The sequence below is a fragment of the Capra hircus genome, chromosome 16 (assembly GCF_001704415.2).
Source record: "Capra hircus breed San Clemente chromosome 16, ASM170441v1, whole genome shotgun sequence".
In the NCBI taxonomy this organism is placed as follows: Eukaryota; Metazoa; Chordata; class Mammalia; order Artiodactyla; family Bovidae; genus Capra; species Capra hircus.
This window is the reverse complement of record NC_030823.1, coordinates 31,598,713-32,752,145: the sequence shown is the minus strand read 5'-3', so window position 1 is coordinate 32,752,145 and position 1,153,433 is coordinate 31,598,713. Positions and strand designations below refer to the sequence as shown.

Genomic DNA, 1,153,433 nt, shown 5'->3' with positions numbered 1-1,153,433 from the left:
AATTATTTGCCAGTGGTGGAAAGGACAATTACCACTGGAAAACAACTTAAAAGATACTGAACAAGAGTCAAAATATCTAAGGAGAGCATAGAAAATTTGTCCCGTTTGAGATTAAAGACAAATGCTTTCCTCTCTATGAAGCAATTTCCTTCCTCGGTATTCAGAAGTCATGAAACGCTTACCATACCTATGGGTCTTCTGCCTTACTGGGTTTATTGTTAATGGTGAATACCATTGAGAAAACAGAAGATAAGCAGCTTTTCACTTGCTGCCAGTTGAAGTTGGGAAATATTTTTTCTGACTCCAAGTATATACTTCAAACTACCAGGTTATCAGAAGGGCCAGGTCAATTTGAGAAAATGGTGTGGTACAGAGTGCTGACTTAATAGTGTCTAAAAGAGGAAAGCTGCATGCCAGCAGCATTTGAAAAAAATAAACAGGTGTTGTCACTGCAGAGAAAGTATTAACCCTGGAGTTATCAGTATTGGCCACTTCAGGCTATTATGAATGGGTATACACAATTTTAGAGGGATTAAATGATATGAGAAACACACCAGAAAATGAATAAGTCATTTATTTTCCATAACTGTCTAGTACACTAATTTTTCCAGTGACAATAGGGACAGGTTATAACAAAGGAGGTAGTAAAATCTGCTGAAGAACTCAAACTTGGTGAGTTTAATTCAGGCTGTGACTTATTGGCTCTAGAGTATTGGTTAAAAGATCTATTCACTGCATCTCTCAGGTTACTCATCTAGAGAAGGTTGATGGTCATCGTACTTAGTTCATAGGATTGTTATAAAAAAGAAATGAGTTAATATATAACAGATCTTAGCACAGTTACTGGCTCAGAGTAAATGTTCAATATACGCTAAGTATTTGTTGTTGTCGTTCAGTTGCTTAGTTGTGACCATGTAATGCTAAATCTAATGAGATTATTATCCAGTTTAGTAACAATCTCACAGAGCAATTCCAAGCACATCACAGCAAACTGTGACATCAACATGTCCATTTACAGGAGAAGTGTAGACAAATGCTTTATCTAAGATTCGTTAAGGAAAATGTTTGTTTGTGCTAGAAGACATCAAGGCCAAGACAGAAAGGTAAATAACATGCAATACAAGCAAGAGAAAGATTTTTTAAGCAATGAGAACAAAATGTACTGCAGAGTTTTTGATTCAGCAAATGTCCATATTATTAACTGTATTTCAATGACAGAGAGTTCCCTCAAGTCAGGTGCCCTTCTTACCATCTAATTCATGTTTTAATAGCAATCATGTTCCAACTCTCCCTAAATTATTGTCTCAAAAACTGTAGAGAACTCAATAAAGAGGGAGATGGGATATAAATGGACTTCCTGGGTAGCTCAATGGTAAAGAATCTACCTGTGATGCAGAAGACTCAGGAGACACCACAGATTCTACCCCTGGGTCGGGAAGATCCCCTGGAGGAGGGCATGGCAACCCACTCCAGTATTCTTGCCTTGGAGAGTCCCATGAACAGAGGAGGCTATCAGGCTACAGTCCATAGGGCCACACATAGTCAGATATGACTGAAGTGACTGAGCAAGCATGTGGACATAAATAAAAGAAAGCAAGAGAATATAGTAGCCAGAAGCATATATATATAGTGGATTCTGGGTCATATTGAAATTGGACAACTCAGCTTTTTTAGGTTTCTATTTCCTACATCTATAAAATGGGGATAATAATAGCACTTACCTCTATAAACTTTTTATAATGAATGGATGAGATGATAAATACAATGCATTTGTTACACTGCTGGTTGTTATTGTTAACTGGAGAAGGAAATGGCAACCCACTCCAGTATTCTTGCCTGGAAAATCTCATGGACAGAGGAGCCTGGTGGGCTGCAGTCTGTAGGGTCTCAAATAGTTGGACACAACTGAGCAACTAAACGATTATTGTTAATATTCATAAAAGAACATTCCTTGCCCCAAAGTTAGGGCAAGTGTAATTGGAAGATTGACAGCAAGGAGAACTAGCACACAGATGACTACAGCATTAATTCATCCAATAAACATTATGTTAGAAGCTGATGATATGATGGTATTAATAAATAAATTCTTGAGGTAGTTTTAAGTTTATCAAAAAAGATAAATTAATAAGACAAGGTGGTAGGTGCTAAGATAGGGCTGGAATGGGGAATATTTAAGAAAAGCTCCTAACCAGATGTTGTTATTTAGTCACTAAGCCATGTCCAGCTCTTGCAATCCTCTGCACTGTAGCTTGCCAGGCTCCTCTGTCCATGGGATTTCCCAGGCAAGAATACTGGAGCGAGATGCCATTTTCTTCTCCAGGGGATCTTCCCAACCTAAGGATCAAACCCAAATCTCTTGCACTGCAGATATATTCTTTACTACTGAGCCACCAGGGAAGCCCGAACAGATATTTGGTAAGTCTAAATTAAAGTCGAATTTAAGCTGAAAAACATGAGGGAGATAAAGAGAAGTCACCCACTGGGGTTTGAAACACTAACATTAAATCTTTAAAACAAGAAAAGGAAAAGCTTTTATGTAATGATCAGAAACTAATGGACATTCAACAATCAATCGTTTCTACTGAAACATTTTAATACATTGGCTGTAGAATGATATTATTATCTCTTAATAAATAAAATCTATTTCTAAACAAGAGATGATATCATAATTAGCAACATAAGATGAAAAGATAATATCTATTAAAATGAGAAGGAAAGCAAAGATGTCCACTATCACCTTCCTCTAGACGTTCTGTCCAAGGTCACAAGTCATGAAACAGAAAAGAGAAAATGGTAAATTGTTATTATTTATCTGGAAAAACACAGAAGTATAGCTGAATTTGATGAGCTCTATAAAGAGGATGGATAAAAGACAGCCTGCCCAGAGAAACCCACTTCCTCACTACACAAAATGACAGTTCACATGATTTCCTTTCTCTTTAAATCTCCCAGGCCCTTCCCCCACTTCCAACTGATGACTCACCTCACAATCACACCTGAAGAGCCTCACATTCTGAATAACTTGGCAAGCCACCTCATCTGTAGCCACATATTCTGACTTTTCTCCCATCCCAGAGAAGAAAATCTCCTGTCCTTTCCAGGTCAACTCCCTGATGTGTGCTCAGCACACACACTTCCATCTGCCTCAGGAGGCTGCTCTGACAAACCTCTCTCGTTCTCTCCTGCACCATCAGTGTCTTCTTGTCACCAGATCGCTCCTATTGGCATGTAAATATGCCTTCTCATCACCTATCTTTAAAGAAAAAGCCCTCTGTGGATTGTGTTTCCCCTTCAAGCTACCACTCTTATTTCTCTGCTCCCTTTGAGAAAAATGTTCCTTGAAATTGTTGATGATGCTTGTGTTCTTCACCTTCTGATTTCTCCTCGGCCCACCCCAGCTCTCTGAATGAATTTTCCTATGTCACCCCACCCAAACAAAGCCCCTGGTCCATCAGTCCTCTGTGGCTAGTCACCGGCTCTTGCCTGGGCATTAGACCCAGTTGACAACTATCTCCTCAGTAAACATTGAACACCTTGAATGTCCTGTGACCTCTTCTCCCCGTTTTCTTTCCAACTCACTGGCCCTGACCCTACCAGCTCCTTTGCTGAGTATTCTCTTTCTGACTTCTCTACCCACCTTCCCTCTGTCATTTAATTTCAAATACTGTCAACATGGCATTGAGTCCCAAAGAGTCAGGACTAGGGTGAGGCAAGTGAGGCACTGGCCTGAAGCTTAAAATATAAGGGATAATGATAAATAATGTTTACTATTAATATTTTATATTAAATATTTTGATGAATAATATTTAAAAAAAAAAACAAAATTAACGTCCCCTCAAACGCATCTTGAATAAAATATCAACACTTTAAATGAAGACCGATCAGTGTTACTGATTTTTCCTTCTGCCTCAGGCCCCAACATGGCTCAGCACTACACTGCATCTCAAGTCAGATGCCAATCACAAGTGGTAGGTCCCCAGGTTATCCATAACTTCTGTGCTCAGTTCAGTCTGGTCGCTCAGGCATGTTCAACTCTTTGCGACCCCATGGGCTGCAGCACGCCAGGCTTCCCCATCCATCACCAACTCCTGGAGTTTCTGTCCTACTTGGCTATAAATTGGGGGACTCCATGATGCCTTTTCTGGTTCTTGAATTTGTTAAAGGAGCTCATGGAACTCAGGGAAACATTTCCTTACATTTACCAGTTTACTATGAAAGGATGTGCTAAAGGCTACAGATGAACATCCAGATGGAAGAGATGTGTAGGACCTGAATGTGAGAAGATGTGTGGGGCTTCCAAGCCCTCTCTGGGCATGTCACGCCCAGCATTTACATTTCTTCACCAACCCGGAAGTTCTGCAAACTTTTAGAATTTTGTGGAGGCTTCATGGCCAAGGCCTGACGCATCGCTGACTCTATTTTCAGCCCTTTTCCCTTCTCAAGAGAAAGGGGGTAGGAAGCCTGAAAATTCCAAGCTTCTAATCATGGCCTGGTCTTTCTGGTGACCAACTCTCACCCAGGAGCCATGCAGCAGCCCACCCAGAGTTGCCTCATTACAGCAAAGGACACCCTGCCATCCAAGAAATTCCAAGGATTTCTAAAGGCTGTCAGGAATCAGTGTCAAAGACAAGATATTAGAACAAAATGCTAATATTAGAACAAGATGCCAACAGTACTCTTGTCACTTAGGAAATTCCGAGAGTCAGAGTAGTTCTGTGCCAGGAACTGGAGGCAGAAACCAATACATATTTTCTATTATTTCATAATTTGCATCTCACATGTCTTTATATGTGGTTTAGTTGTAAGTAAATTTTAAATATAAAAGAGGCAGCTGATAATTTGTAACAGCCTTTGAGAGCATTCCTGATCAATTCTTTGGCTAATGTAGACTCAATGGCTGTTTTCTCCTGCCATCTTTCCCAAATTAATCATGTAATATTAGAAGTTGAAGGCAAAAGAAATCAAGTTCCTCCTGTCCTCCCCAAAAGAAATGGTTACATAATTGCTGACAAGTAGAAGACCACAGGAGAAGTAATCTCTGGCTTCTTTATCCTAATGCAGCATTGAAATACTCCATATTCTCTGAGTCCCAGGATAATACCTCTATAAATCAACATGGATAAATTTCAAAGCACAATGTTAAGAGAGAAAAAAAAAAAGTTGCCGAAGAGCTTGACAACGTCATTTACATGAAGTTCAAAACCAGATAAAAGTAAACCATACCATTTGGTATAATTACACGGTATTAAAATTTAAAAAAATTAAAAGTAAACAATAAAGATAGAATCCAGTAGAGAGACCGGGGAAGGCAGAGAAAAGGATGCATTTATGTAGAACAAGAAAAAGACCCTTCACAGTATTGATAATGTCATAGCTCAAGTTGGGTGTTGAGAATAGAATTTTTGTTCAATTATAATGCTTAATAGTTGGGATATTTATTATATTCCATGATGCTTGCTTTCTAGGTATAATTTACATATAGTAATTGCAGATCTCAAATCTCAAGTTTACAGACTGGCAAATTTTCACATGTGTATATATTCATACCATATTCCTTTTGCATCAAATATTTCATGATACAATGAGAAGAAAATTGATTCTGAAGTTAATCTATAATTTGGACTTTTTTTTACTATGTTCATTAATGGTAGATCCATTGCCGCTTAATTCTTCACTCTAAGGATGTGACTGCTGTAAAAAGAAATCCAAAAATTATGTTAAAATTTCAGTATCATTTGAGAATTATGAGCTCAAAAGTGACTTTCCCTGAAAGGAAAACTTTTTCATCTTAAAATAAAAGTCGTCTACAGTACACATCCTTTTATAAATGATCTTGCTCTGAGATTGATGCAGAGGAAGTTATAACAAGGCTACACTGCAGACCACATAAGGAAAAGCACTCCAGTGGCCGAACCCAGTGGACTCTGCAAGGACTATTGAGTTTCAGTTTCCTCCCGTATGCTTCACATATCCTCTGTGGATGGGCAGGCAGGCTTTCTAAATCTCACACACATTCTTAACCCAGCACATAACCATTTAAAAAGATTACCAACCATTTAAAAAGATTACCTACCATTTAAAATACACCAACTTTAGCAAAAGTCTAATTTAAAATATTTTAATCTGTGTATTTCTTGAAGGAAAATTGAGTAAACTTTACCCCAAACCTCCCATCCACATTAAACCTGGATTCCATAATTATTACCATGTTGCCCTTGGCCAGAAAAACAGGCCATAACCCAAGCAACCTTAGAGCCCACAAGACTTGAAGGAAAAAGCAGACCATCCACATAGTTTCTTGGCAGCTATGGAAACCATGCAATGTACAGAATCAGTGGGAGCTAAGAGTAAGTTATATATTTTTCCAGTGAAATGTTTGTCTCATATGTCAATTGATTCTGCATATATATAAGCCCATCCAATCTTGGACATTTTTGTGTTGGAGAAAAATAGGTTTTTGTCCAAATGTTAAAGAATAAAATATGTCTCCCTAATTTTACCATGTTGAAATGAGGGCAAACCTCCTGGGAGCTTTAAGACCACACACTATTCATATCTTTAATTCAGAGAATTTTTGTAAATATTGTCTTCCTATGAAATTAAGATATTTAATAAGTTTGCATAGTAATGTGCAAATACATTGAGTTCAAGCCCATATTTCCTTGCATTTCCACATCACATAAAAGACTGCTTTTTACATAATGTGTGCTTAACAAATATCTTGTTAATCCATTGGAAGATGGAAGTTGTAAAAGATGTCTGCTGAGGGATAAAACGCAAATCCCATTTTTGTCTTAACAGAACAAGAGCAGGACAAAAGCGTGAGGAGGAAGAAAAGGAAGCTGATCTGTTTTGTCAGAAACAGGCATCATATGAGGCTTTTTATTTTCTTTGCAATTAATTCACACAAATGCAATATGAAGTTAGTATTATCCCCTTTATGAGCATTGTTATGACTCTCGTTCTTGCTCTACCTGATGAGTAAATAGATATCCAGGGAAGTTAAGTTAATTATTTGAGGTCACATTATCACTAAATTCAAACCATGATTTTCAGGCTCCAAATCTTATGCTTTTGTTTTATTTTTCCCACTAAAATATTGCCTTTTTTTTTCCATGTATTTCAAATAGTGTGCATCAGACAACTAATCAAACTCTATTTTTTTCTAGTTTTACCTACATTGGTTAAGAGCAGGAGATGGTATGGAATTGTGTTGTTGTTGTTGTTCAGTAGCTAAGTCATGTCTGACTTTGCAACCCCATGGACTGTAGCCTGCCCAGTTCCTCTGTCCATGGGATTTCCCAGGTAAGACTACTGGAGTGGGTTGCTATTTCCTTCTGCAGGAGATCTTCCTGACCCAGGGATCGAATCTGTGTCTCCTGCAATGCAGGCGGATTCTTTACTACTGAGCCACCAAGGAAGCCAGTATGGAATTTGATATTTGACAAATAAATAATCAAATTCTAGAAGCTTATAATTATCTTAAAAGAATAGAAATGAGATTGAATTTCTTAAAAAGATGAAAGCAATTACATCTAACAGCAGTTCTCAAAGTGTGATTGATGGATGCCTAGTGATCCCCACGATCCTTCAGGAGGTCTGTGAGGTCAAAATTATTTTCATGGTATTTTCTATAACATATTCACCTTTTTCACTGTGCCGACATTTGCACTGATGGTAGGCAAAACTGCCAGTACCTTAGGATGAACCAAGGTGATGTCTCCACACCATCCTAGCAGTCACTCTTCTTCCCTCCCAAGCACACACAGAAGAAGAAAGGTCAGTGTCCCTTAGGAATATCTATAAAAAAAAAGCAGTAAAATCATGCTAATTTTGTTAACTCATGAAAACATATTTCTTTAATATTTCTTGTGATGAAATGGGAACTACACATAGTGCACTTCTGAGGCACAGTGTAATTTCACAGTTGTCTTGCAGAAAAGCACCAGCGCAATTGTTTCATTGTGAGCCAGTCTACCCACTTTTCTCACTGAATACTATTTTTACCTGAAAGAACAACTGACAGAAAATAGGCAAACTATATAGTTCAGACTTGGATATTTAAGGACTATTTATTTAAAATCAACAAAGTACACCAGGGCCTTCAAGGAAAACAACTGATAGTATTTGCTGCCAATGATAAAATTCAAGTTCTGAAATTAAACCTGTAATTGTTCCTTCTTTAGTTTGTCACTGAAACAGATCTGTGTGTTAAAGAGCAAAAAGATAGTATTAAGGTAATAGCTTAATGTCTGGGACTTTCCAGGTGGCACTAGTAGTAAAAGAACCTGCCTGCCAGTGTAGGAGATTTAAGAGACTCAGATTCAATCCCGGGGTCAGGAAGATCCTCTGGAGGAGGGCATGGGAATCCACTTCAGTATTCTTGTCTGGAGAAACCCGTGGACAGAGGAGCTGGCAGGTTATAATTCATAGGGTCACAAAGAGTCAACAGGACTGAAGTGACATAGCACAGATTAACCTCTGAGAAGGTAAAATCAGATATATGAAGTTTTTTACTAGATATTGAAGACAGGGGAAAAGTCACTTGAAAGGATCTGACACCAAGTGTTTTAAAGATATTGATGGCCTGTACCATGCCCTTGAGAAGTTTTTAATCCTCAAAAAAAGTTCAAGGTCAGTTATTTTCTCTCCAGTCTGGCAATAAAAGCATCAGCAAATGAAGAATGTTGGTATTTTGGTTGGCTTCCCACTTAGCGTCTATTCTTTTTTACCATCCTTTTTTTGGCTGAGGCAGTAATTTTGGGCAAGCCAACCATGAAAGTTTGCTGATAATGAAAATTACCAAATGGCAGCTCTAGTATATTTTCTGACAAAGGCGTTTCCTAGGACTTGGCTTCATGAGTAAGAGAGAATTGCAGAGAATGCTGTTCCTGGATATCTTCCAGTTTTACAAAGCACCAGCAAGCATCACAGACTTCCAACTGTGTAGGGGAAATGGTACAAGGTGTTTATTTCTCAGATCATTTATTAGTTCAACTTCAGTGGGAATTTGGCAGGACAGAATTGACTGGGATTGAAGAATTTCAGTTTGTCAATAAAAGTAATTACAGTTAAATCAAATGTCATACAACTTTTAGCCCAATTTTCTTCCAAATGTGGAGAATGTATACATGTACACACTTGGGGAAAAAAGAGAAATAAGCAATTTAAAACATTTCTGCCTCACCTTCCAAATACAGATCTTTACAGTCTTTACTCTGTCTTAGAAGGAGAAAATTTTCATTTTTATTTCTAACATTTGTAGTTTTTCATATATGGAAACTTCATTTTTGGAAATCTTCCATCAATTTGCCTAATTTCTAATCCTTCTACAGCATAGATTCTGTGTCTCCTTCCAAGGGGCTTACCAGGTGGCTCAGTTGTGAAGAACCTGCCCACCAGTGCAGGAGACATGTGTTCAATCCCTGGGTTGGGAAGATCCCCTGGGGAAGGGAATGGCAACCCACTCCAGTGTTCTTGCCTGGGAAATCCCATAGACTGTGGCCTGGGCTACAGTCCATGGGGTCACAAAAGTCGGACACAATTAAACCGTTAACCAACAACAACAACAATTCATTTCAAGAAAGCCTTTCTTGACTTTTCACTATAAGTCACGTTTGGCCTCTCCACTTTACCTTCGTGGCACTGAGGATATTTGTCATGGAGCAATTAATCCTGTAAGTGTGTTGCTTAATGTCTGGCTCTCTGACAGAATGTAATCCCTGAAAGGCAGAGACATCTCTCTCTTATTTACCACTGAATCCAAATACTTTTCACATAATAGACACCATCAATATTTAGGGCAATCTTGAGTATGAGCCCAAACTTTCAATGAAATTAACTACTGTTCGTAGAACATTTCAGTCCACAAACTGGAGAATAGTGAATCCTCAAAAAATGTTAACTTACTGCCTTACATAATCCCTGGGAAATACATAAGGAAGGTATCATATAACTTCTCAATTTTCAAGTAAGGAAATACAGTAAGAGGGCATGTTACTTGCCCTAGACGCACCACTTGTAACAAGTGGAGGCCAGATGGGAACGAAAACCTTCTCAGTCCCTATTCCACATTCTTTCTAATGAATCAGACTTTAGAGAGAGTACACCGGGGATGCTGAAGGAGCCTGTGCTTTGACAACATCTACAAAACTGAGAGGATCCATCCCAAGTGCTTTCAGCTCTGGTCCAGAAGTAAGTATTGACGCAACTTTCTTTCTTCAGCATTGCATCAGGGGCTGCTTATTTCCCATTCAACATCTATTCTCCATCTTCTACAATTTTTATTCACATAGCAATGCACTCTTGTAGGAAAATATATTAATCACAGCTTTCCTTATATCAAGGTGAAGATATTTCATTAAGTTCTGATCATGAAATAAGTGTGATGAATGTGTCCCAGGGAAGCTACTTAAAGAGCACCCTGTTGTATCATACCAAGATGCAGGCCTGGTGACTGGTGCCCCAGCAGCCATTCTGAATGATGTGGTGGCCTTGAGGTTGGAAGTGGTGTGCTGAGGATGATAAAACAGCATGGTGCCTATTGACTGGTCATCCCTGACTGTGAAGCCACCATGGCAGACTAGACGACCTACATCAGGATTTATTTTGTGTGTGAGAGAAATGCACTTTTAATACATGTAAGCTTCTGTTAATATTTTTATGCAGCTAAATATAATCTTACTGATATAATCATTTACAGAGCTGTAGGGGGAAAGTAGTAGTTCGGCTCATTGTTATTTTTGATCCTCCAAGTGAGAACCTGAGACAATGTATGGTTCATTATGAAAAGTATTTTTTCAGCTTATTGAGTTATAACTGACAAAACAAAGTTGTAAGACATTGAAGGTATACACTGTGATAACATGATACACATGGACATTGTGAGAGGACTCCTCCCGCCCTCCATCTACTTAACTGTCATCACGTCTATCTCATATATTTGTCTTTTTCGGTGGTAACATCTACGTTCTAGTATTTTAGCAAATTTTAGTTATCAACTCTACAATGTTATCAACTATAATCACCATGTTTTACATTAGACTCTCAGGTTTTATCTTATAGCTGAAAGTTTGTGCCCTTGATCAATGAAACCACTGTTCTATTCTCTGTTTCTATGGGTTGATTTAAAAGAATTTTTTTCAGATTCTACATACAAGTGATACCTTGAAGTATTTGTCTTTCTCTGTCTAGCTTATTTCACTTTGCATAATGTCCTCAAGCTGTAGATACTGTTGCACGTGTGCACACACACACACACACACACATATATTTGTGCACCTATATAGTGCTTCCCAGGTGGCGCTAGTGGTAAAGAACCTGCCTGCCAATGCAGGAGGCATAAGAGACATGGGTTTGATCTCTGGGTCGGGAAGATCCCCTGGAAGAGGACATGGCAACCCACTCCGGTATTCTTGTCTGGAGAATCTCATTAACAGAGGAGTCTGGTGGGCCACAGTCCATAGCGTCACAAAGAGCTGGACACAAATGAAGCAACTTAGCATGCACACATACATATATATACATATATGCAAGTGTGTATACATGTATGCAACACACATACACACATATGTATATATAACAACTTCTTTAACCATTGATTTGTTGACTGATACTTACGTTGCTTCCATATCTTGGCTATTGTGAATAGTCTTGTAATAAATATGCAAGTTCAGATTATCTCTTAAATATCTGTTTTCATTTCCTTTTTTTAATGAACTTAGAAAGGAGGTTGCTAAGTTGTATGGTAGCTCTATTTTTAATTTTTTAATACTGTTTTACAACTGCTGCAGCCACAGTGGAAAACAGTGGTTTTCCTTTGGTCTGTGGTTGTCTAGAATACCTTGCTTATTCTAAGTGGCTCCCAGTAATTTAAGGTATGCCACGACCTGTCAGTGTCAGGGGCTTCCCTGGTGTCTCAGATGGTAAAGAATCGCCTGCAATAGGGGAGACCTGGGTTTGATCCCTGGGTTGGGAAGATGCCCTGGAGGAGTGTCAGGGGAGGACTGCAGTTAGCACCTAGATGCAGGATGACTGGAAGCAGACCCTCAGGTGACAGCTGAGAGAGTGTGGCTAGGGTCCTTGGGGGTGGGAGGGACTGAGAGGTGGGCCGGACTGGGAGGTGGGCGTTTTGGCCCGTTCCCTCCGCACTGGATTAGGATGTAAAGCCACAGGGCATGGGGATGCTCCTGTGCCCATTAAGAACTGATTTGTTTTTTTATGTGCTAAAGTCTTGAGGGACTTCTGAACCCAAGCCCCATTTGCTCTCAGAGTCAGGTGATCCAGGGACCCATCCTTTGGGTGGCAACTGCAAAAGTTAAACTACTTGATATGTATAAAAGCTCCTTCTAGAGAGAGATTGGCAATTTGCAGTGGGCTAGTGGGAGACAACTGAGGGGTTGTCTGCTGTCTTCCCTGCCTCTGAAGATCACTGTCAAACCTCTAGCTGCATGCTAAATTAGAAGCTTGACTCAGGCATCAGCTTTTAAAATATGCAAACAGACATCTCTCCAGGAAAGACTGGGAGACTGGCATTTTGTGACTGCTCCCTCTCTGCTAAGTCCTGGGTCCTAGCCACAGTGAGTCCTTGTGAGCCAATTAAGAACTATTTCTTAGACTGAAATAGCTTTATGCGTCTTATAGAGGCTAGTCTTACTGGCTTTCAGAGCTCACCTTTTGAAAGCTCCTCAGGTAAGAGTCTTAAAGGTTGGAGTGCTAGATGTGAGGTTTAAACCCTTTGCTCCTTGGGGAAAAACTGGGAGTGGGAGTTCCCTCCTGATTATATGGCATCTGACCTGGGGTGTGATTGATAGATAGAGTGTGTCTCAGTCCTTCTTACCCATTTCTATGGGGGTATTTTCTCATTTGCCCAATATATAGGAATCCATGTCTAGTTTCTGGATTACTTTCAGAGGAAATGCTCTGTGTGCAGTGTAGATTGTGTGTCCATGGGAGGAGGGGAGTTAAGGAGACTCCAATATTCCCTTCTTGGACTGGAACCATGAAGTGTATTTTAAATCAATAGCTTGAAATTTTGAATTGCAAATATTTCAACATGTAGGCATCACTAAGTCTGTGTGAAGTATGCTATTTCTGAACTCATTAGGGTAAGATTTATGAGATAATTTGGGGTCACATTTGTCTGTTTCAAGCTTTCGATCAGCAGCATTTCTGGAAAAGATTATCAGAACAGTAAGTGATAGAATTTGAGACAGTTTCTTCACTTGTAGAAGTTATGAATATAGAATTTTAAAGTGGGAAGATGCCTTAGAAATCACTTAGTCCATCTTTATTTTACACACCAAAAAAAAAAGGGGGGGGGAATAATCATTATAAAGAACATTCTACAGCTTTCTCACAGCTTTACTTTGCCATTCTCCAAGTCACTGATATGGCCTCTTCATTAGTGTATAGTGTTATTAACAAGTCATTAATAGCCACTGTGAACTCTGAACCAATAAATTGGGTCAAGAGACTGTCTCTTCTGTCTCTTCTTTGAACTTTTTTTTCTGATGAAGCTATGTGTTCATGAACTTGAACATGAACTTGATCATGAACTTGATCACGAACTTGATTTATGAGCTGGTATGGCCTGTGTGCCTACCTGACTGCAGGCAGTGTAAAGGCTTCCTTTACTATGGGAACCTGAGGATAGTAAGATCTCAGTTTCTGTTCAGCCATAAGGCAAAGAAGGTCACAATTTAAACTTCATTCTGTAACCCAGCTCTTACCGGTCATCACCAGAAGCACTGGGTGCTGACTTAGCACCTTGCACCTTAGCACCTTGCTTTGTACTTGGTTGCTGTTTCTTAAGTATAAGTCCTAAGTCCAGGGAGCTGCAGCAAGTGTGGATGAGGAGGGGGAGGGTGGGGCAGGGAGGGGCAGGAGGGTAGAGTAGCAATTACTAGCTAGCCAAGGTTTGAGCTATTTACAGTCCTTAATCACAGTATCATGAAACCTTTTTGGTACTCTGTTATTATCTCCCAAATTGTGGTCAGCATATCTGACTGCATGATATTTCATCATTTGAACAGGTCAGGCTAAGCAGAAATTGACTGAAATAAATGGATATAAACTGAAATTGACTGAACCAGAAGAATATTTTTAAACACTGCATATTTTCTTCTTGCTTCTTCTAACCTCCCCTTTCATTAATATTGCAGAGATGAGTAAGGAAACTTAGCCAGATTCAATGATTCACTTCAATATTCACTTCTTTTCTTCCTCATCACATACTTCCTTTTTACAATCCTCTTCTCTTTCTTTTGTTCTTTGTTCTCCCAAAGAGAGAACTTTGGATTGCTAATTGAGCTAATTGCACTGCTACACCTCAATACACACTCTGAAGCTTCAGCACAGACTCTTTGTGACCCCATGGACTGCAGCACACCAGGCTTTCCTGTCCTTCACCATTTCCCAGAGTTTGCTCAAACTCATGTCCATTGCATACTGTACATAAACAGGGCCAGATCTGGCCTATGAGCCATTGTTTGCTGACCTTGGATATGCATGATATCCTTTGGTAGTCTTTTTAAATACAGTTTCCTTTTTCTTATAAAACAGACTTTTAGAAAGTCACACACATTATTCCTACCTTTTTGCTCATATGATATCATCAATTCAATAGGCTTATAAGGCAACTCAAATTAGTTCTTGAGCAAAAGGGAATATAAATAAAATACTATAAATAGATTCATTCTGTGAAGAAGAGTCACTAAATTTAAAGTTCCCATCATGTAAATTTTGTGCACAGATATTCATCTTGAAGATTTCCATCAACAGAATTGAGGCACACATTGGTCATAGCATGCCTCTCTCTTGCTCCCTGCTAGTATCAAATCAGGTGCTATTCTTTTAGTTTCTTTTTAAAATGCTGTTTAATTTCAACATGTCAAAATCTTTATGGGCTTCAGTATATATCTCCCTTCCCATCTCCTTCCTAGTAATAAAGAAACGCTAAAGTAGTGCTCAGATCTCCTTGGAGAAATGCCCTGTGGAAACAGATTATATGGTAGGCCATTGACATTCACTAGGAATACTTGCCAAGGCCTTCAAAAATCCTAAATACACAAATACCACTAAATCATATATTTCCCTACAAAATTTAATAATAAATTATTGAAAAATTTAAATGATTCTTTTCAATCCTTTAATACTTAATAAAAATAGGGCCGAAGTCATGTATAAGGCTATTTACTCTTTTTATAAGACCTACTGTAAACATAAACAGGAGAAAAAAATCAAGTGAATGCTGACTTTCTGGATATGTCCACTTACTACTTAAGAGAATCAATTCTACAGACCAGCCTAGCGGAAAATATTACTCAAGTTGATGGTCTAATAAAATTATGAGTTAAGTCATTTCATGAACATTTGAGGACTGTGGCAATAGAAATGGAAATTGTTGATGTTAAGTTTATGAATGCTAATGTTCTGCTTTATTTGGGCAGTCAAAAACGAAGTAATGCTTATAATTGGTTAAGTTATAGAGTGTGTATAAAAAGTCATAGAAAAGTGGAATCCACTGCCTAGAGACTATATGAGCTACCTTCCAAAACACTGACCATTTGATTGAACAATGAAGAGAAGATCCAGGAACCTTCTCAAATATTCTTAGGATGGAAAAAACCACTCACATAAAAATCTTCTCCATGAAATCCTGAGGATAGACTAGGATTTAAAAAATGATAGACTAGGTGGCTTATAAGAGTCCTTCCAACTTTAAGATTTTGTGGTTGGTAATATTTTATGATATGCGATAAAATAGAGGAATTGTATCAAAAGAATTCAACCAATCCTGGAGTGGCTTGAAATGCTCCTAATTTGCTTACTCATTTCCAGACCTTGATCTGGGATATAGGTACTAAGAATGGACAAAGAATGGCTGGTCTTCAGCAAAACTGTGGAGTAGGCAAAGTCTGTGAAGCTCAGAAGTCAGCTCTTGGGAAGCTTGTCCTTTGTTTCTAAGGAAAACATGGCTTAAAGTCAGCATCCATTTCAATATCCACAAGATTTGGGAAAGATGGAAGACTGAGCGAGAGATGTTGCTCCCAGATATTTACTTTTATGCACCACAGGATATCAAAAAGAAGAGAAACATCACAAAGGACTTGGAATTCTCTTTTGGGAAAATGGTTAGTACATTTTCCATTGAATGTAAAATTGTTATATCAAGTTAGGAGGAAGGATGGTCTTGTTATTGTCTTTATTTGGAGATTAAGTGTAGTTTAAGGAGATATGTATGGATGCCAAAGTGACAAGGGGTGGACTTGTGATGGTTAATTTTATTTGGCTAGGCCATGGTGCCCAAAAGTTGGTCAATACTAGTCTACATGTCTCTGCGAAGGTATTTTCAGATGAGATTAACATTTAAATCAGTAGACTTTGGATAAAGCAGATTATCCACTACCATATGAAAGGGTATCATTAAGCTAATCGAAGGCCTTAAAACTGCCAGGTCCCTTGAAGTAGAGGAAATTCTGCTTCAAGATGGCCCTCAAATTCAAACTGCAACATGAACACGAACATAATAGTCTTCACCCTGCTGGCTGACTGCAGATTTCAGATTCACCAGTCCCAGTCATGTGAGTCTATTACTTAAATCTCTCTACATGTGTCAATATCATATTGGTTCTTTTCTAGAGAACACGGGCTAATAATATACCACCCCACCCAGCTCTCTCTAAAAACTTCACCTCAGCCCCACTCTAAGCCTCCAGCATGTGCAGTTTCTTTTCTGTGCCACACTGATTGCATTCCTGCTCAGTCACTAAGTCATATCTGATTCTTTGCGACCCCATGGACTGTAGCCTGCCAGCCTGCTCTGTCCATGGGATTTTCCAGGTAAGAATACTGGAGTGGGTCACTATTTCCTTCTCCAGAGTATCTTCCTAACCCAGAGATCAAACCTGTGTCTCCTGCTTGGCAAGTAGATTCTTTACCACTGAGCCACCAAGGAAGCCCACATTGTTACACCAGCCACAAACACAGGCTATTGCCCCAGTCACTTCATGGCCCAAACTGCCATCAGCTCAAATCTGTGTCTGCACAGCATACATTTCAAAAGACTTGAGTTAATGGGCTTGAAGAAGAGGTGGCAAGAATACACAGAAGAACTGCACAAAAAAGATCTTCATGACCCAGATATTCATGACGATGTGATCACTCATCTAGAGCCAGACATCTTGGAATGTGAAGTCAAGTGGGCCTTAGAAAGCATCACTACAAACAAAGCTAGTGGAGGTGATGGAATTCCAGCTGAGCTATTTCAAATCCTGAAAGATGATGCTGTGAAAGTGCTGCACTCAATATGCCAGCAAATTTGGAAAACTCAGCAGTGGCCACAGGACTGGAAAAGGTCAGTTTTCATTCCAATCCCAAAGAAAGGCAATGCCAAAGAATACTCAGACTACCGCACAATTGCACTCATCTCACATTCTAGTAAAGTATGCTCAAAATTCTCCAAGCCAGGCTTCAGCATTACGTGAACCGTGAACTTCCTGATGTTCAAGCTGGTTTTAGAAAAGGCAGAGGAACCAGAGGTCAAATTGCCAACATCCGCTGGATCATCAAAAAAGCAAGAGAGTTTCAGAAAAACATCTATTTCTGCTTTCTTGACTATGCCAAAGCCTTTGACCACATGGATCACAATAAACTGTGGAAAATTCTGAAAGAAATGGGAATACCAGACCACCTAACCTGCCTCTTGAGAAATCTGTATGCAGGTCAGGAAGCAACAGTTAGAACTGGACATGGAACAACAGACTGGTTCCAAATAAGAAAAGGAGTATGTCAAGGCTGTATATTGTCACCCTGCTTATTTAACTTCTATGCAGAATACATCATGAGAAACACTGGACTGGAAGAAACACAAGCTGGAATCAAGATGGCCAGGAGAAATATCAATAACCTCAGATATGCAGATGACACCACCCTTATGGCAGAAAGTGAAGAGGAGCTAAAAAGCCTCTTGATGAAAGTGAAAGAGGAGAGTGGAAAAGTTGGCTTAAGCTGAACATTCAGAAAATGAAGATCATGGCATCCGGTCCCATCACTTCAAGGGAAATAGATAGGGAAACAGTAGAAACAGTGTCAGACTTTATTTTGGGGGGGCTCCAAAATCACTGCAGATGGTGACTACAGCCATGAAATTAAAAGACGCTTACTCCTTGGAAGAAAAGTTATGACCAACCTAGATAGCATATTCAAAAGCAGAGACATTACTTTGCTGACTAAGGTCCATCTAGTCAAGGCTATGGTTTTTCCTGTGGTCATGTATGGATGTGAGAGTTGGACTGTGAAGAAGGCTGAGTGCCGAAGAATTGATGCTTTTGAACTGCGGTGTTGGAGAAGGCTCTTGAGAATCCCTTGGACTGCAAGGAGAACCAACCAGTCCATCCTAAAGTAGATCAGCCCTGGGTGTTCTTTGGAAGGAATGATGCTAAAGCTGAAACTCCAGTACTTTGGCCACCTCATGCAAAGAGTTGACTCATTGGAAAAGACTCTGATGCTGGGAGGGATTGGGGGCAGGAGGAGAAGGGGATGACCGAAGATGAGATGGCTGGATGGCATCAGGGACTCGATGGATGTGAGTGTGAGTGAACTCGGGGAGTTGGTGATGAACAGGGAGGCCTGGCGTGCTGCGATCCATGGGGTCGCAAAAAGTCGGACACGACTGAGCGACTCAACTGAACTGAACTGAAGAGTGAGCAAAATGATACACCCTGGCAAAGCAAAAACATAATGTAAACAAATAACAAACAGTGTTAGATATGCATTTTCTTATAGGTCTTTCAGCCATAATCATAACTGGGGGATTATGTTTTGGCTACCTCTGCCTGTATCATTTGGTTACTCTTTTATCCCAATATACACATCCCAATAAATTTTTAAAAGTAGAACAAAGACAGGCCAGATTCACTGACTGCTGAGCAATGAAATTAAAATTCAGTAATAGAAAAGTTTAAGGGAAGAAAGCCATACTCTTTGAAATTTTTAAACACTACCAAAACAAGAAATAAAAGTATGAATTATATACCATTTTTTCTTAATATATATATTTATTGAAGTATAGTTGACTTACAATGTTTCAGGTGCACAACAAGGTGATTCAGTTACTCATATACACACACATTATTTTTCAGATTATTTTCCATTATAGCTTATTACAAGATACTGACTATACAGTAAACCTTTATTGCTTGTTTCATATTTATTTTTTTGAATTAGAAATCTAGCATTGTATTCATACTAAGCCCAGCAAGTGGAATCAAAATGTCATGAAATTTTTAGGTTATTTAGAAAATCCTATGAAAAACAGCCAAAGAAGTATTTGTAGGACTAAATATGATCATAAAATGTTTTTTAAGGAAATATAATAAAAATGAATGAATTGATACTCAACTCGAGAAGCTAGAAAGTGAACCACAAAATAGCCCTTCAAGAAAGTAGAAGGAAAGGATCAATGAAGATAACAGGGGAGATAAATGAACTCATTTAATTAAAAAACACATCATTAAAAGCAAAAGCAGTTTCTTTATAAAGGCCAATAAATAAAAAAACCTTATGACAGATCTGTCTAGGAAGAAAGAAACAAAAACAAAAAAGCAGGGTTTAAAATGGAGAAAATGCATGAACTACAAGTAGGAAGGAATTTTTCAAGTATGGGAAAATATTAAATAAAAATTTATAAAACTACATTTTGACAATCTTCAGGAAATATGTAATTTTTCATAAAAGTATAAGTAGTCAAAACTTACTGAATATGTGAAGAAACCTAAAAATATCATTATGCATGGAGTAAATTATAAATTAACCAAAAATAGAAGGAATTTTTTCTCATTTTAAGTGCATCTGCCAGAAAACATCATAACATGAGGCAAAACATAAAAGAAACTTCATAAAAGTCAGAATAAGGCAAAGCGTCTATCAATCTTATTATTCAAAATTGTTCTAGGAATCCTGGCTAGTGCACTAAGATAAGAAGAATAAATAGAGACAAAATTATTTGCAGTTATTATAAGGACATTTTCAATAGAAGAATGTTTTGAAAATCATTTGGTGCATGATCTTTATCCTAATTGATAAGGGGCAGGAAGGGATAGAAATTATATTTTTATCTTAGAAAAGGAATGCAGTGATAGTTAACTTCTAACATGCAAATAGGATTAGTGTTCTTTTGGACAGAAAAAATACAATGTTTTCCTATGATTATAAAGCCATGACAAGCAAAAAAAAAACCAGACGAACAGTTATGGAAGGCAAATGTCAAAGAAATCTTTATCCGAGGAAAGGGATTCAAGGGATCAAAGTCAGCAAACATTGTCCCAGTATTTCCCTCTGGACAAGGAAAGGGAGAGATGTATAATACTTTTGAGGATAAAATTGGTTCTCCTGTCTCTAGCTCCCCATTCGGTACTCAGAGAGGAATTCCTTTCTTAGGTTGTCCCCATATCATGATAGGATTCAAACACATCAAAGCAAATTGAAGATACATGCCAAGTGAGGAACTGACATTTAACTTTCACAGGCCACCATCAATTCCCATTTCACTGAGAGCCTAGAGCCCTGTGAACTGAGAGCAGAGGCTAGACCATCAAGCCAGATTCAGGACCAAACCAGGGGGACAATGTATGTTCTCTGGGTGTGTCACTGTAGTGTGTCAGTCAGTTAAGTCTCTCAGTCAGGTCCAACTCTTTGTGACCCATGGACTGCAGCACACTAGGCTTCCCTGTCCGTTACCAACTCCTGGAGCTTGCTCAGATGCATGTCCATTGAGTCGGTGATGCCATCCAACCATCTCATCCTCTGTCATCCCCTTCTCCTCCTGCCTTTAATCTTTCCCAGCATCAGGGTCTTTTCTAATGAGTCAGCTCTTTGCATCAGGTTTGGTCCCTTAGAATTTGGGAGTTTGATGATACTGATTTTCAGTGCATCCTAACATATTTAGTGGTCTTAAAGGTAACTTTTTGAGGGTAAGAAATAGAAAGGCAGCTCCCAATTTCTGTTTTTCCTGACTCTTGGTCATAGAGTTTATCCAAATCACTTAAGCAGCCATGATAATTTGTCATGTAGAACATCAGAGAGCTCACCTCCAAACACTCAGAGTGAAAATGTTACTTTCTATCCAACTGCCAGCAGATGAGGGGCATTCAAGACTTTAACAGAATAGGAAGAGAAACTTGTCACAGCCAACCTATATTGACCAATTTTCTTAACTGCGTTTTCCCCACAGTTGAGAGAAATGTATCTAGCCTCTTCTGACTGTAGCTCGATGAATAACCTATTATCCACCAAGGTAGAAAATCTATTTCATTCAGAGGTTATCTGAGGATGCCTATATTTCTATATGTATGGTAGATAGAGGAGAATAGTGTCACCTGAAGAATCCCATGGACAGAGGAGCCTGGTGAGCTACAGTCCATAGGGTCACAAAGAGTTGGACACAACTGAAGTAACTTAATACACACACACACACAAAATGAAATTTTCTGTTTATCTGAAATTCAAATTCAACTTAATATTCTGTATGTTTACTTACAAAACATGACAATCCTAAATATGATATCACAGCTAGGAAACTGACTCTGGTACAATGCTGAAAACTAGATTCTATTCCGTTTTCACCATTTACAATATATATTCATTTGTATGTGAACACATAGCTTGCTTTTTTTTTTTTTTCCAAATTTCAAAAACAAGAACCAAAAGAATCTGAGGACTTTGCAAAGCAGAACCCAGCGCAGCTGTGACTAGTCACTGCCTGGTTTGCTGTGGAGCTGGTGGCTCGCCCAACAGCCTGGCTGAGTTAACAGGCTATGAGCAGCAGAAGTGGAAGAAATCAATGGGTTTGGTTTTGCTCTATTATAGAGGTCTCAATTAGCTCTCTACCTACCTGGGAAAGGTCTTCCGCTTGAATTTCCTTTGTTTTTTATTGTCCCTAAGACCATGATTTCCTCTGTGAATAGCCAGTTTCATGCTTTATAACAAGAGAGCCAAATTCCTTCTTTTGGGCTATAATTTGTATTCTGCAACTAGCTATTTGATATTCAATCTTTTGGGTGATTATCTTTATTTTCTTTGTGAACAGCAGTGCTAAAAATAAGAAAGAAAAGTGATGTGGGGGAAACAAATCAAACCCCATACTGCCTGTGCCATGCTAATCATGTGGCTTTCAGGACTACTGGCTGGATCCACACTGGGCATCAGCAGCCAAAACTACCAAATGAAGCCAGGAAATAACTTGTTCCATTTAGAGACTCACATCCCCACTTGTAGGACCTCTATCAGGCTATTTCAGCCTCTTGAAACACTTTCAATGGAAGTAGTATTGCTTGCCTTTCAAAGAGTTAAAAAAAGGAAATTTTTATGAAAGGTGTGTGTGTGTATGTGTTAGTAGCGCAATTGGTCCAACTCTTCATGACCTCATGGCCTGTAGCCATCCACGCTCTTGTCTCCATGGAATTCTCCAAGCAAGAATACTGGAGTTGGTAGCCATTCCCCTCTCCAGGGGATCTTCCCAACCCCGGGTCACCTGCATTGCAAGCAGATTCTTTACCATCTGAGCCACCAGGTAAACCATACATAGCTGAGGAGATGAGCTAAGTCTTCTCAGGAACCACGCCTAGACCCTTTTCTTAAGTGAAGACTTTTTCTAGTTATTCCTCAGACTGTCAAAGTCAATGATGACATTTTCACAGGTACCATTAACAAATGAGGAAAATAAGAAGTCTGCAATTTATTTTCCATAGATTTAAATATTTCAGCTTAAAGAAATGCCCTTTATTATAAAATGTATTTTTTCTGTTTTTAGTAATAAGATGTTATATCTAGTATAAGATGATGGTAATAATAACAAGAACTTTGCTGTCCTTGTTTGATAAATAAAAGAAAATGTTGACTAGATCTTTCAGTTGTAAGCACAATAGTTCTATGTAACAGGCTATCCCAAAACTCAGTGACAAGTAGAAATAAGCACTTGTTTCTTGGGCACCTGTCTGAAGGGCTTCCCTTATGGCTCAGATGTTAAAGAATCTTCCTGCAGTGTGGAAGACTGGGATTTGATCTGGGTCAAGAAGATCCCCTCAAGAAGGAAATGGCAACCCACTCCAATATTCTTGCCTGGAGAATTCCATGGAGAGGGGCCAGGCAGGCTACAGCCCATGAGGTCGCACAGAGCTGGACACGACTGAGCCACTAACATTTTCACTTTCACCTGTCTAAGATTGGCTGGGACGGCTCTGCTGCAGCTGTCCTTCATTTTCCTGGGGCTACTCTGTTGCAGCCTGCCAGAGCAGAGACCAGAACCTTCCCCATGACTCGAGGGTACAGCAACTGCGCCTTTGTGATTGTCCTAGTAAGCATGCCAAACAGACATACCTGGGGCCGGGCATGCTCTCTGCACCGCTTCACTGCCCACCCCTGCGTCGGTCACCATGGAAACAAAACAAAATGTTCCTAATCAACAGCAGAGCCTTAACTTTACTCCCTCTTTGTGGTATGCTGATCAAACTCCCCAGTATAGCTATTTCCTATGATCTCACGTGACTTCTGGCGACAAAAGTGTGGGCTGAAAGGAGCCATTTTTTTTCGTGCCATGGAGAGCAGGAGGGCCCCCTGACTCCCCGCTTGCCAAATTATATATGTGTCTGTCTTTTCATTACGTGCTCACACCGGCTCCCCTGCCACCCCGTTTCAGGTCTTTGTTACCCACTGTGCTGGACGTGGCACTACTGGGCTGTTGAGATATGATCTTCCCAAGACAATGGTATAGAAGCAAAAAAGCAAATCCAACCATACCTTTCACTAAAGGGAATCATGTGGTTGAGGCCCAAAACAAGGGAACACTCTGCTCTCCGTGGGGCCAGTGTTGTGAAAACAGAACCACACTACAGGGGAGGGGAGAGCTGTGAATTACGGTTCAGTCTGCCAGGCAGTGGTTCTTATGTCAGCCTTCATTTTTTTCCTGATATTTGCTGACCTGGACATGGAACAAAGGGCTGGTTCAAAATTGCGAAAGGAGTAAGACAAGGCTATATATTCTCACCCTGCTTATTTAACTTATATGCAAGAGTATATATCATGCAAAAGTGCTGGGCAGGATGAAACACAAGCTGAAGTCAAGATTGCCAGGAGAAATATCAATAACCTCAGATATGCAGATTACACCACTCTTATAGCAGAAAGCAAAGAGGAATTTTAAAAGCCTCTTGATGAAAGTGAAAGAGGAGAGTGGAAAAGCTGGCTTAAAACTCAACATTCAAAAAACTAAGATCATGGCATTCAGTCCCATCACTTCATGGCAGACAGATGGGGAAACAGTGGCAACAGGGACAGACTTTATTTTCTTGCGCTTCAAAATCACAGCAAATAGTGACTGCAGCCATGAAATTAAAAGATGCTTGCTCCTTGGAAGAAAAGCTATGACCAAACTAGAGAGCATATTAAAAAGCAGAGATATTACTTTGCCAAGAAAGGTCCTTCTAGTCAAAGCTATAGTTTTTCCAGTGGTCATGTATGGATGCGAGAGTTGGGCCATTAGGAAAGCTGAGCATAGAAGAATTGATGGTTTTGAATTGTGGCATTGGTGAAGACTTTTGGGAGTCCCTTGGACTGCAAGGAGATCAAACCATTCAATCCTAAAGCAAATCAATCCTGAATATTCATTGGAAGGACTGATGTTGAAGCTGAAACTCCAATACTTTGGCCACCTGATGCAAATAACTGACTCATTGGGAAAGACCCTGATGCTGGGAAAGATTGAAGCCAAGAGGAGAAGAGGACAAGAGAGGATGAAATGGTTGGATGTATCACCTACTCAATGGACATGCATTTGAGCGAGCTCCAGGAGTTGGTGATGGACAAGGAAGCCTGGCGTGCTGCAGTCCATGGGGGTTGCAGAGAGTCAGACACAGCTGAGCGACTGAACTGACTGACTGGTTGAGAAATGCAACAGTGAGAACTCAGCTTCAAAGAGCATCTTTAATTAGGGGGGAAAAATCATTAAACAGCAGTTTAAAAAAACCAGAGGTTGGAAGTACATGATTAGAACTTAGCATGATCAAAGCTATCGGTCCTCTTTAGGCCCTGGTTATCCCAGCTCTCATTTTGTAAAATGTACTAATCCAAGGCAATTTGCAATGATTTTACTGTGCCTGCCATGTTTTTAAGGCATCTTTGATTGAGTAGTTAGGTGTTTTGTTATGACTATTGGAAAGAAATGTACTAATCAGAATTCTGTGTGAGATCACAGATAATTGATTCATTCACCTTCTACAGCTTTCCCTGTGCACATGCAATGGATCCAATTTCCATCCTAGAGAGTTAATATCCTTTGTTCATTACTAATTCATCATCCAAACTGTCCCTTCATGACAGATTATACTCTAACAATAAAGCCTATGCAGAGTCAGCTTTGCCAATGAAATATTCAGTGCTTTTTTAACTTTAAAAAAATTCATGAACTTTTAAAATAATGTTATTTTTCTCTTTAAAAATTTATAATTTTGTTAATAAAAAAGAAATCCTAGAAGTCTATTACCATGGCCTCCAGTCAGAAAGTTTAATAAAAAAAAAAAATCGAAAATGCCAAGAAATGGTTAGGGCATTTTGAAAATTATCTACTCAGTTGCACAGTTTTCCTAGCAAAGTCAGGATCTCTAGGAGAGTCAGCTGAGACAAAGGGCCTAAACATTGTTCCAGAACCAACCCTGACTTGTGACTTTATAGCTGCTTAAGTCTCTGCTCCTCTGGTTCTGCATTTACAAAGTAGGTTATGGGGTGGGATTTAAATACGTGGAAATTAGTCCTGAATATTCATTGGAAGGACTGATGCTGAAGCTGAAACTCCAATACTTTTGCCACCTGATGCGAAGAATTGACTCATTGGAAAAGACCCTGATGCTGGGAAAGATTGAAGGCAGGAGAAGGGGACAACAGAGGATAAGATGGTTGGATGGCATCACCGACTCTATGGATATGAGTTTGAGCAGGCTCCAGGAGTTGGTGATGAGCAGGGAAGACTAGCGTGCTGCAGTCCATGGGGTTGTAAAAAAGTCGGACATGACTGAGACACTGAACTGAACTGAATTGTGGGTGTGTTTCAGAACTCTTTGGAGGGAAAATGTTACAAACCTAGAAATCATCTCATAGTCCAAAGGCAGGATGCTGCTAGAGCCTCAGCACAAAGTCAGGGAGGATAGTCTTCCTCTTAGCAGCGACCCCAAATATCCCAGTTTTGCCTTCTCAAAAAAAAAAAAAGGCATTGAACACATGACCAGCCATTTATTTCCCATCTAGCATACTTCCCTGGAGAAGACAATGGCACCCCACTCAAGTACTCTTGCCTGGAAAATCCCAAAGACGGAGGAGCCTGGTAGGCTGCAGTCCATGGGGTCGCTAAGAATCGGATGCGACTGAGTGACTTCACTTTCACTCTTCACTTTCATGCATTAGAGAAGGAAATGGCAACCCACTCCAGTGTTCTTGCCTGGAGAATCCCAGGGACGGGGGAGCCTAGTGGGCTGCTGTCTATGGGGTCACACAGAGTTGGACACGACTGACATGACTTAGCAGCAGCAGCAGCATACTTCCCAGGTGGCTTAGTGGTAAAGAATCTGCCTGCCAATGCAAGAGGCACAGGTCATATCCCTGGGTTGGAAAGATCCTCTGGTGAAGGAAACGGCAACCCATTCCAGTATTCTGGTTTGGAAAATCCCATGAACAGAGGAGCCTGGGAGGCTATAGTCCATGGGGTGGAGGAAGAGACAGACATGACTGAGAGACTGAACGGCAAGGCTCTTGTGCAGTCACATAGAAGGAGACAATGGCCTTTTGTTTTCCAAGCAGCTGCCTTGGCCCACGGGTCTGTGAGAGAGCTCTGCACACCAGTGTGTGCACACATACTGGGCTAAGGTGTGAGTGTGCTGCACAGCCATGCTTACTGGGTTCGTTATTTTATAGGATCCAGGGATCGTGTCCCTTAAGAACAGGTCGTCTGGACACGATAACATTCTCCACTTTCACCATGGCTCAGTTCTGAAAGAGTTTGCTCAGTTTGCGTCAGGCAAAAGCACGTTTGCCGGCCGAGAGGGACACTAAGAGCAGAGGGGGCAGAGTGAGAGGGAGTGGGGACTCCTGCCGCTCTGGGGCTATGAGTTCTGTTCTGTTGACCACCACAGCCAGGTGAAGTGAGTTCCTCTCGTCAGTAGACCTGGCATTTCACACAGGGCTTCCCTGGTAGCTCAGCTGGTAAAGAATCCACCTCCAATGCAAAAGACCTGGGTTCCATTCCTGGGTTAGAAAGATTCCCTGGAGGAGGGCATGGCAACCCACTCTGGTATTCTTGCCTGGAGAATCCCATGGATAGAGGAGCCTGGCCCACTACAGTCCATGGGGTCACAAAGAGTCGGACATGACTGAGTAGCTAAGCACATATACACATTGTGTAGCTCAAGCACTCAGCTGAGCAGCCTAGTGAAGCTTTAGCCCAGATGCCTCATCTCCGAGCAAAGCAAAAATGGCTCTTTCCCAAGAAAGACTGACAGCGGGAAACTGAAATTCTCTGGCCCCATTGAAGGACATAGAAAAGGAGAAGAAACCGTACCAAAATCTGAAAGCTGGGAAACAGATGGATGAATGGTGATGATGTAGAAGTCTTGAGAAGGCTGAAGAAGAGAAAGCAAAGAAGCCACAGGATTTACCACATGAGCTCTGCAGAGCTCAGGAGTTGGCAGCTCTGAGTATGTCTAGAGTGTGGTGATTGTGAAGCTGAAGCAAGAGGGCCAAGGTCTCTGCAAAAATCTAGAATCTCATGTATTCCCCCAACTCTGGTTAGCCAGGCTAACCTGGGGCCCCTCCTGAATTCAGAAAAACCACCAGACATTTCTTCTCTGATAGTGTAAAACTAAGAGTCTCTGGACTTAGGGACACACAGGCAATGGTATAGGTTGGGGTCCCCTAATAAAAACTTATGGGGGCTTATGTGAAAAATTTGCTTATTCTATTTGGAAAACTTCCCTCAACACTTCCCCTGCACTTTTCCTCCCCTTTTCTGAAAGCAAGCAGCTGATTGATATCCTCCAGGCAAGATACTTGAAATGACTTCTTGGGAGAATCTGATTTCCCAAGTGAAGAAATTTTCAGATGCTAACATGGAGCACTGCTCAGTGACACAGATCACCAATCATCGTACAGAAGTGAGGTCGCTCAGACATGTCTGACTCTTTGCGACCCCATGGACTATATAGCCTACCATGCTCTCCATCCATGGGATCTTCCAGGCAAGAGTACTGGAGTGGGTTGCCATTTCCTTCTCCAGAGGATCTTCCCAACCCAGGGATCGAACCTGGGTTTCTGTAGGCAGACACTTTACCGTCTGAGCCACCAGGGAAGAGTCACCTGTGGCCCACAGGCTCCTCCTGTCCACAGGTCCCATGCAAGAATACTGGAGTGGGTTGCCATTTCCTTCTCCAGGGGATCTTCCTGACTCTGGGATCCAACCCATGTCTCTTGCATTGGCAGGTGGGTTCTTTACCACTGAGCCACCTGGGAAGCCCACAAAGTACATACAACTAGGCAATGCTCCTCCACACACAGAGCCTCCAGTCTTAAAATGTATGAGTACGCAGCAGAGACTCACCATATGTTAGAGTAAAAACTTCTAATAGGAAAGGCAGAAGCCAAACACAGTAAAAGTGTACAGGCAATTTGAGAAAATGACATGCAGGCGGAACACTTGCAAACAGTTGTTTTTCCACCAACTGAAGGGGGAAAGGGTGGATTGTTTAGTAGATTATGTTGGAAAAAATCTACTTATGGTTTTGAGAATTTGAACTTGAATCACTACTTAATGCTACAAATAAAGGAGAATGCTAAAAGGATTAAAAGCCTAAAATTGAAAGGGGAAGTTATAATTTTAATATAATAGGAGACTATCTCCATGACCTAGAGGCATGAAAGGACCTTTGTAAACAAAATTCAGAAACAATGCCATATGCAGAACTTTCAAAAAATAGGAATTCTTCAAGAATGGAGAATGTTAAGGACTGGTAACAGAATGAGAGAAGGTATCTCCAACATGTAGAACCAATGCATTTATGTTCAGAATACAGAAAGCGGTGGTGGCTTGTCTGAGCTCAGTCACATCCGACTCTTGGACGTCATGGACTGTGGACTGTAGCCTGCCGGGCTCCTCTGTCGATGGGATTTCCCAGGCAAAGATACTGGAAAGGGTTGCCATTTTCTTCTCCAAGAGCTCTTCTCAGCCCAGGGATCAAACCCACATTTCTTGTGTCTCCTGCATTGGCAGGTGGATTCTTTACCACTGCACTACCTGGAAATAAGAAAGCAACTCCATCAAATCAACAAGCAGCCGGCAGCAACCCCACACATTCTCTCACCTAGTCAAGAGCATCTCTGCGGCATGGATACCTTTTACCTCCGGTACTATCAATGTTTCCCTCTCAACGGTATCATTCCCATCAGCGTATGCACATCCTTTTTTTCATTATTCAGTTTTAAAAACACCCTTTCTTAACCCCACTTCAACTATATTTTTCTGTTCCTTTTCATAGAAGCAGCTCCCCAAATTGTTGTCTGGACTACTTGTTTCCAATTCATCTCATTCTTAATTTTTTATCATGTAATATTTCATTAATGAAAATACATGTAAGTTACAAAACATTAAAAGCTGAACACCAGTGAAACCTCTACTCCGCTTGAAAACCGGAACGTCACCAGCTCCACTGCATCAGCCTACATGTTCTTCCTCTGTGCTATCACTCTGCCCTTTCTCCCCCAAATGGAGAGGCCACTTCCTTAAATTTTGTGTGCATTATTTTATTTTACTTTATAAACTTTTATCATATATATCTGTATTCTTAAGCAAAACATACTAAAATCTGGGGAAGATCATGTTTCCCTTAGTTTTCCCTCCATATTTTGACACATTCCAAATTTAACAGGTGCAGATGGAAACTCCTGACCTCGCACCTCCCACAATCTTCACAGTCTCACAGTATCATCCTTCTAGTGGCTCGGACAAAATTATTTCAGTCACTTCTGACTCCTCTCTTTCTCTTGTAGCACCTATCCAATCTATCAGTAAATTCTGTTGGTTCTACCTGCAAAATGCATACAGAATCCAACTGCTTCCCATCTCTACTCCTTTCACCCAGGTGCAAGCCACTGGCATCTTTCATCTTGATGACAGAAAGGTCCACGTATCTGTATCCTTGCTTTTGCCCTTGCCCCCATCTCCACCCACAGTCTATTCACAGCAGAGCAGAGTGATTATTTGAAAATCCATGTCAGATCACATTACTCTTCAGCTGAACACTCTGCAGCAGCTTCTATGCCGGGCAGAGTGAGCATCTACAAGGCATGCCACGCTCCGGACAGCCCCCCAGACCTCACACTCACTGTCCATTTACTTTCCCACAATCTGCCTCGAGTCCACTCCCACCTACTTCCATCAACAAGTCGGAATCCTCCTGTCCCAGGGCCTTTGTCCTCTATCTGGGATGAAGCTCTTTTCTGAGAATATCCCCTCTTCCCAAATGGCAGGCTCTCCCTCACCTCCTTTACTCCTTAAATATCATCTAATCAGTGAGACTGAAACTCCAGTACTTTGGCCACCTCATGCGAAGAGTTGACTCATTGGAAAAGACTCTGATGCTGGGAGGGATTGGGGGCAGGAGGAGAAGGGGATGACAGAGGATGAGATGGCTGGATGGCATCACTGACTCGATGGACGTGAGTCTAAGTGAACTCCGGGAGTTGGTGATGGACAGGGAGGCCTGGCATGCTGTGATTCATGGGGTCGCAAAGAGTCGGACACGACTGAGCGACTGAACTGAACTGAACTGAATCAGTAAGGCTTTCTCTAAGACTCTACTTAAAATAGCATTTGAACCATGAGCACTTCTTATCCTGCTTTCCTGCTTTTTTTTCTCTACAACTCATCACATTCTGATAGGTATGTCTTTTTTGCTTTCTTGTTTACTCTCTAACTACTTTTCACTAAAATACATGCTCCATGAAGGCAAGAGTTTCTGTCTGTGTTGTTCAGTGCTCTGTCCCCAGCAATGCCTAGAACATACTACATCTCAATAAATATTTATTGAATGACTAAATGGATGGATAAATAAGTGAGTGAATGAATGAATGCAAAAGATTTTTCCCTTATCTCACTTTCACCAGCTACAACTATCCTACTCCCAACTCCACATCTTACCACCCACTACCTAACCCTAATCAAACTCCAGGCCAAAGCAAATTGGTGGTTAGACCCCTACCCAGTGACTTCTAGATGGTAATTACAGATTCTCTCTTTTCCTCCTTTCAGAGCCACCAGAGGCATTCCCCACAGCTTTTGCCTATTTCTCCTTTAGCAATCCCAAAGGCTGTCAGAGCACTGAAAGCTTTAAAATGCATTCTTCCACAACTGAAGGTAGAATGCTATTTCTCTGAAAGTCATTACCTATTTGTCGTCTACCACTGACATAAGCCCATTGTCCATTTTAAGGATAGTAAAGCCTAAAGCCTAACTGCCTGTGAGCAAAACATCCAATTTTTCAGTTTTAAGAGGTGGCATATTTGGGTTTAAATTACACTTAGAAAAATAAAAAGCAATAGACCAGATTCCACTTACTCTACATCCTTCCTCTTTCTTGGAAAAATCTTAGATCAGATCAGGAAAACCTAAATTACATGAAATTTACAAAATTAGCTGCCTCATGAATAAATGGATTTATTATTCAAGATGTTGGGGAGTACACTTTATTACTCAGTATCCTTGGAACAAAATATTTGAAATGTGAGATGAAATATTTTCAAGCTGCTTCACTAAATTAAGGCAGACGAAAAAGAACATCTGCACATTAACATAAGACATTCATCAGGAGGTCTGTCACAACGTAGAGGAAAATGGCCAAATTTTTTTTCTAATAATTTCCATTAAATGTGTGGCTCGTGACCATTTTTACTCTACTGCATTCTGAAACTTACTTCACGTAATGGAAGCTATATCCAAAGGGCTCGTAAACTATTCACTACAAAGAAATAGAAACTTCCAGAAGTTTTCTTAATGATCAAGAAGATATGAATGACAAAATAACCTAAAAATTGACTGGGTTCGTTTCATGTGTAGCTCTAGAACTGAAGTTCAATATTTATAGAACTCACGAACTTTTAACAAACGTAGCCAATGAGGAACAATGTTTTCAATTAAACTGTTCAATTCAAATTTTCAGGCTTATCTCTGCATTCCCCTCATCTTCTCTGAGTCTGTTTCTGATGCACTGTTTCATCAAAGTCAAATCCCAAATGCTAGTCACCTGCCTCTTAATATTTTCAATAAATGTTGGACCCTTAGGTTCTTAAAGGGAATGCAACATACATTTTTCTAAGTTTACTTTCGAGAAAAACTTGCAGGAGTTTCACGTATCACTAATTTTAGAACTAAGTAGAACTTCCCTGGTGGCTCAGACGGTAAAGTGTCTGCCTACAATGCAGGAGACCTGGGTTCAATCCCTGAGTCAGGAAGATCTTCTGGAGAAGGAAATGGCAACCCACTCCAGTATTCTTGCCTGGAAAATCCCATGTATGGAGGGGCCTGGTAGGTTACTACATTCCATGGGGTCACAAAGAGTCAGACACGACTGAGTGAATTCACTCTCACTCTCAGTATGAAGGGGAATAGCTTAAAATAATAGAATACTCAAGCTGGAAGAAACTTGAAATTTTCTAGTTAATCTTCTCCATTCATAAGGAAACTAGGGATAAATTGTTTTCCTGGAGTCCAGAAGCCAGTTCATTGCAGCACTGAAGCTGGAATGGAAGTCCCTGCTAGTCAGCCAGCCCTGGTTTTCATCACTATCTTCTGAAGTCACTATCTGCATAGTTTACCTATGTCTTCTTTATCCCTGCATCCAGTCAGACACCAAATCCCAGGCTTTGACCTTAGAAATTTCTTCATTTTCTGGTCTCTCCTCTGCATTCACTTGTCCCTGTCTTGATCCAGCCTCTCGCCGTCTCTTGCCTGGACTGCTAGATGGTCCTTCTGTCCAGCTGTTCTGCTACCCTCCCACCAGCTTGCATTGGCTTCCTGTTGTTTCTGAAATCAAACCCAAGCTCTTCACCCTCAGGTACAAAGTTTTTTGTAATTGTTTGGAGTCCTATCTCCCCACATCCTAATCCCATCAACTCTACTTTAGTCCCAGGGACTATTAGACATCACTTTCTTCTGCCCAAAATGACTTTTAATGTTCCTTATCAATGGCAAGGGACTTCCCAGGTGGCACTAGGGGTAAAGAACCCGCCTGCCAATGCAGGAGACACAGGAGACGGAGTGTCAATCCCTGGTTCAGGAAGATGCCCTGGAAGAGAGCATGGCAACCCACTCCAATATTCTTGCTTGGAAAATCCCATGGACAAAGGAGCCTGGTGGGCTACAGTCCATGGGGTCACAAAAGAGTCAAACACAACTGAGCGACTAAGCATGTAAACATGCACATTACCTGCCAATAAATCCTGTCTGTTTGATTATTGGGCAACTCCTAGTCATCCTTCAAAAGCAATTCAAACATCACCACGTGTGGACCCACCTTGGTCCTTTAATCACCTCCGTCAGTCTGCAGTCCGCCTCCCCACATATAACCTCATCAGCCTCTTCCACAGTTTAGGCCTTGCCCTTGATTCCAAATTGGGCCTTCCACTTCTCTCACCCTGATCGTGCCCCTCTCCAACACTCAGACTTTTGATTTCCAGATTTTCACACCTGTCTTTTCTTTCTTTACGTGTGTGTGTGCTTGGTTGCGTCCAACTTTTTGCAGCCCCAGGAATTGCAGACCTCCAGGGTCCTCCATCCATGGAATTTTCCAGGCAAGAATACTGTAGTGGGTTGCCATTTCCTTCTGCAGAGGATCCTCCTGACTCAGACGTCGAACCCTCACCTCTTGCATCTCCTGCATTATCAAGCAGGTTCTTTATCAATTGAGCCACCAGGCTCTCCAAAGATACGTCTCTCCACAGACTAATGAATTAGATCTTATGACCCCTCCTCATTTTCCACCTCAGTCCAGGGTCTTAGGTGACCTACACCAGGATTCTGCCCCCAAAGACAGCTCACAGCAGGCATGAGCCAGTCCCCCAGGAGGACCAAACACTAGAAAGATTTACATAGAACTTCTCACAGTGAAATGGTGTAAGTAGCTTACATGTTTGACTGCCTCTTTAAATTGTGTATTACTCCAGGTGAGGAATTGTCTTTTTTTCTTTAATTGCTGATGCCTAAGTAGGGATGATATAGACTTGGTATTTAATAAATATATGCTGCTGATGCTGCTAAGTCGCTTTAGTCACGTCTGACTCTGTGCAACCCCAGAGACGGCAGCCCAACAGGCTCCACCATCCCTGGGATTCTCCAGGTAAGAACACCGGAGTGGATTGCCATTTTCTTCTCCAATGCATGAAAGTGAAAAGTGAAAGTGAAGTCACTCAGTCATGTCAGCTCTGTGCAATCCCATCGAATACAGCCTACCAGCCTCCTCCGTCCATGGAGTTTTCCAGGCAAGAACACTAGAGTGAGTTGCCTTTTCCGAATAAATATATGAATGAGCAATAAATAAGTGAATGATTTTTTTAAAATTAATTTTTGTTGATCTGTCAGGATCAGCAGGATTATGCTGTGATGACATATCCCAGACCTCAGTGGCTTAAGTTCAGTTCAGTTCAGTTCAGTCCCTCAGTCGTGTCCGACTCTTTGCGACCCCTTGAATTGCAGCACGCCAGGCCTCCCTGTCCATCACCAACTCCCGGAGTTCACTCAGACTGACGTCCATTGAGTCTGTGACGGCATCCAGCCATCTCATCCTCTGTCGTCCCCTTTTCCTCCTGCCCCCAATCCCTCCCAGCCTCAGAGTCTTTTCCAATGAGTCAACTCTTCACATGAGGTGGCCAAAGTACTGGAGCTTCAGCTTTAGCATCATTCCTTCCAAAGAAATCCCAGGGCTGATCTCCTTTAGGATGGACTGGTTGGATCTCCTTGCAGTCCAAGAGACTCTCAAGAGTCTTCTCCAACACCACAGTTCAAAAGCATCAATTCTTCGGCACTCAGCCTTCTTCACAGTCCAGCTCTCACATCCATACATGACCACAGGAAAAACCATAGCCTTGACTAGACGGACCTTAGTCGGTAAAGTAATGTCTCTGCTTTTGAATATGCTATCTAGATTGGTCATAACTTTTCTTCCAAGGAGTAAGCATCTTTTAATTTCATGGCTGCAATCACCATCTGCAGTGATCCTGGAGCCCCAAAAAATAAAGTCTGACACTGTTTCCACTGTTTCCCCATCTATTTCCCAGGAAGTGATGGGACCAGATGCCATGATCTTCATTTTCTGAATGTTCAGCTTTAAGCCAACTTTTTCACTCTCCACTTTCACTTTCATCAGAGTCTTTTTAGCTCCTCTTCACTTTCTGCCATAAGGGTGGTGTCATCTGCATATCTGAGGTTATTGATATTTCTCCGGCAATCTTGATTCCAGCTTGTGTTTCTTCCAGCCCAGCATTTCTCATGATGTACTCTGCATATAAGTTAAATAAGCAGGGTGACAATATACAGCCTTGACACACTCCTTTTCCTATTTGGAACCAGTCTGTTGTTCCATGTCCAGTTCTAACTGTTGCTTCCTGACCTGCATACAGATTTCTCAAGAGGCAGGTTAGGTGGTCTGGTATTCCCATCTCTTTCAGAATTTTCCACAGTTTATTGTGATCCACACAGTCAAAGGCTTTGGCATAGTCAATAAAGCAGAAATAGATGTTTTTCTGAAACTCTCTTGCTTTTTCCATAATCCAGTGGATGTTGGCAATTTGATCTCTTGTTCTCTGCCTTTTCTAAAACCAGCTTGAACATCAGGGAGTTCACGGTTTACGTATTGCTGAAGCCTGGCTTGGAGAATTTTGAGCATGACTTTACTAGCATGTGAGATGAGTGCAATTGTGCAGTAGTTTGAGCATTCTTTGGCATTGCCTTTCTTTGGAATTGGAATGAAAACTGACCTTTTCCAGTCCTGTGGCCACCTCTGAGTTTTCCAAATTTGCTGGCATATTGAGTGCAGCACTTTCACAGCATCATCTTTCAGGATTTGGAACAGCTCAACTGGAATGCCATCCCCTCCACTAGCTTTGTTCGTAGTGATGCTTGCTAAGGCCTACTTGACTTCACATTCCAAGATGTCTGGCTCTAGATTAGTGATCACATCATCATGATTATCTTGGTCGTGAAGATCCTTTTTGTACAGTTCTTCCGTGTATTCTTGCCACCTCTTCTTAACATCTTCTGCTTCTGTTAGGTCCAGACCATTTCTGTCCTTTATCGAGCTCATCTTTGCATGAAATGTTCCCTTGGTATCTCTAATTTTCTTGAAGAGATCTCTGGTCTTTCCCATTCTGTTCTTTTCCTCTATTTCTTTGCATTGATCACTGAAGAAGGCTTTCTTATCTCTCCTTGCTATTCTTTGAAACTCTGCATTCAGATGCTTATATCTTTCCTTTACTCCTTTGCTTTTCGCCTCTCTTCTTTTCACAGCTATTTGTAAGGCCTCCCCAGACAGCCATTTTGCTTTTTTGCATTTCTTTTCCATGGGGATGGTCTTGATCCCTGTCTCCTGTACAGTGTCACGAACCTCATTCTATAGTTCATCAGGCACTCTATCTATCAGATCTAGTCCCTTAAATCTATTTCTCACTTCCACTGTATAATCATAAGGGATTTGATTTAGGTCATACCTGAATGGTCTAGTGGTTTTCCCTACTTTCTTCAATTTAAGTCTGAATTTGGCAATAAGGAGTTCATGATCTGAGCCACAGTCCGCTCCTGGTCTTGTTTTTGCTGACTGTATAGAGCTTCTCCATCTTTGGCTGCAAAGAATGTAATCAATCTGATTTTGGTGTTGACCATCTGGTGATGTCCATGTGTAGAGACTTCTCTTGTGTTGTTGGAAGAGGGTGTTTGCTATGACCAGTGCATTTTCTTGGCAAAACTCTATGAGTCTTTGCCATGCTTCATTCTGCATTCCAAGGCCAAATTTGCCTGTTATTCCAGGTGTTTCTTGACTTCCTGCTTTTGCATTCTTGTCCCCTATAATGAAAAGGACATCTTTTTTGGGTGTTACTTCTAAAAGATCTTGTAGGTTTTCATAAAACTGTTCAACTTCAGTTTCTTCAGCATTACTGGTTGGGGCATAAACTTGGATAACTGTGATATTGAATGGTATGCCTTGGAGACGAACAGAGATCATTCTAGCAAGGATTTACTTGCATTTCTAATGTGGAGATAAGGGAGCACTGATGTGCTCAAAGCAACAGATGTTTATTGTCTCACAGTTTTGGACAATAGACCGTGAAGTGACAGTGTCAGCAGAGTCCTGTTCTCTCTGAAACCTATGGGGGAGAACCTTTTTTTGCCTCTTCATAGCTTCTGGTGGTTTGCCAGTGATCCAGAACGTTCCTTGGCTTGCAGCAGAGAGCACTTCTGTTGCTGCCTCTGTTTCATGCCATCACATGGCACTCTCCTCTCACATCTGCTTCTTCTCCTTTTCTTAAAGAGACACCAGTCATATTGGTTTCAGGTCCACCTTAATCCAGTGTGGTCTTATCTTAGTTTGATTCTATCTGTAAAGATCCTATTTCCAAGTAAGGTTATATTCACAGGCACCAGAGGTTAGGGCTCCAACACATATTTTTAGGAGAACACAACTCAACCAATAAAACCATTTACCTCTCCAAAACCCTCCTATAGACAGAGTTACCCATTTCCCAGAAGTCATGAATTTTTACCTCACTGCTATCACTGGTTGGTAATTTTATGCTGACTTCCTTGGGAAGGGTATTTATGTATTGTACAAGGAGGAAAGACAGTGAACCAAATATTTTGATGTCTAGAATGGTGGAATATGGTAGACCTTAGAGATCCCAGTATTTAAGCAAAGATACTTCCAGTTATCTTCCAACCAAACAGTTGGATTATACTTCCCTGCTTCCATGAAACTAGCTGTGAAATTATGTAACTTTCTTTAAGCCAGTGAAATGTGAGCAGACTAGATATGTGTTATTTCCAGATACTAAAATTTAATGAGCCAAAGCACAATTTTTCACCTTTCTTTTTATCTTCCAGGTTGAAAGTAACTTTCCAGGTAGTGAAAATTTTGGAATGAAGGCCCTGGTATAAAGGACAGCATGAAGTGAAAACTCCATCACACAGACCTGTAGTTAGTATGTATCATATCCTACGATACATCAATTTATATTATATATACATATGTATTTGTATATACCTACATGAAAAATTCCTGTACCTATTCATCAGAGAAATATATACAAGTATTTTTAATAGAATTGTTGCAGAAAAAAATGGGAGTCAATCTAAATACTTATCAGTTGTAGGTTGAAATAAATAAATAGCTACATCCATAATATGAATAATATATAAAAATGAAAATGAGTGAATTACAGCTATAAAAATCAATATAACTTTCAAAACATAATTTTAATCAGTCATAATAGAAGACATAGTTATGACTGCAATTCTATAATACAGTGAGAATTAGTACTTATATAGGGGTATAAAAATGTCTAATAACAGTGAAGAAAAACAAGGGAACAAAATTCAGCTAAATAACTACTTTTAACAGATACTGAATATAATGTGACTGGAGAAGGCACACAGAGCTCCTACGGTATGAAAATTCTTTTTCTGGCATGACTGTTGGGCACATGCTGTTCATTTTATTATTGGTCTTTAAGCTTTACTTTGTACTCTTTTTACAATCTGTATTTCACAACTATTGAAAAAGTAAATCTTGGACATATATATGAAGGACACAAGTTATAGAAATAATACCATTTTCCCCCTGTGATTCCTTTTTCTTTTTTAATTAATTTGTATTGGAGTATAGTTGCTTTACAATATTCTGTTAATTTCTACTGTACAGCAAAGTGAATCAGCTATGTGTGTGAGCTAAGTTGCTTCAGCTGGTCCAACTCTTTACGACATTAGGAACTGCAGCTGGCCAGGCTCCTCTGTCCCTGGGATTCTCCAGGCAAGAGTGGGTTGCCATACCCTCCTCCAGGGGATCTTCCCATCCCAGGGATCAAACCCAGGTCTCCTACATCTCCTGCATTGTCAGTGGGTTCTTTGCCACTAGTGCCACCTGGTAATCAACTATACATGTACTATGTGTACATATATCCCCCATTTTTTGGTTTTGCTTCCCATTTAGGTCACCACACAGCACTGAGTAGAGTTTCCTGGGCTATACAGAAGGTTCTCATTAATTGAGTTCTCAGGAGGCCCTAGTGGTAAAAATCCACCTGCCAAAGCAGGTAGCCATTTAAGAGATGTGGGTTCGATCCCTGGGTCAGGAAGATCCTCTGGAGAAGGGCATGGCAATCAACTCCAGTATTCTTGCCTGGAGAATCCCATGGACAGAGAAGTTATCTGTCCATTAGTTATCTATTTTATGCATAGTACCAATAGTGTATATATGTCAATCCCAATCTCCCAAAGTATTCCATCCCCCTTTTCCCCCTTTGGTATCCATATCTTTGTTCTCTACATCTTTATTTCTATTTTGCAATATACCATTTTTCTAAATTTCTTATATGTGCATTAATATATGATAACCATTTTTCTCTTTCTGACTTACTTCATTCTGTATGACAGCCTCTAGGTCCATCCATGGCTCTGCAAATGATCCAATTTCATTCCTTTTTATGCCTGACTAATATTCTATTGTGTATATATATGAACCATATCTTCTTTATCCATTCCTCTACTGATGAACATTTAGATTACTTCCATGTCCTAGCTATTGTAAATATTGTTGCAGTGAAAATTTGGGCACAAATGCCTTTTTGAATCATTGCCTTCTCTGGGTACATGCCCAGTAATGGGATTGCTGGGTCATATGTTAGTTCTATTTTTAGTTTTTTAAGGAACTTCCAAACTGTTCTCCATAGTGGCTGTATCAATTTACATTCCTGCCAACAGTGCAAGAGGGTTCCCTTTTCTCCACACTTTCTTCAGCATTTATTGTTTGTAGATTTTTTGATGTTGGCTGTCCTGACCTGTGTGAGATAATACCTCATAGTAGTTTTGATTTGCATAAGTGTCTAGCCTTACATTCCTTAATCCATTTTGAGTTTATTTCTGTGTATGGTATCAGGGAACATTCTAATTTAATTATTTCACTGTAGCTGTCCAGTCTTCCCAGCACCCTTACTGAGGAGACTGTATCTTCTCCACTATATATTCGTGACTCCTTTGTCATAGATTAGGTGACCATAGGTGCATGCGTTTATCTCTGGGCTTTCTATTCTGTCCCATTGATCTATACTTCTGGTTTTCTGCCAGTAACATACTGCCTTGATTACTGTAGTTTTCCAATGTAGTCTGAGCTCAGGGACCCAGATTCCTCCAGCTACCTTTTCCTGTCTTAAGATTGCCTTCACTATTCGAGGTCTTTTGTGTTTCCATACAAATTGTAAGATGTTCCATTCTAGTTCTGTGAAAAATGCCATCGGTAATTTGATAGGAATTCCATTTAATCTGTAGATTGTTTTGGATAGTATAGTCTTTTCCACAGTATTGATTCTTCAATCCAAAAACATGGTATGTCTCTCCATCTGTTTGTGTCATCTTTGATTTCTTTCATCAATATCTTATAGTTTTCTGTATACAGATATCTTGCCTCCTTAGGTAGGTTTACTCCTAGGTATTTTATTCTTTTTTTTTTTTCATAATAGTAAATGAAATTGTTCCTTATTTCTCTTTCTGATCTTTCATTGTGAGGGTATAGAAATGCAAGAGATTTTTGTGTATTAATTTTGTAATATGCAACTTTACCATATTTATCAATTAGCTCTGGTGCTTTTCTAGTGGCATTTGTATGATTTTCTATGTATAGTATGTCATCTGCAAACAGTGACAGTTTTAACTCTCCTTTTCCAAACTGGATTCCTTTTATTTCTTTTTCTTCTGTGATCGTTGTGGCTAGGACTTCCAAGACTATGTTGACTAATAGTGGTGAGAGTGGACACCCTTCTCTTGCTCCTGATATTAGAGGAAATGATTTTAGTTTCCAACACTGAGAATAATGTCTGCTGTGCCTTGTCATATATGGCCTTTATTATGTTGAGGTGATTTCCCTCTATGCCCATTTTCTGGAGAGTTTTCATCATGAATTGTGTTCAATTCCATCAAAAGTTTTTCTGCATCTATCAAAATGATTATGTGGTTTTTATTATTCAATTTGTTAATATACTGTATCACATTGATCAATTTGTGTACTTGCTGCCAGGCATTCACAAAGCAGGATTTGACCTCATAGACTTGGTACCAGTTCTTAGAGCTGGTCTTAAAGACCATCTTTTAGCCAGTCTGCTGTAAGCATTGTGAGATAGAATCTTTTTAACTCTCAGGGTGGAGAAGCATATACAGGGCAGATGTCTGGGAATTAAAAAGTTGTCATGAAATTTATCATCTGTGGCACTCTTACATATCAGTAAGAAGGATGAGTGATTAAAGGAAAAATTTACTCAGGCAACCAAGGTTTTGAAAACATCATGATTTGTAATCTACATGCATATACTTCTGATTTTTCTAGCTTAGAACTTCTCTAGGAGCAGAAAGAGCCCCAATGAATAGTTCTTTGCTTAAAAGGAATTAGTTTCTTTACCTCCATGTCCAAGGTTAATAACAAGCATTATAGGTTTCATTCTTTCATAAAATAACTGTTTAATTGAAATGAAAGAAAATCTGTAAAACTCAAGTTTTGTTATTTTTAATGAAAACTTTAAAAGAAAAATGGTGTTGACCCAAAGATTTTTGATAATTCAGTAATGAGGCCGTCATGACTTTTTACATACAGTTCAAGGGGAAAGTTTAGTTCTTCCCAAAGTAAATTTAGTGTGCAGAAGTTCATCGTCAAGTCAAACAAAGACAAATATCGTATGGTATGCTTATATGTGGAAGCTAAAAAAAAATGGTCTGAATGAACCTATTTATGAAACAGAAACAGAATCACAGGTGTAGAAACTTATGGTTCCTGGAGGAAACAAGGGCAACAAAGGATGAATTGGGAGACTGGGATTGACATATACACAATACTACATATAAAATAACTGATAAGAACCTACTCTATAGCATAGGGAACTTTAATCAAAACTCTGTAATGGCTTGTATGAGAAAAGAATCTAAAAATATGTATAACTGACTCACTTTCCTGTACATCTGAAAGTAACACAACATTGTAAATCAACTAAACGCCAATACAAACTAATTAAAACAAGAAAACAACTCGGCATCAACCTAAGAACGAAGCCTCAACTTGGTTACAGCTTTAGGATATGGAGTGCCAGACAATTTGGGGGCATAGAGCTCTGTTATATCTACCTAGCATCAGCACATTAATTAAACAAAAAGATTGAAAATAAAAGTCAAATTGATATGTAGGTGATAACTAACTCACTAGTCTTCATATTAACTAATGGCAGGTATGATGTTCTGTTCTTAGATCAATAGATTTGCTGATGATCATGATGTACCAATGTACCTTCTTTTAGCCCCATTAGTATCTTTCCCAGTGATAAAGACTTTTCTGACATTCAGCACCTGACAGATTGTTTCCTAGTTACCAATTCAGGACACAACACATCCTGCTTTAATCCCACTGTGTATCCAAATGGCCCATTCAGTTTGTGTGCATCTCTCTTCTACTAAAAATTTAATTAATCCAGATGCTCAGGGTCTTTTAGCTAATTTAGTGTTCTGATTAACTCAGGATTAAACAAAGAATTTCTTTTTTTCCAAGCTATGTTATTAAAAAACATTACTAAACTGTGTTATCTTGCATTCTTGCTTAAATACTAAGACTTATAAAAACCCTGCCCTGAAAAGAATCTTTCTTTTTGGCATTCCAAAAAGAGAAAGTTCCAATTCAGGCTTCAGCAGGGTGACTCCTTTTCTGAAGACCTATTTTTGAGTAGGGGTGCTGTTCAGTGCTGAAAATTTGAATGCTGTTGATCAGTCCTGGGTGTTCATTGGAAGGACTGATGCTGAAGCTGAAACTCCAATACTTTGGCCACCTGATGCAAAGAGCTGACTCATTTGAAAAGACCCTGATGGTGGGAAAGATTGAGGGCGGGAAAAGAAGGGGACAACAAAAGATGAGATGGTTGGATGGCATCACCGACTAAATGGACATGGGTTCGGGTGAACTCCAGGAGTTGGTGATGGACAGGGAGGCCTGTGGTGCTGCAGTTCACGGGGTTGCAAAGAGTCGACATGACTGAGCAACTGAGCTGAACTGAACTGTCCAAGACTTTATTCAGCTTTAAATATATAACTCTAAAGTTTATTAATTCATTCTCCCCACTCCTTTCCTAGCACTACACCCTTGCCACCTTTTAGTTCTTGTCTCTTCTGGATCTATTTATGCAGCAACCTTGCCTAAAATACTGTTGATAAGGAAATGTCAAGTCAGACAAATCTGGCCTTTTGAGTTTTTTCCCGTTTGCATCCTGTCCATAAACATAGGCTTAGGTATGTCAAACAATGTATAAATGGGAGAGTGGAGTTTACTGAAGTTCATATAGAGACAGATCTAATTATTTTAAGTGAAGAATACAAAACTATGGGAAAACAATTAGTCTGAAAGTAGGAGACTTAATTTCTTGTCCCAGCTACTTATTAGGTTTAGGATATTGCACAAGTTATTTAACATAAATCTTTAAGTTTCCTAATATAAAAAGGAAGGGGTTTATGATTGCCTTGATGTTCCTTTTTGTCCCCTTCTTCCTTTTTGTGAATCCATGAACTGCTTCAGTGTTCAATCAAATGGGAAAAGACATTTCTGGTTAAGACAAATTTCCAGGAATGATTTTAGTCTTTCCCAAACTAGTGTCTTATCTTAAACACATAACACATTAAAATATTCCTCTCTTACTTCAACCAGTGGCATCTTGTCAACCAACCACTAGAGTCAGCAACTTCAAAAACCCTAGTGATCAGAGAGACAATTTTTCTAGAAAGTAAAAGTTAGAGCACGTCATCCTTCATGTATAAAACATTCAATAACGTTGACAAAAATGTAATTGGATTTGAACAGAGCCTAAATGGCAGATTTCACTGAGTGCTGATCTGTGTGGTGAGAATCCGAAATCATGTCTACTCCATCTGTCTGGGAGAATCAATAGACAAATAGAAGATCCATTTTTAAGTTACTGAAAAGCAAAGCTCATTAAAAATTATTTTGGAGCATAAACATGAAGTTATTATTTTTCAGTCCAATCCATGAATTTAGACAATTCATAAATCAGAAGATAAGAATAGCATTTCTATTCACGGATGGATAATAATGATTCAATGCCATAACCATTACATTCCTTAGAAAAATAATTTTCACCATCATTTTCATCTTCTCTATTCTCGGATCAGAATGTGGTGATTTGTTATTAGTTAACTGGGATGATAAATGCTCCAAAAGAATATCTAGACTAAACAGACTCTAATGAGTAAATGATAGGAAGCCCAGATGTTTGTTTTCTAGTTGGTATTTTGGATCCTTTTGGTTTAAATCCTCACATTTAATGACGTTTTGTGGGATAGTTGCATTCACAGTGTCACACAGTGATTTGGTGGCCAGAATTCAACATTATACTCCTCCAAAGGGTGTTAACATTTTTCAAAAGAAGATTCCTGGTAACAAAATTTAACTCCAGTCCTCAGTCACACACATGAACACACACAGACACACACAATTGGTGGTGGTGGTGGTTTAGCCGCTAAGTCATGTCCAACTCTTGTGACCCCATGGACTGTAGCCCACCAGTGTCCTCTGTCCATGGGACTTCCCAGGCAAGACTACTGGAGTGGATTGCTATTTCCTACTCCAGGGGATCTTCCTGTCCCATAGATCAAACCTGGGTCTTCTGCATTGCAGGCGGATTCTTTACCAACTGAACCACCAGGGGAGTCCCCCCCACACACAATTCATCACTCTTATATCCACCTTTCACATCTGCATAAAGATATCACTTAGTTCAACAAAAATGTTACTGGATCATGATTACAAGTCACTCCACCAAACTGGAGCAAGGACAGAAAATGTATGAAATATCTCTCAGGTTAACTTTCATTTATATTCAGCTTTCTTCCTTAGAATACTTCACATTGTTTCATTTTGTTTTGCAATTTTCTTAAGGTATTTAAATTGAAGAAGTTCAAATCTCCTTTTTCCATTAATAGATATTACTTCCATTATATGTCTGCTTCTTTCTTCATTCTCAAATATGATCTTTTATATAAAAGTGGGTCACAGAAAATTGTTAATGTCAAGTCATTCCAGATCCATTAATCCACCTTTCAGGGCTGAAGAAGCAATATGTGATGTTACCAGGAAACAATTTCAGGTAGACTACACTGCTATTTCTTGTATTCTTCCCTAAGGAAATATCTTTGTTAGAAGAAAATGGGTAATTTTAAATATTGCATTTGTTTTCAATGACTTAAAACTCTTCAAATTTTAAGCTCAAAGGATTAAGCAAAAATAAAACCTCATTATATTACATGTTATCTGATGAACAATTTTGCAAACTACTTTTTAAAAACTTTTCACACCCAGAGCAGTGTGAGGAAGCACAAAGAATACTGAGCTCAGAGTCAGAATATCTAGGTTTGATACTTGATATATCATCAACAAGCTGTGATGGGTGCGTAGTTATTGGCTGTACTCTCCTATTTGCAAGAAAGATCTTTTAGCTTCCATATGCTTCCCTCGTAGCTCAGCTTGTAAAGAATCCGCCTGCAAGGCAGGAGACCCTGATTCGATTCCCGGGTCGGGAAGATGTACTAGACAAAGGGTAGGCTACCCACTCCAGTATTCTTGGGCTTCTCTGGTGGCTCAGTTGGTAAAGAATCCACCTGCAATGCGGGAGACCTAAGTTCAATCCCTGGGTTGGGAAGATCCCTTGAAGAAGGGAACGGCTACCAGCTTCCATATGATTCTTTGACATTTCTAAAACTCTCACCACTGCATTCAATCCTTACACATGTACTAAATTCTGAGTTTGTGCCAGGGCCTGTCCCAGGGGCTGGAGAGATCACAGATGACAAGGTACAGCCTTGACCACTCAAGAGCCTGATGGAGCAGAACAGGAGGTGCGTCAATATGAGTATACTCTGGGGTACGGCTGCATCGGCCTAGAATTTTCACCATGTCCAGCTCCTATCATTCTCCTCACCTTGCTACACACATATGTACCTTCACACACACATATACCCACTCAAGCAGTTTCCCCATCACAAAAATATAGCTTTTAATCCAATTCAGTGAGTCAACATCCATAGTACTCTAATTTGCATGGTTAAAATGTATCTTTTTGAATGACTGAATTCTTCAGTATGTCCTGGTTGTTAGAAATGTGAATGGGTGACTGAAAATTTTCTAGCATGCGTGTAGAAAAGAAAGTAATTTCAAAATTATGTCCAAGTCTATGTTAAAAAGGAGAGATATTCCTGTTGTGACCACTTCTGGAAGAACATAACCAACTTGCACTAAATATTCCTTCTGTTAATTTCTCATATTATCTAAAATTCAAATGTCAAGCATTTACTACATTGATTTAAGGTGCTTCTTGTTGTTGTTCAGTTGCTATGCCGTGTCTAGCTCTTTGCAACTCCATGGACTGCAGCACATCACTCTTTCCAGTTCTTCATCATCTCCTGGAGTTTGCTCAAACTCTTGCCCGTTGAATCAGTGATGTCATCCTACCATCTCATCCTTTCATTTCCTTCTTCTCCTGCCTTCGAGCTTTCCCAGCATCAGGGTGTTTTCCAATGAGTCAGCTCTTCACATCAGGTAGTCAAAGTATTGGAGCTTCAGCTTCAGCATCAGTCCCTTCTTAGCTTCTGTTAAAAGGTTATCTCCCTGATGTAGATTATATGCTGCATCTTTTCCAGTCATGTTGCTTGGTGAGAGTTAGCTTCTCTGTTTCTATTTTATAGTGAATTGAGAGTAAAATACAGGTTAAAATTTCTAAACCATTCTGGTATAAGTGGGAACTGTGAGTACTGACCTTGGCAGAGGTTTTGGCACAGGGCTGAACTTAGGACTCCACTAGGCAGAGGGCTGTGGAGAATGCACCCTAGAGAGAATCAGAGTTGGTATCTAGAAGCAAAGTTATAGCAAGACTCAAGAATAAGAATAAGAAGCATTAATTCAAAACGACTGGAAAGGAAAACAGAAACCATGAAACTAGACAAAAGGAGTCTAAAGAAACCATAACACAAATTAAGCTTAGAAAAGAGGTTGAGTGTGGCATTTAAGAAATTTTCTAAGATACCAGAATATAAAGCCACAGGAAACTTTTGTACTTCCCAAGCCAGGGATTGAACTCAGGTCTCCTGGATTGCAGGCAGATTCTTTACCAGCTGAACCACCAGGGAAGCCCAAGAATAGTGGAGTGAATAACCTATCCCTTCTCCAGTGGATCTTCCTGACCCAGGAATCAAACTGGGGTCTCCTGCATTGCAGGTGGATTCATTCCCAGTTGAGCTACCAGGGAATCCTGTAGAAAGCCATAAAGAGGTCCAAATCCAGAAAGGAGTGTGGCATGGGAGAAACAAATTAAAATCAAAGAAGGGAAGAGAAACTGACCAAAGTTTAAGGTAGAGTCTTGAAAATGAGTTAGAAATGTTTTAATGACTTTGAACTCCCCTGAAGAAGGGGGAAAGGAAGAAATATATCACCAAACTCTTGCTTTTAGCCAACAGCTGATTTAGTTCAAAATTACATTACTTCATGTTACGTATGGCTACAGCTCCAATTTCTGCCAGAGGAGATAGTTAATCCAAAATATCCCCTTTTCAGGGATTTAACTGTCAAATTCAATGAAGTGAATGCAGAGTATGTACTGACAAATCTTTTGCTCAACTGATTAAGAAAAACAGAGAGGAGACATGGGCACCCCTTTATGTCAGGAAAAAATGGTGGTGCCTCTGTTCCACAGGCAACTCTGGCAAAGGCTGTGTGTTTTGAAACTTGGTGCCAAGAGCCAGTGTGTTATCTGTAAACACTGATCTTGTTCTCTGGAAGGCCTAGCAGTTATCTTCAATTTGGTCACTTCTCTTTCATCAAAACATTTCAGTTTCCTTATCTTCGAAATAATCCATTATGGCTATTTTCTATTTTGGAGGAAGGCACAGGAAAGATGACTTATCTTTACAAATGTGCTTCCAAAAGGACCCGGGCCAGCTCACACATTTGACACATAGCACAAAGGCACAATAGGACAATTAGAGCAAAAAGGAATCCATGAAAGAGAAAGAGTTGGTGTTAGTAAATGAACAGCTGAATAAATTTCTACACTTGGGAAATTATTATGGATCTAACATTTCTAGCTAGTAAGGCAAGAGAGAGGAAGAGAACAAGATGGTGGAGGAGTGGGTGGACACGGAGTACATCTCTCTCCATGGATACATCAGTTATACACCTTCTGACACAGAAGAGCATGCAGAACACCAGCTGAGAGCAGACAGGAGTAGTGACCAGTGGAAAAGAATATATAGAACCACACAAAACTCAGTAGGACAAAGGAACTAGGGGGAAGAACAGGAGTGTTAGTAGGACTGGACCTGCCCTCAGCTGGTGGGGGAACTGAAGAAAGGCGAGAGGGAAGTATGTTGTGTTTATCTGCTTTGGTTTTATAACATCACACAGTTCGTAAATTTCAGAAATGCAATTATTCAGAGCTTCCCTGGTGGCTCAGTGATGAAGAATTGGCCTGCCAATGCAGGAGATACAGGTTCAATCCCTGGATCAGGAAGATCCAACTAAGCCTGTGTGCCACAACTACTGAAACGTGTGCACCCAGAGCCTGTGCTCCATGAGAAACCACCACAACAAGGAGCCTGAGCACCACAGCTAGAGAGTAGCCCATGGAGCAACAGAGACCCAACACAGCCAAAAACAAATAAATAAATAAAATTAATATTTTAGTGCAATTATTCTTGAGACAACAGAGAGCCCTTCAAAAAACAGCACTTCCCTCCATCTAAGTTACTTGATACAGAAGACCGCAGATTCTTTGAATCACTTCTGCAGTGAGAACTAACATGGGGGTGCCCCCTGTAAGCTCTCTTTCACTCACTGACTCAGCAGAGCCAGATCTCCCAGGGAAAGGGGAAGAAAGGCCAGTTTTCCACAATGAATGGCCACCAAGTCACTGAGGAAGTCACCATCTCTAGGCTTCCAAAGAGCCAGAGGGCTTGTGGCCCAGGTCACCAAAACCAAAAAGAGAAGAGAAAGATGAGCAGAGCCTCAATAGAGGATAAACATCAAAAAACACAAGCTAGGCTTCCTAGATTTTTTTTCCAACTCTATTAAGAAAGTACTGACAACCCAATGAGTCACTGAAATGCACCTTCTCTACCTGTTGACTTGCTGTTGTTCAGTCTCAGTCGTGTCCGACTCTTTACGGCTGCATCGACTGCAGCACGCTGGTCTTCCCTGTTCCTCAGTATCTCCCAGAACTTGCTCAAACTCATGTCCATTGAGTCGATGATGCTATCCAATCATCTCATCCTTTGTCTCCCCCTTTTTCTGCTGCCTTCAATCTTTCTCAGCATCAGGATCTTTTCCATTGAGTGGGCTCTTCCCATCAGGTGGCTAAAATATAGGAGCTTCAGCATTCGTCCTTCCAATGAATATTCAGGGTTGATTTCCTTTAGGGTTGACTAATTTGATCTCCTTGTTGTCCAAAGGACTCTCAAGAGTCTTCTCCAACACAACATTTTAAAAGCATCAATTCTTTGGTGCTCAGCCTTCTTTATCGTACAACTCTCACACATGTACATGACTACTGGAGAATAGCGTTGACTATATGGGCCTTTGTCTTAATACTTAAAGCAATAAATGCCTCTTGGGATGGCCACCCCAGATTTCCTCTTCTATGGGGGTAGCCCCTTAGCTATCGACCTCCAATAGCTTCTTCTATCTCCCCTAGTCTGAAGCAGGCACAGCTGGTTACTCATATTCCCTTTCTTGTGAATCTGAAACTTAGAATGAAGAATCATCAAGCTGGAAATTGTGCTTTAGGGGACAAAGAGGTCTGTGAACTTTTACTCCTGAATACTGAAGCTCTCACAGGATCATCTCTTCCCTGGATCCAGCTTGATTATCTTTTTCTTGGATTGTGTGGGCTGCACAAGTCTTCCAAATTTTCCTTTTTTCCCCCTCTTTTTCCTTTACTTGGCCAGAATTGATTTCTATTTCTTAACTTATAATACACATGTGAGTCCCTGCATAGGATTCTTACAAATAACACTAAGAGATACAAGAGGGAAAAAAAATTAGCCTTGATTATCAGTAAGAAATATAATCATATACAATGAAATTAGAAAGGGAGAACAAGAATGGAGGGTGGTGGTATATGGAATTATTAATATGTATTTGGAGCATTATCATGGCTCCAAATGAAAACAGGAATTGTCACAAGCCTAGTTATCTAGAAGCAAATGCTAAGAAAGAGTTTGGGTGCAAGATGTTCACAAGGAATCAACACCTGCAAATGGAACAGGGAAGAAAATTGAACTGTGATGCCCATCCAGAAACTCCTTGCAGTCAGGAGCCCTGGAACCAGATGCTGAGGCAGCCCTTGGGATGAGCAGACCCCTGGAGGCCACCTTCTTGTCACTCCCCACAGCAAGTCGTACCATAAAGGGAGACGTGAGCAGCACGTCTCTGTGTCTATCAGAGTCCACCCTTGGTGTCATTTGGATCCACTTCTCCATATACAATCAGGGAGCATCTCCTCCCAGTTTCCAGTGGGAAACTTAGAAGAAGGTTAGTTGGTGGGAAGAATTACCTCTCCTCTCCTGCAGTCAATCTCAGGCTGCAACTGATACTCATCGTCTCCCTCCTTCACCAGCTATTTGAGATTACCATCAGCATTAGCTTCATCTCTGCTGGCCTTACATAGCAGTCGTTGAAGGCAAAAGCGCATCGTGCAGAGCTATGAGTCCAGGGGCTGCGAGCCACTGTCACCATGCACACAGCTGCTGCAGCTTCACCCTGGGCTTCCTGCAGCAGCTTCCCTGGGCAGCGACCATGCCCCACCGAGATAAAGATGCAAGGCAGAAATAGTGGTTGTGTTTGGAAGCTTCAGCCCCTCCACTTGAAATGGTTGTTCGCCAAGACTTGGCTTAGTTCTTTCTGAGTATAGGTCTTGCCGGGGAAGGAGCAGATGCTTTATATTTACTATAAAACAGAAACTGTGGGAGATAGTCCTCTTAGCAGCGAAATTTTACTCCCAGAAGCTTGGCAACATGGATTGTTAATCTCTATGACTTTCATCCTACTTTCTCTCTCTAAAATAATAATTTAAAAAAAAAAAAAAAAGAATCTCATTGTTGGAAAAAAAAAGAATTCTCAGGCTGAGATTGTGGGCATTGTTGTGTCTGCCCATTTATAGTCACAATTATAGAAGACAGTACCAAGAAGGACCCAAGTGGATCATCTGGGTTCAATACATAGTCCTCCTTCTCCCCATTATACAACAGCAGGTTTAACTTCTCTGGGCTCAGGGTCAAGGCAGTAACACATCTTCTTTCCTGCCCATGACACAAGTTGCCTAGACCACTCAGGTGGTGGCCACATTTTATAATTCAATAGGAATCTCTCTGTGGCCCTCAGCAAAGGTATGCCCCAAGGGGACCTCTCACACAGTGGACTGCAGAGTTACAAGGACAGAAAGGACAAGTCATCCAGTGAATTTCTGGGAGTGATATAACTCTCATTCCAAACAACTACTGAAACTATTGTGACCAGCCCAAAGGCAGCGGGGGCTGTTCACTGGGCATGTGTTAGGAACCAGGTTCTGTGTGTGAGTGATTTCACTTGATCCTCACACAGTCCAGTGACGTGATTACCCTCATAATCTCTATGCTGCACTTGAGGAGAAGGAGGCTTGCAAAAGGGAAATTGCTGGCTCAGGGTCATGCGGCTAATAAAGGCAGAGCTAGAACACCTTTGCTCTCATTATTTTGTAGCATCACATGAAATAATTAAAATCTAGCTACAAAGCCAAAGATAAATGAGCAAACTCATGTTAATATAAGAAATAACTTTGTCATGCTTTGTGTTTGCTTGCTGATTGATAAGCGAAGAACTAGTGTAGCTTTATCATTTTTATTATCAGTTAATTACTCTTCATATGTTCATGTTTCAGAATGGCCCTGAATCTTTTCTTATTATCAATATTCAATTAGAAACAATGCCCCAGTTTCTATCCTTCAATAAATCCTGGAGTGGTGTCTGTTAAATATATGTATGTGTAAGAGAATGATAAGACAACCCCTTATTCTAAAAATATATTGAAGCAGGAGAAAGAGGCTGCGCATTAATTTTTTTTCTAAAGAAGCTCAAAATGGCATCTCTCTCAGCTCATTAACTCTAGAAACATTCCTATGAGGATGGCTACCAAGGAGCTTTCTTGTTTCAGAACGAAGGAGCCCTACGTAGATGGAAAAAATAGAACTCAAAACTTTAGGAAGAGCCATTTTATTAGAAACTAAGTGTGTCTGCTATGAAGGAGCTAAAATCAGATCTTAATTCAGAGCTGTAGCCAGGAGATGATGTCTCCCTTTGGGGAGCACGAACGAAAGGGCACTAGGAAGTATTTTTAGAGATGACTTGTTTTGAATCCAGAAAGAATCATTTTTAGATACATGGGTATTTATTATATTATTATTCCTACTTTCCTGTATTTTTTTTTCAAACTTTTAAAGCAAAAGAATTTTTTAAAGAAATCCAGAAAGAAAGAAAAAGGGACGGAGGGAAGGAGAAAGAAAAGTAAAGAAAGAGAATTCATTTTCCTACACGCAGATTCTCTTGTTCAGAAGCAATTTATAAAAATAGTCATCCCCAGCTTTTCTTTCTGTTCTACCTACCAAATTTTAAAACAACTATGAAGAGCAACATCCTCACCAACCACAGAGTAATAAACTTTAAGAAAACCTTGAACTTTAAGAATACTTTGACCTGACAGCCTTATTCTTTAAGAACAATGAAATGACTGACAACAAGCAGTGGGAAATACTGTGCACTGGGGCAGTATGTGAACCTCCATTGGCACCAAAATTATCTCCATTGAATCTGCCACTCTTTCATTTACGAGTGGTGCGGGTTGGGCAGGTTATTCAACCTCTTAGCACCTTACCTTTCTTATCTGCATTATGAGGATAAGAAAACTTAGCTCCTAGCGTTTTCTTAGGACTAAATGAGATGATTTAGATGCCTGGTGTAAGATAGCAGCCATTAGGAAACCTTCCTGCCCACCCATCTTTCACAACCAAACCAGTTTAAGAAGGAAGCTTTGTCTGTCTGAGCTGAGCTCTTCAGGTGATTTTCAGGTGCAGCACTTCCCACGTGAGCCCTTCCCTGCAAATGAGCCAAGATGAGTTTATTCCACCAGTGTGATGACCAGTTTTATGGTCGTAACCAGGAGTCTCTCTTCCTTAAGGGTAGCGTGCATACACTGTCTCCTGACTCCCTCACAAGCCTCTAACTTCCTTGGCTCTGGGCCTGTTTGTTTTCTCTGATCTGATGGTCCCTGAAGCAACTCTGAAGACAGGGACACAAAGGGTGGGCTAAGGAGCGGTGAGCAGGCACAGGGACTGGGAGAGGAGAGGTCGGATTCAGAGAAAGAAAAAGCAAGGAAGCAATCTGCCAAGGTGATTAGAGGCCGCCTTCCCCAGGGTGTAACTCAACACAAAGTCGATTTTCCTTCTGACAGCAGTTTTCATATCCTGCAAGGTTTGCCATGAGCAGAATTGGAGAGAGTAAGCCCTGCTATCTGAAAGGAGGGAAGAAAGACAAATTTTATATATGCTCAAAAGTCTCAGAAATACTCCTGGAGAAAAGGATAAAAAGCTTTTAAACATGACTTTTTGACCCACTCGGCTGTGCATGGCTCTACTCTCCAGGAAAAGGAGAAAAGCTGCTCTGTCTAAAGCAGGCTTCTTTCTTGGGGCTTCCTTGGTGGTCCAGTAGTTAAGACTCCATGCTGCTTCCACTGCAGGGAGTGAGGGGGGTAGGCACTGGTTTGATCCTGATGGGGAACTCAGATTCCACAAGCCTGGAGGCAAGGCTAAAAAAACAAAAAATCAGATTCCTCTCAAAGAGTTCTAGGGCTCCAGTCTCTCCTACCTGCTCAGCAAGATGAGCACAAGTGGCTCCAAGTGGCAGCCAAACCCTTGTCCAATCTGACTCCAATTCCGTATTTTCAATTTGGTCTCCCATCAGGATCCTCTTCCCGAGACCAAACTGGGACATTTTATTTACCTCTAAATACCTGTAAATAAAATTTACCTCTAAAGTCTCTTGGACTGCCAGGAGATCCAACCAGTCCATCGTATAGGAAATCGGTCCTGAATATTCATTGGAAGGACTGATGCTGAAGCTGAAACTCCAATACTTTGGCCACCTGATTTGAAGAACTGACTTATTGGAAAAGACTCTGATACTGGGAAAGACTGAAGGCGGGAAGAGAAGGGGACGACAGAGGATGAGATGGTTGAATGGCATCACTGACTCTATGGACATGAGTTTGAGTGAACTCCAGGAGTTGGTGGTGGACAGGGAGGCACTGCGTGCTACAGTCCATGGGGTCGCAAAGAGTCAGACACGACTGAGCAACTTAACTGAACTGAACTGAAAATACCTGTGATTTTCTTTCATAGACATTACACATTCCTTGTGCAATGGTTTGTTTGTTTAAAAAGTATTTAACCAAATGCTGATCAGGCAAATTTATTTTCTTTTCTACCCACTCACATTTATTCAGGTCTTCCCAGTTAGCTCAGTGGTAAAGAATCCAACTGCCAATGCAGAAGATGGGGGTTTGACTCCTGGGTCAGAAAGATCTCCCGGAGGAAGGTTTGGCAAACCACTCCAATATTCTTGCCTAGAGAATCCCATAAACAGAGGAGCCTGGTGGTCTACAGTCCATGGGGTCACAAAGAGTTGAACACGACTGAGAGATTAACTCTTTCAATTTTCATGGCACTTATTCTATGGAGGTCCTTTTCCTCACCCCAAATGAAAATTCAGGCAGTCACATTTTCTTAGCTAATCATTTTGGCAGCAAAAGATCCTCTGAAAAATGCTAGATTAAAAGGATCAGTCTTAAACCCAGGCTGTCTTTCCCCACCTCAGGACTACTGCAAGCAGGAAGGCTGCCACGGGGGAGAGGAAATCTGGCTGGATGATTCTCTTTCTCCTTTTCCTATCTTCCTCCTCCACATCGATTCCCTGTATTTCCAATGCTTCCAGTGTTTGAGATGGAGGACAGAGAAGAGAGAAGGGGAACAGAAAAGCTGCTACCTAAACAGTGTTTTCTGGACTTCATCCTTGTATCTTCAGAGACTACCAGTATCAGCCGGAGCCCTGGACCTCATCCTTGTATCTTCAGAGACTACCAGTATCAGCCGGAGCCTCTCCATGGAGACAAGAACAATGCTTCTCTGACTGGTTGCTTACTCCTTTCTTGAGCACAGCGCTTCTCAAGGCGGGTCCAGGGATCCCAGAGAATTCTTGGGACCCTTTCAGGGAGGCTGCAAGGTGAAAACCACTTTCATCATGATACTAAGATGTGCTGTACCTTTTTCACTTTCTTTCTCCCATGAGTGTACAGCATGTTTTAAAGAGGCTATAGTATGTATTCATAATTACGTGAGAAGGCTATTCGGATATTCCTCCCTTTTCCAACTAGTGCACATCTGCGTGAGGTTGAACTTTCCTCTCTTACTTCAACCAAAACAACGCTAAATGCAGAACCACAGACCGAATGCCAAAGCAGAATCCTGTGGTCGTCCATTAAACCAGACATTAAAGGGGTTTGCAAAATTGTAAAACAGCACCACTCTCCTCTCTAAATTGGTTTTCTATTTAGAAAACATCTTCTATCCATATAAAAATATTATTCATTGTTGTTCAGTCGCTAAGTCATGTCCAACTCTTTTGCAACCCCATGGACTGTAACCCAGCAGGCCCCTCTGTCCATGGCAGTATTTGCCAGGCAAAAATACTGGAGTGAGCTGCCATTTCCTTCTCCAGGGGATCATCCAGAAAAAGGGATCAAATCTGTGTTTCCTGCATTGGCAGGCAGGTTCTTTACCACTGAGCCACCAGGGGGAGGGATTTAAGAACACCATAATCCTCAACCTTCAAATCTGTCTCTTTTGAACTCCTTTATTATATATTGATGTTGATTATTATATATTGATGTCCTATATTTTATATATATATATATTATATGTTGATGTTGATTATATTCTTATTATGATTTTGTGATATTATTTGCTTACAGTTGTTCATAGCCATATGGTCACATACAAAACCTGACCAACAAGAATGTGAGCTACTTCAAGGTCTGATTTATTCATCTTTTAATCCACAGATGAATCCCCTACTATTCATCTTAGAAGAGTAGGAGGAAGTAAACGACAACCCACTCCAGTATTTTTGCTGGAGAATTCTGTGGACAGAGGAGCCTGGCAGGTTATAGTCCATGGGGTCACAAAGAGTCGGACATGACTGAGCGGCTAGTACCCACTCACTTAGAAGAGAAATGCTGATTACATATCGGTCGAATTTATAGATCATCAGAAGGGAGGATCACTCTAAGACTGAATTCTTGCCTTTTTTTTTTTTTTTTTTTTGGCATCTGTTCCTTTAGCTCTCTTCTATACTGTTGGTAAGGAAATTGAAGCGATATTACAGGAAAGATAAATCAGAGCCTGCCTGGGATGAAAGCCCAATCCTTAAAGACTTCGTGAGGCTCTCAAATGAGGCTCTGGTGATTTAGGAACATCACGAGCCTTTCCAGGGGAGGCAGCTGTTCAAGATAAATTATTGACTCTGCCCATTCCTGTCACCCTTCAAAGCACCCCAGAAACAGTGACACCATTATCTCCAATTTTGCACACAGAAGTGGGCAGTTCATAGAATTGTTGAATGTTTGTACAAGTATGAACCTTCAGACATTTTCTCATTTGCAAATGAGTTATGTAAATTACTCAAGTCCACCGGGGCCAACTAACGGTGGAGTCCTTTATGACATCTTTATGACCCTTTCAACTCCACTGATTATAAATGCACATGGCTATAATACAGGAACACATCATGACAGAAGGAGAGATCAAGTCTTACTAGGCAGAGAAACTTCAAAGGAAGATTTATAGAGGGAGGAAGAGACCGGAGAGAAAGGAAGGGAGAGAGTAGGGGAAAGAGGAACCGAATGCAGACAAGGATGCAAAAAACTAACACGAAGTTTACTGTTTTAAAGGAAAAAAACAAAGCAAACAAAGCCCCTGCCACTTCCCATGATTCTTCCACTAGAAGGCTGTGGAGATTTCGTTTTCTACTACTGCATAGCAAATTAACACAAACAGGAGCTTAAAACAGCTCTCACTGATTATCTCACTGTTCCACAGGTCAGAAATTCTGGTGCTACCCCGACCGACTTCTCAGCTCAGACGTCACAAGGCTGCAGTCTTGTGTCTCAGGGTCGGTCAGGCTGTGTTCTTATCTGGACCTCGGGGCCCTTTCCAAGTTCATTCAGATTATTGAGAGAGTTCAATTCATTGTGGTTGCAGGACTCCTGGCAACTTGCCTCTTCAAAGCCAGTGAGAGAATGTCTCTACTACGATGACTCTTTCTGACTTCAGCAGATGCCTAGCACCATGCCTTTTAAGGGTTCACCTGGTTAGGTCAGGCCCAGCAAAGATAATCTCCTTTTTTATTAACTCAGTCAACTGATTAGTAACCTAATCATGGGAGTAATGTCCCGTCATATTCTCTAGCTCCAGCTTCATGCAAGACAAGAAGACTAGATCCTGTGGCACAAAAAGAGGTGGAAGTTTGAGGGACCAGAGTAAAATCCTGCCTCTTATGGCCTATCCTCTGGTCCAGTGATTTATCTTTTACAAAATACAGTCACTTCCAGCCAACGTTCTGGACTCTTATCCCATTATAGCATCAGTTCAAAGCCCCAAATCTAGGTTTACTTTTCATTCAATGATTTTCTAAAGATGAAAGCAACAATTCTAGCCACCTGTAAGTTAAAAGTCGATTTAACACTTTAAGATAAGAAAACATGTATTATCCAGGAATATGCTATCCATCCTCAAATGATTACTTCTGGTTTGCAGATCAGATATGATTTACTAATTTTGCACAGTCATTAGAGGTTTGGAATTACCTAAAGCACACACACACAAAAAAAGAACATAAGAGGTTCTCTGGGCGACACGCACATTAAGTTGATAGCACTGTAATTCTACCAGGTTACTTTGGTTTGGCTTCATAATCTGTGGAACTAAAAAGATGTCACTACTATGCTCTTTTATTCATTGGCTAATCTAAGTTTGAGACATAGTAGTTTCTCCAGTTCCTCCTATCCAAAGGCAGCACTTTTTTTTTTTTTAAACTCTGCTGCTGCTGCTGCTGAGTTGCTTCAGTTGTGTCCGACTCTGTGCGACCCCACAGAAGGCAGCCCACCAGGCTGCCCCGTCCCTGGGATTCTCCAGGCAAGAACACTGGAGTGGGTTGCCATTTCCTTCTCCAATGCATGAAAGTGAAAAGTGAAAGTGAAGATGCTCAGTCCTATCTGACTGTTAGCAACTCCATGGACTGCAGCCTACCAGGCTCCTCCATCCATGGGATTTTCCAGGCAAGAGTACTGGAGTAGGTTGCCATTTAACTTTTATGGTTGCTCCATTTTGCTCTTAGGATTACTTCTAAAATCTTTGGACTTGTCTGTTTGTTTTTTAATTCATTAATTTCTGCATTTTTCTGTTTTACTTACATTTGTCAGTCTTCAAACAGAGCAAGACTCCTGACTCCGGTTTCCATGTCCCTGAATGCCAAAGGGCAAATTTGAACAGTTGCTAATCAGGAAAGGAAGGGGACAGGAGGGAAAGAAGGAAGGAGCAGTCAGGAAACAGTAGTGCAGCCTTGGGCAGGATTCTGGTTCTGCCTCAAGGGATACACATATTAATAACAATATCTTTGAACACTTTACAAAACTAAAAAAAAAAAAAAAAAACCCAACAAATGAAAGGTGTGAGTATTCTTCATTCCAGATTAGGGGAACCAGTGGTGGTTGTGGTTTAGTTGCTAAATTCTGTCCAACTCTTGCGACTCCGTGGGCTGTAGCCTGCCAGCCTCCTCCGTCCATGGGGATTCTCTAGGCAAGAATACTGGATTGGGTTGCCAGTTCCTCCTCCAGGGGATCTTCCCAACTCAGGAATCGAACCCAGGTCTCCTGCATTGCAGGCAGATTCTTTACCAACTGAGCTATGAGAGGAACTGGAGGAGCTCATAAAGATTAGACCACCTGAAGCCCAATTCTAGGAGTGCAGGTCCTGCACACATCCTATCTTGTCAGCAACCCTGTCCTTCAGTCATTGCTCTAAAAACTCCTCACCAATCCTCCCATGTTGGGACACACAGTTTTCAAGGGAATGAGCCCACTGTGTCCCCCTTCACCTGGTAAAGTAATAAAGCTATTCTTTCTTACTTCACCCAAAACTCTGTCTCTGAGACTCAATTTGGCATCCTCTGAAAAGGGCTTCCCTGGTGGCTCAGATGCTAAAGAATCCAACTGCAATGGGGGAAACCTGGGTTTAATCCCTGGTTTGGGAAGATCCCCTGGAGGAGGGCATGGCAACCCACTCCAGTAGGCTTGCCTGGAGAACCCCACAGACAGAGGAGCCTGGCCGGCTACAATCCACAGGGTCGCAAAGCTTCAGACACAACTGAGTGACTAAGCATAGCACAGCACAGAGCTATTTAAAATCCTAAAAGGTGATGCTGATAAAGAACTGCACTCAATTTGTCAGTAAATTTGGAAAACTCAGTAATAGCCACAGGACTGGAGATGGTCAGTTTTCATTCCAATTCCAAAGAAAGGCAATGCCAAAGAATGTTAAAAACTACCACACAATTGAATTCATTTCGCATGCTGCTGCTGCTGCTAAGTCACTTCAGTCGTGTCTGACTCTGTGCGACCCCATAGACATCAGCCCACCAGTCTCCGCCGCCCCTGGGATTCTCCAGGATAGCATCGACTAAAAAAAGAGGTACAATTTGAGAGTTGTGAGTTAAGTTTCATTTGGGGCAAAGTGAGGACTGCAGCCCGGGAAGCAGCATCTCAGATAGCTCTGAGAGACTGCTCCAAAGTGGCAGTGGTAGAACGGCAATATATAAGGTTTTGGTGGAGGGGGAGTTCAAAACCACGAAGCACTCATTTTACGAAAGGTTTTTGTTAGTCATGAGGGTCTGATGTTACCATGAAGGGATTTAGTGCTTCTTTAGATATGAGGAGATGCAAGGATTGAGATCATAAAATCTGTTTCTTAAAGCATCCAACTGTCTAAAGACCTGTCCCACCAGATTCCCTAGAGCACAGCATGCCTCGCTCCACCCTGAACTCCCTCAGGGATTGTTGCAGGTCAGCAGCTATAGCAGCATGGGCTTCAGTCTCCATAGAGGCAGACGGCAAATGCCTTTGTTGTTCAGTCATTGGTAAGTGCCAATTTGTAGTTGACAATAGTAAGATTATGCTCAAAATCCTTCAAACTAGCCTTCAGCAGTACATGAACCAAGAACTTCCAGAGGTGCAAGCTGAATTTAGGAAGCACAGAGAAACCAGAGATCAATTTGCCAACAATTCCTGGGATCATAGAGAAAGCGAGGGAAGTCCAGAAAAAAAAATACTTCTGCTTCAGTGAGTACACTAAAGCCTTTGACTGTGTGGATCACAACAAACTGTGGGAAATTCTTAAAGAGATGGGAATACCAGATCACTTTACCTGTCTCCTGAGAAATCTGTATGCAGGTCAAGAAGCAACAGTTAGAACCTTACATGGAACAATTGACTAGTTCAAAATTGGGAAAGGAGTATGACAAAGCTATATATTGTCACCCTGCTTATTTAACTTGGGTTTTACTGGTGGCTCAGATGGTAAAAAATCTGCCTGCAATGCAGGAGATCCAGGTTTGATCCCTGGGTCAGGAAGATTTCCTGGAGAAGGGAATTAGCTATGTCTCTTTTAGACAACATATTGCTAAATGTGTGTTTTTAAATCCATTCTAAGAGCTTTTATCTTTCAATAGTTAAGTTCACTCCCTTCTGCTGTTCAAACAAATATGCTTAGTTTTGGTTTTATTTTATAGTTTACATTTATTTATTCTAATGTCTTTTTGTTAGTATTTTATTTTTGTTTATAGTATTTTATATAGTCGTTGATTTTTTATTTAGATTTTGAAGTTATATTCTGCCTTGGATTCTACATGGGTTTAGCTTTACAATTTTAAGTTATATGCCTGAAGCTATGTGACTCAGTGCCTCCACTTCTAATAGAAGAAGAGAAACAAGAAATATTTAACACAAAATTCAGGAGAGCAATTGTCTTTGTGAGGTAGGCAATAGGATGGAATCAGAATGGAGAATATAGATACAAAATATGAATATGAGATCAAGATCTAATGTCGGTGGTGTTACCATTGTGTTTTTATGCTTTATGGCTTACATATATTTTTTATATTGTCATGTATACACCAAATATTATTTTTAAACTAAAGATTCATAAGCATCAACTTTCTCTACCTTTCTTGTTTTTTCTTCTACCAGGACCCTCCCCAGGTCTCAGCATTTTGTGTTTTGTTGCTCTCTTTTTGACTTCTTACTCTTTTTGTTTTAAGTAGACTATTATATTGACAATATGTGGTTTTTAGTTAAAAATTATGAAAAGCAAAATGGCATACGTACAATGCTTTCAACAGTACCAAGAAAAATACTTACAGATCACATGAACAAGGACTAAAGAATAAGACACAAAAATGAAAATATTTTACCTTAGTGCTGTGGGATTATGTACAACAATTCCTCCCTAGAATTGTTCTTTGCCACCTCATTGTTTCAATCAAAACACTAAAAAGAAACAACAAACACAGCAATATAGTCTTCTATATGCGGTATTAAAAATATATTACAAAAGCTTTTACATTTTGTATATTATATTGTTTTCTGAAGTGTTTTAAATTTTCAAAACAAAATAGGAAACAATCTCTTTAGATGAAGGCTTTAGTAGATTATAAAAAGCCTAATATGGAGAAGGAAATAGCAATAGTCTCCAGTATTCTTGCCTGGGAAATCTGGTGGACATAGGGGCCTGGTGGGTTACAGTCCATGGGGTCGCAAAGAGTGGGACATGACTGAGGGAAGGAAATAGTCCCAGAAAGTTGAGGTGCTCACCAAAGACCCCAGAGATTTTGATGGCAGACCTGGAACTGTGGCTGAGGACTCCCAGCTCCCAGGCCTCTTGATCCTGGCCTCTCTCACCAGATACACATGGGGAAAACTAGAATCTAAAATATGCCTGAGGCCGCACCCTAGAGCCCATGCCCTACAAGAGAAGCCACTGATATCAGAAGCCTGGGCACCACAACTAGAGAGTAGCCCCTGCTCGCCTTAGCTAGAGAAAAGCCCGTGTAGCGATGAACACCCTACACAGCCAAAATTAAATAAAATCATTTAAAAAAAATAAAAAGCCTAACACTGCTGGTAAACTTGCACCTCAAAAGGTAATTTGATGCTTATGTGAAAGTCGGTCAGTCATGTCCGACTCTGCAACCCTATGGACTGTAGGCCGCCAGGCACCTCTGTCCACCGGATTCTCCAGGCAAGAATACTGGAGTATACCATTTGCTTCAGGAGATCTTCCCAACCCAGGAATCGAACCTGGGTCTCCTGCATTGCAAGCAGATTCTTTCATCTGAGCCACCAAGAATAACTCCCAATTTGATGCTAATTTAGCTATTTAAACATGCAGAAGGTGGGTGAAATGGGGGAATAGAAGGGAAATTGGACCTGCCTCAACAGCAACAACACACAAGAATACAGAAACCTCAGAGAGCTGGGGAACTGAAGTATTCCTCCATCTCCTCACAGAGCAAAAGGGCGAAAATACTCAGACGTCTTCGTACCAGTAGTGTCGAAAACCTATGTTTGAAAGAGCTTATCTACGAAGAAACTGTATTTTTAAAATTAGCTCACAGTTTACCAGTCAAGTTCGAATTAGCATAAGTGTTCCTACCTTATGTGGATCTGATTTCAATTTAAAGGAAAAAAACACCTGACATTTTAGTTACCCTGCACAGTCTGACAAGGGTAAACATGTAAGTTCCTTCAGGACTATTGAGATATGAAAAACAGCCCTGGACCCCAGAGCCCAGGGTTGGAACCAGAGCTTTGCAAATCAAACTTCCATCAGCAATAGCAAACGTTACATAGACCCCAAGCCCCTTGAGAGAGCTGAGTGCATATGGCTGACATTATTTTTACCTGAACCCCCTCTCTAAATACCAATGGCCACCTGGGGAGGTGCCAAAATAACTCCTTATAAAAAAGCTTAGGTCATTTTTGTCACTGTGTTCAGTGTCAGAAATGTAAAAGTCCCCTTCTTTCTGAGCGTCTTCATCCTCCTTGGGACTCAGGGTCACCTTCTCTTTCTTCCCAGAATAACTCTGCTCAAGAGCTAACAGGGCAGAACAGGGCAGGACATAGGGATCTGGCTTTGGCTTGCTTTCTCACACCTTTTCCTCCCTCCCAAAGGGCAGGAATATGTCAAAGTTCTGACATTTCTAATGTGCCTTTGACTCAGCACCTTTTCTTCCATTGTTAGTTGTGGAAACACTGCCTCAGTTTTGACATCACCCATGTTTGTGCTCACACCCTTGGTCCCTGTTGTCTGTCTCCCACAACCAAGGAATGTGTCCCTTGATGCTGCCACACCTCTGGGACCATGCACATTTGTAGCATTCTTGCCACATTCTCTTATTGAACACCTGCTAGACACAAGGCACTGTACTAGGAATTTTAAGGTGCAAAATAGGCAAAAAGGAAATAATCTCCACATAAAGTGGATAATGAAGAGATGGTTAAAGAAACTACTTTGGGCTCATAGAAGAAGAAAGAGATCCGTGCATGGGAAAACAGTGAACTTCCATGTAGGAAGCTCCATTTTAGATTAGGAAGGACTCAGAGAAATAGAACATTGATGGATGTTTTCCAAGGACGTATAAAAGTGAGAATTCTCAGGATGTGACTGAGAAAGAATGAGCAGCCTGGCTTAGCTAAAGTATAGGGAGATCATTGGGAAAAAGAAAAAAAGTGAAAGGAATATAGCAAAAATTTTGCAGTGGCCTGTTTTCTACACCTTCCAAGGAATACAGTTAGGCAGTTGGTCCCATGGGAATTCTAAGCTACTTTTGCCCGTTATCTAAACAGTGCCACTTTTCCAGGGTCTAATTTTTATATTCTTCAAAAGAAATGACAACTGTGGAAATGATCGGTCAGCTTGTAAGGATGCTGTGTGACTCACTCTCACTCAATGGACTTGACTTAATTTAATTTAGCACTCTTCTTTGGTCACTCTCCAGCTCTGATGGATTAAATTGACCCCTTTAGAGGAGATAATGCAATATGCAGAGCTGAACTCCAGAATGATTATATTATTAACTGCCCTCACAACAAAAATTAAAAAACAGACCAGTCATAAGGAAGAGTGATGGTGCAGGCTGACCTGTGGAAATATTCATAAAATGTTATTCAGTGTGATAGCAACGTATGTACTTGAAGAACACTGCTGCTGCTGCTTCTGCTAAGTCGCTTCAGTCATGGGGTCGACTCTGTGTGACCCCAAAGACGGCAGCCCACCAGGCTTCTCTGTCCCTGGGATTCTCCAGGCAAGAATACTGGAATGGGTTGCCACTTCCTTCTCTATGAAGAACACTAGTCCCACACAAACAGTGAGGCTTCCCTTAATAGAGGGGGAAATTACTGCTTCAGTAATAGAACTGGGGAGGTAATACGAAAATGGAAAATAGTTTTAAAAAGCTGCTTAGGAAATGATAGCAACTGAGACATGTGAATGGGCTGCATCATGAAAAAAATCTAAAAAGATTCTACTTGTAGTACATTAATTCTCTTTCTCTTGAAAGACATAAAAATTGGTTGAATTATTTCCATTCATTGTTGGGTATTTGTAAAGTATTAATAATAATGAAATTTTAAAATTTTTCTCTAGAGAAAGAGGAATGCTGACAGCTTTTTAAAAATACTTTCCTATGATAAGGATGGTGGTGACCAATTCATTTATTCATACCACATGGATTTATAGAACCTGCATTTGCTAGGCATTAAAAACATAAAGCTAAGTAAAAAAATGTCCCTTCCTTGCTGTACAGCAGGGAAATACCCAATCAAAAGATTGTACAATACAGAGTGCCAAGTGGCATGATAAAAATATATAACATATAAGATATTCTAAGAGCATGAAAAATATTTAATCTGTGGTGGTGGGAAAACAATGAGATGAGACTTCCAGATAAAGTGTGTCCTAGGCCAAGTGTTAAGGGGTAGGTGGAAGTTATTCATGCGAAGATGAAAAAGGTATATCGTTCTCCAGGTATATCGTTACAAAAGATACCCACAGTGCTCATGAAATCACCAGTAGTTGAGTAAGCCTGAGAAAACTGGGCAAAGAAAGATTGCAGCAGGAGGTCTTCAGTGTCATGGCCAGAAGTTTGGACTTAGCCAATGGCCATGAGGAACCAACCAACAACTTGAAAAAGAAACATCATGGTCATAAGTGTCTCAGGTAAAATTTGTAGAACCCAGAGAATGTACCAGAGAAATTCAAAGACACACTTAGAAAAACACAGTAGGAGGCAAATGGTAATCCTAACAAGAGATGAACTATGTTCGTGGCAGTGAAGATAGAGAGAAAAAGAATACATTTAAGAAATATAAAAGTGGTAAGTCTAGAGGGCTTGGTTTGCACATGGAGATTAGCAGAAAGGAACTTGGGATCGGGGAATAATTGATGGTGGTGTGACTCATCACCTATGAGTGATCCTCAACACAGCTATCACTGGATTTCTCAGCAGAAACCTTTCAGCAAAACTGATATATTTAAAGCATTGAAAGAAGAAAACTGTCAAACAAGAACTTCATATCTGCAAAACTGCCCTTCAAAAATGAGGGAGAGATTAAGACATTCTCAGTCAAACAAATACTGAGAGAGCTTGTTAGTGTTATATTAGACCTGCCCTACAAGAAAGGTTATGAGAGTCCTTCAGGTTGAAATGAATGGGGAGTTAAATTGTTTATTGCGTATAGTGTTTCTGTTTCAAATGAAAAGGATAGTGGCGATGGTTGCAGAAAATTTTAAATATACTTAATGTCACTGACATTGTACAGTTGGCAGTTAAAATGGTGAATTTTATGTATTTTACTAATTTTACTACAAGAAAAAAGAACCCATGAAGTGTTTATTACTTGTACCTAAACCTTGAGTGCTATACAAGTCAACTAGTTGATTATCTTAATTCAGTCAAATAAACCATCATTCATTTCATCTTTTTAACTCTATCAATGGCCTGAATAACCCATTATTGCTCTTGTATTTCTGTGTACACAAAGTTTGCATGTACCAGTGAGATGCCATCAATATTCAAAAAATTCTCTAAAATGATTACTCTAAATGACCTTATGCCCCTGTAAGACTTAAATATCCAAATAGGCCACATTTTTTTTTTTTTTTAGCAGTTTTCACAGTACCATTGACAAATTACAGCCCAACTCACCCAACTGTAAGAGTTACAAATGCCAGTTCTTTATGTGACATGATTTTAAGGAGTCTCTCTTAAAACTATTGCCTCCTGTCTGCCTCATGGTCAACACTTTGTACCTTTAGAAGTACTCTGGGGTCATGGGCATTTTTAGTTATGCTAGGACCTCATGTTCTCTCACTGTATATAAATTGTTTTATTTAGGCATTAATATCAACTATTGCATGGCACCAGGTAGGTACCTAAGGATTCAGGCAAGTAAAATATGTTACCTAGAGGTAGGAACATGGAAGAACCAAGAAGCCCCAAGGGAGGGCCCTTATGGGAAAGGCATAAGCTAGAAAGGAAATGGGAAAGTATTAAGACAAAATTTTGCCTGAGATACCGAATAAACAACCAGGACTTAGTGCTGTGAACATGACCAACACCTTCAACTTTGGGAACAAAAAAACTGTAGAGGTCTCATGCTTCAACCTCAGATTCACTGTGGATATCTCCTCTCCTGCCTTCCCAAAAGGAATATACACATTCTCAAAAAACACTGGGAGCCTACTGGAGCCACACACTCTTCCAGGGGCTGAGGATTCCACAATGAACAAAAGAAAATCCCTGCTCTCATGGAGCTTACAGTCTAGTTGTTATCTACAGTTGCTCAGTCGAATCTTTTGGGATCCCAGGCTAACCCTCCAGGCTCCTCTGTCCATGGGATTTTCCAGGCAAGAATACTGAGTGGGCTGCCATTTCCTTCTCCAGGAGATCTTTCCCTCCCAGGGATCGAATCTGCCTCTCCTGTATTGGCAGGAGGAGTCTTTACCACTGAGCCCCTTACAGTCTAGTAGGGGAGATAATGGGAGTAAGAAAATACATGCATCTCAAGAAATGATGAGTGCAGGGAGGAAAAAATATTTTGAGTTGACAGAATGATAGGAATCAGTAAGCTGAGCCAAGACAGGAAAAGGAATTGAGCCACAAAGACTTGCTGAAATAGTTATCAAGAGGGTCTAGCTGCATCAGTGAAAGTGAAGTCGCTCAGTCGAGTCCGAGTCTTTGCGACCCCATGGAAGGTAACCTATGAGGCTCCGCGATCCGTGGGATTTTCCAGGCAAGACTACTGGAGTGGACTGCCATTTCCTTCTCCAGGGGGTCTTTCCAACCCAGGGATCGAACCTGGGTCTCCTGCATTGCAGACAGACGCTTTACCGTCTAAGCCACTAGGGAAGCCCAGCTGAATCAGGTATAGTCCTAAATCCTTATGAATATCACATGCTGTAGGAGCTGTCATGATCTTCATTTTGCAGATAAGGAAACAAGTGCTAAATTACAACTACCTTTTAACTAAAAGCTAAATAACTTGCCACTATCTAGCAAGTGGTAGCAGTGTGGATAGAACCCAGGCAAGCTCCTCAAGGCCATGTGCTAACACTCCAGACCACACCACTCTGAGGACAGAGGATTTCAAGAGGAGGGGACCTGAGCGGAGGCAAAGACTGTGGTGAGGAGAAGGCTGGCCATATTCTAGGAACAGCCATAGAGTAAGAGAGGGAAGCTTTCCAGAGCTAAAATCAGGGCGATGGCAGGGCCAGGAACTGTAGGGTCCTGAGGACACTGTCAGTCTCTGGAGTACTCAGAGTGAGACTGAGGCCATTGAGGCTTTTGCACAGAAATGCATCATGACCTATCCAAGCTTTGCAAAATTTCCCTCTGGCTGTCAGGTGGAAAATACACACAGTGAGTGTGCGTTTTCAGGTGTGTCCAACTCTTTGCAAGTCCATGGACTGTAGCCAACCAGGCTCCTCCATCCAAGGGACTGCTCAGGCAAGAATACTGGAGAGGGTTATCATTTCCTTCTCCAGGGAATCTTTCCGACCCAGGAATTCAACCTGCATTGGCAGGTGAATTCTGTACCATTGTACTACCTGGAAGGCCCTAAGGTGAGTGTTTTAGTTTATTGCTGCTATAACACATTACCCAAAACTTAGTGGCTTAAGACAACAAGAATTCTTCATCTTATAGTTCTGTCAGTAAAAATTTCAACACAGGTCTCACTGGTTTAAAATCAAGGTGCAGGCAGTACTGCATTCCTTTATGAAGAGATCTAGGGGGCAATCCATTTTCTTCCTTTTCTGGCTTCTACAGGCTACCGAATTTCTTAGCTCCCAGTGCTCCTCCTCCATCTTCAGAGACAGCAATAGTAGGTAGAATCCTGACGTCTCATGGTTCCAACCCTTCCTCTGTCTCCCTCTTCCACTTTTAAGGACCCATGTGATTACATGAGACCCACCCAAATAATCCAGAAAAATCTCCCCATCTCAAGATCCTCAACTTGTCACATCTGCTGGATCCCTTTTGCCATAGGTAAAAGGTAACATATTCATAAACTCTAAGGATTATAAGCTATTACATACAATAGTGCAGCTGCTGCTGCTGCCAAGTCGCTTCAGTCATGTCCAACTCTTAGCGACCCCATGGACTGCCACCCACGAGGCTCCTCCATCCATTGGATTTTCCAGGCAAGACTACTGGGGTGGGGTGCCATTGCCTTCCCCGAGTGCAGCTGATAGTACCTGAATAATTATCTAGGACATTTATTCTTCAATAATGCACATTCTGTACTTCCTTATATCATTCAAGTCTTATAACAATTCCAAGTCAGAATAACCATCATCTCTACTTTACAGTGGGAAAAACAAAGAGCTTCAGCTTGCCCTAAATCAGGTGGCTTCTATGCCAGATAGCTGGTCTTTGCATGCAGGCCAGCTTGCCTCCTTATCCCTGTGCCTTTTCTACTGCACTGTATGACTGCAATAATAGAAGCAAGCGCAAAAAGTAATAATTTTTAAAATTTTTTAACTCTTTAGTTTGTATTGGGACAGAGTCGATTGACAATACTGTGATAGTTTCGGGAGGAGAGTGAACGGACACAGCCATATATATACATGTATGCATTGTCCCCCAAACCCTCCTCCCATTGGGCCGCCACATAACATTGAGCAGAGTTCTCTGTGCTGTACAGTAGGTCCTTGTTGGTTATCCACTTTTTAAGTGTGTGTGTGTGTGTGTGTGTGTTTTAACCTGTTAGGGTAGTGTGTATGGTGGAAGGTGGGACAGCTTGGAAGTCTTCACAGAGGAGCTGACTTTTCAGCAAGATTTGAAGTCAGATGTAAGAATTCCCACATAGATATTAGCCTGATTCCCAGCACACAACACTTCCAAACATTTCTGTCAAGTTGAAAGCCATTATCTACAAACATCAGTGTTATTTGTGTTAATGCTCTAATGGTAATAAATCGCAGAGTTAAAGTTTTCTGGACGACAAGCTGGACACGAAAGAAGGATGGAGGTGAATATATAAATATATTTTTTCCTTGACCTATTTCTCACAAGCCATTTATAGATAATTTCAATAGAAAACGCATTAAGGATTTTCTTTCCCAACAGACCTTTTCCATTTCCTTCTTTCTGCCTAGGCTCCCCTGTTACTCTAATTCACTGCTGCTTAACATGTGCAGGCTTCAGACTGAAGCAATACACAAATCAGATCAAGCAATGCCTCAATCATTCATTTTCGAAACTTTCCCAATTAGGACACTTATCTCCTCTGCACAGAAATGCACCATTAGCAGACTTGTTTCTTTTCCCATTGAGTAAGCAACACAGGTGAGTCTGTGTGCTAGGGCTCCTGCAGGGCTGGCTCCCCACGCGCTTGGTGCGGCAGTGATGTGTGTGTGTGTGTTGTTGTTGTTGTTGTTTTGGGAGGACTCGGGAACAAGGGCATTTTATCTTCTGTTTTGCTTTGTTGTGTGTTACTGCTTATGCTGTGGGCAGAGAGCACGCAGTCCATTTGCAGCCCAGCCTGATGCTGCTCTTCATTTACATCTTTCCACCCCAAAAGAAGGGCTTTCTAAATGGCTCAGTGGTAAAGAATCCACCTGCCAATGCAGGAGACATGGGTTCAATCCCTGGGTCAGGAAAATCCCCTGGAGGAGGAAATGGCAACCCCCTCCAGTATTCTTGCCTGAAGAATCCCATGGACAGAGGAGTCTGGTGGGCTACAGTTCATGGGGTCACAAAGAATGGGATATGACTGAGCACGCAGGCACCCCAAAAGGAGTTTGGGTGGGAGGGGATGAGGTGCTATCTGCATGTCAGGGGTAGGCCTTCTGTGGTTTGAGAACCCCCTGTGAATATGCTAAGCAACCTCCATTTCTATATAGAGTCCTTATCATTCCTGAAAATTAGATGCCAGCCTGAAGACATTCATGAGGTTGGGCTCTTTTCGGGGGGTTGTGTGTGTGTGTGTGTATGATTAATAAAGTTTTATTAAAGCACAAAAGAGATAGAGAAAGCTTCTGACATAGACATCAGAGGAAAGGGCAGAAAGAGTGCCCCCCTGCTAGTCTTTAGCCAAGGTTGGACTCTTTAAGGATTTCTTTGACAGGTGTTGGGTCAATATTGGCCATTCTTTTCTGTTCTCTTTTGAGGGCCATTTGCAAAGTCTCCCAGTCACAGCCAGAGAGGAGAACAAAGCTTCCAGAACTAGCGCCCACAAAGTGGCCACACAGATTCCACCACTCCTTGCCCTGGGCTGCCTCCTTCTTCGGTCACAGAAGATGCCTCTGAAGCTCAAGGTGGGGAGATGTTGAAATTCACTACCTTCCCCCCACAGTAAACCCAATGCTGGGAGACAGTTTCCAAGTTTAACTCAGACCAAACTATAAACAAAAGATGTCAGCTTTTAGGTCTAAGAAAATCGAAAACTGCAACCGAACAGAAAGCTTAGGAGACCAAGGAGCTCCATTCTGTGTGTCTGAGGAGAAACCCTAAGCTCACATTCATTGGAATACAATGGATTGCTTTGGATTCTCCCTTCTCTTGTTCACTGGACTGAAAGAGTGAAAAGAAAGGTAATTGCTTCATGGAGGCCTGTGCTTGAAAGGACAGAACTCTGTCACCTGAGGTCTGGCAGAAGCCAGCAGGAGGCTGCATCTATTAACATATTTTAGTCACAGGAGATTCCTTCCTAGAGGGAGAGCTCGTGGAAAGGTGTTTTAACTTTTCATTTTTTAATATATTACGAGTTTCCATGGAGACCAAGGTAAAGCTGTTGCACAGACTTTTCTTGTGGAAGCCAGAGTGACATTGTCACGCCTGAGGAGGAATTCATGCCACTGTCTTCCTGCCCCCTTTGCAGCCCACTGCCCTTTGTTACCCCTTCCAGGGAGCAAGTGCTGTGTTAGAAGCTCAAGATTCAGACACCAGGCTAGCCTCACTGTGGCTCGCAAAGAAAATACAAAACAATGCTGCTGCTCAAATTAGTCTCTGGCATCAGCAGCATCAGAGCCTGAAAAGTGTGGTGGTGGTGGTGGTTTCATCACTAAGTCATGTCTGAATCTTGCGACCCCATGGACTGTATCCTACCAGGTTTCTCTGTGCCAGGATTTCACAGGCAAGAATACTGGAGTGGGTTGCCATTTCCTTTTCCAGGGGATCATCTCCATCCAAGGATCGAAACTGTGCCTCCTGCATTGCAAGCATTCTTTACCACTGAGTCACCAGGGAAGCCCCAAAAGTATATACTTTCAATCAAAACAATGTTCAAGTGAAGTTTCTTCCAAGTAAACCTGCTACACAATCTAATCACTAAATATCTTTGCTCCTTTGATTTGCAGTGTGAGCAAAAGTTGCTCTGTCTTAAACCATTAGTTAATTCATGCAAAACTTAAGTTCCTCAGTGGCGCTAAGTCAGTAAGGTGGGTTGTTTGGGTCCCTCCTTTCATGACAAAGGCTGATCAACTGCATGGTTCACATTTATACTAATTGTAGAGACCTCATGTAGACACAGCTGAAGATTGTCCTTTGCTAACGTCCCTCTTGGCCGGCAATGCCTCCAGAATACTAAAACCTGCTTCTAAGAAATCAGTATTGAAAAATGAAAAGAACAGAATGCATTCCCCTCACACAGCTCCTGATCAGAGGGAAGGTAGACTTGAAATTTGATCATCGTCTCAAAGAGTATCTGTGGCCGCTCAGCTTCCCTAGATAATGATTCTTTCTGAAGTCATGTGGGAGAGACCACTGTAAGAATACCTCCTAACAATTTGGCAACAAAGATTGGCAGTTTATTCTTTAAATGAAAGAGAGCTATGCTGTCTGCCAAGTGTGTGCTATGTGAGTTAAAGGTGACGTGAGCAGGGCATAAGAAAATTTGTGTTTGGCGTGTTCAGAGACTAAGTGGTGTTTGACTCTTCATGACCCTATGGGCTGTAGACCTCCAGGCTCCTCTGTCCATGGAATTTCCCAGACAAGAATACTGGAGTGAGTTGCCATTTCCTTTTCCAAGGGATCTTCCCCATCTAGGGGTCAGACCCTCCTTGCGGAGGATTCTTTTCCTCTGAGCCACCAGGGAAGCCCAAGGAAGTTTGCAGCTCGGGCGGGGGAAGAAAAAAAAAAAACCTCAGGTAAACTTTTTTTCTTTGCTTTGATGATAAAATTGTGTAGTGGGCCAGAGAAAGAATTATTCATGAAATTTTTTTTTATATTACTATTAGCACAGGTTTACATTTTTAGGTAGAATAGTGACTTCTTTTGCACCTCTGTGCTTGTTCTTGGAGAAGAAGAAATCAGTAGTTGGCTGTCAAAATTCTAGCCATAATTTTGCTCATTATGCTATAAGATTTGACCTTCTTTCACCTATCTACTGACTTAGAACTGAAATTAATGGGAAGCAGAAACTCACCATAAAAAGAGAAGCTTATTTTTTACAGCATGATTTTCCTACACTCCCCCAAAGAATGAAAGTTATTATCTCAGTAAATTTCTGCAGTTTGGTTTTAGTATTAAATATTAAATAAATATTATGAATTTGCAAATACTGATTTTGGCAGAATCTTCCACAGCCTCATTCTTAGCTTGTATTAATCAAATCAGCTGGTTTTGCTATGAATTTGTTCTTTTGGAGCATAATGTTACGTAACTACATTAACTCTATTTCTGGGCTTGTAGTAGCAGCTCAAATTAATTAAGGATTTATTTTATTATCCTGCCAACAGCTGTTAGATTTTTTCACCTACTCAGTGCTTGAATGTTACCCCAAATCCTATTCCAGTTTCCTAAACTTACTATTGCTTTCTGGGCAATAAAGAGGGCTCATTCTTTTAACAAATATGTATTGGACACCTACTATGTGGCAGGTACTATTTTAGACACTGTAGGATATACAAGGATGAATAGAATATGTTAAAGTCTGCTATATTCTACTGAAGGAAGATGAGATAAACCAGTAAACAAATTTGTTAATTTCAGATAGTCATAAATGCTTTGGAAAAAATAAGACACAGTGATACCAGCAGTGATTCTCCAGTGGGTTCACATGATGATATGTATAAGACTTGATGGCATCTGCAGAATACTGGAAGAGTGAGACACCCGTGGCGGTCCAGTGGTTGAGACTTTGCCTTCCAGTGTAGGGAGAGTGGGTTAAAATTGGGCTGTCTTCAGCTTGTTCCCATGGCACCTCCTTCTTTCACGTGATGCTGTGTCAATTTGGTAGTTTCAGTCCGTTCCCAGTTGACCATGAGCTTCTGGTGGGCAGAGATGATTCATCTTCATGGTCATGGGAACATGCTGAAGGAGAAATCAATTCAGTGTGGGTAAGTCAAGAAAATCCCCTGAGGGAAGGTGGTAAGAGAGGGTGGCTCTAACTGTGGGACTGAGGAAAGCATAGATGTTTACCAGGTGGAACTACAGAGATGGAAAGGGAACAAGCACTGACTGCTAACTGTCAATATAGGGCCCTAGGCATTCGCACCCCCCTCAATTCCAGCATTAGACCAAGCTCCAGGTGCTCCCCATCAAGGGTGTGCACTTGGCTTATTCTCTGCTCATTAAGAATCACACATCTGGCTTTTCAGGAAATCCCTTAGTTAAGCAATAGAGTCCTGCCTCACCCACAAGGCCACCAGGCTATTTGGTTTTAGTTCTTCCCTCTTCTAGCTCAAAATAAAACAAAGCCATTCAGAAAGCATCATGTTCTTCACTATACGGTTTCCCTTGTTGAAAGACAATCACCCAAACACCAAAGATTTGTAGGAAACAATAGAAACATCATCTCAGTCAGTGATACGTGTAAGCCATTACTCTCACAGCAGTAATCACACTAGCTCAGGCAAAAATAAGCGACATTTAAATGTAATTAATATGATCCTCTCTTTTTGTTCAGAATCACTAGTACAGGTTCAGTAACCAACTAATATCATACAGGAGACCACCCGTGACCAGGGAGTCAAATTCTAAGACAACAGTTCTCAACACTGACTCCACAATAAACCACCCAGGGAGCTCTTCACTGAAAGAACTGACATTGCAGAGCAATGGAAACCAGGGTCTTAAGGTGAGAGAGCTGGTCCTCAGGCAAGTGGGGAACTACTGGCCTCAAAGATTGCTGGCCCTGAGGTGAAAAGACCAGCAACCCATTGCTCATGGACTGAGAATGACTAGATTCTTCCTCTCTGCTACTGAACACTGGTTTCCTGATCTGTAAAATGGGAAAACCCTGATGGTTCACAATATTTCAGTCTGACTCATGGGAGATAGGTTGGGTATAAATCCTTTAACACTGTCAAGAATCCTTTAGAGAAAAGGGAAGGCTGTTCATCAGTAGCAACTCTTTTAATCTGTGTATTGGGTTTGGGGGACATTAATTATCATGTTCCTATTCTAGCAGTTGTTTACTTCAAACATCTTGGAAGGAAATGGTCCACTAATAAAAATGATCAATGCAGAGAAACACATTTGCAGAGGCAGTTAGACTTCAATTTTCATACATATATATATATATATAATGTTATTTATTTATTTCTCTGTGGCTCTGCTGGGTCTTTGTTGCTGGGCAGGCTTTTCTGCTGCGCGGGTTTCTCATTGTGGTGGCTTCTCTTGTTGCAGGGCGTCGCTCTAGGGTGGGGAGGCGTCGTTAGTTGTGGTGTGTGGTCTCAGTAGTTTCAGCTCCTGGGTTCAAGAGAATGAGCTCAGTAGTTGTGGCACATGGGCTTACTTGCTCAGTGGCGTGTAGGACCTTTCAGGATCAGGGATCGAACCCTCATCTCCTGCATTGGCAGGCAGATTCTTTACCACTGAACCACCAGGGAAGCCCAGACTTCAAGTTTCATCTGTTAATTTTGAAGTACAGGAAGAGAGGCTAACCAGGCATTCAGACAGGCAGGCTGCAGCTTGAGAGAGATTAGGGATAAAAATATAGGTTTAGGGGTCAATATCTGTGTAGAATTTGGATTAAGACTGTTATTTGTACCCACGAGTCTGCTGTCTAGATGTCTTCTAAATCCGCCTGTAATAGTTAAGGAAAATAACTCAAGTTTCCATCTCATATACTGTGGACTCAGGAAGCACTCAGATTTCTGTAGGTTCCCAAGAAATGAGGGTTGGTGGGGTGCAGATTACATTTTTTATTATACCTTTACTTTCCATTGAATTTTCTATGACCCACATAATTAGCTCCTTCTGATTTCCCAAAGCACCACTAACACAATGTTCCATACTTTTACTGCATGTGGCAGTAATGGAGGAAAATAAAGTCAAGACCAGAAGCAACTTCACCTAGTAAATTGTACATTCCACCCCACCTCCTCACAGGGAATTTTCCCGTGGGTGGGTTGTTCTTCAACCTTGTCTGGTTCCCTGTTGCTAGCGTGCTCTTCCACCTCCACCTACAGACTCCAGTCAGAGCTCTGCCATTCTTTGCATATCCTGCTGTTTTTTCACTCCTCTTTTCTGGATTACCCACCGAATCTCAAACGTTTTATTCCTTCACTGTGCAAATAAATTCAGTCTTAACTTATACTTAATGTTGCCCAAACAGTCTATGGTAAAGGTGGCTTCCTTTTCCACCCATAAAAGTTTCCTCAAGCTCCATCAAGGTATATTCTTACATATGGAAAAATGTAACCATAAGACAAAGTATGCTTTTCTTGCAGATGACAAAAGCAACAACAGCTGTCTTTGAAAAGATATTTTCTCTTCCTACTACATAAAGAAAGAAGAGAAGGCTGGCATTATTAATAATTATGTTAGCCAAATTTTTAAAGTGTATTCCATGTGATGAGCTAAGAATTATGATAAGTGGTTTAGATGCATACCACTATTTGATTCTTACAGCAAGCCTATTTTAAAGACAAGGAAACTAAAGTGCAGGGAGATTGGGCATCTCACCCAAGGTGAGATAGTTATTAATCAGAGGCTCAGAGCCTGCCATGTTGTTTTCCTGTGGCTAAACCTATGCTGCTGCTGCTGCTAAGTCGCTTCAGCCGTGTCCAACTCTGTGTGACCCCAAAGATGGCAGCCCATTTAATGAGTGGATCTACAGAAAAAAAATCTCTGCTTTGGACAGCTTACCAATTTCCATGGTGAAAATACTCCCACCAAGGCTGACTTCAAGCTAATATAACATCACTGGATACAGAGTTGGGAAGAGGACACCACTCTATAGTAATTCTACCAATGGACCAATAATTTCAAGAGCACAGATAAGAGTAATAAAAGATAATAATTATGAAGTGATGTTTTACATATTTATTACCTGTTTTTAATATACTATTTAATTGTAATTTAAATAATTTAAGTTTTGAAATTAATTAATTTATTTTAATTGAAGAATAATTACAATATTGTAATGGTTTTTGCCATACATTAAAATGAATCAACCATAGGTATACATGTGTCCCCTCCATCCAGACACTGTCTAACATAAATCACAGCAAGATCCTCTATGACCCACCTCCCAGAGTAATGGAAATAAAAACAAAAATAAACAAATGGGACCTAGTTAAACTTCACAGCTTTTGCAAAACAAAAGAAACTATAAGCAAGGTGAAAAGACAGCCCTCAGAATGGGAGAAGATAATAGCAAATGAAACAACTGACAAGAATTAGTCTCTAAAATACACAAGCAGCTCATGCAGCTCAATAGCAGAAAAACAAACAACCCAATCAAAACATGGGCAAAAGACCTAAGCAGACATTTCTCTGAAGAAGACATACAGATGGCTAATAAACACATGAAAAAATGCTCAGCATCGCTTATCATTAGAGAAACGTGAATCAAAACTATAATGAAGTATCATCTCACACCAATAACTTAAGTTTTAATAATGATTGATTTAATACCTAGCTTGCAAAATTCTTCAAAATTTAACAGGTGAGTCCAGCAAGCCAGTATGAACTCCCTCTGAGAAACATACAATTGCTTCTTAAGTATACCTTAAATATAACCCAGACTTAAAGAAACTGGGGAAAGAAATAGATCAAGATGAAAAGAAAATCAGAAATGTGAAAAGTTAAAAAATTCAAGAAGCTGAGGCTTCTTATAGTTCTGGAGATTGGGGAAGGCAAGCATGTGCTGTTAAATAATATGATAGCCTAGACAGCATATTAAAAAGCAGAGACATTACTTTGCCAACAAAGGTCCATCTAGTCAAGGCTATGGTTTTTCCAGTGGTCATGTATGGATGTGAGAGTTGGACTATAAAGAAAGCTGAGCACCAAAGAATTAATGCTTTTGAAGTGTAGTGTTGGAGAAGACTCTTGAGAGTCCCTTGGACAGCAAGGAGATGCAATCAATCCACCCTAAAGGAGATCGGTCCTGAATATTCATTGGAAGGACTGATGCTGAAGCTGAAATTTCAATACTTTGGCCACCTGATGTGAAGGACTGATTCACTGGAAAAGACCCTGATGCTGGGAAAGACTGAAGGCAGGAGGAGAAGGGGACGACAAGTTGAGATGGTTGGATAGCATCACCAACTCAATGGACATGAGTTTGAGTAAACTCTGGGAGTTGGTGATGGACAGGGAGGCCTGGTGTGCTGCAGTCCATGGGGTCGCAAACAGTCGAACACAACTGAGCAACTGAACTGAACTGAATTAATATGATAATGTTTGGAGTTCAGGCACATTTGTCATGAGTCTCAGACTTTGGTTCAATAGATAAAATGATTAGGGGAAACCATGTGGCAGCTTGCTTATTGATTACTGTGAAGTTTTCAGCAAAGTGTGAGCCTGATGACGTCTTAAAAAAAGAAAGAAGACAATAATGAATGCTATTAGTCTGGATTTAGGAAATGTTTGGCTTGGTTTTGGGGAATAGAAAGATATCAAGTCAACTCCAGGTATCTTTTAATTCATTATCAATTTTAAAGTATTTTCATATTGGAACATTCATACAATGATTTAGCAGCAGCTAAAGACAATAATTCTCTGAAACTATTCACATCAGCCCCCATAGGTGTGGGAGTAGGAACAAGCTGCCACAACTGCAGCTCCTGTCCTGTCTTGTAGAATAGGTCAGGTTCAGATACATGAGCTCTGGGTTCCAGCCTCTGCTTTTCACTTACTGGCTTTTTAACTTTAGGTTAGTTGACTTTTTCCTGCCTCAGTTTTCTGTTGTTGCTCAGTTGCTAAGTTGTGTTGACTCTTTGAACCCCATGGACTGCAGCACACCAGGCTTTCCTGTCCTTCACTGTCTCACAGAGTTTGCTCAAACTCATGTCCATTGAGTTGGTGATGCCATCCAGCAATCTCATCCTTTGTCACCCCTTCTCCTCCTACCCTCAATCACATTGATAGTTGTACCTGCCCTATCCGGCTATTTATTTGTAAATAGTCATTACAATGGGAATACAAGCCAAAGGTCTTGGAATCCAACTCACCTTGAGAAATACTGGTTGAGCAGAAAACCTTTTTGCAAGGCACTGGCGCTACAATAATGAACAAAAACAGGCAAGGTCTCTGCCCATAAGGAACATTCAGTCTACTGGTAGAAACAAAGAGTGCTTAGAGAATTAAAATCTATAAAATGTATGCATTTCTGTTGTCCTTTCTTATTCAAGAACATTCATTGGCAAAGCCGAGAATTTTTTTTTTTTTAATCTATGAGCATGCAGAACTTGCAGAGTTTTCTACACAGCCTCTTCACATCTATTCAATGCTACACCCTCAGACTGGATGAGCTGTGTTTATTTAATTAAAAGAAAGAGACAAAGTTACACTGAGATAATGATCTTCATAATAAGAAGACTTACAATCAGTAACAGTTCCAAATGCAAGACAACTTCTACTTCCTGACAATTTTTTAAAGATACTAAATAGATAGTTTCCTTACAGATAGAAAGCATCTAGAAGGTAATTATACGGTGAAAAAAGTCAAGATAAATGCCTGATAGACTTTCCATCCTCTCTTGCAAGGCTGATGTTGGTGGTAAGGTTAGTTTTAAGTGCAATGCTTGGTGTTTAACCTTGAATGTCTGGTTTTCATTTGCATAGCAATAAGTTCTGGTTATTGTACACTCCGTCCAAAAATCTAAAAATATATTACGTCTTGACTTAATAGCCTGTGTAACCTAATTTAAAATGAGAAAGTGAACTTCAGGTTTTCTTTCTTCAGTTTACTGTGAAGTAAGCATTAGCATATTACTGCCCTTTGCTATCATTTATCACTTATGCTTTCTTCCAGTAAGAAGAACCTGCCACATCACGGTGATTGGTTTAAAGGTAGCTGTTTATACATGCTCAGAGGAGCACAAGGGAACACAACAGACTGTAGATGGAGAGATTGTAGGCTTGAAAAGGAACAGAAATTTCTATTTTAATCTAAGTTCTACATCTCACTGATGACTCAATGTGACCTTGAACACATAATCTAATATATCTGAGGTTTACTTAGTTGCCTCGTCTGTAAAACAGGAATACTGACTACAGTAGGCAGCTCCTATGGGGTCTGTCTTCTCTGTCAAGACAGCGATATGGGTTCCATTGTCTGTACCAAATAATCTTCTCACCTCTGCCCCAACCAACTTATCCCAAAGTGACACCCAGCTCAATATAGGCAGCTCAGTTCTCTTCCTTGGAAATCGATGTTTGCACAAAGACATAGAAACCCGGAAGTCTCCAGTAATAATAATGATAAAGCAAACATAGATGGGGTTTACTGTGTACATGACACTGTTCTAAGCTCTCTCTACATATGTTCACATCCTCAGAACCAATCTGTGCACATGTATTATACTATTATCACCTCCATTTAACAGAGGAGGAAACTAAGATGCAGAGAGGTAACCGTATGGGGAGAAGATGGATAAAATTCAGCTTCTCAGGACTTTATAGTTTTATCTCAACTATTCAGGTCTCTAGCCCCTAGAATATAGATACAATGCTATCACTGCTAATAGTTATTGAAAGATTGCCCTGTGCCTGGCACTGTGCCATGGGCTTTGTTTACATTATTTCCATCTGATCTTGGGGAATTACCTGTGAGACAAACACTTTCATTGTCTTTATTGTACCTGTGGAAGGATGCAGTTCTAGCTCATTTCATATCCCTCCCCTTCCTCTTCCTCACCCCTGAGAAGAAGGAAGATCTGACAGTGTAAATAGCCAGAGCTTCTGAATATGTTACTGTCTGAGGAGCTGACCAATGTCAGCAAGAAAAAAGTTGTCTTGTCTTGCAGATGCTACAATTTACAGAATGCGACAACCCCTAGAGCCATGCACACCTAAGGTATCTAAAGCTAGAAACACTGCTCCAGTGCTCAGACTGGAGGCAACCACCTGAGGGAGAGGGGGCACTGAAATGGATGGAGGGGATGGAGGATAAGAGAAGGGGGTGGGGGAGGTTTCAGGGAGAGAAGGGGCTGCCCAACTCTGCGCAAGCCTAACCTGGGGACTCAGTGAGGAAAACAGGGGCATTGTCTGGATGCTGGAGTAGCTGCCATCAGCTAAAGCCAAGATGGTCATGAATGGGCAGGACCTAGGGGATGATGTGAGCAGTGCTGAGGGCTTCCATACAAATGAGGACACTTCAGCCGAGAGAAGCGAAGTAATCTGCTCAAAATCACCAAGCAGGAGGGGCAGAGGCAGAAGAGGAACCCTGGCTGTCAGATTCTTGGGATACATGCTCTTAGCCCCTTACTTCATATTGCATCTTCTCTGGCTGTATAGAATTACAGATTCTTCTAGGTTTTATATGGTTTGGGGTTTTTCTTGGACTGCACTTGTTCATATCCATTCCCAAAGCCTCATTCAGAAACCAGGCTCAGCCTTCAAAGCCAGACATAAATGTCATCTCTTTCCATGCTACGCTTCTCCTAGCCTCAACAGCCTTGGTATTCTCTCTTCCTGATCACCCAGAGCACTTTACCTATATATACATACAAAATGGATTCTGTCTGGCATGAAAGCTGGGTAGGCATGTCCAATCTCTTCTACTAATTGAGGACCTCAAGGCCAGAGGTATTTTATATGTCATCTGCTTTCCCCTATTCCATCCAATCAGGATATTACCTTGCAGAAGCACTCAAGTAATATGCATCATGAATAAGTTCTGAGGATCCAATGTACAGCGTGATGACTATAAGTTCCACTTTGTTGCTGTTTAGTTGCTAAGTCATATCTGACTCTTTGCCACCCCATGGACTACAGCCCGTTAGTCTCCTCTGTCCATGGGATTTCCCAGGCAAGCTTATTGGGGTGGGTTGCTATTTCCTTCTTCAAGGTAACTTCTCAACTCAGGGATCAAACCCATGTCTTCTGCATTGGCAGACAGATTCTTTACCATTGAGCCACCAGGGAAGTCCACGGGTACTAATAGCATATTATATACTTGAAATTTGCTAAAGAGAGTAAGCAGATGTTAAGTGTGCTCACCACAAACAAATAAAAGCTTATTGGCTGTGGTAATCATTTCACAATGTAGACATACATCAAATCATCATGTATATCTGAAATGCAATTTTTATTTACTTTATTTGTTGAAGTCAATTATACCTCAATAAAGCTGGGGGAAAGAAAGAAATATGTATTGCAGGAGGCAGACATTCAGAGGATTCAAACAACAACAAACACAACACAGCCTCAGAGAAAATGTCAGCAGTGAGTATCTGCTCTAAGCCCATCCTTCAGGCTGAAAGGCCAGCTTGAGTGTTTGAGTCAATCAGTTTGGGAAAGCTTCTTCCAAAAATGGGGATATGGTGTCATATAAATAAGTCATCTGCTAAATCCATACAGGAAGAGATAATTTGTTATCTAATTTAAATGCAAAAAAGAAAGAAAGAAATTCAAAGGAAAACAGGATCTGTGATCCCCAAGTGGAATCAATAGAATTTACCACATTTACTCCAGTGCCAATTTGGTGCAGGAAATACATTCAGAATGGGCTTCCCAGGTGGCTTAGCAGTAAAGAATCCTCCTGCCAAAGCAGGAGACGCTGGTTTGATCCCTGGGTCAGGAAGATCCCCTGGAGAAGGAAGTGGTAACCCACTCCAATATTCTTGCCAGGAGAATCCCGTGGACAGAGGAGCCTGGCAGGCCACAGACCATGGAACTGCAAAGAGTCCAACACAGTTTAGCAACCAAACGACAAAAACTAAGCAATAACAATACTTTAAGAATTTCACATGCCTCCCAGCTCAGGGCCTGCGGTTGTCAGTACCCAGCTCCCCTTCCTGGCCACCCCGGGAAGCAGCTCCATAGCCGCGGCAGGATGTTACTGCAGCTTCTCCGTGTGCCACACTCTTGAGCGTCAGATGTGAGCAATCTTCCTAGTTTGGAAGTAAAATAGCTCACAAAAGGAGTGTGGAGGAAGACTACACCATAAACCTTAACTCAAACCACCAGAAATTCTCGGTGATGAGCTGCCAATGCCGTGTCTCAGACAGTCTGTCCCACCAGCCTGCACGACCAGCGTGGGAGCGACCTCAGCCTCAGTTTGCACCTTTACCTGTGCTGCTGTTCAGTTCTCATGCCCATTTGTGGGGGTGACTGAAAAACTGCAAAGCAAGAGGAAACAAGGAAGTGGCCTGAGCCTTCTCCCTGGTGGCCGGGGCTGGGTTTTTACAAGGGCAACAGTATCCAGGGGAAAGTCAAAATGGTTGGGTGAGCTTATCCTTCCTCCTCTGCAAATCTCCCTAGCCCACAGACTAAACTGAAGTATCTGTTGTTGTTGAGGTTGTTATTTTCTGAGAGCTTTAATGAAACATTTCTGGGCTCAAGGATCTTCAGACGGATTGTATTATTTCACTTTCCTCCCACTTATTTTATATCTGGTGGAGGCAGGTTTACTGCAGAGATTAAACTCTTGTGCTTTTACGTGCTTAGAGATTTCAGAAGATAAGCTGCCCTCTTCAACTCATGTGACTGCTTGTTGTTTATTCGCTAAGTTGTGTTTGACTCTTTGCGACCCCATGGACTGTGGCCCCCCAGGCTCCTCTGTCTATGGGATTTTCCAGGCAAGAATACTGGAGTGGGTTGCCATTTCCTTCTCCAGGGGATCTACCTGGACCACATCTTTTGCATCACAGGTACATTCTTTACCTCTGAGCCACCAGGGAAACCCGCATGGTTGTTAATCTATGGCTAATCCACAGATTCCAAATAAAACAACTCTGTATTTCATATCTCTTTTGAGCTCTACCCTAAAAAAAGAAAAATCACCCAAAGGCCCAGTATCTGATCCTTCACTTCTTTGAAAGAGCATTTTTCGTAGCCTACTCTCAGCATTACCAAGAAACAATCTCTCAAATTTAAGGTTAGCTACAGGCAGACCTCATTTTATTATGCTTCACTGTATTGTACTTTGCAGATACTGTGTTTTATGCAAATTGAAGCTTTGTGGCAACACTGCCTCCAACAAGTCTATTGCCACCATTTTTATAACTGTATTTTCTCACTTCAGATTTTTGTGTCACATTTGGTAATTCTAGCAATATTTCGAGCTTTTTCATTATATTTGTTATAATGATCTGTGATCCATGGTCTTCGATGTTGCTACTGTAATTGTTCTCAAGACTATGAAACTCATGCATTAAAGTGATTAACTTGAGATATTGTATGTGTTCCAACTGCTTCAGTGACTGGCTATTCCTGGGACTCTCTCCTGCTCCTCCAGCCTTCCTATCTCCTGAGACACAACAATGTAAGAATTAAGCCACTTTACAAACACGATGGCCTCCAAGGAAAAGGAAGAGTCACACGTCTCTCACTTTAAATCAAAAACTAGAAATGATTATGCTTAGTGAAGAAGGCGTACAGAAAGCCAAGATAGTCTGAAAGCTACAGCTTGTGTGCCAAACAGTTAAGTCAAGTTGTGAATGTAAAGGAAAAGTTCTTGAAGGAAATTAAAAGTGCTACTTCAGTGAACACACAAAGGATACAAAAGCAAAAGTTTTAGCGATCTGAACAGATTAGCCAACAACAACATTACCTTAAGACAAAGCCTAATCCAGATCAAGGCTCTAACACTCTTAAATTCTACAAAGGCCAAGAGAGGTAAAGAAGGTGAAGAAAAAAAGTTTGTAGCTAAGAGTTGATTCATGATGTTTAAGGAAATAAGCTGTTTGCATAACAGCAGTTGCTGATGTAGAAACTACAGCGAGTTAACGAGAAGATCTAGCTAAGACATTTATAATGAATGTGACCACGCTAAACAACAGATCTTCAGTGTAAAATGAAACAGCCTTCTGTTGGAAGAAGACGCCCTCTAGGACTTTCATAGCTAGAGAGGAGAAGTCAATGCCTTGGCTTCAAAGCTTCAAAGGGCAGGCTGACTCTCCTGTTAGGGCCTAATGCAGCAGATAACTTTCAATAGAAGCCAGTGCTTACTTAGTCAAACCCATAAGAATTATACAAATTCTACTCTGCCTGTGCTCTGTCAGCGGAACAATAAAACCTGGGTGACAGCACGTCTGTTTATAGTATGATTTACTAAATATTTTAAGCTCACTTTTTGAGACTTACTGCTCAGAAAAAAAAAAAAAAAATTTGTTTTCAAAGTATTTCTCCTCCCTGACAGCACACCTGGCCACCCAAGAGCTCTAATAGAGATGTACAAGATTAAAGATTTTTTCATGCCTACTAACAACAACATCCATTCTGTAGCCCATAGATCAAGGAGTTATTTCAACTTTCAAGTCTTATTATTGAATAAATACATTTCATAAGGCTACAACTGCCTCAGTGATTCCTCTGCTGGATCTGGGAAAAGTTATCTGAAGCTCTTCTGGAAGAGACCCTCCATTCTAGATGCCATTAAAATGTTTGTGATTCATGGGAAGAGGTGAAAATATTAACACTAACAGGAGTTTGAAGGAAACTGATTCCACACTTCATGGATGACTTTGAGAGGTTCAAGACTTCAGCAAGGGAAGTAGCTGTAGATGTGGTGGAAGTTCCAAGAAAATGAGAATTAAAAGTGGACGCTGAGGCTGTGGTTAAATTGCTGCAATCTCATGGTAAAACTCGAATGAATTAAGGAGTTGCTTTTTATGAGTAGGCAAAGAAAGTGGCTTCTTGAGATGGAATCTACTCTTGGCAAAGATGCTATAAAGACTGTTGACACGACAATTTAGAATATCACGTAAACTTAGCTGATAAACCAGCAGAAGGGTTTGAGAGAATTGACTCCAATTTTGAAAGAAGTTCTGCTTTGGTAAAATGCAATCAAAGAGCACTGTGTGCTATAGAGAAATCATTCGTTAAAGGAAGAGTCAATCGATGTGGCAAACTTCACTGTTGTCTTATTCTAAGAAATTGTCACAGCCACCCCAGCTTCCAGCAACCACCTCTGTGATCAGTCAGCAGCCATCAACACTGAAACAAGACCCTGCACTCTTAATAAGATTATGACTCATAGAATGCTCAGATGATAAATTAGGGTATGTACATTTTTTAGATAATGCTATACTTAAGAGACTATTGTATAGCATAAACAGAGCTTCCACATGCACCAGGAAACAAACAAACAAAGAAAAGATGTGACTTGCTTTATTGTGATACCAGCTTTATTGCAGTGGTCTGGAACCAAAGCCACAATATCTCCAAGGCCTGCCTGTACTGAGGGGATTTTCCTGCATTTGCAGCAGTCTTGAGCAATCAGTCTAAGATACCAGTATCTACCTTGTGTCAAGTCTTCTACTAAGGAGAAAGAAAGCAAAGCCAGGTGTAATTATGGTATATGGTTCAAATGAGCCACAAGAAGCACTAAGCTGCAGGCTCTAGGGGCAGCAGACTTTAGTCAAGAAAGGGAAATAAATGAAGTCAAGTAGTGAGGCACACGGGTGGAAGAGCAGACTCAAGCTGGAACTGGCAGGGTGGATAAGCAATAGACAACAGAACAGCATGTGTGCATGCGAGCTAAGTGGCTTCAGTCATGTCTGACTCTTTGCAGCCCCCATGGACTGTAGCCCACCCGGTTCTTCTGTCCATGGGATTCTCCAGGTAAGACTACCAGAGTGGGTTGCCATTCCCTCCTCCCAGGGATCTCCCCGACCCAGGGATGGAATCTGTGTCTCTTATGTCTCTTGAACTGGCCAGCAGGGCTCTTTACCACCAGCACCACCTGGGAAGCAGAACAGCAAGAGAAAAGACCCTGCTAGGAGACAGGGAGACATGAAGATGGAAATGAGCCCAAGGAGTTCATGAGGCTATGAGAACTACTCAGTGAAAGTTGAAGAGAATATTGCTCCATTGTAGAGGACAAATTTTAGAAAAGGAGCAAGATAGCAGAAAGGATTTTTGAAAATTTTGAAAGTGTTCTTGGTGATTTAAAGCTGATGTGTAGTTTTCAAAGATTCCTCACCTCTCTGCCCAAGTGGACTAGCTAGCTACTTTTTGCATTTTCAGATGCATCTTTTACTTAAATACCAGATGCCTAACTAAAGCTTTACCAAGCATATACTGAGTGTCAGCTGTGCCAGGTGCCCTGATGAGGGCTGGAGATTCATAGATAAAAGTTTTCATCACGTGCTTAATGTCTTAGGTGTATGCAGGAGATGGCACCCCTCAGGTACAATCAGTGGCTGTCTTTTTGTGGTGGAATTACGGAGGCTTTCATTTTCTTATTTGTAATTTTCTAATTTTTTTCCGACTTTCTCCAAGGAGAAAAGATTACACTGTGATTAAAATAGCATTAATGTCTATATAAAACATGATATACAAGGTATATGACAGAGGTAAGAAACAAGTGTTTGGGGAAAGAAATTAGATTTCCTTGTGCCAAGAAAAAAACAAAAGCTGAAAAATCTAAACCAAACTACTTTGGAGATAACATGACTGTCAAATATATTCACTGAGAATCACTACACAGGTGGGTCCTAAAGTCACCCAAGGAAAAATGACTAGGGTGGAAGTTCTAAATAAACAGGCCATTCCTGTTTGACACAGTGCCCCGGGATCAGCCGTATGAAACATACAGTTCTCCAGGCCTCTTTCTTCGCCCTGAGAACAGCATCTGAAGCCAGAGACTCAGTCTTGGTTCCCTCTCTTCTCTTAGCAGTGGCTCCCTGCATTCATCTGCCCTCTTACAGCAATCTGAGAGCAGAGCTGTATGAATCACATCAGCCACAATAACCCCGTAGGCAACACCTAGAGGTAGAAGCAACCTTCAGAGAGCATCTCATGGGCTCCCTCTTGTCTGTGGCCCACTCCCTTCACTCTTTCCTCTCACTTGCTCTTTTAGAGGCAGCAAAGAGGAGTGATCAGGGGCTCTGGGGTTAGAGTCAGACTGCTTTCTGGCTCCTCTCTCTGCTGGCTTTGTGACCTCGATGGCTTATTAACCTCTCTAAGCCTCCTAAGCCTCATTGTCACCTTCTGTAAAATGGACGTATGAGTAGATTGATAGACTGACAGATAGATAAAAATATATTCCCAACTTATTCCTAGTTAGTCTCCATGCCTCCAACTGCTATCTTTAAGCTCATTTTAAATTTTATCAAAACTATTCTTGCACATTTTCTTGGGCTCCAAAATTACTGTGGGCATTGAGTGCAGCCATGAAATTTAAAAACACTTGCTCATTAGAAGGAAAGCTATGACAAACCTAGACAAGGTATTCAAAAGCAAAGACATAACTTTGCTGACAAAGATCCATATGGTCAAAGATATGGTTTTTCCAGTAGTCATATATAGATGTGAGTTTTGGACCATAAGGAAGGCTGTGTGCCAAATAATTGATGCTTTCAAATTGTGGTGCTGGAGAAGACTCTTGAGAGTCCCTTGGACAGCAAGGAGATCAAACCAGTCAATCCTAAAGGAAATCAACTCTGAATATTCATTTGAAGGACTGATGCTGAAGCTGAAGCTCTAATACTTTGGCCACCTTATGCAAAGAGCTGACTCACTGGAAAAGATCCTGATGCTGGGAAAGATTGAGAGCAGGAGAAGGGGGTGAAAGAAGATAAGAAGGTTGGATGGCATCACCGACTCAATGGCCATGAGTTTGAGCAAACTCAGGGAGACAGTGAAGGACAGAGAAGCCCGGTGTGCTGTAGTCCTTGGGGTCGCAAAGAGCTGGACAGAACTTAGAAACTGAACAACAACAACTATCTTGATCTGTTGTCTTTACCTTCAAATCTCTAAATAGATCATGATTGGTCAGTTTTAGGCATTAACTACTGACTTTCCAAGGTGGAGAATGAAGATGTGGTTCTCATATGCTCCCTTCCTTTGTCTACACATCCTGTAGTCACTCAGTCTTTGCAACTAAATTTTCAATTGAATTTGGTTTCAATTTTGGTCTGATTTATAATTAACGTTTACAGTATTTTACATTTACATCATTACAACTCTGTATTTTAGTGATTTTCAACTGGCTCAGTAATACCCTTTAAAAGGAAATTTGAAATGTGGGACAGCATTTGGTTTGTCAGTGTTCGAGGATGGGTGTGAGGGGATGGGCCAGTGGCATTTAGTAGATGAGGGCCAGTGGATGCTAGAAGTCCTGCAACGGGCAGGACATTGCTTCACAACAATGCCTAAGGTGCTAAGAAGCCCTCCTGAGAAGCAGTAAACACTGCTAACTACTGAGTCATGAAGTCTACCATAGTTACTTTCTTTCTTGGGCATATTTTAATTTTTATTTTCCCTTGTTGTTTTTCAGTAGCTAAGTCTGATTCTTTGCAACCCTTTTGCAATGGAATGTAGCCTGCCAGGCTCCTCTGTCCATGGAACTTCCCAGAAATACTGGAGTGGTCTCCCTTTTGTTTCTCCAGGGCATCTTCATAACTCAGGGATTGAAGTCACACCTCCTGCTTTGGCAGGTAGGTTCCTTATCACTGAGCCACCAAGGAAGTCCACATTCAAGCATTATATTCTCTGATGTGGAAATATTCTTTCCTGATGACCCAGGTATGACCATGTCTGTTTTCTACAGGAGGTTCAAGTTCTTCAAGTCTACCAGGGGAAAAAGGCGCAGGGAAGTACCTCCTGTGCCTTCTCCCTTGACCAGCACTCTATCCTCAGAATTTATTCCAGCACTCTGTGGTTAGTTGTCTATTCCTTTGTCTCCCACACTAGACAATGAGCCCCTGAGGACACAGGCTGTGCCTTATTCATTGTCCTGTCCCAAGTAAATGTTTCAGACTTCACTAATAATCAACTGCCAAAATGAACCCAGGCACTAATCATCATAAAACTAGGGAAAATAAAACTCTGGGCTATCTAGAAATAAAAAAGCAGTAAATAGAGTCAACTGTTTTATTCATTTTTAGCAATAATAGGTAGCTTTTAAGCAATTTTAGCAGTCTTGTGCTAGGCACAGAATGGGAAATTGAAATAGCATAGAGTGCATTTTATTAAAAATTGCTTTAGAACTTTCAGAACTACGAGCGAACATGAGATTGGAAAAAAATACTGGGACAGCCATGAATTCACTGAGGTTCTGCTCTGCTGTATCAGCCTCCCCAGTGGTAGTCCCACACACATTTGGACCACAGTAAACAGCCATACGGGTCTCCCTGGTGGTTCAGAGGTAAAGAATCCACCTGCCAATGGAAGAGATAAGGGGTCCATCCCTGGGTTGTGAAGATTCCCTGGAGAATGAAATGACAACCCACTCCAGTATTCTTACCTGGGAAATCCTGTGGACAGAGGAGCCTGGCGGGCTGCAGTCCATGGGTCGCGAAAGAGTCTGACACGACTTAGCAACTAAACAACAACAAACAGTCACACGTTTGGAAGGCCTGCAATTATTTTGTGATCTCTTCCTACCTCCCCCTTCCCCACACAACACACAAACTACTTAGAAGAGATCATCCTCGCTTTGGCTACATCAAGTGTTGGGCAATCGTTGTGCTGTTCATGGTTCCTGTGCTGTTCGTGTCCCACTTAATGGCAAACAAGTTAATGTGCACCCTTCTCCCTGGTAACTCCTAATTCAGGGCATACTTTCTTCAGTGGCCAGAAGTAAAAATGTTTTCCATTTTAAAAATTTGAGAAGTTTCTCATTTTAGAATCTGCACATTGCACAAAGAAATTGCTGATAGTTATTCAAAAAGAATGCCCTATTTTCCCAACTACTTACTGTTTCTAAGGCACTTTCTCAGACTTGAAGGCTCAATGCCATCCATCATTAGGTGACATGCAATCAAACTGGAAATCCCTGGGAATGTTAGAAAAGTACAATTTGGGACATATCAGCTCCTACCTTGAGCCTGGAGTTTACAAATCTTATCTGGTTCAGGCAGCTGAGAACTTTCAAAGGAATGATTTAATTTGATATCCAGTCTCCAGGTACAGATTCTGTGTGTAAAGACAGTCTCTTCTGTATTGCCGATAAGGCTCTGCCTTCTATTTTGACAGGAAAATAAGATCACTAGACTTGAACCGGAAGAGCAATGGTGTAGACTTCAGAGCACATCTTCCAGCTCATGTGTTTCCTAAAGTCTGTCCAGGCCAAGCCTGGCACATTTCAGCTTACACAGAGTAGAAGTAGAGCCTCTCGGTGTGCAAGTTTCCCTAGGAAAGGTAAGTGAGGCAGCGTGCACACAGCAGCTCACACCCATGTGGGGAGCCAGACTTCTCTAGTCCTGCTGCTCGTTACTGTTCTTCCTCCACGCACATGAAGCATGGAAGTCAGCAATACTTCTCAGAACTCTGGCACGTGTTTCCAGTTCTACTCCCCAGAACATTTCACCTAGCTTGACTGAGCAAGATGCGGCATTCTTTTCCTCTCCCTCAACTTTTCCTCACTGGTGCTAACAAATTCAAAAAGAGTCCAAAGGTGGGCTGGTAGAAGGAAATAGAGGGGGGAAAAGGTCAAATGAGAGTAGCTGGTTTTGGTTCCTCTAAAAATTTACTCTCAATGAATGTAAACACTTAATGACTAGGAGAAGTAAATGAGGCAGAATGCACATAGCAACCTCCCTGGAGGCTTGATCGATAAAGAATCCGCCTGCAACGCAGGAGATCCAGGTTTGAACCCAGGGGTGGGAAGATCCCCTGGAGAAGGGAATGGCAACCCACTGCATATTCTGGCCTAAAGAATCCCATGGACAGAGGAGCATGGCAGGCTGCAGTCCATGGGGTTGCAAAGAGTCAGACATGACTGAGCAACTAACACTTTCACTTTCACTACATGACTTTACACTCATGAACTGACTGCTCCTTACTTGTCATCTTCCTTAGGAGACCTCAACTGACATTTCAATCTGTGATCTGCACAGATCTATGCCGGATTCCTACTGCTGCTCTTTCTCAGGGAAAGATCCCCAGTCAGAGAAATTTGACCATAAGCAAGAGATGGCAGGTCAGAAAATCATCTTCAATCAAGTGAGCTTTCTAAAATTGGCCTAGGCTCTCCTAATGTGGATTTCAACTTGGACTGAAGTTTTCTTACCCACTTTGAGGAGAATAAGCAGGGAAACTAGGGAGAGCAGTCTGCCTCCTCTGTTTATGTGAAATTAAAGCCCCAACCTCTAACTGCTGTGCAGAGGCATCCAGAATGTCACGGAATGCCCAGAAGGAGTTTGTTTGTAGAGAAAGATATATTTACTTTGGCCAAGGGGGAAAAAGAGTTCTCTTTACAGAACTTGCAATTTGAAGGCTAATTTGGTGCTTGAGACACAGAAGACAATCACTCAATAAATAGCATTGACTGGCTGATGGGAAGATAACTTGAAAAACAGTCTGAGATAACAGATATCTTCTGATAGGAAGATAACTTGAAAAACTCATGGAATTGACAGTTTCTTAACCCTTTTTATACTATCTTCAGCTTAACACTTGAAGCGTCATTGTCAGGGTTTCTGTTTTAAAGAACTGAGTCATTATGGATTCTTTTAGATCCTTAATATGCTTTATAATTTTATTGACCTCAAATGCTTGGGGTTAGTCCACTGAAGATGACTAATGTAAATGGAGTCATGCCTTCTAAGACTTAAACAATTCTTCTTCAAATTGGAGTGAAAGTCATCACAAAGTATACAGATAACTAAATTCCCCTTCCCCTACTTCCAACTGATATTCTGGCTGCACTGGTAAGTGGAAGATTCCAGAAAGCACAGAGTGGTTCTCACTTTCTCTTCCCACAAGCCTTAACCTGTCACCTCTAATCTTTAAATATATTCTGAAGGCCCTCCCTGGTGACTCAAGGGTAAAGAATCCGCCTGCCAATGCAGGAGACACAGGTTCAATCCCTGAGTCAGGAAGATCTCCCATGCCGTGGAGTAGCTAAGCCCGTACAACTACTGTGCGCGTGCTCTAGAGCCCAGGAGCTGCAACTAGTGAAGCCTGCATGCCCGAGAGCCTGTGCTCCACAGCAAGGAAAGCCGCTGCAGTGAAAAGCCTGCCCACCACAGCTAGAGAGGAGCCCCCACTTGCCTCAACCAGAGGAAAGTCCACACAGCAATGAAGATCCCAGCACAGCCTAAAATAAATAAACAAATAAAATTATCTTCTAAATGTTTAAATACGTTGAGCAAGATGACCAGAAAAAATGATAACCTCACACCTTCTTTTGTTGTTAAAGGGAATTATGTTTTTGTGATCTTTCTTGCATAGAAGCAGGGTGATGTGTGAAAAGGAGAATTAAAAGTAATTAAAATGAGCTGAGCTGAATTAAAAGTGATTAAAATGAGTACAGACTACACACAGAAGATGAGACGAGAGGGAAAAAACAGGAGCCACCAGAGGGGATTAGAAAGAGAATTTTAGGAGGTAAGGAGGGATGAGTTCAGATAAGAGAAGAGGGAGTTATTTGGGTAGCTGTCATGTTCATGAGTTGCTGAGAAAGAGAGGCAAGAGGGAAAGAGATTTTAATAAGCTTGGTTGGTATTAAGAATGCTTTGAGAAATTATTCATAATTTTTAAATTGCTTTTCAACTATTGTTGGATGTCAGCCTAATGTTCCCTTGAACACCGCACTGCACTGAGCCTGGGCCACCAGGGAGCTCGGCTTTATATGAATTAAATAGGTTGTTACAGTTTTATCTAAATCTATGCTACCAGTTGGAAATGTATTTAAATGCACCATGCAGTTTTACTTGTCTCAACACTGGCTAAAAAGAAACTCCTCCTTAAATATTATTTCCATAGAATCCAAGTGTTTGGCAACATTTTCGAGGAAATCTAATCTAGTCCTATAGATTTGACTTATTTTTTTTATTGAAGGAGAAAAACGTCTGTGATTTCTAACGGTTTCATTGGTTAATTTAAAACTTGGATATATACTTTATCTATTTATTTATGTAATAGGCTTTATTCTAATCCTCAAGCTCTCAAGTTATCAATTCATTCTCCCTTTTTGGGTAACAGTTTTATTGAGATAAAATTCACATACCATTAATTTAGAGTGTACAACTGAGTCATTTTTAGTTGATTTTCAGAGTTGGGCAACTATCACCCCAGTTTTAGGACATTTTTGTTACTCCAGAAAGAAAACCAGACCCTTAAGTTATCACTCCAAAACTCCCCCATTGCCCTTACCCACAGGCAACCACAAATCTACTTTTTGTCTCTACAAATTTATTAATAGCTATTCTGGACATTTCATATAAGAGCAACCATAATATGTAGTCCTCCATGACTTATACTTACACTTAGCATGATGTTTCCATTGCTCATTCATGCTATAACACTTATGAGTAATTTGTATGTAACTTTTTTGGCCAAATAACTAATAGAACTGGAATTACAGAGTTATGCGGTAGCTCTTTACTTAACTTTTTGAGGAATTTTCAAAATGCTTCTAAAGTGACCATACCACTTCACTTTCCCACCTGCAGTGTATGAGGGTTTCAATTTCTCCACATCCTCACCAACACTTGTTTTTATCTGACTTTTTCATCATCGCCATCTTTGTTGATATGCAGTGGTAACTCACTGTCTCATTATGACTTTGATTTGTTTTTCTAAGTTGAATAATGGTGAAAACATCTTTTTGTTTGTTATTGGCTATTTGCAATCCTCTTTGGAGAGATGTTTACATAGATTATTTGCCTATTATTTATTTGGAAAATTTGTTTTCTTAGTCTTATAGTTTTTATATATTCTTGAATAATTCCCTTATCAGATATATGATTTGCAAAAAAAGACTTTTCCCATTCTGTGGGCTCTCTTTCAGTTTCTTGATAGTGTTCTTTGGAACACAAAAGCTTTTAATTTTGATGAAGTTTATTTATCTATTCTTTTCTCTTTGGTTGCTTGTGCTTTTGGTCTACTAAGAAACTTGCTAATTCCAAGGTCAGAAAGATTTGCCTCTTTTTTTTTCCTAAGAGTGTTATAAAATTAGCTCTTACATTTGGTCCTTTCATCCATTTTGAACTAATGTTACATATTGATCATAAATTGCAAACCATTGCTGAACTCATTTACTAATTATAATTATTTTTTAGTGTATTCCTTAGAGTTTTCTATATAAAAGATCAGATTGTCTGTATGTAGAGATAACTTTACTACTTCCTTTCCAATTTGGATGCTTTTACTTTCTTTTCTTGCCAAATTGCCCTGGCTAGAACTTCTAGGTAATGTTGTATAGAAATGATGAGAGCAAACGTCCTTAATTTTTTTCTCTCATCTTAGGGGAAAAGCATTCAGTCTTTCACAATTAAGTAAACCCCATTTCATTATGGTATTTGTATCGTCATTTGTATATGTTGCTGGATTCAGTTTACTAGTATTTTGTTGAAATTTTTCATCTATAGTCATAACAGATATTGATTGGTCTGTAGTTTTCTTGTGTGATGATTTTAGTATCAAGAAAACAATGGCTTCATAAAATAAGACAGGAAATATTCTCTTATTTTATTTTTTGGAGAAGTTTGTAAAGACTTGGTATTAAATTTTTTATAAATGTTTAGTAGAGGTTAATTAGTTTTTTTAATTCATATATATTTGTCCAGGTGCAAAGACTTGGTATTAAATTTTTTTGTAAATGTTTGGTAGAGGTTAATTAATTTTTTAAAAAAATTCATGTATATTTGTCCAGGTGCAAAGTACCTTTCTAGGCACTGGGGATACTGCAGTAAGTAAACTTCTGCCCTCAAAAGTCTAACATGTTGCCGATTTTTGTTTATCTAATTGAAATGGAAATATTTGGTTAATTTGTGCCCTTTCTCACCATTAGCTTAAGATTTAAGGAAAAGCAATGCAAGAGACCCAGGTTCAGTCCCTGGGTCAGGAAGATCCTCTGGAGAAGGAAGTGACTACCCACTCCAGTCAGAGAAGGCAATGGCACCCCACTCCAGTACTCTTGCCTGGAAAATCCCATGGATGGAGGAGCCTGTAAGGCTGCAGTCCATGGGGTCGCCGAGGGCCGGACATGACTAAGCGACTTCACTTTCACTTTTCACTTTCATGCATTGGAGGAGGAAATGGCAACCCACTCCAGTGTTCTTGCCTAGAGAATCCCAGGGATGGGGGAGCCTGGCGGGCTGCTGTCTATGGGGTCGCAGAGTCGGGCATGACTGAAGCGACTTAGCAGCAGCAGCACTCACTCCAGTATTCTTGCCTGGAGAATACCATGCACAGATGAGCCTGGCAGACTATGGTTGATGGGGCCATAAAGAGTTAGACCCAACTGAGCGACTAACACTTCACTTACAGGAACATATGCAAATTTTGCACTCTGATTCCTGTGGGCTTGATTTAGCATGTAGTAAAAAATGACCCCCTCACACACACTCATACTTTCTTCTTCTCTCCCTTTCTCTCTCTCTTCTCTTTAAACTATGCCCATGATCCCTACCCTACCGCCCTATTGATACCTACTCTTTGAATCTAATACAGAATTCTAAAAAATATGGGTACATTTTCTAAAATAATCCCTACTACTGTGTAAACTAGCAAATGTGTCTTCTTCTTTAAACGTCTCAGCTTTGAGAAGTGTTGAGAATTGCAGTCTCTGTGGCACAGGGTAAGTATTCTTGGGTCTGTGGAGAGTGTCAAGGGCTTTCCCTATCACTTTAATTACTGCATTTTGACCAGCAAATGACCTAAATCAAATCTTTTATGATTATACAGTGGACGTGACAAATAGATTCAAGGGATTAGATCTGACAGAGTACCTGAAGAACTATGGACAGAGGTTTATGACATTGTACAGGAGGCAGTGATCAAGACCATCCCCAAGAAAAAGAAAGGTAAAAAGGCAAAATGGTTGTCTGAGGAGGTCTTACAAATAGCTGTGAAAAGAAGAGAAGTGAAAGGCAAAGGAGAAAAGGAAAGATATATCCATTTGAATGCAGAGTTCCAAAGAAGAGCAAGGAGAGATAAGAAAGACTTCCTCAGTAATCTATGCAAAGAAATAGAGGAAAAGAATAGAATGGGAAAGACTAGGTATCTCTTCAAGAAAATTAGAGATACCAAGGTAACATTTCATGTATAGAAGGGCACAATAAAGGACAGAAATGGTATGGACCTAAGAGAAGCAGAAGATATTAAGAAGAGGTGGCAAGAATACACAAAAGAACTATACAAAAAAAGATCTTCATGACCCAGATAATCATGATGGTGTGATCATTCACCTAGAGCCAGACATCCTGGAATGCAAAGTCAAGTGGGCCTTAGGAAGCATTGCTACAAATAAAGCTAGTGGAGATGATGGAATTCCAGTTGAACTATTTCAAATCCTAAAAGATGATGCTGTGAAAGTGCTGCACTCATTATGCCAGCAAATTTGGAAAACTCAGCAGTGGCTACAGGACTGGAAAATGTCCATTTTCATTCCAATCCCAAAGAAAGGCAATGCCAAAGAATGCTCAAACTACCGCACAATTGCACTCATCTCACACGCTAGCAAAGTAATGCTCAAAATTCTCCAAGCCAGACTTCAATAGTATGTGAACTGAGAACTTCCAGATGTACAAGCTGGTTTTAGAAAAGGCAGAGGAACCAGAGATCAAATTGCAAACATCCACTGGATCATAAAAAAAAAAAAAATGAGAGAGTTCCAGAAAAACATCTACTTCTGCTTTATTGACTATGCCAAACCTTTGATTGTGTGGATCACAACAAACTGTGGAAAATTCTTCAAGAGATGGGAATACCAGACCACTTAACCTGTCTCTTGAGGAATCTGTATGCAGGTCAGGAAGCAACAGTTAGAACTGGACATGGAACAACAAACTGGTTCCAAATCGGAAAAGGAGTACGTCAAGGCTGTATATTGTCACCCTGCTTATTTAACTTATATGCAGAATACATCATGAGAAACTCTGGGCTGGATTAAGCACAAGCTGGAATCAAGATTGCCAGGAGAAATATCAATAACCTCAGATATGCAGATGATCCCACCCTTATGGAAGAAAGTGAAGAAAAACTGAACAGCCTCTTGATGAAAGTGAAAGAGGAGAGTGAAAAAGTTGGCTTAAAACTCAACATTCAGAAAACTAAGATCATGGCATCTGGTCCCATCACTTCATGGGAAATGGATGGGGAAACAATGAAAACAGTGAGAGACTTTATTTTGGGAGGCTCTAAAATCACTGTAGATGGTAACTGCAGCCATGAAATTAAAAGATGCTTTCTCCTTGGAAGAAAAGTTATGACCAACTTAGACAGCATATTAAAAAGCAGAGACATGACTTTGCCAACAAAGATCCATCTAGTCAAAGCTATTGTTTTTCCAGTAGTCATGTATGGGTGTGAGAGTTGGACTATAAAGAAAGCTGAGTGCTGAAGAATTGGTGCTTTTGAACTGTGGTGTTGGGGAAGACTCTTGAGAGTCCCTTGGAGAGCAAGGAGATAGAACCAGTCCATCCTAAGGAAATCAGTCCAGAATATTCATTGGATGACTGATGCTGAAGCTGAAACTCCAATAATTTGGCCACCTGGTGCAAAGAACTGACTCATTTGAAAAGACCCTGATGCTAGGAAAGATTGATGATGGGAGGAGAAGGGGACGACAGAGGATGAGATGGTTGGATGGCATCACTGACTAATGGACATAAGTTTGAGTAATTCTGGGAGTTGGTGATGGACAGGGAAGCCTGGCCTGCTGCAGTCCACGGGGTCACAAAGAGTTGGTCGTGACTGAGTGACTGAACTGAACTGAACTGACCTGAAAACAGGATAGCTTCCCTGGTGGCTCAGTAGTAAAGAACTTGCCTGTCACTGGAGCAGATGCAGGTTCAATCTGGGTCAGGAAGATCCCCTGTATAAGGAAGTGGCAACCCACTCCAGTATTCTTGCCTGGGAAATCTCCTGGAGAGAGAAGCCTGGTGGGCTACAGACCATGGGGTCACAAAGAGTTGGAGACGACTAAACAGTTGAAAACAACAGCAAGAAATAGAAGTGAGTTCAGTCCCAGAACGCCACATGATCCTCTTCAACAGATGGTTAATGCTGTAAGTCAAGTCTATACCAGCTGGTATTATCATCAGTATCTAACAATAGTACTAATAGCTGAATCTTCAGAAGTTAGCTCTGAACAAGGAGCAAATATTTAAAGCTTTGACTACTCAGGGCTCTAGTGTTCACAGTCATAGAACTGGCATAATTCCTTTTCTCTTAATACATTTATTACTTGCCACCCACAAGTGGCTTGGAGGTTAAAGCATCTGCCTGCAATGTGGGAGACCTGGGTTCGATCCCTGGGTCGGGAAGATCGCCTGGAAAAGGAAATGGCAACCCACTCCAGTATTCTTGCCTGGAGAATCCCATGGAGGGAGGAGCCTGGTAGGCTGCAGTCCATGGGGTTGCAAAATTGGACACAACTGAATGACTTCACTTCACTCACCCACAAACATATTTTGACCACTTAATTATCTACTATGCCAAATAATTATTTTAAAAATAAGCTTAGAAGAGATTCTTTTTCTCCAAGAGTCAAGACTTGGTCAGGAACTCCTAGTCCCATGGAGTGTGTAGGACAGGGTGCTTGCTCCTAGATTAAACCCCTTGGGCAACTTGAGAATCTTCGAGAAACACTTAAAATGGCCCAAAGTTATGAGACACTTTTCAAGCTTCAATACAATGTGACCAATGTAATACTATAAGCAGAAACATTTCCAGGAAATATCTATATACTCTGGAATTCCATAATAAACTGTATAAATATCCGTGAGCACCTCTATGTGCCAAGCACTGTGCCAAGTGTTGGAATACAACATTAAGCAAGACATGATCCCTTTCCTTGTGTGTGTGTGTTAGTCACTCAGTCATGTCCGACCCTTTGTAAGCCCTTGGACTCTAGCCCACAAGGTTCCTCTATCCATAGGACTTTCCAGGCAAGAGTTCTAGAGTAGGTAGCCATTCCCTTCTCCAGGGAATCTTCCCAACCCAGGGATCGAATCTGGATCTCCTGCATTGCAGGCAGATTCTTTACCATCTGAACCACCAGGGAAGCCCAATCCATTTCTTTAGAATGGAATGAATGCAATTAAGTAGCCAAGTAAGTAGCCTGTCAAAAGCGATCAACTTCTAAAAGAGCTAAAGAAAACTGTAAACAAAAGCCACGACTGTTATAAAACACTCAAAACCTCGTGCAAGGTACAACTTACTAATTAACAGTGTTCTTTAGAGACTCTAGGTCTCTGGCATTCCCCAAACCAAGTGTCAGATGACTCTCTTGATCGATCTGTTTCTTTTTTAACCTAAAGCATGATTAGAAAGACATCTTCTCCAGATCCCTGTAGCACAAGCCATTCAATATTTTATAATAAGGCAGAAAATAATATAAAATAAATACCCCTTGGGCCAAAACATATACTTATTTTTATTGTTGTTGTTTTTCCCCTGACTTAGACCATTAGTCCTAACATTTACCATGTACTTACCCTGTGGTGATGGTGCGGGTTTGGAAATGCTGAGGGTTTGGAAAGACCAGGAAAAACAGCTAAATGAAGAGGTCTCAGTCTTGGGTGATGTGTATGATGATTCAATCCTGAATAGTGACCCTAGGAGCTTACAGTCTAGGATGGGAGTGAAGATATAGCCATAATCAAATAACAGTTTAGGTTGAAAGTCAAGTGCTATGAGTAAGTTCTATTAGGGCTGGGAACTAACAAAGGAAGATATAAGAAATGTTGTTGTTGTTGTTCAGTTGCTAAGTCATGTGTGACTCTTTGTGACCCTGTGAACCGCAGCAAGTCAGGCTTCTCTGTCTTTCACTATCTCCCTGAGTTTGCTCAAACTCATGTCCTTTGGATCAGCCAACTATCTCATCCTTGTCACTCCCTTCTCCTCTTGATGGATTTTCCTTCTCCTAAAAGATGGATTTTCATAGAGTTGTAAATGTGCTCTTATTATTTGAGAATCCCATCTCATATGTGAAAAGGCTATAAGAAAAAAAAAGATGTTAGGATATACAATATTAGTCACTCAGGAATATACACACATATTCTTAGGGATGTTGGAAGAATTGCACCATCTGAAATTTAAGCGAAACACAATCTTGGCAGGGAAGAGGTTCATGAAGGACACCTAGACCAGAAAACATATCCTCTCGAGAGAAATAGGTAGAATTATAGTTTATCAAACAGGAAAAGCATCCTACAATGTTAATGATAATTTCTCTTTTTTTTAAGATTTTCTTTTTCTATATTTTATTTATTTTCTGACTGTGCTGGATCTTCACTGATGCACACAGACTTTCTCTAGCTGTGGTCTCTTCAGCAGTCTGTATCAGTACCTATAATATGCAGTAGGGTGTCAAAAGATATCTGATGATTAAATAATAGGTTTGAAGTCTAAGAGAAATTAAATTATTTTCATATATCAGAGCTAAATCCAATTGAAAGAATATTATTCCAAAGCTATAAATAAGAAATGTTTATTTCCTTTTTATAATTTTAATCTAAATATATTCATAAAATGCTAATTATAATGTGCATTTCCTAAATATGTATCATTACACTAAGAAATTGTCATGTCTATAAGTAATGAGCTCTCAGTCACCTGATGCGTCTAAAAGGAGGCAAAACAATCACTTTGATTCTAGAAACAAGATTTGTTGAGCATCTTCAACATGCCTTGTACTTCACTAACTGTTGAATAAATGAGATAATGTTCCTCATCTCAAGAGTACCTTGTTAAAGTACATTCCTAGAGGAAGCATTTAGACTAGAAGATCCATGATAATCCAGATGGGAATTTGTTGATAAGTTTATTGTATTTACCTAGCAAACTCCATTTCTTCTCAGGGATTCCTGCCTGCAGTAGTAGATATAATGGTCATCTGAGTTAAATTCACCCATTCCAGTCCATTTGAGTTCGCTGATTCCTAGAATGTCGACGTTCACTCTTGCCATCTCCTGTTTGACCACTTCCAATTTGCCTTGATTCATGGACCTGACATTCCAGGTTCCTATGCAATATTGCTCTTTACAGCATTGGACCTTGCTTCTATCACCAGTCACATCCACAGCTGGGTATTGTTTTTGCTTTGGCTCCATCCCTTCATTCTTTCTGGAGTTATTTCTCCACTGATCTCCAGTAGCATATTGGGCACCTACCGGCCTGGGGAGTTCCTCTTTCAGTATCCTATCATTTCGCCTTTTCATACTGTTCATGGAGTTCTCAAGACAAGAATACTGAAGTGGTTTGCCATTCCCTTCTCCAGTGGACCACATTCTGTCAGACCTCTCCACCATGACCTGCCCGTCTAGGGTGGCCCCACAGGGCATGGCTTAGTTTCATTGATTTAGATAAGGCTGTGGTCCTAGTGTGATTAGACTGACTAATTTCCTGTGAGTATGTTTTCAGTGTGTCTGCCCTCTGATGCCCTCTTGCAATACCTACCGTCTTACTTGGGTTTCTCTTACCTTGGACGTGGGGTATCTCTTCATGGCTGCTCAAGCAAAGTACAAGCACTGCTCCTTACCTTGGACGAAGGGTATCTCCTCACCACCACCCCTCCTGACCTTGAACGTGGAGTACCTCCTCTCGGCCCTCTTGCGCCCACGCAGCAAACGCTCCCTAGACGTGAGGTTGCACCTCCTGGCTGCCACCCTTGGCCTCCCACAACCAGTAATGCTAAAGAAGCTGAAGTTGAATGGTTCTATGAAGACCTACAAGACCTTTTAGAAATGACTCCCCCAAAAGATGTCCTTTTCATTATAGGGGATTGGAATGCAAAAGTAGGAAGTTAAGAAACACCTGGAGTAACAGGCAAATTTGGCCTTGGAATACGGAATGAAGCAGGGCAAAGGCTACTAGAGTTTTGCCAAGAGAATGCACTGGTCATAGCAAAAACTCTCTTCCAACAACACAAGAGAAGACTCTACACATGGACATCACCAGATGGTCAACACTGAAATCAGATTGATTATATTCTTTGCAGCCAAGGATGGAGAAGCTCTATACAGTCAGCAAAAACAAAACCAGGAGCGGACTGTGGCTCAGATCATGAACTCCTTGTTGCCAAATTCAGACTTAAATTGAAGAAAGCAGGGAAAACCACTAGACCATTCAGGTATGACCCAAATCAAATCCCTTATGATTATACAGTGGAAGTGAGAAATAGATTTAAGGGACTAGATCTGATAGACAGAGTGCCTGATGAACTATGGAATAAGGTTCGTGACATTGTACAGAAGACAGGGATCAAGACCATCCCCATGGAAAAGAAATGCAAAAAAGCAAAATGGATGTCTGAGGAGGTCTTCCAAATAGCTGTGAAAAGAAGAGAAGCAAAAAGCAAAGGAGAAAAGGAAAGATATAAGCATCTGAATGCAGAGTTCCAAAGAATAGCAAGGAGAGACAAGAAAGCCTTCCTCAGGGATCAATGCAAAGAAATAGAGGAAAAGAATAGAATGGGAAAGACTAGAGATCTCTTCAAGAAAATTAGAGATACCAAGGGAACATTTCATGCAAAGATGGGCTCGATAAAGGACAGAAATGGTATGGACCTAACAGAAGCAGAAGATATTAAGAAGAGGTGGCAAGAATACACAGAAGAACTGTATAAAAAAGATCTTCACAACCCAGATAATCACGATGGTGTGATCACTCACCTAGAGTCAGACATCCTGGAATGTGAAGTCAAGTGGGCCTTAGAAAGCATCACTATGAACAAAGCTAGTGGAGGTGATAGAATTCCAGTTGAGCTATTTCAAATCCTGAAAGATGATGCTGTGAAAGTGCTGCACTCAATATGCCAGCAAATTTGGAAAACTCAGCAGTGCCCACAGGACTGGAAAAGATCAGTTTTCATTCCAATCCCAAAGAAAGGCAATGCCAAAGATTGTTCAAACTACCGCACAATTGCACTCATCTCACACTCTAGTAAAGTAATGCTCAAAATTCTCCAAGCCATGCTTCAGCGATACTTGAATCGTAAAATTCCAGATGTTCAAGCTGGTTTTAGAAAAGGCAGAGGGACCAGAGATCAAGTTGCCAACATTCACTGGATCATGGAAAAACCAAGAGAGTTCCAGAAAAACATCTATTTCTGCTTTATTGACTATGCCAAAGCCTTTGACTGTGTGGATCACAATCAACTGTGGAAAATTCTGAAAGAGATGGGAATACCAGACCACCTAACCTGCTTCTTGAGAAATCTGTATGCAGGTCAGGAAGCAACAGTTAGAACTGGACATGGAACAACAGACTGGTTCCAAATAGGAAAAGGAGTATGTCAAGGCTGTATATTGTCACCCTGCTTATTGAACTTCTATGCAGAGTACATCATGAGAAACTCTGGACTGGAAGAAACACAAGCTGGAATCAAGATTGCCGGGAGAAATAGCAATAACCTCAGATATGCAGATGACACCACCCTTATGGCAGAAAGTGAAGAGGAACTAAAAAGCCTCTTGATGAAAGTGAAAGTGGAGAGTAAAATTGGCTTACAGCTCAACATTCAGAAAACGAAGATCATGGCATCCGGTCCCATCACTTCATGGGAAATAGATGGGGAAACCGTGGAAACAGTGTCAGACTTTATTCTGGGGAGCTCCAAAATCACTGCAGATGGTGACTGCAGCCATGAAATTAAAAGACGCTTACTCCTTGGAAGAAAAGTTATGACCGACTTAGACAGTATATTCAAAAGCAGAGACATTACTTTGCCGACTAAGGTCCGTCTAGTCAAGGCTATGGTTTTTCCAGTAGTCATGTATGGATGTGAGAGTTGGACTGTGAAGAAGACTGAGCACCGAAGAATTGATGCTTTTGAACTGTGGTGTTGGAGAAGACTCTTGAGAGTCCCTTGGATGGCAAGGAGATCCAACCAGTCCATTCTGAAGGAGATCAGCCCTGGGATTTCTTTGGAAGGAATGATGCTAAAGCTGAAACTCCAGTACTTTGGCCACCTCATGCAAAGAGTTGACTCAATGGAAAAGACTCTGATGCTGGGAGGGATTGGGGGCAGGAGGAGAAGGGGACAACCGAGGATGAGATGGCTTGATGGCATCACTGTCTCGATGGATGTGAGTCTGAGTGAACTCCAGGAGTTGGTGATGGACAGGGAGGCCTGGCATGCTGCGATTCATGGGGTCGCAAAGAGTCGGACACGACTGAGCAACTGAACTGAACTGAACTGAATCCCATATTGCCTCTGCTTTGGAACTTGCCTAGTCTCTTGTCTTCCCCTCCACTCCTTGCAATATTGTTTTTCTTGCCTCTTTAACGTTGTTGTTGTTCAGTTACTAAGTTGTGTCCACCTGTTTTCAATCCCATGGACTGCAGCATTCCAGGCTTCCCTGCACTTCTCTATCTCCTGGGGCTTGCTCAAATTAGTGTTCATTGATTCAACTCATGTCCATTGAATCAACTATCAGTCAGTTCAGTTGTTCAGTCGTGTCCGACTCTGCATCCCCATGAATCGCAGCAAGAGTTCAAAAGCATCAATTCTTCGGTGCTCAGCCTTCTTCACAGTCCAACTCTCACATCCATACATGACTACTGGAAAAACCATAGCCTTGACTAGACGGACCTTAGTCGGCAAAGTAATGTCTCTGCTTTTGAATATACTGTCTAAGTCGGTCATAACTTTTCTTCCAAGGAGTAAGCGTCTTTTAATTTCATGGCTGCAGTCACCATCTGCAGTGATTTTGGAGCTCCCCAGAATAAAGTCTGACACTGTTTCCACGGTTTCTCCATCTATTTCCCATGAAGTGATGGGACCGGATGCCATGATCTTCGTTTTCTGAATGTTGAGCTGTAAGCCAATTTTACTCTCCACTTTCACTTTCATCAAGAGGCTTTTTAGTTCCTCTTCACTTTCTGCCATAAGGGTGGTGTCATCTGCATATCTGAGGTTATTGCTATTTCTCCTGGCAATCTTGATTCCAGCTTGTGCTTCATCCAGCCCAAAGTTTCTCATGATACACTCTGCATAGAAGTTCAATAAGCAGGGTGACAATATACAGCCTTGACATACTCCTTTTCCTATTTGGAACCAGTCTGTTGTTCCATGTCCAGTTCTAACTGTTGCTTCCTGACCTGCATATAGGTTTCTCAAGAAGTAAGTCAGGTGTTCTGGTATTCCCATCTCTTTCAGAATTTTCCACAGTTGATTGTGATCCACACAGTCAAAGGCTTTGGCATAGTCAATAAAGCAGAAATAGATGTTTTTCTGGAACTCACTTGCTATTTCCATGATCCAGAGGATGTTGGTAATTTGATCTCTAGTTCCTCTGCCTTTTCTAAAACCAGCTTGAACATCTGGAAGTTCATGGTTCACGTAATGCTGAAGCCTGGTTTGGAGAATTTTGAGCATGCCTTTACTAGCATGTGAGATGAGTGCAATTGTGCGGTAGTTTGAGCATTCTTTGGCATTGCCTTTCTTTGGGATTGGAATGAAAACTGATCTTTTCCAGTCCTGTGGCCACCTCTGAGTTTTCCAAATTTGCTGGCATATGAGTGCAGCACTTTCATAGCATCATCATTCAGGATTTGAAACAGCTCAACTGGAATTCCATCACCTCCACTAGCTTTGTTCGTAGTGATGCTTTCTAAGGCCCACTTGACTTCAGTTTCCACGATGTCTGGCTCTAGATTAGTGATCACATCATCATGATTATCTTGGTCGTGAAGATCTTTTTTGTACAGTTCTTCTGTGTATTCTTGCCACTTCTTCTTAATATCTTCTGCTTCTGTTGGGTCCATACCATTTCTGTCCTTTATCGAGCCCATCTTTGCATGAAATGTTCCCTTGGTATCTCTAATTTTCTTGAAGAGATCTCTAGTCTTTCCCATTCTGTTGTTTTCCTCTATTTCTTTGCATTGATCGCTGAAGAAGGCTTTCTTATCTCTTCTTGCTATTCTTTGGAACTCTGCATTCAGATGCTTATATCTCCTTTTCTCCTTGGCTTTTCACCTCTCTTCTTTTCACAGCTATTTGTAAGGCCTCCCCAGACAGCCATTTTGCTTTTTTGCATTTCTTTTCCATGGAGATGGTCTTGATCCCTGTCTCCTGTACAATGTCATGAACCTCATTCCATAGTTCATCAGGCACTCTATCTATCAGATCTAGTCCCTTAAATCTATTTCTCACTTCCACTGTATAATCATAAGGGATTTGATTTGGGTCATACCTGAATGGTCTAGTGGTTTTCCCTGCTTTCTTCAATTTAAGTCTGAATTTGGCAACAAGGAGTTCATGATCTGAGCCACAGTCCACTCCTGGTTTTGTTTTTGCTGACTGTATAGAGCTTCTCCATCTTTGGCTGCAAAGAACAATCAATCTGATTTCAGTGTTGACCATCTGGTGATGTCCATGTGTAGAGTCTTCTCTTGTGTTGTTGGAAGAGAGTTTTTGCTATGACCAGTGCATTTTCTTGGCAAAACTCTATTAGTCTTTGCCCTGCTTCATTCTGTATTCCAAGGCCAAATTTGCCTGTTACTCCAGGTGTTTCTTGGCTTCTTACTTTTGCATTCTAGTCCCCTATAATGAAAAGGACATCTTTTTTGGGCATTAGTTCTAAAAGGTCTTGTAGGTCTTCATAAAACCATTCAACTTCAGTTTCTTCAGTGTTACTGGTTGGGTCATAGCCTTGGATAACTGTGATATTGAATGGTTTGCCTTGGAGACGAACGAGATCATTCTGTCGTTTTTGAGATTGCATCCAAGTACTGCATTTTGGACTCTTTTGTTGACCATGATGGCTACTCCTTTTCTTCTGAGGGATTCCTGCCCGCAGTAGTAGATAAAATGGTCATCTGAGTTAAATTCACCCATTCCAGTCCATTTGAGCTCGCTGATTCCTAGAATGTTGACGTTCACTCTTGCCTTCTCTTGTTTGACCACTCCAATTTGCCTTGATTCATGGACCTGACATTCCAGGTTCCTATGCAATATTGCTCTTTACAGCATCGGATCTTGCTTCTATCACCAGTCACACCCACAACTGGTATTGGTTTTGCTTTGGCTCCATCCCTATGCCATCCAACAATCTCATATTCGGTCACCCCCTTCTCCTGCTCTTAATTTTTCCCAGCATGAGGATCCTTTCCAGTAAGTTGGGTCTTCACATCAAGTGGCCAAAGTATTGGAGCTTCAGCTTCAGCACAAATCCTTCCAATGAATATTCAGGGTTGATTTCCTTTAGGATTGACTAGTTTGATCTCCTTTCTGTTCAAGGGACTCTCAAGAGTCTTCTCCAGCACCACAATTTGAAAGCATCAATTCTTTGGCGCTCAGCTTTCTTTATGGTCCAAATCTCACATCTCTATACTACTACAGGAGAAACCATAGCTTTGACTATATGGACCCCTTTTACTTATATGACTAAATCCCTTCCCCTCTTAAATCTATGTAACCTTAAACCAATGACTCCAGATGATCAGAAGTAAACAATGGAAATGCTAAGGTCTGTCTGTGCCTTGATCAAGAGTTCTTTGTTTTTGGACCCTCAATGGGCCAGAAAATAGTGGGTTATTAGAGCTTGGAGGAATATGCATGTGATTGTCATTTACTGAAGATCATATCCCACTGTGTTGTCAATGAGAGAGAGGTTCAGTCTCTTTCCAACCCTAATTTAATTCAAATACTTTCATGCTCTAGTTCAGTTGAATGCATGCTACTTTCTCACATCTGGGGAGGGAGAATTGGGTCCTTCAGATAAGCCAGGACATTTGCTTTCAATTTATTCCAGCAATCTTTGACAAAAACCTATCATCAGGTACCAACCACTTTAAACTCCTACTTACTCTCTGTAGACCATGATTCTCAACAATGAATTTCAAGAATAAAGAGCTGTCCTCATAAGGTATGAAATGGAGGAGTAATAATGTGCAGAACACAATTACTAGTTATAATTATTTATTTTTAACTTAAGTGTTCCTTTCATTATCTGAGTGTTCAGTTCATTCTCTCAGTTGTGTCAGACTCTGCAACTTCATGAATGCAGCATGCCAGGCTTCCCTCTCCAACACCAGTTCCCAGAGCTTGCTCAAACTCATGTCCTTCGAGTTGGTGATGCTATCCAACCATCTCATTCTCTGTCATCCCCTTCTCCTCCTGCCTTCAGTCTTTCCCAGCATCAGGGTCTTTTCCAGTGAATCAGTCCTTCACATCAGGCGGCCAAAGTATTGGAGCTTTCAGCTTCAGCATCAGCCCTTCCAATGAAGAGTCAGGACTGATTTTCTTTAAGACTGAGAGTCCAAGTGACTCAAGAGTCTTCTCCAACACCACAGTTCAAAAACATCAATTCTTCAGCACTCAGCTTTCCTTATGGCCCAACTCTCACATCCATACATGACTCCTGGAAAAACCATAGCTTTGACTATATGGATCTTTGTCAGCAAAGTAATGTCTCCGCTTTTTAATATGCTGTCTAGGTTTGTCATAGCCTTTCTTCCAAGGAGCATGTGTCTTTTAATCTCATGGCTGCAGTCCCCATCTGCAATGATTTTGGAGCCCAAGAAAATAAACTGTGGGCTCTATATATCTGAGTGTGGGCTCAGGAAAATAATGGGATTCAAGAGATAGAGAGAATATATGTGGCTAAGATTATACCATACCATCCTAATAAGGAAATGAAACAGTGAAACTCCCTGGTATTTAAAATCTAGAAGGACAACTAGCAATCTCAACTAGTTTGAGAAATTCCCTTTGGAGTCGGTGAACATGTCTATGAACTTGGGCACTCATGTACATTTTATTATGACTAGAATGGTTTACTTATACATTGAGAAAATAGACTGTACATACATGCTGGATGCAGGGTAAAACTGGGAAAATAAATCTACTTTGCCTTTTTGAGTGAAATGGAAGCTCTCAGGAGAGTCGCTGATTAGTTTTCAGGGTTTTGTTTTTAGTTTGCATCTTTGTTTTAATCACAAAGAAAAGAGAAAGGAAATAAAGCAAAGTCCAAGACCCTTTGAGAGATCATAGGACCCTAGGAATGATTTTTTCCCTTGGATAAATATATTTTTATACAAGGAAGTACTCCTGAGTTTGGACTTTATTAGGAAATGTATCCAACAACTTGTTCACTAACCAGAAAGCATAGAATAAATGGTTAAAAACCTGACCCATGTATTTTCAAGGTGCATGCATGTTCATTTGCTGTCGTGTCTGACTCTTTGTGATCCATGGACTGTAGCTCACCAGGCTCCTCTGTCCATGGAATTTCCCAGGCAAGAATATTAGAGTGGTTTGCCATTTCCTGCTCTAGGGGATCTTCCTGACCCAGGGTCTGAACCTGTATCTTCTGCCTTGGTAGGCAGATGCTTTACCACTGAGCCACCTGGGAAGCCCCTATTTTCAAGGTACCTTAAAAAAAAAAAATCTCTCAAAAGATACTCAGTTCTCATGGTGATTCGTTAAGTAGGTAATGGTCCAATTTAGCTATTTAATATCTTTTTCCATGAACCATCTTTCAGCGGTGGTCAGAGCAGTAGCATTCAGTGACGTTAAGGGAGCCCCTCAGGGACTTCCCCTCTGATTTGTAAGTGCAAACTCACAAGAGAATGTCACTCCCACTCCAACAACCACAACAGGTCATAGAGTCTACGCAAGAATAACATTTTTCAGCCTCTCAGAGAGTAGAGATTGTAAATGAATATCTTGCTTCTGTAAGGAGAGAAGGGCATACAATGCTTTCACTTCTGGTGGGCAGGCCAGAAGTAGAGACAATCAACAGAGAAGTGAAGAGGATAATCTGGTAGACGTCGTCAAGATTTTTTAAATTCTGATCAAGGTTTTTAAAATGTCTATAGTCATTTGACATTTGCTCACTGAAAATAGTTAATGTTTGGCAGCTTATGTGCCAAAGTTTGCCTGCTTTTTACCTTTCGATTCTTGAATTAATCAGTAAGCAAAGCTGTTTTATAGACAGGAAATCAAAGCTTGGCAAAAGTGAAATCATTCTTGGGACTTCCCTGGTGGCTCAGTGGTAAAGAATCCACCTGCCAATGCAGAGGACACAGGTTCTATCCCTGGTCCAGGAAGATTCCACGTGCTGTGGGATAACTAAACCTATGCCCCATAACTACTGAGCCTGCATGTGAGAGCCCAGGAGCTGCAAGAAGAAGAATGACTGCAGAGAGAAGCCGATGCACTGAAACTAGAGAGCAGCCCCTGAAGAAATGAAGACCCAGAACAGCTAAATAAATCAACACAGTAAAAAAATTTGTAAGTGAAATAATTCTCACAGTGGAATCCAGGTCTGCTGTTCTACAATGCCTGAGTCTTTGGATCATAACACTCTCCCCTTGGTGCTTATGAACAGAATGAAAATCAGAGGTGGTTTATATTGCTAAAATTTTCTGAATATCTGTAGCATATATTCTTTTAAGTTCTAAGAAATCATTGTGACAATCTGAGAAGAATGAAAAAAAATGAAGGTTTTTAAAATATGTATTTGGCGATTCATTTCTTATATGATGGTATCCATGTTTCAATGCCATTCTGAATTGCCAGTCTAGGTTCGATATAGGATACAGGATGCTTGGGGTTGGTGCACTGGGATGACCCAGAGAGATGATATGGGGAGAGAGGTGGGAGGGGGGTTCAGGATTGGGAACTCATGTACACCCGTGGCAGATTCATGTCAATGTATGGCAAAACCAATACAGTATTGTAAAGTAAAATAAAGTAAAAATAAAATTTAAAAAATCAATCAATCAATCAATAAAAATAAATAAATAAAAATAAAATAAAATATGTATTTGTTAACTGTCTAAAATCATCTGAACCAATTATTTGAGCTCTTAAAGGAATAGTGTAGGGAAATTAAAGATACATGAAGACTAAACTTTCCTTAAAATGAGCATTTGGATGCCTAAGCTGCTTATTGCATCATCACTTTCATCTTTTTTTCCTGAGGTGATATATTTCTAATTATTATTAAAGAGTGTGTGTGTGTGTGTGTGTGTGTGTGTGTGTGTGTGTTCACTCTGTCATGTCTGATTCTTTGCAGCCACATGGACTGTAGCCCACCAGGCTCCTCTGTCCATGGGGTTTTCCAGGCAAGAATACTGGAGTGGTTTGCAATTTCCTATTTCAGGGAATCTTCCCAACCCAGGGATCAAACCCAAGTCTCTTTTGTCTCCTGCATTGGCAGGCAGATTCTTTACCACTAGCACCACCTAGGAAGCCCATTATTAAAGTAGGTAGAAGTCAGAATGTAAGTATTCACTCCATGCATGCATTTTTCAGGAATATTACAAATATTTATCACAAGAATAACCTATAATAGCAATGGTACCAGCAACACATCACTGATAAAATTTGAATATTTAGGATTCAACTAAATTTCTGTTTTAATAAAGATCAGAGTAGTATTTCCTGCCTTTCTCACTTAAACTATTGTAAAACTATTCAAAAAGAGAAAAAATATTTCCTAATGAAGATACATAATGCTCATTTTGTGCCTCTTTTGAATTATTGTGATTGCTTAGCAGCTACCTATTTCCATTAGTTTAATAACTATTTCCCATTGTTTGCTGGAAATCAAGGACTCATACGACTTGGCTGGGAGTTACACATAATACGAGCATTCAAGAAAGATTATATTGATGGTAATGAACATGATCATTGATAATTATCAACAGAACTTCTGATTTAATAGTCACAATGGCTTTATGAGAGGTATTATTATTATGGCTTCCCTGGTGGTTCAGGGGAGCTTCCTTGATAGCTCAGTTGGTAAAGAATCCGGCTGCAATGCAGGAAACCCTGATTCAATTCCTGGGTCAGGAAGATCCACTGGAGGAGGGGTAGGCTACCCATTCCAGTGTTCTTGGACTTCCCTGGTGATGGTAAGAAAAAAAAAAAAAGAAAAAAGAAAAAAAATCCACCTGCCAATGCAGGAGACGGAGGTTTGGTCCTTGGGTCAGGAAGATCCTCTGGAGAAGGCAATGGCATCCCACTGCAGTGTTCTTGCCTGGGAAATCCCATGGACAGATGAGCCTGGCTACAGTCCACGAGATCTCGAAAGAGTAAGACGTGACTTAGTGACTAAACAACCACAACATTATTATTGTTACTATTCCAATTTTACAGGTGAAGAAACAGAGCCAAAAGAACCTAAATGATTCGCTTAAGATCTCACAGTTAGAAAGTGATGATCCAGAGAGGCAAACCCAATTCAGGTTCTGAAGCCATGTCTTTCCTCTGCTGTGTCTCTGAGCCACCAGAGCTCACCATGATGGATACAATCTCTGGAATTCCTTGTCTTAAGCTGTCAAATGAGATCCTTGGACTGGCTAAAGGTTCTGGAATCCTAGCAAAGTTCCATCATGAAAATAAAGTATATGAATAGGTGAGATGCATTAGAATTGGAATACTCCTGGGTCCTCCACCCAGTCAATCCATTGATTAACAAGTGCTTATTGCACGGTGACAGCCTTGAGCTGGGTCTTGGGGAATGCTCCTGATCCAGGTATTTAGCATCTGCTTAGAAATAACCACCTTACTTTTGTTGCTGTTCTTGTTTAGTCACTAAGTTGTGTCTGACTCTTTTGCAACTTCATGGACTGTAGGCCTGCCAAGCTCCTCTGTCCATGGGATTTCCCAGGCAAGAACCCTGGAGTGGGTTGCCATTTCCTTCTCCAGAGGATCTTCCTGGCCCAGGCATCAAACCCGTGTCTCCTGCATTGACAGGTAGATTCTTTACCACTGAGCCAATTGGGAAGCCAAACCATCTTACTGTTGCTGCTGCTGCTGCTGCTAAGTCGCTTCAGTCGTGTCTGACTCTGTACGACCCCATAGATGGCAGCCCACCAGGCTCCCCCGTCCCTGGGGTTCTCCAGGCAAAAGCACTGGAGTGGGTTGCCATTTCCTTCTCCATTGCATGAAAGTGAAAAGTGAAAGTGAAGTCGCTCAGTTGTATCCGACTCTTAGCGACCCCATGGACTGCAGCCTACCAAGCTCCTCCGTCCATGGGATTTTCCAGGCAAGAGTACTGGACTGGGTAATCATCTTACTATTATCCTGCAAATGGGAAGTTACTTGGAGATACTTGCTGAAGAATCTTCATGCCATCAAACAGTAATCAAGTACTCAGATCACCAATGTCAGAAAAGAATTCAAGAAAACATGAAAACGTTCTTTAAAATAAAAAAGTTAGATAGTTACCAACTGATGTCTGATGTCAGTTCATATCCTCACTTACTTTAAGCTGCCCTGACCTTGATCATTTTGAAGCAAATTTAAGATACTAAATCATTTTACTTGTAAGTCTTTCAGCATGTGATAATGAGTCAAGAAAAAAACCCACAGACTGAATCTCATTATCACACTTAATAATAGCTTATTAATGTCATCAAATATTTAATCAATATTCAATTTTCTCTGATTGACTCCTAATTTTTAATAGTTGGTTTGAATAACATTTTTCTTTGTAGTAATTATAAATCATAATTTTCCAAATTACCTTCCCTGAGACACTGATGTTATATAGCTTTTAAAAGATATTTTGAGCCAGGAAGAAAAACACCAATACAGTATACTAACACATATACATGGAATTTAGAAAGATGGTAATGATAACCCTGTATGCGAGACAGTAAAAGAGACACAGATGTATAGAACAGACTTTTGGACTCTGTGGGAGACGGAGAGGGTGGGATGATTTGGGAGAATGGCATGGAAACATGTATACTATCATGTAAGAAACAAATTGCCAGTCTAGGTTCAATACAGGATACAGGAGGCTTGGGGCTGATACACTGGGATGACCCAGAGAGATGATATGGGGAGAGAGGTGGGAGGGGGGTTCAGGATTGGGAACTCATGTACACCCGTGGCAGATTCATGTCAATGTATGGCAAAACCAATACAGTATTGTAAAGTAAAATAAAAATAAATTAAGAAAAGAAAAATAAATAAATAAATAAAAGACATTTTGTGGGCCAATAAATTTAGCTAATACTGAATTAAACAAAGTTAAACAGATTTCTTTACTGCAGGGCCTTTCTAAGCCTTCAGTATATTACTGTGCATTGAGGCCCTCAAAAAGAAGGATCTGATGGGCAGTTTTCTCAAATCTGTTGGAATACTGATCTCTTTTCTCTGATACACATCTTAGGAAACACTACCAGAAGTAAGTTACTTAATTTTTTGTGTCAATATTCTTTCCCCTGTGTCAAATTTAATGGACTTGGTATTGGACTCCCAGAAATCTTAATGAGGATCAACATGGTCCCTTCAAAGCCTAAATTCTGTTAACAAAATGAATTTCAAGACTATGGTTATTAACTATGGCTATTAAGAGAGGTCTCATGCGGGTGCAGCAATGGCCACCACATGTTTGGAAACAAAAATTTAATATGTGCTGGACTGATAAAGGGTCAAAATACAAGGGCTAGCAAAGGTGTATAAAATGTAAACCAACACTGTTCTGGGAACTCAGAGCATGAAGTCAGACTCTGAAAAATCAAAGCTATTTTATATCAGGAAAGCAATCTATTCCTGCTTTGCAATAGTGTTCATAGTGACAAGACTTTTCAAAAACTAATAGAACCTAGTGTATAAGAATCTGAGAGTTGAACCATAAAGAAGGCTGAACACCAAAGAACTAACGCCTTTGAATTGTGATGCTGGAGAAAACTCTCGAGAGTCCCTTGGACAGCAAGGAAATCAAATCAGTCAATCCTAAAGGAAATCAACCCTGAATATTCATTGGAAGGACTTAGGCTGAAGCTGAAGCTCCAACACTTTGGCCACCTGATGCAAAGGGCCAACTCATTAGAAAAGACCCTGATGCTGGAAAAGATTGAGGGTAAGAGAAGGGGCAACAGAGGATGAAATGGTAGGATGGCATCAATGACTCAATGGACATGAGTCTGAGCAAACTCTGGAAGACAGTGAAGGACAGGTGTGTTGCAGTCCATGGCATTGCAGAGTCAGACGCGACTTAGCGACTGAACAGTGACAACATCTGAGAAAAACAGATTCAAATTGGAGACAAAAGAAAAACCAGGACATTTAATCAGTTTACAGAAATAATAACACAGTACCTTTGAAATTAGGAGTTTCTAAGAGATTTGAGACATGCCATCTATCTATGAATGAAGGAAGACTGCATAGATTTGTCTAGGCCAAGCACTTACTTTTCTGTTTCTCTTAAGGTACACATTATATTTCTAGCATTCACTCCATAGTCCTAAAAACAATATTGTAGAGAAAAAAAAGACTCTTGTTTCCAGGTGAAGAAAGCTACACTGACAGAGGGACAATTCTTTTCCTTCTCCTGGCATCAGGTATCAAGAAAAGAATGAAAAATTTAGAAGAATTTTAGATTAGGATTGCTCTTAGTTGGCCCAGGTGACCCTGATGTTTTTGTAAAATCCCCAGGAACTCACCCTCCACCTAGGCTAGTGTAAGAAATGCCCTTTCCGTATTGAATGGTGCATATATGCCAAGAAACTTTCCCCCCCAAATCTGTGTCTTTTAGAACGACAAAAATTCAGCACCCCAGGGGTTATGTTTTGTTTCAGGATTTTACTTAGCTGACTTACTTCAGCTTAGGCAGAAGCAGTAATCAACATACTGAGTAATGCTAACAGGGATGCTGGTTGATTCCTGTTTTCTTTTGCACTGAGGACTCTGGGAGCAAAGTTAAAAAAGTTTGTTTTTCTGTTAGTCATCAGGAACATGGCTGCAATTACCACCCACTCATTTTCCAAGCTAGAGCTATAAAGAGTGAAGGATGTCATATTTCCTTCCACTTTAGCAACATTTTCAGAGCAGCTAGTCTGTGTGAATTCCTTTATTGCCTCCTGGTTAATGATTAGACATCTGTATTGAGGCATCACTGCCAGAAACCTTCAAGGTTCTGGGCACTGGGCTTGGTACAGGAGCCTGACAGGTACAAATTAAGCCCTAGACCTTCAGCGTTTGCAGTCTAATTGCAGAGACAAAGTTAGAATTTTAAATCACAGAGCTTTTAATCCCTTTTCTTTCCAAGTTTTTGATAATGAAAAATGTCAACAGTCACAGAAACTGGAATAGTAATATAGACTGAGCATCTGCACACATATTTATCACCTGGATTTAAAAACTAGCATCTTCCATTACATTATTTGTGTTGTCTTTGTGTGTATATATGTGCAAGAAAGAGACTGTTGAACAACTTGAAAAAATTTGCGGGTATCATGAGACTTAAAGTCCCTAAATAATTCAGCTGCAGCTCTTAAAAATGAGAACATTCTCCTCCTATTTAACTACAATATGAATATTATATCTAAGAAATTTTGTAATAATTTCCTAATACTATCTAACATCCAGTGTATATTCAAATATCCCAACTTATTTCAAAAGTGTCTTCTAGAGCTGTTTTGTTTCATTCTAAGTCCAGTCTAATTAAGATTTACCCATTAGATTTGGTGGTTATTTTTTTTAAGTATCTTTTAATCTAAAATATCCTCCATTAACCTTTTCTCAGGACATTGACTCATTGAAGTTTTGAAGAGATCAATTAGGGAATGTCTCACTTTTTGGATTTTCCTGATTGTTTCCTCATGGTACCCATTAACTTTTTTATCTGTCAATGTTTGCTCTAAATTGAAAGTTAAGCCTAAAGTTTGACCGAACATGTTAGACAAAACTTCCTATTTTCATACCTTGCTTGTGGGAATGTAAGATGGTGCAACCACTTAGGGAACAAGACAAGAATGTTCCCTCTCAATATTCCCTTTTTACTGTTGTACTAGAAACCATAGGTAATGAAATAAGGAAAGGGAATAAAAAGTATACAGACTGGGAAGGAAGAAATAAAACTGTTTTTATTTTCTAATGATGTAGTAATCTATATAGAAAATCCAAGAGAATTAGCAACAATGAAAACAGCAAAAAACCTCCTGGAACTAATAAGCAATTATAGCAAAGTTGCAGGACATAGAGTTTTAACACACAAAAATCTGTTGTTTTCCTATATATCAGCAATGGGACAAGTGGAATTTGAAATTTAAAAAAACATTATTTACATTATTACTCCCCCAAAAAGAAATACTTAAGTATAAATCTAACAAAACATATATGATGTATATGAGGAAAACTATTAAACTCTGATGAATGAAATCAAAGAACTAAATAAATGGAGACATATTTCATGTTCATAGATAAAAAGACTTAATATTACCAGTTCTTCCTACCTTGATTTATAGATTCAATGAAATCCCAGTTAAAATCATAGCAAGTTATTTTGTGGATGTTAGCAAACCAATTCTAAAGTTCATGTGCATGCTAAGTCGCTTCAGTCATGTCTAACTCTCTGTGACCCCATGAACAGTAGCCCACCAGGCTCCTCTGTCCATGGGATTCTCCAGGCAAGAGTGGGTTGCCATGCCCTGCTCCAGAGGATCTTTCTGACCAGGGATTGAACTCACGAAGCAAAAGACCAAGAATAATGAACACACTATTGAAGAAGAAGAACAAAATTGGAGGATTACTTCTACTCAACTTAAATACTTACTATAAAGCTATAGTAATCAAGACAGTGTGGTATTTGTGATAAACCAGACATGTATCAGTGGAATAGAATAGAGAGCCCCAAAGTAGACCCATATAAATATATAGTCAACTGACCTTTGACAAAGGAGCAAAAGCAATACAATGGAGCAAAGATAGTCATTTTAATAAATGGTGCTGGAACAACTGGAGGTACGCACTGTGCACTTAATCACTCAGTCGTGTCCAATTCTTATGACCCCATAGACTCTAGCCTGCCATGTTCCTCTGTGCATGGGATTCTCCAGGCAAGAATACTGGAGTGGGTTGCCATTTCCTTCTCCAGGGGATCTTCCCAACCCAGGAATTGAACCCAGATCTCCTGCATTGCAGTCAGACTCTACTGAGTGAGCTATGAGGCTGGATATTTGCATGCAAACAAATGAATCTAGACACAGACTTTACACGCTTCAAAAAAATTAACTCAAAATCAATTTTAAGCCTAAAAGTAAAACACAAAACTGTAAAACTCCTGGAAGATAACAGGAGCAAACTAGATGAACTTTGGCATAGTGATACCTTTTTAGATACAATACCTAAGGTATGATTCGTGAAAGAAATAACTGATAAACCATACTTCATCAAAATTTAAAATTTCTGCTTCACAAAAAAAAACAATGTCAAGAGAATGAGAAGACAAGTCAGAGACTGGGAGAAAATATTTGTAAAAGATACCTCTAGCAGAAGACTGTTATCCAAAACCTGCAAAGAATTCTTAAAACTTAACAAGCAAAAAACTAAAAACACTCAATTAAAAAGTGGGTCAAAAACCTTTACAGTCACTGCACCAAAGAAGATATACAAATGACAAATAAGTATATGAAAAGATGTTCCAATTCATGTATCAGGGAAATGGCAGTTAAAATAATAAAGTCTCACTATATACCTATTAGAATGGCCAAAATCCAGAACACTGACACCACCATATATTACCGAGGTTGTGGAACAACAGAAACTTTCACTTATTATGGGTGAGAATGCAAATTTGTATAGCCACTTCTAATGAAAAGAATAAATCAAACATTTAATTTCAGATCATAAAAGAGCCATGCTTCCTCCTCACTCATTTTCCATTGACTCACTCACTCTGGGTGAAATGAGCTGACATGTCATGAGTAGTCCTATGGCAAGAGCCACATAATGAGGAACTGAGGCCTCCAGACAGCAGTCATGTGACTGTGTGATCTTGAAATCAGATCCTCCAGCCACAGTCAAGCCTTCACATGACTGTAGGCCCCAGCCAATATCTTGTCTGCAACCTCATGAGAGACCCTGAGCCAGAATCATTCTGCTAAGCCAGTCCCAGATTCCTGACCTTCAGAAACAGTGAGATAATGAGTGACTGGTATTGTAAGCCACCAAGTTTTAGAATAATTTGTTACTTAGTATTAGGTAACTAATACAGATGCTTAAATTAAATAAATAACAAGTGTGTTGTATATATCACTTTTCACTTTCATGCACTGGAGAAGGAAATGGCAACCCACTCCAGTGTTCTTGCCTGGAGAATCCCAGGGACGGGGGAGCCTGTTGGGCTGCCGTCTATGGGGTCGCACAGAGTCGGACACGGCTGAAGCGACTTAGCAGCAGCAGCAGTGTTGTATATATATGAATCAGAGACATGTCAATATTCAGACATCTGTCTTTTTTTCTTTTGAATTCTCCAATTTATTCTCCAATTTTTAGAATAATTTGTTATTTAGTATTAGGTAACTAATACAGATGCTTAAATTGAATGAATAGCAAATGTGTTGCATATATACGAACCAGAGACATGTCAATATTCAGACATCTTTCTTTTCCTCTTTGGAATTCTCCAATTTATTCCTTATTTGATTTTGTTTTTCTTTGATTTGACTGAAATCTGTGGGTTATTTTGTGTCAGAAATGTCAAAAGTGACAATAAAATTGTAATGAAACATGATGTGATGAAGATCAAGTTAGGGATGTGGAAAGCCAAGCTAACTGGATAAAAAGCCCTGAAAAAGCACACTGAACACAGACAAAACACTTTTCCGTCTTTGTCTTTTCCGTACTCATACAGAAGCTTTTAGTCCTCTTTCCCTTCTCTGTGTTAGGAGTAAAGTTGCTTCCTGATCCTCTTTTCGCTTACAAAAAAAAGAAAAATCAAGCTGTAGATTTTTAACAGCAGCAACCAGCTGTAGAGTAAGCCATGTTATCTAAGAGAAACAGGAACATTTCAATCAAGGCCAAAATGATTTCTTCAAGGATAAGGAGCCAAATATATTTCAAATGGAATTTTCCAAGAGAGGAACATATTGTGAGTCTAGCTCCCAAGTGATTGTCTAGCAGACTAAGAAGCCAGGATTACTGGTTGTACTTTTATCAGTCTGGTTTAGCTAGTTTGGTTGGCACCAACGTACTGTAAGCAAATCCCAGCTTCTGAGTTCATTGCAGCAGTAGTAAGTCCAACTGATTCAACAACAAAAAATTAACCTCAAAATGTGTAATGGCTTAAACATAATAGAAACCTATCTCTCACATTCATGAAGTCTGAAATACATGTTCCTGAACAACCAGAGGCTTTCTTCTGACCCAGGACCCAGCCCCTTCCATCCTGTGGCTACATCTGCCAACACATGGCTTCCAGTTCACTGCCTCTGTCTGTATCTAGCCCACAGATGGAGGAAGCACACGAAGCGTTGCATGTCAGAGCGTTAGTGGTCTGGGCCTGAAAGTAACACTCATGACTTCTGTTCATATTTTATTGGCTAAAATTCAGTCATATGGCCTCCTGACCGCAAGTAGGGCTGGTGTGCCCAGGAAGGAGGAGAGACAAGTTCTTGAACAACCAGCCACTGTCTGTCACAGTAACTAATGGTACCACTTACCTTTGCATTGCCACAGAGCACCTCCTTAGCTGACTCTCTTCCTAGGTCTACGTACAACTTTAACTGAACGTCCAGTGCAAGATAGCTTAAACCTCCTTCCTCTGTGCTTCTAGAGAACCGAGCATCTGTCTCTACTGTATTAATTATCGCCCAGTTTCCGCTGTTCGTGGATCTGTCCTTTCACTTCATTAGCATCTGGAGAGCAGAGAACATGTCTTTTTGTTTGTGTGTCCACAGTATCTGGCAAAGAATAGGGATTCGTTTTGAGCAATAAGTGGGTAGATTGAAGAATGAATAAAGTGTAACTCATAATTAGATGCAGTAAAAGCATAAGGATGGCTGTATGTGGTGACCACTCTTTAACCAAATGTGAAAAGGAAATAGAAATACCTCCATGCCATGTTTATAAAGGGCAGCATTTCTGGTTCTTTAACCTATCTGTGGAGTACTTAGAAGTGCTAAGAAACAGACAGGAATTCTATTATTTATTAAAGTCTGATAATGGACAATGTGAACTCTCATTTCAACACACATGTTTTTAAAGGATCCAGTATTTATTGCTGGGGCCATGCCAGGGAGAAAGTTAGATTCACAGGGAGGTGGCCTTTGACATGATTAAGAAAGGAAAAGGACCCTGGAATTAATGCCATGTGCTCAGAAGTTCTACTGTGGGTTCTACCCTTGACTACTGGTATATCCTTGGGTAGATCATTTAATCTTTCTGTGCCTTAGATTCCTTGCTGTGTGATAATGAGACTGAACTAACTGTTCTCTTATATTTCAAATTTTTGGATTCCTTGAACTAGAGCTTCCCCTCAAGATGATTTGTGAGGTAGTTAGCTCCTCATCACTGCAAGTATTTGACCAAAGATGACAAAGAATAACAATAATGTGTGTGTTAGTCACTCAGTCGTGTCTGACTGTTCGTGACCCCATGGACTGTGGCCTGCCAGGCTTTTCTGTCCATGGGACTCTCCAGGCAAGAATACTGGAGTAGGTTGCCATTCTCTTCTCCAGAGGAACTTCCCAACCCAGGGATCGAACCCTGGTCTCTTGCATCTCAGGCAGGCTCTTTACCATTTGAGCTACAGGGAAGTCCAATAACAATAATAGGTGCCTTTATTGAATGCTTACTATGTTCCTGGCAGTGTGCTAAGTACCTGTTAACATATTTCCTCTTAAGAATATGAAAAGCTGGTTATCAGAATTATCCCCATTTTACAGATAAGGAAATCAGTGCTTACAGAAGTTAAATACTTCCTGAAAGTCATCCTGCTGCTGAGTGGTGGTGCCAGTATGTGGGCCCAGGCAAGCACTCTAGCTCTGCAGGCAGGATTTCCATGCTTGGATTAGAAGTATGACTGAATGATCTTGTGGGGATTCCTCCTTCTTAAAGATTTTATACAATTAGAACTTGAGTAACCAGCCTGGAGATGAGAAAGGGGAAACCCCTTACCAAACTCTACCCTCACATTTCTCATATTTTGTTTAGGATCTCAGGGCTTACAGTTGTGTTTCAGATATCAGGTAGGGAGGGCCCTCATGGGCCCAGGAAAGCTGTCTGAGCTTGGAGAAGTTGTTCTGTCTCTCCACCAAAATAAACCACTAGTGCTTTCTAAGGTCCTCTGCTCAGCAACAGTGTGTGAAGCAGCCGAGGTTTAATTTAACTGATGTAAAACAAGTAGAGAACTCTAGGGGCTCTCTCTCAGTGGGCTACTTTCCGATTCTTTTGCTTGTTTGTTCTTGTAATGAATGAAATTGCTGTTTGAAGGAGTTCCAGAAAGGTGATGTAACAACATAACCCATGAGGCATCCTTGACCCAATGCCTCCCCAAGCTTCCAAATCCCCAGCACATATAAGCAACTGTACAAAGGAAGGCAGGGTCTTGTGAGGAGCATAGTTCTGGTAGACACTCGAACTGTTGTCTTGACCATGCGCTTTGGGGCATGTGACCTATCCTCTTGGTATCTTACCTCCCCCACATGCAATATAGGAATAGTGACAGGACCTGCCTCATTGGGGTTGCTGTGCAGATGACAAGAATTAAAACATGTAAGGTCCTGGCAACAGTGGTTAGCACAAAATAAATATTAAATATTTATTAATAAACCATTTGTTAATATACCATTTATTTAAGGTACAAGGTGGTCTTGGTTAGTTTATTCTTTTTTTGCAATCAGGGATCAAGGATTAAGGAAATAAATTTATCTCCAAGTCATAAAGAAAAAGAATGACAGAAGTGGGCAGGCAAGAACTAAATCAGCACCATAGATGTGACCCTGAAATCCAGGATTAGTTCATAGTCATCCAAACTTGGTTTCATAGGAATCACGAGACTAGACAGCCCTGTACTTGGCTGAGCCTGGATTCTAGGATAGCCCTCCCAAACAGCCTCTCCCTTATGAAGCAGCTTACAATTCAGTAGAGAGTGTTTTGTTTTTTAAATCTACCTCCAACTGGATATACAGCATCACTGGTTTCCTTACCTTATGGAAGTACAAGAAAGCCTTGGGACATATTAATAAATACAGAGTTGACAGGCACATAGCTATAAACAAATGTCAGGTATTATCAATATAAAATAATGGAAGCAGAATTCTAGGGACAGACAGAGAATGTTCTCAAAGGGAGCTGACCCACTATAATATTTTTATATAGGTTCAAAAGTTATTTATTTCTCAGATAAGGTGTAAAACAATATTTTATTCTTTCAACTATAACCAGACATAAAGTCATCCTATTTCCAAAGCAACACAAACAAATAACCTTGTAAACAACAAACGGGAATATATTCTCTTCTCTCCTGGCCTTCCTTTGTGGATCAGAATTAGAGGATTCTTCCAAGAATAGGCTTTGCTTTCTTGCACCGCATCCCAAATCCCTAAGGGAAACATGATGAGACCAGCTCTCCCAGGTATTTCAAAATTGGGGGTCTTTTAATTCACAAGATTTAATAAAAGGACTCAATAAAGACTGTGCTAACATGACATTCAACTGCTTAGATCTTTGAAAACTCAATAGAGATGATTATCCTACATGATGCAAACCAAGCATTTTGATGACTGACTTAGTTACGCAAATGTTGATCTGTATGCTTTTGATGTCATAAAAAGCTTAAGACAGTTACATTTAAGCTAAGTGCTGCTTCATTTCTAAGCTATACTTTTTGTGTAGGCAAGAGTTTCTGAGGGTATCTGAACTTTTTGTACCCACAACTGAGGAGAAAGTGCAACAATGACCTGACATTTGTGGAAATATCCCTGTGGCCTGGCCTTACTGGAATTTTTTCAGTTCATTTTATAAAATCCATTCTATTGACTGAACACAAAAGAAGTCAGATGATGTGTTCAAGAAAACAAATTATTTCCCAAATGGGCAAGGTAGGTCAGTGGAAGCAAACATGGAATTTTAATCCCTTGTTCACCTCATCACCCAACCAAACAAACACACACAAGAAATAATATTGATGTCACATGTCATACACTATGTTCACATAGAGATGCAAAGAACTTTAACATATGCTCCCTACGGGTGCTCTTTTCACTGGATTAGACACTGAGATGTCTGAGTCTGATAGGCATCCTCTGTAATGCACTTTAAGTAACTGAATCAATAATTTGATACATAGCTTTTGATAAGATTCCAATATTCCTTGAAACATCATTGAAAAATTCATATTTTTGGACCCCTGATGTAACCCTATGTTCACAACCAATACTGGTTCTCTGGCAAGAAGACCAATGGCAGCTCTATAAGCTATTCTTCAGTGATATTCTTATATTTTTCAGCAGCCAGAAAGATTTGAATAATAAGCAGATCTGTGACCCTACACCCAGAACTAGGTGCTATCACAGGCACTGTCTTTCCTAGGAAAGACTAGGAAAATCTCCAGATCTCAGTGTTGAAGCCTTCTTTCTTCCAGTTCCTACTGCTCCCATTCCATGTGTCCCTGGGTAAAATCTCCTGGATCTTGAGAGATTCCAGTCCGGGTTCAATCACCTCCCGACTGCCTCCATCCTAGAGAGTAGAAAAACTGTCAGCTGGTGATGACAAGTTCCTTTAGGTCCTACTGACAAGGGCTTTATTTCCAAAACATACAAACTGCCCATACAACTCAGTATCAAAAGCAAACAGTTCAGTCCAAAAATGGACAGGACACCTAAATCAACATTTCTCCAAAGAAGACATACAGATGGCCAACAGGCACATGAAAAGATGTTCATCATCGCTAATTATTAGAGAGATGCAAATCAAAACCACGATGAGATACCATCTCACACTGGTCAGGTGGCCATCATGAAAAAGTCTACAAATAATAAATGCCAGAGAGGATGTGGAGAAAGGGAAATGCTCTACACTGTTGGTGGGAATGCAAATTGGTCCAGCCAGTATAGAAGACAGTATGGAGGTGTCTTACAAAACTAAAAATAGAGTTACCATATGATCCAGCAAGCTCACTCCTTGGCATATATCTGGGAAGGGGATGAAAATTTTTAATTTGAAGAGATACAAGCATCTGTACGCTCATAGCACCCAAGACATGGAAGCAACCTAAATGTCCATCAACAGATGAATAGATAAAGAAGATGTGATTTTATAGGGAGAGAAAGAATGGAAGATTACTCAGTCACATTCATTATTTCAAGAATGAAATAATGCCATTTGCAGCAACATGTATAGACCTAGAGATTATCATACTAAGTGAAGTAAGTCAAAGACAAATACTATATGATTTCACTTATATGGGCAATCTAAAAATATTATATCAATGAACTTATTTACAAAAGAGAAATAGACTTACAGACATAGGAAACAAACTTATAGTTACCAAAGGGAAAAAGTGGGAGGGGTAAATTAAAAGTTTGGGATTAACAGATATACACTACTATACATAAAACAGATAAACAACAAGGACCTACTGTAGAGCACAAGTAACTATATTCAATGTCTTGTGATATCATATAATGGAAAGACTCTGAAAAGAAGATATAGATAGATCTGAATCACTTTGCTTTACACTTGAAACTAACACAATATTGTAAATCAACTACACTTACATAAAAAATGAAAAAAAAAAGTACATTACGTAAGCCTACTCTCCCCTCCCCAAAATTCCCTTTAGGCCCTAAAGTTTAGGGGGAAGCATCCATATTTTGCCTTCCTCACTGTCATTCCACACCATGGTTATTTCAAACAATCCAGTTTCAAGCACTGACAGACCTTCCTCCGTGGATACACCAAAAACAATTTCCAAAGTGCAAGCTTCACGGCTGCTAAATGGAAGGAGCTTTAAAGCCTCGCACTGAATCCGTGGTGTAGCTTTCACTCCCAGCATTAGCTCTGTCCCGGGCTGTCAAGGACAGCTTCAACCCTCCATTTCCTGGCTGTTTAGATGTATATAAAGTCTGATCACCACTTAGGAGGTTGCCCCTAATTAGGGTTTCAGAGCTTTGTTTTTGTCTCATCTAATTACATTTACCCGGTAGAAATAGCCTCTGTCCTGTAGGTTTACTCTCTCTGGAAATTTGTCTCAGCTCAAATAAAGGTGAGAGAAGGCGAGAGACTCATCTCTCTCTATGCAATGAGATGCAGATGGTTAGACCCCTGTTGGAATCCCCCCCTGAACCAAAAGAGCACACAGCACTGTGAGCTTCGGGCTACTGTGGTCTATTCCAGCTCCAGCATGTGGCCCAGAGAACAAAGGCTCCTCGTGGTCAGGTTACTTCTGCTTAATCCTTTTCATAAAGTCTAACCTCAGTGTCAGCCCCCGGACAGCCAGCTGCATCATCGCCCCTGCAGGACTGGAATGGACTCAACCTGCAGCTCTCTCTCCTGGGAAACAAAGCACAGCCTCTCATCTGCCATCAACCCCTGTGCTTCAGGCTCGCTGGCTATTCGCTTTGTGCAGCCTGGTGGGGGGTGGATTATCTTGAGCTTTTAAGAGTTTGAGTGAAATGACCTCTGACAGAGGGAAAGGGCTTTAATAAAAGAGGCTCCCTTACCCTCGGTTGGGTCTGAATGCAACTGCTCACTTCGACTTTGGATTTCAAAAGAAATTTCTGTTTTGCTCTGGGTTTGGATATAGGTGGTAGTTGCAGGCGGTTAGAGGAAACTGGGCCTGTTGCAACAGCTGGGCGCTCAGAGGCGCACGGCTGGTACGGCCACAGCGAGACAGGGCACGGTGTGGGGAAGCCACAGGGACTGCGCAAGCAAGGCGCCTTATCGCAGCTGCAGGAGCTGACCCACACGGTCGGAACGTCAGACAGAGTACTGTGGGCCTGAGTCACAACAGTTTCGGGGAGAGCCCAAATTTCGCAAGAAAAATAAGTGGACATTTGCTGCCTCGGGTCACTGAGCATCCATTTATCTTACTTCTGAGAAAAGCCTACAATTTTCATTTGGAAACGCAAGCGCTCCCCTCCCCATTCCCACCTTAGTCCGTGTTTTTGAAAGCTAACCACCACTACACCGTTGTCAATCAGAAGCACCCATTCCCCTGAAACTTGAGATTGCCTCAAGGATGCACAGGTGACCCCATTAGAGCCAGAGACAGTCTGTAAGACTTTGGTGATAATTTCAGCCTTGAACTTTCTACTGGGTTTATATCTGATAGGGTATAAGACCTAGAGCCTCTGCAGCCACTCTGTGAACACAGGATCAATCCTTCCTGAGAATGAAACCAACATAGAGTAGACAAGTGAGGAGATAGAGAAAAACAGGACACGTGCCCTGGATCAAGCCATACCTGAAGGCAGTAAATTCCTGAACTTCTACAACTTTGTTTTTGTTTAAATTATTTTGGGTTGAGTTTTTGTTCCTTTGTAAGTAAAAGTGCACTCACTAATCATACAAGAAATACAAGATAAGTTTCAGAGCCTTAGAAATAGGGAGTTCCCAGGACCAGAGTCCAGGCCAGCTAGGGAAGGAAAGAGGCAGCACCTGAGAGGTCTGCATTCAGTATTCAAGCCCTGGATCAGTGGTGCTCAAACGTGAATGTGCAGAAGAATCACTTGGAGAACTTAAAACAGTGTAGATTCCCAAGCATTCCAACAGCCAATTCTCATCCATAAGTAGTTTGACCCAGAGATCTGATTTCTAACCAGGATCCAGGCACACTGGAGGCCAGTGATGCAGGGAACACACTTTGAGAAACATTACTTTACCCTTTGGGCTGAGACTGTTGGTGAGAATGTAAATTGATATAGCCACTATGGAGAACAGTATGGAGAGTCCTTTAAAAATTAGGAATAAAACTACCATATGACCCAGAAATCCCACTCCTGGGCATAAACCCTGAGAAAACCATAATTGAAAAAGACACAGGTACCCCAGTATTCATTGTAGCACTATTTACAATAACCAGGACATGGAAGCAATCTAAATGTTCATCAACAGATGAATGGATAAAGAAGGGACTGTACATATATACAATAGAATATTACTCAGCCATTAAAAGGAATGCATTTGAGTCAGTTCTAGTGAGGTGGATAAAGCTAGAGCCTGTTATACAGAGTGAAGTAAGTCAGAAAAAGAAAAATGATTATCATATATTAACACACATATATAGATACATGCTCTGTTTTTCCTCTATCTCCTCACTAGGCTATTCTCCTCACTTGCAATCTAGAAAAAATGGTACCGATGAACCTATTTTCAGGGCAAGAACAGAGACGCAGACATAGAGAACAGATTTGTGGGCACAGCGGAGGAAGAAGAGGGTGGGATGAATGAAGAGAGTAGCGTTGAAACATATACATTACCATACATAAAACAGATAGCTAATGGAAAGCCACTGATAACACAGGGAACTCAACCCAGTACTCTGTGACAACCTAGAGGGGTGGCATGGAGTGGCGGGTGTGAGGGAGGTTCAAAAGAGAACGGACATTTATAGACTTATAGCTGGTTCACAGATGGTGTGGCAGAAACCAACACAATATTGTAAATTAATTGTCTTCCATTTAAAAATAAAATTTTTAAAAAAGGGTTCCAATCCTGGTGTGAGGCAGTGACCGGAGCCACACAGAGGAGAAGAATAGTATTAGGCCACAGCTTAGAACAGGACTGTGGACACGAGTATGGCAGCAGCATCTCAGTGGGTGACTTGTGGCATGTAATGAGCCACAACTTTGGAGCTGGGACATCAGCACTAGTTAGAGAAGCAGGAACAAAGGTTTGATCAGAAGTATCACATGAGCACGTCCAAGTCTGCAAATGCTCCTGTGGGTTCATCCAAGCTCTCTGGCAGCCAGAGATTAGGAAACCAAAACTCAGAGTGTGTAAACTTCATGCACAAAGCGGCACAGCTAATTAGCCTGGTAGCCTAGACCTGAGTTCCACGCCAGCCCCCACACTACTTCAGCTGGTGCTCAAGAAAGGTCAGCCTCCCAGCTGTGAGAACAAAGGGGTGCAGAGGGTGGTGATCAGTGAGAAGATCAGACTGAGAGAACCCAGCTTAAGGAGGGACAGTTTTCATGTCGGAGGTTTCATTGAATCATGCTCAAAATATCCTGGCCCAGCTTGGGGATGAAGAATGGGGGAAGGCAGGATGGCCAGCCTTTTGGAGAAAAGCAGGTGATTATTTTATCACTCTGAGTCAGCTCCTCGCATTGGGTTGAGCCCGCTTGTTCTGACTATTCCCTTGTGATAAGAAAAATGGATTCTGCCCTTGGTAGGGTTGGAGGCCATCCCAGTCCTTAACAACACTGAGTACTTATAGCTTTCTTTTTTGAGATGGAAAATACCAAAAAAAAAATGCAGATTTAACATTAGAAAGAAATAATATTTTCAAAAATTTCATCCCCTGAACTACTGTCAATATTTTGGTATAAATCCTTCCAGAATCCTTAAAAATGCAAATATATCATATGAACCATATTTATAAATTGCCTTTCAGATTATTTACTATAAGGATGCTTCACAGGTAGCACTAGTGGTGAAGAACCTGCCTGCCAATGCAGGACACATAAGAGATGTAGGTTTATATCCCTGGGTTGAGAAGATCCCCTGGAGGAGGGCATAGCAACCCGCTCCAGTGTTCCTACCTGGAGAATCCCATGGACAGAGGAGATTTGCAGGCTGCAAGTCCATAGGGTTGCAAAGAGTTGAACATGACTGAAGCAACTTAGCATCCACTATAAGCGTATTTCCATGTTAAATATTAAATGCAAAAGAACATTAATGCTTGAATAATATCTCATTTATCATTAAACAATCCCTTATTGTTAAATATTTAATTATTTCCAATTTAAAGATTGCCCATTATCTTTGTACATTAATTAAATCCTTAAAAGAAAAAGAAATTAATCCTTAAAAGAAATCCCTAGAAATGTTATCCTGGGGTCACCTGGCTTGGACATTTTTTACACTCCTGATATATATTGGGAAAATGCTTTCAGAAAGATTGGGAAATTGCTTTCAGAAAGATTGGGAAATTGTTTTCCAGAAAGGTTATGGCAATTTACCTGTTCTCAACAGCAGAAAACTCTGGGAAATAGAGAGTATTTAATATTGAACTTTGATAGATGTGAACTTTTATTTTTTTTTTCACTCAAAATATTGTCTCCTACTCACTGTCTCTTCACACAGATAAGACAGTCGGTAAATGCTAACACTTCACACTTTGCAAAACAAGCTTTTTATTTTTTTGTAAAACACTTACATATTTTTAATTCTTCTAACACCTGTGAGAAATAGGACTTAGTATTATAATCCTCTTTGCAAATGAGGCCCCGAGAAGTTGAGTGATTTCTCTAAGATCTCACGGTCAAGAGACACTGGTAATGAGATAAAAACCAAGTTCACTTATCTTTCAAGCCCAGTTTCTTTGTGAATGGTGGTTTTCCACTTAGGCTACCATTTGGATTTAATATCTGCAGTGACTCCGACTTAATTCACTTGGGGGTGTCTGTGATAAGTGAGCACTTCCAGGATGTTTGAGAATCTAATGGAAACGATAGATCCTCTTCCCAGCAAAAAGGCACATATACGCACATACACAAAAAGTGAAAGCGTTAGCCCCTTAGTCATGTCCAACTCTTTTCAACACCATGGACTGTAGGCAGAGGAACCAGAGATCAAATTTCCGACATCTGCTGGACCATCAAAAAAGCAAAAGTGTTCTAGAAAAACATCTACTTTTGCTTTATTGACTACGCCAAAGCCTTTGACTGTGTAGATCACAACAAACTGTGGAAAATTCTTCAAGAGAAGGGAACACCAGACCACCTGAGCTGCCTCTTGAGAAATCTGTATGCAGGTCAAGAAACAACAATTAGAACTGGACATGGAACAACAGACTGGTTCCAAATTGGGAAAGGCTGCATACTGTCACCCTGCTTCTTTAGCTTATATGCAAAGTACATCATGCGAAATGCCAGGCTAGATGAAGTACAAGCTGGAATCAAGATTGCTGGGAGAAATATTAATAACCTCGGACATGCAGATGACACCACCCTTTGGCAGAAAGAGAAGAAGAACTAAAGAGCCTCTTAATGAAAGTGAAAGAGGAGAGTGAAAAAGTTGGCTTAAAACTCAACATTCAGAAAACAAAGATCATGGCATCTGGTCCCATCACTTCATGGCAAATAGATGGGGAAACAATGGACTGTAGGCACGGTTGGATGGCATCACCAACTCGATGGACATGAGTTTGAGTAAGCTCTGGGAGTTGGTGATGAACAGGGAAGCCTGGCATGCTGCAGTCCATGGGGTCACAAAGAGGCAGACACAACTGAGTGACTAAACTGAAATAGCCTATTAACAATTGTGATAGTTTCAGGTGAACAGCAAAATAACTTAGCTATACATATACATGTATTCATTTTCCCTAAAACCCCCCTCCCGTCCAGGCTGGCACGTAACGTTGAGTGGAATTCCATCTGCTATACAATATAACCTCCTCTTTTTTGAGTGTGGCAAGAACCTATGTAGGCTTCCCAGGTGGCTCAGTGGGAATCCGCCTGCCAATGCAGGAGACGTGGGTTCAATCCCTGGGTTGGGAAGATCCCCTGGAGAAGGAAATAGAGACCCACTCCAGTGTTCTTGCCTGGAGAATTCCATGGACAGAGGAGCCTGGAGGGCTACAGTCCATGGGGTCACAAAACATTCAGACACAACTTAGTGACTAAACACCACCAAGAACCTATGGAACAATCACAGGTTTCGCTATGGCAAAAGAGATTTTCCTGGATGGGTCTGACCTAATCACATGAGTCCTTTAAATCTAAGCCTAGATGTGAGAGACCAGAGACATTTGTGCAAACCTGAGAGCAATTCAATTCAAGAGACATTCTCCTGCTGCCTTTGAAGATGGATGGGCCCTTGCGGTAAGAATCTGAGAGTGGCCCTTAGGAGCTATTGACTTAAGTACATTGTCAGTTATTTCTCCAGCTGAAAAGGGTTTATTTGGGGAAAGCAGAAAATTGCAATCAGGAGTCTGTAACCACCGTGAGCCACATGTAAGTGCCTGCATAACAAGGAGAGAATTCTTTTACAGAGAAAAAAGGAAGTTGGGAGAGATACAGTAAACAAAGAGTTCATGGTTTTTCATTGGTTGGGTTCTTACCAGGAAAAAAGAGGAGTCTACTAATGTTACAAGGAATGAAAACTCCCCTTTATCATCTCCCAACTCTATGCAACTGAGGTTTCTGTTTATTAAAATTTTTACATTTCCCCCCTTTTGATCAAGATCTCTCTCTGAAAGTACACCTGATCAAGTCAGGTTTTCTGGTTTCAGGGGCATTTTGTCTCTAAATGTCAGATGGATCCGGATGTAGTGCCTCTTGCCAAAAGGAAAGTGAACAGATTGGAAACCTACTGAGGTCATATTCAAGTAACAAGGAGGAGTAAGAGGAACTCTCAGGTGCTTTTAACCTAAAGAAGCCACTAGAAAACTACTAGAGCTTATCAATGTTCATTGCAGCACTATTTACAATAGCCAGGACATGTAAGCAACCTAAATTTCCATCAACAGTGAAATGGATGAAGAAAGTGTGGTACGCATACACAACAGAATATTACTCAGCTATAAAAAAGAGCAAAACCGTGCCATTTGCAGAGGTATGGATAGACCTAGAGACTGTCATACAGAGAGAATTAAGTCAGAAAGAGAAAAACAAGTATCAGACAATATCTAGAAAAATGGTACAGATGAACTTATTTGCAAAAAAAATCTCTTGCATGTGGGATCTAGAAAAATGGTACAGATGAACTTATTTTCAGAAATAGAAACACACAAAGTTGTAGAGAACAAATTTATGGATACCAAAGAGGTTATGGGGGGCAGGATGAATTGGGACATTGGAATTCACATATATATGCTACTATGTATAAAATAGATAACTAATGAGAACCTACCATATAGCAAGGGAACTCTACTCAATGGTCTCTGGTGACCTAAAGGAGCAAACTCCAGGAGATGGTGAAGGACAGGAAGCCTGGCATGCTGCAATCCATGGGGTCACAAAGACTCGGACACGACTGAGCAACTGAGCAACAAAATGGGAAGGAACTCTAAAAAGGAAGGGATATATGTATATTTATTACATTTAATTTGCTATTTAGCAGAAACTAGCACAATATTGTAAAGCAACTATATTCCAATAAAAATTTTTGAAATAAAAGTTGAAAAAATGTTTAAATACAGTTCATATATTATCAAGATCACAGACATTAGAGATCATCTGAAGTGTTATGTCATCATCAACAGTTTGGAAACAGACTTCCAACAGGTCTGGTCCAGATATCCTGGGAAAGCTGTCTCATCAGATGCTGTCTCTTTAATTCAAAAGTTGTTCTTTCAGGTTCTCAGATGATTTGTAGATCCAGGCACGTTTCTATGCTTTTTTTAGGTGTGTCATGTGAGTCTAAGAGTCTATTCCTTACAGCCTAGTGGTGCAAGGGTTGGTTAGCAGTATTTGATAGGGGCCTTTCCACTGAGGTTGAAGAGATTCCTTCTGGATGTGTCCTTCTCAACAGACAAAGGTGCAAGGTGTGATGCTTGAAGTCTTCATCTCCTACGCATGCAATGCAAAAAGATGGCTCTCCCAAAACATAGTTATTTCAATAGAAGCAATTAAACCTTTTAAATATTAGAATATCTCTCCTTTTATTAATAATGGGTCAAAAGAATCAGGAGTCAAGTGTATTGGGCGTCCTGTGACTGTTGCAATGGGTAAGAGATCATGAGTGCCCAAAGGGCTACCCAGGAAGTTTATAAGGACCAATGACAACGATTTCAGGCAAAAGTGTTTGCAGACCCTCTACAAATTTTGCTAATTGAGGATTAATAATGCCATTACCGAATCTAACTAAATCAGAGGATTGGGATAGTAAGTACAGTGAAAGTGCTATAAAACTAGCAAACAACACAGACTTGTGAAAGTGCTGGGTTCAATCCCTGGGCTGGGAAGATCCACTGGAAGAGGGCATGGCAACCTACTCTAGTATTCTTGCCTGGAGAATCCCATGGACAGAGGAGACTGGCGGGCTACAGTCCATGGGGTTGCAAAGAGTCGGACACGACAGGGCAACTAAGCACACAACAGTACAGTAATGCTTTCCCACCAATATTGATTCATGGAAGCTATCATTTTGTCAATAGATGGATGGTAATACATGTATAGTGGTAAGGAATGGGAATTTTAGGGTCTCTGTTAAGATTGGGTTGTTACTTAGTCCATACCAGATGATTGAGGGTGGTAAGCTTGTTGTTTTTATCAAACCAAAACTTATTGGATTTCCCATCATGTTTTTCCTTTCCTGAGGCCAATTACTGGGTCTATCTAGCCAGGTTTTCTAAATTATCATTTGGAGAAATATCCCTTTGGGCCATGACAGAAGTTTGGCTGCTGTTCATCCTTTAAGGGCAGCATTCCTTGTAGAACTGTCGGCAAGGTGATTTCTTTAATTTTTAGAGAGTAAGATTATAATGTCCTAGAATCTTAATAATACTTAATTGTCAGGTTAAAATATTACATTCAATAATTCCTAAACTTTGGAGTCATTTTTAATTTTATTTCCAATGGAAGTAAGAAAGCCACGTTACTTCAACAACATTCCAAAATCATGAGCTACTCTAAAAGTATATATGCTTATCTAAATATTGGCAGTTTTGTCCTTGGCTAAAGCGCAAGCCTGTGTATTATTCAGCATCATTGGGCTAAAGTAACCATAGGTAAAGATGCTGCCTCAATAACATCAAAAGAAGTTGTAATAGCACACCCAGCATAATATCTGTCACTGTTGTCTTTTAGATAAGGACCATGAGAAGTCAATATTACCTAGTGGAATTTCCTGTAGATTGTTATGGGGAATCAGGAGGTGGTCCATCAGCATTCATCAGTTGTGAGGTACTTCATCAGTGATGGAGAGAAGAGTAGTTAGGCTAAGAAAGTGAAAGCGAAAGTTGCTCAGTCATGTCTGACTCTTTGTGACCCCATAGACTATACAGTCCATGGAATTTTCCAGGCCAGAATACTGGAGTGGGTAGCCTTTCCCTTCTCCAGGGGATCTTCCCAACTATTACATAATAAGAGTTATGTGAGGGGCAGTTAATAAAAGGACTTCGCAGGAGGTGAGGCCACTGGGTGTGATGAGAATATAGGAGAGCTCCTACTGCATGAGGTATAAAAATGGCTAAAGAGAATCCCACAGCAATTTTCTCAGAGGCCTTAACCAAAAGGGCAGTGGCTGTAATGACTCTTAGGCAATGAGGGTGACCCTGTGCCACAGGGTCCAGTTGCTGGCTGTAATACCCTATGGGTCAGGGGCAATCCCCATATTTGGGAGTGAGTACCCTAAGACCATTCCATCCCTTCCCATATATAAAAAAGAAAAAGGGGATCTGATCATTGGGATCCCAAGAACAAATGGATTCATCAGACTCTTCTTTAAGGCCATGAACCCTATGTTGTCTGGTTCTTCCTATAAAACTGGGTCAAGGTCAGAGGGATGGATAAAACAGATGTGGCATACATATGCAATGGAATATTGCTCAGTCATTAAACAGAACAAAATAATGCCATTTGCAGCAGCATGGATGAACCTAGAGAGTGTCCTACTGAGTAAAGTAAGTCAGACAGAGAAGGAGAAATATTGTATGACATCCTCATTACATGTGGAATCTAAAAAGAAAGAATATAAATTAATTTATGTAAAAAACAGAAAGAGACTCACAGACTTATAAAACAAACTTATGGTTGCCAGGGGGAAGGGATGGTTTGGGAGTTTGGGATGGTCATGCACATACTGCTATATTTTAAATGGATAACCAACAAAGACCTACTGTATAGCACATGGAACTCTACTCAATATTATGTGGCAACCTGGATGAGAGGGGGGTTAGGAAGGGAATGGATAAATGTATATGTACAACTGAGTCCCTTCACTATTCACCTGAAACTGTCACAACATTGTTAATTGGCTGTACTCCAATACAAAATAAAAATTTTTTTAAAACTGAGGCAAGGTGGTTAATATTGAGTAAAGAATACAGAGGTTTTAACATAAGAGAAACATGTGGAATCCAGTTTCAGCAGTATCCAACTGGCCTTAGTAAAGCTCATAGTCAGCACTTAGCTTTAAGTTTTGAAAAACGCTGGACTCTGAACTCTGTCTGGGCCTAGGTATAGTCCTTTTTCTGTATCAGATACCCTAAATATGAAACCTGGGTTTGAGCAAACTGCAATTTTTCTTTGGCAACGCTGTGTCCCTTTATTGCAAAAAGCTTTAGTAAGTGGATTATGTCTTCCTGTGAGGAAGCTTGGGAAGAGGAGAAAGAAGCAAATAGAATCATCCCCATATTGCAACAAAGTGGAACTCCCAGGGAATCTTACATCATCCAGATCAGCCTTCAGGATTTGTGAGAAACAGGAAGACATCTCAGTAAAACCCTGGGGCATTAATTGCTCAGTTGTCCTGAATGAAACTCAATGTTCTCTCCCTGGTAAAATAGGAATAATTCAGGAGCTAGTACAAAGGATAATGAGGTATTGAGTCTTGTAACATTCTATTGTGGAGACTTCCCTGGTGGTACATCATAAGAACAGATAAGAATCTGCCTGCCAAGGCAGGGACATGGGTTCGATCCCTGGTGCAGGAAGAATCCACATGCTGCCAAGTAACTAAGCCCATGTGCCATAACTACTGAGCCTGCACTCTACAGCCTGGGAGCCGTGACCCCTGAGCCCACATGTACTGAAGCCTGGGTGCCTAGAGCCCATGCTCAGCAACAAGAGGAGCCACCACACTGAGAAGCCCGCGCACCACAATGAAGAGTGGCCCCCACTCACCCAACAAGAAAAAGCCCCCATGGCAACAAAGACCCAACACAACCAAAGATTAGTTAATTAATAAAAAAATCCTGTTAATGGCTTTATGCCTTGAAGAGTTTCTTTACCTACAGGTTATTGATCGACTCTGGGAAGAGGTTTGGGGGTTTCTATTTGAGTCTTGATGGGAAGCATGCTTGACTTTTGCTGGCATCAGTGGGAGATTTATTTAGCCCATAAGGAAAGTGGTAGCTGTTTCAATAGGGACAAATGATTGATGCCAATAACTAACAAAAGATGTTAGAGGGTCATTTAATTCACCTGATGGGTTACTTGATGACTACTGTCAAATTCTAGAATTATTTGGGAGAAAGAAAGTCTGACATGACACTTTTCTAAGAAGTCTCAGCCTAGCAAATGGGTAGAGACAAAGGAACTAAGGAGAAAAGAGTATCTCTCGAAGAGCCTAAACAAAAGGGAAGAGGTTCAGAGGCAGAGATCTCTTCATGTTCATCAGAGATCTCCACTACTTGAACTATTTTAGTACTCCAAGGCAGAGGATGTTTTATAGTAGTGGGATTGAACACTGAGAAAGTCATTTCCAATCTGAAGAAATGTTTTTCCAAGCCAGTTAAGAGGGAGGATTGGAAAGAGCCCATCACTGAGAATTGTGGGGTTGTTGGAAAGGCTGGTTAGAGGGCTGGAGGCACCTAACGTGCTTCAATTCATGTCAGTCTCTTTCCCAATATCCTGGCCATTTGCAATAGCGGCAGAAACCAGGAGGGCTTTGGTTTTGTTTAGGAGCTTTCAATTTAGGAGCTTTGCTGTAGTTGAAAATTAAGAATTTGGGAGGTCTTCCTTTGAGTCACTCATCTAGAGTACAAGAGAGCTGGTTTGCCAGATTAAGTAAATCTAGAGTAGATATAGTTTCTCATTCACCGTCCTCTTTGAAAGTGAAAGTCTCTCAGTTGTGTCCGACTCTTTGCAACCCCATAGACTATAGTCCATGGAATTCTCCTGGCCAGAATACTGGAGTGGGTAGCCATTCCCTTCTCCAGGCCATCTTCCCAACCTAGGGATTGAACCCAGGTCTCCCACATTGCAGGCAGATTCTTTACCGGGTAAGCCATGAAGAAAGCCCAAAAATACTGGCGTGGGTAGCCTATCTCTTCTCCAGGGGATCTTCCTGACCCAGAAATTGAACTGGTGTCTCCTGCATTGCAGGCAGATTCTTTACCAGCTGAGCTACCAGGTGAAAGTGAAGGTGGAAGTTGCTCAGTTGTGTCCAATTCTTTGCAACCCCATGGACTATAGAGTCCTTGGAATTCTCCAGGCCAGAATACTGGAGTGGGTAGCTGTTCCCTTCTCTAGACGATCAGCAAAACCCAGGGATCGAACCCAGGTCTCCCGCATTGCAGGTGAATTCTTTACCAGCTGAGCCAATTACTAGAATGTAAGGGTCCCAGTTCAGTCCATTAATAAGCATAGAATTAAAAGCTACCCAGACAGAATCAACTTCTGAAGGAAGATCAGAATTTTCTTTAAAAAAATAATCAAGTTGCCTTGAGCAATTCATCAGATTTTTGTGTGCAAGTCTGAATTTTGTTCCCTTCAACAAGCTTTAAAAAATGCCCTAGGAATTGCTTGATGAATTCTCCAAGCAATTGCCTGAGACTGACCACCTAATAAATTAGCAGACTGGTCTCCCGGTTTTAAGTCTAGAGACATTTCAAGATTCCAGTTAGTGGTTTTCATCCAACAACATCCCGGCCTTCACCAACAAGAATATAAACTAACTGATATAAGTCAGAGAAACTAGGTTGATAAGTTTGAATAACTATACTTAATGCCTCAGCAAATCTGTGAGGATCTTTGATTACTGTGGGAACATCTTTGACAACGGCTTACAGTTCAGTTATGTCTAGAGACTATAAGAAATTGTTTCACCTCTTGGGTTCTCAGAAGGCTTAGCTTTACAGGGACAGGTTCTGATAAGTTCAGAGGAAATGAACGAGAGAGGTTCATAGAAAAAGGAAAGTTTGGTGAGAGCTTTAGGGTGGGGGAACTGAGGGTCGGTATATGGGAGCTATAGGCTGCATAGAAAGCAGGGAGGTGGAGTCTGAGACAAAGAAGCCAAGGAAGAAGAGCCATTTCATCTTTCCTTAATCATGTATTTGCTTCAGTCAATCTTAAAATCTTATTCTGCAAGAAAAAAGTCACTTTAGGCTCTGGATAATGTTTAGAAGCCCCAAATATAAACCAAAATAAGCAGTCCATTTTTTTTTTTTTCTGGAAAACTTGGAGCTATTGTACTGCAATTTAGCTTTCAGAAAATTGAGTTTGGGTGTTTCAAAATTTCCCCATAATGGCAACTGATTATCTAAAAATGCCTTTGGTTGGGTCAGCTCATTTAATTAGAAATACATATGAGGAAGGACAACAGTTTTTAAGCATAAAAAATCTGCTGGGGCCTCTTTTGCAGGAGACAGCAGTCCTCAAACTATTTAGATAACTGAGATCTTGTTTCCCAGAAGATTTTCTGTACAGTAAAAGAACAGTTTTCAAACAGCTCAAGCAGCTAGCAATTCGAACAGTCTAAACAGTTCAAATATCTCAAACGGCTTGCAACTCAATAGCCAGCAGGCCTAATAACAGCCAGTTCTAAGGGAAAAGCTTGGTCCTGGAGGAGACAGGCCACAAGTTTCCAACCAGTTCCCATAGAACAGTTGTTATGACAAATGAATGGGCTGATGGCTGAAGTGGCACAGTTTTAGTGAAGCAGCCTCTGTTCCCAAAGGAAAGGGCTAGAGGCTTCTCAGCCAATTTCAGTGAAACACTCTAATTCCCAAAATCAAACCAAGTACCAAATGGATACCTATATACAGAACAAGACCCTAACCAGAAAGACAACACCTTTAACTAGATCCTGAATAAAGCCTGGAAAGGATTCAGATGCAAAGAGGACATGACCTTGGGGTACCTTCAAACTCCAGGGTCAGTCAAAAAATCAGTGAGCGCACAGGTTCAGCTTGTGGATGCAAGCACCTATTTGCTCACCAGAGTTGTTGAGTCTTCTCTGGTCCCCATACAGGCCACCAAAACATTGACCTAAGTCAAATAGATTTTCAGTTATTTCTCCAGCACCCCCCCCCAAAAAAAGACAGGTTTATTCAGAATGAGTGGAGAATTGAAATTCAATTTTCTGCAACCATGGTGAACTAACATTCAAGTCCCCACACGGTAAGTGAAGGAGAATGCTTTCATTGAGAAGAAAAAGCACTTGGGAGGGCAAATTAAGTGAAGAGTCCATGACTTTTCATTGGCTGAGTCTTTGCCAGGAAAGAAAAGGAATCTTTCTTCTTCCTGTTCGGCTTCACTGCTGTCACAGATGTGAAAGCTCCTCCCCTGGCCCCCGACTCTATTTAATTGAAGTTTCTGTTTATTAGTTTTTTTGATAGAGCTGAGAGCAATCCTTGGTTGACAGCCAGAAATAAATTTTCTCAGTCCTATAACTACAGGAAATGAACTCTACCAACAAACATAGGAAATGAGCTTGGACAAGGACCACTGGGTCCCCAGGGAAAACCTCCTTGTCATTTTTTATACTGCTTTGCAACCAGAAGCCCTGCCAACAGGTGAAACAGCAACTGCAGGAGTTCAGAATGAGCTTTCCCAAAATGTGCCACTTTTGCATGAGAATTATTTTGAACTGAATCTAATCAAGACTCTGCAGTGTCAAGAGAAACTACTGCCCCTGCCTTAACTACCTAGAATAATTTAACTTGGAAGGTTTTCCCAGAAAAGAGTTATTATTGGAAATAAATTTTGTCCAAGTGGCCCCATCTATATGGCAAGGCAAGCATCTAATTACCAAATATCTGCTTTTCTCTGTATTGTCCAATAAATGCCCCTCCTGTCCTTGGGAACCCCAGGCCCCTGCCCCATTTGTTAGCTCAGGAGGGCATCTACACCTCATTTTACATTTCTGTCTCTGAACCTCTCATGTATATGGGATTAACATTGTATGAAGCTAAATTTTATTTTCTACTGTTAACCTGTCTTATGTCAATTTAAATCTTAGACCAGCCAGAAGAACCTAGAAGGGTAGAGGCAAGCTTTTACTTCTCCAACACAACCGTAGCATGGTCTAATCACTCAGGTGTGACACGTATTTTAATTACTGTCATGCTGTCTCCATTGAAATCCTCACTTATAAATGCTGATTTCTTAGCATGAATTTTATCTGAACAACAATTATTACTGATTCCTTTCAGAGTGAGTGAAGCCTTTCGAGTCTTTGCAGTCACAGCTCGGAAGCCGAGTAGGTGCCTCTGTGAGAGGCGAGGGGCCGCGACGCCTTCCTGGGAGTCGCCCTCGGATTCCCTTGCAGGACCAGAGACGTGATGTCACATTCACTGCCTCTGGATGCATGATTAAGCTATTGGCTGCCTCCAGCACCACTTCTTCCAGCAGCTTTGTCTGTCACTATGTCCTCTCCTCTTTGCCAAAGACCCCGAGACAAAGAGAGTGCAGGTGTTTCTGTGAAGTCCTCCTGATTCTCCAGGACAGAGTTAAGCACTGCATGTGGATGAGTGATGTAGTGTGAGAGATTGCACAGCTGATAGACATCAAACAAAATATGAAAGCTGTGTCTTCTTCATAGCCACTGCTGCCGCAGGAGATGTATTTTTTTAGATTATTACTTTCTCTGTCCCTCCTGCTGGAATGTAAACTCCCTGAAAACAAGGACTTTGTTTCTTTGTGTTCAAAGAGTCTGGCACAGGGCAGGTACTCAATAAATGTTTGAGATAGACAGGGAGAGAGGAGATAGGCAGGAAGGAAAGGGTAAGCATGTAGACCATGGAATTAGATCAACCTAGGTTTAAATCCTTTCTCTAGCAATTCTAACTGTGCAAAAAACGTGGGTGGGTTATTTCCTTTCTTCATGTCCCTCTCTTCAACACATTACCAATTAGCAGAATGGGGTTAAAGATCAAGAATACCATGTATAAGCCTGCTGGCACTATTAGGAAACCAAAACATTGGAATCAATTATATACTTAGATTGTTTGTAATATTATTACTACTTTTAAGTAAATTTCTGAACATGAATAAAGATATGACTATAGGCCCCTAGTCAGAGCTTATTGGATAAGGGATATTCCCATTTTTGCCTCTGCTTGTTGTGTTAAGGTCTCCTTTTATCCAGCCATACTCTCTTCTGTTTTCCAAATTTAGTGAAAATTTTCATTTTTTTAGTCACTCTCATCATTCCTACTTTGTCTCCTCTACTATGGATCCCAACCTTCCTTTTAATATGGGTATCTCCCCACCCCCGCATCAGGCCCTGGTCAAGGACACAATGAACCTTAAGTCAATCATGATAAAGAAAAGCCTGATTCTATCCTTTGTGCTTCTGACCAGGTAACTGATCTGACAATTCTCACAGAACTTTTTGCAGCCTGTTTGGTTAAGTTGTCAAAGTATTATTTTCATAAAATTAAAACACAATTATCATATAAACACAGACTGAATATGTGTCAAAGATTTATGCTCTTCGCAGAAGACAGAATCAAAGAATAGTAAGCTCTTTCAAAGGAGAATTTGAAGAACAAAGATTTATATAGACCATCAGGAATGTAATACTGAAATAAGTTTGCTAATTTAGAGACCAAATTGGTTTAAGTCTTAGAGGGCAATAAAATCATTTTTTAAAAAAGAAATCATTTGTATGTCTACCGAATAAAATTAAAATGTAAGACTTCCCTGGTGGTCCAGTGGTAAAGAATCCACCTGCCAATGCAGGGGACAGGGGTTTGATCCCTGGTCCAGGAAGATTCCACACGCTGGAGGGCATCTAAGCCCATGCACCAAACTACTGAGCCCGTGCATCTAGACCCTGTGCTCACCAACAAGAGAAGCCACTGCAGTGAGAAGCCTGTGCTGCAACAAAGAGTAGCCACTCGCCCCAACTAGAGAAAGCCTGCCTGGGCCAGGGATACACATCTGAACTGGAGAGGCAGATACCCTCTTCTGGCTGTTAGGAGTTGGGAGACTGGGGAGTTGAGCTGGAAGATTCTGCTGACTCAAGTGATTGGACTGCCATTTTAGAAGAACTTTGAGGGCCCTAAAAAGAAATCAGACTGCAGAAAGAAAAAAAAAAGAGAAAAAAGAAAGCACAAAGAGAAAAGAGATTAAAGATGGATAGTGAGATGGAGGGAGAAGCTGCATGGTGAGATCTTGGGTTCCTGCTCTGCTGGTGATAAAGCAGCTTCTCCAAGAAGATGAACAGACTGGAATAGAGATAGTGCAAAGACAGAGGGAAGAAAACAAGCTATAAAAGAAAGAGAACTGCCTAGCCTTGAGAGAGCCCCACTTTAAAGACTCCTCCTTCTCAAATTTGCCCAGGACAGGACATGTGTGAGCTGAGTGGACAGAGAGCCTTGGACAGCCTTCTTTGTGCTTCTTGGCACTCACAGGGGCAGGTTGGCCTCCCTCTGCCCAGTGTGGCAGAGTAAGCGAGCTCACCTAAGTGAGAATCCTTATGTGCCTAATCCTGTAGGCTCATCACCACGACGTCTTATAGACCTGATGTGGAAACCACCATTGAGAGGATTATAAGAAAAAGGATATTTGGGGAAAGAGCAGTGAATACGGTTACATCCATTTGGCTCTGTCCCCTGTGAGCCTCAGTGTCCAGCACTTTACCAGTAGCCTTTTTATTCCAGTATAGCTAATGGATCTATTTTGAGTAAGGACATGTATGAAGCCTTTTGAGAGTCCAAGGAGATGAGAGGTACAAAGCATAATTAAAGAATTATCATTGTCACCATTATCTTCAATCAGCACATCATTCACAGTGACAGTTTATAAGAGCTTTCTGTGGGGAAAGTGTCACCTCTGGTACAAATGAAGAGCCACCAGTACTGTTCCTAGGCCCCCTTCTGGATTACTGATACAAGTCATCATCTAGACCCTGGAGTCCCCTGATGAGGAGGGTGCATCATTTCCAGTTGCTAAATAGAGGAAACGAAGCACTATGAGATGAGACTAGGACAACAACAACCAGTCTCAAGTTCAGTATCAAAGAAAAGGTGAGTAAACTTGAATGCCTTGTGGTCAACACACAAAATAGAACCACAAAAAGAACTCAAAGCAAAAGGAGAAGATGGTTTAATTCCCATGAGAGTTCTTTCTTATTTAGCGAGATATCACTTAATCCATGCAACTCATTTTCAAAGTATCTGCCATTTCTGATATCAATGTATATAAAATGGATGACCACCTCACCCATTCCTCACCTCTATGCTATTCTGAGATACAAGCTCTTTGCAGGTCAGAAATGGCATGGGAGAGGCAGTGGTAAAGTGGAGAAGACCTGTGTTAGTCAGAGTCCTCCAAAGTAATAGAACCAATATATATAAGGATATGTATAAGAGGGGATTTATTACAGAAATTGGCTCATGAGGTTATAAGGGTTGAGAAGTCTCAAGGTATGCCATATGTAAACTAGAGAATCCAAAAATCTAGTGATATAATTCAGTCTGAATCTGAAGGCCTGAGAACCAAGGAAGCCATTGGTGTAAACCCTAGTCTGAGGTCGAAGACCTGAGAACTTCAAGGCCACTGGCATAAGTCCTGGAACCCTAAGGCCCAAGAACAGGAGCTCCCATGTCTGACGGCATGAAAAGATGGGTGTCCCAGCTCAAGAAGAGAGAGAGAGAATTTTCCTCCCTTTGCCTTTTTGTTTTATTAGGGCAGTCAGTGGATTGGATAGTGCCCACCCACATTGAGGAGGAAGGATGGCTTTACTCAGCCTACTGAATCAAACGTTAATCTCCTTCAGAAACACCCTCAAGGACCCACATGGAAATGTTTTAGGTAGACAGCCCTTAATCCAGTCAACCTGACAATCCATCCCAAGACCTAAGGGTTTAGGGCCAGTCAAACCTGAGCTCACATACAGATTCTACCATTTACTAGCTGTGGGAGAAACTTGCTCAATTACTTTAAGTCTCCCTATTCCTTATATAAAAAAAAATCTGTGTTGAGATGTTATCAAAAGAGCCAGTGAAATTAAATGATATAATACACCTAAAGGACTTATCAAGAACCAAGTGGATAATAAACAGTTAATAAATGGTGGCTATCTCTAGAGTCAGCCTCTAAGGGGACAGCAAATGTTCATCCCCAAGAAGAATTTTGTGGAAAGGGCTACTCTCAGTCTACCATCTTTCCAAATTTCTTAATTGTGATTTGAGGGAAGGATGATGCAAGAGACAAGGGAAAAAATGAGAGGGAGCATGAAATAACACAGGTCTTCTAACACTCTGTGTCTGTTTTTTCCCATCTCAATAATTTAAACTTGGACTGGCTGTCCACTTTATACTCCGATCATTCTGTACATACCACTGGCAGTATTTATGAGATACACTATGCTTATGAGGTGTTTACTAAGATATAGGTGGGGGCTTCCCCAGCAGCTCAGTAGTAAAAGAATCCACCTGCCAACGTAGGAGACAAGGTTTGATCCCTGGGTTGGGAAGATCCCCTGGAGAAGGAAATGGAAACCCACTCTAGTATTCCTGCCTGGGACAGAAGAGCCTGGAGGGCTACAGTCCATGAGAAGGACATGACTGAGTGACTAAATAACAGCAACAGGGATAGAGATGTGTCCTCCTATTAGATTAAGAGCTCTCGGAGGACAGGATAGTGTTTTATTCATCTTCTCTCCCCAGTTTCCAGCTTAGTATCTGGATAATGTTTATTACTAGGTAGTAAATATTTGTTGAATAAATGAACAAAGAAAGGTAGGGAATGTATGAAGAAGGAGATGCAGGTCCCAACCAGGAGAACTCTTTGCCCACCTGAATGTAAAATCAAACTCCCAGAGAATGCTACCTTTCCCCTTGGCTCTGCAGACTGGACACAACAAAAGGGTGGATGACTTCTTCAGGCCCTCCTTGAGCTGGCCTGGCTGCAGGCAGAGTAGGGCTGAGCTTGGAGAGAGCAGACCCAGGGGCTGCTGACTCAGCTGGCAATAAACACATCCTTCTTCCAAGACTGATCAGCTCCTGCCCTAAGTTGCCATTTGATTTTCAAACTTGAGTTGCTACAGCCATGTTTTCAAATACTGTTCCAAAGAGGCCTAAGTACCTCTGAGGAGCAGCACAGCTTGTGACCAAGTCCCTCTCCACAGCCCAGTCCACTTTTTCAGGCGTGACAACTCTTATCTTGCATGTGAGCATGCTAAGTCAATTCAGTCATGCAACCCTGTGGCCTATAGCCCATTAGGCTCCACTATCCATGGCATTCTCCACAAGAATACTGGAATGGGTTTCCATGTCCTTCTCCAGGGGGATCTTTCCAACCCAGGAATCAAACCAAGTCTCTTACATCTCCTGCATTGGCAGGCAGGTTCTTTTACCATAACACCATCTGGGAAGCCCCAACTCCTATCTTATAAGTTCCAATGCTTTGGCCACCTGATGTGAAGAGCTGACTCCTTGGAAAGACCCTGATGCTGGGGAAGTTTGAAGGCAGAAGGAGAAGATGGTGACCGAGGATGGCATGGTTGGATGGCTTCACTTATTCAATGGACATTAACTTGGGCAAGCTCCAGGAGATGGTGAGGTACAGGGAAACCTGGTATGCTGCAATCCATGGGGTCATGAAGAATCAGGCATAGCTTAGTGACTGAACAACAACACCTATGACTTCATTAAGGAAAGGAGTGCTGATATTTTCATTGTCTTTTTTAACCACTGCACTAAGAAAGTGGCTCAGACAGGAAAGAATCTGCCTGCAATGTGGAAGACCTGGGTTCAATCCCTGGGTTGGGAAGATCCCCTGGAAGAGGGCAACCCAATCCAGTATTCTTGCCTGGAGAATCCCCAGGAACAGAGAAACCTGGCAGGCTACAGTCCATGGGGTTGCAAAGAGCTGGACACGACTGAGCAACTAAGCACAGCACAGCAAGAAAGGGTCATCTCACACTCTTCAGTAAGCTGAAACCCAAAGCTGCAAGGACGCTCAAAATAACAGATGCTATTCGTTGGCCACCAACTGCACTTCCTGTCCCTCCATCCTCATAATAGTTTCTTGAGACAGGCATAAATATCCCTATGTTCAGGTGAGAAAACCAAGGCATAGAGGTTAAGGTTATTTCAAGCTCAAGTGTGCTTCAGTCAATATATGGTCTATAGAGCTGGTATTTGCATGCAGGCCTGAAACAAATAGGAATGAGGGGATGTGAAAGAAGAGGAAAGACATTCTTGTCTACAAAATATGCAGCAGGACTTTTATGAAATCCGGTTTGTGCCTATGGACGAAATTTTGAATTCTCTTTACTTCTTAATGAATGACTTAGAAGTCATTCTAATAAAAGAAGAACTTAAATAAAAACCAAGACATACTTTTTGACTAATAGGTAAAGATTGAAGGCAAAAGAATAGGGCTGCAGAAGATAAAATGGTTAGATAGTATTACCAACTCAATGGACATGAACTTGAGCAAACTCTGGGAGATAGTGAACAACAGGGAAGCTTGGCATGCTGCAGTTCATGCAGTTGCAAAGAGTCAGACATGACTTAGTAACTGAACAACAACTGTCTGAGCAAAAAACAAATTTTGCAAATAAGAACATTACAGAGACTCAGTTCAAGGAAAGTGATAGACGTTCAAATCTCACCTGCTGTCTAGTAACCTCTACATGATTTTAAGATGGTTTGCAATATTATATTTAAAATCAGTGTGGCCGAGGTATGAAATTGCTTCTACCTAAAGCTTCCCTGCAGCCTAAAGAGTAGCTGTTACCATAGCTGTGACATGGGACACTTGAATTTAAAGCATACTGCCCATTCACAAGATACTTTACAAATCCTCCTCAGGATGTCTTAGCAATAGAAGTGCACTTAATCGTATTGAAGCCAAATATGGCCTCTGTAACACTGACATCAAATTAAATTTCCGAGACAGAGTTTTGGGTAAAGTAGAAAAGAAGAGCTTTATTGCTTGGCCAGGCAAAGGGGGCCACAGTGGACTAATGCTCTCAAAACTGTGTCCTGATCTGGAGGGGGTAGTGAGGAGCTGGATAATAATGGTTAAAAAGGGCATGATCAGCTCATGGCATTCTTCTGATGGAAAGTGGGAGTCAGCAACATCAATCTGGTTCTAACCTTCCAGCCTGGGGTCTACATGTTTGTGGGCAGTGTACCATCATTAGCCAGTTAACTGTTAACTTCTCCCACCTGTTGAGGGTTTCAGTATCTGCAAAACAGCTCAGAGATATTGCTGTGTGTATCCCTAGACAGGGAACCAGGACCTTGCCCCCAGGTAACACTATTGTTTCTCTTAACAATTTGTTCCTCCCTTGACCCTCATCCCCTCCCTTTACTAATTAACAATTGCTTGAACCTACCCACTGGACCTCAGGGAAGGTCGTTGAAGCTGAGTGAGGACTATTTCCTGTAACCAAAGAAATGCAGGATACAGAAAGGCTTTTGTGCCCAGGAAGCCCACAGGGCCCTGCTGGATATCTATTCTCTTCACTCTTGATCGCCAAACAGGACTTTGGATGCCTGCTGCCCTAAGTATGGAACATTCAAAATGGTGTTTTTTCCTTTAACTCTCTTACCTAAACCAAAATGGACAAAAGTTAAGAATTTTTTCTAGAATGAGACTTGATCGTTTAATACAATAAGGTGACAGATATTTCTGATATAAAACTGAGTCCTTTTTCTTTGAAGGTATTTTCTCTCAAACTGCTTTGCATGGAATGTAAGTTCTACTAAGCACTCCATAAAAAGAAAATTATGTGATCTAATGAATTTGTAAAATTAGAAAATACTTCTCTTAGATATTTGCAATAGTAGCCACTCAGATTATTACAGACTGTATGAACACTGCAATATTGGTCTGTTTTTGTGATATGTACTAACATGCTGGTAACGGGTAGTTTATAGAATGCACTTTGGGAAAACCTGTTGTTAAAGAAAATTCTGAAACATGAAAGCTATTTGCAATAAACCCATTCACAAAATCCCACTAAATATCTGAAATCCCACCAAAAGCTCATAAGAATATGTTGAAGTGCCCACTTCAGAAATAACGTGATCCTTTTCTAATAGACTACTGTTCAGTCAGTACTTCTGAGTCCTGAGAACTATCTCACAAAATAGGCATAGTTCTTTTCATTAAACGGGTGAGAAGAGACTCAGGTTAAGGAACTCATTCAAGGTCACGCTACTCATTCAAGGAAGGGAATAGAATCAAACTTTTTAATGTAAGCTCAAAGCTTAAGCTCTTAAAGGCTATACTGTTGTCCAACTCTCCCTGTTGGACCAGACCCTCCCTTGTCCTAGAGAATAGCTCTTCCTTGGAAAGCCTGGCAGTGCCTTCATCCCAGGAGAGCTGTGGAATACAGACAGACGGGAGCCCTCATGGATATCCAGGCAAAGTGGAGCCTAGGAGCCCCCAAGTCTTCCCACAATTCCCCGTCTCCTGGTCAGTCCACAGTCAGGAACCAAGGTCAGCTCCTTGCCAGTGAGAAACAAACAAAAGACTTAAACTGGCCTCTGTTCCGTGATGAGGATCAAATCAACACACCCAAGCTGTAAGTGAGGCCCGGAGATTTCAGTACAAAGCCTGGCTCAGGGCCTTGCTTAGAACTGCTGAATTCTTAAATGTTCATTGTGTTTATACCAAAGTCTCTGTTTCCCTGTCCTCTGACCAGGGGAAGCTGAACTCGCCAGTCTTCATCATGCACTGCTCAGAGACATTTCCCCCCACCCCTCCTGAGTTCTTGGGCTGGTCTTATAATTAAGCTAATGAAAGACAGATTAACAGAAGAAAAAAGCTAATTTAATTGGTACATACAAAGATCTCATAGAAATAGCCAAGGCTGATAGCTTTTATACTTTTTAGACAATACATTTGTGAGGAACTGACAGGATAAAGGAACTTAGGCCTGGGTGCTTGATTAGCGGAAGAATCTAGAGAACGGCTGGGCTTAGTGTAATAAATTCGTAAAGAAATAACAAAGTTGGTTGTCAGACTTCTTGGCCCTGAATTCCCTACCTGGGGTGTTAGGAATGCTTTTCTCTCTGTCTCTTGGTGCAGGGAAGTACCTTTCAGACGGGAAACTTAGTTCCTCCTTTCAGGGTGGGCAGTAGGGCAGTGAACAGAGAGAAGGGTCAGACTGCTCTTCTTGCACTGGCTATTTCTCAAGTAAGTTTAATTGAAAATAATCAATATGCCACTTTGGCATATTTGGAGGCAGCCTGCCCTGAGCTCCAGAAGCACTCAATATTTAATGAGCCCCTACTATATGCCAGGCATTATGGTAACTGTGGAAACTGTAACAGATGCGACAGGAAAAGTCCCTGTCCTCACAGGATTCTTTGCAAGTAGGGGGACACAATTAAAATGAGACTATAATGTCAGGTAGTAATGAAGACTTAAAAAATGGAGCCGGGGTTGCTGTAGGGTGCTCAGGGCAAGGTTTCACAGGCAGGCTACTTGTTTGTACTGAGCAACCCGAATGGAGAGAAGGAGAAGCAAGCAGGAGAGTCTGAAGGAGGAAAGCGCGGGCTGCCTGCCTGGTGGATAGCGCGGCACTGCCCTCTGGGGGCGGGCTCGGGCAGGCGCCACGCCTGGGGAAGGAGGCGCGTCTGGGGGCAGTTTTCAAGTACGGGGATACGATTAAAATGAGAATATAACGCATAATTACTTCTGGATCTGGCTTTCTGCTTGTTTGGGAGTGAGGCTAAGGTTAGAGGGAAGCTCAGTTTGAATTCAGTTTATCCTTTTTAACTTCCTGCCATGTTGTCAGCATCTATGTTCTTTGGGTTGGGTTGATCCCAGAGCCAGACACTCTCCTTTGAGTTTCAGCCACATCACCTGCTATGTTAGTAATGCTGAGCAAGTTACTTAACCTCTCTGTACCTTGCTCCCTCATCTGGTGAAGAAAAAGAAATAGTATCCACTTAACAAACTAATATATGTGAACTTTAGAGCAGTGCCTGATACATAAAAACTTCTCAAAAAATACTTTTATTAATATTCTTTGTGCCTGAATCTGAGTGTGTGGAGTGGTGTGTGCGTGTGTGAGACAGAGTGAGAGAGAGAAAGTGAGAGGTGGGGATAGGCGAACAACCTCTAAAGTCTCTTCTGGCATTAAAAAAATGTATTACATATACTGTCTGACTCCTCACACCGGCAGCTGTGTCAGAGGCTGTCAATAAGTCCTATTAGTAGATCCTATGCCCATTTTCCTAACCAATCTTGTAGGAAAGAAACTGAAACAAAGTAAGGACTTAGGACTCAATGAAAGTCACTCAGTCGTATCTGATTCTTTGTGACCCCAGGGACTACACAGTCCATGGAATTCTCCAGGCAAGAATACTGGAGTGGGTAGCCATTCCCTTCTCCAGGGGATCTTCCCAACCCAGGGATCAAACCGGGGTCTCCTGCATTGCAGGCAGATTCTTTACCAGCTGAGCTATGAAGGAAGCCCCTCAATAATTATCTTAGTAACCACCAGGATTATCTAGATGGCAGCATCAGGACAAATTTGAAGTCACTGGAAATACAGAAGAGTGATTTCCCACAGTTAAAACGAAGCTCTCTTTATTTGCTTCTTCTAATTAAAAAAATCAGAGCTAAAGATCCCTAAACATTACAGTTAAAATGGCATGGCTCTATACTGGCTTAATGAATTCCCTTATGAAATCAACTCTAAAATATCATCCCTCATGAATCATGAAACAGAATCTTTCTTGTTCTCTTATGAGCTTTCCAGTTAATCCTCAAAATTCATGTTTACCTTCTGTTGTATAAGTTGTGTTCTGTTCTGTAGGTTGGCCAGAAAAAAATAAACTTATGGCTCTCTGACTTATATGTGTGCTACCTTCAACCAGAAAATACTGTTTATTTAAAACTCATGATTATTGGTGGTTTCAATTTTAAGTCCACTCCTGACATCTTTAGATGCAGCCCTCTATGCAAAATTGCCCATCAGAATTCTCCATATGAATGCCTCCTGCATGAACATTTAGAGAACCAAACTCATTATCTTTCATTCCAAATTTAATTTCCTCTGCCCCAGAATTCTTCATCCCTAGGACCAACACCACTCTCTACCCAGTTTCCTCATGCAATCAGGTCCTTCCAATTTTGCCTTTTTAATATCTCTAAAATCTTTGAAACTATTTTCTTTTGCCACTTGCCACATTTCTAAGCTTACCTTCAACTTTAAATAATCACTGTAATAGCCTTCCAAATGGTTTTCCTGCCTCCAGAATTGCCATTTTTAAATCCATTCTCCACATGGATGCAAATTGTTGTTGTTGAGGAGCTAAGTTGTGTCCCATTCTTTGCAACCCCATGGACTGTATCCCTCCAGGCTGCTCAGTCCATGGGATTTCCAGGCATGAATACTGGAGTGGGTTGTCATTTCCTCCTCCAGGGGATCTTCCTGGCCCATGTTCTTTACCACTGAGCCACCAGGGAAACCCATACAGATGCTAATATCACTTTATGAAATGAAAATTTGACCAGGTTATGTTCTTGCCTAAATCCTTCTATAGCTATTCATAGGATTAAGTCTAAACTCTTGACCATGGACCATAAAGGCTTATGTTCTGGTCACTGCCTATTTGGGCTTTACTTGTAACCAATACCAGTTCAACATCTATACTGTACTAACCAAGTGCTAACATGAATAGGATTTAGGTGTTTCTGTCTCTAAAAGGCGTTAAGCTTTTCAACTATCTATTGCTGTACAATTGATACCCCCAAACTCACATTATTTTTTGTCTGGTTTCCCTCATTGTTTTGACTGTGTACAGTGGAAGCATTTACTGGGCCATCAGGTCCAAGATGGCCTCATTCACATGACTGGCAAATGACTGAGAATCTTGATTCTCTTCCAATGACCTCTCATCTTCCAGTAGGTTAGTGGTATCAGAGAACATTCAAAGACAGTAAAAGCAGAAGTTCCAAGGCCTCTTATAATCCAAACTTGAAAGTCCCACAATATTGTTTTCTCTGTATTTTACTGGCAAAACAAATTTCAGGGTCTGTCCAGATTCCATTAAATAGTCTCCTCTATTAAGTCGCCTCTATTAGGATGGAGTGGTGAAGTCACATTATGCGCCCCTGCAATGGGACATGCAGACCAAATAAGGGAATTAAGTGACTGTATTTTGTAGTCAGTGACATGTACATAAGTGTACATAAATGTTTTCTTCTGGAGGTACAAGGAGAAACAAAAGGAAACTTGACCTCTTCACTGGCCCTGATGAAACCCCAGGAGGCCTAGGAGTGAAGCTAGCCTGATCAGAGAGAGAGTCAGTTGCTGGAAAAGAGGGAGCTGAATGTTCTACTTATGAGAGGTACACGGTTACCTTTATACCCACCATTCTCAAAACTCTATGAGCCGAGGCAGCTGCTAGGAGGGGTAGAAAGGCAGTAAACAGGACACCCATCCATTCTCTGAACTTGTTTATTTGATCACATGGAATACGTTTGTGTTTAAAATTCCCAAGGGTTAAGAAGTGAGAACACATGTCAAAATCAACTCCATTTTATTTGCCTGAGGTGGTGGGCTTTCCTGGTAGCTCAGACAGTACAGAATCTGCAATATAGGAGACCTGGGCTGAATCCCTGGGTCAGGAAGAGACCCTGGAAAAGGGAATGGCTATCCACTTCAGTATTCTTGCCTGGAGAATTCCATGGAGAGAGAAGCCTGGCTGGCTATAGTCCATGGAGTCCCAAAGAGTTGGACACAACTGAGTGACTAACACTTTCACTACTTTTCACTTTTCCTGGTTGACTCAGTGGTAAAGAATCACCTGCCAACCCAGGAGACTGTCCAAGGATCTGATATGACTTAGCGACTGAGTAAACACTTTTTGCTTGGCGTGTTCAGCCTAGACTATTACTCATCAGATACAAAAGCACCCCTAATAACACCAGCAACATGACAAGGAGGGGCAACTTCTCAACAGCATCATGTATTTTATTGATACATGCCCATTGCAGAAAGTGCAGCTGACTCTAAAAAAGAAAATAAATGTCCCTCTTAATCCCATAGTCCAGGGCTAACCACTCTAAAGAGTCTGGCATGATTTTAACTTGTAGTCCAGGTTCATTAGAGGTTCTCAGTCTTCCTGTGTCCCAGCAGGAAACATCCAGCATCTCTAGTTTTGCCAGGGCCGTGGGTTTCTTGGCCTATAGTATCTGCCCTAAGTCAACACCAAAGTCAGCTTGGAGCCAGTCTCAAGGATGGAGTGTGTCCAAAACCCAGGGGACAAGGGGTGAGCAACTCTTCCAAGGTCACTCAAGGACATACCAAGCAAGCAAATTCAGAGGAGGCATGAACACCAGTCACGGTTCTGTTAGTTGCTCGGTTAATTAATGGGGAGGCATGGTGGGAGAGCATCCCAAATGCCAGAGGGGGCTTGTCTGCAGAGCCTCAGAGCTTCCTACTGCTCAAAAGCTAGCGGGGAGGACAGTGGGAATTAGTCACTTCTCCTGGCTAGACTGTGGCCCCCCTCAGTTTTGAGCATGATGACAGACAGCTTCACAAATAAGCTGCCATCAAACCAGAAAGTGTAATAAATGCCAGGAGATTTATAAGCCCCAGGAAAATGCAAACTGCCAGTGAGGAGAAAAAAAATAACTCACGGTGATCTTTCATGTGCGTCCTTTGCTGACTGGAAATTGAGATTTCCGTGGGGACGATATGGTCATCAGATTGATGAAAGTAAAAGGGAGAGAGCCCCTGAAGACAGCGCTGCACTTGCTGGAGACAGGAGGAGCGCGAGGCATGTGCGCCAGGAGATGGGCACTGGGCTTCAGAACGTGTCCACTTTGCCCCCACTAGGTAGTAATGAAGAGGTGACTTCCTTAGTCACTGCTAGTATGAGAAATCAATACTTTATATGGAACAGTTGGAGAAACAAGCAAGGTATAACCACAGTGAGTTATAAAAAATGGCTTTTCAAACTGAGTGATAAATTAGTTCAAGTGGCCGTTTTGAAGGGCAGAAAGGGACTTCACACTTCAGGGTGCAGGTCAGCACTCCTGTTCACAATGGGTTGAGCATGACCCACCAAAGTCACCACACTGGGCTCAGAGCATATATTTCAGAAGACTGACATGAAACTACAGACTTAAGGAATAAATGAGTTTGTTTTAGTTATTACCTCTTTAATTTTTTAAACATCACAGCAGTTAAAGAGTCCAAAGGCTAGGAGGGTAGAGAGGAGTTTGCTTTTATTTCATCTCTCTAAAGAGAAAGTAGGTTGGTAGACCAAACCCAAAGAAAGCAAAGTTGCCAACATGAATGACACTTCCTGAGCTGGGAGTAGGGCTGGGGAGCGCAGGGTGGTGTGCATATGTGTGTCAGGACAAGGTGATAAGCGGCAATAAAAAAGTAAGAATGCTCAGTCCAAGGCCATCTGCTGAACAGATGGTAAGTTATAAGGAAGACTAGTGTTGGCAGTGAATCCCTGGCGGTCCAGTGGTTAGGCCTCAGCGCCTTCATTGCCCTGGCCTGGAGTTCAATCCCTGATTGGGGAACTAAGATCCTACAGGACACATAGCATGGCCAAAATGTGGGGGGGAAAGTTATATTTTTCTAATGACCCCTTTGCTTTGCGTCACCTTTTAGGTTCTTCCTTTACAGGCTAAAAACCCAGAAGTGCTAACTACATGCCACAATCTTCAGGAATAATGCCAACTACAAGTTGTTTTCTGAAGGAACATGGCTATATATAGATGATACTTAAACTACTGCCTTATTTTGTCAATTTAGCAAAAAATTAGACCATATCCTTGTTTAGTGACATATTGATTTCACTATCAACTTGTTTCCAGTTTTCCTACAAATTATTTAATACATAATTAAATAGAATTGTGTTGACACCTCAAATGTCTTTGTCTCAGTTATCTAAAATGTAAATAAAATTTTTCCTTTAATCTATCTGTTATTCAAATTTTAACCTCACTTCTCAGTGTTTCATTTTATTTATTGAGGAAATTGAGTTTGTCAGTAAGAACTCCACATTCCCATCATGTCATGATTACAAAGTAAACCTTTTAAAGAAAATTTCTTTCCACTCAAGCGCTTCCTTTCCGAGGTGGGCATATCAGAAAATCACACAAAGGGAATGCAGTGATCTTTATAAGACAAGTGATTAATATAAATGTGTGGCACTTGTGATTGTGGAATTGACAGGACTAGTTCTTCTTCCAGAAACATGGTGGGATTACACTTCTATACCATCCTTGAAGTTAGTCAGGATCATGTGAGTATTCTAGATAGATTTGACAGAAAGGGATTTGTTTTAATGTATGAGTGGGGATGCCCAAAGAAGTGACAAAAAATTGGAGAACAAGTCAAAACAAAAGGATTTCCCCTCAGGGCTGGCTCAGATGGTAAAGCGTCTGTCTCCAATGTGGCAGACCCGGGTTCGAGCCCTGGGTTGGGAAGATCCCCTGGAGAAGGAAATGGAAATCCACTCCAGTACTCTTGCCTGGAGAATCCCATGGACAGAGGAGCCTGGTGGGCTAAAGTCCATGGGGTCACAAAGAGTCGGACACGACTGAGAGACTTCACTTTCACTTTCAGGAACATTCTAGTCTACTTGCACCTGTGGAGCAAGACTGTCCATCTCCCATTCACTGTTCAAAGTCCCATAAAAACTCTCAAAGAAGACAAAACTAAGTCACGTGCTGTCACCCATACCAGTGAAACTGTCTACAGTGAAGAATTCCTAACGAAGGGACACTGTGGCACTAATAGGAAATGTGTGGATGCTTCACAGCCAAAATGCAACAAATATACTCTACAGTGGCAGAAGCAGAAGCCCTTGGAGTGCTTTGCATCACTTGCACTAGGCAAGAAATCAGGCAACTAAATCCCCAAGACTCCTGATCTCCTACTATCCCACCCTTCTATGACAGAAGAAACTCCTGAGTTGCTCCCTGAACCAGGGGTTTCCCTCAGAACCCTTATCCTACCAAATGGCTTCTTGAATTGGCCACACTCATTTTTGTTTCCTTCTGTTATTGCTGCTAACTCACTCCAGCTTTCAAAAATTACTCACTATCCAAGAATCTCCTCTCTAGAAAGGTGATACGAGTGCTCTTGGAAGGCTACGTGGCCATCTGTATTCCTCCAGCCACAATCAGGAGACTGACTGCAGCAGAAGAGAGGAATTTCAGTTATTAAGAAGTGGCAGGTTAGGATACTGAGGTGATTGTCTTTGTAAAATGTGATTTTCTGTTGGTATTTACTTCTGCTCTAGTGGCATTTAGTGAATATCATTGACTGAATTTGACTAAATGTAGCTGTGCTCATGGACTGTAGCCCACCAGGCTCCTCTGTCCATGGGATTCTGCAGGCAAGAGTACTGGAGTGGGTTGTCATACCCTCCTCCAGAGGTTCTTGCCAACCCCAGGATTGAGCCTGGGTCTCCTGCACTGCAGAGAGAGTCTTTACCTTCTGAGCCACCAGGGAAGCCCTCATAAACAAAGGATCTCCAAAGCTGAGAGAGGTTCTATTTCTGGCATCTCTGGCATAAGAAACTACCTTAAGGCAGAGCTGTCTTAATCTCTCTTGATAAAAGTGAAAGAGGAGAGTTAAAAAGCTGTCTTAAAACTCAACATTCAAAAAACTAAGACCATGGCATCCAGTCCCATCACTTCATGGCAAACAGATGGGGAAACAATGGAAACAGTGACAGACTTTGTTTTCTTGGGCTCCAAAATCACTGCAGATGGTGATTGCAGCCATGAAATTCAAAGATGCTTGCTCCTTTGAAGAAAAGCTAGGACCAACCTAGACATATTAAAAAGCAGAGACATTACTTTGCCAACAAAGTTCCATCTAGTCAAGGCTATGGTTTTTCCAGTAGTCACGTATGGAGGTGAGAGTTGGACCATAAAGAAAGTGGAGCGCTGAAGAATTGATGCTTTTGAACTGTGGTGCTGGAGAAGACTCTTGAGAGTCCCTTGGACTGCAAGGAGATCAAACTAGTTAATCCTAAAGTAAATCAATCCTAAATATTCATTGGAAGGACTGATGCTGAAGCTGAAGCTCCAATACTTTGGCCACCTGATGCGAAAGACTGATTCACTGGAAAAGACCCTGATGCTGGGAAAATTGAAGGCAGGAGGAGAAGTGGACGACAGAGAATGAGATGGTTGGAGGCATCACCAATCAATGGACATGAGTTTGAACAAGCTCCGGGAGTTGGTGATGGACAGGGAAGCCTGGTGTGCTGCAGTCCATGTGGTCGCAGAGTCGGATACAGCTGAGGAACTGAGCTGAATCACTATTAGCATAAGAAAAACACCCTGATGTGCCTTCCTATTAGTATTAATTGATAATAGACTTTCTAAAATTCAAATATAAATGAGCTTCTGTGTATCTGTCTATGTCTTATAATTAAGACTTGTTTATTTTATTTTATTTTACTTTGAGAAAAATGGCCCCAAGGTCCAAACAGAAAAGCTAAGTGCCGCTGTGGCAGCCTCAGTAGCCCCAGGATTGCTTTTATAGCCGTTCCTCAGGCTCCATGTAGGCATTATGTCATTTAGTCTTTGAAATTATTTTCTGTGTAAAATCTGAAAAAAATGGCATATCTTCAACACCAGCGTTCTCAGCTGAGATGAGCAGTTAGCAAATTAAGTTAATAAATTAAGTGCTTGCTTGCTTTTCTTTAGTCATATATAAACAGTTGTTTAAATATACTTTTCTTTAAAATTTTTCTCCCAGGAAATAAACAGATGTTTGAATATCTGCATTGCTGCTTGAATATCACACCATTTCATCATGTCAGCACCCAGATTCAGTTACAGACTTTCATATGATAGTGAGCATTGGTTAATAAGCCAATATGAATTTGAAGTGGGGAATTTGGTGGAGTGCCACAGGGCTCTCCCCTTGCTTACACATGGTCCATGCTTTTAATGGAACGTGCACAGTAATGAAAAAGAGCAGGTTGGCAGATTACCATCATAAGAGCTGTCTTAGTGAATTCATAGTTTCACATTCTCTCAACCATATATATATATATATATATATATATATATATACAAAAGCCAATTTACTCACAATTGAGATAGGATGAGTGTTTCTGAAAGTGAATTCATTATGCTAGTTAAGCACACAAAATAATGTATAGAACCAAGGTGCCAAGTTACCAAATTATGTTGCAATGTTTGTAGTGACATGGGTTGAAATGTTTAGCATTGTCATGCCTAATATATTTTCTCCCTGCAGATGGAATTTTATGGGATGTTGAATCATAATCAGAATAATGTTTGGTGAGCAAGAAACCACAACAAAGGAAGTTAATTGGATGCATTTTTAGAAACATGCCTCAGCCAAAATAGCTTGAGGCAGTCTCCCTCACGATGGAAATAATCTAGCCCAGTGAAGTGGTAAGATTGAATACACTAGGAATGGCGTCCCTACTTTGAATGGTTTCTGAATTTGCACAGTCCATTAGCCTTCTCTTAGGTTTCATGGAAGACTAGAAATCAACTTATCATTTTAAGGTGACTTTCTGTATCTCTTCTCTAACTCTGTGACTCACAAAGGTTTAAGACCCTGAAGTGAGGAAGATGGTTCCTAGAGGGATAGCTGTCCATGGTTCTGAACCACTATCAGCAACCCTGAGATCCTTCTGATTCCTAATCAATTTTATCTCTAAAATATTAAACCTGTGGGCTTCCCAGATGGATCAGTGATTAAGAATCCACCTGCCAATGCAGGAGACGCGGGTTCAATCCCTGGGTCGGGAAGATCCCCTAGAGAAGGAAATGGCAACACAGTCCAGTATATTTGCCTGGGAAATCCCATGGACAGAAGAGCCTGGACAGAGGAGTCTGGTGGGCCACAGTTCATGGTATCACAAAAGAGTCTACATGACCTAGTGATTAAACAACAACAAAAATGTTAAACCTGTTGCCATTAACACCAGGCCAAGCAAAATCAAGGGGGAGAAAAGATCTCTTTATAAAAGGTAAAATCCAAATGTTATACACAAAAACTGAATGTGCACTGTTTTATGGATAAAATTTTCATGAAGAGAAAACTTTAGGAAATGCAAAGAGATACAGAAAGAAAAATGGTGGTGAGACTTTAGCTTACCCTCTCATCTCATGATAAAGAAAGAAGACAACAAAGAAAATATATAAAGGCCTTAATACAAGCACATTAAATTGTATTAGCAAATTGTATAGCCTATAACCAGAAAACATACACGGAATTGTTGAATTGTTATGTGTCAATGATATATTTACAAAAGAGAACATGTTAGGCCATCTGAAAAAAATCTGAGTGAAGTAAAAAGGTATAAATGTGGTACAAATGCTATTACAAATACAGATAATATTCTCTGATTATAATGCAATAAAACTAGAAATCACAACATGGGAACATAAAAGTTTTCTCAAATAATTCTTTTGTCAAAAAAAAAACCTAATAACATTTGTAGACTATCTAGAAAATAGTCATAAATAAAAATAGTAAATATGAAAAATAGAGCAGAATGAAAATAAAAACACTAAGTATTAGAAAAAAATAGTAAAAGAGGAATAATTACTCCTAGGAAAGCAGAAATAATGCATTAGTAAACAAGAAACAAGAAAACAGCATATTAGAAAACAGAAACATAGAACTAATTAATAAAGTATATTTCTTGGTAAGAGGGAGGAAAAATTTTGAATTAGGGGAGGGAGGAGATGGTTGGGACAGAGACTAGAGAAGGCAGAGAGAGCCCAATAAATAAAGACAACAGGAGAAGCAAAGCGGAAACCCAAAGAGAGATGTTCAAATAACCATCTTTTCAGATGACTAATGTTCCCAATGAAATTATTGTCGTCTCTGCAGGAAGTTTGAGGGTCAGTTCATTTGTCTACTGCCCTCCCCTCCCCCTCCCCCACACACATACACATACACACGCAATCCATATTCCTCCCATTCTATACTTATATCTTGAATGGTATTCTTAGTCGGCTTATTTCTTTGGGGGTTAGCTTACCTTTCTCTCCTGCATACAAAGCTATCATTTATTGAAGGCTTATCATGGACCAAGTGAGACATAAGAGCTTTAAAGACTTTTTTAGTTAAATTCACACCAAATTTTTCAGGTATTATGTTTATCTTATAGATTAAGAAATGAAGTTCACACAGTTAGTAATTCAAACCTAACTCAACCCCAAAGTTGATTTTTCCTCATGATGCTCTACTGCCTCTCCATGGATAGCAAGAGAGATCACATAGTAATAAAACTTGTACACAATTAGCAAATTGTTGAGGGGAAAGGCTAAGATCACTAACAAAATCAAGATCCAAATGATCTCAATCATCTGAAATGATTGGCTGACCCCAACATAAAGAACTCCTTGAGAGCTAAGTTCAAAATACTATATTTGGGAGCTAAAAAAAAAGTTCTACACAAAACAGAATCAGGAAGATCTGTTTGGGGCAGTTCATTCGAAAAATGTCCCAGTATTTTAGTGCCTGTATGCTCCTTGTGGGAGAAGGAAATGGCATCGCACTCCAGTATTCTTGCCTAGAGAATTCTGTGGACAGAGGGGCCTGGTGGGCTGCTGTCCATGGGGTCACAAAGAGTCGGACACAACTGAAGCGACTTAGTATGCATACATGCGTTGTCTTCCCTGGTGGCTCAAATGGTGAAGCATCTGCCCGCAATGCGGGAGACCTGTGTTCGATTCCTGGGTTGGGAAGATCCCCTGGAGAAGGCAATGGCACCCCACTCCAGCACTCTTGCCTGAAAAATCCCATGGATGGAGGAGCCTGGTAGGCTACAGTCCATGGGGTCGCAAAGAGTCGGACACGACTGAGCGATTTCAATTCACTTCACTTCACTTCATGCATTGAGAAGGAAATGGCAACCCACTCCAGTATTCTTGTCTGGAGAATCCCAGGGACAGAGGAGCCTGGTGGGCTGCCATCTATGGGGTCACACAGAGTCGGACATGCTTGAAGCAAGTTAGCAGCAGCAGCATGCTCCTTATACCCTCTGTACTGTGCCAGCATGCTTAGTCATGTCCAACTCTTTGTGACCTTTGGACTGTAGCCTGTCAGGCTCCTCTGTCCATGGGGTTTTCCAGGCAAGAATACTGGAGTGGGTTGCCATTTCCTCCAGGGGATCTTTCCGACCCAGGGAACGAACCCACATCTCCTGTGTCTTCTGCATTCCAGGAAGATTCTTTACCCACTAAGCCATCAGGGAATGTCTGACTCTTTGTGACCCCCATGGACTATACAGTCCATGGAATTCTCCAGGTCAGAATGCTGAAGTGGATAGCCATTCCCTTCTCCAAGGGATCTTCCCAATCCAAGGATCGAACCCAGGTCTCCTGCATTGCAGGTGTATTCTTTACCAGGTAAGCCACCAGGGAAGCCCAAGAATACTGGAGTGGGTAGCCTATCCCTTCTCCAGGGGATCTTCCTGACCCAGGAATTGAACTGAGGTCTCCTGCATTGCAGGCAGATTCTTTACCAGCTGAGCTACTAGGGAAGCCATACCATCTGTATCCCAGCAAAAAATGGTGGCTCTGTCAAAGAGTTTAACTGAGAAGAGTTTAATAAAGGAACTGTTTACAGGATTAAGGCAACTAACTAGTAACAGTGGATCACCCAAGGACTGGCACCGTAATGCCCAGCAGGAGGTGAGGCCATAGGTAAGACACATTCATTGTTCTTACCCTCAAAGTTCACTCTTACCCTCAAAGTTCCTGCTGAGGCCAAGTCCAATCAGAAGCTAGAGAGCCGGGCCAGCTGAGAGGTACATTCAGTAGAGGTCAGACTCTTAGGGAATCTTTCAGGGAGGACCAAATGGAGAAACTACCTGTTGGGGAAGCAAACAGAAAATAAGCAGCATATTCACATTCATTCTCATCCAACCGAGTGACACCGATGCCAAAACAACAGAAAAGCGGACTTTAGTCTCAGCCTACATATGCTGGGTCTTGACCATAAGAGTTCCCGGTGCTACTGAGACCTCTGCTACACAGACCAGAACGTGCAGATCACCTTCAATCTGAATGACTCAGAGAGTAGAAATGTACCAGGAGGGCATCCTAAGAAAGCCAGCTGGCGTGTCAACCTTTACATCAGGTAGGATGTTCACGTTAGGGTGAAAAAGACCCAGGGGAGACAAGTGTGAAGACTAATGCAGAATAGACCAATCTGTGGTCAAGAGATTAGATGTTAGATACAGGAGAGTTATTAAGAAGCAGAAACTTGTTTAACATAAGCAATAAATTCCTCTTCTCTAGAACTATTCATTAATGACTTGGATTGCAACTGACAGAGTAATCCTTTATGAAATTCAATCCTAGTCTAGGCTGCCATCTGCTGCTGGGGCTGCTGTAGAAGGGATTCTGCACTTGGTAAAATTCTGACTTAAACTTGATGCCAGCACTAAACACTCTAGTTAGTCCTACTGAAATAAATGATTGTCCTTCACCCTAAGGATAATATAGGTAAATCTGAATTTGTGCTGATGTCTTTCCTGCTACTGAAATGTAGGCATTAAATTATCAGTCCTTCCATAAACAATCTTTTGAGTTTTGTCACTTCTTGGAGAGGCTAAGGGATGATAACCAAATAGTGTATATCTTGAAATATCATGCTTCTAAATCATCTCAAAAGAATAAAATGCCAAAACAGAGCAGTTCTGCACTTAACATTAGGCATCATCTTATATCCCTTTTCTTTGTCATAACGACATTCAAACAGATCTTCCCAACAGAATAAAGGCCTGTTGAAAGTATAGGGTCTCCAGATAGAGGAGAAAAGGCCTGATTCTAAGTCTTCAGGAAAAATCTACAGTAATAACATAGGTAACTGTTCATAATCTATTCAGTGAGGAAAAGGTTATATAATAGTTTATGTAAGTATTAATATATATCTAAATATGTATATATATAAATGTACTCTGCGTGTATATGGTCTTCCCTGGTAGCTCAATGGTTAAGAATTTGTCTGCCAATGCAGGAAACTCCAGTTCAGTCCCTGGGTTGGGAAGAGCCTCTGAGAAAGGAAATGGCAACCCACTCCAGTGTCCTTGCCTAGGAAATCCCATGGACAGAGGAGCCTGGCGGGCTACAGTCCTTGAGGCTACAGAGTCAGATACAACTTAGTGACTAAACAGCAGTAACAACTGTGTGTGTGTATGTGTATAGATGTATGCAGTCTATACAGAGCTGAAAGTATACATATACCTGAAGAAATAATAGCTGTCTCTAAGTAGTGGAATTAAGAGTTGCCTTCTGTTTTCTTCTTTGGGGCTTGCTGTATTTTCCCATAATAAACAGATACGTCTAGGGAAAAAATACTTTGTGTTGTGCTTTTTTATTTTCTTTGTTTAATAGACAGGAAAGTGAAAGCGAAGTCGCTCAGTTGTGTCCGACTCTTTGCGACCCCATGGACTATAGCTCACCAGGCTTCTCCATCCATGGGATTCTCCAGGCAAGAATACTGGAGTGGGTTGCCATTTCCTTCTCCAAGGGATCTTCCCCACCCAGGGATCGAACCCAGATCTCCCACATTGCTGGCAGATGCTTTAACCTCTGAGCCACCAGGGAAGCCCTTTAATGGGGGGGGGGGGGAGGGACTATGTAATTACTTAGCTAGGTAGACTTTTAGAAGACTTGACTAACTTCTAAAGTTGATATATTCCTATTTCTCCCATAGTTTAGATTCTGACCTAGAGGGGACATGAAAATTTGCTTTGAACACTGGATGGGTATGTTGTTTCACTGCTAACATATTTTCATGGATCATGAACTGCAGAAGTGACTTCAGCAATAAAAATCCTGAAAAGCAGACTGTACAAGTGATCCAAAACAGATGACACAGATCAAAGAGCAAGTAAGGAAAGCAGTGGCCTTTAAAAAGCACAGTTAATTGCCTTTGGGAATTAAGCTGCAATCCACTCTGCTCCCCAAAATCCCTTATGTAAGAGTAATTTTAAATGACTTATTTTATAAAACTCCAAGGTCTTCAGTGACATACTGAGGACAGACTGGAGGGAATGGTCAGTCCCCTGGAAGCAAGAAGGCATTGTATGTAGAGAATGTTCAGCTCAGTTCAGATCAGTCGCTCAGTCGTGTCTGACTCTTTGCGACCCCATGAATCGCAGCATGCCAGACCTCCCTGTCCATCACCAACTCCCAGAGTTCACTCAGACTCATACCCATCAAGCCCGTGATGCCATCCAGCCATCTCATCCTCTGTCGTCCCCTTCTCCTCCTGCCCCCAGTCCCTCCCAGCATCAGAGTCTTTTCTAGTGAGTCAACTCTTTGAATGAGGTGGCCAAAGTACTGGAGCTTCAGCTTTAGCATCATTCCTTCCAAAGAAATCCCAGGGCTGATCTCCTTCAGAATGGACTGGTTGGATCTCCTTGCAGTCCAAGGGACTCTCAAGAGTCTTCTCCAACACCACAGTTCAAAAGCACTCAATTCTTCAGCGCTCAGCCTTCTTCAGAGCCCAACTCTCACATCCATACATGACCACTGGAAAAACCATAGCCCTTGATTAAACGACTCTTGTTGGCAAAGTAATGTCTCTGCTTTTGAATATGCTATCTAGGTTGGTCATAACTTTCCTTCCAAGAAGTAAGCGTTTTTTAATTTCATGGCTGCAATCACCATCTGCAGTGATTTCGGAGCCCCAAAAAGTAGAGAATGTAAAAACATTAGTAAAACTAAGTAAAAAAGTGTCTGCCTATAAAAATCACTGTGCATCAGCATAAAGAATCCACCTGCAATGCAGGAGACCCTGGTTCAATTTCTGGGTCAGGAAGATCCACTGGAGAAAGAATAGGTTACCCACTCCAGTATTCTTGGGCTTCCCTGATAGCTCAGTTGGTAAAGAATCTGCCTGCAATGTGGGAGACCTGGGTTTAATCCCTAGATTGTGAAGATCCCCTGGAGAAGGGAAGGCTACCCACTCCAGTACTCTGGCCTGGAGAATTCCATGGAATGTATAGTTCATGGGGTCTCAAAGAAGGACACGACTGAGCAACTTTCACTTTCATGGAGATTTATGGTTTTTTCATGCATCAGCAATGCCACCCTACCTTTTGCACTTTGTGGCTCAGTGATTAAGAATTTGTCTATCAATGCAGGAGACACAAGAGACATGGATTCTATCCCTGGGTCAGGAAGATCCCCTGGAGTAGGAAATGGCAACCCGCTCCAGTATCCTTGCCTTGAAAATTCCATGGACAGCCTGGCGGGCTATAGTCCATGGGGCTGCAAATAGTCAGACACGACTGAGCATGCATGCATACATGCTGTATATTGTCTTCCAGGTGTCTTATATTTTTATGGCGTAAAAATTGTCACCTTGATAATGCAATGCTAAGCACTTGCTCTATAACATCCCCAATTGTGTGAGGTTAATATGCCTACAAATTTCACAAGAATTGAAATACCTTCAAAAGTGTGCACTTTCAGTTTTTATTCATATAATAGTTGTAGTTCTGAAACTCTTTGCAGGTAAGTTTGAATCCCAGGTATAGAGGACATAAACTAAAAGAGAAATTATATTACTATAATCTTTTTGTTTTAGTTCAACCAGATTTATTTTATTTTAGTCACAGTGAAATTGAGACAGAAGAGAGTATTTTTGATTTATAGACTTGTATCAACTCCAGAATTCCAACATTACACAAATAGCAATGGGAAAGACAGAGGCATTAAAAATGCTAGGATCTGAGTTTCACTGGACCTGGTTTTAACTCATTTTAAAAATAAATTTTGGACTTCCCTGGTAGTCCAGTGGTTAAGAATCCACCTACCAAAGCAGGAGACATGGGTTCCATTCCTGGTCCAGGAAGATCCCACATGTCGCAGAGCAACTAAGCCCGTGCTCCACAACTTCTGAGCCCATGCACCCTAGAGCGTGTGCCCTGCAACAAGCGAAGCCCCACAGTAAGAAGCCCGCACTAGAGAGTGGCCCTCGCTCACTGCAACTGGAGAAAACCCCAGCACAGGCACAAAGGCACAGCACAGGCACAAAGGCACAGCACAGTCAAAACTAGATACATTTTAAAAACTCTTTTTAAAAATAAACTTTTATAGTATCTTTTCTTCCAGTATTTTCTGTAGATGATGAGCTGAAATGCCTCGGGATCCAATGTATCACCAGGAAGTAGGGAAAGTGCTGCCAAGAGGTGTGCTAGCAGAGACCTCTAGGGCTCTGTCATGCCTCTCTCAGCTTAGCTTATTTATGAAAACTACTAGTGGAGTGGGAACTCTAAAATTTTCCTCAAACTATTATATTTAGTACAGTTTCATTTTTGTGAATTTTTATCCGAGAAGCAAATCAATTAACATTAGTGACGAAAGCCTCATCTCTGTTTTGACACTACTATATCCCTTTACACAGACAAGTACAGATACACTCTAATCATAAAAATGTAACTACTATAAAATTAATAAGTACTACTTATTAGCTACATACTATGGGCCAGACACTGTGATAATCACATTTTATATGCTATCATATTTGTCTCACAATACTTCTGGGAGGTAAAGATCATTGAGTCATTTAATGGATAAGAAAAATGAGGCCCTTCTATCCAAGGGAACAACTTTAACAATAAAAGTCAATATTTCCTTTACGTCCAAAATGTCTACCATTAAACCTATTTTATATAATCTGACAAAGTAGACATAGACTGCTGCTGCTGCTGCTAAGTCGCTTCAGTGTGTCCGACTCTGTGCGACCCCATAGATGGCAGCCCACCAGGCTCCCCCGTCCCTGGGATTCTCCAGGCAAGAACACTGGAGTGGGTTGCCATTTCCTTCCCCAATGCATGAAAATGAAAAGTGAAAGTGAAGTCATTCAGTTGTGTCGACTCCTAGCAACCCCATGGACTAGAGCCCACCAGGCTCCTCTGCCCATGGGATTCTCCAGGCAAGAAAGGAGTGGATTCAGTTCAGTTCAGTTCAGTCGCTCAGTCATGTCCGACTCTTTGTGACCCCATGAATCGCAGCACGCCAGGCCTCCCTGTCCATCACCAACTCCCAGAGTTCACTCAGACTCACGTCCATCAAGTCAGTGATGCCATCCAGCCAACTCATCCTCTGTCGTCCCCTTCTCCTCCTGCCCACAATCCCTCCCAGCATCAAAGTCTTTTCCAGTGAGTCAACTCTTTCAATGAGGTGGCCAAAGTACTGGAACTTCAGCTTTAGCATCATTCCTTCCAAAGAAATCCCAGGACTGATCTCCTTCAGAATGGATGGGTTGGATCTCCTTGCAGTCCAAGGGACTCTCAAGAGTCTTCTCCAACACCACAGTTCAAAAGTGTCAATTCTTCAGCACTCAGCCTTCTTCACAGTCCAACTCTCACATCCATACATGACTACTGGAAAAACCATAGCCTTGACTAGATGGACCTTTGTTGGCAAAGTAATGTCTCTGCTTTTGAATATGCTATCTAGGTTGGTCATAACTTTTCTTCCAAGGAGTAAGCGTCTTTTAATTTCATGGCTGCAGTCACCATCTGCAGTGATTTTGGAGCCCCAAAAAATAAGGTCTGACACTGTTTCCACTGTTAGTACCCCTCAAAAATGATGATGTGTTTATTTGTTTTTTTTAATCTTTTTGTTTATTTGTTTATCTTTAGTCCTAGAAAGAAATTGTCTTATTCACTTTCTAGACTTAAAAAACCCTCTTAATATAGACATTTTTTTTCAATTACCAATAAAGAGACAGTCATATAGACGTTTCAAATGACTTTCCCAAATGTTACAAAGCAGATCAACAGCCAAAATTGGAACACAATGCACATTTCTTTACATTTTACCCTGTTTTGCAAGCATTCAAAGGATTACTATTTATTTGAGAAGTATGCAACTTTTAAAAAAGACTTTTGGATATAGTGCCTTAAAATGTGATTAATAGACATATCTTGTCTAATTTCATAAATGTTGCGAAGAAATAATATTCCAGAATGCATCAAGAAATCCTCATGTGAATTTTTACTTTTTAAACCACAGTGGCAAAAGCTGCTACTTGCCTCCCAATATCCATTTTGTCCGTTTTTCCTGCTAACAGAACATTCACCTTAGCTGTGCACACTGACACCTGGAATTAAAGACTTTCCCTAGATCCTTTAGTGGTAGGTGAGGTCATTTGAATAAGTTCTGACTAATGACATGTAAGTAGAAGTGTTGTGAGGGACATCCAGGTAATCTCCTTTAAGGATCTCTCTCATCTGGAGGGTCAGCTTTTATTCTTTATTGAAGTACAGTTGATTTACAATGTTGTGTTAATTACTATTATACAGCAAAATGATTCAGTTATACTTATATATGTATTCTGTTTAATATTCCTTTCCATTATGGTTCATCATAGGATACTGAATACAGCTCTCTGTGCTATACAGTTGGATCTTGTTTAGGGGGGGTCATTGTTAATGACAATAACAGATTATGACACCTTGAACAAAGCAGGGATTCATGACACCATGATAACATAAATAATAAATGAATACATTGAAATTTTGAGGGGGAATGAAATATTTACATAGTCTTTGGGTGGTTGTTGTTGTTGTGTCTAAATCTCTTATCACCCTGTGGACTGTAGCCCACCAGACTCCTCTATCCATGAGATTTTCCAGGCAAGAGTGGGTTGCCATTTCCTTCTCCACAGATTTTCCCGAGTGAGGGATTGAACCCAAGCCTCTGACACTGGCAGGTGGCTTATTTACTTCTGTGCCACCAGGGAAGTCTTTTGGTACCCACTGACAAATTATGTACTAACTACTCAGGAGAAAGTGCAGCTTTATAGGTGGGAAGACTGGGAGGATTACCTTAACCAAGAGATCAAATTGAGCATCATCCCTAAGAGAAAAAGGCAAAATCATGAGTCCTCTGACAGGATACGATGAGAAAATGAAGGATTGCTCTTGTGACACCCCTACCAAAGATGCATACTCTGAATCTAATGAGAAAACATCAGACAAATGCAAACTGAGGGACAGTCCACAAAGCAATGCTTGTAATCCTCTGAAGAGTCAAACTTGCGAAAACCAAGGGAAAATTCAATGGGTGGAAAGTTGTCCTAGACTAAAGGAGACTCCTGAAAGTCCCCTGGACAACAAGGAGATCAAGCCAGTCAAACTTAAGGGAGATTAACCCTGAATATTCACTGAAAGGACTCATGCTGAAGCTGAAGTTCCAGTATTTTGGTTATCTGATGTGAACAGACAACTCACTGGAAACGTCCCTGGTGCTGGGAAAGATTGACAGCAGAAGGATAAGAGGGCGTCAGAGGATGAGATGGCTGGATGGCATCACCGATGCAATGAACATGAACTTGGGCAAGCTCTGGGAGATGGTGAGGGACAGGCATGCTGCAGTCCATGGGGTCACAAAGAATTGGACATGACTGGGCAACTGAACAACAAGAACAGCAAAGGAGACTAAAGACACATGAAATTTAAGTGCAAGGTTCTGGACTTGATCTTTTTGATATAGAAGACATGATTGGGACTACTGATGAACTTTGAGTGGAATCTGAGGTTTAAATGGTAGTAGTAAGCTACAGTTAATTTCCTGATTGTGATGATTGCACTGTGGTTTCGTAGAATATTCTTGTTCGCAGGTAATACATATTAAACTATCCAAGAGTTATGGAGCATCATGTTGGCAGCTCAATCCTAATAATTCAGAGAAAAAATAACTTTTTATGATTATTGAAATTTTCTGTAAGTTTGAGTTTGTTTCCCAAAAAGTGAGAATTTTTCAAAACAAATGAAAGATATCATCAAGCCACAGATTTTAAAAAAAGTTATAAAAAGCATGATGAGTACATAGAAAGCACACTTAGATATATCATAATGAAATCTGACCTCAAGTCCCTTCTGAGCGCCCAGAAGTCATTTTCCCCACCCTATCACTAACAGGAATCACCAAATGTTTCTGAACCTTAGAGTGCAGATCCATTGAAACATTTCATTCTGTCAATAGAAAAATATACTTCCCTACCCCTTACCAAAGCCTTCTTCCTTAGTTGCTTCAGAGTTTTAATGGATAGCACATCCATTTTATTCAGGGTACCTCCTAGCCTACAGTCCTGAGATCCAGACAACTCAGTCACAGAAGTATGCTGTAGAGGTCCAAAGGCTGAGGGGCAGGTAGGGTCTCCAACATTTCTTCTTTTATGACTCCCAGTATACAGAGCTGCACCAAATTCAATTCCATTCTTTATCACAGGGTTTCCACCCCTCCTCTTGAGTTAAAGAGAAGATCAGACCTTCTTGCTATGTTTCAACCTGTTGCCCACCATGAGCAAATTCGTAGGTTAGACAAAGGCATGACCCTTAAAGTGACACCCAAGTAATACCAACTCAGATACAGGTAAAACAATCATTTATCTCAGTTTGCCCAGGACACTTCTAATTTGCACCTGTGTTATCCCAGCACCACCTTTCATTCTCAAAGTGACCCTGATTTGGACTGTAAATTAGGGACAGTGTAGATTAAAACAAAACTTTGAGGGAAAATTCTGTATGTAGTTCAGTTCAGTTCAGTCGCTCAGTCGTGTTCGACTCTTTGCGACCCCATGAATCGCAGCATGCCAGGCCTCCCTGTCCATCACCAACTCCTGGAGTTCACTCAGACTCACGTCCATCAAGTCAGTGATGCCATCCAGCCATCTCATCCTCTGTCATCCCCTTCTCCTCCGGCCCACAATCCCTCCCAGCATCAGGGTCTTTTCCAGTGAGTCAACTCTTCGCATGAGGTGGCCAAAGTACTGGAGCTTCAGCTTCAGCATCATTCCCTCCAAAGAAATCCCAGGGCTGATCTTCAGAATGGCCTGGTTGGATCTCCTTGCAGTCCAAGGGACTCTCAAGAGTCTTCTCCAACACCACAGTTCAAAAGCATCAATTCTTCGGTGCTCAGCTTTCTTCACAGTCCAACTCTCAAATCCATACATGACCACTGAAAAAACCATAGCCTTGACTAGACGGACATTTGTTGGCAAAGTAATGTCTCTGCTTCTCAATGTGCTATCTAGGTTGGTCATAACTTTCCTTCCAAGGAGTAAGCGTCTTTTAATTTCATGGCTGCAGTCACCATCTGCAGTGATTTTGGAGCCCCCCAAAATAAAGTCTGACACTGTTTCCACTGTTTCCCCATCTATTTGCCATGAAGTGATGGGACCAGATGCCATGATCTTCGTTTTCTGAATGTTGAGCTTTAAGCCAACTTTTCCACTCTCCTCTTTCACTTTCATCAAGAGGCTTTTTAGTTCTTCTTCACTTTCTGCCATAAGGGTGGTGTCATCTGTATATCTGAGGTTATTGATATTTCTCCCGGCAATCTTGATTCCAGCTTGTGCTTCATCCAGCCCAAAGTTTCTCATGATATATTCTGGATAGAAGTTCAAAAAGGAGGGTGACAATATACAGCCTTGACGTAATCCTTTTCCTATTTGGAATCAGTCTGTTATTCCATGTCCAGTTCTAACTATTGCTTCCTGACCTGCACATAGGTTTCTCAAAAGGCAGGTCAGGTGGTCTGGTATTCCCATCTCTTTCAGAATTTTCCATATTTATGTAGTAGATGCTTGATATTTTAAGTTCATTGGCTGGTTGGTAAGTTGTCATATCTGGGAAAGCCACGATCCTGTGGGTCTTAGAGGAAAACAGGACATAGGCAGTCATCTGTGCTCAAGACCTAAACTTGGACATTCTAGAGTCCTTGCCAGAGCTTTGAATCAGAAGCTAATGACAAGGAAGCATTAGCAGACCTAATTCTGGGGGTGAATGGTGACTTCCAGTGACTACCATCCAGAGTAGTGGGGGCAGAAGTGCTTGGGTTCACTGGGAGCCGTGGTTTCCCAGGCAGGGTGTTCTGTGTCATGACCTGTGTCTATTGTCAACTGTAAAAACTTTCCTTAGCTCTTGGGTATTTATAGCCTGAGTCCAGCTCTCCAATATTTTCATCAACTCCATGAGCCATTTGATGTTCTAATCTCTTTTCTTCTGATGCTCACAAGACTTGGTTTCTACTATTTGTACCAAGACTATGAATATATCCAGCTTAGGATACTAAACAGAACCTATTCTTTAAAAAAAAAAAAAAAAGCTTTCCCAAAGATGAAGCAAATTCTCCTGTTTTGGTTCAGAACACTGATAGAAACTCCTAAATGGGAGAGAGGGAAAGATGGCGGAGGAATAGGACGGGAAGATCACTTTCTCCCTCACAAATTCCTCAAAAGAACATTTCAACGCCGAGCAAACTCCACAAAACAACTTCTGTAGGCTGGCAGAGGACATCAGGCAACCAGAAAAGCAGACCATTGTCTTCAAAAACAGGTAGGGGGAAAAATATAAAAGACAAAAAAGGAGACAAAGGAGGTGGGGAGGGAGCTCCTTTCCGGGAAGGGAAGCCCATCCCGGGAAGGGAATTTGAAGAAGAGAGGTTTCCAAACACCAGGAAACACTCTCCCTGCTGAGTCTGTGGCGAGCCTTGGAAACACAGAGGGCAACATAACAGGAAGGAAAAATGGATAAATAATTAAAACCAACAGATTACAAGCCCAACAGTAACTCCCCCAGCGGAAAAGCAGCACAGACGCCTGCATCCGCCACTGGGAAGTGGGGGCAGGGCAGGGACGCGCGGGAGGCACGGGCTGCAGTGCTTTGTAAGAATCGGGCAGGAACGCCCCACGCGCAACCAGAACGATCTAACTTGGGCTAGCAAACCAGACTGTGGGATAGCTACCACGCGAAAAACTCGAACATAAGACACCACCAGGACCAAGCACAGAACAAAGGATGGAACGGAAAAAGCCGGCTGCAGACCATTCCCCGCCGGGGACAGGCAGCCAGAGCCGTAAGGACTGGAAAGGGGCAATTGCAGACCCGGAGAGACTTTACTTACCTAACTGCAAGCAGGCTCCTTTGCTAAGACTTCTGGGGGTGCTGGACAGTCACAGTCTGCCTCACAGGGTGCGCCAGCGGTCCACCCAGAGAGCTGAGCGGCAGCGGCGGAAAAGGTGACAAGCCGTGGCAATCGTGCTCGCCAAACTCCTGAGCTACTCGGACCTGGGAAGGGCACAAAGCGCAGTCCCAGCCGAATCTGTGCCTCTGAGGGCTGCTTGAGCGCCGTACCTGAGCGGCTTGGACCGGGGAAGTGCATGCAGCCTAGGGCCGGCCCCAGAGGGTTCCCGGCTGAGCATCGTAGAGCCGGAGCGGTTTGTGCGCCGCGAGAAAGGACAGGTCAAGTGGGGCTGAGATGCGGTGTGCACACGACAGTGCTGTTTGTTTGCAGCATCCCCCCTCCCCACAGCGTGACTGAACTAGTGAGCCTAAAAAACCAGCAAACAGAAGAAGTTAAACAGAGGGAACCACCTTGGAAGTGAGCCCACACGGCCCATAACATCAGAGAAGGGCCAGATATATTTTTAATATTTTTAAAATGATTCCTTTTTTTTTTTTTTTGCTTTTTGCTTTTTTGTTTTTTTTTTCTTTTTTTTCTAGCTTTTTTTAAATTGTTAAGTCTTCTATTTCTCCTCTAATTTTTATTTCTATAACCTATTATTACTATTTTTTTATTTTTTTAGGCAAACACCATATATACTCTTTGGATGGTTGTTGGTGTGTTTTTTTTCTTTTGTTTGTTTGTTTGTTTTTTAATAATTTTTTTTTCTTTCTTCCTTTTTCCTTCTGCTTTTCTTTAATATTGTATCTTTGAAAATCCAACCTCTACTCTAGATTTTTAATCTTTGCTCTTAGGTTTTTGCTGTCAATTTTGTACATTTAAAAACCCAAACTTCACTACCCAAGTTTACCTGAGAGCGAGATTACTGGCTTGACCACTCTCTCCTCCTCTGGACTCTCCTTTTTCTCCAACAGGTGGCCTCTGTCTCTTTTCTCCCCCATCTCTTCTCTATCCAACTCTGTGAATCTCTGTGTGTTCCAGACGGTAGAGAACACCTAAGGAACTGGTTACTGGCAGGATTTGTCTCTCTCCTACTCATTCCTCTCTCTTATCCTCCTGGTCACCTCTGTCTACTTCCTCCCTCTCCTCTTCCCCGTATAACTCTGTAAATACTTCTGAGTGGTCCAGACTATAGAGCGCACATAAGGAAGTGACTACTGACTAGCTTGCTCTCTCCTCTCTTGATCTCACCGCATCTCATTCCAGTTACCTCTAACTACCCCCTCCATCTTCTCTTCTCCTTGTAACTCAGTGAACCTCTCTGAGTGTCCCTCAATGTGGAGAAACTTTTCATCTTTAACCTAGATGTTTTATCATCGGTGCTGTATAGATGGAGAAGTCTAGAGGCTACTGTAAAAATAAAACTGAAAACCAGAAGCAGGAAGCTTAAATCCAAAGCCTGAAAACATTAGAGAACTCTTGAATTCAGGGAACATTAAGCAATAGGAGCTCATCAAATGCCTTCATACCTACACTGAAACCAAGCTCCACCCAAGGGCCAACAAGTTCCAAAACAAGACATACCACACAAATTCTCCAGCAACACAGGAACACTCCCCTGAGCTTCAATACACAGGCAGCTCAAAATTATCCCAAAACCTTTGATGTCTCATAACCCATTACGGGTCACTCCACTGCACTCCAGAGAGAAGAAACCCAGCTCCACCCACCAAAACTCCAACACAAGCCTCCCTAACCAGGAAACCTTGACAAGCCACTGATAGAACCCCACCCAAAGTGAGGAAGCTCCATAATAAAGAGAACTCCACAAATTACCAGAATATAAAAAGGCCACCCCAAACGCAGCAATATAACCAAGATGAAGAGACAGAGGAATACTCAGCAGGTAAAGGAACAGGAGAGTTGCCCACCAAACCAAACAAAAGAGGAAGAAGTAGGGAATCTACCGGAGAAGGAATTCCGAATATTGATAGTGAAAATGATCCAAAATCTTGAAATCAAAATGGAATCACAGATAAATAGCCTAGAGACAAGGATTGAGAAGATGCAAGAAAGGTTTAACAAGGACCTAGAAGAAATAAAAAAGAGTCAAAATATAATGAATAACGCAATAAATGAGATCAGAAACACTCTGGAGGCAACAAATAGTAGAATAACGGAGGCAGAAGATAGGATTAGTGAAATAGAAGATAGAATGGTAGAAATAAGTGAATCAGAGAGGAAACAAGAAAAATGAATTAAAAGAAATGAGGACAATCTCAGAGACCTCCAGGACAATATGAAACACTCCAACATTCGAATTATAGGAGTCCCAGAAGAAGAAGACAGAAAGAAAGATCGTGAGAAAATCCTTGAGGAGATAATAGTTGAAAACTTCCCTAAAATGGGGAAGGAAATAATCACCCAAGTCCAAGAAACCCAGAGAGTTCCAAATAGGATAAACCCAAGGTGAAACACCCCAAGACACATATTAATCAAATTAACAAAGATCAAACACAAAGAACAAATATTAAAAGCAGCAAGGGAAAAACAACAAATAACACACAAGGGGATTCCCATAAGGATAACAGCTGATCTTTCAATAGAAACTCTTCAGGCCAGGAGGGAATGGCAAGACATACTTAAAGTGATGAAAGACAATAACCTACAGCCCAGATTACTGTATCCAGCAAGGATCTCATTCAAATACGAAGGAGAAATCAAAAGCTTTACAGACAAGCAAAAGCTGAGAGAATTCAGCACCACCAAACCAGCTCTCCAACAAATTCTAAAGGATTTCCTCTAGACAGGAAACACGAAAAGGGTGTATAAACCCGAACCCAAAACAATAAAGTAAATGGTAACGGGATCATACTTATCAATAATCACCTTAAACGTAAATGGGTTGAACGCCCCAACCAAAAGACAAAGACTGGCCGAATGGATACAAAAACAAGACCCCTCTATATGCTGCTTACAAGAAACCCACCTCAAAACAAGGGACACATACAGACTGAAAGTGAAGGGCTGGAAAAAGATATACCATGCAAACAGAGACCAAAAGAAAGCAGGAGTGGCAATACTCATATCCGATAAAATAGACTTTAAAACAAAGGCTGTGAAAAGAGGCAAAGAAGGCCACTACATAATGATCAAAGGAACAATCCAAGAAGAAGATATAACAATTATAAATATATATGCACCCAATATAGGAGCACCGCAATATGTAAGAGAAATGCTAACAAGTATGAAAGGGGAAATCAACAATAACACAATAATAGTGGGAGACTTTAATACCCCACTCACACCTATGGACAGATCAACTAAACAGAAAATTAACAAAGAAACGCAAACTTTAAATGATACATTAGATCAGTTAGACCTAATTGATATCTATAGGACATTTCACCCCAAAACAATGAATTTCACCTTTTTTTCAAGTGCTCATGGAACCTTCTCCAGGATAGATCACATCCTGGGCGATAAATCTAAACTTGATAAATTCAAAAAAATCGAAATCATTCCAAGCATCTTTTCTGACCATAATGCATTAAGATTAGATCTCAATTACAGGAGAAAAACTATTAAAAATTCCAACATATGGAGGTTGAAAAACACACTTCTGAGTAACCAACAAATCACAGAAGAAATCAAGAAAGAAATCAAAATATGTATAGAAACTAATGAAAATGAAAACACAACAACCCAAAACCTGTGGGACACTATAAAAGCAGTGCTAAGAGGAAAGTTCATAGCAACACAGGCATACCTCAAGAAACAAGAAAAAAGTCAAATAAATAACCTAACTCTACAACTAAAGCAACTAGAAAAGGAAGAGTTGGAGAACCCCAGAGTTAGTAGAAGGAAAGAAATCTTAAAAATTAGGGCAGAAATAAATGCAAAAGAAACAAAAGAGACCATAGCAAAAATCAACAAAGCCAAAAGCTGGTTCTTTGAAAGGATAAATAAAATTGACAAACCATTAGCCAGACTCATCAAGAAGCAAAGAGAGAAAAATCAAATCAATAAAATTAGAAATGAAAATCGGAGAGATCACAACAGACAACACAGAAATACAAAGGATCATAAGAGACTACTATCAGCAGTTGTATGCCAATAAAATGGACAACGTGGAAGAAATGGACAAATTTTCCAAAAGAAAAGTACAATTTTCCAAAACTGAACCAGGAAGAAATAGAAAATCTTAACAGACCCATCACAAGCACGGAAATTGAAACTGTAATCAGAAATCTTCCAGCAAACAAAAGCCCAGGTCCAGACGGCTTCACAGCTGAATTCTACCAAAAATTTCGAGAAGAGCTAACACCTATCCTCCTCAAACTCTTCCAGAAAATTGCAGAGGAAGGTAAACTTCCAAACTCATTCTATGAGGCCACCATCACCCTAATACCAAAACCCGACAAAGATGTCACAAAAAAAGAAAACTACAGGCCAATATCACTGATGAACATAGATGCAAAAATCCTCAACAAAATTCTAGCAATCAGAATCCAACAACACATTAAAAAGATCATACACCATGACCAAGTGGGTTTTATCCCAGGGATGCAAGGATTCTTCAATATCCGCAAATCAATCAATGTAATTCACCACATTAACAAATTGAAAAATAAAAACCATATGATTATCTCAATAGATGCAGAGAAGGCCTTTGACAAAATTCAACATCCATTTATGATAAAAACTCTCCAGAAAGCAGGAATAGAAGGAACATACCTCAACATAATAAAAGCTATCTATGACAAACCCACAGCAAACATTATCCTCAATGGTGAAAAATTGAAAGCATTTCTGCTAAAGTCAGGAACAAGACAAGGGTGTCCACTTTCACCGCTACTATTCAACATAGTTCTGGAAGTTTTGGCCACAGCAATCAGAGCAGAAAAAGAAATCAAAGGAATCCAAATTGGAAAAGAAGAAGTAAAACTCTCACTGTTTGCAGATGACATGATCCTCTACATGGAAAACCCTAAAGACTCCACCAGAAAATTTACTAGAGCTAATCAATGAATATAGTAAAGTTGCAGGATATAAAATCAACACACAGAAATCCCTTGCATTCCTATACATGAATGAGAAAGTAGAAAAAGAAATTAAGGAAACAATTCCATTCACCATTGCAACGAAAAGAATAAAATACTTAGGAATATATCTACCTAAAGAAACTAAAGACCTATATATAGAAAACTATAAAACACTGATGAAAGAAATCAAAGAGGACACTAATAGATGGAGAAATATACCATGTTCATGGATCGGAAGAATCAATATAGTGAAAATGAGTATACTACCCAAAGCAATTTACAAATTCAACGCAATCCCTATCAAGCTACCCGCCACATTTTTCACAGAACTAGAACAAATAATTTCAAGATTTGTATGGAAATACAAAAAACCTCGAATAGCCAAAGCAATCTTGAGAAAGAAGAATGGAACTGGAGGAATCAACTTGCCTGACTTCAGGCTCTACTACAAAGCCACAGTCATCAAGATGTATGGTACTGGCACAAAGACAGACATATAGATCAATGGAACAAAATAGAAAGCCCAGAGATAAATCCACACACATATGGACACCTTATCTTTGACAAAGGTGGCAAGAATATACAATGGAGTAAAGACAATCTCTTTAACAAGTGGTGCTGGGAAAACTGGTCAACCACTTGTAAAAGAATGAAACTAGATCACTTTCTAACACCCCACACAAAAATAAACTCAAAATGGGTTAAAGATCTAAATGTAAGACCAGAAACTATAAAACTCCTAGAGGAGAACATAGGCAAAACACTCTCAGACATAAATCACAGCAGGATCCTCTAGGATCCACCTCCCAGAATTCTGGAAATAAAAGCAAAAATAAACAAATGGGATCTAATTAAAATTAAAAGCTTCTGCACAACAAAGGAAAATATAAGCAAGGTGAAAAGACAGCCTTCTGAATGGGAGAAAATAATAGCAAATGAAGCAACTGACAAACAACTAATCTCAAAAATATACAAACAACTTCTGCAGCTCAATTCCAGAAAAATAAACGACCCAATCAAAAAATGGGCCAAAGAACTAAATAGACATTTCTCCAAAGAAGACATACGGATGGCTAACAAACACATGAAAAGATGCTCAACATCACTCATTATTAGAGAAATGCAAATCAAAACCACAATGAGGTACCACTTCACACCAGTCAGAATGGCTGTGATCCAAAAATCTGCAAGCAATAAATGCTGGAGAGGGTGTGGAGAAAAGGGAACCCTCCTACACTGTTGGTGGGAATGCAAACTAGTACAGCCACTATGGAGAACAGTGTGGAGATTCCTTAAAAAATTGCAAATAGAACTACCTTATGACCCAGCAATCCCACTTCTGGGCATACACACAGAGGAAACCAGAATTGAAAAAGACACATGTACCCCAATGTTCATCACAGCACTGTTTATAATAGCTAGGACATGGAAACAACCTAGATGTCCATCAGCAGATGAATGGATAAGAAAGCTGTGGTACATGTACACAATGGAGTATTACTCAGCCGTAAAAAAGAATTCATTTGAATCAGTTCTGATGAGATGGATGAAACTGGAGCCGATTATACAGAGTGAAGTAAGCCAGAAAGAAAAATACCCATACAGTATACTAACACATATATATGGAATTTAGGAAGATGGCAATGACGACCCTGTATGCAAGACAGGGAAAGAGACACAGATGTGTATAATGGACTTTTGGACTCAGAGGGAGGGAGAGGGTGGGATGATTTGGGAGAATGACATTCTAACATGTATACTATCATGTAAGAATTGAATCGCCAGTCTATGTCTGATGCAGGATACAGCATGCTTGGAGCTGGTGCATGGGGATGACCCAGAGAGATGTTATGGGGAGGGAGGTGGGAGGGGGGGTTCATGTTTGGGAACACATGTAAGAATTAAAGATTTTAAAATTTAAAAAATAAAAAAATAAATAAAATTAAAAATATATATATATTAAAAAAATAAATTAAAAAAAAAAAGAAACTCCTAAATGGCAGTCACATGAATTTTTAAAAAATCTCATTCTCAACTAAGTACATTATTTCACAAATATAATATCCTGAGAATTGCTAGTGGTTGCCGAAGGCAATGGCACCCCACTCCAGTACTCTTGCCTGGAAAATCCCATGGATGGAGGAGCCTGGTAGGCTGCAGTCCATGGGGTCGCTGGGAGTCGAACACGACTGAGTGACTTCACTTTCACGTTTCACTTTCATGCACTGAAGGAGGAAATGGCAACCCACTCCAGTGTTCTTGCCTGGAGAATCCCAGGGACAGTGGAGCCTGGTGGGCTGCCGTCTATGGGGTCGCACAGAGTTGGACACGGCTGACGTGACTTAGCAGCAGCAGCAGCAATATACTAAGCACATATGAAACTGCATCAGGATAGAATTGATTTGCTTTGCTTTGTCATTTGATTTCATACATTTGATGTTGCTTGTTGAGTCTTTGCTAAAATATCCATTAGAAAAAGGGAACAACTCTTTCACACTAAGGAAATAAATACACACAATGACCTTCCTCCCCCATCTGTTGTATATACCCAGACACGTATATGCACACAGAAGCACATGCACAACAACATTTTTAAAAGATACTCTGACTTAGGTATAGTTGGTTAATTTGGCTTAGGCAAGTTCTTACATTTCTTTGAGCTGAAATCATTGTCCCAGGCAACAGTTACTCCCTCTCTATGAAACACTGAAATGTCAGAAGTGCAGAGGACTTTGAATTCAAAGCCTGACACCACCCCACCAGGAAATCCTCTCCAAGGCCAATAAAAGCAGGGTGGATGGGCACTCTTTATGGGCTGGCATTACTTCCATGTCACAGACTAAACCTGATAATTCTTTCTAAATTAGCATTCTGAGATGCATTGGCCATCATAGCTCACTTCATTAATCAAATGTCTCTCAAGCTCTCCATTTGTTCCTGGTCTACTGAAGATACTCTGAGAATTTCTCACTTGCAAATTACTGAGGAAATCTAAGTTCACTTTGAAATATGGAAACTTCTGTTTTGGGGTGTTCATGACATTCAGAGAACTCAAAAGACGATGCTCTTTCTCCACGTTTTATTTCATTTTATTTTTCTCTCTGTCCTCATGCTCACATCATTCCCGCTGGCAGCCCATTAGAGCTGGAATGCAGTGCTCAGTATCTTTATGTGCAGTGGAGTCAGACAGTACAGTGAAGTCACATTCTTTCCTCCTTATCATATTGACAGCAGGTATAAGATCTAGATTCTTCTGGGATCCTGATTCCAGAGTGCAAACAGGCCTTCTTCCTTTCTTCCACTCTTCTATCACCTCATACTAGAAAACAAATAGGGCTTCCCTGGTGGCTCAATGGTAAAGAATCATCCTGCCAATGAAGGAGACATGGGTTTGATCCCTGATCCAGGAAGATCCCATATACTGCGGAGCAACTAAGCCTGTGCACCACAACTATTGAGCCTGTGCTCTAGAGCCCAGAAACTGCCCAGGAACTGAAGCCCACATGCCCAGGAGCTACTGCTCAGCAACAAGAGAAGCCACCACAATGAGAAGCCTGCATTCTGCAATTAGAAAGTAGCCCCTGCTCGCTGCAATTAAAGAAAAACCTGCATAGCTACAAAGATCTAGCACAGGTATGAATAAATAAATACAATTATTTTTTAAATGATGCCATTTTTTAAAAAGGAAGCATAACACTGAGAAGGAAGGAAAGTAAAAAAAAAAGCAATTCCTATATCAGCATTCACTAGGTGTCACATATCTTTTGGCTATATGATCATACAATAGTATTATATTTATTTAGCAACTGTTCTGTGCCAAGCACCCTACAAAGTTCGTTTTATGTGTTATGTCAGTCAGTTCAGTTCAGTTGCTCAGTCATGTACGACTCTTTGCTACCCAATGAACTGCAGCATGCCAGGCTTCCCTGTCCATTGCCAACTCCCGGAGCTTACTCAAACTCATATCTATCGAGTCAGTGATACCATCCAACCATCTCATCCTCTGACATCCCCTTCTCCTCCTCCCTTCTATCTTTCCCAGCATCAGGGGCTTTTCCAATGAGTCAGTTCTTTGCATCAGGTGGCCAAAGTATTGGAGTTTCAGCTTCAGCATCAGTCCTCCCAATGAATATTCAGGACTGATTTCTTTAGGATTGACTGATCAGATCTCCTTGCAGTCCAAGGGACTTTCAAGAGTCTTCTCCAACACCACAGCTCAAAAGCATCAATTCTTCTGTCCTCAGTTTTCTTTAGAGTCCAACTCACATCCATATATGACTATTGGAAAAACAATAGCTTTGACTAGATGGACCTTTGTTGACAAAGTAACATCTCTGCTTTTTAATATGCTGTCTAAGTTGGTCATAACTTTTCTTCCAAGGAGCAAGCGTCTTTTAATTTCATGGCTTCAGTCACCATCTGCAGTGATTTTGGAGCCCAGGAAAATAAAGTGTCTCACTGCTTCGATTGTTTCCCCATCTATTTGCCATGAAGTGATGAGACTGGATGCCATGATCTTCATTTTCTGAATGTTGAGCTTTAAGCTAAATTTTTCACTCTCCTCTTTCATTTTCATCAAGAGGCTCTTTAGTTTTTCATTGATTTCTGCCATAAGGGTGGTATCATCTGCATATCTGAGGTTATTGATATTTCTCCTGGCAATCTTGATTCCAGCTTGTGCTTCATCCAGCCCAAAGTTTCTCATGATACACTCTGCATATAAGTTAAATAAGCGGGTGACAATATACAGCCTTGATGTACTCCTTTCCCGATTTGGAACCAGTCTGTTGATCCATATCCAGTTCTAACTGTTTCTTCTTGATCTGCATAGAGATTTCTCAGTAGGCAGGTTAGGTGGTCTGGTATTCCCAAATGAAGAATTTTCCACAGTTTATTGTGATCCACACAGTCAAAGGCTTTGGCATAGTCAATGAAGCAGAAGTAGAGGTTTTTCTGGAACTCTCTTGCTTTTTCTATGATCCAATGGACATTGGAAATTTGAAATCTGGTTCCTCTGCCTTTTCTAAAACCAGCTTGAACATCTGGAAGTTCATGAGTCATGTACTGTTGAAGCCTGGCTTGGAGAATTTTGAACATTACTTTGCTAGTGTGTGAGATGAGTGCAATTGTGCAGTAGTATGAACATTCTTTGACATTGACTTTCTTTGGGATTGGAATGAAAATGGACCTTTTGCAGTCCTGTAGCCGCTGCTGAGTTTTCCAAATTTGCTGGCATATTAAGTGCAGCACTTTCACAGCATCATCTTTCAGGATTTGAAACAGCTCAACTGGAATTCCATCACCTCCACTAGCTTTGTTTGTAGTGATGCTCCCTAAGGCCCACTTGACTTTGCATTCCAGGATGTCTGGCTCTAAGTGAGTGATCACACCATCGTAGTTATCTGGGTCATGAGAAGTTTTTTGTATAGTTCTTTTGTATATTCTTGCCACCTCTTCTTAATATCTTCTGCTTCTGTTAGGTCCATACCATTTCTGCCCTTTATTGTGCCCATCTTGGCATGAAATGTTCCATAATTTTGGTATTAGGGAACAGTTGCTATATCTAATTTTCTCAAAGAGATCTCTAATCTTTCCCATTCTATTGTTTTACTCTATTTTTGCATTGATCACTGAGGAAGGCTTTTTTATCTCTCCTTGCTTTTCTTTGGAATTCTGCATTCAAATGGGTATATCTTTCCTTTTCCCCTTTGCCATTCATGCCTCTTCTTTTCTCAGTTATTAGTAAGGCCTCCTCAGACAACCATTTTGCCTTTTTGCATTTCTTTTTCTTGGAGATGGTTTTGATTACTGCCTCCTGTACAATGTCACAAACTTCCATCCATAATTCTTCAGGCACTCTTGTTTATCAGATCTAATCCCTTGAATGTTTGTCACTTCCACTGTATAATCATAAGGTATTTTACTTAGGTCATACCTGATTGGTCTAAATTTGGTCTTATTGCCAAATTCAGACTGAAATTGAAGAAAGTAGGGAAAACAACTAGACCATACAGGTATGACCTAAATCAAATCCCTAATGATTATAGTGTGGAAGTGAGAAATAGATTTAAGGGACCAAATCTGATAGATAGAGTGCCTGATGAACTATGGACGGAGCTTTATAACATCGTATAGGAGACAGGGATCAAGATCATCCCCTTGGGAAAAAAATGTTAAAAAGCAAAATGGCTGTCTGGGGAATCCTTACAAATAGCTGTGAAAAGAAGAGAAGTGAAAAGCAAAGGAGAAAAGAAGAGGTATAAGCATCTGAATGCAGAGTTCCAAAGAATAGCAAAAAGAGATAAGAAAGCCTTCCTCAGTGATCAATGCAAAAAAATAGAGGAAAACAAAAGAATGGGAAAGACTAGAGATCTCTTCAAGAAAATTAGACACACAAAGAGTACATTTCATACAAAGATGGGCTCGATAAAGGACAGAAATGGTATGGACTTAACAGAAGCAAAAGATATTAAGAAGAGGTGGCAAGAATACACAGAAGAACTGTACAAAAATGATCTTCAAAACCAAGATCACCTAGAGCCAGACATCCTGGAATGTGAAGTCAAGAGGGCCTTAGAAAACATCACTATGAACAAAGCTAGTGGAGGTGATGGAATTCCAGTTGAGCTCTTTCAAATCCAGAAAAATGATGCTGTGAAAGTGTTGCACTCAATATGCCAGCAAATTTGGAAAACTCAGCAGTGGCCACAGGACTGGAAAAGGTCAGTTTTCATTCCAATCCCAAAGAAAGGCAATGCCAAAGAATGCTCAAACTACCACACAATTGCACTCATCTCACATGCTAGTAAAGTAATGCTCAAAATTCTCCAAACTAGGCTTCAGCAATACGTGAACTATGAACTTCCAGATGTTCAAGCTGGTTTTAGGAAAGGCAGAGGAACGACAGATCAAATTGCCAACATCCTCTGAATCATGGAAAAAGCAAGAGAGTTCCAAAAAAACATCTTTTTATGCTTTATTGACTATGCCAAAGCCTTTGACTGTGTGGATCACAATCAACTGTGGAAAATTCTGAAAGAGATGGGAATACCAGAACACCTGACTTACTTCTTGAGAAACCTATATGCAGGTCCGGAAGCAACAGTTAGAACTGGACATGGAACAACAGACTGGTTCCAAATAGGAAAAGGAGTATGTCAAGGCTGTATATTGTCACCCTGCTTATTGAACTTCTATGCAGAGTGTATCATGAGAAACTTTGGGCTGGATGAAGCACAAGCTGGAATCAAGATTGCCGGGAGAAATATCAATAACTTCAGATATGTAGATGACACCACCTTTATGGCAGAAAGTGAAGAGGAACTAACAAGCTTCTTGATGAAAGTGAAAGAGGAGAGTGAAAAAGCTGGCTTAAAGCTCAACATTCAGAAAATGAAAATCACGGCATCTGGTCCCATCACTTCATGGCAAATAGATGGGGAAACAGTGGAAACAGTGTCAGACTTTATTTTTTTGGGCTCCAGGATCACTGCAGATGGTGATTACAGCCATGAAATTAAAAGACGCTTACTCCTTGGAAGAAAAGTTATGACCAACCTAGATAGCATATTCAAAAGCAGAGACATTACTTTGCCAACAAAGGTCCGTCTAGTCAAGGCTATGGTTTTTTCAGTGGCCATGTATGGATGTGAGAGTTGGACTGTGAAGAAAGCTGAGCGCCGAAGAACAGATGCTTTTGAACTGTGGTGTTGGAGAAGACTCTTGAGAATCCCTTGGACTGCAAGGAGATCCAACCAGTCCATTCTGAAGAAGATCAGTCCTGGGATTTCTTTGGAAGAAATGATCTGAAGCTGAAACTCCAGTACTTTGGCCACCTCATGTGAAGAGTTGACTCATTGGAAAAGACTCTGATGCTGGGAGGGATTGGGGGCAGGAGGAGAAGGGGACGACAGAGGATGAGATGGCTGAATGGCATCACTGACTCGATGGACATGAGTCTGAGTGAACTCCGGGAGTTGGTGATGGACAGGGAGGCCTGGCGTGCTGCAATTCATGGTGTCAAAGAGTCGGACACGACTGAGCGACTGAACTGAACTGACTGATTGGTCTAGTGGTTTCCCCTACTTTCTTCAATTTAAGTCTGATTTTGACAATACGGGGTTTATGATCTGAGCCACAGTCAGCTCCTGGTCTTGTTTTTGTTGACTGTATAGTTTCTCCATCTTTGGCTGCAAAGAATATAATCAATTTTATTTCTATACTGACAGTCTGGTGATGTCTAGAAATTAACTGTAGAAACCTAATAGTAAGCAAGGAATTTCTGTCCCGAGGAAGTTCAGTTGGCTTCCCTTCCCTTATTTTGGAAGAAGCCAGTTCATTTTTTAAAATTTGCCTAATGTAAATACATTTCAACATTTTTAATGGTCTATAATTGTGTCTGCTCTTTTGATTCTCTTTTGAATCATTTATAACAACTTTCTTTTTCCCTCATGCATTAATAACTTAAAGTCTTTCTTTGCTGTGTGCTCATTTAATATTTGAATGAGAATCACAACATTATTCTTGCTAAAAACCAATTATTTGCATCCTTGATTATCTCTAGTTTCAAATTGCCCCATTAAAAGAGTTATACCTGACCCACCCACATCATCATTTCTTCCTAGTATCATGGGGAGTAGGCACTCTGCTGTAAAACTTCTGTCTCTGGGAAGAAGGACAAGATGAAGTAGAGAAAGTGCTGTGCTTAGTCGTTCAGTCTTGTCTGACTCCTTGTGACCTCATAGACTGCAGCCAGGCTCCTCTGTCCATGGGGATTCTCCAGGCAAGAATACTGGAGTGGGTTGCCATGCCCTTCTCCAGGGGATCTTCCCAACCCAGGAATCGAACCCAGATCTCCTGCCTTGCAGGTGGATTCTTTAATAACTGAGCCACTAGGGAAGCCTAAGAATACTGGAGTGGGTAGCCTATCCCTTCTCCAGGGGACTTTCCTGATCCAGGAATCAAACTGGGGTCTCTTGCATTGCAGCAGAGTCTTTACCCACTGAGCTACCAGGAAAAGAGAAAATGAACCTTGCCCTTTTCCCTTGGTGAAAAAGGGAAAAGATAAAGGAGACGGATTAAGCCTAATGAGGTGATGGAGCTGAGAAATAAGTGAGGCAGGTATGAAAGCACTCAAGCATACCAGCTCATAGGATGGAGAGACCCAAGACTCTCTTGGAAATCCCAAGCTCAGTTTCTCAAAGATGTTAGGGAGTGCTACTGGGAGGGGGAGAATGGTGTTCCATCTGTGCATGGTGAGCAAGGGACCCAGAATTCCCTGTACCCCCACGAGGGCATGTGCAGTGCTGTGGGATTGCCAGCTGAAATACAGGAGGCCTGGTTAAGCTTGAATTTCACATAAATTACAAATAATTTTTCCAAAATTTTTTAGTCCCATACTTATAAAAAGTCTAGAAATGAGAGTGAAAGTATTAGTTGCTCAGCCTTGTCTGACTCTTTGCAACACCATGGACTGTAGCCCAGCAGGCTCCTCTGTCCATGGCATTCTCCAGGCAAGAATATTGGAGTCGAGCAAGAATACTAGAGTGGGTAGCCATTCCCTTCTCCAGGGGATCTTCCCGATCCAGGGATGGAACCTGGTCTCCCGAGTTGCAGGCAGATTCTTAGCATCTGAGCCACTAGGGAAGCCCTGTAATAAGTCTAAATTGTTGTTTACGTGAAATTAAGATCTAACTGGGTGTCCTGTATTTTTGTTTGCTGATTCTGACCACCTCAACCAAGAAGATATCCTCAGTCTTTGGAAGGCCAGAGGGTAAAACAGAGCAGCCCCTCAAGGCAGAGATCAACAAGGATCCAAGGCTTCCTTATGCATGGATCCTGATCCTCTTTGTGCTCTTCATCATGGATGTCCCAGAAACACACATCAGACTCCCTCCTGGAGGCAGATGGAGCAGAAACCAAAACGCCAGCGTGACCCAAACAGGATCACCCAAACTGAAAGAAATTTTGTTATCTTCACTTACCAGATTTAAAGTTGTTGTTCCCATCCCTCCTACAGGGAGAGACCTTTGTAAAAGATTAATTAGTTACTAATATTTTAAAATAAGCTATGTTTTTCTTTGCACTTCTGAACACTGTGAGTGTTAAAGTTTTGACCCTGCTTCTCTGTCTGGAGCAGATGTTTGGAATATAGGCAGATGGACAATTTCTAGCACCAAGGGCCAAATTTAGCACCCTGAGAGAGGAGCTTGAAGTGTTGCAGGAAGGGGGACCCCTTCCAGAGCCCAAGAGTGGGCTCTTGTCTAACACTGAGAAATGTCCGAGGAGACACATGTGCTGGCAAAGCAAGAGACTATTGGGAAGGGGTGCCTGGATGGAGAGCAGCAGGGTAAGGGAACCCAGGAGAACTGCTCTGCCAACCTAGAACTCATGGCCGCAGCTTTTATGGTAATGGGATTAGTTTCCCAGTAGTCTTTGGCCAATCATTGTCCAAAGGACCCTAACTCAGGGTTCTTCCTGGGGGCACACACATTGCTCAGCCAAGATGGGTTCCAGCAAGAGGATTCTGGGAGGTTGGTAGGACAACCTCCTCTCTCCTGTTGAATTTTCCTACATTCCTCCAGTAGATGGTAACTTGTTAGTTCCACATTCCTTACCAGGACCTCCTATTGTAACATGACTCATGAAGTGATTACTATGGGGCCTGGCCAGGGTGGGCAATTTTGGTCAGTGTTTCCTCCAACAAAAATTCAAGTTACACTTCAAGATTGGGGCAAGTGCCACACACTAATTCCTACTCGTACCTGTTAGGGTACTCAGTCACATGCGACTTCCCCACTTTCTATCATAAAATGGTGAGGATTTGGCCTCTGGTTTTGTACACACAGTGCTTTTGCTGATGGCACATTTAGAGGACCCCAGGGAATTTCACAAATGACTAACTGAGCAATTAAGTTAAATGCAGCAAGTAAAATTTCCCTTACATGAAAACACCGGAGGTCTTCTCCCCAGGAAAGAATCATGCTTAATACTTCACAAAGCTTTTCTGAAAATTAATAAATTGTTGTTTTCAAAGGTGTTAGAGCACTCTGAATAATAGTATCTACACTGCATGTTTTAGAAATTTATGAAGATTTGTATTAATATTTACTTTTAACAAATAGAGCACCCACTCCCCCCAAAGAAACCAAAACAAAAGAACATAAAGGTAATTTCCTGCCACCTGTGGATATTGAGCACTTAAAATGTAACTAGTATGACTAAAGAATTGAATTTTGAACTGTGCTTAATTTTAACTAATTTAAATTTAAATAACCACATATAGCTGGTGGCCACATATTTCACAGGGCAGCATTACAACAATGATAAAATAGAAACAGTCAACATTTAAAGTAAGACCCTAACTATAGTAACAATCATGGTGCTTATTACATAAACATTTTTCCATCAGAGTTTCCAGAATTGATTTTGCAAATAACACTTTTCTCTCAGGAAATATTGTTTAGTAAAATGCTTAATTAAACAAAAGTAAATAATATTCATCAGATCCTTTCATGTTAATACATACTGTACATGGCCAGGAATAGGACATTGTATGCAGGCTTTGCACTTCCCTGGTGGCTCAGATGGTAAAGAATATGCCTGCAATGCAGGAGTCATGGGTTTGATCCCCGGGTCAGGAGGATCCCCTAGAAGAGGGAATGGCAACCCACTCTAGTATTCTTGCCTGGAGAATTCCACAGACAGAGGAGCTTGGAGGACTACAGTCCATGGGGTCACAGAGAGCCAGAAATGTCTGAGCAGCTAGCACTGACTGACTGACTGATGCAGGCTTTATCAAAGTTTCTTCCAAACTTATTTGTTCCCCAAATCAATTTTGCCCAATTAACACCTGAAACACTGTTTAGAAAATCCCACTGTGGAGAAAAGGGACCCGGTAAAATCAAGATCTTGGACCTACAGAGCCCTGCTTCTGAAACGTGCCTGTGTCCAGACACAGTGTTACAACTTGGTACAATTATTCATTATTTTGAGTCGATGTCCTTGAGCTATCACTGTGCTTACCTCATTCCTTGTTCCTCAGCTGCCCTACTCTGTACTCTTTAATGACTTTTGCTATGAAACAGTTTCCATGACAGAAACTAAGACAGTTGTTTTTTAACCTCTTTTAAGCATAGGAGCATGCTTTCAAAATGAATTCTTATAGAAAAACACTATGATCTCTCCATATAACAGATAAAAGTAGTATCTCATTAGTGTAAAGTGTGTTTTAGACATATACATCTGCAATGATTTGTCAAAATAATTAATATAACTGATAATAAAATCAAATTTCAAATTGGGGGCTAAATGGATATTAATGTCCATCTCACATTATTATAATTCCTGGTATTTAGCTTACTTTTGTGTTTTTTCTGGTTGTAAAAGTATTAATAAGTCATGACTTATCCACATAACTAATTATATTGGTAATAGGGTTTTTTGTGTATTTTATTTTTTTTAGTAGCTTGACTTGCTTGACAAGATACTCTTAGGCTAAACAGACTTAACAGAAAAAAAAATTATTTCAAAATTGGCCTACAAATTTGAGGTTTCCATTTCCAGCCAAGATACACTAACAGAGACTAGATTTATCCCTCCTAAACAACTTGAAACTAGGCGAAAATTCAGAAATCAGACATCAGGCAGTATAGGAAAAGAATGAGTCCTACAATTGTCCCAACCTACTACCTGCAGTGAAATTAAAAGACACTTGCTTCTTGAAAGGAAAGCTATGACGAACCTAGTTGTTGTTGTTGCTTATTCACTAAGTCTCATCCAACTCTTTGTGACCCATGGACTATAGCCTTCACTAGCCGGCTATAGTCAAAATGTTCATGGGATTTCCCAGGCAAGAATACTGGAGTGGGTTACTATTTCCTTCTTCAGGGGATCTTCCCAATCCAGGGATCAAACCTCCTTGTCTGCATTTGCAGGCAGATTCTTTACCACTGAGCCACAAACCTAGACAGTGAACATATTAGAAAGCAGATATATCACTTTGCCAACAAAGATTCATATAGTCAAAGCTGTGGGTTTTTTCCAGTAGTCATGTATGGATGTGAAAGTTGATCCATAAAGAAAGCCGAGTGCTGAAGAACTGATGCTGTCTAATTGTATTGCTGGAGAACACTCTTGAGAATTCTTTGGACTGCAAGGAGATCAAACTAGTTAATCCTAAAGGAAATCAACCCTGACTAGTCATTGGATGGACTGTTGCTGAAGCTGAAGCTCCAATACTTTGGTCACCTGATGTGAAGAACTCAGTGGAAAAGACCCTGATGTTGAGAAAGACTGAAGGCAAAAGTAGAAAGGGGGCGACAGAGGATGAGATGGTTGGATAGCATCACCAACTCAATGGACATGAATCTGAGCAAACTCTGGGAAATAGTGAAGGACAGGGAAGCCTGGCACATTGCAGTCCATGGGGTCATAAAGAGTTGGACACGACTTATTAACTGAACACATAGTCTCAAGGTTCATTCGTGTTGTCGCAAATGGCAAAATTTCATTCTTTTTTGGCTAAGTATTATTCCATTGTGTGTATATATATACACATATCTTACACCTTCTTTATCCATTCATTTGTTGATGGACACTTAGCTTGCTTTCATATCTCCATGATTGTAAATAATGCCGCTATGAACAACGGGATACATGTATCTTTTTAAATTTTCTTCAGATACATATGCAGGAGTGAAATTGCTGGATCGCAAGGTAGTTCTCAGCTTCCCGGTGATGCAGTGGTAAAGAATCCACCTGTCAATGTAGGAAACCCAAGAGATGCAGCTTCAGTCCCTGGGTTAGGAAGATCCCTGGAATAGGAAATGGCAACCCGCCCCAGTATCCTTACCTGGGAAATCCCATGAACAGAAGAGTCTGGTGGGCTACAGTCCATGGGGTCACAAAGAGTCAGACACACAACAACTTGGTAGTCCTAATTTAACAATTTACCACCAACAGTGTAGGAAAGTTCCCTTTTCTCCATATCCTCACCAACATTTGTTATTTGTGGTCTAAAAAGACCACAGGTGGAGGTGATATCTCATGGTGGTTTTGATATGCATTTCTCTGATGATTAATGATGCTGAACATCTTTTCATATGCCTGTTGCCCATCTGTACATCTTTTGAAAAAGGTTTGTTCAAGTGTTTGACTCATTTTCTAACCAGGTTATTTGTTTTCTTGATTTTGTATAAGCTATTCCTATATTTTGGTCATTAACCCCTTACTGAGCATAGCATTTGCAAGTGCTTCCTCGCATTCAGTAGCCAGTCTTTTCAATTTGTTGACGGCATAATCCTTGCCCTCAAGAAAGGTCAAGTCTCACCTGAGGGCCCTGTTACTTCACAATGAGATACTTCTGACTGGGAGGAGATTACCGAGTCCCTGGCTCTCAGATTCCAGCATCAGTTCCTGACTCATTTCAAGCATCCAGTAGTAATAAATGTAAACAGTGACTGCCATAGTGAAAACAGAGAAATCTAGCGAAAGACTTACAGTAATTCTTACTAAAGTATGAGCTTTAGTTCTAACTTTAGCAATAATGTTTATATGTATATACATACATACTTTTAATTTTTAAAACTTAACAAAAGTTCACCCAAAATATCCCTTTAAATGGGCAGTTCTCAAAAGGTTGCATAAGATTCACAATTAGAAATAAGTGATTTTATTTTCTTCTAAAATTCATAATCCTCAAAGATTCTGATTCACTGTATCTGTGACAGGACACCTGGATTTATATTTTTCATATCCCCCATTCCTTTGCCCCTTGAAATTGTGTCTGTGTTTGGTGGCTCGGTCATGTCTGACTCTTTGTGACCCAATGGACTGTAGCCCACCAGGCTTCTCTGTCCATGAGATTTCCTGGGTAAGAATATTGGAGTAGGTTGCCATTTCCTTCTCCAGGGACTCTTTCTGATCTACGGATTGAACCCACGTCTTCTACCTGGCAGGTGGATTCTTTACCACTGAGCCACCAGGGAAGCCCAATTTAGGATGCTGTGAATCTACAAGCCACTATTTGAAAAACCCTGCTCAAACTGTGTGCTTCTTGGAGACACTGAAAGGGTAATTTGAGGCTGTGTTGGACTAACATATTGACACTGAGATCCTGCCCTATACCGCTGTGAATATATTTTCACATCCCAAACCAATCTTCTTCTTCAAGTGGAGGACTGGCCAGAGGTGATTAGGTTTGAGGGAAACAGTGGAGTGGGATACAGCCTTGGGTAGGAGAGTGAGGTAAGACCATAAATCATGGTCACAACCTAAGGCACAAACACCCTGAAGTCTGTGGGCCTTAAATTAGTTGTAATCTCTATAAAGTTCCCCATTTACCTCATGCTCTCCCCTTGGAAGAAACCAAGACAGCCAGTTAACTTTTATTAATTTTATTCAGTAAATACATAGAATTTTTATATACTGGAGATTGAGGAAACCACAGGGAGACGTGTTTCTCTTCTTGCCCTCACTGCCCTTGCATCAGGGCATCTGAAGGGAAGCATGACATAGATGTGGGATGTGGCTTGCCACGTGTCCATCCCAGGACCCACGCTGCTGGCCAATGAGTCCACCCTGCTCTCATGTAGGTAGGGAACTCTAGCACAGTGTCACTGTGACAGCCCAATATGGGTGTGAAGGCCCTGGAAGCCAGCTTGGAGCAGGTCTTCCTGAAGCAGATGCTCATATCTTGGTGGTCTGGAAGCCCGGTGCTGAAGGCAGGCTCAGTCCTGTCCATTTTGCTGATGGCCACGATCATCTACTTCATGCCCAGGACGGAGGCCAGCAGGCCTGCTCACAGGTCTGCCAGTTCTTGGAGATGCTCACCTCGAACTTGCCCACACCAGTGGCCACGATGAGCACCGTGCAGTCAGCCTGCCCAGCAGGGCAGGGACATCAGGGACACAGGCGCTAGTTAGGGGAGGGGATGCCAGATGGGCTGGGCAGCCATCTAGAGCTCTGGGCAGTTCCAGACCCCTTTATAAAGCTCCAGGATACACCCCAGAAGTTTACAAATTCAGGGACTCCCTGGCTGCTATGCACAGAGGTCTTATCTCCCAGTTAAACTTTCACTTAGTCCCATAAATGAGTTTTTAGTTCCTTCCTTGCAGACCCCAAGTGATCTACTTTTCTGGGTGCCAGAAATCTAGGTTGCTGTGCCAGTCTGAAAGGGTGACAGCATCTGAGCCTCATTAGAGTTTGTCGTCCAATTCTTTCAGAATTGATGATTGGTCTTGGTCTGGGCTTGCCCCATGGTTCAGTGGGCAAAGAATCTGCCTGCAATGCAGGAGACACAGGAGACTCAGGTTTGATCCCTGAGTGGGGAAGATCTCCTGGAGAAGGAATTGGCTACCCACTCCAGTATTCTTCCCTGGACAATTCCATGGACAGAAGAGCTTGGTAGGCTACAGCTCAAAGGGTCACAAAGAGTTAGACATCACTGAGTGATTAAACAAACAAGCTGGATAAGGAAAACCTTCTAAGGCTAATAATACCATCCTTCACCAAGTCCTGGAAATAAAGCCTGTTTTTCCCTCCTTCTCCACCTCCCCCAATAGGTCAGCCACTAGCAACATGGGCTGCTTTATCTGGGAGGTGCCCATAATCATGTTTTTAAAAAAAGACAAAATGAATAAGGGGTAATTGGACATGAATCTACATGGACCTCATCTTAAGTGTCTTATTGGCAGATCTCTGGCCAGTTCTTAAACTTCTAGGAGCTAACTTGCTCCATGTTTTCCGTCATCCCATCATGTTTCCTGATCCCTGCCTCATGATCTGAGCAACCTGGACTCTGGACACTGTTTTGCGCTTAGTAGATCTTCCATCAATTTTTTTTTTTTTTTAATGAACCATGTGCTCACCATCTGCCTGGATACAGACCCCTGACTGCAGCTCCTTGCTCAGCTGACTCCTGTGGATGGATCTGAGCTCTGGCCTGATGATGTGAGCAACCTACTCTTATCTATCCATATCTAGGCTCTGAATCCTCTTTGCCCCCTCATGCTCCTCCTCTCCCATCATGTGCTCTTCTCTGGTCCACGAACACTCAGGGATGGCACCTTGAACTTTTTGTTAAATAGGATCTAAAGCCAGAGAACAATCAGACCCCAGACCAGACCCTTTCTCTTATGAGACTGGTCTGAACTTTCACAGATTCAACATATCTTCAGTAGGAAGAGGGGTGAAGGAAGCTGACAACTGATTTATGCCTGTAAATGACTGGCCACCTGTGAATAGGCCAAGACAAAGCAGAATCAAATGTCATTTCAGAAATGTCACCAGTTTCAGTGCTGCAGACATGTTTACAATACAGATCTAAGTCATTTAGAATTATTGAAGAGCAATCCAGAATATGGAGCTGCTGGCTGTTTAACAGAGATCAATAAATAATTCCAGCATCTAGCAAAATTAAAACTGCATTGCCATCTGGATCTTGGTATTCACAGGCTGATGAGAAACCAGCTACCTGAGGTAATTATATTTCTCCCTTGCCTGTTTTAAAATCATTTCACAATATCCCAGAGCATGAAAAAATTTTAAAAAAAAATACTTAAGGGAGAAACGGATTCAAGTTCAGCTTGCCTGTTTCTCTCAGACTTAGGAGAGGAATTTGTTTTGGTTTTTTGTTTGTTTGTTTGTTTTTATAACTGGAATTCTTTAGTAACCCCCCAGCCCTGGGATTCTGACTTTTTAATGCTGCTGCTGCTGCTGCTGCTGCTGCTAAGTCACTTCAGTCGTGTCCAACTCTGTGCGACCCCACAGATGGCAGCCCACTAGGCTCCTCTGTCCCTGGGATTCTCCAGGCACAAATACTGGAGTGGGTTGCCATTTCCTTCTCTAATGCATGAAAGGGAAAAGTGAAAGTGAAGTCGCTCAGTAGTGTCTGGCTCTGTGCAACCCCATGGACTGCAGCCTACCAGCCTCCTCGGTCCATGGGATTTTCCAGGCAAGAGTACTGGAGTAGGGTGCCATTGCCTTCTCCGTTTTTAATGCTACTTAACATTAATTATTAAACTCAGTTTGAGGACAAATAAAAAAAGTTATAAGGTGATATATTTTACCCAATAAATACATGGCCAAAGAGTTGCTTGTAAATTCAGTTGTAGGAGATCAAATGAAAGTTTTAATTCAATGAAGCACACTACCATGCAGAGGAATCCTATGGCAAATTCTTTTGTGAAACCAAAAATCCTTTAATAACATATAAATGATAGTTATTCTTTATATTTTTTGGTGGAATTTTATATGAATGCCCAGAACACTTTTCTATACCTTTCTACAGTTTTCTTTTAATTTTTTTAATTGAAGGATAATTGCTTTACAGAATTTTGTTGTTTTCTGTCAAACCTCAGCATGAATCAGCCATAAGTATACACATATCCCCTCCTTTTTGAACCTCCCTCCCATTTCCTTCCTCATCCCACCCCTCTAGATTGATACAGAGAGCCTGTTTGAGTTTCCTCAGCCATACAGCAAATTCCCGTTGGCTATCTATTTTACATATGATAATATGTTTCCATGTTATTCTTTCCATACATCTCACCCTCTCCTTCCCTCTTCCCATGTCCATAAGTCTATTCTCTATGTGTTTTTCATCATTGAAAGTGAAAAAAAAAGAAAGTGAAATTCGGTCAGTCATGTCTGACTCTTTGCAACCACATGAACTGTCCATGGAATTCTCCAGGCCAGAATACTGGAGTGGGTAGCCTTTCCCTTCTCCAGGGGATCTTCCCAACCCAGGGATCGAACCCAGGTCTCCCACGTTGCAGGAAAATTCTTCACCAGCTGAGCCACAAGGGACGCCCTTTTCACCATTGTTATGACTGAGTAATATTCCATTGTGTATATGTACCACAACTTCTTTATCCATTCATCTGTCAATGGACATCTAGGCTGCTTCCATGTTCTAGCTATTGTAAATAGTGCTGCAGTGGGATACATGTGTTTTTTTCAGTTTTGATTTCCTCAGGGTATATGCCTAGGTGTGGGATTGCTGGGTCATATTGTGGTTTTATTCCTAGTTTTTGAAGAAGTCTCCATAGTCTTCCAAGGTGGCTGTATCAATTTACATTCCCACCAACTGTGCAAGAGCATTCCCTTTTCTTCACACCCTCTCCAGCATTTATTGTTGGTAGACTTTTTATGATTGCCATTCTGACTGGTATGAGGTGATATCTCATTGCAATATTGATTTGCATTTCTCTAATAATTAGCGCTATTGAGCATCTTTTCATGGGTTTGTTAGCCAACTGTATGTCTTCTTTGGAGAAATGTCTGTTTACATCTTTTCCCCACTTTTTGATTGGGTTGCTTGTTTCTCTGGCATTGAGTTGTATGAGCTGCTTGTATATTTTGGAGATTAATCCTTTGTCAGTTGTTTCATTTGCTACTATTTTCTCCCATTCTGAGGGTTGTGTTTTTACCTTGTTTATAGCTTCCTTTGCTGTGCAAATCTTTTAAGTTTAATCAGGTCCCACTTGTTTACTTTGGTTTTTATTTTCTTTATTCTAGCAAGTGGGTCATACAGGATCTTGCTTTGATTTATGTCATCGAGTGTTCTGCCTATGTTTTCTTCTAAGAGTTTTATAGTTTCTGGTCTTACATTTAGGTCTTTAATCCATTTTGAGTTTATCTTTGTGTATGGTGCTAGGAAGTGTTCTAATTTCATTCATTTACATGTATCTGTCCAGTTTTCCCAGCACTATTTTTGAAGAGACTGTCTTTGCCCCATTGTATATTCTTGCCTCCTTTGTCAAAAATATAGTACCCATAGGGGCATGGGTTTACTTTTCGGTTTTCTGTCTTGTTCCATTGGTCTGTATTTCTGTTTTTGTGCCAGCAGCATACTGTCTTGATGACTGGAGCTTTGTAGGATAATCTGAAGTCAGGAAGGTTGATTCCTTCAGCTCCATTCTTCTTTCTCAGGATTGCTTTGGCTAATTTGGGGTCTTTTGTGTTTCCATATGAATTGTGAAATCTTTTGTTCTAGTTCTGTGAAAAATGTCATTGGTAATTTGATAGGGATTGCATTGAATCTGTAGACTGCATTTGGTAGAATAGTCATCTTCACAATATTGATTCTTCTTACCCAGGAACTTGAAATATCTCTCCATCTGTTTATGTCATCTTTGATTTCTTTCATCAGTGTCATAATTTTCTGTGTACAGTTCTTTTGTCTCCTTAGTTAAGTTTATTCCTAGAAGTTTAATTCTTTTTGTTGCAGTGGGGAATGGGATTGATTCCTTAATTTCTATTTCTGATTTTTCACTGTTAGTATATAGAAATGCAAGTGATTTCTGGGTATTGATTTTGTATCCTGAAACTTTGCTAAATTCACTGATTAGCTCTAGTAATTTTCTGATACTATCTTTAGGGTTTTTATGGACAGTATCATGTCATCTGCAAACAGTGAGAGTTTTACTTTTTTTCCGATCTAGATTCCTGTTATTTCTTTTTCTTCTCTGATTGCTACAACTAGGCCTTCCAGAACTATGTTGAGTAATAGTGGTGAAAGTGGACACCCTTGTCTTGTTCCTGATCTTAGGGGGAATGTTTTCAGTTTTTCACCATTGAGAATAATCTTTGCTGTAGGCTTATCATATATGGCCTTTACTATGTTGAGGTAGGTTCTTTCTATTCCCATTTTTTGAAGAGTTTCAATCATAAATGGGTGCTGAATTTTGTCAAAGGCTTTTTCTGCATCTATTGAGATGATCATATGGTTTTTATCTTTCAATTTGCTAATATGGTATATCACATTGATTGATGTGTGTATATTGAAGAATCCTTCGCATTCCTGGAATAAACCCAACTTGATCATGGTGTGTGAGCTTTTTGATGTTTTGCTGAATTCTGTTTGCTAAAATTTTGTTGAGGATTTTTGCATCTATGTTTATCAGTGATATTGGCCCGTAGTTTTCTTTTTTTGTGTTGTCTTTGTCTGGTGTTGACATCAGGGTGACGCTGGCCTCGTAGAATGAGTTTAAAAGTGTTCCTTCCTCTGCAATATTTTTGAAAGAGTTTTAGAAGGATAAGCATTAGCTCGTCTCTAAATGTTTGACAGAATTCTCCTGTGAAAGGTCCTGGGCTTTCGCTTTTTGGGAGATTTTTGATCACAGCTTCAGTTTCAGTGCTTGTACTTGGGTTGTTCATACTTTCTGTTTCTTCCAGGTTCGGTCTTGGAAGACTGAACTTTTCTAAGAACCTGTCCATTTCTTCCAGGTTATCCATTTTATTGCCATATAGTTGTTCACAATAGTCTCTTATAATCCTTCGTATTTCTGCATTGTCTGTTGTAACCTCTCCTCTTTTATTTCTAATTTTGTTGATTTGATTCTTCTCTTTTTTTCTTGATGAGTTTGGCTAAAGGTTTGTCAATTTTGTTTATCTTCTCAAAGAACCAGCTTTCAGTTTTATTCATCTTTACTATTGTTTCTCTCTTTTTCATTTATTTCTGTTCAGATCTTTATGATTTCTTTCTTTCTATTAATTTTGGGGTTTTTTTTTGGTTCTTCTTTTTCCAGTTGTTTTAGGTGTAAAGTTAGGCTGTCTATTTGATGCTTTTCTTATTTCTTGAGGTAGGATTGTATTGCTATAAATTTCCCTCTTAGAACTGCTTTTGCTGCATCCCATAGGTTTTGAGTTGTCGTGTTTTCATTGTCATTTGTTTCTAGAAACTTTTTTATTTCCCTTCTGATTTCTTCAGGAACCTGTTGGTTATTTAGAAACGTGTGGTTTAATCTCCATGTGTTTGTGTTTCTTACAGTTTTTTTTCTTGTAATTGATATCTCGTCTCATAGTGTTGGGGTCAGAGAAGATGATACGGTTTCAATTTTCTTAAATTTACTGTTTTGATTTGTGACCCAGGATGTGGACTCTCCTGGAGAATGTTCCATGTGCACTTGAGAAGAAAGTGTATTCTTCTGTATTTGAATGGAATGTCCTGAAGATATCAATGAGATCCATCTCATCTAATGGATCATTTAAGGCTTGTTCTTATCAATTTTCTGTCTTGATGATCTGTCCATTGGTGTGAGTGGGGTGTTAATGTCTCCTGCTTTTATTGTGTTACTGTCAGTTTCTCCTTTTATGTCTGTCAGTGTTTGTCTTATGTATTGAGGTGCTCCTATGTTGGGTGCATAGATATTTACAATTGTTATGTCTTCCTCTTGGATTGATCCCTTGATCACTATGTAGTGTCCTTCCTTATCTCTTGTAATCTTCTTTATTTTAAGGTCTATTTTGGTTCAAAGTTTGTTTTCAAACCATGGTTCTGCCACTTCAAGTTGATTGACATTGGTGAAGTGAACTCCTGTCTCTGAGTCTCATTTTCTCATTTATAACAAGGGCTAGCAATCACCATACCTATCCTACGTGGGAGTTTTTTAATAAGCAGTAACAATTTTTACCTTTCTATGCCAGCCTAGAAGTGCAGACAAATATAGCGCAATTTTTAGGACAATAAAATATTTATATTATTTGGCATTTCACAAACATTAAAAACTATGACAGAGGACCCCAGGGATCCATTGGGCATATTCCTGGGGGTCTCAAGTGTGCCCTCTGTGGTTTTTACTTTTCCATAGTAGGAAATGCAGAAGAGGAAAGACAGTGGTCTGACACAGTTAATGGTCTGATCAGGTGGGAGTTGATCATCAGTTTAGTAACCATCTCTGAAGCCAGACTGGAAGTCTCATGGCACCTGATGTTGTTAAACTCCTGGGACCAAGGTGAGAATTAACAGACATGAGTAAAAGTGATTCTGATTGGAGCTATGTTTCTTAAGTGAACTTACTACTTCTTTGAAAATAAAAATATTTCAAACCTTTTCAAGAATACAAAAACAAAAGAATTAGGATGGATGTGTCTTGAATTTTTTAATTTAAATAAAGTCATTAACTTATAAGGGCTTTCTCATGTATTTGAGCACCAACTATGGGCCAGCCCTTATAAGTTAAGCTGGTGTATAAATATAAATTATTCACAATCTCTGCCCTTGCAAAACTCACATCCCAGTCAGGAGAGAATCAAATAAACATGTAAGTACAATACAGGGAATACATCTGTAACATACACATGACAGTGCAAGGGTCTGTTGGGAAAATTAAGTACACTTATTAGAAAAAAAAATCACAGGTTTCCTCCTTCTGTTTTGAGCTTTGTAGCAGTGAACCCACACTGATGTAAATAACCTGTGAGTTAAGTTGTCATTATCCTATGCTGTGGTTTTAGGATACTTAACATATATACTACATTCATACATGTGACTAAAAACACTCTTTTTGTCCTGTCAGGTAAATTTTTTTTTAAGTTAAAAATTTTTTCCACAGGTTAGAGAAAAACTACCTTAATTTTAAACCTCATGCTGCCATCTATGGGGTCGCACAGAGTCGGACATGACTGAAATGACTTAGCAGCAGCAGCAGCATGCTATTCTTTGAGAAATGTATCCCCTTTACAGGAAAAGTGAGAAGCATTGACTAAACGGGACTTAAAAGGAAGAAGGCTATGAGTAGACTTTCTCATAAATATCAAGCAAAACTTTCTCACTAATACAGAAAGAATCCACTATTATATAATATATGTATTTTCTTTACTAACCTATTATAGTTAAATTTTCATAAGCATTCTTTATAGAATGCTCACCAATATGTGAAATAAGGCTCCACAAGACAGATGGAAATAGGCCATCCATGGCAAGAGCCCAGACTTTCACTAAAACCGAATAAATTGTTGAGAGGCAAGAGAGGGATAGCTTGATGGAGAGTAGAAATTCTGTCAACATTTTCAAAAATGGATCAGCATGGAAACCATCAAGGTCATGAAAAAGAAGCAAAGACCAAGGCACTGCCTAAGACCTGAGCCAGCTAAGAGGCTGTGACTAAATGCAACATCAGTCAAGATTGCTTCCTGGAACAGAAAGAAGTCATGAATGGAAAAGCTGGCGAAATCCAAGTAAAGTCTGAAACTTCACTAACAACAGAGGAAACGAAGTGAGAAGGGTAAGAATTCTCTGTACTATTTTTGTACCTTTTAAAATAATTCTAAAACTCTTCCAAAATAATACAAAGTGGTTTTTTTTTTAAATGGATCAGTAACAATCATGAGAGGAAAATAACACTTTCTCCTTCAGCTACTCAGAAACACAAAAACTCAGTTCATTCATTTCTCTCTCTGTGTGCTCTGTGGGCATTAACTGCCACTGCACTAATTACTGTTACAGGCACTAGACACACAGCAGTGAATCGAACAAAAATTGTGTTCTCTTGGAGCATGCATTTTAGTTGAGGGAGAGATTATAGACCATATACTGTGCTATGCTTAGTCTCTCAGTCATATCTGACTCTTTGTGACCCCATGGACTGTAACCCACCAGGCTCCTCTGTCCATGGGATTCTTCAGGCATGAATACTGGAGTGGGTTGCCTTGTCCTTCTCCAGGGCATCTTTCCAACCCAGGGATCAAATCCTGGTCTCCCTTATTGCAGGTGGATTATTTACCTAGACACCAGGGAAGCCCAGACAATATATTAGTAAGTAAATAAATAAGTGCATGTCAGGGGATGATAAATACTATGAAGAATGTTAATGTCAATCCCTGAAAAGTAATAGGGCATGAGTGGCTATCTCAGAGGGTGTTCAGAGAAGGTCTATCTGAGGAACTGAAATCTGAGCTGAATGCAATGAAAGAATGCACCAAAGCATGATAACTGGGCAAGAATGGTCTCAGATGAAGAAACAGTGATGCAAAGGCCTGGTACCCAGGGTATGTCTGGAGTCTTAAAAATCTGTTAAGAAACATGTTATAATCCACATGATCATAACATGTATTTTTGTTTTAGTTAAGACAAACATTATTTGAGTCTTTTAGGTATTCTCACTACTGTTAGTTGTTTGGAAATAAAAAAGTGAAGAGCCATATTTCCTCTCCAAGTAAAATATTCCAATTCTTTCCACACTTTTAACTTTCTGCCTCTATTTCTTCACCACCACCCAAATAAAGTTGAACCTGAAGCAATGTGGCCTGACTTACATAATGTATCTGAAATAGTTCCAGTTTAAAAAAGGAACTATTCTAACTTTACTATTTTCACTTTATTGTTCTATCAAAGATTACTAATGATCACCTAGGCACTGTTGACTGTAAGCTGTCGTAAAATTCTTAGTCCTACTCACTACTCAGTCCTTCTCCTGCTTCTATCTGCTTTGGAGATGTTTCTACCTGCATAATACAGATAGCATAACAGGTACTAGTGTGTTAAGGTTTTATGTACATTATAATTTATTCATTAGCCCTATGAACTGGGTGTTACTAGCTGCACCTTACAGGAATGAAAAACTGAATCTCAGAAAGACTACCCAACTTGCTTAAGATTTCGTATGTAGTAACTAGAGATCTTCTCTTTTTTTTTTTTGGCTTCTCTGAATCTTAGTTGTGGCATGCGGGATCTTTAGTTATGGCATACAAACTTCTAGCGGCAGCATGTGGGATTTAGTTCCCTAACCAGGGATCAAACTTGGGCCTCCTGCACTGGGGGCGTGGAGTCTTCGACACTGAAACACCAGGGAAGTCCCGAGAACAAATTGAAACACATGCCCACCAAATTCTAAAAACCCATTCTTTTTACCATTTCTTCCTACTAGCTCTGACCTGTGCTCACACCTTCCTCCCAGAAATCTTTGTGAACAGACTCCTATCAATGCCCGAACTCTTTCAAGAATTTCCATCTTTTTAGCCAGCACTCACTCACTGTTTAACATTCAAAACTCTAAAAAACATTATATCATCTTCCCACATTTACATCTCTTCAACTAGTCTTAATTCTGTTAACTTTATTATTGGGTTGGCCAAAAAGTCCCTTCAGTTTTAAGTAAAAATAAGAGACACACTTTTCATCTTCACTGAGAACTTTATTGAACAATGTAATGACTTTTGTCCCACTGTCTTCTGACATTTCCCAGGCAACTTCATAATTCCATCTTCCCAAAACTTTTTATCATTTTGAGCAAAGAACTGTTCCAGGTGCCTTTTACAATCTTCCAGGGAATTGAAATTTTTTCCATTAAGAATTCTTGAAGATCAAAACAAATGCATAACCAAAGGTGCAATGTCTGGTGAACACCACACACACACACAGAGACATGTATAGATAATATATAAGATCTAAAATTTTTATATATGCATTATGTCTATGTATACATATATGTATTATATGTGTATATTTGTGCATATATATAAAATTAAAACATTTACACATTTCTTCATTTCAAATTTGGCAGAAATTTTCTTATTCAGAGAAAATCCAACAGCCCCTACCCTCATAGTTGGCATAGGAGGCCCTCTTACAATTGATTATAAGGTTTAGACTGTGTTATCTTTTTCTGGGAGGAAAGAGCAGCTCTTGCTGCACTCCATTCATGTTTTGTCTCTAATAAAGCTCCAGGGTCATTCCCTGTTGGTTCAAAGGGTATTTCCTTCTCTCCAGTTAGCCTTGAAGTATGGTAATGAATAGCTTCAGGCAGCTCTCTAGTCACAGGTCTGATATGGACTCACTAGAGACAGCAATTCCATATTTGCATCCCTGGGTTTTATATCTTTAAAACCAAGAGTAGAGCAAGGGTCATCTCATAACTTGGCATGGTTCTTGAATAGCATTCTTCCTGAAGAACAATATCCAGATTTCTAGGAGACAGTTCATAATCTCTTTCAAGGGATGTGTGTTTCAGGTAAGGAAGACATTCAAATGACATTTGGTCATTGCTTGTTACCATTGAAGAAGTTTATTAGGATCCCGAATCAATGAATTCTATGCTAAAGTACAGGAAGGACCCAATGACCTCCTCAAACTTGTGGTCACTGTCCTGAGACAAAGCACTGAAGAAAAGGAACAGGGCACTAGCTTATCCAGGCTGTACAAGTTGTTTGCTGGGTAAAGAGCCAGCAGAGGGTGGTCACAAAGAATTTGGATTTTCAAGTTAAAGTTGTTGCTGTTGTTCACTCAGTTGTGTCTCTTTGTGACCACATGGACTGCAGCACGCCAGGCTTCCCTGTCCATCACCATCTCCCAGAACCTGCTCAGACTCATGTTCATTGAGTTGGTGATGCCATCCAACCATCTTGTCCTCTGTTTTCAAGTTAAAGAGATCTTGATTAAATCCCAACTGGGCTGCTGAATACACTTCTTAACCTCCGGGAGCCTCAGTTCCTTTAACATATGAATATGTTTTCTTATTATGTGGTTTTTTTTTTTTTTGAGGATTAAAAGATGTAATACATGTAAGTATTTAATATACTGGCTGGAAACATAATAATCCCTCACTCAGCACGAGTTATTTGTTTCAGCCTCAAACTTCAAATATGGATGAGGTAGTTGAGCTACATAATGTCTAACATTTTGAGATCTAATTATACCATGCCTGAAAATTCAAAGAATTTTCATACTTCAGTTTAAGGTTAGACCTCATAGTAGTAGTAAGAGAAATAAAGTTGTAATAGTAATAACTCTGAAAAGACCACAATCAATTAACAAAAGCTTGTTGAACATTTTAGTGTGTATATGGATACCAAAAAAAGAATGCCAAATATTCAACAAAAATCAGTTCCAGGTAGTGAAATGTGCTAGACAGAGTGAGTGGGGCCAGCATGCAGCTTTTCCTTATGGTGAAGATGCAAGAAAAGGGAGGTATGAAGCTAACACACAACACCTGGAAGAAGGGAGGGAGTAGGGAACAGAAAGGCCAGAAACATGTTAACCAAGTCTGAATTGAGGACAAGAGAGTTCCGATATTCCTTTACTGGACTGCCAATGTTCTGGTCAATCCAACATCCAAATAAAGCAAACGTGGATTTCTCTAAATTGAGGAAGTGCCTTGAAATAATTTCTTCAAGAACTTGCCTGCAACTTCAGCTAGAATTCATCAGCTATAAGAAAGCCTTCTTCAGCGATCAATGCAAAGAAATAGAGGAAAACAACAGAATGGGAAAGACTAGAGATCTCTTCAAGAAAATTAGAGATACCAAGGGAACATTTCATGCAAAGATGGGCTCGATAAAGGACAGAAATGGTAAGGACCTAACAGAAGCAGAAGATATTAAGAAGAGGTGGCAAGAATACATGGAAGAACTGTACAAAAAGATCTTCACGACCCGGATAATCATGATGATGTGATCACTAATCTAGAGCCAGACATCTTGGAATGTTAAGTCAAGTGGGCCTTAGAAAGCATCACTACGAACAAAGCTAGTGGAGGTGACGGAATTTCAGTTGAGCTGTTTCAAATCCTGGAAGGATGCTGTGAAAGTGCTGCACTCAATATGCCAGCAAATTTGGAAAACTCAGCAGTGGCTACAGGACTGGAAAAGGTCCGTTTTCATTCCAATCCCAAAGAAAGGCAATGCCAAAGAATGCTCAAACTACCACACAATTGCACTCATCTCACATGCTAGTAAAGTCTTGCTCAAAATTCTCCAAGCCAGGCTTCAGCAATACGTGAACCGTGAACTTCCAGATGTTCAAGCTGGTTTTAGAAAAGGCAGAGGAACCAGAGATCAAATTGCCAACATCTGCTGGATCATGGAAAAAGCAAGAGAGTTCCAGAAAAACATCTATTTCTGCTTTATTGACTATGCCAAAGCCTTTGACTGTGTGGATCACAATAAACTGTGGAAAACTCTGAAAGAGATGGGAATACCAGAACACCTGACCTGCCTCTTGAGAAATCTGTATGCAGGTCAGGAAGCAACAGTTAGAACTGGACATGGAACAACAGATTGGCTCCAGATAGGAAAAGGAGTACGTCAAGGCTGTATATTGTCACCCTGCTTATTGAACTTCTATGCAGAGTACATCATGAGAAACGCTGGGCTGGAAGAAGCACAAGCTAGAATCAAGATTGCCGGGAGAAATATCAATAACCTCAGATATACAGATGACACCACCCTTATGGCAGAAAGTGAAGAGGAGCTAAAAAGCCTTTTGATCAAAGTGGAAGGGGAGAGTGAAAAAGTTGGCTTAAAGCTCAACATTCAGAAAACGAAGATCATGGCATCTGGTCCCATCACTTCATGGCAAATAGATGGGGAAACAGTGGAAACAGTGTCAGACTTTATTTTGGGGGGCTCCAAAATCACTGCAGATGGTGACTGCAGCCATGAAATTAAAAGACGCTTACTCCTTGGAAGGAAAGTTATGACCAACCTAGATAGCACATTGAGAAGCAGAGACATTACTTTGCCAACAAATGTCCGTCTAGTCAAGGCTATGGTTTTTCCTGTGGTCATGTATGGATGTGAGAGTTGGACTGTGAAGAAAGCTGAGCACCGAAGAATTGATGCTTTTGAACTGTGGTGTTGGAGAAGACTCTTGAGAATCCCTTGAACTGCAAAGAGATCCAACCAGTCCATTCTGAAGATTAACCCTGGGATTTCTTTGGAAGGAATGATGCTAAAGCTGAAGCTCCAGTACTTTGGCCACCTCATACGAAGAGTTGTCTCATTGGAAAAGACTCTGATGCTGGGAGGGATTGGGGGCAGGAGGAGAAGGGGATGACAGAGGATGAGATGGCTGGATGGCATCAGGGACTTGACGGACTGAGTCTGAGTGAACTCCGGGAGATGGTGATGGACAGGGAGGCCTGGCGTGCTGCGATTCATGGGGTCGCAAAGAGTTGGACACAACTGAGCGACTGAACTGAATTGAACTGAACTGAACTGAATGGGGTCCCTCTGGGATCCAGCAGCAAAAGCACAGCACTGAAGAAGCTGCCTCACACCTATCCAAAATCCAGTGTTAAATTGTGTGATATAATGAAAGTGACTTTCATGTATATCAAGACATTCTGGGCCTCTGGGAGCGAGCATTTTTAGGATTTTCTATGTATGATGATGCCACCAGAAAACTACTAGAGCTCATCAATGAATCTGGTAAAGCTGCAGAATACAAAATTAATGGACAGAAATCTCCTGCATTCCTATATACCAGCAATGAAAGGTCAGAAAGAGAAATTATGCAAACTACTTCATTTACCATTGCAACAAACAGAATGAAATACTAAGGAGTAAACCTACCTAAGGAGATAAAAGACCTGTACTCAGAAAATTATAAGATATTGATGAAAGAAATAAAAGATGACACAAACAGAGAAATATACCATGTTATTGGACTGGAAGAACACTGCGAAAATGACTACACTACCCAAAGCAATCTACAGTTTCAATGCAAACCCTATCAAATTACCAGTGGCATTTTTCACAGAATTAGAACAAAATTTTACAATTTTATGGAAACACAAACGACCATGAACAGCCCAAGCAATCTTCAGAAATAAAAAAAGAGCTGGGGGAAAATAAGCTCCTTGGCTTCAGACTATACTACAGAGCTACAGTCATTAAAACAGTATGATACTGGCACAAAATCAGAAATATAGATCAGTGGAACTATATAGAAAGCCGAGAAATAAACCCATTCACCTATGGTCAATTAATCTGTGACAAAGGAGGTGTAACTATACAATGGAGAAAAGATAAGTTTCTTTTATGAAAAACTGGACAGCTACATGTAAAATAATGAAACTAGAACACTCCTCAACACCACAAGGAAAAATAAACTCAAAATGGACTAAAGACCTAAATGTAAGATCAGATACATTTTCACAGATCGTCTATAAAATTCTCAGAGGAAAACATGGGTAGAACACTAACGTAAACTGCAGCAAGATCTTTTTTTTTTTGATCCACTTCCTAGAATAAAAATTAAAAATAAAATAAACAAATGGGGTCTGCTGCTGCTGCTGCTGCTAAGTCGCTTTAGTCGTGTCCAACTCTGTGCGACCCCATAGACGGCAGCCCAACAGGCTCCATCGTCCCTGGGATTCTCCAGGCAAGAACACTGGAGTGGGTTGCCATTTCCTTCTCCAATGCGTGAAAGTGAAAAGTGAAAGTGAAGTTGCTCAGTCAAGTCCGACTCTTTGCGACTCCATGGACTGCAGCCTACCAGGCTCCTCCATCCATGGGATTTTCCAGGCAAGAGTACTGGAGTGGGTTGACATTGGGTCTAGTTAAACATAAAAGATTTTGCACAGCAAATGAAACCATAACAGAAAAACCACCCTCAAAATGGGAGAAAATATTTGCAAATGAAGCAACTGACAAAGGATTAATCTCCAAAATATACAAACAGCTCATGTAGCTCAATATAGACAAAAAACAACCCAATCAAATAGTGGGTGGAACATCTAGACAGATATTTCTCCACAGAAGACATACTCATACCCCCAAATCACATGAAAAGATACTCCACATTACTAATTATTAGAAAATTATAAATCAAATGAGCTATCACCTCACATTGGTCAGAATGCCATCATCAAAAAGTATCCAAACATTTCACGGCTGTTCCTTTCACTGCATGGAGTCTTAGGTGGTGGTATTACAATCCATCATATATCTAAGCTGACATGTCTTCCCTCAGGGCACCATGAGGATGGTTTGGCTGTTTTGTAGTGCCTTAGGATTTTTGTGGAGTCACACAGTTCAAGAAAAAAAATCTACAAACAATAAATCCTGGAGGGGATATGGAGAAAAGAGAACCCCCCTACACTGTTGGTGAAAACATAAATTGCTACAGCCTCTATGCAGAACAGTACAGAGGTTCCTTAAAAAACTAAAAACAGAACTACCATATGATATGACTCAGCAATCCCACTAGTAGGCATATGCCTGGAAAAAACCATAATTCAGAAAGATACATGCATCCCAGTGTTCACTGCCGCATTATTTACAACAGCCAGAACACAGAAGCAAACTAAATGTCCATTGACAGAGGAATGGATAAAGATGTAGTATATACAGACAATGAAATATTACTCAGCCACAGAAAGAACAAAATAATGCCATTTGCAGCAACACTGATGGACCCAGAGATAATCAAATTAAGTGAAATCAGACACAGAAAGAAAATATCACATATCACTTGTATGTAGAATCCAAGAAAAGGGTACAAAAGAACTTAATTCACAAAACAAGCAGAGTCACAGATGTAGAGAACAAATTTATGGTTATTAGGGGATAAGGAGGGGGACAGATAAACCGGGAGGCTGGGGAGGACAGACACATTTCTGTACATAAAATAGATACCTGAGAAGAACCTACTAGAAGCACAGGGATCTCTACTCCATACTCGGTAATGGCCTATATGGGAAAAGAGTCTTAAAAAAACAGTGGGATATGTATGTGTACAACTGATTCACTTTACTGTACACTTGAAAGTAACACAACACTGTAAATCAAATATACTTCAGTAAAAGAGAGAGAGACTATGGGTCTTACTACAGCAAAGAGGGGAACTAAGGAAAAACATGGAGGGTGAAAGTCATATCACAAAATCTTCCCCAAAACAAAAAGTATTTAACTGAATCATTTGTTGAGCAGCATGCAATTTTAAGAAAGTAGGGAGAGAGCAATATAAATGATCCACTGGGAGGGTAAAGGAGAATGGGATTACTCCATCTGATATCATCAACTAATTTTTAGTTTCTACTATCTGTTTCCCTACTCCAGAATAGAAGGTCTGTGAAGGCAATCATTTCTGTTTACCTACAGTAACCTCAGTGCCTACTACACAGTTGTTGAACAAATATGACCTGGAGTATTTTTCTGAAGAAAAACAGGATGGATAACTATTTTGAAGTCATAGACCACTTGGGTTGGAAGAGATTTCTTGGATATTAAGATGCTTTCCTCCTGCAGATCAGAAGACAGAGGAACACATTTTTAGCTAGTGAGGAAAGGGTCTGGATCCTAAGCTTCTCTTTTCCTTTCAAGAGTCAGGATCCTGTCAGGCAGAGACATAGATGACAGGCAAAATCAAAGACAGACAAAGCAAAACACACAGACATTTTAAAGTACAGTTTATCCAGGAAATAAAGATTATTAATTTAGAAGGAAGAAAATTGTGTGTATATAATGGGAAAGGGAAGGGGAAAATGTAAGTATGGCACAACCCTTTACTATGGCCCAGTCAAGTGAGGGAAGCTTTATGAAGAGTTAGTGAAACTCTGAAGAACGGAAGGGAATGTGCCTAAGCAGGAAGGAAGGGGATGAAGCAGCTCCAGACTGTCTCAGGGTGGAGAGTCTGTATCAGCTGTACACAGACACACAAGGAAGGAGCCAGATTATGGAAAGCCTAAAAAAGTTGAGAAACAGAGTAACAGTAACAGGGAGATATTTAAGACTCTTGGGTACAATTGAGTACAAATGGATAGTTCTTAAATTTAAGATGTATTTTAAATTTCTTCTTTGTTCCCCAAATATATCAGTTATAAAGCTTCCTGATGATTCCATGCCAGCAACAAAGAAAGGCTGCGTGTGTATAAATATCTATGCGTGCGTGTGTGCTAAGTTGCTTAAGTCATGTCGGACTCTTTGTGACCCTATGGACTGTAGCCCATCAGACTCCTCTCTCCATAGGATTGTCATGCCCTCCTCCGGGGGATCTTTCTGACCCAGATATCAAACTCATGCCTCATGTCTCCTGTGTTGGCAGACCCATTCTTCACCACTAATGTCACCCATAGGGCGCCCTGGGCTACCGTCCATGGGGTAGCAAAGAGTCGACCAGGCTTCTCTGTCGATGGAATTCTCCAGGCAAGAATACTGGAGTTGCCATTCCCTTTCCCAGGGGATCTTCCTGACCCAGGAATCAAATACATATATAAATATCTTTCTATATATACATTAGATTATTAAGCTAAGAGAATTGTATTTACTGTAATTTGCTAAGAAAATATTTACTTCTTTCGCTCAAAAGAGTATGAGTTTTAGTTATCACATATTAAGTAAACTGAAGAACTATTTTTGCTTAACCTTGGAAAATGATATATAGTTATTTGATAAACTGATGAAGTAGTAGCATAAAATGTACAATCAATTGCATAAAGTTCCAGAAACACTTTATTTAAAAATGGAGTTGTAAATGCATAACAAAATAACATAAGTAATAAAGGTAACAAAAATAAATAAGGAGAATAATGTATTCATACAAAATAAAAATAACATAGTAAAAGGCCAAATGTTTGTAATTGAACAAAACTGTGTAAACACTTAAATGATAATGTAAGTAGAATAGACGCTAATATTTTCCTAAACAACTCCTTACCTTCGACTTCCATATTGATATCATCAGTACCCAAACATTAAACAAAGATGAAACAGTGGTGATTAACTTTTTCTACTCTTTCTTCAAATGGATCAACCATGTTTTAACATTTCATTTATTCCTTCAAAGCATTGGTATCTTTCCATTCATGCTCGTTAAAACCATTTTTGCGGTCTTCCTTTATTAGACAGAATGGGGAATTTAGCTTTACAAGGAGAACAGTTCATTTGCTCTTTTTTTTTAAAATTTAAAGAAAAATAATGAGATCCATTATACAACAGACTTTTGTTTCTATGTCTCTAAAAACAGGTTTTTTTTTTTTTGCATCTTTATTAACTGGCCCAACATTACAGGATTTTAAAAAATCCTGTAAATTTTTGAATTGAACAGTTACTTTCTTAAAACAAATGTAGCAAAGGATTATTGCTGAAATATTAAAGACTTTCATGAAACTTGCAAAAGTTGCAGCTTTAACCTTTATAAACTGATGGGATCAAGGGTTTCAAAAATCCAGGTCTACTAATAATATTTAATTGAATTAAGAATTACCCAAAATTATAGTGTTCTGGAAACATAAAGATAATTACTTTCTTTTTAAACTTATCCAAATGTGAACTTACTGAAAAGAGAAAAAACAAGTTAATAGAAGATACTTTTCATAAGCTTCCTGTTTAGCATAGGCCCAAAGCCTTGGTCGTCATCTTGTAGGGTCCTTATAAATGTATACGACTGAGACAGGATTTACTATTGGGTCCTACAGGGAAATACACAGAAGCAATTCATTGCTTGGGAGTGAAACTATCTACTAATCTTATGACTACTGGTTCTCCAAGTTTCCTAACGCCCCAAATTTTAATCTCATGATCATTTCAAGGGAAAAATTTTTTCAACTGTCACATACAAACTTGGTAACACAGGACCTGTATACATGTTCTTGGTTTTAAAAATAGACTCCACCTATAACCTATCTGTCTAGTTTAATCCTTCTACTTATCATTTGCCCTAAAATGAGACAAAATCTTACTTTCACTAAAAAAAAAAAAAAAAGGGGGAAAAAGTGCCAAATTGATCTTTTTGAAAGTGGAGTAAAACACTGTGGGGTTAAAACAAATACAATTATCAATCTCCTATATACAAAAACCGATGGTTAGTCCTTATTGATATATAGATATGTCCACCTACCACTCCCAGCAAATCTTAGTGCAAACATAATAGTTCATTTCCATAAACCCTAAGACAATTTACGCAGCAACAAAGTTATATAAATCACATATATGTTGGAAAATTTTAGAACACAAGAAGGACTGTTCTGAAAGGTCAGTTTGACTGTGGAGAGCAATATGTCATTGTATCCAATGGTAATGAATACTAATATAAATCCTATTATTAAGAAGCAAATATAAGTGTTTAACAAATCTGTACAGACGAAGAGCAAGTCCATTTCAGGGAGCAGCTTGGCACAGGAGACATGGGGGTCAGAAAGGTTGGGTATTTAGTTTGCTTGTAGGTCACAGCATGGCTTAAAGAAAAAAAAACAAAGATCTATGAAGGGAAAGGATGCAATTATCTAATTCAATTTGAAAATCATAAAAACCACAAAATGTGAAAGTTTCACAATCTAGTTTTTCCTCTATGTGCATCAAATGGTCATCTCAATGGTTCGAAAGGATTACTATGGCTCCACGTTATAGATAAAAAATAAATAAATAAAATTAAGAAGACAGAGATAACAAGATTGCAGTTGACCAAGCTGTCTTATTTTCTCTAAAAGTCAACACTACGCTGTTTCCAATAATTCTAGTCATTCCACAGGTAAATATTTTAACAAGCAAGAGAAAGTCATTCCTGTACTGTAACGTCCTCCTCTTCCCCATCGGGGTTGAACCTATTGAAATGTATACTGAAATCAGCCTCAGACTCGGCATTCTCAAATTCGGCTGAGACCGCACCAGCAGCAGGATGAAGAACCCTAGCTTCTGGTTGGCAAAGTGCCGGTGTCTGACCCGGGCTGCTGTGGTCATTCACAGGACTGGACTTCTGTTTTGGTGGAGATGGCAAGATAGCACTGGGAAATCCCATGTTGTTCAGAGCCTCCAAAGTTCCATCCGGGTCAATCATAGCATTGATAGCTGAAAGAAAGGAAAGGAATAGAGGGAAAAAGATATAACTACAGCTGCAGCTAAATTTGGATATGAATATTGCTTATGATTTGGATATTTCAATTACTAATGCTTATATGAGCTTTAATTTGGTTAATCCTTCCAATTCTGGATTTAAAACCCCACTTTCAGTAATTCTGGGGCTCATCTATATCATAGATTATAAAAACCTGAAAGCTTTCTATGGTCCCTTGAGTAGGCTACTTACAGGCATCTGAACCTGCTGGAAAATGAGGATTTGGAGATGTGGCATTCAGGAAAGGTCTCTTTGAAATATGCTTTAATCATTACAAGAGGATGATGAAAATACTGGTTAGGACTGAAAGAAATTACTCCCGGCTTTATTACTCAGATTGGAGAAGGCAATGGCACCCCACTCCAGTATTCTTGCCTGGAAAATCCCATGGACGGAGGAGCCTGGTAGGCTGCAGTCCGTGGGGTCGTGAAGAGTCAGACACGACTGAGCGACTTCACTTTCACTTTTCACTTTCATGCACTGGAGAAGGAAATGGCAACCCACTCCAGTGTTCTTGCCTGGAGAATCCCAGGGACGAGGGAGCCTGGTGGGCTGCCGTCTATGGGGTCGCACAGAGTCAGACACGACTGAAGCAACTTAGCAGTAGCAGTTATTACTCAGATAATTGGGATTAGTTGCTAAGATGGGGTTCAGAGTAACATGAAAGTTGAGGAGGCAAATAGCAAGCACACTCTGAAGCTATCATAGCATGTTGTCATTCATCCTGGTGAGGATGCTAGGATATCTGCCATGCACAAGTATATATTTGTGGACCACTGAGCCGTAAAAATCCTTCACAGCCTAGATATTCATATTCTATGGCAACCCCAGCAGGCCAAATAGACCTTGCATTCTCCATGGCAAGGGCCAGATAAAGACCAGCTTTCAATCCAAAAGATCCTTGAGCAAACAAGGGAAAGTCTTCAGCAGTGATTTTCAACGTGGTATTGGGTAGAGTGGAGAGTTGAGGAAAAGAAGCATCACAGACAGAAGAATTATTTAAGAGGTCCTTTTAAAAGCATACTCCCTCCTGCCAGCTAACAATCATGTAAACAAGCCACTTTGCCTCATGGGGGTATACACTTAGGTGTGCTGAGGCTAAGATTCAGAACCCCTGAGCCAGGACCAACACATCATGCCTATGATAATTCAAATACTGAGTAAAATTAGCAACCGACTCTGGAATCTGCCTGTTTTACCACTGGGGACTTCTAGGTCAAAACACACATAGGCATAAGTGCATAATTAAAGGTCTGACACAACCAAAAACAATGTCCCTGTTAAAGTTCAGGAGGCCAACAGTCTCTTTTTCTTCTCTACTCCCTCTTCTGGTCCCTGTGTCCAATGTGCACTCATTTCTTGTACATCCAAATGATTATTATGACTTATAAAATCGTTATTAGTTCATATGGGTTGTACCACAAATATAATTTAAGAATTATCAAATCAAGTAAACAAAGCTAATTGTCAACAATAATTTTCAGCGGCATATACATATTTTAATATGTTATTTAACATATTTTTCATATACTATACTTTATGAATATATATATAAATAATAGATACTATATAGTATAGATATACAATATAATCTATATTGTATCTATTATATAGAAACAAATAATAGATACTATATAATACTATGAATTATATTTTTAATTATTTATGCTTTCTTTTTATGAGTAATTTGAATATGTAGAACTTTATATCTTTATTCATACATCATTACACTTAATCAAATAGTGTTCAAATAATAAACAGTATTTTAGAAATATCACTTAGGATGTACTTGTTCTAAAATTGTTAGCTTTTTATACTTAATCAGTAGTAAATTCACCTTGTAGCTGCTTTTCAACTCTTTTTAGCTCTTGTAAGATAGAAGAAATCTCCTGTAGGGAAAACAATGACAAGAATTAGCTTACTTTAATTAAAACATTTTCATTTGATAAGCAACGAACCTTACACTAATTTTATTTGATATCCTTAATATTACTGACATGGCCCCAATCTGTAGCAACAGGATATGAAATAATTATGATATTCAGTAAAAAGACTAGAATTTTAGAACCTTTAATACTGAAATAATTCTTTTCAGTGAGATAGTAATAGAAGATGAAAAGTTAGACAATAATACTGTATATGCAGAGATATATTGATCAATCTTGCAACAACTGTAAAAAGCGCTTAAGGATTTTCTAGGGAAAATGTACAAACTGAAACCTCAATTTTAGGATGATTTCCTGAATAATAAAAACCTGTACAAATTCTGGAGGAGACAAGCTATCTGTTAAGTAAACAGAAATGACTCATGTCAACTTATATTTGAGTTCGCTCTTATTTCAAAATTGCTTATTTATAACATACAATTATTATAAGAACAAGAGTATATTAATAGTGAGAAACATAAAAGGTTCCCCCACACCCTTACAACTTTGAATCAGTCAATACTTTAAAACCCTGTGACAGACAAGTGAAACCATATTTCCCAAATTTGTGCTCTTATATCTTCTTTTATAAATGAACAGTTTAAAAATCAGCATATCATTCCTTGAACATAAAACCTTTTAAAAAATGTTTTAATATTCAAGAAAAATTACCATACCATGCTTGAGGTTTTCACAATAGGGACTTCACTTTCAGCTCTTAACTTGCTTTCTATTTCATCCCAATTCCGATCTTTGTCTTTAAATAATATTCTATAAATAAAAAAATAAGCTCTTTACTTTTCATATTTAAAAAAAATCACATTTTTAATGATAATACAAAACAATGTATCTTTTCAAAGCTGAATAAGAATTTAAAATACCATTAAGTGTTACATGAACTGTGAATTAAACACTGAGTCAATATTAACAATAAACTCATTTATGTGAGAGATCTGTACTAAAAAAGTAACTGACTAGCTACAAATAGACACATAAAAACCCTTTAGTATTTATCTCATTCTTTATTGAGAACCAAATATAAAACAAATGTAGATGACAATATAACCCCAAAATTTTATCTAATATTTTTATATAACCACCTTTTATAACAAAAATACAACTTGTTTCATATAGAACATATGCAGCATAAATATAAGATGAAAACAGGTTGAATTAAGTATAAGCAATTGAGTCTGTTAGGACCTCTTTAAACAGGAAAAGCCTTCTTAGAATTGATCAAAGTGTGTATGCAATTTCAAAGGTTGAAAATTAGAGTACTTTCGCTGCTTTTCTTTAAAAATACTAATTCATGTTAGTATATTTTATATAATAACCTGTTGAGAATTAAGAAACTATCCTTTGACAAAAACAATTGTCAATAAAGATTCTATGCTTGAAATTAATTTCAGGCATCTTATAAAATAAAGTGTCACAAAATTCTGACTTGTCTTTCAAATGTGGTATCTCTCTCTTCAATCTAGACGATATGATCAGCAGCTTTAGAGAGCTGTAAAATACTAGGTACCTTTTTAGTTTCTATTTGAATTTCTTCATTGGGCTGGAAATCTAGTTTAACTGCCTTATACAATAACCAGTACTGTACAAGAAAGTAAAGCATTACTATTAGAAGTTGATCAGTATTTAAGTAGTAAACTAAATTACATTTTTATTTGTATTTCTTCAAAATTCAATAGGTTCAACTTATTTAAAAATATGAAATTCATCAATATCAAGTCAATATCAAATTCATCAATGTCAAATCCCAAGTCTGGAACACCTACAATTACAAATAATCATGCTTAAAAAGGCAACAATAGATCCAGAATCCTAGAAGAGAATATTCTTCTGATTTACTGTTAAAATTTCTACACCACGAAGACTAAATATCCTTGCTAGCTATCTAGGAGCTGTTATCCTAATGACTGTGAAATTAAGGCCTGGGAAATTATGGTGTGCTCTCTAAAATAGTCCTTAGAGCATTAAGATTGGTGAAAGTAAGAAAACAATGACTATTTCATGAGTCTGTGCTTAGCCATCCTGAAAACTCAGTGAATTTTGCCAGAAGATGGTTACTGAGTACAATGTTAGTGCTTTTTCAAACTGTTAAACCATACATATTTCATCTTTGGTAAAAATGGCTTAGAAATGCTACCTGAGATTCCTAAATCTCACACACACACACACACACACACACACACACACACGCACGCACGCACACACACACACACACACACACGTCTCTGAAGTTCTAAGCCACTAAAGGGATACAAAACTTAAAGACAATTTGTAAATACTGTGTTACAGGTTTATAAAGCCAATTGTAATTTTGGCTCCAGGGAGTAAAGTGTAACACTTAAACACTAAGGAAGCAGAAAACTATATCAAAAAATCAGGCCATATCATAATGGTTAGAATTTAAATGGTTTTGTGCAAAGGTCATTACAGATCTTTCAGAAACAATCAGGGCTTTTAACTGATCTTCATATTACATAATGAATTCAAAATAGTCGTCACACTAAACAGCAGCATGAAAATATACTGAATTTCAAAGCTAATTTCATTCAATAATTTAACTATGAAGCTAAAACTCCTTTTTGATAAAGTAGTCAGTTTAGGTAAAAAAGAGTCTTAGGCACATATTCTAAGGCCCCCACAATCTAATCTCTAGCACTGGCCCTCAATCCATGCAAATCAGGGGCTGGAAACTGGGAGTTGACTAATGCAGGGCCACACGGCACACCCTGAGGGGCACTTTCACATGGAGCCCAGTGAAAACACCACAAAACAGTTGTGTAAATATTTTTAATTGAGTCTATAGCAAGTATTAGAATAACTTACAGGATAGTTTTAGACAGGTCTGGGTAGGCATTTCAGGTTATAACTCCTGGTACAGACCTAAAGATCAGTTATTGCTCAAACTATTCTAGTACTATCTGTGTAAAAGGCTCAGGCCTCTATCCCTTAGATTTTGCTTACCAAAAATTATATCTAGCTTTGAATATTACTTCCTCCACAAAGCCTTCCCTGACAGTCCAGGGTGAAGGTGATCCTTTCTCTGTTCTTACCTCTAACTGGGCACTAATCTATCCCATGCTGTCTTGTACCATAGTTACCTGTATATACACTGTCCTTCACCAACCAGATTATAAAACCTTAACAGTAGGGAGCATGTTTTATCTTTCTTATTGTCCTCCACAGAGCCTGCCACAGTGCTTTACACACAGCAAAACTCAACACTCAAACTGAAGGCAACAAATTAACATTAAGAAAATATTTATTTTTTATACTTTCTAAATTCTGTCGAATTTCTGAGACAACAACATCAACCAGCCAATTAACCATCAATGTGTTCAATGGTCACAATTTTAATTAAATGTCTAAGCTACAAATTTTTTTTCTAGAGGAAACTAGGGATGGGTTAATTCAGTGCAGACTGAGGAAGATATTCTGTGGTAAGGAATTATCAATAGAAGAGAATGGTATAAGGCAGGTACTCTATGAAGATCTACTGAATGAATACATGAGACTGGATGAGGGCTCAGTTACTGGGGAAAAAAGGCATGTATTTCAGCAGGTAGGATGAAGTAATATGGGATTCCCATTTATAGGTAAGGAGGCCGCAAGCTTTTCCTGTTGCTAGGTCACATGACCACACGAAGAGACCTACATGGTGGCTTTATGGATAATACTGGTGTACTAAACAAACCAATCCCCCCAAACCAATGAAATTGATATAATTTGATAATTAAATCCCAGGCCAAGTACTATTATCAGCCACATCAGGTTTTCTCCTCCTTAATTTTATGTTTTCCTAAGTGGTATGTGTATATCCTGAGTGAGAGGCAAGATAATCAGGGAAATGGTAAAATATTAAAACTCTTTATATATATATACACATATATGTATATTTTTTAAAGATATGCATTTGATGTATTAACTTCCTATGGCTTTTTTTACAATAAAGTCCAAACTCCTTAAGCAAGTTCTGCCTAAACTGGTCCTTCCTTCTCTCTCCAATGTCATTTCTCATTATCCTCTAGCCCGCTCACTTCACCAACTTTTTGACTACTGCCATGTAAAATTTAGGTATATAGGTCATCCTTCAAAATTTACTAGAAAGGAAAGTAACCTGCTTTTATAGAAGCAAGGATGTCTGAGTAATGGCACAGTACCTGATCTTTCCAGCTGTTTTATCTATAGACTGTCTTATCTTCTTAGAGAACTGAAAGACGGATGAGAGCAACAGATTATCTCCCATGACCTGAAACATGGAAAGGGAAGAAAAGACATTAAAATACTACCACTATATCAGATAACCACCAAGAATGGTCACAATTCATTATGTTTAAGGGCATTTCATATTTATGCTGATTTTAATAAAACTTGATAAAGGGTGTAATTAAGAGTACTATGTAACTACATTGAGAACGAGAAATAAAAATTAAGGAACTCTTTTTTGTTAAATAACTTGTCACATTTCCATATTATTTTCATCATATAACTTTCAAAAGACAACCCATGTTATCTAATTTTTAATTACTATCATAATCCTGTCTCTCATGCTTCCAATTCAAATTATCATAATTGGGAGAATATAAGTAACTTAGAACGATAAATTTGTTATCTATTTTTTCAACAAATAAGATGAACAAAGAGATCAAGATTACAATCCTTGTTCTCCACAATGGGACAGGTAAGTTTTTTAAATGTATTCAAAATAGTAAGGGTTTTTTTTATGTTTTTTTTTTTTAATGCGGACCATTTTTTTTAATAGTCTTTATTGAATTTGTTAAGACTACTGCTTCTGTTTTATGCTTTGGTTTTCTGGACATGAGGCATGTGGGATCCTAGCTCCCCAACCAGGGATCAAACCCACACCCCGCCCTGCACTGGAAGGTGAAGTCTTAACCACTAGACCACTAGGGAAGTCCCCAAGAATAAGTTTTTATGTTGGAGGTTGTTATCATTCCAGTTGAACTTTATGGGCAAAAGCAGGGGTTGGCAAACCTCTGTAAAGGGCAAGAGAGTGAAGACTGGGGCCAATGCGGTCTCTGTTACAAATACTTACCTCTCTCACTATAGCAAGAGAGGCTATATTACAGCAAAAGGAGCTGCAGCTAATAAAACTCTATTTACAAAATCAGGTGGGAGGCTGAATCTAGCCTACATCCTAAGACTAGATACAGGTTCCAAAATCAGTTCCATGATTATCAGTAACAGTGGTGAAAGTAAAGTTCAATAAGGTAAAGAACAAACCCCCACAGGAATTTGGAATGTTAGGTCCACGAATCAAGGTAAATTGGACATGGTTAAGCAGGAGATGGCAAGAGTGAATATTTAAATCTTAGCAATCAGTGAACTAAAATGGATGGGAATGGGCATATTTAATTTAGATGGTCATTAAATCTACTACTGTGGGCAAGAATCCCTTAGAAGAAATGGAGTAGCCTCAAAGTCAGCAAGAGTCTGAAATGGAGTATTTGGGTGCAATCTCAAAAATGACAGAATAATCTCAGTTTCCAAGGCAAACCATTCAGCATCACAGTAATACAAGTCTAACCACTAATGCTGAAGAAGCTTAAGTTGAATCATTCTATGAAGACCTATAAGATCTTCTAGAACTAACGTCCTTTTTATCATAGCTGACTGGCATGCAAAAGTAGGAAGTTAAGAGATATCTGGAATACAGGCAAGTTTGGCCTTGGAGTACAAAATGAAGCAGGGCAAAAGTCAACAGAGTTTTGTCAAAAGAACACATTGGTCACAGCAAACACCCTCTTCTAACAACACAAGAGATGTCTCTACACAAGGACATCACTAAATGGTCAGTACTGAAAATGGACTAATTATATTCTTTGCAGCAAATGATGGAGAAGCTCTATACAGTCAGCAAAAACAAAGACTTGGAGCTGACTGCGGCTCAGATCATAAGCTCCTTACTGCAAAATTCAGGCTTAAATTAAAGAAACTAGGGAAAACCATTAGGCTTCAGCAGTACATGAACCAAGAAGTTCTAGATGGACAAGCTCCATTTAGAAGAGGCAGAGGAACCAGAGATCAAATTGCCAACATCCGCTGGATCATAAAGAAAGCAAGGGGATTTCAGAAAAACATTTACTTTTGCTTCACTGACTATGCTAAAACCTTTGACTGTGTGGATCATAACAAACTGTGGAAAATTCTTAAAGACATGGAATACCAGACCACCTTACCTGTTTCCTGAGAAACCTGTATGCAGTCAAGAAGCAACGGCTAGAACCAGACATGGAACAACAGACTGGTTCCAAATTGGGAAAAGGAGTAAAACAAGGATGTATATTGTCACCCTGCTTATTTAACTTACGTGCAGAGTACATCATGAGAAATGATGGGCTGGATGTATCATAAGCTAGAATCGAGAGCGCCAGGAGAAATATCAACAACTTCAGATACGCAGATGACACCACCCTGATGGCAGAAAGCGAAGTGGAACTAAGGAGCCTTTTGATGAAGGTAAATGAGAAGAGTGAAAAAGCTGACTTAAAACTCAACATTCAAAAAACTAAGCTCCTGGCATCGGGTCTCAACACTTCGTGGCAAATAGGTGGGTAAAAATGGAAACTGACATATTTTATTTTCTTGGACTCCAAAGTCAATGCAGCCATAAATTAAAAGACTCTGTTCCTTGGAAGGGAAGCTATGAAAAACTTAAGACAGTATATTAAAAAGCAGAGACATCACTTTGTTGACAAAGGTGCATACAGTCAAAGTTATGGTTTTTCTAGTAGTCATGTCTGGATGTGAGATTTGGACCATAAAGAAGGCTGCACACCAATGAATTGATGCTTTCAAACTGTGGTGCTCAAGAAGACTCTTGAGAATCTCTTGGACTGCAATGAGATCAACCCAGTCAATCCTAAAGGAAATCAACCCTGAATAACCACTGGAAGGACTGATGCTGAAGCTAAAGCTCCAATACTTTGGCCACCTGATGCAAAGAGCTGACTCACTGGAAAAGACCCTGATGATGGGAAAGACTGAGGTCAGGAGAAGAAGGGGGCAACAGAGGATGAGATGGTTGGATGGCTTTATCAACTCAATAGACATGAGTTGAGCAAACTCCAGGAGAGAGTGAAGGACAGGGAGGCCTGGCGTGCTGCAGTCCATGGGGTTGCAAAGAGCCTGACAAAACTGAGCAACTGAACAACAACAGAAAGAAACAGCTGACTAATATAATCTGCCTCTCGTCATGTGTTTTTTTTTCCATCCCATCTCCCTGTCTCCCTCCACCCAAGGTAAACAATATTCTGAATCCCATTCATCATTCCCTTGGTTTTCTTTTTATACAATTTGCTAGATGTATTTCTGTCCTAAGTATATAACATTATTAATTTGTGACAAAACACATTTTATCCGATCTTTTGAGAATAACTTTCTTCATTTCATGTTCTGTTGCTAAAATCCATCCACACTGTGGCATACAGTAGTTCATTTGTTTCGATCCCTTCATTGATTTTTCAATTTGTGCACATACCAGTTTATACATTCATTTTTCTTCAGATACAAACACTTACAGACTGTTCCCAAGTTTTGTTACTGCCCACAGTGCTACTAGGAATATCTTCGTTCATGACTTTTGCTGTCAATGAGAAAGGGTATACACGAGCAGCAAAACTGCTAGATAATGGGCCACATGTATGTTCAATTTTAGGAAATAATATCAAACTGTTTGCCAAAGTGACTCCACCAATTTAACCTTACTAGCAACAATAAGAAAGCCTATGTATTCACATCTTCTCCTATATTTAATGTTTTAAGACTTTTTAATTAGTTGCCAATTGAATGAATATAAAATAATCTCACTGTAGCCTTGAAAACTATTTCTCTGAATCCTCATGAAGCTGAACATCTCTTCATAGGCCTTGGATATTTTCAGTGAAATGCTGCAAATGTTTTCTACAGATTTTTCTTTTGGGCTGTTTGCCTTTTTAAACTGATTGTAGGAGCTCTGATAGATTCTGTATTCTAATCTCTTGTTGCCTGTATGTTTCACATAGTCCTTTAATACACTCAAATTTCTCAATCTTTTATTTATAAGTCAAAACTTTTTGTGTCTTTTAAATCATTCCCTGCTGCAGTGCTGAAAGATATTTACCTATATTATACTAAAAACTTTAAAGTTTTGCTTCTGTTCTTTAGGAACTAAATTTAAGTGAATTCGAGTTAATTATTTGTAATTGATGTGATGTCAGGATGAAATTCTATTCTACCCATAAGGACAAGCACTTTTTTCCCAGCCCTATATACTGAACAAAACCATATAAAATTGTCCTTGTTTTACAAATGTAGTCTTTACAGGACCTGCAGTGTGGCTCCAAAAATAATACAAAGCTCGCCAATCTTCTACCATTCCCCAAATCTTTCCTGTTTATCTTAAGAGACTTGTAAGTATTAAACAAGGGAGTTCTCAGGTGGTGTGAGTGGTAAAGACTCTCCAATGCAGGAGACACAAGTTCAATCCTTGGGTCGGGAAGATCCTCCGGAGGAGGAATGGAAAGTCACTCCAGTATTCTCGACAGGAAAACCCTATGGACAGAGGAGCCTGGCAGGCTACATACAGTCCATGGCATTGCAAAGAGACACGACTCAGCACACACATGTATGGAACAGTTCTCCTCTCTTTTTCCGACCAATGGGGCATGCATCCTTTGCCATTTGTTGAAGTTTATAGTTTACTCACTTCATCCCTGCTCCAGGTTCTCCGCCTTGTAATTGTTAAGTGATCAGGAGGCTCTGCTGGTTGAGGTCTTGGGTCACTAGACCGACAGTTGTTTCCTTCTGGTGTTTTAGAATGAACTAATGGAGGGATCTTTCGGAAGTTGAGGCTTTCATCAAAAACACGATCAACTAACTAACAGGACAAAAGCAAATCCTCATGAGCATAGAGTAATTTGGAAAAACACAGATACTGGCATTACAGTTTTTATAGTTAGAAGTTATTCCATTCTCAGGTAGTAACAGAAGCATGGTATCTTCAATAAACCAATTACTCTCTCTTTTTATAAGCACTTCAAAGATGTCCATTTTATAAAACAGATGTTCATCTACATAGATTTTATTTTCAAAATCCAAAATATATATAATAACTATGTTAAATTTGATTCTCCCATGGATAGTTTCCCCCAATGGAAAACGCAGATGGTAAATAGAAAAAGCTGAGCCATGTAGATGGACAAGGCATTCATTTTACTCACATTGCCTTACCAGTGTAAAATAATGTTTCTTTTTCTTTTAGTTTCCTATCTTGTTTTTTCCTTTTTTTCTCCCCAAATCCAGGTGCCAAATTTCTTCACAGATACATAAATTACAAATTATAATTAAGTTTACAAAAGAAAAAAAATGTTTTTAATTCAGAGTATTTTTATCTTAGATAAACTTTTAGCAGTAATGCTACAGAAATGACATATTCCAGTACGAGTGATATACTGCCATCTGCAGTGCAAATTATGCACATATAGTACAAAGTAACTCAGGTTTACTGAAGAAGGAATAAACTCTTGTATAGTAATAAGAAAGGAAGCCAAAAAGAAAAAATGGAATTCTACTTAATGAAATGTTTGAAAATTTTACTGAGTCTGAGTGAATGTACAATCATGTTAGGTATAATTTAGTTAGACAGCTGAGAAAATAATATCTTCATCATTCAAAATGTATCAGGAAGAATTGTGTATGTCTTGCCACCAAGAAGATCCTTTTGTTTTTCACCAATAAGGATGAATTTTTATACACATTTACAATTGATCAGTGTGGTAACAAAACTACACAGACTGATGAAACATTATTTACCAAATTAGAGGACACATAAAGGGGAAAAATACAACGAAATTATGAGCATTAAAGAATAAAATTATAACTGTGACAAAAAGCAACTGAAGAAAATTTTAGTAGAAGAGTTTGCCAGAATTAAATGTGTCAAAAAGGCTACCCATTTTCGGCTACTATTGAGAACATTATTTTATAAAACTAAGGAAGTAAAATGAATCATCAATATTAGGGGTTGGCAAATTTTTGCTGTAACGGGCCAAATGATAAATATTTTAGGCTGTGCAGTCTTACAATTTCTGTTCAACTACTCAATTCTGACATTATAGCATAAAATAGTCAGAGGATAATAAAACAAACCAGTGTGGCTTTGTCCTAATAAAACTGTAACTCATTCTTTCAAAATGTCTGTCTTTTTTTGGTATCTCTGCACCAAATCAAGAAACCCAACATGGCCAGAATACCATTATTTTTATATTATATTTTAAAGTTAACTTCTGAAAATAAAAAAATAAAATAAAGTTAACTTCTGGAGCCATCTGTGTTCGTGGTGTCCCCTGGAGGGGGAGAGCAGGAGGCTCTGGTTTGGGGCAATAGTCTGTATATGCTAACTTACATCGCACAGTTCACAAGAATGTTTTAAAACAATACATATATTTGAATGAGTGTGTATATGTATGTGTATTTCAATTTTTGAAGAATCTTTGTGCACATATATATGTATGTATATATTCATCAACAGAATTAAAGTAGTAAAAACTATAGACTTTTTCTTGCTACTAGAGATAATTTCTAGTTAAGAACCTATGTAAGATTTACAGAAACTTTATATAATGATTTATTATTTATACAATTATTTACCAAATTTGGATGTGCTTTTTAGGTACCATTTATTTTTGTATTTTACAAAGTGCTTATTTTAAATAATTTTACAGTTTCATACTAATAGTAGACCAAATGTTAGCCTTTACTAGTTTTGTTACAAGAAAAGAAATTTGTTAAAGCAAAGTTGGAAAATGCAGAGCTTCATGCAAATAGGGAGGATGGATGTAACCAAAAAAAAAAAAAACTAAGCAAAAAGCTAAAAGCAAAAGAAATAAAGAAAAGAAAGAACCTTATGCATCTCTCCATGAAGATCTCCTACCTCTTCTCTAGTGTCTATGGCAGAGCCGGGGGTGGTGGCGGCAGTGCTTACTGTGGTACTAGGGGCAGTGCCTGAGGAGGTCACTGAATCTATCTCTCCTGCTACATCGTTGATTTCCCGAGCAATGAGAGCGAGATCTTGGCTGATCCTGGCGATAATTTTAGAAAAGAAGTTTAATTCTTTCACACAACAGGTCTACAGACAATCATTTCGATAGAATCAGTTTTATAAGTTGTATATTTAAAGATTTGTCCTCAAAACTTCAGATTTTCTACATGTGCCATTAACTATTTTGATATTGGAAGAATTTAAATGTTAATTCCAATATGAATCAAACTAAACCACACATAATTTACAAGTTGTCACTTTCAAATAGATGTGTTAAATGCCTGAAGTAGTGATATGTATCTTTTAAAAACACACTGTTAATGGTAATTACTAGCATTAATATATTACAGCAGTTCTTAAATTTGGGCACGGTAAACAATTCAAAGGCCTGTGAACTTGAATGAGAAAAGCAATTACAGCTTTATTTTCATTAACCCTCTAAATGAAACTAGCATTTCTTTGAATTACAAAGATAAGCAACAAACAACAGTGGTATTAGCAGTACTGGTGATTTCTGTCAGCAAAACAAATCACATTCTAGTTTCTATGAGTATATCAAAACATTTAGTCATCACTACTTCAAAACTAGTCCATCCTAAAGGAGATCAGTCCTGGGTGTTCACTGGAAGGACTGATGCTAAAGCTGAAACTCCAATACTTTGGCCACCTCATGTGAAGAGCTGACTCATTGGAAAAGACCCTGATGCTGGGAGGGACTGGGGGCAGGAGAAGGAGACAACAGAGGATGAGATGGCTGGATGGCATCACTGACTTGATGGACGTGAGTCTGAGTGAACTCCGGGAGATGGTGATGGACAGGGAGGCCTGGTGTGCTGCAATTCATGGCGTCGCAAAGAGTGGGACACGACTGAGCGACTGGACTGACTTCAAAACGACTTCATTATACCCACAGCAATAACATTACACTTACTATGTTAACGAAGACTCATATACTACTATATCATTTTAAAAATATTTTAAAAACTGTATTTCAATATAATTGTTTCTAATGTTTATACATTTCTGACAGGAGCTCCCTAAGCTTCTCCAGATGGCCCAAGGGGTGTATGGTACCAAAGAAGTGAGGAGCTCTGACACAGAATAGCATTTTATGCTATCTACCATACTTTATAGTACATCACATGTCATTTCAGGGTCACAAGGTAGAAGCAGACTTATCTAACTGATTGATTATGAAGAGAGATGCATTTTAAGAGAAAATTACTGGCTTGCTCATGACCACACAACTTAAAAGTAGCTGAGACAGGGCCAGATTCCATGTTTTCAGTTCATGTCCCTAAAGTTATTTATTTGTATTTTCAGCCACACGGACTGAAGAACTAAGTAACTGTTATCAGTGATAACTGAACATTTGCTAAGTTATGCAGCCACTGCACAGGATCTCAATTTGGTTACTTCTACAGTAAACAAAAGCTTTGGCATGACAGAATATTTGTAAAGTACCTGAATAGGCTTTCCAACTCTAAAATCCAAAGAGCAAAGTAACAACAACTTTTTAACTTATGCAAAATGTGAGCTTGAAAGGCTTTCACAGAATGGAGTAATTGCATAGAAACTTAACCACAGATTTAAAAAGAGAAGCTAACTTGAAGCTTATGGCCCAACAGAAGCAATCTACGGTCAATTTCTTTTTATTTACCAGTAAATACTTAATGATCTGGTCACTGTGCTAGGTCCTAAGGGCTGCAATGGTGAAGAAGCAGAAACTATCACAACATTAACAGGCTATTTCAGTTCAGTCGCTCAGTCGTGTCCGACGCTTTGTGACCCAATGAACTGCAACACGTCCATCATCAACTCCCACAGTTTACTCAAACTCATGTCCATCAGGTTGGTGATACCATCCAACCATCTCATCCTCTGTCACCCCTTCTCTTCCCACCTTCAATCTTTCCCAGCATCAGGGTCTTTTCCAAGGAGTCAGTTCTTTGTATCAGGTGGCCAAAGTACTGGAGTTTCAGTTTCAGCATCAGTCCTTCCAATGAATATTCAGAACTGATTTCCTTTAGGATTGACTGCTTGGAACTCCTTTCAGTCCAAGGGACTCTCAAGAGTCTTCTCCAACACCACAGTTCAAAAGTATCAATTCTTTGGTGCTCAGCTTTCTTTATAGTTCAACTCTCACATCCATACATGACTACTGGAAACACCATAGCTTTGACTAGACAGACCTTTGTTGGCAAAGTAATGTCTCTGCTTTTTAACATGCTGTCTAGGTTGGTAATAGCTTTCCTTCCAAGGAGCAAATCTTTTACATGGCTCCAGGTCACCATCTGCAGTGACTTCGGAGCCTAAGAAAATGAAGTCTCAAACTGCTTCCATTTTTCCCCCATGTGTTTGCCATGAAGTGATGGGGACCAGATGCCCCGATCATCATTTTCTGAATGTTGAGTTTTAAGCCAACTTTTTCACTCTGCTCTTTCACTTTCATCAAGAGTTTAGTTCCTGTTTTCACTTTCTGCCATAAGGGTTGGGTCATCTGTATATCTGAGGTTATTGATATTTCTCCCAGCAGTCTTGATTCCAACTTCTGCTTCATCCAGCCTGGCATTTTGCATGATGTACTCTGCATATAAGTTAAAGAAGCACGGTGACAATATATAGCCTTGATGTACTCCTTTCCCGATTTGGAACCAGTCTATTGTTCCATGTCCAGTTCTAACTGTTGCTTCTTGACCTGTGTACAGATTTCTCAGTAGGCAGGTCAGTGGTTTGTATTCCCATCTCTTAAAGAATTTGCACAGTTTATTGTGATTCACACAGTCAAAGGCTTTGGCATAATCAACAAAGCAGAAGTAGAGGTTTTTCTGGAACTCTCTTGCTTTTTCTATGATTCAACAGATGTCGGAAATTTGATCTCTGGTTCCTCTGCCTTTTCTAAATCCAGTTTGAACATCTGCAAGTTCAAGATTTACATACTGTTGAAGCCTGGCTTGGAGAACTTTGAGCATTACTTTGCTAGCATGTGAGATGAGTGCAACTGGGCGGTAGTTTGAACATTCTTTGGCATTGCCTTTCTTTGGGACTGGAATGAAAACGGACCTTTTCCAGTCCTGTGGCCACTGCTGAGTTTTTCAAATTTGCTGGCATACTGAGTGCAGCACTTTCACAGCATCATCTTTTAGGATTTGAAATAGCTCAACTGGGATTCCATCGCCTCCACTAGCTTTGTTTGCAGTGATGTTTCCTAAGGTCCACTTGACTTTGCATTAAGGTCTCCTCTGACAACCATTTTGCTTTCTTGCATTTCTTTTCCATGGGGATGGTCTTGATCACTGCCTCCTACACAATGTCACAAACCTCCATCCATAGTTCTTCAGCCATTCTGTTTATCAGATCTAATGCCTTGAATCTATTTCTCACTTCCACTGTATGATCATAAGGGATTTGATTTAGGTACATCTGAATGGTCTAGTGGTTTCCCCTACTTTCTTCAATTTAAGTCTGAACTTGGCAATAAGGAGTTCATGATCTGAACCACAGTCAGCTCCTGGTCTTGTTATTGCTGCCTGTATAGAGCTTCTCCACCTTTGGCTGCAAAGAATATAATCAATCTGATTTCAGTGTTGACCATCTGGTGATGTCCATGTGTAGAGTCTTCTCTTGTGTTGTTGGAAGAAGGTGTTTGTTACGACCAGTGCATTGTCATGGCAAAACTGCCTGTATAGAGCTTCTCCACCTTTGGCTGCAAAGAATATAATCAATCTGATTTCAGTGTTGACCATCTGGTGATGTCCATGTGTAGAGTCTTCTCTTGTGTTGTTGGAAGAAGGTGTTTGTTACGACCAGTGCATTGTCATGGCAAAACTCTGGTAGCTTTTGACCTGCTTTGTTTTGTACTCCAAGGCCAAATTTGCCTGTTACTCTAGGTATCTCTTGACTTCCTACTTTTGCAATGATTCATTACATTGCTTTATATATTATAAGGACTTCCCCAGTTGCTCAGGGGTAAAGAATCCACCTTCAATGCTGGAGACATGCATTCAGTTCCTGGATAGGGGAGATTAGAGCATGGCAACCTACTCCAGTATTCTTGCTTGGAAAATCCCATGGACAGAGAAGCCTGGCAGGCTATAGACCATAGTGTGTATGGACAGACTTCAGTTTTGTCTGCAAAGAGTCAGACATGAGTGAAAAAACTAAGCGTGCATATTAAAAGGAAACCCATATCACTTAATTCTGGCCACTAAATTAAATTGGCTCTTACCAAAAATATAAAAAAAGTTGTAATAAAATGTACTAAAATTACAATTTGTTTTTTTGCCATTAAGATTACTATGCATTTGTAATTTTAATCACAAATATTGAGCCATGAAAAATATAAACCATCATTGTATTTTAAAATATTAAAAAATACAGGTATACTTATTTGAATTTCTCTAATAAAAATACTATATGTAAAAGATTCAGTAATAAAGCCTCTTTCCTCTTGACCCGAAGTGTCAGATGACTACTTTGCTGCTGCTGCTGCTGCTGCTAAGTCGCTTCAGTCGTGTCTGACTCTGTGCGATCCCATAGACGGCAGCCCACCAGGCTCCCCCATCCCTGGGATTCTCCAGGCAAGAATACTGGAGTGGGTTGCCATTGGGGTCAATCAAATCAGGGAATAAGACTCATTAGGTAGGTGTTCTATGACACATTTATTTAATAATCATTTCAATATTAAAAACAGACTACTTATATATCAGAATTATTATTCTTAGGAAAAAAGAACATTTTAAAACAATGTTTGAAATGAAAATCTGAATGAAACTTTGGTTGAGATTCTTAGGTTTCCTATTAGTATAGGATAAGCCTTAATAAAATATTTTAGCATTACTTTGCCAACAAAGGTCCGTCTAGTCAAGGCTATGCTTTTTCCAATGGTCATGTATGGATATGAGAGTTGGACTATAAAGAAAGCTGAGCACCGAAGAATTGATGCTTTTGAACTGTGGTGTTGGAGAAGACTCTTGAGAGTCCATTGGACTGCAAGGAGATCCAACCAGTCCATCCTAAAGGAGATCAGTCCTGGGTGTTCACTGGAAGGACTGATGTTGAAGCTGAAACTCCAATACTTTGGCCACCTGATGCGAAGAGCTGACTCACTGGAAAAGACCCTGATGCTAGGAAAGATTGAGGGCAGGAGGAGAAGGGGACAAGAGATGATGAGATGGTTGGATGGCATCACTGACTCAAAGGACATGAGTTTGGGTAAACTCCCGGAGCTGATGATGGACAGGGAGGCCTGGCATGCTGCAGTTCATGGGGTCGCAAAGAGTCAGACAGGACTGAGCGACTGAACTGAACTGAAGAATATAACATTGACTCTGAAACTCCAATTATATCTGGAGTCTCATATATTTAATATTATCAAATATACAGAAAACTGAATGCTCACAATTAAGTTATAAATACAATCATGTTTGAGTATATACACACACCACTGTTTTCTCTGCACTCCATTTAAATATAACTAACATTTGATAGCTTACTGTATGTCAAGTCCTAGGTTATGCACATGCCTTGGTTTGTCAATCTTTCAAGGTGACACTATTGTTTTGTCCATTTTATACATAAAACTAGTGCACAGTTACTTACTTAACTTGTCTAGGGTCTTACAGACCACATGGCAGAATTGGGTTTGAATTGAGAAGGTCTGATCCCAGAGTCCATGATTTTGATCATTCAGCTATACTGAATGCTTATAATTTAGGTTATCCCTCAGAGTTCAATTCTTCCTGGCAATGTCTATGATCACAGCTTCAATTATTTTCTTTTTGTCTGACTTCCAAAACGATGATTCTAGCTCTCATGAGCTTCCTATGCTGCAGAGCTATACTCCTTCACATGTCTGTTCCAAAAGTACCTACCGATACCTAAGTCAGCATGCCTAAACAGAGCTTATCTTCCTTTTTGTCTTTTGTTTCTGAAGACATGCATTTGTAAGTCACCTTTACCAGTCACTCATGCTAAAAACTACATTCTGCTCATAGGAGTTCTTAACAATATTCATTTGAACAACCATGGAGTTATTCTGGCAATTGTCAAACTCTGTCAAATGGTACACGTCCATATCTCCATTTATACCGTCACTAACACTATCTTAACTTAGGCCTTCAATGCCTTGCACATTAACTTCTAGAACAGATCACTAGTTAATCTCTAGGTTCTCTGCTCTCTCAAACAATTCTACAAATTTCCCTTAAGGGTAATCTTCTTTTAATGTAGATCTTATCCTTTTCAAAAATCTGAAACGTAAGTCTTATATATAAAATAATATGTACGCTTCTTAGCTGGCATTCAACATCTCCTATTTTTTAGCTAGCTTAGGATTATCTTCAATTTGGTCATCCATTAACTATATACTTTTATATCTTAGACTCAGACAAACAACCCACCCCCTTTTTTTTTCATGCTATTTCTTTTCTCTTTTCAACCTCCAGTAAATTCCTGCTGCAGACACCCTTTTAAAAATTATTTATTTATTTATTTATTTGGCTGTGTCAGGCCTTAGGTACAGTAAGCAGGTTCTTCCAGTTGCAGTGTTGGGATCTAGTTCCCTGACCAAGGATCAAACCCAGGCCCCCTGCACTGGAAGCATGGAGTCCTAGCCACTGGACTACCAGGGAAGTTCAAACTTCACCCTTTCTACAACCCTTCTACCACTCTGCCTGATAGCAGCTCATGCAACACCTTTGCTTCTTTCCTCTGACTCTGAACTCTCTGAGGACACTCATGTCTAAGTCATCTTTACACTTTACTCATGCTAAATACTATGTTCTACTCATACGAGTAGCTTAGGAATTCTTTGTTGAGTGGATGGGAATTACATGTGGAGGGGGATTATACAATACATGAAAAAAACTTATGCAAACATAAACTTGATCCAAAACAAAACTGCAGAGGCGTAAAGGTGCTGGTTTAGTAATATAGCTCTAAAATCTAAGCAAAAAGAGTATGACAAAACATAAAACATTTTGTAATCAACTAAAACCACTATTATGCTTTTCAAATTTCTTAAGTGAAAGTGGTAGCCAATTTACAGAAATAAAACATGTACTTCTCACATTCTATTTAGTTATTTGAAAATAAATTTCTGTACATTAAGAAAAGGTCAGTATTCTATAGGAACATTAAACATCAACATTAACTTTCCTCCTATATGTCCTATCCTCCCCTCTTACTTTTTTTAATATCTTAATAAACAAAAATAAAAATACTTTCTCTTCCTGTGAGATGTATGGGTGGAAAATATACCTTGAAAAATTAAATCCCAACAGCAAGTTTTATTAACATAATGCTACTAACAAACTGGAGGAAAAAGGCATAGAATCATTAGGTGTTAAATAGGCTAGCCTGAGAATACTACTATAGATAATAAAATATATAAGACAATATACACATTACAAGGGTAATAAAATACACATACTAACAAAATAAAACCAAGTGAAAATATAACAGACAGTTCTTAGTCACTTTCCCCTTTGTATCATAATTTTTTTCTGTTTAGGGACAGGGAAGTGGGTTTGGCCCAGAGAAGGTGTTCAGTGTTCTAGTTTAGGGTAGAGAGCTTAAGAGGCAAAGCCTCCTAAGAAAAAGCAGAACACTCTAGTTCCCTCGTGTACCCCTTGTGTTCATGTGGTGAGACTTCTCCATGGGGAAGAAAAAAAGTGAGACAAGAGCAAGGCCTGTTGTTGCCAGCTGTGCCCACAAGAAAAAAAAATGTAGTATCAAGATTGTCTCATTGCAGGAGTTTTGTGGGCCCATAATAATGCGTGGAGTGGCTTCCCAGGTGAGGCTAGTAGTAAAGAATCTGCCCGCCAATGCAGGACACATAAGAGATGCAGGTTTGATCCCTAGGTCGGGAAAGTCCCCTGGATGAGGGGATGGCAATGCACTTCAGTATTCTTGCCTGGAGAATCCCATGGACAGAGAAGCCTGGTGGGCTACAGTCCATGCGGTTGCACAGAGTCGGACATGACTGAAGCGACTTAGCACAACGCACAATAATGCATGGGTCCCAAAGCACATACATGCCCATACTCTAATCAGAACTGGCTTACAATGCTTCAACAATTATTGTCATTTACATGGCCAAAAAGTAATGTTTAAGCAACACAATGAGATTAGAAGGGCATGTTCTGCAAGAACTAAAAGCAACCACAAGTGCATAGTCATTGAACAACAACAAAAAACTAAACAATAAACTAATGATCCAGGAAAAAAAGAAACAATTCACAGAAGTCCACAAAGTAAAAAAAAGATAAACATCATAAAATCATCATAAAAAATTTTTAAGGAACTTATGAATTAATTTCTTTAATAAATGTTGTCAAGTATAAGAAAATTAGAACCTCTAACTAAAGGCAGAAATAATTTTAGCATGTACACAGTGAAAATGTTTAGGTAACATGTGGCATACTGCAGTAAAATTTAATAACTTACAAACTTACCAAAAAACCCTTAACTACGATAGCATATATGGTCAACTGCAATGTTAGGGGTTAAAACTCACATCTGCAGCATGAATTATACTTTTAATTATGTAATCTTAAGTTTATTATAAACATATTTAATATTTAAAATAATATTCTCATTTAATTACTAAAGGATTGTACTAACTCAATCTAATGAATTCATAAAAGTACAAGTAATAATCTGCCTACTCTAATTCTCCCTAGAGAACATTAGCAACATCTCTAGCAAGTACATCTCCTTGGAAGGTAAAAAAATAAAAAATGTATCTGCACAATTCTCAATTATGTAGAGCTGATACTGACTACCTTTCAAAATTATATTAATTCATCAGCGTTTCTACCAGAAATAAGAAAGGGGAGTTTACCGAAATAAATTCTTTAATATGTAAGTAACACTTGCATTAAAAAAAAAAAGGGTAATGAGTAATACTATCAACAAAACTAAAGTTCTTAGTTCTCTGTGGATTTCATTTCTTGGTACAAACAAAGTAAAAGCTAAATTTATTATCAAGTTGAAACAGTAACAAATAATTTCAACTCTTAGAGATAACGGATTAAAACCAACCTGGCTATTTCTTCTCGATGGGCAGTCCAATCTCGGATGTAGTCTTCCTGTTCTTTTATCCGGTGTTTGAATGAAGAACTAGTAGGCATTGCTGACCCAGAGCTCTGCAATCGAGTCGTTTTCAGGGCTGGAGAAGTACGTAGACGGGTATGTTTAGGGGAATTACGGTTTGATCCAAATTCATCTTCTGAGGTGGAAGCATAATCAGTAGGAAAGCGCCTCCATCTTGAATTTACTAAATTAGTTTAATTATTAAAAAAAGAATTATTATGTTATCTTTTAAAAGAGAGAAAATAAAAATCATGATTTCAAAAACACCATGAGACCACACACAGCACAATTTTCAAAAACTGACATACACATAGTTTACAAAACCATTAAGTCTACTACTCCTTAAAGATAGAAACATCATACTTTGGTGAATTAAAAACAATGAAGAATTAAGAACAATAGAAAGATCACATTTTCTGTAGCATGGTGAGTAAACATTCAGATGAAAAACTGACTAATGACAAACAACTAAGCAAGCTCTATTCATAAATGTTTAACTCAGGTACTATTTAATTGCAAATATTTCTCATTTAAGTGACGTTATGGATTTTTTTTTAAATGACAGCAACAACAATAAAAAAAACAAAATAAGGGAAAAGATTTCCTCATGCCACATGGACTTTTCAACATGGAGATGGTAAAAACCCTCTTTTCCCAACAAACAAATATGCATAATTCCTACTGTGGAAATTATGCCTTTATGGCAGAAAAAAAAAACATTACCTCTGTCATTCAACATCCTGTTATGCTATGATTGGAAAAAATCTTTTTACATGGTAAAAACACAACAAAGCATCTTCAGTACAACTCTGCTGCTTTGACATTGAAAGCATACAGGTGAAAATAGACAATGGCAATAAAACCTACAAGGAGTGAAAACCTACAAAGGTATTCTCACAACCATTAACATTTATGGCACAGGAGATACTGACAACAGTCACATTAAAGAAAGTGGTAATCACTTTCTTATTTAAGGTTAGTAAAAGATTTTAAAAATGGTTTTGCAGACACATTTGAAAATTAGAAGACAAATTAATGTAGACAGATCACTACTACTGTTAATAATTAAACATGCAAATAAAGTGTGAAACATAAAGAAGTAAAAAATAGGGGAAAACTAATCTATGGAAAACTTCACAAGGGCAGGAATTATGCCTGCTTAATCCACTAACAGGTTCCTAGCACTTAGCAGTATGTGGCTAACAAATGTTTAATAAATATGTTTGAATAAATGAATTAATTCCTAGATACTGACCATTTCCTTCCTCAAAATAGGAATACCTAATAAAAAAGCATGAGACATTTTTGGTGGCTAAACCTTAGCTTCTGTTATAAGTTCCAACTGCTGTTACTATTAAGAGCTTTCTTTATCTTTCTCTTTTATAAAACAGAAGCTGACTCTAGGCTGGGTATTGGTGAAGTCTAGAATTCCCTTATCCTACTCCACTTGAATTTTATGCCTTTCTTGTTTTTCTTTTCTTTCATAAACTTCATTTCTACGTAAGGCTCTGGAAGGCTGAGCTGGCATTCAAATAAGATTGATAATCATTGTTCCCAGAACTGCTTTAAGAACAGAAAAATCTATAATCAGGACTATATTATAAATCAGTGCCTACCCATTTGTCTGGATTTAAACTCTTATTTGAGACAATGAAAAAACAGGCCAAAACTTCATGGCTTTCTGTAAAAGTATACACAAACACATATATGGAACTCCAGGTAATTAATCAGTTTTTTTTGAAGGGGTTATTAAAAATAATTTCTGATTTTAACATTAGAAGATAATTTATTAACACAAGTAATACTTTTACCATGGTGGAAATTTACTAATTTCTAGACATTTGAACTGACCTTGAGACTTGAAAACAGCTTTAGGAAAAGTTAAGGAACAAGAGTAAATAAGTTTTTGTATTTTTTTTAAAGAAACACAGCAAGGCAATTAGATATACAGCAAACAAATCAGTACCTTTTAATAAAGGTATTTCATTAAATGCTAAATGTTTTTTTTTTATTTTGCTACCCTAGAATATGATTCATAAAAGGAAATCCATAAATAAAAAAGATCTTTTGTTAGATTAAATTTCCTGATTTTTGACTTGAAAACTATGTAACCATACCTATAACTGAAAATTGGAGAGGAGACAAAACCAGTAACAAAGAGTTTTAACAAACTGCAGAAGGTATGAAAACAGGTATTATAGAACTCAGGTTGTTAATATGGAGGTAATTTAGAGAGAATGGCATCAATAACTGAGAGATTCCTTGAATGGCAGAGCACATGAAAGCAGAATGAGAAAGTGAGAAACAAGGGCTAAATGTCAGGTGACGTAAGTTACCAGGTGACAATATATTAGCTGAGCCCTGTAAGAATTTTAAATTGTGCAATCTAAGTCTCCAGGTCAGAAAATCATTACCTTTTGGAGAAAAGGATAAAAGAAAAACTTCTTTTTCAAATGAAATTCATAAACTTTCCACCTGTTTTTTATAAGTCTATCTAGAATCCAGCAAAAACACTGAAGTTTCTAAGAATAACTTTTAAAAGAGGAGAAGCAATATTGGAGCCAGGTGGGAGGTACGCTATCACGGGTGTAAGATGAGCTCAAGGATCGGGGAGACAGCCAATATTTTGGAATAACTGTAACTAAAAAGTAACCTTTAAAATTGCATAAAAAATGAAAAAATAATATAAGGAAGGAGAGAAGGAAAATATAAAATAGGACATGGCAGAAAATAAAAATATGATTAGTAAGTCTTCAAATAACTAAAGGTTATCTCTACCAGTGGAAAGTATATCATACATGGTGTGCTATGAAGCAAAGCTTAATTTAATCTCTGAATGAAAAATGAGACAGGAAATGACGACTATTGGTGAAAAAGGGACTGTGAATGGGAGTTAAAGCCAGGACCTCTAACCTATTATTTGTCGAAGAAGTTCTCTCAATACCTTTGCGTTTTTAATCTTTGCTTCCAAACTATAGCAGCAATATATTTTATCTGAAGAAAAAAATCCCTGTAATCTAACTAGCTTTTGTAGAGGAAACCTCAAGTAAAAATGTTTTAACTTTCCCCAGTGCCTACTTATTTCATAGAATTTTAGAATAAAATGACTTTGGACATGAGCTAGTTTAAATTCTTCAATCTATACATAAAAATTGGGCCCAGAAAGGTCCTGTGACTTGCTTAAATCAAAGTTTAAGACAGATCTACAGACTCTCAGAGTGCAAAGCTCATTCCAATTGTTTTAAAATTAAATAAATATTTTACTTAAAAAAATTTCAAGTTAGACTAATTAAAAAAAAAAGACATCCTAGAATTCTCATAGAATGATTGTTTTATGATTTTTACAGGGCTGAAAAATTTTTTTACTTTCTTCTTGAATTTTACCCTGCTTAGATAAAATTATTTAGAGAATCAAATGTAACTTTATATTATTAGGCTCATTTGATATACTGGTACTAATAAGGCATTTCAGATAAATGTTTAAATTGACAATCTGTGTTGAGGGTATCTAAAATGCCAATCTCTAAGAAGCTTCTTGGGTTGATGAGGTGCTGGACAGCACATATAATAAAACGAGAAAAAGTTCTAAGATGGGTTTAATTATTTTGTAGCTAACTTGAAAATTATTCTAGTTATGTTAGTTAAACAGGCTCATTTTAGCTATAAAATTATACAACACTCCCTCTTGTGGAAGTAATAAACTACTACATTCATCAAGAAAATATAATATTCATGATGTCTAAATAATCTAAAAGGGGAAAAAGAGTTATTAGGATCACTTATCTGGGAGTGCTTTGATTTCTTTTACTGTTAACCAAAACTTTGCTGACATCAAAACACATCATTATATACAGATGTAACAAATAAATTTCAGAAGACAAACACTACATTTTTATACCGAGATAAAAATATTTTTGTGGGAAATTAAGCCACAAACACGTTTAATATGTATGAGCATGTAACAATAAGATCGTGGTGTTCTGTACTGGTCTTTGACTTGAGAAGAAATTAACTCAACCCATGCATGTTCAAGAGTTAACATCATCATCTATAAATTTTGAGGATTAGAATAAAAATGGGAAAGCAAAGAGTCTAAAAAATTTTAAGGACATTAACATGATTTTTGAAAATTTTAGAATGTATACTTAAAACATAATGAAATCCAACTGCCTTACTTTGACAGTTCAGGGTGAAAGTGAAAATCAGTCACACAGTTGTGTTCAACTATTTGCAATCCCATGGACTGTAGCCTGCCCAGCTCCTCTGTCCATGAAATTCTCCAGTCAAGAATACTGCAGTGGGTTGTCATTTGCTTCTCCAGTGGATCTTCCTGACCAAGGGATCAATACAGGTCTCCTGTACTGCAGGCAGATTCTTTACTTACTGAGCCATTGGGGAAGCCTTACTTTGGTAATTCAGGGTACTTAGTTTTAAATATATCTTATTAAAATAAATCTGGATATTTTAATATAACTTCATATTGAAGGATCATTGAAAAAAATTTTGAAGGGTTGGGTGGAGGGGTGGACTAAACTCCTAAAAGCATATTACATCAGAATTAAAGAAGCATAGAAGAAATCTTAATATTAATTTTGCCAAATACGAGATTTCCATTCTATTTTTATCATATTCATTTCTTGGAAAAGCTTTTCCTAACACAGACTAAAATATATAATTTGAAGCTTTACAGAATTATTTTTATGTATTATAGTCTGGATAATTTCACAGGCTCCAGGGTCAGGTATTTTTAAGATTTTTAAAAGTTTATAGTATGCTTAGCAACACTGACAAGGATGGTTTCACATTCTTTTAAATATTTCAAAAGTTAGGAATTTTTATTTCCTTTCTCCATTTAAGATTTATAATTATATTATGTAGGAATGTTGTAATTACTATTTACCACATGTAACTATTTTAGTATGTTACCACTGACTGAAAGATCCATGTCATTGTCCTAGAATATAAAACTGGAAATAGGCATCTTAAAGGAATCTGAATATATAATCCAGGACCACAATGTGGCTTTAGGCTCAAAAAGGTGGGCGAGAGAACATGAACTTGGTAAAACGTCATAATTAAAAGATTATAGTGAATAATACCAAAATATTTATATTGTATATTGGTTGTATATATACTCCTGATAATAATCCAGTAGTTTAGCTGTCCTCTGGAAGTCTGCATGTAAGTGGAGTCTGTTTCTCAGAGCTAGACTGATTGTGGTAGAAAAAGCAATAGGCTGGGAATTAAATGCCTTGGATTCACAACCTGTTCTTGATATATCTATGTGACCAGGCAGGTTATTCCATCTCTTGGCTTTAGTTCTCTAAACTGAATAACCCTTCAAACTATTAAATTCAATGATGTTAATTATTTAATACACTGCTAGTAAGTTTGAAGAAGGCCAAAGTCACATACCTCAATTTGCCCTAGGAAATTTCATTAAGTAATTCAAGGTACTTTTTGGACACAGAAAGATGCATGTTTATCAAGTTCTGTATTCAAAGAAGAAGAAAACAAACTATAGGCTAAAATATAGAATTTGAAGACATATTTAAAGACATACATACACATATATATAAGGACATATATATTATATATATATATATAGCATCTTATAGCTGTTTCTTAGACTTACTAGAAATAATCATTTGGTTTGCATCTCAAATAAGTCCCTCTGTTAAACATTGAGAATAAAATCAGATTACTCATGTGTTAAGAGCTAGACAACTAGTATAGAAGGAAAAGTTATCAAGAGTTTCATGCTACATGGTAATGTGCAACTTATGTTAAGACAGGAGAGCACGTAGACGTTTTCATGTACTTAAATAGACTTGCGGTGAGGAAACAAGCACTGTGGCAGAAGAAACCAAATCAGAGTACACACGGCAGAATACAGCACAAAGGAAATGTGAACTGAATAAGCAGAGCCACGTGGAACACCAGGTAACAGTGGGTTAGCACAAATCAAGTGAGAGTAGTTTTAAACACTTGGCAACAGACCCATTATCCACCAACCAAAGTCTGAAGTGTAGAAACAAGGAGAACAGGAGTAATAAAGGAAATGTCACCCATTCTTTTGGAATCTAGACTTTATGTGATCTATCCTCAGCTACACCCATGATGATTACCATCACCTCACCCACAGACCAGGAGATGGGAATGTGAATGGAGTGGAGGAAAGCAGCCATGAAGAGAGTAGGAACAGAAAATGAAAAAAATAACACATGCAAAGTACCACTGGTTTGGGGTTGTGTAGGCTGAATTGTGACAGAAGTAAAAAATTTAAAAGAAAAGACTGCATACCAACTTTCCCTTTACTCTTCACTCAAGATTTAGGGCTCACTTAGGTAACCGACAAAAATGAATCTTTAAGACCTTTGACAGCTGGTTTCCCCTCAACTGTCCTTTTTCAGCCACACCCACGGGAGGCTGATTACGAAGCAATAAGACCACGTTTACAGGATACACACAAATATCTGTCTTGCTACTGTTTGGTCACACACATATTCTCACGGGCTACAACTCTGAAAATGAAGTATATACACAGACGAATATGACTGAGGCAGTTAATTCTGGTGGGAAGAAAGTAGCTCTTGTAATGATCACAATCAGTGACAGCTAATTACCACAGTTAAATGACAGGATGGCACATTATGAGGTAATGCCCATAACCAGTTAAATTTCTATAGCCCAATTTTGCCCATGTGCTTAGTGACTGTCTCACAAATCCATCTTCTTCCACTGAAATAAATTCAAGTATTAGTTTCCGCCCACCCCAATCATAAATCGATTTAACTTAATAAAAATTAGACATTTCAAAATAAACATGAAGAGTAAAACTCATTTCTCATTTAGTTCTGAAAGGAGCAACAAAAAGTATACTACTGTTCTTCAGAATCACAAGAACTTAGAATTATGTTAGGACATTTAAAAGTTGAACATGTTTTCAGAAGCACAATATTCATTTTTATTATATAGACCAGATAATTCCTAATCTAATTCTGACACACAAAATATCTCACCAAGTAGACAATTTAAATTCTCAAATTGGTTCAATATACTTCAAATTTTGAATTCACTATTTTGTACCAGGAAGTGTATAAACTTAAAATGGATATACTTAAAGTGTATAAAAATTTAAATGAAGTGTATATAACTTCTGAATTTTCCTCCTGGTGGCCCAGAAGGTAAAGAATCTACCTGTACTGCAGGAGACCCGAGTTTGATCCCTGGGTCAGGAAATCCCCTGGAGAAGGGAACGGCAACCCACTCCAGCATTCTTGCCTGGAGAATTCTATGGATAGAGGAGCCTGGTGGGCTACAGTCCATGGGATCGCAGAGAGTTGGACACAACTGAGCAACTGACACTTTCACTTCACTTTCAAGCTAACTAAGGTGACTTTTTAAGGAACAAAACCCTCTACAGTATGATCTTTCTGCTGAAAATTTTGGGAATCGACACTAACAATTTTTCAAAGAAGAAGTCCCAAAACATAAAAGAAATACACTAATATAAAAAGTCTGGATCCAATTTACCTGAAGGAGAGCCATGTGCTGAGGTCATACTTTTGACCTTGGAGTCGGATAGTCGAGAGATACTGTTAGCTCTAATTCTAGGAGAAAATTTATCTGAAGGTACTAATCTGGCTCCACTTCTAATGATGGCTTCTGCGGTCCGTGAAGAGGCACTACTTCTAGAGATCGTTGCTTCAGAGTCACTGCGAGCCGATAATGAGCCAAGCCTTGTTCTCCGAGGCTGAGCCAACAAATCAATCCTAGAAATGTTACGCCTTCCTGTGGGAGGTTTGGATGTCGAACTTGTTGTGGACACTTCAGAAGCAACAGATGCTTTGTCAGCATCAGCAAGTTCACTGTCCGAAGCTTCTCCGAGTCGGGCTCTGCGCAAGAGGGAAGTCCTGGTAGGTCGTGGCCTTGGGAGAGTGGTGGATTTACTGGACGAACCAGGTGCTCCAGGAGAAGTCTTGGATTTAGTTACTTTACTTCCTTCTAGTTTGGAATGTGCGTGCTCATCAGTTGAGGTAAGTGGAGTCCTTCCATGAGATTTACAAGAGTAAGTTTCCTGGTCAGATGACATAACATCAGAGATGGCCGAGTGAGGTACACTAGAGGTTTGGTCATCATCTGTTAAATCTACTGAAGGCTGCCTTATTCTTCCACTGGACTGCACAAATTTACGACCCTCTGCCCGAGAACCTATATCTGCAGAACGGCTTTTTGTTTTTTTTTCAATTTTCTCCCTAGCACCCGAAGATGACGACTTTGTAACATCTTTGGAAGGAGAACCTGTGGAACACCTATCTTTATAGAGACTAGTGAAACTCTTTCGCTTTTGGGTTGACTTTCTTTCAGTCTCTCCAGTAACCAGACTGATGGTACTAGCTGTGTCCACATCAGATTCAGGTGAAATGGAGTTGTCTCTGTTATAACTGGGAGTATCTGGGCCTTCATCAGTTTTAGTATCTTCACGCAGTTTAGCTTCTAGAAAAGCCATTACTGCTTCTGTGTCTTTTAGAATAAGGGTTGTGTCCATACTAGAATCAGTATCCATAGAATCACTTCTTTCTCTTATTCTGCTGGCTGTTGTTAATGCTAAGGAAGGGGGTGTTGATAAAGGCTGTTTATTTATATGGGGGATAAGTTCTATGGGTATGTTGGGGCTAGGTTTTTCTATAGTGAAGCTTCCTTGTCGCACTAACGACTTGGAGGATTCCTTCTTGTCTCCTCCCTTTGAGGTCTGACTTTTCAGAATTTCCTCAGCTTTTCTTCTCTTACCCTCATTTTGTATTGCTCTTTCTCCTTTGCCTGCAGAAAGTCCTGGAATTTTTTCTTGAGGCTGTGACTCCTGCTTAAAAGACTCCTCCCTACATCTATCTATCTGACCCGCAATGGTTTTTGAAGAAGATAATTTAGTAGGTGTCCATTGTGCCTGCTCCTTTTGTTCTTGTTGCTGGATTTTAGCTAATGTTTGCTTTACCAAAGAAGCTTCCTTATCAGTTTCACTTTTCTCCTTCCCAGAGTAAGAGCTGCCTAAGTGAAGCAGGGCTTTACTATCTCCACCATTTTTAAGAGTCTCACCATTTACCGCCCTGTTCATCTTACTCAAGGCTCTGTCAGTGTCTTGTTTATCTTTCTGGTATACCTGTGCAGGTGCTTCTTTCTCCTGAAGCTCCGTGTCTTGCTTTTCTCCTATCTCTGACCTCTGTGCTATAACCTTTGTTCTGGAGCTCTCAAGAGACTTTTCTTCACTTGGAAGCTGGGGAAGGGTTCGCCTCCTTCTCTCTCCCTGACTAGCCAAGGAAGTTGCTGAGCCAGTACTTCTCAGTGAAATGCCAGATTCACTGATGTCTGTATCTATAAAAGAAAACAACAAAAAAGGAACTTACTGGGGCAAAAATGTGAAAATAAAACAAATGTCATATTACCTTAGATTTTGAAGTTAAGAAATGGCTTAAGTATAAAGTAAAACTTTGAAGAAATAAGCCAACATTTTGACAGTATAATTGAAAAAGAAAATGCAACACTGAGATGCACAAATAGGTATATTACTAACAGGAGTCAAGAGAGCTAATTTTATGAGATGAAAATTAGGGTCATCTTATCTTAAACCTACATCTGTTGCTCTCTTTTTCTTTTAATGTCATTAATGGAAGAGAAGTTCACATTCTTGCTTTTGTGACTTGTCCCATCTGTGAAATTTCACTCACAAAAAATGGACTCTGCATAGTATATATAGAAGTGTAAAAATAATGTCTAATAAACAGTTTATATGCTATACTTTGAATTACATAGTAAAGAATAATAATATACCTAAATTTTAATAAGCATCATTATCTACTGAAACAATGACAAGTCTGGATTTCCTAATAAAACAGAAAATGTAGAACTTTAACAATGTTTTCTCTTTATTTTTTTTAAACGATGTTTTCTAAAAGAAAAATTCAAAGTTAATGAAAAGATTTTTAACAATTGTAAGAAAGGAAAAAGGTGACAGGACTTGTCATAATTTCACAAACTGAGTTATTTTTAAATTATGATCTTCTGGTATATTAAAGCCTCAAACTGAGAAGTTGATGGGAAAATATATAACTTCAACGTTTCCACGTGAGAGACTTTGAGAATATTACTTAAGGAGTACTTTCCTGTTTATAAATGAAATGTATTTCTGAGAAAAGGGATCTTTTTAGGGAAATATAAATTGACATATAAAGCGTTTAAATCTTTTGGGTATAAGCGGAAAAAGGATACTAGATATAGCTTCTGTGGTCATCCCTTTATAATTCTAAAATTTTAGCATCTAAATTTCATAGCTATACTATGGCTATAATGTAGAAAAATACTTAATAACTTGCTAATGTAACTTTAATTTAGCAAATGATCATGTTATTTGGTTATGTCTTATCTCCACAGTAATACTTGAAGCACTAAACTTATTTAGTTATAGCTATTTTATCCTTTTGTGCTTTTCTAGCATTTCTCACACTGTCCTGGCTCATAACACACACTCAATGAATATTTGACAAGAACATTTTAAGTAGATTTATCAGCTTATCTAAGTAAGCTCATTTAGAACATGATGAAACAGGAATAAAATAATGAAAGCCAAGTATTAATTTTTATAACAAGGGTAGAATTTTGCTTTCCACAGCTAATAATACTTTTATAATGATTCTTTATAAATTTCTCTAGCCTGACTTGCTTTTTTGTTCCCCAAACAGTAATCAGTTTATGTGAACCAATCTGAAAATTATGCTATCTTTCCAAAGATTTTTGGTAATATTAAAAATTACTTCTAATTTTTATGACAAATTATACAGCTTTTCTAGTACACTGCTGTGTACCTTGCTCAAATACTTGCTGACTAATGTTTACAAAATTCCTAAAAAGATTTTTGGTTGCCACAATAAACACAAAATAAATTTCTATTTCAACTTCCAGCGATAACACATCTAAGAAAATAGATTAAAAAACCACATACAAATTCTCCTGAGGGTTTTATTTTTTAATGAAGAATGTAATGAACTGAATCTAATAATAAAATCAAGAGGCATCATAATTTTTGTTTTTTCAAAGAGATTCTATATTTCAGTTCACAGAAATATAGTAAAAAGGTAGTAATAAAAATCATATTATACATTTGCAAAAGATGTATTTAGTAAATTAAGTTGTATTACATAAATTTTCTTCATTGAACATATGGAAAAAAGTGGCATTTAAATATTTGATGTGTTAGTGAATGGGAGAGTTTGGAACTATATTAGTCTTATTTTTAAATTTTCACACGTATATATGTTATATACATATAGTCATATATAAGTTTTTGTGAGTACACACACACACACACACACACACACACACACACATGCTTCATCTACAAATTACCTCTATTTCCAGTTAGGGTTACGTTAATGACATCTGCAGTTTTAGTGAAAATAAAATGTATATATAGTAGCTTGAGACTATGTGAATATTTAGGTTTAATTCACTTCCCACTACACAGACTTAGCTTATAGTATTTTATGTATGGTTCACAAAAGAAAAAAAAAAGAAAGAAAGAAAATACCATGCTCTAAAGGAACAGGTACAGACAACTCCATTATTCTTTCTTCTTGATCATGCCTTGTATGATTGGCAGCCAAACTAGCCCATTGTGAAACCCAACGCTTGTTTCCAGACGAAGATGTACCTTCCTAAAGGAGAGAAATGAAAGAATGAAATGCTAGTCTGTCAAGTCTGTTCTCATGTTCAGAGAATTTCATTTAGTCATTAAATTCCCTTTAACATATCATATAAAGCAATATTTAAACCTCACATTGATATATTATCATTTGTTATATTTCCATATATAAAGATTTTCTAGGGCATCTCTTTTAACTACAAGATTATTACTGTGAATGTAGTAAAGTTTTCTGCCCTTATTAAGTACTAACAATTGTACTAAAATAAACTCTTAGAGCTTAAAATTTACTGCTGCCAAATAAACTCATGTGTACTACAATAGCTTCATGGCTACCACAGAAAAGTTAGTCCTACTCCATTCTATAGAACAGAGAGTCTAAGACCTATTTCTAAGTTGTTCTTCGGTCCTTTAAATGATCCATAAATCAGACTGGTTCTACACTCTCAGGGCATATTAAAATCTACCAGGTCATGTCTTCAGGGATTTCAAATACAAGCCCAAAGCTTTAGGCTTCTTTCTACAATACTTAGTATTTTCAGAAGAAGCTAGAAATCACTCAAATCTTTAAGAATTTTTGTATAACCAGTCTGAACATAGACCTCTCCCATCTAAATCTGTCTTTAAGGCAAATGATTAGTCAAGTGTGAAATAGAATTTAATTCGTGATATGGTTCCATATATATGGATTATATATCGGTAATCCTTAAGCCCAGGTCAGTCTATGTATTTAAGATGGAAGATCTAGGTGTATAGAAAAAAATGTTTCCTCACTAGAAACTTAAGTCAATGCTCAGTACTGAATCTGTAATAATAACTAAGAATTGGAAAGCTCTGATCAAATTTTATTCTGAATTATTTCAGAAAGCATTTTATTAAAAGTGTCAAATGACAGTCTAAAAACTGATAAATATTTCATAAGACTACATACTATATGATTTCAAAAACAATGGATTAAAATAGTAAGTTGCATACAAGTGACGTACATACAATAAAGCCTAAAAATACCAAAGCCTGCTGAATCTCTGAATTCTTGCCAAGATTTTGTGGGAGTTGTTCACAGTTCTGAGACTGAAGGAGGTACCAGAGCCATTCACAACATTCTAGGAATACCCACAACAGAAGGGGTTTCAAAGACACACATTTATGTAGACCCATTCTGTGAAGACTGTTCTAATGGCTAGTTTAGGTAGTTCCTTCAAAGGCAGGTACATACTTGGGCTATATATAAATTTACTTGGCATGGGCTGAGGGGATAAAGAGGAGAAGAGGGAGTCCAACAAGTTCACAGTCACCAGCACCCTTTCTAAATTAATCAGAATACCAAAACACTGCTTTGAGTAAGTATCACTTGTTTTCAATAAGTAAATTAAGCATCTTGACAAATATCAAAATAAAATTGTTTTGAGTTTTCAGGAAATAGCAGACCATAAAGGGAAAAATTTTATATTAATAAGCAAATATATATCTGAATTTAGTTGACTATAAAGAATACATTTCACACAAATACTTCATTTATATTTTTTTATTTATACCTTAGGATTTAATTTATATTTAATATATATTTACTATTTGTATATTTTAAATTAACTCATTTTTTGGTAATATAATGAATTACCTGAATGATAATGAAAGGTAATATAATGAGTAAGAGAAAGGGTTAACACATCAAAGCTCTTTAAGGTTCAAATTCTGGCCTTACAAGGTATGAGTTTCAAGACCTTGACCAAGTTAATTTCTACAGACTTCAGTTTCATTATTTGTAAAATGGTATGCAGAAAGCTTCTACTGAATGTTAGATCTTGTTAGTTGAATAAATTATAATACTTCTCAGTCATATATATATATTTTTACATTTCTTCCAATATATTAGCGTACAATGAAATTCTAAGAACATTTCTAGAAAAGGGATAAACATTTGTTGACTACAGAAATCTAAGACAATTACTCTGCTGGGTACTTTCTATCCTTCATATCCTTCCCTGTAAATAGGTTTTAGAAAAATACCACTTGCATAGATAGGAAAACTGAAGATGAGAAGAGAGGAAACGACTGATTCAAAGGTACCCTGTTAGATGTGGCAGTTCTAGGATTTGCACTCAGGTCTTAGAAGCTCTACTATGCTACACTGACTCTGTAACTATCAACCAAACCACCCTTTCTAGTTGCATCCTGGGATGCACTACAAGGGCACTTATTTAGGTTTTTAAGTTGTATGTATCAGGCACAACCTTGCATGATAGATCTTTTCATTCCAAATACATGACCTTCTAGGAAGTGTATGCAGTGTGTATATATATATATATATATATACATACACACACCTTATCTCAATGTCAGAGATAGTGAGCATATAGCTCATTAACTGCTAACTGAAATTTAACATTTTCACTGACTGCCAAAAGAAATATTACAGTGTTTTACAAGAGGATATATTAACTGCTTAAAATACTATACAGCTGACCCTTGAAAAAAGTGAGGGCCGAGGGGGAATGAGAGCTCCAACCCACTGTGAAGTCAAAACTCCATATATAATTTTGCAGGTGGCCCTCGGTATCCATGGTTCCCAATCCTTGGATTCAACCATGGATCGTGTACTACTGTAGTATGTATTTAGTGAAAAATCAAATCTGTGTGACAGTGGAACTGCGCAGTTCAAACCCGTGTGGTTCAGGGGTCAGCTGTAATTAACAAATGATAAAAATTTATATTTTGCGCATGTAAAAAATGTGAGGAAGATGTGTATACCTCTGAGATGTGAAATCCAGGTGTACTCAGTGGTTTTCTTTCTTCCATGACTACTGCAGCAGAACTGAGAGCCCAATCTTTTATCAGATCTTTATGTTTTTCATTGATAATAGGCCTATTATAATCTTGATTGTCATCTACTCCAAATACCTAGGAGGAGAAAATTATTTTATAAATGAGATTCTGAGTAGCAGATTAATATGTGAGCATTGTCAGTAACTTCAGAGGCAAAAAACAGGATTTTAATTTCATAGGTAAGTTCAACAATGAGGGAAACCTGTTTAATGACAGGGTAACATCCAATAGGAGTAACAGCTGGAGATGAAAACAGAGCAGTGGTAGCTCATGTAAATGTAACTAACCTTTTTAAACATTTAGCAAATGCACCATTTGATAAATAAGAGATATTCAGGATATTACATTTGCTTTGTTAGAAGATGTTAATAATGTTAAGCATTTTAAGATGCCAAGTGTTAAGATGGAGTACCACACCGCTTCAGCTTGTCTCTGCTTTTGAAAAGCATGCTGGAAGCTTAAAGCTTATGGTTGACTTTATCTGTTCCTTCCCTAACAAGTGCTTAATATTTACATACATGATTTAAATTTATACATATAATTTTCTCAGGTACTAAATAACAGACTTTATTGTATGATCTTTGTATAAAATATACTATAATTCTTGAACTCTGTGTAGAGTAGAACATAATTTTTAAACTTAAAAGGCCTTTGTTTGAAATGCAGATTCCTGAGTCTGTTCACATAGGTTAGTATTTTCAATAAGAAGGCTGTCTGTAGTCAACACTTCTGAAATATTCTAAACACAGAGACCAACAATCAATCATGAACCTTTAAGGGCAGTTACCTGAGTCTTACTCATTTATTGGCATAACTAAGGCTTTGAATTGACTGGGAAAAGTTTATATAAACTTTAACACTGTTTTACTCTTAAGTCTACTTGGTTGCCAATGGTTATTATTTATAGGTATTAGTTGTGGTTCTAATTATTAAAATGAAGAATGGTAATACGTGCTTGAATTAGCACTTTGTAGAAGAGAGCTTTAGAATAAAATCAAAGCCTTCATTTTCTACAAAAATGGAAAAAATCTTTAAGTTAAACTATTTTCTAGAAAACTTTTTAATGATATGGTACTTTTTAATGATAGCTGATAAACTCTGAAGTCTACATTTAGTAAAGCAAATATCAAATTTGCAAACTTCACTGAACTTGGAAATGTTACCACTAGATGTCATTACTTAATATTTAATTCAAATATGACTGTACAGTTCTTAAGAATTATGATTTAATATTCTGTTGAACCACTCAGTATTCAAATATTCTTTGCTCTAAGAGAAAACTGGGTATTACTGTTTGACTATTAAATCAAATATGATTTTTTTTAGTATACAGAAGGGAAAAACAAACCCATTTCATTTTGCCAAACAGTAGAATTAGCAAGTTTAACAAGAATAGCAGTAAGACATACTAAATATATCTTTCCATGTGCTCTGCCTTCAACTCCCCTTGTAAAGAAAGAAATCAGAACTACTAAGTTATGCGTGACTACCTTAAAATTTTAAAATTATCTCTAACTCAAGTCACTGAACTCCACATTTACTGAAGCTTATTTCCTTATGTGTATAATCACACAAAAAAATTACAACTCAAGTTTTTGAGAAAAAGATAAAAATAATCACATGTGATTACTTGTATGTTGTATCTCTCTGGCATGGTAATATAAAATTTACCTTCAGTTAATTTCTGATTTGATGATAAATTTAATTCTAAATCCATACTCAAAATGGACTTCCAAAACTTTGATTTCCTTAAATATCTAAGCATCAGCAGTTCCAAATCTATTAAATCTCTTGAAATTGCTTCTGACGCTATTTTGAAATAATAATGAAAGACACACACAGAGAGAACTAATGTTTTTAGGGAAGGGGACTGAAACTGTACAGAAAGTGTAGTCACATGACTTCCTACAGATTCCTCTTAAAACATCAGAGCTATTAACAGCTATACACATATCTGTCAGAGAAGTAGCAATGTATTGATATTTTCCCAACAAGTAATACAGCCTGAAGTAGTGCTTGCCATATGAGCAAGGAAGCCTTCAAAGTTCATACCTATATTTTTGATAGTTTTGAAAAATTAATGATATGAATAACTAGTTCAGCTTGAAATCTAAATTGTCATTTTCATGTCTCAGTATAAAAAATCTACAACTTTCATGTGAAAACAAAGCAGACAGAAACAGCTGTACTCTGTGTACTTTAAAGCTATAGTACTTTGCACATCTGAAAAAGTACATACAATCTGACATGCATACAATAAGTTAAACACAATTCGAAGGCTCTTCAAAGGAGAGACCAAGCTTGCTAGATTTTCTCATCTTTTCATTCTAGATTTTGTCCCCAAGTGACCGTCACTGAAATCACTAACTGCAAACAGTTATTCAACCTATCTGTACTTTCTCTTCCTAGATGGCTCAGTGATATTACACACATACTATGCTAACCTAGGCTCATGAATCTTTTCTCTTCCCCACTATGCAGGGCTCAATTAAACCCCCAAACTTGATAAAGTACAAAATCAGGGTGCCTCTCATTCAGCTAGAAACTTTTTTAGATTAGAAGCTTAAAGTGAGAAAGAAAGAAAGAGCAGATATCTGTCCAACTTTTGTATTTCCTAAGTAGAATCCTCCTCCTAAGTTTGTCAGTTTTTAATTTTTCCAAAGGGCATGGGGAAGGAGCAGGAGTGGTATGGGAACAGAAAATTTCTTTTTGAACTTGTACTCTCTGTGCTCTCTGGTACTGGCAGTTTAAAAATTATTTATTTACCTTAGGGGCTGGGAGTGTTTTCATGTATTCTTCCCTATAATTCCCTTGATCCAGACAGATGCATCTCTATATGGGGGAGTGACCTGTGACTCCTCTAGGAGCCTCTAGGTTTAGGGTAAAAAGATAGAATTAGGGAACATGTTCTCAATCTTTTCCTTTGAATACATATATGTGATATGTAGCATCTCACTTTGGGATTTCACAGCTATATCTCATTGGTTACTTTAAATAGTCTTAACAACCTGCTACTGAGGTATGGTAACATTATTTGTAGGTTGTGGGTTCACCATAGGGCACTTAAAAAATAAACAAACAAACTATATATAAGCTCAGTTGCTCAGTTGTGTCCAACTCTTTGCGACCCCCTGGACTTTAGCCCACCAGGTCCCTCTTCCATGGTATTATCCTGGCAAGAATATTGGAGTGGGTTGCCACCTCCTACTTATATATATATATATTTTGTTGTTGTTGTTGTTGTCCTTGCTCTCAAGGAGCTGAGGTCTAAATCAGGAGCTTAGGGGAAAAGAAAAACAAAAAAACAGAATGCCATTTGAACCAAGCAGAGGTATTCTGTAATTAAAACAAAAAAGAACTAGGCCATATTTTTAGATTTTAGTTTTAAATTTAAATAAACTAAACATTCTTCGGGATGATAAAAGACTAGCATGTATAACACAAAGTGAGCCTGTGAAAAGTTTGACCTTGATTTTTCACCACCATATTATCACTATAGTCATAATTAGTTAAAAGTTCAGACTATATTGAGAATGTCCAATGTCTAATTCTGAAATTGGAAGTTGGAGAAGGGGGAATAATGGTATATCAAACCCAAGATTAACTTTCACGGGGGTAAATATTATACCTAATGAATACCTGAAAGAGGGATCAAATTACATTTGGTAACCTCAGACATAGGTTGCTCACTTCCTGTGACAGAAAGCTGAGAGAAGAGTGAAAAAGGGTAGAGGAAAGGAGAAGACTTACGCATACAAACGTGATAATACTAATGCAGAGCAAAACAGCAATAGTCCTCAATGTATTAGTGTAAAATTTTTCCAAATCAGTTGAAATTAATAATTTATTCTCCCACAGAAATGGAAATGGGGCTTCCCTAGTGGCTCAGACGGTAAAGAATCTGCCAGTCTCTACTAGTTCAAATCAACAGTAGTTTCTCATGGGTTATGGAAATCACTTGACACATAATAGTTCAAGAATTATGCAGAATGCTCGCCACTAACATCAGGGAACAAAATCAGGAAAATTTAATAGAAGGTGAACTTGCAGTTTTCCAAGAAAATCTAATTTCATTTTTAAAATGCAAAAGCTGACAAATTCAGTGGAATAAACGGTTCTGAACATTTAACACTGTTATTTCTATAACATATTTTTAACCAATTTTAAAATTTAAAATCAGACAAAGTTATAAAGGAAGAGCTCAGAATGGGGGTATGAGACATATATTATAATTCAGCATGATATACAAATAAACACAAGTACATGCATGTTCATGGAGTGTTATTCACAATAGCCGAAAGGTAGAAACAACCCAAATGTCCATTAATGAGTGAACAGATTAAAAAATTTGGTATATCCACACATCATTATTATTTTTTTATTATTCAGTCAAAAAAAGGAATGAAGTATTGATGCATGCTACAGCATGGACAAACATTGAAAAGACTATACAAAGTGAAAAGTAGCAAGTCATAGAAGGCCACATGCTATGAGATCCCATTTATATGACATGGCCAGAAGCAGCAAAGCCACGGATGCAGAAATCAGACTGGTGGCTGCCAGGAGCCAGAGGACAGAGTGACTGCTTAATAGGCATGGGATTTCTTTATCAGGTGAGGAAAATGTCCTGGAGCTACAGAGTGTTGATGGTTGCACAACAACGTGAATTTACTAAAAATCAATAAACTGTACACTTCAAATGGCTAATACAGTAAATGTTACGTGAACTTTGTTGTTTAGCCACTAAGTCGTGTCTCTTTTGTGACTCAATGAACTATAGCCCATCAGGCTCCTCTGTCCATGGGACTTTCCAGGCAAGAATACTGGAGTGGGTTGCCATTTCCTTCTCCAGGGAAACTTCCCAACCCAGGGATCGAACCCACATCTCCTGCATTGGCAGGTGAATTCTTTACCACTGAGCCACCTACCTGTTTATTTTTAAAGGCACCATCCAGAGTTCCAGAAAAACATCTATTTCTGCTTTATTGACTATGTCAAAGTCTTTGACTGTGTAGATCACAACAAACTTGGACAATTCTGAAAGAGACAGGAATACCAGACCACATGACCTGCCTCTTGAGAAACCTGTATGCAGGCCAGGAAGCAACGGTCACAACCGGACATGGAACAACAGACTGGTTCCAAATAGGAAAAGGAGTACGTCAAGGCTGTATATTGTCACCCTGCTTATTTAACTTCTATGCAGAGTACAGCATGAGAAATGCTGGACTGGAAGAAGTACAGGCTGGAATCAGACTGCAGGGAGAAATATCAATAACCTCAGACATGCAGATGATACCACCCTTATGGCAGAAAGTGAAGAAGAACTAAAAAGCTTCTTGATGAAAGTGAAAGAGGAGAGTGAAAAAGTTGGCTTAAAGCTCAACATTCAGAAAACGAAGATCATGGCATCTGGTCCCATCACTTCATGGGAAATAGATGGGGAAACAGTGGAAGTAGTGGCTGACTTTATATTTTGGGCTCCTAAATCACTGCAGATGGTGACTGCAGCCATGAAATTAAAAGACGCTTACTCCTTGGGAGGAAAGTTGTGACCAACCTAGACAGCATATTAAAAAGCACAGACATTACTTTGTCAACAAAGGTCCGTCTAGTCAAGGCTATGGTTTTTCCAGTGGTCATGTATGGATGTGAGAGTTGGACTATAAAGAAAGCCGAGCACTGAAGAATTGATGCTTTTGAACTGTGGTGTTGGAGAAGACTCTTGAGAGTCCCTTGGACTGCAAGGAGATCCAACCAGTCCATCCTAAAGGAGATCAGTCCTGGGTGTTCATTGGAAGGACCGATGTTGAAGCTGAAACTCCAATATTTTGGCCACCTGATGCAAAGAGCTGACTCCTTTGAAAAGACCCTGATGCTGGGAAAGACTGAGGGCAGGAGGAGAAGGGGACGACAGAGGATGAGATGGTTGGATGGCATCAGACTCAACGGACATGGGTTTGGGTAGACTCTGGCAGTTGGTGATGGACAGGGAAGCCTGGCATGCTTGGTTCATTGGGTCACAAAGAGTCGGACACGACCGAGTGACTGAACTGAACTCAAAGGAACCATCTGACCTTACCTTCTTCCTTTTCATCTGTCTGGGTAAATCTCTGTCCTTTCCCAGAACCTATCCTACATCCTTGATTCTTCCTATTCTTTTGGACTCTTATAGCCACCTTCTTTTCCTTTTTCATCACTGTTTAGCATTCTCTTTTTATTAGTTCCTCCTTTTGTATATTCCAATCACACTCAGTTCTTATCTAATGCTTCTATAGTTAAAATGCCCAGTTTCTCTTTTAATAGCTTAATTCATTGTCATGCATTCTTTTCTTTCATACCTAAAATCTGGCTGCTCATCAATTACTATCTTATGCTTTCTTTGCCAAACAGATTTTTAAGCATTAAGTGCCTAAGTGGGTATTAATAGAAACTGAAAAGTATTTCTAGATTTCTATTAATCAAAGCAATCCCCCTGAAACTCACACATTTCTTCTGATGCAACCAAGTCTTTTGCAGCTTTCATATTTCTCATTACAAAGAAAAACTTACGAAACACAGATTTTAAATTATACATTTTAACAAGTTATTTTGGAATCAAGATATAAACAAATTTAAGCACAGAAAATATAGGAATATCTGTTTGTGGAGGCCTTACTGCATTTAATCAATCTATAAATTCACTGAAATAAATTAGCTAACATGTAACTAACCACATATAAATATTGATAAACATGAAAATCAAGTCAATATTTTTTCTTTCTCATTCATCCATTCACAAGATAATTACTGAGTGTCTACTACATACCAGGCACTGTTCTAGTCACAAGAAATACAAACATGATGAATACAAATGAGATCATTCTAGGAAGGACAGAGAGAAAATAAACTAGCTAGAGGTAAGCTCTATAAAGAAATCATGGTAGTATTATAGGAGGGTAATGCTGGGGCTATTTTATAGATAGAGTGGTTAAAGAAAGCCTCTGAAAGTAAATTATAAGAAGGAAGTAGGCATGCAAAACTAAACCAAAAAACCACACAGGGAAGAGCTTATTAGACTAGGGCACAGTAAGTGAAAATCCCCTAAAAACCAGGAAAATAAATAAGATCTCTTACAGTGGTAGAAAAAGGAAAATCAGGGCAAACCTAATAAATCTTAAGCTTTTAACTGAAAAAAAGGTGAGGGTTTCCTTATGAAGCTTTGGGGGTTAATACAGCAGTAAAGAGTTTCTTGTACCTAAGAAGGACATGGAGTGTTAAAAGGGGGAGAGGAGCATCAACAGAGTGACCAAAACTGAATTCTCCTGATACAAAATTGTTTTTTAAATTGTTCAGTGAAGAGACAGCAGGAAAGAAGATTAACATTAAAGAAAAAAAAAATCAAGCTGTCAGAATTTACCTGTTAAGAACCACTATTTGCTTCAGCCCTTATATTAACTCAGATTATTTCTGGATTAATAGGAATTAGAAAAAAAAAATTAAGTCAAATTCCAAATGCAGCCTCTATTATCAAGGTCCTCTTCTACTACTCAAGGCTCTTATCTGATCTCTTTTCCTTTAGTTTCCAGACACCTGACTGGGTATATGAGTGGACTCTGCACATACCTCCCTCCTCTGTTCTAACAGGCTCTCTTTACCTAGATTTTGACTCCACTTTATCATAGTTCCCTGGCTCTGACTTGAACCTAGTCTCGAATCTTGCTGTGAATGTCATAGAGTTTGGAATATCTTCATTCCAAATTGCTTATACCTGGATCCAAGTTCTCAGCACTGACTTCCTTTGGGATGTCTCACTGCTGTCAATGTTCCTCATTTTGTGTTTCCAGTCTTGTATAGATCTCCTGGTTCTGGATTCTTCCCTACCACCTGTTGCCTACAGAATCAGCACTGATAGATACAAGGCCCCATGAAGGGAGAGGATATGCTAACAAGGGGCACTGGGGGAATCAAAACTCAGGAAAGAAGTATCTGGTAGAACTGGTCCATGGTATGAAATTTATGGAGAAGAAAAATACTTTTTTCAAAAGAAACTTCAGCCCTCTACAAAGGCCAATATTTTTTCTTTTCATTTAATATTTGGCTTTCTGTTTTTACTACAAGTCTTTCTCATTTAGCCTAAAAGTCTATAAAGTAGCCCTGACAGTATCCTCCTCTTCCCTTAGCAGTGTTTTGGACGAAGGAGTGGGGAAAAGAAACTGGTACTATGATGGGTTCTCTAGGTTATTATAGGGAAGTCAAAGGAGGGAGGTCTAGGGGAGGCTATCATTGCAGCGGAAGATAATTACCTTTAATCCAGGCAGTTAACAGCACTTTCTTATTATAGCACATCTCCATGTAAGCTTAGATGTAAAACTTAAGAGTTCTTCATGAATAACAGACATTTGCGTTAATATTATAAAAAGTAAATTTGGGGACAAAGCATACAATAAGTTTTATCTACTGACAAACACACGACACAGAAGTATAAACCAAAATGCTGTCATCCCGTAACTTGGAGGTTGGGGCAGAGATATCTCAGTGCCCTTGAACTACGTAACAGTACAACTGACACAGAAAAAGATAATGGCATTATAGCTTGATCATCTCTTTACAGAGATCCTACTTTAACAGTACGCAACTTCTCCTGAGTTGCAAGGCAGGTATACGTTCTGCTTTATCGTCTCTAGACACAGAAATACAATGTACTTTGGGGAAAAACTGAAAAGGCATTCCAGCGCTTATCATATTTAATGCCAGTGTATCATATGAAACTGCTGCTTACTCACTTTTATTATTCTGTCTTTGATTCCAAGGTGCTATTGTGCTTTTGGTTTTCTCTTACTCTTACGTTTGATCCTCCTTTACTCACTTTTCTTCCTTTGTCCACCTATACTGGTGTTGCTAAGAATTTCATACTTTGCCTCTTCTCACTTTTATACACTCTTTCCAGATGATCTCATCTGTATTTTGCATTCACAGCTACCCTCTTGTAATCCCAAAAATGTTATTTTAGCCCAGATCTCTTACCTAAGATCCAGACATTTATATTTAACTGACTACTAGACATGTCAGTAGCTTTTTAATCACCTTTTCTGCTTCCAGCCTTTCCAAGTTTCAATCCATTCTTCACACTTATGACAGTGATTTGCATGTCACCGCCAGATTTAAAAGTGTTCAATGATTCACAACTGCATTCAGCATTAAAAGAAAAACAAATACACTAAAGTCCTTAATACGATATGGAGAGGCCGTCAATGTCTAGTCCAACCTCATATCTCTGAAAGTAACTGTGGTCCTCTGAACAAGGCCTCTACCCTCCTGGGCTTTTGAAAAGATTGCTCCATATTTTTGAAAAACTCTCCTTGACCATGCCTATTATGGGAGTAATCCCATATGTTTCAAAACGAGCTCGGTTGGCAATTAAGTTCAGTATTTACTGAGGACATTTTATATGCCAGGCACTAAGTTCCTACAGTCATGGAGTTTATATTCTTGCACATGTGTGTATTTGTGTGTGTATTATAGGGGAGCGGAGAGGCAAATAAATAAATAGGAAACTATCAAATGGTGAAAAAGCTTATGATTAAAATGAAACAAGCTGATTTGACAGTACGGGGGTGGAGGAGGGGTGTTTCCTTAGATTGGACAGCTAAAGACTTCTCTGACGAAAAGATATTTAACCTGAGATCTCCTCATGGAAGCTATTGGTACCCTTACTTGAACAGTTTGCTCATCAAAACATCCACCATACTATTTTTAATGCATATGTTTTCACTTGTATATTTCCATGCCTCCATATACTTAGTTCCTGAGGGGAAGAATGCTCTCTTTTCCATTTCAATCTCTCTCCTAACACAAAGCTGGGCACATGGCAGATGCTGAATAAAGGTTGAGAAAAAAATTAATGAAATAAACCAGCTCTCAAAGTTTTCAGGCCCAAATAACAATTAAATTCAGATGGACAACAGCTGATGGTCCCCACTTCCATCCCACACACCCCAACTTTAAAAGGGAGAAAACAGATGACAAAGCTTACCCAAACAACTTGATATGATGTCTGAATCTCCTCCCATCCTCCCAAAGTCCTTCTTACGCCCTGATTCTGACTATTTTGGGTCTTTGTTTTCTTCATGCTCACAGGTTACTTCATTTTCTTCAGACATTTGTTTCCCCAGAGCCTGACTTTAGTCAGCCTGAATCTGACCTCTAGCTTTAACCACAGCCAGTAGAATCTCAGCACTTTTTCTTTGGCATTCACAACATAATGTAGTGACTCCTGTTTTTCCCTACAGTTATGGCCTTAGCTTTGTTTTCTGGTTTATACAAACTAAGAATGACTGAATTATCTACTCAGTCACATTCTGACATTATTCCCTTAAATGAATCCTGGTTTAGATTCTTGGTTTTCTTTATCCATAGTGTGACCAAATAATTTGTCACTGAAATTGGGACTCTTTTTGAAAATGAAAAAAAGGATGCTTATTATGGACAGCAGGTATACACGAGGTTTTATGGTCCTTCTCTTCATCCAGCAGTTTACTTTTCAAGAGTCTCAACTGCCAACAATGACTTCCTTCTTGACTTTCTGTTGTTGTGGCCAGGCTATTTCCTTGCACTTTAACTTCCATTTGAGTTTCAGATTTGACCTTTTCAATGCTGAAGAACTTTTCAGGATTTATCAAAACCTAGTGTAGAGATTCATACATGGAAACTACTCACAAGGTTAATAACACAGCTAATATTTATAGACCTTTTATCATAAGATAGCATTATAATAATAAGCCTCATATATTTTATTGAATTCTTTTCGCAATCTAGTGTTCACTCAGTGTACTTATATCTGGTACATCTAGTACAGATCTGTCTGTCTACAAGTGTTCATGTTTTTAAACTATTACAATATAATCTCCCACTGAAAGATCTTTTAATAGAGAAACACCAATAAACTATAAATGAAATATACATAAATCAAACAAAACTACACTAGAATAAAATTAATCTGAATTTTAACACTTAATAGCTTTTTTTTTTCAAAATCTATCCTTTTATTTTCTACTTGACAGTATCTTAAATAGCAATATACTAACTTTAATCTGAAAGTAATGTCATTATTGATTCACAGTGATGAAAATAATTAGAAATGACTGAGTCATTTTCTATTGCTACAACTGTGTTCTTAGCTTTCCTTTACTATTATTAGAAATATTACTTTATCTGTTTGTTAATTTTTAAAAACTTCTTTCTCTTTTTTTTTAATTTACTTCTCTTATTAACAACTATCATAATATCTATTTCCTAAATTAATGGGTTTCCAAAAGTCTGGAGTGCTATACCGCAACACTGAAAAATTCTGAGCATTTGCTCCTCAACTGACGGATGTTAGAAATTTTATATATATATACATACACACACTGTATACACTATAGAACACACTCTTAAACAGAAATAAAAACTATGAAATTAAAAATAAATATAAGTCCTAATAATTTCCTGCTTCCCAAAGGGTTACCTTGTCTATTCTCTAAAAGACCACTGTTTAAGCTCATCATCTGAACTAGTGTATCTCAAATGTTAATCTGCATATGAGCCCTACTTTTAAGGCAGATTCCTTTTCACTATATTTAAGATGGACTGGAGATTTTGTATTTCTAACAGGCTCTCTAGTGATGCTAATGCTGCTCACATGCTAAGTAACAAGAACTGAAACAAGAGATTAATGCTTAGCCAAATTTATGTTTCTGTCTTCCAGGGGATAAAATATACAGCAGATTCTAAAGTCAATCTTTCATTACTGGGGGCAAAACTACTTTTTAAACCATACAACAATCATTATACACATTAATCAAAAACATCAAAAATAAAATCTGTAATGTAAATAACTATCATAACGAGGTATACCCTTGCTTAAACTCAGAGTATCATAAACACACTGATTTTGTTTTTATACATTTCTTTTCTATCACCACAGACAGCAGTGAATAGAAATTAAGAGAAGAAACTAAGGAGAAAGAATAAAATGGATTAAAACATGTCTTTTCATCTGCTTCAAAAATAAAATTAAAAAAATAAAAATTCTGTTTAACTATTTTTAACTGAAGCTCATGTTTATATTAATGCAGTCAACAGTAATCTGGTTTTCTTTGATTTTTAGTTTTTAAATGCAAAGTGAGCATGGTCAAGATGTAGCATTTAAAAAGTCAAACTTAAATTATTACAACTTTAACAGGTCCAAACAGCTTATATGTACAGAACTTTACATACGAAACTCAGGCAAATTCAGAATATAGCAGAACAAAATCAGAAAGCATTTTGGTCTTATTGTTAGGTTTCCAGTTCCCTAATAAAATCCTAAAGTTTTAATACACTACCTACATGAAAACATTTGATATCCTCTAATAATTTCCAACAGTTAAATATACCACGAGAAAACTAATACCAATTATTTACCTTGTCAATCATTTTTCTTGCTTCCACTTCCTCACTGTTGGGATTCTCTAACTCAATGGTATAAGTACCCTTGTCACTTTGGTCATCATCATTATCCTTTTCAGAAGCAGCGGAAGTAGCTTGATTTTTTAACATTTTATCCATCTCCTGGCTTGGTCTGTGCCCAAGACTCCCTGAACTTCTTAATAATGCAGTTTGTAGGAAGGGAATTGACACCGATGGCTCCTCTGATTTCTGTTTTAACAATTTCCCATGTGGAACACCATGCCCCCCTCTGTGGTGCGCAGAGCTAGTCTGTAAAGACAAAGAAACCACTTTGGCATCTGCTGTTGGAGATTTTGTTTTTTCAAGTTTTGTATGTGGTGCTGAATAAGTAGTTTCCTGACACAAGATTCCCGTACTCTGAGTGAAAGAATATGACCTTCTTTTTCTGGGATTGTCTTCATCAAAGAATGCAATCATAAAAGCAGTTTGACTTACAACAGCTTGGTCTTGATGCTTTTCAGTAGCCTGGGCCTTCTGTAGTTTTTTCTGTTCTGAATGGTGGCGCCTTAAGTGTTCCTCAAGAGTTGCACGCTTGCTACAGCGCCTGTGAGCCCCAGCATTTTCTGAGTCGCTTTGTGTACCATCATCATGTTTGTTTCCTGGACACAGAAAAGAAATCGCATAATAGAGACGGGAAAAAATCCTATGTAGAAAATCAAAGCATATACAAAAGTGCTGCTTGTTCTGCCCCTCCCCCCTTTCAATCCAAAGTCATATGTTCTTTTCAGTAACAGGCTCTGCAAACTTCCCTCAATTGCAATGCTTACATTCAAATTTCATCAACCAACAATGAGTCCTTTATAAACACTTGAATAGGATTACTTTTCTTTCTCCAAATTTTGACTTTATAATGGTTCATCAGTGCCTTAAAAGATAAGCAGTGCTACATCTATGATAGTCTGTATTTGTAACATTAAATATTAATCCTGCCTTTAAACCTTATACCTTATTTAAACAATCAAAAACTTATCTTTAGCATTAGAAGGGAAAAGACAGAAAAAAGTGTGATCCCACCAAAATGCTTATCATTACACAGGAGAAGAGAATGCAAATGCAATAAAAAAGTGTAATGAATCGTTAATTTCAGTGATGTTCAAAACTTTCAAAAGTACCGCATTCCTTTCCTTTTTAATATATGAAAATGCAAATTTGCAGTTTCCACCAATTACTATACAATTCTTTACAAACATCTTTCTAGCTATAATTTTTGCAATTTTGTATGTGTGCTCAGTTAAACTCTGGTGGCTTCAACAAGTTAAATAAAGCATGCTAAAAGGTCTAGCATGGAAAAAGCATAGACTATGAAATCCTATATAAACCTACCAGACAAATGGCATGTTGCTAAATATAACGAGATAAAAATATGTTTTCTCCATTAAGCATATAGAGTCAAGACAGAATACTGCAGTTGAATTTTGAAAACATCAGCTTCCTAACAGAGGCTTTTTGTTACTCTTCATAGCTCTATTAAGGACTAAGTGTGAAACTTTATTAAAACTACTTGATTTTTCACTGATTTAGAATTCTTATCATGTAAACATTAAGTACATTAGAGGAAATAATCAAATGGCAATTATTATATTCTTATAGCATGAATTTAATGGGAAGTTGAGTTATTCTATGTGTGTTTTAGACTGAGTCACAAATGAAGGCTTAAAAGATAGTTATTTAGAAGAAAGCTTAAATGAATCTAGTCAACCAGGTGTATGTCAATACTTCCAAAACTAAATCTGAAAATCTTCCTTCAAATTAGCAACTACTGAAAATACAATACGAAAAGAAAAAAAAATAAAATGGTGTTTAGTTTAATTAATGGAATTCCTGCCTGGGTAATTAATCTAGGGATAAAGGATAGGCAGATGGAATGCAGAAGCAAACAAAACCACTAGTTCAAATACAAAACTCAGGAAAATTGGACATTGTACAACCTATTTCATATTGCACTGGATATACTGAAAAGAAATCCAGTTTGTAAGAGCTGTAAATAACTAAACTCCCATATTTCATGTGTAATGGGACCAGATAACCCATATTACAAACATACACAATATGACGGACTTCCCTGGTGGCTCAGATGGTAAAGCGTCTGTCTACGATGCGGGAGACCCAGGTTCGATCCCTGGGTTGGGAAGATCCCTTGGAGAAGGAAATGGCAATCCACTCCAGTACTACTGCCTGGAAAATCTCATGGACAGAAGAGCCTCGTAGGCTACAGTCCATGGGGACTCGCAAAGAGTCGGACATGACTGAGTGACTTCATGAAAACACCACCTTTACACACTTCAGTTCTTGTTCAGTTCAGTGGCTCAGTTGTGCCTGACTCTTTGCCACCCCCATGGACTGCAACATGCCAGGCTTCCCTGTCCATCACCAACTCCCGGAACTTACTCAAACTCATGTCCATAGAGTCAGTGTTAGTTATATTATTTCTTATAACAAGTTATATAACATAGTTATATATGTTATAACACATATATAACATATAGTCATATGTTATGACATACTTATACAATAATTCTTGTAACAACATATAAAAATTTGGTGCTTATCTGGTGTCAGGTCTTTTCAGTATCTTTTAAGTTACAGGTTAAAGAGTATAGATTAGCTATTTTCTTTGTAGAAAATTATTCTTCTTTTTCATTTCCCAGTGTTATACAAGATAACACATCTGATCAGATGAAAAAACTGCAATTTTTGTTTTTAGTTAATAGAAACACCATTAGGAACTGTTAAGATTTTTTCTGTTTTTTCTATCATTAATCATGCATTAATATGTTGAAGGTCTTCTAGTATTTTTTAGGATAGATATGACTATAACTAATCAGTAGCTGTGGCCAAAAGAAGCTTCAACTCTCCTAATGAGTGAAGTGTATGGACTTTGTGAACATTATTATCTTCACTGTCCCAAAGCACATGCATTTCACTCTTGCAGGAGCAAAGTTGTTTTGTTTTGCCCACTTTCAAGTTTTTGACTGATCTAAGCAGTTGCTGAATGTCTAATTATTGTAAAATAGTTTCTATTTGCTATACTGACATTTATTTAGAGACTGGGTATATACTTTTGATCTCTTAAATTGTGGAAAATCTTTATCTAATGATGGCAGCTCTAACTTTGGGGGAAAGTAAAATGTCATTTGTAAATACATCTGGAAAAATAAAATAGATAAACACTGGATCAAAAATGAGGCATATTCACAAAGACATTTTCTTAGATGGTTTGTAAAATGTCTTGAAGGCAAATTTAAAAGTAGGGTTCTATGCAATGGCAACATACCAGAATGTGTATCTACCTATAAATCAACTCTGATGGATAATAATAATTTGCATAATTTCTGGTAAGGATTTTAAAAATCTAACAAAATATATGAATACAGTCTGAATGTGAACATTAATGCCTCTAACGGGAATCAAAATAACAGCCAAAACAGAAAATAGTCATTATAAGTAAAATTATAGTTACAATAAAAGGGTGTAGTAAAGTTTTTTTTTTTTTTTTGGCCATACCACATGGTACGGAGGATCTTAGTTCCCTAACTAGAGCTGAAACCTGTGCCTCTTGCAGTGGAAGCAGAGTCTTAATCACTGGAATGTCAGGAAAGTCCCATAAAGGTATTTTTTAATGGTGATTTATATCTTAGCTCATTTGTGTACATTTATTAAGGATGGTCTAAAGAACATGTTATTTCTAAATTTTCAAAGTTTACACTACTTTTTACATTATACTAGGATATCAGTCTTATTTTACCCAATCCATAAAAAATGATCAGTTTACAAATGGGTAGCTTTTATATGTAAGCTTTAACCTATATATATATAAATACACATATAGGTCTCAATTTATGTTATTATCTAGTAGGAGTAAAGTTAACAATTATATGTCAAAAGTTCATATGCCAGGTAACTGCTTATGATAATTAAATATGGTAATAGGCCCTGACAAAGAATTAGGTAATCACACCATCTCACAATCTTGAAATGCCTTAGAAGCAAATAGGAAATAGGTATTTTTTCCATTAGGTGAAGAGAATCCCAAACCATAAAGTACAGGTTAAACCAGGGTCAGTTTTGTCAATGATAATGAAGTCATTCATTGACTGTTCAAATTACTGAGTACCTATCACATACTCAAGTCCCAGGAAAGGGCTAGAGATATAAGGTAATATACACTCTCACCTCAACAAGTATTCTTTTAAAGCTCTTTAACTTTTTGTATAGTAACAGAATGATCAGATTAACATGTAATCATTTCCCTTACAGTAAGCTTGCTAAATAAAATCAAGATATAGTAACATAAATCTGTATTCAGCAAATTCTAAATTAAAATTTAACTAGCAAAACCAATGGGGGGAAAATGATTAGTTGATACTCTGATGTATTTGGTCAAGTATTTTTAATAAAACATTGAAAATTATTTCAAAAATAAACATTTAACTGAAATTTTCACTAGTGAAAAAATTCTTAATTCAATGAATTCCTAGTATCTCTAAATAAAATTTGTTTCATGATATAAGTATCTTGAAAACAGTCTGAAACACTCCACCAACAATGTGACTATATTGCCAAAGTAGAACTCTAAGCCCATAATTCAGTAACTTAAAATGTTTAAAATCTACATGTTGACATTTTACAGGAAGCACACAGTAGAGAATAGAATTAAACATGTATTTTCCTTAAATCAGGAAAATGATGAGAACTGTGTTCTAAGGAATTCCACTGGTGAAATGAATGAATATTTCCACAGGAAAAAGAAACATATGTAATGGCACACATTTTCCAGGCAAGAATACTGGAGTGGGTTGTCATTTCCTTCTCCAGAGGTTCTTCTTGACCCAGGGATCGAACTTGGCTCTCCCGCATTGTAGGCAGACACTTAACCGTCTGAGCCACCAGGAAGTCTCAATGGCATACATATAAATTTACAAAACCAATTTGGTTTTGGCAAGAAAATGAAGGCAGACTGTTTTGAATGAGTAAGCTGGATATGGGCAGAATGGCTGGCTTTTGAACTTTAAGATCAAATAAACGTTCAAAAAAGCAGAAGCAGCAGCTTTATATCATATAATTATTTTTCTAATCATAGTTTGGTAACTGAAGACTGAAATTAACCATAAAAAAGGAAGTTCTGAAAAGTTACCTTTCAACCTTTTCAAGTAAACTGGAACATCACTTTTAATACTTTTGGAATCCTCTTCTGTTCTTTCCCATACCATCTGAGGAGGGTTGTTCTGTGCTAGCCAGTCAGCTACTTTGTTTTCAGGTGCCATCATTCCAGTTTGAATCCCTGGCAGGTCTTGAGTTCCAGGAGAAGACTTCTTTGACTTGTGGCGCTGATCAGAAGTAAATTTTGTCACGTGATCTCTAATAGTTACTTTCCCTGGGGTACTGTCATCAAATTCAATGGTAAATGAAGCATGCCCTGCACCTGTTGTATGAGAACTTGGTGTGTCTTTTGTTGGGATTTCATGAATAGTGCTCTCTGTTATTTGTGATGGTTGCTGAAATTCTTTTGTAGGGATTTCAAAATAACTTGGTTCCCTACAGAAAGGAAAAAGTACTTCTTCACTTGCAGCTGCAGATTGTTCTTCAACTTGCTTGGCATCTATGCTGCACCCTAATAAGAAAAATAAGAGAAAATTCAAAATATTTGGGAGCTTCTAGAACTTGAAGGAGTATAGTAATGGCCACTTCCATTACTCCATGGGAATCAGAAGGCAGATCGCTGCTTAGATGAAAAAGAATGACAAATGCTTAAAAGAGAAATAATTTTGATTATAAACATGGCATTCCTGTTACCAATAGGAGATGCAAGAGAAGCAGCAGTGCAAAGGATAGCAAAGCAGTTAAGAGATGGGATTTTGCATGACTAGGTCTACATTGTTTCCAATGTGGATCCAGAAATCATCAAAAGTACAAAGAAATGAAATCAAATGTAGATGGAGATGCATGTTCAATGTACATATCTAGAGAGACAGAAAAAAATATGAATTTCCTTATCAAGTAAGGAGGATGAAATATTGCAAAAACAAGTAAGGAGAACAAGTGTTCAAATGAAGAAAGGAACATGAGGTTAATACATAAGCAACATTCTGGACAGGATGATTTTACTTACCATTCTTCACCATCACAATTCAGAGACATTACTTTCAGAATGACAAAAATAATATTACTAATGTGTGATCCTTACAAGAAGACAGATAACATTTTATAAAGAAAAGAATGAGTAAAGACATGTGGTTTGCTTGTAAAATGCAATCCAAGCAGCAGTGTGAAAGAAGTAAGTTAAAAATAGAAAATTCAGTTGCCAGCCAATTAATTCCAAAAGAAAATTCATGTACATTTCTATACAGCAGAATATGCCCAACTGTCAAAAATCCTTAGAGGAAAGCTGAATTATAAATCTCAGATCACCAACAAGAGTTGGCATAAGCAAGTAACTCTGGAACACTATTCCTCTGTTGCCTCAGAGACAAATAAGAAGGTATGAAAATAAATGCATCTCTATATAAAAGATGTGAAAGCATATAAATGAAAATGATAACTGAAATGTTTTAAATCTGTTATCAGATATTATAAATGCAAAAAAAAATTAAGATGAAACTGCTTTGGTTTTCAGGAAGCAAAAGAACTATTATAAAGATGGTAAAGAATGAATTCAAATAAAAACTCTTTCCCTAAAGCTCAAAAGAGCATTCCTTTTAAAAACACACTGATGGAAAAATCACTTACAGATAATTTATTAGGAAAGAATATATGAGGGACAAAGTTGTTTATAGTAATTTTCTAATTAAGTAAAGCATTTTGTCTCTTGAAACATTTTTCCAAATATTAAATACTGACGGAATTCTTCAGGTGCTATAATCAGTTTCTTAGCAACACTCTGAATATGAAACAGTCATAAAACTGTTTGCTTTTAGATTATACAAGAACGGAACAGCAACATCTCTACAGTCCAGTGCATGGCACAAGGTATTGCATGCGTGCTAAGTCACTTCAGTCATGTCTGACTTTTTGTGATCCAAGAACTGCAGCCCACCAGGCTCCTCCTCATGGGATTCTCCAGGCAACATGTATACTATCATGTAAGAATTGAATCGCCAGTCTATGTCTGATGCAGGATACAGCATGCTTGGGGCTGATGCATGGGGATGACCCACAGAGATGTTATGGGGAGGGAGGTGGGAGGGGGGTTCATGTTTGGGAACGCATGTAAGAATTAAAAGATTTTAAAATTAAAAAAATAAAAAACTGAAAAAAAAAAAAAAAAAAGAATACTGGAGAGGGTTGCCATTCCCTTCTCTAGGGGATCTTCCCGACACAGGAATCAAACTCACGTCTCTTATGTCTCCTGCATTGGCAGGCGGGTTCTTTACCATTAGCGCCACCTGAGAAGTTCTAAATTAAGAATCACCTCCAGTGTAAAACACAACCAACAAGGAGGGCAAAGAATTCACCTGCAATGCAGGTGAACCCAGTTTGATTCCTGGGTTGGGAAGATCCCCTGGAGAAGTGATAGGCTACCCACTCCAGTATTTAGGGCTTTCCTGGTGGCTCAGATGGTAAAGAGTCCACCTGCAATGTGGGAGACCTGGGTTCGATCCCTGGGTTGTGAAGATCCCTGGAGGAGGGCACAGCGCATTAAAGACCCCAAGCTCCACTTCCAGAAATTTTTAAAAAAAGTGAAAAATATTATACAGACAGTAAACAGAATATATAACAAAAACAATTTTTAACAGAAAAATTATCCTTGTCAAGTCTACTTAGTTTTTCCTCACCAATGAAAATTTAAAAACTGTATCAGAAAAACTCTATACTATCAAAGCAGTAATTCTACACACTACCTAGAAGAAGAGGATATACAAGATTCTTAAAACCTAAGTAATGTTCCAAAAACTTCTTTATTAAAGAGCTCATTTATTTTTTTCCTTAATATTAAAATGTCCACTTGAATGTTTACTTTGAAGGCCTGTCAATAAGAATTACCATGAGTAAAACGCATTGTCTGCTCTCTCTATATTGATAAAATCACTGATGTTTTTATTTTTCCATACACTGGTTTATTTACTAATGTAATAATGTACTGTGCCTGATCAATTTCATATAGAACTATCCTTCCTATCTACCTGACCTCATTCATTCGTTTTCTGCATCCTCACAGGTAACAGAGAAACACTGAAGACAGAAAGCGGCAGTCTCCTACCCCCACTACCTGAATGCTCAAAGACGTGACTAAACTATAAAGCGATAACTGCAACAAGCTGGCCCAGGGGTATAGCATTTACCATCTACTTGTCACTAATGATTCAAATGAATATGTTCTCAATTTTCCTCCCTTGAGAAGAAAAACTTCACATACTTTTAACATGCTTTCACTTTTTAACACATTAAAAAGCAGAGGTCACCAACTGCAGGTAACTATTTTTAAGGTTATTATTCCCTAAGTTATTCCTACTTCAAAACTGACTTTCCTTTAAAGATTAGAATTTGAGACTTCTATAGGCTAACACCCAATTTATCCAGTAATCAGTTATCTAACAATGTCAAGTAGCACAACAGAGTAGAAAGACAGACAGCATTTATGATCCGATGATTACAGTCAAACAGCCTGGTTCAGCAGAAAGCAGGAAGAAGATTTCAAATCAGCTAAGTCCTACCTCTATCACAGTTCTTAATTCTCATTTTTCTCATTGTAAAATGAGAAAATAATACCCATCCATAAGATTGTTGTGAAGATTCAGTGAGGTATGTATTAACTGAGATAGCGTAAGTCACCCAGAAAAAGTCGGCCACAAAGTAGGCACACAAATAAATATTTCTCTTACTTTTTCTCCCCCAACTCTCCAACACAGCTAACTAGGGAAACAAGAAACTAAAACCAAACATCTAACTCTAAAAAACCCAAGACAGATATGGCAATACCCATATCCTCGTATCTGTGATCTTTACTATGAGCAAAGTCCCTCATTGAGAACCTTTTTTTTTTTTTTTTGACTATTTACTCAGCTTACATGTGACAAATCTGGAGGGTATGTAAAAGCAAGGATTAATGTCAGATATACTACACTAAGAAAACGAGTCAACTGGTCGAGATAAGTCAAAAAACAATAAAGAGCAGACATGTGGCTCAAAAACACAGCAGTTCAGAACCATTCAGTATACAGGGAACAGTCTTACATCAAGTCTCCCAAGGACATTACTGTAACATATAGTTCAATTACTGATATTCATAATGAGGCTTCTGAGTCATAAAGTAAACATTTTAATTATATTCAGCCTTCTTTGCTTAAGGAAATAACATGAGTAAATAGAAATTTAGGGAAGGGTTAAACTTAAAAAACAAAATTGCAATTGTAAAAGTGAAGTTCGGTCATCTGGAAAATTCATTAGTAGAGGAAATCATTTTGCCAAAGATGATAAAACCAGATCAAGGGTGGGCCTACTATACTTGGGATTGTAGGCCCACTAGAGAAATTATTAAGGGTCTTCTAAATTAATATAGAAAAATAAAGGAGCTTTCCTTTCTCAGTACTGGTAAAAATCATTCTGAAATTTATGAATTTAACATGAATTTGCCTTCAAAACCTGTTTTATTTATACTAAAGTAAACTCAGTCATGTCCAACTCTTTGTGACCCCTAAGGACTGTAGCCCTCCAGGCTCCTCCGAACATGGAATTCCCCAGACAAGAATACTGGAGTGGGTAGCCATTCCCTTCTCCAGTGACCCTCCCAACCCAGGTCTCCTGCATTGCTGGCAGGTTCTTTTCCCATTTCAGCTATAAGGGAAACCCTAAATACTCTTAATGAGATTAATAATGAAACATTGGTATGAATAAAATATTATTAAAATAATTTTAATTCATACTAATACTTAATTATTAATCTCAACTAAGAGTATTTAATAAATGATCATGGTAGAATCAATTATGGTTATCTAAACCAGAAGAGCAATATCCTTAAGTTCTTAAGGCATTTTATGATTGTGTCACTTTCCAGGGAATCTCATGATATACGTAATCTAGAAAAAAGTGTTCCCTTCCTTTTTCTGTACTAAATTAATTACATGAAATATTAAGCTATTTCAAGGTGCTTACAAAGACTGTAATTATGAAGGCAAATTCTACTTAAGATATCCATCCAACCTAGTACATTCAAGTACTTCAAATTACAAAGACTGGGAAACTCCTTTTACCAAAAAGGAATTACAACTCTAAAGTTTTTAAATTTAGCTCAATTAGATTAAAAAATCAGTGAAAAAGAGCCCAAAATCTACTCTTCACAGTTGTATGCAACCTTTTCAAAATGTATGCAACACTTTAAAGCCTTTAATTGTAACTTAAAAAATGTTTAAACCATGTTAGCAGGTTGGAGAACACATCTGAACTAAATAGAGGACAAGTTCTCTTTTAACAGGACTCAAAATATTCACACTACTTCAGGAGAACCTGACTGCTCTAATATTTGCTTCCAGGGTTTTGGGGAATTTAAGGTAAATCGGTAGGAGATTCTGGATACACATGGACCCACAGAAAGGGACATAAGTTACCAGGGAGCAGATACTCTAGTATCCTTTCTGGAATGCTCACTTTTCAAAATAAGTACTGGACTCTTGAGAGTCCCTTGGACAGTAAGGAGATCAGACAAGGCAATTTTAAAGAAAATCAACCTTAAATATTTGGACGGACTGATGTTGAAGCTGAAACTCCAATACTTTGGCCACCTGATACAGAGAGCGAACTCACTGGAAAAGAAAGACCCTAATGCTGGCAAAGATTGAGGGCAGGAGGGCAGAAGGAGAAGGGGGTGACAGAGGATGAGATGGTTGGATGGAATCACTGACTCAGTGGACGTGAGTTTGAGCAAACTCTGGGAGACAATGAAGGACAGGGGAGTCTGGTGCGCTGCAGTCCATGGGTTACAAAGAGTCGGACATGACTTAGGAACTAAAGGACAATAACTAAGATTCTACATTCTAAAAACTGGTAATGAAGAAGCAAATCACTTTCTGTTTTTACCAGAAAAGCATACTTAGAGCACAAATAAACTAATCATTTATATTTCACAATTTTAAACATTAAAAAAGAAAACAATTTCACAATGACCGAATGAAATAGCATTTAATTTTCAAACTTCACTCTACTATACGTGCTGGCATCATAAATTATATCAGACTTGTAAACTGTTTCCCTCATTCTATAGTAGTTTAAAAAACTACAAATGATGAATCTGAAACAATCACATCCGGATGCTAATATATGAAAGTAAATGAGACTCTCATTAAAGCTTTTAATCAGCTGAATCTGACAGAGTGCTTTAAGCTTCTTAACAAAAGATGTAAATCACTAAATTCCTTCCAACTCAAAAATAATCCCATGATTATGAAGCAGCTTTTGTCATCTGGCAGAAAAGATACTCAATGAGATAGGCCACACAAGCTGGTAATCATTTAAGAATTTACTTTCATTCACATAGATGAAATTACTACAGGACACTTCACAGCTTGAAATTCATTTTATTATGCTGAGGCATGAGGGATTGATTTTTATGTCAATTTGTTTTTGGGGTGTTTGTTTTAGACTTTATACTCTACAAAGTATATTCTTTTGGAATGATTTTGAATGTGTGTGGGTGGGTGTGTAATGACTGCTGAAAAGTTAACTGTGGGTAACAGCATGGACTCTATAAGTTAGGTCACCTGGCTTAGAATCGCAGCTACTCTTTTTGCTAGCTGAGTGACCTTGTGAATAAAACTCACATCACTGCGCTGCCACTTCCTTATCTATAAAATGGGTATGATAACAGTAACTACTTTCAGGTACAGCTGTGAGGATTAAATGATTAAATATACACAGGGCACTCAGAAGAGTGTCTGGATAAAGTAAGCATCACTGAAGTATTATCTACTGTTAATAAATCATAGTTCTGTCTCCAGTACAAAAATTACAACTATACTTCACTGTGTTCCACAAGATATTTATTTCAGATTTCAGAAGTTGTTTTGGGTAGAAGGATCTTTAATGGCTAGATAAACTCACTATCAATTATTTTCAGAATCTGGGAACATTAAATTATGCTATATTTCATTTAGCTCCCTAATAATTAGTACATTTTTTTCTCACTCTTCTCTCTCTTCCTTCCTCCTTTTCTCCCTCCCTCTCTCTCTCCTAGGTTGCTCTAGTACACATGATAATATAACATGTGATCCTTGAAGTAAGAAATGTGCAGTTAAGATAAGGAATACACACAAAATACTAAATAAAAGTGTTACGATACACATACACAGATGTATCCTTTAGAATTTTATACTACTGGATTTATGTGTATATACTCCTGTGGGAGAAGAGAAGGCAGTAATTAGTCTAATTTTTGTGGGAATGAACTGGGAGAGCACTAAACAACTGTAGTGGGATACAAGGCCAAGGAAAGTGGGATACAGTTAGAAACTCTGACATAAAATCTATGTGAAAATATAAAATCTTCACATAAAGTCTTTGTTAAGCAAAGGAAATAAAGGACAGCTTAGATTTATTGCACAAATTGAACTGCAGAAAGGTTGAAACTGGAAATAGTTCAGTTATGATTCAATGGCGGAAAAAAGGACAAGAGAAGCAGGCAATATAACAGATGAAGTGAAAGGAAGGGAAGACACAAAAATTTCAAATAAAGCAGACATTCTTGACTGTCTTCCAAAATCCATTTCCTATTTCTCCCTCCAAAAAGAACTCCAACGTTCCCAGGTATCTGCTCATCCCTGATACAACTCATGTGCCTTGAGGGAAAATTAACCCCACATTCAGCTTCAGGATGGGGAAGACTGGCTTAAGGATAATCTCATAACCCTTGCCAGGGATTGGTTCAGAAATAAGCATGTGATCTACTCCTGAACCCATGAGAGATCAATGAAATGACAGATGCATTAAAAACTTTGGGGAAAGTTTCCAGGGGGTCTTTTAGAAGCAACCTTTGCTACTTCTGACTGGATGTAATCAAAGCAGCATGCACCCCAACTGCTACTGGCAAACAGCCTCTGAGTATTAGGGGAAACTTCCTTAGTATGCAGCCACTGAACAGAAGGGCTGAGAGTCTGAGAGGAAACACTAGCTGATGATGCCACTGAGATGCTGCATTAACCAATTCTAAAGAGGTTCATTATTTAAGCTGGTACATTTCCGTCCTGTTTGGTTATCAGGTGGCATTTCTGTTATTTGCATCTGAGGGTATGATAAATAATATTAAGCTTCTGAGCTTGAACATGAAGAAAAAGTTGTGTTGGCCACAGACATAAGAAAACTGAGATGGGACTTTATTTGCAGAGTTGACAACTTTAGTTTGGGGCACTTTAAGAGCAAGTTGATAAGGCCAGCTTTCTTAGACCTGTATCCTGGTAAAATTAGAGTATATTTATGAATAAGAACCAGTGTTCTTATTCTCCAGCTAAGAAAAATGTCTTATTTATCTTGTAGAATTATAGTGAAAGGTAGAAAGTTGACATGAGTGCTGATGAAATCTATCCTTGGCTCAGAGTCACAGTTGGCTTTACATACTGCTCCCTGGTGCCTCTATTTAATTCCTCCAGTTCTGATCCTTATCTGCCATTATCAAGGAAACCGGCTGCTCCATCCACCAGTGTTGATGTCCATGCCAAGTCCTTATGTAACAGGCAACTGATACCTCCATTTATTTCCTGGAAATCTTGATTTTCTGGCTTTTGACTTAGTTCATTACTAAATTTCTCCAGCAACAAAAGAATATGTTCCTTGACTATTAATCTGAATATGTGATTCAGAATTATTTCTTCACTCTGGCTGCTTAACAGCTAATCTTGTTGCTATCATACCCCCCAAAATTAGGCACACTGAGATTCTAAAGAAGTTTTAACCTCATATATTTTGAACATAATAAAATTTTTTCATTTAAAAATATGATTATATGCTTGTCAATCTAGTAAAAACACACAAAGTTAGTCTGCATTTACTATTTTGGTCTAGTTAGAACATTTTAACAATTATTTCAAAATGCCCAACCATATTATTAAACTACGTCATTTAAATAATAGGAGATACCACTCTTAAGAATAAATAGATTTTTGCTTTGATAGCATGTTCTTCCTTAAAACCATTTAATGTCATAGTCTGAGATTTTTTTACCTGATGTTCCAATTTCGTGATTTTTCTCTTCGGGTTTGCCATTTGACTTGAAAGGTCTTTGTTCATCTGCCTCATCATCCCCCCACCATGAAGGCTGCCCATATAACGGAGTACCACGGGGCATGGCAGAAGTATCTGTAAAGAAGTGGGGAAAATCTGTCTAAAGCACATGAAACAGGAAAACAAACAAACAAACATGCTTTTGGAGAATGCTAGAATTGCCGAGTTGATTTAATGAGAAAACCAAGTACAGGTGACCCTTGAACAATGCAGAGTTTAGGAGCCTCACCTTCTCTTCTCACCTCAAGCACAGTGTAACTTATAGTCAGCCTGCTCCCCTGGTGGCTCAAATGGTAGAGAATCTGCCTGCAATGCGGAAGACCCAGGTTCGATCCCTAGAGCAGAACACTTATTCAACAACTTTCACTTCCAAATCCACGGTTCCTGTGTGTTAATCACTCAGTCATGTCCAACTCTTTGTGACTCCATGGACTCTAGCCCACCAGGGTCATCTGTCCATGGGATTCTTCAGGCAAGAATACTGGAGTGGGTTGTCAGTTCCTTTTCCAGGGGATCTTTCTGACCCAGGGATTGAACCTGGGTCTCCCACATTGCAGGCAGACTCTTTACCATCTGAATCACAAGGGAAGCAGTTCTGTATTCATGGATTCAACTAATGTGGTAGTATTACCTATTGAAAAAAATCTGCATTTTTAAAAAAATAGTGCTGCTCAACATGGAGAAGGCAATGGCAACCCACTCCAGTACTCTTGCCTGGAAAATCCCATGGATGAAGGAGCCTGGTAGCCTATAGTCCATGGGGTTGGTAAGAGTCAGATGCGACTGCAACTTCACTTTCACTTTTCACTTCATGCACTGGAGAAGGAAATGGCAACCCACTCGAGTGTTCTTGCCTGGAGAATCCTGGGGATGGGGGAGCCTGGTGGGCTGCCATCTATGGGGTGGCACAGAGTCAGACACGACTGAAGCGACTTAGCAGCAGCAGCAGCACCAGCTGCTCAACGGTTCAAACCAGTTCTGTTCAAGGGTTAACTGCATAGTCTAGATAGCAGAAAATACTCTAAGTTGAATAGTATTTGTGGATCTCATTCAATATTGAACACGAGAAACGAATTTTGCACTGGCTAATATCTAAGTAATATAAACTGCTAGAGTCCAGTAGCTTTTAGTTAAAGCGCAACTTGTTCACTGGCACACAGAAATGTCTCATAAGCCTAAACATAAAAGACAAAACTAAATTTTGGTGTAAGTGACTGTTTTAAAAAAATTTCAAAGCCTAAGGACACTGCACAGTAACTAAATTTAAACTAGTTGTTAACTGGACTAAAAAGCTTATATTTGAGCAATTTGGTAATTTCTAGCAGTTTTAAAAATTGCTTTTGTATGACTGGGATTATGTATATAAAATATTCTTAAAGCTCCTACTATAATATGATACATATCATAATAATTATGATAATGTAGCCATTATTGGACATTTCCTTTTCATTCATTTCAGTTATAATCTAGGTGGAAAAAAGCAGACAAACATGAAATAATAAAAATACTATAAGGTAAATTATATTTACTTTCCTCAAATAAATATACTAAATACACCTACATACAACTGCCATAAAATTATGTTCTACACTGCTTTCTAAGAAGCACTGGCTGCATTAAAACCCACTCTGAAATTGTCATTATCATTAATTATTTTTATAAGGACACGGACAATTTTCTGAGAACAAAGCATGCAATTTCTTCCTAATCAAGAATAAACATGGTATTTTCAAAGAAGTTAACTTACCAACAGCTTTCTCCTCAGATTTTAGTGCTTCTGTAGGTTTGTGCTGCACTTCTGTTGCAGAATCTGCTACCTTTGAATCTATGCTTTTGGCACATGCAGATTTTGATAATTCTGATTCTGAAGATTTTTGAGACAACTGAAGCTGAATGGTAAATTTCTCATGCTACAAAACAGTTTAAAGTGGAAGTGAAATATCCATGAGTGAAATCAACCCTACTAAATGGCAGGTTTACAAAAGAAGTAAGTAAAAATGTTTACCTTGAGAGCTTCTTCAGGGACCCTCATTTCTCCTCGTACTACAGTGAAAAGATTTGTATGTAAACAGGGCTAAGGAAGAATATAATTTCAAAACTCTGATAAGCTTAAAATAATCAAAGATAATACATAAATTGTCCTATTTTCAAGAAGCAATTATAATAAGAGAATGACCATATTTCCCTTAAGAGTTATATGTTAAAAAAAATTTAAATGTTAAATTATGTTCACAAATATAAAAATTTTTAATACTAAACAAAATCTTAAAAAGTCTAGCAAGTAATTCCAAACTTAGGTAATAATCATGGCCTTCAAGAAGCAAACAACTGTGTGATTAACCTAAGCACAAAAGACATTTTCAGTTCTCACTAACAGTAACATGACCACAAAGAAGAAAAGCACCTGGGTCAAATGATATTGACAGCTAATCACAAAAATCTAAAAAGAACTGTCATCAGGGATTGCTGCTGCTAAGTTGCTTCAGTTGTGTCCGACTCTGTGCGACCCCATAGACGGCAGCCCACCAGGCTCCCCCGTCCCTGGGATTCTCCAGGCAAGAACACTGGAGTGGGTTGCCATTTCCTTCTCCAATGCATGAAAGTGAAAGTGAAGTCACTCAGTCATGTCTGACTCTTAGCGACCCCATGAACTACAGCCCATCAGGCTCCTCCGTCCATGGGATTTTCCAGGCAAGAGTACTGGAGTGGGGTGCCATTTCCTTCTCCATCAGGGATTACCCAACAGTAAATCCTGAAGAAATTCAATTATTCCTACTTCACAAGCACTGATAAAAATGAAATTCATCTTGAAAGTGCAAAAGAAATGCTATAATTAGGGTCTTTACAGTAACTGCAACCACTCCTTCCCCCATGAATTGCAATCAGGGTCAAATTACATTATCAAACAACTGATTCTATACAGATTAGAACCAAGTGCTAGATATAATGAATGCTTTCATTATTATGCCTAAAAGAACAATGGCTCTGTATGTTAAAAAGATCTTTCACTAAACAACAGAGGTCACATTTCTCACCATTACTTAACCCCTTAATGAAAGGACTTTTGTAACCACATAGTAAATTCTAGTCTTCTTTATCAGTTCAGAGCACCCATGACTTCAGGGGTAAAAAGCTATAATTATCATGACCACTTGGGAGAAAAATAGACTTCCCATGCATAACAAGCAGTAAACTTGTTTACAAGTATTTGATCCATAGTTCAACACTCACTAAAATAATAAAAACTCAGAATTTTCTAGAATTGTAAAGTGCTTTGGGAATACCTATTCAATTCCATTAACCCAACTTTCCATTCTATCCATGTGGAATTTGAGGACTAGAGAGGCAGAACCCAAGATAATAATCTAGTCAACTGAATATTAGTCCAGGGCTTTCTTATCACTTTACATTGCTTCCAGTAACTGTGAAATAATAAAAAATTTCCTTTTTTTATTATGTATATATGCTGATTACTGGTATATATGACTATATATAGTTCATAGTTAAGTACTTAATTAAGTAAAAATTCTAGTAAGCTTTTGTTTTACTCCCAAAAAACTCATTAACAGCTGCAGAAGATTAACTGCATTCCTACATTTACAGTGGAAAACACCATCTTAAAAATACTGAAAGTCATTTCTATTTTTTTCAATGGGAAACAAATGATTTTAGCCTGCTGTGAGGGCTTTCTGCTGCTTCAAGTTTCTCCTGGGAGTGCTTTAATTAAGTCTATTCCTCAAAGTTAGTCTAGGGCATCCTGTTACACTTTTTTAGGATCAAGGAAAACTTATAAAGAGGGTATAACTCAGATTCACATACTTTGCCTTACCAAAAACCTTTTCTGTGTGGGGGAGACCAAAGAATTCAAGATTTCTCTTGTTTAAATTATGAATTTACCTGAGAATTCTAGTATGACTATGAGATTTTTGAGACTGCTCTGACTCCAGCTTTCACCTTCAAAGTTACTATCTTGCTGGTGGTACAGACCCAGGTAACTGTTTTTAGCTTGCTTAATTCAGAAAAGTGACAATCTAAGGTACAATTACTTATGATGTCAAGTTACAAAATACACAATACAGTCATATTAACTACAGCTGTATGTCATTTATATCTCAAAAAATTTTAGAAAAAGTTACATGCTTACTTAAATCTTATTTACTAAAAATCATTAATATTTATAAATTATTTCCACACTTCTTTGAATAAGAAACAACTGAAAAACAGGAAAAAATAGGTGAAACAATGGTTTGCAAAGACAATCAATGAAGAGGAACAAATCAAGGGGAGTGTAATCACTGCCCTAACTCAGTATATTTAGAGAGCTTCCAAGTCACACTGGAGGGAGGGGTAAGCAAGGCCAAACCTGCCAGACTCTAAGCTGTGAGGAAAAGAGGGTTGAGTCTGGGCAGACCAAGATGACCACAGTTCAGAAAGCTGCACAGAAATAGTATTCCGGAGATTGTTACAGGGGCTGGCTCAAGTATTCAGCTGGGTACTGATCAGTACATTAATTTGAGAAAAATTATACCTATGGCTGGGACAAGAACCACCTGAAAGAATTCGAGGTAATAGTGCCCCTTACTCAGAGAGGGCCAGGAATAGTGTCTAATCACAACAGCCAAGCTGGAAAACCTCATGTATAACGGGCCACTGGATAAAGCAGGGGTTGGCAAATTGTTTATCTATTGAGGGCCAGACAGTAAACTTTTTAGGTTTTAGAAGCCATATGATTTCTGTTTAAACCACTCAGCTTTGCTATGATAGTGCAAAAGCAGCTAAAGAAAGATGTAAATGAGTGGATATGCCTGTGTACGAATAAAACTTTATTTACAAACAGGCTGAGAGCCAGGTTTACCAGGGGTCTTGCTGACCCCTAAAGCAGAGTATACAGAAAGGTCTTGCTTCTGTAATGGGGAATTAATTAGCCCCAGACTAATCTTAGAAGTTCAAAAAATTTTAGGAAAGCAAGACTCAACATGATAAAACTATTTCAAAGTAACCTGTGTCCCAGAACCAAACTCAAAAATATTTATAGGAATCCAAAAGTATGCATACAATACTCAACAAGGTAAAAAAATTCACAATGTCTGTCATTCAGTCAAAACAATGAATGTAAAAATCAATCAAAACTCACCCAGAACTGACACAAACGTCAACAAACATTTTAACACAGTTAATATCACTGTATTTCATATGTTTAAAAAATATGTAAAGACTTGAAAGATATAAAAGACAAAATCCAAATTTTAGAGCTGATGACTATACTGGATAGGGAAATTGCATGTTAGACACAGCCAAAGAAAAGTTTCGTAAACCTGAAGACAATGCAACAATAATAACAACCCAAAGTGAAACACACAGAGAACAGATACTCATTAAAAAAAATGATAAATAGAGCCTCAGTAAGCTAGGAGATGACTTCAAGTAGCCTAATATACATTTAAATGAAGTCCTTGGATAAAAAGTGGGGAAAACAGAAAAAAGAATTTAAAAAAATAATGGCTGAATTTTTTTCTAAATCTGATTAAAAGTATAAACCCACAGATCCAACATGCTCAAAAACCCCCAAGCACAAGAGACATGAAGAAAACTGCATAAAGGCACATTAAAATCAAACTGCTCAAAACCAGAGGAAAAGGGAACCAATGCAAGTGAGAACAACAAATTTAAAGTACTTAAAAGAAACGTCATCTAGAATTCTATGTCCAGCAACAATAACTTCTAATAACTAACCTGAAATGCTTTTCCAGACACACGAAAGCTGAAAGAATTATCATTAGCAGAGCTGTACTATAAGAAATATTAAAAGAAATTCTTTACACAATAAGAAATGAAACTAGATGAAAATGTAGATCTATCAATATAAAAAAGGATGAAAAGTACAAGAAATGGTAATTACAGTGGTTTAAGATATGAATACAATGGCCATAAAAATCTATTTTTCTTATTATTTAAACCTCTTTAAAAGATAACTGATGCTTTACTGATATCAATGAAGAATGCAATTTGTAACATATATAGAAATAAAATGTATGACAATCACAACACAATGATCAGGACAGAAAAAAATGAAAGTATACCACTGTAACATTCTTATGCTGTATGTGAAGTAGCGTAATTTGAAGATACAGCTTAAAATTAAAGATAAAATTATAAAATCTTAACCACTATTTTTATAAAAAGGGTAACAGTAATAAAATAACAAAGAAGACAAAATGAAATCATAAAAAAGCTCAATAATCCAAAATAAATTAGGAGAAAAAGAAAAAAACTGATGGGGCAAATAGAGCATGAATATCAATACGACAGATTTAATAACCACATCATCAAATGAATGCTCTAAATCCCCAGTTGAAGGCAGAAATGATCAAACTGACTAAAAACTAAGACCAACTATGTGCTGCCTACTTCAAATGTAAAGACAATAATAAGCTAAAAGTAAAAGAATGCAAGCGATATACCATGCTAACACCAATCCAAAACTAATGTCCAGACAAACCAGATTTCAGCACAAAAAATGTTATCACAGATAAAGCAAAGCATTTTATAATTATAAAGGGGGTCAATTCATCAAGAAGACACAATAATCCTAAATGTTTACACTTCTAGAAACAGTGTTTCAAATTACATGAAGCCAATACTTCTGCAAGGAGAAACAAACCCAGAGTCTGAAATTTTGATACTGCTTTCTCAATAATTGACACAACAACTAGACAACAAATCAGTAAAATACAGAAAATGTGAACAACACTACAACTAATTTGACCTAATAGAATACTCCACCCAAAACCAGAAGAATGCACATTCTTTTCAAGCACACAGAGCATATTTACCAAGACAGAGTAGATACACCATGGGTGACAGGACAGGATTTGAAATACACGAAGTATGTTTCTGACCACTATGGATAAATTGGAAATTAATAACAGAAAGTCCCTTGGAAAAATTCCAAATATTTAGAAATTAAGTAACAAAGACAACTCAAACAAAGATCAAAAGAGAGACTAGAAAGCATCTTGCACGTTAAAGCAGCACAGGCATACTGACTGTACTCCCTTTACTGTACTCTGCAGACACTGTGTTTCATACAAATTGAAGGTTAGCGGCAACCCTGCAGCTAGCAAGTCTATCGGAGCCAGTTTTCCAGTGTCATTTGCTCACTTTGTGTCTCTGTACGGTAAATTGCACATTTCAAACGTTTTCATTATTTTTATATTTGTTATGGGGATCTGTGATCAGTGATCTTTTTAAAAAGTTATTTTTGGCTGTGTCGGGTCTTAGCTGCAGCACGCGGGGTCTTTGCTACAGTATGTGGGATCTTTCGTTGTGGTCCGTGGGTTTGTGGCACATGGGCTCTCTATCGAGGTGCCCAGACTCAGTAGCTGTGATGCACGGTTCCCAGCCAGGGATCGAATCTGAGTCCCCTGCATTGGAAGGTGAACTCTTAACCACCGGGCCACCAGGGAAGTCCCTGATCGGTGATCTTTGATGTTACTATTGTAATTGTTCTGGGTCACCATGAACTTCACCCATATATGTCAGTGAACTTAATTGATAGATGTTGCACACGTTCTGACTGGCCTACCAACTGGCCGTTCTTTCTCTCTCTCTCCTCTGGCCTACCTATTCCCTAAAACATGACGATGTTAATGTTAGGCCAATTAATAACCCCACAACAGCCTCTAAACATTTAAGTGAAATGAGGAGTCACACATCTTGTACTTTAAGTTAAAGGACAGAAATGACTAAACTTAGTGAGGAAGGCATGTCAAAAGCCAAGACGGCAAAATATTTTTGGTGTTAAAAAAAGAGAGAGAGAGGTGGAGGGACATTTGAGGAAAAAAAAAAAGCCAAGACGGGACCAAAGATAGGCCTTATGTGACAGCCAAATTGTGAATGGAAAGAAAAAGTTCTTGAGGGAAATTAAAAGTGCTATTTTAGTGACACATGCATGGTAAGAAAGCTAAACAGATTTAATGTAAACACAGAGCAAGTTTAGTGATCTGAATAGAAGACCAAACCAACCACAACATTCCCTTAAGCCAAAGCCTAATGCAGAGCAAGGCCCTCTCTTCAACGAAGGCTGAGAGAGCTGAGGAAGCTGCAAAAGAAACGCTTGAAGCTTACAGAGAATGATTTATGAAGCTCAGGAAAAGAAGCCATTTCCATAACATAAAAGTGCGAAGTGAAGCAGCAATTGCTGATGCAGAAGCTATAGCAAATTATCCAGAAGACCTAGCTAAGATAATTTTAATGAAGGTGACTACACTAAACAACAGGTTTTCAATGTAGACAAAACAGTCTTCTTTGGAAGAAGACACCCTTTCATAGCTAGAGAAGAGAAGTCAATGACCTCACTTCAAACGGCAAGCTGAATCTTTTGTTAGGGGGGATAATACAGGTAGTGACTTTTAAGTTGAAGCCAATGCTTACTTACCATTCTGAATCTCTTAGGGCCCTTAGGAATTACGCTAAATCCACTCTGCCTGTACTCTGCCAATGAAATAATAAAGCCTGAGTGACTGGACATCTGTTTACAACACTGTTTTTACTAAATATTTTAAGCCCACTGTTTGAGACCTACTGCATGGCACGTTACAGTCCATGAGGTTGCAAAGAGTGGGACACGACTGAAGAGACTTAGCATGCACGTACGCTCAGAAAAAAAGATTATTTTCAAAGTATTTCTGCTCACTGACCATGCACCTTGTCACCCATGAGCTCTGATGGAGATGTACAAAATTAATGCCTGCTAACAACAACAACATCCATTCTGCAACCCATGAATTGAGGAGACATTTTGACTTTAAAGCCTTATTATTAAAAAAAAAAAGACAAAAACGTTTTATTTATTTGGCTGTGCCAGGACTTCGTTGCAGCATGTGGGATCTATTTCCCTGACCAAAGATTGAGTCTGCACCCCCAATATTGGGAGTGTGAAGGCCTAGCCACTGGACCACCAGGGAAGTACCTCCAGTGTTATTACTGAACAAATACATCTCATAAGATTACAGCTGCCACAGTGATTCTTCAGCTGGATCTGGGAAGTTATTTGAAAACCTTCTGGAAAAGATTCACCACTCTAGTTGCCATTAGAACATTCATGATTTACGGAAAGGTCAACTATCAATAGTAACAGGAGTCTGGAAAAAGTTGATTCCAAACCTCATGAATGACATTGAGGGGTTCAAGACTTCAGTGGGGGACGTAACTGCTGAGATAGTAGAAATAGCAAGAGAACTAGAATTAAAAGTGGAGCCTGAAGATGTGGTTAAACCGCTGCAATCTCATGATAAAACTATAATGAATAAGAAGTTTCTTACGAACGAGCAAAGAAAGCAGTTTCTTGAAATGCAATCTACTCCTGGTAAAGATGCTGTGAAGACTGTTGGCATGACAACAAAGGATCTAGAGCATTGCATAAACTTGGCTGATAAAGCAGCAGTAAGGTTTGAGAGACTGACTCCAATATTGAAAGAAGTTCTGCTTTGGGTAAGATGCAATCAAAGAGCACTGTGTGTTACAGAGAAATCACTCATGAAAGGAAGGGTCAATCAATGTGGCAAACTTCACTGTTGTGTTATTCTAAGAAACAGCCACAGCCACGCCAACTTCCAGCAACCACCTCCCTGGTCAGTCAGCAGCCATCAACACGGAGGCAAGATCCTGCATCTTTAATAAGATTATGACTCACAGAATGCTCGGATGATAGCTAGCAGTTTTTAGTAATAAAGCATTTTTTTGATCAAGGTATATACAAACTTTTTTAGACATAATGCTATCACACACCTAATAGACTACAATGTCATTTAAACATTAACTTTCGTATGCACTGGGAAACCAAAAAATTTGTGTGGCTGGCTTCTTACAATGCTACAGTGGTCTGGAACTGAAAGCACAATATCTCTAAGGTATGCTTGTACTGGGCGGGGGCGGGGGGCAGGGGTATAGATTTTATAGCACTAAATGCCTGTATTAGAAAAGAAAGGTCTCGAATGATCTCAGCTTTCACCTGGAAGAAGTTAATAATGACAGTAGAAGTCAAACAGAAAACATTAACAATTGAAAAATTCAATTAAACCAAATTCAATTATATCAAATTTTAATGGATTTGGGGGGAAGATTCTTCCCATTTTCTCCACAATATCTGCTCTACCTACAGAATATGCTGTCAGTTAATGGCGACTCCATTTTTCTAATTGTTTACATCAACTGTACAATTTTGGATTCATCCCTGACTCTTTTCTCTCTCTTAGTCCATATCCAGTCTAATCAGGAATATTACTGGCTCCATCTACAAGACATGTACAGATCCTATCATTTCTCACTACCTCTGCTTCTATCACCCTGGTCCAAACCTCCATTATTTCTCACCTGGAGCTACTGCAACTACCATAACAACCTTCTAACTGGTCTCCCTCTTACCACTCCTGCCCACTCCCATCCTTAAGTCTTTGAACAAAGCAACCAGAGGATTCTTTTAAACATGTAAGTCATTATCACCTCACTCCTCTGATCAGACCCCCTAAATCACTCCCTGTTTCACTTAAAAGCCAAAATTCTTACAGTGGCCTATTAAAGGTGATACATTCTGGTTCCCCATATGCTCTGACCTTTCACTGGCTCCAGCCACACTGACTTTTTTTCAAGGCTGTTCCTCAAATATGGCAAACAGGTTTTTGTTTAAATCTTGCATTTAACTCTCTATCTGCCTGAAGAGCAATTTCTCCAGATATATCCATAAGGTCAGCATCTTCACCTTCTCCCTATCTTTGCTCCAATGTTGGCTTCTCAGTGAAGACTTCAGGAACAGCCTTTTTAAAGTGCCTTTCTCATGCACCACCACTAGCTCTCTGTATCCCATTCACATTTTTTCTCGATAGAATTTATCACCCTCTATCATTCTTTTTGTGTGTGCTGTCAGCTACCTCCAACCCCATTAAAGTGTAAGCTCCAGGAGGACAGAGACTGTGGTCTGTTTTATTAGTACTGTATCCCTAGACTGGGGCTCTCTGGTGGCTCAGTGATAAAGAACTCACCTATAATGCAGGAGACGTGGGTTCGATGCTTGGGTCGGGAAAAACCCTTGGAGAGGGAATGGCTACTCATTCCAGTATTCTTGCCCAGGAAATCCTATGGAAGGAGCCTGGCAGAAGGAGCCTGGCAGGCTACAGTCCATGGGGTTACAAAAGAGTTGAATACAACTTCATGACTAAACAACAATAAAACATCCCCATACTGTGGGGACTGTGTCTGGCACATGGGAGATATTCAATAAATAATTATACAATAAATAAACTTAGGCTTACTTATCTGCTACATAGCTAGCCACCTGGAGATACAGTACCTGTTTCTGAAGTGTAGCATTTCACTATACTTTCTGAGTTTACAGTCATTTCTTAAACTTGGATATTTCACTACTTGCTTTTCCAAATCACTTAATTACTCTGATTAGAAAAAAAATACTTTTGGCAGATAAATTGTATTCCGGTTTCAACTCATGGTAAATGTTCTTTCCAGTCTTAATTCATGGTAAATGTTCTTTCTGTTGCTGTGGCATTTTAATTAAACAATTTTCAACTACAAGGTATAACAATCTGTAGACTAGTTAACTATTAAACTTAATTTTACTATGAATAAGGCACAATAATGGCTTCAGTCTGGTATATGTAATATGCAAAAATTTGCTTTAAAAATTTCATCCTATATAATACAATTTCTGCCACTGTAACAGCACAGTGCTCATTCATAGATTGTGCTCCAAAATCATGAGCAATATGAGATGTTATTTTTAAGTAATGAATCTAACCTGAGGGATCGGATAGTCTGGCTTAACACTGATTTACAACAATGAAGAAGTCCTTTGGAACAAAACATTTGTCCCAGAAATTTTTGACCTGAGGGAGTCTAACCTGAGGGATCGGATAGTCTGGCTTAACACTGATTTACAACAATGAAGAAGTCCTTTGGAACAAAACATTTGTCCCAGAAATTTTTGACAGACATACTGTGAGCAAGTATATAAGGAAATATTAGCTCACTATTAAGAAATGATTATACAATCTATAAAAGCATGAGTAGCTTCTCAATAGTTTCTTAATTTAAAATTCAAAGTAAACTTTATAGAGTTTTATTGAAACCCATTTCCTACTATTTTCTCATGTTTTCAAACAGCTAATGTCAAATGAATGAAGGAGCTATTTAAATTCAAAATATATTTGTATTTATTTTTGGATGAAACTTATGTTGGTGGAAAACAAACCAGCAATCAAGGCTTTAATGTTAATTCCTAATCATTGTGCTCAATATATATGTATATATTTTTAAGGATTTAAAACATACAACTCTAAAGTATTAATGATTAATGCTGGTTTGGCTATATAAGTATAAAGATTATATATGATATGCTACAGAATTATTTTTTTCATAAATTTTAAGTTAAATTTAAAAAACTAATTATGCTCTAGGAACAATTTTAAAGTGTTAGTACATTTAAGTATCAACTCTCCTTAGCTGAGACATTTTCTCTGCTAGAGTGACAAAAGTTCATCCAGTTGCCAGTACATTTGATATAGTCCTTAATATCAATGTGCAGATTTAAAAAAATCAGTATAATATGTAATATCTGTATTTTAATTAAATAAATCAAATTCTTTAATTTAATTAATTCTAAATTAATTAAATTATTTTTACAAAGCTTTCCACCCTGTATTAATATAATTGATTTTATTCTTGTTCATCCAGTCAGGTCCCTTCTCTTCACTAGTGATTCTTTACTAGAAAACCATCATGTCCTTATTCAGTTCTTAGAATCCTATTTTCAAACAAAAGAATTTTACATATATGCTAAGTGCACACTGTACTTAATCACGGAGCATAGGTCTCAAAAGACATAGGATATGGAAAAATTTGAATTAAACAGGCAACAGAGATGGAATGCATAAAATGGAGTAAAAATGGAGACAGAAGGAAAGACAGTATTAATTTCTTTCCATGCCTCCTGGAGGTTGACCTGGCCATTATCATGTAACCAGCAAAAATAAATCCCTAGACTTGGCTACTATTACACACTCTGTCTTCTACCCAGTTACATTATCTGATACCCAAAGTGCATATGTAATGGCACTGCAGGAATATTTCTGCTGAAAGTATAATACAGAGTGAGGAGGAAAAAAAGAGTCCATCAACTTTTCCAGCATTGTTTTTAGGAACAGGCATAATAAGCAGAAAGAAAATGTACTATTTTTAAACATGTATTTTAATTTGGAAGGGCAAAGTGACTTCCAGCATGCTTATATTATGAATTCTTATGTCTGAAGAAATGTTTAATTTATACCAGAATAAAGATTTTTGAATAAGTTTAATAAATGCACAAAATCATATAAGGATATCATATCCAAATCTCAACTTATCTTCAAGTTTCAAGGTGATGTAAGTCTGTTCTGGAATTCTAACATCATTCACAAAAGTCTACAAGAGAAAAAAAAGATGTTAATATTTGAAGAATTATTGTATTTTAGACAAGCAAATATTCAAACCTTCTACTGTAAAGTATAGATAAAAAGGTGGCTAATACAGCTTGTGTATCATCATAAAATGCATCTTGTAATAAATGATTTCATACTAAGCCCTTTATTACTATTACAAGTAACACACAAAGAACCAACGTGCAGTTCCTCTAAGTCTACTATGCTGCCAAGACAAATTCAGGCATCTAAAAATGGTGCCAAGAAAAGATCCTACTTGAAGTTAGAAATTGTAAAGGGTCAAATATTTAGCTCTAGATATAATATCAGGGTCCACTGGACTCAATTTTAACTTTTCTGGACAGTTTTAATTATTGGTAAAGGGTTGAGGTTCTTCCTAGGAGTCTTTTAAAGAAGAAAAAGAAAATTTACTTAAAAAACTGAATAAAAATTCTATTTTACAATTGCTATATGAGTCCTTTGGATGCTTTTAAGAACTTAAGATACATAACAAGACCCTTACATGAATCTAAGATACACTATAGAAGCATTATTTTTCCTGTATCTCAAAATACTGTTTCATCAACATCATCATCCCATAATTATTTCATTTTACCAATTATTTCTTACTGTGGAAATGACCAAAATAGTAACAGAAGAATAGAATTACCTAGAACACATACTAGGTATACTATTAAATTTTCTAGCAGGTGAAAAGAGGTGAAATTAATTTTCATAAAATATTTTAGTTAACATACACATCCAAAATAGTACATTTTAACATATAATGAATATAAAAATTAAGAAGGCATTTTACATTCTTTCTTTTGTACCTTGTTTTTTAGACTAGTCACATTTCAAGTGCTCAATAGCCACACATGGATAGTGGGGTGAATATCAAATAGAGCTAGATGGATGATGCAATCATGAAATATTGTACAACCTTTCGGTTTCTTACTACATTATCCAAAATATTGCATCATTTTCCCAAGAAGATGTAAAAGACATCTGAAGATAGCATCTCTGCCCTTTTTCAAAAAGCTATTAAAGGGCAAAATTGAGAATTCAGCATTTTTTATTTAACATCCATAAAGGCAAAGAAGAAAAGGGAAACTTTTCACAGTTATAAGGGTAAATACAAAAAGTAGAGCAGCAGTCTAGACTATAACAACAATGATAAAATGTTAACAAAATAAGCAAAATATCAAACATGAGTCTTCGGATGAAGATAATCCTAGATGAATTTTGCCTAACACAATTGATGAGAGAAGAATGTTTCCAAAGTTAAAAAAAAAAAAAAATCCCTAAAAGATAGTTTTTATTCAGTTAGCCTAAGTCAGTAAGAGGAATTACACAGTATGTTTTAACACAAAACTGATGATTCTACATTTTAAAAGAAATTGTGACAGTTTTCTCTCATTTTTTAATGTCTGTGCTTTAATGTTTATTTGATTTAGTATGTAAGAGAACAAATGTATCTATATAAAAGTAACTGATAGTAAAGAGATGATGTATTAAGAGAAATAAAATTACTGAACTGATCCGGCAACTGTTGTAATGTTTTACAATTATGGAAGAAAAAGATGACCTTCTTCTTAATAAAATTTTAAACTGTCAAAAATCTTATAAATAATGCATTTTGATAATGCAAGAGCAAGAAAAACTAGAAATAACAGTAAACTAGAACCAGCGAGAGATGTACTTGAAATCTGAGTCAGCATCCATAAAATGGATATATATCCCACAGAATGCATGACAACTGACGCATTCCTGGCTCTCAAAGAACAATACTCATTCTGTGTGTTACATATCTTTCAAAACCAGGAAAATATGGAATAAAAATTGTAGTTTGTCAGGTGGCACTAGGGGTAAAGAACTCACCTGCCAATGCAGGAGACAAAAGACATGTGGGTTTGATCCCTGGGTCGAGAAGATCCCCTGGAGAAGGAAATGGCACCCCACTCCAGTATTCTTGCCTGGAGAATCCCATGGACAGAGGAGCCTGACAGGTTACAGTCCATGGGCCACAAGAGTTGGACACGACTGAAGGGACTTACAACGCACACACACGTCTCATTTTTTAATAAAAGTTCTAGTTGTTCTCTCATCTTTTAATTCTTACTTGTGTAAATTATCTGTAAAAAGACTCAAAGGGTCCACTGGACACAAGATGGTAAATGGTGACGATTATTTTTCCTGACAAACTAGAAGTTAGTTAAAGACCTAGAATCCACTTGATTTATAGAACACAGAACAATGTTATACTTAACTGCCTGGAATGTGGACATTGTATAAGTGCCCAATGCTTTCCTTTGATAAGCTGAAACTAAAACTTACTCTTTCTGTTTGAATCTCATTTTTCCTGTTCTTTATTTTATTGGATTTGAGATGGCCATCATACCTTGCTTGAGAAGGTTCCCTCCACAATGAATAAGTTTAGAATGTTAGAAAGTAAAATACATAAAGGGGTTGTGTTATTATGATCATATTCTCAAATTCCTTTCCATAGCTGGCACTTTGTAGTATGTCACAGAGTACCAGTTTCTAAGTCTACCAAAAACAAACAAACAAACAAAAATAGAAGCTGCAATCTTATTCCTGATATAAGGAGACAGCAGAATACTGCTAAACTCAAGATTACATATTAGTATGATTTATGAATAATCCTAAACAATAAGCTTCTAACATGTTTCACAGAAAGGAGGAAAAGCTAATTCAAAGAAAATTCAAAGGTTCAGGCATTTATAAACTCTAATTTCAGGCTCATTTCCAATATGCACATTTTAGAGTGTTTTAAGAATTATATTTTGAGTTTACCAACATATTCTATATTAATTACAAAAGAGAAAAGCTGAGGAACATGATGAAGGAGAAAAGAATAAAAGAAAATATTAATTAACAGATGTCTGATATGCAGAAGATACACAGTATAAGAGAAATGCCTCAGCTCTAAACCAATTTTATTTAAAACCATCTCATCCTAAAATACCATATTTACTTAAAAGACCTAAGATGACCTATAAGATCTGCTCAAAGCTCAATGCTTAACTCTCTTAAATATTAAACACTTATTGTTTTTGACAAATGTACTAGGAACTTTCCGAGATTAAAAAACATAATTTTAACATGCTAGCATTTATGACAGAAATATTCCCTAAGGTCTAAAAAAGGCTGAGGAAATATGAGCCAGACACAAAGTTTCATCTCACAAAATGTAACTGAGAACACCTGGGGAGCAAAAAGACTTCTGATGGTTTAAAATTATAAAAGGGGAGAAAATTTCAAAGAGCAAAAGGAAAAAAAAATCATTTATATAAATCAACTATGAAGCATTTTAACAAATTAGATATGGAAAGAAAAGCAGGTTTTATTTCTTATGCCAACATCATTTGATCATAGCTCTACCTGGTAGGCAGGACAGGTGAGGACAACGAGGCACACAGCATGAAGTAACAATCAAGATTTGAGTTCAGAAGTAGAACTACTGGGATTCAAAATCAGGTCTCTGAACTACAAATCCCACATTCACTGCACATCAAGAAAGCTTGGGTGATCAAGCCAAGTCAGCTCCCCAAACTCTGCCATCCAAACCACTACCCTTAGAGAAGCCAACTGAACCAGATAAACATCTGGTTAATTTAAATGCAAATGTATCACATAATTGACAGTATGAAATCATATCATGACCAGGTACTGCAGTAATGCTCTGGGAAATCTGAAGGAAGTGGCCAGCAGCCCAACACCTTGTCATGTTGCCAGCAAGTAAGGTGTCCTCTTCCTCCCTGACTACTTCCCTACTTGCTCATTCTGTGCTATACTGGTCTGATGCTGTGGCATATACAGGGTGAAAGAGGACACAGCAAGGGCTGGGACACAGGGAGCTGAGGCAGAATGGGATGGGAGTGGTATGGCAAAAGCCAATGGTGGCTATCAAAGGTGCAGGCGCTCCAGAGCACTGAGGAAGCAGCAAGAACTGGAGGCAAACAAGGGCTCTCACAGAAAAGAGAAGCCTCAAGGAGCTTGCAGGGAAACCGCCCACTATCAAATTGCCAACATCCACTGGATCATGGAAAAAGCAAGAGAGTTCCAGAAAAACATCTATTTCTGCTTTATTGACTATGCCAAAGCCTTTGACTGTGTAGATCACAATAAACTGTGGAAAATTCTAAAAGAGATGGGAATACCAGACCACCTGACCTGCCCCTTGAGAAATCTGTATGCAGGCCAGGAAGCAACAGTTAGAACTGGACATGGAACAACAGACTGGTCCCAAATAGGAAAAGGAGTACGTCAAGGCTGTATATTGTCACCCTGCTTATTTAACTTATATGCAGAGTACATCATGAGAAACGCTGGACTGGAAGAAACACAAGCTGGAATCAAGATTCCCGGGAGAAATATCAATAACTTCAGATATGCAGATGACACCACCCTTATGGTAGAAAGTGAAGAGGAGCTAAAAAGCCTCTTGATGAAAGTAAAAGAGGAGAGTGAAAAAGTTGGCTTAAAGCTCAACATTCAGAAAACGAAGATCATGGCATCCGCTCCCATCACTCCATGGGAAATAGATGGAGAAATAGTGGAGACAGTGTCAGACTTTATTTTTGGGGGCTCCAAAATCACTGCAGATGGTGATTGCAGCCATGAAATTAAAAGATGCTTACTCCTTGGAAGAAAAGTTATGACCAACCTAGATAGCACATTCAAAAGCAGAGATATCACTTTGCCAACTAAGGTCCCTCTAGCCAAGGCTATGGTTTTTCCTGTGGTCATGTATGGATGTGAGAGTTGGACTGTGAAGAAGGCTGAGTGCCGAAGAATTGATGCTTTTGAACTGTGGTGTTGGAGAAGACTCTTGAGAGTCCCTTGGACTGCAAGGAGATCCAACCAGTCTATTCTGAAGGAGATCAGCCCTGGGATTTCTTTGGAAGGAATGATGCTAAAGCTGAAACTCCAGTACTTTGGCTACCTCATGCGAACAGTTGACTCATTGGAAAAGACTTTGATGCTGGGAGGGATTGGGGGCAGGAGGAGAAGGGGATGACAGAGGATGAGATGGCTGGATGGCATCACTGACTCAATGGACAAGAGTCTGAGTGAACCCCGGGAGTTGGTGATGGACAGGGAGGCCTGGCATGCTGCGATTCATGGGGTCGCAAAGAGTCGGACACGACTGAGCGACTGAACTGAACTGAACTGAACATAAGCTACAGAAGCAGTTCCAGCTTCCTCAAGCGGAACAGCCTCATTTCTGGTAGTAATAACATTAAGTGTGGACCTAGGTAACTTGGAAGTGTATTTTAGGGTAGGGTGAAAGGAAGTAGAAGTGAAAGTAGTCGCAGGTAGTTATTTATGAATTAAGTTGATAGTGCTTTAAAAAAAATTAATTGCATATGTATTCACTAAAAAGTAGGTAGCCTACAGGATGCCAAACTTGTTTTAACTGCTTTTCTTATCATAACAACAGTAACTAACACTTGTGTATGTGTGTGTGTGTGTTCAGTCATGTCCAACTCTTTGTGACCCCATGGACTGGAGCCTACCAGGCTCCTCTGTCCATGGGATTCTGCAGGCAAGAATACTGAAGTGGGTTGCTATTTTCTCCTCCAGAGGATTGTCCTAACTCAGGGATAGAATTTGCCGTCTCCTGCATTGGCAGGCAGATTCTTTACCACTGAATCACTGGGGAACTCCAGTAACTAACACTTACTGAATGCTTATTACATACTGTTCTAGGTGTTTAAAACTATTAACTTATTCACAGCAAACTGAGAGGAGTACCACTTTACTACTTCTATTTTTTAAAAATTGAGGAACAGAAAAATTAAGTGACGTGTCCAGCATCACACCACTAGTGAGAATTCAAGCTGGGCTCATACCACTACACTGCGCCTTCTCTGAAATTACTACTTTTAACCTGATGCTCAAATTTCTAGAGTTCTATGAATGTTAAGTTACCTAGGTCCATACTTAACGTTATTACTACCATAAATGAAGCTGTTCTGCCTGAGGAAGCTGGAACTGTTTCTGTAGCTTATGTTAGTGGGCTGTTTCCCTGCAAGCTCCTTGAGGCTTCTCTTTTCTATGACAGCCCTTGTTTGCCTCCAATTCTTCCTGCTTCCTCCGTGCTCTGGAGCACCTGTACCTCTGATAGCCAAGTTTCTATGAATAAAATGCATGACAGCTGGTAGTTCACAGACTTTGGCTACCTGAGTCCATTCTGGCATATTTCCTAGGCTACTCATTAGGGTAACAGTGCATTTATTATTTGTGTAATGTCTTAAAGTTCTCTAACAGACACATACTCACATATATCGTCACATTTAATCTTCACAACACTACTATAAAGCAAGAATTATGGTGTCACTATTCTAAAAATGAAGTCAGGTAACTAAATTTTGTGTTGAGTCTTCACATTCATAAACTTCAACTCATTCAGTTCCTTTGCCTAGTCGTGTCTGACTCTTTGTGACCTCGTGAACCACAACTCACTGCATTTGCACAACTCTGAATATATATGAGGAAATGGAATTTCAGAGGGTTTAGGTAATTTGTTCAATGTTATAATGCTCATAAGTTACAGATTGAGATTCAAATCTAGGTCCTGATTTCAAGTTCAAAATGAAGATGTTACTCTCTATGAGTTACTGTATTTCAGAAAATTACTGAGTACAATCAAATTACAAGAAAGGTCAGCCTTGGTAAACTTAGAAGTTAATATTTCACCTGATTTTTTATAACCTACATCAATAATTTTTATATTTGGCCACAATGTTTTAAAAGACTAAAACACGAATGTAATTCTCACTTATTATTTTCCAAGATATAATGTAAAGACACCTAAGATGAGTGCTGCGGTCAAGATGAAATTTTCTAGTGTTAAAAGCAGAATATAACATTTTAAAAACATTCCACATATGGAAGTGGATTAAACATTTCTCTATAAAGTCTTTCATATAGAAAATTCATTCAATTCCATTCAAAAAGATTTACTGGGTTCAGGCACTGTACAGACCCTTGTGCGAGGCACTGTGGTGTGTTTACCGAAGCAAAAGGCCCATGAACTGTTCAGAAGAACACAAAGTCTAGCACAGTGGCAGATATTCACAAGTAGATTATTAAACCTTGCATAAGCAAGGCTGATAAAGCACCTAAGACAGAGATTAAAACAGAAGTCTGTAGCTGTGGACAAGGAAGAGAATAACTGTAAACAGCACCTCAGAATCCAAATTGCGTACTTACATGCCCCGTGTTAGAACAATTTCTACCTCATCTGCCTATTTCCTCTGTCTTAATCATTCAACATGTTAACTACATCAACGACTTAATATTCTTCAATACCTTTTTTTGCTGCCTTCAGGAGGATGTGGAATGTATGGTAAAAACCACCACAATATTGTAAAGTAATCTGCCTCCAATTAAAATTTAAAAAGAAAGAAAGAAAGAAAATACGACATATGACAAGGCACATGCAAGAATGACTAGGCTGCAGAAAATCTAACAAATTATTTGCAGAAGGAGACAGCATCGTAGGAAAACTACTATTTTGGAGGCATGGTAAGGAAAACGTGATGGACCATAAATCTGGAAAAGTGGGTGATGCCGAATATGAGGTGTTTCAGTTCAAACATGAGGAATTAACACTTAATTATTTATGTGTCATAGGAAACAAAGAAAGGTGTGAATAAAACTAAGAGAAAAATATGCTTCCAAAAATGTATCTCAATGAATAAACATAAAAGTCCTTCAGGAGCAGGCCAATTCAGAAAAGAAAAAAAAGTACCATATTTGCCAAATTTCTGCATATTTTTCCACATAATGTTTAATGGTATATTTTGAAAAGCAGTACCAATTAGAAGAAGTATAGACACATTTAATTCTGTGAAATTCTTTTAAAGAATTTCAAAGCACAGATCTCAACAAAATTATATTTTTGTTACTAAAGCCATGAGAAAACTGAGAAGAAATAAGATAAATTATTCAACATCTCAGCATTCTCTTACTCTGTAGCTACTTACATTCTGCCAATGTGGAAAAATCAATTGAAGAATTAGGGGGAAAAATTCACTGTAATAACACAAAAATTTTCAATGTAGGAGTGCAAAGAAGCAGTAACAGACGCTAGAGTTTAGACAACACACCACACTTGTTAAGGTAAATGAATGTGTTTCACTTCTTTTTACTCTAACATAGAAGATTCTTTCAATGATCTAACACTAAACCATATTTGCATCTTTCTTCTTTCGCCCAAAGTTAACCCACAACACGCATGACAATTATGTCTCTCAAAGACTGCTTTTCTGAATTCTTACTATCATGACTTACCACTCTTTTCTCACACATAAATTCAAGTTATTCAGTAAAGACAAGCCTTCCTCTTACTTCCTTCAAGAAGCCTTTTTTTTTTTTTTTAACCATTAGATAATAACAACCAACAACCATCTGAATTCCTTTAAGTATTAACCACCAAGAGGGTTTCTTGGGAACATAAGCCACATTCATATTCTAGCATAAGGTCCTCAAAGTGCTATGTACCTAGTAAGCACTTAAAAGCAGGTGCATACTAAAGAAGAGGAAATAAAACACAAACAGGATTTTTTGTTTTTATCTGTCTTCTTACATTATTAAACAAAAATTCAAATAAGACAAGAAGCAAACTCTTAACTTACCCCATTTAGACTGCCCAAATCTTTCACCAAATGTTCATCAGTAGAGGCATCATAATTGATTACAGCATGTTGCTTATCCACACTACGAGACTGAAAGAAAAAATTTTAAGTTAAAAAAATAAACGCAAGAAAATGCCAGAATAAATAACCAAAACAATGATTTTTGGCTAAATACTTTAATAAGATTGTAAATATAGGAAAATACCAAAGTAAAACTAGATTAAATGAGATTTAAACTGTTACTATCCAATAGAAACTTGGCATCACTTTTCAAAGAGGAAAGCTGCCACAATTTTAAGACATTATTTTCTACCAAACTCACACGTTCTACTTTTGAGAATTTAAATCAGCTGATTGTGTTGAATGTATCAAATGACCATACTTTTTAAAAAATAATATGAAACTCTTAAATGGAAATCGTGTACAACTTCATGTGTTATGTACCTCACTGCAAGAAAAATCACCATACAGGATTTTCATCTTTCATGTGATATGTTCCTGAATATAAAAGTATCCTCCCTTAGAATATGGGTTCTAAAACTCATGGGAGAGTTCTAAGAAAGAGAAAGTTAAAAAAAATAAAAGGAATTAGAATGGCAAACAGATTTATGAAAATTGCTCTTGAGTCTCTTTTAAAGTACAGACACACACTCTTTCTCTTAGAGCTTAGTGAGTTATCTATAGATGAAAGTAACTCAGAGATGAACTATAAGCCTTTGGAAATTTGCACCCAAAGGAAATAACAGTACACCCACATGAAGAAATAATCTGAGAACCACTGAATATGAACTCAACAACCATTTACTACTGGGTTATTATGTTATCCTTGGAATATTGAAAGCAAAGGAACCATCCAAAATGGGGAGGAGGTATCATTTTCAGTTTTCAGTCCAGCATGTACAAGTCACTGACACAACGGACATAGGTTTGAGTGGGCTCCGGGAGTTGTGATGGACAGGGAAGCCTGGCATCCTGCAGTCCATGGGGTTGCAAAGAGTCAGACACAACTGAGCAACTGAACTGATGTACAGAGTTTGGAAGTCATTAAGTCTAACCGCTTATATCAATTCTGATCTCTAATCCTAGTGGTTTAAAGCAGCAGTCCCCAACTTTTCTGGCACCAGGAACTGGTTTTGAGAAAGATAGTTTTTCCATGACCAGGGGGAGAGTGTGGTTTCAGGACGATTCAAGGGCACTCATTTCTTGTGTTAATGTTAATCTGTATTTGCAGCCACTCCCCACTGGAGCTAGAGCTAGCATCACTGCCTGGGTTCCACCCCAGATCATCAGGCATTAGATTCTCAGAAGGAGAACACAGTCTATTACAGATCCCTCACACGCACAGTTCACAGTAGGGTTCCAGCTCCTGTAAGAATCTAATGCTGCCACTGATTTGACAGGAGGTGGAGCTCAGGTAGTAACATCAGCGATAGGAAGCATCTGTAAATACGGATAAAGGTTCGCTGGCCTGCCACTCACCTCCTCCAATGTGGCCAGGTTCCTAGAAGGCCATGGACTGGTAGCGGTCTGTGGTCTGGGAGTTGAGGACCCCTGGTTTAAAGTACAGATTCTGGAGTCAAAAAGAACTGGTTGCCAATTGCCTATTGTGGAACCTTGGTAAAATTACTCATCTTCGTATTAATCATTCTATCAAAAGGTTCACCTAGCTCATATATTTCTTTTTTGTGATGACTAAACACATGAGAGACATTTGAAAAGGCAATACTGCCCTGCTTGAAAACTCCTCAATCCTCTTACTGGCTAAGTTAAAATACACCAAATCTTTAATACAGTACACAGTGCCTGCCAAGATCTGGTGTCTTCTAATGCCTAAGGCTTACTCTCTCTAAATGCTTGTGTTCACATCCTATATACAAACTACAAGGAACTATTAAAAACAGATACTGAATGCCATTCTATCTTCAATGCCACACACTCAACCACATTCTAACTTTCCAGAAACCACTTATTCATCTTTTCAGATAATTCAGCTCAAGCCGTCTCCTCTAAGAAGTCTTTCCAGATTCCTCATTCCCACACTTTCTCACAGGCAGAAGTGACCAATCTCTTTTTTGTGTACTCCACACCAACTCCCATCACTGTCTTGTGTTATACTTACTTATTTACATACACATCTCCTTCTACTAGAGGTACACCCTAAGGACAGAGGAACCCCATCTGTACACACAATGATACCTCAGCACTCAGCATGTGCGCTAAGTCGGCTTCAGGCATGTCCGACTATGTGCGACCCCAAGGATTGTAGCCTTCCAGGCTCCTCTGTCTATGGGATTCTTCAGGCAAGAATACTAGAGTAGGTTGCCATTCTCTTCTCCAAGGGATCTTTCTGACTCAGGGATTGAACCCAGGTCACCTGATTCTTTACTGTCTGAACCACCCGGGAAACACCAGCATGCAGCGTAGGGCCTACCTAGAATATGTTTTAAAAGGTTTGATGGAAAGAAAATCCACGATATTTGGCCAATCTCATTTCATAATGATGGAGGTAGAGAAGTTTTCTTATATATAAAATTTATAAAGTATAGAAGTTACAGGTGCTTCCCTGGTGTCTCAGAGGTTAAAGCGTCTGCCTGAAATGCAGGAGACCTTGGCCCGATCCCTGGGTCAAAAAGATCCCCTGGAGAAGGAAATAGCAACCCACTCCAGTATTCTTGCCTGGAGAATCCCATGGACGGAGAAGCCTGGTGGGCTACAGTCCATGGGGTCACAAAGAGTCAGACATGACTGAGCAACTTCACATCAACTTCATAGAAGTTACAAAGTTCAGGCCAAATTTTAAGAAGCCGACAAACAAGATGGCTTGAAACAACACAACCAAACCAAAACAAAACAATTCTGGCTCTCAGATAATTATAAAACTAGAAAATTTTGGAAAATAAGAGTATCAAGATGAAGCAATAATACTTTTCTTAAAAAGAAATACTTCCTTTCATCCAATAAACAAATAAGAAAAAGCCTGCCATTGAATAAAGTCAAAACATAAAAAACAATTTCAGGCCAGGCACAACAAAAAAGCATCAGAGACTCACACTGACTAATCTGTAACTAAAAACTAACATATGAAATGGTACAAATGACTACTCGATATATGTCATACATGCTTTGGGTACGAAACAGCTATTGATCCACATTATTATTTTTCTCACTAAAATCTAAGACAGCAAAAAAGACAGAGAAATACATGGAAAACATACTAAGAAAAAACTAAAAAGAGAAAAGACTGACACTGTATGTCACCATCACTTAAAAAATTTAAAACATATTGTAGTTGAAAGATTCTTTAAACATTCAGTTGCATTTTTTAAATCACAGTAATAGTGATTTCTCCTTTGCTATCCTTTGCTCCAAAGAATAGATGAAAATTAGTAAACTATGAGCTTCAAATATAATTCATCATTAATATATCATACGAAATTATTAAATAGTGAATCAAATATAATTTTATTATATTTACTATTATGCATTGGAAAAAAATGTTTAATTAATATGATGATTCTCCAAACAGAGAAAACTTCATGCATTTGGGGCAATTAAAAAATTTTAAGAAGATAAAAATCAGAATTTTGAAAACTCTTTTCAAAAGGCAACTCATTTGCATACAGAGGAATCTAATATATTATAATAAAACCCAGTCACTAAATCTTTCTAAATCTTAATTTTATCATTTGCGAAGTGGAGGTAATTACATCTTTCAAAAATTGCTGAGGAACAACTGAAACAACATAAATGAATAATGATAACAAGAGAAAGTGTTATTCAACGGCATAGTGCTTTTAACAGTAATACTGTCTGTCACTCAAAGCAAAGCAAATATAATCTTTGTCCTTAATTATACTTTATACCTTGCATTCATGGCTCTTTAAGATTTGTTTTACATACCATGTCTTAGGGAACATAGTATAATCATCCTTCAAGACAAACAAGCACAGCAAATTAATTTGTTAAAGGCTTCCAAGATTAAGTGGTAGACACAGAATTGTTCATTTCAAAATCACCTACTCATTAATATCCAAGCACACTTTCTTCTCAAGGACCACATGTTTTACACTACCTTTTTTGGAGTGAGATGAACCCCCCCCCAAAACAAACAAACAAACAAACATTTTTTTGGTCATAATTAACAACAACAACAACAAAATTAACTGTAACCAAACAGATCATATGACCTCATGGGATCATTTGGTCCCTTTTTGCAGTAGGTTTTAAGCTATGTTGTCATCAAAGTATTGTTGCGAGTAAATCTAATTACAGGTAAGAAAGTGTTGCAAACTAGCAGAGATTCTAAAACCTAGCAACTAACCAGTTATTTCCTGTAGGTTAAAAATGAAGGGTTTTTAAACCATAAATGCTAATCAGGCTAACAAAATCTTAAAAGATCTTTTACTCATTAAAAAGCAATCAAATAGTACTACTAACAATTATCAAACCAACTGATCTAACCAATGCAGAACCATTTAATTTATGTAATATCTTAAGATGAAAACATAACTTCATAAACTCAAGAGCGCTCATTTTCCAATACAAATATAGTTCATATTTATATACTTGCAAGTATTCACTTTTCAAAAGTATAAGCCATATATGAGCTTAGTTCACTTTTCAGAAATAATATAAAAATATGTTTTAAATAATCCATTTATTTTACTAATATACTATGGAAGATTAAATCACTTAAAAACTAAACACAATTTGTAAAAATACTTGTTCTTAGTTTCATACACAAGATGTGTCTCTCTGTACTAAGAAGTTCCATTAATTTGTAGCACTGATTCTGATTACCAGATAACCATCATGCTGATCAACTCATGGGCTTTTTACAGAGAATACACTGTGTCTAGCTCAGTGCTAAAAAGAGTATGCTCCCATTAGATAAATGGTATAAGTATGTATCTTTAGAGGTGGAGTCTGAGGAATAGGTAAAAACTGGGTTTTTTCTCACTTGATCACTGAGTTTTCTCATCAACTTTATAGTTTTAAAATAAAGCATACACTTCCAAAATAGCCATGAGTAGAAGACGTGTCCACATTAGACATGTTGCTGCTGCTGCTGCTAAGTCGCTTCAGTCGTGTCCGACTCTGTGTGACCCTAGAGACAGCAGCCCACCAGGCTCCCCCGTCCCTGGGATTCTCTAAGCAAGAACACTGGAGTGGGTTGCCATTTCCTTCTCCAATGCATGAAAATGAAAAGTGAAAGTGAAGTCGCTCAGTCATGTCCGAGTCTTAGCAACCCCATGGACTGCAGCCTACCAGGCTCCTCCATCCATGGGATTTTCCAGGCAAGAGTACTGGAGTGGGGTGCCATTGCCTTCTCCATTAGACACGGTGATGAACTTTAAATACATCTGTTGATTTTTGACTTCTTACACTGGTAAAATTGCTTTCAGCTCTTTAAAAAATATTGATTTTGTTTTAAATTTGTTATAAAGGCATTGTTTCAATTATAATACCTGAATCAAATCAAAGATATTTTAAAATTTTGTTGCCACTGATTTCATTTATTTACTGTGGTAAAATATACGTAACATATCATCTATCATTTTAAACTTTTTAAGAGTATGATTCAGTGGCATTAATTAAGCTTACAATGTTGTGCAAACATCACTGTTGCACGACAGTGGATTCTAAAACCTCTTCATCACCCCAAACAGAACTCTGTTACTGTAAAGCAGTAACTCCCAAGTCTCCTTCCCCCAGCCACTGGTAATCACCAATCTCCTCTGCATCTCTGTGAATTTGCCTGTTTTAGATATTTCATATCTAGAATATATACTTATAGATGTGCATTTCTTTTCCTTTTTATTTTGGCTACACTAGGTCTTTGTTGCTGTACTCAGGCCTTCTCTAGTTGCGGAAAGCGGGGCTACTCTCTAGCTCTGGGGCGTGGGATTCTCTTGGCAGTGGCTCCTCTTGTGAACACAGGCTATAGGCAACATGGGCTTCAGTAGTTCTGGTGCATGTGCTCGACAGTTGTGGGTGGGGACTCCAGGGCACAGACTCAGTCACTGTAGCACATGGGCTTAGCTGCCCCATGGCATGTGGAATCATCCTGGATTAGGGATCAAACTCCTGTTTCAGGCATCACAAGGTGGGCTCTTAACCACTGACCACCACAGAGAAGCCCCTTGATTTGCTTTTTTTAATGACAAATGATGTTAAGCATCTTTCACATGCTTATCAGCCATATTTATATCTTCTTTGGAGAAATGTGTCTTTTGTCCACTTTTTTAAAGGGGGTTATTTGTTGTGTACCTGCTGTTGAGTTGTAGGAGTTCTTTACATACTTTGGATATTAAATTCTTATAAGATATACAAGGTTTTATAAATATTTTCTCCCATTCTATGAGTTGTCCTTTCACTCTCTTGATAGTATCCTTAGATACACAAGGTTTTCATTTTGATGAAGTCCAACTTATCTACTTTCTGCTTTCTCTGGTATCACGAATCTACTGCCAAATCCAAGGTCATAAAGATTTATCCCTATGATTTATTCTAAAGGTTTTATGGCTTTAGCTTTTATATTCAGGTCATTGATCCATTTTGAGTTAATTTTTACATATGTTGTGAAGTAGGGGACCAAACTCACTTTTTTTTTTAATGTGGAAGTACAGTTGTCCCAGTTTTATCTGCTGGAAAGACCATTCTTTACTGAACGGACTTGGCTCCCTTCTCAAACACCCAGTATTCTCGGGCTGCCACAACAAAGCACCATAAATTGGTTGGTAGAATCAGTCAAAAATAATACAAGTTTCTTCTCTCAAAGTTGTGGACTCTGGAAGTCCAAATTCAAGGAGTTGGTAGGACTCTGTTTACTCTAAAACTTTTAGGGAAGAATCTTCCCTTGTCTCTTCCAATTTCTCATAACCCATGTTTCCTGAGCTTCTGGCAGCATATCTCCAATCTCTGCTTCTATTTTTACAAGGCTGTCTTCTCTTTGGGTCTGTCTTTTCCTCATCTGATGACACCAGTTATACTGGCTTAGAATCCACCCTTATAACTCCATCTTGAAAGACCCTATTTCCAAATAACGTCACATTCATAAGTATGGGGTATTAAGACTTTTATACATCTTTTGGGGGACCACAATTCAAAACATAACAGCCATATGTATATGGGCTTATTTCTGAACTCTCCATTCTGTTCCATTTCGTCTGTATGTCTACCCTTATTCCAGTATTGCTAGCTTTATAATAAATTTGAAACTTGAGAAGCGTGAGTCATTCAACTTTATTCTTTTTGAAGGTTGCTTTGCCATTTTTAAATTTTGCCAACTTTGCCAAACTATTTAGAAACAAATACTCTTTAATCAATCTTTATTATGGGTTCCATTTTCCTGATTCTTTATAGGCCTAATAATTTTTTACTGGTTACCAGACACTGGGAATTTTACCTTTTTGGATGATGGATATTTCTATATTCCTATAAATATTCTTGAACTTTGCTCTGAGACACAGCTAAATTACTTTTTTTAAAAAGTGACCCTTTTGTTTTTAATATTTTTAGATAAGAGTAGAACTCAGACTAACATTAATTATTTCCCCAATACAGAGGGGTAGAGACCAATGCCCTGTGAATTATGAGGATCTCCAATCTGGCTGTTAGAAATAGGAATCATTTCTAACTCTGTTAGTGCCAACTACTGTGAACTCTAAACTTTTTGAGTTTTGTTTCCCCTGCCCTTGGGGAGTTTCTTCACACGTGTGTGCTGATCAGTACTCAATCACGTGTGTGCGTTTAGTCGCTCAGTCCTGTCTGATTTGTGACCCTTTGGACTGCAGTCTACCAGGCTCCTCTATCCATGGAATTTCTCAGGCAAGAATACTGGAGTGGGTTGCCATTTCTTCCTCCAGGGGATCTTCCTGACCCAGGGAATGAACCTACGTCTACTGTGTCTCCTGTACTGCAGGCGGATTCTTCACCCACTGAGCCATCAGAGAAGTCCCACTCAATCACACACTCAAGGGTAATTCTCTGCAGAGTTCTTTCTCTGTGTGGCTCTTTCCTCTCTGATACTGGATCGCGCCTTCGTCTCCTTGGACTCTCAGTTTCCTCCCTCCACCTGACTAATTGTCAGATAACCTACATTTGTTACACGTAAACCAAGACACAGACACCTCACCAGTCATGTCTTTTAATCTTATCTCCATGTAAGTGTAAGAAGAGATTTATCCTGTAAGTTCCTAAACAGCGATTCCCATATTTCTTAAGATATTGCTATGCTGGTTCAAGACAAATGCCACATAGAAACAACCTCTTCCACTCTCTAAAGAATGAGTTCTACCCAATTTGAACCTTAAGTATGTTTCAGTTACAAGTGGCCTATATCCAAACAGAATCATTACTGCCTTCTTCTTAGTTGCTAGTCTCACCACTCCATCGCACTGAGAAGCCCAGAAAATCTTTGTACTATTCTATTTCTCTCACTGAATTTGTTTAAGTAAGGTATCATTAAACATGTAATTCATATAGCTCTATAGTGCCTTTACTTTTACTGTCTCAAAACTATACAGTAAGTTCTTAAAAATGTGTACATAAAAATGTATATAAATATATGCAAATCTGACTTTTCTGGGGATAATGAAGGTTTTCTCAGTCTCAGCACTACTGATATTTTTGAGCAAATAATTTTTTGTTGTGTGTGTTCAGTGGTAACAGAGGAGGTATGAAGAAGTATTTCATATACTGTAGGATGTTTAGCAAACCCCCTTGACCTTTGCCTACTGAATGTCAGTAGCAATCACTTCCAATCCTCCACCATGCATGACAATCAAAATGTCTCCAAATATTGCAAATATCTTTTGGAAAAGTTAGGAGAGGCAGGATCATCCCAATTGAGAACCACTGGGCTAACACAATAAACATCTCTATTCTAAGCACTTGTTTACAGTTTTTAATCAATAAAAGCTGGGAGAGCAATTGGATAAGACTTTATTCTAGACTGTCAGGATCTATTAAATTAACAAAGTTCTCAAAAACTTGGGGATCATTTTTGCTAATTACTTTGCTCAAAAATATCTTAAAAATGTGTTTGAAAAGTAATTGCTTTAAAATGGGGCTTCCCAAGTGTCACAGTGGTAAAGAATCTGTCTGCCAATGCAGGAGACCTAAGAGACATGTTTTTGATTCCTGCGTCGGGAAGATCCCTTGGAAAAGGAAATGGCAACCCACTCCAGTATTCTTGCCCGGAAAATTTCCATGGACAGAGGAGTCTGGTGGACTATAGTCTATGGGGTTGCAGAGTTGGGACATGACTGAGCATGCGCACACCTTTAAAAATAATTCAGTTTTAAATACCAACAATCTGCATGCTCAAACTACTAGAAGATATAATGAATAAACATGAATATCTCTAAAAGAAACAGATTACTTCCAGTATCAATCAACTACCCAGGAATAAAATTCAGTTTTACTTCACGCTATGCTAATTTTATGAATTAGTACACTTACATGGAGATAAAATTATCACTTGCGTGTTAAGAGTGCATAATGTGAAACTTCTTAAAAATAAAAGTTCTCATTTTTAATATATAATCTCCAAGACTTAGAACTTATTTTTAAATGGTACAAGAGGGAGAAAATTAAACTAGTAGCTAGAGTTTAAGAGGGAGAGTTGGAAAGTTCGAAGTTCAAAGTAAAGTAGTGTTGCTGTTCAAAGGAGTAGAAAAATACTTCATAACAATTTCAGGTTTTGAGTAGACATAGAAGGTGGATGCAATTACCTGTAACATGAGCTCACAGTCATCTCTTCCAACAAAAATCATTTCTCGTGGCAGCCTGTGGCGAGTGCCTCCACTGCTCACCAAAAACCAGGATGTTAAGCTCATTTTCTGTTTAGCTTCTAAGTCTTTGGGAAAGCTACGTCATCCTGAAGAGAGAGATTTAGAGAAGCACACATTCAGATATTTTTGATTTCGGTATCTATTCACCAAACCCTGTAAGTAGGCCTTGGAATAGAACTGCACTCAACATTTACACCTGACTAAATAAATAGACAGTCCACAGCTCCCAGGAAGAAAACATATCTAATATATTCTCAGAAGTCCACAAACTCCAATAAGAGGTGAGTTAAAAAAAGAAAAAAACAACAACAGTCAATTAGGCAGTAAACTAGTAACATTGATCATACGTCTGAAAGGCTTTGGGCATAGCTTATAAAGGTCTACAATTCTCAAGTAAATGATCACATTTGTATAATGTTAACCTCAGTAAATGCTACCAATATTATAATATTATACAAATAAGTGTCTAAATTACAAATGATTTGAGAAAGACAGACTCAATTCAAATGAATGTATTTGATAACTAAGAGCTAACAAGGGACAACAAAGAAACTGCTTCACTATCAGTGTAGACCATTCAATGATCTTTCAAAAGTATGCAATTTATGTACTGTACTTTTACCACTCTAATGGCAAAAAGTGAAGAGGAACCAAAAAGCCTCTTGATGAGGGTGAAAGAGGAGAGTGAAAAAGCTGGCTTGAAGCTTAACATTAAAAAACTAAGATGATGGCATCCGGTCCAATCATTTCATAGCAAACAGAAGGGGAAAAAGTAGAAACAATGACAGATTTTATTTTCTTGGGCTCTGAAATCACTGTGGACAGTGGCTACATCCATGAAATTCAAAGACATTTGCTCCTTGGAAGGAAAGCTATGACAAACCTGTGCTGTGCTTAGTCGCTCCAACTCTTTGCAACCCCATGGACTGCAGGCCGCCAGGCTCCTCTGTCCATGGGATTCTCCAAGCAAGAATACTGGAGGGGGCTGCCCTCCTCCAGAGGATCTTCCCCTAAAGGGATAAAACCCAGGTCTCCTGTACTGCAGGCAGATTTTTTACCATCTGAGCCACCAAAGAAGCCCTAGATAGCATACTAAAAAGCAGAGACATCACTTTGCCAACAAAGGTCCATATAGTAAAAACTATGGTTTATTCCAGTAGTCATGTACAGATGTGAAAGCTGGACCATAAAGAAAAGGTTGAACATCAAAGAATTGATGGTTTTGAATTGTAGTGCTGGAGAAGACTCTTGAGAGTCCCTTGGACTGCAAGATCAAACCAGTCAATCTTAAAGGAAATCAACTCTGAATATTCATTGGAAGGACTGATGCTGAAGCTGAAACTCCAATACTTTGGCCACCTGAGGCAAACAGCTGACTCTTTGGAAAAGAACCTGATGCTGGGAAAGACTAAAGGCAACAGGAGAAGGGGGTGGCGGAGGATGAGATGATTAGACAGCATCACCTACTCAAAGGACATGAGTTTGAGCAAACTCTAAGAGACAGTGGAGGACAAAGCAGCCTGGTATGCTTCAGTCCATGGTGACTGAAAAACAACTTTCTAAACATTTTTCCTAGAGCAGCAGTTCCTAAACTTTTTGTCCTTGAGATTCTTCTACACTCAGGAAAAAAAAAGACCCTAAAGAACATTTTGTTTACATGGATTAGATATATTAATATTCATCATATTAGAAATAAAAATGGAGAAACTGGTATGAATTAATTCATTTTAAAATTACTGATAAACCAATTTTACAGAACAACAGCTAATATTCTATGAAGACTAATTATACTTCCCCCCAAATTAGTGAGAATAATACCATTATACATTTTTTAAAATCAAATCTTTAAGGTCTGATTTAATAGAAGATTTTCATATCTGCTCTGAATTCAATCTGTTTAACTCAAAATATTTAAAAACTTAACTTCATACTTAATCCCAGATAACTAGTGGGAAATGGTAAATTTAATAGTCTTTCTAAATAACTGAAGACGGTTTTCTTCAATACTTTAACAAAACTTCCCAGGTGGTAATTTCTTGAATGTTATTTACAATATGGAATCTGAAACTGCCCATACATTTTAACATGAGAATCCATTTTCTGCTTTGAAGGGATTTTGTAACTTCATGCATTGATCACTTGAAAAACACTGGTTCCCTAAGTTACACAGATCTTCCAAGTGATGATAGATTTTACTATACTATTTAAAAATATCACATTCGTTTAATATCATCATTCATCTCATCAGAAAAGTCTTTAAGTTCTGGGCAGTTGTGAAGCAGCAGAATCAAGTTCCTAAAATTCTAATTTTCTCTTGAAAGCCTAATTTTCCTGTCAAAAACCACTTAATTCTTCTCCTTGAAGTGACAGGTTTATACTGTCTACCAAATACTCAAGTCTGCAAAACTGTAATTTGTCTGCCAGTCATTATTTCAAGTAAAACTAGTGTTCTGTGAAACAACTGGCTAGTTCAGCTCACAACTCAAACAATAACACAAATGCTTTTCTTGGGACAACCATGGCACTTGGTACACAGAAAAGAAGTGCTGTACGTGTAGTTCCATTTAGTCACACAGAACATTAAAAAGATGATGATTCAAAGGTCAAGATTTATTAGACTTGATATTTTTTAACACTTTATCCAGGACTTTCTTTAGTGAAACCGGCTTTTTTTTCTTACTTTCCAGTGCATGGCAGTGAAGAATATGACTGCTATTAGCACAGCAGGATGCCAATGCCTTCACTAAGGAAGTAGCAGCCTTAGCCAGCATTGTTTTTCATATCAGTTCAAAGGTCCATACAATAAAAAAGGCAAATAATGCTTTGATAATATTAAGAAAACAGTTTTGACTTCACGACCCTTGAAATGGTTTCAGGGACTCCCAGAGGCCTGTTGACTGAGCTTCAGTAACTACTGTCTTAGAGGATGTGACTATGTCATTAAGAGCATAAATTTCAGAGTCAGACACTCCTGGTTCTACAGTTATTTCTGCATGACCTTGGGCAAGTTACTTACTCCGTGTCCCTTAGTTTCCTCTTGTGTAAAATTGAAACAAGGATAGTGTCTACATGACAGCTTTTTTCTTATGGATCAAAGACTACTACTTATAAACATTTTTCCTGTGAAATGATACATTCTCTTATGATTTCAGTTCAGTTCAGTCGCTCAGTCGTGTCCGACTCTTTGCGACCCCATGAATCGCAGCACGCCAGGCCTCCCTGTCCAACACCAACTCCCGAAGTTCACTCAAATTCATGATTTAATGAGCAGCAAACCTTGTGGCTCAGCTGGTAAAGAATCCGCCTACAATGAGGGAGACCTGGTTCGATCCCTGGGTAGGGAAGATTCCCTGCAGAAGGGAAAGGCTACCCACTCCAGTATTCCGACCTGTACAGTCCATGGAGTCCCAAAGAGTTGGACACAACTGAATGACTTTCACTTTCACTTTATACCACAAAACAATGAAATGAAACATTCTGCAATAAGAAACGCATCTATATATTAAAAGAAAATCCTTTAATATGTGGACTTTTATGGTAAAGTAAAAACCTTGTTATGTTATGAATTTGTCTACACATACATGAAACCATGCGTTTCATCAAAATAAGCAAATAATTTTCTGCAAAGTGAAAACTATTAAGTCCTATTCTCCTTTGAGTTTATTAAATTAATATGGTCAATTTATGTGGATTCTTAAATCTTCCATTCCCCTAACTCCTTGATGCAGATGTTGCTGGTAGTCTTCTATTCATCTGTCTGCATGCGTGCTCAAGCTCAGCTGCCAAGCCGTGTCCAACTCTTTGTGACTCCATGAACTGTAGCCCTCAGGACCCTCTGTCCATGGAATTTCCCAGGCAAGAATACTGGAGTGGGCTGCCATTTCCTTCTCCAAGAGATCTTGCTAATCCAGGTATCACACCTGCATCTCCTGCATTGGCAGGCAGGTTCTTTACCACTGAGCCAGCAGGAAGCATTCATCTGTGTACTTTCTGTCAAAATGGTTTTTAGCATTTCATATGTCAAGTGTTAGTCGCTAGTCGTGTCCAACTCTTACGACTTCATAGACTGTAGCCCACCAGGCTCCTTGGTCCATGGGATTTCTCAGGCAAGAATACTGGAATGGGTTGCCATTCCCTTCTCAACAGGATGTTCCCAACCCAAGGACTGAACCTGGGTCTCCTGAATTGAAGGCAGATTCTCTACTGCCTGAGCCACTGGGGAAGCCCAGGTAAGTACATAACTATATAAAATAAAATTTTATATAAATCTGAAAAACTCAGCAGTGGCCACAGGACTGCAAAAGGTCAGTTTTCATTTCAATCCCAAAGAAGAATAATGCCAAAGAATGTCCAAACTACCGCACAATCACGTTCATTTCACATGCTAGCAAGGTAACACCCCAAATCCTTCAAGCCAGGCTTCAACAGAATGTGAAAAAGAACTTCCAGATGTACAAGCTGGATTTAGAAAAGGCAGAGGAACTAGAGATCAAACTGCCAGCATCCACTGGGTCATAGAAAAAGCAAGGGAATTCCAGAAAAACATCTCCTTCTGCTTCATTGACTATGCAAAAGACTGGCTGTGTGGATCACAACAAACTACGGAAAATTCTTAAAGAGATGGGACTACCAGGCCATCTAACCTGCCTCCTGAGAAATATGTATGCAGGTCAAGAAGCAACAGTTAGAACTGGACATGGAACAATGGACTGGTTCAAAATTGGGAACAAGTACTTCAAGCAGGGTGTATATTGTTACCCTGCTTTATTTAACTTATATGCAGAGTACATCATGCATAATGCCAGGCTGAATACAGCACAAGCTGGAATCAAGATTGCCAGGAGAAATATCAATAACCTCAGATATGCAGATGACACCACCCTTATGGCAGAAAGTAAAGAGGAACTAAAGAGCCTCTTGGTAAAGGTGAAAGGAGAGAGTGAAAAAGCTGGCTTAAACCGTGACATTCAAAAAAAGAAGATTATGGCATCTGGTCCCATCAATTCATGGCAAATAGGTGGGGAACCAATGGCAACAGTGACAGACTTCTTTCTTGGGCTCCAAAATCACTGTACACAGTGACTGCAGCCATGAAATTAAAAGATGCTTACTCCTTGGAAGAAAAGCTACGACAAACCTAGATAGTGTATTAAAAAACAGAAACGCTACTTTGCTGACAAAAGTCCGTATAATCAAATCTATGTTTTTTCCAGTAGTCGTGTATAGATGTGATCAGTTCAGTTCGGTTCAGTTGCTCAGTCATGTCCGACTCTTTGTGACCTCATGGACGGCAGCACGCCAGGCTTTCCTGTCCATCACCAACTCCTGAAGCTTACTCAAACTCATGTCCATCAAGTTGGTGATGCCATAAACCATCTCATCCTCTGTCATCCCCTTCTCTTCCTGCCTTCAATCCTTTCCAGCAGCAAGGTCTTTTTCAATGAGTCAGTTCTTCTCATCAGCTGGCCAAAGTATAGGAGCTTCAGCTTCAGCATCAGTCCTTTCAATGAATATTCAGGATTGATTTCCTTTAGGATGGACTGACTGGATCTCCTTGCAGTCCAAGGGACTCTCAAGAGTCTTCTCCAACACCACAGTCCAAAATCATCAATTCTTCAGCGCTCTCTTCTTTATGATCCAACTCTCACATCCATACATGACTACTGGGAAAACCGTAGCTTTGACTAGACAGACCTTCGTCAGCAAAGTAATGTCTCTGCTTTTTAAATATGCTGTTTACATTGATCATAGTTTTTCTTCCAAGGAGCAAGCATCTTTTCATTTCATAGCTGCAGTCACCATCTGCAGTGATTTTGGAGCCCAATAAAATAAAGTCTCTCCTGTTTCCATCGTTTCTCTATCTATTTGCCATGAAGTGATGGGACCAGATGCCATGATCTTTGTTTTTTGAATGTTGAGCTGTAAGCCAGCTTTGTCACTCTTCTCTTTCACTTTCATCAAGAGGCTCTTTAGTTCCTCTTCACTTTCTACCATTAGGGTGGTGTCATCTGCATATCTGAGGTTATTGATATTTCTCCCAGCAATCTTGATTCCATCTTGTGCCTCTCATACACCGTAGCATTTCTCATTATATACTCTGCATATAAATTAAATAAACAGAGTTACAATATACAGCCTTGACATACTTCTTTACCAATTTTGAACTAGTCCATTGTTCCATGTCTAGTTTTAACTGTTGATGCTTGACCTGCATACACATTTCTCAGGAGGCAGGTATGGTGGTCTGGTATCAGCCAGACCCATCATCAGATCCACCCATTATCAAAATACATCAGCTAAACAATAATCATACATTGCATATCTTTCATGTCAATGCCCTAAAATTACTCACTTAAAGAAACATTTTAGGGAAAAATTATGGCAATATAAAATGCCTTGTAACTTATTCATAAAATCAAAAATAGTACAACCTTTAATTCATACATATTTCAATTCTGAAGAGTCCATTTAATGGATCACTGATTAAACTTCCTGAAACACTTTCTCAAAGCACAGTCTTTAGGTCATACTGGAAATCTAAAGACTCAATAGTATGGAGGACCACTGACCTTCACAAAGATTATAGTCCCAGACCTTCTTACATACTCAAGTGCAACCATAACCTATAACCTTTGCTCTATGACTTTGCAATTCCTCCAATTAAAGGTGGTGATAAGGACAGAATAGGATAGATACACAGGTACTTACTGAAGTCCCAGCAAAGGACTACAGACAGAGAGGGAAACCTAGGAAACTTTAGGAGACCACCGTACGTTAATGATCACTCAAGAAAGCTACTGGAACATCATGGGAGGAAGCAGCCTTACTTAACTATAAAGCCACAAATAAAAGCACAAGATGTGCCCCAGGCCATCAGGTGAGAGAAAAATGTCACCACTCTTCTACTGATCCGAATAAATGCTGTGATAATCCTAGTTGAGCTCACAGGGTCAGACACTCTCCTGCCCAAAATGAAGGAGGCGCTGGTGATGTAAGCCTGATATCTTCTTGAAGAAGGTGGTCTTTGCCCTCTCTTTAACTTTCCTTTGATTATAAAATTTTAGTCTTCTTGATCCTCAGGACAGAGCTTCCTCACCTGCCCACTTGTATCTCTCACAAGTGCTTTATGTTAATAAAACTACTTCTTGCCTATCACTTGTGTGCTGACACACAATGAACCCGAGCCTCAGTAAGTCCAGATGCAAGGTGACTGATTCTGATTAACTGACCATGGGTTCAAGTTTTTATTAGGGTTTTACCTGGGAATTTGAGTCCCAGCATGTGGGTTCAAGGCCTAATCTGAGGTACACTGTTTCAGTTATAACTTCCCTCTATATAACTCTGGGCTATGCTTCATAACTTGTTTTGGCCAATGGGGTGATGTTAACAGTTGTGATGCAAATGAAGACTAAAATATGCTTGGGCAACTGGATTTGATCTCTTGTATCTCTGCCTTCACCAGAAAAAGAACATGCCCTGGCTAGCCCATTGGTTCAAGAAGAATGAAAGACATGTAGAACAGATACAGATCCAACACGGAACTTGAAGCACGCCCTCAAGTATATCATTCAACCACCAAGAACAGATACATGAACAATACTAAAATTACTGCTGTTTTGAGTCATTGAGAGATTTGCAGATTGACTATAACGCACAAAAGATGAGTATAATTTGCTGAAATAAAAGGTCTTTCAACAGTAGAATGACAATCCAATACACTTATTTCTAAAAATATGCAAATGAAATTTTTGTTGAAATTGTCCCCTTTTCCCCAGTTTCTTCATCTCAGAATGGTAACATCTATTTGTATAATTAAACCAAAGGCTGTGATGTATTACAGAACTACAAACTGTAGGTAAAGGGAGCTTATTTTAACAAAAATACAAAAATGAGAGAATCCAGAAATAGAAGAAGAAAGACGCTTACTCCTTGGGAGAAAAGCTATGACAAACCTAGATAGCATATTCAAAAGCAGAGACATTACTTTGCCAACTAAGGTCCGTCTAGTCAAGGCTATGGTTTTTCCTGCGGTCGTGTATGGATGCAAGACTTGGACTGTGAAGAAGGTTGAGCGCCGAAGAATTGATGCGTTTGAACTGCGGTGCTGGAGAAGACTCTTGAGAGTCCCTTGGACTGCAAGGAGATCCAACCAGTCCATTCTGAAGGAGATCAGCCCTGGGATTTCTTTGGAAGGAATGATGCTGAAGCTGAAGCTCCAGTACTTTGGCCACCTCATGCGAAGAGTAGACTCATTGGAAAAGACTCTGATGCTGGGAGGGATTGGGGGCAGGAGGAGAAGGGGACGACAGAGGATGAGATGGCTGGATGGCATCACTGACTCGATGGACGTGAGTCTGAGTGAACTCTGGAAGATGGTGACGGACAGGGAGGCCTGGCATGCTGCGATTCACGAGGTCGCAAAGGGTCAGACACAACTGAGCGACTGAACTGAACTGAATTGAAGCTCACTTTTTCGGGTGGAAAGGGTTAACATCTACAGTTTACTTTTCCACCATCTGGAACAGTTCGGTTTACCCACAGGAGAATCATCCAATCTCCTCTCATAGTGGGCAAAAACACACTGATGATTTTGCAGAAGTCAAGTTGAGAGAAATGAGGGGGAAGAATCTCACCATTCTGTGTGAAGAGTGTCTATGTTATCTGCCTGTTTAAGCACAGCACTCTACCCTACCCTTGAATAAGCTTGATGGTCACATGTTTGGAGTCTCTCTGATATAGTATCTTCAGATAATAAACCTCTCAACTTCTAAGGGAATGGGGGTTTGGGCAATAATCCCTGATAGTTTTTTACATGAACTTTCAACAAATTTCCTTGTTTTCGGTCCACCCTGCCTACTAAGATACAAGGTGGGTCACATTCCCCAGCCTTTCCAAGATTCTAAAAGAATTCATTTGTTTATTTAGTTCTTCCTCCCACAGTTCCCCTTCTTCCAAAACTTTCTCAACTTCTCTTCCTCTCCTTCTCTTTGTATTAGTGAGACTGGGAAGTGAGAAAATTTCAGGGGTCCTATTCAAAATACTTCTCGAAAACTGTTTCTTTCAGCATACAATTTTGAAATAACACTCAACTGCAGATTGACTCGAGAAATTTAGCTACCCTTAAGTGAATTTCCCATGATAATATCTGTTCTCCATATCTGTAGTTTGGTTATTTCATTCTAATTGCATTGAGTTCAGATTTCAAGTTAGGTACTATTAATATTACAAGTACTAGCTGTGATTCAATAGAAGCTGAAAAGTAAGAGGGAAAAGTCTCCACGACTATGTTAATTTAACTCTGGATATGCCTCCAGATAATCCCTAGACAAATGAGGATAAAGTTCATCAAACAACATATGATCAGTTCAGTTCAGTTGCTCAGTCGTGTCCGACTCTTTGCGACCCCATGAATCGCAGCACTGCCAGCCCTCCCTGTCCATCACCAACTCCCGGAGTTCACTCAGACTCGCGTCCACCGAGTCAGTGATGCCATCCAGCCATCTCTTTCTCGGTCGTCTCCTATCTTCTCCTGCCCCCAATCTCTCCCAATAACATATGATATGCTAATATATTTCCGTACTCTTAAATGAAATGGCTAAAAAAATATTCTTCGTAACTTTATGAATTTGGAAAGAAGCTACTATAAGGAAAACTTTAAATACATATGTATTTCAAAGTGCTTCCTAATAACACCTTTGTATCAAATTCTCCTACAAAAATGAAGAAAATAGTAGACTGGATAAAATAAAAGAGTCCATCTTCATGCCATCTATGAGAGAATCTGCCAATGTAAGGAACACACAATAAAAGAAATTACATGTAAATAGTAATCAAAACAAAGCTGAGAGGACTATGTCAATGTCAGATAAAGTAGACTTTAGTTCAAAAAGCTTATGAAAGGCAAAGAACATTATATATTGATAAAAGGTTCAATACATCAATAGGATATAAAAACTGAAAGCATACACACCTAACAACAGAACACTGAAATAGATGAAGCAAAAACAGATAAAATTAAAAGAAAAAATAGACAGTAGAACAGTAACAGTTGAAGACTTCAATACTCCACTTTCAACCATGGAAAACAACTAGACAGAAGAAAGGATTTTACAACACTAGAAACCAATCTGATGGAGCACGTCACTCAGATTCACATTTTTTCTCAAGTGCACGAAGAACATTTTCAGGACACAATGTTAGGAGTACAAGTCTTAATGAATTTAAAGAGATGGAAAATGTATGAAACAACTTTTCTAATCACAGTTGAATGGAATCATTCATCAGTAGTGGAAGGAAAACTGGAAAATTCTCAGTAGGTAAAAATTAAATGACGCTTTGACAATGAGTAGTAAAGAAGCAACCATGAAAGAATTAAAAAGAAAAAGCAAATGAAAACACCACAGAATAAAAAGCAAATGAGATTTGTTCAAAACTAGTCCTAATAAGGAAGGTTAGAATTACAGTTATAGCTGTAACCACTGTAAAAAGAAAACAAAAAAAGCAAAAAAAAAAAAAAAAAAGATCTCAAATCAATAATCTAAGTGTACACTTTAAGGAAACCAAAACCAAAGCTAATTGAAGAGAAGAAGACAATAAAGATTACTGTTTCCAGCTGTGGCCTTTTCTTTTTTGCTTAAAGGAATCACTTAACGTTCTTGTAAAGCTGGTTTGGTGGTGCTCAGTTCTTTTAGCTTTTGCTTGTTTGTAAAATTTTGATCAAATCTCAACTAGAATCGTGTCTGGCAGATTTTTCTGAGTTGTAGATTTTTCCCTTTCATCCCTTTAAATGTATTGTGTCACTTTCTTCTCACCTGCAGAAGCTCAGTTCCTTGTATGTACCTGTTGTTGATCCCCTTGCTGCTTTAAATATTGTCTTTATTTTAAAATTTTTGCTGTTTTAATTACAACATATATTGATGTAGGCCACTTTGGGTGATCCTCTTTGGAAACACTGTATGTCCTGGACCTAGATGTCTGCTTCCTTTCCCAGGTTAGGGAAGTTTTCCGCTACAGTATCTTCAGATATGTTCTCTGTCCCTTTCTCTCTTCTCCTTCTAAGAAGGCTATAATGCGAATGTCTTTACACCTGACTTTGTGCCAGTGGTCTCTTAATCTATCCTCGATTTAAATTTAAATTATTTTCTGTTAATCTTATGTGACTGCCACTACTCTGTCTGCCAGTATGCTGACTATTCCTCTGTATCATATAACCTGCTGCCAAGTCGTTCTAATGGATTTTAAATTTTCAGTTATATATACTTCAGCTGTTTCTTTTTTATATTTTCTAATTTTTTTACTAATCACTCCATTTAAATCAATGAACAGTCATTCACTCAACAAATCAATAAGGAGACATGAACCTTAAATGATATATTAGACTGGGTGAACTTAATAGCAACATATGAAACACTCCATCCAAAAGCAACAGAATACACATTCTTTTCAAGTATGTATGGAATATACTTCAGGATAGATCACATGCTAGGCCACAAAACAAGATTCAGTAATTCTGAGGAAACTGAAAACATATGAAGCAACTTTTCCACCAAAACAATATCGTATTAGGAATCAACTACAAGGGGGAAAAAAATATACAAAACCCAAATTAATGGAGGTTTCACAAAATGCTACTGAACAACCAATGGATCACTGAAAAAATTAAAGAAGAAACCCCAAAATACCTGTAGACAGTGAGAATGAAAACACAATGATCCAAAATGTTTCAGTTGCAGCAAAAGCAGTTCAAAGATGGGAATTTATAGTGACACAGGTTTATCTCAGGAAACACAAAAGATCTCAAACAACCTAACGTTATGCCTAAAGCAACTATCAAAAAAAGAAGCCAGCAAAACAAAACCCAAAGTTAGGAGAAGAAAAGAAATCATAAAGATCACAGCAGAAACAAAAGGAGACTTTAAAAAAAGAGAGAAAAGATTAATGAAACTAAAGGCTAGTTCTTTGAAAAGATAAACAAAATTGATAAACCTATAACCAAACTCATCAAGAAAAAAGAGGGCATGAATTATAAAATCAGAAATGGAAAAAGAAGTTACAATCAATACTGCAGAAACTCAAAGAATTGTAAGAGATTACTGTGAACAATTCAGACTTAAATTGAAGAAAGTAGGGAAAACAACTAGACCATTCAGGTATGACATATATCAAATCCCTTATGATTATACAGTGGAAGTGAGAAATAGATTTAAGGGACTAGATCAGATAGAGTGCCTGATGAACTATGGACGGAGGTTCATGACATTGTACAGGAGACAGGGTTCAAGACCATCCCCAAGAAAAAGAAATGCAAAAAAGGAAAATGACTGTATGAGGAGGCCTTACAAATGGCTGTATAAAGAAGAGAAGCGAAAAGCAAAGGAGAAAAGGAAAGATATAAGCATCTGAATGCAAAGTTCCAAAGAATAGCAAGAAGAGATAAGAAAGCCTTCCTCAGCGATCAATGCAAAGAAATAGAAGAAAACAACAGAATGGGAAAGACAAGAGATCTCTTCAAGAAAATTAGAGATACCAAGGGAACATTTCATGCAAAGATGGGCTCGATAAAGGACAGAAATGGTATGGACCTAACCGAAGCAGAAGATATTAAGAAGAGGTGGCAAGAATACACAGAAGAACTGCACAAAAAAGATCTTCACGACCTGGATAATCACCATGGTGTGATCACTCACCTAGAGCCAGACATCCTGGAATGTGAAGACAAGTGGGCCTTAGAAAGCATTACTATGAACAAAGCTAGTGGAGGTGATGGAATTCCAGCTGAGCTGTTTCAAATCCTGAAAGATGATGCTGTGAAAGTGCTGCACTCAATGTGCCAGCAAATTTGGAAAACTCAGCAGTGGCCACAGGACTGGAAAAGGTCCGTTTTCATTCCAATCCCAAAGAAAGGCAATGCCAAAGAATGCTCAAACTACCACACAATTGCACTCACCTCACACGGTAGTAAAGTAATGCTCAAAATTCTCCAAGCCAGGCTTCAGCAATACGTGAAACGTGAGCTTCCAGATGTTCAAGCTGGTTTTAGAAAAGGAACCAGAGATCAAATTGCCAACATCTGCTTGATCATCGAAAAAGCAAGAGAGTTCCAGAAAAACATTTATTTCTGCTTTATTTACTATGCCAAAGCCTTTGACTGTGTGGATCACAATCAACTGTGGGAATACCAGACCACCTGACCTGCCTCTTGAGAAACCAACAAAGGTCCATCTAATCAAGCCTAAGGTTTTTCCAGTGGTCATGTATGGATGTGAGAGTTGGACTGTGAAGGAAGCTGAGCGCCGAAGAATTGATGCTTTTGAACTGTGGTGTTGGAGAAGACTCTTGAGAGTCCCTTGGACTGCAAGGAGATCCAACCAGTCCATTCTGAAGGAGATCAGTCCTGGGATTTCCCTGGAAGGAATGATGCTGAAGCTGAAACTCCAGTACTTTGGCCACCTCATGTTAAGAGCTGACTCATTGGAAAAGACTCTGATGCTGGGAGGGATTGGGGGCAGGAAGAGAAGGGGACAACAGAGGATGAGATGGCTGGATGGCATCACTGACTCGATGGACATGAGTCTGAGTGAACTCCGGGAGATGGTGATGGACAGGGAGGTCTGGCGTGTTGCGATTCATGGGGTCGCAAAGAGTTGGACACGACTGAGCGACTTAACTGCACTGAATGGTAGTTCTATTTTGAGTTTTTAGAGGAACTTCCATACTGTTTTACCAAGTAAAACAGTTCCCTTTTCTCAACGTCTGTGCTGAGTTCCCTTTTCTTAACATCTTTGCCATCATTTGCTATTTGTGGTCTTTTTGATAAGAGCCATTCTTTTTGTGTGTGTGTGGTTTGGAATCTTAGTTCCCAACCAGGGATCAAACCTGTGTGCACTGCATTGGGAGCATGGAGTCTTCACCAGTGGACCACCAGGAAGGTCCCCTGAGGATAGTCTGGTGTGAGGCTGACAGGTGTGAGGTATCTTATTGTGGTTTCACTTTCCTTTTTTTTTTGGTGGTTAGCAGTGTTCAGCATCTTTCATGTTCCTGTTGATGTTGAATTGCATGAAATCTTAGTGTTTTTGCCTATTACCACATACATAATTTGGACATTAAACCTTTATCATGTACATAATTTGCAAATATCTTGTCCCATTCAGTAGGCTGCCTTTTCTTTTTGTTGATAGCTTTCTTCATAGTGCAACAACATTTTAGTTTGATATAATCACACGTGTTTATTTTTTTGTTTTGCTTCCCTTACTTGAGGAGAGATATCCAAAAAGACACTGCTAAGCCCATGTCACAGTGTAGTACGTATGTTTTCCAGGGATTTTATGGCTTCAGTCTTTACAATTAAGTCTTTAATCCATCTGCAGTTTATTTTTGTATATGATGTGAGAGAATAATCCAATTTGAATGCTTTGCATGTAGCCATCCAGGTTATAAACATTTATTGAAGAGGGAATTTTTCTCTAGTGTACATTGCTGCCTACTTTGTCATAGATTAATTCACCATATAAACATGGGTTTATTTCTGGACTCTTTATTGTGTTCCATTGATGTATGTGTCTCTCTTTAGGCCAGTGCTATACTGTTTTGATTACTGCAGCCTTATAGTATGATTTGAAAATGAGGATTGCCAGCTTTGTTCTTTATCAGTATTTTTTTGGGCTATTGAGTGTCCTTTGTGTTTCCACACAATTTTTAGATTTGTTCTAGTTATTATTTGCTTTTGGTGTTACGGACATTTTAACAGTATTAATTCTTACAATCCATGAACACAGCATGTGTTTCCATTTTCAATTTCTTTCTTCCATATTTTATAGTTTTCTGATTATCAGTCTTTCACCTCCTTAAATTTATTCCAAAGCACTTAATTCTTTTTGATACAATGAAAAATAAGATTGTTTTCTTAAATTGTCTTTCTGATCATTCATCATTAGTATATAGAAATGTTGCAGATTTCTGTATACTGATTTTGTATACTGCAGTTTCACCAAATTCAGTAATAAACTTCAGTAGTTTTCTGGTGACATCTTTAGGATTTTCTGTGTGTACTATCATTTTATCTACAAACAGTGACAGTTTTACTTCTCCCTTTCTGGTTTGTGTTCCCTGTATTTCTTTTTCTTCCCTGATGGCTGTGGCTAAGACTTTCAATACTATGTTAGGTAAAAGTGGTGAGAGTGGGAACCCTTGTATTATTCCTGATCTTAACAGAAATGCATTCTGCTTTTCTCCATTGAGTATGATGTTAGCTGTAGGTTTATCATATATGGCCTTCATTATGATGAGGTATTCTCCTTCTGTGCCCACCTCCTGAAGGGCCTTTATCATAAATAACTGATTGTCAGATATTGAAAAGTCTTGCATCCCTGGGGTGAATCCCGTTTAATCATGTAAAATCTTTTTGATATATTGTTGAGTTTGGTTTGCTACTAACTTGTTTAAAAGTTTTGCATCCCGGTTCATCAGTGATACTGGCCTGCAGTTTTCTTTATTTTGGATTGTCTTTGTCTAGTTTTGCTATTGGGGTGTTGTGGCTTCATAAAATGGGTTTGGAAGAGCTCCTTCCTCTGCACTTTTTTGGAATACTTTAAGAATATGTTAACTCTCCTCTAAATATTTGTTAGAATTCACCTGTGAAGCCATCTGGGCCTGAACTTTTGTTTGTTTGGAGTTTGTTTGTTTGTTTGTTTAAATTACTGATTCAGTTTCATCTAGTAATTGGTCCGATACTGTTTTCTGTTTCTTCCCAGTTCAGTATTGAGACGACTGAGTATTTCTGGGAATTTGTCCATTTCTTCTGGGTTGTCCATTTTATTTGCATAATATTGTTCACACTTAGTTCAGTTCAGTCGCTGAGTTGTGTCCGACTCTTTGCGACCCCATGAATCGCAGCACGCCAGGCCTCCCTGTCCATCACCAACTCCCGGATTCACTCAGACTCACGTCCACCGAGTCAGTGATGCCATCCAGCCACCTCATCCTCTGTCGTCCCCTTCTCCTCCTGCCCCCAATCCCTCCAACATCAAAGTCTTTTCCAATGAGTTAACTCTTTGCATGAGGTGGCCAAAGTACTGGAGCTTCAGCTTTAGCATCATTCTTTCCAAAGAAATCCCAGGGCTGATCTCCTTCAGAATGGACTGCCTGGATCTCCTTGCAGTCCAAGGGACTCTCAAGAGTCTTCTCCAACACCACAGTTCAAAAGCATCAATTCTTCGGTGCTCAGCTTCCTTCACAGTCCAACTCTCACATCCATACATGACCAGTAGCCTCAAAAACCCTAGCCTCGACTAGATGGACCTTTGTCGTCAAAGTAATGTCTCTGCTTTTGAATATGCTGTCTAGGTTGGTCATAACTTTTCTTCCAAAGAATAAGCGTCTTTTAATTTCATGGCTGCAGTCACCATCTGCAGTGATTTTGGAGCCCCCAAAAATAAAGTCTGACACTGTTTCCACTGTTTCCCCATCTATTTCCCATGAAGCGATGGGACCAGATGCCATGATCTTCATTTTCTGAATGTTGAGCTTTAAGCCAACTTTTTCACTCTCCTCTTTTACTTTCATCAAGAGGCTTTTTAGTTTCTCTTCACTTTCTGCCATAAGGGCGGTGTCATCTGCATATCTGAGGTTATTGATATTTCTCCTGGCAATCTTGATTCCAGCTCATGCTTCTTCCAGCCCAGCGTTTCTCATGATGTACTCTGCATATAAGTTAAATCAGCAGGGTGACAATATACAGCCTTGACGTACTCCTTTTCCTATTTGGAACCAGTCTGTTGTTCCATGTCCAGTTCTAACTGTTGCTTCCTGACCTGCATATAGGTTTCTCAAGAGGCATCTTCACGACCAAGATAATCACGATGGCATGATCACTCACCTAGAGCCAGACATCCTGGAATGTGAAGTCAAGTGGGCCTTAGAAAACATCACTACGAACAAAGCTAGTGGAGGTGATGGGATTCCAGTGGAGCTGTTTCAAATTCTAAAAGATGATGCTGTGAAAGTGCTGCACTCAATATGCCAGCAAATTTGGAAAACTCAGCAGTGGCCACAGGACTGGAAAAGGTCAGTTTTCATTCCAATTCCAAAGAAAGGCAAAGGCAAAGAATGCTCAAACTACCGCACAATTGCACTCATCTCACACGCTAGTAAAATAATGCTCAAAATTCTCCAAGCCAGGCTTCAGCAAGATATGAACTGTGAGCTTCCAGATGTTCAAGCTGGTTTTAGAAAAGGCAGAGGAAGCAGAGATCAAATTGCCAACATTCGCTGGATCATCGAAAAAGCAAGAGAGTTCTAAAAAAACATCTATTTCTGCTTTATTGACTATGCCAAAGCCTTTGTGTGGATCACAATAAACTGTGGAGAACTACCATAGGCTCCAGCAATCCCATTCCTGAGTATGTATCAGAAGGAAACAAAAACCCTAATTCCAAAAGATATATTAAATATATACCTCAATGTTCAGAGCAGCATTATTTATAGTGCTTCAGATATGGAAGTAATCTAAGAGTCCATCCATCAATAGATGAACGAATAAAAGATGTGGGATATATACTTATATAGAATGAAATATTACTTGAGCCATTACGAAGAATAAAATTTTGCCATTTTAACCAGCATGGATGGACCTGGAAGATATTATGCGAAGTGAAATAAGTCAGTGAAAGACATCTGCATACTGTATGATATCACATATATGTATAATCTAAATACAAAACAAACTAGTGAATATAACAGAAAAGAGACTCACAGATATAGTAGTTACCAGTGAGAGGGAAGAAAGAGGGAAGGGTAGGAAATGGGGAGGGGATTAAGAAGCATGAACTACTATGTATAATATAAACATGTCTCAAGGATATACTGTACACATCAGGACTATTATACAAAATAATGTATAATCTATAAAAATTTTGAATCATTATGTTGTACAGCTGAAACTAACTGTAAATCAACTACTCCAGGACGATCCCCTGGAGGAGGGCACAGTGACCCATGCCAGCATTCTTGTTTGGAGAATGCCATGGACATAGGAATCTGGAGGGCTACAGTCCATGGGGTCACACAGAGTCGGACACAACCGAAGCAACTTACCACAAATCAACTATACCTCAATTTACAAAAAAGAATTAACACTAATTCTTTACAGACTCTTCCAAAAATTGAAGAGGGAAGACATCCTAATCCATTCCATGTGGGCAGCATTATGATGCCAAAGGTAGACAAAGTAACTACAAGAAAACAAAACTAATATATTATTTGATGTAACTATCTTCAACAAAATACTGGCAAACTGAATTCACCAGCATATCAAAAAGATTATATACCAAGGCTACACAGGATTTATTCCTGGAATTAAAAGATGGGTCGACATATAAGGATGTATCAATGTAATAGAGTTTAATACTAAAACGAAAGAAAAAGTGATCAGAAAGGCATCAGTTAACTAATTATGCAGATTGATGCAAAAAAACTATTTGACAACATGCAAAATCCTCTTGTGATAAGTTCTTTGAGTTAAAAAGAAAGGAATCTGATACATCCAGGGCATTAATACATATTATCTGATAAACTGGAAGAATTTCATTTTATCTAAAGAGGAATTTATCCAGAAATATAAATGACCCAATCAAAAATGGGCCAAAGAACTAAACAGACATTTCTCCAAAGAAGACATACAGATGGTTAACAAACACATGAAAAGATGCTCAACATCACTCATTATCAGAGAAATGCGTATCAAAACCACAGTGAGGTACCATTTCACGCCAGTTAGAATAGTGGCTATGCAAAAATGTACAAGCAATAAATGCTAGAGAGGGTGCAGACAAAAGGGAACCCTCTTACACTGTTGGTGGGAATGCAAACTAGTACAGCCACCATGGAGAATAGTGTGGAGATTCCTTAAAAAACTGGAAATAGAACTGCCTTATGACCCAGCAATCCCACTGCTGGGCATACACACCAAGGAAACCAGAATTGAGAGACACGTGTACCCCAATGTTTATCACAGCACTGTTTATAATAGCCAGGACATGGAAGCAACCTAGATGTCCATCAGCAGACGAATGGATAAGAAAGCTGTAGAACATATACACAATGGAGTATTACTCAGCCATTAAAAAGAATACATTTGAATCAGTTCTAATGAGGTGGATGAAACTGGAGCCGATTATACAGAGTGAAGTAAGCCAGAAAGAAAAACACCAATACAGTATACTAACACAATATATGTAATTTAGAAAGATGGTGACGATAACCCTGTATGCGAGACAGCAAAAGAGACACAGATGTACAGAAAAGTCTTTTGGACTCTGTGGGAGAGGGTGAGGATGGGATGATTTGGGAGAATGGCATTGAAACATGTATATTATCATACGTAAAACGAATCACCAGTCCAGATTAGATGCATGATACAGGATGCTTGGGGCTGGTGCACTGGGATGAACCAGAGGGATGGTACGGGGAGGGAGGTGGGAGGGTGGTTCAGGATGGGGAACACATGTACACCTGTGGCGGATTCATGTCAATGTATGGCAAAACCAATATAATATTGTAGAATATTTAGCCTATAATTAAAATAAATAAATTTAAATTAAAAATAAATAAAGAGGAATTTAAGAGATTAAAATATTAGCTCAGAAACTTACTCATATAGTTTCAGAGATTAGACCATATGGAATATGCTCACCCATTAGTCATGAACATATAATTAACATGTGTATGGCTTAAGTTTAAATTTAACAAGCTATACAGATTCAGGGTCCCTAGAGTTTTATACATCATTCTTAAAAAAAAAAAAATGAACAAAACTCTTAAATATATATTTGTGTGTGTGTGTGTGTGTGTGTGTGTGTGTGTGTGTGTGTGTTTTGGGTATGAGAAGAGGTAAGGGCTTTAACCACAAAATGTAAAAAAAAAAAAAAGTAACTCAAGAATTACAAATATTAAAGCCTATTATTGAGAAATGAACATGTTTTCTTGCTTCATTTAAAGTGATTAACAATATAACTAAAATACAACCCCAAACTTCCATTTCCCATAGCATCAATTTCTAACACTGGAATAACTTAGTTAAAGAAGTTTATTAAGAAGTTAAGAAGCCTGCAATCTTAGATATGTTGCAGACTGACTTCCCTGGTGGCTCAGATGGTTAAGCGTCTGTCTACAATGTGGGAGACCTGGGTTCAATCCCTGGGTCGGCAAGATCCCCTGGAGAAGGAAATGGCAATCCACTCCAGCACTCTTGCCTGGAAAATCCCATGGACAGAGGAGCCTGGTAGGCTACATACAGTCCATGGGGTCGCAAAGAGTCAGACACGACTGAGCAACTTCACTTCACACATAATACAAAACTGTATTAGTCTCTACTTTCTGTGCTTCTTAATTTCAGCATTTAAGATATACCACAGCATGATAAAGAGTGGTATTAACAGATGCTGCCTGTCTATAAGTCTTTCCCCATGGCGGAATAATACACTGTACTCTACAGCCCTACAAAACTTAGTTCAAACATCTATCATGCTATCATTTAAACTATAACTTAAAGCGTTACTGATATCTGCAATATTATTATATGATTATGTTCTCTAGATTGCAATGTTACCGTATGTTTCTAGTTGGTGACCTCTTTGAAGGTAGGCAAAGTCTATACTCTTCCACACGCCTTCTTTCAGGAAATGCTCATAAGAAACCTACCAAATTCAGGCACTCTGAGAATTCAAGGTGCCCAAAGAAAAAAAACAAAAAGAAAAACCTGCCCCAGGAACTCAATCCATAGGGAATGCTGGTCAGTAGATGCCAATACAGAGATAAGCCTAAGGTGATACCAGAACAAACAAGCCATTACCCCAGGCTGGGATGGGAACACTGAGGGGAGTAGGACTGCAGTCAGTACGGAGCTGAGAGGCTTTCCATCATCTCTGCATTCCCAGAGCCGAGTACAGTATTTTGCCTCTAGTGTGAGTGACAAGATATTTCTAATGAATGAATGAGTAGCTCTATAGAGCTGCTACAACTCTTCTTGAGTTGAGAATAATCCGGAAATCTGCAAGCATAATGGGTGAGAAATTAATCATTTAACCTTTGCTACAATTAAATCTAGCCTTTAAATCCTGGTTAACTGCCCCCATCTCCACCACCTCCCTGCCTTCAATTGTCTCCCTCTTATTCTCTGTCTTGTCAGATAAGGTGTTTCGGCAGCAGCTGCCAAAGTTTAAAGCTCTGACATTTGGAGGTCACAGGGAGGAGGTAAACACTGACCTAGCCACAGTTCCATTTCCAAGTTCCTGGTAGCTACAGTCAACTTTAAAAACTGACTCTCCTATTAGATCAGAGTTCATTTCAGGATCTAATGGATTACAAATGTGGTATACAGCTTTAAATATTGAAAAAAACAAAACAGAAACTCTGCAAATGTTCACCACAGAACACATTCTCATTACACTTTGAAGTTTCAACATTATATACATTTTACTGCTTTTGTTTATATATTTTTTAAAAAAAGTTGCCTGTCACAGTTCAAATTGAGGACCGACAGCAAGAAGAGTATGTGATTTTTAAGTACTGTAATGATAGAGCCTTGTGATAGGTAAAAACAGTATACCTGATATACAATAACATTACGAAAGAAATTTGAAACAATGCATCACATAACCCACAGCAAAGAACTAGTTTAGTTGGATTATTAGGTTTGAGCGGAAAAATAAAACTATTACACAAATGATCATCAGTGTATTCAACTACTTGAGCTAAAAAAACATGTTCAGGAAAGTCTATCCTTATGCTCTGGCAATCAGTTGGCTGATTATCACCAGATGGCTTTATAGAGAATGAACTTCCTCTCATAACCCTCAATTCCTACAGTAAGAAATAACTGCTGTAGGAAACATCAGCACTATCAATCTACACAGCTGAAAATGCTTTCCTCAACTGATATAATCCTTATTTTAATAAAACCCTATCACCCATGTGACAACTTTTCTTCTGGTATTAGCAGGCATGAAAGGGTGACAATGGTCTCCATGGGCTTGGTCCAGTATCCAGCTGTTTCCTGAATGAATAAACAGTAGGAGAAAGGAAAACGAAAACTTACAACAAAAAAACGTGATCAAGTTCACCTCCTGAAACTGTCATCTGAATGAGCAGTAAAGCTTGTAAATTAAATGAACTAAATCGATGCATCAGCTGCTCATCTAGGCCTTTATAACTTGTACTATGTCTTTAAAAATTACTTTTAATTAAAACACTATCTTAGAACACTTTAAGGTTCACAATAAAACTGAGTGGGGAAGGTACAGAGATTTCCCAATACTCCCAACCACCAAACATGTAGAGCTTCCCCCATTATCAGCATCCCCCACCAAGAGTGATACTTTTTTTTTTTAACAATTCTTGAACCTACACTGACACATCAGTATCAAAGTACCTAGCTTATATTAGGGTTCACCCTTGGTATTCTACATTCTGTGGGTTTTGACATATATACGACTGCATGTATCCTCTGGGCTCCTCTTACTCAACCCTCTTGCACCAAACCTGGCAACCACTGCTCTTTTTACTGTGTCTACACTTTCCTACAATGTCATAGAATTAGAAGTCTTTCAGACTGGCTTCCTTCATTTAGTGATAGGCATTTAAGTTACCTCCACATCTTTTCACAGCTTGATAGCTCATTTCTTTTTAACGCTGAATAATATTCCGTTCTCTGGATGAGTGACAGTTTATTCATTCACTTGTGAAAGGACATCTTAATTGTTTCCAAGTTTTGGAAGTTATGAATAAAGCTGCTATAAATATCATGTCTTTTTATTCTATCATATCAAGTACCTAAAAGATAAGTGGCTAAATTTTAAATAAATGTATAAATTCAGGAGTGCTATTTCACATTTCCCCCCTACTAAAACCCTAATTGAAAATATCCTCAATACTGCAAGCTCTGCCTCTGCCTCTGCCACCTTATATTTCTGAAAATGAGGAAAACATTAGGGCTGCATTTCAGCTAAGGACCCAGGATCAAATAAGGGGCAGACATGATTGACCATTTGTTACAAAGGCAAACACATACTTTTCTATAATCTTTTACTTACAATAATAGATGTGCTATGTATGCTGTGCTGTGCTTAGCTGCTCAGTCATGTCTGACTTTTTGCGACCCCATGGGCTGTAGCCTGCCAGAGCACCTCTGTCCATGGAGATTCTCCCGGCAAGGATACTGGAGTGGGTTGCCATGCCCTCCTCCTCTTTCCCAACCTGGGATTGAACCCAGGTCTCCCGCATTGCGGGTGGATTCTTTATTGTCTGAGTCACCAGGAAAGCACATGCCAGACAGTTCTAAGAACTTCATACACACACATTCACAGTTGTTTTTAACAACAAAAATGATGGAAGGTTTAGGAAGTGTACAAACATACAACAGTTACACTGGAGAACTCCCATTTTACCGAGTACTATAAAATGAATTAATCTATATTTCTTCATTCATAAAGTTACTTAAGTATGACCCACTAATAAGAGGGAGAGAGTGTTAAGACAGAAAGAGTTCACAACCTCACAGAAGCAAAAATAGACAAACAAAAGCTAAGTAAATGAATAAGACAATTTCAGTGACAGTGGGAAGATAGGAACGTGAAAAACAAGACTAGCATAATGTGTTAGGGTGGTGCTGTTTAGGCTGGGTGGTCTGGGAAACATCTCTGAAAAAGCGATATATTCAAGAAAGAACATATTCAAAAATTCAGCTTTGCTGTATAATTAACTTGAGATGAGGGAGATAATGAAATACACTCCTGGGAAAAATGTATTCCTTTTAAAATCCCCAACCGCATCTGAAATAGTACAGTTAATCCAAAAAATTAAATCCACAGCTGTGCTTATTTTGGATACCTACCAAGAAACTTGTTCCATGATCATGTGAACAAAATCTGTACTGGAAAAACTTTTGCTTTCATATACTCTTGATTATTTTGGAACAACTGCTCCAAATTTTACTTTATAATCTGCCATATACACTATTAATTAAACCTTGAAAAACAACAAGCAAATACATGTTGGAAAAAAACCCAATTTATAATACAACTTTTGCCTAAAACAGCATTAAAGAGTAAAAAACTTTTTCATTAAGAAAAATGAAGATGACATTTCAAATATCAATAGTCATATATTCTATATCTGAGTTTACTATATATCTTCAAAAGACTTAGATTTGATGAAAGACTTTTCTATACATTGTCTCGGCAGTAAAGGTTACTGCTAAGTTTTCTCTGCCAGTTTATGAAAAATGTAAAGGCTGATTTGCTTGCTTTTGTAGAACTGTACAACTTTGTTAAAACATAATTTTGTTTCACACCAACAAATCAATTAAGACTCAGATTCAAAGATTTATCAAGTATGTCCTTTGTTCCAGTAACTGCTCTAGGTGCTTATGCTTTCATACCAGCATGAGTGAAACAAAACAAGCACGCGAGAAACATGTTTCCCTGGAAGAAAGTTGAAGTTAAGTGACTTAAGCAAGGTCACAAATCTAACAGTAATAGACAGAAGCTATCTGAATTCAAACCTGGACTTTCATATACCAAGTTTCTTCCACAACTACTCTCTTTGTATTTTTCTCAAGTATTCCTTAAAATGATGCTAGTGATGTCAATTCCTACAGCTTAAGATTTGGCTCAAGAGTTTGAATACGACTGAAAGAATGTATTTTTACCTACTAACATGTTTTGTGACACTGTTTTTGCACAATAAACACTGACAGGTCATGCAAAATTCAATCTATTTTTAATCTACCTCTTACCTTCCTGCTGGCTACCAGTAGGTTCCAACCTTTTCTCCCTAAGAAGTCCATAGACAAGAAAGAATCAGTCAATTTATCTTAAAATCAGAGACCAGAAATCAACTGACCCATCTAGAGGAATGGTATAAATTCAATAAACTAACACAGATCAGAAATCCAGAATTAGAAAGGACAGTAAACTATTCTAGTGCTCAATGCATAACTATGAATCTGAAAACCTTTGTCAAATATCACTAGAAGCAGAAAAAGGTGCACCAAGTTGTCTCAGAGAACTGAAAACAGAACCTACAGGACGGAGTGATGAAGAAAGCAGCTTGAGTTAAGGCTTTATAAGAGCCTGGAGCCCAAATGTTTTTGATTCATCTTTTTTAGTTCACTCTACGACAACAACTTCTCTTGTTTCTATCATTCTTCTGTAATGAATTTCAGCATGTAACTGCCTAACTGTAATATGCCCTTTAAAAACGACTTCTACTCTAATTCAAAAACACACATGAACCCCAATGTTCATTCACAGCAGCACTATTTACAACAGCCAAGACATGGAACCAACCTAAATGCCCATCAACAGAGGAATGGATAAAGATGTGGTGTATATAGATATTACACACACACACACACACACACACACACGAATACTACTCAGTCATAAAAAAGAATGAAATAATGCTATCTGCAGCAACATGGATGGATTTAAGGATTAACATAGTGAGTGAAGTCAGTCAGAATGACAAATACCATATGATATCTATTATATGTATAATCTAAAATATGATACAAATAAACATTTATGAAACAGAAACAGACTCACAAACAGAAGAGAAATGTATGGTTACCAAAGGGGAAAGGTGGTGGAGGAGGGATAAATTAGGAAGCTGGAGTTAGCAGATTCATACTATTATGTATAAAGCAGATAAACAACAAGGTCTAATATACAACACAGAGAACTATATTCAATATTCTGTGATAAATCATAATGAAAAAGAATATGAAAAACAGTATATATATGTATAATTGAATTACTTTTCTATACACCAGAAACTAACACAACATTGTAAATCAACTATACTTCAATTAAAAAAACAAACAAACAACTTTTTCTGCTTATCATCACTACCTTTTCTCCTCTAATTCACTATAAATAAACTGTTTGGGAGGTGGTATAATAGTATCAGTACAATAGATGAAAACTGAAATCAAAAAAATTATTTAAAAGTTTCAAAATAGGTTTTAGACAAGGATACATGTTGTGAATGCATCAGAGAGACACTTACTATTTAATAAGTTGCTAATTACTAGCCTGAATTATGCACTATTTCTTTTTACCTTCATGTTAAATTATAATGCTAATAAATATACCAGTACTGTGCAAAAGAACTATGATGATAGAAGAGTTCTGTATTAACGTCTACACTGTCCAATACCTGAGCCACAGGCCACAATGGGAACTACTAAGCACTTGAAATATGGCAAATGTATTTGAGAAGATTTTTTAATTTTTATTAATTTAAACACAAATATTCACCTACTGCTAGTGGGTACCCTAGCTAGATCAGCTTTATATACACAGGAATCACAGATTATTTACATTAAGGATGACTTCACTTAAATACTTCATACCTTTAGCATAGAAGCACACAGAATGGGAGAAGGAAAATAATTTATATCGGAAAGAGAAAATTCTGGTCTGATCAAATGAGCATGATATTTTCAATGATAAAGATATATAGAATTCATTCATACAAATTAGTAAATTACATAAGCAATGAAGCCTATCTTTGACCAAAAATTGTCAATAGTCACTTCAACTGTTACTATGTCCATAAGTTTGTTCTTTCACATATTATAATTCATTAAACAATTGATGCTTACAAAATTAGGTTTTTCATTATCAGAATATCATTTCAAAGAATACATTTAATACATTTTAAAGAGTGATTTTGATCATTATATTTGAATACTATCAAATGGTAAACTTACTTTGTAAGAGCATATGGTATATATACATATCAAAAAAAAAAAAGATAGAAAGCAGTTTTATAGCAGAACTCAGTATGTATATTAGTAAATTTGGATTTCCAAGGCCAAAGTAACTTTTGGATTTTGAGCATGATACCCTTAGCAGCTTATTTTAAAAATCTAGTTCTGACAACTAGCTTCTTATACACTAGCAAAGCTGGAATATAAGTGAATCTAAGAATATCTTACCTTTCAGAACCTATGTCCTAAAATTAACTTTCAAATAAAGGAATAAATATATTATCATATGTCCTAAGAGCTTATTCTTTTTTAAATGTAAGTTTTTACATCTTGAAAATTTGTTGTACAAAACAATTGTTTAAAAATGATTAGAAGGTATGAAAAAAAATTTTTTAAACCCTGAAAAAGAAAATAAAGAACAAACAGTATAGAGTTTACCTACGAGTGCTTTCCTTCCTTGTTTTTGGCGCTAGGCTTTAAAAACCAGTCTGTTTTAGCTAACCAACTTCCTTACCTTTCAAACATTCTTGAATATCTTCTGACAGTTTACTGAATTTCTGTCCTCTCTCTTCCTCTCAACTGCCTTACTGAATCATGGTCAAAAATATCCTTATAACTGTAAACCCAATGATCTATAACGTCCCTATTACATCACCTCGTAATATCTCTGACCATTCTTACCTTCTGGAAACATTACTTGGCTTCCTGGACTTCTGTGGTCAGTCTCTACTTTCTCTTTAAATCTTTATTTTTTAGGAGGTTAGTTCCCAATATATGTTCTCTTTGAGACTTCAATGAAGCCACTGGAACCCCAGGATCCCAAACCCCTGGCCAATGGACAGGTACTGTCTGTAGCATGTTAGGAACCGGGCAGCGCAGCAGGAAGTAAGCAGCGCAGGAATGATGACGCTTCATCTGTATTTACAGCCGCTCCCCACTGCTCACATTACTGCCTCCTGTCAGGTCAGCAGAAGCATTAGATTCTCACAGGATGGGAAACCCCACTGTGAGGGATCTAGGTTGCCACACAAAAACTGTCTAAAATTGCCTTTCATGAAAACAGTCCTTGGTGCCAAAAAGATTGGGGACAGATGCACTGGACTTCAAATACAGTTTATTAAGTGACACATCTAAATTTCAAGCCAAAACCTCTCTTATAAGATATAGACCTGATCTCCAAGTACTTGTAAATCATTTTCATTTCCAAGTCTCCATCCACCTGTCAGAATTAATCTGAAAAAAAAAAAAAAAAAACCTGCCATCTTTCCATCCTCTGACAAAATCTGCCTTTCCTTCTGTTCTATCTTGATAAATGGCAGTATCAACCACCCAGGTACTCTCTCTCCCAATCTTCCTTTATTTAGATAAATCATATGTGTACACGAAATGTGTACACGAAAACATGTATTTTCTAGTACTTCAAAAAGACCCCTTCAACTTGGATTGACTGGACTGATAACATGGCAGAGAAGGGAATGGGCTGTAATTTAATAAAGAGAAAGAAATTTACAAAGTACTAGCGCACAGGAATTTTTTAAGAATTGATGCCTTTTGAACTGTGGTGTTGGCGAAGACTTTGGAGAGTCCCTTGGACTGCAAGGACTTCAAACCAGTCCATCCTAAAAGAAATCAGTCCTGAATATTCACTGGAAGGACTGATGTTGAAGATGAAACTCCAATACTTTGGCCACCTGATGTGAAGAACTGACTCACTGGAAAAGACCCTGATGATGGGAAAGACTGAAGGCAGGAGAAGAAGGGGACAACAGAGGATGAGATGGATGGTATCACCAACTGGATGGACATGAGTTTGAGCAAGCTCCTGGAGTTGGTGATGGACAGGGAAGCCTGGCGTGCTGCATTCCATGGGGTTGCAAAGAGTCAGACACGACTGAGTGACTGAACTGAAACTTAGCACACAGGAAATACACCATGTTTTGATTTAGAATGCTGAGACTGGGGGAAAAAACTACAAATTGCACCCAGGGAAAAGAGAGAACACTAAGAGCAAGTCAGAGATTAGAAATCCTAGTGACAAAACTAGACACCTGACAATTTAAAAAAAGAAACGGTCGTCGGATAGTATCCTTTGATGAAACATCCATCTTATACAAACTTCATCATATCTTTGGTGAACAACACTTACGAACTTGTAATTAACCTAAAATCCATTAGCAAAACAGTGCCAGATTCTATTAATGAATTATGTTCTGAATGTTATTAACAATAAACTTTAAAAGCCCATTCTCTTGTCCTCAGGCCACCCTCCCCAAATAAATGTCTAAATTTTACTTTGTTTAGCGTTCATTTAATTGCATTCTATTTGTTCCCACCTCTCCAATTTACAAATTTTAAATTCTTTATTCCATATAGTAGATCCTTAACATTCTGAAATCTGTTACAGGAACCACTTAAAATCTTAATGTGGAACCGTGCTCTTTCACCACAAGCAAAGGCTCTTATATTTACTGAATGGCCCAACACAGAATTTCTCACATAAAAGAAGGGTAGGGGAATAGTGGAAGTGCAAGGTAGTAAGGTACTGAACTGAGAAGAAATATTTCATTTCTGGATTTGTGACTGAAGGAAATAGCAGAATCACTGGATTAGAGAATCAGTGTATTCTACGGCCATAGCACCCTGAATATGCCCAATCTCATCTGATCTCAGAAGCTAAGCAGGGTTGGACATTGTTAGTACTTGGATGGGAGAAATAGTATATGTTTCCTTCAATAGCTCTTCAGCTTAATCAAAAACAAAAACTAAACTATCTACCATTCCTCTTCAAAAGCACACACACACATGAACATACAAACAATGAATATCTCGTCTTCCTGTATGACTGGTGTCAATTTTGTCAGCTAGCTATTTATAGAAAAACTGAATTCAGTAACACTCTTCTTAGTCGCTCAGTCGTATCCGACTGTTTGAGACCCCATGCACTGTACCCCGCCAGGCTCCTCTGTCCATGGGGATTCTCCAGGCTAGAATATTGGAATGGGTTGCCATGCCCTCCTCCAGGGGATCTTCCCAACCCAGGGATTGAACCCAGGTCTCCCGTACTGCAGGTGGATTCTTTACAGTCTGAGCCACCAGGGAAGCACAAGAATACTAGAGTGGGTAGCCTATCCCTTCTCCAGGGAGACCTCTCAACCTAGGAATCAAACTGGGGTCTCCAGCATTGTAGGCAGATTCTTTACCAGCTGAGCTACCCAGGAAGCCCTAATACTGGAGTGGGCTGCCATGCCCTCCTCCAGGGGACCTTTCTAGCCCAGGGATCGAACCCAGGTCTCCCATATTGCAGACAGATTCTTTACCATTTGAACCACCAGGGAATACTGTGTATCCCCATGGATACTGGAGAGGGTAGCCTATCCCTTCTCCAGGGATCTTCCCGACCCAGGAATCAAATGGGGGTCTCCTGCATTACAGGTGGATTTTTACCAGCTGAGCCACCAGGGAAGCCCTCAGTAATACCACTGGAATAGAAAACAGTGTACTTCATTTTTAAACTGTTTAATATGACAGTGGTTACTACAAGATATTTCAAAAGTATATTCAGAAAACTTAAATCTGAAACAATTTCAGATGATTTAAGAACGCTTTTGTGAAAAACACACCTCTACAGTTTACTCCGAAATGGATCAATGTAAGAGGGGCTGGTGAACAGACAAAGGTTTATGGCCAGATATGTGATAAAACTAACTAATTCTGCCATAATGTCGATGGCAGAATCAAGATGGTAGGTATGTGAGTAGTCACTATGAAACTATTTCAGTTCCCTTGTATATCTTTAATAATTTCCATTAAAAATAATAGGAAAAAATCCAGAAGAACGATAATAAATCACATACACACAGGCTCTGTATTTTACAACAAAAACTTATCTCATGAATTTACTCTGGTGAAAATGAATAAAATGAATAATCTAAAAAGTAGAAACTCTGAGACCAGTATATATAAAATCTAAGGAATGTAACCAAAGGTGTACTGATAAAAATATTTACAGGCTTGTGTTTTCTCTGAACTAAAAAATAGTTGAAAAACTTGAACTGATCATTCAATAATTAGTAGAGATAAATATTAAAGATTTTTTAAAATAATAAATTTAAAACATTAAAATAAAAATAACAGATGAAAAAAGTTCATTCCTTAAAAAGTATTAAAACCCTTGGCAGATTTTTTTTTTTCATTCATTACAGATATTTTGGGCTTGATGGAACTTGAACCAAAACATTTCTTCAAATCTAATATTATCAAATGATACCACACTTGTGGCGCTGGGAAGAGGATCACTAAATGTAATTACAGCTTTCATGCCTTTTATATCTAATGAGTTTTTCAAAATAAACCTCTGAGGTAGCTGAACTATTGCCAGCTTTATTTTATAAACAAAGAAACCGAACTTCTGGAATTAAGTGACATACCTTGTTCCTGTTGCTGTTTAGTCACTAAGTCGTGACAAGCTCAAGATCACACAAGTAATGCCTCTGAGGCAATTCCTGATAACAAATTCTTCTCACTGCAACTGTCTCTCCTGTTCAAACCTCAGTAGCAGCAGTGGTCACATCCATCCACCTAGGAAAGATCTTGCTGTTGTTCAGTCTCTAAGTCGTGTCTGGCTCTTTGCAACCCCATGGACTGCAGCAAGCCGAGACTACACTATCTCTCAGAGTTTGCTCAAATTCATGTCCACTGAGTTGATGACGCTATCTAACCATCTCATCCTCTGCTATTTCCTTCTCCTTTTGCCTTCAATCTTTTCCAGCATCAGGGTCTTTTGCAATGAGTCAGCTCTTCGCATCAGGAGGCCTAGTACTGGAGTTTTAGCTTCAGCAACAGTCCTTTTAATGAATATTCAGGGTTGATTTCCTCTAAGATTGACTGGTTTGAAATCCTTGCAGTCCAAAGGACTCTCAAGAGTCTCGTCCAGTACCACAATTCAAAAGCATCAATTCTTCGGCTTAGCCTTCTTTATGGTCCAACTCTCACATCTATACATGACTACTGGAAAACCCATAGCTTTGCTATATGGACCTTTGTTGGCAAAGTGATGCCTCTGCTTTTTAATACACTTTCTAGTTTTGACAGGGGCTTCCCAGGTGGCACTAATGGTAAAGATCCGCGAATGCAAGAGACATGTCCCTAAGTAGGGAAGATCCCCTGCAGGAGGGGGTGGCAACCCTCGCCAATATTTTTGCCTGGGGAATACCATGGACAGAGGAGCCTAGTGGGCTACAGTCCACAGAGTCACAGAGAGACATGACTGAAATGACTTAGCACAGGTTTGTCATTGCTTTCCTTCCAAGGAGCAAGCATCTTTTAACTTCATGGCTGCAATTACTTTCTCAAAGAATGATATTACCTAACCAGTCTCTAAAATAGTAGCTCTCGAGATGCAGAATATTGTATACAGACACTATCTTTGTGTAAAAGAGGGTAAATAGTATAAAAACATATACAGTATTTACTTAAATTGAAAAAAATTCACTGCAAGGATACATTAAAAAGTTACCTATTAGATTGGCAGAAGTGGTTAAGTCAGCAGATAAGGTGGATGGGTGAGAGGATTTTTCACATTATTTTTCTAATAGTTTGACTTTTTTGGACCATTTTAATGTGCCATGTGAATGACTACTTAAGAATAAATTAAAAATAACAGTCCATCACTCTCTATCCCTTTACTCTGATTTACTTTTATTCACAGCATCTATGCTTAACTTTATATAATTATATAATTATCCACATCCATACCAGACAGTAAGCTTCAACCAACTCCCTTAGTATTAGAGGATATAATGATTTTCTCTTTAATTAAAAACAAACAAACAAAACATTCAAATGGTTTTCATAATCCTTGTTGACACACAGACAAAGGTGACCTTCTTCCTCCAGCACACTTTATGTAACTTTTTTTCTATTTATAAATTTGCATGGTACGTCCTTGGCTATATCCAATACATGCGCAGGATAAAGATATAAGAGGGCTTGCTTGTTAAATTTATAAATGTCAAAAAGCCAGGAAGAGAAGCTAATCCCTTGGATGACAGAATCATTATTCAAGAAGATCTCAAGTTTTAACTACCTTCAATTAGATGATATTTAAAAGGGCTAAAGGTAAACATTGTTTAAAAACATTATCTACATGTATATTCAGAATGGGAAAGATCCTAACATAAAAAAGGTGCATGTTTATATTGACCACATCAGTGATTTCCAGACAAATTTTTCTAAGAAACAGAATGGGAAATAACAGAAGGCCAACTTTTTATTGTTTATTTAAGAACACGAAAACAAAACCCAAAGATTAATATCAAAAGAAACTTACTACCTACCAACACTATCATTTCATAAAAAAAGGTCATTTTAACACCAGAAAAATAGAAATACAGAATATAAAAAAGAAAATAATCCCTTGAATTGGATAAATATAACTTGAAAAGCCACATAGCATTTTTCTGCTTAGAACTGGTAAGATATTACCGTTGCTGGAGTTAACACAATTTTAGACTGTAAACACAACTGAATGGCCTGAATTAAGGAAAGGGATAATTTCACTACACTGCATTCAGACCACAACTGCAGAACTAAATGTGGAAGCAGAATCAGAACAGAAAAGAACAGCACTGACGAAACTGACTGACAGATCTAGTGATAGAGATGAGGAGGGTAAAGGAAACTGCATCATATGAAGTTGTCGAGGTTGCAGATTTAACTTAGAAAAGGGAAAACCTGGCAGAGAACCACTATCTTGAGAAAAACCTTACTGTATCTCACAAAAGAACTATACCCAATAGAATAACTTACATAGTAAAGCAGATGCTAGCTCAGTTTAAATAAGGGCTTTCTATTATAATTTTCAAAGGCCAAATTAGCCATCCTATGGCCGTTTGTTCTTGGAAGTGTTGCTCATGGAGAAGGTGGGCTCAGTAAGATCTCAGGGATTAGTAATAAATGGCACATCGTTTGAGATGACTTCTAAAGTCTCCTCTGATTCTAAAATAATGTGAATTAGGAGGAAATGAATGTTATTTTTTTAAACTTACTGAAAAAAGATGAATGAAAACAATTTTGGCTTCAGTCAAAAAGACAAAGGTTCAGTTAATAGGCTTTACCACTGAGTAATGAATCACACAGAGGCAAAATTATTCACTAACTCAGGACCTCAAGTATTTTCAACTTTAAGTATAAAATAATACCTTACTTATACAAGGTTGCATGAATTACACAGAGACACACAAAATGCCTGGCACTTTGTGGGTACTCAATACACAGTAAGTATTACTCATTGCCTGGAGAATCCCATGAAAAGAGGAGCCTGGCAGGCTATACTCCACAGGTTGCAGAGTCAGGACACAACTGAACAGCTAAGCACACACATACGTTACTCATGTATTCAGTAAATATTATGTTCCAAAGGGTAGTATTTTCTATATTATTTGTTAGCCACCAATACACTTAAACAATAACTTGTTCTCTGCTGTGTTTTGTTTTCTGTTTTTCAAACCTATGCAATGCATGCTTGGAATTCAATTCTATGTCTATGCCTCGCATAACCTCTGTTGGATGAAAGAAATTTCTATAACCTTGGTTTTGTTGGTTTCCTTTCTAGCTCTGAATAGGAGTGGGGTTTACTTTAGTACATACCAGCTATGTCATTCATTTTGCCCAAGAAATATAATATACTGTTGCATAATCATTTCAACTAAACTGGACTATATATCCAATTTAATCAAGCATACTAGAGGGCAAGGAGATCAAACCAGTCAATCCTAAAGGAAATCAGTCCTGAATATTCACTAGAAGGACTGATGCTGAAATTGAAGCTCCAATACTCTGGATACCTGATACGAAGAACTAAATCATTGGAAAAGACCCTGATGCTGGGAAGATTGAGGGCAGGAGGAGAAGAGGCCGACAGAGGATGAGATGGTTGGATGGCATCACCAACTCAATGGACATGAGTTTGAACAAACTCCAGGAGATAGTGAAGGACAGGGAAGCCTGGCATGCTGCAGTCCATACAGTCTCAAAGAGTCAGACACGACTTAGCAACCAAACAACAACTACCGACAGATGTTTTCTTACTCTTTTAGACAGCCTACACTGGCTACTCATTGCTGAGCACTTCCCTCGAGAAATATTTGAGTAAATAAAGACCCATTCCACCAAGGGTAGTTATTAGAAATCTTAGTTATTAACAAAAGTTTATGAAATATAAATAGTCTGAGGTTTCTCCCCATTAGAGGAAACTCATTTTTTACTGAAACACATAACACTTAATGCTTCAGTCAATAATATTTATCCACCATATTTTTTTCAGACAGTATGCAATTCTTTTTTATATACTTACAGAATAATTCACAACTATACAGATATTTCAGTTGGCAGTTTAATATCATGCTGTCTGTTAAGATATTTATAAGGACAGTATACTGCTTATCCCCCCAATGTTCATGATAAAGAAGAAAAGAAAATCACTACACATTAATTAAAATACCAAGTTATTTTTCAGGGACAGAATTTTGTTGAGTAAAACTCATACCGACAACAAGTTTAAACATATACAGTATTTAGTACTAGATGAGTGATAGCTGTCACTATCAGATGCAACAATAAAACTAGTTTCGGGAGGCTTTTGGGTTTTTTTAAAGAGATAAAAGGAAACAAGAAACTGATACTTGGAACAAATAAAACAAATCCTTAAGCAATAGGGTTTTTTAAATCACCTAGATATTCATACTAATTGACACAATGTATGATAATTTTATAGTGTAAATTTGAAAAGCATGCAGATGGTTATTTACTTCCATAATAAAGTAATTTTAGCACATCATTAAATTTAAAAGTAGAATACATTTCAAGTTTGATTTAATTCCACATGATGAATTTAATTACAAATTATTTTTAAGTAAGACGAAATTTAAGAGACATACTAATTCTCTTTTAAGTCTATCAAAATACAATGTAGAACTAAAGGATTAAAAAGTGTAAGACAATAAAACCACTTTCTGGCAAAATCAACTGAATAAAAGAGCATAATTTTAATTAAAAAGTTCAATGTGAATTTTCTTCCCTCTAACAGTAAGCTCTTGTTTAACTTGAATATAACAAAATTCACTGAATTTAAGAACGATGAACTTCATGAGCTCCTATAACAGTTTATAGAGTTGATCATACTATAAAATAGTACTGAATAGCAAAAGATAACATTAAAATATGGTTACTAATATGAAGTAGGGGGAAAATTCCAACAGTTTCTGTTTTTATGAAAAGCCCACTTTAAGGCATCTTTTCCCGTATCAGAAAGTTAACTTATGAAACTAAAGTTCCTCTTCATTAGTATTGCTTTTACATCAAAAGAAAAAGACTAGATAATACAACTATGAGGTATTAATAAACTTGACTGTCACAGACAACTCAAAGAGCATGCAGAAAAGCATTCCACAATTTTGACAGGGTAGGGGGACTAAGGGACACAGATGAAAGAGCACATTGGAAAAAAGACCTTGGTTTTATCTGACTCTGCCTTTCATTAGCAGTTGGGCTTGGACAGACAAATCAGTTGACTTTCCAAGTTTTAATATCTTCCTCTGTCTCTGTCAAGTGCATTTAGATTTTTCAGTTTTAAAACAAACAAAAAAAATTCTACAAAATTTATAAAGTTAGGAAAAAGTAAAAGCAGCACTGGTTTTACTATTTAAAGAAATTGCAGAAAAATACAAAATGGTTTGTAACGTGCAATGTAGTATTTCCAGAGTAGAATTCCTATATCATTGCACACGCCCCGCTAAGGTTATATTAGTGAAGATCTGGATACTGTATTCATAATGTAACTCTCTCCTTTTACATCATTCCTCCACCGGGTCCTCCCCTTCCTGCTTCAATCTCTTTTGCTGGTTTTAATGCCAGCAAACGACTGTATGCACTGTAAGCTTAACAATAAAATCACTTTAAGCAATGCATTTTCAATCAAGTGCATCATCTACTTCACTACATTTCTCCCAAGCGGGTAAATTTTCATTAAGAGAATAAAAACATGCATTTAAAAATTCAGAAACAGAAATGTACCAGGCCTATTTTTAATTCTGAGTGCTTAAAAAACAAAACGGAAAGATGTATCCTACCCTATTCCCTTAGGAACGTGAATGCGTTACCCACCCAATGAAAAAACATTCTGCTGGTTCATCTTCCTGCTACACAAACAGCTTTGTCGTCAGGCCCTTCCTAGTCCTTTCTTCATCGTGATCTAGTAATTTTACATGGATCACCTTGGCAATGCTTGGACAGGCACTGTCCCTGTCTTCCTGGAGCTTACATTTTCAAAAAAAAAAACTCCGCTAAACACTAAAAAAAACCCACAAAAGCCCAGAGATTTTTATGACTTAGGATCCAAATCCCACATCTTCCCGCCCCTGGTTAGGCAGCTGCTAATTCTTCTTCCCCTGGCAATGAGGGGACCCATACCAAAGCCCACATTTGAATCTCCAGGACAATGAAGTCGACAGGAAGCCACTCTCTCCTCCCCCGGGTTACTACGGAGCCACAGCCTGCACGGGTGCTGTGGCCCGGCGGGCTGAGTGACACCACATCTTCCACGCCCTCCCACCACGTCCAAAACGCTCTTCGCCAGACCTCTCCATACCGCCCCACACCCCAAAACCAACCACACAAAAAGGGTCGACACCGGGAGCTGCTCAGACCGGGAAAAACCCCTTCTCCAGCTGCAGCGCAGCCATTCCCTCCACTGCTCCGCCCGCACCCCTGCAAACAGCTCGGGCGGAGGGGGCTGCACAAAGCCAGGACAGCCAAAGACGACTCAATACGTGGACACTAGCAGGGGAAGCCGGGCCGCTGGACCAGGGGACGCGGGGTTGGGGTGGGGGGTAGGGGGGGGGACTCTGGGGGGATGGGCGTCCCCGCCGAGTCCCAGGTCCGGGGGAGGGGGCGGCGCGCGGAGCCTCGGGGAAGCGCCCCTCGCCGCTGGCCCTCACCCTCGCCCGCTGCGGGCCGCGCCCGAGCCCCCGCTGCAAACCCGAGGAGCAGGGTGTGGAAAGGCGGCGGCGACGGCATCAGAGCGCATCACTTACCCCTCACTGCTGAGAGGCACCGGACGGGGGGGCGGGGCGCGCCGCGTCCCGTGAGTCTTTCGCAAGCGTCCTCCCCCACCCTGTCGTCGTCGCCGCCGCCGCCGCGGTCGAACTCTGGGCCCCTCGGCGCTGCTGGGCAATAACGTTATTCCACACACGCTCCGCACATAGCGGTAACGGCAAGGAGCGGCCGCTCAGTGCGCAGGCGCCTGGGGAGAGGGCGAGGAGCCCGGCCCTACCCCTTCTCCGGCCCAGTCCCGGCGAACTCCTACTGCGCAGGCGCCGAGCACAGACAATGAAAAGGAGTTGTGCGGGGGGTCTCAACCACAGGCCTTTCCAGCTGCTGACTGCGCAGGCGTACGCCGAAGACCTGCTTCAACAATGAACAGGACCCGGGCTTTAGCTGGGACCGCAACGGGCTGGGACTACAGTTCCCAGCGGGCAGTGCGCCAACTCTAAGCTGCTGTCGGGTCGCTGGGCTTGATTGCGTGTCAGCCGCTTTCACGATCTACGCCGTTTGGGAAATTCAGAGCTTCTTTTTCTTGAAAATTTATTTAGCAGTGTTGAGAGATGTTGAGGCTGAAGGGTGTAGGAGCTCGTTATTTGCGTTCTTGAGAATCCTCAAGAATCAACTGCATATTAGTGAATTTAGAAGAATAAATAAAGCCTTTCAACGAGCCCTTTCTGTCAGTTAGGTGGTCCAGACAGTAGGATGGGATGAAGGCAGGACTAAGCCTGACTAGGCTACAGAAATGGGCGGAGCCTCCAAGCAGTCTCTTGGCAACCGGATCTGGTCGCCAAACCGCCAGAGCGTGAGCTTCGAGCGCGTTGCCCTCTGGGAATTGTAGTCTTTGGGCGGGTTCGTAGGAACTTCGAGACTGTAGACTGAGACACTGAGGACTACAGCTTCCGACGTCCACCACGAGGCCCCGAGGGTGGAAAAAGGCCCGAAATCTCCGGGATTCCTTGATCCCCTGTGACAGCAGCTGCAGGAAGCAGGCGGGCGCATCCTAGGGGCTGAGGCCTCTTATTCTTGGAGGGGAGGACACTGGACACTTCCGCACGCAACTCCCATCTCTGGCCCCCGAGTGTGTGCATGGCGAAGTCCCCGGAGAACTCTACCCTGGAGGAGATTCTGGGGCAGTGTCAACGTAGTCTCCGGGGTGAGTTTCTCCGAACCTCTGTGCCCTAGCTCCTTGATACCAGGACCTCGTGGCTGGGAGTTGACCTGGTGCGGTTCTTGACACCTTGGTTCAGCCTTTGCCAGACTGCAGAGAAAGAAGATGGATGTTGCTGTGGAAGGATTAAATAGTTGTGTTTGTTTTTACGTTTAAGCAGCGTTGTTTCCCTTGATTCCCATAGTGACCTGAACCAACTCCCTGATTGTCTTGGGCATCTTTTTTCACCCGAGGCCCGCAGAAACTCTTGGATGGCTATATGCCTGTTCTGTCCAGTTCTCATACCTCTCTTTATAATCCAGTAAATTCCTGATGCTCTCTTTACACATTCAAATTATGTGTAAAATTGAATGTGATTTATTGGACCCGGGGCGGGGGGGGGGCGGGTGACCACTAATAATTATTTTAATCGCAACTGCTTCTATTTAGTGGTCTAGGCTATTTACATATATTAATCACTTAAAACTTACAACCTTATGACTGTCCTTCTACACATGGGGAAATAGAGGTCGAAAAGGTTAAGTTAGGCCAAAGCCAACATAGCTGGTTAGTGGAAGAGCCAGGTATTAAATTCAGTTAGACTTGTATGCCTTGAAAACCTGTTTGTCTTTATTAATCATGTCTCAGTTACTATTACTGAAACTTTGTTTAGTTAATTCAGATTTTCTTACTATAGTACCCAATGAGTAGCATAAGAAAATCTGAATTAACTAAAGTTTCACTAATAGTAATCGTGATATTATTAATAAAAGTGACGTAGATAGTCTATCATCTTGAACATCCCATATAACATCTAGAAAATCTCATTTCTCTTATTTTAAGGTAGAAGTTATGATATTATCTACATGGTTCTTGTGAGGAGCAAATGAAATAATTCAAATAAAGCAGTGATTCTTCAGACTTTTTGTTAACTCTTAGCCATAAGTAAAAATATATTTTATGAGTCTTATATATATAGGCTAGGGGCTTCCCAGGTGACTTAGTGGTAAAGAACTTGCCTGCCAATGCGTAGTACACAGGAGACGGGAGTTCGATACCTGGGTGGGAATGGTTCCCTGGAGGAGGAAATGGCAACCCAGTTTTCTTGCCTGGGAAATCTCAAGGACAGAGGAGTTTGGCGGGCTACAATCCATACAGTCTCAAAGAGTTGGCCACGACTTAACCACTGAGCATGCGCGCAATGCATACAGACTAAAATAAAAGTTTCATTAAAGAATATTTATTCTACTAGAAGTAATTCACTCCACTTTCTGTTCCTTTGCCTTTTCTTAACCCTTTAGGTCATGACCAACAGCTTTACACATATTTAAAGCATTTAAAACGTTGACTCATTCATTAATTTAGTGCCTACTATACATTAGACATACCCCATGCTGAGAATATAAGGAACTACACAAAGTGACTGTCCTCAGGAAGATTTTGGATTAATGCAGTGAAGGACAGTAAAATAGCTACAGATTATCACGATTAAAAAAAAAGAAGGGTAAAGATCAGTACTTGACACATAAGCCCTTGTTAAATGTTAGCTGTAATTTATAATTGGTACTTGTGGCAAAGTGAAGATTTTTTGAGGGGAAAAGAGACTTGAATCTAGTGAGTCTAGACTTTGAAAGGTTATTACCTATTGTTTCCATCTGTCAGCAGTGTTATAAACTGTCAACATTCTCAGTATTCTAACTGCAAGAGTAAAATCACTAGTCTGGATGAATATCTTCATCAGCCTACTGATGTTTCAAGAGGTGTTAGATACATAAATAACCACTTCTAACTTTTCATTTGAAAACAAGAAAATACTGTGCAGAATGATAGTACCAGTGGCATTTAATTTTTGAGGTTGGTTAGAAAAAAATTCTGTTTTCCATTATGTTCCTCCTAGTTCTTCTCCTTTAACTTTAGTATGAACCTTTATTTAAACATTTGAGACTATTTAATATTAGGCATTTTGATGCAGTTAATTTCAAACTGTTATAGTCGTGTCCGACTATTTGCGACCCCGTGGGCTGTAGCCTACCAGGCTCCTCTGTCCATGAGATTTTCCAGGCAATAGTACTGGAGTGGATTGCCATTTCCTTCTCCAGGGGATTGAACCCAGCTCTCCTGCATTGTAGACAGACACTTTACCGTCTGAGCCACCAGGGAATTCATGTATTTAATACCCACAATACTGCTTTCAGTAATTATAGAGTGAAGAGTTCTTATTCAAAGATAAGATATTTTAAAATGAAATAAGAATTTAGTGTTATAACAATATAAGATAGTGAAAACATAATCAAGAGCAAACAAAGCAGAGAAAAGTTTGTTATTAATTTTTAGTGATAGTTTTAACAATAAATTGAGAAATGCAACTAGGAAATTTTCATCGGTTTTCAGCACTTATCATATATTTAGTAGCATTTTAATTTTTATGTTTATTTATGAAATAGTTTATATAACAGCTTATGGAAGGAAACAAAACAGAACTAATACTGAAGAGAAGCACAATCAGAAGTTCTTCACTTCACACATTATCAATGACCATTTTTAGATAGAATAATTCCCGTTTAAAGTTAAAATGTGTGTTTCTGAATAAACACAGTATGATGGCATTATTTTGTATATGAAACTTCATTATTTTAAGCATTTGTGTCTGACAACTCTAGAATTGTGTTGCTATACAATCAGATAAAATGCAAAATGTAAAGTTCTTTTGTTTTTTCCTACTCACCATTACTTTCCCAAAATGTCTTGTCTAGTTCATTCTTAAAGAAAAGGTCATAGATATTCTTGATCTTTCCTCACAAGTTATTTCTCTGGTTAACTCAATAACTATACATGTAATCATTACTAATTCTTTCCTTTGTATTTAGCCAGGAAGTAGACATGTAAAAATGCAAAATGGTTTTACAATTTCCCCATGATAGTTTCTTGTTTTTATAGCTTTCCCTCATTTCTTTACTTTAAATATAATTTGTTGAACTATTGTTAATAGCATATGAAGAATCTGAAGTTCTCATGTAAAAAGCAGAGTCAGTGTTGCTTTCTTGCTTTTGAAACTTCAGTGAATTCTTGCCTCTCTTGAGTCTAATGACCCCATGGCAGCCGTGGAAATAGAGCCATCTACAGACTCCATACTCACCACTCATTCTTTCCCTGACGCCTTTCACATGGGGTCACCCTCTGGGGATAACTCTTGCTTTGGATTGTCTGTGCCCTCACTGAGAATTGGAATGGTATAAAGACTCTTCTTCAAAGTAACAGTTCTGGCAGACAAGCTAGAAAGCTTCATTGCCCTGCAGATCTGTAATGTGTGCCTACATAGGAGATGATCTAAAAGTTTGTTTTCAGTGGTGAGCATATCCTAGGTATCCTGGGAGTCACAGTTTAATCTAGAGCAAAAAGTGACTTGCCCAAGTATGGTTAGGTGTTCATTCACTCTTTAGGCATCTAAAATTCGAGACCCACAGAATTATATTGCTAATTGTGAAGTATAGCAAATACCCCTCCTCTAAATTTAACACATCATAGTACAAGGTCATGAGGTATAAAATAAACTAGTTCTGTTATAGTATAACAGAAGATTCAGGCTGTTTAAATTCTGTACACTTCCATGTAGGAATATGATGTTAGAAAGAAGGCAAGAACTTGTCAGAAATTCAGTGTCCCAGCCTTAACAACTGAATCATGTTTCGAATGTTGCTGCAGTGTTAGCTGTGATTCAGTTTTATGCCTGTATACATTACTCACCTACTCTCCAACTTCCTGGCCACCTTTGATTGAGTGGGCATAAAGAAATGGAACAAACTTATACTGAAACAAATGCATCATTTACTTTCTGTATGCATTTTATATGGTAATTCCTCCTTTTTCTTTCAACGTTTTGTTATTTTAGGTTCTAGATTGAATTTATGGAAGAATATGATGGAGTCAGAGAAAAGAATGGGAAACTAGGATCCAAGCTCCAATTCTAGCTGTTGCTTTTCTAATAACCATCTGTGTTACCTTAGGCAAGTTAATAAACGGTTCTTGGATTCTTGTTTCCTCATCTGGAAAATGAAAAGTTTGGACTAGGAGGTAGGATTATTGCCGGTAGGAACCAAGGAGATGACAAAGTGTGTGATGAAGTCAGTGGAAAACACTAGGGAATAGTGAGGCTATGGCCAAACTGGGCAGTTTATGCTTTTTCTGAACACATTGCAATTACTTTTTTGCTCTTTCCCTCTTTTCTTCCTTCCCTTTCTTTTATTCTTTTCCCTTCATCCTATTCTATGTGGGTCAAGCACATAGAGAGCTTGGTTCCCTTTCAGCCACTATCTCAGATCTCTAGGTCTGTAATGGCCCTTTTATCAACACTGGATTGGACCACATGAATGATAAAAAGTTGTGTTTCCTTATGAAATTAAGGAACTAGGTTCATGGAAAGTGAGAAGTTGAATATGGGAAGAAAACATAAAATCTGGGGGGGATGATCTCTTTCTTTGTAAGTTGATTTAGTTTGATAAAACTGAAAATAATACTGATGTGCCAATTGTACTTAAGTAAAATATAAACAAGTGTTTGTTGGTTTTTTTTTTCATTCCAGAGAAGGATACATATGTAGAAAGCTGATGTTAATCTTATTAGCCCATAATTTGGTCACTGAATTAACCAGCAGTGATGTCATCTGGACCTTTGGCAGACTTAAGGAAACATGTATATAACTTAAGTAAAAGTTCCTCTTTTTCTGTTTTACTCATCAAACTTGTATTTCTTCTTCTTTTTTGTTTTTGCTGTTCTTAAATGTGTTCTAAAATTTTAAAATATTTAGGCACACACACACACATTGTCTATGGCTAATGTTTGCTTTTAACTATCAGCTTCACTGAGACCAAGACAGGCAACAATGTAAGAAAGGCCCTGGAAGCATTCATTATGAAAATAAAGAAATACAATGATTTGGCTATTAATAAGTAAGGATTGGTAATGCAAATGAAAATTTTCAAACATTTAAATTGACATTTTTGCTAATAAAATTTAAATTACATATATTCATTTTTTGTTTTATATACTTATATGGCTGTTCTTAGTAGTTTTAACTTTTATGACTATTTCTTTTACCAGAATACCAAAAAGTAGTAGCATTTCCATTTTCTCCTCCCTAAAACTAATGAGGTAAAATAAACAAAAGACAAGATTTAGCAGCCCCCAAAGCATGTTTTATAAGTAAATAATCATCCGTGAAATAATGTAGAACCAAAACAGTGGTTTGGTACTACAAGATTATAAGGGCATTTTCACTTCTTAGACATGTTTGTGCAGAAAATAAGAGACCAGTTTTTTTCTCAAGCTTTTGAGATTTTTTTTTTAAGAGACTTAACCTCTGATCATTTCACCAGTGTATGCTAAGGTTTTCCAAGTTTTCACTTAGTGATACTCCTCTGAGAGACAAAAGGGAGGAAAGGTAGCTTGAAACATGCTTGTGTGCTTGCTAAAGCGGCCTTTTTTTGGAGAGCTTCATCAAAGCCCACTGGAACATTTAAAGACATGATTACTAAAGAAGCTCTAAAAAATAGCCTTAGAGTATGACTATTGCTTCATGTATTAGGCCTGGAAACAAAATGAAACTAAAGATGAATTTCAAGTTCTTGATCACAGTAGGTATAACAGCTCCTGACACCTGGATCAGAAGTGCCTCATGTTGGTGGTGATGGCAATGGGTTGTGTGTGCTGCCTACCACGGTGGTAGAATAGCTCGATGTCCTGACCTCTTTTCATCAAGTTGTGCCTGTGGTTCCAGTGTACAGTGTGGGTAGTCTCTCCTCAAAACCGAGCACTGCCTATCTTGTTTTCTTACTATCAGCCAGCAGTTATCAATCAGGGTTACTCTTTTTTTCCATCCAGAAGACATTTGGTAATGTCTGGAGGCACTTTTGATTGTCATAACTGGCAGGGAGAGTTCTACCAGTATCTAGTGGGTAGAGGCCAGGGATGCTGTTGTACAAACGCAACATATCCCCTTACAGTTAAGAATTACCAAGTCCAAATATCAATAGTGCTGAGACTGAGAACCACGATCTAGAAGTAGAAAGGTTATTACTCATAGCATTTGCTTTGTGAGAACCGTGCTTGAGACTAATTACAATTAAGGATACAGATTGTTTTGGCTGATAATTGTACCTAAGTTCTGCCAGTCTGGCTAGGATAACTTCTTTAATAGGAAAGTGACAGGTGCATAAGTCTTCTCAGTTGGTACAAAAAAGAAAAGAACCAGGTGTATCCCTCGTAATGCGTATAGTCAATCTTCTTGATTTCCCAACATCCATTCATCATTAATGATCTTCCAGACACTGCTCATAAAGATGTTTACATTCTTATTTGGATTATCTTTCACTTCTGGTACCAACCAGTTTTAACACATTTTTTCAGCTATTAGAGTCTTGCGATAGTAATTTTTTTGTGTGATTTTGTAGTTTCTGCATACAACTTTTAGTCTCTTTAATCATTGTAACTGCCAATTACAAAACTGGTTTTTCTAATTTTGGATTAATGCTGTTTTCATCTTGGCCACACTAATTGTCAGTCCCCCAATAAACAGTGATAGCAGTCCCATGAACTAGCTGAGGCCCCATCAAGTGTAGATGGACACACGCATCTCTTATCTGGCTGTGGTTTCATTTTCTGCTTGTCTGCCCCGATCTAAGCTTGTTTGGAGAATTGCAGCTCGCTTCATGCTTAGCCTGGGGAAGTATGGTTCATTGCATGTCTTCTCAGAGACAGCTGGGCACTTCATTGGGTGTGGTTCTGCCTCCTTGTCACCAGGATAATTCTCATTCACATCTCCCAGTACAGATGGAGAATGTAGACATTAATAATTCACAGTATGTATGTAAGTGATGATCCTTGGTACAGAGGGACGTATTTTCCTTTTTGTTCAAAAACATCTTGAAGAGAGGCTCAGTGTTGAACTAGGAGTTGGAAAGTAGAGCAACTGGATTATAAAAATGAATGAAACAGACAAATTTATTGGCAGTCAGCAGCTTAAAAACGTTTTCAGTGCTCATTGTATTGATTGATATTTGGATAGTGGACTAGCAGAAATATTATTTACTTACATTTATATTCATGCGATTTTGTAGGACTCAGAGGTTGTATTTCTGTTTGTATTTGTAATTAAGTTGGTATTCAGCCTGTGATTGATGCTGGGAAGAAGAAATCAGGATGTATTGTGAAATCTGTTACTATTGACCCAGGAGAGAAGAGGAACTGAGTATTCTTCCCCACTCTTGGTTATAGATAGATAAAGCTATGCGCTTTAACAGTGGGATAGGAAACCCTAACTGGAACCTCCTATCTAATCTGGTTTCCTTACGTGTAAGCAGAATGGGGTTAGGGCTTCCCTGGTGGCTCAGTGGTAAAGAATGCGCCTACCAATGCAGGAGATGCAGGTTCTATTTTGGGTCAGGAAGATCCCCTGGTGAAGGACATGGCAACCCACTCCACTATTCTTCCCTGGGAAATCCCATCCTTGGAAGGCTACTGCCCATGGGGTCGCAAAAGAGTTAGAAATTACTTGGCAACTAAACAACAACAAGAAGCAGCAGTTAATGGCATCTGGGGAGTAGTGTTCTTAATAAGGATTGTGAGACCAGTTGCAATGGCTCCAGTTGAAAAGCAGTGGGGTTTCATCTGTCTTGAAAGATCTGAGTGTTGTTATTCCAAGGGATTAATTCTGTTTGTCTGTTGCAGTGTATATAATTATGTTAGTATGTATGTATTTGAAAAGCGTTTAGCATGTTTTAAAATGTACTCTTGAAATGACTTTAAAATATCCCTTACCTCCTTAGTTTGTTTCTGGATACATTTCTTGAAAATTCCTCCTCTTCGTCTCTGATCCTAGCCACTGAAGTCATTCATTGCAAAAAAACCCAGACCTTGTGTAATCACTAAGAAAAGTGGGGTAGTTGTTGAGCTCAATGTATTAGTATTTCACATAATACTATTTTCATAGTACAGTTTAACACATAGTCTTTAAATGATAAAAATTCTAAAAGATTAAACAGGAATATCAGGAAAGGGATTAAATGGCCTCATAAAACTCTCCCATTGTTGCAAGCTAATGAAAGAACTCTACCTGTAGGAATTTTCAAGTACACATCTTTTTTTTCAGCTTTCCTTTTCCTAATATAGCTTGTTAGCTTTTAGTTAGATTAAGTATAAATAAGTAATTATCCTTTGTCTTATAGAGGAAGTCATTTGATGGCTCCACAGAGCCTACTTTTAGAGTAATTCAAACCCTCTGTTTCCTTTTAATGGATGCAGTAAAGATAAGTGCTTTATTCATAGGTATCAGTGCAGAAGTCTAAAACTGTAACACTTCGATATTTCCTTTTCCTTTAACAAGTCTCTATAGAAAATACTGAGTTATTAAAAAAAAACTATTGCTGCTTCTCATTTTACTGGAACCAGGAATACATCTTATCTAGATGTTTTAAAACTCATGAGGAATAAATGGAGGCCAGGCTTGGTTAGTTATCAATACCAAATTCCTGTCAGAGAAAGGTCTGTGTGGAAATAGGATTGGTGTGGAGAAAATTGCAGTGATAAATTTATTGGGTCTCTTGTGTAGATTATCGAACCCTGACCTAATAGACCTATTTTTGTTAGTTTACTCAAGGGGAAAATGAGTTGCTGTAAGTGAAGGACCTATATTAGAGATTTTGTAAGATAGAGAGTATTTTTTTCTATTAAGGTATGGTTATTTTTGTCTGTTTCACACATTCAAATTAATGAGCTTAAAGGAAATAGAATCTATTATTCAAGGTCCTGCAGAATACATATTTATAAATATATTTTCATCCATGATTGGTAATGGAAAGATTTTTCATTTTTATAGGTTTCTTAGGATTCTCTTATAGGTATTAAAGAAGAGGAGTTTTTTCTCCTGAATACAGAAGAAGAAGTAGGTCTAACTTGTCAAGAAAGGGCCTAGATCAGAACAAAGAACTTCATTGGTGTTATTGTTATGCATTGCTCTGAATTAAGAAAAGATTTTACTTAGAAAAAGGTCTCCTCTGAAGATGTTAAGAATTATTTTGATGGAATCCATTTGAGATAGATAATAGCAGTACATGAACTTGCATGAAAATTCACCTTTTTCTAACATAAATTTCTATGTTAGATATATATAAATATTTAATAAATACATGAATTAACAATAACTTTCAAATACAGATGGCAACATTTAAAAATGATGACTGAAACCTGGGTCTCAGCTCTAATGTAAAAGGAACATTTTTTGTTACAGTGAATGTTTCTAGATTGGAACTGGAGACTTAATTATAAGAGATTAGCAGAAGTAACAAGTTTAAACCTGAAAAAGTGTCTGGTCTTTAACGAATGAAATTACCTATATTGCCTGATTCTCCAGTTGTCATACATGTAAAAAAAAATCCATAAAACAGGATAGAGTTATTAGTAATGTCATGTCTAGTGTCGTTAGTATATTATAGTATTAACATATAATGCAGTATCATTACTGGGGTTTCCCCAGCGGCTCAGCTGTAAGAATCTGCCTGCAATGCAGTAGATGCAAGTTTGGTCTTGGGTGGGGACGATCCCCTGGAGGAGGGCATGGCAACCCACTCCAGTATTCTTGCCTGGAGAATTCCATGGACAGAGGAGCCTGGAGGGCTATGGTCCATAGGGTCATGGAAGAGACACGACTGTAGCGGCTGAGCACGCATGCACAGCATCATTACTATATTAGTATTAATGTAAGACTTGGATCCTTTGCTAAAGATGTGTTTGGGTGAGTATTTCACTGAATAGTTATTTCAGTTACCTTTTGTTGCTTATCAAGCACAACCCACTCCAGTATTCTTGCCCAGAGAATTTCCATGGACAGAGGAGCCTGGAGGCTACAGTCCATGGGATCGCAAAGAGTTGGACATGACTGAGCGATTAAGCACACACACACACACACACACACACACACACACACACAAGTCACTCTAAAGCTTGATGGCAGAAACCAACAACCAAAAGCATTTTTAGTGTCTCTCACAGATCTGTGGTTTTACCAGACTCCAGCTGGGCAGTTTTCAAGTCTCTTTCATGCATTGTGGGTAGATGACCTCTGGCACTGGAGTCATCAGGAGACTCTGCCAGACTTTTAGTGGGGTTGGGCTTCTTTCCTTCTCCTTGTGGTCATCTCAGGGGCTCTCCTTTCCATATGGCCTCTTAGTCTCTCTAGCAGGGTAGCCAGACTTCCTACTTAGTGGCTTGAGGCTCACAAAAGCCAACATTCCAAGAGGGTAGAAGCAGCAGCTACCAAACATTTTAAGGATGTGACGGGTCAGGCATTGTGTTCCTTCCAGTGCATTCTCTTGGTGAGTGTAGGTTACAGATCCACTAAGTTTCAACCTGGGAGAGTACAAGGATGTAAGGGTGGGTTCTTTGGGGGCTGTTTTTAGAGATGAACTACTAGAGTAATAGACCTTAAAATACTTAATTTAAGACTGTTTATGTTAAGTCTGTGGTAGTGAGTTTAAACTTCAATTCTAAGGGTAATCAAGCATAGTAACCAAGAATTTCTACGTAAGATGTAGTCAGCCAGCAGTATATAAGTACAACTATACTAAGTACAGTATATAAGTACAACTATACTGCTCTAAGCACATCAGCTATTCAAATCTTGATCAGAACTAGGCCAGGTGGTCAGCTGTCTCTTGATGCTAGAGGGCCATGTGGCCCACAGGGACAAGGAGGCTTCTTTGGGTAGGAACTTGATGTGGTGGAATCCCTTTTGCCAGTCTTGCCTATCTGCACTGTGCCAAAAGGTGTAGGGGAGTCTTTAGGCATTGAGGAGTCAGGATAGTGCCTCCTTTGTGAGATTATTGTTTGGGAATGTGAAGAGGGGAAAAGCTGTCCCATTCAGTCCTCCTTGGCAATACAGCTATGTACAGTGAATGTCAATCACAGTGGTGTCAGGGAGCTTAGAGATCATTAAGTCTAACCTCTACCCCATGAACTTAATCTCATGTTTCCTCTGGCATGTTCCTCACCAAGCTAGAAGTAAAGCTGTGCTTTTTTTCTCCCACGAAGTATCAGAAATGCTTGCTTTTCCTTTAGAAATTGTCTTCTCAAGTCCATGTTCATTTGGTCACCCAGATTTCACTGGCTCTGATTTTCATCATGCTATTGCAGAATGTGCGAATAGAAGCATTCACCAGTTGAAATGTGCCCTGAGAGAAGGTGACGTCACTGTTGGAGAAGATATGCTAGATCCTTCTTTTAGTACCAGTGTAGGAAATGAGGATGCTGGAAATGCCTGGTGTGGACTACAACACAGCCGCGCCGGTGAGTGTGAATGTCAGTCCTAACCCGAATGACACACAGTGAATTCTTAAAGCTCCATCTAGTAACAACGCCAGTCTGTCCTCTACTGCTAGGATTTTAGCCAAGAAACACAAAGCAGCTAATCTAGTTCCATTTCTTTTTTTTCACCCCCTTTGACTTTCCTATGCCTATAGGATGTCAAAGCAGTGATTTCTTAAGGTAATTCCAAGCTGCCTCTCCAGCCTCATTCTTCTATCTTCCTCAAGCCATGTTCTACTCATGCCACCCTATGGCCGTGCTTCTCTGCTTTGCACGAGCCATGTGTTCCAACTGGTATTTTCTCACCCTTTTCTGCATGGTGATCTCCTATACATCGTTCACACTCTCTTCTCTGTTAAAACAGGCACAGTTACGTGCTTCCTCTTCTTAGAGCATTATAGGCTGACCTAGAGCTTCTTTAGGTAGACTTAGAGCTTATAATCTTGTTTTATATCTGTTAGTTCTATAGCTCTTGCTCAGTGGATTCTTACCTCTTAAATGATAGAGATTTTCTCATGTTTGTTTAGCACATTTTGTGATGCATAATACACAAATATTTCTTGGACTGATGCAAGGATAGATGAGTGATGATAAACTATGGATTTAAAATAAGGTGAATAAACCCATTGCTTTTGCTCCATAGTTAATCAACTCAAAGCTTTGTTGCGCCAACAAGCATCTAAGGAAAGTGAGGTATCTCTAAGAAGACAAGAAGCATCCCCTTCGGTAAGTATTGCCATTTACAACCTGACAAAAGCATTATTTTTCTAACTATGTTTTAATTTTGTGTATCATTTTAGTAGTACATGTGTTAAACAGATTCTGAGCTGGGCATGCTAATAGTGGAAAGCATGAAAAGAAATGGTCTTCCCTCTGATAATTATTTTGGCCGAAGAAGAGACTTCCATAGCAGAGGGGATTCTGAGTTTTTTAAATTTATTATTCACTTGAAAAATGTGAGTGAGTAACTAGTTTGGAGAATTTACTTTGCAACTGTTAGCAAATATTTTTTTTAAAAAGGAACAATATATGGAAAAGATTAACCATTGCTTTTTTTTTAGAATTTATTATTATTATTATTTATTTATTTATTTTTGGCTGCTTCGGGTCTTAGCTGTGGCATGCAGGGTCTTTGTTGCAGTAAGCAGGATCTTTCATTCGGTGTGCAGGCTTCTTTCTAGTTGTGGCGTGTGAGGGCTCAGTATTTGTGGCACGTGGGCTTAGCTGCCCAGGGCCATGTGGGATCTTAGTTCCCCTTCCAGGGATCGAACCAGCATCCTTTGTATTGAAAGGCAGATTCTCCTAGAATCTGGTACCAACGATCCTGCATACAGGGCAGCAAAGGAGACACAGACATAAAAAGCAGATTTCTGGACTCAGTGAGAGAAGACGAGGGCGGGAGGGTTTGAGAGAACAGCACTGAAACGTGTGCATTACCGAATGCCACATGTAGAATGGATGACCAGTGCGAGTTCGACACATGAAGCCGGGCACCCAAGCCCGGGGTTCTGTGACGACCTGGAAGAGTAGGGTGATGAGGTAGGTGGGAGGGGGTTTCAGGATGAGGGGAACATATGTATAGCTATGGCTGATTCATGTTGATGCATGGCAAAAGCCATCACAGTATTGTCAAGTAATTATCCTTCAATTAAAATAAATAAATACATTTTTAAATAAATAATTAGAGAAAGAAAGAAAGACGGATTCTTAACCACTGGACCACCAAGTCCCTAACCATTGCTTTTATAGACGGGCATATCTGTATTTTTATTATTTTTAGAATTTACTTCCTAATTCTAGCTGTCTTTTATTTATGTTAGATGTTAAATTTGAAGTATGTAATCTTTTTCTACATTTAAAAATATATAGTTATAAAATTGTATGAGAAACTGTAGTCTATTTCTTCTGCAGCTGTTTTCTACTGCTGTTGCTTTAATGGAGCATATTATTTCTGAGTGAAGCAGTGTGATATAAAGCCTGAGATAGGTGTGAAGGAAGGGTGGAAGTGAGGGAGCGTACTGTGAGGGAAGCGTATATGTGAGGAGAAGGTGGGTTGGAGGAAAGAGTTCTGTAGAGAAAGGGTACTGTGAAGCAAGGACTGGGCCAGGTTTAAATGGTCAAAATGATAGTCTATGCTTTAGGGTGATCTAGGGCATATCATGTACTCTCTCACCAGGTTTTTATAGTAATAAGGTAAGATCACATATTTAAAATTCTTTGGAAACCTGTGAAGTATGACACAAATAGAAAATGCCATGACAACAATAACCACCTTGGATTTTCAATGTCTGTGACTGTTGGATACCCAGGCTACATGCTGAAAACTTGAAGACATGTCAGTTTCCTTTACTCACAGCTGAAATGTCCTAAGAGTACCCCCATATTAACACTTCATTCCAGCCTGACACAGACTTTCATGCTTAATTTCCACTTTAGAGAAATGGACTACATGTTCCTATTCAATGTTTATAGATATAAACTATAATTTTGATAAAATATTTCATCTTTCAGTGAATTTATTACTGTTTACACCTAGTTTCTAGAATGCTCTTAAGCATATATGGGTGGAGTACTTTTAAGTCTAGTAGATTAAGTTGCTATATCTGTTGAATGCTCTGACATGCTTCTTAGCATTTTTAAGATAATACTGAGCAGTGATATTGCAAAACTGATTAACTTTAGATAAGCAAGAAGACTCATCATGATGATCAGTTCAATATATACAGTATATACCAATACACAGGTCTATTTATATTGGCTCTCTGTGAAAGAATGGAACTTAGTCCCTAAATGTATACAACCTACATATGATGATTACAAGCCATAATAATAAGTAGCTTTTGAAGACTGTACCCTTAGAATGCAGTTTCATAGCCAGTATGACATATGAGAAATATGTGGCTGTATTAAGAGTGAAATGAGGCAGTGTTGAGGTAGAAAATATGTCTAAACATTATTACTTGTTATTTTAAAATATGGACATTCAAACTTATGATAAACATACAAGTGATTGTATATGAACATTTTCCACATGATACTTGCTTGTTTTTAATTTTCACATTGATTCTGCCCTATGGATACACATAGTAATAATTTATATTTGTCTATGCACTGAACCCCTTTCCATTAATGTTAATTATTATAATTAGTTGCTTTCTACTTACCACAGATAATTCATTTAATTAACATGTCTTTTGGTTTTAAATTTATTAAATGTGGCCAGAAGCAAAGCTCTGCTTAATTATTCTGCCATGAGAGCTGGTACTTCACCATTTATAGGAATTTCTATTAAATTGAAAAACAAAATGATTGTGTGTCTCATCTCAAACTTTCCTCTGGATTCATCTAACTGGTAGACCCTCATTCTCCCTTTCCCTAACTCTCTCTCTTCTTTAAATAATACCATGGTAATAGTAATAGTTGTAGTAGTAGTGTTAGTTGCGCAGTCATGTCTGACTTTTTGCGACCCCGTGGACTGTGACCCACCAGGCTGTACTGTCCATGGGATTCTCCAGGCAAGAATACTGGAATGGATGATATATGATTTATAAACCATTTTACAATCATTTTAGGATAAGGTCAGATGGATATTAAAAATCAATTATAGGACTGCTGCAATAGTAAAGAGAATTAACATTTGTTTTCTAAAGTCCTCAGTGCAATGTCTCACTTTCATGTATATCTGCTTTAGCACTCTAGTACTGGAGGCTCCAGAACAGCATAGCCTCCAACTGCCTGAAGTATTAGGGTCAAAAATGAAAAGCCAGGTTTTGCTAATGTACTTCTTTTAGATAAAATTTTACCTCAGTGACACACATTTGGCATCAGACACTTGTCTAAAGAATCCTTTCTTCAGGCAGCTGTTCTGCAGTTTTAGCTAGCAGCCCTCTTCTATGGTGATTTCTTAAAAAGCTGTCCTTTCATCTCAAAATTACTGAATAGCACGTCACATTTCCAGATGGCTCAAATGGGTGGTTCGTCCTAAGCCAAGTTGTACTACTTGAGCATTTTCCCATTGCTGTGTGCTTTTTACAACCATTTTCCTTTTCCCTCTTTAAAAAATAGTTTTCATATTCCTGAATCTTATCTATTTATAGAATTTATAAGATGAAATAATACTGTTAGCCGCACTGTGATTTAGTCTATTTTTATTCTGTTTATATGACATAAGTGCTAAATCGAGTATGGAGATAGTATTAACTGATTCTTTGCTAAATCCAAACATGCCTCATTTGTTTTCTTTTTTGCCTTAGAGGTCATCAGAATGTGAGGAAACCAATATGCCTACTGTCCACAATCTTGTTCCTATCATCAATGACCAGTCTCAGTACATTTATCATTTAGAGGCAGAAGTCAAGTTCTGGAAGGTAAGTATCCCATTAAAAATTTAAGCCAGACTATATTGTTATTAATAATAATATCTTGTTGAAAATTGCTATTAATTAGTCTTCATGTTTATAGCAACACCTTGATGGTTGCCATCTTTCTGTGATTGAAAAGTCTGATGTGTAATCAGAGCTTCTCAAGCTCGGGAATGGTACTCCTGACCATGCCATTTCTGAGTACTTAATTTCCCAGTAGTTTACAGTTATATAGTAGTCTATTATATTTTGATAATATTCTCTTATGTTTTGGAATTTTTCCTTTCTACTCTGTTTGCTTTAGCCCAGCCGCTGCTGCTGCTAAGTCGCTTCAGTCGTGTCCGACTCTGCGACCCCATAGACGGCAGCCCACCAGGCTCTGCCATCCCTGGGATTCTCCAGGCAAGAACACTGGAGTGGGTTGCCATTTCCTTCTCCAATGCATGAAAGTGAAAGTGAAGTCACTGAGTCGTGTCCAACTCTCAGTGACCCCATGGACTGCAGCCTACCAGGCTCTTCCGTCCATAGGAGTTTCCAGGCAAGAGTACTGGAGTGGGGTGCCATTGCCTTCTCCGTGCTTTAGCCCAGCTTATGGCAAATGCTTTGGAATAGTAATACCAGTCATTCTCCCACTCTTGTCAACCTGTTGAAACTGTAGTGCAGCAAACAGGGATTCTAAGCTGGTAGACTATATCTACTCCTTGTCAGTATAAAGATTCTTACTGTAACTTTGAATGAAGATAACTCGTGGGAGTACTGATACTTGAAATCAAGAAACCAAATGTTGTCACTTATGGCTTATAACACTAGATGTTATATATTGCATAACTGTATGAGGTTTAGTAATGTTTTTAATGCCTTCCCAAAGTATGTTAGTGTCTTCGTTTTTTTTTTAATGTTAATACATCAGATTATGTGATATTTTTATAGAACTTAGTGATATCTTTTGTATCATGTATTATCTTTCCAACATATGGTTCCCAAAGTGTAAGTCTGATATGTAGCTTAAGAAACCTTTAAATATTTCATTGTCAGCTTTTCAAGGGAGTTTCCTGATCTTAGCACGTCATTTCTCCTTGTTCTTGGAGGATACATTCATTATTATACAGGTATTCTTGGATTACTAGAAAAGCTGAAATAGTATCCTAGGGCTCATTCCATTAATAAGCTTCTATTAATCGCTAAAATGCTGTGAGTAAAACCTGAAAGATATTGTAGGGGAGATAAAACATTAGCTCGGCCCTTTTAGTGTCTTTGTTTGGGCCTTTGAATTAAACTGACATAAGATAGATTAACAGGATAAAAGGATACACATTTATTTAATGTAAGATTTATGTGACATGGGAGCCTTCATAAGGAAATGAAGACCTGAAGAAGTGGTGAAACCTAAGTGCTTTTGTACTTGGTTGAACAAAGAGAAGCAGCTGTGGAAATGTACCGAAAATATGTGGGGAGGCTGAAGAAGATGAGTTCTTTTAACAGGGTCTGTTTGTACAGATTTCTCTCAGTCTCTCCTCCCTGTCTCTGGTGATAAGACTGTTCTTTCTCCCTGGTGTAGGGAGGACATCGTTCACATGGGAGTTGTAGTCCTGCTTTCTGGAAGAAAAGGGGAAGTCAGAGCAGACTCGTGCCTGCTGTTTTCCACGAGCCCTTAGCTCAAGATAATTCTTCCAGAGTGGCATATTTTGAGATGGCAGGTTCTTCCACTGTGTGATAAAAATCGTAATAAACTTACCATTTAGTTGAGAGCACTATTACCTGTGAGAATCACAGCGACACGATTGTAAAGATAGTGGGTTCCTTTATTTTGTGGTATAAACTATAGTCATAATAAGAGAAAAAGGTTACTAAAAGCTCACTGTCTTTGAGGATGTTTTCGTGGGAGAGAAAAATCTTAAGGTGTAGGATGGTTAGATCAGCAGAAGGGAGATGAAAGGATTTAAAGGAAAAACAGCAACAGTGGAAGAAAATATTCAGGATGAATATGATTTATTTATGGGGGTCATGAGGCATCTAGTCTACATTCCTTCAATGGAAGATATCTCTTAGAAATTTTTAAAATAACGCTGAACTGGTTAAATAGAAGATTACAAAATCCTTGAAAGTCAGAGTATACATTTGATACGTGTTAACAAGGAAGCAGGATATTGAAAGTAATGTTTGAGGGTTTAGAAACCTGATCAGTTTGCTTAATTAACAGATTTTGTTTTTTAGATCAGCTTTAGGTTTACAGAAAAAGTGGATGGAAAATACATAGAATTATCCTGTATTCCCATGTACTTTATAGTTCCCCAGCAGCTTCCCCTGCTGTTTACATCATGCATCACTGTAGTATGTTTGTTACAGTTTTTGAGCTAATACTGTTACATTATTATTTAGTAAATTCCTCAGTTTACATTAGCCTTCACTCTGTTTTACATTCTATAAGCTTTTAAAATGTAAAATGGTATATATCTACCATTACAGTATCATAGAGAATAGTTTCACTGCTTTAAAAATCATCTGTGCTCTGCTTATTTATCCTTCTTTCCCTATCCGCTAAACCCCTGGCAACCACTGATCTTTTTACTGTCTCCGTAGTTTTGCCTTTTCTAGAGTGTCGTATAGTTAGAGTCATACTGTTTGTAGCCTTTTCAGATTAGCTTTATTGCCTTAACAATATACATTTAAGCCTCCTTAATGTTTTTTCATGGCTCAATAGCTTATTTCTATCATTGAGTAATATTCCATTGTCTGGATATAGGATTTTTTTTTTTTAACTACCCACCAATTGAAGGAAATCCCACTTGCCTCCAAGTTGTGGCAACTAGAAATAAATCTACTGGGTTTTTTTTCACTCATTTGGGTAAATAACATGAAGCAAAATTGCTGGATCACCTGTAAGAGTATGTTTATTTTTATAACTGGTGTGCTGTCTTCCAGAATGGCTGTGCCATTTTACTTTCCCTCCAGCAGTGAATGAAAGCTTATGACGTGGAACAGTCCTTGTGAGGATTTGGTATTGTCAGTGGTTTGAATTTTAGTGTATTAGAAATATGTGATGCCATCTTGTTTTAATTTCAATTCCCCGATGACATACAATGTTGAGTATTTTTTCATATGCTTATTTTCCATTTATATACTGTCTTTGATGAGATGTCTGTTTGGGTCTCTTGCCCATTTTTTAATTGAGTTGTACATTTTCTAATTGTTGAACTTCAAAATTTCTTTATATATTTTGGATACCAGTCATTTATCACATATATCTTTTGCAATTCTTTTTTCTCAATTTTGGCTTGTCTTACAGCATCATAGAGCAGAAGCTTCTAATTTTAGTCAAGTCCAGCTTATTAATTTTTTTCTTCCATGGACTATGCCTTTGGCATTAAATCTAAAAATATTACCCAACCCAAGCTCACCAATATTTTCTCCAATTCTTTTTCTAGCTTTTTGATAGTTTTGTGTTTTGCATTTAGGTCTGTGCTCCTTTTTTAGTTAATATTTTTGAAGGTATAGGATCTGTATCTAGACATTAAAATTTTTTTCTGCATATTGATATCCATTTGTTCAACACCACTTGTTGAAAAGACTATCAACATTGAGTTACCCTTATTCCATTTTTTAATTAATTTTATTGGAGTATAGCTCCTTTAAAATGTTGTGTTAGTTTCTACTGTACAGCAAAGTGAATCAGCTATATGTATATATATATCCCCTCTTTTTTATTTCCTTTCCATTTAGGTCACCACAAAGCATTGAATAGAGTTTGCTGAGCTATACAGTAGATTCCCATTTGTTGTCTATTTTATACATAGTATCAGTAGTGTATATTTGTCAATCCCAATCTCTCAATTTATCCCCCTCCTCCTTCCATCCTTGGTATCCATATGTTTGTTCTCTATCCATTGTTAAAGATCCGTTGACTGTACTTGTGTGCGTCTGTTCCTGGGCTCGCTATTCTGTTTCATTGATATGTTGGTCAGTTCTGTCACAAATATCACACTGTCTTGATTATTGGAGCTTTATAGTAGGTCTTAAAGTCTGTCATTGTCGATCTTCCAATTTTGGTCTTTTCCTTCAATATCATATTGATGATTTTAGATCTTTTGCCTCTTTATATAAGCTCCAAAGCAGTTTGTAAATATCTACAAGGTAACATGCTGGAATTTTGACTGAGGTTGTGTTGAATCTCTCAAGTTAGGAGGAACTGATATTTTGACAATATTGAATCTTCCTATCCATGTACATGGAATATCTCTCCATTTATTTAGATATTCCTTGATGTCTTCATCAGCGTTTTGCAATTTTGTTCTTACAGATCTGATGCATATTTTATGCAATTTATACCTGAGTATTTAATTTTGTTGGTGTTAATGTAAATGGTACTGTGTTCTTAATTTCAAATACCAATTACTTATTACTAATATATAGGAAAACAATTGACTTTTATATATTAACCTTGTAGTGTGCAACCTTGCTTAATGATTTATTTTAGCAGCTTTTTTTGATTCTTTGAGGTTTTCTTCATAGACAATCATGTCATCTATGACAAATATAGCTATCTTTTAAAGAATTTCTTCTTTTATAGCTTTTGTTTCTGTTTCTTGCCTTATTGTTTTAGTTAGGACTTTTAATATAATGTTGAATAGAAGCGATAAGAGGTGACCTTCTTGTCTTAATCTTAGTGGGAAACTACCTGTTGTCTCACAGTGAAGTACAGTGTTAGCTATAGGTTATTTGTAGATGTTTTTTTTTACTAAACTGAAGATTTTTTTCTTTATTCCTAGTTCATTGAGGTTTTTACCTTGAATGGCTCCTGGATTTTGTCACTTGCTTTTTTTACATCTATTGATATGATCATTTGATTTTTTTCTAGCATGTTGAATTATTTTGATTTTGAAATATTGAGCCAGACTTGTATAGGTAGATTAAATTCCATTTGGTCCTGTTGTATGATTCTTTTTATACATTGTGGGATTTGATTCACTAATGTTTTGATTTTTCATCTATATTCATGGGATATATTGATCGCCATTTTTCAGCCCTGTAGTCGCTTCATCTAGTTAGGTTAGGATAAAGCGGACTTCTTAGAATGAGCTATGAAGTATTCTCTCTGGTATTTTATAAAATATATTTTAGAGAATTGATCTAATTTCTTCTTAAAATGTTTATCAAAATTCACCAGTGAACCAATAATAGGACTGGTACTTCCTGTTTTAAAAGAGGATCAATTATTTATTCAATTTCTTTAATACAAGTAGGCCTATTCAGGGCTTCCCTAATGGCTCAGACAGTAAAGAGTCTGCCTGCAATGCTGGAGACCTGGGTTCAGTCTCTGGGTTGGGAAGATCCCCTGGAGAAGGAAATGGCAACCCACTCTAGTATTCTTACCTGGTAAATCCTGTGGACAGAGGAGCCTGGCAGGCTACAGTCCATGGGGTCTCAGAGTCGGACACGACTAAGTGACTTCACTAGGCCTATTCAGATTAACTGCCTTTCCCTTAAGGGGTTTTGGTAGATTGTGTCTTTCAAGGGACTGGTTCATTTCCTCTAGGGTGATCAAATTATGGGCTTTGCTCATAGTATTCCTTTATTATCCTTTTAATGTCCATAGAGTCTGTGCATGTGTGCTAAGCTGCTTCAGTCATGTCTGATTCTGTGCAACCCTATGAACTTCTCTGTCCATGATTCTCCAGGTAAGAATACTGGAGTGGGTTGCCATGCCCTTCTCCAGGGGAATCTTCCTGACCTAGGGATCAAGCCTGCATCTCTTGTGTCTCCTACACTGGCAGGCGAGTTCTTTACCACTAGCGCCACCTGGAAAGCCCCATAGAATCTGTAGTGGTATCATTTCTGAGATTAGTCATCTGTGTCTACTCTCTTTTTGTCTTGATTAACCTGGCTAGACTCTAATCAATTTCATTGATCATTTCAAAGACCAATCTTTTGGTTTTGTTGCTTTTCTGTCTTGATTTTCTGTTTTTAATTTCATGTGTTTCTACCCTAATTTTTATTATCTTTTCTTTTACTTACTATTGATTTAATTTCTTTTGTTGTTTGTTTTAGTTTCCTGAAATTATTGTCTTGAAATCTGTGTTCTTTTTAATGTTTCCCCTGATTTAGTTGCATCTCACAAATTTTGATGTGGTATTTTCATTTTTGTTTTGTTCAAAATAATTTAAATTCTTTTCTTAAAACTTATCCTTGACCTGTATATATTTAGAAGAGTATTATTTAATCACCACATATTTTAGAAGTGTTCCAGCTGTCTTTCTGTTATTGATTTATAGTTTAATTCCATTGTGGTCTGACTCGATGGATGTGAGTTTGAGTGAACTCCGGGAGATGGAGATAGACAAGGAGGCCTGGTGAGCTGCGATTCATGGGGTCGCAAATAGTCAGACATGACTGAGCAACTGAACTGAACATACTTTTTGTGATTTTCATTCTTTTTAATTTGTTGATATATGGTTTTAGACCACAGAATATGATGTGTCTTGGTGAATGTTATGTGTTAGCTTGAGAAGAGTGTATATTTTGTTGTTGTTGGATGAAGTAGTATATAATGTCAATTAGACCCAAGTGATTTAATGGTGGTGTTCAGTTCAACTATGTGCATACTGATATTTTGCCAGTCTGCGAGATCAGTCGATGACTGATAGAGGGATGTTGAAATCTCTAACTGAAGTAGTAGATACATTTGTTTCTCCTTGCAGTTCTATCAGTTTTTACTTCATGTATTTTAATGCTCTGTTTTTAGGCACATATACATTAGGATTATTATGTCTTCTTGGAAAATTGAACTTTTTATCATGTCATGCCTCTTTATTATGCCTGATATTTTTTTCCTTACTATGAAATCTGAAATTAATATAGCTACTCTAGTTTTCTTTTTTTAATTGTTCTTATGTCTTTCTTTTAAAAAATATCTATATTTTATTGAAGTATGGTTGACTTACAGTGTTTCAGGTGCATAGCAGGGTAATTTAGTTATACAAATACACATATATTATTTTTGAAATTATTTTCCATCATAGATTATTACAAGATATTGACTATAGTGCCCTATGCTATACAGTAAACCTTTGTTGCTTATTGCATATCTATTTGTTTAATTAGAAATCTAGCATTCTATTCATATTAAATCAAACAAGTGAAATAATACTGTCATAATTTTTAGTTATGCATAAATTCATAAGCTTTCTAAAATGTATATATTGCACATATTTATATATATGTATGCTAAAGCTTTTCTGCTACACTTGATAAAGGCTGAGAAAGAACATCAAAAAAAAAGAGATGAAGAAATTGAAGAACATAAACTAAATGAAATGAGCACTGAATATGAGATAGAAAAAGTGAAACAAACTAGATAAAAGTAAAAGATCATCATATAGTCCAGCTGTTTTTAAACATGATTGATTGCTCATTAGCAACATATCTGGAGCTCTGGAGAAAAGAATATACAAATGCTCAGTAGCTTCCTTTTGATTTCTGTTAGCATGGTATATGTTTCTCCATTACTTTGTGTGTCTTTAGATTTAAAGAAGGCTTCCTGTAGACAGTGTGTATTTGGGTCTTGTCTTTTATTTACTCTGGCAGTCTGTCTTTTAATTGATATAGTCAGAGCATGGATGTTTAAAGTGGTTTTTGACACAGTTGGCTATCTATGATACCTGCCATATTTTTTACTGTTTTCTATTCATTGCCCTTGTTCTTTCTGCTTTTTTTTTTTTCTTTTTTTGTACCATCTCCGGTTTTGAGTTAGCATGTTATTTGATTGTAATTTTCTCCTCTCTTAGCATATCAATTGAATTTCTTTAAAAAAAAAAAAACAAACTTGTAAGTGGTTGTCCTTGAGTTTACAGTTACCTTTACAACTAACCTAAGTGTATTTTCAATAAACACTTCAGGGGTGGGAAAAATTCCTTTAAACAGAGTGTTCCCAGTTCCTCCCTCCTGACCCTAATGCATTTTTGTCATTCATTTCAGTTATCCACAAGCTATGATCACTATATCAGTTAAGTTCAGTCGCTCAATCGTGTCCGACTCTGTGACCCCATGGACTGCAGCACGCCAGACCTCCCTGTCCATCACCAACTCCTGGAGTTTACTCAAACTCATGTCCATTGTGATGCCTTCCAACCATCTCTTCCTCTGTTGTCCCCTTCTCCTTCTGCCTTCAATCTTTCCCAGCATCAGGGTCTTTTCAAATGAGTCAGCTCTTTGTATTAGGTGGCCAAAGTATTGGAGTTTCAGCTTCAGCATCTGTCCTTCCAATGAATATTCAGGACTGATTTCCTGTAGGATATACTTGTTGAATCTATATACACTATTGCTAATATGATACTGAGCAAATTGTTATCTGTTATATCAGCTAACATTAAGAAAAATAAAAGATTATACTCATCTCTATATGCCTTCTTGGACTGCTTTTTCTTTCCTTATGTAGATCTGAGTTTATAACCTAAATAAATTTCCTACTTCTTGAAGAACTTCCTTTTAACATTTCTCGTGAGGCAGGTCTACCAGAAACAGATTTTCTAATTTTGGTTATCTGAAAAAGTCTGTTTTTCCCTCACTTTTGAAGGTTGGTATCACTGACTACAGAATTCTAGCTTGTTGAGGCTCTTTTCATTCAAAACTTTAAATATTCTGTTATACTTTGTCCATGCCTGCATGATTTCTAAAGAGTACCTCATGTAATTCTTATCATTGCTTCTCTATAGGTAAGGTTTTTTCCTTCGACATCTTAAAAAAATTTTTTTTTTCTCTTTCTCTTTGATTTTCTGCAGTCTGAATATGCTATACCTGGGTGTAGATTTTTTCAGTTTTATCTTGCCTGGTGTTCTCTGAGCTTCTTGGATCTGTGGTTTGGCACTTATAATTAATTTGGGGCAATTCTCAATCATTATTCTTTTAAATATTTCTTCTCCTCCTTTCTGTCTTTCTTCACCTTTATTATTGTTCCACAATTCTTGGATATTCTGTTCCATCTGTATCATTCTTTTTGTTCTTTGCATTTCAGTTAGAGAAGTTTCTGTTAACACTTATTCAAGCTTACTAATTCTTTGTATGTGTCCAGTCTATTAATGACCCCTTCAAAGGCAATCTTTGTTTCCTCTGCAGTGTTTTTGATTTCCAGCATTTTGCTTTTTTTCTTAGTTTCCATCTCTGCTTATATTATCCATCTGTTCTTGCATGTGAACCACTTTTTCCCATTTGACCCTTTAACATGCTAATCATAATTATTTTAAACTCTCCATCTGATAATTCCAGCATCTTTGCTATATCTAAGTCTGGTTCTGTGTTTGCTTAGTTTCTTGCAACTGTGTTTTAAGTTTTTTAGGATGCCTTCTAATTTTTTGTTGAATTCTGGACATGATGGATTGAATAAAAGGAACTGAGGGAAATATACATTTAGTGTAAGGTATTTTTATTTGTTGTAGAAGTTAGACTGTGTTTATTATTTGCTGTTACTATATGTGTCAGAGGCTAAAATTTCCTCTAGAGTTCTGGTTTTGTCTCTATTGTTGTCTTTGGATTTCCCTCAAGAATTCTTAAATATATACTGAGATGTGCAGTTATTTCAGTGTCTTCCCTTGTTATGATACAAGAGTACTTTTGATGTGGTGGTAGGGTATGGGAGTAGGGGGAGCATTTTGCAATCCTATGATCATGTCGCCGTCTTCTAGTGACCCTGTATATCCTTCAGAAGTGTTTCTCAGTCTCCCTCTCCCCTTAAGTGAGACGAGAAGGCTAGGAGGCTGGAGTTGGGTTTCTGCTCGCTTCCCCCAGGTCACTTAGGTTCTGGGGAAAAAAGCAAACACCAGTTTCTTAGGCTCTGGTAAAATAGTTTCTCTTGAGGCAGCCCTGGTTAAAAAGAACAATGCTTTTGGGTTACTTTTCCTCTCCTACTGGAGGAAACAGGAGTGGGCTTTCCTCTAGTCTTTGCTATTAGAATCTGCTCGTGTCCTGGAGATAAAGCTCATAAAAGTGTAGGAGACACCTTCCCCTCCAGAGACTGGGTTCTTCTGGAGTTTTTAACTCAAACTGGTCTATACTAAGCTTCCAGCATTTCATCAATTATTTTTATCTTTTTCTACCACACCACTGGGTCCTCCAGAAGTTTCTGCTCTGCTGGGTTGAGGTTCTCAGGAGTACTTGTCTTTCTTTCCATTCTTAGGGATAATAGTTCTCCCTGTGACCTTAATTCTCTGATGGGTCTAAGAAGAGTAGTTTATTTTTAAGCTTGTTCAGCTCTTTTTCTAGTTATGAAGATGGGAGTGATGTCTTCCAAGCTTCTTATATGTCAGACCAGAAATTGGAAGTCTGCAATATTTGTTTAATTATGGTCTTCAATTACAGCTTTGATTTTTTTTTTCTGAATAAAATGAATGGGATGGAATTTTTATACGCTGTGCAATAGTTGTTTATTATAACAGTAATGAAGATTAAGTATTATACCCTCAATATATCAGTATTTTTTATATTTTTTCAGGGTGAGATGCTCTTAATAGCTATACAAATTGTTATATACCTATAATTCTTTATATTACTCCCTGCGCAGCCAAGGAAACACTCTTTAAGAACTATCCATCAGACTTTTTTCACTCATAATTTCCTTGCATCTGGCTACCAGTTCATAGATAGTCATTGTAACTTTCCTCACCTTTCTGCCTCAGTGTCCTTTATTATCTATGTAGACCTCTGTCAGTTTTCAATGTTATTGGCATTTGAGCATGAATAATAATATATCTTACTTTATTTGTTTAGGGATGTATCTATCTCATGTTTAAAAGTCTTTTAGATAAGCCCTTTAATTAAAGAATTTATATAAGTCTGTTGAATAAAATTGTCAGAAACCACACAGTCCTGTGGTATGGCCATTAGCAGGCCATCTACTGTCTTCCCCCAGCCTTCTCTTTGTTAGCTAATGCTTGAGTTTCTTGTTTGTCAAAATATGATTATAATATTTCAGAAAATGGATAGAGGGCATCAATCTTCCATGCTTCATATCATGTTGGATCGTCTAGTAATCAACAAAATAAAAGCACTACTTAAGATTGCTTAATGTATGCAGTCTGCAAGTGGCATTTCTTAAAAAGAAAAAAAAAGGAAAAAAAAATGCTTAATGTATTTGGTGTTTGTTTCTGCTTTTTATAGGAGGAACTCTCTGGAATGAAAAATAGGGTACAAGTAGTTGTGCTTGAAAATGAAAGGCTCCAACAAGAGCTGAAATCTCGAGGACAAGAAGAAATGAGGGAGCAAACACTTCTGGATGCATCTGTGAGCATTTATTTAAATCATTAAACTAAAATATATATAGTCTGAATGTTGCCTCCTACCCTCTCCCTCAGCCTTCTCAACTGCTTCAATTTTTTTCTTAAAGTTTGGCAGAAGTGCTGTTCTGGTATTTACTTGGGGCTGCAGAAATTAAAATTTGCTGTGGTGGTATGAATCCTCAAATTAAACGATGTAGTGGTGCCTAGCAGCCACTCCAGTTTCCTCTCTGAGCATTACCATTTGTGTTTTTTCCGTACGAAAGAGCAAGTCTGAAAGCAGGAAGTATGTCATATAGGAAGTATGTTAACAGAGCTGGACTTTGTTAAATCCAGCAACTGTTCAGAATTGTAGTTTAGATTTCTGTTGTATTTCTCTAAATCGTCTTTGAACTTTGAGTTCCAATAAGTCTAATTAGCATGGTGTAGGAGTAGGCTGCAGTCCATGGGGTCGCTAAGAGTCGGACACGACTGAGCACGCTGAGCGACTTCCCTTTCACTTTTCACTTTCATGCATTGGAGAAGGAAATGGCAACCCACTCCAGTGTTCTTGCCTGGAGAATCCCAGGGACGGGGGAGCCTGGTGGGCTGCCGTCTATGGGGTCACACAGAGTTGGACACAACTGAAGTGACTTAGCAGTAGCAGCAGTAGCAGGAGAAAGAACACTGACATGTGTGTCCAAGATTCAAAATGTTAATCTTCCCATTGTCCCTAACAAGCTGGATGTTTGGCAAGTAATTTTATAGGACTTTCAGGCTTGGCTTCACCTTGTAGGTCCTCTGTTTATTGGAAATTTGAGAAATTCACCAATATTAGCTGTCCTTAGTCTTTAATGTGAATGGGGTTTGGGATACTTACTGACAGTGCAGATCCTGGGCTTTACCCCTGAGAATTGGTCTGGGTTAGTCTTTGAGCAAGTTGCCAGAGTGAATCTAATATCGGTGGAATACATTTTGAGTAACAGAGAATTGTATGATCTCTATAATTCTGTGACGTAAAATTTTTATGATGATATTTAAATAGTTTAAATTTAATTTCTCCTTATGAGTTGTCAGAGATACTTTTGCCTTCAAAATAGTTTTTACTCTTTTGCTATCGGGTAGTTGATAATAGTTGTTCTGCTTTTCGAGACAAAACTCCATTTTCTGTGGGAAAGTTTTGGTACTTGCCTGTTTCGGCTTTACTTTGCAGTGTATTTTGGTGCTTTTGACTTAGTCATTATTAGTAAGTAAGTTCTGTTTAGGAAAAAACACAGCTGTTTTAATGTTTTACCTGGGTGTCCTCTAATTTTTGAAGTTTTTTTCCTAACCTGACCTGATGTTTCATTTGTAGTCCTAGAGTTCTATGTGTTAGAATTTGCTATTGTATCTAGATATGTTAAGTCTGAATAATAAAGTGAGCTGATTAGCATTTTAGTTTATTTTTCTGCAATTACACATCACTTTGTGATCAGCTATTTTCTTCATTATATAACTTTTTCTGAATATTTATAGTATTGTATTATTAATATTAGTGTTTAAAATTTTTTGTCTTAGTTCCTATTATTTTGGGTCAATTTGAAAATGATTCATAAAAAGTACTTACAAGTAAGCTCATTTTTAAAATATTCTTTTGATTTTCCTCCAAATATGCAGTGAACAGTGACTCAGTTATTCATAGTCTTTGATATTTATACAATGCAAAGAAGTGGAAGATGGAGAAGTGAAATGAGAAAGGAAATAAGGCAGACAAGTGAATCAGAGGGCAAGAGAAGTGAGTAATGCAAAAGGGGAAGGAAATGATGGTAAAAGCACACATGCTTTGCCTTATGAACAAAGGAAACTTGCTTAAGAAAACTGCAGATAGGCAGATTATAGAAAGGGTAGAGTTGTAGAGAGCTTTTTTTAAAAAAAAAAAAAACATTCACATGAGCTGAAACATAATGCAGACATTAAAATGGTAGTTGGGTATGTCAGGTGGCCTTGACACCTGTTTTAATGCTAGTCTTCTGTGTTATTTTGTTGTTACAGAGTTATTTCTCCCACTGCTACTTGTGGAGGTGAATTGAGGCATTTTGGCAAACCTATGAATAGTGTTGTATTGAGAGTTTTGATGTAAATAAAGCTATTTAGAATATCTTAAATATAAACAGATCGAGAGATATCATCTTCCTTTTTTCCTAAACTCTTTTTAACGAGCCTATTACCATGTTGATGGTAAATCTTGCCAAAGCTATTGGCAGATTTGACTATATATTTTCAGTGTTTCTCAATGCCTTCTTTGGAAAAACAACTGAAATATGTATATAGTAATAATTAATAGTTATTGATGACTGCATGGTTATGATGTGCCAGGTATTGTGTCAAATACTTTGTTTACATTATATCATTTCAGTCTTATGATAGCTGCATAAGGCAGGTGTTGTTACATCAACTTTCAGATGATTAAATTAAGATATACAGCAATTAAGTAACCTACAAAGCTAGAACTCAAACACAGCACTGTCTGACTCCCTTGATCCATCCACCTGGCCTTGAATTATGCTGCCTTTCTGAGTAGATTAGGAATAGCTTATCAATATTGAACCAAACCATCTTTGCCATGGACTGGAACTTTGATGGTAGCCTACACAACTTTTAGCTTTTAGCTTAGTTTTTGACTTAACAGTTGAAGAAGCAAGCAGATTATTTTTAAATAACTAAAACCATTTAAAGAATATTTCATTTGCATCTTCATTTTTTATCATATTCCTTCTCAAGGGGCTTTTCTTGAGAGTTAAAAAATTATATTAAAATACTCTTTTTATTAGGATTTTTTTTTAAGTGGAAAATTTCTGAGCTATTTCTTTCCATGTCTGTTCATCCCTTCCATTCCAACCCCTCCCCTCAATTAAGAAATCAGAGGTCTTCAGTGATCTTCAGGGATATAAATGTAATTTGACTTTTTCTATCTTGATCAAATATCATTCAAGTTTTTTACAAGCTATCTGTGAAAGAACATGTCAATTAGAGTAGCACTTATTTCCAAACAGTATATCATAAATCAGTGATCTATAGTCTACATACATCCTCCAATTTCTCCATAGGAAATTTGTACCACTTTCCTTCGTTGCTCTGCAAGACTGTTTGTAATACAATCAAATCTTAGAAGATTTTTCCCTACTTGCAGAATCAAGTTCAAGCTTATTAGCATGGCATACTTTACTTTCCAGATCCTTATTTAATTCTCTGGCTTCTCCTTGGTTTTTTCCCCCCACTTTCCCTGGTGGCTCAGACAATAAAGAATCTGCCTGAAGTGTGGGAGATCTGGGTTCCATTCCTGAGTCAGGAAGATCCCCTGAAGAAGGGAATGGCTACCCACTCCAGTATTCTTGCCTGGAGAATTCCATAGACAGAGGAGGCTGGCGGGCTACAGTCCATGGGGGTCACATAGAATTAGACACGACTAAGCAACTAACCGGAGAAGTCAGTGGCACCCCACTCCAGTACTCTTGCCTGGAAAATCCCATGGACGGAGGAGCCTGGTAGGCTGTAGTCCATGGGGTCGCTAAGAGTCGGACACGACTGAGCAACTTCACTTTCACTTTTCCTTTTCATGCATTGGAGAAGGAAATGGCAACCCACTCCAGTGTTCTTGCTTAGAGAATCCCAGGGACGGGGAAGCCTGGTGGGCTGCCATCTGTGCGGTTGCACAGAGTCGGACACGACTGAAGCGACTTAGCAGCAGCAGCAGCAAGCAACTAACACACACACTTTCATAATTGATTTACAATGCCATGCCAATCTCTGCTGTACAGCAAAATAGCTCAGTTATACACATATTTGCGTTCTTTTTTATATTCTTTTCCCTTATGGTTTATCACAGGATATTGAACATATCAAATAGTTTCCTGTGTTATACATTAAGACCTGGTTTATTGATTCTAAATGTAATAGTTTACATCTACCAACAGCAAGCTCCCAGTCTATCCTTCTCTCTTCTCCCTTACCCCTTGCCAACTGCAAATCTGTTCGTTATGTCTATGAGCCTGTTTCCGTTTTGTATGTAGATTAATTTCTGCCATATTTTAGGTACAAATATGGCACATGAAAAGTGATATCCTATGGTATTTGTCTTTCTCTTTCTGACCTACTTCACTTAGTATGATCTTCTTTAGTTGCATCCATATTGCTGCAAATGGCATTATTTCATTTTTCATGACTGAGTAGTATTCCATTGTGTATGTGTACCACGTCTTCTTTATTTATTCAACTGTAAGTGGACGTTTAGGTTGTTTCCATGCTTTGGCTATCATAAACAGTTCTACTTTCATCTTCTGACATTATTGCCTTGTACGTCAACCTTTAATAATACTGAATTTCCTAAAAGCCTCTGGGAAGCACCATGTTATTTCTCATCTCTGTGAGTTTTCTCATGGTGTTCTCTGTTCTTGGCATCTAACTTATTTTTTTTTTCATCCTTCAAGATATCACACCAGTGTCAAAACTTCTCCAGAAACTTTCCTTGAATCTCCAGTTGCTCTTAGTATACCTCTTCTGTCTGGCCTTGTCCTGACATGCACACTTATGGCTTTACTAAATGGAAATTACCTGCTTAGGTTTTTCTCTTCTTCACTAGCCTATAAACTCCTCAAGGTTAAGATTGGTCTTGGTCATTTTTACCACCTACCACTGGCCACCAAGCTTTTAGCACAATGCATGAACATAGTCAGTATTATACAAGTTCTTTGAACGTCCCAAAGAATATGGAATAGAATCTCAGAATACTACTTTGAATGAATACAGTTTACCACATTCTAACATGATATGACACCACAGTATAGTTCTGTGTTTGGGGACATATCCTTGCTTGTGAATAATACTGTGTCCCTTGGCCCTTAATACGAGTTCATTAATTACTTGTTGGATAAATTAAATAAGTAATTTAGTTCTTGATTCACACATAAATCACCCAGATTTTGAGCTGCTTATTACACTGAATGCTGAGAGAATGCCAGAGTTTGCCAACTGTCAGTGGGTGCCCCAAATTCAGTCTATAGACATGTTTTGTCTGTTTGAAAAACTGACTCGGTCTTTAACAGTGTTTCAATTGAAGAGCCAGATATCTGCCTGATCTTTTTAAAAATCTAAAGATTTTTGGGGGTAATATGAGATGGCATTCACACATGGCAGCAGTTGACTGGAACTGAGTAGTGGCTTCTTTCTTGGGTTGCTCTGTCTTGATCCCTGTAACTACTTTTTGGATCCTTGACAGGCAAGCTGCATGTCAGTTCTGTTTATCACCGTGAACTGTTTTTCACATTGAAGATAAATAATTTTCAGAAAAGGCATAGTGGTTTAGGACTCTGGAGCTAGATTGCCTGGGTTCAGATCCTAGCTTTGCCATTCATTAGTCACTTTCTACCTCCGTGACTTTTTGCAGTTACTCTCCGTAACTCAGTTTCCTCATCTATAAAATGGAGGTAACAGTGAAACTTGTCCCATAGGATTATTGTAATGATTAGCTAAGTTAATATATGTGGAGGATGTAAAAGAGTGTCTGGCACATAGTAAACCTTATATGTAGTAATTCTTATTATTAGTCATATCTTTATGAAATGTGGAAAATGGAAAACAAACCAAGAGAGGTTTATGTGCTTCAAGAGTATATGTCTCCAAAGAGGTAAAGAGAAAATTTCATTTGTTCAATACACTGATATACAGCCCTCTTTGTTCATTTACATTATTGCCTGTACCTGTAGGAATTCAACTTTGTAACACGTGTTTGGAATATGCCCCTAACAGCTTGAAAATGCAAAATAATTGTTGATTTGTATATAGAAGCATCTGCTATTTTTCTTATTCCTTTCATCACAGATAATCAGTATTCCATTTGTAAAATCTGTATATTGATTTAGAAGTTAAAAGTCAATTGCAAGTACTTTCACATTTTATTTTAGGGAAACATGCAGAATTCTTGGATTACAACAGGTGAAGACTCTAGGGTGGATGAAGCTGCAAAGAGATCATCTTCATGTGGCAATGCCGATACTATCAAAGTTGCTTCTGCTGGTGAGGCTGAAAAATGGAAACTAGAACTGGTGAGTATTTGGGTACTTATATGCATCTACATTTTTGGTACTTTTTTATTGTGGTAAATATATATAGCACAAAATTTTCTATTTTAACCATTTAAAATTTTAAGTGTACAATTATTTATACTAAGTACTTTCACAGTGTTGTTCAACCATAAACAGTACTCATTTCCAGAACATTTTCATCATCCCAAACAAAAACTCTACCAATTAAATAATAACTTCCATTCCCCTCTTCCCACAACCCCTGGTAACATTTTCTGACATAAAGTCTTTATATGAGTTTGTCTATTCTAGATATTTCACTTAAGTGTTTCTCATTTTGTCTGGCTTATTTCATTGAGCATAGAGTTTTCAAGTTTCATCCATGTTGTAATGTGTATCATAATTTCATGTCTTTATAAGGGTGAATAATATTCCCCTGTACATATATGCCACACTTTGGTTTTCCTTTTATCTGTTAATAGATTTTGGGGGATTTTCAACCTATTGGCTGTTGTGAGTAAGGCTGATATGAACATTGATGCACAAGTATCTGTTTGAGGTCCTACTTTCAAATATAATCAGAAAAGCAATTGTTGGATCATTTGGTAATTCTTCATTTTTTTTTTCTGCTTCTCAGATTCAATTATTTCAATTGTTCTATCTTCAAATTTTCAGATTCTTTCTTCTGCTGCCCAAATCTCTAAAATCTCTTTAGTGAATTTTTTATTTCAGTTTTTGTTGTTTTCAGCTCCAGAATTTGTTTGGTTCTTTTCTATAATTTGTTTTCCTGACTCCCTTTTGTTCTTTGTTCATATTTTCTCTTAGCATTCTGAGTGTTCTTAGGCAGTCCTTTTAAAGTTTTCGTCTAGGAAGTCTGATGTCTGCAGTTTCATAGGCATGGTTCCTGTCAGTTTATTCTGTTTAATTAAGTGAGCCATGTTTTCCTCTTTCTTTGTATGCCTACTGATTTTTTGTTGTTGAAAACTGGGCATTAAACTGTTATATATGATAACTCTGGAAATCAGATACCCTATTTATTTTAAGGTTTGATATCTTTTTTATTGTTGAAGGCTGTCATAGTCCTTTAAAGAATTTTCCAAACGATTTCTGTAAAAGCTATTCCTTGTGTGTGATCACTGAGATCTCTGTTCCATTAGCTCATTTACAGCTGATGTTTGAGACATTTCCTTGACTGCCAGCAGCTGAAACAAAGAACAAGAACACCAAAAAGCCCCCAAAATATAGAACAACCAACTCTCCAAGTCTTTGCACTTTGACTGTGCTGAACTTTACCTTACAGTTAGGCCTGCTCTGAGCCTAGAGATCAGCCTGAAGTGAAAGCTTCAGGTCTTCTTAGGACTTTTCTGAGAATGCATTTTCCCTGGGCATGTTTGTGTTTGTGGCTTTCTAAACTCCCCATATACAGAGATGCGTCTGAATGTCCCAATTTCCTGAGGAGTCTAAAATAATTATATTTTAAGATCAAATGATACTTTTAAATACTTTGATCTGGGTGAAAATAATGGAATGATGGAACCAAAAATGGAATGTTCCAGGGGAAGATATAATGAATCATAGTTCCACTCTCATTATTATCCACAGGTTTTGTTGTTAAATTTTTCTAAAGGCTCTTTCTGGCCCAAATTTCCTTGCTCCTTCTCATTCTCTAATCCAAGCTTTTTTCTAATATTTAGGAAAGAGTTACTTTCTTTAAAAAAAAAAATCAGAAAGACTAAGTAAATTATACGGTTTTTTCCAATTGAATAAGCTATGATAGCTGCTTAATACCCATAGGATTAAGACCAGTCTCCCAAGCCATCTGCTATTTTCTTCAAACTACATTTCCAGACTCGCTTCTCATTCTTCTGTCTTTCTCACAAGTATTGGCTCTAAGCATGCACACCACTCACTTCTTGCTACTTCATAAGCTTATTTCCCAGTTCCATTTCTCTTTGAAGAATTGACTTTGGCTTATGCAATAATCCCTGCCTAAAATGCTTCCTTCTTATCCTCTACGTATTGAAATGTTTACCTACCAAACTTAGTTCAAATGTCCCGTCCCATCCTACCTTCCCTAATTACATGCTTCCATTCCTCCTTTTCCCACATTAGAATTAGTTTCCCTCTTATGTCTTCTCTTAGTGTTCCATTTATAACAGTTATAGATTCACTTGTTTATCCTGTTTATGTCAAAGGTCGGTCTCTGCTTCTGTGAGCTTTATGTTCCAAGTCTTCCTCACTTCTTTCAAGGATTTCACTCTTGTACATATCTCCTCTTGCTCTTGTACCTTTTATCCCTCTTAACTGGGTTTTTAGCAAAATATGTACTATACTAGCTACTGTCTTAAAGCAAATAAACACAAAATATATTCTCTTCATCTTACATTCCCTTTGAACTATCCCCCAGCTACTCCCCTTCATACCAAAGGCTTTCAAAGCAGTTGTCTATACTCACGCCTCTGCTCCTCACCGCCCATTCTCTCTTCAGCATACTTCATTTGAGCTTCCCCCCCGCCATATCCCCCTAAACCATTTCTTTTCAAGGTCATTAATAACTTCCACATATCAGTCTTCATCTTCCTTCCTCATCTCAGAGCAGCATTCTATAATATGTACATTAGTTGGTCATGTCATCCTTTGATATTTCTAATGACACAATTTAACATAAATTCAGAAAAGTATGCAAAACAAAAATGTACAGCTTTAGGATTTATCTCCAAAGGAACAACCATGTAACTGTCCCTGTAAGATGTCTAACATTACCATATCCCACGAGCCCTCTCCATGCCCACTCCCAATCACCACCTCTCATTCTCTTAAAGCTAAACACTAGCTTGACTTTTATGAAAATTGATCCCTAAGCATGATCCCCAAACACTCAAATTGATTTCTGCCTGGTTTTTAAAATATTACATAAATTGAATGACATAGTACTTATTCTTTTTTGTGTAGCTATTTTTCAGTATTATATTTGATAGATTCATATAGATTTTTAGTTGCATGTGTTAGAAATTTATTCATTTTCATTGATAGAACTACTATATGAATATAACATAATTATGTATTTATGTATTGTTGACAGATATTTGTATTTTTCCAGTTTGGGGATATTGTGATTCTTGCTGCTATGAGCATTCTTTTATATGTCTGTTGGTGTGCCCTGTACATGTTTATGTTGGGTATGCACCTTGGAGTGTCATTGTTGGTCATAGTGTATGTATATGCTCAATGTGAGTACATAAGGGCAGACTTTTCCAAGGTGATTTTTTTATTAGTTGACACTTCTGTCAGCAGCATGAGTGATACCATAGCTCCATATCCTTGCCAGCACTTGATATTCTGTTTTTCTGGTGGTCCTGGAGTGTTCTCATTGTGATTTTTATTTTCATTTCTCTGATTTCTCATGTGATTGAGTATCTTCTCATATATCTATTGGCCATTTGATGTACTTTTTTTATGACATGCCTGTTCAAAAGTCCTACTTATTTTTTTGAATTATCTGACTGTTTTTTTAAAGCTCTTAATATGAGTATAAGCCCATTATTATTTGTAACCTCTGTTGGAACATATTTTCCTATATTTTGTGGTTTGTCTTGGAACTCTTTTGATAGGTTTCTTTTTTTCTCTTTCTTTCTTGATTAGAATTTCTTAATTTTAATGTGGTCCAATTTACCAGTGTTTTCCCTTTATTTTTTAGTATCTTTTGGGTCCTATATAAAAAAGTGTTTCCCTACCCCCAAGGCCATTAAATACTCTGAAGATATTCTCCTATGTTATCTTTCAGAAACCTTATAATCTTTCTTTTTACATTTAGAACTACAGTGTACATGGAATTTGTTTTTGTATCTGACGGGAAGTGTAGGAAGTTACTTTTCCTATTGGGTTATTTATATATCCCAGCATCATCTGTTGAGAAGACAATCATTCGCCTGACACCTTTGTTATAAATCAAGTTTGCATATATGTGTGAGTCTGTTTCTGGGCTTTGTGTTTTAATTCCTTGGTGTCTGTGTTACTACTTCTTTGTGCTATTACCATCCTGTCTTGATTCTTATAACCTTGTATCTGGTAGACCAAGTCTTCGAACATTTTTCTTAGAGCTAAAGAATGTCCTATTTCTTGCCTTTTGCATTTCGAAATACATCTATAATTAGTTAGCTTTCAAAAAGCCATTAAGTAGTTTTGATTAAGATTACATTAAAGGTATAGGTCATTTGTGGGGGGAAGAATTGATAACTTATGATAATATATTGTCTAATAGTAAAATTACATATCACTCTATTTTGTTGCTGAGTCACTTCAGTCGTGTCTGACTCTGTGTGACCCCATAGATGGCAGCCCACCAGGCTCCCTTGTCCCTGGGATCCTCCAGGCAAGAACACTGGAGTGGGTTGCCATTTCCTTCTCCAATGCATGAAAGTGAAAAGTGAAAGTGAAGTCGCTCAGTCGTATCCAACTTAGCGACCCCATGGACTGCAGCCTACCAGGCTCCTCCATCCATGGGACTTTCCAGGCAAGAGTCCTGGAGTGGGTTACCATTGCCTTCTCCAATCACTCTATTTAGGTCATCTTTAATTTTTGTCAGTTTTTTATAGTTTCAGAATAAAGGCCTTGTACATCTTTCTTTAGAATTAACCTCTAGATTTTTTCCAGTATTATCATAAGCAATATACATATTTAAAATTTTCATTTTCTTATTCTTCAGTGATAGCATAGAGAAAAGCCCATGGTTTTTGTATTTTGACTGACTCCTACTTGCTTTTGATTAGTGTTATCATTGTATTTTTTCTTCCTACTGTTTTCCTTTTAACATACTTATGTCTTCATATTTAAATATGGGTTTCTTGTGGACAGCATATAGTTGCGTTTTGCTTTCTTTATCCAATCTGACAATATCTGTCCTTTAAATGTGATTATGTGTATACTTGGCTTTAAATCTACTATCTTGTTATGTCTTTTTTTCCCCTTCTGCTGTTTCTTCACCTTTTCTTTTTTTTTCCTTTCCTGCCTTCTTTTGAATTAGTTGAACATTTTAATGGTTCCATTTTATTTTCTTTTCTCACTCTGGAAAAATCTTTAGCACCAGCATTCACTGGTTTTGTTCAAGTCAACAACCCAGGGTTATTTTTAATGTCTTTTTCTCCCCCACATCTATTCAGTCATAAAATTCTGTCAGTTTTACATGAGTAGATTGAACTCCTAGAGGGGAACATAAGCAAATCATTCTCTGACATAAATCTTAGCAATATTTTCTTAGATAGGTATCGCAAAGCAAAAGAAATAAAGGCAAAAATAAATAAGTGGGACCTAAAAACTTTTACTATGCAAAGGAAACCAACAACAAAACCTATAGCATAGTAGAAAATATCAGCAAACTATGTGACCAACAAGGGGTTAATATTCCAAAGATAGAAATATCCCATAACTCAATACCAAAAATAACAGACAACCCAATCAAAAATAGACAGAGGACCCAGATAGACACTTTTCCAAAGAAGATATATAGATGACCAACAGGCACATAAGAAAGAGATTATTAGAGAAATGCAAATAAAAACCTTAATAAGGTATCACTTCACACTAGTCAGAATGGCTATCATCAAAAACTATACAAATAATAAATGCTGGAGAGATGTGGAGAGATGGGAACCCTTGTGTCCTGTTAGTGGAAATGTAAATAGGTGTGGCCGCTATGGGGAATAGTATGGAGGTTCCCTGAAAAACTCAAAATAGAGTTACCATATGATACCCACTCATGAGTATTTATCCTCCCAAAAAATGAAACCTCCTATTTGAGAAAACTCATGCCCCCCAGTGTCCATAGCATCATTATTTACAATAGCCAAGACATGGAAGCAACTCATGTCCATCAGCAGACAATTGCCTTAAAAGATATTGTTTATATATATATATGATGAAATATTACTCTGCCATAAAAATAATGAAATATTATCATTTGTAGCAACATGGATGGGCCTACAAAATATAATACTTAGTGAAGAAAGAAAAATATAAATTCTATATGATATCACTTTTACATGAAATCTAAAAAAATAATACAAATAAATCTATATATAAAACAGAAACAGACTCACAGACATAGAAAACAAATTATGGTTGACAAAGGAGAGAGGGAGTGAAGGAGGGACAAATTAGGAGTATGGAATTAACAGATACAAGCTACTATGCATAAAATAGATAAGCAACAAGGATTTACTATGTAACACGGAATTATATTCAGTATCTAATAATAACCTATAATGGAACATGTTTGGAAAATTCAGCAGTGGTCACAGGAATGGAAAAAATCAGTTTTCATTCCAATCCCAAAAGAGGGCAATGCCAAAAAATGTTCAAACTACTGCACAATTGCACTCATTTCACATACTAGCAAAGTAATACTCAAAATTCTCCAAGCACGGCTTCAACAGTGCGTGAACTATGAACTTCCAGATGTTCAAGCTGGATTTAGAAAAGGCAGAGGAACCAGAGATCAAATTGCCAACATATGCTAGATCATTGAAAAAGCAAGAGAATTCCAGAAAAACATCTATTTCTGCTTTATTGATTAAACCAAAGCTTTTGACTGTGTAGATCACAACAATCTGGAAAATTCTTCAAGAGGTGGGAATACCAGACCACCTTACCTGCCTCCTGAGAAATCTGTATGCAGGTCAAGAAGCATCAGTTAGAACTGGACATGGAACAGCAGACTGGTTCCAAATCGGGAATGGAGTACATCAACTCTGTATATTGTCATCCTGGTTATTTAACTTCTATGCAGAGTACATCATGTGGAATGCTGGGCTGGATAAAGCACAAGCTGGAATCAAGACTGCCGGGAGAAATATCAATAACCTCAGATATGCAGATGACACCACTTTCATGGCAGAAAGTGAAGAGGAAATAAAGAGCCTCTGATGAAAGTGCAAGGGAAGAGTGGAAAAGCTGGCTTAAAACTCAGCATTCAAAAAAAGAAGATCATGGCATCTGGTCCCACCACTTCATGACAAATAGATGGGGAAACAATGGAAACAGTGACAGACTTTATTTTCTTGGACTCCAAAATCACTGCAGATGGTGACCTCAGCCATGAAATTCAAAGACATTTGCTCCTTGGAAGAAAAGCTATGACCAACCTAGGCAGTATATATATATATATATATATATATGTATATATATATGTATATACATATTAAAAAGCAGAGACATTACTTTGCTGACAAAGGTCCATCTTGTCAAAGCTAGGGTTTTTCCAGTAGTCATGAATGGATGTAGAGTTGTACTATAAAGAAATCTGAGCAGCAAAGAATTGATGCTTTTGAACTGTGATGTTGGAGAAGACTCTTGAGAGTCTTCATCCAGGTGGCCACATAATGTTGAGCAGAGTTCCCTGTGCTACACAGTAGGTCCTGGTAGGTTATCCATTTTAAATATAACAGAGTGTACATGTCGATCCAAGCTCTATAACTATCTCTTGAGAGTCCCTTGGACTGCAAGGAGATGCATCCTAAAGGAAATCAGTCCTAAATAATCATTGGAAGGACTGATACTGAAGCTGAAGTTCCAATTCTTTGGTCACCTGATGTGAAGAACTGACTCATTGGAAAAGACGCTGATGCTGGGAAAGATTGAAGACAGGAGGAGTAGGGGATAACAGAGAATGAGATGGTTGAATGGCATCACCAACTTGATGGGCATGAGTTTGAGCAAGCTCCGGGAGTTGGTGATGGACAGGGAAGCCTGGTGAGCTGCAGTTGATGGGGACATAAAGAGTTGGACACAACTGAGGAACTGAACTGAACTGAACTGAAATCACTTGGCTATACACCTGAAACACTTAATATTGTAAGTCAACTATACTTAATAAAAATAAATAAAATTTAACACTAAAGAGAAACAAATTCTATGAATTATGCTTGTTTACAACTTTGTACTAAATATTTTCTATCTTTGCTGCTTGATTACTCTTTTTTTTTAACTTTTTATATTGGAGTATCACCAATTAACAATGTTACAATAGTTTCAGGTGTACAGCAAAGGGACTCAGACATACATATATATGTATCCATTCTCCCTTAAATTCCCCTCCCATCCAGGTGGCCACATGATGTTGAGCAGAGTTCCCTGTGCTACGCGGTAGGTCCTTGTAGGTTATCCATATTAAATATAACAGTGTGCACATGTCGATCCAAGTTCTATATCTTTCCCCCCATTCTTCCCCCTAATGGCAAACATTAGTTCATTCTCTAAGTCTGTGAGTCTGTTTCTGTTTTGTAAGTAGCTACTTCATGACTCTTGTTCATTGGCTTATCTGCTATTTATGTGCAATGTCTTCATTTGTGATGATCTCTTTTACATATCCTTCAGTGTAATATAAGATTCAGTGCTGATAAAAAGATTTCAATATTCATCCAGTGCTTCAGCTATGTAGAGGCTTTTATTTAGTTGTAGGTACTAAATAAAAGTCTTCATATATTCATTCTTCTCACTGACCGCCTTACCTAATCAGCTTATCTCTATCTACTCTCCTATGTAGCATTCTACATTCTAGTGATACTGAACTATTTATTGACCAGATATATAGCACACTTTCTCCAGCCACTGTGCCTTTTGCTCTATTGGAAATTATCCAAGTCTTACCATCTCTTCAAATGAAGCCTTCTCTACTTCTTTTCAGCTAAATTATAAGTTCCTGCCTTTTCTATTTCATTTTACCTTCTGTATTTTCACTAGTATAAACTGTATATAATTATATTTGTTCATCTGTCTTGCTATTTCTGCTTAGAATATAAGCTCTTGGAGGTAGCAGTGTTTTTATCTTAGAATTAAAGAAAAACTGGATATCAGCTGAGGCTTGTGGATTATATATCACTTTGGTCTATCATACCGTGATTTATAACTTTTATCATTCATCCAACACATATTAATATTTTTTGGTGCTTCAGCTATGCAGCAATCACAATGGGAGATTCCAGGAAGATATGATCCTTGCCCTCATGGACTTAATGGGTTATAATTGGTTTTGCCCAGAGTCATACTTTTAAAAATAAGAACTGGTTTATGCAGTTTGGAAAAAAAAAACTTTTTTATTAGTAATCACCATTTTATGACTCAGTAGTTCTTTGCAGGCTTTCACTCAATAAAAATAAAGTGTTTGGAGTGGATAAGGGAAAGTGATTCCAGAGAGGGCACATTGATTTTCCTCCTGGGTAAAAAGAAATAACTGATTTTAATATTAATAATTAAAACACAGGACATGGACAAAATGCACTTTTTTTTTTTCTTTTCTAAAGGAGAGACTAAAACTTACTTATGAGGAAAAGAGTGAAATCCTGGAATCTCAATTGACGTTTTTGAGGTAAAGTGTTATCATCTACTTAAAGTCATTGGCAAAATCATAATGATCTTAAAAATATGTTTGAATGTTTCCTGAAATTTCAGTTTTAGTCAATATAGAAACTGCTTGATATTATTTTATATACACTACATGAAATTTCCTCAGATTCGTGAAGGCTAAAGGGATTTGTGAGGTCCTTTTTCAAATCCTGTTTCAAAGAAATGTGAGCTAAATTATAAAATTTATCCCTTCATCAGTTGTAAAATATTATGTTTTCATATAGAAAAAGGAATTAGTAGCTCATCTTATAGAAATTATGCTTTTAAAATAAAATAATATAAATAAAGCACTGTAATTTTCAAATTACAAGCAAGTATTTTTTTTTCTTCTGTAGGAGGTCTTCATCTAATTTTAAAATTGCAACAGTAGTATAATAGTTTGAGTTTTTATATCCTTGGCAGATTTGAGTATATACAAATTTTCATGTACTTTTTGATATGTTTTCAAAAATCCCAATAGAGCCTATATATTATAGATTAACCATTAGTGATTTGTTCTATATTATGAGTAGGAAAAGATACAGGAATTAATTTTTTAAGTTAAGGTTTAATTGAAATAGTGGTAATGAAATCTTTTCTAATGAAATAACGTTTAAAATATTTTTCTAATTTTATTTTAGTAAATTTTATTTCTGAAATAAATTTTATTTTTGAAATAAAATTTAACATTAAATTTTTCAGGCCATATATTGTCTAGAGCTGTAACTAAAGTACTACCGAGAACCAGAACTCATGGCTTTTTGCTACAAATGTAGTTATTCATTTATTTTAATATATTCTTAGGCCTTTCATGCCTTATAAGGTTGAGAATTTCTGTAGAGACTTGATTTTTCATGAAGAAACCTAAACTTTTATAAAATGGTCTATTTTTTGCTTTCTTGCTTTGCTATAGTTTGATTTCTATTGTGTTTTGGTTCTTCAGTATTTAGTGATATATTTCTAGCTCACTATTTTATGGGAATATGACTTATTTTGTTCCATTCACAATTCAACTCTGCAGTCTTGCATTGTACTAAAATATCACCTTGCAATGGACCAGACTTTGTTCCCTGCATTCTTCTGTTTCTTCATTTTTTTTAAGCATAATTTAAGATTATTTAAAGAAACATTTTCTTAAAGAAAGAAATAAAATCACTGCTCTTGGAAACTCTAGTTTTATGTTACCTATTTTTAAAATTTTCTGTTTGCATTTTCATGTAACTGAATCTACTTGAGTGTTTTGATTTTGAAGCTGACAGAAATAGTAGTGGAGACTCTGACTTTGGAATATACTTCTGAAGTTCTTTTTATAAAGCTTTCGAAAGTCAGACTGTGTTGTTGTTCAGTCACTAAGTCGTGTCCAGCTCTTGGTGACCCCTTGGACTGCAGTGTGCCAGGCTTCTCTCTCCTTCACCATGTCCCACAGTTGGCTCTGACTCATGTCCATTGAGTTGATGATGCCATCCAACCATCAGACTTTTTCTACATGATACTTAAAAGGAAACATTATGTTGTAGATATTATCTTGGGAAAAAGATATAAACAGCTCCTTTTTTTCTGCTTCAGAGTGTCATTAGATTTGCTTTTTTTTTTTTTTTTAACCTTTAGATGGCCCGTAGATCTTTCCACCTCTTCCAGGCTGTCTGAAGCCCCCCAAATCCCAAGAGTCGACGAAGTGTGTAACAGCCAGATATCTTGACTGTTGGCTTCTCCTTTGTGACAGGGAACAAATTAGGATGGCTATAGATCCCTGAATTTATCTATAGAGAGTAGTCTGAGCCAGAGATAAAGTGCCTACCTTCTGCAGTCTTAAGAATTTAAGAACAATTTCTTTAAGTTAGGACTTTAAAAAAAAAAAAACAATATGAAAGGGATATGTGTGCAAGGAAGCTCAGTTACCTAAGTTGACTTTACCAAAGCATTTTAGGTAAGGGGAAGGAAAATACAATCCATATACTGGTCATTTAATCCTTAACAGATCAACATAGAGAAAAACCTTATCCAGGAACTAACCCATTAAAACAAACAAACAAAGAACACAAACACACAATTCCTCTGCCCTTTCATTATCAAGCTGTATATTTCCAGCCAATAGCTGCTACTTGTGAAATCTTATGTCTGTCGAATTCTGACTTCTTTCTGTAGCCCACTCTCAGTCCTTTGTAGAACTTTGTGGTTAGTTGATTTTTTTTACTGAAGAAAAATGGGCAGTAATAAATTACTCATGCATAAAATCCATATCCTTTTTGCAATCTTTTAAGGTTCTCTTTATAAATTTTAAAGAGTTAACACTTGAAATAGGATATTTCCCTCAATTTAAGGATATTGTGTTATCCCTTTATTGAGAAAAACTATTTAGGATTTGCATTTGGAGTTTTATTTTTGGGAAGAGATGGGATCCCTTGAAAAGAGAGCCAGTATCGGAGGCATACTAGTCTGTGTTAAAATCTTAAAACAACTTTAATATTTTCAAGTCTCACTTTATTCAAAGGGTCAATTCGGATAATCACATCTACATCTCTGGGTTGTGGTAAGAATTAGTAAGGTATTGTATAAAAAGCACCTAAATAAGGTAAACACCAGTAAATGATAGTAGTTATCACTGTGATGATACATTTACAAGTAGTATACTTTTACCGGGACATTTTTAAGAAATTTTAATCAGATGATAATTGCTTTACTATGTTATACTGGTTTCTGCCTCACAACAATGTGAATCATTCACATCGAGTCTCCCCTTCCTTCCTCTTGAGTCTCCCCGTCCCCAATCCCACCCCTCTAGGTTGTCACAGAGCTCTAGGTTGGGCTCCCTGTGTTAGATAGCAGCTTTCCACTATCTATCTATTTTCTATTTTACACATGATAGTATATATATGTCGGGCTTCCCTGCTGGCTCAGAGGTTAAAGTGTCTGCCTCCAGTGAGGGAGACCCGGGTTCAATCCCTGGGTCGGGAAGATCCCCTGGAGAAGGAAATGGTAACCCACTCCAGTACTCTTGCCATCATAGTATGTATATGTCAGTGCTGCTTTTTCAGTTTATGCTAACTTCTTCCCCTGCTATGTCCACTTGCTAAAGCTTTTTTCCCTTCTTTTTAGGAAAGACTTAGCTGAATATCAGAAAAACTGTGAAGATCTTAAAGAGCGACTAAAGCATAAAGAGTCTCTTCTTGCTGCTAATATTTCTAACCGTGTTGGTGGTCTTTGTTTGAAATGTGCTCAGCATGAAGCTGTTCTTTCCCAAACCCATAATAACGTTCACGTACAAACCATTGAAAGACTGACTAAGTAAGTATGCTTCTTCTGTATGTGGGGTTGTTGGTAACATGGAAACCCACATCTTTAAATGGGCATTATAGTTTTTTTTATCTCCATGCTAAATCACATGTGATTAATGTTAAGCTTCAAATAAAATGAATTTTCTAAGGTCCCTTCATTGTAGCTATATAAAGAGAGAATATGTAGGTTCTGCCAACTGTGTATAATCTAGTCATTTTAGACAAATAATTTTATCTTTGTTGGTTTCAGTCCCATCTTTAAATGAGAGGATTGAAGTAGATAGCCTTTATAATTCTGTTCATTTCTATGACTCTGTAATTGAAGATCCAGCACTACTCATAACAGCACTGAGTTTGAGAGGAATTCTCTTGATTTTGGCCGATTTCAGATTTCCCTGCTGTAGTATAAAGTGAGCTTTTTTTTTTTTTTTCAAGTCTTTAATATGTGCTTGTCGTGAAGAATATTATGAGTACACTGGAAGAAGGGTCCACTGTATCCCATTCGTTAATATTTGAGGATTGATCAGGGACACATTACAAGTGAGTTTTTATGGAGCCAAAGTTTTCATCTAGGCTGAAATATTACAGTTTTCTGGGTACATCTTTTTTGTTTTGTTCTCACAATTCCAGAGGAAGCCTTTTCCTATGAAAATTTTATTCTGTAGAAGTTCAGGATTATTATTTAATACAGTATCCAGTGATGATTTATAGTGGGTATTCTCTCTCACATGCCCTCTGCTTTTTTCTGTGCTCAGGGTCACCTTTTTCTGTCTTCTTGGGTTCATTTAAATAGCCCAAACATCACTTCCTCATAGAAGTATTCTCTCACCAGCCTTACCCCATTTTGTCCTCAATTGACTTAGCCTCCTTCTTCTGTAACTTTATAATATATTGTGTATACTTGCAGGTAGCAACTGTGTTTTATTTCTATATCCCTGACTTCTAGAAGAGTACCTGGGCTGTAGCAGACACTCAGTAAATTGCTGTTTATATGGGCGTTTATTGTTAATATCAGTTCAGTTCAGTCGCTCAGTCGTGTCTGACTCTTTGTGATCCCATGGACTGCAGCACACCAGGCCTCTCTGTTCATCATCAGCTCCCAGAGTTTGCTCAAACTCATGTCCATTGAATTGGTGATACCATCCAACCATCTCATCCTCTGTCATCCCCTCCTCCTCCCACCTTCAATCTTTCCCAGCATCAGGGTCTTTTCAAATGAGTCAATTCTTTGCATCAGGTGGCCAAAGTATTGGAGTTTCAGCTTCAGCATCAGTCCTTCCAATGAATATTCTGGACTGATTTCCCTTAGGATGCACTAGTTGGATCTCCTTGCAGTCCGAGGGATTCTCAAGAGTCTTTTCCATCACCACAGTTCAAAAGCATCAATTCTTCGGAGCTCAGCTTTCTTAATAGTCCAACTCTCACATCCATACATGACTACTGGAAAAACCATAGCCTTGACTAGACAGACCTTTGTTGGCAAAGTAATGTCTCTGCTTTTTAATACGTTGTCTAGGTTGGTCATAACTTTGTTAACATCAGAGATCCTCTAATTGGAACTGGTGTCGAGAATGAAAAGACTTGGTCATTAAAGTCAGTTTTGACCTTTGGATGAAAGAATTTACTTCCCTGAGTTTGAAGTCTTCCTTTGTTTTGGTGAATGATATTTAATACCACCTCTTGGAATATTATGGATGCAGCTTAGCCTTGTGACTTGAGTGTTAGCTTTTGAGTCAAACTGCCTGGATCCGTACTTTGGCTCTACTAACAGCTTACTTTATTTAGGGCTTTCCTGGTGGCTCAGTTGGTAAAGAATCTGCCTGTAGTACAGGAGACCACCTGCAATGCAGGAGACCTGGGTTCAATCCTCTAATGCCTCAATTCCCCCACTTGAAAATGGAGGTAAAAGTGCCTAATAGTATTATTTTTGAGGGAACATCGAATGCATACCTATATATTGCTTCAAACCTTTCCTGAGATATTATAAATGCTCTATAAATATTAAAACCCATCTGTACCTCCTATGCTTGGAAGTAGTAAAAATGTCCCACAACCGTGGTTTCTACATGTGACTAATTTATTGTTGTTATATAAAAACTAAATTTCTCCACTGGTACTTTTCATGATCTGCACTTATGGCCTTGCTTTTTCTTAAATATTATATTAATTATTAAATATAGTATTAACTTATTCCTATTTATTACATATCGGCTTCCCAGGTGGCTTAGTGATAAAGAATCCACCTGCCAATGCAGGAGATGCAGGTTGGGTCAGAAAGATCCCCTAGAGAAGGAAATGGCAACCCACTCCAGTATTCTTGCTTGGAAAATTCCATGGACAAAGGAGCCTGGCAGGCTACAGTCCATGGGGTTGCAAAGGATCGGACGCAACTGAGCACGCACACTAGTATTTCATATAGTGACAATTTATTAAATGTATGTTAAATATATTTTCAGATACAACTGATGTGTAAAAACATTTCTAATATACCAAGGATTGTACCAGGAAATTTAAAACATAATGTCTTTTAATCTTAGTGAAACATTGATGAGGTAAGTAGATTGCCATCATTCTACAACTAAGGAAACTGAGACTCAGAGAAGTTAAAAATTTGCTTGTTTATATTTGAAAAAAGAATGGAATCATACTTCACAAAAGTAAATTCAAGATGATTTAAAGACCTAGATATGATTTCTAGACTACAAAAGTATTAGGAGAAAATATAGAAAAACCTCTTTATGGACTTGGACTAATTAAAGTTCTGAGCATGATGAGGAAAGTAAGCCAAAAGGGAAATAAAATGTTACATTTGACTCCACTAACACAAAAACTTACTTATGATACAATATTGCAAACTAAACTAAAAGATAGGAAAATATTTATATTTTATAAAAATAAAATTTTGGTACAATGTATAAATAATTTCTTTGAAAAGAAACAGAAAAGAGAAACTTCCCAGTTGCAAAGTAGGTATAGGTTAGGAATTGGTAAGCAATAAAAGAGGATGATAATGCACAAGTTAAGTGTTCATTCATTTTTTTTTTACTGAAGTGTAATTGACCCACAATACCATGTTAGTCCCAGGTGTACAACATAGTGATTTGATAATTCTATACATTACAAAATGATCACCACAATAAGTCTAGTTATACCTGTCACCATGTAAAATTATTACAGTATTATTAACTGTATTTCCAACGCTGTACATTTCATCCTTTTGACTTGTTTTAAGTTACAAAATAAATAATCTTAATCTCATTTACCTATTTTACTCATCTTCCCAAAACCCTCCCCTCTAGCAACCCCTTGTTTGTATCTGATTCTGTTTCTGTTCAGTTACATTAGTTCATTTGTTTTGTTATTCAGATTCTCCAAACATAAATGAAATCATATTTTATTGTCTGACTTATTTTACTTAGCATAATACCTTCTAAGTCCATCCATATTGTTGCATATGGCAAGATTTCATTTCATTTCATTCAGCCATTGTATTGCTGAGTGATATTTCATTGTTTATGCATGTGTATTTATACACATATACCTCATCCTCTTAAATCCGTTCTTTGATGGACATGTATGTTGCTTCTGTATAATGGCTATTCGAAATAAGGCTGCAGTGAACATAGGGGCGTCTACATCCTTCTGGATTTCTGTTTCTGTTTTCTTCTGAAAACTACCCAGAAGTGGATTTTCTGGATTGTATGGTAGTTCTTTTGATACTTTTAATTTTTCGAGGAACTTTCATACTGTTTTACCTAACAGCTTACTAATTTACATTTCCCCCAACAGTGCTCTAGAGTTGCCTTTTCTTCCATCTTTGCCAACATTTGTTATTTGTTGTCGTTTTGCCATTTAAGCTATTCATTCTGTTATTATTCAAGAAAATGGTGGTGGTGTTATTATTTAAGAAAATGGTGGTCACTAAGTTGTGTCCAACTTTTGCAACCCCATGGACTAAAATCCACCAGGCTCCTCTGTCCATGGGATTTTTCAGGCAAGAATACTAGAATCTGTTGCCATCTCCTTCTCCAGAGGATCTTCCTGACACAGGGATCAAACCTGCATCTCCTGTATTACACGTGAATTCTTTACTGCTGAGTCACCAACAAAGCCTCATTCAAATACTGAAAATACAAGTTTAAAAATACCAGTTTAAAAATGCCAACTATCAAACTGGTGAAAATTTTAAAAAGACTAGTGGTCTCAAGAATTGATGAGGCTATGAATAAGTCTGTATTTTCATACACTGCTAGTAGAACTACAGATTGACACTGCTTTTGAGGGTGATTTAGTACTGTTCATTAATATTTAAATTGTATATTACATGTTTCAAAATCTACACTAGAAAATGTATGTATATAATAATAGGGCATTTGTAGGAAACTCTATTTGCAGCATTATTTGTAATGCTGTTGTGTTTTTTTGTAAAAACAAAATACTGTCATTTGATAAGAAATACATATTTTTGTCTTCATTTCCCATTCTTTGCATAGAACTCCTGAAACTTCTGTATTTTTCTAAGTGGTAAAAGCAATAAGTATGTATTTTGTACTAACATTTGTGTTTTGTCCTCTGCTTCTGCAATAGGTTGTTATTGTTAAGCCCATGAGTTTATATAAAGTAGATGACTTTTAACTAAGGATGAGAATGCTGGTTGCCACGGAAACCATCCATGTAATTAGAAGACTGGAATTTTCAGTCTCTACTTCCCAACCTTTAGGAAGGGAAAGAGCTGGAGATGAAGTCCAGGCATCAGTGGCCAATGATTTAATCAATCATGCCTATGGAACTTCTATACAAACTCTAAACAGTGGAGTTCAGGGAGCTTCTGGATTGGTCAACACATTGAGTACTAGAATGTGACACCAGACAGGATATGGAAGCTCCACACACCTTCCCACATACCTTTGTCTAGTGATCTCTTCTATTTATCTGTTCATGAGTTGAATTTTTTATAATAAGTGAGCAATATTTAAGGAAAATACTTTCCTGAGTTCTGTGAGCTGTTCTAGTAAATTATTTTGTACTGGAAAGGATCATGGAAATCCATGGTTTTTGGTCAGAAGAGATACAAGGTACCTGGGGACTTACAATTGGAACCTAAAGTTGAGATTGTTTTGTGGGACTGAGCCGTAACCTGCAGGGTTTGTCAATTCCAGGCAGTTAGTATCTGAATGGAGTTAGTAGCCACTCAGAATTAGAGAATTGCTATGTGTGGAAAATCTACAAATGTGGTAGCAGAAGTATTGTGAGTATAGAAACTATAGAAGAAAAGGATAGGTTTTCCTTTTAGATGTAAACAACCTAAATATCCCTCAAAGAAGAATAAGGGGACTTCAGTTTAGATAAAGTATGAAATTTTATGTACAAAAAAGAAAAAAAGAATGAAGTAGATCTGTACGTACTGATGTTCAACTAAGCTCTAAAATATGTTATTGAAGAAAAAAATGAAAAAAGATGAGAAAGACATACCCGGCAGGAAACTATTTGTATTTTTTTAGAGGCTCACTCACAACCAGGTGAATACATGTGCATAGAAAAAGATGCAAAAGAATAATCACAATATTTAACAGTGTACCACTGGAGAAGTAGAAGAAGGCATTGAAACTGACAGTGTTTGTTAAGCAGTCTCTAACCACTGTTGTTGTTCAGTTGCTAAGTTGTGTCTGACTCTTTGTGACCCCATGGACTGCAGCACGCCAGGCTCTCCCGTCCTTCACTATCTCCCACAGTGTGCTCAGATTCCTGCCCATTGAGTCTGTAATGCTTTCTAACCATCTCGTCCTCTGCTGCCCTCTTCTCCTCCTGCACTCAGTCTTTCCCAGCATCACGGTCTTTTCCACTGAGTCAGCTCTCCACATCAGGTGGCCAAATTTTTGGAGCTTCAGCGTCAGTCCTTCCAATGAATATCAGGATTGATTTCCTTTAGGATTGACTGGTTTGATCTCTTTGCAGTCCAAGAGACTCTTAAGAGTATTCCCTAGCACCACAATTCGAAGCATCAATTCTTTGGCACTCAGCCTTCTTTATGGTCCAGCTCTCACATCTGTACATAACTCCTGGAAAAGCCATAGCTTTACTATATGGACTTTGTTGGCAAAGTGATGTCTCTGCTTTTTAATACATTGAAATTTTAATTACCAATTTTAACCATATTGGTAATTAATTTATTATGAGAAGAATGTAATGAAAGATTAATTTTAAAATGGAAAAAGCATATTCAAAGTCATGCAGATGAAGAGGATATTCCAAGATAAACTAGTCAGGCAAAACCAGTCAGCAAATAAAAAGCAGTGTTTCTTTTTCCTATTATACTGATTTCATATTATCCTTCTGGGTTATAAGTAAAATGTCTTAAAAGGAAGCTACAATGTTTACATTGATTCCAAGCCTGGCAGTCATTTAGAAATTAGATTCTTGCCCAGTTACATATTCCTTTGTCTCTGTCCTATATTTCAGCTCTTAGTCTCTTAGAATAAATGTCAACCTTTTCAGTTCAGTTTTCAGCTTTGTCAGCATGTCATTGACTCATATTCTACTTTAATAACAGTATACTGTGGAAGGTTTCTACTTTTACTGTCAGTGAAAATCATTGTCTGTATTATTCCCATGGCCTAAGCTGGTGTTTAGTTTCTTTCAATTTACTAATGCAGAAAGCTAAATATTGAATGTTATGCTGACTTTGAAGAGTGGCCAAAACTTTTCAGGTTTGATTTCTAGTTTTAAGCATAATTAAGAAGCCTGAACCCTCAATGAACTGTACTGTAGATTTCCTGCATGACTCTAGTGTGAAATTCTTGAAGTTGTATCCCAAATATGATAAATTAAAAGTGTGTCTTGGTCTCTATTGAAAAATGTAGTATTGTGGTACCAATTTCAAGCTACTTTGTTGATTTTTTAGCTTGTAATATATGATATATATATATGTAATATATGATATATATATCATATATATGATATATATGACACAACACTAGTGAAAGTAGTGAAAATGTTAGTTGCTCAGTCGTGTCCGACTCTTTGTGACCCCATGGACTGTAGCCCACCAGGCTTCTCTGTCCATGAAGTTTTCCAGGCAAGAATACTGGAGTGTATTGCCATTCCCTTCTCCAGGGGATTTTCCAAACCCAGGAATCAAACCCATTGCAGGCAGATTCTTTACTATCTGAGACACCAGGGAGGCCCCCATGATACAACATTGGATAGCTGAAAAGGAGAGGATCAGGCACAACTTGAAGACCAGACTGCCCGTGTTTGCAGTGTTTTATTAGGACCCTTGAAACTTTTTGGAGAGAAAATTTAACAGCTTTTGAGTTCATTGGATATATTTTAAAAGATAGCTTGAAGTCCTTATAGTATTTCTTAATTTCTGCCTTTCACTTAGTCCTCAGTATGTCATGAAGTAGGTAAGAGCAACAATAACCTTTCTTTCTTAATGATCAAAGTATTTACAAATGGGAATCAAGATGGAACTGCTTTGTATTAAATTCCTGTCTGTAGCTCACAGTGCCTTGAAGGAACCTCAGTGTATTTTTCAGAAATGATTACTACTGTACTGATCCTGGGACTTCAGTCCAGCTTGTGATTTGGGAATGGGTGATTGGCAACCTTCTGTATAGCTTGCTTTGCAACTATATTTCAGTTTTTAAAAAAGAAAATTAAAAAACTAAGACTAACTGCTTAAGAATAAAAGAGAATTCATTATCTCTCTTACACACATACACAGAAAACCAAAAGAAAAAGAAAGACTGTAGTGGGAACTTCCCAGAAATGAGGAACAAGGAAATGTTGTAGTCAGCCTTCTAGACTTTCTTTTAAAAACAGTGATGTTTAATAAATCTTAAAACTGCTAATAACTGTGGAATAGCTTAGGAATTGAAGGAATTAAATATGGAGTACGCCATATTTCAAGATGAAGCTCATGTATATATCAGAGCAACTTGTCTCTTTTCCTTATTATAAACATTGGCCAAGATTATTCAGAGACTTTCTCAGTCCTTTTTGCTCTGATTGTTGCTCTAGGTTCCTTAAATACTAGTTTCCTTAAATACTACATGATTGTTAGTTCATCCTAGAACTGACACCCCTGCTTCTGACTTCATTTTCTGCCTCAGCTGCTCTATCATCTGCATCGTGGCATGTTGCAGGATTAATGCTGTATTGCTTGCTTTGTTTGAAAAACTCCTTGATCACACTCATCAAAACATCCATGGTGTTTTTAAGCAGTTAAAGAACTTTTGCCACGGGAGATGGCCCTCTCACTCTCACGTTGATGTATCATGTGAGTTTGTACGACTTCCCATTGTAAGACGCTTGCTCAGGCCTGGCTTTGGGCTGGCACTGTGGACTGGGAGCTGCACTGCAGCTGACTGAGTAGTTAATCTGGGTAGCCAGAATTGACCATTTCTGAAGGACAGATAATGAGTAGTAGCATGGGGTTGAAGTAGAGGAGAAAAAAACTCAAGAAAATGTCAGCCAGGATATAGAAATATAGACATATAGAAATGGGACAGGAAGCAGGGCCTTATGTTGTACGCATGTTCATTCACTTCAGTCAGGTCCAGCTCTTTGCAACCCCATGGACTGTAGCCTGCTAGTCTTCTCTGTCCATGGAATTCTCCAGGCAAGAATACTGGATTTAGTTGCCATGCTCTTCTCCAGGGGATCTTCCCACCCCAGGGATCAAATCTTCCTCTCCTGCATCTTGTATGTTACAGGCAGATTCTTTACCTAGTGAGCCCCATGGGAAGCCTTATATTGAGGACAGGGCTAATATACCCAGAGTTGTTTTTTCAAGTGCTTGCTATTTGATATGTGGGCTGGCTAAGTTGAAACAAAACAAATAAAAAATGCAGTGACTGAGTAGATGGTCCTGTGTGTTAGTCTCTCAGTCATGTCCCATCTTTTGCAACCCCATGGACTATATAGCATGCCAGGCTCCTCCATCCATGGAATTATCCAGGCAAGAATACTGTGAGCAGGTAGGCATTCCCTTCTCCAGGGGAATCTTCCAGATCCAGGGATTGAACCCAGGTCTCCACATTGCAGGCAGATTCTTTACCATCTGAGCCACCAGGGAAGCCCTAAGTTGCCAAATTTAGATAGTCCTAAATTGCCAAAATTGCTAGTGGCACCTGTAAGCATATGTGTAATTTAAGTATCTCTCCTGAACTTTTCAGATGGTCTGAGGGCCATCTTGAAGCATATATTACATTTCTTTTACAGAAAATTGGAATGTGTCAGTCCAGTGGTTGCATGAATTTTTAGTACAATTCTTTTACAGATTCACTGTTGAATGGTGACCTTAACAAAACATCAGTGTGTGTGTGTGTGTGTGTGTGTTAGTTGCTCAGTCATGTCTGACTGTTTGTGACCCCATGGAGTGCAGCCCTTCAGGTGCCTCTGTCCATGGGATTCTCCAGGCAAGAATACTGGAGTGGGTTGCCATTTCCTTCTCCAGGAGATCTTCCCAACCCAGGGATTGAACCCGAGTCTCCCACATTGTAGGCAGACGCTTTACCATCTGAGCCACCAGGGAAGCTCTCTAAATAGTCTAGTGACTTTTTAAATTTAGACATAGGAGACTTCCCTTGTAGTCCTGTGGTTAAGACTCTACGCTTCCCCAAAGGGGACGTGGGTTCGATCCCTGGTGGGGGAACTATAAAATTTTTAATTGTAAAATATTAGAACTGTAGCAAAGTCATTATTCATTCATTTGTTCTTTTGTCATTTGTTTCATTGAGTATGTACTGTGTGACAGACTACTCTTAGCAAGAGGATATACTAGAAATGGTTTAAATATATTAAGTCTCCTGTAAGAAGCAAATTTGTTAGAAACTTGATCCTATTGTGGCCTGTTTGTTAATATATATTCTGAGGTCTTTTGTTAATCTTTTTATTTGTAACTTCAGGTTTGATGGTGGTATAGTATTAGGAACAGGTAAGAGTATCATTGAATAGAGACTTTGGTTTCTTAGTAGGTCTAGAACTTTAGGAAAGGTAACTATATGATGTTGACCTGTTATCCTTAAGAGTGAATTTTTATTTTCTACTTGGAAACATAGGTTCTAGTTGGGTTGCATATTCTCAATGAATAGTCCCTTTTATGTTAGAGCCTTTTCTGAAATGCAAATAAATATGAATTTGATTTGTTTGTATTTTACTTATTATTTTTTACTCAACCAGAATAATCTTGCTTTGTTTCTTCCACGTTTTCACATAATTATTGTGTTTGATTATATTTGATCAAAATAATTCACTCCTTTTTCATTTCCTTTAGACAAAAAAATTATTTTTCTCAATTGAAAATAAGTGAATCAGGAAATTCTAAAATGAAGATCACTATGCTCCCACAAATTTTATGATACTTGCAGCAATTTATCCTTTTTTTAACAAAAAGAGCTTTTATGAAACTGTTAATAATGTAACTTTGTTCAGTATTACATATTTTTTAAAATATGACTGTTTTCCAAATGCCACAAATAGTTTAAATTACTTTATTTTTAAGCAAATTTTTTAATCAAGACATTGGTCAATTTTGAAAGTAATTCAAACTCAGAGATTTAATCTTTTAAGTTAGGACTCCTTAAAATTTACTCTTTATTAATAGTTTACACAGTTGACTAGCAATAGTTCAGAACTTGGCAGTGAAAAGGAAGCTACAGCAGTTACTTCAACTGAATTTGAAATCACAGTTTAAAACTTGAGCTCTTTAACAAAGTATGGAATAGCATAAGTAACAGTCCAACTTACTTTTTTTGTTTGTTTTGTGTTAATAGAAAGTTTCCCACCTCACTTTTGGGGGGATCTATTGATCATTTTTATCTAGTGGATGAGTTCCAGATATCCTGAAATCTTTTATGTGGAATTTGCTTAAATTAATCCATGAGATTGGAACCTTGGTGCTGTTTTACATGCCAAAGCATTTTGGTATTCAGTTCAGTTCTGTCCCCAAGAAATAGCTTAGCTTTATGAGAATTGCTGAGAAGGGGATAGAGCTAGGCAATGATCAAACCTAGGGGGGTAAGATTTTGTAAAATAACGAATATTATGTGTAATCAAGGCATTTGAGTAATCCAACAGTACTACGCATTGAAAGAAGAAATACTTTCACAAGTAGGTGAAAGTTTTTCATTTGTAAGTGAAGCCGCTTAGTCATGTCCGACTCTGAGAATCCGTGGGCTGAACCTACCAGGCTCCTCTGACCATGGGATTTTCCAGGCAAGAATACTGGAGTGGGTTGCTATTTCCTTTTCCAGGGAATCTTCCTGACCCAGGGATCAGACCCGAGTCTCCTGAATTGCAGGCAAACGCTTTACCATCTGAGCCACCAGGGAAGCCAAGAAGTATCAAAAAGAGGGTTGTGAAGGAAGACGAAAAGAAAAAAAAACAAGTTCGTTCTAGTAGAGCAGAGAGCCAATAGTGCAAACAAAACCTCAGTAGTCCCTTCTTACCATGGTTACTTCTACTTTGAGGTACGATTCCCACCTTCCCTGACAGCTCAGTTGGTAGAGAATCCACCTGCAATGCAGGAGACCCCAGTTCAATTCCTGAGTGGGGAAGATCCACTTGAGAGGGGATAGGCTACCCACTGCAGTATTCTGGCCTGGAGAATTCCATGGATGGTATCATCCATAGGGTCACAGTCTGACACAACTGAGTGACCTTCACACTTCCACAACTTTATCAGTTTTTTCTCCTTTTCTGCCACCTACACTTAGCTTTTTAACTTAATTTCCTCTTTTCTGGGCTTTCCTCTGCAGCCCTAGTGTGCCAGTCCTCTCCACAGTAGGTTGTTATCCCACGCGGATGCAGTCCTGCCATGAATGCTCCCTGCTCTCTGGCCGTTCTGCCTGCCCCTCACCAAGTGAGGACAGAGAGTCTTTCTCTGGGGTGTGCTTGCACATGTGCTGGGCTGGGCTGGCCTGGCCCGCCCTGGCTCTTCTTCTAATACGTATCAATGCTTTTTCCTCCCTGACTTATGAATACTTGACCATTTGATCATATCTTGTTTTCAATGTTCTTTTTGTGCTGACAGAGAAAGAGATGACTTAATGTCTGCACTAGTTTCCGTGAGGAACAGCTTGACAGAGGTGCAGCAAAGAGAAGCAAGTGCTTATAAGCAGGTGAAACAAGCTGTGAAAATGACTGAAGAAGCCAGTTTTGAAAAAACCAAGGCAAGTCTAATAAGATTAAAATGAAAGCATGCCTTAATTCCTTTTTTTTTTTCTTTTCTGAATACTTATTTGGTTATTCTCCATAACTAAACTTTTTTTCCAAACACACAAAGTGGAAACCAATTTGTTAGTATTGAATTTCTAAATTAAACAAATTTGCTCTTTGGAAAATTCTTATTCCTCTGCAAATTCTCTTGCTATATCACTATTGAAAGAACAGTATGATGTAATATGGTACTTTGAGAGAGTTGTATGCTTAACCTTTTCATTTGCCGATAGTTTTTAATGCTAAGTGAAACTATTAACACCCATAGTGACCCATTTTTGTATGTTCATATATGACTGAAGACAGATATTTTTTCTCTGTCCCTGGGAAATTTTGAGAACGTTCAAATATACCACAATAATGATATATGTGTATTTAACAGCATCTTTAGCTGTGAATTGGTATCCTTTGTGTGCTTAAGTCAAACACATTTAATGGTAATGATAATGTCAGTAATAGTTAACACAGTGATTAGGCAGTGTTCTAAGTACTTTGAATAGTAGGAGGTTACTGTTCATTCATTGCTTTTGGGGGCCACTCCTTAAACCATTCAAGTTGCTGTGTGTTTTCTGTAGACACACTAGCCACACTTGAAGTACCTAGTAGCCACATGTAGCTGGTGATTACTATATTAGTCAGTGCAATATAGGACATTTCCATTATCACAAAAAATGCTCTTAGATGGCATTGGTCTAAGCCATATAGTAGCATCGCTATTTTATTGGGCTAACCAACTTCATATTAAACTTCTCCTCAGTCATTGCTTTATCCATTTTTCTCTGTCCAGTTCATCTTTAACTCTTCCTAGACCATTTGACCTTCATAGTGCCCCTGTACCTTTTGAAAGTAATGTTCATTCTGACCAAATGCCCTAATATATTTTATTGTTTCTTCAAACACTCTAACTTCTTCATTTGTAATGAACTCTTGCTGCCCCTTGCTGGTATTATCACCCTCAAAACCCCCAGTGAAGCCCTTTGCTGTTCATCTCATCTCATTTGGCTATGATGGAGGAGGTTAGCATTCATATCACTCCATATTGCCATTTCCAGGCCCCTGTTATGGTTCAGTTCAGTTCAGTCGCTCAGTCGTGTCCAACTCTTTGCGACCCCATGAATCGCAGCACGCCAGGACTCCCTGTCAATCACCAACTCCCGGAGTTCACCTAAACTCATGTCCATCGAGTCAGCAATGCCATCCAGCCATCTCATCCTCTGTCGTCCCCTTCTCCTCCTGCCCCCAACCCCTCCCAGCATCAGAGTCTCTTCCAATGAGTCAACTCTTCGCATGAGATGGCCAAAGTATTGCAGTTTCAGCTTCAGCATCAGTCCTTCCAGTGAACACCCAGGAGTGATCTCCTTAAGAATGGACCGGTTGGATCTCCTTGCAGTCCAAGGGACTCTCAAGAGTCTTCCAACACCACAGTTCAAAAGCATCAATTCTTTGGTGCTCAGCTTTCTTCACAGTCCAACTTTCACATCCATACATGACCACTGGAAAAACCATAGCCTTGACTAGACGGACCTTTGTTGGCAAAGTAACGTCTCTGCTTTTGAATATGCTGTCTAGGTTGGTCATAACTTTCCTTCCAAGGAGTTCAGTTCAATTCAGTTCAGTCACTCAATCGTGTCCAACTCTTTGCAACCCCATGAATCGCAGCACACCAGGCCTCCCTGTTCATCACCAACTCCTGGAGTTCACTCAGACTCACATCCATCGAGTCAGTGATGCCATCCAGCCATCTCATCCTCTGTCATCCCCTTCTCCTTCTGCCCCCAATCCCTCCCAGCATCAGAGTCTTTTCCAATGAGTCAACTCTTCGCATGAGGTGGCCAAAGTACTGGAGCTTCAGCTTCAGCATCATTCCTTCCAAAGAAATCCCAGGGCTGATCTCCTTTAGAATGGACTGGTTGGATCTCCTTGCAGGTCAAGGGACTCTCAAGAGTCTTCTCCAACACCGCAGTTCAAAAGCTTCAATTCTTCAGTGCTCAGCTTTCTTCACAGTCCAACTCTCACATCCATACATGACCACTGGAAAAACCATAGCCTTGTAAGCGTCTTTTAATCTCATGGCTGCAGTCACCATCTGCAGTGATTTTGGGTCCCCCAAAATTAAAGTCTGACACTGTTTCCGCTGTTTCCCCATGTATTTCCCAGGAAGTGATGGGACCAGATGCACCTACACCTTATTCCTCTTTTTTAAAAAATAGGTTTTTTTCTACTTTTATTATATATATATATATCTTCATATATATATATCTATGTATATATATATATGTATATATATAACTTCTTTTGCCTGTGCTTGCTGTGGTACACAGACTCTTTACTGTGGCTCATGGTCTTCTCTAGTGGTGGTGTGTGTGCTGTGTGCTCTAGACTGGGTGGGCTTGGTAGTAGCAGCAGACAGGCTTAATTGCAGTATGTGGGAATCTTAGTTCCCTGGCCAGGGATCAAACCCAGGCCCCCTGTATTGGGAGTGTGGAGTATTATCTACTAAACTACTGGGAAGTCCTGCTTACTTCTTTTGAAATTAGGTTACCACTTCTCTTTGAATCACCATTGATTCTCCTCTCTCTAATTTTATTGTTTTTTTTAATACAAATCTTTTATTGCATATATGATTTGCAAACATTTTCTTACTGTCTCTTCATTTTCCTGTGTCTTTTTTTTTTTTATTTTTACTTTATTTTACTTTACAATACTGTATTGGTTTTGCCATACATTGACATGAATCCACCACGGGTGTACATGCGATCCCAAACATGAACCCCCCTCCCACCTCCCTCCCCACAATATCCCTCTGGGTCATCCCTGTGCACCAACCTCAAGCATGCTGTATCCTGCATTGGACATAGACTGGCGATTCGATTCTTACATGATAGTATACATGTTTCAATGCCCTTCTCCCAAATCATCCCACCCTCTCCCTCTCCCTCTGAGTCCAAAAGTCCGCTATACACATCTGTATCTTTTTTGCTGTCTTGTATACAGGGTCATCATTGCCATCTTTCTAAATTCCATATATATGTGTTAGTATACTGTATTGGTGTTTTTCTTTTTAATTGACTCAGTATAGAAGACACTATTTGACACATTTTTTAAAAAAATCATCCATTTTATACTTGGATTTATAAAATAGTTGTAAGATCTTTGACACTTTTTAACAGCTTTAACCTCCAAGTCTTTTCAGGCTGCCATAACGAAAATACCATAGACACGGTGGCTAAAACAACATTTATTTCTCACAGTTCTGGAAGTTCAAGATCGTGGCACCAGCAGGTTCGGTGTTTGGTCAGCGCTCACTGTCTGTCTTCTCACTGTGTCTTCACATGGTGGAAGGGGCAAGAGAACTCTTTCGCATCTATTTTCTAAGGGCACTAATCCCATTCATGAGGACTCTGCTTTCATGAGAGAAAGTCCTTTCATCACCTCCCATGGGGCCCACTATCTAAGTCCATCATATTAGGGTTAGGTTTCAACATATGAATTTTGGAAAAGCACAAACATTCAGTTCATAGCATCCTCCACTCTCTCTTTTCATCATTCTGAGAGGTTTCAACATTCATGCTGTTAACATATGCAACATCTTTGTCCAACGCACTTTGTCTTCCTTAACTCTAAGATTTTTTTCTGTTCTGCTGTAACTCCCACAGGAACTGAAGTGTCCATGAAATCTCAAACTCTAAAACTGATCTCTCTGACCAGAGCCTTTTCTCTTCTTCCCTATCTCAGTTAAATCTATTCAGTGTTCTCTTCTACCTCCTCGCATACCTCATTTTCTCTATTATCTCCAGGCTCTCCCTCTTCCCTTTCCATTTAGATGTGAATTTTACAATTTCAAGCTAAACTCATTATATTCACTCCATCAAGATAGCTGTGTTCTTTACCTACTGAATGGCACTTTTGTCCACTGCCTTGTCCTAATTGGAAACCTGGATGTCATCCTCTCTTTTATACCTGGCTTCCAATCAATTACTAATTGCAAGTTTTTTTATTAAAGATTTATTTGTTGACTTAACAAACAATTTCTACTTTCTTCATTTTCCCAGCTTAGCACCTGACTTTCATAGCTGACCTCCTATACTGAGATCACAACCAACAGACAAGAGACTCTTCAAACCTTAGCATCTCTCAAATGTGTCTTCTCATTTTTTTCTTGCTTATCTGGTCCTCTTACTTTCCAAGATGAATCTCTCCAAGGTCTTGATATCTCCTACTCCCAAGGTTTTGGGGACCCTAAACCATTTGTTATCATATCTTTCTTATATCTTCCATCCTTCCTTCTCCATTGTTTTTACCTTTGTAGCTTTCCATTCACTTTTGAACACATTGCAGTCAAGCTTTTAACAAATTGTAGTCTGATTTCATTCTACTGAATTGGTCACTTTATGGTCACCAGCCACATCCTGTTTACTAAACCCAGTGGAACATCTTAGTCCTCATGTGACTCAACTCAGGAAGCCATTAATTGTCCTAGTATAACATTATATTTTCTCCGTGATTAGTTTGGTATTTCACTCTGTGGGTCATCTTTGCATTGCTCTTCTCTACTCTTCCACATGCCTTTTAACTTGTTTTCCACAAGCTTAGAATGCATCTTTCTTACTAGACTTCCACCCATGTTGCCCTAATTTCCAGGCCTTTGTGTCTTCCTCTCACTAAACACTTCTACATTGTGTCTTTAGCTCTAACAGCTCTGCTGTGCCCCAGACCTACATTTGTAGCTGCTGCTAGATCTCTTTATATGGATGATATGCCATTAGCATCTGAAACTCCACACTACCAAAATGTTAATTCTCTCTTCCTTACTGTCTGTCACTCCTTTTCCTTCTACAATTTCCATATTATCTTCTTTCAGATAATGGTATTATCATCTTACCAGCAGTTCTGGCCTAGATCCTTTAAGATACTTTGGCTCTTCCCCATTCGTCACTCTCAACATCCAATCAATTACCAAACTTGCACCTTCTCCTCAAAGACCCTAAGTTATCCCTGCAACTTCCATTGGTGTAACTTTGCCCTGGTTCAAGTCTTCACATACTCTTATGCAACCTTTGTGGCCTTTTGGAATAGCCTTCCTCAGGTCTCTTTCAGTTCAGCTCAGTCTCTCAGTCGTGTCCGACTCTTTGCGACCCCATGAATCCCAGCACACCAGGCCTCCCTGTCCATCACCAACTCCCAGAGTTCACCCAAACTCATGTCCATCGAGTTGGTGATGCCATCCAGCCATCTCATCCTCTGTCATCCCCTTCTCCTTCTGCCCCCAATCCCTCCCAGCATCAGAGTCTTATCCAATGAATCAACTCTTTGCATGAGGTGGCCAAAGTACTGGGGTTTCAGCTTTAGCATCAGTCCTTCCAAAGAAATCCCAGGGCTGATCTCCTTTAGAATGGACTGGTTGGATCTCCTTGCAGTCCAAGGGACTCTCAAGAGTCTTCTCCAACACCACAGTTCAAAAGCATCAATTCTTTGGTGCTCAGCCTTCTTCACAGTCCAACTTTCACATCCATACATGACAACTGGAAAACCATAGCCTTGATCAGACTGACCTTTGTTGGCAAAGTAATGTCTCTACTTTTGAATATGCTATCTAGGTTGGTCATAACTTTCCTTCCAAGGAGTAAGCGTCTTTTAATTTCATGGCTGCAATTACCATCTTCAGTGATTTTGGAGCCCCCAAAAATAAAGTCTGATACTGTTCCCACTGTTTCCCCATCTATTTCCCATGAAGTGATGGGACCAGATGCCATGATCTTCATTTTCTGAATGTTGAGCTTTAAGCCAACTTTTTCACTCTCCTCTTTCACTTTTATCAAGAGGCTTTTTAGTTCCCTCTTCACTTTCTGCCATAAGGGTGGTATCATCTGCATATCTGAGGTTATTGATATTTCTCCCGGCAATCTTGATTCCAGCTTGTGTTTCTTCCAGCCCAGCGTTTCTCATGATGTACTCTGCATATAAGTTAAATAAGCAGAGTGACAATATACAGCCTTGACATACTCCTTTTTCTATTTGGAACCAGTCTGTTGTTCCATGTCCAGTTCTAACTGGTGCTTCCTGACCTGCATATAAGTTTCTCAAGAGGCAGGTCAGGTGGTCTGGTATTCCCATCTCTTTCAGAATTTTCCACAGTTGATTATGATCCACAAAGTCAAAGGCTTTGGCATAGTCAATAAAGCAGAAATAGATATGCAGATGATATCACCCTTATGGCAGAAAGTGAAGAGGAACTAAAAAGCCTCTGATGAAAGTGAAAGTGGAGAGTGGAAAAATTAGCTTAAAGCTCAACATTCAGAAAATGAAGATCATGGCATCTGGTCCCATCAATTCATGGGAAATAGATGGGGAAACAGTAGGAACAGTATCAGACTTTATTTTGGGGGGCTCCAAAATCACTGCAGATGGTGACTGCAGCCATGAAATTAAAAGACGCTTACTCCTTGGAAGAAAAGTTATGACCAACCTAGATAGCATATTGAAAAGCAGAGACATTACTTTGCCAACAAACATCCATCTAGTCAAGGCTATGGTTTTTCCAGTGGTCATGTATGGATGTGAGAGTTGGACTGTGAAGAAAGCTGAGCAGCAAAGAATCGATGCTTTTGAACTGTGGTGTTGGAGAAGACTCTTGAGAGTCCCTTGGACTGCAAGGAGATCCAACCAGTCCATTCTAAAGGAGATCAGCCCTGGGATTTCTTTGGAAGGACTGATGCTAAAGCTGAAACTCCAGTACTTTGGCTACCTCATGCAAAGAGTTGACTCATTGGAAAAGACTCTGATGCTGGGAAGGATTGGGGGCAGGAGGAGAAGGGGACGGCAGAGGATGAGATGGCTGGATGGCATCACTGACTTGATGGACATGAGTTTGGGTGAACTCTGGGAGTTGGTGATAAACAGGGAGGCCTGGCGTGCTGTGATTCATGGGGTCGCAAAGAGTCGGACACGACTGAGTGACTGACCTGAACTGAACTGAACTGAACTAAATGGTCTAGTGGTTTTCCCTACTTTCTTCAATTTAAGTCTGAATTTGGCAATAAGGAGTTCATGATTCCCCAGTATATCTTTCACTTTGCTGCCAAAGTCTTCCTAAATTGTAAATCTCCCTTTTTGGGCAGCTCTCCCCTTGCAGTAGAATAAAAAACAAATCCTTAGCATAACCTTCCAGATCTTTCACAATGTGGTCCCACTCTAACTTTTCTAGCCTCATCTTTTACTACACGTTTCAGATAGCTTGTACTGTTTCTGTAATGTGACCTATATCAACTCTTTCCATGAATTTGCTCATGTTGTGCTTTTCTGCAATGTATTCATCTGTGAATTACCTATTCAATCTACGAGAGTCAGCTCAGGTGGCAGTCTTCCCCAGAGTTTTTTCCAACCCCTTCTTGTTTCAATTAATCTCTTCCTTTTCTGTATTCCTAATGAGCTGTGTATAATTTTTGTGGCTATGTACATAGTTCTCTCCATGAAAAGACCTTAAAAACCAGGCCTGTGACATCTATCACTGTATTCTTCACAATGGCTATTTACATATTAATTGTACCATAAATGTTTGTTGAATTGAAATAAAGTTAGCTATTAACTTTAAATATTAGTATGAATTTTTATAAATAATTTTTATGATATAATATTTCAGTAGTTAAGAACTGGAAAGGCTATTGTGTATCGTGAATCTATTTTTCACTGAGTTAGTATTTATGCCAGGATTGATTTCTAAGCAGTTTACAAAATGCAGTGCAAGTATAATAGTTATTATTTTCAAGATATAGTAAAACATATTAGGAAATTTGTTTTTTGAGAGTAAAAATCAAAACAGCATATATACTTTAATTTTAAAATCAACTACTTTATTACTGCATTATGAAATGGTTACTTTGTTCTTATAGTTTCTTAACATTTGTTGCCATCTAGTGTTATATTTTGCATATTGCATGCTAAATAAGTGGAAGCAATTACATTTCATAAATATTATATCAGTGTTCGACGGAACTTTCCTCAGTGTTATGTGGCAGCCTAGATGGGAAGGGAGTTGGAGGGAGAATGGGTATGTGTATATATATGGTTGAGTCCCTTCACTGTTCACCTGGAACTATTACAACATTGTTAATTTGCTATACCTCAATACAAAATAATAAGTTTTAAGAAAAAAGGCAAATACCATATGATGTCACTTGTATGTGGAATCTAAAACGACACAAATGAACGTATCTATGAAACAGAAATAGACTGGCAGACATAGAGAACAGACTTTGTGATTGCCCGAAAAGAATGTGAATAAAGGATGTATGTGTGTCTATATATTTGTTGTTGTTGTTGTTGTTGTTGTTGTTCAGTCGCTAAGTTGTGTCAGATTCTTTTCAACCCCATGGACTGCAGCACACCAGACTTCCTTGTCCTTCACTATCTCCCAGAGTTTCTGTGTGTATATATATATATGTATATAAAGGGCTTCCCCTGGTAGGAAGTGACTCAGTTGTAAAGAATCCACCTGCAATGCAAGAGCCTCAGGAGATGGAGATTTGATCCCTGGGTCGGAAGATCCTCTGGAGGAGGGCATGGCACCCACTCCAGTATTCTTGCCTGGAGACTCCCCGTTGACAGAGGAGCCTGGCAGGCTACAGTCTATGGGGTTGCAGAGTCGGACACGACTGAAGTGACTTAGCATGCACATAGGTTTCCCATCTAGGTCACTGCATTTTAGGTCATTTTTAACAAAAACTGAAATAAGATGCATTAGCCTTTATTTGAATTTTGAATACCTCAAAGCAAGGGTGCAAAAGGAAGAGGGTTGTCTAAGTCCCCAGCTCCCCAAGACCTACAGCTGTTTCCACCAAGAAAGGGGTTGTGCTCAGGGAAAAGAAGGAGCCATGACCTTGGGAACTACTAAGAGAAATGGCAGCTGCAGATCCCATATTAACATGGTCACCTGTGAAGATCTATCAGTTAATTGTAGTTGGTCATTCATTGAGGATTCAGTTATATGCCTTTACTAAATGGTTATATAGAGTATAATCAAGGAGTACTGAATCATCTAGGATTTTGAAAACTAGCACAGGAGTCTTATAATTTAAAGACAAAGCTTTAATGGAAAGAAAAGTGAAAGTCGCTCAGTCGCGTCTGACTCTTTGCAACCCCGTGAACCATACAGTCCATGGAATTCTTCAGGCCAGAATACTGGAGTGGGTAGCCTTTCCCTTCTCCAGGGGATCTTCCCAACCCAGAGATCGTACCCAGGTCTCCCTCATTGCAGGCAGATTCTTTAGCAGCTGAGCCACAAGGGAAGTCCAAGAATACTGGAGTGGGTAGCCTATCCCTTCTCCAAGGGATCTTCCCGACCCAGAATCAATCCAGGATCTCCTGCATTGCAGGCAGATTCTTAACCAACTGAGCTATGAGGGAAGCCCTAATGGAAAGAATGTATACATTTATTTAGTAGAACCAAATCTTGTATATGAGGTCTGTTGCAGGATTAAATGACTTTTCTAGTTCCAAGTGTTAGTTAATATATCCTTCACTGTGACCAGGAATATGTATTGAAATGAAAACAATAAAACTAAAAGCTGTTTTTATATGGGATCACTGGTTACAAACCAAGAGTGATCAATAGCCAGTTTTTAACCTACTATTTTTATTCAGTGTTTCATTACTGCTTTCATACTCATCATCACCTTTCAGTGGTAGCTACTTCTCATAGAAGGCTATCCACAAAACCAAGTTTCCAGCAACATATTTTGTTTATGTGATTTACAGCTTCCCACTTGTGTTTATATCATTCTGGCTCTAGGCCTTTTACCTGTCAGGATCATTTACTGTTCCTTGTTGCTGAACTGATTAAATTCTCTGAATTGACTCTTTCTTTGTTCTTCATGTTAGCCTAATCTTCAGCAGTTCCTTCCACTGTTCCTGTACCTACTAAGATTGATTCCTGAGTTCTTATTCAATGAAAAACCTTCTAATTAGATACACTAGTTTATATTCCATAATCATTTTATTCTTTCATGATAGTCATGTGCCAGTGAACATTATGAATGTTTTGATTAGGTTCTTAAAAAATACTTTACACCAGAGCACACAAATCTCTAATTAGTAATATTTCAAGCTCCAATGGTTTAAATTATAAAAAAAATATGCTTTTCCATTTCCTTGAAAATCTAATGTAAAATTTCATCTTCCAAACATTTTCAGCTAGAATTGGATTTGGGACTAATGCCCTAGGAGAATCTTTTTTTAGGCATTGTATTTGCTTATCAATTAATCTGAGACAATTGCATTTTATCCTCATATTTTATGCCTAGGAGTATTGAACATTTCCAGAAGAGTTTGAAAGAAGTTAGAGTTTAATGAGTTCATGATACAAGGAAGAAAATTCACATATCCTAGGTATTTATTGTCTGTATTTACTATAGCTTTCGCCAGAGGGAAGCATAACAATGCATAAAACTGCAGTGCTTACTGAGACTACTTCCATCTCCATTAATAACTGTGACTATCAAATTATAAGCATACAGTATATAAGTCATATAAGGCTTCAGTTTCTTTCTCTCAATTCAAGGGACAACAGAGGTTGAGAGAGGAGGATAGTGTGAGGAGACATGAGGTAAGACTAAGAAACCATAGTATGACTTAGGTTTTTCTCTTAATAAGTCAAGCACCGTAATTGTATTCTTTTTTTTCTTGCGAGTTTGAACTCAATTTATTATTGAGTGTTATACATAAACATATTCTGAATATAGCCAAAAGGAAATTAGAGAGTTTTTATTTCTGGAAACACAGAATTTAGTATAAATTCTGGAAATTTAGTCTAAAGGACAATTACCAACTTTTAAATTGGCAAAATGAAATATGAGACTTCTCATTTTGTAAAACTAGGTAGTAACTGCTGTTTTGAGTCTTTCCTTACCGAAATTTAATTATTACCTAATTTTTACTTTAGCTATTTGTGTAAGGAGAGTGAACCAAATCTTATCTTACTTATATTTAAGGAAACTTGATTACTATATGTTAAATAATAGATGCCTTTATATAATGACAAACACATCTCATCTTAAAATTTTGATGTTATCATTTAAAGTACAAATAATTTTTAACCATGTCCAAATGAAAAATCAGTTAAATTAGATACTTATATATTTCTTATAGTATAAACATGATATATAATTGAAAATACCAGAACATTTTCTGATCCCCTTTTATAAAATTCAAACTCCTCTGTGGCCTTTATCATGGTTTGTTGCTTGGATTCTCTTAGTTGATTAGTTAATATAGCCTTAATTGTGAAAACAAATATGTGAATAACTGTAACTTTTGAATATATGTAATATTTGAATCACCAAGTGGTATTGACAAACAAATATAAAAATATTCTTTTCTTTGACTTTACATTAAGTTGTAACTATTTTAAATATTATTAAAGCTTAATTGTCTCATTTCCCCCATATTTCTTCTAAATTCGATGGTTCCATTTCACTCTGTCTTATTCTGGCAGGCTTTGATCCAATGCAAACAGTTGAAGAATGAGCTGGAGAGGCAGACAGACCGACTTGAGAAAGAACTTGCATCTCAGCAAGAAAAAAGAGCCTTTGAGAAAGAGATGTTGAAAAAAGAAATAACAAAAGAAAGAGAAGAGATGGGCTCAAAGGTACTTAAGAGTTCAATTTGTTATCCACATTGCAGAGGAAATGTTTTTGTGATGTAAGTGATGAGTGCAGTCTGCAATTCTTGAATGATCTTTAAATATTTAAATCTTTTAAGTATTCAAGTTGCTTACTAATTCGAGTTCATAAAATTTTTCTATTCTCAATGTATTTCTAAATAAAAGTTATATTCTCTGACCTTTCCAAAGAAAATAATTAGATGTCATGATAGGAAATTGTGAAATATACTCTAATGCTGTCATTCTGTTTGAGTCCCTCTCTGTCAGAGGAGAGCAGGTGCCCTGCAGATATCCATATTTTAGTTCAACCTTGGTTAAATTAAGGAGAGATTACCCTTTCATTTCATCCCCCCACTCCCAAATTAGACATTGAGAAGATAAACTGCTTGTAAGAAATCAAGCCAAAAAAGTGATGATATGCTTTGTATAAAATAGGTTCTAACAAATTACAAAAAAAAGAGATGGTTGGATATCATCACCAACTCGATGGACATGAATTTGAGCAAGCTCCAGGAGTTTGCAATGGACAGGGAAGTCTGCATGCTGCAGTCCACGGGGTCGCAAAGAGTCAGACATGATTGAGTGACTGAACTGAACTGAACTGAACTGAACAAATTACATGATGAATAAGTGGAAGAGGGAAATTAGAGGCAAAAGGAACAGATAATATGAGATGGGCAGTGTTTGAAAAACAGTAACAAACTGGAATATAGAGTTTAGTGGAATCTAGTTTTAAAATTGCTATAGTAGAGCAAAACTGAACAAGATGTGGCCCTTGAAGTAACCCAAACAGTGGTTACATGTTCTGTTTGTTCAAAGCAGCCTCACAGCTTATACTGTAAGTTCTGTCTTATAATATTCCAAGATTTGAAAATTAACTCATTCAGCAAATATCTACTGATTATCTGCTGCGTGCACGGCAACGTGTAAGCCTGAGGCTATATAAAGAGAAAAATCACAAATTCTGCCCAGTGAGTTTTAAGTCATACAGGTATGTGAGGCAATGTAAACTCCCTTGTTTTCTTAGCTGTTTTTAAAAGAATTGTACCTGTCAAAACTTAACTTAAAGGTCAGTCTAACTCTCTCCCTTCTATGACTTGGATTGATGATCTCAGCTGGTGAAGAAAAATGCTACAATCTTGCAGATGACACCACCATACCCTTATGGTCTTTGGTGTCCATGGTTCTTTCGGTGCTTTCTAGCAGTCCTCCTATACATTCCTCTCTCTCCTGTTCATTCAGGGATTCAACAGGTACTAACTGGAGGCCCTGGGAATGTCATCATCACAGGACCAGTGCACTCCCCCCATGGAGTTTATAGGCTAGTGGGAGAGGTAGACATTAAGCACATACTTCCACAAATGAGTTTTTACCACTGCGATAAAAGCATGAAGGTACAGTATAGAGTTACCATGAAAATGCATAACAGGCAAGTATGGCTTAGTCTACACAGTCATGAAAGATTTTCCTAAGCATGAGATTTTATAAGTGAGACTCAAAGCAGTTGAGTAGGAAGTGGTCAGGGGAAGAGTTGAGGGGAAGTTTCAGACCCAGGAAAACAATACTCCCAAGGCTCGGAAGCTACAAAGCATAACCCTTTTTGGGAATTTAGAGAGAGTTTAAGTGACTGGAGCATAGGCAGTAAGAGACAGAGTAATGGAAGATGAGTTTGGAGAAATATGCAGGGACCAAATCATGAATGGTCTTAAAATCCATGTGAAAGATTTTAAATGTTATCCAAAAAGTGATGGTAAACCATTGAAGAATTGATGCTTCCAAATTGTGGTGCTGAAGAAGACTCTCGAGAGTCCCGTGGACAGAAAGGAGATCAAACCAGTCATTCCTAAAGGAAATCAATCCTGAGTATTCATTGGAAGGGCTGATGCTAAAGCTGAAACTCCAATACTCTGGCCACCTGATGCAAAGAGCTGACTCATTGGAAAAGACTCCGATGCTGGGAAAGATTGAGGGCAGGGGGAGAAGTGGGGGACAGAGGATGAGATGGTTGGATGGCATCACCAACTCAATGGACATGAGCTTGAGCAAACTTTGGGAGATAGTGAATGACAAGGAAACCTGGCATGCTGCAGCCATGGAGTCGCAAAATGTCCGACATAACTTAGCAACTGAGCAACAACAATAACAAACCATTGAATGGCTTTAAATTGGGCAGGTCATGATGCCATTTATATTTGAGAAAAATCATCTGTCCATAGATTTGAAAGGGGACCAGAATAAACCTCTTAGACCAAGTGGGAACTAATTACAGTAGTCCAGGTGTGAAATGATGGTATCTAAGACCCATTTTTCAAGGACTATTTCAAATCACTTTAATTCTTCTCAGATTCTCTACCATACTACCCTTCCCCTCATTCTCAGCAGAGCCTCTACTTACCTAACTAACAAAGAAAGTTGACACCATTAGATGGGAACCACTTCAACTTATTTATTTTCCCCCTCACTTCTGCCTAAAGTAAAATTTCACCTGCACTGCAACCCTGTCAGATGGGAGTGACTTCATCCTTTCCTCTTGCTCTGGATCCCATGCCCCTCAACCACCTCAGGGACCTATTTCCATTTGTTCCCCACTCTCTTCTGAATCTTCAGCCTTTACTTCACTATAGCCTTTTCCTTATCATCAGGAAAATAGTCTCTTTCTTCTAATCCAGTCATTCTCAATCTTAGCTACGTAGAAGTTCCAAAACTCTCATTCACCCAAGCTGAATCCCAAATGAATTATGGGAGAATAGTTGAGGGTAGGATCCAGGTGTCTGTATTTTTAAAAATTGTCCAGGTGATTCCAGTGTGCAGCCAAGGCTGGAAACCACCTTAGTAATTCCATATCCCTCCTTACTCTTTCCTGTAACAGTCAAATTTCGTGAAAGATTTGTCCATACATATTGTCTTTTGGGGGCTTCCTCTATGGCTTAGTGGTAAAGAACCCACCTGCCAGTGCAGGAGACACAGGAGATGCAGGTTCGATCCCTGGGTCAGGAAGATCTAGAGTAGGAAATGACAACCCACTCCAGTATTCTTGCCTGGAAAATCCCATGGACAGAGGATCCTGGTGGACTACAGTCCAGGGGGATGCAAAGAGTCAGACACGACTAAGCATGCATGGCCTTTTTCTCACCACTCATTGGCCCACTGCATTTCAGCTTCTGTGCCCATAGTCAATGAAATTACCATTGCTATGTTCACTGGAGACCTCCTAATGCTATTTTTCATGAATTATTTTTTTATTCTTATTCTCTTTAACAGTTTCTCTTTCTTTTATTTCTCTGAATCAATATTCTTGATTTGGGAAAATGATGATATGTGCCTTTTAGGTTAGTCTGAGTTTAAGGTGCCTTTGAGGTAATGAAAGAGACGCATCCAGAAAGCACCTTAATAGGAGGTTCTAGAGTTTAGCAGAGAGGTTTAGACTTAGATGTCTCTAGCACTACTGTGGCTTAAAATTTTTTTAAATTTATCTACTTATTATTTTGGTTATGCTGGATCTTCGTTACTGTACCGTAGCACTGGTGGGCTGTTGTCTCTGGGGTCGCACAGAGTCGGATACGACTGAAGCGACTTAGCAGCAGCAACAGCAGCACTACTGTGGCTTTAATTTCATCTACATTGTGCATGAGTGCACGCTCAGTCATGTCCAACTCTTTGCAACCCCATGGACTGTAGTCCACCAGGCTCCTCTGTCCATAAGATTTTCCAAGCATGAATACTGGAATGGGCTGCCATTTCCTTCTCCAGGGGATCTTCCTGACCCGAGGCTTGAACCTGTCTCTCCTGTATCGGCAGATGGATTCTTTTACCACTGAGCCACCTGGGAAGCCCCATATATATGGTATTGATTCCTAAATCTTTAGCTGTCTAGTGAGCTCCCAAACCAGCTTCACTTCCTACCTTCCCTTTCATAGTAGAACTACTGTTCATTCATCCAGCTGCCCAACTCAGAAATCTTGTTGTCATCCTTGTCTCCTCCTTCTCCCTCACCCTGTACATCATTAAGTTACCCAGTTCTAGAGATTCAGATCCCTACCAATGTTGCCCTGTCTCTCCATCCCACTGCTCTCCATATCTTACCCTTGGATGATTCCTACAGCCCCGTGTGGTCTCCTTGTTTCCAGTCTCACCTCCTTCTCATTTGTTCTCTTACCCAAATATCCAAGGATGCTATTTCTAAAATGAATCCATCAATAAGGCAGTCTCTTTCTTTAAAATCCTTTCATGTCTCTCGTTAACCCCATGGATAAAATTTAAGCTCTCTCTCTCTTTTTTTAAGATTAATTTATGTATTTTAATTGGAGGCTAATTACTTTACAATATTGTAGTGGTTTTTGCCATACATTGACATGAATCAGCCATGGGTGTACATGTGTTCCCCATCCTGGACCCCCCTCCCCCTTCCCTCCCCATCCCATCTCTCAGGGTCATCCCAGTGCACCAGTCCTGAGCACCCTGTCACATGCATTGAACCTGGACTGGAGATCTGTTTTACATATGATAATGTACATGTTTCAATGCTATTCTCTCACAGAATAGCATTTGCTGTCTCGCATATAGGGTCATTATTACCATCTTTCTAAATTCCATATATATGCATTAGTATACTGTATTGGTGTTTTACTTTCTGACTTACTTCACTCTGTATAATAGGCTCTAGTTTCATCCACTTCATTAGAACTGATTCAAATACATTCTATTTAATGGCTGAGTAATATTCCATTGTGTATATGTACCACAGCTTTCTTATCTATTCGTCTGCCGATGGACATCTAGATTGCTTCCTTGTCCTGGCTATTGTAAACAGTGCTGCAATGAACATTGGGGTACATGTGTCTCTTTCAGTTCTGGTTTCCTTGGTGTGTATGCCCAGCAGTGGGATTGCTGGGTCATAAGGCAGTTCTATTTACATTTTTAAAAGGAATTTCCACACTGTTCTTCATAGTGGCTGTACTAGTTTGCATTCCCACCAACAGTGTAACAGGACTCCCCTTTCTCCCCACCCTCTCCAGTATTTATTGTTTGTAGACTTTTTGATAGCAGCCATTCTGACCAGCGTGAGATGGTACCTCATTGTGGTTTTGATTTGCATTTCTCTGATAATGAGTGATGTTGAGCATCTTTTCATGTGTTTGTTAGCCATGTGTGTGTCTTCTTTGGAGAAATGTCTGTTTAGTTCTTTGGCCCATATTTTGATTGGGTCATTTATTTTTCTGAAATTGAGCTGCAAGAGCTGCTTATATATTTTTGAGATTAGTTGTTTGTCAGTTGCTTCATTTGCTATTATTTTCTCCCATTCTGAAGGCTGTCTTTTCATCTTGCTTATAGTTTCCTTCATTGTGCAAAAGCTTTTAGGTGTAATTAGGTCCCATTTGTTTATTTTTGCTTTTATTTCCACTACTCTGGGAGGTGGGTCATAGAGGATCCTGCTGTGATTTATGTCAGAGTGTTTTGCCTATGTTTTCCTCTAGGAGTTTTAGAGTTTCTGGTCTTATGTTTAGATCTTTAATCCATTTTGAGTTTATTTTTATGTATGGTGTTAAAAAGTATTCTAGTTTCATTCTTTACAGGTGGTTGACCAGTTTTCCCAGCACCACTTGTTAAAGAGATTGTCTTTTTTCCATTGTGTATTCTTGCCTCCTTTGTCAAAGATAAGATGTCAGTAGGTGTGTGGATTTATCTCTGGGCTTTCTATTTTGTTCCATTGATCTATATTTCTGTCTTTGTGCCAGTACCATCCTGCCTTGATGACTGTAGCTTTGTAGAATAGCCTGAAGTCAGTGGGTGGATTCCTCCAGTTCCATTCTTCTTTCTGGAGATTGGTTTGGCTATTCGAGGATTTTTTATATTTCCATACAAATTGTGAAATTATTTGTTTATTGCTTTGGGTAGTATACTTATTTTCACTATATTGATTCTTCCATTCCATGAACATAGTATATTTCTCCATCTATCTGTGTCATCTTTGATTTCTTTTATCAGTGTTTTATAGTTTTCTATATATAGGTCTTTTGTTTCTTTAGGTAGATTTATTCCTAAGTATTTTATTCTTTTCATTGCAATGATGAATGGAATTGTTTCCTTAATTTCTCGTTCTGTTTTCTCATTGTTAGTGTGTAGGAATGCAAGGGATTTCTATGTGTTAATTTTATATCCTGCAACTTTACTATATTCATTGATTAGCTCTAGTAATTTTCTGGTGGAGTCTATAGGGTTTTCTATGTAGAGGATCATGTTAGCTGCAAACAGTGAGAGTTTTACTTCTTTTCCAATCTGACTTCCTTTTATTTCTTTTTCTTCTCTGATTGCTGTGGCTAAAACTTCCAAAATTATGTTGACTAGTAGTGGTGAGAGTGGTCACCCTTGTCCTGTTCCTGATTTTAGGGGAAATGCTTTCAATTTTTCACCATTGAGGATAATGTTTGCTATGGTTTATCATATATGGCTTTTATTATGTTGAGGTATGTTTCTTCTACGGAGAAGGCAATGGCAACCCACTCCAGTACTCTTGCCTGAAAAATCCCATGGATGGAGGAGCCTAGTAGGCTGCAGTCCATGGGGTCGCTAAGAATTGGACATGACTGAGCAACTTCACTTTCACTTTTCACTTTCCGGCATTGGAGAAGGAAATGGCAACCCACTCCAGTGTTCTTGCCTGGAGAATCCTTCTATGGCTGCTTTCTGGAGGGTTTTTATCATAAATGGATGTTAAATTTCATCAAAGGCTTTCTCTGCATCTACTGAGATAATCATATGATTTTAATCTTTCAACTTGTTAATGTGGTGTATCACATTGATTGATTTGTGGGTATTAAAGAATCATGGCATCCCTGGGATAAAGCCCACTTGGTCATGATGTATGATCTTTTTAATATGTTGTTGTATTCTGTTTGTTAGAATTTTGTTAAAAATTTTTGCATCTGTGTTCATCAGTGATATTTGCCTGTAGTTTTCTTTTTTTGTGGCATCTTTTTAAGCTCTTTCACTATAACGTAAAGATTGTACATTTTTTTCCCCCTCTGTTTCTTCAGTCTCATCTCCCTTCTCTTTTCTTTCTTACATTACCGCCATACTAACCTACTTGCACTTTCTCAAATGTGCAGACTTGCTAGTCTGCTGTACCAATTCTTCATTTCAGAATTTTGCAGGGCCTTGCCCTTCCTCTCCCATCCCTGCACCCCTTACCCACCATTGCCTAGAGGACTCTTCTTCCAGCCTCTCTGACTGATGGTTTAGAGTTCTTGACACCATATCTTCTCATAGTCTCCAAATGATGAATTTTTGGGAGCCCCTCCTATGGGCTTCTATAACTCAATTTATTGCAAAATCTTATTGAATGATCTCCCCTAATTTACTGTGATTCCCCTGCATGTATGGTTTGTTAACATCCTAATTGCTTGACACATTCCTCCCACATAAAATGTGCTCAATATATATTTATTGAATGAATACAAGGGGAATACAAGTGGAAGAAAGAAGGCCCCAGGCCATTGGAAAGGCATGCGTTCATGCCTGCTCAGTTGTGTCCAACTCTAGTGACCCTATGGACAGTAGCCCTCCAGGCTTCTCTGTCCATAGGATTCCCCAGGCAAGAAGAACATGGAGTGGGTTGCCATTTCCCTCTCCGGGAAAGGTATAACTAAAATGCTAAGAGTTCAGAGAATCAGAACAGATTTCTGTCTGCAAGAGATCATGGAAAACTTTGTGGAGAAGATGGCATTTTAACTGAGAGTCAAAAAAAAAAAAAAAGGCAGGAAAACTTTATGGAGAAGATGGCATTTTAACTGAGCGTCAAAAAAAAGGCAGGATTTAGAAATGCAGTATGAGGGGCAGATATACCAATGTGAGTAAGGTGTGGAGGAAGGTAAAGTTGTGAGCTGAGCTTATGTGAGAGAGAGAATGGCATCAAGAACAAAGATCAGCCACTAATTATGCCTAGGAAACTTTTTTCCTGGGTTGTTTAGTGGCAACTTTTGCCCTGCTGAGTACTTTTACTATGTAAAAATATGTTGATGAGAATTCCTGAAAAGAAGAAATGAAGTCTGAAATGTGACAGGCAATATTCCAGGTGCTTTTATGTATAATTTTCTTAAACTGGTAATTATTTTATAAACAAAAGTGGCCACAGAAATACAGTGCATTTCTGATTTCTTTTGTCCCCATTAAGCCTTATTTGACACTTAATCTCAAGATCCTGCCCCCAAATAAAGATGTATGAATAAAGAGTTGAAAGCAATCCTAGCAGTGAAGGCAGTACTCTCACAGGAAATGGCAGAATCTTTGAAGTAAAAGGCTTTAGTGTTGAATCCAATTTGACCTTTTTGTGACCTTGAACAATTCATTTACTCTCCAAATTTCAGAGTAGTAAATGACAGATTTGATCTACTTAAAGAATTGATAGAATTAAATAAAATAACGTTTTGAAGTACCTAACAAACTACCTGGCTTAGGGTGGACATTACAAAAATTTTAGTTTGTGGCTATTATCCTTCTCTAGTGAAAGAGTTAGCTCTATTGGGTAGCTTTCTTGGACCTTTGTGTTAGTAAAAGCTGACACATTTTATTATAAAGTCCAGCTTTATTTTTTTATTTATTAGCTTAAATGAATTTGGGAAAATTCTTAGTTTTCATTTTTTTCAATAGAAAGTTAATCCAATACATTCCTTTTCCAAGGGGATTAAAAAAGAATATTATCACACTGCCTAGCACCAGAAGTTACTTTAGTAGGAAGTCTCAACAACCACAACATTTTAAGTTCTCATGGTTAGTGTTGGAGCAAGTGTCCCTGCTTTCCTTGTGGTGGGCTTGCTTCTGAGACTTGTATATTCTTTCTCTCTTTTTATTGTTTTTCTTCTTCCCTGTCTTCCTACTGCTTTAAAAATTTCATTTATGTGGGAAGCTCTAGAAGAGCAGATGCCTTCCACCTAGACAGATTTTGAATCATTCCTCCATGAACAGTTCTTGCTGTGAGTTTGCCTGTTGGCATCAGTAATGGTCTTTGGTTGCCCTAAGACACTAAGTTTATTAGTTCATCAGTTCTTCAGTCTTCTATTTATTGAATGCCCCCTGTGGTTTGTGAATTTTCTCAGTTGGTTTCTTGATAATAGCCCGTTGCTAGAATCCCTAATTCTTGTACCTTTTTTTATGAGGAATGCCATTTTATACTATGTTCAATTCACCAGGGACTGTTTCATTGTAGAAATTTCTATCAAGCTCTCCCATCCTGGGTGTCCTTGTCTCTTGCTTGCCCCTGTCAAAGTTTAAAGGACTTACCTGATGTCAACACCCTGGCCCTCCAACAGTGTTGCAGCTGTCTGTGTTACTTCTGCCTCTGCAACAGATGTGGGTGGAGAAGTTCCTGCAGTGTAATGTTGACTTCCAGATGGTGGGCATGGGGAAAAAGAAGGTGTGTCAATAGGAGGGGAGGCTCCGGGAAATGGGTGACAGAAGGGAGCAGACAGGTAGTGGGTAGAGGAAACAAGTGATGGGTGGCAGAGGGAGGGAATCATGTGGAAAGTGCACGATTTGTCACATGCTATAGAAACTGACTCGGAATTTTCCACTAGCAAAATAAATGTCTGCACATTTACTTCAAAAAAGCCGCACAATGTTAATACATTTGCCATAAGATTCACATAAATAATACATGAATTTTTTAGTAGCTGGTAATTAAAGTTTGTTGTTATTGTAAGGTTCCAGAAAAGCTATAATTACATATTCATAATATGCTTCCTCATGCACTTGAATTTTTAAATTAAGGAAATTTTGTTAGTATTTTTGATTTGTTACAGTTAACTTCTTTTGACCTTTAATTTTTGTTTCAGATTGTAATCTGCATAAGGATAGTTCATAGCTTGGTATTAATAAAAGAAATTTTACATGCAATTTAGATTTGTAGCCAATTTCTTGATGATAAATGTACAATTCCCCACAATCCCTAGACAAGTTAAATAATACCTCTACTGTCTAAATTAGAAAATAGCTACCTGAGCTCATTATTTTGATATTTTCAATTTTAGTTAGTTGCCAAAGGCAATCTTGATTTTTATTACAAACTTTATAGGTACTGATTTCTGTTGTAAAACTGAATTCACACCCATGTTAGTGTACAGTGGTAGATTTTAAATATTATGTCAAATATTATGTCAAAATTGTTATCAGTTTTTGTTTTGGCTGATTAAAAACAAATAACTATGTTTTGATCTGGGGGCAAGGTAGCATTTCTTCATCACTTTAAAAGTGCTAATACAAATGAGAAACTAATTGCCTAGAAAAGTTTGACTCACCAGAGCAGAAGTTAAAATGTAATTGCAAACTGAAAACTATGAAGGTTAAATCTAAGGTCTGGAAGGCATTTCTAACCCTTAGAAGAAAAACTAAGCACCTGCTATCATAGAGTCCCTCAGAAAAGCCATTTATTCTAATGATTCAAATTCATCAAACATTAATCATATGCCTCTTAAGGAATATGTTGTTGAGGAACTTCTAGTCTAATGAAGAAACAGACAGCAAAAAATATGACGTCTTAAGCACTATGCATGTAAATAATTTCAGTTGATAAAGAATATATCAATAAAATTTTAAATATAGTTTAACATGGAGGATAAATTCAGCACCTTTATTCTTGTGTCTGCCTTAATACAAAATTACTAAAATACTTAGTGTTTTTAAAAAATACTAATTCTTATTGAATTTTTCGGATATTAGACATGTCTTTCTAAAGTGCTTAGAAATTCATAAACTCTGTTATTAGAGACAGTGTAGCATATGGAAGTTTCTAAAAAAATGTCTGCTCACTGATTCTATTTTTAATATTTAAAAAGCATGGTGGGGCTTCCCTGGTGATCCAATGGCTAAGACTCTGGTGTTCCCAATACAGGAGGACAGGGTTCCATTCCTGATCAGGTAAATAGATGCCACATGCTGTAACCAAAGATCCAGCATGCTGTAACTAAGACCTGGTACAGCCACATAAATACGTACATACATATCTTTTAAAAGTAAAAAACATGGTGACTCTAAGTAACAATACTGCATTGTATATTTGAAAGCTGCTAAGAGAGTAAATCTTAAAAGTTTAGGGGAAAAAAGTAATTATGTGAGGTGATAGTCAAGGGAGATTGATAAATTGAGAATGCAGAGTCATGGAGATACCCTATCCACAGGGAAGTGACTTGAGTCCAGTGGCCATGCTGAGACTGTTAACTCAAGATGTTTTAAATATTTATTTTGTCAAATGACATTATCATTCCTAAATGATAAAATAAAATAAAAGTCCTACTTTTATTTCCTGTTATAGATGTTGACCCTATCTCAGAATATTGCCCAACTGGAGGCTGAGGTGGAAAAGATTACAAGAGAGAAGATATCAGCTGTTCATCAACTTGAGGAAATTCAAAACCAGCTTGCTTCCCGGGAAATGGATGTCACAGAGGTACAAAGAGAGATTTTAGTTTACTAATTATGGAAATCTTTTCTCTGAAAATTTTTTCCTAGTCTGTAAATCTCAGGAAGAAGTCTGGAGTAGAAAGTTTTTTTTGTTGTTTCGAGACAGTAAAGATCCACATAATGGTCATTCAGCAAGCATTTATTTATTAGCATCAGGCCCTTTGCTAGGTGCTGCAAATACGAAGATGGGTTAGACACAAACAATGTCCTCAAAGAACTTAAGGGTTAAGTTGTTGAGACAAACTTGTAAATAGGCAAATTTTATTACTTTAATTAGTAAGTATTTGATAAAACTTGTATTTCTAAATTAGTCAGTTAGGGGTAATTTTTTCCCCAGAGATGGTATAAGTTTGGTCTTCTCAATAATACTAAAAGACATACATTTATTTACAACATAAAGGTGTGTTTAACATAAAAAAATTCTCTACCTCTCATTCGTTTCAGACCTGGTCTTTAAAATCAAAATTCTAATACTACAACTTCTTATTCTATTGGTCCTTAAATTTATACTTTACACTATGCTATCACAATGTCTGCGCTATGGGCATCCACAAACTTGTGAACCAGGAACTGAAATGTTTAATGGTCATTAAGTGGCTAAGGTACATGTTTAAGAAACACTAGAGGTCTATGTAGACTTCAGTAATCATTGGTTTAAGATGAAGTAACTCAATAGGGAAATGCATGGTGTAATAAATTAAATCAATTTGTTTTTCATCAACACATACCAGATAATTTTGTTAAAATGCACACTCATTTCATATTGTATTTTATTTCTCAACATATTTTCCCAAATTCTGACACATTTTTAATGCCATTATTGCTTTATAACTCAGTAATTTGAATTATCTTTAATATATATTAGGAAAGGAAGTCTAATTTTTCTTTTTTTCCCTTGAATTTATATAGTTCTTCATTTGCTTTCTAAAATTCCAGCTAGTTCATGCAAAGCTTAAAATATCATATTTGCCAGTATGATTGATGTGTTTGTGTGGAAGTGGGGGGTAGAAGTAAGGGAATTGGTGCAGAGGGATAGAAATGGTTGACCTGGATAATAGGTGAGAGCTACATGAGGATTTTTAGTTCATTATAAGGAGAGAACTTTCTGTTGAAATATGGACAGTAAAGAATGAGTACTCTGTCTTTAGAACTGTTCAAAAGGACTCAAACATCAGGGGAGTGCCTTGTGATTGCTTCCAACTCTGGGATAATATAATCCTAGTTAAATTTAATTTGCTGATTTATTTTAGATGAAACTGAAGTGTTACAAATAAATTTAACAAATGCATTTTAAACCGAAATTAGTGAGGCAGGGAAACTTTAAAAATAAACTTAAGGGATACAATTATTTTAAATAGGACTTAATGCTTAGATAGTTATTATATATAATAATTTTGTACTGATACTGAGTTTTAAGCACCATGGCTGTGTAGTTGTTATGTGTTGGTATTATAATTTGGATTTTTAAATTGTATTCTTATATGTAAATCAAATAGATTGAAATAGTGAAGGAAGACAATTAGGGCTCCTCTCATGTTTTTCTGTAGTTCTTGATTTTTAAATTTTACTTAGCTTTGACTAGTAATTTTTTGTGCATTATTAATATTTTTTAAATTGAAAGGATCAGCTCTCACATATTGAAGATATCTGAATTTCAAATACAGTTTTTAGTAATTTTATTCATTTCTTAAAAACTCTTTGAGGGTCACTGGGTAGAAACTTAGTTTTTCTTCTATCTTGTCACTGTAATTTTCAAACACAGACTAGTTTAGTCTTAAGGTATTTTTTATTTAAACATAGGAAATGCATATAGATTTTACAAGATTCTAAAGCTTCAATAATGATGAAACTAATTTCTAAAATTCTAATAATCACTTTGGAGAACTACCAAAATTAAAAAGTTTCAGGTATAATAGTCATTGGATGATACCTAATTTTTAAAATCTCATATTTGTAACTTAGAAACTGACTTAGCAGACATGTATTATTTGATCTCCCTACAAGTTCTCAGTTGTCTCAGAAGTTTGTAACTTCTTTATTTAGATTTGTCTGCTAGTTGCATTTTCTAAATGTATTTATCTGTATGGAGATACCCTGGATTGAAAGAATATGTAAAGGATGATACATAATTTTTAGATACTACATGTGTTTATTATTTAATACTGTATTAAAATCATTTCACTTACATGTATATTTTCCTTTAATGTTAAATGCCATAGTTATTTTAAAAGCAGAGTGGACTTAGTTGCAGTCTATGATTTTTAATTTTCTTAACTTGAATACATAGTATTCTGCATGGTAAGACTGACATTATCTACAAAGCCTACAGTAAATACTGGCTGGGTTCTACTCTAAACATAAATATTAATAATAGAGTCTATTAACAGAGAGAAGAATTCTTTTATTAATTTCCTTAAATAAAAGCCTAACTGAGAAATAGTTTCAAGGTAAGTTTTAATATAGAAAAAACTATATTAATTTTTAATATAGTTTTTAAAATAACATAGCTTAATATTTTAATTAATAATTTTACCTATTCAAAAGTGAGATGATAGTGCATTTTAGAAGGTCATATGCAATTGAAGCTCTTATTTTACATGAAAAATTCTTGTGTATATTACCAGAGTTCCCTGGTTATGCTTTGCTTTATCTGTAATTTGAAGTTGCGAGACTCAACAATAGCTGATATTGCCTCCACATCTTAACAATATATTGAATACGCAAATAGAAAATGCCATTCTTAGAAAACTTGTTTTATTTATTCATATGACCTCTAGGGGGCACCAAAAGATCTAATTGCAGGCATTGACTAGTAGATTCCAGTAGCTATTGATCTAGTTTTTGTAATCTAACAGGTGTGTGGAGAAATGCGCTATCAATTGAATAAAACCAAAATGGAGAAGGATGAGGCCGAAAAGGAGCACAGAGAGTACAGAACAAAAACTAAAAGGGATCTTGAAATTAAAGATCAGGTAAGATTTGATACAAATGTAGTACCTGCAGCAATTAAAGATATAACTAATGTTTTTTTTCCTGAAATCTTTGTGATTTTATTCCTAAGTCATTTATTTCTGTTATATTCTTTCTAATTAATGGAATGATCCAATTTATACTATTAAAAGAATTTCATATACAGTTGCCTAAAATTATTCGCATGAAGTTGTAAGAATACAACTGCATGCATATGAAATTCCACTCTGACGGGTCATAAATATACATTTGGATATATGTATCTATTACTTAAAAAAGTTAAAAAAAATGTTCTAATGCACATTTTGAACCTAAAATATATGTAAATAAAGTTCTTGAAATATGCCAACTTGAATCCAATTTTAAGTGAAAAAGTTTAAAATTTGTGAGATGAGATGAGTTGATATGTAAACATGTCAATCAAATTGATTGTTGGCAGAGTGGAACCAGTTTTAACTAAGACTATCATGAATATGTTTGTTCAGGAAACCTAAATACAGTAAAACTGGAAATGTTAGGGAAAAAAATGTTACTTACTTCAATTTAAGTTTGAACAGATGTTTTACATTATATCTTTGTTGAGATCATGTAGATACTTCAATTTTAATTGACAACATGGATAAAGTTTTTAGTGAGACAGTTCCAAATATACTGACTTTTGATTTTCTTAGTTTTGTGTGACAGAACATTGAAAGCTTTCATTCTTTATATTCAGTGAAAGCAGGTTGATAAATCTATTCAATTAAAATAAGACAATTCTCAGTGACATTATTTTAAAGAAATCACTATGGTTTAAAAGGGGGTAGCCCAAAGTAAATTTTTTGAAATATGTTTTAGTTCAACATTTTTTACCAAATTTTCCAACATATTTGTTTTTCAGCCCAATCAGCTCTCTATGCAAATAATGCAAAGACAATCAGGAAAAGTATTGAAAATGAAAGTGATAATGAAATATAGTACAAAAAGTTTTTCAGGTGGTGGCTGAAATTCCTAGTACTGAAATAAAATCCAAACAGCCAAAATCAAATTCTGCTTTTGCACCACTACATTCATAGTGTTATAATGAGTTTTAAATTTTCAGAAGAATTTTCGTTATTAACAAATAATGTACATTTCATTATGTTCAAATAATGACACTATTTTATTCTATCCAGTTGGGGGCGTGCCTGATAGTGGAATTAAAAATCCTTTATATCAGAAACTGAAGGTCTAGTATTACCAACCAACATGGAACTTTCCTTTTCTGATGTATCATAGCTTTTTAAAAAAGGTATCATATTGTCATGTTCCCTAGCATTATTATATGCCTTTCCTATTATTCTGTAGCATCTGCTAGCATAACATTTTAGACTAACTGAAATAAGGTAGAGTCTCCAAGCTATTTAAAAATTACATTTTAATGTTCTAGAGAGAAAAAAATACTATAGGAGCAAAAAGATTATAATATATCTTAAAAATGAATAACATGCAGAAGTATTTGTAATATTTTTCTTTTCTCACTATATCTCAGTTTAATTAACTACTAATGATGTGGAGGCTAAATTCTGCAGGATTTTTAAAAGGAGCAGTTTTCATTTGTAAATATTACCTGCTAAATAGTGAAACATGAACAGTTTTTATAATGATTTCAATGTTGTTTTTAGATAGAGGTATGCCTTTTTAGGATGTCAGAGTTAGGAATAAACTCTCCTAATAGTTTTCCAAGATGTTTCTAATGTGATGTGCATACTGTTTTTTTCTCAGACAGAATTTGAGGGCATCTTCTAGGTACTCTGTGTAACTATTCTGAATTGAACAGACAGTTGCCAAACAAGAAAGTAGTGGTGTCTCATTCCATGGATGGTCTGGAGTAGCAAGGCAGCAATTGTTCTTTGGTCTTTCAGCCATGACCTGACCTTCTGTCTTTAGGACTGAAGAAGCTACTTTGCTTGGCCACCATCTGCACTCAGGAGAGAAATTTACATTTAACTTTTAAAAGCTGGGCTGTTGAACATATATCTAAAATACCTATAAAATAATATACAACGATTTAACTTTTAAAGTGTTACATATCATGCAATTCGGAAAAACAGGAAGGCTATCTCTATGTTTACAAACAAGATGTTCCTTGTAATATGGTCCTTTTATTTATATTTTTGTTAATCTGGCCTCTTGATACATTTTTAAAGTAGGTGGGAAACTGTCAGATTGGAATGTGGTGAGAACAAGAGCTTTTTTGATGTATACAAAACAGGGCAAATGGTTGAGCACCAAAGTCATTTTCCTTGTGACCCAAGCCTTGACTCTGGCATAATTAGAAGGGAAGGTTAGGAGAAAAACAATGACCATCTCTTCCTCCCATTTTCTCCTTTTCTCTTTTTTTATTGTGTCAGGAACTGATGGGCAGATTATCCTTCCCATCAACTAACTCCTTTGTATCTCTTCAGTTAGAGCTCCCGCCAGCCTCAGAGGATGCTTCTAGCACCAAAAAAAAAAAAAAAAAAAGGACCTTTGGTATGTAGAAGAATGAAAAATCTGTGCCCTGATTTTTTATTAGAAAATTTTTATAGGCAACAGTTAGACACATACACACACTCCACTATGGGGATTTTAAAATATTTGTGAAGGTAAAGAGACTATTACAATGAAATCCCACGTCTCCATCACGCAGGTTCCTCATTTTGCAATTCTGTTCCTTCGACTTCACATTTTATCTTCCCGTCTTCATTGTCATCTTCACCTTCCTTGTCACCTTTATCATCCTTTTCTTCTTCACCTTCTTTTCCTCTCCTGTCGTTTTCCTTCTCTTCTGCTTTTGAAATATATAAAGTCATGTCATTTCACCCATAATAAATGCAGATTTACACAGATGTAAACTCTGTATACATCTATGAAGAATTTTTTCACAGTCACTATGTCATCACACCTAACAATATTAACAGTAATTCTTTAATATCCTATAATGCACAACCCATATTCGATTTTTTTCTGACCATCTCTACAATGACTGTAGTCAGCTTATTCGAATCAGGAAGATAGTTATGTTTTTGTATGTTAGAATGTTGTGGTGTTATCTTCTTTAATAGAAAATAAAGGGAAATCTTAGAAAAATTTTGCCTTTCCCTGTCTGTTGTTATCAGTAAGTTTCAAGCATAATGTCTTGATAGTGCTTTATATTTGTAAGGTACTTCAAAGGAAATATGAATTAATCCTGTAGCAAACTATCTGAAGGAAATGGCTACCTTGCAGCAACCCCCATCATCATATTCTGAAAGGAGCCTGTTAGTCTGACATTCAAAATATATAATTAATTTCAGAGCCTTACATTTAGGATTTAGGAAGGTGGCAGGAAGCCCTGGCAGCACGAAGGGTAGCTGACTCTGAAATGAGCGATACATAGTGAAGTTTTCTGTATTAGCTTCCATTTTGGGGGATGAGTCTCAGAGGTGATTCTTTACAGCCCCTAATCTTTGATTAGGGCCTAATACAAAATGAAAAATACAAAGTTCTTTGTTCCTCAAAACAGGAAAAAAGTGATGTTAAAGGGAATAAATTATGAAACATTTTCCTTTCTCCTGCAGTCGGCTTCTCTCCTCTCTCTCCCCTTTCTCCTTTCCCTCTTCCTCCGTCCTCCTGCATGTCATTTATTTGCTATTTAGTGTTGGACCCCCTCCAGCATGGGAGACTCATGGTGGGAGCTGCAGACCCCCATAGGTGCCCCATGACTGGTTATACAGATGGGTCCAGTTTCCAGGTTTCCCATGCCACCAGCTAAAAAACCTGTAATACCACGCCCCACTGGGGAAGAGAGACAGTCAGTCTTCATCCCAGGGTGGGTCAGCTGGGCAGCCTCCACGTGCTGGGATCAGGGTGGGCAGAGGCTCCACGCTGAGTCCGCTGAGTGTGCTGTAGTGCCGTCAGGCAGGAGCAGGGGTCGTCAACTCCATGTCCCACCCTCAGATGTCAGGGATGTACATACTCAACCCAACCTTTCTCAGACTCAAATCCAGGCTCCCACCAGATGTGCAGGATAACAGCAGAGCTCGGGGGCATGCCCGCACGCTCAGTTGCTTCAGTTGTGTCCAACGCTTTGCGACACTATGGACTGCAGCCTGCCAGGCTCCTCAGTCCATGGGATTCTCCAGGCAAGAATGCTGGAGTGGACTGTCATGCCCTCCTCCAGGAGATCTTCCTGACCCAGGGATCGAAACTGGGTCTCCTGCATTACAGGTGGATTCTCAGCCACCAGTGAAGCCCAGCAGAACATGTTCCTCCCCCTAACACTGCTGTGACCTGGTCCCATCCATGGTGGAGGGCAGCACGGTCCCAAGGCAGGAGCCAGGAAGAGGAAACTAAAAGGGAACAAGTGTCCAAGCCGTGAGGCAGTAGACAGACAAGACCACAGATTAAGTGGGGCTTCCATTGGTGCCATCAGACTTCACCAGTAAAACCCAGATTCCAACATAAAATCATTGAGAAGAATTTTAAAACGTTGACCACAGAGCATTAAACTGCAAGTGCAGAGCCCTTCTAAACACAGGTCCCTATGTGAGCACACTAATCACACGCCCATGAAGCCACCATAGCTATGGGGATAAGCAGACAGAGATTTGGTGTGCTAATGCAGGGGTCCCCAATCCCTGGGACTGGTAGTGGTCCCAGGCCTTCGGGAACTGGCCACACAGCAAGAGGTGAGCAGCGGGCGAGTGTGGGAAGCTTCATCTGCCACTCCCTATTGGTTGCATTATCTCTGGAACCATCGCCCCACCACTTCCTTCCGTGGAAAAACTGTCTGCCACCAGCACAACACTGTAAAGCAATTTTCCTCCAATTAAAAAATAAAAAAAAAATTTAAAAATCGTCTTCCACAAAACTGTCCATGGTGCCAAAAAGGTTTGGGGCCACCGTGCTAATGCACATAGATACATGCCTACTTATAGAGATATGAGCATATGTTTACGCACAGGTGCCCTGTAGCTGTAGAAGAGGGCTAGCAAACGACAGCCCACGGGCAGCTCTGACCTGCAGGCAGTTGTTAGAAATCAGATTGTCACAGAGCACGGTGACACTCGCTTGTTACTGTACTGCCTATGACTGCTTTCCTGCCACGAGGCAGAGTTGAGAAGCTGTGGCATAGCCCACCACAACTGAAATACTTGCTCTCTGAGCCTTTACTGAAAATGCTTGCCAACCCCTGTCCTGAGGAAAAGATAAAACTCTTGTTTCCCCTGCCCTCTAGAATGTGGAGCTTTGAGATTGAAGACTCACCAATCTTGACGTATAACGTAACAGCTTTAGAGCATTTCGCAGTATAGGAAATGTGCCTGATGCCTGAGCTCTTAGTCATCTAGCGGCATCAGCAGATGGGTATAGGACTGGTCATTGTGTTAGGGTCTGATTAGAGGCATGTGACTTAATAATGGCTTGGATGGGGGTACAAATATAAATACATAAATTGTTTTGTAATAATAGTACAAAATGTTTAGGTTAGTTTAATTTCTGTCAAAGATAAGACTTTCTTATCAGTATGGTGTAAGTTAGAATTCTGGAGTTGTGGCTAACATTGCATAGGAAGTGTTGAAGTTCAAAATTACCCGAGAGGGGTAATCAAAGAAAATATTTAAGGATAAAGCACATATACAAAAGAAGTAAATCTGCAAATTTTTACTAGAAAATTAGGGCAAAAAAAGGATTTGAGGGTTGTTTATATCTACAGCAGCATGACTCCACACTTTAATGCTGACATTAAAAAATGTAGACTGTGTCAACACAAGAGTTATAAGTTCAGTTGAATTCATTAGATTGTTGGGAGTAGTACATCTGTTTTGTATGGCTGTGTAGAGAGGAAGCCCTATGTGTCCTAAAGTACGACCTACTTAAGGCCTGAGAAATAAAAGCAATAAAGGAAAGTTGAAGAATTGTACCTTTCTACTTAGAGAAGACTAAAACTGCTTCACTTGTCTTTCTGGACTTGACATAATTTTAAGGAGAAAGCTAAACACTTGTTCTTGATCTTTAGTAAGGAAAGAATAAGAACAAAGAGATTAAATCACAGCAACTGGAAATTATAGTAGCCCAAAATAAGAATTTTCTGACAGCAAGATGATTGAAATAGATTGCTGTAACAGATCATGAAACTTTTAGCTTTAAACAGACACTAAAGGATCTCTGAGGTCCATTGTCTTTTATTTGATTCTGGAAACATCCTAGGAACATTTCATTGTCTGTATTAATGTGGCTACTAAGGGTAGTAATATTTGTCTTTTCTATAATTTAGGGCTTCCCTAGTGGCTCAGATGGTAAAGAATCTGCCTGCAATGCAGGAGACCCAGGTTTGATCCCTGGGTGATGAAGATCCCCTGGAGAAGGAAATGGCAACCCACTCCAGTATTCTTGCCTGGAGAGTTCCATGGACAGAGGAATCTGAGGGGCTACTGTTCCTGGGGTCACAAAGGGTCAGACATGACTGAGTGACTAACACTTACACTATCATTCATAATTTAGCACTTACAGATTAAAATAAAATCCTGTTCGGCTCTATTCTCTCTTATGTGTCTGTAATGCTATATACTCTCTTTAGGGGGCTTCTGGGGAATATACTGAGATAATGGATGGCTTCTGAGAGCTAGGCTTCAGAGACTATCCACCTACCACCTGCAGCCTCACTTCTAGCTCTGAAAAATGACTGGGAGGGGCCACTTGGGCACGCCGTTCGTACATGTAATCACTTGGTCCTGGTGATGACAGAGTTGCTCTCCAGTGTTCTTCACACCCTCTTTCAGTGATGGAGGTTTAGCACATTCCCCTTCCTGCTCCTCACTTAGACTGTAGCCATTCCAGAGGGCTTGGCCTGCCCACACCAGCTACACCAGACACTGTGGGGTGATTGATAACTGGAAGACCCAGGTCCTGCCCTTAGGGGGTTTATATTCTAGTTTAAGAGCCAGAGTACACATTTGAACATGCCTAAAAAATACTTGTAAAGTAGCATATCGACAAGTGCAAATTAATGTAGTGTGAACTTCATGCTGGCTACAGCCCATGAGAGGAGAATCTGGTTCCATGTGTGTGATGCAATAAAGCTTTCTTATTTTTTTAAATAGCATCTTCCCTAAGTATGCCCTAAAGCATTGTTCAATATACTTAGATAAATTTGTGTTCTTATCACAGCTCAACCAAGAATTCTGAGAAAAATTTTCACCCTGGTGTATGTCTAATAAATCAGCTTCTTTTGTTCTTGTGCTGTGGGATGCTTGAATGGGACAAATAGGATTATGTGAATAATTTAAAATATCTCCATTTAATAAAATATTACCAATTTGTAATTTTTCTGAAATACTAGATAAAGTTAATTTCTTCATTTAAAATCATAATTACATTCATAAGATCAGAAAATTAGCAATAAAAAAGTAAGTTTGAATTTTGAACAAAGAAACAGTTCGACATCAATCCAGGGAAGAATATCAAGTTGCAGGTCCTTGGGGCATTTAGCATGAATAACTTTAATAATGATTTGGGCAGTGGTTTTACATGGCAATATATGTGTATCTCATTCATAAAAACACTATAGAAATTCATACAGTCAAAAAAGTCATTTGATTTTCTAGAAAAGATGATAATGCTATTCACCATAATAATACATCTTTAAAAAAATCAAATGTGTAAGCAGAAACAATGTATATGAAAGTAACAATTCAGGGCTATTTAGCAGTAATGGTACAAATAAGAAACAAAACAAGCCCTTTTAGAAATAATCTGTGTTAAGGGATAAACATTTAGATAAATGCTTACCTCTGGAAAGGAATATAAAACTGTAAAGAGAAGTCAAAAAACATTTTTGTGTTTAAGGAAGTCATAAGATTGATTCATCAAACTATTGATTCTAAAGAAATGTAATTTTTGCTGTATTTCAGTTTCAGTGAATGATACATATTTTGGTCCTTAAAAATTTGGGGCATACTTATTTTGACTTTAAAAGTTGATCCAACCTTCTAACATTATAGATTATCTTCTCTAGCTACAAAGTCAAAAATTCTGGTGACTACCAGGTGCAGCAACTCTTTGAATATGTTTGCATGTGTGCTGGCAAACTGGATGATATTAGACATAGGACAGCTACAGCTGCTTTATTTATAGTCCAGAAATATTAGTACCAATATCCAGGATAAATATTACTAATTACTACATATGTATACATTTAAAAACAATATTTATTGTATAAACAGAAGCACATTCACAGAAGCCAATGATTCTATCACTCAATAGAGCAAATTGTTTTCATTTTTCTGTTTTACCTTCCACTTTTTGTCCATATGCATATATATTATTTTCAAGTAGTAAATACAGCCTAGATATAATTTTGTTTTTTACTTTTTTCACTTAACAGTATCTTAAGCTTTTTATGTTTTGCTGCCTTCTCTTCATAGATCACTTTACTGTGGTCATTTACATGGATTGGATTAGCCAGAAAGTTCATTTGGATTCAAAACCCAAATGAACTTTCTGGTCAACCCAGTGCTTTCAAAAGAAAAGTGATACGTCATATTTTGAAGAGAACAGATGCTGTTATAAATTTAGAATCCTTTTGCCCTAGACTTCACTTGTTTCTTTAATTCAGCAACCATATATTGCATGCACTATCCTGACCTAGAATAACCTTCTGTTCTTTTTTGTTGTTTTTTGGGGTGTAGTAGCATTACAATGTTATGTTAGTTTCTGCTGCACAAGGAAGTGAACCAGCTTTATGCATATATCCCCTTCCTCCTACTCTCTCACCCCACCCCTCTAGGTCACCTCTAGAGCACCAAGCTGAGCTCCCTATTCAGCAGTGAACTTCTGTTCTTAAAAAGGGGAGTATGTATCAATAAGATAAGTTTCCAAATAAGTATATGTCAAAGACCATAATAACTGTCATTAGCAAACCACAAAAGGGTATGCAGATTTAGGAGAAGGAGAGAAGACAGAGTTGAAGGATGGTAAGGATGTTGCCCACCATGGGTGGAAGATGAAGGCATATAGGTTGAAATAAGCAGATTGAACAAAGAAATGGAGATGGGCCTGTAGGGGAGAGAGGAAGTAAGTATTCAAGGAATATATGTATCTTTTGACTCCATAGCATACTTGTATCACTGACCTCAGTATTTCAAATGCCACGTCCCTGTTTTAAAAGATTGCCCGTAGAAAAAAAGGCTTATATCAGTCTCAGAATCCCCGTGTAATTGCCTGCTTACAATATTCTGCATGTCCTACTACCAGGCACAGAAGTCATGTTTTATTTTGGGAATATTTGTATGAGTTTTTCATTTCTTTTTCAGTGTTTTCTATGTAATGAGACAATTTTAAGATTTTCAAACTTCAGAGGACATAAAACAAAATGACATTTTATTTAAGTGTTAGGGCACTTCCCTGGTGGTTCAATGGCTAAGACTCCATGCTCCAATGCCAGTGGCCTGGGTTCCATCCCTGGTCAGGGAACTAGAGCCCACATGCTGATTAAACACTAGTTAATGATCCAAATAATTAATACTTTTGAACTGTGGTGTTGGAGAAGACTCTTAAGAGTCCCTTGGACAGCAAGGAGATCCAACCAGTCAATCATAAAGGAAATCAGTCCTGAACATTCATTGGAAGGACTGATTCTAAAGCTGAAACTCCAATACCTTGGCCACCTGATGCAAAGAACTGACTCATTTGGAAAGACTCTGATGCTGGGAAAGATTGAAGGTGGAAGGAGAGGGGGACAACAGAGGATGAGATGACTGGATGGTATCATCGACTCAATGGATGTGGGTTGAGCAGGCTCCGGGAGTTGGTGATGGACAGGGAAGCCTGGTGTGCTACAGTCCATGGGGTCATAGAGTCAGACACTACTGAGCGACTGAACTGAACTGAATCTGCAATGAGGACTAAAGTTCTACTCTGAATTAAGAATGAAGTTCTACTGGAAAGATTTTAGGCCACAGCAAACTTCTCAAGATAGTGTTTTGGATAATAGAATTTGTATGCCGTAACTAAATATCCTGCGTGCTGCAATTAATACCTGGCACAGCCAAATATTGGAGAAGGAAATGGCAATCCACTCCAGTATTCTGACATGGAGAATTCCATGGACTCTGTAGTCCATGGGGTTGCAATGAGTCAGACATGACCGAGCGACTTTCACTTCACTTTACTACAGCCAAATATAAATAAATAAAAAGTATTTTTTAAAACCAAAGTATATTCCTACTTTAAAAATAAAGTGTTAGACTTGAGTAGGATGAGTTGTCTAGAAATAAGAGAACTGACAGTTACCTTAATGATTTGTAGAACATTTCCGCATGACTGATAATGGAAGGCGAAACACAGAGTGTGCAGCACATTACTTTAGCTATGGAGTGTGAGTCCAAAGACTTGATTGACTTCTTGATTTGACTTTTCAGCTAACTTCCTGAGCAAACCTCTGAGAGACTCGTTTTCTTTCCCAGTAAAGTAAGAAGCTTGGCTAAGTGAAAGTTAAATTTTCTTTATGTCTTCAATGCCCATGTTTCCACATAAATATATTTCTGCTATTCTTAATTATGAATTAAGTATTAATAAAATCAGTAAAATTATGTGCAGTCTCAAGTGTTATTCCAAACTTGCCATTCTCTCTGATTTATAAAAATGACATTTCTGTTACAATAAGAATGAACTTTTACTACTATCGGCCTTAGATTATATTCTTTTCATTATGGTGAATGCTAGAGCAATAAAATGTCTAGCCTTTAAACAGTTGAATTAAGTTACAAGATAGACATCAGTTAACCTGCAATAAGAATTAAAGATCTACTCTGAATTAAGAATGAAGTTCTATAGGAAAGATATTAGGCAATAGCAAACTTCTCAACAGTATTTTGGCAGAGAAGTCACTCTTCAGGAAGCCCGCAGAATTAAATACTCTCAGCCAGGGTTTTGTATCTAAGTGAACCCCTGATCCTCAGAAATGAATTGGTAACTCCTTGAGACATGGCATTAATAGCTGATGCTTCAAGTTTCAGTTTTTCCTTGGTGCTGTCTCATAAACAGAGCCCTGGAATGAAATGTGGTAATACTGGATCTAGATGACCTAGAATATGATATTTTTTGTACTTTGATTTTTTAATCATCAGAACGATTACAGATTTTTAATTCTGTTAGAGAATTCACATATCCCTGGCATGTTTCCCTGACCCTTATTAGAGTCCAGCCTGAGAGACTGCCCTAGACAGAGATCCTAAATGTAACTAACTGCAGAGTGCTCATGACTATTTATACATTGCAAAGTGTTTAGATTTTCATGTTGCTATTCTTAGGAGATGGTCAAGGTAATTTAACCTTTTTTTGTTTTAAGATCTGTATCTAAGTGGATCACTTACACTGACATTCAGATTTTAGGGAATAGACAAGAAAACAGAAGTGTCCTAATTTCTAGCCTGCTTTATACTTCCCTGGGAATTTTTGGCATTCCCTGTGGGAAATAGAAAATTCTTTTGTGTAACACTGTCTCCACTCACAACTGAAGTTCTGATATTCATTCTTACTCATCCTCTCTCTCTTGCTCTCTTCTTCCCCTATCCGGTGGTAATGAAAATGCAAGTAATAGCATTAACCTGGCTTCAGAAATCATGAGTCAAGTTGTGGTTGAAAGGTCCCCATAAAATGCAAGGCAATGCTCCTGTCTTAGAGAGAGTGGCAACCAAGGAAGACAGGGATGTAGAAGCTTTTAGCAAAATTTTAAGAAGATGGAGGAGAAGGAATTACTGAATTGCTTGACATGAAAGTTTGTCCCATCATTACAAGTACTACCTTTTCTTTTGGGCCCTTCTTTCACTTGCTCAGAATTTTCTGCATAGAAATCTGAAAATACCCATTTTTTAGAAAATTATTGAAATTAGTTGATTTACAATGTTACGTTAGTTTCAGGTCCCTAGCAAAGTGATTCAGTTATATCTATATATAGATATGTATAGCGTCTTTCCATTATAGGTTATTATACAAGATATTGTGTATAGTTTCCTATGCATCACAGTGATTTTTGTCGGTCATCTGTTTTATATGTAGTAGTGTGTACATTTTTATTCCAAATGCCAAATTTATCCCTATGTCATTTCCCATTGGGGCTCCCCTGATGGCTTAGCAGGTAAAGAATCTACTTGCAATGCAGGAGATGTAAGAGACGTGGGTTCGAAGTCTTCTTTGAACCCACTGAAGTATTCTTACCTGAAAAATCCCATGGACGGAGGAGCTTGGCGGGCTGCAGTCCAAAAGGTCACAAAGAGTCGGATACAACTAAACCAGTGAGCACACACTCACCTTTCCCCTTTGGCAATTATAAATTTGTTTTCTATGTCCATGAATCTATTTTGTAAATAAGTTCACTTGTATCATGTTTTTAAATTCCATGTTTAAATGGTATAATATTTATCTTTCTCTGTCTGACTTACTTAATGTAGTAATCTCATACTGAGAGGTAACTGTCATATCCTAATTTGAATGAGAAACTTCAGGCTGTCATTTTCAACTTATCTCTACGCTTAAGTTTATCACAGAAAAATAGGGCTGGGTCAGTATTTCTTCCCTAAATAACTGAAAGTCCACTATGTACATAGTAATTGAAGCTGTTTAAGGGTTTATATATCAAGAGCCAGATATGTTTTGATTTAAAAGGGGAGTTAAGGTAAATGAATGGATCAAATATCTATTTATGTATTAAAAATCTATAAATATATATCTTTGTGTGTGTGTATAGGTACATGTATGAGTGTATGTGTCTATTATATATATATATTATATATATATTTATCACTAATATGTAATACAGGACGTATGACTTGCTGATAAACAGGGTTTTCCTGTGTGTGTGTATAGGTACATGTACGAGTATATGTGTCTATTATGTATATACATTATATATATATTTATCAGTAATATGTAATACAGGAAGTGTGACTTGCTGGTAAACAGGGTTTACTTGAGCAGAGCCTGAAGTCTCTAAATGCTGAATTTAGGATATCTTCGACTTACCTCATCAGCCAGGAAAGAACAAAGGAACCTTGAGTTGTTCCAGTTATAAAAACAAGAAAAGAGGAAAAGAAAAGCTAAGCAGGAAGAGAAAATGAGAAGGATTTTACAAGGCATTCTAAAGTCATACTAAGAGTAACTGGGCTTCACCTCTACTTACTTACCTCTACTTAGTTTCACATTCAATTATGACTCAGAAGGGGCCAACCTGAGCACAGATCCATCATTATATTCCATCAGTATTTTCAGGAGGGATCCAAATCATGGATTTTTTAAAACTATAACTGCTATAGTTCTTCTTCTCCACCCGCATCTCCCTCAGCCATTGCTGATTGTTGAGAGTAAGTTCATATAGATTGGCATTTTTCAGACCATGCTTTCTAACCACATAGCAATAAAATTCATGAAGGTATTTTTTATCTTTTGTCTCCCTTGTTTCAGTGGCTACATATGAAGGATCAAAGGGAGGACATCAGATAATAAAGGGCAATAGTTTGATGAGCACTGAGAATCAATGACTTAGTCTGGCCCCTTCATTTCATAAATGATTAGGCTGTGAGTGAGCTGAGAGTGAATGCCTCATTTTAATGAATCCATTTATTTAACTATTAGTTACTGGTAACCTATTAGGTGTCACTAACAAATAGGCACTGGGGTTGAATTGAAAAACAAAATATATTTATTACTCACACAACTCTTATAGTCTGGTGAGACCATTAAATGTGATGAGATGAGGGCCGAGTGGAAGGGTAGCTTACTGTGGTGGGAGAGGGTTCAAAAATATTTTACACAATAGTCAGTCAGTTTTCAACATGAATAATACAAAATTTCAATGGATGAAACAACGAATGATGCTGGGAAAACTGGATATCCAGATGTAAAAGAAAACATTTGGGCCCCTACCTTTTATTATAGTCGTTTCTGACTCTTTGCGACCCCATGGACTGTAGCCTACCAAGCTCCTCAGTCCACGGAATTTTCCAGGCAGGAGTACTGGAGTAGGTTGTCATTTCCTTCTCCAGGGTATCTTCCCAACCCGGGGATCAAACCCGGGTCTCCCGCACTGCAGGCAGACGCTTTACCATCTGAGCCACCAGGGAAGCCTTACCTTTTATTATATGTAAAAGCAAATTCAAAGTAGATGAAAAACCTGAATGTAAGAGCTAAACTTATAAAATTCTTGCAATAAGACATTGACATAAATCTTTGTGAACTTGGACTAGGTGATAACTTTTTGGATAGGACACTAAAAACCTAAGCAACAGCAGAAAAAAACGGATAAACTGTATATCATCAAAATTAAAAGCTTCTGTGCTTCAGAGGACATCGTCAAGATAGTGGCAAGAAAAGCCAGAGAATGGGAGAAAATTTTTACAAATCACCTAATCTGATAAGAGACTTGTTTCTAGAATGTATAAAGCAGGCTTACAATTTAATAATAAAAACCCAATTCAAAATCAGGCAAAGCATCTTAATAGATATTTTTCCAAGGAAGATGTACAAATGGCAAATAAACACATGAAAAGATGCTCATCATCACTGGCTGTCAGAGAAATGCAAATCAAACCAAAAGTAAGATACTACTTCACACCTGCTAGGATGGCCATAATCAAAAAGACAGATAATAACAAGTGTCGACAAGGATGTGGACAAATTGGAGCATCGTATATTACTGGCAGGATTATAAGCTATGCAGGTGCTTTGGGAAATAGTCTGATGGTTTCTCAAAAGTTTCAACTTAAAGTTTCCATATGACCAGTAATTCTGCTACTATGTATATACCCCATAGAAATGAAACATGTCCAGACAAAACATATTCATGAGTGTTCATAGTAGCATTACTCATAATAGCCACAAACTAATAACCCAAATGTTTTTCAACTAATAAAGGGATAAATAAAATATGATTATCTATATCTGTACAGCTATGCTGCTGCTGCTGCTAAGTCACTTCAGTCGTGTCCGACTCTGCAACCCCATAGACGGCAGCCCACCAGGCTCCCCATCCCTAGGATTCTCCAGGCAAGAACATTGGAGTGGGTTGCCATTTCCTTCTCCACTATACAGCTATATGTTGGCATGTTGGCAATAATAAAGAATGAGACGCTGATACATTCTATAATATGGTTGAACCCTGAAAATATTCCACTTAGTGGAAGAAGTTAGTCACAAAAGAGAGCATATTGTATGATTCCATTTACACGAAATGTTCAGAATAGGCACATCTGTAGAGAAAGATTAGTAGATGCTTGGATTGAGGGCAAATGGGGAGTACTGTTAATGGGTATGGACTTTCTTTTGGTGTGAAAAAATGTTCTAAAATTGGTCAAGGTGATGGTTGCCCACCTCTATGAATATACTAAAACACATTCAATGATATACTTTAATGGAGGAATTGTATGTGAATTATGTCAATAAACTTGTTATAAAAAAGATTCTACCATAAAATTCATATTTTAACATAGTCTGGAGGAGAAAAAAAGAGAGTGGGAATGGAAGGCCATTCAGCAAAATGGATAGAACATGCAAAGACACTGTTTGTTCTATATATAGCTGAGGGCAAACAGGGGCATAAGAGATGAGGAGAGAACACTGAGTCCTGGAAAACTATCATTTGCCATAAATGTCTGTAGACTACAAAGTCAGAGTACATGTCTTATTCACCATTGTATCTCTAGTATCCAGCACAAAGAAGGCCTCCTACAAGTTTTATCTGGTAGTTTAATGATTGAATAAATTAATGCCTAAATGAGCTAAAGAATTTTAAATAATTAATGTGTGCATGCTAAATCACTTCAGTCGTGTCTGAGTCTTTGCCACCCTATGGTCTGTAACCCACCAGGCTCCTCTGTCCATGGGATACTCCATGCAAAAATACTCAAGTGGGTTGCCATGCCCGCCTCCAGGGGATCTTCCTGACCCAGGTATCAAACCCACGTTTCATGCCTCCTGCATTGGCAGGCAGTTTCTTTATGACCAGCACCACCTGGGAAGCCCAAATAATTAATAATTGTCCCTAAACTAGTTGACAGATCCTCTAACTCCTAGTTCATCTTTGTTGTGCTATATCAGGCAGAAAGTTTTTTAATACAATTTCAAAAGGTTACTTCCCATTTACAGTTATTACAAAATACTGGCTTTATTTCCCATGTTGTACAACACTTCCTTGAGCCCATCTTACATTCAGTAGTTTGTACCTCCCACTCCCCTATTCCTGTGTTGCTCCCCACTGCTGGTAACCACTTGTTTATTCTCTAGTGGTATATTATCTGTGAGTCTGATCCTTTTATGTTATATTCGTTACTTATATTTTTTAGATTCCACATATAAGTGATATCATACAGTACTTGTCTTCTCTATGTTATTTTACTTAGCATAGTGCTCTATAGAGAGAGTCCATCAAATTTCATTCTTTTTTATGACTCAGTAGTATTCCATTGTATATGTACACCACATCTTCTCTATCTTTTGATCTATTAATGGACACTTAAGTTGTTCTCATGTCTTGGCAATTGGGGTACATGTATCTTTTCAAGTTAGTGTTTCTATTCTTGTTTTTTGGATATATATCCAGGAGTGGAGTTGCTGAATCATATGGTAGTTCCAGCTTAAGCTTTTTGAGAAACCTCCATACTGTTTTCCTTAGTGGCTCCGCCAACTTACACTCCCACCATCCAGTATACAAGGGTTCCCTTTGCTCCACATCATTGGTAGTATTTGCTATTTGTAGACTTTTTGATTATAGCCATTCTGACAGGTGTGAGGTGATATCTCATGGTGGTTTTGATTTGCATTTCCATGATGATTAGCAATGTTGAGCATCTTTTCATGTGCTTCTTGGCCATCTGCATTTCCTCTTTGGAAAATGTCTATTAGGTTCTGCCCATTTTTTAATTCTGTTGTCTGTGTTTTTTGATGTTGAGTTGTGTGAACTATTTGTATATGTTGGATATTAATGTCATATTTGTCATACCATTTCCAAATATTTTCTCCCATTCAGTAGCTTGTCTTTTCATTTTGTCAATGATTTCTTTTGCTGTGCAAAAGCTTTTAAGTTTAATTGTGTTCAGTTGCTCAGTCGTGTCCAACTCTTTGCAACCCCATGACTGCAGCACACCAGGCTTCCCTGTCCATCACTGACTCCCAGAGCTTGCTCATTCATGTCCATCGAGTCGGTGATGCCATCCAACCATCTTGTCCTCTGTCATCCCCTTCTCCTTCCTTCAATCTTTCCTAGCGTCAGAGTCTTTTCTAATGAGCTGGCTCTTTGTATCTGGTGACCAAAGTATTAGAGCTTCAGCATCAGTCCTTCTGATGATATTCAGGATTGATTACCTTTAAGACTGACAGATTTGATCTCCTTGCAGTCCAAGGGACTCTCAAGAGTCTTCTCAACACTGCAGTTCAAAAGCATCAATTCTTTGGCACTCAGCTTTCTTTATGGTCCAACTCTCACATCCATACATGACTACTGGAAAAACCATAGCTTTGACTATATGGACCTTTGTCAGCAAAGTAATGTCTCTACTTTTTAATAAACTGTCTACATTGTCATAGCTTTTTTTCCAAGGAACAAGCATCTTTTAATTTCATGGCTGCAATCACTGTCTGCAGTGATTTTGGAGCCCAAGAAAATAAAGTCTCTCAATGTTTCCTTTGTTTCCCCATCTATTTGCTATGAAGTGATGGGACCAGGTGCCATGATCTAAGTGTTTTGAATGTTGAGTTTTAAGCCAGCTTTTTCATGCTCCTCTTTCACCAAGAGGTCCTTCAGTTCCTCTTTGCTTTCTATCATAAGGGTGATGTCATCTTCATACCTGAGGTTATTGATATTTCTCCTGGAAATCTTGATTCTAGCTTGTGCTTTATCCAGCCCGGCATTTTCCCATGATGCAATCTGCATATAAGTTAAATAAGCAGGGAGATAATATGCAGCCTTAACGTATTCCTTTCCCAATTTGGAGCCAGTCCATGGTTCCATGTCTGGTTCTAACTGTTTCTTCTTGACCTGCATACAGGTTTCTCAGGAGGCTGGTAAGGTGGTCTGGTATTCCCATCTTTAGAAGAATTTTCCACAGTTTGTTGTGATCCACACAGTCAAAGTCATACTCAATGAAACAAGTAGATGTTTTTCTGAAATTCTTTTGCTTTTTCTATGATCCAACGGATGTTGGCAATTTGATCTCTGGTTCCTCAGCCTTTTCTAAATCCAGCTTGAACATCTGGAAGTTCTCACTTCATGTACGTACTATTGAAGCCTGGCTTGGAGAATTTGAGCTTTACTTTGCTGGCGTGTAAAATGAGTGCTACTGTACAGTAGCTGGAACATTCTTTGGCATTTTCTTTCTTTGGGGTTGGAATGAAAACTGACCATTGTAGTCTTGTGGCCACCGCTAAGTTTTCCAAATTTGCTGGCATATCAAATGCAGCACTTTTCCAGCATCATCTTTTAGGATTTGAAATAGCTCCACTGGAATTCCATCACCTCCACTAGTTTTATTTGTAGTGATGCTTCCTAAGGCCAATTTGGATTTGCACTCCAGAATGTCTAGCTCTAGGTGAGTGATCACACCAGTGTGGTTAGTGGTGGTTTAGTCGCTAAGTCATGTCCAAGTCTTGTGACCTCATGGACCGTAGCCTGCCAGGCTCCTCTGTCCATGATATTCTCCAGGCAAGAATACTGTGGTTATCTGGGTCATTGAGATCTTTTTTGTATTGTTTTTCTGTGTATTCTTGCCAACTCTTCTTAATATATCTTCTGCTTCTGGTAGTTCCATACTGTTTCTGTCCTGTATTGTGCCCATCTTTGCATGATATGTTCCCTAGGTATCTCTAATTTTCTAGAAGAGATAAGTTTAATTCAGTTCAGTTTAGTTCAGTCGCTCAGTAGTGTCCGACTCTTTGCAACCCCATGAATTGGAGCCTCCCTGTCCATCACCAACTCCCGGAGTTCAACTCAAACTCACGTCCATCAAGATGGTGATGCCATCCAGCCATCTCATCCTCTGTCATCCCCTTCTCCTGCCCCCAATCCCTCCCAGCATCAGTCTTTTCCAGTGAGTCAACTCTTCGCATGAGGTGGCCAAAGTACAGGAGTTTCAGCTTTAGCATCATTCCTTCCAAAGAACACCCAGGACTGATCTTTGGAATGGACTGGTTGGATCTCCTTGAAGTCCAAGGAACTCTTAAGAGTCTTCTCCAACACCACAGTTCAAAAGCATCAATTCTTCGGTGCTCAGCTTTCTTCACAGTCCAACTCTCACATCCATACATGACTACTGGAAAAACCATAGCCTTGACTAGACGGACCTTTGTTGGCAAAGTAATGTCTCTGCTTTTCAATATGCTATCTAGATTGGTCATAACTTTTGCTAAGTCATGTCCAAGTCTTGTGACCTCATGAATTGTAGCCTGCCAGGCTCCTCCGTCCATGATATTCTCCAGGCAAGAATACTGTGGTTATCTGGGTCATTGAGATCTTTTTTGTATTGTATTTGAATTACTCCAAGGAGTAAGCGTCTTTTAATTTCATGGCTACAATCACCATCTGCAGTGATTTTGGAGCCCCCAAAAATAAAGTCTGACACTGTTTCCACTGTTTCCCCATCTATTTCCCATGATGTGATGGGACCAGGTGCTATGATCTTCGTTTTCTGAATGTTGAGCTTTAAGCCAACTTTTTCACTCTCCTCTTTCACTTTCATCAAGAGGCTTTTTAGTTACTCTTCACTTTCTGCCATAACGGTGGTATCATCTGCGTTATCTGAGGTTATTGATATTTCTCCTGGCAGTCTTGATTCCAGCTTGTGCTTCATCCAGCCTGGCATTTCACGTGATATGCTCTGCATGTAAGTTAAATAAGCAGGGTGACAATATACACCCTTGACGTACTCCTTTCCCAATTTGTAACCAGTTTGTTGTTCCATGTCCATCTTTACAGGTGTTATTGAAGTAATGTCCTAATCGGCTTCCTTTTTTTCCTGCTTCAACGCATTGTAGTCCCTTTATGGACAGAGAGATCTGTTAAAATCTGTGTCAAATATTGTCCCTCTTCTGATTCCAACTACCAGTGATTCCCTACCTCAGATATGGAAAGGCAAAGTTTCCACATTTGATCTATAAGATGCTGCAAAGTCCATTCCTCCAGTTAACCCCTCTGCCCCTCATCTCCTATTTTTCCCCTCCATTGCTCTGCTCTAGTCACACTGGCTTCCTTGCTGTTCCTCAGACACATCAGATACACAATCCCATTCAGGGCCTTTGTCTTTCTATTCCCTTTGCCTGGACCACTGTTTTGCCTGATGACCTTATGGATCACTAGCTTAATCACTGCCCAGCAAATAATTGCTTTGATATCATCTCCTCTGTAAGCCCATCCCTGACCACCTTATTTTAAATTGTATACCGTTCCCCCAGTACTCTCTTTCCCCTTTTTGCTTTACTGTACTCTATATCTTACTCATGTATTGTGTTTGTTATCTGTTTTTTCCTCACCACAATATTAGTTTTATGAAGTCATTCCCCTTCAATATATATATAACACATTAGCAAAGACAAACTGTGAATTGAGCCAGTGTTCTTCCATTTAACAGATTGAGATATTTTCCCATTTGCATTTAGAAACATAATTCTAAACTCTTTTTTTTTTAATAGTTTACCAGACCCTGTGTAATCTGATCACCAACTGTCTTAATACCTACCCTTATCTATTCTTCCTGTCTCCATTCACTCGAGCCTCATAGTTTTCCTTTAGTTTCTCAAAGATGTCAAGGCCTTTGGACAAATGTTGACCTTTTCTGTTCTTTTTCACTCTTTCTGTGCTTAACCAACTCTTTCTCTTTCTTTGGTTCCCACTTAAATGTCTTCACTTCTCTATTAACATATATCCTGTTGCACACCACCCCATTATTCTCTCATAGTACCTTGTTTGTTTCCTTCATGAAACTTACAACTTTTTATGATTTTTTTTTTCTACTTAAAAAAATCTTTCTCTTTCATTGGAATGTAAGTTTGAAGTCAGATTCTCTTGCTTGTCACATCCTCTTTTGTATTCTGGTGCATCAGTGCCTAGCATGCAGTTAGGGTCACTGTAACTGGATAGGTGGGTGGTTAGGTAGCCAGAAGTTCAGACCCTGAAAGTAGATAGCCTAAAGTCAAAGTCTTACTTTAATATCTATAATACTGTCTGGTGAACTTGGTCAAATTATTAATACTTACTCTGTCCAAGCCTTTTTGTCTTATCTGTAAAATGAGGATAGATAAAATTACCACTTTGGGGGGTTTTGTAAAACCCTTGAGGTAATCTTATAGCCCAGGACATGACATTAGTAAATGATCTATGGTTGTTGTTTAGTTGCTAAGTTGTGTCCGACTCTTTGCGACCCCATGGATTGTAGGCCGCCAGCCTCCTCTGTCCATGGGATTCTCCTGGCAAGAATACTGGAGTGGATTGCCATTTCCTTCTCCAGGGGATCTTCCTGACCAAGGGATTGAACCCAAGTCTCCTTTGTCTCCTGTATTGGCAGGCAGATGTACCACTGAGCCACCAGGGAAGCTCTTAAAGTGATCTCTAGATATTAATAATTATTATTTTTATACTGATGTTACTATTATTATTCACATTCTCTATTGTCAGTTCTGCCTCCTGACTGTGTATTCTATTTTATTTATATTTTTAAAAATCATGTCTTTTTTTTAAACTTTTTATTTTATACTGGAGTATAGCCAATTAAGTAGGAGGACATGGCAACCCACTCCAGTATTCTTGCCTGGAGAATCCCCATGGACAAAGATACCTGGAGGGCTACAGCCCATAGGGTCACACAGAGCCGGAAACGACTGAAGCAACTTAGCACGTCCATAGCCAACTAATAATGCTGTGATAGTTTCAGGTGGACAGCAAATGGATACATGCATCCATTCTTCCCCACACTCCCCTCCTATCCAGGCTGCCACATAACATTAAGCAGAGTTTTCTGTGCTATGCAGTAGGCCCTTGTTATTCTTTTCTATCTAGTTGCTTTACAGAGCCATGATGATAACTAAATATGATACTTTGAGTATGACCTCAGCAGTACATAGAATTGGAGCTATCATCTAAGCTTATATTAATCTAGCTTCAGAGCCAGTTATCATTTGGGTTATGTGTTTATCAAATGTGTCTCATAGTGAACTTTTGTGAGTTTAAATTCAATTAAAACCCCTAATGGCATAAGTGTCCTGCCCTACAATTGGGCAGTAAGTACAGATTATTTGCATTTGTCTCTTTGGAATTTGATCATTTCAGTTTGGATGAATGGTGTCAGCTTGTCTGAACCCTTTTGGATTCTGGTTTTCACATTTCACTGTAATAAATTAGTCCTCTCAGATTTATGCCACAGGCATATTTGATCATCATATCATTGGTGCCTTCATTAAAATCAGTGGTTTAAACAGAATAACATGAATGGCAAGGCATAGCCCTGCAGCCTGTAGCTGACGACCTCCTTGTAGATTGATATTTTCCATTCTGTCTTCTGTATGATGTGTTTGTTTTCCTGTTTAAGAACCAAACCATTTACCTTCTTCAAAGTAACTCTAGTCAACCAAAAGATATTTACTTTCATACCTACTATTTACAGTTGGTCTGCTTAGGTACCGCTGAACTATTAGGTACCATTAGGTGCCATTGACAGAAGAATATAATAATGGCAAATAGTGAAAAATTAGGCATGGGTAGCTAAGAAATCAAAGTTTTTTTATAAATATGGGGCAGATTTCTAGTTGACAGGATTCAAACCTATATTAGGAATCTCCCAATGGAAGAGGAATGGAATTCTAATTTCTTCATTTAAATAATCTGGATAAATGGATTAAATTGGAAATTTGAGGAGTTAGAGTCTACAAAAACACTTTTTTTGAGATCTTATTGATTCTATTGACCTACTCTCATTTTATAAGGCTTATTATGTCCATACACATATATCAAATCATTATGTTGTATACCTGAAAGTAATACAATGTTATGTGTCAATTATATCTCAATAAAAAAAGTGTTCTGTCTTAATCATTACCCTATATTTATCTGTTTTATACCTGTTTCATCTTTCTTTATGAAAAGGAATAAAAGCAAGAATTGTGCATTTTCTAATTGTCATAACATATAAATTCATATAAATTGGTGGTGGTTTAGTCGCTAAGTCTATTCTAACTCTTGAGACCCCAAAGGACTGTGGCCTGTCAGGCTCCTCTGTCCATGGGATTTCCCAGGAAAGAATACTGGAGTGGGTTGCCATTTCCTTCTACAGGAGATCTTCCTAACCCAGGGATTGAACCCTTGTCTTCTGTGTTACAGGCTGATTCTTTACCACTGAGCCATCAGGGAGGCCCATATAAATTCAGTACTGCATATAAATGTGTTTCATAAACTATGAAAAGCTGTGTAGAATGGAGCTTTTATGATGGAATAGACGGTCAATAAAGTGAATAGATGAATTTACTCCTTTGTATGCGGATGGTGTTAATTTGAAAGAAGCATACTGAAAACATTTATTCACAAAGGCGTCTGCTTTACATCAAAAGCTTCTTGCCAAAATTAGTTAGAAAATATAGGTGATTTTATAGTTAAAGCTAAGAACAACACATTCTTAAGTTCCCCAAATAGTATTTTACAGAAACATTTATATAATTCACAGCTAAAGTGAATTTTCTAAAAACTCCCCATAAGGTGAGATCACGTACGCCATGTCTCAGTACAGAAGGATTTTTTTTTTCAATCAGTTGTGTCTCTAAAAATAAACCTAGTTTTGTTGTTAAAAATTGCTGTTTCCTTTTCACATAAGAACATCTCATTAATTTTGGTGAAACTCCTCCAACAAGATAAGGTTAAATTGTCCAGTTTTCCAGTGGAAGAGGATCCATTTTGTGTCACGAGCAGAGTAGCAGCAAAGAGGTGAGTTGAAGATAGACATGGAATATTTTGTATCCAAGCAGAAGTGTTCAGGGAAGAGCCTGTAGGTCTGAATTTCTAGGTATGCTTTCAGTAATATGCCACTTCTCTTTCTTTCTTCAGAATTTTAGAGCCAGAGTATCAATACCGACGTTCTCTGTAATCAGATACACTAAGGAGTAGTAGAAACTGGGTGGGTAGAAAAGAGGGGACCTCACAGAGGTCCAGTGTACTTACATGAGAAAGAAGAGGAGTGTATTCTAGCATCCATATTGCTAAGTGTCCAGACTCCTTACACTGATATTTCCTTTTCTCAGTCATTTGAAACTGATTTATTAGCACAGAATTAAAATATGATTTCCTATAACATAAAATTTTTCCACTTGAAGTGAAAGGCGGGGAGATCTTGAACAGGTTTGAGCTTTTCTTTGTTTGAGAGAAGAGAAATATTTTGTACTAAACAATAATGTTGATAAAAATAAAATCTAATAAAATATATTTTTCCCTCAATTGAGAAATGGCATATTCGGTCTTATACAACTTAGCTTTTTACAAAAGGGGGCTGAGTCTTAAATTTGTTCTGATTGCCAGAGATAGACAGGATTTAACTAATCAGAGATACACAGAACAAAAAGAAAAGCTTCTTGTTGAATGATAGTTGTCAGAAAGGAAACAGATGATGTGTTTTCTTTATTACATTTAAAAATTAATTATTGCAATAGAAGCTTGTTTGTACTCATAACTGACTTAGCTTTGTGGTTTGGCATTATTCCACATTTGAAGGGAACTAGGTATTGGTAGAGAGCATGAAGCCTGGATTCTAGTCCAGTTTAGTCAGCCTCAGTGGGTCATTTAACTTCACTGGACCCCAGTGTTCTTATCTGTAAAGAAAGGGAATAGATGAAGATGATACCCGTGGTGGATTCATGTTGATGTATGGCAAAACCAATACAATATTGTAATTAACCTCCAATTAAAATAAATAAATTTATATTTTTTAAAAAAAGATGATAAGTAAGACTTCTATCTTTAACTGTGTCCATTTTTAAAGGCCTGTGTTTTTATGAAAGAAAATCATGGTGTAAACAGAGGAGTTAAACTTCCCAAATGTTTTAGGGTCCTTTTGGTGGGAACACATTTTTGTAGAAGAAATATAGCCAGTATAATATTTAAGAAAGAGGAATTATATTTAATAAATTAAAAATGTACACTGAAGTCTTGATAGTTAGGAGAAAATAACCCAAAACTTTTCTTATATTTTCCCTTTAGGAAGCAGAATATTTAACCAATATTCTTCTGACAGCTCCTATAAAAGCTACATTGAGTAGAAGAATTTTAATTTGTTCTTGTTGTAAAATAATAAAAATGTGTACATTATCTAAAAGACAAAACAATTATGCCAGCATTCCCTGTTTTTCTAGATAAGACTAAATGGGATAATTTATTCTTGTATAGTTTTTAATAGCTGAAAAAAATAACTGGATAATCATGCTACTATTAGAATAGGAGCTGCTTTATTAAGTAGTTGTTTTTGGAAATTGTGGTTTTATAGTTCCCAGTACTTTTATATCTGTTCTAAAAGGTATGGGGCTTTGAAAGCATACTTGAATATTATATTGATATTCCTATAACTATAGTATCTGAAAAAAACATTACATTTGGTGCATTAATGGGAAATATAGGATATTATTGAAATTTCACATTGCACTGAACTTTATGCTACAGTTCATTTAAAGTAACAGTCTCAATTTTGAAGGGAAAAAAAACTCAAAAACTATTTAATTTGGTTGTAAATGACATCTTTGATGTCATTTAAATATTTGTAATCTCATAATGAGAAGCTGACATCATTGTAAATACATTTAGTAATAAAAATATTTTTTATAAATAATGAATACATAATTAACTTCACATACTTAAATTTATGTATAATGTCCTATGGCAAAATCAAATATAACTTTAGGATTAGTAGTATTTTCAGTTCACTTAAATTTATTTATCTTTATAGATAGATAAGCATAATAAAGATATAAGAATGTCTTACTGATATCCTGAATTGCATATCCTACATTGCTGGCAGATTCTTTACCCTCTGAGCCATGAGGGTCGCCCTTAGGACACTGGAGTGGGTAGCCATTCCCTTCTGCAGGGGATTTTCCTGACCCAGAGATCAAACCTGGGTCTCCTGCATAGAAGGCAGATTTTCTACCATCTGAACCACCAGGAAGCCTAGTAGATAGATAAATATAATAAAGATATAAAGAATCTTACTTGAAAATGCCTTTCATTCTCTTGTTTATTATAATTGTTTTAGTCTTATTTTTTGTTTGTGTTTAGCCATATTTCTACACATAAAGAATGCTGCAGTAACAAGAACTCTGTAATTAGTACTGGGCAATATAACCAGTTATTATAATCAGATATTCTAATGTATTTTAAATCAAATTATTCTATTGGAAAATGTTCATAACTTTAATATACAGAGCTGTAAGGAACAAATTATAGCCAAAATGTAGTAATATAATCTGAAAATTATGGTTAGACTTCATTTAATGTGAATCCTGAAGCCTTAATATTAATGCTTATAAAACATTTTCTGCTATAAAGTTTTATAAGAACTAAGCAAGAATATGGCAGTAATTTCTTTTATTTACCATAGCTGAGATTATTATAAATTTGAGGAGAAAATGATATAATAGTTTAGATGTATCATTGGGTTTGCCTTTTTATCAAAATGATAGGAAATTTTTATTTTAATAGTAATGAAAGTACAAGAAAGACAGTGAGATGAAGAGTAGACAGATTGGACATATGTTTGTAATTTTCTGGTCATCTGGATTTTATATATATATATATATAAAATCTGTGTTATATATGTAATATAAAATACACATACTATAAATATCTGGCACATGGTAGGCACATAGGTACTCAGAAATATTTATTGTATTGAACTGAGGAGTTAGGGAGAAATTGTTTAAGGGGGAATAAAGTAACGGTTTTCCTAAACTGGAATTATTTGATTTTATTTTTACTGTGGGTGATTTTCCAAACTGGTAATAAAACAATTTTCAAATGGTGATTAAAGTCAACTGTGTGAACATTTGAGTTTGGAGTAACTATCTGTAGATATTTCTCCTTTAGTCATTTTTTTTTTAATCTTCCAGATTTTGTACTTATTAGATCGTTCCTGTTTTGTCAGAGAGAAAAGCATACCAAATAATTCTTTGGTCTTTGAAAACACCAATCTTTTTATATAAAGATGGTCCATCAGAAAAGAGACCTTCTTGTTTTTATTACAGTTTATTTTGAGAGAAAATTCCAGGCTTATTTTCTTTTGAATGTACTGACTATAGCAAGCAAAATACTTTTGAAGTACCTTCAAAAGGATTGGGTTAGAGTTAGGTCTAGCTTTTTTCACATAAATTATGACTGTGAAAAAGAACTATGTGAATTTGTTAGGAAGTTCAAGTAAAATTTGCATTGGTGCATTGGTGACTCTTCCCTCCGATTATCTTCACTGACCGCCCTCTTATTCCTCAGCCAAAGAATCATGGCCCCAGTTCTCAGGGAAGAATGGAAGGGATCATGGTTCATAGTTTATTATTGGCCTTTAAAAAGTTAATGTCTTATTTATCTTATAACTGGAAGTTTTTACCTTTTGCCCACCTTCACCCATTTTGCCCACCTCCCTGTTCCCCAGCTCTAGCAACAACCTATCTTTCATGTGTCTGAGTTCACTTTTTTTAGGTTCCACATAAAGATGAGATCATCCAGTATTTGTCTTTCTCTGTCTCACTTATTTTACTTTGGATAATGGTCTCAGATCCATCCATATTGTCACAAAAGGCAGAATTTCCTTTCTTATGGCTGTGTAATATTTCATCGTGTGTGTGTGTGTGTGTGTGTGTGTGTGCGTGTGTGTGTGCGCGTGCGCACAACATTCTCTTTGTCCATTCATCTGTCAGTCGATTCTTAGCTTGTTTTTGTGTTTTGGCTGTTGTAAATAATGCTGTGACAAACATAAGAATGCAGATATCCTTTCACAATAGTGGTTCATTACCTTCAGATAAATACTCAGATGTGAAATTGCTCAGTTGTATGATAGTTCTATTTTTAATTTTTTGAGGACACTCCATACTGTTTTCCATAGTGGTTGCACCAATTCATTAATAATGTTCCCCTAAAGTCAATTTTATATATTAACATCTTAAATGTAAAATGGTTTCTCTTTTTATCAAATTAGAATGTTAAGTACATTGCTGACAAAATTTCCTTCTAGAAAATAAGAAGCCAAACCATTATTTTTTGAGCTTTACTTTGTTTTTAAAGTTAAAGCAAAAAATGTTCTAACAAGGATGGTTGCTGCTGCTGTTGCTGCTGCTGCTAAGTCCGACTCTGTGTGACCCCATAGACAGCAGCCCACCAGGCTCCCCTGTCCCTGGGATTCTCCAGGCAAGAACACTGGAGTGGGTTGCCATTTCCTTCTCCAGTGCATGAAAGTGAAAAGTGAAAGTGAAGTCGCTCAATTGTGTCTGACTCTTCACGACCCCATGGACTGCAGCCTACCTGGCTCCTCTGTCCATGGGATTTTCCAGGCAGGAGTACTGGAGTGGGATGCCATTGCCTTTTCTGAACAAGGATGGTTACAGCGTATTAAAGGATTTCCTTCATGTGTACACAGAATTTAGACCTGCATTGGTCTTTTTAGTTATATTCTCTCAACAAAAACATTATAAGACTGTTTAAATGTTCCAATGTAACATTTTAATTCTTCAAAGAAGACATAAAAATGGCCAGTAAACACATAAAAATGTGCTCAACATTGCTCATTATTATAAAAATGCAAATAAAAACTACAATGAGGTATCACCTCACACCAGTCAGAATGGCCATCATCAAAAAGTCTATAAACAGTAAATGCTGGAGAGGTGTGAGGAAAAAGGAACCCTCTTGCACTATTGATGGAAATGTAAATTGATACAGCCTATGGAGAACAGTATGAAAAAACTGTTAAATCTTAAAAAACTAGGAATAAATCTATCACATAACCCACTAATCCCACTACTGGGCATATACCTTGAGAAAACCATAATTCAAAAAGGCACAGGTACCCCAGTGTTCATTGCAGCACTATTTACAGTAGCCAGGACATGGAAGCAGCATAGCTGTCCATCAACAGGTGGATAGAGAAGTTGTGGTACATATACACAATGGAGTATTACTCAGCCATATAAAGGAAGACTTTTTTTTTTTTTTAAGGAAGACTTTTGACTCAGTTCTAATAAGGTGGATGAACCTAGAGCCTATTTTACAGAGTGAAGTAAGTCAGAAAGAGGAAAGCAAATATCATATATTAATGCATATATATGGAATATAGAATTATGATACTGATGAATCTATCTGCAGGGCAGCAGTGGAGATGCATACATAGAAAACAGACTTGTAGACACAGTGGAGGAAGGGGAGAGTGGGATGACTTGAGAGAGTAGCATTGAGACATATACATATATTGAGGTGAAGTGAAGTCGCTCAGTCATGTCCAACTCTTTGCGACCCCATGGACTGTAGCCTACCAGGTTCCTCCATCCATGGGATTTTCCAGGCAAGAATACTGGAGTGGGTTGTCATTTCCTTCTCCAGGAGATCTTCCCGACCCAGGGGTTGAACGAACCTGGGTCTCCCGCCTTGTAGGCAGAAGCATTGTGCTCAGACCGTCTGAGCCACTGTATGTAAAATTAGATAGCCGGTGGGAATTTGCAGTATGATTCAGGGAGCTCAAATCCAGTGCTTGTGACAACCTCTAGGGGTGGGATAGTATGGGAGGTGGGAGGGAAGTTCAAGAGGAACGGGGCATACATATACCTACAACTGATTCCCATAAGCAGAAACCAATACAGTACTGTAAACCAATTGTCCTCCAAATAAAAATAAATATGTTTAAATTTTTTAAAAAGACACATGTGCCCCAGTGTTCATTGCAGCATTATTTTCAATAGCCAGCACGTGGAAGCAACCTAGATGTCCATCGACAGATGAAATAAAGAAGTTGTGGTGTATATATAAAATGGAATGTTACTCAGCCACAAAAAGGAATGAATATGAATCAGTTGAACTAAGGTGGATGAACCTAGAGCCTGTTACACAGAGTGAAGTTAAGTCAGAAAGAGAAAAACAAATGTCAACGCATATATCTGGTTCCATAATCTAGAAAAATGGTACTGATGAACCTATTTAGAGAGCAGTAGAGACACAGTTGTAGAGAATGGCCTTGTGGGCAGAGCAGGGGAAGGAGAGGGCAGGCTGAATTGAGAAAGTAGCACTGACGTATGTACACTGCCACGTGTCAAATACATAGCTCTTAGAAGCTGCTGTCCTGCATTAGGAAGAGCCCCTGGAGGAGGGCATGGCATCGCACTCCAGTGTTCCTGCCTGGAGAATCCCATGGATAGAGGAGCCTGGCGGGCTACAGTCCATAGGCTCACAGAGCGTTGGACAGACTGAAGCGACTTAGTACACACGCACACAGAAGCTGCTGTATAACACAGGGAGCCCAGCCTGGCACTCTGTGACGACCTAGAGGGGTGAAATGAGGGGGAGAGGGGGAAGGAGGCTCAAGATGGAGGGCATATATATTTCCTTATAGCTGATTCACGTTGTTGTACAGCAGAAACCAACACCAACATTGTAAGCAATTATCCTCCAATTAAAAAATAAACATTTTAAGACATGTGCAGTAGAATAGATAGATACCATAGGATTACCAGCTTTGTAAAGCAGGAAACTGCCAAAGATTTAACATGTTTTGCGTTTATCAACTCCATTAATATAGCTCTTAAGGTACTGCTATGAGTAAAACAGAAATATTCTCTTGGATGATAATTCAATTAGGTGAATTTGTAAATAATTAAGCAGTCATTCCAAGGAAGTTTTTATTAGACTGGAAAAAATTTTCACTGGGGTTTTTCCATAGCATCTTGTGGAAAAACCCAAGCAAACTTTTTGGCCAGCCCAGTACTTATAGATACATTAAACTTTGTAGTTATCCAGTAGCCAGGCATTACTGATTCAATCAACTTGCAACTGGGAGTGGGGAGGGGGGAGGAGGAGATTAGGAGACAGTGTTAGGAAGCTGTTTTCAAGTCTTTGAAGTTACAGTCCCTTGACATTTATAGGGACAAATCCCAGGGTCTTTGCTAATGATAGCAAAGGCAATTAATTCCTGCTATTAAATATATTAACGTATTTAACTGACCCATTCACCCTCTAGAATGTTTGTAAATATAGAACTAAAATTATTTGTGAGCCCACTGAAATAAATTCTACTACTGAAATAAACTATATTTCACTATAACATAATGACATTTCAGGAGAGGGTTATGTTCTGAATTTAATTTGTAAGGTAAAATATTCCATATGGTCAAACTTAATTTTGAAAACCTTTTGAAGCATTCAAATTTACATAGTCTACATGGATTTCTATATATATATTGATTTATATGTGTTTAGAACCATGTATTCCTACTACAGTTTCTCAAAAACTTTTTTTTTTTTTGGCCGTGTTGCAGGTCTTATGGGAACTTAGTTCTCCAACTAACAATCAAACCTGGGCCCTTGGCAGTGAGACTGCAGAGATCTAACCATTGGACCACCAGGGCATTCCCTTAAAAACTTTAATTCATATCATTTACTTCTGATGTTGTTGGGATAGATTACTATTTACTCAGACAGAGACCAGATATGAATGAAGACAAGGAGGAAACCAGCCCCCAAAAGTAATACTATCACCTGAGCTCTTTTTTGTAAACTGACCACAGGGCTGTGGTGATTCTTATTCTTGCCCATGAATTTTCTGGCATCGCCTAACAGCAGTGTGAGCTTTGCTTTACAAAAAAGGCTGCTGTATTGTCACAGTGTAACAGAATCAGCTTTGTACCAGATGTCTTAAATTCTTCTCTTGAGATCCGCTCTTGTAGAAAGTTATTTTTTTTGCCATAGATCCATCTCATCTGTTTTGAAAACTTGTTTTGAGAGCTCCTTTAGCTCCAAGGAAGTGCTCCTGAGTATAAGTGATCCATTGATACCACTTCTTTTATCATTATGGAAAGAGGAAAAAAAAAAACTTTTATTAAAACTATTTAAAGAATATTTGCTTAGAGTAAGAATTGATTTAGGAGTCAGAAATGATTAGAAAACTGAAAAGTTTTACCAACTGTTACATATTATATTGGGAAGGCTGAAAGGTCAAATGCCACTTTGACTCTCCTGCTATGTGGAGTCTTTGTGTCATAAAAGATATAAACTTTGGGACCTAAGGCTAAGCACATTCAAACTCCACACCGTCAAGGCTACCCCTAAAATCTGTTGGGGAAATGCTTCTTCAAAGTGAATCTCAGCCAGGGCTTTGCAAATTGAGAGCCTTGTGTTAGCTAGTGTGACATTTGATCCCAGACATCTCAAGTTAATCGTCTCTCAGTGTCTGTCATTGTCTTTTACCCATGCCAAGTTGTAGTTCAAGAGGTTTTAGAATGCACATTTTGTCATTTTTCTTTTTATTTTCTGAAGTTTGTTTAGAAGACAATATACAATATAGTATAAAGAGTATAGGACTTGAAATCAGATTAATCTCGTTTTGAATCCCATTTCTGCCACTATATCATTTTGTATAAGTCACTAAATATCTGTGTCTGTCTTCTCATCATAAAACAAGGATAGGATATTTATGTTTACAAGATTGCCATGAACACAAAATGAGATTAAAAGTAGAAAATCTAATAGTATAAAAAACGAACACAGTGCCTGACACATGAGAAATGATGGCTGGTGTCAGTGTTAGTATTAGGCCTGAAGTAAAAGCATGTTAAATCAATATTGTGTGCCCTCAATGATGATAAGCATGAACAGAACTTCTAGGATGGTATCAGCAACGTTCAGTTATCGAACTCAGGTTTGTTCAGTTTGCTTGCCACTCGAAGCCAATAAATTCAGGGGCAAGTGTCAGTAGAAAGGACAGTGAAAGTGAAGTCGCCCAGTTGTATCTGACTCTTTGCCACCCTGTGGACTGTAGCCTACCAGGCTTCTCCGTCCATTGGATTCTCCAGGCAAGAATACTGGAGTGGGTTACCATTTCCTTCTCCAGGGGATCTTCCCGACCCAGGGATTGAATCTGGGTCTCCCACATTGGAGGCAGATGCTTTAACCTCTGAGCCACCAGGGAAGAAAGGAAAGCTGGTTTATTCAGAAAAGCCAGCAACCTGGGAGAAGGTGCACTTCTGTCCAGGGACCAACTCTGAAGATTCTGCTTAGCCATGAGTTTTTAAAGGGAAAAAAATCATAGTTAATCATTAAAATAGGAGGTAAGATTCTTCATCATTCTTCCATTTCATGCAAACCTTCTGACTTCTAATCTTCCTTAGGATGCTGTCTTGCTCGTGTGATCTGCCTGTGCAATTGGATGCTCTCTTACCCACATAGTGCAACTGCACCTGTGGGCTCTGCCTGCAGATTTACTAAGGGGAACCTAGGGGCAGAGAACCAATCATTCTTTAGCTACTTAATTCTTCATTCTTACACCTTCTAATGCAGGAAAGGCATCAATAGATGAGGCAAGGCATTGTGTACATTCATTAAAGCAGAAATCAGAAGTTAGGTTAAATGCTGTGTCATGATCTCGTCTTTATGGTTAAGACCAGAAGAAAAGAGGAATGAACAGAAAAGGGGCAAAGGAGCCGCTTACACTTCCACATCTACTACAGTAAAGACAACCATTTTTGTCCATTTCTAAAATGACTTTGATATTGCTTATAATATCTTATTTACATAGGCAGGTTTTCCAAGAGTCTAGTTTGGAGAGTGAGTCTTGGTAATACATTTGGCTATTTTCTAGACCAGTGCTATCAAGTAGTATTCTCTGTGATGATGAGATATTTTATACCTGCACTGTTCACTATGGCAGCCGTGATCTATCTGTGGCTACTGAGTACTATGTGATTAATGCAGTTGAGGAGCTATGTTCTCTATTTTAATTAAATTAATTTTATATACCCATAGGTATCTAGTGCAGCTACAGACAACCTTATTAATGTTATGGTAAAGTCATTCTTAACATCAACAAGTTAATAAAAGTGTCAGTGGGTGAATACTCAATTTCAGATGAGTACATTCTTTTTATCCACACAGAACTTGATAGAAACAATTGTTTTCTTTCAAATGATATATTGTTATGTTTTATTTTTCAATATCATGTGCCACTTTATTTTTCTAAATATATTCTATGAATTCGTCCATTGGGCTCTGAGTGATAAATTCACATTTTCAAATTTTGACCACTTCAAAACCACAGGTTCTTCTTTCTCACTGTGCAAGAGTTCCAGTCTTCCTAGTGTTCTGTAGTATTTTTTCTTTTCTCCTCATTTTCTTATGTGTATAAATAAATTACCCTAGATTAATGATTATTAAGTAATTTTTAATTCACATATTTATTAGCAGGGATAAATCACTACCATTGGATTAAAATTGTTCCTATATGCTACTTTTTCATTCCAAGTAAAGTTATTCTTTGGAACTAAGATGACATAATTTTTTAAATGGGTTTTACATTCATTTCTTAAGTCTTTTTTTACTCAGGAAGTCAGGAGAAGTATATATTGAACTTATCTTAATGAAATTCTTTATTTCATTCTATTTAATTTATACTAAAAATATAGTTTTAAATAATCATAAATATACCCTAATTTTTAAAATTAATTTTTATTGGAGTATAGCTGATTTACAATGTTGTATTAGTTTCTGTTCAGCAGCACAGTGAATCAGTTATACATATACATATATCCACTCTTTTTTAGATTCTTTTCCCATATAGGACATTACAGAATATTGACTAGAGTAACCTGGGCTATACAGTAGATTCTTATTAGTTATATATTTTATATATAGTAGTGTATTTATGTCAATCTCAAGCTCCCAATTTATCCCTCTCCCTCTTACCCTCTGGTAACCATAAGTGTTTCTACATCTGTGATTCTAGCAATGGCAACCCACTCCAGTACTCTTGCCTGGAAAATCCCATGGACGGAGGAGCCTGGTAGGCAGCAGTCCATGGGATCGCTAAGAGTCAGATATGACTGAGCAACTTCACTTTCACTTTTCACTTTCATGCACTGGAGAAGGAAATGGCAACCCACTCCAGTGTTCTTGCCTGGAGAATCTCAGGGACGGGGAAGCCTGGTGGGCTGCCGTCTATGGGGTCGCACAGAGTCGGACATGACTGAAGCGACTTAGCAGCAGCAGCAGCAACAGCAGCAGCAGAGTATAATTGACTTACAATATTGTATTAGTCTCAGGTAGGGCCACTGAAGTCAGGTCCCAGGACTGCAGTAATCCTGGATCTGGACCCCCTATAGGCACTATGGAGGCAGCTCATACTCTGGCCTGGCCCAACCCTGACATGTCTGTGCTCACAAAGTTTACAGCTGTTAAAGCTAGATCTGTCTTACCTGGGGAGCTTGTCCATTCAGGGGTTTGGTAGGCACTGAGTTTACAAAGCCAATCATGGCAATATCAATTCATGGTTTGTGTAGCTGCAAGGAGAGATCTTACCTTTTCTTCCTTAGTTGCATGGCCTCTGGAGTTTAGCTGTGGTTTCAGCCCCACAGGGATCTGCTCTCAAGATTGCCCCAGATCACACGAGTCTGCCCCAGCAAGAAAGGGGTACAGAAGTGGTGGTGGCTGTGGTTGCAAGAGTGCCTACTATTGAGGAGATAGAGTGAGGAGGATGAGATGGCAGCCACTGGGGCTGCAGAGGTGGGGACAGGTGCTTGGGGAAGTCTGCAGCTGCATTCACAAGAGAGCCAGCCTAGACTGGAATGAGGTGCTTTGGCCAGTGGCCATGGGCATGTGAAAGTCAGCCCTGATGGGAGTCTCCCTAATGCGCAATGAGGCAGAGGCCAGTGCATGGTGACAGAGGCTGCAAATGTGGCCCTTGGACATCACAGCAATGGCGCTTTGCGTCTGTGGAGTCCAGGTTTGCACCACAAGCATTCAGGGTTATGGGTTTCCTCGCTCCTGTCCCCTCAGGCTGTCTCTTCACAGCTAACAGCAGTCCCCTTTCCGGATGTGTTTCCAAACCCGTGTTTCAGAACCTAGCCCCCATCTGTACCAGTGAGCACACATCTTAGGCTGGGGCACAGACCAGCTGTAAAGGTCTCGCTCTGTTCTGCCCCATTGACCAGCTGTTGTGCTATCCTCTGATAGTCCCCACTGCTCGCATTCTGTCCCAACTGATCTCCCCTCTGTTGAGGAGGCTGCCTCCCTTGTAAAACCTCTTCTGTCCTTCAGCTCCCCCGCCAGTGGTGCTGTTCCCATCCATCTTCCTCTCCTTTTCTTTCTCCCTTCTTTCTTTCATCCTACCTGGTTAGGCCTGGGCCTTTCTTGTCCTTTTAGGGGCCTGAGACCTCTGCTAATGTTCAGCCAGTGCCCTTTGAGAACTGGTCCATTTGTAGATGCATTCTTGATGCATTTGTGGGGAGAGGTGACCTTCACTTCCTCCTTCTCCGCCATCTTGACTCCTTCGCTACTTTTTAAGTTGTATTATCATAAAATCAGTTTTATGAGGTGAAACCAAAAGTTTTTCTTTTTTTTAAGGGGAATAGAATTAGAAGGAATAGGAAATATCTGAGTGCTTCAAATATAATTAGGGTTAGTATTGTTTTATGATATAATAGTTACATTTATACATATGTGTGGGAGAGTGTATATGTTTCTAAACTGTGGCATAACTATGGATCTTACTATGGATCTTGATTAAAAAGAAATTAAAAGCTGTTGGCTAATTTATGGTATAGTATAGAGGAGTAAAATCAGAAGATCTGGTTCAAGACTTAGATTTACTCTTTGGACAATTATTCAATGTTTTTGACCCTTAGTTTCTTTAGAATCCTTTAGAGTGTTCCTTTTGTTCCTTTAGAATGGTTTGTCAGTTATTTTATGTTGAAAAAACTCATGGCTTACAGTAGCAATCATTTATGCTCATGTTTATGAATCTTCAGGTCATCTGGAATTTGACTGATTTGTGCTGCATTTGACTGGTGGTTCTGCTTCAGGCTGTGATTGTTTGAGCTATGGTTTGGGTTTGGTTCTGATCCACATGTATTTATTATTTGGTCCAGGCAAAAGGGACAGCAGCTATTCAAGGCATGCTTTTCTCATGGAGAATCATCAGAATATAAAAACAAAGTCAAACTACAAAAACATGTTTATGACTTCTGCTTTCATTATCAACATGAAAATTCTATTGGCTAATTGAAATGAGATGACAAAGCCCAAAGTCACTGGGGAGATACAGTGTATCTCATTACCAGTGGAAGGAGATAGAAGTGAATATTTGCTGAAGAATAATATAAACTTTTTACATTACCCAAAAACCATTACACCAAATCTTTGCTAAATACTTCATTCTCAAATATAAAAAGACAGCTGAGTATCACTACATATTGGAGGAGAGCTTCTTAATAATAGAGTGTCTAAAACAAATAGTAAAAAAGGAAACTGATGCAGTATTGCAGAGGAGAACATCTAAAATACTTTAATATTTTAATGGAGGCATACAATATTATATTCATATGATAAAAATACCATGCTATATAAAAACAATGAAAAAAGAAATATCTACTGGAATGAAAGATGTGCTAAATTTTTTTTTTAATTCAGTAGAAGTTTTGGAACATGATGTCAAGGTTCTATCTTGGAAGTTAGAATCAGAAGACAAATAGATAAAATTAGGTGATCAGTGCAACAGATCCAAAAACCAATGTCCATGAGTGCCAGGAAAAGGAATTATTAAAATATATGGCATCAGAATATTTTAAAATAAAAATATAAGAAAAATTATTCAAACAAAAGAAAACCTCCAGATTAAAAAGGGCCTACTGAAAACCCAGCACAATGTATGAAAAAAGACCCATTCCAAGGTCTAGCATTGTAAAGTTGCAAAATTCCAGAGGAAAAATATTATAAAGGCTTTTAGAAACAAAAAAGAAATCACAGACTATTAGGAATCATAATAGCATAGGGCTTTTTAGTTGTAGTATTACAATTGTAATATTACTGTCCCTTAAAAATCCTGAATGAAAGTTAATTTCAGCATAGATATTATACCTAGCCAAACTATCAAGTGGGCTTCCCTAATAACTCAGTTGGTAAAGAATCTGCCTGTAATGCAGGAGACCCCAGTTCGATTCCTGGGTCAGGAAGATCTGCTGGAGAAGGGATAGGTTACCCACTCCAGTATTCTTGGACTTCCCTTGTGGCTCAGCTGCTAAAGAATCCACCTGCAATGTGTGAGACCTGGGTTTGATCCCTGGGTTGGGAAGATCCCCTGGAGAAGGGAAAGGCTACCCACTCCAGTATTCTGGCCTGGAAAATTCTGTACAGTCCATGGGGTCACAAAGAGTAAGACACAACTGAGTGACTTTCACTTTAAACTATCAAGGATATGCATGGAATAACAACATACTCAGGCATACAGATACTTTTTGAAAATGCATTATTTGTGTACCCTTTCTTGTGAAAGTTACCTGGAGAATGTATTTCAACTACAGAAGTGGGTAAACTGAGAAACAGGATGACTTAAAACACATAAAACAAGAAACTCTAATAGGAGCATGTGTAAGAAAATCAACCAAATCAGAGATCAACCAGGCTAGACATGTCACCAAGCAGCATATATCTAGGAAAATAATTTAAAGGAACTAATGATTTACTGATATGTTTCACTGTTGAAAAAATATTATTAATGGGTATTTGACAGAACTGTTTGAACATTTGGGGGAAAAAATGTTACTTACCTAGAAAAATAAACTATTAAAAAAGCAAGCAATTAATTTTATAAATAATAAAAGATTTTTACAAGAAAATTAATTTAAGCAGAATAATGCTTGTCTCAGTAATGAACAGTATTTCTATAATCATTATAATGTAAATGAACTATCGACTAATGATTTAACCAAAATTGTTATAGAGGAGGATGAGGTGGGTATATTGGGTGGTGTAAGAGAGATAAATCACTACCTTTTTTAATATAGGAAATCAACACGGTTGAGTTCTTAATCACTCAGTCGTGTCCAACTCTTTGCAACCCCATGGACTGTAGCCTGTCAGGCTCTTCTATTCATGAGATTTCCCAGGCAAGAATACTGGAGCTGGTTGCCATTTCCTTCTCCAGGGGATCTTCCCCACCCACAGATCAAATCCTCATCTCTTCCATCTCCTGCATTGGCAGGTGGATTCTTTACCAATAGTGCCACATAGGAAATCAATAGATGAAGTTTATGTAGGAAATCAAAGGATAGCATGATAAAAGTGAAAGTCGCCCAGTTGTATCTGACTCTTTGTGACCCCATGGACTGTAGCCCACCAGGCTCCTCTGTCCATGGAATTCTCCAGGCCAGAATACTGCAGTGGGTAACTGTTCCGTTCTCCAGGGGATCTTCCCAACCCAGGGACTGAACCCAGGTCTCCCACATTGCAGGTAGATTCTTTACCATGTGAACCACCAGGGAAGCAAGTATGTTATTTTAAAGTAGGAATATAAGTATCAGGGATGGATACTATGTGCCATTGAGGATTTGGCTTAGAGATGGGGGAAGGAAAGAGCACAGGCACTACCTTTCCTTGTTAGGAGCCACTGAGTACTATTTGACTTAAATTAGGCACATTGCTTTGATAAGAAAATCTAATAAGTAATGAAAAGAAATGATTAATAAGAAAATTCTGTGCATTATAGATTATAAATGAATAGTAGTCTCTGTTTCTCCATGTCCCTCCTTGGTAGTGTTCTCCTAAGGTAGCCACTTTTAACCATTTCTACTTTTAGTTATTCAGATTTTTGGATGACATCACTGATTCAATGAACATGCACTTCGTCAAACTCCTGGAGATAGTGAGGGACAGGGAGGGCTGGTGTACTGCAGTCCATGGGGTCACAAAGAGTCAGACATGACTTGACAGTTGAACAACTTTTAGTTCTTCTGGCGGTTACATTCATGACTTGAAATACACCTTTTGATAAAGCATAAAGCTATCCAGACTCGTCTTTGCCCAGTTAGCCAGGAGATGTCCATATCAAACTGCACTGTACATTGCAGGTTAATAGAGTGCTTTGAGAGTAGTGTACAATTGGCCTATGACTGTTGTGGTCTTTCATCCCTGAGCCACTGTATACAGCCAAGGAATCAGCCCTGACCTAGTTGGGCAAAGCAAAGGGTTATCCTGCCAATGGGAGTATGGCATTTCTGGCAAGAGATTCCTCTTCTAACTGTTGGAGTTGGTGCCATGGCAGATTTTCCTGACTCGGGGAGTAAGTGTTGAGCCCTGGTCCAGCTGGTTCGATTATTTGTTGATTTTGATTATCTGCACCAATAAGCTGTTTCTCTGGCACAGATAATCAGAATCAGGCAGTAACTTTCCATCTTCCTAACAAAAATGCTTTTTGCATTTTGAAATTATAATAAAGTTTTATTCAGTGTCCTCCAAAAGAGTGCTTATCCAGAAATTTTATTGAATTAAATTAAGAACTCTTTAGTGCTCAGGGATAACCATGAATCCTTAGGCAGGTCTTTTTCCTTTACTTATATTTTTGCTCTTCTTGAAAGGTAGAGAAAAATCAGCAGTAATGATACCACCTGTTTTTTATTCAGCTCTTGCTATATCCTGGGCACTCTGGTAAGTATTTGCCATCTCATTTTTGTCTTCCCAATAGTTTTAGAGCTTTCTAGAGTTAGCACTCCCATTTTATTTTATTTATTTATTTTTTTAATCTATTTGGCTGCTCTGGGTCTTAGTTGCAGCATGTGGGATCGAATCTGGGCCCCCTGCACTGGGAGCTCAGAGTCCTAGCCACTGGACCACCAGGGAAGTCCCAGCACTCCCATTTTAGACTGAGGAAACTGGTAAGAGTTGAGTGACTTGTCCAAGGTCACAGAGCTGGAGAGTGCCAGAGCTGTGTCTGAGCCCTGATTTCTGTTGATTCTTGGGCCCATGTTCTTTATCTCTATGTTTGACTGGAATTCAGCACAGTGTTTGACTTTTTATTATATGAGACTAAGAAAGCAGCTATTTTATACATAAAACCTGATTACCAATATAAGGTTACATACATTATTGTTGTTGGATGGTGCTTATAAAAATTGTTGCACCTTTTCTTTTGAAAGAAGTTTAGAATTTTATACATCTTCTATTTCTGTCACTGTGTAGTGTCCTCTCAACTCAAAATTCTGGAGTCATCTTTGTTATCTTCCGATATCTATCCTTTTATTTACATGTACTCATCGTGTTCTCTTTATGTTTCTGTTTTAACTGTCACTACTTCTTATATTTGGAGTATTGCAACCATCTTTTTGTGGTCTACTATTACTGCCAGTCTCAACTGTCTTAATGAGCATACACATTAATCCAGTATTTTGAAGCTCAGCTTCTCTCATGTTGCATACTTGTTTAAATCATTATTTCCTCATTATCTATAAGGAAAAATACAGCTTTATAAATCTAGAATTTAAAATGTTTGATAATTGGTCTAATCTATCATTCCATGAGTTTATGTGGCCTTACCTTCTTTCCCACTTTTCTTGCCCATGCTAGTATATCCTTAATCTGGCCTATTGAAGCACACATTTTCTCTAAGACTCATTTGTTGTTTTTTACATGCTTGATATTTTGGTTGTTTTTGTGTGTGTGTTTGTCTCATTTATTCAACTGAATTGCTAAGTCCTGAGTGTGGATGTGAAAACTCTGAGTCCATCATAATATTTAGCATAGTTTCTTGCACATAGCACTGTGTAAAAATATTAATGGATAAATTTTTGTAATTTTCTGGTGGTTCAATGGTAAAGAATTCGCCTGCAACACAGGAGATGTAGGAGACGTAGGTTTGATCCTTGGGTCAAGAAGATCCCCTGGAGGAGGGCATGGCAATTCACTCCAGTGTTCTTGCCTGGAGAATCCCATGGACAGGGGAGCCTGGTGGGCTATAGTCCATAGCGTTGCAAAGAGTCAGACTCAACTGAAGTGACTGAGCATGAGCAGGAGCAAAAAGAAAATTAATGGATACATTTTTATAATTTTAAAATTAACATGTAATTCCAGTTCTTTGCTTTTTTGTTAATTTCATAAATGTTAGACCAAACTTAGTAGGCTAGGCTTTTCTCTTCTGTTTTTCTATCTTTTTAATTATATTGCATAATGAGATAGGAATGTACTGATAAAACTTTAACAATTTAAAGTATTTTAAACAAATCAGTTTCACTTAGTAATCTAATCTGAAAGATATAGAAAATCTGAATGAAAGCAATATGCTCATGAATTACATAATTTTTTAAAAATAGCTTATATGTTATTTTATTATATGGTAATGTACAGTTTTGATGGAGATAAACTGAATATTTGTAGTACAATAAATGTAGAAAAATAAACAATTTATCCTGGCTGATATATTCAGTGTAGTTGTAGATTGTTCAGAATACTGAGTAATAACACGAGAAAATTTGAAATGTATTAAATACTAAGTTTAAAGCTCTACTTAGACATGGTTTTGTTTTCCAAGAGTGGACTGTATTTTTGTTTATAAAGATTGCTTCTTGATTTCTGCTGAATTGAAAATATTTCACTCTTTACTTCCCCTGTTTTGTTTTTCTTGTTTTAATGGCCTGAATATTTATCTCTATTTTCTTTTTTTTTTTTAATTATGGATGTTCTATAATAAATAAATATTTGTACTTTAATGTGTAAATTATTTAAACCATGTTCTATGTAAAGTATTTTTGCTTTGAAATATTTGAGTTTTGATAAGAAAGTATAATTTCATACTGAAACCAAAGAATAAGCTATTATAGATTTTTATATATTTTGATGTTTATATTTGTTAATCTCAGAGTGGTTTTATTGCCTTTTAAATGCAATTTTAATGCAATATTATTTTAGCTCAGCAATGTCATACATTCAAAATGCTTGAAATTTCTCATTTTATTTTTTCCTATAAGTATTTTTTTCCAAATAATACTGTGTATCATAGTGATGTCTTCTTTTACACCTCATATTTTTCTAAAAGATATCTTAAATTATTTTACCATTTAATTTGATTTTCAAAACATCCAAATGAAACCATAAATGTGTCTTTTAAAATCAAGTCTCACATTTGATGTAAATGACTACACATGTCTGATCTAATCTCACAAACAAAACTGTTATATTTAAAAAGTAGTGACTTTTTAAGTTCGTATTATTTTTTAAAGAGACTGAGCCTTAGATTCAAAGCACAGATTATCCATTTTGACTATCCTCATTTAATCATTTCATTTTTAAAATTAGACTGCATCTTACGATCCAAAAAATCCTCACTAATGTGCATTTCTGGCTGGGTTAATTCCCTTTGTCATAAAGTGGAAGCTAGCCTAAATTTTCTAATAATTTTTCATCATATTGAAATTCATGGCAAAAATAAAAATGAGGTAATTTTGAATTCAAGTGCATATATTTTATAGTGATACTCTTCACCCTCTTCTCTCTGCCTAAGGAAATAGAGAAATTGAGTTTAGAACTGAGTGAAAGCAAGCAGCGCTTGGAACAGCAGCAGGAGAAGGCAACCCGGGCCAGAGAGGAGTGCCTGAAACTGACAGAACTGCTGGGCGAATCCGAGCACCAACTGCACCTCACCAGGTACTGCCTAATCCCATTATGCACCATAGCACCAATTTCATTCCTCGGATTTTTGCCACAGGCTTCCAAACAGTTGTTAGAGTTAAGTCTTAGTCATTCAATTCACACACAGTTTTTAGGCATATTAAGAAAAGTGGAGATGTGGTAAGCAAAACACCCAGACATGTGAATGATAAGTGTGGCAGGGAATTACTGATAGATTACAAAACCTTTCATCTACAATGCTCAAATATTTAGGTGACTCTATCAATATAAGCAAAATGACATATTTCTTCTACCATAGCCACTACCTCTCCTGTTAATTTTATGTCTAATAAAAATGTTGAACTGAAGTATCTGAGGAATATATTTAGGGAAATAGTGAGATACTGTCAGTGGTGAAAGAGACAAAACAAAGATATCCTAAGATGCAAACTGAGGTGGAAGTGCTACAGAATAAGCACCCTGAGTCCTAAGGAGGTGTAAAAGTTAGAGATGGAACTGATCGACGCTGTTCATGTTTAAACCATTACTATAACCCTGCTTATACCATTGTGGTTTCAAATTACATCACTTCCATCATGAGATATTTTGATGTGAGAGCATCATTGTCATAAAACTTTAGTGAATACATAGCTCAGCCCTAAATTAAAAAATACATTTTAGGTAGTAAACATTGAGAAATTTGTTATATTGAAAACACACACAACATGCTTAAATATACAGACACAGAGAAAAATTCAAACTGAGATTATAGGTGTTTCACAGTACCATATAGATGGTTTCTTTTCCTTTCAAGTTTTAGTACAATTTTTCAGTTTTCAGATCAAGCCTTTGGGTTTGTTCAATTCTTAGAGTGTTTCAGTTTTTAGAGAGAACTTTGTCTAAATACCTACATAAGTTTATAAAATGTGGTTTATTCATAAATTAGAAAAACACTGGTCTTCTAATCATAGTAAAATGTTGAATTTAAACTATGAAAGGGGACTGATCCCTTTTACATTAAATATGACAATGTAATTCTGAGCACGGTATGATAACAGATGGAGAAAAGCACCACTTGAACAGCCTGCATTTGGAGAAAAAAAATATTCTAGAGGTTGTTGAACCTCCCAAAGTTTTTGGTTAGTGTTAAGATGCCTCTAGTTCTGTTAAAATCAAACTTTGTTAAAAAACATTTTGTTATGATAATATTCCAAATGGTTTGCCAACTTCCCTTTTAAACAATGAAAGAAAAGAGAAGAAAGGAGGGAAAAGAGAGAAAGGAAAGAAATGAAAGGAAGAGAATAAATTATTTATACACGTGTGATATCTGGAAAAATCCCAATAGTTGAAACACTTTATTAAGAAAAAAAAATTGCTTAATACTGCAGAATAATAGCCATTCTTTTAATGCCCATTTAAATTATTTCACTATAGAAGTGAGAACATAATGTTAACATAGTTCCTATGGTTATTTAATCTTAGAAGTTTCAGAATTTAGCTTGATCATGATATTTAATAGTTTTTCTTCTCTGTCAGACTTTCACTGAGAACCGACCATTTGTGTGCTAAGTACTACTAACCCACAGAAATAGGACAGCTTTTAATGTGTCAGTGTGGCTGAACTTCAATAAATAAATATTAATGCTGGTTTTGCCCACTTTGCCACTCTGTCTTATTCAGAGAGTGAATTTCTGAAGTCAAAGTCCATAGTTTTCCTGTGCTGTATCAGTTTGTGCTGTCTGACAAGATCCATTTCTTGCAAGTAGAGCATATTAAGATGCAGCAACTGCTGAAAATGGACTGGTGGTAACTAATTCCTTTGTTCTTAAGAAAAACGGTTTTGCTTGGTTCCATAGAAAGCTTCTTCTATTGAGCTTTATTTACTACAAGTCTACAGAAATTTAACTTAGTTTTATAGAAAATAAAGCTTAATTATCCATTTTCTAAATGCAGTACTCTTTCGTAAGCATTTTACACTTAGTTTATGTTCATGTTTTATAAAATCCACCTTCATAAATTTAAAGATGACAATAAAAATGAAAGGAACTGTATATATCTCTGTTTTGCACAGAAAATGACTTGCTTGTTGGACTAAACATTTCTGATACACAATTTGGGGTTTTTTTTTTAGCATTTGCTTCCCTTCACCATTCTTTATTGATTTATATACTCAAGTGTGTGGCTGAGAAATTTCATCTATTTCTTTTTAGCTGGAATGAAAAAATCTAACACAGGTAACAGTTCATTTAGCCTTAATTTAAATATTTTGAATGTCATATTCTAAACAAAGTTTAAGATTAAATATGAAAAAGATGCGATAAAATAGTGATAAAATAAGGATTTCAAATTTTCTAGGGCAAATAAAATTTTTAAAATGAGTAGAAATTTATAGGTCAATCTGTCACTTCTTTTGGAATTTCCCTTTTTTATCTAATTAGACTTAAAAACAGAAAATAGAAATTCAACATTTTTTGAAGGACTCAATTAGTAAATATACCATCCCCTTATTTAATGAGTATTTATTGAGCACCTACTATCTTTTACGTGCATTGGTTGGCCCTGGACATAGAGAGAAAAAAAATCTCAGGTCCTGTCTTTAGGTTGTTCACATTCTACAAAGGAGCCAGATCTATATATGCAATTAGAGTAGAGTGTGACAACAGTGTGCTGAGAGAAATTAAGACTGCCACAGAAGCACACAGGAAAGAGAACTGTCTCATTCAGTTAATTGGAGGTGAAGGGCATAGGGAAAGCTTTCTGAGTTCATGACTAGGAGTCCTCAAAGTAGAGAAGGGTGGGGCAAACACCCCAAGTAGAGGGAACAATGTATGCAAAGACGTAAAGTTGGGAGAGAATGTAGACTCTACAGTTACTTTAGGTGTTTGGACCAGAGGAAGGGTGTTGTGGGCCATATTCTGGAATTTTGGCCATTCTGAGAATAAGGGATTACTCTTAATGTAATATTAAGGGCTTCTAACATGGTCAGCTTTTGGGGTTAGGATCCCGACTCAGACAGCTGTAGGGTGAACTTGGAGAGCTGATGCAGGAGACGAGAAAACCAGTTAGGACAGAGTTGGTAACTACAGCCCATAGGCCAAATCTGGTGCATCATCTGTTTCTAAAGTGATCCCTGAGCTAAGAATTTTTTTTTATATATACATTTTTAAATGACTGGGAGGAAAAAAGAAAAATAATATTTTATGACACACAAATATCATAAATAAAATTTTATTGGACACAGCCGTGATTATCCTTTGTGTATTATGTGTAGCATTTCCATGGCAGAATTGAGTATGATCCTCAAAGCCTAAAATATTTATTATCTGGCCCTTCATAGAAAAAGTTTACAGCCCCTCAGTTGGGAGGCTTGTTTAACTCAAGAAGTCAAGAGAGCTTGAACTATGCTAGGATCAAATGTATATTTAAGGAAGGTAATTGAAAGGCACTGTGAAAACAGATTGTGGAAGAGATGATTGGCAGGGGCTTCAATCAGAATGTAAGTACAGTAGTAGTCCTCAGCTGTGTGTGCACCAGGAAAATGGGAAGGATACAGTGTCTTCAGGAGGCATTTAGGGCAATGATAAGAGAATTAAAGATGATTCCTGACCTAGAAGACTGGGATGGGGAGAGGGGAGGAGGGAAGGGATATGTGTATAATTATGACTGATTTGTGGTTTTGTACTGCAGAAACCAACATAAAATTGCAAAGCAATTTTCCAATTAAAAAAGTTTAAAAAGATGATCCCAAAGCTTCTAGCCTGTGTTAAGTGGATGATCCATTAATTCAACTAGGGAATGTTAAAGGAGTAGCAGAGGAAAGACTATGCTTTATTTTGGAGCTCTGATGGAGATGTCCAGTGTAGATCCAGTGTGAGGAGAAAGATCAGGACAGAGGTTTAGACCTGGATGCTTTTACATAAAGATATTGTAGCCAAAGGAGTGGGTAGAAGCACATAGAGGGAACCATGTTTTCAAGAACTGTGGAAGAATAGCCAAGGAAATGAAATGGGGCCTTCAGTGTGTAAGAAAAGAATAAAGCGTGGTTCAGGTATACTTTTGGTGAAGAAACGATTAGAACCATACACAAGCTAACAAGGGTTGGGGGGCAGATATCCTAGGATTGAGGAAACTGAGTTTTGGTATCTTCTCACTGTCTTTGCAACTTTTGACAAATTACTTAATTCTTTGAACATGCATAATCACCTGTAAAGTTAGGGTAGACAAGATGATTTCTAGGTTATCTTCCAACTCTGATAGCCAGACAACATGAGTTAAGACAATGCATTATTAAATTCCTGTTTCTGGGCATTAGGTGCTTAAATTGCTTGGAGTATCCTTTGCTCAAAATGTTTCCTTAGTTTGTGAAGTTCAGAGAGATTTCATAGAAATGCCCTTCATACCGCCATTTACATTCATCATAATTTAGGCTCTGGTGACTTCTCTTAAGGGTTATGAAAATGCTCTCCTAACATCCTTCCAGTCTCTTTTGCCAGCCACTGCTGTGTGTATTCATAAGCACTGTCTTGACTCAGTCACGGAATCCCATGAACAGAGGAGCCTGGAGGGCTACAGTCCATGGGGTCGCAAAAAGTCAGGCCTGACTGAGCGACTGAGCGCGCATGCGCACGACTGGCTCCCAGCCTTCTAATCTTATTTCCCTGCTACCAGTTCCATCCTCTCACAGGCTGCTTCCCAGTGTGTGATTTAAGCAGATGCAGACCTCCTTTGACTTTTGGTCTCTCCTCTCCATTTACTACTCTGTAAACCCAGAATACCCCTTTGAGCTTCTTCAGCCCTGTTATAATCTTATTTTCCAGGTTTCCCTGAAATCTTAATTTTTCCGCTGTAGTCCTCCCTGAGGACCCATGCTAGAGGGAGCACATCTCCCTCTGAATCCTCCTTCCCGCTTAGAGCTGAAGGCACTTGCTACTACTACACAAATTCCTCAAAACAGGGAAAATGAACATCAGAAAAAATAAATTCATACTCTAAAGATTTATATGTATCTGCTTGTCTTCTCTTCTGTGATGTATTGTTCTTCAAATGGGAGGAGAGATCTTATAATATTATAGTTCTCAGGCACCTAGCTTAGCTCTTTGCAAAGAGTTGGAGTTCAGTAAGTCATTATTATAAGAATGGTTAATACAAGTTTATGACTGTTTATTCAAGCCCAATATTGATGTGTGTGAATATATGTATATCTATGTATTCTCAGATATATCAGGTAAAAAATATGAGATGGAACAAAGATGAAAAATTTTCTTGGGAATTTTTCTTGTACATATTATACTATGTTATGATTTTATAACTTTTTTTCATTTTTAACTTAGTATGCACATATATGTTTAAGTTTAGTCAAATTAAATGATAACCCTTCTAACAACTCAGTAGGTTTGGTAAAGTGCCTCTCACCTTACTTGAAAACCTCACATACACACAGAATTTCAAACTAGAGATCTCTATAATTAAAAGATAGTCCCTCTGAGAGTGTTTGAAACCAGGCCTGATAAACATGATCATTAAACATACATAGCCTAGTATACATGAAAACAAAAGCAAGGCTACTCCCTTCCCACTTATGTCTTTGCTAATAGTAATCAAATAACTTCTTTGTTTTCCATAACAAACCTCCAGCTATGTTTAAAAATATATGTTCATGTATTTGCTCACTCTCCATGGAACATTTCCTATTATAAGACACTATCCTAGGGATGGTGGGAGACATAAATATTAAATAGCTTCAGATGCTGCCCTTCAGAAGCTTATAGGCTAATGGGGGCAAAAAGAAAATACACAAAGAGTTGGTAAGATAAATGATAAGATCCAGAAAGGATTTTTCAGATTTTATGCAAACAGAGGGACAGATAATTTCTTATTATCCTTGGTAGCATTTGAATATAGGAAAATGGAAATGAAGGACATTTCATGGGAAATTCCAGGGGCCAAACTGGCATTTGGGAGGTACACATGTATACATGAGAAAGTTAAATACATACAAGTATCAGTCGGCTTCCATGATAGCTCAGTTGGTAAAGACTCCGCCTGCAATGCAGGAGACCCCGGTTTGATTCCTGGGTCAGGAAGATCCCTTGGAGAAGGGATAGGCTACCCACTCCAGTATTCTTGGGCTTCCCTTGTGGCTCAGCTGGTAAAGAATTCACCTGCAATGTGGGAAACCTGGGTTCAATCCCTGGGTTGGGATGATCCCCTGGAGAAGGGAAAGGCTACCCACTCCAGTATTCTGGCTAGAGAATTCTGTGTATGGGTTGTATAGTCCATGGGGTCACAAAGAGTCAGACATGACTGAGTGACTTTCACTTCACTTTCACTTCACTTTCACTTTCATTTTCATCAGTCTCTGAGGTTAAGAATACGTTCATTTTGGGTCTGCGTGGTACCATGCCACATGCAGTGGCTTTTTAAAAAATAATAACAGGTGTTAGCTAAAGACAAGTGGCCATCACTTACTGAACCTCTACTGTGTTCTGGGAACTGAGCTGAATGCTTTTCATTGAGCTCTCACAATAACCGTGTAAGGTGAAGGCTATTATTTCCTTGTTTTACAGTGGATACAACTAAGGCACAAAGAAGTAAAATGATTCATCTAAGGTCACACAACTGGTCTATCTTTGAAACCCAGAAATTTGCCTGCAAAGCCTATATAGTTATCCATCAGGCTGTAGTTCTCTGTGAGTTGGTTTTCTATGTGAGTTAGTAGGGAAATGGATTAATGCGATCATTTCCAAAAGACAACCAAGAAAACCAATAACATAAATTTATAATAGAGAAAAGTGTTAGCTGCTCTCTTATCAGTTCAGTTCAGTCGCTCAGTCATGTCTGACTCTTTGCGAACCCATGGACTGCAGCACACCAGGCCTCCCTGTCCATCACCAACTCCCAGAGCTTACTCAAACTCATGTCCATTGAGTAGGTGATGCCATCCAACCATCTCATCCTCTGTCATCCCCTTCTGCTGCCTTCAGTCTTTCCCAGCATCAGGGTCTTTTCAAATGAGTCAGTTCTTCACATCAGGTGGCCAAAGTATTGGAGTTTCAGCTTCATCATCAGTCCTTCCAATGAATATTCAGGGGTGATTTCATTTAGAATTGACTGGTTGGATCTCCTTGCAGTCCAAGGGACTCTCAAGAGTCTTCTCCACACCACAGTTCAAAAGCATCAATTCTTTGGCACTCAGCTTTCTTTATAGTCTAACTCTCACATCCATACATGACTACTGGAAAAACTATAGCTTTGACTAGATGGACCTTTGTTGGCAAAGTAATGTCTCTGCTTTTTAATATGCTCCCTTATACACTGATAAAAATACCAGTTGATGAATTGTCATCTTAGCTTGTGATTTTCCTAAGAAACAGTGTCCTTTGGTGCATCATTCACCTTAGTCATTTAATGTATTATAATAAAGCTATCACGCTACTTCTTCATTTCTTTTGTACCCAAGAGAAAAGAGAGGCTTTTATTAAAAAGTGGAAATTCCTTCACGTATTTGTTTTTGACATGTCCAAACATCTTTAAAAAGCTATAGAATTTAAGTCCCTCTCACAAGACTACCACTTACATACATAGTGGGCAGATTATATAAAGTGATATTACATATTGAAACAACCATTTCTGAATGCTTGTGTAATTGTTATTGAATTCTGATTGAGGCAACCACTTTTCTCCATAACTATCATGCGTGTACTGAAACACATTCTTTTGAATCCTGTATCTTTTTCTCAGATCTAATCTGGAGGGAAATTACTACAGGAAGTCTTCCCTGTTTATTTTCCATAGAATTTAGAAATTGAATTGCAAGAAATGCAAAAGAGGGGCCAAACTGCCAGTAATCCTGCAGGCTCCAGCTTATATCAGCAGAGCTCCCTTTAAAATGTGTATTTCCCCTTTTACATAAATAATGTTTTCAAGGATATGTACTTTGAAGAACTTCTCAGAGCAGGAATCTAAGGGCAATTCATGATGCGGGTAATTATGCGATGACATAACTTTTGTGATCTAGATGGGACGATTTAACCTTATGACCGTGAGATGTAGAAGCTTGAACTTTAGAATTTGTGTCTTTTTGAGAGTGAAAAAGAGTGTAAGAGAGGAGTCACCAGGTTATCCAGTTATGATGGGTGCTTTAACTTTGGGAGGATGATTAAATCTTCCATTCCAGAGCCTTTAGCTTCCAGGTAGTAACTGTTGGTTGGGCTTTCCCCAGTGGCTCAGTGGTAAGGAATTCGCCTGCAATCCAAGAGACACAGGAGATGTGATTTCGATCCTTGGGTCAAGAAGATTCCCCTGGAGGAGGGCATAGCAACTCACTCCAATACTCTTGCCTGGAAAATTCCACGGACAGAGGAGCCTGGAGGGCTACAGTCCCTAGAGTCTCAAAGAGTCGGACACAACTGAGCACAAGTACCTTCCTGAATTTAGTGGTTTGACTTCTCAGATTGCCAGTATGAGTGAGGACTCTTTGGTTGAGGTAAACAGAAACCCCAAAAGGGGGAATTGATTAGTTTGATGACCAGGCCATGTAAAACCCAGGTGTGGCTAGGGCCTCAGGCTTTCTTGGACCAGGGACTCAGCATGAGTGCAGTCATTTCCTGTCAGTCGCAGGGCTCGACTCCTGTCTGAGTGTTGGTTCATTCTTTCAGGTGCTTCCATACCATGGAGCCACATCCCTCAATCTAAACTAAAGATAAAGGAGATGGCTTGTTTTCAAACTGTAAGGACGTGATTTCTTGGCTCCTCCACTTCCAATTTGAAACCTTCAGTTCAAATTTCAAAACTGAGTCATGTGCACACACACCATTTTGGGTCCTGGGGCTGGCAGCCTCAGCAAAACCCCAAGAGTAAGGGAAGAGAGTTGCAGTAAGCAAGGGGGAGGTTGTCAGAGATCTTGACTAAATGTAAGAACAGAGGTCCCTTCTATGTCCTCTACTGTCTTTTTAGCAGTCTCGACTTTTTCCTTTGGCTAAGGGATGATTGGGAATGGAAAGAAGAGAAAGAAGAGTACCTCTCTGTCATGTTGGCTTGAGAATGATATTCTCCACTTTCAACATAAGTCTAAGGAGGCATGATCAGTTCTCCACAGGGATGCTCTGTGGTTCTATTTAGAGAACTCTTAGAATATAAAAAGAGAGATGAAAAGGACGCATAGATGAATGTCTAGCACGTGCCAAGCACTGTGCCTGGCTTCAGATAACAGTGGTTTAGTAAATGTGGTCCATGGTGGGCTGTGTGTTACTACTCTGTGGCAAGATAAATCCAAGATGAGAGTGTTTGGAAATGTTTTTATAATTTTAAATTGCCACTACATCCACATGCAAGATCAGTATGCTCTCTCTCTCTCTTTTTTTTTTTTTGTATCTTTATTTTTTTCTAGTGGTTCTTTTTTTTCATTTTACAAAGTTAATGCTTTGCGAAAGATTAGGTATTATTTATAAAAATGATATTTTACATAAGAAGTTTGAAACACCCTGCTTTCTCAGTGAGAACAACAAGCCTGAAGAAGCTGAGTCTTGGAAAAGGGAACCAAAAAGTCACACAGCGGGAAGAGGGAGTGAGAATAAAGGAGGCAGAGTTTTCACTGGATCCATCAAACTCTAGAACCTGTGATCTGGAATTTGTATTCACAAATAAGTATAAAAACATATTTGAGAGCTAAATAGGAATACTTTGGGGACTGTAAAGTGTCAGTTCATGGGCCAGGAAGCAGGCCTTTTTCCTCTCTGTGTCTTTAGCACCCAGTTGGGCAGTAGGTTGTTTGACAAGATCTCTGTAAATGCTGGATTAACATACCTTTCCTCTCTATTGTTAGTGAAAATTTGGAAGGACTAGCACTCTTTTTCAGGTGACAACAAGCTTAGGTCAAAAGACCAGGCTTTGAATATCTCTTCTTTTGAAGGGAATGGTATAACATTGACATGTATTCTTGCTATTCCATAGTGAACTGTATCTTTTTTTCCCAGATTATTGAGGAATTTTTAGCCTAAAGTTTCCATTTAAAAGTTAAGCTCATTTTTTTTTCTTATACTCCTTTCATGAATAAATTAAGCAGAGAACGTGTCAAAAATAATTTTAAATGGATATATGTGCAACCAACATCTTTAAGTCTTGAAATAGACGGCCTTGGTACTGTTTTAAATTGCGTCCTCCTTTCCTTCCCTCCTCCCCACCCCCCACCACCCCCCTCCCCAGTATCAGAGGGAGCAGGCTGTCAGGGAGCCTGGAAAGACGCTGCATTTCATTGTGCTGGATGCCACATTGCCTGAGTCCACTCTGCTCCACCTGTCTGACCGGCTAAGAACCCTCGTCTAGGTGTAGCCCAGGGCAAGAGAGGTTAGAGTCTGAGGCTACCAGAGAATGGTCTCTGCAGGTTCTGCTTAACGTTTGTCAAGCCCAAATGTGCGTGCAATGAACATCCACACTGGGGATGTACTCTTCTCCCTGCCACACAGGCCCACAGCCTGGAGCATGGTGGCGGTGGCTGCCAATTCATTTTCTGAGGAAGCCCAGAGGAAACCGAGAAAGTATTACCCACACCACTCGCCTGACTCAAAACACTGAACATCAACCTCAGTGAAAATAGGAGGAAAAAAAAGCAAGAGCAGAATTGTTATCCTAGTAGCCCTCAGTCTAAATATGTCTCTGCAGGAAAGATCTGCTGTCTAAAACTAATTTAAGGTAAAAGAAGTATTTAAAAAATCACCAACTTAATATTAGGCATAGGCCACTTGTTATTTAACATCTCCCTGATACCCACAGAGTGGGTGAATGTATACCCACTATACCCCAGGTAAGGGTGAATATTGGTTGGTAAATCCTGGAATCAAAGCCCATTTTAAGGATCCTGAGGAAAGACGAGGCTTGGAGTACAATCAGTCTCCCCAGTGCCTATCTCGGGCCTTGTCTCATGGAGGACAAGGGCCCAGTTCAAGTAAGAAAAGAAAGAAAGTCAAGTCGCTCAGTTGTGTCCGACTCTTTGCATCCCCATGGACTGTAGCCTGCCAGGCTCCTCCGTCCGTAAGGTTTTCCAGACAAGAATACTGAAGTGGGTTGTCATTTCCTTCTCCAGAGGATCTTCCTGACCCAGGGATTGAACCCGGGTCTCCCACACTGCACACAGACTTTTTACCATTTGAGCCACCGGGAAGCCCAGTTTCAGTAAACAAACTTTTATTAAACTACCACTCCATTAGACAGGCCAAGCAGAGGAGACAGTGCCCTGAACTCAGGGACTCAGCATGGGAACCAGAGAGGTCAGAAAATGTGTAGAAGCAGCATGTAGAGCAGATGTCCAGCTGAGCAAAGACTGCTCCACCTTGGCCCTGTGTGACCGCTCTCCACCCAGCAAGCTCAGGCCACCTGTGGGAGGGCTGAGCGTGCCCCTCCCTGACCAGCTGGTGGAGAGGTGGAGCACAGGGAAGGTACCAGTGTCTTTTAAACTCATTCCTTTGAAACCAACGTGTGACTACCTCCAAGGAGCATATTGTAGACCAGGGGACTTAGCAAAACAAGACACCCTGTGTTGAGAGAGTAGTTATAAATATAACTGTACCCACAAAAGAATTATATAAAATAAAGTAACAATTCACTTTTGGAATATATGCAAGAGAGAGAGGTAGGGAGCTGTTCAAGACCGAACTTTAAAAGTGGGTTTTAGCAGCGTTCAAGATTTTCTGGTGTTTCAATAGCAGATCTGAAGTGTAGTTCACCTGCCTGGACATAGTTCTGTTTCTGATTATCTTCCAGCACCCTTGGGAAGTCTCTTACCGCACTTTATTTCCTACAGATCTTAACTGTGATTTTATGAGGATATATATGAGTAGGAAAATCATCTAAACTAATACAGGTTTCTGTAAATCTGAGGCGTTGCTTATCCATTCAGGGACTCAAATGCTGTAAGTATGAATTCATGTAAAATAAATGAATTATCAGTCACAGTGTGTTGATCAATCTAGAAAATATTAGGGCAATGATCTCATTACTCAAGTCCTTTGTTGCAAGGTGGTGGTGTTGACAAATTAGGGATACAAAGAGAGTACATTGTTAAATAATATGACTACCTATTTTCTGAATTTTAGGTAGCCCTCTTCGTCTTTAGAGGAAAAACCATCTTGCCATTCCTGATATTAACTGTTTGTTAAACAAGATCTAGTGGAAACAGTCTCTCAACCTAGGGGATCTTCAAGCTCTGCTTTTTTGCACTGATGGCAGTTCTCTATTCTTAGCCTATTTCTGAAATAAGGCATTTATTCACAATCATTCGCAATTGACATAATCATCAATGTTTGGGTTGAGGAGAGATGATAATTATATTAAGGAGTAAAATTCATCTACAGTGAAAATAGAGCTCATGGTGGAACGGTAGGTGAACTCAGACTCAGATCCTGTACTCCGGCTAATTCGCACAAAGAATTATCTGAAGAATTATCTGTTAAAAGTGGAAGAAAGAATGACAGCATGAGGCAACTCATGTAACTAATAAACTTTTTAAATGCTGTTTCATATGCTTGCTTTTCATTAAATTCAGGGACGGTTGCAACTCTGTTGTTGTGATTCAGTCAACATTTATTCCTATCTGTTTTTCATATACAAAGGCTTAGGGATGCCAGAAAATAAACTGTTAACGGAGAATTAACTTCTTTGGCATGCTTTCATACTTATCTTCCAAATTAAAGAAAATGAAATGGGCAGAAACAGAGTGTAGATTACCTCCTTTTTGTCAAAAATGGTGGGAATTTGAAAATTAATAATAAAAAAGGGAACAGATGCAGTAACATGCCAGAGGGAGATTAATGTGGAGAGTAAAATCTGTGAGCAACAAAACTGAAGCAAACTGAATCAGTGGGAGGTTGTTGTACAATCAAAATCAGGATAAAAGAGAAATTACAAACAACCCTGCACTTGTCAAAGTAGTAGTAATGAAATCCTGACTCTGCCAGCAGTGAGAACCTGTGTTAGCACTTTGGGGTAAGGATGGTAGCCGGGTGCCAGGTAGGAGGGCAGTGTTAGGTTGCTGGGCAGCAGCCATCTTGTGTAGAACAGATGGCACCGAAAGCTGGCAGGGGAGGGGCTCCTTAGCAGAACTAATCAGACAGTAACAGATAGGGCAGCTGGGAAGACTGACCACAGAGAGAGAATCTGCGGGGTAGCCGAGTGCCATGATGTTTGCAGTGGTGTGCCCATTGGTCTGAGATAAGACCTTGCAATGTCTTTCCCATCTAAGGAAGAACTGAAACTTTTGTTCAAAAAGAAAAATTGAATTGAATTGCATCACAATTGGGGGTGGGGTGAGTATTGGGCAGAGATTGAGAAAGGAAGAATTGTCCATCTCAGAATGGTTGTGTGAGTTTTCAATCCCAGGTTTCACAGAACTTTAATTTTTGCAGTTTGTATGGTTCTGTCATCCTCGTGTGTATAGTGTGGCACGTGGAACAATCACCTTATATATTTTATATACCAAAGAGTTTACAGTATCAAGGCTATAGTTAAAATTAGAAAAGACTTTTTGATGATTTCTATTACATGTCTTTCACTAATGCAAACCAAAAACAACCGTGAGATCCATGCCCTTGTGCTTAATAATTTCTTATAACCTGATTTAAGCCATGTTTGACTCAGAGCCACTTGCCCTTCTTTTTTCCCCTGTGTAATTGTGGATTGAACCTTAAAATGTAAGCATCATTCAAAACCTAAAACCTTAAAACAAAAATCAAAGTAAGTCATTCTGAAAGAAATGAAAGAGAAAACTGACCTGGTAAATTTCATAACTGACTAAGGAGCCCATTATTTTTTAAATATAGAAGTGGGACATTCATGTTAAAACTATTACTTTAACAAAGAAATCCAGATCGCCTACATCTGTTTTTGAGCTAGTATATTTCTTTCTTTGCAGAAGGTTTGTAGCTTGGCTCAATTTATTCATTTTGAAGGGGGAGGGGGAAACATTACCAGGATTTGAAATAGGTGGTATAACATAGCCATATGCTATTTATGCAGCAGTTTCTGCAATAAATCTAATTTGGTGCTGTCAAAAAATTAGACTTATTTGATATAGCAGCACATTAGTAAATGATTGTGGCAGATTTAAAGTTGTCATTTAGTCTCTTCTTACTTAACAGAATCTTGCAAATCCGTTTCTCCCCCTTAATCAACTCTATGAAAATGTCTCAGTTCTTTGTCCTGCAGTCCTGCAAATATTTCCACATCTGAAAGAAGGTCTTGCCTTAAGGTAATTGAGGAAGGGGGTGGCAGAATGGATATCCTCCGGTGTTAAAAGACTTCGTGAATATAAAGGCAGAAAAATCAATAAACCAGAGAAAAATAATAGTATTTTCATCACTTTCAATTCTTAGAAAAACAGAACTACGTCTCCTTCAGAATGTAGGTAAATTAAGGTCAGTTCTTCGTTAAGGAGTTTAAATATTTTACCTTCCATCCTATGTCCATATGCTGCTTTAGGAAAACTGACGTTAAGGAACGTGAACGACATCAGCTCTTGGTCTTTACCTGGCAGTGCCCTTAGAAACGGCTTTCCTGTTCTCTAATGCAACCCGGCAGCATGCTTCAAAGTCTCTTTATTTTTTCTGTGACATTTGTGTTTCAGGTGTTGGTAGCAAACTATCTGAAACTTTTTCCTAAGTGTTTTCTATTTAGAAGATAAAATAAGCATGTTTTGTATTAGGCATATTAACATTGACAGTAGTCTTTGAATTTCTTAAAGCAGCCCATTTGTAGAAGTAATCATAGCGTTCTTTCCCTGTTCTTTTTCTTACGTGTTTATGGAGGGGAATAGTGAGTGTGTTTGTGTGTATGCACATTCATACATCTGTGTGTGACTATAAGTGATGTTAAACTGAGTGGTTTTATTTGTTTATGTTCTTATACAAATTTTCCAAAACAGCCCTACTAGTGTGTTTTTCAAATGCAATTTGCTAAAAATGAAGAGTTTCTTCACGGTAATTTAAGCAACCTCTATTAAACTAACATTTTGCTAATACTTATTTCTATCATATAGCAAATCAGACCACAGAAGTGATTAAATTACCAGTATTCTTTCCATGTGATTCAGAAGCAGGGACCCAGGGAACCAAACTACCATAAAGCACAGATTACACTCAAGGGAAAAAGTAGCCAAAATAATGTTAGCAAATTTGCTGGGTAAATTAGATACTATTTTTGAAATTTTTTCCACATGAAAAGGAATTATTTAGAAATTATCTTTTAGGAAGATGAAAGAGAAAGCACCTCTAAGAATTCATATTTTGTGTTCAAAATCCATATGTTAAATTATATTATATATATATATATATCACAGGAGAGTGATTTATAGATATGGAGTATTTTGGATATTAGTAATAAAATTGAAATAAGAGCTAAAAAGAATGGCTCTGCACTTGGATTTTAAGCTATCATTTTTGGTTTTCATTTTTACTTTTATGTTTGGTATTAAAATAATTTTCTTAAAAGACATATAAAAATTGCTCTGATAAAGTCTTTTGAAGTAAATTACATTTAATCAGTCAAAACCTTAAGATTCCAAATTTTAATTACATTTTTAGAATGTTTTTATTAATAAAACCTGCTTTCAATTATATAGCAGTGAAAAGAATTTAATTTTTATCTTTTCTAAAAATAATTTAGTGAATTTTATAGGTTTGATTAATGTTACTTCATAAAAGCACATGTAATAAGATTAAATCTTGGAATAATTCTCCCACATTGTAAAAGCAACATTATGAACAAGGTGTCATTTAGCATTATATTTGTAAAAATGCTTTGGTTAAAATATATTTTCTCCTAAAAAGTGATCTCTCTTTTTCTTATAAGAAATTTGAGTCAAGTCATTGATTTGTCTTTTGCTAAAGACTATGGTTGTCTAAAATACTGGTGAATAATTCAACATAAAGTGATTTCATATTCAATTTGTGAAGGTAGGATAAGTGATAGCTGTAGATGACACAGAATAAGTTTAATTGAGAGTATCATTTTCATCTAATCACCTAATTTCCATGAGTTTTTTTCTTTCACAAAACTAGCCTATTGATACAACTTACATTCTTTAGATAGATGATATGTTTGGCAGCATGTATTTGAGTATTATTTAAGCAGAGTTGTTTATTTTTTTACATGATGGAATTTAAAATATCCATGAATTGATTTGTATATCATAGGTTAAAGTTTTCAAAGCAGTAATGGAGCTGTGTGTTAATATATAGCTTATAATTGAAATGGTACATATATGTACATTTTAAGCATTTCAGTGTAAAATTTCTTAATTGGAATACTCTTTCCCTTGGCTAATTCATTAGTGAAAATATTTATTCCTCAAGTTAATGCTATATAGTATGAAGCAATTTTTACATAGTGTAAACTTGTTTATGATATTTTGATTTCACTTTAAAACTTTTATTTTGCTTCTTATACATATAGTTCATACTCGATATAATAAGAAGTGCAGACACACATGAAGGAGATACATATCAGCTGTCTGGTTTTACAAATGATCATTAAAACACTATGTCTTACTACTTTGACTCCAAATTATTGTCTTTCCGAACCCAAAAGTAATTTTCACAAGTACATTACACAACAGAACTTCATCTTCTGCTGGTTAGCAGTAGAGGATTTAAATCCATGCCGACAGTTCATTTGACAATGACCTTGAGGGGCTTTGCTTCTTGAAGAAGAAAGCAGAAGCTTGCGGTAAACAAAGTTCACTTCTGACAGATGGATTGAATGACAGAAAGGTTGCGAGTGCCAGAATAGCCCTGGCAGAGGAGGAAATGTTCAGTGGAATCCAACAGGAGAGGAGGTGTGAACAGGTGCAGGGTTGCTGACGGAAGGGGAACCAGATGGAAGGAGCCAGAGCCAGTTTATTTAAAGGAAAAGGCAGAAAACATTGCAAGGCTGTGCGATCAGTGGCTAAAAGTGTTCATAGAGGAAGGTAAAAATTCACAAAGCAAAACTGCACAGTGGGGTAGCTAACACTTAGCATAATGGTAGTAATTTGTGAGTTTAGTTTGGAAGTTGCAATTGAAATACATTCATCTTGGCTCTTGACACCATCAAGTATAGATATCTGAAAGTTGTTTATTTTTTTTAAGTTTCTAAGCTTTTTTTATCCATCCATTAATTTAATTTCTTCCAGCCAGAAGCTCCGTTATGATAATACTAAAATTGTGTCGTCAGCTAGGAAAAGAAAAAAAAAAATTCAAAGTGAAGATTAACATTCCATTCAAATTTATCTTGTGATGCCTCAGTTTTGTTCACATATGGGAAGCGAATGCACGCACTGTTGGGTGGCATCTGTAATATCTAAGAAATTTGCAATGTTAAAATAGATGCCGTTGCTTTTGTTGTTGTAAGTCTCTGTTCATTTTGTGAAGTCCGGTTTGATTGTTTCAGTCAGAATAATGCTCTCTGAAATATATGTTTGCCTGCCACAATCTGCAGGTTAATTTCTGTTGCTGAGATTGTCCTGATTTTCATTGACTTTCAGTGACCTGCCTTCAGGCAGACACCTGCAAACTAAGTATCATTTACAATCGGAACAGTTTACAGTGGAGCTAAGAGACTTTTAAACAATTTTTCTTAGACCTGTGAAAACGAAACCTTCTCTCTGCAAACTAAAGACATCTTGCTGATCATCTGTCTGGTCACATCATGCCTTCCATTTATGTGGGCCCATGTCTTCCACTCTTGTCCTTGAAAAGTTCCTATGTTACATTATTGATAAAAAGATGCCAATAGAAGAGCAGCCTTGAGAAAGCAATCACCAGGAAAAACAGTGAAAATGCACAATTATTTGGGGATCTTAAAGATCTAATAATTTACCCACAAAAGTTTCTGCATTCTTCTCGCAAAGATTAAATACTCAGAGTAAATTCAGTGAGCACTGTGTTCACATTCCCTATTTCAGAGCCACCTGGATCAGACAGATTACATCTGATTAGCTCAGGGTATTTTGGGACACTGATTTTAGAGAAAATGTCTATAATCTATGACATGCTTTTGTCAGTGAAGAGAAATGAAATTTGATTAGCAGTTATAGAAGATGTTTACTTACGTTTATATTGTTTGTAGAGATCAACACTTTTTGTCACTTTTGAGACTGGATGAGGCTATATACAACTATCCATTTGAAGGGAAAATAGTGATTTCTTCTAATAAAAGGGAATTGATAACCTCTGTGATTTTTTAAAACCAGCTCTAAAATGTACTTCTTTCTTCCAACTCATCAAGAAGTTTTCATCCAATAGATATTCTTATTAATCTAAAATTTTACATAAAATCGATTAGAAGCTACTTGCTTTCATTATAACATACTGATTTTGCCAACTCTTCTATCATAGTGACTAAATACCTTTTGATAGTAATGTTACTAGCATGGTGCTGCTGTGTAAAATAATACCATAAAACTCACTTGAATTATGGAATTCAAATTGAAAAATAGTGAACAAAAACTGCAACAATTAGTGTCATCATTTGATATGCATACTGCAAATCAATTTGCAAGCTCTTTATAGGTAGAACTAATAACTTTCCAGAAATATGTGAACTTAGTTGTACCTAGCAGAGTGTTTTACATCATAGGGGTCTTGAAATTTTTTTTTGAATGAAGGGTAAGGGGTTGATTGCTGTTAAAGAGTCATTCATTCAACATTTATTCATTTTAAAATATTTGTGTATTTATTTGGCTGCACTGGGTCTTAGTTGCAGCACATGGGATCTTAGTTGTGGCATGCAAACTCTTAATGGAGGCATGTGAGCTCTAGTTCCCTGCCCAGGGATCGAACTCAGGCCCCCTGCACTGGGAGAGCAGAGTCTTAGATCCCGGACCACCAGGGAAGGCCCTCATTGAAAACTTATTGAGCGCATATTCTATTACAGCTATAGAGGGAACATTTAAGCACTGTAAAATTTTTAAATGAAAAGAGCGTGATTCTTCTTTACAGATATCCTACAACCTAGTGGACAAGGTTTATCTAACTACATACCGTGTGTGTGTGTGTGTGTGTGTGTAAAAGCTAGAAAACAGCATATTTAGATTTATGAACTGTCCTGAACTCAAGATCATCTTGAATGAATGAATTAATGAAACTACCCATGCAGGCCAATACTCATTATGTGAAACCTGAGATGCACAGAAGTTCAGTGACATGTCCAAGGTCAACAGTCATTTAGTGGAAGCTAGAAGTAGAATCTCCATTTCTTTGCTTCTAATCTAGTGTTTTCCCCTGCCTTCCACATACTACTCTTTTGTATTAATTGACAATATAGCTTGTCTGAATAAACACATTAAAATCTTTCTGTAGAAATCTCAGATGACCTGTGGCTGAAAGGGAAACTAATTTTCTTTGGGGGCTCAGGCATATGATTATTGGTTCTTGAAACAAAAAAGCAAGGAGTTTTAGCTTACAAACAAAAATTACAGCTTCTTGGAACTCCTCCTAGGAGTGGTGGTAAAGATAGCTCCCTGGACACACTGCTTAGATGAGCACATTACTCACATGAACTCAATCTCCATGCAACCCTTCCAGGTTGAGTCTGCCATGAGTCCCATTTTACAGATAAGAAAGCTGAGGTGTCTGCAGGTTAATACCTTGACCAAGGTCACAGCACCACCAAGTGGTGGAGATGGGATTCAAGCTTAGGCAATTAGGCTCCAGAATAAGATTTTATCCATCATGCTATTTGCCTCTGATGGTAGTGGGTGGTATGAAAATATTCCTTTTGGAAAGTTGAATTAAATAGGATTCCTGACAGTAGGGCTTCTCAGAGCTTTTAATATGCTAACACATAGTATGACTCTCTTTAGAAAGGAATTTTGTTTTCCCTATTTCCCAAATTTATATGACTTAGGGAAACTTCTTTTAAATCTCCACATATCTCCCAGAAAACAGGTTTTGGGAAATACACAAAATAATCTCAATCACTTTGTAGCAGGACATCTGAGAATTACCACGTGGGAATTGTTTTCTTATCTCATCCGTGCCTCTGGAACTTCCCTCTCTGTCCCCACCTCCCACTCTCGTTCATGAAGAGAGTAGGGCGGTGGGTAACTTTCACGTCAGGTGTAATCAGTGCTCTGAAATGGAGGTGAGAGAGGGGAGACGTCTTTGACCGTCACTTGAACAGTTAGCTGTGCCGGAGTCACATTATAGCAAGTCCTTCCATATTTGCTCTTCCAACTTTGCCTATATATATGTCAACGGTTCTAGAAAATAAAATAAATTTGACAAATAATTTGATGCCAGTCAGCTAATTGAGTTGATGTACCTTTCAAAACTTGACTCTTAGAATAAGATTTCATAGAGTAAAACATGATGGGTCCTTTTGGGTATAAAGTATTTTAAGCAATTTTCTTCTGGGAATTATTGGCATGTATTTAAAGTCTGGGACCCTAAGTCAAACTCTGCGATAGATTTCATTCCCCCTCAGTTCTTGGCATACTGATATTCCTCCTTTCTGTGTGTATGCTTTCCCGTATTCAGAAGAAAGGCAGCAAACTCATGGGCAGTACGCTCTAAGAGTTGAGAAGCTTAGCACTCATAATGTGTTAACGTTTCTATAAATACACTTGAAAGTGCCTAGAATTCATAAATATTTCAAGTGAGATTTTCTATAAATAATGATCTTGTAATGATACTGATGATTGGAATTATGATTCTCATGAGGGCTTATATGTGGTCCTGGCGTTCCCACTCACTCTCCTTTCCGGGTTCTCAAATAGTATTTCTTCCAACAAATAAACCCCACCAGTGTCTGTAGAGATTTGAAACCATTCAGCGGCTTATTTGTATTTCACAAAATGGAGATAATGTTTTGCAATAAGTAAAAACTATAAGGCAATGGATAAACTCACCAGGCAGAAGGACAGTTTATTACACGGGTTGATAGATGACTGACTGACTCACACTCTTGATAGACTTTGAAACTGTTAGTTTCTTACTATGAACAAGTAAAGAATGAATGATATGAGGATGATTGCCGAAGATTCAGTAAAAAAAATCTGTGAGAGAGCTGATCTTAGAGAATCTGCTATTTCCCATTTAACAATTATACAAAGGCTATTAAATGATAAAGATTTTCCAATTATACACACATTAACTTATGAGGAGCTTGTAATCCATGTATATAACTGGACATTTTTCTATAATTTGCCAACTTGGCTGTATGGAATAATTTTTAATAAGCTTCATAATTTAATTTTAAATATGAATATGTATTTTGGGAGTTGCCTCAAACCAAATCTGATTTACAAAAAAAATATTTAGAAAGCTTATATTGCTTACATTTGTATAATACAGTGACTACTTCAGCTTTAGCTCTTAGTTTTCTATCAGAGTTCTTCGTTTCTCCTTTCAATCAATGATGACTGGATGACACAGATCAATTTATCAAGATAAGAAAATGTTATTTTAATAATTTTTTATTTTTATAAAAATGAGATTTTATATCTTCATGATGTACTTAAGTTAGTATGTGGTAACATGGTTCGTTTGATTTATGGAACATCAAGATTAAAAATGATGCTTTGCTTTAGGGGAGAAGGAAAGGAGTTTTGTTCAAATCAGCACACTTCAGTAGAAATAAGGGAGCCACAAAATGCAAACCACGTATTTGAACTTTTCAAATAGTCGTATTTTAAAAGAAACAGGGAAAGCTAGTTTTAATAACATAGTTTACTTAACCCAATGTACAAAATAGTATCAACGTGTAACCAATATAAACTAATTAGATATATCTTACTCTTTTTTATCCTTAATTCTTCACAGAGGTCCAGACTTCCAGCAGGTCTCTCTTCAAACTAGCCACCGTTCAAGTGCTCAGTAGCCACATGTGGCCAGCGGCTGTCGTCCTAACCGCTGTAGCCCTTGACCTGTTGTTCCTCGCTTCTCCTGGCTTCCCCACGATGCCCGCTGTAGGTGCAGCCATGAACCCTGAGTCTTGGCTACAATAGTTGGAATCATTCTGTAAAGTGAGAAAATCATGTCAGCTTTTCAAAAACACAGTTGAAACCAGTAGCTAGGACTAACTTTGGTTAATTTTTCTCTGAAGAACTGTCACTTTGAGGGGAGGAGGAAGATAGGGAAAGCAGCTGAACAACAGCTGCAGCAGCAGCACGTTACAGTAATTTCTTCCATATCTTACCTTTACATGTGAAGAGCTGTGGAAATTAAACTTGACAAATAATTCGATGCCAGCCAGTTATGTGAATTTAGGCACCTTTCAAATGGTGATCTGGGCTGGACATTGCTGGTCATTTTATGTAGACTACCTCACATATTCTGATACTGTCATTTTATTAAATGATGGAACGAAACTTAGGCTGAAACTCCACTCTGGGGTCACACAACTAGTGCGTGGTAGAGCCAGGGTTCAGATCTAGACACTATATGTCCAAAGTCCAAGCTCATATCCACTGTACCACCTCCCTCTATGTGGGTTTTATCAGTAAATTGAGGAATTTTTTTATTCTTTCCCCAATGTTTTTTGTCTTTGAGGTAATCGTATTGATTGTTACACTGAGGAATCATCTTTTAGGAAATAATAATGATAATAAGACTTCCCTGGTGGCTCAGATTATTAAAGAATCTGCCTGCCAATGCAGGAGAGCTGGGTTCATCCCTTGGTGGGGAAGATCCTGTGGAGAAGGGAATGGCAATCCACTCCAGTATTCTTGCCTGAAGAATCCCATGGACAGAGGAGCCTGGTGGGCTACAGTCCCTGGGGTCACAAGGAGTCAGATAATAATAATGGCACTAATTGATATTTTTGAACATTTAACAATGTGTAGGTGCTCTGCTAACTTTCCTAGTCTTATAAGGAGAGGTGCTGTTACTAACCCCATTTCACATTCAAGAAAACTGAATGTCAGTGTAAGTAACTCACTCACTTAGGGTACAGGCTAGTAAGTGAAGGTACTGAGACTCTGATGCCAATTGGGCGGACACCAAAGTCTGCTCCCTCATCCCTACTTCCTTGCGCAAGAAGAATAACAGCCAACCCAGCCCTGCTGGCAGTGAAGTTTATGTACTAAGGGGTAAAGGTCAAAAGTGAAACATTGTTTTTAGATATATTTTAGGATTTTAGCTGCTTATGTTCCTTTTCTCAGGGTACAAATTCTGCTGGTTTGGGTAGGCTCAAAACAGGCTGCCTCCTAGAAATGAATTTGAATATAGATTTAGAATAAAGATAAAATCAGGTTTACAGAAATAGAAAAGGCAGTTCTGTTACTATAGGAATGATGAAGATGATGGCTTAGAGATGGCTTGAGGAAGAAGAAAACCCAACAAACACTTTATGTTACTGAAGCAGAGAAAACCGTTCAGGATGTAGATAAGAACAGTTGTAAGCAAGTGTTATGAACCAAATAGAAATAAGGTTAAATCACAAAATCACTGAAAAGAAAAATGTTTTGATGAGGAAAATGATCTAATTGCTATGACAAGAACAATGGTTTTCTTATCGAGAAGAGTGAGAATTATACTGGAGTAAGAATCTGAAAACTTGGCCTTGGGTCAGTTTCTTTCTTCTATAAGTGCAGTATTTTTCAGCTCCAGAGCTTTGTGCAACAATGGAGAGGTTTTAGAGCTCTCAGTCCAACTTTAAAAATGAACTGCGTTTTTGTTACCAAGCCAAGGTCAGTCAGTAGATCACAATCCTTATTTCTGTGTACAAACATACTGGGTGTTTGACCAAAGGCCACCGTGTTAGAAAAATGAAAATCCTGCTATTTTTATTACAGAACTCCCCCACTTCCTCAAGTGTAGACTTCTGGTAAATTCAGCCATTTGATACAGAGCCATGAACTGAGATATAAATTTAAAAGTACTTCTAAGAAGCAAGTAACTATCACAAAGCCCTCGTAGTTTTCTGCGTAGGATCAGTGGAACTATCTTAAACATCAGTTTTAATGTTAAAAGAATTTTGAAACATAACAAAACAAAAAGCATGGCAGCATTCATAGCAAACCAACCAATAAAAAAAATTATAAGAAGCAGATCAGTACTTCCGTACACTTTCTGCTTCCTTAGAATAGCATCTGAGACCTTCCATGCAACAAATAGTATCGAGTGCCTGCTATTTCCAGTCACTATGTTAGACACCTGAAGATTCAGCACCAAACAATGGTTCCTAGGAGCTTCCGAGCAGAGGGAACGTTGCAGCAAGCAGGCATGGTTGATTACGGAGACTTTGTTATATTTGGTGTAGTTTGCTTAAGGAAGCAGAGATGTAATATATTTTAGACATATTTCTACTGCAATGGTCAGAATTCTGTGGGTCTAATACCTGGAAAAGTCTCTCTTGTGTAACACTCCCAATATTCTAGATAAATGAAGTATTACTCTATTAGGCTTGAGAAATGACATTATGAAATATATTTAATATTTCTGACCCTTGCTATTCTACTTCTGAGTAAATTTAATAGACACAGAGTAACCAGTATGTTCCCCATTTAAAAATGTTTCCTGAAAATTAATTCAAAAACATTTTCACAACAGAATAGAAACTATTTTCCGTCAGTTGTTCTACAGTTTGACAGTGATGCATATCCATTTACAGGTTACATAAATGCAATTATAATATAGATTGATCCTTCTGATATCTAATTTGAAGTTACTCATCAGAAGGGTTAATTATTGGGAATATGTAGATAAACTGATACTTTTCAAGGAGGAAAGGCAAGAGTGGACCAATACAATCATTTACACAGAAAAGCCAGAGATAGAAATGTGAACATTTTAACAGTATGAAAATGCCAAGGGAAAATCATGGTCTAAATTCTTCCATGCAATCGTGTATTTGTTCTTATTCTTTAGTCTTTAGAACTGGGCCCCTGGTATTGTAAAACAGAGCATAGGAGGGCCTGACATTTTCCCAGGAACTCTGATCAGTGCAAGCACTTAATGCATTTGAGACCGCTGTGCTACTAAAAAAATGTCAAGGCTGAAAATCCCACAGTGTGCATTTGAGGGCTGTTCAGTCTCTTTATCCACCTGTGATATCTACTATATCTAAGAAACCATTACAGGAATTGCTCTTGCTATTGCTGTAGTAATAAGTGCTCTCCCTGCTTCTAATGTTGTCCCTTCCCCATCTGTTCCCCACACTGCCGCCAGAGTGATCTTTCTAAAGCTTGAGTGTGATCACAACACTCCCCTGCTTAAAACCCTACATTGGCTCCCTATTTCCCTGAGGATGGAGTCCTTAAAAATAGCTTCATGTTCTGGCTCCTGCCTACATCTCCAGTCTCATCTTCCTTCAGTCTCCCCTCCACCAACTGCTCGCTTCTACCCCACAGCCCATATATTCCACCCTCTACTTGTGCCAGGACTGCTTGCAGTTTTCCAAAGGCACCTACCTGATCCTCTCTCTCGTCCCTGGCCCTTTGCACCAGTTGTCCACTTCACTTGTAACAAGATCCCTGTCTTTCTTTATATGGCTAATTGTTACCCATTTTAAGCCTCTAATATTTTAAGCTGCCTGAAATCTGTCCTCACTGTGCCTAGCCACTCCCCAACTCTAGTCCTATCCACTGTAGGATAGCAGGAATTTAGCCCCCTTTTATTATTTACCTTGCTATTTTAGTTGGTAAAGAATCTGCCTGAAAGACAGGAGACCCAGGTTCGATTCCTGAGTTGGGAAGATCTCTTGGAGAAGAAAATGGCAACCCACTCCAGTATTCTTGCCTGAAGAATCCCATGGACAGAGGAGCCTGGCAGGCTACAGTTCATGGGGTTGTACGCGACTTGGCGACTAAACCACCACCACCACCACCATTTTAGTTGCTGTTTCTTGTTTGTGTCCATCACTAGACCATGATCTCTTTGAAGGGATGGTCGTGGTCTGTATCTTATATAGCGATGCACCCCCACACTTTTGTGCCTGGCACGAAGTAGTTATTTAAGTATTTGTTGAATATTCCTCATGTAGGGCAATGCCATGGAATGGAAAGGACACCAAACTTACTGCTAGCTGTGTGATGTTGAGCAAATCTCTCAATTATCTGAGCTTGAGATACTTCATCTGTCAAACAAGGATATCTGCTCCATCACCTTGCCTTAGAAAATTATTATGAAGAATAAAGAAGTCAATGCATCAGACTCTGCTTTGTAAAACAGAAAGCACAGACGTAAGATGATGAGATGGGAAGAGTCTGTGGTTTTGTCTTAAGTAAATGTGAATGATACGGAAGGTGTAATAGAAGCAGGCAATATCGAGTCTACCATACCCTCCTTGGCCTTTAAGGTTAGAGTTTTCAAATTATTTTGGAGAGACTAAAAGAGAATATTTTTGGAGGCAAAACTATTTTAAGGAAAGTTTCTGTTAATTATTTCCTCCCTCTTGTGTTTCTTCCTTTGAAAGAAATTGACCTCTTTTGTTTCTGCTTCCTTTCCTAGAAGTAATTCATGCTCTGATCTGATAATTGATCTTTCAATGTTGTACTTAAAATTGTGATATACTTTGCAGTGAAGAAAATAGAAATAATTTTCTCTCAGAAACGTGCATGATGCATATTTGAGGAAGTAGGGATTGGGGCTTCCCAGGTGGTGCAAGTGGTAAAGAACACACCTGCCAATGCAGGAGATAAGAGATACAGGTTCAGTCCCTGGGTTGGGAAGATCCCCTGAAGGAGGGTCTGGCAACTCACTCCAGTATTCTTGCCTGGAGAATGCATGGGCAGAGGAGCCTGGTGGGCTACAGTCCATAGCGTCGCAATGAGTCAGACACAACTGAAATGACTGAGCACAGCATAGGAAATAGGGATTACTGAATCCTAGTCCTTTTGCATCAGAGAAGGCAGTGGCACCCCACTCCAGTCCTCTTGCCTGGAAAATCCCATGGACGGAGGAGCCTGGTAGGCTGCGGTCCATGGGGTCACTAAGAGTCAGACACGACTGAGCGACTTCACTTTCACTTTTCACTTTCATGCATTGGAGAAGGAAATGGCAACCCACTCCAGTGTTCCTGCCTGGAGAATCCCAGGGATGGGGGAGCCTGGTAGGCTGCCATCCATGGGGTTGCACAGAGTCGGACACAACTGAAGTGACTTAGCAGCAGCAGCAGCAGCAGCAGCAGCAGCAACAGTCCTTTTGCATTTTCCTTTCCCTATTTGTTCTACACCAGGATTTCTCCATTTGCTCCAGTATGAGAACATAGTCCTTGTTAGTGGTAAACTAACAAGGTAAAGGATATTGGTTCTTCACAAAAATGGAAGATAACAGGCTGTCTACTAATTTTACTATTGTTTTTATTGTTATTGTCAATAACAATAACAAAACCAAATTAAATGATTGGCTAAAATAGGGATTATTTTATCCCATTTTCTTCTTCTGACCAATAGACAGGAGGATCCTTAAACCCTTAAGGATACTTAGTATTTTATGCTCCTTAACAGTTGTTCATTCATTCATTCACTCATTAATCATTCATCAAATGTTTGTTCTACACAACTGTATTCCACGCACTATTCTAGGCTCTTGGTATAAATTAGTGAGCAAAACAGAGGTCTCTATTCTTCAGGTACTTACATTCCAATTAAGATGTGCATGTCTTATCTATCCTAGAGGTCTGTGACCAACTTGAGGCAAGAGATGTATTTATGTGCCTTTTAATGTTTTTGCACAGGTCCATTTATTTCTTTAAGAAGGATACAACTAATTGATGGTGTCATTGTAGGAAGAAGTGATCCAGTCGCATATGGGGCAGATGGGAAAGGAGAAGGAGAACTAGCTTGGAACTGGGCTATCAAGGTGGATGTACTGTGGGTATTAAATGACACACACACACATATGGATAATTGAAGTAAGACTCTTGTCTGTCACCCTTTATCTCATTTCTCTGCATTGCTGACAGAGTCAGATACTGAAACTTAGAGATTCATATGTGCACTCTAGATGTAGGTAGGCCTGAGTTTCCTGGCTGTGTCCCTTAATAACTGGGTGACTCTGAAAAAATTGTACACCCTCTCCAGGCCTCAATTTCCTCATTTATAAAGTGAGGCTAATAAGAGAACCTACGTCTTAGAGTTGTGTGAGATTAATAAAAGAATGCATAAAGAACTTAGTTTATGCTAAATATTAATAAGTAACATGTTACTAAAACTATTATTAACCTTTAAAGACAGAATTTTTCCTGTCCTATTTCCATGAAGAATCTTCAGATTTAAAGAATTAGGTTACTTGTTCATGGTCACATAGGTAATAAGGAGGCAATAAAATCCTCTTGCTCTGTGAGTTTTCTGCTGTATTCCATTGCCTCTTAAGATGTGCTTTTCCCAGAATACAGAGAATCAATTGAAAAATGGTGTGTATGCTTTTTTTTTTAAAAGAAGCATCAGTAGGTAGATACCATTGTATATAAAATAAAAAACAATGATTCACTGTATCACACAGGAAACTATATTCAATATATTGTAGTGACTTATAATGGAAAAGAATCTGAATCACTTAGCTGTACCCCTGAAACTAACACAATATCATAAATCAATTATTATTCAACTTTTTGGATAAAGCGAAACTATAAGGAAATATTTAATTTTAGTTACTCATAGATTTGCTTTCTATAGTAGATTCGCAACTTTGAAAGCACTTTCTGTGTATACAAAGTTCAAGGAAATGAATATGTTGAAGATAACGGATTCCAAGCCTCTCGCTATTGAGAAGAATGTTACACTTAGAGAAAGAAGGAAAACTAGGTTCTATCTATGTTACTGGATTGGAATTAAAGACATCAGTTTGAATGTGTTATGTTTATATTCATATAAAGACCCATAGACAAATATTCATATCTATACATTCATATGTACTTTCATATTCATATACCGACTCTGTCTACTAAGGTGACCTAGAAGCCAAGAGTCAGTAGCAATGATCACCACCTAGTGACACCTCTTGGATTCTCCACTAAAAGACAAGAGCTCCTTGAGCAAATGCTAATTCCAAGCCTAGTAAAGGACAGTACAGGATTAACCTGGAACATCTTATGGAATAGAAAGCCAACAAGTGCCCAAGAATAAGATAATATCATATTATTAAAATAGGCCCCGGTAGAAGTATTTACACTGAAAATTGGTAAGCATTGCAAATGAGAGATGTCCCCACCCCGAATCAATTATTAAACATTTTCCAGGACCCAACAACATCAACCAAGTGATCAAAGATGATATCACCATTATTGGGACAGAAGGACATCATGTGTCTTAGCTCCCTGCTACTTCTCTCTCTAAGTCCATCAAGAATGGCTCTCATCTAATAGGCATGTTGTAAATGGTCTCATACATTTTATTACACCAATATGCTACTGTTATGAAGCTATGTTTTACTCTAAAAGGGAAAAACACCTTTTAACCAAAAAGGGTTATATGTCTGATACTAGAACTTCAGTCACTCATAGTAAGATGAGAATAAACATGGCAGACAGGATTGGGGCCCCAAATCACTGCCACCAGCACATCCTTCTCCTCAGGTTATACTCAAGGCTTTCATGATTTGTGACCCACACTCACCGGTGAACTGTAGGATCATCAGAAGCTTTTAGTCCTTTAATGTAACTAGTGAAATTTTTTAAAAAATCTATCTAATCAATCATCTTTGTTCTGTAACATGGATTTTTTTTAAATAGCAACATTTAAAATAAACAATATGGAAAAGCTGTGGATTAGAAACATATAGTTAGTCCTTCAATTCCATTTGATTCAATCCATTTTTTAAAATGGGATAGCAAATGACCTTTTAAGAAGATATAATCAACCAGAATTATAATTGCATAGAAGGAGTGCCTAAACCTCTGTGTGTACTTAGTCATGTCTGAGACTCCAGAGTACTGCTCCCTCCTTTTACTAATAATTCTCACTTCTTATCAAGTAAACATCGACATGACCCACACGGGCACGTGCTGCCACAGGTGATGTGGGTAACTTGGAGAAAATGTGATTGTTCCAATTCTAGTACATTTGCTCCTTTTTAAAGTCAGCTCTATTGAGGTAAATTTAAATATAATCAAAATCACCAATTTTAAGTTTGAAATTAAATGTGTTTTGATAAATGTGCACAGTTATGGAACTATCATAACCGTGATAGAGAATGTTTCTATCAACCCCCAAGATTCCCTTATGCCCATCCCCTACCTCCAGGTCCTTGAAACACTCATCAGTCACACTATAGATTAATTTGCTGGAATTTCATGTGAATGAAATCATAGTTTATGCTTTTTGTGCCTCTTTAAGCATACTGTCTTTGAGATTCACCCAGGTGTTCTATGTAACAGTTCCCTTTTATTACTTTCTTGTTACTACCACTCCTAGCATTCCATTGTAAAGCTATAACACAGTTTATCTATTAAGCAGTTCATGGACATTTAGGTTATTTCTAGGTTTTAGTTATTGTGAATAAATCTTTCAGTATTATTTTAATAACAACCAAGAAATTCTTCTCTACTGCCGTTACTTTTATTCCAATTTGTAAAATATGTCTAACTATAAGTTTGGTTAAGTGAGATTATCAGTATTTTGAGTAAGGACTGAATGAAAACCAGTAGGGAAGGACTGGCCTAGCTATCTTTCATGAGGCTCTCACACCCAGCTGGAATTGATGTCTTGCTATGCTTTGATAGTTTTATTCCCTTTTTTATGATGTATTTCAGCTTTTATTTTGGCCATTTTGAATTTCTTATTAGTGTAAGGACTATGCTATATTTACCCATCTTCATCTGACCTGTGCCTAGCAGAATGTCTTTCACATAATAGAGTCATGTTAAATATTAAATGAATTGTTTTGGATTCTTCTCTGATCACGTCCTTGAATGCCCAGATAACTTTTAATAATTCTTTCAACCCACTATTGCATTATCTAAATCAAAATAAATCAAATCCCACCTCTGCCTTTATAGCATTTACAGTAACCTTTGAGCAGATTTCTAACTCTTTATGGCCCTCTTCTTTTCCCCAACTATAATGTGAAAGGGTTTGATTAAACAAATTAAAAATTTTAAAGTTGTGTTTAAAAAAGAAGAAAGAAAGAACCTGCAGGGAAAAGGGGCAACATAGAAGGAAAGGAGGATATAAAGGAGGTAAGAAAGCAAGAATATGCCTTTTTTTTTTAATGTAATTGAAAGTAAAATGTGTAGTTTCTTAAAAAGAGTAAAAGTTGGAGAAGGAGTCAAGAAACAAAAATTGATGTGTAACAACATTGTTGGTAGAGCATCCTTTTAAATTGTTCTATGAGGAGAACTGCAATAAGAAAGTGATTCTTTTCTCTAGGAGATCAATAATCAGGTAATTCCTCATTCTGAAAATGACTGGTGAGATTGACAGCTCCTTTGTGTAAGTGAACCATAAGCCCCAGTCTACAAACAGTAGTCCCAGTTATGACTGCTTTAGTATAATTTAGTATTAATTACTAATTAATAATAATTAATACTTTTTTTTTTACTGCCCGTTTTTGCTCTCCAGTGGGTATTGGTTTTAAACACTGCATTTTTTGGTCACCCAGTATTGGGAGTCTCAGAATCCTAAGTCTCTGTCTTGGGGATGGTTGCTCAATGAAAGAATCCAAGGTACCCTTTTTAAGCTGACTCTTTGGGCAGCAGCAGCTCCAGCTGGCAACACCATTAGAACCATCCTCTTCTGTGCTCTTCTCTCTCTCTCTCTTTTAACCTGTTTGGAAAGTTTTTGCCTCCTCATGTAAGACCTGAGCAGATTCTGCAGCTTCACTTAAAGACTGCAGCCTTCTTTCCCCCATGGCAAGTATGAAAGAACATCCATTCATTAATTGTTCACTGGCCACTTCCTATATGCCACATACTGAACTGGGCTCAGAGTATGTATAGACAAATAGGCCAAGAAGAGACAGACAAGTAAACCAACACCGAACTGTGAGAAATGTTATCTTAGTGGGATGCATATGTACATCCCACTTCCCAGGTGGCTCAGCAGTCAAGAAGTCACCTGCCACAGCAGGAGACACGGGTTCTATCCCTGGGTCATGAAGCTCCCCTAGAGGAGGAAATGCCAATCCACTCCTATATCCCTGCCTGGGAAACCCCATGGACAGAGGAGCCTAGCAGGCTACAGCCCATGGGGTCGCAAAGAGTTGGATGTGACACTGAGTGAATAACACTTTCCCTTTCTTTCATGCTGATGTCACCTTGGGGAAAGAACAGTCAATTTAGGAGAAGGGGGAGAAGAGGAGGGGAATATTGAGCAGGTCCTAAAGGAGGAGCGTACCTTGGGCAAGGGTGACAGGAGTTGGTGGAGGGCAGAGAAGGGTGAGGAGGGTGTGGAGACATCCCAGCAAAACATAGAGACATGCAGTTTTCCACGGCCAAAAACTATGTGGTATGACTGCAGAGGCAAAAAGTGGCCTAGCCCGACTCCACTTGCTGCAATATGCCAGTTTGGAACTGAGTATGAGGCAAGACCTTGGAGCCGGTCCAAGGGATGTTGTTATTAAAAGTACCAGAAGGGACCTTATTTCACATTTAGCGTGGCCCCCTGATGATCCATTTGAGTGAGGTGTGGGTGTATTTTCATTCTGGAATTTTATACTACAACATTACCAACATGCATTGACCGATTTCAATACAGACTTTCCTTATGTTGCTTTATAATTAGAAGCCGGTGATTCGAAGTTCCACAGCGGTACATAGACTAGTAGTGATAGGTTTATGGGATTGTTTATTTTTAGTTTGGCAAAGACAAGACAGTAAATCTCTCAATTAGTAAACTAAAGCAGCATGGATGAGAAATGCCCACAAGGAGATTAGGAGTGAGAAATAACTAAGCCAGTTAATGGAAGGAAACTTTCATATCACCTACCCGTAGTTAGAGTATAAAGAACCCACCTAATGTGTGTGTTTGCATGAGCGTGTGTGGTGTGTGTGTGTGTGCGTGCGTGCGCTTGCACTCAGTGTCAGTATCCACAGTGGTGCCCGAGATGAGGTCCTTTGCATTCTTCAGGTTCTGTTTAGGAAGTTTATCTCTTTAGGAGTCATTGTGATTGGATAGGAGAAGGCAATGGCACCCCACTCCAGTACTCTTGCCTGGAAAATCCCATGGACAGAGGAGCCTGGTAGGCTGCAGTCCATGGGGTCGCGAAGAGTCGGACACAGCTGAGCGACTTCACTTTCACTTTTCACTTTCATGCATTGGAGAAGGAAATGGCAACCCACTCCAGTGTTCTTGCCTGGAGAATCCCAGGGACGGGGGAACCTGGTGGGCTGCCGTCCACGGGGTCGCACAGAGTCGGACACGACTGAAGCGACTTAGCAGCAGCAGTGATTGGATATAGACCTATCTACTGGTCAATATCCAATCACAGTGGGATGAGCTCTTATCTTTGACTACAGAAGCTTCTCATCCTGCAATTCTTTCAGTGTGACCCAAAAGGGATTTTATTATGAAGTTCTAGGAGACATTTTTCATTTTCATATTTATATTCACATTACATGGCCTAATGTATGAAAATATTTAATGAAAGCATGCATTTCTGCCTCTAGATAGAACCTCCTACATTATATTTGAGATTCCATATTAAGTTTGGGAGGAAAAGCAAGAGGTGATCCACAAAACTTAGTTTCAAGAATTTAAGTTTTGGGGTGTATTGAGTCACACTGTATTGATCCTATAACTTCAGGATCTTTAGGAAAGATTGACTATTCAGGAGAAAAAAGATGAATTGGTAGCCGGCAACAATGAGAATGTTATTAAAAATGATGTTTGTGTTTTAAAGTTACAAAATACCATTAATTCAGTTGTCATGATATTTTGATTTTTAAAGTTGCTTACCTTGGTCCATTTGGATTAATGGCAGGTATTAAACCTTGCTCGAAAGGTCTTTTGAATTCTCCCCTGAAAATTGAGAGTCTGTGGAAAGATTGTTGTCTGCTTATGCTGAACAGTTTACTCCATGTCAGCTCTCTGAGGTCTGTAGGGGAAATGATGGGGGTTAGTGCATCTGTAGATTAAATTTCTGTCTCCTCTCTGCCTTGTAGACTGGAAAAAGATAGCATTCAGCAGAGCTTTAGCAATGAAGCAAAGGCCCAAGCCCTTCAGGCCCAGCAAAGAGAGCAGGAGCTGACACAGAAGATACAGCAAATGGAAGCCCAGCATGACAAAACTGGTAGGTGGTAGGGAAAGATTAGAGCCTGGGCACTTGCTCACAAGCCAGGCCCACGCCTTACTGTGAAATGACATCAGGAACACCTGTAACCTTTGGCTGGCCGAAGGGAGCAGATGCTAACTACACCGGAGATTCCGAATTACATATTAGTTAGCGTTTAAAAGAGAAAATGGAAAGTATTGCCCACTGTCTGTTGATTTCAGAGTGCTGCTCTCACATCTGTTGCACCATCTGGATTATGAGTTTATTTACCTGTGTTCAAGAAACGTAAAGCTGAGAGAGACCACAACAAAGTAGAAAAACAAAGGGCTTGTTTTTGGCTGGGTTTTCAGGCACACATGTTATATAAAGAAAATAGCATCAGAAGCTCTGCGGGAAATGCTCTGAGCTTACAGTTAGAGTCTCCTGAATAGCACTGAACAGTTCCCACAGTACACACATTATAGCTACTCTAAAAGCCTAATGAGTTTGCTTCAGCATCCAAACTGGAGAAAAGCTTTAGCCATTAATCGGTTCTTAATTCACTGTCGCAGCTGGATGTAATTCAGTGGCTCCAAATTGATATGTTCCTTTATTTAATCTTTGCAGCTTCGAACATTTTTAGCATTTGTATGATTATCCCACCTCCCCCAACCCAGTCTAAAGTGATGTTTAATCCTTTGCATTCTTCAAGTTCTCACAACTGCTGTTAAAATTCACTAATACAAGGCATTGACCACAGCTGGCAGCTTGGCTAAAAATTGCCATCTTTCATCACGTTGGCGCTATTCTGCAGGCTGAGTTGGCCAGTAACTCTTTACCTTTAATTTGAAAGTAAAATGCACTTTGAAAATAGGCAGTTTGGTTTGTTCAGTCAGAGCATTCTGTAGTTCCTTTCACTTTTGAGTTGTGTGTTCACAGACAGTGTTAGTCAAAACAAGACAGTGTCAGTCATTATAATTCCACACCACATACTCCAAGCTGATCGTACTATTAAAACGAAAGTTTAATTGATCCTGTCTCTTCCAGAAAAATGTTGCTTAATTTTTAGTGTCTTGATTTATCTTGCTTTGTATGCTATATGCTTTTTTGCCAGTCACTATCGAAAACTGAAGAGAAAGAAAGGGCCTGTTAAACCTTTCACCTAAAGATAATTTTCATGTAATTTAATGTATACTGTATTTGATAACCTGGTTAAAAAAAAAAAGTGTTGCTTATCTTATAAGTGAAAAATTGCTAACATAAAATTCATTAAATTATTTATTTGCTAATAGGCAAATGTCATATTGATCTGCATAATTCACTTTCAGGAGAGATTTTCTTCTCACAGCGTTTGGCCCCGGAAGAAATGGAAATTTACAAGGCTTACTAGTTGTTTTTCCACTAAAAACAAAAGGAGGAAATTATAGGATAAAGTATTGTTTGTCCCCACTACTAGGAGGATTCTAGTGATCAAGGAGTCTTTGGCAGTATCTCTGAATACTAGATAAGAGTATTAACTGAGCCACCATAAGAATACTTCCTTGTATTTTGCAGAAAAATACAGACTTCAGTTTCTTTGGTCAGATCTGTACTGAAGCTCACACTGTTGACAGAAATATAAGGAAAATTATGTGTTTTTCTTTTATAAACAGAGAAGTATATGCAAGGTGGGGGTAGTGAAATATATGAGCAAATATGAAACATGAAGCATGAATTACAGTATAGAAAGAGTTCCTCAATGATTTTAGTTTTGAATTATCTGATTATGATAAATTTGACATTCTGTTTAGAATAAAATTTTCAAAAGAAGAGTACATTGAAAATTACAAAGATTAAAAAAATCTATGACTCCACTTGAGGTACTTGACAGTTATTAACATGTTAAAATTTACATAAAGCTGGTATGAACAGAAATGTTTCTGGTATGTAATTATTAGGGAAATAAAAGTCTCACAAGATTCAGTGTCTTGCCAGATGAGCATCCCTTTGACCGAGGACCCTAAAAGTGATCTACAGGAAACGTGGTAGTCAGTCTTATTGCTTTTACCACTGTGCATTGCCCTGCAGAGCTACAGCCATAAACATCTGATGTTTACAGGAGGGTTTATTGTTATTTCTAGAAAATGAACAGTATTCATTGCTGACCTCCCAGAATTCATTTTTGACAAAGTTGAAGGAAGAGTGCTGCATGTTAGCCAAGAAACTGGAACAAATCTCTCAGAAAAGCAGGTGGGTAATATTATTTATGCAGTACTTTCAGAGCACTGTTTATGTGAATGCTGTAATTTTTTTCCTAAGACAGCATTTCCACTATTTTATAGTCTAATGTCAAAATTAGATAGGTATTGACAAACTCCCTGTAAAAAATATTTTCTCTCTATGAAAATTTTCTCAATTGTCCATATAGACACCTCAGTGTTTTTTTATAGTTAGGTATGCATACTATTATTTGATCTTATTAATGTTCAGAATTGAAAACTATAAAATGTTAGAACACAAGGGTCAAAATGGCAATTATTCTAATAAAACATACGGGTGGGTCAAGCATTTCTAAAGTCTTTTTTTAATATAGTCAACATGTTTTAGTCTATTATAATTCTCCATGAACACATAAAAGCTATCTGTAAGTCAAATGATAACAAATAAAATATGTATGTATAAAAGTTAAAGTAGATGACACTTTGAAATAAACCAAAACCATCTTTTCTCCTAAAATCATTTTATTTTAATAGAACAGCTATCATTCATTTTATAGGTATATGCTCTTTTATCAACCCATTGATTGAGATCTTACTGAATTTTTTCTGTACATTGTTCAATCATATTATCACAATAAATGAATTATTTCTATTCTAAATTCTAAGAAGCCTGAGTTCTCATCTTAGCTCTGACAGTAACTGTGTAATCTTAGACAAATTTATTTGGCCTGTTTGAACTGTGGTTTCCTCTTGCAAATGAATGATGTTGCACAGAATCACTTTGACTTGAACTCAAAAGAAATCATTCACTTAACCAGCTAAAGTATCGGTTACAATATAACCTAATGGGAAAATAGTGTATCTTCTCTTTTATATTGTTTTGAAACTTGCTTATATTATCAAACAGCAAGCAGTAGGGCTCAGCAAACCAACTACTGGCTTAGGTATGTCATTCAGAACGAATTTCTAGGAGGATCAGAGCGTATCTAATCACTCTGGGCCCCATCTTGGGTTCCTGCATCAATAATCTGGCCTAGCTTGTAGAATCCCCATCCCTGAATCTTTTGGAAAATCAGAGCACTTATGAATCCAATTCATTCTGCTCACAGGAAGGCAGAAACTCCTATAACCACCCAGAAGGTGCTCTGAGCATACACCTTCTTAGCGAATACTAATTAGATATCTTATTTGGGAAGGGAAAAGGCTCAGAGTGCCAAAACACCCAATATTTCCAGGAAATTTGACAAGGAAACCCAAATAATTTTGCCCTGGAGGAGATCCTCATATCAACAGGAAGTATTCTAACTAGAAATATTTGACTTACTTCACATAGATACAAACAAACACATTAATAATTTAAGAAAAAATTGGGCCTTAAAAGATTGTGTTAACTTAAGATTGCTTCAGGATTGATTGCTGATTAATTATCTTGCTGTCTAATTCAGGTATAATTCAGGAAATTGAAGTATATAAAAGAGGAAGAGAAGCTATATGCTTGCTTTATATTATTTAATTCTCACAACAGCTTGAGGCGTGAATTATCTTCTTTTATGGATGAGGAAACCAATACTCAGAGCATTTAAATAGCTGATAAGTAGGCACACTAGAATTCTAACTTAGATATTTCTGGTTCCAAAGCCTACGTATGACCTTTCATAAGAATAATATCTTACATCCACCACAAAAGAAAATCCAGACCAAAGTAATTAGGAGGGAAAAATTAATCTTTAAGTTTCCGTGGAGCATACTTTCATATGTGAGGGCTGACTGTGAGCCTGGGTTAACCTGTGCTGTGTGCCCTAAGGCCTTCTTTTTCCTGCTCTAGGTCTATCAGTTTACCCCGCTCTAGTGAACCTGAACCTCAGCCTCTCTTCTCTTCAACTCCTCTCACTTCTGATTCTAGGTCCTGACCACTACTTTGTAAATTGAGTGTATTCCTTTATGTCTGATACAGAGCTGGTGCTGTGCTGTGCTTAGTCGCTCAGTCATGTCTGACTCTTTGCGACGCCATGGACTGTAGCCTGCCAGGCTCCTCTGTCCATGGGGATTCTCCAGGCAAGAGTGCTGGATTGAGTTGCTGTGTCCTCCTCCAGGGGATATTCCCAGCCCAGGGATCAAACCCAGGTCTCCTGCATTGCAGGTGGATTCTTTACCATCTGATCTGGTACCCAATATATATTGAATGAATGAATGAATGAAACAAACAAGCATGGTGTTACCCTTTGTGTCATGATCTGACTCTGGTTCCACACTATTTCTTTATTGATGATGGGCAGTGTGCAGTAAAAAAAAACACTTGGGAATTCAGAAAGAATAAGGTTTGAATCTTCCGTTGCCACTTAGCTTCATAACCTTGGGTCTTTCGCTTAATTTCTCCAAACCTCAGCTTCTCCATTTGTAAAAACCTTTTAAAAACTATGATACAGGATTTTGGTGGGAATTAGAAATTTAGAGAGGGAGATATAGGTATACACATAGCACCTAACATCATGCTTGACACATAAAAATATACATTAGGTGTCACTGATGGCATCATTTTAAGGGTCTTGACTGGCAATGAGGATATCCCTTCACTAACAATTATTGCCTTTGCCAGGGTCTGAGTGCCATAATTTGCTGACAGACATAAAATCTATACCACAATGGAAAACCTTTTTGAAGGCAATGCAGGATCAGGAAATTGTAGATTTGGTTGTGTTTCAGGTCCTGCCCTGAACTTTGTCTTGTAAGTCTGAAGAGTTAAAATACGCATCTGTTGTAACTTTATAAGTTGATTCCAAACTAAAACCTACCGAATAATAAAAGCTAAACAAGTTGTAACTTATTATCTTTACAACGTTTTAGGGCCCCTAAAATTTACAAAATATATGTTTTGTGTGTCTCACAAGAAATTAGTAGATAGGATCAGTTGTGTTTGGAGGTTTCTTATTTATTTGTTTACTCTTAATTTCGCATCTCACTCTGGCTTCCTACATGAAAGACACTCCATCTTTTGATACTATCTTTGTTTTGAAAACATCTATAAAACTTGTAGGGCTCCGAGTATTTCTTTTAAAATAAAACTATGAATTTATGAAGCCCTGTAGAAGCTCTTCAGGAGTGAGCCTCTATTTACCTTCTCCTAAACTTTTGGGATAAATAATCCCCGCCCTGTGCTTTGAGATGAGGAAATCTTGAAGTTTTTTGACTTTTCTAAGCTGTTGTCCTTGTGAAAGTGCCATCTCCAAAATCATTATTTAAACCATAGGGTAATTTAAATCCAGGTTTTCCTCAGAGTACCGCAGTAAAACTTTTTCCTGAAAGTAAGTGTATTTATTTCATGTTGATGAACAATTTAAACATTTTTTTTGGTCTGAGAATTTTATGTTATTCAAAATCCCATACTAAATATATGGATTCATGCCATTTATTTAAGCCTTTAAAAAAAAAAAATCATAGATCTAGTCCTTTGACTAGAGCCCCTGTAGAATCACTGGGTTAGCTGAAAATGCAGGGGAACCACTCCCAGACACTCCTACTCTCTACCCCGTCCACATGCTAAGCTGCTTTGTGAAAGCGTTTAGAAATGGTTCCTCCGCCTGTGTGTATGTTAAATGTGTTTTTTCTGAAGTAGACGTAAGTCGCATTATGGCTGTGCTTATTGCTTCTGCTGTCTGCAAGCCCTCCACAGTGACAAGCCAGTGCTTCCTACACACTATGCCTTCCGCACTGCTCGACTGGTGTCTAACCCCAGGTTTTGTGAATGGCACATCTCATTTTAAAGCTAAAAGTGAACCGCCAATTTCATGCATTTTATGTAGCTTGTTTTTGACCATCAGACAAGAACACTAATTCCTTTTTGCTTTTAATTGGCACCAGGCAGACATTCTGGCTGATTTTAGATGAAAGTCACATAAACTTTAGCTCCCTTTGTCTTTATTACCCAGGACTCTGAGAGCTTATTACAGTGATAGGCTTGTTTTCAAAGTTGGTACATGGATATATTTAAATATCTTTGGTGCAACTGTGATTTTTTTTTTTTTCTATTAAAGAGAAGGATGTGTTCCCTCTCCCAAAGCGCTTGGATGAATCAGCACTAAAATGTTTGCAGTGCAGTTTGCAGTGAAATCTACAACATGCCTTGGGAAGAGCTCAGAAAGGTTGGGCACCGGCTAGAAGGGACCCTCTGCCAGCTGCAGACTGGGGATCCAGCATGTGCTAGGTTTTCTCCTCTCAGCACTTTGGCCCCACTGAAAAGAATAAGACATAGAGCATAGAACTGTCTACGTGGTTTTGCTTCTCTTTCTTTTCTATCATTGTCACTTTCTGGGTTGCTAGGCTTGTGGATTGATGTCTAACAGTACCCACTGTGTATTTGTGATTTGCGTTTTGTAATTAAGAGGAACAATGGGAGTCCATTGGGTCTCGTTATATATAATGGTTGGTTTAATTTGTTTCACTTCTATCTTGTTAATTGTAAATTGATCATTAAGATTTGAATTCTAATCTGTCACCAGGGTTGTGGGTTTTGAGGCTAAAGCAATGATCCTGGTTTTAATCACTGATGATGAGAAACAAATTTTACAATTTTGGTACATATTGCAGTTCATATATTTTAACACTGTATTTTATGGTGTTATAAATATTGTTAAATGACTTTTAGTGTAGTTTTACTGTGTGGACTATAATGTATAAATTATATTACTGTTTTGGCAACAGTAGGTATCCAACTGTGTGAGTTTAATTGAAGTAAAGAACACACACCCGGTTGAACTATTTTTTTTTTCCGTGCATGTTTAGATGATGTTAGTTTGGGATGCTACAAAATTATATTATACAGGAAGAAACTGATATTGGCCTCTGTTAATTATTACCAAAAGTTGAATGAGTCTCTAAAAGAATAAAAAATTAAGGGGTCATGTTTTTCCTTAAAAAGCAATCACTGTAATACTAATTATAGTAGTAAAATATTATACTTCATGCAAATGTAATTACACAATATAACTGCTATATAAAAATGCAGAGAGAAGTTCATGCTTCCGTAAAGCCAGAAATTACCTAAATTTTCTATGAAAATGGATTAGAGTCAATTTTCTTTTTATATGACGCTAGGATAGTCATGCCACAAATGTAATCTCAAGCTAACATAGGAGCTCATAAGTTTACTCTAAACTTTGCAAATGGCTAGTTCTTTCAATATGTCATGGACTAAAGACAGATAAAAGATAATGAGCATATACACGTACCAAATTTTTATTGAACATTGGAAGTTGGTAGGCAAATTACTACTCTAAACAAACAAGAAAACATACACATAAAATATGCAAAGCAGAAAAATACTGTAGAAATAAAATACCTGATAGTAATATGTACTTTACAATTAACATCTGTATTTTTGAAATTATATACATAAAATAAACTCAATATCAGGCACTTATTTTCCTGTGACATTACCATCCAGCTAACTATTATTAACTTTGGACGTATTTCTTTTTAGTCCTTTTCCATGTGTAGGTATATGTGTATGTTACCATACATTTTTATTATGACATCATAGTGTGTGTGTGTGTGTGTATAGTTGCATCTTGCTTTTTTATTTGATATTATCTAATGTATACTTTTCTACATCAGTAAATACTGTGGAAACATAGTTTCAACTGAATCATTTGTGTGCATAGTAATTCATCATAATTTTAAAGTATTTTTAAATGTAATGAATAATCTAATAATAATTTTATACCTAAATCTGAATTTTTTCATGCTCTTTTTAGTTGAGATGTCTGAAAGGAGGATTGCTGGTCCAAGACTATGCACCCTTTTAAGGCTGTTAATGTGCATGACCTTGCTTAAGTACTACGCTAAATTCTGCTCAGTATATCTATGTGCATACCAGTATGTGACAAAAAGAAGTCAGAGATTTTTATAAAAAGAAGTGAGAGGCAGTGTTGCACAGTGGGTGGGGCAACCCCTTTAGAGTTGGCCCGAACAGTGTTTGTGTCTGGGCTTGGCTAATAACCATTTGGGTGACCTTAGGCAAATCATTAAATTTCATATTTACCCCACAGAGAAAAGGGAATAAACAGTTATCTTGTAGGATTAATTGAGATCATAATGTGAAGGATGAATTCCGCAACCTGGTATAGTATAGGCATAGAATAAATGTTTGACTTTTATTAAAGCCAAATTTATCTGCTTTTATTAGGCATTTCTTTGAATAATAGGGAAATTGAATATTTTCTAAATGTTTCTAGACCATTTATGTTTATTCTTCTGTGAGTATTTTCCATATCCTTTGTGCTTTTTTAATTGGAATTTTGATGAAGAGTGGGGAATAGTGATTTATTATATAATGCTTCTAATATTCATTCATCTCATTTTCTACATCCCCCCCTTTTTTTTAACTTTGGAAAATTTGTCCCCACTTCTTTTTGTTTCTTAACAATCTTTTCAGAATCAAAGTGACTTTGTTTTTTGTCTTAAATACATGTTCACTGTAAAAATTCAGAAAATAAAGAAAAAGGAAAAAAGAAATTTCTAATCTGGACACCAAGAGATATTATTTTTTATTTTATAAGATAGAATTACTTTATGCTGATTTTTAATATTTTCCTTTTTTACCAATATGTCATGTTTTAGGTCAATATATAACGCCAGTAGATAGCCATATTATCAGAACAGCATCTTGATAGTTCTTTTTTCATGTAATGTAACTAATCATCTGTTGATACATTTCTGGGTTAAGTTTTATTATATTAGGTTGCAGAACAAGGTTGCATCTAGAAACAGGGTTACAAGGAACATTCTCATGAAAACATGTTATTTGTGTATAAAAGCTTTATATTTTTATATTGTAAAATCCATGCTTCCTTCCTGGTTTTTCTTTTAGTGACTGGTTTTTTTTTTTTTTTTTTTTTTTTTTTTCTGGGAAAGTACCTGAGAATAGATAAACGTTCTTCTGCATTTTTTTCTAATCTGGTTTAAGGGTATTTTTGGTCCTTTAGGAATTTTAGTGCATAGTGCATATTGTGATAGAAAATGCTAACCTTGGAAGAATACTAAATTAACAGCTTTATATAACTGCTTCTAAATTCTTTTATATTATATGCTATTTTGAAAGGAAAAGGAGAGACAAGTGATTATTTACTTATTTAGACATTTCAAATATAAGCAAGTATAAGTAAATTGTTATTAGAAAAAGTAAATGTAGATTGAGTTCCTGATCTGAGCTTGAAAATGAGATAATCCTTGCCCTCATGCGTAATCTAGCAAGAAGGATAAGGCAGAGAGCACAGTTCATGGGAATAAATTATAAGTTAATGTATGCATAAAAGCTAGAGGTTTCAAACACCATGCTGACATATTGAGAACTGCACGTATTAATCAGAACAAGCTTCCTTTGTGATGAAACTTGAACCAAAGTAAAAACAAAATGAGGAATGAGTTGAACTCAAGTGAGAAATTGCTTTTTTCCATGTGAAGCAGTTTGGTCCTTGAAGTAAACTCCCTTAGCAAATCCCAGTCTTTTCCAGGAAAAAAAAAAAAAAGAAAATTAGAAAGGCTACTGCTCCTAATGGAGGAATTCTTTCTTTGGAGGGAAGTAATTTTACATCAAGTGTCTTATGGGTTGGCCAAAAAGTTTGTTTGGGTTTTTCCAAACGAGCCTTTTGGCCAACTCTATATTTAAACTTCAAGAAACAAACCAGTTGTTAACTACTCATATTTTAATATGCAAGAGTTTTAAGCTTTCAGTTCTAACCTATGAGGCAGTGCAGTATGAGGAAACGGTGTAGTGAGAAGTAATGTTTAATTAAAGCAAAAGCAAGGATATAATTTTTCTTGGATAGATGTCTTTCTTATCTTCAGATTTTGAGACTTGAAATAGCCAGCCAAGGCACAGAAGAGGTAGCATATCTCCTGACAGACATCAACCATCATCAAAGTAGATATCTGTAATCCCAAATGAAATTGGTGAAGACTAAAAGAAAATTGCGGAAATGGTACCTGACTTAGCAAATGGAGGAAGAGGAACCTTAAATGTCTGCAGACGAGGTTACTTGTATGTGAGGCAAGCTGATCTGCTCTGAGGATCCCAGAAAACCTTAGAAGGCAGGAGTGGAACATAGGACTGAAACCAAAGTTGAAAATTCTGCCTGCCACCCCATGCAGCCAGGGGACCATCACTCCTCCACCCAGAAAATTATGGGCTTCCTCTCTGAAGAGATTAAACCAGCAAGCACTGGTTTAAATAGCTGTACTAAAGTTAGAACAGAGGAATTAATTGAAAGTCTATATTCTGAAGGAAACTTGAGTTTGATCTCTGAGTGGGGACAATCTCCTGGAGTAGGAAATGGCAACCCACTCCAGTATTCTTACCTGGAGAATCCCAGGGATAGAGGAGCCTGGAGGCCCACAGTCCACGTAGTCTCAAAGCATCTGACAAGACTGAGTGACTGAGTACATACAAGCATGCTTGTATTCTGAAAGGTGAGAACACCAGCCGTCTGTTTCCAATCAGCTCCTAGACCGCTGATGGTTAGTGTTGTACACAACAGGTAGAAAACTGGAGAATCCTTCCTTTGAGAAACAGAATGGCCACAGGGGAAAGAATTACAGATACAGATACTATTGGGAATCTCCCATCAGAAAAGATGGCTCACCGCTCAATCACTCCACACTAATGCCCATTCATTTAGGGAAAATATGTATGTATATGCATGCTCAATCGTGTTCAACTCTTTGCGACCCCATAGACTGTAGCCCATTAGGCACCTTTGTCCATGAAATTTTCCAGGTAAGAATACTGGAGTGGGTTGCCATTTCCTTCTCTGGGAGATCTTCCCAACCCAGAGATCGAACTCACGTCTTTTGTGTCTCCTGCATTGGCAGGAAGATTCTTTACCACTCATGCCACTTGCTGCTGCTACTGCTGCTAAGTTGCTTCAGTCGTGTCCGACTCTGTGCGACCCCAGAGATGGCAGCCTACCAGGCTCTTCTGTCCCTGGGATTCTCCAGGCAAGAACACTGGAGTGGGTTGCCATTTCCTTCTCCAGTGCATGAAAGTGAAAAGTGAAAGTGAAGTCGCCTTGTTAGCGACCCCATGGACTGCAGCCTACCAGGCTCCTCCGTCCATGGGATTTTCCAGGCAAGAGTACTGGAGTGGGCTGCATTGCATGTACACATGTATAGGATACTTCTTAGATAACAAGGACTGATATTTAAGTAGTTGTTATAACAGAAAACTGGTACTGCTTTAACTACAATTGAAATAGTAATTACATTGACAATCTAGACATAGGGTCAGGGAGCAGAGAACCACCATTTAAAAAAACTACATTATTTTAATCTTGTGCCATTAAATTAGTTATGTCAGTTAAAAGAAACAACTCTTTTTCATAGAAACTAGGCCCGGGGTTGTTCCTATAACAGCATGATAGCTTGCCTGTAATAGGTACTCAATAAATATTTGGTAACTTAATGTAGTCTTTTTAAAAATGGGATTTGATTATTATTTTTGCCTTGTACCTTGAAAAATCTCTCTATTAGAGCAAGTTGTTATTCTTTTATGTGCTACCACTTGAGTTTCTGCAGCGTGTATATCCGTCTACTAGACATTCTGTAATTTCTGCAATATTTTATTTTACATAAAATAATTTTATTGACCCATGTTTAAGTGTAGAGTTCAAGGAAATGATGAGGTTATACAATAAAAACATGCTATGGTAATAAAAACCTTTAACATCTGTTATTTCTGTTTGAAAGGGGACTTCCCTCATGGCTTAGACGGTGAAGCATCTGCCTACAATGCGGGAGACCCGGGTTCAATCCCTGGGTCGGGACGATCCCCTGGAGAAGGAAATGGCAAGCCACTCCAGTATTCTTGCTTAACATCTGTTATTTCTGTTTACATCTCTTTAGATCTGAAATAGCTCAGCTCAGTCAAGAAAAGAGGTATACATATGACAAACTGGAAAAGTTACAGAGAAGAAATGATGAATTAGAGGAGCAGTGTGTCCAGCATGGGAGACTACACGAGATAATGAAGCAAAGGTAATAAATACTTTATCATCAACTAATGTGCCACATAGTGAATGTGTTTGGTTCAGAAACAGAATGGGAATTGCTCTGGAATAAATAAATAGAAGTCATGGTTACTGTGGTACTCAAGGAGCATGCTCAAAATCTAATACTTTATATATTTATATTGTCTCAATTTAGGTTGTGCTTATTATACACACAGAGGAGAGCACACTCCCTCTCTACTATTCTCTAAAGGCACAGAAGTATATTTAATATAGAATACTGTAGGAAGACTGTCTACCTTTGAGGTGGACTTGGTAAAGTAATATGCAGAAATTTCAAAACTTCTCTTCTAGAAATTAGGTTTTGTATGTTTTTTGTAAGATAAAGCATGTAATAACCTAAGAAAATAAGGTGTCTTAATCAGAGATAGTTGTTATTGTTGTTTAGTCGCTAAGTTGTGTCCAAGTCTTTTGCGACCCCATGGACTTAGCCCACCAGGCTCCTCTGTACATGGAATTTCCCAGGTAAGAACACTGGAGCAGATTGCCTTTTCATTCTCCAGGGGATCTTCCTGACCTCAGGATCAAACCCACATCTTCTCCACTGGCAGGCAGATTCTTTACTACTGAGCTACCAGGAAAGCAAATATATATTTATTTCAAATTAAATGCTTTTAGTTAAAATTCCCCTCTTAATCATATTATATAGAATAATGAAATAATTTTAAAATTTCTAAGGGGTTTCAAAAAACTATGTACTTCTGTGAAGGGGATTTTTAGAATCAAAATAAATCTGGAGATACTAAAGCAGACACAGAGGCAGTGTAGGTGTCCTGAGTGTAGAGGAAGGTTGGGACATCAAGCATTGATCAGGAACTAATTTTGGACAGGAAAGAGTTACTTCCTACACTGCTGTATGTGTGGTTGAAAAGAGCATGTGAACTGTTGAGTGCAGGTTTATGGATATGGTGCTGGTAAAGTAAGCTGAAGCCAGAATTTGTTTGTTGTGTATTTATTCGTCAACTATTTTGTACCAAGTCACTGTAGTTGGCCAGGTGATAGAAAAATAAAAAGGGTCTTCACCTCTGCCTCTTTCCCACAGTTGCAGGCTCCCCCTCTATTTGAGCTGGTCAAGGATGTATGAGCCCAGAGTCCAGGGCAGCTGTGATGCCACCTGCCATCTGGGGGAGGTGACTTGTGGCTGACCTGTGCCTCCTGAAACCCCAGAAGCAGAAAGGAGGGATGTTCTGGAGGACAGCCACCCTTGGCAGCCTGAGCAGGAGTTGGTGGCCTGGAGGGTTGTTTTCATTTGTTTGTTTTGATCTCCTGTTTTCTTGGTTTTGCATAAACTAAAAGTTTGTTGATATTAAATCTGGGATGTATAGTGATCAAACTTTCCCCATTCCCAAGGTAATTTCTTGACTTGATCTTTCCTCATTAAGAAGAGTAATCAAAATATGCCCCAAAGTTCCCGGGGTAGTGATGGTCAGAAAAACTGACGGAAAATTATAGGTCATTTCTGCAGTTCTTATGGACAGTGTCAAAATCTATTAAGTGAATGTTTTAGAAGTACTGCAGGGTGGGTTTTAGAAGTCAAACAGCTTCCTGAGAACGCCGATGCATATTTCACGGGCCTCCACGCCTCGCAGAGCTCCTATGATGCTGCACAAGCACCAGTAGCTTGGCTTCCCATGATCTAGGGGAAGGACGTTTAGTTCATATTGCATTACCAGTGTTGCACTTGACTTCATCTTGCTCTTCAAATACTGCTCTTCTTAATTTTGGCTATAAAATAATCTGTTTAGTTTCACGATAATTGATTTCACTTGTTGTGAGTTGTTTGCTAACCTCTTATAATGCAATGCTTCATATTTGCAACAGCAGTGTATTATTTTCTCAAGAAATATGCTTCATGTACTGTATGAGTTGTAATTCAGAAGTGAATCATCCGTCATCTCTTTTGCTAAAGCAAATGTATGTATAATCCCCACCTCCTATCTGTCCATCACCACCACCAGTTTTCTTTAGAGAAGTACTCCTTTGGTGATGAACTGCTTGGGAATCTGTGTGTTTAAATAACTGACAACATACTTTTAAAAGTAAATTAGCATAATTGCTGTGTTATTTTAGATTTATATGCCATTATCTTTTTTTTACTTTTTTTTTGGTAATAATTTTTTTTTCCTTTATTTTAATTTACAATACTGTATTGGTTTTGCCATACATTGACATGAATCAACCACGGGTGTACATGCGTTCCCAAACATGAACCCCCCACCCACCTCCCTCCCCATAATGTCTCTCTGGGTCATCCCCGTGCACCAGCCCCAAACATGCTGTATCCTGCGTCGGACATAGACTGGCGATTCGATTCTTACATGATAGTATACATGTTACAATGCCATTCTCCCAAATCATCCCACCCTCTCCCTCTCCCTCTGAGTCCAAAAGTCCGTTATACACATCTGTGTCTTTTTTGCTGTCTTGTATATGCCATTATTTTATAATATCAAATTGTAATCACTGGTATGTAGTCCATATGTTTCTAGGAAAGAAGCTCATTTCAACTCTGTTTTGAAATGTTTCTTTGTTATCACTAGCTTTCATTTTGCTAGACCATGGATTAGGTAGCCTGCCTCCCCTAAGGGGTCTAAAGACAAACAATCTGAGAATATTGTGTAGAGGGAAAAAGGAAGCTACACAAACCAGAAACAGCTTAGAAAGTGTGACCCTTCCCCGCCCCCCAGATTGTACCAAATTTATGTCAATTGGGGTCAGCAAGCAATTTCTTTAAAATCCAATTATTCTATGCATTCTTGGCAAATCCCTAAGCGGACTGGAAGGCATTTTCAGTCACATTTTATTGGGAACACCTGAAATCAGATGCTTTCCCTCAGTAACAGAGGAAGTTCTAGCTATAGGAGTTAGATTTTGATCTGAGGGTGGATAAATTATATAAAGCAGGCTGTGCAGTTGCTATAGCTAGAACAAAACAGACAGTATCATAACTGATCACCCGGGAGAAAATTAAATGAGAAATGTACCCAACAAAAGAGAAGGAGGGAAATGGCAGACTTTCTGGTATAACTGATGCTTAGAATAGGCCCAATATCCAAGGAAAGGGAAATAACTCTTTCACTTATTTGTGTGTGCATGCATGTGCAGTCATGTCTCACTCTTTGCAACCCTTTGGACTGTAACCTGCCAGGCTCCTCTGTCCATGGGATTTTTCAGGCAAAAATAGAGTGGGGCTCAGTCAGTTCCAGCTTTTTGTGACCTGTGGACTATAGCCTGCCAAGCTCCTCTGTCCATGGAATTCTCCTGGCAGGAACACTGGAGTAGGTTGTCAAATATTTATTGAGCGCTTATTATATAGCACTGATGTGCTTGGATAAATCTGCTTGTCCTGAGGACATCCTGCCCTTATGGAGCTTCCATTCGTTTAACTACATTCTGGTTCTAGTCCTATGCTTTTTAAGACCTAAAACTGAAAGTAGAGAAACAGTATTGTTGACCTAAAACAATAAAACAGCCAGTTATTTTACTAACAAAATAGGTTAAGTTGAGAACAGCAAGGATATACAATTCAGAACATGTAATCTGCCGCACACCACAGGCAAGTCCAAATAACAAAGGAGAAGAATGTTCTTTTCTAGAAAAGGAGTTGGTGGAGCTGTTATTAAACAGAGTTCATTAGAGGAAACTGGGAATTTGAACTAGTGGCTTTTCATTGGCTGAGTTGTGATAGTCTCTAAAGGGCCAGGTTGTTGCCTGGCAAGGAGTCTTTTTTTTTTTTTTCTTTCTTTCTTTCTTTCGTTCTCTTGCTCGGTTAAAGTAGTAACCTTATACTTGAGTGGTGGGGCTACTGGCCTCCCAACTCCATTTTAAATAAGATTTCAATTTACTAATTTTCACAGTATGTACAGTGGTTAAGAGCATGCACCCTAGAAGAAGGCTTTCTTCCTAGATGTGAGGTCAAAAGCAAATTCCTTAAATCATAAATTTAATCTTTCTTATTTCCTCACTTTATCACTTTCATTATCTGAGAAACGCTACCTTATAAGGCTGTGATAATGGCCTAAAACAACCCCTGAAAACTCTTTAGAACAGTGTCTGTGTCCACAACGAATGTTTCCCACTATTAACCATTCCGCATCCTTCATTCAGCATCCTTACCAACTCCTTAACATATACACCAGGTTCTGTTCTAGATTTTGGACATCCAACAGAAACTTGAGAGGCAAAAGTTCTAGAAGGTAGTTTATTTACATTATGGGTTAAATAGGCTATTGTGAAAGCAGTCTGTAAAACAAAATACCATGTTTACATGATGTTATTTCTAAGAATAAATGCCTTCTGAGTTTTCAACAGCTGATTTACAGAACAACATTTCAGACCATACTTGTGATATGCCTATGATAGTCCAAGTGTTTGTGAGCATATGAATGTATGTGTATGTTTGTTTAGAAAAAAAGAATGTATCTCCATGCTTAAGATCCCCAAAAATGTCTTCCATGTATCCAATGTAAGCCTCCCTGAGTCAATTCCTTCATTAAAGACAAATTTATCATTTTGGTTTTATCTTTTAGGTAGATTGAGAACTTTTGATTAGCATTTTTGTTATCCTAACTCTTATGATTTAAATTGTGATTTATGCTTTCAAGTTAAATACGATTCATTTTTCACTTCTGTGATCCCATTTGTTGTATTGCTTTTTAAACTTCCAGTAATTTTGAACTTTGCATGTTCAATGTGAAAACTTAAACTAGATTGCTTGGTTTGTGCAATATTTTGTATTTTCTACCTTATTAATATATCCCTGTATTTATTAACATTTATTAAGCATTGAGTGTACAAAGGCTTTGGCATAGTCAATAAAGCAGAAATAGATGTTTTTTCTGGAACTCTTGCTTCTTCAATGATCCAACGGATGTTGGCAATTTGATCTCTGGTTCCTCTGCCTTTTCTAAAACCAGCTTGAACATCTGGAAGTTCACGGTTCACGTATTGCTGAAGCCTGGCTTGAAGAATTTTAAGCATTACTTTACTAGCATGTGAGATGAGTGCAATTGTGTGGTAGTTTGAGCATTCTTTGGCATTACCTTTCTTTGAGATTGGAATGAAAACTGACCTTTTCCAGTCCTGTGGCCACTGCTAAGTTTTCCAAATTTGCTGGCATATTGAGTGCAGCACTTTCACAGCATCATCTTTCAGGATTTGAAATAGCTCAACTGGAATCCCATCACTTCCACTAGCTTTGTTCGTAGTGATGCTTCCTAAGGCCCACTTGACTTCACATTCCAGGATGTCTGGCTCTAGGTGAGTGATCACAACATCGTGATTATCTGGGTTGTGAAGATCTTTTTTGTACAATTCTTCCATGTATTCTTGCCACCTCTTCTTAATATCTTCTGCTTCTGTTAGGTCCATACTATTTCTGTCCTTTATCGAGCCCATCTTTGCATGAAATGTTCCCTTGGTACCTCTAATTTTCTTGAAGAGATTTCTAGTCTTTCCCATTCTATTTTTTCCCTCTATTTCTTTGCACTGATCACTGAGAAAGGCTTTCTTATCTCTCCTTGCTGTTCTTTGGAACTCTGCATTCAAATGGGTATACCTTTCCTTTCTCCTTTGCTTTTCACTTCTCTTCTTTGCCCAGCTATTTGTAAGGCCTCCTCAGACAGCCATTTTGCTTTTTTTGCATTTCTTTTTCTTGGGGATGGCCTTGATCCCTGTCTGCTGTACAGTGTCACGAACCTCCATCCATAGTTCATCAAGCACTCTGTCTATCACATCTAGTCCCTTAAATCTATTTCTCATTTCCACTGTATTGTCATAGGGAATTTGATTTAGGTCATATCTGAATGGTCTAGTGGTTTTCTCCACTTTCTTCAATTTCAGTCTGAATTTGGCAATAAGGAGTTCATGATCTGAGCCAGTCAGCTCCCAGTCTTATTTTTGCTGACTGTATAGAGCTTCTCCATCTTTGGCTGCAAAGAATATAATCAATCTGATTTCGGTGTTGACCATCTGGTGATGTCCATGTGTAGAGTCTTCTCTTGTGGAAAATTCTGAAAGAAATGGGCATACCACACCACCTGACCTGCCTTTTGAGAAACCTGTATGCAGGTCAGAAGCAACTGTTAGAACTGGACATGGAACAACAGACTGGTTCCAAATAGAAAAAGGAGTAGATCAAGGCTGTATATTGTCACCTTGCTTATTTAACTTATATGCAGAGTACATCATGAGAAACTCTGGGCTGGAGGAAGCACAAGCTGAAATCAAGATTGCTGGGAAACATATCAATAACCTCAGATATGCAGATGACACCACCCTTATGGCAGAAAGTGAAGAAGAACTAAAGAGCCTTTGATGAAAGTGAAAGAGGAGAGCGGAAAAGTTGGCTTAAAGCTCAACATTTAGAAAACTAAGATCATGGCATCCAGTCCCATCACTTCATGGCAAATAGATGGGGAAACAGTGGAAACAGTGGCTGACTTTATTTTTCTGGGCTCCAAAATCACTGCAGATGGTGACTGCAGCAATGAAATTAAAAGACGCTTACTCCTTGGAAGGAAATTTATGACCAACCTAGATAGCATATTAAAAAGCACAGACGTTACTTTGCTAACAAAGGTCCATCAAGTCAAGGCTATGGCTTTTCCAGTGGTCATATATGGATGTGAGAGTTGGAATATAAAGAAAGCTGAGCACTGAAGAATTGATGCTTTTAAACTGTGGTGTTGGAGAAGACTCTTGAGAGTCGCTTGGACTGCAAGGAGATCCAACCAGTCCATCCTAAAGGAGATCAGTCCTGGGTGTTCATTGGAAAGACTGATGTTGAAGCTGAAACTCCAATACTTTGGCCACCTGATGTGAATAGGTGACTCATTTGAAAAGACCCTGATGCTGGGAAAGTTTGAGGGCAACAGGAGAAGGGGACGACAGAGGATGAGATGGTTGGATGGCATCACTGACTCGATGGACATGGGTTTGGGTAGACTCTGGGAGTTGATGATGAACAGGGAGGCCTGACGTGCTGTGGTTGATGGGGTCACAAAGAGTTGGATACGACTGAGCAAATGAACTGAACTGAACTGAGCATACAAAAGAAAAAAGGCATGATCTCTACCCTTAAGGAGTTTTCAATTCTGCCAGGAGCACAAGGTAATCACAGGGGTGTAACATACTATGATGAGAGTGAATCAGGATGTTCTGGGTCCCACCAGACTGGCAGCCAATTCAGGTTTAGAGACCCCACTGTACAATTCCTTAGAGAAATAATACCTAACTGAATCCTGAGAAGTAGAAGTAATCTTAACAGAGAAAAAAGGAATAACTGTTTGAAGGTCCTGAGAGTCAACGAAGACACGGCCTCTTCAATAGCTTCACGATGGCTTTAAGAAGGGAGATTGACAGTAGACGAGGTGAGGCAGTGCGCGGGAGTTAGATCTTCCCGTCCCACTTTCTCTCTCTCCCTCTTCGGGGATTCCAGTTGTACATTGCTCAGATCATCTGATGTCCCATAGTTCTTAGATGCACCATTTGAGTCTCTTCTCTGCGCACACTACCCCCTGCCTCCCCCCCAACTCCTTTCTCTCTCCTTTGTGTTTAGTTTGGATAATGCCTATTGGCCAATCTCAGACTTCATGATTTTCCTTCCCTGTGTTGAATCCATTCTGTTCATAGGCCCATCAAAGAAATTCTGTAGTGTTGATGCTGGGTTTCTGTTTGTTTTTTATTTCTGGTCTTTTCCATTTGACTCTCATTGTGGTTTTGTGATGGGCACTAGGATGAGGATGGGGTTTTCTGATGCTTCCTTGGGTCAGGGAAGGGGGTGTTGGTCACTAAGTTGTGTCCAACTCTTATGACACCATGGACTATAGCCTGCCAGGCTCCTCTGTCCATGGGATTCTCTAGGCAAGAATACTGGAGTGGGTTGCCATTTCCTTCTCCAGGGGATCTTCCTGACCCAGGAATCGAGCCTGGGTCTCCTGCGCAGCAGGCAGAGTCTTTACCAGCTGAGCTACAAGGGAAGCCTGATGCCTCCTCAGGGTCAGAGGCAATTGTGTGCTTGAGCTGATTGTTAAATTTTTATAAATGTGTGAGTCATCTGACATCATGCTGGTAGTTTTGAATTGGCCAAGGTAGAAATGTTTACCTGGTGGCTCAGCAGTAAAGAATCCTCCTGCAATGTGGGAGATGAAGGAGACACGGGCTCTATCCCTGGGTTGGAAGATCCCCTGGAGAAGGAAATGGCAACCCGTTCCAGCATTCTTGCCTGGGAAAATCTCATGGATAGAGGACCCAGGCAGGCTACAGTCCACAGAATTGCAAAAGAGTCAGACACGACTTAGCACATACACAGATACACCCAGAGAAGGAGTCACATCACAGAAATGAGCAGACACCACAAATCAGGACTTTGTTTTCCCCCTGAGAGCTGGATTTCAAACATCTACCATCATATTGATGATGGATTTTGCTTTGGCCTGTTCCTCAGTGAAAGCTTAGCTATTCCTAGGGCCAGGTAAAGAGGCTTCCACCCCTCCCAGGAGAAGATGGCTTTTGCTTCTAATATTTCCCTGGAGGCACTGAACCCTCTCCTGGGAAGGTTTCTTTTCACTTCCCCAGAGGCTTGAGGCTTTTGCTTCATATGAAAAACTGGAGTCCAGTATGTGGGCAGGGGGCAGGGTTTTTTCTTGTGCCCTGCACGGTATGGGTACATGTCTTCTCTCCTGCTCCCAGTCTTTCTTGTGAGCATCCAGTGGAAAGAAGCCTCTGGAAAAGTGCTAAAGAATGAATGTGAACTCTTCTTGTCCTCTTGTGTCTGGGGCTCCCAGGAGTTCTAGACAATAACACTAGATGATCACCCTCTTAAAAACTGGTTAAAATGTTGCCTGCTTTCACCTTCCCTCCTTTTATAGTGGCCGTTTCTCTTCCCGTGCTCTGTCAAAGGTAAAACAATTCAAGTGTTTCTGCCTCTTCTCAGAGAGGCACACTGCTTTTTGGAATTTAGTTCACCTACTTATTGTCCAACCTCAGCTCTCTGACTGGCTCAAGAATAAATATGGCTTTGTTGATTATCTGACTTTTTTCTCTCATTGTTAGGGTGGGAGTAACATTTTTGTGTGTGTCACTTTCTGCGTATTAAGAGGGCTGGTAGAGAATCCACCTGCCAATGCAGGAGACACAGGCTCAATCCCTGGGTCAGGAAGATCTCCTGGAAGAGGAAATGGCAGCCCACTTCAGTATACTTGCCCAGAAAATCCCGAGAACAGAGGAACCTGGTGGGCCACAGTCCATGGGGTCACAAAGAGTCAGACACAACTCAGTGACTAAACAACAACATATTTGGAGAAAGTGAGACTCTCAGAAATTAGACCTGGAAGGGCCTTTCTCTTGAGTCATGTACAAATGCTTGAAACTTATCCTGGGCACCATGAGGAACAGCTGAAGGATTTTAAGCAGGTAGGAGAGTGAGGATTGGAATTTCTGTGATGTTAGCCTTTTAAACATTGTGATATTTATCTCCTTCTTGGTGAGCTAGAATGGCTTCTTCAAAGCTTTCTGCTTATCATTTCCCATCTGATTTCTGAGTTTATTGACTTTTTCACCAGTCATTTTTCTTACATTATCAGACTACTTACATTTCCATGACTTAGTATATCTTTTCATACCTGTTTTTGGATGTTTTAATTAACTGGGTAATTTCAACTATGACTTCGCCAATACGTTCACTTCTGCTGTCCCAAAACTTGAGCAAGGATTAAATGCTAATATATATTTTAGTTGAAACCTAGGACAGTGAGAGTGAGGGAAAGGAAGGAAGGTGAGGCATGGAAGAATGCAAAATCATGTAAGGTGATGTTACTATACCAGCAACTGCCTTATAATAAGCCACAGAGTCACAGTCACACAGGCTGTTTCTGGGCAGGCTGTACAGAGAAACTGTTCCTCCAAATAGCTCACTGGAAGGAGGAAAGGAGAGGGAATTTATCTGTCCCACTTTCATCTCATGTTTCCCATGGGTCCAGAATTTTCCTCATGGGAGGCAAGTCCCCTATACTTCATATTACATTTATCAGTCCTTTTAGCTATTGTTTCAGAAGTCAAATCCTAAATTCTAGAAGTTGGCATGTCATTGGATTCTCAAGTGACAGGAGGAACCTGAGACTTGAGTTATATGTAGTGAGCCTTGGGTGGCAGAACCAAGAGGGTTCCAGGAATTCAAATAACTCAGTAGCCGTAGCAAGGGATTGAGCCCAGGAAAGGATGGCCCTGAGCGAATCTGATATATCTGTTACGGAGAACGTTAGTAACAGTAAATAACGTCAACCTCAAGGCCAGCCCTTGAGAAAACCTTCATCGTGTGCATTTCCAGTCACTTCAACTGCGTCACTTCTATTCACTTCCAGAGCCATCAGTTACCATTCTCTGGTTATGAGCATTCTTGCAACTGTGTCTGTGTTACATGCCTCTCATTTCCTCTGCTTCATTCTCCTCGTGGAAACTCTGCCTTGGCTTCTGCTCTCCAAGCAAGCCTGGGCTTCACATTTCCACTGGATGCGTAAGAGGCCCCTCAGTACATGCTAACTGACACACAAACCAGAGACAGCTGCTCCATCCTCTCCAGGATCTTGGAGCAATTAGTATTCGTTTCTACTTCTTCAGGTTCTTTTATTTTCCCCATTTGTGCTACTTATTGCAAGCAGCCCTCATGTCTTCTGTGGAAACCCAGCAAATTATAAGGAAAAGAACCCTGGATAAGAAGCAAAAGCTCAGGGTTTGTGGGCCAGCCATGTCACCTGACAATGTATGATCATGGCCAAGCCAAATAAATTCTCTCAGCTTCAATTTATTCATCCATAAAATGAGGGTTGAATACTATGCAGATTAGTAATGAGGATCTAATCAGAATGTAGATGTGAAAATATTTGGAAATCATAAGCACTATATATAGTACAGTATTGGTACAGTCAACTGTGTATGCATGCTCTTTGTGCCCAACTTTTTGCAACCCCATGGACTGTAGCCTGTCAGGCTCCTTGGTCCTTGGAATTTTCCAGGCAACAATATTGGAGTGGGTTGCCATTTCTTCCTCTAGGGGATCTTCCTGCCCCAGGGATCAAACCCACATCTCTTGTGTCTCCTGCATTGGCAGGCAGATTCTTTACCACTGTGCCACCTGCGAAACCCAGTCAACTGTCTTGTAATCATAGTATTATGAAATCACAGTGTTTTTTAGGTAGATGGGACTGTGATCTCTAACACAGCACTGCATTTTTATAATGAAAGAATCTGTAGCAGAGAGGCATTGAGTAATTGAAGCATCAGATCAATTCTATAAGATAATATTGTTCAGTCACTAACTCATATCTGACTCTTTGCAGTCCCATGGACTGCAGTATACCAGGGTTCCCTGTTCTTCACTATCTCCCAGAGTTTGCTCAAACTCACGTCTACTGAGTCAGTGATGCCATCCAACCATCTCATCCATCTCACTGAGATAATACTCATCTCCTATATTTTTCGAGGGGGAGACTGAGTCTCCAAGAGATTATGTGACTTATCCTCAGACACTTCACTAATATGTTGCATCTCCAGTCTGAAAATGCAAGGTTGTCTAATGCTGGAGCCCGTGTTCCCATCAGTGTGCTTCAGTACCTCTGCAAGTTTCCCCGGGAAGCCAGCGTCTGAGCTGGCCCTGGGCTCCAGGTCTCCAGAGTCCCAGGTCACAGAAGCCCCGCAGCAGATTTTCCCATTCTAAGTCATGAGTGACAGTGTGGCGTCTGAGAGTCAACGTCTCCACTAGTGGCTTTTCAGGCTCATGTGCTTTAGAAATCTCCCCAGGTTATGGCAAGACTAAATGAGCTTTGAAGAAGATTCTTAAATTACTAATAGAGCATGTGGTACATAGTGGTTAAAAACATGCAGTTTCTGGAGCTTCTTGCCTGGATTCTAAGCCCAGCCCCACCAAGGAACAGGCTGTGGATGTTAGGCAGGTCTCCTCATTTCTTGGTGATTCAGTCTCCTCAGGTGTAAAAGGAGGGAAAATAGTTCCCATTGCCTAGGGTTATTCTGAGATTGAAGTGAGCTTAGTGTCTGCTAGTCACATAGGAAACAATGTATACTTTTGTTAAATAATAAGCTCTTGGATTTTATTTTGCAATTCAGACTTAATAGCTATCATCATTAAATAAAACAAAACAGAAACACACAATATTCATAGCAGGTCTTCCTTTAAAATAAAATAAGCTGCACTGATAGCTAGGACTGCAAAAATAGCTCACTCTTCTCTGAGAAAACTCTCTGTTTTAGGCTGCTTTAGTGGAATTTTGTTCGGAGGCAGACCTTTGCCACATGACCTGGGAGGGGCCGTCCCTACAGAGCCCATGACCTCTCAACTCAAAGAAGAGCTGCCGGGTTTTCAGCTCTGACCAGCTGGGCACTTGGAGCTGAGGCTGCATTTGCAGCCCTGTAGGTAGTATTCCTCTTCGTGTTCTTTTAGTTCTTTCATGTTGCTCTGAAGATCAACATCTAGAATCAATAGCACCGTAACTGTGGGAGTCCATGTGGTTTTTGACATTTCTTTGATCATTTTGAACAAAATAACTTCTAAGGTGATTACATAAGGAGTATAATGCCTTCAGTCCTTTTTAAAGTGTTTTCCTTTGTTTAGTTAAACATTTCAAGAGTGGGGCTGAGGAGGGCAATTTCATGCGTTTTTTTGTTTGTTTGTTTTTTGCCATGTATAACATGCAGACTGCTGGGGATGGAAATTTAGTAAGACTAGAGAGAAAATTTGGTTTTATAGTATCTTGATGATAGTGGTATTTTCTGGGTTTTTGTTTTCTGTAGAGTAATTGGTTTTAAAAATTACTAGTACATGAAATTGTATGTGTGTGTGTCTGTGGATGTCTGTGTGTGTCTGTATGTGTCAATAGGGGCAGAACCATTTTCTCAATATTGCCTATGGAAAATATGCAGCAATTTAAAGAGCATATATTTTTAAAGTATTTTGCAGAAATACAGAAAAGCAGCATTAAAGTGTCTTTTGAATCACTCATTTCCTTTTAATGCAAATTTTAATGTATATATGTTAGGCAAATGTCATTAAAAGAAAGGTGACATCCATGTAGCTGATGCATTGCTGACTCTGACTGCTAAGTGAAGCTTGACCAATGCCCTGCAAATGTGGGGCCAGGGTGGTAGATGGGTATTGAGGCTCCAAACGTGCAGGTCATGCTGAGCTGTTCTCTAACTTGCAAGTGCTGCTTATCTGCTGCTTCTTCATCATCTCTTCTGTGCCTGATACTGAGCTATAGCTTTGGCTGTGTAGTAAGAAGTTCATCATATTATACCCAGGGGTGATTTTTATACCTAGCAACAGTGTTTCTTAAGGCTGAGGGTGTAAGAAAAAGATCTTATAAAGCTGACAGTTTGGGGCAGATATGTATCTATACCTCCAGCACAACTGGTTGTAATTTAACTGTGAAAATGTTGCAGCTGTCTAGGTAGCAAACTGGATGAGGTCTGCCTATGATTTTAAGTGTGGAGTGTACGTATTTGGCCTCATAGACACTAAATTTATAAATGGAGAAATGTCAAGAAGTGACTGTGTGGCATACTGCTGAGATGTGTCTGCCTACAGCCAACTTCCTGGGGCGGCCTCCTCTCAGACGCCCAAGGTTCACATTCAAGTGTGTCGTAGTGCCCGGTGATCCAGTACTGCTAGGTCCTCTGCTGGTGCTACCTTCAGGACAAAGCCTTGATTTTTCATGGATGGTCTAATCTGTAGAAGGAAAACCATTAAAAAAAAAAAAAAGTATATCCATAAAAGTCCTTTCTACTAATAGGGCAATGAGTCCTTTCTACTCATCTTTTTTTCAGAGAGAGAGACCAAATTATAGCCTCGCTATTCAGAGTCTTCTAACACTGAAAATCAACAGCTGATTTCCTCTTCATGGCGAATAGCTTACTAACTGTTCTGGACCACTTTAGGATTAATTCTTGCAACCAAGCAGTCCCTCCTGATTTATATAAATGTTTGGCTGTGTACCTCCACAGTTAGAGCTATTAGAGTTTTTTGATGATTTGTTTGGCGCATGTCCAGCAAAGTAGTCCATTAAAATTCAAATGCTTTCCCAATAATTGAGACAATCAATTTACATTAAACAAGACACAATTATAATTTCATGTACAATTTAAATTCTATAGAAAATAATCTGTGTGCAATAAAGAAGGACACTTATTTTGATGCAAAGGGATGTTTTTATAGTCAGCATAAACAGATCATTCAAATTTTCAAAATAGTTCCCTCATTATCTGTGGAGTAGAGGAACTCTATTGTGTTTTATGTTGATGTAGAGACAAGCTAGCTGCATGTTTAGTGGGCACTGTGACTTTCTCTCAGTGGCAGTGGAATTTAAAGGGTTGAGGTAGATAGGTACTTGCTTGAGCTATTAGTGTGTCTTGAAATTGCTCTCATAAAGAGAGCATACAAAGAGCAGGCATGTTGAGTGAGTCCATTGCCCTTGTGCCAGCAGTAGCAGAATGCGCGTCATGCATCTATCTTTACCTTTCTGCAGCAGACCAGGTATCTATTGCTCTGCCAGGACTGAATATTAGGTCCTAAGAAAATCATTCAGTGAAATTTGGGAAGGATGTATATGATGGGCAATGAATGTTCCCATGATTGTGTACCTTTGTGCTGAAAAGTTCCTGGAAAACCTGTAAACCCTAAGCAAGTAGGCTCACAGACAGCCAGACTCCATGAACATGCCCAAATCCTCCGAGACTCATTTTTAAGCTCTCAGTAAGACTGGTATTATTGGTCTGGAAATCTAGAACACTGGAGAAATCTTATTAGGAAGAATACAGTAAAAATAATGACAAGATAGGAAACAAATCCTGTCAGAGCCCGAGAATATATTTGGCTTCTGCTCGCTGTGTCTGTCTGTTTCTATAAACGGTCCAGAATAGAAACCGGATGTTTAAAATCTCTCTCCCTTTCACATGCTCTCCTCCCCCTCCTGTCTTCCTTCCTCTTCAGCATTAGTAGACTTACTATTTTTATTATTTTCTTATTTACATTCCTATTTTCAATATTTGCCATTTGTGTGGATAACACATTAATTCTTAATAAAATATTTTATATTCTTAGAATAGCTGAATCATAAAAGAAAACTTGAAATTGATATAGACTCCCGAAGGAACATATAAACTGAATATTACAGTTTCTTTTCCCACTCACAAATGGCAAATGGTTATTTTAAAAGATGATGTGTACACAGATTTAAATCTCTTATCTTTGTATATGAGTCTAGTTTGTATTATTTTTGTTGCACAAAAATTGATTCAGGCATCATTCTAATTAAAATGAAAGAAATACTAAAACAATATGTTAGGCAGAACTCTCTAGCAATTTTCTTTTTATCTAGAAACACATTTTTGACAAGACTCACTGCTGTTAAAGAAATTCAGTTTTGATATAAATTGAGTCTTGAGCTTAATTTTTCATTTTAGTTCTGTTGCAGAACTAATGAGTTTAAAGAAGGCAGCATTTGTTTCTTTCGGTGTTTTATTTTTTTCCAGTCAGTGATTGTGGTTTTGCATTTGTCAAATTAAAATTAACACTGGGAATTACTGAAACAAGTTTACAGTACATGCTATTCCCAGAACTATAGCTTTGCAGTCCACTTTGGAAATATCAATTAATAAGGATAGTTTCTGCTAAAGTTTTTTATTATAGAGAGCATGGATACTTGAAGTATAACATCTTAAAGGCATTTCCCCCATTCTCAAATTATAAGGATGTTAATTATTAATTTTATATTGGCAACTTAGATCTTATTTGAATAAATTTGTATTTTCTTTTTTGTAATTAAAACTTCTAAAAATTCTAAATAATATTTGTTTTCTCAAGTAACTTTATTTACTTACTCTTGACATTAACAAAGAATTTATGTATCTTTTCCCAAATATTAGTTATATTCCAAATAAAGATTAACAGATGTTTTGAAGAACTCTGCTTGTTCTTCAAAATTTGGGCTGACTTGCATAGAATGGCATTTTAAATAAGCAGAAGAGACCTGAAAGATTATCCAGTCCAACTCCTTCTCTTATAACCTACCTCTCATCCTCCATCCCTACAAGGACGGAGGACACTTTATAGATGAGGAAGGTGGCCCAGAGAGATAGTGATTTCTAAGACTACAGTCCAGGTAACGACTAGAATCTATGTTTTCTGCTTCTGTGTGTTCTGCTGTACCCTCTCAGTAATTTATGTGTTCCCAGAAGTAAGGCAATGGCTTAGTACTAAAAATCAAAAGGAAAATACTAAGTGCAGATAAACAGATGTTGGCAGAAAGTGGCTCATCCAGTAAGCTGGAGACCAGAAGTTGGATGCTTAATTGAAAAGTCAGGAAGTCATAGCAAGTGACACTATGTTTAGGCCAAGACATCTTCTTCGTGTATGAACTGCCCTATTTGGAGTTCCATATCATTTCCCTGGATAAATCATACCAAAATTGCCTCTTTTGATTCACCCAATTTTGACTTCACTGAAACAACTGAGGACATAAAGATACTTGAGAAGCAACTTCCATGCAGAATTTGCTATTTTAATGACCCTCTTGCTCCCCTACCTTGTCTTTTACATTTATTTCGTGCACACTGAATTTGACCGGCTTCTTTTAAACTCAGCTTTGTTGATTCCTTCTAAATCATTCTACTTTGTTTTCATAGAATCAGCAAACTCGTTTTTTAATAATCATATTTCTGAGTTCACTAGACGTTAAGTTATACCTATGTTAGCAGCATGTACAGACTTGGGAAGAAACACAACAGACTTTGGGGAATATAACACAACTGGTGAGAACACAAACACCCAGTTGTACAGTAGGGTAGGAGCCAATGGCCATGAGTACTGAGGGAGCCCTGGACATCATTCAGTACATTTAATAGAGAGGAAGGGAGAGTGTTGGTTCATCAGGTGGTCAGGGTAAGTGGCCTTCCATTCAGAGAGTTTCTGCTATACTTTGGAAGGAACAACTAGAGTCAGACAAGTGAAGACATACACCAGACTAGTCTTATAGGAGAAGCTGCATTGCATTCTTCATGCACAGTTTTCCCCTTTGTATTAATACCAAAGAAGAGGCAACCAACCTGGAGGCAGAAGAAAGTTAACTTTCTTTGCTCCCTTTTTGCTTTCTCTTCCCCCTGAGTCTTAGGCCAGCTTCACATTGCCCAAAAGATGGGCAAATGGAGCACTCTTATACTCAGTGAATGTTCCACAACTTCTTGGCAGTAAAAGCAGTGGCCACTGTTTAGCCTAGAGAATTAGCCCTTATGTACAGATTTTCAAGTGATTTGCTACTCACTTGGGGATCCTTGGGGATGTAGCCCTGCTTTCTTTAGGGAACTGATCTACTCTCTCTGTATAAAATCCTGGAAGAATTACTCTCCTAGGAAGTTGCACAGCTGAAAATAACAAGTGATTTCAAAATTGGTTTCAATAAATTTTTTATTAAGAACCTATGTCTGGTTTTTAAAGGGTACTATGAATGCAGTAAGTCTCATTCCTAAATAATGAATGAACAAATCAACAAGTAATTAACAACTATCCTTTTTCTAAATTGGGTTATGAATGTAATCCTTCAGCTTCTCCTTTTGTCGATTTTTTTTGGTTTGTGCATCCATTCCACTTTCCTTTCCTAATTAAATCAGTCTTTATCAAGATGATGATTATATTACACATCCACTTCACAAAACACACAGATGTGCTATGTAACTGCCTCTTCACTCCCTTGCTACATTTGTTGCAGCACAGAGGGATAGGGCAGCATTTTTCAATATGTTTTCTATGGACAATCAGTCGTACAAAATGGTTTTTGAAAAAAGGAATGCTGTATGTTTTAGTCTGGGATATATTGCAAGGACTCTTTTTTCTCTGAAAAGTCAAAATACACATTAGTGTATTAAAAAGTCTTCATAAATCTGAGAAATTATTAATCATTTTTAAAGTTTAAGTTGGTTTAAAATAATATTATAAATTAAAATACTTTGCCAAAATTTAAAACTGCAGATGGGGGTTTGAGGGTGTGGCATAAACTGCTCTGTAGGGCTGTTTTTGGAGACATGTTAATCTACAGTTGAAAATGACCCACTGTAGCACTTCATGGAGGACCTGTGTAACTTTTTCATGGCCCTTTAATCATCTTTTGTCCCTTACTTTTCCTACTCCAGACACGGGTTTTATTTTCACTTTTCCCTTCTAGACTAGTGTGCGGCGTGAATACCACGTCTGTGCTCTCCAACCCCTAGGTAGGAAGAGCTGTGTGTCGCCGGTGCACACAGCCACACTGCCGCACAGTGGGAGTCTGTTATCCTCAGGTGAAAGCTGAGGTGTGGTTATTCCAGGTTACGGAGGCCATATCAAGGAATGGATTTGGGAAAGGATAGTTCCTGGAAGTCTTGATTATCTCTATTACCACGTGTCTCTGAATGTCCAACTCATGAGAAGGAGTTCCTTAAGAACAGGAACAATGTCCTAGTTATCGCTGTTTCTCTAGTACATAGCCAAGGGCCAGGCCCTCAGAAGTCACTCACTAAATGAATCCACAGTCATTTTTGTCTTCTAACTCACCTTTTTCAGTCTCCCAAAACTGTAGAAGGGGGGAAAAAAAAAAGAGACAAAAGCAGAGTTTGATGTGTATGTACAGCTTAAAAATGTTTGGGAACGCATGTAAGAATTAAAGATTTTAAAATTAAAAAAAATTAATAAATTTTAAAATTCTAAAAATAAAAAATAATATCATGACTAAGAAAAAAATAAATAAATAAAAATAAAAATAATTTATAACCTCTTATCCACATCCCCACACATGGAAAAACTGCTCAAGCTATGTGCATCTAGTTACTATCATTAAGTAATATAAATCTAAATTTTTACTGCATAGTGATGCACAACCAGTGAGCACTCAGTAAATATTAATCACAACTATTAAGTATGCTTTGATCTCATTAAAACAAATGGAGCTCTCACTCTATTTAGGCCATTTAACTACATTGTGTTATTAGTTGGTCCTTATTTTGCAAGGTTTATAGGTCATGCTTAATGAAGCTACTTGTTAAGGTTGTTAGCAGTTAAACAAATGACTTTGACTTTATAAATTTTATGACAGTTATTTGGAATGGGTGATATACATTTTCCAAGCTTTTGTTTTCCACAAATGGCCTGATACATTACAGAATGATTATTAAGATGCAACTTTTGTGACAGTTTTTTTTAATAAGCTAAAAAAAATTAACATTTCACATAACGCTAGTGATTTCTGTATCATAGATGAAGGTGACAATGTAGAGTTGAGGCTGGGAAACACTTTTCTTCTTTTTACATGGCCAGGCAGAAGGGCCCTTAGAAGCTGATCCTTGGAAAGAAGTGATCATTTCCGGCTCATACCAAATATACTTAACTTCTCTATCTGTCCTACATTTAAATAATCATTTTTGTGACCTATATCTTGCAGTGCTCCAGTTTTCCCACATGGCTCTTAGAACATAGTTCTGCATTTCACAATGTCACAATGCTTATTCACTCAGTCGTGTCTGACTCTTTGTGACCCTATCAACTGTAGCCCACTAGACTTCTCTGTCCATGGATTTTCCAGGCAAGAATACTGGAGTGGGTTGCCATTCCCTTCTGCAGGGGATCTTCCCAACCCAGGGATTGAACTCTGGTCTCCCACATTGCAGGCAGAATCTTTACCATCTGAACTGCCTGGGAAGCCCACAGTTCTCATTTAGAATTATGCCACTGTGTTTACCTGCAAGGTTAACTCCTGCTAGGCCTGGCTGGGTCATAGTGGCCTGAACTCCTTTTGGCTTTTTGCCTAGAAGATGAGGCTTGAATGACTGCAAATGAAGTGGCCCAGACAGCCTCCCTTCACTCATGTCTGCATTCCCATCTTGGGGTCCTGGATCTCCCCTCTTCAATGTGGAGACTAAATGACCACAAGGATAGGCTGAAAAATGTGTCTGGGCCTGATCTGCGGATATCTCATATAAAACAGCCTTCAGGGAAGGATTTGGGGGTGGCTAGGGGCAGGATGAATAGAAAGTTGAGCTCTCCCTAGAAGCCAGCCAGCATTTCTCAGTTCTAGGCAGTCACTCCCTCTTATGTCCGCAGTAACTGTTTCTGTTTTCTAGCTCTGAGAGCAGTGTTTCATGGTGTTTTATGTTCTCTCTTACTAGATTGTGAAGTCTTCAGTGTGAATCATGAGTTGATCTCTGAAGTCTTGGTGTATAAAGCTATGTTGAATTAATGAATAATTATCTAGAAACTGATTTTTTGTTGTTGTTTAAAGGCTGTTAGCCTAATGGTTAGGGTTAACATATGCTGATTCCATTTGTGTCCTCTTCTTTTCCCACCAGTCCATTAGGATTTGAACACACCTGGCTTTATTAGGGACCTTCCCTGGGGATTCAGAAAGTAAAGAATCTGCCTGCAGTGCCAGAGACCCTGGTTCAATCCCTGGATTGGGAGATCCCCTGGAGAAGGAAATGGCTTTATTAGCTATTTTAAACCTAGGGCTTCCCAAGTGACTGAGTGGTAAAGAATCTGCCTGCAATGCAGGAGACCTGGGTTTGATCCCTGAGTCGAGAAGATCCCCTGGAGAAGAGAATGGCAACCCACTCCAGTATTCTTGCCTGGAGAATTCTATGGACAGAGGAGCCTGGTGGGCTCCTGGTGTGTCCACAGGGTCACAAAGAGTCAGACACGACTGAGCAACTAACATATGCACATAACCTTTTAAAACAACAGAATGGTTTGGTCCATTCAAAACAAAAATAAACCAACACAAACAAACATGATTCCATGATAGGAGCCACAGGCCTTGGAGATATGTAAGATATATTGAGTAATCACTGACCTCTCTCTTGTTCTCTGGAGAAGGAGGTGCAAAGTCCTCATGAGCCCCGTATGGTAAAGACTATAGTAGAGACAGGCATGGAACAGTACAGGATCACTGAAGAAAGGCACAAGTCCAGTCTGGAAAATGTTGGGAAACTCTTTATAGGGATGGGATGCCAAGACTTCACTTTAGAGGGTGTACAAAGCTACAGAGGCTTCCCAGGTGGCTTAGTGGTAAGGAATCTGCCTGCAGTTCAGAAGACCCAGATTCAATCCCTGGGTCGAGAAAATCCCCTGGAGGAGGAAGTGGCAACCCACCCCAGTATTCTTGCCTGGGAAATCCCATGGACAGAGGAGCCCGGCGGGCTACAGTCCTCAGGGTCTCAAGGAGCTGGACACGACTCAGTGACTAAGCATCACAGCAGAACGGTGTTTAGAATACAGCAGACACTCAAAAAGTGCAACATTTTGAATGATTAGGCATTATGAGGTAGAAAAGACATTTATTTTATTATCCCCACTCTTCAGAGTTGATTAAATATCATGATGTGACTTGAGAAAGTGGGAAATAATTGAAAGCATTCTGAGACTGAGGTTTATGCTGTCTTGTCACAAGATTGGTCTTGAAGCAGGGGTGGTCTTGGCACCTCACTGGACATCCATCTCCTTGTCTCTCCAGCTGGACTAAGAGTCACTTAAGCTGTTTCTGACTCGAAATTTCACTCTTGGCTGGCTCAAGGCCCCAGCCCAAGTCAGCAGGGCTCCCAGGGGTCTCCCAAGAATGTGCAGCATTCCTGAGTTTGACCTTTCCTGGGCTTCAACTTAATCTAGTTCATTTTGTTTTTGAAGATAATTCATTCCATGGAAACCAGACAAGGTGCTGTTTAAATAGTAGGCTGATGTCTCAATGTAACATATTGGCCCACTGAGATCTACAAGAGTGTGAATCACAAACCCGCCTCTGTACTTTTCTGATATAGTGTGAATGTTTTGGATGTAAGAAAATCCTGTTAAGAATGATCAGGTTATCTCATTTTGCCATCAGTTGTATCTTGTCATGTTAAGTTGGTAGGATAACTAGTGTTATTGGCTAAGTAGATTCTCTCTACTATTGCAGAATATTTTTTAAAATCAGGTAATTCAGCCTCTAATCCAAATTGTATTGAGTTTATTTTCCTCAGACTATATATATGCCTGGGACTGTGTATTTAAAGTTCAGCTCTGTGTGTGGTATTCCTGTGATAATTTCAGTACCTAAAATAAGATGCTTTCAAAAACCAACCTGAGACCAATACTATACAGCAGTTTAGCAGCAAATTTCTGCTCTGGGTATTTAACAATAATTGGGATCTTTCTATTGGCTTTATATAAACTCAGATTAGTAGTAAAATCTAAGTACCAGCCCATTTGGCAAACTCTTACACTTCAAGCAGTCACAAATTTGCTTCTGATTGTGCTTTTCATTCGCACCTAGCTCAGATTTGTGCCTGATGCTTTTTTAAATCCTCTAATTTACATACTGTGGTAAATTTAAAATGAGAACAGATGAATGCTGCTAAACTTTTCTATTTCACTGATGAATATGGTATTTTGCTTCAACTATCTAGCTGTTATATATTCAGTGACCTTTAAAACATGAAATAGATTTTTTTTTTTCATATATACCGTGCAAGATGGATCATTAGTATTGTCTTCCCTTTGAGACAATGAGTCTGAGACATAGAGGCCAAGTTGAGCATCTGGGAACTAATTGTAACTCGGCTAAAATTCATAGTTTCCTCTTCATGGGCTCACACATAGTCATAGTCATCTGGGCAGAGAGACCTCTTTCATGTTTGGTTTTCTTGGAGCTGTAGGAGACAACGCATCCACCCTGAATGTACTTCTTCTTGCCCTGCAGTCCCAGTACACCACAGACTATGTTATTTTATGTGTTCGGGGGTGTTAGAACATATATTTTAACTGTAAGTAAGAAACAAAGTCGACTTCCCTGGTGGCTTAGACAGTAAAGAATCAGCTTGCAATGCAGGAGACCCAGGTTCAATCCCTGGGTCGGGAAGATCCCCTGGAGAAGGGAATGGCCACCCACTCCAGTATTCTTGCCTAGAGAATTCCATAGACAGAGGAGTCTGGCAGGCTAGAGTCCACGGGGTCACAAGAGGTCGGACACGACTGAGTGACTAACACACAGACACACACACACAAGAAAAGAAATAGTATTTTCTGAATGACTAATAGGGATTTGGCCTCAACTAAAGCAATATTTTATTTCATTTTTAATATTGATAATAGTAATCTTACTCTCCAAAGGAGCAAAATAAGTCCTAGAGAGGTATCAAAGAAACCAGAGCCTTGCAGGACCTAGAGGGGCAAGAATAGATTTTATGGAGGCACCATTGTAATGGGGGGGAGAGCTTAGTATAGAACTTGGCTCAGTTTCATATACAAGGAAGAGCAGGGGCTCATAGTCAAGGGGCAGGATGGTGGTGGGGGTGGGATTGTGGAGTCGGTTGACAGAAAATACTCAGAAGAAACAGCAGAGACAAGGGAGGACTCTGGCTAAATGGATCTGACAGGATTCTTCCTGAAGGCAGGCCACGGTGACCAGACATCAGGCTGTGGGTGGTGAAGGGTAAGGAAATTTGATCAGATATTTAGGTTGATTAGTTATCAAGGGTCAGAGATTCTCTCTAAACTGATAATATTCTTGCTAAAACTGGCAGTGCAGGCCTGGCAAGGGCAGACAGTAAAGCCCAAGGTCAGAGCCTAATTGAAACGAGGACTTAGAGGAACCTGACTAAAGTTTGGTCAAGGAGAGACGCTTCATTTGGTGTTTAATTACTCAGTAACTGAGATTTCTAAAGCCCATGCTCTTTCTGTGACCTGCACTATCTTCCTGGTTACATAGACTTCTGTTCCCCACCGGATGGTGAACTCCTTGAGAGAAGTGTTCTTTTTTTTTTTTTAATTGAAGCATAGTTGACTTAAAATATTGGGTTAGTTTTAGATATATAGCAAATTTTTACAAAATATTGGCTATGGATCCCTATGCTGTACAGTAAGTCCTGGTTAGTTACCTATTTTATATATAGTAGTTTGTTTATGTTAATCCCCAAACTCCTAATTTATGCCTCCGCCTCGTTTTTCCTTTGATCACCAGTAAGTTTGTTTTCTATGCCTCTGGGTCTATTTCTATTTTGTATATAAGTTCATTTGTATCATTTTTTTTATTCCACATATAAGTGATATCACAGAAGTGGGATTGCTGGGTCATATGGTAGTTCTATTTTTAATTTTTAAAGGAACCGTCATACTGTTCTCCACAGTAATTGTACCAATTTCTCTTTCTACCAGCTGTGAGGGTTCCTTTTTCTCCAAACCTTCTCCAGCATTTTTTATTTGTAGACTTTTTGGTGATGGTCATTCTGACCAGTATGAGGTGATACCTCATTATAGTTTTGATTTGCATTTGAGAAAGTGTTATATGTTTTTCCATCTTGTGTAGTGAGCAACATAGCACTTCCTACTGGATGGGCCATTGATCTGGTCAAGATTTCAATAAACCTGACAAGTGTACCATCCACCCTGCTGGGCATCTAGGTTGGTCAGAGAAAACTTGCCAAAGGGTGTGGAGATAACAAATAGAATCCACCACATATTTGTAACACTGTTTATTTTAGTTTCAATAACCAAAATAAATATTAGTTTTAAAGTTATGTACACTACTTAGAATAAAAATTTCATAATTTCTCAGACAAGAAAAATCTGGGGCACATTTCTAAAAAAATAGTACAACAATTTTTTTTAAAAAAGGGAATCTATTTCAGAATGAAGAAATGAAAAGTTTTTAAAATTATAACAAAAAAATTCCTAGGGAATTTTGAGGTTCTGCTTTATCCTGACATTAAAAAAGTAGGCCAATTGCTAAACACTTAATTGCTTTACTTCTATCTGTCTTGAAAATGAAGTAAGCAAAAGTGTCAGTCACTCAGCCATGTACGACTCTTTGTGACCCCAGGGACTGTAGCCCACCAGGCTCCTCTGTCCATGGAATTCTCCAGGCAAGAATACTGGAGTGGGTTGCCATTTCCTTCTCCAGGGGATCTTCCCTACCAGGGATCGAACCTGGCTTTCCTGCTTTGCAAGCTGATTCTTTACTGTCTGAGCCACCAGGGAAGCCCTCTATCTATCTTGGTCACACTCAATTATGAAAAGAGACTGGAGGCTCTGAAACTCAATAAATGACCCTAATTCAAAATGTCTTCCTCCAAATTCAGCTTGATAGAAAACCAAGCTATTGTCATTATATCTCTCTTTAGGCACACCCAATAAATTACATTTAATTTTGCAAAATTGATTACTTAAGTGGACATTCTTCACTTAACGTAGTTCGTTGTAGTAAGTTCTGCTTGTAATGTTTGTAAATGTGATTCAGTTTTTTAGACCCCTCCATTTCTGCCACATATCAAGGGCAGAGTATATTTGATAATGTTACCCAAAACATTAGCAGTTTCAAATGTGTCAGAGTCTTTGGTTCGGCATTGTCCTGGGTCCTGAGGAAACAAACAAAAATGAGTCAGAATGGTCTCTGCATTCCAGGCATGCGTGTTCCGGGAGCAAGGACCAGTAGAGTGGGCTGATGACCGTGCTAGGGTGTTGGGGGCCTCAGAGCACTGCTCCTATTTTTGGTCTTCATCATCTTAGATTCGGAGAATGCAATGGCACCCCAGTCCAGTACTCTTGCCTGGAAAATCCCATGGACGGAGGAGCCTGGTAGGCTACAGTCCATGGGGTCGTTATGAGTCAGAAACGACTCAGTGACTTCACTTTCACTTTCTACTTTCATGCATTGGAGAAGGAAATGGCAACCCACTCCAGTGTTCTTGCCTGGAGAATCCCAGGGATGGGGGAGCCTGGTGGGCTGCCGTCTATGGGGTCGCACAGAGCCGAACACAACTGAAGCGACTTAGCAGCAGCAGCAGCAGCATCTTAGATTTCTATCTCCTCCAACCACTTGTCCATTGAGTGAACCAGGAGCACACAGTTTATCTTGATTGAAAGCCCTGCTCCTCTGCTTCCCCTCCTTGGTTTGGTTCACTGAAAGGGAAAGCCTGATGTAATTAGGTCAGAAGAGTGGTCAGGTTCTGTTTTTATCCTTGATGCTTCCCTGGCCAGTGGGGAAATTCTCTTATTAACTCTGTGGCTGGCCTGGGTGACCCAAGGCCACTGAGCCATTCATGTTATTCAAAGTTAAAAGATATGAGGCATTTCAGGGGATTAGTTTCATGAACCTGCAGAAATAGTCACATGACAAATTTGGGACTATAGTGGCAAAATAATATTCATCTTAAAAAATGGATGGCTCCATGTGCAATGAAACTAGAACGGAGAATCTACTTTAAAAAAGCAATAAAGGAAATTCAAATGAGCTGTCAGCTGTGTCTATAATTATTTTATTGAAAATACATAAGGAAAACCAGTCTTTTAGCTTCTTTTTTTACACTAATAGGCATAGGTCAAAGTGGATCATTCCCAGCATTTAAAAGAATGTAGGGGAAGCAGTTTGCTTGTTTCTTTTTATTTGGGGGGGGGGGCAGTCTTCTGTCTTTATTCCTTCTTTTTTAGTGCTTTTCCTAAACCTTTTGTTCTGATCTTACTTAACTCTCTCTTGCAAAATTGGCCTGGAAGAGCTAGAGTTCAGTTTCAAAGTCTTTTGGTAGATGTTGTATTTTTAATAAATATTAAATGCACTCATCATGCCTTATTTTAAACAACACTTGTTTTTTTAAGGGTCTTTGTGTATTCATCTAAGGAAAAATAATCAACCAAATATGCTTTATTCAAACTCTATACTCTAGGGGAGCAGATTGTCTCAGAATATATAGTGATGAACCTCCCAAAAGGAAAATAGATGGAAGAATCATAGGTATTTATCACACATGTTAGAAAACATTAATGCTTTGTGAGTAACAAATGGATCTTCTATTCTTTTTTGGCTAGATGCATCCTGCTTTGTAAAACTTAGTTTATTGATTATTTCATAATGTTCCTCTCTGGAAAGAATCTTATAAATATTTAAATTCAGCATGTGTTTATTCTGTTTGTCCTGAACACCGAAGACATGAAAGAAATTTTATTCTCAGTGTCACATCAATGGTGAAAGTTATCATAAAGCTAAAAATTTATTTTCATGCCTACATTATTTTATAGTTGGTTTTGGACCCATGACATAGTTCTTTCCTTTAAAATTGATCATTTGTAGCTGATCATTTTAAATGTTATATAGGAGACCTATAGAAAATATAGAGACAGAATCCACCCTTTTAGATAAAACTATATTTGCTGTAGTTGGCCTCTCAGTATCCTTATTTGTGACAGCTTCCCATTGTTGAGTGGCTTCACTACATGAAGAAACAGTTTTTCAAATACAGTGTATTTATTTAACTGTCTGCTGGTAGCAGTCCTTGTGCAAACCTGAAATTTGAAATGTTGATGCTTGATGTCAAAGTACAGTGTGTAAGTCCAATTTTTCATTAGTTTTATAAAGCTTTTGTCCTTAACACATGGATCTGAAGTCATTCAAAACTGATTCTTAAAAGAGAGATTATCCCTGTGTTCACATAATTGCAACAGCAAAGTGTCCCTTTTGGATTTCAGCTGGCACTCTCCAACCCTGTTAAGTGGTTACCATGGGTGGTTATTATCATTTACAATACAAGGAAACCAAGAGACAGCGATTTTTATTGGCTTACACTGTAAGACAGCATTGGTGCTAGACTGTTGCAGTGTGTGCTCTTCTCTTGCCCTCTGCAGTATCCAACGTATCTCTCTGTGTCAGAAATAAAATTGGCAAGTACAGTATCCTGGGACGGATAGACAGCTCCCTGTAGGAACCTTCAGGATCCATCCCAGAGTGAACACTCGGGATACACAAAACACAGTTCTATTTGATCTTGACTTTTGTGTGGGTCTGAGCAGGTTGCTAATTTTAGGACCTTACTTCTTATAAAGAAGTTTGATTATTCACCAAGGACGATATGAAGACCATTGCTTATATAAGATAAATTCATCCACACCTTTCATCTCCCTGCTCCAGGGCCCTGTGTCTACTCTCGTTTTGTGCTTCTTGGCCCTCTCCTTGATTCCCCAGTTTCCACAGTGTGATAGCCATTGAACACGGTATTAAGCCACTTGCTATGATGTACAAATTTCCTGACACCCCTTACAATAATGATTATTATACAGTGTATAATTCACAGTAGGTAATAAATACATAATATCTGTCATATTTGTCATAATCATTATCATTGCAACAACTAATGTAGATAGTCCTTACTATGTACCAGCCATTGTTCTTACTCTAAGCCCTTCCCTTCATTAACATGCTTAATTTTTATAACAATCCTGTGAGGCAAATACTAGCATTGTCCCCATTTTACCAGTGAGGAAATTGAGGCATAATGAGGTTAAGTAACTGACTCAAGGTCACCCAGCTCCTACATGACAGAGTCTGAAGTTGATCCCAGGCAGTATTGCTCCCAAGCCTGTGAAGAAGGGATGCTGACGAGTCTTAGAAATACTTTAGCTCCCATAATAACAATTTTTAAGAAATTCCTCCTGTTATTCAAAAAAATTCAGTATTGTTTTATGTTCCCTTTCTCTGCTTTATGAGCTGCTTTCCCCGTTAAACTGCTACAATTGTCCCATAAGGAGCATCTGACCAGTTTCTGTATTGAGTGCCAACATACCTGTCTTAAGCTATTGCATATATATCTTAAGCATGAGTATCCTCTTCTATATGTGAAAACTTATGTTCTGATACATGGAAGAAAGTGTGGTAGGGAGAGTAAAACGTTAACAATTGCAAATACGTTTATGTTACCTTTAAGGCAAATCGATGAATAGTGAGCAGAAAGAGAAGAGAAGCAATAGTTTGAAATAAGACGATGACAGAAGGGCAATTCAGTAAAATATTTTCTTTCCATAATGTCATTCCTACTTGTTGACAGTTGACTCTGCCATTACACTAGGTACTCTGCAGCAACCCTGCAAGGTTTACTCTCAGTTCACAGATCAAGAAACTGAGGCTCAGAAGAAGGAAATGTGACCATAGTAGCATAGCCCATAAAAGGAGAAGCTAGAATTTAAACAGGCTTGTGTGTGTGTGTGTGTGTGTGTGTGTGTGTGTGTGTGTGTGTGTTAGTCACTCAGTCGTGTCTGACTCTCTGTGACCCCATGGACTGCAGCCCGTCAGGTTCCTCTGCCCATGGAATTCTCCAGGCAAGAATACTGGAGTGGGTTGCCATTTCCTTCTCCAATGTGAATTTCAGTAGTAGTAGTTCAGTCTCCAAGTCATGTCCGACTCTTGCTATCCCACAGACTGTAGCCTGCCAGGTTTGCCGGACTCCAAAGCCTATGCTTGTCGCACAGTAACCCACTGTCTTTTTGCTGCTAAACAGACCCAGAAAATCAGTGGCTGTTGGGGGGTTGTCAAGATGAGGTGGATAGAGGCCTGAAAAGTGTTGCCGGGAGCAGAAGTCACTGAAAAGGCAGAGGAGCTTTACAGTAAGCTTACAGTGGGCTGGGGGACGGGAGAGAGTTTCACATAAAAGGAAATAAAACATACCACCTTTTGAAAGAATGGGAGTGGAAAGTGATGGTAAAATACTGAGGAAGTTAGTAAGTGTCTAAAACAGTGAACATGCTTTTTTGAGTATGTGAATGCTTTTCATTTATTGCCGTTCAGTGGTGATGTGATAATTCCAGCTTTTTCGGAAAAGTTTGTGCCACCAAATAGTAGTCACACAATGCAGCATGTGGGATCTTAGTTTCCTGACCAGGGTTTGAACCCATACCCCTTGCACTGGAAACATGGAGTCTTAACCGCTGGACCACCAGAGAAGTGCTGCATTTTGTAGGTTTCTTTTTTTTTTTTTGCAAGGAATATTTTTCATTTATTTAGATAGACATTTTTGTCTTTCAATAGTGTTTTAAAAATGTTTAACATAAATTTTGTATAGTTCTTGCTAAGAGTATGTCTAGATAGTTTATATTTTAACCCAGGGACTTCTCTTCCTTTATACAAGGCTTTCTCTGATTTTCTCTGGTCTGTTACCATGACAATGATAATGTTATTAATCTAGGTGGAATATGATGTTACTTACCACTGTGACATAAATTAGATTTATTAGAAGAAAACTATTCAATAAAACAGTTTATCAGAGGTTAATAAAATACAGTTTATCAGAGGTTAATAAAGTGCACATTATATATAATTTGGGGGAGCTCCCAATATAGTCTTCTACTTAAGGTAATTAATATTGACTTCCCTAGTGACTCAGATGGTAAAGCATCTGCCTACAATGCGGGAGACCCAGATTCAATCCCTGGGTCAGGAAGATCTTGTGGAGAAGGAAATGGCACCCCACTCCAGTATTCTTGCCTGGAAAATCCCATGGCCGGAGGAACCTGGTAGGCTATAGTCCACGGGGTCGCAAAGAGTCGGACACCACTGAGCAACTTCACTTTCACTTTCTTTCACTTAAGGTAATTAACACAGGGGTAAAATTTTTTCACAGAAGGCATGGTTTATTATTGTAAACACAAAGTTTGTGCAGGGTGCAGTACATTATATAGAAGGACCTATAGGATTTTCAGTAGCACACATGTTAGTTTTTCCTGAGGCTGCTGGAGAGGATGGGATTGGTGTCCACAGAAATGGTTACTCTGCACAGGCTTAACTCACAAAGTAATTGATCACCCCCTCAACAGTGTAAAAACTGGAGATTTCCTGTTTTCAGAAAGTTGAAGCATATTAGTCTTGAAGAACATCTAATTGGACATTTAAAAATAGGCAAAGATGATCTGGAAAATAAATAGCCCAAGCTCTTCCATTTCAAGGTCCAGTTGATTGCCACAAAGTATGAATGATGCACAGTCATCACTAAGAGGCGGGTGGAGAGGTTAGAGGTGGGAGCTTACCTAACTTCCTTTAGCTGTGTCCTTGCCACACAATTAAGCTCCCAACTGCCAGTCTCCATGGATGGCTTTCCCCCCTTTTTCCTGTTTGTGTGCACTTCCACCGGCAAATCCTTAGGCTCGCTGCATTGCTCTCTAGCTTCTACCTCCCAACACACTTAAGAGGAACCATGATTCCCAGCAAGGCACTGCCTGTTGTATCTTACTGCTTAATTACTCTACCTATTTAATGCCACTTAGAACATTGTCAGCTGTTGAGAAAAGGTAATTATCACTAGTCAGATGAAAAACACTTTTTTGGCTGCCTTACGGATACACATTTTACTGGTACCTTGATACATAATGAAGCCTGATAGCAAAACTTTTGCTTGTCTCTTCTTCAAGCCACAGCTGTTTCCCTGCTAAATTCATCCCATCTGTCTTCCCTTCCGTAAAGCTGTAGGCAGTATAGCATAAGTACAGAAGCAGTTCAGTGCTATTTTGGATAAACATAGCTGAAATTTGAATCTTTGCCATTTGCGATGCACACATTTTGTTTTACTGCTGTAAAGAGAGCTGTCAAAATACAACTACATGGATAAGTTACTAAAATACAGTCAAATAGAAGGTTGATCAAAGAGAAAGTGTGTTGGGTCAGCCTGGCTGTTCTAGTATGTGCTCTGTAAGGCGTCCCTGACCTCGGGAGGCCATGAATTCTGGCTGGAGTGAGTGGCATCCTAAGTCTTAGCAATCTGCTGAATGGCTTTCAGGAGTCACCCGTTCCTTCTAACCGTCTGTGGCATGACTTGCAGTCTTTGAGAAGCTTTACAAGTCCACTTTCTTAGCCTCCAAAAAAGTTTGCATTTGTGGGAAACATTTTTTTCTTTCTGGCACATCCAGTTGGATTTGAGCTACATTACCATTCTACTTTTTTTTGAAATTTATTGCCCTGAAGCCTTTGTTACCAGCAAGACTGTCTATTTCATTTCCATCCCCATGCTTATTTCTGGGTTATTGATATATATAAATGCACTGTTTTAAAATCAGTAATACACAGTCCTTAGAATCGATGGAGAAGCTTTCTTGAATGAATTCCTCTTCTGAATTCTAAGACCACTCACTGACGCTTGGACCATTCCCTCCTCACACGTTTACTGCTTTCTTTTTCCCACATGTAAAGGTCTCTTCTAGGTCCAAATAGATTGTGACCTCTTCGAGAGGAGGGGCCAGTATCACATATTTTGGTAGGCACTAAGGCCAGAGCTCAGAAAATGTATTTGGACTTCTGTTTAGACAAAGGTAACTGAAACCCTTCATCTCTGGGATGAGACCATTAACGAATTCCTTAATCTTAAGTTTAGATTCAACTAGCCTGCTTTCCACCAGTGAGGTTTCTCCCCTAGCACTTTCCTTGAAGCACTTTGCAAAATTCCCACAAATGTGCCATCCTGTTAACAACTACACAACCTCCTTGGGATGAAATCTTGTCTGTCTTGTTTTCCACTATTTCCAAATATCCAGGAGAGAAGACATTATAGGAGATCAGTAAATAGTTGTTGAACAAATGAACGAGTGAATAATAGAACAAATGAATATTGTGATATTTTCTTCACATTGCCTTAAAGCCCCTGCCTTTTAGTCAGCTAGAAAACACCAGCATCTATCATTTGTGGTCCATGAGGTCACAAAGAGTCAGACATGTCTGAGCAACTGAACAGCAACAATAATAATAGTGTGTATGGCATTTAAACAGCCTTAGAAAAAGCATAGGACTGCTGCCAATGAAATTGTTTTCCTAGAAAGTCCCCAAGGCTTTCTCTATACCAGGACATTGCCCTCTTTCATCTAGTTTTCTTTTAGGAAAATAGAAGTCTAGGCTCTTTAGAAGGCAAAAGTAATGTGATTGCCACAAATGCCACCGGTTCTCTACTTCAGCCAAAGGTAGACATGGCGGTTTTGCCAGTGGTTCTTTGAAAACCATCTATATTAAAAGGATAAACAAAGCTTTGCATTTACAGCAGGATATCATCTGACCCTGGGCTAACTGGGGCTTTGGAAGCGGACTCAGGTCCTCTATGGTGCTGTCGTTACAATTCATTCTTTTATTCGACACTCACATGTGTCAGGTACTGGGCTGGATGCAGTCGGCACCAGTAAGATTCAATCCCTGCTCGCAAGGAGCTAACGTTTCAGTGCTGGAGACAGGCAGTTGTGATGCACTGTGATAAGAGCCATCGTGGGGAACACAGAAGAAGGGAAAGGTATGAGGAAACCAGAAAATGCTCCACAGTAGAGTGATACTTGACTCCTAAGGGGATGCAGGGCATATAGAGAGAAGAGAATAAGGTACCTGCTCTAATGACGTTCTTGGGTTATGATCTTCTGTGGAAGATCATTTGAGACTCGAGGCCCAAGATGAGAAGCAGCACATCGCTTCTGGCTGACTGCCCTTCTGTCCCCAGTATTGTGGCATGGTTCTTCACCTTCCTGGACCACCTGAGGACTCAGCCAGCGAAGCAGGAATGTTCCTGTGGCTTTTCAACCCCAAGACCGTCCTGACTCAGACCAATTCCTATAATGCCTGTAATCCAATTACAGTATGAATTTATAGGCAAATTTTTATTTTGGGAGGAAAAATAATCTACATTACAAAAAAGTTATCTACAGTCATGTCACTCATTAAACTCACCATTTTATGAGTTTTGCGCACTTTTCAGCAATCTGTTGACACTTTCTCCCCATCTTTATGATTATTCTAGAGCTTATACTTTTGACTCCCTTTGTGTGGGAGGCACTGTTTGTCATCTGTGATAGGGCCTATGACGAGACTACTCTGCCAAATGGGCACATGCCTACACAGGCTATGTATGTAAATAGTTCTCACTCCTGGAAAGACTTGTAATTGACGTGAATTCTCAGTGTCCCCATGACAGCCAGCAGTCTGTAGGGGGGCTGTTGTCTAGAGAGAAGTTTGGAAATGGTCGTCTATTCAGAACCTCATGGAAGAAGGTTAGGCTGCCACTGTCCAGTCCCCTTGACCCTAGATTGCTGACATGGTTAACTGAAACGATGTTCACAAGGGCGACAGAAGTGAGCATCAAGAGCTAACGTGGCCCTGATGACACTTGATCCTCAGAGTGATTTTTATTTTTGAAAATTCCAACTTGAAACATGTGGTGGCATTGGTACTTTGAAATACTTTTCTGAATGTTGTACGCTTAGGCTCTTCAGTTATGCTAATTGTTTACAATTAAGAGAGTTTACATACTTGTTCCCATCTTCTGGAGTGGGCTACTTGCTGTGTTGTGAACTTTAACCTTTGCATCTGCCTCTATTTATTTTCATAAGAGGTCACAACTTAGTGATTGTGTCTAGTATTCAAGCAAATAATGCATCATGCTTGGTGGATTCATCTAGCTAGAATTTGCTTTGAAAGACACAAAGAATTATGAATAGTTGTCTGAGACTATACTTAATATTTCATTGTGAAAGTAAGCTTGCTTCCACTTAGTAACTGGGATGCCAGGGAATTGCTAAAAAAAAAATCCAATTAATACACATTATTCAACATATTTACACACACTGAACTATTTCGAACCAGGCAGTGCTGGAATAAAGACAAAATAATACTGTGTATTTACATAACACCATAACACCTTTCACTAGGAAAATTGCAAGCCTTTGCTAACTTACTAAGCTGCACAACACCCGGTGAGGTGTGTAGGAAGTAAGGTAGAACAATAAACAAGAAATGGATGAAGGGAGGAAGGCAAGTGCACTTGCACAGAGTGATAAAGATTCCTATTGGCCACCCCTGGCATTCAAGGTCAGGTCACCCCCATGGGCAAGGAGACATAGATTGAAAGTACCTGTAAATAACAAGCGATAATGGATTTCAGTTTAATTCTTTACGCTGTTGTTTTGGTTGTCTTTCCGATCTAGATTGAAGTCCGTATTTTACTTGAATCAGCTGGAATGATGAACTGAAAAGATTTAGAGTTAACATCTACAGTAGACTGTGACAGTGACTCCCAGTGTGGTCACTTGATCCACCGTTTAACTTTTCCTGCTGCTGCTGCTGCTGCTAAGTCGCTTCAGTCGTGTCCGACTCTGTGCGACCCCATAGATAGCAGCCCACCAGGCTCCTCCGTCCCTGGGATTCTCCAGGCAAGAACACTGGAGTGGGTTGCCATTTCCTTCTCCAATGCATGAAAGTGAAAAGTGAAAGTGAAGTTGCTCAGTCGTGTCCGACTCCTAGCGACCCCATGAACTGCAGCCTACCAGGCTTCTCCGTCCATGGGATTTTCCAGGCAAGAGTACTGGAGTGGGGTGCCATTAACTTTTCCTAGATGCAACTAAGTAAGATTTCCTTTATTTTTCCTTAGCCAATGTGTGACAGTCGATTCTCTGGAAATGTCTAGAGGCAGTCAGACACATGCTAGTCAGTGGGAGAGGCATTGGTAAGCCCTGGTTTCTTCTGGGAGGGTCAGGGTTGATGGTGACAAGTCTGAGCCCAAGGCCCCTCAGTGGCCATCGTGCCCAGCATCTCCTCTGCAGGCCTGGCCCAGGACAGTCAGCACAGAGAACATCCTGGACTCCTCTGACGCACCTGGGTCAGGCCTGGAGCTTCAGGCAATGAAGTGCCCAGAGAACCACTGTGAACATGAAGATCACAGACCATGGGAACAGTGAATTTTGCATTTAGATTTTAAAATAGCACATATTAACATCTCTGAATGAATTTTGAGTTGCATATGCTATTGAATTTCCAAAAGGTTTAGTCCTGGAGCTTAGTACTCATCAGGTTATGCTACACAGCAGATTTATTCACCTGGTCCAAGTCTTTCTAACTTAGAATCTTTACTGTGGCTTAACCTTTCAGATTTTTGGATAATTTAGGTGTCACAGATACCCGTGACAAGATAGCTTTCAGACACTATAATTTAAGTGTCTCTGAAATGTAATAAATAGAGCTTTGTCTGGGTTTTGGAAATAATGTTTTCTTCCCAAACAGCTGTTCATTTGTATTAACAACTTTCTCTGTCTCCAGAAAGGCAGTGTTTCTTTTTAGGTATATAATCTCATCATCCTTCTCATCATGTTAGCTGTGTTCAATCAGTTGTTGTGGTATTGTTTTTAATATCCATGTGGACCATGGCAAGTGACAAACTGACCTCAGGGGCTTCCGGAAAGGAAGCTCTCCCTTAATCCAGGTCATACCATCACTTCGTGTCTTAGTGGGGCTGACTAATTTCACTGCTTGTCAGTTCACCTGAGACTGTTTTGGAAAAGGCATTTAAATACCACATGCAGTATGAACAAGTCTTTGCCCCTATCTTTAGCAAAGCAAGGGATTCTTGGTTTTTCATTTTGGGGGGCCCAGTTATTAATAGCAGCCAACATGGCAACTTATGAGGCTAAGATGAAGATGGTGTTGACTAAATTTGGGTTCTGGTCATGGTAGTTATCAAAATATATTAGATACTGGCCTCTCCCCTCAAGGTGGTCACAACTGATTTGGGCCTAGAAAAGACCCCTACACATAGGGTTAAAAAAAAGCAGTAAACATGGGAGAGAATATAATACATATCCTTGTGACATAGATAGGTAGGACAAGTGTTGTTTAAATTATGTTTTACTTTGAAGAAACTCAGAGTCAAAAGAGGCTAAATGTCACCAAATTCCCATGACTGGTAGGCTAGGTAGGCATCATAACGTTTCCTACATAATGTCTTTGAGAGTCACTTTGAGCGAAGGGTAGTTAAGATTGTGTATCCTGAACCCAGGTGGCTTAGCATCAAATACAGGCTCTACTACTTCTGTGCTGTGTGATCTGGGGCATGGTACTTAATGTGATGGCTTCCCAGGTGGCTCAGTGGTTAAGAATCTGCCTGCAAAGCAGGAGATGCGGGTTCGATCCCTGGGTTGGGAAGATCCCCTAGAGAAGGAAATGGAAACCCACTCTAGCATTCTTGCCTGGGAAATCCCATGGACAGAGGAACCTGGCAGGCAACAGCCCGTGGGTTGCAAAGAGTCGGATATGACTGAGTGACTAAACGGCAGCAGCACTTAATGTGAGGCTATTAAATTATGAGAATTGGTTAAGAGAATTGAATGAGTTATTATGCAGAAATGTTCAGAACAGTGCGTGGAGTATAGGACGTTTTCAGCAAACACGAGGTATGTGAGTTGCTAAAGTGTTCAGCACAAGGAACAAGCTGTAATGGGAAATCGAGCTTATGTTGTGCACCAGGAGATGCAAGTTCTATTGTTCCTGTTCAGAGTGGGCAAGTGGCTCAGGAAATCACACTGACGTATGACAGGGGAAGTCCATCCTACCCATATCTTTAGCAAAGTTAGAATAAAATGATATTTTTGTTCTCATGCTACAATCCAGGGCTACTGGAGCCTATGGAATTATATGAAATTAATGAAGGACATATTATTTTAAATGTCTGCTTCTGGGGCCCTTGGTCTCACTCTTGTGGGACAGTTAATATGCAGGTCTCTGTTCTTGGTAGACCCGAGTACTGCCTCATAATAATGCATTTGAGAACACTCTTGAGAAGCCTTTGAGATTTATAACCTGTGGGGCACCCTGTACTTGCTGCTGCTGCTGCTAAGTCGCTTCAGTCGTGTCCGACTCTGTGCGACCCCATAGATAGCAGCCCACCAGGCTCCTCTGTCCCTGGGATTCTCCAGGCAATAACACTGGAGTGGGTTGCCATTTCCTTCTCCAATGCATGAAAGTGAAAAGTGAAAGTGAAGTCGCTCAGCCGTGTCCGACTCTTTGCGACCCCATGGACTGCAGCCTACCAGGCTCCTCCGTCCATGAGATTTTCCAGGCAAGAGTACTGGAGTGGGGTGCCATTGCCTTCTCTGACATTGTACTTAGAGGACTCTAAATTCCAAGTAACACATCTCCGTTTACAACCCATGTGCTGGAACCCTCCTGGAAACTGCCGTCGACCATCAAATAAAAATGTGATCAAATAATTTGTGTTTTTTTTTTCAATCCTGTTCCACTTTGAACTGAGTTGAAGTCAGTCTTGAAATTAGGAGCCTGGGAGCTCTGGTAACAGAGGAGAGAACCAGTGGGGAAACTTGACTTACAGAAATCAGTTCATGTCCAGTGAGATAAAGGGGACACAAGGAGGAAGAGAGCAGAGGGATCAAGATGAGCCTACGTGAGGTGACAGCCCCTTTCTCACTCCATCAGAAACAAGGAGGGACTTCACGAGAGCAGCTCCATGGCTTTATTTGAAGAGGGTTGTCTGGTAAAGCACATATGTGAACCGTAAATCCAGATTTTAGTTGCATCAGTTCCCGTTTCTTCATGTAAGTATCTGGTCAGAAACCTCAGAATATCCAGTACCCCTAGCACGTAATTTTGATTTGGAAGGCTTCTGTTGATAGCTTATTTTTATTGAAAGACTATTATCTTGATAAAAAATTTTCTGACAATTTCAGTGATATTAAATTAGTTTCCAAATATATAATGACAGCTTTGTTGGCGTGTGTTTATGTGTGTGATGCATTCAAATGCACATGTCATGTCCTGCCATCTTATAAAAGAACACTGCTTTAATGTTTCATGGTGTGTGAAACACACATTCAGGCTCTGTGTGAGTGTGCATTGTTTATGACACTTGAACCATGGACCGTATAGAATTTGTTAGCATACAGGGAAATTTGGTAAGGACAAGGAATTTTGTACTAGGGAATTTCCTTGTCACATGTGCAGTGGCTTTAGGTAAGCCCCACCCAAGGACAATATGATTACAGACAAAAGGGCCACTGGGTTTTAAACAGAGAAATCTGGTTTTTAGTCATGCCTTCAGTGTTTTACAGCTATTGTTAGTATCATGGGTTTAGAAGACAGACCTGGGATTGTGTTCCAGCTCTGCCACTTACCAGGCAAGATATTGGCAGCATCTCTTAGCCTCACTTTCTTGTCTGTAAAATGAGAATTATAAGAGTACCAGTAATATCTTCCTCAAAGCATTGCTGTTATGATTGAAAATGGCTAGAAAAGCACTTATCACGATAACTGCATACAGAAAGGGCTCAACAAATAATTAATAATAGCTCACTTTATTGCTTTAGTTATTTTATTTTCAAATTTCGGCTATCTCATTCACTGACAGAAGAAAAACTTCTTACATTCCAGGGGTGTTTTCAGAGTTGGATGAACTAATGTATGTGAAAGCAGTTTCTATATGCTCTGAAACAATAACAAGAATGATTGTATTTTCATTTCTTGAGAATCTACAAAGTACCAGACACTTTACAGGCTATCTCTAATTCTCACCACAATCCTGTGAGGTAGGCAGTATCAGTTTATATTAGACATGAAACAGGCTTAGAAGAATTCACCTTGGATCATGTTCAGATTTCAACATATATTTTTAAAAAATTTAAACCCATCTTTCTACATAGCCATATCTCAATGATAGTAATTGAATTGTAATGATAGTTTGCTGTCCCTGTTGATAGTAGAATTAGGCTCAGTATCTTCTCTGAGCTGTTGTGTCATCATTAATTAGTACAGCATGTTGTTTAGTCGCGAAGTCATGTCTGATTCTTTGTGACCCTGTGGACTGCAGCATGCCAAGCTTCATAGACTGCATATATTTTATTAAAACAAATGATTTTGATGAAATGTACTTAATATGCACTCACTTACAATCACTTTGTAGATTCTCAAGAAATGAAAATACAATCATTATTGTTATTGTTTCAGAGCATATAGAAACTGCTTTCACATACATTAGTTCATCCAATATGGATTCACCTACATGTGTATCCACTAAGCCCTAGGCCTTAGTGACATGTACCTATGAAGGAACATAGCAGCAGGTCCTAGATGATGGCAGTGCTGAAATGCATGTGCTGTCCTCAAGGTGAATAATTTAAAAAGCATACTTTTTGACTAGATAAATTCTAATATTTTTATTAAAATGTTCAATTTTTTTTAGTAATGTCATATGTTTTTGCATTTCAGTTACATGAATCTATATTCATGTTGTAAATTACAAGTAAATGGAATTTACTGTTTGGTCCCCCTGCCTGAATACTAATTGCCTGAATAACTAACTGGCGTTTTGCTTACCAGCCAAGAATGATCTGCTTAGACTGGCATACTTGACCCTGGGCATATCCATGAGGTGATGCTTGGGTGTATAACTGTATTTGCACACGTGGGCCCTATTGGTCTGTAAGTGAGACAGGCATGGTCTTTTGAGTTTGGCAATTCCTAGCTGCATAGCTTTGCTGAAGTTTTGGGATCTTTTGCTTCTTTTTGTGTAATTCTAAGTGTTAGTCTCCTTATCTAGCTAAACTGCAATAATAATACCTACCCCCGAGAGTTTCTTGGCAGGCAAAGGGCTATTTCATGCTCAGCAATCAAAAGATGTAGTTTCCCCCACTCTTCCTTGACTTAAAAAAAAAGTTGTACTTTTGCAACAATGGAATATCTGCTTTGCTTTTTTCCCGCCTTATATTTACACAGACTTGGAAAACAATGTATGGGCAACTGACAAATGGGTCAGAGAGATTTACAAGAAAAACAGACCCTTAGCTTTTCTCCTGTAACTGAGATGGCACCCTTAGCAGTGTGGTCTCAAATGCAGAGTGCCCTCCGCCCAGTGTGGTGGGAATGTCCCAGCCACCCCATGCGGCCACGGCTACAGTAACAGCCCCTCACCCTCACTTTTCAGGGGTTTGCTCCTGAAGCCAGCACCCTGGCCTTGATCACTCAACACGTGTCTACAAGGTTTCACTTTTAGTTGAAAAGAAACCCATAAATTTCACCTGTGTCTTTGTGATTCCCAGCTTGATAGAATCTTTTAGAATGTTTTTCTAACATCCCCTCCCCCCTGCCCAACTGCTCTAAGTTGCAAATGGCCAGATTTCAGTCATCAGGAGAGTAGAAAATGTATTATTTTTTTGCAGCCTGTCTTACTGGGGGCCAGATTCCAAGGAGGCAGCCCGTGTGCTCACAGGCCAGGAGAGCCAGGATTTCAACAGTGTCAACAATCTTTGCTCATCATACCAAAAAAGCAGCGTGTGTCGGTGCCGACTCATTAGCATACAGCCGCGCGTGCTTGCTAACAAAGCAGGCTCCGGGTATCTGCTAGTTTCTCAGCTTGTCTGTCTTCCTTGACCGAAAAGAAGAGGAGAAATTGCTTCAGGCAAGGGTGCTGTCCCTCTCTTTCGACATGAAAGCTTTGCAAGGATTCCAGGAGGGAGAGCTTTGAAGTGGTTTTTCCAATAATCACTCTTTTGGAGAAAGTGGATCATCCATCCTTTGTTTTTCTAATCTTGATTTAAATCATTGACAAGCAAAGAGATCGCCATGTTGTCTAGTAAAACCTGATTCAGCCCTGAATAACTGCAGCCATCCCCATGATAGTTTTATTTAGTTAGAGTCCGTAGAAGGAAATAAGGACACAGGCAGAGGTACACACGCATGCCCTCCTCTTGGTCTGCCTCTCTATCCTTCTTTTGTTGGGGGGATGGAGGGAAGAAGAAACGCGCAAGCAGATGTGCTGTTGATCTACAGGCTTCTGCCAACCATATGGCATCTTAAAGAAAGATGGTTGGAGCGTCTGGATTAGCAAAGAGTCGGGATGGGAAGCCATGTGTCGTGTTGGTACAGGCAGTTGTTTGAGCTCTCTCTAAATGGCTTCAGGAGATTGTGTAATGGAACAAATGGTCCTGCGAGCCCAGGAACAGCCTTGCCGCTGCTGGAGAGGCAATTGGCCCTCGGGCGCGTACTGCTTCCCTATCTCCAGTCCTCCCCCACCCCCACCCCAGTATTGTGTATTCTTCTTTTAATGTTCTCTAAACTCTGAGAATTGACTCAGAACTTTTCAGTGTCTAATTACACTCGTGAGTTCTCCCCGCCTCTGTGTCCTGCCTGAACTTTCCTCTCGCTCTCTGATCTGGTGATTAACGATGCTCGATGCTCAGGGGCTGCTCAGCGCAGCGTCCTCCCCGCCGCCCTCCGCAGGAGTCCGGGCGCCGCACACCAGCCTCCAGTGCTGCCCGACAAAGGCCTCTCTGGGAAGGTTGCCCAGCTACTGGGGGGAATGTTTTCGACCACCAGAATTTCCAGAAACCCCCAAAGATGGAAAATGTTTCATTTCTTGGTCAGGCAGCTGCAGGTGTTGAACACACCAGAGATGCGTCCTTCGCTATTTTGGCCTTCCTGTGAGACAAGAAAAAAAAATTTATATTAATTCCATAGCATTGAAGACTCAATGAAATTTGAGGTCACACATGCCATTTACCCTGCACTTTGGGACCTTAGGGTTCTATTCTGTCATACAAAGAGTAAAGGAAAGTTTAAGAATTGAGACACTCAGAATGGCAGCATGTTGGCAGTATTTCAGCCGTGGACAAGTGCTCTGACCATTCCTGTTCTGAGAGCCTGAGGCAGAAGGAGCCATGAGACCTCCCAGTGAGAGCAGAGCTTTCCAGTTGGTTCTCTTCCCCAAGCTCTTTGGACATTTCAGCTACGTTTTAGGGCAAACAGGTCTTATTTTATTCTCATTCCAGGGCCATTGCACATACGGTGCAGTATCTTTAGCTGCTAGAAAAGTTAGGCCCACCTCCTCCAAGGGGGCTCTGAACCCTGAGGCTCTAGGTGTATCATGGTTAATGGAAGGTGAAATGAATAGTCGATCCAGTCAAAGAACTGGTCAGTTTGTCTGACCAAATCATCAGACCGGTTTGAATGAAGTAGCTGGGTCAGTGGAGGTTGCTGGTCTGGTTGGTGCTGGTTGGTGCTGCACCCTAGGAACCAGAGGGCACTGAACAGCAATGCCTTCCTTAGGCTTTGAGACCCCGCTTCCCTTCTCAGGGGCAGTGAGCTCAACTGCACAGGTCCCAGAAAATGGGGTCAAGTAAGAAATGTTAACATCCAGGTTAAAAATGAGTTGGCCGTGGTATACTGTAGGAAATGGGAGGTTACCTTCCTTCTACAACTTCTATTACAGGAACACTGAGCAAGGAAAACACATTCTAATTTATTTTGCTTTGTGATGATATATAGTCTTCCCCCCACTCCAAAAGAAATGAAGCCTAGAGCTTGTGTGACTGGGCTGCAGTAGACGAAAAGGACGCAGCGATCTGACATCTGAATGTTTTCAAACTGTCATTATGTTTACGTACTTGTGGCTGAGGCATTTGATTTTTAATGTCTCGAGGTCATCAGAGAATAATTTGAAGATAGTTACCAACTTTTTCCTAAATAGCTATTTTCCATAGGTATAATAATGTTACCCAGAAATTTCAGATGAAGTGCTATTTCATTTTTTGTGTGAATTTTTTTCATTTATACTAAAAAATTCCTATCTCATATACATAGATTAAAAACATTCTTTTTTTTTCATAACTCATTTCATACTGAACACAGTATTAGGCTATTCTTACTCTGTCATCTGAATTTAGGATCAAGGGCATGGGGGTTGTCTGTGGAAAGCATAATTTTGATTATCTACCAATTGGAAGAAACTGCCACTTCAGTTCCTTTTACCATCCAAGTGTACCCTGGTCCCAAATTTGTCAGCATTAGAATTTCTTGAAACAATGCAATTAAACTGCAACATATTTCCTAACATTCTTAATTAAGACAGTAACTGGAAAATGTAGATTAACAGAAGTTACTGTTTTTATCAACATATTTTCTTTCTTTCCCTCCACCATCACATCCCCCTCCCCCCACTCTTTTTTGCTTTTAAATGTCTGATGTCAGTTTCGTCCACATGTACATTATGCACATGGCACCAAAGAAACAAAGTAAAAAATTCTCTTTTAATTCTGAGCTGCACGCCCAGCGCCACATGCACTGTCTGTTACATGTCGCTTCTTATGAGGTTCATGCTGGGAGTTTCTTTTTAAAGGCAAAGTGTTTCTGAAGGAAAGAGTTCAGGTTGGGCAGATTGTGTTAGAAAAATCTCACTGTCTCTGAGTGGAATTAATATACTGATTATTCTGTGCAGGCTCAAACTGGCAGCATGTGCAAAGTTCAAGAGTGTCTGGGAATTGAAATATGGAGGAGAATTCGGGAGAGTGAGCAGAGACAAAGAATTGGAAGTAGGGTTTTAGAAGTGAAACTAATGGTAACTTTGCAAGAAGGGAGAGGGAATTCAGGCATGAACAACTGTGTCATCAAGCAGGACATTTTAGGGTTGATCATAAAAGTCAGTTTAGTTATTGGATGAGAACAGGGGAAAATTAAAGACATATCATACCCAGCACCTTTTAAATTTCCATTTCTTTAAGATATTTGCCAGTTTCAATTAAGTCACGTGAGAAGCTTAATCACTAACATAGATATTAAAATGGGTTGTAATAGTTCTTCAGCGTCTCTATTAGCAAGTGTTTTTTTTGTTTGTTCAATTAAAATTTGAGTCCCCCATGATCAGCAAACTGATTAATTTTTGTTATTGTTTACAAATAAGGAATTGAATGTAAGAAAAGCAAACAATCACTCAGCACTTTCCCATCACAAGGAAACTTTTTCCACATTGCTTCTCAAGGGAAATAAATTGGGACGTGAGCTTGGAGTTAATGAAGCTTTCATCCGTTTCCCTCCTTCAACTGCCATCTCAGCTTAATCCTCTCCTTCTGCCAAAGTCCAGAGGCCTTGCGAGCCCCCGCGGAGCCTCCGGAGCCAGATGCCGGCCAGTGGGTCTCCCCCGCCCCGCCCCGCCCCGCCCGCGGCCGGCCCGCCGAGCACGCGGCCCCCCACCCCCGGACCGGGCCGAGCCGCAGGGAGGGCGAGCCGCTGGGCTGCGCGGGGCCCACTGCGGCGGCGGCGGTGGGAGCCGGAGCGGCAGGCCGCCCTGCCCTCTGCGGGCGCCTGAGCGCAGGTGTGGGGCGCCAGAGGCGCTCGTGGAGCCCGGCCGACCCTTCAACCCGCAGAGACATCATTGCCCGGCGCTGGGTGGGACCTGGGCAGACGGCTCCCTGAAGCGCCGTGGCCCCGGAAGGCTTTGCCTGGTGGGCTCTTGGGACGGGCGAGGCATGGGAAAAGACTCGTCCTGGGCATGCACAGCCGCTCCTAAAGCCATCTACAGAATCTCACTAAAACTCTCTAAGATGAAGCCTTTTATTGGTGGCATCTAGGATGGGAGGGGGGCGAGGGGAACCTACCGTCTCTTTGGCAGTTGCTCTTTTCTAAAGGAGGAAATTATCTCTGGGGTTCACGACTTGGGATACAGAGTCCTCCCATCACTCTGGGGGTTAGGGGTTGGAAAGATGTCAGTATCCTGCCCACTTAGGGGTGGGATACAGCCTGAGCAGAGCAGCAGGGTAAGGCTGCGGGACCACCCCCGCCTGCACCCCCCAGCACACACCCCTGCTGGCACTGGCTGTCAGGGCAGTGATGTCTACTGCCCTTAACCTTGCTTCCCCCACCGCAACCACTAAGGAACTGCCATCTAAAGATTAAATGCTGGATGGACGATTTAGCATGTCTGGGGTTTTTTCTTAAAATCTGGGCACTGTGGGGTGTAGAGATTCCTAGTGGGACTCAGGTACAACTCTGTACCCACTGCAAGGGGCCTGCAGTGTGCTGCCTTTTGTCACGCAGAGTACTTCTTCCCCCCACCCCCCACCCCAAGGCCTCTCCTTTCCCTTTTCTTCCGCCCATCTTATTCAGGGCCCCCACCCTCTCTGAGACCATCCTGTGGTGATACCCTCAACCCTCTGAGTTGAATCCCATCTCCCTTGCTATTTCAAAGACTGCATGTTTTGTTCACACAGATGACTTCTGCTCGGAGCACCTGAAAGTTGATTGATGACAAGGAGATGGTGCTAGACGTTTTTATTCCAAAGCAGTCTCAGTGTCTGTTCTCTCTGCTGTCTTCCTCAAGGCCGCACGAGCTACAGGGGGCATTTTGTTTACTTGTGCTACTTAAAAAAAAAAAAAGAGCATGGAGTGTTAGAAGCCTGGACTGGTTCTCTTGCCACTTCTTAAAATTCAGAATTTTGCAGCCTGAACACGAAACAATTGATGTAGTTGGTTCCTTCTCTCCCACGATGGTGCATAAATGGGCAGGATCTGACTTCTGTGCTGTTTGAGCCCACTAGCAACCACATGAACCCTCCGGCAAGCCTAATCACTCTGATCTGCCATGGACCTTCTAGCTGGAAGAGTTATGCCATCATATTATCCCAACACTCTTCACTGTGTGGAGGATCCCCTTTTACTAAATGATTTATTACTCTTAGCAGAATTCCTTTGGCCGCACATTTTATTTCTGAGTCACTCTGTTCAGCTCAATTGGTCGCCTTCAGTTACCGTGGCAACCAGCAGATGGGGTTCTTTGACAAGGGTCAGCGGGGAGGCTGCCTCAGTGTAGATGGGAGAGACGCTAAATAAAAAAGCTCTCAGCATTGACAGTTCCGTAGTGGATGGCCAGGAGTAGTTATCGAATTACTTGCATTAAAACCTAATTAAACGTGTGCCACTAAGTGGTGACTGAATCCAGTTACTTACCCGCCAGGGGCTCACTCTCATTTCATCATACCTCTGTGACCAGTCTGACTACCTCAAGGGTGGGGCTCTCCAGCGGACAGGATCAGAAGGATCCTCATTGCAGTGTGGAATCTAACACTCCAGGACCACTCGGCCCCAGGAGGATACCCTCAGAACAGACTCTTCCTGAAAATGCCACAAAGTGCAAGTTTTCATAAGTAGGGAATGATTTCTAAATAACTAGTGTTTGAAGAGAGTGCTCAGGCTTGGGTTTAGGCCAGGTGTGGCAGGACAAGTGGTGTGGGCTTTTCTGCTGTTACTTTTAAGTGGCCCGCCTGGATTCTACTCTGCAAAGGTTGTGATTTTCAACAGTTTTCAATCCTCTGTCCTGTTTTTCTTTGCACAGTGGGGTGATGCTTACCATGACCCTGCTCTTGCTTTATAAAGAACTGATTAAGGATATCTGAGACTTAAGGCAAACGGTGTTGGTTTATCAGAGTCTGAGATTCTTGCCATGTCCGCTCCTATGCCCGCTGTTTCTCTGATGTGGATTCCTTATGAGGCTCAGTCCTCCAAGGGAATTACAAGCTTAGCTGGTCAGATAGCACATGCACTTTAAGACTGCAGGGTAGCCACCCAGCAGATGTTCCTAACTGACCTGAGGGGAAGCTCTGCCTCCTTTGCAGAGGCAACTGTGTTCTCAGCAGTTGGTTCAGTAGAGAGCTGGCAACACTGTCAGGGGCTCCAGGGCAATGCCAGGGCCCTTCGAGTGCTCTTCTCCGGCTTGCCCAGGGTCCTGTGGCACCAGAGCGGCCTCCAAGGAGTTTTCCAGGCTGGTTTTGGGGCCTTCAGCCTCTGGTTCCTGCCCCCTTCATGCCAGTGCCAGGCTGTGGACTAGGTCAGTGTGGGTCCCAGACCAAGGAGTAAAGAAGAGAGGTTGAGAGTGTTTAGAAACTGTAATCACAATCAGGTACTACACAGGCGTTTTATTTGTCTTTCACAGAACTATCAGTGTGCAATCGAGGGGAAGTGAAAAAACAGCTGCAAACCCCAACGTTCTCAGTTCTCTCCACTGAGCTAGTTAAAAAAGCACTAAGCTAGAGAATGCCTTCTTTTCCCAGCCCCGGTGTTAAAAAATGGTTGTGGCAGCCGTTTCTCAGTACATTGTCCAGTGTGTCACCTTCTAAGGTCCTTGCCTAAAATCCTTATTTTTCAGTATGGAATAGAAGTCGGGCCTTTCAGAAAATGCTGAAATGGGTTTTGAAATGCTGCCGAGCACTAGATCTGGAGTCAAGAGATATGGGTTTCAGTCCCAGATTGGCTCTAGACAGTCCGTGTGACCTTGGATAAGTCATCTGTACTCTCTGGGCCCCAGATTCACCGTGATGGGCAGGACTGAATGGCCTCTAAGGCGCCTCTCGTGTCTAACATGACCTGACCCTTTTGAAGAGAAGAGCAGGGGTCTTTTCCTCACTGCTCTCCTAAGCCACCACCTGCTTTACTCCACAGGCACCGAAGGCTCACTGGAAATTAGAGAGAATGAAAAATTAAAGTGCCTGTTGTTCAGTTGCTAAGTCATGCCTGACTCTTTCGAGGCTCCATGGACAGTATTCCGCTAGGTTCCTCTGTCCATGGGATTCTCCACCCCATGGAGTGCGTTGCCATTTCCTATTCTAGGGGAACTTCTCAACCTAGGGATCCAACTCGTGTCTCCTGCCCTGGCAGGCAGGTTCTTTACCACAGAGCCACCAACGAAACCAATAAGTGGGGGTCCTTACAGGAATGTAAATTGTCTTTATCAGAAATGTAAACTCTCTCCAGAATTGCATGACCATTAGAATGAATTTCTCCATTGAAATCGTTATTGAAAAGAGTAGATTTGAGCAAAGGATATTTAAACAGCAAACCAGCCATAGAAACTGCCTGAATTTTCTAAGTGAGGATAACTGGCTAGAATGTGTTCCAGCTTGCTGAGCACACGGCTTATTCTCACTGATTCTGTATGGCCACAGTAATGAAACAGAATTTCATAAAATGTGGCAGCAATTTTTAAGCACTGGAACAAAGTGTACAACTTTAAATTAATATGGTTTATTCACCAAATTAATTACCTAGAGCAGTAATTAGGGTAATTGGGTTTTCAAAACTTTGACTTGGGCAACCTAGGTGTACTGTTCCGACTGCATAGCTGGCAGTATTTGAAGACAGGAACACAGTAAAATTCTGTAAAGTCATAGGATCGTAGAAGTTTGGGAGTTCAAAGAGAACTTAGTCATCTTCTAGCCCAGGGGCTGGCAAACTTTTTTTCTAGAGGGTCAAGCGGTAAATATTTTAGGCTCTGTGGCCATATGGCTTCTGTCGCAAGTCCCCAGCTCTGCTGCTCCTGTGCAAAAGCTGCTGTAGACAATACGCGAGTGGAGCGTGGCTGTGGTTCAGCGAAAGTTTATTTAGGGGAACTGGAAGTTGAATTTCATTGGATGTTCATGTCACAGAACATTGTTTTTCTTTTTATTTTTTCAGTCATTTAAAAAATATACATTAAAAATATTCTTAATGTACAGGTTGTACAAAAACAGACAGTGGACCAGGCTGGACTTGGCCTGTGGTGTGAAGTTTGCTGATCTATTTCTAGCTTATTCTGTCATTGCATATGCGAGGAAATTGAGGTCCAAAGTGATCACACGATTTCCCTAAGTTTGTATGACTGACAGCAAAACTTAGGAGTAGACTAGGATAGTTTTCATGGGCTGCTTTGATGATTAAAATTGGAGCCTCACAGAAAAAAATTATTCTCCAGAAGAAGTCATTTTGTATATGATTGATGCTGTGAATTATAGCATACCTGTGGTTCTTAAACTTGAGAATTGATCAGAATCACCCGGAAGGCTTATTAAAACATATATTGCTTGGCTGCATCCCCAGTGTTTGTGATTCAGGAGATCAGGAGGTATTCTTTGCTCAGTTTTAAAAGTGGAGAACCTGAGGCTGAGAGAGGACAAGCCTCGTGCCCAAGTAAAATCGGTAGTTTGTGATGGGATTTTGAACCTCTGCCTCCTGTTTCCGAGTCAAGTCCTCATTCATCTCTTCTAGGATTCCTTTAAGTGACAAATTTCAATAGCATACCTAAAATTATTTGATTGACATGTGATGTTCTTACGGCAACAAAGTTATTAAATATTAAAGTGTACTCACACTGTAGATGACATTACACTTATTACATTTGGCATAGACATTTTCTACTGGTAAGTGGTTTGCTTCTGACACATGTATCCAGCACCTTGCTAAGTGCTGGAGTTGGAGAGCTGAATAAGATCCCATTCCTGTCCTTGAAGATGTTCATTGTTCAGTGGGAGAGGCAGACCAGCAATGACTGTAGTTAAGTGGGGATAAGCTGCATGGGATAGAACAAGTTGTGGAGGGATTTAGAAGGTTAGGGACTGATCAGAATCAATGTGGGCAGAGAGGAAGGAAGCAAGGAAGACTCAGAGACAGGTGAGGAGGGGTGGTCCCATCCATCTGAGGGAGCGCAGAGGGAAGAGCATGTCATTTGTGGCTCATTAATCCTGACTCTGCCCGCTTCTGGTTGTCTGGTGGTGGTGGTTTAGTCACTAAGTCATGTCCAGCTCTTGTGACCCCCATGGACTGTAACCCTCCACTGTCCATGGGGTTCTCCAGGCAAGAATACTGGAGTCGGTTGCCATTTCCTTCTCCAGGGGATCTTCCCAACCCAGGAATCGAACCCTGGTCTCCTGCACTGCAGGCAGATTCTTTACCAACTGAGCTATGAGGGAAGCACTCTGGTTGTCTGAACTTGGGCAAATGACTAACTTCACTGTGCCTTGCTTTTCTCATGCACAAAATACAGATAATAATAATGCGTACTGTGTAGGATTGTTATGAGAATTAATTTAGCCAATGAGTACAGTACTCCTTGAGTACAGTAGATATTAGAGCACTCTACTGGAGCTTCCCAGGTGGTTCAGTTGTAAAGATTCCTCCTGCCAATGCAGGAGACATGAGTTCAGTCCCTGGGTTGGAAAGATCGCCTGGAGAAGGAAATGGCAACCCACTCCAATGTTCCTGCCTGAAAAATCCCATTTACAGAGAAGCCTGGCGGGCTACAGTCCATGGGGTCACAAAGAGCCAGACAAGACAATGCCTAAACAACAACTGGGAAGAGTAGAGAACCAAGTCACATTTTACAGTCACAGTACGTGCACCTTTGAAATTCATATGTTAGTTGAAAAATTGCTCTTCATTTACATGAGGAAGCCCCTCTCCCAGGGAAACTGTGGGTCTGAGCCTTTTGAAAACACTCATCTCTGGTCTGAAAACATTTCAGGACAAAAGACATTTTACCATAACCGCCACCGAAAACAAACAAACAAACAAAAAACCACCCACTGTAGTTTGGAGGGAGCTCCCAGGTTAAATGTTGAGTGAAACTCAAACCTCTGATCAAAAAACATGCATGCATGAAGTTACTGGCCACCTCTGGGGTAAGTAGGGAGCTGGGCTGGAGAAAAACATGTAGGGAGTGGCCCCATAGCACTGGCACCACGCTCACAAGTGTTCATTTGATTATTATGCCTCATAACTTATTTAGACACTGCATATATTTTGTATGTATCACATACAACATACAAAAATTTAAATATATGTATTCACTTGCTTTCACAGTATTCATAGCAAATGAGTGTCTGAAGCATAGGACCAGAGCTGGCAGCTTGCACTGCTTCTGTTTTGCATAAGATATTTTTCCCAGCCCACTCAGCTCCATAAAGTTGTTTTGTATTCCACCACTTGCTCCATCTTATCTTACAGTCGTGCATATTTTTCTTTTAAATGTTGGTTCTGGTCATGCCTGCGGGGTGTGGCAGAGAGCATCACTGTTGGACCAACAGAAGCGTGCTTGGGCCTAGCTCATGTCCCAGGCTCCTTTCATCGTATCTGCGTCCTGGGCCTTCTTGTTCCCATCGTAACTATTGCCCCTGCAATATGCAGGCTACGTCTCTTAGTCGTGTCTGACTTTTTGCGACCCTACAGACAGTGGCCTACCAGGCTCCTCTGTCCATGGGATTCTCCAGGCAAGAATACTGGATCTTCCCTGCCCAGGGATCAAATCCTCATCTCTTATGTCCCCTGCATTGGCAGGCAGGTTCTTTACCACTAACACCACCTGGGAAGCCCAACTGTGGCCCCTCCCTCATCCCCAGTAATTCCTGGGGAGCCTTTGCCCAGGCAGGTGCATGCTGAGCACCCTACTCCAGCATGGGCACAACTGCTCTTCTCCTCCGAGAGGCCCCAGTCTACCCAGCGGTGACAGGTCCTTAAGGAAATGGACCCTGTACCCGAGATTAGGATGGTGACCCTGGCCTGGGTGCAGAGTAGCCTGGAAGTGTCCTGCCTTGTGGTCACCCTGCCCTGTGAGGCAAGGGAAGCTCCAGGGCTTCGAGGGAAGGGATAGCTTGGCCTGGCTGCAGCTCCACTGGGCACTGGGTCAGTACTGTACAGACATGGGCACATCCTGGAGGTCTCTGGGAGAGGAGGGGATTCCTGCCTGTCCTGGAGATGAGGTATAGGCAATGGGAGTTGTTTACTTGATCAGTCGTGTCCTACCCTTTGTGACCCTATGGACTGTAGCCTGCCAGGTTTCTCTGTCCATGGAATTTCCCAGGCAAGAATATTGGAGTGGGTTGCCATTTCCTTCTTTAGGGGATCTTCCCTACCCAGGGGTTGAACCCATGTCTCCTGAATTGCAGGTGGATTCCTTATCACTGAGGTACCTGGAAAGGCCAAGCCTTGAGAAAGGAGCATCCCACTTAGGGGTTGAGCTTGGAAAGCTGAAGATGCCGCTCTCTTTCCTACTGTGTGAAACCTCTGCATGGTTGGCAAGCTGTTGGCTTCTCCTTGGAGGAGGGGGCTTCTGGCTGAAAGGCTCCTCCGCAGGTCCCTGAGGGCAGCCCCCCCTCTCTCCTTTAATTACGCCTGGTAGAGGGAATAGCTCAAAACAAGGGGCCTAAACAGAACATGAAATTGCAAACTCTCAGGACAATTATGCTGAGACTTGAACATTGAAAACCAGGCACTTCCAGCCCTTTGAGATCGAAGTCCTCTGAAGACTTTGAGGAGCCATAGTCCAGGCAGAGGGGCCCCCAGCTCGTGGGTGGAAGGAGCATAGGGTGCCTGGGGGCCGCTGACCGCAGAGGCTTGAGAGGGGGTGGGACCACCCGGAGGGTAGGCCAGGGTGCCTGTGTCCACCTGAGGAGGCACCCCTTCAGGTGTCCCCGCCACAACCAGCTCCCCCACCCTTCAGAGCATCTCCCATTGAGCTGCCTCTTCTCTCAGCACTTTACCTGGGGTGGAATAAGGAGGCCACTGAGCCGGTCTCCCAGGCTCAGGCTCACCTTGCCTGCTTCCTCTGCCTCCAGGAGGAGGGCTGCCTGCTTCCCTGGGTGCCTTCCTGCCTCCAAAAGCCCAGCTTCTTTTGTGCTGAAGACGTCTTTTCTCTCCTCCAGTACATCCTGCCCACTGGCTCAGGTCTCTCCATCCCCAGCTCACACTCTTGCTACCTTGTGATCAGCCTAGCCCCTGTCTAGGATAATCACCACTCTCCCGTTCCTGTAACCGGCTTCTGCCACAGCCTCCTTCTGAAGGGAGGGGACACTTACCAGCTGCCCTGCCCCTCCTGGGAGATGAGCCTCTCCCATCTCCCAGCCTTCATCCTCTCTCCTGGCACCCATCAGAGTCCTCTGGCTCCCTGCCCTCAGCCTTGACAGGAGGCTGTTCCCCAAGACCTGGGCCTGGCCATGTTTCCTCTCTCTGCAGCAGAGGTTCTCGGCCAGTAGGCAGTAGGGGCCCAACCCGCTGAAACTATTGACATCATGAGAACTGTATCCCAAGGGTTGGTTTGTTTGCTGAGTCAACTCACTGAATTAACCAACCACTAACGGTGGCTAGGAACACCTGTACTCGGCCAAACTTTGCCTCCATGCCCTACCACTTATTCCCTGGTGACTTTGTGCAGGTCAGTTGAACCTGCCATTTTCAGTTTTCTCATCTGTAAAATGGGATGATGATCCTTTAACAAACTTGAACACCAGGCTTTCCCAGCACGTTTATGGCCTCACCTCTCGGTGGGTTTGATTGGCACGGCTAAACATCCAGCCAGACCCTTTCTCAGACCCCAAGCTGAATCACTGCTGGGTGGGTGAGTGGGTGTCTCACAGGACCTCACCCTGACCCTGCACCTCCTTCCCTTCTCTTTTGGTAAATGGCAATGCCGTTGTCTGGAGCACAGCATCAGTATTTGTTAGTTTAGGTCAGAGTGTCACTAGGTCCAGCATTCCCTCCCTCTGAGCAGACCACAGCCTGTGGTCAAGCCACACTGCCCACCCTTGTCTTGGCAGCACCACCTCCCATGTGGAAGGCCCTGCCCTGGCCCCTGCTAGACCAACACTGTTCATCTTTGCACATCCCAGCTTGCCAGCCAAGTGACCTTGGACTGGTCCTATTTCTTGTCCTATATCCAGGACTATATCCTGATAGAGTCCTATATCCTATTTCCTATCCAAGTGACCTTGGACTAGTCCTATATAACTCAGTTTCCTCATCCTTAAAGTGGAGATAACAATGGTTCCTGTTTCATGAAGTTGTCACGAGCACTAAGAAGTTAATAAATAATAAGCGCTTAGCAGGCAGTAAGCACTCAGTAGACGATGGTGATGATGGTGATCTTTCTCCTAAGTGGGCACAAGCCTTCCTGGGTCTCACTCTTGCCTCTGCTGACCCTGTGCTTTTATGCGTTGGTGGTCCCCTCAGTGCAGCACCTGTTCTGTCTCCAAAATTAGTGGGGAAACTGCTAAGGCAAGGAATATTTTGTAACTCTTGATGTGTCATGAGAACTGTTTACCGAGGGTTGGTTGGTTTGCTGAATTTAACTCACTGAATTAACCAACCTTTAGTGGTGGTTCCGAACACCTACACTAGGCCTCGCTTTGCCTCCGCAGTCTGCCATTTATTCATTGTGTGACTTCGTGCCAGTTAATTGAACCTGTCAGTTTCAGTTTTCTCACCTGTAAAATAGGATAATAATCCTGGCCGTACCTCTTAGGACTGTAGTGAGTTTTAATGGAGGGATGCGCTCAGAGGCTCAGCAAATGTTAGCTGTTGTTAGTGGTGGTGGCTGCAGCTGGGATTTTGGATGAAGACGTGAACTTCGAAGGACAACAAAAATGAGAGCAGCAACCACCACAGAAAATAAAAGACAGTGTATGATGCCAGTAGGACACCCCCAAAAATCTCTTCTAACTGACAGTAATAAAGCATTTGTGAACAGTGTAGGCTGGGTTATACAGTGTTTGGGGAAAGCAGTTGCAAAAAATAACTATTTAACTTAAAAAAAAATCTGTTTTCCCAATATTCAAAATAGGCCTTGAGAGGGCTACCATTGAAATATTAATATATTTCCTTAACGAAGTCCTTTTTATGTAAAATCTGGATTGTGGCTTTATTTTTTTTTTTCAGCAAATGTGAGTTTGGGTTTTGTTGTTGTTTTTACTTTTTCTGAGCTTGTGATTAACTTTATTGCTGTAGTAAAGTGGCATGATAGAGGCTGACTCTGAAAAAAGAGGGAGCATATTTTTTAAAGGGCTTCCTTAGAGGAGTTCGAGTTGAGTCACAGTGAATCCATCTTTGGCTCTTTAGCTGTGAGGCTAGTGAGGCTTCAGCTTCCTGGAGGGAAGGCAGGACTTCCCCATGGGTCTTACTCCTTTTATCAATTGTGCTTCTGCAGGAAGGAAGGTCTTCCCTGGTGGTTCATTCACTCACGAGTCTGCCTGCAGTGCAGGAGACCCACATTCAATCCCTGGGTTGGGAAGATCCCCTGGAGAAGGAAATAGCAACCCACTCCTGTATTCTTGACTGGAGAATTCCACAGACAGAGGAGCCTGGTGGGCTACAGTCCTTGGGGTCACAAAGAGTCGGACATGACTGAGTCAGTAACACTTTCACTTTCCTGCAGGAAAACCCTGGGCAGCTGGTTTCGTGCTGATGAAAGGCTCACTCCTGGGACTTGATTGATCTGGTCTGGGTGGGGCCTGGGCTCCTGCATAACTGCTGCAGGGATCCAAGGCCCACAGTTTGTAGAACACGGCCAGCTGAGCCTCATCTAGGTTCTTCTGGGGCTCCTTTGGAGGAGGGTCTAGGCAGGAACCAATCCCATTTCTGGCTGTGAGTGGTGTGGCCAGCCCATGGCTGGCTGTTTGTGCTGTGAAAACAGGCTTTGGCTCAGCCCAGAGCCCTGGATCAGGTAGCCACTCTTTTCAGGAGCCCAAAACTACACACCAAACCCATCTATTAGCCCGAATATTATCTCATTGATCAATTCACAGAGGAAGGACCTCATGGAGGGTGACCACTCCTGGAACCTTCTTGACTTTAAGCCTTGATGGTATCATCCCTTTATCACATGTTTCTGTTTCATTTATTCTAAGCAAACATGAAGCCGTGGGCTACTACCTCAGTAACTCTTAGTCTGTGGCTTTCTCTACACCCAAGACTTGATTGGAAGGGGAAAGTCACCTATACCTGGTGGTTTACAGAGCTTCCCTGCAAATGAGGAGGTTTTTTGCTTGTCTGAGTTAAATCTCAAAGCATTAGATTGCTTCTCAAGGGAAAGGCTGTTCTCAACATCTCTGTATCTTGAATGGTGCCCACTTCAGTGCTGGAGAGCAGAGTCACCACTCAGATCAGCTGCTGGATGAGCCTGGGCATAGTGCCCCCCTTTCCCAGGTTCCCCACCCACTGAAGCCAGCTGGCCTGGCTTCTCTGCTTCCTGAATGTTCTTGCTTCTCCCAGCCTCCCCATGCTGAGGATGCTGTAGAGGAAAACTTTGGTTTGGTCTGATGCCAATGGGGTAGTTTTGAGACTGTGTTCTCAGGAAAAATTGCTCCACATAAGAGCATGGTCGGTGGCAGTAGGGGCAGACTGGGCTTCCCAAAGTTGCAATGCCATGGGAACTTATTTTTCTCTCCTCCCATATTAGAGGGAGAGTAATGGATGCAAGGGAGGTGGGCATTTTAATTTATATAGTACAGATGCAAGAAAGTGCTCATACATGGATGGACAGGACCAGACTGTAGCCCAGGCTCTGGGCGAGGGAGACCCTGAATCTGGTCCTAAAGTAAAAGTGAAAGTGTTAGTCACTCAGTTGTGTCTTACCCTTTTCGACCCCACAGACTATAGCCTGCCAGGCTCCTCTGTCCATGGAATTCTCCAGGCAAGAATACCGGAGTGGGTTGCCATGCCTGCTCCAGGGGATCTTCCCGACCGGAGATCGAACCCACATCTCTTGCATCTCCTGCATGGGCAGGTGGGTTCTTTACCACTAGCGCCACCTGGAAAGCCCCTTTTAAGTATTTTGTGTGTTCCCTGCTCAGTCGTATCTGGCTCTTTGTGACCCTATAGACTGCAGCCTGCCAGGCTCCTCTGTCCATGGGATTCTCCAGGCAAGAATACTGGAATGGGTTGTCATTCCCTTCTCCAAAGGATCTTCATGACCCAGGGATCAAACCCGGGTCTCCTCCATTGCAGGCAGATTCTTTACCATCCGAGCCATCAGGGGAACCTGGTCCTAGGCAGCTACAAACACAGGAAGGAGTAACTAAGCCTTGTCCTTGGTCCTTGCTCTCTCCAGAAGCAGCCGTGGGCAGGGGGTGGGGCATCGGCTTGTGGGCATGGCCAGAGCTGGCTCCTACCAGGAGAGCATGTGCAGTGCCTGCTAGGTGCCTGCCCCAGTATCTTCAGTTCAGACCTCTCATCCTTGCGATGTGGAATTCGGAGGAGCGGCACGGAGAGTTCTTAGGAGAGTGCAGGGGTGTGGCCTGGGTTACAGTAAGTGTGCCTGGTGGGGCAGCTTGAACAACCACCCGGAGCTCGAGAAGGGGGCGGGTCAGGCAGTAGGTGCCACCTGGGAAGTGGGGAGGGTTGCAGGCAGCAGAGGAATCTGAGGCCAGTGTGAGTCAAGTGCTAGACCACTGTTAGGTTGCCCAGGGTGCAGTTTTAGGTTTACCTGTCTCCAGATGCTGAATCACTTTTAGCAAACAAGTCTGCCCATTGCTCCCTGAGTCCTAAATGTCTGTCCTCGCAGATATTCAGTTGTGCTCAAAGCACCGCACCCCTCAAAACGCAGCCATCGGAGAGCTTGAACTGAGGGTGGGTTGAGCCCAGTGTCTGCAGAACAGTCTTCGAATTTCTTGACTCACTGTGGGATATGTAGCCTGGAGTTTTCCTGTGAAAATAGAACTTAATTTCACTGCTGGTGCTTAATTTCACTGCTGCATGGTCCATGAGGACCATGAGGAAGGGCATATGACCTACCCAACTTCTTCACAGACCAGTTCTCAGTAGTTGTTCAAGTCTAAATTTAATCCAAGGCCTGCATTTCCACGGGTGAGTGTGCTACTGGTTGTAGGAAGCCGTCTTTGGACAAATGTGGATAATAGTTTGAGTGAATTAGCAAGTCTGGAGGGGAGAGTCCATCAGCAGAATGACAAATATAGGATCTTTAAAGACATCTGGTCAGCGATGCCGGAGCTCGTGATTGACTGAGTGATTAATAATGGAAAACCCTTAGTTCAGTGCTTCCGCCTTCCCTCGCCCACATCCCCAGCCGGGGCCGGCCGTCTGCTCCAGCCTGCCAGAGACGTTTCCCACTGAACAATGGAGGCACTCAGGCCCCCTCATCTTTGAGCTCTGTGAGTTTAAGGTTTGAGTTTTTCTTCAGTTTTGTCTGTGTGCTCCCTAAATAACAACTCACTGAAAAGACTCGCAATTCCCTCCCACATTTGATAAAATTCCATTCCCCTGCAGGAGGGCATCCAGGTGCCTCTGACCTTCCAGCTTCTAGTTCACTGTCAGGAGCTTCCCTCCCACACCCAGAGCAGGGGAATACAGGGAGCCAGTGGACGTCTTTGTCCCCTAGTTCTCAGAACCCGTCTCTAATTCTGTGCTGGATTTTTCTCCAGGCTGAAGCAGCTAGACAAGCACAGCCAGGCCACAGCCCAGCAGCTGGTGCAGCTCCTCAACAAGCAGAACCAGCTTCTGCTGGAGAGACAGAGCCTGTCGGAAGAGGTGGCACATCTGAGACCCCAGGTACCGTGCATGGCACCTCACCCACCGGAGCACACACTGGGGTGCACGTGGTCTTTTCCTTATCCTTTTTTAAAATTTTTATTTTTAATGGGAGGATAGTTGTTTTACACTATTGCTTTGGTTTCTGCCATAATTCGGCATGAATGAACCATAAGTATACATATGTATACTGGGCTTCCCTGGTGGCTCAGATGGTAAAAAAAAAAAAAAAACCTGTCTGCAATGTAAGAGACCTGGGTTCAATCCCTGGGTTGGGAAGCTCCCCTGGAGAAGAGAATGGCTACCCACTCCAGTATTTTTGCCTGGAGAACTCCGTGGACGGAGGAGCCTGGCAGGCTACAGGCCATGGGGTTGCAAAAGAGCTGGACACGATTGAGCGACTAACACTAACTACACGTATGTCCCTTCCCTCTTGAACCTCCCACCTCCCACCCTTTCCCACACCTCTAGGTTGTTACAGAACCTCGGTTTGAGTTCCCCAAGTCACCCAGCTAATTTCCACTGGCGATCTCTTTTACATATGGTAGTGGAGGAAAGGCATGCTCCCAATTAGGGGAGTCCTTGTGAACAGAATGTAGGAGTCTTGTTTTAAAACAGCTGATTGGTAATTGAGCTAATGCCTGGAGTGCTTGCAGAGGGTGAGGAAATGTTACATAGATAACACACATTAACTCCCTCTATCCTTGAACACGCCTGCAAGATTGATTATTGTCTCTGTCTTACAGATAGGGAAACTGAGACTCAAACAAACGCATACAGCTAGCAAGTAGGGACACTGAAAACGGAGCTGAAGTCTGACTCCATGATCCAGACTTTCCCTGTTCAGGTTAGGTCTGTGGCCAGCGGCAGGGGCAGTGGAGTTGGAGGATGGAATGAAACCATCTTTTCCCACATTGCTTCTCTTCCTGTCTAAGAGGCTGGGCTTTTTACCCCATTGAGTAGTCAGTTAGGATGAGGAGGTGGTCCACGGGCTGGCCGAGGCCTCAGCCTCTAATTAGGAGTGTGCCGGGGTGCTCCACAAGTGCCTGGGGGATGCCATGCAGCAAGCGCTCGGAATGATTAATGGGGAAAATGCATCTGGAAGTGAAAATGATGAGAAGTCATCTCATTCTATTTCCAAAATGACCATGAGCCCAAATACCCTTTCTGGGTATTACCTTACCCTTACCATACCCTTTCTGGGCAGGGTATTGAGGAGCCACTGTCCTCTGAGTGATTTTTCCCACTCAGCTCACCAGACCCCACCTGCAAAGTCCTCAGTGGTTCCACAGAGTGAGTGAGCACCTCCAGGAACCAGTCACTGAGCTCAGGCCCTGGGCTGGAGACACACCTGCACTGTCTGCTCCCAAGAGGCTGTTCTACACACCCTACAGTCACACGGTCATCCAGGAACATGGGTCTCAGGGCCTCTCCCCACACACACCAGACAGCATCTCTGGGAGCAGGGCCCAGGAATCTGCATCTTAACAAGCTGTTTGGAGAATTCTGGAAGACACTAGGGATTGAGAGCCTCTGAAAGTGTTGGGAGGCAGAAAGAACAGAGAACAAGTCCAGAGTGCATCCCTGTCACTAGGGCCTGGACAAGTTGAAGTCTCTTCTAAGCCTCAGTGTCTACCTCTGCATACCAGCCTAACTCAAAGGGACACTGGAAAGCCAATGAGGGCGGCTGTGAGGTGCGTGGCAGGCTCTCTGGTGGATTGCAGGTGAAGAAATGTCAGGAGTTTTCTTTTCCTCTCTCTTTCTCAAACTGGAGAAGGTCCCGGGAGAAGCACAGGTCGGACAGAGATCCTGTGGGGCAGCGGCCATGGAATGATGTGCACTCCTGTCACCCTGCTCCTCCGACGTGCCCAGGTACCTCGTCCTGCACTTGTGTGGCCCGACCACGACCAGAACTCAGCTTTCTGGGCAGGTCCTCGTAGTGGGGTCGGGGAGTGCTGAGTGGCCCTCAAAGGAGGGAGGCCTGGGTGGTGCCAGCCACAGGTTGGGGCCATCGGGCCTCCAGGCAGCTGGAGAAACTCAGGGCATGAGTGGATCTCCTGGCCTCTGAGAGCCGAGAAGGACTTCAGAATGTGGGCTGTGGAGAGTCTTGCACACAAGCTCCAAGCATGTGGCAGCCTCCTCTCCACTCTGGGCCAGATCGTCATCCTCTGGGGTTTGCCTTTTAACTCCCCATCTGCCTACCTTACAGTCCACTTAGAACTTAACACGGATCATCCATGCTTAGAAATCTCATCCAGGGCTTTAAAAAAACCCAATAATTGCCAAATGGATTGTGAAATTTCTGTAAAATGCATTTTAAAAAAAGAAAAAAAGATAAATTCGTCAAAATTCTTCAGAAAAATCAGCAAAGCTTTTTTTTCTCCCTTTGCCTGAAGCAACAGAAATGATTTGACATCCTATGCTATCTGATACTGGCCCATCTGGCTCGTCTGTAAAGGGATCTTTCAGATTCAGATATTACATTTGGAGTTATTTTAACGTGGGCATGACAAAGGAAATTTGGTCAAGAAAATCCTGGCTTTCAGTAGCAAGTCCTAGTGTTCAAAGACGAGGCAGAAGCCCAGGCAGGCTTCTACTCTCTAAATCAAAGCCTACCCTTTGTACCCGAGTGTGGTGTTTGGACCTATTTTTGCCCCAAAATGAACTTGAACTGTTGTATTTAGCTTCCAATGAGGCCTTGAGGATGCTGTTTGTCCACAGCAGGTATTCAGAGGGTGCCTGCTGCCTCCTGAGGGTTCTGGAGTGACCAGACACGCCACGTCCATACCCACCTTTCTCCCAGAGAGAGTCCTCTGGTTTATCTCTGGTTCCAGGGTGGTTTAGCTAAAGGCTTCCATTTTCCCAGCCTGGATGAATTAAGCACGATAACTTAATTTTGCACGTCAGCCTCTAAAAATCTCTATCCATTGAATTCTCACAAGAGAATGGATATTTTCTGGCCTGGGCAGCTGCTCTAAAGCTGAGTCACATCCCTCCAATTTGCTCCTATGCCTCGGTCCTGTGCCGAGGCAGATGACAAGTTCGGGTTGGCCTGTGGCCTCCGACAGGAAACATCTAGCCTGTTCAGAAGGCTTTATTATTCTGAATTGTTTTCTGCTGAACTTCTGAAAGATGCACAACAACATGCCTGGCCGATGGTCACAGTCCTAACTGCGGCTGTGACGTTTTCTGGCCGTGAGAGCTCCTGTCTCCTCTGAAGCACTGCTGGCCTGTGGTGGCCGGTCCAGTGAGAGCTAGGACCAGTGGACATGGCTCAGTCTGCTGACCACCAAGTTCAAGGCTGCTTTTCTGACTTGTTCTCAGTTTAGGACTGATGAAAAACAAGGGCTTTATGAATCTCCTGCTTCCCTCTTGGAGAAAAAACTTCTGGAAAAGTAGCTTTTAAAACATCATGAAATGCTATGTTAGTTCTTCGGGAGAAATAAGAGATGTGAAAGCACTAACCCAGCTTTACACTGCAAACACGATTCTCCTCTGTTCTTTTCAGGGACCAGTAGAGGACTGGCTCTGTGGTAGTGCCTGTGGTCGGTGGGGGTTGTGGGGGTGTCTAGTATGTGGAACTTGGGTCCCAGAGGAGTTTTGGTAAGGGCTGACAGCTGGGAGCCGGGTCAGAGGTCTGTGACCCAGGGCCTGGGGCTCTAACATCTGGCCAGGAAGGGTGGCTCCAGCTGGTAAGGAAATTAGAGTCTTTTCTTGGGGAGAATGGCATCTGAGAGATGGAAGAGGATGGAAATTATCTGTCCACTTAGAGGATGTCATTTATACCAAGATTATTTTATTTGTATATTTCTCTGGTGGTGGATATGGTTTCAGCTGATTTGCATTCTCTGATAGCTCTGTCCCAACAGACTGCTTGACTCCATCCTCAGTGTTCAGTCTGGGAGGGATGTCTTTGTAGTCCCTTTAGATGCGTCACTTACACAGTTTAGAAAACAGCATCTGAAGCTGACTGATGGGTGATTAATCAGTTGGCCCTATGACTTTTGAGCATTTTTGGCAGTGAATTTACTTTCTAATTTGATTTAAACTTGTGTACGGATCCAGCAGACATATGTGATTATATTCAAAATCACGGACATTATCTCGCTACACCAAAGGATTCATAAAGAGAGCTGAAAACAAGCACAAGAAACAAAGACAACAGATGACAAAGGAAGGAAAGGCCCGTTTGTGACCTGAAGGAAAGGGAGGGGGGAGCCTTCAGAAACGTGAGCTCCAGGGAGCTCGGCTCAGCTCCCTCGAGTGCCTGCAAAGCAAGCTGTAGGGTCACCCGGCAGAGACTTGGAGGTGTCCACAGAGTCTGTGGTGGGCCTTCCTTGAGCCCGGGGGGGCTTCACCCAGTAAAGTCGGCACTTTCATGAAGCTAGCTACCTGCAGGACAGATGGTGCTTGATAGAACAGCAAATACACTGAATAAAATAAATTAAAAAGCCTCCTCCTGAACCAAGATTTTTTTGGAAAGAATTCTAAATAGATGAAAACAAACAATTTGATTTCAACCAAATTGTTGTTTTTTTGTTTTTATCCTGATTTTCACCCGAATTGTCAGTCTCAAAAATAAACACTGATACATTCCCAGAAAATATTTTTCAAATAAAAACTGACTCTGTTAAAGTTTGCCCTGATTCTTTCAAAACTGTGTACAAGACACTGTCAACCGAAGTGACTTGCATATTTTTTTAAATAAACTTGAACATATGCAGCTAAAATGTCATTAACTCCCTGCTGCCTGAGTGTTGTAAAAGAATGACGTAAGACCCCCTGGTGCCACATTTCTAACATAGGGGTCTTGTGACCCTCAGGGAAGCTTCCTCAAGCAACTCAAATAGCATAGTTTAACTTTTTCTTTTTTTCAACTGAAGGCCCTGTGTGTAATTAATATTGAAAAGTGCATACAGCTTTATTGAAGCCAAACTTGCTCTTCTGCTAACAGTTCACTTTGTCCAAGAGTGAATAATTTCAGAATAAGACTTATGGAAGAAAAATACATTGAATTTAACATTGCTTCAGATACATTTGCTCCACTTATTGCTTCCCGAGTCAGACATTACATTTTGCAATATAAATTCACAATCAAGATTTTAAAGGGAGCTAAATATTTTAATCCAATTAGACAAGTGAACAAAACACTGAATATTACATGTAGTGTAGATAAGTGGTTCTTGCCTTTAAAAGACTGTAATTCCGTCACATTACAACCCCAAATGTCAATGTTGTCTTTATTTTTAACGCTTTCAAACATGAGGCAGCCAGAGGCTCCACTCTCTGCTGTTGGTGACACTGTCTGTCCTTTGGGAAATTCTTAAAAATCTATTTACCATGGAAACACGGTTCGTACAAAACACAGACCCCTGCCCATGTGCAGGGGAAGTTTCTCGTGACTCATGGGATTCAAGAAAGCTGGAAGATGACAAAGTCGGGATCCCGTGGACTGTGGCAGGATCCGTCACACGTGTTTGAGTGTGCTCTGGGGAAGAGACGGCGAGCAGATGCTAGCCATTGGCTAGTGGGTCCTCCCACCTGACCACCCCTGTCTGCGCATGGGGTCCCCTGCCTTCCTCTCATGTCTCAAGTCCCAAGTCCACATCGAGGTGCTGTTTTCCAGGAAGCTAAGGAATCACTGTCTTCACCTTCTTTCTGCAAGAAAGTCTGTCCTGCCTCTACTGGTGTGTCATCTTCTAGCTTCTCTAGTTCTTTTCCTATGTTGGAGCCCACAGGCAGCAAACCCAGGCCCCAGAGTTCAGGGAAAATGGAGCTTGACCTCTGACTGCCACAGAGCTTTCATTGTCTGGGGCCCAGCCGGGCAGCCATGGGGGAAGAATAAAATGAGGGTCTGCTGCGACCTTGCTGTGAACTCCTGCCCATCTGGCAGCTGCGCCAGCCGGAGGGGAAGGCAGTTCAGCCAGAGCTTTGGTGACTTGTGCAGGGCAGAGGCAGGCCCCTCTTAACCTGGAGTCTGCAACCGTGAGCCCTGTGTCGGCAGAGAACTGCCTTCTAACAGGTCAGTGGTCACGTCTGAGCTGCGTTTCCACAGAGTTCCACAGAAAGACCGGGGAGGACAAGTTAATGACCATCCATAGGTCACGTGGCTTATATAGTCCAGATTGCCTGATATATTTGACTGCTGCTTAATCCCACAAATACCAAACTTGGTGGCTCTTTCATTAAGTTGGTTGGAATAGCATTAAAAAGAGCCTGGACTTTGAGGTCAAACTGCCTGCGTTCAAATCTCAGTTCTGGACCACTTCAGTTAAGTTTTTAGCTTCCACATCAGTCCATCAGTCAATTTCTGGTTAAAAAAAAAAAAAATCAGTAATAGAACCAGCTTCCTTTAAAAAGGGAGCTCTCTGCATTACCAGAGCCCAGAAGAGAGCACCTACCGGGGTGGCACTGAGGCCACTGTACGCTTGAAGATGCCACTTAGAGAAATCATTTAACATCTTTCTGCACAGGTGGAAAAATCAGGCCCAGAGAGGTGGAGTGAGTAGAGCTGGGAAATGAATGGGCAGGAGAACAAACTTCCAGAGACTGGTGTTCATTCCCTGGGCCTTGGGCTGCATGCAAGAGGGAGATGGGGGTCTTCTCTCCTAGGCAGCGGCCTGGAGCTCAACCCCAGCTGAGCAGCTACAGAGCTGTGGCCTGGCTCCCAAAGTGGGGGCAGCACGAGGCAGGTACTGGAGGCTTCCCTGGAGCTCTGTCAACTGAGGCCGAGCTCTGAAATACCCAACATGGAGGCTGGGGGAGGGGTTCTGTCCTCTTGAGTTAAAAATAGATGCTTTTCCGCCCAGAGGCTTGAGGAACAGGTTCATTTTTTTTTTTAATCCTGGTCAAACAGAGACAGAAGATGTACACATGAGCAAAGGAGGGAGCCAGAAGGGGAGATATTCCACTTGGAGGGGCTGCTAAGAGGTCACATGGAGACGCGTAGAGAAGAGACAGATGGAAACACGGGGCAGGCCGAGCTCTGAGCATCCCTGTGAGGCCTCGCTGGTGCTGCAGCATCCCTGAGCCACAGGCTTGGGAGAAAAACAGAGAAGGCTGGGTTGGACCCCAGGTGTGGGTGTGGATTGGGAAACAGTTCAGATCACCCAGAGAGACTCATTTTTTAAACTCTGATTTAAGTTAAACTTCAGTAAAAAATTAGACACACAAGTCAGGGTTTGTGGAGAGAAGGCTCCATTAGTGTTTAAAAAGAAAAATGAGTCAGTGATACTGGGCTTGCGGTTGGGGGGCATTTATGTCATCCATGGACAACCCTTCAGAGGGGCAGCTGCCAGGGGGCTGTCAGCCCTCTGCCCTCTAGGGGGCAGCCATCAACAACTGCAGGTGTGGCCGCAGCACCCTGGGGCCACGGCAAGGGGCCCTGGCGACAAGTCTGAAGGCACAGTGATGGGAAGAGGGTGGCTGAGGGCCCCAGCCACAGTTCACTCTGGCTGTGTCCCACTGGAACACACAGCCAGACCATGACCACTGTGGTGTGGACGATGAGCCCCCTTTCTGGAACTAGGCATGGCTGACGTCCTAAGTGATGGCAGATGAGTGGCTGTTGGTAGTGCAGTGTTAGCTGCTCAGTCGTATCCAACTGTTTGTGACCCCACGGACTGTAGGGCTCTTCCATCCACAGGAATTCTCCAGGCAAGAATACTGGAGTGGGTTGCCATTTCCTTCTCCAGGGTATCTTCCCAACCCAGGGATCGAACCTGGGTCTCTTGCATTGCAGGCAGATTCTTTATCACCTGAGCCAAGCAGGGAGGAGCCAGATATTGGCAGTAACTAAAGCTTCTCTCTCTGGACATGCTCACGGTTAGGGGGAAGAACCAAGAAACATTCTTTACTAAAGATCCAGCCATCCAGCCATCTGAGGGTGACACCAAGAACTGGTTAGCAGGAAGACAATGACATTCCAGGGTAAATTATTCATTCAGTCACATTTGCCGAGTGCTCGTGATGCATCAGGCAGTGAACAGGAAGTTCTGTGATATGAAAGTGCGGAGGAATACAGGGCTTTGCAAAACCAAATGAAAGAGAAAACCTTTGATTGCTCCCAGGATCTCAGGTTGACCCCTGCAGGAGCACTAGCAGGAATGGGCCGGGTGACGGGTCAGTTCCTGGCAGGAACTGAAGAGACTCATGTGAGAAACACCTGTTTCCTGGAATCTGGGTTTAAAAAAATCCTGCAGCATGGTTCCCTTCTACTTAAGGTCTTTACTGTCCTGTGTTGTTCCCATTATAGGTGTTGTGTTTTCTACCTCGTTTGAAATTTTTTTTTTGAAATGTGTCTGTTGTGGTTTATACTTATCCTTGTAGTCAACGATGTCCTTGAATCTCTAAAGTTAGAAAGTAAGCCACCCTCTCCAGAGAACATGGTGGGCAGGCAGTCTGCCTAGCTAGGGGACAGGTGAGCCATTCAAGCCCATCATTCACTGGTCATTTCTGTCAGGACCAGAAGGCCAGTTTGCTCATGGAGATCATGTGTTTGATGCAAACGGGCACTCTTTCTGCAGTGGCAGGGCTTTGGGGCTCCCTGGCCTCCCTGTGGCACTCCAGGAGCCCTGTGTGCACCACAGAAGAGGGCCCATCCACTTCCCCAGCCCCCAGAGAGCCACATACAGACCCCACATACTTCCTCACCATGCCTGGGGCCTCCCGCTGTGTGTGGTTGGGGGTGCACACCTGATGCTCTAATCACTGTGTCAAAATTTATGAAACTTGAGCATTAGACCTGCTCGTTAAAAAATCATGAGTGTCTCACACTGGGAAATCTACTTGACAAGTGAACATTTTCTCATTTTTTTTTAAAAAAAGGCAACTGATTATTTTTCGTATTTTTCTTGTGCAAACTAATCTTGGTTTCACTCACTGTCCTATCTTGGAAATCCTCCACAAGTAATAGTGGCTTAAGCTGGGTAGGCAGGAGCCCTGTCCACAGCAGGCAATCTTTGTTGGGGAGTGTAGAGCCCACTTGCTTCTCTTGCAGATGACTCTCACGCAGCCACACAGAGACCAGATGGGCCCAGATCCCTGCATTACCTTCCCATTTGTCTCTTGAAGTGAAAACTGGGATTCGGTAGTTATCATCTTAGCCCTCTATCTAGTCCCTGTCATCCTGGTGACTTCACGCTCCTAGAGGGCAAGTCATCTTCCCACACATGTCTTGTGTGATGTTAATTATCTCCAGTGGTTTCTGACATGGTTTAAACTAATCTGAACAGCCACGTCAGCCAGGACAGGCAGCAGTGTTCAGTACTTCATTAACCTGCGACTCCCTCAACCCAACCCTCATGAGCTAGTTTTGAAACATTTATTCCTGTTTAAAACCAAGAGACCACATCTACCAAGTTCCTTCTTCCAGCATGTGGGAGGTGGTTTCCATATGAAAATGCCTTTATATGTGATAAAACACACTGCATTTAAACATTTGGAGGTGTTAGCTTGTATCATTTCACCAGGAATTTCTTTGGGACACTTAGTCTACACCCTGGGATTTTTTTGGTCTAGTTTTCCTCTAATTCTGAGCAGCTTTCAGTAAACAGTTCCTGGCACAAATCCGTGTCTCCTTTCTCCTGTTCACAGGGGAAGAGATGGATCTTTGCCTATTTCCTGTCTTCAGACACACAACTGTCTGGAATATAGCTTGTTTTCAAATTTAGAACATTAAAATAAGGGTCCACCTTACATACCTATAGACTTTTCATACGACTGGTTACATACAACTGTATTTTTTTGCAAAAGGATTTTCTCCAAAAACTTGGAAAGAGGTCACTAAATCAGCAAGAAGACAAATCACATTGAAGAACATGATCTATTTAAACTTACTTTTTATTATCATTTTTTTTCCAGTTACCCAGCATGCCACAATCTGATTGCTGACCTGGATGAAACAGAGTGAAATAAATGATTTACAAAGAGATATTTACATTCATCTGATTTGTACGTAATATGCAACAACGCACCGCGACCTTCCCAGTGGACCCCACCTCAGGCTGTGGTGGGCTACGTCGTCGCCGCCACATTCGTTGCCAAGCAGTCCCTGCAGGATGGACGGGCTGGAGCCGAAGTCTGACACTAGATGAGGCGACCTCCCGGTGTACGTTTTCAGAAAAGGCTTGAAGTTACTACGTTTTTATATCTGCTCATTTGTATGCTCTGTTACACATACGAATTTCAATAAATGAATTTTTTGAAGACTCGAATTGAAATGTTTCCTTTATATGGAAAAAACACACCAAAAAAAGGCACATATTTTTAACTAGGCTAAAGGGTATTAAGGACCAAACCTTTTTCCTACCATTCATGTTTCTTTCCCTCTTGGTGATCTATACATATTATCCTTCAACTTTATTTCCTTTTAATCAACATCTCATAAGACTCCACTATTTATCATCGTGCTCATTTGTGCACAATCAGAAGACACCAGGAAGCACTAAGCATTATCCTCTCCACTCTGTTAACAACAAAAACAGACAAAAAGCATCTTTGGCTTGGTGGTGTCATGTTTTTCCTTCAATATGAGTAACTGAGAGGAGCCTAAAAACGTACTCAGTGAAATTACAAAATTTACTTAAGTTCTATCAAACATCTGTACACAGATCATTATTTTAGTTTAAAATAGTATTTCTACTATACACAATTAAGCCCTCGAATGCTTCAAAGTAATAAAAATGGGCACTGAAAGTGTTATGTTGTCCTTGAGGATGACAAGGCTGCAGTCGGGACAAGTCCCTAACCTCGGGCCGTTCTCCCTGGCACAGATCTATCATCACCGTCATCACATCACCATCATGGCCTCTCAGATGGATGTGGACTAGGCTCCGGAGGCGGTGGGATGATACACCCGCAAAGACCATCCGAGTCTCTTGAGCATGGACAAGGTTCAAGCCTGAAAGAACAGAACTTCTATTCAGATTCAGAAGTTTTCTTGATTTCATCAACTGTGCTAGACATAAAGGTTGTCATGTAAGATATATTAATTGTCCCTAATTCTGTTTCAGGGACAGTAAATAAATTATACAATATTCTAAAAATATAGCACCTTTAAAGAATTATAGAGGTCACTTTATGTAAGCCTCCTGGATCTGTCAACCCCAGTGGTTTTGAGAGAAGAGCACATGTTAGAATGCCCTCCAGTTTGGCTGTGTGACACACACATACATGCTTGACCAACTTTGGTCCCAAAGCCGTTCCTCTATCTGGCTTAGTCACAGGAGCAAAGCCAAGTTTCATCAATAGTAGGTTTATGAGGTAAAATCAGAAAAAGGCCCCATCCAAAATGACCCTAGGTAAATCAAACTGTAGTCCAACCATCCTACCCATCTATTATCCATTTCTATGTTGGTTAATCTGCCATGAAGTTTTAAAAATATACTCTTAAGAAAGGAAGTATGCAGAGCAACACATTATTAGGAAGACACTGCTGATGAGCTACACTCCTTAAGAATTCTGGGGTCAAACCACCTGATGTGAGGACTATTAGGGGCTTAACAAATCTCCACAAAGATCAACCTCCAGCTTCACAGATCTCTTCTAGACCCACTGCTGAGAAGTCAGCATCCCCCCCTTTGGAAGCAGCCCTTTTGTACAGTTGCACTATTGCCATTTTATTGAAGTAGTAAAATAATCCTGTGTGTTTTCTGAGCTACAGGAAATTTACATACTTTCCTGTTTCCTAGAATGTGGTAATACCAGGTGGACCTATTACATCTTTTCAGAAAAGAAGGATATTTAATTTTCTGAGATTACAGAGCCACATCCAACGACAATACACAGAGAAGTAGCAGATTGACATAGTGCTTTATTTAAGCTGTCTGTACGAAGGAAAATAATGTGCGTCCCTATCATATACGTGTAAAAATACTAAGGATGTACAGTGTACAAAAACAGTTTCTTGTAGTTATTTCACATCCTTGTGGGTCATATACTTAAGGAAAGAAACAGTTTTAGTATGACCAACAGTAAGAGTAAATACAGTTTCTTGGGTTCGTAGTTGCGTCTGCTTAAAATCCTTACCCAGATGACTAGATCTTGTGCGGATCTAATGAAAGAACTAGCAAGGTCGAGAAATGTCACAAACTGTAAAGCTACAGGGAGGTAATTCCATTACCAATTTAGAGGCTTTTCTTTTTATTTAAATAAATACTTTACATTTCATGCTTGCCTGTAATGCACTACCAGGAGCAAGATAAGGAAATTCTACTGTAGACAGTACGGACAGCAGCAGCAAAGTGTGTGCACTGACGTGTAACAGAAAGACCCTGCAGTTAGTAAGGAAGGCCCTTACTATGGACTCTAAGAGAAGCAAGTGGCCCCTGCAAGAACAGTCAGCTTTGAGAAGCTGGAGATCGGGTATGGGAAATGGGAAACACTGGAATAATGCTATGAAGTTAGTGTGGAAAGCAAAGCTCTGAGCAGCCCTGCCAGAAATCCACGCAGAAACAGCCAATTTTTCTCCAAGATGGCTGCATTACGGCCAAGAGGCAGACTTCGTGAAAGTCGGTACAGGAATGAGTCTGCAAAGCCTGAACTCCCGCTATTCCAACAGAGTGACTCCAGGTTCAGGCCTTTCCATCTGCCAGAATCCAAAACTTCAGCTATGGGCAGATGAGGGAAGTTTTAGAATCTCCTATATGCAGTTTCTATTTGTCTCTTGTACTTCCATGTCAGCTGACTGAGATCAGGGAATGAAAGTAAGGGATTCTCAAAATCGAAGCCAAGAAAACACCTTGCGTGACACTAACGGAATCTCAGAGGGGATACGAGACTAAGCCCCAGACACCAGCTGGGCACGGAGAGCCGGCTGTACAGAGTGGCCACCCTGGGGCACAGTCGATGCTGTCATTAATCCGTAGGAAGTGTCCTTGGCCAAGGTCATGGAAATCACCTTAAGATTTGGGGGGAAAAAAAACAAAACAACCAAAAACCAGAACCATCTGTGTGCTTAGTGTATGGTATTATACGTTCCCTCTGAAGAAATGAATGCTCTGAATGCCAGCCAGTCTCAGCTTTCCTCTCTTCCTCTCGCCTGTTTCTTTTTTATATACTGGATGCAAGACAACTTACAGGACATACCTTCTAGTCTACTTCCTTGTCAAAGTGAAACATTCAACATAATTCCAAGTGGAAAAAAAAAAAAAGTTGAGCTATATGTGTAAGTAAGAGTGAACTATCATTGACTGTAACTTCCTACTCAGTACTAAGGATGAACTTTACTCAGATAGAGATATGAAAAATTAGGATAAAATCTATGTTTGAATATGTCTTAGCTGCCTTAGTAAAATGCCCTTTAACCCCCTGTCAGTCCCAGTGGTCCACCCACCGCCAGCAGTGGTTTCATGTCTATAAACCCACACTTCCAGCATCAAGAGGCTAAGACATCTGCATATGAATATGATTCATCCCACTTAGAAAGTCACTTGCTCTTTCATACAATGCAATCATAACACTACGGCACGCTGTAGTCTTCCATTTGGGAGCTGTCAGATAGTTTAACTAAAATACATCTCCACGATGGCTCCATGGAGTCAGGAGGCCTCCAGCTTGCCATAACAAGGGCCCCCTGCCCCCTGGACTTCATAGGCTGCTTTGGAAAATGTCAGCTCCTAGCACCAAAGGGTTTAATCTGAAGATCATCATTAATGAAAGAGAAAGATGAGGTTTGCATACATGTCCCCTTTCAGTGAGAAGTGTTGGAATTTGAGGACATGAGTATATACAGAAAAAGAAAAGTCAGAGGTGTTCTTTTTTGTTTTGTTTTTCTCCCTGATGGCTTAATTCAGTGATAAATGTACCATGATCAGAATAAACACACCAGGTCCTTATCCTTTACTACCCACTTTGTAAATACTTGAGATGTGTTCATTTTGCAAAATAAAGTCCATTTCTCATCATCCAGGTCTCAATTTTCTTCATTATATTATGTTGCCAGGCCATCATAACCTTTCAATTCTCAAAATAGCAAATATAACATCCATTTGTTTCCACCCCTTGGCATAGATAGTTGAAGGTTTCTCATTTTTAGCACCAAGGGGTTGAATGACAGCATCTCTTCTCCCAAAGCCAAATTCTAATCTATATGTACAATTTCAGAGCCTCATCAAAAATTTTTTTACACAGGAGAAAAAGTGCATGAGTCTCACCGGCGTGTACATTCCTTGCACATGGGTCAAAAGAAACTGCAGTAAGTCTATTTTATGTAAGTTGGAGCTGCATTTGCTAACATGACATACAGTTCTCATCACTAAAAAATAAATACTACTGCAATATAAACAAAATCATAAAAGGACATTCGAAATTTTAACATCTGAGAAAAAGCTATTTCACGTAAAACTGAAAGTAAAACAAATCGAAACAAATGAGGTGAACACCTGTTCACCTCGGTATACAGATTTTGGTGAAAAACAGGATAGTTACACCTGTCTACATTCTTCAGCCATCAGAGGTGATAATATCAGGAAGGGGAAGAGGTTTCCAAGCACAGGGGAAATAAAATGCTCTCTGGTGCAAATCGTATCGGAGACCCTTAAGTCATCTACTCTGCTGTGCACATGCCTCCTTCCTTGGCAGAACAATGTTCCTTTGCCAATAAGAGCCTGTGAAATCTGGACATCCACGTGGAACACCAGGCTTCCTCTGCAGCACTGAACAGGAATTTAAATTTATAAATGTATCTGTCTATCTTAACAGTTGTTCAGTCCTTCTCTCAAATGCTTCCTAATGAATTCCAGCCGGATCTTACTGATACATACCTAGTTTATGCACTCAGCTGAAATGCTTTACTAAGATTCTGCATATGCACATCACCACGCTTCCACAGTTGCTTGTTCTGAATTAAAAACTAAATCTTCTTAGTCTAATTAGTTTTTGATTTATCGTCTAGAAAGTTAAAAAATGTACCTAGAATCATTTAGCCTTCACTGTTAGGGAAAAACAAAAATTAAAAGATCAAAAGATGACAGTTGGTGCACAAATGAACAATGGTGGGCTCATGACTTTCAAAGATTGTAAAATTACCTCTTAAAGTTGCTATAATAGTAAGACAGTAGCAGCAACAGCATGAGACCTTAAGACTGAGATACAATTTCATGCAAAAACAAAAATGTCGAGTGTGTCTGCGTATATGTGTATTCTCATGTGGGTGAAAGGCGGCGAGGGGTGAAGACCTTGGACTGGTCTGGGATGTCTGAAGGTGCTCCTGCATTTGTAAGAGTTAGGACTGCTGTGATGTCCAGGAATCATTTTCAGTAATAAACCTAAGATGACAGTGAAGTAGCAGAAGTAAAGAGACTTATTCTCGTCCACTTGCAGAGTAGGAAAATTGAGGGAAGTGCGGCCGCCTCTCATTGTCCATGCAGTCCATACCGTCCTCATCATCTGTGGGCAGGAAATAGCTATTTTAATTTTATGTTAATTTTTTGCAACACAATCTCTGGTCTTTGTAGCTCTAACTCCAAATATAATAAAGATTAACAGAGGCTAATGCTCCCAGAAACTTGTGTCTCTCAATAGAACATACAATGGATACACTTACCTCAAAAACCATCTCATTTTCAAACATATAATCTATGAAGAAATAATACTATCAAATCATTTCCTTCATGACACTAACATTTCAAGACTCAAAACCGTGAAAAACTATGGAAGAAAAGATTCATGTCGATGTATGGCAAAAACTACCACAATAGTGTAATTAGCCTCCAATTAAAATAAATAAATGGAAAAAAAATTTTTTTAATAAAAAGGAACAGATGATCTTCAGTTACCTTTAATTTCATGATATCATGCTGGTCAAAATTATAAAGTCAAAGAATCCAATGGCACTCAAAGTTATCTGCTAATATTTTCAATATCAATCTGTCTTGAAATGCTTGTATTTCTTCTTCATGGCACTTTCAGTGTGATTGCAAAATTAAGTTTATTTGTGATTCCATTTCATCTGAGCCCCTGATTACATGGTTAAGATTTTACATTCTTTACATCTAATACCTGCTCTAACTCACCGGTCCTAATTTTCCTATGATAAAACCTTAGACTAGATAGAATAAAGAGAGTAGGTCAAGGAAAGAGAGGAAAAGATGTCAGCATCGTAGGCACTAGTTCGTCAGGAAACAGACTGGAAGATTTGAAAGGCATGGAGAGACTGTTTTCATTTAAGCAGTTCCTCCCTCTGCTCCTCTCTTTTTCTTGCATTTGCAGATTACAAAGGCTCACCCAACCTTTTCCCATAACTATTTGATGATTAAAATCTTGCAGTGTCAGAATGCTCTTCCTTCTCTGGGTCATGAATTCAGTCACTTGGCCCACAACGTTCCCTGTGATCTGCTCTGGGCTCTGAACAAAGTCCCTCCTGTCCTTGGGGCTCACTGTCTGTAGGGGAGGTGCCCCATTAAATCCCTCTGTCCACTCAAAGTGCCTTTGGTCATATGCTATCCTATATAAAATAAGTGAGAGTCTTTCAAATACCCAACCTTCTTTCCTTTGAGCAAAATAATTCCCTTTCCTCAAATATATATAGGAAATACATGTTACCAATTCTTTTAATTTTCCGGCCTCTCCACAGAACGGGATAAGGAACCCAGGCCAGACCCTGCTGTATCGTGGGCACTGACCCTGTCACACAAGAAGGATGTTGCTCTGCACTCCTCTCAAGAGTAACGAACACTGCTGCCCTTTCCTTTCCTCACTGTTCTTTTCAGAATCCTATTTTTTTTTTAACTAAAAGATTCTTTAAAATTCTATTTACTTATTCTTGGCTGTCCTGGGTCTCGGCTGCTGAGCAAGCTTCACTCTAGTTGCGGTGAGTGGGGGCTGCTTGTCAGTTACAGTGTAGCGGCTTCTCTTGTTGCAGAGCGTGGGCTCCAGGGATTGTGGGCTCAGCAGTGGTGGCCCCCAGGCTCAGCAGTTGTGGCGCACGGGCTTAGTTGCTCCAAGGCATGGGGATCCTCCTGGACCAGGGATTGAACCCATCTCCTCCACTGGCTGGCAGATTCTTCACTTCTGAGCCACCAGGGAAAACCCAGCACTCTATTTTTAACAGAAGATTCTGGAGCTGGGTTCAATCCCTGGGTTGGGACGATCCCCTGGAGAAGGGAACAACTACCCACTCCAGTATTCTGACCTCAGGGTCACAAAGAGTTGGACACAACTGAGTGACTTTCACATCATCAGAAATGGGATCAAGTTGCTAACCAAAATTTGTAGCCTTGAATATCCCAGAAATTATCATTTTATTAGGTAGGACACAATCCATCAAGAAGCAGTTATGGTTTCCTGCTCCTTGTAAACCCTCCTCCTGCAAACAGACCTTTTAAACTCAGCATTTCTAGATAGCACTGTGATTTAAGGAAATCTCTGCATCCTTATAAAATAACTGGTTAGGTACCAAGCAAACCACAGGCATCTTTTAGATCAAATGCCTTCCACAGTATTTTCAGATATACTAAAGACGGAAGACACAGGATGGCATATCTGTTTTGAGTCATGAACTATGAAAACTCTCTAGAGCAGCGGTCCCCAACCTTTTTGGCACCAGGGGCCAGTTTCGTGGAAGATAATTTTTCCATGGACCAGGCAGTGGGGGATGGTTTCGAGATGATTCAAGTGCATTTACTATGCACCTTATTTCTAATCTTATGACGCCACTGATCCGACAGGAGGTCCTGGTCTGTAGCCTGGAGGTTGGGAATCCCCTGCTCTAGCAGAAAGGCAGCTGAAACCTTAACATTCAGACTCTGCCAATCACATTGCAAAGAACAGTTCTCCCCACTAGCAGCTTTGTTTCGCTGGGTGTGTTTTGGCACAGTGAACAGACAGCATGTGTGGGAAGCCTGATGCTGTCTGGCCTCGGACTCAGAAGGACTTGCCCAGCTCCCTGGGTTGCAACCAGGATTTGCACCAAGGTGGGAAGGACTGGAGACCAGGGCAGTCAGGCTCGTGACAGGAGGAGGGGTTGGATTTCCTTTTCGAGGATTATTATTGCTATGAGGCAGCAAAGTTAAGAGAAACTTTTCATTCTGACACTTTAGGAACAAGTTAATCCCGTTTCTGAACATTAGTATAAATCTCATGGACAACTCTGCGAGGGCCCCACATCTGGATCTTCTTTAAAGTCAGTTACGATATCACCTTCTCCATTTCCCTCCTTTTCTTTTGAATGTGGCATTAGTGAGAGGCAAGTCTCTGATCATGGCCCCAAGAGGAACCGTGAATCAGGGAAGTGCTGGGACAGGAATGAGGGGTTCCCCTGAGCCCTTGGTACTGTGCACGCTAGTGAGGGGCTGAGGAATAAGGAGCGCTCCAGGGAAGTGCCAGCTGACAGGGCAGCTGGCTGCCCCAGCCAGGCCTTCACACCCAGTCAACGCATATAAATGCATTCCCACTCAGGAAGCAGGTTTAGAGGGAACAGTGATGATAATGGACATGAACTGTGCAAAAAACCCAAATAGCACACCCCTGGGAAAAAGAAACAGCGTGATCAACCCTATATTATACAACCGAATCCCTGGATCCAGGCAGCATTAGTTGCCCGATTTCCTTAGAACATTAACCAAAGTAATTATATGGCAGCAAAAGCTCAAAGAAATCCCCTTTTTCTCTAAGAGGAAGGCAGAGGACCATTAATGGATGTAAAGCAAGAAGACACATTCCAAAATCTGCTCAATTAATTAACACCAGCGAGGACAATCTGGCATATTACTGCAGCTGTTTGTAAAAAAGGAACATTTGCCTCTCTAACTGCTGATTTGTTCTAAAAAATAACTCCATTCTGTTCTACAAAAGCAAGGTGGCAAGTGGGGAGACAATCGCTAACTTAATGGTCCTACTGCGGCCTTTTGTGAACAAAACCTCTGTGCTTTTAGCAGCTTCAGAGCTGCATTGGTCTCTCACCAGCAACACTATTCAAAGCTGCAAGAAGAAAAGATTATGTTAAATGTAATCACAGTTCACGGCTTCACAGATTTTCCTTTGATCCGCCTCTTAAGGGGATTTAGGATATACCCACGGATCACCCAAGTGAAAACACTGCCCTTGTGCCCAGAAGAAGCCAGCTGCTGCAGACTGCAAGCACTGAGGCCACGCCCTGAGGCAGGGATCCAGCCCCACGGCCTGGCCCTGGGAGCCACGCTGGGCTGAGCTGTAGAGAATAGCCTGGCTGGTGCCCACCCCTTGGCCACAGCCCACCCCGCTGAACTCTCTCATCTGACTTCTCTCTAGAAACCTTGAATCAGAAACTAAGACAAGCAGGTGCACGGGGCCATCCTGCCCCTAGACTGGGGTACACTCTTGTCAGTCCAGATGCTGCTGGAGGCATGTTCTGGGGCCACCTAGGGCTCAGCGTCAGGGAAGGGTCCTGCCTCACAGCCAGCATCACAGTTCAGCAGCCTCTTCCCCACGCCCCTCCACTCATGCTCGCTCTTTTTTTGCCAGGGTTTTACCTATCATCACTCTTCACATAGTGGGTCACATATCAAAGGACACTATGGTTGTGGTTAACCTGATGCTTCAATAAAATGAAAAATAGGGTTATTTAAACCTATAGAACTCGGGGTGCCTTTCCTAAAGAGATGGCTTCTCAGGCACACACAGTGAGTGACCTGCCACATTCCAGAACTAGTGTGGGGTGCTGGGAGACAAAGCAGGGCCCAAGTCCAGGGCTTTCTCAATCCACCTTTCTCTTCCACACTGATATTTTCCTTGCTTTCTGGAATAAAATTTGCACTCATAGTCTTGCATTTACATGGCCTACCTACCTCTATGACTCTCAAAATAGCACATTTAGCTTGTCCTAAGAGTTAGAGTCCACGAATACCAAAAGGTCTATTTAATCTCACCAAGCTCCATGTGAAATTGCATGAGGATGTCAGCCAAACACAAATTCTGGGCTGGGATGGGCAGCAGCACTGTCTGGAGCGAGCCAGGCCTCCTCCCGGCCCAGGCCTCACTAGAGTCGGTTTCTTTACTCACTTAACACGTATTCACTGAATACGTATGCTGAGCCAGGTACCTAACTCAGAGCTCGGGCTAGCAGCGAATAAGACAAACCAAATCCTTCTCAGAGCTACCGTTGTTCAAGCTGGAGAAAGAGACAGTAAAACAAACTAACAAATTAAGCAGAAGGATTCCAGCAAGCAAAGGTGTCAATGTACAGAATTAGGGGGTGGGGTGATGGGGTCTGAGGGGCTGCACTGTTTTTAAGGTAAGGAGGCTAAAGAAAGTGCTCTGATACAGTGACACGTAGAGGTCTGAAGGACAAGTGAGAATTATTCGTGCGTGTATCTGGGAAAAGAGAATTCCAGGCAGAGAACGGTAAACACACAGCCCTGAGGCACACTGTGTGTTCACAGTGGGGCTGGAACCCAGGGACTGCAGAGAAGACAGACAGGATGAGGCCAGAGAGGGGGCAGGGCCAGATCTGACAGCTGTGCGGCCAGTGTCGGCGGCTGGGTTTACACTGCAGCTGGGAGGCTCCTGGAGGGCTTGAAGCAGGAGGATGCGGTCTGACTACAACTAAGGTTATATACAAACGAGGAGGCCCCCAAAATGCTCTCTCGTGGGAAGCACTTCTAGGCTAGTCCAACAACTCAACGGTGTTGCCCAGAATTTCAGACAATTAAATTGTATCACCAACAGCCTACACTGGGCCAGGGAAAACCTTGCCGTGGCTGTGCCCACTGCTCCCCTTCAGCTGGTCCTTAGCTGACTGCCCACCACTCCACAGGCCTTCTAACATCTTCAGCTCTCAGAGATTCTGATTCTAGCAATGAAGCCCTTCACCCACCACTGGTGACAAACTACGAGCAGGGCCTCAATATACTGCCATTTCACACTTTGACCAACTTTAGCACTGGCTAAGCTGTGACTCCTGCTCCTGACTACAGCTAATACTAACTGTGGGACTTGGAAAAGCTCCTCTTCTCTCTGGGTTTTAATTTTTTCCCTTATAAAATGAAAGTTAAGAGGCTCTTAAATTCTTGGAAGTCTAAAGAAAGAAAAGTATATATGCACACATAATTACATTTTTCATTTCACAGTATTTATGATCCCGCTTTTTTGTCAGCCATAGGTCTCAGATTAAAAACCCAGCCTAGACGACTCCTATTTTGCCTTTCAAAGCTGTAATCAATTGACCACATCCACCGTGGCAACAGTACTTCAATCTTCCCTCTCATGGATGCTCAGTGTAAATCAGCACTATCAGCTAGTTTGCTTTTTAAAAAGGAAAAGAGAGGAGAGGAAATGTAGAGAAGGATATAAAAGAAAAAAAAAAGGAGGAAAAACTAATATGATGTTATTGTGTGAGCCACAAGATGTGTGATTTGAGGAAATCTTCTAGCTATCCAAATTTGTCCCTGAAACTCAATTTTGTCCTCACTCCTAAACTAATGATGACAGATACAGGCCTTTGTCAACAGGCAAGAATGCTTATAAATTACATTTTATAAACTTTTCTTCCCATTAAGGGAAAGGTATTCATTAAAATGTGGGGTACACACTAGTACCTGTGGAATGATTTTAAGTGGTGCATGAACGTATAGTTTCAATAAATTTGTAATTTAACGTATCAAAAACTATTAGCAAACTAAATGATGTCTTCACAGATATTAATGCTTAAGACAAAGCTAAGCAAAAAAGGGTGATTCAGTTTAAAGTGGATTTTAAAAAACCGCTAAGTAAGCACGAGACCAGAATCACCAAAATCCTGAAGGCAGTGTCTGAACGAGCAGTGGAAAATAAGGAGGGGTCTTCATTTCAGCATCCTTTTAGTTGAGGTCAAAATAATTTATTGGAGAATGGTAGGGAAGAATTAGCTTCCCTGGTTGCTCACTGGTAAAGAATCCACCTGCCAATGCAGCAGATGCAAGTTCGATCCCTGGGTCTGGAAGATCTCCTAGAGAAGGAAATGGCAGCCTCCTCCAGGATTCTTGCCCAGGAAATCCCATGGACAGAGGAGCCTGGCGGGCCAGTCCTTAGGGTTGCAAAGAGTGGCACACAACTTAGCGACTCAGCACACGTGCACGCAGAAAAGAGCTAGCTAGTCTAAAATTTAGCCTATAATTCTCAAGTCTACAATTTTTCCATATATAATTTTTACTCAAAAAAACTTCTCTCTTGGCTACCTGTCTTTAAGTATTTCCACTGAGAGCCCATGTTCTTAAAAGGAATAGAATTACATCACTATGGAATTTGAACAAGAAAATCATCAGTTTTAAATGGCTGTTTTCTTCAATTATGTCGAAACATTATCAACTGCCTTCTAGATTTACTTACATTTTTCAGGTGGTGTTATTGTAATAGTCTGAGCTGTAAATTCTTCATCAAAATATCTGGTGTCTGTCTCAGATGTTACTTGAGGCTTAAAAGGAGGTACAAGCTGTAAGAAGCAAAAGGGTACTATTAAGAGACTTTAATTTAGGAAAATACATTTCTAAGATAAAATTAGAGAGCGAGTACTGAATGAATAGCGCATGAGGTTAGACTTCTCAGTCACTGTACAAGGCAGATGTGTCTTTGCCTTCGTGGTCAGAGGTATTTGGCTTCATGGCTAAGTCTAAACAGAGAACAGTAGATACTTGGTTGCTCTATGTAACATTTGAGGGGTTATGTGAAATAGAACGAATGAAAGTCAAAGGAAAAAATGGGAAGAGGATACTGAAAAGTCTGTCCCAATATTTTCCCCTAGGAACGCACATACAAAACCAATGGATCTGGACTGCTGTCACAGAACATAGGGTCTTCCTGCTACAGGAAAAGCACTTGCTGGCTTTCTCTAGCTCTTCCAGGTGCCTGGCTGAACAGGTTATTATTAAAAATGCAACTTAATAACACAGTTATTACCTAGGTCACAAATAGAGTACCACCTCTGGACCTGGCAAAGGGGCTTGTGGCAGCCCCTGAAGTGATGTGCAAACATTTCATAGATTTGCTCAGCTCCTCAAAGGGAACCATGACCCAAAAGATTAGGAGGAACTACTCTAAGGGTGGAGAGGACTGACTCATTTGCCTCCAACCTGCAGCAGGCACGCAGTAGGGGAAAAGTCCTGGGCTGCTAAAGGTTACAGAATCCCGAGCCGTGTAAAGCTCTGCGTCGGTAGCCTCCACTGGCCAGTGGGACTGGAGCCAGGAGGGGGCTCCTCCTTCTCAGGGCTCCCAGCCTCACAGGTGAGAGTCTACAGGTTTCTTTAACACAGGGAGCCCAGCCCCAGAGCATACTCTTTGACGAATACCACTATGATGAGTGGTGGTATTCATTCTGATGTTCTGATGCATACCATGAAGACAGAAAAATGAAAAACAGAATGACAGAAATTAGTATGTTTTATAAAAATTTTACAGAAACAAATACCCAACTGGCATCACTCAATGCACTTTCCACACTTACTGTCACCAAATTTATGTTAAATAGTAAGACAAAGATCTTTATTCTCTAGATGGACTATGCTTTAATAAACCAAGGGGTAAGCAAAGTTAAATGCATGTTTTCAAAATAAAGGACCGCATTTCAGTTTACAGCACATGTTACAAAGCGTCTGAAATTTCTTTTCTTTCGAACATTCTTTCTCTATGCCCCCAATACAGAGATATTCTAAAGTCTCTATCACTAGCAAGCACTCTTTCTTGGGGGGACTGAATCAAATTCAGGTTGCACTGATCAGCTGTTGCTAAGATGTTGCTAAGATAACAACACATTTCCAGCTGCTCTGTTAGGATGACTGGACACAAGCAAGCAGTTCACACCACTGATGGAAATCGTCCCTCTTCTATTCACTCAAAAGTGCAATCTCACATTGCTTTATCCTCCTTCAAAAGACTTTTCAACATCTCACACATACACACGTGCATCACCATTACACCTCCTCCTCAATAAAATAAAAGTTCCCCGAGAACATGATTCTGCAAATCCCTCAATGGCATCACAGACATACAAACAAGAACACCAGTGGTGACAGTGACTGCAGAATTGGGGGTTTTCCTTCAAGAAAACAGAGGGGATATCTGCCTCTCTTGCAGGCAACGAGAAGACAGGGATTTTGGCTGTAACTTTCTTTCTGATTCACCATTCTACAAATGTTCCAAAAATAGGTCTCACCCTTCTAATAAGAAATTAAGCACAAGAAATTCTTAGAGCAGAAACGGCTTCTACTGAGAATGCAGACTAGGTTTTGCTTATCTCTGCCCACCCTTCCCATCTGTCTCCTTCTGATGGCAGAAACTTAAATCTGCCTTCACGTTAAGGGAAACATGTTATCTTTTTAGATGAGAGAGAGAATGGCCACCTGAGACTTTAAAAAAAAACTGAAACGAACTTTATGCAGTTTTCACACTACTACAGGGAGCTCAAACTAGTCTTCATTCAAATATCGTGATACCGCATTACCTGACCACCTCTCTCAAACACCTGCCCTCCCCTGCCCATCACTTTCTATCCTCACACTGCTTTCTCTTCAAAAAACTTTTCAACATCCGATGCATATCTACCTATATATACACACAGAAAAAATACAGGCTTATTGTCATCATAATTGTGTCTCCTCCCCAATAAAATACAAGTTCCATGAGAGCAAGTCCTTATAAAAAAGATTTACTGAGGTATGGTTGACATAAATTGTAAATATATCTTAATATAAGACTATACAAAAAAGTATACAATTTCATGTTTTGACATATGTCTACACCCATGCAATAAAGATAATGAACTCACTCATCACTTGTAGAGGTTTTCTCATAACCCTGTGTAATCCCCTCCTCTTTTCTATTCACCTGCAGGCAATAGCTGATTTCCTTTCTATCATGAATGATTTGCATGTATTTTCTCGACGTCTATGTATTTGGAATCGAATAGTATGCATTCTTCATCTGGTTGTTTTCACTTAGCATGATTATTTTGACACTCATCCACGTCACTGCATGTATTGACAGCTCATCCATTTTACTGCTGGGTAATTATTGTTGTTGTTCAGTCTCTCAGTCATGTCCTACTCTTTGCAATCCCATGGACTGTAGCAGGCCAGGCTTCCCTGTCCTTCACTATATTCTTGAGTCTGCTCAAACTAATATCCATTGAGTCGATGATGCCTTGCAACCATCTCATTCTCTGTCGACCCCTTCTCCTCCTGCCCTCAATCTTTCCTAGCATCAGGGTTTTTCCAATGAGTCAGTTCTTCACATTAAGTAAGCAAAGTACTAGAGTTTCAGCTTTAGCATCAGTGAGTGCTTCCAGTGAATATTCAGGATTGATTTCCTTTAGGAGTGACTGGTTTGATCTCCTTGCAGTCCAAGCGACTCTCAAGAGTCTTCTCCAGCACCACAGTTCGAAAGCATCAATTCTTCGGTGCTCAGCATTCTTTATACTCCCAACTCTCACATCCATACACGACTACTGGAAAAACCATAGCTTTGACTAGATGGATCTTTGTTGGCAAAATAACGGCTCTGCTTTTTAATACGCTGTTTAGGTTGGTCACTGTTTTTCTTTCAAGGAGCAAGCGTCTTAATTTCATGGCTGCAGTCACCATCTGCAGTGATTTTGGCAGCCTAAGAAAATAAAATCTGTCACTGTTTCCATTTTCCCCCCATCTATTTTCCATGAAGTGATAGGACTGGATGCCATGATCTTCGTTTTGTGAATGTTGAGTTTCAAGCCAGCTTTTTCACTCTCCTTTTTCACCTTCATGAAGAGACTCTTTAGCTCCTCTTCGCTTTCTGCCATTAGAATGATATCAATTGCGTATCTAAGTTACTGATATTTTTCCAAGCAATCTTGATTCCAGCTTGTGATTCATCCAGCCTGGCATTTCACATGATATACTCTGCATATAAATTAAACAAGCAGGGTGACAATATACAGCCTTGATGTACTCCTTTCGCAATTTGGAACCAGTCTGTTGTTCCATGTCCGGTTCTAACTGTTGCTTCTTGATCTGCATACAGGTTTCTCAGGAAGCAGTTAAGATGGTCTTGTATTCCCATTTCTTGAAGAATTTTCCACAGTTTGTTGTGATCCACACAGTCAAAGGCTTTAAGGTAGTCAATGAAGCAGAAATAGATGTTTTTCTGGAATTCGCTTATTTCTTCTATGATCCAACTGATGTTGGCAATTTGATCTCTGGTTCCTCAGCCTTTTCTAAATCCAGTGTATGAAGCCTCCTCAGACAATCATTTTGCCTTGTTGCATTTCTTTTTCTTGGGGATGGGTTCGGTCACCACTTCCTGTATAATGTTACAAAACTTCGTCCATAGTTCTTCAGGCACACTGTCTATCAGATCTAATCCCTTGAATCTAGAATGGCCTAAGGGTTTTCCCTACTTTCTTCAATTTAAATCTGAATTTTGCAATAAGGAATTCATGATCTTGAGCCACAATCAGCTCCTAGTCTTATTTTTGCCGACTTAAAGGTGACATAGATTATGGAACTTTAATTGCCATTTTAATTAAATAAATGTGGTTATCTCATACAGCATTCTGTAATGACATACATGGATCAAAAGTACTGGGAACACAGACCCTGATAGTAAAAACTGTCAATTATTAAATGCTTAGATTTGCCATAGGTACTAATCTGGTGCTATAGCTCCACCTCTTTAAAATAACTCGAGAGTAACTAAAATTAGGCCAAGATCCTGATTTATTTAATCTCTAATTCTTCTGAAAAGCTGATTTTATGGTTTGTGAGTGTGTGTGTGCACACCTGTGTATTCCAATATACGCAGGTATTGGAAAAGTGGGAATATGGAAAGAGGATTTATTTCAGATAAAACTAACAGATCTATGACAAACAAGATTTAATTATATTATCTGCCAAGCTTCTCCATGCCAATTATCCTTACAGATGACCAGAAACTCAAGAACTATTTTTTACTTTTGCAAAATTACTATACAATAGTAATTCATGTCCATAATGTTTACTTTGATTTCATAAAAAAATGCACCAAGGGATCCAAGGTATATATCACACTAATATACAATTATTATATCATAAATTGACCTCAACAAAATGACTATTTTAGCTATGACTCTTTGCGAGTCATACTATATTTTAGCTATAACACACGTTAAATATTTAATCAATACATCTGGAACTTAGAAGGGCTTTTGACTGTGGGTCTGTGGACAGGTGATACTATTCACAAGCATCCACAGGTACAAGGTATATTTGAAGATTTCAGCAATACTTGGAGAAGAGCTGCTTATAAAGGTAAAAGTGTTCTCATTAGTGAAATGAAGAGGGCCTTACTGAATGCTTCTGTGATAGTGAGGACAGGCAAACTGCACGCATTATAAATTCAGGGTTCACCAAGAGCCTGCTGAAACAATGTACTCTTTATCCCTCCTCCAGGAGATTTCATAGGTATTGTCCGCAGCAGCAGTGTGGCAGCCACTCATTACTATTTCTGATTAGAAATGTTCAAGAGCATGGGCAAAAGTTAAATGAATATGTGAACTGGGGAGAAATTTTATATATATAGGCAATTTTCAACTTATAAACCAGCCTATATGGACACTGGAGAAAACCTAAGACTTATTTCAACAGACAGAAAAGAAAAGCAAATTAAAAAATCTTATACAATGTGGCTCCCAGGCAGTAATATTAAAGTCTATTCAACCTAAAATACAAGAAAGCAATGTTAATAGGCTACCAACCATTAATCATAATATGTTCATAGAAAAATTCATTTATATTTCTATGAGGATGACCAAGAACTTAGCTCCTTTGCTCAAGTTCCTGTAATGACAACCTCACTCTCTCATTATCACACCAGATCAACTCCTTACAAAAGAGGCAGTGATAAGAGAACTCCTAGGTTGAGGGGGACAAGGTTTTGGTGAGAAATGAAGAAAGATAAGTAGCGGCTTTAAAAGTTGAGCATGAAAAGATGAAGTCTTTAATTTGTGGCAGAGAGGGCAGCATGTATGAGAGAGGTCACAGGTGGACACATACTTGTCTTTCCTAAGTTATATATTCAAGCTTCTCCTTGTAGATGTACACTAGCAGTTGAACAGCAGAATGGTAAAATTAAAAGAAATAAGAAGCAGCAGTACCACCTAACCTGGGAAGCTTTTAGTTAAACAGGACTTTAAATGATCTGAATGACTCCACAGGCATACTTTGGAGATATTACTGACTCTGGAACAGACCACCGCAATAAAGCTCAAAGAGCAGTAAGGAGAGCCACGAGAACTTTTTGGTTCCCCAGGGTGTATAAGAGTTATGTTTTCACTGTACTGTAGTCTCTAATGTGTGCAATAACATCATGCCTAAATAACATTCCTAAAAAAATATTAAGTATCGTCTGAACCGTCAGCGAGTTCTAATCTTTTTGCTGGTAGAGGCTTTTGTGTCCATGTGGGCTTATGTCTGCTGCTGACTGATCAGTGTGGTGGTTGCTGAAGGGTGGGGTGGCTGTGACAATTTCTTAAAATAACTATGAAGTTTGTTGCATCAATTGACTCTTCTTTTCACAAATGACTTCTCTGTAGCATGCAATGCTGTTTGATAGCACTTTACCCACAGTAGACCGTCTTTCAAAATTGGAAACAATCCTCTTAAATCTTACTGCAATATTCTAAACACATTTTCATTTCAACAATCTTTATAGCATCTTCCTGAGATGGAGTAAACGCCATCTCAAGAAACAACTTTCTTTTTTCATCCACAAGAAGTAACTCCTCACGTGTTCAAGTTTCAAAATGAGGTTACAGCAATTTAGTCCTATCTTCAGGTTCTACTTCTAATTCTAGGTCTCCTTCTATTTTCACCACATCTGCAGTTACTTCTTCCATGGAAGTCTTGAACTTCTCAAAGTCATCCATGAAGGCTGGAATTAACTTCTTCCAAATTCCTACTAATGATGAACTTTTAACTTCTTCATGATATGTTGTTAATATCATCTAGAATGGTGTATCTTTTCCAGAAGGCTTTCAACTTACTTTGCCCAGGTCCAACAGAGAAATCTGTACAGCAGCTGCACCCTTAAAAAAATGAATTTAACTAATAAAACTTGAAAATTGAAATGATTCCTTAATTCAAGGGCTTCACAATGGATGTGTCTTCAGTTCAGTCGATCAGTCGTGTCCGACTCTTCGCAACCCCATGGTCTGCAGCACGTCAGGCCTCCCTTGTCCATCACCAACTCCTGAAGTTTACTCAAACTCATGTCCATTGAGCTGGTGACGCCATCCAACCATCTCATCCTCTGTTGTCCCCTTCTCCTCCTGTCTTCAATCTTTCCCAGCATCAGGGTCTTTTCAAATGAGTCAGTTCTTTGCATCAGGTGGCCAAAGTATTGGGAGTTTCAGCCTCAGCATCAGTCCCTCCAATGAATATTCAGGACTGATTTCCTTTAGGATAGACTGGTTGGATCTCCTTGTTGTCCAAGGGACTCTCAGGAATCTTTTCCAACACCACAGTTCAAAAGCATCAATTATTTGGCACTCAGCTTTCTTTATAGTCCAACTCTCAGATCTATACATGACTACCAGAAAAACCACAGCTTTGACTAGATGGACCTGTGTTGGTAAAATTATGTCTCTGCTTTTTAATATGCTGTCTAGTTTGGTCATAACTTTTCTTCCAAGGAGCAAGCATCTTTTAATTTCATGGCTGCAGTCACCATCTGCAGTGATTTTGAAGCATCCCAAAATAAAGTCTGTCACTGTTTCCATTGTTTCCCCATCTATTTGCCATGAAGTGATGGGACCAGATGCCATGATTTTAGTTTTCTAAATGTTGAGTTTTTCACTCTCCTCTTTCACTTTCATCAAGAGGCTCTTTAGTTCTTCTTTGCTTTCTGCCGTAAGTGTTGTGTCATCTGCATATCTGAGGTTATTGATATTTCTCCCAGCAATCTTGATTCCAGCTTGTGCTTCATCCAGTCCAGCATTTAAAGGCAAAAAGATAGGACACTGAAAGATGAACTCCCCAGGTCAGTAGGTGCCCAATATGCTACTGGAGATCAGAGGAGAAATAACTCCAGAAAGAATGAAGAGATGGAGCCAAAGCAAAAACAATACCCAGTTGTGTATGTAACTGGTGATGGAAGTAAAGTCTGACGCTGTAAAGAGCGATACTGCATAGGAACCTGGAATGTTAGGTCCATGAATCAAGGCAAATTGGAAGTGGTCAAATAAGAGATGGCAAGAGTGAACATCAACATTTTAGGAATCTGTGAACTAAAATGGACTGCAATGGATGTGTCTTAGCAGGCAGGAAAACATTAACTTTGCTGTACATTCCCACTAGATGACTAGGTGCATGGCAATGAGCAGTAGTAATATTTTGAAAGGAATCTTTTTATCTGAGCAGTAGGTCTCAACAGTGGGCTTAGAATATTCAGTAAACTGTTGTAAACAGATGTGCTGTCATCCAGGCTTTGTTGCTGCATTTTTAAAGCACAGGCAGAGTAGACAGTATAATTTTTAAGAGCCTCAGGATGCCTGGAATGAAAAAATGAATACTGGCTTCAACTTAAAATCACCAGTTGCTCTGTGCATGCGTGCTCAGTCGCTCAATTGTGTCTACCTCTTTGTGACCCCATGGACTACAGCCCATCCAGCTCCTCCGTCCATGGGATTCTCCAGGCAAGAATACTGGAGTGGGTTACCAATTTCCTCTTCCAGGGGATCTCCCTGGCCCAGGGATCGAACCCACGACTCCTGTGTCTCCTGCACTGGCAGGCAGACTTTACCACCAAGCCACCTGGGAAGCCTCACGAGCTGCACTAGCCCCTGACTCAAAAGAGTCAGTCTGTTCCTTGAAGCTTTGAAGCCAGACACTGACTTCTCCTCTCTAGCTATGGAAGTCCTTGATGGCATCTTCTTCCAAAAGAAGGCTGTTTTAACATCATTGAAAATCTGTTGTTTACTATAGCCACCTTTATTAATGATCTTAGCTGGATAATTTGCTGCAGCTTCTTATACAACACTTGCTCTTTCACTTTGAACTTTTACGTTATGTACGGAGACAGTTTCTTTCCTTAAACCTTGTGAAGCAACATCCAGTTTCAAGATTTTCTTCAGAACCTTCCTTACCTCTCTTGGCCTTCAAAGAACGCAAGTGTCAGGGCGTGGTGCCAGATCAGGCTGTGGCCTATGGGAATGCTGTGGCTGCTTTGATCTTCTATCCAGACAATTCAAACTTTCTCTACATTAGCAATACTGCTGTTTTGCATTCTTACCATTTGTGTGTTCATTGAGTAGCAGTTTTAATTTCCTTCAAGAACTTTTCCTTTGCATTCACAACTTGGCTAAATGGAGAAGAAGCCTCGTTTTGGGCTTATCTTGGCTTGCAACATACCTTCTTCACTAAGCTTAATCATTTCTAGCTTTTGATTTAAACTGGGAGACATGCAATTCTTCCTTCCCCTTGAACACTGGTAGGCCACTGTAGGGTTGTCAATCAGCCTTCTTTCAATAATGTTGTGTCTCAGGGAACAAGGAGACTCGAGAAGAAGGAGAAAAACGGTGGAACGCCCAGTCTGTGAAGCAGTCAGAACACATAACATCTACTGTGCATCCATTAAGTGTGGCTCATGGATCCTCCAGACAATTAAAGTAGTAATGCTAAAAATCACTGACCACAGATTACCATAATAAATACAAAAAGAAAGAGTCTGAAATGTTTTTAAGAATTATCAAAATGTGAGAGATACATGAGGTGAGTAAATGTTTTCGGAAAAGTTGCACTGATAGACTTGATAGGCACAGGGTTGCCACAAACCTTTAATTTGCAAAAACATGCATTATCTGTGAAGAACAATAAAGTGAAGTGCAATAAAACAAGATCTGCATGTATTCCTTAAGAAGGACAAAGAAGTATGTTTGGAGGATCACTTATTAATGCATTTTAATTGAACTATAAAATATCTGCATTGAAAAACCAAAAATGAACTTTTTGGCCAACCCAACAGTGTAAAGAAAGGATAATGTCTATGTACAAAGCTAGTGGAAAAATTAAAAGACAAAAGTGGTAAAGCCATCTATATCCACCATAAGCAGTTAATAGGTATATACAACATTTAGATGTAAAATATGGTATCAAAAACAGTAATCACGAGGGGAGGAGAGTACAAATGCAGGATTATTAAAGTACATTTGAAAGTCAGAGATCAGCAACTTAAAACAACTATATATGTATATGTATGGTAGTAATCTCCTGATAACCACAAATAATCTGTAAGAGATACACATACAAAAAATAAATCCAGACATAACACTCTAGTAATTAAACCATGAGAACAAAACAAGAAGGGGGGGGGGGAAAAAAGACCTACACAAACACCCCCAAAACAATTCTTAAAAATAGCAAAAAGAATATACTTATTGATAATTATCTTAAATGTAAATAGACTAAATCCTCAATTCAAAAGACAGAGAGTGGCTGACAGATACAAAAACAAGACCCATATATATATGCAGCCTACAGACTCACCTCAGATGTAATGACATAGAAAATGATGGGACTGGAAAACGTACTGCATGAACATGAAAATCAACAGAAAGCTGGAGTACAAATACCTAGACAAAACAGACTTTAAAGACCAATGCCAGAGACAAAGGATACTGCACAATGATCAAGGAATCAACCCAAGAAGATATCGTAACTATTATATATATGTATGCACTCAACACAGGAGGCCTTCAATATATAGTGAATACATGCATAGTGAAAGTCGCTCAGTCATGTCCGACTCTTTGTGACCCCATGGACTACACAGTCCATGGAATTCTCCAGGCCAGAATACTGGAGTGGGTAGCCTTTCCCTTCTCTAGGGATCTTCCCAACCCAGGGATGGAACCCAGGTCTCCCACATTGCAGGCAGATTCTTTACCAGCTGAGCCACAAGGGAAGCCCAAGAATACTGGAGTGGAGAGCCTATTTCTTCTCCAGCGGATCTTCCTGAGCCAGGAATTGAACTGGGATCTCCTGCACTGCAGGCAGATTCTTTATCAACTGAGCTATCAGGGAAGCCCAATATATAAGGCAAATAGAAGTAGAAATTGCCAGGAACACAATAATAGAGGTGGACTTTAACACACCACTTACATCAATGGACAGATCATCCAGAGAGAAGATCAGTAAGGCTTAAAATGATGCATTAGACCAGATGGACTTATTCATTTATATATGTATGTATGTATATGTACATAACTTTATAAAATTATATATTATGTATATATATATATATATAACTCAATCAAGTCCATCTGGTCTAATAAATTATTACATATAATAATAATTCTTATGTAGTTATATAGAATAATATACATTATTATATAATAACTAAATTTATCCCTAAATATTTTCTTCTTTATGATGTTATTTAACATGGAATTTTCGTATTAAATTGCTTTTCGTATTGTTTTTATCTAATGTATAGAAATATATTTTGTGTGTGATTTTATTAGCTTTAAGAGGTTTTTGAATACAAGATCATGTCATCTGTTAACAGAAGTAGTTTTACTACTTCCTTTTCCATCTGATTGCATTTTATTGCCTGTTCTTTGTAAATACTCTGACAACAATTTCTAGTATTATGTTGAAAATAAGAGCATCTTTTTTGTTGATATGTTGATATGCTGAAAGTAGGCATGCTTGTCTTCTTCCTTATCTTTGGGGAAAAGCTTTCCAAGTTTCATCATTTGAGTGTGTGACAAATGGTGGGTTCACAAATGGTTTATATTATGATGAGGAGGTTTCTTTCTATTTCTAGTTTTCTAAGTATAATTTTGTTTGTTTGTTTTGGTTCTTTTACCATGAAAAGAGTGTTGAACTTTGTCAAAAGTTTTTTCTTTACCAACTGAGATCACATTTTTTTTTCTTTATTCTATTAAAGTAGGGTATTACATTGATTAATTTTAGTATGTTGAATTTTTGCATTCCTGGAATAAAACTCACTTCATCAGGATGTATAAGCCCTTTAATATGCCACTGATTGGTTTGCTAGTACTTTCGTGGGAATTAACTGGGGATACGGCTGTGTAGTTTTGTTGCTGTGTGTCTGCATAACTTTGGAATCAGGGTAATGCTGTCCTAACAGAGTCAGCAAGCATTCACTACTCTTCAGTTTCTTTGAAGAATCTGAGAAGGGGTGGCATCATTTCTCCTTTCAACGCTTGAATAATTCTCTAGTGATGCCATCTGACCTTGTGTGGGCTTTTCTTTATTGGAGTTTTCAGTTTACTTTGTCCCTATCAGTCCTTATTACTGTTTATGTCTATTCAAATTTTCTGCTGCTACTTGGGGGGCTTCCCATGTAGCTCAGCTGGTAAAGAATATGCCTGCAATGCAGGAGACCCAGGGTCAATCCCTGGGTTGGGAAGATCCCCTGGAGAACGGCATGGCAACCCACTCCAGTACTCTGGCCTGGACAATTTGATGGACAGAGCAGAGGAGCCTAGCGGGCTGAAGTCCGTGGAGTCGCAGAGTTGAACATGACTGAGTGACTAACACACACACTTCTACTTGAGTCACTTTGGCAGTTTGTGTGTTTCTAGGAATTTTTCCACTGCATACAGGTTTATCTACTTTATTAGTATATAGCTGTTCACATTATCCTCTTAACAATCCTTTTTATTTCTGTAAAATCAATATTAATGTTTTTCCACCTGTGATTTTAATATTTTTTCTCATTTTCTTAGCCAATCTAGTTAAAAATTTGTCAATTATGATCTTTTCAAACAATCAACTATTTTTGGTTTTATTGACTTTCTCTATTTTAATATTTTCTATTTCATGTACAGCCACTGTAATCTTTATGCAAAAAGCTGGCTAACTTAGATGAGGTGACGAAATTCACTGAAAGAAGTTATAACAGTCTTAAAACCGGGTGCACCTAAGAACAGAACAGCAAGTTTAAAGCAAAAGTGACAGAACTAAAAGAGAATTAGTCAACACCACAATTATAGGTCAGGACTTTACTTATGCTCTCTTATTAACTGATAAAAGCAAGCAGTCAATCAGTAAGGATGCAGAATACTTAAAACTATTAACCCACTTGATCTAACTGACATTTATAGAACACTGTATATAACAAAGATACACATTATTTTCAATGTATATAAAATACTCATCAACATAAATCATATTTTTTCATAAAATAAACCTCAAAATTTAAAGTATTTAGAATTATAAAAGTATGTTCCTTAACAACAGAATTAGACTAGAAACCTAAACAGAAAAATAGTTAATAAATCTCCAAATATTGTAAATCAAACAACATACTTCAATAATCTATAGAGTAAAAGATGATATCATAGGGAAAATTAAAAAGCATCTTGAAGTAAAAATTAAATCATAATATGACCAAAAAAACTTACATGATGCAGCTATAGCAACGCTTAGAGGTAGTAAAAATACAACACTACAAGATAATATTATAAAAGAGGAAAGGATTCAAATGTATTAACTTTTCAATGTAACTGGCTAAAAGAAAGGGCTAATTTATAAAACAAGATAAGAGGAATAGAAAAATAAAGCAAATAATCCATCAACTCAAGTGTCAATGAATTCAATAATGATGAAGTATTAAAATTCCTTGAAACATATATGAACTAAAAAATCTTTTTGAAAAAAAAAGATAATTAGAAATGCTGAACATACACTGAATAAATTGAATTACTTTAGTCTAGGCTCAGACGACTTCACAGGACATTCTATCAACACTGAGAGAGGAGATATAGTAACTCTATGCAAACTTTTCCATAAAATAAAAAAGGTAACACCATTTATTTTCAGTGTCTAGTATTATTATCCTGATTCTAAAACCAGAAAGTACATGAAAAGAAAAGTATAGCCCAATGCTTCCTATGAATATCAATGCAAAATCCTAAAATAAAAATACTAACAAAAATCTAGCAATATATAAAAAAGATAATATACCATGATTGTTTAGAAGTTTATTCTAGGCATGCAATATAGGTGTAATATTTGAAAATCTATGTGATTCACTATATTAATAAACTAAAGTAGAAACATTACACAATTATCTCTACGAATGCAGAAAAACTGACAAAATCCAGCATCTGTTTTAAGTGCTCAGGAAATAAACAGCAGATAATTTTAACCTGAGAGATGGCAAGCATAAAAAAACCTATACCTAATATCATAATCAGAAGGGGAAATGTAAATACCATCTCCCCCAAATCAGTAATAATTAAATGTCTATTCTCACCATCTCTATACAACATTGTTCTGGCAATCTTAGTCAACGCAAGGAGGCAAGAAAAAAAGAGATAAAAGGCATACAAGTTGGAAACAGATGACACAATCATCTATATTATATAGACTATCACCTTAAAAAAATGGCACTAAAACTAATAAGTATGTTCAAACCTGGTAAACTAGTGAGATAGATACATGTAACACCTCCACTAAAGACCTATTTACTGCAATTTCCTCAATTTCTTTTACTCAGTACAATGTCTGACTTTCAACAAAAAAATTGCAAGACATAAAGGGATAAAAATGTGTATTTTCAAGATATAAAGCAAGCCTCAGATATGACAGAGAGAGATAGATGTTGGAATTATGAGACCAGGAATTTGAAGCAGCTATGATTATTATACTACAGGCTTTAGTAGAAAAAGTGAACTACGAGCAAGAATAGGTGAGTATTATAAGTAGATAAATGGAATCTCTAAGAAAGCATCAAAGGAAACGCTAGCAATCAAAAACACCACCATAAAATGCCTTTGACAGGTTCACCAATAGTCAGAACACAGTCAAGGAAATAACTGGTGAGCTTGAAGAAACTTTCCAAACTGAAATACAAAGAGAAACAAGAATAAAAAAGAACAGAATATCCAAGCATTCTGAGACAACTATAAAAGATGTAATGTACATGTAACGGGACTAAGGGAAGAGAAGGGACAGGAAGGCGCAGAAGAAATACTTGAAGCAAGAACGGTATTCCAAAATTAGTGCTAGACACCATATTACAGATCATTTGGTCTTACATTTAGGTCTCTAATACATTTTGAATTTATTTTTGTGTATAGAATTAGAGAATTTTCTAATTTCATTCCTTTACATGTAACTGTCCAAGGAAGACATACAAATGGCCAAAAGGCACATGAAAAGATGCTCAACGTCGCTAATTATTAGAGAAATCTGACTCAAAACCACAATGAGGTATCACCTCACATTGATCAGAATGGCCATCATTAAAAGTCTACAAGTAATAAATGCTAGAGAGGATGTGGGGTTGGGGGAAAGGAACCCTCCCTCACTGTTGGCAGGGATGTAAAATGGTACAACCACTGTGCAGAACAGTATGGAGGTTTCTTGAAAAACTAAAAATAGAACTACATATGATTCTGCAATCCCACTCCTGGGCATGTATCTGGGGAAAATCACAGTCTAAAAAGGTACACGCACTCCACTTTTCATAGCATCACTATTTACAATATCCAAGATATGGAAGCAACCTGAATGTCCACTGACAGAGGAAGGAGAAAAAAGATGTAGCATACATATATACGACAGAATATTGCTCAGACATAAAACAATGCCATTCGCAGCAACATAGGGGGACCTAGAGATTATCACACTAAGTGAAACAAGCTGGACAGTGAAAGATAAATATCAAATGGTATCGCTTATATGAAAAACCTAAGAGAAGATACAAATGAACTTATTTCCAAACAGAAAGAAGACTCACAGGCATAGAAAACAAACTTACAGTTACCAAATGGGAGAAGCAGTAGGAGAGAGATAAGTTATGAGGTTGGCATTAACATACACACTGCCATATATAAAATAGGCAACCAAGAAGGATCTACTGTAGAGCACAGGGAACTCTACACCGTATCTTGTAATAACCTATAAGGGAAGAGAATCTGAATACAGAGAAAAATATACATATACTACAACTGAATCGCTGTGCTATACACCCGTACTAACAGGATATTGTAAATCCACTATACTTCGATTTAAAAAAATCTAATGTGATCTAAGACTGTATTAACTGTAGGTTAAAAAAAAAGTAAGGTGAAACCATGGTAACACCTTATCAAAAGAAACTTGGAATAGCCATATTAACTTCAGACAGAGCCAACTTTAGAGGATGAAAGTTATCATACAAAAAGAAACATTACATAATGATAAAGGGGTTAATTCTCCAGAAAGACATAACAATGCTTAATGCGTATGCATCTAACGAGAGAGTTTCGAAATACAATAGCCAAAAACTGATAGAACTGTAAGGAGAAATAGATTTGATTCACTATGATAGTTGGAGACTTTTAACATCCCTTTATCAGTAATTGACAGATTTAGAAGGTGGAAAATTAGAAAGACTGAAAAGCACCATCAGCCAACTGGATCGAGTTGATATTTATAAACTACCTCCTCCAACAATGGCAGAATACATATTCTACTTAAGCTCACAGAATATTTACCAAGAGAAACCATATTCCAGGTCATGAAACACATCTTAAATTTAAAAGAACAGAAATCATACAAAGGTATGCTCTCAGACCACAAAAAAATTAAACTGGCAATCAGTAAGATAAATATATCTGGAAAAATTCCAAATAGAGATCAAACCGGAAAAGGCAATGGCACCCCACTCCAGTACTCTTGCCTGGAAAATCCCATGGACGGAGGAGCCTGGTAGGCTGCAGTTCATGGGGTCGCGAAGAGTTGGACACGACTGAGCGACTTCACTTTCATGCATTGGAGAAGGAAATGGCAGCCCACTCCAGTGTTCTTGCCTGGAGAATCCCAGGGACAGAGGAGCCTGGTGGGCTGCCGTCTATGGGGTCGCACAGAGTCGGACACGACTTAAGTGACTTAGCAGCAGCAGCAGCAGCAAATATCAAATAATATAGTTCCAAATAACACATGGGTCAAATAAGACATTTCAAGAAAATTTTAAATATATTTTATAGTAAATAAAAATAAATACAACTCATCAAAGTTTGTGGGATGCAGTAAAAATAGCCTACATAGGACAACTTACAGCGCTGAATCACACATTCAAAAAGAAAGCTCTAAAAGCAATCATCTATGCTTCCAGTTTAGGAAGCCAGAAATAGAAGAGCAAATAAAATCTGAAATAATAAGAAAATAAATAAAAATGAGTAGAAATCCATAAATTTTAAAATTGAAAACTGATAGAGAAAATCACCAAAATCACAAGCTGCCTTTTTGAAAAGATCAAGAAAATTGATGAACCTCTGCCACATTAAAAAGAAATTGTGTTCTATCAGGCCTTCTGGCATTTATAAGAGTGTTTTGTGTATACAAAACCTATTTGGTGCAAAAATTTTAATTTTTACATTGAAGATTATACTATCGCTCATCGTGCCAAAAATGACTTCTCACATTTAATATTTATATGTTGAACTCTACTGAGCTCGAAATTACTGTCTGTTCACTTTTTGTGACATTTGACTGTTACATCTCTGTTTATCCTCTTATTTTATCCATTTATTCTGCGTAATTTTGTTTTAGGTGCGATTCTTATACAGAACATCTAGTTACATTTCGCTTTTAACCTACTTGAGGGTTTTAAAGCTTAAACCATTTGCATTTCATATCATAACTAACATGGTTTTGACAGCTGTCTGTGTTCTTTTATATCCTCAGTGCAATGCCTCACAATCAACAGAAGAGAGTAATTTTAAAGTTAAACTGTCAGAACATTTGGTAGATATTTGTGGCTCGTTTTTCTCTGATCTGAAGTCTTAGACTGGACTACCATTTGAGTACGATAAGGAAAACGTCAATATGAAGGTACCTAGATGCATCTGTTTAGCCTCTTTCTTTTCTCTGTTGAGTATTCATGTTGTACTTGTCTAACCTTACTTTACTTAAGAAAACAACAACAATCACTAACAGTGGCATAACTGCCATGAATCACCAAAGTCTTCATGCTGAATTTTTCAATCGGAAAATAGGAAGTCATGATTCAGTCATGAAAAGTGCCAGTGTAACTTTAATACTATTTCACCACACAAGGAAAAAGATACCAGATGGAAGCATGGATCTCCATAAGGCAATGGGGAATGCTACTAGTAGTAAATATAAAGCATTGTTAGCACATTAAAATATAATTGTCTAAAGCTAAACAGAATTACGATATATTGTGATGGCTTATAATATGTGAAAGTAGAATATATGAAAGTGAAGACTGGAAGAGGAAACAGAAATATGCTATTCAAAGTGATATATAATATTAACTGAAGGCACAGTGTGGTAAGTGATATACACAGAAAACTCTAAAACAACTTCACGACAAAAAAACAAAGGAGAATGGCTAATGAGACAATAGCTAAGATAAAATCAAAACAAAAATATTCACAAGAAGGTAGATAAAAAAGGAATAAAACTGCAAGATGGCAGATTTAAACCCAACTATGTTAATAATTGAATTAAATTAAAATGGGCTGCACATTCCATTAGAAGACATATATTATCTAATGAATAAGGAAAAAGTCAAAGTATGGTGCCGTGAGTAAGCTTGTGTGTTCCTCTTTCTCCTCCTACCATGGAGAGAGACCCCATGATGTGCTGGCTGGTGCCAGCTCTCTCCATAATCCACCTTCCGCCTCCCCCAAACCTGCTAAGACTTAGAGAAGCCAAAAGGTGGAGTAGAAAAAGATTACTGGATGACAAGCAGTAAGAATTATAAGAGCTAAATGAGCTATTCAAACCTGTAGGTGCTGCTCAAAAACTAAGTAAAGGTACAGATTGCGAATCTGTGGTACACGCACGGGTGGAGCACTAAAGGAGTAAGTGTGAGCTCTCTCTTGACTAGACTGCAGTGAGAAAATAGGACGTAAGCAATGAAGAACTTGAAAAATATGCTATAGTGAATAAACCACAAGCAGTGAGAAGCACAATAAGGCCGAAAAGAAAAACTCCAAAATTGAGAGTGTGCAAATACTTTCTTGAACTACTAGAAACGACAAACGTGGCTGGCTATGGGTATGCCATGGAGGGGTAGATACCTGCATGCATCACGACACATCTCCTTCTGGATTTATACTGTGTTGTTTCTTTTAAAGAAAGAAAAGAACGAACAGAAAATGTCATTAAAAGATCTAATAGAGTGTTTTGCCCTAGGTCCAAATACTGCTAAACTAAGTCCAGAATCTTTCCTTATATGGAAGGAAAAAACAAGAAAAGATGGATAAGCTTGAGCAAGAAATGGAAAGAAAGACTTCAAAACAGGGTAGGCACTAGTTTTCAGTGGTTGTGAAACGTATGAATTTCGTCCTGAGCTGGCTGATGATAACAAGGAGGAAGCAGACAATACCTGTTACACCCAGGGAACAGGTGGAGATGAGGGAGACGATTCAGTGAGGGATGCAGATGAGACAGGTATTACTGTAGCCACTCTTCAAAGATTGTAGCACATATACTTCAGAAAGAGATAAAAATAAATTAAGCAAAACTTCCCTGGAGCCTCAGACACTGAAGAATCTGCCTGTAATGCAGGAGACTCAAGGTTCGACCCTGGATCGGGAGGATGCCTTGGAGAAGGAAATGGTAACCCACTCCAGTATTCTTGCTTGGAGAATTCCATGGACAGAGGAGCCTGGCAGGCTACAGTCCATGGGGTCGCATAGGGTTAGACATGACTTAGCAACTAACACTTTCACTTTTCCTCAGCTACCAACTTTATTTAGATTTCACCAGTTTTGCCACTTAGGGCCCTTTTCTATTCCAAGATCCAATCTAGAATTCCATACGACATTTAGTCATGCTACCTTAGTCTCTTCAGTTTGTGAAAGCTCCACAGTCATTCTTTGCGTTTCATGAAGCTGACACCTTTAAACCTATCTGACCAATTATTCTGAGGTATATATCTCTCCATGCAGGCTTCTTCAGGTTTTCTCATGATCATACTGAGGTTATTCATTTTGAAGAATACTACAAAAGTGATACAGCCTTCTCATGTTATCATATCATGGGTTACAAGGATTTTGCAACGTTTGCCAAGGTTTTTTTTTTTTTTTTTAACTCTAAAATTACTCTTTTAAATCTTTGTAAATATATATTTTAAGAGAGATATGTAGACATGCAAATATTCTGTTTCTTTACTTTTACCCACTAATTTTAGCATTCACTGGTGAACTGCATACAGCAATTTTTATTCTGGGGTTTTTAATGATAATTTTCTATTTCCCTGATTCCTTCTACCTTTATTAATTCGAATTCACCTATAATGAAGATGGGGCTTCCCTGGTGTCTCAGGTGACAAAGAATCTGCCTGCAATGTGGGAGACCTGGGCACAATCCCTGAGTCAGGAAGATCCCCTGGAGAAGGGAATGGCAACCCACTCCGGTATTCTTGCCTGGAGAATCCCATGGATAGAGGAGCTTGGCAGGATATAGTCCACGAGGTCTCAAAGAGTCAGACATGACTAAGCAACAATACTGCTACTATTTTAATGAAGACCTGTCTCTTCTCAATATTTTATCTATTTGTTCAATCACTAATTTTGCAGTATAGACTAATAGACATGTATCTCATTCTTTGGGTCACATATAATATTTGTTTTGCTACTAAAATTGTTCCAGCTTTCTCCACTGGAAATTACTTAAGGTTGGTTCCTGTGTTCTATTAACATGAACCTTTCCATCTACCTTCCTTGTTTTTTTTTTTTTTTACTTTCTGGCACCACAAAATTCCTTGGGCTCTTCTTTTACCTTCCCCATCCCAGCTGTGAGATCAACTACTTCTCCAAATAACTGATTCTTTTTACTGGAGAATGGTATTTAGTAATGAATATTTCAGTGTTAGATGTGATTAATGTCATATTTAATGGTAAACAGTGTTTTCTCCCTAGAAACAATGTTTTCTCTCCTTAGAAACAAAACCAGGATGTTAACTCTCAGCATTTCTATTCCACATTGTAGAAAGGTCCCAGCCAATATAATTAAGGACAAGAAATAAAATACATACAGATTAAAAATGAAGTAAAGCTTTTTATTTATATAAAATATGGTCATCTATTTAGATAACCCTACATCATGTACAAAAAAACTACAAAAACTAATAGCTTGTAGGATACAAGATCCCCATACAAAAATCAATCCTATTTCTACTGGTAGCAAACAATATGAAAATAAAATTTTAAAGTATCATTCACATCAGAAGACATGAAATACTTATGGATAAATTTAACAAAATATGAATAAGAACTAAACACTGAAAATTATGAAACATTACTGAGAGTAATTAAAGAAGGCCTAAATAAATGCCAATCCTCCCCAAATTCTTCTATAAATTGAACACAGTCTCACAGAAAACTCCCAGCAGACTTTTTTGTATAAAGTTGACAAACTGAGTATAAAACATATAGAAATTTACCTAGATAAATTCATATAAAACATCCTACCAGAGAATCTGAAAGCCTGAAGACACTTCAAAGATCATCATTTCCTGTGGGTGTAAAACAACTTGTCCATTTCCACACAGGAGAGAAGCAGCAGACCTAGGATGAGCACCTCCACCTTCCAGCACTGAGTTATCTACAGTGGTACATGATGATACTCACAGGTAAGATCAATTCATTTTTAACTTTCCCTAGGAAGAAGTTTCACTTTCCCCTAAAGGTGCTCATGTTCAGGCGCTCAGTCCTGTCTGACTCTTATGTGACCCCCTGGACTGTAGCCTGCCAGGCTCCCCTGGTCATGGGATTTTCCAGGCAAGAATACTGGCATGGAGCGCCATTTCTTCCTCCAGAGGATCTTCCCAACCCAGAGCTCAAACCCGTGTCTCCTGCATCTTCTGCACTGGCGGGCGGATTCTTTACCACTGAGCCACTGGGGAAGCCCTTCCGCTAAACATACCAGCATCTTCACACACACCTTCATCTGGAGAGTTTCCCATGATACACAGCAATAGGAAGGTAGCTAGCAATCATGTCATAAATGCATAGAAACAGCAATTCTCCCAAAGCACATTAGTAAAACTGAAAAGCACCTGACCTTAGAGATGAAGAATAAGTTATGCATTTTAAAGATATAAGACCCCTCAAAAATGTTTGAAAACACAGGTAAATTCATGAAAATAGCTACTGTATTAGCATTCCTATAATTAATTCCTTGTTTGTTGTAATACAATACAAACCCAAATAAACCCAATCTTATTTCCACCACCTTTTAGAAAGAGTGTCAAAATTTAAGCATGCTGCTATGACACTGTTCTTCTTCGGGTGTACGAAGATGGCTGAAAACATCAGGGCCATGTGACAGCCCAGATACCACCCACACCCTCGAGTAAACCTGCAGCAAGTGTCAATGAGTAGAAACTTTGTGATTTTTGCAGCTGTGCTTCTTTATGCAGGATACTTAACATTTTTGCTCAAGTTAAGCAGCAACTATTTTAATGTAAACTCTAACAATTTAAATTCATTTCTTCACACGCATCATCTAAAGCTATGTTTTGGCAGCTCCTTGTACTGCCCTTCTTGCTGGCTTCTCCAGTTTCATTCACCACAAGGGAGCTGCCTGGGTATCTTAACAGTACTTTCACTCTGGGCATGCTGAGCCCATGGGGCAGAGATAGGATAAGCCTTGTTTCTTCACTGTGCGCTGGCTGGGTGCTCAGTGCATTCCTTTTAGTTCAGTTCAGTTCAGTCGCTCGTCGTGTCCGACTCTTAGTGACCCCATGAATCACAGCACGCCAGGCCTCCCTGTCCATCACCAACTCCCGGAGTTCACCCTTAGGTGATGCCAAACTCCAATCTTATTAGCCTATCTGACTCTCTGAATAGGACTGAAGAAAATCCATATTTTACCCCTTCTTTAAAGTTAGCAGTGCCATACCAATGCCCCACATTTAGTCTCTTAAGGAAATTTTTCTTTCCGTTTGGTTGTTGTTAGTGGTGGTGTCCTCCTCTTTGGACAGAGCATATATCAAAGGAATATTTAGTTGTGGCTTATAACTTTGTGTGCCAAAGGAAACCTTTGATCATATATTATTTCTAGGTTCTTTTGCAGTGCACTCACATGATAAACAGCATGGATGCCACTCATAAAGAATTTCATCAGTATTATAAAGTAGATCTATAACTGTCTGCCTGAAGTTAATAAACATTGAGATACTTAAGAATGATCACAAACTTCTCACAAGGTTTGAGAAGGATCCAATACTTACCTTAGTGCTTTATACATGGTAGGAACTCAAGAAACATATGTTTAATTGAAGTTTGAGTAGAGGTACCGTAACATGGTGCCTCTATTTTAAACACCTAGTTATAAGAAATGCTTAAAATCATCACATTCCCTATTACTGTAACATAATACAAAAATGATGCACTTGTCTTACTTCCTCTTAACTCTATGATATCACTCTATCTTTGCTTTAGGGATTAACAGAGAAGAATATTTGGCAAAAATTAAGACACTGCATAAATGTTGCTGAGAAATACATTTTAGAGAAAAACATGAGAACCTAGAATAAACTGAAATGGAAGGACTGAGTACATAAACTGACTAGGTAAGAATTATAAGCAAATGCTGAATAACATAAAAATTTCATAGTAAAATTTTCATGTGAGCATTTGAAAATCAAAATATCAAAATCATTGACAGTACTAACAGTATCTGAAGTAGTAAAAATAAAATTAAAAAGATTTAAAAGATAAGACAGACATAGTAATTTCCTATTTCTAAACTTAAGTAAACACTGCAGTATTAGAAACAAGTACAGATTAGAGTAAAAATAAAATTATATGATTTGTAGCATCCATCTTGTAAGTCTTGAAGTTCTATCTCAAGTAAAAGAGAAGCCCCAAAGAAGACAAATAAACGTATTATTTTGTTAAATATTAAAACTAAACTGCTTTAAATTCCTTTTAAAAATAAGGAACTATACTGAGGCATTCACTTTAAAATGAAAGGTATAGAGACAAAGTTTCAAAATTGTGATTGCTTTGCTAGTTTTCCTGAAGAATCATAACATTGGTGCCTTTATTTTTTCTGAATCAATGAAATGATGAGAAGTAAACTAACAAATTATTGTGATAATAAAGAGAAAACATCACATTGAATAAAATTTCAAAATGCATTTCAGATGTGAAAACTACCAATAACGTTTTGTGCTAAGACGTTCAATATTCAATTAAATAATAGAGTAAAAATACAATACCATGAAGATAACTGACCTTTTTATCATACACATCTTGCCAGTTTACTCCAGAAAAGAAACTGTGTCTCATAATTTCTTTTGCATCATCTGGTCCTCCACCAAGGCTGTGAGAACAGAAATAAAATTAAATGATTATAGAACATTTGCATAAGCTGAATGCATAACTACAAAGCTTTTGTGAAATGTAACTTTCTGTGTGTAAATAGTTTTTGCGATAAATAGCCATAAAAATAAAAAGCTTTTGTTGTAAGATCTAGTTTTCCTAATACACTATTAGTAAGAATTTGGCTTGGGACAGTACGGTATTTGAAAAAAGCACAAGTTTTGGAGACAAACCAGAGCTAGCAAAGCAGCTCTAGAACTTATGAGGTGTATGACAATGAAAACTTACTTAATCTCAGTTTTCTCATCTGTATAGTGGGAATAATAATACCAGCATGGAAGATTACTGTTAAGTAATCTTAATTACAGTAAGATTAATCTTACTGCTTACAGTAGCTTACTGCTAAGCATTTAGAAATAGCAAGTACCTAGCACAATAAATAACAGCTATTGTCAATTCTCAAACCAAAATTATTTTAGAATGACTTTAGTCAAAATGCACCCTTGTCAACATAAATTCTGAAAAAACTACATAACAGGTTAGAAAAAACAATTTAGAGAGCATTGCTAACAGAAGCCAATAAATCGCTTTCATATTTCAAATGAATTTTCAGAGAAGTGAGAAAGTTAATATATGAACTATCACTGTAATGGAATCTGCTATACAAGTTTCAATATAAATTAAAAATTTATATCCCCTTCTTTGAAGATACTCTTATTCAACTGACACCTGACACAATCGGAAATTCAGGTGTTTTCTAGATTTCTCAGTTTCATACAGTCACTCTGAAGAAAGGATGAGAGAAACAGAAAATAACAGAGGAGGAAGTAAGATGGGAGGAAAAGAGGAAAAAGAGAGAAATAAAGAAAGGACAGGGAAACAAGGAGGAAAATAAAACAAAGGAAATCTATTTTTAAATCTGAATTTGATAGAGCAAGTTTTATTTGATTTTACTCATTGTTAGGAATGATACATGCTGGTAAATGCTTAATAATCAGCTATCTTGGGAAATTATACATATATAATACATAGATATATTATTAGATTTATCAACAGAAGATGTGCAGAAGCAAAACATTATACAGGATTTCCAACCTCAAAATATATAAGTATCCTCAAAAGAACAGAGAAGAGTAAAAGTTAACAACATTATCAAAGAGTGAAGAGTTTTGAGTATTTTCTATCCTTGATTTTAATGTTCCTGGTTTAATTTTAAGTTCATATAATTTAATTTTTACTAATGGTTGTTTTCAACAACCAGCTCACAAAATTCTTGATATTTAACAACTGGCTATTCTAAACTGGTACATGTCAACTCCCAACACACCACTGGGTAGGAAGAAAAGCAAATATGTCATAGAAAATAAGCAATTCTACAATTTTAATGAATTCTGGTTATTATTAGGTATAAGGAATATATCACTAGGAAGAATCCAGGATCCTCCGACACACTGTCAGAATGGAAAAAACAAAACAATTAGCGGATTTCTGAATATCTGTAGTGATGATCCTATAGTTCCCAGTATCCAGGTCTCTTTTTTTTGTATCCAGGTCTTTTATCCTAAGATCCATACAGAATAAATCACACCTCTGACTGGAACTTTTAGATTGGATCAGATCATAATAGTTATGTTCATATTTGGAACTCTCAGACTGGCAACTCTGTATTTAGTTAACACTCAGCACTGGACTTCTGGCCTCATTCTTTTTCATTCTATTTCAAGTTATGTATGCCTCTCCCCTGGTAGAATGCAAATTCGTTTGAGGGGAGAGTTTAGTACTAGATTATCCAAAGTGTTTTAAGCCTGTGCTTAGGAAGCCAGAAAAGCAGAAACACCAAAATACTTGCTTCTGAAAGAACTATTTAACATTTCAAAGTATGCATCAAAGTAGTATGCATAAGAAAAATCAGAAGTTCATTGTATTTTCTTCTATCTATGTTATTATTTAGTTCAATACTGTTTTCAACCTAAAATATAGACAAGATGGTGAGTGAAGTAGCAGTTAAAATGGAAAACTATAATCATTTTTAGAAATAAAACGTTTTAATTCGGCTTCAGTCATTCATTTTTATGTCACTCCTTAGTTCTCAAGCAATATTTGGCTTTGGACATAGCCAGCATTTAATCTACATTTATCCAATACATATATAACTAAAGTATCAGCCATGAATACTATACGAAGACTAAGAATATAATCTTAGACTGCCATTTTAGAAGTTGGTAGAGATTCTCTAAGACAAGCTTCTTCAAAGTGTGAAAATGTCAAAAATTTCAATGTCAATGACTCCCTAATATACAATTTAAGACTTCAAAATAATATCAAAATATGACTTACATTTAGATATTTTTGTCTAAGAATACCAAATTCCCATATCAGAAAGCCAATCTAAAATCCTCAGCCATTATGGATTCTTCATAACTAGAAGCAACATGGGATTTACATTTTCCTTGTGTTACTGAATGCAACATGAGGTTATGATGTTCCTACAAAATTTGCATAGGACGTTGAGAGATACTAACAGAATAATCACAAAGTAATGAAGAATAAGAAATAAAAGCAAACTGAGAGCTGACTCTTTGATAGAACTGAGAGCAATTCAGCAAGGAGTATCAGAAAAACTGAAGCACTATTTAAACAACTGAATAGGAATAATAAAGAGGTATACTATCTCTGATCATGTTTCCAAAGACTTTTCAGGTCCTTTGTTGGCTCTTTCTCTTCCTTCTACCTCCTAAACTTTTGGCACTCCCCAAGTCTCTGTCCTGGGGTGTCTTCTCTTTATATTCGACTCTTCTTGCTGTTGTCATGGCTCCAGCCATTAGATATGACAGACCCAAAATCCACATATTCAGCTCCTGTGTTTCTGTTTTTTAAAATTAATTTTTACTGGAGTATAGTTGCTTTGCAATGCTGTGTTAGTTTCTACTGTTCAGAAGAATCAATCAGTTATATATATACATAGCAGTTCAGTTCAGTTCAGTCGCTCAGTTGTGTCCGACTCTTTGTGACCCCATGAACCGCAGTACGCCAGGCCTCCCTGTCCATCACCAAATCCCAGAGTCCATCCAAATCCATGTCCGTTGGGTCGGTGATGCCATCCCGACCATCTCGTCCTCTGTTGTCCCCTTCTCCTCCTGCCCTCAATCTTTCCCAGCATCAGGGTCTTTTCAAATGAGTCAGCTCTTCACATCAGGTGGCCAAAGTATTAAGAGTTTCAGCTTCAACATCAGTCCTTCCAATGAACACCTAGGACTGATCTCCTTTAGGATGGACTGGTTGGAACTCCTTGCAGTCCAAGGGACACTCAAGAGAATTCTCCAACACCCCAGTTCAAAAGCATCAATTCTTCGGCACTCAGCTTTCTTTATAGTCCAACTTTCACATCTGTACATGACTAATGGAAAAACCATAGCCTTGACTAGACGGACCTTTGTTGGCAAAGTAATGTCTCTGCTTTTTCTTATGTTGTCTAGGTTGGTCATAACTTTCCTTCCAAGGAGGAAGTATCTTTTAATTTCATGGCTGCAATCACCATCTGCAGTGATTTTGGAGCCCAGAAAAATAAACTCAGCCACTGTTTCCACCGTTTCCCCACCTATTTGCCAAGAAGTGATGGGACCAGATGCCATGATCTTCGTTTTCTCTTTTTTTATTTCTTTCTCATTTAGGTCACACAGAGCACTGACTAGGGTTCTCTGTGCTATACAGCAGGTTCTCATTAGTTACCCATTTTATACATACTATTGCATATGTGTCATTCCCAATCTCCCAGTTCATCTTACCTCCCTACCCTGCCTTGGTATCCGTAAGTTTGTTCCCTACATCTGTGTCTTTATTTCTGCTTTGCAAATAAGCTTACCTTAGATAGGACAACTGGACAGCTACATGTAAAAGGAGGAAATCAGAACACTCTCTAACACCATAGACAAAAATAAACTCAAAATGGATTAAAGACCTAAATGTAAGCACAGACACTATAAAGCTCTTAGAGGAAAACATAGGCAGAACATTCTCTGACATAAATTGCAGCAAGATCTTTTCTGACCCACCTCAGAATAACAAAAATAAAAACAAAAATGAACAAATGGGATTTAGTTAAACTTCAAAGCTTTTGCAGAGCAAAGGAAACCATAAACAAAACAAAAAGACCCTCAGAATGGAGAAAATATTTGCAAAGGAAGCAACTGACAAGGGATTAATCTCCAAAATATACAAACAACTCACACAGCTCAATAAAAAAACAATGAACCAACCAACTCAGTGAAAAAATTAGCAGAAGACCTAAACAGACTTCTCTCCAGACATACAGATGGCCAACAAACAGATGAAAGGGTGCTCAAAATAACTTATTAGAGAAACGCAAATCAAAAACTACAATGATGTATCACCTCACACTGACCAGAATGTCCATCATCAAAAATCTAAAAACAATAACTACTGGAGAGGATGCAGAGAAAAGGGAACCCCCCTACACTGCTGGAAGGAGTGTAAATTGGGACGTTCCCTATGAAGAGTATGGAGGTTCCTTAAAAAACTAAAAATAGAACTATCGTATGACCCAGCAATCCCACTCCTGGCTCTATACCTGGAGGAAATCAGCTATTGTGTTTCTAGTAAGCACTGGTACTCTTTTCAGCTGCCTGCTTGACATCTAGGTTTTCTACAGAAACCTCAGACTCAGTACAGCAAAACTAGTATCAACATCTACCCCACCAAGCCTCCTCCTTTGCCTATACTCCCACTCTGTCAGTAATAACTTCATTCTCCAGACTAGTCATCCCAGTTGGAAACCTCAGAGGCATCCCAAAGTCCTTCCACTTTCTCATCATTTCTATTTAATCATTCACAAAGTCTACTTAGCCCTATTTACCACTGTTTTGGGATGGATTCCATCTCTTGATGTGGACAATTCCATATGTATTCTTCATTACTCTGCCTACTTGCCCCTGGCCCTTCACTGTTCTAATCTATCCATGACAAAGCTGCCTGAGTTATCTTTTCATAATACAAATCTGATTATACCATCCCTTACTATTAATAATTCAGTGGCTTCTCATCTCCTTCTGAATAAAGATTAAATATTCTCTAAGAAGCATAAGGTCCTTAGAATCTAACACATGAGCATCTCCCAATGTCACCCAACTCATACTCTATGCTCCAGCTGATGAACTTCTCAAATGCTACGTTCACCTGTAATTCGAGCTGTTCTTTACATGTAAAATTCTCTGCATGAAAATCACTGCAAATTCCAACCCCTTCATAAGCCAGCTCAAGTTTTCCAATCCCCTAGATAGCTAATAATTTCAATAGCATTTGTCTGTAGTTTAGCCTGAGCATCTGTGAATATGTTTTGTACCCCACGTTATTCTATGAATCCCTAGAGCAGAGATTATTCATCTTATTCATCCTTGCATTCCTAATGTTTTAATGTAGCAGTGGAGGGGCTTGACTTATGTACCTTAAAAAGGAAAAAACAGATAGTTTAAAATAGCACATCTTCTCTTTAGACAGTGTCAACCTCTGGGTAGACAAAACTTTAAGAGCTGTCCTACATACCAGGCCACTAACATTCTAGAAATTCCCCTCACATGTATTCAACAATTACCATGGGCTGTTCTCAGAGGGTGGGGTGAGGGTGGATGGTGGGGAAATGACAATAAAAAAATAAAGGAGACATGAAAACCAGAAGGAGAAGTCAGAAAAAGATGGGTTAAAAATTCACTGCCCTAAGGCAAATATTAGACCCAAAACTCAAGTAGATAAAATAGAAACCCTAGCTCCGTTTATAAGATTACCTATAGCCAAGTACCTCTTTGTTACAACAGCTGTGAAACAATCACATTAAATGGAATACATTTTGAAACCTAAACCAAGAACATGGTGCACTGTAAAGAAGATACAAGATAAATATCAAATAGGTACATAAAAACTTGATCTCTATTCTTGCTCTACACGAATTTTCTGTGAGAACTAGGATAAATCACTTAAACCTCCCTGGGCCTCATTTTCTCCCAGTCAAATGGAAATGAGAATTATATCTATCCTTTCTACTCCACAGGCTACTAAAAAGCAGAGGAAATAAGAGATGTGTGAATGTCCCAGCAAAGAACACAAAATTACTTTACAAATACAAGGTAAAGTCTCAATGGTTCTTCACTAAGCAAAAAGATGGTACCTCTTTTATTATGTTTGTTCATTTCTGCCGAAGGGAAAATCATGTTCCTCACAAATTTAAAAGCTGTAAGTGTGTGATGGAAACCTTCTCCAAGGTAAACAAAGCCCACATTTAGAACTCCCTTATTCCTTCACTCACTAATTCAGTCTGTCACAGACACACACTGAGCACCAACCACTGACACAGCACTTTGCAAACTATGTGAGGAGTTACGGAAAATTAAATATGTGGAATAGTCTACCCTTAAGACACTTGCGGCCTGAGAGATTTTCAGAATGTGTGTGTGTGTGTGTATATATATATGCACACACATATATATCTATCTAATGGAACAATGAATTTACATGTATACACAAACACATAGATTCAGAGACATTTTATAATTAGTAGTCATTTCATGTGTGACTTATAAAATGTATGTATAAATAAATATATAAGCATGAACAAAGAATACTATAGCTCATTAAGCAAAGAACTGTAGGATTTTTCAGGTCATAGCTGTAGCTATAAAAATAGAAATACAAAGTGTATAAAGACATTTTTCCCACTAGTCCTTTCAGCCATGCATGAAAAAGAATTATCTTCAAACGACAAACAAAAAAAGTAGCTGGATATGTTAACATAGGTTAGTGTGGGAGCAGAGTATAGAGACAGTTCTATCCGTTTTACAATGTAAATCAGCAGAAATATAAAGCCCAGAGATTGAAAGGGAAAAAAAGGGATCCTCCTATCCCCACAATAGCAAGCACCATGCAAATTAGGAAATTGTTTGCTCGTAACACTCTCAAAATCCTTATTTGGTAAAATCTGTATAAAATTTCCAAGTTAGGGAAGAGTTGAGAAAAAATTTTAAATGTTCTATATTATGCAGTTAAAAATAAGTCAGTGTCTCAGTGCGAAGATGTCTGCATCAAATACATTGCTTCTTGGAGTTAGTTATACGTGAATTAATTTCCATATCACAATTTCTAACCACATTCATCAGTAACTCACTGCGTGTTATTTGTGGCTTACCGTTTATTTGGATCCTTTATCAAGAGCCCTGAAAGCAATGATTTTGCATCTGAAGAGAGTGTTCGAGGAAATTTAATATCTTCCATTAGAATTAGTTCAAAAAGTTTCTCATGATCCTGGTTATAGAAAGGTAATCTCCCACACATCATTTCATACATGACAACCCCAAGGCCCCACCAATCCACAGCTCGGCCATAGTCATTATCTTCTAACACCTAAAAGTGAAACCAGTAAAAGATTAATTTTTACATGTTAACCTTTAAAGCATTACTTATAAAACATAAGATTTTTACACAAAAGTGAATCATAACTTTCAAAACCTAAGTAGGTGATTCTGAGATCTTGACATTTAAACTATGAAGAATCTTACAAAAGATATAAATCTTACAAAAGATATAAATCACATCAAATATGTGAAATGTTCAATATATAGCCAGATATAAGGGGTGAAAAAAAAGAGGTATTGCAACCTTTTTTGCAGCCTACTGCAAGATTCTAAGTAAATGAATTAAGTGGAGAACAGAGGAGCCTAGCATGCATGCTGCTGTCCACAAGGTCAGGTCGCAAAGTGTCGGACATAACTTAGCCACTGAACGGCAAAGCAAAATAAATGAATACATGAGTGTCCTAAGGATACTTACACATTTTCATTTAGGCCTACTTAATTTTTCATTCTGGCCCCACTAAGGTGGTCAGTAAGTAACAACTTAGAGCTAAACTGTGTTGATTATAGAGAACATAATGTGTCTAATACCTTCTTGCACTGAGAAGAACTAACTAACACAAATCAGTGACAGATAGGAGTAAACAGATGCATTGTATTAAAGAAGCATCCAGGGCATGACAATCATGAAAATATATATGAAACCTTTTGGAGGACTCTACACATTGAAACTCTTGCAGGAAATATTTAGGCAACAGAGTGAATAGAAAGATTGATTGACTGAGTTGTAATAAACTTTAGTATCCAAAGTTTTAGAACCTCACAACAATTTCTATTAAACACAAACAATAAAAATCATGGACTCAATATCTGTCTGGTATATGCCCTTAGATTTATTTCTGAAAACACATTACATGCAAAATATATTTAGTAAGAAACAATATGCAAGTATCAGTTATGCTGTGCTAGAGCAACCTGTTCAAACTGAAACATCACTTGCCGTTTGTACCAGGAAAAATATGATTACCTTTCTACAAGGTATGTTCCTCAATCAGTGGAAATTAATCATTTGGATCTTTCAGTATTTTATTTCAAGATACTGTATTTGTATAGTAGTGTAATTTTTAAACACCAGTGACTTTTTAATCTATCCCATGGCCAATTAGCAGAATGTGCTGTCTGTAGGCCTTTATCTAATAGATGCTGGATTTTACCTAATAACAAAAATTTTAAAGTCTAAGTAAACTCTTTCTGCACTCCTACGACACCAACAAAACAGTGGTACACACAAAAAAGAGCCAAATGTGGTTTTTTACCTCTTTTTTCATAAAACCATAAAAAGCATAAAAGCTGGATTAACTGCCTCCCGAACCCACATTTCACCAGCCGGGTTCTCATCCCCAGCTGGCAAAACTGGCAATCCTTTATTTTTGTTTAAATACCTGGTTTGCAGCCAGAAGGGAAAGAGAGTACATAAAAAAAGGTTTTATTTTTGAAGAGAAATAAGCAACTGAAAAATAAAACTGTATTGTAAAAAAATCTGTTTGATAAAATAAAGTATATTTTATTTAGCTTCGTAAAATGAACACTGATTCTCAAGATAAGTGGTTTTGCTTCTGAACATATGAGCTTTAATTGAAACATACATCCATAATGCTACAATCAGAACTGTTTGCTGTATTACTTTGCACTGAACAAATGTGATGTAACTAACATATTATCTCAGTGACATGTAAAATTTAGGCAATGTTGAGAAAATATCCAAACAACTCAGCCAGTCCTCTTTATCTGGGAGGCTTTGTCATCAATTAAAAAGAAAGATTTCTGTTCAACTCCTACCTCAAGACAGCTGGAAGATGAAATACACAGAAAATAAAACTAAAAATGATTATAATATTCTACATGTGAATATACTATAAAATACATTACCACTGTTCATACAGTATCCTTTCTCCTTACATCTAAATCAAAATATAATACTTTGAAATAACGTAGAAATTCTAACTGAAATTAACACCCACAGCCTATAATATATAAAATTTACATTCTTTAACCTGAGAGTTGCAGTTCCTTCTGATTACCTCTGATGATTTTTTCCCCTCCTAGCAAAAAGGCTAATTAACTTCATGGTTAGCACCAGGGCTGATCCAAAGAGTAAGATATATGGTAATGTAGAGGTACAACAATGTTAATACATTTCAAACTTATTACAATGCAATTTATGATATAATCTGAATATATATGCAGATCAAAATCTGCTTCTAAAGAAATAATTCACTGAAAGACTTATCTTGAAGAACCAAACTAAAGACAGTGTTTCTTTTCCATGAAATCAATGTCATCAATGCTTAAACTAAAATCAAGTTAAAATATGAAGGAAGATATCTGGTATTTCCTTCTGCACCATTGTCTTCTGTAACCCTAGATGTAGCTTCATGTTTTATGAGAACATTTAACACAAATGCCCAGAGACGAAGAACAAGTGGGGATCTGAAACACTAAAAGAATGTAAATGTTAAAAAACGGTGAGAGGTCACATCGATAAACCCCAAGCAGAGCCCAAGCTCTAGGAAACAAGGTGTAGTTTCAATTTTTCCACTAGGACCCAGAGATTGCTTCACTTTCTAATATAATAAAATCCAAGATTCAAGAACGTCACTGCAGGTTGTCAATTACTTTTAAATGATCTGGTAATACCTGATTAATATTTGGTTACATTTGATGTACACACTTTCACTTATCAAAAACCAGCTGAGTTTTAAAAAGTCACTATGAACAGCTCTTGAATGGTTACTAATTTCAAAGAATGATATTAAATAATACATTCTATATTTTAAAATGATACCATCAATTAAAGTTCCCAAAGTAAATATTTATTTCATGAATGGGTACTTTCAAAAGGCATATTCATTTCAATATTCTTTTACCAATTAAGATTTACTGGGAGGCTGAAGGAATACCTTTCTCAGCTTGTTTGCCAGGCCACACAAAGCACTCAAGGCAAGTAGCTATGAGGAGGTTATGTATACCCTGGAGTGGCTTATTGCTCAATCAATAATCCTGACAGAACAGATGGGGGAAAAAATTAAACATCTAAACAAACTGTCTGCACACCTATGTTGTGAAAGTAAACTGCGAACTTGGATGAACCAATTTACCGCTAATTCAAAAATTTTTTTCCTCTGGTAACCTTATATTTCAGGTAACTGATAATGTGTGTTTTATATATAAACACACAGTTATATGTTATATAATCTACAGAAATCTTTTAATATGCCTAACATCACGGAAATGCTGGTAAAAGATAACCTATAAATCTTCTAATTCAGATTCTAAAATGTATTGCAGCTACAGAACTATTACATACATTTCACAAGAATAATGAATTCCATGGTTTACTGCTATTTTCTTCATAGACATATACTTTATATCCAGTTTTCAACTGCTCTAATGATTCTAAAGAGACTGACACTGTGCCATTTGCTCTGAATTAAGATGCTGTAAGTTTTACAGCTACCTCCTAGCATGCAAATACAAGTACTTGCATGCAGTTAATATCCTACTTTCAGAAGCATTCTCTGGCTAGAACAGGCAAAGCTAAATGGATACAATAGTGGTGATTCAATCATACTCACAGGTATCTTCCCAGAGATTCCTATACTTCCTTTTTATCCTGAAGCAACAGACATTATGGGGTTCTAAGAAACTGGGTCTTTGTAACCAAAGTAAAAATGGCCATTATAAAACACTATAGGCAATCACTAGTGTTCCCAGTTAGGGTTGGTTTTGTATATGTTATGTCTCAGAGAATTTAAAATTAAACTCTGCTTAAATTAGAATCATTCCAAAGTACTGAATGCAAATATTCTGATTGTTAAAATCAAAAGACTATATAACACTCAAAAGAACTTTAGTTGAAAAATAGCTACAAAAAAAACCTGACAGAACTCTAGGGAAGTAAAAGCTGCTACTTATAAATGTTGAGAGACATTAACATTGAACTAAAAATATCATTTTTGTTTATATTTAAACAATATCTAATTTGGGAACCAAGTGGGAATTTTTTTAACTAAGCAGTTTTTTATTGAACTATAGTTGATTTACAATATTGTGTTAGTTTCAGATGTACAGCAAAATGAGATGGTTTTAATATTATCCAGGAACAGTATAAATAGCCAACTCATGACAGACGTGCTTAAATTAAAATTCTAACAATAAAACAGACAACTTCTGTATGAACTAATCACTGTGCTCATTCACTTGATTTTCCCCTTAATATTGGTGGTGAGACCGTTTTAGAACCATCAAGAAGCGAAGGCTTTCAAAAGTACTTCAAGAGGACAAGTGCTACATGCATCATTAAGAATTAAATAAAATATCAGGGATGTATAGTTTGGGAAAAGCTACTAAAATGACTTTTAAGTTTTACAAAAGCTTTGAAGTTTTAAGATTTAGTTTCATAATCTGTTAGAACTAGTAGAATTTTGTTCAAGGGTAAGCAAAATGTAAATATGTATGCTACTATTTTTATCTACAGATTAAATGTACAAATATATATATATATATACACAACTTTGATTGCATTCATTTTTAAGATCTCAAGATAATACTGCTAAGGCCTATAAAATGATGTCTTTTTTATTTATTCTTTGTTGTATTTAAAATAAACAAAATTCCACTTAGTACACTTAAAATCAAGTTTGGTTCTACCTACTTCACCTATGTACACTATACTCCAGGCTACCAATATCTTCACCCTTAATTAATATGGTTCTCTCCACTCTTCTGAAGAAGTTAATGTATACTTTTGGCCTTTCATTTGTGCTATTATCTATAAAGAATCACAATGACTTTAAGCAAATCTTTGTATTAAAATAGTTATCAAAATATTTTCATCTATTTCAGATACTGTCAAAATACATATTATAAAAGATATTGAAGCTAGTAGGCTTCAAAAGAAAAGTGAATAAAATGATACACAGTGACTATTTTCTAAAAATGAGTTTCCAAAAACTAGAAATACATTAAAAAGGCATCTTTAAGCCACTGAAAAACACAGCATTTTACACATATGAAATAAAATTATATACATTTTTTTTCTGAATAGCAACTACAACTAGATACTATGTATTTTCCAACAATCAAGTCATTTTTTGCAATCGTTTTGTTAGTTCTAACTTGATTATCAAATAATTTTTATTTTTACACTATTACAGAAGTGCATTTCTCTAGGTTTCCAAAACCACCTTATTCAACCTTCCCCATCTGTCACCATCTGCTTCTTTTTAGCATGTACTTTTTGTGTGATCACATAAGCATGTGAAAAATAACTAACATTCAGATGATTATCTGCTGGTACATTTGAGGACTGGGCATAATAAAAGTGAACTGCCAAAACGTACTTAACACTTTTAATTTTGTTGGGTCTTGCATGTAAGCTACATTTGATTTTCAAACTGTTTTACAGTTGGAAAGTTGATCAGGTACTGCTAACTCAAGAGCAAAGCTGAGACTCTAAATAATTAGCACTGCATAAAAGGATGGTTTGGATTCAATGAGAGCCAAATCAAATAATAAAATTTAACAGTAAGATTTTATATATGATTTCTAATTTCTTTATATTTCTAGGCATGAGAATACAGTAGAGATGATGAAAACAAAATCCCCTCAAAACACCATAGTCCATAATATATGGCAGGTCAAATTTATTTCCTTCTAATAAAAGAAAGAGCAAAACCAGTTTAAAATTATCTATACTAATGCAGCTTTAGAGATGCAGCACACTAAACATATAGTTTATATGGCCATTAGGACTGTATCTCTGCAACATCTTTTTTAAAAGATACTTTTTCCCCCTTTAATAAAAAAGGTACACAGTTCTTCATCAAAAGAAGAGAAAAAATACTTAAAAAAAAATCCTTTTTTTAACAAATGGCATTTTCATATTATAATTTTTTTTTCCTGGTGGTCTTTAAGAAGAAATCTAAGTTCATTTAAAACTTCAGTTCATTTAAAATTCAGGTGTAAGTCTGAGATACAGTACAGTTAATACATCAGTTTTGAACTGATTTCTAACAGTATTTTTGGAGTATTTTTAAAAATATCCTGCAACCATCTTTAAGTAGCAAAGCATTCTGACCAAGTTAAAACAGTTAAGGGAATTCCCTGGAGGCCCAGTGATTAGGACTCCTAGCTTCTACTGTAAGGGGCACAAGTTCAATCCCTCGTCAGGGAACCAAGATCCTACATCTTTTGTGGCATGGCCAAAAAACAGAACAAACAAGCAAACAAAACCCCTTCAAAACTAGCTGAAAAGGTAAAGAATGGCCACTGCTAGACGAATGAGAGGCTGCAGAAAGATGTCTCCATAATGTGTAAACAGGTCTCCCATGTGAGGAAAAGGTAATATACTAACAAGGAGCCCTTCAAAAGAGAAGCAGTACTCAGGCACATACTCCAGGTCTGATAAACAGCTACTACTGACAAACTACCAAAAAAAGTCTGGCATCAATAATGGTATATACCAGAAATGTCAAGGTTCAAAGAAAGTGAGAGATACCATCTGCAGTGAAGGGAAGAGGCGAGTTTAAGCTCTTGCCAATCCCTCTCTAATTCTGACCATGCATATCTGGATCATATTATTGCCTTGCTCTCAGCTCACGTGATTTTCCCTTGTCCGTGAGGTCAAATTTAAACTCTTTCCCATTCTGATCCTGATCTACACATCCAGGCTCCTCTCAGTCTGCTCCCTCTTTACTGCCACCAGACCCTCCCACCACCTTTCCTTTCACTGTACTGTACATAACTCTAGTAAAGCAATTATTTTCTTGGACAGTAATGATTATTCTCCACATCCTATCACCTTAGTAAATACAGCAGGCTGCTGCTGCTAAGTCGCTTCAGTCGTGTCCGACTCTGTGCGACCCCATAGACGGCAGCCCACCAGGCTCCCCCATCCCTGGGATTCGGACGACAAAAAACATTTCTATGATCTTTGTATTCCCAGCATCTAACAGAATGCATGACACCTAATAAATACTCAACAAATATTTCTTTAATGAATGAATCAGTGTTCTTCAGTGAAATGGTCTATACCAGTGACCAGAAGAAAGAACTTAAATTCCTGTTTTTAAAAGTAAGCATATAAAACAGTTACCCTGATTTAACAAAATGCAGTTTGACACAAATGCTTAAAATATAAAAATTGAAACTGCATGAGAAGTTTAGTTGTTTCAAGTTTTGTCATCCTCAAATAGTAACCACAACGATCACTCTCCCCTGTGAAAATAAGGTCAAGAGGTTAATTATGAACCGACATCTCTCAGCCATCGGGTATATAAACTGCTTTTAAACCCTTCTGCAACATTTTTTTAAAAGGTATACAGACAGGGTTTACCTGTATTTAAGAAGAAATTGATAATTCCCTGTGAACTGTAAACTTTCTATTTAGAAACAACTGGACTCTTCTTGGATTAAAGTCCTGGTTTTGTTCTTCAGTTGATGACATTTGCATATAAAAACAATATCTTTGTTTCTTAGGAGATCATCTGCTTCTGAAATGAGATGTATTTATCTTCTACAGAAATAATTTCCCCTAATTGTGAAACAACTAATTTTGTTATTCTAAATATGGGATATCATCATCCACGGCAAATGTATAGCAGGGGCAATTGGAACTCCAGAGAAACAAAGATTTTGTTTTTCATGACATTGACAAAAATAATCCTATTCTAGAAAATGTGATCTTGTATTTGAATAAACAAGAAACATTATTCTAAACTTTTACCAAATTCAGCTACAAAAATGGAAATTTTTAAACTCTAGATTTTATAACAGAAAAACATGTTACTTTTGGCAGACCTTGATAAAATAATATTTGGAAATCTACTGTGAAAAATACTGCTAATATTTCAAATTACTAGCATTTATTTACAAAAACTTAAAATTCTTGAAACGTAATTTTAATCTTTAATTGAAAAGAGCTATTGTAGTAATAAACTGGCATTAGTTACTATACATATAAGGAATGCTAGTATCATTCTGAATATATTCCCATTTCCTAATTTTTTTGATTACTTTTCCTGTTGAGCATTTACAAAGCATCCATTTTAAAAATGGCATTACTTACATCTATAGTGGCCTTGAAACAGTGACTTTTTTTGGCTACCATGTTATGTGATTTAAAAAGTAAAAATAGTCTTTATAAGATGAACCTTGTTAGAATCCTGTTTCTATCTCTACCACCTCCTACCTGTGTACAGATTACATTAAAAAATTCTGATCCTCAGTTCCCTTACCTTTAAAAAAAAAACAGGTTTGCTATCTCAAAAGGTTATTCCAAATTTGCAATGTACATATATAGCATGTGGTACATAATACATGTTCAATAAATAGTTATCATCATCCATCAAACATAAATGCCTCCCTCCTTTGCTCTAGTCACACTAACCTTGTTAAGAGTTTGAGGGAAGAACTGAACTTGTGCCTCACAGGTTTCATACTAGCTGCTCCCTGTGTTGGAAAACTCCTCCCCTGTATTTTTGCAATAGTTGCCTCTTAGCATTCAGGTCCCTGGTTAAACATCACTTTCCCTGAACATCCTATCTGTAGAAGATTATATTTTCCAAAGAGGGCTGCAACAGTATCTCCCATGTCACATGTTTTTACCATGGAGAGGTGGGATCTATGTCACTACCCTCTTAAATACGTGCAGGCTCAGGAATGTTTCAGCATATGCAGAAATGATGTGCAATTCCTGACACGAAGTCAGAAAAGGGGATTCACAGGGAAATGTTTATAGCAGCATTATTGGCCAAAACCTGAAAGCAATCCAAATGTCCATCAGCTGCTGAATGGATAGACAAAATGTATTATATTCATACAACAGAATGTTATTTTGGCCATAAAAAGGAATGAAGTACCAAAAACATGCTAAAGCATGGATAAACCTTGAAAATAAACTAAGTAAAAGAGGCCAGACACAAGAGGCCATGTATTGCATGATTCCATTTGTATGAAATGTTTAGGATAGACACACCTATAGTGACAAAGTAGATTAGTAGTTGTCTAGCAGGAGGGGAGGTTAGGCAGGAGCTAATATGTATGGAATTTCTTTGTTGGAGTGATGAAAATATTCTGGAATTAGATTGTGGTGATGGTTGCATTGCACAACTCTGAACATACTACAAACCACTACTACACACTTGAGAAGGCTGAATTTTATGGTAAATGATAATAAAGTTTAAAAAATATACTATGAAGAGAAATTTTTTAAAATTAATAAAACATTTCTTCATGGTTTGCTACATTAAAAAAAAACATTGAAGCAGTTTCTAAACTGTTTCCTAGGACATTTTAGAACCCAAAGCCAAGCAGTCTGGCTACTCTGAAGCCACAAGGTTATGAGGAAGCCAGGCCATATGGGGAAGCTGAGGCTTTTGAGAGCCCTGTAAGGCACCAGTTCACAGTCAGCATCAACTGTCAGACGCCTAAAGTGGGGAGTTTCCAGATTCCGCCCTCCAGCCACAGAGTCACCCACCGCCGTGCCCCATGCATCACAGAGTGGTCATTCCTGCTATCCTGACTCAGAACCTTCGATCACATGAAATGGTTAGGTTTTGCAGTGGTCTGTTTTGCAGTAATAATAATGAGAACACTATGTAACACAGCCACCACAACCTCCTTTTATCTAGCTTCTTTCCCTTCATGACACATATTCATTGCATGTCTTTATGCTATATATTTATTTTTATTCTGTCTCCCTCTACCAGAAGTGAGTTCCCTGAGAGCAGGGTCCTTTGTGTCTTGTTTCTATAACCACACACCCAGAAAAATATCCAATATATATAAGATGAATAATGTATATTTGTTGAGCAAACAAATCAATGAATCACTATGGAATTCTCAGCATGGGAGGGCACTGGCTGAAGCTTGTTTTGGTTTAGCATGATTTCCAAAATGTAGCCGCTGTCATTTCATTAAGTTTTCCAGTGAAATCCTTTCTAATAATTAAGTATGAAAACCCACAAAATTACAAATACAAATTATTATTGTTTGTTTCTAAGGAAAATCCAAAATGGTTTATAAAACTGTTAACATTCTTGCTGAAGTCACTGAAATATTTAATTTTAATAAGTGAATAAAAATAGGCACAGTCAAAGAAAAAAAAAACACATATGGCCAACAAGTAAAAACTGACTTAATTTGATTGCAGTTACCTGTATCTTTGTGCTGATTTATATATATTTTTTTCCCTAGAATACCATGTTAAACAAGTGGGAGTAAAATAGATTTGATTCATGTTGAAATCCAGGTCAGAGTAGTAGACACTGCAGTTTTTTTAAATGCTTAAATGGTTTACTTTGCAAAACGTCAGGGTTATTTTTATTTTTCTGCAAATGGAAACATAGCCTACCTCTGGTGCCAGATACTCTGGTGTACCACAGAAAGTCTTCATGGTGGCTGCATCAGTGATCCCTTCTTTGCAAAGTCCAAAATCTGTGATTTTTATGTGGCCATCTTTATCCAGCATCAAATTCTCCAACTGTATAATAAGAAAATAGTCTTCAAAAATAGGAAAATACTGTTCTGAAAAATAACTGAATACTGAGTAAGATATTCTGGAAAGAGGACATAATTAGTCAAAGAACTTTTGATACTTACAAACCCTATAGCTGCCTAATTCATGTGTAAAAAGAAACATTTTATCAAAGACTACAATAATAAACTGATTTTTAAACCCATGGGAGTAAGAACCATTATTGTCTAAGTGCTAAGAACTAAAGCCTAAATTAACTTTCGAAAGCAAACATCAATCTTCTTTTTCCCTTTTTAAAATAAAGTTTGATCTAAACAATTTCAAAGAGACAAGTATCTTCTTCTAGATATGTACAGATGGTTTTCAACAATTTCTCTTGGGAGTCTATTGCTATTATAAAATATTTATTTACAGAAATCTTTCTTTGGTGGTGGCTGTAAATCAAACCTAAATCTTATTTTGTAAGGTAAGGCAATATCTTCTCTTGCAGTTATTTGTAATAAAGAAATACCAACCCTTTTAAAGTTGGAACCTCTTTAAACCCATTAATACAAAAACAACAATCTTAAAAGAGATAACCAAATAGCCTCAAGTGAAAAGTTGAGCAATGTAAGGGGGAAAAGAGCTGTGCAAGCTAATGCAATTTAAAATAGTAACAATAACTGATCTTATTCTTCTAATTTGAACCTAAACTTGATTATCACCATACAGAGATACACGTGAGTTCTGAATTGCCACTTTATAGTCATGTATATTGATGGGGCCTCTACCCCTGCTCAGTCATGTACATATACCTAAGGGAATACATAAGAAATGCATTCACAAAAAAACACATGTGAAAAAATTATATTAGCAGGATGAATGATAATTAACTTATTTAAAGAGTAGGTAATTATTCTACTCCTTAACATGATAATGTATGAAAGTGCCTACTCAAACTCTGAAGTCAATATCAAATTCAAAATAGAACTCCATATAAGAACATAAATACCAATTTTATAAAATGTTATACTGTTATATATTATCCAGTGTCTTATAAACCAGAAACTAAATACAGTTAAGCAAGCTATCCTCAGTATAGTACTTAAATATGCTGCCCAACTGAACTCAATGCTCAATACACGTTTCATGCACTGCATAGACTTTAGAGAAGTGAGTCTGTTTTGACTTGGCTACAAAGAACTGAATGAACCCTAAATACACTGTTAAACTTTTTAAAAATGAATATTCTCTTATTTTATCTAAATTTAGCTAGACTGATTCTCTACTAACTGGAACCTGAAAATCAAACCCAATGTGCACAAATGGCAATATGTCCTAAATAGTAAAACTGATGAGAAATGTCAAAAAAAATTTGTCTACTTGTCTTTCCTCTTTTCTTCTTCATGCTTCTGATTTTCTCCCTTTTCCCTTTCTCTTGCAAACAACACTCTCTTCTTCCTCCTACTTCTATCTTGCCATAATGAGAAAGAGAAGTATATAATGGAATGTCTGCTGTGTTAACTATATGCTCTGTTCTTAATTTTTAAAAATATGCTTATTGTTCTAACATAGAAATACATTACAATATAAAAACAAAACCTCAAAATGCTATAAAGATCTTTTATAATATGTAAGAATTCTTATAGAGACTTCAAATAATACATAAAAATATTGAATAAAATATGCAGTTTAATTTGTATCACGCCAATTCACTTTATATGCTTTCTATGCACTGCAAAATAAAACTCAGCATGCACTAATGTGCTAACCATCCACATTTTGACAAGACTATCTTGAAAAGCATAGATATAAAATATCAGAATATATACTGTTTTTAAAAAGAAGTATATATATTTTTTAAAATCTTGATCCATACCTAATTAGCTAATTTCATCTCCAAGATACCAAGGGTTGAGGGATGAGGAATGAAATAAGATTCAAGGGTAGGATTTGAGTGAAGAACAGGAATAGGATGAAAGTGACCAAGAATTCTCAGTCTGCCTACAACTGAGGAGGTTTCCCAGGATGAAGGATTTTTAATAAAAGTTCTATAACTGGGGAAGTTCCAGGCAAACCATGACAGCTAATCATTCCTTTGTTTTATTAATCGGCTTTACTACAATGATACAGTCAGAAATAAGGTCAGCCTACAGGAGGACTGTGAGAGATGGGGTAAAGGTCACGATAATGGGGACAAGGTAGCATACTGTATAGGGGGCAGTTGAGAGCAATGTGGGTAAGATTATGGAATCAAGTCAGAGAACTTATATGTAAATTCAAGTTCTATCCCTCACTGTGTAACCTCGTGTATGCTATTGATATCTATGCATCTCAACTTGATCTATGACACACAGGTACAACCCACACAGTAACAATCCAATGTGACTGTTTTGAGAATTAAATTATACTGAATGGAGAATTTAATCAACAAATGTACTGATCATTTATTAAATATGGAGAGTTTAATGGCTGATTTATACTTTATCAACATGGTATGCGTTCTTCTAGACAACACTCTATGTTAAAGGAAAGAGCAAAGTTCAGAAATGGAACCCTATAAAACACTTTTATCAGCTCTAATGACCTCATTAAAAACAGTTTTTTAATATGCATCAATTTCTTTTGAATAAACAACAAAACAAATATTTTACAATTTTTGAGCCAGTTATTTTATAATGGTGTCCACTTTCTTCCATCAATTACTGTTCTTCTCTCACTATCCTGAAATGTCATTTTGCTGAGCATGTCATTTTCTATCCGTATGAAAAAAATAGTCAGAAATGCATCACCTTAAAAAAATTATATCCCCAAATCTAATCTTATATAGAGATAAATCAGGGGTAATTAAATATCCTGTCTGGTTAAAAACATAAGTAATTTTATGAAGATGCGTAATAAAGATTTCATTAAATATAAGAACCATTAGTGCTGCGATTCACAAAGGTGAAGGAATCACAGAATTACCCGGAAATCTTTCAAAAGCAGATCAATTGCTTAGAGATATCAAAAAACACCTGGAAATCACTTCCTTAGTGCACATGATATTAACATAAGATTTAAGTCAAGTTATTTTTAGGCATCTCTCCACTGCGTAAAGGAGGAATAAAAATGTTTACAAATGGTCTTTCTTTGGTTCGCTCTCCTAAATCGAATGCTTTCCTACCTCTTTTTTTTTAAACCATAAAAAGCAAAATGTACACCATAACTGCCTGTTCAGGCACTCTCTATTATAAAACATTAAATCCATCTGTTTTTTTCTCCACTGTCAGTCTTAGCATCTAGGATTGAGGTCCGGGCATTTATGGTGACACTTAATGGATACATCCACTGGCAAAAGCAATGTATGAAGTTAAATACGAAGTGTGAAAGAAAAGATTATACATTCAAAATCTGGGTATTGCTTACTATTTGTATCAGAGGGTTGTTTGTTATCTAATAGTTCATACTTTGAGGAAACAAATATATTAGACATATACATCCCAGAGTTTCCATTTTAAAAAGGCAACATTTTTTTATCGAGTTGAACTGGACAAGAATTATTTGACAGAGGATCTTGATTCAGTAGGTTTTGAAATCTTTCCTCTGTGCTTCGTGAACAAGAAATGACAGCAAGAAAATACTATGCTCTTTCTGCTCTTGCTGGTGCCTAGAATAAAATTAAACTCTTGCTATTAGAAAGTTTACAAGTTTTTAACTTCTACGTTTTTAAAATCTTTCTAATATACAATTCATATATCATATATTCTAATATCTAGCTATGTAAAATACACACACATATTTATATGTATTTTAGGTCTCATTTTAATTAAATGGCTGACATTTTGTGATTAAGCAAAGGAATTATAATAGCAATTCCTAAGGGCTCTGACGGGGCTTCCCTGGTGGCTCATACAGTAAAGCGTCTGCCTACAATGCGGGAGACCTGGGTTAGATCCCTGGGTCAGGAAGATCCCCTGGAAAAGGAAATGGCAATCCACTCCAGCACGCTTGCCTGGAAAATGCCATGGATGGAGGAGCCTGGTAGGCTACAGTCCATGGGGTCACAAAGAGTCAGACATGTCTGAGCGACTTCACTTCACTTCACTTCAAGGGCTCTGACAACTATTGTAGCAACACAAACATGTCCCTTCACTCACTCTTACAATCCCACTTTAGCACAGCTATATCAGTACCAAGACTGCCTCAGGCCCAAGAATACAGTGAGAAATTCCTCCCCTGCACCCTGCATATTCAAGTTTACAGGCATCAAAGTGCCAAATGTTCATATGGGTCTTATGAACTTAATGATCATGGACTAGGACAGTGCATTAAAATGCCAAAAGGAAATCTTTGAACCTTCCTAAACTGGAAAAAGAATTCACAATATACAACAGCAGAGATCACACCTAGACTGGGGTTTCAGAGTTACTACATTTAAGAATTTCCTACACTTGAGGAATATAGCCCAATAGTACATATGAATGTTAGAGGTGGAAGGGATTCATTGCAGCAGTGGCTGAACATTTTTATAAAAGAGGGAATCCAGAGTAGTTAGAAGTGGGAGTTAGGGGATGTGTCCTGAATATAGTTAAAATATTCCTTATTTTTGGCAGCTTTATTCAAATTTTAGATTTACAAAGATCGCTTAGAGTTAATCCAATGCATACCCCCACCTAAAGTTCATCTCATTTCTAGAAAGGCCGACTTGTGTAATAAAAAGAACATTATACCTGGAGCTAGGAATCATGGAATCCAACAATCTTGACTATGTCACCAATTTAGTCCATTACTTCAAGTAAATCACTTACTACGTTTCCAATCTTCAGTGACCTCAGCTGTAAATTATGGGTCAGCTCTAAATTTGTACAACTGTACCTAAAGATCTCATTCTATCATGAAACAATATGGACATAAATAACACTTGTATAAATTTTGAATGTCTGACTTTTTATGTTATCCATTTTTCTTGGTGTAAATTCCATGGATCCTGTCCAATGCTACACAGTTACTTAGACCTTTACGTTAAGGCTATATTAAAATACAAATAAATTAAGAGAGGAGAGGTCACTTAATTGTCTAGTAGTTTATGGCCTATTCATATGCTAACTACATGACTGGTATTCATATTGCAGGTTAATAAATTTAGTCTAATTTCATTATCAGAAAGGACAGAGCAACAAAACTCTAATAAATGAGTGTCAATGTACTGATAAGTTGATTAATAAGAAATGATCAATGGAGATACTGACCAAAATCATCCCAATTATATCATTCCTTTTCAATGCTATCAATCAAGTGAGCATTCTTTTCTTTGTTTCTTTAGACTAACTCTTTGAGCTTTAAGCATTTTGGATATATTACTAAGTACTTCAATATTATTCTCCTTTTCTTAAATCCAGGAAGTCTTCCCCCTTATCCGCCTAATAGGATTCATAAAATATAAAGTGGCGGGGAGGAGGGGGAAGATCAGGCAGAAAAGAGCTAACTACAAGTAAATATGGAAATAACATACAACATAAGTTCTGTCATACCATACAATTAAATTATTTTTTAAAAATTCAGATTCAAGACATTTAAACATTATAGGATTATTTGGTCATGCAGACATCAGATACAGGGATGCCGAATTTTGCCGCTCCTGCCTATAAAAGCTGCAGGCTAAAGACAATCAACTGTTGATTTATATCCACCTCCTGATCTATTTTGGCACTTAGCTGATCATCTCTGATATAGATACAGCATCATAATTTTTTCTAAAAATAGAATTTCATAGCTTGTTTCATAAATAACATGTTAAAATGAGAAAATAATATAAAAACTGTAATGATGTTATATAGACATACACACTGTATTTCACCGTCACCATGTAAAGTAATATTTTTTGAGATAGTTACTTCTTAGGGATCATTCATAATACAGAGGTATATGATAGCAACATCTTGAAATAACTTAGACAATTGGTTAAGTAATTAGATAATTTAAGAATCACAGGTATTTGAAAGCAAGTGAATGGGAGTGACGGGTAAGTGTGACTTCTCTCATGTGCTGTAATATGTAGCCATGTGGGAGACCCGGGTTTGATCCCTGGGTTGGGAAGATCCGCTGGAGAAGGAAATGGCAACCCACTCCAGTAATCTTGCCTGGAAAATTCCATGGACTGAGCAGCCTGGTGGGCTATAGTCCATGGGGTCGCAAAGAGTCGGACACGATTGAGCAACTTCACTTTCACCTCGTTCCCTGGTGGTTCCGATGGTAAAAGAATCTGCCTGCAATGTGGGAGACCAGGGCTCGATCTCCGGGTTGGAAAGATCCCTTGGAGAAGGAAACGGCTACCCACTCCAGTATTCTTGCCTGGAGAATTCCATGGACAGAGGAGCCTGGCAGACTACAGTCCATGGGGTCACAAAGAGTTGGACGCGTGAGCAACTAATGCGCACACTTCATTTCACACAAAACAGCAGTTCATAAAAGACTAATGTAACTTCTATTTCTGCAAGTAGAATTATACTTTAAATAAACTCATATTTCATAAATAAAGCAATTCTGTGTCAGACTTTAATAAGTCAAGATTATCATATGATTTACTTTTTAAGAAAGTAAGATGGTCACATTTAGAACCTGTTCAGAGTGTGTCAGGGTACAAATCTCCTTAATGTGGCCAATCTAAATGAAAACAGTGTCGTGAGAATTACTACTATCTTTTATGAGCTACTCCAAGGGTCAGCAAAATATGGCGTGGGGGCGAAATCTTGGCTACTGCCTGTTTTTGTAATTAAGGTTTTACTGGAACACAGCCAGACATGCTCCTTTACATACTGTCCCTGGCTGCTTTCAGCCTACAACAGTAGCACTGAGGAGTTGCAAGAGCAGCAAGGCCTAGAACAGTTACTACCTGGCCTTCACGAAAGTTTGCTCCTCCTGAGCTATTCTGAGGGTCTTGTCAGAAAGAAACTTAAGAGACATAAAGTCACTATCACTGATAAGACAAACACAGTGCTTTTTAGAATGGAAACTAAATAAATTGATAAAAGGCTATATTAAAGTGCTTCAGCTCTTTAAGCCCACTAAAAATTTAAAGTGAAAATCAAATATTTTCTTTACCCTAAATAATCTTATCTACTATAAAAGTTTATCATAATATATCACAGGATGCTAGAATATAATAATGAAATTGATTTTAAAATATCATTTGCAAAGTGACTAGACATTGAATCAAATGTTTAACATTACTCGTTACACTAACAGAGGAATGGAACTATTACTGGTAGGTCGTTTTGATCAGAGCAGTCAAACGGAACTCATTCTGCATGTCAAAGACTTGGACATAAAAAGAACTACACATTTACCAGTGAATGAAATTTCCTGTCAGATACAGTGAACCACATTCTTAAACTCTTGTTTTATTTTTTTCCCCAACTAGATCTTCTTTTCTTCAAACTGTGTAACTCTGTAATTACTTTGTGTTTGTCCCTATAGCCTCTGCAGAAACAAACTCTGATTACTTTTCTTTTTTACCTTGAGATCACGGTACACAATCTTTCCGGAATGTAGATAGTCCAAGGCAGAGACAATTTCTGCACCATAGAAACGTGTGCGGTCCTCGGAGAACACCCGCTCTCTCGACAAATGGAAAAACAGCTGCAGGGTAAACAGCAGGGACAGGACTGTAATAATTACTGATTTAGTGGGGGAAATTAACACAAACATAAAACACCTCTCATCACCATATTGTGATGATAGATAGTGTACTCTCAGTGGACACTGAGCACTCTTAGACAGCAGCTGGCTTATCTTTTCCAGGTTTCCAAAGGGAGACTGAGAGCTGTTAAATCACCGCTTTAATCAATATACCAATCTTGTTTAAGGCATTCTGTTTGCTACCCATTTAACCTTCAGTTACCAGAGGAAAAAGTATGCATCATCATCTCCTCCTCCATATACTGTTGCTTCAACTCTTTCAAGGATTAGGTACTGAGACTTTATTAAAATGAATGAACATAAGCAGAGATGCAACATTTCTACTTAATTATCTGATTCACACTTGATTTCAAAGAAAGGACTGCAGGTTTGTGGAACCTTATTTATATGAACTTGTTAAATTCTACAACTCTTGATTCACCATGTTATCTCTAGGAATGATTTCAATGTTTAAATCAATGCTTTCTACAATGAGAAATTGTGAGGCTTTACATTTTCAATTTATTTTAGTAATGCCCAAAATGTACTGAGAAGTTCCCATTATTCCCTTAATAATTCTCAATGTATAGTCTTCCAATTTCAACAATAATTACCTATGACACCAATCTTTTCACATGTAATCACTTTAAACGATAAGCCCATCCATTTCCTGTCAATCATCTAAAAAGATACTTCCAGTCATCAGTCAACAAGTATTTACCGAGTGCTCATTCTGGTCAAGCATCCAGCTCTCCATTTAGACAAGCTGTTTGTTTAAGGAACTGCCTGTCTCATCTCTCAGTTCAATCGTGTATATGAGAAAGGAGCCAGTTCCATGCACTATGAATTGATTACTGACCTTTTTGTTGTACTGTTTCACTGTATTAAGAAATCCGTCATGAACAAGCAAAGAGTGTTTGCAGAGCTGAGTACACTGTCAGTATCACAACAGGTACTTAATACATGTCTTTGATTAAAAGTGATGAACTGGTCAGTGTATCCTTGATTGCAAGATCAGAAATGAACTATAACTTCACAGGGATTACTTCTACAAACTGCTTCTACAAATTTACAATAATTATGGTTAACTAAGATTTTTTTCTCACACACCAAATCATCATTTAGGTAACAGAAAGTAGGTTCCTTATAGATTCCTTCTTCCCTTTGCCCAGAGAAGAAAATGGCAACCCACTCCAGTACTTTTGCCTGGAAAATCCCATGGACAGAGGATCCTGGTAGGCTACAGTCCATGGGGTCACAAAGAGTCAGACACGACTGAGCAACTTCACTTTCTTTTCACTTTCCCCTTTCCCACTTTCAATTCCACTTAAGAGTCTATCACTAAGATCAAAATTAATGCATAACCCATTCTCCCAATAAAGAGAAGTTAATATCATGTAACTATTGCCAAAAAAGACTCGTTCAATGTTAATTACAGTAAAACTAAAATATCTGGCAAATAGTCTTTAAACTTTAATGTTCTCTACTATACTGTCATATTTCATCAAATCTAAGATGCCGCTGATTGTAACTTCACTCACATTTTATGTTAAGATCAACAAAGAAAAAAAATGATGTGAATGAAAACTATAATACATCACCAAATATAAAAGGCCTTCTGATTGAAGAAATTATTCAATGTGTCTTATAAATGACCAAATATACTATGCCCAAAATCATACCAATCTATAATTGGTATGTTTATAAGGGTATGTATATAAGGGATATGCTTCAAAATTGATTTATCTTATATATGCTATTAACGGGGTTTCCCTGGTGGCTCAGATGATAATGAATCTGCCTGCAATGCTGAAGACCGGGATTTGATCCCTGGGTCAGGAAGATCCCCTGGAGAAGAGAATGGATACCCACTCCAGTACTCGGGCCTGGAAGATTCCATGGACAGAGAAGCCTGGCAGGCTACAGTCCATGGGGTCACAAAGACTTCACGCTATTAATACACTACTATTCAAACAAAGACAGGAAGCAGAAAGCAGCATGGATCATCAGTAAAACCATTCTGAAATCCTTCTAGGGCAAAGTAATTTCTGTCATCCTTTAATACAAAATATGACTAATTTTGATGAAGAAACCCCTGTGATCTCTACGGTGATTTATGGCAGTCTTCTAATGAGATTAAAATAGTGGTTAGATTTCTAAATTTTCTTCATATAATGTCAAGCCTAGTATCCACTCATCTTCTATACAAAATATATAGATCCTCCCTAAATCAACATAATATATGCAGGCTTCTAGATCTTTATTTAGATCATAAATCTTCAATTTGTCTCCTAGCCAATTTCTGTAAAAATATCAGCTAAAAAAAGCTACTTAAGGAGAAGAATCCTATTTATTTCTCAATCTGCTGTCCTCGGATGTCCATCCTTGCTACTTTATGGACCTTACTCTTTTCCAGTAGTCATGTACGGATGTGAGAGTTAGACCATAAAGAAAGATGAGTACTGAAGAATTGGTGCTTTTGAACTGTGGTGTTAGAGAATTCTCTTGAGAGTCCTTTAGCTGCAAAGAGATCCAACCAGTCCATCCTAAAGGAAATCAGTCCTGAATATTCATTGGAAGGACTGATGCTGAAGCTGAAACTCCAATACTTTGGCCACTTGATGCAAATAATTGACTCATTGGAAAAGACCCTGATGATAGGAAAGAATGAAGGTGGGAGGAGAAGGGGACAACAGAGGATGAAATGGTTGGATGGCATCACCGATGCAATGGACATGAGTTTGAGTAAGCTCCAGGAGTTGGTGATGGACAGGGCAGCCTGGCATGCTGCAGTCCAGGGGGTAACAAAGAGGATGACATTGCTGAGCGACTGAACTGAACTTGTTAACATAACCAAAGACCTTTTGCTCTGGAGCTTAGAATATCAATTAGTATCCCCTTCTTCTTACAAACATTCCTTAGGTTTGGTACTGCAACTCTCCTGATTTTTCTTGAATATTCCTTCTAAGTTTCTACCTTGGCTTTGAACCAACTTTCCATTTAATGAGCATCAATTACTTTAAGGTCACTGAGACGAGAAAAAGAGGGCATACAATGGTGATTAAGACATAATTAGATGTATAGATAACAAGTGAGAGAGCTATGAGAAATTTTGTAATTCTGATATTAAAAATACTTTGGAGGCAAAGGATGATCAATCTTTACTGGAATGATCTGAGAAGAATTCATGACAAGGAAGTATCTCACTTATATTTTGAAGGATGGGATTTTTCACAAATGGAGAATATAAGGGAAGCATACAAAAGGGTGCCATGCAAGTTATACCCATTTTAATGTTCTGACCACAACCTAGTATAGTAAGCACACATAGTAGGCAATTAATAAATGCATATAGAAGGAATTAACTCCAAAGAAAAAACAGTAATGGCAAAGAAACAGCATGCAGGGAGTGCACAGAGCTGAAGAACAAAGATACCCATTCATGATAATGACAGAGCTTACGCAAAAAAAAAAAAAAAAAAAAAGAGGTCAGACTGTTTAGGACCTGGACTTCCATGATACGGTTTAGAGATTAATTCTGTAGATAGAGTGTCAAAGACACTTGGGTCAAAAATTAGCATAATTTTAAACAGACAACTCTGGCAGCAAGGAGAGAATCAATTTAAAATCTGAGGGACTTCCCTCGGGGTTCAGTGGCTAAGGCTGTGCACTCCCAATGCAGGGAGACTGAGTTCATTCTCTGGCCAGGGAACTAGATGCCACACATCACAACTAAAGACCCAAACACTGCAACTAAGACCCAGCACAGCCAAACAAATAAACAAATTAAAAAAAAAAAAAAAACAAAAAAAACCTGAGACTAATCAGGGAAACAATTCACAAAGTGCAACAAAAGTTACTAAACACCAATTCAGTGTTGTAAAAAGCTGGCGACACAATGGAGGAAATTGTATCAATCTGAAAGAATGTAACTATTTGGTTAGAAAAACCAGACATATGCAATTACATTAAACACACATAGTTTTAGAATAGCACACTTTAAGAAGTGAGTAAGTATCTTTGGTAGTATAAGAAGTTACCTTTGAGCTAGTAAGAGCTTCTGAGGAACCTTAACTAGAGCAGCAGTAACAGACACTTCAACAGTCAATATCCCAGGGGGGATTAGCATGCACCCTTTGGGCAAAGGCAGGAAGCGTTTCCAGCCGTGTGTTGCAGTGTGCTGCGTTGTTGCCCATAGTGTAAAGGAAAAGAATGAGGTTGGGAACAGAGGAGCAACGGATTTTATCTTGACCTGTTGACATTCAAATAAGAACTATAGCACAGTTCAGTACTATGGGACCAAATCGTATAGAGATAAATAAGAGTCAGGATACTGTTAACATCAAGGAAGCAAAATTGTTCAGTCGCCAAGTCATGTTGGACTCTTTGCAACCCCATGGACTGCAGCATGCCAGGCCTCCCTGTTTCTCAGGATCTCCTAGAGTTTGCCCAAATTCATGTCCATTGAATTGCTGATGACAGTCTGATGCTAGGAAGCAAGATATAGCCTAGAAATTTAGTAGGCACTGAAACAGAGTTAAGGCCAGAATTTTAGGATACTACAGGGATAAGGACAGGGAAAAGAGGTAGAATAGGATATTAAGATAGAGTCCTAAAAGAAATATAAAAGAAAAAAATATATGATACTTGAAGAATAAAGGATACAAAAGTTTCACCAAGAAAATTAACATTTATCAGACAAAGGAATTAGGTCACCTGTTATCTTTGAGGAAAGGGATGTCACACTTAGGTGGGCCAAGAAGAGAACATAAACTAGAAATGGTACATGACTCCTTTAGAAAAAAATCAATGAGATGAGCCAAGGTGTTACTGAAACAGATTTTTTCTCAATACATATAAATGCTTTCAAGAAAACTTTTGCCTGAAGAAATGACAGATGCTATAACGCTACAATTCATATGGAACAGGCACTTATCTGGAGAAAAACGGGATCTGAAAGGATGCACGCACCCCTATGCTCACCGCAGCACTGCTGACAGCAGCCAAGAGGCGGGAGCAACCTCAACGTCCACTGACTGAGGACTGGGGAACGAAGACGTGGAGCACGGCCCAGCCATTAAAGAGGGTGAAACAACGCCATTCGCGGCAACACAGACAGACCTAGAGGGCGTCATACCAAGTGAAGCCAGTCAGTCAGTGAAGAACAAATACTGCATGACACCCCATATATGCGGAATCTAAAAGGAAATGGTACAAATGAATCTACTCACACAACAGAAAGACTCACAGACTTAGCAAATGAACTTTAGATTGCTGGGGGGAAGGGATAGTTAGGGACTTTGGGAAGGGCATGTACACACTGCTATATTTAAAATGGATAACCAACAAGGACCTATTGTATACACATGTCTGCCCAATGTTATGTGCCAGACTGGATGGGAGTCAGGTTTGGGGGAGAATGGGTACATGTATATGTGTGGCTGAGTCCCTCTGCTGTTCACCTGAAACTATCACAACATTGTTAATGGGCTCCACCCCAATATAAATAAGAGGTTAAGGTTTGGGGGAAAAAAGGAATACCAATGATATCAGGCAGCCAGAACAGGTTACTTTATAAAAGTTAAAATATGGTGAAAAGTTGATAATTATATATGATAAAGTATATGGGAAAAATGACCATTTAATAAATGGTGCCCACAATATTCACTTAACTTTGTAGAAAAGTAACATTTGATTTTCACTTCACATCATAACAAAATTAATTTCATGTAATTTATAAACTAGAATATGAACCAATAGTTTCCTGATCTCAGGACACAAGAGCAAACAGAATCACAAAAGGAGGAACTGGTAGAATTAACTACATGAAATAGCAAAAAATGTAAACTGAGTATTTATGACAAATATTACAGTGTATATGCATAACATAGAGAGAAATCATATTAAACAGCACTAAAACATAAGGGGAAAAAAGAGAAAGGGCAAAGACAACATAAGAGGAATACACATTATTACAGTATGTGAAAATATACCACTTTATAATAATCAATGAAGTAGAGATAAAACATATGTGAAACAATTTAACACTTCGAGAAATATTATCAGTGAAAGTGTGAAGAGATACACACTGGTAGCTAGAATGTAAACATAAACCCTTTGTAGGACAACTGGCAATAGATATCAAACTAATTTTTAAAATACAGTTGTTCCTCTTTAAAATTTCCTTAAAAAAAAAAGGGCAATGTAGAAATCTACACAAGGATATTCTTGCACAGTATATATGACAAAAATGTGAAAACAGACTTTCAATCATGTTGAACATTTTTTAAATTAGATTTTTTTTTATCTATCACCACAATAAAATAAATTTTAGATGTAACTGACAGCTAAATTTAAAATATGAAACTAACTGTAAAAAGCAGAAAACAAAAATAAAAAGTTCATGGGACTAGACTTACCCTTCTGCCTGAAGCAACTAAACACAAATATTAGAAGGAATAAATGAAAACTGAGAAGAATATACAACAGAACTCTTTTTAGATAGTGGACAACAGGCAGTGTAAGACGATGATCCCTGTGAAAATAAATGAGGTGAGTCCTAAAATCTCCTGCTTTCTGTCTGAAGGCATTTTCTAGAATGTTATACAGTAAAAAACATACCAAGCATAACACAGATGTCTCACTGTTGCAGAAATAAATATCAGATTTTGAGGTGGGTGAGATGGGTGAGGTGGGTAGCATTAGTAGGACAGAATACCAGTGAGGAAGAAGCTGCACAATTTACATAGTTGTCTGCATCTGAAACCAAGTTACACACGTACAAGAATAAGCAGAGGAGTAGGGATATGCATGCCAAATAATTTCCAGACCCGAGAGACATTCCCTTTTTAATCAGTCATTAGAATGTCTTTATTGAACACAGAGGCATTCAGTAGATTTCAAAGAAGTCAGAGTAAAAGCTAAACCTACATTAACAAAACTAACAAACAAGACTGTAGAACATCATATTTGTAAAAAACGACTCTCCAGAATAAGATATAATACTCTTTGAAGGAAGACAACATGATCTAAACACAATGTAAAATTAAAAGTATCTAGTATCCAATCAACAGTTACTAGACATGAGAAGATGCAGGAAAATATGATGCATCACCAATAAAAAACTAGTCACTAGACACAGACTTTAAAAAATAACAAGAGGTGATGGAATTAACATACAGCAACTTTAAAGAAGCATATGAACATTATAAGAGATAATGGGAAATAGAAATAAATAGGACTTTTAAAGATGAAACATGTAATACCTGAATAAAAATGTTATTAGATGGGATAAACAACAGATTAGACACTGCAAGGGAAAAGACCAATGAACATGAAATTATAGCAGAAGAAAACTATATGAACTGTACCTAAAAAAAAAAAAAAAAAGAATTGTAGTGACCTGTTGGTCAAGCAGTCTAACATGTGAATAACACCAGATCCTGAAAGAGAGAGGGAGACATCTGCAAAATAAAGCCTGAATTTTTCTAAACTAGGGAAAAAAACAGATAAACGTACAGACTAAGTATTCCAATGAAACCCAGTGAGATGAAAACTCACAATCATGCATGAAAACTAAGAACATAACCAACATAACCAGTCAGAGCACAGTAAAATTGCTGAAAAACTAGTGATAAACAGAAAATCTTTAAAAAATTCTGAAGGGGAAACAAACAATACACACAGCAAATAGGAGACTTCTCCTCAGAAACTATATAAACAGAAGAACAATGGAAAAACATGTTCAAATTGCTAAAAGAAAAAAAAAAAAATCCCATATCCTAAAATCCTGCATCCAGTGGAAATATCTATAAAGTATAAAGGTTGGAGTTTGTTTTGACCATGACTGAGTAACAGATAACAGATTTACACTCCCTTCTTCAACAATTAGGAAAACATATTAAAAAAATAAAACAAGGATATCCATACATTAAGTATCACACTTCAAGGTACACTGACCCCAAAGAAAAAGGAAACAATTAATGCTTGTTTGAGAGACCATATAGAATGTAACACAGGGAGGGAAAATCAAAAAGAACTTGTGGGATCCTTGAATTATGAATAGAGAGTTCAGAGACTGGGGAGACCAAAGGAGCTATAATTCATGAGACAGAGAACCACAGAAAGGAGAGCTCCAGAGACCTGCAATGAATTGCCTTGAGTCTTACTAATCAGCACATGTATATAAGGAAAATTCCGAGGTCAGGGAAAGAGCCATTGGAAAGAATCAGGTGAAAAAAAATCATAGCTCACAGAGCTAAAAATACTTTCTGTTTTCACCAGGCAAAATGGAAAAACTGCTTAAGAAATGTGGCACCCAGTGGAGTCCTTGAACACACTGCCTCTGTAGTGCAGCAGTGTTAGTGTTAGAGGAAAGGCCACACACATGTGTCAAACTGATTTTTGACAAAGGTGTCAAGATCATTCAATGGGACTTTCCAACAAAAGATGCTGGAATAAGTAGATATCCACAGGAGATTTAAAAAAAAAAAAGAACCTCAATTCTTAGCTTATAGCATTCATAAAAATAAAACAGATCATAAAACTAAATGTGGTAGGTACAACTATAAAAGTTATAAAAGGAAATACAGGAGAAAATATTTGTGATCCAGGATAGACAAAGATTTCTTAAACAATATTTTTTTTTTAAAAGACAAATTGATACACTGGATTTCAAAATTTAAAACTCGTATTGCTCAAAAATATCACTGAAACAATGAAAAGGCAAGGTACAGTCTATGATTTCCTTAAATGTGACACTGTATATCTTATTCATGCCATTTACTAATTACATAGCACAGTAGCTTGTAGCATGCAGTCAGTAAATAGCAATAAATAAATAAATAAAACATTTTATCAATTGAATTGAAATAACTTTCTGACTTTTCTACAATGAATATGCATTATTGTTACTTTCATAATGGGGAAATTATATAGATTACAATTAAAATTCTATTGATTCTTTTAGCAATTTAGGCTTTTGACAGTTTTTTGTTGGCAGAAGCTCAGGACAAAGATGAAGACTATACAAGTACTATATAGTTCTGCATGTTCAGCAACAAGCCTAGTATGTGGGCACATTATATGCTTAATAAATGTACTGCAGAGAATAAAGTTAAATTCAAAAATCCTTTCCAGAGAATTATTTGTAAGAAAAATGAGGCTTAAAGTCTTAAAGGTAAAGTGTTTTTCATTAGAAACATTAAAAAGACCACAACTAAATAATCTTGTTTTTGTTTTTTTAAAAAAATGAATTGTTTGCTCTTCAAGCAAGGAACACATCTTCAGAAGTTTGCTTTCCTTAGCAATGACCACATGATTTTTTTTGATTGTGTTTTGTGCTTAATAATGCTGTGAAACTACAATAATGCAAATAGACTGTTTTAATGATTTAAATAAACAAGTCAAGATTTCATCACAAACCCAGAATGCTTATCTTGAAAACAAATTACTATATTTTGAAAACTATGCAAAAAACTTTCAAAAAATAAACATCTGAACTTAAACAATATTCTGAGAATTATCAATGCAATCTAAGACTTTAAACCAAACTATATTTTTCTTGCAACTCTTATCCGTATATACAAACTTTAGTCATTCTTTTGTAATGGCAAAATGTTGGTTAATAGAGAGAATATGTTCAATACAAGTCAATAATTTCAATGATTACATTCATTAATCATAATATTGATGAGCTCAGAACCCGAATACTCTAAAGACAACTAATTAACTAAGCAACAAGATGTGGCAGTCTGTGCAATAATGCTGATTAACACATCCCTTGAGTTTACAAAAAACCTCAGATGAAAAGAATGTCTCAAGCTCACATACAGGACAACTCATCAACAATACTGTCCTAGTCCATTTGGGCTGCCATAACAGATTACCACAGACTTGGTGGATTATAAAAGTGAAAGTTAAAGTCACTCAGTATGTCCGACTCTTTGAGACCCCATGGACTATACAGTCCATGGAATTCTCCAGGCCAGAACACTGGGCCACACAAATTTATTTCTCATAATTCTGGAGGCTGAGAAATATAAGATCAATGCAATGGCAGATTGAGTGTTTATTTCCTGGTTCATCGACAGCTGTCTTTTCACTGTGTCCTCAGATTGGGGAAGGAGCAACTGAACTCTCTTGAGCTGTCCTTTATGGAAGTGAAAGTAAAAGCTGCTCAGTCGTGTCCGACTCTTTGCAACCCCAAGGACGTATAGTCTATGGAATTCTTCAGGCCAGAATACTGGAGTGGGTAGCCTTTCCGTTCTCCAGGGGATCTTCCCAACCCCGGGATCGAACCCAGGTTTCCTGTGTCGCAGGCAGATTCTTTACTAGCTGAGCCACAAGGAAAGCCCAAGAATACTGGAGTGGGTAGTCTACCCCTTCTCCAGCAGATCTTCCTGACCCAGGCATCAAACCAGGGTCTCCTGCACTGCAGGTGGATTCTTTACCAGCTGAGCTATCAGGGTATCCCTGAGCTTTCCGTTACAAGAGCATTATTCCATTCATGAGGGTTCCACCTTCATGACCTAATCAGTCCAAAGACTTTGTTTTAAGTGCCATCACAAAGAGGATTAGGTTTTCACTTATGAGTTTGGGAGGGAAAGATTCAGTCTGTAGTAAATACTACAATCACAACTAGAATGGTATTAGTTATACAATAAAACATTTAAACATGTACTTTTATAGGATCAAATAAAAGTACACCTACATTTAATAGGTAATAGATTTGTTTTCTAGATCATGTTTATTCTTTTCACAAGCTAAACTCCATAGTTTCTATGTATTTTGCATAGAAAATTTAATGTATTGCCCTCGGGGCATTCAGGCCCGGTCCTTACTATGTATGACAAACCCACAGCAAACATTATCCTCAATGGTGAAAATGTGAAAGCATTTCCCCTAAAGTCAGGAACAAGACAAGAGTGCCCACTTTCACCACTACTATTCAACATAGTTTTGAAAGTTTTGGCCACAGCAATCAGTGCAGAAAAAGAAATAAAAGGAATCCAAATTGGAAAAGAAGAAGTAAAACTCTCACCATTTGCAGATGACATGATCCTCTACATAGAAAACCCTAAAGACTCCACCAGAAAATTACTAGAGCTAATCAATGAATATACTAAAGTTGCAGGATATAAAATCAACACACAGAAACCCCTTGCATTCCTATACACTAACAATGAGAAAACAGAAAGAGAAATTAAGGAAACAATTCCATTCACCATTGCAACGAAAAGAATAAAATACTTAGGAATGTATCTACCTAAAGAAACTATAGACCTATACACAGAAAACTATAAAACACTGGTGAAAGAAATCAAAAAGGACACTAAGAGATGGAGAAATATACCATGTTCATGGATCAGAAGAATCAATATAGTGAAAATGAGTATACTGCCCAAAGCAATCTATAGATTCAATGCAATCCCTATCAAACTACCAATGGTATTTATCACAAAGCTAGAACAAATAATTTCACAATTTGTATGGAAATGCAGAAAACCTTGAATAGCCAAAGCAATCTTGAGAAATAAGATTGGAACTGGAGGAATCAACCTGCCTGACTTCAGGCTCTACTACAAAGCTGCAGTCATCAAGACAGTATGGTACTGGCACAAAGACAGAAATATAGATAAATAGAACAAAATAGAAAGCCCAGAGATAAACCCATGTACCAATGGACACCTTATCTTTGACAAAGGAGGCAAGAATATACAATGGAGAAAAGACAATCTCTTTAACATGTGGTGCTGGGAAAACTGGTCAACCACTTGTAAAAGAATGAAACTAGAACACTTTCTAACAACACCATACACAAAAATAAACTCAAAATGGATTAAAGATCTAAACTTAAGACCAGAAACTATAAAACTCCTACAGGAGAACATAGGCAAAACACTCTCCGACATACATCACAGCAGGATCCTCTATCACCCACCTCCCAGAATATTGGAAATAAAAACAAAAATAAACAAATGGGACCTAATTAAACTTAAAAGCTTCTGCACAACAAAGGAAACTATAAGCAAGGTGAAAAGACAGCCTTCAGAATGGGAGAAAATAATAGCAAGTGAAGCAACTGACTAACAACTAATCTCAAAAATATACAAGCAACTCCCGCAGCTCAATTCCAGAAAAATAAACGACCCAATCAAAAAATGGGCCAAAGAACTAAACAGACATTTCTCCAAAGAAGACATACAGATGGCTAACAAACACATGAAAAAATGCTCAACATCACTCATTATTAGAAAAATGCAAATCAAAACCACAATGAGGTACCATTTCACGCCAGTCAGAATGGCTGCGATCCAAAAGTCTATAAGCCCTAAATGCTGGAGAGGATGTGGAGAAAAGGGAACCCTCTTACACTGTTGGTGGGAATGCAAACTAGTACAGCCACTATGAGGAACAGTGCGGAGATTCCTTAAAAAACTGGAAATAGAATTGCCTTTTGACCCAGCAATCCCACTGCTGGAGAAACCAGAATTGAAAGAGACACGTGTACACCAATGTTCACTGTAGCACTGTTTATAATAGCTAGGACATGGAAGCAACCTAGATGTCCATCAGCAGGTGAATGGATAAGAAAGCTGTGGTACATATACACGATGGAGTATTACTCAGCCATTAGAAAGAATACATTTGAATCAGTTCTAATGAGGTAGATGAAACTGGAACCTAGTATACAGAGTGAAGTAAGCCAGAAGAAAAACCACCAATACAGTATGCTGCTGCTGCTGCTAAGTCACTTCAGTCGTGTTCGACTCTGTGCGACCCCATAGACAGCAGCCCATTCTGCATATATATGGAATTTAGAAAGATGGTAACGATAATCCTGTATGCGAGACAGCAAAAGAGACATAGATGTACAGAACAGTCTTTTGGACTCTGTGGGAGAGGGAGAGGGTGGGATGATTTGGGAGAATGGCATTGAAACATGTATATCATATAAGAAACGAATCGCCAGTCCAGGTTCGATGCAGGATACAGGATGCTTGGGGCTGGTGCACTGGGATGACCCAGAGGGATGGTACGGGGAGGGAGGTGGAAGGGGGGTTCAGGATGGGGAACACGTGTACACCCGTGGCGGATTCATGTTGATGTATGGCAAAACCAATACAATATTATAAAGTAATTAGCCTCCAATTAAAATAAATAAATTTAAATTTAAAAAAATTTTTTTAAAAAGAAAAGAAAATTTAATGTAATGTAAATTTATTTATATTTAGTGCTTGAAGAGTTTTTTTCAGAAAAGATAGTGATACAGACAAAAATATAAAAATGTCATTTTAATAAATAGTTCAATATTACATTTCTTAAAATTTACATTAAGCACTTAGGATGCTACAAGAGAACTAAAAGTGATCTAAGGTCAGATGGCTGGACTCTGAAATAGTCATTTGGTTAAAAATTTCCAGCTAAATTACCTCAAGCTCTAAGAAATGCAATATTAACATTAAAAAACAAACAAACCAAAAAAGAAATTCAAGATATTACCAGAATACAGAAGAAAAACCACATGATCATTCCAACAGATGTAAAAAATAATCTGGCAAAACTTTACATTCTATCATTAAAAAAAAAACCCTCAGGAAAATAGGAATAAAAAGGAACTTATTCAACTTGTTAAAATATTCATAATACTTTAATATAAAGTCTTAACAGTGAGGGTATAAATGTATTTGCCTTAAGATCTGGTGTAAGGTAAAGATGAGTGCTCTTACTTTCCTATTTAACACTGTTCTGTAGGTCTTAGCTTAATAAGATAAGAAAAAGAGAGAAAACCTATTGAGGTTGAAAAAAGAGGAAGTAAAACTGTCTTTGTTTTCATACGATGTGATTATCCCAAAGAGAATCTCAACATATTTATGAACAAGCAACTAAACTTTGAGAAAGGATTTAGGATTCAAGGCTATAAGTAAATATCAACTGTATTTCTAAATGCAACAAACAACTCATTTTTGAGACTTCAAACAAATCATTTATAGTATAAGAGAACACATAAGATAAATAAGGATAAATATAACAAGAAATGTAGGGGTCCTGTTCACTAAAAACTATATAATATTGTTGAAAAATTAAAGAAGATCTAAATAATTGGAATGATATACCATGTTCATGGATCAGAAGACAATACTGTTAACATGTCAATTCTCCCTAAATTGATCTACAGATTACAATATTATTTAAAGTCTAGTAGACCTTCATGACGGAGAACGCAATGCACCCCACTCCAGTACTCTTGCCTGGAAAATCCCATGGACAGAGGAGCCTGGTAGGCTGCAGTCCATGGGGTCGCTAAGAGTCGGACGCGAGGGAGCGACTTCACTTTCACTTTTCACTTTCATGCGTTGGGGAAGGAAATGGCAACCCACTCCAGTGTTCTTGCCTGGAGAATCCCAGGGATGGGGGAGCCTGGTGAGCTGCCATCTATGGGGTCACACAGAGTTGGACACGACTGAAGCGACTTAGCAGCAACTTAGCAGCACACCTTCATGTAGAAATCAACACTCTACAATTAATATAAAATGTTAAGCAAATAGAGTTGCCAAGATAATTTTTAAAAAGAAGGGTAAAATTGGAAGACTCAAAACTGCCTCATTTCAATACTCTAAGGCAAAGGTACTAAAGACAGTGAGATAAATGGATTGATGGACATAGATCAGAGGTGTCAGGGTAATTCAATGAGAAAAAAATAGTTTTTTCAACAAACACTTTTCAAAAAATTTTTGTTGTTGTTTTAGTCGCTAAGTCTTATCAGACTCTTTGAGACCCCATGAACTGTAGTCTGCCAGGCTCCTCAGTCCCTGAGATTTCCCAGGCAAGAAAACTAGAGTGGGTTGCCATTTCCTTCTCCAGGGGATCTTCCCTACCCAGGGATCCAACCTATGACTCTTGCACTGGCAGGCAGGTTCTTTACCACTGGACCACCAGGGAAGCAAACTTTTTCGTTTACTCTATCCCTAAACCAAGTTTTATTGTAGACTTATAGAAGTCTTTCAAGACCTAAAGTTCTTGCCAATATGTAACAACATACCAAGAAAGGCCAGAACACCTGAGTTGATGCACTAAGTCACCCATCTGCACCAGCAGAAAAGATCAGTCCCTGAAGTCTTTTCTCTTTTGCCTCTTTATTGAGAATTATGAAAAAGTTAATCAGGAAAAATATGAGGCAGGCAAGATACTGCTACAAGTAAAAAGAATTTCTAGACTCACTAAATTGTTTTAAATGAATTTTAACCATGAGAGAAAAACTACAAGTCAACAGCCCCAATTTATTTTTAAGGGCAGATAGTTAGTACTTTAAATTTTGAGTTTAGGAATAAAACTGTAGTAAATATCTGGGGGTCAAGTCATGAGAAGTCACTTCATGCTTAAGTATTTCAAATCATGATGCTACTGACTGAAACTGTGTCTGATTTGTTTATATGTAATTTTATTGGACTTTGCAAAACTGTCCAGAATATTTATATACTCTTAACTTTAAAAGGACAACAACAACAAAAATCTGTGCTTATCTGTTTATATGTCTGAAATCACCCATCCTAATCAGATACAAGCTTATTTACTGGATAAACTACAAGGTTATATTTTGCCCCACAAGATCTATTCCTGTTTAACATAGACTTAAAATCACATACTGCCTTAATGCTGTCCTATTTTCAACAAATATTTTTTCAGTTAAATATCCAGTTCCAAAAAAAATGAACCTTGATTCTTTAATACCATAAAGAAAATTAACTTGAAGTGGATTACAGACTAAATATAATTCTAAAAACTATTAACATTTCTAGAAGAAACATAGGAGTAAATCTTAACAACGTTGGGTTAGGAAAAGATGTTTTAAATTAAATCCCATATCTGTAAACTACAAAAGAAAAACACTGATAAATTGTATTTCATCTAATTTAAAAGTTTTGTGCCTCAAAACAGAGGATGAGATGGCTGAATGGCATCACCAACTCGATGGACATGAGTTTGAGTGAACTCCGAGAGTTGGCGATGGACAGGGAGACCTGGCGTGCTGCGATTCATGGGGTCGCAGAGAGTTGGACACGACTGAGCGATGAACTGAACTGAACTGAACTGAAGTAAGAAAGCACACGAGTGGTTAGAAGGATAGGAGGTGATGGTGGAAACTGTAAAGGAGTATGAAAGACTTGTTACGATGACAGACCTGTTCTATATCATGATTGTGGTATTGGTAAACAACACATTTGTCAAAACTCACTAATTTGTACACTTAAAAGTGGTAAATTTTACTGACTATAAATTACATGAACAATATGACTTCTAAACAATGGATTTAAGCAAAAATAAACACAGGGAAAAAATTCCCCACTAAAAAATGAAATGGCAGAACACAGACTGGGAGAAACTATTTGCAAAACATATATATCATAAGTACTTGCAAACTGTATAAAGAAGTCTGACTACTCAATATTAAGAAAACAAACAACCCAATCAAAACACGGACCAAAGATTTTAACAGATACTTCAATAAAGAAGACACAACATGGCAAATCAGCACAGGAAAGCATGTTCAATACCATTAATAATTCAGGAAATTCAAATTAAAACTGTAAGATGCCATTACACATCCAAAAGACAAGGTAAATAAGAAAGACTAACCACGCCAAGTGAGGCAATGATGCTAAATAATATCCTAGAAATGCAAAATGGTACAATTTGGCAGTTTCTTATGAAGCTGAACATACCAAATGACACAGAAATTGTATTCCTAGATATGCACCGAAGGCAACTAAAACTATACATCCACACAAAGATGTGTACTGGAATATTCACAAGAAATTTTTTCATAATAGCCCCAAACTGCAAGAAAATCAAATATCTACTAAAGATTAAATAGATGTTATAATATATCCACAAAAGACCATAAGAAGAATAAACTCCTGATGTATGCAACAATATTGATGACTTTTTAACTATTAAGTGTAAGATACAGAACACAAATGACTATATACTGTGTTTTGATATTATAGTTTTAAATATTTAAATATTATTTTGCTACACTATCCTTTTTTTTTCCTCCTTCAAAGTTTCCAATTTATACACATATTGTGCCTTCCGTTTTTACTCTCTTGAAATGTTCACTCTGGGGTAATCCAGTCTTTGTGCAAAAAGTGTGACTACACTGAAATTGCCATCCTGTGCCATAACCACAAGGAAAAAAATTGTGAAAACAGATAAATGCCCAGTCAGCTCCTCAAGCTTCAGCTACTTCATCTCATGTTCTAGATATAAAAGTAAGCAACTTAGATGTTGAGCCTAGACGAGTCTTTGGATTATTACTTCACAAGCAGAGATATATTGGTTTAATGAACTTGGGGAATTTAGCATTGAAATATGGGATTCCCTGGTGGCTCAGATGGTAAAGAATCCTCCTGCAATGCGGGAGACCTAGGTTTGATCCCTGGGTTGGGAAGATCCCCTGGAGGCGGCCATGGCAACTTACTCCAGTATTCTTGCCTGGAGAGTTTCATGGACAGAGGAGCCTGCTGGGCTACAGTTCATTGGGCCACAAAGAGTCAGACACGACTGAGCAACTAAGCACAGCACAGCAGCCTTGAAATATAAAATTACATAGTAAAGACATTCCCAAATGTATTTTGCCTTGAACTGTATGTATTAATGTGAATATTATAATGCATCCTTCTTGGCTTGACACTTTGTAGAAAAGCTCTGGGTGAAGACAACAGAACTCTGCTAAAACCTATGTAATATACTAATAACTAAAATGGTTAGCGAAGAAGTCACTTGTCAGACTTCTGACAATAAAGATAGTCGTACATCTGTAAACTTAGTAAAATTTTAAAAATCACTATGAATATGAAATGATACTTTTAATTTAAAAGTCACCCAAATCACACCTCCATAAATTAGTAAGTAGATCTAGAATGCTGACTGCCGGCACTTCTGTCTCATGTGAATTTAAAATGAGATCATTGAAGACAAAACGCCAGCAAGATAATGAGAATCTAAAATAAGTATGAGAGACTCTCAAGATTGGCATGAAACTAGAAGTCATATGCAAAAACTAAAATGAATTTTATCAAAGGACTTACTATAGAGTGTACAATGAACTAAAATATGGACAAAAATAGTAAACAACTGAAAATGTTAGCTTTATTTGTACCCAGATATATATAGAAGAATGTGAAAAATTTATCAGATGACTAACATTTCTATGTAATCATTTTCCTTTCCCCACTAATCAATCTCTTATCAATCTCCAGGAGATTATAGCCTGGAGAAGGATTTATAGAGGTTTGATATATTCTAGAGGTTTGTTTTACAGACCTGAAAGAAATAAGGACATGAGTAAGGATTTTGGTAAAGAGTCTTAAGTAAAGACATTCTAAATCAAACTAAACAGTTTTCAGTTTACTCCCCTCCTTGCCTCCCACCCCATCCCTCCCCCGCCAATATTTTTCTGCTTCTCGAGGGAGGTGGCACCCCACTCCATATTCTTGCCTGGAGAATCCCAGGGACGGGGGAGCCTGGTGGGCTGCCGTCTATGGGGTCGCACAGAGTTGGACACGACTGAAGCGACTTAGCAGCATATAAATTTGAGACTCTGAGAGTTGGTGACGGACAGGGAGGCCTGGCATGCTGTGATTCATGGTGTCGCAGAGTCGGACATGACTGAACTGAACTGAAGTTACAGCTGGTAAAGAACCCATCTGGCAGTGCAGGAGATGCAAGAGATGTGGGTTTGATCTCTGGGTCGGGAAGATCCGCTGGAGAAGGAAATGGCAACCCACCCCAGTATTCTTGCCTGGAAAAGCCCATGGACAGAGAAGCCTGGTGGGCTACGGCCCATGGGTTTGCAGAGAGTCAGACATGATTGACTGCACGTACACACACACATCCACACAATCTACAAAAAGAGAGTGGTTTGGATATGTTAGCAGCAGTGGGATGGGTCACATTATTAGAGTGCTTTTATAATCAGTTCTCCATGTGCTGATTTACTGTCTACCAAAGGTTGTACTGAACCTTCATAACCTTGTTCTACTGAGCTCCAAACCAACCCTTGTGTAGTCAAGGTACGTATCATTCATCAAGCCGTAAGAAAAGAAGAATTCATGGTATTCTGCTTAGGAACTAGTGAAAGTGAAAGTCCCTCAGTCATGTCCGACTCTTTGCGACCCCAAAACTATACAGTCCATGCAATTCTCTAGGCCAGAATACTTGAGTGGGTAGCCTTTCCCTTCTCTAGGGGATCTTCCCAACCCAGAGATCAAACCCAGGTCTCCTGCTTTGCAAGCAGATTCTTTACCAGCTAAGCCACAAGGGAAGCCCAAGAATACTAGAGTGGGCAGCCTATCCCTTCTCCAGCGGAATTAGTAGTAGATGTCAAATCCAATGAATTCAATTGCTATCTTTCAGTTGTGTATCTTTACTCGTACACTCAATATACTTCCCTTAACTTCTAAGGCTTTATATAAAGACAGCTGAACACCGAAGAATTGATGCTTTTGAACAGTGCTGTTCAAAACTGTAATGCTTTTGAACTGTGGGGACTGTGGTGTTGGAGAAAATTCTTGAGAGTCTCTTGACTGCAGGGAGATCCAACCAGTCTATCTTCAAGGAAATCAGTCCTGAATATTCACTGTAAAGACTGATGCTGAAGCTGAAACTCCAATACTTTGGCCACCTGATTCAAAGAACCAACTCACTGGAAAGACCCTGATGCTGGGAAAGATTTTAGGTGGGAGGAGAAAGGGACGACAGAGGATGAGATGGTTGGATGGCATCACAGACTTGATGAACATAAGTTTGAGTAAGCTCCAGGAGTTGGTGATGGACAGGAAGCCTGACGTGCTGCAGTCCAAGTCCATGGAGTTGCAAAGAGTCAGACATGACTGAGCAACTGAACTGAACCGACCTTCTAAGGCTTCTCTTGTCTGGCTGCTTCTACCCAGTATTCTCCTTAGGCTTCTCTTATCACCAGTGTCCAATGTTGGTACCTTCAGGCACCATTCTTAGCCACTTATCTTTTGAACTACACACTATTCTCACACTGGACACCTTCCCTTCCTTGGTTTCAGCATTGCTGCTGAACTCTATTTGTATCTCTAACCTAACTCTCCCACCTCCTTCAGGTTCCCTTGTGGTACCTCACATACAGGATGATAAACTCAGAAATCATTCCTTTTACTGTTCCCTGATTTTACAAATAGCCCAGTACCCATACAAATTCTCCAAGTAGCAAATAGGAAACTGTGTGATGTTTTCCTATCTCTCCTTTCAGTCATTAAATCCCAGAAAGCCTATACCTGAACAGCATTTAGAATGTGATTCCTTCTCACTAATATTGCCTCAATTAACTACTTATCATTTTTTGAACAAGTTACCTAAACCTTCCACCTGCAGTAGCTTCTAAGCCATTTCTCTGCATCCAATTTTATCTTTTCCAATACAAGCCTCATAACGTTACCAAAGTCTTCCTTCTAAAACGTTTCATACAGAAATTCTTCTATGTTGGTTCACTGCATCCAGGATACAATCTAAACTGCTTGGGAGAGATCTGGCCTAACACGACCCTAACTACCTGCTCGCATGCTTCTGGCTTCTCTCTGCAGGACTCTGTGCGTCATTCATACCATGCTACATCCGGGGAGGTAGAGGAGAGCTTGCATGAGCTCCCACATTCTAAGCATTCTATTTTCTCTGCATAGGAATGCGCTCCCTCTCATCCTTACTTATGTAACTTACAGTCAGCGTTAACACTTAGCTCAGCCAACTACCTGAAGAAGTGTTTCTGACCATGCCATTCTCCCCCTTCCTTTCTCTTCCTTTTGGACTGATTCAAATCTACATTGTCTGTATCCCACAACAACTAGTGTTTTCATAGCAATAATGACACCGAATATGCATATTTTCTTGTCTGCAATTAGATACTCATCTTCTCAAGGAAAGTACCATATTTCCCTTATTTCTACATCCTCTGGTGTCCAACTCATTGTAATTGCTCATTAAATATTTAATAGGCAAATGGATTATACTGGAGTGGGTTCTGAACTTAACATATAAACCATCAAGTAAACCAAAACCACCCTTGGAAATTCCTTAGGAAGGCATTACACTGAAGACCAATTTGCTGTCTCAACATAGTTAAGCTAGCACAGTTTTTCCTTTAGCACTGAAATACTAGTTTCTTTGGAGGACCATCCGTACTTACAATCCAGTTAATGACAATGTTTTATAAAAACTATGCATTTTTAAGCACTAGAATTTACATCCCATCAAACTCCAAGGATGGCAAGTAGAAACTGGCGTGGAGTAGAAGAACAGCAGTTTCTCTCTCATACTGAGGGTACTCTGAAAATGTTTAGCAAGAGGAGTGGCAGGATCACCACTTTCTTCCTTGCTTCCTTTCCACTCTCTCTTCTTCCCCTGCCTCATCCCTCCTTCATTCCTATCTGTTATCTGTTGCTAAGCCTATTTCTTTGAATTCATATAAATTACGATGTGACTCCACTGTACTGACATGCCTGTAAGGATTGTTCACAACCAGTATTTCTCTCATAATCTATTCCCACCAAGATTATGTAGCACTGTAAACAATACTGGCAAATATAGGAATATACAAGCATAGCCACAAGCATGCTAAACTCTTGTGCCATCTATTAGGCTGAAAGAAGTTCAAACATTCACAAAAATGTGAAGAAAGTATAAAGAAATGTCTCAGCTGCTGTACTTATATTTCGAAATAAATATTCTAAAATATAGGCTAGAAGAATACTATGGCTAATTGAAAATCATCAGACAATGAGTATGAATTGAGTGAAAACTCAGCTAGTTACTAATTAACTTCAATGGGTCCACTAAAGAAGCCTATCTCAGAGCAAACACTGGACAGAAGAGACTTGAGGATGCTGCCACTTGGGTAGGTACTAACAACTCACCAAAATAAAGTAAGTCACCATAAGCATACACTGAGTACAGATTTGCTTCTCAGAAAAACTTAAGAATTGGAATAACCCCATCAAGTTCCAAGAATTAAATGAATAACTACGTGTATGTGTTTATAAAGCACATTTTAACGTACACTTAAAATGTATAAAATGCATTTAAAAGCATATTTGATAACCTAAAAGAATAAAAACACTGGGAGGTTACACACATAAAACTTTCATTTTTACAAAAATCATGTAAACATAATTATACTTCCATTTTTTATATTTATGGCAATTCTATAGTTACTATACATGCATGTAAAATTACATTACCATATGAAAGTATACCTGCTTCAATACATAAAATACTTTAGTTTTTATCTATGGCACATACCTAAAACAGAAGTTCTGAAATAGGAGGAGAAATGCCAAACAAGAGAAATAGTGTAGGCATTTCAATGAGTAAGAAAACCATCTGGCTAGCTTAAAAATCTGCTTCTGTGTAAGAAAAAATTTTTTAACAATCATCAATTGATTAACTGTCTACATACTCAAGGTTTAGAACAGAAGTACGAGTGACAACTAGCTCCCTCTACTAAGCTCCAGGCAGCTTCCCTTCATCTCACCATCTAAAACTCTTCCTTCTTTCCTATAAAGTCCCATGGTCCTTAATCTATATACTTCTGATACTAGAGATAATTATCACTTTTACACTTAGTATAAACTTTATACCTTATCTTCCCCACTAGACCATAAACTCTTTCAGAGTAAGAGTTACGCTTAATTCAGATCTGTACACCCACTTATCTACCAGAGTACTCTGCTCATTCTCAATAAATAAATATTTTATAAATACACAAAAAGATAGGTTCTCCTGAAAACACATTTTCAGCATTTCTTCTAAAGAACCTATGTACTACATTACTTTCTGTTTTTCTTCCTACTTCTCAGTAGTTCCTATTTTACCAGTTTTTTTGAAAAATTCATTTATTTGGCTGCTTCAAGTCTCAGTTGGTGCATGTGGGTTTAGTTGCCCTATGGTATGTGGGATCTTAGTTCCCCAAGAAGGAATTGAACCTGTGTCCCTTAATTGGAAGACAGAGTCTTAACCACTGGGCTACCAGGGATGTCCTCTAATTTACCACTTTTGCTAACTTATTTTACCCCTGTTCCTGGAGGGAAACTTTTCATCTATTCACTTATTTGCTCATTCAAAACATCCAGTAAGTGTCAAGTTCCTACTATGTGTTAGGTAGTGTGCTAGGTGCCAGGGTTATACCAGTGGGTAAGTCTTTAGGGAGCTTTGAGCCTAGCAGGAAGGACAGATAAGTAAATAATTATAAAGCAATGTGCTAATTTTTATGATAGATACAAACACATGATGCTGTTTAACAGTACTTCTATAATTTAAGAGTGCTTCTCCAACTTTTTGCCTGCAGTTTATCATTTCCCAATATAATATTCCCTCCACTGGTCATCCATCCATCTGCCTACCTATCTTTCTTCCTTCAACTTTAATATACACCTTTGATACAAAATACAAAAGATGCCCAAGAATAAAGTGAAAAATCAGACTTACTCCCATCTTTTCCCCAGTGATTGATTCAGTGTGCCTTCCTGAAGGTAAGCACTAATGTCCAGTACATAATTCAGAGATAGTCAATGTAGACACAGATGTATATGCACACATATATGGTCTTACTTTAACATGATAGTAGCATACTTTATATTCTGTCTACATCTTGCTTTTCTTATTTCATAACATATCTTAGAAAATGCATTGTCTCAGCCCATATTGGGTGACATCTTTCTTTTTAATGAATATAAAGTATTTCACTGCATGAATATCTAAGCAGACCTCCTGGAAGTGAAATTGCTGGGTCCCAGAATATGTGCTTTTTTAATTTTGACAGATACTAACATAGAGATTTCACCAATTTAAATTTCCTATAAAATAGGAAATATTCACCTCCATAACTTAAATTACAACCTTTATGGGAATGGCTCCCAAATCTGTATCCATATTCTGACCCATATTTATTCTCTGTGGTATTTCCATATACATATTTCTTGGAACCTTAGGAAAAAGCTTTTTAAAACCAACTTTATAATTTTACCGTTAACACACTCTTCCTAAGTTCACTACACATATTAATTCTCCATGATCCCAACCAAACGCTTTTCTACCCACATTCAATTAATGAACTCAACTAAGACAGATCAATCCTATATAATTCTATGACACCCATCTTCTTTTTCTCAGACAACATCTGACTGACAAGGGTTCAGTTCAGAATGCCTGGATTACTAAATTCTAACTACCCAACTTGTTCCTCTCTGCTTGCCTACCAGTGATTTTGCTCACATCATCCTCTCTGCCTGAAATATCCTCTCAAATCAGTTCCCCTGTTGGAATTTCATTAAGCCTAATCTAAACACTAGATCCATTCATAACAAATTTTCTTTTATTAATATATTAACACTTAGGTCTTTTACCATATTCTAATTTATAATAGTTATAAGATAAATTATAAACTCTTAACACATTTTGATAAACTCACACTGCCAAGGCACTCAAAATGTGTTTACCAAATGAATGAATGAATTTTTTGCAATGCACTAATTCCTGTAAGTCAGATAATTCAATAGGAGAAAACATGCCACAGAGGATAATTGCTTCCTCTTTCCTTACCTCTTTCCCTCTTTCCTTCCTTCCTCTCTTTCCCTCCTTCCCTTATTTCTTCCTTTTCCTCCCTCCTTTTCTCTCCCTCCCTCTTTTCCTCCTTTCTTCCTTCCCTCTCCTTCCTTCTTTTCTTTCAGGTAATAAGATTATTTTAAAGTCTGTGAGATACAGGCCCCTATTTAAGAATTAAATTTCAGAATACTCACAATGTGAAATATTTCCAGTAAACTACATTTTCCCCTTGCATTGATTTTGATGAAAAATAGGGAAAAGGATAAAGAATAAAGGAAAAGGTGAAATATACTACTAAAATGATTGACTTTCTCGTCAAAACTAAAAAAATCATCTACTATGTAGAAGAGAAAACTCAACTGTAATGTACTTGTGGCCTATTGTTAAACCGAGTTTAAAATGGGTGAAATAATTTTTTACAAGTTTCACAAAAACTTGCAGAAGAACTATGTAAAGCATTACCAACCCTATATGTCTGGTTTTCCAAATTAAAAACCGTGATTTTAAAAATCACTATCTGTAGTAAAATGTACATTTAAAAAATTTAGAAAAGAGTTGATTATGCTTCCCTATACATAAAGTATTGCTAGTTAAAAAAATAAATGATCATTATATTTCATTAAAAATTATTCAGCTCTCATTTACTAAAATAGTAGAGAGCTATCAAATCTCTATCAAAAAGTAGAGAATTACTACATTATAACTTGTAAATAATTTAGAAAAACAACAATACTACCATGCAAATGCAAGTGTTGGTTATACTTGACTCACCTCTCCCCCATTAACATATTCCATCACAAAACACAAACGGTCTTTTGTCTGGAAGGAATATTTCAGGGACTTGAAATGAAAAAGAAAACATGTTATATTATAATCCTACATTTTTACAACAGTATCAAAAATAGAACACTTAGAAACAGTAAGTGTGATTGATAAATTGTTCATGTTCCTTAAGAGTCTATTTATTCCTTTAAGAACACTTAAATAAAAATTTATGAGAACTATAAAACACATTTTGTGAAGATCAGCAGTGGGCATAATTTCAGGAAAAAGTAAAATTATAATTATTAGTAAACAATCCTAACTCTTAAAAGTTTCTTCCTTTTGAAAGTCTATCTGTTGTTCTTAATCTTAAAACACTTCATTGGGACCAGGAACATACAAGAACTTTGCAAATCAAAGAAAATGGCATACGTAAATAAATGTGACTGAAAATGTTATTTTTCATACTTAATTGCTACAATAAAACTCCCTTAAATATAAAATGTTATGATTGTAACATCTTTCCCCTAGTCACTTACTGTTAAAAAGGGATGTCTAGTGTTCTTTAATACTCTGCTTTCAGTTAAAGTGTGTGCCACTTCATCCTACGAAAGAAAAAGGCAAATAAACTTTTAATATATGTTCCGAGCACAAATAATATAAAAATTTCACTATTTCTCTAAGACCAGAAGAGATTAAACCCAGACACATAAAAAGATTTTAAACACATGCTCCTTTATTGCTTAGCTTCTCGTCTACCAAAAAAAAAAAAATTCAAATTAGTGATTTAAATCAGATGGCTATCATGTATAAATGCAGTCATACTTTATCAAAGTATATCAATAATGATATAATAATATGCAAAAATTACCAGGGATACAGAAAATGAAATAGTAAGCCTTTCCCCTTGAAGACAATGTCCTGTAAGTTAACAGCTAGGCATGGAGTAGTTAATATTTCCATGTTTGTGTTACATTGTATTCAGGGGATACAAAGAATATATTTCAGTAAAGATCATAGAATTGGTAAGTCTTCTACCTAAAAGAAAAATAAGTTATTGAAAAGAGGAACACAGTACACATTAAGAGGTTTAATTCTAAATTATACATTTCAGAAATAAAAATAGTATAAAACTGTATATTTTTGTTTTGTGGCTTTTTAGCATGCTTTTCTTAAAAAAAAAAAAGATCATAGCTTATTCTAGGACACTTTCTAGATGTGGATATATCTAAAGCCAAAAATACACTAAGACTGTATTTCCCCAATTTTGTACATAAATTTCATCTTGACATCAAAAGTGAACTAGGGAAGATTTTCTTCAACATGGAGAACTGGAAAAATGTTTCATATCTCAAAAATAACACTATTTTAAAGAATAAACGAAAGGAAGATAAATGCTGAAACTAACACAACATCTCTGGTCTCTGCTTCTGCCAAGATCCTAAACGAAACCCTTGCTGGATCAATTTATTAACACTGCCAGCAAATCAAGATTATAAGTAAGAAGTGGAAACTTTAGGACACTGTATTAATCTTTACAAAAGCATCTGACCTTATTTAGACTTAGAAGATAAACAAGCAACAGAATGATCAAAGATGCTAAAATCCAAAAGCCATTCCAAGAGAGTGAGACCAATTCTTTTTTTTTAATTAATTAATTTTACTTGGAGGATAATTACTTTACAATATTGTCATGGTTTCTGTCACACATCAGTATGAATTGGCCATAGGTATACATGCATCCCCTCCATCCTGAACTCCCCTCCTCTCTCTCTCCCCACCCTATCTCCTCCAGGTTGTCAAAGAGCACCAGCTTTAGGTGCCCTGCTTCATATGTCAAACTTGCATTGACATATGGTAATGTATATGTTTCAATGCTATTCTCTCAAATCATCCCATCCTCTCCTTCTCCCACTGAGTCCAAAAGTCTGTTCTTTACGTCTGTGTCTCTTTTGCTGCTCTATACATAAGATCATCGGTACCATCTTTCTCGGTTCCATATGTATACATTAATATACGGTGTTTGTCTTTCTCTTTCTGACTTACTTCACTCTGTATAATAGGCTCTAGGTACATGTGTCTTTTTCAATTAAATAAAGTGTAATGACATAGTATTTAAAACCAGTGAAATAAAGTACGGGTAAGAAAACATTCAAGTCTTATTTGGTTAATAAGAACCAGGTTTAAATGCTCAAACAACATGAAAACCACGATCATATCATACCATAAATTTTAAGTTAATTAGAACACCAAACGTCTTAATAAAAAATAATAAATATAAATGATATCAGAACTAATTTCTATACCCACAATGCTTACCATAATGATTAGTATACAGTAGGTAGTTGTTAGATGTTTTGTTGAACTTAACAGTTTATCATAGGAATTAATTACAAGATGTCACATATGTGGGACTTTCATTCAATCATTTATTCTTTCAATAAATATGAAACAAATACACTCTGGGTATTGTTCTATCCACTGAAGACAGGATACTGAACACCACAGACAAAACTCCTGTCCTCCTAGAGCTATCATTCCAGTTGGTCAGCATTAATGGAAAAAACCAAGAAGACAAGGGAAGGCTAAAGTTTATAAGAATCATACAATGGAGACAAAATACATGATTAAGGATTATACAAGTGGCTATTTTATGGGCTATAAAACTGAATTCATTGATTAAAAGATGAAATCCTTGACATGCATTTACTAAATAATAACAGTGTAAGTATAAAATCATTTTTTTTAAAGACATATGATTCTTTTGCTTATGGAGTTGACATGCTAGTGGAGAAGACGCTGGTGCATATCAAATTGGTACAAATCCAATTTAAGAAATAATTATGAATTCTGATAAGTGATCTTATGAGAAAATGGGGTAAAGAAGGAAAATTAATGCTACTGCAAGATCACAGGTTGAGTAATATGATAGTGTAGGATTGGGGGATTGGGGCACACAACTGATTTCTATTTTTAAATTTGCTCAGGTTCCTCTCAGAAGGACAACAAAAACAGGAGTGATCAATTAGGAGACAACTGCAGTGTAAGAGTGAAATTAGGATGGCTAGGATGACTGCAGTGGCACCAGAGCTAGATAAAGCGTTTGAAATATTTTTGAGATATAAAATTAACAGTGAAAAACTAACAGCTATATGCTTTCAACAGAGGATTAAGTAGAAGTATTACTTTATATGCAGTCAGAGAAGGCAACATTTACCAGTTATGCTTTAGGATTTTAAGTGATCTGAGGCAGTAAACTAGGAAAAGACTAAAAAAAGAGAAGTATGAAACCCATTTGGAAAAGATATCCTAGCACTTCAGTTAATATTTCTGGCAGCTCTTTCATTCTATTTTGTTGAAACAAGCTCATTATACGTAATAGTTATTTTTCTGAATCACTTAGTAAGTTCCATGAAAGATTATTTTTTTTCCTATATTCTGTAATCTGCCTAACCACATTAAAGGAGTCAAGTAAAGATGTAGGTAGGCAAAAGCTAAAACAGTATTTCTTTGTTATAAGAATTAAACCAGAATTAATACCATGTACATACATTTTATGTATTAAAATGTATTTTCTACCACACTTTACATCTGATCAAATTAAAATTTTCTCCTTAATGCAAATTTAATGGTACAGTATTTCACATACTAATTAGTATCTGCTATGAAGATAAGGTATGCACAAGCTAAAAAGTAAACACAGATGTCAATAATTTTTAATTACAGTTAAAAACAACATGTCAAAACAAAAAGTTATAAATAACAGTGATAAAACTTAGGGGCTAAAACAATATGATGCTTTTCTAAAAATCCATTTGTTGATCGTGATTACAAATAAAGAGTGCTTGGGTATGTAAGTAAAATGTTTTCGTGAAAAAGCTTTCAAAATTTAGTTTCATATATATTCATCCATGGTAAAAGACTAATGAATTTTAAAATCTAATTTCTTTCATAGAAAGCAGCTTAGGGAGAATGGAATTTTTCACGGTTTTTTGCAAACATGACGCAGAAGAATAGTCTTCCTCATACTCATTTTTCCAATCCTCTCTAATTTATCACTACCCTTCACCGAACATGGTCTAAACTTCTCCTTTTCATGCTCCCCACTTATTGCTTTTTGGTAGTTGTTCTTGGCGGGAGGTGGACAAGGAGCAAATGAAGACTGAGAAATGGAAGAGAACATCTCTATCACTGTGGACACCACAGGTGTCACCTCCTTCAATCCCTGAAGTAACTGAGCAGGTGTCTTTGATGATTCCCATTTTATATGAGGTAACTGAGGTTCACAGAAGTTAAACTGCTCAGATTGCAAGTGAAAAGGTCAAGACTGATCTCATCTAAGTCCAACATCAACGGTCATCTCCAACAACTCAGTAGCAACTTAACCAGGTACACTTTAACTCTGTTCACATTATTTTCTCCATTTTGACTACAAGACCCTAAAAACTGACTTCAGGAAGCTGGTTGAAATCAAGATACATGACATCTAAAGCATTTAAACAAAAATAATCCAGAGCTATAAATGAGGCCTAGAGGAGGAGATGACGGAGGTGGGGAAGGAGGGAGAAGAGGGGAGAAAAGATTTTACCTTGGTATCTTTCCTCTTAATCAACCACAATGACTACAAGTGATCATTATGTACTTGCTCTGTTTTGACAAGCTGTATGTCAGAAATCTATATATTTTTCCCCATAGAAAGGATGTCGTACTTGGTGTTGTTTGGTCGTTAAGTTGTATCTGACACTTGCAACCCCATGGACTGTAGCCCGCCAGGCTCCTCTGTCCATGGGGTTTCCCAGGCAAAAATAATGGAGTGGGTTACCATTTCCTTCTGCAGAAGATCTTCCCAACCCAGGGATTGAATCTATGTCTCCTGCATTGCAGGTGAATTCTTTAGCAACTGAGCCACCATACTATCATTCAATCTGTCATGCAATCCTGATGGCTCTTCATCAAAATATGCCCCAGACTGAATACGTCTTACCACCTCCACTGCTAATACCCTGATGCAAGCCACTATAATCAATTATCTGGATTATTGCAGTTAACTCCTAACAAGCTCCCTGCTTCCACAGTCTATTCTCAACACTACAGCCAAGGTGATGATATTAAAATGAAAACTATATCATGATATAGTAAACTATACATGATATAGTAAAAAAAAAAGAAAGTATAAAAACTTCCAATGGCTGACCAGCACAATGAGTAAAAGCAATATCCTTACAGCATCTACCACTATCAAAAACAACCCTCCACTGTTTCACTCTATGCAGGCCATGCTAGACTAGATTCCTAACTATTTTTAAAATATGCTGCTTCCTCAGTGCTTTTTTTGGTTGTGATTTCCTCTATCAGGAATATTCTTCCTCCCAAATACCTGAATGGTTTGTTTCCTCATTTCCTTCAAATGTTCGCTGAAATTTCACTTTCTCAATGAGTTCTTCTGTGATCATTTAAGACAGCAAAACCCACAAAAATCACTAACAGTACACAAAAACTAGTGGAACTACTAAATGAATTCAGCAAGATAGTAGGATAAAACATCAACATACACAAATCTCTTTCACTACACTAACAATGACATATCAACAAGAGGCAGTTAAAAAAAGTCCTGTTTGAAATCGCATCAAGAAAATAAAATACCAAGGAGGTGAAAAATCTATACATTGAAAACTATAAAACACTAATAAAGGAAACTGAAGACAATTCAAAAATGAAAGGGAAAGGTCCCACACCCTTGGAGAGGAACAATTAATATCATTAAAATGGCCATACTACCCAAAGCAATTTACAGAGTTAATGCAATTTTTATGCAAATACCTATGACTTCATTCATAGAACTGGAACAAATATTCTTAAAATTCATATGGAACCACAAAAGACCCTGAATTGCCAAAGCAATCTTGAGATGGAAGAACAGAGCTGGAAATATGCTCCCTGACATCAGACTATATTACAGAGCTACAGTAATCAAAACAGCATGGTACTGGCACAAAAACAGATTTATAGCCCAATGGTACAGAATAGAGGGCCCGTAAATAAACCCATGCACCTACAGTCAATCCATGACAAAGGAGGCAAGTATATAAAATGGAGAAAAGACAGCTTCTTCAACAAATGGTGATGGGAGAGTTAAACAGCTGCATGTAGATGGATAAAATTAGAACACTCTCTAACACCATATACAAAAATAAACTCAAAATGCTTTAAAGACCTAAATATAAGACACGACACAACAAAACTCCTTGAACAGAACACAGGCAAAATATTCTTGGACATAAATTAATGCAATATTTTTTTAGGTCAGTCTTTGAAAACAAAAGAAGTATAAGCAAAAATAAAACAAAAAATGGGACCTAAACAAACTTAAAACATTTTTTTGCACAGCAAAGGAAACCATCAACAACAACAACAACAACAAAAACCTATAGAGTGGGAGAAAAATATTTTCAAATGATGCTACTGACAAGGAATTAATATCTAAAATATACAAGAAGCTCACAGAACTCAATTAAAAAAAAAAACCTTAAAAAGTGGGCAGAAGCACTAAACAGACATTCCTCCAAAGAAGATGTTCAGCATCACTAATTATTTTTGCTGTTGTTTAGCTGCTAAGTCATATCCAACTCTTTTGCAACCCCATGTACTATAGCCCACCAGACTCCTCTGTCCACAGGAGTTTCCAGGCAAGAATCCTGGAGTGGGTTGCCATGGCCTCCTCCAGGGGATCTTTGTGACGCAGGGACTGAACCTGGGTCTCCTGCATTGGTATGCAGATTCTTTACCACTGAAGAAGCCCTCACTAATTATTAGAGAAAAGGAAATAAAAATCACAGCAAAGCACACTGTCACTTCAGTATCATTTCACACTTGTCAAAATGGCTATCATCAAAAAGGCTACAAATAATAAATGCTAGAGAAGATATGGAGAAAAGGGAACTCTCCTATACTGTTGGTGAGAATGTAAATTGGTGTAGCCACTATGGCAAACAGTATGGAGGTTCCTTAAAAAACTAAAAACAGAACTACCATATGATCCACCAATCCCACTCCTGGGCATATATTCAGAAAAACCAAAAACTACATTTTACTATGGCTGGTTCATATTGATACATGGCAGAAACTAACATAATACGATAAAGCAATTGTTCTCCAGTTAAAAAAAAAAAATACATGCACTTCAATGTTCACAGTGGTAGTATTCACAAACAGGCAAGACGTGGAAACAAGTACTCATCAGTAGATGATTAACGTAACACGATGCGGCACACGTATATGTATATAAACACACGCGCATGCATATACACAATGAAATATTACTCAGCCATAGAGAGTACGAGACGATGCCATTTGCAGGAACATGAAAGGACCTAGAGATCATTATAGCTAGTGACTAAGTCAGACACAGAAACACAAATACTGTATCACTTTTTATGGGGTATCTAAAAAATATTAAATGAATTCTATAAACAAAACAGAAAGACTCACAAACACAGGAAATAACCTTATTACCAGAAGTGATGGGCTAATTAGGCATATGGGATTAACAGAGTCAAACTACTATACATAAAATAGATAAGTAACAAGGATTTATTGTGTATCTATTGTGTATTTATTGTGAGAATTATACTTAACATGGAATATAATCTTAATATGATATATAATCACAAAAAATAACTGAATCACTAAGCTATACACCTGAAACTAAGACAATTTAGTAAAGACTTAAAAAAAACTGCAAAATTCTAGTTGTGAAATAAAGAATTCCTGGGGATTTAATGTACAGAATGATAAATAGTTAATAATACTATAATGTGTATTGGAAAGATGCTAAGAAAATAAATCTTAAAAGTTCTCATGACAAGAAATAGGTTTGTACCTATAGGTAGTGATAACTTTTAAGCAGACATACAGTAGTGATCATTTTAGTTTTAAATCTACTAAGGATGCTTTTCTATTCAACAGTTATATAAAATTTATCAGTACAAATAATCTATGTTAATAATCTATACTATTCACTACTTTAATAAAAAATTCAAACTGTTAGGGGAATATCAAAAAATCACTAGTATAATTAGTGACACAGGTCCCAAATACATAGTGAAAACATTCTCCCAAATGAACACAGACTAAACTTTCCTCTGAAAAGAATAAAAGACTGTACATAATAGACAGTATTATAAACTTTTGAAAAATTTAATACTATAAATAAATATCAATATACAGATATTATGCAGCTATAGCCTATAATCAACATTTTGCTTATTTAATGGAATTTCTATAGTCTAGTCATGTGTGTGCATGAGCACACACACATGTGGACAACATAAACAAAGATTTAATAATCAACTCTTGTATTATTACCTTGGCAATAATAACTTCTTTCTTCAGAATCTTCATAGCATAATATTTTCCACTTGCCTTCTCTCGAACCAAAATAACTTTCCCAAAAGTGCCTTTACCTAGTAGTTTCAAATAGTCAAAATCATTCATTGTCTGAAAAATACAAATTAAAATATATAATATGAAACATCTGATGAAATTTATTTGTAAACATCTATGCATATATTTGGCATTATCTACTCAAAATCAAATTTTATCCATTTCTAAGAACGCTTAAGTTAATTAGAATCAGCCTGGCATCGGCTTTCCCATCCATAACCATGGATGCTGGAAATAATTTAAACAATTTTCAGATAGTGGAGACAATAATTTTGAGCACAGAATCTCTCAACTATTAATTATTAGTAAAGTATAAGGGCAAAGGGAAAAATAAAACCAACTTTACTCACTTCCAAGTATTCAAGTTTCTAAGGATTTAGTAGTGCCACTCCCCTACATGATGAGTCAATCAAAAATGTCCTCCACAAACATTTCCAAATATATCCAAAAGAAAAGTACTTTTGAATGGAGTTTTTGAGAATGTACTCTATCAAAATAAGGATGGACTCCGAGAAAAAGAAAGATACGTGTATAAGAAACACTGAAAAGAAGTCTGCAGTTCAGTTCAAAGAAAAGAACAGCAGTACATCTGCTGAGAACACAAGTGGTCCAATTCAGAATAGGAAGTCATGAAAATCTAAGAATGTCTCTAATCTGCCCATTTTCAATTTCATTTCTCATTCCCATCTCTAAGTGAGGTGATTACCAGGATTTTACTAAGGAGAATTGCTACTTGCTCTCTACAGCTTCCTCTATGAATGCATATCCTGCTCTGCTTTATCAATAAACTTCCAAAACTTTGATGATGTTTGTTCACTAAGGCCTTTCCCCCACCCAGCTTTTTCTTTCTATGAACTTTTCCCTTTTAAAAATTTCTTTACTACCATTTTAATAGGTTTTTAGGTTTTTTTAGGTTTTTTTTCATCTTTTTAGATGAAAGAGGAGGTATGCTTAGTTTACAATCTTAAATTTAAATTCCGTTTCAGTTCAGTTCAGTCGCTCAGTCGTGTCCGACTCTTTGCGACCCCATGAATCGCAGCATGCCAGGCCTCCCTGTCCTTCACCAACTCCCGGAGTTCACTCAGACTCACATCCATCAAGTCTGTGATGCCATCCAGCCATCTCATCCTCTGTCGTCCCCTTCTCCTCCTGCCCCCAATCCCTCCCAGCATCAGGGTCTTTTCCAATGAGTCAACTCTTCACATGAGGTGGCCAAAGTACCGGAGTTTCAGCTTCAGCATCATTCCTTCCAAAGAAATCCCAGGGTTGATCTCCTTCAGAATGGACTGGTTGGATCTCCTTGCAGTCCAAGGGACTCTCAGGAGTCTTCTCAAACACCACAGTTCAAACGCATCAATTCTTCGGCGCTCAGCCTTCTTCACAGTCCAACTCTCACATCCATATATGACCACAGGAAAAACCACAGCCTTGACTAGACGGACCTTAGTTGGCAAAGTAATGTCTCTGCTTTCGAATATACTATCTAGGTTGGTCATAACTTTTCTTCCAAGGAGTAAGCGTCTTTTAATTTCATAGCTGCAGTCACCATCTGCAGTGATTTTGGAGCCCCCAAAAATAAAGTGTGACACTGTTTCCACTCTTTACCCATCTATTTCCCATGAAGTGATGGGACCAGATGCCATGATCTTCGTTTTCTGAATGTTGAGCTTTAAGCCAACTTTTTCACTCTCCTCTTTCACTTTCATCAAGAGGCTTTTTAGTTCCTCTTCACTTTCTGCCATAAGGGTGGTGTCATCTGCGTATCTGAGGTTATTGATATTTCTCCTGGCAATCTTGATTCCAGCTTGTGTTTCTTCTAGTCCAGCATTTCTCAGGATGTACTCTGCATATAAGTTAAATAAGCAGGGTGACAATATACAGCCTTGACATACTCCTTTTCCTATTTGGAACCAGTCTGTTGTTCCATGTCCAGTTCTAACTGTTGCTTCCTGACCTGCATATAAGTTTCTCAAAAGGCAGGTTAGGTGGTCTGGTATTCCCATCTCTCTCAGAATTTTCCACATATTAAAATAACAAATTGGACTTCCCTGGCAGCCCCGTGGTTAAGACTCCACACCCCACTGCAGGTGCTGGTTTGCTCTCTGGTCTGGGAACTAAGATCCTGCATGTCACACAGCATGACCAGAACAATAACAAAAACAATTTAAGAGGGTGGGGTTTTATCCTACTAACAATCAGAAGTTATTGAAAATTTTTGTGTCTTTTTAGAAGTATTTCTTTCCTCTTTACCACCCGTTTGAAGTAAATGTCAGAAATGTCTCAAAGCAATAACTTCAGCTTCTACCTTAAGAAACTACAAAAAGACCAAATTAAACTCAAAAGAACTAGAAAAAAAAAATAAAGATCAGGGCAGAAATCAATTAGGGATGTCCCTGGCAGTCTCTCCAGTGGTTAAGAATCTGCACTTCCACTGCAGGGAGCATGGGTTCGATCCCTGATCAAGGAACTGGAATTCCACTTGTTACATAGCATGGCATGGTGTGGTGGAAAAAAAAAAAAAGAAATCAATTAAATTCTAAAAAGAAAGAAAAGGCGGGGAGGTCAAGACGGTGGAGGAGTTAGGAGGATGTGGGTTCACCACTCCCTAAAAAGCATCAAGAATACATTCACAAAAGAACAATTCTCAGAGAAAAGGCTGAATGCTAGCAGAGGACCTTGGACACACAGAAGGACAAGAAAGATCCCTGCAAAACCGGCTAGGATGAAAGAAAGAAAAGAGAAAAGAAGAGGAGAGGTCCCACATCTCAGGAAGCCCCTCACCAGTGGAGAGATCAGCTGGCAGAGCTGGGGAGTTAAGAGGCTATCACAAAAGGACAACAACAGGTCTGTGGTAGGCAGGACAAAGTGAGACCTACACAGATAGTCCATGCCACAGCCCTGGGGCTCCAGCTTGAGACTTGTGTTCCTGGTGCAGACGGGGGCTGCGGGCAAGAACATGGGGTCTGGGGAGCAAACTGGGGAGAGGTCTGCTGCCGGTTGCTGCAAGGAGACAGCCTGAGGGGTCGGAAGTGAGGAAATCCACAAGTAGAAGTGTGTGCGGAGGAAACTCGACTGCGATAGAAGGGTCACTGTTATGTGTCAGAAGTGGAGATGCCACTGCATCCTCTCTCCACTGCTGCCCTCACCTCCCTAGCAACCAGGAAGAGACCCCACTGGGGCTGGCTCCCCCACGCTCAGGCACCAGGAAGGGTCCCTGCTGGGTGGCTCTCTCACACCAGCTGTAAGGCACTGGAAAGGGCCCCGGGTGGGGCTGGCTCTTTCACACCTGCGGCCGGGCGCTGGGAGGAACCTCTGCCGGGGCAGACTCCGTCACACTCGCAGCTGTCGCTACCCTGAGAACCTGCCGCTGGGCACTAGGTAGAGCCAGCTTCCCCACACACCTCATCAACGCCTCAGCATGCACTCTCCTGCATGAAGCAAGGTGCTGGGAAGGGCCCCCAGCACTCTGACTCTTCCGTGCCTGTGGCTGCCAGAGCCCCCACACGTCCTTGCCACCAGAGCTCCACGACCCCAGTTGCCTCGCAGCTCTGTACCCCCTTATCCAGGCCAACTCGTGTGTTCCAGGGCCACCTCGGGAGTAGACCCCTTCGGATGGTCCACAAGAAGAGGCTGAGGCTAAAGCCATAGCTAAGCCCTAGGGGACATGCAACTAAGGAAGAAAAGCTAGAATCTCTCCTCTCAGGTGCCCAAAAGGCAAACTGACTCTCTCGAGGCCAGCCTTATAAACCCTGCACCTATAGAACATCTGAACAGACAAACAGTGAGTGCTCCCGCAGCCAAGCTTTTGCAGCTGTAGACTTTCTCAGCACATACATGTGGGGACTGGGCCAGGCTGGAGTCGGAGCTGCCTCCATAGTGCCCACAATGGGTCCATACCCATGATTACTGCATTCCTGCGACCTGACGTCAGTGGACCTATGCTGGTGGCCTGGTGAAAACAATCTTAGAGACACCAGGGCCAACAGATGGCATACCCACAGTTGAGGCGGGGTCGAGAGCAGTGCCGCCGACAGTGTAATCTGACAGTGTAAGCTGGCACAAGGGGTGACAGGTGACACAACAGAGCACACTCACAGGTGAACAGCTACAGTGTCTTCCCTTCCAGCAGGAGTGCTCCAATCCCTCCTACCTTGCACTGCAGATCATAAGCACAAAAGCTAAGGAACAGACCTGGGGCCCTCTATACCAACAGTTAGAAAGCAGATCCCATCTGTGACAGGGCAGTGACAATCACAGAGCAATGAGGAGGCCCTGCTCAATACCCATTGCAGGCTCTGGTCACCAAAACATCAGTCAGACTCCTATCAATGTGATAATGGCCAACAGAGAAAAGAAGTGGCGGCTGTCTACTCTAAATACAACCCTCACACAAAAAAACATTAAACCCACACAGGCTACTCAGAGATGTTACCACGCAAAACAGCCCTCCAAGACAATCTGAGGGTATGGTGTTGGACAGAAGAACACCCAGGGCAGCGCTTGAGTGCAGGAGCTCCACTGGACTGGGGGAAACGTCTTGGAGGATGTACACAGGTCTCATGCATGCTGGCACCCAGCACAAAGTGACAGCTCCGTGGAAACCTGGATTAAACCCACCTATGAGTCTTAGAGAGACTCCTGGGTAGGTGAAGGTCAACCGTCGCTCACTGTGAGGGAAAGAACACTGGTAACAGCAGTCTCAGGGAGTATCAACCAATGTGAGATCTCCTGGAGGTCCGTGTTTTGGCACCAAGACTTGACCCCATCCAACAACCTGCGAGCGCCAGAGCTGCAAAGCCTCAGGCCACACAACCACCAGGACAGACGGCCTAATGCATACTGAGCTCACAGCCACATCAAAACACACCCCTTGACACGGCCCTGTCCATCAGAGGGACAAAGCCCAGCTTCACCTACGAGAGGGAAGGCACCAATCCCACTCACCAGGAAGGCTACACAAGCCCGTGGACCTACATTCTCACCAGGAAGCGGATGTCAGAAAGAGGAGGAACCATGGTCCTGTGGCCTATGGGAACGGAGGCCACAAACACAGAAAGACAAAATGAGACAATAGAAATGTGCTTCAAACATAGAAACAAGACAAAACCCCACAAGAACAGCTAACTGAACAGGAGACAGAAAATCGCCATGAAAAAGACACGAGATTAACGATAGGAAAGATGATCCAAAATCTCAAAACAGAGTTGGGGGCACAAACTGAGAAGACACAAGAAATGTTTAATAAGGAGCTAGATGATTTAAAGAGTGAGCAAATGGAGGTGAACAAGACAATAACTAAAACGAAAAAGACACTAGAAGGAATCAACAGCAGAATAACTGAGGCTGAAGAACAAAAGTGAGGTGGAAGACACAGCGGTGGAAATCACTACCACAGAACAGAATAAGAACGAATGAAAAGAAATGACAGTATCAGAGACCTCTAGGACAGTATTAAATGCACTAACATTCAACTATAGGAGTCCCAGTGGGACAAGAAACAGAAAGGGCCTGAGAAAATATTTGTAGAATTCAAAGAGATTATAGCTAAAAACTTCCCTAACATGAAAAAAGAAACAGTCACTTGGCTAGGAATCACAGACAGTTCTGCACAAGGTGAACCCAAGGAGGAACATTAATCAAACTGACAAAAATTAAAGACAAATAAACATTAAAAGCCATAAGGGAAACACAACAAACAGCATATATGAGAATCCTCAAAAAGTTCTCAGCCGATTTTCCAGCAGAAACTCTGCAGGCCAGAATTAAGTGTTATGATACACTGAAAGTGATGAAAGAAAAAAGAATATTCAGCAAGGCTCTCATTTACATTTGACAGAGAAATCAAAAGCTTTACAGAAAAGCAGAAATAAGAGAATTCAGTATCACCAAATCAGAAAAAAACAACAAATCCAAAACAATGAATAAAATGGCTATAGGAACCCACATATCTATAATTACCTTAAATGTAAATGGATTAAATGCTCCAACCGAAAGTCACAGACAGGCTAAATAGATACAAAACCAAGACCCAAATTTATGCTGTCTAGAAGAGACCCACTTCAGACCTAGAGATACATACAGACTGAAAGTGAGGGGATATTTATTACTATGCAACTTTATTTTTCAAAGAAGTAGAACAAAAAAATTTTCATTCGTATGGAAACACAAAAGACCCTGAATGGCCAAAAACAATCCAGAGAAAGACAATGACACTAGGGGAATTGGAAGCCAAGACCTCAGACCATATTACAATGCTATAGTCATTAAAACAGCAGGGTGCTGTCACAAAAACAGAAACACAGATCAATGGAACTGGATAAACAGTCCAGCGAAAAAGCCATGTACCTATGGTCACTTAATCTATTATAAAGGAGGCAAGACTACACAATGGAGAAAAGACAGTCTCTTCAGTAAGTGGTGCTGGGAAAACTGGACAGCTACAGGTAAACAACAAAATTAGAACATTCACTAAAACTACACACAACAATATAGTCAAAATAGATTAAATACCTAAATGTAAGACTGCATACTATTAACCTCTTGGGAGGAAAACAGGCAGAACATTCTCTGACATAAATTGCAGCAATCAAATTGCGGTTTTTGATCCACGTCTTGTAACTAAGCCATATGTTATGTTATTGCTCAAAGCTTCATCTGAACAGTACCTTCTCTCACTTTATATAAAAATACTGGAAAATGATACCATGTTCCATTATTAAATACTAAACATCATATAAACTGAAACTGAATTCTGGGGATAAAGATTAGAAAAGAATTTATAAACTGCTTTATGATATTTTCACCTGAAAAGCAATATATAATAATGAAATAGTACTATCTTCTTTAAGGACTGTAATTCCTAGGGACAAGGAGGTTAAAAAAAGGGATGACAGCTTTAACACCAAATTTCACGGCTTCTGTCAGTTTGTCAATCTTTTTTAAAAGAAGAATTTACATGGAAATTTATGTTACTAACAAAGCATTCTACATGATTAAATCAGAAACATTTATCATATCTATTTTTAGGGGGGATTTTTTTTTTTATTCTTAGGGTTTTTAAAATTTCTTTTTAATTGGAGGATAATTGCTTTACAGTAATGTGTTGGTCCCTGCCAGACATCAACATGAATCAGTCATCGGTATGCATATGTCCCTTCCCTCTTGAAACTCTTTCCCCTCTCCTACCCCCTCTGACCCCTATAGGTTGTCATAGAGCACCTGATTTGAGCTCCCTGCCTGCATCATACAGCAAATTTCCACTGGTTATCTAATTTGCATATGGTAATATATGCATTTCCAGGCTACCCTCTCAATTCTCCCCACCCTCTCCTTCCCCCCGCTGTGTCCACAATTCTGTTCTCTATGTCTGCGTCTCTACTACTGCCCTGCCAATAGTTCATCATACCATCTTTCCAGATTCCATATATATGCGTTAATATACGAAATCTGTTTTTCTCTTTCTGACTTACTTCATTCCGTATAAAAGACTCTAGGTTCATCCACCTCATTAGGACTGATTCAAATGTGTTCCTTTTTACGGCTGAAAATATTCCACAACTTCTTTATCTACTCATCTCTCAAAGATATCTAGGTTGCATCAGATCCAGTTTGATAAAACTTTAGAAAAATTAAAAAGTATCCATGATAGCAAATGCTCATCTTCAGTGGAGTATACACAGTGATTATCTATTCTTTACAAAAAAAAAATGCAACTTATTTTCCTTTCTTTGGATAGTGTTAAGGGCAAAGATACAATAAGATTTTATTTAAAATTAAGAGCATGACATACTATTTACAACAGCCAAAATAAGGAAGAAATCTAACTCTCCATCAACAGATGAATGGATAAATATGTGGTATGTATTAATATCTGGTGTTCCCAGGTAGCTCAGTGGTAAAGAATCTGCCTCCCAATGCAGCAGACACCAGAGACATGGGTTTGATCTCTGGGACGGGAAGATCCCCTGGAGTAGGAAATGGCAACCCATTCCAGTGGTGGCTCAGAGGTTAAAGTGTCTGCCTCCAATGCGGGAGACCCAGGTTCAATCCCTGGGTCGAGAAGATCCCCTGGAGAAGGAAATGGTAACCCACTCCAGTATTCTTGCCTGGAAAATCCCATGGATGGAGAAGCCTGGAAGGCTATAGTCCATGGGGTCGCAAAGAGTCGGACACAACTGAGCGACTTCACTTTCTTTCACTTTCCTTTCCAGTATTCCTGCTTGGAAAATTCAATGGACAGAGGAGCCTAGCACACTATATAATCCATGAGGTCACAAGAGTTGGACACAATTTAGCAAGTAAAACAATATGTGTTTATGTATATATGTGTATATGTACATATGTGTGTATATGTATACATATATACACACACACATGCATACAATGAAATATTACTCAGCCATAGAAAAGAATGAAATAAAACCATTTGCAGCAACATGAATGGACCTAGAGGAGTGAAGTGAAGTAATTCAGATAGAGAAAGATAATAAATATCATTTATATGTGGAAATTTAAAAACCAGTACAAGTGAATTCTTTACAGACAGAAAACAAACAATGGATTACCAAAGGAGAAATCAACACAATATTGTAAATCAACTAACATAATTTTGTATATCAACTATATTTCAATAAAAAAATTTTAATAGCTGAAACTTCTATAAAAATACTTCAATAAAATTTTTTTAAATAAGGGCATTAGATACTCTATAGAAAAGTAATCCTCCAAAACCCAAACCTAAGAATTTATTAGAAAATATTTTTATAGAATTATACTCTTTCCTGTACATAATCTCTGTAACATATCAATGTGGCTATTTTAGGCTAAAAGATGCATGTGCATACACTAAGCGAGGGTGGGATGACTTGAGAGAATAGCATTGAAACACGTATATTACCATATGTGAAATACATCACCAGTCCAAGTTTGATGCATGAAACAGGGTGCTCAAAGTTGGTGCACTGGGACAACCCTGAGGGATGGGATGGGAGGGAGGTGGGAGTGGGGTTCAGGATGGGGGACACATGTACACCCATGGCTGATTAATGTCAATGTATGGCAAAAACCACTACAATATTATAATTAGCCTCCAATTAAAATAAATAAATAAAAAAATTTTTAAGTATATTCAAATCACACACTAGATTATAAGAAAAATAACTGTCCCCCAAACCCCTAAATTAGGTTACAAATATATATAAATGAAGAGGAATACAAGGAAAAGGATACAGTGGTTTTAGCAAGTTTGGCCCAAAAGATCAATTCCACATAGATTTACAATGTAAGAGATACACCAAATAAGGTCCAAGGAGTGAAAAGGAGTCTTTCAAGAAGTAAACCTCTCTACCCACATCTCTCCTCCATTCCTCCAGTGCTTTTTCCCCAACATAAGGAGAAGCTCTAATCTTATCGAGTCAGTTTCTACAACACTGATTATGCTGCTCCTCCCTCTAGGTAGGAAGTGAGAAATGACTTGATTTCAGGTCTGTTCTTTTCTTTCTCTCCTTCTCTGTATGCTAGTGACTGCTGTGAGTTATGGTAGTCAGGCATTAAATAATAAAATTCCAAGAATTGGAATCAGACATAATGGGAATATAGGAGGTACTAACTACCACACAATTGCACTCATCTCACATGCTAGTAAAGTAATGCTCAAAATTCTCCAAGCCAGGCTTCAGCAGTACACGAACCGTGAACTTCCAGATGTTCAAGCTGGTTTTAGAAAAGGCAGAGGAACCAGAGATCAAATTGCCAACATCTGCTGGATTATCGAAAAATGAAGAGAGCTCCAGAAAAACATCTATTTCTGCTTTATCGACTATCCCAAAGCCTTTGACTGTGTGAATCACAATAAACTGTGGAAAATTCTGAAAGTGATGGGAATACCAGACCACCTAACCTGCCTCTTGAGAAATCTGCACGCAGGTCAGGATTACAACTGGACATGGAACAACAGACTGGTTCCAAATAGGAAAAGGAGTACGTCAAGGCTGTATATTGTCACCCTGCTTATTTAACTTATATGCAGAGTACATCCTGAGAAACGCTGGACTGGAAGAAACACAAGCTGGAATCAAGATTGCCAGGAGAAATATCAATAACCTCAGATACTCAGATGACACCACCCTTATGGCAGAAAGTGAAGAGGAACTAAAAAGCCTCTTGATGAAAGTGAAAGAGGAGAGTGAAAAAGTTGGCTTAAAGCTCAACATTCAGAAAACGAAGATCATGGCATCCGGTCCCATCACTTCATGGGAAATAGATGGGGAAACAGTAGCAACAGTGTCAGACTATTTTTTTGGGCTCCAAAATCACTGTAGATGGTGACTGCAGCCATGAAATTAAAAGAGGCTTACTCCTTGGAAGAAAAGTTATGACCAACCTAGATAGTATATTCAAAAGCAGAGACATTACTTTGCCGACTAAGGTCCGTCTAGTCAAGGCTATGGTTTTTCCAGTGATCGTGTATGGATGTGAGAGTCGGACTGTGAAGAAGGCTGAGCGCTGAAGAATTGATGCGTTTGAACTGTGGTGTTGGAGAAGACTCTTGAGGGTCCCTTGGACTGCAAGGAGATCCAACCAGTCCATTCTGAAGGAGATCGACCCTGGGATTTCTTTAGAAGGAATGATGCTAAAGCTTAAGCTCCAGTACTTTGGACACCTCATGCGAAGAGTTGACTCACTGGAAAAGACTCTGATGCTGGGAGAGATTGGGGGCAGGAGGAGAAGGGGACGACCCAGGATGAGATGGCTGGATGGCATCATGGACTCAATGGACCTGAGTCTGAGTGAACTCCGGGAGATGGTGATGGACAGGGAGGCCTGGCGTGCTGCAATTCATGGGGTCGCAAAGAGTCAGACACGACTGAGCAACTGAACTAACTAACTAATTAGACTTTAGTACTGTAGTCCATAGGGTCGCAAGGAATCTCAGACTACTGAGTAACTGAACTACTTATACTTTACTGATTATACTTCCTAAGTCATGAGATGATAACCAAGTATGTCCAGAGAAGTCTATATTGATCACTTAAAAACTAAGCAAAAATTTTATTTCCAATTGGCTATTTACTGTGGCCCTTTACCTACATAACAGGGTCCAGAAAGTGGCAGTTTGGCATACCAAGGTTAGACATTTCCAAGTCTTCTCATCAAATTCCTTTGAAACATCATCTTTTAATTTAAACAAGGATCAGCACTTGAATCTGGTTGCAAGGCTGCTGCCTCTTCTCTCTACCACCATTATCTTTCCCTCTCCAAAAATTTCAATCTGAAGAGCAGACACTGGGGAAATATTCTACCACTAAGGAAAATAACCATCTGTCTGACCCAAACAAGAGAGAACAGTCAGGACAGTTCTCAGCATAGCTATCATTATCAGTAGCTATTCTCTTCCTCCTAGTATCCATTTGTCAAAAAGTGAACAAAGAAACTGTATTCCATAAATTATGAGAAGGATATTCTTATCACAGAATATTTGGGTTTACAATCTAAAATTAAAAATAATCTGAATTTATACAATTCTTCTTATAAGTAACATTCACAAAAGATATACAGTTGCCTCTTGACCAATATGGGTTTGGGCTGCATGGGTCCACTTATTTGTGGATTTTTTTCAATTGATTTTTTTTTTTTTTTTGGATCCACTATTGATTGAATCCTCAGATGCACTGCCACAGATAGATACAAAGCAACTGTGGATATGGAGGTACTGCTGCTTCAGAGGAACCACAGATAGAGAAGAACCCAGACACAGAGAGTCAACTATAAATTAAAGGCAGATTATTAACTGTACAGAGGGTGGGCTCACCAAGCCTCTGTATTGTTCAAGTGTCAACTATAGTTTTAGAGTCATTTATCTTAAGGAAGTGATAATAATATTTCACCCTTTTGAACCAAGTTATTAGGATTGTTCTGGCACAGTTAGTCGGAGAAGGCAATGGCACCCCACTCCAGTACTCTTGCCTGGAAAATCCCATGGACAGAGGAGCGTGGTAGGCTGCAATCCATGGGGTTGCGAAGAGTCAGACATGACTGAGCAACTTCACTTTCACTCTTCACTTTGATGCATTGGAGAAGGATATAGCAACCCACTCCAGTGTTCTTGCCTGGAGAATCCCAAGGATGGCAGAGCCTGGTGGGCTGCTGTCTACGGGGTTGCACAGAGTCGGACACGACTGAAGCGACTTAGCAGCAGCAGCAGCAGCACAGTTAGTGGTACAAATGTTCTTTTCTGTACTCTGTTATTTCAAACTATTTTACATAATTTCATTTTAAATGAAGTATTAAAATTACAAGGAAATAAGATACAGGCCAAGTAAGAAAATGGACCCCATTCCAAAATTCAAAATAATACTTCTGACTATCAATTTTTCATTTTGGAGACTTAAGTTTCAACAAGAGACTTCTAAGAGACTCTGTTTCAAAAATATGTGAATGTTTAATTATCTTTAAGTGGATAAAGTAAAATACTATCTAATACTAGCTACTATCCACTGAGCACTTAGTATATAAACAATTTACATATACTCCCAACTATATTTTAATCCTCACAACTCTATGACGTAAATACCACTGTTTAGAAACTTCCCCCACAATAATACACATGGTAGATCCAGGACTTGAATACAAGCAGGACAATAGAAGTTTCCCTTTCCACCAGTATTCTATAATATTGAAATTCGACTGATTTTTCCAAAAGTGCTCTAATACAAAATGAAATTAACTAATATCCAACCACTGTGTAAAAGCAACAATACAACATACTATTTCGAGAAACAAAGTACAAAATGAGAGTCTGTCTGTATAATTTTCTTTCTAATACAGCTTGACTAGGTTATAACAATACAGAGGTTGCAGAAGCTCAAGACATGTGAATCAATAAAAAGCAGACTGCAAACTGAAGCTGCACAGTGTGTAAAGTCACTACATTCTTGAACAAGACATTTAACTTCTCCAAATATCAGATGACTCAAGTGTGAAATGGAATAATAACAGTGCCTATCCCTGTATGATTCCTATAAGGATCAAATGAGATAATACATATGAAAGTACAGCTCAGAGCCTGGCATGAAATAAGCATATAATAAATGCTTACAAGTGATAACTAGTAAAGGTGAGAAACTCTAAGACAACTGACACTGGTAACTGAAAACAGGAAAATGTATTATGCTTTAAAAATCATTTACAACCAGCCTTAACAGAAAAAGTAGTATTTTCCGTTTTGTATCATTCAAAGTGCTTGTCTCTCTTCACTCAAAGTTCTGTAAATTTCCATTTTCATTTCCAAAATTTTTATACCAGTAACAGTATTTCTAGTTCAGTCAGTTCAGTTCAGTCACTCAGTCATGTCCAACCCTTTGCGACCCCATGAATCGCAACACACCAGGCCATCACCACGCCAGGACACCTCCCTGTCCATCACCATCTCCCGGAGTTCACTCAAAGTTAAGAATGTTATAAACTTCCCAATTTCAACCTCTAGCTATTTATATAACATCTTATTATTAATCTCTGTTACTCAGAAATTCTATAGCTGGTATAGTTTGCTATTGAATGAAGTAGTTTATTACTCAAAGGATGAGAATAATCAGGATATGACTTTAAATTTATGAGCACAGTCAAATTTCAAATTAATTGTGTACATGTGAACATACATGAGCAAAATGACTTCTTTCTCTCTGAGAAGGAGGTAAAGCTAGACTGTGTTTTTCTCTTGGCAATAACTAAGGAACAAGGGCACAGGGTAGATAAGGTGACTCAAAAGAAAAGAGGGATACAGCACAGCTAACAAGTAGAGGATAAGTCTTCAAGGAAGTTACACAGGGTTCTCAGACATTTGGTGAAGATCAAGCATAGAATGTAATTCTAATTAGAACAGAAATTTCAGATAAGGAAAGGATAATTAACTAAATCTAAATTGTAATTGCAAAGCTTACCTTCACATCTTTAGCACATAGGAAAAAGAGATTTGAACTCAGGCAGTCTAACACCAAAGAGTTCTTAATCACTGTGCTAATACAAAATTACATGGATAATTACCTTAAGAATTAGCATTTTTCAACCTGAAGATTAATTTAAAATCTAATATAATAAATATATTCTAAACATAAAAAAATGGCATGTTCATCTATTTTGAACACTTATACCCTTAATCTTAAAATACCCCTTTTTGCATAGGAAGATGCTTTTCAATATTCTATAGTAATGAAAAACATAATTTACAGTTCCCATAAATACATAAATTGGTGTTTATTATTCTAGAGCACTGAGGGTAGGAAAAGTCTGTTTCCCTCACTGGCTTAGAAGCAGCCATTAAAATAAAAAGCTATAATTTCCAAGATTGCTCACTTTCCTGCTGATATTAGTGAGGCTGGGGCACCAAGCAGGAAGTTCACAGAGCCATTTAAGCTTCTGCTTTCAGGAGAACATAGAATGCCAAATGGAAAAAGACCAAATCATTAGGGAAAACATTTTATTTCCAAGTTTCTGAAATAGTATTAAAAACAGTAAGGGAAAAAGGCAAATTATAAAGTAGTATGATGGTACATCAGTCACCGCATCCTAATCAGCCCTTTCAGCATTCAGTGCTAATTGCTGAAACACTGAAATAAAGTGATGTTTCAATTATGTGGTTTTAAACAATGACAGGTTTAAGATCCACCTGATTAAAAACCATTCACACCAATGTAATGGCATATCATAAGATTACTGGCTAACAATTTTTGCAAACGGCAACTGTTGACATATTTCTTCCATACACGTAAATGCTGTGCTGAAGAGGGGAATACATGTTCTTCTCTACCTTTCTCTTATGATGGGTTGTAGAAGCATCCATCTCTTCCTCTCCTATATTATCAATTTGTGAAGTTGGACTACAATTCATTCTCTCTTCTTCTTGCCTCTGGAGTCTGTCTGCTACAGCCTGGATAGCTTCTGTCCATTCTTCCCTATAAAAATGAGAAAAAAATCCCTATTAATGAAGAATCATAAATAATGCAAATATTTCTCTTCTATAAAGTATAAAGTCAACACAAAGTCTACTTCAAAATAATACATATCTCCCACCATAACTCCAAGATGAAGTTGATCCTAGAAGTATTTTACATTACAGGCCTAAAGTTTTTATCAATACTAGCATTTATTTGGAGGTAAAAAGAAGAAGAGGAGGAGGAGAAGATGATGATTGTAAGAAAACTGAGTAAAAATTATTTAAAAGTATGATTAAATCTTAATTATCTGTACACATCTGTAAGTCCATCACTGACATACTCAGTTTCTCTATTAAGGTCCAATAGAGGGAAGTGATAGATGTATAATTATGGCTAATGTGTGTTGTTGGACAGCAGAAACCAATACAACATTATAAAGGAATTTTCCCCCCAATTGAAAATAAATTTAAAAAAAAGTTCAAAAAACTTTTCAAAGGCAAAATCTATTCCCAGATCATAGGTAAGTTTCATTTTAAAAAACTGATAGACAGTTTGTAGCTTAAATAATAGGATTTAGTAGCAGTAACATGAGGTTTTTACTTTTTGACAGTTGTGCTATCAGATAAAGGATCATTCACTTCCATATACAATTTGTATAAAATCAGTCTGTAGATTTCACAAGACAAATTTTTCTAAAATTCTAAGTGGAACAACATTAAATCTATAGATCAACCTGGAGGAAACTGGTACCTTAATAAATTAAGTCTTCTAATCCATGAACATGGTATAGCTCTCAATTTATTTAGATCTTTAATTATCCAATGCAGTGTTTGTAAATTTCTGTGAAAATGTCTTGCAAACCATGAACTAAATTTATTTCTAAGTATTATTTTATGCTATGTGGAGGTTTAAGTTTTTTTTTTATTTTCAAACTGTTTGGTTAGTATTTAGAAATACAATTGCTTTTGGTATGATGACCATATATTCTATAGCCTTAATAAATTCATTTACTAGTTCTAATAGCTTTTATTTTTTTGGATATTCCACACATGCAACCACATAGTCTACAAAGAAGAGCAATTTACTCTCTCCTTTCCAATGTGTTTCCCTTTTCTTTCTTTTTCTTGCCCTGTAATGGTCTAGAGCAGACCATCAGTAAGTACAACATTAGATAAAAGTGGAGAGAGCAGACATTCTTATTTTGTTCCAGATCTTAAGGGAGAAAGTATCAAGTCTTTTACCTCTGAATATTATATAAGTTGTAGTTTGTTTGTAGATACACTTAATCAAGTTGATTAAGTTCCCTTCCATTCCTAACCAGTTGAGTGTTATGAGTTGTTATGAAAGGGTATTGGGAGTTTTCAAACGCTTTTTCTGCACCTGTTGAAATGACCATGTCGTTTCTCTTTTCTAATATAGGGAATTTAGTTGGATGATTTTCAGATTTAATACAACTGAATTATATGATAAACTCCATTTAGTCATAACGTATGACCTTTTTTACATATTTTCTTGAATCTGGTTTGTCAAAATTTTGTTAAGAAATTTTGCTTTCACTATTAACAAGTATACTGGGCTATAGTCCTTTCTTCATTTTCGATCAATATTTTTATTGAAGTATAGCTGATTTACAATACTAATTATTACCATACAGCAAAGTTGCTTCAGTTTTATATATATATATTTATATATATATTTATATACACACATTCTTTTTTAATATATTCTTTTCCATCATGGTTTATCATAGGATATTGAACCCACTTCTCTATGTTGTACAGTAAGGCCATTATATATATATAAGCTGACATCTGCTACCTCTAACCTCCCATCCTATCCCTTCCCCAACTTCGTCCCCCTTGGCAACCAACAGGCTGTTCTCTAGGTTCACGATTCTTTGTTTCACAGACAGGTTCATTTGTGTCCTATTTTAGATTTCACACATAAGTGACATCATACAGTATTCATCTTTCTCTTTCTGACTTACTTCACTGAGTATGACAATCTCTAGTTATACCCATGCTGCTGCAAATGGCATTATTTCACTCTTTTTCATGGGTGAGTTATATTCCATTGCAAAACCACACCACATCTTCTTTATGCATTCACATGTCAATGGACATTTTGTTGTTTCTCTGTTTCAGCTGCTTTGAATAGAGCTGTTATGAACATAGAGGTGTATGTATCTTTTTGAATTATAGTTTTGTTATGTATATATGCCCAGGAGTGAGACTGCTATATCATATGCTAATTCTATTTTTAGACTTCTGAGGAATCTCCATACTGTTTTCCACAGTGGCTGCAACAACTTACATTCCTATTAATAGTAGAGGAGGGCTCCCTTTTCTCCACACTCTCTCCAGCATTTGTTATTTGTACACTTTTAATGATAGCTGTTCTGACTTATGGGAGGTAACTCACTGTAGTTTTGATTTGTTATTTCTCTAGTGATATTGAGCATCTTCTCAAGTGCCAATTGGTCATCTGTATTTCTTCTTTGGAGAAATGTCTATTTATGTCTTCTGCTCATTCTCCAATTGGACAGTTGTTTCTTTGTTGTTGAGTTATAGGAGTTGTTTCTTTATTTTGGAAATTAAGCCCTTATTGATTACATTGTTTGCAAATATTTTCTACCTGGCCTGCAGTTTGGTTTGTTGGAAAGGTTTTATTTTTGTTACTTTGTTTTTAACTGATTCAATTTCAATTACTGGTAACTGGTCTGTTGAGTTCCAACCAGAAACTCCTTTCTGCTTGGTTCAGTCTTGGAAGAGTGCACATTAGAGTGCACATTTCTATTAATTAATCCATTTCTTCTGAGTTATTCACTTTACTGGTGTAAAATTGTTCATAGTAGCTCTTATGATCCTTTCTTTTACTTTGGATTTGGTTGCAATGTCTCCCCTTTCATTTCAAATTTTATTTTGGCCTTTTTTTTTTTTTTCTTGATGAGTCTGTCTAAAGGACTTTCAATTTTGTTTACCTTTTCAAGGAACCAGCTTTTAGTTTCATTGATATTTTCTAGTTTTTTTTTTTAGTCTCTAATTTATTCATTTATACTCCAGTTTTTATTGTCTCTTTCTACTAACTTCAGGTTCTGTTTATTCTTTATTCTTCTATTCCTAGTTTTGTAAAAAGCAGCGTGATATTATTGGAAGAATGGCAAACTAGATATTCTAGAGCATTAAGATATGGCTTAAGTCCAGCTTTGCCAACATAAACGTCAAAATCAATCACTGTTTCAATGGGATGTTACAATCCACTAAGAATAATATTTCCAAAGACTATGTGTTGACATGGGAAAAGTTCCATTCATTCAGCCAGTCAACAAACATTGTGTCAGATCTTTGACTACATGCTAAAGATAAAATAATGAGCAAGGAAGATATGTTACTTGCTAGCCAAGAATCTTATAATCAAGAGAGAAAAAGGCAATCAAAGATTACAGTGGAGACAAACTTGATACAGAGGATACAAGGAGATACGTAAGCAGGCAGCAGGGAGGGTTTTGTAAGAAATGTGACATTTTAAGCTCAGATCTGAAAGGTACAAGGTAATGGGCTCAACCATGGTTATGAGTAGAGATATAAGAAAACTGAGGATCCAACATATAGCAATGCACAGGGAAGACATGGGTATGTGGGATGGGAGGGCATATCAAATTTTATGTATACCAAAGACCTCTGCACATATGCAATGGGTCAGATGGAAAGTATATTAAAGAAAATATTATCAGACTCTGAGTCTGGTTATTGAATTAGAATTCTGAGTAATTTTTCATTCTTTTCTATATTTCCTAAAGTAATCACTCATACTTTATTACTTACTATTTATCGACAAAAAAGTGTTACTAAAATAATACTTCACCACATCTGAGGAAGAGTTTTTTGTTTTAAATTTTAAACAAGTCTCTTAGGACCTAATTTGTTCACTTGAAAAATAAGGCTAATAACATTTAACTTCACAAAGTTTCTGATTTGGATCAAATATGGTAATGCGTAGAAAAATTATTTTGTGGTTGTTGGACTTTAACTCAGTATCAAAGCCACAAGATAAAAGAATATTAAGATAGAATTCAAGGATAGTAGATCAGGAGGATGACAAGCAACCCGGGTGTTGGTATGCTAGTTACTAATATCCCTCTCTTTAGCAATGATGACATTTAATATCAATCACACCTGATGTTTTCCCTCACTGAGCTTAGCCCCAGTCTCAATCCTTCTCAGCATAACATTCTGGGAAGCCACTTGCATAATGGCACATAATTTGAAACCTTTTGCCATCACCAGCTCTAGAATTCCAAATATAACCACAATCAATGACATAATTTTTAAAATGTAGTTTGGTGACCTCTTTAATTTATATTTTAAGTGTTTGGTCTTCTGTTTAAAAGTATATCTTACAGCACTTCTATAGGTTTTGATTTAATATCTTTGTAACCCTGTCACTTATTTATTATACCAGAAACAGAATAATTAATGGACTACAGACTCTGTGGATCACAATAAACTGGAAAATTCTCAGAGAGATGGGAATACCAGACCACCTGATCTGCCTCTTGAGAAACCTATATGCAGGTCAGGAAGCAACAGTTAGAACTGGACATGAACAACAGACTGGTTCCAAATAGGAAAAGGAGTACGTCAAGGCTGTATATTGTCACCCTGCTTATTAAACTTATATGCAGAGTACATCATGAGAAATGCTAGGCTGGAGGAAGCACAAACTGGAATCAAGATTGCTGGGAGAAGTATCAATAACCTCAGATATGCAGATGACACCACCCTTATGGCAGAAAGTGAAGAAGAACTAAAGCGCCTCTTGTTGAAAGTGAAAGAGGAGAGTGAAAAAGTTGGCTTAAAGCTCAACATTCAGAAAACGAAGATCATGGCATCTGGTCCCATCACTTCATGGCAAAGAGATGGGGAAACAGTGTCAGACTTTATTTTTTGGGGCTCAAAAATCACTGAAGATGGTGACTGCACCCATGAAATTAAAAGACGCTTACTCCTTGGAAGGAAAGTTATGACCAACCTAGACAGCATATTAAAAAGCAGAGACATTCCTTTGTCAACAAAGGTCTGTCTAGTCAAGGCTATGGTTTTTCCAGTGGTCATGTATGGATGTGAGAGTTGGGACTATAAAGAAAGCCGAGCACTGAAGAATTGATGCTTTTGAACTGTGGTGTTGCAGAAGACTCTTGAGAGTCCCTTGGACTGCAAGGAGATCCAACCAGTCCATCCTAAAGGAGATCAGTCCTGGGTGTTCACTGGAAGGACTGATGCTGAAGCTGAAACTCCAATACTTTGGCCACCAGATGCGAAGAGCTGACTCATTTGAGAAGACCGTGATGCTGGGAAAGATTGAGGGCAGGAGGAGAAGGGAACAACAGAGTATGAGATGGCTGGATGGTGTCACCGACTCAATGGACATGAGTTTGGGTAAACTCCATGAGTTGGTGATGGACAGGGAGGCCTGGTGTGCTGTGGTTCATGGGGTCGCAAAGAGTCAGACACGACTGAACAACTGAATTGAAAACCATCTTACCAATATATTTACAAGTGGTCAAGTCAGATACGCATACATCTTTAGACTGACTGCTGCTGTTTCACAAAATAGAAAAAATGAGTTTCTTACCTTTCCTCTGGAGTATCTACGTGAAATGTTCTCTCTATGACAGTGGTCCACTGGAGACATCTGATAATAAATGTGTTTGGCTTTGGTCGTTCTGTTTTCATTAACTGGCATTCTAGAAATAAAATAAAATGTCTCTTTGAACATACTTATATTTAAACAAGTAAACAGTTGAGAACTACAGAGTTCCATTCTAAAGAAACTATTGCAACTTCACAGATTTCTATGAATCTCACTCTAATGAATCTCACTCACTCACTCAAGGTTGTTCAAAACCTGACTTCAGTATTTCTTTCTAATCCTTTGCCCATTCTGGTCACATGCCCAGATAAATTGGACTATTAAACTCTCCCTAAATACATCTTGCTCTTTCCTGTATCTATACTATTGCTCCAGCTAATACTATTATTTGGAATGTTTCCTATTTATTTTACCCCTAGGTATATCCAATTGTCAAAAGAATACTTGTCCTCTAAGGTATCAAATTATACTCCTTCCATGAAGCCTTTTAGAAAAACCTAGTCTAGACTGACCACTCCCCACCCTATATTCTTATAACATTATCACTACATTCCCCACCCTATATTCTCATTACTTATTACTGTACCTCCCATTTTCACTTAGCATAGAGTATCTAATATTATAATTTTTAAGATGATATCCTTATGCCTACCTAGATTACAAGCCTTTGACAATAAGTACCCCCTGAAACTCTAAAGTCATCTTGGGTCAGTCAGTCAAAGAGTGATAAATTCTGTCAAGGATTATCTATGAAGACTTCAAAGAAAAGGAGCATAGTGTAGGGGCTAAAAGCATGGATTTTTAACACTACAGAGCCTGGATATGATCTTTTTTTCCTACTCTTAACTATGCAACTTTAGACAAGTTGATTAATTTGTCTGGTCTTTAAGTATTAAATGGGGAAACAATAAGAGTACCTACATCATAAAAGTGATGTGGGGATTAATGATGAAAATGTTGGTTGCTCCGTCATGTCCAACTGTTTGTGACTCCATGGATTATAACCCATGGAGTTATAATCTCTATCTATGGAATTCTTCAGGTAACAATACTGGAGTGGGCAGCCATTCCCTTCTCCAGGGGATCTTCCCAAGCCAGGGATCAAACTAGGGTCTCCTGCATTGGCAGGTTGGTTCTTTACTGTCTGGGCCATCAGGGGATTAATAGTGAGTATATATAATAGTGTAGTGTATGACACATACTAAGTTTTCAATGAATGTTAGCCACTATTATTATGTATACACCTGAACTTCTCTGGTGACTCATACAGTAAAAAATCTGTCTGCAATGAAGGACACCCAGGTTCGACCCTTGGTTCGGGAAGATCCCCTAATGGCTACCCACTCCAGTATTCTGCCTAAAGAATCCCATGGACAGAGAAGTCTGGTGGGCTACCATCTGGTATTGGACAACATGAGTGAATAGGATAGGGCTGTCCACTGACATTTTTCTCTTAAAAGAAACTAATTCACCCCTAGTTGACAAACTCAACAGTGTTTTCTCAGTGCTTACCTGTTTTGCGCTAGTTTCATCATTAGCAACTATCAACTACATGGGTCTTTATAGGATAAAGTCATTAATCACACTGGACAATTCTTTACTCTTCACACTAAAAGAGTTAATTTATCGAGGGTCTCTGCTTCCTTTTTTTTTTTCCTCTCTTTTCTAACATGTTTTTACGGTCTCAGCCAAATTTCTTTCCATCTTGGATCTCTATTTTATGATACACATGTCTAACTATACAATGGTTATTTCTACCTGGTTGAATTATTGGAACCACACCTAAAACCCAACCTACTATCTTTCCCTCTAAATCTGTTCTTAGACCTGGCTTTCCTAATTTTTCCATCATTCAAACTGAAAACACGGGTGACCTTCCTTTTTGACACTGGGAGCATATGCCATTGCATTTCCACTGATGCTACTGTGCCTCAGGCTCTCACCACCCAATGCCTAAACCTCCTCAGGTGCCATAAAACTGGATCTTCCTACTGAGAGATGTGGAAAGGTCAGATAAGTCACCTAAATATAGAAACTGTATTCTGAGAGACATCTGAACTCATTCAAAATTAAACTCCTGATTTCTCCCACTCTTGCTCCCCTTGTCAACCTCCTCACTGTAGCTTTCTCTGTCTCAGATGATGGCACTTCCAGCCTTACAGCTGCTCAAGTCAAAAACCTTGGGATCATCTTTAAGTCCCTTCTTCTCTCACATCTCTCTCTGGAAATCCTGTTGACTCTGCTTTCAAGATATATTAGTATCACTTCACACTTCCTCCACTGCCTTGGAACAAGCCATCATTGTCTCTGACATGAATATTCCCAAAACCCTAGAACAGTTCTCCTCTGCCCTTCTCTGCAGAGACCTACGGTCAGAAACCTTAAAATGAACAACTTCAAAAAAAATAAAAATAAAAACTGCCATGTTTTCAATTCACTGACAACAGAAGACAAAGGCCCTTAGAGGATCAGCAAGGGTCCTGCACCATCTGGACCTCCAACCCATCTAACCAAAGTTTCTCACCTCTTCCCCTAGTACTCTCTTTCAGGTCACTCTGCCAACTACCCTGCCACCCTGCACTTCCTCCACAATGCACTGCAGACTCTGTCTTTAGGGTTTTTCATTTAGTCATGCCTCTGCTGGGTATTCTTCCCCTCACACAACCCCCTAGCCTACTCCCCCATTTCCTTCAAGTCATAAATCTAAAAACCTTCACAGTGAAGCCTGACTCAACCATGATGTTCAATGCTGAAATATGTATCCTTTTCCCAGGATTCTCCAACCCCTCTCACCTGCTCTACTTTTTATTTCTCATAGCATGTTTCCATCTTTGTTCGTGTGAGATGATTAACTTATTTTATGTTTGTTTCTTCAACTAGAATGCATTCTTAGTACCTAGAACTGTGCCTAACATATAGCAGACACTCAGTAAATATTTTCCAAGTGAGTGAATTCTGACAGTAATAATCCAACAAGAAGGTAATTTTGATGATACAGGAAAGAGGAGAAAATTTCTGGTGCAACTTCCTTATATAGTCAAGAAAGGAAAGGATTCACTGAATAAGTACGGGGCTGGCTGTAGTCAGGGGCACAGAGAATTTAGTGGTGGAATTGGAGAGAAGATTGGGTAAAGGAGTCCAAATGCAGTTAGGGGTATAGATGAAAGTAGGAGCTAGTAGAAATTACCTGCTCCTCGCTTCCATTTTTTCCAAAGAATCAGGATGTAAAGCCATCCTTAAGAATTAGGTTGGATGAGGATGCACTGGATCTTTGAGAAAAGTGAAGATATGTAATAGCCTTCTAGAAGCAAACAGACAGGTAAATAAATACCCATGACTGCTAAATGGCATTAAGGGTCCAATGGAACCTAATGGGGCTTCCCAGATGGCGCTAGTGGTAAAGAACCCACCTGGCAATGCAGGAGATGCGGGTTCCATTTCTTGGTCAGGAAGATCTCTTGGAATTTAAAGTATCACCGGGGATCATATTTTTCCCCGGATATATTCAACTCCACGGGTACAGATGGGGAACACAGAGGATCGGATGTAAGCAAAGCCATAATTTAAGTAAGTTTGAGAATGCCGGAAAGTGAAACAGAATACAGGATGCAAGACAAGGGAATGGTTGCAAGTATCAACTAAGGAACTAAAGGGAGGGAAGTGAGAACTCGGTGGTGTGTAACATAATAAAAAGGCAGCAGAATCAACAGATCATAAAATCCATTATCTCACAGTTAAATAATTAATAACAATGTTAAATACTTTCTGAAATAAGAATGTTAAAATATCAGCGTGCTAATTTATTTTTTTGTCTGAAATACAAAAGTTTTAAAACACCAAAGATATCATACAATTTATAACAATAAAGAACCACACAATTTCGCCCAATTTACTCTGCCTATAAGGTACAGGCTCAATTTGATTCTCTTTGCTCCTTCCTCTTTCCTTCTTTATAAAATTTCTCTCAGTCTTCCAGCCAATGATTTACTGTACTATCTTAGAGATGTTTAAGTAACGTTAACTTGATGTTCCAGTTGGATGGATTAAATAAAAGGTTGGAGTTGAGTGCACAACTCTTCCCTGCAGCATCTACAACAGTGACAGCACATAAGGGTACATAGTAAATACCTGATGATTTTGACCGACTGGCTTTTAATGTAAAAAATGCAGAACAGACTCTTAAAAAGAGGGACAGTCCTGATGGAAAACTCAAGAGTGAACTAAGGAGTAAAGGGAGAGAGGAAGAACAGAAAAGAAAGAATGTCCAGTCTAAGGGTTACCTATTTCAGTTTCTGTTATGTTTTCCATTGTAGTGATGTCAAGGTAACTAAGATAACAGACCTGAAAATTAGAATGCCAGATTCAAATCCAGGCTCATCACCCACTATCAGCAGTGCTACCCTAGGCAAAGTATATTATTTCTCTCAGTCCCAAGGTTTTCTATCTTTAAAAGCACTATGAGGAAATAAACTTTAGAGGAAGCATATTTTCAACACTACACCTAAATGAAGTTTAAATGCTACAAACTAAAGAACTTTTTAAGGCTATATATGTAAATGCTATTTAAAATACTACATATGACATTCTAAGTGGTTACAAACTACTGCAATTTATGAAAAGGATAACAGAAATGATTAAATACCATTCCCAAATAGACCAGTAAAAAATAATTGTTTAGGAAAGACTGAAACATTTGTATTTATGTATAGGATGGTTTTGGAAAAATATTAAAATAATAATATAATGACATAAGTAGTTATACACAAGTTGTTTTGACTAAATATGCTAAGTATTTATGGACTCAACAATATATATGAAATGCCAATTATGGGCCAATCGCTATGCAAGATTCTGGGCATAGCAAGCAGAAAAATGAGTAAGAAACTCTATATAAGCTTACAGCACACACCAAGCTCTATTTTTAATCATTCTGTGTAATTGTAAAGTAATATTTCACTAATAGTAAAAAGGTTTTATTCAGGTCTTCTTGAGACCTCTAGTTCAACAAAAATGTTACATGTAGTTATGGAGTTATAGAAATAAATCTATGTTATAGGTCTCAGTATTAAATACTCTACAAATGAATCAAGCTTCTAAATATTATCCATTAGACTGAAACTATAAAAGAAGTGGCTACCAAGAACCAGTCCACAATATTCAAGTGACAGGTCAACATCTGGAGAGGAGAATATTTTACCACACTTCAGGGTTTGTGGAAAATTTTGAAAGAGATGGGAATACCAGACCACCTGACCTGCCTCTTGAGAAACCTATATGCAGGTCAGGAAGCAACAGTTAGGACTGGACATGAACAACAGACTGGTTCCAAATAGGAAAAGGAGTACGTCAAGGCTGTATATTGTCACCCTACTTATTTAACTTATATGCAGAGTACATCATGAGAAACGCTGGGCTGGAAGAAGCACAAGCTGGAATCAAGATTGCCGGGAGAAATAGCAGTAACCTCAGTTATGCAGATGACACCACCCTTATGGCAGAAAGTGAAGAGGAACTCAAAAGCCTCTTGATGAAAGTGAAAGAGGAGAGTGAAAAAGTTGGCTTAAAGCTCAACATTCAGAAAACGAAGATCATGGCATCTGGTCCCATCACTGTATGGGAAATGGATGGGGAAACAGTGGAAACAGTGTCACTCTTTATTTTTTGGGCTCCAAAATCACTGCAGATGGTGACTGCAGCTATGAAATTAAAAGACGCTTACTCCTTGGAAGGAAAGTTATGACCAACCTAGATAGCATATTCAAAAGCAAGACATTACTTTGCCGACTAAGGTCCGTTTAGTCAAGGCTACGGTTGTTCCTGTGGTCATGTATGGATGTGAGAGTTGGACTGTGAAGAAAGCTGAATGCCGAAGAATTGATGCTTTTGAACTGTGGTGTTGGAGAAGACTCTTGAGAGTCCCTTGGACTGCAAGGAGATCCAATCAGTCCATTCTGAAGGAGATCAGTCCTGGGTGTTCTTTGGAAGGACTGATGCTGAGGCTGAAACTCCAGTACTTTGGCCACCTCATGCGAAGAGTCGACTCATTGGAAAAGACTGATGCTGGAAGGGATTGGGGGCAGGAGGAGAAGGGGACAACAGAGGATGAGATGGCTGGACGGCATCACAGACTCGATGGACGTGCGTTTGAGTGAACTCTGGGAGTTGGTGATGGACAGGGAAGCCTGACGTGCTGCAATTCATGGAGTCGCAAAGAGTCGGACACAACTGAGTGACTGAACTAAACTGAAAAATAAATGTAATTAAACAACTGACTCCAAACTTAAAACACTTGAAGCTTTAAATTACCATACCAAAACAAGTGAGCCAGTAAGTAGAAACACTTTGGGTTCTCTTATGTTAGCCATAATATGGAAACATGAACACATCATACAATTCTCTCTACAATGAAGAAAAACAAACCATGAAAGTTTTCAGAACACAGTGCATGTCTGAAAACACTTACTCTTTTAAAGAGGATTCTTAAAAGGGAAAGGGCTAACAAGTAAACTGGTTAATCAATACTTAGAAGAATATTTTCCTTTTAGTAAAGATTCTTAACTCAAGGTAGAACAATTCTTTTTTTTTTTTTTTTAAGGAAGAAATTTCGGATAGAGAGTATAAAAAGGTATTAACCAAATGATTATGTGTGACTGCTGAACAATTTAATACAGAGAAATAGACAAGCATTCTTAGATAAAATGTCAGGTAGCTAACTTTTATTATATCATAACCCATGACATTTTTTTTTCAAAAAATGTTTATATTAGAGTTGATTAACAATGATGTGTTAGTTGCAGGCATACAGCAAAGTGATTCAGTTAGACCCATAAGTATCCATTCTTTTTCAAATTCTTTTCCCATTTAGATTATTAAGGAACATTGAGCCAAGTTCCCTGTGCCACACAGTAGGTCCTTATTGGTTTGTTGTTGCTCAGTCCCTTGGTTGTGTCCAACTCTTCATGAAGCCATGAACTGCAGCACACAAGGCTTCCCTGTCCTTCATCATCTCCTGGAGTTTGCTCAAACTCACATCCATTGAGTTGGTGATGTTATCCAACCATCTCATCTATTGTCGTCCCCATCTCCTCTCAATCTTTCCCAGCATTAGGATCTAGTCCTTATTGGTTCAGTTCAGTTCAGTTGCTCAGTCGTGTCCAACTCCATGAATCACAGCACGCCAGGCCTCCCTGTCCATCACCAACTCCTGGAGTTCACTCAAACTCATGTCCATTGAGTTGGTGATGCCATCCAGCCATCTCATCCTCGGTCGTCCCCTTCTCCTCCTACCCCCAATCCCTCCCAGCATCACGGTCTTTTCCAATGAGTCAACTCTTCACAGGAGGTGGCCAAAGTATTGGAGTTTCAGCTTCAGCATCAGTCCTTCCAATGAACACCCAGGACTGATCTCCTTTAGAATGGACTGGTTGGATCTTGCAGTCCAAGGGACTCTCAAGAGTCTTCTCCAACACCACAGTTCAAAAGCATCAATTCTTCAGTGCTCAGCTTTCTTTACAGTCCAACTCTCATATCCATACATGACCACAGGAAAAACCATAGGCTTGACTAGACGGACCTTTGTTAGCAAAGTAATGTCTCTGCTTTTCAATATGCTATCTAGGTTGGTCAAAACGTTTCTTCCAAGGAGTGAGCGTCTTTTAATTTCATGGGTGCAATCACCATCTGCAGTGATTTTGGAGCCCCCCAAAATGGTTACCTATTTTAAATTCACTGTATAGAAATGCTACAGATTTCTGAGTATTGATTTTATATCCTGAAACTTTACTGAATTGATGAGCTCTAGTAAAATATATTCCTGGTAGCATCTTTAGGATATTCTATGTATAGTATCATGTTACATGTAAACAGTGACAGTTTTACTTCTTCTTCTCCAAGTTGGATTCCCTTAAATCTTTTTCTTCTCTTACTGCTGTGGCTAAAACTTCCAAAAATATGTTAATAAAAGCAGCAAGAGTGAACTTGTCTTGTTCTTGATCATAGACAAAATGCTTTTAGCTTTTCACTGCTTAGTATGATGTGAGGTATGGGTTTGTCATATATTGTCTTTATTATGTTGAGGTATGTTCCCTCTATGCCCACTTTCCAGAGTTATCATAAATGGATGATTTTGTCAAAAGCTTTTCTGCATCTACTGAGATAATCATATGAATTTATTCCTCAGTTTACTGATGTAGTGTATCAGACTAATTGATTTGTGGATACTGAAATACCTTTGCATCCATGGGATAAATTCCATTTGATCATGATGTATGACCCTTTTAATGCACCAATGGACTCAGATTGCTAGTATTTTGCTGAGGACTTCTGTGTTTATGTTCATCAGTGATACTGGCCTCCAATTTTCTTTTTTTGTTGTCTGTCTATCTGGTTTTCATATCAACATGACGGTGGCCTCGTAGAATGAGTTTGAGAGTGTGCCTTCCTCTGCAAGTTTTTGGTCTGCAATTTTTTGGAAGTTTCAGAAAGATAAGTATTAACTCTTCTGATAGAGTTCGTCTGTGAGGCCATCTAGTTCTGGACTTTTGTTGGGAGTTTCCTAATTACACTTTCAATTTCCCTATTTACAATTGGTTTGTTTACATTTTTTATTTTTTCCTGGTTCAGTCTTAGGATATTGTACATTCCAAGAATTTGTCCATTTCTTCTAGGTTTTCCATTCTACTGGCATATAGTTGCTTAGTCTCTCATGATCCTTTGTCTTATATTTTTGTGGTGTCTGCTGTAACTTCTTCTTCATTTCTAATTTTATTGATTTTAGCCCTCTCCGTTCTTTTCCCAAAGAGTCTGGCTATGGCTTTATTAATTTTGCTTACCTTTTCAAAGAACCAGCTTGACCAAGTTAAACTATAAGCTGAATCTCAAATATTCTATCTACTTTTAGAACCACTCTGAACCACAGGTGACCAAGTTTAAATTCAAAGCTGTAATTATTCTGTAAACTTGAAAGCCAAATAAATAGAGGAACTGCAAGATCCCATATAAAAAATATACATATCAAAAAAAGTTTTTGGATATCACCTGTTCAGATTTTATTTCAAAGATTAGGTCTTATTTCAAGGGTTTTAACCATTTAAATGCTAACTATATTCTTTTAAAAATAATTATACTAACATATGGTGTGGAAAACAAAGGAGTAATAATATATTCTATTTAATTATTAAATCACAAAATTAAATAATGCTAACTATGAGTTATAATGACCATAAGGAGAGTTTATTTTTAAAGCCCCATATTATAATACTATTACAGATATTCTTTATAAGAGGGAAAAGAATATTTCTTTTATGTAAAGCTTTTACTGTCCAGGGAGCAGAAAATCATAGCACCCAATTAAGACTCAACTCATCAACCTTAAAGAGATTTATTCATTCCACTAAGAGGAAAATAGCTTAAGTGTGGCAGGTACCATTGTAGACAGCAAGATCAGTAGTGGATATATATATACTGAGATCACTATGTGCCAGGCACTGTACTCATTAGAGGTTTCTAAATATTAATTTCACCTGAAGGCCAAACCTAAGAGCTGTTATTATCCTCCACGTTATAAATGAGCACACGGAGACTAAAACTAGCTCAATAACTTGCTCACAAACACACAGCTGGTTTAGCTTGTTTTAAGTAGCTATATAAGGCTTTACCCCCAGGTCTGTCTGAAACCACATTCCATTCTTATCTGGAAAGAATATACTGTTAGGAAAACTGCCTGTAAAAAGGTTAGTAATCATCTGCAGAAGGAAGGCCTGGCTGTTCCCTCCTCTGCGCCTTCCCCATACTTTGCTAAGCTTGACTGCTCTCCCTTGCGTGACATCTTTTCTCCTAAAAAGAAAACCAGGATAATTTTTACTGGTAACAATGTCTGGAGAGGGAGGTAGGCCCCAGTGTGTCTGCTCGTGAATCTGAGCATACCATGGGCATGAGATGGTCAGGGATGAGAACTACTCTTAGTAGGACACTGGTTCTGGCATTTTTTATTTCCCAGAGCAGGCATGTAGGGGAAAGGTGGATTCAGATGAGAAGCAGAAGGGAAAGAACACAGCCAAGAAGGCAGCAGAGCCTCTGGATCTTTTCACTGCTGGATTTTACACATTACAATACCAATAACGCTAGCTACCTAAATTTTTCAACTACTTATGATAAAAAAGTGATTCCCAAACTTGCACTGGTCCAACTACATGGTTCTAGCTGTTTGGGTCTGAATCATTTACCTATCACCCAGAATCAACAAACCTTTCTCCACATAAGGAAACAAAAGAGGGAAAAAAAAAAGTTGTTCTCACATTTTATTTTATAACATTCAAAATTCTATAAAAGACAGGAATAAGACTAGGTTACTAACATTATATTCTACTCTATAAGAGGTTTTCACTTTATGATACATATATCAAATCCTGACATTTTCATTATCATAAACTTCACTGCTTTGTAACATGGAACACTGGTTGTAACATGGAATACTACTTGTGGAGTTAAATTGTATTTGAAATCGCAACATGTTACAGTGAACCTCTCCCAATTCGTTGTTCTTTAATGAATATGGTCACCATAGACACCACCATTTACCAATAATACATTTTAGAGTCAATATTTTCCCCATCAACATATTTCAATTTTGTTGGTCCACCATATCCTGCTTCTAATTAAACAAATAAACAAACACTTCAAGAGTCTTCTAGAACAACTGTTCTCTGCACACCCTGTGCATACTTGAAATTTCAGGTAAAAACACATTGTGGTCACTGTGGGACAATGATTAAGATAATGAAAATAACAAGAGGCATTTCCTAAAAGAGTTGTAATAGTCATGCAAACATCTAATATACCATTAGGCAAGCTAGTTTTGTTTTTGTTTTTTTTTTTTGGTTCTGTCGTTTGTTAGGCATACAATAGTCATATGAGTTCAATAAGCTATTTTCTCTACTTATCTGTATCTTTGAAAATGTTTATGATAAAAAGTCAAAAATAGAAACTCCTTCCAAAATAATATTAGATTCTTTTCACAAATAAGTATCCAAATGTCCAAGGAAATTATTTTTTTAAACAAAATGTGCATTTTAATATATAAAACAAAGACTAGTAAATGAAACTCACTGAACATAAATTAAACTTCAAAATATTTCACTTCAGCATTGAAATTTAAGTGAAGTGAAAGTTGCTCAGTCACGTTCGACTCTCTGCGAGCCCATGGACTGTAGCCCACCAGATTCCTCTGTTCATGGAATTCTCCAGGCCAGAATACTACAGTGGGTAGCCATTCCCTTCTCCAGGGGATCTTCCCAATCCAGGAAGTGAACCTAGGTCTCCCACACTGCAGGCAGATTCTTTACCATCTGAGCCACCAGGGTAAGGTATCACTATTAGAAAAATCAATTTACATTCTATTAACTCTAATTTACAACTTAAATACCTCAAGCTTCCATGTATCAATGTGACCATTTCTACTCATTTTCATAGTTGCTTATCAATGCATACCAGGGTGAACAAATAATAAATATACATATAGAGCAAGATGCATATGTACTAAATGCTCCTTTCCCTCCCTTTAAAAACCATTATTTACAAAAATGGCCTCTGTTACATATTCCTTAACCATTTACCTAAGCTGTGGTTCCTACTGGTCTCCTGAAATCTCTTCTCATCAGATATATTTTTGTTTTCCTCATTTTCATTTCTTTGTTGCCATCTGATGCGCTTGGCTCCCTATCCATGAGGCACTCCCCCAGGGTCCTGTGACACAGACTTCTGATTTTACCTGCAAGTCTGACCATTCATTAATCTTTCTTAGGGCCTCTTCCTAAGAACTGAGCTGCTCCCTTATGCTGAGAACTTTGTGCTACACTTTTCTTTTATGATAGTTTTATCCTTAGTAAATTTAGACATTCATTAAACAAATATTTATTGTGTGCTTACAGTATGCCTGACAACAACCCAGGCACTGAAGATAGAGCAGTGAACAAAACAAAGTCCCTATTTTTCATAAAGCTTATCTTTAAGAGAAGATAAGTGATCAAACAATAAACATGAAAAACAATTGGTTTATACCACAATAGGTGCTAATTAGTACTGTGAAGAAAAATTACATAGGGCAACAAGTTAGAAAAACAGGGAAAGTAGTACTATTTTAGAAAGACTAGTTAGAAAGGGTATCTCTTAGTCAAATGGACAACCAATGCAGACATCTGTGGGAAGAGTGATCTGGGCTGAAGGAACAGTAAGAACAAAGACCCACAGCTGGAGAGAGCTCAGACATGTCAGAAGCTGCAAGTGCAGTGTGACTAAAGTAAGCATGTTAGGAGAGGAGATCTAAAAGACGTTCAGTGACCTGATAAGGACTCTGGATGTCACTCTGGAGAGTCTCTCACATGACTCTGCCAAAATTAAGACGTGACATTCAACGACAAACCTGCACCTCTAGTGTTAGCCTTTCCATCAAGCTCCGTTTCTTTACAGCAAAACTGGCAGCTCTTTTGAGGACCTATTATTTCTTCACTCTCAACGTATCTAAATGGGTGTTTTTCCCTAATCTTCCAAACTGAAAATTAGCACATCAACACAATGTTTCTATTCATTTTAAAACTATATAATCTTTTATTATTATTATTATTTTTACTTTATAATATTGTATTGGTTTTGCCATACATCAACATGAATCCGCCACGGGTGTACAGGTGTCCCCCATCTTGAACCCCCCTCCAACCTCCCTCCCCATACCATCCCTCTGGGTCATCCCAGTGCACCAGCCCCAAGCATCCTGTATCCTGCATCAAACCTGGACTGGCGATTCGTTTCTTATATGATATTATACATGTTTCAATGCCATTCTCCCAAATCATCCCACCCTCTCTCTCTCCCACAGAGTCCAAAAGACTGTTCTATACATCTGTGTCTCTTTTGCTGGCTTGCATACAGGGTTATCGTTACCATCTTTCTAAATTCCATGTATGTGTGTTAATATACTGTACTGGTGTTTTTCTTTCTGGCTTATTTCACTCTGTATAATCAGCTCCAGTTTCCTCCACCTCATCAGAACTGATTCAAATGTATCCTTTTTAATGGCTGTGTAATACTCCATTGTGTATATGTACCACAGCTTTCTTATCCATTCATCTGCTGATGGACATCTAAAACTATATAATCTTCTTAATCATCCAAGAAACTCATCCTCAGTCATCTTTGACTGTCTTTCAACCCATGGCTAAGTCTATAACACACACTGAAACAGTTCTTTTGTAATGTCTTTTGAACCATCTCTTCTTTTCACTGCTATATCCAACCAGAGAATTTACCAAAATCTGGACCCTAATGCGGTTTCCCAGATGGTCTCCCTTTCTCCAGTCTTCTCTCCTGTCTGAGTTGTCCTACATACTATCAGCCTGATTAGTCTTACTCAAACTTTTATTTAAAAAGCTTCAACCACAACCACAAACAAGTCTCTGGGTATTTGCAGCAGTATAGTAAAGTCACTCCATAGTGTCCAACTCTTTGCAACCCAATGGACTGTAGCCTGCCAGGTTCCTCCATCCATGGAATTCTCCATGCAAGAATACTGGAGTGAGTTGCCATTGCCTTCTCCATGGGATCTTCCCGACCCAGGGATCAAACCTGGGTCTCCCGCATTGTAGGCAGATGCTTTACCATCAGAGCCACCAGGGAAGTCCTTGCAGCAGTATAAAAATACTTAATTTATAATCTAGTTTAACTGGTAAGCCAAAGGAACAGCATATGTTGGAAGAATCAGCTCATTCATCTCTAGCAGAATTGAAAAAACTTTTATCTTTGCCAATTTAAGTCAATAGGAAAACTGTTTTCCATTATATATTTCTCCAAAATTCATTCTTTTTCAATAATTAACTACTAAGTCTTTATTTTAACATGTTATTAGCAGTTTAACCACAAGATTAAGATATTACATTATGATTTCTCACTTAATTCTCCTGATAAAGTTCTACACTATTTTCATCATTTCCATTTCACAAATAAGAAAATGAAGATTGTCTGATTTCACAAATAAGAAAATGAAGATTGTTCAAAATCATCAAGTCATTAAGGTTGTAGAGCCGAGTCTCTAAATCCAGATTTCTAGCTCTAAATTTTTGGATTTTCTTGTATGTCACATACTGCTTTAGGAATGTTAGCTTCTTACAAGAGAGGAAGAAATGTTTTATTTTTTATTTATAACCAGATTTATTTATATTTTATTTTCAAGTTTTCTGCAATACTAAAGTGACAGAAACAGGTGACATGCAGAATACTGACATAGTTTTAGAGAAAACTGACCAAACTTTCATTGGAAAAAGTGTCTTTCTGTCAATATTAGATTGCTGATACAAAGCTGAGAGCACATTTGAAATACTTATTGGTCCAAATATTAAAACTAACACAAATTAACATATAACTAGAGTTGCTAGAATGGGAACTTGTTCAGGTTTGTCAATCTAAGTCAATCTTGTTGATTCCTTAATGATAAGATAATCTATCTATTAGAGTACAGAGCCATTAGAAGGAATACAACAGAAATATAAGTTCCTAAAGGCACAGTAATCCCAAAGAATTTAGGAGGTAACAGCAGAACTGTAAATAATATAGTTTAACAAAAATATTTTAACAAAATATCCTATTTCCATAGCACAACTGTAAAGCTCAAAGGAAACAATTCATATGAAATAATACTATGAAGAAAGTCATATATTTTAATTACTTTATAAGAATATCATATAGAGAAAGAAACTTTATCAGTGTGCTTTTGGAAGCAATAACTGTTGCTGGATGGATGATTCAATTAGCATGAACTATTCTGGCATGTTTCAAAAGCATTGCCATTTTAAAACATAAAAAATGTCTAAAAATGCAACCATAGTAATAGTGCACGGGTTGGGGGTGAGGGAGAAAGACAATGACAAATTGGTCCAAAAGGACACTGAGACTTCATAGCTGGAAGACCATTGTGCTGACAATTAGTAACAGGAAGCAGAGCACAAAACAAATGAATGAAAAAAGCTGAACTTGCAATGAAAGACCTTATTATAGTGCAGAAACATTATTGTAATAAAGGGGCAATGTACTCTCCTCCATAAAACTTTCAAACAGGCACCCTTGCCTCTTTTTTCATTCTCTGCATTTCATTTTTTCATTAGCATCTGCTTGATTATGTATTATTTCCAACCCGAAAGAATGCTTCTCTATCCTTCCTAAATTCCAAGGCTTAAAGGTCCTTCCCCTCACTGTGGCCTTGAGCCTCATTTAACTTTACTCAAAATATAACAAAGGTTTAAAATAACAAAAATATAGGGGAATAAAACAGAAAGGCAGTGATTCAGTATATAGCTGCAGCAAGATTAAAAAAAAATGTGTCCCTCAAGCCTAACTTATTAAAAACACAATGATCATATAATTCATACTAATATCCAGATGATTCTGTCTCTAAAACTCTTATACCTTCTTTGATAGAAGAGAAAGGCTGAAATCTTCACTTATTAAAGTAAATTTTCTGCATTTAGCTTTAGTTTCCCTAAATGGGAACATCCAAAAGCTCTGAAATATATTTTCACATACTAGTTGAAAATGACAAGACTTGATCCATGACACTGACATGTAATCTAGAGGCAAGGCAAGCCCACACCTTCTGCCTATGTTTCCTATGCTAGAAAACGTTTTACCTCAAGACCCTACAGCAGCCAGAGATACTTTAGTTAAGCAGTGATGTGTAAAAAGCATTGGCCTTGACCCCTGAAAGCTGTGGGGTTTGCTTTAAGTCCCAAAGTTCATCAAATACATGACCATGGGCCATTCTATGGGCCCAGTTTCCCCACTATAAAACAGAGACATTACGTATCCTGCAAAAATATCAGCGTGACTAATAATACACATACAAAATGCACAGCACACAGATGCTCACTGAGTGGTAAATTATTATTTGCATTAATTCTCAAAAGACTGAATGTTCCAAGAAATTACTGTCTGTGGCCTATAGGCAAATCATTGACTTCTAGAAGACTTTGGAGATTCTTCATGCCAACTCCTTCATATCACAGATAATAAAACACCAGGGATGGTGAAGTGACTGGCCCAATATTACATAATAAATTTGTATCAAATAAATTTCTATCAAATAGCCAGCCACCTGGCTACCACCTCCATGCTTGTCCCTCTGCTAAAGCATAAATAAATATCAAGGTTACATACAATATACCCTCAAAAACAAGAATCTGCTACTAACCTACTGTTAATAATACTTGACATACCACAAAGTTTCTGTGGTGCTGAATAAGCATTACTTGAAGAAGAGTTATCTCTGAACTCCATTTATGATTAAATACACTCAAGCCAGGTGTGAGAAATGCATGCTTGTTCAGTTGCTTCAGATGTGTCTGATTCTTGGCAAGCCTATGGACTGTGACCCGCTAGGCTCCTCTGTCCATGGGAATTTCCAGGCAACAATACTGGAGTGGTTAGCCATTTCCTTCTCCAGGGGATCTTCCTGACTCAGGGATCGAACCTGCGTTGCAGCCGGATTCTTTACTGCTGAGCCACTGTGGAAGCCCCAGATATTAGACAGTCCAGTCCAAATCATTGTTAGTTTTCCCAAGTACTTGCTTTGAGAGTCTAGGAAAATTTCTTAATCTCTCAAGGCCCTAGCTTTACTAGTTTGTTTTTTTAAAGGTAATATTTATCTCATGTTTTTCTTGTCATGTTGCTGTAAATAAGGCACCATATACCTAGGAGCTTAAACAATGTTACTTCTCTTCCTCTTACTTCCTTAAGTCTCTATTAATTGCACATGTATTAATTATAAGTAGGGAAGTAGATTCTTTACCAGTGAGCCACCTGGGAAGCCCAATTATAAGTAAGATGGGATTAAAGGAGCAAGTAATGGGCATATAATCATTTTTTAATTTACAATTTGGGGGGATTTTTTTTTTTTTGGCTGCCGTGCATGGCTGGTGGGATCTTAGTTCCCTGACTAGGGATTTGACTTGAGCCCTCAGCAGTGAAAGAACAGAGTCCTAACCACTGGACTGCCAGGGTATTCCCTAATTTAAAATTTTAGAAAGTAATTACAAATAAGCCTCTACTTTCTAGAAAAGAAACTAAGTTTAAAAATAAATATTAAACATGTAAATCAGGTAGGTTTTATCTATATTTAACTTAACCAAAAACAATCTATAGATTTGATTAGGCCATAAATGAGTATACACAGAAAAGTGTATAAAAAGGATTACTGTCACTCTTCAGATATGGAACGGTATCGCAGAGGAAAATTCCAGGATCAGTAATAAGAGAAACCAACAGTACAAGGATCCTTAGCATCGAAGGCTACCTGAGTGTTACGCACTTAGCAAAACTATAGCTGAAAAACGGAAGTACACTGACCTAACAGTAATTAACTTAATATTAAAAACTACGCAAAACCCCGTCGTAGCTGCTTATCATACACAGGCTGCAGGTGGTGGTCCTCATACCCCACACCCACTATTCACCCCCCCAGTCACACCACCTCAGCTCTCCTACCTAAAGTCAGTCAGGTTAAACAACAGTAAACAGATGGTGTGCCCCTTTCCAAGCTAAAACCTGCAGTTCAAAATATTTTTGGCTAAAGAAAAAATATTGACTTTAAGATGGTATTTTAAAATAGAATTATTTATTTGCATCAGTAAAATAATTTTATGTTCTACTAGGAGAGAAGATGAATAGCAATGTGACGACAGAAACTCCATGTAAAAGCCAAGGCAGCGAACGGGACATGATGCCTAACCCTGACACTGAGAAACCATACAGAGTGTCTGGTACGGTGACGGCAGTCTGCTAGATTTTTCAGGTGCCGTGTTTATTCCTATCACTTGTGTTTCTTTCTCCTTCGATATCTTTCAGTCTATACAGGGACAAAGAAATAACACACCATCTGGAGGTTTCATCCATATTCTGAGGATTTCAAACCCATTTAAATTAACACTAAGAGATGCAACCAAAGTTTCTCAGAAATAATTTTTTCAAATTATGGTGATCTGTTACCTGGAATATATGTCATCTTTTGAAATCTTACTATTTTTCCAAACAATCTCAATTTCCAACGAAGCTTTTCTTGATGATCTACTCCTCAATGATACCTCCTTTTCCTAAAACTCTTACTGAATATTTAATTATAAACCTACTTCAGAACTGAACCATTGAAATACCAATCTCAAAAAATACTAATTCCAAGGGTTTGTGGCATATTTTGCTAGCAGATTATAAATTCTTCAAATCCAAGGGCAATATCTGTGGATTAGTGAAAGGAACGCAGACCTCAAGGTTAGCATTCTGTTAGGCATGGGCTGAAATTCTGGCTCTGCCACTTGCCAGTTAGGTCACATAATCTCTCAGTCTCTTTACAATGGAGAACATGATACTTACCTCAGAATGTTGTTGTGAAGATTAAATGAGATAACATATGTGAAAGGGCCTGGCACATAGTAAGGCTCAAAGAAAGGTTGGTTTCCTTCCTTTTTTCCTTCTCTTTCCCCTCAGTACCTGGTACAATGTTGAGAACACAATAAACCCTCAATAAAACTTTCTAAATATTCATTTGAACTTAGATTTCCTAAAAATATGTTTAAATATTAAGTGATAACGCCTATGTATCCGAATTGTGTTACTTTAAATCATATGCAAACAAAGTAGGAAATCTCAAAACAGAACAAGTGTGTGAGGCTGCTACGTAAAAAGATGAGAAAAGGAAGTAAAAAAAGGAGACAGAGGAAATAGTACTTAAGAACAATTCAGTGAAAATTATTGCACACATAGTATTTTTCACACAAGTATCTCTGGATAAGCAAGAGTTGACTGCTGACCTAAGAGGAAGTTGAATGAGAGAAGGAAGGAGGGAAGAAGGAAGAGAGGAAGGCAGAGAGAAAGAGGAAGAAGAGAAGGAAGGAGGGCGAAAAGAAAAGGATGCAGGAAGGGAGGAAGGAAACTTGGTTCCCCTGGGACCTCTTTGATGTCCTCACATTGATACAGGCTATTGAAGGTGACCACTCCTTGACTACCTTCCATTTAAAACAAGTCCCACTGCACACTCCATCTTACAAAAAAGTAATTATTTAACGGAAGAACCAAATTAATGTGAAAATTTCCCCCAGTGAATAGTAACCAAAGGATCCTCTTAGAACAGTCAGAAAGACATTTGGGGATGTTACTATCTTTATTAAAGAAACAAAACAATTCTGACTGACTAGACCTTCTAATTAAAGAGTTTGGTCTGCAGCCAGGTCCTCTGAGGTCAGTCCAGTGGTGCTGCCTTTTCAACTGCAGTGATGTTCTTCTTCATTTTCCAGAAGGAGACCATGTGCATGGTTGAGGGTCTAGCACATGTTATTTAATTATAAGAAAGACCAGTCTCTACAGACAAACTCCTTGGCATTAAATACAATTGAGATTCTTCCCCTAAACCGAATAAGAGGAGTCATTCTCAAGTTCAATCTTGTTGTAGATGTGTATGTTCAGTTGCTAAGCCATGTTCAACTCTTTGAGACCACATGGACTGCAGCATGCCAGGCTTCCCTGTCCTTCACTATCTCCTGGAGTTTGCTCAGATTCATGTCCATTGAGTCAGTGATGCTAGTTGTACATAGGTTCTACTTAAAACTTGCAACATCTTTAAAGAAAACCCAATAGAGTAGTTTCCACCTTACTCTAATATAATCTAACTGGAAAGGGGGGAATGGCTGCCATTTAACTCAATTAAGCAAATCACTGCAGATGGTGATTGCAGCCATGAAATTAAAAGACACTTAGTCTTTGGAAGGAAAGTTATGACCAACCTAGACAGCATACTAAAAAACAGAGACATCACTGTGTCAACAAAGGTCTGTCTAGTCAAGGCTATGGTTTTCCCAGTGGTCTTGTATGGATGTGAGAGTTGGACTATAAAGAAAGCTGATGGCCGAAGAATTGATGCTTTTGAACTGTGGTGTTGGAGAAGACTCTTGAGAGTCCCTTGGACTGCAAGGAGATCCAACCAGTCCATCCTCAAGGAGATCAGTCCTGGGTGTTCACTGGAAGGACTGACGTTGAAGCTGAAACTCCAATCCTTTGGCCACCTGATGAGAAGAGTTGACTCATTTGAAAAGTCCCTGATGCTGAGAGGGATTAAGGGCAGGAGGAGAAAGGGACAACAGAGGATGAGATGGTTGGATGGCATCATTGACTCAATGGACATGGGTTTGGGTAGACTCTGGGAATTGGTGATGGACAGGGAGGCCTGGTGTGCTGCAGTTCATGAGGTCACAAAGAGTCGGACATGACTGAGCGACTGAATTGAAGCAAATATTACTGAGCGTATTCTATCTTATGTTATTACTTTTATTTGTATTTTAGCATTTATAATTTACAAAGTGTTTTCACATATATCATCTCATTTAACCCCACCCTAATCCTGAACAGCATATAACCTCATGTTTAAAGCTGAGAAAAATGAAGATCAGGAGAGTTTTGTGATTTGCCCAAGGTCACAGAGTTAGTAAAACAGCAGAATCAAGACTCAAACTTAGGTCTTCTGATTCCAAGTCCTGTGGTCTTCTAACATATCAGATCTTATAATAAACACTGGAGGACATTTTTTAAATGAGTATACACAGTGATTATGCTCTGGAAGTTTATCATTTCCCTCGATTCTACATAAGACCCCATACTAAGTTATATTCTGATGAATGACACTGAGAAGGTAAAGACTACAACTAAATAGATTAGCTCTCAAAGTTAAATCGCTCAGTCATGTCCAACTGTATGTGACCCCTACGCCAGGCTCCACCATCCATGGGATTCTCCAAGCAAGAATACTGGAGTGGGTTGCCATTTCCTTCTCCAGGGGATCTTCCTGACCCAGGGATCAAACCTAGGTCTCCTGCATTGCAGGCAGACACTTTACCCTCTGAGCCACCAGAGAAGCCCCAGATTAAATCAGAAAAGAGGAGTGAGAAATCATGAGAGCTGCTACCAGGAAAAACACATGCTCTAAGCAAAATCTGAGCAGTTCACCTGCAGTATTATAATGAAGGAAGTAGTAAAATCATGAGATTATTTAACAGGAAGCTCAAGTGATACATAAATTTACATTTCTAAAGGACATATAATTGATGAGATATTTCAGTGATACAGACAGTTCTCATATGTAGGAGCTGGATTTGACATTCTAAACTGCCACAGTCATATCCATTAAAATGGAATTACACATTTCCTTTTGTGCACATTTGTTGTACAGTGTAGAAAAAAGAACAAAAGAGTAGAAATTCTGTGGAAAATTTTTTTAAATCAGATTGAAGTGTGATTTCAATGAGGACGAGGAAATATGTGACTAAATATGGCATTATTATTCTTCAAAATTTTCTAAAAACTATATCCTTTTAAAGTGATTTTTTAAAAAGGTTCTTGACATTCCCAATTCTAAACTTGGTTTATGGGTTAACATTTGTAAATATATGAATACAGTATCCATAAAAATGAAAGACAGGAAGAAATTTCTATTAAATTTACAGTAATTAATTAATTTTTAAGTAAGGCATACCAGGTTTCCCCGGTAGCTCAGCTGGTAAAAGAATCTGCCTGCAATGCAGGAGACCCTGGTTCAAGTCCTGGGTCAGGAAGATCTGCTGGAGAAGGGATAGGCTACACACTCCAACATTCTTGGGCTTCCCTGATGTCTCAGACAGTAAAGAATCCACTTGCAATGCAGGAGACCTAGGTTCAATCACCGGGTTGGGAAGATCCCCTGGAGAAGGAAACAGATACTAGCTCCAGTATTCTTGTCTGGAGAATTCCATGGACTATATAGTCCATGAGGTCCCAAAGAGCTGGACACAACTGAGTGACTTTCACTTTCTTTCAAGGCATTCCTCATAGAGAGACAGATAATCCAAGTACCAGATATAACTCTATTTTCTTAAAAATCTGAACACAATTAGAGAAAACAAGTCTTCCAGTGATCAAGTACACAAAATAGTCTAAAAAATCACTCAAAACAAAAACAGGATTAGGAATTTCACATCCAGTTGAACTTAATAAAATCTACTAATTTGTTTCCAAAAAAACATGTGGAACATTGAGGAGTAACAGAAGAAAAAAAGGAATACTTACATATACACGTATAAACATAAATAAGAAAAAAATTCATCTTCCTCTTATGAAAATGGAGAGAACTTAAGATTCTCCTGAGCAAAATGGCATTTGCCAAAGAAGATTCTTTTTGAAGATCCTATGTATTGCTTCCAAATACTCCAGCGAATACTTGAAGGCAAGAGATAATCATCAAGAGATGATCATAATGATCCAACTGGACTAGGAAGGCAGCAGTTAAGACTGAAAAGTAGGGAAAACATGTAAGTGCCTTGCTGACTGGCTCACTTATGGTGGGAAGAGGAAGAGAACTATGCAGAAGAGGAAGAGAACTGTAACCATACAGGTTCTTTTTTTTTTTTTTAATCAGGTAGTTTATTCTTTTATTGTTGAGTGTTCTCTTTAACAGCTCTATACCAGGTAATATCTTTGGCAAATATTTTCTCCCTGTCTGTGACTTGTCTTCTCATTTTCTTGACTAGAATTTTTTTTTTAATTTTACTTTATTTTACTTTACAATACTGTATTGGTTTTGCCATACATCAACATGAATCTGCCACAGGTGTACATGAGTTCCCAATCCTGAACCCCATATAGGTTCTTTTTAACTCAAATACTGATATGGATACCTAATGCTCAGAAGCCTCCAATGGTTTCCAATGGGTTTCCATTAAAAAATCAAACTGGTATTCAAGATCTTTCACAGTCTGATTATAGTTTATCCAACCTTAAGAGTTTTTTCCTTCAATAAAAACTTTCTATCCATCTAACATATTGTTTACACTATTTACAAACAAGCTACTCTTTAATTCCAGACTTCATTTTTGCTTAGGTTGTTAACCTCACTGAGAAAGTCTTCTTCCTTCCAAAAACCTAAATATTACCTGTCCTTCTAGGCGCATGTTAACCTTGCCTTATGCATAAGCTCTTTTCTAGTCATCCTACCTTACTTCTATCTAGTCTCTCAACTTCTACAGCATTAATTTCCTTATCTCCAATACTCCTTGTGTATTTATATATTGTAGGGTTAGAGTTGCTTTCTACAGACTATTTTTTATCATATATAAGACTAAAAATCAAGTCATAAGCTAAGTCTTTATCCCCATGAACAAACACAATGAAAGCATTAGCAGGAATCAATTGATTTTTCTACACATTTATTTAAAATCTCAGAGTCTACAGGTCCCCTAACACCCTTACTTTCTTTCAAGTAGCAGAAGTAGATTAGGTTAGTGAGTAAACAGTTGCACTTCTAAAATTGCACTTCTAAAATTGGCCTAAGAAATGCTGACCAATTTCTTTTTCGAAAAGAGACAGAAGAAAGGTTTCAGAGAGGAAAGGGATATTGTCAGAGTGGGCCAGTATCTGCATCACAGAATAAGGCAGAATTCTAATAGATACTCCTGGGGACACAGGCTGGCACTTTTCCCTTCCCACCATGGTGAGGAGGAAGGACTAGGTCAAAAGTATGATCAGTCTCAAGACATGGGCAATGTTCAAGTTCTCCACTAAGCAACTGCATCCACTTTTGAGTTGAGCTAATAACTGTCAACATGTCAGGAATCATGACTATTATCTGGGTAGACAAGCTATTGTGCTCAATGTACTTTGAAAAGAGCTTTGCAACAAGTCTTGTATGTATCCTATATTATTTTTCAGTCAAAATGCAATGTTTCCTATGCAAAGATAAATTTCAGTCTATAATTAGTAATTTGCTGCTGTTGTTCAGTTGCTAAGTAGTGTCTGACTCTTTGTGACTCCATGGACTGCAGCAGGCCAGGCTTCCCTGTCCTCCACTATCTCCCAGAGTTTGTTCAGATTCAGGTCCATTGAGTCAGTGATGCTATGTAACCATCTCATCCTCTGCTACCCCTTCCTTTGCTTTCAATTGTTCCCAGCATCAGAGTCTTTTCCAATGAGTCAGCTCATTGCATCAGATGGCAAAAGTATTGGAGCTTCAACTTCAGCAACCGTCCTTCCAGTGAATACTGAGGGTTATTTTCTTTTAGGGTTGACTAGTTTGATATCCTTGCTTTCCAAGGACTCTCAGAGTCTTCTCCAACACCACAAGTTGAAAGCATCAGTTCTTTGGCACTCAGCCTTCTTTATGGTCCAGCTCTCACATCTGTGCATGACTATTGGAAAAATAGCTTTGACTATACGGACCTTTGTTGGCAAAGTGATGTCTCTGCTTTTGAATATGCTGTCTAGGTTTGTCATAGCTTTCCTTCCAAGGAGCAAGCATTTTTTAATTTCATGGCTGCAGTCACTGTATGCAATGATTTGATTTTGGAGCCCCCCAAAATAAAATCTGTTACTGCTTCCACTTTTTCCCCTTCTGTTTACCATGAAGTGATGGGACCAGGTGCCATGATCTTGGTGTTTTGAATACTGGGAGTTAGTAATTTACCTAACCATATTTCTGATAGGAGATACAGTTTTCTTGGAGAAAATATTATTTTGCTTACATTTCTACAGTATTATATTTAGAAGACAATTTCCAATATAGTTCATATTTGATCCATCAAAAAAAGGATAAAGGTCAAATACTGTTATCCACATTTTATAGGCCTTGGAGAACTTATATTATGCATGCCAAGGATATCTAGCAATTTAACAGTTGGAATTCTGACCCAAAATCAGATCTCAAAGCTCTAGGTAGGGAAAATGTCATAGAATGGAGGTGGGGAATGGAAGAGGGGTTGGAGGAACAACCCATGGCCAGGGAAGCCTGGTGTGCTGCAGTCCATGGGGTTGCAAAGAGTCGGACATGACTGAGCAACTGAACTGAACTGGGGGAGCATGGAGTGGGAGATAACACTTAAGTGACAGCAGAGAAATATGAATTTTAATCTTGATGCTTAACTACCTGGAAAAGGAAATGGCAACCCACTTCAGTATTCTTGCCCAGAGAATCCCATGGACAGAGCCTGGCTGGCTACAGTCCATGGGGTCACAAAGAGTCGGACACAGCTAAGTGACTGACACACACTTAACTACCACCACCTAGTAAAGCAACCTTAAAAAGATCACTGAATTTTCTAGAAAACCCAGAGATAAATCCACGCACCTATGGACACCTTATCTTTGACAAAGGAGGCAAGAATATACAATGGAGAAAAGACAATCTCTTTAACAAGTGGTGCTGGAAACTGGTCAACCACTTGTAAAAGAATGAAACTAGAACACTTTCTAACACCATACACAAAAATAAACTCAAAATGGATCAAAGATCTAAAGTAAGACCAGAAACTATAAAACTCCTAGAGGAAAACATAGGCAAAACTCTGACATAAGTCACAATAGGATCTTCTATGACCCACCTCCCAGAGTAACAGAAATAAAAGCAAAAATAAACAAATGGGACCTAATTAAACTTAAAAGCTTTTGCACAATGAAGGAAACTATAAGCAAGGTGAAAAAACAGCCTTCAGAATGGGAGAAAATAATAGCAAATGAAGCAACTGACACAGAATTAATCTCAAAAATATACAAGCAGCTCCTGCAGCTCAATTCCAGAAAAATAAACACCCCAATCAAAAAATGGGCCAAAGAACTAAACAGACATTTCTGCAAAGAAGACACACAGATGGCTAACAAGCACATGAAAAAATGCTCAACATCACTTATTATCAGAGAAATGCAAATAAAAACCACAATGAGGTACCATATCACACCAGTCAGAATGGCTGTGATCAAAAAGTCTACAAACAATAAATGCTGGAGAGGGTGCGGAGAAAAAGGAACCCTCTTACACTGTTGGTGGGAATGCAAACTAGTACAGCCACTATGGAGAACCGTGTGGAGATTCCTTAAAAAACTGGAAATAGAACTGCCATACAGCCCAGCAATCCCATTTCTGGGCATACACACCGAGGTGTACCCCAATGTTCATCGCAGCACTGTTTACAATAGCCAGGACATGGAAGCAACCTAGATGTCTATCAGCAGATGAATGGATAAGAAAGCTGTGGTACATATACACAATAGAGTATTACTCAGCCATTAAAAAGAATGCATTTGAATCCGTTCTAATGAGGTGGATGAAACTGGACCCTATTATACAGAGTGAAGAAAGTCAAAAAGAAAAACACCCATACAGTATACTACACATATACACGGAATTCAGAAAGAAGGTAACAATGACCCTGTATGAGAGACAGCAAAAGAGACACAGACGTAAAGAACAGTCTTTTGGACTCTGTGGGAGAAGGCGAGAGTAGGATGATTTGAGAGCGTAGCATTGAAACGTGTATATTATCACATGTGAAGCAGATCACCAGTCCGGGTTCGATGCATGAGACAGGGTGCTCAGGGCTGGTGTACTGGGATGACCCTGGGGGATGGGATGGGGAGGGACGTGGAAGGGGGGTTCTGGATGGGGAAACACATGTGCACCTGTGGCTAATTCATGTCGATGTTTGGCAAAAACCACTACAATACTGTAAAGTAATTAGCCTCCAAATAAAATAAATAAATTAATTTTTTTAAAAATCACTGAATTTTCAAAGGCTTCATTTTTTTCTCATCTCAAAAGGAAAAATCTGGACTAGATTATTTTCAGAAATGCATTCAAAACCCATTATTAGTGCCTAAGATATAGGCACTAAGATATGTGAGATATAAAGATCTTATAATACTAGGCTCTTTCCCCTAAAATAACTCACAGTTTACTGGATAAGACATACACATGAACAAGACAACCAAGAAACATGATTAACAACAAAAGATAACAGCTTTGTGAAGAACAGAAAGGAAGAATTTAGCAAGGAATGAGGCTGGAGATTTAAATCTGAATTGTCTTAAAGGACAAAAAAAAAAAAAAAAATATTCCAGCAAATAGAAGACAGAGGGAACAGCATAAAGGCTCAGAGTAGAAATGCTATAATAGTTTATACAGGAAATTACAAACAGTTCAGTACTGCCAAAGTGTAAATGGACAGCAGAAGAGAGACAAGAAAAGAGCTGAAAGCAGAGGCCAGGATGAGATCTTTGCATGATATATTAAGGAATCTGGACTTTATCCAGCAGGATAAAATGAAGATCTAGGGCCGGGCTTTCACAGGTTAGCAGCATAGTTAGGATTTAATTTTAGAAAGATCACTTTGACATTCATGGGAAGGAAGAACATGAGTGGTAGAAACTACAGGCAGAGATCTATAGGTAAAAATGTACAGCAGAGATGATGAGGGCCTATTCTAGAGATGAGAGAAGCAAATACTTTCAAGGAATAAGAAGCAAGACCGGAAACACTAGAAATAAATTGGGAGTAAGATGAAGACATAAGGGGGAAAAAGGCATGAAATACATCCAGGTTTCTGCTCAAGACAGAACTGAGGTAGTGAATACAGGGGGAAAAGTTGATCAAATTATCTTTGGTTCAGCTTAAGATTTGTTGCCTCCAAAAATATCTAGGTAGAGATGTCCAGTAGTCAGTTGAATATAGTAAAGATAGCAATCTAATGCTCAGAAAAGAGGCTTGCCCTGAAGATACATAAGTGTGGGAGCAAGCTGTATACTAGGAGTAACTGAAACCCTAATGTGAATGTGACCATCCAGGAAGAGAGTACAAAGTGAGAATGAATCCAGTTAGATATCCAAATGCATGTAATAAGTCAACCAAGAAAACCAGGAAAAAAAAGCATCTTAGAAAACAATGAGAGATCATCCCAAGATCAAAACTACAAAATGTCCCCCAAATGTAAAGCCAGGAAAAGAACTAAAAAAAAAAATGTCTCCTAGTCTGAGCAATTAAGGGGTCACTGGAGAACTTACTAAAAGTGGTTTTATCAAGCAAATAAAAAAGTTAGACTGTGTTGGACTGAAAAGTAGAAACAACTAGTATAAAGACATCTTTGGGGAAATTTTGAACTAGAAGAAAAGGAATCTGAAACTTAATGAAGAATGGAAAGATCAATACCAAGTCCAATCTAGTTCTCTTATTTATTATTTTCATACAAATAAAAAGCCTATTTTAGTAAAGTTCCATTAAAACTCACAAAGATTAATCTTGAAGCACCATATTTTAACTATCTAGAAAGATAGGGGGCACACCGTAGCCATGAATGGAACACATATGTATATATCACATCTCCCAACAAACCTGAGTGTGCTGCACCCTGTACTCCTAGCGCCTTTCTGTCATATGTCGAAGACAGCTAGAACCAGTGGGAGACTACTGAGTATCTCTCTCTGCTCTTACTGTTCCTTAATACCTCACGAAAACATTCCTCGTTACCCTCTGCCTGAAATATTCTTGTCCTCTATTTTATAATAATTTCATTACCATTCACTCTTCAATGGCCTGCTCAAACTTCTCTCACAGAATCACAGAAAGCTAGAGACAAAGGGGACCTTACAAATTCATTCAGGGGTCCTCGCCATGCTGATGAAGGGACTAAAGACCAGAGAGTGTGAGAACGACCTGCCCAAGGTCATACTCATGGTTTTTGGTAGAGCTTAAATTTGAACTACTTCTTCAACAAGGGCCCTTTTCACTACACATTACTATCTCAGGTAATTATTGCAAGGAGGCTTACCTGATAGCTCAGTTGGTAAAGAATCTGCCTGCAATGCAGGAGACCCCAGTTAGATTCCTGGGTCGGGAAGATCCCCTGGAGAAGGGATAGGCTACCCACTCCAGTATTCTTGGTCTTCCCTTGTGGCTCAGCTGCTAAAGAATCTGCCTGCAATGCAGGAGACCTGGGTTTGATCCCTGGATTGGGAAGATCCCCTGGAGAAGGGAAAAGCTACCCACTCCAGTATTCTGGCCTGGAGAATTCCATGGACTCTACAGTCCATGGGGTCACAAAGAGTCAGACACGACTTTGACAAAAACAAATTATTGCAAACTTATGACTGCAATAAGTCAGGCGTTAAAACCAATCAGTTTAAAACAGTTGTTTGTTGTAAGATCCATGTTATTCATATGTTTCCCAAAATTAAGGAGCTGGTCTGTAACTTCGCTTATTAATTTAACTATCCACAACTACTTGATTATTCAAGATTACAGATGCCAACTAATATTGATTTCATGGATAAGCTGACTGTCAGTCACTAAATAGGCTCTCTCCTCAAGAGTGTAGCATTTATTTCAGCCTCTGCCAGTGGAAGTGTCGGAGCAGATGTTGGCAGACTGTGACATACAGTATGTCTTTAAAACTTGCTGGGGTGTGAAATTTCATAAGGTCAAAAAATGCTGCATTTTGATCAGCATATACAGGAGTTCTGTACTTTATAAATTATTTCAGACAAACCAATAATAGCATTTGCTAGTAAAATAGACAAACTAAGAAACCACACTGGCTTTAGGTCAGATATGATAATGTACACTGCTAGTGTTTTAAAAGCCAATTTCTGTCACTTTAAAGTAAATGCTTGCCCAAAATGTCTTTAGAAAGAAAATGTATTCGTAAGTCAATACAAAATATAAGGTATTATTTCAATTGACAACAGGATTTTTAAAATAATTTTCTACTGAGAGAAAGCCGTAAGTGTCTAATGAGCCATTTGGTAGAGACAAAAGTATTTTCTTAATACACAAATAAAACAGTATCCTCACTTTTAAAAAAAATGACACTCCCTATGGAAAAATCCACTTACATAAACGAGAGATTTTTTTTTTTAGTTAAAATGATTTCACAAACTTTTCGGTTTACTGTCCTATCGTATTGTTTAAAAAAAAACTGAAAGTATCCCCCCAAAAAAGACTGTGGCGCTATATAATGATAAAATCACATGTATAACATTTGAGGATTTTTATCATTTTCAATTTTCTGATGCTGCTATATTTTTTAACTGATTTTTGCTTCAATTTTCCCTCATATCTTTCCAAATCATGACTAACAGATAACTGCATACAATCAATGGAGAAGGCAATGGCACCCCACTCCAGTACTCTTGCCTGGAAAATCCCATGGACAGAGGAGCCTGGTAGGCTGCAGTCCATGGGGTCGCGAAGAGTCGGACACAACGGAGCGACTTCACTTTCATTTTTCACTTTTATGCACTGGAGAAGGAAATGGCAACCCACTCCAGTGTTCTTGCCTGGAGAATCCCAGGGACGGGGGGAGCCTGGTGGGCTGCTGTCTATGGGGTCGCACAGAGTCGGACACAACTGAAGCGACTTAGCAGCAGCAGCAGCATACAATCAAAACCAAAATTAAGAATGGTGTGTCTAGTTAAAGATTTTATCACAAACTTTATCTCTTATGCAGGTTTATTTTAACTTAATATTATGCTTTAAAATGTTTTACTCCTGAATTAACACAGAAAACCCCTTTCATTGATTAATCAGCAGTTAAAACAATCTGAAAGCCTTGTTATAACAATTATAATCACCATTATCATCATCATCATCTTTCAGTTTATTTTCAGCTATTTTCAAGAAAATATATAATCCCTAAATAAGTTTAAATTACAAACTTATTTAGAAATTTGTAAGGAAGAAATAGTGTTAGATATTTGTAAGGAGGAAAAATTTACCACAAACAAAATCTTCTCAGAAAATAATGTTTAAGGAAAATCACTTGTTTCTTATCATACAATCAATCAAATCGGTTAAGATTATGACAGGAAACTTCGATTAGAGGTGCACTAAGAACTGCAATATCTTACAACCAAGTTCAATCCAGCAGTCAAGTTCAAAGGTCTCTGTTTTCATTTTAAAGAAAAACTTGAGGTATGTACCTAGGGAACGGTTTTTATCACAAAGTTCTAACTATGAAAAAATTATACTATTTTGGATTATATAAGACCACACATCATAATAATCCATGGAATCTTTCAGTTCCAATGCTAAGGAACTGAAATTCTATATAAACTGAAAATTTATCTGCAATTAAGAACAAACCTAAACTTTTTCATAGGCTTTTCACATATCTCAAAGTATCTGACACATACAGCCATACAAATAAAGAAATACAAGGTGAATCAACAATTGTAATTAACTTACTTGCTACTGAAAAGTTGTTGAGGGGATAAGGTAAATCCACATCTTGGGGTTTCTCTTTATATCCTATGAATGAGCCATCTGTCTTCAAAAGGAAATATCTTGGCCTCCAGTTTTTTATATATTCTCCTACATGAGGAAAGCATGCATGTTAATGCTGGGGGGAAAATGAACAGCAGCTTTTCTGTGAAAAAATAAATTACGGTACAATGTATGTCCTACAACACTGGCCTCCAAAAATTTAGATAGGCAATTTTCTTTTAACTTAGCTTACAAAAGGAAATACATAAGCCTGCAATTAAGATTCAATAAAAACCCAAACATGTTTTGTTTCTAATGATTTTACACTTTGATAATTCATTTGCACCATTATTTCTTCAGAGAATCATTCAACTGAGTACACATTTTGTTCAGTTTTTCATATCAGATGGTTGTTAGAGCATATTTTCAGTCATCTTAAAAAGCCTTGGTAAATAAATCATACACACAGTATCAAGGAATTTCAATGAAAAACACTTATCATAGGAGGGACACGAAATAGATGTTTCTCTTCCATGTACCACAACTAATCGTGTCATTTTTTAAAAAGAAAGGGAAAACGTCTATTTTCATTGTTAAACCTTGAGCATAACTTGTTTAAACAACATTCTATTATTAAAAGGAAAATAACTGCACAAATGCTGTAAACAAGTCAAGGAAATGAAAGAACATGGGTTAATAGAGCTTAAAAACCACACACACATTCATACACATAAATGTAAGAACTAAGAACATGTGGTTAGTCCCAAGCACACAACAGTCAATAAATGTATATTCTATCAGATTTTGATACAAGCTATCAACTAGCTACCAAAATATAAATTTTTAGCATCAAGATCACCATTTGCTTACTTTACACTTCTTTTTAATTTTAAGCAACAGACGCACTCCATGATACATTAAGAGCTGGAAGGCTCCCTGGTCTCAATTTTCACTTCTCTACTAAATATTTCTATCTGGCTTTTCAATCTCAAGTGGTTAATCACAGTACTACAAAACTTTGAAAGCAGTTCAGCTTTCCCTTCAAATCAGTTTCTCCTGACATCAGCTATCTAAGCTCAAACCTAACATTTGACTGTTCCCTCTCATCAGTAGCTAAGTCAGTACTGACTTCACAAGTCTCTCTTATTTAGACAACCTAAGATGCCCTAACACTTTACATCTGCCCTTCTGCTAATGCACTGTGACTTTTCTCCCATTCTACTCGCCCCTCTTCCATCATAATGCATCTATCATCTCCAGATAATTCTAATATCCTTATGTACTGCTTTGATGATATCACTTTTATGCTCAAAAATATTTTCCTTACTGTTTAGTATCAGTCTCTTTGTATAAAATATGGGTTTTCCCATAATCTCACCCCTGACATGTATTTCAGATGTGGAATCATTCCTCTGGGTCGACAATTCTCCAAATTCTCACCTCAGACCTCTTTACACCCTTAAATATTTTTCATACTTAAATATAGCCAATGAATTTTTCTGTATGTAGATTACAACTATAATATTTACTGTATTAGAAACTGAAAAGGAGAAAATTTAGATTTTTATTACCTCCTTTAACAGTAAAAAAATAAACTCATTGCATGCAACGTTAATATTTTTATGACAATAGTTTTATTTTCTAAAACAAAAAAATAAGGTGAAGAGCTGAACTGCTTTACATCTTTGCAAATCTTTATAATGTTTGCCTTTAAAGAAGACAGAGTTTCATTATCTGTTCCTACATCTAAACTGTTAAAGTAATATATTTTTGATTGAAATATTTTTAAAAAATCTAGCCCAAACAGAAGGTAGTTGGAAAAGGGATGAGTATTCAGATAGTTATGGATGTCTTTCTTTGATACTACACCAGCATTTGACAAGCAGTCATTTTCTAAAAGGTTGCCTGCAATGTGGAATTTGAAACCACTATCAATGAACTTTCTGTACTTTGCTATATGAAATCCCTGGGTCTGTATTTCACACTGAATGAATCTTTTACACACTGCATGATTTTCTAACAGCACACACTGTTCATTTAGGAAACACTGGTCCACCAAGTTATATTGATCTTGCAAATACTGACACAATTCACTACACAATCACATTCAGTACCACTACAAATCCTATCAGGAAAGTAAGCAGTGGGAAGCTCTGCAGCTCATGACAGCAGATATGTTCTCCAAAATTGTACTCTTTGCTTTAAAATTCAGTTGTAACCAATGGAAATAAATACTGTCACTTCATTTTTCTTAAAGTGATACACTCCAAGGGCCCAATCTAGTGCCTGCCACTTGATGATGCTCAAAAATAACTTACTAAATGAATAAGTGTATATACAAACATCTTCCCCCCCAAGTGTATAAGCATACGAGAAAAAATTAAGGGGAAGAAAAGGGAAACCTGACACCACTCATAACTTTAACTTACTTAAAAATATGGCCCTAATGTGAATAAACACAGGCCAGATTTATAAAACCAGAATGATAAACCCACAGCTCTCATTAAAAAAAGCAAACAGATCCTTTCTTAATTGTACTTATTGTTTTATTTTCCTATTCATATTTAAGTATTCCTATATAAAAATTAAAATCATGAGATGTTTTCTAATCAGTGATGTTATATTTATATTTCAAATGTTATTTTAAAACAATAACTTGTACTGGTACAAAATGCTATAACTTTGATAAGCTAAATAGTAACAGTTTAATAACTATACCAAAAATAAAATGAAATAAATCCATTTTGTAAATTTTAAAGAAGAAAAAAATCAGGAAAACATCATTTTTTCTTACACAACATTTATCCTTATCTTTTAAGAGTACTAAATACATTCTTTTAAAAATGTGTAATTAAAAGAAATAAGTCAAGTTTTCAATTCTAAGAATAATTTCCTATCAACCACTAAGAATTTACATGTGTAGATGAAAGACACAAAATATCACCACAAAAATTTTTATCACCTTGTTAAATGAATCTTAAGAAATTAAAAATATTTATGTGGCTTATAGCAGAGCTTTTTAAGGAGAAAAGGAAAGATATAAGCATCTGAATGCAGAGTTCCAAAGAATAGCAAGAAGAGATAAGAAAGCCTTCTTCAGCGATCAATGCAAAGAAATAGAGGAAAACAACAGATTGGGAAAGACTAGAGATCTCTTCAAGAAAATTAGAGATACCAAGGGAACATTTCATGCAAAGATGGGCTCGATAAAGGACAGAAATGGTATGGACCTAACAGAAGCAGAAGATATTAAGAAGAGGTGGCAAGAATACACAGAAGAACTGTACAAAAAAGAGTTTTACGATCCGGATAATCACGATGGTGTGATCACTCACCTAGAGCCAGACATCCTGGAATGTGAAGTCAAGTGGGCCTTAGACAGCCTCACTATGAACAAAGCTAGTGGAGGTGATGGAATTCCAGTTGAGCTATGTCAAATCCTGAAACATGATGCTGTGAAAGTGCTGCACTCAATATGCCAGCAAATTTGGAAAACTCAGCAGTGGCCACAGGACTGGAAAAGGTCAGTTTTCATTCCAATCCCAAAGAAAGGCAACGCAAAAGAATGCTCAAACTACCACACAATTGCACTCATCTCACATGCTATTAAAGTAATGCTCAAAATTCTCCAAGCCAGGCTTCAGCAATACATGAACCATGAAGTTCCTGATGTTCAAGCTGGTTTTAGAAAAGGCAGAGGAACCAGAGATCAAATTGCTAACATCCGCTGGATCATGGAAAAAGCAAGAGAGTTCCAGAAAAACATCTATTTCTGCTTTATTGACTATGCCAAAGCCTTTGACTGTGAGGATCACAATAAACTGTGGAAAATTCTGAGAGAGATGGGAATACCAGACCACCTGACCTGCCTCTTGAGAAATCTGTATGCAGGTCAGGAAGCAACAGTTAGAACTGGACATGGAACAACAGACTGGTTCCAAATAGGAAAAGGAGTACGTCAAGGCTGTATATTGTCACCCTGCTTATTTAACTTATATGCAGAGTACATCATGAGAAACGCTGGACTGGAAGAAACACAAGCTGGAATCAAGATTGCAGGAAGAAATATCAATAACCTCAGATATGCAGATGACACCACCCTTATGACAGAAAGTGAAGAGGAACTAAAAAGCTTCTTGATGAAAGTGAAAGAGGAGAGTGAAAAAGTTGGCTTAAAGCTCAACATTCAGAAAATGAAGATCATGGCATCTGGTCCCATCACTTCATGGGAAAGAGATGGGGAAAGAGTGGAAACAGTGTCAGACTTTATTTTGGGGGCTCCAAAATCACTGCAGATGGTGACTGCAGCCATGAAATTAAAAGACGCTTACTCCTTGGAAGAAAAGTTATGACCAACCGAGATAGCATATTCAAAAGCAGAGACATTACTTTGCCGACTAAAGGTCCGTCTAGTCAAGGCTATAGTTTTTCCAGTAGTCATGTATGGATGTGAGAATTGGACTGTGAAGAAGGCTGAGCATCGAAGAATTGATGCTTTTGAACTGTGGTGTTGAAGACTCCTGAGAGTCCCTTGGACTGCAAGGAGATCCAACCGGTCCATTCTGAAGGAGATCAACCCTGGGATTTCTTTGGAAGAAATGATGCTAAAGCTGAAACTCCAGTACTTTGGCCACCTCATGCGAAGAGTTGACTCATTGGAAAAGACTCTGATGCTGGGAGGGATTGGGGGCAGGAGAAGAAGGGGACAACAGAGGATGAGATGGCTGGATGGCATCACGGACTCGGATGCGAGTCTGAGTGAACTCCAGAAGTTGGTGATGGACAGGGAGGCCTGGCGTGCTGCGATTCATGGGGTCGCAAAGAGTCGGACACGACTGAGCAACTGAACTGAACTTGATTAACAAAAATTTCTTAAAAATAAGTCTATTATGCATCCCTGACACTTATTACTCGAAGAGTGTGATAGTCATTTACCCAGAAGAAAAACTGAAGTCAAAATTTCCCTTCTTCATTAGATAAACATTAAGTATTTCTGACAAAACTTTATTACTAATTTTGAATTGATTCCATTAACCAACAACTGTACTGTCATGCTAAGCTAACAGTGTATCCCAAACTTTCAATAAAGACTCCTGAATGTAGTTTTCATTTTATCATTTTCTATCTATAATATGAATCGACTTTCTGAGAAATTATCCTAGGTGCTAGGAACACAGTAGCAGACGAGAAATAATGGCCTCTAACTCATAAAGCTTATGTTCCAGTATTATACCAGATTTCTGGTGCCCACTAAAATCTGGAGAAGGGTTATAAGTATTTCCTGAAAGCGAATCCTTTATTATAGGTTCCTATAAACATTCTTAACTAAAGCTCATGTAATAGCATGATGTGTTGGTCTAATTAAATGTTCATTTTTGAGAAATGGGCCTTACAGAGGACATAAACTCATAAGGTATCAATAAAACAAAAAAGTAAGCTTATTGCTATGTACTAGACCCAGTACAAAAGAAGAATATATTCCTAGCTTAAAAGAATTGTTAAAAGTTACAGCTTTTCCCAATAGTTTGGAAAGACACTGTGCACAGTGACAGCAAAGCAGAATTCTTCCTGCAGCCTTGGGACTCCCAAGAAAACCAGCTGCTCATGGAACACCTTCTTAACTGACTCAACTTAGGCAGTTCAAATAAGGCACAACTAAGTCTGCTCTAAAAATATGGCCAAAAAGTCCTGGCTTTCATAGCGGCTAAGTTCCTAGAACGAAGTTACCCTCTCTGCCACCATTCTTTTTTAGACAGACTAAGATAAAAGGCTTCTCTGGTGGCTCAGTGGTAAAGCATCCACCTGCCAATGCAGGAGACGTGGGCTCCATCCTTGAGTCAGGAAGATCCCCTGGAGAAAGAAATGGCTGCCCATTTCAGTATTCTTGCCTGGGAAATTGCATGGACAGAGGAACCTGGTGGGGTACAATCCATGGGGTCACAAAAGAGCTGGACACGTCTTGGTGACTTAAACAACAACAAAAGTTAATCACATCTTATCTTTTAAGCATAGCATTTACACCTAAGTTTGTACCTCCTGCATTAAAATGAAGTTGCATCATACTTTTTAAATTCATAGCCCATAGATTTCAACTAATTTAAAAGACACCCTGGTTATAATGGGGAGAAAGTCTTATTAAATAAAGCAGCAGCATTTATGGAGTACCAAGTTTTCTGAAGAGACTGTTCAACAGATAGATACCCATCAATATAGATTCAAAATGTGTATGCACTGTCATGATTAACCTTCAGCAAGCACCACAGTCACACCTAGACAAGATGTCTATCATAACTTTCTATCTGCCTTAATGGGTGTTTCCAATTCATTCATACTCATTGGCTGGAGGCTTTGTATATTTTGAAGTATGCTATTACCAATACCAAAACATATTTTCTAACAAAGTTTCTGATATTTTGACTTCTGTAGTAGACTGAATGGTGACCCCAAAATATATGTATACACCCTAATCCCCGGAAAAACAGCTATCTGTTTCATTAACTACGCCAAAGCCTTTGACCGTATTGATCATGACACACAGTGCAAAGCTCTTATCTGGGAATACCAGACCATCTTACCTGTCTCCTGAGAAACCTGTATACAGGTCAAGAAGCAACAGTTAGAACCTTGTATGAACAACTGATTGGTTCAAGACTGAGAAAGAGTACAACAGGGCTGACTACTGTCACTGTGTTTGCTTAATTTATACTCTGGGTACATCATGAGAAACGCCAGGCTGGATGAGTTAAAAGCCAGAATCACGACAGGCGAGAGAAACATCAACAACTCCAGATATGTTGATGATACCACTCTAATGGCAGAAAGCGAAGAGGAACCAAAGAGCCTCTTGAGGGTGAAGGAGAGTGAAAGAGCCGGCTTAAAACTCAATATTTTAAAAAAAAGGTGGAAGTAGTGACAGATTTCCTCTTGTTGGGCTCCAAAATCACTGCAGACGGTGAGTAGCCATAAAATCAGAAGATGATTGCTTCTTGGAAGGAAAGTGATGACAAACCTAGACCATGTGTTGAAAAGCAGAGACATTACTCTGCTGACAAAGGTCCACAGAGTCAAGGCTATGGTCTTCCCAGTGGTCACATATATGGTTTTGAGAGCTGGCGAGTAAAGAAGGCAGAATGCCAAAGACTGATGCCTTCAAACTGTGGTGCTGGAGACTTCTGAAAGTCCCTTGGACAGCAAGGAGATCAAACCAGTCAATCTTAAGGGAGATCAACCCTGAATATTCACTGGAAGGACTGATGCTGAAGCTGAAGTTCCAGCTCTACTATTTTGGTCATTTGATGAGAACAGACAACTCAACTGAAAAGCCCCTGATGCTGGGAAAGATCGAGGGCAGAAGGAGAAGAGGGCATCAGAGGGTGAGATGGCTGGATGGAATCACTGATGCAATGAACATGAACTTGAGCAAACTCCAGAAATGGTGAAGGACAGAGAGGCCTGGCATGCTGCAGTCCATGGCATCGCAGAGTCAGACACAACTGTGACTGATCAACAACAACAATCCCTGGAAACTGGGAATATTACTTTCTTTGGCAAAAGAGGTTACTAAGGTAAGGATTTGAGAAGAGGGGCTTTTCAAAAGAGAAACTCATCCTGGACAATCTGTGCATGCGTGGTCAATCACGTCCAACTTTGTGGCCAGCCAGGCTCCTCTGTCCATGGAATTTCCCAGGCAAGAATACTGGAGTGGATTTCCATTTCCTCCTCAAGGAGATCTTCCCGGCCAAGGGATCAAACCTGCATCTCCCATGTCTCCTGCATTGGCAGGCAGATTCTTTACCACTGAGCCACCTGGGAAGGCCCATCCTAGACTATCCAGGTGAGCCCTAAATCCAATTACAAGTATCTCTCACAGTGAAGCAGAAGAAGGTTTGACACATAGAGAAGCGGAAGAGGCAGTGTGAAAAGAAGAGACAGAGATTGGAAAGATGCACCACAAGTAAAGGACTAACTGAAGACACAGAAGCTGGAAGAGGCAAGAAATGGACTCTCCTCTAAAGCCTTTGCAGGAAGGTTTACACCTAGATTCTAACTTATAACCACTGCTTACACCTGCCGATATATTAATTCTAACTTCTGGCCTCCAGAACAGTCAGAAATGTCTGTTGTTTAAAGCCACCCAACTTTCTGTAATTTGTTACAGCACACCTAAAAAACAAATGAAGCTTCTCAACACTACAACCAAAGGCTTGTTTACAGAAACAAACAAAAAAAACAAAAACTGAAACAACAACAAAAACCCTACTGATTAAGTTATTGGCATAAGTGTTACAGAGACTCAAAGTTAGTAATACTTTACACATACAGAGGGGAAAATCCACACCACTCTGATAAAAACAGAATCCTACTTATGAAATGCAGGGTTGGAAGATGCTGTTTACTGGAGTTCAGTTTTACTTAGTTATGATTTTAGATTCTGGACTTTTGCCAATGTTCTTACCTTACTTAATAATTTACTTCTTATAATCTCTTAAAAATAAATTGAAATTCTGGTTTCTGTAATAGATATAGGTGATAGAGGTTTTAAAAATACCAATGGTCACTTGTGCTTGTTATAACAGAAGCTTCAAAAGCTAGTCATTTGCTACTAATAACAAAGAGGCTCAAGGCATTCTCACATGAATATCAGGAAGGAGGCATTACTGTTTTGACTCATCATAAAGCTTAGTTTCCTAACCTGAAAAATGAGAATCAGTGCCTACCTAAAGGGTTTGGAAGGACATAAAAAGGACTTATAACACTCCCTAATATATGGCAAGTGTTAGATTATTATTGTTATTATTAAATGAAGCCACAATCATTTATTGTAGTATCATTTACAATTCAGCTACAACCTCACATTAAATAGTCTACTAATCAATATAGCACTTATCCAGGAGTATTTATATAACCGAGGCAACAGGCAGTAATCAGCAATAAATTTACTCCATCAACAGAAAAAAGTCTCCTTAGTTTCAGGTATATAAAACAAATCCTATCTAAAGAAATAAAAAAGTTTATCCAGTGTCAAAACACAACACTGATTTAATACTTTCACTTCTTTTTTAAGATAGGGATAGGATATCACAGAAGTAACTACTCTTCCAAAGAAAAAAGCCAAAGTCTTAGGTCTCTCTGAATAATTTTTATTAAATGACAAACATAGGGCACAGTACCATGAAAATACAAATAGTTTAAGAATTTCAAAGAAGTGCTTTAAGCCAAAAAAGGACAGCTTTCAATAAAAATAAATGTACATAACTTTAAGAAACTATTAGTCTTAAATAAAAGTCTTCATGAGTCAGTTTTTACCTAAGACCAAAAGAAGTTTAATGTTTATTTCAGAATAAAATTTATTTAATTTTATGGTTCACAATATTATAAATATTCTGCTGCTTGTTGACAGATGCCAACCAAATTTACACATATGAACTACCTAAAAGAAAACACAGCAGAATCTTTTTTCCACTAGTGGATTTTCATAAATAAATATTAGCACTATAAACAAATAAATACTGAATATATTTCATAATAGTGTGCTATATTATAAATATCTTATAACTAAATATAGTTACTGAAGAAACGCATGATGATAAACATAATACAATATTTGCAGTTCTTAAAATTGCCTGTTACGTTTTTACATAGCAGATCCAAGTATCACATTCCAATTAGTTCTAAGAAAAAGCCCTATTTCTATCCCTGAGGGAGTAGAAGAAATATTTCCCTCATCACCATCCCATTTCATAGATGTCTTGAAAATAATCTTAAAGAATTTTTTAATATTACCTACACTGCAATGAGCTAGCATAACAATTTTTCAACAAGGGATAATCTGAAATGTTAATAAATGAAAATGCTCTTGCACTTATATATGTTGACTTATTTCCTTCTCCTGCAAACCTGAATTTTTAGGTTATCTTTCCCCTTTTCATTAAGTCCTTTTCAAGGATGTTCTTTCTTTTTGCCCTTGAGCAAATTAAAACTTAAGATTCTATGGTGTCTCTATGCACTCTCTTCAAAACACAGCCATTAACCAGCTCTGGACGCTGTCAGACTCTGGAAATTAGGTGATACCTGCAAAATGTGCCTCTGTCTGCATCTGTCTGCGCTCAGTCGCATCAGACTCTTTGTGAACCCCTGGCCCATAGCCCGTCAGGCTCCTCTGTCCATGAGATTATCCTGGCAAAATTAGTGGACTGGGTTTGCCACCCCTCCTCCAGGGGAATCTTCCTGACCCAGGGATCAAACCCCTGTCTCCTATGGCTCCTGCTTGGCAGGCGGATTCTTTACCACTGGGCCATTTGGGAAGAAATTAATGACTCCTGCCCAGCTCAGTTGTTCTGAGTTTAAAGCTACTGGCCAATGAGCATCCCAAATCAAAGAATAAGGTTCTTTAAACATTTTTATTTAACACTGGGGGAAATGGGCTTCTAATAGATCAACTCATTTAGAAATAATTAGTGTCAAAATACTTACTAAAAACAAAAGCACTGAGAATGCAGCAATGAATGATATAGGCATAGTGCCTGCCCTCATGTGGGTTTTAGTAGGCAGCTGTGGGAAGAGCTAGAGAAAAGCAGATGATTGAGCAATTAAAATTCAAAATGAAAACTTCTTCCATTTCTATAATCATTTTTAAGACTCCAGCAGGTCATAGTGAGGGATGGTAATACCTGCTATGTCTTGGTTATTTCCAAAGAGAAACCTAAGTGCCCATTCAAAAAGGTGCTCAGTATTTGCTGTTTGAAGCATTACTATGGGAAAGAGACTGGGAGCAGCATATGGTCCCTGAACATTTTGCAAAAGAACTGTGCTAATCCAGGTTTGCAGCTGTGTTAATTCAAAATGAGGCCCCTTCCTCTTTGAAGCCTCATGACAATACAAGCAGAAAAGCACAGTTATATAGTTATTGATACAACCTCCATCCAGCATAACCTATAACAACACCTTAGTCTTGCACATTTCAAGGCTTGTCTTTTTCTCTCATTATTTTCTGTATAGTACTGATCGATGCAGTATCTTTTTCTCTCATAATTTTCTGTATGGTATTGACTAATGAGGTCGTATTGCAAAGCATTCATATCTTTATGATCATCTCACCCAGGCTGCCTGACTATCTCACGAGGTCACATGAGAGATTTGTCTGCTCTGGTACTGGTCAACATTACCACTGTAACTGGCCAGATGGAAGATGTTTACAATTTTGGTGATTCTGCATCCTGCTTCCAAGATGCCTTAAATGCTTTCCAGATGTACCCACATTCCTGTTTTACCACATATGCTCCTTCATGATTATTTTCAAAGTATATTATAGTCAAGAAATTTTTCTTCCACTGCATAATGCATGAACTTGTCATTTTTATATTAAGCGTAGTTTTCATATCTACTTCCTAAAGAAGGCTGGGGTCCATGTTTTGCTTTGAAGCTGAAGCAATCATGAGGAAAGTCCCTAAGCACTGAATACCGCAAGATGTTGGAATGCCAGCTTCTCTCAGATCTCAGAATGCCAAGTCTGCCACTACTTCGTCTCCTTTATAATTTTCTTTTGTTATCCAGAAAATTGCACAATTACCATCTACCTTTAACAGTCTGGTACTTGTTTCATAGTATTCTGTAAATTAGTTAATCAAATCCTGGCTCCCTTTGTTTTTAGGAAACATTACACTGTAAGCCAAAAATGTGATGCTTATTATTCTTATAAATGTAAGAATATCTTAATAGAGTAATAGTATAAAGATTTAATGTGAGAGAAAAGCAAGGAAAATGGGGAGGAGAGAGAGAAAACAAACCACATAAACAAACTAGCCAACAGAAAAACAGCATCTTGGCAATTTAATGAAGAATAAACCGTGAGATTAGTTTACATAGCAGTAGATATGTTGTGGAGAATTACTCAATCTGTACTCAGCTTCCTGCTGGGTTAAATGTGAGCTAAATTATTATTTTGCTTACATTTACGCCTGTGTAGATTGCAAAAGCAAAAAAAAAAGCTTTCTTTTTAATCTGCTTTCTGCATTATAGGAAAAAGACTCCAACTCCACACACTACATTAAACATACAGTCATTCCTGCAGTATTTTAACAGAGTAGTGAGGGCCAACAGAATTTTTAACTATTTCAAAGAAATGGACCAATTTAAAAAAGGCTTCATTGCAAATTTTTACAATTTTCTTACTGTATGTATTTTCTATTTCACCACATATTTCCTCTGTATTAAAATCAATGTAATATCTTGCACTGCAGTGAATAACTGTAATGAATTTCAAACATGGAAGGACTGAGCCTATTTGCAAACCTACTTACATGTACCACTGGCACCTACCACGGAGAAGGCTGGCGTTTTCCACTAACTGAATGGATGAATAAACCTACCACTATGCAGAACAGGGACTACATTCATGTCACAAGAGCTCGTTCAAATGGAAATCCCACTATAACACAACCCTGCATAGCTCAATCCATTTTTCTGTGGTAATACACCTGATGGATAGAACAGACAACAATAACAGTGTCTCGCTGTGGCAGGGATAGGGAGCTGGCAGAGAAGGCGGTCATGCTTGCTCATCAGGAGGAAGGCTGTATCATCTGAAAAAACCCTCATGTGATTCAACTTTCCCACCCCTGTATTAAAATCACTGCCTTATAGAACAAAACTCAACAAAATAGAATCAGGTTTTATCTTAGACTCTCGGCAATGGAGAGACTGCTACAGGAACTTTCCAATAGCGTAGCATGTAACCTAAAACCTACACACATGTGAGCTCAGTCACTCAGTTGGATCCGACTCTTTGCAACCCCGTGGACTGTAGCCTGGCAGGCTCCTCTGCCCATGGAATCTTCCAGGCAAGAAAACTGGAGTGGGTTGTCATTTCCTTCTCCAGGGAATCTCCCTGACCCAAGAATTGAACCTGCATCTCTTACGTCTCTGGCACTGGCAGGCAGATTCTTTACCACTGAGCCACCCTCGAAGCCTACTTCCAACAGCATGGGACCCAAAAACTGCACTGCATCAAATCACAAACTATTATTCTGAGGGTGAATCCATGGGCTTTTTTAAGTTCTCTCTTCTCTCCTTTGCTTTCCCTAGGCGATATACTTACTGAGACTCATATCACAGTTCTAAGTGGTGAGTGTAAGGCAGGCAAGGACACTTGAATATCCTGGGCCAACCACTGTGCTCAGGTATTAGGCACTAGAGACCTGTTCCTATAGGCATGCACAGACTGTTGCGACGGCACCCTAACCTGACACAGATAGCCATGTTGAGGCTGTGTGACACTAGTAACAAGTACAGGACAAAGTTGAGATCTGAATAAATATCTAATGCAATCAACAAAATTCTACTCTGCCCTGCTACTCAAGCTTTCAAAACTGAGGCCAACACTTTACAGAGTACACACAGGAGTTCAAATGCCAACTCTGTCACTCTAGTTGTGTGCCTTTGGGCATGCTGTTTAATCTCTCTGTGTCTCAGCTTCCTCTTTAGGAAAGTGGGGACAACAGTAGTGAAGAAGAAATAAATTGCTATTTGTAATGCACATAGAACATCTGGCTCATTGTAGGGCTTTCCTGGGGGCTTCCTCAGTGGCTCAGTAGTAAAGAATCCACCTACAATCAGGAGACACGTGAGTCGCTGGTTCGATCCCTGGGTTGGGAAGATCCCCTGGAGGAGGGCATGGCAACGCACTCCAGTATTCTTGCCTGGAGAACCCCACGGGCAGAGGAGCCTGGTGGGCTATGGTCCATGGGGTCACAGAGAGTCAGACATGACTGAAGCGACTGAGCACGCAGGTACGCGCAGGGCATCCCTGACGGCTCAGTGGTAAGGAATCTGCCGGCCAATGCAGCAGGCCCAGGTGTGATCCCCGGGTTGGGAAGAGCCCCTGGAGAAGGGAGTGGCACCCATTTCAGTGTTCTTGCCTGGAGAATTCCATGGACAAAGGAGCCTGACAGGCTATGGTCCATGGGGTCACAAAGAGTTGGACACAACTGAAGCAACACAGCAAGCAGGCATGTGTGTGTATCACAATATCTACAATGGAATAATGCTCAGTCGCTCAATCTTTCTGACCCAGGGATCAAATCTGCGTCTCTTATGTCTCCTGCATTGGCAGGTGGATTCGTTACCACTGTGCCACCAAGGAAGCCCACAGTGGAACGATTTGTTGCTGTTGTTCAGTTGCCAAGTTGTATCTGACTCTTTGCAACCCCATGGACTGCAAAATGCCAGGCCTCCCTATCCCTAACTCTCCCAGAATTTACCCAAGTTCATGTCCATTGAGTCACGATGCTATCCACCTATCTCATCCTCTGCCACCCTCTTCTCCTTTTGCCTTCAATCTAATACTCAGCCATAAATAAAAAATGAAATCCTGCTATTATCAACAACATGGATAGACCTTGAAGGTATTACATTGAAGTGCATTAAGTCAGAGAAAGGCAAATACCATATGATTTCATTCATATGTGGAATGTAAAAAACAAACTATAAAAAGAAACAAACAAAATAAAACAAAAATAAACTTATAGATAAACAGAATAGATCGGCCATTACCAGAGGGGAAGTGGGGGCTTGGGGAGTGGACAAAATGGTATAATGTATACAGATACTGAATTATAACGCTATACAGCTGGAAATGATTTTAAAAAGTCAAATGTAGGGTTTTTTCCCTGTATGGGCTACCAACATCCCCTCCCTCAAAAAACAAAACAGATAAAAAACAAACAAATTTCAACACAATTTGTTAATTTCATTTATATACTATCACTGTTCCACAATTGAGAAAAGCAGGTGCTGTTTTTTAGTGGATAAAGTTTCAATTTTTGTTTTTCACCTTGCTTATATCTTATTTTCATCCCCTATTGTTATTGATAATAATGAATTACATGTCATTTATTCTTCACCAACTGAAATCTCCCGTTAAAACCCAATAATTCTGTTACAGAAATAGTCTTTCTTAATTTAGTATCAAGTTAATTCTAGGGGGAAAAAAATCAAGCACTTCATTGGATTTACTACTAAACATCTCGATGTTTCTTTCAAATTATCACCTAAGAAAGTTAAGACATACCAAAAAAAGCAAAAGGCAAAAGCATGCAACTCAGTACTTTGACATCAGGCCTTTCCCACTTCACCTTTTTATTGCATGAGTTAATTATCACTTAACCTTAAACATTCTGATTTCAGAGACATGTTAAAACATACATTAGTGTTAGGCTTTTATAAATGGAATAATAGTACATTTCAACTTTTGGTATATTTATATTTACATATAACAATTGCAGTTCTTGTAAAGCACATTACTTTTGATTTACTATATTTTAAAGTTGTGATTATGCTTCAATTTATAAAACTGAGGGGAATATAATGCTTCCATTTCAATGAATGCTACCATACAGTCAAAAGTGTGGTTCACGTAATTTTGAATACCTGAATATTCACTATTAAAGAAACAAAAACTAAAACACACCCACATACCCAGGAAAATCATCTTAACTTTCTTTTCTAGGTAATTTTCTAATCCCCATTGTAAACCAATCTAATTCGGCAGTATGTGGCCAGTCGTCTGTCACAATTTTCTGAGAAAAGAACTGAACATGCTTAGAGGCTGCCAGCAAAGTGAAGTACACAGATACAGCTAGCACATTTAACGAACAGAACAAATCCAAGAGACGCAGCCATAAATCAAACACTATTCCATGATTCAAAGAAGTCCATTGCTCCTCCCCAAGCAAGTTTAAAGATCAGATAAACAGCCGTAAAGCTGTTTCTCAATGTTAAAAATGAATTTACTTACCTTGGCCCTCTGAGGGCAGTATTACCTAACACATAGGCAGAAAATTCAAAAACAATCTTTACCTACCATTCAAAAATAAATAAATTTTAGTGAAACAACCTGTGTATCTGCTCACTGTATGTAAGGGTTTCTTTTATTGTCATTATGCATACTTCTATAAGCACAATAACATTTCCAAACGTTTCCAGTAAGTTTGAGAGGAATGATTTTCTCAAAACTAAGGCATCATGAAGGAAAATAACTTGAAGACTCAATATCATGGAAGTTATTCAAAATATAGTAAAATGAAAAATTATATAAATGATTGTGCACTGTTTATTAAATCTAAATTATAATGATCTCTGTAGAATAATTTGTTTTTTAAACATTGCAGGACATGAGAACATATAAATCTTTCAGTGAAGCACTTCAAATCAATTAACATTCAGCCCCAAACTATATAGGGGTTCCATTTTCTTCCTATAAGCAGTTAATAGCCAATAGGTTCAACTGTTATGAACCACTCTTTTATTAATAAAATACAATTCAAATGACAAACTGGCACTAAAAGGTCAAAGCACCCACTTAATTTTCATACTGATTTTTAAGGTTAAAAAAAAATTTTTAACTAAATTCCATGTCTTATTTTACTAAAACAGAAAGTACAAACAGCTATCTTCAAAGAGTGAATTGAAAACAATGCAAATGAAGAGTTGGGAAAGAAGGTCATTTTATAAAATTTTTTTCTATAATAAATATATATATACTTAAGTTTAAATATCTCATCAGAAAGATGCCAGGAAACAACAGCTGCTGTTCTATGTGCTTTCACTTAAAAGTATAAAATTATGAACTTTGATGCTGTGTTCTAGTCTAAAAGCAAATAAGTGACTTGTCTAGCCAAAAAGCACATGAACTTCACGGTTTATGCCTTTCTGCCTTTGTATCTTAATCATTTTCTGTTCTAAAAAGTGCTACCAAGTTTACCAACATCTTTAATCAGATTTTCTTAAAACTAAACACATTAAAAATTTTAAGCCAAAACATTTAGCAAGATGCCTTAAAGAATGTCAGACTAAAATATTCTTCTGTTTTCAACAGACTGGCCAATGTTTTTAAAAATTACTATTCATGCAGGATTTTTCTGAGGCACAATTCAAATACATCTATATACCATTAAAGTTCCTAACGTTTTCTTAAAGTTATCCTGAAGATCACCAAGTACAGTTTGACTCATATGTGAAATAAATTCCTCCTAATCTGTGATACATTTCATAGACTAGGAGATATTTCCACTTCTTTAGCATTATAAGTTGTTCTTGGTAAACATCATTTTTTAAAAAAAATTAGAGTATAATACTTAATTACCTGTATCTGAATTCCAAGTCTTATTTTACTAAAGCAGAAAGTACAAACAGCTATCTTAAAAGAGTGAATAGAGGCGTCATTCTTTAAGGCATCTTGCTAATTCACACCCAGGTGCTATTAAACATTAAAATAGCATAGTACGAAGCTAGTATTGTTCAAATTGCAGTTCATTTAAAAACTATAACCAATTTATTCTTCAAAACTAAAGTAGAAGAGCTTACTGACCATGTGCTTAGTCACTCAGTCGTGTCCAACTCTCTGTGACGCCATGAACAGTGGCCCACCAGGCTCCTCTGTCCATAGGATTCTCCAGGCAAGGAATGAGTTGCCATTTCCTTCTCCATTAGTGACTATACCCAGTCCTATTAACCACTCTTAGAAACAGGATCAGGCAGCTGTCCCAACATCCCTTGCCTTTCATCCAAAATTACTTAGTAATATTTAGTGAAGAGAGAATACATGACAGAAACAATTAAAAAAAAAAAAAAACCTTAAAGAACCACCAACATCTGAGTGATAACCATCCTATACTGAATTTATTGATTCCTGAAGGTCAATCAAAGCCATTTCCTCTTTACTCCTCTTAAAAAAAACACTTCTGCTTATCCCAGAACTTTCATCACTATATTCACTATATGAGCCTATTCAGTTTCTTTGTCTGCAAAATAGAATTAGAACAATCAAATAATGCTTTACAATGCCCTGAGGAGATAAAATATTCTTTTTAATGTTGTTTGTTCACTACAGTTATTACATTTATTAACTGTAAGGTGTTCAAACACCTTTATTTTAAAAATAATTATAACCCCATTACAGCTTAAGTACTGACTACAGCAGAGAAAAGGCTTCCCAAGTGGCACTAGTGGTAAAGAGCCCGCCTGCCAATGCAGGAGACGTAAGAGATGCAGGTTTGATCCCAGGTTGGGAAGATCCCCTGGAGAAGGAAATGGCAACCCAGCCCAGTACTCTTACCTGGAGAATCCCATGGGCAAAGGAGCCTGGCAGACTACAGTCTATGGGGTGGCAAAGAGTCAGATACGACTGAGACAACTGAACATGCACCCATAGCAGAGAAAAACATGGTTCCAAAACAATGTGGTTAATCTTGAATCAAGGGAATGAATACAATTTTCTGCAACCCTGTGCTAAATTTTTGAAGTAGAAAAATAATTTTATAGGATACAACATAAAATCATTACTAAATGACCACTGACCTCACACCCCCAAAATAGGTACAACATTCAACAACTTTATTGATATTCTCTTGAAATAACTGATTTCCCTTCAGATTTATGAAGCAATCATACAAATCACCAAATAAATGTTAGGTCATAAAAAAACCACCTTATATATCTTAGATGGTTCCCTAGAACTTTGTATGCTCATTTTGCAGCAAGTAGGCATTATAAAAGCACTTCAATTACAACAGTTTCAGGTCTTTAGACTTACACATCAACAAAAATAAAATATGAGTAACAGCTACTATTGCACATGTTCCAGACATTCCAAAGATACTACTATCTCATTTAGTTCTTACAAGATCCTTAAATATCAGTGGTTGTTTCCTTCTTTCAACACATAAAGAAATTCAGACATGTTAAAGGAACTTTCATAAAGTCACTCATTTAAGTTAACTGATATTTACATCTGGTGTGAGTAACTTCAAAGACACTCTGCCTTGAATATTTCAAACACCTTGGTAAGTATATTTGCCTGCATAAAGATTTTACAAACGGTTCTGGGGTAACATGATATGATGAATAAAGCACGGAACTGCAAGTCCGCTTTTATACAAGCTTGCTTTTGCTCAGCCTCTCACTAACATCCCGGCCACTGTCAAACCACACTCTCAGTTTAACACCCCTACCTGGAAAATGATTTGCTGCTTCCTCCCAAGCTTAGCACGGATATCAAGGCTGACTATATAAAACTATAAACATATGTACATAATTCTACATACAAAAATATGGACATATGTGTGGCTTTCCAAATAAAAGAAAAAACTAAATATACAAGACAAAGGAGAGGTCCTCTAGCCTTTTCAGCAAATACAGATTAGTCACTTGGGGAAAAACTGACATTCAAGATAAAAAGTTTTTCTAAATAGACCTGACCTCTATTTCTTTCTGAAGAGTAGAAAATAACAGATAATCTCCCTTTAGTCCTTTCAGAAAGACATTACTGTGGACATAAAGCTCTGTCAGTCTGTTTGCCTTTCAACCACATTTAAGGCTTTTTTCTTAATAATTAGGCAATAAAACCCTAAATGTTTTAGGAAAGCATGAGTTTACCAAAAGTCAAAATAAAAACCCTCTAATTCCCCACACATTTTTTTTTTTTTTTTTGGTGATAGAAATAGAGAAAACACGAAATAGAGAAGTCAGAGCTTCTCTTTCCATTTTCTAATAAACTCATATATGATTGGTCTTAAAGTTTTGCAAAACTTTGAGGTGTTCTACAACATAAACACCTTTCGGAAATTTTACCTAGCATCACTATTCCTTTTCAATTATTTAAAGTCAAAGTAATGAAAAAAAGTTAACTAAACATACTTAGTGCACCCTAAAGTGTTACCATAGTATTTAAAAAGATTTCAGACATATCAAATCTCTAATATCTAATGACAAGAATGAATCAGAAGGAAACAGACAACCAATGCATTACTCCATAAAGAAAATGCGTTAACTGTCATTTCCAGAATCAAAGACAACCAAGAGAAAGAAGGGTAACCAAGAAGACCAGGCTGTTACACAACTTTGTTTCACAACTTGTATCCTAAGTTCAAAGTATGATGGAATCACTTACTTAGTAGAGTGAATTTGGTAGTATCTCACCCCTAGTGGTAGGCTATAAAATTAATTCAGTGAATAGTGTCAAACTTAATATATGTGCGCATTAAGAGCAAGGTGATTCACCTGACTTACTTCCTAATCAAAATCTCCTGTTATCAGTTAGCAGCTCACACCTAATCCTAACCAAACAGATTAGCTATCATCTGTATGGAGAAATAAGGAAGGTTTTATTGCCATTTTAAGAGAAGCTGTTTTCTAAAACTAGACGTGAATAACAGAAGGAAGAGGAAGTACTAAGCCCCTAAACTAATTAACGAACTAAGGGGAAGGGGCATGCAGGAAAACAATGATAATTAGTACGTAGCCTTGGTTAACCAAATCCACACATACATTCATTCTGTATATGCACAAACATCAGCAGCATCATAAACCGTCTCAAGTTCTAGCCATTATTCAGTTCGACATCTGCACATGTTTATGCGTCTCTCCAAACAACCTCTTGAACACCCTGCTGGAGCTGTCATTTTTTTCTTCTCCCTATCTGGCAGATGGCAAGTCAACAATCGGCATCAACAGCAGCCGAATATCCCCCCCTCCATTCCACCCCCCTAAACAGACACAATAATAACTTCTTTGTGCTTCCCTACAATGCAGCTGCTTAAACCATTTCGCTACAAGGCTGCTTTGCCTTAATAAAAAAAAAAAAAAAAAATCCCTTCTGTCAAGTCTAAAAAGCAGCATAATGTTAAGCAAGCTAAAGCCACAGCACAGCTGCAAACGGGCAGACACATTGACAGCTCCTCCCTTAACAAAGCCCTGTGAATTGAAGGGGGTTCATCTGAGGCTCACACAGTAATTAGTATAAAAAAGTCCGACAGCCTCTATTATGCTAAAGGAAAAAAAACTGGACAGAACTGGGCTGCTGTTTTGCGTCAAGAGTTCTGCTGCAGAGTAGATAAATCATGTTGGGTTTTTTCCTCTCTTTTTAAAGACAGTAATAAGGAGGATGAGAGAAGCTAATTTGAAAACTTGGACACAGTAATTGTACCATATGGTGAGCATTTATCCTTTCTGAAATGCACGCTAACAGTCACTTACATGCACACTGCTTTGTTTTACAGTTGTTATTCTCTCCACCATATTCATAAAATGGATTTGAATATCTGATACTCAAGAGAAGTTGTATGTAATTAGCAACAGAACTGCCTGGGTTTAATTTATTGGCCTTGCACTCCAATCTAGAAAATGCAAAACAAAACTAAACAATGTGTCCACTTTGTAAAATGTTTTTTAACTGAAAAAAAAAAAAAAAAAGAATGAATACAGGTTCACAGGAGTGTTGCTGTTAAGGTACAGTATATTTTTGAAAATTCCAAAAGAATAAGCTATGGCTGTTAGAAAGATCTGAACAGACACATTTCAATATAGCAAATCACTAAATGACCTTCCATTAAGATCATGTCATTCAAGTCTGTATTTCATTGATGCAGATAAAACTCTTCTCCATATGTATCAGTAAATCTAGACAACAGAATTTCCTTGTATGTGTCCTAAAATTTTCTTCCAGAAAATCTGTCAATTAAATAGCTTAAGTACTGTGTGCCAAGGACTATGAAAGGCACAAGAAGGATATATCCACAAGTTTTCAAAATTAAAGTTTTCAAAATTAAAATCTGAACATAAATTTTTGTTTGTCCACTTTGAAATCTATAAAAACCTACTTACCATTTTTTTAAAAAAGTGTTTAATCACATTAGGACATTGCTTATAAATCCAATATATAACAGCAACATTTTTCTGACAAAGAAATATGAGTAGAAAAAAAACATAAGATTAGTTTTTCCCTAATTGGAAGTAAATTCATTTTAATAACAGCTGTGTCTCGCTAGATAAAAAACGTAAAGTGTTTATCTTCCATGAACTATATTTTAAACACTGAACTATTCAACTAGAACTCATATGAATCACTGAAATTTCCAGTAAAGTGAAATGAAATCACAGGTCTGAATTTCTACCATTTACATGTACCCACAAGTACTGTTCCGATCAGTATTCTGGGGACACGAAAAAATGATATATTTTAAGAAACTTTCAGTTCAACGTAGAACTCAGGAGTCCCTACTAAAGCTTTAAACTGGTGTCTTACATGATAGTAAATAATGTTGATATCAGTGGTAATGATATCCCAACACTATCCTAGAAGACTGTGCTCCCACCAAGGCAGACAGGCATAATTACATTCAGAAGGACCAGTCCATCCAAAAGTTGCACCAGTAAATTCCTACAATAAATCTCTACCTTGGAAGATATAAACTTAGAAAATAAAATCTTTATCACTAACTACTGATACTGTGGCTTCCCTTTATGCTACTAGCATTGGACCACAAAACCAATTTACCCTAAAATTAAAATGTTTCATTTTTATATTTTGCTTTATAGTTTTCTAAACATTCCCAAATATTAAAGATTGGCCTGACTTCAAAAAAATGTGTACAGTATTTCATCATCAATTTTCCTTAGCTAACTCTACCAACAACTTCTAATCTATCTGAAACCATTTTTGCACTATGCAATGCTAATGCAAAAAATCTAATTGTCCAAGGGGTAAATTAAGACTATTTTAAAAGTCTCTTTTAATAAGAAGTATTTGTTGAGTAAAAACAATAATTTAAGAAGAATGCTTTGTGAAGTCACAATTTTGAAGACTTTTTACCTAAGGGGGGAATGGATGGCAGTGGGAAGAATAAAATTCAGTCTGAACTAAACTGTCAAGAAAATGTTTAAAAATTAGAATTACAGAACCAAATGATACTACTATGTCCAATAAGCATTTTCATTTTGGTTTACCTAACATATATCTTTTTAAGAGCTCGTGTATGCCACAGAAGTAAAAAGTTGATGTTTTCTTATTAAATGTGAATAACCAAAATCCCTATAACAGGTACCAAATACAATCTGTATTATATAGGATACCCTCAAATACCTGCATGTATTTGGCCAAAGTCAGTGACACACCACTAGGGGTCTGCTGACTCCCTAACAATGATGGCAAAACCACTCTAAGACTTAAAAAGATTCAAGACTAACGTTCATACAGACTTCTTCAGCAGAAACAAAAGCAATGCATCAGTTTACAACAAACTTCTCACGTCTATAATAAAAAGCAAATCAAGCACTGAGAATGCCTACCACAGAATTTCAAATCAAGAGGGCCTAGAAGTTAAAAAGCAATGATTCCTTAATACTTTATTACAATTACGTAGAGAAAGAACTGGGGGAAAAAAAAAAAAGAGGGTACTTCTACAGTAGTAGTCAGAAGCAGGCAGGCCTCGGCCAAACACCCCTTGATATTTTGTCTCTACACTGAGTGCTCTTTTAAGGTTCTTTTGGCGGCAAGGAACAAAAACACACTTAAGCTAATACAAGTAAAGGGTTATTTGTTTTAAGAATACGAAAATATCATCCAAGGAAAAGAGCTGTAAAGGCAGAACTTAAGGCAAATTAGATCCGGAAAATGACAAACATCACTCTCCTTTGTCTTGTTCGGGGATTGTGGGTGGTCTGGTTCTGTTTCCATTTCTGGTCTTTCTTCTTTCTTGCTCCCATTTCCCCCAGGACTCCACTGCCTCTCTCTCCAAATGTCTGCTACCTTCTCTCTACCCACTAGCTCTTCACCTTGCTTAGAGTTAGAGGGTCAGCTCCCTTCTAAGTTACTAGCAATTCTGCTGCTGCTGCTGCTGCTGCTGAGTCACTTCAGTCGTGTCCGACTCTGTGCGACCCCACAGACAGCAGCCTACTAGGCTCCGCGGTCCCTGGGATTCTCCAGGCAAGAACACTGGAGTGGGTTGCCATTTCCTTCACCAATGCATGAAAGTGAAAAGCGAAAGTGAAGTCGCTCAGTCGTGCCTGACTCTTAGCGACCCCATGGACTGCAGCCTACCAGGTTCCTCCGTCCATGGGATTTTCCAGGCAAGAGTGCTGGAGTGGGGTGCCACTGCCTTCTCCGACTAGCAATTCTAACCCCAACATAATGTTATGGCTTCATCTCTCCATCTCTTAACTATTTCAGTCTTTCACCTCTCCAACTCCTTGAAGGAGTTCTTGGGTCAGATGCCCACTAATCAGCTTGACTGGGGCAGGAGTGTCTATCCCAAATAACGGGAAGTGAAGGTAGAGCAGCTTTCCTTACAAAGGACTAGAGAGAGCAGTAAGTCATCAGCCTCTCTAGTACACTTAGCCATTCGAGCTGTGTGTACGTGTGTACCTCAAAAAACATATTTCTAACTTACTGGATTAGTTTTAGTAACTGGAAAAATTAGTTAATTATAAGCTTTCAGGAATTAGTCAATGAACACAGTAAAAAACAGTAACCTACCCCAAACTGCTTTATGTTTTGAATGACTACTAGTTGGAACTATTAACACATCCAGGCAGAACTCACTTGAGTCTGTCATCTGCTGTTAGTACATGAAACAGTCATGTTTTTATGCAAGTGGTTTTTACCCAGTGTATTCAAGAATACTACTAATCATGTGGCGAAAGTGTATGTGACTCCACATGACTACAGCTCCAGTTTGTATTATAACCTTTAGGTTACTACTACTGTGCACTGGGAATCTAAACCCCTCCCAAAGATTCTCATCCAATAGTTTTTAAATTGTGGGTCAAGATTTCTAATTTTCAGAGGTTAGGCAGCATCAAAAAACATGACGGCACTAACAGACTCCATCTGACAGACAGGGTTCCAAAAGGTTACTTAATTTTTCAGAGACTGAAAACTTAGCTTATCATAGAAATAATTTTACTACTATAAATGACAGTTAATTCCTACACGTCATTAGTTGAAAAAGCACTATACAGTATGAATCACAAGACTTGAGATTTTTGCAATGCTTTACTTTGCCTTCACTCCCATTATTTCATGTGATCCTCCCCTTACCTTGTGAGATAGACAGGTCCTGTATTAATATTCCAATCAGTATTTTCTGCTCCTATGAATGGCCCACAAAGAATGAGGAGATATTTTGCTCAAGAGTTTGAAAACTGTTTGACAGGAGAAGAGAATGATGTTGAGGCTTCCTATCATTGGATGGCCATGTACCAAAAATATAATAAAAGAAACCTGAGTGAAAGGTTGCTCCTTCGGTCGTTTATAACATTAAAATTTGAGGATATTATTATTTTACAGATTAGGAAACCGAGATTTAGAGCTGTGAAGAGACTTGTCCACTGACCAGTTGTTCTGAAAACAAGTCCAGTGCGGTTCCAGCTAACTGTCAGATTATACAGCATACGTTCACATTATAAGAAATTTTGGAAACTCAAATCACCTTTGATAGCATTTCTATTTTACAAAGCATTATAATGAATTCAGGATACTGAATATACAACACGTCTATGATCTTCAACATGCACGGGACTACGTGTAGGGTGGAAGAACAGCGGTCTATTCTTTTCTTGCTGGATGCTACGCTCAGGAAGAGAGAGGATTCCTTCAGTCAAAGGTTGCCACTGCTTCCTCAACACCACCCTAAGAGGTTAGATACTCTCCTACCACATGGATAAAAGGTAATTTCATCTGCAGCTGAGCTGCTGTGAACAGTGGGCAAGAAAATCCTCACATCTTACAGCCACAAACACAAGACTTGGGATGTTGGTATTCATAAGCCAGTGAAGGCACATATTCTCCTTGTTATTTACACAGGAGATAAAAACGGGAAACATCAGGTCAGTTGTGAAGTATACTTTTAACTTGTATGTGTTATTAACTCTACAATTTTAAAGCTTTTTTAAAAAAGCTATCTAAGTCACAATATTCAACCAATCTGCTTTTTTTTAATTGAGTGATAAAAACCTAGTTTTGTGGCACAAAAAGGTTAAATGGTATCAAATTAAAATACAAAAAATGTAAATGTTAACTGAGTTGATAAATGTTCCACTTTTCAAACGTTCTGTGCAGGATCTTACATGCCTAAAACACAGAGTAAATTTCACCTATATTTAGGCATAGTAAAAATATGACATACTGTATTTTATATACGCCTAAAACATAGCCATAATTCAATTCTTTTCTTTTCATGTACCTTAGAGAATGAATGACTCATTTCAGACATGATGACTCATTTCAAAAATAATCTAACTAATGAATCTAAATTGTAGCATACACATGTAGGTTTGCAACTCTGTTCACTTAATCATTACACTTTTTTGTGAATATCGTATTTTGTCAAGATATTCATAAACTAAATTTGCAATAAGCAAAGAAACACATTTGCAAACTGTGTACAGAATGAGACAAAATTCTCATTTTTAAAACCAGTAAGTGTTTAAAATCCTATCCAACTCTGAGATTTGGTTTTCTTTTTTCACAATGTCCCCTACTCCTCCAGCTCCCAGGACTGCTCTCCTAATGTGCTCACACTATAACTTCCTGCTCTCTCCATTTTTATCAGGTCCCTAACACATCATTCTAAATTCTTCTCACTATCCTTTATTCATCTCTCATCTTTGAGTTAGTTCCACATTGACTCCTCCTCCAACTGGAGACAAACTCAATTTCTCACTCACAGTTCCACTTTATTTTCTTGACTCCCACTTCCAATTCCTAACAAAGTGAATTAAATTAAGTAAACTAAATTATTCACTTTAACAAGTGTGTTATAAGCTACTTAAAGAGATAAACCATGGGATCTTATGGGCTTAACACAACCAAAATTTTATTTGGGGCTATATAAAGTCAAACAAATATTCCTGATCCGTGTGTGGCTCTCCTCCAGGCAGTAATGCAAGGGCCCAGACTTCTTCCTTCTAGAGTCTCACCCATCTCCTTGGCTTCTTGATTGCCAATAGAAGAGACAAGAGAAAGAGGGACGTTGTCAAACCAGGACGTTTACAAGCTATGCCTGGAAGCAACAAAACTTTGCCCGTATTTTAGGAACCAGTACTTAAGACTATGGCCACACCTAGTATCAGACAGACAAAAAGAGAGTCTGGCTGTGTAGGGTGGGGGTGAGAGTGATATCCAAATGAATTTAGTGAACAAGCCCATCTCTGCTATACTGAACATCTAGTATATATTCTCAATAAATTCTTAACTACTTCATATTACAAGGGATACACAAAAAAAGGAAGCAAATGTACAACTAAAAATTAAAGTGGTATTAAAAGAAATAAGAGGGATGAAAGCAGTCTGTGCCACTAAGGAGCTTAAAATTTTTTTCTGTTCACACACATACACACACACACAAAACAGTTAAAAACATGTTTTAATACAAAAAGCATTAAGTCAAATATGAGCAAGTGTCTAATACAGTCTTCAATTGCTTTACCACACATACTACATAGAGCTCTATGATTTTTATCCAAATAGGGTCTCAACCTGACTGACCCTAGTTAATCATCTGGTCTAAAAGATGTGAGGAGAAAAAAGCAGACTTGGTAATACCACAATATTGCCTTAATTCAAGAGTTTAGCCAGTTAAAGAGGTGCTCTCTTGAAACAGAATTATCTTTCAAAATTTTAAACGCAATAAACATTGTGGATTAACGCAATTTGCATCAAATCAAAATGTAAAACACCATTTTCTTTTAAACGTCTTCCAAGCTCACAGTATATCTCTCAGAAAAAAATCAGGTAAACCATTCTTTTAAAATAGCTACTGCAACACATTCCATTGGCAAACAGAGTTATAAAAATATGTTGTTGTTGCTTAGTCACTAAGTCAGATCAGACTCTCGTGACCCCATGGACTGTAGCCTGCCAGGTTTCTCTGTCTGTGGGATTTCCCAGGCCAGAATACTGGAGTGGGTTGCCATTTCCTTTTCCAGGGGATCTTCCCAACCCAGGGATCAAACCCATATCTCAAGTACTCTTACAATTGTTATGTTTTCTTACTATTTTTTATATCATGGAGAGAAAGGGGAATTAATAACTGGAAAATTTATTATTCCAATATAATCCTATCTATTTGGTACTTTAACAAGGTATTGATATAGCCATAGATCCCAACATGGTTAGTGCTAAAAGGAAACAGCTATTAGTGTAGTTCTTAGATAACACTTTCTGTTGCTCCTGGATAACATCCTACTGATAACTTTTTTAAAAAGACTTTTAAGACTAGGAATTATGATATGTTTCAGTTTTCATATCAAATTTGAATGTCTTCATACTACATAATAAAATCTCTAAAAGAGCCAAGCTTAAAACATTCTAAATAATTTCCTAACACATTTTGGAAAGGAATAAATTCTAATTTTACAGTCACTAAAATTTACATAGCTTAAAAGGTCACAGCAGGTGTTATGTTATTCTCACAAACAAAATGTTTCACATTAAAAACAATTCATACATTTTGACACATCTGCTAAATTCATACTGTAAGTACTAGATTGCTGGCTTAAGTTTTTATTGTTTTATTAGGCTTACATTTGAACTTGTTACCATAAAAGAGAAATATGCTATAATGTAAAACTTTAGAGAAAGAGATCTGAAATAGAAATTATCTAAATTTATAATACACAATCATAATTCTATCACAAAACAAAAACTACAAACAACAGAAAATATCAATGAAACAAAAAGCTGGTTTTTTTGTAAAGATAAACAAAACTGATAAACAACCCTTTATCCAGGCTCAGTAAGAAAAAAAAGAGAGACCCAAATAAACAAAAGTAAAAATAAGAGAAATTCTAACCAATATTACAGAAAAATAATCTTAAAAGGATACTAAAAAAAAGTATGTAACAAACTGTACAAAACAGAAAAATGGATGAATTTCTAGAAACATACACTCCTCCAAGACTGAATTAGGAAGAAAAAGATAATCTGAACAAATACATTAGTAGTACTAAAATTAAATCAGTAATCAAAAAACTCCCAGCAAACAAAAGTCCGTGACTGGTCAGCTTCACTGGGAAATTCAAGCAAATATATTAAAAAAAAAAAAAAAGTTAATACCTATCCTTCTCAAACTATTCCAAAGAATGAAGAGGAAAGAATACTCCCATATTCATCTATGAGGCCACCATTATCCTAATACCAAAACCAGGTTAAGTGTCCAACAAAAAAAGAAAATTACAGGCCACTACCTCTGAAAAATATAGATGCAAAAATTCTCAACAGAACATTAGCAAATGTAATTCAACAACATATAGAAAGGATCATATATCATGATCAAGTGGGATTTACTTCAGGGATGCAAGGATAGTTAAATATCCACAAATCAATCAATGTAACACAATATATTGACAAAACAAAATCCCCACATGATCAACAGATGCAGAAAAATCATTTGATAAAAATGTATACTCATTCATGATTAAAAATTTAACAAAACTGGTATATAGGAAACATGTCTCAACAAGAAAAAGTCATTTGTGACAAACCCATAGCTAACATCATGATCAACTCTGAAAAAAAAAAAATGAAAGCTTTTCCTCCAAAATCAGAAATAAGACAAGGATGCCCACACTTGCCATTTCTATTTAACATTGTAAGTCCTAGCCACAGAAATAAGACAAGAAAAAGAAATAAAAGACATCTAAATCAGATGTGACAATTAAACTGTCACTACTTGCAGGATACATGATACTGTTAATAGAAAACTCTAAAGTCTCCACCAAAATACTCTTATAACTAACAAATGAATTCAGTAAAGTTGCAGGATACAAGATGTACAGAATCTGTTGCTTTTCTATACACTAATAATAAACTAGCAAAATGAGAAAACATGAAAGCAACCCCAGTAACAATCACATCAAGAAGAATAAAAAACCTAGGAATAAGCTGAACCAAGGAGGTGAAAGACCTATACTCCAAACACTATAAGACACCAATGAAGGAAGCTATAGATGACACAAGTTATGAAAAGATAACTTTTTAAAATATGTCTCCTCAGGCAAGGGAAAAAAACAAAAATAAATGGGAAATAATGAAACATTAAATTTTTTCACAGTTAGGGAAAGAACCAACAAAATGAAAAGGCAACTTGCTAAGTGGGAGAAAATATTTGCAAATAGTATATCTGATAAAAGGTTAATATCCAAAATATATAAATAGCTCATATAACTCAATATCCAAAAACCAAACAACACAATTAAAAAATGGGCAGGAGACTGGAATAGATATTTTTCCAAACAAGACATACAGATGGCCAACTGGCACGCGGAAAGATGTTCAACATCACTAATCATTAGGAAAATGCAAGTCAAAACAAAATGAGATAACCAGTTTAAATGGCTATAGTAAAAAAGACAAGAAATAATGAGCACTGGTGGAAGATGTGGATCCCCAGTACACTGTTAGTGGGAATGTAAACAGGTACAGCCAGTATGGAAAACAGTATGGAGGTTCCTCAAAAGGTTCCTCAAAAAATTAAAAACAGAACTACCGCATGATCCCCAAATCCCCACTCTCGGGCATTCATTAGAAGAAAACAACAACACTAATTCAGTAAGATATATGTACCCCAATGTTCACAGTGGCATTACTTACAGCTGCCAAGATACAAAAGCAACCTAAGTGTCCGTAAATAGATAAAGAAGATGTGGTGTTATTACACATTCAGTGGAATACCACTCAGCTATACAAAGAGAATGAAATGTTGCTATTTGCCTTAACACAGAGGGGTCTGAAGAGTATTATCCTTAGTGAAATAATTCAGACAGAAAAAGGCAGATACTACACATTTTCACTTATATATGTCAAATCTAAAAAATGAAACAAAGGGATGAACATAACAGAAACAAACTCACAGAGACGGAGGACAAATCAGCGGCTACTAGTTGGGAGAAGAATGGGGGAAGGGGCAACACAGGGGAAGAGGAAGAGGAGGTACAAACAACGCGGTATAAAAGAAATAAGACACAAGGATGATTACATACAACACAGGCAATATAGTCAATATTTTATAATAACTTTAAATGGAGTGGAACCTATAAAATATCAAATCACTATGCTGTATACCTGAAACTAATACTGTAAATCAACTGTACTTCAATTTTAAAAAAATTGTTTTTCTGTGCCATTGTACAAATGCTGTGTGCGACTGCTGGAGAAGACAGTACCCTTGTCCCTGAGGTCTTCCAAAGAAAAAGTCTATTCCCAGGAAACAACTAAGAAAGTGGACAAGAATCAAGACATAAGGGGAAAAAACACCAAGAATTCAGAGAAAGGTAAGACTAGTATTTTCTACTTTCAGTTCAGTTCAGTCGCTCAGTCGTGTCTGACTCTTTGCGACCCCATGAATCGCAGCACGCCAGGCCTCCATGTCCATCACCAACTCCCAGAGTTCACTCAGACTCATGTCCATCAAGTCCGTGATGCCATCCAGCCATCTCATCCTCGGTCGTCCCCTTCTCTTCCTGCCTCCAATCCCTCCCAGCATCAGAGTCTTTTCCAATGAGTCAACTCTTCGCATGAGGTGGCCACAGTACTGGAGTTTCAGCTTTACCATCATTCCCTCCAAAGAAATCCCAGGGCTGATCTCCTTCAGAATGGACTGGTTGGATCTCCTTGCAGTCCAAGGGACTCTCAAGAGTCTTCTCTAACACCACAGTTCAAAAGCATCAATTCTTTGGCGCTCAGCCTTCTTCACAGTCCAACTGTCACATCCACACATGACCACAGGAAAAACCATAGCCTTGACTAGCCGGACCTTTGTTGGCAAAGTAATATCTCTGCTTTTTTAATATTTACATAGCAACAAAACAGGTTGATTATACATCTGGTTTTAAGGTTTTTAAGCCTAAATACTTTTAAGCCTAATTAGAGAACTATTAAGTGAACAAATCAGTAGTCAATATGAAAAACTGAGAATCAATCAGGAAGTTAGTTTCCAAAGACAATTTCTTCAAATACAAAAACACGGAAAAATGTTCTACATTATGAAACTTACTATATCTTAAAAATCAGTTATATTTTTGACAAAATTATATATTAAGTAAACATCTCCAATCTGAAATATATTTTTCTTATTTTCATCATAATTGAAGAATCCTAAATTTTAGTGAAAATATGAACTAGCAGGGGTACTTAGTATAAATATACCTATCAAGCAGGATCCCAAAACCAGACATTCTAATTACAGTTTCTGGAAAACTGCACTTTTAATAAGCATCCCAAGGATTCTAATACACAGGGACTATAACCCATACTTTAAGGAATACTAACTTACTGCTAAATTTCTACTGGGAGAAGACAGTTGGCCTTTCCTAGTCTGTTCTGATTACTCTGTTGCTGGGCATTGTAACAGATCTTTAGTTTGCTGAATCTGGAGTTCAAACTGGGGGATAACCTATTTGTTTGCTAAACCTACTTCATATATTCATGAAAAGTATATGAAAAAGGAGTAGGATTTTATATGTATTAGAGTATGCTTAAATAAATTCTAGTAGTAACATCTGGAAAAACTCCCTGGATGAAAAAGTTTAGTTTTTCTAATCTATCAAAAACAGTTGTGTTAATATCATTTGACCTACCAACTAGATATAAAAATATTTTACACATAAAGTGAATTCAACTAAAGCAGATAATGACCTAAAACTATAGCAAATATTTAATACAGTCTTTTAGTAATACCTAAATTCAGTCTCTATAACTTACAAAAGTAACTTCTCAAAATACCAGAAAACAATTTTCCTGGAAAAGTTTGTATTTGCTCAACTTAGCAACCACAGTAGTCTCTTTCTCAACCCAAGAGAAAGTTCTTTCTCTGTGGAAAAGTCGCCAGTCCCACAGCCCTAACAGAGTTGTCAAAACAACATGAAAAAAGCATGGACCAAAGACAAGAGGTTCCAGGCAGGTCAAAATGCTCCAGCTGAGAATCAAGCTTGTCCTCTCTTACGGTTCTCACAGCCCTTAAAAGCCAATGTGTCCTCATGAAAAAGCAGGTAATTTGGCAATGACAGGGGTACAGCGCAAAGAGGAATTCATTTTACCCAAACACCTAGCATCCTTCTACAAATGCAGCCACATTAAATCAAAGCAATGCAGGTAAGGTTCTGCCAGCCCTACCCTGTCTAGGTGACTGCACAGGTGGCCTGAGCAAGGCCCCTGGCTGAGCTGAGGAGAAAACGCCAATGCTGTGCTAAAACCTGCCCCAGTGTGGGCCCACTCGGTCTTCTACAGATGACTTCCACACCCCCAGGTCATGACAGAAAATGAGCAATTCACACAGTATAGATTTTTTTGGTTAATGTGAATGAATTACCATTCAAAAGGAGCCCAATCTAGATAATATACGCAGGCTGAATATACATACTACTGGTCAAAACTGGGACAAGGCAGGCCAACCTGACATTTGCTAAAGGAATAAAAAGAAAGGGCAGACAATAGACAACATTTAACCATAGGGTCAGTCTTCATAGATCAACCTACAATACCAAAGGTTTATTATTATAAGGATTCTTGCCGTTAACTGCAATTTATAGGTTGAAACATGGAAAGTTGAAGCCCTATTCTTGAAACAATGCCTTTAGGGGAATTTAGAACTCAAGAAATGAAGTTTCACATCCTCAGTCTACAGAAGAGGAACCTCCACCCTCATATTTCAAAGTATTTCTAGTAAAGAAAAAAAATTAAAGCCAAGAAAATGAAGCATCATAAATATTTTAGAGACCCTCAAAAATTTAATAGATCTGATGCTGACATGAATTTTATAATAGAATTGTAATACTGATTTGATAATTACCCATAGTAGAACGTGGATATTTTGTAAGAATTGATCTAACCATAAGGACTTCGGCTGTATCTCTTTAACGTAAGTGAAAAATCACCATTTCAACAGCTTAAAGTCCAATTTTGCAGTCCTATGACATTAAGTTATTTAACAGAAAGTACCAACAGAGAGTTTGTTAAGATTCTTTGAATCCCTCATTGTTGTATCAGGGCTCTTATACAATTCTAATCACACCGCATGCACGCGCATGCACACATACAGACACCCCCTACACTGGCCCACCTTAAACCAAACTTCGGTCCTCAATACGTAACAACCTGGCCTCTTCCCCTCTAAGACACTGCCAAAGCTCTGACCAGGTGGTATTCTCACTGCAGCAAGCAATAAACTTAGCTCTCCTATCAACACTTCAGGAGGGAGGTATCTGTGAAGTAAGCATTTCACACGATTATAAATTTTAATAATTATCAGGAATCTTGGGAACTTTCAGCTTCTTAATGCATCATACTAGCAATTGTGAATTTTGATTATAAAGTTTACTTTACCTAAAACCTTATGAAACAAAGATAGACAATCACAACGTTCTTAAAAACTTTTGTCATATACTTTCAATTCTTCAAGGTTTCAAAGGATAACCAGTTGAAAGAAAACTTCAAAACACTAAAATCTTAAAGCTTTCTAACATTAATGAGTTTAAGGTACGTATCCTTAAAATTACAAGAATATATTTTTCCTTAATACATTTGGTCTCACCAATACTACCTACTAAGAGGCTGAACTGAAAACAGACAATGACCAGACAATATATGACAAGAGAACTCTGATCTCTGCAACCAGCCCAGAAAGCCAAACCACAACCTCTACAGCCCGGAACAGTCAGAACCTGGACAATGACTAGCCTTGTTAATTTTGCCCCTGCTTCTAACTTGTGACTAACCAGAGAAAGCTAAATATGCTCCCCAAACCAATCACTTAAGATCCCCGCCTCTAGATTCCCCATGCCAGTAATCTCCAATCAGGGCACACCTGGAGCCTCCCTGCTTTTACTGTAAAGCTTTCCCACTCCCTGTCTGCCTTGGAATATCAGGCAAAGTGAAACTCGCTGACTCTCTTGCTGCTCAAATTCTGAGTGAATAGCCTCTACTCAGTTTCAGGAGAAGTCTGTGTTGATTTCCACACCAAAAGTTCACACAGCTGATAAGCCAACCGTAGTCTTCAATATACAAAATAAATACTTCAGTAACCAAATGTAAAATGCTCCCCCATGTACCACCTAAACAGCTCATTGTACTGGGGTCCTGGGCAGGAGACACTGTAGGAATCTCCCGAACAGGCCAACACTGTAACCTCCTCATAATCGTGTAAGAAGACAATTAACAAGCTTCTTTTCTGCACTTCTATATGAATAAGCCTCTCCTCTATGCGACTTCTCTTTATTAACATTTCTGTATCAGAACTGGTGAAGTCTGAGGGTACTATCAGAATTTTTTTGCAGGGAGGAAAAGCACACTGAGACCTATAGAACGCTAAGTTAGTGAGTGACCATCTTTCTACAACTTTATAGGAATCAGAAATGGAAGACAGAATGGATGTCAGTGTAAAAGGGAATGGGAAAGGAAAACAATTACCACAGCGTTACAGGTTTCATGGAAGGCTACCTGAAATGCCTATGACCCTTTGAATTTCAAGATATAAAATTTGAGGTCTAAATATTCCCACAACAAAGCTATTCAACAAAATGATACAAAGCTATAACATTAGGAAATAAGAGAATATATTTTGCTTCCCTGCATATAGATCTAGTCATCTTAAACTTTGTTTTGTTTTTTTTAATTGGTCTAAAAATCCTCCACTGTGGATTGAGTTTAGCTGCCCAATAAGCTTAAATGTTTTGCAATCTCTGGAACTATTAAGTATGTCTAATGTGTTAAATAATAACCTCAGACTCTCGCTGGTCTTTTTAGAAGTAGAAATTTGCTATTTAGGGTTGACTTTAAAGAGCTGCTATATAACTGGCACTAGTTCATTAAAAAGAACAAGAATTTGTATACTTTTAAGTAAAACTTAAGTTCTAAAACATGAGAACTAAATACCAATGAATAAACAAGTACCCTCAAAAACTATGTGGTAACACATCTATTGTTATGAGCTTTTTCCAATCAGTATTGTTATGGTTCTACAAAGAATCCAGTGCAGCAGACTGTAGCTAATTATGTATATTCAAGTGATTAGCAAGCACTTGTTGCCTCTTTCACACCACCCTCCAAACAGCAGCCTTTGAGAGGAGAATAGACTGCAAATTTATTGAGAGAACACTGTTAATCCTTTGGGGAGAATGTAAATGTAAACAGGACTACTCTACATCAAGGTGCTTTGACAACAACAATCATCTGCATAAACACAGGCTCAACAACAAACAGGTGTTCTATTTCACAACTAGCACCCATTTGATGCTTTCAAGTAAGCATTATGCACAAACTGTCAGAAGTACTTTGAAACCAGCTGCAATTACTGTAATTAGCTGCTTTCCTACACTTTGTTTCCTTTTACCTGTTCAGTACCATGCAATGCCAACTCATATGCTCTAAGTAAAATGACCAATTTGAGGCTTTCACTCTTAAGGTATAGACAGAGGACACACTACAGGCAATTTAAGCTAATTTAACTGGAACCTTCAGCAAAACGACCAGTCAAAAATACCAAAGGCAAAATTCAAAACTTCTGTTTTCAAGCACACGTTAATGACACAAAGGATGGTTCTTTTTCAAAAGCTATCTAAAGTTTTGACTGGAAAGAGACCCAAATTATTATAGCATTGATTAAATAGAAGTGGAAAGATGGAAATATTCTAAAAGTTTGTCAGTTAAAGAACAAGCAAAATATAGTGCTAATTATTCAACTGGAGTACTATACAGTAGTTAAAAGACCTACCAACAGCTATACTAGATATGGATACAGCACAAAAACACAAATACTGAGTGAAAAAAAGAAAATTTCAGAATGCAAAGAAGTAAAAGCTAACCATCATAAAAATATCCAGTAACCAAATCATTATTTTATATATATAACCAATCAATAACTATAACTAAAAGTTACAGTCTAAAGTCAAGATTTTCAAATATTTTAACACAAAGCCTAAAATCCACACAAGTCAAATATAGCAGGACCTCTAAACAAGAAAAATATATAACTAGTCTGCTCCTCCTAAAATCCAATTCAGTATAGATACACTTGAAGTCTATGAGGGCAGAGACTGCGTCAGCCCTGTGGTCACTCTATCTCCTGTACCTAGCTAGCACTTCCAGTAAAAGCTAAGTACCTGACCACAAACAGAACTCATAAATGAAAGAATATGAGTGAGTGAATGCATGTACAATGTTCACATATAAACTAAAATGTTAGAATAATGTTTTTAAAAACTGAGCTTTGAAAAGCAAAAGTAGATCATACTATTACATTATTTTAAAGTATTTTTTAAATGCCATTTTTGTAAGATATTTAAATCTTTAACTACAGGCTAATCATATTGAAAATAATTAGTAATATGATTTTACAGCAAGAAAAGATTATTCTAAATCCCCTCATAACATGTGACTTCATTATTAGACACAATTATAGCATGCCCAGAAACAAACTTTAGCATCTGAGTGGCTCTTTCTATCATCATCTTATTTGTGGTCATCACTGTCATTATTACTAGTCTTTCCAGCTATTTCTATCCTTTTTAATTAGACTGAGCTGAAGTAAACACGCTTGACACAGTCATATGTAGAAAACAAAATTCAGTCCAATAAAAGGGTCACATTTCAGAAGCACCAGAAAGGAAGGGAAGAAAATGATGGGTATGTGAGATAGTGCTGTGGGAAATTAAGTAGAATGGCAGAATGAATTTGAAGTTGAAAATTAATAATTCAAATTGAAATTACTTCCATTTGCTAGTGGTAAATGCAAAATATGTCCTAGGTAAATATTAAGTATAATGGTAATTTAGGGGGAAACACATTTAGCTGTGGTTATATTTAGTCTAAACCATCTGCCAGATATTTATTCTTTAAAATACAAATCTGTAAACAAAGGAAAATGTAAATACCAGACAGAAAGCTTCAGATGAGGTAAAAAGTGTCCAGATATTTGGGTTCAAATCGTGGCTCTCCAACTTACTATCAGTGTATCATAAAAAAAAAAAAAATAATCTCTCTGAAGATCTATTTCTTTCACTATTGTGCTGGACAATAACAGTGCCTACCAAATGAAGTTGTTCCAAGGCTTAAATTACATACTATATATAAAGCATTCCAGGACTTGGACTGCAAGGAGATCCAACCAGTCAATCCTAAAGGAAATCAATCAATCCTAAAGGAAATCAGTCCTGAATATTCATTGGAAGGACTTATGCTGAAGCTGAAACTCCAATACTTTGGCCACCTGATGCAAAGAACTGACTCACTGGTAAAGACCCTGATGCTGGGAAAGATCAAAAGCAGGAGGGAAAGGGGACAACAGAGGATGCGATGGTTTGATGGCATCACCGACATGATGGACATGAGTTTGAGTAGGCTCCAGGAGTTGGTAATGGACAGAGAAGCCTGGTGTGCTGCAGTCCATGGGGTCGCAAAGAGTAGGACACGACTGAGCGACTTAACTGATATATAAAGCAATCAGCATAGTGCCTGGTACATACTATACTGTGACTGATAAATGTCAGAAATTACAATCACTAACCATTATTAGATACAATAATCAGCATTCAAATTTAAAAAACAAAAAAACTGAGGTCAAGCAAAAAAGGTCTCAAATGGCTAAGCTTGATGCCCAATGTTAATGAAATTTACTAGGAAAGAAAGGTACTAGAGGAGGCTGAATGAAGTATAGTCATGAAAGAAAACAAAAAAATAGCATTTGGAAGAAAATGACTCTACAGATAAGAGGTTTAAAAGTCAGGAAAACACCAGGTGTAGAGCAATTTTGTTCTTATATTTCAAAACAAAAACAAAACAAGAATGGAGAAGACAGTAAAAGAATCTTAAAGAAACTAGGAAACTTGCAAAGTGCTAAGATTAAAAAAAAATGGAAGCCTAACTACAAAATGAGAAAGTCAAAGCATATACCAGTTTAAAACAAAACAGAGCGGTACAAAGACTTTGCTCAAGATTTGTCTCCTTTAAAAACCTCAAAGACCATCTGATTTCATTCAGATGGATACTACCCATATTTTTTAACTTTCTTTCCAATTTCCCATGGATGGATAGTACCCATGTAACTGGGTGAATTCTTTGTGAATTCTTATAATATGTGTTGAATAAATGAACTGTGGCATACTTAGACAGCATGTGAAAAATGTTATCTAAATGCAGAGTGACTCATTCTCACCAGTCCCTCCCTTATAGACCACTCTGCCCCACAGACCTACTTTCACTTCCAGCAAAGCGCCAGGTTCCATTCTGTCAGCCTTTTCCTTGGTCCGCTTCCAGTAACCTGACTCCCCTCACACTGCACAGGCAATGTACTCTTCCTTCCCATCTCAATTTTACCTTCACCACCTCTAGAAAACCCTTCTCAACCTATCATGCACAAGATGTATAAGCCTGCACAAGTCACTTTCCCAGCACTTACCAGGGTGTGGACTCAGTCATATTTAACTGAAGACGATGATAGGAGAAAGAGAAAAATGAAAAGAAGAAAGAAGTAGAAAGCAAAAGGAAAAACGGGCACTCGAGGCAGGGATGAACGGAGTGAAGGGCAAGAGAAACAGCAGATTCCCTTAAGAGGACATTAGTAAAACAAAACTGAGCTCCTGTTTAAGACTTTACGTACCTTTGCTCTTGCACCTATGAAGGCTTTACATTAAATTAACAGCTTAAGAGTCAAGTATGGGAAGTAATTTGGTGTCAACTATGAGAATAATATTTTGCTATAAACCAGATGAAATAAAGATCAAAAAGATTCCTCATCAAAAACCTGGGAATTAAAATCACACATAAAAACTAATCAATGCTGAAGCAGAACATAGTTGAAAATTACGAAAAGATTTCAAAATACTATAGTACCTTAGTCTTTTAATACAAATTAGCTGTTTACTTAAAAACAATATAGAGTAGCATTCTGACCAGAGATTAAGATAAACTAATATACTCAAATTGCACCAACTACATCTATAGCCCAGCAAAGTTAAACAGAAGAAAGCAACAGTGAATAGACTCTTCACCAAAAAAGAAATGTTTGTTTTTGCAGGTTAGCTTCACCATTTTTTTCACATTTGCATCCTAATGGTTCTACTTGGTCTCCCCATTATGCAACAGTTCTTTACAATACAGCCAGCTTCCCTGACAACTGGGTTCCTCTGCCAGACTGGCTTTGTCTAAATCCTAAAGCTGTGCTTGGCTTTGCACTGAGCCCAGTGGCTGCCTGTGACCTGAATGCCAATGACGACTACAGACCCGGTTGTCTAACAAGTCAGAGACTGAAAGGTCTCTTTGGGGTCAACAAACTGTCTCGACTACTTTCATAAGCTTAAGAGACTGGAAAATGAAGCTAAAAATGCATCTTTTTTCTTAGAAGGTCAATAGGAAAAAGTATTAAATGTTTAACATTCATCAGATACTTTAGGGCTTCAACTTTAAAGACAGATCTCGGTAACCTACACACGTAATTAAAGTGTTTAGTCTTTTAAACAGAAATAAGTTTAATCTTAAAGAAAACATGCAAATAAATGACATCAAACTGGAGGGTGTTAAGAAACATTACACACTCAAAATTATGTAAAATCCTGTGCCTCACTTGCCACGTAGTATTACTATACCATTTCCTATATTTTAAGTACTTGGAGGCTCCCTTTTTCTCTTTACAACTAGTTTGCCACCTCTCTTACTCAAATGCCAAATCCTATCAGTTTTATCTCCTAGAGAGTTCTCAGATTTACCCACTCTACCCTGATTCAGGATCATCATGATGTCTCACCTGAATTTTCCTAAGAAGTCTCCTAACTGATCTCAGGACAAAATAATTCAACAGATACATAATGCAAGCCACATATCCAATTTTAATATTTCTAAAACCACATTTTAAGAAGTAAACAGGTAAAATTATTGAAAATAATATATCTTAATCAACTAAATATTATCCAAGATACTACCATTTCAATAAGCAATCAGTAAAAACATCAAGATATTTTAATTCTTTTTTTTTTCCAAAGCATGAATTAAAAATCCAGTATGTGTTTTACACGTACAACACAATTCAGTTCAGATGCTCTATTTTCAACAGTTTAAGTAAAATGTAAATCCCACCAAAACAATCACACAATCCGGTAACAAAGTTAAATACTTTTACTGCTCCCATTTTTAATTAAATTAAATAAAATTTAAAATTCAGTTCCACAGCCACAGGAGCCACATTTCAAGTGCTCAACAAGTACCTCCTGCCTACAGTGTGGGGCAGTGCAGCAATAGGGTTTCAGCCTTCGTCTCTTGTGATCCAAACCCAGTGTACGCATAAGTGCAAACTTTTAAGACCTTCTGTCTTAAAGCCCTTTGACAACTTCTCAGTGATCTTCGGATAAACCCAACTCTTACAGAGGCCCTGCAACAGTGGCTTCCTCCTCCTTTTCCAACCTCATCCATCTCTACTCAATGCTTCTTTCCTCTGGGCTGAAGTTGTTAGTAGTTCTACTGAACACTCTTTTCCTTCCCATGCCTATCAATGAGCATGGCCACCTCCAGCTCAAACTTTAGGTTTCAACTTACAGGCCATTTTCTCTCCTCAGATCCCTCCCAGCTACCTAACACAAACTCTTGTCGAGGCAGGAACCATGTCACTCGTGTTCACTGTTACATCCCTAGCATCTATCAAAATGCCTGGCACTTTGTAAGCACTCAATAAATATGAATCAGTCAACAGAGTAATCTGAGCTATCTTAAAGAATGCCCTCGTGTCAACACATGTGGCAGGAAGATAAGAGTCCTCCTGTGAGTTCATTCACACGGTTTTACTATCACTAGACAGAAATAGACTGACTGTGAGAAACTATGCCAAAATTAACACTGACTAAGCTCTCAGAGCTGAAATATTCAGTATGAAGTAATGCTTTGTGCCAAACAGATTCTTGTGTGTTCACTGGAAGGGTAGTAGCCTGAAGATCCAAGGAACACTTGCCCTTCATTTCCTATCAGAGATGCTCCTTAACATAATTCCAGAATTCTTTCTCTCCCTTTACTCACTAATTCTGGAGTAATTTATCTGGCGGATAAACTGGTATGCAAAATTTAAGCTCAGTCCTTTTTCTTCCTTTTGAAGCGAGTCTGCTGTCTCTGTTCCTATGTATAAGAAGAGATCAGCGCACTGACTACACAAGGCCTGCAGTCTTTTTCTCTAAATAAATAAAGTTTTACCGAACACAGCCGTGCCCAATAGTTCGGTATTGTGTCTGGGTGCTTTCCTGCACTACAATCAGAGTTGAGGAGCTACAGGTGTGACAGAAACCATGTGACTTGCAAAGGTATTTACTCTTTGATCCTTTATTAAAAAAATAAAAAGAAAAAGATCCAAGTTCTATGGTGCTGTCTCATTTATACTGCCTTAAAATGTGCTTGGAAACTCTGCTTAATTCTGTAATTCAGTCAGCGAGCCATTTGGCCCTCATGATAAATCTCCAATTTAATCTTCATCAGTAGTATATTTTGACCTCCACCTTTACACTTCATTTTATATCTAATAGTGTACAGAGGGCCAAATAGGAAAGAGTAATTATTTATATTGTGCCCTCTAAAAACAGTGAAAACTTCACTGATGTAAATTTCCTAAGCATATTTATTATATTCAAATATGAAAGTGGAGGGGAAGGACTCAGACAAATACTTATTCAAGCCATGAAGTACCTGGAAACCTGCTTCTCAAAGGAAATAATGGTTTTACATCTGGGAAACTTATGTTAGGTCTTTCATTTTATAGAAATTTATAGCTGTATTTTCTGTAAAAAGTTTGTTAGTCTTTGGACATTATTGATTCTTGTTTCTTTGAATGTTTCTGTCTCTCAAAACAAATCAATATTACACAGAAAGTAGCACTAGATCACCTATTTCCAGTTAACATTAGTGAAAAAACTACGCCAATAATTTACTGAGGAGCATTTATCGTTTTTTCTCGTACTGATGCTAGTTAAAACCTTGTGGCTAGTGACAATTCTATTATACTTCCTTGCGAAACTTTACCTGTAAGAATATTAAACTTGACAATACTGCTAAGAGGTTAAACAGAGGGAATTAATATTTTCCTAAGTTTGGGCTTCCCTTGTGGCTCAGCGGGTAAAGAATCTGCCTGCAATGCAGGAGACCTGGGTTCGACTCCTGGGTTGGGAAGATCCCCTGGAGAAGGGAAAGGCTACCCACCCCAGTATTCTGGTATGGAGAATTCCATGGACTGTATAGTCCATAGGGTCACAAAGAGCTGGACACAGCAACTTTCACTTTTACTTTCTTGTATGTTTACAGAACATTGTGTTGTTGTTGCTGTTTACTCACTCAGTCATGCCCGACCCTTTGCGACCCCATGGACCATAGCCTGCCAGGGTCCTCTGTCCGTGAGATTTTCCTGGCAGGAATACTGGAGTGGGTTGTCATTTTTTTCTCCAGGGGATCTTCCCAACCCAGCGATTGAAGTCACATCTCCTGTTTGGCAGGTGGATTCTTTACCACTGGGCCACCAACAACAGTTCTGTCGCTCAGTCGTGTCCGACTCTTTGTGACTCCATGGACAGCAGCACGCCAGGATTCCCTGTCCATCACCAACTTCTGGAGCTTGCTCAAACTCATGTCCATCGAATTGGTGATGTCATTCAACCATCTCATCCTCTGTCGTTCCCTTCTCCCACCTTCAATCTTTCCCAGCATCAGGGGCTTTTCCAATGAGTCAGTTCATCGCATCAGGTGGCCAAAGTATTGGGAGTTTCAGCCTCAGCATCAGTCCTTCCAATGAATATTCAGGTCTGATTTCCTTTAGGATGGACTGGTTGGATTTCCTTACAGTCCAACACTCAACAGTCTTCTCCAGCACCACAGTTCAAAAGCCTCTATTCTTCAGCACTCAGCTTTCTCTATAGTTCAACTCTCACATCCACATATGACTACTGGAAAAACCATAGCTTTGACTAGACGGACTTTTGTTGGCAGAGTAATGTCTCTGCTATTTAATATGCTCTCTAGGTTGATCATAGCTTTTATTCCAAGGAGCAAGCGTCTTTTAATTTCATGGCTGCAGTCACCATCTGCAGTGATCTTGGAACCCAAAAATATAAAGTCTGTCACTGTTTCCATTGTTTCCCCATCTATTTGCCATGAAGTGATGGGATTGGATGCCATGATCTTAGCTTTCTGAATGTTGAGTTTTAAGCAAACTTTTTCACTTTTCTCTTTCACTTTCATCAAGAGGTTCTTTAGTTCTTCACTTTCTGCCATGAGGATGAGCCATCAACATAGTCCAATAATAATCACAAATAAGATACTTAAATAGTCCAATATGAGTGCTACATATTTTTATCACATGCTCCTTATTCATTTCAATTTCTTAACCAATTTTGTCCAATTTAAGATCATTTCCCTGGTACTACACATCTCACATTTCCAAAGTTTTCTACTAAAATTGCTTAAGTAATTTAATACAAGAATATTAGCAAACACATTATGGTATATAAAATACTTCTTTACCTATTACTAAGGCTTATTTTGGGTTGTTGGAAATTCTTGTTAAAACAAAAGAGTAAGAAATAAATGAGAGCTCTTCAAGGAAATCACTTTTGTGTAAAAAAATTTTAAATAACAGAAGAAGCTAAAAAGGATTTATTTTCCTAAATAATGTATTTTGTAATCTCAATTAGGATGCTTCTTTGTATTCCCAATGTTCAGCAAAAGACTACAATACTTTTTTTCATAATCCTTCAATATACTCTGACATAGACCTTTTTATGACAGCTGTCACCTTCCTAAATTGGAAAAAAAAAAAAAACCCAAAACTAGATAAAATCACACAGAAAGAATGAGATTCCATGTAAATGATAAATATGACTCTGACAATCAGAAACAAACATCTGTCTTTATGTTTTCGTCTTATTTGGTGGGACAGAGAAACAAAAACAAACTTTTCAGTCTTTTTTATTTTTCCATCAGAAATCTATTCCTCTGCATAAACATATTCTCAGTACTATTTAAGGAAGAGAGCATTCTGTTGACAAAAACCATGGACATAAAAACGCTTCAGGGGCTTCTAAGCATATTTATTCAATGCGTCGCTTACTGAATTGAAACTGCATTAGGTTACTTAACACTGACTGCTACAACAAACAAGAGCTGGCTGGCTTATGACAGAGACTCTGGAGTAGGCAGCCTTCTAAGTCACCAGAGCGTGAGAGAAAGGATCAAGGGAGGAGGTACACTGCCTCAGCCCAGAAGTGACATAGAATGTTTTTCCACACAGTCTACTGACCAGAAAGGAATTATAAGTGTCCAATACAATCACACAGAAAGGCAGGAAATGCAGAAGCACATGGAAAAGCTGGTCTCTACCTCAGACACATAACTCTAAAGTACTGCTCAGAGAAATTCCAAACTTTCTGTGTTAGAATATCAGGTTGTGACTGGCCACTAAAACTAAAATTAGTTAGACAGATCAACTTTAAATTGCACTCTCTACAAAGTCTAGTATTTTTCTTCTGGTGTTTAAAAAAAAAAAAAAAAAGGTCTATACTGCTTGTTTAAACTACTTCATTTTGACAGTTTTTTCCAAAAAATACTATCAATAATTAGTCTTAAGAACACTTAAAAGATAAACATTTGAAATTAGTTTTATGGTTTGAAATACAGACAATGTTTTATTAAGTTAAAAAAGATTTTCAAAGCACTTCACAATTTATCAACTAGAGATAGAAGAAGGGATTATGCCAAATGTTTTATATAATACCTAATTTACAATGTCTCTTCTTAACGTAAAGAAGTGTATTTTATGATACAGTGTCAAAAAATTATTTTAGTACTCCACATGAATAGCAAACACATAAGAAAAGCGTTTAACTTCAGTAGTCATCAGGGGAAAACAAATTAAAAACACAATGTCATGTCACTATACATCTAGCAGAATGACTAAAATTAAAAAGGCAATTTCAAGTGCTGGTGAAGATATAGAATAAATGAACTCATAAACTGCTGGTACAAATGTAACAAACAAAAAAACTTCAGGAAAGTAACTAACAAAATCTACGGTGCAGAAGCCACCCTATTAGCTTACTGGAGGACAGTGACTAGAGGGATAGGAGGCAAAAACGCAGAAGGAACTGGTAATGATCTGTGTTTTTACACAGATGACAGTTACATGATATGCTCACTCTGCGAAAATTCATAGGGGGTGCTCTTAATCATTCTTTTACTTTTCTGTATGTATCTCATACCCTAATAAAAAATTTACCTTTAAATTAGTAAAGAATTTAGAAAATCATTACCGGTAAAGAAACAGAATCTCTTAACTTACTATATTTTACACCATTATGTATTAGTTCCAGTATTCCTTACTATGTTTAATGGTAATTTTTGAAATGGCTATTCTTGTTACCATGTGAGCACCTCATTTGTGATAACTATATATATTAGTCCTTATGAATTAAAATATATATGTTTGTTATTTTCTCAAAAAAATGTTTCCTTGCAAGTAATGGGAGAGCTTTTTCAATTTCTTGTGATAATCCTATTAAAGATTTCAGTTCTAAAACAGAAGTTTGGCACATGAAAAGATGCTCAACAGCACTCATTATCAGAGAAATGCAAGTTAAAACCACAATGAGGTACCATTTCACGCCAGTCACAATGGCTGCTATCCAAAAGTCTTCAAGCAATAAATGCTGGAGAGGGTGTGGACAAAAGGGAACCCTCTTACACTGTTGGCGGGAATGCAAACTAGTACAGCCACTATGGAGAACAGTGTGGAGGTTCCTTTAAAAACTGGAAATAGAACTGCCATATGACCCAGCAATTCTACTGCTCGGCATACAAACCGAGGAAACCAGAACTGAAAGAGACACGTGTACCCCAATGTTCATTGCAGCACTGTTTATAATAGCCAGGACATGGAAGCAACCTAGATGTCCATCAGAAGACGAATGGATAAGAAAGCTGTGGTACATACACACAATGAAATATTACTCAGACATTAAAAAGAATATATTTGAATCAGTTCTAATGAGGTGGATGAAACTGGAGCTGATTATACAGAGTGAAGTAAGCCAGAAAGAAAAACACTAATACAGTATACTAACGCATATATATATGGAATTTAGAAAGATACTGATGATAACCCTGTATGCGAGACAGCAAAAGAGACACGGATGTATAGAACAGTCTTTTGGACTCTGTGGGAGACGGCGAGGACGGGATGATTTGGGAGAATGGCATTGAAACATGTAAATCATCATATGTGAAACAAACCACCAGTCCAGGTTCGATGCATGATACAGGGTGCTCAGGGCTGGTGCACTGAGATGACCCTGAGGGATGGGATGGGAAGGGAGGTGGGAGGGGGGTTCAGGAAGGGGAACACACGTACACCCATGGCAGATTCATGTCAACGTATGGCAAAACCAATACATTGGCAAAACCAATACTTTACTTTATTGTAAAGTAAAAATAAATAAATAAAAATTTTTAAATTTAATTTGATTCAGAAAAAAAGTAAAAAAAATAAATAAATAAAACAGAAGTTTAGGGCATATCTATACAATAAAATAAGACACCCAAAACACTGATTTTAAAATATTACACTATGGTAAGACATGTAGGAATTTTCAAGATGACCTAGGTCAATTCCTATTATATAAAAATAAACAAAAACAGGCAATTTGCTCAAGGTTGAAAACGAGGTGGCAACAGATACTAGTAGTCAGCTCTCCAGGATGAGAGACTGCTCATTTTACTGCTGTGCTGTTTTCCTGCCCATCTCACTGGTACGAGGAATGGAGACTACTATTTAACACTTCGAGGGATTTCCTAAATGATGCCTTTCAAGTTGGATTTAGTGAGCTCAAGGCATATAATAATTATATAAAATGAGCATGAACAGTACTTACAGTATTTATCTTGAAAACAACTTTCAAAAATCAATGCACTAAACTTACTGTGTGATCGTTTCACAATATATAGAAATATTAAATCATTATGTTCTACACCTGACATTAATACAATGTTATGTCAATTATATCTCAATTTAAAAATCCATTACGTAGGCCTGCAAAAAACTAACTTAGCAAAATCTGCACCAACTCTGGAATATAACTTTAATACATGGTATCAACAAACTGCAAAAGCACAAATTCCCAATGTGGAACCAAACTGAAAAGATCTTTCACTGAACAATTTTTCACTTTGCTTTACTTCTATTTTCCTAGTTCAACATTTATTTTATTAAATTCAAATACAGGTAGTACTTTATACTCAAACATATTTCTCTCTGTATCTTTTTTCCCATATTTTAACATTCATCAGTTGAATGTTAAATTACTACTACTCGCCTATCAGTTCCATGTCTTTTTAGAGCTTCCCAATTACAGCTGGACAGAGAAGCCTGGCAGGCTACAGTCTGTGGGGTTGCAAAGAGTCAGACATGACTGAGAGACTAACACACACAATTATAGCTATGTTATGTATTTTCAAAATATTTTCATAATATGTGAATCATATCCTATTTAATCAATTAAATATATTCTATCTTTGTATTTCAATGAGATAAACAATGATTTATCTTGAGTGATTTTTTTTTCTGGTCTAAAAATTACCAATACAAGCCTATAGATGATAAGCTAGTTAAAGCAAAGCAAAAAAAAAAACTTTTAGAGACAATTTCTTGTCAACCAGTTTATCAGGGAGTTAAGTCATTAACTGCCACTTGCTTGGGTTACCTGTACTTACTTTTTAAAATAGAGAACATAATAAGAGCTGAAGAAACTTCAAGGTTTGATAACTAGACCATAGTTAGACCTGCAGATTCAATCTCTGATTCCGAACACTTTACTGAGAAGCAAAGGAATCCCATAAGTAACCTCTGGATACTTACTGCCTGTTGGTATAGACATTTTTAAATTTAATAAATGAGTTAAAGCGAGTAAGGCATCACAGAAGACAGAGAGAGTAAGAGAGATCGAGAGAGTGAGAGAGGTCACAGTATCTCTCCCTTGATAATCTCCATGAAACTTTATGGATATGTTTAGAACGAAAAAGAATCAGGAGGACAGAGGATGAAAAAGGCATCAGAAATTTTCAGCCCTGTATTTTACCACTGGAGAATTCTTACTGTCTAGAAGACCATGAGCATAGGGGTGGGATGAGGCCGGGGTACCAGGACAGGAAAGGCACAACTGCAAGCTGCCATGCTGAGCTTACAAACAATCATCAAAAGGGGCTTTGGGAGCTCACCAGCTGCAAAGTTTTTGTATTAGGCTGTGATTCCACTGGGAGGATGGGAGCCCCTAAATAATGATGTCAAAAGAGTTTTTACATGCCCAAGAAGCTATTTTAAGCAAACAAAAATCTACATTTGTTCCTAATGGAGGTTAAGGCCTTTAGGGATTAGAGCTAGAGAGTGTAGATGGCCATTATCTAAATAAACTTATTATTCCCAGTACAACAGAGGAGTATATTCCTAAAAAGGAATATATAACATTTTCACTGTAAAGCTTCAAAGAAATGAAATGTCAGAAAAAAGTCTCATTTTGACAATTATTATGAAAGTGAATTTAAGAATTAAAAAGTGACTACTGGAAAATTCCCAGAAGAATTTCATTAATGGAACATTGCTGCATCACAGTTGAATGCTTTTTTTATTACAGAGGTTATAACCATGACTAGCTCCATACAATTTCGAGAAAGTGAAATTATGATGCAACTGCTGGGAAGTTTTTACAGACCTCCTTTCCTGTTTACCATCCTACCTAGTACACCTCAGTAAGTGCAATGTTCATGTTTACCTGTCTAAAAAGCAAAATAATTTTTTTCAAGAAAAGGAAGATATCTTCAATTAATAGACCAAAATATTACCTAAAAACATCTGGTCTTAAGAATCCATGAAAAAATAAGTATTTTTCCAATCAAGGAAAAATCTTTTGTAAAATTCTCAAAGCAAACTGTATTTGCATCTTCAGCCTATTTCCAGTTATTCCAAATAATGTGCTTGTTTCCTTCTTTGCAGCTTACCAACTCTATGCCAGAGGTTCTGTTCCTAGCATCTTGATGCAAAGGGCTCTCCTGACTACTACTTGTTTATAGATTATGATGATGCTAGCAAACAGGTGCCTTTCCAAAGGAAAGTATTAATATTACAAGGGGAAGTACCACAGAAAATCACCTTAAAATATAAACTGACTTTGTCCATAAACACAATGAAATTCAAGAGATAAATTTAAAATAGTGTATAGATTTTTGCAAACATGGCTAAAAATCATTTAAGATCATAACAGATCACAAGCTAACTTAAGGGTCAGCAATAAAAAGAATTATATAAAAAGCATTGTGTTATATTGTTAGGCATTATCACATGCAGAAAGCATGACTACACTTTTTCTACTATAATGGTTTTCAAATTGTTTATATTAAGCACTCCTCAGGCTCCTCAGTCTAATGAAGAAAAACTAACATAAATGAAAACATAAGATTATAAACAGATCCTGAAACATATATAGTGTGCCTGGGTATTGTTTACATGTTTCTGAGAAAGTCAACATGGTTTGTCAGTTTGTCTGTTTTCCCACATGCTTGTTAAATAATTATATTGCAAAGTTGCTCAAAATTGTTCAGAGGTTTTGAAAGAACCAAGTTGAAAAGCCCTGTGGGAAGGCAGAAGTCTGATAAGCTTCCTGAACATGACTCCTTTCTTTGAACAAGAAGATAAAGAAGCAGAACTACTTGGTGATCCTATCTGGGATAGAGAACAAGAATGAGATTTAAAGAAAAAAAAAAAAGCTGAATAGATACTAACCATTCCTTAGAGTTGAGAACAGAAAGGCCACACAAGCAAAACTTCAAGTCACACTATGGTATAGACATGCACAATCTTGAGCACTTAGTTACAAGCAGCTTCGTTAGTGCTCTTGAAAACTCATTAGTTCCTATAAAACCACAACCAATCTGGCAAACAACTAATATACTATTAAGAAAAGAAAATGCCTGCAAAAATCCAATATAGGATTTCAGAGAAATTTAAAGCTCACTAGAGAAATACTTCCTGGTGGCTCAGACAGTAAAGAACCTGCCTGCAATGCCGGAAATCCCAGTTTCATTCCTAGGTCGGGAAAATCCCCTGGAGAAGGGATAAGCTACCCACTCCAGTGTTCTTGGGCTTCCCTGGTGGCTCAGACAGTAAAGAATCAGCCTGCAATGAGGGACTCCAGTGTTCTTGGGCTTCCCTGGTGGCTCAGACAGTAAAGAATCAGCCTGCAATGAGGGAAACCTGGGTTTGATCCCTGGGTTGGGGAGATCCCCTGGCAGAGGGTATAGCAACCCACTGCAGTGTTCTTGCCTGGAGAATCCCAGGGACGGGGGAGCCTGGTGGGCTGCCGTCTATGGGGTCACACAGAGTCGGACACGACTGAAGTGACTTAGCAGCAGCAGCAGCAACATAGTAAAAATGAATCAATAATGCAAAGACAGTATTAATCACATGGAATTTTCAGGGTTTGCTTTTGTCCTAAAAGAGGTTTTCTCTGGACGTAGCTGTACAGATAAGATACCTGGATTAGAACTAATTAATCTGTGTAAACTCTGTAAAGATTGCCTATTTATTTATGCACATCTGACTTTCAAAGCTCTGTATCTTGAGGAGAGTAGTTTAAATTTGCCATGTGAATCACAGTGACATCTAGTGGCAACTCTGTTGAACAGTACCCATTTGGTACTTCATTTTCTAAGAAACAGCAAAGAACAGTGCCCAGCAAAATGGGGTGGGGGGTGGGGGCGGGCTGCACTCAAATACTGCTGAAGGAATGAACTACTCTGTCGTTAGTATTTTAAGCTAATATTTCAATTTTCCTACTCCCACTGAACTTCCTCCTTCCTTTTACTTACCATTTCCAGTCCTGCAATCTCCAGTTTTCTGTCTGCAAGTTCCCTTCTATCCTTATTCACGTGTCTCCTTCTCTATAGAATCCTTGGTCAGTCTCTATTTTTCTCATCTAGTTTTTCTTTCACTGCACACATTATATCACTCTCAGTGTGCTATTCAATCTATTTTCCATGTAACTGTTCTGAGCAATGATATATTAAATCATGAAACTCAGCCAAAAAACAACAACAACAAAAAAAAACTACACTATAATTCATGTAACCCTGGGAAATTAACTCATCTCTTTCCGACTTGACCATCTCAAGTCAAATAATGATTATTTACAAAAAAGCAGACATCTTCTTTACCCTATTCAAAACTGTCTCCTCTAAATGCCAACTCTCTCATCCTGTAATGACCTTACTTCCTAGAAAATATGGAACCTGCTGACTGCAAATAATCTCAGGGCTTCCCTGGTGGCTCAGTTGGTAAAGATCTACCTGCAATGCAGAATACCTGGGTTCGATCCCTAGTTTGGGAAGATGCCTTGGAGGAGGGCAGGGCAAACTACTCAAGTAGGCCTTTTGGAGAATCCCCATGGACAGAGGAGCCTGGTGGGCTGCAGTCCATAGGGTCTCAACTTTCCATTTGAAAGAGTCTCTTTATTTGGAATGCTGTATTTCAAAGGAGGATGTATATATTCTCCTTTTCAAGGGCTATCCTCTGTTCTTCTGTTACCTATAAAAATCTTATGTCAATGATTATATCTCCCTTGAATCGTCAGAATTTCCCTCTGTATTCTGACTCTTTCCCTAACCTATGAACATGCTCACCCCATTCAAGCATCATCTTTCTTGACCTGCTACAATGTTTTCTTTACTTATATCAAAAATAACTCAAAAGTAACAATGTATAATGACTTTCTCCATTTCTTCAATATCCACCTTCAACTCTCTGTAATTTATCATCACTATTCTACTGAAACTGGTCTCTACAAGGTCATTATTGAAACTGTCATTAATGACCTCTTTTCAGGCCTCATTCATAAATCCATACATGTGGATAACTGCTATTGCTTAGCTTCTATGGCACAGCAATCTTTCTAGCTTTTCCAATCTCCTTCATAACTCTCCCTGCCTACACTTCTCAGATTGTCTAAATGCAATATGGACTTCCATTTATTTCAATAGAAAGAGGCAAAGTATTATTTCTATGAATAAAGCGGTTGTTACTAAAAGGAAATTAATCTGCCTACGAACTCAGCCCAAATTTACACTCTGCTGATCTGCCCCACTTCTTCAAAATACTACTTTAAACCTCTTTCATTTAAATTTATCCCAATAACTTCCAATCATAATTTCATTATCTCTAATAATCCAAACTTTACACGCTATTGATACTAACATATATTTTATGTCATCTTTAGATGTGTCCTAAGTCTTATTTCACACAACAAGTTACTTGCAACTACTATATGCACCCCTATCCTGCCACTCTCCTTTCTTCCATCCCTCCCTTTCTTACCCTCTCTCCTGATCACACAGATACACACAGTATTTTACAAGAATAGCGAGCTTAATGCCCTTATCCTCCAATTGAGGTTATTTCTAAATATATTGTATTTTTCATGCACACACTAGGTTCTTAATACATATTATTAATTAAGGCTAGACAGCCTTAACAGTCAATTTACTACTAGGAAATAATAAAATCATATTTTTAGATAATTTTTTTTAAAAAGAAAACTCCCTTTTGTCTTAGTTGCTGGTTATAAATTAGGTACTCACAATATTAGGTTATAAACACACATAGGAAATGAGTTAATATTTTGGGGGGAAAAATTATTAATTCGGAATTCTCTGACCCAATTTACCTGTGAAAATTACATGTCATAACTCTAAATTACATCAAGCGAGACATATTTTTTGAAATGCTTCTCAAAGATAGCCTACTAAAGGGAAAAAAGAAATTCTAGAAAATTATTACTACAGAATCACAAAGAACAACACATTTTAAGTATCTATGCAACTTCTACAATGTGAAGATACTTTCCACAAGGCAAGTACAAAGACCACTCATGTTACAGAATTTTTAAAGTGCATCTAAGGCAGTGATAAGTCTGACTTGTCTACCAAATGTTTGGATTTAAGTATAAAGAAAGCTTAAATGATTAATAGTCTAAGAAATATACCTGCTGCTGCTGCTGCTGCTAAGTCGCTTCAGTCGTGTCCAACTCTGTGCGACCCCATAGACAGCAGCCCAAGGGCTCCTCCGTCCCTGGGATTCTCCAGGCAAGAACACTAGAGTGGGTTGCCATTTCCTTCTCCAATGCATGAAAGTGAAAAGTGAAAGTGAAGTCGCTCAGTCATGTCCGACTCCTCGCTACCCCATGGACTGTAGCCTACCAGGCTCCTCCGTCCATGGGATTTTCCAGGCAAGAGTACTGGAGTGGGTTGCCATTGCCTTCTCTAAATTTTACATATATAATACATTCTTAATTGCTTTTGGAGAGGACAGTGCTGTATTCATCTTTTAAAATGATACAGTCCTTGTTTTTGTTTTGCTGTTTTCCGCCTTAGCCTAATGAAGACAAAGACGGGATATTCTGCTATGCGCTTCACTGTCAAAGGGTGAGTGGTGCCCTAATCTGAGAGGTATATCAGGGATCCAACTCAGAAATGCCAAACGGAGAAAGCAGAAACATTCACGGCAGAATGAACTTTTGTCTACAGGAACAGGCTTAAGATACACACGGAACAACTGAAACAGGATCCAGCCCACAGGGAACGGGACTGGGAAGAAAAGGATATGGGAGACAGAAAAGCAGGACTGAGACGGCAGTATGGGCTAAGTTCCTAGGTGTCAAGGAGGTCGCCTAGCCTCTAGAAACTTCAGCCCAGGGGATCTTCAACTGCCAAGCCAATCTGCTATCCACAATGATATTCCACCCAACCAAAATTCCACTGGCTCCAGGAAAAAGGGAAAGAACTTACTTATAGAAGCCTGGTTCACTAATCACAATGAGCTGCTGAGCAAGGGCTAACACTGTTTTGGGGTCTTGTAACTGCTTGCCGGTGACCTCTTTTTAATCTAATAACTATGAGCTTCTTTACTTTTGGTACAAAGCCAGAAGTCAGCATACTAATGAACATTTTCAACTAAGAAAAAAATCTACTCAATATCAGAAGGTACAAAAAAAGGTGATATTTATCCAAAATGAAGCATATAAGCACCTAAAAGGTATATCTAGTAAAGTGATATGGTATGGCATTTTAAACAGCCCTGTAATGTTGAATTAATTATAGTGACCATGAGCAGTGCTTTACAAATAGCTTTGATTCTGAAACGAATGTTCTTTGCAATTGATAATACTAATTCAGTCTTTTCTTGTAGTTGATGCTATAAATATTACAGAAATTATGTACTGCCCATGTTCATTACACGAATTTCACATAATAAGTTTGTTAATTTTTCCCTAAAATAGATAAAATAATTAATCCTTATTAAGGATTAATTATTTGCCAAATGTAATTTTCTAAAAAACCTCATTCCAATTATACACAATATTAGATTTGGTGTTTTCAACTTATTTTTTCAAACTCAATAGATTTTAAACTTTAAAATAATAAAAACACTTTGCAGGTTTCTAACTGGTCTTTTACACTTTAACTTCAGGGGTAGCTTTTGGGTACCCTGACTGCTTTGTTCCAGAGAATAATGCTGTTACTAAATTTAAGGGTGTCATCACAAAGGTATATTTAACTTTGTTAAATAGTCCTAATCAGACCCAGGGATCGAAACTGGGCCTTCCGCGTTGCAGGCAGATTCTTTACCACCTGAGTCACCAGGGAAGTCCCAAGAGTTTTATTCTTGTGTTTCAGCTCCTCTTGAGATACTGTGCTGTGCTGTGCTTAGTAGATCAGTCTTGTCCGACTCTTTGAGACCCCATGGACTGTAGCCCACCAGGCTCCTCTGTCCATGGGGGTTCTCCAGGCAAAACTACTGGCATGGGTAGCCTATGCCTTCTCCAGGGGATCTTCCCAACCCATGAATAGAACTAAAGTCTCCCACACTGCAGATTCTTTACCAGTACATTACCAGGGAAGCCCTGTACCAACTAAAGCAGCCTTAAATAAAGATCCTTGGAACCAATGATGGGAAAAGGGAAGTTAAAGTTTCCATCCCTCTTCTCAGGCACAAAATTGGCAGAAAGCAAATATCTGAAATGGTTAAGTGTACCTTTGGCATATTTTCCTGCAATCTTTTCCGATACATATTTTTTCTCCGACATTCAGATATTTTTTCTATCAGTTTCAAAAAATTCCTGCCTCTTCCATCACGTTGTACCATCTCGATCTGCTGTAACTTCCCCAAATGCTCCATATTTCAAAGTTGATGATCTTCCCTTTACCAGCACCTGATGTCAGCAAGGCAAGAAGCATGCAAACAGTCAAAGGAATAAGTGAAAAGCTATGCCTAAACCTTTTAAAATTTTACTGAGTTGTCCAGAAATTTGGGGGTTTTTCCCACAAAATGGCTCTAGTAGCATTCAGTTCAGTTTAGTTCAGTCGATCAGTCGTGTCCGACTATTTGCAACCCCATGAATTGCAGCACGCCAGGCCTCCCTGTCCATCACCAACTCATGGAGTTCACTCAGACTCACGTCCATCGAGTCGGTGATGCCATCCAGCCATCTCATCCTCTGTCGTCCCCTTCTCCTCCTGCCCCCAATCCCTCCCAGCATCAGGGTCTTTTCCAATGAGTCAACTCTTTGCATGAGGTGGCCAAAGGATTGGAGTTTCAGCTTTAGCATCAGTCCTTCCAATGAACACCCAGGGCTGATCTTCTTCAGAATGGACTGGTTGGATCTCCTTGCAGTCCAAGGGACTCTCAAGAGTCTTCTCCAACACCACAGTTCAAAAGCATCAATTCTTCGGTGCTCAGCTTTCTTCACAGTCCAACTCTCACATCCATACAAGACCACTGGAAAAACCCTAGCCTTGACTAGACGGACCTTTGTTGGCTAACTAATATCTCTGCTTTTCAATATGCTATCTAGGTTGGTCATAACTTTCCTTCCAAGGAGTAAGTGTCTTTTAATTTCATGGCTGCAATCACCATCTGCAGTGATTTTGGAGCCCCAAAAAATAATGTTTGACACTGTTTCCACTGTTTCCCCATCTATTTCCCATGCACTGATGGGACCAGATGCCATGATCTTCGTTTTCTGAATGTTGAGCTTTAAGCCAAATGTTTCACTCTCCTCTTTCACTTTCATCAAGAGGCTTTTTAGTTCCTCTTCACTTTCTGCCATAAGGGTGGTGTCATCTGCATATCTGAGGTTATTGATATTTCTCCCGGCAATCTTGATTCCAGCTTGTGCTTCCTCCAGCCCAACGTTTCTTGCGATATACTCTGCATATAAGTTAAATAAGCTGGGTGACAATATACAGCCTTGATGTACTCCTTTTCCTATTTGGAACCAGTCTGTTGTTCCATGTCCAGTTCTAACTGTTGCTTCCTGACCTGCATATAGGTTTCTCAAGAGGCAGGTCAGGTGGTCAGGTATTCCCATCTCTTTCAGAATTTTCCAGTTTATTGTGATCCACACAGTCAAAGTTCAGGTGTCTTTAATTTCAGTCAACACAATTTTGTTAGATTGTATTGTGATAGCTGTCATCTCACTGTACATCTGTTTAAAAATCAAAATTAGTGAATTTTTGAGAGCCATTTTAATATTAAAGATAGAAGAATAAAGCAACATTTTGGCATATTATGCTTTATTATCTCAAGAAAGGTAAAAATGCAACTGAAAAGCAAAAAAAAAAAAAAAAAAAAATTTGTGCAGTGTATAGAGAAGGTGCTGCCACTGATCAAAGTGTCAAAACTGGTTTGTGAAGTTTTGTGTGGGAGATTCCTAGTCGGACAATGCTCCATAGTCAGGCTGTGGACCAGTTGAAGTTGACAGTGATCAAATTGATACTTTAATTGAAAACAATCCACATTATACTACATAGGAGGTAATCAATATACTCAAAATATTCAAATCAAGCATTGAAAATCACCTTCCTCAAGCTTTGTTGTGTTAATTGCTTGGATGTTTGGGTTCCACGTAAGTGAAAAAAAAAACCTTGACCGTATTTCTGCGTGAGATTCTCTACTTACAGCAACAAAAACATTCCATTTTTAAAACAAATTATGACAGGCAATGAGAAGTGGATACTGTATAATAACACAAAATGGAAGAGATCACGGGACAAGGGAAATGAACCACTGCCAACCACAACAAAGGTCAGTCTTCGGCCAAAGAAGATGATGCTGTGTTTATAGTAGGACTGGAAGGGAGTCCTCTATTATGAGCTCCTTCTGGAAAACCAAACGATCAGTTCCAAGTACTGCTCCCAGTTAGACCAGCTGAAGGCAGCACGTGACAAAAAGTGTCCAGAATTAGTCAACAGAAAATGCATACTCTTCCAACAGGATAATGCAAGATCACATGTTTCTTTGGTGGCCAAGCAAAAACTCTTCCAGCTTGGCTGGGAAGTTCTGATTCATCTGCCATATTCATCAGACATTAAACCTTCATATTTCCACTTATCTTGGTCTTTACAAAATTCCCTTAACTGAAAAAACTTCAACTCCTTCGAAGACTGTAAAAGGCACCTGGAATAATTCTTAGCTCAAAAAGATAAACTGTTTTGGGAGAATGGAATTATGAAGTTGCCTGAAAAATACCAGAAGGCAGTGAAACAAAATGGTCAATACATTATTCAATGGTGGTCCTGGTGAAAATGAAAAAAATGTATCTTTTATTTTCACTTAAAAACCAAAGAAACTTTTTGGCCAACACAGTAAATATCTTGGCTACTAGCTTAAAGTTATAGTAATAACTTATAGGGCCTTAAGTAGTATATGAAATTAAAACATAAGCAATGTTTAATTAAAAAAACAGGGAATATAAAGATAAGCTGATATAAGAATAATCCTTGGAGATTTGCTTTTTGTAAAGAGACTTACATATTGGCTTAAGAAAAATTTTTTCTTTCAGTATATATACTTGGTAGTTCACATAATATTGTTCTCTTAAAACCCAATTTTGATCCTATGAAGGCTGGTATACAAAGGAATGGTTTCTACCAGAACAGATAACCATTTCACCATGTTACATTCCTCATCAAGACTCCCCAGCAGGTCTCTTTTTGCTACATCAAATTCAAACTTCAACAGATTAGAAAATTATGTAGCAGAGCGGAACAGGAACAGTTGAGTCATATTAGAGAGGACAGCAAGAACTTTACACCTAGAATCCCATCTTTCTTCATGAAGCCTTCTATAAAGTCAAATGGAGAAATAACAACGAACCACTTCTTATACTAATATAAAACAAGGTGGTGTTAGTCACTCAGTCGTGTCCGACTCTGCAACCCTGTGGACTATAGCCCGCCAGCTTCCTCTGTCCATGGAATTCTCCAGGCAAGAATACTGGAGTGGGTAGCCATTCTCTTCTCCAGATGTTCCCAACCCAGGGACTGAACCCAGGTCTCCTGCATTGCAAGCAGGTTCTTAACCATCTGAGCCACCAGGAAAGTCCAATATCTGAAAAAGGTTAGTGCTTATTTCCTATTTCCTTGAATTATTCTCTACATGTTTCATACATTGGTCTCTTTCCTGAGTAGATTACAGAAGCTTGGAAGTAGATTATGAAGTCCTTACCTAGGATTTGCCTCATTTCTACTTATTGTTTCATCCTGGTTACTAACAGTATACTCTGATACTCCTAAAATCCTATTTTGTATAATACATTGTAGAGTCATCCTACATCTAAAGACCATGTCTAAAATTTACTTACTTACATCGAGTACCTAATATATAATGTATAAAAACTTTCACTAGTTTTCAATATGGAGTTTTCATTTTTCTTGGCTCTTCGTACTTATCGTAATTAGCATTTATCACAATGGATAACTGTATATATAAACTGAATATATTTATCATAAATAAGTATATTTACATGACTAGCTGTTTAATACCTGTGTCTGTATTTGATTTTAAGTTCCGTGATCAGCAGCACTCAACCAGGAGTGGCGATTTTGCTCCTCATCCCTGGTGGATATTTGACAACATCTAGAGAACTTCCCCAGTGGCTCAGACCATAAAGGATCTGCCTGCAATGCAGGAGATCTGGGTTTGATCCCTGGGTCAGGAAGATCCCCTGGAAAAGGGAATGGCAGGCAACCCACTCCAATATTTTTGCCTGGGAAATTCCACAGACAGAGGCACTATAGTCCATGGGGTCACAAACAGTCAGACATGACTGAAATGACAGTACACCACGCACACACACACAAATATACATATAAATGTATATATACACACACATATACATATATATGTACACACATAGACACAGATACTTCCTAACTATGTACTTACAGGGCTTGAGAACAGTGGCACCCAATACAATGAACAAAAACAACTAGTACAAAACATTTTCAGCTCTAAATACACACAAATATGACTCCTTGGAGCATAATGATTCCAGAGCTACGGTGGGGATACAGCAAGATGATCTTAGAGTATCTTGTGCAGATAGTAAGCATGTGCTCAAAGAACAATGGAGACAATGTGAGGATTAGATGGTAGTGACTGATGTATCAATATTAATTTCTTAATAGTTCAACTCTTTTATGTATGAGAATGTCCTTGATTCTAAGAAAAATTCATCAAAGTATGCAGAGATAATAAGGTATCCTATACTCAAATGGATCAGGAAAGAAATATTCTTCTGAATTATTCTAATTCTCTGAAATATTCTTACAACTTTTCTGTTTAAAATTACTCCAAAATGTAAATTAAAAAATAAATTAAATGTGAAGGTTTTTATATTTGTATTCCCTATTTGCATTTTGATACAGATTTATTGAACAACTAAAGCTCTTAATAGTTCTAGTGATAAATTGTATTCATTTGCTAAAACTCAATAAATACTGAGTGCTCCATTCTATGACAGGCACTGGGAATATAACAGGAAAGAAAAATGAACAAAAATCACTGCTCATGAGCTCTATATTTTAATGGAGGAGAAAAGAATACATAAAATGTTAAGTACTGATAAGTGCTAAGGAGAAAAACACAAAACAGTCAAGGAAGGAATATAAAGAGTTTGGAGAGGATATGGGAGCTAAAGTTTTAGATAAGGTAAATCAGGATGGCTGCCATTGCGAAGGTGATTTTTAAGGAAAATTAAAAAGATATGAGGAAGCTAGATGGAGATATATAGGGGAACATTTTTCTTGACATAGAGAACAATAAGCCTTTGAGATGGGAACACAGTTAAATTACGGTGCTCCTTGAAGTGCTAAGGCCTCTGAAACAACTGGCAGATACAAAATCAACTCATAATCTTCCATCTTTCTGTAAATTCATGTTTGAAGCACTGCTCTGATTGAAATATTACATTTTTAAACACAACATGGGCTTCTCTGATGGCTCAGTTGGTAAAGAATCTGCCTGCAATGCAGGAGACCCTGGTTCAATTCCTGAGTCCAGAAAATATGCTGGAGAAAGGATAGGCTACCCACTCTAGTATTCTTGGGCTTCCCCTGTGGCTCAGCTGGTAAAGAATCTGCCTGTAATGCAGGAGACCTGGATTTGATCCCTGGGTTGGGAAAATCCCCTGGAGAGGCTGCCCACTCAAGTATTCTGGTCTGGAGAATGCCATGGACTGTATAGTCCATGGGGTCACAAAGAGTTGGACACAACTGAGCGACTTTCACTTCACTTCACTTCAAACACAATATATTTTTAAATGAGGAAAAGCATGTTAAGAGATGAGGGGGAAATGAAGTAAACGTTAACCAATAACCATAAGTCTCTATATAAAGATGCTCAATTTTATGTGTATCTTAAGAGAATCAGTTGCTATTTTATAATCACATCTATCAGCAAGGTAGCTAGACTTATAAGATATTAAGGAACAAACCTCTATGGATTAAATATTATTTCTTTAGACAATAAACAGTGTGGTTAGAATGCATCTCCTACATTAATGAAGGCACCTCACGTTTATATCGTGATACTTCTAAATAATTTACCCTGATACTCCCAAACTGCACTGTAGCTACATGATGTGGTTTTACACTTAAGGAGGCCCATCCTGTTAGTTGAGAAAACACCTGATTAATAGAGGCAATGGCTTCTAACCTAGCAATATGCATCCTCAGATATGAAGGCTCATGGTTAAACTTGATTTTTCTCTATTGTCTAACATATCACATGTTTTATGTATTTATCTTCTTTATTGGTTATTTCCCTCACTTGTATATGAGCTCCATGAACATACAGGTACTCAATAAATATTTGACTGAATTAAAAAAATGAACAGATGGAGAGCAGCTGACTGAGGCAAGCCTCAGCTCCCACTTTGGTAAGCACTTCCCCTTTACTTACTCTAAGTACTTACTGAATCCCAAACATCAAAACTCAGAATTGACAAAAAAATCTTCCCTGGCTACTGAAAATTCAGTCAAGCAAGGAACGAAAGTTTGGAAAGACTTCCTAAAACCCTGGGGATCATGTGTCAGTCAGCTGCACTATCAATATGTACCTATGAAGGAACAGTCCCAGTTACCTACATAGGCCTAAATAACACAGATCACCCCGTGACTGTAGTCAGAGGTCTAATGATCTTGCTCCACTTGATCCTTAACATTTAAACACATAAAATGGCTTACTGCATGCAAGGTACACCTCACCATGCCTGATGCACAGGAAGGATTTAACAGGAGCCACAGAGAGATACCATCTAATCTAGAGACAGTTTTTTCAAGGCAAATAATATGAATGCATCTTAAGGAATGGAGTAATATATATTCATTTAAGACACATGGTAAGTATTTTATTATTGAAGACAAAGCGCACAAAATTTTAGTTCCTTTATCTCAGAATCTTTCCTGCTGCCTGAATTGGTCCAATTCAATGTCTCATAAGAAATTATGATGCTAAGATAATTTCTTAAAGTCAAAATAATAGATGTTTGTCAGTATACCTGATAACTGGAAGTGAATAAAGCATCTACAGTTTCTCCCAACTTTCGAAAGAGTTAAGTGTAGTAGCTTCATAGTAATTCTGAGTTTCTAAAATGTTCTGGCACATATTGTGAAATGGATAGATTTTAAATACGTTTATCAAAATTAGTCTTTCATTCCAGAGACAAAAGAAAATCATTTATTCTCAGGCTAGATTGATGATCATCTGTTCTTAAAATTTTTCATGTCAACAGAAAATACTAAAAACCATAAACAATGAATTTACTATGCATACTTTTAATTGCTGCCTATGAAACTCCTTTGTAATGATGTGATCAAGCTAACACACTATTTCACAGAAGCAAGGTATTTCAGGATGGAAAGACAATGTCAAAATTATCTTTTTTATCTGACTTATGTATAATCAAAGATTCACCTCTACAGATGGCTATCAAAGCATCCAAAAAAATATTTCCATGTTAACAGAGCATATTATGCTCCACAAAATGGACTATTTTCCACAGTATTAATAAGGTTCTTAATGTATTTTCCTCCAAAAATGTCTTTTTGATTGTAAGTCTTCTCAACAGTTACTTAGTAATTTCAGAAGATAAATAAGACAGGAATGGCTAAAACGCTGACCTCAGCACATCTGGCAACAAAAATTATGCATGGCAAGGTAAAGACTGTTAACACTGTATTTAAAATGTAAATCTCATCTTCCAAAATCATTCACTCACTGTTCCAGAAATATTTCTAGAATGAACCGTAGCTTTCAGGTTTGGAGCCAAGTTTTACAGTGAAATTCAATGTTGGCTTACAGATATCTGTCATTTACTTTCTTTATGACATAGAGACAGACTTATCTGAATAGAAAATATTTTAACAACTCATGAAAGCAAAAAAATTATTCAACTATGAAATGAATTAAATATCAAATTTTCCTACTGAATGAAAAACTATCATCTTTCCATCTGTCATTTAATACCGCCTATTGTTTACTAGAATTATATGGATTATAACTATGTATTTTTAAAATTATCCAACTTAATGTTTATTTTACTATGTTGATAATTAACAAAACAAACAGTTAATTTCTATATCATCATTTTACTGCTAGTTCTCAAAAGTGAAGCGTTTATTCACTAGGATTTTGTTTCTGGAGATTCTAATCACCATTAACAATCCTGCCAATTAAATTATTTAAAGTTCACAGGCCCAAAATAAACCTCTAAATTCATTTCTCAAACTGGTAAGCTATACACAGAAAATCCTGCTATCTTTAAGACTCAGTATTCACAGGTCACTAAATAATAATCCAAATTTTACAAAAATTTAATTAAATTAATGAGAAAGTAAGAAGTTTAAGTCACTTGAAAGTTCACCTTATTAACTTAAGGCTTAAGTTCAGAGCCCAGCTAGAGCAAAATTCTCTAGCAGTCCCCTCATGAGTACCTGTCTTTGTCACCATGAGCTAAAAAGCAAGTCAACTGACAAGGAAAACTTTGCAATAGATTCAGCACAGAGTCGGACACGACTGAAGCGACTTAGCAGCAGCAGCAGCAGAATAAGGAAGAATTCATAGAACAGATGTCCATACCAAAATTCTTTGTAGAATATTCAAATTTAAATAAAAACAACTGTGGTAATATAAAAAATGTTCAGTAAATCAAGTTGGGAGGCTTCTAGAAATGCTAGATCCTCTAACTCTATGCAAATTTTTAAGATTATTAAAAGAATTAAAGGGAAACAGTTTCCTATATACATGAAATGACAAACTGCCAACTGCGTATCATACAATTTTCAACATATTTCAAAGACTTTTTCAGCTTTACTGAGCTATAAGTTGTATGATATTAAACTGACTTGGCATGCACAAATATAAATATAAATATATATATAAAGTAATATTCTGAATAATTTCTAGATGAGAATCCAAAGGAATATTATATTTGCCTCCTTCATAATTCTAGAATTTACACATCACCATAGCTCAGTTGGTAGAGAATCCGCCTGCAATGAGGAGACCCCAGATCGATTCCTGGGTAAGGAAGATCCACTGGAGAAGGAATAGGCTACCTACTCCAGTATTCTTGGGCTTCCCTTGTGGCTCAGCTGGTAAAGAACCGCCTGCAATGCAGGAGACCTGGGTTTGATCCCTGGGTTGGAAAGACCCCCTGCAGAAGGGGAAGGATACTCACTCCAGTATTCTGGCCTAGAGAATTCCACAGACTGTATAGTCCATGGTGGTCACAAAGAGTCAGACAGGACTGAGCGACTTCCAATTCACTTTCCTTTAAGGTTTAAAATCATATTCCCTCTCAATTTGTTTCATTTTAGATGCAAATACCACTTTTCGTTTAGTATCAGATGACATAAAAAAGCAGAGCCTTGGAGCAGCGTTTCAGAGCTATCTGAGGTGCTGTCTCCCAGGCTGCAGCCTCAGTTCAGTCGCTCAGTCGTGTCCGACTCTTTGCAACCCCATGAATCACAGCACGCCAGGCCTCCCTGTCCATCACCAACTCCCGGAGTTCACTCAGACTCAGGTCCATCGAGTCAGTGATGCCATCCAGCCATCTCATCCTCTGTCGTCCCCTTCCCCTCCTGCCGCCAATCCCTCCCAGCATCAGAGTCTTTTGCAATGAGTCAACTCTTGCAGCCTCATTTTGCCCCAAATAAAACTTTTGCAACTCTCACATTGTGCATCTTTTCTTAGTTGACAACTGCCAAGGAACTCCCTTGAGAAATAGATTTTAATGCATACAGTTTTGCCTCCAAAGTACCATAGTGTTTTAGGAACCCAGTTATTTATTGTCTCTTAAAATTGTGTGTGACTGCTATATTTAAAATGGATAACCACAAGGACTTATTGTATAGCACATGGAACTTTGTTCAATGTTATATCACCATCTGATGGGAAGGGAGCTTGGGGGAATATGGCTGAGTACCTTCTCTATTCTTCTGAAACTATCGTAATATTGTTAATCGACTATACCCCAGTAAAAAATAAAAAGTTTAAAAACAGTGCACAGCCTTCACATTTATATTTCATTCCACCAACCTAACAAATCAGCAGAATACGGAGACCAAGAGAAATTAATTTGAACACCCTCCAGCGGCTGGCTCTGCAGCACAACAGAAGCATTTCCATCCTGAATTTGTTTTACTCTGCAGATTTCTGAATGATAGAAAATTTTAGATTTAGACATTAGATTATAATCATACAAATGTTGGTAAAAATCCAACTTTTAAAAGAGGGAAAACAAAAATCTCTAAGTCATTACTTGTCTCTATTTGCAAAATTCTTAACTCAAAATTTCCTCTACCAAGGTGTAAGACACTATTTTAGTAACAGAATGGTTAGTTCTTTTTTTAATCTGCTATCATAATCAAGCAGTATTCAGAAAGTAAGACTGGAAGGAAGGAAATTAGTCAAAATGCAAACACTGAATCCTTATGAGAGAAAAACACAGCTTAAGTAAAAAAACACATATCTATATGTGCTGTGCTGTGCTTAGTCATTCAGTCGTCTCCAACTCTTTGCGACCCCATGGACTGTAGTCCACCGGGCTCCTCTGTCCATGGAGATTCCCCAGGCAAGAATACTGGAATGGGTTACCATGCCCTCCTCCAGATATGTGCTGTTTATATTAATATATCAAAAGTAACCATAAAATATTTGGGGGAAATCTTCATTCAAGGGTAATCTGAGTTAAACAATGTGTACTGAGAGTATAATCCCCTAAACTCTGGATTAGTTTAATCATGTTAAATATAATACATACATATGCTGAGGGGAAAAAAATGGCTGTACTTTTAAGAAAAATTTTTACTAAATATATGTCAATTTAGAAAAAAGTATTCATGATAATATTTTAAATATAAATCATTAAATCCTGAGTACTGACTTCCAGAAAGCAAACTTACTTTAAAAATACACATTAACAAAGAATGATAATAAAAGAAAAACAACCCAAAAAGTCTATATTTAACTGGCTGCTCAATCATTAGAAAGGTGCCCCATAACTACCATATGTTACTCAAATATGTTATCACACCTACAATTCCATCATATGTCTCCCAAGAAATTAATTAGCTCTAACTTTTTCAACTTTGACAAAAACGTCTGCATCAGTCAGATTACTAGCTGTTACAAACATTTCAAAATTCAAAGCTTTCTTCAGCTTATATTTAACCTTTTAATTACTATTAATTATTTAGCAACATGCAGAATTCATTAGACAGATGTCTAATTTTACAATTCTGAATAATGTAAAGTCATTTATATACATATTTACTTTTGGTACACATTTGCTTAGTTAACTTTAAAAAATAAAATTAATCTAAGGTCTAAAACTATTTACCGATACATCACTTCACATCTATGTTTAGGTTAAAGAAGAAAATACCTAAAATTTTCATTTTTTTCAAAAATCTAAAAAGTCTTAACAAGTTGAGGGCATATGACTTATGGTAATAAATGAATTTAGTGATTAGAAAGTTTATATATAAATTACAAAAAAAAACTAATAGAACATGTTAATTTTATAGATTTTATAATCTATCAGCAGTAAAAAGAAAGTGGCTAAGAAGGGAATTTTCATAAATATTCTTTATCAACCGTTTTAAAAGGAGGAAAAAATCTATTCCTGTTTGATTTTTAGATCACTATCAGTTCAGGCTATCCTCAACCATATAAACCAGTTTCCATCCCCACTATTTTATTTAAACTACTCCATTAAGGCTACCAATGGACTTCGTAAGTACCCATTCCACAAATATTTATAGAGCAATGAACACCACAGACAAAAATTCTATTCTCACAGAGCTTACCTTCTAACGGGAATGAACGAGAAAACAAAAATAAGTAAATTAGTCGTATAAATAAGTCAAAAAAATGGTGTATTAATAGTGGCAAGGGCAAGTAATTTCCTAATTCCTTTGTTAATCAAACAAAAATCAAACCAACCACAAATAAGGAAAGCTTGCACTGGGTTCAGTAAAGCTACATACAACAATGCTGAATTCTCCTTTTAGTTATCTCAGCTAGCAAAATAATGGATAACCTAAAAATCATCTCTATCTAGTAAGGAACTACATTTAAATTCCAAAGTCACTACTTCTAGGTTGAAATAAATATTCAAGTCAATCAGAATGAGGGCAGCCATAGGAACAGCCAACAATTTCCTGCTGGTAGCAATAAGTCTTTTCTTAGTGATTACTGAAATTTTTTGCTACTGCCAGGGAAAATGACTCCTATGAATTATACAATTTTTGAACTTAAAAAACCGTAGAGATATCAGAAGTCCTCTAGGGAGCTTTCCTTGACCTCAAGGGGATTTAAGCATTTCTTTCTCTTTATTCCAAAATCCCATAAAAGTAAGGAACAAAGTTCTTATTTATCTTTGTATTCCCAGAACCTATCTCAGATCTGGCAAAAGAGTTTGACTAGACATTTCAATGGCACCCCACTCCAGTATTCTTGCTTGGAAAATCCCATGGATGGAGGAGCCTGGTGGGCTGCAGTCCATGGGATCTCGAAGTCGGATACAACTGAGCAACTTCACTTTTCACTTTTCACTCTCATGCACTGGAGAAGGAAATGGCAACCCACTCCGATTTCTTGCCTGGAGAATCCCAGGGACAGAAGAGCCTGGTAGGCTGCCATCTCTGGGGTCGCACAGAGTCGGACACAACTGAAGCGACTTAGCAGCAGCAGCAGCAGCAGCAGCAGACATTTCACCAGTGAAAGTACTGTTTAGTCTGGGAATCCCCTGGCAACCTAGTGGTTACGATCCGGTGCTCTCACTACTGGGTTCAATCCCTAGTCAAGGAGCTAAGATCCTATAAGCAACACAGTTGTCATTCAAGACTTGTCCAACTGTTTCTGACTCCATGGACTGCAGCATGCCAGGCTTCCCAATCCTTCACAGCACAGAGGGGCAAAAAAAAAAAAAAGAAAAAGAAAATCAGTCCAATAACAATAGAACAGAGATTCAAGTCGAAGGTTTACAATTGTTGTGAAATTACTTGTATTATGGATAAGTACACTGCTCTCAACCAAGGAGGAAGCACATTCATTTGTATTCAGTAAGTATTTATTAAGGTCCTACCATGTGCAATGTTATGTCAAAATGCATACATAAAATGTATAAAACTGTCGTGATCCCTACTATCACAGGAAATACATTTAAAGGGGGAGAAAAGTAATAAAAAAGAAAATAAACAATAATTTTAGATTTCAATAAGCTCTACGACAGAAATTTACAGGGCACATTGATAGAGACTGTACCACTTTTACTGGATTCTCAAGGAGTACTTTACATAGGATGTACTAAGACTAGACCTTAGGTAGATATTGCTAGAATACAGTAGGTAAACAGATTAGAATTGAATTAACAATGAATATTTCTGTGTCTCATGTACTATGGTCCTAGCATAAATAAAATCCAATCTCAGCCCCAAAGAGCCTGAGCTCTAATAAAGGAGAAACATACACTGCTCTGCCTATGGAGAACACACAAGGTTTATGGAATCACAGAGAGGAGCACTCAGATGACCTAAAAGTAGTTCAGCATAGAATAGGTAATAATGAAAATACAAAAAAACATACATTTTGAAGAGCCAACAGAACAAGATAATAGGTGCACAGAAGACTGAAAGAGGAGGAAGATATATATCCATGGGAACATTTTAAATAATTAACTAAAATATTAAAGATAGGTGTTTTCATTCACTAGTAGCAAATATTTGTGATTCACTAATACATACGTTTTCTGAATGTTGAGCTTTAAGCCAAATGTTTCACTCTCCTCTTTCACTTTCATCAAGAGGCTTTTGAGTTCCTCTTCACTTTCTGCCATAAGGGTGGTGTCATCTGCATATCTGAGCTTATTGATATTTCTGCCGGCAATCTTGATTCCAGCTTGTGCTTCTTCAAGCCCAGCGTTTCTCATGATGTACTCTGCATATAAGTTAAATAAGCAGGGTGACAATATACAGCCTTGACGTACTCCTTTTCCTATTTGGAACCAGTCTGTTGTTCCATGTCCAGTTCTAACTGTTGCTTCCTGACCTGCATATATGTTTCTCAAGAGGAGAGTGAAAAAGTTGGCTTAAAGCTCAACATTCAGAAAACTAAGATCATGGCATCTGGTCCCAGCACTTCCTGGGAAATAGATGGGGAAACAGTAGAAACAGTGTCAGACATTATTTTGGGGGCTCCACATCACTGCAGATGGTGACTGCAGCCATGACATTAAAAGACACTTACTCCTTGGAAGGAAAGTTATGACCAACCTAGATAGCATATTGAAAAGCAGAGACATTACTTTGCCAACAAAGGTCTGTCTAGTCAAGGCTATGGTTTTTCCAGTGGTCTTGTATGGATGTGAGAGTTGGACTGTGAAAAAAGCTGAGAGCCAAAGAATTGATGCTTTTGAACTGTGGTGTTGCAAAAGACTCTTGAGAGTCCCTTGGACTGCAAGGAGATCCAACCAGTCCATTCTAAAGGAAATCAGCCCTGGGATTTCTTTGGAAGGAATGATGCTAAAGCTGAAACTCCAGTACTGTGGCCACCTCATGCAAAGAGTTGACTCATTGGAAAAGACTCTGATGCTGGGAGGGATTGGGGGCAGGAGGAGAAAGGGATGACAGAGGATGAGATGGCTGGATGGCATCACCGACTCAATGGACGTGAGTTTGGGTGAACTCCGGGAGATGGTGATGGACAGGGAGGCCTGTCGTGCTGTGATTCACGGGGTCGCAAAGAGTCGGACACGACTGAGCAACTGAACTGAACACATACGTAATGTAAGTAATAATGTCATGTTAACCTGACAGCCACGGGCCTCCTTGATGGCTCAGCAGGTATAAAATTCACCTGCAGTGCAGGAGACACAGGAGATGGGGGTTCAATCCCTGGGTCAGGAAGATCCCCTGGAGAAGGAAATGGCAACCTGCTCCAGTATTCCTGCCTGGAAAACCCCACTGACAGAAGAGCCTGGCGGGCTACAGTCCAAAGGGTCACAAAGAGTCGGACACAACTAAGCACGTAGGCACGGCACAGCATGACAGCAGAACTGAGAGTCTGCAGAGAGAATAAAAGAGGGTTAAGAACAGAGTAGGGATGAGATACAGTCACATGCGGTGGAAATCAAAAGACAATGTGCCAGTAAAAGAACACTCCAATACAGGCATGAACCAAGAAAGTCAAACGTCAAGCAGGCCTAAAGATGTGCATTCCTCAAGGGCTGGAAGCTAGACATGTTAAATGATACACACTTCTATGCAAAGTAGTAAAGCCCGCTGAATATGGAAAAAGGACATCATCAGCTGTAGAGAAAAGTTTTATCACTTCTAAGCCCTAGTTAATCATAAATAATCACCACAAGGAACATAAAGGCTATGAACCAAATTCTCATACCATCAATTTTATGATTTTGGAACCATGCCTACTATTTATTAGAAGAAATGAACACTGTATATAAGTGAATAAAGCACTGTATAAAAGAGTAAAAATTAACTATTCATTTTCAGCAACAGATAACTTTTAAATAATTTATTTTCATATGAAAACATTCCAAGTTAAACATGTCTCAATAATACATATTAAAAAGAAAAGAGTTCTTTTCATTAAGAGATACATGAACATGCATAAAGAATGATGTGACTTCTGAGATCGGCTCCCAAATAATTTAGAAAGTAAAGGAATAGGTGAGTGCATAAAAAAATAAAATTGGCTATGAGTTGCAAATTTTTAAAGCTGGTGTTGATTGCATGGGTGTGACTATTACTACTTTTATACATGCTTAAAATTTCTTCTTAATAAAATATTTTACTACCTAAGAGCAAACAAAAACAAACATTTGTATTCATCCGAACCGCACAACAAATAATTTTTACAAGGTTCTGAAATTAACCTCAGACTGTCAAAAGGAATGAAAATACAATTTTTTATGGAGGAAGGTTGGAAACTTGGCTTATAAAATATATAAAAGGGAAAGCGGAGACAAAATCCAGCTTAAACAACTTACAGAATCTAGCTCTGATTTCATGAAAATTTAAATTTTAAAATGCTATACACTGAAATTTTTAAATATTTAGAATTAAATCATGAAAAATAAATGCTGTTTCCTCCAGAAGGTTAAGATTTTTTTTTCATAATACATATTACAGGATAATTAAATTACTTAAGGTAAAAGATCTGTGACAATCTTACATAGTGACAGAGGGAGGAGACTATACCTAAATTTGCTTTAAGTCATTAATTCTGATATATTCTTTTCTGTTTCCTAATTTCCACTGTACCAGTTTTTCCACCCAAATAGTTTCAATTCATTTCAATGTTACTTATTCCAGGAGTCTGACCCCAACTCCACACAGCAGGACAGAATGTCATACAGTAGCCTCCCACAGAACCTTTTGTTATCCCTATCATATTAAGCAGTTCATTTTAGCACTATGAAGGAAAGGATCATGTCTTTAAAAAAAAAAAATATTGAGATACAATTCATATACCATTTTAAAGAATACATTTTTTGTTTTTAGTATATTCACAAGGTTGTGTAACCATCAACACTAACTTCAGAACTTTTTCATCTTCCAAAAGGGAAAGCCTGAACCCATTAGCAGCCTTTAGCTCTCAATTCCCTCTTCCTCCTCGCCCTAACAATCTGCTTTCTGTCTTTTATGGATTTGCCCATTCTGGACATCTCATATAAATGGAATCATATAATACATGGCCTTTTGTATCTGACTTTTTCCACTTAGCAGGAGGTTTTCAAGGTATATCCATGGTAATAGCATGTGTATTTCATTACTTTTCCAACTAAATAATATTCCATTTTATGGATTATTCCACATTTTATTTATTCATGTAACAGTTACTGGATTTTGGGTTATTTCCACTTTTGGGGCTTCTATGAATAAAGCTACCATGAACATTCATAGACAAGTTTTGTATAAACAGATGATTTCAATTTTCTGGGGTATATACCTAGATATGAAACTGCTGGGTCACACAGTAACTCGGTTTAAGTTTTCAAGGAACTGCCAAACTGTTTTCCAGAACAGCTGCACCATTTTACAAACCCACAAGCAGAGTATGAGGGTTAACATGTCTTCACATTCTCACCAACACTTTTCACTGTCCATATTTTTGACTAGTGTCATCCTAATGGGTGTGAAGTGGTATCTCCCATGATTTTGCATTTCTCTGCTGGCTACTGACGTTGAGCATTTTGTCATGTATTACCGGCCATTTGTGTATCTTCTTTGAAAAAAATGTCAATTTCTATCTTTGGGCCACTTTTAATTTGGGCTATAGATGATTTATAAAAATTCTTGATATACTCTGGGTACTTTATCAGGTATATGATTTTCAAATATTTTCCCCCATCCTGTGGATCATCTTTTCACTTGCTTAAGACAGTCATTTGACACATTTTTAATTTTGATGAGCTCCAGTTTTTCGGCTTTTCATTGGTTGCTTGTGAATTTGATACCAATTCTAAAAAACTATTGCCCAGCTCAGGATCACAAAGATGTACTCATTTCCTTCTAACAGATGTATGGTTTAGTCGCTAAGTTGTGTCCAACTCTTTTGACTTCATGGACTGTAGCCTGCCGGGCTCCTCTGTCCATGGAATTCTCCAGGGAGAAATACTGGAATGGGTTGCCATTTCCTTCTTCAGGGGATTTTCCCAACCCAGGAATTGAACCCGGGTCTCCTGCATTGCAGGCAGATTCTCTACCAACTGAGCTATGAGGGAAGCCCAAGAGATATATAGTTGTAGCTTTCATGTTTATGTCTTTAATCGATTTTGCGTTATTTTTTGTATACAGTATGAAGTGGGGATCTAAACTGATTCTTCTGCATGTGAAAGTCCAGTTCTCCCAGCATCATTTGTTAAGACTATCCTCCGGCAGTGAATGGTCTTGCTACCGTTGTCAAAAATTTACCATAGTTGTATAAGTTTACTTCTCAACTCTCAATTCCCTCTCATTGACCATATGTCTATCCTCCATGTGTCTTTGACTGCACCTAACACAGAACCTGAAATATGGAAGCACGCAATAAAGATTTAGTAGGTGAATAAATAGCCTTTTGTCAACAATAAAATAATTAAAGTGTGAGCTGAACAGTACCTTAAGGAGCATTATCCTACCCCAGTATTTAAAAAGCAAGAAACTGAGACCTAAGAGAGGTTACCTGATGAGATCAAAGGAAAAAAAAAATTACTTAAGAGGCAGGGGCAGGATCAGAATTTAGTTTTCCTAACTTTTGGTGCAGGGCTCTTTCCATAATGCCATGGGATGTGGCTTCTCAACTAAACTGAACTGCCTAAACATATGCCAATGTGTCAGCCTATAAAAACCAGCATATATTAGGGACAGAGATAGGCATGTATCCTAATCCTTAATCATAGGGGAATGCTTCATAAGCATAATTCACCAAAAAGCCCTGCAATCAAAATGGGGCAGGAAATAATTAATATACCACTGAATGCAGTGTTTCCCTCTAGGCGACTGTCCTCTATTTCACTTTCAGCTCAAGAACATAGCTAGTCACACTTTCAGTCCTTAGATTATTTTAGGCAGAAGAAAACTGTTTGTGTGACAGTAAAAATTATAAAGCAATCAGGTGACTAGTTCTAATACCCTGCTGTCTTTACTATTTCTACCATCACTGAGATGCTTCACTCACTATTAAGTGCTGTGAAGAATGCAGAAAGAGAGTGATCATCATAAATTTAACTTTCCTTTACTATCCAGAAATTAGTCTGCCTCTTTCAAAAATAAAACAGAGAAATTTTCAGAGCTGTAGAACAGAAAAATAAAGAAAAACAAAGAAACCATTACAGGAGAAGCCTTCTGAAAGATATATGCGGGGATGTATGATTTGAGGTAAACGGAAAACACTTAAGTGTTCAAGTCTAACACTACATGTACATGTACAAGGAAGAAAAATGCTGTCTGTGCAAATGCTGTGTATGGAGTATGTATAAGCAGACCATGAATTGTCTTGTAGTCAAGAATACATTCGGCCTTCAGTTTAAACTACAGCCTCTTCTTAGATCACCCAAGCACAGTTAACCTGACCTTTCATGGCATGCCCACTCCTTGTCCTACACATATCCATCACGATAATGACTACAGCGTATCTTAATAGTTACTTCATACCTTTGTCTCCCTTGTAAACTACCATTGCATTGAGGGTTGAAACCATGTGTTTTTCGTGTTGTGTTCAGTATAGAATCTAGCACTTTATAAAGCTTTGTTGAATGAACATTTTAAAAATGTTTTATAATCCTGATATACCTGTTCAAAAGCATCAGTAACAAGAAATTTACTCATTCTTGCTGTGATAATTCCCAAACATTACAGTTCACACATACACGTCACACATATACTCAGTTCTCATATATACATCCCTATACAAACGTCACAGCTGGTCAATCTGCTAGAAAACCAACAAACCTAACTTGATACGTTTACCGCTGAATGCTGCAGTTGCTAGCCATCTCTTCTAGTAAGGCAATTTTATACTCCTAGCAAGAAACACACAAAAAGTTCAAGACTCGTCCACTACAAGCAGCATGATCTAGTATGGTGACATACAGAGGAGATGGGAACCATCCCTATAGAAGCATGTAAAGGAAATTCTTGAGTGCATGATATCTTACGTTCACCAAAAAGAACTACAGATTAAGCAATAAGATAAAATGATTATCAAATACTGGTGTTCTAGTAAATGTGAAAGGTTTGGAGTCTGAGAGCCCTAAGATGTGACTCTAAGATGCACCTCCACTGTGACCTCTTTAGGAAGGTGACTTCACATCTCTGTGCCTCTTTCAGTACCTCTACTATAAAATGTGAGTCAGAATGCCTGTCTCACAAGCTCCCTGTGAGGATCAAACGAATATTTAAGAGACCTAGCACGGATACTCAGACACTAGCATGTTTGAGATCTGTAACAGTGTCCATTCCATTCCTACCTGGCAACAGGGTGTGACTCAAGAAGCAGAGTCAAAAAACTCTATTTACTAAAAATCTTTCTCCTAATAGATGTCAATGTTTCTAGTTTCATAAGGAAATTCTGTTTGGATTTTCAAAAGCCTCATTTAAACATAAAATAATCTGCTATTCAATCTTTCAAAGATAACCTGTCAAAAAATAAAAGGAAAGAAAACAAAAACAAAAGAAACAAAGACAGCCTGTGAAGGCCCCGTGGAGGAGAACTCCTGCAACTAAACACAGGGGCTGAAGGAGTAAGGAAATAGTGGTGAAAGGGTCCTGGAAACAAACTTTTTCTCCTTTGTAAATTGTGCAGTCAGCCTCACCTAGCTACATACCACTACATACACTCACAGAAAATTCATAAATTCATCAGTAAACCAGTATGCCAACTCAAGGTTATATTATTAAGAGGTGAAATGTCTGTTTTTAAAACAAAAAAGATAAGCCCCAAACCACAATTTAATGATGTATTTTTAACCACTACTACCACAAAAAAAGATGTAGTCTGGGATAAATATTTCTATGTTCCCTCAAACTGCTGACTATGTGTTGAGTCGCAGAGTGAAGTTTGATAAAATCATACAATATGGCATGATAGCTATGCTATATAAAGCATTAATAAACTTTGTATTGAAAAAGTAAACCTTAAAACCATTCCATTCTTTACAGACCTGACCAAGACAATGTAATGTCCCAACTCAGACTTCAAACTCATTCCTGTCATTAAGGTGCAACCACTGCCACTTTTTTTTTCCAATTTCAGCCCAAATTCTCAGTCACTCACCCGCCCGCCATCTTATGAATCCTGTGCTTCCTCTCCGCCTGAGGGCTCCACCAAAGGGGACTCTATAAAGTAAATGTGGAGACAATTATTGCCAAAGGTGAAAGATTGAGAGATTCTTAATAGTTCTAGAAAGGCTAATAAGCCCTTGATTCATTGACTTAGAGAGGAAAAAGTTAATCCCACAAGCTAGAGGATAGGAATAGATTATAGCCCAATTCTAAACTGTCAAAATATGTCAAAGATTCAAAATGTTTGAAACAGAACTTTGGAAAATCCAGCAAAACAAATTTAGTGGTATTTGTGGATAAAGATAAAAAGGATACTTCTGCCTTCCTGGGCTCACACAAAAATTTATCCTTATCAATGAAATCAGAGAAAAGAAACAAAGATTTGAATAAAAACAATTAACAACTGTATTTAAAGGTCATACACATACAAAGAATTTTAAAGGTTCTCTTTTCTTCTACTCTTGGTATTTTGTGCTACATCTATAAACCTGACATTTGCCTCCCTCTTCTCCTTGCCTCTTGATAGAGTGAATAAAGCACCTCTCATCAGCAAGCCTGCAATCCTACCCTTCTTCCTACATTTCTCTTCATGATTAATACCATCACATATTCTCCATCAATGAAAAGCAAAATCACCATTTCATTTCTAGTTTTCCTCCATTACATAATACGTAAAATTAGGCCAAGTCAAAATGATACTGATGACAACAGAATAGACAGACACATCACCTTTTATGCTAGAAGCACAGTGCTAAATGCTTTCCATTAATTATTTAATGTTCAAAACCACTGCATAAGATAGACTAGGGACTATTTGTGCCACCCCCCCCCCGAAAATTCATGTTGAAAACCTAACCCCAAATGTGATGGGGTCTTTGGGAATAAACTGAGTTTAGACAGGGTCACAAGGGTGGAGACCTCATGATGGAATTAGTTCCCTTATAAGAGACATCAGAGAGTTTGTCCTATCTCTTTCCACCTGTGAGACACAAGGAGAAGGTAGGTATTGCCTGCAAGCCAGGAAGAGTTCTCACCAGAACCCAAAAATGCTGACACTATACTCATACTTCATAGCCTCCAGAACTGTGAGAAACAGATTTCTGCCATTGAAGCTGCCCAGTCTATGGTATTTTTTCATGGCAGCCCAAGACAATTTCCCATTTTACTTTGCGACCCCATGGACTATATAGTCCATGGAATTATCCAGGCCAGAATACTGGAGTGGGTAGGCATTCCCTTCTCCAGGGGATCTTTCCAACCCAGGGATCAACCCAGGTCTCCCACACTGCAGGCAGATTCTTTACCAGCTGAGCCACAAGTAAAGTCCAAGAATACTGGAGTGTATAGCCTATCCCTTCTCCAGCAGATCTTCCCAACCCAGGAATTGAATTGGGGTCTCCTGCATTGCAGGTGGATTCTTTACCAACTGAGCTATCCGAGAAGCCTAAGTTGAGAAAACTATGGCTTAAATAGGCTAAATAACTTCTCTACAGAGGACTCAGGCTACAGTGGTAGAACCAGGATGTAAATTGGGCTTTTAACTAACACTGTTCCTCTGATATCTCCATAATACTGAGTTCATAATATGTATCATCAAATATGTTATGTGCAAGAAATAAAAATAAAGTGGCCCTAAAAAACTCATACATCTAATCATATATTATAACATATGGACTGCCAAAAGTATGAATTCTTCCAGGTTTGATACCCAAGAAATGTTTACTGAAACAAACAACAATAATACAATATGACAAGTGTTAGATGAATAAAGTCAAATAAAGTAACCCAAAGGTTTCCAGAAGGAAACAATTTCAGGGGTGAGTAAGACAACTACTACGAGACAGAATATGGAAAAAAAGTCATAAATAAGTGAAATGCAGTCAGAACAGGGTACAGTTAATACATTTGGAGGGAATTTTTCAGAGGTTACTAGTAGGTATTACATATAAGCTGTCTCTCCAAAGATTAATAGAATCTCACTTTTGAAATAAAAGACTGTTCTAAGTTGAATGGACTAGATGGACAGAAAAACGGAGTTTGAAAATATAGCTGGGACTGTTGCTTTTCAATTCCATATTCAACACTGTAGTTTACAGTATAAAATATCCTAACAGATGTCCCTGTCTCTCATTGCTTCCTTTTTCAAACCACTCTACAGAAAGTATAAAAGTAATAATCCTAAAACATATATCAGATTGGCTCCTTGTTCAAAAACATTCGATAGTCCTACTCTGCCTACAAGATACTATTTAAATTCCTCAGACTAGAATGTTAGGCCTCTCACAATCTGTCCCTGTTTTTTTTTTTTAACTTTCCTTCCCAATTCACCTTGAGTCATGATTCCTCTACACTGAAGCTATACTTGATTATCTGCTGCTCTTGAACAGGCCCTATTACAAGGTCTCCATCCGGACTGTGGTGCATCTTAAGACCCATGTAAAAGAACTTCTCTGGAAGTACAATCTTGCCTGTTGTCTCATTCATTACCCTCTGTCATATGTCAGTTACATTCCTGCATGAAGGTCTCCACTGAAGACTACAAGCCATCTGAGAGATGGCCTCTACCCTACATGCAGTTATCAGGAAAAAAAAAATCGAAGCAAATCTTTGTGTCTCTGTGTGTGGGTACTATATAAGGAGCTAATCGTTAAAAGGCAATACGGTTAGGGTAATACTAGACAAACACAAAGAGTATTACACAATTACCTAACTCAGCCTGCAAAGGTGCGCAACAGCTTTCCAGAGAAGAAAACAAACTGATTCTCCAATGATAAATATGAGAAGACATAGGTAAAACATACACAGTCATGAAACAGTGCCACTTGTAAGAACTACAGGACATTCAATGTTGCCAGGGTGTAAAATATGGAGCCAGAAGTGGCAAAGTATAAAGCTACAGAGGAAAAAGGCTTTACAGTGTGCTGAAAAACACTTTATGCTGTGGGCCAGTGGTTTAGTAAAAACTCTGAATTTGTACTGCACCAAAACCAGGTTTAAGTTACACTGGAAGACAGCTGAATTCAACAGGTAGTATTTTCACATGTCAAAAATCAAACAGATAAAAAGATATATAGTAAAGAGTCTCTTCATACCTCTGGGACCTGCCTGGGTCATATCCTTCTTCTTGGGGAAAACTGTTAGCTTCTTATTTTTCCTTCCAGAGTTCCTTCATACCAACAGAGCAAATAAAACTACACAATCTATTTCCCCCCTTTACACAGAAAGTACTCTATATAAAGTTCTGCATCTTACTCTTTTTCTTTTTAACTGCAGTGATTTTCCCATGATTTCCCATGTAAATATTATTCTTCCTATTCCTTTTCAACTGCATAATGTTCCACTGTACTACGGCATCATCATTAACCTATCCACTATTTATGGACATTTGAGCTTTTGTTCCACTCTATTACAATATATTGTTTTGGTGGACATATACGAAAAAAAATCAAACCTTACACATATATGAGCAGAAAAGGGAAGAAAAACAGTAACAAGATTTTCTTTCAGATTATTGTGGATAATCTCCAAATCTTTTGCTATTACATACAACATCTGTATGAACAACCCTGTATATATATCATCACAAAATGTGAAAATATACCTGAAGGATACACTCCCTGAAATGGGAATATAAATTTGTAACTTTGATATATATTATCAAACTGTCCCTAGGGAGAAGGAACGAGTATAGATTCCCTACCAACAAAGATGACCAGTGACACTGACTGGTTCCTCAGGGGAAGGGAAGGATCCTAGGGAAATCTACCCTTTAAAATTATAATCAAGGAAGAAGAATCCAGATGAAGCATGAGATAAATAATCAAACAGGTCAAAAGAAAAAACAAGAATTATGAGGTTCTGGAGGACAAGTAAAAACAGATGATTCTTCTCTAGGGTGAAATATATACCAGGGAGATCTAATAATTAAATAAAGAACTAAACCACAAAACTTAATTAAAGCAGTATGATAAGTCATGGAGAAATAGAACAAATCAAGATAGTATAAAAACAAACAGCAATGAAGAATAAAAGAAAGATAATACTATTTCCCATGAAAAGGAATCAGAACTCCCTGGGAAAATGGTTGATTCCAGACCTGGGAAACTATATGATAAGCCTGGAATATTTTATTGTGACTTCACAAATTGATGGGAACATGTCAAAATAATATAGACCTAGCTTTTCGGGGGCTTACATGGGCCAAATCTAGGCTAATTTGAGAATTCAGAATTAATAATGACAGTAAAAGACTATAATCCATTGAGTAAAATCGCACCCATAATAGAAAAGTTTTCTGAAATAAAGTCAATTAAAATGAAAAAGGAACAGTAAACTCAAAAATCACCATATATCATAAATAGCTGACCCAAACAAGAGCCATAATTGAATTCTGAAACTGGTGTGCCAAAGTTTGAGGAATACCTAGATATTTATACTGTCACAAAGTATCACACCACAAGATTCTTTTTAATTACAGAGGGAAAAATAAAAACCTTACAATGGAGAACAGTCTTGGTAGACACCATTGTAACCAGTGATCAAAGTTAACATCACCAGGATTGGGACACATCAGTACCATGTGCTTCCCCTGCATGACTAAACATCATGAAGTCACATGACTCTTACATAATGATCTAAGAATTTTTTGGAGACCGAGGGCTATGAACATTATCACTGGCAATATTTGGATGATAATAGCATTGTGTCAATCTTAGTTTCTTCATTTTGGTAACTGCACTTTAATTATGTAAGATCGTGTTCTAGTTTTAGAAAATAAAAGCGTCATCATGTCTCAAATGGTTCAGAAAATAAACATGTATTTGAACCTAAGTATCTTTAAAATATTTTAAGTATTTCTAATAAATATATCGACGTGGAATGAGGGACAAAGCACTGGGACAGAGAGGAAATGAGACGGAGGAGGAGAGAAAAAAGGAAAACAATGCAAATGCGGAAAAACATTAACATTTGAGCAAAGAGTGTATGGATTTCTCTGTACATCCACCTCTGTCAAACACCTGTTCATATTCTTTGTCCATTTTTCTATTTATATTTTTCTTAATGTTGTATGGACACACACTACAATAACAGCGTTAATCCTTATTTTTCCCAATATGTGATGTCTTTTGTTACAGATTTAATTTTTTAGTTAATTTATTCATTTTAATTGGAGGCTAATTACCTTTCAATATTGTGGTGCTTTTTGCCGTACACCGACATGTATACTTAAGAAATTCTTAATGCTACAATAATGGCCATGTTTGGAGGATGGGGTTATGGACACTTTATTTTTTTGAAGTTTTTCAGCTTACCTTTATTTTACAAATATTCACTAAGCAACTATTATTTTTATAATGAAAAAAGGGTTATATGTTTATATTCCTTAAAATAAGTAAAATCCCAAAAGATATGTTCATAGAACCTGATTCTAAAAGTCAAACGGATTTACTCAACAGTTTCTCTCTTAACAGCCTTTGGAGACAAGAACTAAGCCAATCAGAAGAGTAAAGAGTTTGAGACTTGCCTTAGATCAGGCGGTATTGATCTATGGTACTGTAAAGTGGTATTGGCATAGGAATTATAAAACACAAGCTGAAAGAGAATACAGAGCCCTGAAGCAAACCCACATATAAAAAGAACAATATGATGGATTATTCAACAAATGAGACAATTACTATACTTTTAGAAGAATAATAAGATTAGGTCCCCTTCTAAACACACACACATACACCATAACATCCTCAAGGTAGACTAAAAAAAAGCCTAAATGTGAAATAACTATTAGGTATTTTATTTTAAAGCATAAGACACTCTGAGCTTCCCTGGTAGCTCAGACGGTAAAGAATCCGCCTGCAATGAGAAAGACCTGGGTTGGGAAGACCTCCTGGAGGAGGGCATGGAAACCCACCCCAGTATTCTTTCCTGGAGAATCCCCATGGAGAAAGGAGCCTGGTGGGTCACAGTCCGTGGGGTTGCGAAGAGTCGGACACAACTAAGTGACTAAACACACACACAAGACACTCTGCTAGCGAGGCTCCAGGATAGCCTTTGGTGATACTCTCCCCTTGGTGTTCCAATCTCAGGATAGTCTCCTCCCACAGAGAACAAGCTGAGTGATGTCTGTGACTACAAAGGATCGATCATAAAAGACTTCAGTTTCCACTGTTATCTCCTGGCTCACTCATGCAGGGAAAGTCAGCCTCCAAATTATAACTCTCAAGTGGCCCTGGTAAAGGATCACATCAAGAGGAACTGAGACCTCCCACCAAAAGCCTACACCAACTCACTGGCCATCTGAGTAGGCTATCTTTAAAAGCAAGTCCTCCAGGTGTAATTAAGCCTTCAGATGACTGAAACCCTGACCGATACTTTGACTACAATCTCACAGGAGACCAAGATCAGAATCACCCAGACACACTGCTTCAGAAGTGAAAAGGAATAATAAATATTTATTCTTTTAGGCAAATAGGTTTTGCTGGTGATTTGTTATAGTATGTGTATGTATATGTGTGCTCAGTCATTCAGTCGTGCCCCCAACTCTCTGCAGCCTGATGGACTGTAACCTGCCAGTCTCCTCTGCCCACGGAATTTTCCAGGGAAGAATACTGGAGTGGGCTGGCATTTCCTATTCACGGGGATATTCCCAGCCCAGGAATCGAACCTGCATCTTTTCTGTCTCCTGCATTGGCAGGCAGATTCTTTACCAGTAGCACCACCTAGGGAACCCCAATTTGTTATAGAGCAACAGTTTATTAATAAAAAGACTATTATTATAACCTCAGTGTAGGAAAAGAACTTCCTAAATATGATACTAGGAGCAAATTATAAAGTAAAAGATTGTCAAATATATCTGTATTGAAAACGAAAATTTTTGGTACAAAAAAATTTTACTACACAACAACTAGAAGGACAAGCCACAAACTAAAAGGAACAAGGGGGATGGAGCAAAGAGTAGAAAAGGCAATTCAAAAGAAAAATAGGACTTAACATATAAAAAGAAATAGGACTGCCATTAATAACCAGAAAAAATCAAATTTAAAATACTAAATACCATTTCTCATACATCAGAATGACAAAAATTATGTTTGACAAGATGACTAGTCTTGGTGGAAACTGCTGGTGGAAATAAAATGCTAACTTTACAAAGTATAGAAAATCTAGTAAAGGTGAAGGCTGAGCATACCCTGTGCTGCGCTGTGCTGAGTCACTCAGTCGTGTGTGACTCTCTGCAACCCCATGGACTATAGCCCACCAGGGACAGAGAATCCCTCTGTCCATAGGGATTCTCCAGTAAAGAATACTGGAGTGAATTGCCATGCCCTCCTCCAGAGGATCTTCCCAACCCAAGGATCAAACCCAGGTCTCCCACACTGCAGGTGGATTCTTTGCCATCTGAGTCACCAGGGAAGCCTATTAATACTGGAGTGAGTAGCCTATTTCTTCTCCAGGGGATCTACCCTAAGATCTAGCAATTTTCTACTTGCAATAAAAATTTCACATAACACAGGGCATGTACAAAAACATTTGTTACTGCTTGTATTAGGGAAAAAATTGGCAACCACTTAAAGCTCTTCAACAGAACAGTTTTTTAAAGGGTGGTTTATTCATGCAAAACCACATAGCGGTGAAAAAGAAAAAAATCACAACTCCATGTATCAATATAAATACACCTTAAAAACGTAACACTAAAAAAATAAACCAGGCTGTAAAGGCTATCAACTGATTTTTCAGCAGAAACTGCAGGCCAGAAAAAAAGTGGCACAATATATTTAGAATGATTCCAGGAGAATACCAACAACCAAGTGCTCTTACTCAGCAAGGCTCTCATTCAGATTCGATGAAGAAATCAAAACCTTTAAAGACAAGTAAGCTGTAGGAATTTAGCACCACCAAACCAGCTTAACAGCAAATGTTAAAGGAACTTCTCTAGGTGAAAAAGAAAAGGCCACAACTAGAAATGAGAAAATTATGACATGAAATACGTCACTACTAAAAGGAAACATGAGGCTTCCCTGGTGGCTCAGACAGTAAAGCATCTGCCTACAATGTGGGAGACCTGGGTTCGATCCCTGGGTTGGGAAGATTCTCTGGAGAAGGAAATGGCAACCCTCTCCAGTAGTCTTGCCTGGGGTCACAAAGAGTCAGACACGACTGAGTGACTTCACTTTCACTTTCAAAGGGAAACATGCAGTAAAGGTAGGAAGTCAAGGATACACACAAAGCTAGTAGGGAAGTTAAAAGAGAAAAAGTATTAAAATCATCTCTGACCATAATAAGGGACACACAGAACAATTAGATGTAAATATAATGTCAAAAACAACAACTGTTAGGGGAGGAGAGTACAAATGCAGGGTTGTTAAAATACATTTGGAAGCGAGAGATGAGTAACTTAAGAGAACCATGTATATACACAGACTGCTATACAAAAACCTCACGCAAACTGCAAACCAAAAGTCTATCACAGATATATATATATATAAGAAAAGGGAATCCAAACATAACACTACAGATAGTCATCAAATCACAAGAGAACAAAACAGAAAGGGGGGGCCTATAAAAACAAATTCAAAACAACTAATGAGTCAGTTGAACTGAGGAAGGTGAACCTAGCTCCGCTTCCCTGGTGGCTCAGACGGTAAAGCGTCTGCCTACAATGCGGGAGACCTGGGTTCGATCCCTGGGTCGGGAAGATCCCCTAGAGAAGGAAATGGCAGCCCACTCCAGTTCTCTTGCCTGGAAAATCCCATGGACGGAGGAGCCTGGTAGGCTACAGTCCATGTGGTCGCAAAGAGTCGGACACAACTGAGCAGCTTCACTTCAGGTGAACCTAGAGCCTGTTATACAGACTGAAGCAAGTAAGAAAGAGAAGAACAAACACCATATATTAACTCATAAATGTGGAATCTAGAAAAAGGGTTCAGATGAACCTATCTGCAGGGCAGGAACAGAGATGCAGACAGAGAAAACAGACCTGTGGACACAGCAGGGGAGAGAACAGGATGAATCCGGACTAGCACTGAAATATATACGTTACTCTATGTAAAACAGCTAGCTAGTGGAAGTTACTATATAACACACAGAGGTCAACCTTGTGCTCTGTGACAACAAAGGGAGGTGGGAAGGGGGCAGGGTGGGAGAATGGCTCAAGAGGAAGGGTACGTATGTATACTCATGGATGAGTCACGTTGTTGTATGGCAGAAACCAACACAACATTGATAACTACCTTAAATGTAAATGAACTAAATGCTCTAGCCAAAAGATTCAGATTGGCTGAATGGATACAAAAATAAGACCCATATATATGCTCCCTACAAAAGACTCACTTCAGATCTAGAAACACGGAGACTAAAAGTGAGAGGATGGAGAAAGGTATTCCAGGCAAAGAGAAATCAAAAGAAAGCTGGAGCAGCAGCACTCATATGAGACAAAATAGACTCTAAAACAAACACTATTATTTTAAAGAGACAAAGACTATTAAAGATTATTATTATAAACAAAATGGACACTTTGATGACCAAGGGATAATCCAAGAAGATATAACAATTATAAATATACATGCACCCAACATAGGAGTATCTCAATATATGAGGGAAATATTAACAGACATAAAAGGAGAAATCAACAATAATACAATAATAGTAAAGGACTTTAACACCCCCACTTATATCAATAGACAGATCATCCAGACAGAAAAACGGTAAGGAACCACCTATTTAGATAACACATTAAACCAAATGGACTTAACTGATATACAGAAACACCATTCCACCCAAAAGTGGCAGAATACACATTCTTTTAAATTGCACATGAACTTTCTCTAGGATGGATCACATGCTGGGCCACAAAACAAGCTGCAGTGGCTTTAAAGAAATAGTAATCAAATCAAGCACCTTTCCTGACCACAACACTATAAGACTAGAAATCAACAAGAAAAAACTGCAAAAAAAACCCACAAATGCATGGAGGCTAAACAGTACGTTACTACATAACCAATGAGTCATTGGAGAAATCAAAGAGGAAATCAAAACACCTAGATACAAATACAAACACAACAACCCAAAACCAATGGGACACAGAAAAGGCAGTTCTAAGAACATTCATAGTAATACAAGTTTACCTCAGGAAACAAGAGAAGTCACAAATAAACAACCTAACCTGAAGCAACTAGAGAAAGGAAAACAAAACCCAAAGGGAGGGAAAAAATCATAAAGAGCAGAAATAAATGAAATGGAGACTGCAAAAACAGAAAAAAATCAACAAAACCAAAAGCCAGTTCTCTGAAAGGACAAACAGTATCAATAAACCTTCAGCCAGAGTCATTAAGAAAAAATGAGAGTGAGCCCACATCAAACAAGGCAGAAATGAAAAAGGAGAAGCTACAAACGACACCACAGAAACACAAAGGACCATTAAGAGACAACTACAAGCAACTATACACCAATAAAATGGACAATCTAGAAGAAATGGACAAATTATTAGAAAGGTATACTCTCCCAAGAATGAATCAGGAAGGAACAGAAAATATGAACAGATCAATTACCAGTAATACAGTTCAATCAGTAATCTAAAAACACCTAACAAAAGTCCAGAACCAGATGGCTTCACAAGTAAATTCTACCAAACATTGAGAGAAGCATTAACACTTATCCTTCTGAAACTATTCCAAAAATTCACAGAAAAAGGAAAACTTTTATCCCCATTCCATGAAGCTATCATAACCCTGATACTAAAACCAGATATCACAGAAAAAGAAAATTACAGGTCAGCGTCACTAATGAACACAGATGCAAAAATTCTCAACAAAATACTGGCAAACATAATCCAACAAGACAGCAAATCCACTGCACACAAATGAGTTCAGTTCTGAGAGCACATAGGTAAGGAAGTCCAATTTGTTCCTAAGTCCAACAAAGCTGGCCTAGGTACCCAACGAACACAATGTGTTATCCCATACTGTACTATAATAGATTTACAATGTTTTTCAACCAAATAGTATATAAAAACAAAACCAAAAAATATAGAAAGCATTTTTAATCTTACAGTACAATACCTCAAAAAGTACAGTAGCACAGTACAACAGCTGGCATACAGGGGCTGGTATCGAGTGAATAGGCAAGAAGAATTACTGACTGGAGGAAGTAGAGGAGGTGGGAGATGGTAGAGGTGAAGGGTCATCAGCATTAGAAAATGGAGAGCTAGCTGCAATTTCACTCACACTTGATGTTGATGGAACACAGGTTCACAATTTTGAAAGTTCTCAACTTGAAGTTTCGTATGCACAGAATTTATTGTACCTTTAAAACATTACACACCATGATCAAGTTGCATTTGTCCCAGGGATGCAAGAATTTTTCAATATCAGCAAATCAGTCAATGTAATATACCACATTAACAAAACTGAAGAAGGAAGCAACCTAAATATCTATCAACGGAGGAATGGAAAAAGATGTGGTACGTATATGTAATGGAATGTTAATCAGCTATTAAAAAGAAAGAAAGAATGCCATTTGTAGCAACATGGATGAACCTGGAGATTATCATCTTAAGTAAAGTAAGTCAAACAGAGAAAAATAAGTATCATATGATATTGCTTACATGCAGTATCTTTTAAAAATGATAAAGATTATCTTATCTACAATACAGAAACAAATTCACAGATTTAGAGAATGAACTTATGCTTACCAGGGAGGGGAAGAAGGGGGAAAAGGAATTGGGGGTTGACATGTACACACTGTTCTTGCCATTTTTATTCAACACAGTCCTGGAATTCCTAGCCACAGCAATCAGATGAGTATAAAAACATAATCAATCAAACTGGAAAAGAAGTAAGACTGTCACTGTTTACAGATGACATAATACTATGCATATCAATAGAAAATCCTCAAGAAGCAACCCACTACAACATATCAATAAATTAGGTAAAGTTGCAAGATACAAATTAATATACAGAAATCTGTTGCATTTCTATACACTAACAATGAAATATCAGAATGAGAAATGAAAGAAACAATCCCATTTACCATCACATCCAAAAGAAAAAAATAGCTAGGAATAAATCTTCCTAAGGAGCCAAAAGACCCATGCCCCCATTATAGACACTAGTGAAAGAAACTGAAGATGACACAAACATAGGGAAAGATAACATGTTTTCAGATTGAAGAATCAATAATTGTTAAAAGATTACATTATCCAAGGAAATCTACAGATTCAATGTAATCCCTATCAAATTACCAATGGCAATTTTCAAAGAATTAGAACAAATGATGTTCAATTTTGTATGGAAACACAAAAGACCCTAAATAGCCAAAACAATCTTGAGAAAGAAGAACTGAGCTGGAGGAATCAGGCTCCCTGACTTTGGACTACACTATAAAGCCACACTCATCAAAACAGTATGGTACTGACACAAAAACAGACATACAGATCAAATGAAAAGGATAGAAAAACAAAAGAAAAGCTCAGCAATGAATCCCTGCACTAAGTGAAGAGGAACTAAAAAGCCTCTTGATGAAAGTGAAAGAGGAGAGTAAACAGTTGGCTTAAAGCTCAACATTCAGAAAACGAAGATCATGGCATCTGGTCCCATCAGTTCATGGGAAATAGATGGGGAAACAGTGGAAACAGTGTCAGACTTTATTTTGGGGGGCTCCAAAATCACTGCAGATGGTGACTGCAGCCATGACGTTAAAAGACGCTTACTCCTTGGAAGAAAAGTTATGACCAACCTAGACAGCATATTCAAACGCAGAAACATTACTTTGCCAACAAAGGTTCGTCTAGTCAAAGCTATGGTTTTTCCTGTGGTCATGTATGGATGTGAGAGTCGGACTGTGAAGAAAGCTGAGTGCCGAAGAATTGATGCTTTTGAACTGTGGTGTTGGAGAAGACTCTAAAGAGTCCCTTGGACTGCAAGGAGATCCAACCAGTCCATTCTGAAGGAGATCAGCCCTGGGATCTCTTTGGAAGGAATGATGCTAAAGCTGAAACTCCAGTACTTTGGCCACCTCATGCGAAGAGTTGACTCATTGGAAAAAGACTCTGATGCTGGGAGGGATTGGGGGCAGAAGAAGGGGACAACAGAGGATGAGCTGGCTGGATGGCATCATCAACTCAATGGACATGAGTTTGGGTGAACTTCGGGAGTTGGTGATGGACAGAGAGGCCTGGCGTGCTGTGATTCATGGGGTCATAAAGAGTTGGACACGACTGAGCGACTGAACTGAATTGAAAGTGATATGAAACACACAGAAAACAATGTATGCTGAAATACACAACTACGTAGAGGATTTATATAAAAGTCACATACATTGGTCCTTTTCTAAAATATATACAAAAATATGAAGGATCATCCTATGTTTCTTATAAAATTTCTTCATACAGTTCATAAAATCTCTACCATAAATTAATCATGAGTATATTATCCCAATACCACTGGATAAAAGTATACTTTGCTTCCAAAATTAAGTCCATCCTCAACACACCTGAAGACACCTTTGACTCATAACAATAAAGTATTCAAAACAGAGCATCAAGTAAAAGGGCTTTGTAAAAACTGTGAAGTAATATACAACAGCAAACTATTACTCCACATACTCAGTAAAGTATGTGCACTGGATGAAAAGCATATGCTTTATGCAAATAGAAGGGGAAAAAGTGGAAACAGTGACAGATTTTATTTTCTTGGGCTCCAAACCCACTGTGGACTATGACTGTAGCCATGAAATTAAAAGATGCCTGCTCCTTGGAAGGGAAGCCATGACAAACCTACACAGCATATTAAAAAGCAGAGATCATTTTGCCAACAAAAGTTCACACAGTCAAAGCTACGGTTTTTCCAGTAGTTAAGTATGTGAGAGTTGGACCATAAAGATGGCTGAGCGGAGAACTAAGGCTTTTGAACTGTGGTGCTGGAGAAGACTCCTGAGAGTCCCTTGGACAGCAAGGAGATCAAACCAGTCAATCCTAAAGAAAATCAACCATAAATATTCATTCATGTAAGGACTGATGCTAAAGCTGAAGCTCCAATACTTTGGCCATTTGATGCCAAGAGCCAACTCAGTAGAAAAGACCCAGATGCTAGTAAAGACTGAAGCCAAAAGGAGAAGCGGGCAACAGAGGATGAGATGGTTAGATAGCATCACTGACTCAATGGACAGGAATCTGAGCAAATTCCAGGAGGTGGTGAAGGACAGGGAAGCCAGGTATGCTGCAGTCCATGGGGTCACAAAAAGTCAGATATGACTTAGGAGACTGAGGAGTACAGCATAGCATGCTAATGATGAAGAAAAAGGAGTGATCAGTGAAATCTTTCCCCTTACCTCTTAATCAAATCAGGTAAAGCTAAATAGTCCCTTATTCCAGTCCCCTTCCCACAATAAGAAGAAGAGGAAGAAAAACATTATGCCACTGGGTGGGGGAAAGAACAAAACGGCCCCTCCAGGCTTCACTAGGTAGCTCAGGGCCAAATGAATCACCATGTTTATCTACTAACACAGCTGCCCTCCCTTTACAGTATTATGCACTTGAAAGGAAAAGAACTTTTTAAAATTGAAACTAATACAAATTAGAAAGTTTTTGCTTTTTGTTTCTGCAAATTTAGTTAACCTCTTTGTTTATAAAGACCAGAATTACAGAATAAATCTTTCATTGTGTCAAAATGTTTATTCCAAACTGACAAAGATTTACGAAACTTGGGCTCTAAAACATTTGATCTAAGGGTCAAGGACAGTCTGACTTCTTAGTTCTGCCAACAGTTTTTAAAAGTTGCTTCCTGTACTAGGGAATGTTCACTGTTCTTGCACAAACAATAACAAGTCATTTATACAATCACCTTGATTTTTTCCTTTCCTTTTAGATTCACTGCTTTGTAAGAGCAAAGGCTACAGTTAATTCTAGTTAAGTATTTGAGTTTTTATTAACAATAGCAAAGGCTATTGTTAATTCTATCAAGTATTTTGAGTTTTTATTTACCACTATATTTCTACTCATTTAATATTTGCTGAGAAACATGAATTTATTCATTTTCTCAAAAAATACATCCTGAATGTCAATTATGTGCCAGACATTAGAGATGAAAGTCAGCAAAAAAAATGTGGTCACTACCCTTAAAGAGCTTTCAATCCAATTGGGAAAAAAAGATATAAAGTCAGAAATATATATATATATATAAATTCACTTCAGACTATGAAAAAAACACCATGGAAACAAGATCTAGCCTAGGGTAGGAGCTGAACTAAAATTAGCATAACAAACATTAAATACAATTTAAAACACACACATACACACACATCTCCCAAATCATGCTAGGAATAAGAATGTCCACAACTGTCAGGAGGAAAGGGTTTACAAGAGCAATGGTAAAATCCATACGACTTTGAAAAACATAAGGGCGATAGCTTCATGTAAACAGCACTGAGAGAGATCACTTATCTCTGTAGGAAGAAAAACAGTGGCTACTCCTGGTACATTTCCAATCAAAAATAGGTTTCATGGCCAGAACTATTTTCCAAAGAAAAAGCCAAACATCAGCTATAAGTCTGGTTACTTTCAAATAATCTCAAGTCTTCCAAACACATTATACTGAGTTTACAACAACACATGTTTCCCAAGCCTTAACACCCCATAAAACACAGGTGGCAAAAAAAGATAACTTCAGCCTCACAGATCACAAGATCATATAATGTTAGAGCAGAAACAGATTTCTAGACGTCATCTTATAATAAAACACTTTCACTTTTCAAATCAGACATGAGACCCAAAGCAGGGAAGTAACATACACAGCCATCATTCATCTAGTCCGTAAGGAAGCAGACTAGACCTTGGATTTCCTGAGTCCCATTCCTATGCTCTTTCTACAGTATTAAAATAACAAGTATATCAAGTGACAAGGAAAACATGTGTAGCAAATAAATAAGGCAAAATTTTAAAAACATAGGAATTCTTTTTAAAAAACATTAATATACCTTCACTGGACACACACTTCCCTTAAGTCCTTCCGTAATGTTCCATCTACTACATAGCACAGAAGGGGAAAAGTGAAGGAAACTACTAATATTCACTGACTCTATAGGGTCCAGGAACTAGGTTGAGTGAGTTATCTATTTTAATTTCATTGAATCATTACAACTACCCTCTGAGCAGTATATTATTAATCTCATTTTACTGACTTAGATTCTACTTAGATTAGGAAATGGCAACCCACTCCAGTATTCTTGCCTGGAGAATCCCATGGACGGAGGAGCCTGGCAGGTTACAGCCCATGGGGTCACAAAGAGTCGGACATGACTGAGCCACTTCACTTTCACTTTCACTTTTTAGATTAGGAAACAATAACTTATTCAAGGTTATAAAGCATAAAAATGGCAGAGGCAGGATTTGAATTCAAGTCTTCATGATTCCAAATCCATATAGCCACTTTAGCCACACAAAAATAATTTTTCATAGGAAAATATTACACAAAGCAGTTCAGTCTCCTGGAGCACTCACCAATGCCCATTTAATTGTTGATTAAAGTTTAGTCTGAGAACCTAATGACCATTTATTACATCATTTTAAAAGAAAGTACCAAGTTTTAAATAACTACTTTATGAGCAAACTTTAGAACACATTCTTGGCTGAATATTGTTTGTATTTTCTTTTGAGCATCCTTTTCAATCCCATGTCAATGGCACCCAAAAAAGCATCAGCTATCCATTCCTATAAAATTATGATTCACAAACAATAGGGAGAAGGGTGCAATGCATGACCACTTAAGAGAACCACATGAAAACAAAAACTATACTTTGAGAATTCTCATTTTTCCCCTGGTGGTTAACCCATGAACAGCTTCCATCAAGAGAGAGTATCCTACTCAAAAAATAAGAACCAGTAGTTCAAATAAAGCAAAGGACATAACTGAAAGACCGATTTCTAATTGCACAACTATCCATACCACAGGACTAAGTTTCTGCTTTCCCAATTCTGCTAAATCTGCATCAGGTTCTCAACTTCCAACAGCGGATATCCTCTGTCTGCTGTCATCTTTCATCCAGTTCTCTTCACCCTCATTACCCTCTCTTTATTGTCATGGATTTTTCTTTCGTTTTCTCCATCATTTTAGTGGGAAGAGAGATGGGTATCTTCTCTGATAATACTATTAGAGGATTTTTTTTTTTTAAGGTTTTCTTTTGATCCCTATGGTGTCTGTTTTCTCCCAATACTCCAAGTATCATTTCCCTCCTCCACTTCTTTACTTCTGTTTGCTTATTTTGACCTTTTTTTTAATAGAGGTTTTCCCCAAATGTCCGATGGTCTTGGATTACTAGTTCATAGTTAAGAATAAGGTTCTGAAAAAACAAAACTGAAAGATCTATGTGAGGGAACAGGGCTTGTCAACAGATGGAATTTATTGTGAGTGAGCCTACCAGTACCTGAAGACAGCTGCAGAATATGAGCTGGATAGACGAAGGGAAGCCAAGTTAAGAGTTTCAGAGTTTGGATTCAGATTTCCCTTAACGGTCCTGTTTTAAATAATCAGCCATCCACTGCCCCTGGTTTTAAAATGCAAGTACTTCTTCAATGTTATAAACAATATATCTTGGTCTACTGAGACCAGGATTAGTGGTGAAGGGAGTCACTTACCAACAGGATACAAAGGGAGAGAACCTAAGGATTCCACCTATAAGCGTACATATTTTCTGACCAATCTCCCTGTTTTCTTCTCCACTTCTGATCTCGATTTTCTTAATGTCTGGAGCTTCGCAAGGCTGAGCCTTTTGGGAGCTTCAGAGAGATACCATACAGATGACCCTTGAATCACATGAGCTGAACTGCATAGATCCATTTTGTACTACATGATCCATAGTTGGTAGACTATGTGGATATAGAACACCAGATATGGAGGGCAAGATTGTAAACTTACATGTGAAACTGTGACTGCCTGGGGGGTCCCCTGTGCTGTTAAAGGGTCAACTGCATTACACCTCTTACAGGTATTGTGCACTTGCGGGTACTGTAAGCTTTCCTTTCTGCTAATCAGTTACTGCCTGTCCATCTGCTTTCTGATTTCAAAAAGTCAGCTACTTCTGATTCCTGCTGTATCTGTCATTCAGGGGGAAATGGAGTTACTGTTTTAAAGAGTACAGTCCTCCCTTGGTATCCACAGGGTTCCAGGACCCTCACAGATACCAAAGTTTGCGGATGTTCAACCCCTTATATAAAATGACAAAGTACTTGCATACAACCTATACACACACTCCCGTTTATTTAAAATCATCTGCATATTACTTACAATATTTAAAACAACATACATGCTACGCAAACAGCTGCCACCACAAGGCAAATTCAAGCTTTACTTTTAGGAACCTTCTGAAATCTTTTTTTTTCCAAAAATTTTCAGCCTACACTTGGGCAAATACATGGACCTCTGGATACGGAAGGGGCCAACTGTACAAAGTTTCAGTTTCATAAAAGTTCTGGAGATAGATAGTGGTTATAGTTGTACAGCAATGTGAATGCACTTAATGCCACTCAACTGTATGCTTATAATGGTCAATTTTATCTTATGTAGATTTTGCCACTGTTTTAAAATATAATTTTTTTAAAGCAAGGTTTTAAAAGTTACTTCCTGAAAGATCCCTTCCAAGATCATGATCTGCAGTCATCTCTCTCCCCTATCAGGGTAACTCTCTAGTACATACCATAATTTACTTTCTTTGTAGCACTTACTGCTGATTAAATTATTGTTTATTTACTTATTTATTATCTCTGTCCTTCAATTAGAGAGTAGGCAACAGAATCACCTTTTGACATCACTGACACACTGTGGTCATAAGAAAATGTTAGGAAAGCAGTCAATAAGCATTTGATGGATAATTAAACTAATTGGTTTCTGGGTCCCAACACAAGACCTCTTGAATGAGAATCCTGAGATTCTCAGACTAGTACTTTGGTGCACTTACTAAACAATGAAAAGGAATATATCTCCTTCTGGTTAAAAGGGGATGAGGATAATTAGAGGAAATAAATCAAATTCACCAAATTGTATTTTGTCTGACTTAAAGTTGCTTCCTTTTAGTCCCTTATCTGCCATACCTCCAAGTTTCTATTCCCTTTTCTTGCTTTTAACTGGCAGTATTCTCCAGAGCTCTGCCCTCCCCTCTCTTCCCTTAAGCATCTTCACAGAGCATGCTTGCGTCACAACAAAGCATAATGGCTGGTGCTTAGGACCAGTGTGCCTGCATCTGAATTCTGAGCCCATCACTTACTAGGTGTGTAATCTTAAAATCCTCTGTACCTCATCTTATTCATCTTTAAAAAAGAAAGATAATACAGTACCAACCTCACAGGGTTGTCGTGAGGACTGAGTTAATATATATCAAATGATTAGAATGCTGTCTAGCATTTAAGTGGTTCAAAAGTGTCAGCTAGAGGGGCACCATATAATTTATCATCCAAACCAGGGCACTTCTGAGAGACTATAAATAACACCACTGGAGCAACAGGGCATAAACCAGAAACTGTCCTAGCCGAACCAGGACACAGCAGTCCAATTAGTATAAGATGAACTATAAAATGCTGATATGCATTTCTGCCCTACAAACATCACACGGTTAACCTAATATTGTTCACTTCCAATTAAACAAACCTACTAATATACTATTATCTCCAAAACTGGGTTCAGTAAGGGAGAAAAAGGGATAAAATAGGTAACAAGTTTCAGAAACACCAAATTAAACAAAGTTGAAGAAGCTTCTTTACTATCTAGACTACTTAAAAGTCACTGGTGTACTAACACCTTAATTGATCTTATAGTTGCAATTAATTTTATTTTGCAACTAGAAAGCTATTATAAAATAAAATTTAAATAAGCCACTCTTTTCTTAATAAAGTATGTTATCTATGCTCACTGTTCTTTTCTTCAGTATCTAGCCCATGTGTGTGCATGCTAAGTCGCTCCAGTCATATCCGACTCTTTGTGACCCCATGAACTGTGACCCCACCAGGCTCCTCTGTCCACAGGATTTCCCAGGCAAGAATACTGGAGTGGATAGCCATTCCCTTCTCCAGGGGATCTTCCCAACCCAGGGATTGAACCTGTGTCGCTTACATCTCCTGTATCAGCAGGCAGGTTCTTTACCACTAGTGCCACCTGGGAAGCCCCTACCTAGCTCATAATGAGTACTAAATAAATATCTGTTGAATGAAGATTATTAAAAATTTTCTCATGAAAAATTATTTCAGGAATCTAAAGCAAAATCAGAAAAAAATAAAATCCTAGTTTGGGATTTTGGATGCACTTCTTCAGTTTTGTGGGTTTGTTTTTTTCTATTGAAGGTTCCAGTAGAATTCTTAGATAAAAATGGCACTGGATTTTTGCATTGCTTTTGCTCTCAACTAAATATGGCTTGCTGATCATGAGGAAAAAGTACTCCTAGAAGCTAAAAACAACAATAGTAGTAACTAATGTATATGAAAAATACTATGCATAAAGGACTTACAAACTTTAGTTCCTTGGCTGTTTACAACAAGCTTCAGTTCAGTTCAGTTCAGTCTTGAGTGATATCTATTTAGCTTGATTTCGGGAATCTTATATCTCAAGTCCACAGCTCATTTCCAACTGCCTAATCAGAATTTTCTTTTTTTTAAATGTGTATGTCCCATTTTTGCTATCATAATTTGCCCTTTACCAGGTATATTCCAATACAATCTACTACTAAGCCTAACTCTTGGCAAGATAGCTAAATTAAGTGTTCAAATTCTGTTATGAAAGGGTCCATATGAGTTCTCTACACTACATGGTTCAAAGGGAAGCATGTCACAGGCATAACGTAACTGTTATAAACATACATTTATAACCATACATTTGCAATTTACATTATTTTCCTAGATAAAGTTATTAAAGTTATAATGGGAGAAATGAATATTCACATAGCAAAAAATAATTCCAAATATCAAATTTTGGAGCTGTAAGCAACTTTACAGAAACTAATCAAACTTTTATTGGGCATAAATCAAATGGATTTCTATCCTTAAACTTCAAATCAGGTATTATTATTATTATTGCCATTCTTTACATGAGGAGACAAGGTTTAGCAATTTGTCCAAGTTTACATTGCTGGTGAGTAGAAGAGTTTGAATTCAAACCCAAATCTGTCTAAAGTGAAAACTAGAATCATTAATTTTCTTTACAGTATACTAAGATTCCTATTTTACATTTTTGTATAACCTGAATTATTCCATTAAAAGCAGAAGAAATTTAGAGCTTCACAAGATCTCCAATTCACCTATTTTTACAGGCTCAGTGGCGTCAAGTAGTTTTGTGTGTTATTTACACAGAATTGATTACTGAAAGTGTTAAGACAAAAACTCGGGACTTCTGTGAGACTCACATCCAGTTCTTTTCAGCATCACAAGATGTTTATTTCCACTACTACTGAAGTCAACTCATGGACAGCTGCCCCATTTTTGTGAAGGCCTGAAAATATTGTGATACACACCACAGAAAACACTTTTACTCGTAAAAAAAAGAAAAGGCTTCTACAGTATCTCTTATGAAATCATAAACTAAAAAAGCTGTTAAGACTTATTTATATAATCAAAGGCTGATTCTTTCCTAAGAAATTTGACACAAGGCATTCACTAAACTACTTGGTTTGTTACAGAGCCAACAGGTAGATACACACATACCTACAAATAGAAGGAAATGTGCCAATTTTTGAGCCACCACCCCTCTAACTCATAGTTATTGTGACCTCCTTCAAGAGGTGATTACACAACCCAAGCTCTATATAATCAGAGTACATATATCCCTGGCTTCGGTGATAATTAGGGATGGAAAAATGACACAATCTAGATGAACTCTGGTATCTGCTATACGGGTGATGGGAAAAGGCCTACCTTACTTTTGAATAGTGAGCCATGATATTACCCTGAGGCTTCCAGTAACCACATGCTCACTACAGAGCAGAATCCTGCTTGGAAATGAGAACATTACAGATGAAAACAGCAGAATGGAGCAGAAGAATGTTCGACATCATCACTAGGGTTCCTGGATTCAGGTATCACTGAAATAGGTCCATTCTGGATTCCTCATTTACATAATCTAATAAATCCATCCCTTCTTCTAAATTTATCCTTCACTGCTTAAGCTTGTGTTGAGTTGCTGTTGCTTAAAATCTGCGAAGTCCTAATTATTCTCATAGAGAAAAGTCCTTCGTTTTTTAAAAATGCAGCAAAATTTTAAACAATTAAAAATGATTAATAGTTTTATCAATATAAAACATACTTTGAAATTGATATACCAAAGCTTTTTTTAACACAATAATATTTAATGTTCCTAAACAAGGTTTAAACAATGATTGCATTTTTAAACAATATTAGAGCATTCTGATGTTCAGTATTTTCTTTGTACTAAAATTTTTCTAATGATAGAAAACTCAGGTGTCTACTCCCTGCCCTTTAGTTTTCTGCCATGCCACTCTCCAACTTTAGGTTATGTTGGATGGGTACTTTATCCATCAATGCTCCTGGAATACATAAATCATAGAGAAAGTTCAAAAACCAAAATGTTTGCTCTACCCAAATTCACAGAGAATGTAGTAGCATCACCTCAGTTCCTTTTCACAATCCTCTTCCTTAATAGCCTTCCCTTTCTGTTCTTCCTTCATGATCACTTCATTCCCTCTGGATCAGCTGGAGGCTCGCCTCTCCTCCTTTCCAAAGCTAATCCTCTCTCCTGTGTTTCATCCCTTCCCAACCCTTTGCTCCATCAATTATGCTCTGACAACTTGTAGCATCTCCTGGCCCACTAGCATGTTCCACTCAGCCATCATGTATGTACAAGGCTTTCTCTAACTTTTAAAAACAATTTCTCTTGACCAAATTGTATGCGTGCTGTTGCTACTCTACTTTTCACTGTCAGATTTTCCAAATAGTTTAAACCCAGGATTTAAGCATCAATCACTCTCCTTTGTCCCCAAGAAAAGTGGCTTCCAATCCCCTTCCCCAAATCACTGATACTGAATTCACAAAATGATTGTCAAATCCAACAGCCTTTTCAAAAACGGTCACTTCCTTTGTACACTCTGTTGTATGTGATACTAACCATCCTCTTGTAAAATCTCATCAATCTGTTCTAATGACATTACTATTGTAGCTTTCTTCCTTTCTAATAAATGCTTTTGGTACATTCCTAAGGAAGACTCCTTTTCCTCTCATTCCTCAACTGTTGGTAGAGTAAGTGTTTCCTGGATTCATCCTTCAATCTACTGCTTGCCATATACTTTTCTGAAAAAGTACATGTAACATTAAAATTCAACTGTGTTGTTCTCCTGTATGTGAAAAAATTAAACTCAAAAAAGGCTGAATAATCATTTCTATCAATCTCTTCCAAATCAGAACCATTTCTGAATTTCCTGAAATGGTATCACCAGGCTCTAAAATATGCCACACACAATCACGCCTCTGGGTATTTGGGCCCATCTTCTATTGCCTAGAATACTTTTCCATTCTCAGTCAAAAAACTTCCTCCCAGACTCAAAGGCCATTTACTCTAAAGACTTTCCTGTCACACATCCATCTCTGGAGCAATGTGAATTCCTAGTTCTCTCTCCTATACAACCTTGGCACTAAGTAGATACCTTTATTATAGCATTTTTTATGATCTTATGTGGCATTGGTCCCTGTGTTTTTCATCCCACACAATAAAATTTCAAGGACAATGGATATGTTTTATTCTTTTTGTTTCTTTGGTTGTTATAACACGGTAGGCACTAGATTATTATCGCAAAGTATGTTTCAAAAGTCCAGGTTCAGAATGTCAACAACATCCTAAGACATTTCATATACCTGTGCGGCTTGTACACGTCAAAGTTCAAAGTGACAGTTTCCTGAACACAAAAATCATCTATTGACTATTCCAGTGATTCAGCATATATGCTTTCTTGCTGTAAATAGTCTTCTGTTTCTACATGCATATGTATCTTATCTTTTCAATTTTCTGGTTAAGTACTTGAGGGCTACATTTTTAATGTTAAATACATTATACTATCTGGTGTGATTCCTAATACTGTAGCTGGTATTCAAAAAGTATCACACAACTGTTCAATAAGCCTCACTGTTAGGAATTCTAAAACTATCCTAAGAGATCTGTTATTAACTTATTGTTTTAAGGTAAAGCTTTTCAAAATTATTCATTATGGAAAATAAACATACATGGAACTCAGACAATAAATGCATTCAAATCCAGTCCAAATAATATATTTATTTTTAACAAGAAAAAACAGTGGATTCTTTCAGTGGTGACAAGGCAGTTCTTTTTTTTTTTTTTTTTTTGCAGGGAACTGCAAACATGGATCAATTATATATGGCCATTACAAAGGAATTTTCCTACAATTCACAAGGTTAAAATTGATTCAGGCTCAATGGAAGTTTAAAACCAAAGTGAAAGGTTGTTAGGAATTATGACCACACAGGTTTGCAAATGGAAAAAAAATATTTACAGTGAAGAGTTCCAGAAGTCACTTTTTTGATCAAGTATACATCATCTATATAGTATTTTCTCCAAAAAAGGATCAATCTGGATCTAATAATAAACAAAAATTTAGACAAATCCAGAATGTGGAACATTCTACAGAGGCAACTGGAGGCATAAAATCCTCAAAGAAAATCAGATTCAATATCACAGAAAGCAATACAATGTCACATTTTTATTATTCCAGGATAAAATGGGCTAGTCATTCAGTCAGTTCAGTCGCTCAGTCGTGTCTGACTCTTTGTGACCCCATGAATCACAGCACGCCAGGCCTCCCTGTCCATCACCAACTCCCGGAGTTCACTCAGACTCACGTCCATCGAGTCCGTGATGCCATCCAGCCATCTCATCCTCTGTCGTCCCCTTCTCCTCCTGCCCCCAATCCCTCCCAGCATCAGAGTCTTTTCTAATGAGTCAACTCTTTGCATGAGGTGGCCACAGTACTGGAGTTTCAGCTTTAGCATCATTCCTTCCAAAGAGATCCCAGGGCTGATCTCCTTCAGAATGGACTGGCTGGATCTCCTTGCAGTCCAAGGGACTCTCAAGAGTCTTCTCCAACAACACAGTTCAAAAGCATCAATTCTTCGGCACTCAGCCTTCTTCACAGTCCAACTCTCACATCCATACATGACCACAGGAAAAACCATAGCCTTGACTAGATGGACCTTAGTCGGCAAAGTAATGTCTCTGCTTTTGAATATGCTATCTAGGTTGGTCATAACTTTTCTTCCAAGGAATAAGCGTCTTTTAATTTCATGGCTGCATGGGCTAGAGACATAACCAAATATACCATATAGATTCTAGATTTTTTAAAATTATAAAAGCTTTTTGGGACTGCCATATTAGATGTGATTATTCAATGTATTAATTTTCTTGGTTGGATTAATGGTAACCATAAAAACCTTACTCTTGGAGAGTTGGACTAACAGAACTTAGGGATGGACCAAAATCTGCATCTTGCTTTCAAATGATTCAACAACAACAACAACAACAAAAATAACCCCAAAGTAACATTGTAACTATGAGTGTTAATGACAATATTAAATCAGCTTAATTGTGGCAATCATTTCACAACGTATGCCTGCATGCTACGTCATTTCAGTCATATCTGACTCTTTCAGACCCACTGGACTGCAGACTGCCAGGCTCCTCCGTCCATGGGATTCTCCAGGCAAGAATACTGGAGTGGGATGCCATGCCCTCCTCCAGGGGATCTTCCCAACCCAGGGATTGGCCCTCATCTCTTATGTCTCCTGCACTGGCAAGGCAGGTTCTTTACCACTAGAGCCACATGGGAAGCCCATAATGTATACATACACCAGAACACTGTATTGTACAAGTCAAACATATACAAGTTTTAGCAAGTGTACCTCAAAGCTGGGGGTGGTGGTGGAATACATAAAGAAAATATGGTGAAACACTAAAGATTTATGTGCTTATTAGCTCTGTATTAAAACTTTTAGCTTTTGTACATAATGAAAATTTTCAAAATCTTCAAGTGAAGAGTCAAAGTAATTTCCTCTTCTTTTCAGTCATTTTAAAGTAAACTGACAAGAGCTGAGTTTAGAGCCCAACTCTATCTTACATTTATTTATCTTAAATACTTTTACACCAAATAATACACTCCTCTGAGACCTCTGAGAATATACACTATATAATCAACCTTGCTTACTAAGAAACAGGGCCAAACGGTGAAACTACACATAAAATAAGTAGAGTTCTTCCCCATTTTACACATAAAGTTCAAGTTCTTAGCAATAATTAGAATTTCTTTCTCCAATATTTAACAGAACACACATTAATGAATATTCTTGACTTTACATCTTTTCCAATGACAAGCAGTCAGTCCATGGTTCTAACTGATGAAGACCTTTGAAATCAGAGGTCTTGTTCTCCCTCTGTGTTCCTGTTTTCCTCACTCCCACTGCCTGAAATGCTGGTGGGGTTCTCTCCTCAGCCTTCCAATTTCAACCTGTCACTGCATTAGTTATCTATCACTGAGTAACAGATTACCACAAAACGTAAAGCTTTCAAATAACAATAAACCTTTCACATCTTTCAGCTTCTGTGGGTCAGGAACTCAGGACCAAAGGCACAAAAGGCACAGGGAAACTACTAAGGCACTGGTGCTCAAAACAGATAAAGCAGGAGGTAAAGGGGAGTCTGAAATCCAGGGCAATACAGTCAATTTCTGATCAGAATCCAAGGCCTGTTTCTGCCCTCCAGGCTCTTGGTCCTGCTTTCCAACTCATGCTTTCTTTTCCTTAAAGGGTAGCCCATGTTGACAGCCGTGTAGTTTTCTCAACATGCTTCCTACATGCAGAGGTTCAAAGCCTGCTTTTCATGTGCACTGTCTCTGTCCGAAGTCCAGTCCACGCTGACAGTGCCAATTCATTCTCATTAGAAGAAAAAGAGGTGAAAGGGAAGAAGAGCGGAGAGAAGAAACTTCATGGGCCTCCTGACAATCTTCTTCTGGTTTACTCCATTGTGAGACCAAGGCCATACCCATAAATCTCTTCAAGACAAGCCCTTCTTTCGTTTCTTGTGCCCCTGCTGAAGACTGCTGGAGGACAACTCTCTAAATGTTCTTAGAAACCCTATTGTTTGACTCAAGAGGTCTTCGAGGCAACACCTTGGATCTTTCTGAGGTTTTATAGGATTTTAAAGTCACATCCTCAGCTTCATTTGTAGAAGATATTTTCCTGAGAGTGTTTCGGATTTGCTGTTTTCCAGAATGTTCCTCATTTTAGCAACACCGGTCAAATGAAGAGGCTAGGAATTTTCAGACTCACACATGCTTTTTGTTTAACAGTACTTTCTTTGATTGGTCTCTCTCCTTTTACATTTTATATACAAGCAGCAAGAAGAAACCAAGAGTATCCTTAATGTTCTGCTTACAAAATCTCCTTAGCTAGGTCACCTAGTTTACTGTACATATTCTTCTACTTCCTATTTTACTGCAGGTGACAGAGTTCCTAAACTTCTGCCACTAGAGAACAAGAATCTCTTCCTCAATTTGCTGATGACATTTTTCTCAAAGCTCTCACCCACAGTCTTCTCAAAGGCCATCAAACTTCTACTAACAGTCTAATCAGGCTTTTCAGGCTTTCACTAATGCCTCAAAATCTTTCTAGCTTGTGTCCACCACTGAGTTCCAATGACAGACCTCCATTTTAAGCTGTTGTTATGGCAAAATAAAACCACTCTGATACCAAAATCTGTACAATTTTTATGTAACAAATTACCCCAAATGCTAGCTTTTCCAGTATAGTAAACTTCAGTCCCATGTCAATGGGGCAGGATGGGTTTAGCTCAGTTCTGGACCAGGATCACTCCTGAGATTGCAGGCAACATGCTGACCACAGCTGTAGTTGCCAAAAGGCTCCACTTGACTCTAGAAGACTTCACTGTCCAATATGCTATCCAGTGGTCACACGTGGCTAGTGAGCACTTGAACTGTGACCAGAATTAACTGAGAGGTTCTCAAAGTACAAAATACACACCGCATTCTGAAGACTTCAGATTGAAAAAGAATATAAAATACACTATTAATAACTTTTCATATTGACACACATTGAAATGTCACATTGTGCATGTAGGCTAAATAAAATGTATCACTAAAAAATTTTTTTAAAGGCTTTACTTGAGTTTACTTAAGTTATGCACAGGTTGAACTGCTTTCTGAACTAGCATATCAACAGCTTATCTTACCTATTTGAAATCACAAAATTTAAGAAATTTGTAATTTCACTACAATTTTATGGGTAATCAGTTGAAACCATATTTACAACATATAAAAACTCAGTAGTAATTATCAAAAGCTGAAAGTTGTCTCAATCAATAGTGGCTATCTCATCATCTTCCACCAGATCCCTAAACCAAAGATTCAGTGTCTTACTGTCAATAAAATAACCTGGTGGACACCACCCCCGTGTCCACCCCATGTTTTTCTAACACTTCCTCTAACACAAATACCACACCTATGCCTTACAGTGGGAATAAAGATTTAAGTTCCATAAAATTAAAGATAAAGACAAGTGAGAAGGTTAAAACATAGGATATATTAAAACTAGAAAAGAAATACATATAGGCAAAGTAAAAACAAAGGCAGAACTAAAATCCACACAATCAAAAGAACAGAAATCTAAATCAGTAAAGCAGAAAAAGGTAAAACATAAAGAAAGAAATGTAAGGGATAACTAGGGAGGGCAGAAAACAAACACCCAATGAAAATAAAGGCACGACGCTATCTATTGTAGATTAAGGGGCCACAAACTCTTTGCCACTCTTTCCATCAAGAGCTGGGCTCTGTTTCCTCTTAAATCCAAGCTAGCCTTCTGACTTGTCTGACCAAAAAAATGGATTATAAGAAATGCCGTGCCAGCTCTGGTTCTAGCCTTTAGGAAGGCCGGCAGTACTCACTCTCAGTAGCCAGTCACATGCTCTGAAGTTCAGGCTGTCCTGCTGAAAAAAGGCAACAGGAAGGAGAACTGAGGTACTCCCATTCAACATTCAGTACCAAGGAACCAAATATGGGAGCAAGTCCTTCTGGGATTTTCCAGCTCTGCCTCGTTACACTCTAAGTGTAGCCAGATGAGTGACCCCAACTGAGATCACCAGAAGAACCACTGAGTCAAACCACAGAATCATGACGAATAATAAATCACTGTTTTAAGCCACCAAGTGTTGGGTAATCTGTTATACAGCAGCAGATAAAAATCAATGTTGTTATACTGACCTAAAACAACACAGCACCGTCAAAATCCACAGCTATGAGTCTAGTCTGAAGTATATGATTCTTGCATCTCAAGTCCTTGCTAGAAAGCATTATCTTAAACTATTTGAAAACCCAGATTGTTTCAAAAGCCTGGTTGAAAATAATAGCTTTTCTATTTCTAAAATTATCCTCTATTACTTACTTGCAAAAATACTCTAAATTCTATGCCAGGACTAAGTCAGGCATAGAAGACTGGGTGACAAATTTTAACACTACATTTTCCAATTTATGGTAAAGCATCTGCCAACAATGTGGAAGACCAGGGTTCCATCCCTGGGTTGGGAAGATCCCCTGGAGAAGGAAATGGCAACCCACTCCAGTATTCTTGTCTGGAAAATTCCATGGACTGAGGAGCCTGGTAGGCTACAATTCATGGGTTTGCAAAGATTCAGACACGACTGAGCAACTTTGCATTTAAAATTGTGCAGTAGTTTGAGCATTCTTTTGCATTGCCTTTCTTTGGAATTGGAATGAAAACTGACCTTTTCCAGTCCTGTGGCCACTGCTGAGTTTTCCAAATTTGCTGGCATATTGAGTGCAGCACTTTCACAGCATCATCTTTCAGGATTTGAAACAGCTCAACTGGAATTCCATCACCTCCACTAGCTTTGTTTGTAGTGATGCTTTCTAAGGCCCACTTGACTTCACATTCCAGGATGTCTGGCTCTAGATTAGTGATCACATCATCATGATTATCTGGGTCGTGAAGATCTTTTTTGTACAGTTCTTCCATGTATTCTTGCCACCTCTTCTTAACATCTTCTGCTTCTGTTAGATCCATACCACTTCTGTCCTTTATCGAGCCCATCTTTGCACGAAATGTTCCCTTGGTATCTCTAATTTTCTTAAAGAGATCTCGTCTTTCCCATTCTGTTGTTTTGCTCTATTTCTTTGCATTGATCGCTGAAGAAAGCTTTCTTATCTCTCCTTGCTATTCTTTGGAACTCTGCATTCAGATGCTTATATCTTTCCTTTTCTCCTTTGCTTTTCACCTCTCTTCTTTTCACAGATATTTATAAGTCCTCCCCAGACAGCCATTTTGCTTTTTTGCATTTTTTTCCATAGGGATGGTCTTGATCCCTGTCTCCTGTACAATGTCACGAACCTCATTCCATAGTTCACCAGGCACTCTATCTATCAGATCTAGGCTCTTAAATCTATTTCTCACTTCCACTGTATAATCATAAGGGATTTGATTTAGGTCATACCTGAATGGTCTAGTGGTTTTCCCTATTTTCTTCAATTTGAGTCTGAATTTGGTAATAAGAAGTTCATGATCTGAGCCACAGTCAGCTCCTGGTCTTGTTTTTGTTGACTGTATAGAGCTTCTCCATCTTTGGCTGCAAAGAATATAATCAATCTGATTTCGGTGCTGACCATCTGGTGATGTCCATGTGTAGAGTTCTCTTGTGTTTGCTATGACCAGTGCATTTTTTTGGCAAAACTCTTATTAGTCTTTGCCCTGCTTCATTCCGCATTCCAAGGCCAAATTTGCCTGCCTTTACTGCTAGTGAAGTAATGCTCAAAATTCTCCAAGCCAGGCTTCAGCAATACATGAACCATGAATTCCCTGATGTTCACGCTGGTTTTAGAAAAGGCAGAGGAACCAGAGATCAAATTGCCAACATCCGCTGGATCATGGAAAAAGCAAGAGAGTTCCAGAAAAACATCTACTTCTGCTTTATTGACTATGCCAAAGCCTTTGACTGTGTGGATCACAATAAACTGTGGAAAATTCTGAAAGAGATGGGAATACCAAACCACCTGACCTGCCTCTTGAGAAATCTGTATGTAGGTCAGGAAGCAACAGTTAGAACTGGACATGGAACAACAGACTGGTTCCAAATAGGAAAACAAGTACGTCAAGGCTGTATATTGTCACCCTGCTTATTTAACTTCTATGCAGAGTACTTCATGAGAAACGCTGGACTGGAAGAAGCACAAGCTGGAATCAAGATTGCCGGGAGAAATATCAATAACCTCAGATATGTAGATGACACCACCCTTATGGCAGAAAGTGAAGAGGAGCTAAAAAGCCTCTTGATGAAAGTAAAAGAGGAGAGTGAAAAAGTTGGCTTAAAACTCAACATTCAGAAAACGAAGATCATGGCATCCGGTCCCGTCACTTCATGGGAAATAGATGGGGAAACAGTGGAAACAGTGTCAGACTTTCTTGTGGGGGGCTCCAAAATCACTGCAGATGGTAACTGCAGCCATGAAATTAAAAGACGCTTACTCCTTGGAAGAAAAGTTATGACCAACCTAGATAGTATATTCAAAAGCAGAGATATTACTTTGCCGACTAAGGTCCATCTAGTCAAGGCTATGGTTTTTCTAGTGGTCATGTATGGATGTGAGAGTTGGACTATGAAGAAGGCTGAGCACCAAAGAATTGATGCTTTTGAACTGTGGTGTTGGAGAAGACTCTTGAGAGTCCCTTGGACTGCAAGGAGATCCAACCAGTCCATTCTGAAGGAGATCAGCCCTGGGATTTCTTTGGAAGGAATGATGCTGAAGCTGAAGCTCCAGTACTTTGGCCACCTCATGCGAAGAGTTGACTCATTGGAAAAGACTCTGATGCTGGGAGGGATTGGGGGCAGGAGGAGAAGGGGACGAGAGAGGATGAGATGGCTGGATGGCATCACGGACTCGATGGACGTGAGTCTGGGTGAGCTCCAGGAGATGGTGATGACAGGGAGGCCTGGCGTGCTGCGATTCATGGGGTCGCAAAGAGTCGGACACAACTGAACTGAACTGGACATTTAAAATGTTTTAAGAAAAGTTCACCTTTGCAACTTTCTGAGTTCTTCCTTTGAGGACTGCCTATGCCACTAGGCACTCAAATGGCAATGATAAACAAGGAAACTATGAAGCAGAACTGACCTCAGGTACAAATTTTATCACTTCCTCCCTTTTCCGGAAGTCAATCTTGCCTACCTAGTCTGTGCTCCCAAAGCACTTTGTGCAAATCTCTATTTGTTAATAACAATGGTAACAGCAGCTAACATTTAGGAAGCACTTACTATGTCCCTGGCATAGTTCAAAGCCTTTTACATGATTTAACTCACTTAATCCTCACAACTCTCATGAGGTAGGTAAGAACTATATGATGCCATGTTACAGATGAGGAAACTGACTCATCTTAGAGAGCCTCTTTCCCCTACTAATTTCTAAACTCCATGAAGGCAGGTGACCTGTATCTTCATATTCTTCCCAATCTCCAAAAAATATTTCTCTAATTTGATTAAAGATATTGGTTATCCAAATACTAGAAATAAATATGCTTATTTATTTTATAAGAAGAATTTGTCACTGCTCAAAAGCATATAGTCGTAACAGCTTTTTACACTAACAAAAAATTGCTTGAGGATAAATAAGTATCCGTGGGTAACTGCTAAGAAAAATTAACCAAAAAAATAAGTTCATCAATTCATTGATAAACACAACTATAAAGATCTAAACTTTTACAAACAAGTCTAATTTGATAATGTATTTTTATTCAGCACCATTTTAATGCTGAAAGCCATAAATATAACACTGAAAGCTATATAAACTTGCATTTAAAAAATTTTTTAAAGAAGTCAGTCACAAGAGGAGTAAGAAAATAAGGAGTAATATTCATTAAAATATATGGATGAAAAAATCCAAGTAAATATAACCCCTAACATTTTGAAGGATGTAATCTGGATCATTTCAGCTGATCCAGGTGGTAGAGCTGGAATCCGGCTTCCCAGGTGGCTCAGTGGTAAAGAATTCACCTGCAATGCAGGAGACTCAGGCTCGATCCCTGGGTCAGGAAGATCCCTTGGAGAAGGAAATGGCAACTCACTCACTTATTTTTGCCTGGAAAATCCCACAGAGGAACCTGGCGGGCTACAGTCCATGCAGTCTCAAAAGTGTTGGACACAACTGAGCAACTAAACAACAAAAGAGCTGGAATCATCAGCTATAAAACCTGTGACTACCAATTTCACTGTATACTCTGACTCAAAAACAAAAATGAAAACCTTTATATAATTCATTTGATACACTAAAAATTCACAATCCTCAGAAGACTGGCTGGAAACTAAAATTTGGATTCTACAAGGAAAGTCAAATCAAACAGGATCATTTAAAAAAAAAAAATTGAGGATCATTTTACAAACATACTTCCTAAGTCACTATCACCTCAGAATAACAAACTATCTCTTTTAAGAAGGGAGCACAAGCCTAGAAGTCCTACAAACAGACAGATTAGCTATCCTTTAGAATAATAACAGGGATAAATTTTAGAGAATGCTATATGCCAAACTTTCACTCTGACCTGTACAAAGGATGGAAACTGTTTCTGCCGGAAATCTAAGAACTTCAGTACCGACATTATAACTACAGACAAACACACACACATAAAAGAAAACATTTTGTGTCACACACTGTTGGTTCTTTAAAGCAGCATCTTTTCCCAGTCCCCTTAACCCTGGCCGCCTCCCACTAGAGACTGAAAGATATCTTGAAAGCTTAAATCAACAAGTGTAGGAATGAAAAGCCAGTAAGCTAAAGGTGCACAAGCAGAGAGAGCTGGAATCTTTGGTGATTTTATCCTTATCTGATAAACAACCGGTCCCTGCCGACCTTTATCCGTCTTACGGGAAAAAATAAACATGTCTTTGTTTGTTACTCTTGGCTATCTATTCTGTTATTTTTAGCAGAATACTTGTCTTACTAATACATTTAAAACATGGAGAAAATGAAAGTGAAAACTGAAAGTGAAAGTCACGTGTCTGACTCTTTGCGACTCCCTGGACTATACTGTCCATGGAATTCTCCAGGCCAGAATACTGGAGTGGGGAGCCTTTCCCTTTTCCAGGGGATCTTCCCAAATGGTTCTCTAACTTCTTTAATTTAAAAGTTATAGTAGTTGTATAAATAAAAATGTCATTCTGATGCCAGATATAACAAATTAAATGCAGACAGTCCTATATATTTTCCCTTAATACTTTTCTGATTATAAAAGTAATAAACTCACTTTAGAAATTTTATAAAATATAGAAAAATATAATGATGGAAAAAAAAAACACTACCCAGGGATAACCACTTTTAACACTGTGGTATTTATTTCCTTCCAATCAATTTTTACACCTGTATCAATATATAAAGCTATGCTTTTTATCTTCATAAACTAGGATCATGTGGGATACAGTTTACTATTAATATCTGCAGAATGTAATAATAATTCAGTAACATATGAAAGAACTTAAGATTCAAAAAACAGTAGTGTCTCTTCTGCCATTCATACATACACCTCACACCCTCACCACTCTACTTGTGAAATATAGCCGCTTTTAACACTTCTGGCATTATGGCTCTCTTTCTTGATTTCAACTGACCTCCCACTATGAAGGTGAAAAACTGTTCCCCTTCACCTTCTTTCCCAACTTTTACTTTCTTTTTTCATTTTCATTTATCAATTGTTGCTATCACAACATTAAAAAATATAATCATGCCTCTCTTGACACATGAATTTTAGATAGAATGTTTTAGTTTGCAAATGTGGACAGAAAGGAAATTAGTGTTCTTAAATAACAAACATTTTCTGTCAACCACAAGATTAAAATGCACCTATCATTTGGCCTTACCCACTCCTGAGTACAGAAGGAAAAAAATGTTTATACTTGTTGCTGTAGCACTAATTTATTTAGAAAAAGTGAAAAGACAGCAGTATCATAACGGAGAATAAATACAGAAAAACAAATTTTTAAAAATGGTTACAAATAAACAGAAACTTTAAAGTGATAAACGATAAAGACGGAGGAAGAGAGCAGCACAGCATTCAGGTCAGACAACAGAAAAGGTATACTGAGGGACTCCTCTTTCACACTTCTATAATGCCCAAAGGTGCCGAGAAGATAGTTATCACTGAGTTCCAGGTAGCATCAATAATTTTTGAGAAATACAGAGCATCAGAAAGGTATTAAAAACAAAACAAAGCCTTGTACAGGCAAAGATCCTTATTGTTTTTATAGAAGAAAACAGTGGGTGAGGCTAAATATTAAATATCAGTAAAACTGATGTCAAATTTAGCAATGTCATATAACATGACTAATAATAGTAATAATATATAATAATAATAGCAGCTATTGCTTATTAACTACTTAGAATATCCCATGTATTGTGATAAAAACTAATCAGACATTATGATGTTTTATATGGTCTTCCCTGTGGCTCAGACGGTAAAGAATCTGCCTGCAATGCAGGAGACCTGGGTTCAATCCCTGGGTTGGGAAGATCCCCTGGAGGAGGACATGGCAACCCACTCCAGTATTCTTGCCTGGAGAATCCCATGGACAGAGGAGCCTGGTGGGCTACAGTCCATGGGGTTGCGAAGAGTCAGACACGAGGACACAACAGAGAGACTAAGCACAGAGTTCCTCTGGAAGCTCAGCAGTAAGGAATCTGCCTGCAGTGCAGCAGACGCAGGCTTGACTCCTGGGTCGGGAAGATTCCCTGGAGAAGGAAATAGCAACCCACTCCAGTATTCTTCCCCACAAAATCCTACAGACAGCGGAGCCTGGTGGACTATACAGTCCACTGGGTCACAAAGATTCAGACGTGACTTAGTGACAAAACCACCACCACCATATGAGAGAAATTACTGTCATCTCCATCTTACAGATGCTAAATTTAGGCATGCTGAGTATTTCGCCCACAGCCACTAGCAAAAGGCAAGGCAAAGACTTGAAGCTCTACTCTCTTAACCACTGGACTAAGCTGACAGTATGAGAGTACTTGACAATGAGACAAATAGACGAATGAGAATAGGTTCACTAAAATCAAGTTCTGTCAGAGGAGTCATTCTTTTCTGACCACATGTTGCAACAGCATAAACAAATCTCTAAGACATGCTGTTGAGTGACTATGACACCATTTATGTAAAATGAGACAGAACAATAAGATTCAAATGTTTATACAGAATGAAGCACAGAAGTCTCATTTTTTTCATTATCCCTATTCCTGTGCCCTGCTCAATTCCTTGAATCCAAATCTTTTGACAAGAGACAAATATTACTTACAGTTTGGCATGTATCTTTCTGGTTCTTAAATATTTGAGGAAAAATCTGACTTATATTGGCACAACATACTTGATAGCAATATTTCTGAGAAGGAAAATAACAGTGCAACTCTATCTGTTGCTTTAGCCTTCTTACAAAAAGAACTCATATATTACTTCTATAACACAAATTTTTAAAATCATAATGATGTTCAAAGAAAACAAGCAAAAGTTTCCAAGTATGACCTGAATGGCATCCTTAAAGAAAAGCTTGATACAATATTAATAGAATACATAGCAGTTAAAAACCTTTACATGACAAAACTAAAGTTAAAAGGCATAAACAAATCAGGAAAAGATCTGCAGCAGCAACAAAAAGATCACCAAAATAATAGTATTCAGAATATATAAAATGTCCTTACAAACAAATAATATACACCATTTATGAACTTGACTAAAGATATAAGTTTCATATATAAAAACTGACAGGATAAGAACAAGCAATTTATTGGGGGAGAGGGGAGGAACAGCTAAAAGAAATAACAACAAAGTTAAACCTCAGTAACAAAGAGATGTAAAATAAGACAGCAATAAAACGGCAAAAACTAAAAAAGAGGAATGTTGGGGGAGGAGGGATAAACGGAGAGATTGGGATTGACATATACACACTAGTATATATAAAACAAATAACCAATAAAAATGTTAAAAATCAAAATAATACCCAATGATGGCCATGGCATGAGGCAACACAAACGTTTACAAACTAGCAATGGGAAAAAAATACATTCTCTCTCTTTTGTTGTTTGTTTTTAATTGGAGTATAGTTGTTTACACTGCTGTGTCAGTTTCTGCTGTACATAAAGTGAATCAGCCATACATATACATATTTCCCCTGTTTGGTGGATCGTCTTTCCATTTAGGTTACCACAGAGTACTGAATAAGAGTTCCCTGTGCTACAGAGCAGGGTCCCATTACTTACCTACTTTATATATACGTGTGTGTGTGTGTGTGTGTGTGTGTGTGTGTGTGTATACACATGTCAATCTCCCAATTCGTCTCACCCTCTGCTTCCTCCTTGGTATCCATACATCTGTTCTCCACATCTGTGTCTCTGTTTCTGTTTTGCAAATAAGATCATCTATAAGGCCACATTTCAGGACAAACAGGTATCTCCGTAAGAGGACACCAAAGACCATGCATGAGAGAGCTAGAAGCCATGTCGTACAATAAACAAACTAAAGAGAACAGAACTTTTTGCTTAGAAAGAAGATTTTAGGGAAGACATTACAGTGATCTTGAAATATCTGAAGGCCTTACTTGTTGCCTTAAGTTCTTTTGCCAACACCATGGACAGTAGCCCACCAAGCTCCTGTTTATGGGATTTCCCAGACAAGAATACTTGAGTGGGTTGCCATTTCCTTCTCCAATCTGAAGGCCAATCACAGGGAAAACAGAACTTTGTTTTTTTTACTGCTCAGGAAGGCAAAATAAAGACTACTAGTGCTCAGAGCTATTACATAATGAAACAGCTATGCCTTATACAATGAGATTTTAGTTTCAATAAATGATCCATCAGAAACATATCAGAAAAGATTCTCCTCATAGGCTTGAAAAGCTAACTTTCATGAATGTGGAAGCACTTCTCAGTTCTATGAGTAGAGCAAAAATTATCCCTTAATATGAACAAATCTTTCAGAACTGTGATCACCACTGCATTTTTCACTCCAGTGTCCCACTTGCCTGGTTAAGATAACTTATAGACTCACCTATTCTGGGACTATGAGGGATCTTCCCAGCCACCTCTGCCAGAAATAACCATTCAGTCAGTTCTAATTTCTACTCCATTAGTCCCTATACTGGAGAAGGCATTGGCAACCCACTCCAGCACTCTTGCCTGGAAAACCCCATGGATGGAGGAGCCTGGTGGGCTGCAGTCCATGGGGTCGCTACGAGTCGGACACAACTGAGCAACTTCACTTTCACTTTTCACTTTCATGCACTGGAGAAGGAAATGGTAACCCACTCCAGTGTCCTTGCCTGGAGAATCCCAGGGACGGGGGAGCCTGGTGGGCTGCCGTCTATGGGGTCGCACAGAGTCGGACACGACTGAAGTGACTTAGCAGCAGCAGCAGTCCCTATACACAAAAGCACAACAGAATGATAAATGTATGACCTGATCTGGAATCCCAAAATCCTGCTCTAGGAGTGTGTGTCTGTGCGTGTGTGAGACGTGTTTGTGTAGGGTGCGTGTGTGTGAGGGGCGGGGGGAGCGGCTCCTCTGTCCACGGAATTTTCCAGGCGAGACACTGGAGCAGGTTCCGTTTCCTACTCCAGGGGCCCCACCTGACCCAGGGATCGATTCCTCACCCCTCGCGCCTCCTGCACTGGCAGACCCTACCACTGTGCCGCCTGGGAAGCACACCCTAGGCGCAGGCTACTTCCATAACTGCGACTGTCTACTCTGTATTCCCTGCCCTGCCTCAGCTGTCCCAAATTGAGTTCTAAGCCCTGATATCTGTGACATACTGATATCAGAACATCTAGAATTGTTTTTTCCTCTTCCTTATTCATTTGTCAAAGAAAGATTAAGAGCTATGTTCAAGGTACTGGTAGACCCTACAGGGGGAAGAGAGATAGTTGTACTGGACAAGGGTCCTGCCTTCAGGGAGTTTATAACGGAGAAGGTAAAATAATGTATCTATGTAGTAACTAGTCAATAAGAAGCCTCAAGCAAGACAAGGCAGGAATGTGTTAGAGGCAAGAGAAATCATTCTCACTCTGTAAGACTGTGATCGGGGAAAACATCAAGATGATATTAGAATTAAAATATCTGACAAAGACAGAAGGGAAGAAAATGCCAAGCAGAAAAACTGCCCTAAGTAAAAACATATCTTTAAGAAAATACAGTAGTCGGTGCACGGCCATCACATCAGTGCCAAGTTCCCCAAGGCAGCTAACACAGGTGAGGTCAACAGAGACAGCGTCCCTGCACTCCCCACAGGGACATGAGGTTTCCAACAGACGGAAGCTACTCCCTTTTCCATTCTTAGAGATTTTTAAAGCCTCCTGTTCTGCAGTTCTTACCTACTCCCTCACCAAGTACTAATAATAGCTTTTTAAAAAGAACTCCAGTATATTCCTAAGTGACAGGAAAGGAACAAAATATGAAGTATCATAAAACTGGCAATACAGTGGTTCCACTGCTGGTTCTGCTCTGCCTCAACTCCAAAACCGACCTGTTCTCGAAACTGTAAGATAAACAGGGGTAAGGCTAGACAACTTCCAAAGACTCCTCTAGTTTAAAATTCTACAAATTTACTGGAGAAAAGGTTTAGCTATGTTTCCAGGTGACTGGAGCTCAGATGGTTTAAACCATTAGTTTCCTCGGTTATACAGATAGATGAAGTTTCTACTCCTCTTAATTTGTTATGAGTAATTAAATTAACAAATAACAAAACTTAGTGACTTACAAAGCTTAAACTTTACATCTATAAATTAAAACATACGTCTAACAGAGTTCCACTTTCATTGACTGTAGGGTGACTTATATTAAGCTAACTTTCCCATACTTAAAAGTTATAAATCCTGTACAAAATACCAAAATAAAAACTATCTGAAGGCAGTGGAAAGCACCAAAAGCAAGCAGAAACTGGGGAAAGTTACCCCTGAAAGAAGAGAATTGACTGCACCGATGAGATTTACATTTTTATATGACTTGTTGCTTGAGAGGCTCCTCCATTTCTTGAGATTAGTGTGGATAAAACTTTGACAAAAAATCATAGTCATGTTGCTTAAAGGAGTCAGATTGGAGCTCAGAGCTGCCAAAAACTTTTCATGACTAGAAAATGAGAATACCCCACAAGACAGGAAGACACAGAGGAGGAGCCCCAAAACCTACATGTAAACTCTGCCCAAATTCTAGCTAACCCCTGAATAATACATGCATTAAAAAAAAAAAGGGAGCCAAAAAACAGAAAGCAAAATATTGAGGCAAAAAGCAAAGATTTTAACTGCTTTTCACACCAGAGAAAATGAAGTAAAGAAACAATAAAATTGAGGTAAGTATCAATTAAAACAAAAAGCAGTAGTCTTCAGTAGGAAATAAAGAGATCAAGAGTCTGTATAACACATCAACACAATGAACTATATATCAGACATGTGAAGTAACAAGAAAATACAATCACAGGCAAAGAAGAAGGGTTGTCAACAGAAATCAACTTCAGGAAAATCCTAAAGTCGGGTTAACAGACAATAAATCAATTTAGAGAAAATGAACAAATTCCTTAAAATACACAATTTAGTCAAACTTCACAAGATGAAACAAAATCTGAATATTCCTGTATCTATTAAATACACTGAATATATTATTTTAAAAAGCTCCAACCCAGATGGCTTCGCTGACTGCAGTTTAGCAAACATATAAGGAAGAAATAAAACTCATCTTTTGCAAATTCCTTCAAATATCAAGGAGGGGATTCTCAACCTATTTTATTAGTCTAGCATAACTATTATGCAAAACTTTTATAGATCAATATTTTGATAAATGTATAAAAGGATCCTTAACAAAATATTAGTGAATCAAAATTGTTAATATATTAAAGACAGTACATCATGACCAAAAGGGTTTATTCCAGCAATCAAAGTAGTATGCCATATTAACATATTAAAACAGTAATGAGAAGAGTTAAATGGTCATTTCAACAGGTGCTGGAAAATCTCTTGAAAAAACTGAATACCCACTCATGATAAAAGTTCTCAGCAAACTAGGAATAGAAGGGAACTTTCTCAACTCAATAAAAGGCAGCAGTGAAATCCTAAGGCTAATATGAAACTTAAGAAGTAAGGCAAAAATGTCCACTCTCACCAATTACACTCAACAGTGTACTAAAGGTCCTAACCAGTGAAATAAGACCAGAAAAATTAATTAAAGGCATAAAGCCTGGAAAGGGAGAAACAGAACTGTAGCTCTTTGCAGATGACTTGACTAACAACACAAAACCTTTAAAGTCAACTAACATTAAAAAGTGAATTTAATGAGACTATAGAATACAAAGTCAATATACAAACTCAATTCTTGATTGGGAAGGTGGGTAACAGCAATTTTACACTCTAGAATGTGTATGAACTATCCAATCGTTCTCTCCATTTGGTTTCTCTCCATTTGGTTGACGTGGTTAACACTTTCAAAACAAACACACTGAAACAAGAGGAAGAACAAATTTCACATCACTGTAGATACATTAAATCTCCAAGTTTAATGCAATTAGAAAATAAATTTAACTTTTCCATATTTCTGCTCCTCCTGTAATGTCAATAGTCAAAGTGAGCTTCTCTAATCTACCATGTGGTTTATGTAGTCACTACCACAGCTCTTCACTCTCTATGGAAAATGCTTGCTACTGACTAGTAAACAGGAAATCATGCTGTCGTCTTCTCTTTTCTTAATCACTTCATAATTTATTTCGAAAGTCACTTTGTGAATAAGATATGAACAAAATGTACATAAGTATATACAAATTAAAAGAGAAGGAAAGGCCCTTGGACTTAGAAAAGCACCCCCAAAAAGGCACACTTTTGTTTTCTCTGTAATAACTTACAATTAACTAGATCACAGCACACATTAAACCATAACCTATCTTACAATCTTTGCTACAGAGGTATACTTTGCGCAGTGGGGATTAAGCTGTTTTGTAAAAAAACTCATAAACATATAAAGTTTTAGCTAAGAATCACCAAATACTAACATTCTAGTTCATCTACGCAAACCATTTCATACAATGTAAGACAAATATCATTCAAAGGACCCAGTTTATGGACAATGGACATCCCTGAATGGAAACTATAATAACCACAAGGCAACTAGGGAAAAAGTTCTTTGAAAACACAAGCTGGTTACACACACAGAACGTAACATGAAGTTCAATTTGTTAGATACTAAAACAACAAAAAGTGTAAGGAATTAACACATCATGCAGCATTTTCATCAATCAAAATGCTTTAAAACGACCTCTTATATTTGTACCAATTTCAAAACAGCAAGATGATGAATTGACTAAAAACACATTACAAATTTTAACTTGCTATCAAAGGAACTGGCTCTCCACATTTATAGACTATTTAGGTTTTTAAGAAACAGTACTATTAACCAAACAAAACCATATTTCTAGAATTTAAACCTTTTAAGCAGGTTAAAATTTCCCATTTTATTAATACAGTTAAGTTTCTTCAGAGCCAATATTACTACTAGCTGTAATGGAAACTAAGAAAGCAAAACTTTTGACACCTAGTTTAAAGATTTTAAGTTACCCAGAGTATACCCACAGGCTGATCTTTGAAAAAGTAATTTAAGAAGTGTCTGATATATATGCAAATACCTCTTATTCTGATGTGCAGCCAAACTGCTAGGTACTCTCCTAGGACCACTAAGAAGGAAAATGCAGGTAATACTCCAGTTTGCACCTGGTGTTTCTTTCATTGTAATTTCTAACACCAACAATACTAAATGAATGTGTTATCTCAATACTCATGATTTTGGATAAGTAGAGGAAAAAAGTTTTCACTACTGATATATCACTTATAGCCACAGTCAGAAAAGCATTTATCCTACATAATATCAATAATTACCTTTAAGTCTTTCTTTCCCTATTCTAAGATATTAGCTAAAGAGCAATATTAGCTTATTAGCTTGTTCACATTAAAAAGTACAAATACAATGAGATTATACCTGGACAGGAGCTAATAACTGATTCATAAATACAAACTTAAGAAAAGGGACTGACAAAGTAAGAACTATATTACAACTTTTTATATATTTATTTATAGTTTTAAGAGTCTGAAACCACTCCTCTAAATAAATTATCTTGTAATGCCTACAATCACACTGTAAGGTAAAGAAGGCAGATTATATTTATTTTCAAATGAGTACACCAAAGTTCAGGTGATAATAATCTATCCAGGGTAATAAGCAAGCAGCAAATCCTAACAATCCTTTAGAATAAATTCTTTGAACCAAAATATAGCCAAACAACAACAGACTATATGACATTTGCCTGACTAAAACAAAACATTATTATTAAGATAACACTGAAAATATCTAAATGAATAAATTAAGGGTGGAAAAAAAATATGCCTAATTTGGTTTTTTCTAATGTTTCAACTAAACCTTTTAAGAGCACAGTTAAACACCAACATCACTAATCCCCACTGTGTAAAAAGAGAGGGCACTATCTGTAATTCTGGTCTTTCATTCAGAAGTATATACAGACAAATAAGGATGACCAGACACCTGAAGAAACAACTACCACCATCAAAAAGAACCAGAATAAACAAACTGGAAGAGTTATTCGATGAGGAGAAAAAATTTAAAACCTACTTAGTGTCCTAAGATTAAAATTTGCATTATATTTATATATAAAATAAGAGCAAGTGACCATGAATGAGGCAAAATTCCCAAAAATATAAAGTAATAGCTGACTTGGACTATAAAGCAAGCTGAGCGCTGAAGAATTGATGCTTTTGAACTGTGGTGTTGGAGACGACTCTTGAGAGTCCCTTGGATTGCAAGGAGATCCAACCAGTCCATCCTAAAGGAAATCAGTCCTGAATATTCATCGGAAGGACTGATGCTAAAGCTGAAACTCCAATACTTTGACCACCTGATGCAAAGAACTGACTCATTTGAAAAGACCCTGATGCTGGGAAAGATTGAAGGTGGGAGGAGAAGGGGATGACAGAGGATGAGATGGGTGGATGGCATCACCGACTCAATGGACAGGAGTTTGAGCAAAGTTTGGTGATGGACAGGAAGGCCTGATGTGCTGTAGTCCATGGGGTCGCAAAGAGTTGGAGGGCTAAGCTGAACTTCAACTTGAGCTGAGATAAGTAATTCAATAAAGAGTTATAGAACAGTCAAGAAAATCTCTCAGAACAAATAGACAAAAAAAAACAAAGAGATGTAAAACAAAAAAACTTTAAAACAGACTTTGGTATGGAAGTTCTAGGGGAAACAATGTGTAAAGAACACAGAGAACATAGAAGGGAAAAATAATGAAAGAAATACAGAAGATTTCTCAGAACTAAAGACACAGCTCATTTTCAAAGGGTCTAACAAATGCTTTACGGAAAAAATTTAAAAGGACTATAACTCATCCTCTTCAAATTTTATAATGCCAAGGATAAAAAGGCATCAACACAAAAAGCTTCCAAAATACAAATCATGTTACCTACAAAAATACTGTTCTAAAATAGCATCAAATCTCTTATCAGTAAAACATTACTAAAAGGTAATGAAACGCAACCTTCAAAATGCTGAAGGAAAATTATTTTAAACCTAATTTTACACCCAGCCAAGGCATGTACAGGTGCAAAAATGAAAAGGACATTTCAAACATGGTGTTGGCAAGTACCCACACACATTCTTTCTGAAAAAGTGACTTCAGGAAATACTCCAGAAAACTGAAAATAAATCCAAAACAAAAAGAAGACAGACACGAGAGCTAAGAAAGCAAAGAATTTATCCAAGAATGCAATTAAATAATGTGACACTAGCTAAGCATCATTCTCAGAAAAGTCAGTTTATCTTAGAACTTCCACAAATAGTATGATTAAAAAGCTAGATAACCAAGTGATATGATGAAGAAGGCTGTTCTACCAACAGGGGGGAAATGTGGTCACTGGAAAATCCAGAAAAAAGTGATATGCCATACTAGAAGCCAAACTAAAGTATGGGATGATCCTGAATATCAATAGAGTACAAAAATCCACCTCTTCTCTAAGGATCCCATCATGCTACTTTGTTTAGCAGTAATCTATACATAATTATAATATAGATTACTGCTTTTTAGAAGCAGCAACTATTATAAGCCTTAAAAATATAAAATCAATGTTACAGTTGACATAAAATGGGAAGGGAATGTGGAATTCAAAGGAAAAGATTGGGAGGGGTATCACTTTTTCTCAACTTATAAAGTGGCAAGGTTAGAGTCAACATCTAAAATCTTTCTAGAATTAGTAGTGCAAAAGCTAGAAGTTTAACCACAAACACCAAAAAATAAAAAAAAAAAACGGAAGGGAGAAAATAAGTATTAAAAGTTAAAATTTTTTATTTTTCTCAATGAAGATACAGTAGATTACTTAAGATTTACCAAAAATAAGGTTTAGCATATTATATATAAAACTGGGATAATAATCAGCAGAATTAAAAATAAAAAAGTTCTCTCTAAAGCGAGAAACTAGTTGGAAGAGGTAGAGTTACTTTTCATTCTATACCTTGTGTACCTCAAATTCTTATGTTTATATGACCATTATTTCCCAAAATAAACACACACACACACTCGTTACAATCGTATTCACTAAACAATACAGGAAAAACACTGAGAATTCACTTTCATTTTTTCTTTATTCTGTACACCATGCACAACATACCAAAATTCTATTTTAGTATTTCAGACAAGACACAATTAAATAAGACTCAAGAACCACTCCTAATACCTTGATAAAATGCGGTGATAGTAATACCTTAAGAATTGTCAGAACACATCCACATCCACTAACTCACTTAACCCTCACAACTATCTTGTGAGAGCAGATATTTGAGATTAATAAAATAAAGGTTTAAGTGATTTGCCATCCCCCCACCCAAAAAAAGGAAAAAATATATAAACGTAACAGACAAGTTAAAAAAATTTTTAAAAATTTTCATACAGCACTGAAATATGAAAATGCTTTCCAAATTTATACTATGAGAATAACATGGGAAAAATTAAACTTTAACAATACAAATAGCCACTTTGGGAAACAGTTTTTATAAAGTTAAACATATACTTACCATATGACTCTGCAATCTCATTCTTAAGTTAATACTCAAGAAAAATGAAAACACATCACACAAAGATATGTACTCAAATGATCACAGCAGCTTTATTCATAACAGCCAAAGACTCGAAACAACCCACCAACCGGTAAACAGAAAAACTGTGTTATGTCTAGATGGTGATATACTACTCAACAATAAAAAGGAATAAACTAATGATATATACAACAACACAGATGGATCTGTAAAGTATTATACTATGTAAAAGTAACCAGACCCAAAGGACTACATATTGTTATGATTCTACTTATATGAAATTCCAGAAAAGCAGAATTACAGTAACAGCAAATCAGTGGTTGCCAGGGTTCAAGGACGAAGACTGACTGCATAGGGGAATGAGGGAACTTTCTGGTATAACAGGAATGTTCCACATCATGGTTGTAGCATTTGTTACACTAGTGTACAAATTTAGCAGAATTTATCACTTAAAACAGGTGAAGTTTATTATACGTAAATTACAACTCAATAAGGCTTATTTTTTAAAAACTCATTAATATGTAATCATATTTAACTACTGACAACATCTTTTGAGCCTAAATAGTAACTACAAAGCTTCAAAGAATATTAAAAATTACAAAATTATTAAGAGGAAACCTTTAACTAGAAAACAGATATACAAGAAGTTAAAGCTCTGAAAATGGAGCCATCTTCATCCTACTGAATTTGGCCATGTGGATAAACAGTAGTTGCCTGGCAACCAGTCTAAACTCTAGTCTAGATTTCAAAATAAGCACATTAACCTCATTAGTAGGTGATCTCATGGAGGATAAACTAAGCTTTACATTCAAGAGGCTTTTTTTAGTATTAAAAAGCAATAATAATGCATTTGAATTATTTATCTAAAATAGGAGTGAGTAAGAAATAATAAAAGTGGGTCATGAAAAATTAAAATACAAAATTAAACATACATGGGCGGGCACAATACACATTCCCTTTCCTCATCAGGTCTTTTACTTTAGGACTTTACTTATCTAACTATAGGGTTACTGAATCCATGAGTTTGTGAGAGAATACTGCCTCTTTACTACTTTAATCCTTTTCCCTGCCACCACCCAAAAATGGCTTAATGTAACTGAGTACTTTTATTTACTTGTCTTTAATACAAGTTAGACATTTTTCTAGACATCTAAAGACATCTCTCTGGATTGTAGAATCTGTGGACAATACAGAAAAATACAACACAAACTTTCTGTAACATATGTGCACACAACACACCAGATAAGCCAAACTTTCTTAATTTGATTATAAATGATCAAAATCAAGTATTACAAAGAATTCCGAAATAACAAGCAAACTCCTAACACATGTTAAATATGGTTTCTAGATCTTAGTGGACATAGTATGCCACAGTTTACTTTGTTTCCAACATTAGAAAAAAAGATACTGACTTCCAGGACACAACTAAGTGTTAGCACACTTACCAACCATATTGTTTTTAGTTTTGTTGAACACTTACCCCTCTTCTGAACCCAACCTTCTTTCACAATGGTAACATCGCTCATGATGGCTCCCCTCTGAGCCCCCAACTTGGAGAAACGGTACTTTGTGATACCAGCTTTGGGGTTTGGATTCTCTGCTGCTGCTGCTGCCCTTCCCACTCTCTAGTGATGACTCAGCCTGGAAGGAAGTATTGAAGAAAGAATTTCTTTTTTTTCCATTCTTGCAACTCACATAGCAATAACAAACAACTAATTCTTTGTAAATGTCTTCAACTGACCTGACCTCACATAAAAGTCTAGCTCTTCAAACTGCGGAACCTATTTATTAAGTAGTTTTACAATGAATGCACTTCTCTGGTCTTGTGACAGATTTCAAATGATAGCGAAACTTTTAACCTAAGAGGTTTCAACAAAAAAAATATATCTTAACCACTGTCATATCTACTCAAAGAGTACAGAAAATTGACTTGATGATGGGTGTTTGAGGTGAAAGGGGAAGAAAATGAAAGTGAGACAGACTAAAAGTAATTCTTCACCTATGTTTAGTTTCAAAATCTCAGTAAATTTTGAAATAGTTATGGCAAAGCAATTGTGAAAGTTTTTAATTGCTAGATTTTATGTAAAAAACAATGTGCTAAGAAACCAACACTTATGTATGCTTACTCTGCCTTGTTCCAAGAAATATCTTAGGTAGATTACAATACATAAAATATTATAAATAATATGAAATCAATTTTTTTTAAGTAGGTGAATTGAAACACAGGAAATATGAAAGTGGGAAAAAGTATGGAGTATTAAAGACATGTCAAGAACTGCAACATCAATTATTCCCTGGTAATCTTCACAGCAACACTATGAGGGCACGATTACATTTCGCAGATGGGGAAATTGAGGCTTACAGAGATTAAGCTGATTCCCAGATTTAAAAACAACTAATGAATGGTGGCACCAAGATCTGAACGCAATCTGATTCTGAAGCCCACATTCTTTGACTTTCGCAAAGATAAAAAGCCACCAGGGTAAAAATCTACATATTTGTGAAAGACGGACCACAAATTTAACATGAAGCTTTTAGGAAGCAGTGCAAATAAGGAAATAAAATCAATTTCATCATTTACAGTATCCATAAATATTTTTTAGAAGAAAAAATGTTGTTCAGCAGAAAATTTTTCCTGGGACAAAAATCTGAAATTTAACCCGTGGATCTTTATAAGAGACGTTGTAGTAAAATAAACAAAAGTCCTCAAAAATATCCTCACATACATACAGCAATGAGTTTTACAGGCTAGTTCTTGTCTCTCTCAATCTAAAAGGGAAAATGTCATGATACAATTGAGTTAAAGCAGCTCCACAAAAAGGGACCAAGAAACATGATATAGGAACCAAGATATACATTTTAGATAACCAGAAAAAATGGATGGAGTATAGAATTATACTATTGGATTGGCCAAAAAGTTTGAGTTTTTCTGTAACATCTTAGGGAAAAACCCAAACAAATTTTCTGGTCAACCCAATATTTTCTCAAATATGACTTTGATAAATAGTGCAATAGGAGTAAGTTCAAGGTTAGACTTCCTAGCTAGTACTGAAATAAATTATAGTTCTTTTTCCAATGCACAGTAAGTACAGAGCCTAATCATTTAGCAGTCAGGAATTAATACTACCATTCTCTCAAGAGAGCCTGACAAAGTTTGTGTGGCTGAACAGAAGACCACTCCTGTCATGTCAGGCTGGACCAAGACTGTCCTCAAAATCATTCCCGTCTTAACTACTGCACAAAGTCAAAAGGAATATCAGAATCTTGGTGTTTTTTTCCAAAACATGTCTGACAGAATAAAAGGGAAATTCCAGAAAAATAAGAAGAAAAAGAGGGTTAAAAGAAGAAAAAAAAAATTATTTGGTCAAACAAGTTTGGGAAATTCTATAAACCACGTCATTCTCTTGAAACATCACTATTAACATATTAAAGGTATAAAATATATCGTGTATAATCTTATTTATCTCAGCAAATCCTAAACTTATTTGAACACACGAGGCTTTTTTTTCCTTTAGTAACATTCATTGAAATCCAAGGGAACACAGTGTGACAAACAGCCATAGGAAATGACCACATAATTCAAGACAAGACAGATTTCACCATTAAAAACAGGCAGAAAAAAACAAAAAAGCTTTTGGTAAAGAATCAAAACATCATTTTAATTTGATTTCCATAACTTCCTTAAGAACTCAACATGACCAGCTGGCTACTTAATATGGAGCTAGATAACTGAAAGGGTTAATTCCTTATACAACATAAATAATTACGATTAACCCTTGAACAACATGGGTTTGAACTGTGCAGGTCCACTTATATGTAAATTTTTTTCAAAAAATATACTACTTGCATCTTCATTTTACAGATCTTCAAGTTACCCAACTGTGAAGAAAAGTTTGTGTTCAATTAGAGATCACAATATGTGGAATTAAAACAACTAAGAGTCCTTATTTTATCCAAACTGTCAGCTTCCTGCCCCTGGATGAGTCATTTATCAATTCCTTTGTTTTTGAGGCAGAGATAGCAGTAGGCAGATTTTTGACACTGGGGTTGGGGTGGGGCGCTTCGGGGTGGGGCGCTTCCCCCACCCCAGCACTGGTCAAGGGTCAACTGTATAAGGAAGTTAAATATTAGGGACACTAATGCAAAATAATGTCTTTAGAAGAACTGCACTTAGACCTCCTTTGGTCATACTTATAACAAGGGGCATCACATCTATTAATGACCCTTGGTTTCTTAACTATTAAACTATATACTCTGGGTGAACGAAAATTCATATCTTATATCCTTGGGATTGGAAAAGAAGAGATCTATGACCAACACTTAGCAATAAACAAACAAAACACATCAATAAACATAAATATTTTCCTCTTAGAATAATCTGCACTGTCATACCCTTACATAAAACACTAGAAAAACAAAAGTAAATTCAAAACTGATTCTATTTTCTTAGGTGTACATTTCATTGTTAGACTCTAAGCTAGAAGGCACCTTCACTTCACAGCTAAGAAAAAAGAAGTCAAGACAAATGAAGCATCTTGCCCAACATCACACAGCTACTTTATGAGAATCAAGACGACAGTCACATAGCTACTTTATGAGAATCAAGACGACAGAAACAGGCACACACTTTCCACTAGCACAACCTCATCAGGACAAAAAAACAGACTGAAATACTCAGATCAAGCCCAAATTAATGAATTTAGTTTTATACAGAAATTGCTTCCCAAAACGAGTTTTCTAAATAAAGATGTTTACCACTGCCTATATATTTAAACTTTTAAAATGTATATTAAATTAATAGGACAAAATTTATCATCTTCAACAGGGCCAGTCAACCCAGCCAATACACACATGGCTTCATCCATACTACATCTTAAAATATTACCACCAACTTCTACCCAAAATCATAATTTTCAGCTTTAACACAGCTCCTGGGTCTCTCCTGGCTATAATGATACATACTTCAAAAACAATTTAAAACTCTTTTAAAGGTATATTACTCTAGAATTATGATCAATAAGATATAAACAAACACTGTCTTTAATACAGAACCAATGCTACTGACTCTCATGCACTTCACCATATTCTTTGATTTACTTTTCCCGCACTGGCAACACTCTTGCATCAAGTCCAATACGCTCTCCCACTCAAGTCTTACATGTTATTAAAAATACTAATCTGCTAAATGCTGGGCTGTACTTTAGGTTTGTAATCTGTTTCCTAAGGTAGAGTGAACTTCACCTCCTCTTACAGTAACTACTTCTCCAGAAATCTGTTCTATCCAATGAGCTACTGCAACAAAATTTGGCTTATTTTTCTTTTAAACATACTGCATATCTAATTTTTCCCATTCTTATGAAAAATTTCATTCAAAATTCTTGGTAGATTTAATTCAAAAGTTACACATATAGTTATACTAGAAGCATTGTCATACAAAATTATCTGAGATTTTGATAATGATATTTTAAATTCATTCTACAATTTACAAAACATTTTCACATCTTTTATCTCATTCAATAGCATTATTATTTAGTAAAGCAATTTGATGCTTCCTGGCACATAAGAGATGCTTAACAAATATGGAATAAATGAATGAATGGATGGATGACTGAAAGAAAAAAGATGCAGCTTTAGATAACGAATTAACATGAAGCAAGCTAAAATTCTAAGTTGACAAACAGAATGGTATGAAGCCACAATAAAAACAAACCTGAACTTAAACATTATAGAAGAACCTACATAAAAATGATTAAAGTTATAATAAATTTCTTCCCTATTCATTAATAATCATTGGAAGGATTGATGCTGAAGGTGAAACTCCAGTACTTTGGCCACCTGATGCAAAGAACTGACTCGTTGGAAAAGATCCTAATGCTGGGAAAGACTCAAGAAATTTTATGTGTCTGTGTGTGTGTGTATAACACATAATAAACACACACCCCTATGTTTATTCAGCCAATAAATATGTATTGATTATCTACTCTGTGACAAGAACAAAGCTGAGTATACAAGGGCCAAGCTAAACAGAATATTAATAGAATATTTTTAAAATGTTTTCCAAACCTATAATAATTTGTTATCAAAGTGCTTTCACATACATTTTCTCAATTAACTCTAAAAACGAATATGTGCAGTAGTTACCACATCTACAATTTTGAACTTAAGACCATAACCAACCAATAATGATAACATTATTTCTTCACAGTTACCATAACAAATTAATGACAAGTAACAAGAAGCAATTCAAGTCTTCTATCAGTTTGGTATACTTTCTATAAAGTAACAAAATATGAACTCTCAAAAATATGTGCAATGTTTGTGAATAGTTCTGAACATTTTTTCTATAACTATTTCAGAAGTCCAATAAAGCATGATGTTTTCAAATAAATTAAAAATTAAATATAACTACTGCATCACAGATTATAACAGAAGACTAAAAGTAGGTTAACATAAAGTTAAAAAGCACCCCTAGCAATTCTTCTTTATAAAGAATAAAATTCACAGGTTAATAGGTTGTAACACAACCTTCTATAAACTACTATATCATTGTGCTTGGGCATGCTCAGTCATGTCGACTCTCTGTGACCCCATGGACCGTAGCCCGCATGGGATTCTCCAGGCAAGAATGCTGGAGTGGGTTCCCATTCCCTCCTGCAGAGGATCTTCCTGATCCAGGGATCAAACCCACATCTCCTGTGTCTCCTGCATCGCAGGTGGATTCTTCACTCACTGAGCCATCAGAGAAGCCCTAAAGCTACTATACATTTGGATATAATTAATACTATCCAGAATATACTTGCTCTGTACCCACATTTTTAATATACTTTAGATATGCTAGCCAAATTAAACTAATTAAGAATTGATGTCCAAACACAATAGAAAGTTTCTACTTTGAAAAACAAATGATGGTCAAGGGTAACCACAATATATTTCCATGGTATTTACTGATTCTAAGAAATAGGTGAAACTAATATATGCTATAATAAATACATAAGACTACATTAAATATTCATAAGGATTTGAGGGAAAGGAAAAATACTGGAGTGGAAAGGAAATTCAAGGTAACCTGATGTCCTTTTCAAAAAACTCTAAACCAGTCTGTCCTTTTATGAGTTCCTATCCTGCTAAAAATATATCATATAGGGAAATGAACAATACAAACTATATACTTTGGATACCTTTCTTCTTTTCAGATTATAATATACTCTGTGGATTTTCTTTAAACTCTTTCTATATAGATATCTTCACTGTTTCACACTATGGGGAAATATCTGAATAAGCATAGGCAAGATTTCTAACTTTCACACAAAATATCAGTTATTTTAAATTGCCAATTCTTAATAATCAACTTTATAAACTTTGATATATGTATACAAAACCATAAACCATTTCTGCCCTCTTCCTTATCCCTGTTCAGGGCATTTGAGTGTCATTTCAACCAACATATCCATTATTAATCAAATTAAAAACAGCAACCTGTACTGAGTAAACAGTCAATATTTTAATTTTAAACAACTAAGAAAATGCTTATTGAATTCCTTTGGTTCTCCTAAACCACTGAACAAGCTACTGACAAAGTCACCCCTACATTTTTAATATAAAATGTGGCTTGTCTCTATAGGAAAGCACTTATATAATGACCAACGGACAGGATGAAGGTTGTTACTAAAAGAATCGCAGTTGCATGTTTGGCCATATTTTTTTAATATACATGTAAAATCCTTCTAAATTCTGACTTGGGAACCTTCCTGATTATAAAACAAAAAGCACCCACCCAAACACACACACAAAAATGCCATTAATCAGCCTGACAGATTTTACTCCTGATTAAACTGAGAATTAACCAGTAGGTATGGAATCCTGTAACAAAGTTCATCTCAGTGGTGCATTAGAAAGAGCACAGGGCAGGGTAGCAAACTTGGGTCCCTGTTCCCAATTCTGCCCCGCTCAGAGTATAAGGTCCTTTAATTCTCTGTGCCTCAGTTTCCTTAGCCATAAAAACAAAAGTGTAGCATTAGATGAAAACAGCTCTTATTTATAGTTCTTCAGGTTCAAAGCTACTGAGTACCTATTTCACTTATAGATGCCGTCTTAGGTGACAGTATCCTGATTATACACAGTTCCAGTCCTCAAAAGGTTAATAAAACATTCAAACATCAATTTCACTCAGACAAAATTTGGACTAAATGCCAATACTGGCAAAAATATCTTTCTCCCTCTCTCATCCCCTAGACTCCCAAATATAGTCAGAGACTTTTTCAATTAATATATAGAAAAATTCTCATTTGAAAATCTCTAAGTGATTTCTTCCAGTATTTTTTTTTTTACTTTTCTCTCTGAATATTAGAAACATATACCCATATAAAAATGTGCAATATCTGTAACTGGTGATAAACAAATATAACCAGAGAATTGAAAAGAAAAAGAACTAAGAAATCTACAGGTCAAGGAGCATACATTTATTTACCTACTGACTATCATTTGAAGATTTTCTGGTAAAGGAAATGTTTACATGTTCAAAGACTATAGTGCTTAGACTGAAACATGTAAACATCTGAGGCATTTAATTTGGCATTTGAAAAAAATGAAAAAAAATGTTGTGGATCAGTCAATATGTCTTTTTTACATATGACATGATATAAGATGATAATCAAATCATATTATCTTGATTTCTGTGTAAATTTTATTGTACTACATTAGTGAAATTTATCAGTCACTATGAACTCTAATAATAGGTATAAACAGGTTAGGAAAACACTAAAAGAAGTGTTTCAAAACTAAGAAAGTTCAAATGAAACAAAAATTTTACAATGCAAGGAAAAGTGTTTTCTCCTGTGAAAATCTCTTTCAGAAGTGTAACCAGCTATTAGATGATTAAATGCATTTATACATGTTAAGCACATAAAACAGTGCCTGGAACATGTAAGTGCTCATCAGGCACTGGCTCCTCTTAACTCTCAATTGAATCCAGCTCTTATCACACATAAAAGACCATGATGAAATATTTAAGTTATCATAAAATGATTCAGGAAACTACAGAAAAGTACATGCTGCATGAAACCAAGACTTAGAACACTGATGCACACTCTAAAACCCAGAGGGGAAAACAGAAATTTTAAGTAATTTAAATAAATACAAATCTACAAAAATTAATCATGTGCATTAATTATATTTTATATTAAAAATAAAAATCAAGTCAAACTACAGGACAGATTTGGTCTAAATTAAATGCCCTGCATTTTACCTTATTCAAAGCTAATGGTTCTAAATTAAGTATTTTTTAGTGCTTGAAACTTAATCACAGTATAAAGACTAGATCCTATCAAATCATGCTTAAAAATCCAATTAACACATCATTAACAATAACTGCCTTATCTTCACAAGGGTGAAGTCTAGTACTGAAAGCTGTAACAACAAAGTCTAACCATCTTTTCATAAACTATGCAAAGTTTAAGTAAATTCTAAACTTCCACAAAATCAATTTGTAAAACCAGTTCCTCTTTCTAAAGAAACCTAAATAGTTGAAATTTTCCATTGAGTTTTTTGTAAGAAGGTCTCATGTTTAGAGAGCTAGAATTTAAAAAACCTTAAATCCTTACTTTTCACAAGACTCTATACTAAGTACATTTACTCCATATGTTTAACCAAAACATGTTTAGATTTGCAGTGATTCTGAAAACAAATTCACTAATAGTAGTGATCTTCTGGATGAAATGTAAGTAATAAAAGTTTTCGATCAAATCAGTCCCTACTACACAGTCAACACTCCAGTACTTGTTCAATGAATGAATGAAAGAAATCTTATTTAAAATACTTTACAGCCATTAGAGTTACATAAACAAAACCACCCAAAGTAATATTTTTAAACACACAACTTCAAGAGTCAAAGTAAAAATTAATTTTAGGTTGGAAAACAATTCACTAAAGTAATCATTACAGAAAGGCTAGGAGTATGGGACAAGATGAATACAAGTAATAGTTTCATGAATTTTTTTCCAGAATGACTTTAGACACGATATTATTTTTAAAACACTCTAAGAAAACATACTACATACTGCAAATACACAATACAAACACAAAACTAAAACTCTTTATTGGTCTCTAACTTCCAATGTTGTCTCAATCATGTGATATATACACTTTCCTCACTACAAAATTAAAAGCTCAAACTAACCAAAGATAGTGGGGTAAACTTTAGAGAGAAAAACATAAAGCAGACCGTCAAATACAGTCTCACTGGTAAACTTTCGAAGTCTAGATTATGCATGGGCGGAAGAAAAAAACACCTACAGTCCCGACATATACCTTACAAATAATTGTGCATTCTGTCGTATACTTTGGAAAACTAGTAATACTAGTAAGTAGATACGCCAATAAAAGTTGTCTTCACGTTATAGACAACTACCTCCTGGAATATTCTTATTCATTTATACATATTTCACAATAACAAGTTCTGAAGACAGAGTTTCCTAGACCATCTTTATAGGATTCTTTCTCCTTCGGCTTTTTCAACTGTTTTCCAACAATCTATAACCTAATTTAATGACTTTTCACCAAAACCAAAGTCCAACAGTTGTTTAATGATTTATAGTGCACTAAAAGATATTAATTATAAGACCATACTTTACCAAAGATGAAACATACATCTAAATTGATGTCAGACAGCTGACAACGTATTAACTACAAAAAAAGTCATTATTTCACATTCTTTCGCGTCACGATGAACTAAAAAAGTGAACGTTTTATCAACACTAGTAATTATTATAGATACATAGGTTTCACTGTTGAATTTCTATTTGGAAACGTTATCAATTACAAACTACTGGGCTTTCGATCAATTACCACACTGGTGGAACGTGTTGGTGTCACTTTCACAACATTATTTTGATGCAAGTAACGTGAGTATCCCAGCCTTGACTTATGGGTAAGCATTTCCTTTACTTTCAGAAGATAAACAGTAAATACCGGTATCGAAACCCTGGCCCCAAAGAAATTCAATCTAGCCTAACTGCAGATTCCCGGGAAATCCCAAACAAGGGGTGACCCCGCCTAGGAGTCTGGGTGCACACAGCAACCAGCTCCGCTTCAACTCTGGGCTCAAAACGGCCCCACCAGCATCATGGCTGATGCAAACCGATGCGCAGGAGGAGGAGGTGGACGAGGAAGAGGCTGGTTTGTTTACTTGCAGCCAGAGCCGCCGCCGCCGCCGCCGCCGCCAGCAGCGACAGCATCACTGGATCCGCCAAAGCCAGCATCTTCCGCACATTTCTATTCTTAGTACACAACTCCCGAGCGGATCAAAACCCACTACTATTAAAAACACAGACAAGCACGTTCCCCACCTCCCACACACCCCCCACCCCACCAGCGCCTTCTCTTCCTGTGCGCCGGCGGCAGCGGCGGCGGGGGGGTGGGGTGGCGAACAAGACCCCGGGGAGCCGTCGCATCCCTGCCTTCCCCCACCCACGCGCAGACAGCCCCCTCCCCCCACCCAAACGCCCTGACACCGGCGCTCCCCGCGTTACATAACCCCGCCGCCACCCCAGGCCGAGCCGGGCCCCCTCCCCACGCCGCCGGCCGGCGGGGAGGGTGAGGGGCGGGAGCGAGAGTGGCGCAGAGCGAGCGAGACCGGAGGCGCCGGGCCAGGGCGGCCCAGACCCGGACCGCACCGCTAGGCCGGGAACACCCTCCCAGGCCCCCGCGCACCGCCGCCCCGGCTTCCCCCGCAAAGTGAGGGGTGCGGTCCGCCCGCGCCGGGCATCCCCGGCCTCCGCACCCGCATCCCTCACCCCAGCCCCCGGCGATCCAGCCCCACGCCCACGCCCCCGGCGCGGTGACAAGCCGGACGCCCCCACCTCATTCACCCACCGCCATCCCCGCCCGAAGGGGGCCCCAGAGGGAGTGCAGGCGCGGCGGGGAGAGGGCGAGAGTGGGGTGGGGGGGGGGCGGTGGCTGTTACCTGCAAAGGCGGCGGCGGCGGCCCCGCAGCTGCTCGGGCGGCGGCGGAGGATGGAGCCGGGGGGCGGGGGGAGGAGAGGGGGCGACTCGGGGGTCCCCCTCCCTCCTCCTCCCCTCCTGTCCTCCCCCCACCCCGCAGAGCCTCTGGCCCCCCTGGAGCCCGGTGTGGCCGGCGGGAGGGCAGGCGGCGGGCTGCAGGGGAGGGAGGGAGGGAGCCGGCCGGGCCGCGGAGCTGGAGCGGGAGGCGGCGGCGGCGGCGGCGGCGGCGGCGGCGGCGGCGGGAGGAGGGAGGCGGCGGGGGGGAGGGGGCGGAGACTCTACGTGGGAATCGGATCTCGGCTACAAATTCAATTCATCACCAGAAAACTCCGCTCGGGCGGGGGCCGGGTCGCGCCGGCGAGGCGAGGCGGCGGCGGGCGGAGGCTCTGAGAGGCCCTGGCGGCCAGGCGCGGGTCGGGGGTCTGCGGCCTCCTCTAGGGCCGCGCCCCGCTGGGGGGTGGGGGGGCCGCCGCCGCCTCCCCGCCCCCTCCTCCCGCTGGGGCGGCCGCGATCAGCTCTCGCCGCCGCCGCGGGCTTGTTGTTGACTTTGAGGAAAACTCCTGACGTCAGGGGCTGGCGCACAGCGACTGGCGGGAGCGGCTTCCCCGCGTCCCCAGCCGGCCCGCCGCCTCTGCCCCCTCCCCGCGGGCCCCCGTCCGCGGGCTTCCCCGAGCCCCCGAGCCCGCGGCGGCCAGCGCCCCCTCTCCTCTCGCGAGAACACCCCCCAGCCGGAGCCAGTAGCGGGGCGTCGTTCCTGGGCGGGAAGTTGTGGGTTTCCCCCGCGCCCTCGTGGCGTGCGGCAGGCACCCGAGGCCCGGGAGTGGAGGCTCTTCTGCCCTCCGCGAGCAGCCGAGCCCGGGGCTTCTCCTCCCGCCCGCCGCAGCTCGGGGGAGGTCGGGCCGGGAGCTAGAGGGCCGGGACCTGAGGCCCCCGAGATGGGCGGCTCCCTGTAGGGGCGCACCCCCCGAAAACTAGCAGCGGGGCGAGAAACGACCCCACCCCTCTGCACCTCTGGGGTCAGTACAGAGCGGGAGACCTCACTGTCCAGTCCTAGAACCTCTCTCGGAAGAGCCATCCCAGCGCTTCCTGTAAGCAGTAACCACCACATATAGTGTACACCTTACAGCAGCATCGTAATTCAACCTTAAAATTTCACATTTTTTAGAGATAGTATACAGTTTTCATTGACTTTGAGGAGGCCATGATGTATTGCATTCGCTACGAAGACAGCATTGCTTTCTTTTGAAGTTCATGACTTCTGAGAATGTTTACAAAGGAGATGGTTTTGTTTTGGGTTTTTTTGTTTGTTTTTTCGCAAAATGGCCTTTTTTTTTTTTTAACCATACATCATACTCCAGAAAGTTATGAAAGAAGTTTACTTTTTCTGACACCACGTATTGTTGCTTCTAGAACACTTTGAAAAAATTATATTATTTCACCATGTGATTCTAGCCTTGTTGATGTACCTGCTATTTCTTCCAATGCAAGGTTCTTGGTAGTGCTTTGGGGCTCTTTCTGTAGAAGACTTACTGCTTCTGAAGGGCACTTCGTACTGTGCTTTTTCCATTTCCTGACAACACTGGGTTGGTAATCATTGTTTTACACTATACCCCTGGTATTTACATAGGGAGTTGTATTTATACATCTGTGTCGACATCTGTTGTGAAAGGCACATCTATTGGGATTGTGGACAGGAAGGAGTATGGAACCTAACCTAATAAGAAAAGAAAGGGCTTTTAAAATCAATTTTCTCCATTTGCAAAGGAAACACTACACTTGACAGTTTCAGAATAAAATATGCTTTTTTAAGATGTACAGTCCACCCAAAAGTAAAGGTCCCCAATTTCTTCCTTTCTCCTTTTCCCATATTTCCCAGCACATGGTGAACTGATAATAAATATACACTCTATCCTTTAGGCTCTTCTGTCCATAAAATTTTCCAGGGAAAAATACTGGGTTGTCATTTTCTTCTCCAGAGGAGCTTCCTGACTCAGGGATGGAACCTGAGTCTCTCAATTGCATCTCCGTCCTTGGCAGGCAGATTCTTTACCACTGAGCCACCTGGGAAGCCTCTCTATTCAGCTTATCTGTGTATTAAAATTATATAATTTATTGCCGTAATTATCAGACCTCTAACAGTCCCTGCTGGTAAAGTGATTTCATTAAAAATTTCTTGCTTAAGAGTAACAAAAATGAGTCAAATTTCTATTCTATAATAACCCAAGTCACTTTTTAAGAAAATAGTCCCTATGACACCAGTGTTAAAAAGAGTATTTTGAAAGCTCTCTTAAATACTTAACTCTGAGACTTGTGATATTCTGAATTACCAGATATCTCTGATCAACTGCAATTTTATTTCCAGTTTTAACGTCAACATATTTCTGAGAATCAAATTTGTCTTATGAGCCATGGTGGTGGTTTAGTCGCTAAGTGGTTTAGTCGCTGAGTTGTGTCCGACTCTTGCAACCCGGTGGACTGTAGCCTGCCAGCCTCCTCTGTCCATGGGGATTCTCTAGGCAAGAACACTGGAGTGGGTTGCCAGTTCCTTCTCCAGGGGACCTTCCTGACCCAGGAATCAAACTCAGGTCTCCTGCATTGCAGGCAGATTCTTTAACAACTGAGCTATGAGGAAAGCTAGCCATATTGCCTCAAATTTTTTCTCAGTCTCTTCAGATTGGATTAAATCTTAACCGGATTACAACATACAAGTAAATATTGTATAAACTGCCATGGATTATGTACCCTAGGCTTCATGTATTTGAAAAGCTGTAGTTTTATTTCTTCTGTGTTTTGTTCTTCTACTATGGTAGTTTCATCCATTTCTGTAATAAAAGCATGTCAGCTTTTATTACATAGGAATTGATTATAGCACTGTCATTTAAGTAGCATTGTTCTTTCTCTTAGACTGTGCCATCGTGAGTTTTGGAGAATCTGCTGATTGTGAGATGATGGTACTCCATATACACTGTTTTCTAGATTTCTCCTCTTCACTGTCATCACTTTCCAACAATATGGGCAACAGGAGTATGTTTATCCATGGGAATATCCCTCCTAAATTTTAGAGACATACCCTCATTCTTTACTAAGCCAGAAATTCTTAAAACTAACATCTCTCAATACTAGTTATTTATATATCTTAAGAAAAATATTTACTCTTCTTGACTGTCAATGAGTAAATGAGATACTGAGAGCTATTTGTTAGTACTTCTACCGTTGCTTGTGCTTAGTCGCTCAGTCTTGTCCGACTCTTTGCAGTCCCATGGATTGCAGCCCGCCAGGCTCCTCTGCCCATGGGGATTCTCCAGGCAAGAATAGTGGAGTGGATTGCCATGCCTTCCTCCAAGCATTGCTTGGGAGTAACTTAAACTAGAAGGCACATTGAGAATTACAGGACATCAGGTAACAAAAGTTAAGTTACTGTTTCTGTGCTTTAATAACAAAGATATCTTGTCTCCAGTATCTAGAATATAACATGACACACAGTATGCACAAAATATGTTTGATGGACAAATAAATCTGTGTCCTGTGTGCAGTTTATGCTGTACTCTTCTCTTGGGATGGCTTTTTGGAAAGATCATGAACACACATTGCAGACTTGGAAATCTGAGTTCAAATCCTCTGTCTGCAGAGTTTAGGTCTCAGGCAAGTTTCTGAACTCTTCTAAGCCTTAATTTCTTCATTGGTGCAACGATGGTTACAACTACTTCAACAGTGTATTATGAGAATTCAATGTGATGAAATATTAGATGGTATCTAAAACATAGTGACTGATCAGCAAGCTAAAATTCCTTTACCATAAACATAAATATATCTGTTAACACTAACTGGTAAAACAAACAAATGTGAAAATCTGTCCTGCATACAACAGTAGAAATGTATTTCTCATCCACGTAAAGTTCAGAATGGCGGGCAAGCATTTATAAGAATAAAGTTTCTTCCATGTTTGAGTTATGACATGTTCAACACGTAATCATGACAGCAAGCTGGCTGAAAGGGGCAAAACATGGAGGATCACTCAAGAGAAGTTTTGTGCTTTTCAATTCTATTCACATTCTGCTGGCTAGGACACTCCAAAGCCAGCAAACTACAAGGCAACCCATGAAAAGGAGTCTAGCCCATAAAGAAAAAGAAATTGGTTTGATGAACAGCCAGCCAGTCTCTGCCACAGTTGGTTTCTGAAATAACCATGCTAAGTCTATAACTGTAACTAATGAATATCCTAGATGATAATAGAGCAATTTTCAGAAGAGCATAGTTTAAGTCCAGGTATAAGTAGCAGAAGAGTAAGTTACAATAGTTATCAATACTAATTGTCTTTTCTCTTTTTCACAGATACTGTCTTTATAAGATATGGGGCTAGATTAGTAACACACGAGAATACCCGAGGGTTAAGTATGTCACTAATCTGATGCCACGTGCAAAGGGGATACTTAAAGTTCTCTGGAAACCTCCCCCTTGTTTCATTGGCAGAATTTTTTTCCCTACTATGTTACTAGAGGGTGAATGAAAATTTTTGCATTGATATTATCATGCTCTCTCTTAGACAGCTAAGTCTGTTAGCAACCTAATACTTATATTTAAGAACCCTTGGGTCTGAACACAAAGTTTTTAATTTTTTTTATATGTGTCATGGTGTGTGTGTGGACTTAGTCACTCAGTCGTGTCTGACTCCCTGTGACCCCATGGATTGTAACCCACCATGCTCCTCTGTCCATGGTATTTTTCAGGCGAAAATACTGAAGTGGGTTACCATTTCCCCCTTCAGGGATCTTCCTGACCCAAGGATGGAACCCAAATCTCCTGTCTCACCTGCATTACAGGAAGATTCTTTACCCACTGAGCCATCAAGAGAGCCCACAGAAAGTTATTGACCACAATCAAATAACTGCTTGTGGGGCATTGACCTAGAATCCAGGTTCTGATTCCAAAGCAAGAGCATACATATTATTATTCGGATGGCAGCTAAATAAAGGTATGCAGTAATACCAATAATGCCATATTTTAATCCCACAACCTCATTTTAGGATATAATTTTGACTTCCTGAGATGATGCGCCTTTTTAGCTGTTTCAGAACCTGCTTTGAGAGGACTGAACTTTTTAACACAACAGCTAGCAGTGAAATAATGACAGTAAATTCCCAACCTTCACCTAGGTAATCACCTCAACCCCTTCCTCAGTTATCTCATGTAAATACAGTTCTGTTCCAGAAAGTTTCCCCATCTATTTTAGAACACAACTTCTGCTAATGAAAATACTTTCTGGATCAACTGGAAGGATTCAAATCTATACCCACTACAAAGCCCTTCAACTGCTGTATTTGCACTATTTCATTAAATAATCCTAGTTTGCTTTTTTTACGGTAAGAGGTAATTCAGTATCAGAATTTTTCTATTCACCTTTAGTTCCTAAGTAAAACTATGGCCACTCTCAGTTGCAAATACTTCTCAGTCAAAAATTAGATTTTAATCAAAACCCTGAATTTAATTTAGAATTCAAGTCTTTTTTTAGGTTGAAAGCCTGTATGGGAAAAACAGTTCTGCTTCTCTATTTCTCCATCTCGTTTTCCTCTTGCACCCCACAAGGCAGTCTCAGGGTGAAGAGCAAAACAGTTCTTATCTAGCTTGTACTGTTGTAATCCAGTTTTGCACTCTCTTGGCCTGACATACATAACCCCCCTACCCACTAGGACTTGCAGGACCCAGTGCAAAACGGAAATGCTGGCGCCACTGTGGAACAAGAATGAAGAATTTTAAAAGAGCAAAGAAGACCATTAAACCAAGCACAGTCTGTGTGCATGGGACTACGAAGATCACCGGCCCATGACCTGTTTGTGTTTCAGGTTGGCTCTCCAGGGGCTCTTTGGAGAGTTGCTTCCAGACTTCTCTAACTGCAACCCCTACAATGTGGGCAATGCACCTTTTCTTTTAGCTGCCTATTCCTACTCACTCTTCAGCTTCAGTTTCTTCAGCCCTATTGAAGTCTCCCTGTTGGGGTCCTCCCAGCCTCTGCGGAGGTCTCCTAGGCAGACTCAAGATGGCTCCAGCCCACTCCTTCTCTCCTGTGGTGCTTCATCTGGGCCTTGGGAAATACTCACCTGTTGACCATTCTCTCCCTTGTGGTTCTGCCATAGAAACAGTTGGGCAGCCTGATTCCCAGTTTCGACAGGATCCCCTCAATGCAGGGAACGAACATATCCCAAGCTCTACACTTGATCCCATGGAAGCCCATGGCTGCCCCTCTGGCATGAGCTGAAGAAGCATTCTCCATCCCTTCCCCCCTGGAGATGGTGAGTTCAACCTTCCCCAGTATAGTCCATACACAGATCTCCTCTGTCTCAACTATTTGATATTCTTAAAGTGAACAAGAACATCTGAGTTATAGAATAGGTTTTGAGTTATTTTCTTCTTAATAGTTACCTACCTTGAAATTTCACTTCTTCTTTTTTTTTTGTATTTGGGGCTCTCAGTTAAAATTTCAGTTTTAAATGCCTATTGAAAAGCATATTCTCTTTGTAGGATAAATATCTGCTGTTTCCTACTTACATGTTAGCCATTCAGTTGTGTCTGACTCTTTGCGACCCCACAGACTGTAGCCCGCCAGGCTTCTCTGTCCATGGAATTCTCCAGGCAAGAATACCAGAGTGGATTGCCATTCCCTTCTCCAAAGGAACTTCCCAACCCAGGGACTGGACCCTGATCTCCTGCCTAGCAGGCAGATTCTTTACCATTTGAGCTACAGGGGTGTATAAAAAAATTATCAGCTGTTACCAAAAAAAAATGTATTGAGGTTAATAGGTGTTCAAGGCGTGAAAGTGAAGTCACTCCGTCATGTCCAACTCCTAGCCACCCCATGGACTGCGTGCAGCCCACCAGGCTCCTCCATCCATGTGATTCTCCAGGCAAGAGTACTGGAGTGGGGTGCCATTGCCTTCTCCTAAAGAGAGGTTAATGACATTTTAATTGAGCTTTAAAATGAGGTTAGGGATTCCTTGGCAGCCCAGTGGATAGGACTGGACTGCATTTCTTTGCCAAAGGCCCAGGTTTGATCCCTGGTCAGAAAATTAAGTTCCCACAAGCCACACAGCCTGACCAAAACAATAAAAAATAACTAAAATAAAATGAGGTCCAGAAATTGACAAGGCAGAAGGAGACATTCCAGGCAGTGAAAGGAACACAAAAGCAAGAGAGGGTACCATCAGGAACTCCAAGGGGAAAAAAAATGGTGCAGAGAAGATTTCAGTGACATGAAAACATTTGAGCTGGGCTTGAAGAATAATCATGAGAAAACGTGAGTCTATATTTATGTAAGAGCACTGGAGAGGTAGAAGAAAGAAGAATCTCCTGATTAATTTCTGATGTAGAACCATCAGGGCAGAGTGATTAGATGGTGGGCAAAGGGATAGTATAAAAAAGAGGAATGAAGGATGATGTCCAGAATTCTGCCCTCCTCGCCCTGGGATCAGGACTGTGTGTGTGTGTGTGTGTGTGTGTGTGTGTGTGTGTGTGTGTGTGTGAGCATGTACACTCTATGGTTGTTAGTGCTTATTTTGGGGAGGAGGGTTGTTAAGAGGCAAGGTTATGAGAGAGAAAAGAGAAAATGGACCATTTTTGGTATTAAATTTAATGTACACTTTTCAGACTTTCAGTTAGATGTGGTAATAAATACAGTGGCTAACATGATTGTGTTAAGCACTCTGTAGGAATTAGCTAATTTAGTATTAGAGGCCTTTGAGAGTATGAAAATATGGTGGTCAGACTAGAAGACTTGGTCTGAAGCTATGGGTCTGCATCAGAGCATGGGGTAAAGTCATGACAGCAGGCAGCAGTGTGATCCTAAAAAGTGAACCTTGGCAAACGCTAATTCTTGAGGGCAGGAAAAAAAAAAAAAAAGACGGAGGGAAAAATAAATAGCCAAATGAGTAAGGAGAGAAACAGAAGTTGTAAAAGCCAAGGTTGAGAAAGTTTCAACAAGGGGGAGGGAGATGTATTTGCCAGTGGAAATGCTGTCAAGGAGGGGCAAATAAAAGAGAAAATTTGATAAGTCTCTATCGAATTTTACAACTGGGACATCATTGGTTATTTTTATGGAAGCAATTTCATGGTATAATGGGAATGATAGCTTCAAAGAGTTAATGAGGAAATGGCCAATTGAGGAAGAGAGGATAGTGGAGTAGTGGAAATAGATACTAATATTTATTGAAACCTACTATGAGCTGGGCTTCCCTGGTGGCTCAGTGGTAAAGAATCTGCCTGCCAGTGCAGGAGGTGAGGGTTCATTCCTGGGTTGGGAAGATCCCCTGGAGAAGAAACTGACGATCCACTCCAGTGCTCTGTGCCTGGAAAATTCCATGGACAGAGAGGAGCCCAGCGGGCTACAATCCCTGGGGTTGCAAAAGAATCGGACACAACTTAGCAACTAAACAACAACAACAACTGAGAACTGAGTAAGTTCCCCTCTGGCATTTTGCTTAAGTGTAGCAGAACGCTGTTTTGAAATATTCACCTTTGTTTTCTGGGTTATGACTCCCCTAGCTCTTTCTCAACATTTACAGTGCTAGATCATTGCCTCAGGAAAGAGACGGTAGAACAGATTGACAAGGAAAGGCATCCTTTCCTGGCTTTTTAGTTTCTGTGGAGAAGGAAATGGCAACCCACTCCAGGACTCTTGCCTGGAAAATCCCATGAACAGAGGAGCCTGGTAGGCTGCAGTCCATGGGGTCGCTACGAGTCAGACACGACTGAGTGACTTCACTTTCACTTTTCACTTTCATGCCTTGGAGAAGGAAATGGCAACCCACTCCAGTGTTCTTGCCTGGAGAATCCCAGGGACAGAGGAGCCTGGTGGGCTGCTGTCTATGGGGTTGCACAGAGCCGGACACAACTGAAGCGACTTAGCAGCAGCAGCAGCAGCAGCAGCAGCAGCCTTTCGGCGGAAATGGAAACTCTAGGGCTTTAAACAACAGGCTTGGGAGACTATGCGATGCCTAGAACAAGGCCTCACTCACTCTGTGCCACCTCTAAAATGCTCCTCAGGCTAGCAGGAGGAGATGGGTGGGTTTCTGGGGAAGGGCCAGCCCAAGTGGGAAAATGAGTAAATAACCTGACAGTCTTCAGGACTCCAAAGACAGGAGTTGTGTTTCTTTCCTTGTGAGATTCTAGATGGATGGAAAGGCCAGGGGTTGTCTTGTCCCTATGATTAATGTACGCGATCAGTCCCCACAGAGCTTCCAGGTGCGCAGCTTAACTTGGGCAGCAACACAATTCCTGTGTGACCGGGATTTCTGAGGTTTAAGAGGACATACGAGATACCCACGCTCAACTATGAGGTCGGATTAGCACCGCAGTTCCCGCACATCAGCAAATGACACTGAGGGGACTAAGGGACAGCTCAGCAGCAAAGGGCAACTGAGATAACTGACATCTCAGAGGATGCCATTGTGTACAGCCAAGACCAATAGCCCTTTCTCTTCTCGTGAACTGATACCATGGAAGCCAGTCTCCCCAATGCCTTTCCTCCAGGACTTCATGGCAACCCCAGGCAGAAAGGAAGTTTCTAATTACTCACCCTAATGGAGACCCAAAATTGAAATATAGTTCGTTCTAGAAACCCTTGAATTTGGGAAATTAAATTCACACCCACCATTTCTATTCTACCGTACTCTAATCTTAACCTTCATTACAACTTCGTTAAGTAGGAATTGCCATTCCCACATTACAAGTGATGAAGTAAATTCAGAGACAAATGACAAATTTCAAAACAAAATTAAGAAATTCTTCTAGCCTAGCAAGGGGCAGAACCGGGGCTCACACTGAGGTCTGCTTTACACCGAAGCCAGTGATCCGTCAGATCATTTCATGTTTTTCAAAAAGTTGGACAGAGAAGTGAAATAATAGCCAGAAGGGGATCCAGGGTGATGAGACTTCCTTTTTTTAAGAAGGAGAGAAATCAGATAATATAAATGGGAAAAGGAAAAAAGAGCTAATTGAGAGAGAGAGATTGAAAATGAAGGAAAGAGGGGATTATTGAAGAATGTTTCAAAAGGATGTGAGAGGTGAATAAAAATAATAGTACCTACCTTGAATGGAAGGTAGATACTTCTCCAAGATGAGAGTGAACATGGAAAGTATTTGCATGGATAGAAAAAGTTTTGTAGACAGGTGGGGAAATTTTGCTGGCATCAGTGCTCCATGACATGGAGGAGGAAAGGCCAAGCGCAATACTTGTAGGATGCATGTAGGACGAAAACTGAATCATAACTTGCATTTTAGTGCCTTGAACAGAAGGCGGTATATGTCATGCATTTGATTGAGTTCCTTCAACACTGTAGTGGCACCATGCCCAGATCTGCAACCCCTCCTTTGAGGACTGAAGCAGACATTTCTCCAGCTGCTCAGAATGTTGGTCATTGACACTTCTTAATTAAGTCCCCTTCCTAGGAATTGTCCTCTACTGAGAGAGCAGCTTTACCCCAGATCACACTCCCTTCCCAATGACTGTACCGTCTGGGATGTAAGGGCTAGCCCCTTGCCTCAGTTTAGAACAAGCCTATAGGCCCATCCATATCCCCAGACCTCTCTACTGCTCCCGCAGCACACCACTACCCACCCCCTGCCCCCCGCAACACACACACACACACACACACACACACACACACACACACACGCGGAGGATTAGCTGAAGTCTGCATTGTGATCGTGCTGCACTTCACTATGCCAAATCCTTCTTCCTTCACGCCCCCATAGGAATTCCCCCCAGACTTCCTACAGGCACTTAACCCATTCTCAGGTCCCTGTGTTTGGGGTGCATGTCTGCTCCCCTTGTGCGAACAGAGAACTACTCTGCCGACGTAGCCTGTGGTTTTCTGGTTCTGGTGTGAATTATGAGCAAGCTCACTTGTCTGCAGGCTTAAATGCACATTTCTGACTTGTACTAATGTAAAGTTGCTGTTTTCTTCTCCAATACCTACCTTTTGTATGCATTCTTCAGTTGGGATCCAAATTCAGGAGGAGAAAAAGGAGTTATTTTACTCTCTGAAACCAGTGGAAAAGAAACTTTTTTTTTTCTTAGTGTTCAGGTGGCTTTGCAGGGTAAGGAACAGCAAGAATGACAAGGAATGGGAAAAATAAACATCATGTGGAACATAGGATAGGAAATGTCCATAAACTCCAAACCTGTTTGCAAAGTAGTTCCTACCTAAGAGAAGAAATGACTCACAAAGGATATCTACCCAGGCTCCCAGTCATTAGATTTAAATCATCGGTTTTTTATCCTCTAAATTTTGGGCTTAATTCAAAAGGTTCATGAAGAACCAAGAATGTTGGCGCTGTTACAAAGTAGAACTGCATCCGCTTTTTGCTAAAATCAGTTTTATCTTTAACTTAATTGCATTCTATTACCAAAAGATAAGTATACTAAATGGATACACATATCAAAACATCTATTATAGGTTTGCCAAAGTGATGGTAAGGATGACATTATTTTTATTAATGCTTATTCTAAAATTACTTTAATTTGATCCCATTTTACCCCAAATTACCTTTTGAGATAATTTTTCAGGCTTAGTCCCAAATTAAGGATGGCTCTGAAACTTTCTTCATAGCAAGGAATTAAATTAGGTAAGATTTTGTTTGTTTTGAGAATGAGTAAGATTAACAAGGGGTTTCCTGGGTGGCTCAGCAGTAAAGAATCTGCCTACAATGCAGGAAACATGGGTTTGATCTGTAGGTGGGGAAGATCCCCTCGAGGAAGGCATGGCCACCCACTTCAGTATTCTTGCCAGAAAAATCCAAGATTAACAAACCTTTACATTTTTGACTGTTTCAGGAGTCATATGTGGTAGATTTCGTATTTGATATAATTGTACTTTTGATATTTGTTTTTGTTACTCTACAAACTAACCAGGAGTAACAAGGTTTTCAGAAAAGTATGTATTTGGCTTTTCTTCTCTGTTTGGGTCAATGTTAGGATTTCCAAGGTACCTTTAGTCATGGAGTTAGTCATTGGTGAAGTGAATCCACAAGCTATTTGTTGCTTGCCAGTTGTATTGCTTATCAGTAATGCTATTACCAGTTTCCTCTAAAGCATGATGATTTTTTACCAAAATGGAAGCTATGCAGTTGTAATTTTTCACCCTTTATAATAGGATTGTGGAGTGCGGGAAATGGAGCAGAGAGGTCTTCAGCTTTTCTGTCTTACTGTAATATTCCTTCACCTGTGAGGTGAAGAACATGTAAGATAACAGAATGGCTCTGCTCTCAGAGGTGATGATGGGTTTGCTCTGAGCTATTGACACTCATACCTGGGCCTCTCGTGATCAATGACACACAATTTGGAGACGGCTGACTGGGGTTAATGGTGCAATCTGTGGCTTTGGAACAGAGTTCTTCTCTATGTGAAACTAATTGGCCCATATGGGGATTAAACTGGTAACAGTGTCCTCATTTGTCAACCCATCTATTCAGCATTTGAATCTGGTTACGTCTGAGTACTTTCCCCAATTCAACCAATGTGTTTTCAAATGATGATATAACCTCAGAAATAGGAAGAGGTAATTGCTTAAAATATACAAGCTACTTATCAACCCAAATCACCATAAGAAAGTCATTAAAAATTAAATAATTATCCTATTGCCAATTATTCTTAATTGAATATCCCAAGCTGTGGGAAACAGAACAGGAGGTAAGTCTGCTTCTCATTAAGTACCTTGTGTGTGTGTGTTCAGTCGCTCAGTCATGTCCAACTCTCTGCAGCCCCACCAGCTATAGCTAGCCAGTGTCCTCTTTCCATGGGACTTTCCAGACAAGAATTCTGGAGTGGGTAAGCCATTCCTTTCTCCAAGGGATCTTTCCAATCCAGGGATTGAACCTGAACCTCCTGCATTGCAGGTGGATTCTTTACCATCTGAGCCACCAAGGAAGCCACACTTTTCACATGAAAACAGGTCTCAAGTTGTCGAATTATGCTATGGTAGAGCCTGCAGCACAGTGGAAATAAAAAAGTTAAACCTGAAAAAAAAAATAGAGTAAATGTTTATTCCTAGGGGTTAGAGGATGGGGGTATAAGACAAATATTATTTAAGGGTACAAACTTGCAGAAAAGTCCTAAAGATCTAGTGCACAGTGTCATGAATATAGACAACAATATTGTACTATCTTTATGTAATGTGGTAAATATTACTACAAGGGCGAGCATATTACAGCATATAAATGTATCAAAGTAACACATTATATGCCTTAAATTCACACAGTGTAATAAGTCAAGTTTATAAAATTTAAAAAACATAAAAGGGGAAAAAATATAAGAAATTGGAAAAAAAAAAAAAAAAGGTTACGTAGGAGGCCCAGAGGGGGTGGATAACAATGAGCCAGGGTGTCAAAGTGACCATATTTACATGCAATAGAAAAGCATTTCTAACCCTCAGTTAGTAGTTATCTTTTCCTGCCAAAAAAGATTTTTAAAATAAGTGAACTTTAAACAGTTACAAAAATAGCAAGCCTTTCCCACAGAGAGTCATAAAGACCCAAACCTAAGCAAGTAACAGAGCAGTGGTGTCCAACAAGAGTGTGAGAAATAGAAGAGCATTCTCAGAACTTTGACAAAGAGAGAAGAGTTATGTGGATTGTACTTAAAAACTAACTTAGTTTAGCACTATTGACTAAGAGTTTTCCCTGGCTCCTTAGTGAGGAGAAATCCAAATTTAACCTCAAAACTCTGTCTATATTGGATAGGCCAAAAGGTTGCTTCAATTTTTAAGTAAAATAAAAGACACATTTTTCACCAAGAACTTTACTGAACAATGTGTTCACTGTTTTGTTCCACTACCTTCTGCCATTTTTTTCAGGCAACTTCATAATTCCGTCTTCTCAAAACTTTTTATCTTTTTGAGCAAAGAACTGTTCCAGGTGCCTTTTACAGTCTTTGAGGGAATTGAAATTTTTTCCATTAAAATAATATTGTAAGACTGAAATAAATGGAAATCCGAAGGTGCAATGTCTGGTGAGTATAGCAGATGAATCAGAATCTTCCAGCCAAGCTGTAACAGTTTTTGCCTGGTCATCAAAGAAATAGGCATCTGGTAGTATCCTGATGGAAGATTATGCATTTTCTTTTGAGTAATTCTGGATGATTTTCATCGCGTGCTGCCTTCAGTTGGGCTCATTGGGAGCAGTACTTGTTGGAATTAATTATCTGGTTTTCCAGAAGAAGGTCATAATAGAGGACTCTCTTCCGATTCCACCATAAACACAACATCATCACCTTCTTTGGAGGAAGATTGGCCTTTGGTGTGGTTGGTGGGGCTTCTTTTAGCTTGTCCCACAATCTCTTGCATTCCACGTTATTGTACAGTATCCACTTTTCATCTCCCATCACAATTTGTTTTTTAAAAAGGGAACATTTTTGTTATGTTTAAGTTGAGAATCACATGCAGAAGTATGATCAGAAAAAGAAGATTTTTCCCACTTAATTTATGTGCAACCCAAACATCCAAGCAATTAACATAACCAAGCTGGTGCAAATGATTTTCAAAGCTTAATTTGGATATTTAGAGTATGTTGGCTATCTCCCACATTGATTTTTTGCAATTAATATCTCAATTTGATAGCTATCAACTTCAACTGGGACTACCAGACCGTTGACCATGGATTCAGCAAGAAATCTCCACCACAAAACTTCGCAAACCACTTTGGACACCTTGGGTCCATCACAGCAACTACACTGCACAAATCCTTTTTTGCATTTCAGTTGTATTTTTTACCTTGCTTGAAATAATAAAACATACCATGCCAAAAATATTGCTTTTTTCTTCCGTCTTCTATATTAAAATGTCTACACAAAAATTCACCAATTTTGACAAGTTTTTTTTTTAAGCACTCTTTTATGACAGTTGTCACAATACAATTGTTTTGAATGAAGTTAATGGCAACTGAACACTACTAGAGCCAGCTTATGGAAAACACCAAACAAACTTTTTTGCCAACCCAATATTTATAGGACTATTTAAATCTGCTTAAGTCAACATTTGAATCTATTACTGTTTTCAAAAATTCTTAACTAAAAAGACTGCTGAGATAAATATACACATAGGATATATGCAGCCTTGTTACGGGGTTTCCCCGGCAGTAAAGAATTCACCTGCAATGCAGGAGATGCAGGAGTCATGGGTTCAATCTCTGGGTCAGGAAGATTCCTTGGAGGAGGACATGCCAACCCACTCCAGTATCCATGGAGTCGCAAAGAGTCAGAGGCAAATAAGCAGCAGCAGCAACCTTGTTATAGCAATCAAAATTTTAGTTCCAAGAGGAGACAAAATCAGCTCAGTGCTTTGCTCAGAAAAGAATGTATTTTTTTAATAGTCAGTATACAACATACTATATTTTCTTGAGAAGTAGAGAAAGAGAGAGATTGAACTAATATGTGCAAAATGAAGAGTATTCATGGCACTTTCTTTTTCATTATGTATTAATTTAATTTTTAAAATTGCGAAACACTGTTTTTGCAGAAGGTACTTAAAGCATATGTATAGATTGCATGAGCAGCAACCTTAAATCCAGTGTGCGCTTCCCCAACTGGAGCCTCCTCCCTCAAGAATAAACACTATCCTGTCTTTCTGAGTAATCATTTCCTTGGTTTTCATTATTTCCTCCAATTTGTCAATCCACAACTAAGATTGTTTTGTTTGAGTTTCTCCTTATTCTCAGTATTATGTGTTTAAAATCCATACATATTGTTGTGAGTAGCTGTATTTTTCATTCTTATAGATTCCACTATGTGAATATATCATGATTTTTTAAGGAGTTTTTTTCATCTAAACTTTCCAAATTTAATGACATGAGGTTTTTAAAGACAATACCGTCTTACTTTCTTTTTAATGTCTGAAGAATCTCTAATGTCACCTTTTTCATTTCTGGTTTTTTTTTTTCTGTTTCTTTCTTGATTGATTCTTACCAGAAGTTTGTCAATTTTACCAACATTTTAAATTCATTAGATGCTGCTCTCTTTCTAATTTTCTATCTCCTAGTGTTTTGCAAGTTTTATTTCGTGGTTCTTATTCTAACTTCTTGAGATAGATGATGAACTAATTCATTTCTAACCTTTCTTTTTTTCTAATTATGTGTATAAGGCTATACACTTTTCTTCTTTAGTGGTATATCATGTTTGAGATGTGATCTTTTCATAATCTTTTAGTTCAAAATAATTTTTATTGTGTTCTGGTTTTTCTTAGAAGTTTGTTTCTTAATTCTCCAAAATATGGGAACATACTTTGTATGATTTCAATTCTTTAAAAGTTATTGAGACTTGTTTTGTGTCCTGGCTTTTTTTATATCAAGATTTTTTTTACTTCTTCTAGGTTGATTAATACTTCTAGCTTAGAAATATATTCAGAACTTTAATATAATCTTTTACTGAGTTCCAAGTTTGTTTTCAGTTCAGTAAATCTGCAGCACATATGTGTATGCATATTTATGAGCATAACAATTTACAGATAAATTGTTATATTTGTCTTATTAATGAGTATAATTTTGCATTATTTTGCCATTTTATAAGTAACTCCTTTTCCAGTGACCCACCTTCCAATGGATAGTATGGAAAAGGAGAGTTTGTTCTGAAGATAAACTATTAATTAACTGTATAACATTTGATTCTTCTTTATCCTTTAGTTACATATGGAGGTTAGAACCTTGGCTGCTGTGTTACGCTTGTTAATAGTATGTGATATAAAGTGTAAAAGACTAATCCTGGGAGTGCAAAGCGAGGGAAATCATTAAGAAATACCTAGACAGAAACTTGGATTGAGAAGAGGCTTAAATGCAAGGAACCATTACAAAGACAGTAAATACAAAGAACTCAAGGGGAGAACGCTGACCATGTACAATTCTAAGACTGCTCTTGTCCAACAAAGGAAACAAATGTATGTAGTTTGAGATCACTTGCTTATTAATTTCTTCAGAGCATTAAGGAAGGAGAGGCTTAGGATTATTAGTAAGTCTTCTAGAAAAGCCTGCAAATAAATGTATGTATATATATTAATATATATGGACAAAGGATTGAAGACTTGGAATTTTGGTTTGAGTTGCAGTTTTACTGTGTACCAGCCATGTAAAATTGGGCAAATATGTAATGAGACTTCCATTTTGCAATCTGTAAAATGAAGATAATAGTAACACGTGTGAATCGGGCAAGTCCACTTATACACAGATTTTTTTTCACTGAATACATACTGCAGTACTACATGATCTGTGGTTGGTTGAATTCTGGAATGCAGGACCACGGATTAGGAGGACCAACTATAAAGTTATATGTGGATTTTTGACTGTGAGGAAGGCGGATGCCCCTAAGCCGTGAGCTATTCAAAAGTCAACTATACTTAACGTCAATGGTTGACAAGAGGGACTTGTCAGTCTGTACTTGGTAAATTACAGGGCAGAATTCTGGGTTACAGATGTATTGCCTTACTTTCATATACGTACTTTTCCAAAAGTTTTAACTAGCTGTCATATTTTAAAATTTTAATTTCTAGTTTTTTTTTTAATCAAGTTTATTCAAGTATGATTTACATAAAATACAATTCTCTGTTTTAAGTTTGCAGTTTCAAGAGACTTACGCCCCGGTGGCTCAGATGGTAAAGCGTCTGCCTACAATGCAGGAGACCCAGGTTTGATCCCTGGGTCGGGAAGATCCCCTGGAGAAGGAAATGGTTACCCACTCCAGTACTCTTGCCTGGAAAATCCCATGGATGGAGGAGGAGCATGATAGGCTACAGCCCATGGGGTCGCAAAGAGTTGGACCCCACTGAGCAACTTCACTTCAAGCACTATAGTCAAAATAAAGATTATTTCCATCACTGTACAAGTTTCCTTTGTGCCTCTCGGCAGTCAGCCTCCCCACCACATTTCCGCCATCTCAGGTAACTATCTACTTTCGGTAATTACTGCTTTGTTATGCTCTTTTCTAGAATTTCACATAAATGGAATGATACAATATGCACTCTTTTGTATCCAGCTTCTTACGCTCACCGTATTGCTTTTGAATCACCTATGTTGAGTATATTGATTGTTTGTCCTGTAATACGGCTAGATGATTACCCATTGTACGGTTGTTTATTCATCTGTTGACTGATATTGTAGTTGTTTCCGGATTTTGACTGTTATGAATGTGTACCTTCCTATATAAATCTTTGGATGGACATATGTTTTCATTTCTTTCTGGTAAATATCTAGGAATGGAATAGCTGGGTCGTGTGCATCAGATGTTTAACTTTATTTAAAAAAAAAAAAAACTCCAAACTTTTCCAAAGCAATTGTACCATCTTTATACTTCCACTAGCAATGTATGAGAATTCCAGTTCCTCCACATGCTCACCAATAATGAATATATTATCAGTCATATTAATTTTTACCATTCTAGGGAGTGTATTGTGTTATCTCATGGAGGTTTTAGTTTAAATTTAATGATGTTGATCATCTTTTCATGTATTTGTTGGCTATGAATGTATCTGCCTTTGTGAAATGTCTTCTTATATCATTTCCCTGTTTTGATTAGAATGTTTGTCTTCTTGTTATTAAGTTGTAAAGTTCATTACATATTCTGGGTATAAATCCTCTATTAGACATATGAAATTCCACTACTGTTTTCCAGCTGGTGGCCTTCCTTTTATTTTCTTAACGTGTTCTTTATTTTTATTTTTTATTGAATTATAGTTGGTTTACAATATTATATTAGTTTTAAGTGTACAGCAAAATGATTCAGTTATATATATTTATAATGTATATATTTTTCAGATTCTTTTCAACTATACATTATTGTGAGATGTTGAATATTGTTCCCTGTGCTGTACAGTAAATGGTTGTTTGTCTATTTTATATAATCTTCTGGACCCAGGGATGGAACCTGCATCTCCTACGTTTCCTGCATTACAGGCAGATCCTCTGCCTGATGAGCCTCCGGGAAGCCCCATTTTTATATATAGTAGCAATATTTTTTGAAGAGGAGAATTTCTTAATTTTGATGAAATCCAATTTATCAATATTTTTATGCATCTCATGTAGGATATTTAACAAATCTTTGCAAAAATTTCTTCCTGTTTTCTTCTAAACATTTTATAATTTTGTCAATTGCAACTAGGTCTATGAGCTATTTGGGGAAAATTTTTGTGTATGATGTGAGGCAAGGATTGAGGCTCATTCTTTTCCTAGTATTGATATCTAGTTATTCCAGTATCTTTTGCTGAAAAGTCTATTATCTTTTCAACAGCAAAATCATGTCCATATACATGTGCATTTAGTTCTGAATTCTCTATTCTATACCATTGACTTACATTCTTTAATTATGTCAACATCATACTCTATTGATCATAGTAGTTTACTGCTGCTGCTGCTGCTAAGTCACTTCAGTCGTGTCCGACTTTGTGCGACCCCAGAGACGGCAGCCCACCAGGCTCCCCTGTCCCTGTGATTCTCCAGGCAAGAACACTGGAGTGGGTTGCCATTTCCTTCTCCAATGCATGAAAGTGAAAAGTGAAAGTGAAGTTGCCCAGTCGTGTCCGACTCGTAGCGACCCCATGGACTGCAGCCTACCAGGCTCCTCTGTCCATGGGATTTTCCAGGCGAGAGTACTGGAGCGGGGTGCCATTGCCTTCTCCAAAGTTTACTAGTAAGTTTCAAAAACAAGTAGTTTGAAGGAACATTGCTCCTCTTTTTAAAAACTATGTTGTCTATTCTAGGTTATTTCTTACATAAAAATTTTAGAGTCAGCTTGTCAGTTCCTGCCAATAAAGTAATACTTTGGATTCTTGATTGGAATTTTGTTGAACCTCTAGATGAAGTTGTGGAGAATTAACATCTTAAAAATACTGAAATTTCCATTCACAAACCTGGCATATCTCACCACTGATTTAGGTATTTAAATTTTTTCTCAACAATTTTTAAAAATTTCAATGTACAAATCTTACATATATTTGTTAATTTTATCCTTACATGTTTCATGGTCGTCAAAATTATTATAAATGGTTCTTTTTCTTAAATTTGATTATTTGTTGCTAGCATGTAAAGATATGATTGATATTTACATATTGACCTTGTATCTTAGGACTTTGCTAAATTAGCCTATCGATCTCTAACAACTTTTGTGTAAGCTCCATATGTATATGATGATGTCATCTATACATAAAGATTACTTTTTAATTCAAACCTGTATACTTTTTATTTCTTTTTATTGCTTTATTATACTGGTTAGGACTTTCATTGTAATATCAAATATAAGTAGTAAAAGGATGTGGGTTGTGGGGAAACTTTAGTATTTCTCTATTAAGGAAAATGTTAGGTACAAGTTTTTAATTGCTGTCCTTTATAAGACTGAAAAAATTCCTTTCTACTCTTAGTTTGTTCAGAATTTTTATCATAAATTTATGTGAACTTTGTTAAAAGCTTTTTCTGTATCTATTGATGTACTTATTTGCCTTTTCACCTTTGTTCTATTAATATGGTGAATTACATTTGTTTATTTTTTTTTTAATGTTAAACTCACCTTGTATTTCTTGGACAAATCCCACTTGGTCATATTGTGTCAACCTTTTTACATATAGCTGAAATTAATTTCTAAATTTTTAGGAAAAACTTTGAATCTCTGTTCATAAGGATATTGGTCTGTAGTATTTTTGTAATCTTTTTTAAATTGAAGTAGAGTTGATGTATATTATATATTACAGGTACAATATAAAGATTCACAATTCTTAAAGGTTTTACTCCATTTATAGTTATTATAAAATATTGGCTGTATTCCCTGTGTTGTTCAACATATCCTAGTAGCTTATTTTATTGATAGTAGTTTGTACTTTTTAATCCCCTCCCCCTATACTGCCCCTCCCCCTTATCTCTGCCCACTGGTAACCACTAGTTTGTTCTCTTTTATCTGTGAGCCCACTTCCTTTTTGTTATATTCACTAGATTGTTGCAATTTTTAGATTCTACATATAAGTGATATGCAGGATTTGTCTTTCTTTGTCTGACTTACTTCACTTCGTTTAATACCCTCCAAGTCCATTCACGGTGTTGCAAATGACACAATTGTTTTCTTTTATGGCTGAGTAGTATCCCACTGTGTGTGTGTGTACCACATCTGCTTTACCTGTTGAGGGACCCTTGGGTTGCTTTCATGTCTTAACAATTATAAATAATGCTTGTGTGAAAACTGGGATGCATTCTTTTCAAATTAGTTTTTTGTTTGTTTGTTTTTTTAGAAATACACCCACGTGTGGAATTGTTGGGTCGTACGATAGTTTTTCTTAAAGGTTTTTTGAGAAATCCGTGCTATTTTCCACAGTCCGCACCAATTTACATTCCCACCAACAGTGTATGAGCATTTGCTTTTCTCCACATCCTTGCCACAGTTGTTGTGTTCCTTTTGATGACAACCATTCTGACAAATGTGAGGTGATATCTCATTGTGGTTTTGATTTGCATTTCCCTCATAACTAGAATGCTGAGCATCTTTTCACATGCTTGTTGGTCATCTGCATTTCCTCTTGGGAAAACTGTCTATTCAGTTCTGCCTGTCATTTAAGGCTTGTTTTCTTGATATTGAGTTGGATGAGCTGTTTATATGTGTTGACTATTGGTCATATCATTTGTAAACATTTTCTCCCATTCAGCAGGTTGTCTTTTCATTTTGTAAATGATTTCCTTTCCAGTGCAAAAACTTTGAAGTTTGACTAGGTCCCATTTGTTTCCTTCTGCCTGTGTTTCTTTTGTTTTAGAAGATAGACCCCCCCAAAAAACATTCCTATGATTTATGTCAGAGTGTTCTGCCTGTGTTTTCCTCCTAGAAGCTTTATGCTTTTCAGTCTTAGATTTAGGTCTTTAATACATCTTGAGTTTATCTTCATATGGAGTGGGTTGCCATTGCCTTCTCCAATATGGTGTTATAGAACGTTCTAAATGCACTTTTATATGTAACTGTCTAGTTTTCCCAGCACCACTTATTGAAGAGAGTATCTTTTCTCCATTGTGTATTCATGTCTCCTTAGTAGTAGATTAATTGACCATAAGTGTATAGGCTTATTTCTGGCCTCTCTATTCTGTCCTGTTGATCTATGTGCCAGTACCATTCTGTTTTGATTATTATAGCTTTGCAGGATGGTCTGAAGTCAGGGCGCATGGCACCTTCAGCTCTTCTATCTCGAGATTCTTTTGGCTTTTCAGGGTCTTATATGGTTCCATACAAATTTTAGAATTATTTGTTCTAGTTCTTTGAGAAGTGACATTACTTATTTTGGTTGTCAGGGTTATATTATACTACTCATAAAAGGAATTAGAAAATATTTTCTTTTCCTCTGTTTCCTTAAAAAAAGTCTTCTGTAGAATTGGTATTATTTCTGTCTTAACTGTTCGATTAAAATTCAGCAGTGAAGCTATTTGGGCCTGGAGTTTTCTCTGCGAGGTTTTTTAAAAATTCAGTATGTTTAATGGATATGGGAGTATTCATATTGTCTATTTCATCTTGTGTAAGTTTCGGCTTATATAATTTTAATGAATTTTTCTATTTCATATAAATTATTGGCATAAAGTTAATCATAATATTCTTTTATATCTGTAGGTTTATAGACATAGCTTTTCCTTTGTTCTTCATATTGATAATTTGAGTCTTGTTTTTTCATCAATAAAGCTAGAAATTTATTAACTTTATTGATCTTTTCATAAGAGTAATTTTTTATCTTAATAGTTTTTCTCTTACTTACATGTTTCCTAGTTTATTGATTTCTGGCATTATAATTTCCTTCCAATTACTATAGTTCTTAAAATGTAAGTGTAAATTACTGATTTAGACCTTTCTTTTTCTAAAACAAGTGTTTACATTTCTCTGCAAGCACTGCTTTAGAGGTGTCACAAACATTTTCATTATCATCAAAATATTTTATAATTTCTGTATAGGTTTTTTTTTGACCATGGTTTCTTTAGATGTATATTGTTTAATTTCCACATATTTGTGGATTTTCTAGACATCTTTTCATTGGTTTGCAATTTAAATCCATTACAAGTAGAGATCACACTTTGTATGATTATACTCCTTATAAAAGTATTGACAATTGGTTGCTCAAACAGGAAAGAGTCTACCCGCAATGCGGGAGACCTGTGTTCAGTCTTGGGTTGGGAAGATTCCCTGGATGAGGAAATGAACTCACTTCAGTGTTCTTGCCTGGGAAGTCTCAGGGATAGAAGAGCTTGGCAGGCTGCAGTCCATGGGATTACAACGAGTCAGACACAACTGAGTGACTAATACTGACTTTTGATTCAGTATATTAATCTATCTTGTTGAATGTTCCATAATAATTTGAGAAGAATGCATATTTTGCTGTTGCTGGATATAGTGCTTTATAAATGTCAATTAAATCAGTGTTATTGCTAATGTTCAAGTCTTTTATATCTTTACAGATTTTCCATCTACTTGTTTTATTGATATTCTCAAGCTCAGATTCTTTCCTCAGTTATATCTAATCTACTAATAAGCCCATCAAAAGCATTGTTTATTTCTATTACAGTGTTTATCTCCAGCATTGCTTTTTGATTCTTTCTTAGAATTTCTATGTTTCTGCTTACATTGCCCATCTGTTCTTGCGTCCTGTCTACTTTATCTATTAGAGCCCTAACATATTAACATATTAATCACAGTTGTTTAAAATTTCTGATTGACTAATTTTAAGATCCCTGTCATTTATGGTTCTGATGCTTGCTCTGTTTCTTTAAATTGTATTTTTGGCCTTTTAGTATGCTTTGTAATTTTTTCATTGGTATTTGGAACATGATGTACTGGTGAAAGGAACTGTTAAGTGGCAGCTTGGTAACGTGCTGATGAATTATGAGGAGAGGGGAAGCGTTCTATAGTCCTACAAGTAGATATCGGTCTTTTAGTGAGTCTGCAACTCTGGACTGTGAACTTCACAACTTTCTCCCATTGGGTTGGATAGAATGTCTAAACATGGGCTGGAGTTGGGTATTTTGCTTCCCAACTCAGGTTGGCTCTGATAATGTGTTTGTGTTAGTTGCTCAGTTGTCCCTTTGCAACCCTATGGAGTATAGCCCACCAGGCTCCTCTGTCCATGGGATTTTCCAGGTAAACATACTGGAGTGGGTTTCCATTTCCTCCTCCAGGGGACCTTCCCGACCCAGGGATCGAACCCAGGTCTCCCATATTGCAGGCAGATGCTTTAACCTCTGCGCCACCAGGGAAGCCTCTTAAGCCCTGATAAAACCCTAGCAGATTAGGCTCTGGTTAACTAGTTTCCCCTGAGGGCAAGCCGTGTTGAGAACGGAGTGTTTGATGTATTTCAAAATGGTTCCTTTTCTCCTCCCGCAGCTAGAAGCCCAAGAGGATTTTCCCTGATATTGACTGTGGGAACTAGGTCAAGCTCCTGGAGGTTGATTTCATGATGTTTTACAATGTGACTGGGTCTTCCTAAAGTTTTTAAGCCCCAGATTTGCCCGCACTGAGGATCTGGCAACTTGTCAGTTACAGTTCAGCTTTCCCTATCTGTAAGCCAGTTTCTGCTCCTTCGTCTCTGCTCCAGTAGCTGTGACTGTCTCCCGAATTTTGGGAACAGCGGCTTGCTCTAAATCCTTACCACTCTTATAGATCTAATAAAAGCTGTTGATTTTTCAGTCTCCTCAGTGTTTTTTCTTGTTAAAGTGGAGTGGTGACGTCAAGTTCCTTGCACACAGAACTGGAAACTAGAAGTCTATTTGTTTTATCAATTGATGAGGGGGAGTGCTGGAATTTCTAAATGTAATTGTGGATTTGTTCATTTCTTCTCTTAGTTCTGCCACTTTTTCTGGACATTTTTAGTATCTTTGTGTATATTTAGGACTATAATGTCTCCTTAACAAATTGATACCATGATAAAATGTCCCTTTTATTCATGCTTTTTCATGATGTCTGGTGGTGGTTTAGTCACTAAGTCATGTCCAACTCTTGCGATCCCGTGGACTGTAGCCTGCCAGGCTCCTCTGTACATGGGATTCTCCAGGCAAGAATACCCACTCCAGCTGTCTTAGGATCAGTGTTTGAGTGTTAGTTTTTTTTTTAGATAGCAATATTGTTTGGTCTTACTTTTTTACCCATTCTGAAAACTGTCTGACTTTTAATTGGAGAGTTTAGACCAATGTATAGTCTATGGACCCCTGGAGGTACGTAAGGCCTTTCAGGGTGTGTCTGTAGGATCAAAATGGTTTTCATAATAATACTAGGATGATGTTTTGTTCACTATGGGACATTTGTATTGATTATGCAAAAACCATAGTGGATAGAACTGCCTTAGCATGAATCAAGGCAGTGGCATCAAATGCAGTACAGTCATTGATATTCAGCATGTACTTGAAAAAAAAAAAGTTTCACTTAGAAACTCCTTTATCAAGGACTACAAAGTATCAATTTTATTAAGTATGTATTGTTTAAAAGTACATATAAGGTACTTCAGCTACATATTGAAATATGATGCCCTGAGTAAAAGCACTTGTGGGATTGTTTGAGTTGCAAGGTGAACAAACAGCACTTTTTAAGTGAAGCGCTGTTTTTACTTGAAAGAACAACTCACAAAATATGGTAATTCAAACTTGAATATATGGCAGCAATTCTCCCCAAAATAAGTCTAGCTATCCAATCACATTAAGGAAGACTACTGAAGTTTTTTTGCTTTTTATTGTTTTTAACCGATAATAACATTTATGCTTTCAAGCAAAAGTTAGAAATTTGGAAAACTTGTACTTACCGCTGTGAACTTAATAATTTACCAGTAGATGAGATCAGTAATGATATGAACAACTGTAAGTTTTGCAATGTTGTATATTGAAATGTGCCAACATTTGCAAAGCTCAGTGAACCAATATGTTCCAAATGATTAACACATGATTGTATGTGGGTAAAGAACTATTCAAGGTGCTAGACAGACAAAGGGATTTTAATGTACTTGACAGTGAAAGTTTATTGAAATGACTTCATTTTCCATAACTTTTAAGCAACTACCACTTTTCAAGTTTTGATGTAGGATCAAAAATGAATGTCTACAATTTTATGCAAAAGATATTAACATAACTTTTCCATCTACATATCCATGTGAGGCCAGATTTTCTTCATATACATCAACCAAAAGAACCTATTACAGAAGAGTGAATGTAAAAACAAGAGTATCCAACTGCCTTCTGTCAAGCCAAGCATTAAAGAAGTTTCCAAAAATGTAAAACAATGTTGCTCTTCTCATTGTCTTTGTTTTAGAAAATATAGTTATCTATCATAAAAGCACATTATGCTATTTTAGATGAATTAATATGTAAATATATTAAACATTTCTCATTTTTAACGACTAACATGGCATTTTTACATGGTATATGTATTATATATAAATATAATTTTTTTTATTTTTTTATATATATAATGTGTGTGTATGTGTGTATCGCACATGGATAAAAGCTCTCTGGAGTCCTCAATAATCTTTTATTAGGGCAAAGTTTCTTAAGGCTACAAGTTTGGTAATTGCTAGTTTTGACTTTAGTTTGTATGATTATCCATATGGTTGGGTTTAAGATTACCACCATACTTTTTCTTTTTCTTTTTTTCGTACTTTTTCTTATTGTCATTTTTTTGGTTCCTCTGTTCATTCTGTCTTTTTTAAAATTGTTACCTGTGAATTCTTAGTATCTTCTTTCTTGTCCACTGTTGTTTTATTATTTATACCTCATTGTTTTCAAATGATGTTTACCCCTTGGAGTAGGGCAAATGGCTGTCTGCATCAGAAGGGGCATGGTTCCTCCTTCATGATCCAGTCCTTCACTCATGTATGTTACTTGATATCTCCTGTAGGTAACGGAGTTTGGATACTCTGCTGTAGAGTCTTATACCAATGTTGGTTTAGAAATGAGAATAATAATGGTGGTATTAAATCGCCAATATATTTGTCCTATTTCTCTACTAAATTGCAGCCATGACAGGTGGAATCTCTATTGCTTGAATTCTTCTTTAGGGTTTAGAAACGACTTTTACAGTTTTAATACAAGGTAGATTTAGTATATGGGCTTCCCCAGTGGTTCAGTGGTTAAAGAACCCGCCTGCAATGCAGGAGACACAGGAGATGCAGGTTTGATTCTTGGGTCAGGAAGATCCCTTGCAGGAGGGCATGGCAACCGACTCCAGTATTCTTGCCTGGACAATTCCATGGACTCAGGCTGCAGTCCATAGCATCTCACAGAGTCAGACAAGACTGGAGCAACTGAGTACACACACATGTATGCAGATTTAGTTTAGTTGCTCAGTCGTGTCTGACTCTGAGATCCCCTGAACGGCAGCATGCCAGGCTTCCCTGTCCTTCATCATCTCCTGGAGTTTGCTCAAACTCATGTCCATTGAGTCGATGATGCTTTCCAACCATCTTATTCTCTGTTGCCCCCTTCTCCTCCTGCCCTCAATCTTTCCCAGCATTGGAGTCTTTTCCAGTGAGTCAGCTCTTTGCATAAGGTGGCCAAAGTATCGGAGCTTCATTCAACATCAATCCTTCCAATGAACATTAAAATTTCCTTTAGGACTGACTGATTTGATATCCTTGCAGTCTGAAGGACTCTCAAGAGTCTTCTCCAACACCACAGTTCAAAAGCATCAATTCTTTGGCACTCAGCTTTCTTAATGGTCCAACTCTCACATCCATAATAAATGACTACTAGAAAAACCATAGTTTTGACTAGACAGACCTTTGTCAGCCAAGTGATATCTCTGCTTTTTAATATGCTGTCTAGGTTGGTCATAGCTTTTCTTCCAAGGAACAATTGTCTTTTAATTTCATGCCTTCAGTCACCATCCACAGTGATTTTGGAGTACAAGAAAATAAGTCTGTCACTGTTTCCATTGTTTCCCCATATATTTGCCATGAAGTGATGGGACTGGATGCCATAATCTTAGTTTTTTGAATGCTGGGTTTTAAGCCAGTTTTTTCACTCCCCTCTTTCACCTTTATCCAGAGGCTCTTTAGTTCCTCTTCATTTCCTGTCATTAGGGTGGTGTCACCTGCATATCTGAGGTTATTGGTATTTCCTCCAGCAATCTTGATTCCACCCTATGCTTTATCCAACCCAGCATTTTGCATGATGTACTCTGCATGGAAGTTAAATAAGCAGGGTGACAATATACAGCCTTGATGTACTCCTTTCCCAGTTTGGAACCAGTCTGTTGTTCCATGTCCAGTTCTAACTGTTGCTTCTTGACTTGCATTCAGGTTTCTCAGGAGGCAGGTAAAGTGGTCTGATATTCCCATCTCTTTAAGAATTTTCCGTAGTTTGTTGTGATCCACACAGTCAAAAGCTTTAGCATAGTCAGTGAAGCAGATGTTTTTCTGGAATTCCCTTGCTTTTTCTATGATCCAATGGATGTTGGCAATTTGATCTCTGGTCCCTCTGCCTTTTCTAAATCCAGCTTGTACATCTGGAAGTTCTTGGTTCATATACTGTTGAAGCCTAGCTTGAAGGATTTTGAGCATTACCTTGCTAGCATGTGAAATGAGCACAGTTGTACGGTAGTTTGAATATTCTTTGGCATTGTCCTTCTTTGGGATTGGAATAAAACTGACCTTTTCCAGTCCTGTGGCCACTGCTGAGTTTTCCAAATTTGCTGGCATATTGAGTGCAGCACTTTCACAGCATAGTCTTTCAGGATTGTTATAGTATATTATAATGTTACAAGTTGTAACATTTGTTCTCTTTCACTGCTTTGGTTTCCTGTCATTTGTATGTTGGCATTTTGGGTCTATCTTCTATATCTATTTCTTTCAAGTCTTCATGATTCTTTTCTTAATTTGTTTTTTATTTTTCAAAGCTTTCTATTTTTCATACTCTACTTTTCTTAAAGCATTATCTATTGTGTGTTATTCTAGCTTTGTTTTGGAAAATATGTATTTTTTCTAATTCTTTCTTGAGTTCCCTCACCTGTCTTTTTAAATATTTGTTTTCAACAATCACTTGATTCCTGAATTTTTCTAATTCTGATACATGTTTTTTTCACATAATTTCTATCATTTTAATTTTTTAGTTTTTAAGTGTAAAATTATAGTTTTCAATTTTATTCTCTTCATGTCATGACTCTTGGTCTACAAGGATCTTATTCTACTCGTTCTGTTTTTTCTTATAATTTCTTATAATAATTACTTTGTATGACAGTCAGCTATAATCTTTTTTCTGATGCTCACTTTTAAATGAAATGACCTTTCCTGTCCATTCAGGAGAGGGGCAGAAGATTTTTTCTTGCTTTATAGTTCTAGATTTCTTGCTTCTGTATTTTTTTTTCCCCCAAAGTGACTAAAAGTAATTTCTGCTGTTTGTTTCCTAACTTGCTTTCTCCCCCTCCTAACTTTTAACTGGCTTTTTTTCTTTATTCGCCCTTTTAGTTCGCTCCATTTGAATTCCCCTTTCAACAGCTTGTCCTCAGGTAGGGCTATGTCTTGTAGAGGAGATCTGTTTTAATAATTTTGAGAGCTTATTGGACCCAGGCTGCTCCATTAGACTTTATTACAGCACAATCCTCTTGAATTTACCAATGAATTTTTCTCCTCCTAGTTTCAGCTGTTGCTCTCAGATTGGCTAACGCTTTGTTGTGATCACCACATGGTGATTTGGGGGTTCTTGGTCCCAGAGCCATTAGAAGCTCATTTGTCCGTGCTCTTTTTCTCCAGCACAAATGCTGATATTGCTCAAGCCTTGTAGCTGAAGGTGTTGAGTACTTGAGGGATCATAGGAATACCTGGTCATTTGGACTTATTGTAGATACTATCCATTGATCTTTTGTTTTGCTATTATAGTTGCCCTTTACGTTTTTAGAGGAATTTAGGGAGATTAAAACTATGTTGCCTCTGCTGCTATCATCTTAGTCTATCTTTTTTCCTTCACAATCGGTGCCATTTTAAGCCAGTGAAAGTGCTTTCAATTAGGCTTCCGTGTTTTTTTTTTTTTTCTTTTTTTGAGACGATCCTATTAGTCCTTGAGAGTTCTCTTACTTTATGGTACAAAAAGATATTCCAGTCATTTCCTGTCTCGGACTTGGAATCATTGTTTCTACAAAGGTCTTTAATTTTTTTAATCCATATTTTTTATTTTAAATATATCCATCTATTGGAGTAAGAATAGTACTTGAAACCCCCTTGGAAATAAAAACTTAAAAAGTAGTGGAATACAAAGTGAAAGGAAAGCAAGAAGGAAGGAAAGAAGTTGCTTCTTGAGTGTCTGTCATTTATCAGATAGAAGGTTCAGTGGTTTTGCATATGTAACCTTATTTGACCCTTAGAAAAATCCTGTAGGCATGTGAAGTAAGTATGATTATCCCAATTTTACAACTAAAAAAAAGTTCAGGGAGTTTACTCAAGATCATGCCGCCAGTACATAGATTCGGTATTTTAACAGCAATATGTAAATATTCTTATCCTAAGTTAATGGCTTTAAAATTTGCTAAAAAAAGAAACAAACTAAACAGAGTACCTGATATAGATGCAGCTATTTTACCAGGAAGTAGACACACACAGGGGCGCATTCCCAGGTGGCTCAGCTGTGAAGAATCCGCCTGCATTTGATCCCTATGTTGGGAAGATCCCCTGGAGAAGGGGAAGGCAACCACTCCAATATTTTTGCCTAGAAAATCCCATGGACAGAGGAGCCTGGTGGGCTGCTATCCATGGGGCTGCAAAGAGTCAGACACAACTGAGCATGCACACGTGCAGACACCCACAGATACACAAACACACACACATCTATATTCAGTTTTTAAAATTTTTATTTGAGGCCTGCCCTGGTGGTCCAGTGGTTGAGAATCTGCCTGCCAATGCAGGTTACTCGAGTTCAGTCCCTGATCAGAGAACTAAAATCCCATATACCATGGAGTAACTATCTTGCAAGCCACAGCTACTGAGCCATGTGCAACTGAAGCCTGCACGCCCCAGAGCCTGGGCTGTGAAACCAGAGAAGCCACCACAATGAGAAAGCTGGGCACCGCACCGGAGAGTAGCCCCTGCTCTCCACAACTAGAGCAAAGCCTACATGCAGCAACAAAGATCTAGCACAGCCAAAAATAAATAATCTTAAAAAAACAAAAAACTTTTTATTTCGAAAAATTGCAGGGTCACAGCAAATTGCTAGCCAGGAGTCTACACATATACAATATAGTAAGTGTATAATAACAATACAGGGAGCACTACTATATCCTTTACCCAATTTTCCCCACTGATTATCTCATAATTATAGTACAATATCAAAACCAGGAAATTGACACTATCATAATATGCTTATATACCTCTATGTCATTTTATCCCATGTATAGATCTGTATAGCCACCATCACAATCAAGATAGAGAGATATTCCATCACCTCCAAGATCTCCTTTGTGCTGTTTATAGTCACACACATCCCATCCCACCATTCATAACCCCTGTCAGTCATTAACCTGTTCTCCATCTTGACAATTTTTTTTTCATTTTGAGAATGCTATATAAATGGAATTATGTAGTATGTGACCTTTTGAGATTAGCTTCATCTGACATTTCACTTAGCATGAGGACCTCAAGGTCTATCCAGGTTATTGCAAACGAATTCCATTTTGATTTATCTGTGGTATTTTTTAGTGACGCTTTGCCTGCTAGGTTGCTTTAGTCATGTCCAACTGGAGTGATTTGCCATGCCCGCCTCCAGGGGATCTTCCCCACCAGGGATTGAACTTGTGACTCTTACATCTTGTGCATTGACATGCAGGTTCTTTACCACTAGCACCACCTGGGAAAACAATGTATCTTTACGTGTAGCTTTTTCAGTGATTGTTCTATGGGCTTCCCTGGTGGCTCAGACCATAAAGAATCTGCCAATGAGGGAGACCTGGGTTCAGTCCCTGGGTTGGGAAGATCCCCTGGAAGAGGGCATGGTAACCCACTCCAGTGTTCTTACCTGGAGAATCCCCATGGACAAAGGAGCCTGGCAGGCTCCTTGGGGTCGCAAAGAGTCAAACACAACTGAGTGACTAAGCACATCACAGAACTATGTATTACATTATATATACATTCACCCTCATCATCCATAAGATATCAGTCCCAGAACCTCACAGGCACCAAAATTTGTGGATGCTCAAGTCCCTAATATAAAATGGTGGGACATAGATGTATAACCTGTGAAATAGGAAGTCGGACTGTATATACATAATTTATCACGGCCTATTGGTCTTGACGTTGTACTAGTTTGAATGAAGTGTAGAAATCTTACTTTCCCTTTACATTTCTTATTCCTTATACAGTAACTTTTAAAAATATTTCCTCTGCATACACTGAGAAACAAGTCAGGCAGTGTTATAAGTTTAGCTTCTTCCATCAGCTATAATTTAGAAGACCCAAAAGGAGAAAGAAAATCTATTATATTTACCATATCTTTACTCTTTCCATGATTCCTCCTTTCTGAAATTCTAATATTCTTTCTTTTACCATTTCTTTTGTTTAAAGAGCTTCCTTCAGCCGTTTATTAGAGCAAATCTTCCTGTGACAAGTTCCTTTATTTTCCTTATTCTGAAAATGTTTTGATTTTCCCTTCATTTCTTGTATTTTTCTTTTTTTGGCTGTGATGGGTGTTTATTGTGGCGTGCAGACTTCTCTAGTTGTGGCACACGGGTTTTGTTGCCCTGTGGCTTGTGGGATCTTAGTTCCTGAGCCAGGGATTGAACCATGTCCGCTACATTGGAAGGCAGATTCTTAACCCCTGGGCCACAAAGGAAGTCCCTTTCCCTTCTTTCCAGAAGAAAATTTTTGCTGAGCATAGCATTTTGGTTTCACAGCTTGAAAAATATTAGGCCACTTTTTATGCCTTCGTGGTTTCTCATGAGAATTCTCTGTCTTTTAAAATGCTTTTTTCCTATGCATAATGTTGTCGCATTGCTTTCAAGAGTTTTTATTTCCTTTTAGTTTTCAAAAGCTTGACTATCAAGTGTCTTTACACCGATTTTTTTTTGGGGGGGGGTTCTGTTTGTTTGTTTGGGGGTTGTTCAGCTTCCTGTAGGTTTAAGTATTTCGCCAAAATTTGGAAATGTTTCAGCATTATTGCTGGAAATCCTCATTTTCTTTCCTTCTTCAGAACTTGAATAATATGAATACTAAATATTTTTTTAGTGTCTCACAGATCTTTGAGGCTCTGTTCACTTGAAAAATTTTCAGTATAGTCTTCTAGCAGTTCAGATTGATTATTTATATGACTCTACATTCAAGTTCACTGATTCTTTTCTCTGTCCTCTCTGATTTACTGTTGACTCCATCTCTGGAGTCTTTTTTCCCACTTGTTGTAATATTCTTTGGCTTGATAATCTCCATTTGTTTCTTACTTACCTATTTTTTGCCAAGATTTTTAATTCCTTTGCTGAAACTTTCTATTTTCTTTTTTTCACTTTATGGTGGAAGGATTTCTCATTACCGCTGAGTGGGATTGGGAGTTCTGGCTTCCTATGAGTCCTCTTCTGATGCCCCAGGACTAGATGGAACAGCTGTGCCTCAATATTGCTCCCTACCTGCCTCCACTGCCACTGAGGTGGGGGGAGGTTGGCCCTGTTACTGACACATTTTCGTTTGCTCAGGCGGCCATAATAAGAATACCATGGATTAGTTGGCCTAAACAACAAACATTTATTTTCTCCCAGTTCTAGAACCCGTAAGTTCAAGCTTCCTGCAGGACTTGTTCCTGGTGAAAGCTCTTTTCCCAGCTTGCAGATGGCTACTTCCTTGCTGTGTCCTCACATGGGAAAGAGAGAAGGGGGAGGGAGTGAGAGAGGACGTGTTCTCTGGGTCCGTTCTCATAAGGAGGCTAGTTATGTTATATCAGGGCCCCACACTTACGACCTCATCCCTATCCCCAAGTACGGTCACATTTAGGGATGAGGGCTTTGACATAGGATTTTAGGGGGATACAGTTCAGTCCAAAGAATGATGATGGTTATGGGAAGTCTTGTATCTCTTGTAGGCCTCTTGTGACCCAACCCAGAGGGGAGAGGGAGAAGCCGCACGTTACTACTGAAAGGAATAGTTCTTACTGACACAGCGAAAGTAATGTGTCACAAAGGGGATGGGGATAGCCACTCTTGTGATTACCTTAGGTTGTGTAAGACTCTGCCTTATCAGAATGGAGCGAGGTTCTCCTGCTGCCCTGGAACAGGTGAAAGCTGTCATGCGAGAGGGACACGTGGCAAGGAACTGTACATGAAGCAGCCCTGCTAACAGCCAGTAAAGGTGTGGACATTAGTCCTATAGCTGCAAGAGATGGAATTCTGCCAGGAACCACAAGAGCTTGGAGAAGGGCCTTGAGCTCCAGAAAGGAAGAAGCCTGGGCGACACCTTGCTTGCAGCTTAGTGAGACCCTGAGAAGGCCCAGCTAAACTGGATCCAGACTCCTAACCCGCTGAAACTGTGAGATAATGAATATATGCCATTTAAAGCTGCTAAATTTGGGGTAATTTGTTATAGTTCAGTAGATAACTCCCCCATCCTACCCACTGCATCAGTGACATAAACAAAGGGTAAATCTAAACATTTGGGGGCATGCTTAATGATTCGTCTACATTGAAAGCTGATAAAAAACTTGATACATTTCTTGTCATATGCGATAAGTGGGCTTATTGGAAAACAGTCTCTTCTGCCAAAAGTTGGAGGAAACAACAAAGGGTAATACAATTTAATATCAGAGGAGATGGTAACAGATGGACTGTAGGCTTAAACAAAAAAAAAAAGCATGTTGGAATCTCTAAGGTGAATGAATCCTTTATGACTAAAAACGGAAGACAGGTTTTCTGTAAGTATACAGCAAAAAGAATAACCAAGCAAAGTTGAACTATCATAGAAAAGATTGAAAATAAAAAGTTAAAAGGAACAAATCTATGATTAACACCAAAAAGTACATCTGTGCCAAAAAGTTTATCAAAGCAGAAAATAAAATAATTTTAATAAGGAAGATAGTAGTAACAAAACGTCTCACATTAAGAAACACGCACGTCAAGACAAAATCGCTGTGGAGCAAATAACAATGATGCTGGCATGGATGCTAAAATATCACCAAAGAAAGACGTTTTCAGTCCAGAAGCACAAACATGTCAGTCATTTCTTGCCCACTTCAAAATTCCAAAAGAACTTGGGTCCAAGATACAGCATGAGTCTCATGCTAGCCAAACATCATATTATTTTCTCCTCAATTAAGTCTTCTTGGTGAGCTACAAATGTCTTTTTTGTCGCTAACCGCTCCAGGTGGGCCTTGTTAGCTCCCTGTTCACTGCCAGATTGTTAAGCCCACTGTTCAGCTAAGTGCTGTCATTTCCTCCTCTTCCCACATTTGCTACCTCCACTCTCAAATCACACTGCTCACCACTCCCACTCTCCCTGAATACCACCACCTCCTCATGAGCCTCCACATGGCCCTGTATGGTGGAAGCGAAATCCTCTTCTGCATTTGATATCACCTTTCTCCTACATACTCTTCCAACAAAACTTACCTCTTCAAAGAAGGCAACTCTAAAGTGACTTTCATGACAAATTTAAGTAGCGCAGAATCTACTAATCAAAATAATCCATCTTTGATCTCAAGGAGATCCATACCTCTCCCCTTTAACATGATCCCCTCCTCCCCTCCTTTCCATGTGTCCTTGAGTCTTCACCGCTAAGCAAGTAAGAATTAACTGGCCAAGGGGCAGAAACGAAGACTATGCTCCAAGTAATGTCTCTCTTGTTAGAGGAGAGCAGGCATAATTCTTAGCTGATGGGGGAAAATCCTACTGGTAGCTTAGCCTCCAATTCTGAAAATTATGACTTAATGGATTGATTTAATGAATTCAATAAATGGTTCTTGCTCACTGATTATGTGCTGGGCAGTGCTTTGTGCTGTATGTACATTATGGGAAAACAGACCTTCTAGTGTGGGAGTTAATCAAGATTTAAAATGAAGGAAAACTACAGATTGCAGTAAGCATTTTGAAGCGAGTTTGGTTGTGGGATAAGGTAATTGTGAAGAAAAATAAGTGAAAGCTTAGCAGCTCAGTCATGTCCAACTCTTTGCGACCGCATGGACTGTAGCCTGTCAGGCTTTTCTGTCCATGGGATTCTCCAGGCAAAAATGGGTAGCCATTTCCTTCTTGAGGGGGTCTTCCCAACCCAGGGGTCAAACCTGGGTCTCTTGCATTGCAGGCAGATTCTTTACTGTTTGAGTCACCAGGGAAGCCCTACAATTACTTCAGTGACAACATTTTTTGCTTTGTTCCTTTTTTTGCCCTCTGCTCTTTGTCTGTCTGTTCTTTATGACTTTCCTTCCTCTTCCATTTTCATGCCCCTACCCACTATCACTTTTCTCTCTTTTTTACTCAGAGGCAGGTACCTACCTGCTGCTTATACCTTAAAAAAGGACTTGCATTTGCCCTTTGGGTTTTGGAGTCCAATCTACTCTGGCCTGGAATTCTTGTTTCTCCACTTACCAACTGTGTGAACATGCAGATTTCTTCTCAATTTCCTTATGTGTAAGATGGTAGTGATTTTGATTCCTATGTCCTAAAGTAGTTGAGAGGATTAACTAAAATACCACATTCAAAATAATTAATAGAGTACTTGGCATATAGCAAAAATCAGCAACATTAGCTGTTTCAATCACTTTAAACCAGGTTGTCATTACAGGGTTTCCAGGCTACAGTCCTCAGCTGCCCTATTTAAAAAGTGACTTTATTATTCTGATTTCACTATTCATCTGCTTAGATTTGTATTAAACCTACTTGGGCTTCTTACATAGCTCCTGAACTTTGGTGTTAAGTCCCTGAAGACTCCTTCATAGAACACACTATAATGCTCTCAGTCTCTGCTTTGCTACTAAAATGAATCCCTATGGATTCTTAGCATCTTTCCCTTCAGACCTCAACTTTTCAAGAAAGATTGAGGCCACATTGTTGCTATTAATCTCCATATGTTGGTTATAATAATTTTTTTGCTACCTGTTTTTTTATTTTTACTATAAAAGATATTTATCATCAGCCCAGTTCCTTCTCTTGATCTTAGCTCTTTGAAACTAAAGTTTTATAATTTCTAATTTGTGCACAGTTCACTCAGCAGCCATTTTTTTATGCTTTTACAAACCGTGTCATGATGCTTCTGTATTATATCTGTCTTCATGGTCAGTTCATACTAGATGGGCCTCCCTGAACACAGAGACTCTGCCTTTTTCTTTAGTCATCATAGCACCTAGAATAGTGCCAGCACATAGTAGGTGCTCCAGGATGTTTGCTGAATAAACAAACAATGCTTAAATATGTCAAATACTTGCTGCAGTCTGCAATAAGATTATTTATTTTACATAGAGCAAGACCTGGTTACACAAATCTAATTGGTGTAAAATTTGACAAGGTCTAAGAAAATAGACATATAAACGATTTCATCACTGTTTCAGTAGTTTCAGTTCAGTTCAGTCGCTCAGTCGTGTCCGACTCTTTGCGACCCCATGAATCGCAGCACGCCAGGCCTTCCTGTCCATCACCAACTCCCGAAGTTCACTCAGACTCACGTCCATCGAGTCAGTGATGCCATCCAGCCATCTCATCCTCTGTCATCCCCTTCTCCTCCTGCCCCCAATCCCTCCCAGCATCAGAGTCTTTTCTAATGAGTCAACTCTTCGAATGAGGTGGCCAAAGTACTGGAGTTTCAGCTTCAGCATCATTCCCTCCAAAGAAATCCCAGGGCTGATCTCCTTCAGAATGGACTGGTTAGATCTCCTTGCAGTCCAAGGGACTCTCAAGAGTCTTCTCCAACACCACAGTTCAAAAGCATTAATTCTTTGGTGCTTGGCTTTCTTCACAGTCCAACTCTCACATCCATACATGACCACTGGAAAAACCCTAGCCTTGACTAGATGGACCTTTGCTGGCAAAGTAATGTCTCTGCTTTTCAATATGCTATCTAGGTTGGTCATAACTTTCCTTCCAAGGATTAAGTGTCTTTCAATTTCATGGCTGCAGTCACCATCTGCAGTGATATTGGAGCCCCCCAAAATAAAGTCTGACACTGTTTCCACTGTTTCCCCATCTATTTCCCATGAAATAATGGGACCAGATGCCATGATCTTCGTTTTCTGAATGTTGAGCTTTAAGCCAACTTTTTCACTCTCCTCTTTCCCTTTCATCAAGAGGCTTTTTAGTTCCTCTTCACTTTCTGCCATAAGGGTGGTGTCATCTACATATCTGAGGTTATTGATATTTCTTCCAGCAATCTTGATTCCAGCTTGTGCTTCTTCCAGTCCAGCGTTTCTCATGATGTACTCTGCATATAAGTTAAATAAGCAGGTTGACAATATACAGCCTTGACGTACTCCTTTTCCTATTTGGAACCAGTCTGTTGTCCCATGTCCAGTTCTAACTGTTGCTTCCTGACCTGCATATAGGTTTCTCAAGAGGCAGGTCAGGTGGTCTGGTATTCCCATCTCTTGAAGAATTTTCCACAGTTTATTGTGATCCACACAGTCAAAGGCTTTGGCATAGTCACTAAAGCAGAAATAGATGTTTTTCTGGAACTCTCTTGCTTTTTCCATGATCCAGCGGATGTTGGCAATTTGATCTCTGGTTCCCCTGCCTTTTCTAAAACCAGCTTGAACATCTGGAAGTTCACGGTTCACGTATTGTTGAAGCCTAGGTGGTAATTAGGCTTCCCTGTTGGCTCACTGGTAAAGAATTCGCCTGCCAAAGCAGGAGACATGGGTTCTATCCATGGACTGGGATGATCCCCTGGAGAAGGAAATGGAAACCTACTCCAGTATTCTTGCTTGGAAAATCCCATGGACAGAGGAGCCTGGTGGGCTATAGTCCATAGTGTCACAAAGAGCTGCACACGACTTAGCAACTGAACAACAACATTGGTAATTAGATTAGGAGTGCAGAACTATTTTTCTGCCTTGAAGGTTGTGTTAAATATTGAAATGGTTCTCAAGGCTCGTGAGCTACCTGTACTACTGAGTGGATCAGAATATACTGTACTGTTTGCATATCTTTATGATCTGTTAAAGTCCATTTCTTCTCTGACTCAATATTAGATTGTGCGTTTAGAAACACTATAACATACTGAATAGTTGAAACACATATGGGGAATAACTATTAACAAAATTTAGCACAAAACTAATAAATCTTAATAAATATTTTTAAAATAAAATACAGCCCATCTGGGAGAAGCATAAATTTTATTTTCATTCATTAGGGTGATCCACTCACTGACTCACAGTTCTAACTTCCTTTACTAATTTGAAAAATTAGTCACTCTATGTGGTGATATGAACATTGCAACTAAAGGTCTATTATATTTTTGATTTGCATAATTCATGAATGCTATCTATAAATACTATTATTTTCCTCAAAGTTGGAAATTATATAATGACAAAAGAAAACTCAAACCAACTATTCGTGGGATATGTATAGTTGACTTTCAAAGCTTTTAAACCGAGAGCTTTATTTGAAATGAATTCAAGAAGCAGCAGCAGCTTTTTGACTAAGCAATGCTTTCTTTAAGAACATTTTGTATCAACATCTTGTAGTAAAACTTTTACCTTTCCCCATCTCTTACTTACCCTCCTCAAAATATACACTTAGTAGGGAAAAGGCTGTTCTGGAAAAGCCCTGACCTTTTCAAACTTTCCAGGGGTTTCTGTCTCCTTCTGGTAGCCTTCTGTGTGTGTGTGTTCCTGCTAAGTCGCTTCAGTCATGTTCAACTCTTTTTGACCCTATGGACTGTATCCCACCAGGTTCCTCTGTCCATAGTCTTGTTCAAATAGCCCGTGATTACTCTGAAGCAGAAGAAGTAGTTTCCCATACACTTATTTTACCTCTGAATAGCTATTTCTCTTTAAGTAGCCTTACTTGGAGCAGGCGGAGTGGGATGTAGTTAGCTCTTCATATAAGAAGTTCCAAAGGTTGAAATAGCTGTTCCTAAACTTTCTATCACAAATATTCCAGAATACACTTCTTGGAAATTTTAGTAAAGCTGCCAATGCTCTTGCCTCTCAGAAGCACGTCCCCTCCAGAATACGACTGTGAAATGGAACAGTGGGAGAAATGACAGGGGGCAAGTTTCACTGAGCCACTGGGCACCAGGAGACAGTTTCCTGTCGAAAAAGGAACAGATGGAAATCATAGTCTCATCATTGCATTGCATCTTGAGGATTTGGTTCAACACAAAAGACACTGCCTGACACATGCTCATTTCTCTGCATCAAGCCTGACAGAATAATGCTTTTTCGACTCTTCTCTCAGTGGTAAAGAATCTGCCTGCCAGTGCAGGAGACACAGAAGACAAGGGTTCCATTCCTAGGTTGGGAAGATCCCCTTGCGGGCAGAAATGACGACCCACTCCAGTATATCTTGCCTGGAGAATCCCATGGGCAGAGGACCCTGACCGGCTACAACCCATGGGGTTGCAAAAGAGTCGGACACTACTTAGCAGCTAAACAATAACAACAACAATGTGTGAAGTGGTGGTACTTCAGAATCTGGAGCAAAGGACTTGTTTGCAAATCTCTTGAAAAAGCTCCATGTTTGCAATGAGTGGCACTGGAGGGACTTTTAAGAATGTGGAACTGAACTCCAGAGCTAATTCTTTAATGCTAGCTACTTTTCTCTGTGAGGAGACAAAACATATTGCAGAGCCATGATATGAGTTACAGTAGCTGAAAAGTCAGTTTCCAAAAAGCAACCTGCTCCAAAATTTCCTGGTCTCACTTGAGGACAGAAAGGGGTGCTTGAGATTGTATGAGTCATGAAGTGCGCTCGGTAATTTTGCCAGAACATCAGGGGTGAGGTGCTGGTGCTGCATACTGCTTGCATCTGGATGGAATTAGAGCTTTTAGTGTTTCCTCAAGAAGTCTTATTAATAGCAAAGGACGAAAGCAATAAGTGTGTGCCATGTATAGCCTTTGAGGAAATGAGCAATGCCAGAGAAGCTTTATCAGGACTTGCTGTTTGTTCTTTCTCTACCCCTGGGGAAACAGATGTATTGATCAGATTTTTAGAGAAAAACAGCCTGCAATGGGCTTACTGTGCTGAGATATGATAGACTAGGAGTGTTTTTTCATGATAGCCCAGGAAATATCCTGCCAGAAAGACTCAAAGAGCTGTTAACTTGATTGGCAAAGGGAAGGCCATAACACAGAGGGAAGATAAAAGATGTCAGGCTGATTTCTGGTTTAAATTCTCTTAGCATCTGATGGTAACATTGCTGACTTGGATATATCTTCATGATTACCTACCTTTTCCTCCCTACCCCTACCACTGAATCTCCAGTTTTGTAAAGTAGACCTGAAATTAAAAATACTTTGTGTAGCTATGAAATTGAAAAATGAAATATACACGATTAAAGATGTCAAACTAAAACCAATGACATAAGTGGGCAGAACAGAAGTCACATGTTTATGTATGTATAAGCTGTTACATTTCTTATTTCTTTTTTTTTTTTTTCTTGACTGAATCCATTACATAAGGAGACACACTTAAGTGGGTTTAAAAAAAGAAAAAAGAATTAATGGCTCATATAACTGAAAACTTCAGGAGCCTGGCTTTGGGTGGAGCTGGATCTAGCTGCTCAAAGGTCATCAGGATTCTTTCTCCATCTTTCAGCTCTGCCTTATTCTGCACTAACTTCATACTCAGGAAGATCTCCCCATATAATGGTTCCTAGCAGTTACAGATTTATGATTTTAACTTAATAACCCTTTAAAAATAAAAAAGCAGTTTTAGCTGAAGTTCTGGAATTGAGTCTCAGACTTGAGTCTGGGGCCCATCCCTGAACCAATTTTTTTAACTCCAATTTTGAGCCTCCTGAGTCAATTTACAAACTATAAAACTATAAAATAGACTTTGGTTTATAATTATATAACTTTTACAGGAAATGTCTAACAATATTGAAGAGATTAGCATTCTTTCCCACTGTTTGAAGTGAAGTGAAGTCACTCAGTCGTGTCAGACTCTTTGCGACCCGGTGGATTGTAGCCTACCAGGCTCCTCTCTCCATGGGATTCTCCAGGCAAGAGTACTGGAGTGGGTTGCCATTTCCTTCTCCAGGGGATCTTCCCGACCCAGGGATCGAACCCCGGTCTCCCACATTGCAGGCAGACACTTTAACCTCTGAGCCACCAGGGAAGCCCCTTCCCACTGTTTGGGGATATGCAAAACAAAATTCCAAAAAATGGAATTTAAAAAGTGATCTGAATGGAAGAATCATTGGATTAAGACTAGAACTTCCTACAGTACCTGTTTTGAAAGGAACATTACTGATTGAGTATTGAAGTCATTTTTAACCAGTTCCTTACCCTTAAAGAAACGTTGGCCTTCCTGATGCTCTGAAGAAGTGAAAGTGAAAGTGTTAGCCACTCAGTCGTGTCCAACTCTCTGCGACCCCACGGGCTCCTCTGTCCATGGAATTCTCCATGCAAAATACTGGAGTGGGTAGCCATTCCCTTCTTCAGGAAATCTTCCCGACCCAAGAATTGAATCTGGATCTCCTGCATTGCAGGCAGATTCTTTACTGTCTGAGCCACCGGAGAAGCCCCTGACATTCTGAGCATAAGTGCAAAAGGAGGCAGAACTTTTAAGAGCTTATTCCTGAGATGGGTTTGTTCGTGATTATTTGGAAGATGGATGGTTAAGTACTGAGGAGCAACTTGTCTACCACCATAAGCATTGAGAGTTCTGTGTTCCCCCATTCTCTGTAATGCCAAGATTTGAGAAGGGTGCTCCTGAGCAGATGGTTGGACAGACTAAAGCATTAGTTTGCTGAGCCTCAGTGCTTGCTAATTAATTCTTCAGTTTACTAGGATTTAAAATGATTGTTCAAAACAAGACGCTTCTTAAAATAAATGCTAGGTGAAAGTCTCAACATGGTATTGATTATTAAGATGGTTATTTTAAACAGCTGAGGATTGTTATTAAATAACAGAATTGCCTTACCTGCCCTGTTGGTTTGATTAAGCTGTTTGCAGTTTGTAAAAAGATTATCTACAGTTCTGATATTCATGTCCTCCCGGATTGTGGTTTCCAATTTTCTAGTTAAAATGGTTAATGGAATTCTATAGCAGATTTCATTTTACACTTCAGATATATAGTAAAGTTGACATTTATTACTGGGAAAGAATAATTTTCAGGACTATGACTTGAATACTCTGGGTATTAGAATTAAAAATTATAAATTCTAGTTTTGACTCAGCCATTTTCTGTGTTACCTCATGTCACTTAACTTCTGAGTATTCCTTTCTCCCTGGAAAACATGAGAATTGAATACTGAGCTACTCAGGCAGAACAGGGAGTGTGAACTAAGTGTCTATTATAAAGGATATTGAGACCGTATAGCATTTTCACTAACAAAAGATTATGGGGGAAAAAAATCTAAGGCTTAAGATTTTATTATACAGAATTCTTCAAATTTATTAAAAGAGCTTTGGGGTGAGTTCTTTTTATATTGGAATTCTGATATTGAAAGTGGGTATGTACAAATGTAAACCATGCAACTATTTATTCAGTAAAGGAAATCTCAAAAGCATTTTTGTAATAAGACAGAAACTCCAAGTATATACTACCCCCTCAGAATACCAAACACATTTTGAAAGATATAACAATTTGGACAGGTTGCTAGGCTTATTGCTCTCATTTGAAAAATGGAGAACTGTACTCCAAAAACCTGAGATTTAAGATAATTCAGGACACAATTTTAAAAAATTTAATATCAGACACATGATGAAAATAGGTTAATGGATGTAATGAAATTAAGACACATATTTTCCTTCTTTTCATATTCCATTTGTTTATTTTCATGAGCACGTCTCTTTAGGAGGGATCTTCAGTGGACATTTGTAAAAGCAGATTCTTATGTTCTCTTAATCTGGTGACGTGGAGAGAGGATGTGCCGAGAATATCAAATGCCTAATTGGGACTAGAGAGAAGAATATTATCTTTATAAAGCATAAAAGTTCATATAATTTTTGTAGGCTCAATAAAACTTGTATGTTCTAGTAAATTATGAAAATTGTTAGAAAGCTGGGTTATCAATAAACTAGCAAAGTAAGTGCTATTGTTGTGATCTAAAACACTAAATTAGCTTCTCAAATATTCAATGTTTTAAAATATAACTATATACTAAGAATAAAAATTATATAATAATTATTATATTATATATTATAGAATTTTTTATTGAAGTAAATACATATTGCCTTAGATTCTAGTGTATAGTAAAGGGATTCAGTTTTTTATATATATATATATATATATATATGTATATAGTTGTTCAGATTCTTTTCCATTAAAGGTTACTGTAAGATACTGAATATAGTTCCCTGTGCTGTACTGTCAGACCTTGTTGTTTAACCATCTTATATATACTAGTTTGTATCAACTAATCCCAAACTCCCAATCCATCTTTCCCCCACTCCCTCCCTATTTTGGCAACTACAAGCATGTTCTCTGTGACTCTGAGTCTGTTTCTGTTCTATAAATAAGTTCAGTTGTATAATTTTTTTAGATTCCACTTATAAGTGATATCATGTATTTGTCTCTGTCTGACTTAGTATGATAATCATGAGGTCCATCCATATTGCTGCAAATGGCATTATTTCATTCTTTTTTGTGGCTGAGTAATATTCCATTATGCGTATATTCTATGGGCTTCCCTGGTGGCTCAGGTGGTAAAAAATATGCCTGCAATGTGAAAGACCTGGGTTCAGTCTCTGGGTTTGGGAAAATCCCTTGGAGGAGGGCATGGCAACGCACTCCAGTATTCTTGCCTGGAGAATCCCCATGGACAGAGCAGCCTGGCAGGCTACACTCCACTGGGTTGCAAAGAGTCAGACACGACTGAGCGTCTTAGCACAGCACATAGCCTCAGTCTCTCTTTGAAAGGCCATATTCTTTTTGCTTCTGATGTTGGAGCTTAGTGTTTATGAAGTGGGCAGCCAAGAAGGAGATATGAATGTAAAGGAAGAATAAGAGCAACCTGGAGCTCAGAAGGACAAGATGGAGCCCCTCAGGACATACTGAAACCCATATCAGATTTCATCACCTCTGACCTTGTTGGTATGGGTATCTGCCCAAGCCAGCATGCTGCCACCCATAGCTGCACCAGGAGTGGGAGGAGCTGAAGGGTGTCCAGGGGAGGGTGGAGCAGTCACTGCCTCACACAATGAGATGATGAGCCTGCAGGTAAACGACAAGGTGTGTGATCTACAAAACGGTTGTTGCTTCACTTTGCTAAAAGGTAAAGTGAGGCGTATCGAATATGTTGAGAGTGTATTTGAGCATGTATCAGTTCTAATCAGGCAGTGGTTAGGAACACTTTGCCAACAGGAGCCAGGGAAAGATATTAGAAAATACTGAAAGCAAAGAAAGGACAATTTTTTGGTTGGCTATGGCTCAAGGCCTATTTGGCTGTTTGTGATTGGCTGTCCTTAGTGTCTTGATTTCATAACCTTGAGGCATTTACAGGCTTAGATTTGAGTTTGCTTATATCGATCATGAAAGCATTAGAGCCACCTCAGTCTAATGGCCTCCTTGTTTAATCAGTTTCACACCTTCCCTCTTCCAGCTCTCGCACAAGGATGTCTCTTACAGCTCACAGGACAGGACACATACAAGAAAAGGAATTCTAGGAAAGGTAGTTCAGGCTGACACATTACAAAGCCACCACCCCTACACTGAGTCAGTCACCAAGCCCTCATCATTCACCACCCACCCCACCCCCTTTTTTAAAAATATTTTTTAATGTGGACCATTTTTGAAGTCTTTATTGGATTTGGTACAATATTGCTTCTGTTTTATGTTATATGTGTTTTTTTGGCCCCAAAGCCTATGTGATTTTAGCTCCCTGACCAGGGATCAAACCTGTATCCCCTGCATTGGAAGGCAGAGTCTTAATTACTGGACCACCAGTAAAGTCCCATTCACCCTCTTAATCTCCCAGTTATATTCGCTTCTTTCACCTCCACAGTCACCATAGCTCACCTAAGCTATTCTAATGGCCCTCCAACTTACCTTGTTGCTTCTCTTCTGTAACTGATACTCAGGCTAATTGGTTATTAAAAATAGAATCTGATGTCCTGCTTAAAAGCCTTCACTGCACTTAGGATAAAATGCTGCATTAATATCACGACTGAGACAGGCCGCAGTGAGTTGACCACTGTGGCCACTCCCACCTGGTTACAGCCCCTGGCTGTGGGCCCTCTGACCTCCAGTGAACTTCCTTTTTCTATGAACGCACCAAGATTCCTCTTACCTTACTGGTTTACACACGCTGCCTCCTTTTCCTCTAACATTTTCCTTTATCTTTCCCTCCTTTCTGCTTCCTGCGAAACTCTTTCCACTGCGCTCTGCTCCCTACTGGGGTCTCCTGTGAATATCACCAGGTCGAGAAGTCTTTCTCACCAGTGCTGTTGCCTCCCATGGTGCCCTGTTGCACTCTCGACATAACACCACCGCCTTGTGCTACTTAATGCTGATCTTCCTGCCAAACTCTGAGATGATAAAGTCTGCCCCTGTTTGGTTTATTGTATATTTTCAGAGTCTGCATAGGGTGCTCAATAAGTATTTGCTTAGTAAGGGACATAATTAAAGACTGTTAGGGATTACAAATGGGCTTCCCTGGTGGCTCAGACAGTAAAGAATATGACTGCAATGCAGGAGGCCTGTGTTTGACACCTGGGTTGGGAAAATCCCCTGGAGAAGGGAATGGCAACCCACTAGAGTATTCTTTCCTGGAGAATCCCATGGGCAGAGGAGCCTGGTGGGCTACAGACCATGGGGTCGCAAAGAGTAGGACATGACTGAGCAACTAACACTTTCAGAAATTACAAAATAAAACCCTACCTGCCCACCTCACCCCCCTATCCTAGCTGGGGACAGAGTAGATACAGATTTGTTCAGGGTAACAGTGCACATCATGATTGCTTTCATGGAATTTTTATAGAAGGCACTGTCTGGGAGAAAGGAAAAGAGTTCCTGAGGAAAGGTGTGGTGAGTAAATCTACCTGCTGGGATCAAGACAGAGGGAAGAGGGTCTGTGACATCATGCGCATGAGAGATCACAGCGTAGGTGAGAATTTACCTGAGCTTGGAGGCATAGCTGAGATCCAAGTAGAAAAGGCAGGACTGGATGTCATGATGTGACAACATGGATTTGAAATATTTTTCCTGCATGGAAGGAGAAGCTATAAGGAGGTGTGAGGCAGGACTGCGCCCTCACATTTTATTTTGGAGAATCATTGCAGCCACGCAGAAGATGCAAATGAGCAGTTTTAGGCTCTTCAAAGTTTTAAGTGATAGAAATTCACTTAGTTCATGGGGGACTATTGAGGGATTTGTGGAGAAAGTAGGGAAGACGTAACCATGTCAACCATTGCACAGCGAGACCTTGTGAAAATCAGAACAACATTGTGTGCTTGGGTGCCTGTGCTCTCCTGTTGCCCATCTGGCTTTAGGCTCGTTCTGGTGCTTCCCTGTGCATCTGTGTGTCCACAGCCTCTCTGTGAGTCTCCTGTCTCCAAGAGGGAGGATGTGAATAGCAGCCAATTGTAATCCAGTGTGGACCACTCCCACCTCTCACCCCCTTTCCCAGTTTGGGCAAGACTCTGATGCTGGACCTCCTCCTAGACTTGCAATTGGCTGCCTTTGGGTCAACTTCTTTCTTCAGCTGTGAAGATGTGGTATAACACATAAACAGTTTGACTTAAGAAACTTCCAAGAAGGGTGCTATAAGCATGGCAGACACTCTCAGACTACTTAGAGAAGAGAGTGATGCTAAGAAGTCCCTCTCCTGGGCCTGTGCTACAGGGCCTGGGCCAGAGATAGGAGATCAGCTTAAAAACTTTTGTACCAGTGAGAGATGGTGAGGACCAGCACAAAGACAGAGGCAATGTGTATGAGGAAAGGGTGAATTAAAATATACATTGAGGAGGAAGACCTGGCAGAACTTGGTGACTTGAATGATTGGGTTTGGGGCATGAGAAAACAAGACTCCTAGTAGAAATGGGTGGCTTCCAACTAGCACTATTTAGTGTATTGGAAAGCATAGGAGAAGAAACTGACTTGCCACGAGGGAAGAAGGGAGTTGGGCTTTAGATATGTCTGCTTTTTAAGCATCTATTGGACTTCTGGATTGATTGACCCAATAGGCAGCTGACTGTGTCTGGGGAACGTCTGGGGTAACTATCCAGTCAGTGCATTCGCGAAGGTTCAAAGCAAGAAAACGGACGGATCACTTGAGGAGAGCACTCAGAATGAAAGAAAAGCAATCTGACGAGCACCCTCAGACAGGTAAGCTGATGCAGACTGAGATGAAGTAACCAAGCAGTTCCATGCCGAGAAGCATATGACACAAGCAAAGCACTAGTATTTTAGACATTTGTCAGCTAATTTATCAATGAGTCTCCCAAATGTACTTAATAAAAATTATATTTACATCTCATTTTTCTTTCTTCTGCTTCTAGCAAGATTGGGCTGAATGTCTGAAAGCTACCACTGTATCAGATATTTACATCACCTTCATCTTCTTTTTAGACTGCTAAAGATATAGCTTGCGGTGTGCAAGTGTAAACAGATGTAGAACAAGAGATTAAATTCAAGTAGTGTTTAGCTGTTCATTTTTTTTTTCTATATTTACTACCGCTTGCAGTGTAATCAAGGTGTTTGGTTTACTGCCCTTGAGTTAATGCCCTTTGTGAAATGATGCTTCATTAGATATAAGCTTATCACTTCCAGGGCAAAGACTGTTTCATGTGCTTCTGTGGTTAATATCTTTGTTAAGGTACATCAGCCTAAACACTCTAATACTATTTTAGTACTGCCTTTTGTTTTGATTTCCAATATACTTCTTGACAACTTCTTTTGGTATTATTAGCTGCATACTGACTTATCCCAGACCACTATTTTTCAAATGCAGGTTGTAGCAAGTGAGCTGTGAAATCAGTTTAGTGAGTCATATCAGTCTTTAAAAAAATTAAAGGAAATGGAACAGAAAATATTACAGTGTGTCACATGTAGAAAGGATAAGTTTGACTTAACCGAAAATTTCATTTCAGTTGAGTATTGATTGCATGTGTGTGCACGAAGGTGTGTCTATGTGTGTTTATGAGTACAGGATCGGGATAAAAAGTTTATTTCTTACAGTGGATTGTAGTTTAAAAAAAAAAAAGCTTTCCTTTTGAGAAACATTGTCCTGACCCCTTTTGGGTTGATATGTGCTAACTTAGACCCCATCATACTAACTTAGACCCCTGTGAACTCTTTTTACATTTTGGTAATCCTAGAATTTAGCACAGTGCTTTGCATGGGGTACACATCAAGCAAATAGTAAATGCGTGTGTGAGCATTAATGTAGTATGGGTTAATTTTCCATGAACTCATTATCCTACATTTGCTGATGTTCAGGATAGGCTGATATGGGGAGAAAATAAGGACAGGAAATCAACTTGGTCCCTTCAGGAGCTTTAAAAAAGGAAACTTGATTTGGACAGAAACAATTATTCTCTGAGGCAGAGAATATCTGAAACACTAAATGAAAAATGCTATATATCATGTGATTGCAAATATTCTTGCACAGTCACAATCTTTTTCATTCAATTTATGGGAAATACATCAGTTGTTTTTAAAAAAAGTCTTTGTTCTGTTAAAAAACAGTTTATCCTGATTCTTGAGCTTCCATGTAAAATAGTCCAGTCTAGTAAATATCTGATTATGGCTAAGAAAAATAAAGACAGATATCTTAACATATTTTTCTCTTTTATGATGAATAAAATGCCGAGCTTTGTATTTCTCGGGTACCTGGGTCATGAGACTTTAGCCAGTGACACCTTCCCAATGGGAGTTGTTCTCCTTGAAATGAGCTAAGTTTAGTAGTCTTCTCAGATGGAACTTGAATGCAGAGAAACTCACAGCTAATAGAAATAGAAAACAGCAGATGAATCCCACACTCCTGGCAAAGAGCAACTGAAATCACTGGTGCAACGTCCTGAGAAATTGAACCTTCCACCTGAGGGAAAATGTCAAATGTCCTCCTTTACGATATCTGAACAGCTTGTGCAACTTTATAATAGAAAAATCTGCAGTAGATTTTTGTCTAGTTTATTTTTCTCTTCCTCTTTTCCTGTTAGCTATTTAAATGAATTCATTGTATAAGGAGGAGTAACCAGAATTAAATGATCAAAATATCAAACCATTTTTCATCAAAACTAAATGATAGCAGAGGCTCTCAAAATTTGAAATTATCCATAGCATAACAAATAGCTGCTCACACACTCTGACCAAAAAGTATCAGTTTGTGCTTGAGGAATAATAAGTAATTTTGTTTTAGTATGTTTTTGTGATCATAATATTTCAAGATTGAACAGATTCCTAAAGCACTACCAAAACTTGGCCCAACAACTGGTGCTAGCTGCAGGGGAAGTTTTTTCGGTTTGCAATAAAAGGAAAATCTAAGGACAGAAGAATAATGTTTTTCAATAAAAGAAATGCAGGGTTGTTCTTTATTCTGTAATTATAACTATCTTACTTTTTTATGTAAAGATAATCCCTTTTTAAAGAAAGTAAAATTATGATAATAATTGACTGTTTCCCCCTAAATATTGGGAAAAGGGTAGTGACCCTAAACTAGCAACTACTGATGTAGTCTAGACTCCAGCTGGCATTCAAATCTCTTCCTCAGTTCTTCCCTGGTAATTTTACTAAGCCTTTGCTAGATCACTGCCAGAAAGAGGGAAGGTACTGTCTCCTGAAGAACATGCGTCTGAAAACAATGTTCTTAGAATGCTCTCTAATGCCTCTCAGATCTCTCTTCATTGAGGATGCGTCTGTCTAAAAGTTGCCCTAATGGTCTCATTTGACATCCGTTGCCTGGGAGGAGGCAACTAATCAGAAACTGTCTAGAACTGCTTCATTTCTTGGTGAGACACTTTCAGATATATTCAAAATGATTTTAATGGTTCCCTTCACCATACATTATAAAGAATATTGTTAAATATTTGTTGAACCAAATTATTTCCATTCCCTACTAGTGAAGTTTCCAGTTTTAATTCATCCAATGGAATGAAACCCTAGAAGGAGAAAATTGAAGCATATTTTGAAGTTATTATAATAACAGTATTAACTTGTACATGGGGGGATAGGTTGACAATATAGAGTGGCTATCCTCTGAAATGTGATCTTTAATCCTGACAACTTGTACATTTCATAGTCACTGTGTTAGATTATCAGAGTTTCTAATCCCTTATGTGGTAAGGTTTTTTTTTTTTTTTTACAGTTTACAAAGCTGGTTCATATCACAGTCTCACTTATTCCTTATCATAATCCTGTGAGATGGGAAACTAGGGAACAAAAATAGTAAGTCACTCGCCCAAGTTCAAGGACCTTGTAAATAATAGGGCCAGGTTTTGATCCTAGGTCCTCTGATCCCAAATCCATAACTTTCCCACCAAACCAGGAAAACCTGTATCTGAGTCCATGGATTAATACTCTTCCTCTTATTTTCAAGTTTTCAACACAGCATCTGATGCTAAATCCGCAAAAAGAAGGCACATCAAAGAATACATGATCAATGGTGAATCTCAGGTAAACAGACTTTTAGATCAATTTGTTCTATCTAAATAGACTCAAACAAACAGTAAGACTAGTCTTCTACTATTCTGTGTACATACGAGCCCTCAGTAAATATTGTTGACAGACTGCTGTGACAAAGTTAGCACAAAAAATTAAATGAGAGCTAAAAAGTCATGATACTTCTGACTTGGTACAAGCCCAACAGCATTTCAGTAAAAAGTCCTGGAGATATATATATATATATACATTTTTTTTCTGTGTACATACTATGTATGTGTGTATATATATTTTCTATGCACAGTATATCTATTATACAATGTATATATATAAAACATAGAATATATATCTATATATATTTGGTACATAGAATTTCTCCCAACTCAGCTTATGATTTTGAGTGACCAACCCAAACTAAGCTTTTCTCTCGTATTTTTTTCTTCCACAAGAGAGATTGGTTCAGAATAGTAATAGCAATTAGTATTCTGTAAGCAGCAACCCATCTTCAGCTGCAATGGCAGGGTTCAAACTGTCCAAGCCAGAACCATATGACAGGAGCTCAGTTCTTTTTATTTATTTATTCTAAACACACGTGGTCTCTGCATCTCAGTGGCTTGGGATCATGATTATAAGGGCAGGATGACAATATCGGCAAAGGAGAATGGTTATTTGCTTAGCTAAAGTTTTAAGCTGCTAAACAGACAACTATGAAATGTTGAATTAGCTTAGGCTTTTACCTGCTGGTTGTAGCAAGTCAGTTATGTTGAACCAATTCTCAAGGACAAGCGAGAATTTGCACTGGCTTTATATCAAAAAGCTAAACTCCAAATAGACAAGAGAAACAAAAGCAAGAGCAGGACCAATAGATAAATGAGCCCTTGTTAGTGGACTAAAGCGGCTGCTACAAATAGGACAGCGGAAGGAGGGGTGGGAGGGGCAGAGTGAAGCAAGGTCAATGAAGGATGATATCAATAGAGTATCTCCAAATAGCACAGAATGCAGCAAGAAGTAGCAGCAGATGTCAGTCCAGCCCAATGTCAACCCCCGTGGAGCTGTGTAGAAAGACTTGGAAAGAAACAGCATCACTGCAGTTGGTATTAGGAGTAAAGAGAGAGCAGATGATACCTTTCTCCCCATGAATTGAAAGCCACGACTTGCCACTGGCCACAGCCTCAGCTCCTTTCTGTCTGGCCCCATTCAAGCTTTCAGATTTTTTTTTTCTCTTTATTTCAGATCTTTACTCCCCTCCTTTCCTTTTGATTTCCTTTCTTCTTCCAGACTCTCTTGCTGCCAATTCTGACTCTGATCCTCACCCCACTGGCTGTTTCTTGCCTATGCCACCAGGTACTCCAGTTCCAGATGCTTACCCTGGCCTCAGCAACGTTCCAGGACTGATGATGCATAACCAAGAGAATATATTTACTGCAGCACTCAGAAAATTCCCATCGTGATTTTCGACATTGCTGGCATGGATTGACTTTCATAACTGTGGAGGAAAGCCAAAAATGTATAAAGGAAGTCTGTTTTCAGAGTTCATATCCCTTAATTTTAGTGAATGGATGTGGGTGTGTTGAAAACTTTAGTTTCTTAAGAACTGCCTAAATTTCATAATTATTTCATTTTCCTCCGCTCACAGATGGCTTTGCCCTGGGTGTAAAAATTGAAGAGCCAATATAAAATGATGCTACCTTTACTCTGGCAGTTACATTTTAAATTTCAAACACTGGCTTTCAGAACCTTGGAGAGCACCGAGCTCAGCCCTCTATTTCCCTCTCTGGAGCCAGCTCAAGTGTAGGCTGATTTCTTCTGTAAAAATGTGAAATAAGAAATAATGGTACAAGTTGACACTGAAATGAGTAAATTTTGTAGCAGAAATGCCTTCCACCATAACCTGTTTTTACAGTTTAAGTTTCTGTTGTATCCTGTTGCATAGTTATTAAGGGGGTAGGTTTGGAATCAATAAGACGGGTTCTGCCAGTTCCTGGTTATGCACCCTTAGGCAATTCCCCTAAGCCTTACCTCTTGTCTTCTGTAAAATGGAACTACAAGCAGTAGCTATTTCATAGGGCGTTCTCAGGACTACACAAGATAATGCATGTAAAGCCTGTAGCACACACCAAGCACTGACTGCTTTCTCCATACTTTTAAGTGAATTGTTTCTGACCTAGTTGACAACAGCTATAGTGACAAGTGGGGTCCCCTGGTAGTTCAGCTGGTAAAGAATCTGCCTGCCATGCAGGAGACCCCAGTTCGATTCCTGGGTTGGGAAGATCCCCTGGAGGCGAGCATGACAACCCACTCCAGTATTCTTGCCTGGAAAATCCCCATGGACAGAGGAGCCTGGGAGGCTACAGTCCATGGGGTTGCAAAGGGTCAGACACGACTGACCAACTAAGCACACAGCACATAGTGACCAGTACTGAGGATTTGGGGGCTCTTTCAGGCATTCTTTTCCAGGAGAATTTCTTACCTAGGAAGTACAGAAGCACCCCAGTCCCAGCTTCATCAGTTTCAGTTTTATGTTCTGAAGTAGGGCCTCCAGTTTTCCTCATTCACTGCCCAGAGCTTCAGTTGAGTGAGGATTACCTGTTTGGTCATTTCAATACTGTTATCAGCTACTGATTGTGCTTCCTTGAGCCTCTCTCAGAGACAACTGGATTATACTTTTGTTTCTTCATTTCACACATGTTTATTGAACATCTATCTGCTTAGTGTCAATGCTGTGTTAAATGCTTGACTAATGAGAAAAACGAAATGACCCTTTTACTCTTTGGAGGAAATTTCTCACCGGAGGAATATGGGTGCAGGTTGTAGCCTGCCTCCCATTATTGGTGCTAAAAGGGCCAGACTACTCACATTTCAATCTTTCTGGCAGTTGAGGCCAAGGCACATGACCTAGACTCAGTCAATTAGAGTAACCTGCCCCAGACTTTTGATTGCATCTAGTGATCCAAAAAAAGTATATATCTTTCTGGTGATAGTAGTGGTAGCTGAAGCGTACAGTTTCCAGAGTTCTAAGAATGGTGGTGGTGACCTCAATGTATAGTGCCCAGTGCTGGCCCTGTTGGGGCTGCAAGTTACTATGACTCATACATAATGAGACAGCACAGCAATTGGCCAGATGCATAACTTCCCTTGTTCTTGTCCATTTTCCTATGGTTGTTTCTGTAGCCCTCCTGGAAGTTCTATAAGGAATCTATTATTCATTTAACAAACCTTTCTTTTTGCTAAAACCAGCTACGTGTGCTCAGTTGCTTAGTCGCTCAGTCATTTCTGACTCTTTGGACCCCACGGACTATAGCCCACCAGGCTCCCCTGCCCATGGGGTTTCTCCAGGCAAGAATACTGGAGTGGGTTGCCATGCTCTCCTCCAGGGGTTCTTCCCAACCCAGGGATGGAACCCAGGTCTCCTGCATTGCAGGCGGATTCTTTATTGTCTGAACCACCAGGGAAGCCCATGAATACTGGAGTGGGTAGCTAGTCAGTTTCTATTTCTGTAGTTACATACCTTGATGGCCTCACCAGAGACTCAAATCCAAATCCATACTTGAAACCTGGGTGATTTTGGGCAAGTGAGGCTTCTCCATAAGCCTCAAGCTTTTTAAGTTTAACATGAAAATTATAGCAGGTGAAAGAATATACATAAAGGGTTTATTGTCCAATAGCTAGAACACAGTAGATGTTAACACAATATATGTTAGCTCCTATTAACTCATATAAAAAATTAAATGATGGCATGAGGCAAAACTTGTGAGTGAAGCTCTGGACTACACCATATGCTATTCAAACATGAAAGAAAATGGCCTAATTTAAATTATTCTCAGCTATTGAGAATATGATTGAGCTATAAGGAGGTAGATAAGCTTTAAATTTAAAGAAATTTTAATTTCTTTTTGTGTTCAGAGCATTAAATGAGGTTTTTAGATTATTTATGTTTTTAAAAAAATCTCCAAAAGAGAATACATCAGAATAATTGAATTTTTAATTTCAGCTTAATATTTAAACAACACATACATACAGATTCTTATATCTATTTAGTTGAAGTTATAAGTTTCATTAAATTTACTAAAGGAAAACCACCTACAAAGACTTGTGTCTGTGTATTCATTCTAGCAAGTGGTACTCAGTATCCTAAATTCTAAAAGAAAAAAAAAGACAGTTTTTCAAAAGGTGAAGTCACCGGTTTGAAATATCTCTTTTCCTTTTCACCTACATTGTCATGGCATTTAAAACTCACAACTGGATAAGAATACAGTTTCACTTTCTACTTTCACTTTCTACTTTCAATAATGTTTAGATTCCTAGTTTCCTTTTTGTATTATCTCTTGATCTTTTCTATTCTTTTTATTTTGAGATTTCTTTTATTCAGCTGCTATCTCTTTTACTCCAAGGCTCATTTCCCCCCCCCCTTTATTCCTGTTATTTGACATTTTTAGAAGTGTGGTTTGAAAATATTCTCTTCCTTTAGACAAATTACTTTTCTTAAACACAAAAACTTCTTCAGGGTGGTGATCTGTCAAAATAGTATGCAGGTGGTGAAAGTATGGAGGCTATTATTTATCAATGGGAAATATAAGGCAACTTGTGTAGAAATATTTGAAAATTACCCTTAAAGAACAGTGGGAGTCTAAGCTGAATAGAGACATGAATCCTTGTCAGCATGATTACTGGGGAAAAGATGCATTCAGATGCAATGCTGGCAAGAAAGAAAAAATTATGGCTTTAAAAAATACTTGGTAAGTTCTCCTTGCTTGCAATAGCCTATTGAAGTGTGGGTTAGGGAAAAAAACAAGTAACTTCATTATGCGTGTGTGTGTGCCTGTGTACTAAGTCGGTTCATTCATGTCCAACTCTTTGGGACCCCATGAACTATATAGCCCGCCAGGCTCCTCTGTCCGTGGGATTCTGCAGGCAAGAATACTGGAGTGGGTTTCCATGGTCTTCTCCAGGGGATTTTCTGGATTCAGGGATTGAATCCGAGTCTCCGACAGCTCCTGCATTACAGGAGGATTCTTTATCATTATGCTTGACATTAAATCTCAAAAATGAGGCAAAAGAGGAGCTTTATTAGGTTACTTGCTACTCTAAGTGCTTGCTTTTTAAATGGGACTTGCTTCTTTGGCAAATGAAAATGATACTGTGGAGGGCTCTGCTGTGAGTGTCAGTCTGCCAGGTCACTCGGCTCTCACAACCTATAATATAGATATTGTTATCCTTGGGTACAGTTAAGAACACTGAGGCTTGAAGACCTTGGAGAAATTGCCATCCTGCAAATCTGGAAAGAAAAGAACAAGGACTTGAATGCAGGACAACCTCCCTCCAAAATCCGTATTGTTTCTGGCCTACATTTATTTTAATAAATTGATCCTGCATTTATTTTACTTTGGCCCAAAGGGATTTTCATCTGTGCCTACATTGTCTTTTCCCATGATTGAAACTGAATTCCAACTTTAAGTTTGTTCCATCAGGGGAATGCATTTGTCAAACCAATCTTAGGTGAGAAAGTGAAGTCTCACTGCGAAAAAGTGATAGAGCACTCTCCATGTGATGAGACAGTGCTGAGGGAAGAATTTGCACTACTTCAATTAATCTTCAGAATAGCCACATATTAATTCATTGATGGAATATTCATTCTTTCAATACACTGCTATTGATCTATTGTGTGGTCCATATCCGGGCTCTGGGGATTCAACAGTAAATGGGACAGATGAGATCCTTGCCCTCAAGGAGCTCATGATCTAAAGAGGAGACAGACAAGAAACAAGCAAGATACATGGAAACACAAGTTGTGAAGTCGCTCAGTCGTGTCCGACTCTTTGTGACCCCATGGACTGTAGCCCACCAGGCTCCTCCATCCATGGAATTTTCTAGGCAAGAGTACTGGAGTAGGTTGCCATTTCCTTCTCCAGGGGATCTTCCCAACCCAGGGATCGAACCCAGGTCTCCTGCAGGAAACACAAGTTACAAGTGGTCAAATACGCTGTCAAAGATATTTGAGCTTCAACCTGAAGGATGTGAAAATGAAAGCTGTGTGAGCATCTGGAGGTGCAAATGAAGGCAACAACCACTGAATCCTAAAGATTAATAGTTTGGGGCACCAAGGATTGTTTACCAAAAATCCCCCATTTAACTGTCCCTTCTTTTCATAATCTCTTATTATTTCTCTCTTATTGTCCCAAATGCATTACTTTCTCCACTTCTAAACAGAATTAATGGCAATTTTCTTTCTTTTTAATTGAGATAGAATGGACTTAAAACATTACTTAGTTTTAGGTATACATCATAACGATTCAATATCTGTATATATTGAAAAATTATCACCACATTGTTTAGTTAACATGCATCACCATACATAGTTATAGAATTTCTATATGGAATTCTATGTAGTTATAGAATCTTTTTCTTACATAAAAACTTTCAAAGTTTCTCTCATAGCAACTTTCAAGTATGCAATATAGTATTATTAAATATAGTCACCATGATGTATATTACATCCCTATGACTTACTTTATACCTGGGAGTTCCTAACTTTTGACGCCTTCACCCATTTGACCTATACTGCCCATCCCTGGCAACCACAAATATGTTCTCTGTTTAATATCAGTGTATATTAGGGTTCTCCAGAAAACAGAACCAATAGGTTGTAGTTCAGATGGTAAAGAATACACCTGCAATGCGGGAGACCTAGGTTTGATACCTGGGTCAGGAAGATCCCCAGGAGAGAAGTGAATGGTCACCCAATCGAATACTCTTGCCTGGAGAATCCCATCGACAGAGGAGCCTGGTGGGCTACAGATCATGGGGTTGCAAAGAGTAGGACATGACTGAGCGGCTAACATTTTCACTGATTTTCACTGGAACTTTATCTCAAGACACAAATATAATTTACATAACACTAGATAGTTTTTTATTTAATTTGTTCTGTAGGTATATATTGTGGGTTAAATTGAGTCTCCCCAAAAGACAGGTTGATGTTCTAACCATTAGTGCCTCAGAATGTGACTTTATTCAGTAAAGGGTCCTTGTTGATGTAATTAGTTAAGATGCGGTCACACTGGAATAAAATATGCCCTCGATCCGATATCCAAGGAGAACAGGGGAGAAACACAAAAGGAAAAGATAGCCATGTGGCTATGGGGGCAGAGGTCAGACGGCTGCATGTGTAAGCCAGGGAAAACTAAAACCTGCCAACAAATGCCAGAAACTAGCAGAGGCGGGGCAGGGTCCCCCTACGGCTTCAGGTGAAGCGTGGCCCGCCAACACCCTAGTTTCAGATTTCTAGCCTCCAGAAGAGTGAGCAATTTCTGTTTAAGTCACCAGTTTGTGACGCTTTGTTACAACAGTCCTAGGAAACAAATGTAGTATGTATTTGTGATCTTACAACACAATCACATTTTTTTTTCTTTTTAACAAATGATCTTTAAAAGGCTTATTTCAGTGACATCCATAAACTTTTAAGTGTGAGGTCATACCTCCAGAAATAGCTACTTAAATCTGTTTTACATTTTTTTGTCTTTCCTAAACAATACTTTATGGCTAAAAATAATTGGTTCATACCCGGTAATAGAGTTTTTAAGGGTACATATGTAAGAGGAATTCCTCTTTTCTGAAGGTTAATTTTGGGAGGAGGTGAAACTGCCTTATATTTGGCATCTGTGGCAGAGTAAGGAAAAGCAGGGTCTCAAAGTGGTAGAGATGTGTGGTCCCTCAGCCGCTCAGTATCTCCTGGGAGCCAGATTAAGCACTACTACTCTGAAGGAATTTGATCAGGAGAGTCAATACACAGAGCTATTCGGAGACATGAAACACATTCGCAGTGTAGGATTGAAAAAAAAAGAATCCATCAAGTGACCATTTCATTTTAAACCCCGATAGAAGCCTAGGGTGTAATATGATAACATAAAGCCAAGAGTGTAACATGATAGTGTAACTCAGCAAAGGCTTTTCTGCAGAGTACTAAGTTAATGAGGTCTGTGTGCAGAGCTAATGGTCTTACTGGTGTGGAGTAGTACTGTGCTAATACCTACAGCAGCAGTGGACAGTAGGCTCTTTAGATGATCTTTTCTGAATTTCGCTACTCCTGGATGCGCATTTGTCAAGCATCAGACAACAATCACTTTCCACTAAAATTCCCTGATGAGAGTCTAAGATCCATGTCTGAACTTTGTGTTGCTGATTGAAGGACATCCTTATGCCTGGGTACCAGACACCCATGTGGCAAGATATATGTTCCATTATGAAAGTCATAGAGCCTGAAGAGTATACTCACCCAAATTGAAGACTATCCCACTTTGAACTCAAAGGTTGCTCTCATCTAATCATTATGGGGGAAACAGAGAGATTTGGTTTTTCTTTCTTATTCAAAATGCATAGTAGCTAAAGATATATTAGAAACAGGGACTTCTCTGGTGGTCCAACAGTTAAGACTTTGCTTTCCAATGCTGGGGGTGCAGGTTCAATCCCTGGCCGAGGAGTAGGATCCCACATGCCTTGTGGCCAAAAAATAGAAAACAGAAACAATAATGTAACAAATTCAATAAAGACTTTAAAAATGGTCCACGTTAAAAATTCTTTAAAAAAAAAAGATATATTAGAAACAGAAAGCAGAAAATAAAATTCACAATCATTGGGCACTAATGTTTTGCATGCCCTCCCAGATATATTTCTAAAGAAATTTTTTCCCAAAAAAAGGCTTTGTGATATGCAGACTCTTAACATCTGCTTTTTTGCTTTTAGCAATACCTCATAAGCAGTTTTCCTTTGTATGGATTATGCAACATATTTAAACAGTCCCCTACTAATGGACATCTAAATCTGTTTCCATTCTTTCAGTATTTTGAAGAGTGCTGTATTGAGTCTTCCTCTATTAAAATTATTTGGCATATTTAAATTTATTACCTTAGGATTAAACTCTGTTACTAGAACTGCTAGATCAAAAATACATACATTTAAAGGCTTCTGCTAAGCATTTCCACATTATCTCTTAAAAGCTTACTCCAATTTTCTCTCCCACCACCAGTACATAAGATGGCACATTCTATCTCATTAGGTATTTTTTGGAAGGAAGGGCAGGTTAAAATTCAGTATCTCTTTGCTGTTTAATTTCATTTCTCTTATTACTAGTGAAGTTGAAACTTTCTCCCCACCCATGCGGCACAATTTTCTGATTAATATGTCCCCAAACCTTAATAAATCTGCTTGGACTTTGTAAACTTGATTCATCGCCTTTTTGTTTTCTGAATTATTCAATGATTCCCAGGAACATAGCTAACTATCGCGGGCATTTTCCTGAATGACAAACAGATCACTTGTCAGCAAACAAGAAACCTCTGTAGACTACCCTCCTTTCATCCATCTCACTGAACATGGCTGGGACAGAGGGTTCATGATTTTACAGCTTGGTTTTTAAGCCCTCTTCCTAGAGGGACAGACTTTTCCCATTCCCTTTAGTGCGGAAGCTGGAGCAGCTGGAAGTGGACGCTTTCATTGAACCTGCGCCTTTACAGAAACCAGGCAGCTCCCATCACGGTCGCGCTGTGCTCGTGAAAACTGTGAGCCGTCTTTCCCGCTTCTCCCACCTCATCTTCTCCACTTGACTGGCGTGTGAACTCCTCGCTCTCTCCAAATGAGACAGTTGATATGGAAACATAGATGTGTTTATGTCAAGGTGACTCTCAGTTGCAGGTTACAGAAAGTTCTGCGCTAGTGACAGCCACCGCAGCGTGTAACTTAAGTGATGAAGAACATGTATACTGGAAATTCGACTTCGCGTGCAGCGCCCCCAAGGGTTACCCTGTGCCTCAGTTTCCTCATCTGTAAAACAGATCAGCCTCGCAGTGGTGTTTGACGATTATGGTTGTTAGATCAGTCACTTCCTATTGGGCTCTTAGAGCCTGGAGCTTTGAAAGTGCTCAGTGAACCAAGAGGATGGAAAAGCAGAGGGGAACAGAGGGTGGAGGGTTTAAAAAGTGGGGGTAAATCCCAGATGGAACAAGGAAAAAGACCAGCGTGATCAAGTCTTTTCCTCTTTCCGCCGAAGCCTCACTGCGGAGGACGTGGAGAAGCAGCCCTTTCCTGCAGTGCTTCCCCGGGCCTCCCCCTTCCGCGTGGGGGCGCGGGGGCGCGGGGGCGGCGGCGCGGAGCGGGCTCGGGCGCTTTGTGAGCCGCTCTGAATGGGCGCTGTGCGAGCGCGCGGGGCCGCTCGGATTAGCCGTGCTTTCCCATGAACCACAAAAGAACGCCCGCATCCGGGATGTTTGTCATCCAGGGGCAGGCTGCTCGGGACGCGAGGTAACCAGAGCCTTTTCCCGGACTGCTGCAGTCTTTCGGGACGCGGGGTCACTCTAATCCTTCCTGTTTATGTTGTGAGCGCGTACGCAGCCCGGCTTAAACCCTGCAGTGTTAAATAAAGAATCACGATGCGGGCATTCTTGAACAGCTACGTCCTCGGGGTGCTTTTACATTTTTCTTTTTTTTCCGGAAGGGACACTGTCCCCTCACAGACAACCTTGCAGCAGACGCTGCCCTTCTGCCCACCGAAACCCCGTTTCGTTCTGGGAAAGAGTAATGCTCTTGTTTACGCCGTCCTCTCTCTCTCTCTCTCTCTCTCTCTCTCTCTCTCTCTCTCTTTCTTCTTTCTTCAGGCAGCCCCTTTGCTTCCCTGTTATTGGATTTCAGAAGATTTTTAGTACCTAACTGTCCATACAAGTCTCATTTAACAGTGAATTCTCAGAAAATGACAACTGTATTATGGTGTTTATGGAAATCAGGAGATAAATTTATTGGTATAACACTATCAAAATTTACTCAGAATCTCCACCCAAATTACACGTGTTTCTCTTTCATTCAAATGTGATACGTTTCAGGACCTGGAATCTCAAGTCTGCCATTTCGGGCATTTTTGGTGAAGTTTAAGTGTTGCAACCCCACTCCTGGTCAAAAGGAGATAAGATCAACCTGGGAATTGAGCCCAAAGCCAGGGCTTCTAGAAGAAGGGCCATTTCTGTGGGGCTGCGGGGCAGGAATGCAAGGTCATCTGTGATGAGGAACATGGAGGCTCCCAGCAGATACCTGAGTGCCCCAAGGACCAAACCCGTTTTAGCCTTTCATCTTCACAGATAGTGAACCAGTTTTCCTGATCGGCAGGTTTGATTCATTTCACAAACATAAATGAAGGATTACAATATTTTGAGTCTTATGTTAAAGACTGGGAAGAGTAATGTGATGGAGAACCTGCTTTAGGGTGTTGGGATGGTTCCCCAATTTGTCTACTTTGGAATGCCTTGGGGAGGGGTGACCAAAAATTCATATTCCCTTCCTTACTGAATTAGAATTTCTGAAGGTGGGGTGTGCAGGGAACCTGTATAAAATTTAGCAAGTGCATTAGCTGACTCTGTGCGGGTCAGCTGAGCCTTCCATCTCATTTAAAGCAGAGTGACTTCAGGGTGGGGATGGGGGTGGGGGGTGGGCAGATTATGGTTTGAAGCTGATCTAATAACATGTGTAAGTAGAGCAGAGGTGAGAAAGACCTTATTTGGTCAGTGATGTGTAGCTAAACCATTTGTTTCTGTAACAACTCTGTGGAAAGCTTTTATTTCTATTTGTTCCTTTAGCCTGATATTTTTATTACCCTAGTAGAGATCAGTGGGGGAAAAACACATAGTACTTGATTTAGGGCCCCACTCCAACAGCAACAGCAACAGCAGTAAGGCAGCAACAACAACCTGCACACAGGGCTGGAATGTATCTAGTTAGTATAATGAGAGATACCTGTTTTTATGGGGCTTGTGAAGCACCTATACAAAGTATATACAAAGTGTCATTTTTTATTTTTTTATTGAAGGATGATTGCTTTACAGAATTTTGTTTTCTGTCAAACCTCAACCTGAACCAGCCATAGGTATAACATATATCCCCTCCCTTTTGAACTTCCCTCCCATCTCCCTTTATAAACTTAGATAATAGGTAATTTCTTATTTTAAAAAAATAGACTAATATGTGAATGTTTGTTTATAAATAAATTTATTTTGCGTCTATAACACTTAAAATGTATTCATAAAGGCTTTTCATACACTAGCGGTCATAGAAAAAGCTTCCAAGATGCTTCTGGGGAAAACTTATTTTACAGAACTGAATTATAAGCAACTGACCCTCTAAGCCTTGTAGGTAGCCAATGATATAGCGTGTTGAAATAAAAGAATGAAAGGATTTATTAATGTTCTCAACTAAGGAGATATTCGAGGTTGATTTCCTGCTTCATAATTAAAACTTCAAGCCTTCTGACAGATACTAACGCAACACGTCACCTCTGGTTATTTTCACTTCCTTATCCTTAATTCATTGCTTAAGGTTTAAAGAAGTCAGTCCTTCTGTCTGTATTAACATTTAATGCCACACCTGCATGCAAAGATGTCCTTAAATCTAAACTTCCAGGTGGAGCTTTTCTAATTAAATTAAGGGCACTTGCACTCCCTCTTCAGCTCTTGGTTTTGAAGCCTCTCTTCCAGGAAGCCTTTTGGATCCCTTAGTTCCCACCCTCAGTCAGCATTTGTAATTCTTTTGAATTACCCACCATGTTGTTTCTTTTTTGTTTAATGTCTGTCTTTTTCACTCCCTTATTCTCCTGGTGGACAGAGACCATATATATCAGGGCACAACAACACCAACTCTAGCACAGATATTTCAAATTCAACAATGTCAGAATCTAGCACCTAGTAATTGTTCAATAATACTTGTCAAGTTAGTGAATAAATATGGATTTTCCTAGATTGAAAATACCATCCTTCCATTGAGCAAGAACTTTCAGCATTATAATTTCTGAATTTCTTCACAATAATTCAATCAACTTATAGTTTCCTGTGACAGATCATCATTGTTCAAGAGGCCAGGAAATGGCACTTCTGTGTGTTCTCCCAAAGGGTGTCGGGAGCTAGGCAGCCATTTGCTTTCTGTAATCAGCAAGCAGGAGTATATCTGTACTTTTTAAGTTTTTTTATACCAGAGTCTTTTGCTTTTGTGTTACTCTATATGTAGCTCTTTCAACTGAATAGTTATCTATTTGGTATATATTGAGAGCTCAGCACCCTGCTGGTCAAAAAATGCAACATTAGATTTGGTCCCTGCCTGCAAGGAGCTTATTATTTACCTGAGGAAATGATACATAGATATCAAAATAAGCAGAAGAATGCGCAATAAAATGAATGGTATGGACAAGAAATTTACGAGGGCTTCAGAGAAAAGGTAAAAATTAAGTCGTGAAATATTAGGGATGTGGAAGTTAAAATAGTCTTTGAAGAACAGATAGGACTTGGTTAGTCAGGGAGAAAGGGGTAGTATAGAAAATCTCAGAGGAAGGAATGACAGTTTGTAGCTGGACATAAGTGAGGTGGCTGTGTGCCCAACTGGTGAAGTCTGGGTGGGAGGCTCTGCCTGAAGGCACTTCGCTTCACAAAGTCCTGAAGGAAGAAGGGGAGACCTGTTCAAACCTCTGGCCCCAGAATCATGGTTACTGAGCAGAGTGAAGACATCACAAAACTTGACGAAATGAAAATAATATCACCACCAACAGAAATTCAAGAACAGAGATGGGAGGAGGTTAATGATTCCACCTATCAATCTTTATTATCTAAAACCTATATTTTAAAAATTAAAATAGTCTAGCTTCTTAAACATTTTATTCTCTGTTTTAAAAAATTGTAGATATTTTAGGAAATAATGTCTCTTATGGTCAAGAAATACTTGTCTAAAATTCAGAAGTTTCACTTCAAGTTATTTTTCTTGCTGATTAAAATCAAGTAAAATTAAACTTAATACTTTTAATTATTAAGAGAATAAGTACAATGTAGCCTCATTCAATTATTTCTATCTAGCTCTCCATTTCCAAATCCATCTCACATTCATAGTGATGGGTTCAATTACGATCAACAAATGTTAACAGTGGTTAGTTCTGGGCAGTGGGTTTGGGGATGATTTATTGCTTTTTTTTCTTTGTACTTTTCTGTATTGCTCATTTGAAAAAGTAATGAGCATATATCATTTTGATGAAAACAATTAAGTCATTACTTAAAAAAACAGCAACAACACATATCTGGCCAAATGAGACAGAAACCTAAAAGAGACGAATGAAATGAATTTTTCTAATGGCAATTTGCTGGTAAAAACTCCAAGCTCACACCTTCCCACCCCATTGCTATATGTAGACGATATGCTAGACATTTATTACCTAGCACGGGCAATATAATTGATGGGGCTCTCACAGAGTCTTCGCCTGGAAATATTTTGAGTGATGTAACAACCACAGTTGTGTGTCTACGTTATTCTCCATTGTCCTTGTATTCAGGGAAGAGGCACCGACCCATTTCTGGTGGGCTTATTACCGTTTGCCAGTGACTGGTTAACCATGAGAGTGTGATACAACTGCAACCAATTCAATGTGAGAAGAAGATTTCTGAGCAGTGATCTTCTACGAAACAGGGTTTTTTGCTTTTCAAAAGAAGACACCAAGAAACGTCCTCATTTTCCTACCTCTTTAAGTTATTGAATAAAATGTGTAAGGGTAAAATGCTCTGAATTGATACTTTTGATCTGTGGTGTTGGAGAAGACTCTTGAGAGTCCCTTGGACTGCAAGGAGATCCAACCAGTCAATCCTAAAGGAAATCAGTCCTGAATATTCATTGGAAGGATGGATGCTGAAGCTGAAACTCCAATAGTTTAGCCACCTGATACAAAGAACTGACTCACTGGAAAAGACCCTGATGCTGGGAAAGGTTGAAGGCGGGAAGAGAAGGGGATGACGGAGGATGAGATGGTTGGCTGGCATCATCGACGCAATGGATGTGAGTTTGAGCAAGCTCTGGGGGTTGCTGATGGACAGGGAAGCCTGATGTGCTGCAGTCCATGGATGGGGTCGCAAAGAGTCGGAACTGAGCAACTTTACTGAACTGAAAATGCTCTAAGCTACTGCAGCCATCTTAAGACCCCAGAACCATAAACCTGAGAACAAAAGCCACAGGGCTGGGAATGGGAGAGCAGAAAGATTCTTGGTTACATAGTTCAGGTTGCAGATTAACCCTAGAACTCTTCCACCTATACAGTCTTGTTATATGAGATACTAAATGCTGTTTGGTTTAAGGTACATTTAGTTTGGTTTCTGTACTTGTAACTGAAAGCATCCTAGTAGATCCATGTAGCCCTGGGAAGCACAGTGACAGGTACATTAGTTTGGCAACCGGAACAGAGTCTTATAATTTTTTCCTACAATAAAAGCCCAGGCAGAGTCAATGCAAAGTTCTATGTTTTGCAGTTCCCTGGGCTCCATTTTAGGCCACACCAACATGCACAGAAGTCTGCCGTTTATTGAACACTTATTCTATGCAAAGTGCTTATCAACCCATATAACAACTGTAGAACTCTTTTACCGATAAATAATCTGAAATAACAAGGGCAAGGCCCTGTTAGTAAGTGGCAGAGCCAGGATTTGAATACATGTCAAAGCTCTCTCTAAGAGATGATACTGGTTCTCAAGTGTCAGATTATTAATATTTGTTGTAAAGTATATATCTACATTTATTACCAATAGCCAAGCACCCAATTAAAATGGAATGCACAAGAGCAGATTCAAGGTTGTCTCTGCTCTCATGAATCTGTGTTCCACTGTGTTCACTTTCTGCTGCGGGAGAGAAAGTGGTGGCTCTCTCTTCAGCCCCAGGGAATTGTGCCCATCCTACCATTCACCTTTTGTGTGCCATATCCCCTGGGATTCTAGCAGTTTACCCCTGTGCTAGAGGAAGAGGCCAGGAGGTTGTTGTCAGCAGGATCTTTTTTTTTTCAGACAACCCCAGGCTGGTCTTCTTTGCTATTGGTAGAAGTGTAGCTTGCTCTCAGTGCAGCTGGTCCTCTCTTTGCCCTGCTGCCAGCCTGAGTCAGTCTCTTCTGTTTAGATTTTCTTTTTTTTTTCACTCTAGAAAAGCCAGATGCCAGGTCCCATTACCCCTAAATTTCAGATGACCCACATCAAGCTGGTGGGATAGGTTTCTTGAAATCTCCTCTTCCTCAGGCTTCAAGTGAAGGGAAGGCACTCCCTTCCTCGCCCATGAGCTGCAGTAATCACCAATGACTTCCTAATACAGTCTTTGTACCTCCTCTGCCTCCCTGATAAGCCTGCAGGGAGATGAGGAGCTAATGTGGCAGAACCAGGGCCACAGTCTCCCAGGCTTTCCTGCGAAGGTGTGCTAGTGTCTGTCTCTAGGGTAGGTTTTCTCAGCCTCAGCACTGTTGCCATTTGGGGCCAGATGGTTCTCTGCTGTGAGGCCTGTCCTGTGCATGGCAGGGTTTTGAGTAGCATCCCTGGCCTCTGCTTATGAGATGTCAGTAGCACCACTCCAGCTGTAATGACCAAAAATGGCTCTAGCATTGCCAAATGTCCCTGGGGACGGGGTGGTGGTGGTGCAAAACCACCCTCAGCTGAGAAGCACTTCTTTAGAGTCTTGTGTTGCTCTTGGCCTATGGCCCCCCAGAGAGCCCTCATCTTGCATTTGGTAGCAGATGGCTTCTGATATCAAAAGTGATCCTAGAGCCAGGCTGAAAGTGGACCCCCGAAAAGCAACAAATAACCACATGTGTAGTAAGCTAAGTCATCTGTTGTAATCCTTTCTGTTTATTTCCCCTTTTTCTGCCTCTTCAGAAAAGCCTTACTGATATCTTGCAGCCTCACTGTGGCAGTGGACACCCAGAGGAAACTGAGAGAGGTGTCATTTGGGCCTTGGGGAGGGAGTACAGCTGCCTCCCCGATCTTCCCCAGCAAAGCCAGGGTGGGCTGTGGTGAGGCTGGTCCTCAGAGCATTCACAGAGAACAGAACTCTGGGGAGCATTCACAGAAAACAGAACTCTAGGCTTCAAGATCCTGCTGTTCTCCCTACAAGGAAAGTCTCCCTTTGACAGACACGACTTCCTTCCTGTCTTTTTTTTCTCCCCCCAAAGTGACAGTTTTCTGATAATGTTCTATGAGGATTGGAGAAGCAACAAGAGCCACAGAGTGTGAAGCAGAGCTGACTGAGTTTGTCCTGCCTTAGGTCAGGTTTGTCCTGGAGACCTGGTGGGGAGCTGGGTCCTGCCATGGAGTGGCAGAAAGCAGCTGTTGGTGGCTACACAGTCAGACAGGAACCATTCTTTCAAAGAAGACTTGTTTTCTTCCCCAACTACACACATCTAATAGTTGGTCATAGAAGATAAACAAGCAAGGGACACTCGAGACCAGTTCTGTACAGCCCAGCAGCAAAACCCCTCGGTGAATCCTGAACTCTGCCTTTGGTCTTCATGTCTGTTGCCATTGAGGGAAGCTGCCTTGCTGTTGTCAGCCCTGATCCTGGAGACTGAAGTCACAGCTTCAACAGTATAAACCCGAACAAAGGAACTACAAGTCGCCATACCTGTGTCTTTTTTTTTTTTTTTTTTTAGTGAAATAGATGTGGATCAGTAGATGTACAAGGGGAAGGCTATTCAGACATGGGAAGTGATAGGAGAGAAGGCTCAGAGACAAACAGAAGAGGGACAGATAGATGCTGGCAGAGAAAAGAAATTATATAGCTATACCAATAGAAGAAGACAGTAGGAAAATGCTTGGAAATACAGGAAAGGAACAGATTTTCTGCAGCTATTTTACATGGGCCATTCTTTTTTTTTTTTAAGATTTTTTTGATGTGGACCATTTTTTAAAAAGCCTTTATTCAACTTGTTACAATGCTTCTTCTATTTTATGGTTTGGTTTTTTTGACTCTCAGACATGTGGGATCTTAGCTTCCTGATCAGGGATCGAACCCCCTACACTGGAAGATGAAGGCTTAACCATTGGACCACCTGGGAAGTCTCAAAGGCCATTCTTGATGAGATCTAAGGCCTTCTTGATGGAGGTTTTGGAGAATGGGGAGGAAGCTGGGATCTGGCCCACTGGAACAGACTGTGTTCCTTGCTTTCCCAGTAGCCATTTGCCTAGCTCTCCCCTCTACCTCGTCCCCCACCTGTCCATCGCAAGTATTGATCATAGATTTCATTCAAGGCATGAATCACGACTGGCCTGTTTTCATTTTCACTAGTGATTGATCTACAAATAGACAAGAGACCCAGTTCTACCAGTAAGATCCAATGGGAAATCTATCGAGGGCTTCCCTTCCTGAGTAAAGACAAAGGACAAAACTTGTGCCTCTGCCTTTTCTTCTTTGCTGGGATGCCAGTGAGGGAACATGATACCTGAAGTTTTGCTAGCCAACTTTGGACTTTAGCTGACAAATACCAGAATGAAAAGCCGATACATAGAGGATAACTGGAACAGAAGAATGGAAAGAGCTTGGGTCCTTGAGGGCACCTTTGAGCTGCTGAACTTCCTTGAAACCACCCACCCATCGGACTCTTGTGAGACCAACAACTGAGCCATGGCTGATTGCTTTTTCCCTCATGCTCTAACCCATGCTGAGGAATACACCAACAATTCTCATGTGTTTCCTATTCCTTTAAGTGATCTATTAAGCCAAATTCTTAGGAAATGACTTACATTAAAAAAAAAAACAACCAACAACTTTTTATTTTTTTAATCCTGAGAGTTAAGCAAAAGGTTATGGAAAGATGGAATTCTTTACAAAAATAACACACTGCATACATATTTGCTTGATATTGTGAGAACCACTCAGGCTTAAAGAAACATTTTATAATGTCTGGTTTTGTTGATCTTGGACATGGTTATCTTACTCTCTGTCAACTGATGGATTCCCACTGAGAAGCAGCCGCTTACTTTTTTCCCCTCTCTCTTTTTGTTCTGATGATGCTAACGAACCCTTGGATGACAGACACAGAAAAGAATGCTGGAGACAAATGGGGGAATGCATTCAATTCACATAAGGATTTAATGAGTCAATCTAGATTACAAACCCCTCTCTGGCAAGGTTATATCTTTGTAGTGATTTGTTCTCACCTATCTCGATTATTGTTTACTTTCTCCAGCAACAATAGTCACAGTTTAGAGTGACTTATTGTTTGTCATAGAGATTTAGTGGCCTGAAGTTTTGAGCTGTGATTTTTGTTCCAGCTAGATATTTTCGTGTAGTTTAGATTAATAAAACATGAGGGAATTTCTGATAGAATGCATGTGCTCTGCTTTGCTCTTTGGTTGCATATTAATTATATGCATACATCTTCCTTCTAAGAAAAGAGAACCACATATCTCTAAGGTTTAACTTGCTGTCCAGGTTCCTTTTGATTCTTTATTTTTTTTTATTTTTTTAGTAGAAAATATGTAATAAAAATAGGAATGCACTTTGTTTGTCATTGTTGCTACTAACAGAAGATTAGTAAAGCAGCTCTTTTTCTCATCCTTCATCATGGGAAAGAGCTCTGCTAGCAACGCCTGCGACTGAAGGTCACGCAGCCTGGCTTTGTGGGGACAGATGGTCATTGCTCATCATGTTAGCAAGAAGCTTGATGCTGACTTCTGGACATCAGCTGCTCACTATGTATATTAAGTGATAATTTAGCTTCAGGTGGCACTAGCCTCGTGCTGTCTGATCTCCTGCCATCTTAATGGAAAATGTTTGGACAGCCATACCTTACTTTCTTGTATTCCATTGTGAGACAAAAGCAGACTCTTCAGTGCATCTAATAATGATCGTTGCTTCTGACCATTTGAATTTTGCTTTGCCAACTAGCTATTCTGGATTTAAAGTCCCGGGGGTAAATTTGTCAGTCATGGGGTGGGGTGGGGGAACAAACAACAAAAACCTTGTGAAAATAAAGCCACAGGAGCACTTGGGCCGAGGTGGGAGGAAGGAGCAGAGTAGGGCAGGAGTTGAGGGAAGACATCAAGAGCTAGACAGTTTCTTGATGTCAGAAAAATATTATCTATTTTGGTTGCTGTGGTTTTACTGATAAATTCTCTGCTTCAGAAGTAGCTTAAACTTCTCTGTTGTTCAGTTGCTCAGTCTTGTCTGACTCTCTCTGACTTCATGGACTGCAGCATGCCAGGCTTCCCTGTTCTTCACTATCTCCTGGAGTTAGCTCAAACTCACGTCCACTGAGTCAATGATGCCATCCAACCATCTCATCCTCTGTCATCCCCTTCTCCTGCCCTTAATCTTCCCCAGGATCAGAGTCTTTTCTAAAGACCCTTCCATCAGGTGGTCTCCAGAGCAGCTATATTATTAATTCTTATTGCATACTTGTAAGTCAGTGTTTCACAGGTAAATAACACAGCCAGGCACACAGCACAAGCAGCTCTTCTTGGGTGATGTTTATTATTGATTCCAGTTAGACAGTTATGGAAACATTAATTCAGTAATCATTCCTTTATATTCCTTACCCCATTCCACAATGGGTTGGATTGAGCATCTATACTATATATTGTATAATAAGAGAGAAAAAATAAATAGAGAAATCAGAGCTAGAGAAAACATGGATAGGATTGGAAGACCATAATCCAAGATAGCATGGAGATATACAGGTCATAAAATCTGACACTGCTAGCAAGACTGACAAATTTGAAAGCGAGTTTCCTCATTCAGATCCAAAAGGAGATAGGTAAAATATTCTCCTTTTCAGAATTCACATGTTTGTGGTAAACAGCATGCTACTTTTAAAAAAGATATAGTTTCCTCCTAACTTTCCAGTCTTAAACGTTCTGAAGTAAATGAATAAAAACAAATTTCTGTTGTTGAAGCCACTCAGTCTAGGGTCCATTGTTATGGCCACCCTAGCAACCTGTGGCCAAGATGGAACTCTGGAAATTACAGTTCCAGCCATGAACAGAATTGTGTTAGCTCCCTTTTTCCTTTTCTGAAGGATCTCTGCTGAGCTCTCCTGACTTTTTCTCAGACACTGCCTCATAGAGCATTTTAAAAAGCAAGGGTGACTGAGGAAACCATAATTGAAAAAGACACATGTACCCCAATGTTCATCGAAGCACTGCTTACAATAGCTAAGACATGGAAGCAACCTGGATGTCCATCGACAGATGAATGGATAAAGAAGTTGTGGTACGTGTATACAATGGAATATTACTCGGCCATGAAAGGGAACACATTTGAGTCAGTTCTAATGAGGTGGATAAACCTAGAGCCTATTATAGAGAGTGAAATAAGTCTGAAAGAGAAGAACAAATATCATATATTAAGGCATATATATGGAATTTAGAAAGATGGTTCTGATCCACCTATCTGTAGGGCAGCAATGGAGATGCAGACATGGAGAACTGACTTGTGGACTCAGTGGGGAAGGAGAGGGTGTGACGAATTGAGAGAGCAGCACTGAAACATATATATTATCATATGTAAAACAGATAGCCAGTGGGAATTTGCTGTATGAGGCAAGGAGCTCAAATCTGGGGCTCTGTGACAACCTAAAGGGGTGAGACAGGTGGGAGGAAGGTTCAGGAGGGAGGGGATATGTGTATACTTATGGCTGATTCATGTTAATGTATGGCAGACACCAACACAATTGTAAGCAATTATCTTCCAACTAAAAATAAATTAAAATTTTTTAAAAAGCAGGGGTGAGCCTGAGAATCCCACCCCCTCTCACAATAGCTGTGGAAGTGAGACCAAGGCAGTGAATAAAGAGGTAGTTGGTGGCTTCCTAAATTCAGGCCCAACCCTTAAAAAAAAAAACAGATTTCTCCCCACTCCCAACCAGGTTATTAACCATGGAGTCCATATGTGCTATGCTTAGTCGCTCAGTCATGTCTGACTCTTTGCGACCCTGTGGTCTGTAGCCAACCAGGCTCCTCTAGTCCATGGGGATTCTCTAGGCAAGAATACTGGAGTGGGTTGCCATGCTCTCCTCCAGAGGCTCTTTCCTACCCAAGGATTTAACCTAGGTCTCCCACATTGCAGGCAGATTCTTTACCATCTGAGCCACCAGAGAAGCCCTGCAGTCCATATGATGTTTAGTAGTTCGTTTCTAAGTTACAAGGGAATACCTGGGGGTGGGGGGGACCAACCTAAATTCAGTAGTATAGTCAACGCACTGAACAAAGAAGTGGATTAGAGGGGAAGGAGGGCTTTCCAGGTAGCGTTAGTGGTAAAGAACCCACTTGCCAATGCAGGAGACTTAAGAGACTTGGGTTTGATTTCTGGATCAGGAAGATACCCTGGAGAAAGAAATGGCAACCCACTCCAGTATTCTTGCCTGGAGAATCCCCATGGACAGAGGATCCCTAACGAGCCACAGTCCATGGGGCTGCAAAGAGTCGGACACAACTGAACCGGCTTAGCACAGCACAGAGGGGAAGGAGGCCTACTTGAAAGAGGGGCATTTTCAATGTGTAACAAATTGTGGATGTGGAAGTTCCTCTGAGAGCTAATGAATACACTCGGGTACCCTTCTCAGGAGATATTTTTAAGGCCTCCACTCCAGGGATGGACTAGGACTATATGAAATTATTTTACATTTTCTAACTGCCTTCTGCACTTCCCTGGTGGCTCAGACAGTAAAGAGCTTGCCTGCCAATGCAGGAGACATAAGAGACTTGGGTTCCATCCCTAGGTGGGGAAGATCTCCTGGAGGAAGGCACAGCTACCCACTTCAGTATTCTTGCCTAGAGAATCCCATGGACAGAGGAGCTTAGTATAGTCCAGGGAGTCATCCAGTCCATGGGGTGGCAAACAGTGGGACACGACTGAGTGACCAGCACTTTCACTTTCAAGTATCTTCTATTTTGCAAGAGCTTCCCTGGTGGCTCAGCTGGTAAAGAATCCACCTGCAGTGGGGGAGACCTGGGTTTGACCCCTGGGTTGGGAAGATCCCCTGGAGAAGGGAAAGGCTACCCACTCCAGTATTCTGGTCTGGAGAAGCCCATGGACTATACAGTCCATGGGGTGGCAAAAAGTCGGACATGACTGAGAGACTTTCACTTCACTTTCACTATTTTGCATGTATATGCAAATACATGATCTCATTTGAGTTTCACAAGATTCCTGAAAAGTCACCATTCCTGAGAAAAATACTAGGACTCAGAGATTAAGTGATTTGTCTATCTGGAGTCACAGTTTGCCTAAAACCAGGTAAATTCTCCAGGCCCTGCCCACTAGCCTGTTTTTGCAAAATAGAAAAGGAACAATGCTAAGGGAAGGTCATTTCAGCTCTGGAGCCAGTCTCAGGCTCAAATCTCCTTTCAGTCAAAAGTGTGTTTAACGCCCCTTTGCTTTGGTGTCTTCATGTGCAAAATGGGAATAAGGACATTATCTATGTCAGGCAGGTGGAGTTCCGGTGAGAATAAATAATGGACCGAGCTTGAGCACTTTATATGGGGAGTGTTCCTTGATGATTTATCATTTTTACTGCCTGGTTGTTTTTCTCTACCCTCCTGTGGATTTCTTACTTTTCCTTTCTCTCCTACAGGCCTTTTTTTTTTTTTTTTTAAAGTCCAAATTTTACCCTGCAGCACCCCATAGAACGTCACAGACCAACAGTCATCTCGGGGCAGAAAATTCAATCATACCTCCCCTATTCTACTCCTGTCCCCAGATTTTGGGAACAATTCTTTTCATCTTGAGCAATCAGTAAAAATGAAAAGGAGAGCTAATGGTATGGTGATGAACAGGGAGGCCTGGCGTGCTGCGATTCATGGGGTCGCAAAGTGTCGGACACGACTGAGCGACCGAACTGAACTGAACTGAATGGTAACCTTCCTGCCCCTCCCACCTCCCTCCCCCCGCGTCGGGGCCCTCTCAGCACGGATTTAGGTGTGGTTTTTGGTTGGTTGTTTTGAAAAGCAGAGCCACTTTCACTTTCAAGGGGCCCCCAACGTGTTTTCCTGTCCGGGTTCGGGCCCCAGGCCCCTTCTCCATCAGGCCCGGGATGCTGCCAGCCCGCTTCCTCCCTCTCCCGGGAGCCCGTCGCCACCCCGGGCGGGGAGGGTGGACCAGGGGCGCGCCGGCCTCTCCGCAGCCTGCCCAGCCTCTGGCGCCCGAAGGGGCTTCAGGAGCAGGGCTGGGACCCACAAAGGGACAGAGTCACAGACGGCTCAGTGCCCGGCGGCGAGGGCACAAAGCGGGGATCACACGGCCCCGCTGGTGCAAGGGGGGCGGGCGATTGATAACGGGGGGCTGTCACCCGGGGCTCTTTCCTCTTGTTCCTGCCGCGATCGCCGCGGTGCGAGCGGGGGAAGCCGTGGGGCAGCCCGGACTCCGGGCGCCCTCCCTGCGCCCGCAGCGCGGGCGGGACGGAGCGCGGCGCTCACTTTGAACTCGCCTTACGCCCTCGTGTTACACAGCACCCGGGTTGAGAAGCTGGAGGTTTAAAGGAAACTATGTGAAAAAGGTGGATGAAGGCGTGCAAAAGAGAAAATTCCAAGCGCATGCTTCAGTTCTCTGAACGTGCAGATTCTGATCTGAGGGGATTGGTTTCTTCTGCAGTCGTTTCAATGGCTCATCTTAGCAGGAAAGCAGGCTTATCTATAATTTTACAGATGGGAGGATGCGAAGTTATAAACAGGACTGGGATTAGAACTGGGTCTCTGACTTTCTATTTGTTGTTGTTCAGTTGCTCAGTGCTGTCCGACTCTTTGCAACCCCGTGGATGCAGCTCGCCAGGCCTCCTTGTCCTTCCCTATCTCCTGGAGCTTGCTCACACTCATGTCCATTGAGTCCATGATGCCACCTACTAAAATACTGAAGGTGAAAGTTGGTTGCTGAGAGCCGTGTGAGTTCAGGTCACATTTGGTTCAGTGCAGCCTTTGGTTATTCAGAATGCTGGAATGGACTATTGTGTTTGGGTGGGTGGGAGAGAGAGAAGGGATGTGCGTGTGTAAGGAATGAAGTTCTTAGCTTAACAATTTCAAGGCCTGTGAGTGGTGTGATTCTTCACATCACAATTAGATAAGTCGGTAGCTTCCAACCTTTGCTGTGTTTCAGTGGGTCCTTTTAGTTTAAAATTCCCTTGAGCTGGACATAAAGGGTAGGGCAGGAGATTGTAGGCTGTGGGCAGTAGGGAGTAGCTCCAACGGTATGGCCGAGCCAGGCTGAGACAGAACAGTGTGTGGCTGGGTAGGTGGCCTCCCCCACCCCATTCTGTGGGTGTTCACAACCCCTCCTACTGGCTCACCCCACCCAAACATCTCTGCTCCAAGCTTACAGGTAATGTGTAGAGCACTCCTACTAAAAGTAGTTGGGGTTCTAACCTCGATTTGACATCTGACAAATCAGGTGAGTAAGAATCTTTGCAGTGTCTTACTGTGGTTGCACGTTACCTACCAAATGTGTCTTTACTAATGACTGCTTGCGTGCTAAGTCGCTTCAGTCACGTCCAGCTTTTTGTGGCCCCTCAGACTGTAGCCGGCCAGGCTCCACTGTCCATGGGATTCTCCAGGCAAGAATACTGGAGCGGGTTGCCATGCCCTCCTCCAGGGGATCTTCCTGACTCGGGGATCAAACCTATGTCTCGTAGGTCTGCCTGCACTGGCAGGTTGGTTCTTTACCACGAGCCCCGCCTGGGAAGCACACTGATGACTGCAGTGGAAGGGTAAATCAGCTAACCTGGTTGTGTATATTTGTGTGTGTATATGTGTTAGTGGCTCAGAAATGTTGACTCTTCCGACCCCACGGACTGTAGCTCTCCAGGCTTCTCTGTCCATTCAAAGAAAGCATAGTCTCTGCCAGACAATTCCTCTTGTAGCCTTTCTGTGGAAGACATTTTGGAGGACTTGAGCTTTGTTTTGTGCTTTGGGATTAGAAGAGGCAAAACTCTAATATGCTTGTCACTTTCATACTTTCCTTACTACACCCTCTTGCTTTATTTATTAAATGTCTTTTTAAGGCTGTTCCTAAGGAATGCCATGTTTGGGAATGAGTTGAAGCATCTCAGTCTTTGGTGCTGCTGGAGAAAGGAAGCATTTTGCTGTCAATTAACATCAGTATGCAAAAAAAAAAAAAAAAATTTAGACCACCAGGCAGAAGACTCATGGACCACTTACCTGTGTCAGTTCAGTTCAGTCGCCCAGTCATGCCCGACTCTTTGAGACCCCATGGACTAGAGCCCACCAGGCTCCTTTGTCCATGGAATTCTCCAGGCAAGAGTGGGTAGCCATTCCCTTCTCCAGGGGATCTTCCCTACTGAGGGACTGAACCTCTGTCTCCTGCACTGTAGGTGCATTCTTTACTGTCTGAACCACAAGGTAAGCCCAATAGTTGTGGAGTTTGGGCTTAGATGCCTCGAGGCAGGTGGGATCCTCCTGACCCAGGGATTGAACCAGGGTCTCCTGCGCAGGCAGGTGGATTCTTTACCACTGAGCCACCAGGGATGGTGCCAGGATGATTTTTTTTTTTTTTTTTTTTTTTTTTGCTGTAAAGGAGGAGTATGCTCTGAGAATTGTAAGATTTTCACTGGAAATGAGAAATTGTCCCAAACCTAGTCTGGATTGAACTTCTCACATGATGTGTTTCTCAAGTTCCTTCTGGGAGGAAATTAATATACCTGATAAAATACTTAAGTAATTTAAAAATAAACTTTAATGAGCTTAAAGAGAGCCTGCCTCTGGGAGATTAGTTTCCTCCCAGCTCAGCTGACTGTCAGTCAAGAATCTAATGATCTTTAACCAGGGCTTCTGCTCTAGTCCCTCATTTTCTCCCTATTAATGTGTCTTTGCATGGGCGCTCAGTCATTTAGTTGTGTCCACCTCTTTGCGACCCTATGGACTATAGCCTGCCAGGCTCCTCTGTCCATGGGATTTCCCAGACAAGGATACTAGAGTGAGTAGCCATTTCCTCTTCCAGGGGATCTTCCTGACCCAAGGATTGAACCTGGGTTTCCTGCCTTACAGGCAGATTCTTTACCATCTGAGCCACCAGAGAAGCCAAGAAAGGAATCTCTGAACTGGTCTGTTTCTGAACTCTTGTTTTGAAGCAAGTGCTCACAACTCAGTTTCTGAATTTTTTTTATTTTTAATTTTCATTTTTGGAGTTCAGACTTGGTTAAGTGTAAAGAGACACTGCTGTTGATGATCACAAGGAAAAGAAGGCATGAGAAAGTCATTAATTTGTCCCAGATTTTTAACCTGCAAGTAAGTGGGGAACCACTGAGGTTCTGGAGGAGAGTGCTTTGGGAAGGTGGTGGTGTGTATGCCAAAAGCACACATTTATACTGTAAAAAGCACCCCACAACTGCTCATCAAAACCCTGTGGACTGGGAATCCCCTGTGGTCCAGTGGTTAAGAATCCACCTTCCAATGCAGGGGACCTAGGTTTGATCCCTGGTCTGGGGCTTCCCCTGGTGGCTAGATGAGAAAGAGTCTGCCTGCCATGTGGAGACCCAGGTTTGATCTCCAGGTCGGGAAGTTCCCCTGGAAAAGGAAATGGCAATCCACTCCAGTTTTCTTGCCTGAAGAATCTTACAGAAGAGGGGCATCTGGTGGGCTGCAGTCCATGGTGTGTATGCCCAGCAGAGGGATGCTGGGTCATAAGGCAGTTCTATTTCCAGTTTTTTAAGGAATCTCCACACTGTTCTCCATAGTGGCTGTACTAGTTTGCATTCCCACCAACAGTGTAAGAGCGTTCCCTTTTCTCATGACTGTTACTTTTCAATGTCTGCAGGTGCAATCAGGGTTGATGACCATTAATGTAGACACTTCTCTGCTACGCTGGTCCCCTATCCATTTTTCTTTCTGGGTACAATTCCAACTGCTCCTCCCTTTGTTCAGTTTCTCCTGTACTTTGTTGCCATAAAGTTTCTTCATTGACTTGGTTGTAATATTACTCCTTTTAATTATCAATGCAATAAATATTTGTGGAGCTTTTTATGCCAGGACCAAGCTAAATGAGGGCTTCGCTAGTAGCTCAGATGGTAAAGAATCTGCCTACAATGTGGGAGACCTGAGTTTGATCTCTGGGTCAGGAAGATCCCCTGGAAAAGGGAATGGGAACCCACTCCAGTATTCTGGAGAGTTAGCCTGGACACCCTGGAGAATTCCATGGACAGAGGAGCCTGCTGGGCTGCAGTCCATGGGATCACAAACAGCTGGACACAACTGAGCAATGAACACGCATATACATGCTAAATGGTGGCATGTCTGCACTGTTGGGGTTCAATAACAGTGTAAATAGTGTCCTCTTCCTTTCCTGACTTGGATTCCAAAGGCATTTTTCCCAGGATGTCACCACCATCACTCCCTGGAACATAGACTGCCTCGCTTGTCCCTGGAACCTTAAGCATAGTATTGTCCTGCTCTTACTCACAAATAGTCTGCTACCCAATTACATGTGTTCCTTTAACCTTCACTGCATCTCTGTCTTGCTGGAGGCGATGGGTTAATAGGGGCAAGCAAGCCTTCCCAAACAGCCCTTTACTGGGGCAAATCTCCTCTGAACTGAAACAATCTTTGGTCCATGCAGTATACAGTAACTGGAGACTCAAAATGAATGAAATGCCCACGTGAATATAGAAGGAAAAAAATGCTGTAGAGATTGACTCTCAGAGCCTCTTGGCCTATATAAAATTCCTTCTTTCTCCAATCATTCCAGTGCTTTCTGCTGTCCTTCTCATGAATGAGGCACTGAGTCCCTTTTCCTTCTCTTCTTGGGGTTGTCAGAGCCAGGAGGCACAAGAGAGTGACTGGGACTATAGAGTATATTTGGCTGAGTATAAAAGGGAACATACAATTTTGTGGTCAATTTATTTTCACCTCATTCGTTCTCAGGGGTACATGGTGTTCGCCTCATTGATCTTCTGTGTTCATTGACTTGAAGCCTGCTGTGTACGGGAGGTTGCTTCATGTCTTCTCAAGCCATCTTTTTTTTTATTGTCTTGGCAACTCTCCGCCTTAAGCTTAAACTGGTTTGAACTGAACTCAGTGGTTTACCTACTTGATATGACATGTCTTTTTAGTGGAGGTATTATACTGTTTAATGTTTGTACTATAATATTAGAGTTTGAAGGGATCTTACAGATCCTTCTAGCCAACTCCTTCATTAAATATGAGGACCCTGAAGACCAGGGAGAGTGAAGAATTTGGCTAAGTAAAGCCACACAGCCAGAAGAGCAGGAGAGCTAGACTGCCTCCTTAGAATGGAAGGAAGGAAAGAAAAAAAAAAAAAAAAAAAAAAAGAGAGGCAGGATGGGAGCAAAAGAAATGAAACAATTTTATTTCAGATATATCAGTTAGGATGTTTTTGGCTGCAAGGAACAGAATATTTGAGTCAAGTTAACTTAAATAATTAAGGCATTTATCGTGTCACACAGCAAGAAGTCCTGAGGTGGGAAGGCTCCAGGACTTCTATGATTAGAGTTCTGGCTCCATTTCTCAGTGATTCCTGACCTAACCTGTCTCCCTGTGTTCGCTTTGTTCTCAGAATGGTTTCCTAGCAGCAACAGGGGCAATGTGCTTCCATATTCACACCCAGAGGGAAAGACAGAGAGAGAGGGAGAAGGACGGAGGGAGAGGGAAAGAGACAGAGTATAAATCGGAAGACCTTGCCTTCATGCTGGTTGCGCCACCTTAGGTCACACGTGCACCCCTAGACTACTAATAGTTGCTAGAAGAAGGCTGTGAGTTTCTGTCTGTGTTCCTGAGCCATTCTCCGGCAAGGCGAATGGGCTCGCCATGATTCATTTCGACCCTACATACATCAGCATCTACCTCTGGAGATAGTGTTGGGGTCAATGTCTCATGCATTGCTTAAGCATCTTGGGGGAGAGCTTAATCAGGTTTCCCTTAGAAGGAAAGGAGGGCGGAGTTGTGTAGACAACTGGAAGCATCTCTTATGCAGGAAAACTTTAGGCAGTGACTGCCACATGGGTAGCACAGGACATGGAGCTCACAATCGGGAGACAGTAAATGACCAGCTCTTGATGCAGCTCTTCTTACTGTTTATTGCAGCCTGTGACATGGGGGATGAACTGTATCTGTGTTGCGGAGGGAGATGATTAAGTTGGAAGAGAAGAAGGCATGCCTATTCCTGCCCATGGAAACTGTGTCCTGTGATGTGAATGGCTAGAGGAAAGAAAACAGGCTTTCCTTCATGCTTTGAGGAGGCTACCCCATCTGGTTTGTAGAAGGGGTGCCTGGGTCAGGGTCCTACCTTAAGATGCATGAGCCAAGTGGAAACTTCAGTCCGAGTAGGAATCCTTGCTGCCTCCAAAGGATTTGAACTAGCATAAAACAGAAAGAAAATTTAAGGCTTCCTATGAAAATTTCCTCTTGAATTTACTATAATCATCTCGTGCTAAAAAATGATCCTCTTGAGGTGGGGTTGGTATTGGGTGTCACCCAACAGCCTTACGGGGCTCCCAACCATCCCTGTGCTTGCCCTGTTCCTATGTTGGGCTCTTTCCTTCTTTCTGAAGTTTCTATTTATTACCATCCATGAATGTTAGTCACAGGGTAGAATTCCCTCCCCACTGCGATGCATTGTTTTGACTTTAGGCCATTCCTGGAACTTTTTACTATTCTGAGCACTACTCATCTCAATTTATTGTCCTGGCCATTCGTGGCTGCTCCGTTGGCTGTGTTTGATGGAGAGTGCTTTGTGGCTTGTGAAAAGCATTTTTGAGACACTTGCAGTTAGATAACATCCCTGGGTCTCAGGAATCCTTTTTTAAGCATCACCATCATCTACATTAATCATCCTGTTTTTGATGCCTAGACAAAAGATGTGAAACAGTTTCTGTAGGGCTTGGGGACTGTTTCTAGGAGCTGTTTCTTCCAGTCTGGAGAGGCAGCTTCAGTCTGAGTTGTGGGGGCGGTGTGGAAAAGCTTTTGGCTCCTGAATCACAATAAGGATTTGAATCGAGGGAGCCCACAAAGATTCTGCCCATAAAGCTGTTTCACTCTTGTTTTTCTCTTTTTAGAAGTGAGGCCCTAAGTATTAATGTTTTCCCCCACCAAATGCAATTATGCATGTGGAGTGCAAAAAAGAGGGGAGACTCAGAAATTATTCCACCTCTCTCTGTTTTTCCTAAATAACTTACTTGAGTTCTCAGAATCTTGGGGAGAGTGTGCTGATGTGTTCTGAGTCTGGCGATACTGGTTTATGAGGCTGGGAGTTTCTGTCATTCTCTCAGGCTTGTCAGCAGAGAATTGTGGCTCCTGTAGCCATTTTCTTTGGTCTGTCCAGCTGAATGTTCTGTTGTCTTAACTGGCGCGCTCAGTCCAGCCCCAAGTCCTGAGCCAATGCTGACAGTAGGAATGTATCTGCAATTTCAGCCCTATCTACTATGCAATACCTCTGAGAACTGAAGTAAGCGCCCTGCAGACAGAGGACACCATTGCTATGCCACATGTGCTAACTTTCACACTTGCCAATGTCCTTTGCTGGCAACCAGCCCCAAGGGTAGGTCCTGACCTCTTGTATGCCCCCAGAGTTGTTGCACGCCCCAATATCCTGTGATGCTCCACCTGTCAGATGCCTACCTTGTTCTAGCAGCCCCTATTTCCAGTAGTCTCTACCAAGCAGAGTCCTGCCCTGAGCCTTAGTTTGCAGGATGGAGTTCTTCATGTCATATGAGGCTCCTTCCTCCCTGGTTCTGATCCATGCCTCCCTGCATTTGGTCAGCAGTCTCAGAATCTACCTAGTTACTGATTCTGAAGGGTATGACTATTGCCTGGGTTTGTCATTTGTTAAACAAACCCTGTTGATTCCTGTCTGGGTCATTTGACACTGTGTCTTGACTGACGGTCGAAAGATGAGCATTGTAAAGCCTAGAGGGCGGGAGACGTTCCGAGGGTTCAGGAGTCCATGTATCCATCATGGACTGAATGTAGATTGAATGTAAACTGAATGTGGAGTGTCTTAGGTAAATACATACATTATGTTTTTAAAGTGTGTGCAGGTCCTTCTATGTCTGATTTTGTTAGACATAAATCCATTTAAAAATGCCACTGAATTCATAGCATCTTTTGTCATCATGTATCTTCTAAAATCATTGGATACCAGCAATACAACACAGTAAGATGCTGAAGTCAAGGAAAGCCCTCTTTTGCAGCTGCAAAAGCCCTCTCTGCTGCACTCACCTGCTCTCTCCGCTCTGCTAATTCCTCTGGGTTGCAGTACTCTGACTGCAGGACGGAACTCCCCACAGCGCTTCATTCTGCCTCAAATGTGAGCTCTAGCTGGTGGCTTTTCCTGTCAGATACTTTGGGTAGGGGGCATCAGGGTGGAGGCGTGCTGAGCTAGCTCCATCGTTATCTTCAGGCATGTTGACTACAGAGTTGTGCTGACCCCTGAACCTCTAAATACGATGCAGCTGCCACATAGTTTCTGAGATATTCACAGTCAGCATCCACATAACTGTCCCATTCTGTAGAAATAAACAGAAGGAAAGGGCAGAACAGACAATTTCTAAATTAATATTTGCCAAAACTAACCCACATTTGACCAGACTACAAATTCTTGATGGAAGAAGCTGATATTCTGAACCTGTTCCTACCCACCCGCATCCCACTACATTCCCAATATACCCAGGTGTAAATCTGAGATACTGGATTCCAAGGGAAAATCCCTGAGCCCTGGGTCTGAGTGAAGCCTTGCCTTGAATTCAATGTAACTTTCTGATGACTCTCTGAACCTCCGAAGTTATTACAGAGGAAGAGTGGCTCAAAGCTGTAACAAAGTGCAGGAGGGGCAGGGGGCTGAATCCCAGAAAGCTTGTTCAGCACCAGAGCCCACACTCAGGCCCAGGGCAGCTATCCTTGTTTTTGAAACGGACCATTGGCAACCATCTCTGCTGTGGGGGAGCCTTATATAAATAATGCCTGCGTCTCCTGAAACTCCATGGTCCTAAGTGGAGGGAAGTCCTAGCTGGAATTTGGTGAGGCCATTCAGTTCTGATATGGAGTTCATTACTCCTGAAAGAGAAAGTGTTAGTAACTCAGTCGTGTCTGACTCCTTGTCACCCCCCATGGACTGTAGCCCACCAGGCTCCTCTGTCCATGGCATTCTCCAGGCAAGAATACTGTAGTGGATTGCTATTTCCTTTCCCAGGGGATCTTCCCAACCTAGGGATTGAACCCTGGTCTCCCTCATTGCAGGCAGACTGATCCACCAGGGAAGCCCTTTCATTGCTCCTGGGCCACCCTTTCTGAGTCAGCGAGTGAGCACAGGAGAGCCAGCTGACTGGGGGAGTCACGGACAGGAGAGAAGAGAGACCCAGGGTATACCATCCCATCACAGTAACACCTCAGAGGACAACGCCTGAGCTCCAAGAGAGACGGTAACAGTAACAGACTTCCCTGGTTCCTGCCGTTTTGGAAGGATTCTCCCAGGAGCTTGGGACAATGTTCTACAGCTCTCTTGTCTGGACCATGAGAAAGGCTAGATGATCTAACCTGCTGTAACAGTGGCATCTGTCTTCAGACAGGGTTTTGTGCTACCAATGCAGCAGAGACAACGCTGACGTGGTCTTTACCTTCATGGAGCTTATAGCTTGAAGGAAGGTACAGGGAAAAAGAGAGAGAGAGAAGTAAACAAACACAGAATTCCATTTTCTGATAAGGAAGCAAAATGTGCTAGGAGAGAGGGGCCGTGGACTTGAGGAAGATATAGTCATCTTTATTACTGAGTTATGAAGGATGAGAAGCAATTAGCCTACTCATGAGTGTGGGGTAAGAGTGCTTTGAGCTGAGGGGAAAAGCGGGTTCAGATGCTTTGTGGCAGGAAAGAGTTTGTTACTTTGATGAATTTAAAGAAGTCTTTTTAAGGAGATGAGGTTGTGAGAGCTGCTTCTCTAACATCACCCAAGGGCAGGGAGAAATGCCCAAGTGAAGCTGAACTAACCGAATAGCTGGAGTTAACTAGTAATCTGGAATTTAATTCCAGTTATTATTTCAAAGGGCGGTAAACATGCTCAAGAAATCTGTCTGACCTTGAATTCTGCTCCTAGTTTTATATGAAGACTTTCAGTAGGGTGATTTTTACTGCCAAATAGAATTCTATTTTATACCATGACATGTGCCTTCACAAGCAGGAGAGAACTGTATTCTCAGTAGTGGAAAAATGACCAGAAAGGGAAAGTCTTAGGAAAAACAAAAACAAAGAATTAAGCTAAGGCAGAGACAAAGCTCTTATCTGTACAACCCCAGATTCTGGTCAAGAAAAGCTCAGAGAGATCAGAGACAAGTCGTAATCTGTGATGAACAGATGGGGAGACGTAGAGGACTGTGGTTGGTGAAGAGACCTAGGAAGAGCCTAAGGGATTGCATTTGGGGCATGGGATTTTCTGGGCCAAGTCAGGCTGCCTGAGAGTGTAGTCGTCTGAGAAGTGCTGTGCTTGTGCAGGGCTTTCATATGAAACCAGGGAAGGATCCTGGTATGGTGCCCGAAGTTTAAGGAACATAAGTCTCTGTATGTATGGGTGTGTAAGTATGCACACATACAGACATTTGACAAAGACCAATGCAAAATTTCTTACAACCCTCCAAGAACCTCAGAAGAATCATGGGAAAGAGAAAGGCCCTGAATTTTAAGCCTTATTCACTTCATGGCACCTCTGCCTGTGTGCACATCCCCTCATGCAAGTTAGGGTCTGACTTAACAAAGGAAAGGGACACCAGACTTGTCTCCTGCATTGAGTCCCTGCTGTGGGAGAGGGAGAGGGAGGAGACAGAAGCAGGTGAGTCAGGGTCAGCTGTCAGAAAAGCTACAGGATGAAACCGCAATAGGCTTCTGCGCAGGGACAGGCTGTTGTTTTGTCGCTTACTCGTGTCTGAACCTTTGTGACCCCATGGACTGCAGCACACCAGGCCTCCCTGTCCTTCACCATCTCCTGGAGTTTGCTCAGGAGATGAGCTGATGATGCCATCCAACCATCTCATCTCATCCTCTGTCGCCCCTCTTCTTCTGCCTTCAATCTTTCCCAGCATTAGGGTCTTTTCCAGTGAGTGAGCTCTTTGCATCAGGTGACCCAAGTATTGGAGCTTCAGCTTCAGCATCAGTCCTTCCAATGAATATTCAGTGTTGAATTCCTTTATTATTAACTGGTTGAATTTCCTTGCTATCCAAGGGACTCTCAGGAGTCTTCACCAGCACCACAGTTTCAAAATATCAATTCTTTGGCACTCAGCCTTCTTTAGGTCCAGCTCTCACATCTGTACATGACTGCTGGAAAAATCACGGCTGATGTTCATGAAGAGAGAACACCAACCGTACAAGCAGTGGGTCTTCTGTCTCCTCTACTGTAGACAGCAGGATGCTCTCTTGACTCAGGGCCTTGGCTTAAAATTAACTTCAACCATAGAAGGGGCTTGTTATCACTGTTGGGAATTAGTATGTGACAGGTATACCTTAGACTCCACAAAGTACAATGCATGTTGAATCCCTTCATGCTTGAACCAGACTGACCTGCTTGAAAGAACATTAGTAGGAACAACCTTAAGTCAGTTTGGAAAGTGCAGAAATGCTTGTGTCCAGGCCCTCGCCTCCTGAGCCTTGAATTCTCTGCCTACCTTCCAAAGTCCCCAGTGCTCTCAGGCAGCCCTAGCTCTTAGTTACCCCCATCCCAGCCCTTCATCCTACCCTGTTAACAATTGGAATTTGCTGTTAAAACTTTACTTTTCCTAAATAGGTCCCTGAAGTCTAACTCCAATCATCCTGCTGTCCCTATGCAAACATAAGCACCCAAATCACATCTCCTGCCTTTAGTAACTTATGAAATAACTACTTTGATAAACTTCAATTCAATGAATTTATACTCAGATAGTAAGGGCAGGCCTCATGTACTGGTCTTTCTAGAAATATTTTCTCATTGAGGAAAAACTCTTTGAGTATTTACTATGTGCCAGACACTGAGTTAGACCCTGGGGGGCAAGGATGGCTAAGAGAGGACCCCTGCCTGGAAGAGACCCCTCACCCAGTGGGAAAAGCAGACACTTAGTACAATTAGTACTGGTCAGTGCACAGAGTATTTGGAAGGAGCTGGGAGAAAGCAAGGAGTGGCTTAAAAGTTGAGAATCTTACATGCTGGCTCCAGCTGGCACAGGAAATCCAATAGGATAAAGAAATCTTAGCATATCCATTAGAAGACTGAAACAGCAATACAGTATACTAACGCACATATATGGAATTTAGAAAGATGGTGACGATAACCCTGTATGCGAGACAGCACAAGAGACACCGATGTATAGAACAGTCCTTTGGACTCTGTGGGAGAGGGAGAGGGTGGGATGATTTGGGAAAATGGAATTGAAACATGTATAATATCATATAAGAAACGAATCGCCAGTCCAGGTTCGATGCATGATACAGGATGCTTGGGGCTGGTCCACTGGGCTGACCCAGAGGGATGGTATGGGAAGGGAGGTGGGAGGGGGGTTCAGGATGGGGAACCTGTGAGGGATTCATGTTGATGTATGGCAAAACCAATACAATATTGTAAAGTAATTAACCTCCAATTAAAATAAATAAATTTAACTTAAAAAATAATAGTAAAAATATTAAAAAAAAGAAAAAAGAAGACAACCTGTAAAAAGTCTACCTGACCAATCAAGGTGATGACCAATGTCTTGGGAGGCTTGGCTCACAAGTCTTTAGTATTTTCTGCCTGGGACCAGGTGATTGCTGATCTCTTCCTGCTCCCAGCTGGGTATAAGCTAGATTGGAAATATTTCACAGGATCCTAGATGAATGGCAGAAAAAGTGACCGCCAATTTAAACTTGAGCCCTACCTTGCTGGAAAACTGCATGGTGAGGCTGGATTTGAGAAAGCCAAAGACAGAGTGACTTGATATTGACAAAGATTCACTTTCTGACAATCCTGTTTCCCTTTAGACCTGCAGTAATATGTGTATTAGCGGGAGCTGGTGATGGACAGGGAGGCCTGGCGTGCTGCGATTCATGGTGTCGCAAAGAGTGGACATGACTGAGCGACTGAACTGAACTGAACTGAACTGAGCGTGCGTGTGTGTTCAGGTGTGTCCGACTCTTTGCGACCCCATGGACTGTAGCCCACCAGGCTCCTCCGTCCATGGGATTCTCCAGGCAAGAATACTGGAGTGGGTTGCCATGCCCTTCTGCGGGGGATGTTCCTGACCCAGGGATTGAACTCACATTTCCAGTGTCTCCTGCACTGCAGGTGGGTTCTTTACCCCTGAGTCACTGGGGAAGCCTGAAGGCTAGCAATACCTGCAATTTTAGAGGGGCTATAAGGATTCGATCCCTGGGTTGGGAAGATCCTTTAGAGGAGGGCATGGCAACCCACTCAAGTATTTTTGCCTGGAAAATCCCATGGACGGAGGAGCCTGGTGGGCTACAGTCCGTGGGGTCGCAAAGAGTAGGACGTGACTGAAGCAACGACACACACACACAAATCCATTTGGTCAAGATCCCAGTATCCTGGGGCTAATCCTCACCCTTTCAGCTCTGTGAGAAAATGATGGTTGTAAAAGTGACTATCCAGGCAGGGTGCAGTCTCAAGATGCAAAACACTGCAAATTGCTTTGAAAGCATTTTACCATGATGATCCAGATTGAAAGGTGATAGAGCAATTTGGTTTTGCTGAAAGAAGTGATTGTGTGAAAGCTAACACCTATGGTAATTCTTTTCAAAGCAGCTCGGAGTGCTGTCTTTGCTCATGTAGATCACAGATCTGGTCTGGGCATCCAGAACGAATGTCTGGTTACATGAGGCACTTCTCAGGCTTGACATGAGGACAGTTCACAAGATTGCAAATATCTGTATAACCTTGGGTTTCTGACTCTAGGTGCTGTGTTTCTGCAATGGGAGTCTCACATGTTGGAAATGACTGATAATCTCTGGAGGTGCTAAAAGCATTACTGCCAATATCTAATCTTGGGGGGCCCAAAGAATTGTTTTCACTCCCACTTTTGTGTCTGCACAGTTATCTACCTAAGTGTCACCATATGGTGTTTCTGTCTCTGCAAGTCTTCATCAATCTGATTAACACGTTTGACTTGTGTTAAAAGTTCAAAATAAAATCAAATACTGCTAATAACATTTTTAGATTTTTATATATTTTAATTTTAGGGTGTATCTTAAAATTATAATAAAATCTCTATTACATATAACTTAAAATTTTTTTTCTTAAGAAAATTTGTAGCATTCTGAGTTTATGAAAAACCATTTCTGTCTTCTTTTACTATAAAGAAGTAAAAAAGCTGCAGTTTCCTTCTGTCATGAATTATGTCTTCCAAAAAAAATGTGTTTGAGTCCTTGTTACCTGTGAATGTGACCTTATTTAGAAAGTGGGTCTTGGCAAATGTAATCAAGTTAAGATGAGGTCATACTAGATTAGGGGCAGACTCTAGACCAATGACTGGTATTCTTTTCTTTGTTTTTTGCTGCACTGGGTCTTTGGGCTTCTATTTTTGTGAAGCATGGGCTTAGTTGCCCCACAGCCTGTGGGATTTAGTTCCCCGACCAGGGATCGAACCCACGTCCCCTGCATTGGAAGGGAGATTCTTAACCACTAGACCACCAGGGAAGTCTCATGGTGTTCTTATAAGAAGAAGGACGTGTGGATAGACACACAGACTCACAAGAAGAACCATCTGAGACAATGAAGACAGGATTGGTGGTGTGCTGCCACAAATCAAGGGATGTCAAAGTCGCTGGCAACCCCTGGAAGCTACAAAGGCAAGGAAAGATCCTCCTCTAGAAACTTCTAAGGGAGCATAACTGTACAGACACCTCGAATTGGAACTGCAAACCTCCAGAACTGTAAGAGAACACATTTATATTGTTTCAAGCCATCCAGCTTGTGGTACTTTATTGTGGCAGCCCTAGGACCTGATACATCTTCCTTGTCTGACACTCGTATATTAGGTGTTGGGTCTCTAATACAGTGTTTGCCTTCTAAGGGCTTGTGAATACCTATGCTTATTTCTGAGTCAGGTAAGTTGAATTGTATAAGTAACATCTTATCACATGGGATGCACAGAATTCCAGAGATCAGCAGCCAGAAGTCTCAGTTTTGGGGCTTCAGTGAAACAGCCTAAAGAGTGGGCTAGAGAGGAGTGTGATGTTGTTTATTATAACAGATTCAGAACTCAGTCTCCCAGACTTGGGCTGCTGTGTTGTTAATAACTTGGGGATTTCCACTACAAGGAATCTGATCAGTGTGAGAAATCTGTGAAGGATGCAAGTTCAAGTAAGTGACACCAACAAATGTGTCTCCTTGATTTGACCACGGTTTCATATGTTCTGTAAAGAAGATGGTGACATTTGATATGGTTTTATTGTTTATAATTTGTGGTTTTGTAAGTTTCATCAGGTGGGAAGTTAGGGCAGGCTATCACTAGATTGCAGGTGGCTCCTTGTCTCACAGTTGAAATAATAAACCATGTGTTTTGTTCAAGGTTTATATTAAAACCATATTTTATTTTAATTTTTCCCCAAGTTAGTCATTATTAAAACAGATACAAACGCTGATTATAAAATAGCAGAGTGGACAATCTTACAGCAGGATCTGAGAAAATAAGCTCCCCTAAATTTGACCTTTTTGTATAATGAATTCCCAAGAATTATCCACTTATTTAAGTCTCAATCTTGACTCTATTTTTTTAACCTGTAAAAGGCAAAGTGAAAGATAGGTGAATAACTGGCTCATCTGCCCCATCCCAAACCTAATCTCTCGGAACTCTTTATTATTTAATAGCAGCAACCGTTAGTTCGAGTTGTCAAGCTAGAAACATTTAGAGCAACTGATTCTCCCCTCTGACACTGCTCCCGTCTAAATGATCACCATATCAAGCCTACCTACCACATCTACCAACCCTTCCCTGGAAAAGGCACACACCATCTGATCTGCCTCAAGAGTGATGGCTCTGTGGTTCCTAAGTCGAGGTAATGTGGAAGAAGCGAATTCTAGAATGGCCCGAAACAGATGCTGGAGCAGTCAGCCTGAAGTGGAGTAACTGAGGAAAGAAGAGTTTGTTATTTTAAGTCATAGGCAAATCCTTTTTAGAAGCAGATGAGTGTCCATTTAAAGTAAGATGGTCATGGAGAATGAAATGGTAACCCACTCCAGAATTCTTGCCTGGGAAATCCCATGGACAGAAGAGCCTGGTAGATTACAGTCCATGGGGTCGCTAAATCAGCTAAGACTTAGCAACTAGACAAAACAACAACATTCAAAATGTGAGATATTTTTCAAAATGTAAAATGTTCATGGACTTTAAGTCAGCAGTTTAGCTTCCAGGAATATCCTATGACTATTAAACTAGTGCTTGTAAGAAATGACACACATAAAAAGTCTTTCATGGCAGAATTGTCTGTGATAGCAAAAGATTAAAGCAACCTGAACACACATTGGTTTGACATTGATAGAAGAAGGATGATGCAAGCATACAAAAGAATATTATACAGCTACGGAAAATAATTGGCAGATCCAAATGCACAGATGTGGCAGAATCTCCAAAATCTAGTGTGAAGTGAAAAGATGTAAGGCCGTGTCTATGCTGTTCTACCAAAACATGCATACATACAAACACACACATGTTTACAAGTGGTATTTATACACACACACACAAATGTTCTAACCTGTGTATTTTATAGCATGTATCTAGACAGATAGATATTTGAAATAATCATCATCTTCTGAAAAAAAATTGGGTATCGAAGGGGCAGGCCCATAGAGAACTTGCTTTTTACCGTATACCCATGGCTCAGTGGTAAAGAACCCGCCTGCCGATGCAGGAGACATGGGTTCAGTCCCTGGGTTGGGAAGATCCCCTGGAGGAGGAAATGGCAGCCCACTCCAGGATTCTTGTCTGGGAAATCCCATGGACAGAGGAGCCTGATGGACTACAGTTCATGGGGTCACAAAAGAGTCAGATATGACTTAGTGACTAAACAACAACAACAACAACTATTTTTTAACCCTTTAAATTTGGATGTTGTGCATGTGACTACTTGAAAATAAGTTGATTAAAGTAACTACAGAAAGCAGAAAAAAAAAATAAAGCAAGTTGGCATCGGCCTTGTGACACGTGTGTGCACAGTGCTCTTGTGTCTGTTCTATACCCCTGGGCCCAGGTGGAGGGGAGGGCTAGACTTGGAGGACTCGGGAGGGGAGTGGACCACCCAGCCACAAAGAGAGAAGCAAGTGCAGCTCCCTGCTCCCATGCTTAATGCACCTTGTATGGTGGAGGGGGAACACCCGATGGAGTGAAAGATGGCTCCCCTGCGAGGAGAGCCCCACAAAGCCTGGTAAGTGGAGGCATTCTCTGCCCCCAGGAGGAAACAGTGGCCCTGCCTGGGGTCTGGCCTGGACTCTGTGGCCACACAGTATAATCCTAGTCAGCATAACTAGGGGAAGCCTTGATAAAAGTCGAGGTGCCCACTGTAGCACTTTTTGCTCAGACTTGTTTGTTGTTCCATCACTAAGCTGTGTCCCCGTCTTTGTGACCCCACGGACTGCAGTACCCAGGCTTCCCTGTCCTTCACCATCTCCTGGAGTTTGCTCAAACTCATGTCCATTGAGTTGGTGATGCTCAAGCTTGAGTGAGCTTCTATTGTATCATCCATGACTGAAAAGTTCTGTAACAGATGGGGCACAGCAGACTTGGGACATTCCTGGCACCAAGCGAGTTCACCAAGCTAGCTCAGGGAGCAGGCAGATGGGTGAGGCCAGCCTGGCTCCAACCCTACCTTAGGTGGTCTGGAACATCAGTACAGTGTGGGGCGCCTCTGCAGGTCAGTAGGTGCTGAATTCATCTCCTTTTATTAACTGTTCCATAGACTTTGGGCTGCAGCACATTTCGCAGAGAATGTCCAGGCTGAGATAAGACCATTTCAGCCTAACACTTTTATTGGAATGAGCAACTGCTCTAAAGCCTATAAGTGAACCTCAGTGGACCCTTAAGCCACTCTTTTGAAGACACGGCATCTTTTCCCAATGGTACCATATGTTGGCAGATGGCCTATAGTGGAATCATTTTTATTCTATAGGATAATGGTTACCTAATGCTGGCCTGTGGAAAGTCCCATCCTGCAACTAAGTTACTGATACTCCATGGGGACTAAAATAGAGACTGTGAAGAGGGTTTCTCCTTTAAGGCCAATGTATTCACTTAGTCTAGGTTATATCTTTTGTATATGTTCAGGAGTTTGAAAATGCCCTTTCTAACTGAATCTGAGTGTGAGTAAACAGACAAATCCAGAATGTGGAACATTCTACAAGACAACCTGCCTGGATTCTTCAAAAGAGTCAACATAGCGAAAAACAAATAACTTTTTAAAAACACATCGTGGGGGGGATTGTTCCAGATTTAAAAGATACCAGAGAGATGTAACAATTAGATGCAATGTATGGGATAGGATTGAATCTTGGATGGGGAAAAAAAAGTCTTTTTATATAAAGGAGATTTTGGAAACAACTGGGAAAATTTAAATATGAATTGCTTATTAGATGATATTGAACTCAGGCTAATTTTCTTAGGTGGAACAATGGTATCAAGCCTACCTACCATATCTACCAATCGTACTCTGAAAAAGGCATGCACCATCTGGTCTGCCTCAAGCATGAAGTTTACATGGTTCTTAAGCTGAGGTTGTGGAGAAAGTGTGGTTGTTTTGGAAAATTTCTTCTTAGAGGAGCATAACAGTATTTAGGGGTGAAGTGTCATGGTGTCTGCAACTTTCAAATGGTTCCACAGGAAGAAAAGTTAGCATGCATGCCAAGTCACTTCAGTCATGTCCAACTCTTTGCAACCCTGTGGACCATAACCGGTCAGGTTTCTCTGTCCATGGGATTCTCCAGGCAAGAATACTGGAGAAGGTTGTCATGCCCTCCTCCAGGGGTCTTTTCGACGCAGGGATTGGACCTGTGTCTCTTTTGTCTCCTGCCTTGGGAGATGGGTTCTTTATCACCAGCGCCAACTGGGAAGTCCAGAAACCAAGCAAATGTGGCCAAATGTAAACAATTTGTGAAAATGGGTAAAGGGAATATGGATATTCACTGTGATATTATTTCAGTTTTTCAATAGGACTGAAATATTCCAAACTAAAAATCAGAAAGTAAGGTTCAATTTTTCTCTTTTTTTTTTGACTTTTTTTTCCTAGTCATTTTATTTATTTGTTTATTTATTTTTACTTTACAATATTGTATTGATTTTGCCATACATCAACATGAATCTGCCATGGGTATACACATGTTCCCCATCCTGAACCCCCCTCCTACCTCCCTCCCCGTATCATCCCTCTGGGTCATCCCAGTGCACCAGCCCCAAGCATCCTGTATCCTGATATTTTATTGGTACCATAAGTTTGGACTATACTCCCTTGCATGATGTAAATACTTTAATATGAAAGTATGTTAGAAACACGCAGCTCAACAATCCCCTTCCTTTACGAAATGATAGTCACAGGTGATAGCTGTTTTGTATTAATTTCCAAAATAAAGAATTAGGATATTAAAGAAAGTAAAAAAAAAAAAAATGTGTCTAGAGAGTGCCCCAGTGCATGGTTTGCGCTATTCAGAGGTCTCCAGCATTCTTCATGTATGACACACGCAGAAAATGGTAATATTCACATGGCCAATGGGATGAGGCTGCCAATGTCTGAAGACGACAAGTGTAGAAACTCTGGCTACTCCCAGGATAAAGGGGCCATTGTCTTGGCACACCCATGAGCCATCTGGGCACACAAGTGTACCATTGCTCACAGATTGGGAAACTCTGCTTTGATGCACAAAAGTTCTATGGACTGTTTTAGACATGACTTGAAAGGTTTGCTTGAGAAACGCTGGCTAGTGCATGTCCCACACACTGTGGATTCATACTTAGGATACTGCGAATGAGGTTGAGGTTTCACTGCATATTTGTGATAGCACTAAATACCAGCGCTGTGACCTATCTCTCTAACACGCTTCCATCTGTATCATCACTCATTGCAACACTTGTTATGATGGATCTTCAGTTGTAACAAGGTTAACAACGAGGCAAACTCCTACAGGAGCATATGGAGCAAAAGGGGCTAATGTTCTGTCTCCAGCTTTGTGATTCAGTCCAGCTTAAATGGATTGAGATAGGCAAGAAATGAATCTGAAAACAGAAGCCCAGAAAGGAAAAGCTAGCCCAGCTTAATTCAAACCTTGCTGCTAAGTCGCTTCAGTCGTGTCCGACTCTGTGCGACCCCACAGACGGCAGCCTACCAGGCTCCCCCGTCCCTGGGATTCTCCAGGCAAGAACACTGGAGTGGGTTGCCACTTCCTTCTCCAATGCATGAAAGTGAAAAGTCAAAGTGAAGCCGCTCATTCGTGTCCGACTCTTGGCAACCCCATGGACTGCAGCCTACCAAGCTCCTCCCATGGGATTTTCCAGGCAAGAGTACTGGAGTGGGTTGCCATTGCCTTCTCCCTCAAACCTTGCTAATGAAGTAATATTTTGTGTTTAAAGCTCAAAATTCCGAAGTTCTAAATAATTAATTTAAAATTAAATTTCTGTATTAGGAGGCTGTTTTAATGAAGGGGGATGTGTACTAACTAACTTTATAAAACTAGTTTCTTAACCATCCTGGTGCCTGATGACTCAGAAAAAGATGCATGATTTTCATCCTCAAGAGATTCTATTTCGATTGGTCTGGCAGCCTATTTTTCAAACCCTTTTCACCCAGGTGATTCTAATGTGCCCCCAAATACTGATGCCTAGAATCAAGATGATGGTAAAAAAACTGAGAGGGCTTCCCTGGTGGCTCAGTGGTAAAGAATCTGCCTGCCAGCTCAGGAGACATGGGTTTGATCCCTGGGTCGGGAAGATCCCCTGGAGAAGGAAATGGCAACCCACTCCAGTATTCTTGTCTGGGAAATCCCATGAACAGAGGAGCCTGGTGGGCTATAGTCCACAGAGTTGCAAAGAGCTGGACATGACTTAGCCACTGAACAGCAACAAAAAACTGAGAAAGGTAAAGTGTTTTACAAATATGAGACATTAGCTTTATTATGTAACTACAATACTTTCCTTTCTGTCTTCTCCCAATTTCCCAACATGGTTAATGCAGTGTATTTGGAGTAGAGTTGCTCTATTTTTTTCTGGAATCCCTGTGGCCTTATTCTTTCTAGTGCCCAGCAAAGACCCACATGCCCTTGGCTGGCACAAAAGAGGTAACGAGAGAGTAACACCATGAGTATATGTGAGCATGCTACTGATTAAAAGTGTGCTTTCTCTCACAAGCCAAATAATGTTGTTTTGTGTCATTTATTGGTCTCAATTAATCATAGATTTTCTTCCTTCCATTAATGTGGGCATCTCAGACTTCCTTGCATTGACTGAGTGTCTGCACTGAGTACAAGGTAGATACAGAAAATCAAGTAGTTGGGCCATTGTTTAATTCCAGACTCATTTACAACTGTTTATTTCTTAAGACAAACTTGTTAGCCAATAAAAACATGGAAATAAGATGATTTATAGCCAAGGATAAAAGTGTGACTTGCTGAGATTTGCAAGATTGGTTAGTATGATCCTGCTAAGACATGTCAGTCATGTACGACTCTGTGCGAGCCCATAGACAGCAGCCCACCAGGCTCCCCCGTCCCTGGGATTCTCCAGGCAAGAACACTGGAGTGGGTTGCCATTTCCCTCTCCAACGCATGAAAGTGAAAAGTGGAAGTGAAGCCGCTCAGTCGTGTCCAACTCGTAACGACCCCACAGACTGCAGCCTACCAGGCTCCTCCATCCATGGGATTCTCCAGGCAAGAGTGCTGGAGTGGGGTGCCACTGTCTTCTCCAAGTATGATCCTAGAGAAGTAAAAATTACACAGGCTCAAACATTCTAGTGAAGATAATGATGATGTTTACTATCTCTCAGACCCTGTTCTAAGTGCTTTTTACCCATTAACGCATTTAACCTTCACAGCACCTCTATGGGTTAGACGCTATCATTTACATCTCCATTTTACAGGTGAGGAACCTGGGAATAGGTTCGTTCTAGACTTGACTTCACCAATAATTAGCTGTGTGAGTTTCGTTATGCTACTTCATCTATGAGGTTCTGTTTTCTGATTGGATTAGTGAGTCTTAACGGCTCCTTTCTCCTTGATGGTTCAGTGACTTCGTGAGTTATAAATTCCTAATTTGGTGCAGTGATTTATTCTTTCTACCCTTGCATAGTGTAGAAATGAGTGAGAAAATGATGAAAATGCCGGTAGTAGTATCAGTTGAGCCACGGCACCTCAGGGTACATAATTGCTATCTTTTGTAATATTTCATAAATACTGATCAAACAACTGCTAGTATACTTATGATTCAAAGAATGATACTTATGCTAATACATCTGACAATGACACAGCTACATAGTTAAGACTTCCCATTCTCCTTTCAAACTTGCAAGTGTGGACAGTGAGATTGAGATGTAGGTAGTTAAAATACCCAAGGAACTTTAGAGGACTGAAGTACACTCTTTTACTCCAAATGGCTAGAGGATTAACGGGCAGTATTCTTCTCTGGGGTGACTTACTCATTCCAGAGAAACAACGTCCTAAAGGGGAGGCTATATGCAATGAAAGCCAATTTTAAAATCATTCAGGTCTTTTTTCTGCTTTACCATTGGAACCTTGAAATGTATGGTTTTCTATTCTCTATCTGCAAATCTGGGTGTTCTCATGGCCATGTATAAAAAATTTATGAAAAAGAGGACAGATAGATAGTGGAAAATATTCTCAGCTGTGTATGTCTGTCTGGCACTTCTAACATTCTGTTCTCCATGAAACTATGAAGTTTAAGGATTCCTCCAAGTATTCCAATGACTCACATCAATGAAGGTGGTAAATATGTTGGGCCAAAACATCGGAAACATCTTTGTCAGCAGGGAGCAGAAGTTATATTAATTAAAATGTTCTGAGAAGGTACAGGGTATACTCCCAACGAGTCATGAAACTATTTTAATCCTAATTAAGGATGTTCCCTCCTGGCGTCTAGTAACATGGGAAATTAGAATAAAAAAGTCTATGGCATATCTAGAAGTAGAGTCAGTGGATTTAAGCTGAATCCCCCCAAGCTAGGAACAGGGCATATTTTGATAGAAAACCACTATCTTATTAATTGATGTTTATTTCACCTTCTTTCCATGTTCAGAGATGATTAGGGAAAGGTAGAGAGTAGGCTGCAGTCCATGGGTTCCCTAGGAGTCAGACATGACTGAGCAACTTCACTTTCACTTTCATGCATTGGAGAAGGAAATGGCAACCCACTCCAGTGTTCTTGCCAGGAGAATCCCAGGGACAGGGCAGCCTGGTGGGCTGCTGTCTATGGGGTTGCACAGAGTCGGACATGACTGAAGTGACTTAGCAGCAGCAGCAGCAGAGAGTGAAAAGGTCAGAAACAGGTGAAATTTGGGTAGAAGCGTGAAGGGCTTGAGCTACTGAGAAACAGTCAGTGACCTTAGGAGGGAGAAATGTTATGGAATGGAGGGTGTCTCCCACTATAGGATCACTGGCCTACTCTGACACCATTGTCCATGTGGGTCCAAGAGCCTTAGTATCCAGACCTTTGGGAAGAAATGATGTCACCAGGATTTTCAGCCTATGACCTAGATAAATTCTTCTATTTTAGGATGATCTGGTGATTCACCATGAAAGCTTAGTATTTTTCTGTAGGGATTCTGAAAACCTAATAAAGCTATTGGGACATTTCCTCACTGTACCTCATCATGTGTATACATATTTGAAGGTAATCATGAGCTGACATCTCCACTGTTGAGAACATCATCATTAATTCTTTCAAGCATTAGTGCATAGATGGAACTTTCATCACTGCAAAGTGTGAGTTAAATAATCCAGGCTGAAAAAAGAGGAGGTAGCATCGTGCTATCTGGACCTCACATTTCTGGTAAAGCACCAGTTTTCAAATGACAACATCTAAGCTCATCCTTCTCACTTGAAAATGATTTGAGAGTCACGAACATGGGTTAACATTCAGAGATAGAGCGTTTGTGCTCCTTAAAAAAGGCTTTCCTGAATGGGAAAAGAGAAAAACATTACTTTTTGATTTGTGGTGATACAGAATGATTTTGTGAGTTTGAAGATACTTCTTTTTTCAACTTTAAACCTGAAAGAGCATTCTTATTCATGGAATGGTTTCTGTTGGTACTGGTAGAATTGACCTTTGAGAGAGGGAGGAGAAACTAGCTTCTGGTCAGAGGACAAGCTCCTGAGCTTGCTTAGTTCTACCAGGAAGGAGTAAACATAGTAGTTCTGGCCCTACCACCCATGTGTACCCTTGGTTAGTACTCTGTAGAGCAGAACCCACAGACTGGGAGTGTATGACATTCACATTAATCCGCACGTGTAACTGTCAGTTACAACACCACTAAAAGGCAGCCTGATAGAACACTATCCTATAGATGACTCTAATCGGCACAACATATTGGTTTTCGAGCATTCTCAATTTGTTTATCAGAACGAAGTTGATTCTTTTTTAATGACTTTGCCAGTTTATTGTTGTTTTCCATGGCTTTTGCAATATTTTCTTCTACATGGCTTTACCTTGTGTGGGAAAGGCCCTACCACAATTAATGCTGAACTGGTTATCACAAACTGGTTTAATAGGATCGAGACGACATGGACAGACTTGAATGCTGTCAGATAAAAAAGTTGTGGCAGCAAAAGATGGATAGATAGATGTAAAAATTGTTGTAAGGGCGATTTTTGCCTGGATTCAGTCTAAATACATATCAAAAAAATTGTAAAATAGAATCTACCAGCTAAAACTAATGAGCACAAAACTGCATTGATTTGGCCCAGGGTGGACAAATAGAACATCTGGCATATTTGGCACCAATGACACAGCTGGCATTGTTGGAAACGTTTCTGCAGAAGGTACAGATGCAGAAATGGGAGAATTGGTACAAACAGTGCAGATGGAACAGTTGGAACAGATGACAGTGGGCAGAGCTGGCGATGCTGGCACAGGTGTCATAACCTCAACAGCTGGCACAAGTTGTGACAATCCTGGGATTTCTTAGTACAAGGCACATGTTCATTTTGGCTTTGGCTGCAGAGAGATAAGAGCATTTTATAATTAGTAAATGTGCCATTTAAAAAAGAACTTTTCCCCCCCATCCTTAAGGACATCCGCCTCCAACTGTTAAAGCGTGGAATGTGCAGCTTTTTTTTTCAAATTAGAATTTCCCTGAGAAAGCCATAATTGATAAATACAGATTTCAAAGAAGAGCCAATTAGAAAATGTTGTTCTGATATAGATAAAATTTATGAATGGAATTTCTTCATAGGAGCTTTGTGAGAAATAAAGGTCAAATTCTTGGAGATAAAAACGCACTTTGCATTTAAACCAAAATTTGTTATCAAATTGGAGGGTTATTTGTTTCTGAAATATAATGACTATTTCCCAATGATATGAATTTTCCTGCAGAATCACACTTGAAGACATGGTACAGAATTGGAAAACTGTCTACAGAACAGGTTGGGAAAGGAGAAAAAAAATGCTGGAATACATAATATGGAGAAATCATGATATTGCCACTTTCAAATACCAATGGGACTTGGCTCTAATCTCATCTAAAATGCTATAATTTGGACTCAAATTAAAAATACAATATAGTCGAATCTTTTGGGTAATGACATTTAATATCAGCTAAAAAGTTGAGAGAACAAAGCAACTTGTTTGTTGGTAGCTAGAAATCACTGTTCTCTTGTAATATTTTTATTGTAACAAAGGTCTGTTCCTATTATGGGAAAGCCACAAACTGTTACCTACTTATAAAATAATAACATAACAAAGGGTTAAGAAACGGGTTCTTAAATCTATATGAACAGTTTCTTGAACATAGTATAAGTTCTTATAGAATGTTCTCAACAAGAACATTCTATATAAATTCTTGTTGAATAAATGAAATAGCAATGTTCAGAATTTTTTAAAAAATCAATGATTGCCTTCCATATTAACCACTAATTTTCTACTAGGAAGAAACAAAGAGCATCAGGTCTCAGTTCTCCCTAAAGCCTCAAACTTGACATGTAGATTTTAATCAACTTCCTTCCCACAAAGTGAACCGTTGATGAAAAAGTTTAGTTGGATGGCATCCACTCTGCGTCCTCAAGTAAATCCAAAATCCTTTCGGTTCCCAGTTTACCTTGAACTAAAAATCAGTGTCATCAACTTCTATTGATAATCAATATAATGCAGTGACTGCTTTATATGTGTTTTGAGACTTTTGAAAACTACAACAAGGGTTATTTACTTCTCATTGGATGTCAAGTTCTTGATCATTAAAACACACTGTTGTTGTTTCCAGATGGTTCTGCACATTGCACCTATATTTAATAAAGAAACTGTTTAAACTTGTTTAAATGTTTGATTTCAATTTCTCCTTTACTTCTACTTCGTTATAACCTCATTTTGAACCCAACTCAACTGTTCTTATTATTCAGAATTTTAATTCTATCACTTACGTTTAGTTCATTTTCTCAACTGAGATGACAAAAAATGTTTCTGATTAAAACTGATGAAGTACCTTAATTTGTTAACTGTGCTTTTGTGACAGCGCAATGAAGAGATAGAAGAGGAGGTAAGAGGGCTTACTCTTCTTTCAAGACACAAAAATGATGGTTTTTGTGGCTGAAACTCACATGAACATTGTTTTTAGTCAGTAAATGCTTTATGAAAAGTGATCAACTTATTTTTGAATTCAAAAGCCTGGGTATTTCCAGGCTTTGGCATTTGAGGGGTCGGCAAAAGTTTTTCTGAAAAATGAAGATGAGTCATTCTTTTGAGCCTCTGCCTTTCCCAGGAATTAAATGAAAATGAAACATGAAAAATGCAATCTGTTGCAGCAATGTGATTCCTCTATCATTGTCCCAGCCACTATCTATTTCTAAGCACATTGAACTTTCCGATTCACTGGCGTCTCCTCTTATGTAAATATCCCTTTCCTTCTCTGACTCCAAGACATCAGCACTTGCTTTCATTCCATCCTTCAAACAGTTGCTCTACATTATGCCTCTCTTCTGTCCCTGGGGCAGCTTCTTGTCTCTGCACATGGCAACCTGGGATATATATTTTTTCCTAGGCTTAAAAAAATTCATTATGTTGGAGCGGTGGTGAACAAAAATAAAGCAAATCATATAAAATAAAAAACCATTTAGGATGTTAAACAGAAATTCCAGAGAAAATTATATATTAATGTCAGGAATTGAGAAATTTTTATATTCAACCATCACCTTCTTCCACTTTCCCTGCATTCATTTTCCTCGTGCATCAGCTACATGTCCCTAACCAGACCTCAGCCCCAGCTGCTCCTTGGGGTCATGAGCATCAGCTGCTGCCCTAAGTACACTACCAAGGCTTTTTGTGAGAAGACAGTGTTTTCTCTCCCTAGCCCCATCACAGAAGGCTGTATTCTACTGATCAAGATGCAATGATACGTCTGTATAATGACCCACTCTGCTCAGTCTGTTGGAAGTGGGAAAGGAGAGGACAGACAGATAAAAATTAAGTGGAATTTTTTTTGAGGGGAACACAAGAGCAGGTCTGTATGGAGACTGTTGGGCTCTTTTTTCATTGCAGTTTAGAAATGAGCTTATTTTTGGTGATTTGTGATCTAGAACTTTCAGACCAGCCAAGAAGCTACCGTCTAGTCCCCAAAACTATTGTGCTGGTATCTATCATTGTGTTATGTGGATTAATTCACAGAAGTATGGATCACTTCCTTTTAAAAAATGTTTTAATATGAGAAACATAAACCATACAAAAGAAGTAAATAGTCTAGAATACTGAGATCTCAGGTACCCATTACTCAGACTTAACAATTACTAATATTGTCAATTTTAGCACGATGACCCTCATGTAATTACTATTTCTTCAGTATCGTCTAATTTCTAGTCTCTTTAAGGTCTCCTGCTTATGTCAAGGATATGTTTATGCAGTTAGTTTATTCCAGTAACGACCCAAACAAGGTTCTGATTATGTCTCTTAAAGTTTTATTCTCTCCTTTTCATTTCATTGATTAGTGAGATAAATGAGATCAATCGTCTTTAGAATGTTCTGAGCCTGAATTTGTATCCTCTATCTTTGTATTTCCTGTAAACTAGTGTTTAGAGCTCTAAGCTTGATTGGACTCAGGTTCAAGTTTTTGGAACATTTCATAATTTGTGTTTCCCCCACAATATCTCCCATCAGGAAGCTCCCATAACCCTCTTATCCTTATCTGTCAGAGGGCAGACAGAATGAAAACCACAATCTCAGAAAACTAATCAAACTGATAACATGGAACACAGCTTTGTCTAACTCAGTGAAACTATGAGCCATGCCGTGTAGGGCCACCCAAAATGGATGGGTCATGGTGGAGAGTTCTGACAAAATGTGGTCCACTGGAGAAGGGAATGGCAAACCACTTCAGTATTCTTGCCTTGAGAACCCCATGAACAGTATGAAAAGGCAAAAAGCCATGACACTGAAAGATGAACTCCCCAGGTCTGTAGGTGCCCAATATGTTACTGGAGAAGAATCGAGAAATAACTCCAGAAAGAATGAAGAGACGGAGCCCAGTTGTGAATGTGACTGGTGATGGAAATAAAGTTCAATGCTCTAAAGAACAATATTGCATAAGAACCTGGAATGTTAGGTCCATGAATCAAGGTAAATTGCAAGTGGTGAAACAATAGATGGCAAGAGTGAACATAGACATTTTAAGAATCAGTGAACTAAAATGGACCGGAATGGGCAAATTTCATTCAGATGACCATTATATCTACTACTGTGGGAAAGAATCCCTTAGAAGAAATGGAGTAGCCCTCAGAGTCAACAAAAGATTCTGAAATGCAGTGCACCCAATTGCAATTGAGTGCAATCTCAAAGATGACAGAATGATCTGTGTTCGTTTCCAAGGCAAACCATTCAAACACAGTAATCTAAGTCTATGAAGGAAATGGCAGCCCACACCAATATTCTTGCCTGGAGAATCCCATGCACAGAGGAGCCTGACAGGCTACAGTCCATGGGGTCACAAGAGTCAGACACCACTTAGCAACTAAAGAGAGAGAGAGATGCCTCAACCAGTAGTGCTGAAGAAGCTGAAGTTGAACAGTTCTGTGAAGACCTACAAGACTTTCTAGAGCTAACACCCCCCAAAAAGATGTCCTTTTCATTATAGGGGACTGGAATGCAAAAGTAGGAAGTCAAGAGACACCTGGAGTAACAGGCAAGTTTAGCCCTGGAGTGCAAATGAAGCAGGGCAAAGGCTAATGGAGTTTTGCCAAGAGAATCCGCTGGTCATAGCAAACATCCTCTTCCAATAACACAGGAGAAGACTCTACACATGGACATCACCAGATGGTCAACACCAAAATCAGATTGATTATATTCTTTGCAGCCAAAGATGGAGAAGCTCTATATAGTCAACAAAAACAAGACCGGGAGTGACTGTGGCTGAGATCATGAACTCCTTATTGCCAAATTCAGACTTAAATTGAAGGAAGTAGGGAAAACCACTGCACCATTCAGTTATGACCTAAATCAAATCCCTTAAGATTGTACAGTGGAAGTAACAAACAGATTCAAGGGATTAGATCTGATAGACAGAGCCCCTGAAGAACTAAAGATGGAGGTTCATGACATTGTACAGGAAGCAGTGATCAAGAACATCCCCAAGAAAAAGAAGTGCAAAATGGCAAAATGTCAGAGGAGGCCTTACAAATAGTGGAGAAAAGAAGAGAAGCTAAAGGCAAAGGAGAAAAGGAAAGATATACCCATTTTAATGCAGAGTTCCAAAGAATGGCAAGGAGAGATAAGAAAGCCTTCCTCAGCGATCAATGCAAAGAAATAGAGGGAAACAACAGAATGGGAAAGACTAGAGATCTCTTTAAGAAAATTAGAGTTACCAAGGGAACATTTCATGCAAAGATGGGCTCAGTTAAGGACAGAAATGGTAGGGACCTAACAGAAGCAGAAGATATTAAGAAGAGGTGGCAAGAATACACAGAAGAACTATACAAAAAAGATCCTCATGACCCAGATAGTCATAATGATGTGATCACTCACCTAGAGCCAGGCATCCTGGAATGTGAAGTCAAGCGGGCCTTAGGAAGCATCACTACAAAGCTAATGGAGGTGGTGGAATATCAGTTGAGCTATTTCAAATCCTAAAAGATGATTCTGTGAAAGTGCTGCACTGAATATGCCAGCAAATTTGGAAAACTCAGCAGTGGCCACAGGACTGGAAAAGGTCAGTTTTCATTCCAATCCCAAAGAAAGGCCATTCCAAAGAATGTTAAAACTACTGCACAATTGGACTCATCACACATGCTAGCAAAGTGATGCTCAAAATTCTCCAAGCCAGGCTTTAACCGTACATGAACTGTAAACTTCCAGATGTTCAAGGTGGATTTAGAAAAGGCAGAGGAACCAGAGATCAAAATGCCAACATCTGTTGGATCATCAAAAAAGCAAGAGAGTTCCAGAAAAACATCTACTTCCTCTTTATTGACCACGCCAAAGCTTTTGACTGTGTAGATCACAACAACTGTGCAAAATTCTTCAGGAGATGGGAATACCAAACCATCTTACTTGCCTCTTGAGAAATCTGTATGCAGGTCAAGAAGCAACAGTTAGAACTGAGTATGGAACAACAGACTGGTTCCAAATCGGGAAAGGAGTACATCAAGGCTGTATATTGTCACCCTGCTTATTTAACTTATATGCAGAGTACATCAGGTGATACGCTGGGCTGGATGAAGCACAAGCTGGAATCAAGATTGCCGGGAGAAATATCAATAACCTCAGATATGCAGATGACACCACCCTTATGGCAGAAAGCAAAGAAGAACTAATGAGCCTCTTGATGAAAGTGAAAGAGGAGAGTGAAAAAGTTGGCTTAAAGCTCAACATTCAGAAAACTAAGACCATGGCATCCAGTCCCATCACTTCATGGCAAATAGATGGGGAAAAAATGGAAACAGTGACAGACTATTATTTTGGGCTCCAAAATCACTGCAAATGGTGATTGCAGCCATGAAATTAAAAGACATTTGCTCCTTGGAAGAAAAGCTATGACCAGCCTAAATAGCATACTAAAAAGCAGAGACATTACTTTGCCAACAAAGATTCGTCTAGTCAAAGCTATGGTTTTTCCAGTAGTCATGTATGGATGTGAAAGTTGAACTATAAAGAAAAGCTGAGTGCCGAAGAATTGATGCCTTTGAACTGTGGTGGTGGACAAAACTCTTGACAGTCCCTCGGACTGCAAGGAGATCCAACCAGTTCATCCTAAAGGAAATAAGTCCTGAATATTCATTGGAAGGACTGATGTGAATCTGAAATTCCAGTACTTTGGCCACCTGATGTGAAGAACTGACTCACTGGAAAAGACCCTGATGCTAGGAAAGACTGAAGGTCGGAAGAGAAGGGGTTGACAGACAATGGGATGGTTGGATGGCATCACTGACTCAATGGACATGAGTTTGAGTAAGCTCCAGGAGTTGGTGATGGACTGGGAATCCTGGAGTTCTGCAGTCCATGGGTTCACAAATAGTCAGACATGACTGAATGACTGAACTAAACTGATATGGAATATATATTATATATGTATTAATATAAGAGATTTATTTTTCTCTGACTCCACTTTGTATAACAGGCTCTAGGTTCATCCACCTCACTAGAACCGACTCAAACGCATTACTTTTTATGGCTGAGTAATATTGCATTGAATGTATGTACCACAACTTCTTTATCCATTCATTTGTCGATGGACGTCTAGGTTGCTTTCAAGTCCTAGCTATTGTAAATAGTGCTGCAATGAAGATAGTGTATATACTCTTGATCCTTTAGACTGTATTCATCTATTCCCAAGCTTCTTTTCATTTATCAATATATCTTTATCTTTGTACAATCTCCAGAGAGTCCTTCAATTGTTAGCAAAAATTCTTCGATATTCATTTACTGTGCATGCTCAGTCCCTTCAGTTGCATCCAACCCTTTGTGACCCCGTGGACTGTAGCCCACCAAGCTCCCCTGTTCATGAGATTCTCCAGGCAAAAAGACTGGAGTGGATGGCCACGCCCTCCTCCAGTGTATCTTCCCAACCCAGGGATCAAACCCACATCTCCTGGATCTCCAGCATTGACAGGCAGATTCTTTACCACTGAGCCACCAGTGAAGCCCCTAAAATTTTAAATTCTTATCTAGTTTTTTGGTCCGCTTGAAAACAAAAAGTTTTGATATCACCGGTCTAAGACTAGTGAATATAAAACGGAATGTTTTCCAGGGGCAGTTAACAGTGACTATAAACACCCTTAGTAACAATAAAACATTCCAGTTTTTGTGAAACCTTAAGAAAAACATCTAATTTCTGTGTAAAGCTTGATGTTTCACTTCCATGATTTCATTTGATCATTACTACAACCCTGTGGGGGAGGATATTTGAACAGAGGAGAAAGCTGATACAGGGAAAGATCAAATGACTTAAGCAGGGCTGCACAACCAGAAAAGGACAAAGCCAGCAATCAGGATCCCTGCTACATCCAATTTAGAGTTATCGCACTCTGCTTTAGACAGAAAATATTTAACTTCCTTCTGCCTGTGAAATTGCAGCCCTGTCTGTGCAAGGTGTTATGGAAACTTCCAGTTTGAGCATGCTCCTTCAGGGGTCCAGTAAGATTCACAATCTATTTTCTGTTTGCCTGACAGAGGACGTTTGACTGCCTTCCTAATTCTCATCTCTCTCTTGGACATCTCCCATCTGAAAACCTTTTCCTCCTTTTTGTATTTGCTGAGAGAGAGCTGGACTTTTATGTGGTCCCCTCTTCCTTTTCCTTCTTTTACAAGGACAGAAAAAAAGTTGGAGAGGAATAAGGTATAAGACTTTTGTCAAATATTCATCAGATCCTCTAATGAGATTTTTCTCCCTTCTGCCCCCAAATATGAAAAAGTTTTCCCTGGCAGCCATTCTTTTAGATCATTTTTTTCTCCTTTCTGGTGAATGTCCAACCTGCACTGGGAAGAATTTCTTTATTAAACTCCTCTAGTTTTTGACATGATTTCTTCCATCAACACGTTTTAAAAAATTGCCTTTCTTATTCTCTGGCTCTTGTAATAAAAAATACATTAAATTGTATATCAATCTAATTAAATTCAAATGTAAATAGAGATACTGTAACCATTCAAGTTGAGACACAGTACTCACTCATTGATTAGTGTCTTATTTTTAGGTCTTTTCACTGGTAACGAAGAAGGTATATGGTGCTTTTGAGATAATTGCCAAAATTATATTAGGGAAATTTCAAGAACTTGGAATTACTGAGCCCAAAGAAGACACCATGACGGACCATCTCTTCAAAGTTCTACAGTTTGTGATCACTGTAAAAAAGAATCCAGTCAGTCATTGTATTCACTTTAAAAATCCAAGTGAAATATATTTAAATGATAAAAAAAATAGTTAAAGACATAAGGAAGTAACTTAAGAGTAATTGTTTAAATATCAGAGCATCATTGTAAGGAACTCTTGTAATCTGTAAGAACAACAACAGAAAGCAATCATGATATTCAGCAATCATGAGTCTGGTTACTAGACCACAAAATGAACTGGATGCTTGCTGAAAAAGCAGGTCTGCATTTTTGCCTCCTCAAACCTAGGAGTCTCTTTGCTTTTCAGAGTTCCCCTGAATATGCCCACTCCCACAGTAGGGCTGAGGTCTCTTTTTTTTATCATCTGACTCTAGATTTGGGCCATTTCTTCTTTTTCCTTCTCTCAACCTCCATCTTCACAATGACACACTGCGTTCGGTAACTGCTGTCTTTTGCAATTGTTCTAGCTCCAAACTGGCTGATGAGTGGAGAGACCCAGCAGTCCGTCAAAATGGTGCAGAGTGCCTGAAGCAGCCGTGCCCTGAGCTGGAGAAAGTGAACTGCACTTTCTGGGGCTGTTCCAGTAGGAGAGGTGCTAGTAGAGGAAATCTACAAACACTATGTTTTTTTTTTTTTCCCTAAGCAGGTCCATTCATAAGCCAGAAAAAATGTAAACAGCATGCTAATTATATTTACAGTTGAAATTAAATCAAGAAGCCCTGGAAACACTCGAGTGAATAAAGTGAAATGCTCCTCAAGGTTTCAGAGGTTAAAGTATGAGAAAGGATCACATAAAATGAGAATTAAGGCAGACAGATATAACCCCAGTGCTTTGGAGGGAAAAAAAAACAAGCTATAGAAGTAAGCGGCAAGAGAGGAAAAATCCAGAAAACAGTAATTCCAGAGAGATCAAGAGAGAGTGGACAACAAATGAGATATGTTTGCAATATGCCGTGGAAGCTAATGTGATTTGGGGCTGTGTGTGTGGAGACGTCACATCACGAGGGAGAGGTGGTGTAATTTAGTGCGTTTGACAGAAACACACCTGGAATATTGTGTTCCTGGGAGCAGACAGCTATAGAGGAACTAGAGGGAAATCAGCATAGAGCAACAACAGTGATTCACAAGTGGTCCGCTGATTTATGAGAAAAACGGGCTGTGTGATCTGGCTTAAAAGAGTAGCAACAGTGGAGCATTTAACTTACTTTAAGGGTGTTTTCCTGGGCCTTTTACCTATGAGTCAAGAATGATTAAATTGTAATTAGCATAAAAGTATATACTATAGTTCAAAATGGAGGACTGCCATTTACAAGAAGGAAAAATTCTTGGGAAGAACAGCTATGAGATTATTTAAGTAACTTTTTAGGAGAGTAGAAGGAGGGCACGGCTGGAAAAATATGAGTTACATTGTGATCATACTTTTCATTCCCAAGTGGCTAGATTTACCCTGGCCGTGACCCTTCAGTACTGAAGACTTGAGTGGACCTGCTCATCTGTCAGAAGCTAGAAAATTCCCTGGATGTCTGTTCTTCTGCCAAGTTCCACTCAGAGGTGATCGTTTTTAAATCTGGTTTTAGTGTACTCCCTACATAAGTGCTTATGGCAGATGGCTTATCTTTTCCATCCTTTTGGGTGCTCCTAGTTATCTGCAAAGGCAGTGACTGAAAGCAACAATTGATCTGCCATATTCTGTATGTAAGGCTGGAGGTTGTCCCTTCATCTGAAGATTGGATTCTAAAGGCAAAGGAGAGATTAATCTGATTTTTAAAAAAATATCTCGAAATGATTGCTGGAGGAGCAGCATTTTGTACTAGCTAATGAGGCTAATTTGTTCTTTAAATACAAGTTACTGTGCTTCCTAAATTAAAATTCACTTCTGATGTAAATAAAGAAGATATAAATATGGAGAAGAGATGTATGCTGTATTTTTTATTTTGCACTTTGGAGCCCATTCTAAGAGGAACTGTTAGAAAAGAGATTTTATTCTCTAAATCTGGGGAGATCTTTGCTTCCTGGCTTCAAATACATGGAAGGACAATGAATAGCATTCGTTTTACAAAAAAGAGAAGAAGGTGTGATGACTTTCTCTCAGCTAGAGATTGTAAAGTGCATGGTTCTGGATATTATTTCCTAAACTGTTGTAAGTCTTAACATTCTCATCCAGAAAATGAATGTGGGGAATATATTGCTTTCAAAGTAATCACATAGTCCACTGACAAATGCTTTATTACCATTTAGCTATTTAATTAAATCTGTCATTTAAGAGGAAGTTCTTATTCCTAAATCAAGGGGTTTCCCTTCTGTTCACTGTGGTGAGGAGAGTGCTAGTTCTCATGAGACCTTGCTATAGAAGGTTTTCTTATTCTTTGTATTTTGAGTGTTACAGAGAGCAGAGCAGAGCTTTAGATAAATTAAAGCAAACAATACAAGGAAAGGCCTTAAAAGTAAATGACATTAATTTTATAAATATAGTTTGGTTAGCTCTCTAAAATATGAGTTTGGACAACATTCTATAAGAAATAGATATTGTCTTAATGGTGCAACAACTTTTAATGCTTAAACTAACAAATTTTACAGAGCAATTATCTGAAGCATCATTTAATATGTAGTTTATCTGAGGGATTTACATTACACTTTTATGCTAGGTTTTCTTCCTGAGCACTGGATTCTGACTTTTTGGCTCATAACTAAGAATTTGGCTGCCCTTTTCTTATCTCATTTTAAGTTCAGATTCAGGAACCAGGAGAAAGCTACGTTATTTATCTGATTTAATTGATGACTTATGTCTGGGATTTTGAATGGGTTTATAACATAAACGTTACCCTTTCTGATACCAGTGATTTACTTTGAAACAATTGAAACTGTTACCTAATGGAACTTAAATTGCTGTTCACTGGCCAGGCTATGCAACAGACTAGATGAGGGCCACTGCAGCTTTAAACATAGGCACACCCAGACTAAAGATTTATTTTCTTCCCTTTCCATGCCAGATTTGGCAAAATTTCTCTGAAACTTGCTTCCTTCCTATGCTTTTTCTTCTTTACTTTAGCACTGCTGAAAAATTTGGTGTAACAAATGGTTGTTAAAGTTGGAGGAAGAGTATGCCCGATCAAAGGAAAGAAAGATCTGTGTGGGGCCTAGTGTGTGGTATGAGCCCCTAGCATGCCAGAGGTACTTTCACCGTCAAATGCAAACTCTTTATCATGGTCCCCAAGGCCCTGCGGCTCTGGTTCCTGTCTACACCTGCACTCTTATGCTGATCTGCTCTCTTCCTGCTTTATGGCATGCTTTCTGTGGCTTGAATAGCATGTCCTTTTCTGTCATGGGGACTTTGCACTTGCTGCTCCTTCTTCTTAGAAGACCCTTCCTCTGAGTCTAAGTGGCTAGCTCTCCTCTTTTAGGTCTCAACTTAAGTGTCACCACTTTAGAAAGGACTTCCTCTCATCCTCAACTTCAGGTAGCCCTGGCGCTGTCACCTTTTCTACAGCTTGCTGTTGCTGCTCAGCCCTAAGTTGTGTCTGACTCTTTGCGATCCCAGGGTCTGTAGCCCGCCAGGCTCCTCTGTCCATGGGATTTCCCAGGCAAGAATACTGGAGTGGATTGCCATTTCCTTTTTCCAGGGGATCTTCCTGACCCAGGGATTGAACCCACATCTCCTGCGTTGGCAGGTAGATTCTTAACCACTTAGTAACTTACTCTCTGTTGTATTATCTGGTCCTCTTTGCCCCTCTCCTTTCTCCTCCTCTGCCCCTTCTTCCTTTTTCTTCATAGTACTTTACTGGCATTGTCCCGATTGTTTAGTGCCTGTTTATTGACTGTTTACTTCCCTAGAAAGCATGTTTCATGAGAACAGAGGACTTGTATTTTCTCTGGTGCTGAGAACAACACTTGGCCCATCAGGGTGGGTCAATATTTCTTAAATATTGGGCAAGATATTACAGAAATATTTCATTACATATTTTCAAATCTTTTTGCTGGTATAAACAGAGAAAAAAAGAAACATTAAAAATGATTGTCTTAACATATGCTCAGGCATGCTTCTTAACTACAGCTATCAGGATATAATAAATGTTGCCAACACCAGCAAACTCTTCTAATATATACACAGATGCTAGGGTACCACCATCAGAAAGGCATTCTTGTAGATGTAAAGGAAACTGGAAGACTGATGAAAGGATCAGGCTGAAAGGTTCTTGAAGTCACTCTCCTTCATTTCAGTGATTCGTCTGGATCCTCTGAAACTATTGTGGGACATAGGACACAACCACAGCCTGAAATGGGCTGAAATAAAATGGAATGTTATAATAGATGCCAGGAAAAGGCCAGTGCAAAGGAAGTGAGAGAGTCCATTCCTAGGCAGGTTGATAAGAAGTCCGGGGCCCCCGAGGAGGAGAAAGGGGTCTGGGGCTCTCAAGGAAGAGATAGGGGTCTGGAATTCTCAAGGAGGAGGAAAGGACAAACATTTTTTTTTTTCTCTACATTCCTTAGTCTTAGTCACATAAAACGTTTTTTTCTTTAAGCCTGGAACTGATGATTACACAACAAACAACTCAGTTTAAACTCTGTGCTAAGGATTATATGGAGAACTCCTTGGAGAAGGAAATGGCAACCCACTCCAATACTCTTGCCTAGAAAATCCCATGGATGGAGAAGCCTGGTAGGCTACAGTCTATGTGGTCTCAGAGTTGGACACAACTGAGCGACTGAGGACTCTGCAACTGAGCTAACCCTAACCAGCAAGAAGGATTATATAACAACAATGTATCTTGCTTGAGGACAGTTTCTCCTTCCTGAAAACCTTCAGGCTAATCCTGTGATCTTAAAATGTAAATTATGGGAGTGGGTCTGGTAAGATCTTTACAACCTTGAGACATTCTTTTGATTTATTGTAATAATTGATTAAGAAAGTATTTAACTCCCTTGCTTAGACTAGCAATGGGGGCACTCTCTGTCCCCCTTCTGATGTCTGCGTCAGAAGTTTCTCTGCCCCTTTTTCACTTTAATGAAACTCTGCTATGCATGAGACAAGGTGCTCAGGGCTGGAGCACTGGGATGACCCTGAGGGATGGAATGGGAGGGAGGTGGGAGGGGGGTTCAGGATGGGGAACACGTGTACAACTATGGCTGATTCATCCCGATGTATGGCAAAAATCACTACAATATTGTAAAGTAATTAGCCTCCAATTAAAATAAATAAATTAAAACAAACAAACAAACTCTACTATACAAATCTCTTGAGTGATCAAGCCTGGTCCCTGGTCCCAAAGCTAAATCTTCTTCTTTGGAGATAACCGACACCATTACTCATAAGCAATCAGAAGTGAGGTAGGTTACATTCCCAAACTAAAGATCATTACCAGCATAAGGCATCTAGCACTGCCCCTTGCCTTTCCCAACAAGCAGAAGTCTGAAATGAGGAATAAATCTATGGGTACAAAAGAAGGAACCCAGGCCTCCTTCCAAGGTGTATCAAGCAGAAAATAAGAACTGCATCTCTGAGGTTCTCATAAGGGCTCCTGGTCAGCCAAACCGTGGTTCTAGGGGAAGCAAGGAAATCTCTCCCAGGATCATTGTCACAGGCAAAGCAAAAATCTGCCTATGTGGCAGCAGTAGCTAGAAGCCCTTTCTAAGGGTCAGGTATCACCTGAATGCTGTGTGTCTGTTACCTCATTAAATCTGCACCACGACCCTGTGTAATGTGTACTGCTTTTATTTTCAGTTTTACATATGAAGAGACCAAGACACAGAAAAGGGAAATAATTTGCCCCCAATTAATCAGCTAGTAAGTGGCAGAGCCATATTTGAACTTGGACAGGCTGGCTCCACTGCCTGTGGAGACTAAGAGCTCTGAAGCTCTTCAATCTGTGATCTTGGTTTTGGGTAGGGAGGATTTTTACAGCCCTCTTGTCTCTGGAAACAGGAAACCCAGAGTCAGATATTAAGGAGTAACTGAAGGCTAGCTAATGGTACATTATGATGACTGAGAAACATGATGGAAAGAATGTGTTGTGATCCTGCTGTACTCAGCAAGCTCCTAAGCGGTTTGATGGAAGGGAGGCTTGCTTCTTCCTGCAAGTGCCCCTGCGTTATGTGCAGAGAAGAGAGGAGAGCATTTATGACTGTCTGAACAGGGTCCCCTTGGCTTTCTCCTTTGCTGCATCCAAATGGTGCCTGATGGCCTCGCTCGTCCCACTGGACCTGCGCTAACTCAGAGAGACAGCACGGCAGAGCAGAAAGGACTTGGACACCGGGAAGAGGCCGCCCTGGACTTAAATCCTGGCTCTGTCACCTGTTAGCTGCATGACTGCTGGCAAGTTTCTGAACCTCTCTTTGCCTCAGCTTTCTCATCCACAAGATGAGGCTAATAATAGTCACTTTTCAGAGCTATTGTGAGCATAATCAATGAAATAAGACCTGTGAAAATGTCTAGCACATAGAAGGCACTCAGTAAACATTACCTCCCTCTTCCCCTCCCGTATTCTTAGCTAGAGAATTTCATGGACAAAGGAGCCTACCAGGGTATAGTCCATGGGATCACAAAGAGTCAGACATGACTGAGCAACTGACACTTTTCACTCTTCCAAAGCCAGAACAAATCCTCACCTGTGGACTCTTGGAACTACGTTTCAGATCATGTGTGGATTGCCAGAGTGAGTATGTCAGCAAGGGATACGCGATACAACAAATTAGTTTACATTTTCTGTTTATGTTCTGGGAATGGAGAGCATTGAGCACAACTTGAATTATAAGTCACTGGTTTTCTTGTTGAAGGTTTAGACCTAGGTTGCGTCGTAGAGGCAGGTGATGAGGGGTGATGGAGAGTAACGTTTACCCTGATCTTGATGGGCCAGTTAAGGCAATCAACTGGATTTTACTCTGCCAGAGTCTAACACCTGTTTCTCCAAGTACAGTGAGTTACAGAGATAGCACGTCTTGTAAAAATAATGAAAATAACTCTGTGAACAGCACGGAAGTAAGTTGGGGCTACTTCCACCCACACAGAGATGAATTTTATGTGCAGAAACCCAGTGGAATATAAATGAACTGCTGTATATGAGAAAGAAGAAAGAAAAGGCTGGGACTTTAAGATGTATCTCAAGAAGAAACCTGCATGGTCTTTCCTCTGTCTCTGCAAAGTAGGATCATGGACACAGAATCCCCTTCTTGCAAGAGTATAGCTGGTTGTAATAAAATGTCATGCACAGTATGACGGAAAGCTTGTGTTTGGAGGCACGCAGTCTCAAGAGCCCCTGGCTATTATCACAAACTCTCTAGATGCTCTTTTTTCTATGTGCCCTTATTCAGGGCACGATTTACTGGCAGCAGGTATTTGTTCATTCTGACAAATGTCAGCTTCTTAACTTTCACTTTGGAGAGGGAAGGGTGACAGGCACCATCCTGCCCGTGTTGAACTGAAGGCCTTCCCACAGTGCTTGCTGGAGGGCAAACAGTGTGTACACGTTAGAGCCTCTTGGCTGGAGCTGGCCCAGTCTCCTCTCCCCTTGTCAGGTAGGGTGACTCAGCATCAGCAGACTTGCTCCAGATGTCTTGCCAGCATCTGATTGATGTACAACCTGGGGAGCCCCCAGTCTCCCATGATGTACAAGGAGACAGGAAGCCCACAGCCTCCAAGTGGTGCCCTAGGGGTTTCTAAAGTGCACTAATGCACTAATTGAGCATCACTGTTCTGCTGTCTGCCATGCTGCTTCCATTCCTGTCCATTTCTCATTTTTCAGTTTGCTTTCTAGAGGCTCACTTAATCAAATAGCCCACTCAGTTCATCAAATGACTGTTGAAGCATACAACTTGCCAAGGCGCTGTCCAAGGTACCACACCCTACGGTTAGTTAAAGGAAATGGCAACCCACTCCAGTATTCTTGCCTGGGAAATCCCATGGACAGAGGAGCCTGGTGGGCTGCAGTCCTTGGGGTTGCAAAGAGTTGGACACGACTGAGGGACTGAGCTCACAAGCTTCCCAATATTTACTTAAACTTTGAGAGAACATCAAATTGAGATGTATCCAACAAAATCCTCCTTAATAAATCATTAGTTATTGACTTACTATCTTCTCTGTCACAATATGATTGTTAGTCTTGAGAAGAACTTAGAAATGTTTGGACATGACTCAAGCTTTCAGGAAGCTTACCATAAGTCTAGTTAGGAAGATATAATAAATAATGTATACATGGTAAATAATCTAAGAAATATACAATTAAGAGGTAAATTTTTAAGGAAACAATAACTAAAAATGCTTTATTTTTCAAGCTCTTTAGACTTGAACATGATCTTGGTTAAAATAAAATTGTATTTTTCCCTGAACTTTTTCTTGAGATAAATTTACACATAACATTTATCACAAAAATTTACCATTTTTAAGGGTACAATTCTGTGACATCATGGTAAAATTTGTAGCACAAACTATAATGACAGAGGAATTGAAAAAGATGAAAGATTACAAAAATCTGATGCTTTTAAAGTAAGTGTGACTTGAGTTCTTATTCAAAAAAGATAGATAGGACTGAAATAGATAGGGGGAACAATGAAAATATGTCTGTGGCACACCAACAAGATTAACCTGAATGTCTCCATATAAATTAGAGTTTATGTAAAATGTTTATTCTTGTCTTTTGTGGCCATTTGAAAGTGAAACTACCAGTTTATAACTTCATAGTTCTGATAAGTGTGGAAGTTTAGAATTAAGAAATCTTATTTTAAACAAGTTAAGAACTTGAGGGTCATTTTGCAATCTGATTACAGCTTTTGTTTGAACCCCTTCAATAAAAATATTTCCCCAGAGGCTAAGTCTCAAGAAAAAGCTGTCAGTGAAAAATGGTTTCAATCTTTTAATTTCTCTAAGTAATAAATGTCCTCCTTCTGTAAAGGTGACATTCGCTGTATCATCTATATGCAATTGGCATGGCCCTGGAAACTTCTGATTTTTTTCAAAACTAAAATTTTCTAATGAATTTGTCTTTCTAACAGCAGAGATGACCCACTGACAAATATGCCATGACACTTCAAAGGATACCAGACATCACCACGCCTGGGAAAATGCAGAGCAAACAAAATAGAGCAGAAATAAAAACAAATTCCCTGACCACATCCAGAACTTATAATCAGAGTTTATTTTAAAACACATCAGACTAAAGCATAAACAAAGAGTCAAACACCTAGATTCTAGTTCAGGCACTTAATCACCTTGGCAAAAAACGCTAGCGAACTTCAGTCCACTTATCTAGGCTATCATCTGAGCAACACACCCATCTCTCTTTTAAATGTGTGATGAACTTATATATAAAGAAGAGATACCTGTTCCTCCTAATTTGTATGATTTTGTTAAGTATCAAAATGGATCATGGTATGATAATAAGATGGAAGATGTAATTAATATAGAAGCCATTCTGAGTAATGGCACAGATGGATCCAATCAGGAGTGTGGGAGTCATTCTCGAGGCACATTTGGATCACAGAGGTGAAGACCAGACTCTCAGTGTTAATTCTGGGCACTATTTAAAACCTTCCATCCATATGACTTTGGACTTGTTTTGTATCTACTAGAGAGCTTGTTGATACGTGTGTTTTAACCGCGGCACTCCCGTTATCTTTCTCCATGCAAGGCCCCTTAGGTGGTGTTTGCATTTAGTGGAGCGATTTTTGTTTTCAAAGAGGGAAATTTTATAAATTGTGCTTCACGTTTATTTCAGCTTGAGCTGTTTTCTCCTGGGAAAACAGCTTTTTGCTTGGCAAAAATGGATGTGAGGCATTGGCGAAAACGAAAGGCCGTTTTTATTGCAAAGAAAACTGCCTTTTGCTCTTGCCAAAAAAAGCAAAACATATGAGACAAAACTACAAATATTTCCCTGTTTGCCAACCCTGTGAAAACGTGATTTTTCACCAGTGGTGAGAATATTTTCCCACACCACTCTTTCCATTTCTAAAAATTATTATTTCAGTGGTAAAAGTCATAGTTTATACCTGCAACACCTCATGACTGTATCAGAATATCATGAATATTATTATTAAATATGTTGAATATATTTTATCTTCAAGGTAGTATTGGAAGACATACAGCCCTCACCCAGCAAGATTAAGATCACAACAAAGTATAACGGAAAAGTCACCAAGGAATGTTTCACTGATGCAGACCAAGAACACTTGAAAAGGAAGTGTATTCGGGTTGAACTTGGATGTAATGTGGAGTATGCTGCTGCTGTTGCTGCTAAGTCGCTTCAGTCGATGTCACTGAATAAATAAAGACTTGGGGAAACAGTGGCGAAAGAGAAGAAAAGTGTAGTAATAATATCATATGGTTGTGCCACCTTTGAAAAATCAGCTCCACTTCCTGGGGTCTCAGATTCCATTTATGAAAATGATAAGTTTTGATGAAATGACCAGAGTCCTTTCATATTTACAAATTTGCAATAACCAGATAGGAAGTAACTCTGTAAAATATAGAAATTGTCAATATCAAGGGATCTCCACTAACTGACTTGATTCCAAAATAGACCACTGAAGTCAGAAGTCTATGTGGTGCCTTTAATGATTTATGTGAAGGTATTCACATAACAAAGTCAACTGAGAATTTCTTTGTGGTCCTGGTTGCCCTCAATATGCTTTTCCGCATGCCTACACTAAGCCCCTGGGCTTCCCAGGTGGCGCTAGTGGTATTAAGCACTCTCCTGCCAATGCAGGAGATGTAAGAGACACGGGTTCAGTCCCCTAGTGGGGAAGATCCCCTGGAGGAGAGCATAGCAACCTACTCCGGTATTCTTGACTGGAGAGTCCCCATGGACAGAGGAGCCTGGCGCGCTACATTCCAGAGTCGCAAAGAGTTGGAGACGACTAAAGCGACTAAACCCGCAGGCACACAAGCCCCTTATGGTGATTAAGCCAATTTCTCCTCACTTTTCGCCAGTGAAGTAGCAAGCACTCATTCACCTTTTCAATACTATTAAAATATTCAAAATATTAATACAGATGTGACCCAGTAAAAGCAATTGATTTGCTCAGGAAAGTGGGGTGTAAATAAATTTGTGATATGGGAACGCTGTTTTGAAAGATATTTAATTTTTAAAAGCAAATCTATGGATTCATTTATCTGTAAGGAAATGATAATGACTTAGTCACTCAGTTGTGTCTGACTCTTTGCAACCCCATGGACTGTAGCCCATCAGGCTCCTCTGTCCATGGGTTTCTCCAGGCAAGAATACTGGAGCGTGTTGCTATGTCCTTCTCCAGGGAATCTTCCCAACCCAGGGTTCAAACCCAGGTCTCCTACATAGCAAGCAGATTCTTTACTGTCTGAGCCACCAGGGAAGCCCCATTTATCAGCAAGGAATCATTTTATTAAATAAAGATGTTTATCTCAAAGGATTTATTTTAACAAGTGTATTTCATGGATATTGTAGAAAACCTTCAGAAGTTCCTTGCGCTCCTTGCTACTCCTCCTTCAAACCCGGGTCTTCTGTTTCTCTCTCCCTCTAAGGGCTGCCTTTATTGAATGGTGGTCATGAGTCAGACACGGGGCTGGACACATTCATTCTCCATCCCTGTTTCAGTTGTTTATTGATTGTGACAGTGCACCAGACGCCGATAGGCATTTGAGTATGCTTTCTCGTTCATCCCATTTGGCAAGCCCTAGGGATGAGTTATTATTATCCTGTGTAACCAAAGTGGCCTTCTACAGGCCTTGGGTTGCTGATAAAGTTCTGTTACTCAGCACCCCAGAGACTGGGCTTGATCTGAGAACCTCCTCCCCCTCCATGTGTCCATCTATTTTTCTTCTCAGTAGGATTTTCGTGGAACTTTGGCATGGATGGTGTGGGGGTGAGGGATCTTGATATGCCTTTTGCTACAGAAGGACCAGGCTTACTGGGAAGAAGCTTTTCTGGAAATCCTATCCAAAGTGAAAAGCTGGCAAGGTCCACAGCTCCTGAAGCAGCCACTTGTTCCAAAACTGTTCCCTCTATAATGGTAAATTTGTAGAGGGGGCTGTGCTTTCCTTGTTATAGTTGATAGATGGACTCTACTTAACTTGCCAGGGATCTTTGAATTAGAGCACTTTTAATCCCCTTATTCTTACTTTGTGTGGGCTCTGGATTGAACCTCCTGGCTTTGCAAAGAAGCTTTTTTAGCCCCTGTATCCATAGGGGGAGAATGTGGTGGGACAAATGTTATCCACAAAATCTCCCATGTGCCCAGGCATGGTGATGCCTACTTTGTAGAGGTGGGAAACAAACAAATAAACAGAAAAACATCAGCTAATAAAGTGATACCCAAGGATGTTTAGAGCAATTGACCTTCAACTCCATCAAACACAATGCTCTTAAAAAAAGTTTGTAATGCTCAATAACCTTGCTGTGAATTCATAGAAAATATATCTATTGATATAATTTTAAAGTGCACAGTATAATGCACTTTAAATATAAGTATGAACTGATTTTATAAATACATTTTATGTAGAAACATAAACGGGCTTCTCAGATAGCTCAAACAGTAAAGAAACTGCCCACAATGCGGGAGACCTGGGTTCGATCCCTGGGTCGGAAAGACTCCCTGGAGAAGGAAGTGGCAATCCACTCCAGTATTTTTGCCAGGAAAATCTCATCAGACAGAGGAGCTTGATGGGCTACAGTCCACGGCATCACAAAGAGTTGGACATGACTGAGCAACTAACACTTTCAAAACAGAGGAAATGAATATAAAATAACTTAGCCTATAGATGATAAAAAAGTTTTAATTATGTAAAATATATTTATTAAATATAAAAAGGAAATATAAGAGGAAAATAATTTATCAAAAAAGAATATGTATTGCAAGTGCATGAACTCAACGACACTAGATACTGTTATTTCTCTGGCAGTTGCTCCGAGCTTTAGTTATATTTCCTCTAATGTGTATTTTTCCCTATCAGTGCTTCACACATGCATATTTATGTCTTTCCCCCAAATAAGGAAAAAACTTCCTCCACCCTCTTCTCCTGGTACATTACTATTGTCTGAAGTTTTAAGTCTGAAATGGTGCAGATATTTTTTGGCGAGGGAGGTGGATCATTGTTTGTTAAATCAAAACTTTCCTAGTATCATTTTTTTATTTCAAAATTATCTTTAAAGTGTACAATTCAGTGTTTTTTTTGTTTATTCACAAGATTGTGCAACTATATCCACTACATATCCAAAATATTTTCATTGCCCCCAAAAGAAACCCTATATCCCTCAGTAACCACTCCTCACCTCCTGCCTCAGCCCTTGGGAATCACTAATTTGCCTTCTGTTTCTGTGAATTTTCCTTTCCTGACTGTGGATCACAATAAACTGTGGAAAATTCTGAGAGAGATGAGAATACCAGACCACCTGACCTGCCTCTTGAGAAACCTGTATGCAGGTCAGGAAGCAACAATTAGAACTGGACGTGGAACAACAGACTGGTTCCAAATAGGAAAAGGAGTACATCAAGGCTGTATATTGTCACCCTGCTTATTTAACTTATATGCAGAGTACTTCATGAGAAACGCTGGGCTGGAAGAAACACAAGCTGGATTTAAGATTGCTGGAGAAATATCAATAACCTCAGATATGCAGATAACACCACCCTTATGGCAGAAAGTGAAGAGGAGCTAAAAAGCCTCTTGATGAACATGAAAGAGGAGAGCGAAAGAGTTGGCTTAAAGCTCAACATTCAGAAAACGAAGATCATAGCATCTGGTCCCATCAGTTCATGGGAAATAGATGGGGAAACAGTGGAAACAGCGTCAGACTTTATTTTTGGGGGCTCCAAAATCACTGCAGATGGTGACTGCAGCCATGAAATTAAAAGACGCTTACAACTTGGAAGAAAAGGTAGGACCAAACTAGATAGCATATTCAAAAGCAGAGACATTACTTTGCCGACTAAGGTCTGTCTAGTCAAGGATATGGTTTTTCTAGTAGTCATGTATGGATGTGAGAGCTGGACTGTGAATAAGGCTGAGTGCCAAAGAATTGATGCTTTTGAACTGTGGTGTTGGAGAAGACTCTTGAGAGTCTCTTGGACTGGAAGGAGATCCAACTAGTCCATTCTGAAGGAGATCAGCCTTGGGATTTCTTTGGAGGGAATGATGCTAAAGCTGAAACTCCAGTACTTTGGCCACCTCATGTGAAGAGTTGACTCATTGGAAAAGACTTTGATGCTGGGAGGGATTGGGGGCAGGAGGAGAAGGGGACGACAGAGAATGAGATGGCTGGATGGCATCACAGACTCGATGGATGTGAGTCTGAGTGAACTCCGGGAGTTGGTGATGGACAGGGAGGCCTGGCCTGCTGCGATTCATGGGGTCGCAAAGAGTCGGACATGACTGAGCAACTGAACTGAACTGAACATTCTGTATAAATAGATATAATATGTGGCCTTCTAAACTAACATCTTTCACTTAGCATGTTTTCGAGGCTCACTCCTGTCATATCGTATATCAATACTTCATTTCTTTTTATTTCCTAGCGTGTTGTTGCTTCTTTTTGGAGCAGTTTTCCATTTTTTTCCCCTTTATTTATTTATTTAAGCTGGAGGATAATTGCTTTACAATGTTGTGTTGGTTTCTGCTGTACAACAACATGAATCAGTCATAATTAAACATATATCCCCTCCCTCTTGAGCCCTCCTCCCATCCCACCCCTCTAGGTCATCACAGAGTACCAGGCTGGGCTCCCTATGTTACACAGCACCTTCCCTGTAGTTATCTGTTTTACACATGGTAGTTACGTAAGTCAATGCTACTTTCTCAATTCAACCTATCCTCTCCTTCTCCCACTGTGTCTACAAGTCTGTTCTCTATGTCTGTGTTTCTATTTCTGCCCTGCAAATGGGTTCGTCAGAACCATTTTTTTAGATTCCATATATATGCATTCAGTCAGTCAGTCAGTTCAGTCGCTCAGTCATGTCTGACTCCTTGTGACCCCATGAATCGCAGCACACCAGGCCTCCCTGTCCATCACCAACTCCCGGAGCTCACTCAGACTCATGTCCTTCGAGTTGGTGATGCCATCCTGCCATCTCATCCTCTGTCGTCCCCTTCTCCTCCTGCCCCCAATCCCTCCCAGCATCAGAGTCTTTTCCGATGAGTCAACTCTTTGCATGAGGTGGCCAAAGTATTGGAGTTTCAGCTTCAGCATCAGTCCTTCCAATGAACACCCAGGACTGATCTCCTTTAGGATGGACTGGTTGGATCTCCTTGCAGTCCAAGGGACTCTCAAGAGTCTTCTCCAACACCACAGTTCAAAAGCATCAATTCTTTGGCACTCAGCTTTCTTCACAGTCCAACTCTCACATTCACACATGACCACTAGAAAAACCATATCCTTGACTAGATGGACCTTCGTTGGCAAAGTAACGTCTCTGCTTTTCAATATGCTATCTGGTTTGGTCATAACTTTTCTTCCAAGGAGTAAGCATCTTTTAATTTCATGGCTGCAGTCACCATCTGCAGTGATTTTGGAGCCCCCCAAAATAAAGTCTGACACTGTTTCCACTGTTTCCCCATCTATTTCCCATGAACTGATGGGACCAGATGCCATGATCTTCATTTTCTGAATGTTGAGCTTTAAGCCAACTCTTTCGCTCTCCTCTTTCACTTTCACCAAGAGGCTCTTTAGTTCCTCTTCACTTTCTGCCATAAGGGTGGTGTCATCTGCATATCTGAGGTTATTGATATTTCTCCAGCAATCTTAAATCCAGCTTGTGTTTCTTCCAGCCCAGCGTTTCTCATGAAGTACTCTGCATATAAGTTAAATAAGCAGGGTGACAATATACAGCCTTGATGTACTCCTTTTCCTATTTGGAACCAGTCTGTTGTTCCATGTCCAGTTCTAACTGTTGCTTCCTGACCTGCATATAGGTTTCTCAAGAGGCAGGTCAGGTGGTCTGGTATTCTCATCTCTCTCAGAATTTTCCAGAGTTTGTTGTGAATATATATTTGTTTTTCTGTTTTTGATTTACTTCTGTATAACAGGCTCTAGGTTCATCCACTTCAGTTCAACTGACTCACTTAATTTTCCTTCTTAAAGTTTATCTCCTAAAAAGTCTTGTAGAGAGGCATATATCTGGGGTATAAATTTTCCTTAGACCAAGTATGCTTCAGAATAGCTTCATTTTATACTCACGTTTAAATAAAAATTGACTGAATAGAAATGTTTAGGTTCAAAGTATTTCTCCAAATATTTTTCTCCTTGTTTACTTCTCTCCCTTAGAGGTCAATAGGACAGTCTTACTTTTGTCTTCCATACCTTTTTACTTTTCTCTTATTCTTTCCTTTCTTAATGCTTTCTTTGAGAGTTCTTTGACCTGAATTTTCCAGTTCATTAAATCTTTCTTCATCTGCATCCCTTCTGATATTTAATCTACCCATTGAATCTTTTACTTGGAGAATTATATTTTTCTGTACACAACATTCCTCATACACAATAGTCAGTTGTTCCTCTTGCAGGTGTACAATACCCTCCTTAATTCTGAGGGTTCTCAATTTTGCTCATTTTAAATTCTTGTTCTGTCTCTCCCATTAAATTTGTTTTCCCTGGGAAACAGTTGTTTTGTTTTCCTCTGTGAGTTTATCTTTTCTTCTATGGAGATTTTCAACTGCATTGATTACCAGGGTTTGCCTTGGAGGAGGGGAGAAAACCTTGCTGTGCTTTCCAGGCTAGTTTAGGTTTGAGCGTTGGGGCTGCTCCCGAAGGTGAGCAGACCCTTGTATTGCATTGCTGCTCATCCACTCCCTGTTTTCCCTACTTGAGATATCATCTGTTCCCCAGGGAGCTCCAAGTACTTCTGTCCCAGGAAAAGTGGTTGTGAGTGGGCGACAGGGGGAAGAGGCGTGGGCTCCTGCCAGTCAGCCTGCCTGCCTTTTTTCTGTCTCCTGTTCTGGCAGGCACTGACACTGCCCTCCTGTTCCTTCTCCATTTCTGCCTTTCCTAGGTGCTGTGTTAATAGTGCTGCACAAAATGATCTTCGCAGGCAAATGCAAACAAGGGAAGGCGAATAAGAGAAAGGAAGGTATCTGGTGGCTCTGGCCTTTACCTCCAGACCACACTTCTCCCTTAGTGCTTCTTGAGCTCAGCTTTGTAGCCCTCCAATCTCAGCCTCTCCATCTCTTCTGTGGTATCTTCATACAGGATTAGATACAGGGGAGAGAGTCAGCATCTCATGCTACTTTGCCATTTTTCAGCCTTAAAGTATTATCTCTTGTCTTTAAAATATGAAAGAAACATTAATTTGACTTCAAATCAAGGCTATTCTGACATTTGATTGGTAGAGCATTCAGAATAAAATGTGCAAGCCCTTGGATTTAAGTGTGTTTTAATAGCCTTTATTTACAAAAAAGAGATCATTTAAAAACTCAATGGTCTGATTAATATTTCATCTTAATAGAAGCCCAGATACTGAGTTCAACCAATAACTCCACTCTGAGAGGGTTCAGTTGGTTGGTGTTTGACTCTCAATTTCTAAATATAGAAAGTGGGAAGATGCTTGTAAGGACATCTGTCTGGGCAATTGCCAGCCCTGCTTTCAAAGGCAATCCATTAATACAACTATTGGAGAGGGTGGGTTTTGGAGGGGGAGTATACATTTGAATCATTTCTTCATTCAAAAAATATTTATTGAAATGGCAACCCACTCCAGTATTCTTGCCTGGGAAATCCCATCGACAGGGGAGCCTGGGGGGTTCTTGCGTCCATGGGGTTGAAAGAGTCGGACATGACTGAGCAACTGAACAACAGCAATACTGTGTGTCAGACTTGATGCTAATATCTTCACAAGATAGTCTTTTATGTGAGTGATAACCAGAGTTTTAAAGTGTAAACTGATCATATAGTTCATAACATTGAACATAGAGTCTGAAGAAAGAGTTCTATTCTTGTTCTGTAAAAAGTCTGGTCTGTGCTAAAGTTAAGACTATGTTACTCAAGAAACTTTGTTCAATGACAGTTTGATGGCTCAAGAAATACTATATCAGAGAGATGGCTCTTTCTGTAGACTATCCCTTTAGACTCTGGTGTGGAAAGTTTGGCATCCTGGTCTGCAGACATGGAGCCAAGAGCAGGGAATCAGCAGAGGGACTCCTAGGCAGATACTGGGGTTGTTTTGGCCCAGATGTAGCACAATAAATTATCTGGAAACGAGTTAAAATGTGGGTTCTAGGATCTTTCCAAGAGATATTGAACTAGTATCTCTAGGGTTGCTGGCCCTGACATCTGAAAAATTTAGGGCCTTGTCTATGTGTGGATCTCTTCTCCGTGTGTGATCCTAGGGCAGACCAGATGGGAACTGCTCACATGGAAAGAAGAAAAGGGTGGCCCCAAGGGACAGGCAACTATAGAGAGACACTGGAGTCATAGTGAAAACGAATTAATACTAGTTAGTTAAAATGCATTCATAAGAGCTGAGTTAATAAGTTCTGAGAAATAATATTATGTTCAAGATAAACATATGTGATGATAGAATTGTTCACAGTTCATTGTGTTGTGAAAGGGGAGCCAAGAGTTAGGTATAGGATGAGTAAAGCAAATTAAGATCCAGAGCACCAAAACATAGTAGAACTCAACTTTTAATTAGAGCCTTGTGTCTGTTGTCATGCATGAAGACCCTGTCAAGATTCCACTGGTGGATAGAGAGATTATTTCTCAAAGTCCTAAAGGGCTTCCCTGGTGGCTCAGATGGTAAAAAGAAAATCTGCCTGCAATGTAAAAGACCTGGATTCAATCCCTGGGTGGAGAAGATCCCCTGGAGGAGAAATAGCAACCCACTCCAATCTTCATGCCTGGAGAATCCCCAAAGGCAGAGGAGTCTGAGGGGCTGCAGTCCACGGGGGCACAAAGAATTGGATACAACTGAGCAACTAAGTGTGCGTGCACACACACACACACACACACACACACACAGGTGTCGCTAGAAATAAGAGATGTAGTTTGATCACTGGATTGGGAAGATCCCCGGAGAAGGAAATGGCAACCCACTCCAGTATTCTTGCCTGGAGAATCCCATGGACAGAGGAGCCTGGAGGGTTAAAGTCCACAGGGTCGAAAAGAGTCGAGAACAACTGAAGCGACTAAGCATGCAGGCAAGGGGAAGATGCCATACTCATTTGTCCATTCACTCACTGATTTATTCATTTGATCAAGCAGCTAGACGTGACATATTCATTACATAACAAATGTTGAGGGCCTCTTATATGGCAGGCATTGTATAAATGTAAGACTGGAAAGGTAGGCAGGGACTAAACCACCCACAGCCAGGTATAGTTTTGTTTTTATCCTAAAAGCAAATGGAAGTCACTGAGTGATTCTAAGAACTGAAGTAACATACTATCTGAGCATCTTCAAAGTCCATTCCCCTGCAGCGTAAGGAGAGATTGGAGGGGACAGGCATGGCTGCAGACAGGCCAGATGGGAGACCATCAGTTTCCAGATGAGAAGCAATGGTTTGGACCGGGTGCACAGAAGTAACAAGAAATGGACAGATAGATAGTTAAGAGAAAAAATTACATTGATAGGACTTGATACTAGATTGGTCTTCCTTGCTGTACTTGGGCTTTCTCTAGTTGCGGTGAGTGGGAGCTACTGTCCAGGTGTGGTGCACAGGCTTCTCATTGCAGTGGCTTCTCTTGTTGTGAAGCACGGGCTCTAGAGCACAGGCTCAGTAGTTGTGGCACTTGGGCTTAGTTGCCCTGCGGCATGTGGAATCTTCCTGGACCAGGTATCGAACCTGAGTCCCCTGAGTTGGCAGGGAGATTCTTAACCACTGGACCACCAGGGGAGTCCCGTGGGAAGCTTTTTAGGGAGAGGGAGATGCCAAAATCACTCCCAGACTTCTAGCTTGATTAGCTAAATGGATGATGGTGCCATTATTCACTGAGAGAGAAAACAGTGGAAGAAGTTAAGCCTGAATTACAATGCTTAGAGTCAAGCCATGTGCTCTGGCTACTTCTGCTCCCCTCGTGCCCCTAACAGACCCTTTGATTCCCCCCATAGTCCCTTCATTGACCCCTTTGGCTACCTCCACAGAGGACTGACTCATCATTATCAGGGTCATGCTCTGGAGAAAACTGTTTGCTAAACTAGTTGATGACCACTAAAGGAAGGCATTAGGTAAAATAATTGGGAGGGGACATGAAATTACCAAGCCCCACCCCAGCAATGGTGGGAAGGGAAGAACCTGGATGGTTTAGTTTGGGAAATTCTTTGATATGGTTACCAAGCCACTGGCATTTGCCTTTCTGGCTTCTGTAGGTAAACCCTTCCCCTACACATTCATCTGAGTTGGTTAACAAGCATGGCCTGTTTTGAGTGTCCTTTGTTGCCTTTTTTTTTTTTTTTTTCCCTGACTGCTCTGGAGCTTATGAATAGGAAAATGTTGAAAAGGCAGGCAGAAAACCTTATTCAGCCAGACAATATTTTATTGGTCCCACCATGTACAAAACACTCTATTAGTTTTTGAAGAGGTAAGAAAGAAATGGCTCCCAATAAAAGAAAAAGAAGCAAAACAACCAGATAATCCATAAATTGTACAATCAACTCTTAAGAAACTAAGGGAAGTGTGATAATTACCAGGAGACCCTTGGGACAAGAGCTCAGCAGAGGCAGGAGACCAAGTTTTAGTGGTTTATTTGAGGGTGGGGTGGATGCTGGCAAGCTGCTTGGAGCTATGCAGGAGTATTAAGGCTAGAATTTTATAGACTTTGGCTGTTTCTTGTCCTCTCAGTTTATTGCTGGAAAGGATCACTAAAACTCCCAACCAGGAGTAAATGAAAAGTTATAAGCCCATCTTCCTGGAAAACATACCCTCTGTATGTAATTTTCGAGAAAATGGAATTAATTCTCCCTATTTAGTGTGTGAGGCAACCACCTAAAACTATCAAAGTGGAAAATAATATTTAGAGAATGTTACAGGGTAAAAGAAGAAAGGGTAAGCATTTCCCTGCATTTTGAGACTCAGAAATAAGAAGGGAGTCCATCCACACATGGCGGGGTGTAGGGCCTCAGGAGTTTCTGAAAAATGTCATGAAACTGTTTAGGGAACAGTGTGGGAAACTGAAGGAGTGGCTTAAATACCATTTTCTGGCTGCCTGTTGAGTACCTGAGTCAGGCCCTGCAGACAGTCCTCTCAACAATCCTATCAATGGATTTTGTATCTCCACTTTTACAGAAAAGAATATGAAGGTTTGGTGATACTGTCACACAGCTAATACAGGATGGATGGATATGCATATACGCTCAGTCGTGTCCGACTCTTTGCAACTCCATGGATCATAGCCCACCAGGATCCTCTGTTCATGGAATTTTCCAGGCAAGAATACTAGAATGGGGTGCCATTTCCTTGTCCAGGGTATCTTCCCAACCCAGGGGTTGAACCCATGTCTTCTGCATTGCAGGCAGATTTTTCACTACTGCGCCACTCAGTCAGACCCAGAAGAGTTCTGCTGGATTCCATAGTCTATGACACGGTGTTGTCTTTTGTTGTGGGTGCCCTTCCCACTCCTTTGGTGTTTTCTCCAACGCTGTAGAGAATTACTCAGGCTATGAGCTGCATAAAAGGTTCCCACAGCTGCCTTGTCCCCAGGGCACCGGGCACTTAGAGCAGCGGTTCTTTCTGAGTGTGGTCCCTGGACCAGCAGCCTTGGCATCACCTGGAACTTGTCAGATGTAAACATTCTCAAGCTCCACCCCTGAACTAATGAACAGGAAACTCTGGGGTGGGACCCAGCCATCTGTGTTGTAACAAGCCCTCCAGGGGATTCTGAGGAAACCAGTGACTTGGAGGGATTCCCTGGGGAACTTTGCCAGGGCCTCTCCAAGAAGTACTCTAGAGCAACTCAAGGAAGTAACTAAGAGTGCTGCAGGGCTCAGCTTTCCATGGGCGACAGCTCCTTTCCTGAGGGTCTACACGGGGGCCTCTGCCATCTGTAGCATGTGCCTGGCACTGTGGGAAAAGCTCCTGGAGGCTTCCTTCTCCAGCCATCTGGCCTTGACTCTCTGGGACTTATAAACCAGGCCAGCTGGTTCTCCCTTGCCATTGCAGAACAGAAAGCCACCCAGCCAGGTGGAGGCTCTCGTCACATTCCCCTCCGTGTTCAGATCCTCTCCCTGGTGGAGAAGCTGGCAGCTCGGAGGAGAGCAAGATGCTCTGGCCAGAGCTCCTGCAGGCTGAGCCTGGTGGGAGGAGGGCCTCATATTTGAAGGGGTTGTGATCCCACACCTGGGAAAGGTGTGTACTTCCCCAGAGAAGCAGATAGGGAGTCAAAGATGGTGTGCCAGAACAAAAAAGACTTCCAGCTGGTGCTAACTCAGAGGAGAAGGGGAGATGTGGGTGTTAAATGGCAGCCTGTGGCAAAAGGAGTTGAACACAGAAAGCGACACATACCTGAGACCAGGAGTCACACATGGAGACCATCCAGATTAAATAATAGGTGTTAGACGTTAGAGCCCTTCCAAGTTTCTAAAATATCATTAGCTGGCTGATACTGATGCAGCTAGTCCATAGACCATCATCTGGAGACCATTGCTGCCTTTCACAATATGATGAGTGCCTGCTCCAGATAAAGACCAGATAAGGATTTGTGTGAATTTTCATTAAAGTCACTTGAAACTTTGTTTTTAATTAGTTGGTGCATTGGCTTGACTGTTTTTGCAGAGATGAAAAACAGAGGGCTAAATCAGGTAGAAGATTTATTTCTCTTTTACATAAAAAAGTCTGAGTTGGCTGGGCAACCAGTGTGGTGTGCTGACCAGATGTACCCACAGCGTTACCCCAGTGACCCAGGACACTTCTCTCTTGTTGTCTGCCCCGATCCACGTGACCAGAACTGGCTCATCAGTGCCACAACAGTGCTCCAACCCTTGGGAAGAGGCAAAAGCTGAGGCAGAGTGCAGAGTCAGCTTGGTCTGCTGTGGCAATGTGCTACAGACTGGGCAGCTTAAACAACAGATATTCATCTCTCTCAGTCTGGAGGTGGCACTTTTGAGATCAGAATGCTAGTGGGATCAGGTTCTGAGGAAGGCTCTCTTCCTGGCTTGTGGAGGGCCATTTTCTTGCTCAATCCTCACATCGCAGAGAGAGCAAGCTCTGGTCTCTCTCTCTCTCTTTGTCCTATACGGGCTATAATGGGCTTCCCTGGGTGGCTCAGACAGCAAAGAGTCCACCTGCAATGCAGGAGACCTGGATTTGATCCCTGGGTCAGGAAGATCCCCTGGAGGAGGGAATGGCTACCGACTCCAGTATTCCTGCCTGGAAAATTCCATGGACAGAGGAGCCTGGTGGGCTACAGTCCATGGGGTCACAAAGAGTTGGACACGACTGAGCAACTAACACACACACACACACACACACACACACACACATACAAGGACTGTAATCTTATCATGGGTCCGTACCTTCACGACCTTATCTAAATGTAATTACCTCCCAAAGCTCCTACCTCCTAATATCATTACACGAGGGTTAAGACTTTCGCAGAGAAACTTTGAGGGGAAACAAACATTGAATCCACAACACAGGGCAAACAGCTTCTTGTTAATTATGTAACCCCAAAGTTACAGGCATTACTTTCACTCACATCTTATTGGTCAAAATCTGTTCGTATGACCACATCTGTTGTGAGGGAAGTGGGGGAAATAAAATCTCTATCTGACTAGCCATTGCTCAGCTAAAATTTGGAGAGTTTGGTTATTAAGAGGAAAAGGAGAAAATGGATACTGAGAGTTAATTGATTTCTTCCCAAAGGGCTTTATCATTATACCTCTCTTTCCCAAGCCAACACTTTTTATCCTTATGCTCTGTCTCTTGTCCTGTCTGCGTATGTGTGATGCCCTCCTTTGTTCATACATGAGGCCCTAGACATGGTGAAGATCTCTCAGAGGCTGTGACCAGGTCTGGACCTGCCACACTGGATGTCATATTTTAAGCTGCCTAGAGAAAGGCAATGCCAAAGAATACTCAAACTACTGCACAATTGCACTCATCTCATATGCTAGTAAAGTAATGCTCAAAATTCTCCAAGCCAGGCTTCAGCAATACATGAACCGTGAACTTCCAGATGTTCAAGCTGGTTTTAGGAAAGGCAGAGGAACCAGAGATCAAAATGCCAACATCCGCTTGATCACGGTAAAAGCAAGAGAGTTCCAGAAAAACATCTATTTCTGCTTTATTGACTATGCCAAAGCCTTTGACTGTGTGGATCACAATAAACTGTGGAAAATTCTGAAAGAGATGGGAATACCAGACCACCTGACCTACCTCTTGAGAAACCTATATGCAGGTCAGGAAGCAATAGTTAGAACTGGACATGGAACAACAGACTGATTCCAAATAGGAAAAGAAGTACGTCAAGGCTGTATACTGTCACCCTGTTTATTTAACTTCTGTGCAGAGTACATCATGAGAAATGCTGGGCTGGAAAAAGCAGAAGCTGGAATCAAGATTGCTGGGAGAAATATCAATAACCTCGGATATGCAGATGACACCACCCTTATGGCAGAGAGTGAAGAGGAACTAAAGAGCCTCTTGGTGAAAGTGAAAGAGGAGAGTGAAAAAGTTGGCTTAAAGCTCAGCATTCAGAAAACGAAGATCATGGCATCTGGTCCCATCACTTCATGGGAAATAGATGGGGAAACAGTGGAAACAGTGTCAGACTTTTTTTTGGGGGGGGTGGTTTCCAAAATCATTGCAGAGGGTGATTGCAGCCATGAAATTAAAAGATGCTTACTCCTTAGAAAGAAAGTTATGACCAACCTAGATAGCATATTAAAAAGCAGAGATATTAGTTAGCCAACAAAGGTCCGTCTAGTCAAGGATATGGTTTTTCTAGTGGTCATGTGTGAATGTGAGAGTTGGACTGTGAAGAAAGCTGAGTGCCAAAGAATTGATGCTTTTGAACTTTGGTGTTGGAGAAGACTCTTGAGAGTCCCTTGGACTACAAGGAGATCCAACCAGTCCATTCTGAAGGAGACCAGTCCTGGGTGTTCATTGGAAGGACTGATACTGAGGCTGAAACTCCAATACTTTGGCCATTTCATGCAAAGAGTTGACTCATTGGAAAAGACCCTGATGCTGGGAGGGATTGCGGGCAGGAGGAGAAGGGGACGACAGAGGATGAGATGGCTGGATGGCATCACCGACTCAATGGACATGAGTCTGAGTGAACTCTGGGAGTTGGTGATGGACAGGGAGGCGTGGTGTGCTGCAATTCACGGGATCTCAAAGAGTCGGACATGACTGAACAACTGAACTGAACTGAGATCTATGTTTCCTACAGTGAGGATTGGTGACTGAAGGTGAAGGTAAGGACTCAATAAATGACAGAGATCTAGCGGTCCTGGACTCACCTCCTATTGTCTCACTTAATGGAGACGAAAGTGCCCTCCACTGAGAAAGATTATAGTAAAGACATCAGACGTCGCTTCTGCAAGGTGCCTTGCAGATGCTGACCAAGAACCTGTGAAGTGCTTGAGGATGAATCCGTGCTTTTCACTCAGGGACACTGGCTCTTCCCAAGGTTTCCAGCTTGTGCAGGAGGTTGGACTTCTCCCTTGGTGAAAATATACATCTTATTCCCAAACTTTCTCAAGAGAAAGACAAGTCTGGCTCCCTCATGTCTGGTTTTAAAGCATATAGTTCTCACTCTAACCAAAAGTCCCAAATCTTTGCCCTAAGGCTGTGGTCAGAAATCTATTCAAGTATTAATGAAAACCAGGGCTGCCAAGATTCACTGTAGGCTTCAGATCTTTGAGAGACAGATTAATAACCATGTTTATGTCCTTGGGGGCATTGTTGTGCACAAACTTTACAGCATATTAGAGTCATCTGGGGAATCTGTTTAAATACATGTTTTGGCCCCATTTCCAGAGATTCTGACTCAGTAGTTTTGGGGTACAACTTGGGAAGCTACATTTCCTAAAAATCCCTTCCAGGGAATCCACAGGCTACACTTTGAGAAATGATATTTATTTCTCCGAGTACCATTTCTGTGTGAAATTAGACAATCATGAAGAAAAGCTCTAGTATTGAAATATCTCCATCCCCTTAAAGAATGCCTTTGATATGTCAACACTTAATGCTCTATGTTCAGACTTTATGAATAAACTTGGTCTACAGCTTTTTTGTATTCGGAATCCTGGGCTTTATTGAAGGTATCACTTGATGCTCATGCATAAAGACACACATAATGAATTTCTTCTGGGATTTAGTAAAGATGGTATTTTCTCCACAAAAGATGTGTCTCTATGTTTATACATTTAGTGGGAGATGGGGAAGGAAATACAGCTCACATTTTGTCATCTAATGCAGGTCCCTTTTTGCTTCAGTGTCTATCAGTCCCCTCCTGTCCTCTGGTCCTCCACTGCCCCTTACTCCCAGATTCTCTGATGCATCCAAACCCAGAACTGTGTAACCCCAGCTTGGCAGGATATTAGAAACTGCTCTCTGTACTGAGGAAATCTGATGTTGCCATAACTGTGCTCGCTTGTGAGCTTTTAATTAGAGCCCAAGCCTTTGTCATAGTTGGCATTGCCATCTCCTGCCCAGGTCCTGGCTTTCCCTCCAGGGCTTGCCAGGATCAGGCCTGTCCCTGTCCTCGTCCCCAGGTCTTATCACTTGCTTCCTGCTGGCTCCTTACCCTATGCCTTGGGAGCTGGATCCTGCTCTTATTATCGTTCCAATTGACTGCATTCTTAGCTCCAAAGTGAAATATAGTGATTACCTTTCCTTATAGCTGCTGCTGCTACTGCTGCTAAGTCGCTTCAGTCGTGTCTGACTCCGTGCGACCCCATGGACTGCAGCCTACCAGGCTCCTCCGTCCATGGGATTTTCCAGGCAAGAGTACTGGAGTGTGTTGCCATTGTCTTCTCCTGCTACCAACACCAAAACTCATGATGGCCTGAAAGTCCCAACAGAAAGCAAGAGCAGCACCTTTGCCCTCATGAATGGAAAATTTATGGGAAAATTTCACAGTCACTGCAATTTATGAGGTAACAGGCTTCTTTTGTGTCTTCAAGTTCTCTGGAGATTATCTATCTATCTATTTATTATCTGTCTATCTGGGCTTCCCAGGTGGTGCTAGTGGTAAAGAACCTGCCTGCCTATGCAGGAGATGTGCACTCAGTTCCTGGGTTGGGAAGATCCCTGGAGTAGGAAGTGGCAACCCACTCCAGTATTCTGGCCTGGAGAATCCCATGGAGAGAGGAGCCTGGCGGGCTACAGTCCATGGCGTCACTAGAGTTGGAAATGAGTGAGCACACACACATACATCTATCTATCTTATCATTGACCTAGCTGCTATTAGGAACTGACTCATGCTGTTACGAATGCTGAGAGGCTCCACCATCTGCAGTTAGTGAGCTGATCACCCAGGAGAGCTGATGGTGTAATTCAGGCCTTCAGCAGATTGGATGAGGCCCACCCGTATAAGGGAGAGCAATCTGCTTTACTCAGTCTACAAACAACGTAAGTACAGTCCTGCCCTTGGGGATTTTTACAGACTGTAGAGAAAGACGACATTGAAAAAGCAATTTAAAGTTCCTTAAGTGTGGCCACAGTAGGGAGAGAAAAGGGATTCACAGGGACTGTTTATCTTGTCTGAGAATGAGAAAGGGAGAAGTAAGTTAAGATTTGTGGTATCTAGGAAAACGGGAAGAACGCGAGACATGCAAGGTGTGAAGGTGAGTCAGTTCCAGCCTGGTAGCAGATGAGGATGAGCCTAGAGAGGCAGGCAGGAGCCGGGGGTGGGGAGCGCTGCAGACTTTGGCAATTAGAGACAACCAGAAGTACTGAAGGGATTTAAGAAGCGGAGTGACACGGTCAAGTCACTCTGGAGTCAGTGTGTAATAGTCTTAAACAAAAAATGAAGAGACACTAAACATGTTCTTTCTTTCTGTTTAGTTTTTTGTTTTATATTGAAGCATAGTTGATTAACAATGTTGTGTTAGCTTCAGGTATACAGCAAAGTGATTCAGTTATACATATACTTGCACCTATTTTTCAAATTCTTTTCCCATTTAGGTTGTTACTAACACTGAGCAGAATTCCCTGTGCTGTACAGTAGGTCCTTATTGGTTATTCATTTTGAATATAGCAATATGTGTGTGTCAATCCCGTATTCCCTAAGTATTCCTTATTACTCAGCCATTAAAAAGAATGAAATAGTGCCGTTTGCAGCAATGTGGATGGAACTAGAAATTGTCATACTGAGTGAAGTAAGTCAGATGGAGAAAGTGGAATATCATATGATATCATTTATATGCAAAATCTAAAAAAACGATACAAAGAGATACTATTTCTGAAGTCCAATTCAAGTGTTTTTTATGATATGGTAACTTTTTAGTTTCTTTTACTTATGAATTTGTTTGGCTGCACTGAGTCTTGGTTGCAGCACTTGAGATCTTTAACTGTGGCATGTGGGCGGACTCAGTTGCAGCACGTGGGATCTAGTTTCCTGACCAGGGATGGAACCCTGCCTGCCCCCCTGCCTTGGGAGCATGGAGTCTTGGCCACTGAACCAGCAGGGAAGTCCCTGACAACTTTTAAATTTTTATTAATCATTGTATTTTATTAGTTACAACGTCAAACTGGTTACTTACATAGTTTCTAAGAATGAGAAATAATCCATGGCTAAGTGATTAATATGTTATATTCTATTATGGTCGTTCCTAATTTACCTTCGTAACATGCAAGTCTGTTACTAAAACTCATGGGTTTTAGGTTTGAAGGGGAGTGGATACATGTATATGGATGGTTGACTCCCTTTGCCGTTTACCTGAAACTACCACAGCATTGTTAATTGGGTATCAGTTCAGTTTCAGTTCAGTTGCTCAGTCGTGTCTGACTCTTTGCGACCCCATGAATTGCAGCATGCCAGGGGAGAAGGCGATGGCACCCCACTCCAGTACTCTTGCCTGGAAAATCCCATGGACAGAGGAGCCTGGTAGGCTGCGGTCCATGGGGTCATAAAGAGTCGGACACGACTGAGCGACTTCCCTTTCACTTTTCACTTTCATGCATTGGAGAAGGAAATGGCAACCCACTCCAGTGTTGTTGCCTGGAGAATCCCAGGGACGGGGAAGCCTGGTGGGCTGCTGTCTATGGGGTCACAGAGTCAGACACGACTGAAGTGACTTAGCAGCAGCAGCAGGCCTCCCTGTCCATCATGAACTCCCGGAGTTCACCCAAACCCATGTCCATTGAGTCGGTGATGCCATCCAGCCATCTCTTTCTCTGTCGTCCCCTTCTCCTCCTGCCCCCAATTCCTCCCAGCATCAGAGTCTTTTCCAATGAGTCAACTCTTCGCATGAGGTGGCCAAAGTACTGGAGTTTCAGCTTTAGCATCAGTCCTTCCAAAGAACACCCAGGACTGATCTCCTTTAGAATGGACTGGTTGGATCTCCTTGCAATCCAAGGGACTCTCAAGAGTCTTCTCCAACACCACAGTTCAAAAGCATCAATTCTTCGGTGCTCAGCTTTCTTCACAGTCCAACTGTCACATCCATACATGACCACAGGAAAAACCATAGCCTTGACTAGACGGACCTTTGTTGGCAAAGTAATGTCTCTGCTTTTCAATATGCTGTCTAGATTGGTCATAACTTTTCTTCCAAGGAGTAAGCATCTTTTAATTTCATGGCTGCAGTCACCATCTGCAGTGATTTTGGAGCCCCCAAAATAAAGTCTGACACTGTTTCCACTGTCTACCCATCTATTTCCCATGAAGTGATGGGACCAGATGCCATGATCTTATTTGAGTATACCTCAATACAAAATAAAAGGTTTAAAGTTTGGGGAAAAAAAACCCTGATGGGTTTAAAGTGATTTTATCCATGTAATAAAATCCAGAGCAAGGGTTTTATAAAGGACTAGATCATGAAGATTACCTCTGACAGAGAGTGATGCAGACTCATTGAGATGTCAGTTTTGCACCTGTGACGTGTGTTTCCATCTTTCTCCCAAGCTCTCTACTAATTTCCCTCCTTTTATCCAGCCCTGCTTCCTGAATCACTGCTAGGTCTCCACAGCTTCAAGATAAACCATGTTGGGCTTCTCTGGTGGCTCAGATGGTAAAGAATCTGCCTGTAATACAGGGGACTCGGGTTCGATCCCTGGGTCAGGAAGATCCCCCGGAGAAGGGAATGGCAATCCACTCCAGTATTCTTGCCTAAAGAATCCCATGGACAGAGGAGCCTGGCAGGCTAAGGTCCATGGGGTCGCAAAGAGTTGGACAAGACTGAGTGACCAACACTTTCAGGACTGTTAGTTGCAAATGAGTGAAATTCCAACTCAAAACGACAGGAGCAGAGATGGGAATTCGGGCTTGTTGTTGGGTATGATGGCTGTAGGGCTCAGCTGGTCTCTTAGGAGCTCCCTCTGACCTTTTCTGTGCGTCAGTTTGCTTGTAGGGAAGCCCCCGCTTATGGTGGCAAATGACTGTCCGTAGGTTTGGCCTTACCTTGTCTCACCTTCTCAGGACATCCAGCAGAATTTCCCTTCTCCCACAGTTTCAGTTAAAGTCTTAGAATTGAGCCCCATGTGTTCCCATTGGCCTGGCTCACAAACCACTTCAGGAGTTCGGGCTGGGACCAGTCCCACAAAACTCAGATGGGCTGAGAGTGGGGAGAGGAATTGCTACAGGAAAGGAAAGACCGCTAATGTCCACATGAGCACTAAGTAAGGGCCAGGTTTGCAGCCTTCCCAAGGGCAAATCTGAGAGGATGCTCACAGGGGGTCTGCTCAGAGCCGTGCCCACACTGAGCTCTGGCTCACTCGAGCTCTCGGGAACTCCTGGCTGGGCAGCTTGGTTGACGGTTGCCCTCCCAGTTCCAAACCTTTGCTTGTGATGGTTCTTTGGTTCTATTTGATGGCCCTGCTGGGGCTCTCAGGTGCCCTCCTGTTCTTCTCCACAGCTCTGGCTGCAGCAGTCACCCTTCTTCTCCCTTGACGTCTCCCAAGTTCTCACCCGCTGTCCCTGACCTGCGTACTAGAGTTTCATATGTGGCCGCCGATCACTGTGTTACATCTGTAGAATGTGTGAACGCGGCTGGTATCCAAGCGTCGTCCAGTGGATTCATTAAATGCCTCCACTCATCTCCATGGAGAGCAAACAAGAACAAGGCAGGGTCTTGGAGATCTGAGGGGCGCCTCACCCCACGCGCCCCTTCTCCTGGGCTCAGTGTAAGCACATCCTGCCGCTGGAGGGCCACAATGGCATGTGTTGTCTCAGCCGCCATGACCTTCCATTATTTTTAAGTAGCTGTAGCAGAACAAAAGACAAATGAAAACTTTCTCTGCTTGATATTGAAAAAAAAAATCACTGGCATGTCATATGGTAATTCATTAAAGACTCCTCATTCATCAGAACAATTCATTTTTGTTTGAAGAGGCTGAATAAGCAGTTTCTTGCTGATTTCACTGTCAGCCTCTCTGGCCACATGTGGCTCCAGTTCATTTGCAGTGATTTTATTCCTAAATATTAAGAGTTTGCAGGGAATATGTGGAATATTTTAAATCAAATTGGGCTATTTTACTTAGATACCTCTTTTACATTCTTTCTTTTACAATTCTAATATCCAGGACTGGAATTTAATTTTTTTTTTTTCCCTTCGAATGAAGAGATACACAACAAGTAGATTCTTTCTCTTTTCAGAAATTAAAATCTACCCAGTTGGCTTGAATCTACTGCTGAACTGAGCACAGGAAACTGATTTCTGGCTAATTTTAAAAGTTTTTTTTAAAAAAATATATAAAATAATATCTCAAACTAGGGGGAGTTGTTGTTTTGGAGTCTGTTGCACTCCTGTTGTCGATCAGTTGCTCAGTCATGCCTGACTACAGGGACTGTAACCCACCAGGCTCTTCTGTCCATGGGATTCTCCGGGCGAGAATACTGGAGTGGGTTATACTCTTGAACCCGAATTAAACTTCGTAAATGTGTGCTTTACAAAATCCTCCCTTATCAAGCACGTCTAATTCATTTCCTATGTAGCTATGCTTTAACACCACAGAAATGCAGTTTTTGGATTTCCCCAAAATTCATTCTCAAAAATCTTTAATCAATATCTAATTTATATTATTCATCTAAAAGATTTTAACTTTTAAGAGACTCCATTTTGGTTTTTTTAGTCTTCTGGCAGATTCTCCTGTAAACCTGGTTTCCTTAGTCAAGTCTCTCAGTATCTCTTTCTCTTACCTCTCATCACTGTTTCTTTTCCCCTCTGTCGTAGAACAGGGTTTGTCAGCTCAAAATGCTACCTGAAGTCATGCAGCTATTTGAAATGGGTGAATAGGTTGGGAACAATAGCAGTTGTATGGGGACCCTGGGAAAGCAGAGACACCTGACTGCGGGAAGGCTGACAACATTCAGCTCCAAGAGTCCCCATGAGAGAATTCAGCATGAGATTTGCCAGGTCTTACACTTTCAAGGGAAGCCAGAAACCTAGATTTTAGTGTGAAATATTCCAATTTTTGAAATGGTCAATTATTAAAAATTTTTAAGATCATTTCTCCCCCAAACCTATAAATGTCCCATAAGCCATTAGAAATTTGTTATATCCACCCTTTAAGCAATTTGTTTTCATCAACATCTGATTATACTACACTGGGTTTGCTTCTCCCCTCTCTCCCTCTGTACTCAGATTAGACTTGTGCAGTAAACTGGTGAATTATCTAGGGGCAGAGCATGTCCCCAACCTGTGGCCACTTCAGGCCCTGGGACCAGAGCTGTTCCCAGGAGCCAGAGATGCACTTGGACTCTGAACTTTGCCACAAGCCTCCCGACAATCACTGGTTAGGAGAGTGGTGCTCTGCCTGCTGAGGCTGGAAAGGAAAAGAGCAGCTGAACTCTAGTCTCCATCTGTCCACTTCTCCCTTCTTTTCACTTGTTGCTGTCCTTTCAGCCTCTATTAGTCCAGCACTTTTGCTGCCACTACCAACACCAGGGGGCTTCCCTGATAGCTCCGCAGGCGGTAAAGAATCCACTGCAATGTGGGAGGCCTGAGTTCGGTCCCTGGGTTGGGAAGATCCCCTGAAGATGGGAAGGGCTATCCACTCCAGTATTCTGGCCCGGAGAATTCCATGGACTGTGTAGTCCATGGGGTCGAAGAGAGTTGGACACAACTGAGCGACTTTCACTTTCACCAACACCAGGTAAGGCTGGATATAGGTTCATCTCTGTTTCTACCCATGGACACAGACACCGCAGACACACACACACCGCTGCTGTCTCCTGACTTGTTTCTTCTTCTCACCTGTTCTTGATATTCATTTATTTGACCTCAACTGTAAAAAACACACAGTGTGTATGAGGTTTCCAGTGCTGTGAATGGACTAAAGAAGTGGTATATTCTTACCTATACCATCCCCCTAGTCAGTCCACTAACTTGAATAACTGGATGTTACCTTATTCAGAATAACTGCAGGTTGAATTTATTTAGTATTTAAGGTTTTAAAAGCATCTTTGGAATTGTCATTTTATTTTTATCTTTATAAATAAACCCTGTGGCTTCAGTAGTGAGATATTGTCCTCCACTTTTAATACACTGGGAAACTCTTGTCAGGCTCGTGGATCAGAAATATGAAGGTCTGCAAAGAAATTCTGATGTCAGATATTAAAATATTAGCTGACCTGTACTTTCAGTGAATTATATCTCTTTTCCTGTGATTTCACTCTTTTCAACAAAAGTAATTCATTACCGCTGGTATCTACCCACCTGGCTGAATCCAATAGCATTGTTAATTTTGGGTATGACTCATCTGACCGCTGTTTGTATGATGTCTCTCAGCCAGTTAGTAGAAGGTCAGTATTTTTTTCCTGAGTAGTATGATTTTTAAAAAATAATTAAATCAAGCCAAGAAATACAGAAAGAAAAGTAAATTTGAAGTTTTTAGGCAATGTTCCTATTTGCATACTTTGTTAACATTTTAAGAGAACTATGCAGCTAACTTAATATCTAGCAAGACCTTCTTTTGAGAAGTTATATCAGTTATGATTTTTTTGGATACAACCCCCTTCCTCTGGAAGCTCTACTTGAATATAGACAGAAAAACTGTATTATCTCCTATAATGGCCAAAGTTGGAACAATTTGAGCAACAAAATAGTGTTGGATTATAGCACAAAGAATAATATAAGTATCATGAGTCCATACTGATAAAAATAACTAATTAAATAAATAGACGATGAGGGAGAAGAGACAAATCTCCTGTGCATAAGAATTCCAAATAATTTATGTAATTACTCCACCCTCGATGGGAACATTAACTCCTCACTTCTTAAGTGTGGGCTGCTCATAGTATGTCTTTCCAAAGAGGACAGTGTGGAAAGGGGTGGGGAAATACATTTATAGTAGAGAAACTTGATACCCTAGACAGGAGTCAAGGTTAGTATCAACAGTGTTAAGTCCTATTGATGTGATGAAAATAGCGCTTTACCCATGTGGTCTTCCTCCCCTCAAAATTTATAAGTGCAGTATAATCATGAGAACAGAAAAATCCCTATAGAGGGGCATCCTGCAAGATACTTGACCAGCACTCCTCAAAACTGTCAAGATCCTCAAAACCCAGGAAAATCTGAGAAACTGTCAAAGCCAGGAGGAACTTAAGGAGACATGACGACAAAATGTAATGTGGTAACTCCGCTCAATATTATATGGCAGCCTGGATGGGAGCGGGGCTTGGAGGAGAATGGATACACGTATATGTATGGCTAAATCTCTTTGCTGTCCACCTGAAACTATCACAACATCATTAATAGGTTATACTCCAATACAAAATAAAAAGCTTTTAAAAAAAATGTCATGCGGTGACTTGGATGGGATCCTGGGATACAACATAGACATTAGGTAAAAACTAAAGAAATCTGAATAAACTACGGACTTCAGTTAGTAACCTTATATCAGTGTCGGTTCTTAATTGTAACATAGGTATTACACTGATACAAGCTATTAAAACCAGAGAAAACTGGGGGATATATAGGGGATATATAGGAATTCTTTGCCATCTTCCCAACTGTTCCACAAATCTAAAACTGTTCTAAAAAATACAGTGTATTTTTTAAAAAAATGTCATTTCACCTACGAAAGAGGACAGGTAGGATGGTGCAGAGTTGGCTAATTCAGCAGGTCAGACACGTCAGCAACTCAGGTTTGTTCTGTCTTTCTGCTCTGCTTCCCTGACATGCGCTGACCTCCATGAGGCTGTCTCACAGCTGTGAGATGGCTGTGATGCAGGCAGACACAATAGCCGACAGAAGGAAGGAACTGGCTTTCAGTATGCTTCTTTGTAAGTGTGGAGAGTGGAGGCCTCTGGCCAGAACTGGGTGACATGTCTGCTCCTGAGCCACTCACTGAGAAAGCTGCAAAATGATCAGTGAGGCCACAGGAACCCATACTCCCCCTAGACCTCCTAGTGGGAACACTTAACTAGCGGGGCTCTTCCCGCCCCTAAGAAGAGGCTGAGATTTAGACTACGCTCCTTCACAAGAGAAAGCAAAGCTAATGACCATATCTGTTTCCCCAGGCTGGATACACCACTCTGGTCCCTCTTAATCCCATTCTCGTTGTATGCCCATTTCTCCAACTTGCACAAGTAATTTGAAGAGTAGTCTATAAGGATTCTATATTAAACAGCAAGTATATTGTTTTCCTCTTTTCTTTTCAGTGGCTATTGAATGGCTTTACCACTCAACTACAACTCTCTTCATCCATTAGACAGAACAGGGAAAACGGCTTGGCTCTGTTTCCTGCACTGGACTAGTTTGGAGGCGCTAATATGCAGTGCTTTCCTGATAAGCTGTGATAAAGCAAAAATATTCCCCACCCTGGTTTTCATCAGAAATGTAAATGACATTGTAAATGACCTGTTTGTAACAGGTCCTCCATCAAAATCCCTAGATATCTTTCCAGTGTCTCGGTCCTGTTACTAACACATCCTGTCAAGATCAGTGTCTCCGAATGGTGTAAATGTGACTAAGATGCTCTATTTTCTAAATGGTGTCTAATAGGTTATAAAATAATTATCTGTAAATAATTATAATTATATCTGGGTCCTACAGTCTTTTTTTCAAATGTGAGTTGGGGAAAAATCCTTAAAAATAAAATATATAAACGTCTCATGTATTCAAGGGAGAACAAACATTGACAGAAACCACAGCTACTGTCTCTCCTAAAACCAAGAAAAGGTAGGAAATCAGAGTGAGAATAGGAGTGACTTGAAGATATAGGTCCCACAAGAACACTTGTAGAGAGTCATGAGTTCCAGGGTGACGTGCACTCACCAAGGCTTGAAGGTTATACTCCTCAGAAAGAGCATTTTATTCATAGGAGACTTTATTCAAGAGGAGAAAGAAAAACCAAAAAACAAAACAGAGAGACATTGAAAACCATACTATTGTCTGCCAAACAGTGTAAGCTAAATTTGGTAAATGGATATGGACTTCAGGAAGCCACTGGGGTAAAACTGCTTCTTCCATTCAGCCCCCCACCTCTTATTTCTCCCCTTTATCTCAATGTAGACAAAGAATAAAACAAACACATAACAAAGATTGTCTAATGATCGTTTCTGAGTCTTCTGTGCTTCTCTCGCTTACCCAAATCCCTAGAGAGGCAATGGTGTGGACATGAATCTTATGATACCTGAAGGGATTCGTTCTGGGAGAGGTGTGTGTGTGCGTGCGTGTGTGTGTGTGTGTGGGGGGGGGCTGTATGTATTTGAAGATGGGAATGAGGGTTACAGAGAAGCTGTAGAGACACCTGTACCTGTCTGATTTGAAAGGAGAATGTTTTGAACAAAACACTGATGGTGGGAGTGACCTGATCCCTACCTCAACTAGAATCCACTTCAAGACCACAGGAGTCTGGGTCATCTCCACCAAGGATATGAGATGAAGACCCTTTTTTAAGGATTACTTAAAATAGTGAGAAATGCTGAGAATCAGTAGGTGCTTGATTGCCAAGGAACAGGTGAGACTAAGAATTCTGCTTCCCTCTCACCCTTTCCAGGCATCATTCCTCGGTTCTCTAATAAACCATGCACATCAATCCCTGTCTCAGAATGCATTATGTCTCAGAATGCATTATGTGACCTAAGACAGTTAAGAACAGGATGCAGGTGTAAATGTGAGTGCATGCTCCGTCACTTAGTAATGTCCAACTCTTTGTGACCCTAGGGATGGTAGTCAGCCCTTCAGGTTCCTCTGTCCATGGAATTTTCCAGGCAAGAATACTGGAGCAGGTTGCCATTTCCTCCTCCAGGGCATCTTCCCAACCCAGGGACTGAACCTGTATCTCCGGCGCCTTCTGCACTGGCAGGCGAATTCTTTACTGCTGAGTCATTGGAGAGGCCCAGGTCTAAGTGTACCTACTCCGAAATGGGATTTGTGAATTAGATCACCCAGAATCCCCTGGTATGCCTAGTGGAGTTACTAGTGGTGAGTTAGGATGTTCTCAGGTGTCTGAGAAGTTTACGGTGTTGGGCAAAGTAGTAATTAAAAGCTTGATGACATCAAACAGCTCTTGCTGAGTGCTACCAGTATACTGGAGAAACACAACGAAAGGCTATGAGTGAATAATCCCCAATTTAAGGCAAAGTGTGGGAGTTAGAGGACCTTCTTGACAACATGTAAAGAGTTCTTATCTCTCTCAGTCAGAACAGAAGCAAAAAAAAAAAAAAAAAAAAAAAGCTGAGGATCTTATCCAGGAATTAATTATAAGGTTAATGAAGCTTCAGAGAAGATGGGATTTTCAATCCTATTCAGTTTGCTAGGCTCAAATCATGGCCCTGATTGAGAGGAAGTGGGAACTTGAGACTTAAGATCTGGACATCTGGGTTGCTCACTCAAGCACCCTGAAAGCACCTGGATTGTCCTGAGTCCCGGGTCCTGCAGAAGTGACCCCTGCTTCCCTGTTAAAAGACAGGATTCCCATTTCCATGAGGATGGTGCAAAGGTCCTCACCTTGCAGGGCAAGTTATGCCCCACTCCCTACCTCAGGATCTACCCCCACATCAGCTCCCTAGCAGGTCAACAGCTGTGATCAAGTCAGAACATAGCTTGACCAGGGAAGTGTTCGGCCTGGTGAGTGAGAAAGGGGACTCTATGCTGAAGAGGCTGCAGGAACCAACATGTGCTCGGAGGGTGGGGCATATGAGGATTCCAAAGCCCATCATACCGTGACTATTTAGTAAAGGACAAGAGATTGCATTGTGTACCTCCCTCCACCAAAAGGAAGTCTGTCACTTGGTAAGCCTCTTTGGTTTCTGAAGGCAGTATTTCCCCCATTGAACATGCTATTCTGACACATTTACCAACTCATGTGGAAGGCTCATAAGCTTAGAGTGGGACCCATGTCAGGAAAGAGCTCTATGTCAGGTCTAGGTTGTGATGCTGCTTGGATCGTATAACTAGCAGACCCTCTGCTACTAGAGATATCTGTGGTGGAAAAAGATGCCATGTGGAGTTTATGACAAGCCCAGTAGGAGATTCACAATGTAGAACCCTAGGGTTCTGGAGCCAGGCCATGCCATCTGCAGCAGAGAATCATATACCATTTGAAAAAAGAGCTCCTGGCATGGTAGTGGGCCCCAGTTGAGATGGAGTGCCTAACCATCGGACATTGAGTGACCATGTGGCCAAAACTACCCATGAGAATCTGGGTTCTGTCAGACCCACCAAGTCATAAGACCCAGCAGACCTCAGAGCAATTCATCACAAGACAGAAGTAGAGCATCCAGGATGAGACATGAGCAAGGCAAGTGGGCAGGAGGAAGAATCATAGGCAGGTGGCCCAGACATTCATGTCACCCACCACTGTCGCACCAGCTTCTCCCCCTCAGCTCACATCTGGGATGATCACTGATATGTCCATGAAAATTTCTTGGGCCCTGGGCCCTTAGTAGTGAACTGAGAAAGCAAGAGGCAGGCTAGGCTTAGTGTATGGAAGAGTCAGGTTAGCTTGTGGATGCAAGCCAAAAACAGACAGTGATTGCATAATCGCTTCTCTTAGGAATGGCCTTGAAAGGCAGAGAGAAGGGGAAATTCTCCATCATAAGAAGAGCTTTGGATACAGTCATCTTGATTATCTACTTTTGAAGAAAAAGAAGTAGCCCCTGCAGAGACTCATAGCAATGATAAAGGCTAGGCCGTGGGCGTGACAGAAGCAAGACAGGAAACATCGGGGGCAAGGACTCTGGGAAAGATGTGTGCATGGGAATAGGACAAACAGTGAAGTTCTTTGTATCGCCTTTTAATGCCCATCCGAACACACCTATCAGCTCACTGCAGAGGAGCGCCTAAATGACTAAAAGAAGATGAGTCACTGGTCAATGCTAGCTACCTGCATCAATGGCTGGCACAGCTGGTGCATAAACACAGTAGCTACCACCTCAGGGATGCAGGCGATGTATGGGCTCAGCAGCATGGGCATCTCACTCATCAAGGCTGGCTCAGTCACTGCCACTGCCAAGCGTCCAACCTGTGAGCCACAGAGACAAATGCTGAGCCCCAGACGGAGCACCATCCCTCAGAGAGACAAAACTGCCACTTACTGGGAGCTTAGTTACATGGTACTTTTTCCACCCAGAAGGGGAAGTGATTTATCTTCATTAGAATTGACACATAATCCAAGTATGGGTTAGTTTTTCTGCCTACAAGGCCTAAGCCACTGCCTGAAGGTCTACAGAGTGTTTGTTCCACTGACATGGGTGTCCATAGGTTATTGCATTTGACCAAACAATCCACTTTACAGCAAAGGAGAGGCAGCAGGAAGCATCTGACCGTGAGCCCACAGGGGCTTCCAGGTGGCCCAGTGGTTAAGAATCTACCTGCCAGTGTAGGAGACATAAGAGATGCAGGCTTGATCCCTGGGTCGGGAAGATCCCCTAGAGGAGGAAATGGCAACCCACTCCAGTATGCTCACCTGGGAAATCCCATGGACAGAGGGGTCTGGCGGGCAACAGTCTATGCGGTTGCAAAGAGTCAGACATCACTGAGTCATCATCATCAAAGTGCCCACCTAGAGTGGGAGAGAGATGGCACTGGCAGGCAGAAAGAGCAGCCACTGGCTTGGAGATAATTCCTTTTAAATACAGTCACCATCCTCTAGAGCCTTAAGCCGAAGACCGTTATATGGTATTGTGTCCCCTGCAGGTAGGATATGCAGGTCTAGGAACCATAAAGAGAAAGGAAATAGCTCCCAGTGGCCCAGCTGGGAAATGGATACCTCAAATCCCTTCTGTGCTGGGTTCTTCAGGGTTAGAGGTTTTGGTTCGAAGGAAGGGAATGCTTCCACCAGGGGGCACAGCAAGAGTCTCACTAAACGTTAAAGTACAGCTGCCACGGGTTTTTCCAGGATCTTCATGCCTGGAGACTATCAGGCAAGGAAAAGGGTCGAAAGTAACCCCGTCATCAAGGGGAGGAAGGGTTGCTGTCACACAGGACAGTGGGGGAGAATTTGCTTACCATCCAGGTGACCTATGGTGGCGTGAGTGCTCCCCTGGCAAATACCTACGGTAGGCACACACAGCACGCACAGCCTGAGAAGTGCAGGGCGAGCAGGGGGTAAAACATGGGTTCAGGTGGTTGTCACCAGTTAGCCGTCTGTCCTGGCAGAGGTGCTGGCTGAGAGTGAGGGGAACACAGGGTGGGTAGTGAGGGCAGGTGGAGACCAACTACAGCTATTGTCCCTCACACTCACCTTCCTCTTGAAGTTTCTGCAGAGAAAGAGACCAATAAGACTGCTGGAGGCCTGGTTCCCAGAGGGAGTGAAGATATTACAGAATGCAGACCCGAGGGTGTGAGGAGTGCACGTGCTGATTCACCACCAAGGTCCCTGCTCAGGACCTAGGCACTCATCTCTCTAGCCGCCAGGAGCAGTGACTGCAATCAGTGCCTGGAAACCACCACCCTCTTCCCCCCAATCCCCCAACCCCTCAGCTCCCTCCTCCCACTCCCCAAACCCCATGCCGCCAAAGGGAGTTGCCTCACCCAGGCCTGTGCCTCCTGCCAGGGGCAGCCCACACCTGATGCCTGCCTGGGGTGGGATGGAAACTGAGGCCTCCTGCCTCAATTCAGTCAACTAAAGGGACACCCCAGCTTCAAAGCACCCCAGGCAGTTGGCTGAGGCCTCTGTTGTGACTGCACCCAAAGTCAGCCCCTCTGCCCAGTCTCATTCCTCCCCCACTCCCTGAGGTATGGGCCCCCCACCTTCCACGCACCCCCACAAACTCCTTGCAGGCATATCTCTGCCTCCTGGGAGTCTGTTTCCCAAGGAACCCTAAGCTAAGACAGCCTGAGACTGGCTACAAGTGATAACCAACAAAAACATCATAAACATGGCTTGCTCAGTCAGAACACTGTAAGATTTTCAGGGCTGTCCCTCCTTAAGTTGGGACATTCAGGTGAATGACATTTGTAGTTTGACACTGGACAAAATTCTTCTAACTCAGGCCCAGACATCTCTCACCTGCCCTTTCCCCAGCCTTGCCGTCCCGTACCCACCCCCCTGTGTATAAGAGTCATTTAATATTAACAGAATAAACAGCTTTGGTTTGGCAGTTCGCTTATGCTGCACCAAAGCAACAGAAATAAAACAAGCAATCAAAACCTCAGAAACCAAACATATGAAACCCCAAAACACCCAAACACGGCAGTGTTACCTGTCCAGCCAGTCACGTAAACATCCATGACTAACTCATCTCTTTTTGTAGATGTTAGAGCAAACTCTCTGAAAACTTAAAGGAAAGGCCCAAATTCCACTTTCATCAAACTTGTGTCCAATTTAATCTTCTGTGATTTTAACAGAAATTAAATGTCGGGGAGAAGAGAGAACAGAAATATTTTTCAGCTTATATGATGGGCTCAATGTGAGCAGGTGTTTAAAATTCACTGTTAGGTAAACTACGCTCCGACGCAAAACTGTACTTTTGTTGGGTGATGCATGTTTCAAACTTTTACCCTTTTTTTTTTTTTTTTTTGCTGACAGAACCTTGTTTTTTTCCCTTCTTTTTTTTCCCCCAGCAGGAAGGCACAATCATTTACAATACTGCCAAATATAACAAACATCTACAGATGGGTTGGTCTGCAGCTGGAGGCTCTAACTTCATAGTATTTATTTGAAATACCCAAGCCAGCAGAGCAGGGCTTAAGCACAGTGGGCACAATTCACAATGTTTTGGCTCTGGAGCAAATAGCAGTTCAACTTAGTTTTTTCAGCGAAAATGGAATTTATGCAGATGTGCTTTGCACTAAATTCATTAAACAATTACATCCTGGTGCAGTTTTCACATTTTTGTAAAGGATCCACATAAGCACTAATTAGATCTAAAACAATGTTACTGGGCAAATTACAGTGCCGATTGTCTGCCTTTTCTTGCGATCCGCATCTGCTTGGCAATGATGATGATAATTTAGGTGCAAGCGATACAAATGTTGGTTTTTGTTACATTTAATAGAAATATTTATTTAAAACACACTATGGATTAATTGATAATGTAACCAGCGTTAAAGAGCCTCCAAATGTTTTCTCACGGACTTTTAGTGGTAAAACTGAATATGAAAATACAGTAGCTGAAACTTCTCACCATCGCTAACTGGCATTTCCTCAGTGAGGTTCGCTATTGAAAGGCAAGTTTGCATTTCATTTGGCTTCAAGTGCAAGCTGGGTAGCTGAATTACAGCAGTGCCTTTCAGAGTGCCGCATTTGAGCATTCGACGCAAAGGCAGAAACGCTTTCCTCCACAGCTCCCAGCCATGACTCCCCACGCTGCCTCTTCTTCGGTCCTTGGTTTAAAAGGACAGCTCAGTGTTAGAGAAGTATTCCATTCTTAAGTATTTCAGACATCAGGGTATGTTTTCTTTTGTCCATATTCATCTGTTTTCTATTTCATATATCATTCAATGTAAGAAGGCTTATTAACATTTAACCATCAAATCAGTTCTGCAGAAGTGAGGACATTCAGACAGGGTTTCTATGGCAACTTTGAATGTACCAACTTAATTCAGGGCTTGCTCTAGGCTGGTCACCTCCATTATTGCTCTCATCCTAGACATTCTTTAACTCGCTTGACCAGCCATGCAGTCGAGAATCCTGAGTGTTACCATTCTGCTCTCACCCAGGACAACCGCCACCACAACTACCTAGCCTTGCTTTATCCCTGGGAAGGAGGCCAATGTGGTGAATCAGTTTGGCTGCTGGTTTCCTAAAAACCACTCCTGTTGTTTGACTTCTCAAATGGTTACTTTATTGTTCAGAGCTAGTCATAAAAGAGCAAGCTCAGTGCCACCGCCAACAAAGATTAAGGGGCAAAATTAAACTCCAAATGTAATCATTGCCAAAGTCCATGTTTGGAAATATCTCCTCTCCAGGCAGGAATACTAATTATTAATGCAAAGCACAGCAAATAATAATGATGCTCTCAACATTCAGCATCCAGTTTCCTTTTCTTTCCTGGCTTGCTTCCCTAATGTTTGTGTGGGCCTTGCCGTTTCATTCTGCAGTTTTGCTAGGTAAGACACTGTAACTAGAAGGGTGATAATTCATTCAACAGACCTAATTGATAGGCCTGAAAATGCTGTGCTGGTTAAATATGAAATTATATCCTCCTTGAAAGAAAACACAACTTAGCACTAGTTTAGAGCTTGGAATAGTTCAGAGAGAAAATGTTGTTAGGTCTGTGTCAAAAGGCAAAGTAAAATTTGTAACAGAAAATGTATTTTTGAAGATTCTGAAAAAGTGAATCATTAATATTTCATAACTTGAAACTCAAATTCTTGTTGTTTCACCTTGGGAAGATATTCGATTCTATAATTTACTCCTATTTAGAATTTTAAAGGGGAAATATGATTTAATTTTTATTAGATTAAAAATAACAGAAGAGTTATTTCTCAAATTTTCAAAAGTTGCCTTTGGATTGATAGCAAATGGAGAAAATGCTAAACAAAGGGCTGTAATTTTAGAAAGTTATGAACAACTGGAAAAGGGTTGTTATGACAACCTTTTCAATTATAAGTGTTAATTGCTTCTATAGCCAATAAAATGTACTATAGTCTATGCAACTTCTGAAGAGATAATTAAATGTAACAATGAAGCTTTTGGTAAAACCAATTTAATTCAACTATTGTACCTTTTTACCCTGGAGGTGAGTGAGTAAGTGAAAGTCACTTCTCCAGGCTCTTTGAACCAGGGAATGAATCCAGGTGTCCTGCATTGTAGGCAGATTCTTTACCATCTGAGCTAAGAAGGAGGAGGAGGAGGAAATGGCAGCCCACTCCAGTAGAGAAGTCCATGGACAGAGAAGCCTGGTGGGCTACAGTCCATGGGGTTGCAAGGAGTTGGATGTGACTTAGCAACTGAGCAAGCATGCACCTTTTACCAATCAGATTCCATTTGTATTTGGTTGGCATGGATGATACCACTTACTGTTTCTAACTTTATAAGTCCTTGGGTAGTGAATATCTTTGGCCCTGAGACAATTCTTGGTTCTATTGTATCATTCTTCCTTCCTGGGCTTTTTCCTTCTCCTGTTCAACAAGTTCTGGATTCTTCCTCTGGGCGAAGAAACACGTTAGGCATCATAGGTCCAGAGAGGGCTGAGGCCCAGGCCCTGCCTTCATGCCATTCACAGTGCGGTGGGGAAGAGCTGTGCATCTTTATCCAACATGGCACACACTTGCTGCTCCTGATTATCTGAGGCTGTGTACTAGAAAACAAATAAACAAACAATCCAGAAGTTGGTATCAGGTGGCTACAGTCATTAGGAAGCAACCTAACTATCTCCATACAGCCTTGTCTCTCTATACAGCTGACCATTTTTATTGCCAGCATTAAAGTTTCCTCTTGAATCCTCTTCAAGAAGCTTTTGTCTTTAACCAGTTTCACTTTACAGTAACCAGATTAAGTCATCAGGACTCTCGAATACTTCTGCTAGAAATTTGTTATTGTCTAGATTTTGCTTCCGTACTGAGCAAGGGGGTAATTCATTAGCTGAGGTAGCATCATCCGTGTATCCCAGACAGCAAGAGCTCTTTATTTGTATATGAGAGGAAATTTTTACATTTGAACTTCTGTAGCAGGAAGGATGATGCCATGGAAAAAGGAACATGGGCTACATTTTAGGATATAAAATGTTAAATTAATTTTTGCTTAATCAGAAAGGAATTAACTTATTAATAAAATCATTTCAACAGAAAGGAGAAGATATTGTGATGGAGAGGGAGCCAGGAGCCCTTGGGTAGCTAAAACGATGCTAAGTATCTGAAGACTGGAGGCCTCACAAAGTGCTAGAGAAAACTGAAAGGGTGGAGCGTGCCTGAGGGACACTAGCTAACATCTTCCCTTTGCTCCTTAGCTCCAATTCCTCCTTTAAAATGCGCACCAGAACACGTGGTAAGAAGTTTGGTACTGGGCTAAGCTGTTGTTTCTCTATGTGTTAGATTCTGGCTGGTTTGGCATTTTTAATCACCTACAATTTGTTAAGAATGTGCTGTTTTGAAGTGAAAGAGACGCTGCTGCTGCTGCTGCTGCTGCTGCTGCTGCGTCGCTTCAGTCGTGTCCGACTCTGTGCGACCCCATAGACGGCAGCCCACCAGGCTCCTCCGTCCCTGGGATTTTCACTAGAGATATAATTACTCCCTGTTTTCAAATTCTGCTTAATTGGGGGCAGGGACTATTATTTTGTCATTTCTCCTTATGCCCTCAAAGCATAACATGGTATCACACACATCATGTTTTCTCCTTATCAGTGGAGACAGACCCGTAGACAGATAATTTCAATCAAAACAGTAGGTACAGAAGAAATGAAAGGCCATAGGAGAAGGCTCTAGCCCAACCCCTTTGAGTACTAAAAGATTAGTACATGTTGACCTGCCAAGAAAACTGGAGAGGGCTCCCAACAGAAGAAAAGGCATGCATGCATGCATGCTCACTCGCTTCAGTGGTGTCTGACTCTTTGCGACCCTATGGACTGTAGCCAGTGAGGCTCCTCCGTCTTTGGGGTTCTTTAGGCAAGAATATTAGAGTGGGTTGCCATTTCCTTCTCCAGGGGATTTTCCTGACTCAGGGATAGAACTCACGCCTCTTATATCTCCTGCACTGGCTGGCAGGTTCTTTACCACTAGTACCAAATGTGAAGCCCAGAAAGGCACGAGCAAGTTGTAGAAAAACAAAACAACATGGTGTTTGGAAAACTACATACACACTGCAAGGGTTAATGAAGCTGATGCTTAGGGGGATCACAGAGAGAGAAAACTTGAGCATTAAATACAGACCAGACTTATGCCCTGTGGCCCACACTGAGGACATTGGGTTGGGCAAAGTCTGGGAGATGGTGAAGGACAGGGAAACCTGGTGTGCTGTAGTCCATGGGGTCATAAAAAGTTGGACAGGACTGAATAACAACAGTGACTGAATAACAACAATGAGAAGCCGTTTCAAGAGTTTTAAGCATAAATCATACTTATGTACAGTATCTCACCCTCTACACATTAATGTTATTGTGTACTGGATGCTTACTATCTGTCAGATGCACATCTAAGTACTTTTCTCATTTTACAGAAGAGAGAACCTCAACTCAGAGAGATTAGGTAACTTACCAAAATCACGCTTGTAAATGCAGAATTTGTACTTGAACCTAGGTCTTAGACACTGCAGTGAGAGTCTGCAGGATTTCACAAAGATGTAATCCACACTATGGATTTTGACTTTTCTCTTTTCCTTGAAGCTAACACTAGATTTTCAACCTCATGTTTCTCTAGAATTTACAACTCTTTTTACTCTCTCATTCACATTTCTATCTTTCTTAGAGAGTACAGAGGGACCATTAAACTGTGAATTCCTTTTTTCTTCTAACATCTCTGTGATGATTATGGAAATAGACATTAATTGGATCATCTCATATGCTGAATTTGCTCTTTTTATGAATCATTTAAAACTGGGAAAAAATTAAAGTGGAAATATCTTTTTTTCCTCTTTTATTTCCCTCCAGTCCACAACTGTAAATACCTAGTGGTTGCTTTACGAGAAATCTAGAGCAACTCTGTCCAGTAGAACTTTCTGTGTTGCTGGAAATATTCTATACTTGTGGTATCTAGTATTAGACATAAATGGCTAATGAACATTTGAAATGCGGCTAGTGTGACTGAGGAACTGAAATTCAAGTTTCATTTAATTATTTTAAATTTAAACATTCACATATGACCAGGGCCTACTATTTTGGAAAAAACAGATATAAAAACATTTCCGCCTATCATAGGATGTTGTATTGAATAGTGTTGTTTTGAAGCATAATTTTACCTTTTCTTTTTTTTTTTTAAGCTTCAAGTTCTTTTATTTTTTTTAATTTTTTTTATTTTTTAACTTAACTTATTTTTTTTTAAATTTTAAAATCTTTAATTCTTACATACATTCCCAAACATGAACCCCCCTCCCACCTCCCTCCCCATAACATCTCTCTGGGTCATCTTTTCTAAATGGCAGTCAACACCTTCAATCTTAATATTACTCAAAAGGAGAGCACCTTCCATCATGACGTATCAGTTTTTATCTTAGAGTTTGCATTGTTGGTTTTCAGATTTTCGTCACCTTCTCAATAGATTTTGGGTCTCATGTCTACAAAGGCAGTCAATTATTTTCTAAAGCAAATTTCATGAAGTAAATGATTCTTCTATAAAATCAAGAAGCTTTAAAGTTCTTATCCAAAAATATCCACGAAAAGATAAACAAAAAACCTCCCCTAATCCAAAGAAAGGCAATGCCAAAGAATGTTCAAAACACTGCAGTTGCACTCATCTCTCACTCAAAGTCATGCTCAAAATTCTCCAAGCTAGGCACCAACAGCATGTGAACCATGAACCTCCAGATATTCAAGCTGGATTTAGAAAAGGCAGAAGAACCAGAAATCAAATTGCCAACATCCACTGGATCATAGAAAAAGCAAAAGAATTCCAGAAAAGCATCTACTTCTGCTTTATTGACTACGCCAAAGCCTTTGACTGTGTGGATCACAACAAACTGTGGAAAATTCTTAAAAAGATGGGAATATCAGACCACCTTACCTGCCTCCTGAGAAATCTGTATGCAGGTCAAGAAGCAATGGTTAGAACCAGACATGGAACAACAGACTGGGTCCAAATTAGGAAAGGAGTACATCAAGGCTGTATATTGTCACTCTGCTTATTTGTCTTATATGCAGAGTACATCATGCAAAGTACCAGACTGGATGAAGCACAAGCTGGAATCAAGACTGCTGGGAGAAATATCAGTAACCTCAGATATGCAGATGACACTACCCTTATGGCAGAAAGTGAAGAGGAACTAAAGAGCCTCTTGAAGAAAGTGAAAGAGGAGAGTGAAAAGTTGGCTTAAAGCTCAACATTCAAAAAACTAAGATCATGACATCTAGTCCCATCAGTTCATGGCCAATAGATGGAAAAATAGTGGAAACAGTGACAGACTTTATTTTTGGGGGCTCCAAAATCACTGCAGATGGTGACTGCAGCCATGAAATTAAAAGATGCTTCCTCCTTGGAAGAAAAGCTATGACCAGCCGAGACAGTATACTAAAAAGCAGAGACATTACTTTGCCAGCAAAGGTCCATCGAGTCAAAGCTATGGTTTTTTCCAATAGTCATGTATGGATGTGAGAATTGGACCATAAAGAAAGCTGAGCACCGAAGAATTGATGCTTTTGAACTGTGGTGTTGGAGAAGACTCTTGAGAGTCTCTTGGACTGAAACGAGATCAAACCAATCAATCCTAAAGGAAATCAGTCCTGAATATTCACTGGAAGGACTGATGCTGAAGCTGAAACTCCAATACTTTGGCCACATGATGTGAAGAACTGACTTACTGGAAAAGATGCTGATGCTGGCAAAGATTGAAGGCAGGAGGAGAAGGGGATGACAGGATGAGATGGTTGGATGGCATCACCAATGCTATGGACATGAGTTTTAGCAAGCTCTGGGAGTTGGTGATGGACAGGGAAGCCTGGCATGCTTCAGTCCATGGGGTTGCAAAGAGTCAGACATGGCTAAGTAACTGAACTGAGTAAACAGTAGTTCAGTTCAGTTCAGTTGCTCAGTCATGTCCGACTGAACTCCCATGAACAGTATGAAAAGGCAAAAAGATAGGACACTGAAAGATGAACTCCCCAAGTCGGGAGGTGCCCAATATGCTACTAGAGATCAGTGGAGAAATAACTCCAGAAAGAAAGAAGAGACACAGCCAAAGCAAAAACAACACCCAGTTGTGGGTGTGACTGGTGATGGAAGTACAATCTGATGCTCTAAAAAGCAGTGTTGCATAGGAACATGGAATGTTAGGTCCATGAATCAAGGCAAATTGGAGGTGGTCAAACAGGAGATGGTGAGAGTGAACATCAACATTTTAGGAATCAGCAAACTAAAATGGACTGGAATGGGTGAATTTAACTCAGATGACCATTATATCTACTACTGTGGGCAAGAATCCCTTAGAAGAAATGGAGTAGCCATCATGGTCAACAAAAGAGTCCAAAATGCAGTACTTGGATGCAATCTCAAAAATGACAGAATGATCTCTGTTCGTCTCCAAGGCAAACCATTCAATATTACAGTAATCCAAGTCTATGCCCTGACTAGTAATGCTGAAGAAGCTGAAGTTGAATGGTTCTATGAAGACCTACAAGACCTTCTAGAACTAACACCCAGAAAAGATGTCCTTTTCATTATAAGGGATTGGAATCAAAAGTAGGAAGTCAAGAAAAACCTGGAGTAACAGGCAAATTTGGCCTTGGAGTACAGAATGAAGCAGGGCAAAGGCCAATAGAATTTTTCCAAAAGAACCCACTGGTCATAGCAAACATCCTCTTCCAACAACACAAGAGAAGACTCTACACATGGACATCACCAGACAGTCAATACCAAAATCAGATTGATTATATTCTTTGCAGCCAAAGATGGAGAAGTTCTACACAGTCAGCAAAAACAAGACAAGGAGCTGACTATGGAGCAGACCATGAATTCCCTATTGCCAAATTCAAACTTGAATTTAAGAAAGTAGGGAAAACCACTAGACCATTCAGGTATGATCTCAATCAAATCCCCTACGATTTTATAGTGAAAGTGACAGATTTAAGGGATTAGATCTGATAGACCGAGTCCCTGAAGAACTATGGACAGAGGTTCGTGACATTGTACAGGAGACAGGGATCAAGAGCATCCCCAAGGAAAAGAAATGCAAAAAGGCAAAATGGTTGTCTGAGAAGGCCTTACAAATAGCTGTGAATAGAAGAGAAGCAAAAGGCAAAGGAGAAAAGGAAAGATATACCCATTTGAATGCAGAGTTCCAAAGAACAGCAAGGAGAGATAAGAAAGCCTTCCTCAGAGATCAATGCTTAGAAATAGAGGAAAACAATAGAGTGGGAAAGTCTAGAGATCTCTTCAAGAAAATTAGAGATACCAAGGAAACATTTCATGCAAAGATGGGCTCAATAAAGGACAGAAATGGTATGGACCTAACAGAAGCAGAAGATATTAAGAAGAGGTGGCAAGAATACACAGAAGAACTATACAAAAAAGATCTTCACATCCCAGATAATCACGATGGTGTGATCATCAACCTAGAGCCAGATGTCCTGGAATGTGAAGTCAAGGGGGCCTTAGGAAGCATCACTACAAACAAAGCTAGTGGAGGTGATAGAATTCCAGTTGAGCTATTTTAAATCTTAAAAGATGATGCTGTGAAAGTGCTACATTCAATAGGCCAGCAAATTTGGAAAACTCAGCAGTGGCCACAGGACTGAAAAAGGTCAGTTTTCATTCCAATCCCAAAGAAAGGCAATGCCAAAAAATGGTCAAACTACCACACAATTGCACTCATCTCACATGCTAGTAAAGTAATGCTCAAAATTCTCCAAGTTAGGGTTCAACAGTACATGAACCATGAACTCCAGATGTCCAAGCTGGTTTTAGAAAAGGCAGAGGAATGAGAGATCAAATTGCCAACATCCATTGGATCATCGAAAAGCAGAGAGTTACAGAAAAACATCTACTTCTGCTTTATTGACTATGCCAAAGCCTTTGACAGTGTGGACCACAATAAGAATAAATTGTAAGAACTAATAAATAAATTGAGCAAGGTTGTAGGATACAAGATCAATACACAAAAATCAATTGTATATCTATATACTTGCAACAGACAAAAAAGTCCAAAAATGCAATTAAGAAAATTATTTAATTCACAATAGTGTTTAAGAGAATAAATATACTTAGGAATAGATTTGACAAAAAAGTGCAAAATTCATACTCTGAAAATTATAAAACATATCTGAAAGAAATTAAAGATCTAAATTAATGGGGAAAATCCCCCATATTCAATAATCAGAGGACTTAATATTAAAATGACAATATTCTTCAAAATAATCTGTAGATTCAAAGAAATCTTTATCAACGTCTTGCTGAATTCTTTGTTTAAAATGACAAATTAATTCTGAATTTATGTGGAATTGCAAGAGACTTAGAATACTTAAAACAATTCTGATACAGAGAAAGTAGAAAGACTCACATTTCCTGATTTTAAAACTTATTACAAAGCAACAGTAATCAAGACAGTGTGGTACTGGCTCAAGGATAGACATATAGATCAATGGAAGAGAACTGAAAGTCCATAAACAATCCATACATCTCTGGTCAACTGATTTTAAACAAGTATGTCACAGCTCTTCAATGGGGAAAAAACAGTCTTTTCAACAAATGGTGCTGGAAAAACTGAATAGGCACATGAAAAAGAATGAAATTGGACATTTTCTTCACATCAGGTAAGAAAAATTAACTAGAACTAGATCTAAGACTTAAATGTAAGCACTAAACTATAAAACTCTTAGAAGAAATCTTCATGACTCTGGATTTGGCAAATGATTCTTAGATATAACACCAAAAGCACAAGTAACAACAACAAAAAATAGATAAGTTGGACTTTATCAAAATTTAAAACTTTTATGCCTCAAAGGACCTCATCAAGAAAATGAGAAGAAAATCTACAGATGGAAAAAAATATTAAAATCACATATTTGATTTGTATCAAGTGATCTATATCTAGAGTATATAAATAACTCATAAAGTTTAATAATAAAAAGGCTAACAATCCAATTTCAAAATGGGCAAAGGATTGAATAGACATTTCTCCAAGGAGGATATAAAAATAGTCAATATACACCTGAAAAGATGCTCTACAACATTAGTCATCAGGGAAGTGCAAATCATGACCCTGAGATACTACTCCATACCCATAAAGATGGCTAGAATAAAAAGTCAGACAATAACAAGTGTTAGAAAGACGTAGAAAAATCAGAACTTTATATACTGCTAGTGGGAATATAAAATGGTTCAGCTGCTTTGGAAAGCTGCCTGGCATTTCTTCACGTGACTAAAATATAGAGTTACTATCAGTTCAGTTCAGTCGCTCAGTCATTCCGATTCTCTGCAACCCCATAAACTGCAGCACGCCAGGCCTCCCTGTCCATCAGCAACTCCCGGAGTTCACTCAAACTCATGTCCATCGAGTCGGTGATGCCATCCAGCCAGGTAATCCTCTGTCCTCCCCTTCTCCTCCTGCCCCCAATTCCTCCCAGCATCAGAGTCTTTTCCAATGAGTCAACTCTTCACATGAAATGGCCAAAGTACTGGAGTTTCAGCTTTAGCATCAGTCCTTCCAAAGAACATCCAGGACTGATCTCCTTTAGAATGGACTGGTTGGATCTCCTTGCAGTCCAAGGGACTCTCAAGAGTCTTCTCCAACACCACAGTTCAAAAGCATCAATTTTTTGGTGCTCAGCTTTCTTCACAGTCCAACTGTTACATCCATACATGACCACTGGAAAAACCATAGCCTTGACTAGACGGACCTTTGTTGGCAAAGTAATGTCTCTGCTTTTCAATATGCTATCTAGAATGGTCACAACTTTCCTTCCAAGGAGTAAGCGTCTTTTAATTTCATGGCTGCAGTCACCATCTGCAGTGCTTTTGGAGCCTCCCAAAAATAAAGTCTGACTGTTTCTTCTGTTTCTCCATCTATTTCCCATGAAGTGATGGGACCAGATGCCATGATCTTCGTTTTCTGAATGTTGAGCTTTAGCCAACTCTTTCACTCTCCTCTTTCACGTTCATCAAGAGGCTTTTTAGTTCCTCTTCACTTTCTGCCATAAGGGTGGTATCATCTGCATATCTGAAGTTATTGATATTTCTCCCGGCAATCTTGATTCCAGCTTGTGCTTCTTCCAGCCCAGCATTTCTCATGATGTACTCTGCATATAAGTTAAACAAGCAGGGTGACAATATAGAGCCTTGATGTACTCCTTTTCCTATTTGGAACCAGTCTGTTGTTCCATGTTGTTCTATGCTTCCTGACCTACATATAGGTTTCTCAAGAGGCAGGTCAGGTGGTCTGGTATTCCCATCTCTTCCAGAATTTTCCACAGTTTGTTGTGATCCACACAGTCAAAGGCTTTGGCATAGTCAATAAAGCAGAAATAGATGTTTTTCTGGAACTCTCTTGCTTTTTCGATGATCCAGTGGATGTTGGCAATTTAATCTCTGACCCAGCAATTCTACTCCTCAGTATATAACCAAGAGAAACAAAAACATGTCCCCACAAAAATTTGTGCCTGAATGTTTATAACAGCATTATTCATAATAATCAAAAGGTGGGTGCCCATCAATGGACAAATGGATAAACAAAATGTGGTATACTTATACAATGGAATTTTAACATGGCCATAAAAAGGAATGAAGCATTGATACATGCTACAACATGAATAAACCTCAAGAACATTTTATGCTAAATGAAAGCAACTGTGGACAAAAGACCACATACTGCATGATCCCATTTACTTGAAGGTCCAGAATAGGGAAATTAATCAAGACAGAGTGAGATTAGAGGTTTCTTTGGGCTGGGAGGGAATGGAGGATACAGAGTGATAGTTAAAAAGTATAAAATTTCTTTACAAGATTATAAAAATACTCTAAAACTGACTATGATGATGGTAACACAGATATGTGAATGTCCTAAAATGAGTTGTACACTTTAAATGGGTGAATTTTATGGAAGGTAAATTATATCTCAATAAAGCTATTTTTTTAAAAAGAAGCTTTAAAGGTCTCTGAAAGGAGTCATATTAGAAAGATCCCATTAGTCAACAAATTTTTAATCCTCCTCAAATGTGTCAACTTGATTTGGAAAGTGTTTTTCTTAGCAAGATCCACCAAAAGGTAGGCTCAAGTAGGAGTCAGATTGTTGTTATTTAGTCACTTTTGTGACCCCATGGATTCTAGCCTGCCAGGTTCCTCTGCTCATGGGATTTCCCAGGCAAGAATACTGCAGTGGGTTGCCATTTCCTACTCCAAATCATCTCCTCCACCCAGGGGTTGAAATCCAGTCTCCTGCACTGCAGGTGTATTCTTTACCATCTGAAGCCCTAGGAGTCAGATTACTTGGATTTAAATTTTAGCTTTATGTTTTTATAACACTGAGCAAGATATTTAACCTCTTTAAGCATCCTTTTCCTTAACTGTCTAATGGAAATGACAACATTGAGTATCTACCTGGCAGGGTTGCTGTGAGGCATGAATGGTTGTGTGGCACTCAACACAATGCCTGACCTCCAGTCGGGGCTCAGTGCATTAGTTGTTATTATTTATAGTAGCTGATGATACCATAGATTATAGTATCAAATACAACCAATAACTCAGTAAGATAGTCCCTGCAGATTCCAACAAAATAAATAGTTAAATCAGCTTTTAGAAAATCAAACTATATGGTTTGCATTTGACTTTTTTTCACGGACACAGAAAACAGTGGTTCCTCAAATCCGTTATGATGGCTGCTGTAAAAAGCAAGCAAACAAACAAACTACTACTATTGCTACTAAGTTGCTTCAGTCGTGTCCGACTCTGTGCAACCCCATAGACAGCAGCCCACCAGGCTCCCCCGTCCCTAGGATTCTCCAGGCAAGAACACTGGAGTGGGTTGCCATTTCCTTCTCCAATGCATGAAAGTGAAAAGTGAAAGTCACTCAGTCGTGTCTGACTCTTAGTGACCCCATGGACTGCAGCCTACCAGGCTGCTCCGCCCATGGGATTTTCCAGGCAAGAGTACTGGAGTGGGGTGCCATTGCCTCAAAACCCCCAGAAAATAACAAGTGATGATGAGGATGTGGAGAAGGTGGAACTCTTGTACACTTTTGATGAGAATATAAAATGGTGCAGCCATTGTGGAAAACACTGTAGCAGTTCCTCAAAAAATTAAAATAGAATTAACATGTGATTCAGCAGCTTCACTTCTGAATAAAAAAGAACTGAAAGCAGGGATTCAAAGAGATATTTGTATACTTATGTTCATAGGAGTATTATTTGCAAGAGATGAAAGGTAGAAGCAATCCAACTGTCCAGTGACAGATGAATAGATAAGAGAAATGTGATATAAACATGCAATGGGATATTATACAGCCTTAAAAAGGAAGAAAATTCTCACTCATGCTACAACATGGATGAATTCTGGGGACATGATGTTAAGTGAAATAAGGCAAATACTATTACGATTCCATTTACAGGAAAGACTTAGAATAAGAAAATTTATAGAGACAGAAAGGGGAACTGTGGTTGCCAGGGGAAGGGGGAGAGAGAAATGAGGTATTGTTTACTGGGTACAGAGTTTTATTTTTGTAAGATGAGAAGAGTTCTGAAGATTGCACACCAGTGTGAATATACTCAGCACAACTGAACTACATACTTAAAAAGTAAAGTAAATTTTTTATTATATATATTTTATCAGAATTTTAAAAATGATTTCCTGTATTATTAATTCGGCATCTGACAAGTAATGAAGAGTCGTGGTGAAGTGCAGACTTTGGACTACTGCAGACCTGGGTCTGGATCTTAGCTTCACTGCATATTGACAGGGTAACCCTGGTCCTCCATACTCTGTTTCCCTAAGTTGGGAACTCCGTAAGGTTAAGAAGGATCATTTCACCTGGCTGTGCAATGAGAACTTAAGAAGACTGCCTGTGCTCTCTTTCTTTCTTTTTCTATTAATGCTAATTCAAAAATATGTATATATGGCATATACAACCCAATGACTACACAATCAGGATTGCCAGGTAAAATACAGGATACACAGTTAAAATTGAATTTAACACAAACAATAAAAATTGTTAAAGACTTTTTAGTATACTATGTCCTGATATTACATTACATTCCATGCAATAATTTGGATATACTTTAACTGAAAAAGTCACTTATTATCTGTGATTCAAATTTAACTGAATGTCCTATATTTTATTTGCTAACTCTATCAACCCTACATCTAACATTGTTTTTTAATCATTCAGATAAGTGACAAAGTTTAGCTCTATGGGGTAGAAAAAACTTTTCCCAGAATCCCAATTCATCTCTCTTGTTCCAGTTCTTGTGTTTAACTATTATCAAAGAGGCACAATGGACACATGACTTAATGAATACAATGACAACCGACAATGAGTCTAACTTATTACATTTCTATTTTGTCTCCTAATTACAACTGATTTGAGACAAACAAAAATATGAATGGACTAAATGTTTTCCTGCTTTATTTTCTTTTCTGCCTCTTATTTCATGAAGCATCAGGAATATCCTTTACTCTGTGCTGTGCACCCCCATTTCCCTCAAAAAGAATTTTGTCTGAGAAACTGGTGGCCCTTAATCATGCTACAGAAGCCTGGCTTTGATAAAAATTAATAATGGTTAAGACAGCCATCTAACAAAATTTTAATTAGGGAATTCTCTTTCCGTCTTGTAGTGTCTATGATGTCTAATGTGATTTAAATACTGTTGGCCCTACTTGCACTCACCAGACAGTCTCCTGCTGGGGACAGTGCTGTGTCATTAAAATGGAATCCAGTGAGAGAGACAATAGTCACATTCACTGAATAGAAGCACTAAAGCTATGACAAGTACTTTTCAGGCCTTATTTCAGGATACCAATGTAATATGTGCTCAGGAATTTATTCAGTTTGCTAGATAGGACGCTTCTGCTTTTCCATTAAAGTCTGTGTTTGATTCTACAGACCATGGAATGTGCTGGTGACATTAGAACCAGGAATCAGGAGGCACAGAACTTAGTTCAGGTTCTGTTGCCCCGTCCTGGGATTTGGGTGTATGCTATAGACTGAACGCTCTGTTCCCCCAAAATTCTTAGGTTAAAACCTAATCCCCAATGTGATGGGGGCCTTGAGATGAGGCCTTTCAGATATGTTTAGATCATGAGTGTGGAAGCGTCATAAGTGGGATTAGTGAATGCCCTTTAAAACAGACTCCAACGAGCTCCCTTGTCTCTTCCACCATGTGAGGACGCGGTGAGTAGAAGGCCATTCATGAGTCAGAAAATGGGCTCTTACCAGACACCAAAGCTGCCATTGCCAGGACCTGAGACGTCCTAGCTTTCAAAACTATGAGACATAAGTGCTTGTTGGTTAAACTACCAGGCTATGATGTTTTTGTTGCTATTGTTTAGTCACCAAGTAGTGTCCAAATTTTTGCAACCCCATGAACTGTAGCCTGCCAGGCTCCTCTGTCTATGGGATTTCCCAGGCAAGAGTACTGAAGTGGGTTGCCATTTCCTTCTCCAGGGGATCTTCCCAACACAGGGATCGAACCTGCATCTCCTGCCTGGCAGGCGGATTCTTTAGTACTGAGCCACCAGGGAAGCCTGTGATATTTTTGTTACAGCAGGTCAAGTGGACAAAAATGGCACGTTCTGAGCCTCACAGAGCTTCAGTTGCCACAGCTGTGAGGTTGGAGCTAATAAGTGCTTGAGCGCAGATGAGACAGTGCCCACAGAAGAGCTCTGAGGGCAATGCCATGCCTCCGTGTGTGTGGAAAGGGCACTTTTGATAAAGCTCCTTCTGGACTCCAGCCCCCTTTAAGTTTGAGGAGAGTTGGGCTTGGGTAGCCAACCTTCCTCCACTCCCCACTCCTCCCTGCCCCACTGGCCCCCTGCCTTTCCTCCCTGTGGCATCACCAAGCCATCATTCACGCTGGAAACTTCCTGACCAAGGCCTTCTTTGATTAACTCAGCCATGTGGAGGCCCAGTGGGGAACTGTCATAGATACTTAGAGCTCTGAGAAGCTGCCTAGCCAGTCCTCTTCAAGGAACACAATAGACCTGGGGGGTTAAATTAGCATTCAGCTTACTAAAATTACACATTTAAAAGCCCAGTTTCCTAGAGCCTTTAAGTTTATGGTACAAATCTAGTTCTTCTGTTTATAGATTTAGTACCTCTTGTATAAAATAAAAAGAGACATCTTTAATTAGTTTTTGGCTGACTCAAGTTGAAAGGACTATTCCTCATAATCTATTAGTGCCATTTACATTAACTATTAGTTGGCCTTAATATGCAGCAATCAGTTTAGCATTTAATTTTTCTTTCTAAGCAACTTTAAACACCTGACCTAGCAAGTTACTGACTTTGACAAGCAAAACCTTCCAATGATTTTAAAATTTTTTCCACTTAGTAAGTTGGGAGTTTTAATATTATGACCTTTAAGTTCTATCAGACATTTGAATAGTGTTTACAAACATAAACACAAAATTTCCAGTATAAGTCTTGAAATTACTTTTAAACTTATAGTTGGCAGGGCATGGTGACTGGCAGGATGTGGGCCTGGGAGGCTCAAGACCAAAGAAGATCGGGGCTCTGGGTTAATAGAGACCATGGCCCCAGAGCAGCAGGTGAGGGCACCTGGCAAGGTAGGCAGGGCTGGGAGGGGAAGGTGAGCCCCAGCAGACAGCTGGGGAGGCAGGCTGAAGGTTGGAGAAAAGATTCGATTGCTAGAAGAGAGAGTAGGGAGAGAAAAGCACAAAAGCCCCACTGAGCCCAACATTGGAGACCCAACAGAAGCCAAGGACAGAGCCAGAGGAGGAAAAAGGAGGACGAATCTGCTAGTTTGTGGTCTTCCGCTCTTAGCTTCTAAAGCTGAAAGGCAGTCTTTCAGGAGTTGTGGGCTCCCCTGCATTGCCATGGTCTTACAGTGCATCTGTAATGAATCTCTAGCTTTGTGACTTAAATTTCCCTATCTCTCAGATTGTGATATAATAATAGTTGCTATAATGTAAGAGGGGAAAAGAAATTACTATTGAATGCCCAAATGACTTCTAAGGAAAGTGGCTTTTTGGAAATAGAAGTTGATGATTCACTTTTTGCTGTACAGCAGAAACTTAGCAGCAGCAGAAACTAACACAACGTTACAACTATCAGTCAGTTCAGTTCATTTCAGTCCCTCAGTTGAGTCCAACTCTTTGTGACCCCACGGACTGCAGCACGCCAGGCTTCCGGGTCCATCACCAACTCCTGGAGTTTGCTAAAACTCATGTCCATTGAGTCGGTGATGCTATCCAAACATCTCATCCTCTGTCATCCCCTTCTCCTCCTGCCTTCAATCTTTCCCTGCATCAGAGTCTTCCAGTGAGTCAGTTCTTCGCATCAGGTGGCCAAAGTATTGGTTTCAGCTTCAGCATCAGTCCTCCCAATGAATATTCATGACTGATGTCCCTTAGGATTGACTGGTTTGATCTCCTTGCAGTCCAAGGGACTATCAAGAGTCTTCTCCAACACCATAGTTCAAAAGCATCAATTCTTTGGTGCTCAGCTTTCTTTATAGTCCAACTATTACATCCATACATGACTACTGGAAAAACCATAGCTTTGACTAGACAGACCTTTGCCGGCAAAGTCATGTCTCTGCATTTTAGTATGCTATCTCGGCTGTCATAGCTTTTCTTCCAAGGAGCAAGCATCTTTTATTTCATGGCTGCAGTCATCGTCTGCAGTGATTTTGGAGCCCCAAAGAATAAAGTCTGAGCACTTGAAATGTAGTGATCTTGAATTGAGATGTGCCCTTGATACTGACCATGGTTCTTGACCTTCCTCCACCAATAGAAATTGATAAGAGGCCAGTCAAGGAATTCAGGCAAAGCTTTATTGGGACCCCTGCTGTAGCAGGAGGGAGCAAAAACAAGTAACAGATTCCTTTGCTTTGTCCCCAAGCGGGGGTGAGTTGGTTCCTTATATGGGATGAGGGTGGGGTGTGTCCAGGACTCAGGCTGGAGGTGTGGCTAGGGTGGTTTGCCCATCCCTTTGGTGCTGTTGAGTGCAGGGGGCATGCACTTCTGCTCCAGACACTGTTTTTGTTCCCAGCTCTTCAGAAGTGGCAGTTGGGCTTTTTTTTTTTTTTTTTTGGTATCTTACTGCCATTAATTTGCCTCAATTGTGCATGAACACAGTTATTTTTAGTCTCTTATAGTTTCTTTGTGTTTTGTTGCTTGAGGAGTTCTTTGTCCAGGTTGCACTGCAGCAAAGGGTCCAGGTCCCAGGTCCCAGCCTGTCTCAAGACTGGAGAACTGAGTGATCGGATGGGAACACAAAGGAGGCTTGGGTTGCAGCGGAGCCTTTCTGTTAGTCCTCCATGTGGTCTTTGCCTCTTTGATATTCCCCTCAAACGCATCCCTGGAGTGGCCATTTTACTCCTTTGGGCAGACTCACTGCTCATGGCCTCCTAAGGAGGGTATAGTGCTGCTGCTGCTGAGCATCTTGGTTCTGATATCTGTGCTTTCTATGTCCTGATCCTTATCCTGCCACTCCTTGTAAACCTCTACAGCAGAACTCCCTGCAACAGTTCCGGGAGAAAAGACTTCCAGGGTGAGTTTAATAATTTGTCAAAGACTCTCTCTCATTGTTTTTCCCACCTTCTGGCTTTAAGGAGGCAAGAGAAAAGATCCCATGGTGCTCACATCTCAACACTGGAGAGAGCCTATAGTAGTATGGGAATGGCCCATTTCCAAACTGAAAGCATCACCAGTGAGAAGGTCTGGGTCCATAATCCCTTACCTGAGATCCTTGGAACTCAGGACTTTTCAGATTTTAGGAAGATAAGAGTGCATAAGTAATATAACATCTCAGCAAGGTCTGGGGAAATACCCATAAAAAGATGTGTTACTGTTTCTGTGGTGAAACATGTGAAGATTCACACTAAGGGATATACAAAGACTCCAAAGGGCCTCATCTTTATTCAGAATGAGTTCTGATGCTAAGTGACTCTGCATTTTGCTTATTAAACACAAACAGGACTTCCCTGGGGTCCAGTGGTTGAGAATCCACCTGCCAGTGTAGGGGACATGGGTTCGATCCCTGATCTGGAAGGAACCCACATGCCCATGTGCCACAGCTACTGAGCCTGTGCTCTAGAGTCTGAGAGCCACGACACCGAAGCCCTTGTGCCTAGGGCCTCTGCTCCACTACAAGAGAAGCCACAGCAGTGAGAAGCCCACGCTCTGCAACCAGAGAGCAGCTCCCGTAACCGCAACTAGAGAAAGCCCGTGCATGGCACGAAGACCCCAGTGCAGCCAAAAGTCAATCAATTAATTAAAAAAGTAAATAGACAAGGTTTGGTTGTCAGAGCTTTCTGGACTCTGTAACTGCAGGTATGTGAGTGTGGACCTCCACTCCCAATGCCAGGACCCACGAGCCCGTGTGCTGGGCTTGGAGTTCACCTCCACCAGTGTCCCAGTAGCCCCTGTTAGCCCTGGGAAGTCTTGAGTCCAACTTTGGCATATTTGAGGGAATAATTTACCCTTATATAATTACCCAAAGTCTGAGAGTCCTCTGAATTTGAATTCTCCAAACAGCCAGTTGCTATCCGTTTTGCTTTTTGATGGCCATTACGGATGTTAGCATGAGAAACTTCTCTGCATTCAAATTTGGATTATTATAGAGAACCAAGGATTGGTAATTTTCACCATTTTTCTGCTTCACAGCTAGTTTATGAATTCGCTTTTATTCAATAAACCCTGTAATTACATGTACTATATCAGGTACCATTTTAAAGTAGGGACAATTATAACCTGCATTTTACAATTAGGATGAGGCGCTGGAGGGTTAAAGAACTTGGTCAGAGTCACACAGATAGTTAAGTGGCAAAGGAGGAATTAAAACCTACTTTAACTTCAGAGTCTATGGTCTTAACCACTATACCACAGTCCCCTTTAAATACTGGGCTTATAGTGGGTTAAAACATATTACACACAGGAAGAAAGGCATTTAATTTTTTTAACAAGAAATACATGTGATTTGCTTCTTCCAGGGTGTTAAACCATGCCCTGAAAGTATTAATTTTCCATCTGTGGTCACTTTTCTCTCACCCAAAGTCAGATTCAATACTGTTTTATTCTGAAAGAATTATCAATTAAATATAGAGCTTGTTGCCCCAACAATTATATATCTCAATGGAAGGATTTCAAATTAAGTAATGTTTATAAGGGTAAACTGAATTTTGAGCGCTTAGGAATAATTTACATTATAAAGAACTTCCTTACTCTCCTCTGTGCATGAATAGGCTTAAAATATGGTGATGACTATTATTGTTCCCAATACTATAGTCATTACTTTGAACATACAAAATGCTTTAAAACCACAAATTAATTATTAAGGAGACTATTGCTCTTGAAATTATATTTTTCATAAGGAATATGATTGTTCCATAGAAAGGAGCGTGTCTTACGTTGTCACAATTTGGGGTGAATAAATAAAACTAGCATCTGGCCAAGTCATGAGGCCGTTCAGATCTGCCCTTTTCTGTTTCAGGTTGGTTTCATCTAAATGGATTCAGGATATAGGATCAATAACTGTCTCACCAATGTTTTGGAGGATCAAATACACTTTGATTAAGAACCTATACTCAAGGCCTTCCCCGGTGGCTCAGTGGTAAAGAATCCATGGGCCACTACAGGAGACACAGATTTGATCCCTGGTCTAGGAAGATCCCACATGCTGCAGAGAAACTAAGCCTGTGTGCCACAGCTACTGAGCTGAAACTACAACTATCGAAGCCCCATATGCCTGGAGTCCATGCTATGCAACAAGAGAAGCCACCACGAGAAGCCTAAGCACCAAGCTGGAGAGTAGCCTCTGCTCACTGCAACTAGAGAAAAGCCCTCACAGCAACAAAGACCCAGCACAGCCAAAAATAAATAAAATTATATTAAAAAATAAATACTCAGCAAATCCATCTAATTCTATACATTTTAACTTAATTTATCTTCATTCCTTAGCAACAAATTTTCACTTACCAAAACCCAGTACAGGCTTCCTTAGTGGCTCAGATGGTCAAGAATCTGCCTGTAATGCTGGAGACCCAAGTTTGATCCCTTTGTTGGGACGATACCCTGGAGAAGGGAATGGCTAACCACTCCAGTATTCTTGCCTGGAGAATTCCATGCATGAGGAGCCTGGTGAACTACAGTCCGTGGGGTCGCAAAGAGTCAAACACACACATAAAGCCCACTATTGCCTCTACTAAATTTAGATGAAAAGAGATACGAAGACACTGAGGCTAGAATACCTGGAGGTATCTGGGTGCCCAAGACACCAGGCATGAGGGAGACAACAGTTGTCACAATCTAGCATCTTGGGAAGTGTCAGTGTGACTGAGATTGATTAAGATAGGAAAAACACATAGGGAGAAATTGTTATTTTCCCTTTGGGAGATCTATCTGCCCTAGGTGAGTCTATTATTAATCCATAAAGTTCCTTTCATTTCTACAGAGTCAGTGATTTCTTGTCTCATCTAAATTTAAAACATTTATTAGAGGGTTATATTGCAGGGAAAAACAGCCCCCAAGTCACACAGAGTTAATATCAAAAAGGTCTGTTTCTCACTCGGGACGTCCACTGTGGGCTGGATGACCCTCTCAGGCGTTTGTTCACATGCTATAGCTTGACAATTAAGGCTGCTCTGGCATCTCTGTCATCCCCTTGTGAGTCCTCCTTGACTGTCTGAGTAAGAGAAAAGACAGCTGGAGGACTGAGCATGGCTGCTTCTGAGTTTCAACCTATAAGAGTGACCTAAAGGAAATCAACCCTGAATACTCATTGGAAGGATTGATGCTGAAGCTGAAGCTCCAATACTCTGGCCACTTGATGCAAAGAGCTGACTCATTGGAAAAGACCCTGATGCTGAGAAAGATTGAGGGCAGGAGGAGAAGGGCATGACAGAGGATGAGACGGTTGGATGGCATCAGCGACTCAGTGGACATGAGTTTGAGCAAACTCCGGGAGATAGTGAAGCACAAGAAAGCCTGGCATGCTGCAGTCCATGAGGTCACAAAGAGTCAGACACGACTGAGTGATTGAACAACAGCAACAAAAAAGTGACATATTCACAGCCGATCAGACAAAACTAGTCACACGGTTCCACCTAAGAACAGCCATCAACCCTGTTTCTGCTACACTCGCTGAAATAAGAATCATTATCCAAAAATAACTAGCAATGACAAGTATAAGGAGATATTTCTCCCTTCCCCTTACAGGGGACTCAAGGAACGGTAGTCGTTGTGCGGACTATTATATTTGTTTACATGACGACGATGATGATGATGGTGATTCGTCAATGACAGTAAGAATAAATAGGCTAAAAGGCAGGGTGTGTACACATCTTGTGGAAAGAGGTCAACAAAGCTTTATTGAACAATAAATGCACGAATGAGGCACTCCACATAACTTCACACGGCATTTCTTACTGCTACTCTTTCCCAGCAGACCCAAGTTACATCACATTGAAAAGGCATGCTATAGAATGTCTTATAAGCCTGAAATAGCTTCTGACTTGCCATAATTCATCTTGATGAGAACTGGATGCTATGGTCTTGCTGCTCTGGTAGCAGTTATGAAACAATAGGAACTCAGTAAATTGCATTTCAGTTTTAGATATAATGGCTGCTGTTGTGTGCCCCTTACCTAAATCTCTTTCCTAAGAAACAAATTAGTCTTCAGATAAATTTTGAAGGTTAGCCCCCTTAGCCAAGTTTTAGCCAAACCAATCTGTGAGCCATTCTTTGAATATAAAAATGCTCTAACCACCACCGGCCTTTACGCTTGTGGTTGTTTTTCTCCTCCTAGTAATGGGCCTGTGTTAACCACACATTGTCTTTCATCTAGTTTCCCATGCGGTCGACGGCACTCGCCTTGTGAGGTGGTTTGGCCCAGCAACCACTACCCAGATAAAGGCCTGTCTTGCTATTTTGGCTCTGGCCTTCTTAGAACCCACTCATGAATGAGCAAATGGCCCTTGGCTAGACTCCTAAAATTCACTTGTTTTGTGCTGCCTCGACATCTGACTGCAAAGTTGGTGATATGTATTATTAAGTAAATGTGAATTTAGCAAAAATGTGCTGTGGTTTACGCACAGTTAATCTTACCCTGTGGTTTGAAACAATGTCTGGATTTCTACCGACTCTTTTGAGTTTACATATGAGCTTAGATATACCCAAGTACAGGGTTCTTTTACTTCTCCAAGTGAAATCTTTTATGCAGGTTTTAGTTTTCTCCTCGAAGCCTAGTGCCATGCAACAAAAACTGTACACACGCCTGGTCATATTTTCATCTGTGTGCAGGCTGCCCCCTTGGGGTTTGAACATTAGTATTTACTGATTTTTCCTGCCATATATATTTAAATGAAAGAGTTTTCTTTAGATGCAAAAAAGCCTGGAGGTTTGAGGGGGTGTAATTTTTCAATAACAAGCTTAGTATGTATAAGAAGGTAATGGGCCCTTTTCTATGGACTATTTATAAACTATTGAAGGGGAAAAAAAGCACACTCCATTCTTGTCGTTAGGATAAGGCAAACTACACAAGAAGACTCTGTTCATTCAAGTTTAACTGATTTATATCAAAAGACTCAAAATAGATGGCAATCAGTGTTTCAAAAAGACAGCAAGCTAAATAAAAAATGCCCTACAACATAATCCCAGGCAGTCCTTTTCCTTTTCTTTCTGCAATTTATTATAGTGCTGGCAATAATAAAAGGATCCTGGAAAATGGTGATGGAGATTCCCCCTCCCCCCCCTTTTTTTTTAGTTATTTGATACTCTCATAATCAAAATCCACTATTTAGACTTTGGCTTCTTGTTTGAAAGTATCTTTGGTTATAGAGCAGATTGCTCTTAACTAGATATAATCTACTTTCTTGAATTTCTAAATGAATAAAATCATATTTCATCATACTCTAGTATCTTATTTACATATGATGAAGTGCATTAATTATTTTAATAGTATTAAATTTGAGTATCCAGACTGTTAATTATGGTTTTATAATTGTTAATAGTTCACCTACATGTATTCAATCTTTCTTTTTTCTAGTGCTCATATGTCCATAAGAACGCAGTCCAAATGGTTAGGAGTTAGATAGGTAAGTGGTAAGTGTTTCACACATGGTACAACAAGAAGATGCCCCTGATAGGTGGAGGTAGAGAGTGCAACAAGGTTTGCATTTTGCTCATGATCACAACCACTGATGAGTAAGAAAATGGATTTAGTCCTTTTATATCAAGCTGGTGACCAAAAGCTGTGACAATTGCATTCAAAACCCCAATTAATGCTGAGTTTCATTTAACTACAGAGGTGAGGCAGACCAGGGTTTTGCAGTCTTTGACAAGTAACAGACTCAACAGGGAAGGCTTTTTTAAGGCATACACACCCAAATCTCATGTCCAGACCCTCTTGGAGATTTGGACTGAGTAAGTCTGAAGTAGAACCCTGGTGACAGTATTTTGGGAATAGTTTAATGAGTACTAAACATTGTGAATTAGTGACCTATGCCTGTAGCCAGATTTTTAAACCTGAATATGTGGGAAAGGATTTGAGAGAAAAAGGATTAGTTCAGTTCTGGCTCCACACCAAAAAGAACCGGAAGGCTGAAGAATTCCTGATGGTTTTCCTAAACCTCAGAGGTTTAGAGCCGAGAAATCTCTCCTTCCATAAGCCACAAAACCTTGGCAAATGCTTGGTGATTTCCCTGTGGTAGATAAGAGTGGAATGTTCACTCTATTCACACCAGAAACTTGACTCACCGCATCATGTTAGAGACGCTGGAGTCCCCTTTATCTGGGAGTGCTTCCTGCTGGGCTTGCAGGACTGGGTATCCTTGGAGGTCCTCTCATTTCTCACTGAAGGCGGAGACTACCCCAACTCTTGTTTCTCTAGTCTCCTAGAACTCTGGGAACCGAGGCATTCATACATTGTACATTCATTCAAGATCTATTTGCATGCCTACTATGTGCTGGGCTTGTTAGATGTGTTATTCTAAATCCAACAATCCTAAATTGGGGCTTCCCTGAAACATGCAGAAATCGATAAAAAGTCTTTTCATTTTCAACTTAAAGTTAACTTCCTGGTTTTACAGAAGCATTTTTATACCAATTTCCTGTCTTATTCTCTATGAACATCAATGCTTCAGATTTCTTCTGTTAACACAAAAATTCAAAATTCACCCTGATGTTTCCAGAAAACAAACCATTAAAATTTCTTTATATGTCACCCGGGAAATAGACAGATACTCTAAAATTTACTTCCTGCCTATCAAATGCCTCAACCCCTGGAAGAGAGCTGAGCTACAAATTCAAACCATGAAAGGAAGTAATAATTAATAGTAATAACATCTTGAGGGCAGTTCTAGAAAAGGAAGTTTCAAACTACGAATAAAAAATTTTTTAAAGGATTTTCAAAATAAAGTGTGATAAAATAACTTTTCCTATTAATCAGGCTTTGCAAGTTAAGTCACTTCCGTTGTGTCTGACCCTGTGAGACCCCGTGGACTGTAGCCCACCAGGCTCCTCTGTTCATGGGATTCTCCAGGCAAGAATACTGGAGTGGGCTTCCATGTTCCCCTCCAGGGGATCTTCCCGACCCAGGGATCGAACCCAAGCAGGTTCTTTATCACTAGTGCCACCTTTGGAAGCGCATTATGCAGGCCACGACTAGTAATTCTGAAGAAAGGGAATCTTGGACTTTATTCCTCTTGAATCTATTATTCTTTATCCCAACCATTTCCCTCAAATGGGTTATCATAAATAATTACCCAGGAAAGTGTTGGTTCAGTAAAACCATCTTGATTAATCTTCCAAGGAAAAAGATTTTTTTTTTTTTACTGTATATCTATTCATCTGTCCACATACTCATCTGTCTACTCATCTGCCCACCCACTCACCTAGCCCTGTCGATCTATCTATTTCTCTGTCTATCATCTCTCTCTCAGTATGTTTTTGGAGGGTCTAATCATATTAAAAGTATTCTAAATGATCTTCTTTTACACAAGTGTCAGTTAGCACATAACCACAAAGCCGACAAAATATACAACAGCAGTGGAAGAGGAAATGAAGGGGCTCTGTCTTGATGATCCGTTGTTATCTCCAGCATCATATTCCCAGACCATCACTTAAAGTGCATGTTTACCTGTTTTGCCCAGCAATACAAAGGCTATGGAGGCTTTCCTTAACGTCTTCCGTAGATGTTAAAGAATTACCCCCTCATCAGAAGAAAAGCACTTGAACAAGGAAGGAGAAAGAGCCATCAGTTCAGTTCAGTTCAATAAAAGGAACCAAAAGAGCAGTAGTGGCCAGGGCTTGTGAATGAAGCTTCACTGTTTGCGGAACTCATCTTCCATAATAAGACATCTTTGACTGTTAGATGTTTCAGCATCAAAGTGACCTCTGAAGGATATTTTGCTACACAAGCAACTGTGCAGTCCTTGTTTAATTTGGTCTCTAGAATGTAAGTCCAAAGTGGGGATATTATTTTCTGTGTATGTTTTAGGTAAAGGCAGAGCTAGTGCCCTTGTTTCTTCTCGTCTTCCTGGGAACACAGATAAATTACATTTCTGGCTCTCTTGTAGTTAGTTTCGGACCATTTGAGTTCCGGCTAATGGAATGTGAGCGTGCCAAATGCCACTCCAAGCTCATACCATTAAAAATTTCCTATGTCTGATCCTACACACTCTCTTTCTATCTGTTGAGTCAAGGGAGATCATGTATAGCCAATGGCACAGGCTTTGGTGGTTAAGATAGGAAAAGCCTTGGCGTCAGAATACCTGCATGGAACAGGGGTTCCATGTCTGTCCTCCAACCCCTCCAGTCAACAGTACCCTAGTATGTCAGAAATTAACTTTTAAAAAATTAAGCCAATGTAGTTGGGGAATTGGTTCTTTTAATATACATCCTACCTTCCATGGTGCCTTAGGAAAAGGCATACATAAAGCATCAGTGAGAATAATATCCAGCTACATGCGAAGAAGCTCTCAATAACCAGACCTTAGACAAGATAAACATGATTTCTCTCTTATAGAAACAAAGTTGAGAAGTAAGCAGTCATGGGCTGATATGCTTACTTTAACAAATCATTAAATTCAGAAGATTCTCCAGCTCACCTCTACACCCTCCCTGTAGTGTGGCTCTCATTTTCATGGCCTGTTATATCAACCTGAGTGCCAGCCATCACATCCACTTTCTAAGCAATAGAAAGGGACAAAGGAGAATGGGGTCAGAAGAGAGAATGACTATTTTTATAAGGGGCTTCTTATAAACTGCCACAAAACACTTCTACTTATATTTCATTGTCCCAAACTTATCACATAGATGGATTTAGCTGCAAAGGATGCTGGAAAGTGTAGTTTTCATTTTGAGCTGCCATGTACCTAGTAAAAGTTGAGAGTTTTATTGCTAAAGAAAAAAGGAAGAACAGCTATTGGGATAGACCTCAAAAAATCTTTACTACCTTTAATAAGTACAAGCTTCTTACTGGGAAGGAGGAATTGACTTGCACAAAATGCAATTCTAGATATACATCTGTGGACATATGCATAATTTTTCCAATATATTTTAAGAATATGAGGTTCATATAGTTTATCATTTCCACCCTAATCTCAGCACATCAGAATTCCTCTGGAGTCAGTGAGTTAACTATTCTCCAACATTTTGGACAGAAACATAGCTGCATCAGACAACAATGGAGGAATGAGGATTCTTTACATTTGTGTATAAAGATGCATTGGAATGAGTAATTATGTGCACATAAAAGTAACAAGCTCTGCAATTGTTTCGGTTGTTTCAATACCAGCAGTGCTATTGTTGTGATACTGATTTATGGGTAGAAACTCTCTTCTGAGTCTATGTCTGTACATATGTTTGAGGGAACAACAAGAGCTTGCTGGCCTCCATTTCTAGATTGCCCACTGCTGCTGCTGCTGCTGCTGCTAAGTCGCTTCAGTCGTGTCCAACTCTGTGCGACCCCATAGACGGCAGCCCACCAGGCTCCCCTGTCCCTGGGATTCTCAAGGCAAGAACACTGGAGTGGGTTGGCATTTCCTTCTCCAATGCATGAAAGTGAAAAGCGAAAGTGAAGTCACTCCGTCGTGTCCGACTCTTAGCGACCCCATGGACTGCAGCCTACCAGGCTCCTCTGCCAATGGGATTTTCCAGGCAAGAGTACTGGAGTGGGGTACTGTATTAAATCGTGGAGAAAGTCTGGCAGAACAAATACATATAAAATAGATGACTCTTTAAATTCGATATGCAGTAGACACCTTTTGTCATCACATTTCCTTTCTGTGTACTCTATTTTACAGGCATATGACACGCACACCAGATTTCCCCCGTATTTCCTGTGACATTGGTGACACTCTTCCCCCATGTAACACTGTGTATTTGTGTTTTTTTTTTTAAGATTTTTTTTTTAATGTGGACCATTTTTAAGTTTTTATTGAATTTGTTACAATACTGCTTCTGTTCTGTGTTTTGGTTTTTTGGCTACATGGCGTGTGGGATCTTAGCGTCCTGACCAGGAATCAAACCTGCACCCCCTGCACTGAAAGCTGAAGTCTTAACTATACAGGACCGCCAGGGAAGTCCCTGTATATTTGGTTTTCAAATTGTATCCACTTCTTCCTCATTCCCCATGCACCCATGTATATTCCAAAATTGTATTTCCTCCCTACTACCTCCTGATGAAACAGAGGAAGAAATGTTTCACACCAAAGATTTGAAGTTTTGTGTGCTGGGAAAGTCCAAAAAGGGACTCCTAGGAAATGAGGACTAATTAACTGCCTGCCAGGTACCGTCCAGATGCTTTACAAAGATCTCTTTAATCCCCTCGCTAGCTCTATAGTGAAGGTACATGGTATTATTGTTATCTCTGTTGTTATTACATGTTTTTAAAACACACTAAGGCTTGGACACATTAAAGTAACTTAGTTACAGTTACATAGCTAGGGGCAGCCAGCCATCTGGTGCAAATGGTCTGCCCCCAAACCCCACACTAGTAACCACTCTGTCATGCTGCCTCCACTGTGGCCCCTCCCCATATCCCTGACCCCATAGTGCTAACGGCACTAACTGAAGTACGCTTGTGGAGGGCTGCCTGGTGAGGAGGAATCTCTCTGAGAAAGCTTGCAGTTGAATTATGAAAATAACATAATACCATAAAATGACACGAATATCAGTATCCTACCCATCAGAATACATTAATCTCAAGTCTGAAGCAGCCTCATGACTGCAGAAGAATGACACATTCCACTCCATGGCTGCTAACCTCCTTTTGTGGACCATTTTGCCTTCCTCTGACAGAAGCACTAGTTTGAGGGAAAGGTTTTGCGAACATTTTTCTTCAGGCAAATTTTGTCTTACCGTGAATTAACCACCAACCATGTTCATTTTGCGCTCCCTTATTTACTCCCCCGTCTTTTAATTGCAATCAGATTCACATATTCTGGGCATTGCAAGTCGGTTCAGTTAACAAGGAAGAAGGAAACTGATAAAGATATTGTTAATGGATCTCTTTGTGCATAAAAAGAACTCACATCTTCCCTCCCACATGCTGTCCTGAATTCCCCTTTTCCTCCTTCTCAAAGTTTTACTTTTTCTCAGAATGTCTGTGTGTGCCATATGACAGTGATTTTCTGTGGTAATTGCTTTATTCTTCGACAAGAACCTTTACAATAGTGAACTCCTACAACACTTATGTGTAAATTAGGGCTGTTCCAAGGTAAAAATCGGAACTTTGAATATAAATGTGCACAGTTTTTCCCTCCCCTTGAATGTAATTGTGTGTGAGTGTGAATTTTAGACTGGGACCAAAAAAAAAAAAACAACCAAAACACATTTTCTCCTTAAAAGAAAAAATCATTCTTTTTCTAAATCTATAGTTTCATGTGTTTGGGTTTACAATACAGGCTCTCAGAGAAGACAGATCATTAACTCATTTCAAAACAGTCAGCTCACCAAGAAAGAGTATATTTCATTTTGTTGTATACCAAAGTCCCCTGGAATTCTATATAAATGCAATTTTAAAATTCCAGGGCTCTCAGGCTGACTAACAATGGTCATGAGCAGGCTGATTACAGGGTAGAGAGTGGCTGAGTCCCCACGTGGCAGGCCTGGACATGAAGGAAAGCAACACACCTTATCAGAGGGTCTTCCAAGAAATGATCGTGGTGGCGGTAGCTGTATTTTGCTCACTTGCAATAGCAACAACAAAATGATGCCACAGACGAAAACTGTCACGTCCCACCCACGCCATCTGTCCTGTGCTGTGCACCCACAGCTCCCCTCATTCTACAAATTAATCTTTCACACATTTTTTAACAAAAAAAGTGTTAATGTTATAAAAGAAAAAAACAAGGAAAACAGAAAAGGCTGTGTAGAAAATAAATTAAATTTAGATTTGATAGCAGTTATGACTTTTTTTATTGACTATAAGAGCAAACAGTCACATCAAATTGGTGCCACTGGCATATTATTAAAACTACAGGGCACCCTTAATGATCTCTGACAATGACCGCGTGTGTGTTTTTTTAAATATAGCATGCACATTTTGTCCAATTTGGGCTCTTTTTTCCTGTTGCTTTTGTCCTCTTTCTGAGTGGATATTATTCATGAACTGAGTCTTTATTATCTGTTTGGCCATCTGTGTAGCATTGGCCATAGTCCCCTGTATTGTAATTTTGAGTGAAAATAAGGACTATTGGAGATTGCAATACTAAAAATAATAATAATAATATGCTCTAAGAATTCAGAAATAAAAGACTGAAAAGAAAAATATTTGTGATGAGGTGAAGTTTGAAGGCATATAGCATGAAGATGGGAGAAAAGCACAAATCAATCCTTTCACCCACCTAGGATAACAAAATCTGGACCAAACTAACATCTAGTTGCCTTGATAACAGGCAGTTCAGAAAGTGATGCTTCTTCATGCTGGAATGCCTTTGAATGGAAAACCTTGTTTTGTTTTCTTACTCGTTTCTCTCCTGTTTCAGAAGTCCACACACCTCTCAGTGGAGTGGCAATCCAGAGCAGCAGAGCCCTTTTAGCTGTCAAGATTTTAGAATTTGACTATGCTAGTGTACCAAGCATTAAGTGATTGTTTTTAGTTTAGTAAAGGGAGATTTTCTTTTAGATTAAAATAATAAAGGATAACTTTTCAAATAAAAATTATATATTGGGAAAAATGAATTAACCACAAACTTGCCTAATTGTCTTATTCCTAAAACTTTCCCCAATTTTATTTGGTTCTCTCCATTCTCCTTTGTTTTTCTCCCCTTTGGATCTTTTCTTTCTTTTTGAAATTCTCTTAATCAGGGTTAGCTTACCACTTATTTTCCTTTCTACTTGTCAGATTTTCCCTGCAGCCACTAGAAGGCCATGAAAATCAACTGACTGAAAGGTGACTGTAGATTAGTGATGAAACATCTCCCCAACAAGAGTAAATACACAAGGTTATAATACATTTATGACAATGACATTTTAACTTCAAATGAAAATGTATAATATCTTATTTGTTTTTAATGTTTCTTTTTTTCCTTGTGGTTGTTTCCTATTAAACTTGAAGAATATGCAATTAAATCTATGCTTGTGCACATGTGTATGCATGCATGCACACATACACACACGCACACACACAAACTGCGTGGGCTTATACCAAAGCAAGATTAAGTCTATCAATTATCTTATTTCATAGAAAATGAATTATTTACTTGCATTTAGTAGTGGTTTAGAATGACTTAAAAAAATTCGTCCTTCCCTTCCATATTGGTGCATGTATATATGTAGTGACATCCTAAATGGCATAAAATTTTCAAATCTGGAAAGTGAGACCTGATCACTTTTAATAATCATATTAATTTATTTAAAAATAACAAAGAATTTTTTAAATCAAGAGGAGTAACCCAGTTTCAAAAATAGCTACTTGCTCATGGTGGGTAAAATTTAGGCCACATGTTTTTATTTATTTTCATACTTTTGCAACTTACATGGAGAAGGTGAGCTATTTGCTTAAAATGATTGTTAATTCTTTTATTTTCAAGACCACCTTAATTACAAATATTTCAATAACTCAGAAATATTAATCATTTCTATCTAATTGGATGGCATGTAATTATAATGAACACTATAAGATGTATGTGTACATATCAGTATTTATATATACTACCTCTATGAGATCTGCAGAGAACAAAGCTATAATGTTATTTTACACAGCTGTTCTAAGACATATAGCTCCATTTTCACTCAATTGGTGTGATAATCATTGATATTTTAAAATTTTATCTAAAATACATTTGATAATATAGTGAAAACTTCTCTTTAACAAACTATATTTCAGATCCTATTTAAAAAAAGAACAAATCCAAACATCATTCCCCAAAACAGAAAAATCTGCAGTCTTTTGCAATGAGCAGTCACAACTGAGAGCCAAAGTTTTCATTCCTACAACAAAACATGAGTAAAGGGATTAAAAATCCTGAATTTAAAAATCTTATTTTAGAAATGTAATCTAATAGAGATACTTTTAATAATATCAAACGACACATGCCTCACCCTTGCTTTTATATTGCCCTCCTTTTGCTGGGCCACCTCCCCCACAAAGTGTTATCTTGCACTAAACATCATCTGAAAGCTAAATATTATTTCTTATGGCTTACAATTGCTCTGAGGCTTCCCTGAGCTTAACTAGGAGTTCTGAGTCAGGATAAAGAACAGGGCCTCTCTCTCCACTCACTTTCATTCTGTGGGAGTTTTAGACTTGTTTAGAGAAGCGGGATCGGAGACATGAAGTACTAATGTGCTTAGGTAACCTATTGCTTATTCTTGGATATTTCTCTAGCTGTTTTTAAGTGTTGATGATTGATTGTCTCAGAAGCTGTGTAAGGAGAAAGGATCTCCACCCAGTTTCTAACCAGATCCCTCCTTATGGCCATGAGAGCTTGATTTTCATTTAAACAACAGTAAATATAGACATAAGGGTTTGAGATGAATTATGTAAGCCCTTTAGCCATAACTATTACGTTCTGCCACCAAATGAGCTGCTGTTCTCACTTTGTTTTATGGGCTCTGCGTAGCCTGTGTTATTGTATCTGCCAAATAAAACCCAGCAAACCATGCAAATGAAAATATAATCTTGTATCTTTCACAGTCACAGGATGCACCCATATAAACAGTTTCATAGATATCTCTGCACCAGATTTACTGTTATTAGGACCCTACCGTCTTAATAGGATGTCCAGAAGGGAAAATATCTCTTCCTTGGAGGCATCTTCATTTATATCCACCAATGGCATGTGTCTTTAGTTGAAGTTACCCTTGAAAAGTCAGAAATAACTTTGTTCCTTATATTTTTAGCTTGTCTGTATGGTTCAATTGGGATCATGGACTTTTTCATTAAGGAGAAAGACCTGATAGGTTGTATTTTTTCAAAGCTAGTAGATTTAAATTTGTTTAAAAACAGGGGAGGTTTTTCTTTTAGTTTCAATGAAGAGAAGTGACCTAAGGAATTGATGACTAGCCCTGCAATGTGTCCATCTTAATTTGAGGCCTCGGATAAGCCATTCTGTATCAATATTCTCCTTCAAGTAACAAAAATTACAACACATCCCACGTCTGGAAGAGATGTGTTGAGGAGTAACTCACTTCTAAAATGCCTCACAGAGGGAATAGTCTTTACATGTGCTGGATGATTCTACCAAGAGTAAGGTCTACCATATCCACCTGGGTTATTTCTATACTGGGTTAGTGTACTTCTAAGAAAGTAAATGGACATTTTTCCGGTAGTCCATGGAACAAGCTTTTCCTGACACTGAAGGGAACAGTTGAACACTATTATTTCCTCCAGCCTCTGGAAAAATGCAGTTATAAGCCATTTCTTTCCATCTCTCCCTTCCTGCTTTCCTTGTCCCCTCCATCCCTCCTTTCCTGCCTATAAATCTTTCTTGAACTCTTATTATGTGCCAACTACCATTCCAGGTGCTTTGAAGGTACAGTTATTAATGTCATAGAAGAAGTTCTCATCCTGGAGGTGTTCTCGTCAAGGAAGATAGTAAACAAAAATAGAGTCAGTATCTTAGATCATGAGAATTTTTTTCTTTATTGAAGTCATTCAACCCTTTTTTTTTCCATTGCTAATTTCTGCACCTGGTTATGATGCAGGTCAGATGTTTTATATGGGCTGTATCTGGGCTTATATGCCCAGTACCAGGCCCCATGTATGTTATAACTGTTGAATGAATGAAATATGATTAGTTAGGTTAATGAATAGGTTGTATTTCTCAATGAAATGTCTGTGCACTCCCACAATTTTTTTTATAAGATCAACCTAAATTTATGTAATGAGAGTGCTGTGAAGTTCTAACCCTGTATTAAGAAAACTTTGTTTATACCAAGCAGGTATCTCATCAGAAAAACAGACCAAAACAATGATCTAGATGCACATGAGGGTGCATGAGCATGCGTGCACACACACACACACACACACATGCAGCTGCCTTGATTGTGGCAGCTCAATGTCTGGGCTTCCCTGGTGGCTCAGATGGTAAAGAATCTGCCTGCAATACAGGAGACCTGGGTTCAATCCCTGGCTCGAGAAAATCCCATGGAGAAGGAAATAGCAACCCACTCCAGTATTCCTGCCTGGGAAATCCCATGGACAGAGGACACTGGTGGGCTACAGTCCAAAGGGGTTGCACAGAGTCAGACATGACTGAGTGACTAATACTTTCTTTCAACGTCTGTAGAGTTAAATGCCAAGTGTATTCTATCCTCTTTATTTTTGGGGCTAGATATTTCATAAAGCATTATTTAAGGAAAATGGGCAAGATATGATTTAACAAATAATAGTGGCAGAGGATCAGCAGAGTCCAAGAAGAAATATTGACCTCTTGGTTGTATTCACATTTCCGCTGCCCCCACCTCCACCGGCACCATCTCCACCACCCAGGCCTGTATCACACACTTCCTGTGGGGACTGTTCCTTCTCTCCATCTCTCTTCAATCATGCTTCTCCACCACCACAGCTTCTCACTTTCCTTTTACACCCTGCCTCTCCTTTCTAAGGTTATTGTTCCTTAGATTGCTTGTCTGTCATTTGTCTATGTCAAAAACGCTCTCCTGTGCATGTGCCTTCGTTACCAAGACTTTTATTGCTGTTCTTCTTTAGTCGAAGCCTCTGTTCCTGCATCTGTTCCACGTTCCAAGTGCTAAGGCATGGTTTGGTAAGTAGATCAGCTGTCAGGTTTTTACCTTCTTTTTTTTTTTTTTCTTTTGCCCTGATCTTACTGAACTGCCTTAGTTTTCTAAAACAATTTCAGAGCAATGGGTTCTCAGTTAAACAGGCACCAAAACATTAAGGTATGGAGTCAGAGGAACAAAGAAATCTTTAAGACATCTAGAAGGAATTTGAAATCTGTTTCTGAGTTCATATTCAAGAACTGGTTTTCCTATTGTCTCCTATAAAGTCATTACTGCAGCTTCAACTCAAAATGCTTTTTTTTTTTCCTGCTGAGTTTAATTTAGATACACATTTGCATTGTAAAATGGGTACTTTAAAAATAATCATTTTAGTCTTAAGCATAAATGCTAGTTCTTTGTAAGGGAAGTAACTTCCTGAGTTGCATGTTATCGCTAAGGGCGAAGTAAATTTCTGGAGTGAGATTTAACCTTCTGTCTGCTCTTATTACCAGGAATAGTTTGAATTCGGTATGTATCAAGACTTTTGTGTTAAGTTCATAAGAATTCTTTTATAAGGAAGGGTTTTATTAGGACAATTTTATATTATTCTGATAGGGTTTGTATGCACTTATTAGCCATGAATGAAAAATGAGATGCTATCTTTGTCCAGGGGCTTCAGAATGACTTTTATGTATAATGAAGTCCTAAATAGGAAGGGGGAAGCTCCATATTTCTCCTATGCATTTGTCAGTTCTCAGTAAATAATATTTGGATATATCATTTTCTTTCTGCCAATTTCAAGTCCAAGAATGTTCTGCTTTTGAGGGTGGAGCTGGCCTAAAAAGAAGGAAAAATTGATCCTTGTTTTGGGATGCAGACAGAAATTTCTGTCTTTTGGTCAGAAACACAACACTTGTCATCTAGTAGGTATATGGTGCCAATTCTGGTAATCTCTCTTACTTCACTTTTTCTGAGTTCATTTGCACCCAAATTTGAGCAACTGAATATAATCAAGAACATTTAAACATCTGGAAGTTTTATTCTTTAATTTTGACAAAAACAAATTACCTCACTTTATACATATTTTACAGAATTTGAGAACAATCACTACTCAAAGATTTATGTTATTTTAAAAATGGGGCCTGAATATCATGGGTTCACATTCAATCTTTCTTTAACAGAATCTGTTCATCTGGAAATGTCAAGTTTCTTCAGATTATTTTTTAAAATTAAATCTAAAAAATCTGCAGATAAAATGAATGCATCTTTTAATTAATATAACTTCCAAAACAATAGAACAATTCTAACATTTGGATTCTGGAGGAATTGTGTGATTTTCTTAAGGGTGGTAGACTTGTCTATACAAATTTATTTTGTTTAGGATAGTATTTAAGTACTTTTTAACTGACTGAGCTCACATGAGTGGATGGCAGGAAGGCATTCTGTGTAGGAAGGAAGACAGCCAACCTGGGGTTGGAACACTACCTGGGATCATGTACCAATAGAATAATGAATGCATTTTAGCACTAAGTGAACTACAAAAAGTGTCACTACAGGCCTTTTTCCCTCCCATATATGCATAAGGCATAATGTATTTAATGGAGGGATGGAGGGAGAGAGAGAGAAAGAGGAAAAGAGGTGTGGGTTGGGTGACTCTGCTTGCTTTCTAAGTTCTCTGAAGTGGCCAGTCTTGGTCTCAACCAAGCCAGAGCTATCAGCCTCCTTCAGCCATTATGCTGTCTGGATTTATGGTGGTCATGTAAAAGCCCTGATTTACAGTAAGCAACTGAAAACTGGCTATACAGGAAAAACAGTTCTGGGAAGGCTGTATCTTTTGTTCCTCTCTGCCATTTAACAGACCTCAAACAGGTTTGAATTACTGGTGTAAGTTCACTCTGCTTCCAGTATAGGGGGTCTATTCCCAACGCCCTGTGTAAATCTGCTAAGGATGTTTTCTCAAGTGTTTTTGATAACATTTCTGTTATTAGGGCTAAGAATCAGGATGTATTCTCTCCTATTTATGACTTATCATAGTTCAGGAATTTAATAGATTCAAGTACTGTAGAATCTGTAGCCCAAGAAATGATTTGGTATATAATGTGCTAGGGATTATTTTATCTATGTGTATGTATATAAACTATGCTTTAGGAAATATGCTCCTTCATTTCATTATAGTGGTGAGTGTTGCAGTTTGCTCATCTCCTTTTTTTTTTTTTTTTTTACCATCGTCTCAGGTGTGCCTGTGTCTTCTCTTCTCTTTATGCCATTTCAACCTGTTCATTTCTAAAGGCAAGAAGAGAATAAGAGAGACAGAAGGAGAGAGAGGTTCGAAATAAGTTACCAGAGTTTAACATGTACTATGATATTGAAAGTGGGCTTAACAGAAGCTTCAACAGCTTCTTCATTGTAGTGTATTTTTTCTCTAGATTCCAAACCAGGTTAATTTCTACCCACATTTTGTCACACTTTATAGTTCTGATAGTTAAAACATTACATGTTGGAGTACCTGTTCTTTTATTATTAATGCTTGCTTCCCTATTTTTTTAAGAAAAAATTCCAATTATACTTGAAGCTTATAAAAAGTCAATATTCAAAAATTAACTTCACAGATAACCTTTTCAACATGGCCTATTGCACAAAGTGTAATAAGAACACATTTCCCCCCACCCCCCCCCCCCCCCCCCAGAGATGTGACCTGTGGTTCACATTTAAAAATCAGACATTCACTTTATGGAGTTGCTCATCAAATTAAATTTTATTTGGTATGTTAATGTTTGAGAGTGTTAAATTGTTATCAGTCAAGATGCACGTTAGTAAAACATAACATCTTTTTCTCTGACAAGAAGTCTAACCATAAGTGGTTAGCTTGACTGGTATTACTCTGAATTTCAGGACTCCCAGAAAAGTGTGGATTAACTGGAATTGTACAGGACTAGGATTCCCCCAGAGGGAAGCAATTTTATATTTTTCTAATAGTTTAGAGACTGTATATACTTTCTCCTTTTTTTTTCCATTGTGGGAGAGAAAAAAAAAGATTATTGGCTCTCTAACTCTGTCAAGTAGCTCTGTATCTTGCTAATTTGCTAAGCCTGTTGTATAGAAGTAAACAGTCCCTTACTTTGAGGGGCTTACTTGAAAGGGTGCTTTATAGTGTGACTTACCTTCTATGGTTTCAATTGGTACCCAATAAAATAGCTATCACTCTGTATTATGATACCTCTGAAATCAGTCCTATTTATTTACAGTTGGTATGCTGATGACTTTCCAAACATAATTACAAGTATCATTTTTACAGTGTTTAAGACATTTCAAAAAATGTCACCTAAAATTTTTTTTTAATATAAAAAAAGGGCAGAGAAAATGCAACAGCAATCAGAGACCAGGGACAAGACAGTTATAAAAATTTAATATCACATTTAGCTCTGACATTCACATCTTATTATATTGTTAGTTTTCTCATTGGTTCTGATTTTTACACATGTATGCCATTTTTTTCCCAACTAATTTTAAACCCTAAGGAGAGAAAGTGTCACATGCTTTTTTGTTGTCTTCTGTATCCCATCAGAGTATCTTTCTTGAACACAATAAATACTTCAGAAATGCTTTTATTAATTGAGTGTATGAATATTTCATGCATTTCATGAATTTAGAAAATATTTTAAATAACTGAGGGTCTATAAACTTGCTTCCTTAAATCTCTATTTAATCTACATGTCCTCAGCCCTCAAAATGGATCCTAGTGACGATTCTTATATCTAAAAAACAATGTTCATAACTTTTCATGCATCATTGTCCACCCCTGCACATCTCTGGGGCTATTATTCTCCCTGTAGGTGGCTTTTGTAAAGGCTTTTGTTAGAGTTGTGACTTTACATGCTACAGAGCTGAGTTTCTAAACTTTTTGTGGATAATTTTAATGTTCTAATTTCTCATGAACTTATTAATATGTTGACACTATTAATTACTTTGTCTTTTTATCCAGAGATGTTACTTTCTTTAAACTTTTAGTAGGTGAGAAACAACTCTGAGAACGCAAATATTTCTTTCCAATTTTTTCCCAAGTTTGTTGGCAAAGCAGTACTTCTTTCCACCTGTTTTTTCTTGAGTGTATTTCCTTTATCAAGAATATTTATAAACTCCCTAACTTTTAACAAGTCAACTGAAATTTGGCCTTTTGTCAACAGACTAAAAGATCCAGAAGTCAGCAAAAGCACAAATAGAATACATTTCATGGAATAAAAAACTCTGGTTGTCACAGAATGGCCTTGACCTCAGTTATCAATCTCATGGGCACATGAAAGGTTGAGGAAAGAGTAGAGAATATCACCATTGTTTCTAATAGGATATTCCAATAGCATTTCAGCTTCAGGAATCCCGAGTGCTCCTGTTTTTTACTTCATTAGTAATTCAATGGCTGATTGCCTAAACAATACTTTCAACTTGGTTTACCCATCTGACCTGGAACAAAGTGAGAGCACATTTTGCCCAGTTGAAAGGTCTCCTGGCAAGCTGGTTAGCAACAGGCTTGCCAGTTCAGTTAGCAAAGAATAAACACATTTCCTTGACAATTACAAGGGTACTAACTTCCTCACTCTGCAGTTTTCTACATTCGTAAACCATTTTCTGCCCTGTTATTCAACTTTTTACTTGTAAGTCTTGCCTCAAGAAGATTTTCAGCTTCTTGAAGTTTCTACTTTTCTTGGTGGCCGTGAAGAACAGATTGCAAACAATTGCAAAGAATGGGAATCAAATAAAAATTCATTTGAAGGAAGGGAGTAAACGATCCAACAGTCTTACATCTTCCCTCCGTACTTTGATTTTGTGGCTTGAAGACGTACAAATTAAGAAATCAGGGTATGGCTTCTACAAGTATTACTTTCACTGTAGTTCTCTAGAATTTGGTCACTTGGGAATGGCTACTTGTAACAGTACAATACACGTGACATGAGGGTTCTGCGAGAAATACAGGCGCTCTGCCGTGCCTGTGACAAGATGCTCTGAGAATGACGCTCAGAAACTGCACGTCGGAGCCAGTGGCGTCCGCTGAGCCTGGCGCGCACCTGCACCTGCTGACGGGGCAGCGCCAGACGGAGCGAGGACGTCCCTTAGTTCTACCCTCTGCGCTCTTGGACACGAGGGCCTGGGCGTCGCCACCCACAGCAGCCAGAGCAGAGGAAGCCACCTAATGCCGGACTTAGGTCCTGTGTGTCCCGGGCGCCCTGCCTCCGCGGATACCTCCGTAACTTAAAGCAGCCCAGCCCCACTTCGCTTAAAAGTGTATTTACGGTTGTCAAGGCGCACACCGAAAAGCTAGCTCCGCTCGCCCAGAGCGCGCGAGGCCTCCTAGCCTGGAAACAAGCCCCTCCCAGCGCAGCTGTCGCCGCCGCCCGCGGGCTCCTTTCACTTTCTCACGGCCAAGTCCCCCAGAGGGGCGCCGCTGCCGCCACCGCCGCTGCGCCGGCCCGACGACTCCGCCTGCACCGCCTTGCTACCAGCCCCGCCCGGACCCGCCCATCCCAACAGTTTCTGTCTGCGATTGGCACGCGCGAGCGGCAGCCTCAGTTCGCCTTTCCCATTGGCTGAGCCCTCTTGCCAGTCTGACGATTGCCCGCCACTGCCTCCGCCCTCCTGAAAAGCCGCCCTCCTATTGGAGGAGACTGCGTGCTGGAGGCGGGCGGGGAACCCGGTCCGGCCGCTTTCGGTCAATCGCAGCAGCCCAGCGCCGGGAGGGAGGGAGGCGCGCGGGTGGTGGGGGGGAACATCTGGCCGGCGCCGCCGCGTGCGTGCGTGGTGCGTCCCCCGCCCCTCCCCCTTGGCCCCCCCCCCGCCCGCCCCCCGGCCCGGGCTCCGCGCTCGCTCCGCGCTCGCTCGCTCCCTCGCTGTGTCTGGCAGGCTGCGGCCGCCGCTGGGCTGCTGCCATGGGGAGCCGTTGAGAGTGGGGCCTCTTCGCTCCGCCGCGCTCCTCCGACTGCCAGAGGGGGTGGGCGGGAGGGAGGGAGGGGGCAGGGGGAGCGGGCGACGGAGCCGGGATTGGGGGGCGGGGGGGCCGGGAGGGAGGGAGGGGGGGCCCGCGGAGGAGGAAGCCCACCAAGTCCGGCAGCGGCGGCAGCGGCGGCCGGGAGGCGGAGGACACGGCGGCGGCGGGGACGCGGTGACTTAGGGCCGCTCCGTGTGAGTCCCGGCGCCGGCCCCCGGCCCCGACCCGGCGCCCCCTCCGCGCCCGGGGCCCTGGCGGGAGGGGCGCCGGCTGTGCGGCCCCGGCCGGCGGGGCAGTGCGGGCAGGCGGGAGGGCGACCGGGCCCCGCGAGTGGAGTTAGTTTGTGCGGGTGGAGCTAGGGGTGGCGGGGGGCACCGCCGCAGCAGGGGCCGGGTGCGGGGCCGGGCCGCCGCAGCTGCGGGTCGGGCGGGGTGCGGCCGGTGCAGCTGCGGCGCGGGGCGCGCTCCGGCCGGTGCAGCTGCGGCGGCGCCTCTCGGGGGCGGGGGGCGCGGGGCGGGGGCTTGGGAGCGGTGCAGCTGCACGGCGCCGGGACGGCCGCGGCTCCTGGGACCCTTGCAGCTGCGGCGGCGCCCGCGGGGAGGCCCCTCCCGGGTCGGGGCAGTTGCCGGGGGCTCTCGCCGTGGCGGCAGGGAAGCGGTAGCAGCCACCCTCCCCCGGCTTCTTACGACTTTTCTTTTGTTGTTGCCGTGACCCGGGTCTGTTTTCTCGTCTGTTGTTTAAGGTGTTTTCCTGCTGCACCGGCTCTACGCCCTCCACCTCCTTCCCTGTGGTTTAACCTTCCTCTTTCCCCTAGTGTTTTATGCACAGCCAACTACGTAAAAATTTGCATTGCTTCCCACCCCCACCCCCGCCGCCTCCCTGCTCCGCACCCCTGCCCCCACCTCCTTGAAAAACAAAACCCGGCCTCACAAAACCCTCTCCGGACCTGCGGCTGCGAGGCGCAAAGAGGTTGATTTGTGGAGTGGGAGTCGCTGGCCCATTGCGGTGCTCGGGACTCATTAAACTGTCACTCGCCCCCCCACCCCCCACCCCACTGGGTAAATGGGGTGATTAATGTCTGATATATGGGAATGAGGCGAGGGCATTTGTGCAGAATAGGTGGTGTGGCTGAGGAATTTTATCTCCAAAGAGTGCCTCCTGAAATAAGCATTCATAATTATGTCATTCATCGCGAAGTTAGAGAAAGTTGGGTTTGTGACTTTGGGAAAGCAAGAAGCACGGGAGAGAGAAACTTGGCCTTTGTTACTCTTTCTTTAACTCTTGGCCATGGTTTTTCTAATGAGAACAGAGTGGTTATCACCAGGACTGTGACACTTGGCGCCTCAGGCCCCAGAGCCTTTTCTGTTCCTCACCCCCACAGGAGCCTGTACAGACGTATTTGACATTCACAGATGTCGCAGCCCCTTTCAGGGCACCGGTCGGGCCAGCCCGTGTTGCTTTACAATTTCATCAGCCATTCGAAAAGACCCGCACATGTAGCTAAAAAACTTCCTAACTTGCTAGACCTAGGTTCCCCCACCCCTTCCCCCTTTCTCCCTGGAAGGTTTTCTTGTGATCATGAATGTTACAGAGTGACCCAAAAAAAGATTGTTATGGGACACAGATCAAGGGGAAGACAAAGTTCTGCTCTGAGGGGAAAGTCGGATCAGATACCCAGATGCAGCAGTCATTTTAGGTGGCTGTAGCAGGTTATCAGTTCATTAATTTGTCTCACTGAAGTACTTTCCAGGATTTCAGAAAGTGCAGTTTCAGCTTGTTGATACTGAGAGTTGAAATTTGCATTAACTGGCAGTGTGAGAAATTTTACGGAGAAGATAGTTTTAGATAAGTAGTTATGTAAGGGTGAAATAATGAGAACCAGGTTGAAGTCATAGTTCTGAATAGTCTTCCAACATCCTGAGACATGTATACCATTCTCTCCGCAGAGAAAAAGAAATTAAAGTGCCGTAATAATGTTGAAATGGGACTGGAGATGTCAAATGGGTTGGTTTAAAAATATCCCTAAGCTGCCTTTGAAACTAAATGTTGGAGTTGAATAAAAGTGAATCTGGATTTCCTGAATAGCACCGTGGCAAGAGTGTGCTGTCAGTATGTAAGCCAGTCCACCAACTTAAGACAGAAGTGTTGCTATTCCATAAATACAGTAGAACTCCATATGCTGAGTTTTTCAATTTCTTCTGTTAGAAAGTTTGGGGGGAAAAAAGGGAGACTTTGAAGTATTTTGTTTATACTAACAGAAGAGAAAAGTTCTCCTAAGAAAAAGCTGGTGGCAGGAGTGTAGAGGAGTAGCATATGGCATTAAAAGGAGCACAGCTGGAGGTAGCATTTCCATCTGAACATGATGTCAGAGCAGCTGACAGCCTGCCATCCCTCAGCCTTTTATTCTAACACACAGACAGGGAGTTAGTGTGTGCGGATCTGTGGTGGAGAAGGTATCTCATTCCTCTCTAACATCATCTCCACTTTGCATCTGTCTCTCTTAGTCTGCTTTTTTTCCACCGATGTAACAGACCTGGAGCCAGCGAGACTCAGAGGAAAAGACTTAATCAGGTTTATGTGTCCTAAAGGTAGGAGTAGCAAGAGATTAGATTGAGCATATTTCTGTTTTGGTGTTTTGTATATTTAATTTAAAAAAAAAATCACATTACTTTTCTAATCCAGTTTAGGAGTAAATGTGGAATTGAGTATTAAATGAACATCTTATTGGCATTGAAAGTCTTGGGCTTGTTTAGTTTTAATTTTTATCCCATTTTGCTTGAGCGGTAAAGAACTTTACAGAATATTTCAAGTTTTGAGATGTTAAGAAAGGCTTTGAAATACTTCTTTTTGAGATCACTTCGGATTAAAATGCTTTTTTGTTGTTGTTCACTGCTATTTAGATTCCTTTTGCTTTTGGAGTCGGGGTGGTGGGGGGAGAGAAACAGTAAACTGTTTGGAATCCAGCATTCAAACTTATATGAGAAGATTATTCTAGTTAAGAAGCTAGATTGTTGTGTAATTAATTCCACTGTGAAACTTTATTCTTCAAAACATTCAGCAGCACTACTCACTGAAACATACAGCTGTAGTGCTTTTGAAACCAAAGGTTTTTTTTAAAGGAAAAGAAAAAAAAAAAAAACTTTTGTCCCCAAGAGAATAGTTTGACTGGTTTCCTCATTTCTCTCTCAAATATATACTTAAGAGATCTTTTATTTCAGCATAACGATAATTATTTGCAGGAGTTTTTGTGTTAGCGACTAATTTAGAACTTGTAGATTTGAGCTGCCTGAATTGGCCAGACAGCTGTAATCGCACTCCTCTATTCTTAATCTCTTTATCTGGGCAGCAGCTGCCATATGGCCACAGTCAGCTGGATCAGATGTTTATAAGCTTCCTTCTTCGTCCCTCTCTGTCCTCTCAGCCTCCTAATTTGATCACAGCTACCTTGTGAGCTGCCCTCCAATCTTTATTTTTAGCCCTCTCAAGGATTAGGATTGATGTTAGCTGTGGGGCACTTAAAGTGATTGTATTGTAAATCTTGGTTTATTCTAGCAGTGGCATCTTGCAGAATGTATTGGGTTAGGCTGAAAGTTTTAGTCCATCTTGGGCAAAGTGTAGAAGCAGCAGGGAAGTAATTTTTAAATACTAAATTAATATGTATCCATTCCCCAAATGCACTTTTTGAGCTGGATGATGTGGAACCTTGCTTCTAGTCATAGGAAAGGGGAAGTCGGGCTTTCTTTATTTTTAAGGAGTTGAATTTTGCAGTTGAATTTTGACCCTTTGTACATCTGCGTCTCCCCACCCTCCATTTTACCCTTTTTCACCAGAAACTAAGGGCAGCGATGCACATTTGAAAGAATAAAGGCTATTGGGAAAACAGAATATATCAAGTTATGTTGAAACAAAGTATTTTCTGTTGACTGAGGTATGGCAGAGTAAAAAAAAAAAATAGTTTCTCTTTTACTAGCAAGGCTTTTTTTGGTATGTCGAACCTGTACAGCTTTTGAGTTTCATTTAAATGTAATATGCCTTTATTTAAAAGTTTGTATTAATTTTAATATAGAACTCATTTTGGTATGCAACAGATCCAAGTTAAGATGAGAATTTTCAGAGTTAAATAAAGCCCTTCTGGTTTTTAATATTCTAAATGTACAGATTTTACAAAGAAATACAATCATTTCTTTTCTTAATTCATAAAAAAAAATTTTGGATTTGTTCATAGTAAGGATGATCTTTTCCATCTGTTCGTGTAGTTCCTTCTGATCTCGTACATGTGTGCTATACCTGCAAATCTTAAGGCATTAACATCTGTTTTTATACACAAGGCTTTTGTTGTTTTAACACTCTGACTTTAAAAGTAAGTTGTTTGCTGATTTCTGGACTAATTATGCGATTTCTTTTTTTTTTCCTTGATTCAGCCAAATGTGTGTGTTTAAATCGTGCTTTCTAAGTGCAGTCAGGTATCAAAAGTAATAAAAAAGGATGGTTGAACAAGTTTTCTGAATCTTCCAGAATGTGTTTGCGACTTCTCTTTGTTCATTATTTGAGTTGTTCCCTTTGAAAATAAAACTATTTTGTAGGTTTTGTAGGACATAATTTGATGATTAGAGTTAGTTAAATTTCTTCTGAAAGAGACCTAAATTCGTACTCTCAGTAAGACTGTATTGAAATGAAGACTTTTAAAACTTGACTAAAAGTTCAGGGAAGGTGGAGACGCATCAGAGACTGTTTGGCTGGAGTAAGAAGTTTCGAAAGCGTACATTTTTCTTCTCACACTTGGTTTTGTGTGTGTGTGTGTGATTTGGTAGTGCTTGGGTCATAAGCCTGATTAAAATTCAGGGACATGTACCTCCGAGGCCCAAGCTGATTTTTTTTTTTAAGTGGGGACTAGAGCATTGAAAAGTTGTTCCTAATCAGACTCTCATGAGAAATTTCTCTCTTCCCAGGTTATGAAGACAGTATGGAGTTTCCAGACCATAGTAGACATTTGCTGCAGTGTCTGAGCGAGCAGAGACATCAGGGTTTTCTTTGTGACTGCACTGTTCTGGTGGGAGATGCCCAGTTCCGAGCGCACCGAGCTGTACTGGCTTCATGCAGCATGTATTTCCACCTCTTTTACAAGGACCAGCTGGACAAAAGAGACATTGTTCATCTGAACAGCGACATTGTTACAGCCCCAGCCTTCGCTCTCCTGCTTGAATTCATGTATGAAGGGAAACTCCAGTTCAAAGACTTGCCCATTGAAGACGTGCTAGCAGCTGCCAGTTATCTCCACATGTATGACATTGTCAAAGTCTGCAAAAAGAAGCTGAAAGAGAAAGCCACCACGGAGGCAGACAGCACCAAAAAGGAAGAAGATGCTTCAAGTTGTTCGGACAAAGTCGAGAGCCTCTCGGATGGCAGCAGCCACATGGCAGGCGATTTGCCCAGTGATGAAGATGAAGGGGAAGATGAGAAACTGAACATCTTGCCCAGCAAAAGGGACTTGGCGGCCGAGCCTGGGAACATGTGGATGCGATTGCCCTCGGACTCAGCAGGCATCCCCCAGGCTGGCGGAGAGGCAGAGCCACACGCCACAGCAGCTGGAAAAACAGTAGCCAGCCCCTGCAGCTCAACAGAGTCTTTGTCCCAGAGGTCTGTCACCTCCGTGAGGGATTCGGCAGATGTTGACTGTGTGCTGGACCTGTCTGTCAAGTCCAGCCTTTCAGGAGTTGAAAATCTGAACAGCTCTTATTTCTCTTCACAGGACGTGCTGAGAAGCAACCTGGTGCAGGTGAAGGTGGAGAAAGAGGCTTCCTGTGATGAGAGTGATGTTGGCACTAATGACTATGACATGGAACATAGCACTGTGAAAGAGAGTGTGAGCACTAATAACAGGGTACAGTATGAGCCGGCCCATCTGGCTCCTCTGAGGGAGGACTCGGTCCTGAGGGAGCTGGAGCGGGAGGACAAAGCCAGCGACGACGAGATGATGACCCCCGAGAGCGAGCGGGTCCAGGTGGAGGGCGGCATGGAGAGCAGCCTGCTGCCCTACGTCTCCAACATCCTGAGCCCGGCCGGCCAGATCTTCATGTGCCCCCTGTGCAACAAGGTCTTCCCCAGCCCGCACATCCTGCAGATCCACCTGAGCACGCACTTCCGCGAGCAGGACGGCCTGCGCAGCAAGCCGGCCGCCGACGTCAACGTGCCCACCTGCTCGCTGTGCGGGAAGACGTTCTCCTGCATGTACACCCTGAAGCGCCACGAGAGGACTCACTCGGGCGAGAAGCCCTACACGTGCACGCAGTGCGGCAAGAGCTTCCAGTACTCGCACAACCTGAGCCGCCACGCCGTGGTGCACACGCGCGAGAAGCCGCACGCCTGCAAGTGGTGTGAGCGCAGGTTCACGCAGTCCGGGGACCTGTACCGGCACATCCGCAAGTTCCACTGTGAGTTGGTGAACTCCTTGTCGGTCAAAAGCGAGGCGCTGAGCCTGCCCGCGGTCAGAGACTGGACCTTAGAAGATAGCTCTCAAGAACTCTGGAAATAATTTTATATATATATATATAAATAATATATATATACCTATATATAAATAGATCTCTATATAGTTGTGGTACGGTCTAAAAGCAGTCTCGTTTCCTGGAACTGAAAGGTTGGGATATTAACTTGTTTTTGCACTTTAGAATAGCATGAGAATCTCACTAATTTAGCATCCTGATTAAAGAAACTTTAGAGCAAGTCGGAGAATAGAGAGGTGTTTTTTTCTTCCTTTCTTTCGAGGGGGTAGGGGAAGTAAGCCAATAAGAACCTTTGAAACAAATCGTCCTATCACAAAATGCTTTCATAGGGTCTGTTTTGTCAGCACTGCGGTGTCTTTTGAGCTCTCTCCTTTTTCCCACTTTTTCTTTTTTTTAAAAGTAGAAATTCCCTCCAGTTTTATTAGCCTCTTTATATGTCTCAAATTGCATGAAGCTTTTCTGGCTGTTGGAAACCTGAATGCTTTTAGACCCAAATGGAAAATTTCTGAAATGCTGGATTATCTATTTTTAAACAAGCAGTTGACTTAAAACTTTCTGTGGCAACTTCTGGTTTTCTGACGGTTCCCAATGAGAGAAATTCTGAAAGTACACTGGGATCACTGGGACGCTGTCTTTGTGAAGGTTTGCTTGGGATGAAAAAGGATATTGCAGCTTCAGCAGTGTTGAACTGTGTGTTGAAAAATGTGAATTACTGTTATTGTATACTGTAATTGATTACATGGGCTGGGGGGGGGTGTCAAAGGACTTGACAGGTTGTGTTGATGCTCTTAGTTGAGTCTTGAAAAGTAAATATTAACGCTACAGAAATGCATGAGTTTCAATATATTTTTTGTCTTTGTTTGCATTGTATAACTTTAACGAGTGAGTTTAAAATTATTTAATTTCCTTAGAGAAATAGCACCATTTGAAAAAAAAAAAAAACCTGGTGTTATGAAGAACGTTAATGCACTGTTTTTATTTTTATTTTATATAATTTAAATTGACTTTCCCACTGTCTTTAAGTTGAAACTGTTAAGCTGAATAAAAACTTAAGCTGCAAATTGATAACTTCGCTACATAACAAGGAAAATATAAATGTTTACAAATGGCTTAAAGATCTGCATGTGCAGTGTGCATTTATAACAAAACTTCTGATTGCACAAAACCCAGGCCAGCTCAAAGTTTAGATGTACACATTTACCCAGTTGAGCGTTTTTAGAGTAACTACTGCACAAATTGACAATAGGTCATTCTTTTTTTTTTCCTCCCCTTTTCTTTTTCTCTCCTTCCTTTCCCCTCCCTTCCTCCCTCCATCCCTTACCCCCCATCCCCTCCCCCATCCCCCCCACACCCCCAACTCATGAAAAGATTCTATGGACTGAAAAAGCCCCAGGCTGAATGGACTGGACTGCCTTGATTGACACGGGGAAGGGGGTTAGTAGACTATGTGTATCGCGGCAGCAGAGGCTGCAGCCCAACGTGTGGTTTTAATGACCAGCACACAGGGCAAAAGCATTTTGCACAGTGTTTGTTTTCCTGTCTTGCACTTACAAATAAGGTCTATGGGAGTAGCATGGAAAACGTTTGCTGTTTTTCCCTTTTTTTTTTTTTTAAATTGCTTTTGTTTAAAATTTGATCGCCTTAACTACTGTAAACATAGCCTATTTTTGTGCTTAAGATACTGAATGGAAAACTCCATTGTGTGTTGCTGGACTGTTTTGGAAATATTTGGTCAAATGTGTGTTAATTTGGCTGTAATGGCATTTAAAGCAAACAAACAAACAAAAAAAGCTGTGAAAATGGCCTTGGAGCATTATCTTTAGTTACTTGAAGAGTTTCTAGTTTTTTTAAAGTACAGTTTATGTTAAGATAATTTTTATTAATTTAGAGAAGACAATCAGTGTCTGTGAGAAAACGGACTTTCTTTTGGATTTTCTTTTTGTGGTCATTGTGAGTGATTGCTTTTTCCTTTTATTAGTTTCACATTCTTCCTTTGTTCTAAAACTTAGACTGACATCTAGCTTTGACAATCATAGTATGTTTTATTTTCCTGAGGGGGGAATAACTTATAATGCTGTTTAGTTTTGTACTATTGGTGTGTTGGTGAATTTTTAAACTGTGTGCTAACTGCAATAAATTATATGAACTGAGAATTTTTGTGTGTTTTCAAAATTATGATTATGTGCTATATAGATCCTAAATATGTATCATACATGGCATCTTTATTTTTAATATTAATTCTATTGAGTTTATGAATTATTAGATTACTTTAAATCACTCAGATAGAAGTGTTCAGACATTTTGCTTCTAGTCATTTAAGAAGATACTAAATGCACATTTAAAAAAATGTGACCCATTTTCTACAACCTGGATCAGGAACGTGAAGATGGCAGCATAGATTTTTCATAATACACTGTACAACTACTAATCCATACCCCATAAGTCATATTTTCATGGGTAATCTTAAATTGATTGGTCAAATCTATTTTTCTATGTTCTGGCTTAAGTGGAAAATTGTAGGAGACCGGATGTCTTAATTTGGAAAACTGCTTGGCTAATGACTGGAATTTTAGGCAATTGAATTAGCAGGCATTTGATTGTTCAAGAATAGCTGTATACATCCTCTTTGTTGCTGGGAGAAGTCAAAAGTTCTCAGGTTTTAATTCTTAAGTTTTAACTTTAAAATGTGATTAAGTACATGCAACCATTTAAAAAACTGTTCCCTAATTTTTGTGATCGTCCCAGCTTCATGCTTGCCTGATGGGTCTTGTCAGGGTGAGAAACATTTGCTGGCTGACCTAAAGAATCGACAGAACACTAACTCACACATGCTGAGGGTCCAGTTGTCTTTAAGTGTGAGCAAGGCTGACACCAACCTGAGAGTTTTTACAAATTCTGGAATCTATAATTGTCCATACTCTTCCAGGATATCCTTAAAGGTACCTATGAAAATACAGTTTTACATGATTATTGTCAAAATTAAATACATTTATATTAAATGACCCATAGTAAGGTTAATATTCTTAATTTCAATAGAAATAATATATAAGGTCTGGAGCTTGAAAGTGTACCATATGTAAGTTCCCTGTTGTCTTTGGATGAGAATCCCAAAAGATTATAAAGCACCATCAGTAATTTACTATACTACTTGGGATCCTTCCTTTCCCTCTTTTTTTTGGTTGACACAGGATTTCAGTTACATGAAACTCACTTGGTTTTAACCAACCAAACATTGTTTGACATGAAAGGAGAATGTACATTTGAGTCCCACAGAATAATTTCTTGGGCAGTTAGTTATGGGGTGGGAGGGTGAGTAGGACCTGTGTCTTTGGTTCCTATGCTATCTGGTCAGAGTGTCTCGAAGCTTTCAGAAGATGTTGAGAGTTATAATTTAGTTCCACAGACTAGCATCTAATTTTAAATGAGCATTATTTTAAACTTAGCTGGATGCACTTACAAAAAGTATTTTGACATGAAATTTGGAAGAAATAACTCCTTAAAACACTTCTTGCAAAACGGACAAATTACACAAATCACCATGTTTGATAAGTGAAGGAATCAGTTGTTCATTCACTACATTTTCAGAAAAGGAAATTAATTGGTCATGTAATCACATTGGAAACCATTCAAATTGATCTCACCTTTGACATTGGGCTGACATATAAGTATACTTTAAATATGGGGTTTCATTTACTTTTGAAAACATCTGTTTCGTTCAGATAATTATTCCCTAGATTAATGTGGGCCCAGCTTTGTGTGTAAGGTGTACCCTAGGGAATATCCCAGAGCTATCCAGTGTTAAGGATACTGGTTTTGAATTTCCTTTCTAGTTAATTATGCTATCAGATTAATAGGTGAATCAAAGAGAGTTTTTTTTTTCCAATAGACATGATCTACAAACAAGTTATTGGAAGATTAGGAAAAGGTGAACTTTTATTAAAATTATATAATAGCTCACATTAAAATGGCTGAAGTACTCCTTTTTTTCCAGGTAAAACAAAAATTTTGAACTGTTATTAAAGAAATCATTGGTTTTCTTAACCTCAGAAGTAATACAACTTAAAGAATCTTGAATCTCCCAAGTTTGATCAATAGAACACAAAACATAAAAACTTGACTTTAAAAGTCCTATTGTACCAGATAAGAATTTTTTAAAAGAATCTTACCATCTCAAAATTTATTGTATGACTACATTTTATTCTTATAAAAGCTTAAAACATTCTTTCATTTCTAATATGAGGGAAACTCACATACATCTGGATAGGAAGCAAATTTTAGTTTTAATTTGTAGATATTGATCTACATTTTCATTGTAATTATTTAAATGTTTGAAACTTACTAATAAGGTACAGTGATCGAGGAAGTGTGAATTTTGAAATCCTGGACTGGAGAACTCGATCCTTTTATTTAATGTCATTTGACATGAAAACACTAGAAATAATACCATTTTTATTTTAAAAAGAAAGCAATTATTTTTTAAAAGCAAATAAGTTTTAGGAGTTTCATTCTGGCTAATAGCCCAAATTTATTACACTGATAGGATTTTGTCCCTTATGTTAAAAATGTCCTACCCTGACCTGCTGAAACATAGCAAAATATCTTTGTAGGTGATCCTTTGGTCCAAAATGTAGAACCACTTATCTTTTGACTGTGTCAGTGTAGTTACGTAGACAGAAGCATTGTATGTTTCTAGCCTTCCCAACTCAGATTTTTTTTAATATAAAAAGAGGGCTAAAGCAATCAGATCATACTGATGACACCGGAGGTTTTTAGGAATAGTTTATTTACAGAGACATTTTAGAAGTGAAACTGTCAACATTTTGCAAACTGATCGGTTAAAAATCTTAGTGTTTGTAATTCCTTGTGAAAGAAACAACTCCATATATAAAACATTGTAACAAGGAACTGTGAGGTCATAGAAATGAAACTTGAAAAGTCCCTCCTTTAAGCCCAATTAAAAGTGTCTGCTTACACTAAATAATTTGTTGATTTAATTGTCTAGATAATTCAGGCTCATAGAATCCTAAATATTCAAGCACTTGAAAGAAAGCTGATTTTTTTTGAGAGAAATAAACTAGTTGACTTTCCTGGTTCTGTTCGAACATTTACTAACTGTTAATCACGATCCCTGGGTTTATGTGAAGGGTAGTTTGCAAAATGATTCTGTCAAAACTAAAATTTTCTTGAATTTCAGGTTCTTGTCCCTGCCCCCCTACCCTTTCTAATTGTCTTCAGAAATGGGTTTGCAGTTGAGCTTGCATTTTACTATAGGAGGCAATTCTCTCTAGTTCGTTTGGCATGAGAGGAGCAAAAACCCAATTTGGCTTTAAAATGTAGCACATTAGTCAGTAACAGTTTCAGTGAGGATATTTAGAGTGGCTTTGAGAGGCCGTGTGACACAGATAGAGAGTCCATTCACGGAAGTGATTTATTTACAGTTTATTATAATCTCTGTAGTTAATCATTAAATCAAGTAGCTTTTACTCAATGTCAACATGCATGCTTAACATGACTATATAGGAATTTTTAAAAAGACATATTGGCCTAAATATTCACATTTGTAGAAAGTTTATTTGTAGTTAATATGAAGTGGTACATGAAAAATGTATTTGAATATTTGTAAACTTTTATAGGCTATAGTAACTCTTGTTGCTTGAATACATAATCATGTAAGTACAATGGTACTGAGCTTGAAAGAATAGCGTAACCTTATTTATGTGTGCTGTGACAAATCAGAGCTAACTTTTGATGTGAAAGAGCTTAAGAGAATAAAACTTAACCATGTAGAATTTTAAAATAGAGATTACTCGAAACTATGTGTAAATAAGGGCATATTCACCTCATTAAAAAAAAAATCATTCCTTGATTCAGTGTACACTTCACCTTTGAGGGGATTACAAAACACCCTGACATTTAGTTATATATGTCTACTGCTCTGAAATGATCTGTGATCAAAGTAGGAGCATTTAAGCTTTTAATCTAAATCTCTTAAAAACAGAAAAATTATATGCATATTATATGTATGTACATATGTACCTTTTTTTGTGGATCATTTATCTGGAACTGTGTCGTGCAAATGAGCTCTTTGGTAATGCTGAAATGCCTATTGCATGTTTACTAGACCGGCAACAAGGCTTCCTAGAGTATCTATTTGGGTAAGTTTTAGAAAAGCACAATGATACAATAATAGACAATTAAAAACGTTTAAGAAAAACATTTATTGTTTGTGAACCATAGCCACAGAAGTTTATGCCATCTATTCATTTTTAGGGGGAAAAAATCCATTTCTTCTCATTTATAGCTGTTTCTCTGTGTACTTAAAATCCTCATTGACTAGAAGAAATTTGAGCATAAAGCCGTATTCCAAGAAAATAATTTATAAGGTTATTTCTATAACTAACTGCCTTTGAGAAAGAGGGTCTCTTAAGTGTGACAGGAGGGAGAAATGGTACAGGTTTATATTCAAAGCATAGACATTATACACATGCCTTTATTGCAGAATTTAAGGTCTCTTCAGTATCCCCAAGATCTTGCAATTGAATAAATGAAAAAGAAACTAAAGGCTGGCAGATGGACTACCCTTTAGGTTTTTATTTTTGTTGAGATACAAACTAAAATTCATATTTTATAGTCTGCTCTGTTTTTCTCAGTGTCCTTTATTCATTATAAGAGGGCAAATTTTATGCATTGAGTAATTTTGGACACCGTTGCCATGGACCTTTTTCAACCAAGTTGTTTTTGTGTGTGAATTTCTACCATTTTGAAAAAATTGAAGTACATTTGAATGAAAACTACCTTTGAGGTTGGCCGTATTTACCTCTCTGCACCAGCAACCCACAGACATATATCCAAGGTCAGAGCCTGTGCACCCAGGGGCTGAGGCATTTTCAGTTGCTCAGTGTAATAAACCACACTGAACTCTATGAAATCCTTAGGTTAAGAGAAAAAAAATGAGAGGATATGTTGAGGCACAATGAAGTTTTGTTTTTCATACTAAGTGTGAAGTCTAGAAAACGTAATTTCTCACATTCTATTTATGTTATTTGACTTGAGGGATGCCTCAAAGCAGTACTGGAGTCACTTATGTGCAAAATGGGGAGGGAGGGTGGGTTTGTCATCTATTTAATTTGCTTTGTAAAGGTGCTTATCTTGCAGTAAAAATAATACTTTAGTCAAAATACAGGCGGTTTGTAGGCTTGACCAGCATGGAAGAATTTTAAATGATTGAAGTGTTTCTGTTTAAAAGTCAGTCAAACAACGCCCTCAAAGTATGAGGCAATCAATCCTCATATTGTTATTCTTATTTAATGATACATGTATAATTTTTTCTCTCTCCTAAAATAACATAACTCTTAAGTCGTATAAACAAAAACATTTCCCAGCTTACATCTGTATCCTAAATTTTAAAATTTGCATTCTGGACTGGTTGCTTTTAAAATAATGAATTAATTTGGTTATTCAAATTGCAAAAATCTAATGGCCAGAATGGCCCAATTATTGCCCATTATTTGAAGACCTGCGTTATGTGTCTGATATTCTCCCCTTACAAACTGCTGTATCACATGTCCTTCCTAAAAATCACAGAAACTTAGAGCTGGACAGGGCAAAAGTGATTTCCAGTTTGTTTATCCTAAAAGTGGAAGAGCAGGTACCAGGTGAGGCCATAAGAGAAGGGAAGAGGGTCCAGACTACTTTGCAAACATTTCATACATTCCCCATACATTTCATACATTCTAAAACGATAGTTATCTATCGTTTTAGACATGAGGGTTTTTTAAATTTTTTTCCTCGTTAGAGGCACATGGAGGCTGAATTCCTTGTTCAGGGCACATCTTTGATCAAGTCTGAATCTGATCTCAACATTCTGGTTATGTCCAAATGGTAATTGCAATATGTTAATAGATATTTACCATGATTGCACTTACCATTGTCTGCTATATATAGTTACAAGTTGAACCTAAGATTGGAATTATGCTATTTCTCTTCCTGACTTAGATCCTATCAACTATTAAAAAAATTATCACAGTAGAGCACTCTCTCCTGAGAGTGCGGAGGACATGTCTTGGCGCCTCTACCTTGGGCTCCCCAAGAACTGAGACCCTGGCAGGATTCTTCCCACTGACACACCCTCCCTCTCTACTCCCAGTCATGAAAGGGGTTGCTTAGGTTCCCAAACATGTTACCAGTTCAACCGCGGCGCTGCTACTTGCAGGCTAGTAAGTGCAGGGCTGACAGAACTGTTGCTGGATGTGCAAGAGGAAGAGAAGAAACCTGGATGCACGACAGAGGGTGGCAGCCAGACAGGAACCTCAAAACTTGTTTGCTGCTGAAAGGGGAAAATTGAATAATTTCCCACATATCTGAAAACTGGCCTTGGTTACTTGGAATGTTTTTCACCCCTGTCTCCCAGTATCATCTGCTTTAGAGAAAGAAGGCTTAAGAGAAAGTTAATGAAGTTATACCAGCCCCACCCTGATTTCTCCATGTGTAAAAAAGACCAGAAAAATAATACCCTTATCATCTCCTTCCTTAGAATAGTGTGCAAATGAATTTGCAAAAGTATTAAGCTCTCAAAAAACATATGCTATATGCATTTGCAGTGACTTCACTATTATAATGATTATTATTTTTTATGCCAAGGTGAAGTTTCCTTATCATAGAGCCTTCTTATCAATGTGGGTTTTTTAAATGTGAATTTTTATGATTTAAGTTTATTGGTCACTAACAGTCTCAACTTTATTCTGGTTTTAAGCATGCCCTGAGGAAAGCAAGTTCTACATGATATGTGAAAGTCCAAGCACCATAGGAATGAAAAAGATCCTACAGTCTCAGGTAGGTAGGTATGCCCTAACCCTCGTAGAACTTACATCATACTTTCGGTTCCTTTGGACGAATGTCCCAAGCCCTTTCAACTCTCTGTCTGATTAATCTAAAAACCTAAGCTGAAGATGTATTTTTCTCTTAAGGCTGGAAAGACCAAGACTGAAAGCTTCAGCTTATATTTAATCTTGCATCATAAAATGTTAAAAAAGCATGATTAATATATATAATGATAAGGAACAAGTGCAACTCCCCAGGGAGTCACACATATTAAAATGATTTCCCCAGAGAGTTGAATGATTTACTGATCTCACCAGGAGAAGATGGCACACGCCAGATCAGAGCTCAGAGCATCTCAGTCTCAGGCCTCACATCCCTGATGTGCTATTTTCTGTGTTGCTAGAGCCACATCGTGGTACACTGCAAATCTGTGGCCAAACTGCCTCCTTGCGACTACTTCCCTTAGGAGGAAGATGCACCTGGTGAAAGTCCACAACTTGCTGGCATGCAGTGCTCTGTGCCTTATAAGGAGACTTTGAGTAAATATTGCCCAGATCAAGCTTACAATCCAACTTTTCCACGTAATAGGCTTCAAAACCCCCATTCAGAGAGTCCACTTCGCTCTTTGATGCAGTGCCACTCACAAAAGCATTCGTGCCACGGTCATTTGCTTCTCTTTCCCTTCTTGCTCTCCCAGATACAATGACACAGATCTCCCTGTTTATTTTATAATTTTCGTAGATTTTTTTTTACAAGGCGATGACTTTAACAGTACGTGTTTGGTAAAAACAGTCCTTTGGGTTGCACTATTGAAGAGTTTGGTTTTAAAAAAGTTAAAAAAAACAACAACAAGAACCAAAAACAAACAACTCCCCCCCCCCAACCTCTCTCTGCTTGGTGCCATAGACTTGAGTCCAAAGGACATTAGCTGCTCCATTGCACACATTGGAAGGGAGAGTTTGCTGTGAGCTCAGTCCTTCTAATAGACTGGCAATTTTGTAAAAGGTTTAGAGGATTTTGTTTAACCATTTCTGCATGTGTTTTTAATGAGCTTGAGACGGTCGATAACAAAGGCCAAGTTGTATGTTCAGAGGCATTTTCAGACCCAATCCCTCCCTGCTGACCTGAGGAATGGGCACCTGTGCTCCTCGGCTGGCTCACCTATGGGAATCAAGGTGGTGGGGCTATCTCCGGCCTGTCTTCATGCCAGGGATGAATCATGCAGTAGGCAGAGCGGAAGGAGTCTCTTTGTTGACAGCTTTCCATCTGGACTTTGGATACGGCTGATGGTTCACGTAGCGCGTGGGTTAGCTGGAAGGGGCTACGAGAGTCAGCGCCTCCATAAGGGCATGGGAGTGTATAAAACATCAGCAAAAGAACGGCCCAACAAAACTCAGAGGAGCATGCCTGTCCCTGAGTTTCAGGTCCCTGGGTTTGTGAGTGTGGATGACTGCAGCTTGGACCAGCCGGCATTTCATAGTCAATAGGGTCCTTTGGAGCCTCATTCAGATAATCCAACTGGAGCACACCTGAATAAATACATCAAGCTCAGGTGGCTGAAAGTAACCCCCTTTGAGTTTAATAATTAAAATAAGCAGAGCTATTAAGATGAATTTCAGATTGTCATGTATAAATGTAAGAGGCTCCATAAAGCACGGTGTTTTGTGATTCATACAGGAATATGATGGATATATGATACGTTTTCCACAGCTATTTAAGAAAAAAAGATTATCTTAGTCATGGGGTAAAGTTATGTGATGCATTGCACCATCCAGGCTGTGTCTGGGCCAGTAGAGATTCTTTTTTTTTTTGTCAAAGATTACTTCTTGGCAAACAAGATATGCAAACGCCAGAATACAGTAAAACCACATTTAATTGGACCTACTTGCCAACTTCTTGAACACAGCTTGGATTATTCCACTGGAGGCTGCTTCTGTTAAAAGCTGGGGGAGGAGGAAGTGGCATATTGACAAGGCTTCAGATAATTTTTTTTTTCACTCGAAGTACAATTATGCAATGAGCCAAGTTTGGAAGTATTTTACTATGTTTAATAATTATTATTAAAGATATTGTAAAACATATGCATTTGTTAAGTGGAATGTAATGGGAGCAAAATCATGTCATAAATTTTACTTTGGATTTATTTTCCTATTTTGTTTTTTATTTGACAGCCTTCCAAATTGATTCTAGCCAAAACCATGCACTCTAATACATATCGTACTTGATATTAAAGTGAGAATATGAGTAATTTATAGAACCCGAGTGAGAACAGTTTTCTTCTCTAAGCCAACCTATATGGAACTGCCACCTCTGTTCAGGTAGCAGCTGACACACAAACCATACACAGAGAGGGGAATAATAGGGATGGAGAAATACTATAAGTTCTTCTCCCAAAAGAAGCACCAAACCCCACATTGTTCTGGGAACATATCTATTGTTCAATAGGAAATCAGGGCCAAGGAAACTGATAACTATTTCTGTGTGTGTGTGTGTGTGTGTGTGTGTCTAGAAGAATCAGACTCATCTCTAGAAGTGTGGTTGGGGATTCACTGACAATTCCTAATTCTACTCAGGTGAATTTTGGCTTCAGGTGATGCTAAATTACACCGTCATCACTAACTCAGAAAGCTGAGAAAGCATGGCATCCGCTTTGTTTCACGTCTTGAGCTTAAACAAATTAATATTGTTTTTACAGTCTCTTTTACAGGGGGGAAAAAAAGTGCCCCTGGAATTGCACTTCTGAGAACCGAACAAAGGTGCCATCTCCAGTGATGGGCAAGACCCTGTGCATTTGCAGTGAACTCCACCTGCTCTGTGAAAACCCCACGGTTTTCTCACGACCCCACTCGAGCTGCTTAGCCATTGGACCCTCTCTTCCGAGTGTGCAGATGCGTCAGTCTGTCTTCTGTCTGCCCCGCAGGTTCATTGTTTTCTCCGCCGCCACAGGGAGCGACCAGGAAAGGAAGGCGGCCAGCAGGGGAGACGACTGACCTTCGCAGCCATCCTGCCACCCCTGCATCATCCACCCGCCCGCCCGGCGGGATCCCTAGGCGTGTTCCGAAGCTGCTCGGGGGCTTGCGGGAGCAGAGGCGGCCGTGCGCCCGCGCGGGGTGGACTGCAGCAGGCAGCCCCAGCGTCTGCAGAGGGGACGTGAGGACATCTGGCCCGTGTCCCTGCGAGCAGGGCTCCGCCGCAGGCCTTTGAAAATCCTCCGCACCGGCCCCCAGCGCCTTGGAACTTTCTCCCTGGAGAATTTAGAAGAGGCGGTGCCCTTGATTTCTTGGCCATCTAGGCCTCGGGCGCGTGCAGAGCGGTCCGCGAGCAGCGCGATGCAGAAGGCTTTCGGTTCTCAGAGCCTGGAGCCGGCGGGGCTGATGCGCTGCGGCTCTCCAGCCCTCTGCTCCCTGGCTGTGCTTCTTGAAGAACAAGTGACTGTATCTCTCTGGGCTTCTTTTTCTTCATCTTTAAAATAAACTATTGGCCAAATGACCCTGAGGTTCTTTCCAGCTCTGAATTCCTCGGGCATTTTTAACCTGTTTAACTGAAATGCTGATTAAACTTGGACGGATAACAGGGAAATATTTCCCAATGAGAGTAGAGACGTGACTAATTTGCCACTCAGGTTTCTGAAGCTTATGGTGGTCCAAGGAACACCCACTTAGACAAGGGAGGGCATGGGCAAGGCTGGTGAGCACTTCCACCTGCCTTTGGATTTTGAATATCAGGTTATGCTTTCCCACGCACATGCCAGACACATGCCTCTTGTCTTTGGTCAAGCCCAGTGGGTTTGGGATTAATTTCTTTTTTTTTTTTTTTTCATAGGGGAACCCTGAGGGAGCCTAGTTAGATATCAGGCAAGAGCTTCTTTAGTTCTGCACACACCTTTGGGAAAGTGAATGGGGATGGTATCACATTCATTGTTGACATTTGTTATTTTAACTAGCAGTGCACAAGTGTTGAGGGCTCCTGGCTAAGGCAACATTGCTGTTAGTCCTGGAGAGGTTTTGTGCTTGTTCAGCTTCTCTACAGAGTCTTGGTTGGACAGCTCCCTGCCACCTTCTTAGGACAGGCCTTGTAAAGGCTAATTCTGCCTTCCATAGGAAGGACCCCACCACAGACCATTGCTGTGGGCATGGTTCACCAAATTTGGAGTGTCCAAGGGGACTGATGATAGGTCTACAGATCGGAGGTCATTTGAGTTAGGAAGATCATCAGAAGAGAACACACAGTACTCACAAATGGACTCAAATTAGGAAAGACCAAATTCTTAGTGACTGTCATAAAAATCCCATGTTTTGTCATTGACAGTTAGACCATTGACCTACTCATTCCCCTGTGTGTCTAGCTTGTAATTAATCCATTCCAGTACAGAGGAAAACACTACCGGACTGTTGTGTGAAAAAAAAAAAAGTCCAAGAGAATGATGGCGGACTAATTTGTACCAGAGTCTAACTCAAATATTTTCACTTTTATTTTTTTCATCCTTGAAGTCACAAAGTAAAACAGTTAAGGAATTCAAGATTAGCATGTAAGTGAGACTGAAATAGGACTGCATTCTTATAGTAGTTAAAACTCTTTGGTTGCAAGGAACAGAAATCCAACTTAAGCTAGTTTAAGCCAAGCAAGAATTTTATTATAAGGCTACATGGATTCAATGAAATCCAAAAGAGGAATATGGACAGGCCTTGGGAGCAGCAAGAAGTGGGAGCTCAGAGGCTGTCAGGATTTGTTCTCCTTTTCTTGCCTCTGAACTCTTTCTGCTGATTGGCATTTTCTATTCCTCAGTCCACATGGTGGGACAAGACTGCCAACTGCTTCTGCATTTACATGTCTTCATTTTCAGACACCCAGGGAAAGGCTGACTTCTTTTGTCAGTTGCAGTTCCCAGATCCTGGGGGAGAATTCTGATTGGCCTATTTAGATTGGGCGCCCACTGCTGGACCAATGGGCTGTGCCAAGGCCACGCCCATTGCGCCAATCTGCAGTCTCTTGTGGTGGCCGTATGCACATGGGGAGCACAGAGTGTGGGAAGGACAAGGGCATGGGGGACAGGGAGATAGTTCCCTGAAATGAGGCTGCTGCTGAACTGACAAAATCACAGGGCCCATTACATTTCTCTACTGAAATTAGAGGGAAACTATGAAAACATATTATTTATCTGCAAGTGAGAACAATATATTCTTTCTCATGGTCTAACATCAGTTTCTGTCTAACCCATGGTCAAGTAGTTAAAGGAAATAATCTATGCTTTTTACAGTACTATAAAACACAAGTTAATTTTCATTTAACTTAATTCACCTAATGTCCCTCCAGTTATCTACCATTTATAATCTTGGAGCATGTTCATACGTATTTTAATGAAATCCTTACCTGACTCATTCTGGTGAGGCCGCAAAACTTAATTGCTGGCCTTTGTTGTGGTTTAGTCACTAAGTTGTGCCTGATTCTTTTCGACCCCAAGAACTGCAGCAGGTCAGGCGCCTCTGTCCACCACTATCTCAGGGAGTTTGCTCAAACTCATGTCCATTGAGTCAGTGATGTTATCTAACCATCCCATCTTCTGCTGCCTCCTTCTCCTAGCTGCCTCTCAGCTATTGATATTTAACAGTGATCCAGGTGTTCCATGGGGGATGGGGGGTGGGATTGGGGAACAGAGCCCAATGGAAAGAGAAGATGCTTCTCCCTTTCTCCTTGCTCAGGATGTAGGAAAGAAGTGGTGCAACAAAGAGCTCTACAGTAGGCAAGAGTTATGTGTTCTCAGTCAGGGACACAGGAATCCATGGGTGCAGAGCATAGAGGGGCCGGGGCAAGTGGGGGGCAATATTGGCCACTGTGAATGAAGCCCTCTGGGCCTGGGTGTTGTCTTCTAGCAAAGCTTCAGGGCTTCACCTGTCACAGTGTCACAGCTGGGAGGTCCATCTGCCTGTTGGAAGGAAAGAGTGAGCCCCAGGGAGACATGACTCCTCGTCCTGAGGTAGCAGAAACATTCAGATTGTTTTAAGTGGCAGACCTAGGTTGGACATATGGCTTGTCACTCTGTCCATGGGGATTCTCCAGGCAAGAATACTGGAGTGGGTTGCCATGCCCTCCTCCAGGGGATCTTCCCAATCCAGGGTCAAACCCAGATCTCTCTCATTGCAGGTGGATTCTTTACCATCTGAGCCACCAGGGAAGCCCCGAGTACTCAATACCTCCTCCCTAAAGATGCAAAACAATCAGAGTTTGAATTAGGTCCTCTGGTTAGAGTTAGGTCCTCAAGATCAAGGTGGAGAGGCATATGGCTAATTAATTCAGGGTGTCATAGACTCGTTCGTGTGTCATATGAGTGTTTTAGAGCACCTTGGGTTATGTTGTTGCTCTTTTTGCTCAAATTATTGTGACCTGCATTGGGGGAACTTTGGGGATGGACAAAGATATTATTATCTTATTTCCAGCCTTTCCTGACCTTGCCCTCCTGCCTGCCTGTGAAGGCACCTGGGAAGAAAGGATAGGAGAAGGGTTTGTACTTTGAAGGCAGGCAGAGCCGTGTTGTGGCTGTACTCTTGGGCAGGCATTCACTCTCCAGAACAGAAGTTTCTGCCTCTCCCCCTTAGAAGGGCTGCGTGGACTGGTGGTATGGAACCTTTCAGGCGGCAGGGGCATTGCATCTGGCAGGACCACTTCCGTCTCAGGTGACAGGAAGGGAACTCAGACCAGCTTGACAAAAGAAGGGAATTCACTAACATTTGAGGATGTCTGGGGGTGGCCTCAGGAATGACCAGGCACAAGGACTCAGATTACAATGACATTCAGCTCTCTTTCCTTCCCCACCCACTTCTGCGTTTACTTCCGTTTTTATACCTGAAAATGGGCTTTCTTCACATGGAGGGCATCGGACATGAACAAAGATGGTAGCTGGCCTTGTCCCAGCCAGTGACCCCAAAAGGAAGAGGATGGCATCCTCTGAACATCTGTGTTTAACTTTCTAGAAAAGAACTCAAACCTTACCCAGACTGTGTGCTTCACAAGCTAATCACCGTGACCCAAGGAAGGGGGTACTATGCTTGGGCAGGCTTGGGGCCAGATAAGGGCTTTCTTTGCCATGCCCCACAGCTTGTGGGATCTCAGTTCCCCAACCAGGGACTGGCAGTGAAAGCCCAGAATCGTAACCACTAGGCCACCAAGGAACTCCCAGTGACTCTGTATAGCCACTTTATGAGCATTAGTTTAAGCATTAATTCTTCATTCCCAGAGCTGGAAGTAGAACTGTAGAAAGTCTTGAGGGGCCCAGACACAGGAGAGGAAGACTGTACCAGGGAGCCAAGGATAGAGATAATTTCTATTCATGGGTCCCTGCCTAGGAAGGCTAATTTGAGTTGGGTGTGGGAGGGAAGGAAAAAGTGATACGGGACAGGGCAAATATTTACGAAGTGACAACTGTGTATGGGAGGGTACACCTGCCTTCATGGAACTTACTGGTTAATGGAACAACTAAACAAAAAATTATGGTGAAGTTATCATACATGCTATGAAAAGAGGAGTGTATGGTGAGTAGAAACCCACAGTGAGGGCCATCCAGCCCGGCTGACACGTCACAGAAGAGTTTTCGGCAGAAGTGAGTTAGTCACGCAATAAGTGGGTGGAAGAGTGTTTGGAGCAGAGGGATCAGCATGTAAAAATGCCAAAAAAGAGAACCAGGCGGCTTTCAGGAGCCTTAGTTAGTTCTTTCTCAGGACAGTGAGTAAATGACTAGAGCACCACGGAGGAAGGTACATGACTGTCCCTGGGCAGCCAAAGCAAGTTACCATGAACTAGGTGGCTTTACTCTGGCCTCTGCATGCAAAGAGCTGACTCACTGGAAAAGACCCTGATGCCGGGAGGGATTGGGGGCAGGAGGAGAAGGGGACGACAGAGGATGAGATGGCTGGATGGCATCAAGGACTCGATGGACATGAGTTTGAGTGAACTCCGGGAGTTGGTGATGGACAGGGAGCCTGGCGTGCTGCGATTCATGGGGTCACAAATAGTCGGACACGACTGAGCGACTGAACTGAACTGAACTGAAGTGGCTTCAAACCACAGAAATTTATTCTCCCATAGTTCTGAAGGTTGGAAGTCCAAAGTCAAGATGTCAGCGAGGCCTCACTCCTTCCTTCAGTCTTAAAGTCCAGCCTCTGGTGGCTCCAGGCATTCCCTGTGGCTATCTCCAGTCTCTGCCTCTATTTGCACATGGCTTTCTACCCCACCTCTGTGTCTTCGTCTCTTGTGCTTCTTATAAGGACACTTGTCCTTGAGTTTATGGCCCGCCTAGGTAATCCAGGCTGATCTCCTCATCGCAGTATCCTTAACTTGATTACATCTGTCAAGATGTTAATATTTACATGATCGGGGTGTTAGGATGTGGGGGTATCTTTTTTTGGCGGGGGTGCCATCCAGTCCAGTACAGAGCGGGGAGTAGGGAGGGATACTCTGGACTGACTGGCAAAGCCAGGTCCTAGATTCATCTAGGGATGAATCTAGATTCATCCTAGAGCAGACTGGTGATATTTCCATTTGTTTTCTGGAAAAGCCACTGCTTGTTCCTTGGGAGTGGGCTGTGGGTGCACGGTGTGTTTGAAGCTGGAGACTTGCTGTGGTTCAGGTGAGAGTGAGGGAAGCTGGGCTAAGGCAGTGGCTGAGCAAGGGATGACAATGGATCTTAGATCCACTCAAGAGAGCAGGTCAAGAGGACTGATTGGCCGTAGGATGGAGGCTGAGGGATCCTCACGGACAATGTGCACAGTTATGCTCTGTCTTCTCCAGGAGACAGCACTGGAAGACAGAAAGAATGTTAACTTTGGAATTGGCTAATCAGTGGGCTTTCCCAGGTGGCTCAGTGGTAAAGAACCTGCCTGCCAGTACAGGAGATACAGGAGACTTGAATTGAATCCCTGGGTTGGGAAGATTGGGAAGATCCCCTGGAGAAGGAAATGGCAACCCATTCCAGTATTCTTGCCTGAAAAATCCCATGAACAGGGGGGCCTGGTGGGCGTCAGTCCATGGGGTGATAAAGAAGTGAGACACGACTGAGCAACCAGCCCACATGCACAAACCTGGGTTCAAATCCCAACACTTCCACTCCCCAGCTTCTTCACCTTTGTTATGTTTCTTATTTTCTCTGAGCTTAAGTTTTCTCCTCAATAAAAACAGAGATGATATACTGACTTCACAGGGCTCTGGTGGTGGCGGGGTGACTAGATGACAACATACACCACGTGGATGCCCCAAATGTTCGGATTCCCCCCTCTCCCCCTGCTTGACCACCCCTTCCTGCTGGGACTTTCCCCAGGCTTTAGCTGCACCCCCTTCTCCCCCATCTACTTCCTGGGCAGCTGGCCCCCCACCTGCAACTCTTCTTCTCAGGGACCAGCCCATGACCACCCTCTCCACTGTCCCAGAACCTTCAACAAATACTCTCTTGCTTGCCCTTCCTAAGCAGCACAAGGTATGAAATGGTGGTCTTAGCCCCCTTGAAAAGGGACCTGAAATACTTGCTCAGTATTAGAAGTATTAGTATTAGAAGATCCCCTGAAGGAAATGGCAACCCACTCCAGTATTCTTGCCTGGGAAATCCCATGGGCTGGGAAGTCTGGTGAGCTACAGTCCATGGGGTTGCAGAAGAGTTGGACACGACTTAGCGACTGAACAACGACAACTCTAAGACTTGCAAATATTATGAGGGACCTTAAGTCTGCCATCTCAAAGAGGAAGGGAGAAATGAATTCTGGGAAAGAAGGCCAAGTCTTAGGGAAGAACCAAAGAGTAATTTCATTAACTGATTAATTCATTTATATTGCTCAGCGTCATGAAAAACACTGTGGGCTTTACCAAGGAGGAGAAGAAATTTGTCCCTATCCTGAAAAACCTAAAAGAGATTTGGGAAAAAAAAAAACCAAAAAACAATGAATACACATGCATGTGTCTTGCTTTAGGATTGGCACAGTAATGAATTTAATGGACACCTCATGTTTAACAGATTAACAGTGTTTCCAGAAAAGTATAAACACTCATTTTACAGACAAGGAAACTGAAGTTCAGAGAGTAACCCCTTCAGGAAACCAGGGTTCCACCCCAGTTCTGGTGACTTCAAATTCCATTAAATCCTTTAGTAAAAATTCAAGTTAAAAGACAGATGAAAGGGAATTTGGGGCATTATAGAAATGTTCTGTCTTTTGTAGATGAATTTAGTTCTTTAGTCTTTTTAATTTTGAGTGATTCTAGAACTTTCATGATACAGCTTTTATTCATCTGACTTACCACCACAGTTTTAGGAACACCTGCAGACCCGCAGAGGGTTGCATGAGGCCTTGCTGACTGAGGCATTTGTTGCTCAGTCTGGAAGTGTTATGTAGCCACAGAGTCTTTATTTTATTTTAATGGAGTATGATTGCTTTACACTGCTGTGTCACTTTCTGCTGTACAGAAAAGTGAATCAGCTACATGTGTACATGTATCCAGTCTTTTTTGGATTTCCTTCCCCTTTAGGTCATCACAGAGCATCAGGTAGAGTTCCTTGTGCCATACAGTAGGTTCTCAATAGTCATCTACTCTATACATAGTGTATATATCAATCCCAGTCTCCCGGTTCATCTCCCATACCCTCCCCCCTGGTATCCATACATTTGTTCTCTATGTTGCCACAGCTTCTTTAAGTGGCATTTGCTGATTTCAAAGGTCAATATAAGAAGGCCTAAAAAAGAGAATTTAGAGCCAGAAGGGAACTTTGATTCTTTCAGTCAAATTCCTCTCTTTCAAGTATAGAAATTGAGACCCAGAGAGGTTAAGTGACTGGCCCAAGGCCACACAGCTGGTTCGCAGTGTGAGATGAAACTTGGTTTTGCCTGGTGTTCCTTCCACCATCCGAGCTACTCGACACAGTAAAGGAGACAGCTTTACCCAAATCATCTGTGGCTGATAGAAGCGCTGCGAATGAGCGCAGTCGTCTATTCGTTGATGGAGCAAACTGCAGGGCAATTATTATAACAGCTTACATGCTCTGGAATGCCCACGGTCAATCTATATGTACCCTCTGCCAGGAGCTAGGCTTCCCTGGTGCCACATGGGTGAAACCCAGTGAGCAACCTTGGCCCTGTTTCAAGTTGGCTTTGCATTAAAGGATTAGTTTACGTTTAATTGAAGTTTGGCACATTCTGAGCAGGAGTGGCCTTGCTCTGGCTTTCTGAAAAAAGCATATGACTTTGGCCCAGCTCTTGAAGTTTCATATGGCAGTTTCCAGTACCTGAGGGAACTGGCCCATTACTTTCTAGGGTCTTCCTGAGTTGAACATAAGTCTGTGAGTTTGCCTTCTTCTTTGTTCCCTTCTCAGAAGCTGTACTTCCTCAGATTTCAAGGAGGTGTGGCTGGGAGAGACAAGGTCTGTGGGGACTGGGTGCTTCCACTTGAGCACTTCGACAGCCCCTTTGCTGTCTCTGTCTCCGTGCTCAGGGTCTGTTAGAGCAGCAGTGCCCTCATCCCGCCCTCCCTTGGAGTACAGGAGGATGTGGGAAAGGGCAGTGGGCCGGGTGTCTGGCCCACGGCAACCCCCACTATGAACCCAGCCCTTACTACTGCTGCAGTCCCTGCCACTCATGACTTCTGTATCCTCTGCGCTAAACCAGTGCCCGCTCTCCTGGGACCACAGGGGCCCACCGCTGAGTGAACAGGAGGGAGGGATACAAGTGATGAGTGTGAAGGTGAGCGAGGGAATGAAACAGCCCCCAGCCCTGCAGTGCTCAGCACCGCCTCCTGCCTGCATTGTGCAGTCCTTCCTCACGCCTCTGCTTCTGCAGATTCTGACCACCCCTCTGGCTACCCCCCCCCCCAGATCTACACCACCGACCGATGCGTGGAGTGCCTATAACTGAGTCCTCTCCTCACTTGCTGCCTCCTCTGGGGCCACACCATGCCCTTGGCTGCTGAAGCCCTCCTATGAGTCAGGCCCTTGGCACTGAACGTCTCTTTTGCTTCTCACATCGGCCGCCTGCAGTGGAGGTTTCCTCCAGATGAAGAAATTGGGTTCATAGGAGCTAAGTGACGTGTCCAAGGTCACCCATGTTATGACAGTGCAGAGAAGCAGGCTCAGGTCCACTTACCCCAGCATCTACTATTGGGGCAGCCACTGCCCGCACTAAGGTAAGATGTAGCCACTGAACTTCAACTGCTGAGGGTGGGGGGGATGTGGATGGTTTTAAAAGCAGAAACATCACTTTGCTAACAAAAGTCTGTATAGGCAAAGCTATGGTTTTTCTAATAGTCAAGTATGGTTTTGAGAGTTGGAACTGTAGAGAAGGCTGAGTGCCGAAGAATTGGTGCTTTCAAACTGTGGTGCTGGAGAAGACTCTGGAGAGTCCCTAGGACAGCAAGGAGATCAAACCAGTCCATCCTAAAGGAAATCAGTCCTGAATATTCATTTGAAGGAGTGATGCTGAAGCTGAAGTTCTAGTACTCTGGCCACCTGATGGGAAGAGCCAACTCATTGGAAAAGACCCTGATGCTGGGAAAGATTGAAGGCAGGAGGAGAAGGGGATGACAGAGGATGAGATGGTTGGATGGCATCATTGACTCGATGGACATGGATTTGAGCAAGCTCCAGGAGATGGTGATGTACAGGGAAGTGTGCTGTGCTTCCAGTCTACGGGGTTGCAAAGAGTCGGACATGACTTAGAGACTAAACAACAACAGCAACACCTCTCTCTTTTCCAATTTGTTTCAAAAGAGCTTGCATTTCTCATGCGATTAAAAATAGCATTAGTGAGGGAAGAACAAGATGGCGGAGGAGTAGGCGGATGCGGAGAACATCTCTCTCCATGGATACATTAAGAATACACCTTCAGACCCAGACGTGCACGCAGAACATCAGCTGAGAGAGGACAGGAATACCTCACCAGAAGAAATGAATGCACAGAGCCACGCAAAACTCTAGAGGACAAAGGAACTAGGGGGAAAGACAGGAGGATTAGTAGGACTGGACCTGCCCTCTGCAGGTGGGGGAACTGAGGCAGGGGTCCAGTCCCCACATCGGGGCAACTGTCTGAGTCAAACGTGAAACATTTAAGACTGAGAGTGAAACAGCTGAGCTGTGGCAGCCTAAATGGAATGAGAATCAGACGGTCCTTGCCACAGCTGTACATACTCCAGACAGGGACGAGGGTCCCCTGGTAGGCCCAGTGGCTGGGAGCTAGAGTTTGGGGAGTGTGGAGCAATCCCAGGGCGAGGGATGCTGTTGACTGCAGAGAGACAGATGGAGGGGAGGTGACGGAGGAGATTGTGATGGGAAATGCCCGCGAAAGAAAGCTGGGCAGACTTGGAAGCAAGGTGATACTGCTGAGTCACGTGTAGGGGGTGGAGCCATCACCATAGCCTCTCTCTCCCCACATGTCAGCATCGGCAGCTGAACAATAGAGGGGCTGGCCCATGAAACTCCTGCAGGACCCCACCTAGGGTGTTCCTTTAAGTGGCCGATGCACCCATCTACAGAGTAGGACCCCAGCCAGGGGGGCCCCTCTATGTCCATGACACACCAAACAACAGAGAAGGACCCCAGGCAAGGGAGCCTTCTAAGTGCCTGAATGGGCAGAGCTGTGGAGAAAGACTGCCCAAAGAGGCCTTCTGATGGGCAGCTATTAAGAGGCTCAAAGAAAGATTCTGATAAGGCCATAACTCCTGCAGCAGAGGCAGTCCGTGTCCCTGCACACTTGGCGCCACCAGCGTCCCCACAAGCCAAGTGGCTGCACCACTTTCACACTCAACTCTCACTGGGGCAAAGCTGCCACAGGCAAAAGAGTCTTGCGTCTATGTGCTCAAGGTTGTGTCCGACTCTTTATGACCCTGTAGACTGTGGCCTGCCAGGTTCTCTGTCAGAGATGGGGGTTCTCCACACAAGAATACTGGAGTGTATTGTCAAATACTGGTTGCCATACCCTTCTAGAGCACTATAGTTCCTGCTGTCCTGGCCGCCAACCCTCCTGAGTACCTGATGCTGCCAGAACCCCTGCAACCCAAGCAGCTGCACCACCTCCATACCTGGCCCTCACAGGGGCAAACCCAAGCCCTCCAGGGCAGACTCAGGAGCAAACCCCAATAGACGACCCACATGCAGAAGTGGAAATAAAACCACAGTTGAAACCCAGGGGCAGTGTGGCTAAGGAAGAAGACCCAAAACCTTCCCACCAGCTGTACAAGCTGCAGATTCAATCCACACGATCAACTAGACGGACTCTGTGTCTAGGGAATACATAAAAAGTCAGCGAGAGCTCCCACAGAAGAAAACACACTAGTTCTGATAGCTGCGGACATTGGAGGCAAGAACACACAGGAATAGGACCAGATTAGAATCTGAGCTGTCCCCACAGCAGGTCCAGACATCAGCACAGTTTTGGAGGGCATCCTAGGGAGGTGAGGAGGACTGTGACTCCCAGTGAGGGAAAGGACTCTGACAGCAAAACACAACAGTCAAAACACAAACATTTATTATTCTTATGTTTTGACTTGCTCTCAGTACTCTTGCCTGGAAAAATCCCATGGACACAGGAGCCTGGTAGACTGCAGTCCATGGAGTCGCCAAGAGTTGGACATGACTGAGTGACTTCACTTTCACTTTTCACTTTCATGCACTGGAGAAGGAAATGGCAGCCCACTCCAGCGTTCTTGTCTGGAGAATCCCAGGGACGGGGGAGCCTGGTGGGCTGCTGTCTACGGGGTCGCACAGAGTCGGACATGACTGAAGTGACTTAGCAGAGATTCTTTTGCATTATTTTTTCTTTTCTTTTTTCTTCCCCCATCACCCTGTTGTAGTTGTCAATTTTTTTGGCACTATGAAATCCAATTAAGCTTTTGAGCTTTTTTTTCCCCTCAGTCACATTTTTTATTGCTGTTGTAAACCTCTGCTGCTACGTTGGGCTTGTGCACATCTGTGGAGTTTTCCTTATTTTTCTTTTCTCTTAAAAATTTTTTTAAACCTATTGTTATTTTTTCTACATTTATTCCTTTGTTTGCTTTTCCTACTGTTCTTTCCCCCTTGCAGTTAATCTTGAATGTATATAAATCTTCTTTATCCACTTCTATTTAACTTTGCATATCTATTCTTTCTTTCCTTTCCTTTCAACATATTTGTTGGTTTTATTTTCTTTACTTTATCCCCCAATTGGCACCTGGCTTTAGTTTTGTTTTCCAGCTTGTGCTTTAGTTTAGTTTTGTTCTGGTAGATATAATTTTTGGTTTCCTTTGTTTGCTGGGTCGATCTATTGTACTTTATTTTTGTTGGACTGTTCTGGTTTTGCTTATGGGTGTATATGTATATGTGTATATTCAGTCACACTTTTTATTGTTGTTATAAACCTCTGCCTCTACTCTGGGCTTTTGCAGTTCTGTGAAGTTTTCATTTTTTCCCTTTTTTATTTCTTCTTTTTTTTTCTTTTTTCTTTTTTATAATTTTAATTTTAAATTTTTTCAAAAACCTATTATATCTTTTCTACAGTTATTCCTTTCTTTGCTTTTCCTAATGTTCTTTTCCCCTTGCACAGTGAATAGATGTTTAAACAATTGGCACCTTGCTTCAGTTTTGTTTTCCAGTTTATGCTTTAGTTAGTTTTGCTCTTAACTGGTAAATATAATTTTTGATTTACTTTGTTCACTGGGTCAATCTACTGTAATTTATTTTTGTTGAACTATTTTCACTTTGCTCATGGGTGTATATGTATATGTGTATTTCTATTATTTTAATTATTATTTGCCTGATTTTGTAACTACCATTTGTCTGGGGTTCATCTTTGGTTTGGGGTATTTGTTTTAATCTCACTTAATGCCATAACAAACCACTTGTGGAATCTTCATTCCTGACCAGAGATCAAGCCATGAGCCTTTGGAGTGGGAGCACTGACTCCAAGACCCTAGACTACTAACCCTCAGTTCAGTCCAGTTTAGTCGCTCAGTCGTGTCCCACTCTTTGCGACCCCATTAATCGCAGCACACCAGGCCTCCCTATCCATCACCAACTCCCGGAGTTCACTCAGACTCATGGCCATCGAGTCCGTGATGCCATCCAGCCATCTCATCCTCTGTCATCCCCTTCTCCTCCTGCCCCCAATCCCTCCCAGCATCAGAGTCTTTTCCAATGAGTCAACTCTTCGCATGAGGTGGCCAAAGTACTGGAGTTTCAGCTTTAGCATCATTCCTTCCAAAGAAATCCCAGGGCTGATCTCCTTCAGAATGGACTGGTTGGATCTCCTTGCAGTCCAAGGGACTCTCAAGAGTCTTCTCCAACACCACAGTTCAAAAGCATCAATTCTTCAGTGCTCAGCCTTCTTCACAGTCCAACTCTCACATCCATACATGACCACAGGAAAAACCATAGCCTTGACTAGATGGACCTTAGTCGGCAAAGTAATGTCTCTGCTTTTGAATATGCTATCTAGGTTGGTCATAACTTTTCTTCCAAGGAGTAAGTGTCTTTTAATTTCGTGGCTGCAGTCACCATCTGCAGTGATTTTGGAGCCCCCCAAAATAAAGTCTGACACTGTTTCCACTGTTTCCCCATCTATTTCCCATGAAGTGATGGGACCAGATGCCATGATCTTCGTTTTCTGAATGTTGAGCTTTAGACTAACTTTTTCACTCTCCTCTTTCCCTTTCATCAAGAGGCTTTTTAGTTCCTCTTCACTTTCTGCCATAAGGGTGGTGCCATCTGCATATCTGAGGTTATTGATATTTCTCCCGGCAATCTTGATTCCAGCTTGTGTTTCTTCCAGCCCAGCGTTTCTCATGGTGTGCTCTGCATATAAGTTAAATAAGCAGGGTGACAATATACAGCCTTGACATACTCCTTTTCCTATTTGGAACCAGTCTGTTGTTCCATGTCCAGTTCTAACTGTTGCTTCCTGACCTGCATACAGATTTCTCAAGAGGCATGTCAGGTGGTCTGGTATTCCCATCTCTCTCAGAGTTTTCCACAGTTTGGGAGTATCAAATGGTGAGAACTCACACCCACTTGAATACAAGACCACCAGTGGCACCCTGTGCAGGATGACTCATATAAACAACAAACAAAACAGAAATACAAACCCAGTCATCAGCAGACAGGATTACCACCTCACTCAGCCTTGCTCATCAGAGGGAAAACAAACAAACAAACAAAAGCTCAGCACAAATATCACCCTATATGAAGCTTACACAAACCACTGGACCAACTTAGGAGGGCAGAAACCAAAAGGAGGAAAGAATTCAACCTTGAAGCCTGGGAGAAGGAGACCTCAATCACAATAAGTTAAAAAAAAAATTATGAAAAGGCAGAGAAATACTACACAAATGAAGGAACAAACTAGAAACACAAAAGTCCAAATAAATGAAGAAGAAATAAGAAAACTACCTGGAAAAGAATTCAGAATGAGGATAGTAAAATGATCAAAAACCTTGAAAACAAAATGGAGAAAATGCAAGAATCAATTAACAAAGACCTAGGAGAATTAAAGAATTAAAGAATAAACATAGAGAGACAAACAACACAATTACTGAAATTAAAAATACTGTAGAAGGAATCAATAGCAGAATATCTGAAGCAGAAGAATGAGTCAGTGAGCTGCAAGATAAAATATTGGAAATAACTTCTGAAGTGCAGAATAAAGTTAAAAGAATAAAAAGAACTGAGGATAGTCTCAGAGACCTCTGGGACAATAACAAATGCACCAACATTCAAATTATAGGAGTCCCAGAAGAAGAAGAGAAAAAGAAAGGGTATGAGAAAATTTTTGAAGAGATTACATCTGAAAATTTTCCCAACATGGAAAAGGAAATAGTCAATCAAGTCCAAGAGGCAGGAAGAGTCCCATATAAGACAAATCCAAGAAGAAACACATCACGACACATACTAATCAAGCTAGCAAAGACTAAACACAAAGAAAGAATATTAAAAGCAACAAGGGAGAAGCAACAAGTAACATACAACGTTATGTTATGTTACAACAAGTTACAACAAGTAACATACATACAACATATGCTTAACAACTGATCTTTCAGCAGAAACTCTGCAGGCTGGAAGGGAATGGCAGGATACATTTAAAGTATTGAAAGGGAAAAATCTATAACCAAGATTACAGTACCCAGCAAGGATCTCATTCAAAACGGATGGAGAAATAAGCTTTTCAGACAAGCAAAAGTTAAGATAATTCAGTACCACCAAACCAGCTTTACAACAAATGTTAAAGGGACTAATATAGTCAAGAAATAAAGAGAAGAAAACAGATCTACAAAATCAACCTCAAACAATTAAGAAAATGGCAACAGGAACAGATATATAAATAGTTACTTTAAATGTAAATGGATTAAATGCTCCAACCAAAAGACACAAAGTAGCTGAATGGATAAAAAAACAAGACCCATATATTTGCTGTCTACAAGAAACCCACTTCAGACCTAATGACACATAGAGACTGAAAGTGAGAGGATGGAAAAATATATTTCATGCAAATGGGAAGCAATAGGAGGCTGGAGTAGCAATCCTCATATCAGACAAAATGAAAGTGAAAGAAAGTAAAGTTGCTCAGTCGTGTCCGACTCTTTGCGACCCCGTGAACTGTAGCCCTCCGGGCTCCTCTGTCCATGGGATTCTCCAGGCAAGGATACTGGAGTCGGTTGCCATTTCCTTCTCCAAGGGATCTTCCTGAAATAGACCTTAAAATAAAGATGATTACAAGAGATAAGGAATAACGCTACATAATGGTCAAGGGATCAGTCCAAGAGGAAGACATAACAATTGTAAATATCTATGCACACAACATAGGAGCACCTCAATACATAAGACAAACACTAACAGACATAAAAGGAGAAATTGACAATAACACAATAATAGTAGGAGACTTTAACACCCCACTCACACCAATGGACAGATCATCAAAACAGAAAATTAATAAGGAAACGCAAGTCTTAAATGATACATTAGATGAGATGGATCTCATTGATATCTTCAGAACATTCCATCCAAATGCAGAAGAATGCACTTTCTTCTCAAGTGCATGTGGAACATTCTCCAGGATAGGCCATATCTTGGGTCACAGATCAAACCTCAATAAATTTAACAAAATTGAAATCGTATGAAGCATCTTCTCTGACCACAATGTTATGAGACGAGACATTAATTACAAGAAAAAAAAACTGTAAGAAACAGAAACACATGGAGATTAAACAACACATTTCTAAATAACTAACGGGTTACTGAAGAAATCAAAAGGGAAATAAAAAAGATTCTAGAAACAAATGACAATGAAAACACCACAACTCAAAACCTATGGGATGCAGCAAAAGCAGTTCTAAGAGGGAAGTTTATAGTAGTACAATCCTACCACAAGAAAGAAGAAAAACATTGAATAGACAACCTAACTTTACATCTAAAACAAATGGAAAAAGAAGAACAAAAAATCCCAGAAATAGTAGAAGGAAAGAGATCATAAAGAGCTGAGCAGAAATAAATGAAAAAGAAATGAAAGAAACAATAGTAAAGACTAATAAAACTAAAAGCTGGTTCTTTGAGATGATAAACAAAATTGACAAAACTTTCACCAGACTCATCAGGAAAAAAAGAGAAGAATCAAATCAACAAAATTAGAAAAGAAAAAGGAGAGATTACAACAGACAATGCAGAAATACGAAGGATTATTAGAGACTATTAGGAACAACTATATGGCAATAAAAGGGATAATCTGGAAGAAATGGACAGAGTCTTAGAAAAGTTCAGTCTTCCAAGACTGAACCAGGAAGAAACAGAAATTATAAACAACCCAATTACAAGCACTTAAATTGAAGCTGTGACAAAAAATCTCCCAAAAAACAAAATCCTAGGACCAGATGGCTTCACAGAAGAATTCTGTCAAACATTTAGAGAAGAGTTAATGCCTATCCTTCTAAACTCTTTTAAAAAGTTGTAGAGGAAGGAACACTTACAAACTCATTCTATGAGGCCAGAATCACCCTGATATGAAAACCAGACAAAGACAACACAAAAAAGAAAACTACGGGCCAATATAACTGATGAACATAGATGCCAAATCCTCAACAAAACTTTAGCAAACAGAATTCAGCAACACATCAAAAACTCATACACTATGATCAAGTTGGGTTTATTCTAGGAATGCAAGGATTATTCAATATATGCAAATAAATCAATGTGATACACTATATTAGCAAATTGAAAGATAAAAACCAAACCATATGATCATCTCAATAGATGCAGAAAAAGCCTTTGACAAAATTCAGCATCCATTTATGATTAAAACTCTTCAAAAAATGGTCATAGAAGGAACGTACCTCAACATAGTAAAGGCCATATGTGATAAGCCTACAGCAAACATTATTCTCAATAGTGAAAAACTGAAAGCATTCTCCCTAAGGTCAGAAACAAGACAAGGGTGTCCACTGTCACCACTATTATTCAACATAGTTCTGGAAGTCCTAGCCACAGCAATCAGAGAAGAAAAAGAAATAAAAGGAATCCAGATCAGAAAAGAAGTAAAGCTCCCACTGTTTGCAGATGACATGATACTGTTGATAGAAAACCCTAAAGATAGTATCAGAAAATTACTAGAGCTAATCAGTGAATTTATCAAAGTTGCAGGATACAAAATCAATACACAGAAATAACTTGCATTTCTATATACTAACAATGAAAAATCAGAAAGAGGAATTAAGAAACCAATTCCATTCACCATTGTAACAAAAAGAATTAAATATCTAGGAATAAACTTACATAAGGAGACAAAAGGACTGTACACAGAAAATTGTAAGACACTAATGAACTAAATCAAAGACAACATAAACAGATGGAGAGATATTCTGTGTTCCTGGGTAGGAAGAATCCATATTGTGAAAATGACTATACTGCCAAATGCAATCTACAGATTCAATGCGATCCCTATCAAATTACCAATGACATTTTTAACAGAACTAGAACAAAAAATTTCACAATTCATATGGAAACACAAAAGACCCTGAACAGCCAAAGCAGTCTTGAGAAAGAAGAATGGAGCTGGAGGAATCAACCTTCCTAACTTCAGATTACACTACAAAGTTACAGTCATCAAGACAGTATGATACTGGCACAAAAACAGAAATATAGACCAATGGAACAAGGTAGAAAGCCCAGAAATAAATCATGCACCTATGGGTACCTTAGTTTTGACAAAGGAGGCAAGAATATACAATGGGGCAAAGACAGCCTCTTCAATAAATGGTGCTGGGAAAACTGGACACCTACATGTAAAAGAATGAAATTACAACTCTTCTTAACACCATACACAATGATAAACTCAAAATGGATTAAAGACCTAAATGTAGGCCAGAAACTATAAAACTGTTAGTGGAAAACATAGGCAGAACACTTGATGACATAAATCAAAGCAAGATCTTCTATGACCCACTTCCTAGAGTAACAGAAATAAAAACAAAAGTATACAAGTGGGTCCTGATTAAACTTAAAAGCTTATGCACAGCAAAGGAAACTACAAGCAAGGTGAAAAGACAATCCTCAATGTGGGAGAAAATAATAGCAAATGAAACAACTGACAAAAGATTAATTTCCAAAACATACAAGCAGCTCATACAACTCAATGCCAGAAAAACAAACAACCCAATCAAAAAGTGGGAAAAAGACTTAAGCAGACATTTCTCCAAAGAAGACATACAGATGGCTAACAAACACATGAAAAGATGCTCAACATTGCTCATTATTAGAGAAATGCAAATCAAAACTACAATGAGATATCACCTCACACTGGTCAGAATAGCCATCATTGGAAAGTCTACAAACAATAAAAGCTGGAGAGGATGTGGGGAAAAGGGAACACTCTTTCACTGTTGGTGGGAATGTAAATTGATACAGCTACTGTGGAAGACGGTATGGAGATTCCTTAAAAAACTAGCAATAAAACCACCATATGACCCAGCAATCCCACTCCTAGGCAAATACCCTGAGGAACCAAAATTGAAAAAGACACATATATCCCATTGTACATTGCAGCATTATTTACAATAGCTAGAACATGGAAGCAACCTAGATGTTCATCAACATGAATGAATAAAGAAGTTGTGGTACATATATACAATTGAATATTCAGTTCAGTTCAGTCGCTCAGTCATGTCCGACTCTTTGCAACCCCATGAATCGCACCACGCCAGGCCTCCCTGTCCATTACCAACTCCTGGAGTTCACTCAGATTCATGTCCATCGAGTCAGTGATACCATCCAGCCATCTCATCCTCTGTCGTCCCCTTCTCCTCCTGCCCGCAATCCCTCCCAGCATCAGTCTTTTCCAATGAGTCAACTCTTCGCATGAGGTGGCCAAAGTACTGCAGTTTCAGCTTTAGCATCATTCCTTCCAAAGAACACCCGGGGCTGATCTCCTTCAGAATGGACTGGTTGGATCTCCTTGCAGTCCAAGGGACTCTCAAGAGTCTTCTCCAACACCACAGTTCAAACGCATCAATTCTTCGGCGCTCAGCCTTCTTCACAGCCCAACTCTCACATCCATTCACGACTACTAGAAAAACCATAACCTTGACTAGATGGACCTTAGTCGGCAAAGTAATGTCTCTGCTTTTGAATATGCTGTCTAGGTTGGTCCTACCTTTTCTTCCAAGGAGTAAGTGTCTTTTAATTTCATGGCTGCAGTCACCATCTGCAGTGATTTTGGAGCCCCCCAAAATAAAGTCTGACACTGTTTCCACTGTTTCCCCATCTATTTCCCATGAAGTGATGGGACCGGATGCCATGATCTTCATTTTCTGAATGTTGAGCTTTAAGCCAACTTTTTCACTCTCCTCTTTCACTTTCATCAAGAGGCTTTTTAGTTCCTCTTCACTTTCTGCCATAAGGGTAGTGTCTTCTACATATCTGAGGCTATTGATATTTCTCCCGGCAATCTTGATTCCAGCTTATGTTTCTTCCCGTCCAGCATTTCTCATGATGTACTCTGCATAGAAGTTGAATAAGCAGGGTGACAATATACAGCCTTGATGTACTCCTTTTCCTATTTGGAACCAGTCTGTTGTTCCATGTCCAGTTCTAACTGTTGCTTCCTGACCTGCATACAGATTTCTCAAGAGGCAGGTCAGGTGGTCTGGTATTCCCATCTCTCTCAGAATTTTCCACAGTTTATTGTGATCCACACAGTCAAAGACTTTGGCATAGTCAATAAAGCAAAAATAGATGTTTTTCTGGAACTCTCTTGCTTTTTCCATGATCCAGCGGATGTTGGCAATTTGATCTCTGGTTCCTCTGCCTTTTCTAAAACCAGCTTGAGTATCAGAAGTTCACGGTTCACATATTGCTGAAGCCTGGTTTGGAGAATTTTGAGCATTACTTAACTAGTATGTGAGATGAGTGCAATTGTGCAGTAGTTTGAGCATTCTTTTGCATTGCCTTTCTTTGGGATTGGAATGAAAACTGACCTTTTCCAGTCCTGTGGCCACTGCTGAGGTTTCCAAATTTGCTGGCATATTGAGTGCAGCACCTTCACAGCATCATCTTTCAGGATTTGAAATAGCTCTACTGGAATTCCATCACCTCCACTAGCTTTGTTCATAGTGATGCTTTCTAAGGCCCACTTGACTTCACATTCCAGCATGTCTGGCTCTAGATGAGTGATCACACCATCATGAATTGAATATTACTCAGCCATAAAAAGGAATGCCTTTGAGTCAGTTCTGATAAGGTGGATGAACCTGGAGCCTATTATACAGAGTGAAGTGAGTCAGAAAGAAAAAGATAAATATTGTATTCTAATATATGTATATATATGGAATCTAGAAAAATGGTACTGGAGAATTTATTTATAGGGCAGCAATGGAGAAGCAGACTTAGAGAACAGACTTATGGACATGGGGAGGGGGAGGAGAGGGTGAGATGTATAGAAAGAGTAACATGGAAACTTACATTACCATATATAAAATTGACAGCCAATGGGAATTTGTTGTATGGCTCAGGGAACTCAAACAGGGGCCCTGTATCTCTCTAGAGGGGTAGGATGGGATGGGAGATGGGAGGGAGGTTTAAGAGGAGGAGATATATGTATAGCTATGGTTGATTCATTTGAGGTTTGACAGAAAGCAACAAAATTCTGTAAAGCAATTATCCTTCAATAAAAATAAATAAAAAATAGCATTAGTGATTGTTGGCAGTGCACAAGTACTTACTAAGCACTGTTCATGTGCTCTCTCATTCATTCTTCACACGGCCCTGGGGTAGTGGGGTCCAGTGATTGTCATTCTTGCTTTCTAGGGGAGGAAACCAAGATGTAGGAATGTTCGGTAACTTGTCCACAGACTCGCAGTCGAAAGTCCCTGCCTGAAGGAGCTTACTTACTGCTTCCAAGGGGAAATTGAAACTTTGTCTTAGGAATAAAAGAAGCATTCCATTTAATATGAAATGCCCAGAATAAGTGAATCCATAGAAACGGAGAGCAGATTAGTGGTTACCAGGCGCTGGAGTGGGGGTGATGAATGGCTAATGTGTATGGGCTTTCCTTCTGGGTGATGAAATGTTCTGGGGCTTGATAGTGGTGACAGTTGAAAATACTGTGAATGTACTAAAAGTCACTAAGGGTAAATTTTATATTTGTAATTTTACCACAATTTTTCCAAACATAAAAAAAGACTAGAAAAGAAATATTATTACTAATCACTTCCAGGAGCAATTACATTTTGGAAGCTCTTTTTAAGAAGGAATATAAATTCATGAATTAAAAAAAAAAAAAAAGAATAAGAAGAAGCCCTTGGGGATGGGGAACCAAAAAGGCCCAGAAAGGGAATCCAATGGCCAATAGGATTATTTATTCTACTGAAGGGGTCAGCATGTTGACAAATGTCACTATCTAAGTGCTGAATGCTAAGTGCTTTATGTAGATAGTATCATCTATTGTTTGCAATAGCCCTGGACATTGTTACTTTTTTCCCTTCCATTTCACAGATGGGAAAACTGAGGTGTAGGAGAATGACTTACCAAGGTCCAGATACCAGTAAATCCAAGCTGGGCTTTGATTCCAGGTGGCCTGACCTCCAGGTCCACAGTCTCCACTGTCAACATCATAGACCCGCATGTCCTGGGCTGTGATCAGTAAGTACACACAGGGCAGTGGAACTCAGTGAAAACATTGCTGTCTTTAGCCTTCCTGCTTTCATCAGTAATAACCTGTCCAGCAGAAATAAGTGCTTCAGGAATACTAAGCTTGGTGAATCTGTTGAACATGGGAACCTCAGCAAGGCTATGTCGGATGATGACAATTCATGTTCAAATTAACCTATGCCTTGAAGTTTGCATTTGGTGGGAAACAGAGGAGAAGACATGAGCTCCTTGCCAACTCCACCTGATGGAAAGCCTGCTGTGGGGCTTCCTGACTGCCGTCCAGTTGCTGGGAGGCATGGTGGTGTCTGTCCTAGCTCTGGCTGTGGCTTAGGGCCTACATGCTGATGGCCACTGCCACTGCCTAGGAAAGGTGAACAGGGAGACAGCTCCACTGAGGTGGGCTGAGCAGAGCATTGAAAGATCGAAAAGCAAAATAAAATGCCAAACCCATAATCCTCTGCCATAGACAATCTTTACAGCCCAGGCAGAGCTGAGGGCATGCTCTCTGACATCAGTGCAAGCCATTGTCTATTTCACAATTCAAGTTCAGTTTGGATAAATAACAAGAAAAACAGCAATGAAACCCCATGCATGCATGCTAAGTCACTTCAGTCGTGTCTGACTCTTGTGACTCTATGGACTGTAACCCACCAGGCTCCTCTGTCCATGGGATTCTCCAGGCAAGAATACTGGAGTGGGTTGCTATGCCCTCTTCCAGGGGACCTTCCCAACCTAGGGATCAAACTCATGTTTCTTAAGTCTTCTGCACTGGCAGGTGAATTCTTCATCAGTAGCACCACCCGGGAATCCCCACAATAAAACCCCAATGCTATGCAAATGTCTGCTCTACATATAAGAGTTTAGGGCAGAAACATGAAGTCTCAGACCCTGAAACTTCAGAGGACAAAGAGACTAGGTCTCAGGTCACCTGGTCACCCGGATTCCCTCAGCCCCAGGCTGATCAGTTGATCGAGTCCATTAATGTGATCTTTGCATGGTTTCTCCTCTTTGCTGCCCTCTCCCTGTCTGTGCGCATGCTTGGCTACTTCCTGCCTGGACCTTCTCAAGGCCTTGGGAACTGGGCTTCTTGCTTTGGGAGTTTGGGTTTTATTTTGTGAGGCACCTGGGGCCAGTGTATCAGACGGGCATCTCTCAGGTCTGGGCAGGGCTGGGTGGGGATGTGAGATGCTGAGTTCAGCTTCAGAGAGTCAAGGCCTGTGACACAGAGGAGAGATATTTATCATGACTGGAGGCAAGCAGAAGAGCACTGGTGTTCAAGGCTGGACTCGGGAAAGAGAACCTGCCATAGAGGCGGAGAGGGAGGGGGCCCAGAGGCAGGAAGAAAGCCTGGGAGCTGGTCCTCAGAGTCAGAATGCCAAGGAAAATGAGGACCAAAGAGTGCGCGCTTGTTGTTGTCTCAGCAAGGAGGTTGTTGATGAGCTTGGCAGGAGCACTTTCCACTGAGGAGGACTTGGTGCTGGTGGGGGAGAAGCCAGACTGCAGTGGGCCGAGACGTCATCTGAGCTGAGACAATGGAAACAGTAGGTGAAGATGATTTCTGTCAAGAACGCAGGCCAAGGATAGGGAGAAAAAGAAAGGACTGAGTTTGGAGAGGAAAAGTCTTTTAAAGAGGTATTTCTTTCCTTCCTCCTTTCTCTCTCCCTCCCTCGGTAGGAACCATGAGCACATTCTACTGGGAAGGGACCAGTGGAGGGGCCAGTGAAGACCCTGGAGGGAGGGGAATGCTCCACAGAGAAAGTTGTCCGGGAGGGACTCTGAGCCTGGGTGTGGAGACTGGCCCTGGGGAAGAGAGGTCCCTCTTTCATTGTTGTCAAGAGGAGGGCAGGAGGGGGCAGATGCAGGGCTGGGTGGAGCCATCATTTCTTCCTTTCTAGACTTGCCTTGAATTGCCCCTGCCCACAAAGGGCCACACACACTCCTCCCACGTGTGCCTGACCTTTCTCCACCTCACTGCATTTGTCAACAGTTTCCTTTTTTTTTTTCCACATGCCCTTCATACTGTTTTTAAATGCTGTGGTGTGTCCAGATTTTGTGGGACCTGAAGAGCACACTTTTGAGACACCCTCTTTAAGAATAATGCTAAATTACATTGGCAAATCTTCCAAAAACGTGAACACTTGTCTATGGCTCCTCCTAGGAGTCTGTGAAAAGATCTCATGAAAACTTGGGTCCTTGAAGGTCAAGCTTCTTCAGCTTTCTGTTAAATTCTCCTAGATTCAAATGTTAAAATCATGGGTAAACCTCCAAGTTGAACAACAGCAACAACAATAAACAAAACAAGCAAAAACAAACAAACAAAAAACCAAAACAAACCCAGAGAAACAGAAAACTCCTTCCATGAAGCCCTTCCATGGAAGGAAGTAAGGAGAGCCTGGTTTCCTCATCTATAAAATTGAGCTAAAAGCATCTATCTCCCTATTGTGAAGATTAAATAAGGTAACATGTGGGAGAGAACCTGTCATAGTTCTTTACTCGTATCTGGGAATCAGTAAGTGATTGCTGAAGAAATGAAAGAACATGTGATCCCAGCTCCGTCTTCTCACTTATCTCACTTGGACTTGCACGTTAGTTGTTTACTTGTATGCTCACCCTATTCTTCTCAACAGACTCCAAATATATGTCTTGTTGTTTGAGTCCTTTACAAGGTCCATCAGTGTAACTCGGGCATTCCATACATTTGTTGAATGAATGGATGAATGTATAAACTGTGGTGTATGAATCACTTCCTTAAGAAGGAAGTTCATCGTCAGGAGATTTGCCTAGAACTCCACCTAAATGAGTTTTCCAGTTGAAGTTGTCAATTCTTGGTGCTCACGCTGGTGATCAGTTAACAAAAGACCGGGAAGGACTGCAGCTATGTCTTGGAAGATAACTCATGTTTGACTGAGGAAGCAGAAAGTGGGGAAGGCAAGGGTATGAGGCTTCCACCGACTTTCGAAGCTTAGCTGGCAGAATCGAGAACCTCTAAGAAAAAATAGTGTGGAGCACTGCCTAGGCTAAACATAATAAGTTAGAACCCCTCAAATTAAGCAATACCTGTCAAATGAAACTCAGAAAGACAGGTCTAATGAATTTTTAGTATAATATGGGAAGATTTCTTTACTCATTTTGAATATATTGCTGTTTAGAGAACTCGTTTCCCAGAGCTACCTGCGTGGGGAGAAAGAGTGTTACTGTTTACTTCTCAAAGGGTTGCTGTGAAGATTAAATTTAAAAATTATTTAAAAGTGTTTAGTAAACTGCAATGCTTCTCAAGTGTATTTTATTATTGTTATTATTACTGTCCCCCTAGTCTGATCTCTTGGTGCCCACTCTCCTCCTTCCCTCTTTCTGGTAAATTTATATCCTACCAACTTCATTGAAATATCACCTTTCTCCAAATGCTGGAGTGTATTTCTAGGGCTCACTGCTCCTCATGACCAGGGTAGCCTGCCCACATGCATGCCTGCCTATTCCCTGGATTCTGAGGTCTTTGAGAACAGAGATGATACCCAAGTCATTTTTATCCCTTAGTCCCTAGAACAAATGGACTGGTTCAAAATTGGGCAAGGAGTACATCAAGGCTGCATATTGTCACCCTGCTTATTTAACTTATATGCAGAGTATATTATGGGAAATGCCAGGTTGGATGAAGCACAAGATGGAATCAAGATTTCCTGGAGAAATATCAATATCCTCAGATATGCAGATGATACCACCGTTATGGCAGAAAGTGAAGAGGAACTAAAGAGCCTCTTGCTGAAGATGAAAGAGGAGAGTGAAAAAGCTGGCTTAAAGCTCAACATTGAGAAAATGAAGATCATGGCATCTGGTCCCATCACTTCATGGCAAATAGGGAGACAACGGAAACAGTGAGAGACTTTATTTTTGGGGGGCTCCAAAATCACTGCAGATGGTGACTGCAGCCATGAAATTAAGACACTTGCTCCTTGAAGAAAAGCTATGACTAATCTAGACAGCATATTAAAAAGCAGAGGCATTGCTTTGCCAACAAAGGCCTGTATAGTCAAAACTATGGTTTTTCCAGTAGTCGTGTATGGATGTGAGAGCTGGACCATAAAGGCTGAGCATTGAAGAATTGATGCTTTTTAAAAATTATTATTATTTTATTACTTTTTTTACTTTACAATACTGTATTGGTTTTGCCATACATTGACATGAATCCGCCACGGGTGTACATGAGTTCCCAATTCTGAACCCCCCTCCCACCACCCTCCCCATATCATCTTGAACCGTGGTGTTGGAGAAGACTCGAGAGTCCCTTGGAGAACAAGGAGATCAAACCATTCAATCCTAAAGTAAATCAACCCTGAATATTCATTGGAAGCACTGATGCTAAAGCTGAAGTTGCAATACTTTGGCCACCTGATGTGAAGAGATGACTCATTAGAAAAGACCCTGATGCTAGGAAAGATTGAAGGCAGGAGAAGGGGACGACAGAGGACGAGATGGTTGGAAGGCATCACCGACTCAATGGACATGAGTTTGAGCAAGCTCTGGGAGATGGTGAAGGACAGGGAAGCGTGGCATGTTGCAGTCCATGGAGTCACAAAGAGTCGGACATGATTGAGCAACTGAACAGCAACAACCTCCCTAGAACAATCCATGGCACATAGTAGGAGCTCAGTTAATGTTCACTGGAGAGATGATGCTTTAAGATGATGGGAAAATAGTTCTTGTGTATTTTCATCTGAGTCATTTGGGTGTATGACCTTCTCAAGGAAGGCAAATTTATTTCCCAAGACAACAGCTTGCTTCATTATTCCTAAGAAAACAAGGCTGTAAATATTTCCTGTTACTCTACAAATCTTGGAGAAAAGAAATGTTCCGTTTCCTTCTGGAAGCTGTAATATTCCTGTTCTCATATAATTTCTAAACCACTATTGATGTCACTTGGAGGGAGGCAGCTCTTTGCAGTGGAAAATTCTCCAACAAGATGCCTAAGGATGAAGGGTTTAAATCCATGTGAACTTTTCTAAAATCCTTGACTTTTCGGAGTTAAGTTTCCTCTTGTGTAAAGTGAAGATGATGATGCTGTCCTGCCTTCCTGTTGAGGCTGTTTTCAAGATGAATAAACAATGCGTGCATCTACCAAAGCCCCACACCCTTATGCTCCCTCCTTTCAGGATAATCCTTTTAGATGGAGCCTGGGCATCCCTGGTGGCCCAGACAGTAAAGAATCTGCCTGTAATGCAGGAGACCTGGGCTCGATCCCTGGGTCAGTAAGATCCGCTGGAAAAGGAAATGGCAACCCACTCCAGTATTCTTGCCTAGAGAATTCCATGGACAGAGGAGCTGGCAGGCTATAGTCCACAGGCTCACAAAGAGTTGGATATGACTAAGTGACTAACTCTTTCACTTTGTGTAGACACAAAAGACAGTTATTGATGAACATTGACAAAGGGTCACAAATGGAAGGGAAATACTAGGAAAATGTGGAACTGCAGATCTCCCTGGGGCAGATTGGTGGTAGTGGCTCCCAAGTGGCCATCCTGAGACTGGCAAATGGGACCATTCAGTGGAAGAACAAGGGCACAGAGCATAGAGGAATCACTGTGGGACCTGCTGTCGTCTGCTTGTCCTTCCTGCCTCTTACAACAGAGAAGCTCATCCCAGGAAGCCGTTCCTTTCTGTCTCCTCAGGATCCTGCATTTTGCTGGTCACTTGGGTTTCCCTGGTAGCTCAGTTGGTAAAGAATCCACCTGCAATGCAGGAGACCCCGGTTGGATTCCTGAGTTGGGAAGGTCACCTGGAGAAGGGATGGGCTACCCACTCCAATATTCTTGGGCTTCCCTTGTGGCTCAGCTGGTAAAGAATCTGCCTGCAGTGCTGGAGACCTGGGTTTGATCCCTGGGTTGGGAAGATCCCCTGGAGAAGGGAAAGGCTACCCACTCCAGTAATGGCCTGGAGAATTCCTTGGACTACAATCCATGGGCTTTCAAAGAGTCAGACATAACTGAACATCTTTCACTTAACTCCACATTCAACACCTCCCTCAAAACCAAGTCTTTCCCAACTCTGCCATCTTAAAAAAATATCCTCTCTCAACCCCATAAACCTTTGCTTCTCTCTCTTTCTTCCCTTTCACTGTCCAGCATCTTGACAGAGTTGAATGCTCACTAGTTCCATTTCCTCACCTCATATTCACTGCTGTTATGCTCCTATTTCTACACAGAATCGCTTCTTGGTGAGAACCGCATTGTCCACGTTTCTAAATCTAACGCATGGTCTTAATTTCATTTATGATGATCACTTCCTCCTCCTCAGAGCACTGCTTTGAGGGACTTCCCTGGTGGTCTAGTGGTGAGGATTCCCTGCTCCTGATACAGGGGGCTTGGGTTCCATCCCTTGCCGTGAAACTAGATCCCACGTGCTACAGCTAAGAGTTCACATACCACAACTAAAGCTTGGCACAACCAAATAAATAAATAAATAAATACATTTTTTTTTTACTAAAAGCACCACTCTGAGTGGAAGGTAGGTGTCCATGACAATGCTGTCTTCAGGTTTTCTTATCTATGGCTGTTTTTTTTTCAGTCTCTATTGAGGTTGAATTATGTCCCCTGAGAAGATATGTTCAAGTCTTAACTTCCACAGAATGTGAGCTTATTGGGAAATAAGTTCTTTACACAAGTAATCAAATTAATGAAGTCATTAGGGTGGCTTCTAATCCAAAGCCTGATTCCTTGTACGAAGAGGGAAATTTGGACCCAGACACGAACAGAGGGAAGATAGCCATGTGATGATGGAGGCAGAGAGATGTTAGTGATGCCTTCACAAAACAAGGAAACCCAAGGATTGCCAGGAGTCACCAGAAGCTGGGAAAAGGCAAGGAGAGACCCTCCTCTAGAGCCTTCAGAGAAAGTATGCCCCTGTTGACACCTTGACTTTGGACTTTTGGCCTACAGAACTAACAGAGAGCACATTTCTGCTGTTTAAAGCCACTAAGTTTGTAGTACTTTGTTACAACAGCCTGAGAAACTAATGTCTTCTTTTAGGCTCTTTCTTGGTTTGATGTAGGTTTTCCTAAACACTTAGTTCTAGGCTTCTTTTTATTTCTCTATGTAGCCACCTCCCTGGGTGACCTTCCTTGCATCTACACTTCAGCTGTGGCATCTCTGTCTGTAATTCCTACCTATCTTTCAGCACTCAGCTCAGACCTGACTCCCACAAGAAGCCTTCTGCAGTAGTTGCTCTCGGAGCACCCCAACAGCCCTTGGCATGCCTCGAGATCAGGTCAGACTCTTAACTGTGAACTGCTGCTCTCTGCCTACATGCTCTTCTCGCAGGGCAGAACATAGGAGAGTGAAGCCCTCCAGGAACCACCCTCCAACATTGATGGATGGGAGCTGGAGAAGAGACAGCTCAGCTTCCTCCCTCTGCAGTGAGCTAAGGCATCTCCCAGAGGCCCCAGCAGACTAAACCTCACTGGCCAATGGAGTAACTTGTCCATTAACTGGCTTTCTAATGGTTTTTTTCTTTGTCATGTGTCTCTACTCTCCTACCATGCTTCCTGGGGTAACCTCCCAAATAGACTGTTACACTCAAATCCTTTCTCAGGGTTTGCTTCTAGGGAAATCTATCCAAGACCCTGTAAATGAATGACCAGCTTGGGACAGGTTCTTATCCTTTCTAATAGCATCATGAGCATTGACTGCACATTAACTATCACAGTTTATACGCACATATTTCATTTTTTGGTTATTTAAATAGTGTTTCTTATGCTAGAGCTGCTGCGGCTGCTGCTAAGTCACTTCAGTTGTGTCCGACTCTGTGCAACCCCATGGACGGCAGCCCACCAGGCTCCCCCGTCCCTGGGATTCTCCAGGCAAGAACACTGGAGTGGGTTGCTATTTCCTTCTCCAATGCAGGGGACAGCAAACAACGGCCCTCAGGCCAAATCAGGCATGACTACTCATTTACACATTGTTTGTAGCTTGTTTTGCATTATAATAGTGGAGCTCGGTAGTTTCCATCATGACCTATGGCTTGCAAAGCCAAAATATTGACCATTTAACCCTCTGCAGAAGAAGTCTGGTGAGCCCTACACTAGGCTCTAAACTTTTATCAGTTAGCTCCGGCTCTACAAGAGGCCAACCTAAAACTTAACTGTTTAAAACAGCTGCCACTGGGAATTCTCTGGCAGTCCAGTGGTTGAGACTTTGCCTTCCAGTGTGGGGGAGCTGGGATACACCATGCCTCTCAGAAAAAAACCAACAACAAAAACTAGAAATATAAAGCAGAGGTGGTGGTATGGCAGATTCAATGTGTGTGTGCGCCTAGTTGCTCAGTCATATCTGACTCTATGCAACCTCATGGACTACAGCCCTCCAGGTTCCTCTGTCCATGGGGATTCTCTAGGCAAGAATATTGGAATGGGTTGCCATGCCCTCCTCCAGGGGATCGTCCCAACCCAGGGATTGAACCCAGGTCTCCCACACTGCAGGCGGATTCTTTACCATCTGAACCACCAGGGCAGACTCAATGGAGACTTTAAAAATGGCCCATGTTAAAAAAAAAAAAAAAAGAAACAAAAAATGAAACAACTACCATTTTTTAGCTCACAAATCTATGAGCTGGGTGGGTGGCTTTTCTGGTCTGCTCCTGATCAGCTGACTTCTGCTGGCACTCCTGTTTTCCTGTGGTTGGTTGGTGGGTCAATGGGAGGCAAAGACCCTAGGATGGCCTCACTCACGCTTTAGAAGTTGGCAGCTGTTATACAAGGAGATAGCAACAACTGGCCTATGTCTCTCAACATCCAGCAGACTAGCTTGGGCTTCTTTACATGGCGGTGGTCACAGGGGTTCTAAGAGCAGCTAGATAGGATGAAGCACAAGCATCTTTACAAGATTCTGCTTGCATCATGTTGGCTAACATTTCATTGGCCAAAACAAGTCACATGGCCAAGTTTAGCATCAAAGAGGGAAGGTACTCAAAGGGCACGGTGGGGGTGTGGATACAAGGAGGGAAAGTGTCTGTGGCTACTTTTACAATTCTCCATGAAGCTCTGTGAGAGCCCACACCCTATATGTATTTACTCACCATTCTTTGTTGATGGGTAAAGCATCGTGCCTGGCATGCTCTGGGTGCTAAATAAATATTTATTGAGTAAATAAATGAGTTTTAACTGCTTGAATAACAATTATCTTTTATTGGACCTTTGCTATATAATAGGTGCTGATTTAAATATTTCACATATATAATCTAATGCATATCATATAAGGTAGCCTTTATTGGTACCACTTTACAGGGCTTCCCAGGTGGTGCTACTGATAAAAAACCAGCCTGCCAATACAGGAGACATTAGAGACACCCGTGGTTCAATCCCTGGGTTGAGAAGATCCCCTGGAGGAGGACATGGCAACCCACTCCAGTATTCTTGCCTGGAGAATCCCATGGACAGAGGAACCTGGCAGGCTACAGTCCATAGGGTTGCAAAGAGTTGGACACCACAGAAGCAACTTCGCACACATGCACAGACAAGAACACTGAGGCTCAGGATTGTAACTTGCCCTATATAACCCAGGTAGTGAGTGAGGAACTAGAATTGGAAACAAGCTGGTTCAACTCCAAAGCCCATGTTGTCTAACCACTACTCTCAGATGCTCTTATTATTATTTGTTGTTGTTGTTTAGTTGCTAAGTCATGTCTGACTCTTTGCGACCCCATGGACTGTAGCCTGCCAGGCTCCTCTGTCCATGGGATTTCCCAGGCAAGAATACTGGAGTGGGTTGCCATTTCCTTCTCCAGGGGATCTTCCCAACCCAGGGATCAAAACCACATCTCCTAAACTGGCAGGCGGATTCTTCACCATTGAGCCACTAGGGAAGCCCATTATTACTGCTGATTTTTTACTGAAAGTTTTACATTTTTTATAGCTTAAAATTTCTTCCTTTATTTTACTACTTTAATTTTTAAAGCTGGGAACAGGGTAGCCTGTTTCTGATGGCCTCCCTACCCCTCCTTCTTGGAGGTCCAGAGGGCCTGTGAACTCCTCATGACAGGTTTCCCATTCCACTGCCAGATGGTACTTTTGAGTTAAAAAGTAAGTTTGTGGGGCAATTGACAGTCCTACACCTAAAACCACTGCTCTTGACATCTCAGCAAAGTTGAGAGCTAACATTTCAACCAAGAAGGCAATAAATCCAGCCCCAAAGAAAGCTGCTGAGAGGTGCTGAAGCAGCCTTGTATATCTTATCTCTTGACTTTTCAGTCCCTCCATGAGGAAATCCATGGATCAAAATCAAAATGGTTTCTAGTAAACATAGACTTCTAATCACCATCATTAATTCAGAAGTCAATAGCTATTTAACTCCATAAACATTTATTTAACACTTCCTGTATTCCAGGTGTTATGCTATTTACCATAGGGGAACATAAGTGTTTCTCTATCAAGATGCCCATCTAAACACAACTATCTGACAATGTATTGAGTATAGTGGTGGAGACTTGCCCCCAAAATACAGAGCTCAGTTTGAGTAGTGGAGGTTGAACGGAAAAACAGGGGATTATTCACCCTTTAGAATCCAATTCAAGGTAAAACAAAAGTGGGGTTCCATAACAGTATAATTGAGTGATCGAGTTCATGGACTGGGTTGTCAAACAGACTTGGGTTAGTATGCTGTTTCTGCCATTTGTTAGGTATGCAGTTTTGGAAAAGATAACTTCTCTAATGGGTTAAGAATAGCATCTGCCTTATAAGGTTTTGTAAGAATTAAAAAATACATATGTCAAGTACTTAGCACAATTTTTAGCAGATAGCAAATGTCCCAAAAGTGATGGGTGTTACTACTGGTTGAGGCAGTGGTGCTGATAGTACATCATTAACTCCATTCGTCACTCCTTAATTCATTCAACAAATACTTGCTAAGTGTCTGCCATATGTCAGACTCTATGGGAGATACAAAAATGACAAGATACGCATCGTATCGTGCTATCAGAATGCTTACAGCTCAGTGTAGAGAAGACATATGTTAAAATAGCTACTCTCTTGTCCAGATCTAGGCTAGCACCCGATAAGAATAAGACCAGAATTCCCCTGCATGTGAAAAATAGTTTCTCCATAGCACACCATTCTCTTGAACGATTCTGAATCTTTTTGATTTCAGATTTCTCTCTCGTTTTTCATTTGTAGTCTCCACTTTGTCTCTTTGCCTTGGTAGTTGGTACAACTCTTTTTGTACTGACCTCCGGCTTTCGTTTTTGGCTAGGGTTGATGTTCTCTCTTTGGATTATGTGGGTTGGGGGCCACTTCGGGCAAATATTTTACCTAATTTGGCCTGAGCAGGAGACTGACTCAAGCTTAGTCGTCAGAGGTTGACCAGATGGCAAATGTAAGGTAGAGCTTGAAAAGAATCTTAAGGGAGGAATGTAAAAGTGCCACAGAGAGCCCAAGTTAAAGTCAGCATAGCTTGGACTTCTTCACATCAGTTCATGGGCAAGAAGCAGCCAACCCCTATGATGTGATTCATTTTGTGCAACACAGAGCTCATCCTTGCAGCCTCATAACTGACCTTGTGTGCCTCTGTGTGTATATATATATATATTAAATGTATATGCATATGTATATGTACATATAAGTATGTGTCAGTCATTCAGTCGTGTATGTGTCAGTCATTCAGTCGTGTCTGACTCTTTTTGACCACATGGACTGTAGCCTGCCAGGCTCCTCTGTCCATGGAATTCTCCAGACAAGAATACTGGAGTTGCCATTTCCTTCTCCAGGGGATACTCCTGCCTCAGGAATCAAACCTGGGTCTCCTGCATTGCAAGCAGATTCTTTGCCATCTGAGCTACCAGAGAAGCCCACATATATGGGTATGTATACGTACAAACATAAATACATGTATATATATAAATATATTGTTAGCATTCATACAGGGCCTTCAGACGATTGTAACTTGACATTTTCTAAAATTCATCAATTTATTAATTTTAGCAAACTAGTTATACCCTTAGGAAATTAAGAGTTAATTTTTCAATAAACCATGTCTCCAGGGATAGTTCATGAAATCAGAGAGGAATATACCTGGTCAATCTAATTCATTATCACAATCAAATGATGTTAAAAGGTTATTTGTGGAATAACCTTAAATTAGGAAATTATACTAACAGATATAATTATTATTGATTATTGCATTATCAGCCACTTAAAACTTGTCTTCAGTTTCAAGGTTTTAAATCGTGTTGAGATTTATACCATCCTTCCTTAATTCACTCTACCGTGTAACAAGATGCACCGCAATATTGTTGAATGAGCAGTGGACTTACCTGGATTCATGCCATAACTCTTTCATTTAATGGCAGCCTGGGGCAAGTCAGCTATTCTTCCTGAGTATTGAGGTCCTTATTCATGAATAGGAAAAATAATACAAGTTTTGTAGAGCTAACATAGGGATTAAATGAGATTGTATTTATGAAAGCACTGTCTAACAATAATAGCTAAGGTTTATTGAGTGTTCATCATGTGCTAGGAACATGTATGAGCTCTTAACACATAATGGTATATTATATTTATTGACTTATTTAATCTTCATACAACCCTGTGAAGGAATTATTCCCATTTTACAATAGGGAAACAGAGGTACTGGGATGGTTAAGACTTTGGTTGATGTTCTCATGATGCATAGACACTGCAGCAGGACTTTGAGTCCCGCTAACGGGGTCAGGAAGACTCCCCTGGTGGAGGGAATGGTAACCCTCTCCAATATTCTTGCCTGGAGAATCCCATGGATAGAGGAGCCTTGTGGACTATGGTCCATAGTGTCGCAAAGAGTCAGACACAACTGAAGTGACTTAACACGCAAGCAAGGAGGCTCCAGGGCCTACACATTAGCTACCACAATCCATGCTTAACCATTAGGCAGCATTGCCTCTTAGCGCCTTCCAAACCTGGTATTCAGGGCATAGTGGTACGTACTCAGTAACCATCAGTGTAGCCAACTACTGGAGTCTTCACCAGACCATAAGCTCTTCTGAAGACAGCTCAGCATCTTATTCACCTCTGTATCTGTCTTTTGCAATGTTAGCACTGGACTTGGAATAATAGAAACTCAATTGTGTGTGTGTGTGTTTATATTATTTAATTTGAAGGACTGGGGGAAGGGGTACAAAAGACCAAGATTTTGCTAATTCTATAAGCAACCTGAGTTTAAAGATGTTACATTCTCCACTAGGAGTCTTTTGGGGAAAGATCATCTTTAATGCACACCAGTGTGTGTTATTACAGCCAGGCTAAACTCTGCCTGTTGTTGGTGTTGTACAGTCGCTGTCATGCCAGACTTTTTTGTAATCCCATGGACTGTAGCCCACCAGGCTCCTCTGTCCATGGGATTCTCCAGGCAAGAAAACTGGAGTGAGAAGCCATTCTCTTCTACAGGGGATCTTCCGGACCCAGGGAACAAACCCAGGTCTCCTGCATTGCAGGTGGATACTTTACTGCTGAGCCACCTGGGAAGACCAAACTCTGCCTAGATTACTTCAGGTCTGAGAAATCAAGCCTGGACACACTTTCTTGGAGAAATACTGGGGGTAACAGAGAAATAAAGTCAGAACAGTTGGTGCATTAATATCTGAAATGTAATTCAGATGAAGTCATATCTAGACTCTGCCAATTTTCAATTGCTTCCAGCATCTTAAACACACATGCCAAAACCTTCTATCCACCTCACTCACCAAATACCTCTGTTTCCCAGTCACTGGGGCTCACAGTCTCCATCTTTCAATCTCCCTTCTCTCTGTTTACCCTCACCTCCATGGGCCCGGTCTCCAGGGCCACAGACTCAAACTCTGCCATGTCATTTCTCCAGAGCTACGTTCCTCATTGCTCCCTGCTGTTGCCAAAGCCTCCTCTCTGGTCTCGCCCCCTGTTCTTGTGTTTCTCCAAGCATCTATGCATCATTGTTGCACTTATTTTCTAGTTGCACTTCTCAGTACCTTATTCCCCTGCTGGAAGATGCTCAGTGGATCCCCACTGCCTGATGGAGTGCGTACTCCTTCTTGAATTCTTGGGCCTTTATCATATGATTCAATCGAGTAACTTGGGGCTGTTTTTTTTTTAATTAATTTATTTTTTATTGAAGGATAATTGCTTTACAGAATTTTGTTGTTTTCTGTCAAACCTCAACATGAATCAGCCATAGGTATACATGTATTTCCTCCCTTTTGAACCTCCCTCCCATCTCCCTCTCCACCCCACCCCTCTAGGTTGATACAGAGACCCCTTTGAGTTTCCTGAGCCATACAGCCAATTCCCGTTGGCTGTCTATTTCACATATGGTAATATAAGTTTCCATGTTACTCTTTCAGTACATCTCACCCTCGCCTCCCCTCCCCCCATGTCCGTAAGTCTACTTTCTATGTCTGTTCTCCATTGCTGCCCTGTAAATAGATTCTTCAGTACCATTTTTCTAGATTCTGTATATATGCATTAGAATACAATATTTATCTTTCTCTTTCTGACTTGCTTCACTCTGATAGGTTCTAGGGTAATCTGTCTCATTAGAACGTACTCAAAGGTGTTCCTTTTTATGGCTAAGAGTGGCTAAGTAATATTCCATTGTGCACATTGGCCACAAATTTTCTCTCTGTTGATGGGCATCTAAGTTGCTTCCATGTTCTAGCTATTGTGTATGGTGCTGCAATGAACAACGGGATGCATGTGTCTTTTTCAATTTTGGTTTCCTCGGGGTATATGCCTAGGAGTGGGATTGCTGGGTTGTATGGTGGGTAGCTCTGGTTTTATTCCCTCCTCTCCTCTCACAGTTAACTTCATTCTCTGCACTCTGACCCAAGTGTACTATTTACAGTTTCACATCTTCCTTCCAGGCCTTTCGGACTACTCTTCTCTTCAGCTGGAACCTCCTCTTTCTCACCTTACTTTCATTTCAAGTAACCTTGTTGCTGTTTACTAAAGAGACATGTCATAAAGGTGGTGAAGATCTTTTAATTCCTCTTTTCAAAAGGCGCATTGTCTAACACCTTATGCTCATCAACTGTCAGGACACATCAATAATTTCTTCATGACCTGCTGTGCTTCTATGCTTGTTCCACTGGTGGTTTATCAATCAAATCTGAACCTCATCTTTCTTGTGGACAGGGCTGTCTCAGCCATACTTGTTTACTTAGTGGTCGGTGCTGATTATTTCTGAAGCAGCCTATCAAACTATGGACATACTTCTGAAGAAGGAAAGGCTGATTTAAGAGAGGAGCCAGATCTAGCAGCCAGGGTCAAGAGCCCAGAACCCAGAGCACATGGGAGGGGGTGCGTGGGAGCAGTAACTGGGTCCCGGGACCAGGTGTTGACTTATTTTGACTGCTTTAGGTACACATTATTCTTCAAACACAAAGAATAAAATGGTTAAGTCAAATCGTTTTCCTCCCAAGGAAAATCAGGATAGATATCAGAAGATTTTGGCCTCAGCCAATTGAAAATGCATGTTTTTCAGATTTGGAGATGGGCTCATCTATGATAAAACAGGCATTATTACCATTATGCTATTGATAGTGGCTTCCCTTGTGGCTCAGGCTTCAAAGCATCTGCCTACAATGCGGGAGACCTGGGTTCGATCCCTGGGTCGGGAAGATTCCCTGGAGAAGGAAATGGCAACCCACTCCAGTATTTTTGCCTGGAAAATCCCATGGACAGAGGAGCCCAGGAGGCTACAGTCCATGGGGTCGCAAAGAGTTGGACATGACTGAGCCACTTCACTTTATACTTCATTGACAAATAAGCAAATTATTTCATCCACTTCTGCATTCTGCAGACTCTAGGGCACTCCCAACACAGAATCCAGTAGTCTTATCTTCTTTAAACAGTTGATAAATATATCAGTTCAGTTCAGTCACTCAGTCGTGTCCGACTCTTTGCAACCCCATGAATCGCAGCACGCCAGACCTCCCTGTCCATCACCATCTCCCGGAGTTCACTCAGACTCACGTCCATCGAGTCTGTGATGCCATCCAGCCATCTCATCCTCGGTCGTCCCCTTCTCCTCCTGCCCCCAATCCCTCCTGGCATCAGAGTCTTTTCCAATGAGTCAACTCTTCGCATGAGGTGGCCAAAGTACTGCAGTTTCAGCTTTAGCATCATTCCTTCCAAAGAACACCCAGGGCTGATCTCCTTCAGAATGGACTGGTTGGATCTCCTTGCAGTCCAAGGGACTCTCAAGAGTCTTCTCCAACACCACAGTTCAAACGCATCAATTCTTCGGCACTCAGCCTTCTTCACAGCCCAACTCTCACATCCATACACGACTATGGAAAAACCATAGCCTTGACTAGACGGACCTTAGTCGGCAAAGTAATGTCTCTGCTTTTGAATATGCTATCTAGGTTGGTCATAACTTTTCTTCCAAGGAGTAAGCGTCTTTTAATTTCATGGCTGCAGTCACCATCTGCAGTGATTTTGGAGCCCCCCAAAATAAAGTCTGACACTGTTTCCACTGTTTCCCCATCTATTTCCCATGAAGTGATGGGACCGGATGCCATGATCTTCGTTTTCTGAATGTTGAGCTTTAAGCCAACTTTTTCACTCTCCTCTTTCCCTTTCATCAAGAGGCTTTTTAGTTCCTCTTCACTTTCTGCCATAAGGGTGATGTCATCTGCATATCTGAGGTTATTGATATTTCTCCTGGCAATCTTGATTCCAGCTTCTGTTTCTTCCCGTCCAGCATTTCTCATGATGTACTCTGCATAGAAGTTGAATAAGCAGGGTGACAATATACAGCCTTGACGTACTCCTTTTCCTATTTGGAACCAGTCTGTTGTTCCATGTCCAGTTCTAACTGTTGCTTCCTGACCTGCATACAGATTTCTCAAGAGGCAGGTCAGGTGGTCTGGTATTCCCATCTCTTTCAGAATTTTCCACAGTTTGTTGTGATCCACACAGTCAAAGGCTTTGGCATAGTCAATAAAGCAGAAATAGATGTTTTTCTGGAACTCTCTTGCTTTTTCCATGATCCAGCGGATGTTGGCAATTTGATCTCTGGTTCCTCTGCCTTTTCTAAAACCAGCTTGAACATCAGGGAATTCACGGTTCACGTACTGCTGAAGCCTGGCTTGGAGAATTTTGAGCATGACTTTACTAGCATGTGAGATGAGTGCAATTATGCGGTAGTTTGAGCATTCTTTTGCATTGCCTTTCTTTGGGATTGGAATGAAAACTGACCTTTTCCAGTCCTGTGGCCACTGCTGAGGTTTCCAAATTTGCTGGCATAGTGAGTGCAGCACTTTCACAGCATCATCTTTCAGGATTTGAAACAGCTCAACTGGAATTCCATCACCTCCACTGGCTTTGTTCGTAGTGATGCTTTCTAAGGCCCACTTGACTTCACATTCCAAGATGTCTGGCTCGAGATTAGTGATCACATCATCATGATTATCTGGGTCGTGAAGATCTTTTTTGTACAGTTCTTCCATGTATTCTTGCCACCCCTTCTTAATATCTTCTGCTTCTGTTAGGTCCATACCATTTCTGTCCTTTATCGAGCCCGTCTTTGCATGAAATGTTCCCTTGGTATCTCTAATTTTCTTGAAGAGAGCTCTAGTCTTTCCCATTCTGTTGCTTTCCTCTATTCCTTTGCATTGATTGCTGAAGAAGGCTTTCTTATCTCTTCTTGCTATTCTTTGGAACTCTGCATTCAGATGCTTATATCTTTCCTTTTCTCCTTTGCTTTTCGCCTCTCTTCTTTTCACAGCTATTTGTAAGGCCTCCCCAGACAGCCATTTTGCTTTTTTGCATTTCTTTTCCATGGGGATGGTCTTATATCACTTATTCTAGAAGTCTTTAACCAAATAGTGTGTGCCATTCTTGCCAGTCTGTTTCGGCTGTGTATGTGCGCTTAAATCTCATTCATGTATGACTCTTTGCAACCCCATGGACTGTAGCCCACCAGGCTCTTCTGTCCATGAGATTCTATAGGCAAGAATACTGGAGTGGGTAGCCACTCCCTTCTCCAGGGTAATCTTCCCAACCCAGGGATTGAACCTGGTTCTCCTGCATTGCAGGCAGATTCTTTGCCATCTGGACCACCAGGAAAGCCCTTTATTTATTTCAGCTAATCTCTTATAAACAGTTCACTATATCCAAAATTGTTTTTCTGAGAATAGAAACTCCTTACTTTGTTATGCATCCCTTTAGAACTCTATGACAACTTCTTTCTTGACAAATTTCAAGTTTATGTCCTCAATATTTTGTCTGAAGATTATGAAGAATTTAGGTGTTTTTGTCCATGACCATTCACTGCTGTACTCTTTCATTTCACCAAGGAAAAAAATTGAGAGTAATTGATAACTTTCACTGCGTGGGATAGTCTTTCATGTAACCACAATATCCCAAGGAGAATTTGATTTCACAGGGGACCAGCAGTAAAACCTCAGAGTTGACAATTGGCTGTTAATGTTTCTTCAAAGTCAAGACCATAACTTAATTCAGTTCACTTTTTTGAATACCACTGTACTAGGCACTAGTGGGGGAAGGGCAAACATGACAATGGAAAATGAGAAAATGAATAAAATAGGGTCACTTACTTTAAAGGGTGATGTTGTTCTGTTGTTCAGTGTGTCCTATTCTTTGCAACCCCATGGACTTCAGCACGCCAGGCCTCCCTGCCCTTCACTGTCTCCTGGAGTTTGCTCAAACTTGTGTCCATTGAGTCAATGATGCTATCCAACCATCTCATCCTATGTCGTCCCCTTCTCCTCCTGCCCTTAATCTTTCCCAGCATGAAGGTCTTTTCCAATAAGTCAGCTCTTTGCATCAGGCGGCCAAAGTATTGGAGCTTCAGCTTCAGTATCAGTCCTCCCAATGAATATTCAGGATTGATTTCCTATAGGATTGACTGGTTTGATCTCTTTGCAGTTCAAGGGACTCTCAAGAGTCTTCTACAGCACCACAATTCAAAAGCATCAGTTAGAGACAATTCTCTTTATTAGCAGTACTTATATTCTACAAAGCCACAGCAAAAACTGAATTAAGCGAATACTGAACCATTTCTCCAAAGGGAATAGAGGGTCAGGTTCTTGTGAGCCTTTGGTCACAACATTTTTGTCCATCAGCCAATACAAAAATCATGTTTTATGTGTGTTTTTGTTTAAAGACACCATTAAACATTATAAGTCGCTTCAGTAGTGTCCGACTCTTTGCGACCCTAGGGACTGTAGCCTGACAGGCTCCTCTGTCCATGGGATTCCCTAGGCAAGAGTACTGGAGTGGGTCACCATTTCCTTGTCCAGGGGGCTCTTCCCGACCCAGGGATCAAAGCTTGGTCTCCTGCAGCTCCTGCATTATAAGTGGATTTTTTTTTTTTTAACCATTGAGACACTGGGGAAGCCTCAAAGACACCTAATTTAATAGCTATTGTTGAGTTATTAACACTGAACTCATGGCCAACAACACTGTAACTTACACCTAAATGATGCTGGTCTGACGCACATTTTTCCTCCACAAGGCACATCACAGCATTCTTGCTCTTAGGACACTAGACAGCACTCTAGTACCACCTTTTGGGCCATTTTAAACAGTGGAATCACCAACAAAAATCAGAAAAATTAGACAAACATGTCACCAAATAGGCTGTGAGAAAAGGGTGCTTGCTTACAGTGTGAGCTGAAACAAGAAGTCAGGGAGTCCCCTGTCCCACTTCAGCTGGAAAAGTGTTATGTTGGGCCACTTCATGCATGTCTGTGAATGACTGGGCCAGTGCTATGAGTATGGATTTGGGATTACAAATAAATTCATCGAGTAGGCAAATTTGCAGTTATGGAATCCGTGAATAATAAGGATCGACTGTGTTTCTTAAAGGCATGTTAACAGCAAATTACAAAATTTTCAAGGCAGAATTAAGGCAAAAGCAAAATATAACCAGGGCCAGCTGTATAACTTATAAGGCCCAATTCAGGAAGAAAATACAGGATCCCTTGCTCAAAAAGACAGCAGCAACATTAGACCAAGCATTAAGCCAAGTGAGGGGCCTTTGTGAGCATGGGGCCCTTTCCAGTTGCACAGGTCCTACGCCACCAGCTGGCCCTGAACGTAACACGGAGATTACTACAGGCTGGGGAGCAGGGCTTGGGACTGGACCAAGAGGAGCTTTACGATGGTGGTAGCACTTGAGATGAGCCTTGGATGGCTTGTAAAAGTGGCTCAGTAAATAACCAAGTACTACCAGTTCACCTAATGCCTACTGTATTTACAAACAGAGCAGTCAGACTCCACAGGACAAAGACTGGGTGACATTTATTGACTGTGACCCTGTGCCAGGTGTGTGCCCCATGGTCAACAGGCATTCCCTCATTTAATCATCCCCATGACTCCATGAGGGGCAATGTCTTTATCATCCCTCATCTTACAGTTGAGGAAAGGGAGGCTTGAAAGCGAAAGTGAAAGTGACTCAGTTATGTCCAACTCTTTGTAACCCCATGGGCTGTACAGTCCATGGAATTCTCCAGGTCAGAATACGGGAGTGGGTAGCCTTTCCCTTCTGCAGCGGCTCTTCCCCACCCAGGAATCGAACCAGGGTCTCCTGCACTATAGGCAGATTCCTTACCAACTGAGCTATCAGGGAAGCCCTCGAGGGAGGCTAAATGAATTTAAATAAATTGCCCAGCATTGCATGGAAGGAGCCGAGAAAGATTTTGAACCCAGTCTCTCTGGTCCCCAAACTCCTACACCTAATCTGAACCGTAACATTTCCTCATCTACTGTGAAATATCCATCGCTCCGGGAGATGGCAGGGCACAGGGAGGCCTGGCATGCTGCAGTTCACGGGGTCTCAATGAGTCAGACCTGACTTAGTGACTGAATAATGACAACAACAATCCATTGCCCTGTTTTTCACAGACTTCCTTGACAATCTCAGCCCTGGAGGGACGCAGTAAGCAGACACCAATTATAGAAGGGATGATGGAGCCTGAGAGGGTACCTCTTTCCCGGACTTTCTACATCCTGTAGGTTTTCACTCCAAGGATGAAGACCTAGCTGTGCTCAGCCCCTTAGAGTTTACAAGGTGTTTCACCTTTGTTATCTCCTGTGTTCTCGTACCAGTCTCGTGAATTCCTTCCTCAAACTTGACAGTCAGGGAAACAGTGAAGAGAGACGACTGACCTGCCCCCGGCACGCAGGTGAGGAGGGTGGGCAGAGGCTGGAATCCAGGTCTTCTGGTCCCCAGCTCAGCCCCATCGTCCTTGCCCAGGACTGTCAGGTGGTGAGCAGTTTAAAGCTCAGCGGCTCTCCATCTTTCCCACTGGCAGCCCCTCTCTGACAGGGCGCCTGAGTTCAGGTTTTGCAGCAAATGCATTCTTTCGATTCAGTTCTTTAATAGTGAGGCAGAATGTTAGTAGTATAATTAATACTCCGAATAGTCTGCCTGACAGGAATCTGCTGGCAATTCAGGCTCAATTTGTGGACTGCTCGACTAAGGGAGTTCTCTAGATTCTCGGAAGAACCGGGTAATTAAGCAGAGTTGCTGGAGGGCACTCCCCTTGGTCTGGGAGAAGGAACGCAGAGCAGTGTCTGCAGACTCAGATGCAGACTGGCATCCTTGCCCAGCTCTGGAAGGCTCTTCGGATGGAAAGAGGAGCGAGCCCTTCTCGCATCTTGCCGCCTGGGCTGCCGTCCCTCTGTCTCAAAGCCGGTTCTCTGGGGCCTTCTGGGCCTTCTGTCCTTTCTCTTTCCAGCAGTGGCAGAAGGAGGAGGGCCCAGGTCCTTTCTATCCCATGCTGAGCCAGGTCGTGCGGGGAGGGAAGGAATAGAAAAAGAGACTCTGGCTCCGCTTTCCAGAATTAATGGTTAGCGTCTGCTGAGGCTATTTGCATTGAAAATGACAGCTAACAGCAAAAAGCAGGGATGAAGCAAAACAGCCCAAATGATCAAGAAACATTCTGGCGATGGGTGTAAAACTCACTTTCTGTCAGTAGCAGAGGTCCACTTTGTGCAGACCCACTGGGAAGATGAATTGCTGAAGAGAAGCCCCATGTAGTCACTTTTTGTCAGGGACACACAGGCGAACGGAGGCATTTCCAAAGGTGCACAGAGGCCTGCTGCCCTCAGAAGTAGCACACGCCTGCCTTGTAAGTCACTGGAAATTTTGTGAAAATTATCAAAAGGGGTGGGTAGAAATTCAGCAGTTTTATTTTGTGAAGTAAGGAATCATTCTGTGTAAGCTAACCATCCTTCTGTCTCATCAAGAGATTTTGTGGAAGACTCGTTCTATGGAAGGTTTTCTCTACAGTTTTCCATCTGTTGTGATAATCGTTATTAATCAAGCTGCTGTCATACCATCTTGGGCTGTGATTTTTGTCAACTTTCTGGTGCGAGGTAGGGTCGCTCCTGGGGAAGAAAGATGTACCTGAAGGACGCAGAGGGAGCATGCTCCCGCATCATGAGTGAAATCTCTGGGCCATTACATGCCATTTTCTAAAAGAAACCTAAGACGGAGACTGCAAACCTGTTTCCTAAGACTCACCCAGCAGATTTGCTCAAGATCTTATTTAACCCGGGAAGTCAGCTTCCTATCCCACAGGTGTTTACACTTAGTTTACCCCAGTCTTGGGCTTCCCTGGTGCCTCAGATGGTGAAGAATCTGCCTGCAATGCAGGAGACCCGGGTTCAGTCACTGAGTGGGGAAGATCCCCTGGAGAAGGGAATGGCTACCCACTCCAGTATTCTGGCCTGGGAAATTGTAGCCTGGTGGGCTACAGTACAAGCTGTTGCGGAGTCGGACACGACTGAGCAACTAGAAACACTTGCACTTTGCCCAAGTCCCTGATTCCACAGAAAACTTCCTTTCCACTGTTAACTCCATGACGCTGCTTCCCTGGCCCTACGGAGCACGAACATGCCCACCTCCATTCTCAGGGGGCAGTCAGCTGATCTGGAGCTGCCCTGAGATGGTGGCCCACAAAAGTTAGGCTGTGTGCTTTACAACTTTGTTTGTCTACCTTGTTTTTGTATTATTTTTTAGAAAGTAATATAGGCTAAATAATATTTTTAAAATAATTTGAAAATTTCATACTTTGCTTGAGTTAACAGGCCACATGTGGAATTATTTTAAAAACTAGAACCTCAGTGTTGAGAGACAGACATAAAATAGAAAGTGGTCATGGATTTCCATTTTATGTTAGGATAATTACAAAAGATGTTCACATATAAGTACATATAAAGTCATATAACTATAAGTCATATAAAGCACATATGACTTTGTGCCTAAATATGCTCTATTTGGTCATGTTGGAAATATCAAAGAAAATTAACCCATCTCTCTCTAATCCTGAACTGGTCAAATTCTCCCTCCCCTCCTGTCTCATCTAACCCATCACCCTATACTTTCCATTTTAAAGGCAGAGACTATTGAGCTTTCCAGGAAAATAAGTTTATAATAGCAATAAATGACATGGAAACGTACTTGGACTAATGGATAGATCTTATATCCCCTCATAAAGAGTGGGAATTATAATCATAAAACAGCTAAGATTTATTAAGTGCTTATTGTATTAATTATCCATTATCTTAGTTCATCCTCATGACAATCTTATAAATAAGTTACTGTCATGGTCTCCGTCATAAGACAAATTTTAAGCAACTTGTCTCTGACTAGTTATATAACCATAACTAGTTACATAACCGTAACTCCTACAACTAGGAAGCCCAGAGGTAGCATCGGAACTCAAATGTGTATGACTCCAGAGTCCAAACTCTTAGATACTACACCCAACTAAAGGAAATGGGCTTTTACAAAAAAAAAATAAGGATTGAAGTTCATGCTAACTTGAAGTCAACAAGAATTCTTCCTTCTTTAAAGAGATTATTAACTGCATTAATAACTGCATTATTAAATAGTTGTGCTTATGCAGACAGTTGAGGGTTTCCAGGTTGCGCTTATCCAGTTCAGGTAACTGAAAGATGACATTGCCAAATAATTTAGAGTAAGATTTATTTTCCTTTTGAATGCTTAAAAAAAAAAATTGTTCCTTGACTTCCAAATTTACACATCTAGGTATCTAGATGTCACTTCCGGTGGTGTTTCCCATGGTACTTCAAATTTTTTGACTTTTGTGTACCTCACACTTTTATCTTAGTGCCAAAGTCATTCTTGTCTTCGTTTGGAAGATTTTCTGCTTTCTACATCTTGACTTCCCTTTTATATATTTTTCTCTGCATGAGCCAAGAAGCTCTCTGGAAGAAGGCAGGTGCAATTCTTATTGCCTATTCTCTGTTTCCTTGCTCTGCACTAGACTAACGGTATTGTTTTAAACCCTCTCTTGCTTTGCATCCCACTGCCATTATTACTTTTGTTAATTCCTTTTCCCTTTTCCTCTCTTTTTCTCTAAACCAGCTCTCTTCACTGAGGAAAGCAGCCCCTCCAAGAAAGGGGAGATTCGGGGGGCTTTCCAAACTGCCAATTCAGCATGGCAGTGGAGGAGGCAACAGAGAAGCATACATTTAAAATTGCTGATAGGCATAGAAAAACCTTGTAGGGTGGTTGGAAACGGTGGAATCCATAAATTTTCTGGGGCCGCGTTCATTACTCATCGAACTTTGGCAGGTTGAAGCCTGCTCGCCCCTCCCGGAGGATGACTGCTCCGGCTAATGGAATTCTTCTGTTTTCCTATGGCTCTGTTTTGTTATCTTTAGGCACTGAGTCAAGTGGCATGTGCCAGTGGGGGCGGCAGCTGCCCCTGCTGTCACTGTCCTGGCATGGCTATGACCCTTCTTTCTGTATCAGCATCAAGAGGAAGCCGTCATGCCACGGCGCCCAGCAGAGTCCTCCGCCCCACCTCGCAAAGCACCAGGTTGCCTCCAAATCCTCCCCTTTTGCCATTAACTGTGAAATATCCAGCACAGGAGAGGAAGGTGAAAAGACCAATAAATGGACACATTTCTGCATCCTGATGGTGAATTTTTTTAAATTTGGGGATGTCTCTTTTGCTGACTACAGTTTCAAATTCTAATGTTACTGTAACTAATTGCTGGCAGATGATGGATTTTTAAAGTATAATTAAATTAAAGCAGACTTGGCTTTTGGTAAACTATTTTTAGTAAAAATGTATAGGATAAAAAAAATCAACCCCACACTAAAAACATGCTCAATCTGGATGTGAAAGCACGTTGTTCACTGAAAACCCTTATACATATTTCATTATCATTTAAGAAATGAACTCACTTATTAGTCCAATAGAAATTTAACCTTGGATAAATAAGTATGAATACATGGCAGGGCATCTGAAAAATCTAATTTATATATACTCGAATGAAAGATTTTAAACTATTACAAATGCTAATATGCTTGTAGACAAGCCATTTGATTTGCATAAAATAGGATACAGGGAGCCACTGTATAAAAGATGCTAAGATGTGGAATCTAAAGCATATAGGCTCAGAAAACATCTAAGCACTCATTGAATGAGCATCTCCAATTTTAAAGTTAACTTTAAGTCATATAAACGCTGTACACCCATTTTCTGGCAAATGTAGCGTGGTTGGGAATTCAAATGCTTAGCAAAGACTGAAATGGCAGAAGGCCTTTCATCAGAGGTCGACTTTAAAATGAGCAGTGTTTACCCCCAATTGGTTCATGATATAAATGATCCTAAAGTTTCTCTCTCTTTTTTTCCCCTCTTTTCCACTGAAGAGAATTATTAGTGAGAAAATGCAACCCACTGAGAAGCAAATCCTCACTGCAAACCCAATGGTTGGAATCCCTGACTTGATTTATTGCCCTGACACACTCCTTTCTCCCTGGCAGGAGCATCCTCGCCCTTGCTCAGGACCACAGAGCCATCTCCTCTGCGCTGCTCACAGGCCCCACCATCCATTATCCCCTCCACTCAACAGCTGTTTCCTGCTTGCTCTTCATGCAACATGAGACGCTTTGAAATCTTTCTTTTTTAAAGATGTCTATATACCTTCTGTGAGTTCCTTTTTTGGGGATCTAACTAAATGTTCTTCTTTCTTTCTCCCCAGCTACTTTACTTGACACCATAAAAACCAAGAATCTGGACATCACAAGCTTAATATCTCCATGAAGTGGCCAGGTGGATGGGAGTTCCAGGGGCCACGGGCCTAGCAGCTTGTCCCGCGGAGTCAGCTCCATGGCGCCGCTGCCGCTGGAGGCTCAGTGGAGGGTGGGAGTCAAAGAGTCTGTGCCTGGCTCCTGGGGCTCTGAGTACCTGAGAACCCAGACCGCGTCAGGCTCCCACTGCAAAACAGGCTGCTGCCTTCTTTTCCTTCCAAGCAATAACGTAATGGGAACTAGAGGATTCTTAAAAGGAAAACGAACAGCAGAAAGGTTGATACCTTTGCTATTTCCAGCAGGCTGAACAGCCTACACAGAGAATCCTCAGGATGGGCAAACTTGCAGAGCCAAAATGCAAAGTCTTTTACATCAACAATAAAGTTTCCCTTATAATCAAAAGCAAATCTCATTATCTTGTAGCAGGCCTTTGTATTTCAGCAAGAGGCGATTCGTTTTTTAAAATTATTCTTTTCACAGTTTACCTGAAAGGTAAATAGTTGGCTATTGTAAGTCCCATCTTATTTCCAGCAAAATTAGAACACAGAGGAATAAAGTAACTTCTGCCAGCCACACAATTAGTCAGGGGTACAATGTAAATTAGAACTCAATGCCTTTTCCGTTCTCCACTTTCATTTTGTCCATTGAGCCACAAAACAAAAGCATCCAATAGCCTAGGCAACATGCACTGCCACACTGCACGTTCCACCGTCTTATAAATCTTCCAGGAAATTCTTGAAACATCATAAACCATAAAGTCATATTTTGAGTAGTTTGTCACCAGATCTTCCTGGTCAAGATAGTTTCTGAATTTCCTTGTGGGCTCTTTTTCATATTTTATAACCCCAAGTCATTATTTTTTATTGTACTTTGGGAAATAATCATTAATTTGTATTTGCCACAAAACTAGAATTACAACGTATGCAGACAATATGTATGCCTTTGGGATTGTGTACCTTTTGCTTCAGATGGGACCTGTCAAAAATCACCTCCTAACCCTGCCTCGTCTACAAATAAATTTTATAGCTGTCTGAAGGTTTGAAGCAATACAGATTGTCTGAGCCAATAAGTTGGTTTGGTGAGAGCAATGCTAATGAGTCTTTGATCCGTGCAGAGGCCAGTGAGCTCTAGCACAGCCTCAGCCTGCACCCCTCACCCTGCCAGCTGTCTCGCGAATGCCTGCCATTGGTCACAGGGGGGACCAGGCAAGCTGGGAGTGGGATGGAGCAGCACAAATCCATCATCTTTCCAAAGGCATCACTCAAGTGCCGGTCCTCCAAAAGACGAGCCAGCAGTGGTCTCTTTCTGCACAGAGCTGGGCACGTTGCAATACAGAAATGTTCTTTAACACTATCAGTGTTGTTTTTAAGGGAGTCTTTTCTGTGTGTGCTGAAAATAAATGCAGGCTGGCATTTAGCTGCATGACTTGAGTTTTTAACGGTATCGTGGATGGTGGTGTTGCGGGTAGGGAGAAGTACAGGCTGGGACTTAGAGACTGATGGCCCTGGCGAGTGAGGTCGGGCACACCACGAAGGCAGTGTGAAGCAGCTGGGCTCCAGCGGGGAGGCCGAAACAACCTGTGGCAGCTGGACAAACGCACGGGGTCAGGCAGTGTTTGTGGATGCTAACTTCTCCCGGAGCCTCCTTGGATGGTAGGAGACATCAAAGCCCATCATTCAGGAATAAGACCTGGTCGCTTTTCTGTATGTAAACCCCTCCCAAGATGCTGACCCAGGAGAGACAGATCTTCTGTTAGCTCCAGGCCCTTAGAGATGGTGTCACATTCCTCCTGCGCAAGCTATTTCTGGAAGTAGGTTGGATGATGGAGGAGAAAATAACTCACGGTACAGTTGTTTTGGGGAGGTAAAGTGAAAAATAGTTTTCCTTTGCTATCCACTTTCTTTATTGATGAAAATGCTTTAACCTTCAGCAAATTTGTACTAAGCACTTATAGTACTCCAGGCATCCAGGACAAGGGTAATAACACAGATTCTTACTTGGGCTGAGCTATCATGGCTCTCCATATGAGCTCCATGTTATGCCCTGTTTCTTCTTACTTTTAAGGTTTAGGTATATGTGATATGGTAGAATAGGCTTCCCAGGTAGCTCGGTGGTAAAGAATTTGTCTGCCAATGCAGGAGATGCACAGTTCTATCCCTGGGTTGGGAAGATGCCCTGGGAAAGGAAATGGCAACCCACTCTAGTACTCTTGTCTGGGAAATCCCATGGACAGAGGAGCCTGGTGGACTATAGTCCATGGTGTTGCAAAAGAGCCAGACTAAACAACAATAACATGAATATAGAAAAATGTAAGAAATTCTTTTATTAGCCAAAAGCTAATTAGTGTAAAAACTAGTGAAAAAAAAAAAAAGACAAGAAAGCAGAGCCTTTCAGATCTAGGAGTGAGGATCACTATGCTTTTATACTGTTGATATTGAAACGGGTGGAAATGTCTAGAGAACACATCCTTCCCCGGTAAGAGAAGGAGGCTTGGTAAGCTGGCGGATATCATGCAAAGGTTTAAAAGAGCCATTTTGTACAAGAGAATGTTCCAGGTTTGGAGCATTTGTACAGAAAGTGCTTAAACCCAAGATGGGACAGCGTTGTTTCCAGCCCATTTTGTATAAGCTCTAATGGCAAGCTCCCATTTGAAAGTGATCTGGGCTCCAAAAACTCATTTGGAAGTCTCTCATATGGAATTTGCAATGCTCTCCTTCATAAGAACATACAGAATTTTCACCATAGCGAGGTTCCTATGTTGCTGTGTGCTAAGTCGCTAAGTAGTGTCTGTTTCTTTGTGAACCCATGAACTGTAGCCAGTCAGGCTCCTCTGTCCTTGGGATTCCCCAGGCAAGAATACTGGAATGGGTTGCCATGCCCTCCTCCAGGGGATCTTCCTGACCCTGGGATTAAACCGGTTTCTCGATGTCTCCTGCATTGACAGCCAGGTTCTTTACCACTAGTGCCACCTGAAAAGCCTGTGAGGTTCCTAAAACCCTGGAAATGTTTTTTTTCTCAACAGTGGCCTCAAGACACATACCCCCCCGCCTCTGCCTTGGGCGGCCTGGACACTGCTCTCCCCAAGCTGTTCCGGCCAAATCGGTGGCATGGCTGCTTTTAGGTCTTGCAGGAGCTCCTCTCTCCTCAGGATTTACACTGGTTCTTTCTGCCTGGAAAGTTGGCCCCCATCTCTGTGGGGCTCCAACCCCTCTTCCTCAAAGGTGCCTTCCTGGGCCACAGTCATCTCACCTGTCACATTCTGAATCACCCTTGTCCGCTTCACTTTCCTTGAGTCCTTTCAGCTTCTTAAATATGGCATAAGACAATTCTTCACCTTGTCCCTCCCACTGGAAGGTAGACTGCCCCGGGCAGGGACTTTTGTCAGTGTTTTTCACTGTACCTACAAAAGCGCCTGGCCTGAAGTTGGTGCCCAATGGCCATTGGTTGAAAGCCTGTTATTATGATAAAGACGTTTACCTCCTTAAGAATAGTCCGCCTCTACTTTGCAGAGGTGGACTCGGAGTATAGAAGTCCAGCTGTGTGACCGTGAATAAGCAGCTCGCCCCAAGGCTGCTTTCTCACCTGGGATGTTTGCTCCTTCAGCTCACCTCACAGCACCGCTGGGATGAACAACGAAGCACTGCTTGTGAAATGATTTGATTTCTCTAAGTCACTCTTTTTTTAAAAAAATCTTTAAAATCAGACTGTCATATTAGCTTTTCTTTAAGATGGTTTGGAGCTTTCACTTCAGTAATGATGGAGACAAAATCCTCTTTCATGCTGCTTAGTGCTTCCTGGGGTGACTTCTCACACCTGACAATGTGAGAAAACAGACTTGGGGAGAGCTGTGAATAACACTCTGACCAAGGTTTCTCTGGGGGCCTCCTCCTCATCTTCCCTGGTGTCCTATATGGGCAGTGGGAACCACCTTGAGTATCTGCTCTGATGCTGAGGTCGACCTTCTATCCCTGCTGGAATGTAACTGAGGGACTTCTTGGATCCTAACATAGAAAGATGAAGGCATTCTCCCACCAACATCTACTGCAAAGCATTTCCACATGCAGAAGTGTGGCTATTTATAGTGGGGACGGATGGGGCTTCTCAGGTGGTACAGTGGTAAACAATCTGCCTGCAGTGCAGGAGACCTGGGTTTGATCCCTGGGTCGGAAAGATCTGGAGAAGGAAATAGCAATCCACTCCAGTATTCTTGCCTGGAGAATTCCATGGACAGAGGAGTCTGGGGGGCTACAGTCCATGGGGTCACGAAGAGCCGGACACGACTGAGCATGCACTCACGCGCCCACACACATTCTCCAAGGACTGGGGAAGAGAATGCATTGGTGAGTGGCAGAGACATCATCATTTTCTACCATAGTTTCTAAGCAGTGTCATCCCCACAAGCCTGAACACAAATATCTGCCTTTGAATGCCACGACAGAAAAAGAGAGCCCCCCTCCCCCCCGCTGCCCCCGCTGCACCATTACCTGGAGTTCCCTTTAGAGGCCATCTAGTTTTGCTCTCTGACTTTTCGGTGTCTATCTCTGATTTCAAAACTGTATCATAGCCTTAAGCATACACCAAAATGTAAATTTCTGAGATTTATTTTAAATTTCCTTTACGTATATCAAGCAGACTTTTCCTTTACAAATCCTGAAATCACCTTTGAAATTTTAGACAAGGGCAGATGTCACTAAATGTGACTGGCAAGTGTTCCACACACCATTTGTTGCGTGTGGTCGTTGTTTTCCCTTTCGCTTCTTTTTTTCCTCCTTTAAGAAAAAAAATCACCATCAGACTGTAAACCCAATTAGAGCAAACTTTTCAAAGACTCTTTTTCCGTGGCTGAGCTATTTCAACCTCTGACTTTTTCTGCAGCACAAGATAAGACTTTCTGATTAACTGGGGGTGGGATGTTTATTCAATCTGTTCATTTTATACATTATGGATACTGCTTTTTAATTTTTATGCCATGTCAGTGACATACACTTTCTGAAATTAATAAATACAATACATACCATCAATGTGTGAAAGTAAAAAAAACATATTTCCATAGTTTGACATACAAAAATGTACTCACACACTTTTGAAATCTACTGTCAAATCATTTCACATCTGTACCTAAAGCAAACAGACATAATGCTAACAGCTTGTTAGAATTCAGAAATGCCACCCGCTAATCAGCCCACCTGTGGCATTCTCAGTCCATCTTGCAAGCTGCATAGCCTGCTGCCAAGAAGCTTGACAAGAAAATGTATATTAAATTATTGAATAAGATTGGAAATATTATACAGTGTGGGATACAGAGAATGCACAACGTGTGGCCAATGACATACTGTACCTTTTCATTCTAATGCCTGCCTGGAGGTGACCTAGCTTCATTCCCATTTGCCATAAATTAGAAGCTACTGCTAAATCTCTGGATGTAAAATCAGCAGCGAGGGTTTCATTGTTTCTATCGGGTTTTGTTGTGTGTGTAGTTAGCACTGGCTAAAACAAAAACCAAGGAAGCAAAGCAGAAAGCAAATTTTGAACCAAATTTGAAGGAAACAACCCCATTTTCACACAGTCCCATCCTGTGGTACAGAGTAAAACAAAGGAAATTTTCTGACATTCCTGATACTCTTTAGAAACCATATCAGCAAGGATGTTAACCAAACCTACGCATTAAGTATTATTTAAAATCCTAGAAAAATGATCTTTTGATTATTCTCAGCAAAAAGTCAAGTAAAATGCAAAAGTGAAATAAAGCTATTTAAGATCCTGGAGCAAAAATGGGGCAGCAGATCATGGAACAAACCATGGGCTCTGCCCATGCCTGGAAGCTCGAGAAATTGGGGTAAGCGTGACATTGTACACCACAATTACATTCTACTAATTATTAATTTCTATAGAACAGAAACTAACGTGCTCACAGAACTATCTTCTCTGGGGGTCTGTGAGGAAGAAATGTGATTTTAGCATCTGTTCTTTTAAGGCTATTTGCTCTGGGAAGGCAGTGTGTTTTGCCATAAATCTAGGTCATTAATTTGTATCTGTTCTTTGTTTATTTAAGAAACAGGACAAAAGGGCAGCTGCTGAAACATTTGGCTGTGCCGAGGGGTAGTGGGCTCAACATGCTGGAGTTCTGCACATGACCAGCTTGAGTTTGTATCCACAGCTACAGGACAGGACTTTATGGAGACACTTTGCCAAGCCATGTGGTGTTCGGCTTCCCTTTGCATCAATACCCTTTTAATTACCTGATCCTGAGGGGGGAAAAGTTAGAGAAAAGTGTCAGCGCAAAAGCCTAGTAACCTGTGGAGAATCAGATTTAAAAAAAAAAACAACAAAACACCATGACACAATGCCTGGCAATTATTCTACAGAATATCAGTGTAAATCCTGCAACTGGCCTGCATAAGTAACGCTACAACCTATATAATTTGATATAATTTGGTATTTATAAACTGAAGCACAATAATATCCAGGAAATTGATTGTTAGCATCATTTAATGCTCTGAAATTGGCCATTAAGTAGAGAATCATTTGAAAGGCATTATTGTTATTATGGAGCATTACAGAGGTTTTATTTATTATCATAAACCTAATGGACTCAGTAAATTAGGTGTATTTACAAAGGTCATTGGCTGCTTGTTGATACTGAATCCTAAGCGTTTCAGTTCAAATGAACCACAAAACGCAGAAGTGTTTTGAAGGATGATCTATCTAGCTGTAGCTATTCCAAACAACATGGAAGCATAGTTCCTTGGATTTGGAAATAATAATAATAACAACAATAACAGTAAAATTGATCACTGTTAGAACTGCTTACAAGGTTATATTTGAAAAAAAAAAAAACATGAGTTCTCTGCTCATGGCTACTTATTAGAAGTAAAAGAAAAAAGTTAAATTCATCAAAAGTGAATTTTAAGACACAAAGAAAAAGTTTTGCTATAGAATAGTACCTTCTTTTGAATGAGACATAATGTCACCTTGGCATTTTTCTAGAAACCCCTCAATGTGAGAGGGTGTGACCACTGAATATATCTCAGGAGTTTGTTTGTCTCAACCTAGGGTCTGTCGGATGAGGCATAAATGACTTAGGTTCCAACAAGACACCTGTGATGGTGATGAGTTTGTCGAATGTGTAGTGGAAATTTATATTTGTCTGGATAGAAATTTAAATTTTTAAATCTGCTAAATGTATCTTCCTGTGAATAGAGATGGTTTTGCTTTTTCAAAGTCTCTCTTTTGAGAACGTCTTAACTGAGAATCCAGTCAGACCAGGGAATGCTCTTTCAAAGCAAGATCATGCCCTTCCCTGGGTCACTCTGGAAACCTGAGGAATGTGGTAGGCACTTGTGTTTGCCGAACTCTCCTGTCGGCAGTGGGCAGTTGTCCGAGAGGGGACCCCGACAGTCTGCCTTTAGAGACAAGGATCTAAGACACTTAGGAAGGGACAAGACCTGTCTTTTATTTCATCTTACACTATCTATGCAGTCCTCATTAGGGTACCCTGGAGGCTTCTGCAGTCTCACTCTCAGGATAAATTTGAACTTGGTCCCAAGAACAACTATGCTCTTTCCCATCATTGCATTGTTTTGTGATCAGGTGATGCAGTGAGAAACTAGCTGAAAGACTCTTCTCTCAACATCAGTGAAAAAAAGAAAAGCAAAATCAGTTAGGTATTAGATCTGATAGATTTCTTTTACTTAGACTGCATTTAGGGAAGAAAACAAATGAAGGATTCATCCTGAATATGCACATGCCAGCAACTTGGGTTCACACAGGTGCTACTGCTTTCAGTTCATTAACTAACCATTAAATTGTTAATAAACCAATATCTATTCAGCCCCTATTACAGGTGAAGAAATATCTCTAAAAAGGCTTATCTGGAATTTTGGTGTACTATGTAGAATACCTAGACTTATTCTGCAGGCTTAGATTAATTTAAAGATGCATTTTTGATAAAATAAACGAAACTGAATTGAGATAATTCTAAAACAAAGGGGGGAAATCCTCAGTTTGTTTTTTGTTTTTTTTTAAAGAAAACTGATCACCGGTTCACTGCTGAGCCAGGCACAAAACACTTTGCACTTGTCCCATCCGGCCATTATGTTTCAGCTCCATTCATGTCTTGATGTTTTTTCTTTTTGTCTGACCCCATTCAGACTCCTTTATTCTCCCACACTGTCCCCCACTCCCCAAGGGTTTAATGGATGAAAAATGCACACATGGAAAAATGCTGCATTCCCAACCCCCTAGGATAGCCCAGAGATATCTGTTTAGTTCTCTATTGTGCTCTCAGTGAATATAAAGAATAAATATTTTGTATCTGTTAGAGAGAATATTATATTTATATCAGATAGAGGTGATTTGAGCTTCTCTTCTGCTACCCATAGCGCTTCCATTCTCAAGTCTTGTTCACTTTTCAATTCTATTCCATCGTCCCTAGGCTGCTAAATTCCTCAACTTTTCTCTGTGTCTTTCTCCTGAACCCAATTCAGATGCTCTCCATCTGATCATCTTCCCCAGGGTGGTGGTGGCCTTTGGAATGCAGTCTAGGTGTTAAATGAATGATTATTCATTGTGATCTCCAAGCATGAACACTCTCTTCTCCTTATAGAGGCTCTACTCCCTAGAGAACACTTTGGCAGCATTTTTCTCAAAGTGGAATTAAAAAAATGCATCACACTTATATAAAAAAAGACCCACATGGCATCTCCCAGGAGGCTCTCAATGCAGGTTCCATTTCTGTCAAAAGAAGATGCATGTTGTAGTGGAAAAAGCATTGAACTGGGATTCAAGAGATCTCTGTACCTACAGTCCTGGCTCTGCTAATTACTGACTGCGGGATCTTGTACAAGTCACTTACCTCTCTGGAGGCCTTAGGTTCCAGTGTGAAACTAAAAGCTGGAACCAGGGAGCAACCAAGTTCTTCCCAGCTCTGGTACTTCCTGAATCCAGGAAATAGGATCCTGGGACATTAAAAGAAGGCTTTCTCAAAATTAGGATTTGATACCTCTCGACTAGGTAACTCAAGCTTCTCCCATTTTGAAATTTTACTTTCTAATCAAAGTAGCTTCACCCCCTTAGCCAAGGTTTCTCTAGGAAAAACATCTAATAATTATTGAAAGTACAATTTATCTTCAGAAATGAATTTTTTTGAAAGTTTGAAACCAACATTCTTTCCTCCAGGCAACAACTGTAGAGTAGATGAAAGAGATTTTTAAAATGATCAGCTTCATAATTTTGTCTAATTTATTGTTGAATACTACAAAGTATAAGGCTTATTCTGAGAAATTGCTTTAAAAAAGAAAAGGTTTCTTTCTGATTTGAGAGTTACAGCTAGGTCAACCCATAATTCTTTCTATCTACCTACCTATCCATATACACACAGATTATACCATTTTAAAAACAAAGTTAGGAAACCTTCCTTTTATCAACTGTATTTGTATATATCTGAGCAGGAGCCATGATCCCTGTTTTGGGGTCAGACTCTGTTACTACTCCTGAACTCAGATACTGCACATTAAAAGTATTGTGCTCTAGAGATTTACAGCAAATTCCCATTGGCTATATATTTTACATATGGTAATGTAAGTTTCCATGTTATTCTTTCCATACATCTCACTCTCTCCTCCCCTATCCCCATGTCCATAAGTCTATTCTTTATGTATGTTTCTCCATTTTTGCCCTGTAAATAAATTCTTTAGTACCATTTTTTCTAGATTCCATATATATGTATTAGAACATGGTATTTATCTTTCTCTTTCTGACTCACTTCACTCTGTATAATAGGTTCTAGATTCATCCACCTCATTAGAACTGACTCAAATGTGTTCCTTTTTATGGCTGAGTAATATTCCGTTGTGTATATATACCACATCTTCTTTATCCATTCATCTGTCGATGGACATCTAGGTTGCTTCCAAACTCAAACAGGGGCTCTGTATCAACCTAGAAGAGTGGGATGGGGAGGGAGATGGGAGGGAGGTTCAAAAGGGAGGGGAAATATGTATAACTATGGCTGATTCATGTTGAGATTTGACAGAAAACAACAAAATTAAGTAAAGCAATTATCCTTCAATAAAAAATAATTTTTAAAAAGTTCAGTTCAGTTCAGTTCAGTCACTCAGTCATGTCCGACTCTTTGCGACCCCATGAATCGCAGCACGCCAGGCCTCCCTGTCCATCACCAACTCCCGGAGTTCACTCAGACTCATGTCCATCGAGTCCGTGATGCCATCCAGCCATCTCATCCTCTGTCGTCCCCTTCTCCTCCTGCCCCCAATCCCTCCCAGCATCAAAGTCTTTTCCAATGAGTCAACTCTTCACATGAGGTGGCCAAAGTACTGGAGTTTCAGCTTTAGCATCATTCCTTCCAAAGAAATCCCAGGGCTGATCTCCTTCAGAATGGACTGGTTGGATCTCCTTGCAGTCCAAGGGACTCTCAAGAGTCTTCTCCAACACCACAGTTCAAAAGCATCAATTCTTTTTAAAAAGTGCTGTGCTCCAATTACACGAAGTACTCTAAAACACCTTTAGAAAAGTATCATTTAGGACTTCCCTGGTGGTCCAGTGGTTGGGAGGCCACCTGCCAATGCAGGGGACACGGGTTCGTTACCTGGTCCGGAATGATTCCACATGCCACAGGCAACTGAGTCTACGAGCTACAACCACTGAGCCCGTGCACCACAACTGCTGGAGCCTGAGCACCCTTGGCCCTGGACTCTGCAGCAAGAGAAGCCACAGCAGTAAGAAGCCCATGCACCCCATTTAGAGAGTAGCTCCTAGGACTTGCTGCAACTAGAGAAAGCCCATGCGCAGCAGTGAAGACCCAGCATAGCCAAATAAATAAATACTTTAAAAGCATCATTTGATAGTAAATGCTTTGGAAAGTTCATTTAGTCCAGTGTTTTCCTTATCTCCACCTCCATACACATTAGTCTTCTCTGAGATATGAGTATAAGCCAAGATTTCCCCAACCCAAAGGAAGCCTGCAACCATGTTCCCGAGGCTCTCTCATATTCCATCCGTTGGTCAAACCACCTTTCTGACTGCCCTCTCTGGGTTCAATCTCTGGGTTGGGATGATTCCCTGGAGAAGGGAATGGCTGCTACCCACTCCAGTATTCTTGCCTGGAGAATTCCACGGACAGAGGAGCCTGGTGAGCTACAGTCCATGGTGTCGCAAAGAGTCAGACATGACTGAGTGACTCACTTTCCCACCCCCTCCCCCAAAATCAAGACTCAGCTCACAGTCAGGCTGCTTGTAGCAATCAATCTTACCTTCTTCTTGGACCCCATCTCATTATAACCACACTCCCTGCCACATCAATCCCTTCTTCACACTTCACATTTAACTACATCTTGGAAGTCTCTTTCCTTTCCCTTCTTTGCCACTTGATTTGGTCAGGGACTCTCTCTCATCTTACCTTCCCCTAGATTAGGTTAAAGAAAATGTTAGCATCTGTCAGTAAATAAAATAAACATTTGCAAACTGCTTGGCTGGTCTCAAGAGCCCCCAAACTGCCTGCAAGTTAAGTTAAATTCAATATAGATGGGCCATGTCTTAGATCTCTTAGATCATGTCTGCTCAAAACTTTCCAAAGTACTAGGATACTGTTGGTGCTTATTTGCTATTATGATGTTATTATGGAATAATTTAGAATCACTTGATGTGAACCAATATTAAATCTCAAGCTGGATATCATTTGGGTCTTGAATATACATAAGGAGGCTGACTTTTCAGCCCATGACAATTTCTTACATTTGCAAAAACTCAGCATCTAAATCTATACATTTGACAGCCAAGCATATTAATTATTGAAGTGATATTAATGATCAGTCATTGAGTACTTACTGTGTTCTGGGTAGTGTTCTAAGCATTTTCTGTGTGTTATCTCACTGCGTTTTCTCAACAAACTTCCATGGAAAGTGCTATTAGTCCCACTATAATAAGCAATTTGCCCAAGATCACACAGCTAATAAAATCACAGTCAGAATAGGAACTATGTCCTGACACCTAGAACAGTACTTTCAATCATTATGTTAAACTTGAAAATGTGTAGTTTCGATTTCTTAACGTGTTAACCATGGAATACAGACTTTGAAGCACAGCACTCATAATGGGAGCATTTGAGTAGGACTTTGAGGGGAGATCCCACTGCAGCCTCTTTGATCCTTGTCTTCCTGGCAGGATAATCTCACACGGAGGATGGTAACATGTTATTCTTAAATTGGAGAGAAATAAATGAACACTTGCTGAAATACAAAGGATTCAGATTAGATGTATAAAATATTTTCCCACAGTAGAGAGCTGTGAGAAGTATGAATGTGTCTTTTTAAAATTAATTTTTATTGGAGTATAGGTGCCTTATAATGTTGTTAGTTGCTGCTGTATAGCAAACTGAATCAGATATACATATACATATAACCCTTCTTTCTTGGATTTCCTTTCCATTTAGGTCACTGCAGAGCGTGGAGTAGAGTTTCCTGTGCTATACTCTAGGTTCTCATTAGTTATCTGTTTTATATATAGTAGTACATATATGTCAATCCTAATCTCCCAGTTCATCCTATTGGTCCCTCACCCCCGCAACTTGGTGTCCATACGTTTGTTCTCTGTGTCTGTGTCTCTATTTCTGCTTTGCAAACAGGTTCGTCTGTATCATTTTTCTAGATTCCACATATAAGTGCTATAAGACAGTATTTGTTTTTCTCTTTCTGGCTTACTTCACGCTGTATGATAGTCCCTAGGTTCATTCACAGCTTTGCAGAATGGCACAATGTCATTCCTTTCTATGGCTGAGCAGTATTCCATTGTGTATACATTCCACACCTTCTTTATCCATTCCTCTGGTAATGGACATTTAGCTTGCTTCCGTGTCCTGGCTATTGTGAAGAGTACTATGAGCAGGGGGCAGGGGGCGCATGCACCGTTTTGAATTATGGTTTCCTCTAGTATATGCCCAGGAGTGGGATTGCTGGATCATACAGTAGTTCTATTTTGAGTTTTTAAGGAATCTCCATATTGCTCTCTGTAGTGGCTATATCAATATACATTCCCATCAACAGTGGAAGGGGATGTACACCCTCTCCAGCATTTATCCTTAGTAGATTTTTTTGATGGTGGCCATTCTAATGGTATGAGGTAATAACTCATCGTAGTTTTGATTTGCATTTTTCTCCAAAATCACTGAGGACAGTGACTGCAGCCATGAAATTACTAAAAGATGCTTGCTCCTTGGAAGGAAAGCTATGACAAACCTAGACAGTGTTTTAAAAAACAAAGACATCATTAGGCCAACTAAGGTCTATATAGTCAAAGCTATGGTTTTTCCATTAGTCATGTTTGGATGTGAGAGTTGGACCATCAGGAAGGCTGAGCATCAAAGAATTGATGCTTTTGAACTATGGTGCTGAAGAAGACTCTTGAGAGTCCCTTGTACAACAAGGAGATCAAACCAGTCAATCCTAAAGAAAATCAACCCTGAATATTCATTGGAAGGACTGATACTGAAGCTGAAGCTCTAATACTTTGCCACCTGATGGGGAAGAGCCAATTCACTGGAAAAAATCCTGATGCTAGGAAAGATTGAAGGCAGGAGGAGAAGGGGGCAGCAGAGAATAAAATGATTACATATTAATACCACCACTGACTCAATGGACATGAAATTGAGCAAACTTTGGGAAGCAGTGGAGGACAGAGGAGGCTGGCATGCTGCAGTCTATGGGGTCACAAAGAGTCAGATATGGCTTAGCAACTGAACAACAACAAACAACAACAATAATTAGCGATGCTGAGCATCTTTTCATGGGCCTCTTGTCCATCTGTATGGCTCCTTTGGAGAAATGTCTATTTAGGTCTGTTTCCCAGTTTTGGACTGCGTTGTTTGGTTTTTTGATGCTGAGTTGCAAAGGTTGTTTGTGTATTTTGGAGATTAATCTCTTGTCAGTTGTGTCATTTGCAAATATTTTCTCCCATTCTGAGGGCTGTCTTTTCATCTTGTTTATGATTCCCTTTGCTGTGCAAAAGCCTTTGAGTTTAATTAAGTCTCATTTGTTTATTTTTGTTTTTATTTTCATTACTCTAAGAGGTGGGTCAAAAAAGATCTTGCTGCATTTCATGTCAAAGAGTGCTCTGCCTATGCTTTTTCCTAGGAGTTTTATAGTGTCTGGCCTCACAGCTCTTTAATGCATTTTGAGTTTATTCTTGTGTATGGTGTTAAGGAGTGTTTTAATTTCATCCTTTTTCAGTTTTCTCAGAACAACTTATTGAAAAACCTGTCTTTTCTCCGTTGTATATTCTTGCCTCCTTTGTCATAGATTAGGTAACCATAAGTGCATGGGTTTATCTCTGGGCTTCCTATCATGTTCCATTGATCTATAATTTCTGTTTTTGTTCCAGTACCATACTGTTTTGATTACCATAGCTTAATAGCATAGTCTGAAGTCAGGGAGCCTGATTCTTCCAGCTCTGTTTAGGAATATGTCTTAAAGGAAAGTGACAGAATCTACTTCACTGTAGGATAGACTTCCCTTTGAACAGAAGTAGAGACAATTCAAAGGCATGGTCCAACTTTCTTTTGCTTTAGAAATCTGAAATCATCACACAATTCTAAATAGTCTCCTGACTTAACATTTTTTAGTAACAAGTGACTTGAGATCATGGTAACCAAATGTATGAAGACCTCATAAAAGTCAAAATTGGATGAGATTCCATCATTCTGAATCTTAAAATGACAGTTTAGATGGGATATGAGTCATTGCTGAAGGAAGGGCATTAATTCAGTAAGAGGATTTTTTCCTGATTTAATATTTGTTAATTCAATACAATTAGATCAGCCTCTTTCCTGTTCTTCAGCTACAAGATTCAATCCTATATTGCCATTTAAAACAGAAAAATCCTTCCTTTTCATTGCTCCTATAAGGGAGGCAAATTTTTAAATCTTTGATTGGCCCTTAAATTTGTAGGTCACTTCTACTCTGAAAGTTTAAGAAATAAAATGATAGCTTTTTGAAACAATAAAGGCTTTAAGTTTTCCCTTCTTAAAGTAGCTGATCATTAATAAAGAAAAAGTTTCTATGCATGTGATAGTTGAACCAGGAATTTGAGATCTACTCAACAAACATCTGTAGAAGTTCTGTTAGTCCGCTTGAGCAAGCGACCTAGTATAACGTGTAAGCTTCATAGGTGTGGGTATTCTTGGAGACATGAGAGAACATGTCAGAGACAAATCAGTCTGTAGGAAGTAAGAATTTTAACAGAATTTCGAACTCTGATCCAAAGAATTGTTTCTTGGTGATATCTCAAGGCTCTGATGGCTTACTCTTATCAGATGTGTCATTATTTTGACACTAACAAATGTGGCAAAGCCTGGGGAAATTTAGTGGGCTGGAAATTGCCTGAGGACTAGGTCTAGCTTTTAAAACTAATTTACTGGAAAAGATAATCACTGTCTTTTTTCTTCCAATCATAGAAAATACTATTTCCTTTGTGCTATTAAGTGTGCTAGTCTAATCTTTTAAGGAAGTAACAACAGTAAAATTTCCTAATGCCCAAACACACTTCAATGCATTATTTTAAGAGAAATATACATGAGCTATGGATTTGAGCAAAATCCATATTTAATCCAGATTATGAATTCCATAGCGGTTTAAGAGTGTTTATTTTCATTACTCAACTCTCCATTATGTCACTTGGACTCTCTTCAGAGGTTCTGATTTGCATGTACCTTTTCAATTGTTTTCTTTATTGATTTAATCTTATAATTTGAGGTTTGTTCCTGATTATCCAGCTTTTTATACAGCAGTACAATTTTTTTTTTTCTCTGCTTAACACATCGCAGAGAACTGAGTGTCAGGTTTCCATCTCATATGTTCCATAATTCTGTGTTCTGGTGTGATGCCGGCATAACTGGTATAATTTGAGACAAATAGTGATCCTTCCAAGTTTCATAAAATAAATGCTTGTAATTTATAGGAATTAGAAATGCAAATATTGAATTGCTTTAGAATAGCACATGGTTACATTTTTTTTTTTAATTTCAAAGGCACAGAGAACTAGATACACTGACCTGCTCCCCCCTGCAAGCTACAGCTAGCATTCTAGATTGTTCAAGAATAAGTAGAATGAGTCCTTTAGAAGGAGGATGGAGTAAAAGAAAACAACTGTCACCCTGTCATGTTGTCTATTTCTCATTTAGGAAGATGAGCACAGTGCCCACATGGCCAGGCACGCTTGTTCATATGTCCATTCAATACTGGAAAATACAGCAACATTTAGGTGGATATAAGCATCATTCTGTCAGTTGTTGAAGTCTCCACTGTTATGCCAATTGTGTTTTCCCAAATGTCTTAAAAATCTGTTTAAATAAAAATGTCAAACACTCACATGATTTCTAAAGTTGTGGGGGCATTTAAGGTGATCTACATAGTCGAGGACAACGTCTTAATTATCTGTCTCCCACAATGCCTAGCACAGGGCTTTGCTCAATAATTACATAAATAACAATGGAGTAATTGAATGGATCTAGTTCAACCAATATCCCAACACAGACGCTGCTGCTTTGCATCCCTGAATACCTCCCTCATCAACTTTCATCTATTGTTTTATACCTCTAAGTTTTCAAAAATTCCCGTGATGCTGAGCCAAAGTTTGTCTGGCTGTACTACCCACCCACCAATCCTGATCTGTACTTTGTGGGGAGTCTTTTCTATTTCCTTTACTACAGGAAAATCTCCCTAATATTTTAAGGCAGTTATCATGTCTTTCTGCAGACATTGCCAGAGTATTTCCCAGTTCCTTCTACTGCTTGTTAAGTGAGGCAGTGTAATGAAGAGGCAATTGGCATGAGTGCATAGCAAACTTGCATTTGTGTCCCGTTGGTTTGACATTTGGTGGGCCACTTAATCTCTCTGGGCATTCATAGATTCATGTATAAAACACAAACTATATTAATTACAAATTAATATTTGTCAGGGCTTCCCAGGTGGTGCTAGTGGTAAAGAACACATCTGCCAGTGCAGGAGACTTAGGAGATGTGGGTTCCATCCCTGGGTCAGGAAGATCCCCTGGAGGAGGGCATGGCAACCCACTCCAGTATTCTTGCCTGGAGAATCCCATGGACAGAGGAGCCTGGAGGGCTGTAGTCAGACACAACTGAAGCGACTTAACACACACCCCCAGTATTTGTCAGCTGACCTCAAAGTATTGTTTTAGAAATCAAATCCTCTGAAAATTACAAGCTGTTAAAGCAATGTAAGATAGTATTATTACAATAAGACATTGTTTCCTGTTACTTCACCAATCTGGTATCCATTCTCTGGCTATACCTATAGTTTGTCACTGTGTCCCTTAAAATGTAGTGACAAACATTGAATCCATTGTTCCATCCATGACTGGCCTTGTGCAAAGTACAACAGAAATTAAAGGAGGAGAAAGAAGTCAACTCACATTATTTATAGCTTATCATGGCCCAAGTCCTCATTCTTAACTTATTTTTTCATAATAACCCTTTCAGGTATATATTGTAGAGGTAAATAAATAAGATCTTAGGGGGAGGTGGGAGGGAGGTTTAAAAGGGAGGGAATATAGATGTATACTTATGGCTGATTCACATTGTATGGCAGAACCAGCACAACATTGTAAAGTAATTATCCTCCAACTAAAAGTAAATTAAAAAAAAAAAAACTTAGAAATTTTCAATAATTTGCTCATGTCACCTAGTCAACTTGACTCATGGTTTTTGTTCTCTGCCCTGTTGCCTATCATTTCCATTACCCCCATAATTGGGACAGTGCTACTGTGACCGGCACACTAGACATTAGCATTAGCTGAGGACATGTTCATCTGGCTGGAATGTGATGCTCCCCTGTGCTAAGCTTGCAGTAAGCTCAGGGCCTCCAAAACTGTGAGAGAGAGACATTTCAGTTGTTTGGCGCCAACAAGTTGGTGACTGTAGCAGCCACAGGAAACTAATATACTCCCTTACGTCATTCTTCTGTGTTCCTGAAACTCTTGTAATCTCCTTGGGGTATATGCTCCATCTTCCATTTTTTCTATATACGTTCTATTCATGTTTAGATGCACCATTCTCCATGTGTTTTCTTCTAACATCTGAACTTGCCAAACTGCTCTCCATGTTCCACGCTGGCTTCTTTAAATGTCATCATTTAGAGGGCAGAAGTTATAAAACATTGTTTGGACATACACGTGATGATTTTAAAATGTCTTTTTTCTTGGCTCTTCAAAAAATTGATGGAGCAAGAATGTTTACCATTTATTTTTAAAATAGAACTTTTGTTCAGTAAATTAAGAATTTTGTGCTAGAAGCTCCACTGATGCCAGTATACCCAGTGAGCTAATGCTACCTGCGGGGAGAGACCCTACTGGGAAGAGAAAGGGGTCACACAGGTCACGGAGAGCCCTCTCTGCAGTCAGCCCTGCCTTGCAGCATCCTGAGGGAACTTGCCTAAATCTGCTGCCTCTTACACAGGACAGACAGCTTAACCAGTCTTAATAACCCCATCGGAACTTGGTAGTGCAGTGGGTCCCAACGAAGCAGCAACAGAGAATTCTTGTTTACTTATATCTCTTTCCCTATTCATTTTTAGTTGGAATACGGTGGCACTGGTGGTAAGGAGCCCAGGCAGGAGACGCAAGAGAAGCGGGTTTGATCCCTGGATTGGGAAGATGCCCTGAAGGAGGCCATGGCAATCCATTCCAGCATTCTTGCGTGGAGAATCCCATGGACCGAGAATTGGACATGACTAAGCATATTCTTTTTTAGTTGATATATATATATATTTTTATATATATATACATATTTGCTACTTGTCTGATGTTCAAAATAATCAAATCCTAGAGAAGTTACTGTATTTTACAAGTGCCTGGAATAGACTTATATATAATCTATGTGTTTGCTCTGCATGAAAATCTACATCAAAATTATTTAGAAAGGGAGAAATAATTCATTGCCACCAAATTTACTCCATTTAGCTAAAGCTAGTAACCATATCTGGCTATGTGACGGGTGATTTGGGAGGGAGAGGAGAGGAAAGCAAGTGGAAAGGGAAGCAAGTGAGGAGGAGGTGGGCCAGAAAGGGAAGGAGGCCCAGAGAAAGGAAGCAGGTTTGACCTAGATTCCCAGCTGCCCATTCTTTGAATATCAGAACTCAATTAAATGCTGTTTGGGGGGAAGGGCAAAGCACAGAACTTTCAGAAGTATGAAGTTAAAGAGCCCAAATATCTGATTTTTTTCATTTTCAAAACAGCGTCACTCAAGGCCTGTCCAATGTTGAAAACCTCACTCTTGGATTTCCAGTCTTGTCTTCCAATGTGGTATGTCTTCTTTCTTTAGTGAGATGAAACTAATTTATTCTGCCACATGCCTCAGAAATACTTAAGCTTGTTATTTGATAGTGGTGTGTTTTCCAGCTGAGGTGGGAGGAGCTGTTCTGACTCTTTTTCACCATAAAAGAGATGGACTGTTTGAATTGCAAGTGTCTCTGGCAGTTGGGAGGAGCAATTTGGGAACTGACTAACCGGAGGGGTCCCTGAACAACCCAGGGGCAGCTCAGACTCACCCTCAAGCAACCACACCACAAGAATGGTGCCAAGGCCCGTTTTGTTTTTCTATTTATGGAAAAGAATTCTTCCAGAATTCTTGATGAGATAAACCTAACCTATTCACAGATAACAGTGGAGAATGTGAGGATTTTTTTGTTTGTTTCTCTGATGTTCCCTGAAACCAACATTCCTATTATTGCATCTTGCTATCTTAGTTGGAGTTTCAATCACAGCCCAGCTCTTACATTCTGTGATGTTCATGGATCTTTATTAACCATCCACTGGATGAAGGGGAGGGTATTTAGTCCTGTGAAGAGCACAGCATAGGAGCCTTGGTCCTAGAAGGGTACCAAGTACCCCAAACCTGCAAATGACAAGCGCTCCTGCACGGCAACATATAACCACAATGCATTTGACAGCAGGCAAGTGTTCCATCAAGGGGACTCCCAGCATGGAAAGTCTTTGTCAGGTTTGCCCTGCCTGAGGACCAGCATGGGGGACAAGGAAACCACCCTGCAGGGCTGGGACA

The 1,153,433-nt window shown here is 39.1% G+C and overlaps 4 protein-coding genes across 22 annotated transcripts; 2 read left to right on the top strand and 2 right to left on the bottom strand.

Annotated features, from left to right (window-relative positions):
- On the bottom strand, positions 213,932-350,065 carry CEP170 (centrosomal protein 170). Of its 11 annotated transcripts, none has more exons than XM_018060269.1 (20): positions 349,384-350,063; positions 311,467-311,612; positions 301,730-301,819; positions 292,986-293,064; positions 281,600-281,658; positions 281,342-281,504; positions 279,535-279,669; positions 270,527-271,003; positions 265,828-265,991; positions 265,348-265,641; positions 252,847-252,996; positions 249,985-250,111; positions 245,940-247,775; positions 238,353-238,587; positions 229,200-229,347; positions 226,974-227,144; positions 222,427-222,515; positions 218,932-219,025; positions 218,167-218,218; positions 213,932-216,283 (listed from the first exon to the last, which is right to left on the bottom strand). In XM_018060269.1, exons 2-20 carry the CDS (start codon positions 311,569-311,571, stop codon positions 215,994-215,996), a joined length of 4,758 nt encoding a protein of 1,585 aa, XP_017915758.1. In that variant the 5' UTR covers positions 311,572-311,612; positions 349,384-350,063; the 3' UTR covers positions 213,932-215,993. The 11 variants fall into 11 exon arrangements, with proteins under 11 accessions (XP_017915758.1, XP_017915762.1, XP_017915761.1 ...); XM_018060265.1 differs by having other exon boundaries at positions 213,933-215,673; positions 216,104-216,283; positions 229,170-229,347; positions 265,348-265,991; positions 349,384-350,065; XM_018060267.1 differs by having other exon boundaries at positions 213,933-215,673; positions 216,158-216,283; positions 229,170-229,347; positions 265,348-265,991; positions 349,384-350,065.
- SDCCAG8 (serologically defined colon cancer antigen 8) lies at positions 350,234-593,802 on the top strand. 7 transcript variants are annotated; one of them, XM_013970101.2, is made up of 19 exons: positions 350,235-350,546; positions 361,722-361,874; positions 362,536-362,618; positions 366,146-366,259; positions 377,399-377,521; positions 383,433-383,573; positions 392,849-392,913; positions 396,027-396,215; positions 408,243-408,381; positions 419,916-420,068; positions 431,386-431,520; positions 434,390-434,506; positions 477,995-478,137; positions 512,110-512,237; positions 514,319-514,427; positions 524,291-524,422; positions 582,788-582,914; positions 584,671-584,765; positions 592,755-592,837. In XM_013970101.2, the coding sequence occupies exons 1-18, from the start codon at positions 350,480-350,482 to the stop codon at positions 584,725-584,727; spliced, it is 2,175 nt and encodes a 724-aa protein (XP_013825555.2). In that variant the 5' UTR covers positions 350,235-350,479; the 3' UTR covers positions 584,728-584,765; positions 592,755-592,837. The 7 variants fall into 7 exon arrangements, with proteins under 7 accessions (XP_017915746.1, XP_017915747.1, XP_013825557.2 ...); XM_013970100.2 differs by having other exon boundaries at positions 584,668-584,765; XM_005690561.3 differs by lacking the exon at positions 584,671-584,765 and having other exon boundaries at positions 350,236-350,546; positions 592,755-593,802.
- On the bottom strand, positions 592,716-874,995 carry AKT3 (AKT serine/threonine kinase 3). Of its 2 annotated transcripts, XM_018060261.1 has the most exons (14): positions 874,758-874,995; positions 864,279-864,439; positions 740,110-740,235; positions 709,038-709,149; positions 703,277-703,421; positions 688,396-688,527; positions 680,571-680,636; positions 680,041-680,109; positions 654,481-654,603; positions 646,882-647,010; positions 636,305-636,519; positions 629,026-629,113; positions 605,175-605,277; positions 592,716-598,280 (listed from the first exon to the last, which is right to left on the bottom strand). In XM_018060261.1, the coding sequence occupies exons 2-14, from the start codon at positions 864,322-864,324 to the stop codon at positions 598,195-598,197; spliced, it is 1,440 nt and encodes a 479-aa protein (XP_017915750.1). In that variant the 5' UTR covers positions 864,325-864,439; positions 874,758-874,995; the 3' UTR covers positions 592,716-598,194. The 2 variants fall into 2 exon arrangements, with proteins under 2 accessions (XP_017915750.1, XP_017915748.1); XM_018060259.1 differs by lacking the exons at positions 864,279-864,439; positions 874,758-874,995 and adding an exon at positions 796,035-796,421.
- ZBTB18 (zinc finger and BTB domain containing 18) lies at positions 1,066,959-1,075,533 on the top strand. 2 transcript variants are annotated; one of them, XM_018060255.1, is made up of 3 exons: positions 1,066,959-1,067,071; positions 1,069,382-1,069,465; positions 1,071,827-1,075,533. In XM_018060255.1, exons 2-3 carry the CDS (start codon positions 1,069,453-1,069,455, stop codon positions 1,073,407-1,073,409), a joined length of 1,596 nt encoding a protein of 531 aa, XP_017915744.1. In that variant the 5' UTR covers positions 1,066,959-1,067,071; positions 1,069,382-1,069,452; the 3' UTR covers positions 1,073,410-1,075,533. The 2 variants fall into 2 exon arrangements, with proteins under 2 accessions (XP_017915744.1, XP_017915745.1); XM_018060256.1 differs by lacking the exon at positions 1,069,382-1,069,465.

What these genes read in the sequence shown, in the direction of transcription:
- CEP170 (XM_018060262.1), bottom strand. Translation starts at nt 311,571, where the DNA reads ATGAGCTTAACATCCTGGTTTTTGGTGAGCAGTGGAGGCACTCGCCAC. An exon ending in TCCCTGAAGAAGCTCTCAAG is followed by an intron (nt 281,505 to 281,599) that starts GTAAACATTTTT and finishes ACTGTTTTGTAG; the next exon opens with CATGAGAAATTTACCATTCA. An exon ending in CATCGAGAAGAAATAGCCAG is followed by an intron (nt 229,348 to 238,352) that starts GTTGGTTTTAAT and finishes AATTATCGCCAG; the next exon opens with GATCAGCCAAGATCTCGCTC.
- SDCCAG8 (XM_013970100.2), top strand. Translation starts at nt 350,480, where the DNA reads ATGGCGAAGTCCCCGGAGAACTCTACCCTGGAGGAGATTCTGGGGCAG. An exon ending in AAAAATGGAAACTAGAACTG is followed by an intron (nt 383,574 to 392,848) that starts GTGAGTATTTGG and finishes TCTTTTCTAAAG; the next exon opens with GAGAGACTAAAACTTACTTA. An exon ending in TGGCACATCTGAGACCCCAG is followed by an intron (nt 582,915 to 584,667) that starts GTACCGTGCATG and finishes CTCAAACTGGAG; the next exon opens with AAGGTCCCGGGAGAAGCACA.
- AKT3 (XM_018060259.1), bottom strand. Translation starts at nt 796,086, where the DNA reads ATGTCGGAGAAAAAATATGTATCGGAAAAGATTGCAGGAAAATATGCC. An exon ending in AATATGTTAATGGGGGAGAG is followed by an intron (nt 654,604 to 680,040) that starts GTGAGTCAAGTA and finishes TTTACCCTGCAG; the next exon opens with CTGTTTTTCCATTTGTCGAG. An exon ending in ATAAAGGATCCAAATAAACG is followed by an intron (nt 629,114 to 636,304) that starts GTAAGCCACAAA and finishes CTGTTCTCACAG; the next exon opens with CCTTGGTGGAGGACCAGATG.